Here is a 1,134,184-nt window from a genome sequence, read left to right on the forward strand (position 1 = left end):
AAACCACTAGACCATTCAGGTATGACCTAAATCAAATCCCTTATGATTATACAGTGGAAGTGAGAAATAGATTTAAGGAACTAGATCTGATAGATAGAGTGCCTGATGAACTATGGATGGAGGTTCGTGACATTGTACAGGAGACAGGGATCAAGACCATCCCCATGGAAAAGAAATGCAAAAAAGCAAAAAGGCTGTCTGGGGAGGCCTTACAAATAGCTGTGAAAAGAAGAGGAGCGAAAAGCAAAGGAGAAAAGGAAAGATATAAGCATATGAATGCAGAGTTCCAAAGAATAGCAAGAAGAGATAAGAAAGCCTTCCTCAGCGATCAATGCAAAGAAATAGAGGAAAACAACAGAATGGGAAAGACTAGAGATCTCTTCAAGAAAACTAGAGATACCAAGGGAACATTTGATGCAAAGATGGGCTCGATAAAGGACAGAAATGGTATGGACCTAACAGAAGCAGAAGATATTAAGAAGAGATGGCAAGAATACACAGAAGAACTGTACAAAAAAGATCTTTACGACCAAGATAATCACGATGGTGTGATCACTGACCTAGAGCCAGACATCCTGGAATGTGAAGTCAAGTGGGCCTTAGGAAGCATCACTACAAACAAAGCTAGTGGAGGTGATGGAATTCCAGTTGAGCTATTTCAAATCCTGAAAGATGATGCTGTGAAAGTGCTGCACTCAATATGCCAGCAAATTTGGAAAACTCAGCAATGGCCACAGGACTGGAAAAGGTCAGTTTTCATTCCAATCCCAAAGAAAGGCAATGCCAAAGAATGCTCAAACTACTGCACAATTGCACTCATCTCACACACTAGTAAAGTAATGCTCAAAATTCTCCAAGCCAGGCTTCAGCAGTATGTGAACTGTGAACTTCCAGATGTCCAAGCTGCTTTTAGAAAAGGCAGAGGAACCAGAGATCAAATGGCAAACATCTGCTGGATCATGGAAAAAAGCAAGAGAGTTCCAGAAAAACATCTATTTCTGCTTTATTGACTATGCCAAAGCCTTTGACTGTGTGGATCACCAGAAACTGTGGAAAATTCTGAAAGAGATGGGAATACCAGACCACCTGACCTGCCTTTTGAGAAACCTATATGCAGGTCAGGAAGCAACAGTTAGAACTGGACATGAAACAACAGACTGGTTCCAAATAGGAAAAGGAGTAGGTCAAGGCTGTATATTGTCACCCTGCTTATTTAACTTATATGCAGAGTACATCATGAGAAACGCTGGGCTAGAAGAAACACAAGCTGGAATCAAGACTGTCGGGAGAAATATCAATAACCTCAGATATGCAGATGACACCACCCTTATGGCAGAAGGTGAAAAGGAACTAAAAAGCCTCTTGATGAAAGTGAAAGAGAAGACTGAAAAAGTTGGCTTAAAGCTCAACATTCAGAAAATGAAGATCATGGCATCTGGTCCCCTCACTTCATGGGAAATAGATGGGGAAACAGTGGAAACAGTGTCAGACTTTATTTTTGGGGGCTCCAAAATCACTGCAGATGGTGATTGCAGCCATGAAATTAAAAGACGCTTACTCCTTGGAAGGAAAGTTATGACCAACCTAGACAGCATATTCAAAAGCAGAGACATTACTTTGCCAACAAAGGTCCGTCTAGTCAAGGCTATGGTTTTTCCAGTAGTCATGTATCGATGTGAGAGTTAGACTGTGAAGAAAGCTGAGCGCCGAAGAATTGATGCTTTTGAACTGTGGTGTTGGAGAAGACTCTTGCGAGTCCCTTGGACTGCAAAGGAGATCCAACCAGTCCATTCTAAAGGAGATCGGTCGTGGGTGTTCTTTGGAAGGAATGATGCTAAAGCTGAAACTCCAGTACTTTGGCCACCTCATGCGAAGAGTTGACTCATTGGGAAAGACTGATGCTGGGAGGGATTGGGGGCAGGAGAAGGGGACGAGAGAAGATGAGATGGCTGGATGGCATCACTGACTCGATGGATGTGAGTCTGAGTGAACTCCGGGAGTTGGTGATGGGCAGGGAGGCCTGGCGTGCTGCGATTCATGGGGTCGCAAAGAGTCGGACACGACTGAGCGACTGAACTGAACTGAACTGAGGGATAGACACACAAACCACCCATTAACACAAACCTGAGCGGTGAGGCGGCGCAACTACACTGACGCAGCCCAACTCCCGCCCCCTTAAAGGGCCAGATATTCCAGTGCCCCTCCTCCGCCGTACGAAAGCTGCCAATCAGCGAGCGAGTCACTCGGTGACGCCATCTTCTCGCGACGAAGTGGGTTGTCGGCGGCGTTTCCTGATGACAGAGCCCGTGCGCCGAGGCTATGGGCAGCCGGGAGGTGCTGGGCCAGGCGGCTCGGTTGGCCTCCTCGGGTCTGCTCCTTCAGGTACTCTGGGGGACCGGCCCCTGCCCGTCTTGCAGCCGGGGTTCACGGGGAGGCCCTCGGGCCTTTGAGAGCCCATTCCGGCTTGGACACAGCTAATACGGAGGGGTTTGGCGAGAGGCGGTGGCGCCTGAGAGGGGACACCTGGGCCCAGAGCTGGGAGACTGCAGACAAATCACTTTCCCCTTTGAGCATTCTCTTTCCCATATGGCAATAGGGGAGGGATGCCTTGGGTGCTCTAGAATATTTTTTTTAAGGCAGGGTTTTGTTTGTTTGTTTATGTTTTTATCCATGTCCCACTCCTTACCTCAAACAATTTTTTTCAAACTTTGACCCCCACTGAGTTCAGAGAGACAGTATGGCATAGCTAAGAACAGGGACCTGGGTTTACACAGGCCTGATTTGGAATCTTGGTTCTATCATGTGCTTGCTGCATGACCCAAGACTCCTCCTCATAAAATGGGAGTAATAACAGTACCTAGGTCATAAGATTGCTGTGAGACTGGGTGGGGCTTATATGGATAATTGTTACTTAACACAGTAGTATGTTGACTACATCTTCCTTCCGGCAGCATGACCATGGACAGATCACTTACTCTTCTTGGCCCTAATCTTTATCATCTGTCAGATGTGATACATGCCAGTTGATCCAAATGTTATCGTAAAGATTCTTTTAACCCTAGAACCAGGTCATTCTAAGTCATTTAGCCATGAAGTCAGGTCATTCATGTGTTTCATTTTTTCTCTGTCTTGCCCTTGAGCCTTTCAACCCTTACTCACAAAAGCCCTGAATCTACTCTCCGCCTTATTTTAGTGAGGCAGCTTTTCACGTGGAGGTTGAGAGAAAGAATCAGGCAGACCAGGGCTCACGTTAGGGCCTTGCCACTTGGCTAAGTGCCTGCCTTTGGTGAAAATCTCTTGACTTCTACAGTCATCAGTTTCTCATCTTAAGTGAGAATGATAATGCAACCTCATAATGTCATTAGGCATATTGTAAATACTTACTAAATGTTAGCTGTTTTTATTATGGTAATACGAACTTTTAAAATGGTCATTGTAGGAGTGAAATGAGACGAGCTACGTAAGGCACATAGAATTCCTTGCACAAATATGCACTTAGTTAGCTATTCATGTAACCCTAAATTAGGTGAATCCCAAGTTACTTAGTTGTATTTCTTTTCTATTTCAGCACATTGATAGCTGTTTGAATTCAGTACTTTATCCATAATGTTGATTCTTCAACCTTTGACGATATCTTACTACTGAGATTGGCTTCATAAAAAGAAAACAAGTCATAGCAGAAAAGCCCCTAGCCTAGGAGTCTGATAGCCTTAGCCATAAGGTCAAGCTGGGTCATTTGCTTTTCGTGTGGCAAATCCCTTTGCTCTGAGACTTACTTGCTTCCTGTGCATTTACCTGGTTGCTTTTAGGGATCAGCTAATTAACAGGTGTGAAAGGGCTTTTTAGAAAAAACTATCAAGTCCTTTACAAAGTTAAATGAAGACTGTGTTGCTAAGAAGGGCCACAATATGGAGCAAATATGGGGAATGTGAACAACCTTATATTCATTAGCTCAAACCTGAACTTAAGCCAACTAAGTATGGATATGGCCTGAGACATTAAGTTTATTAGCAACAATAACTTTGAAGTTAACATAAATGTGTTTATGTGGTTATTTATTTTTTTGGTCACAGCATGTGGGATCTTAGTTCTCCAACCAAGGATGGAAGCCACATGCCTTGCACTGGTAGCGTTGAGTCTTAACCACTGGACCACCAAGAAGTCTGTGTGTGTGTGTGTGTGTAATAGCCATAATGTTTAGGTTTCTTGGAGTGTTTTAATTCAATCTTGTGTGCTTTTTCAAATTACAGTGCAGGCACTTGAGGCACAGTAGTTTTGCAATTACACTCTGTTCTGCAAGAATTTGAGTTTATTGCCTGTCTTCACTCTGAGCCAGCCATAGTGAAATTATTAATTCCTTTTATTGTATGCATTTTTCAAAAATGCTTTCACTTCTGTGGTGTTGTTTGGTCCTTGTTATCAACTCTGTGAGACAGATAGCCTCATTTGACGGGGATGAAAATTGAGGCTTACAAAAATTTGAAGACAAGTTTAGCTAAATGGTGAGTTGAGATGCTGAGCTGAGAAAACTTTTTCTGTTAAGAGCTACATGAATTTGTTCCAAATCTCTAAAACTGAATACAGAATTTGGTGTCTTATGTATGTACCTGCATCTTTCTCAGGAGAGGCTACTGAGCTTTCCTGAGATTTTCAAAAGGTCATCTTGGACTCCATAAAGATTAACATTGTGATGTCTTGGCTTTGGAGACCTTGCTGCTTTGTGACACTTTGGGGACCATGTTAGACTGCAGTGTCCCTTTTGGTCATACCTTTTCCCAGAGATATACTGTGGGAAATATCACTGCGGTCCATTGGCATACTTCAGTTGAATCTTCCAGATAATAACTGTTCACGTGTAACTCAGAGTGCTTGACACAGAAGTGATCTGTCATTCGCATCATTTGCTGGAGTGCCCTTGAGTTACACCCGTGGGGCTGCGAGGCTGCAGGGGGGCGTCACTTAGTGAGGCTTGCACCCCAGCCAGTATCCTCATTTGGCAACCTCATTTAATCACAGCCTGTTTTTGTCTGTCTCATGGGAAGAATTCTTTGTTCAGGTGTTTTTTTTGAATTGAGAGGCTTGAAAATCTTGGGGCATTTCCTTTTTCAATGGCATTAGCTAGACTGTTTTCCTTTTCCCTCTGTTTTATATTATTGCAGTTGTTGAAAAGATATTTCGTCTCCTCTTTGGAAAGTGGCGAATATTCAGTAAATGCATATAGCCTTTTCTGCTTCCTAATTGACAAAACGAAAGTTCAAAGAGACTCAACGTCAGTATCAGATCCTTAGGTATTACTAAGCAGAAAAGAAGGAGACATTAGACTCCATGATTCCTGCTAAGTCTGCTGTATCATGCAGGCTTCCACTTGCTAAGTGCATGCTCTTTCTAAATAGGTTGGAGTGGGGGCCATTGTGAAGCACTAACTAGAATTCCCTTTTTGCCCACTGGAGTGCCTGACTTTGAACCTGAAGAAATTCAGTGAATCTGTCACAGCTTCCCTCTTATCAGTAAACTAGGGAGACTTCCAAGCACCTTGGGTTCTTTGACCATTGCACACGAGTGCCAAGAGACCCCAAGGAATGAGATTTCAGAAGCAGTACAGACCGCTTGAACGTTTTAGAAAGAATCTCTCTGACAAGGCTTCTTATGTCATTACATTAAGAAGAACAGCCATCTTGTGTTCATTTCAGCAAAGTAAACCTTCCCAATATAGTTTATTCTTATGTATTTGTCTTCTTTTTTTGGTAGGTGTTGTTTCGATTAATCACCTTTGTCTTGAATGCATTTATTCTTCGCTTCCTATCGAAGGAAATCATTGGCATAGTGAATGTCAGGTAAGAAGGAGTGTACCCTGGCGTTGTCCACAGCTCACATCCCAAGTTGGGTTTTCTTCAAACTTTGTACCTGTGTGTCACCCTCAGATTCTAGAAGCCTGGACCTTTACCAGAAGCAGAGTGTTTTAGGAGTGGGCAGAAGAGAAGCGTGTGGGGTTTGGGGGATGAGCGGGCGATGTTGCTTTTAATGGACCCATGGTGTGTTTTCCATTAGCTGCCTCCAAATGCACATTTCTCTGCCAGCTCTTCCGCTGTGCCTGCTCTTAGAACCCAGGAGAGGAGTGGGAGTAATTCCCTGCAAACTCCAACTCAGGTATAATCCTGTGTTCTTGTCCTGCTGACAGCAAAGGAAGCAGGAGTTCTGCAGATCGTGAAGATGTGCTTTGTAATTGCAGGGCCAGAGCAGCCACCTTCCCTCCCTCAGTGAATTTTATAATTGGAAAGTGTCAGTGGGATGAGAACTGAGTCCTTGTCATCAGTTCCTCGGAGGCTCTTAGAAAGCCAGCTTGCTTTGTCTTTTAGACTGTGTTTCTTCTACTCTCCTCCTGTCTGTTCATGGACACCCACACATATTCTGTCTTCACAAATGACACAAAAGTATATGAAGCGATGTGCGTGCTCAGTATAGCTCAGGTTCTCAGGTGTGTCTTCACATTCTGGTAAACAAGACAGTATGTTCCAGACAGCATTCTGCATCTATAATAATACTTCCTGAACATATGCTCTTGGTGCTGTTCTCGGAGCTTTAATGAAGGCTCTCAAACTTTGGTGGGCAAAGGAATCCTCTGGTGAGCTTTGCACTAGGTGGGGCTGAGGAGGTGCCTGGGAACTGCACTTTGACAGTTTTTTCAGGTGATTTTGAAGTAGGGGCCATACTTTGAGAAATGCTGAGGTAAAAATAGGAAGGAAGAGGGCCAAGGTCTCTTATGTGCTCAGACTTTAAAGCAGTTTGGGCCTCTGCCCAGCTGGCCTTCCCGATTGCCAGATCCCTGCACCGACAGCCCTTGTCTGGCCTGTCCACCTGCTTAAGTTACGGTTCACTCTCATCTGGGCTGGCGCACTGAGTTGCAGGATGGTCCTTGGGCAACCTCAGGTACCTTTGCCCTGGGCCATCCCCACTCTGGCTTCATCCAGGTCACTGCCTGCTGAGAAAAGGGCACCATAGCTACTCTTTGCTAAGGTGCAGGAGGATCCACCTAGGTGCTGCCCTCCAGGAAGGATACAGACAGGCCTTGGTCCTCTGGGTTACAGCAGCCCCAGTCATGGCTGCCAGCCTCGTTGCCTGCATTGAGATTGTCCACCCAGGAGAGCCTCAACTTCTTTCACAGGGGCCATTAGGTCACCAGTGTCAGGGTGGCCAGGAGGCCCTCTGTGTGGGGTCATATCTTGTCTTTTTTTCCTCCTTATGGTCAGAGCCACACCTCTGCATAGGCACAGGCTGCAGCCTGTGGGGGCCGCTGTGGCAGTTTCTCTCCTGGGCATAACTCTCTGTGGGCACACACTCATATGTCCCTTATTGGGTTCCTAACTCTGTTACTGTGTGGGTCCAATTAGTTGGGGAAGAGGCTTCTGTAAGAAACCATTGCTCCTCCACATCACCACCAAGATAACTGAGACCTTTCCTCCTCCCGGTTGCTGGAAAATCCCCGAAGTTGTCTCTATGAAAAAACTACACATCCTATTGATTTCTGCTTTTCCTTGATAGGCTAACACTGCTTTACTCGACCACCATCTTCCTGGCCAGAGAGGCCTTCCGTAGAGCGTGTCTGAGTGGGGCCGCCCAGCGAGACTGGAGCCAGACTCTCAACCTCCTGTGGCTCACGTGAGTTGTGCTTTGGCCGCAGACAGTTTCACGGAGGCAAGTGTAGTAAGTGTGAGAAGTTAAATAGATTTCTTGCCTAAAGCTGAATAGTCTCCAGCTTGGGTTTTGCAATGGACTTCTGGGCTATTGGCATGGGGCAGGAAGTGGAGGACGTCTGTGTGAAGGAGCTTCCCTGGATGTTTTCTCTCAGGACAGTCAGGAGCCAGGAGAAGGCTTTGGGTGGGGGTTTCTATGCCACGTTTCTAGCCCCATTTCTACCCGTTTCAGCCTCAGAAACAACAGAGGTTGTTTCTGCTTTTTTGATTCCCACTGAGCCTGTGCCATCTTTTTTATTCCTAACCATTTCTCTTTACAGTGTTTTCTGATCTTTTAACAGCCACTTAATATTTTTTGAAAGCCTTTGAATTGTTTCTTTGTATCTTTCCTCCATTTTGTTTTGTTGATTTCACTTCTGAGCCTTTTAGACTATTCTTGAGGACCAAGTATATCAGCTAAAAATTGTAATGGCTCTTCTGCAGTTTAGATCCTGCCTGGAGGGCTGGTGGTTCAAATGGTTTCCCAGTCCTTCCCTTGCATAACTCTTTATTACCTCATGGAGGTGACTGTTGTAAGGGCTGGTAGGTGATTATTTTATTAGAGGAATGACTGTTAGCCACCCAGTCATGCTGAAGAGCCTTCTGGTCACACCTGAAGGGATACTGTGCACTGGACTACCAGTTATTTGAAGTGTAAGACCAGCTCTATACCATCCTTTAGTCGTTCTAAGTGAAAACAGCAGGCGCTTCTGGGAGTTGTAAGTCAGTGTAACACAGTGGGTAGGAGCAGGCTTTGGAGTTAGGTCAGGATTGAGTCCTGCTTCTGCCCGTGACTAGCCGTTTAAGACCTTGGCCGAACTACCCAGTGCCTGTCAGCCTTAGTTTCTTCATCTGTGAGTGGGGGTAATGACAGAGTAGTATGGTGAGGACTCAGTGAGATGCACGGGCTGAATCATAGTGCCTGGCATGTGGTAAGTGCTGGAATAAGTGGTAGCTGTTTTTATCATGACTATATTTCTTTTCTGTTCAGTGTTACTATTTTAATATATATTTATTTTTATTGTTATATTTAGCATATTAAAAGACATTTTTTTCCCTTTTCTAGAGTCCCTTTGGGTGTGTTTTGGTCCTTGTTCCTGGGCTGGGTCTGGCTACAGTTGCTCGAAGTGCCTGATCCTCACATCGTCCCCAACTATGGAACTGGAGTGGTGGTGTTTGGCTTCTCAGCAGTGGTGGAACTTCTGGGAGAGCCCTTCTGGGTCTTGGCACAAGCACATATGTTTGTCAAGCTCAAGGTCAGTGTGCTTTCTGCTGTGAATGAGAAATGAGAAGAATAAACGAAAGAGTGGTTTTTTAAAAATGCTTTTATAAGAGAGAATGCTCTTCAAATTTCCATGTAAAATATATTTGAAAAAAGGTAACATAATCAGTTTAGTTCATTCACTTGAGATTTGTCAGATGGGCTTGGTTGAAATTTACCTCTGCTGCACTATTAATGAAGAACAGGTTTGCTAATAGAGAAGTTACTAGTTTAAATAAGAATTTAAGAGGGCCATAGAGGTTTTTCAGGTTTTCCTAGTGATTCTATTTAATTGTATAATAATATTAACTTTTCATCTTTTAAAGTGTATTATTTGATAGCCAGGACATGGAAGCAACCTAGATGCCCATCAGCAGATGAATGGATAAGAAAGCTGTGGTACATATACACAATGGAGTATTACTCAGACATTAAAAGAATACATTTGAATCAGTTCTAATGAGGTGGATGAAACTGGAGCCTATTATACAGAGTGAAGTAAGCCAGAAAGAAAAACACCAATACAGTATACTAACGCATATATATGGAATTTAGGAAGATGGTAACAATAACCCTGTGTACGAGACAGCAAAAGAGACACTGATGTATAGAACAGCCTTATGGACTCTGTGGGAGAGGGAGAGGGTGGGAAGATTTGGGAGAATGGCATTGAAACATGTAAAATATCATGTATGAAATGAGTTGCCAGTCCAGGTTCGATGCACGATACTGGAGGCTTGGGGCTGGTGCACTGGGACGACCCAGAGGGATGGAATGGGGAGGGAGGAGGGAGGAGGGTTCAGGATGGGGAACACATGTATACCTGTGGCGGATTCATTTTGATATTTGGCAAATCTAATACAGTTATGTAAAGTTTAAAAATAAAATAAAATTAAAGCAAAAAAAAAAAAGTGTATTATTTGATACATACAAAACAATTTAGTATATAGTATATAAATCTTAAAGATCCTTGAACCTACTACCCAACCCAAGGAATAGAGCAGTATTTTTTTTTTTTTAATTAAAAAAATTTTTAATGTGGACCGTTTTTAGTTTTGGGTAGCCATTCCCTTCTATAGGCTGTCTTCCCAAACCACTGATCGAACACAGGTCTCCTGCACTGCAGGCAGATTCTTTACTGTCTGAACCACCACCAGGGAAGTGATACATACAAAACAACATAGTGTATAGCATATATATAAATCTTAAAGATCCATGAACCTACTACTCAACCCAAGAAATAGAGCAGTATTTTTTTTTAATTACAAAAATTTATAATGTGGACCATTTTTAAAGTCTTTATTGAATTTGTTAAAGTTTTGCTTCTGTTTTATGTTTGGTGTTTTGGCCAAAAGGCATGTGGGATCTTAGCTCCCCTACTAGGGATCAAACCCACTGCATTAGAAGGTGAATCCTTAATCACTGAACTGCCAGGGAAGTCCCAAAGTAGAACATTATAAATACTGTGTCCAACCATATTACCCACCCACCCCTACCACCAGGATAAACATTATCCAAGATTGTCTGGGATTCCTTTGCCTCTTTAGTTTTAATAATGTCTCTAAAGTATACCCTTCACTATGGGTTTGCAGGTGATTGCTGAGAGCCTGTCAGTAATCCTCAAGAGTGTCCTGACAGCCCTTCTTGTGCTGTGGTTGCCTCACTGGGGGCTGTACATTTTCTCTTTGGCCCAGGTAAGAGTTATGACTTTTAAATTAACTTCTGTATAATCTCTGTTTCTCCATCTGTTTTTTACTTCTTGTTCTTGTTACTGTGTGGTTTACATTTGCAGTATTCATGCATGTGGAGAAAGCTGTAAGTTCTAGAAAGATGGTCTTGGCACTGCTTCTCCTCTGGCTGCCACGTCTGTCCAAGGCCGGATGTCCCCACTGTGAGGGGAACATGAAAGCTTGTTCTCATACATGAAAGCTTCTTTAGATGTTCTGTGGGCAAGCCTGTATCAAACTGGTCTTTGATTGTCTGACAGTCTTCTGGAGGAGAAAAAAAAGCAGCAAGGGGGTGGGGTAGGAATCAAATTGTCTGTTATTTTCCCTGAATTTCAATCAATTGTTTTCAGAATAGCAGGAATCTCTGCCATGCCTCTTTTAAACTTAGATTGAAATCTCTCCTAATTCAGAGGGCGTGAATCAAGTCATAGGAGGTATGTTTTCAGTTTTAGCAGTTTTGGCTTCAATTCTATCCCATTCTCTAGTTCTAATTCATCTTTCTAGTTCTATTAAATATATAACTTATTTTTTTGTTGTTGTTGTTGAGTTGTTTTTGTTGTTTAGTCACTAAATCATGTCCCTGACTCTTTGTGACCCCATGGACTGTAGCCTGCCAGGCTCCTCTGTCCATGGAATTTTCCAGGCAAGAATACTGGAGTGGGTTGCTATTTCCTTCTCCGGGGGATCTTCAGGACCCAGAGATCGAACCCATATCTCCTGCTTGGCAGGTGGATTCTTTACCACTGAGACACCTGGGAAGCCCCCCATAGCTAGACTATAGGTGCTAATTTAAAAAATGAAACCTAAGATCAAATAGTTATCAGACCATCTCATAGTTGAAATTAATTTGTAATTTTTCTTAATATATTGGAAAGCAAGTTAAAATTCTTAGTAATGATTTATGTGAAAATGTTTTCCTGTGTCCTAGGGAAAAATTGCAGATATTTCTGTGGAACATAGAAGAGCTAGATTTAAAATTGTAGATTAAGAATGAGAACTGCTTCCTAAAAGCAGCTTGCAACAATTGCGTGTTTTAGAAATGTTACTTCTGATTATTTTTGCCACCGTTTATTAGATCTAGAACTGCCATTCTCAATGTTCATCATTGTTTGTGATGTACTCTCCCTAATAGGATTGGAGGGTCATAGAGATGCCCAGTTATTGGTTGACTCTTCTTGGGAAAGGTACTTGCATTATGATTTTCTGATTGTTGTAGCTCCCACCCAGGGTACGTCATAGATCATAGGTCAGCTAGGCCAGTTCTGAGTTTGAGTTTTATTGGCATCCTTATCATAAGACTTGTGGAAGTTCTTCTCTGGGACATTGTCTGTCAGTCTCTGTGGGAGAGGTTGAAGAGCTAACAGCATCTCATATCAGCAGGGGAGCCCCACCTATGGCGCTGGGATTCCCCTTTCTCCAGCTTACCTCCCGGTTCCTCCTGAAGCAGGTCCCTCAACCCTTGGCATCATGACTCAAATAAAAAGAGTCAGTCTAGAATGATAAAGCGGAGAAGGCAATGGCACCCCACTCCAGTACTCTTGCCTGGAAAATCCCATGGATGGAGGAGCCTGGAAGGCTGCAGTCCATGGGGTTGCTGAGAGTCGGACACGACTGAGCGACTTCACTTTCACTTTTCACTTTCATGCATTGGAGAAGGCAATGGCAACCCACTCCAGTGTTCTTGCCTGGAGAATCCCAGGGATGCGGGAGCCTGGTGGGCTGCTGTCTATGGGGTCGCAGAGTCGGACACGACTGAAGCGACTTAGCCTAGCCAGCCAGAATGATAAAGAACTCTCACAATTCAATAACAAAAGACAAACCACCCCAGAAGTGGCTCAAGGACTTGAATAGATATTTCTCCAAAGAAGATATATAAATAAGCCCATGAAAAGATGCTCAGCATCATTAGTCATTGCTGCTGCTGCTGCTAAGTCGCGTCAGTCGTGTCCGACTCTCTGCGACCCCAGCGACGGCAGCCCACCAGGCTCCCCCGTCCCTGGGATTCTCTAGGCAAGAACACTGGAGTGGGTTGCCATTTCCTTCTCCAATGCATGAAAGTGAAAAGTGAAAGTGAAGTCGCTCAGTCGTGTCCGACTCCTAGCGACCCTGTGGACTGCAGCCCACCAGGCCCCTCCATCCATGGGATTTTCCAGGCAAGAGTACTGGAGTGGGTTGCCATTGCCTTCTCCATCATTCGTCATTAGGCAGATGTAAATCAAAACCATGATGAGATACTGTTTTGCACCCTCTAGGATGGCAGTTATCAAAAAGCTAGGAAATAGCAGATGTTGTTGAAGATATGGAGAAATTGGAATACTCATACGTTGCTGGTAGAAATGTAACATGGTGCAGCTGCTTTAGAAAACAATTTAGCAGTTCCCCAAAATGTTAAACATAGAACTGCCACATAATCCGGCAATTCTACTCCTAGATATATAACCCAAAAGAATTGAAGACAGGTGATCAAACAAAAGTTTATATACAGATGTTTGTAGTAATACTATTCACAATAGTCAAAAGATGGAAGCAACCAAATGTTCATCAGTTGATAAATGGATAAACAAAATATGGTATATCTATAGAGTATTATTCAGCTGTAAAAATGAAATACTGATATGTGCTACGATGTAAATGAACCTTGAAAGCATTATGCTACGCATATATATGGAATTTAGAAAGATGGTAACAATAACCCTGTATGCTGCTGCTAAGTCGCTTCAGTCGTGTCTGACTCTGTGCGACCCCATAGACGGCAGTCCACCAGGCTCCTCCGTCCCTGGGATTCTCCAGGCAAGAATACTGGACTGTATACGAGGCAGCAAAACAGACACTGACGTATAGAACAGTCTTTTGGACTCTGGGAGAGGGAGAGAGTGGGAATTGGGATTTGGGAGAATGGCACTGAAACGTGTATAATATCATATATGAAATGAGTCACCAGTCCAGGTTTGATGCACGATACTGGATGCTTGGAGCTGGTGCACTGGGATGACCAAGAGGGATGGTACGGGGAGGGAGGAGGGTTCAGGATGGGGAACACGTGTATACCTGTGGTGGATTCATGTTGATATATGGCAAAACCAATACAATATTGTAAAGTTAAAAAAAAAAAAAGGCATTATGCTAAGTGAAAGAAACCAGGCAGTAAAGGCCACCCATTATATAATTCCATTAATATATAATGTCCAGAGTAAGTCCATAGAGACGGAAAGCAGATTAGTGGTTATCAGGGGATGGAAGAATGGAGAGTGACTGCTTAATGGGCCAAGAATTTCCTTTTAGAGTGATGAAAAATGTTCTGGAATTAGATAGTGGTGGTGGTTATACAACACTGTGAATGTACTAAAAACCACTGCATTGTATGCTGTAAAATGATTAAAATGGTCAACGTTATGTGAATTTTTCCTCAATTAAAAGGAGGGGCAGGGATCCTGTAGTTAGGATACTCTGTGAAGAGACTGTTGCTCCTCCCCAGGCTCTGGTCAGCGGGAAGGTGACAGAGGCAGGAAAGGGGGCTGGAAAAGGTGCTTGTTACAGAGGACGTTGGCATTAGATGGCGTGGCTCCCACAGCACTGCTTGTGTCTTAAAGGGTTTGAGGCATGAAAGAAGGAGGGCGGGTGGAAGGTCTGTCCTCAGGCGTGGATGGGTTTGGAAAGCAGAGGGCCTACACCTGCTAAATCCAGACTCCTCTTAGTCCTTGATGTGTGCCTTTTTTACACGATAAGCCTTGGTATTTCCAGATTGAAAGTGGTGCCTGGAGATCCCAGTCCTTCTTGAGCTACTGTGCAATGCTGTTCTCAGGCTGAGAGTGGAGAAGGGAACTTGTAAAAAGGGGTTCTTGGGATACTTCTCCCCAACCTGCAGACAAAACCCCAGGCTGCTGCTTCTCACCAGAAGCCATCTTTCTGTCTCAGATGGAAAGAGGGAGGGGTTGTGGGGCCTTTTATCTCCTCTTCCCTCCCAGTCCTGTGGTAGCTCTTGCCCTGCCCATGCACTGGGCAGAGAGGAGAGCCAGCAGCTCAATTCTGCTTTTTAATCATAATGTCACAGGTTTCCAGGGTTCGTGGAAAATCCCCAGCCCTGGATGATGGCACATCCCTGGATATTAGCACAGCCAGGACACGTGGATCCTCACGGTGTGCTGTCTAGGTGGGAAAGCTGTCCCTTTGGCCAGATACAAATCTCTGAGAACTCTGACGTTGCTGCGTGGTTGCCCTAGTGGGTGTCTGTCATGGAAGTTATGTTCTGCCTGCCTGGAAGAACTATTCTCCCAGTCAGGTGGAGTGTTGTGATGCCTTCCCCAGAGATGCTGCAGTGGAGCTGAGTGTTAGTGACTAGTACTGTTTTCCAGAAGGTGAGTCATTGCTCAATAGAAAGTACAGTTAATTAAGACAGTTCTATTTCTTGACTGGCCTTTAAGGTCAAATCTAGAGGCACATCTTAGTTATGGTGGTCGTGGTGGTGGTTTAGTTGCTGAGTTCGTAGCCCGCCAGATTCCTCTGTCCATGGGATTTCCCAGGCAAGAATCCTGGAGTAGGTTGCCATTTCCTTCTCCAGCAGATTTTTAGGACCCAGAGATTGAACCCTCATCTCCTGCATTGGCAGGTGGATTCTTTACCAGTGAGCCACCCAGAAAACCCCTTCTTAATTATGCTTACATTAAAAGTGTAATTAAAACCCACTGTTTTCTTTTTTTCAGCTTTTCTATACTGCACTTCTGGTGCTCTGCTATGTTACTTACTTTGCAAAGGTGTTGGGCTCCCCAGAATCAGCCAGGCAACAAGCTCTTCCTGTCTCCAGCATGACAGATCTGTTACCCAGTATGACAAGAAGCAGAGTAAGTAATGTATTTTGTCTCTTATCATTTTAATCACAGATGCTGTTTATCCTTGAGGGAAAGAAATGACAATTTATTGTTTATAGTTACAATAACAAAGATAATTTGATAACTCACGTTTATGAAGTGCCTGTTATGTGCTCAGCCAAGGTTTCTAAATCTTGGCACTAATGACAATTTGTGTTGCATGTTTTTTTTTTTTTAATTAAAAAAAATTTTTATTGAAATGTAGATAATTTATAATGTTGTGTTTCAGGTGTACGGTACAGTGATTCAGTTATAGATAGATAACGTATATATGCACATATATATATATTTGTTGTTTAGTTGCTAAGTCATGTCCAACTCTTTTGTGGCCCCATGGCCTTTAACCTGCCAGGCCCCTCTGTCTCTGGGATTTGGAGTGGGTTGCCATTTCATTCTCCAGGGTGGGCCACATAATTTTTGTTGTGGGGGCTGTCCTTTGCATTGTAGGATGTATAGCGGCGTTCTGGATCTTTACCCACTAGATGCCAGTAACTACCACCCCTCAGTTGTAACAACCAAAAATATCTCTAGATGCTCCCCTGGGGGGCAAAATTGCCCCCAGATGCGAAACCCTCTGCCACTCCCTGTGCCAGATGATTTACATACTGTATTTAATGGTTACAGCAACTCTTTGGGGCTGACATTATTAGAGCTGAGGCTTAGCAACTAAATACCTGCCCGGGCTGGGGGTCAGAGTGAGGCCAGGAGCCGGATAGGCGTGACTCGCAGCAGAGCGCAGGCTCTCACCCCACGCTCTCGCTCTCTGTTCTGCTGCTGTCTCTTGGTTTTTCCGGGCCTGACCTCCAGCACGGGCAGTCTGGAGGTGCTGACGTAACCGAAGGCCCCTGCAGGGTTCCTTTGTCTAGTGTCAGGCCACTCTCTCAGATGATCTGCTTCCCCAGGTAGACAGTTGAGGCTTCCAGAGGCTGATGGGTGGGAGGGAGGCATAATCTCTTTCTACTCAACACTTCAACTCTCGGTCCATTTGACTTTTATCTCCCGACTCTTGTGGGGTCAGAGCTAGAGTCTCCAGCCCAGGAGTCGCGCCTGTGGTGTTTTACCACACTGCATCTGTGTGGTGGCCCTGTGACCTGCTCCGTCTGGGCTGATCCACTTTCTCTTTTTCTCGTACTTGTTTGTTCGCTGGAGGTGGTTCACTGAGTTGAGGTAAGGCTTCAGCTGGGCTTCTCCTTAAAGCTCTTCCATGATTACTTGAAAAATGTAATAAAGTATTTGGAATTCAAGTCTTAGAATGTTAGGAATCTTGTTGTACAACTTTTCAAGAAAAACCAGATATGATGTAACAAAGCCATGTATGTTCTTGTTAGAAGAGAGCTTTCCATTCTGATCTTACCTTTCACCTAAATCAGCATCACAGTTTTTGGATGCCATGGTGCCTTATCTGTAGGCTTAGTGGATCAGGACTCCAGATCTCTTCTCTTACCTGGAGCTCCCTGCCCACAGAGTGCATCTGAGAGTACAGAAAAGTTCTTCTCCTCGAGTATTCCCCAGGGCCCACCTGTACCAGGCCTGGCCAGCTTGTCGTATTGGGCCAGTGCCTATGCCCAGCAGTATTTTCAAGTGCAGCTTTTGCACTGTTAATACAGGCAGAGAGAAAAGAGGAAGAGTTGGACAAGTGTGTACTTAACCCTGTAATGGGCTCAGAACTCTGACCTTCAGTTTCCTTATATATCAAATGGGCATAATGAGTTGTTCAGTCGCTAAGGCGTGTCCAACTCAGCGACCCCATGGACTGCAGCACACTAGGCTCCCCTGTCCTTCACTAAGTAAGAGTACCTCCCTCCTAAGGTGGTTGTGAGAGCCAGATGAGACGGGGCACGTAAGGTGCTTAATGCTGTGGCCTGGCACGAGTGCTCATCCATAAATGACAGCCCACGCCGTCACCAGCACCTCACTGCTGCGCTCAGAGCTGGAGTAGCTCCACTGGAGCATCCTAGCCAGGCGGACACTGCTGACTGCTGAGAGTTCAGCGGCTTCATCTGTCCACCTGTTACGAAAGTACCCGTGCTCATACTGTTAGAGGCCTGAGCATGAGAAGGTCGAGTGTACCTTCAGTCTGTGGCAGCACTCCTCCTGACAGAGGAGCCCCTGCTTGGGTGCTCTCTGGGATACAAACACATAGGACGGTGACTGCTTAGCCTCAGGGAGCTTCCTGTGCATTTGGGAGGCAGTAGGTCTCCAGATCTCTGAGTTCTCACTTAAAAAAAAAAATTATCTATTTGACTGTCTCAGGTCTTAGTTACAGCATGCAAATTAGTTCCCTGACCAGAGATGGAACCCAGGGCCCCTGCATTGGGAGCATGATGTCTTAGCCACTGGACCTCCAGGACAGTCCCAGGGGTCCTCACTTTTAAGGTGAGATTACTGGTCTACACGACCCCTGATGCCCCTGTTAAAGACTTACAGAGTTCTGTGGAAGTATTTGAACTTTGTCAAAGAATTGTTTGTAATAACTGCCATTGACTGCATACTTACTCTGTGCCTGGCCCTAGGCTAAGCACTTGGACTTCTGTCCTTAAACCTCATAGTAACCCTATGAGGTAAATACTGCTGTCTCCCAATTCACAGATGAGAAAACAGGTTCAGAGGAGTTAGGTGATCCACCCCAAATCACACAGCTGGCTTTGGGCCCACTTCTTTCTAACTTCTGTTTGGGAAAAAACCTTAGTCTGTGTGTTTAATCTCTATGCTCTGAATTCGTCCAAAAGGAATTAGCTTATTGCCCAAAGTAATTATTTGTTTTACTTAAAGATTGGGAGGCTCCAGGTAGAGCAATTCATTATTTAAGTGTTTTTGTTTTTTGTTTTTTTGTTTTTTTTAAGAAAAGAAGTGAGCTGAATCTGAATGCAGTGGGTGCCTACACCAGCCTAACTTGACTCTCTGGAGCAGCTTTCTGTCCTGGGGGCTCCTTTGTACAAAACTGGTCAAACAAATTACATTTACTGTCAACTTGACCAAATTAGGAGATTTCTTTCCTCCTCTTATAGAATTTCATCTTCTTTAAAGATACTTATTTAGCCTTAAAATAATGACACTTCAAATAATGGCTGCCGTTTACATCTTTTGTACTCTTTGATACTTCTGAGTGGTTTAATATGCAAGATCAGCTAGTATGCAGGTAAAGCTGAGGAGTTTAACACAGCTGTCATGTACTGAGCAGTGTCTGTGTTAAGCACTGTACCAGGTGCCCTGGGTGGGGTCCCTGCGCTCAGAATTTGCACTGAAGTCCTGAGATAGGACTTCCTATCCCATTTTGTAGGTGAGAAAACTGAGGCTTAGCAAAGTTAAATATCTTGCCCATGGCCTTCATACTCCGTAAGTCAGGAGCTGTAGGGAATTCCCTGGCAGTCTGGTAGGTAGGACTCAGCTTCCACTGCAGGGGGCATGGGTTCGATCCTTGGTTGGGGAACTAAGGTCCTGCAAGCCACTTGGTGAAGTAAAAAAAAAAAAAGTGTCAGGAGCTGTAATTTGAGTTCTAGTCTCTGAGCTCAACTCTAAAACCTGAACCCTGCCACGAGGAGAGAAAAAGGTTTAAGATCAGGAGAAGGCAGTGGCAATCATCTGTCATTTTTCAAGTGATGAGGACAGTGGAGGGTGCATGGAAATGGGAGTGTGGACAAAGGGCAGTCAACAGCCCTGCAGCAAGAGGGAGAGAGAGGAGTGCCATGTAGAGTGTGGAGGTGATGGAGGGCAGGGGACAGGACCATGGCCCCTGTGACTCTTGACTGTGTGGGAAAGATGCAGCTGGTTGGACCATTGTAAGTCAAAGGGGTTTGGGAAGTGGAAGAGTAACTTAGGGTAAAATACAGTGAGCCCTGAGTTGTGATTCCAGACCTTCTCCAGAGGTACTACCCATCACTTTTCACCATCTGTACCTCAGTTTCTCCATCAGTACAGGGAGGCAGTGGAATGGTTTGTTGGTCAGGGGATTCTAGAGAAATTCACAGCTGGATAGACCGGCTCAGCTAGATTTCGTGAAAGGGGCCTCTTTTGACCTTTCCAAGTGACAAATCCATTCAGAACAGTAAAATCCCTAAGAATGCACTTCTTTTTCTACCACTTAGCAGATGCCTCTGAGTAGAAACCTAATCTCTGCTCAAACTTCCTGCCTCTCTATCATTAATGAGCATTTTGGAATTAGTAAGCAGTGTGGCCATTCCTTCTAAACCATGGGTCCATTTAAGCTGAAGGCATTAGGAGGAAGGAATGCTCAAGTATGAGCTTGCAGATCAGATACACTCTCATGATAGCACTCTCCTAAAGAAATTTTTTTTTTTTAAGGGCTTGGAGAAGGAATTGGCAACCCACTCCAGTGTTCTTGCTTGGAGAATCCCAGGGACGGGGGAGCCTGGTGGGCTGCCCTCTATGGGGTTGCACAGAGTCGGACACGACTGAAGCAATTTAGCAGCAGCAGCAGCAGCAGCCACCCTCCCAAACCAAATCACAGCCTGACCGGCAAGTAGGCTTCATAGAAGCCTGGTGGACACACTGTAACTGTTCATTTCCTTTGAAAAGAGCACAGTTACTACTTTGTAGACCACACACCTCGCCCCTCCAGAGAGCCACCCGGCATGGAGAGGGCAGAGTGTGAGAGAGAGAAGGTGCTGTGCTCTGGCTCCCAGGAAGCCAGCTATGGGCAGGATCAGTGTACGTCATCAGAGAATGATGTGGTCCACAGTGCCCCCTAGTGGCTTAGGGAGGTCTGGCACTCTGTTCTGGGAAAAGTAAATGTTCAATTTCCTTCTCAGTTCATTCAGTTCAGTCGTTCAGTCGCTTAGTCGTGTCCAGCTCTTTGCTACCCCATGGACTGCAGCACGCCAGGTTTCCCTGTCCATCACCAGCTCCGGGAGCTTGCTTAAACTCATGCCCATCGAGTCGGTGATGCCATCCAACCATCTCATCCTCTGTCATCCCCTTCTCTTGCCTTTAATCTTTCCCAGCACCAGGGTCTTTTCCAGTGAGTTAGTTCTTTGCATCAGGTGGCCAAAGTATTGGAGTTTCAGCTTTAGCATCAGTGCTTCCACTGAATATTCAGGACTGATTTCCTTCTCATGACGAAAATTTACCCCTGGACTATAGCTACCCTGGCATTGGCTCCTGGTCCAGTGATGCACTGAAGTCAGTGTGGTTTGGAAAGATTCAAAACTACCTTCCAAATAGGAAAGAAAGGTTCTGAAACAAAGGGGTGATAAGATTTGAGGACTGGAAATGACCCTTGTTTTAAAGGGTGCTCTAAACTTGCTCTGTCGTAAATGGTAGGCAACAGCCACATGTGGCTGCAGAGCTTTTGGAATTGAGCTGTCAGTGCCCTCAATGCACATTGGATTTCAGAGAACTAATATAAAAAATAATATGAAATGCTTCTAGTATTTCTTTTCATGTTGCCATGATAATATTTAAGGTTTAATCAAAGATTTTAAAGTGACTTTTACCAGTTTCTTTACTCATCACTGTAGGATGCTAGAAAACGTAAAACTATATTGTGGCATGCATTATATTTCTACAGAAATACAATGTCCACTACATAGATGGACTTTGGGCCAAGATCAGGGGCCCATGTGACTGGGACAGGTTCCATAGCTAAAGTCGACATTTTGGAGAGATGCGATGGGCTTGCCCTTATGAATCACCTGTTTCCTCCTAAAGAGCCCCCTGAAATCCCACCTTTGAAAAGTCATCAGTTTAAGTTAATGAGAACTTTTCAAAATGCAGGTACCTTGAGATTAAGAACCTAACACCTAAACCGAGTATTCTGGAATCCTTGGTTGCCTTCATGATCAAGGGGCCCCAGAGAGAATTAGGAGGAAGTAGAAACGAAGAAGTCCTGTCCAGCTAGCTGCCCTTCTTCAGATTTTGTAATCAGCTCTCCGGCTTCAAGGCTGCCTGTCTGTCTCTTACAGGTTGACCTCTGCCCTTCCTAAGCCTTTGCTTCTTTCTTATCCTCCTTGTCCTTAGGAAATGGGCTGTTTGGGTGCTTCCCCTGAGAGTTTTAGAAGAGCCATATCAGAAGTTTTGTTTTCTCTGTCATACCAATTCTTTGTGGCTTTACTGATCTGGAAGGCCTTACTTTCTTTTGAAATATATGAGCCAAATTCGTATGCTCTGTGTGAAGGGACCCTGAATGGCTAAGTTGGCTAAGTAGAGCACTAAGATGTGGAGTACACTGAGCAGAGTTTGTCTTGCAGCTCGGCATGCTTCAGACGTCTTTTAAGGGAAGAGCTGACTGTGATTGTGTATCTTCCATTGGTCAGCTTACTCCCAGGGCAGCAGCAAGGGGACAGCACAATTCTTTAGGGGTCTCAGTGAATGAATCTTGGGCAGGCCCCACAGGTAGGCTTTTCCACCTAGAGCCTTTGTCTTCACATTTAGAAATATAAATTCTTTGTCAGTATTTGTTGGATGTTTTCTATGTGCTTAGCAGAAAATGACGGAGAAGGCGATGGCACTGCACTCCAGTACTCCTGCCTGGAAAACCCCATGGATGGAGGAGCCTGGAAGGCTACAGTCCATGGGGTCGCTGAGAGTCAGACACGACTGAGCGACTTCACTTTCACTTTTCACTTTCATGCATTGGAGAAGGAAATGGCAACCCACTCCAGTGTTCTTGCCTGGAGAATCCCAGGGACGGGGGAGTCTGGTGGGCTGCTGTCTATGGGGTCGCACAGAGTCAGACACGACTGAAGCAGCTTAGCAGCAGCAGCAGCAGTAAATGAAAAATTAGTGGGGACTATCCAAGTTGGGATTTAGAGACCAAACTGAGTTTGCCTCCCATGTAACATTTATTGTATTCTTAGACTTGCAATACCTAGAGTTTTTTTGTTTGTTTTTTCTAGGCTTTTGTAAATTGGGAAGAGGCTAAATTGACTTGGAGTTTTTTCAAACAGTCTTTCCTGAAACAGATTTTGACAGAAGGTAAGTAAAAGGTTGCTCTGAGCAGTCAGGAAACTGAAGTATCAGTGACGGGGAACTTCCTGGCTGTCCAGTGGTTAAGACTTCAAGCTTCCATGCAGGGAGCATGTGTTTGATCCCTGGTCAGGAAACTAAGATCCCACATGCCACGTGGCATGGCCAAAAAACAAAAACACACAAAACCAAAACCAAAAACACACAAAGTATCAGCGAGGGGATTCTACAGAACTGCTGGTTCCGTAGATGCAGACCACCTGCTTCCTAGAGGCCTTGGGTCAGAGGAGCCTCAGAGCTGGGAGGGTTTTAAATAAGGAGAGGAAAACTAGCATTTATTAAGTGTGATGCTTCAGTTGTCTAATTTAAATCTCCCCACAGCCTTGTAAGAAAGATATTGTTCTTTTTATTATGGATGAGGAAACTGAGCATCAGTGAAGTTACATTACTTCTGCAGGGTCCTACAAGAGTTAGGAGCAACTTACTTTGAATCTGAGTCTCATTCCAGAATCCCACTGAATAATAATGTAATATTATTACATGTATTATTATATGTAATAATAACTGTATTATAGAAATATTCTATCAATTACAGAAAGTTTAGAAAATATAGAAAGCTATCTATAATCTTTCTTGCCTGGAAAATTCCATGGATGGAGGAGACTGGTGAGCTACAGTCCATGGGGTCCCAAAGAGTCGGACACAACTGAGCAACTTCACTTCTATCTATAATCTTATTTTCTGAACATTTTATACACTTTTTCTGAGCTTTTTTAAAAGAATAGCTTTTAAAATTCGTTTACTTTTGGCCGTGCTGGGCCTTGGCTGCCGCTCAGGGTTTTCTGTGGTTGCAGTGCACGGACTTCTTGTGGCGGCTCCTCCTGCTGCGGATCACAGGCTCTAGCGCGCGGGCTCGGGAGTTGCAGCGCGCGGACTTAGTTGCCCCACAGTACGTGGGGTCTTCACGGATCAGGGATCGAAGCCGTGTCTCCCACATTGGCAGACAGATTCTTTACCATTGAGCCACCAGGAAAGCCCCTTGTGACCTTTTTAAGAATCCAGTTTTTCTCATTTTGAATTGAGATGAGCTGTAAGTGCACTCAATACATATTGGATTTCAAAGAATTAGTATTAAAAAACAACATGAAATGCTTCTAGTATTTCTTTTCATGTTGCCATGATAATATTTCGGGTTAAGTCAAATATATTTTCTTTAACAATAAGATTCACCGGTGGGATAGTTTGGTCAACCTTCCAACTTCTTAGGACTTCCCACTTTAACAGTGACAGAACTCTAATGCAGAGGACAAACCAGAAGCTGAAAGTACATCTTATTATATATATATATATGTGTGTATTTATACCTAGCTTTATTTCAAAGAATGAGATTGGAGGCAGCTATAAGCTGCTGAAGGTAGTAGTTTCTCTCTATAAATTTCATGTGTCTGTACATGTATGTATCTATTACTGAACATGTTTTTAAATGTCTTCAGAAACTATCTTTTAATTATAAAAATAATATAATCCCATTACAAGAATTTTGGAAAATAGGAAAAAGTTTCCTAAAACTCTAGCATTCTAATACAAACATCACTGTTCCTATCTTGTTGTTTTTCTTTGTCCACCTTCTTTACTTTTCTTCATTATACTTCCAAAGAGAAGTCCTAAGCCTCACTTCCCTCATTTGTGGTTTAAAAGATAGAACTAGGAGGTACCTGAGGGCTCCCCGAGCTTTGAGAACACCTGTTTCTAGCCTGAGGCCATAACATTTCCATCACAAAAGTGAAACTGTTCACAGGACTTCTGGAGGAAGTAAAGGTCAGAAACCTTCAGAGAGCTGAGTGAAGGTGCCTTAACCCTTGAGAGCAAGGGAGCATGCTGTTCACCACTGTCTCCCTGACACCCTGCTAGGCCTGGAACGTTGCTACGTATTCAGCAAGGTTTGGGTTTTTATAAATATTTATTTATTTGTCTGCACCGGGTCTTAGCTGTGGCTTGTGGGATCTAGTTCCCTGACCAAGGATCAAACCCAAACTCCCTGCCTTGGGAGGACAGAGCCTTAGCCAGTGGACCACCAGGGAAGTCCACAGCAATTATTTTTTGGTAAAGAAAGGTAGCTATAGTGAAATTGTATATTGTGATAGGTCACATTATTGTTAGAACAGGCAAAACAATGGAGGGAGTTTGAGGACGGGTAGTTACTTAAATGCACTTTTTTTTTTTTCTTTCAAAAGTTTAAAGGGCAGTTTGAATGAGTTTAGGAATGGCCCTAACTTGGTTGTCTGTACTGCTGTGGCTAGTCATGTGAACGGTGGCAGGTTGTCAGCCACATGTTCGAGCCTCCCTAGGGGGGCCTGCTTCATCTTTGGTCCATCCTGGCCTGGCTGGCAAAGGGCCTTAGGAACTTCCTACAGCCTCCCTCTCCATGGCTGTGAAATAAGGAAGGGGCCTGACAAGGACACCTAGATTCTTTTTCTCTGAAAGCAACAGCTCTAAAAAATTTAAAATCATTTGTTGTTATAGCAAAAATGTGTGTGTGTGTATACACATGTATATATACACACTCACACACACATATATGCTGTTACCTTCTACCCCCGCATTTCCTGAACACTGTGTGTCATGTGCTGAGAATATACAGATGACTGAGGAACAGGACGTGGCTTCAAGGAGCTCATTCCCTCCGCAGAGACTAAAGCATTTGTGTGGTTAACTCTGATACGGGCTGTACTTGGAAACGTCAGCTCATCCAGACATCTCTTGAGTGCTCTCATTTCCAGGAGCTCTGCTAGGCAGCCAGGGGCATGGAGATGACCGAGACATGGTTCCTCAGGGAGCTGACAGAATGTGGGAGGGAGATGCCTTTTGTGCCAGAACCCAGGGAGGTCCCTGCAGAAAAGCCATTGCAGGTGGTGAGGATACCAACAGCTGAGCCTGGGAGCACCAGCCCAGCCTGACTCAGAAGAGCTGGAGGGGTGAAAACCTCCATGTAGGGTGTAGCAGAGGATGATAGTGTGATGGTGGGAGGTTGGGGTGAGGCTGGTGAAGGGAGGCTGAAAAGATAGCTTTCAGTTCAGTTCAGTCGCCCAGTTGTGTCCAACTCTTTGCAACCCCATGAATCACAGCACGCCAGGCCTCCCTGTCTATCACCAACTCCCAGAGTTCACTCAAACTCATTTCCATCGAGTCGGTGATGCCATCCAGCCATCTCATCCTCTGTCGTCCCCTTCTTCTCCTGCCCCTCCCAGCATCAGAGTCTTTTCCAATGAGTCAACTCTTCACATGAGGTGACCAAAGTATTGGAGTTTCAGCTTTAGCATCAGTCCTTCCAATGAACACCCAGGACTGATTTCCTTTAGAATAGACTGGTTGGATCTCCTTGCAGTCCAAGGGACTCTTTTAAGAGTCTTCTCCAACACCACAGTTCAAAAGCATCAATTCTTCGGCGCTCAGCTTTCTTCACAGCCCAACTTTCACATCCATACACGACCACTGGAAAAACCATAGCCTTAACTAGACGGACCTTTGTTGGCAAAGGTCAGCCTGTAAAAGGTCCCAAATGCAAAACCAAGGCACTTGGACTTTTTGCAAACACAATAGAGCCATTTAAAGGAGTGAAAGAAGAGATGACTTAAGATCTGTATTTGCAAAAGCTGGAACTGTTAGCCATGAGGATGGATTAGAGAAGAGCAGAGATACTGGGGGGCCCATGCCTGGAAGGATCTGCAGAGGTCCCTGCCACCACCCTGCCTAAAATGGGACATTGTAGGGAGGAAAGGATCGGGAGAGGGACTTGAGAGAATATCACATTCTCATCTCTTAATGCTGCTTTCTTCTTTGAGAAAGTGTTTAGGAGGAGCGAGTTGGCCCTTCAGGGCTGTGGCCTCCTCAGTGCTCCTTCTCCATAGCGGTCAGTGTTTCCCATTCAGGGATAATAAGAATATTCATGGAAGTGGGGAATAGGGCTCAGGGCTAATGTCTGTACCTTGAAGGTGTTAGACTGTCTTAGATTTGAACTGTGAACTAGGACTGCTGAGAATTGCTGGCCTCCACAGAGTTTTCTCCACTCAGAGAGGAAACTTCTGATGAGTCTGTGCAGTTTATCATGGACCTTTCATTTCACAGAATTTACACTCAGATTATCTGACCTCCCTGAAAACCTGAGATTATCATTTTTATTATTAACATTTCTGTAACTCTTCACACTTTTAAGAAAACATATCAGGTTTTATTGATTTTTGTTGTTTTTAATTGGTTTGTAACTTTGCTATCAATAAAGCCACCAGCACTTTCCAAATTGTTATTAGAGATTATTTTAAATCAACATTAGGACAAGGACCATGTCATTAACCAAGTGTCTAATTTTTCTGCTTTGACAGTATTTACCAACTGGAAGAGACAATAGACAATAAGAGAAAAGGAAGCAAGAAAATACTGTGTATTTGAAATGCTAATTATTTTGCTTTTCCATTTACAGGCGAGCGATATGTGATGACATTCTTGAACATGTTAAATTTTGGGGATCAGGGTAAGGTGAAATTCTGTAGTGTTTTAATTAAAGATGAGCTATCTTCACGACACTTTCTAATGTTTGCCTCTGTAGTTTGATTCTTTTTAAAATATCTATCTATCTATTTATTTTTGGCTGCACTGGATCTGTTGCTGCGTGCAGGAACTGGTTGTGGCGTGCGGGCTTCTCAGTTCGGTGGCTTCTCTTGTTGCAGAGCGCAGGCTCTTGTATTACAAGGCAGATTCTTAACCACTGGACCACCAGGGAAGCCCCTGTAATTGGATACATTTCATGAAAAAATAAATCTGAAGATTATAAAAAGTGAATCCTGAAGATTGAAAATTGTAGGTCTTTATAAATGTATATCTGACTATTCCCTCCTATGTATCTTGGGCAGCAAGTTCTCTGTTGGGATTCCCTGTCCTTACCCAGCTTTCTGCAGAGCTCTGGGGCTCATTTTGGGGGTCACAGGGTGCCAGAGTTACAGGGAGGTCATCACAGTCATGAAGATTTGGCCCATGTGTGTGGCTAAATAGGTCTTAATATTTTTTCACATTTATTTTTGAATACTGTCCCTAAGTAGTAGAAATAAAAATAAAAAAAAATCAACTTGGCATTATGACTTTTATAAAAAAGTACTAGTGATGCAAATGTTCTGTGTCCTGACTGAATTTATATCAATGATCTTTTGCTGTAACTTTTCAAGAATTTACTATTTGGGGGGAACTGGGTAAAGGGTGCATGGTTCTCCCTTTTATTTCTTACAACTCCATGTGGATCTATAATTATCTCAAAAAGTTTAATCTAAAAAATTATATGAGAAAAAATGTTAATCGTGCTATAAAAATTCAAATAGAAAAACCAATAAGACTGTTATTTCTTTTTTTTTCTTTTGTTTTGTAGGTGTGTATGATATAGTGAATAATCTTGGCTCCCTTGTGGCCAGATTACTTTTCCAGCCAATAGAGGAGAGTTTTTATATATTCTTTGCTAAGGTGCTAGAAAGAGAAAAGGACGCCACACTTCAGAAGCAGGTAGTCTTGGTTTTCATGTCCCCATCTTCCAAGTGTACAGGATCAACAAGACAGAAATGAGGAGCTGTCTGTTTCCCTCTGTTTGATCTGAAATTTTCTTCTAGTTTTCATTCTCCTCTCACATTCTGAATGATGGCAAGATCCTGAGCTCACTTCTTCTTTCCAGCTTCTCCTTTTCCTCCTGATCAGCCCTTTCTTTTCACCCTTTGTCCTCTGTGACCTTTTCTTTGTCCCAGCCCTCTCAGAACTCTATAGCTGTCCCCAGTGCAGCACAGACCCCTTCCTATGGTCTAAGGTTTAAGAATGAGGCTGCCTCCCCCCTCCTCAGACTCTCAAGAACCAAAGATGAGCCGAAGGATGCAGAGACTGGGGCAAGGCTAATTGAGGGCATGGAGAGGAAAACACGGGGCATCTGGTCTCGCTCATCACAACAGTTGTTTAGCTTCTTAAGGACTGTGATGTGCCCAGAGCTCCATTCTGACCCTGAGAATCTACGTAGTCTGGCCAGTAAAAATAGAAGAGATTTAATCCAGGAGTATTTGGGTGTAGAAACTTCCCTTTTCCTAGAATCATTGAAAATGTCTGACTTAGAATTAAAAGCAAACTAGTTAGCCTCTTATGTGTCTTAGAATATATTTTGCAGACAACAGTTCATGCATAATATCTTTTCAAAATGGACCAATCTGGTGCTTAGTCTGATTTAGGAATGTTTTCTCAGTGTCAATTACAGAAACACCAGAAACTGGACTTGTTTGTCAGAAGCACACTGACAAAGCTAGCTAGTGCTGTAAAAACGTGTCCCTTTAAGAGTAAATGTCAGAGGGAAAGTGAGTGTTTCCTAGGCAACATTTGAGACAAGTTATCCTAAATGAGTTAAAAACTAACCCTCCCCTGCTTTCTTAAGGAGGCACACTTTGTCTTTTTTCCTCTTTTTGTTAATTGAGTAGAAACAAACCCAGGCTGTAGAAAAGCAGCAATGGTTCTCAGCAGTTGAAAGAGTGATACATGAAATAGCGAAGGGAGAAAGCCAGATGGGAGGTTTCTCTCCAGCTCATGATTCATCCCACTTCCTTCCTTCTCCCCCGGCCCCAGGAGGATGTTGCTGTGGCCGCTGCGGTTTTGGAGTCCCTGCTAAAGCTGGCCCTGCTGACCGGCCTGACCATCACTGTTTTTGGCTTTGCCTATTCTCAGCTGGTTTTGGACATCTATGGTGGGGCCATGCTTAGCTCAGGATCAGGTATGCACAGAGTTTTTTTCCAGATCTGTTCTAATTTCCCAACTGAAGGAGAGGAGTCTTATGAAATTTAGATACGGTTGACATGTGTGTCTGTATAAGGAAGATTGCCGATGGCTGGGGCACCTGAGGTCACACCAGCTCAGGGTGCAGTTGGGGCTTTGGCACCAGGTTGATCAGTCCCCACAACCTCACTTGGAGAAGTTGTTAGGAATCCTTAGCTTTCCTTTCAGGCCTCAAATGTGTTTTGCCAAGTGCTTCCCTGTGCTCCCTGTAGGGTAAGTGAGGAAGGCAGAGAGCAGGCTCTAATGAGTCTCTGCTTGGTACTAAACACATCTGAAGACAGTAAGTGCCACATAAATCTCACGGCCTGATGCATAAAAGCCTCTGAAGGATAACCCAGAGCCATTTGCAGAGAATGAAATTGATCTCAGCAAATAAAATGGTATATTTAATCCAGTGACTCTTGGGTTTTGAAAGAGAAAAGTATCGAGTGTGTCTAACTTGGAAACACCTGGTGCCCAGGCCACTGAGTGTCTCACAGCATCGCTGGGCCCTGGGGACTTTACCAGTTTCAAGATGCACTGGGTCACGGACTAGCAATCCATTTACAGTGTTTCCTCTTGGGTTGAGCAAAGATGTTTTTAATTCCTCACATCACTAGACAAGATCCTTGAAGACTTTTTTCTAATGCCCTGTCTCAAATGTAAACGGCCCTTTCAGATGCCATTCTGCAAGATCACTGGCATGTTTTTGTCTCCACTATAATGGGCCCAAACATTTAGTATTAGGAAAAGAAGGGCTGAGTTTCTACACAAGAACAAAGGTCATTAGGTTTGGACAAACAGCTGCTGTGAAACCAATGATGTGGTTTGTAGTGCCCTGGGTCAGGCAACTATAGGAAGCCATTAGCAAGTCAGTGCACAGAGAGCAGGACAGGCTATTTCACAGCAGCTCTGCCCCTCTAGAAAGGTAATCACCAAGGAGCAGCCTTTGTAATGCAGCCACAGGACAGTGCCACAGGGGAAGGGCTGTCCCATCAACGTAGTATTCACTTGCCTAAGTCATTAATCACTGAAGATATATCAACAAACCATTGTCATTGTGTGGTCCTTTTACTCAAGTGAGATGCTGGTGCCAGTCTTGAGCACCGATGATAGATTTGTCAGCTAAAAGGGTCAGTGTTACTTGATAAATGAAGGTAATGAATTATGTCTCTGATGTTTTATGTCAAAGTCATTAATCATTTTAGACTCAATAAGATATTCTCTTGGTCTCATCTTCAGAGACAGAAGAATCTTGAGAATGGTCTGGTTCCTTAGTCTCTGAAAAGGATGTATGGTTTGCTCTAGTCACTGCAACATCTTTAGGACCCTTGTCTCTTGCCTGACCCAGGCCTCCATCAACATCCCTGCCGCAGCAAGGTCTTCCAGCATCTGTCTCCTCATCACTGCTCCCTCTCATTTTGACCAAATTTCCAGCTGTGTGTGCCTTCTGGGAGGGTGAGTGTGTCTCCCCAGGGTGCCTGCTGGCTTTCCTTCCCTGTCTCCACACCACCCCTCTTCTTGTTGCCCTCTTCTCGACTCTCCGGACTAGTGCTGCAAATCCAAATGCCTTTCCTGTGCCAAAGATATTAACACTGCTGCTCTCCGCTCCAGTACTCCTCGCCACAGCCCTTTTTTTGTTCCTTTAAATACTCACAAAACATTGACTTTCTCCAGAAAGTCTTACTGAATCAGAAAAGAATGAGGAACTTTCCATGGCTCAGCCCAGCCACTTAGTTTTGAAAGTGGAACTTGCAGCGCTGCTGTCCTCAGTTGCCCCAGTTGCATGTTGCCTTTGTCCTTGCCCGTGAAGTGGACTCCCCTGTGACCAGACCTGCAGTGGCTCCTTGAGAGACCTCTGTGCTGCTTTCCTGGAGAAGGCAATGGCACCCCACTCCAGTACTCTTGTCTGGAAAACCCTATGGACGGAGGAGCCTGGAAAGCTACAGTCCATGAGGTCGCTAAGAGTCGGACACGACTGAGCGACTTCACTTTCACTTTTCACTTTCATGCATTGGAGAAGGAAATGGCAGCCCACTCCAGTGTTCTTGCCTGGAGAATCCCAGGGACGGGGGAGCCTGGTGGGCTGCCGTCGGTGGGGTCGCACAGGGTTGGACACGACTGAAGCGACTTAGCAGCAGCAGCAGCAGTGCTGCTTTCCTAAAGTGGGACTTGGCTGCAGCGCAGGCAGACTTTGGTGGAGCACTGAGGGTTTGCTTTGCAGTACTTGGGCTCAGCCTTGTGTGTAATTAGGGGCTGTGGAAGTGGTCTGAGACTTTGATCAGACGTTTTCCTCATATCTAGCTTTTCCATCCTAAAGGAAAATACAAACATTCGATGAATCTCCCTGAGACTTCTCACATTCATCTCTTAGGTGCTTCTCTCTTGCCCTTTCTTTTACTTTTTCTTTTTTGGAGAAGGAAGAGCTTATTATTTGCAGCCAGTAAGGAGAACACTTGCTTTCCCAAAGCAGTGTCTCCTTTTTCACTTTTTAAAAATCTTTTTTTCTTCTCAGGCCCCTAATATTAGTTTCCTAGAGCTGGGATCACAGTGTGTCATGAACCAAGTGGCTTGTAAGAACAGAAATTGATTGTCTCACAGTTCTGCAGAAGTCTGAAATCCAGGAGCCAGCAGAGCTCTGCTCTCTGTGGCAGCTCTAGAGGAGGCCTCCTTCCTCACCTCTCCCAGCTTCTGGTGTTGGCTGGCAGTCTTTGGCTGGGAAATGCATTACCCCCATCACGTGGCTGTCCTCTCCCTGTGTATACTCACATCATCTTCCCTCTGTGACTATCCCTGTGCCCAAACTTCTGCTTTTCATAAGGACACCAATCATAATGGATTAGGGCCCATCCTGATGACCTCATTTTAACTTATTATAAAGATTCTATTTCCAAATAGACCATACTCTTAAGTTATTGGTGATTAGGACTTCATACTACTTTTGTGAAAGTGTTCGTCACTCAGTTGCATCTGACTCTTTGCGACTCCATGGACTGTAGGCCACCAGCCCCTCTGTCCATGGGGATTCTCCAGGCAAGAATGCTGAAGTGGGTTGCCATGCCTTTCTCCAGGGGGAATCTTCCCAACCCAGGGATCGAACCCAGGTCTCCTGCATTGCAGGCAGATTCTTTCCCATCACATTACTTTTGGGGGCAATTTAATTCAACCGGTACTACCACTCAGCTCAACCCAGAGTTTAAGGTTCCATCTGCAAGTTCCCCAATTCCAACCTCTTTCCCTAAAAGTTGACTCAAAACCCTTCTATTCGAATCACCGTTTCATGCCGGTGTTTGTGTTCTCCACCTTGCAAAGCAGCGTGCTGTCCACGTGGCGTCAACTTTCAGTTACCAAGTGAGAGGTGCAGGTTGTGAGAGGAGCCCCGCTCCTCTCTGCTAGAGAGAGGAGGACGGAGAGAAGCAGGAAGCACACTGAGCATAGCCTCGAGCCAGCACAGGCAGACCCTAGTCCCTGCCTCCTCTGCTGGAGTCATCCCACGGCTGTGGCAGGGGCCAAGCTACTTCTGCAGCAATTTGGGGGAATGAGATGCAACCTGACATGATGAAAATGTGGAACCCAAGAGAGGGCCATCAGCGCTACTCTGTTAGTACTCCTTTTGTCTTTGTTTTGTTTTTTGGTTGTTTGACCCACAGTATCTCTGAGGTGTGCTGGTTCCCAACTCCAGTCTAATCTAGCCATCCTGACCTGAATGGGGAGAGAAAAACTCAGAAATACTTGGGAAGTTCACAATACAGAGGCGTGCTCACTAAAGATTGAGACCTAATCATAGGACCATAGAATGCTTCTCCTCACCCATAGCTCACTATCCCATTCCTAGGCCTATTTAAAACAGTTTTTTTTTTTTTTTTTAACATTTTATCTTTTTCACACAATAGTAGGATGCAAATTTTATTCAAGTTCCCATAGACTATAAACTGGGAGACCCTGAAACATCCAGGGACAAAAACATAGTGCAAAAATTTCAGAGTATAAAGGTATTGAAATCATACAAGAGTCTATTCTCTTGTTACTACAGCAGTTCTTTTTATTCAGTCAGATCAAACCAAATCAAATCAAATGAATCCAGTCAGTCCCATGAAATCAACTCCATTAGACCACCAACATCAGGCAAGCCCCTTCACCAGTAAGATTACAGCTTGCTGAAGGCTCGGATAATGGGTAGCATTTTTTAGCAATAAGTGATTTTAAATTAAGGTAACTACTTTTTTTTTAAGGCATAATGCTGTTGCACAACTAATACAATACAGTATGTTGTCATAACTTTTATATGTACTGAGAAGCCAAAAAAATTCATGTGACCTTTTTTATTAAAATATTTGCTCTATTGCAGTGGTCTGGAACCAAGCTTGCAGTGTCTGTAAGGTGTGCTGATCCCCAACTCCAGTCTAATCTAGCAATCCTATCTCATCTGAGAGGGGAGCAAAAAACTTGGAAATGTTTGTGAAGTTCACAGTCCAGAGGCAAAAGCTCACTGAAGACTGAGACCTAATCATAGGACCACAGAATGCCTCCCCTCCTCAACAGCTCACCACCATATCACTTCTTTTTGTTATTTTTGATGGCCATGAAACTATTTAGTGTCCCCGTGGCACGGGGACCTTTCATATTAAGCAGCTTTCATAGCCATGACTAAGTTTCAGATTCTGAGACTCTGGAACTCCCCCTGGCCTGCCCTTTTCTTTTAGTGGTTTCTTTTTTTTCTTTATTGAGGTCTAATTTACATAAAGTAAAATACTGTACTCCTAAGAGTTTCGACAAATGTCTACACCTTGTAACCAATATCCAGATTAAGATACAGAACATTTCCGTTACCCCAGAAGGTTCTCATAGGGCCCTTTCCACCCAGCTGCCCCACTGTACCTCAGCGGCAAGAACTGCTCTGATTTCTTATCACCATAGGTTAGTATTACTTTTAAAAAGAATTTCGTATAAATGAAATTATACAGTGTAAGCACTTTCACATTTGGCTTCTTTCCCACAGTATGAAGTTTTTGAGATTGATGCATGTTTTCACATGGATCAATAGTTTTTTTTTTCCTCCTTGATTGCTGAAAAGTATTTCTTTGTATGGATGGCCCATATGTTGTTTATCCTTTCTCCTGTCTGTGGTCATTTTGGGCTGTTAGGAATAAAGCTGCTACAGATGTTTTTGTACATGTGTTTTTGTGAACATTTGCATTTATTTCCACTGGTTGTATACCCAGGAGTAGAATTTTTGGATCGTAGGTTGCATTCATGTTTATTTTATTGGAAACTGCTTGACTGCCTCTCGGTAATGGCCCTTTTAAAAGAGGGGCTCAGGGAATTCCCATCCTATAGGTTAGAACTCCACACTTTCACTGCTGACAGCCTGAGTTCAGTCCCTGGTCAGGGAACTAAGATCCCACAAGCCACATAGCACAGCAGAAAAAAAACAAGAAAGAGGGGATCAATTCCATTTTAAGGCTCCTGATCTTCTGTTAGCAGATTTCCCCAAAGCTTGTTAGTTAGCTGTAGCACCTAGAAGAAAATAACCTTACGGACCCTGACTCTCCCCGCAGAGTTGTGGGCGTTCTACTTCCTTAGTGTGCTGCTGCCCCTGAGTCCTGGGCTGCTTCAGGGCCGCTTCAGCTGACTTTGTCTTCACCTGCAGGGTCACTAGTGTCCCTGAGTGCTCAGACTAGCAGGCTTCTTCATGCTGTTTCAAAAAGTGAGATTTGTTTGCTGGCCAGATAAGCTTTTAGTTGCTAAGCAAGAGATCTGTATATCTGTTCCTAACTGTCCATTTGTTTTTAGCTGTTTATTTTGGTCAGTGCGCTGGAATGCTCAGAGTCCTTGCAGATAGTTAGGACCACGCATCTGCCCAGTGACCACACCAGCAGGGCTCATGACCCCTCTGGTGTTCTCTGGCCACCCAGCCGATGTGAGGATGCACAGGGGCCTCCCCCTTGGGCTCTGGAATCTCAGCAGGTTGTTTCCTTACAGGTCCTGTCCTACTCCGAGCCTACTGTCTTTACGTCCTCCTCCTTGCCATCAATGGAGTGACTGAGTGTTTCACATTTGCTGCCATGAGCAAAGCGGAGGTAGACAGGTGGGTAACCTTCAAGACACACCTGTAATCATGGCCTTCCACCAAAATGAAGTAGCTTCTTTCTTTTCATTCTGAACGTGTATTTATAGAAGACTCTTTTAGAGCCTGCAGTGCAGTGCTTTCCTCAGGCACCATTCAGTGAGTCTTCTCCACACGAGGGCTGGGGAGCAGCCACTGTTCCTCGCTTCCCTTTGTCAAGGGAAAAATCTAGGCCCTGAAGGGCTGTGTTAGTCCTGGTTGGCAGAGGCAGGCACCAGACAAGACCCCTCCTCCACCACCTCCTTGCCCAGTGCTCCAGAGGGTTACTCAGGAGCTTCCTCAAGAGGCAGGTCTACAGGTATTTCCCTAATGGTCCAGTGGTTAAGAATCCACCTACCAGTGCAGGGGGCACGGGTTTGATCCCTGGTCTGGGAAGATTCCCCATGCCTTGGAGTAACTAAGCCCATGAGCCACAAGTACTGAGCCCGGGCCTCCTAGAGCCCATGCTCCACGGCAAGAGAAGCCACCACAACAAGAAGCTTTAGCACCGCAACCAGAGAGTAGGACGAGCACAGCAACAAAGACCCAACACGGCCAACAATAAAGAAATAAAAATTTTTTTAAAAAAGCAGATTTATGGACAACCTCAGGGCTCTGTGACATGTCTCCTCAGAGAAAGACTCAAGTGCACATAGAAGATTTGCCACATTTTCTCCCGTCCATTGACCCTGAGGTCGGGACCTCTGCCCTGAGCTTCAAGCAGTAGTTCTTAATACTGGTTGTGAGTCAGAATGCTCAATGGAGCTTGTTAGAAATGTAGATTCCTGTCCACTCGACTCCCACCACTCTCTCTCCTACCATACCTACAGAATCAGTAGCCCCTGAGCATGTAAATGTTTTCTTTAAAGCTCCTCAATGATTCTGATGTCAGCTTCTGGTATGAGCCTCTGATCCACACCCAGGATCATTCATCTCTTGTGTCCTAAATGCCAAAAGTAGAAAGGTAGTATCTGAAGACATCACTGTAGGATGTAGTTGAGAAGAAGGATAATACTGTTAGCGGCAAAGGAGAGAGAGGAGACGGGGTGGGAGTTGGAAATGGGGCCAGTGGCTCTCGTTATCCCTTTGCCCCTTGAGGTCTGGGTCCCATGGGGGTTTCAGGCTGCCTCTGTAGTGCCTTGAGTGCTGTTGAAACCCCTCAGAGGCCTGGTGGGGTACGGGAAGGTGGGCAAGGATACCTCAGAGACGGGGGGAGCCCTTCCTCTCATTCACAGCAGCCTTTGTCTGCTTCCCACTGTGGCCTGTCTCAGAGGTTTGGTGACCTATGGGCCACACCATAGTTGAGAGCTGGAGTGTAGAGCAGTGGTCCCAGCCCAGACTGATTAAACCCCTCAGAAGTTCTAGCCCTCTCCTACACCAGCTGAACTGAAATTTAGGGGCTTGGGCCAAGGAGTCAGCTCCAGGAGATCGCTGATGATAGCTAGGGCTTGAGGAACTGCTGGCCCAGACCGGCTTTCAGAGTAAAAACTGTTGAACCCTGTGACCCAGTGCATATTTAGGTGTAACTGAAACGAGGCTTCCACAAAGCAACAAGTACCCCAGGTACAGAACACACTGATGATGGCTTTTAATTCTGTTTCAGTTTTTTTAAACTGCCATGTCATGATGCTCTAAATTGATTTCCCAGCCCACTTTTAGGTCACAACCCATAGTTTTCAAATGTGGTCTAGACATGGTTTTTACTTCAGACAGTTAAATTTATAGCTATACACTGCTTTGAGTCTGTCCTTTTTTTTTTTTTTTTAAGTGGATAAAAAGATCTCTAAGTTTAATTTTGAAAATACTATGTTTTTACTTGAAAGGTGCTTCTAACATGAAATAATTTTAAAATATAATTTAAAACATACTAAATAAGGTACTGAAGTGTGTTGGAAAGAACTCTGGACTAGGAATCTCTCTCTTTGAAGGGAATTTTGTTAAAATAATTGCAGCATTAATGTTGAAAGGGAGAAACAAGACTAAGCCTGCTTAAAACATTAAAAATATATTATCTTCCAACAAATCATGAGGGAGTACAGACAGTGACTAATTGCTTTGGTTTCTCTTATATTGCATTGAACCAGAGGAAGCAGGTTTTTAAGTTAGTTGTAATGGGACCTGGACAGCATATTAAAATCTAGAAAATGATTTTCATGGTATTAGTCGTCAACATAGAGAAAAGACTGAGCCATATTCTCATTTGAAGTAACTCACTTCCCCTAAGAGTAAAATGTGGTTTTAAGCATGATCTCCAAGTTTGTATTAAATGTAGAAGCCCCCTTTTTGTCTAGGCCCCTGGCCCCAACCCCCAGTCTTGTTCTGAACACGTGGAGCACCTGAGCTCATCACTGACCCCAGCCTTTTTTTCCTTTCTATGAATTTAGCCAGACATAAAACAGTAATAAGATTTTTTTGTAGTATGATTGAGTAGCTTTCATCTATTTTACTTACTGAACTACAGGTTAATCAGTATTTGTTTTTTAATAAAAATAAGGCATTTGGTTGGATGTGAAATATTAGAATGTCCTTTGAGCTGCAAGTTCCTTTTTTGTTAATAACCTCATAATCTATATAGAAGATTGATGGCTTCACATTATGCCCCATTGAAGAATCTTGGTTGTGTTTTGTTAAGCCTGTCTCATTTTCTTTTGTTCATTTGACAAATTTTTTTGAGCATCTGTTCTCTAAGAGACATTGCTTTAAGCTCCAGGAGTACAGCCATGAACAAAACAGACGTGATCCCTGCTCTCTTGTAGCTGACAATAAGGGAAGCAGACAGCAAACAAGTAAATAGATAAGAAAATTGTGCTGTATGGAGAACTAACAGAGAAGGCAATGGCACCCCACTCCAGTACTCGCCTGGAAAATCCCATAGGCGGAGGAGCCTGGTGGGCTGCAGTCCATGGGGTCGCTAAGAGTCGGACACGACTGAGCGACTTCACTTTCACTTTTCACTTTCATGCATTGGAGAAGGAAATGGCAACCCACTCCAGTGTTCTTGCCTGGAGAATCCCAGGGACAGTGGAGCCTATGGGCTGCCGTCTATGGGGTCGCACAGAGTCGGACACGACTGAAGCGACTTAGCAGTAGCAGCAGCATGGAGAACTAAAACAGGGTTATGGGGTGAGAGTGGGAGCCCTTTTAGATCAGGAGGTCTTTCTGAGAAGGTTGCGTTAGGCTGAGGCCTCGATGACCAGGAAGAGTCTGCCATGTATAGATGGGCTAGAACCTTCCAGGCAGAGGGGACGGTGCTGCAGAGGCCGAGGATTGAGAGCTCCTTTGTCTAACTTGTCGGCCCTTGAGTGCCCCACGTGGAGCTGGACTCCGTACTGTTGACTGAATGAAGGACAAGTGCCGTCTTCTCACCTAGGCACATAAGAGACCCGTGCCGTCCTCTACGTAGTTACCTGGCCACATTGTTACGGCCGTACCTTGATGTTTTCAGCCAGCAGCCACTGGGGGACACTTCAGTTGCTTATCTTTTGATAAACCTGATTAAAAATAACTTCCTGTTTATGTTAACCAAACCTTAGAAAATAGTCATTGTCGCTGACTAATTTCCCACTGATTTACAAAGTGGCATTTTAATTTTATCTTTAAAATTCTTATTTTATCCTGAAGTGGATAATGCCTTTAAGACTATAGATTTGTGTTGGAAAGTTCAACAGTTGCAGAGCCCTCTTCTAATGAGAAACAGTAGACGTCCTCATTGTTAGCGCTTCCCAAGTGACTACACCGAAGAAGCCACACTGTGACTTGTCCCTGCTAGAGTTAACATGAATTAGCTACCAGTTTCATTCATTGTTTCCCTTCTGCTTGGAGTTGGGTGAACATGACTTTGAAAGTTTATGAACCTGTGGTCTGAAGAAGAACCAAACATTACACATCATCTTCTTTTTGGAAAATTGGTCAGAGTACTGGCCCACCCTCAGTGGCTTGTTATAAAGTTGGCCATTCTGATTATTGATTAGCATTAGTGAAGAAGCTTCATCTGTAAAGATGTGGGCTCTTGTACTTCCATTCATTACTCATTAAAAAGAAACTGTGTCGACTGAGAAGCAAATTAATTACTTCTCTGGAATTCTAGATGAAAGCTCTGTCCCCTGTTAGAGTATAGGTGTGTGTGTGTATGTGTGTGTGTATTCTTGATGCCACACACTCCGATAATTACGTCTCCCATATCACCTTGGGCTTGGTCAGCCAAAGGACAAGGACCCAGGCATTTGGGGGACCCGGTGGCATTCTCGCCACCCCTCCTTCCTGTGCAGAAGCTGAGTGGTGGTCTCTGAGGCTTCCTAACCCAGCTGACACAACTTGGGGATCTAAGGGGTTTGGTTTCCTCAACAACTGTATACTTAGATTGCCTGCTGTGTGCTCAGCAGAAACCAGACGCTGGAGAATTTGGTTCATAGTTGTACCACAAGCCTTTTGGAAGATTTTTATCTTTTCTGATATTCAGTCGAGAGCTGAAAACTGAAGATAACTAAGTGATGTACTGCCATGGAATCAGAGAAGTGAAAGGAACAGTGTAAGCCCTCTAGTCACAGGACCCACAGAGCTCTAGAAAGGTGGATGGAGAGCCAAGGAGGGATGTGTGAGAGTCTGGGAAACCCTGACAGTGGGCCAGGCCTTGCTCCCTCTTCCCATTCTGTTATGGAAGCTGGTCACTTGCTTTGAGTGAGATCTGCTGGCAAAGGTTACAGGGCTTCTGCCTTTCCCAAAGGAAGCAGTGCTACAGTTTAGGGGCCAGGGGTCAGGTTGGGCTGTTGGTTCACTCCTTAGGCAGATTCCTCAGCCTCTCTGGGCCTGGTTTCCTTGTCTGTAAGATGGATCCAAGCTCCACAGGGAAAGGGCCCTGTGTTTGTCCACCAGCACATTCCCAACAGCCCTCACAGTGCCTGTCACAGTGCCTGTCCACACAAAACCATGAACCCGTGTCATATTCTTGCGCCTCACATTAAGGCAGGCTGAACAGGATTTTTATGGGTTTTGATTACAAAGTGTCACTTAACCAGTTATTATCCTTAAACACCATAAATACATTGAATTGTTCATTTTTTTACTCTTCTATTCAGGGCTGAGGGGGACAGTGACGTTTCCATGTTATCCACTTAACATTTGATGTAAAAATCACCTGGATCATGGGATCTCAGAGGTGAATTCATGTTCACAGCCCCTTTCTTTGCAGCAGCCCTGCCTTGGGATGAGGTACCCACTGCCCTGCTTTGCCTGTCTTCCTCTCCCCAGGTACAATTTTACAATGCTGGCCCTGTCGTCTTCCTTCCTGGTGTTATCTTATGTCCTGACCCATTGGTGTGGCAGCGTGGGCTTCATCTTGGCCAACTGCTTCAACATGGGCATTCGGATCACGCAGAGCCTTTACTTCATCTACCGCTACTACCGGAAGAGCCCCCACAGGCCCCTGGCTGGCCTGTTCCTGTCACCAGTCCTCCTTGGGACATTTGCCCTCAGTGGCGGCATTACTGCTGTTTCAGAGGTGAGACTCCCCATAGCCTTCACACCACATGCTTTTGCAGTCTGTCTAGTCTCCCTTGTTCCAGACATCCCCTTCCTGTTCTGTCTGAACCAGCTGGACAAGTACTTGCTTCCTTGTGCCCCTTCCCCTAAGCTTCAGGCCAGCATCTTGTGCTAGAAATGACTGAGCAGTGGTACCTGTGGGCACAGAGTAGACCCTAGTCCATGGCTGTCACAGCTTTTCCTGATTTGAAGCTGGAGCAGTAGAGTCCCACTCTCCCTGGCTTGCCCCAAAGGAAGGCGATATGGCTGGAGGGCCAGGGACTGACGGTGGTTTCTTTCCACAGATGTTCCTCTGCTGTGAACGGGGCTGGCTAGCCCGGCTGGCACACATCGCTGTGGGGGCCCTCTGTCTGGGAGTGACCCTCGGGACAGCATTCCTCACAGAAACCAAGCTGATTCACTTTCTTAGGACTCAGTTAGGCGTGCCCAGACTCGCTGACAAAACGACATGACCTTGCGGAAGCCCTGTGGCGCCTGGACCAGCTGTGGGGCGGTCTTGTGGGTGGAACACGTGTTCCGTGGAGGAGAGCCAGGCCAGGGGTCTGCAGTGCAGTGAGACCAACCCAGGCAGGTGAGTCGTCAGAGCAAACCACCGGACCAAACACTTACCATCCATTTGAGGTTTCAGATAGCAAGGGGTTCCATTTCTAAGGGGAGACCAAAAAGTTCTTTTAAAATCGATACAATTATTTTTTTCACCATTTTGTAGTAATTGGCATTTTTCTTTTTGAGTAATGTATTAATTCCTCTTGGGTATGATTGACCTTAGGAACTCTGTGTCCCACATATTCTATCTTGGATGTCAATCATTCATAATCATCTGGCTCAGAAGGACAGATATAGCCACTTGACCCTCCACAGGAGTATTTACCATGTTCTATAAAAGCAGGAAGGAGACGTGGTGTTTTGTGATGTTAACAACAAAGTTGCTCCCAGAGTTGTGGCTTTCCCCACTGTGACCTGGATTTTTAGAGAAGGAGAAATGTTAATGGGAAATCCAAGAAATGAAGACACAGAGGCTTTCAGATCACAATTCCAGCAGTTAGCCAGGCAAAGTCAGCATCTGTCCCCTTCACGGCTGTCCCTGCAAAGGCTACCTCATGCCTTCCCGTCACAGCAGGGGCAAGCCGGCTCATCTCTGGTCTGGCCACGGAGAAAGGGCACTGTGATCCTTCGTGAGCTGTCTTGTTCCCAGAAGGGAAGCCCGCTTTGCAGTTGGCTGTAAGTTCTCATGAGGAGGTTGTACAGATGACAACTAGAGTTGAGTAGAGGTGTCTTTCTTCCATTCGAATAAAATAAGGTAAATTCTATATGGCAGGTATCACTGAATCACGCACCTTTCCCACTGACCCCTTACTTCTGGCCCTGGTCAGTGCACCTGAATTCCAGGACAAGACTGGCAGGCCTGCAGGTCTGGTCCTCCAGGCCACAGTGGGCCCAGGTGAAGGCTTGCCTCTGGGCCCTGCACCCAGCAGGTGAGGTCACCAGGCGTTGTTATCAGGCAGCAAGGCATTTTTCTTATTAATATATTAATTGATGTCATTAATGTATTAATTAGATGTAATTGGCCTTTGGAGCTCCATGCACAAACTATATCTTAGGTGATGATAGTTAATAATCCCCTAGCCCTGATGTCCCCAAACCTTCTGTGTTTACACCCAGAGAACAGGGCAACTGGTATCAGATGGTGGTTTACCTGAAGTGCACAAATTTAAATGCAGTGACCCAGGGAGAATGGACACATGTATAGGCATGGCTTAGTCTCTTCACTCGCCACCTGAAACTATCACAGCATTGTTAATTGGCTATACTGCAATACAAAATAAACCGCTTATTTAAAAAAAAAATGTTTTAATTAAGTAAAAATAAATCCACTGGTCCAGAGCCAGTGCCAAGAGGCCAAGGATAAAGACCCCCTGAGACTAGGATCCAGTTACTTGGACACCTGTGTATCTAGTCAAAGAGAGAATGCTTTATATTAATTGCAGGGACAGTAGCTAAATGCAAGGTGTCGCTGAGCAGTCAGAGGCCCTCCAGAAGCATGGGGCTGGTCCTGTGTTGTCAGGCAGGGTCAGCCCAGCTCAGAAGGACTGATTGCTCCACGGGGTAGGGTAGGTGGCACATAGAGAAGGCAGCCCTCCCTCTCAAGTACTTTTTTGCTCTCTTGAACACACACACATGAGCCTCCAGCCCTCACAATTTCCGGTTGACCACCCCTCTCTTTGCTAGGACCCTGTCCCTCAACCCCGCCCCACTTAACCCCAGACTTGAAGTGTGGGCCTCACACCACCTGCCTCAGAATCTCCTGGATTGCGAGTCAGAAATGTAGGTTTCCAGGACCCCTCCAGACCTTTGGCATCTGTGTCTCTGGGGTGGGGCTTTGGGACCAGCTTTTTCGCCAAACCAGGGTTGGCATACCCTGTCATCCTCACCCGAGTCAGGACCCAGGGCCAGTTCTGCTCATGTTCACGGCATCTGTGCCCAGCTCTAGGAAGAAAGCCACCTTTGCCTGAGTAGCATCACTGGCTCCCTAGCTCCTTAGAGTATGAGTTCCACAGCTCCCACTCTGCTTTTCTGCCCGGAGAAGCTCTGCATCTGACAGCGAGGGCGCATCTCATCTCGTCCCCAAACAGCCAGCCAGGTGGTGCTGTCAGCGCCAGGCTGGCCGCCAGGCAGGGCCAGCTCCTCTGGCGAGATGGCCAGCTGGGATGGTCACCCAGGGCTCTTTGCTGTGGCCTGCTTCCTCATTTATAGAAAGAGGAGTTCTCATAGCCCAGGCTTTTGGGAAACAGGTGTTTTCCCATTACTAACACCTGCCTCCTGGGCTCCAGCACTTGGGCAGCAAGCCCCGTGTGGCCCATAGTCTCTGTCTCCACCCGGTTGCTCCCTGCAGCACAGCTGGGACCGAACACTGGCTCTGGGGCTTCCCCCCCCCTCCCCCCAGAGCTGCACCTGGGTCTGGAGGGGCTGGCCTTCAAGGGTGCTGAGCTGCCCCACATTACCCAGGAAGGAACTGGGGGGGAAATCACACTTCAGGCCTTAAGTACCACTTAAAATATAAGTGAGGCTACCTCTCCATGGAAGCAAGTCTCTAAAGCACATCCATTTATGAAACAGAAACCTTTGATGGTGAGAACGACAGCATTTCGTCTTTCTGTGCTGCCCTGGCCACACGTGTGTTGGTGACATGGGGTTTGGCCTGTTAGGTCCCTCCGTCGGCGGCTGCTGCTGTGCCACTTAAAGCCTCTTTAGTGGTGACTGCAGGGTCTGGCAGTGTGTATGCTCTGCCGCACCCCCTGCCACTTACCAGCCTGATTCACCAGGGCACCTCCTTCCTCCTGCCTTTTTAAAACAACAACAACAACAACAACTTGGGTATATATTGCTAGTTTCATGTCAGTTTCCTGTGTGTATGCTCTGCCCCACCCGCTGCCACTTACCAACCTAGTTCACCAGGGCACCTCCTTCCTCCTGCACTTTTTAAAAAAAAAAAAAAAAAACCAGTGTATTCATATTGCTAGTTTCACGTCAATTTTCCAATTTTAAAATGAGTAAATTATTTTCTCCACATTTGTGTGAAGATCTTTCATATCACTTCTTCCAAAAACGAAACAAAAAATTCTTAAATTTCGAAAGAAAGGTAGGCAAGTACCTTAGGTATGTGAATCATTTTTAGTCGTCGTCAAAATGGTTCTCCCTGCCTTGGTGGACGTGACTGGATGGTGATCCCGACTTGGAAAGAGGGGCTGGCTCCCTCGGCCCTGCGATGGAGACGTCTGTGTCCCGGACTGAGAGGACTGGCATTTTACTCACTGCTCTTCCCTTCCACCCAAAACAATGTTCCACGTTCTTCCACTAATGAGGCAGTCTCTTTCACCACCTTTCTTCTCTCCCACAGTCTGGGCTCACAGTCTCCTTTTGGCTGTAAGCTCTGTTCTGAACACAGAGCCCCTAAGGAGAAAGGGAACTGGCCCAGGTTATCTTCATTGGGTGGCTACTGTGGGCACAGGGTCATAAGTGAACCAGCGGAGGGGCCACCCTTGGGGCAGGTGGGTGCCCAGTTCCATCAGCTCTCACTGGGCAGGGGCTGGAGAGGGTAGTGTGATTCAGCCAGAGTTGCCACTTCGGCCTTGGAGGAGCTGCCTGAGGGCCTGTGAGGAAACAACCAACTTACGAGGGAATCTTCTAGTCCACCATTTACTTGTCTCATTACCTCCCTCCCTGCTGTTGACTGACGGTCACAGTGCTGCCCTGGTCTGACCAGTGCGCTTGGCAGGGGCCGCCTGGTGGGAACAGGACCTGAGAACCTGGCAGGCCTTGGTCCTTTAATCTCATCTGCACCACAACCTGGGGCCTTGGAACGGGGCTCTGATGCTGTCAGCACAGTGAGCAGTGACTGATTAAGACACGACTGCATTAGTCACGTTGGAGGTGACAACTGAGCAGCATGTTTTGGGTTCATGTCTGAGAGATCCTGACACACTTTTCAATTATGTGGAACTAATAGTATGTGGCCTCCACGCAGCCGTGTCGGGCAGGGGAGAAGGAGAGTCTGTGATGAAAGCATGACTCAGTACAGCTCCTCACTCACTTCTCTGCACTCCCTTCTGAAAATCACAATAGGTCACACCAGGGAGCGTGGCACTTGGGGTCCAGAGGGCTTCTTTCAGAAGGAGAGTTAGGAGACAGCTCTGGGTGACACAGGAGCCACGGCCCTCTCCATAGGCGCCTATTGCGAACCCCAGCGTTAACTGCTCACTCTCCCTGGTCTCTGGGTGTGCCCTCGTCTGGGCCTGGCACGGCCGGGCAGGGAGAGCCAGAGGACGCAGGAGAACCGAAACATTGTCACTATGAGGGAAATGGGGTGTTTTCCTCCACAAATCCCAACCAAACTAGTGAATGTTGCTAAAACAGCTTTCCTTTTTGTTCCTCCCAGGGCATTGACAACAATTTTATGAACAAACCAGATTAGCACAGCGCCTTTTTTATGTTCCTGAACTAGAGGCGAAGATTCCTTTCTTCCTGACGTGCCTTGTGAGAGTCCCTAAGTGGCATCTCTCCAATGACAAGAGGATGTTCTTGCAGGTGTGCAGATGTTAGGCTCTGGGGTGGGGTGGGGTGAGGGGGTGGGGCATAGAGGGGAAGAGCTGTTGGCTTTTCCTTTTTTTCCTTTTTCCTTTTGTAACCTGGAGTGACATCACGTGGGGCTGATGGCAAGATGCCCAAGCATGCGGGGCACTCATCTTTACCTCCCCTCCCCTCAGCTCTCCCTGCAGCAACCCTGCAAACACAGGGCTGAGAGCCAGGCTCTTTGGGGAGCACCCAGAGGTTCCTCCCATCTGCACCACCACCAGGGAGGCCCGCTTGTGTCATGTCCGCCTTCTGAAGTACACGAGCAGAGTTTTGCTTTCTAAGCGGCCCATGGTGTCGCATCCATGGTTATACGCCAGCCTGGCTGCCCGTTTCTAACTCACTGGGTGACCTTGAACAAGCCTCACTCTACCAACCGTGGCACATAGCAGGTACCATCAGCCTCTGGGCTCCATTCCTCACTCGTTCACAAAGGCCAGATCTAAGCTCTTTTGATAACCTAGCGCCTGAGAGGGCAGAGGGGTCATCCAGCTCCTACGCCAACTGGAGCAGCACCCTTCTGATCGGAATGAAAACTGGGGATTACTCCTAAGAATTTGCTTGGAAGAGGAGTTCTTTCTGTTAAAACAATGAAACCCTGTCCAGTTTGAAATCCACAAGTTTGAACATTTTAAACCTCCTCCCTGACCTTCCATGACGTTTTCTCCCACAGTTCCCCCCGCTTTCCCAGTCTTCATCTCATCTTAAAGAATTTAAGGTAATTGTTTTGCACAGCCACTGGCATAAGTAACAAATATTAGGGAGAAACAAATCTGGCCCCAAATTATGTTGTGTTATAAAGAAACAGTTGTCTCTTCCCCATGGTCCTCTCTCCGTTGATGGCCTTGACCTCAGGTGACATCACCAAGGAGTGGGAAGGTGGCTGACTTCAGCCACTCCATCACTTTGTAACCATAGGCAGATCTTGCCTCTCTGTGCCTTGGTTTTCTCATCTGTCGCTAACCCACCTGGCATGGCACAAGAGGGGATGGAAGGAAAACAGAGGCCGGACAGTCAAATGTAGCTCTGGAAGCTTTGGAGAAAACAGCCCATAGCAAGGCTTCCTATATGTCCTGTGTACCCACCTCTCTACCATCTTTCTCTTCTGCTCCTCGCCCTCAGCCAGTCCTCCCCTGACACTCTGCACTCTAACCCCAGCCCAGGCTCTCTTCTCCCCACCCTCGCTCCTGTTGACCCAACTCCAGGCCTGTCTATGGCTGTGCTGGCAAAGAAGAAAGGAGTAAGGACATGACAGATACTGGTGATTTAACCCTTTTCTTCAGTGCTGTCACACCCAGAAGGCACCACATCCCAGTCACGTGGCATTAGTAAACACGTGCCCATCCCTGTTCCTCGGCTCCTGCCTTGTCTGGTTCTAAGGGTGTGTTCTGGAGCCCCGCAGCACCTGCTGTCTGGCCTCCAGCCTTTCACCCCTCCTCACCTCTCTACCTCCTGGGCCTCACCCTGTCAGGCTCAGTTGCACGTGTCGACTCTGTCACACTTCTTTCTCTTTCTTTCAGCAGCCCTATTTTCCTTCTCCCCTGAGAATTAGGAAGGCAGGTTGTGTGGGGGTTCCAGAAAGGGTCTTGGAGATGGACCCAGCACCACTTCAAACATGACCTTGAGCAAGGTAGTTCATCCCTACGTGCCTCAGTTTGCTGGTCTAAAAATGGGCATTAGAACACTCACCTCATCGGATATGGCAGGGAATCCATGAAAGGATGGAGGGGCAACAAGCAGGGTGTGCCCCACCAGCCCATCATTCGCTCTGTGATTGGAATTATAAATCTGCCAAACACAGAGGAACTGTGGCCCCTGGGAACGTTTGCTTCACCCCTACCTACTCCCTCCTCCCCACCTAAGCCCAGTCCACAGACGTGTGTGTGGTTGAATCTTTTTTCCTGCAGTGGCAACATTTCTTTCCCCTTTTCTTGAAGGCAGTGCTGCAGGTGAAGAGGAAACGAAAGCTCCTTTTCAGCCAAGCTTGCCTGGAGGGGCATAGAAGGTGAGGGCATGGGTCAGGGAGGCCGCCCAAGGTCTTCTGACTCCCAGCCAAGCTCTGGCGGCCCAGCTCGGGGAAGCAGAGCTGTTGTTTCCAGGGAGAGCCCAGCAAATGCCCCCTTTCAGGCTCAGCCTGAACTGCCCCATGCCCCTCCCACCCCCCTGGTAAGAAGGGATGCTTGCAAAGCCTGTTAAATGATTTTCAGCAATTTCAGAAATTGCCTCAGCTGGTAGTTTAAAATTTCCCTGCAGCTTCAGATTAAAGCAGAAAGAAAAAAGACCCCTGGTGATAGACTAGAGTGTGGCTTTGTCCAAGGAGGGCCAGCTGCTGTCGGCAGCTTCTGAAGAAAATGGAGGGATCCGAGTTGGTCCTGCCATGCGGGTGGGCGGCCAAGGGCACTGGCTCCCCTGGCCTCAGCTTTAGGCCTCGCCATGGTGACCATGAGGACACTCCCGCACCCCCTCACACACTGCCTCAGTCTCCAATTTGCCAGTGTCCTCACCTTGAACCCACTCATCAAAGTTGATCTGAAACTTGAGTTCTTCCTCCTCCTCACCCCGAAAAGGCAACAAAAACAGCCATTGCCTCTGCCATCAGCCTGCTTCTTGTTTTTTCCTTCTTTGGGCTGTAATGAAGGATGCAAGGTTCAGACCAACTGGCTTTCCCTTTCTGGAAGCAGCTGGAAGAGAAAGGCCAGAACCTCGGACAGAGGATGCTGTCTTATTTTTAATTTAACTTTTTTCCCCCTTGTTAAACTTTTTTATTTATTATGATATCTATTTGACTGCCTTAGTCTTCACTGTGGTGCACCGGCTTTTTCTGGTCCCTGCGAGTGGGGGTTGCTGTCTAGTTGCAGCACATGGGCTTCTCACTGCTGTGGCTCCTTATTGTGGGGCAAGGGGGCTTCAGGGCACAGGGGCCTCAGTCGCTGCAGCATGTGGGCTCATCAGCTGTGGCGTGCTGGCTTAGTTGCCCCGAGGCATGTGGGATCTTCCCAGATCAGGGATTGAACCCGTGTTCCCTGCATTGCCAGTCAGATTCTTAACTACCAGGGAAGTCCCTAATCTTATTTTTTTATTATTATTTTTTTTGGCCACGCCATGTGGCATATGTGATCTTAGTTCCTCAACCAGGGGTCAGATTTGTACCCCCTGCAGTGGACGTGCAGAGTCTTAACCACTGGACAACCAGGGAAGTCTGAGGGGGTATTGTCTTGAGTGCTACTGTTAAGATGGGGTTTTCGTAAGCAAGGAAGTGTGTTCTGCCCACAGTTGGGACTCAGAGCAGGGAGATACCAGACACGTCTGAGTCTGGCCCTGATCCTTGAGTAAGGAGTAAGGCTGCTGACCTTGGTGTCTGGGTCATATCTGAGTGGTGGGGAGTCCATCAGGCCTTCCGCTTTCTCCTTCCTGCTCCTCTTCAAAAGGCTGTGACCTGGGTGTGCTGGTTCTGATCCACAGAGCCCGGTGCTCCAGGCCTCTTCATTCCCATCACCCTCTGTGGGCCATGCTCCCCACCCTGCAAAGCTTCTGGTTACCTTCGCAGCTTGGGAGATGATGTTTTGGCCCTAGGGACCAGCTGTTGATCCAGGTAATCAACAGAAGCAGAGAGCCTGGAAATCACATTCTAATTCTAGACCTGCCTCTGTCTTCTTGAAAGATCCTCTTCTCCATCTACAAAAGGTTCTGATCCCTACTCACTGTTGCTCTGGGACCGTGGTGGGGGCCAAGTAGAAGCCCCCATACAGCACAAATTGGGGCTGAGTGGAGAGTGGGAGAGCTGGTGGGCCTGAGTGCTCCGAGGCTGGAGCCTGGGGCTGCATTCAGACGGGACCAGAGAAGATGTCATCACAGTCTAAAATATCTCCACATATTGTTCTTCCTGATGGCAAATGATCTTATTTCCTGACAGCATTATGTATTGTATTGAATAGGTATTTCTTATATTAACTTGTAAAGTATCCTGGGGCAGCCAGTACCCTGTAGACAGAAATGCCCTCCCATGGCCTCTCTGTAGTTTGCATGTGGTGCATACATTTTCCCGTGTTCACACTGCCCTCTACATTGTTCTGCTTTTACTGCACAGTGTACCAGTTAAGTTGTCCCCGGATTCCCTGCACTGAAAACCACATGGTAGAGAACATCCTGGCACAGAGACCTCATCTGCACTTTGCCCACTCCAGGCTCCACTGCTTCCTCGGCTGCAAGTGGAGTGTGCCAGGCACAGGGAACTGCTTCCCCAGGTGTCAGGAAAATCAGCGATGCCCCAGGCCTCCCCCTGGAGAATCTGACTAATCAGCCGGGCTGGACGGGAAACTTGGGAGCTAAAGCTACCAGTAAACAGAAAGGAAGTGAAACAACCCAGGCAGGCATCTCTACCGTCTGCTCCCACTCCTCCCTTGGGGTGACGTGGCCTCCTTAAGGAAGTGGCTTTGGGCCTTGTTTCCCTGCCCAGAGGCATGGGGTGCAGCCTGTTAGGCTAGAGGCCCATTTGGGTAGCCTTCGAGGGCACTTGGTGAACCACTGGCCCATAGGTGGAGTCCGTGGTCTTGACAAGGTCATTCCAGAACTGACCATGGATTCCTGCTAAGCTGTCTCTCAATTCTGTGACCTGGACAAGTTAGTCTACCTGTCCATCCTCAACATGCCTCTATCTAAACTCTACCTATTATAATTTTCAGTTTTTCTTTTGATCAAAAGAACACATGTACACAGTTTTGAAAGATAACCCCAAACAGCAAGTTCTGCATCCCCCTCCCAAGCTACCCTCTCCTTGGCTCATCATTTTAGTTCTTTTGGTCATTTCTTCATTTCCCTTCATATTTGTAAGTAATTTGCTTATGTTACTATTTCTTAATTGTTTCCCCTTTAGAATATTGACCTTTTATGGAACAATCAGCCTGCTCTCTGCATACTTCCCTTCTTCCCAGTGTCAGGATTTGGGGTAAATTCATGTTTACATGTTTAAAACTATAAAAACATTGTTTTCTGCTAAACCAAGTAGTGTCCTATTTCCTTTTTACTATAATCTGTTGATTATTGTCAAACTATTAATTATCTCATTATTTGCGTTCTTAAAAATACTTTATGTTCTTCCCTACAAAATCATAAAACTGAGCAAATACCATAAAGCTCTTCTCAACATGACTAACCTCAACAGGTATCACGGATTCTGTGTTTTCCCTGGAGACCTTGCTTGGGGAGCCCCCCATCACCCCTTTTCCACTCTCACCATCCCATCTGTGGGCCCCTCCCTTCCCCAGAGGGAAAAAGCTCAGGGAAGTTAAGGAACTTTGCCCAGCATCGTAACAGTAGTAAGATGGCGGCAGAGATGTGGGTCTTTCCCAGGAGATGCAGTTACGGTCAAGAGTTGCCACCCCGCTCACCCGCCCAAGGATGCTGCAGCCCAGTGGGGTGGGGACTATGTAAACAGAACCACGTGGTAGGGGTCTAATCCACAACAGGATTGCACATGGTGGGAATTCCCTGGTGGCCCAAGAGTTAGGACACAGTGCTTTCATTGCTGTGGGCCTAGGTTCAATCACTGATCAAGAAACTAAAATCCCACAGGCTGTGCAATGAGGCTGAAAAAAGGACTGCATGTGGTGTGGAGGTCTCGGCCCCAACTGCAGAGAACAGAGGTGGGTCTTCCGGGCAAGTTCCCCTGTGTCTGTGTCCATCCCTGTCCCAGGCTGAGCCAGAAGCCCACCGACAGCTGGGTCCACGCTCTTCTTTGACCGCCCATGGCTGACTCCTCTTAAAAGAGGCAAAACCAGCCCTCACCTCACTGCCAGGCTGACGTGTGCCTCCCCAGGCCACCAGCAGCCCCCTCATCACAGGCCAGTCTCCCACCGCCCCAGGTCTCCTTCACTGGGGGCCTGAGCTCCGACCCCAGCCCCCACACCCTGCACCAGAGGCAGCTTCTTTCCTTCCCTGGTCACAGTCAGCTAAGCTCAGCTGCAGGGAAGGCGTGAAGGTTGCGGTGGTTCCAAGGGCTTCAGAGGACCTGGTCATCCAGTTGTTCACACATGGGCAACTCCCAGCCGTGGCACCAAGTCCCTAAAGACAGCACACACCCGAGTAGGCAGAGAGCCTTCTGAGTCCAGAGCACTTGCTGGAAAACCCTGTGCCTCACACAGAAGAGGCCTGTGCATGATCTGGGGCTTCCGGTGACCACCATCCATCCGCCCCTGAGGCTGTACCCCAGAGTGTCATCAGACAGAAACCAGGTCAGCCAGACCCCACCACGGGACACAGGGACTGGTGCAGGACACATGTTGCCAGACTCAGCCATCAGGAGGCATTTGGGAAACGGAAGATGCATAGATCTCTCCAAGCAGCCACATGCCTTCTAAACAGACAACTCCCCAGGACTTAATCGACATCTCACAATCGGTCTTCTAAGTAGGGAAGAAGAAAGTGTGTGGTTGTCATGGCGACACCAAGTTGCCCAGGACTGTTGGTCTCTCAGGTGGGAAAGGAGGGACAGAGCCCAGCGTCTGCTTCCCTGGTGGGATGCTCTGGAGAGCAGGGGTCAGGCTGGACACAGCTGCTTTCTTCCCACCCCGCCAGCTCGGGCCCGAGGGCCTGAGCCGCGCCGCGTGGTGTGGTGTAAAGGGGGCTGGCTGACTCAGGGCCTTCACCCTGGGGTCTGGGTCCAAGGTTGCTCAGCATGAATGTTTCAGCCCCACCTCAGAGCGGCTCAGACTTGGAGCCCCCTTCTCCTGCCCCCCCAATCCTAGGACTTCCTAGCAGTGCTGTGTCCTCAGGCCTGGTCAGGGACATGCACACAGCTGGCCTTGCTGGCCTAGCCTCTGAGTCTTTCTGAATGACCAAGGGAACAACAGCCTCACCCAGAGCGCCAACCAGAGTCATACAGAGGAGGGGGTGGAGCTGGTCCACTCACCAGTACACTACGCTGCCAGCCCAGCCTCCTACTCTCCACCAGGAACGGGATGAAGCCTCCTGACGGGTTGCCCCCTATAGTCTATGCCAAGCTGGGCCCAGGCCTGTGTAGGGGTGAGCAATAGAAGAGGGAGATGCTCAAGTGGAAGAGGTGAGCACTAGGAACCGCAGCTGCACTCAGACTCCTCTCTGAGGCCCTGCTGACCAGCTGCACATCCGTTTCTGTGGCCCCAGGGCTTCGTCAGGAGTCCATGAACAGTGCACTCATGAATGAGTGAGTGGACGACATACGCAGTGAAGAGTGGGAGCAGAGGAAATAGAAAGGCCAGGTCGGGGTGAGGAGCTGGGAGTATGGCCTCAGAGGGATGTGTTTGTCGGATTCCCCATCCTCCAGTCTTCCCCAACCTTGGGGCAGTTCCGTCTTCCAGAGGGACCATTGAGGTCCCTGGCAGATGTGGCCCTGTCACTTGATCTTCCCTCAGAGAGGCGGGGACCCCGGGGCCCACCCCCCCGAGGCCTGGCTCACCTGGTCCCTGATGGGGGCCCGCCTCCCTGGGACTCCCACAGACCTGACTCCTTTTGCTACAAGGCCTGTGGATTCTCTCGCTGTCCAATTCGTGCTAATTGGGAGCAGGGAATGTGCGCCTGAGTCGGGGTGGGCCTGCAGCTTGGATGTCCTCGTCAGAACCTGGAGGCTTCCCGGGACGGGCCCTTGCCCAGAGCCGCAGGGTCTCTGGGGCGTCGGCGGGACTGAGTGGGTGGTGTGTGCTGCCTGCTTTTCTCCAGAGGGCTAGTGCTGTCACTGTCCACCTCCTACCTCGGGCACCAGCCGCCCCAGGGCCAAGCAGGCCTACCTTGTTCATGCCGAATCCTCAGCAGCGGGCACAGAGCCACAGCTCAGCATTTCAGACTCCAGGAATGAAGGGAAGGCCTCTGAGGCTGGCAGGAGAGGCATGGAGGGGCTGGGGGAATGATCAGGTCCCCACCTCAGCCCATGGTTCAGTAGAGGCCTGGAAAGACGTGCTAAAGTTGATGGTTTCACACTTGGCGTCTCCCTTGAGGAACAGAGGTGCTGAGGCCCTCCCTAGAGAGGTGGGACTTCCCCTGTTTCCCCTCTTTCCCCAGGTCCCTACCTCCTTTCACCTGGGGCACAGATGGGGGTGTCCAGAGGCAAAGCACCTGTAGTGTCAAATCCTAGGCTAAGTTCTCAAGTCCTGTGGTGCTCCCCTCACCCACAGACAGGCACAGGTCATGGCCTGATGACAGAGGCTGCGATGGGAGAAGCAGGGGCGTGGGCACGTGGGGAGCCTGGGCGGGCACGCTCCCCATTCTGGAGCTGAGGTTCTCCCTGTCTCCTGGAGTGCTTGTGTCGACCTAGTCTGTGAGGGCCCTCCCCTGGGCACGTCAGGCCTCCCTCTTAGTGAACACAGACCCTGTGACCCTAGGACTCGGGTTACCCACAGTCTGGAAGCAGGGCCCTCAGGGGTCAAAGGTACTCAGAGATTAAGATAGCTGAGCCAGCTCCTGGGACCAGCCTCAGTTTCAGCCCCTGTAAAATGGACTTGTTCCTGTGTAGCAGGCACTGGACAAGCTGGTGGGGGCAGCTGGCTGCTATGAGGTCCGGAATGCAAGAGGAGAGACCTGACTGCTGTTGGCCACTAGAGGGCAGGACCCTCCCGTGTGTTTCCTGCAAAGGACTCGTGAGCAGGACAGCCTGCAAGACAATGGCGAGGCAGGCCCTGGACACAGGCACAAAACGCTGAATGGCTGCTCGTCCAGTCCAGCAGAAGCTGTAGCACTAATCAGAATTCCCCTGGGCCCTAGACCCCACAAGCCCTCACTGAGCCTTTAGGCTTTCACCTCCTGAGAGGCGGGTCCTGAGTCTGCCCTCCCCTTCTTAGAATATGAGTGGCAGAGGAGCAATTAGAACAGGTCCACCAGCCTCCTCTGTGGACACAGGACAGATTGCCAGCATGGACAAACTCCTGCAAGTCTCCTCTGTGGTCTTCCAGAGAGACACTGAGAAGTGAACTCGCTGAGCTAAATCACCCTCCAAACACTCCCATCGCACACCCAGGATTAGAGGACTGCTGTACTAACACTTGGATAACACCAACACTTGGATAAAACACCTCCTTTCAGTGTGAATTTCTTTCATTACTCATCTTGTCCAGTGTCCAGAAGCAGTATGAACGTGCATGCGTGCTCAGTTGCTCAGTCATTTGTGACTCCATGGACTGCAGCCTGCCAGACTCCTCTATCCATGGGATTTCCCAGGCAAGAATACTGGAGTGGGTTGCCATTTCTTTCTCCAGGGGATCTTCCTGACCCAGGGGTCAAACCTGGGTCTCTTGCATCTCCTACATTGGCAGGTGGATTCTTTACCAACTGCACCACCTGGGGAATTCCGAACATGTGGGGATACTCACCACTATACTGCTGCTGCTGCTGCTGCTAAGTCACTTCAGTTGTGTTCAACTCTGTGCAACTCCATAGATGGCAGCCCACCAGGCTCCCCCATCCCTGGGATTCTCTAGGCAAGACCACTGGAGTGGGTTGCCATTTCCTTCTCCAATGCATAAAAGTAAAAGTGAAAGTGAAGTCCCTCAGTCGTGTCCGACTCCTAGGGACCCCATGGACTGCAGCCTACCAGGCTCCTCCATCCATGGGAGTTTCCAGGCAAGAGTACTGGAGTGGGGTGCCATTGCCTTCTCCGCACCACTCATCTCATTTGTTACTTACTAATTTATTTCTTGTTTATATTTAAGATATATAGCTTTATATCTTAAAGGCAGGAGCTGTCTGGTAGGACCTCTCCTGAAGCAGTTCCCTGACCCCTGCTCCTTCCGTGGGGCCAGGAGACCTGGAGATGGAGGTCAGTGGCCTGCTGGGCCCTCTCCTCCAGGCTGGACGTGGACTATACTCTGGCCCCGGGTTTCTCCCTGACATCTGACAGCAGGGCTGGCTGGGAGTGTAGCTGGCATGGTCCCTGCTCAGGCTCAAACTAGGGGCAAACTGCCTTGCCCCAGAGCAACTCACTTGGAAAAGACTGACCTTTCCTGGACTTCTGATTCTGGATGAACAAATTCCAATCTAGCTCTGGCTTCACTTCCTGCTTCTAGCAAATGGGGTGAAGCAGGACACAGGATGGAAGGTTGAGAGGCAACAGGCAGGCAGGTGCTTTGGGCAGTGGGAAGGTGGGGTCCTGGGAACTCAGCGTGGATTCCACTGAACCAAGTGCCTGGGAGAGGTAGAAGTGCCAAGCTTGGGGCTCTCCTGGGCCTGTCTTGGATGTTTCTCCCAGGCCTCCCTGGGAGCTCAGCGTGCCTCTTCCATGCTTTCCTCCACCCCTTAACAAACAGCACTGAGGATTTGCCCTCCAGTAACCACCAAGAGCCCAGAGAAATAAGAGAGCAAGCCCATTTGATGGGCTGTTTGAAAGCCCATTCTCGGGATGCGCCGATCTCTCTTCAACCAAAGGAGACCCCCACCCCCTGATCTGGGGGAGGGTGAGGAGACAGAGAGTGCAGGGGGCAGAGGCTGGATGGGCTTTCTGCCTGGCTGCAGTGCTTTGGGGTTACACTGGAGAGCATCTGAGTGGACAATCTCAGGCAAGTGACTTTTCCTCTGAACTCCTGTGTCATCATCTGTAAAGAAGACAGAACACCATCTGCCATATAGGGTTGCGGTGAGAACTGAATGAATCCACACATGGACAGACCACCTAGCACAGGACTACACACATGTGAAAGAGACCGCAAGAATCACTGACCAGACATTGCCCAGCAGTTAGTAGAGGCCCAATGCTGTCACAGCACGGCCTCAGGCACCTGGGCACATCTGTAAGTCCTCGCTTGTTGCCGTGGATCCTCCCAGCATGTGTGTGCATGACTGTGGGTGTTGTTTGTATTTTTCCACAGGTAGACAGCCATATCTTGCCACAGATGTGGGTGTGGGTCCCCTGGGGTCATTTCTTCTAGAGAACCAGTGCTCAGAAGGTAACAGGTAGGGGGAAGTCTGAGGAAGGGCTGGTGATAGGATGGAAGGCGGAGTGGACAGGCTGAGCTTAGGGAGAACACAGGGCAGGAAAAAATAGAGATGAGGTTAGTCCACATTGGGTGCAGCGGCTAAGGTCTGTTAAGGTCAGTCCTTGACATCTTCTGCAACCGGGTTACCCCTTAGGAGGGGGTTGGGCTGGGCCCCTCCTTGCCAGCAAGGTTGGCAGCCAGGCAGTCCTGGGGCCTCAGAAAAGCCCAGACTCTAGCGGTGACAGGTGGCCCAGCTGACTTGAGAGCATGACGTGGTCCGTGCGGCTGTGATCTGCCTCCTAGGCCTCCCTGCTGTAAGCTGCCACTTACATGTGTATGATCTCATTCACCAGCCAGTGGGCTCGACATTCGGTTGTCACTGAGACCAGAATCAGGAGGATCAGTTGCCAGCCAGGATCCTATAGGATAGGTTGGATGAAAGGAGGGCTTCTTTGCAGACACAGGGCCTCTGCTTGCTTCTTCACAGCTGCTCACCCGAGGCTCCTCATCTTGGAGTGTATCCTGGAGGCTTATTTTCCTATGGCGGAATAAGTCATAGTCAGTAAAGAGCACTAATCTGGACACCCATGTAACCGTGACCAGAACAAGTTGCGTCACTGCAGAAAATTCCCTCCCAGTCACTAGCTCCTACCCAAGAAGTAACTACTACTATAGCCTTCTGACCTCCATCATCAGAAATTAGTTTTGCTGTCCTGCAACAAGTGAATGTAGCCACATAGCATGTTCTTTTTTTATGTCTAGCTTCTTTTAAAAAATATTTATGTATTTATTTGGCTGTGCCATGTTTTAATTGCAGCACATGGGATCTTCGATATTCCTCGTGGTGTGCAGGATTTTTAGTTGTGACATGTGAACTCAGTTGGGAGTGAGATGTGGGATCCAGTTCCCACACCAGAGATCAAACCTGGGCCCTCTGCTTTGGGAGCTCAGAGTCTTAGTGGAGCTAAGATTCAGGTACTGTGGACCACTAGGGTAGTCCTGAAGTTTCTTTTGATCAGCATGAAGTTTTTTAGATTCACTAGTTTTGCTGTGTCTAACATTTGTTCATTCCTTTTTATCGCTGAGTAGTACTCCATTGTGTAGATATACCACAAGTTATCTATGCTGTTGACAGGCATCTGGGTTGTTTCCAGTTCGTCTATTATGAATAGAGCTGCTCTGAATATTCTTGTGCAAGTATCTGTGTGTGGGTGTGTTTTTATTTCTCTTGGGTAAATTTAACCGTAGAGTAGAGAAACTGGATCACAGGGTAAATGTGTGTTTAGCTTGATAGGAAACTGGCGATAGCAGTGGATGCGAATTCCAGTTCTTCATCTTGGAGGCTTCTCTGCTCGAGATGCTTGGTTGCCTCAGGGAACCCACCCCATTTCCCTTCTATAAGTGAGCCTGGCTTCTAGAGGTGGCAGCATCCTCTGGGAACCCAGAGTCCTGCTGCAGTGGAGGATCTGGCTGATGTGGGAGCCAGCAGGTGAGAAGGGAGCTCACATGTGGGACGCACCACCTACAAGCTGGGCACCACACAAGGCTTTTACTTGCCTGCTTTGACTTAATCCTCTGGTTGCTGGGGTCTCGCCAAGAATGGTGCACAGACGTTTACTACCTGCAGAGAGCCTGTCCCTACCTGCCAAGGTTGCCTGTCTCCAGCAGTGCCTCCTGGCTACCATATTGAGTCTTTTAGAGGGCCCAGTACAAAGGCACTGGGAGGGTCTGCAGAGTGTCTCCCTCTCCCCAGCCTGCAAGAGGAAAAGCCAGGCTCTGGGAGAGAAGGGACAAGTAGACCCTGATTTCCTGCTCCCAGCTTAGGAGAGGAAATCAGGCCTCCTTCTTTGGAGATAGGCCCTTTCTAGGACCCCGTTTCATTGAACCAACCAGGAGTTCACTTGGCTGGGAGCATTTCTGGGTTGGCCATTTAGTAGATCTGTGTGGGCGCCTCGGTCCCACCTGTGCAGGCACACAGCCAGCATCAGTGAGAGGAGGAATGCGTGAGTGATTTAGTCTGACTCTGCCACTTGGAAAGCTCCTTATCTGAAATAGTCACAATCGTGTTCACAACCCAATCCTAGATCTTAGAGCTGAAAAGAGCCTCTAGGCATCTTTGAGTGTGTTGATCTACTTTCAACAGCCCAAATGTTACTAGCCACATTTGAAGAATAAAGTCACTGATATCAGGAAGTTAAAAGTAACTGTCTCAGTTTTGTGCTCCAGAACTGACTGAAGACAGTGAAGAACAGAAACCAGAGGCCTTAGGAGCAAGACCCAACAGGAATGAAGACCACACATCTCAGGAATCATAAAGTAAGTAATGAGAAAATTAGAATTCAATTGGTTACACTTCATTTTTGTACAAAGCTTCTGGGTAGAGCAGGGTCCACTGGAATTTTCTCCGATGTTGTGTGTATTATGCAGAAATCTCTTTTCACCCAAATCCACTTGGTGCTGACTAGCCGGAAACCAAGTTGGGGGCCTAGAAGTGGCACCATAACATCTGGCTGGAAGCCCAGTCAGGTAAGCAAGACTCTTGTTTATCAGGGAGATTAACCTTCCCTGTTGCTGTAACAGGTATCAAACAAACATAGTAAATGTCCCTGTTAACGTTTTATAGATTGACACCCATATCCTAATAGTTATTGAATGTAAGCCATATATTAATTTTAAAAAAGGGGGGGGGTGGGAAATGGCAGCGTGGGAAGAGAACAAGGAGTGCACTGGAAGGCTTGGGACAGGAGGGAGCTCTGGTCCCCAGTTATGGCAAGCAGGTGGGGGTGGAGAATAGACAGGGCATCAGAAGGATGCAGGCCACCCTTGCCCAAGTCCAGCAGATGGCTTTGGGGAGAGGCTGGGAGGGTCCCATGTCATGTCTCCCTTTACTTTTTCCTCTCCTGGTGGGCTTGCCCTCCTAATTCCCTTCCAAGGGCCCAGTGACCATTATCTTTCATGAACCTCCCACCTCTGATCCTCCAGGAGGCCACAACAGGCTTGGAGAATGTTCTATGGCTGAGTTGGCCCTAATCTCTATTCCCCTGTGGCTCCTAGGCTGTAAGCAGCCAAATACAGGAGCCCTCGGCCAGCATAGTGAGCCTTGGTGTCCTGCTTCCAAATGCCAGCTCCTCAGCCCCAACGTGGACCCCCAGGTCTTGGAATTGGTCTCGCTGGGGTGAAGCCTGGGTGACTGCTTCTTTTTCATGTGATATACAGAACAAGTTGGTAGAGGACCACAGGGAATGAAGACTAAATGTCCCATCAAAGACATATGCGTTAGATAAAAGTACATATGAGTGTTTCTGTATTTACATATATACGTATGTGTGTGTTTTATGTATATTTATATATACTTTTTAATATGTATGACTGATGGGACATTTATTATATATTTTAATTTACATGTTATACATTACACATTTCAAATCACACATACATATTCCTATACATTTAGTATTTCATCTTGTTTTTTTATATGTTTTCATAGATCATATGTTATATTGTGCTTGTGCTAAGTCACTTCAGTTGTGTCCAACTCTTTGCAACCCTATGAATGGTAGCCCACCAGGCTCCTCTGTCCATGGATTTTCCAGGCAAGAATACTGGAGTGGGTTGCCATGCCTTCCTCCAGGGGATCTTCCCAACCCAGGGGTCAAACCAGCATCTCTTCTGTCTCCTGCATTGGCAGGCAGGTTTTTTACCACTAGTGCCACCTGGGAAGCCCCATATGTTACATTACTAATTAATAATTAGGAATATTTCTAATACATTTATTACATAATATATATGCTGTTAACAAAGAGGACTGAAAACAGACGTCCACAGATGGACTTATACATGAATGTTCATAACAGTGTTATTCATAATAGCTCTAAATTGGAAAGGATGCAAATCAACAAAGAGATGGATAGACAAATTGTGGCATATCTGCACAATAGAATACTATACAGTAAGAAAAAGGAATGAGCTACTGTTACATGTGACAACGTGGAGGGACCTCAGAATCATTATGCCGTGTGAGACTACCAACTATATAATTCCATTTATATAAAACTCTAGAAAAAGCAATCTAACCTGTAGCAACAAACGCACATCGGTGGCTGCCTGGGGATATTGGCAGAGAGAGGGCTGGATTGCAAAGACATGTGAAGAAACTTTTGTGGGTGAGGAGAATATTTGTTTTCTTTATTGTCATGATTTCTACATATATTCATATGTCAAAACTAATTGAATTATTAAACATGTAGTTATACTTCATCAATGTAAAAAAAGAAGCATTCTTAATCTCATTCCTTTTTAAAACAATGCTATTATTTTTAATATGATATATTTATTCAATATTGTTAAAATAATAATTTAATACTGTTTTGTGAGGACCAAAGTGATGCTACTCCATTGATAAAATGAAAATTATTTAATGTTTTTAATTATTTTTATTTTACTTTTTAAAAAAAAGATAGATGGTGCTTTTAAAATTAACTGATTTATTTGGCCGCATAGCATGTGGGATCTTAGTTCCCTGACCAGGGACCAGATCTGTGTCCCCTGCAGTGGAAGTGCTGAGTCTTAATCACTGGACTGCCACAGAAGTCTCTGAAAAGTATTTTAAAGTAGTATTTATCTTATCATTACTTCTTCCTTTAAAAATTTTTATGTATTGTATATGTTTATATTGCATGTCATATTTTACTAGGTAGACTACTATGTATGTATAAAATAATGATTTAAACATAAACATAGTGGAGGGTTTATGCTCAAAACTTCACTGATGCAGATAAGATGTTTTGAAGAATGGCACCCCACTCCAGTACTTTTGCCAAGGAAAATCCCATGGACGGAGGAGCCTGGTAGGCTGCAGTCCATGGGGTCGCTAGGAGTCGGACACGACTAAGCAACTTCACTTTCACTTTTCACTTTCATGCAATGGAGAAGGAAATGGCAACCCACTCCAGTGTTCTTGCCTGGAGAATCCCAGGGATGGGGGAGCCTAGTGGGCTGCCGTCTATGGCGTCGCACAGAGTCGGACACGACTGAAGTGATGCAGCAGCAGCAGCAGCAGCAGAATAGAGGTGCTGAATCTTCATTCCTTGGGCATTCTGTGTGATTAAAATAATGGTATTTAACCTGAAATAAAGGAGCAGTTGACCATCAGAGGAAAAAAGGAATAATCTTCTGATACACGTAACAACATGATGAATCTCAAAAACAGACACAAAAGGGTATTACTCTATGATGAAATTTTTTAAGAAACAGACAACACTAACTATGGAGATAGAAATCAGATCAGTAGTTGCCTGTGGGCAGGGGAATCACTGGAAGAGGACAGAAGGAACTTTCTGAGTGATGGAACTCTATGTATCTTGATTGTGGTGGTGGTTACCTCTGTCAATACTCAGAGACTACACACTTATAAAATGGGTACATTTTATTGTATGCACGTTATACTCTCCCCAGGAAAAGAATATTGCAAAAAGCCTCATTGTGCAGATCAAGGAAAGCACCTTTTGTCCTTGGTACCAGTCACTGCAAACTTTAATCATTCAACTTTTAAATTGAGATATTATTCACAAGGGCTTCCCTGGTGGCTCAGTCGGTAAAGAATTCACCTGCCAATGCAGGAAATGTGAGTTCTATCCTTGGGTCAGGAAGATCCCCTGGAGAAGGAAATGGCAACCCACTCCAATATTCTTGCCTGGGAAATCCCATGGACAGAGGAGCCTGGAGGCTACAGTCCAAGGGGGCGCAAGGGTCAAACATGACTTAGTGACTAAACCACCACCACCATTACTCACATACCTAAAATTCACCCTTTTAAATAAAGTTTACAGTTCAGTAGTTTTTAGTATATCATGAAATTATGCAACCATCACTATAACTAAATTTTTAGCATTTCACCACCCCAAAGATAAATGCCATCTTTGTTTTCCCTGCATTACTGAGTGTCCTTGGTTGCCTATTCTGTGCCCTTAAGCTCTTGTTAGCAGATAAGAAGTTGAAGAGGCAAAAGGTTTAGGGAAACTGCATGGCCCAATAATATAAAATTGACAACATTGTGCTAATTCATTTTTTCCCCTACATGAATTGGGAAAAGAGGGCAGTGGAGGTACAGAGGGATCCCAGGGCTTGTGACACTCAAGGATGGAAATGGGGTCAGGGAGCCTGTGGTTTTCCCAAGGTAGGTGACTGGGGAAAAGCAAGCTTAGTGCCTTAGGTAGACAGAGAAGGAAGTGGAAAAATCTTGGGAGGCCTCCTGGAAGAGGTGGCTTTGGACTATGCCAATTATTTCTCAAAATTCTGTTATGCTTATAGTTGGCAAAGAGTATTTGTGAAACTTCTGGTCTTGGATTCTTAGAAGCCAGCAAGATAGGCGTCTTTATTTGCATTTTTATAGAGATGAGGAAATTGAGGCCCAGAGAGATGAAGGGTCCCATATAGGACGTATTATTGGGGAATTTCCCTGGCAGTCCAGTGGTTAGGACTCCATGCTTCCACTGCTAGGGACCTGAGATCAATTGCTGGTTGGAGAACTAGGATCCTGCAAGTCACATGGCACCACCAAAAATGAATAAATAAAACTCAATTAAAATTTAAAATAGTACATCTCATAAGCAGTGACTCAATCTGAACTTGACCCGCAATTGTGGGGAGAGAGAATCTTTTTAGGTGAAGTGGGCAAGGAAGACTTCTCTAAGGAGACCGCCTTCTTAAAAAATACTGGAACAATGAGATGGTACCAACCATGTGAAGGGCTGTGCATGAGGGGTGCGATGGAGAGTATCCCAGGCAGTGGGAACAGAGTGTGCAAGGGTCCTGAGGTGGGAAGGGCCTTGGCATACTTTAGGAATGGAAAGGTACAGGTGAACTGCAACAAGCAAGACAGGTGAGTAGTCCTGGTGAGTTTGTAGGATGACCAGAGCCAGTTTCAGAGGCCAAAGTATGTCTTTTGACTTTTTCAAAGTGCAATAGGAAGCCCGGGGAGGCTTTTGAGTAGTGGTGTGCCATGATCAGAAGTCAGTTTCCTCTAGCTCCTCTAGCACTGCCTCTGTGAATAACTACCATCCGAATTTCCAAGCAGCAGAGGGGTTGAGGAGCTGGCCCACCTAGTTTGTGTTCTAGCTCTGCCTCTCACTGAGTGATCTGGAAGCTCCCAGTTTGTTCTTTGTCCTTAAGAGAATGCCACGACCTATGCTGGGGGATGTTGCAGAGAGTCAAGATTTCCTGTATGTGCACACATGCCCATACCTACACAGGGCCCTGCACAAGCCAGACTTTTTTTTTTAATTTCATTTATTCCTTTTTGGCTGCGTTGGGTCTCTGTCGCTGCTTGTGGACTGTATCTAGTGGCGGAAGACTCAGGATTTGTGGCACAGGGGCTCAGTTGCTCCAGTGACATGTGTGTTTCTCCCAGACCAAGGATGGAACTTGTGTCCCTTGCATTGGCAGGTGGACTCTTAACTACCAGACCACCAGGGAAGTCCCACGTCAGACTCCTAAATGCTGTTCCTCGTGGCTCTCTGCTCTTCCTGTTCCTCAGGAGCAGTGGAGAGAGGCTGGAGTCAATGAGGAACCTCACTTCTGAGTTTTAAAATATTTGGATAAATGGAAAGATAGCACATGTCCTGGTTGGGAAAATGAAATAATATGAAATATTTGATCTGTTTAAATGAATTCATAGGTTTAATGTAACCCTATGCAAAATCTCAATTTTTTGCAAATATCAGCAATAGCTGATATTTACTGAGTATATATATGAATATGTTATACACATACATATTATATGTTATACACACACACACACACACACACACACACACACACTATGTGCTAGGCATCATGTAGCTTGTGAGGCATATGTTACTTTTATTCCGATTTTATAGACCAAGACCCTAAGGCCTGGGAATCATAAGCAACTTGCCAAGGTCACAGGACTGGTGAGTGTTGAAGCTGGATGATCCTGTCTCCAAAGTGAGCACTCTTAATTCCTGTATGATGACCCTAGAATGTGTATGGATTTATACCATTCTGTATATCAAGTGGTAAGTCTGAATGAAAGAAGACCCTATGAGGGGGGATTCTAGCCCTGCCAGATGTGAGAACCTATTTAAAGAGCCAGTATTTAACTCCACATGCTATTTCCTTAAACCAAAGTCTATGAAAGCAAATGGAGAATTCAGAAGTAGACCAACCAAAATCAATAGCCTAGCATGAAAGTAGATTTTACTAAGCAAAGGATAAGGGAAGAATTATTTAATAAGTGGTGATTGCATGAAGAACTGGTGATGACGGTGGTTACTTAAAATCCATATTTTACTCCCACACAGCAAAATAAACTTGCCATGGATAACCACCAAAGAATTAAAAATAAAATTTTAGAAAACTAGCAGAATGCAGACTATCAGATGGATGGAATAAAGCTCACTTTGTCAGCACTGAAGCAATTTTAAAAAAAAAATCAAAAAGGACCAGAATGGTAGATTGAATAAAACAAAAAAGAACAATGGACTGGGAAATATTTGAATCACTGATGACAGAGGAGTAGCATCTGCAACATAAAAATTTCTTATTCAAAATTAGAAGAGGTTCAAGTCCCCAAAAGACAAATGGGTATGAACAGATCATTTACAGAAAGGGAAATTTAGGTAGTAAATGCATGGAAAAACATTTTAAAGTCACCTAAGAAATACTGAAGTAATCTTGAACTACCAGTAGACACTGCTAAAATAAAGGAGGAGAAAAGATGGTATCCAATACTTAGAAATGTGTATTGAACTCTTTACACTTGTTCTTGGCAGGTGCAGAATGAGTGGGGCTGCTGTTTGGAAAGCTCTGTGGCACTGTGGGCTAAGATAATCCTGCTGTTCCTTAACCTTCCACCTGGTTATTCAACTGCCAGGAGTTTGTCTAAGTGCTGAACTAAGAGATATACTAGCAAACAATTATCAGGGACCAAAGTAGGCAATATTAGGAGACAGAGTGAATGGATGACAATAATTGCACACATGAAAAATGAATGTGAACAAAACAAAAATGTTAGTGATGATAGCAAACACGAAAGAGGATGTGTGGTTGCAACTATGTAAAGACTTGCATATAGGTGGAAGGTTTCATGTTTGAAAAGTTGCATTTTGTAGTAGTATTACGGATACGACTTCGTTCTTTTTGCTTTTCTTCCTGGTTGTCATATTGTCTCTTCAGTGGCATTAAAAAAAAAAAATCTAGATTCAAATCTAGCCAGTGGCGTGACTTTGAGCAACATTGTTTGTGAAGTAGGGTAATATTTCCCAGCGCAGTGGCTGAGGTCTTTGGGAAGTGACTTGAGCCGCATTCGGCACCCTAGACCTCCTTCTTGCTGTGGGGGCGCCTCTTCCTTTCTGAAAGACAGGAATCATCAGAGCCCTGTCAGAGACCTCCTCCCAGGGCCCGGGAATCCGGGCACTCCAGGGTTTCCGTGGTGCAGGGAATCCCTTCTGCAGGGAACTCTACAAAGCAGGTGGGGATCCGGGTGTCTCACTAGCACCTGCCCTCGCTGGGGAAGGGGCGAACTCGGGGAACACAATCGCCTGTGGGCACCTCGGGTTTCGGGGCCGGCTTGTAGCCACCTTCGACCTTCTGTCCCAGCCCGGGGCCCCCTGCTCTCCCGCCGGAATTCGGCAGCCGTCTTGTGCCCCCTCGCTGGGGCCCCCGAGCGACAGGAAAACTAGGATTTACAGGGTGCCTCCTGCGGAAGCCCGGAGACACCCGGTGCGCCGGGAGCCCAGGGTCTGACTTCGCAGACAGGGGGCACTTGGGTGCTTTCCAGATCTCACGGGAAGGTCCCCGACGTGGGCCTGGCGGACGGACGCAGCCCTCTCCCGCGGCGACACGCGCCGATCTAGCATCCAGTTGTCGCTCTGTCCGTTCCTCCGCTAATGCCATCTTGCCGGAGGCTGTCACGTGCAGACGACAGCATCGCGCTTCACCTCGGACGCCAAAAACGATACCAGGACGCCACCAAGTTCCCTGGAGTCCGTCCTCAACCCGAGGTGAGGCGCAGGGGCCCTTCCCTCGTGGGTCGGAGCAGGGATTCGGTGGGTGCTGGGTCCCTGGGGCGCGCCTTCCCGTCGGGGCCAGTCCGCGCCAGCCTGCAACGCCGTCGGAGGTGGGGACGCAGCCGTTAGCTCTGCGCCGCGGCCTCGAGGTGTCAGCTGTAAGTTGTGGGCTGGGGGCACGAGGGGCCGGGGCGGCTGCCGGCGCGGGTCCCCCAGGACCCCCGTCTGCTGCCGCCTCGTCTCCCGTACTGACCCAGCTGGGCCGGAAGACGAGCGAGCTAGCTCGGTGAGGCCCGGCAGGGGGGCGCCACGCGCGCCGCGCGAGGGGCGCGGGCTGCCGGGAGGAGCGCGGAATGGGGGGGGGGGGGGGGGCGCGGGCGCATGCGCCCTGCGCCCGTGCCATATTGGAATGAGTCGGAGCGCGGAGCGCCGCCGCCGCCGCCTCCGCCGGAGCGCGGGTGGAGGGGGGCGGGGAGAGCTGCCGGCCGCCCCGCTCCGCGGAGCCCAGCAGGAAGGAGGGCGCGAGCGGGCAAGCGCGGGCGGCGCGAGCGGAAAAAGCTTCCGCGCGGGGGGAAGAAAAGAAGGAAAGAAAGAAAGAAAACGAGAGCGAGAAGGGAAAAGCAAGCGATTGAGCGAGGGCGCGCGCGAAAACTCCCGGCAGGTAAAAAAGCGGGGCCGCCGGCTGGGCCTTCCCGCGCGGCGGCCTGAAGGGGCGGCGGCAGCGCCGGGGCGGTGGACCGCGCGGCGGCCCCCTCGAGGCGGCCGCGCAACTTTGCCAACGAAAATCCACCGGGAGCCGGAGGGCGGCCGGCGCGCGGGCTGAGGCGCCAACGGGCGGCGGCGGCACGTTGGGGGCGGGGGCGGGGCGCGGGGTAGGGGGGGGAGCGCGGCGGCCGCGCGCGGCCTGGCGCGGCCCCGCGCGGCTGCCGGCCGGGCGGTAGGAGCGCGCCTGGGCGCCTCGCTGAGGCGGCGGCGGCCGGCAGTCCCGGGCGGACTCGCGCGGCGGGCGGCAACCTTCGGGCGTGAAAGGAAAGTGGCCGGGCGGCGGTACCGCGGGCGCCCAAGTTCCCCGGCGCGCTGGGCCCCTGGCGCGCCCCTCCCCGCGCGTCCCGCGCTCCCGCCCGCCGAGCCCCCGCGGACCCGCCCCCCGGGCTCGCTCCGGGCCCGGGGCGCGAACCCGCAGCAGGACCCGGGGGCGCGCCGCCCGCGCGGCGATCTGAACTTCGCTGGGCCGAAGCGGCCGCGGCGCGATGGCTGAGCGTCTAGCGGCCGCCGCAACCGGTTGCTTCGGGCCAGCGTATCGGAGTGCGCCGGGCCTCCCCAGCGCCGATCGAGCGGGCCGTGGGCTCGCCGGGAACGCGCTGCCCGACCCCAGGCGGACCTGCCGCTCCAGAGGTCCGTGACCGTTTCGATTTCTGTTCTTAAAGTCTCGTTTTGGACCCTGAAAAGGAGACTGGAGAGGCGAGCCGAGTGTCCTGAGAAGGCAGGCCTGCTTTGTGGGGAGCAGAAACGCCTTGTGAGAACGGAGATACATTCCCGCGGAAAGGATGTATGTTAAGTTTTTCACAAAATGTCAGCTGCTCACTGGGGTCTAAAACTGAGCCGTTAAAGGACAGGTCACCTGCACGTCTTGTTATACACCGGCAGTGGGGTAGGACACCCTTGCCAAGGACAGGCTTTTTATTTAGTGGGGGATATTCCCAGCGGGTCTCTCAAAGCCATGCGGGTGGACTGCCCCGAGCGAGGTTTCGTGAGCCCTACTTAGTCCTGAGAACCAAGAAACCATCAAAAAGATTGGAAAGGTAATAAGATGGATTTTATCAATCCCTGCAATGCCTTCTTCTCTGGAACCACATTTTTAAGATGTCACACTTGATTGCATCGCAAGTAAAATGCCTGAAAACGTACTTGTTCGTTTGTCGACTGTCTTGAGATGAGGAAGGAAGATGAGTGTACTCTTGAGTACACTTTGGGGCCTGTCGGCCTGGTATTTTAAGGTATGTAGAATCTTTCTAGGCCACAGGTAGATTCGGAGTTGAGATTTGTTTACAATGTCAGAAAAGTAACGGCTTGGTGGAAACGGGAGTGGCCCCAGATCAGGAAACAATTCTGTTACTACTGTTGTCATTGACTACTGCCTTATCTTGGGTAAGTTTCTTTACAGATTTGTTTTTGTTTCTTTGCAAAATTAGTGGATGAATAGATGATCATTGTGCGTCCTTTCAGTTCTGGAATTTGGTGACTTCCTAAAGAGAAAGATTAAAAAAATTTAGGTTTGTACTTTGAAAGGTTGTACAAAGAAGTGCTCACAACCTGCATCTCTATTAAAATACATTTAGAAAAAAATACCTTGAGAGTTGTATCTTGGATGATTTTATATAACATTGTCTGGAAAGATAGTTACAAATGCATTTTAATATGTTTTAAAATTATATATTTTTATTTATTTATTGAAGCCTAATTTATAATAAGATCTCAATTTATGTACATAGAGTTCAGTGACTTTTTCATATGTATATGCGCTGGTAGCTACACTCAGATCAAGATATAGAGCATTTTTAGCTTCCCAAAGGGCTCTTTCTACATTTCTCCTTTTCAGTTAACAGTTTCCCTCCCCCAGGGTGACGCTGTACTGACTTTATCACCACTGGTGAGTTTTGCTTTACAGCACAACCCTTTTCTGGGTGAATGGGGGTAATATTAGTAAACTGAAGAACAACACATCTGTTAACTGGAGTTATGGTCATGGTCATTTTCTCCATGATCCTCATGCTTTTTATAACAGTTTTTACATTTTTATACTATTTAAAATGACTAAAATTTCTGACCTGGGAGACCTCTTAGTCAGAAGGTCACTTTTTAGTTGAGGCAGTACTGTGCACGTTGGGATCTGTGGTTCCGGGAATCCTTGTGAACATGGGCCCTGTATCAATCTGCTACTTCCCGTTTTTGGAATGCAGATATATTTGCAGACAGTAGGTTTAAAGGATGAATCATGAACTTTTCCCACAAGTCAGGTTTAAGTGTCAGTAGATGAATCAGTTCCTTAAAGCCTAGAATTTGCTGAGAAAATTAAATGAAAATTGATTTTTTAAAAGTTCATTGAATTAAAGAATGTGGGCATAAAGCTTTAACAACCTTTTAAATGACAGCAATTAACTTGATTTATATATGCAAGATATTCCCCTGGTTTGTCAGATCATTAAAACTCTAACAGTGAAAGCAAAAACAAAAGATAACTAAAAATTATGTCAGGTGGTTTTTAATTTTTGTTTGGTTTTTGCTTTTTGTGTTAGACTTAGGAAGTTGGGCTTTTTATGTTTCCCACTAAAGCAAGAACTTCAGCAATTTACTTATCTTTCCCAAATGCCTTTTAGTATATTCTTGTATCCTTTCTTATTTCTGTTGCTAAAGGAGAGGAGGTAGAGGTTGTAACTGAATTCTTGTTATTTCTCAGGAAGGTCTGTGTTTTTTACTGCAAGGCTGTAGAAAGCTGAGAACTAAGTCCTGTGGTAGGGATGCATGGGGCATAGTCCACGAAGTTCAAAGGTTTTATTTTGTGAGATGATTCTGCTGAATAATTCTGTTTTTCTGTGACTGAGTCAGACAATTGGCCAAAAACTAAGCTGAATTTGCTACCCTAAGATTTCATAGCATCATTAGCAAAGAAAGTAATTTATCACTTAGTTATTATTGATCCACCCTTTTTTCTCCTTTCTTCCTTCCTCCCTCCCCTTTTTTGGTGGCTCTTTTTAGATTTCTTAGCTTTTGCACTATCAGATATTTAACTTAAAATTTGTTAAATTTTTGAGCGATGTAACTAAAGAGATACAAAATGAGAAAACATTAAAGTGAATTCCGTCTTTGCTATTTATTTTTCTGTAAACTTTGATTTTTCTCTTTAAAAGTGCTTTTCTTACCTATAATCTTGCTGCTTCTCTAGGGTACTTTTGCTTTCACAGTGGTAACTAGACTGGTCTTTACTATAGAATGATGATGTAGAAGCTGCTGTCTTTTGACTCTCTGAAGTCTGTGGAAAAGCTGAATTGTCCAAACTTCATTGGCCTTTTTATTATGACTTCATGTCAGTGAAGTCGCTCAGTCGTGTCCGACTCTTTGCGACCCCATGGACTGTAACCTACCAGGCTCCATGGTCCATGGGATTTTCCAGGCAAGAATACTGGAGTGGGCTGCCGTTTCCTTCTCCAGGGGATCTTCCCAACCCAGGGATCGAACCCCAGGTCTCCTGCATTGCAGACAGACGCTTTACTGTCTGAGCCACTAGGGAAGCCCGACTTCATGTCATGTTCACATTAAATAAAGGAATACATCCAGAAAGCAGAAGACGTAAGGCAGACACTGTAAATGCTAAATATTTTTTATTAAAGCTTTTCTCTCTTGTAAATTCTTAAAACTTTTCTTTCTGAAATTATTTGACTGTTACCCAATGCTTCAGAATAATTTAAGTGAGAATGAAAAGATACGTAATCAGTAAATGGTATAACTTTCTTACGGGAGAGTACTTTTATTTCTGTAAATGGACTTTGTTTTCTAACTAGAATGTTTTGTAATTGAAAAAAATATTTCTTTTTGTACATAGTTGTTAAATGGGTGAAGCTCTCTGGGGATTTTGGTTACCTGGGAGATTTTGAACCATTAGACTTCAGGGAGTGGGATTTTGGTATGACTCTATACTTCTTCAAAAGGAATTGGCAAACAATTAAACATTGGAAAATATTTAAAATAGAAAGGATGTGGTCAGGTTGTTACAAGTTCATTTTTAAGCTTTACAGAGGTGGAAGAGAGGATAAGAAGGCAGGTTATTAAAAGAAAAATTATGACTTTACTGTAGAGGTTTTAAAATGTTTGATTGTAAACCTTTGCCTGTTGCTCAAAGGCACCTAAAGATTTGTAATTATTTTCTAGTCTCTTTTACTTAAGAGGATGTTTATAAATTTATTCAGCTCTCTGTATTTTTAAAATATTTTATATCCATATATATCTGCATTTTTACTTATTTGGCTGCACTGAGTCTTAGTTTGGGCATGTGTACTCATAATTGTGGCATGTGGGATCTAGTTCCTTGACCAGAGATGGAACCCGGACCCTCTGCATTGGGAGTGGAGTCTTAGCCAAAGACTGCCAGGGAAGTCCCTCTCTTTGTCTTTAGATCATTGCTCAGGGACATCGTTAAAAAAATGTTGTCTATATATTATCCTAAAGGTATTAGGTCCCCGCTGACTTCATGGTTTGATGGTTGAGTAACTTCAGAGCCAAGCACTGTGGATAAATACTGCATGGTGGCATTTCTAACATGGTGTATGTCCTGCATGCAGGTTCCTTTCTGACTTTTTTGCTTAATCTGGAGAAAGGTTAATTACTAGACTGATTTGGGGTGGATCAGGCAGTTGACAGTTACCTGCTTGGTCTGGGAAAGTTAGTTCTGGGATGAGATGATATTTGGAGAGGGTCTTAGATGAGAGATGGAGGGTGGTTTGTCAGCAGTTACAAGTACAGGTTGATTGTTTCTGGAATGACAACATGAGAGGACTGAGAAATTTAGTAATCATTAAAATACCTCAAGAATTTTTCCTGCTGAAAAATTAAGTTTAAAGTGTTAACCAGCAAGTACTTCGATTTGAATTCCAAATTACTATAATATTTTTCCAGAATAGTTTTTATTTGACGTGGCTGCTATGTAATATTTGCTCAGTGGTAAGGCCACCTGTGAGTTATCACTAATTTTCCATGTTAATTTCATGTTCATTCGGTACCCAGACTAGTGCTTTCTTGTCTCAGTTTTTGCTAGTGTTCTTTCTTGTTTGAAAAAACAAGAATTTTCTTTGTTTTTGAAAAAAATGTTTTTTCATGTTTCTTGAAAAAACATGCATTTTCCGTGTTAAACATAGTGCATGTTACTTTGGAATCATAATTTTAAGCCACTTTGGCTTATTTTTACTCATATCATTATAAAATAACCTTGGGGTGATCAATGATTACACAGATGCACTGACTATATCATTTCTAGAACACAGTAATTAATAAGGAAGCAAACTTACATTAATTTAAAAATATTTAATTTTGTAAGTTGTGATAAAATATACACAACATAAAATTTGCCATTTTAATGGGTACAATTAAGTGGCATTAAGAACATTCACAGTGTTGTGCAGTGATCACCACTGTCCATTTTGGCAACTTTTTCATCTTCCCAAACTGAAAGTCTGTATTATTGACAATAATTCCCCATTCCTGCCTCCCTGCAGCCCTTGGTGACCAGCGTTCTGCTTCTGCCTCTGTGAATTTGACCATCTGGCTATCTCATATAAGTGGAATTTTACAGTATCTGTCCTCTTGTGAGTGGTTTATTTCACCGTAGCGTAGTGTCCTCAAGGGTCATCTGTGTTGTAATACATGTATCAGAATTTCCTTTTGACAAAATACATTTCCACATCAGGTAAAATAGGTCCTGGAACCCTGTATATGAGGGCTTGTTACCTCCTTTGGAGGAACTTGGTAGGTGCCAGCAGAACTGTGAGAACCAGATACCTTTTCCTTAGATATAGTTCTGACATACATGGTTATTGGAACGAGAGAGGGATGGAAGCAGAATATGATGACAGGGAAAGTGTAAAGCAAAGGTTGCTACAGTCTTGGATTTCATTTGGATGAGGACAGAGCTTTGTGGGTCTTCATATACCCCCTTATTGTGTAATCACTGATGTTCACAGTGTTGGTCTGAGTCAAGTGTTTGGTCCAGAACAGTTAACCAAAAGAGTTTATGCGTTCTAAAGTTGTAAATAAGCCTTTGAGTATCTGAGAGGCATGATTATTCTGTGACTCATTCCCTAGCTGTTCTGGTTAGTTGAGGTTTTAACTGTATTTCAGTCTCATTTCTGTATTAATGGAAAACTAATTGAGTATTTAAAGAGGCTTAATAGTTTACATAATAATGATACCACGTAATTAGTGCTCTATATTTTATGTTTTAGCTTTATTGTATTACTGTACCTCTGGATTTGAGAAATACAGATGTCCAGTCATAGAGAGAAAGCAAGTTGGGCACAGAGTGTGAGTTGAGCAGTTAGCCCTTTCAGAATAGCTAAACAACTGAGCAACTAAACAACAGCCAACATGTGTAAGTGTTTTTTAACATGCATGTACACCTGTGGCTGATTTATATCAATGTATGGCAAAAACCACCACAATATCATAGAGTAATTAGCCTCCAATTAAAATAAATTTAAAAATTATTGTTTACTGTTATTATTACTATTTTTAATTGATGTGTAGTTGATTTGTTGTGTTAGTTTCACGTGTACAGCAAAGTGATTCAGCTGTATGTGTGTATGTGTATATTCATTTTCAGATTCTTTTCCATCATAGATTATTATAAGATACTGAATCTAGTTCCTGGTGCTATATACGTCTTTACTGTTATTTTTGATTCCTGTATTAGTAAACATGGGGTGACTTTCCTGAATACTGTTTGTTCCAGGGTGGTGGGGGGACACTTTAGAGCATCTTTTCATCACCCCTCCTCCCCAACTTACTTCTTGACAAGGAGTGCTTTTGACTATCTTTGTGACAGTGAATGTTATGAAGCCTGATTTTTTTTTTTTTTTTTTTTGGTGCTTTAAATAACTGCTCAGTTCTTAAAATCAGAGTGATTAGTTGTTTTCTAGAGTTACACTGTTAGACATAATTTTCTTTAAAAAAACAATAGGTAGCTGTTCTTTCCAGGAATGTAGTTTCCTTTTGATTACTTTTTGTTTTTATTATTGAGCAAAATGGGCAGGAGTAGGTGATCTAGTAGCTAAACCTAGAAATATGAAAAACTTTGGGTATTTTGTTGTTATCATTTATGGGCTTTCCTGATAGCTCAGTGAAGCCTGCCAGTACAGGAGACATGGGTTTGATCCCTGGGTATGAAGATTCCCTGGAGAGGAAAATGGCAACCCCACTCCAGTATTCTTGCCTGGGAAATCCCATGCATAGAGGAAACTGGTGGGCTACGGTCCACGCGATTGCAAAAGAGTCAGCCACAATTTAGCAACGAAGACAACATGGTCGTTTATGATCGGGGAATCCCTTCACCTCTTAGTGTAGTTGTTCAGTTGCTCAGCCGTGTCTGATTCTTGTGACCCCATGGACTACAGACCCTAGGCTTCCCTGTCCTTCACTGTCTCCTGAAGTTAGCTCAGACTCATGTCCATTGAGTCGATGATGCCATCCAACCATCTCATCTTCTTTCGCTCCCTTCTTCTCCTGCCCTCAATCTTTCCCAGCATCAGGGTCTTTTCCAATGAGTCGGCTCTTGGCATCAGGTGACCAAAGTATTGGAGCTTCAGCACCAGTCCTTCCAATGAATATTCAGGGTTGATTTCTTTTAGGATTGACTGGTTTGTTCTTGCTGTCCCAGGGATTGAATCCAGGTCTTGTGCATTATAGGCAGATTCTTTACTGTCTGACCCACCAGGGAAGGGCTTCTTTATTTTTGGCTGTGCTGGTCTTTGTTGCTGTGCAGGCTTTTCTCTAGTTGCAGTGTGCGGGCTCTAGGGTATTGGGCTTTAGTAGTTGCGGCACGTGGGCTTAGTTGCTCTGCAGCATGTGGGATCTTCCCGGATCAGGGATTGAACCCGAGTCTCCTGCATTGGCAGGTGAACCCTTTACCACTGAGCCACCAGGGAAGCCCAAGCATTTCTTAATGTAGGGCTGATGTTCATTACTTTCATTTTGTTTCCATTTTGAAGTTGATTTTAATCCTCAGTCATGGTTCATATTTGCATTTGAAATGTAACGGAAGTTTTTATTATTGTTAATACAAGTAATACCACATGCAGACTGGCAAACAGAATCTGCTCTTTGGCGTTACTGCATCTGGTTTTCCTTAAGGGTTCCTGGGTGAACTGAGAGAAACTTTAAATGACTCTGCTGCCAGTAGTAGCTGTGACAGGGGACGCAGAGAGCTGGAGGGGCTCTTCTGGCCTTGCCTGCTAGGGTGGCTCTCCCTTCTTGCAGTGAATGCTTGAGGGCTCCAGGACTTTTGCAGCCCTGTCCAGGGCTTTGAGGCACAACAGGGTTCTGAAAACAGTCTCCTCCCCGCCCACCCCTTGACCTTTACCCTGATTTTGGCTTCCTATTAACTTTGAGAGGAGCTCTTTTGAAAGCAGCTATACTACTGAAATCTCAGGTTCTGTGGTGGTATTCTTTTTCCACAAGCTCTTTGAGAGGCTTCCCTACTCTCCCTGTCTCATCTTTGACCTTACTGTGACCTCCTTTTCCTCTCAAAGAGTTTCAGCCCCTTTGGGCCTGGACCCATTGTCCAATCTTTTGTTTGCTTCCTGGCCAGTACCCTCTACCCTGGCTCCTTTGCCCTTCTGCAGCTTCTGCTCTCTGGAGCACCACCCCGTCAGTCCAGCCTGTGCCCTGTTTGCTGTGGACACACCGCCTGGAATTCAGGGTCTCCTCTTGAAGGGGCCCTATTTGTGGCTGGTTCCACACAGTATTAACTTGAAGCAGACCCTTTTCTTTTTGCCTTCTGTGACCTTTGCAGCTCCTCCATTGTTCCTCTGTTTGCACCTCCCTTGGGGGATCCCCCCACCTTTCGACTTCATCTAGCCTGTGTGCCCCCCTAAACCTTTCTACTGAGCTTCAGGTCCATATATCCTCTCTCTCTGGGCCTGTCCAGTTTGGAGTTCCGCTGGCCCTTTAATCTACAGGTCCCAAACAATTCCTTAGTCTGCTTTAAAGTTACTCCTCTAGCCGACTCATCTGCCTAGGTCTCTTTTTCTTTACCTTCCTTCTTGGTGATGGTGTCCAATTTTTCTCCTGACAGCTTTTTTTCTCCCCACAGCTTTCCTGTGGAACTGAGCCGCCTTATTGAAAATTACCAACCTTTGACTTAAGAATGTGCTGTTCTGACTTCTTGGTTTTCAAACATTTTTATAAGCTCTGGGGCCCTTTGTTAAGTGAAATCTTTCCAGGAGGCCCAGTATGTAAAATAAGAAAGACTGGAGTTCTGGTGGAAGGGGAATGAAGGGCCAGCATCCTGTCCTGCCACTTAGGCCTCCCCATGCTGCCCTCTTCCTCCTCCGAGGCAGAGCTGGTGTCTGGTCCTCGGCCTCTGTAAGTGGAAGTCCCTGCAGTTAGTTGCTCAGGACTGCCTGAGGGTACTCTGCTTGTCCGAAAACCGCTTTATCTGTTCTGCACCCCGCCTCTTTCTCATTGGTTTTATTTTGTGACTGGTAAGTATAAAATTAATGCTGTGATGAAACTTGCCAAGGAAAAGCAGTGCCACTTTGGAAAGTGAAACTAGGTGGTAAAAAGAGCCAGCTCCTTTAAATGCTGAAAACCTCAGAAATGCCCAAGGGTTCCTTTCAACTTCTACAGAAGTGTTTATTGACTCTTATCTTTCTCTAAAGCTGCTCTTCTACAACATGAACATTCAAGTAAACTTAGTTTAGTTTTACTGTTTTTGTTTTGTTCATTTGCCAGTATAGCAGATTTGTTCAACATATATAACCAAAATGTTAACCATTTGCAGTTAAAAATGTGTTCTGTTGCCTCCAAATGGTTGTCCATCCCCTTTACCCCACCCTTCTCTGACCCATCTGATACACTGTGGACAGATAGCTCTTTTTAAACAAACTTGATTTTATCACATAAATTTATCCCGCTGCCAGCAGGGTAAAGTCCAGGCTCCTCAGGAATGTGCACAGAATCCTTGAGCTTGTCTGGTCACCTGCCCAGCCCAGCCCCCTCTCATACGTGCCCTCCCTCCAGCATTGGCCAGACCCTGGTCCTCCCCACATCCTCTTCTCCGCATGTCCAGTGTGTCCTCCACTAACATACGGCTCCTCAAATGTCAGTCTGGCATATACCAATCTCATACTTCTGGCCCTATTTGACTACTATAATTATTCTTTTAATATTTTAAAAATTTACTTCAAATTTGGACTTTTTAACTGAAATTTTATAAAGCATTATTACATTTTAGAAATAAAAATAATGAAATACAAGTAATAATAAATTAATCATTTTATTAAAATACATTCCTTCAGTAAGTTTCTCTGTCTCTTTTCTTTTTGGCTGCACCACGCAGCTTATGGGGTCTCAGTTCCCCGACCAGGGATTGACTCTGGATCCTGGCAGTGAAAACCCAAAACCATAATTACTAGGCCACCAGGGATCTCCGAAAATTCTCAACTAAACCTTTTGTACTTAAAACTTTTAAAAACTGTGTACTTCTTAATAGGTGATATTAAGGAATTTTTTTTTTTTTTTTTTTAGGTATGATAATGACATTGTGACTATATATGAGAATGTCCTTTTTCTTGGGAGAATCAAACTGAAGAGTTAAAGGTGAGGTATCATGATGTTTCAGCACTTTTAAATGGCCCATAAAATATGTATGTGTGTAATACGTGCACATATATATGGAAATATATATGCAGATACATATGCACATATATATGGAAAAATACAGCAAATCAGGAAAATTTTAATAACTTTTGAATCTAAGTGGAGAGAATTTGGAATTTTTTCAAAATCTCTGTGTTTGAAAATTTCGATAAAAGCTTGTCTTGGTTTAAGTATAAAAATGGCTTCAAAAGCTGCAAAAAAAGATTAACCCCAGTACACAGCGGGTAACACACGTGCATACACACACACACACACACACACACATACATATACACGGAGAGCACAGACCCATTTGTTGAAGTGACATTTAGACTACTGTGTTTTCAATGTTGTGGGAAAACCAAATGCTAGTGAAGGGTTTTTTAAATAACTTTTAAAATTGAGGTATAATTGATATATACAGCATTATATTAGTTTTAAGTATACAACTGATGATTTGATATTTGTATATATTGTAAAATGATCACAATATGTCTAGTTAACATCTGTCACCATATCTAGTTACAAAATTTTTTTCTTATGACTTTTAGATACACTCTGATGACTTTTAGATACTTTCAAATGTGCAATACAGTATTATTAACTATAGTCATTGTGCTATACATTACATCTCCATGACTTACAACAGAAGTTTGTACCTTTGAAGTTCCTAACAAATCCTGTGTAAGCAATACCTGTGAAGTTGCAGTTGCATATTTTCTATGTTAACTCTTTTTTTCCCCATTCCATCTTAATGATGCTACATAAATTCTTTAAAAGAAAGTCTTTAGCAGCCCCTAAATTTTCTTATGTTCCAGCAGGGGTTTTTGTTGTATCTAGGGGACGACACCAAGGAGATTTCTTGTTTGTCCTGTAAGACTCAGGTTTCCTGTGGAGTTTTCCTTCCTGGACGCCTCCAAGCCAGGTTAACTACCCTTTGCCCTGGGCATTCAGCCTTCTGCATATTCTCCTCTTGTGAATGTTATAAATGTAATTACTTGTTCAGTGTCTGTACCAGATTGAGAGCTGACTGTGAGAGACCTTGTTATTCCTCATTGATACCCTGGATACAACATAGCAGAGTAGACAGTAGATAAATTATAGCTGAGAAAAGGCATAGAGGCAAAACTGCAGCAGCACCATTTGTAGCTTTGTTTCTACTCCAAAATGTATTATATTCTAAACAAAAGCTATGATGTTTAATCAGATCTGATCTAGTGACTCCTTGGTTTAGAGCCTGCCATTGGCTTTCTATAGCAATTACAATAAAATCCAAACTTCTCTTGTGGTCTGTAATACCCTTTGCAATTTGTTCCTTGCCCACCTCTGCCACTTTTCTGCCTGCTTTTCCGCAATCCGCTATGCATCTTTTCTGTCCCTCCAAGTACAGCAAAGTTTGTTACATTTAGTTCCTTTTCATCAGAGGGGTTAGCTCAGTCATGAACCCTTCGCTCAACATCCTTACCTCCACTCCCCTGGCTTTCCTGTCTCTTTACTGTTTGCTTTTCTTCATGGTGCTTATCACTTAATGAAATTATCTTACTTTCAGTTCATTTTAATACTTAAATTAAAAAATTTAATTTATCATTGACTGCTTTAAAGTCACAAGGTAGAGAACATTAAAACCTACTCCAGGACTGTTTCTCCTTGTTGTTCCTTGTGGGAAAACCAAACAGGGCACTAATGCACTGTTCTTGTGTTTACTGTTGTAAACTCTGTGAAGATAGGAACCAGTTCCTTTAATCAGCATGGCATCCCTGCACTAAGAATGGTGCATAGCAAATATATGTATGTTGAGTGGAGGTGTGAATAAACAACCAGCTTGTAAATGATCTAAGAAAAAAAGTTTTTTTTAAACTCCAGAGATTTGGGGGCAGTGTTATAGTTTAGCTCTGCCTGTTCTGAATTTTTTTATGAGAAGTCAATACTTTGTCATATTTTGCTGCCTGGAGTGCCTGTTTATTGTTCTAGGTGAGCATAATTCCTTTCTTCAACTTCTTTTTTTTTTTTAATCACATTAACTTATAACTTCACTTTTTTGAGGATAACTGCTCATCTTTAGATCTTCAACAAACGCATTCCTTTTCTTAAAAAATAATTTTATTTTTGACTGCTGGGTCTTCATTGCTGCTTGGACTTTTCTTTAGTTGTGATGAGCAGGGGGCTACTCTCTAGTTGTCGTACTTGGACTTCTCATTCTGGTGGCTTCTCTTTTTGCAGAGATCAGGTTCTATGGTGTGCCTGTGTGTATGCTCAGTCGCTTCAGTTGTGTCTGACTCTTTGTAACCCTATGGATTGTAGCCTGCCAGGCTCCTCTGTCCATGGGATTCTCTTGCAAGAATTCCCATGCCCTTCTCCAGGAGATCTTCCCTGACCCAGGGATCAAAGCTGCATCTCCTATGTCTCCTGCATTGGCAGGTGGGTTGTCAACCATTTAGCCACCAGGGAAGCCCTTACAAATGCATTTCTATTAGTAAACATCAAATTGAAGGGCATTAGCTCCAGTCATTTGCTTTTCTTTTCATGAAAGTAGTTCCAAAGAGGCAGTTACCAATCTGGTTTTTTATGGGCATGGGACAGGGCAATTCTACTTCCTTTGCCCTCATGTTCCTCGTGAGAACCTGTTATTTGCAGGTGTATGAGGCCCAGGTTGATCTGCAGAATAAAATCCAGTGAATCCGCTGTCTTCCCACCATTGTTAATTGAATCGACGTTCTTACTGTGGTGGGAGTGCAGATGATGATGTATCTGGATGGGAATGGGGGTCCCTGAGAACAGGGGAGGCATCCAAAGAAGGGAAATAGGGTTGACCAGACTTAGACTTTGCCTATAATCCCTCCCACCCCCTCCTCAGTCCTGGGAAATGGAAAAGCTTTGGAAATTTTGAAGCTATGGAGAAAAAGAAGCCCTCTAGTTTTTAATTAAAAAATTTTTTAAACAAATTTTTGAATTAAAAGTTTCTTTGTTGTTGTTTAATATATTTTGTTTGATATATTTTGGTATATTTTGTCCTGCTTCCATGCACAAACGAAAATGAGTTAGTATTCTAGTTTTTTGCTTAATTGATTTTTGGCGAGAGTTTAGAAAATTTGGACTCTCAGGTAATCCTGAAGTTAGAAACAAAAAGATATTTTGTAAAACTGGTTACTCATATTATAATTAGTATGTGATACTAACATATAAAATGTAACAATTTTAGTTGCAGATTTATTAGTATATTTGAATCATTTAAACTTGGATTACTGTGGCACCAAACATGTAAGGGATTTTTCCATCTTGGTTTGAGGAGAACCTATACATTTTTTTAGCATGGTGGCAAACAGTTGAAAGTTACTGTGGGTAAAATGGACCTTTTCCTATACCACTCTTCCACCAACACATTTTACTGAGCTCAAATTTTGTCACAAATAATTTAGAAATAGGTAAGAAAAATGAGATGGCTTTTAATAGGCATCACTTTTTCTTGCATTGCTCTGTTTTTATCAAATCATAAACTTAAGTATCAATACTTAATCTTTTTTTTTTTTTTTGGCTATGCCGCATGGCTTGTGGGATCTTAGTTTCCCAACCAGGGATCAAACCTGCGTGCACTCCATGCAGTGAAGCCCCGAGTGCTAACCACTGGACCACCAAGGAAGACCCCTGGTTCCTTCTGTAGGTCACTGTTATTCCTAGTTTTTTTTGTTTTCTGCCAGAAAAATTCTATTTGTATAAAGATACATATTTCCCCACCCACTTAAAAAATCAGTTGATAGTGCTCTTTTCATTTAAAATATCTTGGATATATCAAAGTACACAGCAGTGTGCCTTGTTCTTTTAGTGATTGCCTAGTAATGTGTTTATACAGATGCACCGTAATTTATTCAGTCAGTTCTCTGTATACTTTTGGGTTATTTCCAGTTTTTTATGCTATAAACAGCGTTGTGCACTAATGATAACTGAATTTGCTTGGATTAAGACAGCTTTCTAATACTGAAAGCATTTTTTCCCCCTGAGTTTGAGTATTTGTATAAATACTGTTCACCAGCACTGGGTGTGGTAGAGTAAGGGGAGCTGGAGGTGAAGTCCTTGCCACCCCTTCCCCTTTGGTGGCATAGAAGGGGTGGAGGGGACAGAATTCCCAGCCGAGTCTTGGGAGACCGATGTGTCTGAAGATGTCCACAGACTGTGAGGTCTTAATCATGCCTTTAAAGCCCAAGACCCGTGTGTGTGCTGCTTGTTATCAAATGATATTTGTGTTTTAGTTTTGAGAAAACCACAGCAGCGTGGATCGACTAACAAATTATTTTACTTTCTGGAAATTTTTTTAAAAACACCTTTTTAAATTTTCTTGACTGTGTTGGTCTTAGTTGCAGCTCTTGGGTTTAGCTGCCCTGCTTGGGAGATCTTAGTTGCCTGACCAGAGACCAAACCCATATCCCCTGCAATGCAAGGCAGATTCTTAACTGCTGGGTCACAAGGAAAGTTCCTGGAAATTTTTTTTGTATTCTTTTGTTCATTGGCAGTAGACAGCTAAACTTTTTTCTTTAATTTGCTTTTTATCTGAGCTACTTGATAAATTTTAAACAGAATGCTCTGGTTCCAGTACAGTAACTTCTGAAGAAACTGAATTTGGAATCTTGAGGCATTATGTAGCTGAATCTTAGAGTGGTTATTATATTTCAATCATCTGAGTTTTTAGTTTTCATCCCTTTGCTGAAGAACTTCCCTTGGAGCATACATTCATAATACCATGAGGATCTCCTCTGCGTATTGCTATTGCCTCTAAAGCATTGTCCTCAAAGAATGGGTAATAGGGTGATGGGCGGGAGGTCCAAGAAGGAGGGGACATATGTATACCTATGGCTGATTCATGTTGATATTCAGCAGAACACAGCAAAATTCTGTAAAACAAATATCCTTAAGTTAAAAAGTAAATAAAACAAACAGAAAAAAAGATGGGTAACAATTGACGGTAATATATCCTAACCCGAGGCTGTCAGTGCTTGCACAGAGGGCGTGCACACCCAGCCAGCGGTGGGTGGATGGGCGCTGCTGGTCGCAGGCTCGGCTGCCCTTCCCTGCAGGGACTTGTAGCTGCTAAGTGCATTACTGGGCTTTCCAGAGTCAAGTGTGTTTGCTTTGCTGTGGCATTCTTTCTGCCATTTATTTTGTGTTCTAGTGAGTAGTTTTGACTCATGAAGGCAGACAAAAGGATGCAACTTGTAGACTTGGGATTGTGGCAAAAAAACAGTATCACAGAGTGTGGCAGAAAGCAAGTTTTTGTGCACTTATAAGGCGCCTTCAGAAAGTGATCTGAGAAGTGTAGAAATTGGCAATTAGGATTAGTCAAGTTCTTTGTATTGTGAATAGCATTGTGAACAACAGGGAAGCCTGGCAAGTTGCACCACTTAATGTTTAAAGAACAGGTGTAAGAAAATGGTTCGAAGGCTTATTTTAACGTCAGAGGATTTGAAGAGGATTGTAGAGCAAGCAAATTGCCTGTGGATAATGCCTAATAAACTCACACAGGAGTTCTGCTTTTACGCCCTCTCAGGTGAAAAAGGCACTCGAGGTTGGCCCTTGTGCACACCAGGACTGTCAGTGGTGCTGGCCTTGCGGCAGATGGTGGGCACTGAATTTCCTTCCCTTATGAGAATGACATTACCCCTCCCTGGAGGCAGGAATGTTACTGCTGCAGTAGAAAGTTCTGGTGTTTTCCTCTCTAGTGAATTGGAGGTATCATGATCTATTGACATAGAAATTTATTCAGCAGACTGTATAAAGTGGTGATGCCGGGAGTTTAGGGAATGCAAAGATAAGGGAATTCCCTGCTCTTGAGGAGCTTATAGTACCATAAGATGATGCCACACAAAATAGCTAGTGTTTAAAGCTGTCAGAAAGGTACAGAGTGCCTCCTGTGGAAAATACTTTGACAGGGGTTGGTGAAGGGGCTAACATTTTTGTAGGGTGTTATTTTGAGAAACAGATTTTGTGGAATAATATTTGTGGGAGTAAAGGTCAGGGAGTGAGTGATCTTTGAATACTTACTCATATATCGTTATTGTTAGTGTAAGACTTTCTCAGACTTAAAATATTTCTGTTTTTAATGGAGAAAAGGCCCAGTGTAAAATAAGAACCCTGGACTTTTCCTTTTCAAATCTCTTTCTAAACCTTAATCTTTTAGTGCTACTTTCTCCTAAAGTTGTTTAACTTTGGTGAGGGTCTCACCCACTCTCCTTCTTTGAGAACAGCAGAAGCAGCAAAGAACTAGCTCCAGTGATTTGTCGTATCTTAAGCTGTGGGCAGGCTCATTGGGACCTGCCTGGAACTGCAGTGAGCAGCAGTCGGGATATGGGAAGGGAAGGGAAACTGTTAACTTGTGTCCATAAGCACTCAGCTTGGCACAAATGACAGTATTTCCTCAGTGGGCCCCAAACTTTTTACTTTTTTATCTGTTGAGTTCCCCTAATTTGCTCTTTAATTGCTGAGGGAGGTTATTATGCTGAATTCTTACATGTGAGTCACTTGCTGTTTTGAGTTATTAAAATTTTTATAACCCTGGCCTGTTATACATTAGTTTTTCCTTGTATTGACTATTGCTGAATGTTAATTTGCAGTTATTATGTTTTCTTTGGCTAATTATATGCTCAGTTGGTAGGAGTTTCTATTGATGTGGATTTCAGCAAGATTCAGGGACCAGCCCCTGACTTTTTTTTTTGATATTCTTTTTTGTTGTTGTTGTTGACTTTTTAAGAATCAGATAAGAGTTAAAGATACGTTCAGAATCTGCTCACCATCCTTACTGTCATTTCTTTGGTCTTACCTGTCGTCTCGTCTCATTTGGATCATTACAGTAGCCTCCTAACTGATTCCCCTCCTTCTGCCCTTGCCTGCTCCAGTCTGCCCGTGATATAGTGAGATTCTGTTAACAGGTAAATCAGATGATGTCACTCTGCTGAGAACTTCCTGCTTTCACTCAAGTTTTCTTCCTATCTCATAAGGCTCCCATGGCCTAGCCTTCCCACTTTTTAAGACTTCCTCCCCTTTATCTGCTGTCCAGCAAGCCCAGGGGACTCCTTCCTACGGGCCTTTGCACGTGTTGCATGTGTTCTTGCCTGGAGTGCCTTCGTACAGGTGTGTGCATAACTAGCTCTCTCACTTTTTTGGGATCTTTCCCCAAAAATAAGCTCAGTGACCCGTGTGATTGATTTCAGCCCTCCTGTTATTATGCCCAGCGAAATAAGTCCATCAGAGAAAGACAAATACTGTATGATACCTCTTATATGTAGAATCTAAAAAATAAAACAAACTAGTGAGTATAACAAAATAGAAATAGACTTGCAGGTATAGAAAACTAGTATGGAGTAGGGCAAGATAGAGGTAGGTACAAATTAAGAGGTACAAACTATTATGCATAAAATAAATAAGCTATGAGGGTATATTGCCCAGCACAGGGAATATAGCCAATATTATACTAACTATAAACTAGCAATAATATATACTAACTATATATTATTTTAACTGTACTTTTAAAAATTGTGAATCACTGTGAATTACCTGACATTGTAAATCAAGTATACCTCAGTGAAAAAAAGAAAATTTCACTCCTCCTCCAACATTTCATATCCCTGCCTCTGCTTATTTTTTTCTCCTTAGCATTTATTATCTAACACTGAGTGTTTTACTTCTCCAGCCTCTGCATTATCTCTTTCCTTCGCTTGAATGCTAGGTCTTTGAGGACAGGGATTTTTGTCTGTGTAGTGTCTCCAGCACCTCAAACTAGGTCTTGTCTTTAGTAGGTGCTCAGTAAGTTGTTGACTGCATGGATGGATGAATGTTTCATACCATAGCTTCCTACCCTGGTTTGTGAATTGTGTAAATTCTGAATGTGGTAGGCTGTCAGACAATGTCTCATCAAGAAACCTCTCCTAGGTCTTTAGTCAAAAGGGGGCTATGAATCTGTGTTTAACAGTCATTTTGTTATACTGCACAGATTGGCACAACATTGTGCACAAATCAGGTATACTTCATTAAAAAAGGGGGGCGGCTATAATTCTGGGAATTGGATACAAAAGGAATGGCTGGAGGAGCAAAGGGGAAGGTGGTATTACACAGAATCCACGCGCCACCTTTTCCCACTTATACTGCTGTAGTTCACTAACAGCTGAGCAGAAACCTATACACCTGCCAGGGCTGCTGTCGGAGCAGAGTGAGAGCCAACGGTCAGGGGGGCTGGCCGTGCAAATTCACGCATGGGATTCAGGGAGAGTCTGGGAGGATAAGTGTGGGGCTGACACGTACCAACGTAAAGTATCCAGCACAGGTGGTGTTTATTTAATTCACGTGTGGAGATACACTTAGATGTAGGACAGACTAAATTAATAACACGGGGTAAGATCTGAGATCATGAGTGAAAGATTAGAAAGCTAAGAATTAAATTCCAGCTTAGCCTAGTCACATCCATATGTTGAACCACAAAACTGAACTCAGCCTCTTGAAATGGAACACGACAGGAAACATGTCTTCACTGTGGCCATGATCTCTTAGTGTGATTAAGTGCTCATTTCCGTGAGTTCAGTAAATCTGTGTTTAGGCCCATTTGTGTCCCAGATTAGATCTCTGTCACCTAGAAGATCACAGTGGCCTCTCTTATTCTGATTATAGTCCTTCTTCAGAGCCCTGTTGTCACTTAAGATTCCAAGAGGTGACAGGCTTGTGTTTATGGTACCTCTGACTGAGTGCCTCCTCCCTTTGCTGCTCAGATCATTCTCACCTCTCCCACCCGCTCCAGGATGCATTGCCAGCATCTTGTTGCTCCTCTTCTGCCATATGAACAAGGGTACCAAGGTCTGTTGCTGCTGCTGCTAAGTCGCGTCAGTCGTGTCCAACTCTGTGCGACCCCATAGATGGTAGCCCACCAGGCTCCTCTGTCCCTGGATTCTCCAGGCAAGAGTACTAGAGTGGGGTGCCATTGCCTTCTCCAGTACCAAGGTCTAAATATACTTTATTGCAAACTATATTCATGTTCGGTGCTCGTTAATATTTATGACTTGAATCTGTTACTGATAAGCTTATTTTTGATTACGGATGGCAGCATTTAAATCTCTCAAGATGTGAAGGAAGATCACAGTGGAAATGGTAGGAATAAGTGGGACTTCTGCTCGCCTTGCCCAGTTCCCTGCTTCTCTAGGCCCCAGTTAAAGTTGGCTGAGGGATTTAGGTTTGATGTCTGTTCCTTGGGTGTGAGGTCTCTTACTGATAGGTCACAAACTACTACTTCCAGTTAGCGCCCTCAAAACGCAAGACAAAATGAAATCCAGTGCAGTGATTACATTTATAGATTTGGAATTCTATAATTTATTTATTTATGAAATTCACATCCTTTTTTTCATTAAAACCTGAAATTCTCAGGGCTTTTAATGTTAAAAGTTATCTTCAGGGAATAATTTATCATGCTTTTGGGGAATTGAATAATTTATGTTCAAATGCTAGCTTATTTCATTCATCAGATTATTTTGGATTTCTGTAATGCTAATTATTTTTCTTAAAAGATGATCCTGTGCTACTTAAAAACTAAATGAGTCTTTCATGTGCCGGTTTGGATCTGTCTTATGTTCATGGATTCACTTGTAAGGATATAATCAGTCTTAAAATGTGACTAGCTGCAGTCCCTTACTTTCCTAATACAATTATTTTCTTCAGTCCAAACAAACTAGAAATAAATTTCTATTTTTTGTTTTCCCAAAGACCATCATTTTTCTGCAGCAAAAAAAAAAAAAAGCTACCACCAGAGCAGCTCACATTTTTCTGTTCTTTGTGCCACTTGATAAATGAGGCCTTCACATCAGCATCTCCACCACCACCAGCAGCAACATGTTACCTGATGTCATGGAAGAGTACTGGAGAGGAGGGCTGCTCCGGCTGGGGATGCTGGCCTCTGGTGGATTTGCATTTAGTCTTCTGTATGAGCCCCCTTCAGAATCTGAAGCACTCTTTAGAAAGAAATACTGCCTCATCCAGATTCTAGGAGAGAAGTATTTAAATTAAAGCAAAAATAATTTATTTTCCCCTATTGCATGCTTTCACTACTTCCCCCTTTTAAATGGTTTTATCACTTCCATAAAGTTTCTGTTTTTGAGCTGTGGTTGTTAGAGAACTCTCATAGAAAGGTACTGGGCTGGAAGCTTGTGACACCGAGCTGGTGGGAGGGCCCACAGATGCTTCTGAGGAGCTGATGTCTCATGAAAACATCTTTAGAGACTGTTATCAATTCATTTAAATTAAGTTTCCAGTGGGCAACAGAGTGTACTTGAGCCAGGCAAGTATCTGTGACCCAGAGGTACTTACTTGGTTTTGATTTCCTAGAGGCATTTATTTATTTTACTTTGTATTATGGTAAATTTTAAACATACACAAAGAGATAATAACATAATATGTCCCATTTACCAATCACCCCTTATTAACATCTTGCTCTTCTCGAGGCATTTCTAATGCATTTAGGCATAAAATGCTTGCATTTTATAATTATGTTTTTCTCCTTTTGGCATTGTGTTTTAAGCAAAATTTTCTCCTTGTTTACATTGGCAAATTGAAATGTGCACTAGTTAACTCCTGAGACTAGTTGTAGAGAAGCAATAATTTGATCTTTCAATAGAAATGCACTGAATACAAAACAAACAGACTGCTGTTAGGGATGTTCTTTACAAATTGGTTAAGTTGTGTGTAAAATATTACTCTTGCACTCAGCTCAGCCAACAGTGAACCTCTTCTACTTTCACTTATAGCATGGAAAAATCTGGTATTATAAAACTCTGATGGAAACTTGGATATAGATGGGAAATGTTTTTTTTTTCCTTCTTGTCTCTCCTTCCTCCATCCTTGATTTATTTCTTCTTTCTGCTACTCATTCTACAAATATTTATTGGCATTGCAGATACAACGTAAACAAAGGGATGCCTATATTGTGGAAAAGTAGGAGGATAATAAACTAGTAAAGGAAATAAATAGGAGCTGGTATTTGTGATAAGTTCTTGCTGGTAGGCTGAGTGATATGTTAGAGAATAAAATGAGGACATACTCAATAGGGTGATGAGAAAAAAATCTTTCTGGACTGCTGACTTTGAGATTTACAGTGTGAAGGGTGAGAAGCAGCTTGGGCAGAGGGATAGTCCTCAGGAAGGAGTCTGTGGTAGGTGGGTTAGGAACCAACAGAGGGAGTATGATTGGAAGGAAGATGGGGTGGTATGTAGGGACCAGATCTTACAGGGTCTTGTGGATCCTAGTAAGGAGTTTGGAGTGTATTATTTAGGAAGTTAGTGAAAAGCTTTACATATGATTGTGACAGAATCTGCTTTGTCTTTTTGCGGGTTGGTGGTGGTGGGGGAGGTCTGCTACAGGGGCTTGCAGGGTCTTAATTCCTAGGCAGGGATTGAACCCATGCCCTCTGCAGTGGAAGCATGGAGTCCTACCACTGGACCGCCAGGTAGGTCCTGATGCAATTTTAAATCACCCTTAATTCTTAGGGGTTACTTTTTTGGGGGTCAATTCTTGATTTTTTATTTTTTGCTGTTTCAAGGTATATATGTAATTAAAAATTCTTCACAAGATTTTTAGAAGTCATGACTATATTCTAAAACAAAAGGTACTTTTTTGGCAATAGTAGTTTGTAGGAATGTTTCTGATCAGGGGCACAAGGAAATGATAATAAATGCAATGTTTTATTTTCCATCCTTTTGTTGAAAATCATTAATATGCCCTTGATGGAGAAAACTGCTTTTTTTTTTCTATAAGGTAAGAAGATATCAAGTCATTTTGTAACAAATGAGGTTTGCATCTTGAATTAATGACTCTATAATACTGTTACACTTTGAAAGGATTTAAGAATCTATAAGGGACCCGTTTTCCAGAATTTATCTGGTGGCATAGTTCTTGAATTATGTTTGGTATTATGAAATTCTAAAACAGTGGATTTTAGTGGAACACTGCCTCTGTTCAGCTTTGAACTCATCCGTATTTAACACCAAGAGTTGTGTTAATGATGACACATTCTACCCATTCTAGCTTTATCTTTTACTTGTGGTCCCCTGTATAGAAGAGCTTATTCTTCAGATGAAGGATTGAATGAGTACTTTTATTATTTTTAGTACCAACTAATGCGCAAATTGTTATTTAGCAAGTTTTATGGTTGGCTGGGACTATTTCTATGTAAGGCTCAACACTAGAAACAGATGAAAAAATATTTTGCATTGAACTAGTTTTGCCAACATTATAATCAAATTCTATAGCATTACAGTTCCTATACGAAGTTTCTAGATTATTGTGATTAGCCTTGCTGATGTTTTCTTTATAAAACATGGTTTAGGATTTCAAAAAAGTATGTGAAATACTTTGTAATTTTTTTTGTAGCTTAACAGTCTCTTTGTGTTTTTGTTATTGGTCTCTTAGCAGTCAATGTTTTTCAGCTAGAAAGAAGGTAGAATATGTTGCAATCAGTATATGTTAATTTGTTATATTTATAGCTGAACTCTATTAGTTGGTTATGGAATTGAGCTTGCAAAGACTAAAATATATCTGTCATTTTCCTTTAATTCTAGCACCTTGAATAACAAGACCTATGGGCCCTAACCTTTGACTTTTGGATTTGCTGGGCAGTGTTTTCCTAATTACCTCAGTGAACAAAGGACTGTGAGAACTGCCGGGCGTTGCCGCCCTTTTAAGGGGCCTTAAATCTTGTCTGTTTGCTGCTTGTTCATTTTACACCTAAATATACAGTTGCTTCCCATTCGCTGCATTCACTTTGTGTCTTCACATTCTCATCTCTGCCACCCACATCACAGCCTCTGCTTCTGCCACAGCTCTCACACGTGGCCAGTGATCTTTGTGTTGGCAAGTCCAGTGCCCTTTTCTCAGTCTTCATTCTCCAACGAACTTCTTTTCATATTTGTTTTTTATTAAAAAAATTTTTTAAAGGAAAGTTTTGTTTATTAACTTACTTTTTGGCTGCACCCCATGGCATGTGGGATCTTAGTTCCCTGAACAAGGATTGAACCGACATTCCATGCATTGGAAGCCAGATTTTTAACCACTGCATCACCGGGAAGTCCTGTTAGGTTTAGTCTTTCCTCACAGTTCTAAGGTCTGCTTCTCTGAGTCAAGCCCTCAGCCTTTCATCCCTGGGCTCTTTTCTGCTGGTCTACCTCTAGTCCTAATTATCCTTTAACTATGTATATGTCAGCTAACCGATAAACTTTAAAATGTAGTACTCTTCAAGTCTTTCCTGCCTGGTGCCTTTTGCGTAGTATGTAACTTTCTGTGTATATGTACACCCTTCTGTGTGGCCTTGTCCTGTGCATCAGCAAACTGAACTCTCCTGCCACCTTACATGCAAGCACAGCTTCCCCTAATACACTCACACACTCGCACACACACACACATACACACAACTGTTGCCAGCCCTGAGCCTGCCTTGCTGCCTCTTGCATTCTGTTTGCCCTGCTAGTAATGTCTTCTACTCTTTCCTCTACCTTTCCAAGATTCCTTCTATCCTTTGAGATGAAGTTTCTTTACTCTTGCATGCCACTTTTTTTTTGGTAGTTATCTTGACTTACGGTGAACTTTTCCTTCTCTTTGCAGCTGATTTTCTAATAACTTGCATTTCAGAAATTCCTCCGGTGGCTCTGTCTCTAACTGTAAAATCCTTTAGGGCAGGACCGACCTTTGTATCACAATCTTCCATCCCGAGTGCAGTGCTGGGAATGGAGGAGGTGCTCAGTAGTAGGTGGAGGTCAATTGCGAGAAAAGTTGAGAAACCCACATCGTAAACATGTGGATTTCTGATTGCGTTGGTAAATATTGAAAGACAGTTCTAAAGATAAAGATATAAAACATATTTATAAGGTTGGTGGTCTTTCCCGCACATGGTTTTTATTTTTTACCTGGTGTTGTTTTGTTGATGTGGTATAAAGAATATTGTGGAGTTAAAATTTAGTGGGGAAAATTTGAGCCAGGTATTTAAACACTATGTTTTATAAGGTATGTTCTATATACAGAGAGAGACTTATTTGCCATTTTCTCAGCTACTGTAAAGCCAATACTGTGCTGTAAATAAAACGTCATTAGCCAGACAGACTGTATTTTGGTTGTACAAATTAAGTGAATGTCATCTTCTTTTTGAAACATGGCTTCACTTTACCCCCTTGTGCATTTTCCCATCTAAGTTATGTAAAGAGAGTTAAGAAAAGTTCTCGTTGCTGTAATTAATTTTCCCAAAGCATCTCTGTAATAGAAGGGGGCTACCAGTTCTACAGAGGGTTAGATCAGGATCCATGAGCTATGTCTCCCTGGCCAGGTAGCTATGTCCAGTCACTGCCCAGCTTCTCCCTCTTGAAAGCTGCTTACTCTGCCTTCCCCTGGGCCAGGGAGGTTCTACCAGAAGCCCCCTGCGCTCCACGCTGTAGGAGCAACCGAGAGCTAGAAGAATTTCTGATTCTTCTCCCTTTACTCAAATGTGCCTTGTTGTTTACTGAGAAGACAGAACCTCTTCTCTGAGTTCAAAGGTTTCTTTTGTCCTTCTGCTCTAGGCCTTAAGACATCTCACCTTGATACTTGTCTTTTTCTCCTTTCCCACTGCTGCTGCTGCTGCTGCTAAGTTGCTTCAATCGTGTCCGACTCTGTGCGACCCCATAGACGGCAGCCCACCAGGCTCCCCCGTCCCTGGGATTCTCCAGGCAAGAACACTGGAGTGGGTTGCCATTTCCTTCTCCAATGCATGAAAGTGAAAAGTGAAAGTGAAGTCGCTCAGTTGTGTCTGACTCTTAGCAACCCCATGGATTGCAGCCTACCAGGCTTCTCTGTCCATGGATTTTCCAGGCAAGAGTACTGGAGTGGGGTGCCATTGCCTTCTCCCACTAGTTTGAGGCAAAGGGGTAATTTTTTTTTATCTTTGTAGCTGTTTCACAGTACAGCACAAGAACCAAGTATTTGTTGAATAAATAAGTGGTTCATGTGTTTAAAAGCCAAACTTTTTTCTCTTTTCTTCTCTCAAATTCTCAGCAGATTAACAGCTTTGTTGTCCAGACCCAGGGGTTCTTAAGCTTTTTGATATTCAAATACTCATGTGCCCCTTTGGTAAGCTGGGGTTCTGTGGTGGCTTAGTTGGTAAAGAATCTGCCTGCAATATGGGAGACCTGGGATCGATCCCTAGGTTGGGAAGATCCCCTGGAGAAGGGAATGGCAACCCACTCCAGTATTCTGGCCTGGAGAATTCCGTGGACTGTACATGGGGTCGCAAAGAGTCGGACACGACTGAGCGACTTTCACTTCACTTCACTTTGTAAGCTAGTGAAGCCTTTTGACCATTCTCAGACTGCTGATTTTAAATAAATAAAATGAGTTTCCTTGGTGGCTCAGATTGTAACAAATCTGCCTGCAATGTGGGAGACCTGAAGGAAATCTTTATATATATCTGTGTCATCTATAATACAAAAATATGTGTTCTTTCTGTGGTGACACAGTTAGTTACTGTTAATATTGCTGTGATTTGTTGCCTGTACTCGTATTTGAAGGAAATCTTAAATTTCCGTTTGAGAACAGTAAAAAAAGATCTTCACAACCAAGATAATCACAGTGGTGTGATCACTCAACTAGAGCCAGACATCCTGCAATGTGAAGTCAAGTGGGCCTTAGAAAGCATCACTACGAACAAAGCTAGTGGAGGTGATGGAATTCCAGTTGAGCTATTTCAAATCCTAAAAGATGATGCTGTGAAAGTGCTGCACTCAATGTGCCAGCAAATTTGGAAAACTCAGCAGTGGCCACAGGACTGGAAAAGGTCAGTTTTCATTCCAATCCCAAAGAAAGGCAATGCCAAAGAATGCTCAAACTGCCGCACAACTGCACTCATCTCACACGCTAGCAAAGTAATGCTCAAAATTCTCCAAGCCAGGCTTCAGCAATACATGAACCGTGAACTTCCTGATGTTCAAGCTGGTTTTAGAAAAGGCAGAGGAACCAGAGATCAAATTGCCAACATCTGCTGGATCATCGAAAAAGGAAGAGAGTTCCAGAAAAACATCTATTTCTGCTTTATTGACTATGCCAAAGCCTTTGACTGTGTGGATCACAATAAACTGTGGAAAATTCCGAAAGAGATGGGAATACCAGACCACCTGACCTGCCTCTTGAGAAACCTGTATGCAGGTCAGGAAGCAACAGTTAGAACTGGACATGGAACAACAGACTGGTTCCAAATAGGAAAAGGAGTAGGTCAAGGCTGTATATTGTCACCCTGCTTATTTAACTTCTATGCAGAGTACATCATGAGAAACGCTGGGCTGGAAGAAGCACAAGCTGGAATCAAGATTGCCAGGAGAAATATCAATAACCTCAGATATGCAGATGACACCACGCTTATGGCAGAAAGTGAAGAGGAACTAAAAAGCCTCTTGATGAAAGTGAAAGAGGAGAGTGAAAAAGTTGGCTTAAAGCTCAACATTCAGAAAACGAAGATCATGGCATCTGGTCCCCTCACTTCATGGAAAATAGATGGGGAAACAGTGGAAACAGTGTCAGACTATTTTTTTGGGCTCCCAAATCACTGCAGATGGTGACTGCAGCCATGAAATTAAAAGACGCTTACTCCTTGGAAGGAAAGTTATGACCAACCTAGATAGCATATTAAAAAGCAGAGACGTTACTTTTCCAACACAGGTCCGTCTAGTCAAGGCTATGGTTTTTCCTGTAGTCATGTATGGATGTGACAGTTGGACTGTGAAGAAAGCTGAGCACCGAAGAATTGATGCTTTTGAACTGTGGTGTTGGAGCAGACTCTTGAGAGTCCCTTGGACTGCAAGGAGATCCAACTAGTCCATTCTAAAGGAGAAGTGGAAGGACTGATGCTAAAGCTGAAACTCCAATACTTTGGCCACCTCATGCAAAGAGTTGACTCATTGGAAAAGACTCTGATACTGGGAGGGATTGAGGGCAGGAGGAGAAGGGGATGACAGAGGATGAGATGGCTGGATGGCATCACCAACTCTATGGGCATGAGTTTGGGTAAACTCCGGGAGTTGGTGATGGATAGGGAGGCCTGGCGTGCTGCGATTCATGGGGTTGCAAAGAGTCGGACATGACTGAGCAACTAAACTGAACTGAAAAAGAGAAGTAAAAACTTCCGCTTAGTCATAGTCATGCACCCCTGAATTCTCTTCACAGACCCTGGAACTCCAGGTAAAGAACCTTAATTTTTCTAAAGAGTAGAAATAAAAGAAGCTATGTAAGGTAGGAAGACATTTTAAGAAATTTGACACCGTTGCTGGTTTTTAGTAAGAACTATGATGGGGGAGATCCAACTAGTCCATTCTGAAGGAGGTCAGCCCTGGGATTTCTTTGGAAGGAATGATGCTAAAGCTGAAACTCCAGTACTTTGGCCACCTCATGCGAAGAGTTGACTCATTGGAAAAGACTCTGATGCTGGGAGGGATTGGGGGCGGGAGGAGAAGGGGACAACAGAGGATGAGATGGCTGGATGGCATCACTGACTCGATGGACGTGAGTCTCAGTGAACTCCAGGAGTTGGTGATGGACAGGGAGGCCTGGCATGCTGCGATTCATGGGGTCGCAAAGAGTCAGACACGACTGAGTGACTGATCTGATCTGATGATGGGGGAATGGACAGGATTATTGTAAATTGGTGAGGATGCTGATGGGCAAAGAGTTGGGGGTTAAATAATTTCTGTGTTATAGTGATGACATGATGGGAATGGTTTGCCTTTTGCCTTGCCTAAATTCAAGATCTCATTTCCTTATCTGTAAAGCAAGGGTATTGGAGTATAGGATCCTTAATATCCCTTTAACCTGAAAAGTTGTTTAATAGTAGGAAGCCTACTTCTTAGGCTCACTAAGATGTAACTTATTAACTAGATGCAGCCTGTAAATAGATTGCTTAGAATTGGGAGAGAAGTAGTTTTGAGAATCTATAATCTAGAAGGCATTCTTAAAGGTACCATCTTATTTCATCCTCAGAGCCACCCTGTAAAAAAGATGGTATTCCCACTTTATAGATTAGGGGATTGAGACCCAGACGGGTGAAAAATCTTCCAGAACCACAAATTCATAGGTGATGAACTGGAGTTTGAAGTAGAGTTTTCGATGTGGAAAGCCTGTTTTTGGCTTTCTTTTTTTGCTATATAACACTGTTCCATCCTACTTCCCTAGTGATCCAATGCAAGACTCAGTTAGTACTCGTCCTACAGACAGAACATTTTTGTTGGAAAGAATACATTTGTATCTGTTAAGATTATATTTATTACTTTCATTTTGGAAAGAAAACCAGTCATTTAAAAATATTTATTAAAAATGCGAGGCAACTGAAAACAGGGAAAAGCTCTAAGTACAGTAGAGAAAACGGTTGCCCAATCCAGAACCCTTGGCCATAGATTGTCCATCTGATGTTCCGTCACTCCAGAACACCCTCATGTTTTACTTCTACAGTGAGGACGTTCTTCTTCATAATAACAGAGTAACCACGATATCTGGAAAGTTAACATTGAACACTATTACCATCCAATACTCCTCAGACTCCATTCATGTTTGACCAGTTGCCCCAGTAAAGTCTCCCACCTCCCCACTGCCCCTGTTTTTGGAAAAAAGCAAACGGATCCAAGGGAATCGTGCTTCACATTTAGTTGTTGTCTTCAGCCTTTCTTTTGATTTTCATGATCTTGATATGTTTGGAGATTATAGGCCTGTTATAGAGTAAGCCTCAATTTGGGTTTCTCTGATGTTTTCTGAGGATTAAACTCAGGTTATATATCTTTGGCAGGAACATCACAGAAATAATGCTGTGTCTTATGTACCCTTTCAGGAGGTGTAGATTTCAATTTGTCCTGTTTTTGATGATCAGCTGTTTAAGGTGGCATCTGCCAGGCTTCCCACTGATAAATTACTCTTTCCATTTGTAATTAATTAGTATTTTGTGAATAAGTACTTTGAAACTATGTAACTATCCCATTCTTTGTCAGACTTTTAAATTGATTGATTTATTAGTTTATGTAAGTATGGACTTGTGGTTTACTGTTTTATTCAGTGAGCTACAGTCTTGTTACTGTGTGTGTAAGTTGTCCCAGATTTGGCCAGTGGAAGCCCCGTCAGGCTGGCTTCTTTCCCTTTTTGACCTCTGTCTGTCATTGTTTGGAACATTTTCTCACTTTCTGTCACCAAGTGTTCCAGGCCAGGGTTTTTCACCTTGGGTACTGTAAGTGCTCATATGCCTGGTTATTAATCTTAGTATTCATTCCATTCTTCAAGAAAATAGAACACTTTTGAAAAAATAGCTACCAAATGTCAACCTTTTTTGTATCCTTAGTGATAGTGTCACTCAGTGGGACTTTCTGATGCTTCTGTGAAGGGGCAGAGAACTGATTTTCCCTTTTGTGCATGTTTCTTTTCTCCTGCACAGGGGGGAAAAGAGGTGTTCTTGTCCAGGAACTGCCAAAAAGAGGTATTGTAATTGTCAAAAATTTTCCATTGTCAGCGCAAACATTAAACAAAGCAAAACAAAATAAACATTTCAGTGTCATTGGTACAAGAGGGGAAGAGGATCAACGTGCTCTTCAGTGATTTGCTTGCTCATCTATCACGTATTTAATGAATGGCTTCTGGTATCAAGTACTGAGCAGGGCTCTTTGCAATGTAGCTGAAATTCTAGGGCATCAGAAATCAGTGGTTCCTGCATAACCTCAAGGAGCTTGCTGTCTACTGGTTAAGAGATGAATAGTCATGAAAAAGAAAAACATGGACTGACAGACAGTCATACAAGGAAATGCCCTGAGCAGCAGTTCTTTACTTATGAAATGTGACAGATGTTCTACTTTACAGATTGCTCTGAGGGTAAAATGAGCTCATTTAAGTGAAAGTCTTTTGTAAACTGCAGATATCTTATATAAATGAAGTGTTTCTTTCCTGTCACTCTATCTTTTGGTATTTCTGGTCTTTTTAGAATCATTAAAGTAAGCATCCCTGATCTAGCTTCTAGGCTGTTCTTCCCCACTCCATCCTGAGCATCACTGCCCATCTCTCTGTATGGCCACCACCATTTACTTTCATGGCACTTAACCCTGTTCAGAAGTTGAGTGTTCCCATATTTTGTTCAAGTTGAAGTCCAAACCTTCGATAAATAAGGCGTCCAGGTTAGCATCAACCTAGCTTTCTAGTCTTGTCACTTGTGTTGAAGCCCATAAGCCAAACCATATCGTCATTCGCTGTGTCTGAGGTACACTTGCACTTTTCCATCTCTGTGCCTGTGCTTTTCCTTCTGCCTGGAGTTATCTTCATTTTCTTCATTTTTCACAGTTACTTCCTCATTTTGGACCTGGTTCAAACCAAGGCCTTCCTTCACTTTGCTTCTGTTGTGGTCTTTCCAGAGCACTGGTAGTCATCCTTTGCCTTCTTAGGTTGCTGTTAGGTTTTCCCAGATGGCATTACATGCTCTCAACATATAGGGACCATATTTAGCATGTGTTTATATTTCCCATATTTATGTAAATTTTTTTCTGTTTGATAAGAAAAGTGATTAATTCATCCCAGCTCCCAAGAATTTAAAGGCAAAAACAAAGTCTGACTTTTCAAAAATACCAACTGAGTTTGCACTGCAAAAAAATTATTACTCTGTACCAATTTTATGTTAAAAGTTACAACACATCTGACTTAACTCGTCCCTTGCCTCTGCAAAAGATGGATACCTTTGTTCTGTGAGTACACTGTTGTCAAGAAGAAGGGCCCATTTTGGTACCAGGGAGAGACTGCTTCAACTTAGCAGATGGATGTATTAGCTAGCGTCAAGTGGGTGCCCAAGGCGATGTCAGTGGCTGCTGGTGCTGCTGAAATGGGCTCAAGACAAGATGCAGTATTTCTCATCTGTACATGAATGATAAAGAAGTTGTGTCTCAAAATCTGAGGACTCTGCCATTTAATTATCTACCTTAATTAAAAATGAAAACCGAGTGAAACTACTTACATCATTAAAAGCAATTCATTCTATTAAAAAAGAAAAAAAAAAATGCCCCTGCATGCTATGAAGGAAAAGTGTTTCATGCTGTCAGAACAAAAAATAGGAGGAACCATGAGTTTAGGTTTTAGTAACTGAAAGTAATCTAATAATTAGTGATATCACATGTTTTTGAGTTAAAATTCCATATTATTCTAGATGGATTTTCAGTGATGGACCATTTCCGCCCGCCCTTACCACTCCAGCTTCAACATTTACTGTTGAAAGAATAGATTGTTGAAGAAAAGAATGGTCAGAAATTGGAAATAGATAGCAATGATGATCTTTTAGTTAATACATACATGTATTGATTTTCAGAAAGATCTCTAAAATACAGAATGCATTTTGGATGTAATTGTTTTGGAGGTGATGTCATATAATTTGGGATATTAGTCATGGGAGTCGCCTCTCATGCTGCCGAGAATGCAGCAGGTTTTTTCAGAGTAGTAGCATCCACGAATATCAGGATATCAGTTACTATGCACGCTTTTTATTTCTGTGTTTAAAGCAATTAATGCTGTTGCTGCTGCTTTCTTGTAGCCTCTAAGAAGGCTGATTATCACTATACTTTTTTTATGGTTTACTTTTCATTATGACAATATTCAAACATACATAGAAAGTCCCACTGCTCGGTTTCTACGATTGTCAACATATGGCTGGCTTTTTTTTAATCTATACTTTTTTTTTCTCTGATACACACAATTTTGCCTCCCTCACTGTTTTGTTGTACAAAAAAACGTGTGTATTTTATCACTTTGTAAATAGTTCAGTGTTCATGATAACTACAATGATGACTTTTAAAAACTGTAATGTGTTTATCATGTGTAAAAATCAGTTAATTCCTTAATGCTATTGAATATCCTGTTGGGAATATGATATTACTTGTATGTGGAATCTTAAAAATACAGGTACATTTGAACTTATTTATAAAACAAGAAGAGTCACAGACGTAGAAAACAGACCTATGGTTACTGGGGGGGATAAATTGTAAGATTGGGATTGACATATACACACCACTATATATAAAATAGATAACTAATAACGACCTACTATAAGCACAGGAACCCTACTCAGTACTCTGTAATGGCCTATATGGGAAAGGAATCTGAAAAGGAATGGATATATGTATATGTGTAACTGATTCACTTTGCTGTACACCTGAAACTAACACAACAATCTATACTTCGATAAATTTTTAAAAATATAATTGGTATTATCACTACTTTTAAGTTCTCTTCCATGTGAAGATTAGCATTTGACTTGTGGTGTTGGCTCTTATGCAGAACCTATTTAGTTTTTTCTTTTGAAGTTGAGATATAAAAAGAATAGCTCTGTTTCTGAAATGAAAATTTAAATACCATAATTTTGTAAAAATATTTTGAGTTAAGACCAAAAAAAGCCCAAAGAACAACCAGCCACTGAAAATCTGTGTATAACAATCTTGACTAAATTCACTTGAATTGTATTTTTCCCATTGCTTCGGTACTTCATGAATGCCACGCTGCTGCTGCTGCTAAGTCGCTTCAGTCGTGTCCGACTCTGTGCGACCCCATAGAAGGCAACCCACCAGGCTCCTCTGTCCCTGGGATTCCCGAGGCAAGAATACTGGAGTGGGTTGCCATTTCCTTCTCCAATGCATGCATGCATGCTAAGTCACTTCAGTTGTGTCCTACTCTGTGCGACCCCATGGACAGCAGCCCACCAGGCTCCTCCGTCCACGGAATTCTCCAGGCAAGAATACTGGAGTGGGTTGCCATTTCCTTCTCCAATGCATGCATGCATGCTAAGTCACTTCAGTTGTGTCCTACTCTGTGCGACCCCATGGACAGCAGCCCACCAGGCTCCTCCGTCCACGGAATTCTCCAGGCAAGAATACTGGAGTGGGTTGCCATTTCCTTCTCCCGAATGCCAGACTACTTGTTGGAAAAAAGAGGAGGCTGTTTTGAAAATGTGTGCTCCAGGTTTAGCAGGCTGCTGCCGCTGGGTGAAGAATTTGTCAGCGGTTCAGTCGGGGGCAGTCACTGGTCTTAGACTGGGATTTAGGGTGCTCAGGACAGGCATCCAGTTACTCAGTATAGTTCATTTTAGCAGGTGCTTAAATGAGCACTTGCTCTATACAAATTAAACATGAGAATATCTTAAGTACTGAATGCTGAGTTCACTTGAAATAATAATTCTCTTATTTCTGTCATAGTTCAGAACTATCACAATAGTGCAGATCATGTTTGAATCTTTAGAGGTATAAACTAGACTACCTTGTAGAAAACACGTGTTAAAATAGATTATGGCTTTCTTTTCTGTGCTTGTTTCTTTCCTTAGCTGGAGCAGTGTTGCTCCTATTTTAGAAATGAAGAACTGCTTGCTGATGAGAGCAGTGTGAGCTGCATCCACTTTGTATGGGATTAGAGATGTTTGAAAGTGAGAGATTTTTCTGTTCAGGATGACCTGAGGATTTAAGAAAAATTAAGGTTTCTGGAACCTTATTATTTCTAAGCACCCATTTCTGTAGTAGAGAATCCACTCACCCATGTTTTTATTATTAATTTGGGAAAGAAAGGAGGCAGATTATCACTTGTAAAGAATTGTGTCCTTCAAATTTTGTATGGTTCTTTTTAAGAAAACCTTTCTGTTCTGGAGAATTTTGAGTATAATAGTAGACAAAACAGTAAAATGAATATCCATATACCGATGTCCAAAGATTGCTTCTGCAGTGATCAATTCACAGCCAGTGGTATTTCATCTATACCCTCACCTGTTTCTTCCTCCCATATTTTTTTTTTCCATTTTAACTGTTTACCTTTATTTACCAAGCCACATATTTATTGGTAGGTATTTGAATAGTTTCTGAATTTTTGTTTAACTGTTACAATGTTATAATAAATACCTCTCTTTCCTTGCACTCTTCAGTGAGTTTCTTGAAGATAAATTCCCAGAAGGGAAGTTTAGTCAAAGAGTATGCATATTTTTTGTTTTTATAAATGTCCTTAGTATTTAAGATGTCATATCATTGTTTTCCAATAAACTCATACCAATTACCATTTTTTCTAAGACTCAAGTTCTCATTTTTAATCCTTAGAATCACCACTTGCTTTCCCTCTCTCTCTTATTTATATGTACATATATGTGTGTATATATACATAAAATATTTTATATAATCCTGAAACATTTGAGAATTCATTGCAGACCTCATGACACTTCTAATACCTCAGCTTACAACTCTAAGAGTAAGATGTTTTCATACATTCCCTACAATACACTTATAACATTTGGGGAATTTAGCATTGATAAAATGCTAGCATCTTATTTCTCCATGTTAGCATCTCATTTCTGTATGTCTTTCATAGTTTTTTTCCTTCCATTATCTAGCTAAGGATCATGCTTTACATTTGGTTGTCTTGTACTCCAAATATTATTTTTATAAGAATTCCAGATATGAAGTCATTTCATTGATAAATATTTTTATATGTGCTTCTAAAAATTAAGGACTCTGTTGTTAAAACATAAACACAATGCTATTATCAGTCTGTATTTTTTCTTAATAACATTAAAATCCATGCACAGCTCAGTTCTCATTGTTTCACACATGTTATTATTTTTTTTTAATGTGTTGCACAAAAATGTGAATGTACTTAATGCCATAGAACTATACTCAACAGTGATTAAAATGATAAATTTATGTTATGCATATTTTACCACAATAAATACATTTAAAATTTTGCTTGCAGGATCCAAAAGACCCAGTGCATTGCAATTGGTCTCTTAATGCTTTTTAAAAATTGTTTTATTGAAGCATATTTTATACCTTAAGTGAACAGCTTGTTAAGTTTTAGTAAGATTATACAGTTGTGCAACCATCATTGAAACTTAGTTTTAGAATACTTCCATCATTCTCCAAATGATCTTTTGACCATTTACTGATAATCTTTGCCTCTGTCCTGGCCCCAGGCAACCACTGATCTGCTTCTTTCTCTACAGTTTTCCCTCTTCTACACATTTCATGTAAATGGAATCAGTCAGTATGTAGCTTTTTGTGTCTGGCATTATTTCGTTCATTGTGTTGTTTCTGAGATTCATTCCTATCATGCATGTATTAGTAGTTCGTTTGTGTTTTGCTGAGAAGTGTTCCACTGTATAGCTATACCACATTTTGTTTATCCTTTCACTAATTGATGGACCTTTGGGTGGTTTCTAGTTTATGGCAATGAACACTTCTGTAAATGTCTTTGTATGGATATATTTCCATTTATCTTTGGTAGATACCACGAGTGGAATTGCTGCATCTGACTTTTCAAGGAACTGCCAGGCTGTTCTCACAGTAGCTGTATCATTTTATATTCTATCACGTTGGTACCAGTGTTGTGTGAGAGCTGCAGTTTCTCCACATCCATTCTTTTTTTTGTTTTTTTTGTTTTTTTTGTTTTTTTTAATTTTATTTTATTTTTAAACTTTACATAACTGTATTAGATTTGCCAAATATCAAAATGAATCCGCCACAGGTATACATTTAACACTTGGTATTGTTAGTCTTTCAGTTTAATAATCTTTGTTGGCGTGTAATGATATTTCATTGAGATTTTAATTAGCATTTCCCTAATGACTAATGAAGTTGAGTATGTTTTCATATGCTTGTCATTCATATATCTTTGTTGAAGAGTCACTTCACATCTTTTGTCTATTAAAAAAATTGGATTGTTTACTGAATTATAAGCGTTTTTATGTATCAATCCTTTATCAAACATATTTTGCAAATATTTTTCCTTCAGTTTGTGGCTTTTCTTTTTCTTAATGAAATCTTTGAGTAACAGACACTAAAACTTTGATATAGTCAAAATTGATTTTTCTCTTACCATTTGTGCTTTTTTTGGGCATCATATCTAAAAAATCGTTATCAACCTAGGTCAAAAACATATTTTCTTGTTTTTCTTAACATGTTTTAAAGTTTTAGCTCTTATATTTAGCTTTATGATTCCTTTTGAGTTTTTCTGTACAGTGTGTGAGGTAAGGGTCAGGTCACCGTGATGTTTACCATGTTCCTATGACTTCTCTGTTGGATCTAGAAGCTCAGTCTAATTCAGGTTTGGTTTTGCTTGCTTGTTTGCAGTATTGTTTTTTCTTTGCTGTTATATTCTTCCATTATCAGGCACTTTGACCTTTTAGGTTGTTTTTTGTTTTGTGGTTGATGTAAACTGTTTGCTGATGGTCAGCACTTAAATCTGTTAATTGATTGTTTTAGAGATTCTGCCATTCTTTCATCAGGATTGCTTTCTTTTAAAGAAATCCTTATCTTTTTTGTTATCCAGTGGTACTGTTGTCTATGACCTCTAGTTACAAATCCAGTGACTCTTGTTATTAACAAGTCGTTTGGGGTAAGTATTTTACCTCCCGCATCATTTCCCAGATGACTTGGCAGACAGAGTTTCAACTAATAAGCAAGTTTTTTTTTTTTCTTCCTCTGTCTCTGCATTAATGGCTTATGAACAAATCCTGTTGGAAACGCTGTATAGAAGTGTTCTCCCTGGCTTCTTTGTAGGCAAAAACTGTATGTATCCTGAATTATGCTTTATAAGAGAACATGGCAAGCTTAACCTTACCTTTTTCCAGCATAGTATTTTATGAAGAGTGTGTAGTAATTGCTTGCCGTTTTTTAAACAGCTTTGATTTATGATACTGCTGTCTCTTATGCTGCTTTATTGTTATGAAAAGGTTTTCTGTTCTTTCCTTGATCTTAAGTGTAAATAAGAAAAGTTTCAAAGTTGACATGCTATTGAGTTTTTACTATTTTTTTTTTTCATCTTTTGTACCTTGGTTATTAACCCTTTTTTCAGCATTCTTCCCAAATGGGATGATTTTTTTTTTTTTTGGCTGTCAGTGTATCTGTTTTAAATACTAATCTACTGTCACAGTAACTCTAAAGTTTTGTGAATAGATGTACCTCCTAATAGGAGCTATATGTAGCAGATGTTTACAGTGGTTAGAACTAAGTGAATGGATGGAGCCAGGGGTGGGGACAGTTTCTGTACTAATTGATCAGCTCAAATTTAGTGACTTTGTTACCTTCCTTCGGCTTATACTCAGAAGTGTAATTGCTGGATTGTATGGTAGTTTTTTGAGGAATTCCCGGGCTGTTTTCTGCAGTAGCTACACAAATTACACTCTCAGCAACGTGTACAGGGGTTCCCTTTTCTTCACATTCTGACCAGCACTTGTTATCTCTTGACTTTTTGATAATAGCTATCTCAGCAGGTGTGAGGTGATAAGTCATTATGGTTTTGATTTTAATTTTTGTGATGATTAGTGATGGTGAACATCTTTTCAGGTATCTGTTGGCCATCTGTAGGTCTTTGGAAATACATCTGTTTAGTTCTATGATTGGTTAAATTTAAAGAAATATAAGAAGAAAGGAACAGTTCTTTATTCCATCAAGACTGATTACCAAGCCCTCAGTATCAAGCTCTAATTAACTGAGCAAACTTAACTTTGAAATATTTTGCCTGGTCACGTAAGTGGTAGACTGTGTAAAGTGAAATCAAAATTGTTTGAAGGTTTTAATTCTTTTACATTCCGTTGCAATACAGACATGGAAATGTGTTTCAGAGGAAGACGGGGATGGTGAGGGAGCCCAGGACCTGTCTTAGGAAGCAGCGTTGGATCTTCCAGCTGTGAAGGGCTCTTGTGTGTGTGAAGGTGCAGTCTCATTCTGAATGGGCAACACCTTTGGGTAGAAGCCATTGGAACTTGAGGGTGGTTCAATAACAGAGTGTGTGGTGGAGCTGCTCAGAAGTAGAACAGATTGTCACAGATGGTATTCATGGGAGTTTTCTGTACTGTCGTTGATGGTGTTGCAATGCAGAACGGACAGCTTCCTCAGGAGTGAATGGGGAAGGACTTGGTAGAGAAGCAACATAGGTTAATGAAGAGATCTTATCTGTGGAAATATTGGGGCATTAGAATGGTGTATAATCACAAAACTATGAAGGTCATTGAACTAGATGTGACCTGTTCAAATTTTTTCTAACTTTTAGACTTAACTAATAACAGTTATTTAGTGAGACAAAGAAAGATTAAATAAAAAATCACCCAGGCAGTCAGTATTGTAAAAGTATAGTGCTAGGTATGGTTCCTGATGGCATTAAACAGATGCTTGAAAATGAGACAGTGATGTGAGCATAAAATATTTAATTGTTTGGAAAAAATGAGTAAAAGGAAAAATATTTAAATGTTGAACTTCATTACTCATCATTTGAATAGGTGGAAAAGGTATTTTATTCTCTTCATATGTCACCTCGCTCCATCAATATCCCTCCAAAATTGCAAAGTTGACCAGGTAAGCCCACAGTAGTAATTTTTATTTATTAGATTTATTCACATGTTTTACAAGGTGTGCTGATGTCAAAATTCCCAAGGCCAAAATTGCATGATGTTTACTTCTCATCATAATATTTGTTAAAATGGGAAAGGCTTTTCCTCTCTCTCTCTCTTGACAAGACTTTTTCATTAAGGTGGTTCTTTCCTAACTGGCAGTCTGAATTTGTTTGACATTTGTTAAAAGATTCAGGCAAGAATAGTACGGTTGGTGCTTGAATAGCTTATTGATTTTTTTTTTTTTAAGATTGCTCTGAGAGGAATTTGAAGTTAGCTTATGACTTTTGGGTAGTTAGATTTGACATTAAGCCTCTTCCAGCATTGGATTTTGTTCCAAGTCAGCAAGGATGGACTGAGTATCCCATCTGTCATCTGACTGGTGGGCATGAATTTCCTACTTGATATGTCTAAACTTGGGATAATCTTCAAATTATCACTTTTGAAGAATTGAATGTGAGTTTAAACAACTGAATTGAGTTCTCTTTTATACTTTAATGAAGAATAATACTGTATTTATAATCTCACATCTTACAAGAAAATACTGAAGAAGCCCTGTTAATGACTGATAGGGTGTGCTTTGAATTGTTATCTTTATGATGTTTTTCCTGAGTGAGTGACTGTGTTCTGACCAACTAGTTCATTTATTTTCTGATCAGTTTAAATACAGTTAAAATAATAACTTTGTCTCTCTCGCTCATCCCTCATCCTAAAAAAACCCACCAGCCTTTGTATCGTAAATCAAAACAGTTTTCATAGATGGTGCTGAAAATGTTTTCCTCTGAGAGCTACATTAATAATCAGTTATTTAACCCTAGCCTACCTTTTGTTAATTGGAACATAGTGAAGTTTACTTGTTGGCTTCTTTTGATGACTTAAGGTGCTTGTCTCTGTTTCAAACTTAAATTTTATATTTTGTAAAAACTTTTTTTTTCTTATAAAATATGAAAATTAGCATAGCATAGTCAGTGGTGTTAAGGATTGATTATTATGTAGATAATTTTGAACTACATGCTAATCTTAGAAAATTGGCAATCTTTTTAGTATCACATTTGTTGTTGTTCAATCAACAAACAACTCTGCAACTCCACTAACTGCAGCACGCCAGGATTCCCTGTCATTCAGTATCTCTTGGAGTTTACTCAAACTCATGTCCATTGAGTCAGTGATGCCATCTATCCAGTCTCATCCTCTGTCATAGTTAGGTTTATTTAAATAATAATTTAATGGCAGGAAAAATAACATTTTTAGGGAAAGAATAGAAAAGTGGGGGAGGAAGCATTGTTTTTGTTAAAAAGGTGTAGAGATTTAACCAAAAATCTCTATATATTTCACATAGGCACTTCTAGTTTTTAGAGGATGTTTCATTGTGTATATTAATATATGTGGGTATTGAAGTCGAGAACAACAAATAACAAGCTACAACTTAATTCTAATACTGACCAAACAGGCTGCCAGGCCTCCTGCTAAACTCTAGAAAGACAGGTATGTGGACTGCTCTGCCAGTTAAGGTTTTGGTTTTACGTCTTGCATATGAATTTAATTGGATTCCTCATTAGTTAGCATAATTTAGGCTGGTTGTTCTTCTTATGCCTGTTTAATACTTCGCACTGAGTTATTTTGTAAATCTAACATATTTGCAGCTTATCTCCAGTAGTGATTAGAGGTTTCCTCTTTTTTTGGAGGCACTTATTGTTAAAGCTGGTAAAGACTTATTTTATTTTCTAAATAATTTATGATTTTTCTAAATAACTTATACTTGTTCCTTGTATCACTGTTATTAAGTGTTCAGCATGCTTCTTAGGCTTGTGGACCGCAGCATAACCTTAAGGCCCAGCCCAGTGTTTGGTAGTAGACAGTCACCGTCAGGCTGTTGCCCTGGGATTCCTCAAGGGACGTCAGCATTGCCCTGGAGTTGGCAGGTGTCCTTGAGGGACTGGTTTTGTCTGATAGAACAGTATGGGTGTATAGTGACTCTGAGGGGTTATAGCCTATCCAGAGTTACTTGGCATTTACAACTGATCATCTTTCAGGGCCTTAAATTCTTTTTAAAAATTCTAGTGAATTAATTGTACAGCACATGTGATTATAGTTCAGGAGTCTGTAGGGTTTGATGTAAAGCTTTTACAAATACCTGTGTGCTTAATGTTACAAAATAAAGCGGCAAACTTCCCAAAGCATCCTGCCTTATAATCATGCCCTCTGTTGAATGCTTTGAGGAGAAAGAGTAGGAGTTCAAGTTTGGTGAATGATTGGACAAAGACAGACTCCCAGAGGTCTGAAGACATCAATCACTGTAACTTGCCCTTGGTTCTCTTCTCGAAGGCCTTGGGGAGAGGCAGAAGCCTCCTTACTCCCTTAAGGCAGAGGCTTTGTTTGTGTGCTTTCCTACTGATTCTACGGTTTTTGGTGATGGCTGTTTATCACGGATTCTTTTTTAGCCTTTTGACTGTTCTCTAACTCAGTATCATTCCAGTCCATCAAAGAATTAATAAAGAAATATAATTTAAAAAAATGTGTACTGTATAACTTTGCTAGGAGTTGGGAGTATATGTAATAAGAAAAATAAAGAGTTTCAACTCTGTATGGTCTGGGAATCATTTTAGAAACCAAGAGTATCTTCATTCTAGTAAAAGAAGCAATAATAGCTTGTTAAGCAATAATAGCTAATATTCTTTGAGGACTTACTGTACTGTAAACGTATTAATTGATTGAATAATCAAAGTATTAATAGCTTTATGGGCTAGCTGCTGTTGTTAACATCTCCATTTTACAGAAGAGCCTACTGAGGTATAAATTGATTCTGTATCTTGCCCAAGCCACACAGCAAGCAGGTCATGCATCTGTCAGCCCCTTAGTCTGCTTTTGAGGCCGCATGCTTTCTTATCAGAACGGTCTAGTTAGTTTTCATATGGTGTTGGTTATTCATATACCTTGATTTTCTCCTTTTTTACAGGCCTAAATTAACCAATGAAAATATTTTATAAAACTTCCTGAGCTTTTGAAAGTTGTAGTGTAGGTTCAATAGTCTCTACAATTTATGACCCCTTTAACTTCCTTAGCTGGAAAGACATGGTTGTATGGAAACATAGCTCTGATGTAACGGACAGGATTCATTAGGTACCTTCTGTAAGTGTAAATGATATGCCATATATATATTCCCTATTTAACAGATAAGGAAACTGATTTAGTAAGTGGTGAATTTAAGCTGGGTCTCATTTTTATAGTTAGTCTGGTCCATCATTTCACTACCTGCCATTCCCCAGCATGTGAATTTTGTTGTTCACTATTCAGAGAAGCATTTGCCCAACTAATGGAGACAAAGGCACAAAGTCAAAGAAGAATTCTTTTTTGGGTACCTCTTTTGGTTTTACCCAGTGACCATTTTCAAGATATTCGTTGGGCCGAACTTTGGGTAGAACACGTTTAGGTATACTTGGATCATTGAAAAAGCAAGAGAGTTCCAGAAAAACATCTATTTATGCTTTATTGACTATGCCAAAGCCTTTGACTGTGTGGATCACAATAAACTGTGGAAAATTCCGAAAGAGATGGGAATACCAGACCATCTGACCTGCCTCTTGAGAAACCTATATGCAGGTCAGGAAGCAATAGTTAGAACTGGACATGGAACAACAGACTGGTTCCAAATAGGAAAAGGAGTAGGTCAAGGCTGTATATTGTCACCCTGCTTATTTAACTTCTATGCAGAGTACATCATGAGAAACACTGGACTGGAAGAAGCACAAGCTGGAATCAAGGCTGCCGGGAGAAATATCAATAACCTCAGACATGCAGATGATACCACCCTTATCGCAGAAAGTGAAGAAGAACTAAAGCCTCATGATAAAAGTGAAAGAGGAGAGTGAAAAAGTTGGCTTAAAGCTCAACATTCAGAAAACTAAGATCATGGCATATAGTCCCCTCACTTCATGGGAAATAGATGGGGAAACAGTGGAAACAGTGTCAGACTTTATTTTTGGGGGCTCCAAAATCACTGCAGATGGTGACTGCAGCCATGAAATTAAAAGACGCCTACTCCTTGGAAGGAAAGTTATGACCAACCTAGATAGCATATTCAAAAGCAGAGACATTGCTTTGCCAACAAAGGTCCATCTAGTCAAGGCTATGGTTTTTCCAGTGGTCATGTATGGATGTGAGAGTTGGACTGTGAAGAAAGCTGAGCGCCGAAGAATTGATGCTTTTGAACTGTGGTGTTGGAGAAGACTCTTGAGAGTCCCTTGGACTGCAAGGACATCCAACCAGTCCATCCTAAAGGAGATCAGTCCTGTGTGTTCTTTGGAAGGAATAATGCTAAAACGGAAACTCCAGTACTTTGGCCACCTCATGTGAAGAGTTGACTCATTGGAAAAGACTCTGATGCTGGGAGGGATTGGGGGTGGGAGGAGAAGGGGACAACAGAGGATGAGATGGCTGGATGGCATCACTGACTTGATGGATGTGAGTTTGAGTGAACTCCAGGAGTTGGTGATGGACAAGGAGGCCTGGCGTGCTGTGATTCATGGGGTCACAAAGAGTCGGACACGACTGAGCGACTGAACTGATTCAGCTTCAGTTGATTTTTCATTCTCTTCAAGAGAATAGATGGCTTTTAATGATATATGATTGTCTTTTATGTTGCTTCAAACAGTTCAGGAGCCAGAGAATTTGCAAATATAAGATCTAAGGCAACTAGGAATTTAGAGTGAGAAAAAAGTGGACTGTCAGACAGTGGTTTGTTTTGGTCCGGTTTGATGTCCCTTTTTCTTCCTGACGTGTGTGTGCACTTGGTATCTTCTGTCTGTAGCTGAACTCTTACAGTTAAACTGTATTAGTGTCTCTGGTTTCACGATGATCTCTTTTAAGTATTACTCTTTCTTCTGGCCAGATTCCCTTGTTTCTTAATGTAAATTTGATCAAGTGCTGGGAGTTTTAGGCCATTCCTACCAGATGTCCACTTTATAGTCATGTGACCTATTCTTTTTGATCATGGTAATTGGAGGGAGAATAGAGGAATAAGGATACCAAAATCCATGAATAATTTAAAATATTCATGATTTTGTTCCTAGCTCCACTTTCCCTTTTTATCTCTCACAATAGTTTTTGCGTCTTACGGGAGCCAGAAATCAGATTTTAAATTTTGACTTAAATCTTCATTGACTACTTCACTGTACTTACTGTTCTCTTTAAACATACTCCTTAAGAGGTATAGCAAAATTAATACTGTAGGAACACTTTCTCTTCCACTTTATACACTCATATTTTTGAGAAATCTGAAGTTTTCCAGTTTGCGTATAATAAGTATGACACCTACCAATACTTATTAAATAGTCTCTGGTATCAAATATATATATATACACACACACACAAACACACACACACATATTTTAGCTGTGTAACAAAAACTACTTTGTCGAAAGGTACAATAGATAAAATTATCTGAATAGATCAAATTGCTAACATCCCCTGGATCATCGAAAAAGCAAGAGAGTTCCAGGAAAACATCTACTTTTGCTTTATTGACTATGCTAAAGCATTTGACTGTATGGATCACAACAAACTGGAAAATTCTGAAAGATATGGGAATACCATACCACCTGACCTGCCTCCTGAGAAATCTGTATACAGGTCAAGAAGCAACAGTTAGTACTGGACATGGAACAACAGACTGGTTCCAAATTGGGAAAGGAGTACATCAAGGCTGTATACTGTCACCCTGCTTATTTAACTTCTATGCAGAGTACATCATGAGAAACGCTGGGCTGGAAGAAGCACAAGCTGGAATCAAGATTGCTGGGAGAAATATCAATAACCTCAGATATGTAGATGACACCACCCCTATGGCAGAAAGCGAAGAACTAGAGTCTCTTGATGAAAGTGAAAGAGGAGAGTGAAAAAGTTGGCATAAAACTCAACATTCAGAAAACGAATGGCATCTGGTTCCATCACTTCATGGCAAATAGATGGGGAAACAGTGGAAACAGACTTTATTTTTTGGGGCTCCAGAATCACTGCAGATGGTGACTTCAGCCATGAAATTGAAAGACGCTTGCTCCTAGGAAGAAAAGCTATGACCAATCTAGACAGCATATTAAAAAGCAGAGACATTACTTTGCCAACAAAAGTTCGTCTAATCGAAGTTATTTTTTCCAGTAGTCATGTATGGATGTGAGAGTTGGACAATAAACAAATCTGAGTGCCAAAGAATTGATGCTTTTGAACTGTGGTGTTGGAGAACAGTCTTGAGAATCCCTTGGACTTCAGGGAGATCCAACTAGTCAATCCTAAAGGAGATCAGTCCTGAATATTCATTGGAAGGACTGATGCTGAAGCTGAAACTCCCGATACTTTGGCCACCTGATGCGAAGAACCAACTCATTTGAAAAGACCCTGATGCTGGGAAAGATTGAAGGTGGGAGGAGAAGGGGACAACAGAGGATGAGATGGTTGGATAGCATCACCAACTCAGTGGACCTGAGTCTCAGTAGGCTCTGGGAGTTGGTGATGGACAGGGAAGCCTGGCATGCTGCAGTCCATGGGGTTGCAAAGAGTCGGACATGACTGAGCAACTGAACTGAACTGACTAGATAACAGTTTCAGTAAACTTAATATTTTACAGTTTAAGAAGGTATTCTAAAAAGAAAAAACCCCAAATAATTTAATTCTACCAAGGTGTTATTTCAGTAATTAATCATTTAACTTTGTAGTTCTTTAATTCAACAAATATTAATTGAGTACCAACTGTGTCTTAGAAACAGGAATTTTAATGTCTGATTTGTTCATTATTCTACCCTGCTGCCCAGGACAGAGCCTGGCATGTACTAGACATTTGTCGTCATTGTTGAGTTGCCCAGTTAAGTCCGACTCTTTGTGACCCCATAGACTCAGCTTGCCAGGCCTGCCTATCCCTCACCATCTCCCGGAGTTTGCCCAAGTTCATTGCATCAGTGATGCTGTCCAGCCATCTCATCCTCTGACACCCTCTTCTCCTTCTGCCCTCAATCTTTCCCAGCATCGGGGTCTTTTCAAATGAGTCATCTGTTCACATCAGGTGGCCAAAGTATTGGAGTTTCAGCTTCAGCATCTGTCCTTCCAGTGAATATTCAGGGTTGATCTCCCTTAAGGTTGACTGGTTTGATCTCCTTGCTGTCCAAGGGACTTTCAAGAGTCTTCTCCAGCACCACAGTTCGAAGGCATCAATTCTTTGGTGTTCTGCTTCTTTATGGTCTAGCTCTCACAACTACACATGACCACTGGGAACTAATCGAGTGAAGCAATGCATGTTCTTGTGGAGTTTACTTTCTAGTGCATGCCCATATCTAGCACTGCAGGGGCTGTAAAAGAAGTAGAATACATAGTCTGTACACACTGTAGTGGGATGTGTGTGCCTACCCTAGCTGTGCCTGTCCCCAGTGCAAGGTGAACAGTGGCTAATATCAAAGACTACACATTTTGAAACTGTCTTGCCTCTCTTATTAGGAATGAAAATATAGTTCCCAGAAGCTCCCCAGTAAACTTTTTCTTTCTTCTTTTCGAGCCAGGACTGGGTCACATGGCCACAAGGAAGACTCAGAACACAATGATTATCTGACAGAGTGGATGGGATGAGACTGACTGAGCATAATCCATTCTGTGACCAAATGTGGGTATAAGGGCGTGGTGGAAGAGATGGAGGGAAAGACATTAGGCTGTACTAGTTGTGACCATTGCACAATTGGAGAGTTGAATTGGACTGGGCTTACCTTTGTACAGCACTAGTTTCTAGGTATATAAAGGAGTAAAGTGGGAATTTAAACCTACTTGAGAAAAAACTTCAATCTTAACACTTTAAGCAAAAGCCTCATAAATCCTCTTGTTTGGAAGTTCATTTAAAGAATAAGAAAATTATGACTTCCTTGGTGGCTCAGCAGTAAACAATCTGCCTGCCGATGCAGGAGACATTGGCTTGATCCCTGATCGCGGAAGGTCACAGATTGTGGACCACAACATCTAAGTCCATGCACTGCAACTGCTCAGCCCTCATGCCCTAGAGCCTGTGCTCTGCAACAAGAGATGCCACCACAGTGAGAAGCTCAGGCACCTCAACAAAGAGTAGCCCTCGCTTGCTGCAACTAGAGAAAGGCTGTGCAGCAATGAAGACTCCGTTCAGTTCAGTTCAGTCGCTCAGTTGTGTCTGACTCTTTTCGATCCCATGAATCGCAGCACGCCAGGCCTCCCTGTCAACACCAACTCCCGGAGTTCATTCAAACTCATGCCCATCGAGTCGGTGATGCCATCCAGCCATCTCATCCTCTGTTGTCCCCTTCTCCTCCCGCCCCCAATCCCTCCCAGCATCAGAGTCTTTTCCAGTGAGTCAACTCTTCGCATGAGGTGGCCAAAGTACTGGAGTTTCAGCTTTAGCATCATTCCTTTCAAAGAAATCCCAGGGCTGATCTCCTTCAGAATGAACTGGTTGGATGTCCTTGCAGTCCAAGGGACTCTCAAGAGTCTTCTCCAACACCACAGTTCAAAAGCATCAATTCTTCGGCGCTCAGCCTTTTTCACAGTCCAACTCTCACATCCATACATGACCACTGGAAAAACCATAGCCTTGACTAGACGGACCTTTGTTGGCAAAGTAATGTCTCTGCTTTTGAATATGCTATCTAGGTTGGTCATAACTTTCCTTCCAAGGAGTAAGCGTCTTTTAATTTCATGGCTGCAGTCACCATCTGCAGTGATTTTGGAGCCCAGAAAAATAAAGTCTTACACTGTTTCCACTGTTTCCCCATCTATTTCCCATGAAGTGATGGGACCAGATGCCATGATCTTCGTTTTCTGAATGTTGAGCTTTAAGCCAGCTTTTTCACTCTCCTCTTTCACTTTCATCACGAGGCTTTTGAGTTCCTCTTCAACTTTCTGCCATAAGGGTGGTGTCATCTGCATATCTGAGGCTATTGGTATTTCTCCCAGCAATCTTGATTCCAGCTTGTGTTTCTTTCAGCCCAGCGTTTCTCATGATGTACTCTGCATAGAAGTTAAATAAGCAGGGTGATAATATACAACCTTGACGTACTCCTTTTCCTATTTGGAACCAGTCTGTTTTTCCATGTCCAGTTCTAACTGTTGCTTCCTGACCAGCATACAGATTTCTCAAGAGGCAGGTCAGGTGTTCTGGTATTCCCATCTCTCTCAGAATTTTCCACAGTTTGTTGTGATCCACACAGTCAAAGGCTTTGGCATAGTCAGTAAAGCAGAAATAGATGTTTTTCTGGAACTCGCTTGCTTTTTCCATGATCCAGCGGATGTTGGCAATTTGATCTCTGGTTCCTCTGCCTTTTCTAAAACCAGCTTGAACATCAGGAAGTTCACGGTTCACATATTGCTGAAGCCTGGCTTGGAGAATTTTGAGCATTACTTTACTAGCATGTGAGATGAGTGCAATTGTGCAGTAGTTTGAGCATTCTTTGGCACTGCCTTTCTTTGGGATTGGAATGAAAACTGACCTTTTCCAATCCTGTGGCCACTGCTGAGTTTTCCAAATTTGTTGGCATATTGAGTGCAGCACTTTCACAGCAATTCCATCACCTCCACTAGCTTTGTTCGTAGTGATGCTTTCTAAGGCCCACTTGACTTCACATTCCAGGATGTCTGGCTCTAGGTCAATGATCACACCATCGTGATTATCTGGGTTGTGAAGATCTTTTTTGTACTATTCTTCTGTGTATTCTTGCCACCTCTTCTTAATATCTTCTGCTTCTGTTAGGTCCATACCATTTCTGTCCTTTATTGAGCCCATCTTTGCATGAAATTTCCCCTTGGTATCTCATGCAGCCAAAAATAAATAAATGCAATTGTTTTAAAAAAAGAAGAAAATTGTATTTCTTTTTTCATGTGTTCATTAATTCAGAGTTTTCAGGCTTTTATTCTTTCATATGAATTTACCTGGTTAAGGACCTAGTAGAGTAACATTTTGAGAGAAATTCATTGATGGCAACACCTATCTAGGTACCATCCAGATGCCTGGTTACTTACAATTCTAGTAGAGCAGTGAAGAATCTTGAAGTTAAATACATGAATAAACAGAAGGACTAGAGGTAGATCATTTAGGGCCATTGCTTTGTGGTGCAGGAGATAGACACCTCACAGTCATCCTGAGCTCCAGGAAAAGCTGGGAAAACCAGGGGAGTTCAAGCTCAGGAATCAGGCCAGGGTTCAGATGCTGCTCCTGATGTTTCCTAGCTGTATAAATTGACAGATTATTTAATTTCTCTGAACCTCAGTCTCCTCATCTGTAAAATGAGGTTATCATGTATGCGATAAGAAGATGGTTGGTTAGAATTAAATAAGATATAGTTTTAAAATAGTTAACACGTTTTCCAAGTAATGTTGGGCAGTGTTTTATTTACCATATAACATACCAAATAAGTGTTGGTCACACATGTAGTAGGTACTCATATATTACTTCTTCCCTTTTTTTAAAAAAAGATAGATAGCTAACAGGCATTTGTTGAGTTGAAATGAAGTTTCTGATCTGTCACTTGACATGAGCAGGCTGAGAGACTGCAACCGTGAAATGATAGATAGTTTCCAGGCTTTCTGTAACCAGACAGTCCCTTCCTGTAATCCTTTAATAAAATGATTGCAAGTGGTGTATTTTGACAGTTTGTGTTGGTGAATCAAGTACCTCTATTTAATCAGAGTAAAGACATATTGACTACTTTAACTTGTGCTTGTGCTACTGGCTTCCGTATTAAAGCCTGTAATCAATGAAAAATGTGATAATGCTTACAAGATAATATAAGGATAAAGAAATGATTTTTAAATGCTTCTGTCATATTTTGGTACAATGAAAGATAGTTTCAAAACCTTGATTTAGTATTCTTGGTAGCTGGAGTTGTGTAGGTGCTCAGTATCCTGGTAGTAATTAACAATTGCTGACGAAACAGGACTGCAGAGTAGCCGTACTTAACATCTATGAAAGGGATTTATAAATTGGTTGGCATGAAATTTCCAACCTCTTTATAGTATGATTCAGTTTTTAAAAATTGTTTATCTCTGAAATTTTTGAAAGATGTGCTTTAAGCAAGGCTTAGAAAAATTGACATTTTAAGTGCCTTTAATGGAAAATATCAATAACCTCAGATATGCAGATGACACCACCCTTATGGCAGAAATTGAAGAGGAACTAAAAAGCCTCTTGATGACAGTAAAAGAGGAGAGTGAAAAAGTTGGCTTAAAGCTCAACATTCAGAAAACGAAGATCATGGCATCCGGTCCCCTCACTTCATGGGAAATAGATGGGGAAACAGTGGAAACAGTATAAGACTTTATTTTTCTGGGCTCCAAAATCACTGCAGATGGTGATCTGCAGCCATGAAATTAAAAGACGCTTACTCCTTGGAAGGAAAGTTATGACCAATCTAGACAGCATATTCAAAAGCAGAGACATTGCTTTGCCAACAAAGGTCCATCTAGTCAAGGCTATGGTTTTTCCAGTGGTCATGTATGGATGTGAGAGTTGGACTGTGAAAAAGGCTGAGCGCCGAAGAATTGATGCTTTTGAACTGTGGTGTTGGAGAAGACCCTTGAGACTCCCTTGGACTGCAAGGAGGTCCAACCAGTCCATTCTAAAGGAGATCAGTCCTGGGTGTTCATTGGAAGGAATGATGCTAAAGCTGAAACGCTAATACTTTGGCTACCTCATGCGAAGAGTTGACTCATTGGAAAAGACTCTGATGCTGGGAGGGATTGGGGGCAGGAGGAGAAGGGGACGATAGAGGATGAGATGGCTGGATGGCATCACCGACTCGATGGGCATGAGTTTGAATGAACTCCGGGAGTTGGTGATGGACAGGGAGGCCTGGTGTGCTGCGATTCTTGGGGTCGCAAAGAGTTGGACATGACTGAGCGACTGAACTGAACTGAATGGAAAATTTGTGGGTATTGAAATTGAGGTTTTAAAATAAGATAACAGGACAGCATAAATTACTAAATGGGTATGAGGAGGTGCCTTCATGGATGATTAGTAAACCTAGAAAGAAAGGTGAATTGTAAGAGTGGTATTGAAGGTGACAAGAAGGTTCCCAAGGTATAAAATAAGGATTGAACCCATCTATCTAGCTGTTACAATGAGTTGTTACTTTGCTCAGATGAAGTTACAATTTATAAAGAAAATAGCTTATAAATTGGAAACACTTTAATAGTAATAATTATCCTTTTGTTGATTGAAAAAAAGTTCCCCAAACACTCAAAAGAGTGAACCTTTAATAATGAAGAAAGCAATCATTTTGCCCTATTTGCATTAAAACCCTCTGGATTTTTCTCCCTCAAACCACTCTTCCTTTAGGCTGTTTTTCCTTCAAGTAGCAATTTCCTCCTTTCTAGGGGCTTCCCTGGTAGTTCAGCTGGTCAAGAATCGCCTGCAATTCAGGAGACCCCAGTTCAATTCCTGGGTCCGGAAGATCCCCTGGAGAAGGGCATGGCAACCCACTCCAATATTCTTGCCTGGAGAATCCTTATGGACAAAGGAGCCTGGCGGGCTACAGTCCATGGGGCAGCACAGTCAGACATGACTGAGCCACCAAGCACAACATTGCTTAGATCAAAGACTTAGGTATCAGCCTAGATAATGCTCTTTCTCTCATACCCCACATCCAGTCTCTAATTTACTCTTCTCAATGTTTTTGCTGCTCCTTACCTGGAGTTAGCCACCAACACCTCTCACCTGGATTATTCTAGCATCCTTTAAATTGGTCTTCCTGCTTCTGCTCATGCCCTTTGACAGTCTCTTCTCAACATAGCTTTCCTGGTGGCTGAGACAGTAAAGAGTCTGCCTGCAGTGTGGGAGACCCAGGTTCGATCCCTGGGTTGGGAAGATCCCCTGGAGAAGGAAATGGCAACCCACTCCAGTATTCTTGCCTGGAAAATCCCATGGATGGAGGAGCCTGGCAGGCTACAGTCCATGGGATTGCAAAGAGTTGAACACAACTGAGTGACTTCACTTCACTGAACATAGCTGCAGAATAACCTTTTCTTTTTTTAAAGGTCAAACTCTCTCTCTCTACTCAAAATCTTCCAGTGACTTCCCCCAAACTAAAACCTTCACATCAGTCTGCAAGTGTATATGTGATGTGGCTCCCTGGTACCTTTGTAAACTCGTCTCCTAGCATCCCAGCCTTGATCATTGTGCTGCAACAGCATTGACCTTGGGTGTCCTGCACAAGGTCTCACTGAGGGTCTTTGCACTTATCTTTTTCCTGCCTGTAATGTTCTTCCCCAGGTACCCACTTCCTCCCTTTGCTCAGGTGTAGGCTCATGTCACCTCATAACTAAGATCTTAATCACCTTTTTGAAAATAGTACTCTCTGTCCTTTCTTGCTTCATTTTCCTCCTAACATTTTGTTCGGTATACTATACCCTTTGTTTTTCTTTTTCCCCACTCTGGACTGGGAGATTCATGAGGGCAGGGTTCCCCCCTCTGTTTATTTACCTAACACAATATGTGGCAGGTGGTATGCAGTCAGTAGATATTTATTGATTAATTGAGAAAGCAATTCCATGGCAGTTCATATCTCTACTGCTGATCTATAGAAGTGAAAGTCTCTCAGTCTTGTCCAGCTCTGCGACTCCATGGATGTAGCCTACCAGGCTTCTCTGCCTGTGGAATTCTCCAGGCAGGAATACTGGAATGGGTTGCCATCCCTTCTCCAGGGGGTCTTCTTGACCCAGGGATTGAACCCTGGTCTCCTACATTGCAGGCAGATTATTTACCAACTGAGTCGTGTGAAAGTGAAAGGTGCTCAATTGTGTCTGACTCTTTGTGACCCCATGCACCATACAGTCCATGGGAGTATGGGTTTGCTTATTCAGTACATTGCATATAAATGGAAGCAGACAGTGTATGGCCTTTTGTGTTTGACTCCTTTCACTTGGCACAGTATTTTCTATGTTATCTGTGTTGTGGCATGTGTTAGTACTTTGTTCCTTTTTATGGCCAAATAATATTCCATTGTGTTAGATAGCTCACATTTTACTCATTCATTAATCAGCTGGTGGACATTTGGCTTGTTTCCACCTTTTGGCATTATGAAAAATGCTACTGGGTACATTCATCTACAAGTTTTGGTGTAGACATACGCTTTCAGTCCTCTTTTGAGTATATACCAAGGAGTGGAATTGCTAGGTCTCATGGTAAATCTGTATTTAACATTTTCAAAAATTGCCCGACAGCTTTCTAAAGGGATTTCACCACTTTCCATTCCCACCAGCATTACCTGTATGTTCTGCCACCCCCACCCCAGAGGAGTAGGGTTGTGGTAAATATCATGGTTCCCTAAGGAATAGGTGGGAGACAGTCACAAAGGAGACTGGGAGTGTGGCAAACAGTGTGAAGTAGATGACTCTCTTGCTTTTCCTTTGCTCTTGTTTGCTTTTGAGGCCTCTACTACCCTGGCTTCCTTGCTAGTCTTAGAACACAGCTCACATGCCCTCGTTCTAAGGTCTTTGTTCTGGGTTTTCCCTCTGCCTGTCAGACTCTTTCCTTCCATTTGTCCTTCAGGTCTTTGTCCATTGTTACCTTTTCAGTGATGCCCCCCCTCCACCCTGTGTAACTTTTAGCCTATGGGTCTCCCCTGCCCAGCTCTGTCAGTTACCATATTTAGAAAAATAGTGTACTTTTTCTCCTTCCCACTAAAACATATGCCTCATGAGGGCAGAGATTTTGGCAGTGTTCTTCACTGATAGATCCCTAATATTTTGATAGGGCTTCACACAGAGTGAGTTTCTGGTAAACATTTGTTGAAAGAATGAATAACTTTTCATATCAGTAAATGCATTTTTTTCTTAAAATAAAAATTTAAGTCATAGAAGTATACATTCTTAAAAAATTTTATTCAGTGCAGATAAAGTACAAATTTCCTTTTATCCTGTTCCCGAATCTCACTTTCCTAGAAGTAACCACTGGTAGTGATTTGGATGTGATCTTCCAAGATCATTTTAAAGGTATCTGTAGATATATAAAGAAATATATATATTATAGAAATAATGTAGTTTTGAATATGTTTGAGTATGTTTTATAAATGTGCATACACACAAAGACTTCTATCTACACCCAAAACCTTTTCATCACTCCTAACATAAACTCTGTACCCATTAAACTAGCTTGTTCTTTTTAACTCTCATCTTACATATGTGCCCTAATTTACTGATTGATACTGAGGATTCCAATTTTTCCTTACAAACATTGTTGAAGCACGCAATTAGGCTTTTACACTTGGTGTACCCATGAGGGTGTTTTCTCTGTTTATGCTCTGAAAGTGAGAACAGTTTAATCTCTTCCTTGAAATTGTTATGCTACCTTTTTTTGGCGGGGGGAATAGTTTTCTGAAATAGATATTGGAAATTGAATTGCTCAGAAGTAGAGAATGCAAGTTAAATTCTTTGATGGAATAAAATTCTTTAAGAGTCATATCCATTTGTGCTCTGTAACTGGTGATAGCAGCATTCATATCTTTGCCCATCTGTGAGTGAAAAATGCCTCATTTTAGCTGTTAAACATTTTATATGCTTATAAGTCATTTGCATGTCTTTTATAAACCTCCTGTTTGTATCTATTTCACCCCTGTAAGGGTTGTTCTTTTATCTTTATTGATTTATAGGTATTTTCTATAATTATGGCTATTCATTTTTTGTCTATTATTTATAGAGGTGGTAATATTTTCTTCTTGTCTGTAGTTTGGCTTTGGAAGTGTTTTATGGCATGTTTTTGCTAATCAGAAGTTTTAAATGTTTATGTACTCAAGTATCCATTTTATAGCTTCCTTGATTAAGGAAGTCTTTATAACCATATTCTCTTGTGTTTCGCTTTTAATTTGTTTGGAGTCTTAATTTTCATGTTTTGCTCTTTTAATTCACCTGGGATTTATTTTTGTTGCAGCATGAAATAAGGGTCTAATGTTTTTCTTCCCAAAATGAATAGCCTTTTCTTTATTAGTTTGTTCATCCTTTCACAATTGATATGAGATGCCATTGTATCACAAACTATTCTCTCATATGAATGGATCTATCTCTCAATCTCGGTCTATTTTATTGACGTATTTGTCTTTTCTTGTACTAATACCACATTATTTTAATATTTTGATAGAAGGAACTAGCTTCGTCATATATCATCTTTTACAAAAATGTAGCTGGATTGTACATTTCCTCTTCTACATGCATTTAAAAATTAGCTCATCAAGGTGAATAAAATACCTTATTGGTATTTTAATTGGGAAGGAAAACTTTTCTCTAGCACAGTTTTAATGGTCAGGTAGTAATAGATTGTATGCTGCTGCTAAGTCACTTCAGTCGTGTCCGACTCTGTGTGACCCCATAGACGGCAGCCCACCAGGCTCCCCCGTCCCTGGAACTCTCTAGGCAAGAACACTGGAGTGGGCTGCCATTTCCTTCTCCAGTGCATGAAAGTGAAAAGTGAAAGTGAAGTCGCTCAGTCGTGTCCAACCCTCAGCGACCCCATGGACTGCAGCCTTCCAGGCTCCTCTGTCCATGGGATTGTATGCTTATGCCATATTTTACTTAAAAATTTCTCATTGTTAGACCAAAATAACCCTTTAAAAATATTACCTGGTAGTTTGACTTCTTAAAAGATTGAGATATAATTGACATAACATTATATTAAGCCAATATAAAACTGTAATTTATGTATATATACATATACAGTGCAAAATATATATTGCAAAAATGATTTAATTGTATATGTTCATATGTATACACTATATCTTCCTCATCTCTCCATAGACACTTAGGTTGCTTCCATATCTTAGCTATTGTAAATAATGGTGCAATGAATGTGGGGGTGTAAGATATCTTTTTGCGTTAGTGTTTTCATTTTTTTTCACTTCACATAACCAGAACTGGAATTGCTGGATCATGTGGTAGTTTTGTTTTTCAATTCTTCAGGAAACTACATATTGTTTTCATACTGTGCCTTGTTGTTTAGTCGTATCCAACTCTGCGACCCCATGGACTGCAGCAAGCCAGGCTTCCCTATCCATCACCATCTCCTGGAAGCTTACTCAAACTCATGTCCATTGAAACGGTGATGCCATCCAACCGTCTCATCCTCCGTCGTCCCCTTCTTCTGCCTCCAGTCTTTCAAAGTATCAGGGTCTTTTCCAATGAGTCAGTTCTTCACATTAGGCAAAGTATTGGAGTTTCAGCTTTAGCATCAGTCCTTCCAGTGAATATTCAGGACTGATGTCCTTGAGGATTGACTGGTTGGATCTCCTTGCTGTCCAAGGGACTCTCAAGAGTCTTCTCCAACACCACAGTTCAAAAACATCAGTTCTTCGGCACTCAGCCTTCTTTATGGTCAAACTCTCACATCCATACTTGATTACTGGAAAAACCATAGCTTTGACTAGATGGACCTTTGTTGGCAAACTAATGTCTCTACTTTTTAATATGCTGTCTAGATTGGTCATAACTTTTCTTCCTCAGAGCAAGCGTCTTTTAATTTCATGGCTGCAGTCACTGTCTGCAGTGATTTTGGAGCCCAAGAAAATAAAATCTGTCATTGTTTCTGTTGTTTCCCCATCTACTTGCCATGAAGTGATGGGACCAGATGCCATGATCTTCGTTGTTTGAATGTTGAGCTTTAAGCCAACTTTTTCACTCTCCTCTTTCACTTTCATCAACAGGCTTTTTAGTTCCTCTTCACTTTCTGCCATAAGGGTGGTGTCATCTGCATATCTGAGGTTATTGATATTTCTCCTGGCAATCTTGATTCCAGCTTGTGCTTCCAGCCTGGCATTTCACATGATGTGCTTTGCATATAAGTTAAATAAGCAGTGTGACAATATATAGACTTGACGTACTCCTTTTCCCAATTTGGAACCAGTCTGTTCTTCCATGTCCAGTTCTAACTGTTGCTTCTTGACCTGCATACAGGTTTCTCAGGAGGCAGCTAAGGGTCTGGTATTCCCATTTTCTTTCAGAATTTTCCATAGTTTGTTGTGATCCATACAGTCAAAGGCTTTAGTGTAGTCAATGAAGCAGAAATAGATGTTTTTCCAGAATTCTCTTGCTTTTTCTGTGACCCAGAGGATGTTGGCAATTTGATCTCTGGTTCTTCTGCCTTTTTTAAATCCAGCTTGAACATCTGGAAGTTCTTGGTTCATGTACTGTTGAAGCCTAGATTAAAGAATTTTGAGCATTACTTTACTAGCGTGTGAGATGAGTGCAGTTGTGCGGTAGTTTGAGCATTCTTTGGCATTGCCTTTCTTTGGGATTGGAATGAAAACTGACCTTTTCCAGTCCTGTGGCCACTGCTGAGTTTTCCAAATTTGTTGGCATATTGAGTGCAGCACTTTCACAGCATCATCTTTTAGGATTTGAAGTAACTCAGCTGGAATTCCATCACCTCCATTCCACTAGGTTTGTTTGTAGTAATGCTTCCGAAGGCCCACTTGATCTCTTACTCCAGGATGTCTGGCTCTAGGTGAGTGATCATACCATCATGATTATCTGGGTCATTAAGATCTTTTTTGTATAGTACTTCTGTGTATTCTTGCCACCTCTTCTTAATATCTTCTACTTCTGCTTTAGGTCCATCCCATTTCTGCCCTTTATTGTGCCTATCTTTGCATGAAATGTTCCCTTGATAGCTCTCATTTTTTAAAGAAATCTCTAGTTTTTCCCATTCTATTTTTTCCCTCTATTTCTTTGCATTGTTTACTTAGGAAGGCTTTCTTATCTCTCCTTGCTGTTTGGAATTCTGCATTCAGATGGGTATATCTTTCCTTTTTTCCTTTGCCTGTTGCTTCTCTCCTTTTCTCACTTGTTTGTAAAGCCTCCTCAGATAACCAGTTTTCCTTTTTGCATTTCTTCTTCTTGGGGATGGTTTTGATCACTGCCTCCTGTACAGTGTTACGAACCTCCATCCATAGTTCTTCATGCACTCTGTCTATCAGATCTAATCCCTTGAATCTATTTGTCACTTCCACTGTATAATCATAAGGGATTTGATTTAAGTCATACCTGAATAGTCTAGTGGTTTTCCCTATTTTCTTCAATATAAGTCTGAATTTAGCAATAAGGAGTTCATGATCTCAGCCATAGTCAGCTCCCAGTCTTATTTTTACTGACTATATAGAGGTTCTGCATTTTTGGATGCAAAGAATATGATCAATCTGATTTAGGTACTGACTATTTGGTGATGTCCATGTGTAGAGTCATCTCTTGTGTTGTTGGAAGAGGGTGTTTGTTATGCCAAGTGCGTTCTCTTGGCAAAACTCTGTTAGCCTTTGCCCTGCTTCGTTTGGTACTCCCAAGACCAAAGTTGCCCATTATTCCAGGTGTCTCTTGACTTCCTACTTTGCTTTCTAGCCCCCTATGATGAAAAGGACACTTTTTTTGGTGTTAGTTCTAGAAAGTCTTGTAGGTCTTCATAGAACCATTCAACTTCAGCTTCTTCAGCATTAGTGGTTGGGACATAGACTTGGATTACTGTGATATTGAATGGTTTGTCTTGGAAACAAAGAGAGATCATCCTGTCATTTTTGAGATTGCTCCCAAGTACAGCATTTCAGACTCTCTAGTTGACTATGAGGGCTGCTTTGTTTCTACTAAGGGATTCCTGCCCACACCATGCCTGCACCAGTGTTGATTCCCACCAGTAATGCAGAGCAGTTTCCTGTCCTCCACATCTTTGCCAACACTTGTTACTTTTTTCTTTTGGATGATAGCCATTCCAATAGGTGTGCTGTGAGAGCTCACTGTGGTTTTGATATCCATGTCCTTAGTGATGTGATGTTGAGCACCTTTTAAAAAAAGGGTATTCTTTAGGGTATTCTTTTCTCTTTTTATGAACTTTTTATTTTGTGTTGAAGTATAGTTGATTAGCAGTGTTGTTGTGATAGTTTCAGGGGGACAGCAAAGAAACTCAGCCATACGTACACGTGTATTCATTCTCCCCCAAACTTTATCCCATCCAGACTTGCACAGAACCTTAGGGTATTCCTGAGTTGTGGCTTTTGTTGAAAGCTTTTACTGTTTTTGTAAGTTAATAAATATTGATTTGTTCAACTAAGGTAGATATGCCCTGTGTTGTGTTTACATAGTCATGAAAAGTTAAGTTAGTGTCAAATTTAATTTAGATGATCTGAGTGGCTAAGATTTGTCAACTTAACAGACTTATTTTTATGTTCCTCGTTCAACATGTAGCAGTGGGTGAAAAACAACAATAACAAACAACTTAATGAAACAATAGAAATTTTCTACTCCTGATAATCAAGTTACATTGACGTTTGACAGATGTAAGATTTAATTTACATAGCCTGTCAAATAGGATGTGCACAAGGTCAGGGAGTGAAGAGTATCATATCCGTTGTGGGGAGTGAAAGACGGACTGAAATCTGCACGAGTTGGGGGACGAAAATACAGTGACTGCGCCACTAGCGTCTGCTGCTGGGAGCAAGCTTACCTTTGCAAGTCTGCCCCCAGTGGGGCATCTGATTTGCTGAATTGTTTGCCATATTTACAGCATACTTGAAATTATTACTGACCTTCCATTTGTTGAGTTGAGGGAGAGGAATGCAAATTCAAACATTTCAGTGGGAATTTTCTTTTTAACTGGTAAATATTTACTGAATTAAAACATTTTCTTGTAGCCACCATAAATAATAGGTTATATCCTTATAGTCACACTGAGTTTTGTCCTTCCAAAGTGCTTTAAAAGTTGTGTCCAGCATGTTAAATCATTTGGCTGAGGACTTAAGCTATAGAAATCTCTCTGGCATTATTGTAACTTTTCTCTGCAATAAATATTCTTACTCAATGTTTAATCTTAGCCTTGAAAATCAAGTGCATTATCGTGGAGCCTAGTAGTATAAAGGGAAGGGGAAACATCATGTAGCTGTTTGTTGTTCAGATGACTTTTAGATCTTTTAAAAGACCTATTAAAAAGTAAGTATCCCATGGTGGTTTTGTTTTACATTGATGTATCACTAAAAATGAAATAGTTAAATTCAGTTTTATTCTGCCTGGGTTTTGTTGTTTCCTTTGTGTGCCTGTGTATGTTTGACTTCAGAGCTTGTTTTGTACAATTAATTTTGCTTTTTAAATTGTTATTTATATTTCTTAGAGGTGTTTCATATTTTAGAATAGCTATACTTTGGCTTCAGTCTCTTTTATTAGAATCTCCTGTAATAGGCTCCTGTTTAGTTCACTGAAATAATTTTAAATAAGATGAGCAAGATCAGATTAGTTAGTTCATGGGAGCTTATTTACATAAATAGCTGTTAATGTATTCTGGTCACCACAAGAGGAATTCTAATACCAAAATCAGCAATAAAATAAAGGCAATAAAATAATTTAACATGAATAGGAAATAAATGAAAAGTAAATTAAATTTTTACATGTTTCAAGCTCCTGGATATTTTACTGTTTTTTTTTTTCCCCTCACTGCATGAAAAGACAGCAGACTAGCAATAAAGAGAAGGATCTGCCAGATGTTCTACAGCAAAAGGCTTCATCACTTTATTTCTCTTGATCCTATTAAGACTATGAACTGACTGTTTATTGGTTAAAAATCTAAGTGATGTTTTAAGATTGAAAAAATCTCAATCCTTTTTCACAACTTTGCATGGTGACAGATGGTAACTGGTCTTATTGCAATGATCGTTTCATATTGTATAAAAAAATTGAATCACTACACCTGAAACTTAACCTAATATTGTATGTTAATTATAGCTCAATTTTTTAAATTTTGTATTCTTAGTTTCACCTGCGTAAGAGTTGCATTTCCCCCAACTCATATCTTTTTGGCTCTGAAGATTTACTTATAATAATTATTATTATTGCACTATGTGGCTCACTGCACAAAATATGGCGGTGTATTTCAAGAGTTGATGAGTGCAAGCAGTGGGTGCTATCTGCAAAGCCTTGTAAGCCGACAGAAAATTTTGTTGTATCAGACCCATGACGAAGTTTCAAGACTATATGTTGAGATGACCACTAAATTGTTGCCGTAGAAACTTAAAACTGTCAACTGCATAACATTAACTCAGCATTTGCTATGTAACTCTCTGGTAAATGTTTTTCATGGTTTATCCTACTTATCTTATCAGCCGATGAGGTAGGTACAATACTGTTAATCCCCACTTTTATAAGTGATATCATTGGCACAAATAAGGCATTTGTTGAAAGTCACATAGCCGAGTAAACAATGGACACAAGATTTTTAAAAGTTAATATAAATTATCCTTCACTTGCTTTTTTTCCACTGGGTGTAAAGATGACACTCCCATATGGTTTTATAAATCTACCTATATTCTTCTAATGGATACAGAGTATTTCCTAGTGTAGGTGTTTCATAACATGTGTAGCCATCTCATTCACATTTCATGGTTTTACAGGCTGTTTCTGGTTTCTCACTGTTACAGATAATACTAAGGAGATTGGACATATTTTTGTAAGTTTTAACTCTGATATTTAATGTGAGTTAATTACTTAATTATTAATATTTTGCCCATTTTTATTTTTTCTTGGTGAATTATAGGAACTTGTATTAATTAATCCATTATCTAACAGTTTGCTAATATTTTCATCTATCTCAACTGTCCTTTTGTTTTTATTGAATATTAATTGACATAACATTATATTAGTTTCAGACACATAGCATAATGATTTGATATTTGTATACATTGTGAATGATTACTGCAGTAAATCTAGTTACATCTGTCACTAAACATAGAAAAAAATTTTTTCTTGTAATGAGAACTTCAGAACTACTCTCTTATTTTTGAATTTTGTTTATGGTGTCTTTTAGAAATTTGATACTCTTATGTTTTTGTCTCCTTTATGGTTTCTCTTTTTGGGTCCAGAGTGATTTTTTTTTTTTCCGGAGTGACCTTTTTTAAAACAGATTTGATCCTTTCTCTGCTTAAAAAGGGCTTCCCTGATAGCTCATCTGGTAAAGAATCTATCTGTAATGCAGGAGACCCCAGTTCAATTTCTGAGTCGGAAAGATCTGCTGGAGAAGGAATAGGCTACCCACTCCAGTATTCTTGGGCTTCCCTTGTGGCTCAACTGGTAAAGAATCTGCCTGCAATGCGGAAGACCTGAGTTCAGTTGAATCCCTGGGTCTGAAATATCCCCTGGAGGAGGGCACGGCAGTGCACTCTATGGAGAATTCCATGGACAGAGGAACCTGGCAGGCTACCTCCATAGGATCGCAGTCGGACATGACTGAAGTGACTGAGCACACACACACTGCTTAATTAAAGAAGCCCTTGGTTGCTTCTCATTGAGAGGTAGTATATAGTATAGTGCTTGAGGAATTAGAATATGGATGCTTTGCTAGGTTTGAAACCTGATTTTCCTTCTTACTAGCTGTAGGACACTGGCAGGTACTGCTTGTTCTGTGCTTGTTTCCTCATGGTGGCTGTGGTTACCTTGTCCAGTTGTTGAGAGTATTAAATGGCTTAGTATGTTTAAGTGCTTTGGATAGTATCCACACATGGTAAATCCTCAGTAAATATCATATGTGTTATTTCTTCTCTTCCTGTCCAGTTTCCTTGTGTGCCACTTACCTGGTTGGTTCCGATGCTTCAGCCACAGAGGCCTCCTCTCAGTTCCTCCCTACCTTAGAGCCTTTGTGTGTACTGCTCCCTGTGCCTGGACTGCACTTTCTTTTCTGTCCTTTTTGACTCGCTGCAGTTTCCCCTTTGTTGTTGATCATTCAGTCGTGTCCAACTCTTTGCAATCCCATGGACTGCAGCACACCAGCGTTCCCTGTCCTTCAGTATCTCCTGAAGTTTGCTTGAACTCATGTCCATTGAGTCGGTGATGCCATCCAACCATCTCATCCTCTGTCACCCCCTTCTCCTCCTGCTCTTAATCTTTCCCACTATCAGAGTCTTTTGCAATGAGTCTTTCTTCACATCAGGGGACCACAAGTATTGGAACTTCACCATCAGTCCTTACAGTGAATATTCAGGAAATGTTGGTTTCCTTTAGAATTGACTGGTTTGATCTCCTTGCTGTCCAGTGGACTAAGAGTCTTCTCCCGCACCAGTTAGAAAGCATCAATTCTTCAGCACTCAACCTTTAGTATCACCTTGAATATCCCCCTCAGCGCCCCCCAGCCCCCACCCGCCGCCTCCAACCAGGGACCATGTCAGTGTCCTCTTATTTTAGGTTAGTTCTGCCGTAATGTTCTGTTTTAGCACCCACTGCTTTTCCTTCTTAGCACTTTAAATAATTGTTTTAAATTGTTAGCTTAAATTTTCTTCCTCCCATTGAAAATAAGCGTCATAATGCAGAAACTAAGTCTCTCTTGGTTACTTTATCTTTACTCCCTGGAATAGTAGATGGTAATGAACTGGTGTTCCATAAATATGGGGAGTGAATGAATTATAGGTGGAATGGTACGGTTTAAATGCTTTGGACTTGGAGTAGAAAAGGAAGCTGAGAGAAGAAAGCTTGTGCAGAGGGTTTAAATCTCACTACCAAGTTTATACTCAGTTGTTCCTATCTGTGAAAGTATGAGTTTCAGTGCTTAAGCTGTATGAAAGGACTTTGGATAACTGGTAGTTACCTCAAATGGGATATCCATAGTATTAACAGTTATTAAGATTTTCTCTATGCCCAGTAAGAAATTTAGTTTTAAAATCTGAAAAGGATGTTATGCTCATTTTACAGATTTAAAAAATGGACATAATGTAGTCTGTATAAGATAGCATATTTACCGTGGGTGGAGCTGGAGCTAGAATCTGTTTAAAAGGTTTTTATGAGGATCCATTCCTGGGGATCGAATACAGATTCAGAATCTTGTTGACAGGTGCGGAGGTGTTTGCTCTTGGAGGTATCGCAGGCAGCTCTGGCTGCTGAGTTCCTGCCCCACCGTTCTGGTTTTCTGCATTGTTGTCCTTGTGGGCTGTTCACATGGTGCCTTCAGGCAGCAGCTTCTTTCCTCTTTCTACTCTATTAGGCATATGTAAAGGCAGTGTCTGAGATTGTTTTGCATGTAAGTAAAGCAGGAATAAATAGATTCATCCATGTGCAGCATGGATGGGCCTCAAAAACATGCTGAGTGAAAGAAGCGAGATACAAGAAACCGCATACTATATGATTCCATTACTGTGACATGTCCAGAAGTGACAAAATCTCTAGAGACAGAAAGTTGATCAGTGGTTGCCTGAGGCTGGGGATGGAACAGGGAAGAACTGCAGGTGGGAAGGAAGTTCTTTTCCAGGGGGATAGAAATGTTCCAAAATTGGAGTATAGTGATGGTTACACAACTCTGTAAATTTACTGAAGGTAATTGAATTGTACACTTAAAATGGAACATTTTGGCATGTGAGTTATAGCCCAATAAAACTTTTTTTTTTTTTTTTTTTGAAGAATAAATGATATCAGCTTATTTTGGAAGAATTTTGGTTTCTTTGTAAGTGTAATTGTAGACAAATATAGTTCATACTTTTTGGTTCTGCATAATATTCTAGGTAAATGAGATGGGAAACTAGATAAAATAATACATTGTATCCTGAATCTTACTAAGACAGAGCTTTGAAAGCTAAACTCCTCCCCCATTCCCCAGAACTTCATTAAGAATTGGAGTTTTCGTGGATAGACCTGCTCAGTATTATAATCTAAGTTGAAGGGGTAGTGATTCACATATATATGTTTATTTGTTGTGACTTTTAGATATCAAGATCTTAATAGCTTGCTCTCTCTGTGTCTACACACACACACACACATACCTTCAAAATTAGAAAAGGTGTCAATTTTTGTCTCTAATTACATCTATGCTGCCAGTGTGTTTTTATCTGCCGTTTCAACCCACCAGAGTGTTACGTCTTATGAATGAGTAAACACTGGACTGCAGCCTGTTAATGTGTTCTTTTTGATTTTTCAGCACTTTCACTTGGACCCTTCGATGCCCATTGAACAGATGCTTGAGAATTGCAAGTAATCTTCAGATTGTAGCATAACCATAAGGCCTGTCCTCTGTGTGGGGAGGAGCTTACCCATGTGCTGTGGAAATGAACGGGGAGCAGCAGACTGATGCAGGTATCGGTTTTGCTGAGCGGAATCTGTTTTTCGGAGTGCAGAATTCCATTACTCACCTGTGTTACATTGTCAGGCTTATCTTTCTACCACTAAATGGGAAGCTCTTTGAAGATACGAGTTATCTTTCTTTGTACCTGGCACCAGGGGTGCTCAGCCTGTTTGTTGAAAAAGTAAATAACTTTTATGAGCAGACATCGTTTAAAAAAAAGTTAATTTGTTTTGAAGTAATTATCAATTCATAGGAGCTTGCAAAGATTCTGACAGTCTTCATGTACCCATCACCCAGCTTCTACTGTAAGTTACATCTCATTTAAGTATAGTGCAATATAAAAGCTGGGAAATTGATATATGTATCAAATGTATGTATTTCTCTATGATTTGTGTAAATTCCTGTAACTGCCACTTCAGTCAAGATACAGAACTATTCCATCGCCACACCGAGCTCCTTTGTACTGCCCCTGTACAGTTACATCAACTCCTCTTCCCCAGCATTCCCTAACCCGAGGTAACCATTAATCATTTCTTCATATCTATAATTTTGTCATTTCCAGAATGTTACATAAGTAGAACCACACAGTATGTGACTTTCTGAGATGGGCTTTTTTTCACTCAAAATAATGCCCCTGAGATCCATCCAAATTCTTGAATATATCAGGAATCTGTTCTCTTTTATTGCTTGGTAGTATTCCATGGATATACTGCCATTTGGTTAACCATTCATCTGTTGCAGTACATTTTGGTTGCTTCCAGCTTTTGGCTTTTATGAATAAAGCTGCTATGAATAATCATATACATAAGATTTCATTTTTCTGGGATAAATGCCCAGGAGCACCGCTACTTTCCAGTGTGGCTGTACCATATACATTCTTTCCAGCAATGTATGAGATCTGATTTCTTCACATCCTCACAGCCATTTGGTATTGTCACTATTTTTACTGAAGTCGTGCTGATAAATTAACAGATCATCTTGGTCTTACTTTGCATTCCCCTAGTGGTTAGTGATGTTGAACAGGTTCTTACTTGCCATCCCTACATTGTCTTCAGTACCGTGGCATCGTAGTTTTGGCTCATTTATCAGTCATATTGTTTGTTTGCTTTTTAATTGACAACTTTATTGAAGTACTTTTTTTTGAGATACAATTCACATACTATAAAATTTACCATTTGAAAATATACAATTCAGTGGTTTTTAGTATATTCACAAGCACTACTACTTAATTCCAGAACATTTTCATCACTCCTCAGAAGAAACCATTGGCAGTTATTTCTTGCTTAATCCAGCCTCTGGAGATCATGTCTACTTTCTGTCTCTATGCTGCTGCTGCTGCTAAGTCGCTTCAGTCGTGTCCGACTCTGTGCAACCCCATAGACAGCAGCCCATCAGGCTCCACCATCCCTGGGATTCTCCAGGCAAGAACACTGGAGATAGATTTTACCTATTCATACTCTTTTTTTATTAATGTTCCCATGATATATCCTTTTCATCCTTTCACTTTCAACCTCTGTGAATCATTATGTTTGAAGTACGTTTCTTATACAACCATATAGTCATTAAAAATTGTTTTTCAGTCTTGTAATTGGTGTGTTTAGACCATTTACAGTTAATGTAATTGTCGATATGCTAAGGCTCATGTGTGCTTTTTTTTTTTTTTTGAACATCTGCCGGTTTTGTTCATTTGTTTTCTCTATTTTTTGTTCCTTTTCCTATCTTCCTGTGGGATACTTGAAAATGTTTTTAGAATTTTGTTTTGATTTGTCTCTACAGTGTTGTTGTTTTTTTTTTACGATTTTGTTTGCTGGAGTCTTTGTTGCCGTGCAGGCTTTCTCTAGTTGCAGAGTACAGGGGCTGCACTCTAGTTGCAGTGCACTGGCTTGTCACTGGGGCGGCTTCCCTTGTGGCATAGCACAGCCTTTAGGCACACAGGCTTCAGAAATCGCGGCTTGCGGGCTCTGCAGCACTGGGTCAGCAGTTGTGGCGCACAGGCCTAGTTGCCCCATGGCATGTGGGATCTTCCTAGAGCAGGGATCGAACCTATATCCCCTGAGTTGGCAGGCAGATTCTTAACCAGTCTATCATCAAGGAAGCCCTGTATACTGTTCTTGAGTGTATCTCTTTGTGTAGCTTTTTTAGTGGTTGCTCTAGGTATTATGTATACCTAACATATCCCATCGGAGAAGGCAATGGCACCCCACTCCAGTACTCTCGCCTGGAAAATCCCATGGATGAGGGAGCCTGGTAGGCTGTGGTCCATGGGGTCGCTGAGGGTCGGACACGACTGAGCGGCTTCACTTTCACTTTTCACTTTCATGTGTTGGAGAAGGAAATGGCAACCCACTCCAGTGTTCTTGCCTGGAGAATCCCAGGGACGGGGGAGCCTGGTGGGCTGCCCCCTATGGGGCACCCCTATGGGGTCACACAGAGTCGGACACAACTGAAGTGACTTAGCATAGCAAGCAACATATCCCATTCTGCTGATGTTATCATTTTGTTAGAGTGAAGTGTAGAAATTTTACCTGCTTTTTCTATCTCCTTACCTACTCTTATTTATAATAAAACTTGTCTTAAATATTTCTCTACATATTTTGAGAACCAGATTAGATATTGTTAAAATTTGGGGGAACTTTCCTGGCTGTCCAGTGGTTAAGACTGCACTGAGATCCCACATGCCTTCTGGTATGGCCAAAAAAAAAATTTTTTTTTGGCTTCAGCTGTCATATATAGTTTAGAAAATTCAAGAGAAGAAGGAACATGTTTCATAATAATTTTTTCCACTATTTTTATTTTTTGTTCTTTATTAATTCCTGATTTTCCAAGATTCCTTCTACTAGCATTTCACTTCTGTTTATAGAATTTCCTTTAGCCATTTTTCTAGTGTAGGTCGGTTGGTGATAAAATTATTAGTTTCCCTGTCTCTGGTCACTTCCCTTAGAAGAGGTACTGTTTCTCCTGCTGCTTTCAAGATTTAATGTCTTTCATTTTCATCAATTTGACTCTGTGTGTCTGTGTACAGATTTCCTTGGGTTTATCTTGTTTGGGGTTTTCTCAGCTTTTTAAAACTGTAGGCTTATGTCTTTTGACAAATTTGAAACATTTTAAGCCATTATTTCTTCTAGGACTTTTACTGCCTTGTTCTTTCTCTTCTTTTGGAACTCTGAAGACACTTTTGTTAAATCTTTGTTATTGTTGCACAGCTTTATGAGGCTCTTCTCATTGTTTTCTCTGTGTTGTTTAAATTGAAGTGTTTTCCATTGCTCTTTAATTTTAGTGATTCTTTGTTCTCCCCATTCTGCTTATAGAGCTTATCTATGGAGGGTTTTTTTTTTTTTTTTGGTTATATTTTCAGTTTTAAAATTTCTTTTTTTAGCTGACGAGGAATGAGAAATGGGAATAGGTCCAACTTAAAGTGCCACAGTCCCACTCTTCTGACAGAGGTTCAATAACTTGTCTTGAATAGATGCTTTTCAGTTTGGGGTGTTTTTTTTTTTCCCCCTTCAGTTAATTTCAGAACTTTGAAATGGTCAAGTTTCATTGTTTAGCCAGTATTTATGCTGCTTTTCTGAAAGAGTAAAGTATTCACTTTGCTATTTAGGAAGTTGATTTGTTTTGTTTTAAATGTTGTCATTAACTCATACAGTATATATATTACATATATACTATATATTACATGTGAATTTAAATCCGTTGCTGTCATCATTCATTTGATGATCAAATTGTTCCATTCTCAAGCAGTGAGAGTTGTTTCAAATTGGTTCCTGTGTTCTTTGGATATGATGTCATTATATCTTTGATAGTTTTAGTCCTTGCTTTCTGGCATAGTAAAATTCCAAGGTTCCTCCTATACATTTCCTGCCCCAACTTTGCAATCTGACATTTCTCTGAGAAGCTCTTTTTTTTTTAAGTGGATATGATGTTTATCGGAGAAGGCAATGGCCCCTCACTCCAGTCAGTACTCTTGCCTGGAAAAATCCCATGGACGGAGGAGCCTGGTAGGCTGCGGTTCACGGGGTCGCTAAGAGTGGGACACGACTGAGCGACTTCACTTTCACTTTTCACTTTCATGCATTGGAAAAGGAAATGGCAACCCACTCCAGTGTTCTTGCCTGGAGAGTCCCAGGGACGGGGGAGCCTGGTGGGCTGCCGTCTATGGGGTGGCACAGAGTCGGACACAACTGAAGCGACTTAGCAGCAGCAGCAGCAGCATGATGTTTATAATCTACAGCCCAGATGCTGGAGTGCTCATTGATAGTAGCTTGCCTTTTCTTCTAGGTCTCATCCATAAACATAGCTGGAAAATGCACATCATTTTTTTTGTTTGATGCACGATGTGGGGGATCCTAGTTCTGTGACTAGGGATCAAACCTGAGCCCCCTACATTGGAAGTGTGGAGTCTCAAGCATTGGACTGCCAGCAAAGTCCCAAAATACACATCTTTTGAAGAGAAAAAAGAAAATCAGATGGCTTCATCTGATATCTATAATTTTATAAAATTATAAATTTTATATAATTTCATAAATAATTTTATAAAATTACAGGGATTTTCTTTCTTTGATTTTATATCTTTTCTTTTGAAAATGTGTTGTTTTGTAATCTTTAGTATCATCACTTATTTGTTTTTATCCTTATTTAAACTTGTTTAAATTGTTTCATCCTTATTTAAACTTATTTATTTATATAATATTCATATAATTTTCTCACAACAAGAATACCAACATTCCAGATATCAATAGAATAGTAGTGTGTGGCTTAAGATTTCATTGTTTTGTCTTTAAATATATTCCACTCAGGTTTGCAGTCAGAATTCTGTATTTTAATAATGACTTAAAGGGATTCTGTTTTCTTTGTGGTTTTTCCACCAACCATTAGGCATGTTTGTTTAAGTTCATTTTCAGTTTTTAGAATTTTTAATTTAAATATGTTTCTAAATTGTGTAAAGAATATATGTAATTATAAAGTCAAATTATATTTATAACAACATTCCCACTTTCAGGCTGATAGAATTCATGCTTTTTATTCTTCTCCATATATAAAGAAGGTTTATTACATTTTATCCTGTTGTTCATTTTTTAAAATGTAAAAAGATAGATGTGAGCATTTGCATATATATTCATATCTCTTTGACCTTATGCAAAAATTAGAGCTACAAGAAAAACTGCTCTGTGTTTTGCTGTTTCACTTAATATGTACTGAGGATTATTCCACATCAGTATGTGGAAATCGTTCTCATTCCTTTTTACAGCTGTATAATGTTGGATGTGTATACTATATTTTATTCACCCAGTTCCTTACTGATGGACATTTGGATTAATTCCAGTCTTGGTATTACATATATAGTACTACAATGAGTAGCCTTGTACATACGTCTTTTTGTATTTTTGCCAGCATATCTTTGGGATAGATTCCTAGAAGTGGGATTGCTGGATCAGAAGGTAAATACATATGTAATTTTGTTAGCTGTTGCCAACAAAAATACAACCCCTTTCACCAGGGTTGTATCGTTATACTTTACCTGCCTAATTACTTGCCTCACCATGAAGTGTGTTGTCAAACTTTTAGAATTTTTCCCGATATCTCAGTGTAGTTTTCATTTGCATTCTTTTAAAATGAGTAACTTTGCACCTCTTTCCATATGTTTAAGGACTATTTGCAATTCAAAAAATTCTCTTTTCATGTATTTTGCTCATTTTTTTATCAGATCATTAATTAGTCTTGTTTTTTCTCAGTTTTTAGGTAGTTTTTTTGATGTATGGGAGATTTTAGTCCTTTAATTCATTGCTTTTATTGCTCCTGTTTATTTATTTATTTTTTAATTAGCATGCTGCTTGAGGGGCTAGGGTTCTTGCCAAGGACCATGAATACAAATTGTCTAGCCTTGTTATGTTCTAGTGATGGAAGTTGGCTTTCTATTGACTCATGCTTCCAGGATGCTCCCAATAGTCTTTATTATTTGTTTTATTTCTAGTGAAAAATTTCAAATATGTAGAAACGAATGGAAAACATATAAGGAATACTTCTGTACCTACCATACAGAATTTAAAATTAATAAATAATAAATTAACTTTGTCCAAATTTGTTTTCATGTTTTTAAATTGTGGTATATTATCCATAACATAAAATTTACCATTTTAACCAGGTATACTGTTCATTCACATTGTTGTGCAACCATTAACACCACCATCTCCAAACCTTTTTTATCTTCCTGTACTGGAACTCTGTACCCATTAAACACTAACTCCACATTCCCCTCTCCCCACCAGTCCTTGGAAACTCCCATTCTTCTTTCTGTCTCTATGAATTTGACTACTCTACCTCAAGTAAGTGGAAACATACAATATTTGATCTTTTGTGCTTGACTTATTTAGTGTAATGTTCTCATAGTTCATCTACATTTTGTAGCCTGTATCAGAATTTCCTTCCTTTTTGTGACTGAATAATATTCCATTGTATGCATATACCACATTTTGTTTATCCATTCATTTGTTGATGGATACCTGGGTCAGTTACTTCCACCTTTTGGCTGTTGTGAATATTGCTGCTCTAAACAATCATGTACAGATACCTGTTTGAGTCCCTGTTATCAATTCTTTCGGATATATACCCAGAAGTGAAATTGCTGGATCATATGGTAATTATATTTAAAGTGTTTTGAGGAACCACCAAAAAATTTTCCACACTGACTATACCATTTTCTATTCCAAGACCAGCAATGCACAAAGATTCCAATTTCTCATTTCCTTGCCAAAGCTTATTTTCTGCTTTTTGATAATAGCCATCCTAATGAGTATGAGGTGGTGTCTCTTTGTGGTTTTGATTTGCCTTTAATGATATTGAAGATCAGTCCTGGGTGTTCATTGGTAGGACTGATGTTGAAGCTGAAACGTCAATACTTTGGCTACCTGATGTGAAGAGCTGATTAATTTGGAAAGACCCTGATGCTGGGAAAGATTGAGGGCAGGAGGAGAAGGGGATGACAGAGGATGAGATGGTTGGATGGCATCACTGAGTCAATGGACATGGGTTTGGGTGGACTCTGGGAGTTGGTGATGAACAGGGAAGCCTGGTGTGCTGCAGTTCATGGGGTCGCAAAGAGTCAGACACGACTGAGCAACTGAACTGAATGATGTTGAACACATTTTCATGTGTTCCATTTTTTTAAATTAATAAAACATAATACAGTTTAAGTCTCTCTTACTTTTCTTCTAACCTTCTTTGCTTCCTTCCATCCCCAAAGGTTATTGAAATGCATGTATTTATAAACATTATATTGCAGAGTTTTGTTTTGAGGCTTAAATTATATCTTGTACTTTTTATTCTGCACCTGCTTTTTTTTCTACTTGATGTGATTTTTTTTTCTTTCTGAGATTTATATGTCAATCCGTTCATTCATTTCAGCTGTTACATAGTAGTGCTCCATTGTAGGATTGCCATCATGTATCTGTTCTCCTACTGATTGCTTCTGTCTGTTGCTGTTAGAAACAGTGCTGTGGTGAGTGTCCCTGTGTTTGCTTGCCTCCTTGTGTCTGTGTGACACATAGACTCCCCAAGGGTGTACTCATTCAGCAGCTGTTTATCGTAGACCTGGTAGTGTTAGGCATGGGCAGTGGGAACGCGTCTGAATAAAGCCCTGCTTCTAAGCAGCTTATGTGAATTGGGGTGATTGGGTTACAATGAAGTGTTTGAATCTTTGCTCCCTCAACAAAAATGTGCTGAGTCTCTGCTATGACAGAAATAGAGCATTTTCCAAAACAACGTTCCTGTCTTCATAGAGTTTGTTGTAGAGTGGGAAAGATAAAAAGACATAAGGTATACTTTGAGGTAGGAATGAATGCCTTGAAGATAATGAAAGCAGAGGCTGGGGGCTTCTACTTTAGATGTGCACTGATGGAAGGCCTTTCTGGTTGGTGGAAGGTCTTTCTGAAGAGGTGTTTGAGTAGAGATTGAATGAAGTAAAGCTGTGAATGACACAGGGGAATGAGCCTAAGCTGAGGTAATAACTAACATAGGGGCTTTGAGGAGAGAACGTGGTTAGAAAGTAAACAAACAAACAAACCTCAGTGTTCTTCGAGTGCAGTGAGCAAGCAAGAGGCTGGTTGGGGATGCAGTGGCAAGGTCAGGAGCTAGGAGTCAGATCATATAGGGCTTTTGTAGTCTCCCAGAGATTTTAGGTTTATTGTGTGATTAAAAGGTAAAAGGTATTGTTGTTAGACCTTGCACTTAGAGCAGTAGAAATGGTGGGAAGTGATTAGACTTGGGGTATTTTTAAAGATAGTACCTACAGAATTTTCTGATGGATTGAATGTAAGATGTGAAAGAAAGAGAAAAAAGTAAGAATAACTCCACAGTTTTTGGGTTGAGCCAAAATATCAGCCAGTGGTATCTTTTACTCAATTTGAGGACACTAAGGAAGAAGAGATTGAAAATTTAACTTTGAAATGCCTATTAAAGATCTCAAATACTTGGCAATTAGATACCAACTTACGGTCCAGAGTTATTATAATAGTTACACTCTCACCAGCTTTATATGATCCATTTAGGTGAATCCCAAATGGATCCTAGCAGGAGAGAGCATGTCACACGCTATGGTGTTGAGATTCATTCATAATCAGTGCATTAAGTGGAAATAAAAGTGTTAGTTGCTCAGTCATGTCCAACTCTTTAGGATCCCATGGACTGTAGTCCACCTGGCTCCTCTGTCCATGGAATTCTCCAGACAAGAATACCGGAGTGGGTAGCCATTCCCTTCCCCAGGGGATCTTCCCAACCCGGGGATCAAACCCTGGTCTCCCACATTGCAGGCAGATTCTTTACCATCTGAACCCCCAGATCAGATCAGTTGCTCAGTCGTGTCCTACTCTTTGCGACCCCATGAATCGCAGCATGCCAGGCCTCCCTGTCCATCACCAACTCCCGGAGTTCACTCAGACTCACGTCCATCGAGTCGGTGATGCCATCCAGCCATCTCATCCTCTATCGTCCCCTTCTCCTCCTGCCCCCAATCCCTCCCAGCATCAGAGTCTTTTCCAATGAGTCAACTCTTCGCATGAGGTGACCAAAGGACTGGAGTTTCAGCTTTAGCATCAGTCCTTCCAAAGAAATCCCAGGGCTGATCTCCTTCAGAATGGACTGGTTGGATCTCCTTGCAGTCCAAAGGGAATCTCTGAACCCCCAGGGGAGCCCAAATCAGTGCATTAAGGGAAACTGCTATTTAAAAAGAACACTTAGTTATCCTGGGTGTAAAGTAAATTAACTTGTGAAGTAAGTTGTAAGTTAGGTTTACTAAGTTTATATTTTTATATCTTGAGTTTTCTCTAATTGGGTCTTGCCTGTTTTGTGTTGTTTTGTTTTAATTCCAGATGCTGGATCTGGAGTGGAAGAAGTGGAGTTAAGCTGGGAAGACTATCTAGAAGAGACAGGGTCCACAGCAGTTCCCTACGGGTCTTTTAAACATGTAAGTGGTGACTATATTGCTTGACTGCCTGATCCTTTTTCATTTAGAAAAAATGAAAATCTTTTTTCATTTGATCTTTTTTCATTTAGAGACCTTATCGTATGGATCAGTTTTAAATTCCTGATATGATAACATCTCTGCCATATCTGAGCTTGGTTCTAATATCTGCTCTGTCTATTCAAACTGTGTTTTTTGTCCTTCAGTAGCTCTGTAAGTTTTTGTTGAAAGCCGGATATGTTAATAATATACTGAGTAAAAAAAAAAGAAATAAATGAGTTTTCATTGTTTTCTGTTTATCCAGATAAAAGTTAGGCTGATTTTACTGTTCGTTTTAGCTGTGGGTGTGAGAGGCTAAAAGGTACTTTGCTGTTGTTTATTTTGCCTCACCTTTTGTACAGGAGCCCTCTTGATGTGGTGGTAAGGTATGAGGGGAGCAAAAGCATTCGCTAGTCCTGTGATTTGGTCTCAGTGTTTTAGTGAGCCTGAGTTGTGTGTATTCTTTCCCCTATTTTGGAGGCTAGAGGGGGCTGGAGTTGGGTATTTTCCTTACCTTAGATCAGTAAGGTTCTGTTCACTGTAGTTGTTTAGGACCTAGTAAAATAGTTTTTCTTGAGGGTTAGTCTTGTTAAGAAGAACAGAACACTTTGGATGTATTTTGCGGTGCTGCTTTCTTCTCTCCCGTATTGCAGGCAGATTCTTTACCATCTGAGCCACCAGGCAAGCCCAATTTTTGTTATAACTTGTCTCAAAGAATTTTCTAATTTCCTTTGTGATTTCTTTTTTGATCTGTTGGCTAACTGTGTTTAATATGCACATATTTGTGAATATTTTAGTTTTCCTTGTGTTACTGAGTTCAAGTTTTATTCCATTGTGATCAGAAAAGTTACTTTGTATGATTTTTTATTTTTGTCCTGATGTTATGGTCAGTCCTGGAGAATGTTCCATGTTCATTTGAGAGGAATGTGCATTCTCCTGTTGCTGAGTAGTGTTCTCTTTACATCTATTAGGTCTCATTGATTTATAATCTTGTTTAAGTCTTCTGTTTCCTTTCTGTCTGGTCATTCAATCCTATATTAATTGTAGGGTACCAATTTGTTTAGAGATCAGCACAACCTTGATACCAAACCTAATAATTCAAGAAGAGAAAATTACAGAGATGTGTCACTTATAATGACAGATGCAAAAATAGCTTCATACAAAGTAAACTTTGTATACCAAGCTGAATGTACCTATATTTAAAAAGGATAATACATTAATAACCAGTTGATTTTTTCCAGGAATGCAGGATGGTTTAACATTTGAAAATAAACCAGCATAATTCACCATAGTAGTAGTAGAGTAAAGGAGAAAATTTTTACTATTATCACAATATATAAAGAAAATTATTGATAAAATTCCATATCCACTTATGATAAAATTCTTAGCAATCTATAGATGAGAATGTCCTTAATTTGATGACGTGTATATATACAAAATCTACAGAAAACTATTAATAGTAATATGATTCATATTTCTTTTTATTATGGAAGAAGACAAAAATTATGCTGGTTAACATGATTCCTATTTGATAATTGTATTGGAGGATCTAACCAATACAATAAGGTAAGAAAAACAATTAAAATGTTTAAAAATTGAGAAGGAAGGGGAAAAAAATCATTATTTGCAGATGAATAATATATAAAATAATGTACAACTATATTATTAGAATTAATGAGTAATTTTTGCAAGATTTTTAAATATAAGACAGATATAAAAAAAGATTATATTTCTCTATACTAGTAACAGACAAAAATGGAAGCTGAACGATGTGATTTACAATAACATAAAAAACATCAGTAACAGATATTTGCAAAGAGACACAAATCTTTATTGAAATAAGTTAAAATGAAGGAATATGCCTTGTTCATATAATGGAAGACTCATTGTTTTAAAGATGTCAGTTCTTCCCAAACAAATCTGTAGATTTACTGCAACTCAAATCAAACACCAAAAAAAATTAGGTAGAAATTGACAAACAGATTCAAATAAGTAAAACCTGACCTCAATCTAAGACCACAGATAGAGATTAATTCAGGGTGGATATTAGTTCTCAATATGAAAGGCTTCTAGAAAATAATATAGTAGTATTGATATATCTTATGACCTCTAGGGATAGGGAGAATTTGTTTAAAAATACAGAAAATTAATTAACCTTTTAATGGAAAAATATTGATGGATCAGAGTATATGGCAATTAATGACTTCTGTTTATCAGACAACACTATCAAGAAAATGATATTTGTAATACAAGTAATTAGCAAACTGATATCTAGAATATTGAGTCAAAAGTTGGCAAAAAATTTAGGCATTCCCTAGAAGAGGAAATCTAAGTGGCTAATAAAATATAAACATTCTCAAGTCTATAAATAATAATACAAATTAAAATCACAGCAAGATAATATAATACATGCTTCAAGATGGTTAAAATGAAAAAAGCTGAAAATACAGTAATATTGGTTAGAATGTTGGAGCATGAAGGTTTCTTGTACACTATTGGGAGAGTACATTGGTGCAGCCACTTTGGGAAACAGCTTGGCCGTATCTTTTTAAGAACTCATGTAGGTATGCATCAAGTGACATACGGATCTATTCTTATAATCATGACAGTGTTATTAGTAGTCTTCCAAAACTGTGAACTATCCAGAGTACCTTCTCCTAGAAGAATTAGAATGGATAAATTATGACATATGTGTATAATGGAACATTATACAGGAGTGAAAAGAGATCAAGTACTGTTATGTGCAACAGCACAAATGAATCTCATAAGCAGTGTTGGGCAAGAAAAGCATTCATACTGCATAATTTTGCCCACATAGTGCTGAAACACAGGCAGTGTTAAACTGTAGTGGTATAATTTAGGATAGTGATTACCTTTCAGGAATACAGCAGGTTAGTGATTAGAATAAAAAGGAAGTTTTACACAGGATGTATACTTTCCCTTTCTGGCTTCTCATTTGCAGAAGCCCCCTCACTTCCCAGTGGTTATGATGGCCACATTGTACTTTGTTGTTGTGTTTCCATGGGCTCCTCCAATGCATGACAGTTCCTCATTCTCTCTGTCTTTCATGGTGTGGATACTTTTGAAGTGCAAATCATATACTAGTTATTAAGCTAAGCTAAGCTAAGTCACTTCAGTCGTGTCTGACTCTGTGCGACCCCATAGACGGCAGCCCGCCAAGCTCCCCCGTCCCTGGGATTCTCCAGGCAAGAACACTGGAGTGGGTTGCCATTTCCTTCTCCAATGCATGAAAGTGAAAAATGAAAGTGAAGTTGCTCAGTTGTGTGGGTACAAAAATAATTGCAGTCTTGCATTGTTGAACTTTGCTGTTTGATATCAGAATACGTTCTTTTATTAATGTGGTTATGTTATACCATCATTTTAATACACATTTCTCACTTTATATTTTTTTGCTAGTGACTTATTATTTGCTGTTTATTTTATATTTATTTTAAACTAGGGAAATGATGTTAGATGAAAGGCAGATTCGAGCAGTTTTCTTATTCGAGTTCAAAATGGGTCATAAAGCAGTGGAGACAACTCACAACATCAACAACACATTTGGCCCAGAAACTGCTAACGAATTTATATTGCAGTAGTGATTCAAGAAGTTTTGCAAAGGAGATGAGACCCTTAAAGATGAGGAGCTTTAAGCCACTGCGCTCCTCAGTGACTGGCCATCGGAAGTTGACAATGACCAATTGAGAGGATCATCAAAGCTCATCCTCTTAAAACTACACAAGAAATTGCCGAGGACTTCAATGTCGACCATTCTGTATTAGTTTGGCATTTGAAGCAAATTGGAAAGGTGAAAAAGCTTGATAAGTGGGTACCTCGTGAGATGACCACAAATCAAAATACCGTCATTTTGAAGTGTCATCGTCTCTTATTCTATGCAATAGTGAACCACTTCTTGATTGGATTGTGACGTGCAATGAAAAATGGATTTTATATGACAACTGGTGATCACCAACGCAGTGACTGGACTGAGGAGAAGCTCCAAAGCACTTCCCAAATCCAAACTTGCACCCAAGAAAGGTGATGGTCACTGTTTGGTGAACTGCTGCCTGTCTGATCATTACAGCTTTCTGAATCCTGGCAAAACCATTACATCTGAGAAATATGCTCAGCCAGTCGATGAGATGCACTGAAGACTCACAAGGGTCGAACACGACTGAGCAACTGAACTGAACTGCACAGAAAACTGCAATGCTTGCAACTGGTGTTGGTCAACAGAATGGGACAAATTCTCCTCCACAACAACACCTGACCACACGTCGCACAACTAGCATTGGGCTATGAAGATTTTGCCTCATTTGCCATACTCACCTGACCGCTTGCCAACCGACTACCACTTCTTGAAACATCTTGACAACTTTTTGCAGGGGAAATGCTTCTACAACCAGCAGGAGGCAGAAAATGCTTTCCAAGAGCTTGTTGAATCCCGAAGCATGGATTTTTGTGCTACAGGAATAAGCAAACTTATTTCTCATTGGCAAAAATGTGTTGATTCTAATGATGCCTATTTTGATTAATAAAGATATGTTTGAACCTAGTTATGATGATTTAAAATTCATGGTCCAAAACTGCAATTACTTTTTCACCAACCTAAATGTTTTAGGTTTCTTAGTTGGGCTTTGGTTTTTCTCGTGATTAGCTTGAATTTATGCATTTTGGTTTATGCACTTCTTTGTCCCACAGTAAGAAACCTGGCTCTCATTATTTAGTACATACGTACAGGATTTTCAGAATTGCAGACTGCAACGTTTGTGACTGTATAATTTGTCATTTAAATTAGGGCACTTTTGAGAGAGATAGGAGGCATTATTAGTTATTATTCAAAGATAACAGGTGTAAACACAGACTGTTTTAGGGAAACTGGGAAATATGGCTCCCTCTTATGGTACATATTATACATATTTATTATCAATTAACTTCTGTTTGTCCTTTACTTTTTCTAGCTTCATAAATTTTCTTCTTTTGAATGATTAAGAAATCACTCTTGAAATCTTAATGTGTTGAAGGTTGTTAAAATGGTGAACATTCAGTGGTCTGTATATTTAATAGAAAGCATATTCTATAATCATGATAGACAGCTTTCATGGAATACTGAGTTCTCTTAAAGCTCCTTCAGGGTTGATGGGACAGAACAGCATTGCTAGTCCCTGTTTTGTTTGGATCACTCCTGTGAGTTAGAACTGAAATTTCTCAGATTTCCCTTGAGAAGATTTTATTGCATTTAGTGCTTTAGAATGGTAAGTCTTAAAGAATGTTGACCAAAGAAGTACTCATTAGATGTTTTTCTGGTGGTTAATAACATGTCTATGTTCAGGTGGACACACGTTTGCAAAATGGATTTGCTCCTGGGATGAAACTGGAGGTGGCTGTGAAAACTGATCCTGAAACCTACTGGGTTGCCACCATCATTACCACCTGTGAGCAGCTGCTCCTCCTCCGCTACGATGGCTACGGGGAGGATCGCAGAGCAGACTTCTGGTGTGACATCAGGAAAGCTGACCTCTATCCCATTGGGTGGTGTGAACAGAATAAAAAGACCCTCGAAGCCCCAGAAGGTAATGGCGATACGTCATATCCAGATGTGATGTGGTATTGATATAAGAAAATTTAGGCTGTCCACAGTCTTAAGATTTTCACATCTCCTAAGCACATTAGTCTTCCTAACTTCTTTGGGTTAGTATTTTGAATGAGAATATTTGTAAGGAATAATATAAATTTCCATTAGAAAAAATTATTTTCTGTGCTCCTTATAAGCCTCAATCTTTTATGACATTCATAGAGAGCATCAGTTGTTTACCATCCTGTGGGTGTCTGAGGCTCTCTGAGTTTAACTTGTAGTTCTGGCTGTCTTAGAGTACATTGGGCCAGGTTGTTTCTCTTCCTGATTTTACTGTCCTCCCTCCTATTACCTACAGACAGTCTGGGACCTGTGAGCTTTTAAAGTAAACCAGCTGAAGCTCCCTTCGAGGAAAGAGCCCTACTGGGAGTAGAATCCAAATTAAGCAGGACAGAGACAATAGGACAAAAGGAAGAGAAGAGTCATATAAACATGGAAAAAGGAAAGAGATGGCCTTAAGAAAATTCTAGACCTTATATGCTTTTCTTCTGGCTTCTTATTTTGTTACATTGATAATTTTAGATTTACAGAAATATTTCAGATTTGCAAAAATATAGAAAATTCTTGGGGCCTTATTGTCAGCTTTCCCCAAATGTTGGCATTGTACCACGTTTACTTTATCCTCCTTTCCTCCCTCTCTGTCTTTGTCTCTCTCTTTCCTCTCTCTCTGTCTCTCACACTCACACACACACATGCATGCACGTGTATCTTTTTAATGAACCATTGAGAGTCACTTGTAGACACAATGCCTTTTTTATTTTTTTTCTTTTTACTCTTAACATGAGAATATATCTCTAAAAATGAACATTGATGAACACAGTAAAATAATAAAATCAGGAAATTAGCTTTGATATAATACTGTTGTTTAATCTATAGAGCTTGTTCCGTTTTTATCAATAATGTTTTTATAGTAAAATGTTTCTATGGTAAAAGAAAATCCCAAGTCATTTGTTACATTCATTTATCATGTCTCCTAAAGATTCCTTTAATCTGGGGCAGTTCCTTAGTCTTTTGTTCCAAAGTCTTCCATGACTTTGACATCTTTGAAAGTTACGGGCCAGTTTTCCCACTAATGTTCATTATGTCTTGGATCCAAAAGATTCATTATTCCCCGTGTCTTTTCCTTGTCCAAGATTTCAGTATATTTGGCTGTCATCTTTTTAGTTTCCTTAACCTTTCTTTGTCTTCCTTGATGTTGACATTTTTGAGGAGTATAGGCTGATTATTTTTTAGCATGTCTCACAATTTAGGTTTGTCTGATGTTTACTTACATTCAGACTGTGGACATTTGGTAGGAAAAAATGCAGAAGTAATGCTGTGTCCTTCTGGTGCATCATGTTAGGAGACAACATGCTGTTAATTTGTCCGGTAACTAACTTGTGATATTAACTTTCATCACTTAAGTTGGTATATTCCAAATTTTTCCACTGTAAAATTACTTTTACCATTTTTAATTAGTATCTTGTGGGAAGATACCTTAAAATTATGTAAATATCTCATTAGTCTTCAAACATCACCCACTATTTTTGGCATCCATTGGTAATTTTTATTTGAAACAGTTATTACTAATGCTTAGCGAGTGTTTTTTTCTAATTCCTTCTACATTTCATAATTGGCTTTCTACTACAGAAAGGGCTTTCCCTTTTCTCCTGTTTACACACATGCATTTGTGTATGCATCTGTATTTATGTATATATGTCAGTGTAGACTCATGAGTCTTACTCAGTGGATTACGATCCTTGCTGTCATTATTTATTTTGATGATCACACTGTCCTAGATTTGGCCAGTGGACACCTCTTCAAGCTGGCAGATGTGTCCCTTGCTATGTTCCCATTATTCTTTGAGTAGTTTCTTGTTCAGGAAACTTTCCCCTGCCTCAACCCTGAAATCAGCCATTTCTCTAGGAATCCCTGGTGGTTTTCTTTTTTTTTGTATTTTGAAGGATGATATTTACAAATGAAGATCTGAGTGTTTAGAGTCCTGGGGTTTTGGTGGGCTTCTAGCTGATCATTAACATTCTGTGAAAAAACAATGTAAGAGAAAGTTCTGGAGACATGAAGTTACCTGGCCCACTATCTCAAGAGTATAGCAAAATCACCTCATTTAAACATGAACAACAGGAAATTATTTCTGTCAAGTCTCATACAAGGTCAAGTTATAATTTTTAAAAAAAGGCAAAAAGGAAGAATAAAATCCTTCCAGAGAAACATAATCACAAAAGAGGTGAACACTGTGTCAGACAAAAACATTTCAAAACAGGATAAAAGAAAATAGTAACTATGATAGAGCAGTGAGAAAAACCATAAATAAAATTTATAAAAATTAGAAAATGAACTGACTGGAGAAAAGGAAGATTTGGAGAAAAAAAATAGAAGTTAGACAAGAACTAGAAGTTTAAAAATAGTTGAAGACTAAGATGAAAACAGGAGTGACTCAAGCATGAGTAATGGAACAGAAAGAGAAGAGGAAAAAGAAGAAAAAATTTTAATTAAAAGAAATAAAAAGGACTTGGAGAAAATAATATAGGTTGGCAAAAATAGACGTCCCTGAAGATAAGAACCAAAGCAATGAAATAATAAAATACTGTAAACTACAATTTAAGAAAACTTTATGGAAATCAAATAGGATGTAAAAATACATATTGAAAGGTTTCACTATGTACATGGAGAAATCAAATGAGAACAGCTACATCAAGATGTGTATTAAACTCTAAAGCAGAAATGGATCCCTTGATCATTTAGGCAAAAAACACTTTTAAGTTTCTTGAAAAGTTAAGAAAACAAGATTGTCACCAGACTGATCGGCAACATGCTTTATGCCAAAAGATGACAGGGTAACATATTTAAGAAATTCAGTAAAAGAATATACAAGGCCAGGATTTTATGTTTAGCCAAACTGAGCTTCAGGTGTAAAGGCCACATGTGAACTGTTAGGAATATGTAGAGACCCAGGGAATATTGTTCCCATGAGCCCTTCCGAAGAAATCCACTAGAGAATGAGCTGCAGATAATCAAACAAATGAAGAAATGTTAGTGTGACAATGGTTAGTGAAACCCTAAATGACTCTTGAGAGTCCCTTGGACTGCAAGGAGATTCAACCAGTCTATTCTAAAGGAGATAAGTCCTGGGTGTTCATTGGAAGGACTGATGCTAAAGCTGAAACTCCAATACTTTGGTCACCTCATGTGAAGAGTTGACTCATTGGAAAAGACCCTGATGCTGGGAGGGATTGGGGGCAGGAGGAGAAGGGGACGACAGAGGATGAGATGGCTGGATGGCATCACCGACTCGATGGATGTGAGTTTGAGTGAACTCCGGGAGTTGGTGATGGACAGGGAGGACTGGCGTGCTGCGATTCTTGGGGTCTCAAAGAGTTGGACACGACTGAGCAACGAATTGAACTGAAATGTATATATGGCTGTAGAACTTAAAGCTAAAAGATGGTTATAAGAGAGACAATATACTATGTAATGATACATGCTCTGACAACATAAATACAGTATAGCTGTAAAAAACATGGGACCACAGTGGAGAGAACAGGTGAATAGTGGTATAAGCTTAATCATCCTCCCTCCCCCTTTGAAAACAGGGTTATTGCCTAATAATTTAACTGATTACCTTTCGTGTGTGAACTGGGAGTAAAATGCTGTTACGTGAAATGAGATGCTGAAAGAGAGGAGAAAAAGGAGGTTATTGCTAACTTTTAACGTTGTTTGTTAAAAAAAAGAAATAGAAAATAGTCTAAAATTAAAGAGGACTAGAATTGTTACATAAAGATATTAGTATAAAGATAACCAGAAGGAAAAAAGAACCATAGACTTTTCTAAGTGCCAAAAGATAGATTTTAAAAAGAAAAAGTATATATTTAAATAAAATATATCACATAGTGAAAGACTATAGATCCACACAGGTAATTTATGTAATATTAAACAATAAGTCAGCATTGAGGCCATATCTTTGATAATGTAAATAAATTATGTTTATAAATAAATTATATATAATTAATGGGCTTTCTCTTCTATTAAAAGTAAACAATTCAGGTTGGCTCACAAAGTAAAACCCACTTCTGTGCTATTACAGGAAACATACGTAAATGGAGATATTCTGAAAGAATAAACAGAAAAGGATGGACAAAGATACGTAGACCAGGTGCAAATAGAAAGCAGGAGTCTCAGTCTTGATATCTGACAAAGGTGGAATTCAGATCAGAAAGCACTGTAAGAGACAAAGAAGGGTATTTTATTGTTATTTTTTTAATTGAAGTATAGTTGATTTACAATGTTGTGTTGGTTTCAAGTATTCAGCAGAGTGATTCAGTTATACATATTATATAGATTCTTTTTTAGGTTCTTTTCCATACAGGTTATTGCAAGATACTGAATATAGTTCCCTGTGCTGTACAGTGGATCCTCGTTGTTTCTCCGTTTTGTGTGTGCTAATGTATATCTGTTAATCTCAAACTCCTAATTTATCCCTCTCCCTCCCCTTTGATAACTGTAAGTTTGTTTTCTATGTCTGTGAGTCTGTTTCTGTTTTGTAAATAAGTTCATTTGTATCAATTTTTTAGATTCCATGTAAAAGTGATATCATACGATATTTGTCTTTGACTTATGTCACTTAGTATGATTAATCTCTTGGTCCACCATGTTGCTACAGATGGCATTATTTCATTCTTTGTTTTAACTGAGTAATATTCTGTTGTGTGTGTGTAACAATAGATGTCACCTTTCCAAAGAAGACTACTTTATAGTGACAGAAGGTACAGTCATTAAGAAAAAGAAACAGTCTATCTACATACATCAAAGGAGTGGTCTCCAGATGCTTTGTTACATGAATAAAGAAAAATCCATATTGAATGAGGGAGGAAGAAGATGTATGAATGTGTGTGTGAATTTCATTTTTTAAAAATGAAGGAATAATTTTTTTAATTGAACAACGGTTGAATAGCAGTAAGGAACACACCGTTTTAAAAAGTTACCTATAGGAAAAGGAGGGAGTAGGATGAAGGGGACAAAGACAAAAGCCAGATTTTCTGAATGTAACTTACTTTGTAGATTTGAATTTTGAACCATGTAAATATTCTATATAACTTGTGGGAAAAAGTTAAAAAAAATGCAAAAGCAAATAAAGAAATCTGTGTTTGGAGCTTGTGAATTAACTACCCAAAATAGAAAAACTATTTCAATGATTTTCAAATACAGTAATTTAAATGTATGTCCCTGTGGGGAAAGTTACCTGTGGGGAAAGAAGGGAATAGGATGAAGGGAACAAGGATAAAAGGCAGTTGTTGAAACTACCGTACATGGGGATTCATTATATTATTTTCTCTACTTTTTGGTATGTTTGAAAATTTCCACAATAAAAAAATAGAGTAGCTCATTTTTGAATAACATTATACTGACAGTGATACTTACAGTGAGTTGGGCCCGTTCTCTTTTTTTTTGGATACAACTCATTAAACTAACCAGGAAGTAACTCATATCTACAGGAGTATTATTTTTAAGCTCTCAAAGAATCAATATGTTGGGCTCTTACATATTAAAAAGATAAATGCACCTCTAAACCATTTTCACAGAGTTAGTTTTTCTGTATTCTGTGTGGTTTACTTTCTTTGTGTTTCGTGGCTGACAGTATGATTCCGTCATCTAGGCATCAGAGATAAAGTGTCTGACTGGGATGAGTTTCTACGGCAGACCCTGATGGGAGCATGTAGTCCTCCTGTTCCGCTGCTAGAGGGCGTGAGTATTACTGCTTCCAGAATCAGGATGGAAAACTAATCTTCCTCTTCAGGGAATCTTAAAATGGCGGCTTATTTACCACTCTGAGTCAGTTCAGCAGTACTACTACAGACCCAGGTGTAGGTCTTAAGGGCTGTAAACTTACGCTCAGAGGTTGTAAACTGGTGGCTTGCTCAGAGCCTAGAATGTTTTTTAATTGGTTGCAAACACATAAAACGCTATAGTTTTCCAAATTCTTTCACACAGCTTGGAAATGTGGCCTTTTTCAGCTCTCACTTGGAACTGAGCCAGGGTTGAATCTTTTGGTGCGGACATGTGTAACGCCCACACCAGGTGACTTGAGATACCCCTTTTCTTTTTCCCAGAATATCCTGCAGCACTACCTACCTACTTTCAGCAGTTCTTTTAAATTAGTGTAGCTTTTGGGCTTTTTGGTGAATATAGATATCTTATTTTTGTGAAATGAATTTATTGGTTATGATGTTTCTAATTTACATTTTGTCTCTGTTATACCAGCAAAATTGTTTGTAGCATATGTGAAATGTGGTTTATGAAGGTTCCAATGTCTTTACATCCTTACCAACACCTGTTGTTCTGTTTTTGGCTATAGCTGTCCTATTGTGTGTAAAGTGGCTTCTCACTTTGAGTTGCATTTCCCTAATGACTGGTAATATTGAAAATCTTTCTATGTGCTTCTTTTTTGAGAAGTATCTGCTCATTTTAAAATTGGGCTATTTATCTTTTTATTATTGGCTTGTACAAGTCTAGATCAAGATATATGATTTTTAAAATGTTTTATCCAGTTTTGTAGATTGTTTTTTCACTTTCTTGATGATATTGTTTGTAGAACAAAAGTTTTTTTCGATGTAGTCCAATTTATCTTTTTTTGTCTTAATCTAAGAAGGCTTTGCTTAACCCAAGGTCATAAAGGTTTGCTCCTATATTCTGAATGTTTTATAGTTCTAACTCTTATATATTTGATTCTGTGATCCATTCACAATTCCCCTTTTAAGCTTGATTGTTGAATTTGTTTCTAGGTGATCTTTATATTTTATACACGCATACCTCAATTTATTGTGCTTCACTTTACTGTGCTTTACAGATACTGCAGTTTTTACAAATTGAAGCTCTGTGGCAACCCTTCTTTGAGCAAGTCTGTTGGCACTATTTTTCCAGCAGTGTTTGCTTACTTTGTGTTTCTGTATTACATTTTGGTAATTCTCACAATGTTTCAAACTTTTTCATTTTTATTATATTTGTATGATCTCTAATCAGTGATCTTTGATGTAACTATTGTATTAAGTTTTTTGTTCTGTATTTTTAAATTAAAGTTTATGCATTGTTTTAGACATAATGCTGTTGCATACTTAATAGACTAACTATAGTACAAACCTAATTTTTATATATACCAGGAAGCCAAAAAATTAGTTTGGTTCACTTTATTTCTATATTTACTTTATTGCTGTAGTCTGGAACTGAACCTGCAATATCTCAGAGGTGTGCCTGTACTCTGACACATTTAATTACATTTAGTCAGGGTCTAGCTCACCACTCAGTAACATATGAATAAATTAATTAATCTGCTCTGTAATGACTTTGATTCAGCCATTTTTATCTTTAGTTGTGAATGTGTGCCTTTATTTGTTCATGTGTTCTTTTGCACATATATAAATATGTAATTATCATAGAACAGTTCTTAGGAGGAAAAAAATTAAGTTTGAACATTAAGAAATGATTAAATGATATATTGAAATCACCCTTTTTTACTTCTTTTTTCTAGTTTTTAGTAGTATATCTAAAGAATGAGAATTAAACTTTTCCTTTCGTTGAGTGTATTCAAAACACTTACTCTATTATTCGTAAGAGCATTGTTGTGAAATGAGTAAAACATCAGAAATAACTGAAATCCCATCAGTATGTAAGTGGTTAAACTACTGCCCAAGTATAATAGAGAATATCAATAAAGCAGATTAAAAGAATGAGGAAGATTTGTATGTGCTGTAATAGAAAGATAGCTATAAAATATTAAGTGATACAAACACACTAAAAAACAATATATAGTTTTCAAAAAATACAAGAGAGAGAAAAAGATAAGACATGGATGGATGTTGACTTGGGTGTAAAAAACCTATTTTCACAGAGTGTTTGCCAAAGCATTTATTGTGTTCTTTCCTGGAGGTGGGTTGTGGGTGATTTTGACTTTTGTCATGTTTGATTTTTTTTTTTTTTAATGATGATCATACTTGGCTTTTACAAAGACTAAGTAATGATGATATTTTAAAAATTCTTTCTAGATGAAACTATGTAGCATAGTCCTAGAGATAGAAATCTTTTAGAATAGTTCTATTGCTTTATAGTAAATTTTCTTTAAGGTAGATATTTTCACATCACCAGAAATAATACTATACAGACTTGTCTAATATTAGGCGGTTCAGTGTCCCTAGCTTTGAATGGATAAGAATATAAAAGCTAGTTTGAGTTCATTTAAAACTTGACTTTTAAAAATATTATGTTACCTCTCATAAAATCATTTTGCTTTTTTACCTATAGCTCCGTAACGGGAGGAATCCTTTAGATCTCATTGCTCCAGGTTCCAGGCTGGAATGTCAAGCTTTCCAGGACTCTTTAAGTACTTGGATTGTTACTGTGGTAGACAACATTGGGGGAAGGCTGAAGCTGCGTTATGAAGGACTTGAGGGTTCTGATAATGTTGAACATTGGTTGTATTACTTGGATCCGTTTCTTCATCACGTTGGGTGGGCTGCTCAACAAGGGTACGAGCTTCAACCCCCATCAGGTGAGGAGCAATACAACATTTTTCTTTTAATATTGGGCATTATTGTTTATTAATATCAATGAGACTGAAAAATACATTATTCTGCATATTACAAAAGCCTTTGTTGATTTGCATAATAGAAGTATTGCAAGTGTATATGGAATATGTAAATGCCTTTTTTTTTTTTTGGAAGGGGGAGCTTTGTTGCCTTAGTAATTTGCCACATACTGATATACCTTCTGCCCCAGCTTTTACTGACTTCTGCCCTAAGTTATACTGACCCCTTACCAAAACTAAAGAAAAGTTCTCTAAGTAGCATTCAGATAGATATAGGAGTAGGACAGGTCTTGAGTTCAAAGTGGATTATTGATTAAAGATATTCCAGTTTAAAAAAATAAAAAACTTTTTAAAAAAGATATTAAAATAGGAGTTAATGTTGAAATCACTCGCATTCATTATTATATACCGCAATTTGGATGTTGTATTATTTTGTGGACTAGAGTAATCCTTATGGTCTCATGATAGGTGTTTTTACTCAACTACTACCCAGGTTCTGAACAGAGGACACAAGGTACTGAAGTTTAAGTGGGATTTCTCTGAGTAAAGATGGTATAAGTAGGCTTGAACCCCTCCCTTTTCCCAGGGGAAAGTGACTTTTTTGTTTATGTGAATGATTTCAGAGCAGTTATAAAATTTGTAAGTTCTCAGATCACTTAAAGCATCCTGTCTTGTTTTAACTAAAGCCATCAGACATCTGAAAAATGAAGCTGCGTGGCAAGAGATCTTGGCCAAAGTGAAAGAGGAGGAAGAGCCATTACCATCTTATTTGTTTAAGGTAAAAACAAAAATGTGGTAGATAGGGACTTGTCTTCTCACAGTAGAGTACAGCAATATGAGGAAGCTGCAAAGTGTGAAATAACCCCTGGTGTCAGTGAGAGCGCTGTGATGACTGAAGGAGACGAAGAGGTTTCAAGGCTGGAGTGATGATCATCCTTCCTTTTTACCTGAAGGTAGTCTAGGTTTTCTCCCGAAAGCTCTTAAAGCATTCTGAGTCTTTTCTCTTCTGCTTTTAACTACATAGCCCTGACTTGTATTAAAATAAGCTTGTTGTTTTCTGTGGATGGTCTTTGTGTTCCAAATGTAGTGAGTAGGAGTGCTTGCTCCCTTTGGTTTTCTTTTTTTCCTGAATAGTTTTTTCTAGGCTAGGAAGAGAATTATAGGACTAGATTATTTAATAGAAGCTGGACAGTTTCATTGTTTTAATTAAGAGTAGTTTTCAGGACTTCCCTGGTGATGCAGTGAATAAGAATCCACCTGCCAATGCAGGAGACAAGGGTTCGATCCCTGTTCTGGAAAGATCCCACATGCCATGGAGCAACTAAGCTTGTGCACTGCAAGTACTGAGCCTGTAGTCTAGAGCCCAGGAGCCACAACTAATGAGCCTGCATGTTAGAACTACTGAGGCCTGTGTTCCTAGAGCCTGTGCTCTATAACGAGAAGTTACCACAGTGAGAAGCCCACACACGACAAGGAGTAGCCCCTGCTAGAGAAAGCCTGTAGGCAGCAACAAAGACCCAGTACAACCAAAAGCAAGTAAATAAAAAATTCAAAAAATGAGTAGTATTCAGCTATATGTTAGCATACAGTAAATGTGAAAATACTATATTTTATTTCCTCTTGGCCTTTGCATTTCAGGACAAGCGAGTGATCGGCACTCATTCATTCTCTGTAAATATGAAATTAGAAGCTGTGGACCCCTGGTCTCCTTTTGGCATCTCTCCTGCTACAGTTGTTAAGGTAAAATGGAGGCAACTCTCTTGGTAAGAATTCTTGTCAGGGTGGCTGTTTTAGGAAATTGGTGGTGTTTTGATCGTCAGACTCTGGTAATCCAATCCATTGTTTCTCCTAAGCTGCGAGGTTAGAATTAGTTCTGTGCACATCTTACGTTTCTAATGTCCAACTTTTTGTGGTGCATTCCTTTTTCAGAGCTTGGTTGCCCCAGTTAACCAAAGCCTGGGTACCAGAGGAGTAGGGTGCACATTCTTTGGGGGCAGTCCTAGCTGTGTCCTATGGCAGTCCTCCATAACTAGAGGAGATCTAACCAGGAGGTAGCCCATGGTATCTGAAAAGTTTGGAGGCAGGCAGTATCATCAATGTCCAACTAGGTGCCAGGCTCGTTGGGTGAACAGGTGTGTGGAAAACAGTGGTCTTAGTGTCACAAGATTGAAAGTAGAGTTGTTCCAGGCATGGATTCCAGACGTAGACTTTTAATCTTTTGGAAGACTAACGAAAACAGGCTCTGGTTAGGAGTATGCACAAGAACAGGGCGGGTTGTCTGTGACGGTAACAGGCCCAGTTACTCGTTACGAGAACTGATGCATAAGGCAGAGGATTTTGTTTTAGGAGTAGAGCAGAAGTCCGTTTACTGAGAGTAGAACCAAAAGTCAGGTGTGACAAGAGGAGTGGTTACTTGGAAGCTGAATCATCTGACCTATTGAGATTTGAATTTTCCTTGTCTCAGAAGAGGATAATTCTTAGAACAAGAAGGGATCTTGAACCTGCAATGGGGCCAGAAAGTCCTTTCTGGAGTCTGAATGGCAGGTGGTAAGGAGCTAGGGGAGGTTCATAAAACCTTTATGGTATTTGAAACTAGGCTAGGATCTGATCTAATAAACTAGTGTAGCTGACTCCTCTCTAAGTCTGAACGAAGCTTTGTTCACAGCTCACACACTTGGATTTAAATCTAAGCTCTGTTTCTACCTGTCTGTGTAACATGGTGCAAGTTACTAACTTTTTTAAACTCAGTTTCCTTTTCTGCAAAATAGGGTTGATAATGGTACCTCATTAGATTGTTAGAAAGATTAAAACTGAATTAATATTACATGAAAAGCATTTGATTAAAACAATACCTGACATAAAGATAAGATTTATTGAGTGCTTAGTAGTAGTATTAAAACAGACGTAACGTTACTATTAATGTGGCTACGAACTTTTATAACATGTTTATTAGCTACACCAAAGAAATGGCATGTGTGTATGTGCACACGTATGTGTATATGTACACAAAAAAAGTTTATCTATTTTGTGTGTTAAATCATACATACAGGTTTTTGATGAAAAGTATTTTCTGGTGGAAATGGATGATTTGCGACTGGAGAATCGTGCGCAGCGATCCTTCGTGTGTCACACCGACAGCCCTGGTATTTTCCCTGTGCAGTGGAGTCTGAAGAATGGTTTACACATCAGCCCCCCTCCTGGTGTGTATTCATTCTTTTCTCATTTGTTTGCTTGGGAATGAGATTTATCATGAGATTTATGAGATAAATGAGATTTATCAGGTGGCTTTACCTGGATCTTTTGTCCCCCGCTCCTCACACCCAGTCCAGTCCTTAGTGGTTTGGGGGCACAAGACAAGTATAAACAAAGACCTAGATTCCAGTTTCTACATATTTAAATGTTACAAATTAAGCTTGTGCTGCTGTGCTGTGCTTAGTCGCTCAGTTGTGTCCAACTCTGCAAGCCCGTGGACTGTAGCCCCTCAGGCTCCTCTGTCCATGGGATTTCCCAGGCAAGAATAAAAGTTTGCCATTTTACTCCAGGGGATCTTCCTGACCCAGGGTTTGAGCCCATGTCTCTTGCTTACCAAGCAGATTCTTTACCACTGAGCCACCTGGGAAGCCCATAAATTAAGCTTGAAAACTAGGAAAGTATGTCCCACTACATAGATAAATATCTTCATGACAACCTGGGATTCCATGCAGCCTCCATCTGTGTCTGTCGGGAGGCAGTAGGGGTGAGGGTAGGATGCAATGAGCTTTGGGAGCTGGCTTACAAGAAGCAGCCTGAGAGCCAGAGTGAGGAGGTGGATTGATGACTGTTCGGTTTCTGGACCTCCTCTTAGAAGGAGATGCTTTGGACTTCAGAGGGAGGTTTTTGGTCAAGAGTAGAACTCAGGCTGTAAGTAGGAAAGTAGCAGCTCATTTTCCTCATGTTTGCAGCCTTGCAAAGTTTAATCTTTGACCCTTTAATTAAGGCTACTAAATATGACTTATTTGAGCTGAAATAAAAAAAATTTTAATTTAGAGTATCTGGAAGTATAATATGTTTATCTGATTTTTATATCAGCAAGTCAGATTATTTGGCTGGCGATGTATTATACTTTATTGGCAAGTCCTTGGTAAAATGTATCTTCACTTTCCAAATGGTGACTGCTGGAACACTGGACTGGGAGTGTTCTTTTCTGTTCACAAGAGTCACAGACTGAACCTTTGTCTTCCGTTCAGCCTTCATTTATCCAACAAACATTTGTGGAATGTTTGCGTTGAGCCAGGCCTTGGACTTGTCACTGGAGAAACAAAAGTGAGAACGACAGTTCCTGCAATGCGCAAATAGGGGAAAACAGTAGCAGGAGCCCCCTGGGTCTCCCTCATCAGTGACCAGACAGTGGGGGTGCCTGCCTGGTGAGGATGGAAGGGGTGGGGTACACACCTTCAGGAGCAAGTTCTTTGCGTGAATGCTCTGAACACCCCAAGTTCCTTATCCTGTCTGCCGTCTTTTGTGAGAAGATAAAACATTTGTATTAAAGACATCAGAGCTCTCAGCATTTTTATAGACAATGCAGCTGTCTTTATAAATAGAAGGAAAGTAGTGGGTTTTGAATTCAAAATGGCAGGTGATTTACTGTCAGGAGTTGAAGTGGAGGCAGAGAAAACACGGTGCCAGTCTGAACCTGGGCAGAGGAGCTGGCTGCACATTGTAGGCTGGCGCAGTCTTATAGCCTGCCATGTGCCTGTGGGGCACTGAACTCCGGGGACCAGAGAGGAGCACAGACCCAGCGGGGCAGCAGAGCTCAGTCAGCTCCTGGCAGAGAGCCAGTGCCGTGAGGGTGTCGGTTTAGAGGGCTTCTGCCAAGAGCCCTGTAGACTGAAGCGAGGAATTAAGCTCAGCTTTTTTTGTGAAATTAATTCATGACTCAGGTTATGAGAACATTGAGATTTTGTAAAAAATGAAACTATTAAGAGTATTAGTAGTAGCTAAGACATGTTTTAGGAAATAACTTTATGAAAGAAGTCTTCACTGATTTAACTAGTGCTGTAGGTTGTTTGCTGTCTCTTTTCCTTTAGCGCCTAAGTCATACTAGAAGGATAATGAGACTGGAATTATTAGCACAGATCAAATTCAGTCATAACTGTTTTAAAGTCTTTTGTTAAATTGTCAACAACTAATCATAAATACTGCTCAAATAAATGCTTGATTTGAAGTGTGAAAGTTGAAAATTCTCTCCAGAGTTGCTCTATTTTATAAAAATCAATAATACTTTAGATTTGATAGGATGTTTTTTCCTCTAAAATGATCAAGTCCTCAAATTAGCAAAATTAGAAGTTGTGGGTGGGTACCAGCAGAGAGGTAAAGCCAGGCGAGCACGTGAAGTGTGAGTCATTGCTCTTTTGTCCCTGCCTAGGCTACCAGGGCCAGGACTTTGACTGGGCCGACTACCTCAAACAGTGTGGTGCTGAAGCTGCTCCCCAGAGGTGCTTCCCTCCGGTGAGAATCCCGTGCCCGCAGGGCCACTGCTCCGGGGCTGCAGGGGACTGCTGCCTTCCTGCGCTGTAGTGATGTTTACTCTGAAGCCAGTTCTCTCATGCAACCCAGAAAAGCCTCTTGTTGCTTGTAATAAAATGGTCCAAGGAAAAGTTCATTTACTGCAGAAGTTAATTTGTTAATTTAATTAGCTTAACAGTTTTACTGGTTTATTTTTTTCTTATTAGCTGAAATTATATGAATTTAAAATTTTAGTTTATGATTAGTTTTGATAGTCCATTAAATATGAAAATATATTGAAATATTAAGGGGTGAAAATTGTTAAACTTATTTATGGTTAACAAGGGCAAATAACAGTGAAAAGCTTAGGACATAAAACAATAATTTCTTACTCTATCCAACTTTCCATGGCTTCCCTTCCCAGAAGTATTTACTTCCTATTCTTCTCACTGTTATTCTCATATTTATAGTTCTTTATTTATAATACACTGCTGTCTTTTGAGTTAATTTTAGATGTGTCTCTTGATTCTATATTATGATAAATGAGTAATCTGGCTATTTTACTACTTTTCTCCTCTGTCTTTCCTGTTTCTTCTTCCTATTAGGGTGATTTTACAATTTTTGGTTAAGTCTGAATTTGAGTATTTATGTTACCATGGACATTTAAGTGTTATTCACGGATTGTTGTTGTTCAGTCACCAAGTCCAACTCCCTGCCACCTGCATAGACTGCGGCATCCCAGGCTTCACTGTCCTTTGCCATTCCGGAGCTTGCTCAAATTCCTGTCCATTGAGTTGGTGATGCTATCTAACTGTCTCATCCTCTGCCACCCTCTTCTCCTTTTGCCTTCACTCTTTCCCACCTGATGAGTAGTCCATTATTTTATGATTGCTTTCTCTTTTAATTTGTCCTCAAGTTAATACCTGCCTTGATTTTCATAGCTTAATTTTCTTTGTTTCTTTGTTATAAAACTACCTTTTCCCACACCATTCAGTAGATTCTCAAAACTGTTTGCATATCAGGAAATCTGTCATTTAAAAATTTTTTTTTAAAGAGACACCACTCTTAGCAACCCCTTTCTAGACAGGTTACTCTCTTGGCTTGCTGTGTAGTTTTAATTCTGGAAACTGCTCTTCTCTGTGTCCCAAGGAATTGCCTCTCCCTTTTCTTTGGACTTGAAATTCCTGTTTTGTATATCTCATGGCCTCCTTTTTTTGGTTTACTCCCTTGTTTTTGATGGAGTCTGTCTTTCAAAAGCTTCCTGAAATGCAATGCAAGAGACATAAATTTTAGTAGACATTTTGTGTTTGAAAATATCTTCACTCAGCTAACTTGACTCATCATTTGGCTTAGTGTGGAATTTTAGGCTGAAAGTTATTTCATTGTAGAATTTTGAAAGCATCAATTGTTTTCTGCCTTCAGTTCAGTTCAGTCGCTCAGTCCTGTCCGACTCTTTGTGACCCTGTGAACTGCAGCACCCCAGGCTTCCATGTCCATCACCGACTCCTGGAGCCTACTCAAACTCATGTCCATTGAGTCGGTGATGCCATCCAACCATCTTATCCTCTGTTGTCCCCTTCTCCTCCTGCCTTCAATATTTCCCAGCATCAGGGTCTTTCCAGATGAGTCAGTTCTTTGCATTAGGTGGCCAATGTAATGGAGTTTCAGCTTCAGCATCAGTCCTTCTAATGAATATTCAGGACTGATTTCCTTTAGGATGGACTGGTTTTATCTCCTTGCTGTCCAAGGGACTCTCAGGAGTCTCCTCCAACACCACAGTTCAAAAACATCAATTCTTTGGCGCTGAGCTTTCTTTATTTATAGTCCAGCTCTCACATCCATACATGACTACTGGAAAAAGCACAGCTTTGACTAGACAGACCTTTGTTGGCAAAGTAATGTCTGTGCTTTTTAATGTGCTGTCTAGGTTGGTCATAACTTTACTTCCAAGGAGCAAGCATCTTTTAATTTTATGGCTGTAGTCACCATCTGCAGTCTTTTTGGAGCCCCCCAAAATAAAGTCTGTCACTGTTTCCATTTATTTGCCATGAAGTGATTGGACTGGATGCCATGATCTTCGTTTTCTGAATGTTGAGTTTTAAGCCAACTTTTTCACTCTCCACTTTCACTTTCATCAAGAGGCTTTTTAGTTCCTCTTCACTTTCTGCCATAAGGGTGGTGTCATCTGCATATCTGAGGTTATTGATATTTCTCCCGGCAATCTTGATCGCAGCTTTTGCTTCATCCAGTCCAGCATTTCTCATGATGTACTCGGCGTATAAGTTAAATAAGTTTTCTACCTTACAGTGTTGGTATTGAGAAGTTAAAAGACATTCTTATTCTTGGTCTCTCATATATGACCTGCCTTTTTCTCTGTTCCTGGAAGATTATAGAATCTCTTTTGTCACTAGATTTCAATGTGAAACCATGGCTTGGCCCATCTTCACCCATGTGCTGGTGCGTGGAGAGCGGATTCTCTCTGGACCTTTGCCTCTCTGTGCTGGGAAGCTGTCTTGAATCTCTTCTTTGATTCCTTTTCTCTCTCTCTTTTTTCCTTCTGAAATTTCTCATTTTGTTGGCCCTCTGGATCAGGCCTCTAATCCCCCACACCGCCTGCCCCGTCCCCAGCACCTTTCCTACTTCTTAGGATTTTTTTCCCTTGCTTTCTGAAAGATTTCCTAAACTTTATGTTTCAACCCTTGTTTTGAGTTTTTAATTTTTGATATCACATTTAAAAAAATAGTTTATTTTTGGCTGTACTCGGTGGGTTGCACGGGCTTGTCTCTCGATGCAGCAAGTGGGGGCTGCTCTCTGTTGCGTGCACAGGTTTCTCGTTGTGGTGACTTCTCTTGTTGCAGGGCACATGTGCTCAGTAGTTGCAGCTCTCGGGTTCTAGAGCACAGGCTTAATAGTTGTGGTGTATGGGCTTAGTTGCTCCTCAGTTTGTGGGATTTTCCCAGACAAGAGATCAAATCTGTGTCTCCTGCTTTGGCAGCTGGATTCTTTATCACTGAGCCACTAGGGAAGCTCTGATATCACATTTTTAACTTTTAAAACCTATTTCTGATCTCTGAATATTTGTTTTTAATAACATGCTATTCTTATTTTAAAGATGTGGCAATGTTTCTTATCTTTCAGAGGATGTTAATTACTCCTGCTTTTTTTGTGATGATTCTTCTTGCATAATCTGGTTTCTCCAAGTTGATTATTTTATCTGTTTTTGTCTCTAGCTTTATTATCTTTAGATACCTGTTAATTCCTCGGTAGGATTTGTTTGATTATATTTAAGAAATCGGGACTAAAAGAAAAGGCTGATTGGAAGCTCTGAGCATGTAGGTAGTGCTTGTCCATCTTGAACTACCCAGTTGGGAAGGATCTGGCTGGCCATTTGTTGGAGAAACCTAAATCCATATCTTTATGTGTTCCTTCTTGTGCTTGTCATATTAACACAAGAAGTCTCTTTGAGTCCATTGCATGGCAGGTAGAGGCAGAGGCTGGGCCTCCTGGCATTCCGTATGGTAATCCCTGTTTTGGACAGCATGCACACCCTCAACTGTTCCTGTGTCCTCCTGCCCAGGGATCTGATGTTTTACTGCCTAGAGGATAAGTCTCATCTTCTATAGGGAGGGGAAGGGACAGTTATCCTGGGGTGTGGAATAGAGGAGTTACTCTGGGATTAAATGTTACTTGGAAAGATCTCTCAGATGAGCACATGAGTGAATATTGAGTATGTTATTTGATGAATTTATTTTCTAGTCAATTTCTGAGCATGAATTTAAGGAGAACATGAAGCTTGAGGCAGTGAACCCTCTTCTCCCTGAAGAAGTGTGTGTTGCCACCATTACTGCAGTGAGAGGCTCCTACCTGTGGCTCCAGCTGGAGGGTAAGTGTCAGCTCCCCTGAGAAGCCTTCCTCTGAACACTCTTGTTTGCCTTCCTGTTTACCCCTGTAATGTGACTTGTTCAACTTAATTGATTAACTAAATAAGGTTCTTGTTCAGAGACTTCTAATTTATAATTTAAGACCTAAAAAGTTGTCTTCCTGTCCTTGACCTTCAAATTTTAGGAAATGAACATGAATAAAAGCCTTCACTTATAGGGTCCCCTGTTTTCTTGAAGGGGAAAATATAGATTAAATAATATACATTTTGATATGACCAAAATATATGAGCTTGAGCATTAATAACCAGCTTATTCAAGAGATTATACTTTGGTTGTCCCCAACTAGAAGTACCAAAAAGTATGTGAAATTGACAAGATATATTATACTAAAAGTAATACTCAGTGATGGAACAGGTTTGTCAGCAGAAAGTAGTATATGAGTATTCATCTCTACAACTAACTATGTTTGGCCTGGATTTTTTTTTATTACTATTATTCGTTCCCGGAGAGCCAGACTCAGTTCTTATGTTGTTCCCAGTTTGCAGAGTTAGTGTCTAACACAGGGATCAAGAACTATATTAGGTATACATGTTTATGCAGCCCCTTCTGAGCAACTTGTCTTTATCAGTTTCTGATTTGAGTTACCTTTTCTACTTCCTGGCTTGTGCCTGAGTACCAGAACTGATGTTTTTTAAATGAGTAGAACTATAACTTTTGCCTTTTATTTTCCAGTTATTTCATGGAATTCACTACCATATTTGTCTACTATCTGAATATTACTAGTAGTTCTACTAGCTTATTTGCTGTTCCTTAACTAAGGGTCACCCGGTACATTCACTGCCTGTTTTGATCATTATTGGGGGACACTTTACTTTTTTATAAATGTTTGTTGCACATGAAAAAGTATGTGTGTATTTGCTCTGTTGTGTCTGACTCTTTGCCAGTCTATGGACTGTAGCCCACCAGGCTCCTCTATCCATGGACCTTTCCAGGTAAGAATACTGAGGCAGGTTACCATTTCCTGCCGACTGCAGTGACTCTTCCCGACCCAAGGGCCTGTGTCTCCTGCATTGGCAGGCGGATTCTTTACCACTATGCCACCTGGGCAGAAGTATGACTTTTGTAAAGGAAACTTGCTAAAGAAACTTTGTGTCCTTTGCAACAGTAGAACACTGGATACTGTCTACTAGAACACTGTCTAGGAAGTAGTTTATGAAGAAACTATTCAGTGGTCTTAAAATTGTTTTTTAAATCTAAACAGGTTCTAAGAAGCCCATACCTGAATTTATTGTGAATGTGGAATCAATGGATATATTTCCTTTGGGCTGGTGTGAAACCAATGGCCATCCCCTTAGCACTCCTCGCCGAGCACGAGGTAACTGTCTACTTCTGAGTCAAAGGTTTAATTGTTAAATAGTATGTTGTTTGGCTGTTATCAAGTAGGATGAATCTGGACATCTGAGAGAACAATAAAATTATATTCTGGTTATCCATTCCTGCCTAGGAAATTATTCATTGCAACAAAACATTTATTATCTCACAGTTTCTATGGGTTAGGAATCTGACACAACTTGGCTGGGACCTCAGCATCCAGGTCTCCGGTGAGGCCACATTTCAGGGTGTCAGCAGGGCTCTTGTCATCTCAAGGCCCAACTGGGGGAGGGTGCGCTTCCAAGTTTACTCAGATGTTTGTGGGCAAGAATTCATTTCCTTGTGGGCTGCGAGGCTGAGGGCCTCTGTTCCTTGCTGGCTGTCAGTTGGAGGCTTAGTTCAGTTTCTTCCCATTTGGGTTGCTTCATGGGGGCGCTCACAGCACAGCAGTTGGCTTCCATCAGAGCCAACAACTGTGAGAGGAAGAGATTGAGCAAGATGCAAGTGCCCATGTTTAGTAACCTAACTCTAAAGTGTTCCTGCCCCTTACTTTTAAAAATTGAAAGATATTTATATACCATAAAATATCCTCCTTTAAAGTACAGTTGACCCTTGAACAGTGCGAATTTAAACTGTATGGGTCTACTTATACATGGTTTTTTCAATAAATATATACATCAGTACTGCATGAGCCCTGGTTGGTTGAATCTGTGGGTGAAGAAATGCACCTGCAGAGACTGGAATGTAAATTTATACATGGATCTTTGAGTGCATGGGGGTTGGCACCCTAACCCCTGCATTGTTCAAAGGTCACCTGTTTTTAAAACCTAGTTCTGTGTATACTTAAGTAGCAAATACTAGAAATAAGTATTTATAGGTCTTTATACAGAAACCCAAAATAATATTTTTATGCCTCCCTAGGCCAGCTAGCTTCATTTTATATCCAGAGGATATAAAATTGTATAGCTGCTTTGGATAACAGCCTGGCAGATCCTCAGAGTATTAAATATAGTTATATACTCATGAGAAATGAAAACATATATCCACAGAAAAACTTGTACACAAATGTTCATGCTGGAAACAGTCCAAATGTCCATCAGCTGATGCATGGATAAACAAATGTTATATCTCCATACTGTGGAGTAATCTGAAATATAAAGGAATGAGGTATTAATACACACCAGAACGTGGATGAAGTCTGAGAACATTATGCTAAGTAAAAGCCAGTCACAAAAGAGCACATGTTGCATGATTCTATTTATAGGAATAGGCAAATCTAGAGAGAGGAAAAGTAGATTGGTAGTTGCCTAGGGCTCAGTGGTGGTAAATAAAGAGGTGATTGCTATGGGGTACCAGGTTTCTTTTTGAGATAATAAAAATATTCTCAAATCGACTGTGGTAATCATTGCCCAACTCTCTGAATATACCAAAGACCAGTGAACTGTGTGTGGTTGTCCCTCGGTATACACAGGGGATTGGTCCCGGGATCTGCCGTGGATACCAAGATCTGTAGCTGCACATGTCCCATAGTTGGCCCTCTGTCTCTGCAGTTTTGCGTCTGAGGAACCGGCCAACCTCAGATGGTGCAGTACTACAGTAATTACTGTTGAAAAAGTCCCTGTATAAGGAGACCCGTGCAGTTCAAACTCATGTTGTTCAAGGGTCAGCTGTAAGCGAATATTAGCTTAATGCATATGTAACTTTCCTTTGTCTTTTTATTTTTCTTGACATTTATTTATGGATTTTTTTTCTTTGTACAGTACACAAACAGAGGAAAATTGCAGTGGTTCAACCAGAAAAACAGTAAGTAATAAAAAGTATGTTAAATAGAAGAAGGAAACATAAAAGTGTTTCTGTTCTTCATCTGTTAAAAAAAAATGAGTACAGCTCTTCCTCAGCTTACACTGGGATCATGTCCCAAAAAAGGTAATGTGTAAGTTGAAAATATCGTAAGTTGAAAAATGCATTTTACATCCTTGACCTACCAAACATTGTAGCTTTGCCTAACTTAAACATGCTCAGGACACTTATATTAGCCTCCAGGGTGGAAGAATCATTCACCACAAGGAACACCCAACTAATATATTGACTGCTCTACTGAAAGCAAAGAACAGAATTGTTTTAAATGTATTGATTGTTTACCTTGTGATCTCCTGGCTGCCGGTTTGCTGCCCAGGATCGTGGATCATCCCGCATAACATTAGCCAGGGAAAAGATCAAAAGTCAAAACGTCAGTTTTGATCAAAGTCAGTTTCTGCTGAATGCATATGGCTCTTGCACCTTCATTAAGTTGAAATATCATAAAGTGAAACCACTGTCAAGCAGAGATCATTTGCAGTTTACTTGTGTTTTGAGAGTCCCACAAGGCAGTCTGTAGTTTACTGCTCACATAAATGCAAGTTCGTTTGAACGTGCAGTATCACAGCACTGTCTACATACTGTTGTTTTCCCCTTAGAACATATAAATAGCTTTTAAAACAATTGCTTTTTTTAAAAAAAGTATGATCAAGGAAGCACTTTTTGCTACAGATTTTGCAGTCTGCCACATTTGCTTTCTTCTTAGATTTGAAGGAAAGTAATCCTCACATTTTACTGACCTTAAGGACTATCTCATTATATTTTGTTGCTTTTTCTTGATGCAGAATACCATCCTCAAGGACTGTCCATGAGGGTCTGAAGAATCAGGAGCTGAGCTCCACAGACTCAGGTATAAGTTCAGACAGTCTTAGGAAAAGATGACCTTTAATTTCCTGTAGTGGACTTTATCTAAAAATAACTTAAATTTATTGGAGTAGCTTCATAGAGGGATCTCTTAATTGTGATTTTAAAGAGTTACAACTGTCTTAAGATATATTCAGTTTACTAATTATCTTTAGGCTAGTATTTCTGTGTGTTTATAATATTTTAGCTATTATTTACTGATCACTTGGCAGTGTTAAAGGCTCTGGAGGTCAATATATTATCCCTGAGTTTCATAAAGAACCTGAGGCTCTCCAGGTTGTGCTCTTTTTTTAAACTGGGTGGTTGAAAGATAGATGTTTATTTTTCTTTAAAACCTTTCTATGATATACACACTATATTTTGTCTATATTTTGCAAAAACAGACAGACAGACAGCAACACTGAAAAACATCCTGTAGGCAATACCTGTTAAATGAGACAGGGCTCCTTGTTGGAGGCCAAGCTGTTGACCAGGACTCCTTGGCTCCCTCTTGCTGGTTGTATGACACGTAGCATCTTGGCTCTGTGTTTTAGCACACCTTAGGCTTTTGGGTGGTATTCAGTGAATGCCTTGGAAAGAAACCAAAGCACAGAGAGGTCACACAGCTTATAGTAAAAGGGTGAGAAAGGGAACTCATATTTCTCAAGTTCAAAACTTGCACTTTTGTCTTTTCTACCCACTGCCTTTTTGTAACATCATGGAGGATCAGGGCTGTGCGTTTCTTTATTTTTGTTGTATTACTGACCATTCTAATGCCCACTAAAACCACAGAATTAAGATATTAATATCTCATGTGATCATAGCCAAAGTCTTTTTGCTTTGGGTTTTGTTGTAGGTCAAGTTACCTTTGAAGCAGAGCCTGAGATTGATATTTGCATGTAGGAGTTTCAGGGGAGTGCTTTTGGGAACACTTCTGGGAAGACTTGAAGGACACAGGACTGGGCTGAGGGAGAAGTTGAGTCACAGTGCAGTTATAATAGAATGCCTTTCCAGCCCCACAGGGAGCCCTGGAGCTGGTGGAGCCGCTGAGTGTTGCTAGCAGAGGTGTGGTGGCCATACCCTAGTGTTCCCTCAGTGGTCAGCTATGGAAGTGAGCTCTTCCTCCCTTCCCACCTCACAGAGGGTGGGGCCTTGGGCCAGGTAGCTCTCTCCTCCTGAGGGGCAGTTCTAGACTGAGGGTGATTCCAGGATAGACTCACAACTCAGAGCTGTAAACTGCCAGCATTTCCAGGAGCAGGGTGCATCCCCAGAGGGGACCTGGGTGACAGAGATCAAATGGAAAAGTGGGCCCCTACATGTGCTAAGACTGGGTTCTTGGGAATTTCCTGGTGGTCCAGTGGATAGGACTCCATGCTTTCACTACTGTGGCCCCAGGTTCAATCCCTGGTTGAGAAACGAAGAATCCTGCAAATCATGCAGCGTGGCCTATGAATAAATTAAATAAATAAATAAATAAATAAAAGACTGTGTTCTTAATTAAAGTGTGAACACTATGTCCTGCTGGGTGCTGTCGGCACTGGGCAAGGGACTTTCCTAGTGGTCCAGTGGCTAAGACTCTGGGCTCCCAATGCAAGGGGCCTGGGTTCAATCCCTGGTCAGCGAACTAGATCCCACATGGTGCAACTAGGAGTTCACATGTGCAACTTAAAAGAGATCCTGCATTCTGCAACAAAGATGCAGAGCAGCCATATAAACAAATATTTTTAAAAAACTGGACAGTTTACATACACTTTTCCTTTGGGTTAACAAGGCTGTCATCAGAAGAGCTTCTCTTTGCGTTGTCTGAAAGTAGATGTTATAGTGTTTTTGAATTTTTTTTTATATTTAGTAGCTGAATTGCCAACTACTCAATATGAGGGGTTAAAAAAACATATTGGAGTACAGTATTCATACAAAAAATAGTTGAACAGAGGGTTCTCTAGGCCCAGTTACACCCCACAATACCTGAAGAATTTAGAGATGGGGTTGCAGCATGCTTTTAGCCCTCTGAAGAATCCCAGTGATGGGAGGGCTCCTGCATCATCAGAGGCTGCCAGTGTACTGGTGCTAAGTCACTTCAGTCGTGTCCGACTCTGTGTGACCCCATAGACGGCAGCCCACCAGGCTCCCCCATCCCTGGGATAGTTCAGTGGTTTTAAGGGACAAACCGTAGTTCTGGATATTCACCATCACTGTTTAGAAATATTCTAGAACTGATTGTTGAGTAGTTGGTTTTCAGAAATTATCATGAGTTCTCAAAGTAAATCCTCCACTTCCTGTAGTGATAGAAGCACGGGGCTCTGGAACTATATTGCACTAACCAGGAGTTAATCTGCAGTAAATCAGGATATTCAATTTCAGCAGAGTGATAGCCCTATAATAGACTTTTTGTTAAGTATAAGGTATTTCACACTCAGACTGCATGTTAAGCTTCAAAATAAGTCCTAACTTTATATAATAGTGGATATACTGGTTTTTTCTTCAGTAATCTTGCTTTAGAAGCGTAGGGCAGGATTCTGTTCTGAATATTTGTTTTTCTTCATTTCTCAGTTATGATTAATGGAAAATATTGCTGTCCAAAGATATACTTCAACCACCGTTGCTTCTCAGGGCCATATCTTAACAAAGGAAGGATCGCTGAGCTGCCTCAGTGTGTGGGACCTGGGAACTGTGTCCTGGTCCTCAGAGAGGTAAGGTTCCTGCCTAGAGTATAAGAACTTAAGAAATTTCACAGCTGTCTCATAGACTCATTTAGACAAGGATCAGCATGCCATACATGTGACACCTTCAGGTTTTATCAAAAGTGACTCACATTTCTCGTGTCTTGAACAATGAACCAGGCATGTGAATATTTTTTGCTCCATAGGGAACATTCAGTTGAGCAGTTCTTCACGTGGCAGTTCATCTCTGTCACTGTAGAAAAGTCTTCTGTTAGAGCCCACATGGTCCTCATGCGTGACCATGAGAGGTGTCTAAGCCTGAGAGGCTGTGTGGCGTTAACCTGGGACCATGACAGAGTTACATACATACCTGCTGGGCTTGTGCTTCCCCACCAGCGTGCCACACTCCGGGCAACAGATGTGAGGTTATCAAACCTTTCAGGCCTTAGGGTGGCGAGGCTGCGTCTGGAGAGGCTGAAGCTTCTGTGTGTCTTATGACTGGTAAAGGATTGGGAAGCATATGCTAAGAGTAATTCTTGGTTTGTTGCGCCTATTCTTTTCTGACCATAATGTTTAGAATATTTAAGAGGGTCTCATTACTGTCTTATTTGCAACTGTGGTCAACTGTCATATCTTCAGTATTATTATTTTGTTAATGCTTATTAATTAATATGACTAGACTTAATCACCTAGGTGACATTCTAGGGGATAGGAAGGTTCTAATGGTCTGCTTTGCTTTTTCCCAACCCAAATTTCTGCCTTAAAAATGGAGCACAGGTCCTCACTTTACTGATCAATGCAGCCTATAAACCCAGCCGTGTCCTTCGGGAGCTGCAGCTGGACAAAGACTCTGTGTGGCATGGATGTGGGGAGGTCCTCAAGGCCAAGTGAGTAGGCGCCTCCGCCCTTTTTTCTCACTCATCCTTAACGGGTGCTTCCGCGGAAAAGGTTAGGGTGCTTCTGTTCCCTGGGGCAGTCCTTCCTCAGCTCTGTGGTAAAGGACCAGCTTTGTTTTCTTTGTTTAAGTTGACATCCTATTGTGAGCCAATCCTATTATAAAATATAGTAAAAATGAGTTACAGGAAATACAGAATTTAGAAGATATAAAATGCAAGAACAGCTTTTTTGTTATCAGATTTAAGAGCCATAAAATTACTTTGGCAAGTTACTGTGAAAGTTTGTAAACATTTGCTTTTGTTTTCTGACCTGATCTTGTCATGGATGGGGGGGTAGGGCAGTTGGCTGGTTTTATTGGTCTGTGGCTCATACCCGTGTATCACTGCTTCAGGATCAAGGAAGACTCAGTAAGAGTCACTGTTTTTTTAGTAGTTAGTGTAGAAGTTATTATTTGAAGACCTGAAACTTAGAAACAGAAAGCAGGAACTTTATTTTGCTAATTTAAAAAACTAGCTTTTAGCTGTCACAGCTTACTAGATTATAAATTTGATTTAAGTACAATATAAATTTCTCATTGTTTTCAGAATCCTCAAGCTGTAAGGGACATATAATACTCTAAGAAGCAAAAATATTTTTCAGGTCTGTTAATATACTTGGTTTTTCTCTGTGGAATCACTTGCCCAATATATTTGGTGTCTGATGTGTTCCAATGGCAGATACAAAGGAAAGAGCTATCGAGCTACTGTCGAGATAGTGAAAACAGCAGATCGGGTGACTGAATTCTGCCGGCAAACCTGTATCAAACTGGAGTGCTGTCCTAACCTCTTCGGTCCACGAATGGTTCTGGATAAGTGTTCTGAGAACTGTTCTGTTCTTACAAAGACTAAATATAGTGAGTCAACTTTTTCAAATTTGTTCACTAATAGCAGCTGACCATACCTCATCTCCTGCAAACTTTAAATTTTGCAGATATTCAGATATAGCTGAGGGACACAAACTTCCTGTATAAAGGGCCAGATAATATTTTAGGCTATATTTTGCATATTTTAATATGATTAGACTTAAATCACCTAGGTGACATTCTAGGGGATAGCAAGGTTCTAATGTTCTACTTGTCTCCTTCCCAACCCAAATTTCTGCTTTAAAAATGGAGCTCAGGTCCTCACTTTACTGATCAACACAGCTTATAAACGCAGTCATGTCCTTCGGGAGCTGCAGCTGGACAAAGACTCTGTGTGGCATGGATGTGGGGAAGAATATGCTTTTGCATATTCTTTTTCTGTTTTATTTTCATTTTTTAAAAGAACACTTTTAAAAATGTAAACCAAAACAGGCCATGGCCACATGTGGACTATGGGCCCTAGTTTGCCAACTTTTATGTACAAACGGTGTATAAGTTAGCGTTTGCCTTTAATAGGATATATGATCCGTTTTTACAGTCTGCAGCTATTTATGTGTCCACTGTGTGCCACTACTGTTCTAGCACTGGGATACAAATGTAAAGAAAACAATTCCTTCTCATTGAGTTTACATCTTAATGTGGGAGACAGATAGTAAACAAGTGAAAACACAGAAGTACTATGGAGAAAAATGAAGCAAAGTAGGAGAGTGAGGAAGGCCAACAGTTGGGATGTTGTTCATACAGGTGGCCAAGGAAGACTTCCTGGCAGGTAACAACCTGAAGGAAGCAGCCAGCCATGCAGACTTCGAGGGAAGAGGCAGGAGCGTGTTGTAACAATACCTGCTACCTCTCATTGCTTATCTTTTCCCTTGTGAAGCTGCAAAAAGAAAAAATCACACAGAATGAAAATTTTAAAATATTGATTTATTTTGCTGCACGGGATCTTAGCTGTGGCACACAGGATCTTTAGTTGTAGCATGCGGGATCTAGTTTTCTGACCAGGGATCGAACCCAGGCCCCCTGCATTGGGAGCTCTGAGTCTTAGCCACTGGACCACCAGCTGCCGCTGCTGCTGCTGCTGCTAAGTCACTTCAGTCGTGTCCGACTCTGTGCGACCCCATAGACCACCAGGAGGTCCCCAAAATGAAGATCTTAATTTGGAGTCTTGTCAAGGCATTGTACCCAGAGACAAAATTCTGATCCTACTTTTCCTTAAATCCTACAAGCCCTGGTATACTTAGGAGAATTAATATAGAGGTGGATTTTACCCTGTTAAACTTGAAGATTTCTCTTAAGGCACTCTAATTTTGTGCGTCTTTAATTTTACATGTGGGCAAATCACCTAAGGATCTTGGTGAAGTGGAGATTCTGATTCTTCAGGGTGTATCTGGGGCCTAAGTGTCTGCATTTCCAACAAGATCCCAGATGCTGGTGATGCCGCTTATCCAAGGTCCATATTTAGCATGACAGGTTTTCTAATCAGTATATGAATCACAAAATCATATGAGAGTCTCACCTTCTTGTTTCCACTTACATTTATTGGAATGTAAACTTCTTAAGAGCAGGGTTTGTCTAGCTTATTACTATTGTGTCAGATTCAGTACTTAGTTAGGCAGGTTGCAATGATTAGGAGCTAAGTGAAATGTACTGTTCATATAAGCACATGTTTTAAGTACACCAATTTGAGCCTTCGGTATTATTTGGATTATGTTACACTTTTTGTCTGAATTTATTTTTCACAATGAGATAATTGAAATTAGCCTAGATTTTAGGAGTCCTTATAATTTTTTCCAATTAGTAATTTAAGTAATAGCAAATGGATTTATATTCTTTAGTATTCATTTAAAAAAATTACATTATATTTTGATATTACTTTATATAGCTCAGAGTTAAACTATATATGTGTTATTTTTTGAAGTATTTTTACATTCTATAATTTATATGAAAATACAGAGGACCTAAAAATAGTCATAACAATTCTGACAAGAATAAAGTTGGAGGACTTATTCTGACTTCAAGTTTTACCATAAACTATAGAAATCAAGAGTGTAGTATTGATGAAAGCATAGTCAAATCGAGTGATGGGACAGAATAGAGGGTCCAGAAAGAGAGACAAACATGTAGCTACAAGATTTTCAACAAAAATGACTAATGGGAAAGGAATTTCTTTCAACAAATGGCACTGGTACAATTGGACATCTAAATTGAAAAGGCAAAAACAAAACTCCTTAGCTCCACCTCACTATAGACAAAAATTAATTCAAGGTATGTCATAGACCTCTTGTAAAACTAAAACTATAAAGCTTCTAAAAAAAAAAAAAAATAAAAAATAAAGCTTCTAGAAGAAAACAAGAAAAGTACTTCAAGATTTTGAGCTAGGTAAAAGTTGCTTAGAGAGGACACAGAATTCACTAACTAACCTGAAGGAAAAACTAATACATTCAACACTACAAAGTTAAAACTTTTGCTCTTTTAATGATAGTGTTTATAAAAAGGAAAAGACAGTGCACAGTCTTGGAGAAAAACTCTCATTTATTTGTTTGTTTTGGCATCCCTGAATGGCGCAGAGGAGAAAAGGTTCTTAGTAGGCACATCCAACAAAGAACTTGTCTCCAGAATATATTAAAAACTCACAACTCACTAAAAAGAGAAGTTTTGAAACTGGAGAAAGCTGGTAGTTGTACAACATTGTGACTACATTAATAGGACTCAATTGTACGTATTTATATGTTTAGTTGTCATGTGATTTATCTCAATTTAAAAATAAATAAGGAATTAATCTGAAATTAGTGGTGGTGGATTTATCTGTGTCTAAAAACCACTGAATATGTACACTTACAAATGGTGGGTTTTATGTTATGTGAATTACATCTCAATTTTAAAAAATGAAATAAGCAGAGAAAACTGTTTTTTAAAAAGTGAATAAAAAACTTGAATAGGCATTTCACCAAAAAAGTGGCCAAAAGCACATGAAAATGTGCCCAGTAGCATTAGCTGTCAGGGAAATGCAGGTTTAAACTATGATGAGAAATTACTATGTATCCACTAGATTGGCTGAAATGAAAAAAGACTGACAGTCCCACACATTGGCAGCAGTGAACTGAGCAGCAGCAGTGAACCAAGCAGCTCGATCCCTCGAACGTTGCTGGTAGGAGTGTAAAATTATATAACCCTCTTGGAAAACTTGGCAGTTTCTTCTATGTCTACCATATGATCCAGCAATTCCATTCCTAGGTATTGACCCAAGGAAAATGAAAACCTGCCCACTAAAAGCCTTGTACAAGAATGTTCACTGCAATCTAATAATTGCCAAAACTTGGAAACAGCCAGGTGCCTGTCGGCAGGAGAATAGATAAGCCAGTACATTCACACAATAGCATGCTATTCATCAATATGAAGAAATGAACGTCTCACACATACAACATAAATGCAACTCAAAAACATTCTGCTGAGTGAAAAGGAGCCTTGTTGGAAAAAGTACTTACTGAATGATTCCTTAGATGAGGCAAAACTAACCTATAGTGAGGGAAATTAGAATAATGGTTACTTCTGGTGAGGGGGACTGATGAGGGAGTGACACTGGGAACTTTCTCCATTGATGGGGATATTTTATATCTTGATAGGATTACCTAGGTTTATGCATTTGACAGTTACTAATTGAACTATACATTCAGAATCTACACAGTTAAGATTATCCCATTATATGGAATTGAACCTTAAATACTCTGTATCCATTTTGTGCTATGATAGTAGAATCTCTTGTGGTTTGAGGTACACAAAAATAATGAAACTACTTCATTTTTCTTTGTCATACACATTTAGCACACTACTACGGAAAGAAGAAAAATAAAAGAATTGGGAGACCACCTGGTGGGCATAGTAACTTAGCGTGTGCCCTGAAAAAAGCGAGTAAGAGGAGAAAGAGGCGAAAAAATGTTTTTGTTCATAAGAAGAAGCGCTCCTCTGCGTCTGTTGATAATACACCAGTAGGCTCTCCCCAGGTACGAGATCTGTGATATACCAGTAATGTCTTTAAGCCAAGAGATCCCTGCTTTACAGTTCAAACAGAAAGAATATTTGCAGGTCTTTTTTAAATTCGAATCTCTAGCCAAGGAAGATGGTTTTGTGGTCCAAGAACTGATTTGTCTGGAATTTCAGTGACACGTCTTCCCTTGTCCTCTAGGGAAGTGGGGGTGAAGATGAGGAGGACCCAGATGAAGGGGATGATGATTCCCTAAGTGAAGGCAGTACATCTGAGCAGCAGGATGAGCTCCAGGAAGAGTCAGAAATGTCAGAAAAAAAGTCATGCTCCTCCTCCCCCACCCAAAGTGAGATATCCACATCACTGCCTCCAGACAGACAGAGAAGAAAAAGAGAACTTCGCACTTTTTCATTTTCTGATGATGAGAATAAACCTCCTTCACCAAAGGTACCCATTTTAAAACTACAGTGTTCTTTTTTCTCTCTCAACAATTACCCTTGACAATCTAATGGTGAATGATATTGGCATTATACTTATTTCAATATGGAGTCAGTTGAATTTCCTGAGTCTCTTTTTAAAAGATCCCAAATTCAGATTTACTTGCATTTCAAGGATTATTTGGAGGTCAAATAATAATAATCCTTATCAGGAGGAAAGTCCTTCAGAATGACAGCTTATTTTAAGTTACAGAAGTTTCATTGGTAGTTTATTAGCAGTCTATTAGTCATTTAGTTTAGGGAAAACTGTCTTTTTGATACATTTTAGGATATATATGGTTTTATAGAAATAAAGTATTTATCTTTTTGGCTCCTGTTAAACCATTTTGTTGGTAGATTCGTGTATGCATATTATATAACACATACGCACATTATGAGAATGGAAGTTGTTAGTGTTTTAAACTTGGATTGCTTGTAAAATATAGTCTTTGAACAGAAGTGGTTAAAAATGATTTCTCCTGATAATTTAGTTAAGCCTTCTCTTATTGGAAATACCAGCCCATTCACTTCTGCACCCTGACAGACTGTGAGCTAAAATAAACCAAGGAACAAATGGAAGATTTTAAAACTATTTTCCACTGTTAAATTATCCACATTATTTGTATTGAAACTTTGAGATACATTCTTGTCCATTGATAGTTCTTATTACAAAAGACAAATAGTTTCTCAGTGCCTAATGTGTGTGGACCTTTGCATATTTGCTGGGAGAAATCATGTCCTAAAAGCACTTTGAATTCTGCCTTTTAAAGGGCTATGACTTTCTGTAGAGACTTTCTTAGAATGAAGTAGCTCTAATACCATTTGTTTTGCTTTTGTTGTGGGAAATGAAGGAAATAAGGATTGAAGTTGCTGAAAGGCTTCACCTGGACAGTAACCCCCTGAAGTGGAGTGTGGCGGACGTTGTGCGGTTCATCCGATCCACAGACTGTGCTCCGTTAGCAAGAATATTCCTAGACCAGGTATCACAGAGAACTTTAGTTTTTAGTAATGCGTCTCTTTAGCAAAGGACTGTGGATACAATAGCAATAGCAATTTATTTACAAGTCTTAGGAAAAATACTTCTATCCAAACATAAAAAATTATTTCCCTGTTTAGGAGTAGAAACATGATAAAAAGTTATTTATCTGACTTCCTTCACAGTTGAAGCAGATTGTTATTGCAGTCTTATTTTTCCTAAGAGTTTGTTTGCATCCTCCATTAAATAACTTAAAATCAAGCATGCTATACTTAATTATCCTCTTATGCCAAAATAACAATTTGCTTGTTTTAAAAAATAATTAACATCTATAATATGTTGGGATCTAACAGAATAGTCTGTGACCTTAAACAGTGAAATAAATTTTGTTTTGATAATTGAGGAGATTCACAACTGAACATCTTTGAAAATCTTCTCAGTTCAGTTCAGTTCAGTCGCTCAGTCGTGTCCGACTCTTTGCGACCCCATGAATCGCAGCACACCAGGCCTCCCTGTCCATCACCAACTCAGGAAAACATTGTAGTTTATAGGTAATATTTTCTTTCAGATTTAGGAAAGTTCCTCTAAAAAGATGATTCTTTTGACACATTTAGTTGTCAATTACAAGGCTAGTTATTTTACTGGATTTCTGCAGAACAGAATAGATTCTTACTTGTGGTAAAACTTTCATTATTCATTCTGAAGATTCATTAGTGTAGAGGACCATGCTGCTGCTGCTGCTAAGTCGCTTCAGTCGTGTCCGACTCTGTGTGACCCCATACACCGCAGCCCACCAGGCTCCCCGTCCCTGGGATTCTCCAGGCAAGAACACTGGAGTGGGTTGCCATTTCCTTCTCCAATGCATGAAAGTGAAAAGTGAAAGTGAAGTCGCTCAGTTGTGTCCGACTCTTAGCGACCTCATGGACTGCAGCCTACCAGGCTGCTCCGTCCATGGGATTTTCCAGGCAAGAGTACTGGAGTGGGTTGCCATTGCCTTCTCCAAGAGGACCATGAGAGGTATTTAAAAAGAAATAATGAAAAGCACAGGGACCCTGATTTTGACAAAACGAAGTGAACCAGGCTATCATGGTTGAGTTGCCATTCATGTGCACATCACAGATAATTTGTATTTTATGCTTTAACAGGAAATTGATGGGCAGGCCCTATTGCTCCTTACTCTTCCCACTGTTCAAGAGTGCATGGACTTAAAACTGGGCCCTGCTATCAAACTTTGCCATCACATAGAGAGGATCAAGTTCGCTTTTTATGAACAGTTTGCCAACTGAGAAGGACAACCAAAGTAGGCTGTATCTTTGAAGCACAAAATGCAGCAAATCCTTCGCCCTGCTCTACAAGTGGAGCTGAAATAGTCCCAGGGCTCTGGGCCTGCAGGTGTCGGCTTGCTCTCTTTGCACTTTCAGGGAAGGAGGACCCACGCTGAGGAAGCAAAAACTGCACAAAAGTGGCTCTCCCACCAGTGAAAATGTGGGCATCTCTTGTTCATCAGATTGCAATTTAAAAAAAAAGATTGTGAAGAAAAGACTCATATAAAGAAGAATAAGCATTTCCACTGGTGTGGCCTGGAAACGAAGAATAATCGAGGCTGCTGGCAAGCACCCTTTTGATTTTCTTTTTGTTCTCTCTGTTCCTTCCCATTGTAGATGGAACTTTGTTCTCTGCTTTCTCTTTCTTGGGAAGAGAGGACATAGCTTTAAGTCAGCACTGATTTGGGACTGTGCCTCAGGCACATCAGTGCTTCATTGTCATGTGTTTTAAAGCTTTTTTAAATTAAAACGGTTCATTTTGGGGATGATTATGTGGCTCTAGGGTTTTGAATGTACAGTCACACTTTGATCCATTTTAAAATCTATTCTTAGGAGTTCCTTTGTTTACTACCTCTGTTGATAATTGAGCTCGTAGCCCTGTCTGAGGTTTTTTTAAATGATGCCATTTCTACATGAACACTAAAACTATGACAGAAGTTGGGGGAAAAGACACTGTTTTCTTTCTTAAGAGTAATGTGTGGCACTCACACCAGTTCCTTAACTGACTGATCTAAGAACTCTACTGTCATCGTTTTCCATCCTAACCTCGGTTGGGCTGCCTGTTTCAAGTAATATCTCAAAGACTGTTGCTGTTTTAAGTTGAATTGCTCTCTCCCCACTAGTTCTCAGAGGGACTTCCATAGCTTTTATTTTGTATTTACTTTTCTCTACAGTTGTTTGTCCAACTTTCATTTTGAGAGTCCTTACTTTGGGTAAAAATCAGTAGGTGTTTCCTGGACCCACAGTAAAGCCCATTTCCCCATTTTTCTCAGTGTCTCTAGACAGATTGTATAGAAGCACAAAAGAGAAAATACGTTTTGGGGGAGGGGGGAAGTGATGCAGAACATCAAGTTTCTGTCACAGTATGTCCTTAGTGGCCGGATAAAGATTGAGAGATGGTTAAGGATTCTAGAAACATCTTTGACTAGTCACATTTACATTTTCTTTGATCGAACCTTTAAATTGAATGTATTCTACAGTCAGTTCCCACTCAAAAACTCAGTTTCCTTTTAACTGTTTCTTTTGACCCAGCTCAACTTGACATTAAACAGAAAAATTTTCACTTATGATTGCACTGGCTGTTGGCTGTTATAGAAGAATAGCATTTACTATACTGTTTCTGCCATGAGGAATGAGAAAAGATACATACATAGGTTGCTTCTTTTAAATGGTTTGCTTTGCTGAATGGTTTTTATTTTTTTTAATTATCCTAGTTACCTACAAATTTATAACCTAATCATTCCTCTAGAAGATTTGAAAATGTTTTAAAACTACAAACTGGGTAAATTCTAAACAGTTATACAAATATAAGGTAATTTTGTTACAAATTTAAACTGATTGTGCTTTTTTTTTTTCCTTTTCTTCCTGCTATTCCACCTTTTTTTTTTGGACCTTGGCAAACATTTTGTAGTCTGACTCTTCTCTTTATTGGATAATTTATGAACCACTTGAGTTCAAGCCCTTCAACCAAACCCTATATTAAAGCATCAACTCTTTGCTTAGATTACTACCAGCTATACCTGGAAAGAAGATTTAAGTAAAATTAATCTGTTTGAATGTATTGGGAGATCCAGTTTTTAAAGTTTTGATTGATTCTGTGCCACTGCAAGAGAAGCATATGTAGGATGCTTGGGAACAATTAGTCTTAAGTAGATCAAGTTTGGGGAGCAGGTATCTTGCATAATAATATTTTCTGAGAGCGTAGCAGTCAACACACTATGGCAAGGAGTTCCTTGAAGTAGATCAGTGGAATAGAAAAGTCTGGAATTGATTAACATTGTTGTCTTATTTAGGAAAGTGGTATTTATTTTCTAAGAGAGAATTTACCAAATGTAATGTAACAATGAATATATTATCTCTCTTTTGACCTCTTCAGAAACCATAGAATTTTAAAACACCTCCCTTCACAAGTGAGAGGGCAGAGCCCCTGAAAGATGAAATGCACGAACCTAAGTACAGTCTCTGATCAGAGTCAGACCCTAGCCAGCTTGTCTGTTTACACCATGATTAATCAAGCTCAGCTTCCTCCTAGAGAGAAGCTGACTTTAAACTGGACAAGTCAGTAGGGTTTTCGTTAATATTGTTTTGCATTCTCATACCAAGATAATAGTTTATCAGGCAACTACAGTAAAGAAGCATGATATACCCCCAGCCCCTCCTCCCAGATATCACATAAGAGAGGATAATTATTTGGGAATTTTAAAGTAGGAAAAGCTTCCCTGATAGCTCAGTTGGTAAAGAATCTGCCTGCAGTGCAGGAGACCCCGGTTCAACTCCTGTCGGGAGGATCCGCTGGAGAAGGGATAGGCTACCCACTCCAGTGTTCTTGGGCTTCCCTTGTGGCTCAGCTGGTAAAGAATCCGCCCGCAATGTGAGAGACCTGGGTTCGATCCCTGGGTTGAGAAGATCTCTTGGAGAAGGAAAAGGCAACCCACTCCAGTATTCTGGCCAGGGGAATTCCATGAACTGTATAGTCTGTGGGGTGGCAAAGAGTCGGACATGACTGAGTGACTTTCACTTCAAAGTATAAAAAGGGCTTTTAAAGTATAAACTCCATTTGCCTCAATGTTGCTGGGGCTGGACTGGACAGCAGCGATGGTCTGATTCTTTTGATTCTAAAACAGATGTTAAACCTGATAATAGCTCACCATGTTGGGTAAAATGTTTGTGTATTGCCCATAGGTATGTGAACTTTGTTTTTTAAAGATACCAACCTCTTAAATTTGTGAGAGGTACATTATGAGGGACTGCATTTATCTAAATTTCACCTTCAGCTGGCTCTATAGCCTCCCTAAAGTCAGAAAGTTTTCCAGCATCAATTTTTGATCCTGAGTTGACAAGCTTGGAAACAGGTGAATGGATTATATCATACTTCTGGACTTTGAAGTTGATTAACCAACATAGACCTCTTATTGTAGTGTCAGTGTGTTAGGGAAACCTTTTACCACCCGTGAAGATTTGCTATGACATTTTGACTTTATTTGGTGGGCTTCTGGGAACTCATGCTATTTTTTATTTGTAAACTGCCTACCTCCATCTCTCAGTTGAAGCAGAATTGAGGTGGCTAATGCAGGAAATGCGCTAATGGGGTGGGAGGACACTTTTGTCCTGTCTGCCTTTCTTTAGTGATGTAGGTGGCACCCAGCATACATGAGGTCAGAAAAAGGTAGTTACCAACCTCTGGAAGAGTTGGGCTTCTTGGGTAAATATTTATTGAATTATGATAGAGGCAGACATGGAATGCCAGTTCAGAACTTGACATTTATATATTTCTTCTCCTGAAAGCAAAATTATTCTCACTGTGAGAGAGAGGGCATTGGACCAAAGCTTCCTGAGGACTTGAATACATTTTATTTGTTCTCTTATCGCAATTGTCGCTAATACAACACCTGAATACAGAGTGAAAGCTTTAGGAGGGCTCAGGTTAGATAGTATTCATAACCATCCCCTCCCTCAAGCCAAAAAGTATCTCTGGGGCACACACACAACATCAGGGAACTGTAGGTGAGATTTAACTAAATGGGGACATTGGGAAGACTATCATAGGCACTTACATATACTTGGCACCTATCACCAAAGACTTTGCCGTAAGACACCGTGTGCTGGTTTGATTGATGCCCACAGATGCTCTGAGAGAGTTATTAGGAGCATAGCCTTGACAGTGGAAACACACACCAGGTTTGAACTTCAGTGGTGTATATTGGGGATTTTGTGTAGTTGTGTATGTACATGGAAGTTCAAAAGTGTTCAATGTTATCAGTTGGCCTTTTGAAGATGGAGAAGGCAGCACTAACAAATGAAGTATAAATCTTAATGGGGACTGTGTACCCCCTTTAAAAATTTGAATGTCTTTGGTCTTTGGGTCCAGTGTAAATAACCATGTATCATAGTCATGATGCTGGCTCAGAAACCCTGTAGGACAGAGGCTCCTGCAAAACAGAAGAGAAATCAATCACTTTCATGCAAGTGTAATTCTTCCTTGATTTTATTCACTTTGCAGTGTTTTGCTAGTGAATTTTTATGATTCTATCCCATTGTGTGAGGATGTGCATACTTTAGAAATTTGAATTTATCTAAATGAGCCTCCTATGGACTTGGAGTTTTGGAAGAAGAGTTCTAAAGTCCAGCGCAGTCCAGATGGATCTGGTTCCAAGCCTGCTTGCCTGGGATTTCCTCTGTACCTGTTTCAGGTTTCACAGGTAGTTCTGTTTCTAAGGGGAGCCTTAGGAGTGAAGGTATAGAAGCTGATGGGCCCTAAGTACACTGGAGGTCAATTTTCTTCATTCTTATGTTTCAGAAGTCTTAAGATTTTTGCAAGAACCAGCAAAACCAGGAGTAGGGGTTGGAGGAATGGAGAAGTAGGGCTTAAAACTCCATTCCATTTTGTCACTTCTGACTTGATGCACCATTTGGGTCTGTCCTGGTGCCAGGACCTATCACAAAGGACTGTCTTCAAAGGGAAACAAGCCACAGCCTTGTTGGACACGTCTTTAACTCCAGCAGCAAAACTGGGACCCAGAGCTCTCGGGAGGCAAAGGATGACACTCACTAGTGAAATGAAGCTTTAATACCATTTCTAATAGGTGTGCCTGTTCACAAGATGTGTGGGAACTCATTCCTAAGGGTTTTTACATGTTTTAGTTAATCTAACTATGCCTAGCTAGGAAGAATGGATATGGGCAAATAGTGTTGAAAGAATGAGGGTAGGCTCTTGGATGTGGGCAAATAGTATTGAAAGAATGAGGGTAGGCTTCTTGGGGCAAATCCAGTCACAAAGCAGATGACTGAGGAAGATAACAGAGTTAAGACATAGTTAAAACTGGGCAGTTCCTTAGCTTCTTTTGCAAGAAATCTCTAGGGAAGTGGACTTTGTTTCTCTTGAGATTTTAAAATGCTTGTTTATTTTCCTCCTCTTCTTCTTTTTTTTTTTTTTTTTTGGTTGAATACTCTCTGAAGACAATCAGAGGCCTGCCAGGGTGGGACTTCTGGCTGGTTCCAGCACTGTCAGGCCTCTTTCTAACACTAACTCATTGGAATTGATGCACTTTGTTTAATGGATATTGTCCTTTTTTTTTCTTTCTTCCTTTTTTTACACTGCTTCTTTGGAACAAAATGAAATGCATATTGCATTGTGTCCTTCCTTGCTGTTTTTCTCTTAAATTTAAAAGTTATGCATTGAGGATAAAGTACATTTAAGAAATATGCGGAAGAATACCTATTAAAATAACTCCCATCAAATTTGATGGTATAACTTCAAGGGATTAAGAAATAACTATTTTGGATGAATATTTTGCTCAGTGGGTTTTTTTTTTGGGGGGGGGTTTGTGAATAAGAGTGTATATAAATGTGTGGTATATTACGACAGTTTTAAGTGGTCGTCAGAAAATTAAAACAGGTCTTAAGGTATATATTTAACTTCCTTTGACAGCAAGGAAGGCGTTTGACCAGAGTAAATCCTTCAGAACTTTGCAGTGGGACCTCAGAGAATCATCTCTGAATGGAGGAGAAAGTTCGTGCTTCAATAAAATTAGCCTTTCCAGAATTCTCCCCGTCTCTCCTGCTGTCTGATCCTTTCCCCTCTGGATTTGGGTGCTTTTTAACTGCCGTTCAGAAAAGATAGGGAGAGCAGAATTTCCCAGAGTGAGCTTGCTCCTGTCACTGGGGACTCTGCTCCTGATCTCTGAAGACTGTTGGTCTTTACTTTTGCCTCGGTACAGCAGCAACTGGCCTTGGGATTCCTCCACATCTGGATGTGCAGAGCACTGCTTTGTCAAAAAGTGCGTTTTTCAGCTCTCTGTGCAATTTCCCTTGAGCTGTGTCTTCAAGCGATCAGTAATCTCCTTGAAATGCCCAGCTGCAGTCTCTTCTGCTCTAAGTTCACATCCTACTGTTTGGTTCTCTCTGAACATGAACTGTACCTTGAGCATACATACCCATAAGGGACCTTCGTAGACTTAAGACAACGGCAATGCAATTTTTCCTTACCTGTTTATTTTCTTAATTTTCTGTATTTTCCCATGGTCAATACTTGTGGAGAGTTTTAAATTTTATAAATTAAAAATCAGTGTAATTTAAAAAGCATTTTGTTGCATGCTGTCTGTGCCAGGCACTATACTGGATTCAAAAGTGTGAATAAAAATCAGTTCCTGCCCTCAAGAGGCTCACACTGGGCTGGAAGAGAGGTGTGTACAGCCGTCTAGCAGTCTAGACTGCTAAAAATTTAGCAATCTGAAAAGTTCCAGTGGAGCAGCCAGCCCACACAAAGTAATCTGGATGCATGAAGCACGGGTAGCAGTTCGTGACGCAGGGAAAAGGAAACTGTTCCATATAGCTAGAATGCTATGTATAGGCACAGAGGTGTGGAAGTACATTTTTTAAGAGAAGGGCTGGAGAATTGCCTCTAAGGAACCAATTAGCATTTGTGTTCCCCAGATAATCAAGTTAGTATTCCTATTAACCAAGAAAGCTTTTGGATAGCATTTAACGTTTTATGTAATTGGATTTTTTTTTAATTGAAATTTCTTGATGGCTATCTTATGGGAAAATTTCCCTAGATTTGATTTTTATTGTTCAACAAATGTACCCCAATGTCTACTGGAATAATAATGTGTACATTGGCATTAAGTGGATGCAATCCTGATCAGGGACCTAAGAACACCAAGAGATGTCTGGAGAAAAGCCAGAGGTGACTGAGAGGGTAGATGACAGAATGGGGGCTAGAGGTCCTAGTTGAGGAAGAGAGCAAGTTCCAAGGAGTCAGAGTTGAATAAGAATAAATGTGTTTATGTGGAGGGAGGCTCTGGAGACTGAAAATACCAGCAACTTGGTTTTCTTTTATGAATCACGTTCAAAATTAACAAGATGGGGATATATTCACATGTTTACAGTATATACCCCATATATTTCTAAATGAAGGCAGTTGGATTGAAAGTGACTATGTAAATTATGTTTATGGGGGAAAAAATGGATTGGGGCCTGACTGATGAATTTAAGCTATGCCTCTTGGGGGCTTCCCTGGCTCTCCAGTGGTCAGCACTTCACCTTCCAATGTAGGGGGTGCAGGTTCCATCCTTGGTCGGGGAGCTAAGATACCACACGCCTCCTGGCCAAAAACCCAAAACATAAAACAAGCAATATTGTAAAACATTAAATAAAGACTTTAAAAACAGTCCACGTTCCCCCCCCCCCCCCCAAAAATCTTAAAAGATTAACCTTTGGCCAGTATATTGGTACTAACAAGGAAGGTAGGACGCCGAACGTGTGGGTTGAAAGGAATATCAGTTTTCCTCAACGACCTTGCCTCAGAATAATCCAGGCTGCTTGCCGAAATGCAGATTATTGGCTACCTCTCAGAACAACTGAATCGGAATCTGAGGGAGGAATTCAGAACTATTTTTTCACAAATTCTTCAGGGGTGAGGGGTTTATCTTGGAGGGGAAAAGATTTTAGATCTTCGGAGAAGGCAATGGCACCCCACTCCAGTACTCTTGCCTGGAAAAGCCCATGGATGGAGGAGCCTGGAAGGCTGCAGTCCATGGGGTCGCTGAGGGTCGAACATGACTGAGCGACTTCACTTTCACTTTTCACTTTAATGCATTGGAGAAGGAAATGGCAACCCACTCCAGTGTTCTTGCCTGGAGAATCCCAGGGACAGTGGAGCCTATGGGCTGCCGTCTATGGGGTCGCACAGAGTCGGACACGACTGAAGTGACTTAGCAATAGCAATTCCCTGCTTCTGCCCTCAGGACCAGGAGCTCGGGGTCCAGGGCGGGACTCTCAATCCGGTTTGAGCAGCCCGCCTCACCTGGTCCGTCCTACCTGTGGTGGGGACCCAAGACACCGCCCCCTTCGCCGACCGGAGCCCCGCCCTTCGGGAGGTAGAGCGGGAGCGGCCAAGGCCCGCCTCCACGCCGGGTCTGGCCAATCAGGAGCTGCGGTCTCGGACGTCACGTTACGCGCGGCGCTGAGTCGGCCGCGGGGCTGAGGTACCGGCTCCCGACTCGGACTTGGGGTTCTGGGCTCGGTGGCGTGGCCCCAGCAGGTTGGGAGGCCCGGCGGGCGGGCGGGCGGCGGCGCCCAGCGCCCCTCGCCAGGCCCGCTATGCAGAGCCCTGCCGGGAACTCGAGCCACTCACTGACGGGAGGGCCGCCCTCCACAGTCGCGTCCGGAGCGGGCCGCTGCGAGAGCGGCGCGCTCATGCACAGTTTCGGCATCTTCCTGCAGGGGCTGCTCGGCGTCGTGGCCTTCAGCACGTTGATGCGTGAGTCCGGGACCCCCGCCCTTCCTGAGGCCTTGCGCCTCAAGCTTCTGGCCCACCGGCCTCCGGGACCCTCCTGTCTGAGGAGTTCAGGCCTTGGGCCCTTTGACGAAGGTTCCTTACTCGCGCGAGCCCAGGCTGGACATTCCCAGACAACGGGGAGCTCTGGCACCAGACCCAGGGTCCTGAGTTCTTCACCTTATCGCGTCAGCCTCTAGTCAGGGGTCACTCCTGCTCCTCTCTTCACACCACGCACGCCTCTCTTCTGAGATGTCCCCCTGCAACCGTATCATCGCGAATTAAAGCTACCTCACTTGACAGCCTACGGCCATGACCCGCAGGTGGCATATTCCTTTCAGCCCTCTCTTAAAGTCTCTTCTTAGCCTCCTCTTCACACTTTGAATCCCCATCCCCCAGTCTGATACTGAGTTTTTTGTTTTTTCTTCACCTTTACGTCAGGATTTACTATCTCCCGTTTGCATGTAAATCCTGGCCTGTCACCTTGCAATACCGGACTTGTTAGCTCGTGCGTTCCGTTCCCAGTACTGCCTGCCCTATCTCCCCTTCTCCCTCAGCCTAATTTTCTGTTTTGGTTGGAGCAGGACCCACCCAGACTGCCTTCCTCGCATCTCCTTTTTTTTCTCTCCTTTGCCTGAATGGACTCACCTCTTCCATCTCTGTCCCAAGCTTTCCTAATCAAGTTGCATCTCAAGTCTCCCCTGACTGTTCCCTTTCCCAGCCCAGTTTTGTTTGTTTCAAGTATTCTTCCTTTCTGTGAGACGTGGGCAACTTTAGAAACTTAATAGAGAAGCAGCCTCAGAGAGTCTGAGGAGGTCTTAGAATTTCTGCGCTAAATCATCAGGGGCCCTTCCTGGAGAGTTTGATGATGAGGAAGAAGGTCCCAGATAGGCCCTCTGGAAAACCACAAGTTCCAACTTGTTGTCAAGTGTACCACTGGTGACGGGTTATGTTTCCTTGGTGCACGTCCTTCCTTTTATTAAAGTGTGATTGCATTTCAGGGAAGGGAAGGGTTATAACTATTTTTTACAGAGGTATTCATTCCGAAATGACTTCTCAAAACTTCCTCACTATACTCACGTGGGCAGAATGGGAAGTTCCTGCAAAAACTGTGCTCCTTAGCATCTGGGAAGGAGCCTGCAGCCGTGTGTGTCTTGTGGAGTCCAGTTGCTGGTGTTGCAGATTTGCTTGTTTATGATGCAGGCCTTCCTTATTTGGGTGAATTCTTCCAGGCTTTAAGTAACACTGAAGAGGCTGTTCTTGGACACTACTTTTTTTCTGGTTGCCTGACCATCATAAGTCTAGCAGCAAGTCCTGGATTGTATATGTTTGCTACATTTTCTCTCCATTTCAATCTCTAGTTGCTTTGCTATATTTTCCCTGCTGAACAAATACCCACTTGTTCCCACAGTAATAATATGTGACGACTTAGCCAAAATCAGCTGCTGACTTGAGTGCATGAACTGTATGTGTATGTGTTCGAGACTTTGTGTGTGGGTCTGCGCTCCTCTCCCCAAATCTCTCTCCTCCAGCTGGAACTCTAGGCTTAGGTTTGTTCCCTAACCTTTCTTAGCATAGCCCTGGCTGTTTTCATGGGTTTGATTGATACTGACGGCCCCGCTTATTCCCTGGGGTTTGATACTTGTGAGTCAGAGAGGGAAATGTGATTATGACAGGGCACAGTTGCTCACAGCTGAGAAGTGTGCCAGGTTGAAAGTTCAGAGTGACAGTACTGTCCCTGTGAGTCTTCAGGGACACAAACACTTCTGTACTTAATCTTCAGTGTGAGCACAAGTGCAAATCTCACTGTGGTTGGTATATTCCGAATGCAAAGGCAGGACTAGAAGTAGGGGTTTTTTCGCTCAGTGTGAGCTAGACATGGAGGAACTTTGTGGCAATGGGTAGTAGGTCTTGGGACAATGATGAGTAGGGGTAATGAGGAGAAGAGTTGGAAAGGCTCGAGCTGTGAGTGCCCTGGACACAGGCATGAACATGAATCGAGAGCCTTTTTCCCCCCACCTAGAAACAGACAGCAGGCCGAGGAGAGTCCCACTGGCCAGGACCAGTCCAGGGAAGTACTTTTCTTCTCTCTTAAACTTGTTGGTTCTATTGAAATAGAACTGTAGGGCTTTTCCATTTTGCAGAGGTAGGAAGAGGAGAAGTCATTTAGAAGCTGCTTTACATTTTGAAATGAACTTTGCTGGGGAAAAGGAAGGGGAAAGAGATGGTCTCAAGGAGGTTCTCCTGCTTGGGTTTGGCTGTCTTCCTGGTCACAGGACCTGTTCCTCAATCTAGCACAGCTGCTGTCAGGAGTGCCAGGCTCCCACAAGACTGCTCATCTTGTAACCCTTTGAGGGAGATCTGGGTATGTTGAGAAGAGGCCACTTCATTCTTTATCAATTTCATTATTAGTTTCTTCAAGCATAGTTCATCTCTCTTTTTTGGAGGGAAGGGGGGCACCATTCAACATGTGTTATCCTAGTTACCCGAACAGGGATGAAACCTGTGCCCTCTGCAGTGGAAGGGCGGAGTTCCAACCACTGGACCACCCAGGAAGTCCCCAAGCATATTTTTAATACCAGTCATCTGTCCTCAGCAGTCAAAACTAACAGCCCCTGTCCTCTTTGGAGTTCCAGTCATTTTCCTCGGGTGCTTTCCTCCTGTGTGGTGAACTCAAGACACTTCTGACAACTTCCCAGTTTTGAGGGCTGGTGCTCTTCTGTTTTCCTCTTGGATCAGCTTTGTTCTATAGGATGGACCTATTTCTCTGCTAGACAGGCCATATACAGTATGGTTACCTGGCCTTCATAAGTCTTGCAGCAAATCTTGGACTGTATATGTTTGGTACTTTTTCTCTCCTTTTCATTCTCTAGTTGCCTTGCTGTAATGTTTTCAATCCCTTCACATCCTGATTTCAGTGAACTGTCAGACCACTGTTTCTGTGTTTCTTTTTCTATCCCCCAAATCACTTTTTTTCTCCATTTACAACTTGCTGTGTTTTTTACCTGAAGGAACACCCTCTTATATCTCAGGAGAGGATTTTGATTCTCATGGGGATTTCTCATGCTGACGCGTGGCTCACTGTGTAGGGCTTTTCAGGCGTCTCAGGCCAGGCAGTTGGGAGTTGATGTGATAGTTGATACGTATAGCTGATCCTTTAAGCTACATAAACATACAAGCCACCATCCACAGGTGTGTGCCAGTGTCAGCATCCCCTTGTTCAGGTGGTGAGCTTTCCAGAGGCTTCAGATAAGGTACCTTCTGTGTGCAAGGAAAGCCCAACAAACTCAGAGACAAGCTTTTAAAGGGCCTTCCCCCTCTGGGTTTTCTGATGTGTTTCTGAAATGCATTGGGTGTAGAAGTAGAAGGAATTGCTTTAAACGAGGGACCTTTGCCATGCTCTACCTGCTAAGCAGTTCCTCTTGTTTTGGTGACTTTACCTATGGTCTGTGATTTAATTAAGTCACAGCAGAGCTGAGCAGTTCTGGGGCTGCCTTGTGTGTTCCAGCCCAAGCAAGTGGCCCAGCCATCAGCTGAAGGTCGTTATTGACCAATGTGTATGTTGGCACTAGGGTTATTTACTCTCAGGACCTGTAAGTATGAAGCCCACTCAAGCCTCCTTCACTGTGCACCATCAGAATCCTGGCTGAAGTGTAGACAGGATTGCTCTTTTAACAAAAGCATTTATAGAGTTTGGATAAACCTACCTGCCTATTTTCATGTGACAGATTTGGGCACTAGCCAGTTAGGAGAAGGTGTCAGTGTTTTATGAGGACACTGCTGGCGTTGAGAAATTATAGCTTTTTTCCTGAGGTCCAAAGTAACATCACAGACTTGTCTACCCAGCTTTGAAATCTTGATCTCACATAAGAGTCCCTGCCATTCTGTCAAGCAGTGAGCTGACCCCCCTGTGTGTTCTGTACAGATATATGCATGTTGGGACAGCCTTCCCTGGGATCACCCCTCTCCACCCCTTTCCAATATTTATCTTAAAAAATGTCAGATATACAGAAAAGACAATAATGCAATGAATGCATATGTGTCCTCCACCCAGATTCAGAAATTGTTCACCTTTTGCCACATTTACTGTATCTCTCTATACGTTTTTGGGGAAAAGGGGGTGATACATTTAACGATAACTTGAAGCCAGCATCACACTTTGTCCCTAAAAGCTTCAATTGAGTCTCCTAAAAATAAGGACAGTTGCCTTCATAACCACAGTTTCATGATCACACCTATGAAAATTTATAACCCTGTAAGATCATCTAATAGCCAATCTGTATTCACACAAACACACAAAAATTCCTCCATTGTCACACGTCTCTTATAGCTGGGATTTTGCAAAAACTCTGATCTGATCAAGGTCCACACATTGCGTCTGGTTATGTTTTGGGGTTTTTTTTAATGTTCATTTATTTGGCTGCCGGCTTAGTTGCTCCAAGGCATGTAGAATCTTAGTTCCCTTACCAGGGATTGAACCCATGTCCCTTGCATTGCAAGGTGGATTCTTAACCACTTGACCACCAGTGAAGTCCCTGGTTATGATTTTAAGTCACTTTTAGGCTGAAAGAATCTACCCTATACGTGCGCATGCGTACACACACACACACACGCATGAGTTTTCTGTTGTTGTTTACTGACATTGCCTTTGGAAGAGTCCTGGCCAGTTGTGTATGGCACCCCATCTTCTGGAGTTGTCTGGGTGTTACCTCATTGAGGTGTTTGGGGGGTTTCCTGGACCCCTATGTTTCCTGAGTTTGGTGTGGTGGGATCATTAGCTTATGATGACTTTTCTTTGCAGCAAGAACACTGTGTGAGCAGTGCTGTATGCTTCATGTTACATGGTACCAGGCAACACATGACATCAGGCAGTCCCATGGTTAGTGATAAGGTTACTGGGCATAGAGGGCGTGTTTCTAGCTCCCTCCCTTGTAGGGTACATTGTCCCCTTTGCAGTTAGTATATTATCTCTTTGGTGGTAATGCTTAGACATCTTGTGGATATCCTGTTCCCCGGTCACTTCACTTCTGGTAAAATAATGAAATTCAGTGATGGCTGGAATGGTGCTGAAGCTCATGTGTGATGGTGCCATCTCTGGGCCTATCACCCAACACGCTCTCGATAATGTCGCTTTCTGTTCCCTCCTCCCCCACACCTGGAGTGTCAGCCAAGGCACAGGAAGAGCATTCTGTCACAGGCTGGTATTGTATCCAAGGGGGAAAGAAGTGTGGCCAACATTAGCATCGAGGAAGATGAGAGCTTCTTTTGAGGGGTGGGGGGTCATTATTTTTAGAAAGTTTTTGGTTTTCTAAATGCTGATTCATCTGGTAGCATTTATCAATAATAGTGATCTACTCCTTTAAAAATTTTATTTATTTATTTTTGGCTGTGCTGATCTGTGGAGCTGTGTGGGCTTTTCTCTAGTTGCAGGAAGCAGGGGTTACTCTCTAGTTGTGGTGCTTAGGCTTCTCATTGCCGTGGCTTCTCTTGTTGCAGAGCCTGGGCTCTAGGGAGCACGGGCTTCAGTAGTTGTGACACATGGGCTCAATAGTTTCGGCACCCGGACTCTAGAGCACAGGCTCAATAGTTGTGGCACACCAGCTTAGTTGCTCTGAGGTATGTATGATCTTCCCAGACCTGGGATACAGCCCATGTCCCCTGCCTTGACAGGCAGATTCTTAACCATTGAGCCACCAGGGAAGCCCTACTCCTTTATTTATAATGAAACTTCACCAATTTGGAGTAAAATTGGGGCAAAAGGGAGTTGTCTGAATTAGGGGATAATCTGAGTTGTAATGAAATGCATCTTTTTAGCCTTTTAAATACCTCTGTTTTTCATGTTGCCCTATAGGGGCCTGTCAAGCCTCTGCTGCTTTAATGAGCTGTTTAAAATCCTTTGCAATTAGTTTAGTACTTCGACGAAGTCTCCTGTTGAAGAAATTTTACAAATAGTTAAAAATAGCAGGATGCCTGGCTCTGGAATCCATCTGACTTGGCTTTCATGCCTGCCTCTGCCACATACTGCCCTTGAAGTGAAAAAGTGAAAGTGGCTCAGTCATGTCCAACTCTTTGAGACCCCATGGACTGTACAGTTCACGGAATTCTCTGGGCCAGAATACTGGTGTGGGCAGCTTTTCCCTTCTCCAGGGGATCTTCCCAACCCATGGATCGAACCCAGATCTCCCACATTGCGGGTGGATTCTTTACCAGCTGAGCCACAGGGAAAGCCTAAGAATACTGGAGTGGGTTGTCTATCTCTTCTGCAGTTGATTTCCCCAACCCAGGAATCAAACTGGGGTCTCCTGCATTGCAGGTGGATTCTTTATCAACTGAGCTATCAGGGAACCTTGTGGCTCAGCTGGTAAAGAATCCGCCTGCAATGCAGGAGACCTGGGTTTGATCCCTGGATTCTCCTCTCTGCAGGATTCTCCTCTTTTAATCTGTCTTTATGGGCTTCCCTGATAGCTCAGTTGGTAAAGAATCTGCCTGCAATGCAGGAGACCTGGGTTTGATCCCTGGGTTGGGAAGATCCCCAGAGAAGGGAAAGGCTCCCCACTCCAGTGTTCTGGCCCGGGTCGCAGAGTTGCACATGACAGAGTGACTCACTTTCACTGCCCTTGAGCAGCCCACATGTATCTCGAAGCTTTGGTTTCTTCCCCAGCAAGATGGGATGGATGATTTTTCTGGGACTGTGGGGATTAGAAAGAGTGTGTGTAAGGAAGCTGGATCAGTGCCAGGCACATGTTGGGCCCTTCGTAGTGGGAGGGGGTATCATAATCCTCATTGTTATTACAGTGTTCTCATTCAGAGTTCAGTTAAGAACATCTCACAAGTGCTGAAATAACTTGTTTTCTGAATCAGGTTAAACATTTTCCTTTCTGTCTTGTTTACTCAACATCTTTACCTTTAGCCCTCTTTTAAACGGTGTGAAGTCAGTTTAGCCAAAAAGTTCATTCAGTTTTTCCTGTAAGAGCATACAGAAAAACCTGAACAAACTTTTAGTAGTAAAACCTGAATGAACCAGTAGTAAAAAATTGTAACCCAGCCAGCACAGTGATTGCTCATTCCAAGTTAGTGTGCATCCAGACTGGGTGGCTTTGGTGTAAGTAATAATCTCCTTCCTTCTTCTTCTTGAGTTTCTGCCTGTGGAGTCTCATGTGGGCCGTGAGTGGGCAGTGGGTGGACTGGGACAGCCCATTTACAGGTGACAAGGTTAGAGTCCCTGACTTCATCGCCCCAGGTCTCGTGGTAGCAGGTGGTGGCACTGGCCACTGGAGCCTGCATTCCTACAGCTGGCTCTTTGCTGAGTCCCTAGTGTGCCGGCTTTTGTGCTCAGCTCTTGACGTGCTGCACAGGAACCTTGGTTGTTTTCCCTTTACAACCAAGGGCAGGGAGCAGGTGAAGTGTGGAGCACTGGGCCCCTGTCCATAGGTACAGAGCTGAGATGTGAGCCAGGTCCCTCAGGCCCGAGTAGTTCTCAGCCACTTCCCCTGCCCTCTTTCCACAGGCACGCTTCTGATTACTCTTTCCCTGTCTACTTCACCTCATTCTTTTTTCCTGTTGGGATAATTCCGAGTTTCTTTCTTAATAATTCTTCTTAATGTCCAGAGTATTATATAGAACTTCAAACTGTTTTGTGGCTGTTGATAACATTAAGCATGTAAATTTGAAATGACCTACCAGTCCTTTCATGTACGTTTGACTTACATCTTATGTTTGCTTTTCTGGCCTGGGCCTTTGTGAAGGGTTTCCCTGGTTGTGCTGGGATAGCGAGCCCACCCTGGGACCAGGGTCTAGCGTCTGAGGCACAGCCTCCTGGGGACCCAGGGGAGCCATACATGAGTCCATTTTGTGACTGGTGAGGAGGGATTTCCAGGGCCGTTGGTGATTTCAGGTAACCTCAAGTTTTCACAGAATTTGTTTCCCTGGTGCTGTATGACTATAAGGAGAATAGTTAATAATCACAAGAGTTGGGGATGACCCTTAAGAGTTATCCTTTTCTTCGTGTATATGTAGAAGTGGTCTGTACACCTGTTTTAGTTCATGCCACTGCTCAGAAGTTATCCATCTGACCCAGGGTTTTTCAACTTGACACCACTGATACCTTGTGCCAGGTAATTCTTGGTTTGGGGGGCTGTTCTCTGCATTGTAGGATGTTTAACAGCCTCTCCAGCCTCAATCCACTGGATGCCAGTAGCTCCCCCACCGCCACCCCATTGTGACAGCCCCAGAATATCTCCAGATACTGCCATTGACCCGTGGGGGGCAAAATTGCCCCTGTTAAGAACTACATTTGTTCAGTTTGTGGATTACTCAGCAGACTCTCTGTGGACCCTAGTAGAATGGATCTGTTAAATAAAGACCTGGGTGCCAAGAGTGGTGTTGGGTGCTGCCTTGACAAAGAAGAGCTGAGACCTAGTCCCCTGTCCCTGAGGGGCTCACAGCTGGAGTGGACTGTGGGAGCCCTGATGGGTCATCCCAGTGCAGCGTGAAGAGGGCTGTTGACGTTTGAACAGGCTTGAGAGGAGGGATGAGAGCTTCTGCCAGGAGACCTTGGGAAGTGTCCCTAAGGAAGACCTGCTTGGTCCCAACACTGGAGGTGAAGGAGAGGTGAGGGGCTCTGGATACACAGGGAATGGTGAGAACAAGGTCCAGATAGGAGATCACGAGCGTGGCCATCGGTTCTGGGGGCTGGATAGTGGGGGCAGAGGCTCCCAGAAAACGAGGCAGTGTGTTTGGAGGGGTTCCAGAGAGCTGCCTTTTTTTTTTTTTTTTTTTTTCATTTTCAGGCCTATTTTCTACAGCTTACACTTAAAAAGGGTGGTGAATTAAATCATTGGGTGGCAAGTCAGGTTCTGCATTCACCTCAGGCTCCTTTTGGATTGTTTCTTTGAGAACCTTTAAAGCAGTTTCATCACATTCCTTTTAGATCTCATGGGGTCCCCCCAGGGAAGGTCTGCTGTTTGTGTCTTTGGGGCTGTAGGAGAAGAAACAGGACCTAGTGACCTTCTCCCAACCCTCTGTTCTATTGGCAGTGCCTCCTGAGATAGGTGTTATGATGATGTGGGCAGACCTGCTGGGCCTGCTCGGTGCCAGGCATCGTGAATTAACCTGATTAGTTCTCACAGTCATCTTGAGAGGTGGGTGCTGATATTGTCTCCATCTCATAGGTAAGGAAACTGAGTCACCGGGAGGTTAAGTAACCTGCCCAAGGTTACACAGCCTGTGAGTGGTAGAGGCAGGCCGCGTGGCTCTGGAGACACTGCTTTTATCTAATAAGGGAAACAGTTCCTTATTGGTAACTGGCTTCTGTAGACTGTCCGCTGCACTCCACACAGATAGACACAGTGGAGATGCTTCACCCCTGGATTTTTGGTTCAGGCTCAGTTGTGGACAGCTGTCAGGGGTGATCTCAGAGACCCAGAGGGTAGGCCAATCCTGGGAACTTCCAGCCCCTCTGAGTGGGGCCGCAGGCTGTGGTGACCTTAGGCTTTGCTAACAAACCTCTCCTATGAGAATTCTAGTCCTCAGTACATGCTGGAACTCCTGCACTGATGCAGTGGGATCACCAGCCCCTGAAATCACCTGCTTGCCTATTAGGAAAAGGCTTCTCACCAGAGTTACTGTAGCCCCGTCGATGTGACATGGCCTCCCCTGTGTTTCCTTTGATTTAGAGCATCCTCTTCATTCTAAAGGGTGTCTTGCGCTGTAGTTGGGTTCCACTCAAGCTGCTTTTCTGGTAGAGGAGGCAGGAGCTGGCGAGGCTCAGCCTGCCCTCGGGTGTGGTGTCACTTAGGGCCTCGGCGGAGGAAGGGTCGCTCAGCTGGCTGGGTTGCTCAACTAGTGTTTTCTTGGCTCTAAAATTGCTTTTAAAGACTTGATGTTGAGCGTTTGTGGCTTTTGCTATTAACAAGTGATAGGTGTCAAGAACTCTAATGCCTTTTCTCTATTTGGGACACATATGTTTTTTACATGTTCACCTTTCTCAAAATGCTTTACCCCCCACCTCCCAGTCCCAGCTTATATTCTAGTCCATGGAGTTATCCAACCTCTTAGCTCATCAATGTTCTTCACAGGCTTTTCTGTTTTCTTAGAAGACTTTTTCACTTAATAACATGAAAATGACAGAGAGGTGAGGTGGTCACAGCACCTGGATTAAATGACACAAGCCAGGCTTCAGTCCTGCAGGAAGAGATGAACCTTGGCAGCGTACACGCACCTCTTGCCAACCCCACATGCACTGGGACATCTTGGCCCAGGCAGGCTCAGAGCACGAGCACAGGTTTTCTATCTGGGCAGCAAGTTTGGGTCTAAAGTATTTGTAAGTGGTCCATCGAGGTCACGCGTGGAGTGGAGACTCACTCATTGCTCCCTTGAATGCCTTGCAGCACAAATGTGCTACTCCTGCCTGCCGTGCCTTTGCTTCTGTGGTTTCCAGGTAGCAGGCTTGAGGACCATAGATCTGCCATTTCCAGCTCTGCTGCACCTCTGGCTGGTGGTGAGGGTAGGTATTGGAGTCCTGAAGACACAGTGTAGGGAGATGTAAATGCATGTATTTTTTCCTGGCAAGAGGCCTGCTTTTATAATTTTGTCCCCAGATTCTCTGTAAGACATCTCATCAGTTACTAGCAAAAAAAAGATTCCAATTCTGTTACCTGAAATTAGAGTAAACAGGAATGTTCAGTTGCCCCTCAGCTGGCTTAGCAGATTACATAGTGATTTGTTTTTCTCACCATGTGTTTAGGTAAATAATTTGCTAATACACCAAATAGGTCAGACTCTCCGAGGAAATGTCCAACAAGCACTGTAGTCTTGCTAAGGACCTGCCTGAGTTCAAGGGCCACTGCTGCGGATGGAGCAGTGTCCTGCGTGCAGCTGTTTTATAGTGCTCTTGTTCTCCCAGCAGTGGAGCTTCTCAGGCCTGGCCAGCATGGACATGGCCCAGGCTGAATTTTGGTCTGTGGTGACGTGAGGTGTGACTTTGAGGAGAGCTGGGGCCAGGGGCCACTGTCTGACCCTGTTCAAAGCAGGTAACCGTTGAACCATACCAGGAACTCCTGGATTCTTGCTCCCACTGGTCATGGCTGCCAGTGGTGTTATTACTATGGGTCCACCTTTGCCTGGGACTAAGGTAACATCTTGAAGGACATCCAGGCTCCAGACCTGTTTCTCCATCTTTGTTTTCTGAGCTCTTTCTGTGCTGCAGACATTCCAGCCACCACTGTCTGCGCTGTAGTCCAGGCCAAGGAGTACAGCCGTGATACCAAACACTGGGCTGCAGCAAGGTGCCACCTGCTGCTCTTCTCTCAGCCCCCACACCTGCCAGACCCATTCCTGCTTCATCCCTTTACTCACAGGCCTCTTTCCCCTAAATGCTTTTCTCCTTCCTTCCACCTTGCCACATCCTCTGCATCTTCTAATAGGTGCTCCCTGACCCTTAGCCCATACTGCTCTCCTTTGAAGTTGCAGGACAGAAGTCTGAACTGTACATGTTAGGTCTCTGCGTGGCACTAGCTGAGCTGGACTGACTTGGCTGCCAAGCAGGTGCTGGTGCCCTGGCTGGGTGCTCAAGGCCAAGGCGGAAACTTGTCCCCTACTGGGAATCGGGTCAGAGAGAGAGCTAGGAGGTGGGGAGATTGAGATTTTTTTCTTCTCTAATCACCGCATGGTTCAGAATGCATTTTCTAAGAAAAACACAGATGTTCTCTTTTAGAATTGTGGTACAATTTGTCAATGCTGGAGAAATGTAACATTAGTATGCTATTACCAATTCACAGTCCATATTCAGATTTTATAAATTGCCTGAATACTGTCTTTATAGCTATTTTTCCCTGGTCCAGAGTCATATTTTGGATTCAGTTGTCACATCTCTTTAGCCTGGAATCATTCCTTAGCCTTTCTTTATCTTCTTAGCCTTGGTACTTTTGAGGAGTATAGGCCAGTGACTTTATAGAATGGCCTAGATTAGGTTTGTCTTATGTTTTCTCAAGATTACATCCAGGTTATGTGTTTTTTGGAGGGAATATTCCCTAAGGATTTCTGTGACTTCCTCAGTGTATCAAACCCTCTGGCACCTGATGCTGGTTTGTCCCAGCATTGGAATAAGGCAACACCTGACACCTTGGGTGAGGTGGTTCTTCCGGATCTCTCCACTAGGAAGGTAACATTTTCTGCTTGTAAATTAAGTAAATTGTGGTGAGATACTTTGAGACCATGTAAATATAGGGTCTGTTTTCAGTCTCTCTTGTAAAGCCTCCCCTGGGTGGGAGGTAAGCGCCACAGGCTCTGAAGGTGCTTTGGCCAGTTAGAGGCCTGGTGGCAATACTGAGTCACATTTATAGGTTGTTCATTATGTGCCAAGCCCAAGTACATGCCTTACTCATTTTCTTCTCACATTAACCACATGAGGTGGGTACTCATGTATGCCCTATTTTATACCTGGAGAAACTAGTGAATTATCTAACGATAAGGCAGTCACCAGGTGGGGTACTGGAATTCAGACCTGGTGGGTCTTACTCCAGCAGTGGGGCTTCCCACTGTGAGTGTGCAGTGTTCCCATGTAGTTCGTGGCACAGGGACACTGCTCCTCCAGCCTCTGGGCTTCCCATGTCTTCTGTGTGTGGAGTTCTTCAACATCATTTGGTTCTTATTGTCCCTCATCGGCTTGGTTTTTCCCTGAGAGCATCATTGCAGTTATTTTTTCTAGGCATGATAGATGGACCAGGAAAAATCCAAAGGCTTTTCATCTTGAGATTGGAATCCAGGAGGGCATATCATTGAAGCCAGAGGAATCTTATGTGGATAAATTTAACACTTGAGCTGTGCAAAAGTGGATGAAGAGGCTTTTGCCACTGAGGGGACCACCAGTATAGAACTTGTCCTATATTTTGGTAAGGAATCAGAAAACAGACCAAAATACTATATGAAACAACTATTTGCAGAAATTGAACATTGGGTAGTTCAGGAACCATGAGGGAAAGGAAATAATGAAGTGAGCCTTCTGGTTCTCCCCCTCAGCTTTCCCCTGGAGGCAGTTTCCAGGTCTCAAAGTAGTGAGGAACAACCCAAACAGAGCCCAGCAGCCTTGCTGAGTTGAGAAGACAAAGTTGAGGAAGCCAGGGCAGCTGGAATTTTCAGGGACAATATGGAGAAAAAAGAGCTACATAGAGGAAAAGCTCAAGACATTTGTTCAGAGGTCCCCATAAGTCCTTTTCTATTGATAGATGTTAGTCTCTGTGTGTGCAGGTGAAAATTCAAAGGCAGAGCAAGGAACTGCTGGGAAACTGTGAGCTGGACTATTTAAGACAGGAGGTTTTTCTTTCCAGTTAGAGTGAGAGACGTTGAACACTGAGGGCATTCAGTAGAGACCTCAAAAAAATCATGCCCTATCTAGCCCTAGAGAAAGGGTACATGACTTAAAAACAAGCCTTGATACCATATACAAAAATTGAGTAGAAATGCACCACAGATCTAGATGTATTGTAGAAGTGAAAACTATAGCACTTCTAGAAGAAAACGTAAGAGAAAGTCTTTGTGACCTTGGGATAGGGAGAGAGGGAGGAGAATGGCTGGTTGGTGGAGTCGTCAGAACCTACTGTATTTATGGATTTAGTTTGCCATCTTATATGGGTGCTGCTTGTAGTGCCCCAAAACAGGTGCAGCAGTGAAATCAAAGGTCACTGATCACAAGTCACCATAATAAATATAATAATAATTTTTAAAATATGAAATATCAAGAGAATTACCAAAATGTGATGCTGAAACATGAAGTTGAGCAAATCTTGGAAAAATGGCACCGATAGACTTGTTCGACACAGGGTTGCCACATACCTTCAGTTTGTAAAGAACGTAGTATCTGTACAATGAGATCTGCTCACATTATGTTTGCCTCACCTTTAGCAAGCCAGCCTCTTTGCTCATTGCTTGTATTTTAACTGGTAGGAAATTGGAACTTCTGCGTTCCACACAGATTGTTGATACAGGATGAATTTCAGACTAATTTGCTATATAATGAGCCTTTGAATTATGTGTGGGAGTCAAATAGGGGCTGATCTTTTAAATGGAGCCTGCTCATCCTGTGCAGGTGACTTGCTACATGTTTTCAGACTTCTCAGCTCCTTTTTTGTAAGGAGTCAGTTAATGGATCTTTCTTTTTCTCCCTCTTTTAAAAAGGGGCTGTTATCTCAATGCTAAGTGAAAGGAAGTGCTCAAGTTCTAGCTTGTATATAGTACAGAGCTTTGTTCCATAGAGTCTTTGTATAGAATTTTTGCTCAGTGCCCTGAGTACTCAGTCTCTCCCAAGCCACCTGCTCTTCCCTTGCCCGTGAAGGTACTTGGGCACAGTTGGCACTTTCCTGGTTCTTGGGTCACATTGTTTGGTCATTTCCTCAGCAAGTGAGTGGGTTCTGTGCTTAAATACCCACATCAGAGGTCAGCCTCTAGCTCCTCTTGCACAGGGTCAGGTGTGGTGAGACACCTAGCTCAGTCTCCTGCCGGTAGCTTGGTTGAGGAGCAAGCCCAGAGGAACCATGTTCCTAGCACTATTGTTGGGCTGAGTCTGAGGACAGGTAGTCAGGCCAAAACTGTGCTTCCATTTTTCCCAAGGTCTCATAAATTGTGCCTGGCCTTTCTGATCAGGAGTTGGCGTTGGTAGGCCTATTTCAAGTCAGAAATCGTATGATCAAGGCATGTTGATTCTCTGGGGTTGCTTTATGTTCATTCTAGACCTCTAGAGATGCCAAAGAATGTATAGACTGCCATACATTTGTGCTCATTTTGCAAGCTAGTAAGGCTGTGCTCAAAATCCTTCAAGTTAGGCTTCAGCAGTACACAAACCAAGAACTTCCAGATGGGGTTTAGAAAAGGCAGAGGAACCAGAGATCAAATTGCCAACATTCGGTGGATCATAGAGAAAGCAAGGGAAAAACAGAAGAACATCTACTTCTGCTTCATTAACTACACTAAAACCTTTGACTGTGTGGATCACAACAAAATGTGGAAAATTATGAAAGAGATGGGAATACCAGACCACTTTACCTGTCTCCTAAGAAACCTGTATGCAGGTCAAGAAGCAACAATTAGAACCAGACATGGAACAACGGATGGGTTGCAAATTGGGAAAAGAGGACGTCAAGGCTGTATATTGTCACCCTGCTTATTTAACTTATATGCACAGCACATCATGCGAAATGCTGGGCTGGATGATGCAGAAGCTGGAATCAAGATTGCCAGGAGAAATATCAACAACCTCAGATATGCAGATGATACCACCCTAATGGCAGAAAGCGAAGAGGAACTGAAGAGCCTCCTGATGGGGATGAAAGAGAAGAGTGAAAAAGTTGGCTTAAAACTCAGCATTCAAAAAACTAAGATCATGGCACCAGATCCTATTTGCCACTTCATGGCAAACAGATGGGGAAAAAGTGGAAGCAGTGACAGATTTTATTTTCTTGGGTTCCAAAATCACTGCGGACCATGACTGCAGCCTTGAAATTAAAAGATGCTTGTTCCTTGGAAGGAAAGTTATGACAAACCTAGACAGCATATTAAGCAGAGGCAGCATAAAAAGCAGAGACATCACTTTGCCAACAAAGGTCTGTGTAGTCAAAGCTATGGTTTTTCCAGCAGTCATGTATGGATGCAAGAGCTGGATCATAAAGAAGACTGAGTGCTGAAGAACTGATGCCTTTGAATTGTGGTGCTGGAGAAGACTCATGAGAGTCCCTTGGACAGCAAGGAGATCAAACCAGTCAGTCCTAAAGGAATCCTAAATATTCATTGGAAGGTCTGCTGCTGAAGCTGAAACTGCAATAGTTTGGCCATCTGATGGGAAGAGCTGACTCATTGGAAAAGACCCTGATGCTGAGAAAGATTGAAGGCAGGAGGAGAACAGGGAAACAGAGAATGAGATGGTTGGATGGCATCACCAACTCAATGAACATGAGTTTGAGCAAACTCCAGGAGCTAGTGAAAGAGAAGCCTGGCGTGCTGCAGTCCATGGGCAATGAGTCAGATACGACTGAATAACTGAACAACAACTTTGATCCACACCTGCCTTTCCTAGGGTGGCCTGGTGCTCCCTGTCCTGAGAGTTTGGGATACTGATGTTGTCTCTCCCCCTTCACTAGCATACACACTTCTCATTTATAACGCCATCCTTTTACCCAGGCCACCTGTTGTTCCGAAGTGGGGAAGAGCTAAAGATAGCTGTGAGAAACCCCAGGTGCCTGAAGCATCTGTCAGACTACTCTAGATGGGATTCATGCTGCCAGCCACGGAGGACTTACAGATATGTTAGTTCATAGGAGACGGATGAATTCTCTATGGTCCCAAGGCTCCTTGGATTCAGGTTATTATTGTAAAGTTAAGGCTTCCTCAGCTGCTCTCTGCTGCTCTGACACCTGATTCCCAGACTTTGGGACTAAGAAAATGAACTCGGTTGGTTCTGTTCTGCTTAGACTCTTGTTGGTTACACAACATATGTTGTTGAAGAAGAGAAGATTCCATGCCAGCTGCCCTGAGTTGAGAAGCTAGGGAAAAGGTCTTCAGCGTTGGTTTATAACTGTGGTATCAAGAGAAGAGATGACCTTCTATTAATTTCTCTGCTCAGGGTGCTTATCAGTTCACTTCCATCGATAAAGTTAGAAGGTGTAGCCCCAGTGCCTCCCAGAGGAGAGTCCTCTGCTGGGCAGATGTGTGGTGCTGTCACAAAGCGGTGCTGCCTCTCACTTGCCTGGGCGTTGGGAGCCTCTCTGGTCTATGAACATACCTTCCTAACTGTGCCACTTGGTGCTGACAGCCGGGGAGCACAGAGCCATGGGGAGGGGGTGCAGGGCCGTGGGGATGGTGAAGGGATGTTGCGCACACTAGGGGACCTGGGGCTTTCCCACTCCCAGCTGTAGCTGCTGGGGCTGTACTGTGGGAGGCCGAGCAGTGGCAGGAGCAGTCAACCTTGGACAGTGCTTGTCAGAGGAGGCCTGTTGTGGCCTCTCTGTGCCAATGAACTTTGCCAGCCAGTCTGAGTTTCCACTTGCATTAAGACTTGAGTTGACTTCTTAACTGTAAGCCTTGAAATTTTGGATAATGCTTGTATTATAAATATATGCACTATTAGCTACCATCAGTATAGAACAAAGTTCTTGAATGATTTTTCTACCTATACTTAAATTTTCTGAGCAAACTCTTTTGGAGGCTGTTCTTGACTTGTTAATGCTGTCTGGATTACACATAGAGGTTTGCGTTTCACAAGCTTTGCATTTAATACCAAGGGGCCAAGCCCAGTCAGTCTTGATGCTGGAGCTTGTTTTGTGGGGGTACAGGTCAGCAGTGGCCTGGATTCTGGACCTGATTGCTGCTTGTCGCCTGTGAAACTTCAGCAAGTTCCTTAACTGCACTGAGATTCAGTTTCTTTATCTAAAACATAGGATAATACTGTCCTTCCAGGGTAGATGTGAGAAGTGGTTCAGTTGGCATAGCCCACGCCTTCAGTCCATGGTGGCTCAGATGGTAAAGCATCTGTCTGCAATGTGGGAGACCCGGATTCGATCCCTGGGTTGGAAAGATCCCCTGGAGAAGGAAATGGCAACCCACTCCAGTATTCTTACCTGGAAAATTCCACGGATGGAGGAGCCTGGTAGGCTACAGTCCATAGGGTTGCAAAGAGTTGGACACGACTGAGCGACTTCACTTTCTTTTTAGTATTCTGACGATGACCATGATGATGCCATTCCTGATGAGGCTTTCCCAGAAACACTTGTAGGAACTCATGTGAATAAGCCTCGCGTGTTGGGTTTAGTAGAAGAGGCTGTTTTTCTTCAAAGATGAGATGGGGTTTGGTTGGAGACCCTTTTGGGTGTAAACCTGTCCTGGGCCAGTCGGCCTCACATAGCTTCCAAACTGTTCACAGGGGCTGCTGGATGAGGGAGATGGGGGCCAGGTGGCCACTTCACCACTGCTAGGGAATAGCCTGAGCGTATATGACCTGCAGAAGGCCAGAGGGCGAGTGGAGTCATCTTTATGAGTGAAACAGTACACTGGGGTTTTCCTCCTAGTGAGATTCTTGAAGTTGAATGAGCCACGTCCTCAGCTTCTGTGTTTAACTCTCCATGAGTGGATGTATAGCTGTACCTGTACCCTCTCCTTCCAGGCCCAAAATGTGAACACAGCGTCCCTATATATCCATTATATGCTCTGTTCTCTGCCACGTTTGGACCACCTAAGCAGCTGGAATCATTTTGGAGCCTTGGATTACAAGGATGAAAACCCACTCTGTAGTCTGCAGCTCATCACTGAGTAGTTGGGCAAGCGGGTGTCTCCTCTAACTGTCAGAGGCAGTGTTGAGACAACTTTCCATGCCAACAGTGATGGGCCAGTGGTCATCTTCCCTGGTGGGACTGGACCCAGGCTGCAGATGTTCCCTCTGAGAAACTCGGATTCTGGGGCCACACCTTTTTCTGTTTGATTAGCCATGAGGTGCAGTCCTTTTAATGCAGTCAAAGCCTCTTCTCCAGCACAATCAGGATTGCTATTTGTTGGTTAATTTTTAAAAGGCAGAGAATCTGGGAAATCCTATAAAATGTAAATGTATACGATAAACATTTTACTTTAACTTATGCATGTAAGCATCAGATGTGAGGGGAGCCCTGGCATGGCTCCCAGGAGCACAGGGACACATATCATCCACCAGGGATGGTAAATAGTGCAGTAGTGATCGTGCCCCTGTTTGAAGTGGACTAAATGGACTGAGGTGACATATTTCCCATCTCTAGTAAGCCCTGCCAGCTGGAAGCTTTTCTGTCAGAAGGAAATTTTCTGAACAAGTTGGGTTTGAGGAAGGCTATAAATTACCTAATATGCAAAATTGTATTATTGTTGTTTTTAAATTACTGTTATTGGTAACAGAACTTTTTTCTCAGTTGTTTTTAGACCTTTTTTGTTTTCTTATCACAAACTAATACATGTTCTTTGTAAACAAGTAAAGAAAACAGTATGGAAATTTGTAGCATTAAAAACAGAAGTTCCCTACAATTCCATCCTCTAGAAAGCTACCCATGGTAACAGTTTATTGTGCACCTTCAAATTTCTATACGTATATATAATTTTAAAATAAAAATAGGCTCACAGGATACATTGCTATTATGGTCACTGCTTTTTTCCCCCAGGCTTCTCTGTCCTTCACCATCTTCTGGCATTTGTTCAAACTCATGTCCATTGAGTCAGTGACACCATCCATCTTTATCCTCTGTCGCCCCCTTCTCCTCCTGCCCTCAGTCTTTCCCAGTGTCAGGGTCTTTTCCATTGAGTCCACTTTTTGCACAGATGGCCAAAGTATTGGAGCTTCAGCTTCAGCATCAATCCTTCCAATGAGTATGCAGGGTTGATTTCCTTTAGGATTGACTGGTTGAATCTCCTTGCTGTTTAAGGGACTCTCAAGGGTCTTCTCCAACACCACAGTTCAAAAGCATCAATTCTTTGGCCTCAGCTGTCTTGATGGTCCAGTTCTCACATCTGTACATGACTGCTGGAAAAACAATAGCTTTGACTATAGAGACCTTTGTCAGCAAAGTGATGCCTCTGCTTTTTAATACACTGTCTAGGTTTGTCATAGCTTTTCTTCCAATGAACAAGCATCTTTTAATTTCAAGGCTGCAGTCATGGTCCGCAGTGATTTTGGAACCCAAGAAAATAAAATCTGTCACTGCTTCCACTTTTTCCCCATCTGTTTGCCATGAAGTGGCAAATAGGGTCTGGATGCCATGATCTTAGTTTTTTGAATGCTGAGTTTTAAGCCAACTTTTTCACTCTTCTCTTCCATCCTCATCAGGAGGCTCTTCAGTTCCTCTTCGCTTTCTGCCATTAGAGTGGTATCATCTGCATATCTGAGGTTGTTGATATTTCTCCTGGCAATCTTGATTCCAGCTTCTGCATCATCCAGCCCAGCATTTCGCATGATGTGCTGTGCATATAAGTTAAATAAGCAGGGTGACAATATACAGCCTTGATACACTCTTTTCCCAATTTTCAACCCATCCATTATTGTATGTCCGGTTCTGTTGCTTCTTGACCTGCATACAGGTTTCTTAGGAGACAGGTAAAGTGGTCTGGTATTCCCATCTCTTTCATAATTTTCCACATTTTGTTGTGATCCACACAGTCAAAGGTTTTAGTGTAGTTAATGAAGCAGAAGTAGATGTTCTTCTGTATTTCCCTTGCTTTCTTTCTCTATGATCCACCGAATGTTGGCAATTTGATCTCTGGTTCCTCTACCTTTTCTAAACCCAGCTTGTACACCTGGAAGTTCTCAATTCCTGTACTACAGAAGCCTAACTTGAAGGATTTTGAGTACAGCCTTACTAGCTTGCAAAATGAGCACAAATGTATGGTAGTCTGTACATTCTTTGGCATCTCTAGAGGTCTAGAAGAACATAAACCAACCCCAGAGAATCAACATGCCTTGATCATGCAGTTTCTAACTTGAAATAGGCTTGCCAACACCAGCTCCTGATCAGAAAGGCCAGGCACAGTTTATGGGATCTCAGGAAAAATGGAGGCATAGTACAGGGCCCAGTTGTTGAAGCCTAGCTTGAAGGATTTTGAGCATTACCTTGCTTGCATGTGAAATGAGCGCAATTATGCAGTAGCTTGAATGTTCTTTGGTGTTGCCATTCTTTGGGATTAGAATGAAGACTGACCTTTTCCAGCCCTGTGGTCACTGCTGAGTTTTCCAAATTTGCTGGCATATTGAGTGCAGCACTTTCACAGCATCATCTTTTAGGATTAGAAGTAGCTCTGCTGGAATTCCATCACCTCCACTAGAAATTGTATTGTGGCATGATTTACATAGCATAAAATTCATTCATTGCAAGTGTTCCATCTCTGCCTCACTTTTTAACTGTTGTATTCCGTTGTATGATAACTTACATGTAACCCCTCCCCTGTTGACAGATGTTTACCACTTAAGCCTTACACTCTTGCAGAGAAAACGGCAATACATTCTTGCACAGAGTTTTGGATATTTGTGTGAGTGTAGCTATAAAAGAAAATCCTAGAAGTGTATTTTCTGGGCCGCAATGTATAAATATTTAAAATCGAAGCAGAAATTACCAAAACATCTGCTGTAACTTTGTAAGTGATCTGTGAATTGATAGAAAACGACACACATCTTTGTCCACCAGGAGATTAAATGAAGCTAATAAATGCACTTGGCCAAGAAATCTGGTTAGCAGTGCAGTCACAGCAAATCTCTGATTTCCCTAGACCTTCCCAGGGACGCTGGCTCACAGAGTAGAGTTCCACTTCCCCACATTTCCCTAGTGGTTGTACATTTACTTCACTTTTTCTGCTCTTTAACTGAGTGCCTATGTCCTAATATCCTCACTAAATGTTTTAATCTTTGCTAATTGGGGCAAGAATAATTAATTTGCATTTTAAAAATCGGCCTTATTGGGTTGCATATCTTCTTGTGGGCTTATCAGCCGTTGGCATTTCTTTCCATCCAGTGGTTCCCCATGGAACTCTCCCACCCCTGCTGAAATTATCAGCATTAGCAGATGGCACAGCCACCCTGATCCCAGGGAAGCTGTGCTTCTAATGAGGCCCCATGTTTAGAAGGTTAAGCATTTTTATTTGCTAGACAGTTTATTCTCTCGCTTTTCTCTCAACCTTTGACAGAACCACTGCTTGGGAGGATTAAAGGTAGATAGCTTAGAACCTAGGCTTTGTCTGTAAGAGTCCAGTAAGAGTTAAGAGTCCTTACAAAAGGTGTTCATGAGCACTTAAACTGATTTCAAACCCAGAGTGTCTGGTTCTTGCGTCTAAGACCAAATATGAGGCCTTGACGGGCCGGTTCATCCTGCTTCGTCGTTAGTTAGAAGGAAGAAAGCTTAGGGGTAGTGTCCTCTGGCAGTCTTGCTGGCAGATTACTTTGTCCAAAGCCAAAGAAAAAGCTTAGCAATTTTGGTCCTGTTTCAGAACTAATGGTTTATAAACTAGTCCTCTGGAAGAACTCATTGTGCAAATTTTTGGAACTTACTGAATTAAAAATAGATACCTGGACAGTCCTCAATAACGATGTCTTAAGTGACAGACTGGATGAACTCCTTTGTTCAACAAATATTGTGTAGCAACCTGTTAGGAGCCAGGCACCCTCTTGGGTGCTAAAAATGTGAGGATAAACAGAGCAGAAGGTCCTGGTCTTACAGAGCTTACTTTCTAGTTGGGAGAAAAAACAACAGCAGTCAGGAGAACGCCTAAGAATTTCTGAGATGAGAGCTATTAGTGCTGTGAAGAGAATGGAACAGGAACGTGAGATTGAAGGACGGGAGTAATACAGGATGTGCACATCTCAGGTGAGATGGCCAACAGGGGCTTCCGAGGAGGGGACCGGGAAACTGGGAAGAGAGGAGCCTGACACTTGGCCAGCTGGAAGCAAACTGGGCAAAGAGAGTTCCAGAGATTTTGAAAATACAGCTGTGGCAAGATGAAGCCTGGTGAGTGTGGTATGTAGTGAGAAGGCCAGAATGGCCAGAGGGGATGAGGGGAGGAGGTCAGGTGGAGCCATGAGTCATGTATTCCCTGGACCTTGAGAAGGAGCCTGCGTTTTTTTCTTCTGCTGTGGGAAGGCTTTGTGTTTGTTTTGTTGTTTTTAAAATTCTTTTAAAGTACACAGCTCTAAGGTATGAAGTTTGACTTTTGGCAGATTTGTTTGCCATGGGAGTTTTAGGTGAAGAGTGGCATAATTTTATGTTTATGTTTAACTATATATATTTTTGAGACTTCCACAAAGAGCTCTGTGGAGGATGGATGGATGGATGGATGGATGGACAGACCAGCAAACGGTAGTCTTTTTGTAAATTAATTAATTTATTGTCTGCGTGGAATCTTGTTTCAGCACACGTGATCTTCAGTCTTTGTTGCGACATGTGGGATCTTTAGCTGCGGCATGTGGGATCTAGTTCCCCCACCAGGAATTTAACTGGGGCCCCTTGTTGCTCAAGTGCAGAGTCCCAGCCACTGGACCACCAGGGAAGTCCCTGCAATAGTCTTATTGTGGAAAATAGTGTAACTTTCAAGTGGGATGTGTAGAAAGAGACGTTGCCGGTGGCCTTTGGAGCTGCTGCTTTGCCACCTCTGTCCCAGGTAAAGGCTAGGAGGTGGGGCAGGAGTGGTGGGTGTGAAACCCACAGCCGTGGGCAGATTAACTTTGGCTCAAGCCTGCATGGACGGAGGAGCCTGGTAGGCTGCAGTTCATGGGGTCATTAGGAGTCGGACACGACTGAGCGACTTCACTTTCACTTTTCACTTTCATGCATTGGAGAAGGAAATGGCAACCCACTCCAGTGTTCTTGCCTGGAGAATCCCAGGGACAGGGGAGCCTGGTGGGCTGCCATCTATGGGGTCGCACAGAGTCAGACACAACTGAAGTGACTTAGCAGCAGCAGCAGGCTCTGCAGGCCCCCAGCAACATTTGCACTGGTTTCTGCTCTGACAAGGTGCTCACTGTCTTCGTGATCAGATCCAGTCTGGGTTCTCGACTGGGCCCAGCTGACTCAGCCTCCTCTCTGTGAATCATGTGATTGAAGGGGTGCTGGGGTTCACCCCTGGGGTGTGATTTCTGAGGGCTGTTAAAAAGGTCTCTTTTTCTTCCATCAACCTGAAATTCCACCCCTAGAATATCTGGATTTTGAGTATATGAGGGCACCTACAAGTCACTCCCTATATAATGGGAGGCAGCAGAAGTTGACTGTATTGCTTCCCCAAGTGACAGTGGAAGGAGTGGGGGTATAAAGCAGGTAAGTCTGTAAGGTTGCTTGGGGACTGAGAGAGACCCAGGACCTGAGGCCCTGTGTTCCGAGTAGACAGCTCAGGGAGGGGCTGCACAGAGGTCCAGCGAGCCTGCTATGGGAAGGGGGCAGCGGCCCTCGGGATCACTGAAAAGACACTCGGTCCCCTTGCCCTCCCATCTCTTGGCAGTGGTTCTGGGTGAGAGGAGGCAATTTCATCAGAGGCCTCTCACTCTGTGGGGTGAGCACCACCAGCTGAACTCTGACCACAGCGCTCCTCACTGCAACCGCCTGCTCAGCCAGCCCTTGGGACAGAAGCACTGACCTGCTCTTCCTCCTGAGTCACAGCGTGATGACGGGGGTCTCATTCCAGGGTGTTGCTTGAATCAGTCAGCGATGTGTCAATTCAAATTCTTTTCTCACTCTGACTCTAGAAGAAATTCTGCAGCAGTCCCTAGTTGATTTCATGGTGCATTTCCCATCCTTAGCCAAGAGCAGCATGAGATGTCTTGACAAGAACCAGACTTGACTTTTCCCCGGTGACCTTCAAAGCCTTTCAAGTTGGTCTGGAGTCCTCTTTCCTGACAGTTCTTCAGTGTTTCCTGAGCGTGTCCTGTGTTCCCTGCCTGTCTGTGGTGAGGCGGGAGGCCCAACCCTGCCTGTCTGTGGGCTCCTCCTTCCTGAGCTGTGCCCTGCCGCTCTGTGCAGGGTGTCCCTGTCACCGCTGTTTGGTGCTCAGCTTTCAGAGCACCACAGTCTGGAGAGTTCTTCCAGTGGCCATCCTGTGGGGCTGTTGGAGGCTGGTGGACCAGGGAACCGCAGCCGCTGTAGCTTTGTTCTCGTCCCACGTGGGAAGTGCAGGCCAGAAGGAGATTTGAAACCGGAAGTACAGTGATGCAATGGCTAGTGATCTTGGTTGTATTTAGATGATGGCATTTTAGGTTATTTCACTTTCTCTAGTTTCCAAACTTATCACAATGATCTATTATCTAAAAGAGAAAAGAAAGACTTTAGGGAGGCCCTGCATTCACAGCTTGCAGGCGGAGGAGTGCTTTCTTGCTGTGCGCAGGTGGGCCTGCACCTGAAGGCACATCTTCGTCTCACCGCGGTGCCTCTGCTCCTCCTTGCTGCGACATGCTCACTACCTGCTAAGTACAGAGCAGCTTTAAATACTGTCTTGCGAATGCTCTAGTGAAGTGAATGCTGCAATTTCTTCCATTTTATAGAGGGGCAGATTGAGGGCCAGGAAGGTTAAGAGCTTTCTTGGGCCCCACCTAAGTTGCCGGCATGAGGTTTTGAGCCCAGAGCTTGCACGCTGAGTGCTAAGCCGTCACTTCCTCTGGCCCATGACAGAGCCCGGTGTGCTCCGCTCCATCTGTTCAGGTCAGTGCCTGCTTCCTTCTAGGTGCTGGGCTGGCTGTGAGGGTGTAAACACAAATGAGTTAAGGAGGTGTCTGCCTCCTTAACTAATTGTCTAGTGAGAGAGAGAAACAGATCCTTAGCCTTGCATGTGAAGTGTTAATCTGAGGGTGTTCATAGGAGACTTTGGGGAGCCAGAGGGAGGAAGGAGGCTTAGCTCAGTTACCAAGGAGGCGTGTCTTAGAGTGGTCTGAACTAAATCTTAGAGCTATCCAGGAGAAGAAATATGGGGGCCCTCCCACACCAAAGGGACTATGTGAGCGATAGCTAGGTCGGGAGATGCCAGACCATGGGGACCTTGTGTTACCAGCTTGAAAATTCACAGTTGTGTTCCCTGAGGGGAGGGAGATAGGGTGGACTCTGTAAAGTTTTAAGCAAGGCGTGGCATCTCAGCTCACTCCAGCCATAGTGTGGGGGTGTTTATGGGAAGAGGACCAGAATCAGAAGGACACATTGATGGCAAGAGATGGTCCTTGACCTCAGGGAGCCTCCAGGGCCCTCTCTGCCCTTGTGGTCCAGCCCTGCCAGAACCAGTGTTGTCTTGGATTCAGCGTCCTCAGGAGATGGGCTCTGGAGTGAGGCAGGTGTAGACACACACCCTGGTTGTGCCACTTTGGACCTTCAGCAGACACTCTGACCTTACCTGTCAAATGTGAATAATACACTTGGCCGTTGTCGCAAAGATGACAAGTAGTGATGTGAAACCCTGGACTGAATGCCTGAAGCAGGTAGCGGTGAGGCGGCCAAATAATACACATCACCGTTGTTGTGAAGATGAGAAGTAGTGATGTGAAACCCTGGACTGAATGCCTGAAGCGGGTAGCGGTGAGGCGGCCACACCACTCGCCCACTGCAGCTGTTTTGTTTTCACGTTGATCCTATGAAGTCGACCACGGAGGATGCTCAGACCCAGAGGAGTTAAGTGACTTGCTTCATATAGTAAAACTTTTGATAAAGCAGAGACTAGATTTCAGGTTACTTACCCCCGAATGGACTGCCTTTTAGTTCCTTGCTGTAAGAATCACCTGCCTCTTCATTTCTCCTTGAAAGGTGGCACAGTTCAGTTCAGTTCAGTCGCTCACTCGTGTCTGAGTCAGAGACTCCGTGGACTGCAGCACACCAGGCCTCCCTGTCCATCATCAACTCCTGAAGTTTACCGAAACACATGTGCATTGGGTCGATGATGCCATCCAACCATCTCATCCTCCGTCATCCCCTTCTTCTCCTACCTTCAATCTTTCCCAGCATCAGGGTCTTTTCAAATGAGTCAGTTCTTCACATCAGGTGGCCAAAGTATTGGAGTTTTAGCTTCAGCATCAGTCCTTCCAATGAATTTTCAGGACTGATTTCCTTTAGGATGGACTGGATGGATCTCCTTTTAGTCCAAGGGACTCTCAAGAGTCTCCTCCAACACCACAGTTCAAAAGCATCAATTCTTCGGCGCTCAGCTTTCTTTATAGTCCAACACTCACATCCATACATGACCACTGGAAAAACCATAGTTTTTTTTTTTTGAAAAACCATAACTTTGACTAGGCAGACCTTTGTTGACAAAGTAGTGTCTCTGCTTTTTAATATGCTGTCTAGGTTGGTCATAGTTTTTCTTCCAAGGAGTAAGCGTCTTTTAATTTCATGGCTGCAGTCACCATCTGCAGTGATTTTGGAGCTCAAAAAAATAGTCACTGTTTCCACTGTTTCCCCATCTATTTGCCATGAAGTGATGGGATCAGATGCCATGATCTTAGTTTTATGAATGTTGAGCTTTAAGCCAACTTTTTCACTCTCCTCTTTTACTTTCATCAAGAGGCTTTTTAGTTCCTCTTCACTTTCTGCCATAAGGGTGGTGTCATCTGCATATCTGAGGTTATTGATATCTCTCCCAGCAGCCTTGATTCCAACTTGTGCTTCTTCCAGCCCAGCGTTTCTCATGATGTACTCTGCATATAAGTTAAATAAGCAGGGTGACAATATACAGCCTTGACGTACTCCTTTCCTGATTTGGAACCAGTCTGTTGTACCATGTCCAGTTCTAACTGTTGCTTCCTGACCTGCATACAGATTTCTCAAGAGGCAGGTCAGGTGGTCTGGTATTCCCATCTCTTTCAGAATTTTCCACAGTTTGTTGTGATCCACACAGCCAAAGGCTTTGGCATAGTCAGTAAAGCAGAAATAGATGTTTTTCTGAAACTCTCTTGCTTTTTCCATGATCCAGCGGATGTTGGCAATTTGATCTCTGGTTCCTCTGCTTTTTCTAAATCCAGCTTGAACATCTGGAAGTTCACGGTTCACATACTGTTGAAGCCTGGCTTGGAGAATTTTGAGCATTACTTTGCTAGCGTGTGAGATGAATGCAATTGTGTAGTAGTTTGAGCATTCTTTGGCATTGTTTTATTTGGGATTGGAATGAAAACTGACCTTTTCCAGTCCTGTGGCCACTGCTGAGTTTTCCAAATTTGCTGGCATATTGAGTGCAGCACTTTCACAGCATCATCTTTTAGGGTTTGAAATAGCTCAGCTGGAATTCCATCACCTCCACTAAACTGTCCTAGGCTAGCACTTGGTCACTCAGCCACACCCAGCTGCAGGGGAGGCTGATAACGCAGTCTACATGCTAGCAAAGGGATTTCCTTAGAAAGAGAGGGTCCAGGGGGGTTGGGGGGCTGGTAAACAGCAGACTTCCTCAGTGTCTTCCTGGACTTTTCTCCCTGCCCAGAAGACACTGAATACATTTGGGGTTTTCACACCACTATGGGGTGTTAAAGAGGCTCAGTTGTTGGGGTGATCATTTATAATTTAGAGAAAGTCCAGACACACTTCTGGGCTCTTCCTTGACTGCTGGTGAGGGTGGATTTACTCACCCCACCCCCAAGAGTTTCTGTCCTTTGGGATTGGGGTCCTGGGCACTTAGAACCAGCAGTTGGTTTGAGGTTACTGAAGAGCCACCTGTCTCAGGCGGCTTGTATTTCACCCCGGCTCCTCTGCTAAGGACCTGGTGATCTGGGACACATCACCTCTTCCCCCCACCATTTTCCTCACCCTTTATGCTGAGGGTGTTGGCCCCACCAGGACCCTTCTGGCTGTGACTCAGAGTTCAAACTACCTAGTTTATTCAGCGATCCCCAGCTGGCACTGGTGGGCCTGCCTTGCTGGGCTTGCTGTGGAGTTGGGGATGGGGCTGCTTGCTGTTTGTCCCAGTAAACAGTTGGTTACCTTTGACAGGAAGCCTGTGTCACATGAGGCCCTAGGCCATGGTACAGTTTGAGAAATGAGGCCGTCAGAGGTGTCATCCTGGTCAGCAGCCTGTCACTGGGTAGAAGGCTCCAAAATTATGGATTTTTTTTCTTGGCTTCAGGTCACTGGAAGGAGAGTGTTTGCCCCCAGGAAAGAACAAGAAAGCATGAGCTCACAGTCTCTGGAGCTCCCCCACCCCAGAGGATAGAAGCCTGCTCACAGAGGCCCAGGGTCTCACATAGGGACCGGTGATTTTGTGGTCCCAGTGAAGAGCCTGTGACTCTGATTTCCGTAGCCTGTAACACAGCGCTGCCCGGGATGTCTTCTGTTGTATCACTTTGTGAAATGCCAGACCCTCAAGTGGTCACTTTGTGGTCTGTGATCATCTTCCAGCTTTAAGAGTATAACTTTAGTCATAAAAATACACACATGCCACACATTTTATTTTGTAATTGAATTGCCTCGGTGGATTTTCCTGGCCAAGAGAAGCTCTCTGCCAAGAACCCTGCCCCATTCATCAGCCTCTTTTGTACTGTGTTCACAGCAAGGGGTGATTTTATACCCTCATCGTGCTGGTTTGGGAAATACCATGAGATAAAGAGGGGCACAGGGGAATGCCACCCCCTGGGAACCACGTCTGCAGAAGCCTAGGTTGCCCCATCGTCGTTCAGCCTTGAACCCTGCTTTCTCTTCCCCTGGTAGTCAGGAGACTCTTACTGCCCCTTACACGCCTCTCACTCTCCTTCACTCAGGCTGCGCCTGGCTTGGACCACACATCTCTCTTAAATTGTGTGGTTTAATTTCAAAACGATTGCACTTTTTACTACTCGGTTTCTAAGTAGAACTGCAGCTGCTCTGTGGAAATTATTTCCCTTCCAATTCTTGTGGTTTGACTTTTAGTGCCACCTCGTATGTCTTCTTGTGACATGAAACGCCCTGTATAGAATCCTAGCTCTCTTCCTGCACCCAGTAAGTCCTTGGAGCATCAGCTGGGCAAGGCTCCAAGGAGGGTGGGGAAAGGGGGTGCCTAGTCCGTGTCTTCTAGGTGCTGACTCAGAAAGCTGTGTGCGAAACCACATGACAGCATTACATGAGCAGTGACGAGGCTGCCTGTGCAAACAGGCAGAATCCACTCACCCCCACTGCCTTCCAGTTGTGTGGCACCAAAAGCGCGAGACTTTAAAGCGTGACCACTGTGCCCTGGTCCTCTCAGGGGAGGGTGTGAGCTGAAGCGCAGAGCAGGTGGGCAGAGAGGAGGGCAGGTGGGAGTCTTGCCAGCCCGACTTGAGCATGCCTGGGGGCCCGTATGCCCTCATGAGTGCCCCCTGCAGCCATGCTGGGGCTGCCTTCCAGTGACCACACTGTCAGAGCAAAAAGTTTCATAATACACAGTGCAGGCAGGGCTGTGGGGAAATGGGCACTTGTATGAGTTGCTGTAGCCTCTCTGGAGGGCAGTATGACAGAGTCAGTTGTACATAAGCTTTGATGCAACAAGTTCGCCCCTAGGAGTGAACCCACACAGGCAGAGACAGCGCATGGCTTGGACATTCGCTGCAGTGGTGCTTGTAGAATTGACTCAGAGATGACACAGCCACGCCAGGGGATACCACATCACTTCTAATCTAAGAGATGGAGCCATGTGTACAGTAGGTGAAGCTCCAGGGTGCTTTTCAATGAGCGCAGTGAGGATCTGACTCTATGAGGTCTGAGACCATCTGTTTCTCTCTTTAAAGAGACATCTGTCCATCTTCTACTCACCTAGCACGTCTTTGGAAGAACCCACAGGACTCAGGTGACAGGGGTTGGCCCTGAGAAGGGAAACGGAGTGGGATTTCAGATGTAAGGGAGTGTTTTGAAATCTGAATTTTTTTTAAGAAGTAAGGGGAATTCCACTCTTTCACTGCCAAGGCCCCAGGTTCAATCCCTGATTGGGGAACTAAGATCCAGCAAGCCATGCAGCATGGCCAAAAAAAGAAAGAGAAAAAGTTTAAAAATTGCTTTGTTAGTTTTCTAGGAATGCCATAACAAATAATCACAAACTTCTTGCCTTAACAAAAACTTATTGTCTCACAGTCCTAGAAGCCCAAAGTCCAGAATCAATGTGTTGGCAGGACCACAACCCCCTCTAGGGGAGAATCCTTGCCTCTTCCACTTGTGGTGGCTTCCGAAGTTTCCAGGCTCCTGTCTTCACAAGACCATCTTCTCCTCTGTCATAAGAGTACTTGTAATCAGATTTAGGGCCCCCTGCATAATCCAGGATTATCTCTTCTCAAGATCTTTAACTTAATTATGGTTGCAAAGACCCTTTTTCCAAGTAAGGTCACATTCACAGATATTGAGGATCAACCTGGATCATAGCAGCCCCCCTTCTACTTTTTCCTTTTACGTAAAGTCACATGACTGGTAGCAGAGACAGGACTCACAGCCCATTTCTCTGGCTCTTGGCCCCTACTGCTTTTCTTTAGATGGCGCCCCATGCCTGTCTTCAGGATATGTGTGCTTGAAGGCAAGACAGCCTGCTTGGGAGCCCGTGAGGGCTCCATGTCCTGATGGCCCCTTGTCTGTCACCACTCTCCACATCCTTACTCTCTTCTTTGTCGCACGAAGGTCTCTGTTAGGTGCTGCTCTGTCAACCTTGGGTTCCAACTCCAGTGTCACTTCTTATCAGGGGCTTGACCTACCCTTCAGGTTTGCCTGCTTCCCCTCCATTAGCCCTCCAGCCTCAGGGGATATTGGTGGATATGCTGGAAAGGATGAATTGCATGCTGCTTTGGCCTCTTGCTCCCTCTGAGTTCTCTCCATCCTGCAGGAGCACTAGGAATTGAGGAAAAATGGATTGTCCCAGGGCTGTCCCTGAGAAACTCTGTGGAGCTTCTGAGAGGGCAGCTGCCAGACCCCTGTGGGAGGCAGATCTGTGTCCATGAGACTGGTTATCTTTCTCACCGCCCATCAGGGACTCAGAGGCAGTTCTTTGTCTCTTCCCTGTAGAGAAGTGTGTCTCCCCAGTTTTCCATTTCTCACCACCCCCAAACCGAAACCAGAAGTGCAGTGGAACCATGTAAGTTCCCAGCTCTGGAGTCATCCTGGACTGTTTTCTTCGTCTCATACCACCCCCACCCCCAACCCTGTCGGCTCAGTGTTGAAGATAAACAGCCAGGAGCCCACCGCCTCTCGTCCTCTCCTGCTACCAGCAGGCCATGCCACCACTGCCTCATCCTGGGCCCTCATAATGGTCTTTGCCTGCTCTCCCTGCTCAGCACAGCACAGCAGGGGCTGAGCCTGTTGGACTGTGGGCCACAGCCGTGCTGCCCTGCTACTGCCCGCTGGTCACTGTGGGCAGAGGGGAGCCTTCACCCTGGGAGACCTGACCTCGTGTCCTGTACTTCCTGCAGTCCCTGGCCTCAGCCCTCTGCCTGATGGCTCTTTCGCAGACACGGGTGATTCTCAGAGAGCGATGCTCACCTGCTGGGCCTCCTCAGCCGCACCTGCACACCCGCCTCAAAGGCCCTTTGCCTCTTTCCTGCTCTCTATTGTTGCTATCTGACATGCTCTGTGTTTACTCCTCTCTCCCCACTAGAGTGTAAGGAAGATGGAAATTTTTATTTATTTCATCTCGTGCCAAACGGGTCGTCTCACATGGCAGGCCCCTCAATAAAACAGGGATGGGTGAACGGGTTCTTCTGTTCTTGTCCAAATTAGATCTGGAGTAGCTTTCTTAATGTTTCTTCATTTACTTAAATATATCAGAGTCTAAAATACATGTATTTTAGACTCTGATATATTCTAGGGAAATGGGGTGGAGAGGGAGAGAGAGAAAGCAGAAGAATCTGAATGCACTGTACGTCCCGCCGAGGGCGCTCCTGGGTGAGACTGTTCCTAGGCATGGATGGCCTGCATATACTCTTCCTCTCCCTTTCTTGTCGCAGAACCTAGCCAAGAGTCACATCACTTTTCCCCATTTTGCTGCATTAGTACAAGTCTGTGATATGGTTGTGGTTTTTTTTTTTTAATGAAAGCAGTATGAACGTGGAAGAGTGTTAAGCCATTCAGAATGATATAAAAAGTCTACTCCCTGATCCATAATTCCTTTCATCAAAGGGAGCCCATGTTAACAGTCACTTAACATTAACCCTAGGGGAAAAAAGCAACCCATGTGTTATATCAGCATAAATGTATATTTTTAAAACATGGATCTGAACAGAATCATGGTAGGCATACTATTCTGTTATTTGTTAATATAATTCGTTATTCTTTCCATATTAATCCACGCAGACATACCTTGTTTCTAGCAACTGCCTGGTGTTGTGTCGTACTGTGATGTATGTACTCGGCCCCGTATTGATGGTGTTGGCTTTTTCCTGGGTTTTTGTTTTGGTATTTCAGTGAAGACCTGTGCCTCTTGGCACATGCTGCAGTAAGACTTGCACAGCATGTACCTGGCCATGCACTGCAGGTTAGAGGACTGTGGGCATCACAGTTTTGATAGTTAATGCCAGATTGCCCTCTGAATGCAGGCACTGGTTCATTCTTCTAGAGTGTGTTTTCCTCCCAACTTTTTATTTCAGAAAATGTTAGACTCATGGAAAACGTCTAAATAACGATTTCATGAATACCGAAGTGTCCTTCCTCTAGGTTTACCAGTTACTGTGTTGCCCTATGTGTTGGTGTGCTAAGACTGCCAGAACAAACTACCACAGAAAGGGGGATTAAACAACAAACATTTTTTCTTCACAATTCTGGAGGGTGAAAGTTCAGGCCAAGGTGTTGACCAGCTTCGTTTCTCCTGAGGCCTCTCTCCTTGGCTTGAAGGTGGCAGTCTTCTCACCGTGTCCTCTCATGGTCACCCCTCAGTCTGTGCGTGTCCATATCTCCTTTCCTTCTAAGGACACCAGGCATGGTGGATTAGGCCCACCCATGTGACCTCGTCTTACCTTTATTATCTCTTTTAAGGTCCCATCTGCAAATAGTCACATTCTGGGGTTCTGGAGGTTAGGACTTCTTCACAAGAATTGGGCATGTGAGAGGAGGAATACAGTTTGGCCCATAACATGGTATTTGCTTCTCTTTATTTTTTATATATCATATTAATAGAATTACAAATACTTACTATAGAATCATCACTTACATTTGTTTTTTTAATCATATATAATTATAATGTAGGGCTTCCACATTATAAATTATACCATTTATAATGTATCTATTATATATAATTAGTATATATAACATAATTTCCCCCTAAACCACTTGAAGGTAAATTGCACCCATTCTGGTACTTCAGCAATGTCTCCCAAGAATGAGGGTGTTCTCTTTGGTTGTTTTAACATCCCTTATTTTATGCTATTAGGGACCGATTCCCCTGAGGAGCCAAGCAAATGAGCAGGAGGTACCCCAGCCCTGCCTGTGGGCCTTCCCTCTAGACGGCTTGTCCTGGCCCAGCTCCCTCCACCTGTCTTTCCTGAGCCCCCAGCCCTTCAGTGAGCCTGGAGGTTGCTCACGGAACCTCTGGGCCTCCCTCAAACTCCAGATTTTGTGGCCTTGTTGATGTTTTAGATCTGAGATGTGTCAGTGGGGTGACAGAGCTCCTCACAATTTCACCTGCTTTTTGGTCTATCAAAATGTCTCTAAAAACACCAGAAGTTTCTTTTATGTGGATAGGTAATCCTTGCTTTGCAGACTGGGGGCTGGCTGTATTTATTTAGAGAAGTAGGGCTTATTGATTCGGCACCGGTTTCTCCCTCACTGCCTCCTTCCTCTTCATGCATCCTCATTGCAGCTTGGGACTCTGCCAGAAGTCGATTCTTGCCTGCTACCGTCGTGTCTATTTCTTCCACAGTACTTTGTGTAGGAAAACCCCACACACATGGCACTTGCATTGTTTGTTTTAGTAGAGTCATTGTGGAAATAGTCTGCCTGAGGCTTCAGCGGAGGACTGGACACTTAGCACATTTTTGCTTCCATCTGTATAAGCGGTTGTGTCTGCAGACCCGCCTGAGGTCAGGATGTCAGTCTGGGGAGCCCTTTGTCATCCATCGTGGTCCGGCTGTTGCTGAATGAGCATACCATCCCCTCTGTCCTGGGCTGGGAGGGCCCCTGCCTGTTGCCTGGGGCTTTGCTTTGTCCATCCTGCCCTCGGAAACCCACCATCTACACCATTCAGAGGTGGTTTTCCACCTCTGTGTCTTTCTGTGTCTATGCCTCTGTTTAGCTCTTTCCCTTAGGTTTTCCTTTCCTCAGAACTCATTCCAAGCTCCATGGCCTGGCACTGAGGACCCTCCCCTCTCTAGCTCCTGCTCAGCCTGTCTTCCTGGTTACGTGCTGTATTAAAGTGTTAATCACTCAGTCGTGACTCCTTTTGACCCCACGGACTATAGTCTGTCAGGCTTCTCTGTCCGTGGAATTCTCCAGGCAAGAATACTGGAGTAGGTTGCCATTCCCTTCTCCACTGGATATTCCTGACCCAGGGTTCGAACCCATGTCTGCTGCATTGCAGGCAGATTCTTTACCATCTGAGCCACCAGGGAAGCCTGAGCAAGTACCCTGACTCAGTGGTGTGAACACTGAGTGTGCTGAGGATCCCCAGCTTATTAAATGCACTTTGCTTCCTTATCACTGTGGCAAGCTATTGAGTATCTGCTCTTTTTTTTCCTTTAGTCAAACGCTTCAGAGAACCAAAGCATGAAAGACGACCATGGAGGATATGGTGGGTATTTAAATATTAACTCATTCCTAGAATACTTTTGACTTTTTTGAGGGAGTGGAGGGGGCATGGAATGTGACCAGTTATAAGTAGCATAAAGTGTTGAAATCTATTAGTCCGGTTTATCGTCATGAGCTGTGTATAATATGAAAGTACTTTTGTTTCTCCAGATAAATGTTGAGCCCACGATAGGGTTAGTGACAGCCAGAAGGTGGTGCTTCTGTCATCACTCTGCTGTCCAGTTTTAGGAAATGGAAGATGACACAGATGTGTCCATCCACACTGCAGGCTTTGTTAGTTACTTCTCCCTGTCGACGGACTATGTTAAATCCTTGAATTCTCTATGTGTAAGCAAAAAAGTAATCTAAACGTGGAGATGAGTCAAATATACCGTGTACATGCTCCTCGCATCAAAACTGTAGTCTTTCTTAGTCCTAGAATGACTTTGTGGCAGCAGTTTTTCCTTCTAAATACGCTGGTGAGATACTCAGACATAGCCTCCAAAGACAAAACTCCAAAAAAACTAAATTCCTCACAAGGCAACAGGCAGCTCCTCAGGACAACATGATGCCCTCAAGAAGCTGTCGTTCTTGCACCTATCCTAACCATAGGAACTTTCCCTCCGAAGGAAACTTGTGAGAAATCTCTATGGTGAAGGCCCTTTAATAACATTTTAGCCGTACTCTTGATTGATCTTCAATACATTGTTTCTGAATGTTGATAATCTTCTCTCAAGTCTTGAGTATTTATCTTGGCCAGGGGGCCTGGGGGAACCTGGAGCTGAGTTTTCCACATGGTCCCCTTTGGCACCTCCTACTTTACCATGATTTTAGGAAATGATTTTCAAGCCTCAGTAGCAGGGTTGGTCTGGATAATCTGTAAGGTCCATTCCAGCCCTGAGTCCCATGCCCATCATCCCATCAGTGGCCTGCCCAGTTCTGAAGGCCCAGCCTGGAAGGCCGAGAGAAGTGGCCGCAATCCAGAGGTCCCTCAGCCATGGACTACAAGTGGTCTCCAAGTGCTCATGGTTGAAGGGAGACTGAGGGCCCATGTTGTCTCCACCATGCTCCTGCCATGTGTCCCAGAGACTACAGAACTTGTTTTTTCTTTTCTAAAACTCCTCTCCTCTAGCTCGGGATTGGCAAGTTATAGCCCACAGCCTCAGCCTGGCCACTGTCTGTCTCCACAAGTAAAATGTCAGTGGGGTGCTAGTGACCCTGGCTGCCCTTGCGCTGCAGCAGCAGAGTGCGTAGTCACGCAGAGTACGATGACTCTTACAGCCTAAAATATCTATCCTCAGACCCTTCACAGGAACACATGTCCACCTGGGTCCCACCCATTGTTTAAGCTGCAGCATCTGAAGGTTGCTCAGGGTTCTGGCAGCAGTGCGGATTCATCCAAGTCTTGTTAAGCTCACATGTCACTGAGTTTGTGCATGAAGTCAGTTGGGGGCTCTTTAAAGTAGAAGCACCTTGGACCTCATCCAAAGCTGTGATTGAGCATTTCGTTTTGAAGTAACAAAAATGAAAAGGTAGAGACACATATTTTAAATGTGTTTTGTGTGTTTAAATCTGTTATCAGTCAGCGGCCTCTCAGGGCTGCACTGATACTGGTGGTTTTGAAAGATAGCTGAAAGGCCAAGCCCTAGTTAGTACCAGCACCCCCAGAGGAGGGGACTAGTCACTGGAAGGAAGGTTGGGGGTCTCCCCAGCAGCTTTGTTTGTCTTATTTCAGACTTAACGTTTCCCCCAAATTGGATATTACCCTCATGTCAGAGTGATAACAAGTGCCAATTCTGTTTTGTACAGGTTTTTAGACACTTCCAAACAAGCCATAGGAATGCTATTCATCCATTTTGCAAATGTATACCTAGCAGATCTCAACGAAGAGGACCCTTGTTCACTGTAAGTGGACCGTATTTGAGTATGAACATCGCCTGGCCCTCCATGCCTTTCCTTCTGCTGCCGGTCATGTTCCCTCTGGCTTGGGGAGGGGGCAACTCTCCTTCATCCCCTGTTCCCCTCTGAGAGATCATCGTGTGTATGCTGGGTGTTAGGGTTTTGCCCAGTGATGGTGGCCCTGTGCACTGGCTTTCTGCTTATCAACCTAAGTTCTGTCCCTTGGCCTTCTAGTGCCCTCATGTCTCCCAGTTTCCAAGCAGCCCTTGCACAGCAGCTTGGAAGGAGTGACTGTGCTGAAACAAGACACACGGGGGCTTCTCTGTCATGTCAGCCACTCGGGGTCAGAGCCATTGTTGACCACCATTGACCTCGATGACCTGAAGACCATGAGTGGTTCAGCCTCGTCCGTGCAGTCAATGTGCCTTCCACACAACCCCCAGAGTCGTCTGCCTGAAACCCCAGTTGGGCCACATCACCTGACCTCTTTGCTAACAACACTCAAACAGTGCCATGGAATGGAAAAGGTCGCTCCCCTGCCTTATCCTGGCTCCATCTGCTGCCTTCCTTGCTCAGACTTGGTGCTCCAGCCATGCTGGTCTGCTCCTGGTGGTCCTCAAGCCCACCAGCTGTCTCCTTCCTCTGTGCCTTTGCTTGCACTGCCCTCTGCCTGGAATGCCCCCCAGCCCTGCCCTGCCGTGCCTCTGAGGAAGAGCAGGCTGGAGGGCTGGTGAGTCCCTTGCCAAAAGATTTAGCATATATTTAAGACCATCTTGACTAGAAGATTCCTTTAAGCTTCTCTTGTTTGGTGACAGTGTGCAATTCTGAGATTTAGTCCAAGTCCAGGCTCAGAAGGAAGTTGTAAAGTCTTCCCTCCCCAGGGTTTTTCCTGAAGACCTGGATAGGTTCTCATCTGTTTGGGTGTAGTCCCAAAGCAGGGGACTGGAAGGAGGATCGTCTGTAGGGGAGTTGGTTAGGAAAAGGCCTGGTCCTTCCAGTCCTCGAGCCCAGCAGCAAGCTTGTGTCATTCTCTGGTGAACCATCTTGGTTGGCTGAGATACACTGAGAGCCAGCTGCTCACCCTGGAGGCCTTGGGGTGAGGAACCGTATCTCCTGGTCCCACTGTGGTCATTGTGGGTCGTTGACAAACTGAATCACAGCCAGGATGGAGAAGGGGATGTTAGCTGGTGACAGATCTCAGGTGCTCAGCCAGAGGAGGAGAGGCCCAAAATGGAGTTAGGTGTTGTGGAAAGAGCCCTTGGCTGGGAAGCCACGCTGTCGAAAGGTGGCTCAACTTCTCTGAGCCTCTGTTTCTTCATCCAGATACCCAGGATCAGTGCGAAGGTTTCATGAGGTGATGGGTACAGGCACCATTGTAAGCCACTGGGGCACTTATCAATCAGAGGATATTGTCGTTAGAGCTTAGGAAAGATGTGGAGCTCCAGCAGTTGCTCGAGGAGCTGTTGGGGAGAGACTGGGCAGGCAGAGCAGGAGAGCGCGCACCTGGCCTGTGGAAGAGTGAGTGCCAGAGTGGGATCTGTTCCAGCCCCACCGTCCTTGCTTTGCCCTGTGACTCTTCACAGATGGGGGAAGGGTTGGGCTGGACCTGGGCCATCTTGGGTTTTTGCATATCTACAAGGGAAACCCGTCAGTTCAGGGAGAGGAGAACTTAAAAACAAAGGAGGACGAGCTGCTCCCGATGGCAACAGGGGTTCCCTGTGCTGGGGGTACTGTTCTGGGTGGGAGTTTGGTCCATGTGATGTCTCAGGGGCTAGGATTCTAACAGACATCTGTGTAACACTTACTATGTGGCAGACTCTGTTCACCTATATTGACTCATTGGATCCTCATAACAGCCCTGCAATATGGATATTTTGATTATCCTCAGTTTACAGTTAGAGAATTGAAGCAGAGAGATTTTTATAACTTAATTGAGTTCACACAGCTCAAGGGTGATGGAGTGGGAATTTGAACCCAGCCAGTCTGGTCTGAGGCCCACAGGATACCCTGTTGGCTGCCAGTCTCGCCTGTGTTGAGGGGAGGGTCTAGAGCTTCCTGTCTGTGTTCCCAAGGTCTGGTACACAGTAGGCTGGAATCAGTGTTGGTGAGGGAATGAATGAAATAATACATACATCTGTGTCAGGTACTCTTGATATTTTCAGGATGGGTCCCAGATGTCAGAACTGCTTGAAACCAGTGTGGTCTAAGCATGAGGGCAGCGTTAGCCTAGGGCCAGAGCTCAGTGTGACCTTGGACAAACTGCTTGGGAAGCAGTCAATATGCCGTCTCTAGTCTCTGGTCTGAGAGTGACCCCTTGTGATTTTAAAGAGGAAAGGCAGGCAGGAGGAAAAGGCCGTTGTCCCCTCCCTCTGGTTCTCCCGCCACCCCAGGGTGCTGGTTCCAACGTGCTCCCTTGGGTTTCAGAGTACTGTGCATGTTATTGAGGCCAGGCCTTGGGGCAGGGGTATGGGGCTGCCTAAGTATCTCAAGCCTCTCAACTTGGAAGTGCCGCAGTTAATCTGTAGTATCTGCAGCTTCTCTGGGGGTTTCCAAGCTATGTGGCATCCAGGAGGGCACCTGACCCCATGACTGCTTATCTCCTGCTCTGTCTAGAGAGAGGCCCTCAGGGGAGGGCTAGTGGGCAAGGGGCCAAGTGAGGGAAGAGGTGTGTGTCAGACAGATAGAAGCAGAGCCCACAAGAACAAGAGGTCAGGGTGGGCGTGGTCTTCTGACCTCCTCTGCTTCCTGCATCATCTTGCCCTTTCTGTAGGTGTTTGCTGGGGCTTGCCTCCGCGGCAGGCCCTGAAGTATAGGGATGAGCGAGGGCACATGGCCTTGACCTTTCTGGTCTGAGAAACCCTAGAGGCCATTTCCTGCCCTGCTCTGTGCAGCAGCCCTGTCTCAGGGCCTTAGGAGGGCTGGACCTTCACGGAGTGAGCAGTCGTGGAACAAACTATTTTTGTCGATTAGGTTCTATTTTCCTACCAGCCTTCTGGCTGCTCCCAGTCACTCTCTCCCAGTCTCTGTTTGGCAGGAATACTTGAGGTCTTTTGAGTCTCTTGTCGCTCTCCCACCTTCCTTGAGCAGGGCACTGTCCTAGGGTGGGAGGCCTTCCTGGGCTCCCTGAAGTGACCCCTACAGCCTCCCCGGCGTGGGCTCGCTGGAGGCTCCCCCTCCCAGAGCAGGGCCAGACAAGCCTGGGTCCCCAGCCTTGACCTTGACCCAGGAAGCACATGAGGCCTGGCTCCCTGGTGGCTGCTCCCCAGGTGGTGCTTCCTGACGGTGCGTCGTGTCGTCTCCTCACAGGTACCTCATCAACTTCCTCCTGGATGCCACCGTGGGCATGCTCCTCATCTACGTGGGCGTGCGCGCCGTCAGCGTCCTGGTGGAGTGGCAGCAGTGGGAGTCCCTGCGTTTTGGCGAATACGGTAATGTAGCAAGGACACCGGACGGGGGTGTAGAGGGGTCGTCCTGGAGGGGCTCTGCTCCTTGCCCTGTACAGCCCTCCAGGCCGCTGGTTTGGAAAAGGTTCAGGAGCGGTGGCTGTGTCCTCTGTGTGGTGGAAAGGCTGGTTCTGGAGCGTGAGCTCCATCCTCCTATGTGAGGCAGGTGGGTGGGTGCCTGCTTCACTGCCAAGTCCCCAGCCTTGCTGGCAGGAGCCATAGGGTTCACCCTGAAGACAGGGAGGGGGCAGGGCCCTCCTCCAGTAGAGGGCACCAGCAGCCCTACCTGTGGGGCAGTAAGGCCACCTTCCTCCGCCATGCTTCCCACTGGCCTGCCTTGCTGGAGAGACAGGGGTGGCTCTCAGTTTGGGAGCTGCTCTTTTTTCTGCTGTATGTCCGTACTTGTCCTGTCACTGGGCCTTGTTCCACTACTGGAGCTCACAAGGTCAGGACTGGAATATCCATCCCCAACCCCAGGGCCAAGTCACCTTGCCATCACCTGACCATGGGCTGGCCCCCCACCTGGTATCCCGCAGGTACAGTCACCAGGGACAGTAGGGGCATCCTCACTCACAGAGACAGAGCCTAGAACAGGTGGCCTCTGGATACTGGCACAGTGTTGACCCACTCCATCTTGTCAGACCGTGGGGATACAGTGTTGGTAGGAAGCTGCCCTCATGCTGGCTCCAAGTGCACACGGGGTACCTTTTACTTACTACCCCCAGAGAAAGAGCTGGATGTGGCCTGAGGGGCTGCTGGTAAGAGGGGCTTCTTTGATCCTTGCCCCGCTCTGGGCATCCACCTCTCTCCCACCTTCACAGGGGGCCCTGCTGTCTGTGGCCGGGAGCTCCCATTCATGGGCACGGCATCAGTGGAGCCTTTGTCGTGAGGGGCACACGGGCCAAGATGGGGAGGACCCACAAGAGACTGGCATTTAAAGGGAGAGCCAGTTCGTGGAGCTGGCCGTGAGCGCCTGGGGTATTTCTAGAAATCTTAAGTAATCGTTTGTCTCCATTGACGGGAGGTGAGCTCAGGGGAGGGCTTTTCTTAGCCTCGTTACTTGACGCCTAATGAGTCACTGACTTAAGATAGTGTCCGACACACAGCGGGTGCCCCTGTGACTCGGGGTCTTCCCTGCGGAGAAGCTCCAAGTCATTGATTCCTTAGAATGGAGGACAGAAATGGACCATGCGCACGTGGACCAAAGCGGCATCATCCTCATTTATAGGATGGGCACCCACAGGGGTTCAGTGACGCTCACCCAGGCAGTGCACAGCTTGGAGGGCCTCTTGGCTGCTACACGGGGATACCCGATCTTCCCACCAGCTCCAGGAACAGTGCTCTGCTGATCGTCTCTGCTGTTAAAATCCCTCCTGGAAGCCAGGACTCGCAAGTCAGCTGTAGCTGAGCGGCGCTAGGGAGTGCCGCTTATACCCAGTCATGCTACTCAGTGGCCTGGGAGTGGACACCAGGCCGGGTCCTGACACGGGGGCCATTATGGTTGCACCTGTTCCCAGTGTGTTCTGTTTGCATCGCTAAGAGAGATGGAAAGAAGGTGGCAGTGGTTGTTTGAGCCTCTTGTCTCTGTGCCACCTTCCTCTACCCACGTGCCTCAACCCCTGCCCTTGGGTCATCCCACCCCCTGCGCCTTTGGGAACCGGAGTCCTCAAGCCAGGGTGTTTCCAGGTGAAGCTGCCGTTTATCAAGGAGCATCTGGGTCCTCCCTGCCCAGGCGGAGGAAGGATAGTGGCTATTCTCAATTACCTGGTTCCTGTTGTTATTGTTTTCTTTTGCTGCTGTAACAAATTACTGCAAAATTATTGGCTTCAGTTCAGTTCAATCGCTCAGTCATGTCCGACTCTTTGCGACCCCATGAATCACAGCATGCCAGGCCTCCCTGTCCATCACCAACTCCTGGAGTTCACTTAGACTCACGTCCATCGAGTCAGTGATGCCATCCAGCCATCTCATCCTCTGTCGTCCCCTTCTCCTCCTGCCCCCAATCCCTCCCAGCATCAGAGTCTTTTCCAATGAGTCAAGTCTTCGCATGAGGTGGCCAAAGTACTGGAGTTTCAGCTTTAGCATGTTTTCTTTTGCTGCTATAACAAATTACTACAAAATTATTGGCTTAAAACAGCACAAATGTATTATTTTACAGTCTGTAGTGGAGAAGTCTGATCAAGGGTCTCATGGACTAAAGCCAGATTGTCAGCAGGACTGGTTCCTTCTGGAGTCTCTACAAGGAGAACCCGTTTCCTGGCCTTATCCAGATTCTGGACAGTGACTGTATTTCTTAGCTTGTAGCCCCTTCATTCATTTTCAGGGCCAGTAACCACAGGTTGAGTGCTTCCAAGTGGCACAGTGGTAGAGAATCCTCCTGCAATGCAGGAGACCTGAGTTCGATACCTGGATCAGGAAGATCCCCTGGAGTAGGAAATGGTAACCCACTGCAGTATTCTTACCTGGAAAATCCCATGGACAGAGGACACTGGCTGGCTAGAGTCCATGGGGTCACAAAGAGTTGGACACGACTGAGCAACTGATCATACATACACACAACTGCTGGTTGAGTTCTTCTCATATTATATCTCTCTGGCCTTTCACACCTTCTCCACTCGGAAGTGCCCTTGTGATTACTGGGCCACCTGGATAGGCCAGGATGCTCTCCCCATCTTAGGTTAGCCACTGTTACTGCACTTGCAGCCTCAACTCCCCTCTGCACAGTAGTTGCATAGTCTCAGGTTCTGGGGGTTAGGGTGTGGACATTATTCTCCCTACTGTACCTGTTAACTGGCCCCTCCACTTGAGGCAGTAGTTCCAAGTAGGGCTCAGAGCTCTCTTCTTAGGCTAGTGAAGGAGAGGGGCTTGTTTTCTGGGTATTCCTGTGGTCCCTAGAAAAGAAGGTGAACTTACTAAGAAAAACATGGGATGTGGGGAATAGACCACGCAGCCCTGAGGGATAAGGTAAGGTACAGGGAGAGGTGGTGTCCGCAGTCTGAAGACTAGGCTGCTCTTCCCTAGACAGAATTCCTGGAAGTGGTCTGTGTCCCTCGGGCACCTGTTGCTTGGGCTTTGCTACCAGCCTCTGTCCCAGTCCTCCCTCTGGAAGCCTTTCTACATACAGATGAGTTCCATCCTTTTGGTCCCATTCCCATGATTTATCCTGAGGAAATAATCCAGCAAAAACACCCAAGTACCTGAGGGTGTCCAGTGTGGTAATAAAAAGCAGGGCACACGAGAATGCCTGGCTTGTCTCTCCTTGAAAGATGAGGCTGTGGGGAATGCCAGAAAGACTCTCAGATAAAACAAATCAGAAAAAACAGCACATGTGCTGGTGGTTATGTGGCTATGTGCTGGACGCTCAGGGGACATGGTCTGTGACAGTGGGGTCACATGTGACTTTTCTTTTTTTGCTTTAAAACTTTCTTATTCAAGCATCTACATTGAAAAAAAAAAAAAGGCAGCTGCAGCTAAGTGGGGTGACTCTGAAACTCAGCAGTGAAATTCAGGGCGTAGTGTGAGGACAACAGGAGGAAAAGCATTTTCTTCTTCTGTTGCCATTAAGACTTAGAGCAAATGGGGTGAGCATGATGCAAGCAGATTTTCGTTTGATATTAAATTTGTTGCCACTTGTCTTGTTGACTTTTAAACACACTAGTCTCACTTCATTTGTCTGTCCTACCAGTGCTCTGTCTGACCGTCCCCCATTTCATTGAACAGTTTTTAGCAAGTATTTTGAGCTGCTGTTTTTGAGAACTTTCCTCAATAACGTCAGATAGTTTACTGAAAGGATTACAAAACTCCAGTAAAAATCTAGGAGAGATTGCGCTTCTGAAATGGCTTTTTGGCTCAGATGTGTCTTACCCAGAAGTGAGAGTAAATAGGACACTGCAGGAGACGCACTGAGGTCTTTCTGCATGTTTTCTGTGTACTTCTCCCGAGATTTTCCAGAAAAGGGAATGACCTGGGGTTGTGTCCATTACGGCTGTGGAAGGCTTCCCCTCAGGCTCCACCACGCACAGCGGGTTGGCCTGGGGACTGCTGGCACCCACCCCCAGACAGGGATCGCTGCGGACACTGTGGAAACAGAAGCCAGAGATCCCTCCAGGGGCCTGGATCAGGGCCTTTGTCTCCCCTGAAGTTACTGTCCAGCCCCCTCCTGGCCACCGTGATCAAGCAGCTCCAGCAGGGCTTCCAGAGTGGCTGGAGCACACCCCCCGCCTCGGGTCTCCTGCGCTGAAGGTGTGTGGCCCCCCAGGGACCCATCTCATGGGTTCTCCCTGTCACTGAAGATGGAGGATGTTCACTGGAGGGGTCCTCCACCCTTCATCAAGTCCTTTTTGAATCATTCTGGAGGCATTTGAGGGGCCAAGTGTCCCCCAGTATGGACTGCTGGCCTCTTCCGTTTCTCAAGCACAGTGATTGACGGGATCACAGACAGACGTTTATCACAGCCTCCTTACCTGGGGGGCTTCTCTCTTTGTTTCCTTGTCCCCAGTCCAAGGTGTTTTGGGGTGCCCCTGGACAGAATCTGAATACCCCCCAGAGTCAGGTTTCTTACTTGCAGGGCTAAGGGCAACAGGAAAGTGAGGGGGAGTGGGGAATGGCGGCGGAAGTGGGATAGGGGTGAGAGGCAAACAAAGAGGTTGTTTACTGCCTTCCTGATTCAGAAACTGTAGCCCGTTCATGGATGGGGAGAGGATGGATAGCACCACAGCCGCTGGAAACATCAACAATGGATAATAATAGCAGTCTTGCTTAACACAGCTTCTGCTGCCAGTGGACAAAAAGAGCCAGCTTTTCTCAGCCCCAGCAATGGGCACTTACTAACTTTAGTGCCTTGTAATTATATCTTAGAGTCTCTTAAAAGAAAGGCCACTTTGGTATCTCCAAATTAGGAATTCTCTGATTTTTGTTTGTTCAAGACAAGCTGATTCTTGGCGCTCTGGAGGGCTCATTTAGGAGCTCATGGGTTGGAGGCGGGGATCAGGGCTCATGGGAGCTGTGGGTGATGGGGGTGGAGGTGACTCAGTGACCAAGCCCTCTCTCCCTGCAGGAGACCCTCTGCAGTGTGGAGCCTGGGTTGGACAATGTGCCCTTTACATCGTGATCATGATTTTTGAAAAATCTGTCGTTTTCATCGTCCTCCTAATACTTCAGTGGAAGAAGGTTTGCCTCTTGTTCCCTTCTTTACCAACTCCTTGAGATGTCAAGGAAGACAGTATTCCCCCCTTCCCCAATCCCCACCCTAGCCCTGTTGGGAAACCAAATTGGTTTTCTTTTTAACTACATGAAGGTACCTGGATTTGGTCTGATGGGGCAGCTCCTGGCCACGTATCAAGAGCAGTAACTTGTCCCTTTTTCATATAGCATCCTTCTACCTCCTTATACACATCTGCTCTAGATTAAGCCTTGGACATATGTAAAGCCCATGAAGATACAGTCCCTGCCCTGCAGTTGCCTATATCATCAGGTAACTGTTAAGTGTTGTCAGCAGATGTTCTCTGCATCTGTGGGTGCCTCCTCATTCACCTCTCTTGGCCAGTGGTTTAATCGAGCCTTTTGGTGGCAAAGGCAGTGGTTGGTCATATGTTCCTGTGGTTCCTAACACTGCCCTCTGGCCCCAGGGCTGTGCAGATAAGACTCCACTGCCCACAGGAAACCAGCCAAAGTAGCTCAGATCTTTGGTTTTATTTGTGGCCAAGTTTTATTTTTTAAAAAAATAAACTAAGGCTTTTGGGAGCTGTTGTTGAGGAGGTGGTTGGGGTGCAGGATTTCCATTAGAAAGTGGTCGGCACCTCATTGCTAGTATCTGTGATGACTGTCCACCAGCCTCACTCTTTCCAGCTTGCTGAAGCCCACACTCCACCCTGTGCCAGCTTTGCAAAGTGCTTCAGCCTCCAGTCCCCCTACACTTCTCACTTCCACAGCAAGGGAAAGCTACTCAAGGATTACCTGCTCCTAGTGGGCTCCAAAGGGGTCCATCACTGGAAGTCAAGTCTGGGGACTGTGTGGCCCTGGGTGTGAGGTGCAGTTCTCATCAGGGCTCTGAGGGAAGTGTCTCAGCAAAGCCTCCTCTCAGGGCCTCATGGGCCATTTCCCTGCCACTCCCCACCCCACCAGAAACTATCTTTGTGTTCTTCCCCCAACCTCACTAAGTCTGCTTCTCTTTACAGGTGGCCCTGTTGAATCCCATTGAAAACCCAGACTTGAAGCTGGCCATCGTCATGCTGATCGTCCCCTTCTTTGTCAATGTCAGTGCCTTATTGCATTTCGTAACCTCTGTTTGCTCCATGCCTTCCCGTGTTCCTTTCAAAATTCTGACAGAGAAAACACCTTCTAGCATTTGGGTGCCTCCATGCAAGTATTTGCCAATTCTCATCCCTACCCCAGACCTAGAAACATCCGAATTACTTCCTCAACATGCAGATCCTGCTCCGGGGCCTCTGTGCAAAGTGGAGGGTCCTGGGATCTTTGTCGTGCCCTCCCTACCAGGGAACTGCCACATATGTAACAGTGACTTCTAGATTAAGACCGTTAGGAATGAAGACTGTCAGGAATTTTCCTGACCGCAGGGCTCCTAGAGAAACTTCCTGACCGCAGGGCTCCTAGAAAAACTCATAAGCACACTGGCTAGAAATTAGGAAATAAGAAAAGAAATGGCCAAGGAACCTGGGGGTGACAGATGTGGTAGGTTTGCCGGCCAGCGACTCAGCTCAGGGGAGGAGCCCCTACCAGGAGTCCAAAGACCTTGGCTCAGCCCCTGCTCTGCCGAGTGCATCAGTCACCAGCAGAGAACCCCTTGCAGCGAAACTCTTAGAGGGCGCAGGGATTGGAAGTCTCTTCCTTGACTTCTGAGAGGGAGCAAGGGCCTGCATGATGTCTTCCTCTCCCCAGTTCTTAATGCTGTGATCTGGAATGGGTCTGAGGAGGATGGGTGTGGGAGCTGCTTGCCTTTGCTTTCATAAGTGTGTTATCCCAGAGTGACCTGCATTTTTCTTCCCATAGGCTCTGATGTTTTGGGTAGTGGACAATTTCCTCATGAGAAAGGGAAGGACGAAAGCTAAGCTAGAAGAAAGAGGAGCCAACCAGGACTCGAGGAACGGGAGCAAGGTCCGCTACCGAAGGGCCGCATCCCATGAGGAGTCAGAGTCTGAGGTAGGGTTGAGCCCTCGTGCCGCTGACCCAGGAAGGGTCTGGTCTCGTGTTCGAACGTGGCCGTCTCTTGAATGCTGAGTCACAGCCCCACCAGTGGGAGGGAGAGGACGCTGACAGCTCCCGTCCAGCTGGGACCCATTCCTGCTGTCCCCTGGTCCTTCTTCGGGCTGGGAGCTGAAGCGTCTGGTGAGGGATGGCCCTTTTCCAGCAGCCCCTCCATCGGTGGAGCAAGACAGGGAAGGGAGGAGCGGCACTGTTCCAGGGAAGCTGGCAAGGACTAGTGGGCGTGGTTGTCCTTTAAGCATCAAGGCGTTTGAATCCCTGCCCGTCTCTCCAGAGCAAGGGAAGTGTTGGCTAAACTGACTGGAAACTTCTGTGGGGGTAGCCAGGCCTCCCAGGGAGAACCTCATCTCCCCTTATTTTCAAGTTTCCTAAGTTGAAACATTTGGACCTCAGGGAGATTGGTGGCCATAAATAGGAGCCAGGAGGCAAGGTTGTATGTCCAAGGCAGGCCTGTAGGTGCATGGCACTATGGGTGTGGGTGACAGAAATGGCTGAGGATGTCTTCTCGGAGAGGCCTTCACACTTGTGGATGAGGTGACAGCCAGCCTGCATAGCCCATCTTAGCAGGCAGTGATATATTTTGAGATTGAAGTGAAGTGAAGTGAAAGTCGCTCAGTCGTGTCCAACTCTTTGTGACCCCATGGACTACATAGTCCATGGGATTCTCCAGGCCAGAATACTGAGTTGGTAGCCTTTCCCTTCTCCAGGGGATCTTCCCAACCCAGGGATCAAACCCAGGTTTCCCGCATTGCAGGCAGATTCTTTACCAGCTGAGCCACAAAGGAAGCCCATTTTGAGATTGAGGCTTTGCCAAAACCCTGTGAGAACTTGGAACAGTTGGTTTAGCCCCTTGGGGCGTCCTGGAGAGTGCTTTGAAAACCACCTAGGTGGAAGACAGAGGGAAAGCCTGCCTCTTCTCTAGCTGAAAGTGAAGTCGCTCAGTTGTGTCTGATTCTTTGCGACCCCATGGACACCAGGCTCCTCTGTCCATGGGATTTTCTAGGCAAGAGTACTGGAGTGGGTTGCCATTTCCTTCTCCAGGGAACTTCCCAACCCAGGGATCGAACCCAGGTCTCCCACATTATAGACAGACACTTTATCGTCTGAGCCACCAGGAAAGTCGCCTCTTCTCTAGGCGTCCCCTCAAATCTTGCATGAGGCCAGCCTGTAGGGTTGTAAGAACATGGTGAACGTTATGAAGGACAAACAGCGTTTTAGGCAGAAGCAGCTGCTCCTGAGGTGTCGCGGTCCTGTGGTTTGGTATTTGGGTAATAATGTGAAATTCATTGTGGCCAGAGTAGCATGTATTCCGGAGGGTAGGGTAGCATGACAGGAAGTGGGTTACAGGCCAAGGTCTGAGCTAACTGGGCTAGGTGGTTTGTGATCCAGAGCAAGGAATGGGCATGCGTTTGTACAGGTTATAGGGAGCCAGAGAGAGTGTTCGATCAGGGGACCAGGACTGGGGGCAGGAAGCCCTGCAGGGAGGGTAGTGAGAGCACCGTGCCCTGGAGGAGGATAAGCTGCCCCTGCACAGCTGTGCTCTGGGCCTCTCCATCTTGGCCTGGGCTGTCCCCATCCTTCCCCGATGCTCCGAGGCCTGAGCAGCCAGGCAGGTGGGCAGTGAATGTTGTCTGCTCCAGGTGCCCTAGCTGTGTGGCCATGTTGTTCTAGGGGCTGAGAAGAGCAGAGGGCTCCTGTTTGTCTTCAGAAGTTTGTGAGGTTGGCTCATAGCAGCCACTCTGAAATGGTCCTGCTGTGTGTGCCCCACAGGTGTTTTCCTTTCAAAAAGGGACTTTTCAGTACTCTTGTGCTATATTTGAACCAATTTCAAGGACCTGGGACTCCATATGCCAACACTGGGCTTTTTTGGCCAGTGTGACCTAATGCAAAGGTTGCTCTGATGGTGGTTCGGTGCCAGCCGGAGGTTGTATGGAGAAGCAGGAGCAGAGGGGAGGTGTGTCCACTCAGCACTGCTGTTAGCACCCGTGGGTGCACATGGTGTAAACAAGGTCGGGCGAGGGACAGCTCGTCTCACTCTGTAAAGGGGGACCTCCCCATCTCCCTTTGCTAATAAACTTGACACTTGAGGCCTCCTGGCCAGGTTGGCGTTCTAGATGGGGGTCCAGGGTGGCCAGGTGAAGAGGGCATTGCTGGCGGTGACTCAGGGCCATGCCTCTCCACCACTCAGATCCTGATCTCAGCCGATGACGAGATGGAGGAGTCGGACGTGGAGGAGGACCTCCGGAGACTGACACCCCTGAAGCCTGCGAAGAAAAAGAAGCACCGCTTCGGGCTGCCTGTATGATGCATTCCCAAGCCAGGATCGGGTGGGGGCCCGCGGCCGGCCACCGGTCAGCCGAGGGTCGCTCGGCCGCGTCTTCCCTCCCCTCCTCTCTCTGCCCCTCTTCTACCTCCGCTCCTCCCGCGGCCTTGGCCGCTCCCAGATACTGTGACGCAGGGAGGGGGGCCGCCGGCTACGCGTGGCAGCTGGAGGTCCCCTCTCAGTTGCACTACAAACACTGACCAAATATGCAAGCGAGGCGTTCTGTTTGTGTGTTGTCGTCCCGGTGGTGTTGCGAGGGACCCGGAAGCCCTGTCCCGCGTCCGGCCGTGTGGCCTTGAGGCTGAGGACTTACCTGCACGTGGACCGTGGGTGGAGCTTCTCGTCAGGGCTTCAGCAGGGAGTGTGAAGACGGAAAATGTTTGGGGGCTGAGTTACTCATTGACCAAGTTGAAGCCGTGACGCTTTCTTACTCGAAATGGCTTTTGTAACTATTGATTTCTATGGCTGGTTTTATGAGCTGTCACAGTGTTAATGTTTTTTGAGTATGTGTTTATTTCCTATGGGACTAATGGGCAAAACATAGATTTTTAAGTCTTCCGTATGCTGTTGACTTTTATATGTTTAAGTTATATTTTCATACTATTGTATTTAAAAGCTCTTTTTTACCCCCAAAGAAATGGGTTTGTTTGCCTTTCATGGGACGTGAACTGGTGGGAGGAAAAAGTTGGGAGTTTTTTTATTTGGAATATCATTAGGTAATTTGTGATCCGATGTGGTAAATAATTCCAGTAGGAAGGGAAGTGGGCCCTTATCTGAAATCAGCAAACCCAGTCAGTGGTTCTGCAGAGGTCAGGCCTGAGCAGGAGGCAGCTGGTCCGAATGTGGATCCAGGGCCTGTGAGGGTGGAACAGGAAGGGCTTTGCCCAGGGCCCAGCAGCACTTGGCACTTACTTCAGCTGGCAAGTTAGAGTCTTGGTGAAATGTGACTGAAAAGGGAGCATAAGAGGATATTGTGTCCAGAGAAATTGAGACTCCAAGGCCACTCCTGTTTGTCCCCTGCATCTCTTCAGAACCTCCAGATCTGAAGTTTAAAGCGCAGTCTTGGCCTCCCCGCCTCCCATGATGCAAGCTTCAGAGCCAGACTCTGGACCCCTCTCTGGGAGCGTCCTCTCAGGCTACCCCGTGCCTGTCGGCTTAGTGTTGTCTTCTTGTCTTGTGCAGCAGTCTAGAGAACGCCTGTCTGACCATGAGATCCTGTTGTTTACATCCTCTAGAGCAGCAGGGTGGCTGGGCATGGGGCGGGGCAGGTGGAGGTGAGTGAGCTCGCTGTCTGCATCCACAGGCAGGACGAAGTGCTTCTTTCTAAACTTGTGGCCCCCACTCCTCAGAATGAGCATAGGCCCCATGGCTTTGGGAGTCTACTGCCCAGCAGTGGAATGGGCTGACCCAGGTACCTGCCTGCTGTGGGAGCAGCAAGGCAAAGCAGCCCGGTGTTTTGTCCCAGCCCAGGGTTGGCCTGAAAGTTTAGGAATAGAGAACTTCGTGGCAAAGTTGCGAGCTGGAAGTGAGATCAGTGCAGGGAGCCCACACCATCCAGAACCTTCCTTTTAGACCTACATAACAATGTGTTTCACTCAAGCAGGTTGGATCTGAATTGTGACACGTGAGCCACAGTGTTAAACCAGGCATCCTGGGTCTATCCTCTGCCTCCTGCAGTCCCACCTGTGTGGGTCGTAAGGGCACAAACTTTGGAGAGGACTTCTCAGCTGTCATTCTCTTAAGAGTCCAGAAGCAGGAGGGCCAGAGGAACCTGGACCTGAACTGCCATGGGCAGCGATTCTGCTTGGGTGGGTGCCAGTGGCCACAGGAGAGGAAGGTGAGATTGCAGCCCATCTCCACTCTCCCTTCACCCTGTTCTCATCCCATGCTCTTCCCTCTCCAACCTTCAGCTATGTTAGTGGGCAGCTCTGCACTGGGAAGACCAGGCCCAACTCTGGTCCTGGTAGGTGATAGGCATCGCTGACTCGCCTTACTTTGTCTTCCCGTTGCCTTTCGTTTTTAATAACCGGTGGTCACAGCTGTTTCCTGCACCTCACTGAGCCCAGAATCTGAGCTTTTCTTTCAGTCTTCAGATCCTGATGTTTCCAAACGAGCAACAGTGGGCAGGAGACACACAGGCTGTGAAGGATAGAGACTGGGTTATACAGATCCCAGATGATCTGCTTATCCCAGTGCCTGCTGGGCAGTAGGTTTTGGGGACTAAGAGGTAGTGCGCAAGTGGTGGTTTCTCCCTGTATCCTGATTTTCAAAGGAGTTTAGTCTCTGAGTGGCAGTTGTGTGGTAGCTGGCTACCTAGGGCATGGACATTTACCAGAGTCTAGTTATACAGGGCATCGTTGGCATGCTTGGCCTTACCCTCTGTGCACACTCACACGCACACAGTTTGTATCCCCCAGGAGTGCCTCCTGCAGTTACTGAGGGCTTTTCTGTGGTGCACTGTCCCGAGATAGTAGGTACGGTGGGCCATGGCCAGGACTTAATTCCCGGCTGGCCTCCCTCCCTGGGGTAAGCTTTCTCTCCAACTGCTCCAAGGTGCCTTATGAGGTGCAGCCCTTCACCTGCCCCAGGGCAAGCGTTGTCATGTTTGAGAAGCCACAGAACACCAGCTGGATGTTGTGCGCTGTCCATCTGGTTTGTCTGAATTTGGACCTCAGACAAAGGTGGACCCCGTGCCACCTTTCATGGAAACTTGTAAGTCAAGGCCAGGAACAAGTTTCTTGTAACTGAGGGAAGTAACCCGATGAAGTAGAATTGTCACATCTCCCGTCTGAATGAAAGAGACCACCATTGCCCATTTTCCCTTTGGCTGCCAGTGGGTGTTGTCAGTGGCAAGGAGGAATGTTGATGAGATCCCTGGTGACAGTGGCTTCTTGGTCTGCTCAGTCCAAAGGCCTACCATGTGAAGTCCCACTAATTAGCCTTCGGGCACGCTGGTGGCCTCCAGCCTCAAGCTTTAACTTGTGTCTCTTCCGGACAACAAGGAGTCACGGGTTAATGTTGACCATGCCTGTAAAAGGAATATATGTAAAGGTTCGAATTCAAGTTGTTTCTTCCCCTCGGCAGTGTGGGCCTAGAGGCTGCAGCCCGGAGTCCCTGACTGAAGGCTGCCCCAGGAGCCTGGAGGGGGCAGCAGGTGTCAGTATCTCATTCTGCCCTCCAGACGGCAGTCCACTGGCCGTTTTCAGCCAGGTGAACCTCGATGACTCTGGGAACTTGCCATCAGCCAGAGCAGCCACCCTGGAGGGGACAAGGCTGGCCTTTAGAAGTGTCGCACACTTCCAGCGAGGAGCAGAGAGCGGTCTGTTTTACCCTGCAAAACATTGGTAGCTCCAGGGGCTTTGCTTTGGGGGAGGGCCTTTGAGCTCCTGAGTGGGTGGGTGGGTTGTTTTAATTTGGTTTCTCTTTTCATGAAGTTTGTTAGGAGTCAGACCTATGTGAGCAAACCATGGCCTCCCAGTGCAGGTGGTTCAATTTGTGGTGTTATGAGTCACAGAAACACATTTTTGAAGTGAAAGGGAAGATGATGTACTTACACTGTAAAATGGTTTACAATAAAGTTTGACATCTTATTACAGTTTCTAAAAAAAGAAACTATCACTCTTGTGGTTGTTGGTTGTGTGTTCTGTGGAGCTGAAACAGCTTAGTGGGGTCAAGAAAATGTCCCCAGTGAGTTAGAAAGTTCTTCCCAGAAAACAGGGTGAGAATGAATCTGACCTCTCCTTATGGTGGACGTGGGAGCCAAAACCTGCCGAGGGGAAAAAAACAAACACGCTCACGCCGTTTCGTCTTTCCTGCTAATGCGAGTGAAAGCTCCTGTCTCCCCCCAACCAGGAGCGTGGTGCCTTAGAGATGGGGTGTAAGGCGTGAACATCCCACATCCTTGTTCCTAAGGCTGCAGGGCTGGAAGGCAGGTGCCTCCCTGGGCAGCGCTGGCTGTGGAGGCAGAGCTGAAGCACCGGGAGCTGGCAGCACAGGCCAGGCCTGTCCTCAGTGCCTCTTGGCCCCTGTTTGGAGTCCTGGATTTGTGCCGGCAGCTGTCTGAAGGCATTCCTCATGTCAGCACTCGTCTCAGATGGAACCTGGCAGGGCTCGCGTTGGCCTCCCAGAGCCAATACCAGGCAGGGGGAATTAGGGTGGGATGAGATCTGACAGCAATGGAGTGGCATTCCAGGTAGCCAAACGTCAGTGCCTGGTTGGTTCCGTCTGCTTGGAGCCTTCAAGGATAAAAATGTGCTCTATCACAAACTGACAAGGAGCCTGGGTATGTTCGACCCAACACGGCAGACCCTGAGCGCCCATCCACATCACATTCACTCCTGCACTCACCCCAGGCCCAGAGCCCTGCCATGTGCCCTGGGGGTCTCCCCTTCAAGGACAGGGTGTTTGAAACTAGCAGAGGAGAGTTAAGTGACCTTCAGGGTCCCTGTCCGTCTGTCTATGACTGGAGCGGGCTTCACTGTTGCCCACCCTCTCATAACCTAAATATCCTTGGGCCAGTTGCCCTTCAGTGACCTCATCTCAGTCAGAGGCTCTGTGCTGTTTCCTCCAACTCGCCTCATGGTTTCCTCCCAGCCCTTCCTGGGCACTTTGCCCCTTCCTTTATCCCTCTCCTAATAAACTTGCACTGGGAGCTGGACAGAGAATGGGGGCATCAGCAAAACTGTTGATGGGGCAGCTCGCAGGCTTCCCTTGGCCGCAATTTCTCCACCTGGGAGCCAGGTGCAGGCCCCATGCTCTGAGTGTGATGGCTCAGCAAGCTGGCCGTGAGCACACGCTCCCCAGCGGCAGACGCAGGAAGCCTCCTCCCCGCTGCCATGTGGAGCTGGAAAGTCTCTTTCCTGTGAAATACAGGGAGAGGGTAGAAGAGAGAAAAACAAGCTCAGAGTTGTCCACCCTGGCCCAGGGCCCTCCCTTTCCTTGGGGACACCCCCACGCTGGGATGGACTATCGCAGATAGACAGCTCGGACAGCCACATGTATGTTACAGGACCTGCATTCGTAAACACAAGTTGCTGCCAGGCCCAGCGCCTGCCTCCCACAAGAGAGCAGCTGTCCCCGAGGGTACGGGGTCTCCCCAGCTGTCTGCTGTCGCCAGGACTGCAGCCCCCCAGGCAGAAGTGCTCAGAAGCCCCTATCATCTCCAAGAATAAACTCTGAAGCCAGCGGCTGCGAGGATCTGAATCATCGGGGAGCTGTCAGAGGAGGGGGAGTGACTTCCCGGGACAGGCAAGCGGACTATATAAGCCCCAGAGGGCTGGGCGCTGCTTAAATCTCTTCCACAGCCACTGCCTGCCAGGGAGCAGCTCCCCACAGCACCCACCATGTCCCAGGTAGGAGGGCCCAGCTCAGGGCCTGCTGGTGCCAGGGGCGGGGGTGGGGTGGGGGAGATAGACACTGTCAACTCTGGCAACTGTGTCTTGAGCTGAGCTCAGGGCATAAACACAGGAGGCTCTGCCTCCCCTGGAAGGCCAGGGCTCAGGGAGGTCAGGCAGACAGATGGTATGAGACTGTAACAGGCACGGCCCCAGAGCTCCTGGTCTTTGGGGAAAGGATGGAGACTTGGGGTAGGGGGTGTGTGACATGCAGTCAAGAAGGCTTCTTGGAAGAGAAGTGATGCCTTGAATTGACTGGAGTTAAGTGAGCAGGGAAGAGGGGTCTGGGCCAAGGCGTGGTGGTGGGAAAGAGCCCTCAGCCTCTAGGCCTCAGGTTGTAAGATGAGGCTTGGGCTCCCCGAGGCTGGCGCTCAGGAAGCCCCTATCAAGAAGAAGCGGCCCCCTGTGAAGGAGGAGGACCTGAAGGGGGCCCGAGGGAACCTGACCAAGAACCAGGAAATCAAGTCCAAGACCTACCAGGTCATGCGGGAGTGTGGTGAGTGTTCTCAGGACGATGGGGGCCTGGACGCAGATGTGTGTCTGTGGGAAGGAGGATGGGTTGGGGGCGGGAGGGTCCCACGGGTCCTTGTTCTAAGAGTTCAGAGCTTGTGGGCTCGAGGTGTTGCTTACCACAGCGGGGGCCTCTCCTCTCTAGGAAGCCAGGCCTGCCCCTGACCCACCTCCTCCCCATCCTTCCCGCAGAGCAAGCTGGTTCTACCGCCCCGTCGGTGTTCAGCCGCGCCCGGACTGGCGCTGAGACCGTGTTTGAGAAGCCCAAAGCTGGGCCCGCCAAGAGTGTCTTTGGCTGAGAAGTGCATGCCACCCCATCCCTCACCACAGGCACCACTGCGACACAGGAACTTTTCCCAAGAAATGTTTTTTTTTTTTTTTCCCAAGAACTCTTTTTTTTATGCTAGAATACACCTTCTCACCTGCCGCCTTGGGAAATGCCACCCCTGCCCCACAGCCCTGGCCCCTCAGCCCAGGAACTCTGTACTCACACCTGGGAAACACCAATAAAGAGAATGCCCAAGTGGCCCCAGCATTTGAAGGGTGTTGGTTGGTCACTGGCCATGGCCACTAAATGCCAGGGAGGGGAGGGGAGGGCAGGGCGGGTGTGGGGCACATTTTCCACCCGTCTCGACTTCTGGGAAAGTCCCAGAGGATAAATGCAGGTGCTGTTATGCCCACCGCCACATGCCACAGAGAGCCTCGGGTGTGGAGACCTGGTGCTGACCTGTGTGACTTCAAACCGTCTCTCCTTTTCTGAGTCGCAGTTTCCCCTAGTATGTAACAAGGGGCCCTATTGTGTAGGCCATGGTCACAGTGCTCAGAAGGAAGCAGGTGGGGGCCTGGGGCTCACCCTGTCCCCACCCTTCACAGAAGCCATCGCGATGCCTCCAGGGACCCCAAGGTTCGATGGAACTCAGGGTCCTCGAATCTCCCTCCCCCTTGGTCACATTGCCCACTGCCATCTCGCATCCCCTCAAAGACACAGCCAGGTGGAGGCTCCTCTCCGGCCAGTGGCCGTCCACTCCCTGAGCCACTGTCCCCTCACCCCAGCTGAGTGAGCCTCCCCCTCGCCACTCCCATGGCTCTGCCTGAGTCACGGAACACCAGGGTCTCAGGTCTTGTGTGATTCTTCCCGCTTCGGGCCTCAAATGTCCCTGAGCACCTGGAGCTGTCGGATTCAGGGCACTAGAGAGGCCTGTCCAGCTGTGACAGCAAGACCCCAGACAGTCCAGGCTAGTCGCGCAGGGCCTGGGCTTACAGTGCCTGGCTTGGGGCCGATGTCTGCAAGGAAGTCTCGCCCATCCCCTAAGCAGGTGGAGCGGGCTGCACAAAGCCTTTTGCATGTTCCCAGCCAGCCCTGCCTCCTTATATAGCTTTTTCAGGCTGGGCCCGAGGGAGCAGACCTTCTGTGGGGGCCAGGCCTGGGCCTGCCCACTGGGCCCCTTGGGAGGCCCTTCCCACAGATTGCCGAAAGGCTGTGTTCTCCTGTGTCATTCTGATCACATCCAGAGGCAAGGGGCGGGCGGTGCAGATGTGCACAGAGGTTCAGCTGAAGTCATGTAAAGAAAGGGAGTGTTTACTTGTAGCCACAGACCCAGCTCCCTTCCCTCGGGGCAGGTGCTGCTGGCATTGACAGAGGCAGGGCTAATGGAGGAGCCCCCTTCCTGCCCTGTGAGTCTCCCAAGTGGGACCTGAAGATGGCACCCTCCCTCAACCCCTATCCCCAGGAGAATGTCACTGAGCCCTCCTTCTCCGACCCAGGGTCTGGCACCTGGCCACTTTTCTGAAGCATCTTTAGCCCATATGTGGCCCGAGACTCAGGAACTGAGCTCTCCCAGATCCACAGGGAGACAAGCACCAGCTGTGTCCCCACCCCCTAATATTTATTTGCTTTATTGCTGTTACGAAAACAGTCTTTCAACTTTATTACAGAAAAATTGAAAAAAGCCATCCTTAATCCTACCGCAGGCCCTCCAGCCATCCTCGTGTGGCCTGGGCCCGTGACAAAGCACTGCCTTGGCGGTGGCTTGCTGACAGATCGGCGTTCTGCCCTTCCTCACTCCAGGAGTGATTCACAGGCTCCCTTGGCACCACTGACCTCCACATAGGCCACTTGAGCACACACGCCACCACCCTGAATCGGCCCCTCAGGAACTCCATGCTTCCCTCTCAGGAAACTTCCCCACAGCCTGATCTCTGGGCCACAACGCGGGGCATCTTGGTGACTCTCGGTTTGTATTGCCAAGTGCAGATCTAGTTTTGGAGGCCTTGCTGGAACTGCACCAAGATTCCTGGCTAGAATAATGGGGCCCAAACAGCATCCTGGGCACCCCCCCAGCAGAGAGAAGGGGGGCCCCTTGGCCTAGCCCCCCTCCTCCCATAAGTAAGGCGTATCCACCCCGCCTTAGCCCCAGCAGATCTTGCTCCACTCAGGTGCCCCGAGGGCTGCTTCGTGCCCTTGGGTCCCAGTGACCAGTCACACTGACCTGATTTCCAGGCCCCCTGCTTCCCAGAAACCATACTTTGGCCCTCCTCTTCCCGGCCATGCCTCTCCTCTAAGGCTGGGCTTACGGAGAGCCGGCCAGTTCACTGCTGTGCCCCCCAGCCCTGGGGAGCTTTTTGGTGGGATAACGGGTATGAGGGGTGGTGGTGCCTTGCTTAGATTCTGGACCTTTCAGAAGGGGCGCCCATACTAAACTCCCACTCAAGCCTGCTCCTGGGTTCCCATCTCCAGCCAAGGTCCACAGGACATTTGCAGTCTGCCTGCTTATCTTGAGGCCCCTGGGGTGTTTGGCTTTGCAGATCCCAGTTTCCCAGAACCTGCCCCCGCAGGGGCGGGGCGGTGAGCAAGTTATTAATTCCGCACTTCGCCGTCTCACGTTCAGAAGCGACCAGCCAGAGCCAGAATGAAGACCCCAGCCCCGGGCCGCACCCACGGCATCGTGCTGGTCCTGCTCTCGCTGGCTGTCCTCCAGACCAGCAAGGCCCAAAAGGTAACATCCGTGGGGGCCTGTGTGTGTGCACCCTAGTGTGAATGGGGCAAATGAGTGAAGGCGAGGAGAACATGGGTCTGTGTGAGCATGGGTCAGTGTGTGTGCAGAGAAGGGGTGCTGCCCTAAGGGGTCTATGGAGAATCCCCCATTTACTGGGAGGGGTGATCCTGTTATTTCCCAGTTCCCTGGGAGGAACTACAGCCTAGCAAGTTGCCCTGGAGGGCGGCAGTAGGTAGGGTGGGTAAGAATGCACCTCAGGAGCCCAGCTTACCCCTCCTGTCAGCCTGACCTCGCGGAAGTTATTGATGCTTTCTGTGTCTCTTTTTCCTCCTCTGTAGAACAGTAGCAGAACAAGGTTACAGTAATAGAACTATTCAGAGGTTTGTGGTGAAGAGGAAACCTTTAGTATTACGAAGTGCTGAGTACAGGGTCTGGCACCAGGCAGACACTCACTCACGTGTAAACAAGGCGCTCAGCCTGCCGTGCACCTCTGTGCTGAACACAAGTATGCCGTGTGCAAGCAGGCAAGAGCCGTGTAGGCTCTGCCTGTGTACACATACCCTTCCTTGGAGACAGCACACCTGGGGCAAAATACACATACTTGGGGGAGTGCCCCATGGGATGGATGGAGCAACAAGGGCAGCCCCATGGCTGTGGAGAAAAGGACAGAGCAGAAGATGCTCAGCCTTAGAGGTGGACCTTCCCTACCTCCAAGTCTCCCAGCTCCCGCAGGCCCCTGGGAGGAGGCTGGTGGGCACTGTTTTCCCAGTCACCGGACTTGGGCACTGCCCTTCCACTGGGCAGGGCTAAGATGGCATGGAAGCTGCTGCCACTCCTCTCTGCCTCAAGGATAAGTCCCTCCCAGACACAGTGGGGCTCAGGCTCCACCCCCCACCCCTTGCCTGCTTTTTCTCCAAGGAGCACTGTGGCCCCCACTAGACAAGACAGGCCGGTCCCTGCCCAGTAGGGTCTCTGCACTATTGGGTGGGGAATGAAACACACAGCAGCCTCTGATTTGAGATCAAAGTTCACAGTGCTGCATGTGATTCTTCTTGGTCTGAGGCTCGGTTGGGGTTGGGGGCCAGGGCTTGGTGTGGGACCAAGGTCAAGACCCACTCTTGAAGAGCGTTAAACAGTCCCACCCTTTCCTCCTTCACAGGTCCAGAATGACATTGACGTCTACAGCCTCACTGTGGACTCTAAGGTCTCCTGCCGATTTGCCCACACAGTCATCACCAGCCGGGTGGTCAACAAGGCTGATGCCGTGCGGGAGGCCACCTTCCAGATGGAGCTGCCCAAGAAAGCGTTCATCACCAACTTCTCCATGTAGGTGCCCTCCTGCACTCTTCCTGGTCTCCGCTCCCCAACCCAGCAGTCTGACACCATGGCCCCTGTGTTCTCTTCCTGATGTGAGATGTGCCAGGATATAAGCCTGAGGTGTGTGTGTTCCACCTGTGGGCAATGCAGAGGCCAGAGGCTTCTAGGAACTTTATACATTCTCAGAGACCCTTCCTTGCCTCCATCCCTTTATCCCTTCCTCTTTCCCTTTATCCCTTCCTCCTTCCCATTCTGCCTCCCTCATTCCACCCCTCTACCCATTCCTACCTCTTTCCCTCCATCTATCCCTCTCTCCCTTCATCCCTCCCTCCGTTGGTCCCTCCTGCCTTCTGTCTCTCCATCTATTCATCCATCTGTTTTCCCTGAGTTCTGCCCAGGTGCCAGATGGAGAACCACAGCCTCTTTATGTCTTTGCCTTTGAGAAGTACAGACTTAGGGCATCCTGAGGCCAAGCCCAGGCAGAAGGGAATCACCAAAAGGCAGATTCCAACTCAGAACACAGAAAACTTCTTAACTTCTTAAGCCCCTACAATGAGGCAATGCCTCAGGGAGGGCGATCACTTCCTTGTCACAGAAGTTCTGACCCAGGCTGGTCCACCTGCCCCATAGTGGGATACTGCAAAGGATGGTTCTTCTCTGAGCCAGAAGCTGTGTTGGGAGGCCCCTGGGGTTTCCGTAAGCTGGTGACTCTGTAAACTGGTGATGATCGTCACTTTGTCCTCTACTTTCCTCCCCCACCCTTCCCAACTGAGTTTTGCAATGTTTGCTAAATGCCAGAGAACTCTCTGTCTCTGGCCCTGCAGGAGAGGCAGTGATTAAGAACAGGCCAGAGAGGGGCTGATCCTAGAAACTCAGGGAGGGTGAGAGAGCTAGAGTCTCAGGCAGAGTCCCCATTGCACCCTGGGACCTCTGAACACCTGCAATGGGGGCAGGGTTGGTTCCTTAGCTCTCTGCCCAGCCCCCTCCATCAGCCCTTCTTTTCCTAACCAGGAGCCAGGCCTATGCGGCCCAACTTGCAGTGTAAGCTTCATAGGCTGCACCCCACTTCCCATGTGGGTGCTGTGGCTGGCAAGCTGCAAGGTTCCAGGCCCATTTCATCTTCTGAAGGCCCAGGACATGCACCCCTCTCTGGGCCCAGCTCCTGTGGCTGCATGAGATAGGGAAGCAGGGGGCAGGGCAGGGTGCCTTGCTCCCCAACCTGGCTAGGAGCCCCATTTGGGCATCTGGAAGGAGGAGCCCTGCAGCCCAGCACCAGCCCCACTGTAGCTCAGGGTTAAATTGTGACCAGGAAGGTGCGGAGGAGGGACACTGGCCCCAACATCCTGGCTGTCCCCTCCCGCCTGGAGACTCTTACACTTTCACACCACCCCCCAGATGGAGCAGACTTATGTTTGCCTGCCGCTTCTCTCTCTGTCCCTCAAATGGCCACTAGGATTGTTTCTACCCGTCAAGGAGCCCCATCCCCTAGTCATCCAAAACCTTCCCCAGGAGCCAGCCTCTCTGCAGTGTGGCCTGCCCTTTGTTGGTGAAAAGAGGGGCAGCCGTGGAGAGAAGGGTCAGAGCCTTCAGCCCTGTGTCTCCACTGGCCTGGGAGCCAGCATCTCCCTCTTCAGCCTGCCCCACCCAGCTGGACACAAGGCTGAGTGAAATGAGGCTCAGAGCTCTCGCTGGTGGCTGATTGGTTCCTCTGGAGACAGTCTGTAGGGTGGAAGGGGCAACTGGAACATGGAGCCAGACAGGAAGGGAGGAGAGAGGCCAGGTGCTTGCTCAGCCCTGCCTCCTCCTTCATCCCAGTAGTTCAGGAAAAGGCATGTCAGCCAACACAGTGCATAGCTCAGGGTAGATGGAGGTCTGCTGAGCCCCGAGCACCCCGGGGCCCCAAACAAAGCTGTGTCCGCAGTAGGTGTGTAAGAGACACGTGGGCTCAGGTAAAGATAGGAGTCACTCTGGGCATGGAAAGTCCCAGAGAAGGTGGGATTGCAGTGGGCCTCACCCTCCAGGCTCTCACAACTCACTCCCTCCTGCCCCAGGGTCATCGATGGTGTGACCTACCCAGGTAACATCAAGGAGAAGGCTGCAGCACAGGAGCAGTACAGCGCAGCTGTGGCCAGGGGCGAGAGTGCTGGCCTTGTCAGGTGAGCCCAAGGGGGTGGGAAGATCCCTCTGGGGGTGGCGTCAAGGCTGCCCCCGACTTCAGCTGTTGAACGTTGCTCCCCCTCCAAGGGCCATACCCACTCCCACCCCAAGTCTGAGGGGCACATCCGATGCCCTCGTCCCCCAGGGCCACCGGGAGAAAGACAGAGCAGTTCCAGGTGTCCGTCAGTGTGGCTCCTGCTGCCAAGGTCACCTTCGAGCTGGTGTATGAGGAGCTGCTGTCCCGTCATCTGGGAGCATACGAGCTGCTGCTGAAAGTCCGGCCCCAGCAGCTGGTCAAACACCTGCAGGTACATGGCACCACTTTCTCCTAGAAGGCTTCCTTGATGACCTCACTCTGCCGAGGGCGGACCCAGCTTCCCCCTCTACCCGCTGTGAGGGCCAGCCCTGGCTCCCAGCAGACCCAGTAACCCACTTCTTGCTTCTAGATGGACATTCACATCTTCGAGCCTCAGGGCATCAGCTTTCTGGAGACAGAGAGCACCTTCATGACCAACAAACTGGCAGAGGCCCTCACCACCTCACAGAACAAGACCAAGGTGGGCCTGCTAGGGTCTGTGGATGAGGGTTCCCAGGGGCCTGTCTTGAGGCTGGACTTCCAGAGAGCGGAACCGCTGATCAGAATCTCTGAGCTTGAGGGACTTGTGAGGTTCCTATGTCCGTGCTGTCATTTGGCAGACAGGGAGGGCAAGGCCCAGGGACGGATAGCGGGTGCCGGTTTGAACCCTGAGCTCAGAAGAGAAGACTTATGTGAGGGTCCCCAGACCAGGTAGGGAGGAGGGGCTGGCTGGACCGCACACATCCTGGGCCCAGCCTCGGCTTGCACAAAGACGGGAGCAGGAGATTCACTCACACCCGCTCCCCCATATGGAGGTCATCTGGCCGACAGCTCAGCCTGAGAGAAAGTCTCCTGAAACTTGACCCAAGACTGCCTCCTGGAATTCTCTCTTCAGATAGGGATGAGGGGTGTTGTTAACACCACCTTGCTGCTCCTTCCAACTTCAGCCAGGTCATTTTTCCAGGCTCACGTCCGATTCAAGCCAACACTGTCACAGCAACAGAAGTCTCCGGAGAAGCAGGACACGGTCCTAGATGGCAGCTTCGTTGTCCGCTACGATGTGGACCGGCCTCTTGCCGAGGGTTCCATTCAGGTATGTGGGCTCCAGGCAAGAGCTGAGCCACCAAAAAGTCCATTCACCCTCAAGGACCTGAGCCTGGGTGTTCTTGAAGAAAAGACAGAATAACCATCCTGGTTATCAGTGTGCCCCAGGTATTGCACAGAGAGAACACAGGCAGTTTGATTGTGTTGTTGCTGAAACTGTTCCCTTCCAGAGGGGGAGAAAAGTTCATCTCTGCTGAAGAGATATTGGGTGGGGTTTCCCTTGTTGCCCTGGCTGCCAGGAGGCTCACAGTTCACTTTTACGCTCAATCGCAGTAGCTTCTTTCACATAAGTTTCTGGCCACATTGTGCTTCCCTTTTACCTTTTTGATGGGCCTTGTTTTTGGAGTCTTCACTTCTTTGATGGATCTCAGGTATACTATGTCTGAACCTTTTAGTATAAGCTGCTTCAAATAATTAAATAGGTAAAGTAAGGGTAGAGTTCTGGTGAGCCAAGTCTAAGCAGAGAAGCCTTTGTAAGGGAGGCACTGGATCAAGCCAAGCAATATGGCGAGAATCTGGGGAGGTTCATGGTGGAATAGGGCTGGAAGGAGCTGAAATAAAGAGTACAGCAGAACCTCAGGGTTGCGGGTGAGGAGGCTGGTTGGGGGCAGAGCTGCAGCTCTTACACCTGGCTGTGTCTCACTCTGGTCACAGATTGAGAACGGCTACTTTGTGCACTACTTTGCCCCTGATAGCCTGTCCACAATACCCAAGAATGTGATCTTTGTCATCGACAAGAGCGGCTCCATGATGGGCAGGAAAATAAAGCAGGTAGGTCCCGTGGGCCAGGTAGGAGTTCTGAAAACTCGCAGACGTCTAACACCATCAGCTCTGGTCCAGCAGGCCAACCAGACGTGCCCTCCCTCCTCATCCTAGGTAGGGGGCTCCCATGGATTGAGGTTGGTCTTGCCGCTAGAACATTCCCCACGTCCTCATTCCAGCTGGGAGCCTTAAGGTGCAGTCTAAGGGCACAGGAGCCACCAGGGAGGCCCCACTGAGACACCCACCTTGTGTCCCCCTTGCCCTGACCCAGACCCGGGAAGCCCTCATCAAGATCCTGGATGACCTCAGTCCCCATGACCAGTTCGACCTCATCAGCTTCAGTGCGGAAGCAACCACGTGGAAACCTTTGCTAGTGCCAGCCTCGACTGAGAACGTGAATGAGGCCAAGAACTACGCCACTGGCATCCAGGCCCAGGGAGGTGAGTGCTTGTGCAGCCCTGCGTGGTAGACACTTCTGAGGCACCCTGCTGGGAGCCCCGCTGAGGGTGTGTGCCCCACAGGGACCAATATAAATGACGCGATGCTGATGGCCGTGCAGCTGCTGGAGAAAGCCAACCAGGAGGAGCTGTTGCCTGAAGGGAGCATCACCCTCATCATCCTCCTCACTGATGGTGACCCCACTGTAGGTAAGGCACTGCCAGCAGCCCCCTGGCGCACTGCCCAGAAGGAGAAGCTGGGTTTCAGCCTGGCGTGCTGTGGAACCTGGGGCAGGGAGAAGGGTCTTTTAGGCCTCTTTGGCTCTGAGATTCCAGAAATATCTATTGAGCCAATCACCGTTTTCTCACCCCTTTCCGAAACCACTGGGTCCAGGGGAGACCAACCCTTCGAATATCCAGAAGAACGTGCGGAAAGCTATAAATGGCCAGCATAGTCTCTTCTGCCTGGGCTTTGGCTTCGATGTCAGCTACGCCTTCCTGGAGAAGATGGCACTAGAAAACGGCGGCCTGGCCCGGCGCATCTATGAGGACTCAGACTCTGCCCTGCAGCTGCAGGTGCCCACACACCCTGACTGGGCTCTGTGAGCAAGGGATGGCACAGCCAGGTGGGCAGACCCCAGCCCGGCCCTCATGAAACCCTCCCTGCCCTGCAGGACTTCTACCAGGAGGTGGCCAACCCACTGATGACGTCAGTGGCCTTTGAGTACCCGAGCAATGCTGTGGAGTCGGTCACGCAGAACACCTTCCGGGTGTTCTTCAAGGGCTCCGAGTTGGTAGTGGCTGGGAAGCTCCGGGAGCAGAGCCCTGAAGTGCTCTCAGCCAAAATCCGGGGGCAGCTGGTAAGTGTGGCTGGCCATTCTGGAGGGGAAGGGCAGCTGGGGCGGGCAGTCAGAGGGGCTGGCCTCAAACCCCAGCCCTGCCAGGCTCCAGCCCATTGACCTTGAGCAAGTTACAGAGTGCCCTCTGCCATCTGTGGGTGACGCAGCCCCACTGTGTTGGCTCCCGTGGAGATTATAGAGATGATGTAATTTTCTGAGGGCGCCTGCGCAGCGCTGGCACGTGGTAGGCACGTAACGGTCAACCAGTACAGCTGCTGCTGTTGCTCCTGAGGGCACCAGCTGCTTGACATCCCCTCCTGTCCTCACCCAAGCAGTCAGGCAGGGAGGGCTGCTCCCATTTCACAGATTAGCAGTCTGACCTCCAGGCAGAGCAGCCAGTTTGCCGCAGGTCCCGCTACTGCCAGGTCAAGAGCCCAGCCCACCAGGTGGTGTCCTGTCCCTGCACAGCCTTCCCTGCCTCTCATTCCACAAAGAGAATCACAGCACCTCTGCAGGCCCTGGGGGTACTGCCCTCATGAGAGAGACAGCATGGGTAAATTGTCGCACAAGCAAGGAGCTGCGGGCTGGATAAATTTGGGGAGTCAGGGAAGGAGCGTTGGAAGCCCCAGCTTGGCCTGGAGATCAGGGAGGGCTTCTGAGGGAGGCTCAGCTGATACTGAGGGGTAAGTGGGAGGTGGCAGAGGTCAGATGTTGGAAGGCCAGAGGAATATTTCATGATTTTGTGGCAGGCAGACAACATGTGTGGGGAGAAGAGCAGGTGGGCAAGGCAAGTGGGCATGGGGGTGCCCAGGGCCTTGTCTCAGAAGTAGCCAAGTGTTGGGATAGGCAGAGCACATCCTATGGCGAGCCTGCTCAGCTTCACACCCAGCTCTGGCACCTCGCAGAGTTGAGACCTGGAGCATGGCACTAAACCTCCCTGTGCCTCAGTTTCCTGCTTTGTAGCCATGAAAATAAGTCAACCTTACCCACCTCATAAGGCTGTGTTGGAGATTAAGGTTTTGCCCTGTGTAAACACTCCCTGTGTGTCAGCTGCTCATATTGTCCTGGAGTCCAGGAGTTCTTAAAGTGCAGAACCCAAGGTGACTTAGTGTAGTTCACAAACAAACATGTCTTTCTTTTAGTAGTTATGTAGTTAACGTGTTGTGAAAAATAGCTCAAACACCAGACCTAAGGTTTCACAGGTCTTGTTGCTTGGGGCAAGAGTGTTAGTCTATTTAAAATTCATCCAAGGGACTTCCCTGGCGGTCTAGTGGTTAGGACTCCATGCTGTCACTACCAAGGGCCTGGATTCAATCCCTGGTCGAGGAACTAAGATCTCACATGCCACGTGGCACAGCCAAAAACAGAAAAAAATAGCTGTATGTGTGGAGAGGGCAAAAAATTCAGGCAGCTCCTGGTTCTGCACCCATTGTTTTGCACCTGGGAGAGTCTTCTCCATGTTTTCTCCACCTCCTTATCATCCTTGGAGGCTCCAGGACTGAGCCTCTCACACCCCTAAGCATCCTCCGTACCCTCTGCTCTACTTGCAACCAACGCCACCCCAACCAGGTTTCTCATGGCGGGCTGGGCAGCACCAGTCCAGGTGCTGGCATCACGCCCTCACTGCTCCTGCCCTCCCTGGGCCCCTCTTTCCAGCACAGGGACAACATCACCTTTATGATGGTGTCCCATGTGGCCGAGCAGGAGGAGATGTTCCGGAGCCCCAAGTACATCTTCCACAGCTTCATGGAGAGACTCTGGGCATACCTGACCATCCAGCAACTGCTTGAGCAAATGTGGGTGAAGGCATCCTCCAGGGCCCACTGGGGTGGCCACCCACGGCCTCAGCACCTCCCCAGGCTCTTCACTGGCAGGGCTGGCACAGCTGGCACAGGCATCTCCTGGGCAGGGAGACTTGAGGTGGTGGTAACCCCAGAAGGGTCTGGGAGGGAGGGAGACTCTGGGCACCTGGGGGCTTGCCAAGCCACTGGCCTCCTCTACCTGCAGGGTCTCTGCGTTAGATGCTGAGAAGCAGGCTCTTGAGGCCCGTGCACTGAACTTGTCACTCAGCTACAGCTTTGTCACCCCCCTCACGTCCATGGTGATCACCAAACCTGAAGGTCAAGAACAGTCTCAGGTTGCTGAGAAGCCTGTGGAGGATGGTGGGTGTGGCAGCAGAGTTCTGACCCAGCATTCTCCCCAGCCCCTCCCCAACATCCCAACCAAGACTCCCAGAAAACTCATCCCTGTTTCATTGATGAGGAAACTGAGGCTGGGCCTCCTGACCCCCTCCCGCCCCCCACCCCCCGCCGCCGCATGTTTACTGTACCCTGTATAGCGCTGGGGTTGGGAAACAAAGTTAAATAGAAATACTTCAGATGTATCCAAACCACCCTGACGGTGTGTCTCTCTTTCTCCCTCTTTTTGTCTTATTCAGAAAGCAGAGACAGGAGAGTCCACTTAGGTAAGAGCCTAATGCCCTCTAAGGCTGGCCTTGGTGACTCTTGGTTGACACAGGGCCTATGGTTTGGCGACCATATGGCGACTAGCCAGCACCTCTCCCAGCCAGCCCTCCTCAGGAGGGGTGTCGTCTGCCCAAGCACGCTGGTGCACTCAGTTACCTGTTCATTCAGATATTGGCTGTCACTCAGGCCCTGTCCTGGGCACTAGAGACACAGAGACACTGGGGGTCCCAGAAACATGCATTCAAGAAGCAAACTCAAGTTTCTCTGATTTCCAGGGCCCATGATATTTGGTCATTCTGTGGGGGACAGAGCATCCAGGAAACCAGGTAGCAAAAGAGGAGAGGGTAGAGGAAGGGGATACTGACAGAACATTTACCCTGGCTACAGGCTGGTCTCTGCCCTGGCTGTGGATAGGGGGAGTGACTTACTAGACTTGCCTAGCCAGTAGCAGGGCTGGGACTCAAATCCAGTTGTGTCTGATTAGGAGGCAGCAGTGCAGACCCTGTCTTTGTCTTTTCTAAAAGAAGAGGCTGGAGAGGAAAAGATAGTTTGAGGGGCACTACCAGAGCGGGGAAGGAGGGCCAATATTCCAGCAGGGAGGAGTTCGAGAAGGGCCCTTCGTTCCAACCCAGAGTGATAGGGGAGGGGAGGGGACCCACCTGCCCCCTCCATGTCCCTCTTCTGGGGTTAGTCCCAGCGCCTAGGCTGTGGGGACCCATGACTCTGCTTGAGAAAACAATGCTTGTGTGAACTTTGCCAAAGGCGGAGGTTTTAAAGTGTTAAACGGCACTCCATTATTCGGACCACCTGGACCTCCTGTTCCTTCTTCTCCATTCCACCGTATGTCCTCGAGATTGGTGCTACCAGAGCTGACGTTACGTAAGCCACTTTCTGAACTTCTGAGGGCCAAGTTTCCTCAAGATGAACCTGCCCATAGTGTTGGATGAGATAAATCACCAAGCCCAGGGCTAAGCAGAGACCAGGGAGGTTTGCTGTAAGGTATGACATTAACTGGGCTTCCCAGGTAGCTCAGCTGGTAAAAAATCTGCCTGCAATGCAGGAGACCCTAGTTTGATTCCTGGGTCGGGAAGATCCCCTGGAGAAGGGATAGACTACTCACTCCAGTAATCTTGGGTTTCCCTAGTGGCCCAGATGGCAAAGAATCCACCTGCAATGCGGGAGACCTGGGTTTAATCCCTGAGTTGGGAAGATCCCCTTGAGGAGGGCATGGCACCCCACTCCAGTATTCTTGCCTGGAGAATCCCCATGGACAGAGGAGCCTGGTGGGCTACAGTCCAGAGGGTCACAAAGAGTCGGATGCCACTAAGTGACTAAGCACAGCACAGCACATGACATTAAATAGCATGTCCTTTATTTTTACTGAATTGAATTCGTTACATTCTGGAGGCTGGCTCACTAGAGAGGGAACATTCTAGAAAAGGAAGGTTTCCTCCATTCCCAAAGCCAAGAGTAGTCCCTTGAGCTGTTTTCTGATCTCCAAACCTAGACTCAGACACAGCTGCAGGGCCAGGCTGGACCCCATCTCCTCAGTTTTTTCCCTGACAGCATGCTCTTCTGGTTGGAAAAATCTCTTTGCAAAGGTAGTTCTAGACTGGGTGTGTGTTTGTGGCAGGGTTCGTGGAGTTGGAGCTTGGTGGGTGGCAGGTAGCAGTGATGGCTGGAGGGCTTGCCGTTTGCTTTGAATCCTGACTGCCTTCTCCCTTTCTGTTCCTGCACTCACGCCTGCTTCTGCACCGTCACCTACCTCAGGTCCTGGTGGAGCATCTCACGACACGGATTTCAGAATCAAAGGTGCCCCCAGGCTGCAGTAGAGTCTGGCCCTATGGCAGAGAGACCTGGAAGGGGAGGGCCCGGGGAGCTGTATGAACCCATAACATAGGTTTCTTGATGGAGAGGGAACCCTGAATATCCATTGGCTTTTCCATTCCTCAACCCTGCCCCTCCCCAGGAAAAGGCTGCCTAAACGGAGACTTTTTTTTTATTTCAGAAACAACCCCAACAGCCCTACCTTTCGGTAAGTGCCACCCCGTCTCAGCCTCCCTCCCCATCCTTGCCCCTAGCCAGCTTTACCTACCCCCAGAACACACCTGCTGTCCCAGCTCCCGTCCAGGCTCCTTCTGTCATCCTGCCACTGCCTGGGCAGAGCGTGGACCGGCTCTGTGTGGACCTCCGGCACCCTCAGGAACTAGTGAACCTGCTATCGGACCCTGACCAAGGTGAGAGGCACATACCCCGTTATCCACCCAGAGAAATCTGGTCACAGCGCACCCCCCAGCTTCCTACCTCAGAAACTGGGACACCTACCCACAGACTCCCAGGCAGGCGGCGTCCCAGGCAGGCGCTGCCCGAGCTCCAACACTTGCGCTCATACGTCTGCCCCACGACCTCTCACTGGGCACCATTTATGTGGGCCTGAATGACCTACACCCCAAGGTGAGCAGAGGTGGGCTTGCCCCTAGATACTGCCGTACTTCAGGGTGAGGAGACACCTGGGCACAGCCTGTAGTCAGCGCCCAAAATGTAGTAGAGATGAGCCCAGGAGAGGAGACGAGCTGTCCGAGGGCCAGGACGTAGGGCTGCATGGGGTTGTATGGGGGTGATGGGGCCTTGGCGGAGAAGTGGGGGTCCGTGAGGCCGAGAAAGGGGTAGGCAGAAGCACAGAGCCCTGAGGGAGGCCGGTGGAGCTGGAAAAGGTGTGGAGGAGGGAGGTACACTGGCCAGACCTGCCCTCAAGTCCCCAGAAGGTGGAGCTGATCTGGTCATCTGAAGGTGGCCATCACTGAAGACCGGGGGCCCCTCCAAAGCCAGGGGTACCCAAGGGATGAGTGGAAAGATGGTGGGAAGCAGGCCTACAGCATGAGGGGAGGCGGGGAAGGGGACCAGCAGGTGAGTGGGTGAAGAGCAGCTCTGGGGGTTGTAGCCGGGGAGGGGCGGGGGAAACCTCCTGTTCAGGCCAACGCCCAGCTGGAGCCACAGCTTTGACCTCTCTGCTCCTGGCCCTCTCAGGGGTTGAGGTGACTGGCCACTTTGAGACAGCGAAGGCCCGCTTCTCGTGGATTGAGGTGACCTTTGAGAACCCCCAGGTGCAGGTCCATGCGTCCCCTGAGCATGTGGTTATGACTCGAAACCGAAGAAACTCTGCATACAAGTGGAAGGAAACGCTATACTCGGTGATGCCCGGGTGAGCATTAGGCGGTGGCCACTTTCCACTTTTATGGGCTGGGCACGAGTGCTCTGCAGTGAGCCGCACCCACAGGAGGGGCAGCGATGTGAGAGTCCTTCACGTCCCCCTCCAGCTCTGGAGGGTGCCAGGGGTTGACCTGGGGACCTGGCTGTGCTCACACCTAACCCGGGTCACTGTCGGGTGCAGGGGACAGCATGGTTTGGAGCTGCTCTGCTGCTAGCCCTGAGTGACCATAGGCAGGGTGTTCTACACCCCCTCATCCCTAACTAGGGCTAATCATCTGAGCCCTCGGCCAGAGGGCTGAGGCTCCGGTCTCATGAGAGCATGTGGTCAGAGAGCACTTTGCCCATAGATGGTGCAGTGCCCACTGGGCACACAGGAAGCTGCGCTCTCTACATGATAAGGTAACCATGATGATGAGAGTCTGGATGGCACTGTCCACCAGGGGAGGTTAGGAATGTCACTCTTAGCCTTGGAGCTCTGACAAGGAGACAAGTCCCTCTGACATCAATACCAGGCAGCTAGAGGGCAGCAGAGGTGGATTGCAACTTCTTCTTGTGGGGCTACCTCTCTGTGGAGCCCAGCAGAGCTGTGTCCAGCTCTGGGAGTCATGAGCTGGGGGGAGAGAGTCCAAGGACCCAGGCCCTCTTCAAGCAGTGTCCTCTGGACTCCCCGCCCATGCTGAGTACAGAGAGCCTTGTCCACTCCCTGTCAGTCAGCCCCTCCAGAGAAACTGGTTCCCACTTGGTAAGTGAGTACAGACCTTGGGAATCTGAGGGGCTCCCCTTTAAAAGCTCCCAGTTTCATAAAAGGTCTTAAAGTCTCCTGTTATCTGGTAGATACAGAAAGATCAATAGCATTTCTGTGCCTTGGACAAACATACTAGAAGATGGAATAAAGGATTCCTATCAGTCGTGGCGCTTGAACATTCACATACTTTCATGAGCTCAGAAGATCCACATAAAAAAAAAATAGACCATAGCTTTTACATTGAACTGTGTTAACAAGACAGTGTAAGTTTAGGGAGATTCCATTGAAAATAACCTCAGAGTCACAGCACGGGTTTATTCAACATGTAACGTTCCTGCGAAAATGAAAACAGTAATAACTCCAGAGATTATTCTAAGTAAAAAAGGAAGTCATTCCAGAGGGACTTGTCCTTCTAGATCTTAAAACACACAATTAAACACTAATCATCAGAAGAAAGTGGCACTGGCCATATGAACAAAAGGGACAGAGGAAATGTATTCATGAACCCCTAAGTCACATAAAACTACTTTGGGAGAAATCAAATCTAAGAAAGCCAGAGGGAGAGGAACCATTAATTTATGTTATACATAATGCCAGGATAACCAGGTGTCAGTGAGTTAGCCCTGGTCCCAGGTTCCCAGGTGACTGAGGAAACCGAAGCCCACAAGACTGAGGGCCCTTGCCTGGAAGGCCACGCTAGGAGATCCTGAGGACAGAAGGGCAGCCCCCGCCCGTGGCCACCCCAGGTCCCTGTTGGGCCTCTCCACGATGCTCAGGACACGGCTTTGCCCACAGCCTCAAGGTGACCATGGACAAGAAGGGGCTCCTGTTGCTCAGCAGACCAGACCGAGTGACCATTGGCCTGCTGTTCTGGGACGGCCCTGGAAAGGGGCTCCGGCTTCTCCTGCAGGACACTGACCGCTTCTCCAGCCATGTCAATGGGACCCTTGGTACGTGGCCCAGGCTTGGGAAACCCTCAGAAGCCACCTCTGCCTGTGAACAGGAAGTGCCCTCTCCTCAAGAGGGCGTGTTCCCCAGCCTCCCTCTGTCTTTTTTCTTCTCTGACCCACCCTTTGTATCTCAGGTCAGTTTTACCAGGACGTGCTCTGGGGGCCCCTGGACACGGCAGATGACAGCAAGCGAACACTGAAGGTCCAGGGACGTGACTACTCTGCCACCAGGTGACTCAGTACAACTCTCCACTGAGCCCAGCCACGGGTTGCGGCTGGGAGCTAGGCTCTGGGACCCCCACTCCTCTGTCCCTCCCCAGGAACCAGACAGTCAGGTGTCAGGTCAGACAAGTCTGACCCAGCTGTCAGTTACCCCACAAAGGATGGTCAACTCAGACCCACAGAAACACATTAGCCCAGAGGTCACTGGGAAACTCTCCCTGAATTCCTGGACCCTAGGGACCACACATCACTGGGTCCCCTTGGGTGACCTGTGCTGGAGGGAAGTCTCAGAGGCCCCGAGACCCTCCACCCTTCACATTCCTATCCCCAGCTGTCTCCCTTTCTTCCTACCACACCTGACACATGCTGACCATCTGTCTGTCTGTCCATCCCAGAAAGCTCAAGCTGGATTACCAAGAGAGCCCCCCAGGCAAAGAGATTTCCTGCTGGTCTGTGGAGCTATAGTTCTGGAAGGAGCTACACCCACCACCCCCTGCCGCCGCCCTGTGTGCAGATGACTGCCACCCAGTGACCACAGGGCCACTCGGTCCTGGAACATTGTAGGGAGAGGTATTTGCACTCAATAAAATAAAGAGAGGTGATGTGAGCCCAGGGAGTGGGCATCTCTGGTTTCATCTGGCCAAATCCCCAAGCATCAAGGTCATGTCCTAGACACGTAGTGTCGTGTACCATTAGAATCATCCACCGTCAGCCACTCAAAGGCCTGTGGCCAGTAAGGCCCACAAATAGCGTTCAGTCCTATCCCTTCACTTTACAGGTAGGGAAACTATGATTTAGAGTGATTGGAACCGTTAAAATGTTGCTCTTGCTGGGGCCCTGGAGCCAGAGAACACTCTGGGGAACAGGTTTCATTCTGCTTTTTGGTGACACAGGGTCTATGAAAAGAATAAAAGGGTGACCTGGGTAGAAGTTCGTTACAGGCCAACTCCCAACATTCTCAGCCACCTGTGGGGCCCTTTTGCAATAGAATTTGCAAGATACAATTTGGTGTTCACACCTGTGCTCGGAAACAAGCCTGTCTTCTCACTGCCTTGGCAAAGAAGGTGGCAGTGGAAGACCAGGGAGACAGAGATGAGGCCCTAGTCCCAGGAGGGATGCAAGGTCTGTTCCCAGGAGCCTGGGTCACTGAGGGGCTTCTGTCCAGGCCTAGGGTTAGACACCCCAAACATCCCACCGAATTCCTGCACAGGCAAAGCATACTTTCAAAATATTTGTAATTATTTCACCTACTTCTTCCAAAATGACACAAGTATTTGGCTTACAAATAAAAGGTACATAAAGAGAATAAAACAGAATATATATATGAGAATGAACAGGAGAGAAGAGCCAAGAGGAGGAGAGTTGAATCAGAGACACTGATTCAGGAGGGGAAGCTGCAGCAGTGGGAAGCTTTGCTTCGAGCTTTCTGGAAGCCAGGGCGAAGCAGAGAATGAGTTCATTTTAACTTGCTAAGAGGGAGCAAACCAGATATGGAAAACATTCTTTTCCCAGCTCGAGTTATACAGGGTATTTTCTGAATGAGTCTTTATAGGAGGGTAGAGGACAGGCTGGTGGGAGGAAGGGGTTTCCAGCAGCAGGTTTTCCAACACTCAGGGACACTTTCCTGCGTTGCTGCCTCCCCATCAAGCCTGGTGGCCGGCAGGGGCCTCGGACTGAGTCACTTTGTGAGGATCACTTTCAGAGGCTCTGAGATGAGCTCGGCGAGATCAGGGAATAGCATCAGAGGCTCCATCAGACTCGCTGTGGGCTTGCTCTGACGTACCAGGACAAAACACTGGCCCCTGGGCTGGGCTGTGAATTGGTGCCCCTACAGAGGGGTCCTAGGTGACTTTCTGGCCCAGCCAGCACCTGACAGCCATGCGTTGTGAACCATTGGAAGTAGGTCCATGCCCGTCTTTGTTTTGTTCACCACGTGCTTTCCAGCACCCCTTGGGCCGAGCCCCAGCAGAGTGCTGCAGGTACCCTGGGCACCTAACAGAGCTGCCACCCAGATAACAGGCGGGTGCCACAAGGAGCCCAGAGGGAGACGACTTGCCCAACCTGAGGAATAGCAGGGAAGGCTTCCTGGGCGTGGCGTGGGTGGGACTGGCTTGGGATTGAGTTTTGAAGAACTAAAAGAAGTTCACCCAGTGGAAAAGGAGAGCAAGGACGCTAGGCCTAGAGCCAGGACACTGCACTGAGTTCAGCAAGGTGAAGGGAAGCCGTGTTGTGGGGTGAGGTGGAAGGGGATGCTGGCAAGATGCAGAACAGGCCCAGGCCAGTGCCAGCTGCACACACCTCGCCATGGAGTTCTGCTGCTATCCTGAAAGCTCGGGGAGCTATCAAAGGCTGTAGGCAGGGACAGACCCAGCCAGAATGACGTGGGACTGGGGAGAAAACAGAGTCTGCCTAGTCCTGGCCTCTGTCGAGAGACCCCCTAATTATGTGTTGGAAGAGGGGGCAGAATTCGGGCTGGGGAATTCTTCCTGCCTTTCTTCCAACCCCCTGGACTTGGTCATCAGTGGGAGCAGCAGGACAAATAGAGGTGTCTCAGGAGGACCAGAAACCACCATGCTGATGCCTCTTTACATGCTCCATCTGGCAGGACCCTTCTTCCCATTTCACAAATGTGAATACTGACCTCAAGATAACTGGTTTAAAGCTGCATGGCTTCTCAGCCAATTTGGGACTGAATGAGTGGTAGGGTCTGCCCACTTCAGGGTGTCCCATTCCAGGCTGAGCCCTTTCTGCCAGCCCAGCCCAGGCCTCTGCTACATGCAGTCTGGAGCTGTGTCTCATGTCACCCTCTCACCAGAGCAGTGACAATGCCTGGGGAGCTCTTCTGGGGATGGATGTTTCACCCTGGGTTGGGCCCTGGGCCAGCTGTGTTCCAGCTCAGACAGAAGGGCCCCTGGTGTGGGAGGCAGCCGAACTTCCTGGTCACCCACAGCCAGACCCCACCCCAGCCAGCCCCACTGGCATTAGAGACCCTTCCCAACCTGGCTGCAACCTCCTCCAGTCTTAATGCTTCCCCTGCACCACTTCCTTCAGCGGGGTACCCTCCACCCTGCATGCCCTCCACCCCTCAGGCAGTGAGAACAGCAGGAGCTGAGGGTCTGGGGAAGGAGGGATTATGTTGCAGAACTGAAAGCAGTCTGTGTGTCTGGAATCCAGACTGAAAGGAAACCCCTGGTGTGCGGGGCTGATGAAACTGGAGGGACAGCAGGGAGGACTTTTGTCTTTGTCTCAAGAATCCTAGGTGGGAGATGTCATTTATAGGGTTTCAGGCAGCAAGTGATGACCAGTCCTGCTCTGTAAAAGAGCTCTCTCTGGGAGCAGGAAGGCCAGGCAGGGAAACGTGCTGTTGCTCAGGTGGGAGAGGCTTGTCCAGGCTGACAGCCTGCAGAGCTGCTTCTCTAGGAACCTCTGTCTGACCCCCACCCCACCCAGGACTTACAGGGTACAGCAGCAGGTGGTCACCATAAGGAGTGATTGGAGGATCCCAGGAATCCCCAGTGAAGCTGAAGACAAACTGGAGCACCCATGCAAACAGGAACTGAGTTACTAAGCTGTGTGCCCCCAGATCCTAGCCCAAAATGTTGGGTTTAGCTGCTGAATGGATGGGTTGTGGAGGGGTGGGCAGGTGGATGAACCATTGGATGGATGGTGAGATGATCAGAGAGTGGAGAGATGGATGGCACAATTAGGGGCAGGCTGAATCCGCCTTGGAGCATCTCTGCTCCTGTATCATAGAACAAGCTTCAGCCCTGATAAGAGCTCCTGAGCCAGGGACCCTTGACTTTTCCTCCATCCTTCCTAAATCCTGAAAGGCAGTCAGTCCTTCCCAACTTCTTAGAGGCCCTTTGTTATGGAATCGATTCTTTATTTTTTTCCTTCCCCCACTGTCCTGTGTTTGACTCCTGTAGTAACCCCCCAACCAGCTGCATTGATGGAGAGGCCCAGGAAGTTGCCTTCCTAGCAGCCAACCCTTCCTTCGAGCTGCCTATCCCCTGGAGCAGGGGCTGATGGAAGCAGACAGAGGCTGGGGGCAGTGCAGTTCCTCCTTGGCCTTTACTGTCACAGCCTTGTATCACACCCCATTCTGTGCCTCTGTTCCAGACGCCAGGCAGGCTGGGCTGGCCATCTCAGCAGGAGTTGGCGTGTCAACTCAGAACAGGTTGGGGACAATGTAGTCTCTGTGGATGCCGTCGATCAGCCCTTGCCCATTGTTGTGGACGAACCAGCAGGCAACATTCCTGCCGACGCTGATGTCCTTCCTATAGTCCTTCTGGGAGCCCCTGAAAGAAAGGAGAGAGAGGCTGTGATGTGCAGGGTAGTCAAGATGGCCACGTTCATGGACCTAAACTTGAAAGGGGGTGTGAACTTGCCAATTCTACGAGTCCAGACTCAGGTCAAGAGTGAGGTCATGTAGTTACTCCTTCTAGGGGGCCAGATTTGGCTTTTTCCTGATTAGAGGGAGCCAAAAGCCCAGAGGGAAACAAGGGAATCCCATGGAAGACAAGAGCCAGCCAGGCTGATGTGCGTAGGTGGAGAGAGCTCTTCCCTCCTATCTCATACCCAGCAGTCTGAGGACATCAGCAGGGTCCCCTCACCTGGTGACTGTCAGCTGATGGTTCTTCACCACCATTGTGGCATCTGGCTTTGTGGGGTCAGAGCCTGGGTGGACGTCAGACACTTGAAAGTCAAAGGGGTGGAAGAATTGTCCTAGGAATAAAAACATTCACACTGTCAACCCTACTTCTGCCATACGTGACAAGGCCACTGGCCTTCCAGGATTGATGCAAAGGCTGGGTGGGGTGTTGAGTGCTGGGTCCAGGGTGACTAAGATGGCCCTTTCACGTGGCTTTTTCCCTCCACCATGTGGCCTGAACGACCTGAAGCTTGAAGATTTCATACCCAGCAACCCATGTGTCTGTGCTGACATCCCACGACTGTTCACCACATAGAAGCCGAGGAAGTCATGATGGGCAGGCTCTTTCTTCCACACCTGATGCAAGACAACCACAAAAGTAACCCCGTCTCCAAAGGAGACCACCATGTTCTTCTTCCTGTTGATCATCACAGATAGCCTAGAAGAGAAGAAAAGGTCAGCAGTGGGGCCCAGTGGCCATGATACCAGGCGTCTGAATCAAGGGCAGAGCAGGAAACGTGACATCTGAGAGCACACAGACTCCAGAAACTGTCAGGGGTGTTGGAGAGAAGATGCTTATGGACAATGACTTCGCCCTGCACTGAGTGGGTTCCTGCTACTCCATAAGCAGACAAGGGGCTGTCCTGGGGGTCTGGAGACCTGGGATCAAGCCCCAGCTAGGCCACTGGGCTTCCTGTGTGACGTTGGGTAGGTTCTGCCCCTCTCTGAACCTCCATGGGACTAACACTGTAGCCCTGCCCACCCAGCTTGGGGGTGACCTGAAGGTGCAGGAGAGGCAGAGGAGTTTGAGAACAAGTGAGCTCAGCCAGAGCTGATGCACACAGGAATCTTTGTCATCATCAGCCTGCCAGGTCCACTTAATGCTTTTGTCCACACAGCCCTTCCCTCAAGTTGTCCTGTGAATTGTCCAGCCACCTGTCTGCCTGCCTTTGGTGGGGAGCCCCGGGGTTGGGCTGGGGGCCTCCATGTTCACCTTTCCCAGAGTGGGGGCTGAGGCCACTGGTCTCTCCTGTTAACCCCGTGGATCTTCTGGGATTTGTTCAAATTCCCCCTAAGACCCCCGCACTCCATCACCCCTCAGAGACCCAGCAGCAGGGCTTTACCCGTCCTGTGTGACCATGACCGTGTCTAGCCAGCTGAACGTGCTCAGTGAGTCCCCATTCCACAGGGTGATATTCTCTGGTGTCACCTCAATCCGGAAGTCCATCTGAGCACTGGCAATGCCCAGTTTGCCAAAGTAAGTCCTTCTGGTCTGGGAGTCTGAGCTGCCTGTCTTCTCACCAATGATCTGCCCGTTAACTGTGAGGCCTGCCAGATGGGCGGGGCAATGAGAGACCAGCAAGACCTAAGTCCAGACTGGTCTTTTAGGGTCACAGCTTCCCCTTCAGCCAGACCTCCTGAGGGATAACCCAGTGGGGGACCCAGGTCTCTCAATTGAGAGACCAGGATTTGAGAGCCAGTCCTATCTGTTCCTAGACATATTGGGATCACACTGGTGGCTGAAGGCTCACCTTGTGGAACTGCCCCTTGTCGGGGCCAGGGAGTGTTGTCCAGAGAAACACTATTCCTCATGCCCAGGGTGAGTCCTGCCCATAGGCCCAGGCAGCCCTTAACTCTAACCGTCTCCCCATTACCCCTGGCCCTGTGGCTGTGGATGGAATATGAAATCCCTACAGGATGGAATCTACCTTTAAAGATGGGTGCATTTGGGGCAGAGTGAGCCTGGCCCATGTGTCCACTCTGGGGGCTCCAGGCCGTCTCAGGAAGGGCCCCTGGCCCCAGTCCATGGCCCCCACCTGTGACAGGGTCCTGAATGAGGCGCAGCACTGTGCCTGGGTCTTCATCAATATTGAAGCAGATGGCATCGTCCTTCTCTGGAATTTGGATGATGAAATGGGGGTCCCCATCCACTGAGAACACATAGAGAAGAGGCTGGCTCTCGGGATCTTTCACTGTTCCAGGGACCTCCCCTTGCCTCCTAGGCCCTGTGGGATGGACTCCTAGACAGGCAGGAGGTGCTCAGCCCTAGGCCCAGAGCCTCGACCTGGGGAAGCTGGGAAACTCACCGTAGTAGTAGGGTGTTTGGGGAGCCTGGTAGCTGGCTGTGGACGAAAGACAGAGGGCTGAGTGAAACAAACAGGCCAGGGGAGGCACCAAGACCCCCACCCAGAGTTTGGTTCATGCCCCTCACCTTCAGGCTCCCTAATGCTCTTAACCTCCCCCCATCTCCTCAGGACCCCCCAGCCATCTGCCTGTTCCAGAGAGCTGATTCAGGAAAGACTCCCGAGGGGAACGACGCAGGGCCGCGCTCTGTGGCAGCTGGCACATACTCACTCAGGTAAGCCATGGACGGGATCTCTGAAAAAAGAAGCCAAAGGGCAAGTGTGAGCAAGGTCTAGGGGGTTCCCTCCCCTGAACCCCAGGCCTTCTGCCTGTCTTGGGGCTGCTGTCCCCAGTGGGGCCCCAATGCTGACAGAGGTGGGAATGTGACCCCCTAAGTTTAGGCTTCAGAAATGGGGTGCCCCCAAGGAATCCCTTTCTAGGGCTGGTGGTAGTAGGGGCCTAATGTTAATGCAGGGGGTCGGCACTTCCAAGTGGCTAAAATGCAAACCATTAGGTTATCAGTGTCTCTGTCACTAGCAATTCTGTCTGCCACCCTGAACTACAGTCCCGAGGCTGGAATAGAATGAGGCTCACAGGTGACTGTTGTCCTCAGTAGCAAAACATGCACCAACATGCACCTACACACACACTCACACACACGTGTACCAGTGACTACATCTCACAGGGCTGTTCAGAGGGCAGAGCCATGACCCAGTCGAAATATACTGCTTGGTTAGAACAGCCTGTGTGGATAGAGACAAGGCAGGCCGGTAGGGGCTGGGGACGTCCTGCCTGATGGTGTGGGGATGAGGTTCCAGTTCCATAATGAGACAAGCACAGAGTGCTGTGAACTCCAGAGCCGGTGCCAAAACTAGGCTGCCTGGGCCAAAGTCCTGGCTGGGTCCCCTGCTGAACGAGTTCTTGAGCAAAGGAACTTAACTTCTCCGTGCCTCAGTTTCCTCTCTGTAAAATGGGAACCGTAAGAGGCCTCCTTCAAAGCTTTGCTGTGGGGTTACTGAGTAACTAACTGAGTTACTCATTTTTGCAGGTCACAGAATACTTTCATCCCAATTGTCTCTCCTTGGGCAGGGGAAGCCCCCCTTCGTCAGCTGATGAGAACCCTGAGGCTCAGAGTAAACAGAGCCCTGCCCTGGCCCCTGGTGAGTTGGCAGTAGAGCTGGGAGATGAGCTCCAGTGTCCTGATGGCCCCTTCCTGGGTGGTGGGTTCCCTGGGTGATTGGAAAGGCCTCCTTGGTCCTCTCTTGACCTTCTCCTGGGAAACTCACCAGCCGCTGGCTGAAGCTCACCTTCTGCATCCAGAGGCCCTGCAAGGGAGGAAGAGGAGACCATGGGGTTGGAGGCCACAGAACCCCAGTGTCAGGGCCCTTGTGACTGAGTCACTGCCTGGCCGGCCAGCCATGGGCCATGTGTGCCCCCACAGGAACCAGGAGCTCCTGGAGGCAGAGGCCTGGCCCAGACTGGCTCTTTACCTCCCATATCTCCCAATGCCAATTGCAGGGACCCTCAGGACACTGCATTTGTGGCATCTGGTTGACCAGGCCTGGTCCCAGCCTCCAGCTCTCATGGCCTCTTACTCTCACAATCCCCAGGTGCTGGCTCCAGGCTGAACTTTTAGGTCGGAAGTGCTTCATCTTATCTAACAACACTTCCATGCTGCAACCTCAGTCCTTTTCCTAGAAATGATCCTGGACACCCTGCCCCCTTTAGAGACTTCAAGGCTCTTCCTATTCATGCCTACACTCCACTAGTCACACTAATGGCTTCGCTCCCTCTATAACACCCTCCCCGGTCCTTGGCCAGTTTTCCTCTGATGCCTCCTAGACCTGCCTTTCTCAGCAGGCCCACTTCTTTTCAGGGCACCCAGGGTCAGGGGCCTGGAAGGAGGCATCCAAGTTGTGGCCTCCCACCGTCTGTGCCTACCTTCTCCGGGCTTGTTGGCAACGGCCGTGTGGTTCTCGTTGTCCTCAGGCTTGGTCACCACCATGGAGGTCAGTGGAGTCACGAAGTGGTACTTGAGGGACAGCTCCAAGGCCTGGGCCGTGAGATTCTCCTTCTCCTCACCCTGGGCGTTCTTGCTGTGAGGACGGGCAGGGTGGGAGGGTCAGCCCAAGACCCCCTCCACCTCTCCCAGTGGGTGTCCCCTAGGATGGAGCCCACTAGCAGTCAGAGAAAATGGTTTCATTAGCTCCCTGGGATAGATGGACCTGCCCTGATTCCTCTCTGGGCCTGTTTCTCCAGGTGAAAGCCACAAGGGGCTCAACATGGCCACAGACAGTCGGTCATCATGGTGTTCACATGCTGAGTGCCAGCATCTTTCCCAGCCAATCCAGCCCAACAGAAGGCTGACACGGCCCCCTCGCATGGCCAAGCTCTGCCCCCGGGGGCTGAGGGCTGGGGTCTCAGCCTTCGGCTATGTTTCTCCTCAGCATCTCTGCAGACCTGTGCTGGATGTGGGGGACAGGATGTCAAGGCTCATCCCTGCCCTCAAGATGCTCCCAGGCTCCTGCCTGAGGCTCCCATCACAGACCCTCTCTGCTCCAGGAGAAACAGGCCATGGGGGCCTGGTCAAGAGGAGGATTGGGCAGCTGCAGTGGGCATGGAGGTGCACGTCCCAAGGTGAAAGTTTCCTCCTCTTGGGCTCTCCTGGAGCATAGCCAGCATGGGGGCTGGTGCACAGGTAGGTGCTGGGGCAAGGCTGGGGGTCAGGGCAGGGCCTCGCTGTGTGAGGGGTAGGCTAGGGTCACCGTTTGTCCAGCAGCTGCTCGATGGTGAGGTAGGCCCAGAGCCGCTCAATGTAGTCCCCAAAAATGTAGTCCCGCTCCTGCAGGGCCTTCTCCATCTCCTTCATGTCCACCTCCTTGGTGAAGGTCATGTCATTGATGGCCTGGGATGGGGGTGGGAGGAGGAGAGAGGCTAGTGGCCTGGAGCCAGGTGGGCCTGGTTCAGAGGCTGCTTCTGCTGAGCCGTCAGCCAGGAGGCTGGAGCCCCATCAGTAGGTCCCCCACCCCCAGCGCACAAGAAGGCCCCTGGCTCAGCTTACCCCGTGGCCTTTCACAGCTGCCTTAAAGCTGTTCATGTCCTCATCCGCCAGGCGCCCGGCTACCACAATCTCAGAGCCATCATAGAAGTGCTGGTAACTGTTCTGAGTGAGGTCCAGGATGGCATTCTGAGGGTACTCTACCTCCACGCCTGTCAGCAGTGGGTTGGCCACCTCCTCATAGAAGCCCTAGAGTTCAGATGGGGGCCCTGATCATCTCAGGCCACCAGCGCAGGCAGGGAGGGGACAGGGTGGGCAGGTTCCCACTGGTGCCTCTGCAGGTGGTTGGATCTCTCAAGCTGGGCCAGTCCAGCTCCTGATCTCCACTTCCACCTGGCCCTGACTGTGTCCTTCAGTTTGGGGAACCTCCTCCTCAATGCCCCCCCCATCCCAATTAGAGACGGGGAAGAATAGAAAAGGAAAGGACAGAGTTCTTGACACATAGGATTCAAGAAATGTTTGTTTGTTGAAATGAAAGTAAAAAGGAGAAGAGGAAGGGTGGAGGCTGACTAGAGAAGCTGACGTGGAGTGAGAGCGTGGAGACCAGGAGACTCAGGAGGAAGGCCTGGGGCTCCACTGCAGAGGTGGAGAGGCACTGCCTGTGCTGGGGAGGAGAGGGACTACCAGATTTAGCAAATGAAAATGCAGGGCATGACTTACATTTGAATAACAGGTAAGTGACAGGTTACTTTTTAGTATAAGTACGGCTGTCATAGGGACACATTTTGTAACCCCAAAATACCCAGGTGAAAATCCTTACTCCCATACTTCAGGACATGACCTTAAATTTGGAGAAAAGCTCTTTACAGAGATCAAGTTAAAATGAGTTGTTTAGGATGGATTCCAATCCAATATGACTGGTGTCCTTGAAAGAGGGAAATTTGGACCCAGAGGCAGACATGCCCACAGAGAAAATGATATGAAGATATATAAGGAGAAAATGGCCATCGACAGGCCAAGAAGAGAGGTCTAGAGTAGAGCCTTCCCTCCCAGCTCTTACAAGGAACCAACCCTGCCAGCATCTTGATCTTGGACATCCAGCCTCTAGACATATGAGACAATAAATGTCTGCTGTGGAAGCCACCCAGGTAGGGCTTCCCTGATGGCTCAGATGGTAAAGAATCCACCTGAAATACAGGAGATCCAAGTTCGATCCCTGGGTCAGGAAGATACCCTGGAGAAGGGATGGCAGCCCACTCCAGTATTCTTGCCTGGAGAATTCCATGGACAGAGAAGCCTGACAGGCTACAGCCCATGGGGTCACAAACAGTCGGACACGACTGAGCAACCACCACTAACAATGGCCTATGGAAGCCGCCCGGGTATGGTAATTTATTAAGGCAGCACTAGCAAACTAAATGTGGGGCTTCTTAGGTGGCGCTAGTGGTAAAGAACCCTCCTGCCAATGCAGGAGACATAAGAGACAGGGGTTCGATCCCTGGGTCAGAAGATCTCCTGGAGTAGGGTGTGGCAACCCCCTCCAGTATTCCTTCCTGGAGACTCCCATGGACAGAGGAGCCTGGTGGGCTAGAGTCCATAGCGTCACACAGAGTCAGACATGACTGGAGCAACTTAACACAGCACAGCAAACTAAGTACAGTGTCCTATTCAGTGTTTGGAGCATGCTTGCTAAAAAATTATTCGTTGTTTATGAGAAGTTCCTATTTAACTGGAGGTCTTAGATCTGATATGGCAGTCCTACGGAGGAAGTAGGTCTGTTCTATGCAGCCTGTGGACAAAATCAGAACCTGTACTGTTGGGTAAGAGGTGACCAGAGATAGATTTCAACCCGAGAGGAAGTTCTTTCTAAGAACTTAAATTGTCACACAGTGGAACAGCTTCTTGAGGAAGTAGTGAGCTCCCCATTCCCAGAGGGATGTGAGGCAAGGCACACCTGCAACTGCAAGTTGGCATCAGAATCCTCATAAATGCGCCGGGCAAGCCCATGGTTCTCCAGGGCCATATTTTCCAGGAAGTTATAATTCAGATTGTTGCCAAAGCCCAGGTTATACAAGGGGAACTTGCCGCCAATGGCATTCCGCACATTCTCTTGGATTTTCTCAGGTCTGCTTTCACCTGCGGGAGAAGGAGGTATTTACGCTGCAGCCATAGCCCCAGCGACTGTCTGGACCAGCTCTGTCTGCAGAGATCTGATCCCTGCCTGTGCAGAGCTGGCAGAGTCATGGCCACAAGCCTCAATGAGCAGACATTGGGGCGAGCAGAGCCCTTCAGGGGCTCACAGATCACAGGGGACCCTGGGGAGAGCTGCCCAAGGTCGTGCAGCACGCTGGCTATAGCGCCAGGAGCGGCAGCCAGAGCCACACACGCGGCCTCACCCACATTGGCGTCCCCGTCGGTCAGCATGATGATAATGGAGGTGCTCCTCTCTGGGACTGCATGCTCCTCCCGGGCCTTGTTCAGCATACTGATGCCCCTCAGCAGTGCGTCATTGATGTTGGTCACTGGCACACAGACAGAGGCACCGTGAGAGGGGATCCTCAGGGTGCCAGGGGGAGGCAGTCGAGACAACAGTCCCTGCTCACGTGCCCAAAGACCCTGCCTGCCTGTGCGTGGTGGTACTCAGTAAATATTGACTGGATGACTCAGTGAGTGATGAATGGATGACTTAGTCTTTCAAATGAGTAAGAGGACCAGCCTCTCAGGGCTGCTGCAAGGATAGATGCACATGGTGACTGTAAGAACACATTGTGATTGGAGAACAGTTAAATGGACTGCCAGCCCCTCTCACAGGGAGGAGTGGGGGGTGGTGTAGATGTCACTTGTCATCTTTCATAGGAAACTGCCAGGGATAAGAGTTCTCTGTGTCATTACCTTGTGGAGATCACAGGTTGGAAAGAAATGGGTTTCCCTAGACCACAGAGAAGACACCGCAATGTCAAGCCTGAGGACTCTCCATCCCACCTCTATCCACAGCTTGGATCTGCAGGGCCCAGACCAGCAGAGTCTCTGCTGCCAAGGCAGAAGGGAAACAGGCTGCTCAGGCAGAGAGGAACGGCAGGATGTAGCTCCCTCCCCTCTGTTCTTACATCCTCGATCTTGAATATCCATCACAAAATTCCTGGCTTCCTGGATGTTCTCAGGAGTGACTGGAACTAAACTGTCTTTCCAAGTGGTCACGTCTCCACTGAACAGGATGAAATTCAAGTAGTCATCCTGTTTGACATCCTCCAGAATTTTGAGGAGGGCATCCTTTGTCTGGGAAGGAGAAAGACAAGCAGACAAGAAGATGTGTTCCCGGCCCGGGACCCTGGCCCGGGACCCTGCCATCTGCAGGAAAAGAGGCTTTGTGCCTTTTAAAAATCCCGCCCTCCTTCCTTCTCTTTCACTGGAATATTAGCTTCATCCACTTTAAAAATATCTCCCTGTGTCTCCAATCCATCACCCACTCTTGCACCAAGGAGAGTACCTGCTCCATTTTCCGACCCTGCATGGAGCCGCTGACGTCAATCACGAAGACCACGCTCTTGGGCACCACCGGAAGGCCTTGAGGTGCAAAGAAGTGCACAAAGTAGCCATTGACAATCTGGAAAGGGGAGAGAGATACTGGAGACCAGTGGCCTTTCAGCAACCCCACATTGGCTACCCTTGAAAATAGAACCCAGACTTTTAGCAGCCCCAAATAAAGATGTCCTTTCTCCGCCTCCAGGGGGCACCACATAAAGGCTCTGGTCCGCCTGTGGTCCCCATGCCTTGCAGGAACTTCATGCTTGGGCTGAAGATCAAGGTTGTTTTACTAGATGAAGCTGCAGTCCCTCCACACATCAGCCCTCACCAGAGCAAAGTAGGGGATGGATCAGCCTGGCAGAGCCAGTTGGCAGGTACCTACTTGCACATTGGCGGGAGACTCTCTGTTCACATCATAGGTGATGATGAAATCTCCTTTGAGGAGGGAGTCTGTGCAGGTTGGGCAGGAACGCTGTTGGTCCAAGCTGGGTTTGAAGGACACATGGCCCTGAGGGAGGGTGATGGAGGGCCTCTCTCAGCTTGGGCAGGGACTGCCCTCTGCAGACCTCAGCCTGGGGCTGCCCTGGGCACTCAGCAAAGTGCCTGAGTCCTGCCGCCCTCTGGGGTGCTCTGGCCTTCCTGAGCACCTCTCTCCGCCTCAGAGATCAGGAGCCCCTTGGAGGCTAGAGGCCTTAACTGAGCCAGGCTTTCACTCTCTTGGTTCACTGGGCCTCACAAGTCCCTTAGCTCTGCCTGCACCTAGAAGCCACTTAGGGAGGAGAATTCTGCACTATGAAAAGGAACTTCACATTGGGTGACACTGTGTGCTTTTTGTCAGGAGGAGCAAGGAAGGAGCAGAGTAGAGAGTGAGGAGGGGGCCCTGGGCGGGGACACCGCCTGCAGAGGTCATCAGCCCTCTTGAGAGTGTGCTCCTCGAGCCTCGCCCTGGGAGTCCTGACTGAGGTTTGCTGTCCATGTAAACATGTATTCATCCACTACCCACGATCAGCAAGACCCCTGGAATTGCTGGGGACCTTGGGGTCCAGAGCCAACCACGAGCACCAAGAATGAATTTCCCTTTCTTTCTCCACTCATGTGGAGTCAGATCTGAAAAACTCCCTCAGGTCTCTGTCTCCTTCTCTGTAAAACAGGGACCAGCAGCCTGCCCTACCTTCCCGAAGTGAAACGGGATCAGGCTTCATAAATGGTTTCCCTGTCCCCTCCCCAGTGCAGTTGAGACCCCAGTTCTTCTGGCAGGTCATCACCAGCAAGCAGCCCCCTACCTCCAGCATCCTGACTCCTGACCCAGATGGCCTAGGAGAAAGGGGATGTTACAGACTTCTCCCCTTCCCTGACCCCCGCCTCGTACCTACACACACACACACACACTCTCTTTCTCTCTCTCTCTCTCTCTCTCTCTGTCTCTCCCTTGCATCTGTCAAACCCCCAGGTTCAAACTCACCTTGCTAGACTCAGTATTCCTGCCCCTGCTCCCTCCCCCCAGGCCCCAGAGGCATCTATACCACCTTTTTCCCTGAGAAGGACTTGGTGAGGGTGCTGCCCAAGAGGTCATTGGTGATGAACGAGGCTTCAGCATCCAGGGTGCTGATGCCCTGTGGCTCGAAGATGTCTACCGTGATCTGAAATGGCCAAGTGCCAGGAGATGTCACTTGTGACAGTGCTGAGCCCCGCCTCCAGGACAACAAGGGCGAGGAGATGGGTCAGTGTGGTGCAGGGACCAGCCACTAGGACAACTCTGTGACGCCCAAGCCTGCTGCCTCCCAGCAAGGAGATGACCACATGGGTTTGCAGCTGGGTACTCTGACCCTAAAGCTCTTCCACTCCCTGCCATATGGTGCCCCAGAGTCTACCACTAAAAGCATTTCCTTTAGCTTTGCACTCTGATGTAGGTAAAAATGCCCAAGTAACCAGTTACCAGCATTACAGAAACACTTGGTGATGTTGCCCTCAAGGGCCCAGCACCCAACCTGGATAGTCCAGGTGCAGTCTGGCCTCCTCCCTTTGGCCCAAGTGCTGTGGGCAGCACCACTGTAATTCCCCCACGCCTCCTTGGCCAGTTGCTGGGGCCTGGGCTCCTATACTCCTCCTGTGGGCTCTGCCCAGGGCTCTTTCTGGCACCCCATCCCCTCAGGGGCTACAAGCGAGTGGCCAGTTACCTCAAAGTGCTTGACCAGTTGCTTGGGCTGGACCTTGAGGTACATCTCGTACTTGCCCTTATGCCTCTTGAGCAGCTCCTCGTAGTTGAGCTCAAAAGTGACCTTGCTGCCTGCAGCCACATTGACTGAGACCGTGAATTTCTCCAGCTTCCGCCCAGAGGCCCTGAATGGGGATGAAAAACAATGACTGCCCCAGAAAGAGCACAGCCCCCTGCTTCCTGGGCCTCTGGTTTCCAGTCCCTTCCCCCTGGGGGAGCCCCCTACCCACACTGAGCCTTGGTTGCCTCAACTTCAAAGTAAGACAACATTGTAAGAATTACAGCACATTTTGCCATGTAATAATAATAGCTGCTGTTCTCTTGTTAGTGTCTCTGAGGGCCCTCACAGCCCTGACATTCTCCCCAAGGCCTGGGGGTCCACACTTACTTGACCAGGCCAGCTGTCTTGCCCTGGGACACGGCCTTCTCATATTGCTTCTTGGCAACTTCCTTCTCCTTGACCTTCCCCGGGTAGCTAACACCATCAATGGTCCTGCAGAGATAGAGAGTTGGGGAAGGAGGGGCTCAGGCTGAGCCAGACTCCCCTCCCTGCCCAGAGCCAGAAGCTGTGGTGACACCCACAAGGTGAAGTTGGTGATGAAGGCTGTCTTGGGCAGCTCCACATCGAAGGACACCTCCTTGGCCGTGTTTGCGTGGTTGACAGCCCTGGTGGTGACGACATTGTGAGCGAAGCGGGAGGTCACCTTGCAGTTGACCTTGGTGCTGTAGACTTCGATGCCATCGACTGCCTGCGGGAGAGGGACAGTGTATCAGCGGATGGTGACCAGCCAGCCTGAGGCCCCTGGAAACCAGGACCTCCTCCTGGCTGCTCCCCTTCAAGCTCCTCTTTGTGGGCTCCAAAGCTCCTGCCTGGTAAGTGGCCCCTCCAGTCTCCCAGTCATACACGTCAGAAGCCTGGGCAGTATCTTTGGTCACTACCTTTGACTGGCCACCACTGTTGTGATGGCCACTCTGCCTCCTTAGCTCTATAATCTGGTTTACATGCAGCTGTAGCCAGTGAGATGGTGTAAAAACTCAAGTTTGACCTGTCCTTCTCCTGTTTAAAGTCCTTCTATTCTCCCTACCACCCCCAGGACAGCCTTCCCCATGGCTCTGGGGGCCACTGGGCAGGTCCTGCCTCCTCTGCTCAGTCCATGTCCCTACCATGCTGGCTCCTAGCTCTTCCCGCTCATCTTCCAGAGCTCAGCTTAGAAAGAGCATGTCCACACACACTCCAGTCTGCTCCCTGTGTCCTTTGGTAGCTGCCTGGTTCTGTCTCCCGAACAGGCCCTTATTTCCTGCACCAAGGGCGATGCATGGGGAGGGCCTTCGCGCCCGCCAACAGCCTCTTTCCAACGGGATGATGGGCCAAGGGATGTTCTAGGGAGACATCTGGATTGAACATGAATATAAAGATGCTTCGTGAAGGCATCACAGGGTCATTCACTGTGTGTCTCTTGCCCCATGCATGGGGTCTGATAAATACTCGGTAAGCGTTTGTGGGAAGAAGGACCCGTGGAGGGGTGGTCCTCCATTGCATCAGCGAGTCCGAGGGGCATGGTTCCCTGGAGCTCTCTCCCAGGGCTCAGGAGGCAGCAGGGGTCTGCCAGGGCAGGGGGCCATGAGGGGGTTTGCCAGCTGGAGGGACCTTCCCCTGTTGCCCACTTCTTCCGCTGTTGGGCAACCAGCTCTGCCCTGCACCATCTCTTGTGAAAGTTCTCACCCCTTCCGGGAGGCTCCGTTTCTGGAAAAAAACAAAGACAAACACAGGGGTTGGGCCAAGGCCAAGGCTACCGTGGCCTGGGTAGAGGCTCTGGGCTGAGGCCAGGGTTCAGCAGTGACCACCTCCCCCAGCACACACACACACCTTGAGGTGCCTCTGGACAGAGGACCCACCGAGAGCCACATGTCAGAGTAGAAAGGGCTCTGAGTAGATGGAGAAATTGAGGTCCAGGGGGGAGGTCTAGGGGAGTGTGTCAGGGAGGACCAAAGTCAGTGCTTTCCCCCTGCACCATATATACCCCGACTCATTCTGCCCCTCCCTAGGCCCCAGGCCTCCTCCAGACCCCACCACCACTGTACCGCATGCAGCTCAGCTTGGCCATTCCTAGAGGCCTCTCCCCTTGTCTATATATGAACCTCAGAGCCTCTCAGTGAGGTGAGCTGATCGTGGTGCATCACCCACCTGACAAGTCAGCAAACAGAGGCCCTAGAGATTTAAGCTCCCCCGGGGAAGCTGTCTCATCAGATTTGACAGCAGGTCTGGGGCCCAGGTCCCCCTACACCCTGCCCTGTTCCTTGCAGCTCACTGCCCAGCCTCTGCCTCCTCCTCATTCTACAGAGGACTGTCCAGTGTGGCCTCCCTGCCTGCCTATTGGTGAATAAGGGGCAGACTTACCCCAAGCAGCAGGGATGGGTTTCTAGGGAAGCCAGAGACTGCCAAGCCGGAGAGCAGGGCCAAGATGAGGTAGGGCCACTGAGCCAACGCCATTGTTGAGCATGCTGGCCTGGCCCCGGGCTCCTTATATGAGCAAGCCTGATGTTTTCCCAAGTGGGGTCATTGACCTGCATCGGGGGCAGGAGGAGCAGGGAGTGGGAGGGGCAGGAGGCGGGAGGTTCCCCTGGGGAAGCTGGGCATGGGTGGAGTGATGGGCCTGGATCTACCTGTACCAAGGTAATGTGGTGGGTATCATCCACAGTGTTAGGGCTTCACACCCAGTGGCCGCGGGACACGGAGCCCCATGGGGAAACCAGAAGTATTGCGTTGACAAACGGGCCCAGAGACCCTCTGGGAGGGGGCGATGATAATGGAATATGGACTCACATTTAAAACAAAGGCATCTCAGCATTGTCACCACATCATGGGCACAGCCTCTGGTCTGGCCTCCTGGATCACAGTTATCTCACCTCCCTTCTCCAGGGCCCAACTTACCACCCTGAGACTCGGATCTCCATGGCTGACTCCTTCCTCATTAACCTCTATGATTCCTGTGCCCCTTGGGAAAGACAATCCCCAAGTCCTGTGATCCAGCTCCAAGTTGCTTTCTGAAGGTAACTTTTCCCACCTTCCACTTCTCTGTACCTCACATCTCTTCTCTCTGCCAGCCCATGTCCCTCCAAATGTCTTCTTCCTTTTTTTGTCCCCTAGCTGAGCACAGACAGCCCTGCTCCAGGCTCCAAGCTCCCAAAGGGCCTACATTCTACTGTTAATGTTTGGTTGAGGTTCGCATGTTTGGATCTGATCACTGTCTCTAGACTCCGAGCACCTGGAGGACCAGGCCATGTGTCGTGTTCCTCCCTGTGTTCTCAGTCTGACCAGGAACTCAGCTGCCCTTGGCCCTTTGGAGGATCATTCTCCCAGAAGTCCCCAGTGAGGCTGGAGTTGTGGTCCAGGACCATGGCAGCCTCAGAGGCAGGGTCTTAGTGCCTCCCAGTGGGGGCTGGGTCCTTCTGGGCCATCCCAGAGCCCTGCCAGCCCCTAGACCTTCCAGAGTGGCCATTATGTGCTGGCCATACTTTTCTGAACAAAATGACCCAGTGACCCTCCCACTTGGCCACCATTGAGCGGAGATAATGAGAATGCCTAGTCACAGGATAGCTCATGTATGGATCAGACTATGGTCTTGACTGAAAGCCAAGACTTCATTTGACTGTGGTATGTACAGAGAGAGTTGACTCCTGGGAGCAGAGAAATGGAGTGAGGAAACAGAAGCTAGGAGGCAGCAGAAGCCACAAGGAAAGAGGGGACTAGTGACTGGAAGTGGCAGCAGCCACAGAAACAAAGACAGAGAGTTGCCACCTTAGCAAAATGATGGTAGATCAACAAAGGGAACTGCTGATGCCCGGCTGGGGGTCCCTGCTCTCCTCCGGTGTCTTGAATTCTTATAGTGACCCCTACTACCACCAGGCACCCAGCTCTGGGCTGACACCTGGGAGCAGAAAGAAGAAGGGCCCTTCCACATGGTTCATGCAATCACCTTCAGTGTCTAGTCACTGACCACTAGGCCCTGGGGCTGTTGCAGAACTGTTGTCCTGCCAGCATTGCCCAGCAGCCCCTCCTCATGCCCAACCCCAGCCCCTTTCCTCCAGGCTACCACCTCATCCCTCACTACTTAGAGCTTTGTGGGAGGAACAACTCATAATAGGAAATTCTGAGGTTGCTCAAGAGGCCCCTGAGGGACATCTAGGGACTTGAGGGAGCCAGAGTCATTAGACAGAATTTGGAATTAAATGGAATCTAAGACATCTTCAGGTTCACCCTATTTCTACTCTATAGGATGGGAAAAAGAGGCCCTAGTTAGGCAGGGCTTTGCTCAGGATGACCAGCCAGCTGGCAGGCCATGGCCCTCCCTTAAGAAGCCCAGAATACTCCAGACAGTGGGCTAGGCTCTGAACCTTCACGGGCTGTCCCTCAGGGCTCTATGTCCCTGGGCCTGGGGCAGCCCTGGGCCTCAGCCTCTGTGCTGTCAATCTGAGTCCTCATTTGGGGCAGGAACCAGACAGAAGACCAGAAAAACAGAAATGCTCTGGAAAGAAGGGAGTAGAGGCCCATCACACTTTGCCAGAAGGGCCAGTGGCTCCCCAAAATACAAGGTCATCTCCCCACACCCTGTAATGTCACATATCAACTGGGCCCCCAGACAAAGCCAGGAAAGAAATTCTGAAGGGGTCATTCCAGGCCCCATTGCGAGGAGTCAGTGGGCTGCTATTCATGAAGTCAGAGCTTCTGGGCAGTGGCTGTCTCTGCTTTGGGGAGATTTGCCTGCTCCCAGAAGTGCCAACCCCCAGCTGGGAAATCCAGTGGAGGGTGGAGGCCTGGGAACTGCTTCCTGAGGCCCTGACTGCAGTGAGTGAGCCTCTAGTTCCTGGCAGGACTTCTTCAGGACTCCAAGTCCATATATTACATATATATATATATTTTTTCACATGCTCATGGTAAGTAATACTTAGAAAGATCTGGATCTGGAGTGGCAGCTGCGTGGTGCTGGAGTGACTTTGAGGAGATACCCCACTTCCAAGGGCAAAGGAGAAGTCTCAGCCAGATGGTAGGAGGGGTGAAATCACGAAATCACATTTGGAATCAAACCCCATACCCAGCAGAGACCCTCAGAGGGCTCAAACAAACCTTGGGCGCACCAGGACCCAGAGACCCGACAGAGACTAAGACAGAACTGTGTTTGAGTGTCTCCTGTGGGTGCAGGTCAGCAGTGGACTGCTGCAGGGGCAGGGGCTCTGGGTGCAGTACACCTGGGTCTGGCATAAGCCCTCTTGGAGGAGGTCACCATTAACCCCACCATAGAGCCACCAGAGCTTACACAGGACTGGGGAGACAGAGTCATGGAGCACACAAACACAACCTTGTGCACACCAGGACCCAGGAGAAAGGAGCAGTGACCCCACAGGAGACTGACCCAGACTCGCTCGTGAGTGTCCAGGAGCCTCCGGCAGAGGTGTGGGTCAGTGGTGGCCTGCTGCAGGCTGGGGGCCCTGAGTGCAGCAGTGCGTGCCTGGGACCTTTTGAAGGAGGTCGCCATTATCTTCATTACCTCCACCATAGTTTGGCCTCAGGTCAAATAACATGGAGGAAACGCAGCCCCACCCATCAACAGAAAATTGTATTCAAGATTTACTAAGCATGGCCCTGCCCATCAGAACAAGACCCAGTTTCCCTCTCAGTCAGTCTCTCCCATCAGGAAGCTTCCATAAACCTCTTATCCTTATCCATCAGAGGGCAGACAGAATGAAAACCACAATCACAGAAAACTAACCAATCTGATCACATGGACCACAACCTTGTCAAACTCAATGAAACTATGAGCCATGTCATGTAGGGCCACCCAAGATAGACGGGTCATGATGGAAAGCTCTGACAAAATGTGGTCCACTGGAGAAGGGAATGGCAAACCACTTCAATATTCTTGTCTTGAGAACCCCATGAATAGTATTAAAATGGCAAAAAGATAGGACACTGGAAGATGAACACCCCAGGTTGGTAGGTGTCCAATACGCTACTGGAAATCAGTGGAGAAATAACTCCAGAAAGAATGAAGAGACAGAGCCAAAGCAAAAACAATACCAGTTGTGGATGTGACCAGTGATAGAAGTAAATTCCAATGCTGTAAGGAGCAATATTGCATAGGAACCTGCACTATTGTTAGGTCCACGAATCAAGGCAAATTGGAAGTGGTCAAACAGGAGATGGCAAGAGTGAACATTGACATTTTAGGAATCAACAAACTAAAATGGACTGGAATGGGTGAATTTAACTCAGATGACCATTAAAGCTACTACTGTGGGCAAGAATTCCTTAGAAGAAATGGAGTAGCCCTCATAGTCAAAAAGAGACTGAAATGCAGTACTTGGATGCAATCTCAAAAATGAAATGACAAAATAATCTCTGTTCATTTCCAAGGCAAACCATTCAATATCACAGTAATCCAAGTCTATGGCCTGACTAATAATGCTGAAGAAGCTGAACTTGAATGGTTCTATGAAGACCTACAAGACCTTTTAGAACTGACACCCAAAAAAGATGTCCTTTTCATTATAGGAGACTGGAATGCAAAAGTAGGAAGTCAAGAAATACCTGGAGTAACAGGCAAATTTGGCCTTGTAGTACAGAATGAAGCAGGGCAAAGGCTAATACAGTTTTGCCAAGAGAACACACTGGTCTTCGCAAACACCCTCTTCCAACAACACAAGAGAAGACTCTACACATGGACATCACCAGATGGTCAACACCAAAATCAGATTGATTATATTCTTTGCAGCCAAAGATGGAGAAGCTCTATACAGTCAGCAAAAACAAGACCGGGAGCTGACAGTGGCTCAGATCATGAACTCCTTATTGCCAAATTCAGACTTAAATTGAAGAAATAGGGAAAACGACTATATCATTCAGGTATGACCTAAATCAAATCCCTTATGATTATACACTGGAAATGAGAAATAGATTCAAGGGATTAGATCTGATAGAGTGCCTGAAGAACTATGGACAGAGGTTCATGACATTGTACAGGAGGCAGTAATCAAGACCATCACCAAGAAAAAGAAATGCAGAAAGGCAAAATGGTTGTCTGAGGAGGCCTTACAAATAGCTGTGAAAAGAAGAGAAGCAAAAACCAAAGGAGAAAAGGAAAGATATACCTATTTGATTTCAGAATTCCAAAGAATAGCAAGAAGAGATAAGAAAGCTTTCCTCAGTGATCAATGCAAAGAAATAAAGGAAAACAACAGAATGGGAAAGACTAGGGATCTCTTCAAGAAAATTAGAGATACCAAGGGAACATTTCATGCAAAGATGGGCACAATAAAGGACAGAAATGGTATGGACCTAATAGAAGCAGAAGATATTAAGAAGAGGTGGCAGGAATACACAGAAGAACTATACAAAAAAAGATCTTCATGACCCAGATAACCACGATGGTGTGATCACTCACCTAGAGCCAGACATCTGGAATGTGAAGCCAAGTGGGCCTTAGGAAGCATCACTATGAACAAAGCTAGTGGAGGTGGTGGAATTCCAGTTGAGCTGTTTCAAATCCTGAAAGATGATGCTGTGAAAGTGTTGTACTCAATATGCCAGCAAATTTGGAAAACTCAGCAGTGGCCACAGGACTGGAAAAGGTCAGTTTTCATTCCAATCCCAAAGAAAGGCAATGCCAAAGAATGCTCAAACTACCTCACAATTGCACTCATCTCACACGCTAGCAAAGTAATGCTCAAAATTCTCCAAGCCAGGCTTCAACAGCATGTGAACCATGAACTTCCAGATGTTCAAACTGGTTTTAGAAAAGGCAGAGGAACCAGAGATCAAATTGCCAACATCTGTTGGATCGTTAAAAAAGCAAGAGAATATCAAAAAAACATCTATTTCTACTTTATTGACTATGCCAAAGTCTTTGACTGTGTGGATCACAACAAACTATGGAAAATTCTTTAAGAGATGGAAATAGCAGACCACCTTACCTGCCTCCTGAGAAATCTGTATGCAGGCCAGGAAGCAACAGTTAGAACTGGACATGGAGCAACAGACTGGTTCCAAATTGGGAAAAGGAGTACGTCAAGGCTGTATATTGTCACACTGCTTATTTAACTTATATGCAGGGTACATCATGAGAGTATATCATGCTTCCTTCAGTCCAGCATGAAGCACAAGCTGGAATCAAAATTGCCGGGAGAAATATCAATAACCTCAGATATGCAGATAACACCACCCTTATGGCAGAAAGCAAAGAACTAAAGAGCCTCTTTAGTGATGAAAGTGAAAGAGGAGAGTGAAAAAGTTGGCTCAAAACTCAACATTCAGAAAAGTAAGATAATGGCATCTGGTCCCATCACTTCATGGCAAATAGATGGGGGAACAATGGAAACAATGACAGACTTTATTTTTGGGGGCTCCAAAATCATTACAGATGGTGACTGCAGCCATGAAAATAAAAGACACTTGGTGTTTGGAAGAAAAGTTATGACCAACCTAGACAGCATATTAAAAAGCAGAGACATTACTTTGCCAACAAAGGTCTGTCTAGTCAAAGCTGTTTTTTCCAGTAGTCATGTATGGATGTGAGAATTGGACTATAAAGCTGAGTGCCAAAGAACTGATGCTTTTGAACTGTGGTGTTGGAGAAGACTCTTGAGAGTCCCTTGGGGAGCAAGGAGATCCAGCCAGTCCATCCTAAGGAGATCAGTCCTGAGTGTTCATTGGAAGGACTGATTCTGAAGCTGAAACTCCTACACTTTGGCCACCTGATGTGAAGAACTGATTCATTTGAAAAGACCCTAATGCTGGGAAAGATTGAAAGCGGGAGGAGAAGGGAATGACAGAGGATGAGATTGTTGGATGGCATCACTGACTCAATGGACATGAGTTTGAGTAAGCTCCGGGAGTTGGTGATGGACAGGAAGGCCTGGCGTGCTGCAGTCCATTCGGTCGCAAAGAGTCGGACACAACTGAGCTACTGAACTGAACTGAACTCAGAAAGATCTAGAACAAACTTTGGCCGTCAGCCGCCAGAAAATTTACATGGAGTGGTTAAGCACATAGATGCTGATGCCAGATAGAATCGGTTCAAATCCCAGTTCCACCACTTAAACCATGAGGGATTTGCGACAAGTTACCTAACCTCGGATATAAACAGTCATGACAAAAGTGTCCCCTAGGGCTGTTGGGAGCATGGAAGTGAAAGTATGTCAGTCAGTCGTGTCCAACTCTTAGCAACCCCTTGGACTGCAGCCCGCCAGGCTCCTCTGTCCATGAGATTCTCCAGGCAAGAATACCAGAGTGAGTTGCCCTTCCCTTCTCCAGGGGATCTTCTCAACCCAAGGTCTCCCGCTTTGCAGGGAAATTCTTTACCATCTCAGTCACCAGGGAAGCCCTAGCGCTGTTGGGAGTGTATATTCAGTTAATTCAGCAAAGACACTGAAAACAGTACCTGACTGCAGGAAGCACTGGGGCAGCTTCGGCCATTGTGGGTCATTCCTATACAATCCGCCAGCGTATTCTTTGGTCTCTGGACCAATAGGGGAAGCCATGTGCATGGGACACTCGGGCATTCAGAGGGCACAGGGCCAGATGGCTACAGAGAATGGGGGTGGGGGTGGAGGCAGAGTTGGTGCAGGCTCCCTCCCGGCCTCCAGGTCTGCCGTGACTCCTGAGCCCTTCTGAGGAGCAACATCTTGGGTTGCCTCCTTGCCACCCCCTGTTCCCCAAAAGCAGCCAGGCTGAACTAGACATAGCTTCTCTTTAATGGAAATCATGAGTGCTTTGACATAGGAGACCAGCTTGGACAGGAAGGTGTGGCCAGTGCACAGGTCAGGATGCTACCCTGCCCCTCTGCTGTGGTCCCAAGGGAGGATGGGTGTGCCAGCTGGAGCTCAGAAGATATCAGGGACGATATAGTCGGTGTGGACGCCGTCAATCAGCCCATCCCCATTGTTGTGAATGAACCAGCAGGTCACCTCAGCCCCATGTCGGGGGTCCTTCCTGTAGTCTTTTTGTGAGCCCCTGAGGAGAAACATGCCAGCTTGGGTCACCTTTTGGATCCAGCAGGGCTGTACCTCCCCAGGACGCCCACCCGACCCATGTGACACCTGGAAGAAGACCTGGACCAATGATGGAGAAGGCCAAGGGCAGAGATGCTGGGAGAAAAGTCCACCCACCTGGTGACCGTCAGGCGGCGGTTCTTCACCACCATTGTGGCATCTGTCTTTGTGGGGTCAGAGCCTGGGTGGAGGTCGGACACTTTATAATCAAAGGGGTGGAAGAATTGTCCTGGAAAGGCATACAGGAGACCGTGGTTACCATCGGGGTCCTTGCTGCCTTGTACTCACTAGGTACTCCCTGGAGGTTTAGAGTTATTGGCACAATTTTTTCCCAAGGGCTTGACTGTTTCTGATAAATTTTAACATCCAAAGCCACCTCTAGTTCACTTACTATAAAGAAGCAGATATGTTGCTTCTATAGGAATTCCAAAGGAATATGGCTGGGGAGAGGGGAGTGAGGGGTAGAGAGCAGGGTCTGCAGGAAGGCCACAAAGAGAAGCAGTGTGGCCATGACCCATCCCACCCAGGAGGTGTCTGGGAGTCCACTGGACCTTTCTATTTTCTAATTGGACCTCTCCTTACACACTCTTAGGCTCACTTAAGCTTTAGTTTCACTGTGTTTGATTACAGCCTCTTTGAGGGACAAGCTGTCACCAGGACCCTCTTTGGAGCTCTGAGCCTTGGAGGCCACATTGGAGGTGCACCTGTCCTGGTGCCTCGCAAAGCTGACCCATGGTGAGTCCTAACACCCCACCCCCCACAGCTCTGCCAGCCTGGCCAGCCGGACATACCCAGCAGCCCGTGTGTCCGTGCTGACATCCGGTGACTATCCAGCACATAGAAGCCCAGGAAGTCCTGGCGGACAGCACTCCCCCTCCACACCCGGTGCAGGACGACCTCGAAGGTGCCCCCGTCCTCCACAGACACCACCAGGTTCCTCTTCCTGTTGATGGTCACCAGCACCCTGTGGGGCCGGGTGCCATGAGGGTGGATGCGGCTTCACTGCACCTCTCCGTTCAGCTGCTCTTGTCCTTGGGACCCAGCTCTTATGACCCCCTCTCCTCTGAGATGGTTGAGTATTTCTTGCTCCACACTCCTTCCCACATGTTGCTGCTGGGTATATTCTGTACAGGCCCTGTGCTAAGCCCTCCATTGAAACTATATCATTCAATTCCCACTTTGATCCTGTGAGGACCACAGCTCAAAGAGGTTAAGAAGTTGCTCGAGTTCACATAGCTGGTGAGTGACAGAGCCAGGACTTCTACTCCAGCCTGTCTAGTATGAGTCTGTGTTCTTTGACTCATCGTATGATAGACTATACTGGACCCTGCCCACCTGTCCCTATAGCTCCACTGCCCAGCACTGGGCTCTGATGCTCAGCAGTGTTTACAGATAAATGAGTGAAGGAAAGAACAAACACTAAACAAGTCATACTAAGACAGTACTGAAAGACAAGCCCAGAGAACACAAGTTCAGCAGAGGAAGAGACCAGGATGGGTTCAGGGCAGAGGTGGCCCTTGCGCTGGGCCTGGGAAGATGAGTTGCTTGGTTTGGTGGAGACAGGACTGTGGGGCAAGGGTGCCATAGGAGCTCAGGCAGCCAGGCCCAGAGACACGCATCCCGGAACCAAAGGAAATTGGGAGTGAGGGGTTGGGAAAGGTTCACAGGGCCCAACATGTCTGCACGGAGGCCTTATGACCTCACTCACAGACAGAGCTCAGGGAATGAGGGTCCACAGGCTCGGGTGGCGGGGCTGGCTCTGGGGCTTCATGCCTTGGTCCTCACCACACTCACCCCTGCCTCCCTTCCCAGGCCCCCGCCTAAGCTGGTTACTCATTTTGCCGCAGGAAGGCCTGGTCCCTCCAGGAGAACACGGGCCCACCAGACCCAGGGTTCAGCGTAATGTTCTGAGGAGTCACTTCCAGCTGGAAGTCAGTTGCGGGGTTTGCGATCCCCAGCCGCCCGAAGTACGTGCCCTCATGCTTCCCAGGGCTCCCAGCCTCATTGCCGATGAGCTGCCCATTCACTGAGAAGCCTGCAGTAGGGTGAAGGGTCATCAGGTCTGGGGCCAGCTCTCACCAGAACCCTGCCAGCCAGTCTTTGCTCCTGCCCTCCCTCTTTGGTCACTGAGAGCCTCAGCACCCAAGGAGGTAGGCCTTCAGGACAGGTGCAGGCCACACAGCACCTGCCTCCCTTCCCACCACCCTCTCTGAGATTTAGAACGCTCCGTTCTGCGCTCTGAAGGAGGTTTCGCCTCCCCAGGACAGGCCTTGGGGCTGCTGCTTCTCCATGACACAGGGCAGGTGCTGTAGGTGAATCTTGGGGCCTCTCCACAGAGGCCTCCTCTGAACTGGGCAGCCAGCAGCCCCCTCCCCATTGTCACCATCCCCAAACTATCCTTGTCTCATGCTCTGAAATGTTCAGCTAGGAATCATTTCACCTGTTTATCTCCCTTCCCTAAACTCCACGAGAGCAGGGACTTTGTCCGGGTTTCCATTGTGTCCCCAGCCCTTTGGATGTGCTCAACAAATGTATGCAGATGACCTGAATGGACTGGGAGGGTGGGAGAAGTGTCCAAGATATGGAGAGGGCGTTGTTCTCATCACTGGAGCCCGGGGGGCAGCGGGGAGGTCGACTCCAAGCCCCCTGCAGCTATGCAGGGCCAAGGGAGGGGTATGCAGCAGGGTCACAGGATAATTTACAGGACTCGGTACAAAATGAAAACAAGGGGCCCCTCCTTCAAAAATTAAGAATTTCAGGATGCAACAGCGGAGCATTAAATCAAGCATGGAGCCCTTCCCAGTGCACGCTTCTGTGCACCTGCACAGGTCACATGCCCACGAAGCTGGCCCTGTATAGCGCCCAGGCAGGTGGATGGGGTGTGATGGCGGCAGGCTGAGCCCAGCCAGGTGGCGGGTACACTGGATGTGGGCAGTGGAGGCCACAACCACTGTCCTTCCTGGTTATGGCTGAACGTTGAGGGCAGAGGAGCCCGGGCCCCACCCTCTCTGGCAGAGGGTGTGATCTCACCAGTACCTGTGTCAGGATCCTGCACCAGGCTCAGGACCACACCAGGCTCCTCGTTGATGTTGAAGCACAGTGTGTCCTCTTTCTGGGGCACGTGGATGAGGAAGTGCGGGTCAGTATCCACTGAGGGCACAGCATGGAGTCCATTAGACTGAGCGTTAGGCAGATGGGGCCAGCTGGGGACAAGGGTTCAGCCAGGCAGGAGTGTCCCTCAGACCCTCCCAAGGACTCACCGCTAGTCACTTGGTCTGGCAACTTCTTGATGTTGAGGCTGGAGTGCGTTGGAGCAGGCTGAGAGGCCGCTAGCATGAAGGCTGAGCAGCAAGAGTGAACGGCCTTTAGAAGGGAGGTGGCCAGGCCTTCCCTGGAGCTGGTGGCTCCTTCTCTGGGGCCCCTCCCACCCAGGCAGGCTGGCCTGAGGCCACGGGTGCACGAGTGGACATGGAGACTTTGACACCTCTCGGGATGTGGGAATGGAAGTTTGGCCCAGAGCAATGGCCTGGCCTGGAGAAGAAAATGGCAACCCACTCCAGTATTCTTGTTTGGGAAATCCCATCGACAGAGGAGCCCAGTGGGCTATAGTCCATGGGGTTGCAAGAGTCAGACATGACTGAGCAACTAAATCACCACCACCAGTGTCCTGGCCCCAGCTCGGTCTCCTTCCTGAGGACCTGGTGGGCTGGTGGCTCCGGGGTTGGGAGGCCAGGCCCAGGTCAGGGGGAGAGTTCTGAGGGCTCCCAGTGAGAGGGAGCGAGGAGCACTGGAGCAGAGAGAGACAGCCTTAGATGGGCAACACCCTGGGCTTTGCTTAGGACTGAGGGTGGTCCTGTGGAGCAGAGGTAAGACGTGCGTTGTCAGGGTGACGGCCACTTACTCTTTCTGGGTCCCACCATCTCTGTAGAGGACAAGGACAGAGGACAGTGTCACCCTCCCTGCTCCAAGGGCAACTGGGCCAAAACATCAGTCAGGCCTGGGCAGCCCTCTTCCTGGGGGTCCCAGGCCTCCTCCTGTGGGACTCAGCCCTCTCCTAGGGGTCCCAGCCCTCCTCCTGGGGGTCCCAGTCCTCCTTGCAAATGGATGCTCACACTAAGGGCCCCAAAGAAGGCCCGGGAGTGGAGGGGTTCAGGCTGTGTGAGGGCTCCCCAAACACTCAGGTGGCAACAGTTTGGTTACAACAAAGTGGGGAAGGGCATCTCAGGGAAGGAAGAGACCAAGAAAGGCTGGAGTCGGGCAGGTGTGGGGTGGGGAACTGTGTGCCTGGTGGCCAGAACTGCGCCACTTGCCCAGCCACCCAGAGCCCCTTGCAAAAGTCAACATGATTTAAAAACTCACCCAAGGGCGGAGAATCTAGAAAGGAGAGAAAGGAAAGAGAATTAACGCCCTGGAGGCTTTTGGTTCTCAGAAGCCTCCCCATGCCCACAGCCTCCCCTCAGCCAGCCCATACCATCCAGGGGCTTATCAATGATGGGCTCCAGGCCGTCCTGGTCTGTCATGCCCCTGACGGTCATGGAGGTCAGTGGGGTCACGAACTGATAGGCCAACGACATCTGCAGGGCCTTTGCTGACACGTTGGCCTTCTCCTCGCCCTCCAACTTCATCCTGCGAGACAGACACCGGCTCCTGCAGCTTGGACAACAGTAAACTTGCATTCCCTTGTCCTTTCCTGCCATTGTTCACTTGTTCAACAGGCATGGAATAAGCCCCTGCAGTGGCCCCACTCAGGGGCTGCCTTCAAGGACCTCATGATTTAAATGCCTCCCATAGAGAAATGGGTTTCCTTGGTGACTCAGACGGCAAAGAATCTGCCTGCAATACGGGAGACCCAGGTTCGATCCCTGGGTCGGGAAGATCCCGTGTTCTTGCCTGGAGAATTCCATGGACAGAGGAGCCTGGAGGGCTATAGTCCATGCGGTTGCAGAGTCGGACATCACTGAGTGACTAACAGTTTCATAGGGAAAACCTGGAGGTTTGGTAGAGCTGGGGGATGTGCCCCAGAATTCAACAGCTGTGACATTCTGGCAAGTGGTCTAGCCTCTCTGAACCCCGGTGTGCTCGGCATGTTGTGAGGATGAACTGAGTGTGTCTGGACACAGCAGCCCCACGGGCAAGGGCAGCATCGCCCACAGAGCTAAGTAGGAGCAAATGGCAGGCCGCCCTGTGCCCCCCTGCAGGCCCCGCCCACACATCGACTGCCTGGTTGATATTAACTTAGAGAGCAAAGTCAGAGAACAGTAAATCTGACCTGCTCACACGCTTCAAGACTCAGAACCACCCCTTCTTAGTTCAGAGACCCAGGGGTTGCGGGGGGTGGTGCTCTTGGGTGGTTGTGCCCCCATTCCCCTAGGCAGCCAATGGGCTGGTACCGCTTGGCCAGCAGCTCCTGGATGGTCAGGTAGGCCCACAGGCGTTCAACGTGGTTCTCCAGCATGTGGCCCCGTTCTCGGAGCAGTTTCTTCATCTCTTCCTCATCCACCAGGCAGGTTGTCATGAATTCTTGGCCCTCCTGAGAGAGGCGAGGGGGAGAGAGGCTGTGAGCCTTTGTCAGCATTCCATCCCGTCTTCCCTAAGCCTGCACTTCTCATCCTCACCCATCCATTCCTTCCATAAAGGTTGCCAAGCACCCTCTGTGAGCCAAGTTGACCCAGGCCTTGGGATCCCAGGGGAGGAGGATCAGGCTCTGCTCTCATGGAGTTACTCTGTCTGGGGGATGCCAGCAAACAGCTGGCCAGTCCACCATGCAACTGTGTCCACCCCACCCCGCTCCTCCAGATGCCCATTCAACTCGCCGCAGCACACAAGTGTGCCTTTTCTCCTCAGCTATGATATGGGGGCACCTCTTCCCAGGGGTTTGCCATGCACCAGGCATTGCATAAGCCTACTACATGGATTATTCCATTTACTCCACACAACTCTCCAGTGCAGTTTTACCCTCATAGTACAGAAAGGCCTAGAGACCTGGACCCATTTGATCAATGTCACCCACCTGGAGCCGAGGTCTAGCTCAGCTTTCCTCACTGAAAGCCGGAGTCCTGAACCCTCAGCTACACCACATGGCTGGACTCCAGGCCTCCAGGACCCCAAGTGTGCATGTGCACACGTGCACTGCACTGTGGCACAAAGCTGAGTGCGTAGTGGGTGCTCAGGAAATAGTGTCACTTGAGAAGGAAGACGCTAGCCTCTCACTGCCTCATGCTCTGGGGGGAATGACATGGGGAATAACAGGTGGTCCAGTTGGCTGCAAGGGATGCCCACTTATCAAGGCCACTTGAGCCTGCCCTCAGGATGACTGCGTCGGGAGAATGTTCAGCGCTTGGCTGTGTGTGGCCTGGTGGGGTGAGGGCACTCCTCTGGGGAAAGAGAGGCTGCCAGGGGCACAGGGGTGGGGAGCTTCTGAGTGCCTCTCCACCCTTTGCAGCCCTCTATTTACCCCGTGAGCTCGCACGTCCGCCTTGAAGCTGCTCAGTTTGTGGTCAGCAATGCGCCCCGCCACCATGATTTCCGAGCCTTCGTAGTACTGTTTATGGCGGTGCTGGGTCAGGTCTGAGACGGCTTCCCGGGGGTACAGCAACTCCACATCCCTCAGGAGGGGGTTGGCTACCTGCTCATAGAAACCCTGCAGGAACGGGGAGGGGTGCAGCCTCAGAGCTGGTGCATCACCCTAGGCATCCAACAGGAAACCCCCTCACAAAGTGGTATGTCAGGATCGCTGCCTTATAGAAGGAATTGCAGGCTCAGGGGTTAAGGAACTGGCTCAAGGTCCTGCAGCTAAGTTGAACTCTACACCAGGGCTTTATCTGCTCTGGGCTGGTGGGTACATGGCTGCCAAGGCTCTGATCCCCATGGCGTGACTTTGATGGGCTGTGGGGGAGGAGACCTGCAGCTGCTGGGTGGCGTCATGGTCCTCGTAGATTCTCTGGACACGTCCATTGTTCTCCAGGGACATGATCTCCAGGAAGTTCAAGTCCACATCATGGCCAAAGCCCAAGTTGTAGAGTGGGAACCTGCCCTTGATGCCATCTCGGATATTCTTGAGGATTTGGGTACGATCCGTCACCCCTGCAGCCACACAGCCAGGTAGGGATGGGATGCGTGTGGGGCATGAGGGCACTTTGGGGCACCCTCTGGGGGCCAAGCCTCCCATCTCAGACCATCTCCAGTCCCCACTAGCCTCTTGAGGCCACGCCTCTTGCTGTCTCCCCTGGGTGATGCAACAGCTGCTAACAGAGCTCCTAGAAGACTGTCCATTTCCATGGATCCATCATGAGCAAATCTGATTTTAAACCCTCCATGGCTCCTCCCATGGCCTGTGAGGGCCTGCTGACCTTTCCGCTCTGTTTTACCTGCTTTATACATGTCTGCACTTCCTGCACAGGCCTTGCCGGTGCACAAACCTTGTTTTGTTCAAGCTGCCCCTTCTGCCAGGGATGCCTTCCTGCTTCTCCTCTCCTCCTTCCAGATGGAGCTCAGGGCTCACCTTCCTCCAAGAGGCCTTCTGAGACTCTGCATGGGTCAGGTGCCCCTTGTCTGTGGTCCTTTGGCCTCCTGGCACCCTGTTCTTTCAGAGCCCTTGACAGAGCATCTGTTCCTGGGTCTGCCTCCCCCAGTGGACCCTGGACTCCTTAAGGGCAAAGATGTTTCTCGTTCTCTTAGTGTCTCTTCTTGGTCCCTACTCCTGTGCTTGGTGAGGTACTGAAAACACAGTTCATTAAATTCAGCCTAGGAGTCCTGCCCCTCCTTCTGGGCCCTGTCCAGCCCTGTGTCATGCAGAAACTCTCCCAGTTCCCCACCTCAGGACAGAGGAGCACCTTGGAGCTTCTGCAGACTTTATGGTATGAACTCTGCTCTTAGACAAGTGCTCAGCTTTACCCTTAGCCTCCCTGCCCCCAGACGGCGTCCCCAGTGCCTTCCCTAATGAGCAGACCCAACACCTCCCAGGGTATCCCTGACGGCACTTACCCTCTGTGGGCTCGCCATCTGTCAACATGATGAGAATTGAGGCGTGGTTGCTGAGTTCTGGGAGGCTTTGCTGAGCTTTGTTCAAGATCTCAATTCCCCTAAGCAGACCTCCATTCAGGTTTGTAGCTGTAAAAAAAGAGAAAGCAGATCAGTGTGTGCCTTCAATCTGAGGGGACAGAGGTGGCATCAAGGTGGCCCCAGACCCCTGCCCCTACCCCCGGCCAGGGAGAATTGCTGCACGAAGTTCTGAGCTGCCTCCAGGTTGGCAGGAGATGCCTGCACCAGCGAATCCTTCCATGACTGCACTGCAGACCCAAAGAGGACCAGGTTGAAGTAGTCCCCTGGCCGCATGTCCCCCAGGATTTTATGGAGTGCCTCCTTGGTCTGTAAGGATAGGACAGTCAGTGGAGGGACAGGGCCCCAGGATAGTGCCTTCTGTAATCTCCAGATGCCTAGTTAAAAGACCCACAGGGTTAGAGGCATGTGGCAGACAAGCAGGAGGGACAAGAAAGCCAGTGGTGACAGGAGAGGAGCCTCCTGCTGAGTGAGCCCTGGGGTGGCTGAGGGCGTGGAGAAGGCAAAGGGACGCAGTGGGAAAGGGAAATGACCAGGAGTTCAGGGGGGCAGGGTTACGAGTTTATAAAACCCTACTTGTCCACCAATGGTTTCACTGCACCATGGACAGGGCACAGAGCATGCGTGTGGGGGGGAGGCTGCTGCCAGCTGCAAGCCATCTCTGGGACCCCTGTAATCGTCCCCACATGCCTAGAACACAGGTCTCATCTTCCAAGCCCTCCCCCACTGGTAAACGTCACGACTCTGTGGGCCCTGTCACCTTGCTCCTATTTTTGCCATCGAGAAGTGAGTGTACTTGCTCACAGCTGCACAGTGAGAAGGGGCCCTGACCACTGGGATTTCCTGTTAGATTACCCTGCCTCTGGCCAGGGACAGAAGTCCCAAACCCAGGCTCTGCGGGCAAAACTAGTTCGGGGTGGGCGATGGGGTTGAAGAAGCTCCCACTGGGCTGTTTAAAGCCACCATTTACCTGCTTCACTTTCTGGCCTTCCATGGAGGAGCTGATGTCAATCACAAAAACCACATTCTTGTTCAGTTTTTTTAGGTTTTGGGGAGCAAAGAAGTGGGCAAAGTAGTTATTGGCGACCTGCAACACAAACGGGTGAGTGAGGCCGCTCTCACAAGGACCCCTGTCTGCCCTGTAAGTCTCAGGCTAGAAGTTCAGACTCACCAGGAGATCGCAGGCATCATCCCGATTGACATCGTAGGTCACCTTGAAGTCCCCGTTCAGCAAGGTTGTAGAGCACGTGGGGCAGGTTTGCTGCTGGCTCACTGTGGGGCGGAAAATCACGTGACCCTGGAACAAGCGAGAGTGTGAGGCATTACTGGTTTGCAAGGACAATGTAAGATGTGTGCATGTGTGTTTGTGTCGTATATAGCCATAGGAATGAGTCTCATGCGACCCTCACCCTGCTGCTGAGAGTGCACGCCTGTGCAGAGTAGGAGAGAAGACCTGTTTCTTTGCTTACATGCTTCTGAATCATTGGAATTGTCTACAATAAGTATCGCCATTTCGGGTACACAATGAAAAACAAAATAACAGCAGCATGTTGGAAATTCCCTGGCAATCCAGTGGTCAGGACTCTGAGCTTTCATTGCTGGGGGCCCAGGTTCAATCCCTAGTTGGGGAGCTAAGATCCTGCAAGCCACACGGTGTGGCCAAAAATTTAAATAATACCAGGATGAGAGACACTGGGCATCTCATACTGTTCAGTGAACAAAGAACACTGTGCTGGAAAATGGAACCTGCCTGGATAGACAAGGAGAAGGAAGGGCCCAGAGTGGGAGCTTCAGCCTGGTTGAACTTGGTGCTGGTGCTCAGGGAAATTGGGGGTGGTTTGCTGGAAAACTCAGCAGTGGCCACAGGACTGGAAAAGGTCAGTTTTCATTCCAATCCCAAAGAAAGGCAATGCCAAAGAATGCTCAAACTACCGCACAATTGCACTCATCTCACATGCTAGTAAATACGCAAAATTCTCCAAACCAGGCTTCAGCAATATGTGAACCATGAACCTCCAGATGTTCAAGCTAGATTTAGAAAAGGCAGAGGAACCAGAGATCAAATTGCCAACATCTGCTGGATCATCAAAAAAGCAAGAAAGTTTCAGAAAAAAAACATCTATTTCTGCTTTATTGACTATGCCAAAGCCTTTGACTGTGTGGATCACAATAAACTGCGGAAAATTCTGAAGGAGATGGGAATACCAGACCACCTGACCTGCCTCTTGAGAAACCTGTATGCAGGTCAGGAAGCAACAGTTAGAACTGGACATGGAACAACAGACTGGTTCCAAATAAGAAAAGGAGTACGTCAAGGCTGTATATTGTCACCCTGCCTATTTAACTTCTATTGCAGAGTACATCATGAGAAACACTGGGCTGGAGGAAACACAAGCTGGAATCAAGATTGCCGGGAGAAATAACCTCAGATATGGAGATGACACCACCCTTATGGCCGAAAGTGAAGAAGAGCTAAAGAGCCTCTTGATGAAAGTGAAAGAGAAGAGTGAAAAAGTTGAGTAAGCTCCGGGAGTTGGTGATGGATAGGGAGGCCTGGCGTGCTGTGGTTCATGGGGTCGCAAAGAGATGGACACGACTGAGTGACTGAACTGAACTGAACTGTCCTCAATACATTTCTGTACCTCCGTACTTTCCACATTTTTCTTAAGGACCCTTTCTTTTTACATTTTGTTTGTTGGTTATAAAAGTAAAATATGTTCATTAAAGATATTTGAAAAGAATTACTAGGAAGACAAAGACCATTCCCTTGGTCCCCTACTGAAAGCAAGCGCGTTTGCTAGCACTCCACCGTGTCGCATTTTGTTTCTAAGGAACCCCTCCAAAACTGTAGGAAACATTTCTTCTAAGTGAACTGTTACAGTCACTACCAAAGGTGGGTGGGGAATAAACGGTTTGCTCCTGGCTCTAGTTGAGGGCAAGTTAGGAAGCGGGGCACTAGCTGGGTATCACCCACCCATATGCCGCACTCCTCAGGAACCGGGGTAGGAGCAAGCAGGGTGCTCCTGGAATTCTTGTAGATGGGTGGGAAGCGACAAGTGGTAAGTGACTGGGTAGGCCAACATCCTTGCAAAACTTAATCATGTTTCCAAGAACACTGGGGCTTGGAATGCTGAGGTTTACACATGTGCCCTACATACCATGAATGCTTTCCCTGGAGTATGAGATAAGCAAAGAGGAAACTGAGGCTTAAGGAAGCCAGCAACTCGCTGCAGACCAGGCAGACAGACCCTCCCCAGCCTTAGGCTTTTGAGAATCAGAAGTGCTGAGTTCTCCTCTCTCTCTCCCATAGGGCAGCCTGCAGCCCCTGCCTGGTTGAGCTAGGCTGAGAAGTCTCTGAGGGCTCTGCCATCTGACGCACCTTTTTCCCTGAGAAGGACTTCTTGATAAGTTGGGCAGCCAGTTCCTTGGGGAGGAAGGAGGCCTCGACATCCAGCTTCCTGATCCCCTGGGGCTCAAAGATGTCCACGTCGATCTGTGGCATTGAAACAACTCCTGCACCAAGGCTCGCATTTGGGAACCATCATCAAGTCTCAGCCAAGAGCCAGCGTGTATCCTGGCCCCCCCACTGTATGCAGCGCCCACCCAGCTCTCAGCACATGTCACAGGCATTCCAAAAATATTGGCCAAATGAAGATGTGCATGTCTGTGCCCCTCAACTCAGCCACCACTTACGTGCCAGCCACAATGACAGCCCCTCAGGCTGCCTGGGAGTTTCCTATAAAATCCCTGAACATTCACTATCTCTCATGGTCTTTGCGGCACTTCTGGGACACACAGAACCCCCATTTAACAGATGAGCAAACTGAGGCTCAGAAGGAGAAGGCTGGAGGGTTCAGGGAGCCACAGAGAGCCACTGGAGCCCACCCGGAAGAGTTAGTACCCTCCCTGTGTGCCCAGGACTGCACACACAGGGTGCCGAGCTTACATGTGCAGCCACAGTGAGGGAAAGGCAAGAGCCTGGCTCCCGAGACCTCACACCTGCCTGTGGTCACCCGTGAGCTACCTCAAAATGCTGCACCAGCTGCTGGGGCTTGACTTTGATGACAATGTCGTACTGCATGAGCTTCCGCCTCAGCACCTCCTCGTAGGTCAGCTGGAACGTGGCCTTGCTCCGTGGACCGACGATGATGTGGATGGAGAACTGCTCCATTGTTCTCCCTGAGGCCCTGGATGTGCCACCAGGGCCAAAACCAGACGCGTCACATGGTAAGTGACGTGTGGGTCCTTGTCACTTAAAACATACTCCTCAGAATCAATTTCTCTTATTTTTAGTGCTTCCCCCAGCCTTCTTTGACCCTCACCCTGCCTTAGCTGACTGGCCAGAGTCAGGGCCCCCTTCTCCAGAGGTCTTGTCCAGCACACCTGTGCCAGCAGTGGGTTTGACCAGTTTACTCCCATCCCCTCATCCGGGGCTGCCCTCCACCCAAGACACCTTGCAGCCTTCAGATCCATGCTGGCAGGGGGTGGGTGGCACCAGAGATTGGGCCGGCAGGGCCCAGAGCTCACCTGACAAGTCCTGCATTCTCTCCTGAGATGGCTGCTTTCCGGTATTGCTTCCATGCGGTCACTTTGTCCTTTATGTCTCCGGTGAAGGCATTTTCATCTGCTGTGCTGCAGGGAGGAAGAAGCCATCAGGGCAGTGCCCCTCCCCCACCACATGGGGCCTTGAGTTGGGGGCGCTCCCAGCTCGGGGGCGGGGGGGAATGGAGGTGGGGGGTGGCACTGAGGAGGCCCTGTCCAGGTGAGCACTTGGGGAAGGGCTTCCCCTGCTGGTCTCCCGCTGACCCTAGAGTTGCTCAGGGACCCTAGCACGGAGGTGGGCAGCCCCGGCCACAGGGTCCAGCTTTAAGCCTTGGGTGCTGGCCTGTGCTCCTGGGCCCTTGGCTGAAAACATACTGTCAGAGGCTTTGGTTTGCTCTCCAAGATGGCAGCCCAGAGCAGGCCCTAAAGGGCTTTTCAGTCCCTCAGAGCTGGGTCTGGCCCGTGGCCCTTGGGGATGAGGGGAGCCCTGGCTGTGGGCTGGGCCTGGTGAACCAGGCAAGGCACGCACATGGCAAAATCACTGATGAAGGCCGTCTTGGGTATTTCCACATTGAAGGACACTTCCTTGGCTGTGTCAGCGCTGTTGACCACTTGGCTGGTGATGATGTAGTGGGCGAAGCGAGAGGTGACTTTGCAGTTGACTTTCAAACTGCGGATGACCACACCATCGACAGCCTAAAGTGGGATGTGCAGGAGGTGGCCTAGGATGGGGGCCCCCCAGCACCCAGCTCTGACATGGGTGCTATTCTGTATGCATGAAACAGTGCCATGGGAATTGAGGTGGCTAGAGAGCCCCTGTTTGTGGGAGTCGGGAGTCCCCCTGCCCAGGGGCATGCCCCGAAGCCTGGGGGAAACTGGCAGTAATAATGGCCCCACCACAGACCCCTTTGCCGAGACCCACACTCACTGCGTCCACAGCCATTCGCTTCTGTAAAACAAAACCAGGGCAAGTGTGAATGCAAGCACTCAGGGGACCAGGGCCTATCTGTTAAGGCATGGGAGTGGGATGTAGCCTGTGTCCTCAACACCCCAGCTTCATCTCCCCAGTGCTGCTAGGGGGTCCTCTCCCTTCAGAGGAAGTCGAGGTGGGTGGGGAAAGCCCCCGTCCCTGGGCTCCCTTCCAGGCTCAGCTGCCTGGTTCTGGCCCAGGGGTATACCCACATACCTTGCCACCTTTGGGATTGCGTGTGGGTGAACCCTGAGCGGCCACAGCCTGCAGGGCGAGCAGGGACACCAGGCACATGCAGAGGAGCCCCCGCAGCCCCATCGTGCTGCGCGTGATCTCAAGACTCCTGCTGCCTTGTCACCTCACTCAGACCATGAGTCAATACAATGCTGGATAAACACAGATTAAACATTAGACAAGGTCAGGGCAAGTATTCCAGTTTGAGGGATCAAAAATTGACAGTGAAAGCTTTCTCTACAGGGATTCCCAGCTGTGTAAACTCCCGGCCAGACTCAGACTGTGCCCCTCGGTTAGAACCGCACTCGGCCAGCGTGAATTGTGAATTTTAATCCCGGATCTGTGGCACAGGGGCAATACCAGTGATACGGTGGCAGGTGTCAAGAAGCCACAATTAAAAATGAATTTCTCTTCATTAGGTGTTCTTGTCAAAATTCTTTAATCATCAACAAACTTTTCAGACAGTCATATAGTCACCTGGGAGGCAGATATGATGATTTAGGAAGTGTCTGCCCACATCCTTGTTTCTGATGGCACCAACTCTAGCCATCCTGCCAGGGCCGTCTGGACAGTTCTGGGGATACGTAATGGGTGATGCGCCTTCTAGGGCGGTCAGCTTTGGGAAGAAGAGCAGAAGCAAACCTCATCGTTTCTCTGGGCAGGGATGCAGAGGAACCGGGAACAGCGGAGATGAACATGAATGCCACGCTTTCACGATGAAGGGTGGACTACGAGCCACCCTCTGCTCTCAGCCCTTTATGATCTGATTTCATCCTCAATGTGTCCCTGGGATGTTGGTCCCACAGCAAATGAAAGAGGAGGTGTTCAAACCCACATCTCAGATGCCAAAGCCGAAGCCTATGATGCAATGACAGAAATGCCCTCTGTGTTATTAGGAAGCAAGAAGAAGCAGTCAAAGATCCCAGAAAGCCATCTTGTCCCTGCAGTCTCTTAAATTTTATGCACAAACCCTCCCTGTCCCCTACAAGCCCCAGCAGACTGGGCAGACACAACTCTGGTCAACCCCCTCCATGGCCCTGGTAGGGATGTACTGGCTGCCGTGACCCTGATGTGGTGAGGGGGCCTGGAAGCTTCTTTGATCTCTGTTTACTTGTCCTGGACTTTGTCTTATAGAGCAGCTTCTGGGAAAGGGTTTATTTTTCCTAGGCCAGAATGCCCTTCTCACCTGTTTTCTGGCCTTTGTGGGAGGTGAGATGGATCAACATGAAACTGCACACTGGGGGTTGTGTTGATTTCCTGCACGAATATCGACCATGCCCTGTGTTGGGTTGGGTACAGTGTCAGCACCAGGACACTACAACGATGAGACTCAAGTGCCTCACTGTGTTCACTAAGGTGAAGTGAAAAGTGTTAGTCACTCAGCCCATCCAACTCTTGATGGCACCATGGACTGTAGCCCAGCAGGCTTCTCTGTCCATGGGATTCTCTAGGCAAGAATACTGAAGTGGGTACCCATTCCCTTCTCCAGGATATCTTCCCAACCCAGGGACTGAACCCAGGTCTCCTGCATTACAGGCAAATTGATAACCCACAAATCCTCTGAGTTCTCTTTCTTTCCACTTCCAAGGGCTGTGGGTAAGTTCCTCTTGGTTCTGAGCTCCACTCTCTGTGTCAAGCTTCTAATTGAATTGGCTTTCCAGTCTGGGGCAGGTCAACCTGAGCTAACATATGGTTCCACCCAGAACCCAAGCCTCTAGCTATTGGTTTTATCCACTGTTCTTCATTTGATTGCAATCCCAGTCCACGTTTCTTGGGGTCAGCTGGTTCAGTCCTTTCCCTACTCCCCAGTTCCACACTGGGAATTGCTGGCACTTCACACAAGGCCTTCACTTGGCTAGGTTACTGTTAGTTTCTATTAGTGTGCACATGAGGTCTAGACTGTAGCTACTAGGAATCTTGGTAGCCAAAGCCACAAAACTGGTGGAGCACTTAAAACCTATTAGAGAACACCCACCTAACTCTAGTGCTTAATCACTTCACTCGTGTCTAACTCTGCAACTCTATGGACTGTAGCCTGCCAGGCTCTTCTGTCCATGGGATCATCCACTCAAGAATACTGGAGCGGGTGCCATTTCCCCAGGGGATCTTTCTGACCCAGGGATCAAACCTCTGTCTACTGGGTCTCCTGCATTGGCAAGCAAATTCTTTACCACTGAGAAGCCCCAGGGAAGCCTGAGGACAGCACTCTAAGGTATTAATTTGGCTCTCAGTCAGTCAGTTTGGTCCCTCAGTCATGTCCAACTCTTCGTGACCCCATGGACTGCAGCATGCCAGGCTTCCCTGTCCATCACCAACTCCCAGAGCTTACTCAAACTCATGTCCATTGAGTCGGTGATGCCATTCAACCATCTCATCCTCTGTCATCCCCTTCTCCTCCTGCCTTCAATCTTTCCCAGCATCAGGGTCTTTTCAAATGAGTCAGGTCTTCCCATCAGATGGCCAAAGTATTGGAGTTTCAGCTTCAGCATCAGTCCTTCCAATGAATAATCAGGACTGATCTCCTTCAGGATGGACTGGTTGGATCTCCTTGCAGTCCAAGGGACTCTCAAGAATCTTCTCCATCACCACAGTTCAAAAGCATCAGTTCTTCAGTGTTCAGCTTTCTTTATAGTCCAACTCTCACATCCATACATGACTACTGAAAAAAACATAACTTTGACTAGATGGACCTTTGTTGGCAAAGTAATGTCTGTGCTTTTTAATATGCTGTCTAGGTTGGTCATAACTTTTCCTCCAAGGAGCAAGTATCTTTTAATTTCATGGCTGCAATCACCATCTGCAGTGACTTTGGAGCCCAGAAAAATAAAGTCTGTCACTGTTTCCACTGTTTCCCCATCTATTTGCTATGAAGTGATGGGACCAGATGCCATGATCTTCATTTTATGAATGTTGAGTTTTAAGCCAACTTTTTCACTCTTGTCTTTCACTTTCATCAAGAGGCTTTTTAGTTCTTCTTCACTTTCTGCCATAAGGGTGGTGTCATCTGCATATCTGAGGTTATTGCTATTTCTCCCAACAATCTTGATTCCAGCTTGTGCTTCATCCAGTCCAGCTCTAAGAGACCCCAAACAGCTAAAGCAATGGGATCAAGTTTCAAATAATTGAGTACGCCACCTTCTGGCACAACTGCATATTTTATATCCAAGAACTCTGGATCTGGCAGTTGTAATTATCTACAAAAATGGTAAAATCTCACAAAGACAATCTGGACTTACAGTGGCTGATATGAGAAAGGTTCCAGTTAGACAAGAGCATTTATTTAAGAAGTGCATTTGAAAGCAAGGGTTCCCAAATCAAACAAACAGAATGGGATACCTATTTTAATTGGTATGCAGAAACCTCCAAAAGCCTTCAAGATTCCACAATACCTTCACTGAGAGACTCATGGCTAATGAAAAATTAAAGACACAGAGGCACCTAAAGAAAAGGCTATATAGGATTGATGCAACTTTGACTGCTCCCCTCTGTCTTCCTTTACTTGGGTATTCATTCTATTAATTCTCTGTCTGATTTGTCTTTTCACTCTGAAGAGACTACAAGTCCGAAACAGAAGTCCACCAAGTTAGTGGCCTTACAGATGTCCTCATATCTACCCTCAAAGGAGGGCCCCGGTGTGAGCCCCTCCCAGTGTTGGTGGGACTCCTGAGAGATTTTCTGGTAAAGCTATTTTATTTCCTTAAATAGCCTAGGGAAAATTAAAATTAGTAGATAACCTTAAGAAATTCTGGTAGATACTGGAGACTGAAGGTGGGATCCTGGGAGAATGCAGTGAACAGTAAGAATACTAACCAGATTCAGCTCTCCTGAATCTCTCTCTATAGTGTCCAGACAAGCCAGGCAGGGGAGCGGGGAAGGAGACACTTGATGTTGTACTTGCCTTTACTGTTTGTCCTGGCTGAAAATTAACAAGATTTATTCGAAAGGACTTTCCCCCACCCCCGCCCCTAGTTAGCTCTTTGACCAGAAACTGGCCAAATTGGAAGTTAATATTCAGAGCCTGATAAGAATTTTTTTGGGGGGGCGGGAGTGGAGGGCTTCTCTAAGCTAAATGTACACAAAGGGAAAGAAAAAAACTGAGCAAGCAAAAAAATCTTCTGAAGCTTTTGTGGAAGGATTTACAGAAACATTTCAAAGACAGATAACTGTAAGTCTAGAAATAGGGATCTTATTGATTTCTTTCTTAGTTGAAGATTTTCTCCCTGATACAAAGAAGCAAATTGAGAAAAATGTAGTTGTATGGAGAGGGGGTGTGGTGGGGGGGGGGTGTCAATCAATAATGTCGTTTAAGTTACAACCCAATCCCCTGAGGAATTAAAAACAGCTGTCCTTCAGATCAGATCAGTCGCTCAGTCGTGTCCGGCTCTTTGCGACCCCATGAATCGCAGCACGCCAGGCCTCCCTGTCCATCACCAACTCCTGGAGTTCACCCAGACTCGCATCCATCAAGTCAGTGATGCCATCCAGCCATCTCATCCTCTGTCGTCCCCTTCTCCTCTTGCCCCCAATCCCTCCCAGCATCAGAGTCTTTTCCAATGAATCAACTCTTTGCATGAGGTGGCCAAAGTACTGGAGTTTCAGCTTTAGCATCATTCCTTCCAAAGAAATCCCAGGGCTGATCTCCTTCAGAATGGACTGGTTGGATCTCCTTGCAGTCCAAGGGGCTCTCAAAAGTCTTCTCCAACACCACAGTTCAAAAGCATCAATTCTTCGGCGCTCAGCCTTCTTCACAGTCCAACTCTCACATCCATACATGACCACAGGAAAACACATAGCCTTGACTAGACGAACCTTTGTTGGCAAAGTAATGTCTCTGCTTTGGAATATGCTATCTAGGTTGGTCATAACTTTCCTTCCAAGGAGTAAGCGTCTTTTAATTTCATGGCTGCAGTCACCATCTGCAGTGATTTTGGAGCCCCCAAAAATAAAGTCTGACACTGTTTCCACTGTTCCCCCATCTATTTCCCATGAAGTGATGGGACCGGATGCCATGATCTTCGTTTTCTGAATGCTGACCTTTAAGCCAACTTTTTCACTCTCCTCTTTCACTGTCATCAAGGGGCTTTTTCGTTCCTCTTCACTTTCTGCCATAAGGGTGGTGTCATCTGCATATCTGAGGTTATTGATATTTCTCCTGGCAATCTTGATTCCAGCTTGTGTTTCTTCCAGTCCAGTGTTTCTCGTGATGTACTCTGCATATAAGTTAAATAAACAGGGTGACAATATACAGCATTGATGTACTTTTTCCTATTTGGAACCAGTCTGTTGTTCCATGTCCAGTTCTAACTGTTGCTTCCTGACTTGCATACAGATTTCTCAAGAGGCAGATCAGGTGGTCTGGTATTCCCATCTCTTTCAGAGTTTTCCACAGTTTATTGTGATCCACACAGTCAAAGGCTTTGGCATAGTCAATAAAGCAGAAATAGATGTTTTTCTGGAACTCTCTTGCTTTTTCCATGATCCAGCGGATGTTGGCAATTTTTGCAAAGCCAGAAATGCAGCTTCATAAACAAAAATCCACCTGTCCTTTTTAACCAGTCCTCAAACCTGCCCTCAGTTCAGTTCAGTTCAGTCCCTCAGTCATGTCCAACTCTTTGTGACACTATGGACTGCAGCATGCCAGGCCTCCCTGTCCATCACCAACTCCCGGAGTTTACTCAAACTCATGTCCATTGGGTCGGTGATGCCATCCAACCATCTCATCCTCTGTCATCCCCTTCTCCTCCTGCCTTCAATCTTTCCCAGCATCAGGGTCTTTTCAAATGAGTCAGGTCTTCCCATCAGATGGCCAAAGTATTGGAGTTTCAGCTTCAGCATCAGTCCTTCCAATGAATAATCAGGACTGATCTCCTTCAGGATGGACTGGTTGGATCTCCTTGCAGTCCAAGGGACTCTCAAAAGTCTTCTACAACACCACAGTTCAAAAGCATCAATTCTTCGGTGTTCAGCTTTCTTTATAGTCCAACTCTCACATCCGTACATGACTACTGGAAAAACCATAACATTGACTAGACGGACTTTTGTTGGCAAAGTATTGTCTGTGCTTTTTAATATGCTGTCTAGGTTGGTCATAACTTTTCTTTAAAGGAATAAGCGTCTTTTAATTGGTTCAGTCACCATCTGCAGTGATTTTGGAGCCCCCCCCAAATAAAGTCTGTCACTGTTTCCACTGTTTCCCTATCTATTTGCCATGAAGTGACGGGACCAGATGCCATGATCTTCATTTTCTGAATGTTGAGTTTTGAGCCAACTTTTTCACTCTTCTCTTTCACTTGCAGCAAGAGGCTCTTTAGTTCCTCTTCACTTTCTGCCATAAGGGTAGTCTCATCTGCATATCTGAGGTTATTGATATTTTTCTTGGCAATCTTGATTCCAGCCTGTGCTTCATCCAGCCCAGCATTTCTCATGATGTACTCTGTATGTAAGTTAAACAAGCAGGGTGACAATATACAGCCTTGACGTACTCCTTTTCCTATTTGGAACCAGTCTGTTGTTCCATGTCCAGTTCTAACTGTTGCTTCCTGACCTGCATACAGATTTCTCAAGAGGCAGGTCAGGTGGTCCGGTATTCCCATCTCTTTAAGAATTTCCAACAGTTTGTGGTGATCCACAAAGCCAAAGGCTTTGGCATAGTCAATAAAGCAGAAATAGACGTTTTTCTGGAACTCTCTTGCTTTTTCGATTATCCAACAGATATTGGCAATTTGATCTCTGGTTCCTCTGCCTTTTCTAAATCCAGCTTGAACATCTGGAAGTTTACAGCTCACATATTGTTGAAGCCTGGCTTGGAGAATTTTGAGCATTACTTTGCTAGCGTGTGAAATGAGTGCAATTGTGCGGTAGTTTGAGCATTCTTTGGCATTGCCTTTCTTTGGGATTGGAATGAAAACTGACCTTTTCCAGTCCTGTGGCCTTTGCTGAGTTTTCCAAATTTGCTGGCGTATTGAGTGCAGGATTTTCACAGTATCATCTTTTAGGTTTTGAAATAGCTCAACTGGAATTCCATCACCTCCACTAGCTTTGTTCGTAGTTATGCTTCCTAAGGCCCACTTGACTTCGCCTTCCAGGATATCTGGCTCTAGGTGAGTGATCATACCATCGTGATTATCTGGGTCATGAAGATCTTTTTTGTATAGTTCTTCTGTGTATTCCTGCCACCTCTTCTTAATATCTTCTGCTTCTGTTAGGCCCATACCGTTTCTGTCCTTTATTGAGCCCATCTTTGCATGAAGTGTCCCCCTGGTATCTCTAATTTTCTTGAAGAGATCTCTAGTCTTTCCCATTCTATTGTTTTTCTCTGTTTCTTTGCACTGATCACTGAGGAAGGCTTTCTTATCTCTCCTTGCTATTCTTTGGAACTCTGCATTCAAATGGGCATATTTTTCCTTTTCTCCTTTGGCTTTCACTTCTCTTCTTTTCACAGCTATTTGTAAGCCCTCCTCAGACAGCCATTTTGCTTTTTTGCATTTCTTTTCCTTGGGGATGGTCTTGATCCCTGTCTCCTGTACAGTGTCACAAACCTGCCCTATTTTATCTCAAAAAGCTAAAAATTCTGCACCTAACAAACAAAAGTCTTTGGAGGAATTTGCATTTCCTCTGTGCCTTTGAGATGTAATGTTCTTATCTGTTCTTCTCCAGAAGTCTAATTGAGGTTATCTCTTTGAAATGTTAACTTCAAAGAGATAATTCTTATCAGAAGGAAACAACAGAGGAACCGTTAATTTGGAATTTAGGCAAATGAAAAATCTTAAGTGTCTTCTCCACAAATATTAGTACAAAGCTTTAACCATTTGAGCAGTTAACCTTAACTTATTCCGTCTGCCAAAGACACAGTTTGGATCCAGTTTCTTCTATAACTAGTGAATTTTGTAATTTTGCACCTGATTCATGGCTAAAATTTTAGAACAAAAGCTATAAGCTCTCTGTTTGCATCAGTCTGTATGTTGATGTGTGTTTCCATATGTATGCCGTAGATGTGTGGTTTTTTTCCTACTTTAAGAAAGTATTGCCAAAATAATTTGTTCAAAAATTCTATTTAACTGGCTTAAAAAAAATTAAGGACATTGACTGAAGAAAAATGCACAAAAATCTAAAAGTTTTTAAGATTTAAAAAAAGATATTTATTTTTCGCTGTGCTGGGTCATTGTTGCTATGTGGGGGTTTTCTCTAGTTGCAGAGAGCAGGGGCTACTCTATAGCTGTGGTGCACGTGGTTCTCAATGCAGTGGCTTCTCTTGTTGCAGAGCACGGGCTCTAGGCACGTGGGCTTCAGTAGTTGTGGCTTGTGGGCTCAGTAGTTGTGAAGCACAGGCCCAGTTTCTCTGAAGCATGTGGGATCTTCCCAGATCAGGGATCTAACCCATTTCTCCTGCACTGGCAGGTGGATTCTTTACCACTTAGCGACCAGGGAAGCCCCTTTTAATTGAGATTTATTCAGGGAATCTTTCTGTGGACCATATAGCCTGGAAGACATCCTCTCAGCTCTGAGGAACTGCCCTCATGAGGTAAGGGAGGAGCCAGGATACACAGTTTTCTGCTGGAAAAAAAGATATGTAGTCTAACATCAAAAGATTATGGATAATTGGGCCTTCCCTGGCAGTCCAATTGTTAAGACTTGAAGCTGGGGGCACGGGTTCCATCCCAGGTTGGGGAACTAAGATCCCACATGCTGCACAGTGAGGCACCCCCCTCCCCGCCAAAAAACAAGACTATAAGATCCTTTTATTTTACTAACTTGAAATTTTTTTAGTATTTATTTTTTATTATTATTTATTTGGCTCTGCCAGGTCTTAGTTCTGTTCCAGGGCCCAAAACTGGGCTCTTGTCTAACACGTGGAAATGAATTGTCTGAGGAGACACATGTGCTGACAAAGCAAGAGATTTTATTGGGAAAGGGCACCCGGGTGGAGAGCAGTAGGGTAAGGGAATCCAGGAGAACTGCTCTGCCACATGGCTTGCAGTCTCGGGTTTTATGGTGATGGGATTAGTTTCCACATTATCCTTAGCCAATCATTCTGACTCAGAGTTCTTCCTGGTGGTGCACACCTTGTTCAGCCAAGATGGATGCCAGAGAGGATTCTGGGAGGTGGTCAGACAGGTGGTGTCTCCTTTTGACCTTTCCTGAACTCTTCTTGTTGGTGGAGGCTTATTAGTTCCCTGTTCCTTACCAGGACCACCTGTCATAAAACAACTCATGCAAATAGTTACCGTGGTACCTGGCCAGGGTGGGCGGTTTCAATCAGTGTGCTTCCCCTAACAGTTCTAATAACCAGATTTTTAGTTTTGGCATGCGAACTCTTAGTTGCAACATGCAGGATCTAGTGCCCTGACCAGGGATCAAATGTGTGCCCCTCTGCACTGGAAGCATAGAGTCTTGTTGTAGGCAAGAGCCAATTCTGACTCCAAGGTGGATCTGTTTCTTTGACTTTAACCTTTGTTTTTCATCACTTTTGTTATTGTGTGCCATGTCACTTCAGTTGTGTCTGACTCTTAGTCATCCTATGGACTGTAGCCCACCAGGCTTTTCTGTCCATGGGAATTCTCCAAGCAAAAATACTGGAGTGGGTTGCCATGCCCTGTTCCAGGGGATCTTCCTTGGGCAGGGATCAATCCCACATCTCTTACGTCTCCTGCATTGGCAATCGGGTTCTTTATCTTCAGCTTTATGATGCTGAAGCTGAAGCTCCAATACTTTGGCCACCTGATGTGAAGAGCCAACTCATTAGAAAAGACCCTGATACTTGGAATGGTTGAAGGCAGGAGGAGAAGGGGACAACAGAGGATGAGATGGTTGGATGGCATCACCAATTCAATGGACATGATTTTGAGCAAGCTCCAGGAGATGGTGAAGGACAGGAAAGCCTGGTGTGTTTCAGTCTATGGGGTCACAAAGAATTGGACACGACTGAGCAACTGAACAACCAAGATGCTGGCCATTCCAGGAAATATCTGCAAGATAATGGTTTTTACTTCTTCAACTCCTCCTCCTCTTTGTTCTATAAAAGAACCTGGCATCCAGACCTGGACAAGTCTGCCATCTTCTCTGTCAGCTGCCTTTTGGAATAAAGTTGTATTCCTTGCCTTCACACCTCATCTCTAAGCTAATTGGCCTGTCAGTGCAGCGAGCACATGGAGCTTGGACTCTGTAACAGTCTTAGCCACTGGACCACAATGGAAGTCCTTGGATTTTTTTTTTTTTTTAACAAAAACAAAAATGGCTTCTCAGGTGGCTGCTAGTGGTAAAGAACGTGCCTGCCAGCGCAGGTTAGACGTTAAGAGACATGGGTTTGATCACTGGGTTGGGAAGATCCCATGGAGGACCCACTCCAGTATTCTTGCCTGGATAATCCCATGGACAGAGGAGCCTGGTGGGCTGCAGTCCATAGAGTTGCAGAGTCAGTCACAACTGAAGCAACTTAGCATGAATGCGTGATATTATGCATTCTCAACAGGGGCAATATCAACCCCATCCCCCCAAACTGGGAAAAATAAACCAAAAAAAAAAAAATCTTACACTTCAATTGGATTTTAGGACCTTAAGAAAGACACTCTGGGGTTGTAAGCGCGCACACACACACAATTTATAATTTTAACTTTTGTTAGGTCAATGTCTTAGGAAAGGGAGATACTGGTTGGAACAAAAGATAAATTCTTTTGGCAGCTTTGAGCTTTCACAAGCAGGCCATTTAAGGTGGGCCAGTCCTCTAGGAATACTGCCTTAAGTTGTTGGAAACCATATCAAAATTTGGTCAAGTCAATTAGTGCAGGGGTTTGAATGGAGTCCTTCCGAATATCTTTTGCAGTTCTCAATATGGAAGCTGAATTATTAGGAGCAAAGTGTACTGATATCTCCAATTTTGCAATGCACAAAAAATTAAGACAGACTGCTGTATGTATACATTAACTATCTTGTGATAAAGTAAATATAACAAATATTACTTGTAGAATCTAGTCTGTCCTCAGTCCCCTAATAGAAATGTGAGTTCCTGGAAGGTAGGGACTTCTTCGGCATGGCACAGGGCAAGCAGTCAGTAAATATGTATTTGTGGAGGGAGTACCTGCAAAGCTTTTAAAGCAAATAAACGCTCACTAGCAGGAAGCGTTTGTGCTTCTTTGCCGCAGGCAACCCGGAAGTTCCTCAGTAGAACTGAGGCCGAGGGTGCGCGCGCATATCTCGCGCGGTCGCTCTGGCCGCTAGACGCCTCAGTTCTGCGGTAGGTCCTCCAGGCCGCAGAGCATGCGCAGGGCTTCGCCCTCTGGGATCGCTATGGCAGCGGCGTCGCGGTGGGTCGGGCCTCCGCTCTGGCGCCCGGGCAAGGGCGCCTCGGCGGCCGCGGGTACCACATCCTCTCGGGCATGAGCGGAGTCTCCCGCCGCCGCTCGCCGCCCCGCCCGCCTCTGCCGCCGCATCCCGACTGTGGGTCCGCGCCAGGATCATGCCCCTGACCGCCTACTGCTACCTGCGTGTCGTGGGCAAAGGCAGCTACGGGGAGGTGACGCTTGTGAGGCACCGGCGGGACGGCAGGCAGGTCGGCGGAGTTGGGGCCCGGCAAGGGAAGGGGGCAGGCAGGGATTCGCCGAAGGCGCCGTCCAAGGGCTGAGCCCCGCTTGTGTGAAGGGGACGCACCTCGCACCTCGGATGGTACTTCCTCAGGAAATTCGTCCCAGACCATCAAGACTAGGACAGCCCTTCCTGTCATATGCGCCCCGAACTCCCTGGCATTCTCTTTGTAGTCGTAGTTGGCTTTCTTAATCTGCACACTTTTCCCCAGCTATCCTTAGTTCTGTGAGAGCATCCATTCCCAGGACCTAAAGGCAAGTATTCCTCTTCCTTCTTTTCTCAGCTATTTGTAAGGCCTCTTCAGACAGCCATTTTGCCTTTTTGCATTTCTGTTTCTTGGGGATGGTCTTGATCCCTGCCTCCTGTACAGTGTCACAAACCTCTATCCATAGTTCTTCAGGCACTCTTGTCTATCAGATCTAATACCTTGAATCTGTTTGTGACTTCCACTGTATAATTGTAGGGGATTTGATTTAGGTCATACCTAAATGGTCTAGTGGCTTTCCCATTTCTTCAATTGAAGTCTGAATTTGGCAATAAGGAGTTCATGAACTGAGCCACAATCAGCTCCCGGTCTTGTTTTTGCTGACTGTATAGAGCTTCTCCATCTTTGGCTGCAAAGAATATAATCAATTTGATTTCTGTGTTGACCATTTGGTGATGTCCATGTGTAGCATCTTCTCTTGTGTTGTTGGAAGAGGGTGTTTGCTGTGACCAGTGCGTTCTCTTGGCCAAACTGTGTTAGCCTTTGATCGGCTTTGTTTTGTACTCCAAGGCCAGATTTGCCTGTTACTCCAGATATTTCTTGACTTCCTACTTTTGCATTCCAGTCCCCTATAATGAAAAGGACATCTTTCTGCGGTGTTCTAGAAGATCTTGTAGGTCTTCATAGATCTGGTCAGCTTCAGCTTCTTCAGCATTACTGGTCAGGGCATAGACTTGGATTACCCTGATATTGAATGATTTGCCTTGGAAACGAACAGAGATCATTCTGTCATTTTTGAGATTGCACCCAAGTACTGCATTTCAGACTGTTTTGTTGACTATGAGGGCTACTCCATTTCTTATAAGGGATTCTTGCCCACAGTAGTAGGTATAATGGTCATCTGAGTTAAATTCACCCATTCCAGTCCATTTTAGTTCACTGATTCCTAAAATGTCGATGTTCACTCTTGCCATCTCCTGATGCAAAAAGTCAAAATGGTTGTCTGAGGAGGCCTTACAAATAGCTGTGAAAAGAAGAGAAGTGAAAGGCAAAGGAGAAAAGGAAAGCTATACTCATTTGAACACAGAGTTCCAAAGAATATCAAGGAGAGATAAAGCCTTCCTCAGTGATCAGTGCAAAGAAACAGAGGAAAACAATAGAATGAAAAAGACTAGAGATTTCTTCAAGAAAATTGGAGATACCAAGGGAATATTTCATGCAAAGATGGGCACAATAAAGGACAGAAATGGTATGGACCTAACAGAAACAGAAGATATTAAGGAGAGGTGGCAAGAATGCACAGAGGGATACAAAAAGATCTTAATGACGCAGATAACCAAGATGGTATGATCACTCACCTAGAGCCACACATCCTGGAATGCGAAGTCAAGTGGGCCTTAGGAAGCATCACTTCGAGCAAAGCTAGTGGAGGTGATGGAATTCCAGTTGAGCTATTTCACATCCTAAAAGATGATGCTGTGAAAGTCCTGCACTCAATATGCCAGCAAATTTGGATAACTCAGCAATGGCCACAGGACTGGAAAAGTTCAGTTTTCATTCCAATCCCAAAGAAAGGCAATGACAAAGAATGCTCAAACTACTGCACAATTGCACTCATCTCACATGCTAGCTGAGTAATGCTTAAAATTCCTCCAAGCCAGGCTTCAACAGTATGTGAACTGTGAACTTCCAGATGTTCAAGCTGGATTTAGAAAAGACAGAGGAACCAGAGATCAAATTGCCAATATCTGTTGGATCATCAAAAAAGCAAGAGAGTTCCAGAAAAATATCTATTTCTGCTTTATTGACTAGGCCAAAGCCTTTGACTTGTGGATCACAACAAACTGTGGAAAATTCTGAAAGAGATGGGACTGCCAGACCACCTTACCTGCCTCCTGAGTAATCTGTATGCAGGTCAAGAAGCAACAGTTAGAACTGGACATGGAACAACAGACTGGTTCCAAATTGGGAAAGGAGTACTTCAAGGCTGTATATCGTCACCCTGCTTGTTTAACTTACATGCAGAGTACATCATGAGAAATGCCAGGCTTGATGAAGCACAGGCTGAAATCAAGATTGCCGAGAGAAATATCAATAACCTCAGATATGCAAATGGCACTACCCTTATGGCAGAAAGCAAAGAACTAAAAACCCACTTGCTGCAAGTGAAAGAGGAGAGTGAAAAAGTCAGCTCAAAACTCAACATTCAGAAAACAGATCATGTCATCTGGTCCCCTCACTTCATGGCAGATAGATGGGAAACAGTGGAAACAGTGACAGACTTTATTTTTGGGGTCCCAAAATCACTGCAGATGGTGATTGCAGCCATGAAAGTAAAAGACGTTTACTCCTTGGAAGAAAAGTTATGACCAACCTAGACAGCATGTTTAAAAGCGGAGACATTACTTTGCCAACAAAGGACAGTCTAGTCAAGGCTATGGTTTTTCCAGTAGTCACGTATGGATGTACAGCTGCTGCTGCTAAGTCGCTTCAGTCGTGTCCAACTCTGTGTGACCCCATAGACGGCAGCCCACCAGGCTCCCCCGTCCCTGGGATTCTCCAGGCAAGAACACTGGAGTGGGTTGCGATTTCCTTCTCCAGTGCATGAACGTGAAAAGTTAAAGTGAAGTCGCTCAGTTGTGTCCGACTCTTCAGGACCCCATGGACTGCAGCCTACTAGGCTCCTCCGTCCATGGGATTTTCCAGGCAAGAATACTGGAGTGGGGTGCCATTGCTTTCTCTGGTATGGATGTGAGAGTTGGACTATAAAGAAAGCTAAGCACTGAATAATTGATGCTTTTGAACTTTGGTATTGGAGAAGACTCTTGAGAGTCCCTTAGACTCCTCGGAGATCCAGCCAGTCCATCCTAAAGGAAATCCTGAATATTCATTGGAAAGACTGATGCTAAAGCTGAAACTCCAATATTTTGGCCACCTGATGCAAAGAACTGACTCATTTGAAAATACCCTGATGCTGGGAAAGATTGAAGGCAGGAGGAGGGGACAACAGAGGATTCGGTGGTTGGATCACATCACCAACTTGATGGACATGAGTTTGAGTAAGCTCCAGGAGTTGGTGATGGACAGGGAAGCCTAGCATGCTGCAGTCCGTGGGGTTGCAAAGAGTCGGACACGACTGAGTGAATGAACTGAAATGATTTCTCTTTCAGTGAAGGGCCCCATACTCCATCTGACCTGGAGACCACTGAACTCTTAAAACTCAGCTTCTTTTTTTTTTTTTTTTATTTAAAACTCAGCTTCTTACCTTTCCTCCAAACCTGCTCTCCCGGTCCCCATTTCAGGGAGTAGCACCACCAATCATCCCATTGCCCAAGCTGGATACCTGGGAGTCATTCTGGGATTCCCCTTTCCCTTCCCTCATTTCCACCCCCTTATTTGTCTGTCCACTAAGCCAGCTGGCCTCTTTTCATCTCCACGGGTACCTTTCCCATCCAGGACATCCAGTTAAACTGTGGCCATAGCCTCCGGCTTGTCCTCCCTGTCATACTTGCCCTTCTCCAATTCATCACTTTCATTATAGTCTCAATGATCATTCTGAAACATGCCTCTAATGTTGCACTTTATCCCAGTACCCTCAGGATCATGAACCAGTTCTTTAATGTGGTTTATAAAAAAGATGAGCATGTAATGTATTGGGACAAACTGGGACAATTTGAAAACTGAAAGGAAGCACTATTAATAATTACACCAGGACAATGTGACTGCCCCAGACAAACTGGGAGGAGGTGTCCCCATAAGTATAAGGTCTTCTTGCCTATTTTGCCTTGTTTCAGGTGCTGGTCACTCTGCCTGGAACACCAGTGCAGGCAGAAGAGATTTATTCATTGGGCAATGAGGAGTGGGGACTTTTTGAGCTGAGGATGCGATACTGGCAGTAATAATAGCATGTCATGGTTGAGCAGTAGTTTACATTTTGCAAAACACATTTATGGTGTTTGTTTAATAATGAATTGTTTGGTATATCAGTTGATCAAGGGCAATGTATTAGGTGCTGAAGGACATTGACTTTTTTATTTTTAAGTAAGAATGGTTTTGGACATTGAGGATAAGTGACTTTTAGCCTTATTTGACCATGGATCCCTTTGAGAATCTAATGCGATCCATGAACCCATTCTGTCTGCAGATGTATATTCAAGCCATATTCTACGCACCTTTGTAGGAGGAACTAAGAGGTTAAAGAATCTCTTCTACAGATTTTATGATTGATTCAGTGGTATATTAATGTGGACTCATTTTTAACCACTAATGAAATTGTAAAATGCAGATGTAAAGTGTAAATTTTTTTGTGACCCCATACCCTGCTCTAAGTCTAACCTGTAAAAAGTATCGTTAATGATAACAAATGTTTTCCCCAATTTAGTGCTTTGTGAATAATAAATAGGTTATGTAGCAGTCTCCACAAGGTTGTTTTTGAGGACACTTAGGAGACACCTTAAATATGTTTGAATCTATAATACTGTATGTTTGTTTCCATATTGTAAAAACATGTGTTTTCTTTGCAGTATGTCATCAAAAAGCTGAACCTCCAAAATGCCTCCAGCCGAGAGCGGCGAGCTGCTGAACAGGAAGCTCAGCTCTTGTCTCAGCTGAAGCATCCCAACATTGTCACCTACAAGGAGTCGTGGGAGGGTGGGGATGGTTTGCTGTACATCGTCATGGGCTTCTGTGAAGGAGGTGATCTGTACCGAAAGCTCAAGGAGCAGAAAGGGAGGCTTCTGCCTGAGAGTCAGGTGGTGGAGTGGTTTGTTCAGATCGCCATGGCTCTGCAGGTACTGTCCGGACTCAGAGCATTTCACTTGCTCCAAGGTGACAGAAGGATGGCTGGGGGGATTTTAGGGAAATGATTCCCCAGATTTATTCATGAAAAAAAAGAAAAAACATTTAAAAACTCCATTTATGACGACCTAGTCCCTCTTGCTTTAGCATTGGAATATTTCTAAATAAGCAAATACTATATTGAAGCAGACATGGATTTTATCTGATGGCTGGGGAAGATAGTTCTTTATTCATTTAAATATTATAGCAAAATCCATTTTAAGGGCCCTTAATTGAGAAAAACCAAAGAATGACCGTGTTTGTTATCTGTTGGTCAGCTGCATCGTACTGAATGGTGGTTGAGCTAATTAATGTGCCTAAACTCTGGGGCTTTGGGCTTTACGTCTGCTGTGGCAGAGTTAGCATAAATGTGAAATATGTTTGTGTTTTAATATACGTATTTTCAAAAGTGAGACTGTTAATGAAATGTCACTCTGGGACTAGTCTGACTTGTCCAGAGTTTGCTGTGTTTAAATATAAGTTTTTTCACTCTAAATAAAAGTGATGTTATTATAGTTGAAGACATTATTAACCTGAAGATTTCATGAGCCTGAGAGGAATGTTCATCTAACTTTGTCTAAGTTGTCTACCTTCAATGGCAGTTTGAAAGCATGATTTTTAACTGGGTCCGTATAATGCTAGGTGGTATGACTGTCAAGGCACCAGGGAACAATTGTGAAGGAAGTTGGGCAAATTAATGCATAGAACTTAATTTCTTACTTTGGAAAGTTGTAAATTAGACCTTTTGTTTACAGACTATATAGCAATAGTGTTTTGATGTGTAGGTAACTAAGGCTTTTTAACTTACACAGTTGTTGATGGTATATAAGCAGTCAAAAATAAGTTGACAAGTGTATTTATATTGAATACAGTGTTCTTTTTCTTCAGTATTTACATGAAAAACACATCCTCCACCGAGATCTAAAAACCCAAAATGTCTTCCTGACAAGAACAAATATCATCAAAGTGGGTGACCTTGGAATTGCCCGCGTGCTTGAGAACCACTGTGACATGGCCAGCACCCTCATTGGCACACCGTACTATATGAGCCCTGAACTGTTTTCGAACAAACCCTACAACTACAAGGTAGGATTGGGCTGTTTCTGCCAGCTCACCTTATCTCTAGGGCAGTATTCATAATTTTAGAATCCATCAGAATATTAAGTCAGAAGAATTCTTTGTGAATTAATTTAAGGAAAATGTCTTTTTTTTTTTAAAAGAGGAAAATGTAAATAAGGCATTCTGATATTTCACCATTTACTAATTTTTTTTTCTAGTCTGATGTTTGGGCTCTGGGATGCTGTGTTTATGAAATGGCCACCCTGAAGCATGCTTTCAATGCAAAAGACATGAATTCTTTAGTTTATCGGATTATTGAAGGAAAGGTAAAGAATATTTTGGAACTAATTGTTTTTAATATACGGAGCAAGGTTAATTTAATCTAACTTTGAAAGTAGCTACTGGTAAAAGGGATAGTTGGGTGGATAGTTAAGAATGGTGGGTCCCATGTGTGGGGAAGGTTGAACTATAGGAGAAGGAACTGATCTTTCCTTGATATTAATTTAAAGTGGCTGGGTGGGTCTGAAGAATTGGCTTCTTGAAAACCGCAACCTTAGAGCCTCAGGGTGTTAGATGCCCTGAGGCTATTGGTAGTGTCTCCTAAGTACCTTATGGTTAAATGAACCCCGTTTACAATGAGTCTCCTCTGTCTGAACTTGTTCCTTTGATAATCATTATAATCACTAGATAGATGCTAGAGGGACAAATTTTATATATGAATTTCATGAGACTTGTTGCTGTCTGCAGTGTCAGGCATCCACACACCTTTAAGTTTTGAGGCTATGAATCACTTACTGATTTTAATATTACACCAAGACCTATTTAATGTTTTTTTTTTTTTCTTTTTTTTTTTTTCTATTTAATGTTTTAATTTGAAAAAAAAAAATTAAAAACACATAAAAAGTAAAATTTGCTTTTTACATCCACTACTTGATAATTCCACTAAAGAACCAAAAAGGAAAGGGGTGAAATTTCTTTCCGTTGTCATCCATTTCCATTCCTTGGAGATAACCATTGGTGACTGTTTGTTGCATAGCCTTCCTGGCTTTCCCTGTCTTTATACAGACTTTGCTCTGGGTGTGTATGTTTAAAAAAGTAACTGAAGTGAAGTCAGGCTACACACACTGTTGTACACAACCCGCTTTTCTGACTTAACATATGAGGGACATCTTTCCAGGTTGGTATCTGTAAGTCTTTTATTTTTTTAAAGGCTACCTGGTATTTTATTAGGAGGGTATGGGACTTCCCAGGTGGCACTAGTGGTAAAGAATCCACCTGCCAATGCAGGAGATGCAAGAGACGCAGGTTTATTTTTTTTTTTTTAATATAAATTTATTTATTTTAATTGGAGGCTAATTACTTTACAATATTGTATTGGTTTTGCCATACATCAATATGAATCCGCCACGGGTGTACACGTGTTCCCCATCCTGAACCCCTGTCCCACCTCCCTCCCTGTACCATCCCTCTGGGTCATCCCAGTGCACCAGCCCCAAGCACCGTGTCTCATGCATCGAACCTGGACTGGTGATTCATTTCACGTATGGTATTATACATATTTCAATTCCGTTCTCCCAAATTATCCCACCCTCGCCCTCTCCCACAGAGTCAAAAAGACTGTTCTATACATCTGTGTCTCTTTTGCTGTCTCGCATACAGGATTATCCTTACCATCTTTCTAAATTCCATATATATGCGTTAGTATACTGTATTGGTGTTTTTCTTTATGGCTTACTTCACTCTGTATAATAGGCTCCAGTTTCATCCACCTCATTAGAACTGATTCAAATGTATTCTTTTTAATGGCTGATTAATACTCCATTGTGTGTATGTACCACAGCTTTCTTACCCATTCGTCTGCTGATGGACATCTAGGTTGCTTCCATGCCCTGCCTATTATAAACGGTGCTGCGATGAACATTGGGGTACACGTGTCTCTTTTAATTCTGGTTTCCTCGGTGTGTATGCCCAGCAGTGGGATTGCTGGGTCATATGGCAGTTCTATTTCCAGTTTTTTAAGGAATCTCCACACTGTTCTCCATAATGGCTGTACTAGTTTGCATTCCCGCCAACAATGTAAGAGGGTTCCCTTTTCTCCACACCCTCTCCAGCATTGATTGCTTGTAGACTTTTGGATCGCAGCCATTCTGACTGGCATGAAATGGAAAAACAGTGGTTAGATGCCAGGAAGTAGGTGGCAATGCCTTAACCATATGCATGTTGTCAGGCCCCGAGAGCCTCTTCCATCCTTGTCAAGTCTGGATCCAGAAGATTCCCTGGAGTAGGAAATGGCAACTCACTGCAGTATTCTTGTCTGGGAAGTCCCATGGACAGAGGAGCCTGGTGGGCTATAGTCTGTGGGGTCTCAAAGAGTTGGACATGGCTGAGTGCACGCCCATGCTTGCATGACACACACACACACACCATACTCTATTCCCCAAGTACCCTATGGATGGCCATTTATGTCACACACACAGCCCCCCCCATACTCTATTCCTCAAGTACCTTATGGATGGCCATTTATGTTGTTTCCAGTCATTCACTACTATAAGAACAGCACTGAAGTGGATATCCTGGCATCTAAATCTTTAGGAACTCATGCTCTTGTTTATAAAGGAGACAGTTCTCAAATGGAATTGCTGGTTTGAAAGATAAATTTTATAATCGTACAACTTGCTGTTATAACCAAGATGCCAGGTCAGCTTCCTGTAAACAAATATGCTGGTTATTTTCTGCTCCTGTGGATAATGATTTAAAAAAATGTACATTGGGAAATCTCTACTGTCTTTTACTTTTCTTAAGACTGTTAGTCATCCCTGTGGTTTGATTTCTCTTTGTAGCTGCCACCGATGCCAAAAGATTACAGCCCAGAGCTGGCAGAGCTGATAAGAACAATGCTGAGCAAGAGACCTGAAGAAAGACCTTCTGTGAGGAGCATCTTGAGGCAGCCTTACATAAAGCGCCAAATATCCTTGTTTCTGGAGGCCACGAAGGCGTAAGATATTTCCCTTGAAAATAGCTGGGCTAAATAGATGGAATAAAAGAGGATGGTTTTTTAATTTTCATGTGTGAGAATTTATGGTGAGTTTTTTAAAAACATGAAGTAGAATTGCATGATTAGAACAAGTGTTGAGATTTGCTTAATTGGTAAACTCAGAAATCTGGAAAACCATTGGAGGAATCACTTTCACATTCCTCTGAGAGTTCCAAAGTATATTGAATATGAGTCCTTTAAAAGGATGTATATTTCACAAATCATATTAAAATGACAGATCATCTAAGAAGCCTATTACATTATGTGTTGTATAAGATAATAGTCTCATTTAAAAAATAGTACTCAAATTTCATAGGGCTTTTATAAGGTTCCTTCTTCACTCATATAGACTTCTTTGACTTGCAGGTCCTACCTTCGCTAAATAGCTGTTCCAGGATCTAAGACTTAGAGCTGGACAAGACCTTCACAGTCTCTGCCTTTTGACTTGTTAATTCGGAGGCAATGTTAGAGAGGCCCCAGGGAATAAAGGAGGATCATATTTTTGTTTACATTGCCTATAATTTACCACCAGCAGACCTTTGGCCAGCAGACCTTTGGCCTTCTGTACCTTTGGTCTTCATGCTCTCCTTGAATTCTCCAAAGGTTTAGCTCCATTGTAAAACAGTTGGGGATATTATTCCTGTAATCATGTGTATTCTGCAAGTCAAGGCTGAGTATACTAATCATTTTACTTTTAAACTTGGCAAAGCAGTTGTGTGTTATTACAAATGTGAAACTCGAAGATGAAAATAATCCTGGTATTTCTAACTGTGAGGCAATTTTTCATAGATGTAAAATTTTAGAACAATGTTATATTTACAGAAAAGTTACAGAGATAAAGCAGAGAGCTTCTATATAACCCTCACTCAGTTCTCCTTGTCAACATCTTATATTACCATGATACATTTGTCAGAACTAAGAAAGCATCAGTATCTGAATTAACTAAACTACAGACTTTATTTGGCTTTCACCAGTTTTTCTACTAATGTCCTTCTTTTTGCTTCAGGATCCAGTCCAACATACCATTTTACTCCTCATTTCTCTTTAGTCAACTTGGATCTCTGATAGTTTCTTAGTTTCTTTGTTTTTCATGACCGTCATTGTTTTTGGAGATTACTGGTTGAGGTCAAGTGTTTTGTTGAATGCTCCCTGGTTTTTAGAAGACTCGTCTCCATAAAAGGAGCAGTTATATGGGAATTCCCTGGCAGTCCAGTGGTTAGGATTCCAGACATCCACTGCAGGAGGCCCAGGTTCTATCTCTTGTCGGGGAACTAAGATCTTGCAAGCTGTGTGGTGTGGCCAAAAAAGAAAAGAAGGAAAAAAAAAAAAGGAGAAGTTCTACAGAGGAGTTGTAACATGTATGCACATTTCCTCACATATATAGAAACCTTTAAACTTCATTGTATTAATAATAACTTTTTCTTCTTTCTTCCTCATAAAGAAAAACCTCCAGAAATAATGTTAAAAATGGCGACTCTAAATCCAAGCCTGTGGCTGCAGTGGTTCCTGGAAAGGCTGAATTAAGTGATGAAGTAGCTCCCCCTCAACCTCACTCTTTTGAGAGCTCCAAGACATGTGTAATGGTATGTCTCTTTTTAAAGGATATGTGTTCTAGAAAGTATTAAAATGATAGGTTACCTAAGCTAGTTATTCTATGTGAAATGATTGTTTCATTAGATTTCTGTTAATTTTATAGTATAAAGAAGGAATACTGGGGAAGTAATCAAATGCCTATTATTAATAAAATGTTTGTGAAGTCAGTGGTGTAATAACTTCAAGAAGGTTTTTTGAATTGAGGTGAAATTTATATAAAATAAAATTAACCATTTTACAGTGAACAGTTAATTCCATTCATTATATTCACAGTACTGTGTAGCCATAACCTCTGTCACATCATTCCAAAACAGTTTCTCCACCCCAGAAGGAAACCCCATACTCATTAAGTTGTCACTGCTCATTCCCTCCTCCGTCCAGTCCCTATAAAACACCTGTGTGTTTTCTGTTTGTACGGGTTTGCCTGTTCTGAATATTTGATATAAATGGAATCATACAATATGTAAACTTTTGTGTCTGACTTCTTTCACTTAACATGTTTTTGAGGTTCATCCAGGTAGCATGTATCAATACTTCATTTATTTTTATGTCTGAGTAATACTCCATTGTATTTGTATACCACAGTTTGTTTATCCATTCATTCACTGGTAGATATTGGGTTGTTTTCATCTTTTGGCTATTGCTGGGAACATTTGTGTACAATATTTGTTTGAGTATCTCTTTTTAATTCTTTTGGGTATAATATCTAGGAAGGGAATTGCTGGGTCATACAGTAATCCGATGTTTAACTTTTTGAGGGCTGACCATACTGTTTTTCATTAGTGTTTCATTTCACATTTTTACCAGCAATTCCTGAGAAATCCAATTTCTCTTCAACTTCACCAACTCTTGTTATTTTCTATTTTTCCAATTCTAGCCATCCTAGTGGATGTGAAGTGGTATGTTATTGTAATTTTGATTTGCCCTTGACTAATGATATAGAACTTTTTGGCCATTTGAAAGCCTTCTTTGGAGAAATATCTATTAAGTCCTTTGCCCATTTTTTAATTGGATTTTTTTTTTTTAATGGTTGAGTCCTAGGAGTTCTTTCTATAGTATGGATACTAGACCCTCAGTAGATATATGATTTAGAAATATCTCCTTCTGTTCTGTAGGTTGTCCTTTCAATATCTTGATAGATAATATCCTCTTATGCATAATTTTCAATTTTGATGAAGTCTAATATATTTTTTTTTCTTTTGTTGCCTATACTCATATCTAAGAATCCCTTGCCAAATCCAAGGTCATGAAGATATATGCCTGTATTTTCTTATAGGATTTTTATAGTTTTAGCTCATATATTTACATATTGATCCATTCATAATTTTGTATTATCATAAAATATTTGTTTAATTGCTAAGTTGTATCCAACTCTTTGTGACCCCATGGATTGTAGCCCACCAGGCTCCTCTGTCCATGGGATTTCCCAGGCAAGAATACTCAAGTGGGTTGCTATTTCCTTCTCCAGGGGATTTTCCTAACCCAGGGATCGAACCCACGTCTTCTGCATATGTAATGTAAAAGTTGGCATTTATACCATTTTTAACCAATTAATTTCATTTTGTACCATTTTAAAGCATACAACTCAGTAGTCTTAATTACATTCACAATGTTGTGCTGCCGTTCACCATATCTTCCGAAACCTTTCATCATTCCAAACAGAAATGTTGCTCCCTGTAGCTCCTACTCCCAAACTCCGGTAACCCTGGCAGACAGAAACCTACTTTCTGTCTCTGAATTTGCCTATTTTAGGTGCCTCATATAAATGGAATCATACACATTTTTTCCTCTATGTCTAGCTCCTAGTTTATTCCACTTAGCAAGTTTTCAAAGATTATTCATATTGTAGCATGTTATCAGAACTTCATTCCTTTCTATGGCTTTATAATAGTCCGTTATATGTATACACCATATTTATTTAATCATTCACCTGCTAATGGCCATTTGGATTGTTTCATCTTTTGCCATTGGGAATACTGCTGCTATAAACATTGGTGTAGAAATACCTGTTTGAGTCTGTACTTTTAGTTCTTGGGGCATATACCTTGGAGTGGGATTGTTGGGCCTTACGATTATTCCATGTTTAACTTCCTGAGGAACTTGCAGCACCATTTTGAGTTAAATTTTTTATATGCTATATATAATAACTTAGAAGCATGTTTTCACTCAGGGTGAAGACAAATGTTTGTTCCAGGAGAAACCTGTAGTCATTGGCCCCTTGAAGATACCCATAAGTCTGAAAGACCACACCTACAAACCAGACATAAGCAATACTGTGGACTCACTAGCCACAATCAGTAGGGTGAATATTGACATCTTACCTACAGAGAGGAGGAACTCAATGAATGACGGCTTAGTTCAAGAGAACCCACCAAGGCACCTAGATGCCTCTAATGAACTGGAAGGTAAATGTAATATTTCTCAAGTGAAGGAGACGTTGCAGGAGAACAGTAAATCCAGTGCTCTACCTGGAAACCGAATTCCCACATCGTCCTCTCACTGGGTCACTGGAGAAAGGAATGACCCAGTGAAGCCTCTGCAGCCCCTAAACAAAGACCAAAATTTACCAAAAGACCAGGTGAGTGACATGCACAAGGTGTTGGTTTCAGAGAGAGGATTGAACAGTGCAGTTACAAAGATGTGGGTTGTGTTCTTGTGCTTTTAGGAAAATCTGTTATTTCCACGTAAGAGTTTAAATGTAACAGAACCAAAGGATAGGACCTGAGGAATTCTTAGATCCCTTCTTTGCCCTGTTATAGGGTACTTGGAATTCTCCATTAGTGTGTTTTGTTCCTATTTCTACATCATTCGTCTTTAGTCTCCCAAATGAATGGGTAACTGGGTAGAGAGAAAGCCAGAATGTGGGATCTTAGTTCCCCAATTAGCGATTGAATTTGTGTCCCCTGAACTGGAAGGCAGGCTCTCAACCATTGGGCCACCAGGAAAGTCCCAGTCTTGTACTATTTTTTGTTAAATTCTGATTCTATTGTAAATGGAATTGTTTTCATAATTTCATTTTCATAGTGTATATTGCTTGGTATAGAAATATTATTAATTTTTGTATATTAAATTTTTATCCTATAGCCTAGCTTAACTCATTTATTGGTTTAATAACCTTTTAATAATGTATTTCTTAGAATTTTCTGAATACAATATCACATCATCTACAAATTGAGATCCTTTTTTCTTTTTAATCTGTATTTCTTACTTTGTTTTTTCTTGTCTAATTGCCCTGGCTAGAACCTCTAGTACATTGTTGAATAGAAGTGATAAGAATTGATATTCTTGTTTTGTTCCTGATAAATGTGTTTCTTACATTAGGCTTTAGAGGGCAAGGTTTTTTGTTTTGTTTGATAGAATTTCATGTCTGGCATTTCTTTGTTGTTGTTGTTATTATTGTATTGTTGTTGATAACAATGGAAGACTTTTTTTTCAAGACCAATTGGATTTCATGGAAAAACTCCTTAATTCATTTGAACAGTTACTCTTGTATGTGTAAGCTTTAAATATTCTATACTTAATACCACCAGAGAAACATTTATTTCACTTTTAAGAATTAAATCACTCATTTTTATTATCTGGGCCCTGTTGGCTCAGACAGTAAAGAATCTGCCTGCAATGCCGGAGACCGTGATTCGATCTCTAGGTTGGGAAGATCACCTGGAGAAGTGAATGACTACCCATTCTAGTATTCTTGCCTACAGAATTCCATGGACAGAGGAGCCTGGTGGTCCATAGTCCATAGGGTCACTAAGAGTCAGACCCAACTGAGCGACTAACACGTAACATCCTTGTTTAGCTAGCATATCACATTTTTCCTTTTTCTTTCTAAAATGTACCACATAGTGGGCTTTTTGATAAAAATGTGTTGATTAAATGACATTTGATTACCAGTGTCCATCTTCTTGAAAACTTAGATATTCTGATAGTTAAAAATTAAAAATTAAGAAGCTATTTTGTTTTAATGTTTGGTTTCTCAAACCAGCTATCCAAATAAAATACCAAGTCCTTGGTGATCTTTTTAAGTTAAAAGTTAATTTATTTTATCTTTAGTACTGCTAGAAGTTGCTCCTGATTCATGAGCATCTAATATGTGCTAGATATGGTCTTAAGTATTATCGTGCCCAGTCTTCTCTAATCCTCCATTATTCACATGATCAGTGTGAAGCATTGTACCCATTTGTACCCATTGTACCCATAAGGAAACAAAGGTTCAGGGAGATGTGACTCCATCTAAATCCAAACTTGTGGTGTTTTCATGGTGTTTACAGAGGACATCCACAGAACTAATGTTTACTTGGGAAGTATGTGTATATTAAAAACATTTGGGGAAAAACAAACAAACAAACATTTGTTAGTTTTCTGAATAGAAAACCTATTAAAAGTTTTAAAAAGATTTTTTATTGAACGTCGGAAGTTTCAGGTTATAACAGAGTAACTGAAAAAATTATTTTTATTTGGGAAAAGAGAAGAAAACCCATAATACATAGATAACTGATGCCAACATTTTGTCTTTGCCTGTCAACACTGAAAATAAGCATTCATTTTGAGAAAGACAGTTCCTGCTTTCATTTTTAATTTTAAAAATAGATATGGAGGGTTTGGCCAGTTAGGAGTTCAAAAGACTGTTTTACTATTCTACTTTGGTTTTTTGTTTGTTTGTTTATTTCATTTTTCTGTTTTTAAGGATCAAGTTGGTGGTGAATGTGTTACAGGAAAACAGGACAGAATCCACCCAGCTTTACAGCCACACAGCTCTGGGTCTGAACCTTCCCAGTCTCGACAGCGGCGGCAGAAGAAAAGAGAACACGCTGAGCACAGTGGGGAAAAGAGACAGGTCAGCAGAGACCTCATTGGAATAAGTCACTGTGCTGCTGCTTGTGAAACAGATTTTAGGAAGCTCCATTTCTATTTAGAATGATGTGCCAAAAAGGTACATAACAAAATCTGAGGAACATACGGAGAAAGGTAGAAATGCTAAGTATTAATTATTAAATGTCAGTGAGTTGGAAGCAAAGTAAGAATTTTACCTTCTCCAACAAGGATGGACTGTTCATTTTGAGAGTTAAAGGAACAGGCCGACAAAGATGAATCTCTGATTCCTCATATGTCATGTTAATGAATAGTTTCTCCCTTAACTTCTGCATGAGATCGTGTCACCCTCTCATTTCTGGAAGTAACTTTCACAGGTACCCTCTCTGTATGGTTTCTTAAGTGGTCATTCACTTTTGGCTGAGTTTCTTTCCCGCCAAAATTCAATGTTTTAAAGTTCTGAGAGGGAATCACTGACAAATACATAAATGTACCCATGGGCGACCTTTGCAGGTGGATAGTATATGAAATTTATAATCTCCCCCTCTTTGTTAATTATTTAAGTTCCAAGAGACTCCGCCTTGCCTTTTGCCTTCTCTTCCCACTGTTGGAAAAATGGAATGTACATCAACACAAAAAGATGCTGAAAACCAAAGTAGAGTGGTCACTGGATCTGTGAACAGTTCGAGGGGCAGTGAGACAGCATCATCAAAGGTTTGTGAGAGTATATGTTGGATTTTTTTAAAAAACCTTATTATAAAGCTTTCTGGTAAAATAAACCCTGCTTATATTGTGAGATTTTATATGAAAACATCTTAGGTCTGCCTTTTGCCAAACACTGGAAAGTGCAAATTTGTGATTCTCAACAGAAACTTTGATTGAACTGGACAGATTCTACCATTCCAAATCTGGTCACGTCTAGTTAATTAAGGAGACCAAGTGGATTCTGAGTGTAGGAAAGGAGAATTCCCATTTCCCCTTAGACAAATGAGTTTTGCCTAGAAATGAGGGCTCTGATCATCCTAGCAAGTAGTTGTAACCCTGATGTGAACTAGCTTCAAATGGACAGTCCAGACCTCCCTTCACGGAAGTAGTCCAGTGGTTAAGAATTAGCCTGCCAATGTGGGGGACATGGATTCGATCCCTGGTCTGGGAAGATTCCACATGCCACAGGGCAGCTAAGCCTGTGTGCCGCAACTGAAGCCCGTGCGCCTCTGTGCCACAACAGCTGAAGCCTGTGGGCCCTAGAACCTGTGCTCTGCAACAAGAGAAGCCACCACAGTGAGAAGCCCGCGTAACACAAGTAGAGAGTAGCCCCCGCTCTCTGCAGCCGGAGGAAAGCCCGCACAGCAATGAAGGCCCATCACAGCCAAAGATACATACATATATGAATGAATTTTTAAAAATGAAAAAAAGGGACACTCCTTAAAGGTTTGTGCTGTGCTCGTTCCTGTAGTGCTGGATGATGTGTCATATACTGTAGGTGTTATAAGAAGAGTGAATAGGGAAGACTTCCCTGGTGGTCCAGTGGTTAAGACTAGGTCCAATGCAGGGCGTGCAGGTTTGATTCCTGTTCAGGGAACTTAGATCCTGCATGCTGTGTGGCGTGGCCCCCAAAAAGAAAAAAGAGTAGTGAGTAGGAATGGAAGTAACTCTAACTTTCTTTAAAAGGACCGACCATTATCAGCAAGAGAGAGGAGGCGACTGAAGCAGTCACAGGAAGAGATCTTCCCCTCAGGTAAGGTTATTCTGTTTCCTTCATCTAATGGAGGCTATTGGTGTGGCTCACAGACACAGCACTGGACTGATGGTGAGGTGTTAGGCATTTCCAGTATCAGTGATCCATTTGGGAAACCAATTCAGAAGAATTTTTGAAATTTCCTAGTCAAGCCTTTTAAAAAATGAGCATAGTATTGGATCTGGAACTTGTGTTATTAAAAGGAAGAAGGATACTAAAAAGAGCAAGAAAGCTTTGAATGGCAGTAACGCCTGGGAAATTTCAGACAGGAAAGCAATCAAGTGAGAGTTTAATTTGTTTCCATGTTTAGAGTCTGTTGGTCAAGGAAGTGCTCTCTTCTCAGAAACAGACAGAGGAAGCCAGGAGAATGGTGCTGCCCTGGGCTGAGGGCTGCGATCATTCCTATTGCTGTTATCTAAAGACAACATATTCTAGCAGTTTCCATTTATTGAATGCTGACAGTGGCTCAAACATTATGGTAAGCATTTTGAGGGCATTATCTCATTTCATATTTTTCAGCTGAGGAGACTGAGGGTCAGAGGGGTTAAGTAACTTGTCCAAGGTCATGACACTTACAGACCTGGAGCTGAGATTTGAGCTGAGGTGTCCCCAGCACCAGAATGATGATGAACATGCTGTCTGAGTTCCTTTAGGCTGGCCCTTGCTGGGGTATCTTCTGTACCCCAGTACAAAGCACCCTTCTGTTGAGGCCAGTCCACCACAAAGAACTGCTGGGGGTGGTCACTTTTTCAGGCCCTGCAGTGAGGAGAGCTTCTCTGGGTCCAGCCGGACCAGCGAAACCACAGGAAGACCACCTCAGCCCTGCTCGAAGGTCATCTTCCGACTGCAGTGTTGCTCAGGTACATTACATAGCCCCAAGGGAAAAGGTGGACATGGCCATGTCTGGCAAGCCTAATGTGGTAAACCTCATATGTGCCAGCTCTGTTTCTGGAACAGTGCTACTTAAGTTACATCTTTCACACTTCCTCTAATAAGGAAAAGAACCGATCAAGAATAATTAAAATAATTTATTTTGCTTCATTAAGGGTTTGAATTTTTCAGGCACTCTTGTAAACACCTGGCAGCCTAGTTAATATCTTTCTTAGGTAGTCTTTTAAATAATACTTCCAAATGGCTTCCACTTGGCAACACTTTGCTTATACTGCTCTGTTAATATACCAAACGACATGGCCAGGTTTTAGTCTTGCAAGCTGATTCTTCCTTTGTTTCCCGTTTGTGTTGAAGTACCTTAGTTTTTGGCCCAGGGATGATATAGGAGCACCATCTGGTGGCAGAATGTGTAATTGCAAGGTGTTCAACCCACATTCACTTTTCTGTGTGATAATTCATACCCTGAGAATAATTATTCAATTTTCTGTATTCCAGTTTTTGACATTATTTCTAGGAGCATATAATTATTTTTTTTAAAAAGGAAACTTCCTGTCCTTTAATGATTTTTTTCCCTTTAACGATAGTCTATGATTTTGTTGTTTCATTAATTAAGATAGTCCTCTCTGTTTTCCAAAGTTGTAAACATTTGTGTATAATTATATCTGGTAGGCTGCAGTCCATGGGGTCGCGAAGAGTTGGACATGACTGAGCGACTTCACTTTCACTTTTCACTTTCATGCATTGGAGAAGGAAATGGCAACCCACTCCAGTGTTCTTGCCTGGAGAATCTCAGGGACGGGGGAGCCTGGTGGGCTGCTGTCTCTGGGGTCACACAGAGTCGGACACGAACTGAAGTGACTTAGCATAGCATATCTGGTAATCCTTTTAAGCATTTAACAAAGAGTCTCATATGTGAGCAAACTGAGGTTACTTTTAATTTAAGTGGCATTCTGTCTTGTTTAGATTACTAACGTTCCTTATGGTACCAGCCCTCTGCTTAGAAGTTGAAACACCAGAATTGTTTGTCCCCTCTCGTCTTCATAGCTGAGAGTTTCCAGGAACTTACAAAACTTCACCTTGGTGTTCTTTAGGGCTCGCTTCTGAGCGTCATGGGTGAACTAGGACATGATTTGGTGAAGTCACTCCGAGTCTTCCGTCCAGTAGTTCTACTGTTACTGAACCTAGGTGCGCTTTGTGGTTAGACGTTGCGCCTAAGACTGTTTCATGTATTACATTCTGGTTGTGTTGTCATGTGAAATTTTGTTTTTCCAAACAAAATTAATAGGAAAGGAAGCTCACCCATTGTCTCTCAGAGGATGAGTTAAGTTCCTCTACAAGTTCAACTGATAAATCAGATGGGGATTCCAGGGAAGGGTAAGTTCTTATCAGTTTGTCTCCCTTCATAAATTGGTTCTATTTGAATTCATTTTATTTTTAACTTAAAAATTTTTTATTGATGTATAGTTAATTTACAATATTGTGTTAATTTCTGATGTACAGCAAAGTCACTCAGTGATACGTATGTATATTCTTGTTCACATTCTTTTCCACTGTGGTTCACCACAGGAATAGACTATAGTTCCTGTGCTACACAGTAGTAATCCATCCTATATGTCCATGCTTGTTTATCCATCCTATATGTAATAGTTTACATCTGCTAAGCTCAAATTCCTAGTCCTTCCCTCCCACACCCCCTGCCCCTGTGGCAACCACAGGTCTGTTCTCTCTGTCTTGGAGTCTGTTTCCGTTTCACAGGTATGTTCATTTGTGTCCTATTTTAGGTTTCACAAGTAAGTGATGTCATATGGTATTTGTCTTTCTCTTTTGACTTACTTCACTTAGTATGATAAGCCATTTATATTGCTTCAAATGGCATTATTTCATTCTTTTTAATGGCTCAGTAACTATCTCGCATCTTCTTTGTCTGTTCATCTCTCAGCGGACTTCTAGATTGTCTCCATGCATTGGCTATTGTAAACAGTGCTGCTTTGAACATAAGGGTACATGTATCTTTTTGAATTATAGTTTTCTCTAGGTATATGCCTAGGAATGGGATTGTTGGATCATATGGCAACTCTATTTTTAATTTTTTGAGGAACCTCCATACTGTTTTCCACAGTGGGTGCACCAGTTTACCTTCTTACCAACAGTGTAAGAGAGTTCCCTTTTCTCTACACCCTTTCCAACATTTATTATATGTAGACTTTTTAATGATGGCCATTCTGACTGGTGTTAGGTAGTATCATAGTTTTGTTTTCATTTCTGTAATAATTGGCGATGATGAACATCTTTTCATATGCCTGTTGACCATCTGTATCCCTTCTTTCAAGAAATGTCTATTTCAGTCTTCTACCCATTTTTCTATTGGGTTTTGTTGTTGTTGTTGTTGTTATTTAATTGTATGAGCCATTTATGTATTTTGGAAATTAATCCCTTGTTGGTCACATTGTTTGCAAATATTCCCCCTAATCTGTAGGTTATCTGTTCTTTTTTTATGGTTTCCTTTGCTGTGCAAAAGCTTATAAGTTTGCTCAAATCCCATTTGTTTGTGAATTCATTTTAAATGTACCTTTATAACAGCATTCAGACCTATAGTACTATCATTAATAATGTTGTAAATGGTTTTGGTATATGCTAGGACTAAAATTCTCTTTCAGTGAACACATCTGATTTTCATTCAGAATTCTTATGTCTTTTTAGATCTGTGGGTTTAGTTTTTATCAATTTGGCCATTATTTTCATCGGTTTGGCCATTATTTCTTCAAATATTTTTTTGGACCCCCTCTTGCCCTCCTGAGGATCCTACATGTATATTAGAGTGGGTGATGGACTGGGAGGCCTGGCGTGCTGCAGTCCATGGGGTCGCAAAGAGGCAGACACGACTGAGTGACTGAACTGAACTGAACTGAAAGTTATCCCACGGCTCACTGATGATGCTCATTTTTTTTTAGACTTTTTTTTCCTCTATCCCCCGCACCCCCCACCTCTTTTTTTTTTTTTTCCGGTCATGCCGCTTGGCTTGTGGGATCTAAGTTCCCTGACCAGGGATTGAACCTGCACCCTTGGCAGTGAAAGCACAGTGTCCTAACCACCGGACTGCCAGGGATTCCCATCTGTTCCATTTTTTATAGATTCTATTGCTTTCTAAGTTTACTAGTCTTTTCTTCTGCGGTATCTAATTTGTTAATCCCATCCGATGTATTGAACACATTGTACTTATCATTTGTAGTTCAGTTTGGGTCTTATTTATATCTTCATTGCCTTTCCTTAACATGCTAATGCTTCCTCTCTGTTGGTCATATGGAATAAATTTTTAATAACCTCTTTAATGTCCTTTGTTTACTAATTGTCACTTGTGTCACTTTTGGATCTGTTTCTATTAATTTTGTTTTCTCCACAATTGTGTGCTGTTTTCCTGCTTTGTATATCTGGTATTTTTGACTCGGTTCCAGACATTGTTAATTTTATCCCATTAGGTGCTGATATTTTTATCTTCCTTTAAATATTCTTGAACTTTGTGCTTGTATATAGTTAAATTACTTAGAAATAGTTGGGCAGAATTTATACACAGAAACAGGGGCCTTCTCTTTCTGGCTCTCTCCTTTCCAAGACTCCTTACTTACTTTCTAGGGGCAGTGGTGGTCTTGAACTCTGGTACATGGTTCTGCAGGTAAGAAAGACTGTGGGGTTTTTTTGGTACTTGAGCTCCCTATGGCCTGTCCTTAGGCTAGAAGTATTAACTCCCCTCCAGAATCTGTTTGTAAATTTTATACATTCTCCATTGCCCTCATAGTTAACTTTTGTATTTTGTTCAGAGTTTATACTTATTTGTGGAGGGGTCTGTCTGTAAGAACTTACTTGTTCACTGGGAAGCCGAACTTCTTAATTTCCAGTGAAAAATTGTCATGAAGCAGTTTTGTTTTTTTTTTTTCTTTTATTCCCAGCAAAGGTCATACAAATGAAATGACTGACTTGGTACAATTGATGACTCAGACTCTGAAGTTGGACTCTAAAGAGAGCTATGAAGATCTCCCAGTACCAGATCCAGTGTCAGAATTTAAACTTCATTGGAAGTATCGGGACACGCTAATACTTCATGGGAAAGTTGCAGAAGAGGCAGAGGAACTCCATTTTAAAGAGCTACCTTCAGGTGGTCAGTTTATTGTTTTATACCAAACTGGAGAGCGTATGTTTACTGGAGAAATGTATCAAACTAAGGATCTAATGTTTGCAAATTTTTTGTTTTTTTTTAATTATTTCCTTTGGATATTTCCATTAAAATATATCTTATTTTATGTAATAGTTGTGTTCCTGAAAAGTTGCATGAAATTTTATTTTTAACAATAAATGTAAATAAATACACATTTGGAATTTTTCATTTTCTTCAAATTAGACAGTTGCAGTTTTTAGTTTTAGGAGATGGTAATGAGATATGAAGCATAAGTTCAGTCTTTAAAAATACATGAAGTCATTAAACCAAACTCTTGTCAAAGTGAAAAGAATCTTAACATGACAAGATTTTTTAAAAAAATCATTGTGTTCTTGCTGAAGTGGTGAAAGTTCATTTTTCCCTGTTGTTGTTGTTGCTTTTTAGCTATCATGCCAGGTTCTGAAAAAATCAGAAGAATAATTGAAGTCTTAAGAACTGATGTAATTCGGGGCCTGGGGATTCAGCTTTTAGAGCGGGTGTATGATATTTTGGAAGAGGAGGATGAATTGGAAAGAGAGGTGAGTACCCAAACTGTAGCTGTGTCAGCTGCTTATGCTATGGGATTTTTCTACTGGCCTTTTGGATTATAATTAACATACCATACATTTTTCCCATTTACCACTGCAGTCAATGTTAGAACATTTAATTACTCCCGGAAGAGCCCCTGTACCCACTGGTAGTCATTCCCCATTGTCCTCTAGGCCCTTCACCTCTAAACAACCACTCATATTTCTCTCTCTGTAGATTTGCCTATTCTGGACATTTCATTTGAGTAGAATTGTAAAAAGCTATGTGGTCTTTTGTGCTTGATTTCTTTCATTTAGCATATGTTTTCAAGATTCACCCATGTTGTAGCACACGGAAAACTCCTTCTTTTATATGGCCGAACGTGGCTGTGCCACGTTTGTTTTTCTGTTCACCAGGCTACGGACAGTTAGATTGTTTCCACTTATTGGCTATTGTGAATAATGTTATGAACATTTGTGTACAAGTTTTTTCGTGGACATACGTTTTCGTTTTTCTTGGGTATCTCCCTAGGAGTGGAAATTGCTGAATCAGATTGCCCTGGCTAGAACCTCCAGTACAATGTTAAATAGAAGTGGTGAGAGTAAACATCCTTATCTTGTTTCTGATCTTAGATGCAGCAGTCTTTATTAATTATGATGTTAACTATCAGTTTTTAGATATTCTTTTTCAGGTTGAAGAAGGTCCCCCCCCCTTTTTTAAGGATTTAATTTTAATTTTATTTTGTTTTATTCTCTTATGGTATTTTATTTATTTTATATTTTTGGGGTGAAGGTCCTGTCTATTTCTGGTTTGCTGAGTGTTTTTATCATGAAAAGGTGTTAGGTTTGTCAAATGCTTTCTATTTAGGTGATCATGTTTGTGTTTTTTTGTTTTTTATGTGGTGTTACATTAATTTGTTTTTGGATGTTAAACCATCCTTATATTCCTGAGATAAATCCCACTTGGTCATGGTCTATACTGCTTCTTAGATGGTGCTAGAGTCATGTTTCTAGTATTTTGTTGAGCATTTTTGTGTTGGTGTTCACATGATATTGATCTTCAGTTTTCTTTCCTCGTGATATTTTTTATTGGTTTTGTTATCAGGGCAGTACTCGCCTCAGAATGAGTTGGGGTGTGTTCCCTCATCTTTTGGGGGAAGAATTAGTAAAGAACTGGTGTTAATTCTTTTGGAAATGTTTGCGATAGAATTCACCAATGAAAGTATCTGGGATCTGGGCCTGGGCTTTTCTTATATATATGAATATATATATGGGCTTCCCCGGTGGCTCAGATAGTAAAGAATCTGCCTGCAATGCGGGAAACCTGGGTTTGATCCCTGGGTTGGGAAGATCCCCTGGAGGAGGGCACGGCAACCCACTCTAGTATTCTTGCCTGGAGAATTCCCATGAAGGAGAATTCCGAGAGGAGCCTGGTGGGCTACAATCTATGGGTTCGTAAAGAGTCTGACACAACTGAGTGACTAAACACATACGTGTTTAGTGTTTAGTCACATATGTGTGTGTGTGTGTATGTATGTATATATATACACACACATATATACATCTATATATATATATATATACACACACACACACACACGTGTGTGTATATATATCTTTTGGCCATCTTGCATGGCATGTGGGATCTTAGTTCCCCAACCAGGGATTGAACCCTCACACCCTGCATTGGCATTGTGGATGGAGTCTTAACTACTGGACCACCAGGGAAGTCCTTGGGCTTTTCTTTGTGAGTAGTTTTTTGTTAGTGAATTCAGTGCCTTACTATATTCAGATTGTTCTTCTGTTTCTAAAATCTGTGTCTTTCTAGGAATTTGTCCATTTCATCTAAGTTATCCATCAGTTCAGTCGCTCAGTCATGTCCGACTCTTTGCGACCCCATGAATCGCAGCACACCAGGCCTCTCAGTCCATCACCAACTCCCGGAGTTCACTCAAACTCATATCCATCAAGTCAGTGATGGCATCCAGCCATCTCATCCTCTGTCTTCCCCTTCTCCTCCTGCCCCCAATTCCTCCCAGCATGAGTCTTTTCCAATGAGTCAACTCTTTGCATGAGGTGGCCAAAGTATTGGAGTTTCAGCTTTAGCATCAGTCCTTCCAAAGAACACCCAGGACTGATCTCCTTTAGAATGGACTGGTTGGATCTCCTTGCAGTCCAAGGGACTCTCAAGAGTCTTTTCCAACACCACAGTTCAAAAGCAAAGTTATTCATAATTGGCAATTATTAATAGAAATCCTTTTTAATCTTTTTTATTTCTATAAAGTTGGTTGTTTAGGAGTCTGTTGTTTAATTTCCATAAATATGTTACATTTCTCTATAGGTTCAACAGTGCATTATACACATGCTGGTTTTTTAATCATAGTACAATGCACGTAACTTCAAATTTATCATTTTAACCATTTTTAAGTATTTGGTTCAATGCTGTAGTCCATGGGGTCACAAAGAGTCAGACACGACTGAGCAACTGAACTGAACTCAGTGGCCTTAAGTATGTTTTACATAATTGTGCAAACATTACCCATCCATTTCTAGAACTACTTTCATTTTGAAAAACTGAAACTCTGTACCAATTAAGCAAAAACTCCCCATTTTCCCTACCAGCTCCTGGGAGCCACCATTCTAACATCTGTGTCTATGAATTTAAGCCTTGATACAAAGCCTAAGTGTAGCATCTAGAAAAAGTAAAACTTGCCTATAAAGAAAACTTCAGGCCCAGATGGCTTTGCTGGTGAATTCTTCCAATCATCTAAGGAAGAAATAACACAAATCCTACACAAATTCTTTAGAAAACAGAAAAAGAAGGGACATTTTCCATTTCTCCAAAAAACCAGAACTGTGATGTCAAAACCCAACAAGGACACGAACATGAAAGAAACATAAAACCAGTATCCCTCATGAACATCTTAATCATCTAGTATTTTGTTGAAGATTTTTGCATCAATGGTCATAAGGGATATGTTTATATTTTTCTTTTCCTATAGTCGCCCTGTCTGTCCCTAGCACCAGGGCAATGCTGGCCTCATGAATGAGCCAGGAAGTGCTCCCTCCTCCTTAACTCTTGGAAGAATTTGAGAAGGACTGAAAACGGTTCCTGGCCACATGTTTGGCAGAATTCAGCAGCAAAGTTCCAGCACCTTTCCTTGTTAGCAGATTTAGATCGCTAATTCAGTTTCCTTGCTAGTTATGGTATATTCAGATTTTCTATTTCTTAGTAATTCAGTTTTGATAGGTTTTATGTTTCTTGAAATTTGTCTTTTTTGTCTAGATTATGCAACTTGTTGGTGTACAGTTGTTCATGGTATTCCCTTAGAATCCTTTTCATTTCTTTTCATTAGAGTGGTGGTAATGTCCCAAATCCATTTCAGATTTTAGTAATTTGAGTCTTTTTTTTTCCTTAGTATAGCTAAAGGTTTGTCAATTTTGTTCATCTTCTGACAACCAACTTTTCGTTTTATTGATTTTTCTCTAATTTTCTGTTCTCTGTTATATTCTTCTCAGCTCTAATCTTTATTATTTCCTTCCTTTGGCTACTTTTAGGTTTAATTTGTTCTTTTTCTACTAATTTAGCTTATAAAGTTAGGTCATTGACATGAAATCTTTTTCTTTTTTAACATAAGCATTTATAGCTATAAATTATTTCCTCAGCATTGCTTTTGGTGCATCGCATAAGTTTTGGTATTTTCTCATTTTCATTTGTCTCTAAATATCTTAAGTTTTTTTTGTGTGATTTTTTTTCCCCCCTTTGGTGCACTGGATTATGTTGTTTAATTTCTACTATATACTGATTTTTTTTTTTTTTAATGTTTCCCAAATAGGTACATTTGCAGGAGCACATGGGTGAAAAGTACGTGACTTACAGTGTGAAAGCTCGCCAGTTAAAATTTTTTGAAGAAAATGTGAATTTTTGAGAATTTATCTAATATGCTGCCAGAATAAAACTATTTTCAAAGGTTTTTGGCTTAAACAAATACAAACAAACCTATATCAATGATTGGAGGCCATTCACCATCCTTTTATCTTGTTGGCTTTTTAACTAGAAAAAAATTGGACAAAACAGTAATACTGAAGCAAGCTTACAAAAGAAAAAAACAAACAAACCTTGGCTATCTTATTCTCTTTATGAGGGAAAAAAAATCTATTTTAAGACATTTGTTTGATTACTGTTTACTGAGCCTTAAACCAACATGATACCTAGAACTATTTTTTAAGGTACTTATGAGCTTGAATACTGAGACAAAACATACTGGATTGGAAGTTCTACATTATACGATAGTGATAAAAGCAATAGGGGAAAAAATGACATATCCAGTGATATTACTTTTTACTATTAATAACTGTAAGTAGCAGTTGATAAATTATTTTTTTATAATTCTGGGAGTACATTTAAAGATATGAAGTTATATATAGTACCTTAGCAATTGAATTTCTTTTTTAGCATATTAATATAATTTAACATTATATTTCCATTTAATATGGACCTCATTCAAGGTATACAAGAATTGAAAGTAGGAGATATTTTGGCCTTGTAAATCAATATGTTTTTGCAGACTGGGTTTTTTTTTTTTTAAGATTTATTTTTCTATCAGTGGAAACCTCTGTTAAACCCTTAATACCTTTTCTAATTCAGCGATTTTTAAGTAATAACGTCCAGATCCTTTTAGTTATGTTGGACAGATTTGTCTCCTGAAATTTGTCTTCTTACACATCAAGATATTGATTGTTTTCCCTTATTTTAAATGTATAATTGCATACCACATAATGCCTATCTAGCAAGTAGCTTTTATAAAAGTTTTGATTAGTATATGCAGGACTCTATACCTTTTTTGAAAATTACACACATACATAAAATAATAAAATGTTCCCTTTCTAGTCCCCTAAAAGACTTGTATTTAGTTTTTATTATGTGCCAGGTACTAGGCCAGTGTTCATGGCCTAATTTCTGAAGCTTCTTTATTTTATTTTGAAGGGTTTGTTATAACACAACTCTAAAACCATCTGATCCCAGTGCCCAACTGGGTTCAAATTTTTGGCAAACTGTTGGTCTTTCTGAGCTATTTACCATTTCTTGCATGTTTTAGAGATCCGTAATCTTTCTTGGGAAGTCAACTTTAGTTTTACTGAAGTTTTCTAACATATTTGTGTAAAGTTATATATATTCCCCCATACATTTTTAGTCCCATTCTATATATTTTTAAGTCAGTTTTAATGCTTCTGTTGTTTTGTGTTTTTCTTGAGTGCCTAATCATTTTTCAGCTTTAATTTTAAAACACATTTTTAAGACTAAATTTTCCTTTCAGCATGTCTTTGGCCACATTTGAGAGACTTTTGATGTTTTATTTGACATTAGTTTGTAAATAGTCAAGAATTTATGTTTTGGACTTTCTCTTGTAAAAGTACTGTTAATTTCCATGTATTTCCAAAGCCAAGAAATTTCCTCCTTGCCTCAGCTACATTGCAGTGTTAGTAAATATGACCTGCACAACCTCTATTTCTTGGAATCGTTTTTTCCTGTAGCTCAGTACATGATCCATTATTGGAATGGCCCTACGTGCATTCAGTAAAGGTGAATTCTCTTACGCATAGGCAGAATCACTTCTCCACTAAATAGTGGAAATGTTCTACATTTGCTCTAATATGGTAGCCACTAGTCATATAAAACCTGTTGAGTCTTTGCCATGTGGCTGGCTGAGAAACTCAATTAAAAAAAAAAATTTATTTTTGGATGTGCCATGCTGCATATAGGATCTTAATTCCCAACTAGGGATCAAACCCACGCCCCCTGCATTGGAAACAGAGTGTTAAGCACTAGATGGCCAGGAAGTCCTGAGGAACCCAATTTTTAATTAAACTTAAGACACACATGACTAGTAGCACCATATTGGACAGCACAGCTCTGTATTCATTTAGTAAATATGATGGAGTGCCTATGTGTCATGTACTCTTGTACTAAGCAAAAAGCAGTGAGCCCAAGAAGGTTCCTGTTCCCGTGGAGCTTATGTTCTGGGGTGGATGATTAACAAATATATACTGAGATATATTAAATACCATGAAAATAAATACAGAATGATGGGGCATACCCAAACTTTTGATAGGATAGTAGGAAATGCTTCTTTATAGTGACATCTGTGTAGGGCTTCCCAGGTGGCGCTAGTCCTAAAGAACCTGCCTGCCAATGCAGGAGATGTGGGTTCGATCCCTGGGTCGGGAAAATCCCCTAGAGGAGGGCATGGCAACCCACTCTAGTATTCTTGCCTGGAGAATTCCATGGAGAGAGGAGCCTGGCAGCCTACAGTCCATAGGGTCACAGAGTCAGATACGACTGAAGTGACTTAGCATTCATGCACTGGGTAGGGACCTGAATGAAAGGAGAGAACAAGTCACGTATACCTAAGGGACGGTGTCCCAGGCATGTGGAACAAGTGCAAAAGTCTTCATATTGCCTTGATCTATCAAAATCTGAAAGGTAGAATGTTGGTCTCCTACCAAGAGTGCAGCTTTGCCAAATCCTGTATATGTAAGTCTTTATGTATTTCACATCTTACTCAATGCATGATTCATTCACTGACATCTTGCAGCTATGAAATGTCCCTCTTTGCCCCATTTAATGCTTTCTGATATTAAATTTCTGACTTTTTCACTATTACCACTCCTTTCTGCTTGCATTTGCCTAATACATCCTTGCTCCTGTTTTCAACCTTTGGGTGTCATTTTGAGAACATGAGGTAACATGATTTTCAACCCTATTGGGAGCTCTTAACTTTGTAATCACATTTTTTATAAATATGCTTGGTCTTATTTCTGCTGTCTTTTACTTTTCTTCCCCCTTTTAAAAACCCTTTCCTGACTTCTGGTGTATTAAGATCTTCACTCCCTTTTTTAAAAACTCAGTTTGGAAGTCCTATATCCTGGTATCGAGAAGAAGAATATGACTTGTAATAACCCTTGCACTCCCATTCCTCACACAAGACTGTTGGAACATTTTTCTCTTCAGCTCTCTGGAAAATTTAAAAGTAATTTATAGCTTTTCAGGTTTTCATTTTGAACTGCCTTAGGTAAAGCATGGATTAAATGTTTTCTGTTTGGCAACAGCCTTATTTTACTGGTACCAAAATATTACTTTACCACAAAATTTACATCAGTAAGTTTTTTCACAAGTGCTTGCTGTTGTTTAAAAAAAAAAAAATCATACATTAGGACCTTGTAGCTTCAGAAGATAGAAATGGTTCTTGCTGACACTTTCAGAACCATGAACTTCTAACTTTGGCTTTTACTCCTAGTCATGTTTGCAGAACAATGAACAAAAGACTCTACAGACATTGAATTGCACTGAGTTTTAATTGGAAACATTAAAACAGCCTGACTACCCATAATGAATTGTAAAACTTGATAGTTAAATTGTACTGTCATTTATGAAGCTTTTACTCATTTTGTAGACCTGAAAGAAACTTTGCATACTTCTGTTTTCTGTTCTCCATTTCAGAGGAAGATTGTGAGGAGAAGGTCTAAAATATTTAGAAATCAAAACCCAAAAGAGAAATGAAATATGGAGAAAACAAAATCTATACACAGCTGAGCATGGGTGATTTTTAGCTTATGTTTTATATATGAAAACAATTTAGCTCATGTCACACAAAACAAAAGCGGGTACAACAGTAAAGCTGAATCATGAAAACCCCGATCAATTATTTTTAGCATGTCTCTTAACTTTTCGTTCCCCTGGTTTCTTGTCTTCTGTGCTCGAGTCTTGAACAGGTAGCCACTTGAGGGGGTGCCGGCGATAAATGGGCCATGGAGGAAGTGTCAGCTGGGTCAGAACAGAAAATCAATCAATTATGGCCATTAGAAGCTTGAAAGAGTATTGTGTGTTATGCCTGGTTCCCAAATGACTCCTTTGCTACAGGTTAAAAACAAGGAAACGGACATTCCTATGAAAACTCTGTGCCATCACCCAGACAAGATACTTTAAGAACAAGCCTCATTGTTTACACATGGCTTTAAGAGCTAAAAGAAAGGTGAGGAGGGAGCAATGTGAAGACCATAAGGTCTTAAGTTCTAGCTTTGACTTTTAAGATTACTGCTTGGAGCAACTGCCAAAAGAAATAAGCTTTATGCAGCTTAACCTCATCTGATGCTATCTGGCATTGAAACGTTGTGCGGATTCTCAGTACTACATCCAAACAAAATAACCCAATTCAGAAAACCTAACTTGCCACTAACATCCAAGCCATAATATCTTACCAAACACGAAAAAGCAAATCCAGCCATAACTATATAGACAGTCCACCCGAACTGTTCAGCCAGGTACCCGTAGATAAATCCAACTATCTAAAGACAAAGAAAGTATATTAAACACTGTCAAGCTGGGTGTGAAGTTGGAAAAGATTATGTAAAATCAATACTTACTGCAGAAAAAAGGATAATTCCCTGAAACATCTGTTCAGCTAGCTTCTGGCCCTTGTAATCCTAGAGGTGAAGAAGAGCAAAGCAGGAGTTGGTTCCACCACCGAAAAGGTACATTACTGCAAGGGCCTCACATTTTTGGCACCAGGGCATTCCCAACATATGGGGCTCCCCCAAGAACCTAAGCAAGGAATGCCATTCTGGGTTTCCCGGGGGAACCGAAGCATCCTTACGGAGCCCAGGGAGGGGCACCCTTGGGGGGAAGAGAGAAGGGCACCAGGTAGGTACAACTCGGTACACGCGCCGCACGGGATAGGTCTTGGACAAGGGTTGCGGAGCTGCCAGGCTCGCGAGCTGCGTGCAGGATCATAGGGCCCTGGCGGGCAGCGGCCTCACCATTTGCGTGGGCAGTGAGCTCAGATGCTCCAACATGTCTGGTTCTGAAGGCGGGCGGCAGAGCGAGGGCAGCCGGGACTCAGGGACGCTAGGGCCCGGGGTCAGCTTCTGCTGACGGGTCCAGTTCCGCGGGCCTGCGGAGTCGAGGGTTGCGATGGCCGCGGCCCCGGAAGCGGATGTATCCCACAGACCCGGTTGGCCCGAGGCCCCTCCCAGTGCCCTCGCTAGGCGACCTGTGCTTTCGCAGTTGGCCGTCGGCCGGCGCCCTCTCCGCGGGGACTGAGATGCTGACGGCGGTAGCCGAGTCGAGGCATCACGCGCCCGTGAAAGGCTCGCCGTCAGCGCTGTTGGGTGCTGGGAGCCGCGGTCCCGGTCCCCCAAACTGTCCTCGGCTGGGCGGGCGCTGCTGAACTGCGGCCTGCGCGCGCCACGTCTCCATGGCGACGGACTTCTTGCGAGGACCCCAGCGGTGGGGCTGCCCGGCGGCGCCTGCTCCGTGCGACGCCCTCGGGCTCCGAGCGGCCGACGGGCGGGGGTCTTTGGGGCTGCGCGGCGGCCGCGAAGCTAGCGGGCGGGCGGCCTTGGTCCGGAGTGCAGGCGACGCGGGCGGTCCGGCGGCTGGCTGGGCCCCGGGGCCTGCGGCAGGGGCGCTGAGCTGGCGGGGCGGGCCGGGGTGCGGGCAGCGGCTCCTCCTTCTCCTCGGACTGCAGGTAAGGGCTGCTGCGGGCAGCGTCCGAGGGGAACGGCTGACCGGAATCCCATCCAGGGGTCTCGGAGCCTGGGCGGGGAGCCCGCCGAGCGTGTGCTCTGCGGAACACCAGAATTTAGAGGGGGACTACCCCAGAACCCTTCATCCAGAGAAAGGGTATCCTTTCGGGGAGGGGTTCTTGCCGCCCCCTTCGCACCAGTGTGGGCAGCTCCCGCCCGGGGAGCCTCCAGGCTGCTCGGCGGCTGCTCTAGCCCCTTCACAGACTCAGACCGCCAAGGATTCGCACAGCCTCTCTCTCTCTGCGGGTGTCTCTCTGAGGAAGGTGGAAGACCCACGTTGCAGAGAGAAACTGTTCTGGGAAACCTGGGCCGCGGGGGTCCCTACTGGTTCGCTGGCCTGTATGCTGTGTTGCGCGCCAGAGTCACTTACAGACGCTGGGATTCTGGGAACTCGAGGGGCAGGTTGATGTGTGTGGTTGCTGCCCTCATTCAGATCAGATCAGATCAGATCAGTCGCTCAGTCTTGTCCGACTCTTTGCGACCCCATGAATCGCAGCACACCAGGCCTCCCTGTCCATCACCAACTCCCGGAGTTCACTCAGACTCACGTCCATCGAGTCAGTGATGCCATGCAGCCATCTCATCCTCTGTCGTCCCCTTCTCCTCTTGCCCCCAATCCCTCCCAGCATCAGAGTCTTTTCCAATGAGTCAACTCTTTGCATGAGGTGGCCAAAGTACTGGAGTTTCAGCTTTAGCATCATTCCTTCCAAAGAAATCCCAGGGCCGATCTCCTTCAGAATGGACTGGTTGGATCTCCTTGCAGTCCAAGGGACTCTCAAGAGTCTTCTCCAACACCACAGTTCAAAAGCATCAATTCTTCGGCGCTCAGCCTTCTTCACAGTCCAACTCTCACATCCATACATGACCACAGGAAAACCCATAGCCTTGACTAGACCAACCTTTGTTGGCAAAGTAATATCTCTGCTTTTGATTATGCTATCTAGGTTGGTCATAACTTTCCTTCCAAGGAGTAAGCATCTTTTAATTTCATGGCTGCAGTCACCATATGCAGTGATTTTGGAGCCCCCCAAAATAAACTCTGACACTGTTTCCACTGTTTCCCCATCTATTTCCCATGAAGTGATGGGACCGGATGCCATGATCTTCATTTTCTGAATGTTGAGTTTTAAGCCAACTTTTTCACTCTCCACTTTCACTTTCATCAAGAGGCTTTTTTAGTTCCTCTTCACTTTCTGCCATAAGGGTGGTGTCATCTGCATATCTGAGGTTATTGATATTTCTTCCAGCAATCTTGATTCCAGCTTGTGTTTCTTCCAGCCCAGCGTTTCTCATGATGTACTCTGCATATAAGTTAAATAAACAGGGTGACAATGTACAGCCTTGACGAACTCCTTTTCCTATTTGGAACCAGTCTGTTGTTCCATGTCCAGTTCTAAGTGTTGCTTCCTGACCTGCATACAATTTCTCAAGAGGCAGATCAGGTGGTCTGGTATTCCCATCTCTTTCAGAATTTTCCACAGTTTATTGTGATCCACACAGTCAAAGGCTTTGGTGTAGTCAATAAAGCAGAAATAGATGTTTTTCTGGAACTCTCTTGCTTTTTCCATGATCCAGCAGATGGTGGCAATTTGATCTCTGGTTCCTCTGCCTTTTCTAAAACCAGCTTGAACATCAGGAAGTTCACGGTTCACATATTGCTGAATCCTGGCTTGGAGAATTTTGAGCATTACTTTACTAGCGTGTGAGATAAGTGCAATTGTGTGGTAGTTTGAGCATTCTTTGGCATTGCCTTTCTTTGGGATTGGAATGAAAACTGACCTTTTCCAGTCCTGTGGCCCCTGCTGAGTTTTCCAAATTTGCTGGCATATTGAGTGCAGCACTTTCACAGCATCATCTTTCAGGATTTGGAATAGCTCAATTGGAATTCCATCACCTCCACTAGCTTTGTTCGTGGTGATGCTTCCTAAGGCCCACTTGGCTTCACATTCCAGGATGTCTGGCTCTAGGTCAGTGATCACACCATCTTAAATTGAAGAAAGTAGGGGAAACCACTAGACCATTCAGGTATGACCTAAATAAAATCCCTTATGATTATACAATAGAAGTGAGAAATAGATTTAAGGGCCTAGATCTGATAGAGTGCCTGATGAATTATGGAATGAGGTTCGTGACATTGTACAGGAGATAGGGATCAAGACCATTCCCATGGAAAAGAAATGCAAAAAAGCAAAATGGCTGTCTGGGGAGGCCTTACAAATAGCTGTGAAAAGAAGAGAAGCGAAAAGCAAAGGAGAAAAGGAAAGATATAAGCATCTGAATGCAGAGTTCCAAAGAATAGCAAGAAGAGATAAGAAAGCCTTCTTCAGCGGTCAATGCAAAGAAATAGAGGAAAACAACAGAATGGGAAAGACTAGGGATCTCTTCAAGAAAATCAGAGATACCAAAGGAACATTTCATGCAAAGATGGGCTCGATAAAGGACAGAAATGGTATGGATCTAACAGAAGCAGAAGATATTAAGAAGAGATGGCAAGAATACACAGAAGAACTGTACAAAAAAGATCTTCACAACCCGGATAATCATGATGGTGCCCTCATTCATTAATCCGCAAATACACCCCGCAGCTTGTGTGTGTGTGTGTGCGCGCGCGCAAGATACGGCCCTGACCAACAACAGGCCCTTGCCTTCCTGGAGCCCAGAATGTGTCAAGGGCGACAGCCACGTAACCCCAGAAGTATAAACCGGATTACTCTGGGGTAGCGAAGCCTTGGATATATGAGAGCTCAGGGGAGATGCGACTGAATGCGGGATTTGAGGGAGGCTCCTTTAACTGCTGAAAGCCAAGTAGTAGCTAGCCAGATGAAGAGGTAGAGAAAGTGAATGTACACCCTTAGTACCTTTTCCACCTTTCAATCTGGTGGAGACTAAGCCCTTTCCCTTGTATGTAGCCATAGACATATCACTCTGTTTATCCTTCTTTAAATGCACTTTACAGGGTAGCAGTTGCTGTAGATACTTTATGGTATTTGATCTATAAAGATAATTATGGGAAAAGGAGACTGCTTTTGTCAGATTTGATTTCAGAGAGATCCCCATTGGAATTTGTTTCCATGATTATTTTTAAAGATGATGTTCCCTTTCAGGGCTGAGAACCAGCCTTGCTCCTAGATTAACAAGATTGTTCAACAAGTATCACATATCTACTGTCCTTTGCCAGACATGGTTTTAGATGGCAAGGATACACCAGTATACACTTTTCCCTGGAGTCACTGTTCCCAAAGATCAGGGAAGACAGAATGAAGAAACAAATCAAATAAAGGAGATAATGTCATAATTGAAGAGGGGGATGGTAAGCTTTATTGATGGTCTCTGAGGGGATGGGTAAGAGGACCAAAAGGTGACCTCGGTCTTCTGTAGTCTCAGCAAAGCCAGTTTGAATGGAAAAAGTAGAGCTAGAAGTCTGGTTGGAGGAGGCTAAAGAGAGGACAGGAGGAAAGAAACTGGAGCTGGAGACTTTCAGTCCTTTCAAGCTTTTTGTGTGAGAGGGAGCAGAGAAATGGGTCTGTGGGTCTACTGGGATTTGAGAAGTGGTGTCTTTTTTATTTTTTAATTAACTGGAAGATACCAGAGCATGATAATATGCTGCTGAGAGTGTGTTCCAGCAGAGAGGGAAAGAGTTTGCTGTTGCTGCACCAAAGAGATAGGTTGCAGAGCGTGAGTGGAATGGCCTTCCATGGGAGTGTATAGCAATAGGAGGGAAAACAGAAGAGACCACTGAGAACGTGGGTACTAGTGCGTGTAGCCAGCAAGTTGAAAAACATAAAGTGCTCTTTCCCCCTAAGGTTTCTTCACCCATATTTCTGGGAACGGCTGCCGCGTGTGTGTGTGTGTTGAGTGATTTGGGAATGTGAAGGCCTTATCATTTCTAAACAAAATATTAATTTCATAGTGGACAAGTGAATATCACTCATCAAGTTTTACACAGTTGTGTACTCTAGCAGAAATATAGTCAGTGTTTTTGCACATCCTGCATGTACATGCAATTTGGCTCTGAGAATTCTTTCTACCCAGATCAGTGAATTCCATTACCAGGAATTGCACCAGGAAAGGAATTATGGAGCAGACACACTCCATAATAATTGGTATTTTGCATGTAGATAAGCATGGAAGAGTTTTTGGAGCAGATGGTTTCTGCCATGCAAATCTACTTAAGTGCATCAAATACCTGCTAGGATTGTGTTTTTCTTCTGTCTGGCCAGTTGCAATAGCACAAATACTCGTGCCCCTTGATCAGGATACTACCTGTAAGTAATTGTTGCTGGACGTTGTTGAGCTCAACCATTGTCCTTTATACTGTTCATTAAATGAGATTCATTAAAGTGAGATTGTTTTCTTCAGTCTTGGTGGAAATTGGCTCCAAGCAGGCAGACAATAGAACTGTCTGAGGAGCCCCCAGTCTGCCACCTTCTATAGGTCAGGCTCAGTCCTCAAGAGGAAGTAGAGACACATAGCTCAGAGTATATAATGATAGATATTCTTTAGAGAGGAAAGCTGTTGATATAGTATACTTTACATGTACTGCTTTAGAAAGAAGAGTGAGAGAGAAGGAATGTGTATTTTTGAAATTTTAATTGGAGGATAATTACAATATGGTGATGGTTTTTGCCATACATCAACATGAATCGGCCACAGGTACATGTCCCCCCGGATCCTGAACCCCTCTCCCACCTCCCTCCCTATCCTATCCCTCTGGGTTGTCCCAGAGCACTGGCTTTGGGTGCCCTGCTTCATGCATTGAACTTGCACTGGCCATCTGTTTTACATATGGTAATGTACATGTTTCAGTGCTATTCTCTCAAATCATCCCACCCTCGCCGTGTGTGTACTTTGGGAGTCTGAATTATTTTCTCCAAATTTGTAATCTGGCCTGTGATTCCCAATTTTTTTAAATAGCCCTTCAATATATTTTTCTTCTTTTCAAAGGCCTTTAGAAATGAGTTAATAGAATACAATTTGAAACAGGTGGTATTTTGTACCAATGAGGTTGACCTCAGTTTACTTGATCATAGACAACTAAGGTAAGGTAAGTCGCTTCAGTCGTGTCCAACTCTGTGCGACCCCATAGACGGCAGCCCACCAGGCTCCCCCGTCCTTGGGATTCTCCAGGCAAGAACACTGGAGTAGGTTGCCATTTCCTTTTCCAATGCATGAAAGTGAAAAGTGAAAGTGAAGTCACTCAGTCGTGTCCGACTCTTAGTGACCCCATGGACCACAGCCTACCAGGCTCCTCCGTCCATGGGATTTTCCAGGCAAGAGTACTGGAGTGGGGTGCCATTGCCTTCTCCGATAGACAACTAAGTCCCTGTCTACTTAGGAATTCTAAGTAGAAATTCATTCAGAAAACGTTTCCATAGTGGTTAGACCCCTAGACCCCTAAATTCTACCAGGTATTCCTCCTGGTAGAATTTCTTTTGCTTTTCGTCTAGTGGCATATGGTATACAAGGCTGTAAGTTATTGGAAATATATTATTATTATGACTGCCATAAAAAATTCAGATCTCAAGTTGGGTTCTTGGAAACTGTTAATTCAAAACAAGTTTCTGGCAGAATATACGATATATTCACTTCTTGTTTCTGTCTGAATAAAAGTGTAGGCATTTTGATGGCCACTGTAATGTACCTACTGACTTTGGGGGCTTGTTTTTGTTTTGTAGGGTTAAAAACTAATATAAGACAGAAGAGAAAGATGTCATTTCGTAAAGGTACGTTCTTTCTACAGTTGTTATTTTGTTGTTGTTGCTGAGTCACGTCCCACCAGGCTCCTCTGTCCATGGGATTTTTCAGCCAGGAATATTGGAGTGGGTTGCCATTTCCTTCTCCAGGGGATCTTCCCGACCCAGGGGTCAAACCCGAGTGTGTGGTATTGGCAGGCAGATTCTTTTCTGCTAAGCCACAGAGGAAGCCGTGTCTTATCTTTTACTGGGTCAAAAGGTGAAGAGATGTAATGTGGGCTTTCTCCTCTGTGTTTCAGTAAACATCGTCATCCTGGTCCTGGCTGTTGCTCTCTTCTTACTGGTTTTGCATCATAACTTCCTTGGTCTGAGCAGTTTGCTGAGGAATGAGGTTTCAGGTACGGGAACCCTGACTAAAGCCTTGCTGCCTGTTAAGGACCTGGAATTCCCTGTGTCCCACATTCTAAGTTACATCACTAGATTTAAAGAAAAGGCTTTCTGCTTGGCCCTACAGAAGCTACTAACGACTCTGAGAAAGGCAGGTGGCACTCATTGTGCTCTAGCAGCCTGTCCCCTTCTCCCTGCTGGGCAGTTGTTTGCTAAGCATTTGATCTCACCAAAGGTTCCTTTTTACCAAATTAGAATCCTTAGAGAAAGGAGCCACTATAGGCTGTTATCTGCAGACATTTCAGTCAGGCAGGGCTTCAGAAGGTGACAGGTTAATGTTGCTGGTGTTTGATGCCTACTTCGTTCACAATTAGATTGTCAGTCTGGTCACCTGTTACTTTCCTTTAATATGTGGAACCATATCAGCAGGACTCTAGTAGTAAAACAAAACCATAAAACCTCTTCAGCTGATTTAAAATATCATTGTTGTATAACTCTGTTGCCAGTTATTTTAGATTGGTTGTTCATGTTGCCCTGCCTTGGTATTGAGAAATGTTTGAGGCTTCAGAAGGTTTGTCAAAAATAATTTTTGAAATGTTACCCACCATCCTTGACCAGAGCATGAAAAGACCAATAGTTTTCCCTTAACTTTCACTGAATGCTCTGATAGCATGTTTTATAATAGTGTATATATATGTATGTGTGTGTGTATTTACAGAAAGTAATGCATGCTCCTGATAGTAGGAGCATTTATAAACCGCATTCAAGTTCCATGAGGGCAGTTGTGGCTGGTACATAGGAGGTGCTTAATAAATACTCATTGAATAAATTATTTCACTGCCTAGAGATAACTATGAATATTAAAATTTCCCTTTTCTACCATCCAGTTTTTTTCCTGTGTATTTTTTCCATATAGTTGAGATTATACTATATATTAATATAAATTACACGACATGATTTTTCACCTAATTATATCCTAAGTAAGTCACCAAGACAAAACTTTTCAAATGTAAATTTAATGCCACATAGTTTACTTTTTGCTATAGGAAAGTCATTTGGTACAACGACTTTGAGATTTTTTTTGATGGCAACCCCACAATGTGAATGTGTTACAGCACACATGCATGTATGTATTGTCTATCTGCCCTTCACAGTCGTAAAGATTAAACTGTTTTATTCATGGCTGTAACCCCAGTGCCTAGATATTGCCTGGCACATAGTAAGTGCTCAGTGTTCCGTGCATGATGAATGAGTCAATGAATGGACATACTATGAAAGGCAAGAAGGAAGGTTTGCAAAACAATACTCCGCGGAGTTGCTGTGTGTGATGCATTCTGATATTCTCTAAGTCGCTGTTCTGTTCCAATTCAGAAACTTGTTTTCCTGCTCACATTCTAATTGTGACCCACTAAATTACTTTCATGCATACTTCTGGGACACGATTCATGGTTTGAAAAAAAAAAACTGTTTTTTAGTCTGTTTCTAGGTTTTCATAGTTGTAAATAAAATTATGACTTTTGGTTCCCTCTCAGGTTTTGTTCTTAAGAGACACAAGGGAATTACTGGGTCAGAGGCCATGTACCTGTTTAAGGCTCTTGATACAAATTGCCAAAATACAGTCTAAAAAGATCCTGTTACATTCCTACCAGTAGTGTATCATAATTCCATCTGCTGCCTGTTTTTTGTTTTAAACGCTTTTCCAAGGCCTGGTTACATACAGGAAAACACAATTTCGGGCCTGTGTGGTTCACATTGTAATGAGACAGATTGAGGTCTAAGTAGCATAACCCTCGGCTAACCTCTTTTCATGTGTTGGGATCTGTATGAAAAGCTCTTGAGATTGTATCATAGTACCTTCCTTGTGTGCGTTCTTTGCAGATTCAGGAATTGTGGGGCTTCAGCCAGTGGACTTTATCCCAAATGCTCCCCAACATGTGGTAGACGGGAGAGAAGAGGAGATTCCTGTGGTCATTGCTGCATCTGAAGATAGGCTTGGAGGGGCCATTGCAGCCATAAACAGCATTCAGCACAATACTCGCTCCAACGTGATTTTCTACATTGTTACACTCAATGGCACAGCGGACCATCTCCGGTGAGCTCTGCTTGCCTGATGGCTCTGCTTCTAGGGGATACTCTAAGAGCAGGCCAGCTGCCAATCGAATAATGTGTTTTCAGTGTTTACAATCATTTTTCCTGTGTAATTATTATACCACATATAAACCGCACATTTTTTCCGTATGATTGTACCATAAATATGTCTCCATGATAGCAGAAACGTGTAAGCAACTTGGGCCAAGATGTGAATCAACTGTGTTTACTATGCACGTTGTTAAACTCAAGCATTTTTTTTTTTTTTTTTTTTGGTAATAACTTCCTCAATGAAGGAAGCACTGTGTTGACTTACATTCTCTTACAAGTTTCTTATTTCTAGAACATGCTCTTGAGTAGTTCTGGTCTAGAGTTGGAAGGGACAGGAGAGCAACAGCAAGGTAGAATGGCGAAGTGAATATAGACCTAACCCCTGGGAACCTATTTCCTCATCTCTAAGTATGGGGTGTAAATATCCAACCTAGAGGATTGCTGTGGAGAAGGCAATGGCACCCCACTCCAGTACTCTTGCCTGGAAAATCCCATGGACGGAGGAGCCTGGTAGGCTGCAGTCCTTGGGGTCGCGAAGAGTCGGACACGACTGAGCGACTTCACTTTCACTTTTCACTTTCATGCATTGGAGAAGGAAATGGCAACCCACTCCAGTGTTCTTGCCTGGAGAATCCCAGGGATGGCGGAGCTTGGTGGGCTGCCGTCTATAGGGTCGCACAGAGTCGGACACGACTGAAGTGACTTAGCAGTAGCAGAGGATTATTGTATCAAGTAAATGAAAAAAAATATATGTTACCTACCTACCACATAATAATCGCTCAGTAAATGATCCTGAGTATTATGATTTATAGAAAACCACTCTGATGGACAGTCTTAAATGTGTTTTGAAGATGCTTTGACTTAAGATTTACAAAGTTGATTCCAAAGTTTTGTCTAATAGGTTAATAGTGGTCAGAGTTCTGTGCCTTTCTTCATGGTTCATGTTTTTTGTGAAAGTTGTTACGAGTAATTTTTCCATTTTTAAAAACTTAAGAAACCATCTAAAATAGAAACAAATATTGCATTAAAATAGAAATAACATATCCACAAAATGCTGATCTGAAATCGCCCTAGGAAAAATGCACTGGACATCTTCAGGGAACACTGACTTCTCACAGGCAGTACCTTAGACTCAGGTAGAATTACTGTCGTCACACTCAGTGAGTGTATAGGTTAACAGACTGATTCACCCCCTATGTTGATAACTAGCTTTCACTACCGTCATACCTTGACTCATTTTCTTCACTCATGTATTCGGAGGGACAGAAGTTGAACGATCCATGTGGCGACAGGATCATCTCAATTCCATAGTGAATTTTGTACAGCAGTTTTAGTGTCAGAAGAGAGATCAAAGTATGAGCCTTTGGGAGCTCTGTTACCATAGAATCTTGGTTCAGGAAGGGACTTTAGTGGGAAAACTCACAGATGAGGATACCAGAACTCAAGAGGTGAAGGGAATTGAGGACACCTGTTTGGTCCTCAGGCTTTCTCTTGGATTAGGGTCTTGGAAAGCAGAGAGACATGGCTATGATTTGGGACATTATTACTTAAAACTGATATTTGGTGGTTTATTTTCATCAGGTCCTGGCTCAGCAGCAGTAACCTGAAAAGTATCAGGTACAAAATTGTGAATTTTGACACTAAACTTTTGGAAGGGAAAGTAAAGGAGGATCCTGACCAGGGGGAATCCATAAAACCAGTGAGTTCCATGCACCCTTGTTTGTACTTGGTAGTACTAGGAGATGGCTGGAATACCTCATAACTGGGCACAGTGCACAGATTATACTTCCCTGGGGGCCAAGTCTGGAAGTTCTGAGACCTTTGGCTGTCTTCTCTTGCATGGATGCTGAGAGCATCCTGGGAATTTCTAGTAAACAAAAGCACAGCCACTTACAAATCCTGTTTCAATGCTTTCCTTTTCCAGTTAACCTTTGCAAGATTCTACTTGCCAATTCTGGTTCCCAGAGCAAAGAAGGCCATATACATGGATGATGATGTGATCGTGCAAGGTACTGAAGAATGTCACATCATTGCTGCTTTCTGTCCATTGTAGGCTGTAGTGTTTGTCTTAGGGTTATCCTATAAAAGGTCATCTTTCACTTGAAAATATGTGGATTATTTTCAAATATCGTTTGATACTGATTTCTAACATAATTCCACAGTGATAACAGACTGTTTGATTTTAATACCTTTAGACCATGAAATTTTTGCACCTTGTTTTATATCCCTGGATATGTTCATGTCTCCTAGTTTACAGTCTGTGGGAACTTGAATAGAATTTGTATCCTACTGTTGTGTGAAAATTATATACAAATCTTAATTACGTTGAATTGGTTCACAGTATTTCTCAGGTCTACTCTTATCCTTCTGCTTCTCTGTATATTTATTCTATTAGTTTCTAAAAGTTTGATATTGAAACTCCAACTAAAACCCTTAATTTACCTACTTAAAGTAGGAGGAACTGGAATCTTGGGACAACTTGCAGCCTGAATCTTAACTTTCTTTCAGGTGATATTCTTGCCCTGTACAATACACCACTGAAGCCGGGACACGCAGCTGCATTTTCAGAAGATTGTGATTCAACCTCTGCTAAAGTTGTCATCCGTGGAGCAGGGAACCAGGTAAATTATTTATTAGACCTCGTGAATTTACTGTACTCCCCTTTTAGCTACATTTTATTCACTGGTTATTTCATCCTAAAACTCAAGGCTACTTTCCTAGATTGGTTTATGGATTTGAAAACCTAATTCTCCTTGAATATCCGGCTTTATAATTAGGTTCCTATTGTCTAACTTGTGATCCCAACTCTCACTTCTAATTGCTTTATGTAGAGCCCTTTGCTAATTATCTGAGAAATCGTAAGTAAGGAGAATGATTATCAAATTAGTTTGAAGCAGTAAACATACTATATATCCCAATTGTGTTTTTAGTACAATTACATTGGATATCTTGACTATAAGAAGGAAAGAATTCGTAAACTTTCCATGAAAGCCAGCACCTGTTCATTTAATCCTGGAGTTTTTGTTGCAAACTTGACAGAATGGAGAAGACAGAATATAACTAACCAGCTGGAAAAATGGATGAAACTCAATGTAGAGTAAGTTATGTAACTGGCCTACCTCTGAAAACTCTTGTATCTCAACCCTGACAGTCTTGACTAACAGGAATTGTTCTCTCGCCCACCCAGAGAGGGGCTGTATAGCAGAACACTGGCTGGCAGCATCACAACGCCACCCCTGCTGATCGTGTTTTATCAGCAGCACTCCACCATCGACCCTATGTGGAACGTTCGCCACCTTGGTAAGTAGGTAATTAACCAAGAGCCTAAGCGGTCATGTGTCTATTAAGGACCACCCTCAGGAATGGACTATATTGTTTCCCTTAAGTTACCTGCAGTCTTGTGTCTGATTAGTACAATGATTTGGCTCTTTTTTCTCTAAATGTAAGGTTCCAGTGCTGGAAAACGATATTCACCCCAATTTGTAAAGGCTGCCAAGTTACTCCACTGGAATGGGCACTTTAAGCCATGGGGAAGAACTGCTTCATATACTGATGTCTGGGAAAAATGGTATATCCCGGACCCAACAGGCAAATTCAGCCTAATCCGAAGACATGTGGAGATCTCAAATACAAAGTAAACTACAAATTGTGCTATAAGTATTTCTCAGGAAATCCTGGAAGACAGTGTGTGTGGGAAGTTAACACTAGCTAGGCTTCAGTGCCTGTCTTCAGCAACCCATGGAAAAAGGGACATTTCAGCTGGGTAAAGGATAGACTGTCCCATTTGGCAGCCAGCTTCCCAGACAGACTATAAACATGCCTCCATCTGCCTTACCAAGCGTTCGCTTACTGATGGTGCTGACTGACCAGAGGTGAATTGACTTAAGATATGGTTGCTACAGCCAATTCATCACTGCTACTTGGTTTTACTTTTGTGACCTGTGTAAATAAAGTGAAAACTACATTTTTCAATCGGTATCTGCTTTAACTTTACTTATGTCTGCTCACTATTTAAGAGATGTATTTTTATAGAATTTAGACACTTTCTAAGTTGCATGATTTTTTAAAAAATGAATATATTGTTATATACATACCTACAAAATTTACATAGCTTATGTCATAACCACTAACAAACTGGTACATCACATGCAGAACAGGTTAGCAGTCTGCTCACAATGTTAAAATCCACCACCAACAAAAAACTCTACAGGACAAGGCTTTATTATACATAATCTGTACTGAAGTCATAAGCATCATCTTCCTCTTCAGTCATTTTATCCAAGACAAAAGATGGTGCAGACTGCTTATCTATATTGGAAAGAAAAGAGGTTTGTTGTTGTTGTTTTTTTTTTTTAAAGTAAAAGTAATTCTGTATCATACTTCTTTGTTGGAAGACCTTTCCACCCAACTCACCTGCTTGAGACTTCTCAGGCAGTATCTCACAGGCCTCTTCTGCAGGGGACATGGCTAAGCTCTCATCCTGTGGGAGAGAAAGATAGTATTGGTAGCCCTTGCCTGCTCACTAATCCAAGTTAATTATGTACCCAGAAAAAAGTGTCTGGAAGTACACAGTAAAGGATGTACAAAATCAAGACTAATGATTGCAAGCCTTAAACCTCAGTCATGAAATAGATACACTTTAATTTCTATTTCTTTCTTTAGCCCCTTTGCATTTGTTGTACATTGTAACTCTAGAAAACTTACTTTAGCTTAAACAACTCATGCATGACATACTTACATCACCTTCTTTGTCAACAATTCCCTGATCCGTCTTGACATCTTCGTAGCTCTCCTGCTCCTGCTTCTGTTTTTTCTGTTTTGGCAATTCTTCAGGTATGTCCTTTTCATCTATCACTCCATTTGTCAGACCCGATGACTGGAAAAGGATGCTACTGGCTAAATGAGGGCTCTTGATGGCTAGGAAAAGTAAACATAGCCCACATAAACAGACAAGACCTTCACTGGCCTGGCAGCTGATGAAGACAGCAATTTAACACAAGCCATGCTTACCTTGTATGCTGTGTGCATTGTTCTTTTCCAGTTCTTCCAGATCAAAGCCCCATTTCATGTCTGTCACAATGCTCTCATTAAAATGTGGAGGAGGAGTCCAAGATGCAGGGGGATGGCAATAGTAACCTAAGAAAGCACTGATATTAAAAACAAAGTATGGTCAAAAATCAGTTCCTTTCTTCTATGTGATCATCCAAAAGCCAACAGAAAGAAGCCTTACCCTGTCCACTCAGACCACAGCACTCTGGCAGCACCTTCTACATTTGGGCTTCCACCTTTTTGGTGCAGTCCTCTTCTCTGAGCAAATGAAGTAAAAAATTCCAGAGAATTTGTAAAGACGGGGACAGTAAATTTCAGTACTACCTTAAAAAAACAGAAACAAAGCTCATTTATCTGATATAGATGAATGTTGTTTTAAAAAAAAAAAGCTTACAATGAAAGACAGATTGAACTCAAGGGAAAAGGGATTCTTCTACCTGCTGGGCATCAGCCTGGGACAGGATGGCGCTAGCAGCCTCCAGTGGTCTTACTACCTCAATACTTGCCGGACTTCTCAGAGCAAGTGCAGGAGCAGAGTTAAGTGGAGACACAATGAAACATGGACTGTCTATGATTGTGATTTGTTTGTCCAAGGGGACAAGCTGCATGCACCTGGAACAAGAAGGATGGTGACTGACGGGGCACTAGTTTTCCTGAAGGACAAGGGACAGAACACGAAGCTCAGGGTTGGATTGAACAAACTCAGCACAGTCTGTCAGATCCAGTTTATCATCATTTGCTTCATATTTACCTAAAACCACTAAAACACACTCCCCTTCTAAAGTGAAACACTATGACCCAAACACAAGCTGCTTCTTGTCAAGTATATCCCTTCTACCTGGCAGACTTCTATTCACTTCAAGTTCAGGTTTGAATATCATTTCTTCTAAGGCAGTTTTCTCCTCTCTGAACCTATGTGCTCATCTTTCAAACTAGATTGTGGGCAGCTATTCTACTAGATCCATTCTTCCCCAAGCCTAACCGTGGCTGAGTCCCCTGCCTTTCACTGAGTAGAAAAATTGAGTAAACAGAAATACAATATTGTCTCCCTTAAAATAACCCAAAATCATATTTACTCATCTACAATGAAATGTTACAACAGTGTTAAAACAGTTTACCTCGTGAGCCCCATGGATACACCAACACTGCATATCTGTTCTTGCTTTAAGCTATTGACGACACTGCTTTTCCCCACATTTGGGAAACCTACAAGTGGGAAATCCACAGATTACAAAAGGCTAATGCTGGTAATTATCAAATTTCCACTGTCTTTTTTTATGCCTGCCTGATTTTTATAGCAAGATCAGAGTTGGATCTGAGCGTCCTCACTTCAACACTAAGACCACTCTTGGTATCTTCATTTCTTGCACAGGTAATGAAAGGGCAGGAAAAGATTATTATTTCAAGTAATCAGAGCTCTTAGACGCTAACATTACCTATAGTGTTGAGTTGCACTTATTGAGCTAAGATATAAATTACGGTGAACTGAAACTCACCAATTACCCCAACGTGAATGGCTTTGCCAGAAGTTTTCTGAAAACCTTCAAGAAGCTTCCAAAGGCCTTGTTTTCCAACACAGACTTCACTTTTGGACGAAGCAGCTTTCTTCTTCACCTTCACAAGTTAAAATCCAAAATGATTACTTTAACACCTTCGGACAACCCACCAGATAAAACCCAACCACTCTGGCTCCAAAGCCCATCTATTAAAATTGCCACATTCCATTGTCTTTCAGATTATTTCTGGATGAAATCAGAGTTGGATCTTAGAAGTTTTCATTTTTTAATCAAGATTTTGTACACTCATCATGTTTCACCCATCTGAAAGAATCACATTTCCCACCACTACATTAAGGGTACCTTGATACGCTTCCTTTTGTCCTTCTGTTGTGTTGAGGCTTTGAAAACCACTGTTGGCAATTCTTTGTTCAAATAACTTAGCCAGTTCTCCAAATTCTCCTTTGGTACCAAATCTGATAGGGATTAGGAATAAAATCCTGCTCATTTTGTTGAGATGAATTTGCAAAGTCTAGCAAGCTATGTCTATCATTCAGGTTTGCCTTTCCCCAGGTTTTAAAAAGTATCTGAACTGTAAGACTGGGAGAATGTCCGCACCCCAACACGCTTCTGTTTAACACAATTCAGTACATATACCTCTGTATTTCTTCACTTCTCTGCATTGCTCACCTTTTCAGGATTAAGTCAACTTCTAGATTACTGTACTAAGTTTAGGGCCATGCTTCCGGAATTATACTATCAGGTAGCAACCAAGTTTATTGACCCCCCCAGGAGTAATTTTAGTTCTATCCTTATTGTTTCACAGGTTTCTGTTTCTGGGTGTTCCTGTCCTTGCTGCTTAAACCCAGATACATAACCATGTATTTCATTTAAACGTTGCCACATACGGACACTGTGCAGGTGTGGGGAATACGGCACTCTGCCATCATTTCCTGTGTGAAATATATTGCACAGTAGGCTGAGCCTAGAAAGGTTACACTCTTACTGTGAGCCCAGCACTGTCTTTGGCAACAAGAGCTCGTGCATATGCACTGGTTTCACTGAGGTCAGAGTTGGATCTTACGAGTCTTCACAGACAGTAAGACTGTGCAGATGTTTTCCTCATACCTCATTAGTGCATATGGAACATAAAGAGCCTACCTTTTTCACCTACCTGATTTATTTAATACAAGTACCAGCTTTTTCTGTCCACCCCTGATGATGGCTTCTTCTACCTGGGGACACCTGCAACCAAGAGGATCTCTGGCATCCAACACCTCTAGCACAACATCTGAGGCTTCAATCACCTGTCAAAGCAGAAGCTGTCAGAACAGCATCACTCAGTCTGGCACCACCCTCCATGTAAGTACACTGGCTCTGTCTTTTCAACAGAGTGAGCTCAGAGGTGAATCTCATGTCTGTGTTCACCATTCCTGACATTGCAGACCCAGGTTTGTTCAGTGGCCTCTGAACAAAGTGGATCTCAAGAGTGGAAACACTCCCACTATCTAAATATGAACCTCCCCAATCTGAATCATGTAGTCTGAGAGATCCTTATGGCCCTGCCAGGAGCTGCTGAGAAACACAGCCAGGGTCTCTTCACGGGAGGGAGTGAGCTCAGGAGAAGAAAGTCTTGGGGATGGGGGTGCTAGCCCAAGACACCCTTGAGCCTGCTCATGGAGGTTTTGGCAGAGTGTTTATAATCTTTTGTACTACTAGAGTAGTACTCCTACTACTTTAAAAGCCCCTGTAGCAACATGTTATTTTAACACCAAATGCCACTTCTGTAAATCATGCTTATGGGCATCTGTTCCCATGCAAAAAATTAAAAGCACAAGAATATTTCTGGGGACTTCCCTGGGGGTCCAGTGGCTTGGACTCCCACTCCCAATGCAGGGGGCTCAGATTCAATCCCTGGTCAGGGAACTAGATCGCATGTGCGACATCTAAGGATTCTGTGTGATGCAACTTAGACTTGGTGTGACCATACAATGGTCACAGGGACTATGGCCTCCCCCCACCTTTTTTTTTTAAATATTTCCTTCAGCTAAATGTAACAGACCAAGCCAACTTGCTGAAGAATTCTTCCAGCTCAAGAGAACTCTACTCCCACTTCTATAAAGTTGGTGTCAGGAGGAAAAAAAGATGATTCTTAAGTCTTTTAAACTTCACAACCACTTTTAGACACTAACCTAGACTATGATACCTTTTTAAGTTCCTGGCAGTACAGCCTCTTCGGATTCTGTTTGCTTGTCTTGGCTTTCTTAGCTTTGCGTTGCCCTAATTCCTGGGGGATCAAGACAAGGGAAAGGACACAAAATTAGAAGGTCGGTAGATGTAACTCATTTCCACTTTTCATGACTGTAACCCCTACCTCTGTTACAGGTTCTGTGTTAGATAGCTCAGCATCAGGGTCAGTTTCAAGTTTTCTTTTCTTGTTCTGTTCGTTTTGCCTGTCAAGTTTCTGCTGCTGTTTCAGTTCTTCAAGCTGTGTTCAAGCCACAAGAGAAATGCATGAGCCAGTGACTTGCTGTTGTAACTTTACACACACCCACCCACCACTTGTTGAAAGCGTGAACTAATACATCTTACCTGCTGTTTCCTTAGCTCAGCTTCCCGAAGAAGAGCCTCCTTAAAAGGAGCACTGTTTGGAACTCCTGGGTCTTTCCTAGGCTTCTTTCGACCCCGTTTTTTAGCCTCTTTCCTCAACTTTCGATGGTGCTCTCGAACCTACCATAATGGTATTTTATCAGTTTACAGAAATACTAAAGAGAATTCCAGTGAGTAGCCAATGTGGCTGCAGTTTACATGTCACTGAATTATTTCTACTCCCTAAGAGCTTGCCCCATATCCAACCTCCTGACCAGGTATATCCGACCTCTGTTCTAGTTAAACCTCCATTAGTGAAATCATACTAATGTTAACCTACATCTCTGGGGCAGGAAATCAATTTAGCCTCTTCCAGGCTTCCCTGGTAGCTCAGTTGGTAAAGAATCCACCTGCGATGCAGGAGACCTGGGTTCGATTCCTGGATCAGGAAGATCCGCTGGAGAAGGAATAGGGTACCCACGCCAGCATTCTTGAGCTTCCCTTGTGGCTCAGCTGGTAAAGAATCTGCCTGTAATGTGGGAGACCTGGGTTTGATCCCTGGATTGGGAAGATCGCCTGGAGAAGGGAAAGGCTACCACTCCAGTATTCTGGCTTGGAGAATTCCACGGAGTATATAGTCCCTGGCCTCGTAAAGAGTCAAGCAGGACTGAGCAACCTTAAGTTTCACAACTCTTCCAAGACTTACCTTTTTTTGGATTTTATACCGCTTGTGGCAGGTCATGCGTTTACTTGCTTTCTTTAATTCTACAAAGTAACACATCACAAAAGGATTAATTTATTTACTGTTTTTCAAAATTTTATCCACAAATGATCAGTTTGGTTAGCTTTGATGACCGCGCTTTAGGTCACATCCATTTTTGCATTAACTGGCTCTGAAACATAATTTAATAATATTGTGGGGCGCGTGGTAAAAATAATCACGGACCAGTCAAGTCCCAGAGAATCTAACTCAACAGATTCGTTGTAGATCCAACTTCCCTACTTCCACCTTCCTAGATTAGACTGGGATCGTACACAGGAGCGTATAACCCCAAAACTGCCACTTCCTGTCAAACAGCACGAATCACAGAAGAAAATCTAACAGTGCGTGTTTAAACCTGGTTCAGACACTGGGTCCTCATGACTCTCGGGCCTGATCTTCATCCTTGGGGCCCAGACTTTCTTTCTGCACACAAGACCGCGCGGCTCACGAGGGGCCTTCCAACCCTTGATTCTAGACGGGATCAGGGAGACGGCGCACCCTGGTGGGTTCATCGACTATCAGACACAAACGCCCCCTCCACGCCCGCCCCCTGACCACACTCACTCGGCCGCTTCATAGTGGAAGCCGAAAGGCCTGCGCCCGAAGTTACACCAGCACTCACAGGTACAACGTGTCTCGGCAGGCGCCACGTGCGAACTGAGCCCTCCGCCGACCGTCACGCACTCACGCTGCTGCCGTAAAGCGCGTCGCCGCTGGCCCGTGTGCGCGCGCACGCAGTGTCGTGCGGAGCCGGGTTCGCTCGACGGCCGCGGAACTGATTTTGCGGCGGTACCGGGAGGGGTGAGGGCGGTGAGGGCGGCGGGTGCTGGAGCGACGGCAGCGGCCGCGGCCGGAGGAGCAATAGCAGCAGCCGTGGCTTCCACGGGGCGGGGCGCGGCGGTCGGCGGCCGGGGCTGCAGGCGGCGGAGCGGCTGGGTAAGGCCGGGCCCGGGGCGGGCGGGGCCGCTTCCTCTCGGCCGACTGCCGGGCCTTTGTGTGGGCCCGGGCGGGCGGGAGCAGCGGCGGAGGCCCCGCCCCAATGGTGGGGACGCGCCGGTCGGGCCGGGAGCGCGGGGCGTGGCCCGGCGGCGGGGTTTCGGGACAGGCCCGGCAGCCTCGCCGCACCTGCCGCCAGGGACAAAGGCGCGCCGCGGCCCGAAAGCTCCCCGCGCCCCGCTTTCCCGCCCCCCGCGGCTGGCCGAGCTCCCGTCGCGGGCAACTTCAAAGCTGTCAACGTTTCCCTTAGTTCCCCGTGCCGGTGACAGGTTGGGAAAGTCTTACATTTCCTCAGCAGTTAAGGGCTTCTTTTTTTTGGTTGTCGTTTCTTGACGGTTCAGACACAAACTCGCCTAGTAAATGTTTTTTTTTTAATACTTTCCAGATGACTGTTCGGACTGAGTGTTTGTTTAAATCAGTGGGAGTTGTATTTGTCATGGAGGGCAGATATAATTTTTTTCCGTGCAACACCACAAAGAATCGAGGTTTTAAAATTGTGTACATTTCTGGTTTTTAATATTTTCCATCTCAACAAAATTTTTTTTCTGAAAAAGAAGCATAGTTTCGTTATTATAGGGTAGATATTGGTGACTTAAAGGTGAAGAAAGATAGGCAGAAATTAAGGAGGAATCCTGAAAAACAAATGACGAATACACGGTATAGTGAATATAGAAATTATTACTACGACTATAGGAACATATGTTGGAATATAAAGCATTACTGTTAACTTGTTTTCCAGCAAATTATCCCTCCTCAGTGATTTCTAGATTTTTTTTTCCATTTAGTAGTGAGCTCTTTTCCCAAGTACAATTCAGAAGCAAAGTGGATTCAGTACAAAAGAGCAGTATATTTCTGCTTTTATGTCTAAAAATTGAAAGTTATTTTTTGAAAAAGTATGTCAAATCAGTAACAGACATGTGTGGATAAATAGAAGGGTTTGACCTCTTGGGCTTGGGGAGTGTCCGAAATACCTCAAGTATTAATGTTCTACCCAAACTCCTAAGATTAGTATTTTGCTGTATCTGTGTGATAGGCTAGTCTCAAGGCTTCCAACATCATGTGCGGGAATGTTGATTCAGGAATATTCTCTAAGGCAAACACAGTCTGCAACATAATACATATAGTTTGTTCACAGGAAAGTTTTTTAAAAAAGCAGCCAGGCATAGAACAAATACTGAAAGCTGAGAACGCTATCTGCCCACAATACAGGAGACCCAGCCGGGTTGGATCCCTGGGTTGGGAAGACCTCCTGGAGAAGGGAATGGCAACCCACTCCAGTAGTCTTGCCTGGATAATTCCATGCACAGAGGAGCCTGGCGGGCTACAGCCCATGGGGTCCCAAAGAGTCGGACACGACTGAATGACTAACACACAGCATTATAAGTGATTTTTTCCCCAAGATTATTGTGTTAAAGATAAATTACGGCACTAAGAATCACTGGAAATACAGGAGAGTAGTAAAAGTCTATAAACTGTCAGAATACACCATTTGGCTATACTGAGTAATTTTTTCCCTGTTGCACATTGTAAAGTTATTCTTTACTGTCCACTGTAATTTATCATTGGTTGTTAGATTTTGGACATGTGACTGTAATCAATGCTGTTTAAAAAGTTGTAACTAAGCTTCAGAATCTATTCCTTTTCTCTTTATAGAAAAATAATTGCTGAATGGATGCTCACAGGCCTTTTAAACTACACAAACTTTTTTTTTTTAGTATTTTACTTAAATGCACTTTTACTACATTTGTTAAATAGATTAGTTGATCACTGAAACTGTGCTATAAGTCAGGTGACAAAAATGGATAAATTGCTTTTCTTGTGCACAAGGGAGAATGAAATCCTAGAGTTAAGTTTTAACTTAACATTTTTGTTGCACTTTGATATTTCAGAGGCTTCCCTTGTGACATTTCAAAGTGATTTCATGTACATTCATTGTCAAAACAGTCCAAGGGAGATATGTACGCTTTGCATGTGTGCTCACTCAGTTGTGTCTGACTCTTTGCGACCCCATGGACTGTAGCCTGCCAGATTCTCCTGTCCATGGGATTATCCTGGCAAGAATACTGGAATGGGTTGCCGTTTCCTTCTGTAGGGGATTCTGACCCAGGAATTGAACCTGCAGCTCCTGCGTCGGCAGGTGAATTCTTTACCACTGAGCCCTGATATATACACTACTGTTTTCATTTTAGAAATGAAGAAACAGATCTGAGAGGTTGTGACCCAACCTCAAACAGATCATTAAAGAAGGAAGACCCGTGTCTCTTATTAGTCTTCACTTCTGAGCTCGGGTCTTGTTGCTCCTCCCACCCACCTGGGCACATTGCTTTTCTTGCCAGACTTTCAAAGTACATGTTAAAATGTGTTCTTTGAATGACAAAATTTGAAAATTATACTTAAGTTGAATCTTTTTGTTGTTATCAAAGTAAATTAATGATTGGAGTTATTTTGGACAATATATGGTCTAGACTATAATCAGTCCTGAATATTCATTGGAAGAACTGAGGCTGAAGCTGAAACTCCAATACTTTGGCCACCTAATGCGAAGAATTGTGTCACTAGGAAAGACCCTTATGCTGGGAAAGATTGGCGGTGGGAGGAGAAGAGGACGACAGAGGATGAGATGGTTGGATGGCATGAGTTTGAATAAGCTCTGGGAGTTGGTGATGGACAGGGAAGCCTGGGGTGCTGCAGTCCGTGGGGTCGCAAAGAGTTGAACACGACTAAGCGACTAAACGGAACTGATACACACACAGAGAAGGAAATGGCAGCCCACTCCAGTATTCTTGCCTGGTAAATCCCGTGGACAGAGGAGCCTGGCGGGCTGTGGTCCGTGGGGTCACAGAGAGTCGGACACGACCGAGTGACTAACAGACACACAGGGTATACCACGCCCTCTCCCCTGCAGTGATTTACGTTTTTTGCTATTTGATTTTCAGTGAGTTATTTATAAAAGTAATTTTTACTTTCTCCCAATTGGTTGAAAGGGTTAAAAAAAAAAAAAAGAAACAACCTTTCTAAAGTTGTGTGTAGTATCTTTTCAATGCTGATAGGACTTTTGGAAAGAAATGTCTCTCTCTGGATTTTTTTGGTGGGGAGGAGTTTACCAGACTGCTCACCATAAGCCATTCTTGGTTTGTTCCAGCTTGCTAACAGTTGGTGTCGCATGTGAGCCTTTCACATGTGTTCATGCTCCATTCCAGCTGTGATTGAACTCTGCTCTTATTGACTAGGGGGCAATTGGGCAGGCATGCTTCGTTCCTGGAATTGACAGTCATTCCATGTGAGTAAAGGGGAACCTCAGTGAGACATCTTTAAGCATGTGAAAAGCATTTGGTGTTACAATGGAAGGAATATCACATACTGTTAGTGCCTGAGCCTTTGCAGCAGTTTGGTTGGTGCAGGAGAACTGATACACTTATTTTCTCCAGTTCTCTTATCTTTCTTTAGCAGTTCTGCTTGAATGTTTTCTGTCTGTTCGTAATCATTTTTACTCCTTTTGACCCTTCTTTTTATTTCCCCCTTCTCTGCCTTGTTCTTCTCTTTCAGTTTTGAATACATTAACATTGAATCAGCACTTCTAAAGCCCTGCTTTCTCCCTGTGGCTTCACTTGGCCTTCAGACATAATGAGGAGACTGGCTTTTCGAGGAGCTGGTTGTGCTCTGGTAAAGCTGGTAAATTACTGACCATCTACATCCTTTCCCTTTTCTGTCCTTCTTTGGCTTTTCCCTTCTACCTTTCTTAAATTTTGTTATCTTTTTCATAGAGTCCCGCCTTATGTTCATCAGATTCACTTGAGTCCTTGTCATAGATTGTTTATAAAAGCTTGGTCCTTAGTTTCTGCGTCTTACTCACCTGAGGCCACTTTATCAGCCTTTTATAAAACCAATAAAAATCAACAAAACTTGGCTGGCCTTGGCCTAAGTCCTTTGAAGCCTTAGCCAGTTGTAGCCAATTGCAAACTAATACACTGTATAACAAACTAAGTCCTAGAGGAAGGAACCGCATGATATTAGACTCAGTTTTTGAACACCATGTGGGCTGTAGTTCAGGGGAAAAGATGAGACACATCTTTTGTTTGTTAGTTGGCTACCAGAATTTTTATTTTGTTGGTTTGTTTTGTTCCTGTTTTTTATTCCCTGCAAATCCCTAGTTTTTCTCTCCATATTACTGGCAACCCATTCTTTCAGCTGCTGGTGTCTATTTCCTGAAATTGGATGTTGATAAGAGACCCTAGGATCAGTGTTTTCTTTTTTCTTTAGAGAAAGACCTTTGAAATCACAGTATCCTATTTGATACTGTTGTTAAATTGTATAAGCATTGTAGGACTTTCCTGGGTATATATCCTTTCCCTCTCGATGTAGTACGTCATTTCATTGGTTGCATTTTTTATGTTATAGTCAAATATATATAGTAAAGTTGTGTAAAGATTACTTAGCAGCCTGCCTAAAACTAGAGCAAATATTTACATGTTTCTGGGAGGCCAAGGAGGACCTAAAATCTCATTTTTGAGGTATTCTTCCAGATCTTCTACTGAAATGTAAAGTTGTGAGCTCATGGGGATAGAATACCTCATAGAACTGAAAAGATTAGTCTGAATTGACAGAAAAATTTCCAAATGGAGTTTTGCTACTTTAGTTAGCATAGGTATGGCAAGTTGAGTGTTTTCTGGGTTATGTCTTGTGAAGCTTTCCTTACTAAGTGGAGAAAATTCATTTTCAGTGTGTTAATTTTAGGGTACATCTGAAATGCTAGAAGGTCCTCTATCCCCCTACTCTTTTGCCACAGAGTCTGCTTCTGCAGGTCTCCCCCCGACAGGCACACACATCCTGGCCTTCCTAGAAAGTTGTCATAATCGTAAGGAACTCTGGGGAAAACAGATGAGGCTGCTCACTCCAGAGCTGACCTCCTTAGGGTCTCTGACCCTGAGGCAGTATGCCAGCACACCATTATATGTGGGTGTACTGTGTTATGTGGATTTTCAAACTCCATTCCAGGGTAAATTGGGGGCCAGAAGTGGTTGTCATTCAAAATTGGTAAATACAGATGAGTATACTTTTTCTGAATTTGTCCCATCCAGTGGAAAGTGTAGCATTCTGATAAGTGAAGGGGCTAAAGCAAGGTCTAGGACTTGCATTGAAAAAGCATAGTTAAGCTTCTTTGCAACAGTGAACATATCTGAAGCTTGGTAGCAGGTGGCCAGCTGAGGGCTTGGTGGCAGAGCATAAATTTCAATTTAAGAACATGGCTAATTCTTTCTTATAGAAGAAGTTGGATTCCATGGGTTCCAAGAGAAGAAGAGCTACCTCCCCTTCCAGTAGTGTCAGTGGGGACTTTGATGATGGGCACCATTCTGTGTCTACACCAGGCCCAAGCAGGAAAAGGAGGAGACTTTCCAGTCTTCCAACTGTAGACCCTGTAAGTAACTTGAATCACAGTTTCTGCCTTCTGCACGATTCCCTACCCTTCCTGTAATGATAAGCTGTTAAGATGCAAGGCCTTTCAGCTTCTTTTTCCTCTGGTTTGACCTTCTTAATCTTTGTTTCACGAAAATATTTAGCCAAAAGCCTTACAGTAATAGTATAATTTAATATTATGAAATAATAAAGAATATTCTTTTGTCATATAGTCACTTGAGTAACTGTGCTTGCCTGTGCCAAGCTCTCTTGTGGTGGTTGGAATATAACCATGTGTAAGGTGAGCTAGTTTTTCACGTGAAACTTAGAGGCTAGTGTTGGGGAAGCAGAATGTAGACAGATGAGCACATAAATAAAAAAGTAGCCTCAGTTAGTGATGAATGCTATGAAGAAAAGTTTGGATGATCCGGGCTGTTTTGGCCATATCTTCAGGAAAGGTTTCTTTTGTGATCAGAAGGCACCAGCCCTGCAGAGCGCTGGGGAAGAATGTTCCAGACCAAGGAGCTAGCTCAGGAATGGGTTTGATGTGTTGTGATTACAGAGAGGGTCAAGAGGGAGAAGGAAACTGGCAGAGTCTGCCCAGCCGGAGTTTACCCTGTGTACTCTGTGGGCAGTGTTAGGAGCTTAGATTTTATTCTCTGGCTGGTAAGAAGCCCCTCTGCTGGATGCTTTTTAAGCAAGGGTGGTATGAACTGATTTGGTTTCAAAGAAAAGAAAAAGCACTATACCACATTCTGATGAAAGATTTAATCATTTAAATGATCTTAAATAAGGAGAGATAATGTCAGCATATTTCAGATATGGGTTCCCATGTGGGAATTTGGGGATTCGTCCTTTCTCCTGGCTTTTTTTTTCCTTAATAATCCTAATGCCTACCATGACTTTCTGATCAAATTTCTGGTGATTTTTCTCCTTTTCCTATGTATAGATTGCTGTGTGCCATGAACTTTACAACACCATCCGAGACTATAAGGATGAGCAGGGCAGGCTCCTCTGTGAGCTCTTCATTAGGGCACCAAAACGAAGGTGAGTGGGAGGAGTTTGGTCCTCGGTCCGTGTTGAAAGTGTTTAGTAATTGAGCTTTCTTTTGGAAGGATTTGCTTAAGTGATACTGGGGTCAAGATTTTAGTTTCAGCTGTTAAGATATAGTGAAGCATATTAAAAAAAATTTTTTTTAATTAAAGAAAAAGTTTTAATTGTCAAAAAAATACAATATGAAATTTGCAATGTTAATCATTTTTAAATGTACAGTTCCACAAGTGTTAAGTGTATTGTTACATAGCAGATCTCCATGGCTTTTTCATGTTGCAGAATTGAAATTCTATGCCCATTAAATAACTCCCCGTTTACCCCCTCCCCCATCTCCAACCCCTAGCGATCACCATTGCACTTTCTATTTCTGTGAATTTGACTGCTTTAGGTATCTCATGTAAGTGGAATCATACAGTATCTGTCTTTTGTAATTGGCTTGTTTTGCCTAGTATAATGTCCTCAAGATTTATCCATGTTGAACTACGCGACAGGATTTCCTTCATTTTCAAGACTGAATAATATTCCATTGTATACATATACCACATTTTAAAAATCCATTCATTGGTTAAACACTTGGGTTGCTTCCTCTTCTTGGCTATTGTGAATTATGCTGCAGTGAAGGTGACTGCAAATATAAATACCTCTTGGAGATCCTGCTTTCAGTTCTTTTAGGTATATACCCAGGAGTGAGATAGTAGGATCTTATAGTAATTCTATTTTTACTTTTTTTAGGAATCATCATATTGTTTTCCATAATTATAGCACCATTTTATATTCCCACCAACCATGTACAAGAGTTACAATTTCTCCACATTCTCACTGACACTTGCAGTATTGTAGTAAGTTTAAATCAGAAGGTATGAGTCCTCTGTGATTCTTAATTTTTTGTGTCAACTTGACTGGGTGAAGGGGAGCCCAGATAGGTGGTAAAATGTTACTTCTTGGTGTGTCTGTGAGGATGTCTCTTGAAGAGATTAGCATCTGAACAATTAGACTGAGTAAAAAAAGGCCTTCACCATATGGAGCTGGGTATCTTCCAGTCCCCTGAGGGTTTGGATGGAACAAAAGGGCAGAGAAGGGGTGAATATACATTCTGTGTTGGAACTGAGACATTGATCTGTCCTTGGACATCAGAGTGCCTGGTTCTTGGGCTTTCAAACTGAATTGTACCACTGGCTCTCCTGGTCTCCAGCTGGCAGATCCTGGGACTTCTTGGCCTCTGTAATTGCCAGTTCTAATACTTATTCAGCAGTGGCCACAGGACTGGAAAAGCTCAGTTTTCATTCCAATCCCAAAGAAAGGCAATGCCAAAGAATGCTCAAACTACCACACAATTGCACTCATCTCACACACTAGTAAAGTAATGCTTAAAATTCTCCAAGCCAGGCTTCAGCAATACGTGAACCGTGAACTTCCTGATGTTCAAGCTGGTTTTAGGAAAGGCAGAGGAACCAGAGATCAAATTGCCACCATCTGCTGGATCATGGAAAAAGCAAGAGAGTTCCAGAAAAACATCTATTTCTGCTTTATTGACTATGCTAAAGCCTTTGACTGTGTGGATCACAATAAACTGTGGAAAATTCTGAAAGAGATGGGAATACCAGACCACCTGACCTGCCTCTTGAGAAACCTATATGCAGGTCAGGAAGCAACAGTTAGAACTGGCCATGGAACAACAGACTGGTTCCAAATAGGAAAAGGAGTACATCAAGGCTGTATATTGTCACCCTGCTTATTTAACTTCTATGCAGAGTACATCATGAGAAACGCTGGGCTGGAAGAAGCACAAGCTGGAATCAAGATTGCCCGGAGAAATATCAATAACCTCAGATATGCGGACGACACCACCCTTATGGCGGAAAGTGAAGAGGAACTAAAAAGCCTCTTGATGAAGGTGCAAGAGGAGAATGAAAAAGTTGGCTTAAAGCTCAACATTCAGAAAACGAAGATCATGGCATCCGGTCCCATCACTTCATGGGAAATAGATGGGGAAACAGTGGAAACGGTGTCAGACTTTATTTTTTGGGGTTCCAAAATCACTGCAGATGGTGACTGCAGCCATGAAATTAGAAGACGCTTACTTCTTGGCAGGAAAGTTATGACGAACCTAGATAGCATATTCAAAAGCAGAGACATTACTTTGTCAACAAAGGTTCGTCTAGTCAAGGCTATGGTTTTTCCTTGTGGTCATGTATGGATGTGAGAGTTGGACTGTGAAGAAGGCTGAGCGCCGAAGAATTGATGCTTTTGAACTGTGGTGTTGGAGAAGACTCTTGAGAGTCCCTTGGACTGCAAGGAGATCCACCAGTCCATTCTGAAGATCAGCCCTGGCATTTCTTTGGAAGGAATGATGCTAAAGCTGAAACCCCAGTACTTTGGCCACCTCATGCAAAGAGTTGACTCATTGGAAAAGACTCTGATGCTGGGAGGGATTGGGGGCAAGAGGAGAAGGGAACGACAGAGGATGAGATGGCTGCATGGCATCACTGACTCGATGGACGTGAGTCTGAGTGAACTCCGGGAGTTGGTGAAGGACAGAGAAGCCTGGTGTGCTGCAATTCATGGGGTCACAAAGAGTTGGACATGACTGAGCGACTGATCTGATCTGATACTTATTCTCTTTTTTCTCTCTCTTTCTCTGTGTGTGTATGTGTGTGTATAACTCCTAGTGGTTCTCATTCTCTAGAGAACCCTGATTAGTATGGTCTTTTAGCTTTTTTCTTCTTTCTCAGGATGGGTTTTTTTGTTTCTGCAAAAAATGCTGTTGGAATTTTGTTAGGTTTTACATTGGTTCTATGCATAGTATTGGTATACAATATTATGTTTTCCAATACGTGAACATGGGCTGTCTTTCCGTTTTGTTGTTGTTTAGTTGCTAGGTTGTGACATACTCTTGCAACCTTATGGACTGTGTAGCCTGCCAGCCTCCTCTGTCCATGGGATTTTCCAGGGAAGAATACTGGAATGAGTTGCCGTGTCCTTCTCCAGGGGATCTTTCCTACTCAGGGATTAAACCCACATCTCCTGCATTGGCAGGTGGATTCTTTACCACTGAGCCACTAGGGAAGCCCATCTTTCCATTTACTTGTGTATTATTTAATTTCTTATAGAAATGAGCAGTTTTTAGTGTTTAAGTCTGTTATCTTGTTGGTCAGCTTTATTCTTTAGTCTCCATTTTGGATTGTTCACTGTTGCTATATAGAAATGCAACCAATTTGTGTGTGTGTTGATTTTGTATCTTAAAACTTTGCTGAATTCGTTTATTCTAAGTTTTTTTGTGTGGGATCTTTAGAGTATTCTGCGTATGAGATCATCTATAAACAAAGATGGTTTACTTCTTTCTAATTTAGATGCCTTTTATTTCTTTTCATTGCCTAATTGCTCTGGCTAGGTCTTCCAGTACTATATTGAAAAGAAGTGGTAAGAGCAAGCATCTTTGTCCTTACTTTTAAGTATCATATTAGCTATAGGCTGTTTATATATGGCTTTTATTTTGTTGAAGTAGTATAGTTTCCATCTATACCTACTTTTTTGAGAGTTTTTATCATGAAAGCATTTATCAAATGCTTTTTAGGCATTAGTTGAGACGATCATGTGGTTATTTTCCTTCTGTTACTATGATTCATTACTTTTATCAATTTTCATAAGTTGAATCATCCTTGCAATGCAGGAGTAAATCCTACTTGGTCATGGTGTATAATCCTTTCAACATGCTGCTGAATTCATTTCACTAGTATTTTGTTGAAAATTTTTGCATCAACACCACGTTCATAAAGGATGTTGTTCTGTAATTTTCTTGTGGTGTCTTTGTCTGGCTTTGATATCAGAGCATTACTAGCTTCACAGAATAAATAAAATTTCCCTCCCCTTTGGAAAAGTTTGAGAAGAATTGTTCTTTTCAAGAAAAATGTTTGGTGAACTTCAACAGTGAAGCCGTTAGGTGTAGGGTTTTTCTAGAACTTTTCTCCTAGGCCAAGAGGTTTTTGATTACTGATTCAATCTCTATAATGGTTATATGTCTATTCAGGTTTTCTGTTTCTTCATATTGTTTTGGTTGGTTGTATGTTTCTAGGAATTTATCCCTTACTTTTAGGATATCCAGCTTATTGGTATACAGTTGTTCATACTAATCTCTTGTAATTCTTTTTATTTTTGTGGCATTGGTTGAAATGTTCCCTCTTTCATTTCTGATTTTATTTTAATCTTTTTTTCTTAATTAGCTAAGGGTTTGTAAATTCTATTAATCTTTTTTAGAAACCAACTCAACTTTGTTTTTTTTTTTCCTATTCTCGATGGTTATCTCTACTTTATATATTATTTCCTTCCTTCTAGCTTTGGGTTTAGTTTGTTCTTTATCTAGTTCCTTGAGAGTGGAACACATTTTTAAAAATTATTTAATGGCCTTTAGAATCGCAGCAAAGTTACATTTATCATAGTTAAAAGGGATCAGTTTTTCACAATATGCAGAGGCCCCAGTGATTATTTTCACCTCGCTTTCTCTCTTTTCTCCCTAACTTTTGGGCTTGACTTCTTTCGTCCAGTGGAGCAAAAACAAGTTACTGGTCCCAATATGCACCTGGCACACACTTCCCTGTGGAGCTCTTACTCTCCCTGACTAGAGCAGCCTTCCTCTCTTGCTGTCAAAATAATATCACTGTTCTTCTCAGACTCTGACATTTGAAGTTATTTGTTCTGAAAACATAAATGACTGTGATAGATAGAATAATGACCCCCAAAAAATGTCCGTCTTCTAGTCCCTGGACTCCATGAATATGTAGGATTACATGGCAAAGAGAAATAAAGTTTGTTAGTCAACTCACTTTGAGTTGGAGAAGTTATCCTGGATTATCCAGATGGTCCCAGTGTAATCACAGGGATCTTTAAACAGGAAAGAGGGAAGCAGAGGAGTCAGTCACAGAGGTGTGAAGATGCTGTGCTCATGTCTTTGTACTTGGAGGAACGGGGCTACAAGCCAGAGAATGCACATGGCCTCCAAAAGCTGGAAAAGGCAAGGGAATGAATTCTCAAGAACCTCTGAAAGGAACGTGAACACCTTGCCTTTTAACTCAGTAAGACCCATTTGTGGATTTCTGTAAGATGAGATATTTGTGTTGCTTTAAGCCATTAGTTTTGTGGTTAATTTGCTGTAGCAACAAAAGGAAATGAATACAATGAGTTAATTAAAGATTTAGATCCATTCATGAATGTTGATGTCCTAGTGTCTAGCCAACAAGCTCTAGGCTGAGCTGAAGGCAGCCTCTCACTGCTAAGAGCCACCGAGGATGCAGTGTCATCATCCTGAGTGGGGAGAGCTCTGTAAACTAGTCATGCCGGAAAAGAAGGTTTTTTTAATCTAATGAGGTAACTATCTCCAGATTTCAGTTGGTTCATCAGTAATAGTCTTTTAAAAGTTGTCATTTAGTTAGCCTATCATAGTAAAAGCCTGTATTTATTGCTTGTTTAAACCTGTGCAGTATTCCTATCACAATTTAGAAATGATAACTTGTACAAGTTCTCAGACTACTAAGTATAACCAGAATTCAGACTCAAGTCTTTCTGTTCTTTCTAAAGCCTGTTCTCTTATCCAGTATGTTATATACAGAGTGCAGTGCCCATGTACCTCATAGAACAGGACCGCCCACTTCTCTGCTGCCGGCTGAGGGGCCGAGGACACAGGCCTTGGGTGCTGGAGCACTGTCTTCTAGCCTTGGTGATGTGGTACCTCAGAGCGCCACTGCCGTCCCCCAGGGCTGTGCCTGCCTGCCTCTCTGCCCCTCCTCTGTTGTGGAATGCGTGCTTTCTCAAGAGCTTGTGGGAAGTAGTATTCCTCTCATAAGTAGTATTGTAGTATCACTCAGAGCCACACAATTGTGAATTTCTTTTTGAGACTTTGTTTTGATTAGTATATTAGGCTGCTGGTACTCGGGCATCTAAATTAGCAAAGGCTGAGACAAGAACAATTGCTTTCTCTCAGATACGTGTCCTATTCTGTGAGGTCTTCAGGGCCAAGATACTCTCTGTCTCTTTATCCTGCTGTGCCTGGGGTATCGCCCTTGGCTGCATGGTCTAAGGTGGTGCACCACCAAAATGACCTTCCAGCCCGTAGGAAAAAGAAGGCGTGTTAAGGAAGTGACCTGGACATGGTACACTTCAGCTCTTGGATTGGCCAGAACTTAGCTGCAACGAGACTTAAGAATTTGGCCTTTAGTACCCAGGCAGCAGCTTAGAATGCTGTCATCTTGGGAAGGAGGGAAAATAGATTTAGGTGTAGCCAGCAGGCTCTGCACATCAGGCAGATTAGTTCTCACTTTTCTGGTTAAATTCTTAGTTATGCTTTGGCTATGCTGTGGCCATGTTACAGCAGGGTGCCCTCACCTATTGTTGAAAGAGAAAATCTGTTCAGACATGTATTTCACAGTCCTCTGTGTACATATGTATGTGTATACAAATGTCTGGGAGAATACTTACAGCTCTTAAACTCGGGATGAATATAGACAGATTTTACTTTTCTTTTTACTTTTTTTTTTTCAGTATTATTTGGCTGAGTTGGGTCTTAGCTGCGTCGTGCGGGATCTCTCATTGAGGCGCACAGGCTCCGGAGTGCTTTGGCTCAGTAGTTATGGCTTGTGGGCTTAGTTGCTCTGTGGCACGTGGGATCTTAGTTTCTCAACTAGGGATGGAAACCGTGTCCCCTGCATTGCAAACGTTAACCACTGGACCACCAGAGAAGTCCGAGGTTTTACTTTGCTTTCTGTATGTTGATTTAAGTGGGGAAAATCAGGGCTGTTTCATTTTCAAAGTGGAGGGACCTTGTTTTGACCAAATTATATAGCGTGGAATGTTTGGATCCTGGTCCTTTTTTTTCGTATGGTAATTCTGAAAACGTTTGTGAGGAGCCCCCTTGCAGGGCTTCCAGGATATAGTGTCCTTTCTAGGTTATGTGTCCTTAACGGATTCCCAGTTGTCTACAGATGATCGCCTGAGGGTCTGTTGTGGCCCAGCCTCAGCAAACAGTACACTGTGGCCCATGAGGGCCAGGTGGAGAGAGCCATCTTTGGATATCAAGTGAACACAGCCCTAAAGCTTGCTCTGAGAAAGTCCCTTGGTACCACTGGCAGCATTGGTATTAGGTCTTTGTTATCACCGGCTGAGCGCTGAAGAATTAATGCTTTTGAACTGTGGTGTTGGAGAAGACTCTTGAGAGTCCCTTGGACTGCAAGGAGATCCAACCAGTCCATTCTAAAGGAGATCAGCCCTGGGATTTCTTTGGAAGGAATGATGCTAAAGCTGAAACTCCAGTACTTTGGCCACCTCATGCGAAGAGTTGACTCATTGGAAAAGACTCTGATGCTGGGAGGGATTGGGGGCAGGAGGAGAAGGGGGCGCCAGAGGATGAGATGGCTGGATGGCATCACTGACTCTATGGACGTGAGTCTCAGTGAACTCCGGGAGTTGGTGATGGACAGGGAGGCCTGGCGTGCTGCGATTCATTGGGTTGCAAAGAGTCGGACACGACTGAGCGACTGATCTGATCTGATCACTCACTGAGACTTTTATGTTCTTACATTCTTTGAAGAGCAGATTGAATGCTCCTTTTATCTCCTCAGACTTAATTTTTAAATCAGTAAAATTGTAAACACTTGATAAGGGTTTTTAAAAACCTAATTTGTTCTTCCTTTTCCTTTCTGTAGAGTTCAATCTAGAGTCATTAGTTAAGGCTGAGCAAGGGCAGGAATCTGCAAGGGAGACACGTGATGGGCGCACAGGAAAGGGCTTGGGGACGGTAGCCGCATAGCAGGCTGCTTTCGTGGAGCACAGGCTCTGGGTGTGAGGGTGTTGTTGGTTGTAGGATGCCGGCGTCAGTAGCTGTGGCTCGTGGGCTCTGGAGCACAGGCTCAGTGGTTGTGGCACGCGTGCTTAGTTACTCTGTGGCATGTGGAATCTTCCCAGACCAGGGATCAAACCTGTGTCCCCTATATGGGCAGGCGAATTCCTATCCACTGTGCCACTAGGAAAGTCCTGAAGTCCCTTTTTGTAGGAGAAACACACTAAATTCTTCATCAGCTCACTCGCAAATGGTTCAGAAAAAAACACTTTTTGTACTGCGCTTGAAATTTTTATGTTAATATGAAAAGCTTTTAAAAATTAAATGCACATGACTGAAACATGTGTCTTAGCAACCATGGTGTTCTTCATAGTTGTAACTTACCCTCTTACACATCTAGGATGAGTTTTATCTACCCCTGAGGGAAAATTGAAAAAAATAGCTGCTTAGATAATTTTTCAGGTTTCCGTGTCTCGTGGAACTTTTGAAAAAAGCCAGAAGAAATAATAATAAACATCCATGAACCAAAAGCCAACTTAAAATGTTATTATAACTACCTTTAAAGTGTCCCCTTCCCTCCAAGAGATAACCATTATCCTGAGTTTTGTGTTTATCATTCCCATGCCGTTTTTTAAATATGGTTTAGTCATGTTTGTTCGTGTATTATGCTCTTTTATCTTTGGTAAGCTCCTTGTGCCAAGGGCCTCATCTTTTTCTTTTGTAACTTAAGTACTTGATGTTAGAGCACCATATATACTAGGCACTTGATAGCACTTGGCAGAGAAAGTTCTGTGGTCACTGCCTGAAGAAGGACAGTCCATTTTGTAAGTTTATAAAATGCTTTGAAGCATACCTGTTTTTTTGAACCCCACGCAAGGTAAGTCGTTTTCATTTGCAGAAGATACCATTGACATGGTTTTAGTAATGGTTCCCTAAATCTTAAATATTTAGCATATAAAAGACCATTACAGATAATAAATTTAGGGTTTTTTTTTAAATCACTAATATGTATTTTGAAAAGGGCATGCGTATTCATCTTACTTTTGTTATTCCCTCTGAGTTCTGATCATGGGAGTAAGTCTAGTATGCTCTGTCACTTGGGAGTGTTGGGCATTACCACAGATAGTTTTGAAACATAACGTTTTATAGGCTTTTGATTATTACTTTTTGAAAATCATTAAATTATTGACAGAAATCAACCAGACTATTACGAAGTGGTTTCTCAGCCCATTGACTTGATGAAAATCCAACAGAAACTAAAAATGGAAGAGTATGATGATGTTAATCTGCTTACTGCTGACTTCCAGCTGCTTTTTAACAATGCAAAGGCCTATTATAAGGTAAGAAAGCATCAAATTTGGAAGATATCCAATTTGATAATTGTGTGGCTTTTTAATATTTATCAGTCTGATAGGTAAGTAGTGATTTTTCATTTGATAGTTTGAGTTTGTATTTCTCTTCTTAGTAAAGAAACTGAAGATTAATATGATTATGAACCATTGTTGTTTCTTCTGTGTCTGCTTAAATCTTTTACCCGTTTGTCTCTTGGGTTTGTGATTTTCATGTTTATTTTTAGAAATTTTTTTGTTCTAGGTGCTAATCCTTTTTTGGTTATATGTGTTGCAAATATCCTCTCCCACGGTGTGGCTGTTTTTTCACTCTTTGTGGCATCTTTTGATGAACAGAAGTTTTTTAAAATTTTACTTTAAAACAGTCAGATTTCTTAGTCTTTAACTTTGTGTTTTATCCTTCTTTATGTCTTATTTCAGAAATCTCTCCTCCACAAAGATTGTAAAGATATTCTTTTCTTCTAACAGTTTAATAGTTTTGTCTTTCGTATATTTGCATTTAGTGTACCCGGGGTTGCGTGTGTCTCCTGTGAGGTAGGGATTTGTTTTTCCTGCAGGTATAAGCTGCACCTTGAAATGCCATTCACTTCACACTTGTCTGTGCTGTTACTGCTGGCGTTGCTTCCAGGTGCTGTGGGTCTCTTTCTGGTCTTTATTCTGTTCCTCTTGTTCTGGCCAGTTTATCTAAAACTAGGCTATTCTGTATCTACCTTAATTTCTTTGATTTTATAATTTTCTTGTCTGGCAGGGAAACTGTTTTGATTATTCTTGGCCCTTTCCTTATACTTTTTAATATTAGTGTGTTAAGTCAACAAGCACCAAAAAAATTGTTTGAATTTGTATTGGAATTGCATTGACTCTGTAGATTGTGTTTTGGAGAATTGACATAATCGTAATGTTTATTATTCCGGTCTGTAAATTTGGTACATCTTCATTTATTTGTCTTTTTAGCAAAGCTTTAAATGTTTTTTTTTCATTTAGATTCTGTAAAAATACTGTTAAATTAATTCTTAATGTTGTGTGTATGTATTTTTTCTTTGAGATACAATTCACACACTCTTTTAAAGTGTAGAATTTGGGGAGGGGGGTTAATATATTTGAAAGTTGTGCAACCATCACCACTGTCAAACTCCAGAATTTTTTCATGACCTCAAAAAGAAAACCATGCCCATTAACAAGCATAACTTCATTTCCCCCTCTCCTAGCTTCTAGCTACTGCAATCTACTTTCCTTTTGTATGGACTTCCCTTTTCAGGGCTTTGCATATAAATGGAATCCTGAACAGTATGGATGACTAGCTTTTCTCACTGCACAATTTCTTCAAAGTGCATTCTTGTCATAACCTTTATTAGTACTTAGTTCCTTTTTTATAGCTGAATAATATTCCATTATACGAATATGTATCATATTTCGTTTGTGTCTTAGTTGATGTACATTTGGGTTGTTTCTGCTTTAACAGTAGTGAATAAAGTTGCTATAAATTTTGTGAATATATAGCAAGAGTGCTGTTCATTGGGTACAGTACACTACATGTGTCCATTGGATCTAGCTTTTTAATTATGTTGCTGATATCATTTATATCCTGATTTATCTGCATGAACTATCTAGTTTCCAAATGATGTGCTATAAAATCCAACTGATGATAGATTTGTCTATTTCTCCTTATTAGCCATACTGATTTTTTCTTTATATACTTTGAAAGTATGCAAATAGGAGCAAACAAGTTGAAAGTTGTTATATTGTCCTAGTACATTGCTTTTGCATTATGGCACCCTACTCCAGTACTCTTGCCTGGAAAATCCCATGGACAGAGGAGCCTGGTGGGCTGCGGTCCATGGGGTCGTGAAGAGTCGGGCACGACTGAGCGACTTCACTTTCACTTTTCACTTTCATGCACTGGAGAAGGAAATGGCAACCCACTCCAGTACTCTTGCCTGGAGAATCCCAGGGGCAAAGGAGCCTGGTGGGCTGCCATCTATGGGGTCGCACAGAGTCGGACACGACTGAAGTGACTTAGCAGTAGCAGTAGCTTTCTTTATTGTTAGTATTGTCTTTTTTGAATTTTGTTTTATCTGATATTATTACACGTAAAATAATAGCAGCTTTATTTTTGTGTTCACCTTGTTTATTTTTTCCATTCTTTTATTTCCAACCTCTTCATATCTTTTTAATGCTAGTGTATCTCTTGTAAGCCCCATATAATTGAATTTCTGTTATTCTAGTTGATGATCTTCACCTTTTAACTGAAGCATTTCATCTCTTTACAGTTTTAGTAATTATTACATTTGGCTGTATTCCTATCATTTAAATTTCTACTTTCTATTTATCTCATTTTGTAATTTTTTTCTTTTTTTGTTTCTCTGCCTTGTTTCAGGTGTTTTTTTCCCCTTCATTTTTCTCTTGGTTTTATTTTGTTTTAAATTTCTTCTATAATTTAAAAGTTGTCAGATCCATTAATAATATGTTCTTATCCAAGAAGTTCTAATATGCATAATTAATTTTTCAAAGTCAAATATTAATCAGTATTTTAAACATCCTTCTAAATAATGTAAAACCTTAAAATAATGTAACTGATCTTTTTATTTATGCTTCTGATATTTTGTATTTTAGTTCTATTGTGACAAATTTTTAATCCCATAAAATAATGTTATTTTTATATAGTCCGTATTTTTACTCACAAACATACTACTCTCTTTATTCTTCATTCTTATATTGCTATTGAGAAGTCATCTGTCAATATAACTGTAGTTCCCTTGAAAGTTATCTGTCTTTTCTTTCTGACTATCTTAAGTATCTTCTTTTTGTCTTTATACGCCACAGTTTCACTGTGATATGTGTAGATATGATTGTCTTCTTATTTATAGAATTTGGGAGTTGTAGATCTGTCTGAATCTTTGGGTTGGTGTTTTTCATCAGTTCTGAAAAGTTGTATGTCTTTGTATATTGCCCTTGCCCCATTCTCTCTTCTCCTTGTAGGACTCTGATTGGATGTTACATTAGAATTTTCTTAGGTTTCCATTTCTCTTAACTTTATGTAGAGCCCTTTTATTGTGTCAGTGTTGCTTTTTAGGTAATATCTTTAGTTCTTACTTTTTTCTTTGAAATCTGCTCAGTCTACTGAGTTTTTACATTTTAATGTTTATATTTTCCTTATTTTGGAAGTAGTTTCTTTTGAGAGAATTGGTTGTATCTTCAGTCCTATTATTTCTTTAAACATATTCAGCATACTTATTTTTTATTCTACAGCAGATAATTTAATATCTGAATTACTTACATGTGTGTGTTTGCTGTCATTTCTGCTTGCTTTCTCTTGTGACTGTTAGTCATACGTGTTTCATCAATTTTGACTATGAGCTTATATTTCTTGGAGACTGTGGAGATTCTTAAGTTGAAGTTCTTCTGGAGAAGATTTGTTGCTTATCTCAGGTTGCTTATCTGGCCTCTCTTTGTTAGGACTAGCTTATGCTGAAGAGTTCTCAGAGGAGATTTATCTCATGCCTCTCCTCTCCCCGAAGTGCCATGGGTTGAGCTGGGTGGAGATTGAGGTGGGTGGTCTACCTTGTTCCTTGGCAGCTCAAAAACTGACTTGTTTTTAATTCCCAGTTACACTGTAGCCATAGCCTTTGAAGTCCCAGCTTATGGTGGAGCCTGGCCTGTATCTCTTGTCCTTGTAGCCTCAAAGACATTTGAAAGCTAAAGCTCTTGAAAACTATAAGCATCTTGTCTTATAGGTAGCCTCAGGGTAAACATTGCTTGCTTATCCAGGTTCCTACTTTTACTCTGTTCTTGCTTTTGTGAACACTGCTTATTCCTTATTGGCAGCACATGGATGCATTTTTAAAAGTTTACTTTTTATTTTACATTACATCCAGCATTGTTGTTACTGGAAAGTTTTAGTTAGTTTATCCCCACTATCCTTCAAGAAAGGAAAATATTCAAATAAGGTTTTAAATAGTTGAAGAATAGAAATGAAAATCAAGGCAGTCATTAACTTCTCTCATTTAGACTTGTATCCCTTAAATTGGGTCTTATCCTTTAAATTGTCTTTCTTAGTGTATTAGTAATCTGTTCAGTTCAGTTCAGTAACTCAGTCGTGTCCGACTCTTTGCGACCTTGTGAACCGCAGCAGGCCAGGCCTCCCTGTCCATCACCAACTCCCGGAGTTTACCCAAACTCATGTCCATTGAGTTGGTGATGCCATCCAGCCATCTCATCCTCTGTCGTCCACTTCTCCTCCAACCTTAAATCTTTCCAAACATCAGGGTCTTTTCAAATGAGTCAGCTCTTCACATCAGGTGGCCAAAATATTGGACTTTCAGCTTCAACATCAATCCTTCCAATGAACACCCCAGACTGATTTCCTGTAGGATGGACTGGTTGGATCTCCTTGCAGTCCAAGGGACTCCCAAGAGTCTTCTCCAACACCACAGTTGAAAAGCATCAATTCTTCGGCGCTCAGCTTGCTTTATAGTCCAACTTTCACATCCATACCTGACTGTTGGAAAAACCATAGCCTTGACTAGACAGACCTTTTTTGGCAAAGTAATGTCTTTGCTTTTTAATATGCTGTCTAGGTTGGTCATAACTTTCCTTCCAAGGAGTAAGCGTCTTTTAATTTCATGGCTGCAATCACCATCTGCAGTGATTTTGGAGCCCCCCAAAATAAAGCCAGCCACTGTTTCCCCATCTATTTGCCATGAAGTGATGGGACCAGATGCCATGATCTTAGTTTTCTGAATGTTGAACTTTAAGGCGAGTTTTTCACTCTCCTCTTCACGTTCATCAAGAGGCTCTTTAGTTCTTCTTCATTTTCTGCCATAAGGGTGGTATCATCTGCATATCTGAGGTTATTGATATTTCTCCTGGCAGTCTTGATTCCAGCTTGTGCTTCATCCAGCCCAGTGTTTCTCATGATGTACTCTGCATGTAAGTTAAATAAGCGGGGTGACAATATACAGCCTTGACGTACTCCTTTTCCTATTTGGAACCAGTCTGTTCCATGTCCAGTTCTAACTGTTGCTTCCTGACCTGCATATAGGTTTCTCAGGAGGCACATCAGGTGGTCTAGCATTCCCATCTCTTTCAGAATTTTCCACAGTTTATTGTGATCCACAGTCAAAGGCTTTGGCATAGTCAATAAAGCAGAAATAGATGTTTTTCTGGAACTCTCTTGCTTTTTCCATGATCCAGCAGATGGTGGCAATTTGATCTCTGGTTCCTCTGCCTTTTCTAAAACCAGCTTGAACATCTGGAAGTTCACGGTTCACATATTGCTGAAGCCTGGCTTGGAGAATTTTGAGCATTACTTTACTAGCGTGTGAGATGAGTGCAGTTGTGCAGTAGTTTGAGCATTCTTTGGCATTGCCTTTCTTTGGGATTGGAATGAAAACTGACCTTTTCCAGTCCTGTGGCCACTGCTGAGTTTTCCAGATTTGTTGGCATATTGAGTGCAGCACTTTCACAGCATCATCTTTCAGGATTTGAAATAGCTCAACTGTAATTCCATCACCTCCACTAACTTTGTTCATAGTGATACTTCCTAAGGCCTGCTTGACTTCACGTTCCAGGATGTCTGGCTCTAGGTGAGTGATCACATCATCGTGATTATCTGGGTCGTGAAGATATTTTTTGTATAGTTCTTCTGTGTATTCTTGCTGCCTCTTCTTAATATCTTCTGCTTCTGTAAGGTCCATACCATTTCTGTCCTTTATTGAGCCCATCTTTGCATGAATGTTCATGCAAAGTGTATTAGTAATAATTACCCTTAATTTAGCAAATTATTTATATTCTTCAAGTCTCTCTGTAATGAGATAGGACATAAATAGAATTAATAAAATTATTTGATTTCAGAATGCTTTTAAAACATACACTTAGTTTTTCAGAAGAGAATTGAGGCCCATGTATCATTTACTTATAAGAATTTTAAAATTTGTGATAGTTTTCAAAGTTATATCTTAGTGTACCAATCTGTTGGAACAGGATGCTTTAGAAATAATCATTGATTTCTAATAAAATGCTAAGTGATATCTTTTCCTCTTCTCTTTGTTAATGTACAGCCAGATTCTCCTGAATATAAAGCTGCTTGTAAACTCTGGGATTTGTACCTTCGAACAAGAAATGAGTTTGTTCAGAAAGGAGAAGCAGATGACGAAGAAGATGATGAAGATGGGCAAGACAGTCAAGGCGCAGTGACGGAAGGAGTACGTGTGCCACCGGAATGGGTGATGGATCGGCTGCTGGGAGGTTGACAAGGCCCCTGCTTGTGATTTCTCATGGCCACTGTTGCAGCTAGGCTTTCTGTGCAGTCGTGTTGGTAACTGGAAGGGTAAACAGACACACAGCCAGAGAGCCCCACTCCAATGACAAGGGGTCCTGGGACAACCAGTGTTGTTAGATTGAGGTATTATGTAAAGGCAGGCTGTGTTGTGATTGAAAGTTGCAAAGTCAATGGAATCACCTTAGTTAGGAATATTTTTGTGGGTTAGGTTGGTTTCTGTTCCTAGAACATGTCACGTGTCTTCCTGCCTCTGGAATTTTGCAGTTGCTTGTGCTTCTGCTTCCTTTGGCTCTGCCTGTGACTATCTCCTTTGCATTATTCTAACATCACTTAATGTAAATTGGGAGAAGACTTTCCTAACCACTCTGTCAGATTGTTTGCTCTCTGCTCCTCCTTTCCCATCATCATATCATGCTGTTGTGTGATCTTCAGTTTTTATCACTGTATGTGGAATAAGTGTTTAGTATTAGTTTATATGTTTACTTTCTGTCTTCCTCCAATAGAATGGTAGCTCCAAAAAGCTATCACCTTGCTCACCTATTCAGACATCTAGACTCTGCCTGACATGTAGGGACTGAAAATACTTGCTGAATGAGTGCACATGTTTAAAAAGAGGAAAAAGAACAGTAAAAGGAATTGCATCTCTCCTCTCCAACTTTAAATAGACATCCAGAGAATAAGTTTTGTGAATACATTCATACACCCTGCTGCCTTTGTCATCTGCAACACGTTTCCAGAGTAACTGGTTGGGCTGGGAGGAGAGGAATCTTGCTTGTAGGACATAATTCTCCTCTTTGAAGCTAACTTTGGTGTTACATTTTAACTAGTAAGTAAATAACTTAAATATGAGTATTCTAGTCTGCTTTCATCAGTGTTACATTGATTCTTCTCTGAGCTGTGTGGCTGGGGAGTCTCAGCTAATCACTTGTCTTATATGTTGAATATATATTGTGAGTGTAAAGTGTGGTATTCATGAAACTTGTACTTAATGTAAGTTTAGAAGTTGCTCTTTTGAATTGGCTTTAAAATTTTAGAAGCTGTTTAATATCGGCATTTACTTTTGGATTTTTCTTTTTCCTTTCGTTTCTTATTCCTCACACCCCCGTACTCCCAGTCTTCTCCAGGTTACTTGAAGGAGATCCTGGAGCAGCTTCTTGAAGCCATAGTTGTAGCCACAAATCCATCAGGACGTCTCATTAGCGAACTTTTTCAGAAGCTGCCTTCTAAAGTGGTAAGTGATGTAGTTAAAGACAAGTGGATTAAAGTGTTGATTTTGTTCTTTTTTAAGTACTTCATAAATTCTCTTACTTCTTAGTAAATAGAGTAAGGGTAGTGGAAGGCGTTGGAGGTAACCGAGAGATCCTCCTCATGGCCTCAGCAGTAAGCATGTAGGATATGTTCTGTCATTTTACTTCAGCAAAAGGTTATGGATTTTGTGTGTGTGTGTGTGTTTGGTTTTATGATTAGAAATTGTTTTTGTTTGTTTTTTCATTTTTGTGGTCGTAAAATATGCAATAATCTAAGATTTACCTTTTAACCAATGTAAGTACAAAGTTCAGTGGCGTTAAGCGCAATCATGTTATTGTGCAGCTGTCACAACCAGTTCTTTCCAAAACTTCTTCATCTTCCTACCTATTAAACAGGAACTCCCTACTTTTCCCTCCTGCCGGTTCCTGGAAACCACAGTTCTGCTCCTCTGAACTTGACTACACTAAGTACCTCATTTAAGAGAAATCATACAGTATTTGTTTGTGTCTGGCTTATTTCACTTAGCCTAGTATCTTCATGATTTATCCACGTTGTAGGTTGTTTCTAAGATTCATGATTCTTAAGTGATAAAATAAGCACATAAATTAAACCTTTTATTTATAAAAGAGAAGAAATATTCTCTGCTCAAGAGTCAGAATGAGAGGAAGATAATTAACTTCTTCCTGATAAGTACTCTTCTACCCCAACATGGAAGAGGTTTTCTAGACCAGTGGAACCTTTAAAAGTGTTAGAGCCCCATGTGTCTTCACACCTAAAGAGCAATTAACATAGCTGATGTTCCACTTTAGCTTTTGGAACTGCAAAAATTTCTTTGACCTTCACTTTCTTGTATTCTGGATAAGGACATACTTTCAGAGGTACTCCACTGTACACATACTTTTAGAAGTACTCCATTATAACTCCTTGTGAGCATTTTCTCTTTAAGAACAAGGACTGAATTTCTTAAGGATGAAGACTCTGACATATTTTCTTTTGTGTCCCTGTCATGTAGTTGGAACCCAGCATGTCAGAGGCTTGCAAGAAGTGTTTGTTGACTGACAGGTGGCGTGTAGCTTTACCCATCAGTCATCAACAACACTAGTTGTAGGACAATTATGACATTAGAAATAGGGTATCTGAACACTGCTGTCTGAAGTGTGAATCTGATTAGAAAAAATATACTGGTTTATGTTTGTCATATGTTTAAAATGTTAAGAAAAGAAAAAGTATGACAGTTCATTAAAAATTGCATATGGAATTATCATATGATCCAGCAATTCAGCTTTAGATATATACCTAGAAGAGTGAAATCAGGGTCTTAATGAGATATTTGTACAACCGTGTTCCTAGCAGTATAATTCACAATAGCTGAAACATGGAAAAAGCTCAGGTGTTCCTCGATATGTGAATAGGTAAATAAAGTGTAGTATATAAACACCGTGGAGTATTATTCAGCCTTTAAAAAGAATGACAGTCTTGACCCATGCTACAATAAGAATAAACCCTGAACACATCATAGTAAGTGAAATAAGCCAGTCGTAAAGAACAAATATTGTATGATCCTTCTTTTAGGAAGTATGTACTTTCTAAATATTGTATGATACTTCTTTAGGAAGTACTTAACAGCCAAATTCATAGAAAGAAAAAGTAAAATTGTGATTTCCAGGGGTTGAAGGAGGGGAAGGTGGAAAGTTATTGTTGAAAGAGTATGAAATTTCAGCTTGGGAAGATGAAAAGTTCTGGAGATGGATGATGGTGATGGTTGCACAATAATGTGAATGTATTTAAAGCTGCTGAACTGTACACTTAAAAAGAATAAAAGTACAGTTTCTGTGAAAAGTGAAGCCGCTCAGTCAGGAATAGAGATTGGGTTGGGAAGATCCCCTGGAGAAGGAAATGGCAACCCACTCCAATATTCTGGCCTGGGAAATCCCATGAACAGAGGAGCCTGGCGGGCTACAGTACGTGGGGTCACAAGAGTCAGACATGACTTAGCAACTAAACCATTTTGCACCCTGATTTCTTACAGGTCTTTAGTATTTCATATGAAATAGGATATAATTGTGTTATAGATTGCTGAATTAAAAGAGCTTATAATAAACTCTTTGAAAACCTTCTGCTTCATTTCCCCACATAGATATCTTGGGATCTTAAATATAAAATTGTGTGATCTGTGGATTTAGGAAATTTAAAAACATTAAATTGTGGTATATTAGTTATATAACCAAAAAGTAACTGTAAAGTCCTACAGCATGCTCTTGGGTATCTCATGAAGCTTGTAAAAATCAAATGATTTCTGCTTCAAGTATAACAAAAAATATGCTGTACAACTGTGTCTTTAGCCTCTATCTCAAAAGCTGCTCAATTGATTAACAGATGATCACTGTACTTCCTTGTTATCTCATTAGCTGGATACTTTCACTTATTAAGCATGCCTGGGTTTTGTTTTTCAGCAATATCCAGACTATTATGCAATTATTAAGGAGCCTATAGATCTCAAGACCATTGCCCAGAGGATACAGGTATGAAGGTGTACCATATGTAGAAATATGTGGTTTAGGGCAGATTGGCCTATGGTCATTTTTTAGGCCTTTTAAAGAACAGAAGCGGATATTTCTGTAAGGAGTTATTATTAATAGCAATATAATGTAAACAAATTAGAGGTGTTACTGAGTATAGCTTTGGAGGAATCAGCATAGCATCCCTTTTGCATTTTTTCTGTAGGAAGGAAAGCAAAATTTTCATTGACTTAAGTGTTTTATAGTTTTAGTAAGTTTTGCTCTCAGGACAAAAATTAAAGCACATTGGTCATGGACATTTTTGATTGTGAAAGGTACATTGTCAATGAAAGGTTTGTTGTTTATTTTTATTGGCTTCCAAATAGTTTTAGGATATTTCAGAGTAAAAGTTAACCTACAACAAACATTAAGAGTGTAAGGTTAGTGAAAATGCTTTGTCCTCTTTGTGTTTCCCCCTCCCTGTGTCTTCAGCAGTATAGATAGAATTGCTGTAAAATTGCTATGTGTTGGCTAGTTAATTCTTATAACACCTCTGTGAGGAAGATACTGTTATTTACAGATAAGAAAACTAAAACACAGAGATGGTAAGTCAGTTGCCTGAGTCATCAACTAATGAGAAGAGGTAGGATTTTTTTTTTAAGGCTTAGGATTTGAATCCAGAGAGTCTCGCTCCAAAGTCTGTACTCTTTAATGAATTAGTTTTCATGAAACATTTAGAACAGTGGTTGGCCCAGAGTAAACACTGTATATTTGCTAAATAAAACAACTTTTACTTTATCTGACTTTTTTTAAAAATATAAGTTGTTTTTATGAGAATAATGTAGCTCTGGTTTTGTTACCTATCTCAAAAATTTCTTTGTAAATGGACAGTAGTAATAGTCTATAAAAGAGAAGATGACTTTATATGTTGTTCACATATGTACTTTCCAATAAAGTCTTAAGAGTATGGTGAGAGTTTAAAAATATATGGAGTTTTTTTTGAAGGTCATGTTGCTTAACTGTCTTTAAGAGTAACTGCTATATTTTATTGTTTTCTATAGAATGGAAGCTACAAGAGTATTCACGCAATGGCCAAAGATATAGATCTCCTAGCAAAAAATGCCAAAACTTACAATGAGCCTGGTTCTCAAGTGTTCAAGGTTGGTTTTGTTGTTGTTGCTTTCATTGATAAGAATACAGATTTTAATTTAGAGCCAATATTTTTGTATAAGAACCACATACCATACATTTTACCCAAAGTGCATCATTTGATGACTCTTAGTATGTTCACCGAGTTGTGTACCTGTCACCAGGATGAATTAGCGTCACTCTCCATCTCCTCCCAGTCTCCCTGCTGCTGCTGCTGCTAAGGCGCTTCAGTCGTGTCCAACTCTGTGTGACCCCATAGACAGCAGCCCACTAGGCTCCCCCGTCCCTGGGATTCTCCAGGCAAGAACACTGGAGTGGGTTGCCATTTCCTTCTCCAATGTATGAAAGTGAAAAGTGAAAGTGAAGTCGCTCAGTCGTGTCCAACCCTTAGGATGGACTGCAGCCTACCAGGCTCCTCCGCCCATGGGATTTTCCAGGCAAGAGTACTGGAGTAGGGTGCCATTCCCAGTCTCCCTAACCCTAGGCAACTGCCACCAGTCTACTTTCTATGTCTGTGAATTTACCTGTTTTCAACATTTCATATAAATGGAACCTTACAATTTGTAGTCCTTTCTGACTGGTTTCTTTCACTTAGCATCCTGTTTTCAAGGTGTTCCTGTTGTATCATGTATTTCTTTTTATTCCCAAATAGTATTCAGTTAAATCTATATATCATGTTTTAGTCACTCATTCATCAATTGCTAGGCATTTAAGTTGCTTCCACTTCGGGGCTATTATACATAATGCTGCTGTGAACATTCATGCATAAGTTTTTATATGCACATGTATTTTCATTTTTATTGAATACGTACCTTGGAATGAAATTGCTGGGCCAGATGGTAAACTATATTTTTAACTTTTTTGAGGTTAAAATTGTTTTTAAATTATTCTTAAAGCCACTGCACCTACATTCCCACTAGCAATGTGCAAGTGTAATTTCTCCACATCCTCACCCAATACTTGTTTCTATTTTTGGTTTTGTTTTATTTCTAGTAGCTATGAAGTAGTATCTCATTATGGTTTTGATTAGCCTTTTTTTTTCCTGGCCAGTGCCCCATGATTGTAGTTCCCCCAGTGGGAATTGAACTTGGGGCCAACAAGTTCAGTGAACAGTGAAAACCTGGAATCCTAACCACTTGGCCACCAGGGAATCCCCTGATTAGCATTTGCTAATGATTAGTGATGTTGAACATCTTTTCATGTGCATATTGGCCTTTCTGACTCTGAAAAAAAATTTTCAGATTTTTAGCCCCCCCTTTTAACTTGGTTTAACTGTCTTTTTATTGTTGAATTGTTACAGTTCTTTTTATCATCTAAACAATAGACTTGACATATGATTTACAAATATCTTCTCCCATTCTATATACTGTCTTTTCATTTTCATGATAATATCCTTTGACGCACAAAAGTTTTTAATTTTGGGAATTCCTTGGCAGTCCAGTGCAGGGGTTTCAGACCCTGATTGGGAAACTAAGATCCCACGTGTTGTGTGCTGCAGGACCCCCTACCCAACCTCACCCCACCCCCCATCCCATCCCCCCCACGCCCAAGAAAAAAACTTCTCAATTTTAATTAAGTTTTTAATTTTGATAAGTCCCAATTTGTCTGTTTTTTCTTAGATTTCATGTGCTTTTAATGTCTTACCGAAGAAACCATTACCTAATCTAAGGCTGCAAAGATTTATACCTATGTTTTCTTCTAAGAATTTTATTGTTCTAGGCAATGGCACCCCACTCCACTACTCTTGCCTGGAAAATCCCATGGATGGAGGAGCCTGGTGGGCTACAGTTCATGGGGTCGCTAAGAATTGAACGCAACTGCGTGACTTCACTTTCACTTTTCACTTTCATGCATTGGAGAAGGAAATGGCAGCCCACTCCAGTATTCTTGCCTGGAGAATCCCAGGGATGGGGGAGCCTGCTGGGCTGCCGTCTATGGGGTCACACAGAGTAGGACACGACTGAAGCGACTTAGCAACAGCAGCAGCATTTACATTTAGATTTTTGAGCCATTTTGAGTTAATTTTTATATACGTGAGGTAGGTGTGAGGTTGGAGTCCACATTCATCCAGTGCCTTATGTTAAAAAGACTGTTCTTTCCCTGTTGAATTGTCCTGGCAACCCTGTTGAAAATCAGTTGACTATAGATCCTTGGTTCTGAACCATTCACCTATGTTTCTTTTTATTCCACACAAGGTTCATTTTTGGTCCACTTTGTAGTTAAATATTGATATAGTCCCTTCATTTAAACCTCATTGATATAAAAGTCACTCTGTATAGTATCGTATACAATGTAAAATGACTTTCATTGCTTTGCAGTTCTCTCCTAGAAGTTTTGTAGTCCTTCTACAAAATGAACTGTAATGAACTGTTGCTTGTAGAAATTTCTCAAATTAATAATTTATCACTGGGAACTTAGCAAAGGGTACTCAGAAAACCTTTTGGGAATAAAGTCATTTAGATTTACGGAATGCTGACTCAGTTGCTTTTGGTAGTTAATTTTAATTTTTATCTTGCATTTATTAAGGAACTTTGAGTGAAAATCAAGAGTGAAGTCCTTGTATTGTTAATCCTTGATAAGAGATTTGAGTAGTGTAGTACCAATTGTTGATGCAGTTAAGAATTTTGCTTTTTGGTCTGATTAATGGTCCTAAACTAAATTTTGGAGGGAAGGGAAACTGAGTTTGCTATATGCTATTAATTTAAGCAAGTATGTTCATCCAGAATTTATGTGCCTACTCTTTAATCTTAGAAGTATACTTTTGTTTCAATTTTTAGATTAGTGTACACAGGTAGAGTCCATTGTATTCTCACCCCTGTTTTTCCCTGTTCAGCATTAGATCTTTATCTTTTAGCTGGCTAATTGTGGAAGAGCTGAGAGGCTTCTCAACTTGTATTTAATTACGGAGATGTTTTGAAAGCTTGTGGAAAGGTTAGAGGATGCAGCTGTCTGCATATTGGATGGAAGGCTACTCCACATGCAAGGAGTGCCATAGAAAGTGTCCAGTACATGATGGAGGGCATTTTAAACTACCCATTTTTTTCTATACTTTTTTTTTTTTCTTTTTTAAGGTACCATTTCACACCAGATTTTTTTTTTTTCTTATACTTTTTCTAAGCTAAGTAATTTTATCTTAACAGGATGCAAATTCTATTAAAAAAATATTTTATATGAAAAAGGCAGAAATTGAACATGAAATGACAAAGTCAAGCCTTCGAATGAGGTAGGTTAAAAAAATGTTTAAAGTTCTTGTGCTTTTATTATTTGTCAAAATAGCTAGTGAAATCAATATAGTGAAAAACAAGATGTTGCATTTCAAGGTTATATTTACAGTTGCTAATATGATTCTGAAGAGAATAGGGTTAAATAACTCTTAATCAGTCCCTTCATTGTAGCTGAAGGGCTTTATTTAAAAATAAACAAATTTTAAAATTTAACAGCACTATGTACTTTTATTGCCTTGTACAAATATGTATGTAAATATTTGTATATCATATTTGTATAATGTATATTACATATAATACGTGTATATATAGGCAAAACTTGGAGATAACTGGGTTCATTTCTAGACTACTGCAGTAAAGCGAATATCACACTAAAGTGAGTCACACAAGTTTTTTGCTTTCCCCATGCATATGAAAGCTATGTTCGCGCTACACTGTAGTTAAGTGTGCAGTAGCATTAGGTCTAAAAAAGCTGTGTATATACCCTAATTTGAAAAGACTGTATTGCTTAAAAATGCTGACCATCATCTGAGCCTTCAGCAAGTTGTAATCTTTTTTGCCGGTGAATGGTCTTGCTTCTGTTGATGGCTGCTGACTGATCAGGGTGGTGGTTGCTGAAACTTGAGGTGGCTGTGCCAGCTCCTTAAAATCAGACAACAATGATGTGTCCCTCGTCAGTTCACTCTTCTTTTTCTAATGATTTGTCTATAGCATGAGATGCTGTTGGATAATGTTTTACCCACAGGAGAACTTCTTTCAAAATTGGAGTCAGTCCTCTGAAATGCTGATGCTGCTTTATCAACTAAGTTTATGTAATATTCTTAATCTTTTGTTGCTGTTTCAACAGTCTTCACAGCATTTTCACAGAAGTAGATTCCATCTCAAGAAACTACTTTCTTTGCTCATCTATACAGAGTAACTCCTCAATGTTAAAGTTTTATCATGAGATTGTAGCAGTTCAGTCACATCTTCAGGCTCTATTTTTAATGCCAGTTCTCTTACTGTTTCTATCCCATCTCCTGTTATTTCCTCCACTGAAGTCTTAAACCCCTCAAAGTAACCCATGAGGGTTGGAATCCACTTCTTCTAAGTTCCTGTTGATGTTCATGTTCTTTCCATGAATCACAAATGTTCTTAATGACATCTAGAATAACAAATCATTTCCAGAAAGTTTTCAGTTGAATTTTCCCAGATCCATCAAAGGAATCACTATCCACGGCAGCTATAGCCTTATGAAATGTATTTCTTCAATAATAAGACTTAAAAGTCGAAATTTCTCTTTGGTCTGTGGGCTGCAGAATGGATATTGTGTCTGTAGGCATGAAAACAACATTAATCTTGTACATCTCCATCAGAGCTCTTAGGTGACCATGTGCATTTTCAATGAGCAGTACTGTTTTGGAAATAATTTTGAGCAGTAGGTCTTAACAGCAGGCTTAAAATATTCAGCGAACCATGTTGTAAACAGATGTGCTGTCATCCAGGCTTTGTTGTTCCATTTATTGAGCACAAGCAGAGTATATCTGTCATAATTCTTAAGGGCCCTAGGATTTTTCAGAATAGTAAAATGTAAAATGAGCACTGGTTTCAACTTTTAAATCACCAGCTACATTAGCCCTATCAAGAGAGTCAGCCTGTCCTTTGAAACTTTGAAGCCGGGCACTGACTTCTCTCTAGTTGTGAAAGCCTTGGATTCCTCTTCCATGATAAGTATATTTTATCTACATTGAAAGTCTGTTATTTAGTATAGCTACGTTTATTAATAATTTCAGCTAGATCTTTGGATAACTTGCTGCTGCTTTTTTATCAGCACTGGCTCTTTCACCTTGCACTTATATTTTATAGAGATGACTTCTTTCCTTAAACCTCATGAACCAGTCTCTGCTAGCTTCAGACTTTTATTCCCCACCTTAACTCTCTCAGCCTTCATCAAATTGAAGAGAGGCCCTTGCTCTGGATTACGCATTGGCTTACAGGATTATTGTGGTTGGTTTGACCTTCTGTCCAGACCACTAACACTTTCTTCTTATCAGCAATAAAGCTGTCTTACTGTGTTATCATTTCTGTGTTCACTGGAGTAGTAGTTCTAATTTCCTTCAAAAACTTTTCCTTTGCTTTTGTGACTTGGCTAACTGGTGCAGGAGGCCTAGTTTCCAGCTGATCTCAGCTTTCAACATGCCTTCCTCACTGAGCTTAACCATTTGTAGCTTTTGCTTGAAACTGGAAAAAAAGTGCAACTCTTCCTTTCCCTTGAATGCTTAGAGGCCAGTGTGGGGTTATTAATTGACCTATTTTCAGTATTCTTGTGTATGAGAAAATAGGGAGAGTGAGGAGAAAGGAAAAAGATGGGGGAATAGCTGGTTGGTGGAGCTGTCAGAACACACACAACATTTATCAAGTCACTGTCTTACATAGGCATGGATCATGGATCATGGTTCCCCAAAGTATTTACAATGATAGCATCAGAGATCACCACAACAAGTATAATAATAATGGAAAGGTTTGAAATAATTGCAAGAATTACCAAAATGTGGCACAAAGACGCAAAGTGAGTAAATGCCTTTGGAAAAATGCTGCTCAGACTTGCTCGATTTAGGGTTGCCACAAACCTTTAGTTTGTAAAAAGAAAAAGAAAAAATGCGGTATATGTGACATTTAATAAAACAAAGCATGATAAAACAAGATATGCTTATAATATTGTGATATTTGCATCTATATAGTAGGATGCATATATTTTCACTGTAAGAGTATTTAGCCAGATGTCAGGAGATTCTAGCTTATCTTGTGCTCTGACTGTGACTTTGAACACGTCTTACTTCTAGGATTCCATTTGCTTCTACCTGAAATGGAAAGATCGAGTGGCTGCTTTTGTAGCTTTTTTCTGACTTTGACATTTGCTATGTTTCTGGATCCTCTGGTCACTGCAGTAACCATAAACTGTCTGGGATCAACCCTGGTGTATTTTTTTTTTTTGCTCAGAGTTCCAGATTTTGCTCTTCAATTTTTTTAATTCAACAGAAACAAGTTTTTTCATATCAGTAATTGAAAAATGCCCTTATGCCAACATATTCTAACTTAACATCTGATCATTGGCAACCTCTATAAGCATAATTTTTTTTAATTAATTTATTTTAATTGGAGGCTATCTACTTTATCGTATTGTAGTTTTTGCTGTACATCGACATGAATCAGCCATGGGTGTACATGTGTCCCACTATCCTGAACCCCGCTCCTACCTCTCTCCCTACCCCCTCCCTCTGGGTTGTCCCAGAGCACCCGCTTTGGGTGCCTTGCTTCATGCATTGAATTTGCACTAGTCATCTATTTACATATGGTAATATACATGTTTCAGTGCTATTCTCTCGTATCGTCCCACCCTCACCTTCTCCCACATAGTCTAAAAGTCTGTTCTTTACATCTGTGTCTCTTTTGCTGTCTTGCATGTAGGGTCGTCATTACTGTCTTTCTAAATTCCATATATATGTGTTAATATACTGTATTGGTGTTTCCTTTCTGGCTTACTTCACTCTGTATAATAGGCTCTAGTTTCATGCACCTCATTAGAACTGACTCAAATGTGTTCTTATTAATGGCTGAGTAATATTCCATTGTGTACGTACCACAACTTCCTATGCATTCATCTGCCGATGGACATTTAGGTTGCTTCCATGTCCTAGCTATTGTAAGCAGTGCTGCAGTGAACATTGGGGTAGATATGTCTCTTTCAGTTTTGGTTTCCTTGGTGTGTTTGCCCAGCAGTAGGATTGGTGGGTCGTATGGTAGTTCTATTTCCAGTTTTTTAAGGAATCTCCACACTGTTCTCCATAGTGGCTGTGCTAGTTTGCATTCCTACCAACAGTGTAAGAGGGTTCCCTTTTCTCTGCACCCTCTCCATCTTTTATTGTTTGTAGCAGAGTCCCAGATTTTGGAGCAAAGACTCCTGCATAGTAGAGGCTCGGCAATATTTGAGTCTTCCCTCCCCCATTCCCCGCTGTGCCCTGTGGCATGTGGAATCTTAGTTCCCCCAACCAGGAATGGAACGTTTGCCCCCTGCAGTGGAAACACTGAGTCTTAACCATTGGACCGCCAGGGTAGTCCAGAGTGTATCTTTTTTTAAGAAAAGAAAAAGAAAATGGTTGTTTTCTTTTTGTTTATCCAGCATTATGATTTCAGCTGTTAGTTTTCTGAGTTTTTTTTAACCTTGTCTCTGGATAGGACTTCATCAAATTTGGCTGCAACCAGGCTGACAGGTCCTTCGCACAGTAAAGGCAGCCTTGGTGAAGAGAGAAATCCCACTAGCAAGTATTACCGGTGAGAGAGAGTGTCTGAGAGCTGACCCATGTTTATGAGGATAAGCATGCTAGCATTTTCTTGATGACTATCTTGAAGTAATATCTTTGAGTGTAGTTGGCTTATTTTATGAAACTTTGTTGTCAGATATTTATTTAAGAAGTATAGTAGGCCTGGCTTCATGTCTGAGAAATGCTTGAGCAGAAATTGTGTGTCAGGTAGTGTTTAAAATTACCAGTAAAGTGTGTCGTAAAATACTGAAAGAGTTTGTGTTCATAATAGATTTTATTTTCATTGTTAAAATATGAGCATCTTTAGAATTATCCAGCAATTATGAATGAATCTTTATTTTTCATAAAAAAGGAGTAGTGCTGCAAGTAGCCTGCTTTAAGGGTTTTCTATCTCCCTCTTTTCTGAGAAAAAAAATTTAGTCTTCTTGGTTAAGATTGATTGTGGGGGATATAAAAAAGTACAAAGTAAATTGAGTAGGCAGCTGAATAGAAACTCTTTCTTTGATGTGAATGCCTTATTAACAGTTCCTGTTTCCTATAAAGTAACCGAATTATTATAACATCTTTCCCTGCCTTCTAATTGCTTGTTTTTTCCTTGTAGTAATAAAAGAGCAGTCCAAGGGGGTCGTTTATCTGCAATTACCATGGCACTTCAGTATGGCTCAGAAAGTGAAGAGGATGCTGCTTTAGCTGGTAGGCATTAAGTTGTGACTAGTTATGTGTCATCTCAGTGAATCCTTCTTCTTAAGGAAACTTGCAGTTATTTTGGTCTGGCTGGAAGTTTGTCTGTTTTTGGAGGACACACTTGTTTTGTTACATTTTGATTGCACTCTTGGTTATCAAACTTATTAAGAACTTACTACTGCTTTATTTTGTGTTAAAGCACGAATCTAAGTAAATAAATACTTGTGCAAAAACAATTGTTTCGATAGCCTTAGCAGATCCTGGTTTCAAACCTATGGTGGTAAATAGTGCTAGTCATGCATGCATGTGTGTGTGCTCAGCCGTGTGCAACTCTTTGTGACCCCAGGGACTATAACCCATCAGGCTCCTCTGTCCATGGGATTTTCCAGGCAAGAACACTGGAGTGGATTGCCATTTCCTCCTCCAAGGGATCTTCCCAACCCAGGCATCGAATCTGTGTCTCCTGCAAATCCTGCATTACAGGCAGATTCTTTACCACTGAGTCATCGGGAAAGCCCAAAGTACTAGTAACACTATCAGGAAATCCCAGGAAGACATTCACATCACTTTAGATTTCCAGGTCACTGGCTTATATTTTCAGTAGACTATAATGTCTTTTCACCTAGGGCTTATGATTTAAAGATAGCTATAAATTATGGTAAACTTTCATATAAATAATTGGGCACTAGAAATTCGAGTAAAAGCACACACTTCATAAAGGAGTAACAAAGAACAGCTATAGAGGTATATTTTCTGTCTTCCTCCTAAGTGCGATGTAATATTTTTTTATTTTATGGTATTTTTTATATGTAGAGATAAAATCTGTTTTATGAAATTACTCTTGATTTTATAATCAAGTGTGACACAAAAGATTTTTCTAGCTGTATTTTTATTTTCTACTAAATCTATGGAAATTCATAATTACTGTAGACTACTAAAGTATGAATTTAATTTTTGATTGTCATCTATAGAATTATATTTTTTTAAACTTAAGTCAGTCCTTATCAAAAATTGAAAGAAATTTTTCTCTTTTCATTAGCTTTCTTTTTTGCCAACGTGACACACACTTCTAGCATTTGGTTACTTCATTAACCTTATAGTAGTATAACAAATTGAAGGAAAATCATAGCACTTATAAGATTCTTACAAAGCATTTATTGGCTTTTTTTTTCCCTAATAAATAGTACTTTTGTCACAAGAGGATTCTTATTTAGTAACCTCAGGTAGTAAAACAAAGTAGATGCCAACCAAATTTGTGTGTTGTAGATCCTTCAGGGTGTTATTCAGAACCTGTTTATCCTTAATTTAGTCAAAGTTTAATACACTTGGTTTTCTGCTTCCTGTTCCTGGAAACAGCTTTAGGGGTAGGTACAGTGAAAATAGCAAAGAAAGGATAACTCATGATCTTGGAGCAACAAGAAAGCTGATGGAAAGAAGACATAAGAATTGAAAGTGTGGCTTGGCATCTTGAGGTTATTCGTTTTAGAAGCAAACCACATTGCGTCTCCCTGAAGGGTGGTGAAGGAGGTGGAGAACAGCACCTACTTGCAGTTACTTTAAGAAGAGCAGTGAGGTGGACAGTAGGATAAGAAAAACAGATAAAACTTCCAGTCTTCTCCCACCAACACAAAATAAGGCAAGAAGGCAAAAAGAAACATAGAAGAAATGTGATAAATGGAAACAGAGAAACAATTCCAAAAATTATGTCTGAAATAAATGTTAGTGGCCTGAATTTGCCGATTAAGACAGTTCCAGATTGGGTATTTTAAAAATCAAGTTATATACTGCTTACAAGAGACACATCTTACATATACAGGAAAGTGAATGTAAAAGGATGGAATATAAAAAAGATACCCCTGGCAAATAATAACCAGACGGTAGTCATGTTGACTTTTGCTAAACTGGACTTTCAAACAATGCATTTCTGAAGATAAAATGGATTTACCTTATACTGATTAAAAAGTTTATTGCATCGGGCAGATAAATCCTAAAAGGGCTCAGAATATATAAAGCAAGCAGATAGAACTTCTTGGAGAAAGAGACAACATTGCCATTAGAGTGGGAGCTTGCTTCTATCAATTGCTAGATGCACAGCCAAAAAAACCAGTGAAGACAGAGAAGATTTGACTATGATTCCTCGAAAGTTTATTTGTTTCCTATTTCTGCTAAAACAAATTGCCACAAACTTAGTGGCTTAAAACATCACAAGTTTATTCCCTTCAGCTCTGAAGGTCAGAAATCTAATATCAGGTTGTAAGCAGGCCGGTGTCCTTTTGGAGGCTGTAGGGGATAATGGACTTCCTTACATTTTCCAGTGTCTAGAGGCTGTCTGTATTCCTTGGCTTCCTGTGCATTGAGAACACAGCATTTCAGTCTCTATATGTCACCCCATCTCCTTCCTTTGACCTTCTTGCCTGTCTTTCATAAGCATCCTTTTGATTATGTTTAGTGCCTAGAGATTAATCCAGGATAATTTCCCAAACTCAAGATTCCTTGCAATCATATCTGCAGAGTCTCTTGCCATTTAAGGTAATATTCACAAGTTCTGTGGATTAGACCATAGATTTGTGTGGGGGCTTATTATTCAGCCTACCACAACAAGTTGGTTATTAACAGGCAAGTATTCTACAGTTGGAGAATACATGTTCTTCCCTGGTTCACATGGAAGATTTACAAAAATTGGTCATGTACTTAGCCATAAAACAAATTTCAAATTCGAAAGATCAGGTATTATATAGACCATATTTCTGACTGTAATATGGCTGTGATAGCAACTAATAATGAAAAATAATTTTTTACTTAGGGTTTTTTTTTTTTTGTTGTTAATAGATCTTTATTTAAAAATCCAATCTGCCAATTTAGTGTTTTCCACCAACTTGGGGAGCAGAAACCTTTCACAGGCTTCATGATCTTTTGTTTACATGGTTTTTTTTTTTTTTTTTTTTTTTTAAATAAATTTTTAAAAGGAGTAATTGTAATAGAAATTTAATTACTTAAATTTGAACAGTAACAATAATGAAAATAATACATATCAAAAACAGTGGTGGTGCCACTAAAGTGATACTTCAGAAGGAAATTTGTAGTTCTGACTGCTTCTGTTCAGAAAGAAAAGCAGCTGAAAGTTAATGAACTAACAAGCATCCAAGATAAGTAAATAATAAGAAAAACAGAGATGTTAGATAAAAGATGGTAAAGCCAAGGACAGGAGATAATTCTTTAGAAAGGAAATCTCTAATGGAAAAGATCAATGGAGTCAAAAATTTTCCTGTTACAGCTCTTAATAAAATATGTAAATCTATAGCAAGATTATAAAGAAATAGAAGGCACAAATAAAAAAATATTAGGGGAAAAAGAGCATATAGAGCATGTAAAGACAGCATAATGCAAATAAATTTGAATGTTTAGATAAAATTGACAAATTCCTAGAAACTGATAAATGCCTGAAAACTGATTCATGAATAAAAAGATTGATTAGTCATATCACCATTAAAGACATTAAATTGCTAATTTAGAGATACTCCTGCATTGAAAACACCAAGCCATACATTCAAGGAACAGAATTATATAATAAACTCCTGCAGTGAGTAAGAAAAGAACTCCGCAGTTTATTCTTTGAATCTGATATAAAACCAAAACCATACAAAATATAACCACACTGTATCTAGTAGTATCTGCAGTCCGCATAAGCACACTGTATCTAGCAGTATGTGTAATATACAATAACACAGTTGGGTTTATTTCAGGAATACTAGGTTCAGTTCAGTTCAGTCGCTCAGTCGTGTCCGACTCTTTGCAACCCCATGAATCGTAGCACGCCAGGCCTCCCTGTCCATCACCAACTCCTGGAGTTCACTTAAACTCATGTCCATCAAGTCGGTGATGCCATCCAGCCATCTCATCCTCTGTCGTCCCCTTTTCCTCCTGCCCCTAATCCCTCCCAGCATCAGAGTCTTTTCCAATGAGTCAACTCTTCGCATGAGGTGGCCAGTATCTGTAATACACAATAACACAGTTGGGTTTATTTCAGCAATACTAGGTTAGTTCAGCATAAAAGATAAAAGTATTATTTGCTGTATTAGTAGATTAAAGGAGCAAAACCATGATGTTGGCTCAGCAAATGCATTTGATTAAATACAAGTCTCATTCATGATAAAAGCTAAGCATACTAGGAATAGAAGGAGACTTTCCTAACCTGATAAATGGCATCTCCACTTTCAGTGGAGAAGCATTTGTAGTATTCTCCTTACCATAAGAAACAAAGTTTAAAATGTTGTTACTTCTTGTTCAAAGTACTAGCCAGCAACAATAACAGTGAGGCTGTAAGGATCAGAAGAGAAGGGTTTGTAAGGATTGCAATCAATAAGAGTACTTTTTGAGTTTTTTATTTAAAAGACTACAGATAAATTACTAGAATAAGAATAATAAAATGCTAATGTAAATTATTATACAAAAGTTGACTTCATTTCCAGAATCAACCATAAAAAGAAAATGTAATTTTTAAAAAAGATATAGTTTACAGTAATAGCAAAATATATTCCTAAATTTAGATTCAATAAAACATGTGCAAGAGCTTTATGAAAAGATTAGAGGTAGTGGAGTCAGGAAAGACTACATAGTTTCCAATTTCTGTCTTTGCTTCTAGCTCCTTGACTCTTAAATCCAAAACCCTTCTCGACTATTTTACAGGCCAGCTGACCTTGGGCAGGTCATCAACCTCTCATGTCCAGTTTTCTCCTTTGGAAAAGAAATGACCATACCTGTTCTGTATGGTGATGTTAGGATTACCTGAGAATGGTGCTTATCAAGCTCTTAATATGTAACTAAGTACTGAATAAGTGATTCTCATACTTGCCTGGGAGACATAGTGATTTTGGTTATCCTGATCCATCAAGAAATAATTTAAATCAGGTGCTTATACACTGTTTTAAGAGTTCAGAGAAATGAACAGTATATTTTGTATTTCTGTTAAAGTGATTGCATGTTTTGTTTTGGTGTTTCTATGATTAGCTTCTACCTAAAAGTTTTCTCAATAAAGGAAAACATCTTTCCTAAGGTCTGCTACAGGTAAATCTCTTTGACTTTGCCTCACTTTAAATCAAACTTGTCAGTGCCAGCCCCCAGCTACCTTTATCCTAAGCTGTATGCTGTCGCTTTAGTTCTGAGATCTGAGAATAACTGTTTGCTCCTTTTCTTGTCCAAGCACACATAAGCAAGGATCTCCAAAGATGGCAGAGAAACTATTTTGTAACCTTTTAAAGACAGACAGACAGGGCTTCCCTTGGGTAAAGAATCTGCCTTCTATAGAGGAGACTTACAGGAGAATTGGAGGAGACAGGGGTTCAATGCCTGGGCCAGGAAGATCCCCTGGAGAAGGAAATGGCACCCCACTAAAGTATTCTTGCCTGAAAAATTCCCGTGAATAGAGGAGCCTGGCAGGCTGTGGTCTGTGGGATCACAAGAGTCACAAGAGTCCTACAGGACTGAGCAACTAAATTACAACAACCAAGACAGTGTGACTTTTACTATGTAACATCCTGTTTCTATGTAACATTTCTCTTAAGTAAGCATACACTTTTACTGCTGCTGCTGCTAAGTCGCTTCCTGTCCGACTCGGTGCGACCCCATAGATGGCAGCCCACCAGGCTCCCCCGTCCCTGGGATTCTCCAGGCAAGAATACTGGAGTGGGTTGCCATTTCTTTCTCCAGTGCATGAAAGTGAAAAGTGAAAGTGAAGTCTACTAAGCATTACTAACAGCATCTTTAATGAAGGCTAGAGACTATTCTTTTAAAATAAATATTCTCAAACATAGCATAATCTGGAAGGTTGTTAAAAGCTTTAAAAATGTTTTTTTTATTCCCTTTATAAATATCTTCTATGTCTTTGTAGCTGCACGATATGAAGAAGGAGAATCTGAAGCAGAGAGCATTACTTCATTTATGGATGTTTCAAATCCTTTTTATCAGCTTTATGACACAGTTCGGAGCTGTCGGAATAACCAAGGCCAGCTAATAGCTGAACCTTTTTTCCATTTGCCTTCAAAGAAAAAATATCCTGATTATTATCAGCAAATTAAAACACCCATATCACTACAACAGATCAGGTAATACATCATTTACATTACTCAGTATACATTTATTTTCTTGTGATTGAGCCTGTGCATATATCCTTCATTTCTAAAATGGATAAGGATATAAAAATGTTTTTCATATGTCTAGAGTATGCTTAAGTATCACACCAATGTAAACATGAGAAATAAATTTGATTAACTACAAATTACATTCTTTGTATTACAGTAGTGTCAAGAGACAAATAAACAGAAGTATCCCAGCTAGTCATTTTGTGTGTCAGATTATGGATTATAAAAAAAAATTATGCAGCTCAGAATTTAACTGTTCATTTTCTTATAACTGTGCAAAAATTTCTCTTTCTATTCCTTTTATTGATATTTTAATCACAACGATTTACCTGCATTTAAAATTTTGTATCTTGGTTTCCCTTTTGAAGGGTCAGCTCTTAGGACATCTAATCTACTTCCTTTCCAAGGATGCATGCTGAGCCAGTCGTGCCCCATAGGAGCTGGACCACCTTCCATTGTGCTCTTCATCAGAGCAGCAGGGAAATCTTGAGCAGTGCTGAGCAGTAGCACTTTCTGTGATGATGAAATGTTACTTTATCTGTACTGTCTCTGGTAGCCACTCGACATGTGACTGTCGAAAACTTGAAATGTGGCATAATGAAACTAGATTTCAAGTTTTACTTTATTTTGCTTTAAACAGACATGTGTGACCAGTGTATTGCACAGCACAATCCTAGGAAGATGTGTTAGCAGAAGGAATATAGTTGAGTGTCATCAAAAGCAAAAAAAAAAAAAGGAAGGGTAGGGAGGAGCTCGACAACATGGCTGCATAGACCATCTTCGTTGTGCTGGGGCTTGTCATCCCCATGCTTTATTTCCTGTTCTACCCTTTCCTTCCCACTCCCATCCTTGATTAATATCAGACTGATAAATATCTGCAGATTTGTTATAGATTGTCATCTGTTAATACTAGTTTAGGTTCTCTATTGTTCTTTGTGGGTGTTGAGAATATCCAGCACGTTATCCTTGAAGTTAGCGTTAATAAGTCCAAGGCTGTAATTTAAACTCTTGTTGCTAGCCACAGGTAGTGAGAGCTGAATATGTGCTTAGTTGTTGTTGTTGTTTTTTTGCTTCATCCCAGAGAATCAAATGTTCTATTATAACATTCTTATCTCTGTAAGCACTACATGGAATCTATATATGATTTTAGTAAATTTTACGTAAAACTTTACATGTGTAGTGAATGATGTGTCATTCCTAGAGCTAAGTGTGGAGTCTCTACATTAATTCTGTGAAGCTGTACACATAATGTGGTTCTTTACCTAATATTGTTTTTGTGACTTTGATGGATAGCAGACACGTGCTTCAGGCAAGCTTTAAAAGTCTGTCCTGTCTAAATCTATATAGCATTAGGGCAGACTGTGATGCTTCACTTTGTACCAAGTGTACAGGGACTTGTGATAGCCTTAGTAATAGCCTAAATGTCTGAGACAGCTATTAGAATTCTTAAGACTTTAAGTAAAAACCTCAGTATTAAGCCATTGTGATTAATTACAATTGTTTGTGTTGGAGGAAGAGTAGCAAAAGGACTCTTAACATTAATCTGCCTCTCATTTACCATCTTAAGACTGCTCTTCAGGGAATTCCCTAGTGGTCCAGTGGTTAGGGCTGGGCACTTTCACTGTGGGCCCAGGTTTAATTCATAGCTGGGGAACTAAGATCTCGCAAGCAGCACAGCACAGAACTGCCCCCCCCCCACCCCCCGCAAAAAAAGGGACTGCTCTTCATTTCCCTTATGCAACTCCCCTGGAGTTTAATGTTTCTTATTCTACATGTTCCTTCATGTGGTTGCCAGTACTTTCTCTTTTCTTTAACTCTCATCAAGAGGAATGACCTCTTATTTTCTGAAATGTGTAGATCACCATGGCTCTTCATTACAGTAGCTTGAAACCTCCCTGATTTTTATCTCTTCCTAGGGTTTGCATGTAAGGGCTTCCCTGGTGCTGCTGCTAAGTCGCGTCAGTCATATCTGACTCTGTGCGACCCCACAGACGGCAGCCCAACAGGCTCCTCTGTCCCTGGGATTCTCCAGGCAAGAATACGGGAGTGGGTTGCCATTTCCTTCTCCATTGCATGAAAGTGAAAAGTGAAAGTGAAGTTGCTCAGTCGTGTCCAATTCTTAGCGACCCCATGGACTGCAGCCCACCAGGCTCCTCCGTCCGTGGGATTCTCCAGGCAAGAGTACTGGAGTGGGGCGCCATTGCTTCCCTGGTGGCTCAGTGCTAAAAAATCCACCTATGTATGCAGCAGACAGCAGGTTCTATCCCTGAGTCGGCAAGATCCCCTGGAGGAGGAAGTGGCAATCAGCTCTAGTATTCTTGCCTGGGAAATCCCATGGACAGAGAAGCCTGCTGGGGTTCTCATGTCCATGGGGTTGCAAAGAGTCAGACACAACTTAGCGACTGAACAAGAACAGGGTTTTCATGTAGCCAATACCAGGATTTTACCTTAGGAGTTTTGCTAACATGTTTGCTTTGTAGTTGACCACCTTACTAGGTTCTCTTATTGCTGCTTGTCGTGTTTGATTCTTTTGGGTTTTCAGTTAAATTATCATGTTGTCTAAATATAGTGGTGCTTTTGCTCCTTCACTTTATTTGGAAATTGTCACTTCCAGGCCTCTAGTCAGTATCACTGGTAAACTACCTTGTAATATTTGTCAAGATTTTTGCACTGAACTTTCAAGAAAGGTGTTTCTGCATATTCAAAATGGAAGGTTCTAGCCCTGTGTTTGTCTTTCACAGAACAAAGCTAAAAAACCAAGAATATGAAACTTTAGATCATTTGGAGTGTGATCTGAATTTAATGTTTGAAAATGCCAAACGCTATAATGTTCCCAACTCAGCCATCTACAAGCGAGTTCTGAAACTGCAGCAAGTCATGCAGGTATAATTTCTTGGTTTTGCTAAGTTTTTGTATGTATAATTGAGTGTGTTAAGATATGTGATTTTCCTCCAGCAGTGTCATATCATTCATTTTAGCCACACATACTGATTTTTTTTTTGAATATTTTTTTAAGAGCTTTCAGGACTATGCAGAGTAGAAATAATAGTTTAGACTGGGTTAGCTTTGTGAGTGGAAGAAGCAGGGATTTGTCCCTGGGGAGTAATTTTAGGGTTATAAGGATGATTCCCTCCAATCACAGATGATATTCTGCATCCAGATTTTATTTATTTGGTTCTAGACTCTGTCTCTGTTGAGGTAGTGTTGGTTCTAGGAGAAGGGTCATCTTTAGGCTAATTCATCATTGTACAGTGTCCATGAATTGACTGAATTATTTCTAAGAGCACACCTTGGAGGGCATCTGAGGCCATGGGTCATCTCAGTGTTTTGAGAAAAAAGGGCATAGATATGAAATACAAATTGTGTCTACCTGTCAGTTTTGGTAGAATCTTACTGGAAAGAGAATCTCAGAGCAAGGAACAACAAAAGCAGTTTTATATCACCTGTAGAATCTCCATTTTTGTATGGTCAGCTCTGTGATCCATGTTGAGGATTTAAATATTTTGTTTTCAGAACTCTGTATGTATTCCCTAAGTCTGCTGTCATTGGACTTTAGCTGTCTCTGGCAGAAGGTCTTTAAAAATGCATGTATTGAAAAGTAGATCTTATTTCACCTCTCACTTTAAGCTTTCTTCTTAGTCACACTGTTGCTTAAGGCAAGGGTGCTAAAGGCTAGCTTTGACTTGGCTTTACTGAAATACGGCCACCAGAGCAGGATGCCCCGACAGCTTGTCTCAGTACTTTGAACAAGTTGGTGTCCTTCAGTCTTAAATTCAGTTTAGCTAGAGTTGATTCCTCAACTCTCTGGATCCATTTTTTTTAACCTATTTTTCTGTCATGCAAACTTTTGTTAAATTGGGTTATTGAAAATGTTTAATGACTTCTTTTTGATTTTGAGTATTCTACGTGTGGTTGTATCTTTCTGCTTGAATCTGATGTGGCTAGCTCTTTAATATTCATATATTCTAGAAGTGCTCAGCAGAATGAGCTCGACTTGGGGTCTCTTCTGTTTTAGGCAAAGAAGAAAGAGCTTGCTAGGAGAGACGACATTGAGGATGGAGACAGCATGATTTCTTCAGCCACCTCTGATACTGGTAGTGCCAAAAGAAAAAGGTATATATTCTTCATATAACTGGAGACATTGTCTCAGTTTCTGTTTTGTTTCAGATTTAAGCGCAGAAAATTGTTTCTGTAAGTTTTCAAGTATGAATTATAAAATTTAAATACTATAACATTTAAAAATTCATTTGTTAATTGTATGATTAGTGTTTTCTTGATAACATCTTGTTTTTAGATAACATATTTAAAAATAATTACTTATATAGCCTGGTGAAACCTGTTATTCTTTTTGCTGTCCAGGTTATTTTGTTTTAATGTGGCATTGTAAGAAGCCCTTTAAATCTAATTTAGGTAATTTCTATGTGGCGATTTAAAAAGAAAAGTCAGTCATTATTCTTACCCCTTTGTTTTCCCTTGTTAATCTGATCTTTATTTGCTATTTTAAGGATGTCATATAAAGCACCAAGTTACAACTTCTTGTAGTTCATAACAGGTTAAGCTAGATATTTGTTTTTCTTTTCTTTCTAATCTTTCTCTCAACTTCCCTAACCCTTCCTTTTTCTCATGGGTTTTATGGAAGGGGACCTTACTGTGAGATTCTGAAGCTGGAGTCCTATAAAGAAATCATGCAAGACCATCTCTTTTGTCTGCGCCTCCCACATGGAGTTTCTCTGACTTGATCTTTGTGGAATACCGTATTCTTCCTGAGCCTTAACTGTCTCACCATCTTTGTGATAGCAGGGAGGAAACCTTAAACAAAGAATAAGTTCATCACTAATAGCAGGGCCTGACAGATTCAAAATTGAATGAAGTCATTAGTAACTATTAATGCAGTTCTGTTCATGTATTGTAGATCCACTGACACCAGAGAATTTTTTAAAAATGGTTTAGAAAACGGAAGCTATCTTGTCTTTCCCTGTAAATAGCATTTGGGAAGTTTTTTTTTAGCAATGAAAATAACTTTGCTATGCTATGCCAAGGTAACTAAATTGATTGGTGTGCCCTGAGGTGTGAGTCTCCTCCATTACTGGCCTATGAATTTCATCCTTCCAAGTTCTTAATTCCTTGTTATACCAGGGACAACGGAGGAAAAATGTGAGACCAGATCAGAGACATCAAATCAAGAACATCTTTGAGTGTAATTATATTACTACTACAGCATCACCTGTGTTTTCCAGATCAGTCACCAATCAAAGATAAAAACTTCTCAGGCAAAAGAAGGTAATGGAGGCAAAAGTGATGGTACAATTAGTGCCAACACTGAATGACGAGAGAGATCTTAAACTAGTTGAGTGTTAACAGTTCCAGGGAAGCATTAGCCCAGGCCAGATCCTTAAAAAATCTCTATGGCTTGTACTTTGTGGGACAACCCAAGTAGATGAAATGAAAGTTATTACTCTAATTAAAACCTCCCATAAAAAGAAAGCTAAGCATTATGTTCTTAAAATAATAAAATCCCACTTTAGAGAAAAAGGCTTTTCATGCACAGGTTTCCTAGGAAGTGTTTTGTTTAATGAAGTGAAAAATACAAGTAAGAGAAAAGCAAATATAAATCATAGCTAAAGCAGTAAAAGAACACATCTGGGTTTGAAATACAGGCATGAGCACACACGAAGAGGCTGAGAGAAGCAAGTCCTTTACTTTGGACTGTGACAAAGGAAATACGTAACAGCCTTTTAGAAGGTAGCTATGTTGAGAGGCTTTGGTAATAAGAAAGGGACTCCTCCAGAACTCAGGTAAACATGACAGCCTAGTAGGATAAGTCAAGCATATCCAGAGAAGGCAGGGCCAAGTTTTCCAAATACTACTTGACTTGACTCTGAAGTATTGAATACGGTTCTGTCTTTGCCTTATTTTTTTCGTATCAAAGATTGTGAAAAAAAATTACTACGGGTATGTTCTCTTCATTCAGGGAATACCTTCTTCTCCCCAACCCCTCTACCCTAAAATCTACCTTCTGTCTTCCATGTTGAAATGTTCCAAGTATTCTTAAAACCTTTTATCCTTTGGATTAAATGATCCTCTTTTTTCTCAACCATATTTGGTTTATACATGACCTCCAATGTTGCTTGTTTTGTTTCTCTTCACATGTAATGTTTGTTTCTGCTTTCCCAGGAACACTCTTGACAGTGAGATGTTGGGTCTCAGGAGGCTCTCCAGGTGTGCAGTCCTTTTTTATGCATAAACATGTTTTTTTAAAGTGTAACTTCTGTGGCATGGTCAGCACTGATTAGGTGAAAAGTGCAGTCTTAAGCATGTGAAATAATGGTTTTTATTTGGATGCCAGTTTATCTTATGAATAAAGAAAACAGTATAGTTTAGGAGTGTAGTTAGTAAAATTAACTGAGAATTAGCCTAGATGTAGTCAGGACCCTTACTTTGTCGCCAGCTTTGCCCGGGGCAGCAAGTGCCTGCACCAGTCATTGAGGCTGTGCTTCTGCAGCAGAGGTAGAGGGGCTGAGAATGTGGTGGCATTGGTTGTGTCCAGGGGCTGGCGGGTACGTATTTCTTTTCAGGAATGTCTCTTATAGACTGGGGATGCTGGAGGGATCAGAATCAGTGTTGATAATCCAAGTGATGCCAGTCTGTGTTGGTGCCTATGCATTGGGTTAGTGCTTCTTGAGCATGAATACATTTCTTTAGTCTCTGGTCTTGTTTGTGTTTTCTTTCTTTAAAGCCATCCATTCTTTTGCATGTTACTTATGATTTTAAAAACAGCCCTTCGGTTGCCATATGTAGTCCTAGTAATCATCTTAAGGTGCCTTTATTTTTGCCTCTGCCATCTGGCATTCATGGAGTGTCAGTTGCTTGCAGAACACCAGACTGTCCTCTTACAGGTCATAAAGGAAAAGTTGAGTCATCCTCTCTACCTTCCAGGAAATTACTGACCAAGGCAGGTTTAAACAAAACCGTGTGAGGCACACAGTTGTATAGTTGTATGGAAGTGTGTGATTGCCCAAGTAGCTTTTGGAAATGTGATCTCCCTATTATGCTTTTCTTTGAAAGTTAGATATTTGAAGTTATCTACATTTGCTACCATACGTAGTCCACTCTATACAATTACTGTATTAGTATCTTCTTCCTACTGTTTTCCTTAAAAGTTTTCTTAATTGGTAAATTTAAGAAAAAGACCATGGATTGGTATTTCTTTTACATGACTCATAGTATGTGGCACTTGGTTCCGAGTAGAAGAAGAAACAGAAGTGTGGAGTACTGTTGTAACCCCATACTCTGGACCCTGACTGCCTGGTTTCAAATCCCAGTTCTTATTAGCTCTGTGATTTGAACCTCATCACAATTTCCTCATCTGAAAAAGGAGTTGATGACAAAAACCTACATAGGATTTCTGTGAGGACCTGATTGCTTAATATGGCTGAAACCACAGAACTGGGCCTGAATACTCACTGAATGTAGCTCTGATTATTTTCTGGAGGTATTTCCTGTTGACATCAAGACATGATAGATTTCATTTTGTTTTTAGTCAGATGTTATTAGACTGGGAAAGTCATTAAGATGAATAAAAAGATTTTGCTCCTTGAAGATGAAATATTAAAGCCTTGTAAAAGAAGGAACCTTTGGGTTTCCTTAGCTTCACAGCAGGCACCACTAGAAATCTAGGGCCAGGGAGGTAAAGGCCAGGAGACCTTGAAGCCTGTGAGCTGGGTTGACTTTGATTAGAGGCCCTTGGTAAGGGCTGGCTTTTTGTCATTTACTTGTATGATAAAAGCAGCCTGGTGACTATCGCTGATTCAAGTCTCAGTTCTGATTATGGCCTTAGGTATTCACTTAAGTCTCCAAGCCTCTGTGTCTACATCTCCAAAATCTGGGTAATAATTGTACTTGGTTCTTAGAGTTTGAGGATTAAATGATAAGTGCTTAGCACAGTCCCTGGCATGTGGTAGAAGAGTTATCTGTAACTGTAAATAGGAATCTTTTGTGTATATTAAATACAAACATGTACTAAATAATAGCTTCATAGTAAAAATGATGATAAGATTTAAGAAAGTGGTCAGCCACAAACTATGAAGGTTAGGACTAACACCATGGCATGAAAAAGAGAAGATCAGATCTAGAAGGGCTGTGAAGGTCCGCTAGGACTTGGTGATAAACTAAGAGAAGCAAAAAGTGACATTGATTGCAATGTTTTAGGCTGAGTTGGGGGCTCAAAAGGATGGTAAGGTGGTGGTCTTAGAAAATCAGGTATTCAGAGTGAAGCCTCTACTAACTCATGATCTTTTTGCAAGTTAGAAAAAGTACCCACTTCTCAAGACACTTGACGTTCATTTATTGGAAAATTGCTGTAATATAATGACTTTGTTAGCATAAGACCATAGTGCTAACAAGATCATAAACTTCTAAAATTGTATGTTTAATATAACAGCATCTGGATCTGAATGGACATCCTCTTCAGTATGACACCCTTAAGTGCATAATGACAACCCTGGTTTGGAACTCTCTTAAGGTTTTTTTTAACCTAAGTATGTTCACAGGTCCAGATTAAAAAAGAATGAGTGTGCTAGTTACCAGGTCTGGGATTTAATTATGCACCTTTCCCAAAATAGGGAAGAGTGAACTGTTTACAGCTAATAGTCTGAGGGAGGAAAGAAGTAGGACGAATAGAGGGGTTCTGAGACGAATTAAAAATCAAGGGGCCATGGCATTTGAAAACAGTAAACAGGAAGCATCAGATAGGGTGATACGGTCGCTGTCTTTTTGTAATGTAGATTTTATGTCATTTCAAAAGTGTTTGAAGTTACTTTCAGAAGTGTGAACATAATAAGATTCAGCATCATATTGGAAAAGGATAAAGCAAATATACCAGCCACTCAAGCTAATACAGTTATGGAAGAATATGAAGTTTAGCTCTGAGTTTTTTCTGGCAGTTAGATTGAAAGTAATGGGCCAGTGGTTCTTGGTTTCAAAGGCAATATAAGGATCTGGAAAAATGTAAACAAAATAACAAAGCTGGATTAGTTCAGAGAAGATTGTGTGACCCTAAGAACAAAAATTTTGCTTGCCTTTGAGGCTGGAAACCAGTTACACATCACTCTCTTAAAGTGAATCATACAACTGGAGTTGTGTGCTTATTAGTAAGGCATACTATTAGTGTTAAAAGTCCTAAAACAGTAAATGTCAACTATTAGAGCAGTTATCAAATTCTGTGATATCAAATCCAAGTTCTGAGGTTTTTTCTTTAGAGGCTTCTTGAAGGCTAAAGACATCCAGTCTCTGCCCAGTTGTGCGGAGCTCTGTGATGCTGGAGCTTTGTCCTGCCTTCCCCTTCCATTATTCACTTGCTGAAGTCCTGAACTGACAGAGTTGTTCCCCTCTCATCATCATCTGGGGATGCCTCTTTGGAGAAATAGTTAGCATTAGATGAAACTTTGCGTAGATCGCTGTCATCAAACAATCACTTACTTGACATAGACACCAAAATACTGAGTGGGGATGTGACAGGAATGATTCCAGAGCCACAAGTGGAAATGAGCAGTCCCGAGTGAAGACACAGGTGACAGGGATGCTCCCAGCTCTAGGCAGTGGCCTTTGTGTCTCCTAATTGGATCACTTTCGGGTTGCCTTGTGCTCTGTGATGTTAGGAAGACAGGCGTTTTTGAGACTTTTAAAATCTTTATATAGAGGATTTATTTATTTTCTCATCTGTTATCCTTTGAGTTTTCTTTTTTTTTTTTTTAAAAAAAAAAAAAGCATATTGAACCTCATGGAGAAAATATCTGGCCTTTGTCTTCTTTATGACCCAGAAGTAGATTGAGTGGCCAGAGGACTGGAGTAAGAGATCCATTTGGCCGCATAGTTTGCTTCAGTAATGATCTCCCTTCCATTTGTAAGATAGGGACTGGATAGGAAGTATTTACCTCCAAATGCGACACTGTGCCCTTTTAGTAAGTGTTGAATAGAAAGTAAGTCATGGGTTATTTATTTTTATTACCTACCTCAGAGACTGATGGTTTGCAAGTTCAAGTCTGGCTAGTCTTAGATATCTGTGTCCTGAGGTCATATAAACAGTGGGCCAGAAATCATATTGGAAGATCATCTCTTCTAATAATTCATTCATTCCAATAATTCTAATAATTCATTGGACATCTCACCTTGGGCAAGTCATTTAACTTCTCTGAGCCAGTTTCCTCAATAATTAGGAGGCTAGCCCATATGTTCTCTTACGCCTTTTTGTAACTCAGGTTCTAATCTGTAGTCCCTTGTACTTTGTCCTATATTACTAGGACATCTGTTTCCTAGCATAACATCTCAATGGGGGAATTTGGACAAGATAGGGATTCATACTCAAGGATGAAAATTTACTTGGGAGCTTAGGTGAACCACAGACCATTTATTCTTTAAGCAAGGCTGGGATTGTGGAATAATGAGGGAGGTAGAAGGAACTGACAATGATAGGAGAAATGCCTGAGACATTTGTACCCACTCTAGAGATACTAGTCTGTCAGACAGCATCCCTTTTTTTCTGGTAACCAGGAAATGCAGGTGTTCAGGAGTGATTGTCTTAGGAGATGGAACACTTCTCTTTGTGTGTGTGTGTGTGTGTGTGTTTGTTTAAGGAAGAACTGTTAGTAACAGTAGGGAATCAGCAGTTTTATTCCACTTTAGCTCTGTTCTTCAAAAAATTGATAATAGAATTTCATTTTCTTTGGTGTTAGACAATACTTCTTTCAAGCATTGCATTTCATAAATATTCTAAACAGGTTTGTCTGGTGTTCTTAGGTACTCCTGCCAGAGTCACTATGTTTTAACTATTTTGGAAAATTTCCTAATATTTGCTTATAGCTTCCAGCATGTTGACTGTGTTTGTGCCATATATAATAAATTGTAATCATTATGAAGCACCTATCCACAAGATTAATTTGTTTTATTTCATATTCATTCTTCTGTCAAGAAAACTAAACCCATTCTCATTTTTCCCCTTTCTCACTTCCAACAGTAAAAAGAACATAAGAAAGCAGCGAATGAAAATCTTATTCAATGTTGTTCTCGAAGCTCGTGAGCCAGGCTCAGGCAGAAGACTTTGTGATCTATTTATGGTTAAACCATCCAAAAAGGACTATCCTGATTATTATAAAATCATCTTGGAGCCAATGGACTTGAAAATAATTGAGCATAACATCCGCAATGACAAATATGCGGGGGAGGAGGGAATGATAGAGGACATGAAGCTGATGTTCCGGAACGCCAGGCACTACAATGAGGAGGGCTCCCAGGTAAGGGCACTTGGGGATCCCGACAGACGCCCAACTGCAATGATTCTTCTCAATGACTAGCTTAATATTTTGTCTTTCCTTAATTGTTTAAAATTGGAGGCAGGACATTGTAAAGGTTAAAACTTTATACCCTGTACAGTTACCCCTCATTGCCTTGTGGGAGGGGATTGGTTCCAGGGCTTCCCGGACCCCTGCAGCACCAAAATCCATAGAGTCTCAAGTCTCTTGTTTGAAATGTCATTACAGTTGACCGTCTGAATCCATGGATTCCATGGATTCGGACTGTCAGCTGTAATCTGACATCTTAGATTTGAGTCCTATCTTGCTAATCCCTGTGTAAGTAACTCATCTTTTCTGAGCCTCATGTGTAAAATGGGGTTAATAATAGTACTTGCATTAGGGTTGTTGTGGGATTAGAATGAGCTCATGTTGACAGAAAATGTTACATAGCGCCTGGTATTCAAACACTCAAACGAAAGCCAAGGACATTAAAATCTTTCATCGTTATTGTTACTACTATCCTCAGTTGCCATACTGCTCTAAGGATAGTCCATAAAATGATATAATTAGATAAATAGAATGGGAAAAACTAGAGATCTCTTCAAGAAAATGAGAGATACCAAGGGAATATTTCATGCAAGGATGGGCACAATAAAAGACGATGTGGACCTAACAGAAGCAGAAGATATTAAGAAGAGATGGCAAGAATACACAGAAGAACTGTACAAAAGAGGTCTTCATGACCCAGATAACCACGATGGTGTGATCACTCACCTAGAGCCAGACATCCTGGAGTGTGAAGTCAAGTGGGCCTTAGGAAGCATCACTACAAACAAAGATAATGGAGGTGATAGAATTCCAATTGAGCTATTTCAAATCCTAAAAGATAATGCTGTTAAAGCTTCATATGCCAACAAATATGGAAACTCAGCAGTGGCCACAGGACTGGAAAAGGTCAGTTTTCATTCCAATCCCAAAGAATGTTCAGACTACCACACAATATCACTCGTCTCACACACTTGCAAAGTAATGCTCAAAATTCTCCAAGCCAGGCTTCAATAGTACATGAACCGAGAACTTCCAGATACTCAAGCTGGATTTAGAAAAGGCAGAGGAACCAGAGATCAAATTGCCAACATCCATTGGATTATAGAAAAAACAAGAGAATTCCAGAAAAACATCTTCTGCTTCATTAACTACACTGAAGCCTTTGACTGTGTGGATCACAATAAACTGTGGAAAATTCCTAAAGAGATGGGAATACCAGACCACCTTAGCTGCCTCCTGAGAAACCTGTATTCAGGTCAAAAGCAACAGTTAGAACCAAACATGGAACAACAGACTGGTTCCATATTGGGAAAGGAGTACATCAAGGCTGTATATTGTCACCTTTTATAATAACTTATGTTCAGAGTACATCATGTGAAATGTTGGGCTGGATGAAGCAGAAACTAGAATCCAGATTGCCAGGAGAAATATCAGTAACCTCAGATGTATAGATGATTACCACCCTTACGGCAGAAAGTGAAGAGGAACTGAAGGGCCTCTAGATAAAGGTGAAAGAAGAGAGTGAAAAAACTGGCTTAAAACTCAACATTCAAAAAACGAAGATCCTGGCATCTGGTCCCCTCACTTCATGGCAGATAGATGGGGAAACAATGGAAACAGTGGCAGGCTTTATTTTCTTGGGCTCCAAAATCACTGCAGATGGTGACTGCAGCCGTGAAATTGAAAGATGCTTGCTCCTTGAAAGAAAAGCTATGACCAACGTATATAGCATATTAAAAAGCAGACACATTACTTTGCTGACAAAGGTCTGTATAGTCAAAGCTGTGATTTTTCTAGTGGTCATGTAAAAATGTGAGAATTGGACCATAAAGAAACCTGAGTGCCAAAGAATTGATGCTTTTGAACTGTGGTGTTGGAGAAGACTCTTGAGAATCCCTTGGATGTGAAGAGATCAAACCAATCAATCCTAAAGGAAATCAATCCTAAGCATTCATTGGAAGGACTGATGCTGAAGCTGAAGCTCCAGTACTTTGGCCACCTGATGGGAAGAACTGACTCATTAGAAAAGACCCTGGTGATGGGAAAGATTGAAGGCAGGAGGAAAAGGAGACGACAAAGGATGAGATGGTTGGATGGCATCACCAACTCAATGGACATGAGTTTGAGCAAGCTCTGGGAGATTGTGAAGGACAGGGAAACCTGGTGTGCTGCAGTCCATGGGGTCACTAAAGAGTTGGACACAAATAAGCACCTGAAAAACAAGAGTAATCTAAATATTAGGATATTTTCAATAATACACCTTTAAATAATTGATTTTGTTAGGAAGCATCTTGATTTTCAGTTCTTCATCAGTAAAGCTATGATACAGTCTTCCTTTCATATATTTTCTACTTAGTATCCGTTATCTACTTTATTTTTTATTAATAAATTGAAGTATAAGTGACATGCGTTTCAAGGGTACAACATAGTGATTGAATATTTGTATATATTGGAAAATGATCACATTAGGTCTAGTTAACATCCATCACCATATACAGTTAACAATTTTTTTCTTGTGATGAGAACTTGTAGGATCTACTGTCTTGCTGCTGCTAAGTCGCTTCAGTCGTGTCCGACTCTGTGTGACCCCATAGACGGCAGCCCACCAGGCTCCCCCGTCTCTGGGATTCTCCAGGCAAGAACACTGGAGTGGGTTGCCATTTCCTTCTCCAATGCATGAAAGTGAAAAGTGAAAGTGAAGTCGCTCAGTCGTGTCCGACTTTTAGCGACCCCATGGACTGCAGCCCACCAGGCCCCTCCGTCCATGGGATTTTCCAGGCAAGAGTACTGGAGTGGGGTGCCACTGCCTTCTCCAAAGATCTACTGTCTTAGCATCTTGCAAATATACAGTATGGTGTTACTAAGTATAGCTGCCATGCTGAACATTACGTCCCCGTGGCTTACTTATTTTATAACTGGAGTTTGTGCCTTTTGACCCCTTTACTCATCTTACTGTCCTCTGGCAGCCACCAGTCTATTCTCTGTATCTATGATCTTGAGATTTTTGGGGGGCCGAGGAATGGTATTTTAGTTTCCTCATAAGTGAGATCATATAGTATTTGTATTTCTCTGTCTTACCTTATTTCATTTAGCATAATGCCCTCAGGATTTGTCTTTCATCTTGTCACAAATGGCAGGATTTCATTCTTTTTATGGCTGAATGATATTCCTGTCTGTGTGTGACATTTTCTTTATCCAGTCACTCTTTCCTGAATACTTAGGTTGTTTCCATATCTTGGCCGTTGTAAACATGCTGCAGTGAACATGGTTTGGGGGGTCCATAGATCCTTTCTGAGTTTTCTCTGTCTACTCTAAGTTTCCCAGAAATGAAAGTACATTTTCAAATCATTTATATTTCCATTCTTACGTTATTGCATTTGAATATAAAATAAAGTAGGTGCTGAGGGTGCTTGTAATCAGAGAAATGGTTCTCTTCTGTGATAGGGGTTATACTGTCCTCAGTGTCATTGGGTAATGTGCCACTTGTCTGCCACCGGTAGAGAAAAAAGCCACCCTTAGGAGAGGTTGCCAAAGAAGAGAGGTCATTTATTCCCTCAGTCCCTCTGCTCTGGTGGTATTCAGGGAGGAGAGCCTTTGGACTGGGGTGGGAGGAGGCAACTGTGGGGGCCAAGCCGTTGGGTGAGTAACTTTGTCCATGGCTATATATTATCACCCTTGGCTCAGTCTTAAGAGAGAGAGAGACTAAGCAGAGATTATTGCTTTTCACAAATCAGATTCCAGGCTATGAATGCACACTGATATTAAATCTCTTTTAATAATATTTGAGATGTTTTTCGCCAGCTGTCATGTATTTTTACTTTCCATTGAGCTCAGTCTGCTACCTAGAGGGTCCAGTGTAAGAGAGATTTATGAAGAAACAGCACATGTAAATATGTTTCAGAACTTCTGCAGAAACTTGTAGTGATTCTACCACAGTAGTTCTCAAACTTCAGCTGGCATGGGTGCACATTAGAAATACCTGGAAAGCTTTAAACAATGAACCAAGACCCACCCCACCGAGATGTGATTTGTTGCTCTGTTGTGGTCTCAGGCTTTATTTCTTTAGTTCTCAACTGTCCTAACCTGTGTTTTAAAACTTCTTTATGGATACATATTATACTTTAATAGAAAGCTTCTTAGAAAATAATTTTAATTATATTTGTAATTGAATATAGGTGTACAACGATGCACACATCCTGGAGAAGTTACTCAAGGATAAAAGGAAAGAGCTGGGCCCACTGCCTGATGATGATGACATGGCATCTCCCAAACTCAAGCTGAGTAAGGCAGCCTCACAATTCGTGGTTCAGTTCAGTCTGTCAAGTATGGGTGGGTTGGTTGGTTTAGTTGCTAAGTTGTGTCTGACTGTTGTGACCCCATGGACTGTAGCCTGCCAGGCTCCTCTGTCCATGAGATTCTCCACGCAAGAATACTGGAGTGGGTTGCTGTTTCCTGATTTACTGAAATATTTAATTAATTGGTGAATATAATTGAATTTGCACTCCAGCACAGAGTTTCTTGGTTTCTCTCAAGCACTCTCTTCTGTATTTTAAGTAAACATAAAAGTGCATGAGGAATAGAAGAATGTTACGTCAAAAGGTTTTGTTTACTTTTTTTGAATGCGGTGGACATTTTATAAATGTTAAATAGTGAGAATAGATACTTTTTCTACATGTGATGCCTGGAAAAAGTATAGGAGCAGGTTTTCATTTTCTTCCTGTTTTTCGGTCTGTTTGCTAAGTTACTGGAATTAAAAGTGAGTCCCTCCTAGACAGAATTCGAGAGGTTAGAGATGTCTAGTTACTGTACTGTAAGTTAACTCAGGTATCTGTTGAATGTGGGCTGTGAATGGTTGTTATGTTAAAAACTGTGAGAGGGACTTCACTGGCAGTCCATTGGTTAGGACTTTGCCTTCCAGTGCGGGGGTTAGGGTTTGATCCTGGTTGAGGAGCTGGGACCCCCAAGTCTTGCAGCCAAAAAAAAACAAAAACAAAAAAACCCCCATAAAACAGAAGTAGTATTGCAGCAAATTCTGTAAAGACTTTAAAAATGGTCCACATCCAAAAAAAAGCAAACTGTAAAGAGAAGAAAGAAAGCAAAAATAATTAGTACCATTGGGCTAAAGAAGAGGTTTCTGCCTTATTTAAAATATATAAATAAATACCAAGCAAATGATAGTGGTGGTGTCAAATATTCTTGAGAGCCATATTTGCCAAAATGGAAAGAACAAACTTTAATTTCTTTACATGGAATGACTAAACTGAATTTGCAGTAGATTGGGGTATGATTTATTGCTTAAATGATCATTCCTTTTTGTTAAGCTACTTATTTTTTCATGTAATTATAAAAACATACAGAAATGAAAACCTTCTAATTTTTCACTTGCATGAATGAAAGTCTCCTAATTTATAGGGACATAATATCTTTTAAAACTAAAATTAATTATATAAGTTGAGTTAAGAAACTAATGACATACTTTAATAGTAACTGTATTAGTTACTGTTTAGTTAATAGTAAATATAGAACTAAATATATATAAATGCATGTATATATATTTTTTAAAGTTCAGGGAGAGGAGATTTTACCATGCAGTGTTAATTTTCTTTTCATTTCTCAATGTTATATTATGAAAAACTCAAGGCAATGGCATCCCACTCCAGTACTGTTGCCCAGAAAATCCCATGGATGGAGGAGCCTGGTAGGCTGCAGTCCATGGGGTCGCTAAGAGTCAGACACGACTGAGGGACTTCACTTTCACTTTCCACTTTCATGCATTGGAGAAGGAAATGGCAACCCACTCCAGTGTTCTTGCCTGGAGAATCCCATGGACGGAGAAGCCTGGTAGGCTGCAGTCCATGGCGTCGCACAGAGTCGGACACGACTGAAGCGACTTAGCAGCAGCAGCATACACAGATGTAAAGAATAGTACAATGAATCACTCTCTATACCTATTACTCAGCATTTATCAAGATTGTGCCATACTTACTTCCTGTATTCCCTTTTGCCCTTCTTTTTTCTTTGTTCTGAATTATAAGACACATCCAGTCATGTCATTTTATTTCTACTTAGTTCATTATGCATCTTTAAAATATGCAGATAGTTTCTTAAATAATCATGACATCATTGTCACACATTACAAAATTAGGAATTTCTTGGTTTCCTCTAATACCTGATAAATTTTCAAATTTTACTGATTGTCTCACAAATATATTTTTACAATTGGTTTCTTCCAGTCAGGATCTAGTTAAGTTCTGTGTATTGCATTTGATTGTTTTACTTAAACTCATAATTCAGAGCAGTCCTCCTCCTTTTTTTCATCCTCCTGCTGTTGACTCTAGAAACCTGGTCACTTCCTTGTACAGTCTTCCTTAGGATGTCAGTTAACTTTTTCCTTATTTCTTATAAATGGACATTAACTTCATTGGCTTGATTAGATGCAGTTTCAACTTGTCGAGTAAGGTCCACATGTTGCATTTGATTGATAGTTCTTTTAGTCTGTGAGTTCTCCATCTCCTCCTTTTTGTCTTGCAGTTGAAGAAATTGGGTTTGTACTGTAGTTTCCCACAGTCTAGGTTTTGGTAATTGTATCCCTTTGCTGCAGTATTCACGTGTTCCTTTGTATTTCCTATAAATTGGTAGTTGATCAGACCTAGATTTTAAATTTGATTCTCCCCTCACTTTGGCACAGAAACTGACGTAAGAGGTAATATAGTCTTCCATCAGGTGGCATGTAATATCTGGTTGTTTCTTTAAATTATGTTAATAGCTATTGATGCTTGCTATATAAATTGATTGAAGAGATGTAAAGTAGTACTAGTTTAATTTTATCATTGCTTGTTCAGTTACTAACTGGAATACTTCTATGTAGAAAAACTGCCTCATCTGTATTTGGTTACCCAGTGGATGGTTTTTTTGTTTGTATGTATTGTTTTGGTTTTTGAAAGGATAAAAGCTAGATTTCCCTTTTCATTTACCAGTTTTCAAAGTAGTGAAATACAGACAAGAGAATGCATTGGCTTACTAAAATCCTGCAATATCTACCCCATTGTTTGTTTTTATCATTAAGGATTACTAGATTTAAACATATTCCTGAGTTTTAACCCATTGCAATTATGGTTCTTGTTGATATTTAATGTTGTCCCAGGTTGGCTGCTGTGGTCTTTTGAGCTGGCCATAGTAAGAAGTCGTTGATAGACTCTTACTGTCTAGCGTCTCAAGATACAGCAAACTGATCTTGTGTAGACTAGGGATCAACCATTTGCAAAAGAGCTAATAACATTAGTTTTTGAAATCAGTATTCTAAAAATATAGTCAGAATTATTTAGGGGTATACTGCAACTAGGTTGGTCACTGTTTCTAGAATTTTCAGTGGACAGAGCTAAGAAATTTTGTATTTTATATTTAAAGAGAAAATGCACCATAAGTTGATATCGATACTCTCAATTGAGATTCCAGGCCACAAGGTTTTTATTCAGTGTCCTCTGTTTTAACGTCTTTATCTCTTTTTCTTCCTTGATGAAAATCTCAGTTTTCAAGGATACCATAAAAAAAAAAAAAAGGATACCATAGGAGATGGAATTAGACTGTCACATAACTGCTCATTTCCTTTATTCTGCCTTATTCACAACTATCTCAACATAACAGTACTTTCTCTCCCGCCAAAAATATGAGTACTGAAAATAGTTTGTTTTTCTAGTTCTTTCTTTGTTGATGGGATATATTTCACTAGAAAAATGCTAATTACTGTGTTTTATACATCACTTGAAATAATTCCTTCCTTGTGGTTATGCTACCAACTTTATACAAATTTAGGTTCATTTATTTTATTTTATTCATTTAACATTAAGTCTTTTTCTTTAGGTAGGAAGAGTGGTATTTCTCCTAAAAAATCAAAATACATGACTCCAATGCAGCAGAAACTAAATGAAGTCTATGAAGCTGTAAAGAACTATACTGATAAGAGGGGTCGCCGCCTCAGTGCCATATTTCTGAGGCTTCCCTCCAGATCCGAGCTGCCTGACTACTATTTGACCATTAAAAAGCCCATGGACATGGAAAAAATTCGAAGTCACATGATGGCCAACAAATACCAAGATATAGACTCCATGGTTGAGGACTTCGTCATGATGTTTAACAATGCCTGTACATACAATGAGCCTGAGTCTTTGATCTACAAAGATGCCCTTGTCCTACACAAAGTCCTACTTGAAACTCGGAGAGACTTAGAAGGAGATGAGGACTCACATGTCCCAAATGTAACCTTGCTGATTCAGGAGCTTATCCATAATCTTTTTGTGTCAGTCATGAGTCATCAGGATGATGAAGGAAGATGCTACAGTGATTCCTTAGCAGAAATTCCTGCTGTGGATCCCAGCTTTCCAAACAAACCTCCTCTTACTTTTGACATAATTAGGAAGAATGTTGAAAATAACCGCTACCGACGGCTTGATTTATTTCAAGAGCATATGTTTGAAGTATTGGAGAGGGCAAGAAGGATGAATCGGTATGTTTTCAAAGTCATTTCTTTTTGAGAAGGTGTGACATAGAAGGTGTAAAATAGAGGAAGGAATTTGCTTTGATGTGCTATTTCAGCGTACAGTTGGTGGGGTGCTATTTTGAATTTTAATTAGAATGTATAGAGAGTAAGAATGTTCTGGGGGAGAGAAGACACACTACTGAATTGGGTCAATAAGGGGAAGAAATGAGAGACAAAATTGAGGATATGTTGAAAAGGATAAACTTTTAAAATATAGCCTTTCATAGAACATGTATTTTAAAAGGAAGGAATGGTTTTAATTAGAAATAATAATAGGATTTTCTTTTAAAGTTTGAGTTCAGTGCAAGTGTGCTTTAAATAAAGTAGCTCTAAAATATTGATCTGAGCTTACACTGATTTAAATTTGATTGCCATTTCAGACTCCTCAAAGGGCTTCTTTTTAGTTTCAGATTTGTCACTTTTAAGTTCATTCTGCAGACATTAAATGTTATAAAAAGAAGAGGCAATCAAATTTAAATTTCCATCAAACTTAAATCCCCTTCTAATTTTGATCTGTGCTGTATATTTGCCACACAACAATAGCATATACTCAGCTGTGGAAACAGTTTCAGTTCTGCAATCATGGTGGGTCTTCTCTATGCTCTTGGGATCACTTGGGGAGAATAAAAGAGTTAAGAATACAGACCCTACCTTCCTAGAGCTTATTATATGCTATGCTGATTGCTAGACCTTTAGTCAGTGGGCATGGGGTAATTCCAGCCAGGGACTCTATGAAGCCTGGGTTTGCTCTGGATCTTGAAAGAAAAGTGAAAAATAATATTTGCTGTTCCTATTGAGCACTTGCCCTTTGTAAAGTACCATGTAGACGATCTCTAACCCTTACTGTAGCCATCATAGGTAAGGGATAATCTTCCAATTTGTATATGAAGACGTGCACGACAGAGAGAAGTAACTTGCCATAGTCACACAACTAGTAAATGCGGCGACTCATCTTGTTCCTGACTGCAGGGAGCTGCTGCTGAGCCAGTCACCAGGAGGCCAGTCAAGCAGTACAGCCAGGGATGGTAAGACTTGAGCTCTGTGCTCTGAGAGCTTAAAGTCTGACAGTTGGAACAGCACCTGTGCTTAGGGAGCAATCGTTCCCAGCATGAGATAACATTTAAGGACTTGGTATTTAGTAAGATGGTGGAGTAATAAACTTCTTTAGGGTTCTAAAGAGCATGAGATGTCAGGGAAGAATGGGGAAATGGGTGGGATTCACATCAGGTAAGTGGTGTGAGTAAAGGCATAAGGTTAGGAAATGAGTACGGTGTGTTCACAGGATAGGTAGAGTTAGGGTCAGGTTGGAAAGGCCTCTAAGAGACACATTTAAGATATGGTCCTTATTCTTCAACAGTGAAGAAATAAAGCCGGGGCGGGGAGTGCATCTTGCAGTCAGAATCTGCATTCATTTATTTCTTAGTTTTCATTTATCCTAAAAATATTTATTAAATGGCTACCAGTTATGAGCATGTTCTGGATACATGGAATATACCAGTGGACAAAACAGACAAACCCTTTCCTCATGGAGCTTAGAGTTCTATTCTTGTTCTCAGTTTACTTAAATAGTCCTTAAATCTAAAGTCACTCCTCTTCTCCCTACCCCATACCCTACCCCCATTACTTCGTGGGCTTAGTTCTGTGAATGAGTCTTCCACAATACATTTGTCTCTTAGATTATTATTGGGCTTCCCTCGTGGCTCATATGGTAAAGAGTCTGCCTGCAGTGCAGGAGACCTGGGTTCGATCTCTGGATTGGAAAGATCCCCTGAAGAAGGAAATGGCAACCCACTCCATTATCCCTTGCCTGGAAAATTCCATGGATGAGGAGCCTGGCAGGCTGTACTCCATGGTGTCGCAGAGAGTCAGACATGACTGAGCAACTTCACTTTCTTTCTTTCTTAGATTATTAGCAGCTTTGTTCCTTGTATAGATGACATGATTAGTTTAGGAACTAAGCAGATTTGTATCTGTAAGAAATAAACTCTTTCCTTTCTCCCATTGTTGACCTGATTAGCTTTTGCTGTTGAGGCCTAGGAGGTAGCTGCTGCTGCTAAGTCACTTCAGTCGTGTCCGACTCTCTGTGACCCCATAGACGGCAGCCCACCAGGCTCCCCCGTCCCTGGGATTCTCCAGGCAAGAACAGTGGAGTAGGTTGCCATTTCCTCCTCCAGTGCATGAAAGTGAAAAGTGAAAGTAAAGTCGCTCAGTCATGTCTGACTCTTAGCGACCCCATGGATTGCAGCCCACCAGGCTCCTCCGTCCATGAGATTTTTCCAGGCAAGAGTACTGGAGTAGAGTCCAATGTAACTTTACATACAGTATTCCCTTCTTTGTCTGAGGTTTCACTTTCTGCAGTTTAAGTTACCCAAGATCAGCCAAGATCCAAAAACACTAAATGAAAAACCCAGAAGTAAACAATTTGTAATTTTTAAATTAACACAATTTGTAATTTTTATAGTGTTCTGAGTGCATGATGAAATTATAAATCTGCCCTTTGACAGTAGCATGGATTATCAAAAGTGCATTTTCAGTTTTAATTTTATACTTGTAATTATAAGCTCTTATAAAATTAATTTCAAGTGAACAGCCTTCAGAAGTCTCTATTCAGAAAATAGGCATCAAAGTAGTGTTGTTGGAGTTTCTTCCCTTGGCCAGTTGTAGTTTTATTGCTTTCCTACAAGTGTTAGCATTTCTGTAACCCAAAAAGATTTTAGAATCTTCCTAGAAACACCCATCTGGGTTGTTATTGGCAGTGTTTTAGGTTGCCAGGTCACCTGTGCTTGTGATCAGCATTCTGGAGTCTTCTCAAGTTTGATGCTCTAATGGTCGGTGTCAGCAAGCAGCTGACTGGGCTTGGCTGCAGCATCCACACTGCCCTGACCAGAATGCCTCCATGACTACTGCTAAGTCTTTGTCTCTGGTTACCTTTGTGAATAATTTTTCAAACCCTGATATTCCTAGTAGTTAATAGAATTATCTTTAGGCCTTCCTCAGGCCAACACAGTGGAGGACAAATACTAATAAAATTTCTTTGAGTCTAAATTATGAAGTTCATTTTGCCCAATCTCATTTTATAAATGGGGAGAATCTCTTAAAAGTTTTCAATACGACACAGATGATTTTTTTTTTTTTCTATCTTTCGCTGTGTTGCCTCTGCTAGTTCCCCAGAATTATGTAGTTATTTCTTGGGAACTAAAATGAACACTAACTCTGAGGCCTGCAACCATTTTATGATACTCTTAGGACTTTGCAATTTAGGTTCAAATATTTACTGAGTCCTAGCAGCCTAGACAACCATGAAATAGATTCCCCGCCCCCCCCCCAAAAAAAGGGCTAAATCTTCTGTTAATATTTTATCTAGTGTGTTGATCCCTTAACTAAAAGAAAGTTAGAATTAATCCCAAGATTAGATTCAGGTAAGTGTTAGATATGGTATGAAGCCTTAGTATAGTCCTTGGTTCTGGCAGCCCTCTTCTGTTGCCAGACTTAGTAGTGAATGTACCACGTTTCTCCCCCAGGAAGCTGGATGATTTTACATGGGCTATACAGGGAGTGAGCCTTAAGGAAATGGAAACTGGTGGGCAGGAGGCTCACTGAGGTAAAATTGAACAAATTTTAAGGAGATACCCATATTAGAACTGCTCAGAAGTTATCACTATATCAATGAATACAGTAAAGAAGCATTTCATGGAATGCTTTAACATATGATCAGGGTGTTTGAAAGAAGCATATTGTCAATCAGTGTTCTTGATGCTGTTATAGGACAGATTCTGAAATATATGAGGATGCGGTAGAACTTCAGCAGTTTTTTATTAAAATTCGTGATGAACTCTGCAAAAATGGAGAGATCCTTCTTTCACCAGCACTCAGCTATACCACAAAACATTTGCATAATGATGTGGAGAAAGAAAAGAAGGAAAAACTGCCAAAAGAAATAGAGGAAGATAAACTAAAACGAGAAGAAGAAAAAAGAGGTTAGTTTCTTTTCGTTTTGTTAAATGTGAAGGAACATTATTATACTCTATCCTAGTTGGTCTTGCTGCGGAGTAGACCTCTCTTTGTATAAATGAAGACTCAGGGTGTTGGCTCTTACCAAATGGACATGGTAAGCTGGAAATGTTTCTGTCAGTATCAACTTGGTCGTCAGACTGGGAAAGATTGGAAGTTGCCTGTGACACAGCTCTTACTCTTAGTATTTCCAGAACAGAGTCAGTTAATTCACAAACGTGGCAGCTTAATGCCTCTTAATACTACTAGTAAATAAAAACCTAAGGGGCCCAGCTGAGGCTCAAAAGCATTCTCAGCAGTGAGTGCATAAAGTTTCTGCCCTATTGTTCAACAGCATAGCTGTCCTTGTATGGACTCAAGACAAGTAGATACTTTAGTTGAACCACTTAAGGAGGAGGATATTTTTATTTTAATTGTATCAACCTAAAAATGTTACCTTGAGTCACTCACTTGCCAGAGCTTAGAAATGTTTGAAAGTAGGAACTTTTATTAGAAAGTTAATCATTCCTGAAAAAAGAGTTCACATAAAATACCTAGAATGTATAACTTCTCCAGGAGTCATATTTATCTTTGGCATCAAGTCTGTTCCTTAGAATTTTTTCCTCAGGAAAGGGAGCAAAATAAGTTGATTTAAGCAAATTCTCATAAGCAGTGGCATATGCAAAAAAGAAGAGAAAGGAACCCGGTTGGTGAGGACTGATTTTACCAGCATAGAGCTACCTGCCAGTAGAAACCAGTAGCTTTTTGCCAGAGGGAATGTGCTCATTGATAATGATGAGAGAGAGAGTGCATGGCTGTGTGTTGCACTGGAAGAGGGGGTGGTTTTGTGTCTTGACCACCAACAAAAGCAGTTGATGCAGGAATGAACTGAGTAAACTTGCAGCTTTGCTTGCCCCAGGTAACAGTTGATGTTGAGGAATATCCTGAAAATTATTGTAGAAGGACTAACATAAGCTCTCCACACATTCTTGGTTAACTGGAAAGCTGCCCATGTGTAGAGGAGTTGCGAGAAGCTGATGAGGTGAAGGGGAAAGATACACTATGCAAATAGTAACCATAATGACTTGGAGTGGCTATGTTAATCAGACAAATAAAGTTTAAGAAATATTACTAGAGATGAAGAGGGACATTTTAAAATGTTAAGAGGGTCAAAAACATATAATACTTATAAATGTATATGTACCTATGGAGGAGAAAATGGCAACCCACTCCAGTATTCTTGCCTGGGAAATCCCATGGACAGAGGAACCTGGCAGGCTGCAGTCCATGAGGTCGCAGAAGAGCCAGACACGACTTAGAAACTAAGCAGCAAACAAAATGTACCTAACAGTGGGGCTGCAAAGTACATGAAGCAAAAACTGACAGAACTGAAAAGGGAAACAGTTCAGTTATTAGAATCTTGATGCGCCTTTCTCAGCAAAGGACAGGCTAAACCAAAAATTGGCAAAAGTATGACTTATTAAGATTAGGCTGTCATAGACTGAATATTATGTCCCCCCCAAAATTCATATGTTGTAGCCTCCAATGCGGAGAAGGCAATGGCACCCCACTCCAGTACTCTTGCCTGGAAAATCCCATGGATGGAGGAGCCTGATGGGCTGCAGTCCATGGGGTCGCTAAAAGTCGGACACAACTGAGCGACTTCACTTTCACTTTTCACTTTCATGCATTGGAGAAGGAAATGGCAACCCACTCCAGTGTTCTTGCCTGGAGAATCCCAGGGACGGGGGAGCCTGGTGGGCTGCCGTCTATGGGGTCGCACAGAGTCGGACACGACTGAAGCGACTTAGCAGCAGCAGCAGCAGCCTCAAATGTGTTGGTATTTGGAGATGGGGCCTTTCGGAGATAATTAGGTTTGGATGTAGTCATGAGAGTGGAGTCAGCATGGTGGAATTGGTGCCATTGTAAGGGGATGAAGAGCAGGAAGATGGCGGTCTGAAGCAGAAAGTAAGCCTTCACCATACGCCAGATCTGCCTCCAGAACTGTGAGACATGGATGTTCGTTGTTTAATGCGCGCTGTCGTCTGTGGTGGGTCTTCTTACAGCAACCTGAACTCTTGCACAGTACTGTCAACTGGCTTGACCTGATGGACATGTAAAACGCTACACCAGTGACTGTTGCTGCTGCTACTGCTAAGTTGCTTCAGTCGTGTCTGACTCTTTGCAACCCCATAGACGGCAGCCCACCAGGCTCCCCCATCCCTGGGATTCTCCAGGCAAGAATACTGGAGTGGGGTGCCATTTCCTTCTCCGATGCATGAAAGTGAAAAGTGAAAGTGATGTCACTCAGTTGTATCCGACTCCTAGCGACCCCATGGACCGCAGCCTACAAGGCTCCTCCATCCATGGGATTTTCCAGGCAAGAGTACTGGAGTGGGGTGCCATTGCTTTTCCGACCAGTGACTGCAGAATACACATTCTTATAGAGCCTGCATGGAACATTATCTAGAAGGGACCATGAGCTGGGTCATAAAACAAGTTTCAAAAATTTTTAAGGATTGAAATCATACCAAGTTTGTTCTTTGAATACAATAAGATTAGAAATTAGAAATCAGCAGAAGGAAATCTAGAAGATCCCCAAATATTTGGAAATGAAGCAGTACATTTCTCAATAACCCATGGATGAAAGAAGACATCAGAAGGACAATTAGAAAAACCTTGTACCAAATAAAAACAAAAATAATATATTAAAATTTATGTGCTATAGATAAGGTAGTTATTAGGAAATTTACAGATTTTTAAACATGTATCAGAAATATACATGTTTAAATTCATAAAAATGAATCCACTTTTTCACTTCAGAAAGTTAGAAGAAGAGCAAATCAAGCCTGAAGTAAATAGAAGAAATAATAAACATCAAAACAGAATTCAATGAGTGAAAAAGACAGAATGCTAGTACTGTACTGAGTGATGTTTGAGACACCCATGACAAAATTTTGTATACTTGGAATTTTTTCCTTTTAAATTTAGTTGATACTTTCCCGGGCAATGCAAAATGAATTACAGCTGCTCTTTGAATTACTCAAAGCCAGCTTTCACAGTCTAACCTCTAGGCAGGCAGCGTCAGCATCACCTGTTAACCTGTTAGAAATGCCGGTGCTCTTTTCCCGTGCCAGACCTACCAGTTCCAAAACTCTGAGGGAGGGACCCAGCAGTCTTTGTTTTAGCAAGACCTGTAGGTCGTTCTGATGTGCACTTAAGTCAGGGAGTCACTGCTCTAAGTCCTTGGATTTAATGAGTGGAGGAGCAAAAACTTATGGCACCTGCCTGCCTTCTTGCTGGATTAGCAGTGATTTGTGAACCCAACATAAGGTGGCACATTCTAGAGAAAAGGCAGTACTGACATTTTTATGGGGTTTTTGGCCATGCCACATGACTTATGGGATATTCGTTCCCTGACCAGGGATTGAATCCAGGCCTCTATTAGTGAAAGTGTCAAGTTCTAGCCACTGGACTGACAGGGAATTTGCTGTATTGTCGTTTTAAAGACTGCTGGTCACTGTGCTAATTGATCCTTAGATACCAGGAAATATTTTCGATGACTTAATCTATGATGAACACCTGCAATAGAAAAGCAGAGCCACATAAAGAAAAAAGCTAGGAGACTTGCATTTCCTTTTTCAATGTGGTACCTGTCTTCTGAGCCTGGGAGCCTTTGCTGACGAGAGCAAAGGAGGACTGCTGCAAAGGACTGCTTTCTGAGGCTGCCAGAGCATCCCTGTCAGTAATTACTCACCTTTTGCACTAATTCAGAGACTGTTTCCCCAGCATGAGACTGGAGGTAGGTAGGAAGTGGTACTTTGCCGTAGAATGTGAGGTCAGCACTGGAAGGATGAAGTAGGAAAAGCTTAGAAGCAGAGTACTCTGAAGGTTGTTGTAACTAGTTATTTATGAGTATTGTAAGATGGCAAAATGCTGGAAAGAATGGTGGTTGTATGTCAGTCAGCCTTCTCTGTCTTTAAGTCTCAGAGTAGATTTCTGAATAATCAGTGGAAATGGAAGGAAACGAGATGTCACACACCCTGTTTTTTTATGTTAAATGCCAGAACTAATTATTCCTACTTGGCTCAGTAAGCAAAATAAGACCTACATAAACGTGGGCAGATGGTATGCAGATAACATTGCCCCTTCTTCCAAAATGATTCAAATGACGAAAGGGGGCTTTTAAAACAAACACAAAAGCATTCACTCCCCTCAAAAAAAGCGAAGGAAATAGTGGAAGAGAAGATGATGGCAGTTAAAATTTAGAAGCTAGAAAAATTGATAGCTAATGCTGGCTTCAAGGCTACCGTCGGATAAAGACCTTAGCAGGCCATTTCCTGTCGAGAAAGGCACAAGTATTAGAATGCCCTGTACACCTGAAAAATGAAGGTGCATGCAAGACTGGAAGCAAAAAGTTGAGTTGAAAGTCTAAAGGAGTTGAACCTCTAGATTACCTCCCCACCCTTCCTCTGACTGTTCATCCCTGAAGTGTCCAGACTCAGGGATACCAGGCTGACCTAAGGGTTGGGGTATGGTTCCGAAGAGGGGAGTTCAGAAAGGATTTATACCAAATAGTGAGACCCCTGACCTTCTAAACTTCTGATCTCCTAGAATAGCTTTTAATCTTGAGACAGGGAGAATTTTTCTCTTGAAAAATGCAGCAGGCAGTGGGGGAAAACTAAAGATAACATCTGGTCCTCAGTGAAATCCATCATTCACCCAGCTCTGTGTATGCTGGCCTGTGTATGCTGGAGAGCTTCCAGTCAGCTTTTTAAGTGTTTTAACATTTTAAATAGAAGCAGATATTTATTTAAATGGACCAAATATTTAAGTGAAATCTCTCTAAGATGTTAAGATAAAGAACAAAACAAAAAAAAAGAACCTTAGCGGAAACAGAAGAGGTGAAGGCTGCAGGAGAAAATACTAGGCTTCAAGGCCTGGAACTAGTTCTCTGTGGCTTTACCCCCGAATCATCTTTTCTCATGAAAGGCAGCACATGTTTGTACCTGAGTTGTTTTATCAGCCTGTTTCCTGTTTCTAGAGTTTGGGGGGTTACCAGCCTTTCATTTTGTACCCTTTCTGTCCCTTTCAGGGCAGTGTTTCTGCTGGTATAAAATTCTCGAGAACCTTGTGAATCTACTGCATATGTCACAAGGATTCATTTGATTAATCAACTACTAGATAACATTTTCCGCCAAAATTGTCAAAACTTTTTTAAAAATTTATAATACCAGTATTAGAGAGTGAATGGAGAAACAGACCCCCACTCCCTTGTAGCCAAATAGTGATGGATTTAAATTGGTATAGACTTTGGGGGTCAATTTGGAACATGCATTTAAAAACATTTAATGTGCTTATTTCCAGATCTTCTGTTTATGAAAAATTATCTGAATGAAGTAATCAAAGAAATGGCAAAGCTTTTTACTAAAGAAAAAGCTATGGTGTTTGTAAATGATGGCTTACATGTTGTTTAGTTGCTAAGTCATGTCCAACCCTTTGTGACCCCGTGGACTGTATAGCATGCTGGGCTTCCCTGTTCTTTACTATCTCCCAGAGTTTGCTCAGATTCATGTCCATTGAGTTGATGATGCTATCTAACCATCTCATCCTCTGCCGCCCTCTTCCTCTTTTTGCCTTCAGTCCTTCCCAGCATCAGAGTCCTTTCCATTGTTAGATCTTTGCATCAGATGGCCAAAGTATTGGAGCTTCAGCATCAGTCCTTTCAATTAATATTTAGGGTTGATTTCCTTTAGCATTGTTTGGTTGATCTCCTTCCAGTCCAAAGGGCTCTCAAGACTCTTCTCCAGCACCACAGTTTGAAGATATTAGTTCTTCAGCGCTCAGCTTTCTTTATGGTCCAGCTTTGACATCCATACATGACTACTGGATAAACCACAGCTTCTACTATAACAGGTCTTTGTTGGCAAAGTGACATCTTTGCTTTTTAATACACTGTTTAGGTTTGTTTTAGCTTTCCTTCCAAGGATTAAGCGTCTTTTAATTTCATGACTGCAGTCATCCACGGTGATTTTTGCGCCCAAGAAAATAAAATCTGTCACTGCTACCACTTTTTTCCCATCTATTTGCCATGAGTGATGGGACCAGATGCCATGATCTTAGTTTTTGGAATGGTGACCTTTAAGCCCACTGTTTCACTCTTGTCTTTCATCCTCATCAAGATGCTCTTTAGTTCCTCTTTGATTTCTGCCATTAGAGTGGTATCGTCTGCATATCTGAGGTTGTTGATATTTCTCCTGGCAATCTTGATTCCAGCTTTTGATATGGAAGCCATTAAAAAATATTCTTCAGCAAAACTAAAAATCTTCTTGAAAAGCATTTGATCTCAGAGGAAATTTTTATGATATTAAGTGTATAAAGATACAATTTCTGGGCTTCTCTGATAGCTCAGACAGTAAAGAATCTGCCTTCATTGCAGGAGGCACAGGTTTGATCCCTGGAGAAGGAAAGAGCAACCCACTCCAATGTTCTTGCCTGGACAATTCCACAGACAGAGGAGACTGGCAGGCTACAGTCCATGGGGTCGCAAAGAGTCCGTCACGACTGAGTGACTAATACTTTTCATATATAGTTTACAGTATGTTGTATGAAATACATGTCTCGTTAGTTCTAAGATTCCATTCATTGTGACATAACCATGTAATAACAGTCAGAATAAAGAAATTTCAGAGGTATTAAGATGGCAAGAAAGTACATACAAGATTATCTCTAGGATCACATGATTTATGAGTGGCCTGTTTTCCTCTTTATACCTTTCTGTATCATCCAAAATGACTACAGTGAGCATATATTATTATGGTGATTATTTTTATTCTGTTGATACTTTATGTATTTATTTAAAGTAATGGCAATTGGTTGTAATTTTAAAAGACAATTTTGAGTAGAGACTGTTGGGAATGTGGATATCATACTATTTGTCCTGAATCCTGCCTTGGAGTATCTGGAAAAGAATTAAATGTATTAGTATGTGTCGTTTTAATCCTGCATCTGATTGCCACATCCCTTTCATGAGAACATTTTTCTCTTTTTTACCTAAGAAGCTGAAAAGAGTGAAGATTCCTCAGGAGCTGCAGGCCTCTCAGGCTTACATCGCACATACAGCCAGGACTGCAGCTTTAAGAACAGCATGTACCATGTTGGAGATTACGTCTATGTGGAGCCCTCAGAGGTCAATCTACAACCGCATATCGTCTGTATTGAGAGACTGTGGGAAGATTCTGCTGGTAAGTTCATTTTAAATTGGGGAGCAAATTGGTGAGATGTGATTATCTTACTCCTTGTTTCTCAGGGAAGGAAATTGTAACTCAGACATCTTTATGCCTTTCCACAGTAGTTGTTTTACACTCTTAATAAGTACAATTCAGTACCCACTATATGAGGAACATAGGATCGAGCTCTGTTGGGCAGTGGCATAGCTGAGTCAAAAGAGACGCAACTTCTTGAAGTCTAGATGAGATTCATTCATTCAACTGATACTTATTAAAAAAATCCGAGAGCCAAACCCTGTAGGATGGCCGAGAATCAGAACAAAAGGTCTGTGTTTTGTCCCTGGCAAAACCACTCTGATAAAAGTCACAAATAAAGAAGAAATTGTTATAGAGGGACATGTGGCTTAGAATTTGGCTTAGAATTTGATTTCAAAAAGGCTTCCTAGAACAGTTGGCTTTATCTTGAAACAGAGAATGAATAGGAGTTAATGAAGCCAAAACCAAGCAGAAGTGTGATCCAGACAATCCAGTTCTTTCAGCTGTTCATCATATTATGATGAACATAAATACATCATAAATACAAAGGTATTTACCTTTGTATTCTTTAACCCAAGTGCTACATATGTCCTTTAGTATGTCTTACATCCTTATTAAAGCACACAGCTTTAGCTGTGTCCTGACCCAGAGTAGAGTAGGCCCCATCTCCTTCCTTGTTCTATTTATTTTACATCTTTTACTATAAGGGGGAAAGTAGCATTTTTAGGTGTCATTGCACTTTAGTATTTTTAGTATTATTTCTTCTAAGATAATTCTGTTAAGGAACCATGGCCTAAAAGCACATTGCTCGGTTCAGCCCACGGCAGAATGGATGGAGTATTTGCTCATTTTACAAAGAATATGTTATTTCCATTAATGGTAATTCTCTCTCTTTTTCCCTCTTTGTTTTTGAGGTGAAAAATGGTTGTATGGCTGTTGGTTTTATCGGCCAAATGAAACATTCCATTTGGCTACACGGAAATTTCTAGAAAAAGAAGTTTTTAAGAGTGACTATTACAATAAAGTTCCTGTTAGTAAAATTCTAGGAAAATGTGTGGTCATGTTTGTCAAGGTAAGAAACTTATTAATCCCCAAACAGTAAATTATTTCATGGAGTTCACATGGAGTTTCACAACCACAGAAAATTGATATTTACGAAATGAATAGCTCTGTTTAAAACTGTTTGAATTTTTTTAGGCTGTTTCTCTGGCTTTATGTAAAGATTTGAGGAAAAATAAATCTGAGCATAAAAGTGAAAGACCCTTTTGCTGCCTGTGCTATATAGCTATATGCAGTTAGCTTAAATTTTTTTATATTGCCAAATTTTTAAAGATGACATTTTCTGAAGAATCGTTAAATCTTCAGTGTGGTTCTAGGTAATATGGTGTACTTTTTGTTTGTCTGTTTACTGTAGGCGCAGGCTCAAAGCTTTAAAGAACTGGCTGTCTAAAATACTAATGTACTGTCATGGGGGCAGTTGGTAAAACTTCAGGTCAGTTCAGTCGCTCAGTCGTGGCCGACTCTGCGACCCCATGGACTGCAGCACACCAGGCCTCCCTGTTCATCAGGGAGGTAAACTAAATAAGCTAAACAGAATATACTGAGTAATGCCATTCTATATAAGGAAATACTCCTGATCTCTAACCATTTACCATTTGTCGTTAGTTGTCAAAAAGTCTTAACACTTTAGCTTTTATTTCTTTGCTTGGTTGGTGTTTTTGTGTTTTTTGGTTGATTGGTTTTCAGAAAATTCACCTAATTGATTTTATTCTTATATCCACCAGGAATACTTTAAATTATGCCCAGAAAATTTTCGAGATGAGGATGTTTTTGTCTGTGAATCACGATATTCTGCCAAAACCAAATCTTTTAAGAAAATCAAACTGTGGACCATGCCCATCAGCTCGGTTAGGTTTGTGCCTCGAGATGTGCCCTTGCCTGTGGTCCGAGTGGCCTCTGTATTTGCAAACGCAGATAAAGCGGATGATGAGAAGAATACAGACAACTCAGAGGACAGTCGAACTGAAGACAGTTGTAACTTGGAAAAGGTATGTAGATAATAGCCACACAGAAAAGAATTTTAATTTCAAAACACCCCTTCCCAAAAATAAATGAGTAAAGTATTCAACTTCAGAATTAGAAAAAGAGTAATAATATAAAACTTTAGCCTAACAGAAAGAAGGGAACTATAAAGGAAAGAGAAATTAATACTTGAAAAACATAATAGCAGGACTGAAAAGGAGACTTTGATGGGTTCAATGAGATAAACTACCAACTGTCCTAATAAAATAAAAAGAAAGGCATTAAGCTAAACATACAAAATATAGAGGAAATTTAAAGACTTTTGCATTTCTGTTAATAAATTTGAAAACCTGAATGAAGGCATTCACTGGCAGTTCAGAGGTTAGGACTTTGTACTTTCATTGGCGAGGGCCTAGGTTCAGTCCCTGGTTGGGGAACTAAGATCTCACAAGCCACTTGGTGCAGTCAAAAAATAACTAAAACAAAAACAAATAATAATAGTAAAACCTGAATGAAATGAGTAATTTTCCAAGATAATTCCAATTAGTTAAATGAAATCAAGAAGAGATAAAATGTTTAAATAGATAACAACATGAATAATTTTTTTCTTTTTTTTAATGTCAGAGAGCTCACTCCAAAAAGTACTTAGGTCAGATAATTCCATAGGTAAATTCTTTCACCCTTTAAATTATTCCAGGAGTTCCCAGGCAGTCCTGGGGTGATTAAGACTCCATGCTTCTACTGCATGGTGGCATGAGTTTGATCCCTGGTTGGGGAACTAAGATCCCACATGCTGTGCAGTAAAGCCAAAAAAAATTATCACGGAGTATGGAGATCAAGGAAAACTTCCTAGTTTGTCTTACCAGGACAGAATAATCTTTGATTCCAAAGTCTGACAAAATAAAAACAGAAAACTGCAGTTGAGTATCAGTTTATAAATATTGATACAAAAAATACTTGGGGGAAAAAAGTGAAATCAGATACAAATGAAATCACATTAGTTCTCTGAGAGCAGCATGACCAAGTAGAAGGAAGTTCATTCTTGGAATGCAAGGATTAGTCAAAATTAGGAAAATTTAGTAATACACTTCTTTATATTTGTAGATCAAAAGAGAAATTATTTGATAAGGTATAATATTCATCTGGATTGATGTCTTTAAATAGATAGTCCCTCAAAATGATTTTTAAAAATTGTATATCAAGCCTAAAGTGAAAAAATTCCTTCGAAAGCTGTATACACAACATAGGTGCTTGCTTTATCATTATGTGTATTTTTCTGAAAAGAACCAATATAACTAGACAGACAAAAGTAGTAAAATATTGACAACGAAGAGGCAAAATTATTTTTTTGCGGAGAATGGGGGAGAAATTAACTGTGAAAAATTTTTGAATACAGAGACTGCAACAAGTAGAAATTTCAAAATCCACATATAAGTTAATAGCTTTCTTGTATAAGCACAACAGAAATTTCATAAGATTTTGAAAGTAAAATGAAACTGTTGAATAGATTTTAACAAATGTTATAAAAAATCTTGGAAGAAACTATCCAATTCACATGAACCAAAAAAAAAAAAAAAAACACACTAAGAAATTATCTTAAAAGGAGTATATGGAACCTGTAGAAGGAAGAAAAACAGTCTGCTGAAAGGTATTGAAGATTTACTTGAGTAAGTTGTTTTGAAACTTGACAATACTATCATTCTTATGAAAGAATAAATGCATGGCAGTCACAAGAAAAAGCAGAAAAACTGAAAGGGCAGTTGAGAGTGCTTTACCCTGCCAAATAATATTGCATTTTACAAAGATACATTTTAAAAATATTGAGTTAGTTCAGAATTGATTAATGAAGGGAATAGGCTTTTCACAATTAAATCCAGACTATATACTCAATCATTCATTTTAGTTTTACATATTTTAACTTTTATTTTGAAATTATTTTAGACTTAACAAATGTGCAGAGTGCTTAGCAAAGATAGTACAAAGACATTCCTTATATTCTTCATTCAGCTTCTGCTAATGTTAACACCTTGTAAAGCATAGTACAAGGATCAAACCAGAAAGTTAGCATTAATACTATTTACTAATCTAGAGACCTTATTTATTTTTCCCCTTTTGTCACACAGTCGCCTTTTTTTCTTCTAATTTTATTGAGATATAATTGACATATAGCATTGTATAAGTTTTAAGTTGTACCGCATAATGATTTGACTTACTTACATCATGATAATGATTACCACAGTAAGTGTGGTAATCAACATCCATCAACTCATATAGGTACAACATTAAAGAAATAGGAAAAAAAGTTTTTTTCCCCTTGTGATGAGAACTCTCTTAACATCTTTCATATAATGTACAGTAGTATTAATTATATTCATCATGTTGTACATTACATCCCTGGTACTTATTTATAACTAGAAGTTTGAACTTTTTGACTGCCATAATCCAATCCCCCTTCCCCCTCATATCCTGCCTCGTAACCACAAATCTGATCTCTTTTTGTGAGTTTGTGGATTTGAAATATAATTAACCTACAATACTATGTTAGCTCCTGGTATACAGCATAATGATTCGGTATTTCTATATATATTTCAAAATGATCACCATGATAAATCTAGTCATCATTTAAACATACAGAGATATTATATAATTATTCCCTGTGTTGTACATTTCATACCTGTGACTCATTTATAACTGAAAGTTTGTATAAACGCAGTATTTTAACTCAGCAAGAGAGGATGGAATAAAATGATATTGGAAAAACTGGTGCTATTTGAAAAAAGAAGAAAAAAGAAACTACTTGAACTCCTTTCATTTCATATTCCAAAATAAGTAAGGTATAAACATTAAAAAAGAAACATAAGTTGCTAGCCTAAGTACATTTATGTTATTTACATATAATTTTTTATTCACTGATAAGCTTGGAATGGATCCTTTATATGATATAAAACCCAGTAGCCACAAAAGGAAAAAAAAAGATCTTTTTCTAGATTTACATTTGACAGTATCAGTTAGTTTAATAAAACAGCCTTAGGACTGCTGTTGCTAAAGTACAAGATCTCTTTGAAGTCTAGGGAAAAAAAAATACTAGAAAAATGGGCAAAGGATCAAATAGATCATTTATAGAAGATCAAAAAAACAAATGTTTTAATCTAATAGTTTTTAAAATGCCCAGCAAACTGACAGTTCTAAAGACTAGTAATACACACAGCCTGGTGTGAGTGTGGGACAACACGTCCCATCAGTGGCTTTGACCCTGCTGTTTGATAACAGGGAATGTGTTCCAACATAGTACTCAACCCTGGGCCACATCCAAATACCCCTGAGTAGGAATTTGTCACACATCCATTCATATAATGCACATGTGTAGTCAGCAGAAGGAATCAACAAATTGCAGAGTGGAATATGGTTCCATCATTACTCAGAAAAACCAAAAATGTGTGCTTTATGTTTTATGTATGTGTAAACAACATGAAAAACTATAAATTGGTTAAACTGGGTGGTTATCTCTGGGGTTGGATCACAGAAAACTTGATTTTTAAATTTTGCATACTCTAATGTTTGAATTATTTCCAACAGATGCACTTTTTATATAGGGGGAAAGCAGCATTTTTAAATTCTTAGTGTAAAAAACAAGAAAAAAATTTTTTAGTTTCTTAGAAAAAAATCCATTTTAGTGTCATTAAAATGTTAAAAAGAGAAAAGGAGCTTGGGAAAGAACATGATATTTTGTACATTTTATCAGTATGTCTGGGAATCATAGAGATACTAATTTTAAAAGAGGAAATACCAGTGGAAATCAGTGTGGGAATTAAATTTGTTTTTGTTCTTAGAGTTCATTAGTACCCCGTGTCCTGTGTATGAATTACTTTTTTTAGTCTTATATCTTTATTTTAATATTGCATGGCTAAAATATATTATACCAAGAAATATTTAGAAGGATAACTAGAACAGAACCCATTCCTAAAATAAATATGTATTCTTAATCTCAGGGCTTTCTTTTTCACAGCCTCCATTCCTCCTAGCACCCCTCAATCTAGTATGTGTGTGGTACCTCTCTCATTCTTAAGAATTTTCCAAGAAGTCCATTTCAGTATCACATTTGAAATCATAAAGCTCAAAGCATTAAATTATCTGGGCATTCCAGAAGAGTTTTTTTTCCCTAAAGTTTTAAGTTTTTGATATTTTCAGGAAAATGCTGTAGAAAATTTGGGAGTTTTGCAGTTTCCTCAGTTTTTATATGTTTTAGAGCTTTTGTATTTAAAATACCTAGTGCTATGCTCATTATCTGCTAGTTTCTCAGTAAATTATGTTTCTTAGTTTCATTAATCAGAAGTATCTTTTTTCTTTTTGTTAAGACTATAAGAACAATAGTGAACATTAAGTGGTTTTATGAGCCAGGCGTTATTCTGTGTACTTAACATGGATTGTGTCATATAAGCGTCCTCACAAGCCCCTCTGATTTGCATACTGTCTTCATCTCACAGATGGTGGGCCTGATAAGAGGGCAAGTAGCTTACCCAGTGTCACGGCAGTTGGCAGGTGACAGACCCTATGAATTACTAAAAAGCACAGTATATGTGTTTCTGTCACAGAGGCTATACTGTTCTTTTCATGTTAGAATAAATCAAGATGGTAAAATTTTTAAATCAGTTGTTAATATGCAGAAATTAAGAGCTTAGTACATATGGTGAAGAGGAAGTTTGTATAGTATTTGCTCTTTTATAACAGTTGAATGAGGCTGTTTCTGAAATTAAGTCTTCATTGTTGGTCGTTGGTGGGGTTTTTTTTGGGTTTTGTTTTTCTTTTTTTTTTTTGGCTAAAGTCTCCGAGAATGGGAAAAGGAAGGAGTGGTAAAAGGATCTTTGAGTAACATTTTATGAAAATGAACTAGAAATTTAAAATAGATACAGTATTTGATGAGATTTAGTTTAATTTCAGTAACCTAAACTTTTGGTTCCCTGTTTATTAGTTTCTACTTACGGTTTTTTTTTAAGTTAAAAGTGAGGAAAGTCTGCTTTGCCTTCATACTTTCTCTTCCAACTCCTTGATTGTCAGCTCCCTGTCTTTAACGCGTTTCCTTTATCACAGGAGAAAGAAGATGTCCCTGTGGAAATGTCGAATGGTGAACCAGGTTGCCACTACTTTGAGCAGCTCCGGTATAATGACATGTGGCTGAAGGTTGGCGACTGTGTCTTCATCAAGTCCCATGGGCTAGTGCGTCCTCGTGTCGGCAGGTAAGCATTTCGAGTTAAAAGAGGACAAGGTTTGGTTTGAGAGATTTGGTGCCAGTAGGAATTCATTACTGTTTAGAATGAAGACCAAAGTCCCTCCCTTGGGAACATTACCTACTTCCTTTCACACCACACTCTCCCGTCTTATGCCTCTAGCCACACTTCCTCTCAGGAATCCTGTTGTGTGTATGTTTTTCTTTCTTTCTTTTTCTTTTTCTCCTCCTGCCATTTACTGAACTCTTCAACCCAGAAATCTCCCTGCCAGCTTCATATGGTGAACTCTTTTTAGCTTAAATTTGAAATGGCACTTCCTTAAGGAAGCCTTTCCTATCTCCTCTAGACTGGATTAGGTCCCCCTATTACGCATTCTCGGAGCTCTGTGTATTTCCTCTTCCTCAGAACACATATCAGTTTTATTATCAGGCTTCCATACGAGACTACAAATGCCCTGAGAGTTAAAGGCCCTCTCTTTTTTGAGCAAAAAAGTGATATATACCTTTATATCCCCTGCTGCAAACATAGTGCATGAAGCTCAAATATTTGATAAACAGGTAAATGGGTGAAAGTATGATTGGATGGCATAAAGTAGCAGTAAAGGGATTTAGGGAACAGGGCTGGGCAGTAGAGGATAGTAATTAAGGAAAGTAACTGATTCCAAGAGATCTTGATGTTAAGTCCCAGCCCTGTCGGTTTAATGTTCTTAGGCAAATTATTTACCTCTCTGGGCTTCAGTTTCTTCATTGTATTTGTTCGTCATTTAGTAATTGTTTATTATATATGTACTATTTGCTAGGTTCTATAGATACATTTTATAGTATGAACAGTATGAAAAGGCAAAATGATAGGATACTGAAAGAGGAACTCCTCAGGTCAGTAAGTGCCCAATATGCTACTGGAGATCAGTGGAGAAATAACTCCAGAAAGAATGAAGGGATGGAGCCAAAGCAAAAACAATACCCAGTTGTGGATGTGACTGGTAATAGAAGCAAGGTCTGATGCTGTAAAGAGCAATACTGCATAGGAACCTGGAATGTCAGGTCCATGAATCAAGGCAAATTGGAAGTGGTCAAACAGGAGATGGCAAGAGTGAACGTTGACATTCTAGGAATCAGCAAACTAAAATGGACTGGAATGGGTGAATTTAACTCAGATGACCATTATATCTACTACTGCGGGCAGGAATCCCTTAGAACAAATGGAGTAGCCATCATGGTCAACAAAAGATTCCGAAATGCAGTACCTGGATACAGTCTCAAAAACGACAGAATGCTCTCTGTTCGTTTCCAAGGCAAACCATTCAATATCACAGTAATCCAAGTCTATGCCCCAACCAGTAACGCTGAAGAAGCTGAAGTGGAACGGTTCTATGAAGACCTACAAGACCTTTTAGAACTAACACCCAAAAAAGATGTCCTTTTCATTATAGGGGACTGGAATGCAAAAGTAGGAAGTCAAGAAACACCTGGAGTAACAGACAAATTTGGCCTTGGAATACGGAATGAAGCGGGGCAAAGGCTAATAGAGTTTTGCGAAGAGAACACACTGGTCATAGCAAACACCCTCTTCCAACAACACAAGAGAAGACTCTACACATGGACATCACCAGATGGTCAACACTGAAATCAGATTGATTATATTCTTTGCAGCCAAAGATGGAGAAGCTCTATACAGTCAGCAAAAACAAGACCAGGAGCTGACTGTGGCTCAGATCATGAACTCCTTATTGCCAAATTCAGACTTAAATGGAAGAAAGTAGGGAAAACCACTAGACCATTCAGGTATGACCTAAATCAAATTCCTTATGATTATACAGTGGAAGTGAGAAATAGATTTAAGGGACTAGATCTGATAGACAGAGTGCCTGATGAACTATGGATGGAGGTTCGTGACATTGTACAGGAGACAGGGATCAAGACCATCCCCATGGAAAAGAAATGCAAAGAAGCAAAACGGCTGTCTGAGGAGGCCTTACAAATAGCTGTGAAAAGAAGAGAAGCGAAAAGCAAAGGAGAAAAGGAAAGATATAAGCATCTGAATGCAGAGTTCCAAAAACTAGCAAGAAGAGATAAGAAAGCCTTCCTCAGCGATCAATGCAAAGAAATAGAGGAAAACAACAGAATGGGAAAGACTGAAGATCTCTTTAAGAAAATCAGAGATACCATGGGAACATTTCATGCAAAGATGGGCTCGATAAAGGACAGAAACGGTATGGACCTAACAGAAGCAGAAGATATTAAGAAGAGGTGGCAAGAATACACAGAAGAACTGTACAAAAAAGATCTTCATGACCCAGATAATCACGATGGTGTGATCACTCACCTAGAGCCAGACATCCTGGAATGTGAAGTCAAGTGGGCCTTAGAAAACATCACTACAAAAAAAGCTAGTGGAGGTGATGGGATTCCAGTTGAGCTATTTCAAATCCTGAAAGATGATGCTGTGAAAGTGCTGCACTCAATATGCCAGCAAATTCGGAAAACCCAGTGGTGGCCACAGGACTGGAAAAGGTCAGTTTTCATTCCAATCCCAAAGAAAGGCAATGCCAAAGAATGCTCAAACTATCGCACAATTGTACTCATCTCACATGCTAGTAAAGTAATGCTCAAAATTCTCCAAGCCAGGCTTCATCAATACGTGAACTGTGAACTTCCAGATGTTCAAGCTGGTTTTAGAAAAGGCAGAGGAACCAGAGATCAAACTGCCAACATCCGCTGGATCATGGAAAAAGCAAGAGAGTTCCAGAAAAACATCTATTTCTGCTTTATTGACTATGCCAAAGCCTTTGACTGTGAGGATCACAATAAACTGTGGAAAATTCTGAAAGAGATGGGAATACCAGACCACCTGACCTGCCTCTTGAGAAACCTATATGCAGGTCAGGAAGCAACAGTTAGAACTGGACATGGAACAACAGACTGGTTCCAAATAGGAAAAGGAGTATGTCAAGGCTATATATTGTCACCCTGCTTATTTAACTTCTATGCAGAGTACATCATGAGAAACGCTGGACTGGAAGAAGCCAAGCTGGAATCAAGATTGCCGGGAGAAATATCAATAACCTCAGATATGCAGATGACCCCACCCTTATGGCAGAAAGTGAAGAGGAACTCAAAAGCCTCTTGATGAAAGTGAAAGTGGAGAGTGAAAAAGTTGGCTTAAAGCTCAACATTCAGAAAATGAAGATCATGGCATCTGGTCCCATCACTTCATGGGAAATAGATGGGGAAACAGTGGAAACAGTGTCAGACTTTATTTTTGGGGGCTCCAAAATCACTGCAGATGGTGACTGCAGCCATGAAATTAAAAGACGCTTGCTCCTTGGAAGAAAAGTTATGACCAACCTAGATGGCATATTGAAAAGCAGAGACATGACTTTGCCAACAAAGGTCCATCTAGTCAAGGCTATGGTTTTTCCTGTGGTCATGTATGGATGTGAGAGTTGGACTGTGAAGAAAGCTGAGCACCGAAGAATTGATGCTTTTGAACTGTGGTGTTGGAGAAGACTCTTAAGAGTCCCTTGGACTGCAAGGAGATCCAACCAGTCCATTCTGAAGGAGATCGGCCCTGGGATTTCTTTGGAAGGAATGATGCTAAAGCTGAAACTCCAGTACTTTGGCCACCTCATGCAAAGAGTTGACTCATTGGAAAAGACTCTGATGCTGGGAGGGATTGGGGGAAGGAGGAGAAGGGGACAGCGGAGGATGAGATGGCTCTATGGCATCACTGACTCGATGGACATGAGTCTGAGTGAACTCCGGGAGTTGGTGATGGATAGGGAGGCCTGGCGTGCTGCGATTCATGGGGTTGCAAAGAGTCGAACATGACTGAGCGACTGAACTGAACTGATAGATACATTAGTGAATAAAAGAGACAATTATCCTTAGTCTCCTGGGTCTTTTTTCTAGTGGGAAGGCAAACTGTAAACATGAGTAAGTAAAGTATATGGTACGTTAAATTATGATGTATGCTGTGGAAAGAAATAGAGCTGGATATGGGAAATCGGGAATGCCATGGTCAAAATAGGGTGTTCAAAACTTTACAGGCTGATGTGTGAAGCCTCACTAAGAGTTCACAGTTGAGCTAACACTTGAGGGAACCAAGGAAGTGAGTAATGTGAATATCCAGGGAGAAAGCTTTCCAGGGACAGAGAACAGCCAGTGCAAAGACTGGAGAGATAAGCATGCCTGGGCTGTTGAGATCAGAGCTTGTAACAAAGGGAGTGGGCAATACTTGAGTTAGGTAGGAAGTACATGAGCCAGGGGATATAGTGCAAATTGTGTGAGGCTCAGAAACTACTGAAGGGACTTGCACCTTTACTGAATTAAATGAAATACCATGGATTATTTCAAGTGCAAAAATGACATTTTTTCCCCCCTCCGCACTCCATGGCATGTATGATCTTAGTTCCCTGACCAGAGGTTAAACCTGTGTCTCCTGCAGTGGAAGTGCAGCATTTTAAATACTGAACCACGAGCGAAGTCCCCAGAAGTGACATCTGACTTAGGTCTTAGCAGAAAGGCTCTGTCTACTGATTATTAAGAATAGATTGTAAAGAGTCAAAGGTAGAAAGGCAAAATCTGCTAGGAGGCTGTTGCAATAATCCAGGCAAGAATGATGGTGTCTCAGGCCAGTAGTCAGATCCAGTTCTACAAATTAGATCCAGTTTTAAAAGGTTAAGTTAAGAGAATGTAGTCCCTGGTGGCTCAATGGTAAAGAATCTGCCAATGCAGGAGACGTGGGTTTGATTGCTGCGTTGGAATATCCTCTGAAGAAGGAAATGGCAACACCCTCCAGTATTCCTGCCTTGGAAATCCCATGGACAGAGGAGCCTGGTGGGTTACAGTCCATAAGGTCGCAAAGAGTTGGACATGACTGAGCAACTAAGCAGCAACAATAGCAGCAAAGTGTCCAGGAGAGAGAGAGGAGTCAAGGGTGACTCCTGCATTTTGATCTGAGGAACTCAAAGTGTATATTAACTGAGATGAGGATGCTGCTTCATGTCTGGAACCTTGAGACTTTGGGAACAGTAATAATATCAACCTTATGGTGTGGTTCTGAGAAATAGTACAGTATCCTGCACAGAGCAGTCAGATGTTTTTATTTTTTTCTAGGGAGATGGTCAGTGGCTTTCATTAGATTTTCCTGAGGTAAAGGGGTATTAGATCTTGACCTACAAGAAGGTCATGAACCATGGCCTTAAAGGCATGTCTGCCACTGATGTGATCTGACCCCAAATATTGAGGATCTGTGTGTTTATTCAGCTCATAAGTCCAATTGATAGATGCTTTGTATCTCAGGAAGAAAACTTAGTAGTCAGTTTAAACTTTTAAGTTGTATTCCTTGGTATTATGTTTAAAAAAATGTTCACTTCTTTTTTTCCCCAAATATCTTCTCATATGTTTAAAGGGGGAAAAAAAGAATCAAGAAAATTGTCTAATTATCAAAATAGTCAGTGAAACTCCTCTAAATATAGCATACCATTAAGTTTTTGGTTAGCAGAATGTTTGATAGATTAAGCCTTCAGGAATGAAATCCATCAGGATTCTAACTTAATGGAATTACTCCCTTTTTTTCTCCCAAGAATTGAAAAGGTATGGGTCCGAGATGGAGCTGCATATTTTTACGGCCCCATCTTCATTCACCCAGAAGAGACAGAACATGAGCCGACAAAAATGTTCTACAAGAAGGAAGTGTTTTTGAGTAATCTGGAAGAAACCTGCCCCATGACATGTATTCTAGGTATGTATTCATACTTTTCATTTAATCACACTCATTCCACAGTTGAGTCATTCCACACTTTTTCTGTCCTGGACACTGTTCTAGGTGCTAAGTATATAGCAATAAAAAAATAAAAATCTCAGGCTTCTCAGAGACCTAACTGTGTGGAGCAGAGGCTGGGGAGCCAGTTAGTAAATTAAAATTAAATATATACTGGAGAAGGAAATGGCAATCCACTCCAGCACTCTTGCCTGGAAAATCCCATGGATGGAGGAACCTGATAGGCTACAGTCCATGGGGTCACCAAAAAAAAAAATAATAATAAATAAATAAAATTAAATTAAATTAAATATATAGAACATCAGGTAGTAATTAGGGCAATGAATGAGAATAAAGCAGAGTACGAGGATAGAGAGTAATGTTGCAGGGAGGTTCTGGTTAGGTCATATCAGCAAAAGCCTCTCTGGTAGGTGACATGAGAGCAGAGCCCTGAAGGAAGTGAGGAAGAAAACTATTCAAATAGCTGCTGAGATTTTACTCCTTTTAGGCGCTGCGAACATCAGCTGCAGAGACCTTGAGGCAGAGTGTCTGGGTGTGTTTGAGTCACAGTAAGAAAGCTCTTTACTTCTAGTAAGGAGACAAAGGGAGCCTAAAGGGAAGACTGAAGTCTTCTTTGGTTAGAGTGACTGCAGCTATACAGGGGTCTGGTAGGGAATGAGCCCTCTCAGGTGACTGGGCCCTAAGTCATGGTAGGTCATGTGCAGGGATTGAGCTTTAACAGATACGAGTTCTTATGAGGAGTCGGAACAGAGAGGCATGGGAGCCAACATGTGTATTAGAGGAATCACTGTGGCTGCAGTATGGGGAATTGTTGTAAGAATAAGGTAGGAAGCAAGGAGAGCAATTAAAAGACATACTGTCTCTGTTGGATTAACCCTAGTAGTGTTACTGTTCCGATTCCAGAAACATGAAGGTCTTGCTTTGGCTTCTGTTGAGTCATCCTCCTGAGTGTGCAAAGTGCCATTCTGCTTCTGAGATATAGTTACATGATTCATATACTGTCACCGTTTTCAGCTCTTGGGTTTCTTCTGGCCCCAAATTAACTCAATAACTTTTTACACTAGCTGCTACCTACATCTTTTTGAGTGGTTTTCCAAAAGGTTACTAGTTACAACTTTATATTGATTACCTATGGTTGTAAAGTTGAAGAAGCCACCATGCTTATGATCAAAAGGAAATTTGCAAATTAAAAAATACTTTATTTGTATATTTGGCTGCCCTGGGTCTTAGTTTTGGTGCGCAGGATCTGCTGTCTTTGTTGTGGCATACAGGATATTTAGTTGCAGCATGTGTTCACTGACCAAGGATTGAATCTGGGTCCCCTGCAGTGGAAGCACAGAGTCCTAACCGCTGGACCACTAGGGAAGTCCCTAAAAAGTATTTTACACTTAGACTTTGTCTGGTTGCTTTAATGTTTATCTATATTGTTCTTTGGTGCTTTGAATTTTTTTCAGAATTGAATATGGTAATCATGTCTGAATGGCCAATAATTCAGTACATTTTCTCTTCCACTCTGGGGAGAGACAACAAAGGCTAGTGAAGTTATTAAAATCCTTCTTGAGTTTCTGCAGCAGAGAAGGTCTTCCTTTTAACTTGTGCTCTGGAGCTTTACTTCTAGTAAGGAGACAGAGGGAGCCTAAAGGGGAGACTGAGGTCTTCTTTGGTTAGGACAACTATATCACTGATTGTTTCTTGGTTATTTTCCTAGTGAGGACCCTGGGGATTACATCTTAAACTTATGCAAATCTGATTTTCATATACACTATACAAAAAACTCTGTTCCTCTATAGCTCCATCCCTCTCCTTTGTGTTATTGTCAGAAATTACCTCTTTATACTTTGTGTGCCCCGTTATCATAGATTTATAATTATTGCTTTATGCATTTGTCTTTAAAATCATATAGGTTGAAAAAAGAATTTCCAAACCAAAAATATATTGCCTTTTATATTTAACTATGTAGTTACCTTTACTAATGTTTTTTATTTCTTTGTATGACTACAAGTTATTATCTAATGCCTTTTCATTTCAGCCTACAGTACTCCCTTTAGCATTTCTTGTAGGACAGGTTTGCTCACAAGAATCTCTTCTCACCTTTTGTTTATCTGGAAATGTCTTAAGTCTTCGATTTTTGAAGGATATTTTTGATGTATATAGAATTCTCCATTGGCAGTTTTTCTTTCATGTCTTTCATCACATTTGGGAAATTTTGGGCCACTGTGTCTTCAGATATTTCTTCCTGTGCTTTTCGTTTTCTTCACCATCCAAGACTCCTATTATGCCTATGTGGGTCATGCTTAATGGTGTGCCTTGGGTCTCTGAGATGCTCTTCATGTTTCTGTATTCTTTTTTTCTTTCTTTCTCAGACTTTTCATTTTAATTTTCCTGTCTTCAAGGTCATTGATTCTTCTGTGTGTTGTTGAACCCTTCTAATAAATTTTTCATTTTAGTTATTGTACTTTTCAGCTTCAGAGTTTCTATTTCATGGTTACAACTTCTGTCTCTTTATTGATTCTCTATTTGGTGAGACATCATTCTGGTTTCTTTTAGTTCCTTGTCCTTTAGCTCTTCTGGTGTATTTAGGACAGTTGATTTAAATTCTTTGTGTAGTAAGTTCAGTGTCTAAACTCCCTCAGGGACAGTTTCTGTTCATTTTTTTTTATCCTGTGAATGGGCCCTACTTACTTGTCTCATGCATGCCTCATAGTTTTTATTGAAGACTGGATATTGTGAATATTACCAATATAATATAACTCTGGAAATCAGATTCTACCCCCCTCCTTAAGTTTTGTTGTCACTGCTTATTGTGAGTTGTTATTGCTTATTTAGTGACTTTTCTAAGCTGTTTTAAAGACTGTATTCTTTGTTGTGTGTTGTCACTGAAGTCTCTGTTCTACCAGCTTAGTGGTCAGCTAGTGATTTAACAGAGAATTTCTTAAGTGCTTGGATCAAAAAAAAAAAAAAAAAAAAAAACCCCACCCCAAATGCCCAGCCTTTGCAGCTGCATAGCGCATGTTTGCTGGAGCACACACTCAGCACTCAGCCAGAAGGTTCACAGCTCTGCCTTTATACACACTGCCTGCTTGCGCAGGCCTTGACAGTCAGCGGAAATGAGAGCCTGGGGCCTTCTCAGGTCTTTGCTGAACATGCACCTTGCCCGTAGCACGTGCATGGCTTTCTAGATTTCCAGGAATATGTGGAAGCTTCTCAAAACTCTTATTCCTCAAAACATCTCACTTCCCAGTTTTTTCTCCCAAGCTTTTCATCATGTCTACTGTTTGCCCAAACTGATATCCTTGCCAGACCCAGCTGGTGGCAGCTATGTTTTCAACAAAAGCACCATAGCCACTTCCCTGCTACTTGGAAGTTAGGTAGCAGTTTGGAAAAAGTAAAATTGTATCCATCTCTCACATCAGCTTCAAAATAAATCCCCAGATAAAATATAGGCTTAAATGAACATGAAGTAGTAAAGATACCAAAGGAAAGTGATGGGGAAGAAATTTTTATAATCCTTAACATAAAACCCAAAAACCATATAAGAAAGATTGATAAATTCAACTATATAAAAGTTTTAAATGTTTGGCAGAAGCAAAGACAGGTGACAACTTTGGAAAAATACTTGCAGTGTATATCATAGAAAAAGATCAGATTTCATTCATATATGAAGAACTATTAAATAATTAGAAAAAAAGATCAACATCCAATAGGAAAACAGGCAAAGATTAATAGAAAGCAGAGAGAAGTGGTTCTTAAAATATGCACAACCTAAGCCAGTAGAGAAATGTTAAGTTAAAATTACCCAGATGCTACTTTCTTAAAAAAATTATCAAATTGTCAAAGATTCATATGTTTACTAGTTGACAAGAATTTAGGGAAGTGGCATTTGCCCATTTTGTGGTGGGTTTATGAATTACCATCGCCTCTGTGAAAGGTAAATTTGATAATACCTACAAAAATTAAAGTATATGTACCATTTGACCCAGCTTTTGTACTTCTAGATGTTTATTCCTCAGGTGTACTCATTCGTGTGCAAATTGGTATATGTTTTAACGTATGTCAGTCTTGCTTCAGTGAGAGAGCAAAAATTTGGAAAAGAAACTAAACATCCACCAGTAGGGAACTAGTTGAATAAATATACTAATACCAGCAGTGATCCTTAAAATATATTATTTTGCACCAAAATTTAGGTGTAAAACAATATGAGTGATATGCTAACCATTGTAAGTGCCACAACTGACCATTTGTAAATCCCACAACTAAGACCCGATGCAGCCAAATACATTGTTGTTGTTCAGGTGCTCAGTCGTGTCTGACTCTGTGACCCCGTGGGCTGCAGCCCACCCACCGACAGTACTGTACAACCATCAGTACTATCCATTTCTAGAACTTTTCTTCATCCCAAATAGAAACTCTGTACCCATTAAGCAATAGCTACTCATTTCCATCTCTTCCAGCCCCTTGATAAGCACTATTTTACTATCAGTCTCTATGAATTTTGGCTATTCTGGGTACTTTATGTAAGTGGAATCATGCAAAATTTTTCCTTTTTGAGTCAGACTTATTTTACTTAGCATAAATAAAAAATTCTCAAAATTCGTCCATGGTGTAGCATGTATCCAAATTTTATTCCTTTTTGAGGCTGAATAGTTTTTTATTGTATGTATATGTAACATTTTGTGTATTCATTCATCTGTTGATGGACATTTGGGTAATTTCTATATTTTAGCCAGTTGTAAGTAATGCTCTTGTGAACATTGGTATAGGTGTATCTGAGTCCCTGCTTTCAGTTATTTTGTATATTTACCTAGAAGTAGAATTTCTGATCAACTTTCAATTCAGTTCAATTGCTGAGTCGTGTCTGACTCTTTGTGACTCTATGTCCATAGGCCTCCCTGTCCACACCAACTCCCGGAGTTTACCCAAACTGATGTCCATTGAGTCAATGATGCCAGCCAACCATCTCATCCTCTGTCGTCCCCTTCTCCTCCCACCTTCAATCTTTCCCAGCATCAGGGTCTTTACAAATGAGTCAGCTCCTCGCATCAGGTAGCCAAAGTATTGGAGTTTCAGCTTCAACATCAGTCCTTCCAATGAACACTCAGGACTGATCTCCTTTAGGATGGACTGGTTGGATCTCCTTGCAGTCCAGGGGACTCTCAAGAGTCTTCTCCAACACCACAGTTCAAAAGCATCAGTTCTTCAGCGCTCAGCTTTCTTTATAGTCCAACTCCCACATCCAGCTGTACCATTTCACATTAGCAGCAGTGACATATAGTGGTTCCAGCTTCTCCACATCCTTACCAACACTTGGTATTTTCTGGAAGTTTCATTTGGCTTTTTTCCCTTTGTAATAGCCATTGTAATGAATGTGAAGTGGTATTTCAATTTTTATTTGTATTTTCCAAATGATTAATGATGTGAGTGAGCATCTTTTCATCAGCTTATTGGGTATTTGTATATCTTCTTTGGAGAAATGTCTATTCAGATCATTTGCCTGTTTTTTGAGTTATTTATTTTGTTATTGCTGATTTGTCAGAGTTCTTTATGTATTCTGGATATTAGACTCACAAGAGATATAATATGCAAATATTTCCTACTGTTCTGTGTGCTGTCTTTTCACTTTGTGTCCTTTGAAGCACAGAAGTTTTTCATTTTGATGAAGTCTAATTTATCTTTATTTTCTTTAGTTGCTTGTGATTTTAATGTCACATTTATGAAACCATTGCCTAATAGAGGGTCACAAAGGTTTATACCTATGTTTTTCTATAAGAGTTTTATAGTTGTGTCTCTTACATTAAGGTCTCTGATCCATTTTGAATTAATTTGTGTATATGGCATATAGTAGGCTTCTAGCTCCATTCGTTTGCATGTGGTAATCCAGTTGTTCCAGCACTGCCTGTTAAAGAGTCTATTCTTTCCCCAATTGAATTGTCTCGACACCCTTGTCAAAAATCAGTTACCTGTAAAAACTCAGTAATATGGATTTATTTCTAGACTTTTAATTCTAGTCTATTGATCTGCATATCTATCCTTACATCCTTATACCCTTTAAATCTTCTAATTTTAATCATTTGAATGTATTAATTTAAAGGTTTAAAATAATTGTTATCTATGACCACAGTAACTCCTTTAATTTCTCTCCAAAATTTTTCTCTTTCAGGAAAATGTGCTGTGTTGTCATTCAAGGACTTCCTCTCCTGCAGGCCAACTGAAATTCCAGAAAATGACATTCTGCTTTGTGAGAGCCGCTACAACGAGAGTGACAAGCAGATGAAGAAATTTAAGGGACTGAAGAGGTTTTCACTCTCTGCTAAAGTGGTAGATGATGAAATTTATTACTTCAGGTAAAGTTGAAAAAACTAAAAAAGAGCACTTCAGCTCCTTTGATATCAGTAAAACTTATATCAAAATTGCATAGTCCACAGTGGGGTTTTATTGTTTTTTATTAGGTCTTAAACTAGAGCAATAGACATTTCAAACAGAACATATTAATTAATTTAATTAAATATTAAAGGCAAATCCTCATAATCTGCTGAGATGTGGTGGCTGCTGGGTCAGTCCTCTTTGTGTAGACTTCAATAACTGTAATATGGAGGCAGAAATCTTTGGTTCTGGTATGCATCATCTATTAAGATATTGTGTAGTTCTGTGAACTGCGAAAGTTCTTAGTATTTATAGGCAACTAGATCTTAGCTTTCAGTCCAGTGCTTTTGTTGGGTATTCAGCAGAATCCCTTAAAAACACACATCTGAGAACTTCCCTGGTGGTCCAGTGCTTAAGAATCCGCCTTTCAATGCAAGGGACACAGGTTCGATTTCTGGTCAGGAAACTAAGATCCCACATGCCACAGGGTGACTAAGCTCACACACTGCACTAAAGATCCCGCATGCCTCAACTAAGACCTGATGCAGCCAAATAAATAAATATTTTTTTTAAAAAGCAAGCATCTGTAAGTAGATGTGACTTTATATGTTTTAATTATTTCCCTTGTGGACTTAAAGAGTGGACATTGCACATTACAGAAAGTTGGTTCTAGGTATTAAGGCAGACCATTGCTTTCCAATCCATCCTGGAGTAGTGTCAGGCGATTTCATTTTACTTATTTATTTATTTATTTTTATGTCCCTTCTTCTAGAAAACCGATTGTTCCTCAGAAGGAGCCCTCACCTTTATTGGAAAAGAAGATCCAGTTGCTAGAAGCTAAATTTGCTGAGTTAGAAGGTGGCGATGATGATATTGAAGAGATGGGAGAAGAGGATAGTGAGGTCATTGAGCCTCCTTCTCTACCTCAGCTTCAGACCCCCCTGACCAGTGAGCTGGACCTCATGCCCTACACACCCCCACAGGTGAAGGTGGTGGCTTCCTGTTACTTGTCTTATTCCTAGCTCTGGTTTGCAGTAAAAAGAAGGGAGACATCCAGTCCCTCCGTTATGGGAGCTTCAACCTAGAATTCTTCAAGAAGTAACAGATTTTTTTATTTTTTCCTCTCTTGATGCCACTAATAATTTAAAATGTAGTATCTTTATAAAAAAGTTTCATAGATAGCTGGCTTTAGTGGCAGGTTTAGTTAGAAAGCTCTCCTTGTCTTGCATTGAAAAAAAAAAAAACCAATGAGGAATTGCATCGTCCTCTTACTCTAGCTTTTATTGCTCATACCTTTTTAAGTCTCTTTCTTTAGGACCCCATCTTTTGGTTAAGGTGATCCCTATAGGTATTTTCTCATTTAGAATTTTCTCAAGCCTTGATTGTGAGGTCACCATTATAGATTGCAGTCATGGAATTCAGTGGAACTTCCATTTTTCTTATATGGTCAGAGGCCAGAAATAGCTGTGTTTTGAATAAGAAAATGAACTATAAACTGAAGATGTCTGTACAACAGTAGCTATTAAATTGCACATTTTTGGCTTACAAAAACCTTTAGTAATTGACGAGATGCAGTGTTCTGATGCATTATAAGAGCTTTCTGTCTTACAGTCTACGCCCAAATCTGCTAAAGGCAGTGCAAAGAAGGAAGGCTCCAAACGGAAGATCAACATGAGTGGCTACATCCTGTTCAGCAGTGAGATGAGAGCTGTGATTAAGGCCCAGCACCCAGACTATTCTTTTGGGGAGCTCAGCCGACTGGTGGGGACAGAGTGGAGAAACCTTGAGACAGCCAAGAAAGCAGAATATGAAGGTAAATAGAGCATAGGCACAACTGTCTGAGCTTTGTAAGCGAGGGGGTGTTTTCAGCAGTGCACGAGCTTAGGTTGAATCTCTTGTTCTTACCACTTGCACATGAACTTTGTGTTGGGGCTGTCTCAAATGGCTCCCATCCAGCAGTTTAAGTGTCAGCCTTGTCCCAGCTGAGCAAGCGCTGCCTCTGACTTGGCCTCTGATCCTAGTGTGTTGGTTTTTTGTTTTTTTTTTTCCAAAAATTTCTCAAATTTAGCTGTTTAAAAAATTGCATGATTTTTTTTCTTTTATTAAATCCTGTAAGCACACATGTGTTGAGCTGGGGAATGATTGTACAAGGATGTTAGATACAGTTTTAGTTAAAATTTCATCTGAAACAGGGCTTTTAAAATCAGTGATCTTCTATTATGGCCCTTGACAAGCCATATAAACTCCAGACTGAGGCTTGGCTGAAGCACCTGGTTTTCTATGCCTTTCCTGGCCTGTGCTGCATTCATAGCTACTTTTAAGGTACTTGGGTACTCTTTGATAAAGCTCAACTGCCTTCATTTTCCTTTTACTCTATAATTAAATTATTTAGGGCTGTGAGCTATCATTCAAGGATTTGATGGTTCATAGCCATTAGGGACAGATACTTAATAGAGATTTTTTGTTTTTTAATATTAGGCATGACTTAAATAAGGAAATGAGTAGTAAACATTAGGTTAGGCAGGATGATTGCCCTCAGAGCTGTATTTTTTTCATTTGGAATTGTATACAGTGCTTCATGTTGACAGTTATAAAGCCCTCTCTCAAATAACCACAGTGATCACCATTACCCTTCTTGACAGGGTCCAAACCCATTATTTTTCAACGACCATAAATAAATTAATTATCAAGGCTGCCTCCTTTATTAAATTTTATGGAGTTTCCAAAGAAACTCCTTTTTTAAAAGAAAAGTTTACTCCTTTGATTTTTTATATAGTTGATTTTTAAAATTATCTGACAGGCTTCCCCAAGGATCTTCTGTAGAACCCTAATCCTACAAGATGTTCAGCCAGAAAAAAATTGTGGCAAAAGCAGTTTGAGAAGCACTCCAAACACTTCTCTCTTGGAAACTTACAGTGCATATTGCCATATTAAAGTCTTTAAACCTGCAGTTAAGAACCTGTTTTTTGCCCACCTGGCATTTTCTGAAATTGATCAGGTATTCATGTAATATCTGCTAATATCCTGAGGAACTAATATTTCATGAAACATTCTTTGAGAAATCATAGTCAGTTCTATAAGAACCTACAACCTTGGAGAGCATTGGTATTTCTAACCATAGTGGAAGTTAAGACCCAGATATATCACTCAGTTGGAGGAGTGTTTCAAATGAAGCTCACATGGCTATAAAGCCTGGTCCAGGACAAAATGAAGCCAGTACTGCTCGGCTGGTTACTTAGAGTGTGAACAAGAGCGAGAAATGTGTCTGGAGATCACGTAAAAGTAAAAATTCTGGGGCCAAACTGAAGAGAAGGAAGAGTGACGACTTCTGGGAAATTCTCCCAGATTCTAAGGGGAGTCTGAAATTCAGTGAGAACTTAGCAAGAGGAGTTATGTGACTCACCAGTGTCTGCCTGAGACACCAAGTCTGAGCTTGTGGTGTTCTGACCCACTCAGTTCAAAACCCAAAGTTTGGAGTTTGGCTGACTTCATTTGATAATTCTCTTTTCTAAGACAGCCTAACTGGGCTCCTCCCAGAAAGAACCAGCAGGTCCAATATTCCATCCCCAGGCTTGAACTCTTCTTTTTTCAACTTCATTTTTTTGCTCTCCCATTTTACTGTTTCATTTGTGTAATGAAAATATGAGAACTTAATGTGGGGTTCTAGGTCATCAGTGTCTCACTTTTTTTGTTTTGTTTTTTAAACGCTAGTTCAAGGAAATGGGTTGTTAAAATGGCCTTTGTCCCTCACGCTCACTGTACAGAGGATCTGTACACTGGGACAGTGTAGTGAGTGATGACGAGTCTCTGCAGGTAACTGTCGCAGCCAAGGAAGCTTTGACTTGCTTGACTTTCACATTCTTAAACAAAGGAGGACTGGAACCGTTGCTTCTTGATGCTCTTTAAAGCCATGTGACCGTGAGCTATCTGCCCCCTCCTTATATCAGCCAGCGGTACCCTTTTGAATTCCATGTTGGAGGGTTAACGTGTGGCAGTTGGAGTTTGATGCCAGGAAATCAGGGCTACTGCTGGTTCTCTCTGTATTCTTGAACAAGTCACTATCTGTCTCCCAGTCTCAGTTTGTCCATGTGAAGAGTGGAAAGGATTTCCTATTTATGAACGGTGAAGCAAAGTCAACCTTTATTGTGGGAGCTTTGGTAATGCACATTTCTAGAGTTCGCTAGTCAGAGTCCAGCCTTGCCAGCTCCTGAAAAGACTGGGAGTTGTGATTGTTGGGGCTGCTGGCCATGGAGATGCAGAAAGAGTAGCTCCGAGGAGTGAAGGATGTAGCAAGGATGTTCCACAGCCCAGAACTGGCACACAAGCTAATGCTCCTCTCGCATTTTGGATGAAATAAGTATGAATTCTGAAACTTCTGCTGATTTAGGATGACTTATGGTCAGTATTGAACTCAGCTTCAGGAAACCTGGTTCTGTCCGTGCATTGTCCATTGCTTCATATGTGTATACATAGTATTTCCTGCTTCTGATGATTGTAGCCTGGAGTATCATGCATTTTTTTCCCCTTGGGGTTTATTAAACATGACCTCTTCATCAGAATGTACAAATTAGCATTTATTTTTCTAAAACCTTGTGGAGGAGGCAGTAAGCTACTTTTCCCTTACAGAGTTAATTTTCTTCAGCTGCTAAACTTTTCTTCAGCTGCTAAACCCCATGACACTAATGACAAGAGTCCTCAAATCTTAGTAAAATTGGGTGCAACATATCAGGAAAATATAGTAAGTAATAATTGTGCCAAAAATTATAATGGGCCATGGAATTGCTTCATGTTGAAATTTTTTAAAAATTTGTAATGCTATTAATACTAGAATAATGGTAGCGCTTCTCATCTTCAGGGTGCCTTGTGAGATTAACCACGTTGGTTATGCTGGTGACGTTTTTAAATAAAATCTGTGCTTTCTGAATGTGTGTTGCAGTCTTAACATTCTTGAAATCTTTGCAGACCAGTTCTCAAGATGGGATAGGAAAGCTGGACTCTAGGTTACCAAGTGAAATCGGCCCGACTCCTCCTGTGTTGAGACTAGTCATCTACTGTTCCTTCCATTGAGACAGAACTGTTGCCTGTGTTTTTTTTTTTGTTTTTGTTTTTGTTTTTTTTTAACTAGTCCTGTTGAATGCAATGGATGGTATTTTGAATTCCTGGGTTAAAAACAGAATTGAAAATCTGAAATGCCTTTACAGAGCGGGCAGCTAAAGTTGCTGAGCAGCAGGAGAGAGAGCGAGCAGCACAGCAACAGCAGCCGAGTGCTTCTCCCCGAGCAGGCACCCCTGTGGGGGCTCTCATGGGGGTGGTGCCACCACCAACACCAATGGGGATGCTCAATCAGCAGTTGACACCTGTTGCAGGTAAAAACAGGAGCTAAGACCATTTTTTTTTCCACTTTAAGAAATTCCTTCATTTTTTTTTTTTTTTTTTTTTTCTCCAACGAGGAGTAGGCCACAATCTCTAGGCTCTTCTCATGACAGATTCAGAGTTTGAATCATCCATGTTGTCCTTATATCGCCTTTCCCTTATGGGCAATGCCTCCCCTCTGCCCCAGAAATGGGCCCTGGGCCCAACCCTGGGAATTGGTAGAGAGCAGCTCTCCCCTGGCTGTGGGCATGGTCTGGCGATATTCCGCACCCCAGACTGCTCTGGATAGAGTTCTACAGCAGAAAATACAAACAGACCCTGGATTCTGTTCTGGAGGGACTCCCAAGAGGAAACACAAAACTAGTCTTAAGGAGATGATGATTTTCCCGTCTCATCCCAGTATTCAGTTTGCCTTGTTCTGCTGCAGCCATCCTTTAGAAGACTGACCATTTAAAAGGATTTTTGACAATGAATTATAAATCCTTTCTTGGTCACCAATGTGCATGACTGCTAAGTAGAATACAAAGTCCTTATTCAATTCATTGTGCCCACTCTGTAATGCTTTTCTATTTAATTACATTAAACTGCATTTTCTGTTAGTATCCCAGTCACATATTTTTCCAAAAAGAAAAGAAAATGATGAATGTGGTTTGCTTGTGTGTGTTGTCTCTGGTTCTGGTAGCCATGGCAAAATTGGCCATTATTGAATTGAATATTCTTGTCTGACATGTCTCCAATGAGAAGCCTGCAGACCACTTCTCAGGTCCCTCTTTTGTGATCTCTAAGCCTGGTGAGGTCCATCCAAGCTGTGTTTCTTCTTAAGCAAGCAGTCTGACCTCTTTGCAGGGAGTCCAAGATAGTGTTGTTCAAGACAAGCTCATTGGGATGCTGTTTTTGTTTTCGCCTTTTTTTTTTTTCTTTTTTTTTTTTTTTTTTTTGCTTTTCAAGGCAGAGTAGCATAGGATAACTTTTCCATTGTTGCTCCTACCTTTTGTGATGGCAAGTTCTCAGATGCACTATCGCTGAAGTCAGCAGTTGCACTCGCCAAAGCACATCTGAATCATGGCTTTCAGTACTCTCAGTGTAACTGATGTTGATCTAACAAATCTCATAATCGCCTGCTCTATTCCATGGCCCATTTTGGTTAATGGGGTTCCAGAGGTTTTCAGAAATCAGACCTTGAACATGGGGACTTTGAAAGTTAGAATTCCCTCATTGACATTCTCTTTTGTTCTATTTGATGTGTGATATTCTAGCACTGTGCCCTTGACTAAAAAGCCCAGGGACACATTAACAAAATGAATTCAAACAGCTAAAAACATTAAAAAAACAGCAGCTGCAGCATTTTAGCTCCCTGTTGGGGAATGACTTCATAGAACTCTGATGGGTGAGGAGGGCGGGCCCCCCTTCCAGAAAGCCCCTGCTCCATTATTAAGCATATGGTGCCCAGACTTCTGGGCCATGGGAGTGCAGGGCAAGCATTCTCTACAGGAACCAGTCTTTGGTCCACAGCAGGAATTTTGCCGCTAAGAGGGTGATTTTTTTCATGGGTTTACAGGTTGCATAGTGCCTGATTCTTAGCCTTGTTGCTGTCTGAGATCAGCTTTGCTTACAAGCATTGAAGCTCATTTGAACACATGTGACTGGGATAATAAATGCCAAAGTACAGTTTAATGAAGACAAGTGTCATGTCTTTCGGTTCTTAATAATTTCTTCAACCACAGCCTGTGTAGGCTGCGTTCAGATGGGCTTTTGTAATTGAAAGCAAAGCCTCCTAACATTCTTACATTCCCAACTACTTATCCCTAAAAACTATCTGGTGGAAATGGTTAAAAGACAGTTTGGTAGCGTTGCATCTCCTCATAAGTATGGTGTCTGTTCTTCCCTCTCTGAACTCTAAGAAAAAGGAAATTCATAGTCCTAGTTTATGTACAGAGGTATTGTTATTTAAAACTTATTTTAATTATTTGTATAATTGTAGGTTTCTTAACTTAGATATGACCAATGAGGCAAGCTGAATCAATCTCAAGAGTTTTCAGTAATTTTATAGCGTCAAAGGAGTAAAGATAAATACCTCTCAAACAATTCTTCAGGGAAAGTCAAAAAGTAAAATTCTTAGAATCTGCAGTTTTCCACTGTATCTAGAACCCCTCTATAATACAAAGAGAATTATATAAAGATGAGGTTTCACACCAATTCCTCAACGCTCCCTTTGTGCAAGAAGCTGTGACCAAAGATGATTGCATTTTGGGGGGAGCCTTGTGTTTTGTTCATTGTAATCATTTCAAATCCCAGAAAAAAATCAATTTGTTTTTCTTGATTTAAAAAATGTCATGTGGCTTTAAAGTTCTTTTGATAAGTGAATCTTTGACATTTTGAAATTTTCTTCTTCTTTTCACTCTTTTTGCCAAAAATACTTGTTTCTTGAAATTCTTCCCTAGCTAGCAGAAAATATTTTGTGTTGTGACAATGCACTTTGAAAATAAAGGAATGAAAACCTCTGTTCAGAAAAATTCTGTACCTCCTTTAAAATGTTCCCTGTGAACTGAAGGTCTGTGAGGACATTTGTGCGCTTGGAGACAATGATGACAATTGGCATTTTCTCATGTCAGCAGAGCCTGATTCTCCAGCTGTTTCTCCTAAGGTCTGCGCACAAGCTGCTGAGTGACCTGGGCTTAGGTTGGCTTGGGGGGCCAGGAGGTGGGGGGAGGTTTTATCTTTATTTTATCATGTTTGGAAATCTAAAGATGAAGCATCAGTCATTGTGATGACTCTTAGCTGTTCCCCAGCTCAAGCTCAAGCATGCTCCATTCTTATCAGCAGTGGTGGGGCTAGAAGGGAGGAGGAATGGACACAGAAGTCTTAAAAACTTCTTGCCCACCTCCCCCCGTGCTGGAGAACCATGCTTTGTGATCAGGGCTGTGCGCCTCATTTCCTCCATTTCAGTTTCCCCTCATGTGTACCCGTGATAGGCATATGAGTGTGGGCATAGTGGAATGATGGGGTTTATACTGTTCAGTAGAATCGCAGTAGACAGAACTGGTCACTCTGTTTGAACAGCTTGCAGTAATCATGACCTTGGGAAGGCTGTTACTACTCTTTATTATTTAACTGAAAACATGCAGTGTATTTATCCCAGGGAGAATAACTACAAATAATAATATACTAAGTACTAATTCATCCAGCAATATATTTCATATTTGTAATGTTTTATTTTGTTCATTATTGCAACAAAATAATTGCACTAATTGTTATATCATGCAGTACTAAGGGCGCTTTATTCATTAGTAGTGCATGTGGGGGGGGGGTTGTTATTACTTAGGTCATGTTGCATGTTAATGATGCATGTCTGAAATTTGTTGTGTCCTTCAAGGCATGATGGGTGGCTATCCGCCAGGCCTTCCACCTTTGCAGGGCCCAGTTGATGGCCTTGTTAGCATGGGCAGCATGCAGCCACTTCACCCTGGGGGGCCTCCACCCCACCATCTTCCGCCAGGTGTGCCCGGCCTCCCGGGCATCCCACCACCGGGTAAGAACTTCATCCTCATTCACTCATTAATCTCATCTTCATACTCTCTTTTTCCTCCCTCAGCCATTTGTTCCAGGAGGTACCTGCTGCCCATGTGGGCAGGCCTTCCCTCACTGAGAACCCCAGGGATGTCAGCCACAGGACCTGTCCTGTATGTTGAGCAGGTGGCTCAGCACCTTTGTCCTTGAGCACTGGCTGCCTAGCAGCGGCACAGGATACATGACAAGAAACTAGACTAAGCAGATGAGGGGGCAAGAGGCGTGCTCTGGAACCCCTCAAACAGTTCGGCATACGCTCAGAAAGCAGACTCAGCCTAGACAGTCATGGTCTGCTCTAGTGAATGAAGTTTCCCAAATGGCTAGTTCAGAGTCACATATGAAAAGCAGTTTTTGCTCCTGCGTCCATTTCTTGCTCTGGTTCAGTTCTTATCTCAAAGGGTCTTTTGTATAGAATCTTTGCTCCATCTTTTGCTTTTCAAACAACACCTCCCCTCTAAGGGGATTACAGAGTTGCTAATACAGGACTCTTCAGAAACTCTTCAGTCAGTCCTTCTAGGAACAGAAAGGAGGGAGAGAAAGAACCTGCACTGAACTAGTTTTCTGTGTCTGAGTCCTCGAAGAAGCATGACATAGCATTTAAAGAACAGCATAGTCCACCCTGGTAACTGTAGACATTGGTTCGTCTGTCAGCAGAAGCCCAGAAGTTATGTCATATAGAAACATATAAATGGAGTTCAGAAATAGGTACAGTTTTACTTTATAATTAATTAGCAAATTGAAAGATTATTATGAAGGGAAAAATCACCAGTTCCCATCATATGCAAAAAAAAAAAAAACTAACCCTTAGACATAATCTAGTTGGAGGGAAAGTGGCCTCAGGATGACTTGGAATAGCATTTGATTTATTATCCAAAATATTAGCTAAAGACCTGGCCCAGATGACAGAATATAGAAACATTAGATTTGCTTATAACAGTCTTGGCTGTACCAGTCCCGCAGCTATGAAGAGTTCCAGACGATGCTTCACAGGGTGTGCCCCACAGTACATAGGGTTAGCCAACCTGGTGGCTTGGCCCAGTGTCTCCAGTGACACTCTGTGATGTGAGTGTTGCTTAGAAAATGGCCATAACTCCCAGAAATGTTTGATGCAGACCTAACCAGAGGAAGAAACGTTTGTGGGAGTGGGTGTTTCATTATGGAAGTGGTGGACTGTGAGTGAGTTGGACTATGTCAGTCATAAAATGGGTGTTCCCCTGTGGCAGGTAGAGTTGGCTTTAATTCTGTGCCCTGTCCCCTCGGCATAGAGTGTCTGACTGAGCAGTCAGACGAGGCTGGAGGTGACCCCCAGGTGTGTGTGTTATTTGGTAGGAACCACACCTGAGTCCAGTACCCTCTAGGTAACTGGTCTTTTGGTGGGTATTGGGGGACAGATGTTTCCCTGTCCCCCTTCTCCAAATTCTAAATGCATTTGAAGAAAGCATAACATACCTGATGACAGGGAGACAGGGAAGATCCTCTCGTAATGTTTACCCACACATGTCCGACCAGGCTTCAAGGAGAGGAAGTTTCATGAACTCCTTTGGTGAGTAGGGCCACAGTCTCACCAGCTGCCCCATGGCATGGCATTTGTAACCAGGAAGCAAAGGGGGTTGGTTGCTGATTTGTTTGTGCTGCCCTGCAAAGATTGATACAGACAGCTCAGGGAGCCCCCCAGTGTTGTGAAATATAAAGTGCGTGAGTGTCCTGGCGGGCCTGGGGGGCAGAGGTTAATAATATGTTGCTGGAATAGCAACTTACCCACTGCATCCTCTTCACTCACTCACAAATAATCGCTAGGATCCTACTCTTATGATCCAGGTACCCTTCTGGGCCCTTGGAATATCAAAATCCCTGCTTTGTAAACAGAAAGTTTGTTTTCACTTACTATTTTCTCTTTAACAGATGTGTAATACTTCTTGATATTTAGCAATTCTGAACCTTAGTGAGTCAGTTCTGCCTGGTCAAAATACACCATTTTGAATCCAGAGAAACTATAGAATACAAAGCTAGCTCTTATTCATCCTTCTATGCAGCTAGCTGGACTTGTTTAAGGTTTAAACATCATCTCACCAGGGTTTTGATTGTATTAATAGTTTGTTAGTTTTTAGCAAACTGGGTCTCTTGCCTGTTTCTCTGTTTTTATGAGACTAGAAGATGGATGATCCTGAGATTAAAATAGCCCCAGATGCTAAATTTAGGATATCACATTATTATCAACCAGGACGTATGAGACAGAAATTGCTTGTGAGGAGTCACCAGAAGTTTATACAAAGACCAAATGTAGTGAGACCATGGAATCTTTCTCTTTCCCTTTGTCATTTTGCATTTGAGGTGATAGCACCAAGGGCTGCCCTGCTTCCAGATGATCCCTTTTCAAAGTGCCGCTCGCTCAGAGGGCAGTGTCCCCTCTCTGCCAACATCAGTGACTCCAGTCAGAACCAGAGTGCTGATAGCCTGTGAGGGGACAGCAGGAATGTGTCTCCAGCCTCCACAAAGGTCACTGAAGTGTGTACTTGCACAGCCTCTTCCCTCAGGCCCCTGCTGTCCCAACACACTGCATACAGCTGAGCCTGGTTGCAGTGCTCTTACTGCCGAAATTAAACACAGGCTTCAGGTGCTGGAAACTTGCTGAAAGATAAAGGCCTTGAAAATAGAGTTGCATTCTGACTATAGCTTACCTAGGGAAATATTAGAATTCTCTGCAGAGTTCAAATTATTTCTCAGCCATGAGTAATTAATGTACATCTGACAAACTCTCCTAGCTTTATATTCAGAGTACCTAGAAAACAAAAGAATATGAATTTTCTATATGATGCTACATCCTGTTTTGGGTGCTTAGGGTTCCTGTCCACAAAGACTCAGGGCAGTGATCTTAGGTTTGCATTTTAAATGACATTTCTTATCAGACAGTTTTTCAGTCTTCTCATCCCAGAACCTCTAATTGTGCCTGTAATTCTGAATTATAGGTGTGATGAACCAAGGAGTGGCCCCTATGGTAGGGACTCCAGCGCCAGGTGGAAGTCCGTATGGGCAGCAGGTGAGCCTCCAAATTGGATCTTTTAGGACTCAACAGAATTAAAGTTACCCTTTTTCTCAGAGCATGGGCTGAGTATTTTTTCTCCCCTGACCCTGTATCTGTGCTCTTTCAGGTAGGTGTTCTGGGGCCTCCAGGGCAGCAGGCACCACCTCCATATCCTGGCCCACATCCTGCTGGCCCCCCTGTCATACAGCAGCCAACAACACCCATGTTTGTGGCTCCCCCACCGAAGACCCAACGGCTTCTCCACTCAGAGGCCTACCTAAAATACATTGAAGGACTCAGTGCTGAGTCCAGCAGCATTAGCAAGTGGGACCAGACTCTGGCAGGTAAGGAAAGGTCTTTCTGAAGAAGCTTTTTCAAAATCTATGCTTTATCAAAGTTCTCTTGCTGCTGTTGACATATTATCGGATAAGTATCCATTGTTCTTATACAGGCATACCTTGTTTTATTGCACTTTGCCTTATTATACTTCTCAGATACTGGTTTTTTTTACAAATTGAAAGTTTGTGGCACCCCATGAGCAAGTCTCTCACCACCATTTTTACAATAGCATGTGACCACTTCATGTTTCTGTTAACATTTTGGTAATTTCCACAATAGTTTCAACTTTTTCATTATTATTATAATGGTTATGGTGAATCTGTGATCAACAATCTTTGACATTACCATTTTAAAATGATTACAGCCTGCTGAGGGCTCAGATGATGGCTGACAGTTTTTAGCAATATAGTCTTTTAAAATTAAGGTACCTGTGTTGCTTTTTTAGAGCTGACGCTATATAACACACTTAATAGGCTATGGTATAGTATAAATGGAACTTTTACTTGCATTGGGAAACAAATTAATGCGATTTGCTTTATTGTGATCTGGAACCAAACCTGAGGAAGGCCTTTTTAAGTAAAATATATATTTAGCTTAAGCATTTGCAGTTTTGTATATTGATATCATGTACTGAAATTTTTTTTTTTTTGGCTGAGTTTCAAAGCTTCATTTTATCATAAACATCAATGCTATCTCAATAAGTATATTCTGAATTTTTTCAACTATTTTTCAGGCATTTGGGCATAGCATAGATGTATTTGGGCAAATTAAAAATTATTTCATCTCGATTTTTAAAAAAGATAAAAGTATTATTGGAAGACATGTTTCTAATCTGTCAAGTTACTCATTTAGTTCAGCAGGCTTAACATATTTTCAGTACATACTGAAATAACTTGCCAAGTTTCCAAAGAAATTCAGAAGTTTCCATCCATTCTTCAGGGGCTTCCCGGGTGGCTTAGTGGTAAAGAAATCACGTGCCAATGCAGGAGATGCAGGTTTGATCTCAGGGTCAGGAAGGTCCCCTGAAAAAGGAAATGGCAACCTACTCCAGTATTCTTGCCTGGGAAATCCCATGGACAGAGGAGCCTGGAGGGCTATAATTCATGGAGTCACAAAAGAATCAGACATGACTTGACGACTAAACATCAACAATTCATCCTTCATTTCTAAGCCAGATTTGATCATTGATTTCTTTTAAGAGTAGTAGATAGTTTTCCCTTTCCTCACATTTACCTTTTTAGGAATTTTTGTTAGTATTGAAGTTATTAAATATCACAAGTGCTTACAACAAAATACTAGTGGTCAGATCTTTTAGCTGTTTGTGCAACTCTTATGTTCCCAGTTCTAGTAATTTTGTTACATTGTGCAGCTCTTGTGAATTAACTGTTAGAAATTAGAAAATTTCTAAACTGTAAAGCATGAAATGAGATATCCTTGGCTAGGTTGACTCATAGCTGAGTAAAATAGTTTTCTAAAAACCAAGATGTCAGAGAATTCCCTGGTGGTCCAGTGGTTAGGAATCCAGGCTTCCACTTCAGGGGGATGGGTTCGATCCCTGGTCAGGTAACTAAGACCCCATGTGCCATGCAAATATGCATGCCAGCATTTTACTGTGTGTGGCAAATAAGTAAAAGAAACTTAAAAAAAAAAAACCAAGATGCCTATAAAACAATATATGAAATTTTCTGGGAAATGTTCTGTAGAGTTAATTTCATAATATTTAATAAATAGCAGATGTTTCACATGTCAATAAATCTATCAGACCTTAGGACTGATGTTTACATTTCTCTGTCCACACTTCCATTTTCAGCTCGAAGACGTGATGTCCATTTGTCGAAAGAACAGGAGAGCCGCCTTCCCTCTCACTGGCTAAAAAGTAAAGGGGCCCACACCACCATGGCAGATGCCCTATGGCGCCTTCGGGATCTGATGCTCCGAGACACCCTCAACATTCGCCAAGCATACAATCTAGAAAACCTTTAATCACGTCAATTACTTTTCTTTTATAGAAGCATAAAGAGTTTTGTGGAACAGTAGCCATTTTAGTTACCGGGGGTGGGGGGAGATAAAAAGGATGACAATTTTTATTGCATTTTACTGTACATCACAAGGCCATTTTTATATAAGGACACTTTTAATAAGCTATTTCAATTTGTTTTTGTTATATTAAGTTGACTTTATCAAATACACAAAGATTTTTTTTGCATATGTTTCCTTCATTTAAAACCAGTTTCATAATTGGTTGTATATTTAGACTCGGAGTTTTACCTTTTTACTTGTTGCCATAGAGCTGAAACCATCAGAGGTTTTGTCTTGGCTTGGGGTTTTTGTTTTTCATTTTTTTGGTTGGTATTTTTGTTTGTTTTTTAAATAACAAACAAAATGGAAAAAAAAACACATACAAAAGAGTTTACAGATTAGTTTAAGTTGACAATGAAATGTGAAGTTGGTCCTAGTTTACATCTTAGAGAAGGGGGTGTACTTGTGTCTGTTTCATGTGCCTAAATATCTTCAGCCACTTTTGCAAAAACTGTTTCTTCCAGGTAAAGTAAAAGGTTGTTAGTTACTTGATAGATGTTTGACAGACATGGCACATTTGCTCTAGTAACTCTCAGAAATCTGAAGTTAGCTCTGTGCAGTCTTCTGTAGCTAGTGCATCTCCCGGACACCTGGAGGGAGAAAGCACTTTTTCTTGCTCTGAGTTAGGCATCTGTAGTGTCAGTTACCTTTGCAGAACATGTGCACAACCCTGAATTATGTTTAGTCTTGGCAGGTAAGTTTAAGGGTACTCTTGATCTTTTTATAATGAATTCACAATTTATGCCTATACATGTTAAGACGATTTAAAACTTCAAATCTCTTACACTGAAACAATGGAAGTTCATCTTGAAGAAGGTATTGAGGTGTGCTGGAGGGTGATTTATTAAACGTAACACCTAACCTAACTTAGGGAGGGGAGTGCATTAACTGGATATGGGCTGTTTCAGAAGCATAATTGTAAGAGGCTGAATTGCCTGCATATGCAAATATGTTTTAGTATGCTTTATTTCCTCATCAGACGTGGCTTTTTTTTCTTTTTTCCTCCAAAGTTTCAGGTTGTAATTCTCAACCAGAAGTTTAAGATTTTCTGAAATAATTTTAAAATGTAGCTTGTGCTTTTGAATTTCAGAAGGGACTCATAATTTCAGAAAATGCTCACTAAAAAGAATATTATAGATCCCAAATACTTAGGTTTAATGACCCTGTCTCTCTTACATGATCCTGGAAAAAAACAATTGGAGGCAATATATAATGCTCAGACAGGTAGAAAGCGTCAAACGTGGAACAGTATTTCAGTCAGCATTTTTGAAACCTGCTTTGTTGTAGCAAGATGGTTGCCATTGTAGGGAAGCTTCCACTGCTGTTTGTAAATTGAGTGATTCTTAGAGGATACTTTTTTCTTTTAATCTGGTATGAATCAATACCTGGATATTTAATCACTATTCTTACTAAATCATGGGGACAAAAGAGTATAGAATGGAAAAAAGTCTCTTTGTATCTAGATACTTTAAATACAGAAGGTCCTTGTATCTTAATTACTTATAGTCAACCACTGGATCTCAATTTGCATCAAGTATTTTAAATAATTCTGAATTTTAAGAAATGTTTTGCAGTAGTATGTCAGTACCTTATTGTTCAACTGAATCAGATAAAGAAATCTTCAGTTCCTGGTTATTTGGGCCATTTCATCATGGACTGTATAATACAATCAGATTATTTTATTTCTAGGCATCCTTGAATTACACCAAAGAACCTGAAATTTAATTTTGGTTAAGTTATTTATTTATTTCATGCACCCATCTTATTTCCCTTTTTAAGGTCTGGAAGAGACTTCTTTTGGGAAGCCTCTAAAAACTCTTCACTGTGGGCTATGTGGGGCAGTAGAAGCCAGAGCACTCCTCCTCCAGGCTCCTTCCCAGTGTCTAGAGGTGCTGTAGGAACCATAGATCCAGCCAGGGGCTTCCCTAAGGCAGTGCAGAGCCGGGCCAGAGGGCCACGAGGCAGGCCCTTAGTAAGTTTTTTTGTTGTTGTTGTTGTTTAAACTCTATGTATTTATTTTAGAATCATGTCTTTCTGTATATTGACTTGGAGAATATCAGTTAATATTTTAGGATATAAGATTTGAGGTCAGCCATCTTCCAAAAAGAAAAGAAAAAGGAAAAAAAAATGTATGGACTTTAAAAGGTACACGTGAACTATACATTTTTTTTTTTTCCTGTGAGCTTTAGGAACCGTAGTGATATGGCTTAGAAAGTATAATAGCCTAAATGTTTTCAAAATGTAAGTTCATGTGGAAAAGAATTTTGTTTATGTGGGGGGAAAGACCTATAGGTTTAAAACAGTATGTCAGCTAACTGATTTAAAAGGCCTTGAATTGCTTTGTTTTTTGAACTGCCCTCCTCCTTTTCTTCCTATGAGGAAGATTAAGAGGGGACTCTTCTTTGTGTAAAATCTCCAAATTGGTGTTGTTGACTTTTGAATTTGAACATTTTCAAACCTGATTAAAACTTGGTTTATTCTAACTTCTGTATCAAAAAAGGTTCAAGTGGTAACTAGTCTTACAATATGTATGTATCATATGTTTGTTCATCTAAAGCTTTTTAATCCAAATAAAAATGGAGTTTGCAAAGTGATTGGGATTAACCAGGTTTGGTTGTTCTGTTAAAGCTTGTGTCAGACAGATGTTTAGTTTCAAGCAGGTTTAATTCCTGCAAACTTTGATTTTATGCTGACAGGGATACGGCTGCCAATTTAAAGGAAAAGCACTCCTCAGGTACAGGCAAAAGTCAGTGTCCCGACCGTGGTCCAGGGCTCAGGCTGCATTAACACAGAAGCCAAGTATAATCAGGCCGCAGCCTGATGTGCCCATGTCACACCTCTCAGACTGACAGTCAGGGATTCCTAACATGTCCTCAGCAAAGGTTGAAGTTAAAGTCGCAGAGGGAGTTGTTACTGATGGTGGAAGGTAAGGCAGCATGTCCTGTATCATAAATCACTGTAACCCATTTCAAGTAGATGTGTGGCCAGAGGAGACAAATGGCCTGGAAATACTTTTATCATGCTTATAAGCTCCTAGAAAATGGCCACACTTTTAACAGAAAGTGTTGGTAAAATCAACCAACTGTTTCCCTCTAATATCACTTTGCAAATCCCTGTGGTTCTGTTCTCCTAAGAGTTTAGGGCTGTCCTGCCATCTGTGGTCATGAACATACTGTGAAGGATGGTTGATGTATAGTTAAACATTCCAGCTACATACTCAGAGCAACACTGCTAAGTATTACTCTATTTCCTCTTCATTCAGAAGTCTGCTAGGTCAGCTGAATGAAAGTTCATACCTGAACAAATTATCTATCCCCCAAATAGATGTAGAATGCACATCTTGTGGATTGCACATAAATGTGTGAAGACTAAAACACACACATACTTTATTAGGAGAGAAAATGTTTTGGAAAACACTGGTCCAAGTGTATTTTCTTTTTTTTTTAAAGAAAAGTAGCTCAGTGTGAAAAATCCAAACTTCTAAAAACAGATTAATTGAATTGCTATAACTTCAGAGATCCAGGCAAGATTTCCAAAACAGGACTGCTACATGAACACAGAGAGCCCTCCATTATTGAGTATTTACTCTGTGCCTGGGTCCTTTCCCTATCCATTCAGATGATAAAGTGAAGTTCCAAAGCCCAGGTAGTTCCCCCAGCACCCCAGTGGACATCGACTTCTAGCAGTAAATGCTAGATTTTTGTTATCCTAAAGTATCCTGGTTTTTAAATATAAGTTCTTTGACGGTGTAGTTCACAGTAGGGGGCACTGCACTTCTGTAAGCTGCTTATAAGAGCATTGCTCTTTAAACTATTACAGCTCCCTTAAATAACCCTAGTATCTGATAAGTGCATAGTCATATTCCTTTAGTAGAAGGCTTAAAAAAATTGAGGCAAAGGTAAAAGCCTCCACAATGGTTTAACAAAAATTAGTTCTGTACCATCCAAATTAGTGTGCTTTGAAAGTATCTTCAATTTAATACAGTAATTGCTTTGCTAGTCTACTTCCCTTGATGTCAGACATTGTTGTGTCATCTTCAAAGGTTTGTTGTCTTAAATCAGCACTCTAATACTTGTATTTTAAAAAGATGATGAGGAAAACTCTAGGGAAGTTAGGCACAAATTTCAGACTGGAGATTGTTTCTGTGATGGAAGTGGGAAGGAAACCACAGCAGACATAGAAGGTAGCTGATGGTTTTACTAGCATTTACAACTTCTCTTTGTAAAAGGTATGTATGCACAAAGTATTAAACTTCTAAAACTGGGGCAGGAGGGGAAAAATGGAGTTAGGCCACAAGTTAAATGTATTGTGCAACAGTCTAGTCATTAAAATAACCATGAGGTTTAAGGTCACCAGGAACTCTTGTGACAAAAGTGCAAGTGAAGACTACCTTCCCCCCTCAGGTGCTATTGGTCATCACTGGTCTTCAAACTCAAGCCACATCTGAGCAGTGGCTCAGTAGTACTTTAATGAGGTGAGTGGTGAGTGGCTCTTTATTTATACTAAATTGGTTCTAACATAAATGAACTGACTTAAATCCCTTCAGTTCAGTTCAGTCGCTCAGTCATGTCCGACTCTTTGCAACCCCGTGAACCGCAGCACACCAGGCCTCCCTGTCCATCACCAACTCCTGGAGTTCACCCAAACCCATGTCCATTGAGTCGGTGATGCCATCCAACCATCTCATCCTCTGTCGTCCCCTTCTCTTCCTGCCTTCAGTGTTTCCCAGCATCAGGGTCTTTTCAAATGAGTCAGCTCTTCACATCAGGTGGCCAAAGTATTGGAGTTTCAGCTTCAGCATCAGTCCTTCCAATGAATATTCAGGACTGATTTCCTTTAGGATGGACTGGTTGGATCGCCTTGCAGTCCAAGGGACTCTCAAGTCTTCTCCAACACCACAGTTCAAAAGCATCAATTCTTCGGCGCTCAGCTTTCTTTATAGTCCAACTCTCACATCCTTATATGACCACTGGAAAAACCATAGCGTTGACTAGATGGACCTTTGGTGACAAAGTAATGTCTCTGCTTTTCAATATGCTCTCTAGGTTGGTCATAACTTTCCTTCCAAGGAGTAAGCGTCTTTTAATTTCATGGCTGCAATCACCATCTGCAGTGATCTTGGAACCCAGAAAAATAAAGTCAGCCACTGTTTCCCCATCTATTTCCCATGAAGTGATGGGACTGGATGCCATGATCTTAGTTTTCAGTGTATTTGTGGCAGAGATCTGTAACTTGATAATACCTGTGGCCTTAAGCATCAGCTTCTTTATTCATGAGTGAATAGGTAGAAATGATTTTGCAACTTAGTCTTCTTTAATATGTAGATATTTTTTTGTTTGAAAAGATGTTGGATGTGGTTATCCAAGCCTGGAAAGATGCCTTTGCTTTTCTACCACCTGATCCAAACTTTATCTGGGTTAGATTGCAAACTCTCCCTATAGCCTGAGCCTCTGATTTAACTCAAGTCTGTGGTTGCTCAGTGCTGTGAAGATGCACTTTTTTGGGGGAAGGAGTAGTGTCTTCAGCAGCTGGATGAAGGCAGCATCTTCCTCACAGAGGGTAGTGAAGCCTGTGGTCCCCAGTCCTCAACAGAGGTCCAGCCCTTCATGTTAGTGGAGTCAAACAAGGGAACGGGTTGTTGGTGTTCACAACAATGTGAGTAAGGTGTGTTTGCATTCTAGGAAAATGTTCACCAATTGGTAGCTGGCAGAAATGCAATGGCACCCCACTCCAGTACTCTTGCCTGGAAAATCCCATGGATGGAGGAGCCTGGTAGGCTGCAGACCATGGGGTCGCGAAGAGTCGGACACGACTGAGTGACTTCACTTTCACTTTTCCCTTTCATGCATTGGAGAAGGAAATGGCAACCCACTCCAGTGTTCTTGCCTGGAGAATCCCAGGGACGGGGGAGCCTGGTGGGCCACCATCTATGGGGTCGCACAGAGTTGGACAAGACTGAAGCGACTTAGCAGCAGTAGCAGCAGAAATGCAGTCTGCATAGTCATCCTCGTTTAAATGACCCTGCAGTAGAGACCTTACTTTCATTCATATTAAATTTGAGTTCAGCAAAAAATTAACTTAGGTTATCCCTGGTTACCTAAAACAAAGGACTTCACAATTTAGGGTACACTGAAAAGCATCCTGATTCATCCTTGAATTGTTTAAGAAATGTTTCACAAACTAGAGTCCGTTGTTTCAGTAGGAAATAATTTTCCCACAAGTGCTGTGCATCAGTGACTTGGGAAGTATTCAAGCAGGGACAGGAAAAGTATAAAAATTGTTTATAAAGGCAGTTCTGTTTAAGAACAAGAGACCTGAAAAATACATTTTAAAAGGAGTTGAAAACAGTAGTGAAGTTTAATATTTACTTTATTGACTGCTGAAGTTCAGTCTCTGATGCATCTTGCAGCCTTCTCTGATACTGTCTTTCTGAGGCTTTTCTGCGGTAGACGTCATCTGTATCAAACAAAGATTTGATTCAGATTTTTTAAGAAACTACAGAATTAAAAATACGTATCTGAGTAATTTAACCAGTAGTCTAGATCTATCACCTGAATCTCAACAATAATGTTTAATGCCAAAATCAACTTAAAACACGACTTGATTTAAATGAGGACTATGTTAAAGTTCTCAATAGCAGGGTCAGAGTCAGCGTCCTCAAAGATAGGGTCATGTCACAGCACATCTCTTAGCAATTTCACTTCTCTCTGAAATCATCTGTCTTAACTGTCCTCTCTCAGGCACTTCCAACCCTACAGCTCTCTGCTGCTCTCTCTGTCACACCCAGGAACTCAGGGCAGGGAGGTGAGGGCAGTCTCCTTGTTCTCGGCTGCTGCTTCTCCACCCTCTTCCTCCCGGGGCCTTGCCATTTGCCACCACCTTCCCTGGCATCTGCCGTCCATCACTACCCTTCCGTCTCTGAAAACGCTGGCATTTAGCTCAGATTCCTTGACCCTGTCCTGTGCCATCTTTCCAGTTGACACCATTCCCAACAGATAAGAAGCAACAGCCCCCTTCATCTTCCTGACTTCTCAACTTTTGCCATCTTGCAAGTTTCCTCTGAAGTAATAAATTCCTTCTGTTCTGACCGCAACCTCTGCTCCCTTTCTAGCAGCCTTTCTGTCCTTGGATCTTTACCAACTTCCTCAGCTCCTTGTTCTCTCTTCCTGCCCAAACCAGCTGAAATTCCCTCTTACTAGTACCAGCTTCTTGACACACCTTCAAAACCCCAACTACAGATCGATGCAACTTCCTTCCTTCTCCATGCCTCACTCTGCTTGCTACGCACTGTGGGTGTTGTACCTAACTGGGTTCACTATGATGCCTGACAATCCTGTTGCTTCAGCCATGGCCCTGACCCTACTCCGCTCACCCCAAATGGCCATGAACTCTTTCTGCACAGAGAGAAAAGTCGTCAGTAAAGAACTCTTCCCACTGATTTTCAAGGGCTACCCTGCCTTGCTCAGATCCCATCCTCTCCCACCTTCTCAAGGGCCAGAGTATATCCAGCCTCCCTCCACCTGCTCTGTCCTGATCAGTATTTGCATATCTTCAAGTCTCCTGGTAGAGGAGAGAAAACTTACCTCCCACCCACTTAGTTGAACTTCCTGAACTGCCTGTCTTCTACGATAAAAGACCCTTCTTGTTTCCCTCCTTGCCTCTCTGGCCACTCTCAGTCACCCTTAAAATGTTGGGGCTTAAGCTCTAACTTTCATCACAATCTGCATGTGAGTGACCCACTAACCTAGATCTAAGGCCTAGATGTGCCTTCTATCTATATAACCATGTACCCCTCAGCACAGGCAAAATGGAGCCCAGGACTGTTCTGCTTATGTTCCCCACTGCCCCAGCTGCCCCACCAGAAGCCTCCACTCCTCATCTCCTGAGTCTACTCAAACACCATGGCCTTGTCAGTACTGCCTCTGGAGTGTCAACTCTAGCCACTTCTTGGCATCTCATCCTAGTCTAGACCACCATCCCAAACCTGGACAACCATACAGCCTACGTCTTCCTGCCAGTGTGCTTTCCACAAAAAGTCATTCACCACGTATGTTCACCTCCTGCTGCTTGAAACTCTTCAGTCCTCTGGGATACAGTCTTGGTTCTCTGGTCCCTTTGTGGCCCCTCCAAGCACCTTTTAAACCACACCATCCCTCACGCTGCTCACCTGTTTCAGTCCCTCAAACACAGCATACTTGCACACCAAGGCCCCCAAGTTTGCTCTTAGCACTGGCAGAAGACACTTGCAACACCACCAATGTTTCCCTCATCTGGCTGACAATCTTTGGGCCCCCCTGACATGGTCACTCCTCCAGGCAGCCTTCCCTGCACCACCTAGTACAATTCAGGTGCCCCACCCAGGAATCCCATGTTCCCTCCACTTTCCCCTCACAAGTAATCACACTTAATAGTAACTGAATGATCTGTCTCTCCCATTAGTGTTCTTCTGGGGTGGGGAGCCCTCTGCCTTATTATGTCTTCTAAGTGGTGGTCATTAAATATTAATGAATGGATGAACAGAAGAATTAAGTATCTTTAGAAACCGCTAATTTATTTTTTAAATGAGGGTTGGCAGTTCACAAGTGATCGTGTTTCTGGAGAGGGAGAAAGCAGAAAGGGCCTAGGAGTTAGAGAATTCTTTCTGGAAGAGGAACTAGCCTATCCAGAGCTAGTGCTCAGCAAAGCAATGCCAGGCACTCTGTTTACAGTGCTTGCCCTTGGTACCCATGACTCTGGCCTGTAAAGACAGTGGTATTTAAGCGGGGCAGACCAGCTCTCCCTAGGGTTTGGATGTGCCAATTAGGAGCTTACACATATCCTTCTATCCCGCTTCTAGATGCTGTGGGCAAGTCTATTCCTTAGGCCCAGTGTCACTGGCAGGCTTGAAAGGACAGCGTCCAGAGTGCAGTCACGTGCCCTCCCATCTAGGTGCAGGGAAGGTCTCAAGGTTGGACACCAATGTATCTTTGTCGCCCCGCTTGTAGGAGAGCCCAGGCGGATGTCCACGCCCCAGTGAGGGAGACAGTACTCGCCCTTCTGCAGGATAAAAGCAGCTCAGCGCTGAGCGGAATGAGAGGTCTGCAACCTAACAATATTCCCAGCAAAATGGTTCCTTTGCCGCCTCCTGCTTGCTTGAAAAGAAACGGAGGCTGCTGCACCCCCACTTACAAAAGGTCTCCTGGCCCACGCGCACTTTAATCATGATCCACTCCATCGTTCCTCCGAGGACAAAAAAGAAGGGCAGGAACCTGTAGACGCCGAATCGCTGCTTCCCGGGCACCCGCTGCAGAACCCGCCTCACCTGGGCCCTGGAAAACATGCCGGACATAGGGAGGTCGTTGGAGGAGGGTAAGGCGGAACGAAGGCTGGAGCGCCCGGATGAAACCAAAGCCGCTCTGCCCGTCCTTGCTGAGTCCGACGGCCAGGTTGCCTTGCAATCCGAGTCTTGCACCGCCTCCACGGTGGTCAACAGTGGAGCCCGAAGACGGTAAGGAGCTGGGCGCTGAGCTCCGGACCCAGAACCTGGGCCGCCTCCACCAAGGGTGAGACGGGACTCGCGGGTCCGCCAATCAGAATGTAACGGAGTGCGCATGCTCGGTGAAGCCGAGCCCAGCAGGCGCAGACACTCCTGCTCTTGGAGGCAGGGCGGGCCAAGGGGCGGGACCTCCCACGTGGCGTCGGCCCGGCCCCGCCCCCTGCCCTCCCTTGTTCGAGCTGGTACTCAGAGTTGGCGGCCGCGCCCCCTACTCTGCCACCGCCATCTTTTCTCTTAAAGTCCTAAGAGAAGTGATGACGCTCACTGATGTACTACTAAACGTGTACTGCACCATGCTCTAAAATACAGTCACACAACGCCTTGCATTTATTTCGTGATCGTAACTGATGCCTGGACTTCTAAAAATAACAGGATTTGAGATGCACTGTTGAAAGCTGAACTTTAGCACGACAAAAGTCTAAGTAAACATCTTGTGGCAAACAACTATAACATTAATAAAAACTATCCTGTATGGGGCACTTACCGTTATTCCCAGACTATTAGACAATCTAAGAACATCAAATGAAAACTTAGAATCAATAAGAGAGTTTAGTATTATAGACACAATATATAAAAACAGGCTGGAAAAGAGAGATCATGCAGCAACTCTAGAAGGTAGCAGGGCCCGCTGCTGAGCTGCCAGGCCCAAGCTGCTGCCTGGATAACCTGCCTTCTCCTGGGGCAAACCCTACTAAACCATGTCCACACACCGGCTTGGTGCCCACTCTGGCTTCTCTTGGTGGCTCTGTGGGCTGGACGCCACAAAGCGCCCATTTCCACCCAGACGAGACTTATAGGTGGCCAAACCCCCAGCACACACCTAGTTCACTGGGGCCCTGGGGGTGGGGGCCGCACCCACCCACCCCCACGGGCCCACCTATGGCCTCCATTATCCTGTGCCAGCACTCGTCACATGACTGGCACTGTAGGTCCTCAGTCAAGGGGCAGGGAATAGTAGACTGTACACACACCCTTAAAGCCGGCGAGGCCACCGCGGAGAGCACCTCAAGGAAACAGTGTCTAGCTAGCTCTCCACCGACAAGGCCCCAGGTGCAGGGTAGGCCTGCTCAAGGCCCAGGGCACGGATATTTGAGGACTCAGATACCGAATCGGAGTGAAATAAACGCGGGTGGAGAGTGCTTCCCAGCAGGAAAGAGTAATTTCGTTAAAAATCCTGTTGATAGTGCTAGAAGAGCAGGAGGGGTCCAAGTGGGGGAGCGAGGAGTGGTGCGGGTCGGTGCGGCCATTTGCTGAGGTAGGAACCCGGCAGGCACAGTCAGCCCTGGCCCTCCGCCTCGCTCCACGTTAATAGGGTTCACCTGTGTGAGCACAGAGCCCGGAGAGCGAAGGGGCTGCTTCAGCGGGCGTCGGCTGCACTGCGGGTCCCGAGGTCTCACCCAGCGTGGGGCTGGCAGCAGGGAGCGCGCGGGAAGAACTCTTTATTCTCTAGGTAAGTGAGTGAAACGAACTGGCATAGCCAGTCATGGGCGGGAGGCGGGGAACAAGACCCCGGTTTCAGAACTGGGGGAAGGGGCGGAGGATCTGAGGTCTGGAAGACAGGAGGTGGAGGAAGGGGCGGGAGGACCCAGGAGCAGAGAGGGAGAAAGAGGACTGGGGGGCCCAGGTAGACCCGCAGCACTCTGGCCCTCTCCTTTCCAAGCCCGGGCCGTCCGGAGCCTCGCGGGGACGGCCGTTCTTAGGTATTCCGACCTCCCGGGAGGAAGACAGAAAGAGCCGCCATGGCCTCAGCAGATTCCGCAGAGGGGCGCAGACTTCTGGACCTCTCGGGAGACTGGGGGAAGGGGCCCGGCAACCCGCCCCGCCCCGCCTCGCCCGGGACCTCCCGCCCCGCCGGGGCCGAGGGGCGCGCCCATTGGCGGACGGGCTCCGCGCGCCGCGCCCATTGGCCGGCCGCCGTGAGGGAGCACGAGGCCACCGTGGCGGGCGCGCAGTCGGAGGGGCGGCGGACTGGCCTGAGGGCCAAGGGCTGCGCGGGAGGCGCGCAGTGGGCATGGCGGGTGCGGGGCTGCGGGCGGCCGCTCGGCGCTGGGTGCCGCGCCGAGACCACGGCGGGCCGCGAGCCGCCTCGTCCTCGCCCTCCTGCCCAGGTTGCGGCCCCCCGGGTCCCGGCGCCCACTGCCCGGGCGCCCCGCGCTCCGCGCCCGCCCCGGCGCCGGTCGGCGGCGCTGCCGAGCCCAGCGCACACCTGTGGGCTCGGTACCAAGACATGCGGAGACTGGTGCACGGTAAGTGAGCCCGAGCGGGAGGAGCGTCGGGGGTGTAGCCGGAGCAGCGGCAAGCTCCAGGGCACCACTTGCGAGTCGTCCGGGACACGCCGCTCCTCGGGGGAAGCGCGGTGGTGGGGCTCGCCTGAGCTCCTGAGCCCCAAGGCCCGGCTGCCCTTCGGGAGACTCGGGCGGGTGGTCCTGGGGACGCTTGGAGGCGGGCGGGCGCGCGCGCGAGGTTTGTTCCTCCGCTGGTTCTCAGTAGCTCCGGGGTTCCTGGAGCGGCCGCCGGAAGGCGGGACCCCGCCGTCTTTCCTCAGAGTCCCACCGAAGCGGAAACACCCCCAACCCCTTGTTCTCTTCGGGGCCCTTAGTTGGGGCGGGAGTACTGGAGACAAAGCCAACCAGCCGGCGGCGCTGGCCGGAGCGGACTCGGAGGGACTCTCGACCCAAAGATGCTGACTGCACTCTTCGGCCGCCTCTAGAGTCCGGCGGTCTCTGTCTAGGAGGAGAAGGCGTTGTTTGAGAAACAACACCAAGTCGTCCCAGCCCCCTGGAATCCAGAAGAGTTGTTGCTCCCTCGGTCAGGGCACTTTCTCCTCTGTCCTCTCCCTCGGCGAAACGGGCAGATGAGGCCCCGGTGAGGCCAGAGGGCGGAGAGGGCTGGAGGTTTGTCCTGGTGTCGGGAGCCCTGCCGCTGCAGCGGACAGATGTGGTTGGCTCCGGGCCCTATCTCTGTGGCCAGCCGGGTGGCGCTCAGCGAGCCTCTCCCTCGCGGACCCTCGGTGTCCTACGTCGGAAAACACAGTCCTGCCGGGGCCCCTGTCTCAGGGTTGTGGCGGTGACTGGGAAAGAAGCCAAGAAGGGACAGGGGAGCTTCCGGAGGAGCCCCCTCCCCCCAGGAGTGACGCGGCTTTTGTTGTCTGAAGGACAAACGTGGTCCTATCTGGAAGATTCCAAGTGACTGAACCGAGGCTTCCGCTCCAGCAGTATGGAGACCCGGGAGTGCTGGGTGGACAGGACTCACCTCTTGAGAAGCTGAGGCAGCACCAGACCCCTGAGAAACGGTGGTTTTGAAGTCCTTGGCCTTCTCTGAGGAAGGTCCCTAACCTTACCCCCTCCTGAACAGAACACTCCTGGAGTGCTGTGTGCGGAGATGTCTTTGCTCTGCGCCTCGGAGAAGACCTTCTGTACAGCCGCCTGAGAAGCCTGTTTTGTGTGTGTGGCAAAGAGACAGAGGGAGGTCTAGTGGGCTTTAGCTCTCCAGGGCCTACCTGAATCTTCACATCTTCTCATAGACCCTCAAGCTCCTCTTGATGTGATAAGGACAAGGTCGTTTCCAAGTTGCCCTGGTGAGTGCCAGGATGAACCAGACTTACACACCTCATTCCTAACTCTCCCCTTCTGGCTGTTTTTTCTGGGGAGCGATTCTGGACATTGAGGCATGCTGATCCTGCTCAGTCACTTCTGACTCTTTGTGACCCCATGGACTAGCCCACCAGGCTCTTCTGTCTATGGGATTTCCCAGGCAAGAATATTGGAGTGGGTTGCCATTCCCTCCTCCAGGGGATCCTCCCAACCCAGGTAGGGATCAAACCCGTGTCTCCTAGTCTCCTGCATTGCAAGTGGTTTCTTTACCGCTGAGCCACCGGGGAAGCCCCAGAGGCATGCTGATGCCTATGGGCAAAACTATCAGGGAGCCAGGTCCCAGGCAAGCCCCCCCTTCCCCCCTCAACCCTGGCCTCAATGTGGCGACACAGGAAGGCTAGGCCAGGGGGCACAGTGATTGAGACAGGTGGGGTAACCTGAATTTAAATCTCAGCTCCATGGCGTACTGCTAGATGGGTTGGAGTAAGTGACTTTATCTCCCTAAACTCTGATTTCTTCATCTGGATGATGGAGGAATAAATGTGACCACCTCATGGAGTTGGAGTGGAGACTGAGCAAGGGGAGGCTCTAAGGCAGGGGTCCACAGCCTCCCGGATGTAATGCCTGATGATCTGAGGTGGAGCTGATGTAGTAATAGAAATCAAGTACACAATAGATGTAATGTGCTTGAATCATCTCGAAACCATCCCCTCCACTCCCAACCTGTCCATGAAAAAATTATCCCTGGTGCCAAAAATGTTGGGGATCCAGAAGCAGCAGGAGAATGGCCCCCATGAGTGGGTCTCATGGCTGCCATGGGGAAGAGGTGGCCAGGAAGCTGGGCGCTGTGCAGTGAGACCAGTGAGCCTGGGGGGCTGGTACAAGGGGAAGCGTGTCTCCTCCCCTGTCTCTGCACCACTGCAGCCTTGTGGAAGAAACTGGGACCTTGTGGGCCCCAGACCTATGGTGTTCTCAGTGTAGAAGCTGGGCCTCAGGAGGCTTGGTCTGTGGGCTGCTTCCCCATCCTTCTTTGTTCCTGGGAGGATTGTCCATCCCTGGGAACATGCTCTGGGGCAGAGGTGAAAGCTTGGATTTGGCCAGAAGTCAGTGCCAGCAAGGGGTTGCACTGCCAAGCAGACCTCTCCCCTCCTGGGGAACTACTAGACTTTGAACTGAGAGTCACAGTTGACACCCAGGAACTTAGGACGGTTGGGAAGGGATGTTGTAGAAGCGCTTAGCTTCCAAGAGAGCTGCAGGCAGCTGGGTCTCCTGTGCACCCAGGTGAGGAGTGTTCCATCTGCACCCACGAGTCTGGAGGGGCTGCTCTGCCGGGCCCCAGGGCTAGCAGAGGAACCGGCCTCACCTGTTCCCCCACCCACGCACTGTGCTGGGCTCCAAAGGAAAGGGGATGGGGGTGGAGACCGTGTTCCTTAGGGGCCTCCAAGGTGAATATCTGTTGCATGGCCACAGGCCTCTGCTTCGAACCACAGCTGGTTGTGTCGGAGACAAATTAATTCCCTGGAGGCCTGGGCTGTTTGGGCCTCAGCCATGGGCTAGAGGTCTCAGGAATGGGGCCACCTGGAGGCCCCAAAAGGTACCCTGTGTGTGCACCTAGTCCTGCCTGCTCCCCCCTGACCCCCTGCAAACCCTGTTTCCTTGAGGGCAATTGAGGACAGGAGGTATGGGCTCCACAGGGGCATTGCCCATTTAATCCTACATTTGTCGAGAGTCCAGGCAAGAATGTTGCCCAGAGCATGTTCTGTGGGACCCTCCTATTTATTCTGCAGTTTGATACAATTTTTATTTCCCCTTTAGAGACAAGGAAACTGAGGCCCAAACGGTAAGGTGAGGTGATTTTCCTGAGGTCACAAGCCAGAGAGAGAGGGCTTGGTTTTCTCTCTGAACTCAAAGCCCGTGCCCTTTCCTCATCTACCTCCCCCAGTGCACAGATGGGGAAACTAAGGCAAACAAGTCCAGGACTCCTCAGCCCCCTGGGAGTAGCCAGGGCATTGGTGGCTATTACTGTGTCCTCAGAGGGGAACAGCCTGGTCAGTGGCCCAGAACCCATCACGCACGTCCCCCCTGTCATAATTAGCAATGATCTGTGGCTCGAGGTGATGCTGAAAATTCAGCCCCTGTGCACTGGTGCCAAATCAAATCTCGGAGACAGTTCTGGGTGAAGCAGAAAAGATTAGCCTTATTGCTTTGCCAGGCAAGGTTCCAGCAGGTTCCTGCATCGAAATACAGTCTCCCAACATGGGAGGAATCACTGAGGAATTTTTATAACAATGGCTCAAGACTGGGGTTCCTGTTAAGATTAGGGTGTGTGCAGGGTCTGCACTCTTATTATTATTATTATGTATTTATTTGGCAGCATTGGGCCTTAGTTGCATCACGTGGGGTATTTTGTTCAGGCAGATGGACTCTAGTTGTGGTGCCCAGGCTTCAGGATTTGGGGCACACGGCCTTCTCCAAGACACGTGGGATCTTAGTTCCCCAATAAGGGGTCGAACCCTGGAATTCTTAACCACAGGACCACCAGGGAAGTCCCGGTCTCCTACTCTTGATGAGTTTCTCTGGTTCCTCAAATCTTGCCTCAGGTGGTTTCTTGGCTGTTCCTCCCATCTCTGCATCGTTTTCCTTCCGAGCAAGTGACTGTTTGAATCTCTCTTGAGAAATCAGAGAAGGTCATGCAGGCTGGAGTCTCTTCCCTCCAAACAAGAAACGGGGGACAGAAATGATTCCCTGCTCAGAACCCCCACAAGATCCTGCTCGGTTTCACTCCCCCTTTGTCACTCCTCAATCTTTTTTTTTACTATTGGCATATAATGCTTAACAATGCTGTGCTAGTTTCTGCTGAACAACGTAGTGAATCGGCTGTGGGTCTACATTTATCCCCTCCATCATGGACCTTCCTCCCACCTCCACCCACATAGCACCCAAATGTGTCATCTCAGAGCTGAGATCCCTGTGCCACACAGAAGGTTCCCACTGCCCATCCGTTTCACACGTGGTAGTATATGTATGCCAATCCTAATCTCCAGTTCATCCCACACTTCCCTTCCCTCATGTGTCCACATGTTTCTTATCTGCATTGCGTCTCTGTTGCTGAAAATAGCTTCATCTCTACCATTTTTCTGGGCCGGGAAGATCCCCTGGAGAAGGGAATGGCTACCCACTCCAGTATTCTTGCCCGGAGAGTTCCATGGATGGAGGAGCCTGGCAGGCTGTGGTCCATGGGCTCACAAAAAGTTGGAAACAACTGAGCGACTAACACACACACACACACACACACACACACACTACCATTTTTCTAGATTCCACATGTATGTCTCACTACACGGGATTTGTTTTTTTCTTTGTGACTTACTTCGCTCTATATGACAGACGTTAGATCCGTCCACCTCTCTACAGAGGACCCTGTTTCATTCTGTTTCGTGGTGGTGCCACTTCCCAGGTGGTGCGGTGGTAAAAGAATCCACCTGCCAGTGTAGGCGACCCAAGAGATGCGGGTTCGACCCGGGGTCAGGAAGATCTCCTGCAGGAGGAAATGGCAACCTGATCCAGTGTTCTTGCCTGAAAGAGTCCACCCACAGAGAAGCCTGGTGGGCTACAGCCCATAGGGAGCAAAGAGTCAGACACAACTGAGCATTCCATTGTATATATGTATATATACATTGTATATATATTGTGTATATATATATATATATATACACAATGTATATATGTGTATATATACATTGTATATATGTGTGTATATACACAATGTATACATTGTATGTATGTACATACATATACAGCTTCATCTTTCCCTAGACAATTAGGTCTCTACATTCTGGCTGTTAAAATACCACTGCAGTGAATATCTGGATACATGTGTTATTTTGAACTATGGTTTTCTCAGGGTATATGCCCAGGCAAGGGATTCCTGGTGGTATGGTAGTTCTATTTGTAGTTTTTTAAGGAACCTCCATACCATTCTCCATAGTGGCTATACCAATTTGCATCCCCGCAACAGTGCAAGAAGATTCGCTTTTTTTCCACACCCTCTGCAGCATTTATTGTGTGTAGATTTTTTGATGACGGTCATTTTGACTGGTGTGAGGTGATACAATATGGTAGTTTTGATTTGCATTTCTTTAATAATTAGTGATGTTGAGCATCTTTTCATGTGCTTCTTGGCCATCTGTATGTCTTCTTTGGAGAGCTGTCTATTTAGATCTTTTGGCCATTTTTTGATTGGATTGTTTTTTTTAATATTGAGCTCAATGAGCTGTTTGTATATTTTGGAGATTAATCCTTTGTTATTTAGTTTGCAGATGTTTTCTGCTGTTCTTTTTTTTTTATATTGTTAGTTTTCATTGGAGTGTAATTGCTTTACAGTGTTGTTAGTTTCTCCTGTGCAACAGTGTGAATCAGCTGTAAGTGTGCCTCCGTCCGCTCTGTCCGGAGCTTCCCCTCCGTGTCCCGTTCCACCCCGCCTGGTCGTTGCAGCTCAGCGAGCTGGCCCCGCGCTGTGCAGCAGCCTCCCACCAGCATCTGCTTCACACACACTGTGGCTGTGTCGGTGCTGCTCTCTCAGTTCTTCACTCGCGCCTTCCGCTGGCGTGTCCACAAAGTCCATTCTCTACAACTGTATTTCTCTTCCTGCCCAGATAAAAGGTTCCTCTGTACCATTTTCCAGATTCCACATATATGTGTGTTAATATACGACATTTCCTTTGTCTTTCTGACTTAACCGTCTCTGACAGCTCTCGGTCCATGCACATCTCTGAAATGACACTATTATGTTCCTTTTTATGGTTTTGTAATGTTCCATTGTTTATATGTACCACATCTTTTTTTTTTTAATTTATATTTTTGAAGGACAGCTGCTTTACGATGTTGTGTTGGTTTCTGCTGTAAGACAATGTGAATCAGATATAAAGATAGATACACACACACACACCATGTGTGTTGAGTCTCCCTCCCACTCTCACTATCCCGCCCCTTTCGATCCTCGCCGCCCACTAAGCTGGGCCCCTGTGTGATACCGCAGCTCCCCGCTAGCTATCCACTGTCTTCATGGCGGTGCACATATGTCAGTGTTCCTCTCTCAGTGTGCCTTGCTGTGTCCGCAAGTCTGCTCTCTACCTCAGCATCTCTGTTCCTGCTCTGCAAATGGGATCATCTGTAACATTTTTCCAGCTTCCATATATTTGTGTGTTAATCCACAGTATCTGTTGTTTTACCTGACTTATTTCAGTCTGTACGACAACTCTGGACCCATCCACATCCCGACAGGTGACCCAGTTTTGTTCCATTTTACTGCTGAGCAGTATTCCATTGTCTGTATATGTAAGACATCTTTTTTTTTAATTGGAGGATAATTGGTTTCCAGTGTTGTGTTGGCTTCTGTTTACATCAGTGTGAATCAGCTGTAAGTATGCATATATCCCTTCCCTCTTGAGCCTCCGTCTCACCCCTCTAGGTATTCACAGAGCGTTGCCCAGCAGCTTCCCGCCAGCTGTCTTTCGTCCACGTGGTAGTTGATCCATTTCACTCTTCTTTCAGCTCACTCTACCCGCTCCTTCCCTGCTGTGTCTACAGATGTGTTCTGTGTCACAATTCCTGCCCTGCAAGTACGTTCATCTGTACTGCTGTTCTAGATTCCAAGTATATGTTAAAATATATTTGTTTTTCTCTTTCTCACTTACTTCACTCTTTATGACGTACACTAGATTCGTCTACAAGTGACCCAGTTTCCTTCCTTTTTGTGGCTGAGTAATATTCATTTCTGTATTTGAACCACAGCTGCTTTATCCATTCGTGTTTCCCTAGACAGGTTCTTCCCACATCCTGGCTGTTGTAAATACTGCTGCATTGAACACTGGGATACATGTGTCCTTTTGAATTATGATTTTCTAGGGTGTATGCCCAGGCGTTGGGTGGATGAGTGCTATGATAGTTGTTTTTATAGTCTTTTAAGGAACCTCCATACCATTCTCCACAGCGGCTACAGCAGTTTACATTCCCACTAACAGTGTGGGAGGGTTCTCGTCTGCGCACCTCTGCAGCGTCTGCTGTGTAGATTCTAGGTGGTGGCCGTTGTTGCAGGCGTGAGGCGACAGCTCACTGTAGTTTGGACTCGCGTCCCTGATATCCATGACGAGCGTCTTCACGTCTGCTTCCCGGCCATCTGTATATCTACTTTGCGACGTGTCTGTTTAGGTTTTTTGGTTTGTTTTTTGGATATTGAGCTCCACGAGCTGTTTGTATATTTTGGAGAGTATTTGTTTTATCATCTGAAAATATTTTCTCCCATTCTTTTTTTTTTTTTTTTTTTTTTTACTTTTCAATGGAAAAGTAACTACAGTGTAATTAGTTCCTGCTGTACACCAGTGTCGATCAGCTGTAAGTGTACATACATCCCCCCGTCTTGAGTCTCCCAAGAGACTCACCGTCCCACCCCTCTTGATCTTCCCGGAGCACCGAGCTGAGCTTCCTGGGGTGCCTGGCAGCTTCCCGCTAGCTGCCCGTTTCACACAAGGAGTGTACAGATGTCAGTGCCCTTCTGTCAGCTTGCCCACCCGCTCCTTCCCGGAGCGTGTTCACATGCCCACTCTCTACAGCTGTGGCTCTATTTCTGCCCTGTAGATAGGTTCATCTATAACACTACTTCTAGAGTCCACATATATGTGTCATCTATGATACTTTTTTTCTCCTTTGATTTATTCACTCCGTATGACAGCACTAAGTCTATCCACGTCTCTATACATGATCCAGTTTCCTTTGTTATTATGGTTAAATAATATTCCATCGTATATGCATACCACGTTTTTAAAATTTATTTTGAATTGGAGAATAATTGCTTGCCAGTGTTGTGTTGCTTTCTGCTGCACATCAACGAGAATCATATCGATATATCTGTATCTACCCTCTGGCTTCTCCCTCCCACCCCATTCCCAATCCCACCCATCTAGGTCATCACACAGCAGAGAACTGAGCTCCGTTGGTTGTACAGCAGCTCCCCACTAGATTTCTATATTATGCATGACAGTGTATATACGTCAAGGCTAGTTGCTCAATTAACCCCACCCTGTCCTTCCTGGACTGTTTCGACAAGTTCCTTCTCTACATCTGCAGCTCTATTCCTGCCCTGAAAATAGGTTCTTCTGTATCATTTTTCTGGATACCCCATATAAGTATTAAGATACGATATTTCCTTTTGTCTTTTTGGACTGACTTCACTCTGTATGACAACTCTAGGTCCATATTTCTACAAAGTACACCAATTTTGTTCCTTTTTGTGGCTGAATAATTTTCCTTTGCGCATACATATGTATATATATACACACACACACCACTTCGTTGTTTTTTTTTTTTTAATGTATTTGTTTTCAGTTGGTGTAGAATTGCTTTCCGGTGTTGTTAGTTTCTGCTCTAGAACAAGGTGAATCAACTATAAGCGTATATATATATATATATGTATCCCCTCTTTCATGACCCTCCCTCCCACCGTCACCATCCTACCCCTTTTGGTTTTCACAGTATACCAAGCTGACTGTGTGTTATCCGGCAGCCTCTCATTAGCTTTGTATTTTTTACGTGGTAGTTTATCCATATCAATGCTAGCTACCCTTCCAATTCACCCCATCCTCTTCTTCCCTCACTATGTGTACAAATTTGTTGTCTTTCTTCGTCCTTATTCCTGCCTTGCAAATAGGTTCATCTATACCTTTTTTCTAGATTCCACATATGTGTCTTAATATATGATATTTGTTTTTCTGTTTGACTTCACTCTGTATGACATACACTAGGTGCATCTACAAAATTACAAGCGATCCAGTTTATTCCTTTTAATAGCTGTGTAACATTCCATTGTGTATATGTACCACAATTTCTTTATCCATTCCTCTGTTGATAGACGTTGAGATTGTTTCCATATCCTGGCTTATAAACCGTACTGCAGTGAACATTGGGGTACAAGTGCCGTTTTTAATTGTGACTTTCTCAGGATATATGCTCAGTTGTGGGATTTCTGGATCATATTGTGGATCTAGTTGTAGTTTTTTAAGGAACCTCCATATTGATTGTATCAGTTTACGTTCCCAGCAACAGTGCAAGAGGGTGCCCGTCTCTCCACACCTTCTTCAGCATTTATTGTTAGTGGATTTTTTTTTTCCTTTGGTGATGGGCCATTCTGACTCATATCATGTGGTACCTCATTGTAGTTTTAACTTGCATATCTCTAATAATCTGTAATGTTGAGTGTCTTTTCATGTGCTTGTCAGCTATCTGTCTTTTTTGGAGAGATGTCTACTTTGGTCTTCCTCCCATTTTTAGATCTGGTTGTTTGTTTTTTGGATATTGACCTCCACGATCTCCTTGTATGTTTTAGACATTGATTCTTTGTCCGTTGCTTCATTTCCAAATAGTCCACCCCTCTTTTTTTTTTTTTTTTTTCTTTTCAGTTTTCAGTTAGAGTCCAGTTGCTTCACAACGTTTTGTTGGTTTCTGCTGTACAACAATATGCATCAGCTATAAATAAACATCTGTCTCTTGCCTCTTAAGCCTATCTCGCACCCTTACCATTCTAACCTCTTGATCTTCACAGGACACCAAGCTGACCTCCCTGTGGTATATTGGCGTTTCCCTCTAGCTCTCTACTTTACACTTGGTGGTGTTTATGTGTCCCTGCTTGTCTCTCAACTTGCCACACCCTCTGCTTCTCTCCTGTGTCACATGTCTGTACATTGGCAGATCTGTTCTTGCTCTGCAAATAGATTGAAATCTATTTCTAGATTCCACATATATGTGTTCATGTACTATATTTTATTCTCTTTCTGATTTATTCACTCTGTATAACAACATAGGTCTATCCACATCCCTACAAATGACCCAGTTTCCTTCCTTTTCATGAATAATATTCCACTGTATATACATACCACAGTTTTTAATTTATTTTTAATTGGAGGATAATTACTCTCCAGTGTTGTGCTGGATTCTGCTGTGCATCGGCGTGAACGAGCCGTAAGTACACGTCTCCTCCCTCTGGAGCCTCCCTCCTGCGCCCCTGACTCTCAGCCCACTGGCCATCACAGAGCCGCGCCGCGCTTCCTGTGTTGTACAGCAGCTCCCGTAGAGCTCTGTTTAATGCATGGTGGAATTCCTATCAGTGCTGCTCCTTCAGTTCACTCCGCGCTCTCCTCCCCACTGATTCTCTGCGTCTCTCTTCCTGCCCAGCGTGTATATTCGTCTGTACCACTTCTCTAGATTCCAGTTATGTGTGTTAATATATGATATTTGCTTTTCTCTTTGTGACTCACCTCACTCTTTATGATGTACACTAGGTTCATCTAGATCACAACAAGTGACCCAATTTCCTTCCTTTTTATGGGTAATATGCCATTCTGTATATGTACCACAACTTCTTTATCCATTTGTGTTTCCTGATGGCTCAGATGATTAAAAAAAAATCGTCCTGCAATGCAAGAGACTTTGGTTCAAACCCTGGGTTGGGAAGATCCCCTGGAACAGGGCATGGCAAGCCACTCCAGTATTCTTGCCTGGAGAATTCCATGGACAGAGGAGCCTGGCGGGCTACAGTCCATGGGGTTTGCACAGAGTTGGACAAGAATGAGCGACTGCCACTTTGACTTCACATAGACAATTAGGTTATTTCCACATCGTGGCCATTGTGAATACTGTAGCAGTGAGTATTGGGATACATGTGTCCTTTTGGATTATGCTTTTCTCTCGCTACATGCCCAGTTGTGGGATTGCTGGGTGCTGTCATAGTTCTATTTATAGTTTTTTGAGTAACCTGCATACCACTGTCCATAGTGGCTGTACCAGTTTTCATTCTGATCAACAATGCAAGAGGGTTCTCTTTTCTACACCCCTTTCAGCATTTATTGTGTGTAGATGTCTTCATTGTAGTTTTGAGCATCATTTCATTTACTTCTTGGTCATCTGGATGTCTCCTTTCAGTCAGTTCAGTCGCTCAGTCATGTCCAACTCTTTGCGACCCCATGGACTACAGTACGCCAGGCCTCCCTGTCCATCACCAACTCCCAGAGTTTACTCAAACTCATGTCCATCGAGTCGGTGATGCCATCCAACCATCTCATCCTCTGTCGTCCCCTTCTCCTCCTGCCTTCAGTTTTTCCCAGCATCAGGGTTTTTTCCAGTGAGTCAGTTCTTTGCATCAGGGGGCCAAATTATTGGCGTTTCAGCTTCAGCATCAGTCCTTCCAGTGAATATTCAGGACTGATTTCCTTTAGGATTGACTTATTCAATCTCCTTCTCCAAGAATCTTCTCTAACACCACAGTTCAAAAGCATCAGTTGTTCGGCGCTCAGCTTTCTTTATAGTCCAGCTCTCACATCCATACATGACTACTAGAAAAACCATAGCCTTGACTAGACAGACCTTTGTCAGCAAAGTAGTGTCTCTGCTTTGTAATACGCTGTCTACATTGGTCATAACTTTTCTTCCAAGAGCAACGTCTTTTAATTTCGTGGCTGCAGTCACCATGTGCAATGATTTTGGAGCCCAGAAAAATAAAGTCTCTCACTGTTTCCATTGTTTCCCCATCCATTTGCCATGAAGTGATAGGACCAGATGCCAGGCTCTTAGTTTTCTGAAAGTTGAGTTTTAAGCCAATTTTTAAACTCTCCTCTTTCACTTTCATCAAGAGACTCTTTAGTTCTTCACTTTCTGCCATAAGGGTGGTGTCATCTGCATATCTGAGGTTATTGATATTTCTCTTGGCAATCTTGATTCCAGCTTATGCTTCATCCAGCTCGGCATGTCACATGATGTACTCTGCATAGAAGTTAAATAAGCAGGATGACAGTATACAGCCTTGACGTACTCCTTTCCCCATTTTGAACCAATCTCTTGTTCCATGTCCAGTTCTAACTCTTGCTTCTTGATCTGCATACAGATTTTTCAGGAGGCAAGTAAGGTGGTCTGGTATTCCCAACTCTTAAAGAATTTTCCACAGTTTGTTGTAATCCACACAGTCAAAGGCTTTGGCATAGTCAATAAAGCAGAAGTAGATGTTTTTCTGGAACTGTCTTGCTCTTTTGGTGATCCAACGGATGTTGGCAATTTGATCTGTGACTCCTCTACCTTTTCTAAATCCAGCTTGAACATCTGGAAGTTATCAGTTCATGTACTGTTGAAGCCTGACTTGGAGAATTTTGAGCATTACTTTGCTAGCGTGTGAGATGAGTGCAATTGTGCAGTCATTTGAACATTCTTTGGCATTGCTCTTCTTTGGGATTGGAATGAAAACTGACCTTTTCCAGTCCTGTGGCCACTGCTGAGTTTTCCAAATTTGCTGGCGTATTGAGTGCAGTACTTTCACAGCATCATCTTTCAGGACTTGAAATAGCTCACCTGGAATTCCATCACCCCCACTAGCTTTGTTCGTAGTGATGCTTCCTAAGGCCCACGTGACTTCGCATTCCAGGATGTCTGGCTCTGGGTGAGTGACCACACCATCGTGGTTATCTGGGTCATGAAGATCTTTTTGATACAGGTCTTCAGTGTATTTTACTGCCTCTTCTTAGTATCTTCTGCTACTTTGAGAGATGTCTATTAGGTCTTTTGGCCATTTTTTATGTTGTTTTTAGGTTGGTTGTTTTTTGAATATTGAGCGCCATGAGCTGTTTGTATATTTTGGAGAGTAATCATTTGTGTGTTATAACATTTGCATATATTTTTTCTCATTCTTTTGTTATTTTAGTTTTCAGTTAGAGTATAATTGCTTTACAGAGTTTGTTTTTGCTGTACAACAGTGTCAGTCGGTTAAAAGTGTACATATGTCCGCCTGTCTTGAGCCTCCCTCCCACCCTCAGCATCCCGCCCTCTGGGTCATCACAGAGCGTGAAGCTGAGCTTCTGTGATATCCGGCAGCCTTCCACTAGCTCTCTGTTTTACGCAGAGTATCGTATGTATGTCAGAGCTACTCTCAATTCTTCACATTCTCCTTCCACCGATGTGTGCACAAGTCCATTTTCTACAACTGTGTTTCTGTTCTTGCTCTGATAATAGGTTCATCTGTACCATTTTCTAGGTTCCACATATGTGTTAATATATGACATTTCCTTTTATTTCTGATTTAATTTAGTCTTTCTGCTAACTCTGTGTCCATCAATCTCTCTCCAGGTGACAGTTACTTCTTTTCGTGGCTCATAATCTTCTGTTGTAAATATGTACCACCTCTTTTTAAAATTTATTTTTAGTTGAGGGATAAATGCTTTACCATGCTGTGTTGGTTTATGCTGTGCATCAGCATGGCTTAGTTAAAAGCACACATAGATTCCCTCCCTCTTGAGCCTGCATCTCACCCCTGTAGGTTGTCACAGAGCCGCGAGCTGGGCTCCCTGTGTCATATGGCAGCTCCCCACTGGCTGTCTGCTATACACGCGGCAGTTTATCCACGTCGGCGCTGCTCTTTCCACCTGCCCCACCTCCTCTTGTCGCACACCCATCGTGCATGTCCGCATCTCTATTCCTGCCCTGCAAGCAGGTTCATCTGCACTGCTTTTCTAGATTCCACCTGGATATGTTACTATGAGAAACGCTGGGCTGGAGGAAGCACAAGCTGGAATCAAGACTGACGGTAGAAATATCAATAACCTCAGACATGCAGATGACACCACCCTTATGGCAGAAAGTGAAGAGGAACTAAAAAGCCTCTTGAGGAAAGTGAAAGAGGAGAGTGAAAAAGTTGGTGTAAAGCTCAACATTCAGAAAACGAAGATTATGGCATCTGGTCCCATCACTTCATGGGAAATAGATGGGGAAACAGTGGAAACAGTGTCAGACTTTATTTTTTTGGCTCCAAAATCACTGCATTTGGTGATTGCAGCCATGAAATTAAAAGACACTTACTCCTTGGAAGGAAAGTTATGACCAACCTAGATAGCATATTCAAAAGCAGAGACATTACTTTGCCAACAAAAGTCCGTCTAGTCAAGACTATGGTTTTTCCTGTGGTCATGTATAGATATGAGAGTTGGTCTGTGAAGAAAGCTGAGCACCAAAGAATTGATGCTTTTAAACTGTGGTGTTGAAGAAAACTCTTGAGAGTCCCTTGGACTGCAAGGAGATCCAACCAGTCCATCCTAAAGGAGACCAGTCCTGGGTCTTCATTGGAAGGACTGATGCTGAGGCTGAAACTCGAATACTTTGGCCACCTCATGCAAAGAGTTGACTCATTGGAAAAGACCCTGATGCTGGGAGTGATTGGGGGCAGGAGAAGGGGACGACAGAGGATGAGATGGCTGGATGGCATCACCAATTCGAAGCACATGAGTTTGGGTAACTCCGGGAGTTGGTGATGGACAGGGAGGCCTGGCGTGCTGTGGTTCATGGGGTCGCAAAGAGTCGGACACGACTGAGCAACTGAACTGAACTGATACGATACTTGTTTTTCTATTTCTGACTTACTTCACTCTGTATGACATACTCTAGGTGCATCTACATCACTACAACTGACCTGATTTTGTTCCATTTAGTGACTGAGTAATTTTTCATTGTATATATGTACCACATCACTTTTAAATTTTTACTTCTTTTCATTTGGAGTATAATTGCATTAGTGCAACAGCGTGAATCAGTTGTGAGTGTCCATCTGCTTCCCCCTTCTTGAGCCCTCCGTCACCATCCCACTCCTCTTGGTTTTCACAGCGTGCCGAGCTGAGCTCCCATTAGCTGTGTAGTTTCTGCACGGTAGCTTATCCGTGTCAGTACTGCTGCTTCAGTTTGCCCCACAGTCTCCTACCACTGTGTCCAGAAATGCGTTCTCTGTTTGTTTCGTATTCCTGCCCTGAAAGTAGATTCATTCATACCTTTTCTCTAGATTCCACATTCCACCTTTGTGGAATACCTTTTTTCACATTCCACCTGTGTGTGTTAATATACAGTATTTGTTTCTCTCTCTGACTGACTTCACTCTGTATGACATACTCTGGGTTCATCTTTGTCACTACAGGCGATCCAATTTCATTTTTTAATGGCTGTGTAATATTCCATTGTATATATGTATCACAATTTCCTTATCCATTCATCTGTTGATGATGTTTCCATGTACTGGCTATTGCAAATTGTACTGCAGTGAATATTGGGGTACATGTTTTGTTTTGAATCATGGCTTTCTCAGTGCATATGTGGAATCATGAGATTATCAAATCATATGGTGGTTCTGTGTGTGGTTTCTTAAGGATCCTACATACTGTTCTCCTTACGGGCTGTATCAGTTTACGTTTTCAGCAACAGTTGTAGGAGAGTACCCTTTTCTGTAGACCCTTTCCAGCATTTATTGTTTTTAGGTTTCTTTTTGATGATGGCCCTTTTGATTGGTGTGTGGTGATGCCTCATTGTAGTTTGAATTTGGATTTCTCTAGTAATTTGTCATGTTGAGCATCTTTTCATGTTCTTCTTGGCTATCCGTTTGTCTTCTTTGGAGAGATGTCTACTTATGTCTTCCTCCCATTTTTAGACCTGGTTTTTTGTTGTTTGGATACTGAGCTCCATGATCTCTTTGTGTATTTCTGACATTAATTCTTTGTCCTTTGCTTCGTTTGCAAATATTTTCTCCCATTTCTTTTCAGTTGTGAATTGGAGTCCAGTTACTTTACAGTCTTGTGTTAGTTTCTGCAGTAAAGCAATATGAATCCTCTGTAAGTACACGTGTATCCCTTCTCTCTCGAGCCTGCCTCCCAGCCTTACCGTCCCACCCTTCCTGGTCTGCACCGGGCAGCGGGCTTAGCTCCCTGAGGTGCCCGGCAGCTTCACTCGAGCTGCTGCTTTACTCTCGGTAGTGTGAGTATGTCAGTGCCGCTGCTCCATTCTCCCCGTCGTCCCCTTTCCTCTCTGTGTCGAACTTACCTGTTATGCACGCTTGCGTCTCCATTCCTGCCCTGCAGGTACTTTTGTCTGTATGTCTTTTCTATATTCCATGTATCTGTGTGTTAATATGGGCTTCCCTTGGAACTCAGCTGGTAAAGAATCTGCCTGCAGTGCAGGAGACCTTGCTTTGATTCCTGGGGCAGGACGATCCCCAGGAGGAGGGAATGACAACCCAGTCCAGTCTTCTTGCCTGGAGAATCCCATGGACAGAGGAGCCTGGTGGGCTGCAGTTCATGGGGTCGCAGAGTCAGTCACAGCTGAAGTGGCTGAGGGCAGCGCAGCACACACATGTTAATGTACAGTGTTTGTCTCTCTCTCTCTGACTTGCTTCACTCTTTGTGACGTACTCCTCCAGGTTCATCTACATCTCTGCAAGAGGCCCCGTCTCATTCCTTTTAATGGCTGAATAATTCCATTGTGTATATATACCACAGTTACTTTATCCATTCATCTGTTGATAGACCCTGAGATTGTTTCCATGTTCTGGCTTGTAAATTGTACTGCAGTCAACATTGGGGTATGTGTCATTTTTTAATTATGGTTTTCTCAGGATATATGCCCAGTCGTGGAATTTCTGGATCATATTATAGTTCTGTTTATAGTTTTTTAAGGAACCTCCACCTACTTCCTGTATCCATTTACGTTCCCACCAACAGTGTAAGAAGAGGGTGTCCTTTTCTGCACACCTTCTCCAGCACTTGTTGTTTGTTGTTGTTTTTGATGGTGGCTATTCTGACCTGCGTGAGGTGATGCCTCATTGTAGTTTAGATTTGCATTTCTCCAAAATCACTGCAGATGGTGACTGCAGCCATGAAATTAAAAGACGCTTACTCCTTGGAAGGAAAGTTATGACCAACCTAGACAGCTTATTAAAAACAGAGATGATGCTTTGCCAACAAAGGTCCATCTAGTCAAGGCTATGGTTTTTCCAATAGTCGTGTGTGGATGTGAGAGTGGGACTATAAAGAAAGCTGAGCGCCGAAGAATTGATGCTTTTGAACTGTGGTGTTGGAGAAGACTCTTGAGAGTCCCTTGGACTGCAAGGCGATCCAACCAGTCCATCCTAAAGGAAATCAGTCCTGAATATTCATTGGAAGGACTGATGCTAAAGCTGAAACTCCAATACTTTGGCCACCTGATGCGAAGAGCTGACTCACTTGCAAAGACCCTGATGCTGGGAAAGATTGAAGGCAGGAGGAGAAGGGGATAACAGAGGATGAGATGGTTGGATGGCATCACCAACTCAATGGACATGAGTTTGAGTGAACTCTGGGAGTTGGTGATGGACAGGCAGGCCTGGCGTGCTGCAGTCCATGGGGTCGCAAAGAGTCAGACACGACTGAGCAACTAAACTGAACTGAATAATCCGTAATATTGAGCATCTTTTCATGTGCTTCTTGGCTTATCTGTATGTCTTCTTTGGACAGAGGTCTACTTAGGTCTTCCTCCCATGTTTAGATCCAGTTGTTTCTTTGTTGGATATTGAGTGCCACGATTGTATATTTTGGACATTGATTTTTTTTTTTTTTTGTCTGTTGCTTTGTTTCCAAATATTTCCATTTTTTTTTTCTCCAGTTAGATTCTAGTTGCTTTACAATGTCTTGTTAGTTTCTACTGTACAACAGTATGAATCAGCTATAAGTACACATATGTCTCCTTCCTCTGGAGCCTCCCTCCCACAGCCCCAGCTCTCACCCCACTGGGTCGTCACGGAGCGGCGTGCTGAGCTTCCCACTGCTGTCTGTTTTATACATGGTACTTTTTCCATTTCAGTGCTATTCTTTGAGTTCACTCCACCCTCTCCTCCCCCTGTTGTGCATACAAATTTGTTCTCTATGTCTCTATTCATTCTCTGCAGGCATGTTCATCTGTACTGCTTTTCTAGATTCCAGGTATATGTGTTTATATATAAAATTTGTTTTTCTCTTTCTGACTTCACTCTCTGTGACATACACTAGGTTCATCTATATCACTGCCTGACCCAGTTTCCTTCCTTTTCTGGCTGAGTACTACTCCACTGCATGTATGTGCCACCGCTTCTTTATCCATTCATGTTTCCGTGGACAGGCTGTTTCCGCGTCCTGGCTGTTGTAAGTACTGCAGCAGTGAATACTGGGATACATGTGTCCTTTTGAACTATGATGGTTTTCTCAGGTTGTGTGCCCAGTCGTGAGATGCTGGGCGCTATGATAGTTCTGTTGACAGTTTTTTAAGTCACCTCCATACCATTTTCCATAGTGGCTGTACCAGTTTTACACTTCCCCAGCACTGTATGAAGCTTCTCTTTTCCACGCCCTCTACAGCATTTATTCTGTGTAGATTTTTTGATGAAGGCCATTGTGGTAGGTGTGAGGTGATACCTCATTGTACTTTTGATTTGCATTTCTCTAATAATTCATAATGCTGAGTATCTTTTTATCTGCTTCTTGGCCATCTGTATGTCTTCTTTGGAGAGTTGTCTATTAGGACTTTTGGCCATTTTTAAAAAAAAATATTTTTATTTGGCTGCACCTGGTCTTGGTTGTGGCCTGTGCGATCTGGTTCCCTGCCCTGGGGTCAGATGACCGCCCCCTGTATTGGGAGTGCAGAGTCGTAGCCCGGGGACCACCACAGGAGCCTCTCAGCCATTTTTTGATTGGGTTGTTTGTTTTCTGAATATTGAGCTCCATGAGCTCTTTTATATATTTTGATTGTTTGTAATCAAACAATTACCTAATTGTTTACTTAATCTTTTATAATCAGTTACCTAATTAGGTGACAAAACAGTCACCTAATCTCTGGGTGGGTTTATCTCTGGGCTTTCTATTCTGTACCCCTGACCTGTATTTTGTTTTTGTGCCGTACCTAACTGTCATGATTAGTGTTGCCTTTTCTTTTTAATTCCTTTTTGGCTACACTAGGTCTTCACGGCTGTGCCTAGGCGCTCTCCAGTTGCAGCAAACGGAGCTGCTCTCTAGTTGCAGTGGCTTCTCTTCTTTCAGAGCAAGGACTCGAGAGTGTGGGCTTCAGTGGTTGTGATGAACAGACTTAATTGTCCTTTGGCAAGTGGGATCTTTCTGGAACAGGGCTCGAACCTGTGTCTTCTGCATTGGCGGGTGGAATCTTAACCACTGGACCAGGAGGGAAGGCTACTGTAGCTTTGCAGTGTAGTCTGAAGTTGGGTGCCTGAATCCTCCAGCTTCATTTTTCTTTCTCAAGATGGGTTTGGCTATTTAGAGTCTTTTTTGTTTCCGTACACACTGTAACATTTTTTGTTAGAAGTGTCATTGTTAGTTTCGAAGGGATTGTATTGAATCTGTAGAGTGTTCTGGGTAATATAGTCATTTTCACTTTATTGTTCCAGTCAAAGAACATGGCATATGTCTCCATCTGTGTCATCTTGATTTCTTTTGTTTTATACTTTTCTCAGTACAGGTTTTCTGCCTCCTTAGGTTTATTCCTAGGTATTTTATTCTTTTTGTTGCAGTGTTAAACAGGACTGTGTCCTTCATTTCTCTTACTGCAAGTTTCTGTTGGTGTGTGAGAATGCAGGAGATTCCTGTGCATTAATTTTGTGTCCTGAAACTTTACCAAACGGATTGCCTCTGGTAGCCCTCTGGCAGCACGTTTAGGATTTTCTGCTCATAGCACCATGTCTTGCGCAAACAGTAACAGCTTTACTTATTTTCCAACTTGTGTTCCTTTTATTTCTTTTTCTTCTCTGATTGCCATGGCTAGGGCTTCCAAGACTGTGTTGAATACGAATTGTGAGAGTGGACATCCTTCTCTTGTTCCTGATCTTACAGGAAATGTTTTCATTTTTTTCAGCATTGAGAATAATGTTTGCTGCGGATTTGTCATATATAGCTTTCATTATGTTGAGGTAGGGTCCCTCTGTGCCCACTTCCTGGAGAGTTTTTGTCATAAATGGGTGTTGAATTTTGTCAAAAGATTGTTCTGCACCTATTGAGTTGATCTTCTGTTTTTTATTCTTTAATTTGTTGATATGGTATATCACATTGGTTTGCATCCCTGGGATAAATTCCACTTGATCATGGTGTATGATCATTTTGATGTGTTGTTGAATTGTTTTCTAGTGTTTTTGAGGGCTTTTGTGTCTGTGTTCATCAGTGATGTTGGTCTGCAATTTTCTTCTTTTGTGAAATCTTTGGTATCAGGGTAACGGTGGCCACATCGAATGAGTTTGAGAGTGTTCTTCCCTCTGCCATTTTTTGGATGTGTTTGAGATGGATACGTGTTTGCTCTTTGTGTATTTGATAGAATTTGTCTGTGAAGCCATCTGGTCCTGGATATTTGTCTGTTAAAAGATTTTTAATGACAGTTTCAATTACAGTACTTGTGATTGATCCCTTCATGTCTTTCTGTTTCTTCCTGGTTCAGTCTTAGAAGGTTGTCCCTCTCTAAGAATTTGTCAGTTTCTTCCAGGTTGTCCATTTTATTGGTATATACTTGCTTCTAGTAGTCTATTATGATTTTTTGTATTTCTGCCATGTCAGTTGTAACTTTTCCTTTTTTCATTTCAAATTTTACGGATTTGAACCCTCTCCCTTTTTTCTTGATGAGTCTACTTGAGATTTATTAATATTATTTACCTTTTCAAAGAACCAACTGTTAATTTTATTGATCTTTGTTATTGTTTTCTTTATTTCTTTTTCATTCATTTCTGGTCTGATCTCTGGTTTCTTTTAATAACTTTGGGTAACTTTTTATCTTTCTTTCTCTGATTTAGGTATGAGGTTAGATTTTTTCCTATACATATTTTTAATTATTTTTATTTATTTATTTAGGTTGGGCTGGGTCTTTGTTGCATGCCGGCTTTCTCTGGTTTCAGTGAGTGGGGGCTACGCTTTATTGTGGTGCGGTGGCTTCTCGTTGCAGCACGTGGCTTCAGCCGTGGGTCAGGCTCCAGGGTGCGCAGGTATCTGTAGTTGAGGCCAGCAGGCTCAGCAGTTGTGGCCAGCGTGCTCCTGAGCATGGTCTCGGTAGCGTGGCACACATGTGATTGCTCCGCAGCATGTAGAATCTTCCCAGGCCAGGGGTCAAACCCGGGTCCTGTGAGGGGCAGTCAGATTCTTACCCACTGTACTACTGGGCTGTCTTAGATTGCTTGTGTGTTGCTTTTTGAGGCTAGATTGAATTGCTATAAACTTTTTTCTTAGAACTGCTTTTTCTGCATCCCAGAGGTTTTTGGTCAGTGTTTTTATTGTCATTAGTTACTTTGGGGCTTTTTTTGGTTGGTTTTCTGGGATTTTTTTAGGCTGCACTGTATCTTCACTGCTGTGTGCAGGCTTTCTCTAGTTGAAGCGACCTAGGGCTGCTCTCTCGTCGCCACGCACAGGCTCCTCGTTGCAGAGCATGGGCCCTAGAGCGTGCGGGCTTCATGTGGCGCGCAGGCGCAGTGGTTGAGGTTTGCCAGCTCTAGAGCTCAGGCTCAGTGGCTGCGGCACACGGGCTTAGTTTAGTTGTCCTGCGGCTTGTGGAGTCTTCCCAACCAGAGAGCAAACCCCTGTCCCCCACCTTGGCAGGAAGATTCTAAGCTACTGGACCACCAGGGAAGTCCTCTGTGTGTTTTTTTCTTTTTTCCTTTTTAATTTCTTCAGTGATCTCTTGGTTAATAATAGCATATTATTTAGCCTCTGTGTGTTTATGTTTTTCATAGTTTTTCCCCCTGTGAATGATATTTGCTGCTGCTGCTAAGTCACTTCAGTCATGTCTGACTCTGTGCGACCCCATAGACGGCAGCCCACCAGGCTCCGCCGTCCCTGGGATTCTCCAGGCAAGAACACTGGAGTGGGTTGCCATGTCCTTCTCCAATGCAGGAAAGTGAAAAGTGAAAGTGAAGTCACTCAGTCGTGTCCAACTCTCAGCGACCCCAAGGACTGCAGCCCACCAGGCTCCTCTGTCCATGGGATTTTCCAGGCAAGAGTACTGGAGTGGGGTGCCATTGCCTTCTCCATTTTTTAGCCTAGAGAAATTCTTTTAGCATTTGTTGTAAACCTGGTTTGGTGGTGCTGATTTCGCTTTAGCATTTGTATATAAAGCTTTTTTACTTCTCTCTTTTGGCTGAACTTGGCAGTAATGTGGGATCTGGTTCTCTGACCAGGACTCAAACCTGGAGCCCCCCTGCATTCGGCCACAGAGTCTTAGCCACTGGACCACCAGGGAAGTCCCTGAATATGTAATTTTGTGTGGAAAGGTAAAAGGTATTTTCGAGAAAGCATAAGAAAACAAAACTCCTATGCAGCTTGTAACTAATCCTCAAGGTTTCCCAAAGAGCGAGATGTCCACTTCTCAGGACGTTGTTTGCTGGCTGTAGGCAGGCCTGACAGGTCAGCCCTTGGCACCTTCTTACGCTAGAGTGGTGTACCCACGGTTTTACTTCATACAGGTTTAGAGAAGCGTGAGTGGAAAGAAGAATGTGGTCGGGCCCCTTCCATTTCTCTTCCAGCTGCTGCTCAGTCCTGGCTCTTCCCACAGCCCCAGCAGCACCGGCTCCTGCCTGCGAGGGGCTGCCAGGGAGCTTCCAGGCGAGGGGAGGCCTGGAGACGTCCACTCAGGCACGTGGTTAACAGTCGACCCGTCTGTTGTTCAGTTCAGTCGCTCATTCATGTCCACCTCTTTGCGACCCCATGGACTGCAGCTCACCAGGCCTCCCTGCCCATCACCAACTCCTGGAGCTTGCTCAAACTCATGTCCATCGAGTCAATGATGCCATCCAACCATCTCATCCTCTGTCGTCCCCTTCTCCTCTCACCTTCAGTCTTTCCCAGCATCAGGGTTTTTTCCAGTGAGTCAGTTCTTCACATCAGGCAGCCAGAGTGTTAGAGTTTCAGCTTCAGCATCAGTCCGTCCAATGAATATTCAGCACTGATTTCCCTTAGAATGGACTGGTTGGATCTCCTTGCAGTCCAAGGGACTCTCAAGAGTCTTCTCCAACACCACAGTTCAAAAGCATCAATTCTTGAGTGCTTAGCTTTCTTCACAGTCCAACTCTCACATCCATACATGACCACTGGAAAAACCATAGCCTTGACTAGATGGACCTTTGTTGGCAAAGTACTGACTCTGCTTTTTTAATCTGTTGTACATAATGTTTAATTTTTACCTCTTTTGTTAGAATTGTCTTTTTTAAAACTACCTATTTATTTTATTGTAGTACATTAAGCTTACAATATCGTGTTTATTTCTGCTATACAGCAAAGTAACTCATTTATACACATATATACATTCTTTTTAATGTTCTCTTCCATTATGGTTTATCCCATTGGACTGAATCTGGTTCCCTACCCTCTACACTAGGACTCTTGTTCATCAGTTCCTTTTTTTGTCTGTGTGTTGCGGGGGTGGCTGAGCTGTGTCTTCTTTGCAGTGTGCCCGCTTTCTCTGTTGCAGCTCTTAGCCTTCTTTTGTTATGAGCATGGGCTCTGTAGCACACACTCGGTGATCGCATCTCCCAGATTCTCTGGTTGTGACCTAATTTAGTTGCCCCGTGGCACGTGGGATGTTAGTTCCTCAACCAGGGGCCTGACCTGCACCCCTTGCATTGGAAGGCGGACTCTTAACCACTGGACCACCAGGGGCATCCCTGTTAATTCTCAATATCAGAGTTTGCATCTGCTAACCCAAACTTCCAGCCCACCCACCACCCCCCCTCCCCCCTTGGCAACTAAATGTGTGTTCTGTCTGTGAGGCTGTTTCTTAGGTGGCTTCATTGGCACCCTGTTTTTTCCCCCTCTCTGTTTGATGATCTGTCACTCTCTCTCGCTGTGTCTCTCTTTCTCCCTCCCGCCCTCTCTCTTTCTTTCTTTTTCTCCTCTTCCTCCCCCTCCGTCCCTCTCTTTCTTTTTTTGTCTTGCCCTGTTTCTCTTTCTCCCTCCCTCCCTCTTGGCCTCTGTCTCTCGCCTGGTCTGTTTTTCTGCTGCTCCCTCTCTATGCCTCCCTCCTTCTCTTCCTTTTTCTATCTCTCTCTCTCTCTCTCTCTACCTCCTTCTCTATCTCCCTGTCAACCTCTCTCTCTTTCTCCCTTTCTCTCACACTTTTTCTTTCTCTCTCTCTTTTCCCGGTCTTTTCCTCTCCTTTCCAGTGTGTCTCTCTCGTGCTCCCCATCTCTCTCTCTCTCTCTCTTCCTGTCTCTCTTTCCCTCTCCCTCCCTCCCTTTCTCTGTCTGCTGTCTCTTTTTCTCTCTCTCCATCTCTCTTGGTGCCTCCCTGCCTGTCTCACTCTTTCTTTCCTTTTCTCTTTCCCTGTCACTCTCTCTTCCTCCCTCCCTCCCACCCCCTCTCTCAGTCTCTCTCCCTGTCTCTCTCTCTCTTCCTCCCTGTCTCTTTCCCCGCTTCCCACTCTGGGTCTCTCCCTCTTTCTTTCTCTGTCTCTCTCCCCCTCCCTCCCAACCTGTCTCTTGGTCTCTGTCTCTCTCTCTCGCTGTGAGTGTCCCTCTCCCTCTCTCTCCCGGACTTTCTCTCTTCACCTCCTGTTTTGCAGAAAATTTTCACTTTCATCTCAGGTTCAAAGGATGTATTAACAAAAGCAGCCGCTCGTTATAAACAAATAAGTGATACCCACATTCATTAGAAAATTATCTAATGTACTTTCAATATACTAACATCACAAAAAAAGACAAATAGAAACAGCAGAGGACACCTCTCCAAAGTGGGTTTTGACCAACGTCCCACCTGAGCCACACTGGGAAGTCCAGCGACTTTCCAGTGGGGAAAGGTCCTAGGCAGCAGGTGCCCTCCTCGGGTGAGACTTCGAGAATTGCAGTTTGGGTTCCTGCTGATAATCCCAGCATGCACACTGATATCCTGGTCGGTCTGTGAGCAAGTAGCAGCTCTGGTTTCATCTTAATGCTGTTTGCTTTGTTCTGTAAAACTTGGAATGTTGTTAAGCCTGGGACCTCCTTGGCCAAACCCCCTCCAGGGGCTCAACAGTTTCGAGATCCCTGTCTTGTCCCCTATCTTATCTAAGGTGCAAGGCTTGCAGTCTTAGCAGATGGTGTGAGGGGTCTGCTCTGCTTAGTCTCTGAACCCTAAACCAGACTGTGGATTTGCTTTCCCACACGTACCTCTCCCTCTTCCCCCTTCCCCCCCACCCCTTCTTTCCCTGCCTCTCTGGGTGTCTCTCCCTCTCTACTCTGTCTCTTCTCCCTTCTGTATCTCTCTCCTTTTTCTCACTCCTCCCCTCTCTTCTTCCCTCCCTCTGCCGGCTCTGTCTGTCTTGTCACTGCCTCTTTTGCTCTCTCTCCTGCCCTGTCTCTCTCCCTGTTGTTATTTCTTTCTCTCTCTCCCTCCATTCCTGTCTGTCTCACTCTCTGTATCTGTTTCCCTGTCTTTCTTCCTTCCTCACTCCCTACCTCTGTCTTACTCTCCCTGATTGCCTCTCTCTTTCTCTGTCTCTCTGTCACTCCCTAATTCACTGTCAGTCTCTCTCCCGTCTCTGTGTTTCTCTCTCTCTCTCTCTCCCCCTCTCCCTGCCCCCCAGGCCCTGCCTCTTATTCTTCCTCCTTGCCTCTCTCTCCCTCTCACTCATTCATGCTCGCCCCCAGCCCTCATGCCTCCTCTCTGTCTCCCTCCCTCCTTCTCTGTTTCTCTCTGTGTCTCTCTCTCCTTGTCTCCTTTTCTTTCTTTCTCTCCCACCTTCCTCTTTTTCTCCTGTTTTCTCTCTGGTTCTTTCTCGTTCTCTTTTTTCCTGCCTCAGGCTCCATTTGCCCTATTTATGTTCTACATTATCAGTGATATCATATGGTATTTGTCTTTCAGACTTACTGCCTTTAATATGATAATCCCTCACCACATCCATGTTGGCTTCAGATGGCACTGTTTTGTTCTGTTTTTATGGCTGAGCAGTGCTCCCTTGTGTATATGTACCACATCTTTATCCACTCATCTGTCCATGGGAATTTAAGTTGTTTCCATGTCTTGGCTTCTGTGTATAGAGCTGCTATGAACATAGGGGTGCATGTATCTTTCTGAATTAGTTCGTTTATTCACTTACGGCTGTGCTGGGTCTTTGTTGGCGCGGGTGGGCTTTCTCAAGCTGCAATGAGCGGGGCCCCTCTCTAGGTGTGGCGTGGCGGCTTCTCTTGCTGTGGAGCACGGTCTCTAGGGCGCATGGTTTCAGCAGGTGCAGCGAGCAGGCTCAGCGGTGGAGGCGCACAGGCTGTGGAGTCTGCAGAGGCTTCAGGAGCTGGGAGGCGGGGGCTCCGTGTTTGCTGCATGTGAGCTCCGGAGTTGTGGCGTATTGCCCTGCAGCATGTGGAATCCTCCCAGACCCGGGATCAAACCCAGGTCCCCTGCACTGGCAGGCAGGTTCTTAACCACTGGACCACCACTCATGCCCTCTATGAAATTTTTTATGTCTTCAGTGATTTCTTGGTTATATAGTAGCATATTATTTAGCTTCGATGTGTTTCTGTGGTTTTCCTTTTTTTTTTCCCCTGTAATTGATTTCTAATCTCAGTACTGTGGCCAGAAAAGATGCTTGATACGATTGCCATTTTCTTAAATTTAGTGAGGCTCGGTTTGTGACCTAAGATGTGATCTGTCCTGGAGAATGTTTCATGTGCACTTGAGAAGAAAGTGCATTCTGCCGCTTTTGAGTGGAATGTTCTATCAGTATCAATTAAGTCTGTCTGATCTGTTGTGTCAATTAGAGATTGACTTAAATTTCCTTATTTGTTTTCTGTCTGGATGATGTGCCCATTGGTTTTAGTGGAGTGTTAAAGTCCTCCAGTGTAATTGTGTTGGGCTTCCCCATGGTTCAGATGGTAAAGAATCTGCCCTCAATGCAGAAGACCTGGGCTCAAATCATGGGTCAAGGGGATTCCCCTAGAGAAGGGCCTGGCTCCCCGCTTCAGTATTCTTGCCTGCACAGTTTCACGGACAGAGCAGCCTGCCGGGCTGCATCCATGGGCTCACAGGCTGGCAGAACGACCGAGAGACAACACACTGCAGGCGTCACTGCGTAATTGTGTTACTGTCACTTTCTCCTTTTATGGCTATTAGCATTTGCCTTACGCGTTGATCTGCTTCTGTGTTAGGTGAATAAGTAATTATAGTTGTTATACGTCCTTATGGAATGGATCCTGATCAATAGTGACCTTCCTTGTTTCTTGTAACAGTTTTCATTTTAAAGTCTGTTTTACCTGATGAGTAATGCTGTTCCAGCATTCTTTTGATTTCCATTTGCATGGATTATCTTTTTCCATCCTCTCACTTTCATACGGTATGTGTCCCTAGGTCCGAAGTAGGTCTCTTGTAGACAACATATATAAAAAAGTCTTGGTTTTGCATGCATTCAGCCAGTCTATGTCTTTTGGTTGGCACATTAATCCATGTACATTCTAGATAATTATCAATATGCATGGTCCTATTACCATTTTCTTAATTGTTTTGGATCTGTTTTTGTGGTTCCTGTTCTCCCTTGTGTTTTCAGCCTAGAAAAGTTTTTAAAGCAATTTTTGTAAACCTGGTTTGGTGGTGCTGATTTCTCTTACCTTTTGCTTGTCTGTAAAGCCTTTTTTTTTTTTTTTGGCTGCGCTCTGAGGTATGTGGGATCTTAGTTCCTTGAGCAGCAATCAAGCCCATGCCCCCTGTATTGGAAGCTCAGAGTTTCAACCGCCAGGGAAGTCCCTTGTCTGTAAAGCATTTGATTTCTCCAGTGAATCTGAGTGATATTGCTGGGTAGAATAATCTTGGTTGTAGATTTTCCCTTTTCATCACTTTAAATATATCCAGCCACTCCCATCTGCCCTCTGCTTAAAAATCAGCTGATAACCTTGTATGGATTCCCTTATATGTTATTCTTGCTTTTACATTGCTGTTTTCATTTTTTTTTTTAATTAAATTCTGTTAGTTTGATGAATATGTGTCTCAATGTGTATCTCCTTGGGTTTATCCTGTATAGGACAGCCTGAACTTGGGTGGCTATTTCCTTTCCTGTGTTACAGAAATTTTCATCTGTATTCTCTGCAAATATTTTCTCAGACCCTTTCTCTCCTGCTGCTGCTGCTGCGTTGCTTCAGTCGTGTCCAACTCTGTGCGACCCCATAGACGGCAGCCCACCAGGCTCCCCCGTTCCTGGGATTCTCCAGGCAAGAACACTGGAGTGGGTTGCCATTTCCTTCTCCAATGCAGGAAAGTGAAAAGTGAAAGTGAAGTCTCTCCTGAAACCCTTATGATTTGAACGTTGGTGTGTTTAATGTTGTCCCAGAGGTCTCTAAGCCTGTTCTCATTTATTTTGATTCTTTTTTCTTTATTCTGCTCCTCAGCAGTTCTTTCCACCATTCTGTCTTTCTAGTTTATTTTTCATTTCTGTTCTTGTGTTTTCATCACTGTTTGTTTGCTCTTTAGTTCTTTTAGGTCCTTGTTAAACATTTCTTGTATTTTCTCAATCTGTGCCTCCATTCTATTTCTGAAATTTAGAATTACTGTCATTACTCTCTGAATCCTTTTTCAGTAGGATGTCTATTTACTCTTCATTTATCTTGTAAGTTTTTACATTGCTCCTTTGTACCATATTTTTTGTCATCTCTTTTTTTTTTTTTTTTTTTTTTTGATGGGTGGGGCTGTGTTCCTGTCTTGCTGGTGGTTTGGCCTGAGGTGTCCAGCACTGGAGTTTACAGGCCGTGGGTTGAGCCGGGTCTTGGTACTGAGATGAGAACCTCTGGGTGAACTCACTGTGATTAATGTTGCCTGGGGTCTGAGGTTCTCTGTTAGTCCATGGGTTTGGACTTGGTGTTCCCGACACAGGATCCCTGGCCTGGGAACCATGATGCTGCAGGTCACACAGTGCTGCCAAGAGAAACAGCAGATAAGAAGCAGCAGAACAGTAACAGGAGTAAAAAATTACAAAGTAGAAAATATATTTAAAAAAATTAAAAAACATAACAACAACAAAGTTAAAGAGAATCACATTAGGAGGGAAATAGCTAGCAAAGGCTCTGGGGGTTGGGGGGGTGGGCTTTAGGCTCAGGACCTGCGCAGCCATGGGGGACCCTGAGGGGTAGAGAGTCAGGCCCTGGACCCCAGCTGGCTTCCCAGGTCCTGAGCAGGTGGGGAAGGTGCTTCCCAGCTTGTCTCTGTCCCTCCAAAGGTCTCTCCCCTACCCTGCTGATCACTGCATCATGGGTGAAAGTTGCTCAGTTGTGTCCATGGACTATACAGGGCTCTTTGCGACCACATGGACTGTACAGGGACCCAGGGCAGAATACTGGAGTGGGTACCCTTTCCCTTCTTCAGGGGATCTTCCCAACCCAGGTATCAAACCCAGGTCTCCCACATTGCAGGTGGATTCTTTACCAGCTGAGCCACAAGGGGAGCTCAAGAATACTGGTGAGGGTAGCCTATCCCTTCTCCAGCAGATCTTCCCGACCCAGGAATCGAACTTGGGTCTCATGCATTGCAGACAGATTCTTTACCCTCTGAGCTATCTCCTCCACCACATCCTCCCTGGTTGCAAGGAAACTCCTCCAGCCCCCTTACGTGTTGGAGCTCCCCCACCAGCACCTGGTTGGCACTGCTCCCTGTTCTCCTCCTACACCGTCTTTACTCCACTTCTGGTATCCAGTTTTGTTCTGAGTACGCCACAGTCTTTTTTTTTTTCTCCTACTTTTAAAAAGATGCATGACTTTATTTTCCATTTCTGGCTGTGCTGGCTCTTCGGTGCTGCCTGGGCTTTTGCTGTGGTGAGCGGGGCTACTCTGTGCTTGCAGTGCACGGGCTCCTTGTTCCGGAGCACAGGCTCAGCGGTTGTGGGGCGTGCTCTCAACTGCTCCGCAGCATGTGCAGTATTTCCAGATCAGGGATGGAACCCGTGCATCCTGCCTTGGCAGGTGGATTCCTTATCACTGAGCCACCAGGGAAGCCCTGACACTCCTCGGTCTTGAGAACAGACACTGGACAATAGAAGGAATAATCGTTGCTGATAGAGATGTTAATCATAAACTCAGTAGAGGAAGTCAGTTGTAAGGGGGCTCAGTTTTAATCCCCACTTCAGTTTTATCTTTCCCTGACTCTTTCAGGGAACAGAAAGGCACCTACTCTGGCTACTTCCTGGAGGGCCTGCAGTGCTGCCTAAATTCGGGGCACTGGAGACTGAATTAGAAATGCTTGATTCCAAGTCCTGCATCCGAGGGTTGTGTGATGACGATCCCAGTCCTGGGGCGCCATCTTGGTGCCGCAGACCCAGCTGGAGGAGTGACGGCTGCCGCTCAGGACCCGGAGTAGCTCTGTTTGCTCAGATTCAGGAGTCGGGTCTGCCCCTCGCTTCACAGGGAGACTTGCCGCAGCCAGTTGTTTCCATACCACTCCCTGGAAGAGAGAAGCGCACCCAGGCGCACGTGCTGAAGGCCTGGAAGTAGGAAGCTCACCGCGTGCCAGCAGTTAGGGTTACCAGAGAAGCAGCACGTGGCGCTGTCGTGTGGGGTTGTTTTTGTTTGTTTATTCTGGCTGCACTGGGTGTTCCTGGCACTGCACAGCTGTTCCTTGTAGCATGCGGCTTCTCTAGCTGTGTCCTGAGGGCTCTAGAATCCACAGGCTTAGTTGCAGCACGTGGGATGTAGTTCCCCAACCAGGGATCAAACCCGGAGCCCTCTGCACTGGGCCGTGGTGCCTTAGCTGCTAGACTACTGGGGAAATCCCTGAATCTGTAGTTTGGTGGGAAAGGTAAAGGGTGTGAGAAAGCGTGAGAGTGTTAGTCATTCAGTCGTGTCCAACTGTTTGCTACCCCATGGACTGTAGCCTGCCAGGCTCTTCTGTCCATGAGATTTCCCGGGCAAGAATACTGGAGTGGGTTGCCATTTCCTCCCCCGGGGGTCTTCCCGATCTAGGGGCTGAACCTGGGTCTCCTGCATAGCAGGTAGATTCATTACTGCCTGAGCCATCAGGGAAGCCCATGAGAAAGTGTAAGAAAACAAAACTCCCATTCGGCTTGTAACTAATCCTCAAGGTTTCCCAAAGGGCAAGATGTCCACTTCTCAGGAGGTTGCTTGCTGGCTGTAGGCAGGCCTGACAGGTCAGCCCCTGGTACCTTCTTACACTAGAGTGATGTACCCACGGTTTTACTCCATCTGGGTTTAGAGAAGCGTGAGTGGTAAGAAGAACGTGGTCGGGCCCCTTCCATTTCTCTTCCAGCTGCTGCTCAGTCCTGGCTCTTCCCACAGCCCCAGCAGCACCGGCTCCCGCCTGCGAGGGGCTGCCAGGGAGCTTCCAGGCGAGGGGAGGCCTGGAGACGTGCACTCAGGCACGTGGTTAACAGTCGACCCGTCTGTCGTACATACTGTTTAATTTTACCTCTTGTGTTAAAAACACTTCTCTTTTTTAAAGCTGTCTAGCTATTTATATTTATTTTATTGAAGTATAGTTGATTTGCGATGTTGTTTTAATTTCTGCTGTACAGTAAGGTAGCTCTGTTCACACATCTCTCCATTCTTTTTAGTGTTCTTGTCCATTATGGTTTATCCCAAGAGGTTGAGTCTAGTTTTCTGCACTGGACAGTACGATCCAGTTGTTCATCCGTCCCTTTTTTTTGGCTGAACCGAGTCTTTACAGTGTGTGGGCTTCTCCAGTTGCAGCTCTCTGTCTTCTTGCAGAGCATGGGCTCTAGAGCGCGTGGACTCGGTATTGGGGCGCCCAGGTTCTGCAGTTGCCTGTGGGGCATTCGTTCCCCCACCAGGGGTGTAACCTGCATCCCCTGCATCGAAAGGCAGACGTCCCTGTTCATGGTAAATGCAGAGTCTGAGTCCACTAAGCCTGAACTCCCAGTCCATCCCCTCCCTACTCCTCTCCCCCTTGGCAACTAAAAGTCTGTTCTCTCTGCTAGGCCGTTACTGAGATGTGTTCAGGTGTGCTGGGTTTTTTCTCCTCCCTGTTAACATTTTCTGTCACTCTCTTTTGCCCTCTTTCTCCCTCCCACCCTGCCTCCTTCCCTGTCTCTTTCTTTTTCTTTCTGCCTCCCTCTCTCCTGGTCTGTCTCTGTCTCTCACCCCCTGTGCCTCCCTCCTTCCGTCTTTCTGTCTCTCTCCTTCTCCCTACCTCCCTTTCCTATCTCCCTGTCAATCTCTCCCTCTCTCTCTCTCTTTCTCTCTCTCTCTCTCTCTCTCGTCTTCCTCCCATGCCCCCTTTTCTTTCTCTCTCTTTCTCTGTCTTTCTACCTGCTTCCCACCCCCTCAGTCTCTTTCTCCCTTCTCTCTCTCTCATCCTCTCTTTCTCTTTTCATTCCACCCTCTTTCCTTGTCTCCTCTCTTTCTCCTTCCCTCCATCTCTCTTGACCTCTCCCTGTGTCACTCTTTCTCTCTTTGTCTCTCTCTGTCTCTATTTCTCCCTCTCTTAGTCTCTCTTTTGCTGTCTCCCTGCTTCTCCCTCTGCCCTCCATCCCTCTCTCCCTCCCTCTCCACCCTCCTTTGGTCTCTCTCTCTTTCCCTCCCACCCTTTCTCCCCTTTCTCTCCCTCCCTCCCTTTTTCTCAGTCTTCTCTTTCTTCCTCTCCATCTTTTGGTCTCTCCCTGCCTCCCTGCATGTCTCACTCTTTTTTTCCTTTTCTCTCTCCCTCCCTCCCTCCCACCCCCTCTCTCAGTCTCTCTCCCTGTCTCTCTCTCTTTCTCTTGCTCCCTGTCTCTCTCCCCCCTTCCCACTCTGGGTCACTCTCTTTTTCTCCCTCTTTGTTTCTCTGTCTCTCATGTCTCCCTCCCTCCCTCCCAACCTTGGTCTCTGTGTGTGTCTCTCTCTCTGTGAGTGTCCCTCTCTCTCTGTCTCCCAGACTTTCTCCACCTCCTGTTTTGCAGAAAATGTTCACTTTCATCTCAGCCTCAAAGGATGTGTTAACAAAAGCAGCCGCTCATTATATACAAATGAGTGATACCCACATTCATTAGAGAATTATCTAGCAAACTTTAAATATACTAACATCACAAGAAAAGACAAAGAGAAACAGCAGAGGACACCTCTCCCAAGTGGGTTTTGACCAACGTCCCACCTGAGCACCGCTGGCAAGTCCCGTGACCCAGCACATCTTGATTCCCAGTGGGGAAAGGTCCCAGGCAGCAGGTGCCCTCCTTGGGTGAGACTTCAAAAATGGTAACGATGACCCCACATGTGAGACAGCAAAACAGACACAGATGTAAAGAACAGTCTTTTGGACTCTGTGGGAGAAGGCGAGGGTGGGATGATCTGAGAGAATAGCATTGAAACATGTATATCACTGTATGTGAAATAGATCGCCAATCCAGGCTTGATGCATGAGACAGGGTGCTGGGGCTGGTGTGCTGGGATGACCCTGAGGGGAGGTGGGGGGGAGTTCAGGATGGGGAACACATGTACACCCGTGGTGGATTTATGTCAATGTATGGCAAAAACCACTGCAACATTGTAAAGTAATTAGCCTCCAATTAAAATAAATTAATTAAAAAAAAGAATTTGTGAAAAAGTAATTAAGCAGTAAGTGATAATAAAAAAGAAAACTTAGTGTAAATGTTAATATTTAATACTTTCTCTAGTCAGCAATTTTAAACCAAAGAACAACAGCAACAAAACTGCAGTTCCCAGGATGCAAACATATCCTGGTCAATCTGTGAGAAGGCGGCTGCAGCTCTGGTTTCATGTTAATGCTGTTTGCTTTGTTCTGTAAAACTTGGAATGTTGTTAAGCCTGGGACCTCATGGGCCAAACCCCTCCAGGGGCTCAACAGTTTTGAGATCCAGTTTCAAGATCCGTCCCCTGTCTAAGGTGCGAGGCTTGCAGTCTTAGCAGACGGGGTCAGGGGTCTGCCCTGCTTAGTCTCTGAAGCCTAAACCAGCCTGTCCATCTGCTTTCCCACGCGTCCCTCTCCTGTGCGCCCGCCACCTCTGTCTGTCCCGGCTTGCTCGCTCACTCGCTCTCGCTCTCTCTCTCGCGCGCTCTCTCGCTCTCTCTCTCTCTCTCTCTCTCTCTCTCTCTCTCTCTCCCTCTCCCTGTTGTTTCTTTTTCCCTCGCCCTCTGACTCTCTCTTGGTCTCTCTGCCTCACCTTCTTTCTGACTCTGCCGTCGTCTCTCCCTCTCTCTCTCTCCTGTCTCCCTTCCTCTCCCGCCCTGTGTCTCTTTCTGCCTTGCTCTCTCCTCTTTCTGCCTCTAGCCCTTTGTCTCCCCCTCGCCCTCTGCCCTCTTCCTCCTCTCCTCCCTCCTCCAGCTCTCTGTCTCCTTTCCTCTCCCTTCCCTCCTCCCGTGCCTCTCTCTCTTTCTCCTTGCCGCTTTTTCTGTCTCTCTATCCTGCCCTGTGTCTCTCTCTCCCTCCTTCCTCTGTCTCTTCTTTCTCCCTGAATTTCTCTCCCTTGCTCTGTCTCTCTCTGTCACCCTTTAATTCTGCCTCCTTCATGGTCTCTCTTCCTGTCTCTCTGTTTTATCTCTCACTTTCTATCTTTCCTCTCTGTGTCCTTTCTTCTCTTCCTGGCTCTTCCCCCCTCACTCATTCCTGCCCTCACCCCTGTGTCTCTCTCCCACCTCTTTCTCTGCCTCTCTTTCTCCGTGTCTCTTTTCTGTCTTCTTCCTTCCCTCTCCCTTTCTCCCTAGCTCCTTCCCGCCATCTCTGTCAGTGTCTCCTTGCTTCCCTTTCTTGCTCTCTCTCCCACCTTCCCTCTCTCTTTCTCTCCCATTTTCTCTCTCCTCTTTGTCTTTCTCTTTTTTCTTCTGCAGTCTGTTAATCCTATTTTACATTCTACATATCGTGATATCATATGGTATTTGTCTTTCTTAGCTCACTTAGTATGATAATCTCTCCATGTTGGCTTCAGATGGCACTGTTTTGTTCTGTTTTTATGGCTGAGCAGTGCTCCCTTGTGTATATGTACCACATCTTTATCCATTCATCTCTCCATGGGAATTTAAGTTGTTTCCGTGTCTTGGCTTCTGTGTATAGCGCTGCTGTGAACATAGGGGTGCGTGTATCTTTCTGGATTAGTTTGTTTATTCATTTACGGCTGCGCTGGGTCTTTGTTGGCGCGGGTGGGCTTTCTCAAGCTGCAGTGAGCGGGGCCCCTCTCTAGGTGTGGCGTGGCGGCTTCTCTTGCTGTGGAGCACGGTCTCTAGGGCGCATGGTTTCAGCAGGTGCAGCGAGCAGGCTCAGCGGTGGAGGCGCACAGGCTGTGGAGTCTGCAGAGGGTTCAGCAGCTGGGAGGCGGGGCCTCCGTGTTTGCGCCCTGTGAGCTCCGGAGTTGGGCGCCCGGGCTTAGTTGCCCTGCAGCATGTGGAATCCTCCCAGACCTGGGATCAAACCCAGGTCCCCTGCACTGGCAGGCAGGTTCTTAACCACTGGGCCACCGGGGACGTCCTCTGTGTGTTTTTGATTTCTTTAGTGATCTCTGGGTTATTTAGTAGCATGTTGTTTATCCTCCATGTGTTTTTGTGTTTTTCATAGTTTGGGTTTTTTTCCCTGTAATTGATTTCTATTCTCATAATTCTGTGGTCAGAAAAGATGCTTGATATGATTTCCATTTTCTTAAATTTAGTGAGGTTTGATTTAAGACCCAAGATGTGATCTGTCCTGGAGAACGTTTCATGTGCACCTGAGAGAAAGTGTATTCTGCCGCTTTTGAGTGGAATGTTCATCAGTATCAGTTAAGTCTATCTGGTCTATTGTCTCAGTTAAAGATTGTGTTAGTTTATTTTCTGTCTGGATGATTTGCCCATTGGTGTAAGGGGAGTGTTAAAACCCTTCGCTGTAATTGTGGTGGGCTCCCCTGGTGGCTCAGACAGTAAAGAATCTGCCTGCCATGCAGGAGACCTGGGTTCAGACCTTGAGTCTGGAAGATCCCCTAGAGAAGGGAATGACTCCCCACTCCATTATTCTTGCCTGGAGAATTCCATGGACAGGAGCCTGGTGAGCTGCCTTCAGTCCATGGGGTCACAAGCAGTCGGACATGACTGACTAACACACTACACTTATCACTACATAATTGTGTTAATTTCAATTTCCCCTTTTATGACGATTAGCATTTGCCTTATGCATTGAACTGCTCCTGTCTTGAGTGAATAAATCTTTATAATTGTTATACCTCCTTGTGGGACTGATCGTTAATCACTGTGTAGTGACCTTCCTTGTCTCTTGTAACAGTCTTTATTTAAAGTCTGTTTTACCTGATATGAATGATGCTGTTCCGGCATTCTTTTGATTTCCATTTGCATGAAATATCTTTTTTCATCCCCTCATTTTCAATCTGTGTGTGTTCCAAAGTCTGATGTAGGCCCCTTTTAGACAGCGTATATACTGTTCTTGTTTTTCCATCCACTCACCCAGTGTGTGTCCTTTGCTTGGAGCATTTAATCCTTTTACATTCTAGATAATTATCAACATACATGTTCCTTTTACCATTTTCTTATTGTTTTGTATCTGTTTTGTGAGTCAGTTTCTTGTGTTTTCAGCCTAGAGAAGTTCCTTAAGAATTTGTTGTAAACCTGGTTTGGTGGTGCTGAATTCCTTAGCTTTTGCTTGTTTGTAAAGGCTTTTTACATTTTATTTTTGCCAGAGCTATGCAGGATGTGGGATCTAAGTTCCTTGACCAGGGATCCAGCCCACGCCCCCTTTATTGGAAGTGCTGGGTTTTAAACACCTGAGAAGTTGTCTGTAAAGCTGTTGATTTCTCCATGGAATCTGAATGATATCTTTGCTGGATAGCGTAATCTTGTTTGCACTTTCTTTCCCTTTCATGACTTGAAATATGTCCTGCCATCCCATCTGTCTTGCAGAGTTTCTGCGGAAAATCAGCCAATAACCTTATGGAGATTCCCTTGTTTGTTTTTGTTGCTTTTACCTTGCTGCTTTTTATTTTTAATTTTTGTTAGTTTGATGAATATTTGTCTCTTTGTGTATCTCCTTGGATTTCTCCTGTTTGGGACTGTCTGGACTTGGGTACCTGTTTCCTGTGTTAGGGATATTTTCAACTGTAATCTCTGCCAGTATTTTTCTCCAACTCTTTCTCTCCTTCTAAGACCCCTGTGATTTGAATGTTGGTGTGTGTAATGTCCCAGAGGTCTCTGAGACTGTCCTCATTTATTTTGGTTCCTTTTTTCTTTATTCTGCTGCTCAGCAGTTCTTTCCACCATTCTTTCAGCTCACTTACTGGTTCTTCTGGTTTAGTTACTCTGCTATTCCAGTGTAGCTTCCATTCCGGTTCTTCTTGTGTTTTTCATCACTGTTTGTTTGCTCTTGAGTTCTTTAGGTCCTTGTTAAACATGTCTGGATTTTCTCGACCTGTGCCTGCATTGTCTTTCTGAGATTTAGGATCATCTTTACTGTCATTACTCTGATTTTCTTTTTAGGTAGGTTGCCTATTTCCTCCTCATTTGTTTGGTCTTGTAGGTTTTTACATTGCTCCTTCATCTGTACCAAATTTTTTTGTCTCTCCTTTTTATATTTGATGGATGGGACTGTGTTCTTGTCTTGCTGGTTGTTTGGCCTGAGGCGTCCAACCCTGGAGTCTGCAGGCCGTAGGTGAGTGCTGCGGTGAGGACTTCTGGTAGAGCTCACGCTGATTAATAGTGCCTGAATTCTGAGGTTCTCTGTTAGTCCAGGGGTTTAGACTCGGTGCTTCCACCACAGGAGCTCAAGCCTGATCCCTGGCCTGGGAACCATGGCGCCGCAGGTCACACAGTGCTGCCAAAAAAAAAAAAAAATAAGAAACAACAAGGAGAACAGTAAAAATGAATAAAAAATAAAATAAATCTAGAAAATATATTAGAAATAATAGGGACTTCCCTGGTGGTTCAGTGGCTAAGACTCCACACTCCCAATGCAGTGTTGGGGGGAGGGGCAGGTTTGATTCCTGGCATGGCCAAAAATATATAAGAAAAACAAAAATGTAATAACAACAAAGCTAAAGAGAATCAGTACAGCAAGGGGAAAATAGCCAGAAAAGGCCCTGGGGGGCTGGGCTTAGACTTAAGACCTGCACAGCCAGAGTGAGCCCTGAGGGTGGAGATTCAGGCCCTGGACCCCAGCAGGCTCCCTGGGTCCTGAGCAGGTTGGGAAGACCCTTGTCATGTTCCCCTCACTCCCCCAGCCACCCCGCAGGGGTGCCCCCCATCCCGCCTCTGCTTTTCCTCCCTCCCTCCTTCCCCCACCACATCCTACCTGCTTGCATGGAGGCTCCTCCAGTCCCGTAGGTGTCTGGGGTCCCCCGCCAGCAGCGCCTGGTTGGTGCCACTGTGTTCAGTTCAGTTCAGTCACTCAGTCGTGTCCGACTCTTTGCGACCCCATGAATTGCAGCACGCCAGGCCTCCCTGTCCATCACCAACTCCCGGAGTTCACCCAGACTCACGTCCATTGAGTTGGTGATGCCATCCAGCCATCTCATCCTCTGTCGTCCGCTTCTCCTCCTGCCCCCAATCCCTCCCAGCATCAGAGTCTTTTCCAATGAGTCAACTCTTCGCGTGAGGTGGCCAAAGTACTGGAGTTTCAGCTTTAGCATCATTCCTTCCAAAGAAATCCCAGGACTGATCTCCTCTAGAATGGACTGGTTGGATCTCCTTGCAGTCCAAGGGACTCTCAAGAGTCTTCTTCAACACCACAGTTCAAAAGCATCAGTTCTTCAGCGCTCAGCCTTCTTCACAGTCCAACTCTCACATCCATACATGACCACAGGAAAAACCATAGCCTTGACTAGATGGACCTTTGTTGGCAAAGTAATGTCTCTGCTTTTGAATATGCTGTCTACGTTGGTCATAACTTTCCTTCCAAGGGGTAAGCGTCTTTTAATTTCATGCAAAGTTACCATCTGCACGTGACTTTGGAGCCCAAAAAAATAAAGTCTGACACTGTTTCCACTGTTTCCCCATCTATTTCCCATGAAGTGAGGGGACCGGATGCCATGATCTTCGTTTTCTGAATGTTGAGCTTTAAGCCAACTTTTTCATTCTCCTCTTTCACTTTCAAGAGGCTTTTTCGTTCCTCTTCACTTTCTGCCATAAGGGTGGTGTCGTCTGCATATCTGAGGTTATTGATATTTCTCCCGGCAATCTTGATTCCAGCTTGTGCTTCTTCCAGCCCAGCGTTTCTCATGATGTACTCTTCATAGAAGTTAAATAAGCAGGGTGACAATATACAGCCTTGATGTACTCCTTTTCCTATTTGGAACCAGTCTGTTGTTCCATGGCCAGTTCTAACTGTTGCTTCCTGACCTGCATATAGGTTTCTCAAGAGGCAGGTCAGGTGGTCTGGTATTCCCATCTCTTTCAGAATTTTCCACAGTTTATTGTGATCCACACAGTCACAGACTTTGGCATAGTCAATAAAGCAGATATAGATGTTTTTCTGGAACCCTCTTGCTTTTTCGATGATCCAGCAGATGTTGGCAGTTTGATCTCTGGTTCCTCTGCGTTTTCTAAAACCAGCTTGAACATCAGGAAGTTCATGGTTCACATATTGCTGAAGCCTGGCTTGGAGAAGTTTGAGCATGACTTTACTAGTGTGTGAGATAAGTGCAGTTGTGCGGTAGTTGAGCATTCTTTGGCATTGCCTTTCTTTGGGATTGGAATGAAAACTGACCTTTTCCAGTCCTGTGGCCCCTGCTGAGTTTTCCAAATTTGCTGGCATATTGAGTGCAGCACTTTCACAGCATCATCTTTCAGGATTTGAAATAGCTCAACTGGAATTCCATCACCTCCACTAGCTTTGTTCATAGTGATGCTTCCTAAGGCCCACTTGACTTCACATTCCAGGATGTCTGGCTCTAGGTCAGTGATCACACCATCATGATTATCTTGGTTGTGAAGATCTTTTTTGTACAGTTCTTCTGTGTATTCTGTGTATTCTTGCCACCTCTTCTTAATATCTTCTGCTTCTGTTAGATCCATACCATTTCTTTCCTTTATCGAGCCCATCTTTGCATGAAATGTTCCCTTGGTATCTCTAATTTTCTTGAAGAGATCTCTAGTCTTTCCCATTCTGTTGTTTTCCTCTATTTCTTTGCATTGATCGCTGAGGAAGGCTTTCTTATCTCTTCTTGCTATTCTTTGGAACTCTGCATTCAGATGCTTGTATCTTTCCTTTTCTCCTTTGCTTTTTGCTTCTCTTCCTTTCACAGCTATTTGTAAGGCCTCCCCAGACAGCCATTTTGCTTTTTGCATTTCCTTTCCATGGGGATGGTCTTGATCCCTGTCTCCTGTACAGTGTCACCAACCTCCGTCCATAGTTCATCAGGCACTCTATCTATCAGATCTAGTCCCTTAAATCTATTTCTCACTTCCACTGTATAATCATAAGGGATTTGATTTAGGTCATACCTGAATGGTCTAGTGGTTTTCCCTACTTTCTTCCATTTAAGTCTGAATTTGGCAATAAGGAGTTCATGATCTGAGCCACAGTCAGCTCCTGGTCTTGTTTTTGCTGACTGTATAGAGCTTCTCCATCTTTGGCTGCAAAGAATATAATCAATCTGATTTCGGTGCTGACCATCTGGTGATGTCCATGTGTAGAGTCTTCTCTTGTGTTGTTGGAAGAGGGTGTTTGCTATGACCAGTGTGTTCTCTTCGCAAAACTCTATTAGCCTTTGCCCCGCTTCATTCCGTATTCCAAGGCCAAATTTGTCTGTTACTCCAGGTGTTTCTTGACTTCCTGCTTTTGCATTCCAGTCCCCTATAATGAAAAGGACATCTTTTTTGGGTGTTAGTTCTAAAAGGTCTTGTAGGTCTTCATAGAACCGTTCCACTTCAGCTTCTTCAGCGTTACTGGTTGGGGCATAGACTTGGATTACTGTGATACTGAATGGTTTGCCTTGGAAACGAACAGAGATCATTCTGTTGTTTTTGAGATTGCATCCAAGTACTGCATTTCAGACTCTTTTTGTTGACCATGATGGCTACTCCATTTGTTCTAAGGGATTCCTGCCCACAGTAGTAGATATAATGGTCATCTGAGTTAAATTCACCCATTCCAGTCCATTTTAGTTCGCTGATTGCTAGAATGTCGACATTCACTCTTGCCATCTCCTGTTTGACCACTTCCAATTTGCTTTGATTCATGGACCTAACATTCCAGGTTCCTATGCAATATTGCTCTTTACACTGTGTTAGGAGACGTGAATTCCTTGTTCTGTTACTCCACCATCTGTGCCTCGCCTCTGGTTTCCATTTTTGCTCTCAATACTTCTCAATCCTTTTTTTCCTGCACTGTTTTAAACATATGACTTCATTTATTTCTTTCTTTGGGTGAGCTGAGTCTTCATTAGCATGTGGACTTTATCTAGTTGTGGCTCTCAGCCTTCTCCTGTTGTGGAGCACGGGCTTAGAGCACGTGGACTCAATAGTTGCGGCTCGCGGGTTCTCTAGTTGTGGCGGGTTGTTTTAGTTGTCCCAAGGCATGTGGGATGTTTGTTCCCCAGCCAGGGATCTAACCTGCATCCCCTGTTCATTCTAAGTGTCAGAGTTTGCTTCTACTAACCCTGAACTGCCAGTCCATCCCTTCCCTCCTCCCCTCACCCTTGGCAACTAAAAGTCTGTTCTCTGTGAGGCTGTTTCTTCAGTTAGGTTCAGTCGCTCAGTCATGTCCAATTCTTTGCGACCCCATGGACGGCAGCACGCCAGGCCTGCCTGTCCATCACCAATTCCCAGATCTTGCTCAAATTCATCTCCATCGAGCCAGTGATGCCATCCAACCATCTCATCCTCTGTCATCCCCTTCTTCTCCTGCCCTCACTCTTTCCCAGCATCATGGTCTTTTCCAGTGAGTCAGCTCTTCGCATCAGGTGGCCAAAGTACTGGAGTTTCAGCTTTAGCATCAGTCCTTCCAGTGAACACCCAGGACTGATCTTCTTCAGGATGGACTGGTTGGATCTCCTTGCAGTCCAAGGGACTCTCAAGAGTCTTCTCCAACACCACAGTTCAAAAGCATCAATTCTTCGGCACTCAGCTTTCTTCACAGTCCAACTCTCACATCCATACATGACCACTGGAAAAACCATAGCCTTTAGACGGACCTTTGTCAGCAAAGTAATGGCTCTGCTTTTGAATATGCTGTCTAGGTTGGTCATAGCAAGCATCTTTTGATTCCATGGCTGCAGTCACCATGTGCAGTGAGTTTGGAGCCCAGAAGATGACGGCTGCTTCTTAGGTGTGTTCCTTTGTGCCCTGACTCTCCCGTCTTTCATTCTGTTTCTCTTGCCCTGTCTCTCTCCTCTCCCTCTCCCTCACTTCCTCCCTCTTTCTTTCCCTTTCTCTCCCTGCCTCCCTCCTCCTCTCCTGATCTTTCTCCTTCTCTTTTCTGCTTCTTTTTCTCTTCCACCCTCTCCACCTGTCTGTCTTCCTTGGTGTGTCTCTTCCTGTGTATCTCTTGGCCTCTTTCTGACTGTCTCCTGGTCTCTTTCTGTCTCTCTGTTCCCTTTCCCTTTCTCTCTCTCCCTTCGTCCCTATCTCTGTCTCTTCTTCCCTCCTCCTCTCTCTCTGGCTTTCTCTCTCCTCCTTTCTCTTTTCTTCCTCCCTCTCTCCCCCACCCGGCTCTCTCTCCCTCCCTGTCACTGTGTCTGCCTCCCTTTTTCTCTCTCCGTCCACTGTTTCTCCTGCCCTCTCTCTCCCCCTCTCTGCCTTCACCCCACCCCTCTTCTCAGTCTCCTGCCTGTCTCTGTCTCACCCTCCTTCCCTCTCCTGCTCTCTGCCTCTCCCCTGTCTCAGTCTCCCTCTCTCTTTCCATCTCCCCCATCACTCCGCCTTCCCCCGTCACACCCTCTTTCTGCCCACCTTGCTCTTCCTGTGTCTTTTTGTCCCCCATGCTTCCTTTGTTTCTCCCTCACCTCTTCCCTTCTCTCCCCCTGACTCTCTGCCTCTCTTTCTCCTTTCTTCCCTCCCTCTTTCTCCCTAGCTCCTCCTGCCCGTGTTTCTCTTGTCTCTCCCACCTTCCCTCCCTTCCTTCTCTGTATGTGCAATGTAGAGTCCACATATAAGTGATATCATATGGTATTTGTCTTTCTGATTTCACTTAGTATCATAATCTCTAGTTGCAACCTTAAGTGGCATTATTTTGTTCTTGTTTTCCCTATGTCTGAGTAGCATTTCTTTGTATAAATGTACCACATCTTTAGGGGCTTCCCGGATGGCTCAGCTGGTAAAGAATCTGCCTGCAATGCAGGAGTCTCTGGTTTGATTCCTGGGTCGGGAATATCCTCCGGAGAAGGGATAGGGATAGACTGCTCACTCCAGTATTCTTGCCTGGAGAATACCGTGGACAGAGGAAGCTGGCAGGCTGTAGTCCATGGGGTCACAAAGAGTTGGACACGACTGAGCGACTCAGCACACGCACCCACCACATCTTTACCTGTCCATCTGTCAGTGGAAACGTGTTTCTGTTTCTTGGCTGTTGTGTACAGTGTTGCCATGAACACAGGCGTGTATGCACCTTTGTAAATGGATTTTTCTGCGTTTATTTTGGCCGCACTTTGTCTTCGGCGCTGCACACGGGCGGGGGCTGCTCTCCACTTGTGGTGCACGGGCTTCTCGTCGCGTGGCCGCTCTTGTTGAGGGTCAGGGGCTCCAGGGCAAGCGGGCGCAGTGATCGCAGAGCGGGGCTCGGTGTTGGCAGCGTGTGAGCTCAGTGGTTGTGCAGGCGCTTAGTCGCCCTGCCATGTTCTAGTCGTGTCTGACTCTGTGAACCCGGGGACTGTAGCCCGCCAGGCTTCTCTGTCCATGGGATTCTCCAGGCAAGAATACTGGAGTGGGGTGCCATTTCCTCCTCCAGGGGATCTTCCTGACCCAGGGATCGACCCAGGTCTCTTGCATATCCTGCATTGGCAGGCAGATTCTTTACCACTAAGCTATCAGGGAAGCCCCTCCAGTGTGTGGAATCTTCCCAGACCAGAGATCGAGCCCATGTCCCCTGCGTTGGCAGGCAGATCCCTAACCACTGGATCACCAAGGAGGTTCCTGAATTATGGTTTGACTGATAACATGCCCACGAATGGAACTGCTGGATCATATGGTGGTTCTATTTTATTTTTCTGAGGAACGTCCACTCCATTTTCCATCGTTTCTGTACCAATTTGTATTACCACCAGTGATGGAATTCCCTTTTCTCCACACCTTCTCTAGCACATGTGACTTGTAGACTTCTTAATGATGGTCATTCTAACCTGTGTGAGGTGGTACCTTTATGCAGTTTTGATTACATTTCTCTCATAATTAGTGATGTTGAGCACCTTTTCATGTGCCTATTGGCATCTATATGTTTTCTCTTAAGAAATGTCTTATTTATGGTCTTTTGCCCTAAATTTTTGATTCGGTTGTTCTTTTTGTTGAATTGATGTTATACTATTTGTATATTTTGGCAATTAATATACATCCTTTGTCTGTTGCATCCTTTGTAAATATTTTGTCCCATTCTGAAGGCTTTCTTTTTGCCATTGTTTTGTTTTCCTTTGCTATTTGAAAGTTTGTAAGTTTGGGTCCCATTTCTTCATTTTTGTTTTTATTTGTATTGTCTCGGGAAACTGGCCTAAGCAGACGCGGGTGCGCCCTCCGTCAGAGGCTGTTTTGCTGGGTTTCCGGCGTTGTGTTTGCGTGTGGGGTGAGGGCATGTCCCGCCTGCACTGGTTTACATGCAGTCATCTACCTGCAGCTTTCCAGAGCCACGAAATGCTTCCCTCTCTCCTTTTAGGAGCCGGGAAGGGCCTTCGTCTGCCGTTTCACAGAGGCTCAATCCTAGCCCACTTCTAGGAGCCACAACTGGAAGACGTTCCTTTTTTGACGAGTTTTCTGGCACAGCTTGGGGAGAGTTTTCTTCAGGGCGCAGTCCATCTTTTCGGCCTTTCTTGTAGGTTGGGGCCTCCATGCTGAGTGAAGTTTCCAGTTTGTACCTAAAGCTTTGTTTGCTGTCGGTGTTGTTTCTGTGATGAACGCAGGCCCATGGGCCCCTCTATAGCAGAGGGAAGGCCGCACTGAGGAATAACGTCCTTAAAAAGGACTTTTGTCACTTCTGATGCTTTTCCTTGCGTGAAGGGCTCTACTCAGCCTTGATCCAGGTGTAATCCTTGCAGTCTGTAGCTGAAATCTTGAAGAGGTTGGGGGACTTTTTAAATCCTTTTAGCATCCCAAGTCTGACATAGCTCAGAAATTTCAAATTTATAAAAACACGGGAATGTGAAATCACATCCTCAGTGGTTACTCAGCTTTACCATTGTCCTCCACTTTGACTTGTAAATGCATTCCCCTCATCAGTGGCAAAGCAGACGTACCGTGCGTTTGTGAGAGGTCACGAAACAGGCCACTTTTTAAAGTTCAACCATGTGTTAATATAAGCCGGTGACTTCCCCATACCTCAATACATGCACACTTTTATCATTTCCCCTTCTGATTGCAAATCTTTCAGTAGAAGCATTGATAATCAAAATATCTATCCAGTTCAACCTGGATGTAGATCATGTCCCTCGGTACCGGGTCTCCTGTGTATGTGCCTAGTTAATCCACGTTGGGGAAAAGCCGATCAGGTGTCATGAGAAGGCTCAGAAGTATGTTAATGAGGGAACACTAAAGGCCATACATTGTATCGCTTATATCCAGTTGTTACACGTACCGAGCGTGCAGCAGTGCACCCAGCTCAGCGGCGTGGTATGAAAGTTATGAGAGACCTGCATTTGTCATAAGGTCCTTCCCATACATTTTCCTGAAGCAGTTTTGCAAACGCATCAGAGTACAGTAACTGTTTATAAATGACAGGACTTAGAAAGGCATGGTTAAACATCTGATTACAGTGTAATGAAACTTACAGTGTAAGGAAACTTAGTTACAATAACAGAATTACAACTGATTACATTTAATTTAAAGTACCAAATGTTGTTATTCAGTCAAAGTTCTGTCTGACCCTTAGCAGCCTCATGGACTGCAGTGCGCCAAGCTCCCCTGCCCTCTGCTATCTCTGGTTTGCTCAAACTCATGTCTATTGAGCCAGTGACGCTCCTGGCCATCTCATGCTCTGCTGCCCTCTTCTTCTCCCACCTTTAGTCTTTCCCAGCATCAGGGTCTTTTCCAATGAGTTGGCTCTTTGCATCAGGTGGCCAAAGTATTGGAGCTTCAGCATCAGTCCTTCCAATGAATGTTCAGGGTTGATTTCCTTTAGGATTGACTGGCTAGATCTCCTTGCAGTCCACGGACTCTCAAGAATCTTTTCCAACACCACAGTTCAAAAGCATCAATTCTTCAGCACTCAGCCTTCTTTATGATCCAACTCTCACATCCTACGTTACTACTGGAAAAACCATAGCTTTGACTATATACATTTTCAAGTCAGCCCTATGTTGGGGGCCAGATTTGATGCTGAAAACTCAGCCTCTGTGCACCAGTGCAGAATCAAATCTGAGAGTTTGGGGTGAAGAAGAAGAGAACAGCTTTATTGCTTTGCCAGGCCAAGGGGGAGACAGCAGGCTTGTGCCCCCGAAAAACCACCTCACATCCAACCCAGGAGGAACTGGGGAGGAGTTGTTGGAGCGGCTAAAGGCTGGGGCTGCTGTTCAGGGTGTGTGCAGGGCCCGCACTGTATCGTGTCTCCGGCGCCTCCTGCTCTTGGTGAGCTGCTCTGGTTCCTCAGATCTGGCCTCGGGGGTTTCTCAGCTGCTTCTCCCCATGTCTGCATCCTTTGCCTTCCCGGACTAGCAGCTGTTTGTATCTGTCCTTTGGAACCCAGGGAAGGTCATGGAGGCTGGCATTTCCTCCCTACAATCAAGAAACTGGGGACAGAAGGCTCCCGTGCCCAGGAGCCCCGTGGGGTCCTGTTCAGTTTCAGAGGCAGCAAATGCTATTATGTGGGCTGCCGGGCGGCTGAAACCTGATTAGAGGGGCCTCGCCCTGAGGCCTGTGGCAGATGCTCAGAGCTGAGCGGCTCCGGCCTCAGCCAGCACTCCTACCCCGATGATGTTCCTAAGATCCCACCCCAGCTTCAGGCAAGTGGAGAGGGCCAGTGCATAGCCAGGTGTCCCCTGGGGCATGTAAAGGCTGGAGGAGGGGCAGCTGGTGGGCTGCATCAGCGCGGTCACCCGGTACTCATCGGCCCCTTATCCCACCTGTGTGACCCTGGGCGGGGGGCTTTTCTCTGAGCCTGTTTGACCTGCCGAGCTCAGAGCACCCATCTTAGGGTGTCTCAGGGTCTGCCTCACACTTGGCACCTCCTCCTGTAGACCTCCTGCCCCCCGAGGTGTGCAGTCTCCTGAACCCCGCAGCCATCTATGCCAACAATGAGATCAGCCTGCGCGACGTCGAGGTGTACGGCTTTGACTATGACTACACCCTGGCCCAGTACTCGGACACGCTGCACCCGGAGATCTTCAATGCTGCCCGCGACATCCTGGTTGAGCACTACAAGGTGAGGCCAGACCAGCCCTTGGTGGGTGGGTGGCTGAATGGATCCTGAGGCAACTGCCCGGCGAGCAGGTGTGCCCACACCGCTGGCTCAGGCCTGGCCCCATTTCCCCCAACAGTACCCAGAGGGCATTCGGAAGTATGACTACAACCCCAGCTTTGCCATCCGCGGCCTCCACTACGATATTCAGAAGGTGAGCGGCCCCTTCTGAGGGGCCTCACTGCTTCCTTAGCCACCTGTCTCCTGGCAGTGGTGGGCTCATCTTTCTACTCCTTTGGCCTCAAAGCCGCACTTCCTCTTGTCAAGCGTGGGGTGCCTTTCTACCAGCCAGCTGGGGCATGGGGGCTGGAAAAGGCTGGCTCAGAGCTGTTGGCGGGCGCTCGCCTCACCGCCCATCTTGCTCCCGTGGTGCCCCTAGAGCCTTCTGATGAAGATTGATGCCTTCCATTATGTGCAGCTGGGGACGGCCTACAGGTCAGTGCTGCCCCGGCCCTGCCCCGTACCCCCGGCTCACGCCCGAGCGCCACTTTGGACTGGTGGTCTCTGTGCATCCACCCAGGGGCCTCCAGCCTGTGCCAGACGAAGAGGTGATCGAGCTCTATGGGGGCACCCAGCACATCCCTCTCTACCAGATGAGCGGCTTCTACGGCAAGGTAGGCGCCCGCCTACCGCTGCCCAGGCGGCCCGCTCGGTGCACTCCGGGGCGCAGTGCCTGCACCCTGGTGTCCCAGCCCTCACCCCAAAGCCACACTGCCCTTGGGTCCCCAGGGCTGGAGGGCTTGCTCAGCCAGTGCTGCTTCCCCAGGGCCCCTCCATCAAGCAGTTCATGGACATCTTCTCGCTGCCAGAGATGGCGCTGCTCTCCTGCGTGGTGGACCACTTCCTGGGCCACGGCCTGGAGTTTGACCAGGCGCACCTCTACAAGGATGTGACAGTAAGGGCCTGGGCCTGTGCCCCTGGGTGCCGTGGACGGGAGCCCAGACACAGCAGGGCAGGTCATCCTGGGCTCCAGTGAGGCCTCACTGTCCCTCCGCTGCCCCTAGGATGCCATCCGAGACGTGCACGTGAAGGGCCTCATGTACCAGTGGATCGAGCGGGACATGGGTAAGGGGGGCCAGGGCCCTGCTGCAGCTGCCCGGGGCCGGCGCGGGGCCGGCCCTCACCGCTCCCTTCTCTCCCACCCCACGTACTTCCCAGAGAAGTACATCCTGCGAGGGGATGAGACGTTTGCCGTGCTGAGCCGCCTGGTGGCCCATGGGAAGCAGCTGTTCCTCATCACCAACAGCCCTTTCAGCTTCGTGTAAGCCCCCCTGCCCCCGCTGGGGGCGGAAGTGGGACAGGGACTCGAGCTGGGTGGCAGAGGCCTGGAGCCTCCCTCGGCCGCCTGCCCCACTCGGCCCCTCTCCGCCCAGGGACAAGGGAATGCGGCACATGGTGGGTCCCGACTGGCGCCAGCTCTTTGACGTGGTCATCGTCCAGGCGGACAAGCCCAGCTTCTTCACCGATCGACGCAAGTAAGGCCTGGCCGGGGTGGTCGGCCCAGGGAGTGGGCGCAGTTGCTGCTCTGTGTCCCGGGGCAGGCGTGCCGCCTGTGGTCCTGCCACAGTCTGGGAACCAGGCCCTTGAACCTCACCCCAGGCCTTTGAACCCACCCTAGGCCTTTCAGGAAACTTGATGAGAAGGGCTCGCTGCACTGGGACCGCATCACTCGCCTGGAAAAGGGCAAGATCTACCGGCAGGTGAGAGCCAGCTGGGTGGGCGCTGCCCCACACCCGCTGGGGCTCTGTCCCCTCCCAGGGGCCCCAGCCCCGATGCTTGGCCTCACCGTGCCATGCTCTCCTCACATGTGCTGTGAAGCTCTGCAGTAGCTCAGGCATTCAGTAAGCGCCCATTCAGTGGGGCTGAGCCGTCTGCTGTAGCCAGACAGCCTGGTTGGGGCGGCTCACAGGCCTCTGAGGATCCCTTTTCCTGGCTGGCTAGGAAGGTGAGAAGGGGCCTTGTGCTTGGTGGGGAGGTGTTAGGTGGCTGTGGGCGGGAGGTGATGAAGTATTCGGCTCTGGATGGAGTGTGGAAATCCTGGCTGAGCTGGGGCTTCTTAGAGACAGTGGTTCGGGGCTGGGGGTCAGGCCAGTAGCGCAGCCTTGGGCTGCCGGGTGCCGAGCCCAAGCACTGCAGGCGGTACCCCGGCCCTCCACCTTGCCCGCTGCTCAGCCTCCCGTGCTGGCGGCCCCCTTGGGCAGAGGCTGTGAGGGTGACTCTGTTGTCTTGGCCTCCTGCTGAGCCTGAGGGGTGCCACTCCACCTTTGTGGGAAACACTGGGTTTCCTTCTTTGGCAGGTTTTAGACTTTCCTTTAGGCCTCATGTTCTCTCCCTGTCTCCTGCCAACTTGGCACATCCTCAGCACTCCGCCCGCTCGTACTTCCCTCTTCCTTGGGGTCCCCTGCACCTCACTCTTCCTCCTTACCTGTCTGCCCTGTGGCTCTCACCTCCCCAGGCCTCTCCCACGGACAGGCTGTCCCGGCCCACCCTGGTGTCTGCTCCCCTTCCAGCCTCCTCTGCCATGTCGGATAGAACCTGGCTGTTTTCATCTTTTCTTAAGCTTTGGCGCGGGAGGGGCAGGCACCTCACAGGGAAGTCTGCTATTGGTGGGCCGGGGTGGCCTGCTGGCTGCAGGGCCATGGGGTCACGGCTGCAGTTTGTTTCCCAGAGTGGACTTGGGCCGTCGCTTGCACGGGTGTGAGGGCACAGGGCGGGGAGGCCTTCCTGCCGTGGGCAGACCCCCTTCCTGAGTGTGAAGGGGAGGCGGCGAGGGCCAGGGCCCAGAGTGGCCCCAAGGCCGCGGGAAAGGGCAGCCCTGCATCCGGCCTCGCTGCCTCTGGGGGCTGGGGAAGCCGGGAGGAGAGGAGCCCCAGGGGAGCCCCCACGGCACAATGGGCGTAGCTGTGTACCCCCCTCCCCCCAGGGAAACCTGTTTGACTTCCTGCGGCTGACGGAATGGCGCGGCCCCCGAGTGCTCTACTTTGGGGACCACCTCTACAGTGACCTGGCGGTAAGGGGGGTGGGGCCCCCTGGGGGAGGTGGGGGGGTCTCTCCTGGCTGCTGCTGAGCCCAGTCTCCCTGGCCCCCCAGGACCTCATGCTGCGGCATGGCTGGCGCACAGGCGCCATCATCCCCGAGCTGGAGCGTGAGATCCGCATCATCAACACGGAGCAGTACATGCACTCGCTGACGTGGCAGCAGGCGCTCACGGGGCTGCTGGAGCGCATGCAGGTGCGGGGCCCGGCTGGCAGCGGGGCGGGGAGTGGGGGAGCTGCCCCCGGCCACTCACAGCTGGCACACCCGTCTCCCCCAGACCTACCAGGACGCCGAGTCGCGGCAGGTGCTGGCCGCCTGGATGAAGGAGCGGCAGGAGCTGAGGTGAGTGAGGGGCCCCGGCAGGAGGCCCCGCCCCCTCGGGCACCCCCTGAGTGCCTGTGTCTCCTTCGGCAGGTGCGTCACCAAGGCGCTGTTCAACGCACAGTTTGGGAGCATCTTCCGCACCTTCCACAACCCCACCTACTTCTCGCGACGGCTGGTGCGCTTCTCTGACCTCTACATGGCCTCCCTCAGCTGCTTGCTCAACTACCGCGTGGACTTCACCTTCTACCCGCGCCGCACCCCCCTGCAGCACGAGGCGCCGCTCTGGATGGACCAGCTCTGCACCGGCTGCATGAAGACGCCCTTCCTCAGTGACATGGCGCACATCCGCTGAGAGTACCTTTATTGTCTGGATCAGGCCCAGCCCCACCTGTCCCGCCCTCTCCGGGCAATAAAAGCCGTCTCCCTCGTGCCTCTGCGTCACTTCACCTCGAGGATCCTCTGTGTGTCGGGGAAGTCCTCCTCCAGGAGCGAGTCCTGAGCGGGCAGCTGTCGGTTAGTGTCTGGGCCGAGGCTGGGTCCCAGGTCCCCTTGCCACCCCCCACTCACATCAAAGGGTTCACAAAAGGCCTCATGGCTACCAAAGACTGGGTTAGGGACGGAGACCAGAGTTGGGCTGGTCCCTTCCTGCCACGGGGAGAAGTCATCAGCAGCAGCATCTTCTGCCTAGAAAGGCAGGTGAGTTGTGAGACCTTAGCAGCCTTGCTGGCCCAGATCCCACACCTCCCTCAGCCCCCTGCCCAGCTACCTGGAAGGCAGAGAAGCCAAAGCCCGTGGACCGGCTTCGGGCACGAAAGTAGAGGGCTCCGGCCACCAGGCCAAGGACGGCTCCAGCAGCCCCCACGGCCCCCACGCCCACTGCCACAGGCGGGGCCTCTGGGGCCACCACTGCCCGCTGCAAACAAGGAGAGCGTGAGGGACCTGGCCGCAGCGGCCCCCTCACCCCTCCCCACCCTGCCTGTCCACGCTCAACTCACGGCCTGCGGGGGCGCCAGCAGGGGGCTGGCCAGAGTGTGGATGATGCCGTTGAAGGCCAGGATGTCCCACACGATGACGCGGCTGACCACAACTGCCCCTGGGACCTGTAGGGAGACTGGAGTCAGGCCCAGTGATGATCAGTGAGGGCTGGGCCAGCAGGGCAGGGGCCGCTTCCAGACTCACCTCAGGGGCCCGAGAACTGTTGCCAGGGCCCAGGTCGCCAATGACGAGGCTGAGGCCCGAGTGCGCGGGAAGCAGGGCACCCTGGCTCGCGTTGGTGCTCAGGAAGGTGGTGTTGGAGGCATGCAGCTCCAGGTCTGGACCGCTCAGGGTCTGTGGGCACAGCACAGCTGTTGTGGACCAAGCACAGCAAGCAGAGTCAGGCCCTGTGCTCCCCACACTCCCCGTTACCATGTTGTCGGCGAAACCTTCATCGACAGGGACGAAGAGTGTCTTGTAGGTGTGCTCGTCATCCAGGAAGTCCAGAAACTCGAGACCCCTCGGGGTGGCATTGGCGTAGCCCAGTAACATCTGGGGATGGTGGGATGCAGGGTTGTGGGTGGGTTCCCTCCACAAGGATCCCCGCTACACCACACCCCTGGCCCCTGGGTACCCCATAGAAGATGGAGAAGTTGGCGGTGGTGGCCAGTACATCCAGCAGCTTCCCATTGCACACGCTGGTCCCATCACCCACGAAGCCATCGCGGCATCGGCAGGCCACGTCTGCAGGGAAGGCAGTACAGTGAGTGAGTGCATCAGCGGGGAGACAGAAGCGAGCGGGCTTGGGGGCGGCCGTACCTCGCATGCGGAAGCAGTAGGCGTCCCAGCGCTCCGAGAGGTTCTCCCGGGCGCCCAGGCTGACCACGCCCACCTGGCCGTCCCCACAGTCTGCCGCGGGGAAGACGACAGGGTGGGCGGCCGAGCCATTGGCCAGCCAGCCCACAAGGCAGAGGTGAAGGCCCAGCTGTAACGGGAGAAGCAGAGGCTGAGACCCAAGGCCCAGTTCAAAAGGGTCCCCACAGGCTTGGCTTCAGACTCCCAGGCCCCACATACCTGCTGGGCAGCAGAGAGCTGAAGGAGAGAGGCAAGGACAGCTCCCTGGGCCCCACAAGCCGCCTCGGCCTCTGAGAAGTTCAGGCCATAGGGGCCGCTGGGGGCCTGGAGGTGAAAGACACCAGCTCGCTTCTCTGCAGAGGGGAGGGGTGCATGGTCAGTGGGCCACCACCCGGGAAAGTGAGGGTGTGGGGAGGGGGCAGGGAAGCACACCCTGGAAGTGAAGGTCAGTGCACACAGCGTCTGCGTGACAGGGAGGCGGCCGGTCCAGGCAGCGGTCCACGGGCGGCTCAGGTTCCAGCAGACACTGCAGTCCATCACCCACGTAGCCAGTGTGGCACACACAGCGCCGTGTGTTCTGGGGCAGGAGAGCAGGTGGGCACCCTTTGGGGCCTGGGGCAGCCAAAATCGGGGGGACCCCCCCCAACCCGGTGGCTTGGCTCCCCCTGCTCACTGGCCCAGTGTTCAGGCAGTCAGCGTGCTCACTGCAGCCCCCACGGAGGCCATCCTCACAGGGGTTGCGGGCCCGGCAGCTCCAGCCATCGCCCTCGTAGTCTGGCCAGCAGATGCAGGTGACCGCTGTGCCCACCTGGCTGCAGTTGGCATGCTCGCTGCAGCCACCACGCCCCTCCTGGCACAGGTCCACCACTGGAGGTGGGGAGGAGGGTGTTGGACCAGGTAACGCTCCGGAGGGGATGGGAGGGGAGTGGGCCCTCCGCCCCGGCTCACCTGTGCACGTACGGCCGTCCCCTTCGTAGCCCAGGCTGCACTCACAGCTGTTGCCAGCGCGGCACACGGCCTGGGGTGCGCAGGGCGGAGCACACACAGGCTGCAGCTCTGTCCCCCAGGGCCCACCCCACACATCCAGGTTAGTGGCTGCCCTCCTGGACTCCCTTCCGTCCGAGTGTGCAGTTGGGGCACGCACTGGTGTGTGCAGGGTGGGCACAAGCACAGGGCCCACTCACCCAGCTGCACCTCACAGCGTGGCCCCGTCCAGCCCTCATCACAGAAGCAGGAGCCAGAGCCCCCCAGGCCCTCGTCACAGCGGCCGTGGGAGGTACAGTTGCAGGCTGGGGAGAAGGACAGGCAGGATGGTGTTGGCACATGGGCCAGGGGGGTCAGGGAGCAGGGCAGGGCCGGGCAGCACAGCCTACCTTGGCACAGGGGCCCAAAGGCTCCCGGGGCACAGAGCTCACAGGCCGTGCCGGCGAAGCGCGCGTGGCAGCTGCACTCCCCGCTGCCGCTCATGCCGTCCATGCACGAGCCGCGCTGGTTACAGGGGCTGCTGGCGCCGCCAGGGCAAGCTCAGGGAGAGGTGAGGAGAGAGGTGAGGTCAGGCCTCGTCAGGAGCCCCGCACATGCACCCCCAGCCCCCGTGCCCTGGAGAACACCTGGACCCCTAACCCAGTCCACCAGGTCCCGTACCACCTACACCACCCCCCTGCTCAAAATACACTCTCCTGCAGGTCCACTCACCCCAGCCTGACCACCCCGAGCCCCTTGCTGTGCTCCCAGCCGTCTTGGGGGCTGGGAGGCCCGGGCAGCAGAGTCTGCAGCCTCGGGACACTCACCTCGGCACTCGCTGCCGTAGTGACCAGGGCAGCAGCTGGGCTTCCAGGTGGTGGTGACGCAGCTGCGGTAGCAGCCCCTGCCCAGGCCTTGGGGGTGAGCCCAGGGGCTGGGCCGGGTCCACACGCTGCGCAGGGCCAAGGAGTGCAGCGGAGGGGACGTCCAGAACTTGGAGAAGTAGCGCCAGCAGGCCTCAGGGCTGCCCTGGGCCAAGAGGGATCGGGCTGCAAACCTGCGCCTGTTGGGCCCTGCCCAGCCCCGCCACCTAGTGCCCAGCCCCTTACCTGCTCCTGTGAGCCCGGAGGGCAGGGGGGTTCCAGCCCACAAATGCTGCAAACTTTCTGCGAGGAAAGGAAGGCAACACGGCAAGTCGAGTGGGTGGAGAGGACAGTGCCAAGTGGCCTTGGCACCCCCCTCCGCGTCTGGCCTGTGGCCTCCCTCACCAGCCACAGCGGTCGGGTCTCGAAGCGGTCACAGCGGGCACCAAGGCCAGGCGGCTCCAGCAGCTGGTCAATGCCATAGGCCAGGCCCCCCTCAAAGGGCAGGTGTCGCTGCACTATTCGGGCGGCGTCCTCTCCCACCGTGAGCGCGCCCTGCCGGGGAGGGATTTGCAGTAGGCAGGCGGTGTCACAGGGGTACTGCAGACCCCACTGTCCAGGCCACTGCCTCCTGCTGCCCTCATTCAAGTGTCCTCCCCAGACTCACCGGCCGTGCGCGGCTGCAGGAGAAGGAGATGGGGGTCCCATGCATGGTGCGCAGAGGGCCCAGGTTGGGCAGGTCAGATGCCAAGGCCTGAACACATGGAGCCATGGTTGGAGCTGGGTGGGCAGCCTGAGGGGCAGGCAGTAGGAACCATGCCCTGGGGGTTCACCTACCTCGACATTGCGGATCACATGGCCCCGCAGAATGGCTGCCAGCTTGTCACGGTGGTCCTTATGGTAGAGCCAGACCTGGCGATCAGGAGGCAAGGCTTGTAGGGCGGAATCTGTGGGCCACAGCATGGTGAGCGGCCTGTGGGAGGAATCTTGAAGCAGGGGCAGGAGGCCAGCCATCTGGTGAGAGAAAGGACGTGTGGTCACAGCCCCGGCCGAGGCCAGTGGGCTGATGGAGGGGCCCGGGAGAGGCTCCAGGGACCAGGGTGACCTTCCCACCAGCCACACTCCTCTGTAGCCATCCCAGGCCGACAGACATGTACATACATGTGTGTAGCCAGGTGTGCGGGCACGTAGGAGCACACACACTGAAAAGCTCACATGGGGGCAGTACCGTCACAAGGCCACTGAAGATCTTGTAACCGAAGGTCTCTGCAGCAGCGGTGAAGTTTCTCTGGGGACAGGGGCTCAGTGAGCAGAGAGGTCAGGAGGGGAGGGAGGAGAAGGAGGGTCCCAGGCCCGCAGCCAGGTCCTACCCTCGGAGCTGGGGCAGCATCAGCTTCCCAGTGCAGCACTTCCGGCGGCAGCAGGACACGGTCGATGAAATGCAGGACACCGTTCACAGCCTCCTGGTCGCTGCTCACCACGCGCGCGAAGTCATTGATGTAGATGTTGCCCTGGGGGTGGGCCCGGGACGGAATGAAGCCAAGTGGTTGGGGGCCTGGTTGGGCGAATCTTGGGGAAGGAAGTGGGCAGGATCAAGGCAGAGCGCGGGCCTCGCCTCCTGCCCAGGGAAACAGCTGTTGGATTTGGCTGGTGGGAGCCCCACGGACACGGGGCCACACTCAGAAGTCCTGAGCCCAGGACTAGCCCCTGGCTGGTAGCAGGCAGCGTCCAGGGCTGGTGTCCTCTCCCTGTCAGTAAAGCCAGCCTGGGAAGGTGAGAGGGTCTTGAAGGCACGGGCGCAGGGCCCAGGCGAGGACCCTGAGAGCAGTGGAGTGCTGGGTCTGTGGACAGCCCGTGTCGGGGGCGGGTGGAGCTGGGCCTACCTCCCTCTCGCTGAAGCGCAGCGGATGCCCCGAGAGTGCGGTGGCATAGCCCTCCTCCAGAAGCTCCTGGCTTCGCAGCTGCCGGCAGCCAACAACGTGGTACCGGAACACAAGCTGGCGATTGGCGCGAATGCGGGCCAGCTCGTCCTACAGTGGGAGTCACGAGGGTGCAGGGGCCTCACTGCCACCTCTGTGCCCAGGCAGGGCCCACAGCCCAGCAGGCCCACCCCGCCCCAGCCTTGCTCCAAGGGCTGAGTCACCTGTGACATGTTGGTCAGCAGATCTGCATGCGGCACAAAGACTGTGAAAGGCCCGTCCCCCTTGAGGTCCTTGTATTCCTGAGGGGAGAGGGTAACAGCTTGAGTGGGAAGGGCAACTTGGGACCAACTTGAGGCTTCTACTGATTTTCCAGGAAAGACCTGGACTCAGAAACCAAACCAGCAGCCAGCTTCTGACCAAATAAGACTATCAAGGCTCAGAGACAGGTGGGACCTGCAGGTCAGAGAGACCCAGGCTGGACCAAGGATGTGGAGGCCAGCTGGTCACTCACCAGGAGATGGAGGCTGAAGAAGGAGGCGTGCTTGTCCCGAAGCAGCTCCTGAGGCAGGGAAGGCAAGGGTCAGCTCAGAGTTTAGTCGGCCTGCAGTCAGGGCTGGTGCTTGTCCCAGCACCGGGAGCCCAAGGTCTGGCCAAGGCAGAGATGAGGAAAGGAAAGCCAGGGCAGTCTGCTCTGAGATCAGAATGGGTTTCATGGACCGTAACTGGGTCAGGCCCAGGTGGAGTCAGGATCAGGAGCAATAGCCAACACCATGGCTCAGGCCCATGGGGGGCACTGCCAGGGTCGGGTCGGGGCCCTCCCTGGGCGTCATTACCAGGCTGACGCGGGCTCGGCAGGTGAAGCCATCCCCCACGGTGCGGACCGCATCGCAGGCGCAGGTCCTCTGGCCATCCCCCGTGCTTTTGCACACGGCATAGGGGCTGCAGCCTCCGTTGTTCTGCGGTGGGGACAGGAGAGAGGCAGCAGTGACTCCCAGCCCTCCTCGGCCCTGACCAGCCCTGGGGAAGGGGCCGCGAGCTTCCCTGTCCACGCCCCAGAGACCCGTTTCCTCCTGCTCACACCTGACCTCGTGGCGAAGGTGGCTGTCCCTTCAGAGGCACTCAGGACCCCGCTGGGGCTCAGGAAGTCTGGGCACCCCCTCCCTGGCCCCTCCCTCTTGGACACTGGGGGTGCCCTGGGGGCCTGACCTGGGAGCAGGGGTCCAGGAGCACACAGGCCCGGATGCCGTCCCCACTGTAACCTTCGCGGCAGCTGCAGGAGACCTGTCACAGATCCCAGTCAGCGGGGCTGCTGGATGGAGGCACGCCCCTCCGAGGGCCTGGTCTGAGGAGCACCTGCCCTGTGGGGGACGGCCCAGCCCCAGTGCGCGGCTCCCCCAGTCATCTCACCTGCTGGGGGCCTGTGGGGATACACTCGGCATGCATGTGGCAGCCCCCATGGCGGATGAGACAGCTGTTGGCTTCTGGGGGAAGAGGCGCTGGGATGAGGGGTAGCCCCTCCATCCGTCCGTCTGGGTGCTCTCCCCCTACTCTCAGCACCCACACTCCCGTGTGCCCCTCAGCCCGTCCTGGTCTGACTGAAGCCAGACCCTCAGCCTGCGCCAGCCCTGGTGGAGGACACCAGCCTCACCCTGGCACAGCTCCCCGTCGCCCGTGTAGCCGTCCAGGCAGGTGCACGTCCGCTGACCAGGTGCCACGGTTGTGCAGTTGGCGTGGGCGGAGCAGCCGCCATGGTCACGCGCACATGGGTCCACCACTAGGGGCAGACGGGCCCAGAGAGCTATGAGCAGGGTGGAGGGGCGTGGGACCGCAGGGACTAGGAGCAGCGCAGGCGAGAAAGGGGACGGCCAGGGGGAGGGTGAGACCCCAGAGGGGACAGAGACTGGATCTAAAGGGCATGGAAAGGGCTCTGGGGCGGTGGAGTGGCTAGACCTGAACAGGAGACGCCATCACCCGAGTACCCCGCGGCACAGACGCAGACAGGGGCTGCAGCCGAGTCCTGCACGCAGCTGGGGGGGGACAGCAATAGCTCAGGCAGGCCTGCTGGGCCCCCGCCCTGGCCCCAGCACCCCCGCCCACTGGCCCCAGGGCCGAGCTCACTCACTTGGCATTGGGGTCACACTTCTGCAGGCACTGAGGGCCACTGATTTCTGGGAGGGTAGGAGGATGATGGTTGTGACCATGCAGACCCCGGAACCACCTCCCCAGTGCTCGCCCCTCTCCCTGGGGGGCCGCTCCTCACTCTGGTCACAGCGGAGGCCCTGCCAACCCACGTTGCAGACGCAGCTTCCGTCCCCGCGGAGGCCCTCCTGGCACAGCCCATGGGCACAGTCACACACTGGGAGCAGGACGGGGTGGGGGGGACAGGCATCAGCCGGTGCCCTGCTCTGGGGTCTCCATGCCTGCTGCCCTTGGCCGGCGTCCCCACCTCTCCTGCCCGCCCCCCGGGTTCACCTCCGGTGCAGTTGGGCCCGTAGCGGCCCAGCTCGCACATCTCACAGGCCGTCCCGTGGAAGCCCTCATGGCAGCGGCACTCCCCGCTGCCCAGGAGCCGGTCCTGGCACTGCCCGTGGCCTGAGCACACGCCACCCAGACCCCCCGGGCACGGCTCACACAGGGTGCCGAAGAAGCCAGGGCAGCAGTCAGGCACCTGCAGGGAGCATGAGGATGTCAGGGGGTGGGAAACCGTGGGGACGGCAGGGCCGGGCATCTTGGGGCCTCGGAGAAATGGAGCCTGCCCTCTACAAGCCTCTGCGACAGAACTGAAAGAAGGGCCAGGCCGGACCCCACGGTGCGGGGCGCAGTTGCCCCACTGCTGCCCCAGGGCTTGGCTGGTGCAGTCAGCTCCAGGCTGAGCCCTTTCTCCCCCTCTGCACCCCCAGTCCCTGGAGACGTGGCCTCAGGGACACACACCGGCCCCTCCAACCTCAGCCCTCTCTCCCTTCCCCTTCCTCCAGGCCGTGGCTTCCTGGCTTCATCTCTGTCCCAGCCCCCACCACTGCCCCTGAAGCCTGATCTGGCCTCCTGCCCTGCCCCCCTCCCACCTCCTCTCTGGTCAAAGTTGGGGGTGGGGTGGAGGGCCTATTTCAGGGCAAACCTGGATCTTCTTGGCACACGTGTACGAACAGCCCCGGGGGAAGGAGTAGCCAGACCGGTAGACACAGCTCTTCCTGGGGGTGTCCTGGAAACGGGGACAGGCAGAGGGCTCAGCCAGCGGTCAGGGAGGGGCAAGGTGGCGAATGGGCAGACCGACAGACTACAGTGATCAGCGGGTGAGACAGGTGAACAGGACAGATAGCAAAAGGGTCAAAGAAGGACCAGGACAGACCCCAGGAAGAGAGGGTGGGTGAGACCCAGACATGGGCCACAGGCTGAATGAGTCTGGGTGAGGCCTCCTCTGGGCAGACATGACCCAGGCCTTCGGGCCTCCAGGGAAGCCGAGTGGCCCACGCTGTCCAGGAGTCCATGCCCGGTGAGCAGAGCTGGGCTGGGGAGCCTGGACACCTCTGGCGTGTGGCCAGTGGAGCAGGGACGGAATGAGCCGGGCCCCTTCTCACCTCCAGCTGGTAGCCCTGAGTGCAGCGGAATTTCCGGCTACAGTTCACACATTTCTCCTGAGGAGAAAGAGGGCAGAGAATTAGGCGGCCCTGAGGCGGGGGGCTCCAAACCCACCTGGCCTCCTCGGCGGGCTAACAGCTCTCCCACCCTCCCCAGGCGCCCCTCCCGCTAGCCAGCGCTGCCCGGCCTCTTACCCGCAGAGCCTCTGCGTGGCTGTGCAGGCAGCGGCTTGAGCCCACCGTCAGGACCCCCGACAGGCCGAAGAGCGAGCGGCCAGGGGCCTGCAGCACAGGGCCTTCCAGCGGCACATGGTTCACCTCGGGCTGGGGTGAGGGGCAGAGGCTGAAGCCCTCTTCCCACCCCCTCCCCACCCTTACCTCAGGGGCTGCAGGCCAGGGAGGTGCCCCAGATCTGGCGTAACCCCATGGACTAGGGGGGGTCTCCCAGGATGGGCCGTCCTTGGACCACAGGCTGGAGGTGCCCAGGTGGGGGAACTCCAAAGGAAAGGGGTGTTCAGGAGCAGGGTGCTGGGGTCAGGGTCTCCTTTGCCCACCCCCTGCCCAGTGCCAACCTGGCCACTGTGGTTGTAGAAGACAAGCCAGTGGGCAGGCCCCAGGAGGGAGTTGCGGTGCCCCCCCTTGCCCAGGGCCTCCATGGAGAGCGCCTCGCCCAGGATCACGTGGTGTCGCACAACGTCTGAGTCCTGGAGCGAGGAGGAGAAGCTCAAGGGCCGTGCGATGGGAGGCTGGCCCGCCCCCGGTGGCCCCAGTCCCGGTGATCTCACCAGGCTGCTGCTGTTGGCCTGGGCCTCCAGAGAGCGGTTGGTTGGCACGAAGATGGTGTAGGCGGTGGCAGCCTCAATCTGGGAAACCAGCTTGTGGCGCTAGGGGCAGGGGCAGGTGTCAGGGGTGGCCCGCTCGCCCTCAGTCCCCGCCCTGGGAGCCAGCAGCCTGGTCACAGCCAGGGTGAGGGCGCCCCTGACCAGATGCCCCCCTCCGCCCGCCCTTACCTGCAGCAGCTCCCGGAAGAGGTGGAAGGCAGGCACCGAGTCCAGCTGCTGAAGCAGCCCCTGCCCCCCCGGCACATCCCCTCTTGGAGGCAGTAAGACCTGGCACGGAGCACGGGAGCTGCTCAGCACGTCCCTGCCCCCTGTCTTGCCTAGAAGCATCCCTGTGCGCATGTCCCCTCCAGCCATACCTGGCTGAGGACGTGGAGGACTCCATTGGTGGCAAGGAGGTCAGCCACGTCCACGCTGGCATTTTGCACCCAGACCCTCTGGAAGGCAGCAGGGAGAGTTCAGGAGACACAGGCAGACGCTTAAGAGTGGGTATAGCACCAACAGAGGCTGCTGGCCACAAGGTACCCAACCGACCTGGACACCCTCTGACTCAGCACCTACCACGTGGGCACACAGACCCTCACTGGGGCCCAGGCATGAGGGGACAGGTGGCATATGCAGACCACAATGGACAAGCCCAGCCGGGCACTCATTCCGGCCCGAAGACGCTGCCCAGCAGCAAATGTGTCCTGAGCACAGCGTCTGGGCTCGGCCCTGGCAGGGTGAGGGGACCCTGGGCTGAAGCCTGCAGCCACCACTCGAATCGCTCCCATGCCCATAGGGCCCCCCTTCTGCCCAAAGCCCACCACATACCCCACTGACGTTGTGAATCTCCCAGTGTACGGAGGGGTTCAGGGTGGATACATTCTGCCCATGCAGCCGGGCCAGCTCCTCCTCGGACAGGGCACCCTGGAGAAAATGGGCCCTGGGGGAACACAGTTTAGGGGGGCCGTGGAACCAGGTTAGTGTAACCTACACACTTCACCCCAAAGGGTGAACACATGCCAAGTTGAGGACCTCTGGGGAGGGGCTGGGTCTCGCATGAGAGCCCCCTCCAAGAGCCCAGACCTGGCAGCCCACCTGACCAGCTGCGGCAGCAGCCGTGGCTGAAGCCAGAAGGCCTGGTCCTTGGTGCTCAGCCGACGGATGGCAGACTCCGAGGGAACCAGGGCTGTGACTTGGCTGTCAGCAGGAAGCGTGATGCCGGCCCCCTGTGCACGCGGTGTGTGGAGGTACAGGAGTCATGAAGGCAGCCACCGCCTTGAGATTGCAGTCCCCAGCCTCCTGGCCTGCCCTCCACCTCCAGCTGTTACGTGGCCTGGATGTGAGTCCCCAGCCCAGCATTCCACCCAATCCTACCTTAATCCACTGGTAGAAGACGGAGAAGTGGGCATTTGCCTCCAGCTCCTGAAGGGAGAGAAAAAGCTGAAGTCACCCATCTAGGGCCAGACTTGAGCCCCTTCCCAGGGACCCTGAGCACTGCCCCACCGCCCTCCCCACCCCCAAGTACACGAGAGGACTCCTGTTGGAGAGCAGGGAACCACGCACCTTGAGGATGTCTCCGTAGCAGCTGAAGCCATCACCCCCATAGTCAGGAGGACATGTGCAGACCCGCTGGCCTCCCCCCACTGCCCGGCAGGTGGCCTGGGGTGGAAGGGCAGACACGGCCTCCATTCAGCACCCGATGGCGAGCAGGATAGCACCCCCGTCCATCTCTCCATTCACCCCGGCCCATCCACTTGTCTGTCCACCTACCCACCCATCTCTCTCCACCCAGTCTGTGTTCAAGTGGCTCCTTTGCTGGGCCTGGCCCTGCCCCCCAAGACCAGTGAGCATTTGACATGGGTCACACTGACCCACCACAGCAGACGGGGCAGCCGGGAGGCCCTGGACCCTCAGGAGAGGCCTGAGCTGAGAGCAGGAGGAGCTAGCCAGGCCAAAGGTGTGGGGCGGGGAGGCGAGTCGGGCAGTGGGGATGGAGTCTGGGCAGGGGTATGGCCTTCATAAGGAGGCGTCAAAGCTGTCTTAAGGGCAAGCAGGTGACAGGGTTCAGATTTGGGATGCAGAAGGATCCCTATCCTGACCGGAGACAGGACACTGCGGGGGCCAGCCTCCCCCAACCCCGATGCCTCCCCTGGGCACGGAGACCTCTCAGGGGCCCCCTCACCAGATCATGGCATCCCCCGTTGCCCGCCCGGCAGGGGTCAATGGGGCTGCACACATAGCCGTCTCCCGCGAAGCCCAGCTTGCACGTGCACCGGCTCTGGAGACGGAGGCGGGAGCCTCATCACACCAGAAGCACAAAACCCTTTCCTCCCCAAGCACTCAGCCCGCGACGGGCGCGCGCCTGTTCAGACCCCGGAGGAGCTTCTCCCAGCCCCACCCTCCGAGGGTCACGTTCCAGTGCCGAGACTGAGGCCCTGAGGGGAGACTGGTTCTCCGGAAGAATCCCAGGAAGTGATGCTGTCGAGAGGGGCCTCCCATGCAGCCTGGGGCCCGGCCAGGCTGCTGAGGTCTGCAGCGTGCGTCCACACTGCAGGGGAGACTCCCCGGATCTCAGCTGCCCCTCTCTGTGTGTTGGGGGCACCTCCACCTGCTTACTCCATCCTCAGCTCTGAACTTGAAAGCTCCTGATGGAGTTCACATCCAGCTCTCAGGTCACCTGAGTGCCTCTGCTGAGGCCCCATGGGTGTGGTCCAGGAGCAGAGGGAGCCCCATGGGTCCCTGCGCCAGCCCGGACCACCCAGAGGCTGACCTTGACACAGCCAGGCGTGGCCTCCCAGCTTGCATGTTCGATTCTTCAACGCTAGCCAGTCCGCGGGCTCACCAGGCCTCACAGGCCTCACAGGGAAGTTTTCAGGTTCTGAGATCCTTTGACTGGACTCTGAGACTCCCAAGTCCCAGAGCTAGATGTGCACAAGTCTACAGATTTCAGGATGTCACTCTCCTTGGGCAGGGGTCTCTTCGAGCTTTTGCTCAGTACTGAATCCCTACATCTAGAACAGTGACTAGCATGTGACAGGTGCCTGGTGACCTGTGGGAAACCAGCGAGCGAGTGGATGAGCTACTCATCATAAGACAATGGCCCCAGAGGCCAGTTAGAGCAGAGAACTCGTGGATTCTTGGTTATGAGAGTCCTCACCCCTGAGAGGCAGGAGTCACAGCCTTCTGGTCTGGAAACAATGCTGCCCTAGACTGGCACCTTCCTCTCAAACTATTGTGACCTTCATGTTGGCATCTAGCACCTGTCCGCTGCTTTCAGATTGTACAACTCAACATTTCAGAACTGGATTCGCATCGTGTCTGAGGTTTAAGACCCTGAGCTTGAGTTCTTAGAGTGGATGTTGCTAGAGTCAGATGAGCTGGGGGGAGAGTCCCCCACGCCCACCCCACCCTGCTCTCTTGAGGCCTGCCAAGCTCACCTGCCCGGGTCCCACATAGCTGCAGAGGGCGTCAGCATGGCAGCCGCCTCGCAAGTCCAACTCACACTCGTCGACGGCCACGCAGACACGACCATCCCCACTCCAGCCTTTGTGGCACACGCAGTGGTGGGTGCCCCGGGCCCCAGGGACACACTCAGCCTGTGAGAGCCATGGACAAAGGACTCAGGGCGGCAGGCTGGGGGCGAGGGAGTCCCGCCTCTAGCCCATGGGTCAGGCCTTCAGGGCAGGGGCCAGGCTCACGTTCTCCGAGCACCCGCCGCGGTCTGGGCGGGAGCAGGGGTCGCTGGGTGTGCAGGAGAAGCCGTCACCCTCAAAGCCATCCAGACAGAGACACCTGGGGGTGGGTGAACGAAGGGCCTCCAGTGAGCCTCAGGGAGCTCTGAGCAAAGCACGGTCACGGCGGGCAGGGGAGCAGACAGGGAGCCCACGTCCTCACCTGGAGACACCCCCCTGGTTAACACAGCGGGCGTGTGGGTGGCACTGCTGGGCTTGCTCCGTGGACCCACAGCTCACCGTGGACTCGTTGCAGAAGCGGCCGCTGAAGCCTGGGGCACATGTGCCATGCTGGCACACCCCCCCACTGCCCGGACGGTTGTCACATAGACCATGGACACAACCGCAGTCTGCAAGGAGCAGACGGAGCAGGGAAACTGAGGCAGAGGCATGGCTGGCTGGGAGCCAGGACGCAGCTGGGCAATGCTGGGGCTGGAGCAGCCAGAAAAGGTCTGACTGCAGGGTCACAAAGTCAAGTCATCCCAGACTCGAAAGGAGACAGGAAGAAACAAGAGCAGAGCAATTCGTTGCTTACAGTCACCCTATTCTAGCTGCCCTGCTCCCAACACCATCACAAAGTTCTGTGTGTCTGACCTAAACCCTTCATGCTTTAGATTGAACTGTGGTTGTCTTTCCAGCATGGATCAGACACCTGCTTGTGTTTCCAAGGCCTTCTCCATGATCTGTGGCCTGAACCCTTTTTCCTGAGGTTCTATTTCATGTCTTGGGAGTCCCCAGCCCACCTTGCAAGCAGATCCTTTATCTCCCTGGCAGGGGGCCTTGGCCAGGACCACCCACCTTCCTGGCACTGGTCTCCATGCTTGTTCGGGTTGGAGCAGATGTGGCAGGCGATGCCCTTGTAGTCTGGGAAGCAGAGGCAGGCCCCGCTGCCCTGGACCCCATCGCTGCACTGGGGGTGAGCAGGAGGCAAGAACAGTCGCCGGGAGGCGATTATCCACACCCTCTCCCCCAACACCCCTTTCTCCCCACAACCTAACTCTGCACTCCTGCTCCCTGCAGAAGACCTCCTGCTGGAAGAGATCTTGAATCACGGACAATGCCAAAAGAACCAGCCCCCTAAAAGGCACCTGGCCCTGAAGGGTTCACAGGTGACTTCTGTTCAACCTAGGCGCCCCTATCCCCCCACCCCTCATGCCAGGGCAGGAGAGGACTCACGTTGCCTTTGCCATAGCAGGGGTTGGAAAAGCCCCCAGGACACTGTAAACAGTCAGGCCCAAAAAACCCTTTGCAGCAGCCAGGTTTCTGTAAGAGAACACGTCTGAGGGTCTGTTGGGAGCCACGCTGACCCCCAGGTCCAGCTGGCTTCTGCTCCCTGGTCCCATGTCTGCAGCAGGGGGTGGCCGAGGCCCCTCTGGGACACCTTTTCCACCATTAGGATGCAGCACAGCTCTCTGAGGATGGCAGCCCACCCAGCCATCCTGGTGGGTGCCCCGGGTGCCCCAGTGCCCCGGGTCGCCAGGCAGCGAGCATCCCATGCCCAGGTTCACCTGGATGGTCTGGTTGCAGTAGTAGGCGCAGCCCTTCTTCAGGACGTTGAGCCCAGTAGGGTCATGGATGTAGACACACTCCTCAGGAGAGATGTCCTGGGTGGGCCGGGCCAGGCTGGTCAGCAGGCAGGGGTCCTGGGCTGGCCCCCTCGCCAGGCAGCCCTGGTCAAAAGACCTCACCCCCACCCCTGGGCCAGGCACTTCTGCTGTCAGCGGAGCTGTGCCTCCAGGGCCAGCCGAGTCTCCCAGCCCAGCTTCCCCACCCTGACCCAGGGCAGAAACCTCACTGGGCAGTCAGGAGTCAGCCCCCAAGGGCCGGGCCAGGGGATGCTCACCAGCTTCACGCTGTTGGCGGGGCACGTGCTGGTGTTCAGGGCTTGGCAGTCCACACAGGAGCCCTGGGCAGGGCAGGGGGAGGAGAGAAGAAGGCTTAGTCATGGTTTATTTATTTAGCAAAGCCTAAAATGGTGGCACTGAGCCAAGACCTGAGACAGGAGAAGAGTCACCACAGGAGGGGCCGGGGAGGCGGGGAGGGGGCGTTCCAGGCAGAGGGAAGAGGGTGAAGGCCTCGTGGTGAGAGAGAGCTCGTGTGAGAGCAGCCAAGGCCTGGGCGGGGAGGCTGGGAACAGGGTGGAAAGGCATGAGTGATGGCCAAGGGCCTGTCAGGAGGACTGCTGAGGGCTGGGTGGGGGACATCCAGGCCAAACTGTGGGGCCTACGCCCGAGCCCCAGAGCCACCCACTCTCTAGAGGACTAGACAGAGGCGCCTCTTCTCCCCGGAAGATGGCCCCCACACAAGCGGCACTCACCGCCACGACCGCGTGCTGCTCCTCGTTGCAGAGCTTGGGCAGGATGGGCAGGATGCTCGGGGGCAGCAGGACGCCCTCCAGCATGTGGATCACACCATTGGCAGCCAGCACATCTACTCTCCGCAGGGGGACCCCCTCAGGTCCCAGCAGGATGCGCCCCTGTGGCAGAGCCCAGAGTGTACCCTCGGCCTGGCTCCCCTCTGCACTCATCACACTGTCAAGCCCCATCCTGCCGGCCACCTCTTCACTGCCCCCTGGCAACGTCTCCTGCCCTGGCAGAACCGCTCCAGCCTCCACTCCCTGATCCATGAGGTTTCTGCCACACGGAGCCCCCCGAGTTTGCTGGGACCCAGGAGAGGGATTTGGGCTGTGCCTGCTCCCACATGACCCCCACAGGGCCTGCCTGGGCTCGAAGGGCTCAAAGCACAACAGCAGGTCTGAAAGAGGCTTGACACTGGCTGGTCATCACCAGCCCCTCCACTGGTCCATCCCTGTGGCGCTCACCTCCTCTGAGATATTCACAGCCAGGATCTGGTTTGCCATGGTGAGCACCCGACCCTTGGAGAGGAGCTTCTCAACAGTCAGCTGGGGTGGAGGAAAGGGTGGCCTTAGGCCGGGCACTGGCCACAGCTTGGGGCCATGCCCAGTCCTGCCTAGGTGACTTGCAACTACCACCTTGGTCCCTAGACTCTTCCCTGTGCTGTAGAGTCCAGATGGCAGTGGGAAGGAGGAGGCCGCCCAGGGGAAGACCGACCGCTGCAAACAAATCCTCTGAGGGCCCAGAGGCAGGTGTCAGTGGGCCACCCTCCCAGAGGACCTCTCACCTGGCCATGGTTGTAGACGTGGTACCTCACCAGCTCCTGCAGTTTGGAGAGACCCTGGCAGGAGAGAGGGGTCTTGGCTGCTCAAGGCTCTGGGCCCTGTATCCCCAGCCCCCTCTCTCTGATGAGCTTACCGCCGTGAAGAGGTAGACCAGGCGGCCATCCCGCAAGCCATCCACTGCCTCATTGCTGGGGGCAAAGACTGTGAAGGGCCCGGGCCCATCCAAGAAGGAGGGCAGCCCACAGTTCTGTAGTGGGGAGAGAGAGGCTAAGGGGCTCCGAGGCCAGCCCTTACTTCTAAGTCCTGCCTGGGCCCTGCGGCGCTCAGTCTGCAGGGAATGCCCACCAGGAGTAAGTGGGAGACACTGGCAATGGGTTTACGCTACCACAGAGCTGCAGGATGGGGATGGGCAGGTTCTGGGACAGGGGCGTGGGCCAAGGCCCGTCCTACTCCGGAAACCCAGGTCACTGTGGGGCTACATTCTGGGCAATGAGGGATCCTGGCCCAAAAGATCAGACTTTCCCCCAGACTCACCTCCAGGATGGTTTCAAACCGGCTGAACACCTCATTGGAGGCAAGGATCTGGCCGATGGTCCTCTGTAAGAAGGCATGAGTGTGAGGGCCCAGAGGGGAAGGTGCTCCGCTCCAACCCTGCCCAGAGCTGCTGCGGGGCCTTCTCTGAACTCAGCGCAGGTCAGAGGTCATCCAGTGGCACAGGGCTGGGGGAACAATAGCTTACCTTGGGGTCCTCAGGGAGCTCTGGTGGAGGCTGCAACCGCAAGGCAGTGACGACGTGGAAGAGGCCGTTGGCCGCTGGGTAGTTAGCCTTGTGGATGGTGAATGTCTGCTGCGGCTGGTCTTGGTATTTGTAGGTATATTTCTGACGAGACATGAGATCATTGGCTCAGACTCCAAACACCCACCCCTTATCCTAAGGCTCTGTCCACCTCCATGCCTCCTCCTGGGCTGTGTTCCCCACCTGTGACTCCTCTGGCCTCCAGGCCGAGGCCCCTGCTTACCCTGAAGCGGCTGAAACTGACAGTGATCTCCTGCCCGGCGAGCGTCCACCACCGGCGTGGAGCCTGGGTCCCTGCCTCCTCCAGCATGTGCTGGCCGGCGATGATGTGCTGTCTGCACAGCTGCTGGGCGACGGATGCCTGAGGGCACAGGGGCGGGGGGTGCTGAGTGGGCCCAGGGCGGGCGGTCCTCTATCGTGCCACCCCGCCCAAGCAATGGGGGGACAGGGGGCCTCCCAGGGCTTGGTCCCGAGTGCGTGGGTGGTGGGGACGCTCTCCAGGCCCTTCAGCCTGGGGCGGGTCCAGGGAGGAAGCGGGAGCTCACGTTCATAGTCCTGGAGGAGGCGAGCGGTGCCAGCACGGTGAACGGGCCTGACGTGCTGAGGATCTCCCGGCAGCCCTGGTCTGGGGGCAGGAGGGGGCATGTCAGAATGGGTCTGGGAGGCCCTCAGGCATCAGTCCTGGGTTTTGGAGCATTGTTGGGGGGCGGGGGGATGCTGGGGTAGGTCTCGGGTAAATGAGGACATTGGCATCTGGGGGGCTAGCTCCCACCTCCATCATGCACCCCAACCCAGTCCATGCTCTGCTTCTACAGCTCTTGGGCAGAGAAACAAGGCATCTCCGGAGAGTCCACCAAGGGTGCTGGGTGTGAGGGGCGGGGTCTCTGGTAGGTGGCAGGGTCACACACCCAGCATGGCAAACGTGACTCTCAGCCGCAGTAACATGCTCGTCTGGCTGGCCTTCTGCACCTCGTGGAGCAGGTGTCCGTAGCAGGCGCGCCCGTCCCCCACCTCGCCCTCCTTGCACACACAGCTGGGTACGTGGGTAGAAACCAGTCAGGTTGGGGCCCATGGCCAGGCTCCCCCTTCCAACCTTCACCCACCATCCACACAGGCCCTGAGGTTCGCACGGGTACACACTCACCCCGGCCCAGCAGCCCTCTCTGCTGTCCCTGGGGCCCAGCCCGAGGCCCCCGTGCTCACCTGGTCTTTCCATCAGGGGTCACCTGGCAGGTGGCTGAGCGGTCACAGGAGAACGCAGAGCAGTGGGCGAAGCAGCCCGCGGAGGCGTCGTGGCTAATGCTGACCAGGCCTGGCTTACATAAGCAGGAGGCCTGGCCCGCGCAGCCGGGGAGGGTGGGGTGACATCACATCCATGAGAACCCAGAAAGCTCCGCTGGGCCCCCACGGCTGCCCTCCCAGACGCGGGCTGTCATCCTCCTCCCATTTTATAAATGGGGCAGCTGAGGCTCCCAGAGCCGTGACAGACCCACAGCCAGAGTGAGTGGGGGAGCGCTGGGGGCCGCCAGCTCACCTGGCCGGGCTTCCTGTACAGACACAAGGTGGAGTTGCTGGGGCAGCCGCCGTTGTTGGTGGTGCACGGGTCCTGGGGCAGACACACCGTCCCATCCCCGTGGTAGTTCTCAGGGCAGCGACACTGGGCCTGCCCTCCGGGGCCCACAGAGCACTGGGCAAGCGGGGAGCAGGGTGACGGCCGGCAGGGGTCGGAGGCTGCGGGGGCACAGAGAGAGCCCACATGAGCCGGGCCCCCAGGAGCCCCGCCCTCTGCAGCCTCTAACCAGGATGGCCCAGAGACGGGTGAGCAGGCTGATCCACACCTTGGGGACGGGCCCTATTTCCCTCCCTCAGGGATAGCTCTCCCTCCCTGAAAATGGCCAAATTATACTCGCTGCTTTAAAAGGATGCTCGTCCTGAGCTGGGGCCCCGGCCTCCTCTAGACCCCTGACTTACCCCGGCACTCGTGACCCTGCTGGGTATAGCCAGGCAGGCAGCTACAGGAGGGGGTCTCTTCAGAGCACTGGGAGTTCCGAGGACAGTTTAGGGCCTGGCAGGCGAGCAGCTCTGAGTGGAGAAGGAAGAGGATTTATTGCAGCAGCTCCAGGTTCCAGGCTGGGGAGGAACACTGGAGCGAAGAGGCTCTGCCCACTCTGCTGTGTGACCCTGGCCAGGGCCCCACCCTCTCTGGGCCTGTGGGCGGTGAAGGTTTCAGATGACACCCGCTCCCCCAGCCAGCTGTGAGCCTCTCACACTTAGAAGGAAGCTGGCTGCAGGCAGAGGTCCCATCCTGCTCTAGCTGGTGAGGAGTGCCAGCCCAGCAGCTGCTCACCCTGGTCACAGTAGGCTCCAGTGTATCCAGCGAAGCACAGGCAGCTTCCATCCCCACGCAGCCCGTGGCGGCACACGCCGTGTACACATCTGCACACTGGGAGGGACACGCAGGGAAAGTGGGATCCCGGCCCCACCCGGCAGGCACACGGGGATGTCGAGCCCCTGCCCTCTGCATGTCCAGAACTCAGCACCCGCAGGCACAACCTCCAGATGACAGAGGCGTGGGGCAGGACTGCAGGGGAGGTGGGAGCCCAGGGCAGGCACCTGGCCTAGTATGGGGGCTCAGGGAAGGCTTCCTGGAGGAGGCCTCCAAGAACAGCACGTGCAAGGGCTAGAGATGTGATCAAGCAAAGCTCGTGTCCCCATAGGAGACGTGTGAGGCTGGACGGCTGAGAGGGAGTCTGACAGCGGTTGGTTGGAGGGACTGGGTCCACACTGGCCCCCAAGTGGACACCGGCCCTACCCTCCTGCTGGGCCAGCACTCACCTGACTGGCAGTCAGGCCCAAACCTGTTGGGGTCCCGACACTCCTGGCAGGCTGAGCCACCGAAGTTCTCCTGGTGGAGAGATGCATCAAGTTAGTGCAGCCCCTCATGCTCCCCCCACCCAGTGCCACCAGGCCCTCACCTGGCACACGCAGGTCCCATTCCCGTCTAGGCCATCCAGGCAGGTCCCGTGGCCACTGCATGGGGTCTCGGCACCGCCAGGGCACTCTGCGGAACCGCCCCCCCACAGAACTCAGGTCTGTCCCGAGGACCCCCAGTTCGCCCAAGCCCAGCAGCTCTGGGCAGCCCCAGACGTGGTCCCTCCCTTGGGGGCAGCCAGAGTCAGGTGGCCAAGCTGTGCATTAAATGAGCCAGATGAAGGAGCATGCCAGCGGGCAGGGGCGTGAGGAGCAGGGCTGGGACCCCCCCCCCCATACCATAGCACTGGGACCCCCAGTAGCCCGGGCAGCAGGCCTTCTGCACCATGTCCTTCCAACACTCCAGGCTGCAGCCGCTCATGGACAACAGAGAGTCCCCCAGCTGGACCTCGTATCTGGGGACCAAGGATGGGCAGGGTGAGGTGAGGACTACCCCCTGCAGCCCCCAGCCCAGCCTCCCACCCTGGGTTCCGTGGCTCTCACTACTCCCCCCATCCCTTCCCGCCTGGCCCACGGCGGACGCTCAGTAAATAGCGTCAGGCCCGCCTCCTACTCCTTTCTCCCTGCCTACCTGTCTCACTGGAGGGGCCAAGAGACATGTAGATGAGTGAATCCCTGCCCTCATCTCCCCAGGCCTGCCAAGCCCTCTTGGTCCTCTGCCACCCCACAGGACAGCCCTGGAAGCAAGCGACAGTGGGGATGCACACCGGCAGTCCTGTGAGATCTTCTCCGGGAAGGCCCGAATCCAGCCCAAGGGACACACTCGCTTCTTGATGGCAGGGCACGGGGTGCAGGGTATGTGAGTGACGAACTTGGTCTTCACATCGCAGCGTTTGGACCGGACCTGGCCCAGGGGCAGGGTTTGCAGTGAGGGGCCTGGACCCTGCACACAGCCAGGACTCGTGGTCACAGCGAGGCCGAGCACCCCTCTCCAGGTGCTGGTTCCCCATCTGTTCATCGAGGAGGTCCTGAGTCTGGGGGGACCCTGCCTGTCACAGGCTGTCCCCAGCCACACACCTCTGCCTGGGGGCCCGGAGGCACACAAAGAAGCCCGAGTCTGTGCCTTCTGACATAAAGGGCATCTGGCGTTTTTGTTCCATTCTGGGTGATTCAGAGGAGGAAACTGAACCCCGGGCAAGTGGCCCTCACCCGTAGCCACTCAGGGACTTGAACCTAGACTCTCAGCCTAGTGCCAATTCTCACCTTTCATTTAAAAACAAATGCTAAGTGACAGAGATACACCGCCACACCATGCCCCAGCCCCACGCAGGACGAGAGTTTCAGCCGCACGCTGCGGGGCTGCCCGTCCAGCTGGCCCCCTGCTCTGAGCACATCCCTAGCTCTATGCTGACCGCCTCTGCCAGCCAAGGGCCCTGCCTGCTCCCTCAGGTCAGAGGCCCAGCAGCCGGCACCATGCCTGCAATAGACCCACGTGAGCAGGCGTGTGGGAGGGAGTCTGAGTTTGGGCCAAGCAGCCCCAGGCCCTGGTCCAGGCCTAACCCACGACCCCACATGCCAGCTGGGACCCAGGGGGCCACTGCCCATCACTAGGTGGGCAGTGCTGGCAGTGAGGGAGCTGAGAGGACCCATCCCGGGGAGGCAGCCATTGAGTTGGGACCTGCAGGATGCATGAAAACTGATCAGAGGCAGTGCTCCTGGCAGAGGAGACAGGAGAGGTAAAAGCCAGTAAGTGGGAAGAAGCAAAGAGCCGCGTGTGATGAGGCAGAGACGGGCAGAGGGGCTTGGGCCAGGCCAGCGAGGGGAGGTAGAGTCCGGAGGAGCGCCGGGACTCACTTGTGTTTTCAGTGGGTCCTCTGACTGCTGCATGGAGAACAGAGCAGGGGACAGGGAAGAGAGTCATCCAAGTGCCAAGAAAGCCCTCAAGTCCCACCTGCTGGCCTGTCACAGCTCCCCCAAGTCCACCACCACCGGGGCTACCATTGTGGCAACAATGTTCCAGTCTTCTCTAGCAATGACCCTGAGCGACACTCCCGGCTGCCGGGGGAGAAGAGACCCCAGGGAGGAGCACTTTGATGAGGAGAGGCTTTAGGGACTGGAGGCCTGGCCTGGAGATGCTGAGAAGTTCCCATCTGAAAAATGCTGAACACACTCCAAAGGGAGTGAACCCAGAATATTTCTTTCCTAGAACACATCACAGATGTGCAGCTCCCCAAGCGAGAGAAAAGGAGAAATAGCGCCTGAGCCCTTTTCTGGTGAACATGAAGGGCCCAGGGCCTCTCCCCACTGCTGCGATTTGGTCTTTTCCGCTCCCTCTGTGGTCTGCAAAGAGGGAAGTAGCTGTAGGAGGCCTCAGGCTGGCTGTAGGCTGGATGCTGTGGTCTCATTCCCCATCCTGACACTTGGGCTTTGCTGACCCAGAGAGCGACTAGGAAGTTGGGTAACTCCCAGCCAGGCAGCTGCTGGCTCAGGGCAAAGGCTTGGCACGCAGCTGCTTCCCCTGAGGACCACCTGGCCGGCCAGACTCAGCTGCCAGCACCATCACCAGGGGCCTGGGGCCAGCGAGAGGGCACCGTCCTTACTCCTGGACAGAAGGGGGTTCCATTAAGTAGGGCACGAGTTACCAGTATGGGAGGAAGCTGGAGCCTGTGCCCTGCTGGTGGAGTGGATACACAATCAGGAGATGTTGCATCTGTAAATCGGTGATGGATGGATGGATAAACCAGTGACCAAATCACACCTCTCTGGGACCTCACCGGAGGTGGGCACTCAGGCCCCCTCTGCCTGGCGGCCTACAACCTCACCACTCATCCCACTGGGTGGAGTGCAGCTGGATCCCAGCCGAGTGCTGAATCAGATTCCCTTCTTCCCGAGGGCATCTCAGGACCCGTCTGAGCCAGGCGGGCACTGCCCCCCTCCCTGTCCTAATCCAGAACTGATTCTGCAACGTCTGCTTCCCACAGAGACACTGCTGGGGAAGTTAAGGAGACACGAGGTATTAAGCTTGTTGAGACAAGATGAAAGAAATTCCCCCAAGCTGGGGTCTAGGGCCCAAAACCCAAACTCCTTCAAGACCAAGGGATCTCCAAACTTCTCCTTGATGTAGATCAATGTCCCTCTCCCCTCAAACCCCAGCTGAAGCCTGCAGATTTCACTTGCATCAGCATGTGCCCAGCAGAAGGGGCACTGAGAGAGACTTGAGTAGGCAGGTGCTAAGCCCCCTCCTCCAGGAAGCCTTCCCTGACTCACTGCCTGAACCTCCATCTGGCAGAGTCCTACTCCTCACTAACTGTGACCCAAAAGTTATCCGTCCCCTCAGAACTTCAGTTTCCTAAGGTTCACAGTGAGTCTCATGCTACACAAGGTGCCGAGAGTGCTGAGAGGCCAGCGTTGACACATTCCTGACAAAATCCCCAGGGCCTACTTGCCTTGCCCCAGCTGGCTGAGCCCCAGGCCCAGAAGGCAGATTTACAGGTGGTCTGTGACAAGAAAGGGCTTCCCAGATGGTGCTAATGGTAAAGAACCCACCTGCCAATGCAGAAGACTAAGAGACATGGGTTCAATGCCTTGGTCGGGAAGATCCCCTGGAGAAATGGCAACCCACTCCAGTATTCTTGCCTGGAGAATCCCATGGACGGAGGAGCCTGGTGGGTTACGGTCCATGGGGTCACAAAGAGTCAGACACAACTACAGCGACTTAGCATGCAGCACACATGTGACAAGGAAAAACTCCCAGCCTGAGTATCCCCCCAAAGACCCCTGTCACAAGAACACGAGGTGACCTTTGAAATTCCCTTGTGTTGTACACATGATGAAACTGAGGCAGGGAGGGAGCCGGAACCACTCGCAGGGATCAGCATGGCCTGAAACCCTTGGCTCTGCCACCATCTCCCTAACTTTTTCAGCCTCAGATCTGCCCATCCCCAACCCTGACCTGGCCCTGAAGCTGGGGAGGCCCCTCTTCCCGCCCCTCCTCTGAGAGACCATAGGCGAATGAGTGAGCCCCATGGTGGCACGAGGCCTGGGTCCCCACCTGGTCCTGCCTGGCAGTGGGGCCCTGGGCAAGTCCTTGCCCTCTTGGGACCTCAGTCTGCCTGTCAGTGATTCGAGGACTGTCACCACGCTGAGGGTAGGGGGTCTTACAGAAACGCCAGTCAGGATAACGTCCCCACAGTGGGGCCTGGGCGGATCTGCAGACAGGCAGTCCGAAGGGGGCTTGTGCACACAAACCCGAAGCCGTGCCCTCGGACCCTGTCAGCTCCTTCCTCGTGGCTGGATCGGGACTCGCAGAGCGTGGCTCTGGAGCAGGACCAACCTGTCTCTATAATCCCTGGGCCTTGGCTGCCTCAGGCGGAGAACAGGGCCCGCTGCTCGGGGACTGGGAGGATTCGAAGGCATGACGTCCCTGTGCCCAGGGCTGTGTACTTGGCGAACAGCAGCTCTTAGATGTGAGGGTGTGACTGGTGGCTGCTGTTTGCCCAGGAGGACTGGGTATGCATAGACCTCACTGTGCCTCTGGGCACTCTCAGGCAGGACACAGGCACACACACACGTGCACACACACCCAGCACGCCTACGCACAGCCTCTCAGACTGTGAGCCTCTCAGTCTGTTAGCTCCGCGAGGTTGGGGGTGATCACATCTCCCACCCTCAAGCCAGGGCCAGAGAGAAACCGGGCCTCATTCCAGGCAGGGGGATGGGCCTGGCTCCATACCCCTAACCCTCAGGCTGGGGAGCCCTGGGAGAGCTGCCCACACCACCTGGCTGGCTAGCCAGAGACAGGAGGGAAGGCTGAGCTTCCCTGCCACCCCAAAGCATTGAAAACACAGACCTCAGCCTGGGGAAGTGGGCACAAGAGCCCAGCCCTCCGTCCGGCTCAGAGAAGGTCAGACAAGCAGCAGCTGCCGTGTGTGTCACCAGCCCTGTGCCTGCTCCATGAGCACACCCTCCCTGCTCCCACCATGGCCAGGAGAGCCTGGATATCACGCCCCACCGATGACCAGCTCATACTCACCTTCTGCTCCCCAAAGAAGCTGGGGCCTGCCAAGCAGAGAGCCAGGAAGCAGAGCAAGAGGTGGCCACGGGGCCCCGCCATGGCCAGTGGCGGCTGGCGGGCACGTTGTCCGGGACAGAATCAGGGCAGCGGTGTGGGGAACGAGCTCTAGGAGGCAGGCACTTCGCTAGCAGGCAAGACGGGGCGGGCAGGCGCTTTAAAAGCAGCCGGGAGGCCCCGCCAGCTCCCCCCCACAGGAACCCGCCAGGATTTCCTCCTGCGTATCAGCAGCCTGCAGGCGGAAGGGAAGGTGCTGGCCACTGACCCCTGCATGGATGCCTGGGCCCTGCTGGGGACTTCCTGGCCCGGGACCCTCCTCCTGGCATCACAGCCTCCAAGCCCATTAGCCACAAGCCTGGGGTGTATCAGAGTTGGCAAAGCCCATTCAGGGGCAGATGCAGACAACTCCCCACCCCAAGCACCTACAAGCCCAGCATGTTTCATTCAGAGGCTCTGGGGGTTCTGGAGGGTCGGGGAGAGGGCAGCCTCAGAATCGGGTCTGCCTGCCTCCATCTGTCCAGCTGCTCAGGGCACCTGGCAGCCTCTGTGCTAAGTGGAAGCTGTTCCCCGTCACTTGCCCGGCTTCACTTGCTCACCCTTGACTGAGCTTGCCCCACTCAGCCTCCACCACCCCCGGATTCCCATCCCCACCACAGGCCCTCTCCCAAGGGGCACCCCCACTGTCAGTATCCCTCTTGCCCCAGTCCAGTCTCCACTCAGTCCTGAGGCTTCCCCCTGCACCCTGCACCCCCCTCCACACCAGGCTGGCCTCTCTGACCTGCTGTCTGCTCCCCCTACTCTGTTCCACCATAGGTTTTTCTATCAACACTCTGCTAAGCATAGAGTAAGCTCCCTTGGCACTGCCGTTACCCCCCAGATCCAAACAAGACTCACCACAAAGTTCAGTCTCAGGCCAGAGGTCTCCAGCCTACACCCCCTTCTAGCACTGGCCACCAGCGAGCGCTGTTTTATTTATTTTCGAACCCCTGCTGGAATGTCAGCCACGGGAGAGCAGGGACGGAGGCTGGCTGATTCACACATAGATGCCGTTCAGATTGGTGGGATGAATGAATGAGACGTTCCTCTTACTACGCTGATACTGGTGGGGGAATGGAGGCTCAAAGGGGTAGGGAATTTCATCCAAGATCACTCAGCTAACCAGTGGAAGGATCCAATCCCAGGTCTGCGGCTTGTGGGTACCCTGCCCCCTACTACACTGCAGATGATCCCGGCCAGGTCCCGTCCTCATGGACCCGGGCTGGGGTCTGCACTTACCTGTTGGGCTGCGGGGTCTGGGAACAGCAGTCCAGGTGTACTTGTGGTGGGCCCTGCCTCTGGACTGTAACGCTCCACTTATGGACGATGTAACCAATGAAGACCAATGAAGGGGACTTGGCAGTGACCCCTCCTGTACCAGCTGAGAGGCTACAGGGCTCATCTTCAACATCTGGCTGAGGGGAGGTGAAGGGGGAGACCCTCCCCTTGGTGGCTGCCCCCATCCGCCAGAGCCTTCCTGAGAGTCATGGGCCCTCCAGGCGAGGATTCCCCACTCTGCTTCACCAGGAAAAACCGAGGCGAGGCAGGCCTGGGAGCCAGGCTGACCCCTCCTCCACCACCCAGCACTGCTCGTCCCAAACGGTCCTGCAACCTTAGGACCCAAGGCTCCTGACAGGGCCAGGATGAGGGAGAGGCGAGCGGACCTCAGGGACCCTGCTGCGGGGCAGGAACGGGTTGAGGAAGGATGGGGCACAGGGGCTAGCTCCCAAAGAAACCTCACGTCCTACCTCGGCAGGGTTCCCTGAAGCAAACCACCTCTTAGGAGATGAGCCCAGACATGGACAGCACGGGGTCCTCCTCCCCGCTATCCAGCACCAGGGCTACCTCCTCTGCAGGCCATCCTGGTGAGACCCCTAGACCCCACACAGAGAGCTGTCCCAGACTCCAGGCCTGACCCTCACAGCAGGCTGGGGGTGACATTCCAGACCTGGGGGGACAGGGCAGCAGCCGGGGTGCCAGGGGCTCCTAAGGAGCTTCCGGTTTGCCCTGAGGCTCCTGGTTTAGCCACAGCCCAACAAGGCCCTGTCCAAAGAGCCCCTTCTACCTCCCCTGTCCCAGGCTCCTCGGAAACCCATCCAGTACCCGGCCCGGGAGAGCCGCTCCCTTTGGTCCTTTGCAGCCTCTTCCCTGCTCCGTTCCCTGAGTAGCTTATCTTCTTATGTCTCTAAGGCACCCTCTCTCCCTCAGGCCAACCATGCCCTGCACCAATGCCCTGCTGGGACCCCAGTGGCCCTTGAAATAAAAGACCCAGACTGTGTCAAACTTGGCTTTACTGGGAATAGAGAAAACAGGCAACAGGAGTCACAATGGTGCTGGCAGCTCTAGGTGCCCGCCCCCAGCCCTCGCGGCCCCAAGGCCTGGGAGCCTCCTGCCAGGGGCTCTCCCACTAGTCTGGACCAGGAGAGGCCTCGCCTCTGGAAAACTGCGTGGGGTGGGAGCTTTCAATGTGCATTTCACCGCCAGCTTTGGAATTAGCAGCAAATGTCCACAATGACAGCAACAGCAACGAGACTGGACTTGACATCTCAGGAAAGGACGCGCAGAACAAATCAGACCCGCGGCACCACAGACTGACGGCAGTCTCACGACAGAAGACACAACACCGGTGTGCCCGGCCACACGGCACGAGGGGCAGGCGACAGGTCTGCGGGAGGCTGACAGCACGCGGAGGCCCTGCGGGGGCCGGCGCCCTCACGCCCGAGGCTGGAAAGAACCGACGGAACGCAGGCGCTCACATTCTCTGGGAGGACGGTCAAATGAAGGTACCGCAAGAGAGCACAGTTTAAAAACAGTGAAGATGGCCTGCTTCCCGGCCCTGGGTGGGCACCAGGCCAGACACGGCGGGCAGCAAGGGCTGGCTGCCACCCGGGCGAGCCTAGCCGGTGAGCTCCACGGGCAGCTCCCGGCCACACAGGGCCTCCCACTGACGGGCCAGCAGCGAGATGAGCTTCTCTCGGCTCTCAGCGCTGGGGACAAACACCTGCCACTGGACCTCACGGCCCTGGCCACCCCTGGCCAGGCCACCTGGCACCTCCCCGAAGTGGTCCAGGGTGACGCTGCCCATGAGGTCGTGGCCCTGCACATCATCAAAGACCAGGGTGAGGGCCTGTGGGTATGTCTGGTAGCCCATGAGCACGCGGTCCAGGTCCCGGACGCGGCGCCCATCGTCCAGCCGGTACCGGTCCCTCTGTGGCGGCTCTTTGGCGAACTCGGGCAGCGGGTAGTGGATGAAGTCCTCGTCCAGGAGGAAGATCTCGGCGCTGGTGAGCAGGAGCGTCTTGGGGCGCAGCAAGCCCCTGCAGCGCCCCGGCTGCGGCGAGCCCACCTGGAAGGCCTGCACGCACAGCAGGATGCTGAGGGCCGGCGCCTTCTCCGGCGCAGCCATCTTCTGGGCCACAGTGAACGTCAGGTCTCCGACCTCCTCCTCGCTGGGGTAGGTGAACTTGACGCGGCTCGAGTGGATCAGCTCATAGTTTTCCATCTTCCCTGAAGAGAGAGACGCCACCAGGGCTGCAGGCTGGAACTGGCCTGTGGTGGTGCTAGGCTCACCAGCAGCCCTAAGCCCCCCAGAGACGGCAGCCTGAGTCACGTGACCATCAGAAGCAGCAGAGAGTGATCCAAGCCCCCCTGCTCAGCCTGAGACCCTCAGGCCAGCAGTGCAGAGCAGGGCAGATACGAAATGCACCTGCCAAATGGCTGTGGATTTGCTGGGACAGAGACTTTTTTTGCAGGGCTTCCTTGGTGGTCCAGTGGTTCAGAAACCACTTTGCAATAATGCAAGGGACACTGGTTCGAACTCTGGTTCAGGGAGATTGATTCCACATGCTGTGGAGCCTGGGCCCACAGCTACTGAGCTTGTGCTCTAGAGCCCACGAGCCACAACTACTGAGCCCACACACACACTGCCACTACTGAAGCCCACGTGACAAGAGCCCATGCTGCGCAACAAGAGAAGCCACTGCAATGGAGAGCCCACACACCAGGACAAAGAGTAGCCTCTGCTCACCACAACTAGAGAAAGCCTGCGTGCAGCAACAAAGATCCACGATAGCCAAAAAAAAAAAAAGCCATGGGAAACTCTGACTACGCAGGAAGATAGCTAGAAGCAGAGCGGCTGCTGTGCATAGAGACGCTGTCCTGGGGCCTGCTGCCGCCCTCGGGGCCGGCGAGGAGACTCGAGCTGGGCGGGGTACCTGTGGTCTTGTTTCCAAACTCAGAATAGAAGTCTTTGTCCACAGGCTCAGGCGAGGGTGTGCGTTCCAGCAGGGAGAGCACAGCCATGAGGTGCTGGAGGAAGCAGTGTGTCAGGTAGCTATCCCGCGTCAAGCAGGTAACCACCTGTGCCGGGCAGGAGCCTGCGAGAGAAGGGGACAGGCATGACCGCAGCTCGCCGCTCCCCCGGCCCCGCCCTTGCAGTCTCCTCCAGTCTCCGGCAGGTCAGCCTGGACCTGAGGACCACAGAGCCGGGTCCAGGAAAGCGCCACGTGGCGAAGCATCACGGGGCCTGGGGAGACGGCCGTTTCTCAGGCCGGAAGGGCTGTGACATTTTTCTGGAAGGGGATACAGAGGCATTAGGGAAAGAGCTTAGCTTTCTCGCTTCAGGAAGTATGAGTCAGACACATCCTGCCCGGGAGCCCAGGGCCCACTCTGCCCGCCCGCCCAGCTCTTCGCCGCCTCGGTCCCTGGCCTCCCGCTCCAAGTCCTGGGGGTGAGTTCTGCTCTCTCAGCAGTTCCTGAAGCGGCTTCCTCCCGCTCCAGTGAACTGGCCTGTGAGCAGACAGATAACTCTGCCTGCAATAATGCACCCACGTATGAAGGTGGAAGCCCGCTGGGGACACTGACCTTCACCCAAAATAGGACAAAGCAGAGTGGCCACTCACCCGTTAGCCGGAAATACTGGTCGAACAGCCCAACGTTGACTACCTGCAGGTCGCTGAGTTTCAAAACAAAGCACTGAGAGATGTGGAAGGGGCTGTTGTTGTAGTCGGTGTTTTTCTGATGCCAGAAATCTGTGACAGGGAGAAAGGGACCTAATGTGGTGGTGGCCGTGCTGGGCAAGCACAAGGCCCCCGGGTACACAGCTGCCTGGAGCAGGAAAGGGTCCCCTTGATGGCCCGGCCCACCGAGAAGCCACCACCGCCTCTGCACACAAGACCTCATGGGAAACGTATTCTCCAGTCGGAGCCGTGCCTGGTGTGCTGGATACACCAGGAGTCCTGAGACAGCCACTGGCTGAGGAACCCACCGAGGCCCCCAGAGGCAGAGGCTGCCCAGGCCCTCACAGGCCTGGCTAAGTGCGTGCATGCCTGGCCTCACATCCCTTGTGCCAGATCCAGGAGGATAGTGCTGACATCAACCTCCCTTCCTCCAAGAAGACAGTCTCAGCCCCGTGCAGCCAAACCGCTGCTTCCTCAGGTCGCACGGGGGTCCAGAGACAGAAGCCCTCCCATCCCCGCGAGCCCCAGTGCCCACCCTGCAGCGGCTCCGAGAAGTAGCGGCGGAGGCCGTCGTGCAGCACGAAGTACACGGCCTTGGTAGAGAGCAGCACGCAGGCTGTCACCTCCAGCCCCGGCGTCTGGTAGAACACCACCGATGACCACAGGAGGTGCCGCAGCTCCTCATTTTCCACCTGGACACAGAGGGGCCAGTTGGGGCTGCAGGACAGCAGGTGACCAGGGTGTGCGGCTCCTCCTGCAGGCTTCTGGGAAGGGGGCTCCCACAGCCCCACCGGCCAGTGACCTGCTGCCCCGGGGGTGGCATGGGACTCTACCGTGTCGTCAATGAATGTGTAACTACAGAAGAGAGGAGGTGAGGAGCGGGAGACAGTCTGCAGTGGGGTCTACCCAGGGACCGAGGCTAGGAATGGCCACAGCGGGAGGCAGTGATGGAGGGGACAACTGGCCAGGTCCTCCCTACTCAGGTCCTCAAAACCATGAAGAGCTGAAGCTGGGGGAAAATCCAGCACAGAGAAGGCTGGAAACCTGAAGCTGAGCCCAAGGCAAGCCTGCTGCAGCTCCGGGACAACTGAGCCCCCTTCCTCCACAGGTGCCAGCCCTACCTCGGCAATGCTGCTGTGGAAGAACTCGACCACGGCCCGTCCACGCAGGCTGGCGATGTGCCGGAGAGACGGGCAGGCAGGCAGGTGTGACGGGATCTGATTGTCCTCCGACATGGACCGGATCAGGGGCTCACTTGGGTACTGTGCAGGGGCCTCTGCTTGGGCCAGAGCCTCCACTGGGATCTCTGCTGAGGCCTCGGCCTCCGCGGGGACCTCCACTGGAACAAGAGCTGGCACTGAGGCCTCCACTGGAGCTGGGGTCTTTGCCGGGCTTGGGGCTGAGGCCTCTCCTGGAGTGAGAGCAGGGGCCTCCACCAGGGCCAGGGCTGCAGTCTCTGCTGGAGCTTCTTGGAGATTCTGGTCACTGCTACATATCCCGATTCCCCCGAGAAACACCATATTAACATGTGGGCCCCAAATGCAGACTCCCAGCCCACGTGTAACCTCAGCATGCGGGGACTGCACGCACCACACACCACCTCTGGAGTCATCTGGGGATTTCAACTAGGTTCCCAAGGGAAAGGTGCCAGGCCCCTTCTCTTGGGAGGGAGATGGAAAGACGGACCAAGGCTGAGACAAACAGATGTGCCCATGGGCTGAAAAATAATTCTGAAAAGGTGGTAAAAGTATCACCAATGCCACTCCAGAGTCCAGAGTGCGGACCAAGGTGCCCAGGGCTGGGACCCTGGGGCACATGGAGTTGAGACACAAAAACTCAACCTTTCCTCAGTCTGCCTTTGAGGCCTCCTCAGGTGTCCCAGGATCTCACCCCCCTTGGCCACCAATGCATGTGGCCACACTGGATTTTCCCTTGACTGTTCCAAGCACCAGGTCCAACAATGCTCGGAAAGAATCCTCGTGCATGTTGGGAGCCCCCACAACCAGCCTACACACCCGCAAGCTCAGGCTCGTGTCCGTGGGGGGTCCTGGATACCGTCCTCTCAATCCAACAGCTGTCTGTCGAGACAGACCCCTGGGGCCCTGATCTTGCACAGGGCCAAATCCCCCCAAGCCTCTCAGGCTCTCCTCCTGTTGGCCTGGGCCAGACAGGCGTCTGCTGGGATGAAGCAGGGCGCCTGCTTTCTGTATGCAGTCCCCTCTGTGGGCAAGGTCCACCAGGTTTGGGGGTGGCAGGGAAACAGAGACAAGCTGAAGCTTGTCACCACCTGAAGCCCCATCACGGGGGCAAGGAAATGGAGAGACAGCCTCGTGAGGCTGCCTCTGGCACAAGCAGCTCCCTAGTACCTGGAGGAATGAGGGGTCTCTACAGAGGGCACGGGACTTGAGCTGGGCATGAGGGCCCCTGATTCAGCCAGGAAGAGGCTGGATGTCCTTTGGGAGCATCCGTTGAGGGGCTGGGCTGGAGAGAAAAGGCAGGGCCTCTGAAATGCTGGGGTGAGGATAGGGTCTCCACTGTCCACCAGGAACAAATGAAGGGCTTCTTTATCCAGCTGGGGAAGCCCCATCATACATGAAGCTGGGGGAAGTCACAGGAGAAAGGGGCACCCTGAAGGGCACAGGGGCTCTCGTGAGCCCAAGGCAGGCATGAATCATGGGTGTGACCACAGTTCCCCTTATAGGCCACTCTACCCCAAGCCCAGGCAGCTCTGAGGGGAGCCAGGCTCAGCAGCAGGAGCAGGGGAAGGAGGGAAAAATGAGGAAGACGAGCACAGGGCTGCGAATTCCTCCTCTCTCTGCACCTCAGTCTCCCCGAGAAGAGCAGGAGCTCTGCACAGAGAGACCACCCAGCTTACACACTCAGACCCTGCTGCTCTCGGCCAACAAGTTCAGGACTCACAAAATTACACAGAGTGGGCTCCTGAGCAACCCAGGTCCTCCTGAGAAGGAAGGAATGTATGGCTCACCAAAGGGTAAGGCTTGAAGCTGGGGGTCAGAGGCAGGTGGTGCCAGCAGCAGCTCCCCCAGCCCAGCTCAGAAAGCCAACCACGGGACTGGGAGCCCAGGGGCGAGGGTACACGGCTGATGCCTAGAGGCCATGCTTGGGCCCAGGGGGAGGGCCAGGCATGGTGGGAGCAGAAGCCTGGAGGCCCAGCGACGCAGGGCTCTAAGTGGCAGAGAAGAGGCCCAGTGTCCTTCCACAAAGAAGGACTTCTTCTGAAGCCTGGGAGATAAGGAGCAGCCTAGCACCAAGCCCGAGGGAGCCAAGGGCAGTGTTGATGGGGGTGACAGGCTTGGGTGTGGTGAGCGGACTGGTCTCAGCCAGCCCCCTGCTCCCTGGCCCCCAGAAGCCCGTGCTCAGCCTCACCTGGCCCTGCTCTCTGCAGGCTGGCCGTCCACAAGGGGGCTCTGAGGCCCGCCCCCCGTTGCAGGGGTCTTGGCAATGACCACGGTCTTCAGGTCCTGCAGCGAGGCCCGCAGCTGGTTGTAGATGCGCAGGAAGTGGAACTTCTCATGGGGCAGCACGAAGATGGCGGTGACGAAGCGGTAGCCCACGAGCAGCTCAAGCACGTGGCCATCCGCGAAGGCACCCCGTGGCTGGGTGCAGCTGCGCGTGGGGTCCAGCAGCACAGTGGAGAGAGGCACGCGGCTGAGCTTGAAGCTGTTGCGGTTGCGGCAGTTGTGGGTGCCCCGGTTGGGCATGGGGTTGAAGTCGGCCTTGATGACGTTGAGGTGCTGGGGCGTGAGCAACAGCCAGTAGGGGATGGCGGCGGACTTGACGGCCTCGGAGGGCGCACAGCAGGAGCGCCGCACAGCCGAGCAGAGGGTGCAGCTGGCCCACTCGATGTTGCCCGAGTAGTCCCCGGCGGCTGTCTGCACCATGCGCTTGTCACTGTAGACCAGGTAGACGGGAAAGCAGCCCTGGCTGCGCTCCTGGCAGCCGCCTGCCACCTTGTAGAAGGTGAGCAGCTGGCGCAGGAACTCCTGCAGGCTGGTGTGGCTGCCATAGAGCACGGGGCTGCACAGCATGGCCATGTGCTGCGGGGCGAAGCAGGCGCGCAGGTCGGCGTGGAACTCGTGCAGGTGGGCAGCGTCGGAGATGATGAAGAGTGTGTTCTCGCTGTGCCGCACCTTCAGCACCAGGCACAGCTCCGGCATGAGGAAGCCGAACTCGGTGAGGTCGCCGTGTGGGAAGCAGAACACGAAGCGCAGTGAGGAAAGGATGTGCTGGCTGCTGCCCCGCGACTCCTGGTGCGGGATCTCGAAGACAGCGATGCCGAAGTCAGTGAGCACGAGGCAGGCGGCGAACTGGCGGATGCTGCCCTGCACGTGGATCAGGAAGCACCAGAGCACCTTGAGGATGCGGATATGCTCCAGCAGGAAGTCCTCGTCTGCGCCCAGCGCCCACTCCAGAGCCAGGCGCTCCTCCTCAGCCTCCTCCTCCTCCTCCTCCTCTTCTTCCTCTTCCTCGCCTGGCCCACCCTCCTCCTCTTCCTCTGCATCTGGGGGCCCCATTTCAAAGTAGCGATTCTCAGCAACGTCCTCCTCCTCCTCCTCATCCTCGCCCTGCTCCCCCTGGCCCTCCTCTCGCTGGTTGGCGGCCTCGATCCAAGCAGGGAGCTGCCGCTCAATAGCCTGTCGGATGAGCGTGCTCAGGCGCTGGATGAAGTCCTGGTTGGTGGCAGTGTAGCCAATGCAGGTGAAGGGCAGGAAGATTATCTGGCCGGACCCAGGCACCACCTGGACCTCTGGCTCCGCGTGCTCGGGGCTGTGTGGGGAGAGGCCAGGTCAGTGGCATGCTGGGCTGGGATGCCCCCACCTCCCACATCCAGATTCTGCTGCTGTCCCCCTGGTCTTGAGGAACCAATGCATGGGTCTCAAAGCCTCCTAACGAGCCAAGCCTGCTCCTAGCAAGCACCCTGATAGGGAGCTGAAGTGCTGGAAGGCTGGGGCAGCCACATTGCCAGGGCCTCAGACCACAGGCATCCAGTGCAGTCCTGCCCACGTCATGAAGACGTCTCAGTCCTGTGGACACTGGCCACAAGCCCCAAAGGCAATGAGTGCTCAAGGCCGTGGACTAACTTGACAACAGTCTCCTTCAGGGGAACCCAGTGACCTTGAGAGGGGTAGGGAGTGGGACAGGTGGGTCTGAGGACCTTCACATTTAAATTCAAGCTCCTCCAGAGACAGGCAATCTACCTGAGAAAGAATTCAGAGTAGTAACAGTAAAAATGATTCAAAATCTCAGAAAAAAGAATGGAGGCACAGACCAAGAGGATACAGGAAATGTTTAACAAAGAGACAGAAGGTTAAAAGAATAGAGAGTAAGTGAAACGAAAAAGACACAAGAAAAAAATCAAGAGCAGAATAACTGAGGCAGAAGAATGAGTGAGTGAGCTGGAAGACAGAGAAGTGGACATCACTGCCACAGGACAGAATAAAGTAAAAAGAATGAAGAGAAATGAGAAATGGTCTCAGAGACCTCTGGGACATCACTAAACACACCAACATCCTATTGTAGGGTCCCAGCAGAAAAGAGACAGGGAAAGGGCCTGAGAAAATATGTGAAGAGATTATAGCCAAAAGCTTCCCTAAAATGGGAAAGGAAACAGTCTCATTCAAGTCCAGGAAGTGCAGAGTTCCATACAGGATAAACCCAAGGAGGAACAGGCTAAAACACATATTACTCAAATTGACAAAAATCAAATACAAAGAAAAATATTAAAATCAAAAGGGAAAAGTAACAAACAATACACAAGGAAATCCCCATAAGGTTATCAGATGATTTTTCAGCAGAAACTGCAAGCCAGAAGAGCATGGCACAATATATTTAAAGTGATGAAAGGGATAACCTACAATCAAGAATACTCTACCCAGCAAGGTTTTCATTCAGATTCAGAGAAGTTTTACAGAGGAGCAAAAGTTAAGAGAATAGACACCACCAATCTAGCCTTAGAACAAATGCTAAAGGAACTCCTGGGGGCAGGGGTGGGGGGTGGGGCAGACGGTAAAGAACACTTTTGCCAGCGCAGAGCTCGACCCCTGGGTCGGGAAGATCGCCTGGAGGAGGGCGCGGCAGCCCACTCCAGGATTCTTGCCTGGAGAATCCCATGAACAGGGGGGCCTGGCAGGCTGCAGTCCAGAACTGGACACGACCAAAGCAACTTAGCATGCACACGTGTGTGCACATGCGCACACGCGCACGCACACACACACACACACACACACACACGCGCGCGCGCGCGTCATCGGAGGTGGGGGAGGGGAGGCCAAAGCTAGAAACAAGAACAGCACAATTGGGAAAACTCAACAATAAAGGCAAACATAAAGTAATAGTAGGAAACCACCCCCACACAAATATCATATCAAAATCAGCAACCACAAGGGGAGTACAAATACAGGAAATCAGAATTTCACTTGAAATCAAGAGACCAGCAACTTAAAACCACCTTGCGTAAAGACTGCTATAGCAAAATCTCAAGAGGGACTTCCCTGGTGGTCCAATGGTTAAGAACCTGCCTTGCAATGCAGGGGACTCGGGTTTGATCCCTCCTCGGGCAACTAGAATCCCACATTCCACACAGCGACTGAGTGCCACAACGAGAGGGTCTGAGTGCCACAATGAAAGTTCCCATGTGCCCCAACAAGGATGCCACAAGCCGCAACGGGTGCAGCCAAATTAAAAACACAAAAGAATCCAAACCTCCTGGGAACTGCAACCAAACATCTGTAACAGATACACAAACAAAAAAGAAAAAGGCAAATCAAACACAACACTAAAGACAGTCATCAAACCACAAGAGAACACAAGAAGACCAACAAAAACAAATCCTAATCAATTAAGAAAATGGCAACAGGAACATGTATTATCAGTAATTACCTTAAATGTAAAATGTAAATTAAATGCTCCAAACAAAAGGCACAGACTGGCTGAATGGATATAAAACAAGACCCATATATATGCTGTCTACAAGAGACCCACTTTAGACTTAGGTACACATACAGACTGAAAGTGAGGGGATAGAAAAAGATATTCCATGCAAATGGAAATCAAAAGAAAGCTGAAATAGCAGTATACATATCAGACAAAATAGACCTTAAAATTACAACTGTTACAAGAGATAAGGAAATGGGATTCCCCGGGTGGTCAAGTGGCTAACACTCTGAGCTCTCAACACAGGGGGCTGGGGCTCGATCCCTGGTCAGGGAACTAGATCCAACAGACAAAGGTTCATATGCTGCAACTAAGGATCACACAGGCTACGACAAAGATCAAAGATTCCATGTGCTGCAACCAAGGGCTGGTGTGGCCAAGTAAATACATAAATACTAAAAAGACAAGGAAGGACACTACATAATGATCAAGGGATCAATTCAAGAAGAAGACAACAATTTCAAGTAGATGTATGTACCCAACACAGGAGCACCTCAATATGAACATAAATGCTAACAGTCATAAGGGCTTCCCTGGTGGCTCAGAGGGCAAAGAAGGGGGAAATCAACAGTAATACTGTAACAGCAGGGAACTCAACGGACAGATCATCCAGACAGAAATCAATAAAGAAACACCAGCCCTAAAGATACATTAGACTAGATGGACTTAACTAGTATTTATAGGGCATTCCATTTGAAAAGAGCATAGACTTTCTCTTCAAGCACACACAGAACATTCTGCAGGACAGATTGTATCTTTGGCCACAAATCAAGCCTCCATAAATTCAAGAAAACTGAAATCACATCAAGTATCTTTTCCAACCACAATGCTGTAAGATTATAAATCAAATACAAGAAAAAAAAACCCTGCAAAACCCCACAAACATACGGAGGTTAAACAATGTTATGAAATAGACAATGGATCGCTGAAGAAATCAAAGAGGAAATAAAACATACCTAGAGACAAATGACAATGAAACATGACAATCCAAAACCTATGGGATGCAGCAAACGCAGTTCTAAGAGGGAAGTTGATAGCAAAACAATCTTACCCCAGGACACAAGAAAAATCTCAAACAACCTAACCGTGGGACTTCCCTGGCGGTCCAATGGTTAACAACCCACCTACCAATGCAGGAAACATGGATTCAATCGCTGGTCCAGGAAGATCTCACATGCCACAGAGCAACGAAGCCTGTGTGCTCCAACTACTGAACCTGAACTCTAGAAGCCATGCTCCCCAACAAGAGAAGCCACAGCGATGAGAAGCCATGCACTGCCATTAGAGAGTAATACCCACCCACTGCACCCAGAGAAAGCCTGTGCACAGCAAAGACCCAGAACAGCCACACACACACACACACATACACACACCCTAAAGGAACCAGAGAAAGCCTGTGCACAACAAAGACCCAGGTCACACACACACACACACACACACACCCTAAAGGAACCAGAGAAAGCCCGTGCACAGCAAAGACCCAGAACAGTCTCACAAACACACGCACACACACACACACACCCTAAAGGAACCAGAGAAAGCCCGTGCACAGCAAAGACCCAGAACAGTCACACACACACACACAGACACACACACACCCTAAAGGAACCAGAGAAAGCCTGTGCACAGCAAAGACCCAGAAGAGTCACACTCACACACACACACACACACACACCCTAAAGGAACCAGAGAAAGCCTGTGCACAGCAAAGACCCAGAACAGTCACACACACACACAGACACACACACACACACACACCCTAAAGGAACCAGAGAAAGCCTGTGCATAGCAAAGACCCAGAACAGTCATACACACACACACAAGCCCATGCCTAGCAAACATCCAGCACAATCACACACACACATAAACACACACACCCTCTACAGAACTAGAGAAAGAAGAACTCCAAAGTTAGTAGAAGGAATGAAACTATATTGATCAGAGCAGAAATAAACGAAATAGAAATGAATAAAACAATAATAAAGATCAATGAAACTAAAAGCTGATCCTATGAAAAGATGAACAAAATTAATAAACCTTTTTAATTCATTGGGAGAAAAGAAAAGGACAGGGCTCAAATTAATAAAACTAGAAGTGGGGACTTCTGTGGTGGTACAATGGATAAGAATCTGCCTGCCAGTGCAAGGGGACACTGGTTTGATCCCTTGTCCAGGAAGATTCCACATGCCATGGAGAAACCAGGCCCATGCACCACAACCACTGAGCCCACGAGCAGGAAATACCAAAGCCAGCAGGTGCTCCAGGGCCCACAAGCCACAACCACTGATCCACGTGCTGCAATGCCTGGAGCCCGCGCACCGAGAGCCTGGGCTGTGCAACAAGAGAAGCCACTGCGATGGCCACAGCGAGAAGTCCGGCTCACCGTACCTAGAGAACGCATGTATGCAGCAACGAAGACACAGAACCCCAAAACCAATTATTAAAAAAAAAGTAGGAACAAAAAAGGATGTTACAACCGACACCACGGACATACAAAGGATTGTAAGAATATGAGCAACTATGGGGGGCTTCCCTGGTAGCTCAGCTGGTAAAGAATCCACCTGCAATGCAGGAGACCCAGGTTCAATTCCTGGGTCAGCAAAATGCCCTGGAGAAGGGATAGGCTACCCACTCCAGTATTCTTGGGCTTCCCTGGTAGCTCAGACAGTAAAGAATCTGACTGCAATACGAGAGAATGGGGTTCGATCCCTGGGTTGGGAAGATCCCCTGGAGACAGAAACAGCTACCCACTCCAGTACTCCTGCCTGGAGAATTCCATGGGCAGAGGAGCCTGGCGGGCTGCAGTCCACGGAGTCACCAAGAAGCAGAACAACTGAGCGACTGTCACAGGCAACCATCCACCAATACAATGGACAACCCAGAAGAAATGGACAAATTCTTAGAAAGGTACAACTTTTCAAGGCTGAACCAGGAAGAAATAGAAAATACAAACAGACCAATCACAAGTACTAAAACTGAGACTGATTCAAAAACTTCCACAAACAAAAGTCCAAGACCAGTCGGCTTCACAGAAGAATTTTATTAAACATTTACACAACAGTTAACACCTAGCCCTCTGATATTCTTCCAAAAAATTGCAGAAGAAGGAACACGCCAAAGCTCATTCTATGAGGCCGCCAACACCCTGATACCAAAACCAAAGATATCACAAAAAAAGAAAATTACAGAACTTCCCTGGTGGTCCAGGGGTCCAGAATCCATCTTGCAATGTGGGGGACACAGATTCAATCCTTGGTAAGGGAACTATGATCCCACATGCTGGAGCAACTAAGCCCACGTACTGCAAGCACTGAGCCTGATGTTCCGGAGCTCGCACACAACTGCAGTCCATGAGCCACAGTGAAAGACCCTGCACAGTACAGCAAAGATCCTGCGTGCTGCAACTAAGATGTCACGCAGCCAAATAAATCAATATTAAAGAAAGAATTAAGGGCCAATAACTGAGAGGCAAAAAAAAAAAAAAAAAAAAACTCAACAAAATACTAGCAAACCAAGCCCGACAACACAATAAAAGGTTCACACACCATGATCAAGTGGGATTTATTCCAGGGATGCACAGGTTTTTCAATATAAACAAATCAACCAATGTGATACACCACATTAACAAACTGAAGAAGAAAAAACCGTATGATCATCTTAACAGATGTAGAAAAAGTTTTTCACAAAATCCCACACACATTTATGGTTTAAAAAGAAAAAAAAAAAAACTCTCTAGAAAGTGGGCATAGAGGGAATCTACCTCAACATAACAAAGACCACATACAACAAACCCACAATCAACATCATTCTCAAAGGTGAAAAACTCAAAGCGTTTCCTCCAAGACCTCCTGATGCCACTCTTGCCAATTTGACTGAATACAGATCTGGAGAGTGTAGTCACAGCCATCAGAGAAGAAAAAGAAAGAAAAGAAATCCAAATAGAAAAGAGAAAGTAAAACTGTCAGTGTTTGCAGATACACAGAAAATCCTAAAGACACAACCTGAAAACTACAAGAGCTCATCAACAAATCTGGTAAAATTGCAGGATACAAAATCAACACACAGAAATCTCCTGCATTCCCACACAGTAACAACGAAAGATCAGAAAAACATTTTATTGGAGTGTAACTGCTTCATAATGTTGTGTTAGTTGCTGCTGTAGAATGAATGAATCAGTTATATGTATACATATATCCTCCTCCTCATGGAGCTCCCTCCCACCCCCGAGCCCACCCACCTAGGTCATCACAGAGGACCAAGCTGAGCTCCCTGGGCTATACAGCAGGTCCACACCAGCTCTCTTTTAAATGCGGAAGTGTAAATATGTGAATCCTAATCTCTCAGTTCATTCCACACTCCCCTTCCTGCCACCCCCTACATCCACACCTGTTTTCTACATCTGTGTCTCTAGTCCTGCCTGACACATACGCTCATCTGTACCATTTTCCTAGATTCCACATATATACATTAACATACAATACTTATTTCTGACTTACTTCACTCTGTACATCTCCAAAACACACAACAGCTCATGTAGCTCAAAACAAAACACACACACAAACTATGGATAAAGACCTAAACTGACCTCTCTCCAACGAAGACATACAGATGGCCAAGAGGCACATGGAAAGATGCTCAACATCACTAACTGAGAGAGAAATGCAAATCAAAAACTACAATCAGGTGGGAATTTCTGGCGGCCCAGTGGTTACGAATCTGACTTGCAGTGCAGGCAATGTGGGTTCAATCCCTGGTCCCACGTGTCATGGAGGAACTACACCCATGTGCCAAAACTACTGAGCCCACGCACTCCAGAGCCTGTAGGTCACAACCATTGAAGCCTGCATGCTCTGGAGCTCCCACGCCACAAGCAAGATCTCACGGGCCACAGCTCAGGCCAGAGGCAGTCAAATACATAAAGTAAAGAAAAAAGCTACAATGAGATATTACCTCACACAGGTCAGAATGGCCATCATCAAAAAAATCCATGAACAACAAATGCTACAGAGGGTGTGAAACAAAGGGAACCCTCTTGCACTGTTGGTGGGAATGTAAACTGATACAGCTACTATGGAAAACAGTATGGAGATTCCTTGAAAAGCTATGACTAAAACTACCATATGACCCAACAATACCATTACTGGGCATACACCCTGAGAAACCCATAGTCCAAAAAGACACATGTACCCCAAGGTTCACTGCAACACTGTTTATAATAGCCAGGACATGGAAGCAACCTAGATGCCCACTGACAGATGAACGGATCAAGAATTTGTGGTACACATACACAATGGAATATTGTTGTTGTTTTAATCACTAAGTTGTATTTGATTCTTTTGCAACCCCATGAACTGTAGTTCATCAGACTCCTCTGTCCATGTGATTTCCCAGGCAAGAACACTGGAGTGGATTGCCTTCTTTCCCAAAGATCTTTCTCCAGGGGATCTTCCCTACCCAGGAATTGAACCTGAGTCTCCTGCATTGGCAGGCAGATTCTTTACCACTAAGCCACCAGGGAAGCTCCACAATGGAGTATTACTCAGCCATCAATTTTTTTTTTTTGAGTTCTAGTGACGAGGATGCAGAGAAGGTGATGGCACCCCACTCCAGTACTCTTGCCTGGAAAATCCCATGGATGGAGGAGCCTGGTAGGCTGTGGTCCATAGGGTCACGAAGAGTCAGACACGACTGAGCAACTTGACTTTCACTTTTCACTTTCATGCATTGGAGAAGGAAATGGCAACCCACTCCAGTGTTCTTGCCTGGAGAATCCCAGGGACGGGGGAGCCTGGTGGGCTGCTGTCTCTGGGGTCGCACAGAGTCGGACATGGCTGAAGAGACTTAGCAGCAGCAGCAGTGATGTGGATGAAACTAGAGCCTGTTACAGAGCGACATTAAGTCAGAAAGAGAAAAATAAACATTGAACATTGACCTATATAGATGGGATCTAAAAAAATAGTGCTGATAAACCTATCTGCAGGCAGGAATAGAGACGCAGACGCAGAGAACAGAGCTGCGGACACAGCAGGGGGAGGAGAGGATGGGATGAGTTGAAAGAGGAGCACTGAAACATCCGTATTACCATGTGTAGAACAGTGGGAAGCTGCTGCGTAACACATACGGCTCAACCCATGCTCTGTGACAACCCAGAGGGCTGGGACAAGGTCGGGGGGCAGGGAGGTTTAAGAGGGAGGGGCTGTATGTATACTTCCGGCTGATTCATGCTGTTGCGCGGCAGAAACCAACACAACATTGTAAAGTAACTCTCCTCAGGGGACAATAACTAAAAAAATGTCTTCTGGGATGTCCCTGATGATCCAGTGGCTAAGACTTCACACTCCCAAAGCTGGGGGTCCTGGGTTTGATCCCTGGTCGGGAATCTAGATCCCACATCCCACAAGTAAGAGCTTGCATGCCGCAACTAAAAACTCCCCTGTGCTGCACCTGAAGGGCCCACATGCTGCAACAAAGATCAAACATCCTGCAGTCCACAACTAAGACCTGGGCAACCAAATAAACAAACGAAGAAAATATTTTAAAACTATATCTCTTAAAAAAAAGTCTCTAAACAATAAATGCTTTGAGGGTATGGAGAAAAGGGAACCCTCCTACATTGTTAGTAGGAATATAAATTGTTACAACCATTATGGAGAATGGTATAGAGGTTCCTTAACAAACTAAATACAGACCTACTACTTGATCTAACAAGCCCACTTCTGGACATATATCCAGAGAAAGACTTAATTCAGAAAGGTAACATGTACCCCAATGTTCACTACAGCACTGTTTACAATAGCCAAGGCATGTAACAAACCTAAACAAAGACTAAACAAACCTAAACACCACTGGCAGGTGACTAACGGGACACTATTCAGCCATAAAGAAGGCATGAAAGCATGCACTTGCAGCAGCAGGATGGATCTGGAGACTGTCATACTGAATCAAGTCAGAGAAGGACTAGCATCACATATCACTGTATGCGGAATCTAAAAAATAATGGTACAAATGAACTTATTTATAAAAGAGTGATAGATGCAGAAAACAAACTTACAGTTACCAGGGGGAAATGGGGAAGAGGGATAAACTAGGAGTTTGGGATTGACATAACCACACTACTATATATAAAATAGGTAACTAACAAGGACATACCACTGTATAGCACAGGGAACTCTACTCAGCACTCCGTAATGACCTATATGGGAAAAGAATCTAAAAAGTGTAGCTATAAGCATAATTGACTTACTTTGCTGTATACCTGAAAGTAACACATTATAAATCAACCATATTCCAATTAAAATTTTAAAAAATAATAATAAACTCCTGTACCTCTTGGCCTCTAATGCCCTTGTGAAAAAGGATATATAAAATGCAGTTGGGAAACCTCTTCTGTAAAAATCAGAGTAAACAGTTGAGGGTTTGGAGACTAACCCACTCACATCATTTTTTTTTTAAAGCAGCTGTTTAAGAATGGAAAAATCAGTTTCCAGTTCAAGATAGCCCCTCCTGTGAGAGCACAAAAAAAATCACAACTAGATGTTGAGCAACCACTGACAGGAGGATGCTGGAAACTACCAAAAAAAGACACCCACATCCAAAAACAAGGAGGGAGATGCAGAGAGAGGGCAGCAGGGCACAATCATGATAAAATCAAATCCTTTCCCGCCAGGCGGGTGACCCAAAGCCTGCAGACCACCACCAAAGAAGTTCTCCCACTGTTTCGAAGGTTCTGAACCCCACACCAGGCTTCCCAGCCCCGGGATCCGACAAAGAAATCATACTCCCCAGGGAATCTGGCCTTGAAGTTCAGTGAGAATTGATTACAACACTTCCACAGGACTGAGGAAAACACAGACTCCAGTCCTGGAGGCACAAACAAATCCTTTCCTGAAAGAAGATGCAGAGGAAAGGGGCAGTGACCCCACAGGAAGACTGAACCAAACCACCTGCTAGTGTGGAGGGACGGCCATGGAGGCACAGCTGGGCAGACGCTCAGCACAAGGGCAGGGCACTGGCAGCAGAAGCCCAGCAAGGCGCCCTTGCCATAAACCCTCTTGGAGTTCCCCGTTAATTTAATTAGACTGTTAATTTAAAACAAGCAAAAGCAACAAAGGTTTACCGTGCATCACAGGGAACTACAGTCAATATCTCGTAATAACCTATAATGGAAAATAATCTCAAAAATAATCTATTTGTGTATGTATAACTAAATCACCTTGCTTTGCACCTGAAACATTGTTAAGTCAACTATACTTCAATAAAATATAATTATATATTAAGGAAAAAAAAGAAAAAATAATAGCATGGAACTTTAATATCCACTTATACCAATGGACGTCGGGACAGAAAATCAATAAGGAAACATAAGCGTTAAAGATACAACAGACCAGATGGACTTACTGATGTTTATAGAGCATTCCATTAGAAAGCAGCAAAATACACTTTCTTTTCAAATGCACATGGAACATCCCCAGGACAGAGCTTATCTTTGTCCCTAAATCAAGCCTCAGTAAATTTAAGAACACTGAAAACATATCAGGTATCACTGCTGACCACAATGCTATAAGATCAGAAATCAGATACAAGAAAAAAACTGCAAAAACCCACAAATATATGGAGGCTGAGTGATACGTTACTCAACAACCAAGGGATCACCGAAGATATCAAAAAGGAAATTTAAAAATACCTAGAGACAAATGACAATGAAAACATGACAATCCAAAACCTATGGGATGCAGCAAAAGCAGGTCTAAGAGAGAAGCTGAAGCAACACAATCTTACCTCAGGACACAAGAGAAAATCTCAAATAAACAACCTAACCGTGGGACTTCCCTTGTGGTCCAGTGGTTAAGAATCCACCTGCCAAATGCAGGGGACATGGGTTCAATCCCTGGTCTGGGAAGATCCCACATGCCACAGAACTACTAAGCCTATGTGCCACAGCTTTTGAGCCTGTACTCCAAGGCCCATGCTCTGCAACATGAGAAGCTACCTCAGTGAGAAACCCATGCACCCCAACTACACAGGAACCCCACTCACTGCAACTAGAGAAAGCCTGCACAGAGCAAACACCCAGTGCAGTCACACACACCCCCAAATGAACCAGAGAAAAAGCAAGTAAGCCCCAATGTTAGCAGAAGGAAAGAAATCATAATGACCAGAGCAGAAATAAATGATATAAAGATGAAGAAAACAATAGAAAAGGCCAATGAAAATAAAAACTGGTCCTATAAAAAGATGAACAAAACTGATAAACCTTTAGACTCAAAGGGAGAAAAGGAAGAGGGCTCAAATCAAGAAAAGTCGAAACAGGGACTTTCCTGGTGGTACAGTGCATGAAAAGTCACCTGCCAATGCAAGGGGACACTGGTTTGATCCCTTGTCCAGGAAGATTCCACATGCCATGGAGCAACCCAGCCCATGCACCACGACTACTGAGCCCAAGAGCAGCAAATGCTGAAGCCAGCACACACTCCAGGGCCTACAAGCCACAACTATCGAGTCCCCGGGCTGCAGCCTCTGAAACCCATGTACCCAGGCCCTGAGCTATGCGAGAGCCACTCAATGGAAGCCCATGCACTGCAACAGAGAGCAGTCCCGGCTCACCGTAACTGGAGAGTATGCAGCAATGAAGAAATAGCACAACCAAAAATTAATTATTAAAAAAAACTAGGAATGAAAAAGGGTAAGTTACAACTGACGCCACGGACGTACAAAAGATAAGAGACTACTACAAGCAACTATATGCCAATAAAACAGACAGTCTAGAAGAAATGGACAAATTCTTAGAAAAGTACAACCTTCCAAGACTGAGCCAGGAAGAAACAGAAAACATGAACAGACCAATCACAAGTTCTGAAACTGTGATTCAAAAACTTCCAACAAAAGTCCAGGACCAGATGGCCTCACAGATGAATTCTATCAAGCATTTAGACAACACTTGACACCTATCCTTCTGAAATCCTTCCAAAAAATTGCCAAAGAAGAAATACTTCCAAGCTCATTCTATGAGGCCACAATCACCCGGATACCAAAACCAAAGATACCACAAAAATGAAAATTACAAGGACTTCCCTGGTGGTCCAGAGGTTACAAATCCACCTTGCAATGCAAGTGACACAGGTTTGATCCTTGGTTGGGGAACTAAGATTCCAAATACTGCAGAGCAACCAAAGCATACATATTGAAACTGCTGAGCCCACGTGTTCTGGAGCCTGGACACCACTAGAGAGTCCACGAGCCACCATGGAAGACCCCGCATGAGGCCACAAAGACCCTGCGTGCTGCAACCAAGACGTCACGCAGCCAAAGAAATAATTGTTAAAAACAGGAAAGGAAAATTACCGGCCAATATCACTCAACACAGACACAAAACATCCCAATAAGACACTAGCAAACCAAGTCCAATAACACATTAAAAGGTTCATACACCATGATCAAGTGGGATTTATCCCAGGGATGCAAAGATTTTTCAATATACACCAGTCAATCAATGTGATATACCACATTAACAAACTGAAGAATTAAAACCATATGATCATCTTAATAGACACAGAAAAAGTTTTTGACAAAATCCAACACCCATTTACGATAAAAAAAAAAAACACAACAAAAACTCTCCAGAAAGTGGGCATAGAGGGAATCTACCTCACCATAATAAGGCTACATAAAACATTCTCAAAGGTGAAAAACTCAAAACATTTCCTCCAAGACCTCCTGATATTTACTCTCGCCACTTTTATTCAACACAGTTCTGGAGATTCTAGTCACAGCAATCGGAAAAGAAAAGGAAATAACCAAACCGGAACAAGAACATAAAATTGTCACTGTTTGCAGATACACAAAAAATCCAAAGACACTATCAGAACAGTATGAGAGCTCATCATCGAATCTGGAAAATCTGCAGGATACAAAATGAATGAAAGATCAGAAAAAAATTTTATTTGAGTATAATTGCTTTCTAATATTGTGTTAGTTTCTGCTATACAATGAATTAATCAGTTATATGTATACAAATATCCTCCTCCTCCTCTTTGACCTCCCTCACACCCTCATCCCCACCCGAGTCATCTAGGTCATCACAGGGCACCAAGCTGAGTTTCCAGGGCTACAGAGCAGGTTCTTGTTAGTGCTCTGCATATGGCAGGGCACATGCGTGGCTCCTAACCTCCCAATCTACTTCTCACGCCCTCGTGCCACCCCCACCCGTGTCCACATGTCTACTCTCTGTCTCTATTCCTGCCCTACAAGTCAGTTCATCTGTACCATTTTTATAGATTCCACATGTATGGATTAACAAACGATCTTTCTCTCTTTCTGATTTACTTCACTATGTATATCTCCAAAATATAGAAATAGCTCATAAGCTCAATATCAAACAAAAAACCAAATCGAAGTATAGGCAAAGACCTAAATTGACATCTCTCCAAAGAAGACATACAGATGGCCAAGAGGCACATGAAAAGGTGCTCAGCATCACTAATTATTAGAGAAATGCACATCAAAACTACGAGATGGGACTTCCCTAGTGATCCAGAGGCTAAGACTTCACAATCCCAATGCTGGGAGCCTGGGTTTGATGCCTGGTCAGGGATCTAGATCACACATGCCACAAGAGTTTGCATGCTGCACCTGAAAACTCCCCTGTGCTGTGCCTGAAGAGCCCACATGCTGCAACAAAGACCAAACACCCTGCAGTCCACAACTAAGACCTGGGCCACCAAACAAACAAACAAAATACTTTAAAACTATATCTCTTTAAAAAAAAAAAAAAAAAACTAACAATAAGACCCTGATGCTGGGAGGGACTGGGGGCAGGAGGAGAAGGGGACGACAGAGGATGAGATGGCTAGATGGCATCACCGACTCAATGGACATGGGTTTGGGTGAACCCTGGGAGTTGGTGATGGACAAGGAGGCCTGGCGTGCTGCGGTTCATGGGGTTGCAAAGAGTCGGACACGACTGAGCTGAACTGAACAATAAGTGCTTGTGAGGGTGTGGCGAAAAGGGAACCCTCTCTATATCCCTGGTAGGAAGGCAAATTGTTACGACCATTATGGGAAACTGGTATTTGAGGCTCCTTGAAAAACTAAATACAGAACTGCTATATGATCCAACAACCCCATTCCTGGGCATATATCCAGAGAAGAACTTAATTCAAAAAGATACAAGCAAAGGAAAAAAAAAAGATACAATCACCCCAATGTTCACTGCAGCACTATTTAAAATAGCCAAGACAGGGAAGCAAACTAAACCATCAATTGACAGGTGAGTGGATAAAGATGGGGTAGAGACATTACTTTGCCAACAAAGGTCCGTCTAGTCAAGGCTATGGTTTTCCCAGTGGTCATGTATGGATGTGAGAGTTGGACTATAAACAAAGCTGAGTACCGAAGAATTGATACTTTTGAACTGTGGTGTTGGAGAAGACTCTTGAGAGTCCCTTGCACTGCAAGGAGATCAAACCAGTCCATCCTAAAGGAGATCAGTTCTGAATATTCATTGGAAGGACTGATGCTGAAGCTGAAACTCCAATATTTTGGCCACCTGATGTGAAGAACTGACTCATTGGAAAAGACTCTGATGCTGGAAAAGATTGAAGGTAGGAGAAGGGGATGACAGAGGATGAGATGGTTGGATGGAATCACCGACTCAATGGACATGAGTCTGAGCAGACTCGGGGAGTTGGTGATGTACGGGGAAGCCTGGTGTGCTGCAGTCCATGGGATCGCAAGGAGTCAGACATAACTGAGCGACTGAACCGAAATGAACATATATATAATGGAATAATACTTAGCCATAAAAAAGGAATGAAGTAATGCCATTTGCCACAACATGGATGGACCTAGAAATTATCATACTGAATGAAGTCAGATAATGACAAATATCATGTATTGCTTACATGTAGAATCTAAAAAGTAATGGTACAAATGAACTTATTTATATAAGAGTCATAAATGTAGAAAAATTTACAGTTACCAGGGAGAAATGGGGAAGAGGGATAAATCAGGAGTCTGAGACTGAAATATATACACTACTGTATCTAAAACACATAACAAGAACCTACTAATGCATAGCACAGGGAACCCTACTTAGTACTCTGTAGTGACCTATATGGGAAAAGAATCTAAAAAAGAGTGGATGTATGTATAACTGATTTACTCTGCTATATACCTGAAAGTAACACATCATAAATCAACTATATTCCAGGAAAAATTTAAAAAATAGTAATAAATTCAGGTGCCTCTTGGCCTCTAATGCCCTTGTGAAAAAGGATATATAAAATGCAGTTGGGGAACCTCTTCCGTAAAATTCAGAGTAAACAGTCAAGGCTTTGGAGACCACCCCACCCACATCACTTTAAAAAAAAAACAAAACAGAGCTCTTCAAGAATGGAACAGTGGGCTTCCGGTTCAAGATGGCAGAATAGAAGGACGTGCACTCATTTCCTCCTGCAAAAGCACCAAAATCACAACTAGCTATTGAGTAACCATTAACAGAAGGATGCTGGGACCACCAAAAAAAAGACACATCACCTCCAAAGACAAAGAAGCTGCAGCAAGATGGCAGGCGGGGCACAATCACGGTAAAATCAAATCCCATACCCACCGGGTTGGTGACCCACAGAATGGAGAACAGTAATACCAAAGAAGTTCTCCCTCTGTTGTGAAGGTTCTGAACCCCACATCAGGCTTCCCAGCCGGAGATCTGACAGAGGGACTGGGAATCCCTGGGAATCTGGCCTTGAAGGCCAGCAGGATTTGACTGCAAGACTTCCACAGGACTAGGGCAAACAGAGACTCCAGTCTTGGGAGGGCCCAAACAAAACCTCAGAGGAAAGGAGCAAGCCTTCCTCTGCACCAAGCCTCAGAGGTAAGCAGCAGTGACCCCCTGGGAGACTGAACCAAACCACCTGCTAGAGCTGGGTCTCCTGTGGCAGCGCGGGTTGGCAGGGGCTCCCCACAGGGGTGGAGGCACTGGCAGCAGCAGTCTGGAAAGGTCCCCCCTGGCAGAAACCCTCTTGGAGGTCCCATTAACCTGACTGCAGACTCAAGGGCTGGGTCACCTCAGGCCAAAAAACTATCAGGGAGGGAGCACAACCTCACCCAACACCAGGTAATTGGGTTAAAGCTTTACTGAGCAAGGCCCTGCCCACCAGAGAAAGACCCAGTTTTTCCCACCACCAGCCTCTCCCATCTGAATTAAATTTGTCCATTCCTGTCCATTTTATTTCACTGATTCCTAAAATGTCGATGTTCATGCTTGCCATCTCCTGTTTGACCACTTTCAAGCAAATTTACTTTGAGTGATGGACTTAACATTCCAGGTTCCTATGCAACATTGTTCTTTACAGCATCGGACTACTTTTGCCACCAGACACATCCACAACTGGATGTCATTTCTGTTTTGGCTCAGCCTCTTCAATCCTTCTGGAGCTATTTCTCCACTCCTCTCCAGTAGCATATTGGACATCTACTGACCTGGGGGGTCGGGGAGCAGTTTCTCTTTCAGTGTCCTATCTTTTTGCCTTTGCAAACTGTTCATGGAGTTCTCAAGACAAGAATACTGAAGCGGTTTGTCATTCCCTTTTCCAGTGGATCACATTTTGTAATAACTCTCTACCAAGACCTGTCTGTCTTGGGTGGCCCCACATAGCATGGCTCATGGTTTCATTAAGTTACACAAAGCTGTGATCCATGTGATCACTTTGGTTAGTTTTCTGTGATTGTGGTTTTCATTCTGTCTGCCCTCTGATGGGCAGAGGCTTGTGCAAGCTTCCTGATGGAAAGGGGGAAAACTGGGTCTTGGGCCAAGGCCATGTTCAGTAAATCTTTAATCCAATTTCCTGTTGATAGGTGAAGCTGTACTCTCTCCCTGTAGGGTAATGGAGACCTCCAAAAGGACTTATACCAGCACACCTCCCAGAACAGCTGCTGACCCCGAGAGGCAGGCCACTGTCGACCCACACCTCTGCCAGAGACTCCCGGACAGTCACAGGCAAGTCTGGTTCAGTCTGTTGTGGGGTCACTGCTCCTTTCTCCTGGGTCCTGGGGCGCACGAAGTTTTGTTTGTGCCCTCCAAGCATCTCTGTTTTCCCAGTCCTGTGGAAGTTCTGTAACCAAATCCCGCTGACCTTCAAAGTCAGATTCCCGGCAGATTCTCATTGACATGTTAGGAATCAGTGAACTAAAGTGAACTGGAGTGGGCGAATTTAATTCAGATGACCATTGGAACTACTACATGGGCAAGAATCCCTTGAAGAAATGGAGTAGCCCTCATAGTCAATAAGAATTCAAAATGCAGTACTGGAGAGCAATCTCCAAAACAGCAGAATGATCTTTCTTTGTTTCCAAGGCAAACCATTCAATATCACAGTAATCCAAGCCTATGATCCAACCAGTAATGCTGAAGAAGCTGAAGCTGAACAGTTCTATGAAGACCTATAAGACCTTTTAGAACTAACACCAAAAAAAAAAAAATGTGCTATTCAGCACAGGGGACTGGAATGCTATTAAAATAGGAAGTCAAGAGATAGCTGGAGTTAACAGGCAAGTTTGGCTTTGAAGTACAAAATACAGCAGGGCAAAGGCTAACAGTTTTGCCAAGAGGATGCACTGGTCGTAGCAAACATCCTCCTCCACCAACACAAGAGAAGACTCTACACATGGACATCAACAGATGATCAATACAGAAATTAAGTAGATTATATTCTTGCAGCTGAAGATGGAGAAGCTCTATCCAGTCAGCAAAAACAAGCCCTGGACTGTGTCTCAGACCATCGGCTTCTTATTGCAAAATTGAGGCTCAAATTGCGGAAAGTAGGGAAAACCACTGCAGGACATTCAGGCCATTCTTTCTAAATCAAAGAAAGACACGAAGTCAGAGGCAAATCAAGAGAGAAGGTAGGGGAGACAGAGAGAGACATGAGACAGAAAAGAAAAGAGCGGAGGGGGCAGAGAAAGAGGGAGAGGGGGGGAGAGAGAGAGGGAGGCGACATGGGGGAGGAAAGGAGAGGGGGGAAAAGAGAGGGAAGAAGGAAAGAGGAGATGGGAGAGAGGGAGAGAGAGTTTGAGAAGGAGGGAGGAAGAAACGGAGGGAGGGAGAGAGAAAGAGAGAAGGGGAAGGAAGGAGAAAGAGAGAGCATGAGAGAGAGAGTAGGAGGGAGGGAGAAATAGAGAGAGAGAGAGAGAGAGGCAGAGAAGGAAGGAGGTTTGAAGGCAGAGAGAGACAGATGAAAGAGAAAGAGACAGGAAGAGAGAGAGATACACAGAGAAAGAGAGACCGAGAGAAAAGGAGAGTGGGAAAAGAGCAAGACAGAGAAACAGAGACAGGGAAAGAGACTAAGCCGGAGGGAGAGAGATGGACAGACAGACAAAGGGGGAATGGGGAGTGGGAGGAGAGGGAGAGAAAGAAAGAGGGAGGGAGGAAGAGAGAGGGGGATGCAGAGAGAGTTCAAGAGACAGGGAGGGAGGGAGACTGAGAAAGAGAGGGAACTAGACAGGGAGAGACCAAGGGAGTAGGTGGGAGGCAGGGAGACACAGTGACAGGGAGAGAGACAGAGAAAGAGAGGGGTTGGGGAGAGAGGGAGGAAGAAAAGAGAGAGGAGGAGAGAGGAGGAGGGAAGGAGAGAACGGGAAAGACAGAGATAGGAAAGAAGGGAGAGAGATACAGGAAGAGAGAGACGAAGAGAGGCAAGGAGGAAGACAGAGACATGGAGAAAGACAGATGGAGGGAGGGAGAAAGAGACAGAGAAAGAAAGAGGGAGAGAGACAGAGAAAGACTGAAAGAGGGAGGGAGATAGGGAGGAAGGGATGGGGCAAAGGAGAGAAGACATATAGCGGGAGACAGAGAGGGACCAAGAGAGTAGGTGGGAGGGAGGGAGAAAGAGTAACAGAGATAGCGAGAGAGAAAAAGAAAAAGGGTGTTGGGGGTGTTGGGGGCTGGGGAGAGGGAGAGAAAGAAAAAGGGAGGCAGAAAGAGAGAGAGACCAAGAGACAGGGAGGGAGAGGGAAAGAGACAGGGAGGGAGGGAGAGAGAGACTGAGAGAATGGGGAAAAAGCAGTAAGAGAAAGAGGGACGGAAGGAGAGAGAGACAGAAATAAAAGCGGGGGCGGGTGTGGGGAGAGAAAGACAGGGTAAGGTAGAGCTGAAGAAAGATTAGGGAGGGAGAGAGGGAGGGATGGAGGGAGAGTGACAAAGAGAGAGGGAGGGAGGGTGGAAAAAGAGAGCAAGAGAGAGACAGACAGAGAGAGAGACACTGGCAGAGAGACCAAAAGTGTGTGTGTTGGGGGCGGTGGGGGGGTGTGCTAGGGGAGAAACAGAGTGACAGGGAGGCAGAAAGAGACAGAGCAAGAAAGAGGGACCAAGTCCAGGGAGTAGGGGAGGCAGAGAGAGAGGGAAGGAGGCAAAGAGAAGAGGGAGGGAGAAACAGAGAGGGAGAGGGAAAGAGACAGGGCGGAAAGAAGGGAGAGAGAGACAAAGGGATAAAGGGAAAGAGAAAGAGACCAGGAGACAGAGAAAGACCAAGAGAGAGCGCGGAAGAGAGACACAGAGGAAGACAGACATACAGAGAGGGTGGGAGAGAGAGAAAGGCTGAAAGGAGGAGGGGGAGAGAGATTCAGAGAGACAGATCCCGAGAGAAGGGGGCAGGCAGGGAGAGAAAGCGAAAGAAAGAGGGAGGAAGTGAGTGAGGGGGGTGGCGGGAGGCAGGCAAGGTGGGGGGAGAGAGACAGGGCAAGAGACAGACAATGAAAGAAGGATGGGAAAAAACCAGGGCACAAACGAACCTGCCTAAGAAACAGCCTCACAGACAGAGAGAACAGATATAGTTGCCAAGGGGGAGCGGAGGAAGGAAGGGATGGACTGGCAGTTCTGGGTTAGTAGAGGCAGGCTCTGATATTTACAATGGTGGCCCAATGGTTAAGAATCTGCCTTCCAACGCAGGCGCGGGTTAGACCCCTGGTTGGGGAGCTAACATCCCACATGGCACATGGTAACTAAGCCAGCTCGTGACAAAAAGAGTTTCGAGCCGCAACTACTGAGTCCACGCGCTCTGGAGCCCGCGCTCCACAAGAGAAGACTGAGAGCTGCAACTAGAGCAAGCCCACACACGGTGATGAAGGCTCAGCTCAGCCAATACACAGATCCTATGCCTAAAAAAGAGCGGGCCGGGGAGACTGGGGAGTACTGAGAGCAAACATGGAGACCAGAGGCGAGGCACAGATGGTGGAGAAACAGGACAAGGAATTCACGTCTCCTAACACAGTGGCACCAACCAGGTGCTGGCGGGGGACCCCAGACACCTATGGGGACTGGAGGAGCCTCCATGCAAGCAGGTAGGATGTGGTGGGGGAAGGAGGGAGGGAGGAAAAGCAGAGGCGGGATGGGGGGGAACCCCTGAGGGGCGGCTGGGGGAGCAAGCTCTCACACTTGGAAGAGCCCACCCATGGTGCAGGGATCAGCAGGGAACGGGAGAGAGCTTCTCAGGAGAGGGACATGGGAGGGCTACATGACAGGGGTCTCCTCAACCTGCTCAGGACCCACGGAGCCTGCTGGGGTCCAGAGTCTGAACCTCCACCCCTCAGGGACCCCCTGGCTGTGCAGGTCCTGAGCCTAAGGCCAGCCCCGCAGGGGCTACTGTGATTCTGTTTAGCTTTGTTGTTGTTGCACTTTTATTTTTTCTAATATATTTTCTAGTTTTATTTTTTATTCCTTTTTACTGTCTGCTCCTTCTTCTTTGTTGCTTTTTCTGGGGGGCGGCGGGGGAGGGCAGCACTTTGTGACCTGCGGGGTCATGGTTCCCAGGCCAGGGATCAGGCTTGAGCTCCTGTGGTGGAAGCACTGAGTCTAAACCCCTGGACTAACAGAGAACCTCAGACCCCAGGCAATATTAATCCATGTGAGCTCTCCCTGAGGTTCTCCTCTCAGCACCAAGACCCAGCTCCACCCACGGCCTGCAAACTCCAGGGTTGGACGTCTCAGGCCAAACAACCAGCAAGACAGAAACGGTCCCACTCACCGAAAAAAAAGAGAGACAAAAAATATGATACAGACGAAGGAGCAACGCAAAAACCTATAAGACCAAATAAAAGAAGAGGAAACAGGCAATATACCTGAAAAAGAATTCAGAGAGTAATGACAGTAAAGATGAGCCTAAATCTCAGGAAGAGAATGGAGGCACGGGTCGAGAAAATACCAGAAATGTACAACAAAGACCTAGAAGAACTAAAGAGCAAACAGTGATGAAAAACACAAGAACTGAAATGAAAGATACACCGGAAGGAACTGATAGCAGAGTAACTAAAGCAGAAGAATAAATAAGATCAAAAGAACTGTTGAGGAGCAGAATAAAGAAAAAAGAATAAAAATAAATGAGGACAGTCTCAGAGACCTCTGGGACAACATTAAACACACCAACGTTCAAATCACAGGGGTCCTGGAAGGAGAGAAAGGATCTGAGAAAATATTTGCAGAGATTATAGTTGAAAATTTTTTTAACACAGGAAATAGGCACCCAAGTCCAGACAGTCCCATACAGGATAAATCGGAGAAGATACACACAGAGACACATAGCAATCAAACCAACAAAAATTAAATTAAAAAAAAAAGCAAAAAATAATATACAAGGGAATCCCCATAAGGTTATTAGCCAATTTTTCAGTAGAAATTCTGAAGGCCAGACAGGCGTGGCAAGATGTATTTAAAATGATGAAAGGGGTAAATCTACAACCAAGATTATGCTACCTGGCAAGGATATCATTCAGATCCAATGGAGAAATCAAAAGCTTTACAGACAAGGGATTTCTCTGGCAGTTAAAACTCCACACTTCCAATGCATGGGGTATGGGCTCGATCTCTGGTCAAGGAAATAAGATTCCACATACTGAGGAATGCAGCCAAAAAAAAAGTAAAAAAAAAAAAAGCTTTCAGACAAGCAAAAGCTAAGAGAATTCAGCATTACCAAATCAGGTTTATGACAAATGCTTAAAGAACTTCTCTAGGCTGAAAACACAAAGAGAGAAAAGGACCCATTAAAAATAAATTCAAACTAATTAAGAAAATGGTAATAGAAACAGGCATATCAATAATTACCTACAATGAAAATGGACAAAACGCTCCCACCAAGACACAGACTGACAAAATGGATGAGAAAATAAGACCTGTACTATCCAAAAGAAACCAAGTTCAGACCTGCAGTCATACAGACTGAAAAAGAGGGGATGGAAAAAAATATATTCCATGCAAATGGAAATGAAAAGAAAGCTGGGATAGCATTACTCACAGCAGATAAAATAGACTTTAAAATAAAGACTGTTACAAGAGATAAGGAAGGCCAGTACATAATGAAGGGATCAATCTTACAAGGAGGGATAAGAATTATAAATGTTTATTCACCCAACACAGGAGCACCTCAACGCATAAGGCAAATGCTAATAGCCATAAAAGGGGAATCGACAGTAACAGAAATAGAAGGGAATTTACCACCCAACTTACACCAATGGACAGATCATCCAGACACAAAATAAATAAGGAGACACAATCTTTAAATGACAAAATAGACCAGATAGACTTAACTGATACTGACAAAATGTTCTACTCAAAAGTGGCAGAATACACTTTCTTCTCAAGTATACATGGTACATTCTCCAGGATAGATCACATCCTGGGTCACAAATCAAGGCTCACTAAATTTAAGAAAACAGAAATCATATCAAACATCTTTTCCAACCACAGCACTATGAGGTCAGAAATCAATTATGGGGGAAAAAACTATGAAAAACACAAAAACACATGGAGGATAAACAACATGCTACTAAATAACCCAGAGATCACTAAAGAAATCAAAAACACACAGAGGACGTCCCCGGTGGCCCAGTGGCTAAGAACCTGCCTGCCAGTGCAGGGGACCTGGGTTTGATCCCAGGTCTGGGAGGATTCCACATGCTGCAGGGCAACTAAGCCCGGGCGCCCAACTCCGGAGCTCACAGGGCGCAAACACGGAGCCCCCGCCTCCCAGCTGCTGAAGTCCACAGTCTAGAGCCTGTGTGCCTCCACCGCTGAGCCTGCTCGCTGCACCTGCTGAAGCCCATGCACCCTCGAGACCGTGATCCACAGCAAGAGAAGCCGCCACGCCACACCTAGAGAGGGGCCCCGCTCACTGCAGCTTGAGAAAGCCCACCCGCGCCAACAAAGACCCAGCGCAGCCGTAAATGAATAAACAAACTAATCCAGAAAGATACACGCACCCCTATGTTCACAGCAGCGCTATACACAGAAGCCAAGACACGGAAACAACTTAAATTCCCATGGACAGATGAGTGGATAAAGATGTGGTATATATACACAACGGAGCACTGCTCAGCCATAAAAACAGAACAAAACAGTGCCATCTGAAGCCAACATGGATGCGGTGAGGGATTATCATACTAAAGGCAGTAAGTCTGAAAGACAAATACCATATGATATCACTGATATGCAGACAGTAAAATAGGGCAAACAGAGAGTGAGGGAGAAAAAAGAGAAAGACAAAGAGAAAGCACCAGAAAGAAAATGGGAGACAAAGAAAGAGGGAAGGTGGGAGAGAGAGGAAGAAAGGCAAACAAGGAGAGAGACACACAGAGACAGAGAAACAGAGAGAGAGAGGGAAGGAGCTAGGGAGAAAGAGACAAGGGGGAAGAAAGAGAGAAGGCAGAGAGAGAGAATGAAGGGAGAGAGAGAGAGAGAGGTAGGGCTGGAGGGCGAGACAGGAGGGGGGAAGGAAGTGAAAGATAAAGAGAGAGACAGGGAGAGAGACTGAGAGAGAGGGTGGGAGGGAAGGAGAATTAGAGAGTGACACAGAGAGAGACAGAGAGAAAATAGGGAGTCAGGGAGAGACTAAGACAGACATAGGGAGTGAGAAAGAAAGAAAGATGCAGGGAGAGAAACATGAGAGACAAACAGAGAGGGAGGGAGAGGGACGGAGAGGCAGAAAAAGACAAGGCTGGAGAGTGACAGGAAAAGCAGCAGAACCAGACAGACAGACATGGGGGTGAGGAACGAAGATGCAAGAGAGATGGAGCAGGGGGAGAAGTGAGGGAGAGGAGACACGGAAGAGAAGGGAGAAGGAGAGAGGGAGAAAGAGGAAAGGACACACAGAGAAAGGCGAGGACTAGAGAGGAGTAAGAAAGATGGAATGGTAGGGGGGAGAAAGAAAGACACAGGGAGAGGGGGAGGGAGACACACAGAAAAAGAGTGGGATGGGGCGAGAGAGACAGAGAAAGAAAAGAGGGAAGGAGAGACAGACCAAGAGAGAGGATTGGTGGTGGGGGGAGAAACAACAAAGAGGAAGAGAAACTGAACAACAGGGCAAGAAAGAGAAAGGAGAAAAGAAGACAGAGAGAGAAGGAGGGAGGCACAGAGTCAGGGGGAGACAGGGAGAGGTGCACAGAGACAGAGACCTAGACAGAGAGTGGGAGAGGGCAAAGAAGAGAGAGACAGGGAGCAAAAAAACCAGAAAGGGAGAGAGACAGAGAGAGAGTGAGTGGGAGGGAGGGTGTAACAGAGCACGACCCAGAGAAAAGAGGGAGAGAGAGAAAGAGAGTGAGACAGGGAGAGAGTCAGGGAGAGACCAAGACAGATGGAGGGAAGGAGACAGAGGGGGAGACAGTGAAAGAGGGAGGGAGAGGGACAAAGAGAGAGACAGAGAGGGAGGGACAAAGAGAGACAGAGAAGGACAAAGAGAGCGTAGGAAGCAAAGAGAAACAGAGAAAGAAAGAGGGAGGGATAAAGACAGACTAAGAGAGGGGGAGAAAAAGGGAGAGAGAGTAGGGAAAGAGACAGAGAGAAAGAAAGTGTGTGTGTGGGAGGAAGGGAGGGAGAGAGAGAGATTGCCAGGGAGACAGAGGAAGGTAGGGAGAAAGAGAGCAAGACAGAAAAAGGGAAGGAGGGAGGCAGAGAGGGGCAGGTGGTGGGGGTCAGAGAGAGACAGACAAGAGCAGGAGAGAGACAAAGACCAAGAAAGAGGGAGGGAGAAAGAGAAAGAGAGCAACAAAGAGAGGCAGAGAAAGAGAGACCAATAGAGGGAGTGAAATAGAAAGGAGCGGGGTGCAAGACGGATAGAGAGACAGACAGGTGAAGAGACAGTGACAGAAAATGAAACAGGGAGGGGGAAAAGGCACAAACACACCTGCCAACAACGGCCTCACAGATACAGAGAAAAGCCTTTTAGTTGCAAAGGGGGAGGGGAGGAGGGAAGAGATGGACAGGGAGTTCCAGGTTAGTAGATGCGAACTCTGATATTTACAACGAATACGAATGTCCCTGGTGGACCAGTGGTTAAGAATCTGCCTTCCAACACAGGGAATGAAGGTTAGATTCCCGGTTGGGGAACTAACATCACACGTGACACAGGGCAACTAAACCAGCTGGTAACAACTAGAGAACCTGTAGCCTCAACTATTTAGTAGAGCCCATGCTCCGCAACAAGACCAAGAGCTGCAACTAGAGAAAGCCCACATACTGCAATGAAGACCCAGCTCAGGCAAAAAGGGATGGATGAACAACAGAGCCCTAATGTACAGTGCAGGGAACTAGATCCAATCTCCTGGGATAACCATAATGGAAAACAACACGAAAAAGAATGTGTATGTAGGTACAACTGAGTTACCTTACTGTACAGAAGAACTACACTAGAGAGGTCTTAATGACCCAGATAACCACAATGGTGTGGTCACTCACCTAGAGCCAGACATCCTGGAATGCAAAGTCAGGTAGGCCTTAGGAAGCGTTACTGCAAACAAAGTTAGTGGAGGTGATGGAATTCCAGCTGAACTATTTCAAATCCTAAAAGATGACACTGTTAAAGTAGTACACTCAATATGCCAGCAAATTTGGAAAACTCAGCAGTGGCCACAGGACTGGACAAGGTCAATTTTCATTCCAATTTCAAAGAAGGGCAATGCCAAGGAAAGTTCAAATTATTGCACAATTGCACTCATTTCACACGCTAGCAAGGTAATCCTCGAAATCCATCAAGCCAAATTTCAACAGTACATGAACTGAGAACTTCCAGATGTACAAGATGGATTTAGAAAAGGCAGATGAACCAGAGATCAAATTGCCAACATCCACTGGATCATAGAAAAAGCAAGAGAATTCTAGAAAAAACATCTACTGTGGTTCACTGACTACGCTAGAGTCTTTGACCATGTGGATCACAACAAACTGTGGAAATTTTTTAAAGCAATGGGAATATCAGACCACCTTACCTGTCTCCTGAGAAATCTGTACGTAGGTCAAGAAGCAACAGTTAGAACCAGACATGGAAAAATAGACTGGTTCAAAATGCGAAAAGGAGGACGTCAAGGCTGTATATTGCCACCCTGTTTATTTAACTTATATGCAGAGTACATCATACAAAATGCCAGGCTGGATGAAGTACAAGCTGGAATGAAGATTGCTGGGAGAAATATCAATAACCTCAGATATGCAGATGACACCACCCTTTCTGCAGAAAGTGAAGAGGAATTAAAGACCCTCTTGATGAAGGTGAAAGACGAGCATGAAAAAGCTGGCTTAAAACTCAACATTCAAAAAATGAAGATCATGGCATCCAGTTTCATCAATTCATGACAAATAGATGGGGAAACAATGGAAACAGTGACACATTTTATTTTCTTGGACTCCAAAATCACTGTGGACGGTGACTGCAGCCATGAAATTAAAAGACACTTGCTCCTTGGAAGGAAAGCTATGACCAACCTAGACAGCATATTAAAAAGCAGAGACATCACTTTGCCGACAGAGGTCTGTACAGTCAAAGCTATGGCTTTTCCAACAGTCATGTAAGAATGTGAGAGCTGGACCATAAAGAAGGCTGAGCACTGAACAATTGATGTTTTTGAAATGTGGTGCTGAAGAAGACTCTTGAGAGAGTCCCTTGGACTGCAAGGAGATCAAACCAGTCAATCCTAAAGGAAATCAACCCTGAATATTCACTGGAAGGACTGATGCTGAAGCTCCAATACTTTGGCCACCTGATGCGAACAGACAACTCATTGGAAAAGACTCTGATGCTGGGAAAGATTGAAGGCAGGAGGAGAAGGGGATGACAGAGGATGAGATGGTTGGATGGCATCACTGACTCAATGGACCTGAGTTTGAGCAAACTCTGGATATAGTGAAGAACAGGGAAGCCTGGCATGCTGCAGTCCATGAAGTCGTAAAGAGCTGGACACAACTGAGCGACTGAACAACAACAAGGCCCTCCCAACAGGAAGTTTACACAAGCCTCTTAGCCTCCTCCATCAGAGGGCAGAGAGAAGAAGCGAGAAGAACCATAGTCCCACAGCAGCTAAAACAAAAACCGCATTACAGAAAAGTTAATCAGCTTGAAAAAGCAGAAATCTATGTCCCAGATGAAGGGGCAAGATAAAACCCAAGAAAAACAACTACATGAAGTGGAGACAGGCAACCTTCCAGAAAAAGAATGGAGGCAAAGAATGAGAAGATGCAAGGAATGTTTACCGAAGACCCAGAACTAAAGAACACACACAGAGAGATGAATAACACACTAGAAGGACTCAACAGCAGAATAACTGAGGCAGAACAGATAAACGACCTGAAGGAGAGCATAGTGGAAATCACTGTCACAGAACAGAATACAGAAAAACAGAATGAAATGAATGAAGACAGCCCAAGAGACCTCTGGGACAACGGTAAATGCACAGACATTCGCACTGTAAGGGTCCCAGAAGGAGAAGACAGAAAGCACCTGAGAAATTATTTGAAGAGAAAATAGCTGAAAATTTCCGTAACATCAGAAAGGAAACAGTCAACCAAGTCCAGGAAGCACAGAGGTCCCAGGCAGGAGAAACCCAAGGAGGAACACACCAAGACACACAGTAATCAAACTGACAGAAATTAAAGACAGAAATAAAATATTAAAAGTAACAAGGGAAAAACGACAAATAACATATAAGGGAACTCTCATCAGGCCATCAGCTGATTTCTCAACAGAAACTCTACAAGCCAGAAGGGAATGGCATGATGTATTTAAAGTGATGAAAGGGAAGAACCTAAAACCAAGAATATTCTACCCAGCAAGACTCTCCTTCAGATTTGATGGAGAAATCAAAAGCTTTCCAGACAAGCAAAAGTTAAGAGAATTCAGCACCACCAAACCAGCTTTACAACAAAAAACACCAAGGCAGGAAACCAAGAAAAGGAAAAGACCTACCCAAAGAAAATAAACCCAAAACAATAAAGAAAATGATAATAGGATCATATACATCGATAATTATCTTAAATGCAAATAGATTAAATGCACCAACCAAGACACAGCAGATGAAAACATGTGGATGTATGCACTTCCACTTGTCAAATCACTCTGCTTGACCCTCCAAATTGTAATTATTTTATATTGTTAGGTTAATCATGTTCCCCTTATGGCTTGCAATTGTAATTATCTTTTATTTTCTGTCTGTCTACTGATTCTGCAAACTGATAAATATCTTTCACTAATGTGATTATGTAAGTATTAATCACTTAATACCATTGTATCACGACTGGTCAACAAAAATAATAGAATTCTGTATCACCAGAACTACCATTCAATAGAAAAACCTGTAATCACTTTTTAAAATCCAAATACATATTAGAGTTATCTCAGAATTTTTTGAAAAACACAAATGCCCAGGTACTGCTTTTTTCACCAGAGCTCCAGATACGTTTCTAATGAGCAGCCATGTTGAAATTTCAACTGGACTACACAAGGCTCTTTTACTTTTATCTACTTTGTTGCACTTTCTGTATTTCATATTCAGTGCTCTCATTTCATTCAGTTTATGTTTTCCAATTCCTCCATCTCTTTTTTTTTTCATGTTCTTTCTCAAACCTTTATCAGTTCAGTTCAGTCGCTCAGTTGTGTATGACTCTTGGCGACCCCATGAACAGCAGAATGCCAGGCCTCCCTGTCCATCACCAACTCCCAGAGTTTACCCAAACCCATGTCCATTGAGTTGGTGATGCCATCCAACCATATCATCCTCTGCCGTCCCCTTCTCCTCCCGCCTTCAATCTTTCTCAGCGTCAGGGTCTTTTCAAATGAGTCAGTTCTTCCCATCTGGTGGCCAAAGTATTGGAGTTTCAGCTTCAGCATCAGCCCTTCCAATGAATATTCAGGACTGATTTCCTTTAGGATACACTGGTTGGATCTTGCAGTCCAAGGGACTCTCAAAAGTCTTCTCCAACATCACAGTTCAAAAGCATCAATTCTTAGGCACTCAGCTTTCTTTACAGTCCAACTCTCACATCCATACATGACTACTGGAAAAACCACAGCCTTGGCTAGATGGACCTTTGTTGGCAAAGTAATGTCTAAACCTTTATCAAGGGTAGTGGAAAAGCTCTTTTACAGGAATGTCAACTGATACAGGCACTGTGGACAACAGTCTGAAGGTTTCTTAAGAAACCAAAAGTAGAACTACCACATGCGAGTCAGTAATCCCACTCCTGGGCATATACCCTGAAAAAACCATTAATTCAAGATGACACATGTACCCCAATATTCACTGCAGCACTGTTTACAGTAGCCAAGACAGGGAAGCAACCCAAATGTCCATCAACAGAGAAATGGATAAAGAAGATATGATACACAATGGAGTATTACTCAGCCATTAAAAAGAATGAAATAATTGCATCTGTAGCAACATGGATGGACCTAGAGATTGTCATACTGAGTGAAATAAGTCAGACAGACAAAGAGAAATGTCATATGACAACCCTTATATGCAGAATCTAAAAAGAAATGATAAAAATGAACTTATCTGAAAAACAGAAAACAGACTCATGGACTTGGAGAACTTGGAGAATTGCCCGAGGGGAAGGGATAGTTGCAGAGTTTGGGATAAACATGTAAACACTGCTAAATGTAAAATGGATAAGCAGCAAGGTCCTACTGTATAGCACAGGGAACTCAATGTTATGTGGCAGCCTGGATCAGAGGGGAATTGGGGCAAAAATGGATACACGTATATGTATGGCTGAGTCCCTTGGCTGTCCACCTGAAACTATCACAATGATAATCAGCTAAACTCCAAAATAAATTATAAAGTTTAATAATAAAAAAGGAATGAAATTAGAAAAAAAAAGCTTTTATACATAAAGAATACATTATATATATTTCAGCAACTATTTAGAATTTAGACTTATGAATTTTTGCCTAAGTAAAAAATTTACAACATTTTGATTCCACTTGTTTAACTTAGTATGAATAGAATGTTAGATTTCTATTAAAAAAAAAATAGATATGAACAAGCAACAAAGGTTTACTGTATAGCATAGGAAACTATAGTCAGAATCTTGTAATAACCTATAATGGAAAATAATTTCAGAAACAGTGTATCTGTATATGTATAACTGAATCACACACAAAAAAGAATTCTACTTTTTGAAATTTAGTAATGTTTATCTTTTTGCCAGTTTCTTTAAATGTCCTATGGACATCTAATAACTATGTATGAGATGCAAAATTTTAAATGTATTCATGTGGGATATAAGATTAACATAAATTAATATAAATACAAATCTATTACAGTTTAATTATTGATGACATTATTCAAGACACTCCTGTTATTTTTCCTACATTTAATAAAGTATTCTCACAGAAATGTTAATATGTTTCACTATGATTATATATTTTTTCTTTTCCCTTATACTTCTTCTGATTTTTGCTTTATGTATCCTTCTCTGTTGTCAGGTGTCTAATGGGTTAAGATGTCAATCTTGTTTGTGAATTGTACCTGTTATCATTAAATCATCTTTGTCTCATTTAAAAATATGTAAATTTTAAAAAAAAGAATGGAACAATCATTTTAAAATCACAGATTGCACAAAACAGGCAGTGGACTAAACTAGCCTTGATATGCTGACCCCTAGTACAGGATAACATTTGTGAAAAGCAAAATTTAGGGATTAGAACTGTGAAACAGACCAGAGCCCATTTCATCTGTTTATTTATTCAAAGGAAGACCTAATCCTATGCAACTTCCGTGAACAGATTTTTCACACAATCTTGGTTACTACCAGCCCACGCTGAGCACACATAGAAGGCCCCGAGTGTCTTCTCCAACGGTGTCTTCCCTACCTCACACCGCCAACAGCTCCTGGCACATCCCTTAAATCATCAGAAGGTGCCTGCCAGGAAAGGAAACACGGTCAGCCCCCAGCTGCTCAGCCACGCCCTGAACCAGGTACCAGCCCTGAGCCCTCCCTCATGGCCCTGCAGGAAGCACCTATCCGCACTCCACCTCGTGGTGGATCGCGGGGCCGAGAGACAGAGAGTCACCCAGTTACCCCGCCAATGCACAGCAGGGCTGAGGTTCCCACCTGGGTCTGACTCCAGTCCATGCTTCCAACCTCTGGACCAGAGCCTCTCACCCTCTGCAGCTCAGCTTGTGCCTCTGGGTCTGGCACCTGAGCGTTCCCTGTGCCATAGCAGAGAGTCTACGTGGACTGCCTACCAAACTGGTGTTGGGCCAGAAGAGGACATGGTGAGCAGAGGCTGTGTAGGGCCTGGCAAGGCCTCCCAGTGGTCTCTGGGCAGCAGAGAAGACCTAGGGCTCAGGAGCCTCCTACTGTGACCCTGGGTGAAGGGCGAGTGTTGGGACAGAGCAGAACTGCCCACTGCCCCAGTTCGACAGGGCATGACTGTGTTGGTGAGCAAAGACAGGGCTGGGCAGGCTCAGACACCAAGCACACTCCCCACACACACAGCAAACGAGCCCCTCGCACACCTGCCAGCCTCTTTCTTCCCGAGACACAGGAATTAGCTCAGGGACCCTCAGCAGCAGCCACAGAGGAGGTAACAAAGTCACAATGTATCCCAGAATACCAGGTTGATGGGTAGAAATGGGCAAAATGGCCCAGAGGTGCCAGACAGCAGGGGAGAAACTTATTGATGGGTTTGGAACGCAAACAAGCCCCCCCAGGACCTTTTGAACTGCTTTCCTCAGGAAGTCTGTTCACAGGCACTTAGGGTTACCTAGCTTCGCCCCCCAGGACCCAGCGAGAGAAAACTGCCTAACCCCATCAGCCCAGAGAGACAGACACACAGATGCTAACAGAACAGACCCTGAACCACACAGCAGAGCGCCCCAAGCACTGGCCGCATCCGCCACGACTCCAGACCAGCCACCTCCTACTTGCAGACAGCTGGAGGCAGAAGAGCGGGCCACAGGACCACCAACCCCGGGGAGGAGGAGGAGGAGGTTACCTGTCCCGCAGGGATGGACTCCAAGGAATCAGAGCATCCTCCCGCAATGGACCGGTCCTCAGGAGTCAGACTGTCGGTGGATGAGAGGCTGCTGGCCAGGGCCTCCTCTTGCACAAACATGATTCCTAGAGAGACCAGGGGCAGGCGGGTGGGGCAGGCGGGGCAGGAGAGCAGCCATTCAACAAATGGGGCTGCGTCCTCGGGCTACAGCATGGCTGGGGGCTAATCAGACCCCCCAAATCCAGGCAAGTGGATTACAGAAGAAAATGTTACAACCAAAACCTTAAAATAACTGGAAGAAAGAACACCTGCTCATCTAATCTCAGGACGGGAATTTCTGAGCCTGAATCCAAAGAAAGAACTTGAGGTGTGACTATATAAAAACTAAACTTCTGTAAGAAAAAAAAAATTGAATGAAATGAGAAAAAAGTGCTCACAGTATTTGTCAAAGGCTTGTATCTTTAATCTATAAAATGTTCTTACAGATAACAAAAAAATGGGGGAAAGAAATCCCACTAGGAGGCTGCAAAGAACGAAGAGACATTCCACAAAAGAATAGCCAATGGGCGTGACACAAGACCAAGCTCACCCTCCGACCATCTGAGAAGGGAGAGTTCTGCCTCTCACTTCAGCAAAGGTCAGGCTGTGTGGCCTGACTGGGCGGAGGCAGGCACTGCAGGGCGAGCTGCCCCGCCGGTTCAGAGAGCAGTTTGGGAAAATGTCCAGGAGTCTTAACACGCGTTTGCTCCTAGAGCCTCTTCCTGGAGACAGAGCTGAAGCCTCTCCACCCTGCCACCCAACAGCCCTGGGAAGCTCTGGGGATCCAGGAGTCCCAGACCCCTCATCAGAAGGCCGGGCCTGCTTGCTGGCTCGGGTTTCCTCTGGGGCTGGCAAGGACAACCCAGGCCCAGCTTCCCACAGGACACATCCCACTGACTCTCCCCAAGGCCACCGCCCATGGATAGCACACTCTGACTCATTCAGGCTGTTTTTAAAGCCTGCTGAGGTTGTTGTATGAAGTCAGCTCATCTGGGTCCATTATTTCACTCCAAACATTTTCTAGACTGGTTGAGGGTAAAATGTTTTTTAACTTTCTCCTAAATGCAGCTGGTTGGATGAATGCTGGGTGTCAACCCCTAATTCCACCAAAATCTCGAGGAGGCCAGGGCTCACCTCCATAGCCTGGCTTTACCACCAGTCACCACGGCCCAAAAAAATGACTGAGAGCGAGCTCACAGAGCCCCACACCCTTGTCCAGCTCAGTTGCGGCCTGGGGTCAGGACAACTTGCACAGCCCAGGTCCTCTACTCATGGGCTGGGCAGGCAGATGGTCCAAATCCAGACCCACCCCACCCAGAGCAAAGCAGCAGGGGCTGTGCACAGGCAGGAAGGGCGGCAGGCACACAGCCAGGCATGAGGCATGCTATTCTCTCCCGGAACCCACCCCCTCCTCCCTCACGTGCTCAGATCCTACCATCCTTTGAGAGTCACCTCACATACACCTCCAGAGCAAAATCCTCTCTGCTCTAGACAGACCTCTCTTTCACAAATGCCCCAAATCACTGCCCCATACTCCCTTGGGGGTACTGCTCAGCTTCCCAAGAGGCTCCAAGTTTCTCAGGGGACTGTCCTGGTCACCTGGAAACCCTCCAACAAACACACAGGCGGGGAGCCCTTACTGACTGCTTCTGATGGACCAGCAGCAGCGCCAAGTGCTTCCCAGCGTCAGCTCATGCACGCCTCCCGTTATTTACCACAGCTCATCAAATCTAAGATGCGTGGATGTGGTCCCATCTTGGTCTTAGCAGGCGTCCGCGGAAGGTGTTCCCACAACTCCATCACGAACACCAGCTGGCCGACAGCAACTACGAGACGCGCTGACTGACAGCTGCCTCTCAGCTTTAGAGGCAGAAGGTGGAGTGCATGCATCTTAGAGTCGATGAAGCAGGGTAGAGAAAACAGAGCTTCTGGAGGTGACAAGCTGCTTCAGGGACCACAGCCAGGGAAGCTGGGATGTAAACTCAGGGCACCCAGGCCAGGCGCCTGCTCTTTTAACCACGTCTCTACAGCCTCCTCTCAGCCCCTGGACCTGGCCTGGCTGGAGAATCAACTCCAACACTTCCCACATCAGTCCCTGTGGCCACAACCCTCCATGGCTCCAACAAGCTGGGCTAGCAGGTCCTGAGGTGACCAGAGGCCTTGTGTTTATTGGATAGTGTCCCCTCCTGGCGGGCCTCCGGGGGTGGGGGGTGGGGGACAGCTTACTCACAAGTATGTCCACTTCTACAAAAACGGGCTGGGAGCAAAGCTGCTCCCTGCGGGAAGAAATCCTTGCCCACACAGGCCAGGTCCAGTAGCACATGGTTGAACACAAATTTCTGTGGATTCCTCCACATTAGCAATAAAAAGCAGTATTTTCCTGTCACTACCCTCCCAAACCCTGTTTGCAGCTGAGGAAATGTGAACAGGACAGTCTTTCTGCTTCCTTCCTGGACTGTGGTCTGTACAAACAAGTGGTCAGAAAAGCCACTCAGGGGATGGGACAGGGAACATCAGAATGCCTAGACGGGGCCCAACCTTTGTTGTTTCTCACCAAAAGGAAAGAGATGTGCACACAGAGACATCCACCGCAGTTTTATTTATGAGAGGATCTGGAGACGACGTCTAAACGTCCAGTACAAGGACTGGGAAAGGAAGGGGAGACCACAGCGAGCCCCTGCATGGTGTGCCCCCGGAGCGGGGCAGTGACGAAGGGGACTGTCTGGTTCTGGCTGCTGCAGAGGCTTCGCCGCCAAAGGGGGGCCGCCCACAACTGCAGCTGTGGAGGGCAGACACCTCCCTCACCACCCACAGCTCACTCGCCTGCTCACACTCACTGATTCCTTGCCTCGACAAGGGCAGACTGAGAACTGGCGGGTCCCCAGCCGGGCGGGCCAGCCGCACCTCCCGGTCCCCAGAGCCTAGCCACGCAGATCCCCTGCAGGCCCCAGGGCTGTGCCGGCCGCGTGCGGCGGGGAGCGGGCCTGAGGAGGGCTCTGGCCCCTCCGACAGGAGACAGGTCAGGGAAGCATCTTCAAAGTGATACAGGCCCCCTCCCCTTTTACATAAAAAAAAAAGAAATAGAAAACCCGAACTTCTCAATCAAGAATGTTACAAACGCAAACAGATGGCGACTCTGGCACCGACGTGCCCCGCCCACTCTCTGGCTCACGTCCACAGCTGTGACCTTGGTGAGCTGCCCTGCACAGGCTCTCGGACTGAACCCAGCATTCTTCATATCCCACCTTCCCCTCTCGGCGGTAATGGCTGCAGGGCACTCCGGACCGCGGCTTAAACTCCCTCCCTCTCTCTCACGCCCGCCGCCGCCGTGGCCCATGTTTTGCTGGCAGAAACAGCGCTGCAACGAGCATTTCACCTCCCCCTTCCCTGTTATCTTAACCCGCTAAGATAAAATCCCCACCAGCGGGGTTACCAAGTCAAGGGGTGGGAACGTTTTTCTGGTTCTTGAAACATAGGGTCAAACTGTTTTCCCAAGACCTCACACCAAGTTCTCCAACTCCAGGAGCCCGGGCGGGCGGCGTTCTTTCCTGTGTGTCCCGAGCCTCGGCTCCACTCGGGACGGCACACCCTCCCCTCTTCCGTGGGGGCCGGGCCAGCAGACACTCATGGGACCTGCTTCACTCACTCATCTCCGAGGATGCCTGGGTTCAGAGGTGAAAGCCCTTTGAAAACGCTAAGACAGTGGGTGGGTGAAAGGGATTGGTCTTCCATGGGTCCACCAACAGCCCATCTCGGTCCCACCAACACAGCGTTCAGGGCTGGGTCACCACCAGGGCCATGGCAATGAGGCACACTCCCCACACAGGGACAGGGCAGGGGGCACCTGCCTCAGGGAAGTAACCAGGACGCCTGGCTTCTCATTAACAGGCAGCCAGCCTGCCCACACTGCCTGCAGGTGCTTGGGGTCCTTATGGGCCAGCAGCCCCGAGCCTGTTCAAAGAGCACACCCCGCAGTACCCTAGAGGAACTGGATGTGGGTGTCAGAGCAATGGGGAGTCTTCACTGAGCAAACTGAGAAATCAAGCCAGGCACCCCCCAGCCATGCGCCTCCCCAGGAGGGGCTGGTGTGCAGACAGCACCATGCCCTCCCTGCATCTGAACCCGTTCCGCCAACCCCAGCCCAGCTGGGCGCCCGGGCAGGGCCTGTGCAGCTCCGCGCGCGCACACACACACACACACACACACACACACGGTACACACACACACACACACACGGTACACACACACACACACACACGGTACACACACACACACACACACACACACACACACGGTTACCTTGGTTGGAGAGGATGGGCTGGGGCAGGGAGGCAGAGGTGGGAGCCGCACTGGGTGGGGAGCTGCTGGGTCTGACACAGGGGGCAGCAGAGAGCCGAGAATCCTCACTGACCTGAGGGGGAGTGCTGAGTCAGCTGGGCAGAGGTGAAAGATCCAGGAGAACAGAACTGGGCAGAGCCAGAGACGTGAGGAGCTAATAGTGCTCGCAAACAAACATCGGTGACAGGGAGGACCTCGACTAACCCTCAGCAACCCCACGAGGCCGGTCCGATGGCCACCCCCATCTCACAGATGAGAACAGAGAGGGACGCACAGCCGGGGGGAGGCCAGGGTGGCGCGGCCAGGACTCCACTCCTCTACCTCCCACACGAAGACCCACCTTCTTCTCAGGGTTGCTTAATTTGGACTTGACCTCTTTGGCTTTCTGAATCGCTTTTAGCACTTCCACTGTGTCCAACTCTTTCTCTGTGGTCACTGTGTTGTCCAGGCAGACCTACGGTGTTCAGAAAATGGCCATCAGCACAGGTGCTGGCAGCATGGAGCGAGCAGGATGGCGGGGTCCCGCCGAGGCGTAGGCCAGGCCCCCTGAGGACAGACAAGGCTGCGGGGGCTCAGCCTCCAGGAGGGAGATCTCTGCCACCCACAGAAGCGACCAGGGAGCTCCCTGGAGTGACCCAGCAAGGGCCCGCAAGGCCTAGTCTGGCTCCGGGAGCTCCTCTCGGGAAAGAGAAGGCAGGGCGCAGGGTTCCCTGAGAAGGCCTCTGGATGGTTGGGAGTAGGGGAAGGTGGTGCCTCGAACTAAGCCTCCGATCATGACGAAACTCGTATCTGCAAAGAGCAAGGGGAGAGCCTTCTGGGCTGGGGAACTGGGAGAGCCAAGGCATGGGAAGCAGGCAGGAAGGCAGGGACCCCACCTCCAAGTGCAGGAATGAGCTACGGGCCGGCAGGCAGTGGGGAACAGCAGAGTGGTCAAATGAGGGAAGGTCCCAAGGGCCGAGGGAGGGGAGCTGATGTCTTGGTGACAGTGTGGAGAAAGGGGCACCTTGGGCGGAAAACACACGGAGGGGTGGGGGATGATGCAAACAGACTTCCAGCTGTCTTCCGGCCTGGGATCTGGGGGGAGTGGGAGCGTGGCCTGCTCGAAGCAAGGAGACAGGGGAACCCGCAGGGCACCTGTGGGGCGGGCAGGTGACCATCAGCAGGCAGCAGATACTGGGCTGGGTGACACTGGCCAAGGTGGGCAAACACATCTGGTTTATGATGAGATTTTATGGCCAGAAGTCGTCTAGGAAATGAGATACTTGGAATTAAGTATCTTATTCTTGACTCTTGCCTACAATAAACATTGCTTGTTGTTTAGTCACTAAATTTCTGTCTGATTCTGCAACGTCATGGGCTGGAGCCCGCCAGTTCATAATCTGTCCATGGGATTATCCCAGGCAAGAACACTGGAGCGGCCTGCCACTTTCTCCCCCAGGAGACCGTCCCGACTCAGGGATGGAATCCGCATCTCCAGCACTTGGCAGGCGGGTTATCTACTGCTGAGCCACCAGAGAAGCCCACAGTAAATGTTACTTTTTAACAAGTAGAAGACAGTCCCTCCACACTCAGGCTGTGCCTGTTGGTTCCTGGAGAGCCCCCCAGGCCTGATGCTCTGACGGAGGCTACATGAGGTCAGCCTATGGAGGAAGCGTGGCAGCCTGTGGCCCCTAAGAGAAGAGGATCAAGGGAGCCTTTTCCTATGGAGGCAGTGGGCTTCCCTGATCCGAAAGGCCACTCAGGGTCAGGACGGCCTTCTGAAGCAGGCAGGTGTATGTGCGCAGATGTCACCTGCAGCTGAGTCTCCCCAAGCAGCTTACCTCCGAGGCCCGCTCTCCGAACTGAGCCAGCACCTTGGTCCGGTAGTCGGGAATGATACTCAGGGGGTTGTTCAGCAGAGCCACGTGCTCCAGACACGGGAGGCTGCCGATGCTTCTGACCTCTTCCATCTGAAAGGCATCCCCCGAGTCTCTTCGCTAACAACTTGGCAACGTGACAACATGAGCAACGGCCAAGAAAAGCCCCCCATTCTCACTGAAGCGACCAACGTCGAGGCACAGCCTCCCCAGAAACCCGTATCCCTTCTGGGGCGCGGCTCACCTGTTCGATTCTGTTGTCGCTGAGATCCAGGTTGACCAGGGAGTACAGCTTGTGCAGGCCACTCAGATGCCTCAGGAGGTTGCCTGCCAGGTTCAGGGTCTTGATGTTGCCCAGTTTGGTGTGAACCCCTTCCAAGGAGGAGAGCTTGTTGTAGGACAGGTCCACGTGCACAAGGTTGTACAGGTGCTGTGGCGGCATCGACAACAGGGTCACGTGGTTAAGGTCAAGGTCCAAACAATGGGCACCGTCACGAAGGGTGTAAGGGGCCTTCCAGCCTAAACGACTAGTTCTGCAGGTTGGCTCTGTTCCCACTGACATTTTTTCAGAAGGGAAACTCTTCTTCCCTGCACAGGTTTACAGGGCCAACACAGCCCCCAGGGTAGGAGTAGAGGCAGGGTTTGAAAACAAGGCTGTCCGTCTTCACAGTGAGGCATCACCTTTATCATGTCCAATGTGTATTTATACTTTGGGAAGTAGAGCAACACATGCTCATTGCATTGTTGCGACCTAAAGGGAACGGCAGCAGGCTCTGCCTTTACAAACCTCTGGTACACCCAGATACCCTTCAAGTGCCCAGGAGAGAAATCCCAAGACTCCCAAGGCCACATCAGCCTCCTGGATCTCAGGAGAATGGGACCTTGTGAGAAGCTCGCAGACAGTAAAGGTCTCCAAAGACACTAATTACCTGCAAATTGTTCATGACCAGCACTCCATTGTGACTCAGGTCCAGGAACTCAATCTTTGGAATCAGTTTCTTGTGAAAGAAAAGACAACACCTGACGTTATCCTAGGAGACTGGACCCTTTCCGGCCCCTCCACAGGAGGGACAGATGCTTTTGCCTGCCCACGGACTCCTGGGCAGGCCAAATGTGCAGGGCCCCTGACGGGACACCTCCCAGGGCCCAGCCAGCAGCACATCCTCAGGAACACATAACAGAGGGCCTCCAGTGCTGAGCACCGACGCACTGCTTTTGTAGAACACTTGGCTTGTAAAAGTGATAAACAGCAAGTGCAGACAGAAGGAGGGGTGTGCTTCTTCAACTCTACCTACCCCCATCGAGACGCACAAACACAGGAACCACACTCCTGCCCAAGTACCATCTGGATGTCACTCTTACAGGGGAACATCTGGAACCTTTTTTTTTCCTGGCTGCACTGTGAGGCACACTGGATCTTAGTTCCCTGATCAGGGATCAAACCTGTCCCCACTACAGTGGAAACATCAAGTCTTAACCACTGAACTACCAGGAACATCCCTGGAACCTATGGACTAACTTTTCTGCTCCCCTTCTTGGGAATAAATTTCACCACTTACTGTGTCTATGCTATCAAATGCACACACAATACACTTCATTTCGTTCTAAGCACTCCTTTAAAAAAAACAATTATTTATTTTTGGCCATGCTGGGCCTACATTGCTGCCCGGGCTTTCCTCTAGTTACAGAGAGCAGGGGCTGCTCTCCACGCGGCTGTGCTCGGGCCACTCATCGTGGTGTCTCCTGCTGTGGAGCACAGGCTCTGGGGCGCGTGGGCTTCAGCAGTTGCCGCGTGTGGGCTCGGGAGCTGTGGCTCACGCGGCTCTGGGGCACAGGCTCAGTAGCTGTGGTGCACAGGCTTAGCTGCTCTGTGGCATGTGAGATCTTCCTGGACCAGGGACTGAACCAGTGTCTCCTGCACTGGCCAGCGGATTCTTTACCACTGAGCCACGAGGGAAGCCCTAAGATTTTAAATAACTTTTAAATAACCCCATTAACTTAAGCACTGTAGGCAATGCACAGAGCGCTGGATGCAGGTCTTCGGTGGTCCTTTTGGTAAAGGGTTAAACACCCAACCCCAGGGTCTGGTCAGGCCATGGAGGGCATACCACAGAATCATCGATCTCAGAGATGCTATTGTGACTCAAGTCCAGAGCGGTCAGAGCCTGCCATGTGGGGATGACGGCAGTCACGGGGCCCTCCAGGGCTGCGCCTGCTGGCTCCCACTCATCGAACTCCGAGGCTTCAGGAACGAGGACTTCCTGTGTGAGAACATCTGGTGAGCACCCCCATGGTAGCCCTCATGCAACACTCACTGGGAAAACAATCATTGCAAAATTTCAGGAAGGGCTGGAGCATATTTAGTATGTGGAAGTGAACTTGCATTAAAACGGGGCTTTGGTTCATATGCCTCAAAACGATTGTGAAATAACTGAAAAGCTTAGAAACATAACGTCCACTTGGAATATGTTCTGGCCCTGCTGCGGGAGCAAACACTTTTCCAGCTCACAAGAGCCTCGTTATACAGTGATGCCTTTTCTGGCTTAAATCTTGGAGGCTGAAGGTCAGAATTTTCTGTGTTTCCAGGCAACCATGCTTTATAAGCTGGCACTGTGGCCCCCACGGCTGACTATAGGCCTTTTAACCATTACTTCACAGGGTAAAATCTAGCAGGGCTGAGACAGGGGAGCAGCAGGGAGCACGGGGGCACCGTCTACTGGGAAGGAGGCAGGTCTCCTCCCTTTGGCTTCTGATGCCCTTTGGTAAGACTTCTCCTCTCTCAATGGATCACTCTGGGCTCCCTGAGCAGGGAAGCAGGAAGTATCTCCCAGAGGGGCAAAGCTGCCTGAAAGAAGCCACCTCTTTTCAGCCAGTAGCCTCAAGAGAAAGACTTTCCATCAAACCTAAATCTTCATCAGATACTCTAAGTTCTAAATGTAACACTATGCTTCTTTCTAGAAGAACTTTAAGATTACTGAGCCTGCTAAGTGCTAAGTCACTTCAGTCGCGTCCAACTCTTGGCAACCCCATGGACTGTAGCCTGCCACGCTCCTCTGTCTGTGGGATTCTTCAGGCATGAATACTGGAGTGGGTTGCCATTTCCTTCTCCAGGGGATGTTCTCAACCCAGGGATCAAACCAGCATCTCTTACATCTCCTGTGTTAGCAGCGGGTTCTTTACCACTAGCGCCACCTGGAAGTCAAGTCATTACTAAGATGTAAATCGTAAAAATGTAAAGAGAGAAGGGGAAAAACCTCTTACACACTTGGTTTGTGAGTTTGTGTCACTCACATATAAACAACAGGGTCCAGCACACACAACCTCGCCTGCCTATTCAAGTTCACTGAGAACAAAATACAAATGAGTGCTAAGCCAGAGCTTTTCATAGTTAGAGAACATTTCCATCAATTCATCTAATAAATGTTCTGACACTCGTGCTGCTGAAAATTTATTAAAAACCAGTGACCTTTTCTGGAGAAGGAAATGGCAACCCCACTCCAGTATTCTTGCCCGGAGAATCCCAGAGACGGCGGAGCCTGGTGGGCTGCCGTCTATGTGGTTGCACAGAGTCGGACATGACTGAAGCGACTTAGCAGCAGCAGCAGTGACCTTTTCTGGGGGGTGGAGATTACCCTGCTCTTAACATCTCTGGTTTTAGTGTTGATTCGGGATGATGATGTAGCCTGAGGCTACAGGGACTGTCAAGCACTGGGAGGTCCCACATGAGTGTGCAGCTGCCCAGGGGAAAGTCTGGCTTCTGATTCCTGACAGATGGCAGTAGACTTTGCACGATTCGCAGTGAGGGCACCACAGTACAGGGCCCTGCCCCTCAGATGGCACCCAGGAAGGTAACAGGTGGCGCTTACCTTCATGGAGGTTGCCGAGAAACGGACGCTCATTGTGGCCAAGGTGGGCTTGGATGCAACCAGCCCCCGGATGCGCCTGGCATCACAGTGACTTATCTGGAACAAGAACAGCTATGTCTCAGAAGGGCATCATCACTCCAACGGAAGTCCCATGAAGTCCCACCCACACACAAAAGGAGCACAACCATCAGTGACCCCAAATCCTTTGAGGTAGGCGGTGACTCAAACCCTAAGTCTCTGCTTTCCCATTTTTAGTGCTAACTAGACATATTCTGAAGTAGCTCGTGAGACAGAGACACAAACTCGTTGCTCTGAACAGCTGCTTGGGGCTGGGTGGCTGGACACAAAGTGAGAGCCAGGGACACCAGAGCTGGAGAGCCTGGGGCCTCTGCAACATCACCTGCCCCACTCCACTGGCCTCGGCAGCCTTGCAAGGGGAAGGAGGGGGACAAGCCAAACCACCTCCCTCAAGCCACCTGTCCAAGCGCTACACTACATACCCTCAGGCCCCGCCTGGCAGAGCCACAGCCTGCCCAACCAGGCACTCCTCTCACTACCCAGCCCCACTTGTCTGTGCTGGTCGAGGACCAGATGCCCATCGAAGGAAGGGTCCTCAAGGGACCTCCTGAGACAAGCCCGGCACGTTGCAGAGTCAGACTCTGCTGAGCTCCGACACTAGATTCCCCCTTTTAACTGTGTGATCCTGGCCAAACTTCCTTACTCCCCTAAGCCTCAGTTTCCTCAACTGTAAAATGGGAATGTAAGTGCCCACTTCACGTGGCTGTTGAGAAGATTTCATCGAGGAATGAACATCAGACATGAGGAACAGGGCTGCACACAAAAGCCATGCTCGAGGACTTGCTGTGTTAAAGCGTTTTCCCCTATTCTCTACTGAGTCCCCTTCTTATTAAAAAAAAAAAGAAAAAACAAGGTACAAAATTGGCACTGCAAACCCAGGAGCTCTGCAGTGAGTAATGCAAAGTATTTCCTGTTAGGTACAGGCACAGCAGAGAGCAGAGAATCCTGCAACCCCTCTGCTGATCTGCCCTGGAAGATGCAGACATGGAATTGGCTCTATGTGACCCATAGGACGACTTCCTAGCACTTCAATTTGAGCAATGAGGAAGCCCAGGAGAAGCTGGGCGCTGGTGCTCCAACCTGTCCAAATGCTGCGGGGTGGGGACATGCAGACCGGCCAAGAGCAGCAGAAGCTCGTCTCTCTGCCTCCACAGCGCCTGACTCCGCTAAATGGAATCTGCTACATACTGACAGACACAAAAGCAGCAGTGCCTTACGATGAAATCCAGACACTCAACCTCAGGAACACTCCCTAGGCACGGACAGAATGGTCAGAAATCGGACCATGCTGTGAGGGCACAGTCCCACCTGCACTCCAGGGGCCCTGGGCCTTACCTCCACCTGATGAAGAGACTTGAATATGGACAGATCAAAAGGCAGGAGCTGCTCCTGAATGTTGCTGGTCCCAAAAGGTCCTTTTGTGCCAGAAACCTACAGCCAAATAAATGGTGTGAATTAGGGATGCTGCTCCAACCAGCACTTCCCATCCGTGTTCACCGAGCAGTGTTGCAGCAACTGCCAAACCCTGCTCCAAGCTTTGCCAGGCTGCAAGAGGCAGTCTGGGCAAGGACTCCCACTCAGCAGTTCCATGATCAACAAAGCAGGCTAAAGCCAAGGTTCAAAGTAGGGGGCCACTGGACCATGACTGCCCCCTGGTGCTCAGAGGCGGAAGCACAGTGCCCAGATCACCAAATGTCACCTTCTTTTCCCCAGGGCCTGCAGTGTGTGTGTGTGTATACATATATATATATATACACACACACACACCCCCCCAGGTCACGAGCTGCGTGCCCATGACTGAGCAGTTCCCCATGACCAGGCTCCCACAGCTTTACCTTAAGGTACTTAAGGCGACAGGTGAAGTCCAGGATGTGCCCCAGGTCAGTCTTGGCATCCCCGCTGGCGCATGTGGGCTTTCCCTGCTGCAGCTGCTCGGTGACTGCGTAGAGCTGCAGGGGTCCAATGGCGAAGACCTCGCCAGCCCCCAGGAGCTGTTCTCCTGCAACAGCCACAGCCCAACAGGTGAGCACTGGGTCCCAGCCCCGCTGTGCAGCCAGGGTAGCTGCCCACCCGGCCAACAGTGAACAAGCACTTGGCCAGCACCCATTATGCGCGCCGAGTCAGGACGAAGGCAGGACCCTCCTGAGCATGCGGAAGCGGCCTCCCTCCTGGGCTGACAGCTCAGGGTCGACATGTGATTACAAAAGAGGGAAGGGCCACAGGAATTTGCTCTGGGGAGCCTCTCGGAAGTGAAACTGAGTTACAATCTGAGGCCCTGAGGGCAACGGCCCGCTGTAACCTCTAAGACACAGACGTCTTAATAGGTGAGACCTAAGGTGCCAGCACAGTACGGGGCCCGAGAGCAGGAGGGCTTCTGAGCCCAACACTGGTGTTTGGTCCTCCTTTTGCGCTTTCCAGCCATGCACCCTCAGACAGCTAACTGGGCCTCTCATCCGCAACGTCCTTGTCCGGCCCTCCTTCAGGGGAGCAGTAAGACACACACAGAAGTCTGGCCCACAAGCACTCACTCAGAACATTCAGCCACCGTCACTGTGCTCTCAGGCAGGGTCATGACCCTGGGGCAGCTTCGGTGCCATCCGAACCCTTTCAGGTAAGAACAAACCCGGTGCAAGAGGGCAGCACGCCACCCACCTTCTAGAACTCCATCAGAAGGCCCTGGAATACAACCTGAGCCTGAGAACAGAGCCCCCCGAGGACAGGGGCCCCAGGGTCCTGAGGTGAAGAACACAGCTCTTCAGACTTGCAGAGCAGACAGGTGCACAGGCCTGCTGTGGACCAGGCCCAGGGGTCTGGGCAACCCCGGGAAGGTGGGTCCTGGCTAGAACCCACTTGGCACAGAGCCAGCTGACGGAGTCCTGGCCCCTGGCCGCCTAACGGGGCTAGCCAAGTTGCATCCAGTATTTCAAGGACCCCGGCCATATACCTTTTTCGAAGAGTTCCTCAGCCAGTGCTGCAGTGATGCCATTAATCTCCTAAAGAGAAAACAAAATCCAGTCAGGATATTCCCCTGCTCCCCACCACTGGGACCTGCACCTTTCTTGCCATCTACTCCCTCCACTGCTCCAAAGCCAGCTCTCCAGAAGTAAAACAAAACGGAGAGAGTAAATCTAAAGTGAATCAAGCAGCTCAGAAAGGAAAAGAGCATTTCCAGTTACGTGGATATCAGCTCCAAGGCCACTCAGCACGGGCTGAGAACTCCAGGCCCAGGAGACCACAAAGCCTGGCCATGTCAGGCGCTGGCTGGGAAGTCAACAGCTCCCAAAACTGGCCTTGGGAGATGACTAAGAGAGGCATGGCAGACAGACAGTCCTGCTTCCTCTGGAAAAGAGGTTCCCATTACCCTGGTGGGAAAAAAAAACAGGCCTCACAGAACCAGCCCTGCCTGGGAGTGGCCATTTTTACTGACATTCATGTCCCACAGGTATCTGAGGAAAGAGTGAGCACGGGCTCTCTTCCTGCGCCGTCCCTCCAAGGCAGGTGACAGTACCACTCAGCCCAGCGTCGTGAGGAAGAGGCAGGAAAGGGTTCCCTTTTAGGGCGATGGGGTAAAGGCGGCACAAGGATTCACACCAGGCAATGGCCTACGTGCTCCCCACCAAGAGGCTCACTCAATCCTCCAGGCGCCCTAGGCCAGGAGGCTCTTATTTTGAATCCTATTTCACAGGTAAGCAAACTGAGGTGCAGACAGGCTGCGATCCTCACTGTTACATGGCAAGAAACTCGCAAAGCCACATTTTCAAGCGCTTAGCCTTGAAGCCTCTCTCGGTACACAGCTGACTGCCTCAGCATTTCGGGGTGTAACCGTGGGGTTGCCAGAGTCCCAGGGCTTGCAACCCCACATCCTGCAGGTAAGAACGGTACCTAATTGACGATGGCAGCCAACAGGACTTTTGTAAACAGGTCCTGATGAAAACTGCACAATCACCTCCGTAGCTCACAGGAACCCCTCTGCCACCAGGACACACAATTAGTGTGTTTACGGAACTTGAAAGGCACCAGGCTGCAGGAGACAGTGTCCTCCTGTTTTTCTACTGTTCGTCTCTCGCTTACCTTTCACACATACAGGACACTCTAATGCTTGTTTACATGCTGCAAATATCTAAGTGTCTTTTCCTTGTCTGTGTATGCCCCTTATGTGTGTTCACACCGGTTCTCCTGACAGAGGGAGGTTTGTCAAGTGTACATTTTTTTTAACCTGTGATTCTTTTCCTTTGTGACTTCTGGGACCTCTTTCCCAACCCTAAGATCATAAAAACACTCCCCTAATTTCTCCTTTTAGTACTCTAAGGTATCTGTTATTAAAAAATGTGCTTATTTCATCTGCTTGAAATTCAGCTTGTATGAGACTAATTTCTCCTTATTCTCACAAATGAACAAAAAGCCAAAGGGAGAAAAATGAGGGAACACAGCTCCACTGTTAGGGGGCTCAGAGTCTGGCAAGACACGGGGTCAAATGTAAAAGAGCCACCAGAAGGATACAGCAGGCTCTGAGCCAGAGAGGCTCCAGTGAGTGAGAAGACAGGCCATCAGTTCACTCAGAAGTTCAACTTCAGTCTCCTGCAACAATTCAATTGCTGGGCAGTTACTTCCTTGGCTGCTATGAAGAACCGAAGATCAGGAAGACCGTGGAATGACCCAGAAGCTCATTTCTCTACCTACACTCTGAGAACTAAGCCCTGTCTCCAGATCAGCACTTCCCCATCTGGCGTGCAGTCAGAATCGCCCATCGCCTGGACAGCCTAGAAAGACACAGACTCCCGAGAGGCTTCCGATCCACACCCACCTCCAGTCCCCAAGAGCAGCTCCCCAGACTCTCCATTTCCAGCAGGGACACTAGGTCTCACATGGGAAAAGGGCCCCCAGCCCACGCTTAGTACCAGCAACCCTTATCCTGAGTTACATTTCTTTGGGCAGCTGGCGTCAACACCAGCCCAGCTGAGGAGATAGGGCTGGAATTTCCGGAAGACCCAGAAAGTTGGGAGATAGTGAGGGCCAAGGACTCATGCTAAACAAAGAGCATGTTTCCACTTCTGAGCAATCTAAAAAGTAGACAATTTCTTCTGCCCCTCTCCTTGGGCTACAGGAAGCACTCCCTGCAGCTATACCAGGCAACACTATCTACTTAGTTGCCTTGTGATCTTTACCTTGAGAGACTCTTAATTAAAGGGGAAACAAAGAAAGGCCTCAGTCCCAAAATCCACAGTATAAGTCTTTTCAGTGAAGCGTTTTGTCTGCCTCCTCAGAGTACTCTGGTTCAACTGTGGCCTTGTGGCCAAGTGTAAGCAGGGTTGGGCCTTCCTCCTGCTAGGAGGAAACAGGGGCATCGGTGGGTCCCAGTTAAAGCTCCTGCAGATTCTGCCCAGAGGTACCTCTGCCAACGGGTACTCCCCCACCCACACACACTCCACCCAATCCTGCTAAGGGACTTGAAATACTTCAGGGTCCCACAGATGTCTGAACTGAAATACCCTAAAAAGAAAAAAAAAAAAAAAAAAAAAAAGGCAGGGAGCTTCTCTGGTGGCTCAACAGTAGGGAATCCACCTGCCAGTGCAGGAGACGTAGGTTTGATTCCTGGTCCAGGATGATGCCACATGCCAAGGAGAAACTAAGCCCATGCACCACAACTATTAAGCCTGTGCTCAAGAGCCCAGGAACCACAACTACAGAAGCCCGTCGCCCCAGAACCCACACTTTGCAATAAGAGAAACCACTGCAGTGAGAAGCCTATGCACTGCAATGAAGAATAGCCCCCACTTGCCAGAGGTAGAGAAAGTCTGCCTGCAGCAAGGAAAATCCAGCACAGCCAAAAATAAATAAATTAAAATTTTAAAAGACATTCTTTATAACTTCAAAAAATTTTTCAATTAAAAAAAAAAATAAGTGTTTAAAAACTATAATACCCACTTCCAAACATGATACATTCCAATCAATCAGCCACCTGCCAGGGTCAAGTGCTGGTCTGCACCCTTGAGCAGCACCCTGTAGGGCAAGTTGTTCAGCTGTGTCCAAGTTGCTCAGTTGTGTCTAACTCTTTGCGACCCCATGTACTATACAGTTCATGGAATTATCCAGGCCAGAATACTGGAGTAGGTAGCCTTTCCCTTCTCCAGGGGAGCTTCCCAACCCATGGATCGAACCCAGATCTCCCGCATTGCAGGCGGATTCTTTACCAGCTGAGCCACAGGGGAAGCCCAAGAATACTGCAGTGGGTAGCCTATGCCTTCTCCAGCGGATCTTCTAGACCCAAGAATCGAACCCGGGTCTCCCGCATTGCAGGCGGATTCTTTACCAAGTGAGCTATGCACACAAATGCACCAGACTATTAGGCTGCGGTTTGGACACCACGTTCTGACAGCATGTTAGTACATGCAGGTCTGTGAACCCCCTGCAGCACAGACCCTGCTCAATGAACAAGCCCAGGCCAGTCCAACGCTCCTGCCTGGCACGGGCTCGAGCACAGCGTGTGTGTCACTGGAGCACTAATGAGGGACTCAACTACACATCACTGTGTGGTTTACATACACACACGGGGTCGGAGTCCTTGATAACTTATTTCACGCCTGTATGAGGCACAGCAGCAGAAGTCAGGAACACTGTGTGAGTAAAAATTCCCCATTGAGAGAGTCAAGCCTAAACTTTGGCTGAAAGAGCTCCTAGACCATAAGTAAGCCGCAAGAATATCTGTTATCACTTACAGCTTATATTCTGCAACTAAAACAAACGACCAAAAGCTACCTTTAGGATGGTAACGGTTCTATCCTACTCTGATTTCAAATTTCAAAAAGTGTCTTTGTTCTACCCAACTGGTTTCAAGATAACAAAATGATATAAATGCCACCTTCGACAAGAAGTGAATGCATTCCTAGCTGGAATAGCTGGCACTGGCTGGGACCTGGAGAGCCCCCGCAGTAAGCCCAGACCTCTTCTGGGCCCTTCACCGTCACTGCACAGTCTCCTGCAATTCCCAAGGGCCTGGGATCATCCCCCTCCAACTCACAAGAGGAACTGAGACACACAGAGGTTCCATGACTGCCTTTGAATAAACTGTCAGGAAGCAGCAGGGCTGGGAGACAAACGGCTCTGCCTGCCTGTCAGCCTGGCCCAAAGTGGAGGCCCCAACCTCACACCATATACAAAAACCCACTCAAAATGGTTGAAGTCCTAAATACAAGAGCTAAAACTGTAAGACTCTTAGAAGAAAAACATAGTTGCAAATCTTTGTTATCTTGGATTTGGTTTCTTAGATATGATACCAAAAAGTGACTGGAGGGAAAAAATGGGTAAACTTCATCAAAATCGAAAACTTATGTTTCAAAGAATACAATCAGGAAAACGAAGACAATTCACACAATGAGAGAAAATATTTGCACATCATATTTCTAATAAGGGTTTAAATATCCAGAGTATACAAAGAACTCCTACAACTCAACAACAAAAACAACCTAATTTTTTGAAACACAAAAGATTTCAATAACTTTATCTAAACAAGATATACAAATAACCAACAAGCACATGAAAAGAAGCTCAACATTATTAGTCATTAGCCAAATGCAAATTGAAACCACAAGGTACCATGTTACAGCCATGAGGATGGCTACAGTAAAAGGAACAGTAGCAAGTGTGGGCAAAGACGTGGGAACACAAGAGCCTACACATTGCTGGCAGGAATGCGTTGGGTTGGCCAACTTTCTGGCCAACTCAATAAAATGGTGCAGCCACTACAAAAGAAAATTTGGCTGTTCCTCATAAAGAGAGTTATCGTACAATCCAGCAATTCTACTCCTAGTATATACCCAACAGAAAGTATGTTGTTGTTATCCTTTAGTCGCTGAACTGTGTCTGACTCTTTTTGTGATCCCATGGACTGCAGCCCGCCAGGCTCCTCTGTCCATGAGATTACCCAGGCAACAATACCGGAGTGGGCTGGCGTTCCCTTCTCCAGGGCATCTTCCTGACCCAGAGATTGAACCTGCATTGCCCGCATTGGCAGGTGGATTCTTTACTACTGGGCCACCTGGGAAGCCCCAACAGAAAGTATGGGTCTACACAAAAACATATGAATGTTCTCAGCAGCCTTATTTAATAAAAGCCAAGAACTGGAAGCAAGCTAAAGTTATCAGTCCATTAACTCATAAATGGACAATATATGGTACCTTTAAACAATGTAATAGTACTTGACCATAAAAGAACTGAAGTACTTATTTTTGTTTACAATATGAACAGACCTTGAAAACACAATGCTAAGTGAAAGCAGTCAGTCACAAAAGGTCATACATTGCATGATTCCATTTATATGAAATGTTCAGATTATGCAAACCTATATATTATGAAAGCATATTAGTGACTGCTGATGGGTACACAGTTCCTTCCTGTGTGATGAATGTTCTGGAATTAAGGCAGTAGTGATAGATGCACAATTCTGTTAATATACTAAAAACCAGGGACTTGCATGCTTTGTAAGAGTGAATTTTGTATGTGAATTATATACCAAAAAAAAAAAAAATCCACACCCCAGCCAAATAGGGTTCCCTGGGTCCACCCTGTCCACTGGCAGCCCCACAAGAGGTGGACTACACTGGGAGTAAATTCAGAGAGGACACTGATGGGGGCAAAGGTTACCAGAACCCTTCCCTAAGGGCTCCCAGTCTGTAAAAAAGCTCACACATCTTTTGGGCCCTGTCTGTCCAAATTCATTTGAAGATCTAATATCGTGATTCTCAATCAGGTGCAATCTGCCCCTCAGGCAGTACCTGGCAATGTGTGGAGATACTGTGGGTAGTTACAACGTGGCGGGTGGAGGAGGGGGCAGACTGGGGGGGTGCTACTGGCATCTAGTGGGCAGAGGTCAGAGATGCTGCTCAGCACTGCACAGGGCAGCCCCCACACCAATCATCTGGTCCAACATGTCAATAGTGCCACAGCTAAGCAACCATGATTTAGTTTAATGATGGATCAACCAGTTTTTTAGAACTCTGGATTTATATAACCAAGAGGCCCTTTTGATAATAATTACTTCAAATATGTTCAAACTGCTCCAAGCAGTAGAACATGCCTCAAACCACAACTGCCACAGATGCAGGGTAGGCCCCAGGCCTACCTCAGGCAAACCTATCTCAAAAGAGCAGCCCAGTACTTCTCTGGTGGCTCAGCGAACTCAAATCTGCCTGCCAATGCAGGGGACATGGGTGCGATTCCTGGCCTGGGAAGATTCCACAAGGCGTAAAGCAACTAAGCCCGATCTCGGGGTCAGGAAGATCCCCTGTAGAAGGGAACGGCAGCCCACACCCGACTGAGCCACAACTCAGGAGCCTGCGTGTTGCAACTACTGAAGCCCGCGCACCTAGAGCCTGCGCTCCGCAATGAGAGAAGCCACTGCAGCGAGAAGTCCAGTCCGTGCGCCACGACGAAGAGCAGCCCCCACTCACCACAGCTAGAGAAAAGCCGGTACATAGCAACCAAGACCCAGTGCAACCAAAATAATAATTAACATACAAATCATTTAAAAAACAAAAAGCAGTCCAGGCCTTTCCATACTCAGAGGCAGCTAGGAGACTGCCTCAAAGGCCCAGGTGTTAAGCAATGAATTATACTTTAAACTTAAATAGCTAATCAAAGCTTTCTTAAAGTACAGCATTTCTTAAACACTAACCAGTTATCTGAAAGACTCACATAAGGAATGGACTTTTCTTTTTCACATAAGGAAAGAAAATGCAAAAAAAAAAAAAGTCTGCAATAGGAAAATTACTGCTAACCACATACATTACTGGTACATACATGCCAAACAAAATCCAAAGATAGATGCACATATATAGCCCCCATCTATAAATGCCACTCTTTTTTCCCACAGGGCCCCTCCAAGCTGAGTGGCCCGCTGCTAGTGCCATCCCCAAATTTCCAGGTTCTATCTAACACTTCAAGAAAGGTTCAGCTGTCTCACTCTGAAAATATCTCAAGACAGTTATTTTTTAAACAAGTTTGGGCTTTTAAGACCACAACCCACAGGTCCCTTCCTAAAAGGCAAGCCTGAAAAGGCAGTGGGTTGTTTCGTTTTTTTTTTTTCCTATCTTCATCACACAAAAGGAAAATAATTAAATGTAAATTATCCAAAAATCTACTACCCAAAAACAACTCCTCATAATATTTTGATGTATAACCTTCTAGAATTTTCCCAAATATATTCATACAAACTTCTTTTTTAAATAAAAACGGGACCATACCCTAATACCATTTTCTGCCCTGCTCTTTTAATCTAGTAATGTGTTTCTTTTCCTACATCAACAAATCCAAAGACACATCATTTTTCTAGCAGCATAATATCCAATTCCATGCTAGCACCCTTTTTTTTTTTTTTTAAAGTTGCCTCCTATGGGGCTTTTGACCGTCTTCAGCATCTTATTATAATCCCGGAATGACTACCTTTACACCTATATCCTTTTCTCAGTCACCCAGTCTTTTCCCTTAGAATAAATTCTCAGAAATGAAATTAATGGGTTGTTTAATGTTTTGGTTTCATGCTGCACCAAACTTCCCCCCTTGAAGTGTGACAACTCATACTGTCACCAGCAGCCTGTGACCGTTGTTCCTCCGTCCAGAAGGGAGTGCAGAGCTGCCCTGAGACGTACACTCCCACTGGAGGAAGCCATCTACCCTCACTCAGCACCTTGGACTCTGACGATGCCCTAAGATGGCAATATTCTGCCAACGCAGATGGATCCCTTAATTAGTTTTGAGCTGGGAACTAACAGCTCAACAATAGTCAATGCCAGGTGTCAGCTGTTTCTAATCTAACCCCATCCATTTGGATGGAAACCTTGCTCAAACACCCCAGGCCGTTTTGCTAAACAAAACGACTTATGGTGGAGAAAAACCTCTCTGTGGCCAGAGCCGGTCAGCCTAATTTAAAGCAAATCCGTTTATGAACACGCTCTGTCTGAACCCCAACCCGCCAGGATGCTCCTCCATCTACTAACCGCAGCTCCAACTCCAGCCTACCTCTCAGAGTTGAGGTCTACAACGTTTGCCACCTGGAGCTCTGGCGGCCGTAGGCTTGTAGGCAAAGGCGAAAACCCAAGAGGAACTTACGTAAAAGTGGAAATGCAAGAAGTGGGCCAGCACTCTGGGGGCCACGTCAGGGAAGGTGGCCAGGAGCGTCTGGAGATAAATTTCGAGATCCTTCTCCCTCTTTTCCACCAAGCTCCTGGAGTTTTTCCCAATTATCTTTTTGGGTGGAAGCAGACTTCTATCAATCTTCTTCTCCGCAACAAGCTGTAAGAAAACACAAGCGTGTCAACCACAGACCAAGAGGTTCTGTAACTGCAAGGCCAAGGCAAGCAGCTGAGGGCAGGTGCCCGCTACGAAGCCCATCGCGGCAGGAGCACCATGATTAGTGATCAAACTAGTGCACCTGGGTTTGGCCTCAAGTTTAATTAGCACTAGAAACACCGATACAGTTCCAGACAATGAGTTCCACCAAGAGACTCTGGAGACATTTGTGAAATACCTCAAAGCCCCTGAAGTCACCATCTTCTCCAAACCACAACACAACTGTCACGCTACAAATGACCCAGAGAAAGGCAGCTCTCTCCAAACGCAAAGAAAGAATTACAGCCAGATACTAAAGCACAGGTTCTGGAATAGGTATACCCAGGTGGAACAAGTTGAAGCCTGCTCCCTCCCCTGGAAACTATCCCAGCATCTCATATCCTAGCTACAACTGTCAATCTTAAAATTGAAGTTCAAATACACTCCTTGCACACTGTCTCATGCAAGGGTTGAACTCTCAGGATCCAACAGGGTTGTTTGTTTTTTTTTTTTTGCCATTTACATTAATAAACCAGTTTTGCCCTAAAACCAACCCATGACACAATGGGAACTTGTCCTAAAAGCCCCCAAAGCCCTGAAACACAGGACCCCAATTTTCAATTACCTTTTCATGTAGGTCGTGGAAATCACTGTAGCGGTGCTTGACTGTCCACTCATGGCTCCCATCAGTGATCTGGATGATGTAAACCTAAGAGGGAAAACAGCCCTTGCCTAGCCAGCAATGAGGACAGCCCCACCCCACCCTCAGCAATAGCTGCAGGACACCCAAACCCCCCAGGCTGAAGTTAAGTTGCTCCTGCCCACCAGCTTCTATACCTGACCCTTGCTGAGAAGCAGGGGGCCCCTTTTAGCCTCCTCCATGGCCCTAGCACTGGATCTGGCAGGCATATGGGATAAGTCTGACCCCTATCCAACAGTGAGAAACAAAAAAGGCAGCTATCATATTAAGCAATCTCTTTAGTTTTTAAACTCCATGTTTAAGCCTCCATGTAATTCAAAGTCCAATGCAACCTGAGCTGCAAGAAAGGCCTTTCCTTCTGAGGCAAAACAGGGTCAGGTTTGGAAGGACCAGCTTTTCTGCTTTAGTTCTTTTTCAGGAGCCCTGACTATATATCCTAGAAGCAAGTCCTTTTCCAACACTTTCAGCTGGTTCAGGAGCTGAAAACAGCCAGGACTCAAGGCACTTAGAAGCTCAGAGGAGGGCTGCTGCTGCTAGGTTGCTTCAGTCATGTCCGACTCTGTGCGACCCCACAGACGGCAGCCCACCAGGCTCCCCCTCCCTGGGATTCTCCAGGCAATAACACTGGAGTGGGTTGCCATTTCCTTCTCCAATGCATGAAAGTGAAGAGAGAAAGTGAAGTCGCTCAGTCGTGTCCGACTCCCAGCAACCCCATGGACTGCAGCCCACCAGGCTCCTCCATCCATGGGATTTTCCAGGCAAGAGTACTAGAGTGGGGTGCCAGTGCCCTCTCCGCAGAGCAGGGCAGTGATAGATAATTAAGCCCTAACAGAAGGGAACAGGTCAGGAAGACCTGTGTTCAAAATCTGATTCTGCCATTCCTGGCTATAGTTTATGTATGTATGTCAACTTATGTAAGTGACTGGGAGCCTTAAGTTGTCTGAGCCTCAGTTCCCATCTTAAAATATGGTAGGATTAAGAATCAAAGGTAATGCATGCAAAATGCTTTGTAAAGGGCCTGGCATGTAGTAAGTGATCAAAGGTAGGTGTTGATAATTCTTCAACTCAGCATACCCGGACAAAAGGACACAAAATCACCACCTTCCCAACACCCATTCAGAGGAAGGCCTCAGCCCTGTGGACTAGGAGAGCTTTTTTGGAGCTAACCTGCCAGGTGGATACACTGCATGCATGATGGCTGACCAGAGCTAAGCCCTCACCTGGATGAGGCCCCACGGTCCTTGCATCCCGCCCCTCTCTGCAGCACACAGGGAAGGGGGAGGAGAAAATAACCAACTCAACTGAAGCCTCCACTGAGGAGCAGGCCTGTTGCTCCAGGATCCTTAGGAGACCCTCCACAGCCTGACCATTTCCCTCCCCCTCCTCCTGCCCAGGAAAGGAGAAAGAGCCAGAAAAATGACCCTCAGGAGGAGGCTTAGGATGAGGGCCAAGGAGGTGGGGTGAAGGCAGAGCCAAGCCCCCTTCCCAACTCACCATGGTCCCAGAACAAAGGACAGGAGGCTGAGAGGTGCTCAGGCCACCCCCACCTTGGGGCCAGTCCCTGCTATGCAGCCTACCAGGCCCATAGGCGCCCAAGCCCACAAAGATCCAGGAGGGTCTCCTACTTGATCACAGTCTGCAACTTCTCCCCTTTCTATCCTGCATCTCCTCCACAGCCTTGAAGTGTGCGTGGGCAGTGAGCCGCTCTCGCTCACCCCCACAGTCCAAACCCATGAAGACCCCTAAGGTTCCGGGCTCTTGGACTCTCAGTTCTGAGCCACCCCCTCAATCCCCGGGGTCTACGCTCCACCCGCCTCCATTCTTGTCTCTGCCTGAGCGCTAAGGCCCCCAGATGCCCCCTTCACGTTTGAGCAAATGTCAACTGCAACCCCAAGGGCCCCCAGACCAAGGCCCCGCCCTCTCTTTTTCTTCATGGCTTGCAGCGCCCTGACCCTTTCCGCTGATACCATCCGAAGACCCCTTTCCTAATTCCCCTTCTCCGGGACCCTCCATCACGTCCTCCCAGGCCGGCGCCCCTCCAGGGGAGCCTCCGCCTCAACCTGCCCCCTCTCCTCTGCAGGCCTCCTTTATCCCTTGATCCTTCCCATTCCTAGCCTCCTTTTCTAAACGCATACCCTTCCTAAGCCCCTTCTCTGAGCCCCACCCCAAGACCCTTTTTCCAGACCTGCGGAGCCCAAGCGTCCGTTCCCCAGATTCTGCCATCCCAGGCCCCCTCCTCAAAGTCGCAGCGCCCCGACATCCTCCTCTCCAGCGGCGGGGCCAAGAAGCCCACACCAACCCCCCGCCCCGGACTCAAGACTCCGGGTTCCAGTCGCCACCTCCAGTTCGGGAGCCCGGGCCCCCAGCACACCGTATACGTGTCCACGAGCTCAGAGCCCACGACGCGCGCCGTCTTGACCGGCTCGGCCTCGCGCTCGGGCCCGAAGCTGCGCGCCGCCGCCGCCATGTTCCGGCCTCGGTCGCCGCCGCCGCCGCCCGGCGCAGACTGGCAGCAGTAGGGGGCGGGGTCAGCGTCCCACCGCCCCCTGGCCCCCTCTGCCCCCCGCCCCCGGCGCGAGCCGTGCAGCCATGTTGGTCCCGCCGCCTTCTCGCGCCCCCGCCCCACTCCGCCCGGCGCACGTAATTGACAGCTGCGGCCCGCGGCGCGCGTGCGCAGGCCGCCTGGGACGGTTCGATTGCGTAATCGGTACCCGAGGCCCCGCCCGCCGCGCGCCTGGCAGCTCGGGAGAAACTGAGGCTTGGGCGGGAATTGCTCTGGGCTCTGGCACTCGGGAGGGATGGCCCTGCACCTTCCGTGGCGAGTCACTGCCACGCCTGGCCTTAGTTTCCCTCTCCGCAAAAGCGACAGTATTTAAATCTCACCTACCTCTTGGTCTCATTCCCTGGAGGACCCGAGTGTGTTGAAGGAGGATCTGATTTGTACCTGGAGTCCGAACAGTACAGAATAACTCTGGGCTAGTTCTTAACCTCTGCAAGACTCAGAGATCTCTGTCAAATGGACTTTCTAGAGAATTGAGTGGGTTAATCCATGCAATGGCTGGCAGGCAAGGCAGGGAACTGGTGTAGGCTCTGTGACTTCCCAGATGGGTCAGCGGTAAAGAATCTGCCTGCCAAACAGGAGACGCGGGTTCCATCCCTGGGTCGGGAAGATCCCCTCGAGGAGGAAATGGCAACCCACTCCAGTATTCTTGCCTGGAAAAAATCCCATGGACAGAGGAGCCTGGCAGGCTACAGTCCATGAGGTCACAAAGAGTCAGGCACGACTGAGCCACTCAAAACCAGCTGCGTAAAGGACGTGGAGGGCTTAGGTGGAAAGGATATGTGCTGGCCATCTGGCACAACACCCCCAGATGGTATCCTGCTGCTGAGTCACTTCAGTCGTGTCCGACTCTGTGCGACCCCATAGATGGCAGCCCAGCAGGCTGCCCCATCTCTGGGATTCTCCAGGCAAGAACACTGGAGTGGGTTGCCATTTCCTTCTCCAATGCATGAACGTGAAAAGTGAAAGTGAAGTCGCTCAGTCGTGTCCGACCCTCAGCGACCCCATGGACTGCAGCCTTCCAGGCTCCTCCATCCATGGGATTTTCCAGGCAAGAGTAGATGGTATCCTACCAGAGCTCAAATCGAGGGGGTGACAGGTAGGCCCTGGACTCAGGAACTACAGTGCTGGAAAAGGGAAGCATGGGCACAGAGAAGGAGCCCTAACCCAGGTCCAGAAGAGAGGTAGTAACCCAACTGGAGAGGGAGAGTCTTACACAGATGAGGCATCTGTCGGTGTATTTGTTGACTGGTAGAGTGCATTTCAGCCTAGACCTAGTACTTTTCTCACAGAGAAGATGACAGATCTGGGGAACGGCTCCTCTGGCACCCTTGGCAGAAGGGCTCCAAACCGCACTCTCTTGAGGTAGGCAGTGCCTTCCTTCTCCACTAGTCCCACAGCACCATAATCCGAGCTTGGCATTCGAGGCTTCTCTTGGCAGGGTCCTCCACTCCTAGCTTCTTCTTGCATACTGCTGCAGGAAAGTGAAGTCACTCAGTCGTGTCTGACCCTTTGCGACCCCATGGACTGTAGCTTACCAGGCTACTCTGTCCATGGGATTTTCCAGGCAAGAGTACTGGAGTGGGTTGCCATTTCCTTCTCCAGGGAATCTTCCCAACCCAGGGATCTAACCCCGGTCTCCCGCACTGCAGGCAGATGCTTTACCATCTGAGCCACCAGGGAAGCCCAGAGGGGTTTAGCCTAAGTCAGGAGCTGCCAAGTCAGCCAGACCTGAGCAAGTCACCACCCCTCCAGGAGCCTCACCCACCTCCTTGGTTGGATAAGAGTTGTGTTGCTGGCCTGGGGCCCACTGCATTGCAGCTTCTGCCTGTCCTGGACTCATGTTTTCCTTCATTCCAAAAACCTTTCCAGAGAGCCTCCTGGGGGAATGGGGGACAGAGGGAAAGAGCCCTGGTCCTTGTAGCCCTTCATCTGCTCCTTGCCCTGGGCAGAGGACACAGGGACTCAGGCCAGTGTGAGATCACCAGGGCCGGGGGAGGGAGTAGAGAATATTGCAGGCAGGGGTGGGCTGGGTCGGGAATGTGGCGGGGCTGGGCTATTTAAGCCCAGGGCCGCTGGCAACCCCAGCAGCCTGCCCTGTGAGCCGCCAGTATGGATGACATCTACAAGGCTGCGGTAAGGGATGGGCCTGGGCAGGGTTGGGGTGGGCGTACCCACTGGGGGCTCAGGGGCAAGGTCACCCCAAGGAGGTGGTGGGGACCCAGGATAGGGTCCACGAACTTTCAGCCTAGACCTTCAAGGGGCCGGTTGGTCTGGCATTCCAGGGTGTAGAAGGGGTGAAGAGTTTAGGATCTGGGGGGAACTGTCAGGGTTGGTGGAGGAGGACATAAAAGCTATGGCATCATGTCCAGCCCTGTCTCCAAACGTCTGTAGTCTGTGTCACTGTCTCTGGGACACACCTCTCTGCATTTGTGTTTGGTCTCTTTCCTAGTCTCTGTCTCTTTGTTCCTCCCAAGCTCTCCTTTTGAGGCTCTGTTGCTGTTTCCCTCTCTCCATTTCTGCCCCTCACATTCTGCTTCTCACACATCCAATCCCCCACCAGCCCTTTGGCTGCCTGAAGATGCTCTGGAGGGTGGGACAGGGGTTGTGAGGAGGGGGCTGCAGAGGGCTGTGAAGCTTGAGGCAGGCACAGAGGGACTAGGAGGGAATAACAGACCTGGGGCCTAGCCCCTGTTCAGCCTGGCAGGCTCAGGGCTCAGGGGCTCAGCTAGGGGGAAGGGCTAGAGGGTGGTCACCTTTTCTTGGTCACCCCAAGTCCCTGCAGGGGCCACTGAGGGGCTTCAGATGCTATTCCATCCTGGGAGTGGGGGTGTTGCTGACCTCTGTCCACCACAAAGACAAGGGCATCTGACACAGACAGCTGTCTGCAAGGGAACCCCTACCTCAGCTCCAGGAAGTATGGCCCCCCTCCTGGGCAGGGAAGGCTACAGCTGGCTCTGGGGGTGCCCCTGTCTTTCCTGCAGGAGTCTGTGGAGCTGGGGGAGGGGGCAGCCCTCCACCCCGTGCCCATACAAGGCCTGGCGGGCCAGGGACTAATTTTGGCTCTTGAGACACCAGGAGGCCAAGGGGCCAGATAACGCTGCCCCACCCCCTGCATGCCAGAGTCCCCAGAACAATCACCAGGTTTAACTTTGTCCCCCGTTAAAAATAGCCCAGTGGCCACCGGTCAGGTTACAGCAGGTGGCTTTGCCCACCCCCGCTGTGGTTTTATTGTCCCAACCTGAGGGACAGCTGCCCCTCAGGCCACCCAGCTTGGGTTTCATCAGGGGGGCTGAACGGACACTGAGTGGCCAAACTGGCTATTGTTACTCAGGGTCACCTTGGTGCTGGAGCGGGTGCCCACCTGCCACCCTGGCCCTGAGCCCAGCCTCAGGGAGGCGAGCTGGGTCACCTCAGGGCTTTGGGGGCAGGCTGGGAGAACTGAGGCCCCTGTTCGGTGACCTGGGAACGGCCTGCCTCTTCCCGGCTTAGTCTTCCCACCTGTGGAATGGGCTGGTTTCCTCGACAGCAGCTAAGGTCTGAGCCTGAGACTTCTTTTCTTCTCTAGGTAGAGCAGCTGACAGAAGAGCAGAAAAATGGTGAGTGCCCCACCATGCATGTGGGGAAACAGCAGGGCCCAGCTGGGGGAGCGTGAGGACCCCAGGCTGCAGGCCCAAGGCTGGGGTCCCTTTCCCTGTCACCCCAGAGGTCTCAGAGGGGAGCGGGCAGGTTAGCAGGCAGCCCTTGGCGTCTGGCCTTCAGGGTTCTTGGCTGAGACGTGCTGCTCTGCTTCCCCTCCTCTCCTACTGGACACAGAGTTCAAGGCGGCCTTTGACATCTTCGTGCTGGGCGCTGAGGATGGCTGCATCAGCACCAAGGAGCTGGGCAAGGTGATGAGGATGCTGGGGCAGAACCCCACCCCTGAGGAGCTGCAGGAGATGATTGACGAGGTGGATGAGGACGGTGAGCCCCTTTGTCCCTCCCCAGGCCCCCAGCTCTGGGGGGACTTGAACCCTGGCCCTGCCACTTCTTACTCTGCGCCCTTAAAGGAGCTGTTTGGCCTCTCTGATCCTCAACCGTATCATCTATGCAATGGGCACAATAATCACACTCGCCTCAGAGTCACTGGGAGGATTCAGTGAGAACACCACCAGGGTCAGTGTCCAGGGCAGTGCCAGCCATTCTGACCACTGCCCTTTAATGGCTGTGCCGCCCTCTCCCCCAGGCAGCGGCACAGTGGACTTTGATGAGTTCTTGGTCATGATGGTTCGGTGCATGAAGGATGACAGCAAAGGAAAGTCTGAGGAAGAGCTTTCAGACCTCTTCCGCATGTTTGACAAGTGAGTGTGTGAGCCTGGACCTCCGCCCCTGACCCTGGCAGAGCTGGGCAGAGGGGGACAGCTTTGTGACCTTGGGCCTCCATCTCGTGTTCTGCGCAATGAGGGAATAGGATGCCTCATCTCCCGGTGGCCCTTTCCTGCTTCCCAGGGTCATGAGCAGGGCTGTTTCACCCCCTCCCCCTGCTCCTAAAATGGGCTCTGAGGCCCCTCTCACCCAACTGGCAGAAATGCTGACGGCTACATCGACCTGGAGGAGCTGAAGATAATGCTTCAGGCTACAGGGGAGACCATCACAGAGGACGACATTGAGGAGCTCATGAAGGACGGTGACAAAAACAACGATGGCCGCATCGACTACGATGGTGAGTGGGTCCATCTGAATCCCCCTGCCCACGCCCTGCCCAGGCCCCATGTCTAACCTATGCCTGTCCGTCTCTCCACAGAGTTCCTGGAGTTCATGAAGGGGGTGGAGTAGACACCAACCTTCACCCAGAGCTGCCTGTGCCACCTTCCAACTCCAGCTGGGCCCCGGGACTGTGGGCAGGGGGCCAGGGTCCCCAGGATGTGAACTTGGGTGTGTCCTTGACGAAGGGCCCTCCATGACTACCTCCCTCAGCACTGTCCTAGGAAATGCCAATAAAATCGTGCTCCTAGAGGCCTGGTGTCCAGCTTTCATTCCCCCATCTCCACCAGTGGCCTCTCCTGCCCTGACCGCCACTTTCCCTGTCCCAGAACCCATGCTCTCACCACCCTTGCACCCTGCCTTCTACAGCTCAGAGACCACCATGCTCCATACCCACCTGCTCCTTTCTAGAATTGCTGGTGCCCAGGCTCCACCTCCAGCAATTCCACATCTGGAGTCTGTGGTGGCCCAGGAATCTGAGTTTCACAGATCCCTGGGGGCCATGGCTTTAGTCAGCCAGTTGGCAGCAGAAGGGTCCTAATGCTCAGAGGGGCAGTCATTGAGCACCAGGCCAAGCCCTGGATGCCACTTGGCAGAGCAGCCATGGCTCCTTCTCACGTCTGGTTGGGGGCAGCAGGACGCTGGGCGGGGGGGGAAACTCTGGCCTGTGGCTCCAGTCCCCCTGCCCACTCACTTAGATTTCCTGCTGGCAATGTTGACTCCCCAGACCCAGTGGCAAATCGTCTACTCTACCTCCCCTCGCTCACTTGACAGGTAAGGACCCTGGTGCCCAGGGAGGCTCAGGGAGGGGCCTGTCAGGGTCATCCTGTGAGTCTGGGGAGAGCAGAGCCACCTGGCTCCCAGCCGGGGACTCCGATGAACAGGTCCTGATGGGCAGGACTCCCAGTTCCTGTGAACCTCATGACTCCAGCACCCACTTTCACTCCCTGTCAGGGAGTGGAGGCATGGGGCCTGGTGACTCCCAGCTACCTGGGGGTACCCAGGCCAAAGCTACGGACAGAACAGTGAGACTGGCCTCCGGGAGATGGGGGACCCCAGGGAAGCGAGGGGTCAGCAGTGGTGCTTACCAGAGGGCCAGCTGCCGCAGTGCCGAGGCTGCAGCCAGAACGTCAGCAGCTGTTGCGCTCCGCCCAGCCCCTCCACAGCCTCCCCACCTGTGCCCCAGCCTTGGCATTCTCCAGACAGGCCCGCATTCCAGAGATGGTCTTGGAATTCTGAAGATGCCTCAGCGGAGGCCAAAGCTGGTGGGAGCTGCCTGGTCCCTGGAGAGATCGGGGAGAGGAGACGGGTCCCCTCCGTCCTGCCCTCGGGAGCTGGAACTGAAGGACCTACATGTACACCCAGGAATGACATTCAGGATAGGAGGCAGGGTGACAGTGGGTGGCACCACCAGCCTGTGTGCCATTCCAGGGTTTAGTCATACCCCGACTATGTGTCTAGCACTGGCTGAACACGCGGACCTTTCAGAGGGAGGCCCAGTCCCTAACTTTGTGGAATTTATAGTAAACTCAGGAAGACAAAGAAGAGATGAGTACAGTGAGGAAACCAGCAGAGTGCACAATGGGGATTGGAGAGGGGATGTGCTGGTGGGGTGGGAGGGACCCTGGGTAAGCGAAGGGCCCAAGGCCCCAGGAGGGAAGGAAGGAGGCGTTGAAGACAGCTGATGACTCTGGAGCTAGGGAATTTGGAGGCCCCGAGGTCTTGGCCCCCTGGACACAAGGGTTTTACTGGAATTGTGGGATGGGAGCTCAACTACAAAGGGCAAAGGAATGAGGCAAGGTAAAGGGGAGATGGCAAGTGTGGACAATGCTGGTGATATTTTGCAAAGACTCAGGGAACAGAGAGATGAGCTGGAGCTGAAGGGAAATGTAAAGTCCAGGGAAGCTCACTTAAGGAGGTGGGTTAGGGAATGACCAATATGCTCATGGGAGCAATCTAGTGAAGCTGGGAAAGGAGCGAAGCAAGATGCAGGGGCAGAACTTCAGAGGGCCAGGGTCTCTAGGAATGTGTCAAGGGTCTGTTTATAGCCCTGGGACTAGATCCAAGCTGAACAGGAAGGAAGAGGAAGCTTGAGGCAGGGAGGAAAGAATCGTGGCAGCAGGATGCTGAGCAGGAGGTGGAATCAGAGGAGGAAATATTCTGAATGCAGACACTGAAGGTCACATCTTCATTGATGATAACTTGGAAGATGGGTAACTGAGGTGGGGGAGGAGGACAAGGACCATAGGCTGGGGACTCCCACGGGATATGGGATGCTAATGGTATAAGCAAAGGAGGGGAGGAAAATTCCAAGAGTTGAGCCCTCTGTGAACAAACTAGGAGGATGACTGGGCCAGCTACAAAGAGGGTACAAGGGGGCTGCTGGATGGTGCCTTGAAGGGATCCACACCATGTTTCTAACGCAGGGGGCAAGAGTTCAATCCTTGGTCAGGGAACTAGATCCCACATGCCATGGACCATGGCCAACAAAAAAGAGAAGGGGTCCACGGGTAGGGAGTTCTGTGATTTTCCCAGTATCTGTGCTCCAGAATGAGGTTTTGGTGGAGGAAGTGCTAAGGGCATCCAATCTTCCCAGGTACTTCTACCACGGAATTCGAGCTGGGAGAAGCTGGGCTGCATGCTTTATAAGCCCGCCTGGGGGCACACGGAGCATCACAGAGCACCTCACACAGCTGTATGGTGGACGCAGACTGACAAGCTGCCGTCAGTACACCCCACTGCATGCCCCAACATGCAGCCCCCGGGTCTGACCATTCTGCTTTGTCCAGTCCTCTCCGTTTCTGTTGGGCTGTGTCATCATTTGCCTGATAACGCTTCTTCCATGAAGCCTCCTTTGACTTCCTCCATCAGAAGCAAGCACTGGATGCCTGTAAAGCAATGCAGTTAGAACACTCCTTCACAGCATACACCACAAGAAACTCAAAATGGCCTAGAGACTTAAGACATGACACAGTGAAACTCCTAGAACATAGGGAACGCATGCTCTGACATGCTGTGCTAAGTCGCTTCAGTCGTGTCCAACTCTTTGTGACCTCATGGACTGTAGTCCACCAGGCTCCTCTGTCCACAAAATTCTCCTGGCAAGAATACTGGAGTGGACTGCCATGCTGTCCTCTAGGGGTCTTACCAACCCTTGCAGGGATTGAACCTGCAGCTTCTGCACTGCAGGGGGATTCTTTACCATTAAGCCACCTGGGAAGCCTCTTCTCTGACATAAATAGTAGCAATCTTTTCTCAGATCAGTCTCCCAAGGCAAAAGAAAATAAAGGCAAAAATAAACAAATGGGACCTAATCAAACTTTCAAGCTTTTGCACAGTAAATGAAACCATAAACAAAACAAAATGACAACCTATGGAGTGGGAGAAAAAATTTGCAAATAACATGACTGACAGACAAGGGCTTAATTTCTAAAGTATATGAACAGTTCATACAACTCAATATGAAAAAAACAACCCAATCAAAAAATGAGCAGAATAGCTAAATAGACATTTCTCCAAAAGAGACATACAGATAGCCAATAGCCAACAGGCTATCTGTTGCATAAAAAGATGCAAAACATCACTAATTATTAGAGAAATGCAAATCCGAACCACAATGAGGTTCCACCTTACACCAGTCAGAATGGCCATCATCAAAATGTCTACAAATAGCGGTACATATGTACAATGGAATGTTACTCAGCCATAAAAAGAGGGAAACAATGCCATTTGCAGCAACATGGATGGACACAGAGATTGTCATACTGAGTGAAGTCAGAGACAAGTATCATACGACATCGCTTATAGGTGGAATCTAAAAAAAAAATGGTACAGGGACTTTCCTGGTGGTCCAGTGGTTAAGACTCTGCTCTCCCAGTGCAGGGGGCCTGGGTGTGACCCCTGGTCAGGGAACATGATCCCATATTGTGCAACTAAAAGTTCATATGTTGCAACTGAAGATCCCACATACCACAATGAAGATGGGAGATCCTGAATGCCTCAACTAAGACCTGGCACAGCCAAATAAATAAATAAAAATAAATATTTAAAAAATTAAAATGGGGCAAACAAGCTTATTTGCAAAACAGAAATAGAGTCATACATGTAGAAAACAAGCTTATGATTACCAGGGGAAAGCATGGGGTGGAGGGAGGGTACATTGGGAGACTGAGACTGACATACACACACTGCTATATATAAAGTAAGTAACTAGTAAGGACCTACTGTATAGCACAGGGAACTCTTCTCAATTCTCAGTGATGACCTATATGTGAAAAGAAACTAACAAAGAGTGGACATATATAGAACATTCATTTTGCTGTACAGCTGAAACTAACACAACACTGTAAGTCAACTATTTTCTAACAAAAAAGTTTTTAAAGTCTACAAAGAATAAATGCTGGAGAGGGTGTGGAGAAGAGGGAACCCATCTACACTGTTGGTGGAAATGTAAATTGGTGCAGCCACTATGGAAAACATCATGAAAGTTCCTTTAAAAATGAAAACTAGAGTTACCATATGACCCAGCAATCCCACTCCTGGGCATATGTCCAGAAAAGATGAAAACTCTAATTCAAAAAGACGTGCACCCCATGTTCATGGCTTCCCAGGTGGCACAGTAGTAAAGAATCCACCTGCCAATGCAGCAGACACAAGAGACGCACATTTGATCCCTGGGTCGGGAAGATCCCCTAGAGAAGGAAATGGCAACCCACTCCCAATATTCTTGCCTAGAAAATCCCAAGGACAGAGGAGCCTGGTGGGCTATGGGTCCATGGGGTCACAAAAGAACTGGACGTGACTTAGCAACTAAATAACAACAAACGTACATACACACACAATGGAATATTACTCAGCCATAAAAAGAGTGAAATATTGCCATTTGCAGCAACACTGGGTGGACCCAGACATGATCAAACTAAGGGAAGTAAGTCAGATAGAGAAAGTCAAATATAAATTATATCACTTATATGTGGAATCTAAAACATAATACAAAGGAACTTACTTATAAAATAGAAAGACTCACAGAGATAGAAAACAAAGTTGTGGTTACCAATGGAAGAAAAGAGGGGGAGAAATAAATAAGGAGTATGGGATTAATAGATACACACTACTGTATATAAAATAGATTAAAACGATTTACTGTATAGCACAGGGGACTATATTCAACATCGTGTACTAATCTATAATGGAAAATAATCTGAAAAAGGATATATATATATATATATATATGCAAATAACTTTGCCATATACCTGAAACTAATATGATATTGTAGATTGACTATACTTAGGAAAAAATAATAATAAGTAACTTTTAAAACATTTTAACAAGAAGCAATCACTGGAGCATCTCCCCCTGCCCCTGCCTCTCTCTTCATATTAAGGTTGCCTGGTTACTTACTGTGTGCTGGGTCAAGAGGCTGTAGTTTCTGCTGGGTGGCCCTGCTGCCCATCCAGGGCCTGACCCAGCCAGCAGCTTTTGGACCTCCAGCAGTTCTGACTTTGTCCATTAGATGGCACAAGATGTCTGTGGCTGGGCCCATTGATCCCAGACATCAAGGGCACCCTTGGGGTCTTTTTCTTAACTGCAGCCAGCAAGTGAAGATCTAAAATTTGTTTTGTTTTGTTTAGCCGCGCCACACAACTTGTAGGATATTAGTTCCTGGACCAGGGATAGAACTCAGGCCCTCAGCAATGAAAGGACAGAGGCCTAACCACTGGACCGCCAGGGAATTCCCTGCAAGCAGAGATCTTTACGGAAGATCCTTACCCTGCTTCCTAGACTCGGAGCCAGGCCCAGAGAGGAAGAGGACCTGGTGAGGCCATGTAAGTTCAGCCCCTGCGATGGGCTGCTTTTCTGCAGTGTGGGATAGGCTGCCCCCACATCCTGCCCGAGTAAACCCAGGCCTCCCCTGCAGTCACAGCTGGGGGCCTGGCTGAGCTTAGATCCCCAGGGTGAGCTGGCAGGCTGAGTTGTTGGGCCTCCCGCCCACAGCTGGGGGCCACATGCTGGTTGAGGGGCTGTCCAGCTCAATCTCCAGCTAGACATTGGCCCCTGGCCTGGGTGACAGGCTGAAGCATCTCCCCGGGGAGATGGATGCAGAGGGACTCCACCCTTCCAAGGACCCAGGATATGACCACCATCATGGCAGCCGCTGCACAAGCACCTCTCACCAGTTTATAGAGCCTGGTACCCCTAAGGTGGCTGGTCCCTGGCTCTGGACGGAGGAGACTGAGACCCAGAGAGGGAAGGGCCTTGCCCAAGGTTCTTCAGGGGATCCAGAGGAAGGATGGCCTTCCTGAGTAGACCCTTGCTCAATCCCAGGTCAGGAGGCACGTGTATTTCTAGAGGAGATGGGGACCGGGAGACAGGTTTCCAGGTCCCTGGGTCCTTCTTATGCTGACTCAAGAGACTGATTTGTTTCCAAAAAAAAAATTTTTTTTAAAAGAGAGACATTGATCTATTTCCCTTTCAGAAATGAGCTAGAAAGGGAGGTGGGATCCCAGCACCTTTAGGAGCAAAGGGGCAGGACAGAGCAAGTCCTGTTCTCAGGCTGCTATGTGGCCTGGATCACCTCTTTCATTCTCTGATGCCATTTGAGGGCTCAGGCTCGTCTCTCCAGGAGGCCTAACTTACAGTAAGTTTCTAGAATCCTGGGAGCACCAAGATTCTGGCTCAAGGTTGAAATCTTAGCACCCAAGGCTTCAGAGTGTAGGGGTCTGGAATGGGGTAGAGTGGCAGCTGTGGAGGGTGGAGACAGGGACTACTGTTGAGGAGATGATGGGGGTCTCCTCGAGTGTCCTTATTCAGCCTCTCAGCCTCATCTCCCTTCTTGTCGCTATTCTGTCTCTCCTGTCCCCTGGATCAGCACTCAGAGCAGAGGGAATGGGGGTATGAGCATCCTCCCCCTACCTTCACTCTGGAGGAACCATAGATATAGGGCCTACAGGCAGAGGGGAAGTCTGGGAAGAACCCACCACTCACCTAGTGATACTCTGGGCCCTGGGGCTCTGGGAGAACTGGAGGAGGGAGGCGGGGCAAACGGGGCTTCTCTGGCACAAGGTGAATCCTGTTCCCTGACCCAGTGAAATGGGATGTGGGGCCTGGAGGCCAGATAGGAATAGGCCTGGGTGGAGAAGTCTGGCCATTCATCTGTTGCCAATTTCAGATCTGTAAAGTGTGGACGGCCCTCAAGTCCTCTTCCAAAGCACAGAGTCCCTTGGGCTGGAATGAGTACCCCTAGGCAACCTGGGCCCTGTCAGGGGAGCTGGGGAGCCAGGCCAAGGCTTCAGGGGGCTGGACTCTTGGTGTCAGGGACCTGGGCACAGAATCAGCCTGTGGGGGGTCTCTGTCATGGGCAGTGGAGGGGCAAGGAGCAAAGGAGAGCCCAGCTAGACCACCCATCCAGCTCATCAACCTCTGATCTCCCTTCCAGGCTATCTCTCCCCCTTGACATTTTGCTAGAGCCGAGGGACTTGGGTTTATGGACATTTCCGTATAAACCATCATAGTCTGGCCAGAAAAAAAGTCTCCCAAATGGAGAACAAGCTATTCTGACACAGAGCCACCAACCGGGCCAGCGGAGGTGGAGGGAGAGACTGCAGGTGGAGGGCGGGGCACTCGACCCCTCCCTCCTCCTCCCGCCTTGGACTGGGTGGAGCCGCTGCCTTATAAGCAGCAGAGGCGGGCCTGGCGGCTAATGAGCAAACTACAACCAGCGGCAGCGCGGGACCCAGGGCAGCTCTGCAAGCAGCTCGGTGCCCGTTCCTCAGCATGGCCCCCTCAGCCTGGGCCGTCTGCTGCCTCCTGGGGGGCCTCCTCCTCCGGGGGGGCAGTCCCAGCCCCGGCCCCAGCGTGCCCCGCCTGCGGCTCTCCTTCCGAGGTAGGGCAGTGCACTCTGTGTGCGCGTCCGTGGAGCCCCTGACCCTGCTATACCCCAGGTGTGGGACTCTAGCCAGCCCCAGGCAGTCTGTTCTGCCAGCGGAGGGGGGATTCAGCCACTCCTAGCACAGCCTGCAGGAAGGACTTTACAGTTATTCCCGGCCATGTGCTCCCTGCTGGCTGCCAGAGGCTCCTGGGAGGAAGGCAGGGGGAGGCGGACCAATCCTGGCAGATGGGACCGGGGTGGAGGTGGGAGACAGAGACACACTGGGGGAGAACCTGAGTGAGGGGGCTTAGAGAAAAGGAGAGGGAGCTCAGTAGAGGTGGGCAGAGAGAGATGGGAAGGGGGCAGAGAGGGCAAGTCTGGAGGATCTGTCTACTCTCAGCTGCACTCCTTGCCCAGGGCAGACAGTGGGGAAGAGGGGGCCCCTCAGCCGATCCCCACAACCCTGTTCCCACTCCTGCCTCTGGCAGCCCACTTTGTAATGCTGGCCTTTCTCTTCCCCTCCATCCATGAGGCTCTGTGTGGCTTCCCTTCTTTGCCCATCCTGGCCCAGGAAGTTCCTCTGCACATCTAACCGGTTGTGTTGGATGTTGTTAGATCACAAGCATGCTGTGCTGCAGCCGGCACAAGCCTCTTCTGAATCTGATGAGACGCAGGCTGCCACAGAGTTTTCTCCATGGGGAAACCAGAGGGATGCTCACCTTCTCCCAGTCCAAGGGGCGAGACTCAGGCCTTCTCTGGAGAGTTGGGGGACAGGGGACATGGCTCCACTCTGGAGTATGAAGGGAGTGTGGTGGTGGCGGGGTTGGGGAGGAGGGGGTGGAATGGGGTCCTGCCCTGGGAGCTGTGGCTTTGGGGGAAGTCAGGCTACAAGAAAAGGTCCAAATAGGGCAAATCTACTCCAAAGTACTGTCAGTCCTGGAAGGCTTCCTGGAAGAGGCTGTTAATGAGTTTGGGGATAGAGTTGAGTGTTTGGGGATAGAAAAGATGACCTTTGGGGCAGGCTTGGCTATCCCCCCTCCCCAAGGGTGGCCAGACATCCTGCTGTTTGTTTGCACACCCATCTCCTCCAGCTACCTAGCTGGACCCCAAAGACCTATTTCAGGACTCCCACCTCCTGGGATCATCATCCGCAGACAGCCACCTCCATTCCTGGGTAGGCAGAGTCTATGGAGGAGAAAACCCTCTTTAGCCATATCCCTGGACCAGAGCCTAGAGATCCACCTGGCCGTATCTGGCCTCTCCCACACCCAGGCCTTAGGCAGATGCTCCCTCTGCTGGGAACACACTCCCCTGTCTGCCCGTCCCACTGAGTCAGCTTTGTATGCTACTCAGACCACCCAGACTTCCTCCAGGCTCTCCCAGCACTTCACCCAGCTTGCAGCCATAAGTTCTGCTGGTGGGGCCATCTTCCTTGAGGAGCCGGTAGAACACAGGCCAGGGGAAGGAGATGTGAACTGAAGACCAGGGGGCCATGGAGTGGAGGGAAAGGGGGCAGGCCTTTGGGTGGGCTTGGCTGGGTGGGGGGCTCTGAGTCCCCTGTCCCACCCACCCCCAGGAGTCACTTCCCAGAAGCCCTCCAGCAGCCCTGTGGATGGAAACATTTTCCAGATGTGAGTGTGTGTGGGGCGGTAGATGCACAGCTGGGACCCTCCACCTCCACACACTGGCTGGAGAAGTGGGCTGAGCAGCAGCTCTGACCCCCTCCCTCGGCTCCCTCCTAGACCTCCTATCTGCCAACCGTTCTGCCATCTTTCTGGGGCCCCGGGGCTCCCTGGACCTTCAGGCCATGTACCTGGATGAGTACCGGGACCGACTGTTTCTGGGCGGCCGTGATGCCATCTATTCTCTGCGGTTGGACCAGACATGGCCGGATCCCCGGGAGGTGAGCTGTTGGGAAGCAACTCTCTCTGAGGGCTAGGTGACTCCAGACGGGAGGCTGACTGGGGCAACTGAGGCTGTGAGGTCAGGGGTCAGCCAGGCTGACCTGGCTGTGTTTCAGGTCCTGTGGCCACCGCAGCCCGGACAGAGAGAGGAGTGTGTTCGCAAGGGAAGAGATCCTTTGGTGAGTGCTATCAGGAGGGACTGTCACCGACCCTGACCCACACCCAGGCCCTGACCCCAGGTGCCTGAGCTGGGGCCACATGGAACAGATCTTGATGGTCTGGTAGAATTTCCCCTCACCCAAGATCCATCCCCCACCTGCCTTCTCCCCAGGTGGAGTGTGCCAACTTTGTACGGGTGCTGCACCCCCACAACCGGACCCACCTGCTGGCATGTGGCACTGGCGCCTTCCAGCCCACCTGTGCCCTCCTTGCTGTTGGGCATCGTGGAGAGGTGAGCTGCAGCGGCCCCACAGAGGGCTGGGAAGCTGTGACATTTCCTCCTACTGTCTGAATTCTACCCATTGAGCCTGGGTCAGGGCAGAGGGGTCAGAGCCTGAAAGGCGCCTTTGTGCCAGGGAGCCGCCCCTACTGGCAAGGTCCTGAATGAGGGCGCCTTCCACCCACCCCTACTGTCTAGCCGCACGCAATGGCCACTGCCCAGGTAGGAGGCTGGCACTGCTTTCCCAGGTAACTCCTCTCCCTCCCTCTCCCCAGCATGTGCTCCATCTGGAGCCCCGAAGCATGGAAAGTGGGAGGGGGAGATGCCCACACGAGCCCAGTCGTCCCTTCGCCAGTGCCTTTGTAGGTGGGTGACACCCAGGCCAGGGCCGGCATGACAAAGGTGGGGGTTGGCCAGCCTCATTGGGAAGGGATGGGCCAGGTTCAGGGCCTGGCCCTCCTCCCCTGACTCTGCCCCCACCCCAACCCTAGGAGGGGAGCTGTACACAGGCCTCAATGCCGACTTCCTGGGGCATGAGGCCATGATCTTCCGGTCTGGGGGTCCCCGACCAGCCTTGCGTTCTGACTCTGACCAGAACCTCCTGCACGGTGAGCTCAGGGCTCTGTGAAGAGCAAGGCTTGACTGGGTTCTGCCCCTGGCACCGGCAGTGAGGAGGGAGTGGGGACCGGAGGGGCAGCCCATCCCCACTCCACTCCCTAAGACCCACTGGGGTCCCTGGGGTCCCTGCGCCTCTTCTCCTCCTCACTGGTTCACCCCTGCCCTGTTCCTCCCCGTGAGGGCCCTACCAACTCCTCCCTGTTACCTCCCAGACCCCAGGTTTGTGCTGGCCGCCCGGATCCCTGACAATTCCGACCCGGACGATGACAAAGTGTACTTCTTCTTCTCGGAGACGGTCCCCTCGCCTGACGGAGGCCCGGGCCGTGTCACCGTCAGCCGAGTGGGCCGCGTCTGCGTGGTGAGAGCTGTGGAAGGGACAGTGAGGTTGGAATCCTGGCCATACACGTCTTCCCAGCCCTGTCCCCACCTGAAACAGTAGGCAAACTGAAGCAAGGGTGTGGGGCTGACATCCATGCCTCCCTCCAAGGGTGAGGGTGGAGGAGCAGGAAAGGGGGCGGCCTGTCCTCGGGCCCCAAGGCTGACTGGCCCCCACCCTCCAGAATGATGCGGGCGGCCAGCGGGTGCTGGTGAACAAATGGAGCACCTTCCTCAAGGCCAGGCTGCTCTGCTCCGTGCCTGGCCCTGGCGGTGCTGAGACCCACTTCGACCAGCTGGGTAAGGGCATGGCCAGAGCACATGGGGTGAGGGCTGGAGAGGGCTCAGAGCCCATGAGTGGGGGGCACTGGCGGTGGCCTTCTGTCTCCCAGAGGACGTGTTCCTGCTGTGGCCCAACTCGGGGAAGAGCCTGGAGGTGTACGCTCTGTTCAGCACGGTCAGGTGGGCAGATGGCCTCCCCTTACCCCCACCCCCGGCCCTGTCTCTACACCCTGGCCTCCCCTGTTGAGCCCCTGCTCTCACGTCCCAGCCTAGCCAGGGGTCCCTGACTCTGTCCCTGACTCGGTGACTCCGTGGCTGTATTCTTTGCCTGGGTGTCCTTGTTTTCCCGTCTCTGCTGACCGCAGGCACCATCATCCTCCCTATGGAACTATGCTGCCCCCTTCCTGTCTCTGAGAACCTCCCTGGCCTGACTATCCCTGTCTGTTCTCTGCAGTGCTGTGTTCCAGGGCTATGCCATCTGTGTGTACCACATGGCTGATATCTGGGAGGTCTTCAAGGGGCCCTTTGCCCACCAAGATGGTCCCCAGCACCAATGGGGCCCCTATGGGGGCAAGGTGCCCTTTCCACGTCCTGGCATGGTGAGTATCTACCTGGGACCAGGGCAGGGAAGAGGGCTGAGTAGATGCTGGGAGGGGCTCTAGATGCCAAGGACAGGCTTGGGTCTGCGCAAAGCCCCAGGGCAGCGGCTGGGCTGGGTGGGGTGAGGAGGGGAGCGGAGCCCTGACTACACTGAGGAGTCTCTCATACAGCACTAAGGGTCCACGAGCTGTCCCTCGGAGGCTGGTGTGAACAGCCAGTGGAGTCTAGACACAGACTGGGGGTGGGGAATGTGACAACCCAGGAGGCTTCAGGCATTCCCTTTGCCATGGCCTACAGTGTCCCAGTAAGATGACTGCACAGCCAGGACGACCCTTTGGCAGCACCAAGGACTACCCGGATGAGGTGCTGCAGTTTGCCCGAGCCCACCCACTCATGTTCCGGCCCGTGCGTCCCCGGCGGGGTCGTCCTGTCCTTGTCAAAACCCATCTGGCCCAGCAGCTACGTCAGATCGTGGTGGACCGTGTGGAGGCAGAGGACGGGCCCTACGACGTCATCTTTCTGGGGACTGGTAGGTGGGCTGCATGGGGTGCCTGGCCAGGGGAGGTGTGTGGGGACCTGAGCTGCCCCTTCCTCTCCCACTGACCCCTCCTCCCCTGCCCCAGATTCAGGGTCCGTGCTCAAGGTCATTGCCCTCCAGGGGGCGGGCTCTGCAGAGCCTGAGGAAGTAGTTCTGGAAGAGCTCCAGGTGTTTAAGGTGAGCAGGGGGAACTGATGGGGAGGGTTCCCTTAGGCTCCATCCCTGTGTCTAGGCCTGGCTACAAGGAAGCAGGAGCAAAGTGTAGGAGGGAAATGGGCCTATCTTTACCGAACCCGCAGTCAGTGGGCAGTGGGCCTCACTATCGCAGGGGCCTTGCCGACGCTTCTAAATGACTGCGGGCCTAGAGACGTAGTCTGTGAGTTGAGAGGAGGGGGGCCCAGGGACAGATGGCCAAGGCGATCGCCCGTTGACAAAGCCCTGCCAGGCTCAAGTTGTAGTGAGGGGTGATTGACACCCCAAGGGGTTCTGTTGACCCCTCTACAGAGTCAGGCAGGGGGTCATCTGTGTTTGGGGAACTGCTGAGCTTCCCCAAGTGGGTGGAATGGGTGATTTGGGACAGCTGCCTCATTGCTGGGGGACAGGGCTGTGGGAGGGGACACCAGAGCTTTGTGCTTTTAGCCAAGCCTTGGAGGCCAGCCAGGGAGAGGGGACCTTTCTAAAACACAATGTGTGGGAAAGACCATCTGGCCTTAGTTGCCAGGGAGTGCACTGACCTGGGAGAAAGATGGCTTTCACTCAAGAGGCTGGAAGAGGCTGAAAGCAGGGATTCAGGGCAGGTCTCGCTTCTTTCCCAGGTGCCAACACCCATCACTGAGATGGAGATCTCCGTCAAAAGGGTAAGAGCAGCTGCCGTGGCTGCCAAATCCTCCTTCCTCTGATCTCCTGAAGTTTCCCTGAGCCCTGCTGTTTCCCAGCAGGCCCTGGGGCTGCCTGATTAGGCCCTGCAATGACGGTTGTGGGTTCAGCTAGGAGCTGAGATTCCCACGCACGAAACCCATGGGCAGTGGGAGGCCCTCAGTAAGTGAGCCTGTGTTCAGATAAGGGGAGATCCACAAAGGCCAGCAACTCAGGGCAGACAAAAACGTGCTTGAAAACAGGATCCAGATTTTATGTCAAACAGATTTTAGAGACATGCTGTGTGTCCTTTTGCAAGTGGCAAAACCTCCCCAAGTTCATCTGCCCCAGTTTATCTTTGGGTAAATCTCTACTTTTGTGCTAGGACTGCTCAAGGCAGTTCACCTCTAAAGTCAGAGGCAAGGCCATTGGGGTAGAAGGCAAAGGTCTCCTGCTGGGAGGGTCTGGAAAAGCCCCGTAGAAAAAAGACCCCAGGTGTGCCCCATCTCCTCCACGCCCTAGCATCGGATCCGATGTAGATCAGGTGGGTGATAAACATTTTTTGTTCTGGGAATGCACTCAGGAAGTTCTGAAAGACTCTTGCAAATGTCAGGAGTGCCGAGGGGGCTGAGAGCCTAGCTGCTGCTGTGTGGAGCACAGACTCACCTCGGGCTCTGCCTGTGTCCCTTCCAGCAAATGCTGTACGTGGGCTCAAGGCTGGGCGTGGCCCGGTTGCAGCTGCACCAGTGCGAGACGTATGGCAGTGCCTGTGCGGAGTGCTGCCTGGCTCGGGACCCCTACTGCGCCTGGGACGGTGCCTCCTGCACCCGCTACCGGCCCGGCTCCAGCAAGCGGCGGTTCCGCCGCCAGGACATCCGGCATGGCAACCCTGCCCTGCAGTGCCTGGGCCAGAGCCAGGAGGGTGAGCAGCGGAGGGCACCTGTCGCCCCTGTGGAGTGTGGCCTCAGGCTGCTCCTCTGGTCACAGGCAGCCCTCAGTTTCTCTCTGTGTGTAGCTCCTGTCAGCTATGGGTGCAGCGTCTTTGGGTAGAGAGAGGGGCTTAGGGATCAGCAGATGCCTAGTCCCTGTCACATTCATGGGGGGCCCTGGGCTGTGGGAGTCAGTTGGTGGTCCTGGGGGCCTTACGGTTCCTGAGCTGAGCCCACTTCCAAATCTCCCCCAGAGGAGACTGCCGGACTCGTGGCGACCACCACCGTCTACGGCACGGAGCACAACAGCACCTTCCTAGAGTGCCTGCCCAAGTCCCCACAGGCTGCCGCGCATTGGTTCTTGCAGAGGCCCGGGGCCGAGAGGCCTGAGCAGGTGAGTGAGGACCTGGCTCCAGCCTGCACGTGTCCTGAGTCACACCCCTCCCTGAGCTCTCGGGGGAACCTGCCAAGATCAACTTAAGAAAAGCGTGCATCAGGCCCCTGGGGTGCCTAGAAGGAGGTGCCCCTGTTCCTGCCATCTGGGAACACCCAGGCCAGATGTGGCAGAACTTCTCCAGTGACAGGCAGCCCACAAATTCCCAGGCCCTGGGCTGGGCTCTGTCTGAGAGGGCCTGGCAGAGATGGCGGAGAGGGAAGGGGGGCTGGGCTGGTCAGGAAGGCTCCCATGCCTACACATATGGCTCATCTTTGAAGGGGTCTCTTCCTCAGGGTCTTCCTTCACCCTAGGAGGCCTGGGCCCCTGACCACCGGCCCTTGCACATACACCTCCACCACACACACACACAAGTACACACTGCCTGGCCCCTCACTTCCTCCCTAGAGTCCAGCTGTCTGCCTAGGCCCTCTCCTCCCCCATCCAGAAAAGTCTGTCAACCCCAGAGATGGCTTCATTCTGGGGCCTGAGGTTGGGTGTGGGTGGGGCAGGGTGAAGAGCCATTCTCAAGCTGCTCCCACAGATGGGAAGGGGAGGGAGTGGGTTGATTACAGGAGGGGCTCTCCTCCCAGCTTGAGAACTGGGGGAGGCCAGCCTTGGGCCAGCTGTTGGGCTGGGCACTGAGAAGTCTCCCTGGGAGGGCAGACTCAGGGGAGCAATGAGATGGAGTTACACAACACTCACCACCCAAGCAGTGCAGCCTCGGTGTACACACGTGTGGACTAAAGCCCAGCCAGGGTCCAGGCCAAAGATGGGTCGGATCGGAACCATGCTCCCCTCCTACACCATGATGGGCCTGTGGGCCCTTCAATGTCGGGGGAGTGAACAGTGCAGACCAAGACAGGGAGAGCTCTGTACAGTGGCGAGTGTAGAGCAGTTTTATTCCTGGGGCTGGGGGTAAACCCTGACTTGAGAAAAAGCCCATAAATACCCTTTAACCCTCTCTGTTCTCTGGGAATGTGTGCCAGGGGCCCCCAAGGCCAAGATAGGGGCTCCAGAGCTCTGACGAGGGGAGAAACCAGTCAATCAAACCTTTGAGAAGCCCCCTTCGCAGGCCCTGTCCTGGGTTCTGGGAAAGTGAGGCCCTGCCGGCAGTTAGTTCAGTCAAGGACGCTGAGCCTGCCATGCTGCTGGGAAGGGGAGAATGAGCCCTGAGATGGCAAATGTGGAAAAGCAAGGGGCAAAGAAGTTGATGGGGCAAACGCTGCTCCAGGTGCCCTCACGCCCTCCCACACCTCCAGCAGGTGAAGACCGATGAGCGCGTCCTGCAAACAGAGCAGGGGCTGCTGTTCCGCAGGCTCAACCGCCTGGATGCGGGCACCTATACCTGCATGACGCTGGAGCACGGCTTCTCCCAGGTGGTGGTCCGCCTGGCTCTGGAGGTGATCGTGCCTGCACAGCTCGACATTCTGTTCCCCCGGGAGCCGAGGCCAGAGGAGCCCACAGCCCGAGGCGGCCCCGCCTCCCCCTACTCCAAGGCCTGGTATAAGGACATCATGCAGCTCATCGGCTTCGCCAACCTGCCCCGGGTGGATGAGTACTGTGAGCGAGTGTGGTGCCCCTCCCGCAGCCGCACCCGCAGCAAACAGGCCAAGGGCAAGAGCTGGGTGGGGCTGGAGCTGGGCAAGAAGGTGAAGAGCCGGGTGCAGGCCGAGCGCAATCGGACACCCCGGGAGGTATGAGGCTACATAGAGGAGGGAGGAGGAGGGGGTGGTTGGGATGGGCCGAGTGGCCAGAAGCAGCCCCCAGCATCTCCCACCCACCCAGCTAGGGCAGAGGGGGTTAATGTGCCTGATGGCCTCTTAGAGATAGAATCTCTGTCCCCAGGCCCCTTCCAGGCCACCCACAGGATAGGCTGGGGCCTGATGGAGGGCCCTGTGTCCCAGGCCTGTTCCTCGTCCCTCTCTGGGCTCTCAGTCCCAGGCAGGAGTCAACACCCTCTGGCTGCTGGCAACCCCAGTGGGTCTGCTATTTGTTCTTGAGCAAGGCTCCCACAGCACATTTCCGCTTGTGCCCAGAGGCGAGAGGGTTGGGTGGTTCTTACCCAGCCTGCAGAACAATGGCCATTCTGAGTGACCCTTAGAGTGGGTGTGTGGGTGCGGCTGAGGTGGTGTCTGGGCAGGGGGCCCTCAGGCAGACAAGGAGGGTGGAAGTCACCCCTCAGCTAGCACTGGCTAAGAAGACCTACCTTGACTGAGGTGGAGGAAAGTGGAGGCGCTGGGAAGGTGGAACAGCAAGAACCCCCTCCCACTTTGTGCCCTGATGTCTTGGTGGTTGCCTGCCACTGCCCACCCCCTCTTCTCCTTCTCAAAATCACAGAAGCACAGACTGCTAGAGCTCCCTGAACCTCCCAGCCTAACTTCTCTACCCCGGGCCCCGTTGCTGCCAGGCATGTTTCCTGAGATGCCCACCCCCTCCTGATGGGATTGCCTCTCCCCACCATCAGGGTCTCCATGTTAATGGGCAGGGAGAGGGTGAATTCTGGGAGAAGCTGTCCCTCATCTTTGTGGACTAGGAGATAGGGAGAGGGGAGTTGGGGTATTTAGAGGAGTGGGCTATCTTTCCCAGGGCAATGCAAGCTTGCACACAGCTGGGACAATGGGGACGTGGCAGCTGTGTGAGCAGGCTGTGTGGTGAGGACAGAAGGCAGCGCTCTGCCTAGGGGGCCACAGAGGACTGAGATGGGGAGAGGTTAGGAGACCCTAGGCTCGGCTACGGGACCCAGGAGCAGGAATTCTCAAGGCCCCTAGAAGGTGTCAATCAGCCCAGAAGCCACAGGTTTCCCACCCTGGGATCTTTGGTTTCTGCTAAATAAGGGTTTGTCATGGGTGGTTCATTTATGAACCCTATATTTTTCTTTTAAGGGAGAAAATAGCAGGGGGAAGCTTCTAAAGCCTGCTGGTTCTTGGGGGGTGCTGCCGGCTCAGGTAGCCAGGACACATTCTGTCTGGGTGTGTAGGGAGGTGTTTTTGCCATCAGCAGTAATGTGTTTCTTGGGCTGGGGAGCATGGAGGAGGAGGAGGACTAAATGAAAAGTTGTTCCCAGCCCGCATATGAACAAGTCAGTGACGCACAAAATGGACAGGAGCGGGACAAGAGCCTCATGTTCAAGATTCCCTCCATTAAAAACCAAGATGAAGGAAGGGGGGAAAAAAAAACAGATAAAAAGACAAGGCTTCCTGCCCGCCTGAACTCAAACCCAGACTATGTGTGCCTTGGATTGCATCTGAGCCCCACGTCCACTCCCCACCTCCCGGTTCCTGCCACCTCTAGAGAACTGGGATCTGAAACAGGCCCCTTCCCCTCTTCGCATGGAAAGTGAGCCAGATGTGTCCTGAGGCTAACCTGACAGCACCTGGGGAAGCCTGCAGCCAGCGGCACTTGTGGCTGGGATGTCAGCAGGTAAAAGCAGCGGAGGAGCACCGTGCAGAGGGGCTGGAGAAGAGAGGGGGAGAGAAGACAGCGGCTATGGAAGAGCGTGGTGGGAGAGCCCAGAGCCCCAGGCATGGATGTCAGAGCTGCCAGCAGCTCTGCCCCCGAATCCCAAGTTTTTTCAGTGGCAACTAGGCTGGGTCCCCTGGGGAAGTTACTCTGGAAAATGGAGGGAAGAGTTCAAAATCCTGACAAGGAACACCTGCACTTGGAAAATATGGATAGCTTCTACTGATCTCCACCCCGCCATCCCCATGGTACCTTGTGTTATTCACTCCTGGAAATGCCTCTATGTGTGAATTCTATTTTTGTATTCATCTGTCGGGATGGGCCTCGTGGTTTCTCTGTCTTCAAAGCACACTTCTCATAATTACCATTGTTCTTTATATCGTCACCGCCCCTGAGTGCTGGTGAGGAGAGTGCAGGGGTTTTCCACACAACATACAGGGAAAGGGATGAAGCTAATATTTATATCACGTAATTATATCATTATTGTGTCTGTGTATTTCTGTACTAAATTGATGCCATTCATGTGAGCTGTAAAGGAGGGGCCTTCCCTGTCCATGCCAGAAGGGCAAAAACACCCTGGGTGGTTTTTTCTAAAAGGCAAGGAGATGGGTATCAGAGGAAGGAAGAAGTCAGAGGGCTTTGCTTATGAAGCTGAGATTGCTTATTAAATTAGGAAAATCCCATCCCATGGACTTCTGAGACTTCTTGGAACTGCAGGAAGATGTTGAGCCAGGAAAAAAAAAAAAAAAAATGCTGGCAAAGAGCAGCTGGCACGTAGGCAGCCTGCTCCTTTTTCACAATAACACTTGACTTTGTGACACAACATTTGGCCTGGTGCCTGTCTTCAGCAGCCACATACCAACGTATATTAAAGCCACTGTGCTCTTGCTGGTGGCGGGGCGGAGGTTGGGGGTGGAGGGGGTGGGGAACGGGGAGGGGGGCAGGCTGTGCTGTGGGAGCTGCAGCTTTGGGAGAGGAGGGGGAGCCCCTGAGTCTGAACTACTGTGCAGGCTGCAGGAGCCACCTCTCCCCCAGCCCCACTCCCCACCGTGACATCAAGCCCCTGCCCCAAGAGCAGACTCCACTGGTGCCAGACGGAGATAGGAAAAGGCAGGGTTGCTTTAGAAATGGGAAGGACATCACCCCAAGTCACCACAGAGCCCAGCCTCTTGGTTGGATGGGCCCTTCAACCTATGCTATGGACTAGTAGGCTTAACAGTCATCAGTCATTAGTCCCATCTTGCAACCCCGGCCCTGGAGCAGGACCCCTGCTTTTGCCCCCTGGCCCGTGCACAAGCACCCAGGCCTCACAGAAAGTGAGGCCACCACTACCGTCTGAGAAGCCTCATCAGAGCACCGTGTGGTGTGGACTGCTGGGCTGGGTGGGTGTGTGAATAGGGAGGGAGCCCCCCTCTCCCCTGGGATGCATGGTGTCTCTGCTCCCACATCACCACCATTCATTCCCTGAAGACCCCCTGGGCCTGGACTTCCCTTGGCCCCTCACCACCCCACCCCCCATCCCCCCATCTGGAGCCCTATTTCCTGCCGCAGGAATTTCACTCTATCTTCTGCTCCCAGATTTTTCCTCTTATATGTCCCCTAGTCTTTGGGCCTGTTTTATGATTTCTCAAACAGGTCTAGAGCTGGAAAGGGGCTTCGAGAAAGAGGTTAGTCAAATGACGTCCAAAATGGTGTCCTTTGGAACAACTGTCTCATGAGATCCTTGACAAGTCAGATAAATACGGGATTTCTGTCCCCTTCGCCCCACAGAGCTGTGCACTGCATGCTTGCTTGCCCTGTGAAGCTTCTGAGGAACCCACGATGATTCCTCATTAACTAGCATGTCTACTCTGTGCTATATGACCTTCCAAAACATGTGGTCCTCTAGCCTCCCGCCCCTGCCTTTCTTTCCCCATGGAGCAGCTGCCATTTCATGTTTCTAATGTTCTGAAGAGCATATTTTGGGGGAAATGCTGGTTAGATTAATTCCCTCCCTTTACATGTGAGAGTAATTAATTAATCTTTGCCTTCTAAGCCTATAAGCTCTGGAGGCCCTGACTTCCCAGATGGAATAGACACATCTTGGTTTCCCATGGCCAGCACCACAGCAGGACCTGACACCCCATGCTGCCACCCCGCCGGTCTGGTGTTCCTGGGACCTGGACTCTGCCCTGCCTCTGGCTTCTGTCCTCTCACACCCAGCCCGCCTCCCCAGCCCACTTCCTGCTCCTCTTGTGTCTGGCATGGTCCTCTGCGGAGGGTTAGGGTTCACTCCAAGCTTGTGGCTGTCCTGTAGTCTACAAGACTAGTTTCTAAGCAAGGGTAAGGGGCAGAGCGGGGGCAGGATGAGGGAGGAAGACAGTCCTTTTTACTTTCTCAAATGGCTTCTTTGCTAAGCCAGGGTCCAGTCTCAGACACTCCTAGAATCCCCCAACTATAGGAACAGGCAGGCAGCAGCCCTCAGGAGGCAGGTCTGGCTCCTGCCAGGTTTTCCTCTCTGTGGGCTGGCAAGGACCCGGGATGTGGTTGGAGTGAGGTGAGTCTCACAGGGCTCTGCAGACACTGAGGTGTCTCCCATCAGCCACATCTTCTTACAAGTAGCAGACAGCTGCTCAAGAATAGACCAGTTTTCACCCCAGTTAAGGATCTACCCCAACCTCACTCAAGTCCCAGCCTGAAAGGGCTCTGGCGAGGAGAAAGTTCAACACGCAGCAAGATCAAATCCCCTGGGGATATCTGAGATTACAAAGTTGGCCCTGGTGTGCAGAGAGAATGAATGGGTGGGGCTAGGTTTAGATATAATACCTGATAAGGAGCTCAAGGATTGTTAGGCCTCCACCCTGGCTTCTCTTCCGGACTCACCCACCCTCCTGGTGCACAGGAGATGAAGAAAGTGGCCCCGTGCCCACTTCCCACTGCTCAGCCCCAGCCCGCCTTTGTGTGGGTACCACTGCTGGCCCCCCACTTCCTTAGAGGCCGTGTCCTAATGGAACCTTTCACTTTCCCTGCTGGATTTTCATTAAGGAAACTTCTGGTTCCTCAATGTAGCCTATTAAAAAAAAAAATCATTTTCCACTGGGGATGGGAAATGCTGCAGTCTCCAGGGAGGCCTTGCAAGGGATGCCCACCCTCATGCTCACACTGGGCCTCCAGAAGTCAACTAGTAGCTTGTACTCAGGAGGCCAGTCTTAATTCCTGTCCCCTACAGAGGAAGATGACTGGGGTGCACCTAACCCATCCCAAGGGCGTATTTCACTGCCAAGAACATCCCACTGGGCAGAGAAGGAAGACCAGGGCACGGGGACAGCTGCAGGCAGGAGAGGATTCCAAAATGAAGCAAGGGGCCCAGAGCAGAGTCCAGGTGTCTGCCATCAAATGGAGGAGACAGAGACTTAAAGCCCAGATTTCCCACTTTGGGGGCCAACGGGGGCTCCGTTCTCACAGATAAAGGTACGGAAGAATGATGTGGCAGACCAGCAGCTTGCTTTATGGGCATGAGCTCATCTGTTCACTCTGCCTGCCCCCGCAGCTGATAAGAATCTGGTGCTGTTTCCTGCAGTCCAAGGGTCTCAGACAATGGTGTGAACGGCTGGCCCTACTGGAAAGGACATTGTTCGGGGAAGAAAAAACAACACGCTAGCACAAAGCCAGAGCAGGATCTGCCCAAACGTAAGGGCCTGTTTACAAATCTACCATTTCCAAGTAGGGGGACACAATGGGGAATTGTTTCTGGTACGGCTAGAGCCCCCTCCAGAATGCTCCTGGGGGCTGGGGACGGCTTTGATGGCCCAGACAGGTCTCCGATGCTCTGTGAGGGACGGACACTGATGGCGCACACGCCTTCCTGCTGATCAGAGGCGCACTCAGGACAGGCTCCAGGAGTGAGTTTACACCCAAGACCAGGGGGAGGAGCTCCTGGGCTTCACTCCCTCTACTGAGGCCATGAACTCAGGGATGTCAGGGGGCTGGAGGTGGTTTGCCAGGGAAAAGTGAGATTATTTTCTGAAAAACATCAACTCTTTGGTTTATGGCCTGCAACTGCCATTCTGCTTTTTGGAAAAAATGTACAAGGCATGAGACCCTTGCAAATAGCCACCCCCTCTGCAATGGGGCTCCCTGGCTTGGTCTGTAAGGGAGCCTTCTCACATCAGGGACCCTGTGATGCTACAACTCACCTGCAGGCAGTCTGGGAGCACGCAGGGGGCTGATGCTATGTCCCTGGGATCAGGGCCAATGGGGGTGCTGTTTCTCATAACAACCTCCTGCTCTGTCCACAGGAAGTCAGAGCCTTTGAACCACGAACCAAAGACCCTGATGTCAGAGTGTGTGTGTGTGTGTGTGTACACGCAGCAGGAGGGTAGGGCAGAAGAGGAAAAGAACCGTATTACTCAATCCCCTTGGAATTGGGAGATCCCATTTTTAGGGGTAAGAGGAGGGCAGCTGTGGTTAGGAAGATCATTTTGGGTCTAGAGAGATCTGGAAGGCAGTCCTATCTAAGGACCTGACCTATGATAGTAAGTGTCATTAGTAACTTAGAAGTTATTGTCATGTCTATACTAATCTCTAAATATAACAGGGGCACAGCTCATGAGTAAACTTGAATGGATGTGTTCAGAACACCTGAATAGCAGTAAGTCCTGTGCAATCCTAAAATAGAAGGAAGCTTCCCTAAGCCTTTCTCAACCTTCCCTGTGTAAAGGGTTAGAATCTTCTTCCTCAACGTGCTCCCAGTGCCCTCTGGTGTTTGACAGTTAAGCAACAGCCTGATAAATGCAGGATTTGAGCACATCCAATAAATAATCCAGGTGACAGCAAACTGACTCTGAATGTGGGGCACCAAGCCAGACACCATGAGGGGGAGAAAGGTTAATAAGACAGACAGGTCCCTTCCTATCAGGGACTTCCAATCTAGAGGAAGAGACAATTATGGGACCAGATGGAGAACAGCACAGGCTATCATAGGGGTACAAGCAGAGCTCAGAGGGAGTGCCTCGGCATGAAGAAGTGGCCCTTATACCGGGTTCATCAGGCTAATGATAGAGGTTATGGCTCTCTAGACTCTAAGCCTCATGTTCAGGGCCCATTATGCCAGGGTAGCCATGGCAGAGTGCCCATGAAAGACCCTAGATGTCCATCTCAGTGGGGGCCATCCTAAGAAAAGAAGAGCTAGCAGATGTTTCATGGCAATTACCAGAAGGGAAAAGGATAGATATGTCAGCAAAGCAAGAGGATGTAGGAAACCATACAGAGAGAAGGCTTTTGCTGTCGTTCTGTGAGGCACAAGGGTCTGAGCTGAGCATTGGCCGTGGGATGGAGAGGAAGGCAAACATGTAGAAAATTCAAATGGACAAGAAAGAGCGTGGTTGAGCAGAAAAGGAAACAGAAGGAGATTCTGAAGTTTCTGGCCCTAGTTCATGGTTCCCACAAAGGTAAGAATTGGAGCAAGGGGAGCAGGGGCCCTGGGGAAATTTTATTTGATGTCTATTCCTATTCTCCCCAAGTGAACTATTTGTTTTAGGTCCTAAGTTATAAAACAGTAATTCTCTTAGATACACCATTTATGGAAACAAGTATTTAAAATATTCAAGACGAGGGACTTCCCTGGTGGTCCAGTGGCTAAGAATCCCCCCGCCAATGCAGGGGACGTGGGTATAATCCCTGGTCCAGGAGGATCCCACATGCTCTGGGACAACTAAGCCGGTGTGCCACAACTGCTGAATCTCGAGTGCCGAGAGGCTGTGCTCCACGACGAGAGAAGCCACCACATCGAGAAGCCCACGTGCTGCGACAACAGGGTGGCCCCCACTTGCCTCAACTAGAGATAGCCTGTATGCCACAACAAAGACCCAGCCCAGCCAGAAATAAATAAATAATGCAGATGAGTCTGGGCTCTCTTGTAGGGCCAAAAAGTAAAGAAGTGCTCAGAACAAACCAAAACCAAAAGGGAACACAATAATGGCAGTATGTGAAAAGGACACAGGAGTCCCAGTGGCCAAAGCTAGAACCACCTGAATAAGCAGAACCAACAGAATAAGTAGACCTGGATTATAACCCAAAGTATAATATACGTACCCATGAGTCCATACTGATATAAATGGTTGAGCAAATAAGTAAGTGGGAGAGGACAGGTAAATCTCCCATGCAGAAAGACTCCAGACAATATATGTAAATACTCAGTCCTTAAAGAAGGAGGGGACATAAATCCCCACTCATTAATTGTGGGCTGCACAGAGTGGCTTCTTTCCAAAATGTAGTGCATGAAAGGGGGAAAGGGAGTAATTTTTCTCTTTCTGGAAAAACTCGACAAACACTAATTTGGCCAGCTGACCAAGACGAACATCAAGAAGGATAAGTTACGCTGATCATACATAACTTCAATTTGATGTGATAAAAATGGCACTTTACCTCTGTGGTCTTCCTCCCTCAAACCCACGAGTGTGTGTGTGTGCTCCAGTCGCTCAGTGTGTCCAACGCTTTGAGACCCTTTGGACGGTAGCCTGCCAGACTCCTCTGTCCATGGGATTTTTCTGTCAAGAATACTGTAGCGGGTTGCCACTTCCTACTCCAGGGGAATCTTCCTAATCCAGGGATAGAACCCACATATCCTGTGTTTCCTGCATTGCAGGCAGATTCTTTACCGCTGAGCCATCGGGGAAGCCCTAATTATAAGAAAAACATCAGACAAATCCAAATTGAGCGGTCCTCAACAAAACACCTGACCATACTCCTCAAAACTGTCAAGGTCATAAAAAACCAGGAAAATCTGACAAACTGTTAGAGCCAAGAGAGCTAAAGACTCAGGATGACTCATTGCAATGCGGTATCCTGGATGGGCGGCTAGAATAGAAAAAAGACATTAGGTAAAAACTAAGGAAATCTGAATGAAATATGAGCTTTATTTGGGTAATAGTAATGTATCAGTATTGGTTCAATAATAGTAATGTATTGGTATTGGTTCATTAATTGTCACAAATGTACCGTATTGCTGCAAGACATTAATGGGGGAAACTGGGCTTGGGGTATATGGGGACTCTGCAGTATCTTCACAATTTTTCTTTAAATCTTTGAAAACTATCCCAAGTTGAAAGTTTAAGGCAAAAGCCCAGTTATTTGAGAATGGCTGATTAGGCCCAGATGAAGAGGACATGTCAAATTTGGACTTTCTAGCCCGCAAAAATGGGGTTAGCTATTAACCTCAACGAAGAGTAAGGGTATACACACTGTGATAAAGTTAATAAGGGTGTGTGCACACATGTGCACTGTTCTGATAGGCACCAAATGCACACAGAGATCGGGCAACTGAATGTCTGGGTGACAAAATGCACCCCATCTCCCCACTCCCACTGTGAGCTCCACCTGCCGCCCACTGCAGCCGGAGTTTAGAGGGTGCTGATAGAGGGCCATTATTTTCAGTTACAGTGGTATTTCTCACACTTGAGTAGTATAGAAATGGACTCTTTTTTTAAAGGAAAAGATATTACCCCAGATGTCTGAGAATATGCCTGGTGACCCAAAATGTATAAGCTCTGTAAGAAACTAATGTCTTAATTTTGGAAGTATCTTTCAGTTGTGAATTATTGCTGCAAGAGTTGAATCTTTAGGATAGGTAAAATACTGTTTAAAATATAACTTGAAACCTCTCTTGTCATTTGCAGAGCGCTGACAAAGTGTCCTTGGATGTCCAGATTAGGAAGCACAGCACTGAGCCCCCTAATTTGCGGGAGAGAAAATGAAAAAAGACAGAGTCACGGGGAGCTGTGAGAAGGCCCAGGGAGCAGCAAGCTCAGAAGGAGCAGGCTCTAGGGGGCAGGTCTTCCAGAAAATCGGTGCATAGCCGTCTGATGTTCAGCCCACAAGGGAAACTGTAATTGCAGGCAATTGATCATGTGGAATATATGGGAACAATTAGCTATGGGTAAATAGCATGTGAAGAGTTGACTCACTGGAAAGGACCCTGCTGGGAGGGATTGGGGGCAGGAGAAGGGGACGACAGAAGATGAGACGGCTGGATGGCATCATCGACTCGATGCACGTGAGTTTGGGTGAACTCTGGGAGTTGGTGATGGACAGGGAGGCCTGGTGTGCTGCGATTCATGGGGTCACAAAGAGTCGGACACGACTGAGCGACTGAACTGAACTGACTGAAATAGCAAAAAAAAAAAAAAAATTGTTTAAAGGAAAAAAAAATGTACAGGAGAGGAAAAATAAATATACTCCTTGACTCAGTAGTAAAGAGCAATTACATAGCCATGGTAACGTAAACACTGAAGGTTAATTTAACAGAAATTGTGATGTAATTATAAAAGACGGAGGGAATGAAAATGGGAAGGTTTTAAAGGTGCTAGGTCTTTACAGAACATATAGGAAGTAAAAAATGTCCTACGATTAATATATTAAGAAATGGCTAAAAAAGTGGAAAGTAGTTGTCTTTAGGGAATAATACTGGGGGTAGGGAAGGATGAGTCTAGAAAGTAATTTTCACTATAGTCCTTTTAGTATGCTTTGACCTTTTTAAAGTATTTTCTTTGTCCCCATCTGCCCCTTTGGGATTCCAAGTGAATCTGGTCAAATCTGAATCACTGTACACCTTCAGGTGTAAGTCTTCAGGGGTCAGCAACATTTGAACCAACCCCACTCCAGTACTCTTGCCTGGCAAATCCCATGGATGGAGGAGCCTGGTAGGCTGCAGTCCATGGAGTGGCTGGGAGTCAGACATGACTAAGCGACTTCACTTCACATATTGGAGAAGGAAATGGCAACCCACTCCAGTGTTCTTGCCTGAAGAATCCCAGGGACGGGGGAGCCTGGTGGGCTGCCATCTCTGGGGTCGCAGAGAGTCGGATACGACTGATGCGACTTAGCTTAGCTGCTGCTGCTGCTGCGTCGCTTCAGTCGTGTCCGACTCTGTGCGACCCCATAGACGGCAGCCCACCAGGCTCCCCCGTCCCTGGGATTCTCCAGGTAAGAACACTGGAGTGGGTTGCCATTTCCTTCTCCAATGCATGAACGTGAAAAGTGAAAGTGAAGTCGCTCAGTGGTGTCCTACTCCCAGCGACCCCATGGACTGCAGCCTACCAGGCTCCTCCATCCATGGGATTTGCCAGGCAAGAGCACTGGAGTGGGTTGCCATTGCCTTCTCCAGTTTCACCTTGGTGAAACCCTGCCAACTCAATATCTGGCAATGGTCCAGAGTTTCCCCCACTAATCCAAAACCCACAAAAGCATTAAAAACAAACAACTGTTCTGTTTCTCTCAAGACCTTCTGCCAAATTTCTATCTTAGCTGCCTTGCCTAATGTCTAGCATGGCCCCCTTACCTGAGCTGGAAATACTCAAGCCACCAGGTAGGAGGGTTTGACTGGAGCTGTGTCTTCACTCTTGCTGGGAGGTATGCTGATGACCAAGCTGCCTGGAGTGAGGGGAGCCCTTCTGCCCCACATGGGCATGTCTGCCCCTGGCCTGTCTGAGTCCAGGGCCCCAAGCTTTGCAGTGGTGGTATTCTCAGTCCAGGGTGGACTCCTTTGCTGCTCCCCTTCCTGATGAGATCTTGTGTGTTTATTTGCACAATGATGCAATCTCTGTCCCTGTAAAGTCCATTTACCTGCAAAATACTTCCCTCCAAAGCAACAGGTCTAAGTTGAAAGCTCTCCATTTAATTTACTGAATTTTGTAGATCCCTTAGTATGCTAGATAAATTCCAGAGCGAATGTATAAGGAGACGCCAATGGAGAGAAAACCTTTATTTGCATAATAACAAACGCAGGTGAAGAAAGAAGTATAGGAGAACTAGATCAAGGTGGAAGAATCTTGGTGGAAGAAAAGAGTATAAAAGGCCCTCTGGGGATCAGACAGGAAGAGCAGAGGCTCTCTCTACAAACTCGTTCCATGATTAGCATCAGGACTGCTCTGAACTAGTGTTCCCTAGGACTTCTCTTTCCTTGGTTAAGAGACTCCCTATGGCTCCTTTCCTTGTCTCCCAATCCCAAAGTGCTCCCTCCTCCAAACCTGATGGAGGAGCAGAGCTCTGTACCCAAATGTGCTTGGCAGAAACTACTCAGAAAATGTTACTCGGATTTTTTGCAGCTCTTAGAGATTGTGACACCCTTAGATTCCCAGGAGTGGCTCCTCCTGGGACCAGAGGACTCTGGGTTTTCTAATAAGGAAGATCCTGGCCAGCTGGTCCAAGAAGGGCCCGGATTCTCTTCCAGCCCGGTGTCTCTGTAGAAATGTCCCCTGGAGAGGAAGGTGCTGCTGCAACAGGGGATGTCACCTGAGTTTTCAAGTGTGTACTCTGGTGAAAGAAAGTTGGGAGAGGCCAACTCGACCCTCTGTTTTCCTCCCAGGCACAGGTCTTTATGCCCCTCCCTAGCCACTTTTACTCCCAAATTAAAGTACCAAGTAAAAGTCCCCACCTGATAGCACACCCTCCTCCTTTATCAGGCACTGTGAGTCCCCCTGACCTCCCACCTCCACCACCACCACGAGTCCCAGCCCTCCCTCACCACCCTCACCAAAACCAGATCATCCCTCTAGTCCCACCTATGACTTTGGCAGCAGGCGCACACTCCGTGCACTCCCATTTCTTACAGTTGGATCTGAGAGAGGAGCAGTTCCTATGGGTTCCATGGGATCCGCATGTAGCGCACAGAATGAGGCGCCACTTCCTACAGGAAGAGCCAAGGGAGGGTGGTGGGACAAACGGAACACCCAGAATCACTCTCGGGATGTTCGCTGCAGTTCAGGCCCTTGCTGAGGTCCTCCTAGGAATCTTTCACTACACATTCTACTCAAGACGGAGAGGTGCCTGAGAGCTGATCCCGGGGCCTGTGGTCAGGCACAGCCACGCACAAGGTAGACTGGGAAGGAAGTGGCCCTGAGTGTCTCTCCATGGGGCACAAGGAGAGCAGACCCAGCAGAGAGACCTGTTCACTTGTGCATGAGTGAGTCCTGAGCTGCTCAAGGATGGGACTTAGCAGCTGTGTTTGCCCTGAGATCTGCAGACAAAGGTAAATTTCTTGTGCCTGAAAACTGTGCCAAGCCCTAAGATCGCCCTGATGAGAGATCTTTCTAGTCAGGAACTTTCCCCTACCCTTCTTCCTCAGAGCTGTCTCTGCCTCGTTCATACAGACAGATGGGGGCATCACAATGCTGATAGCGCTGATACAACTCTGAGAAAGCCCCTGGCTCGAGTTCCCAGGCAGCATCTCTGCAGTGGGAGAAGAAACAGTGAGTAAGGGACGTACAATCGGTTGGTAAAACCTTTGTTTACCCTGGAAGAACTAGCAAGAACTCAAGCTAGTACAGCAAGAGTTCAACAGGCTGCCCAAATGCTTCAACAAGGCGGGGCAAGTGGTCTGGCAGTGGGAGAGGGTTGAAGCAGATGAGTGGAACACAGGGGTTCCTTAGCTCCAGACTGGAATTCAAGAACTCAGTGAATCCTGTTCCCCAGAGCACCTTTTTTGGGAAACATGCACACCACCCCTACTTTCCTCCCCGCTCCATTCCTTTTTATAATCGAAAAGCTCTCCCACCACCCTTCCCTTTTCACTGTGTATCAAATGCTTCTGCTACTTCCTCATTCTCTGAACTATCCTTGCACTCACCTCCTTTCTAGAAACCTAGGCAACCCACTCCCTGGCTCAATTCCTGTGGTCAAGTTTCCACTACCTGTCTGGAATATGAATTCCCATTCTTAGCATTTCTTGAGGAAACTCTTCTCGATTGTTGCACTGTGGACATTTGAAGAAATGCTTTGCTGATGTGTGAGCGTATTTCTGTAAGATAAACATGGAAAAACTTTGTGCTTATAAAAACACTCTCTTTGATCACATTCTTTCCACCCTTACCCTCATCTCACAGAGGATACTGCTAAGAGAGGTTGGGGCGAGGGCTGCAAACCCAGGGGTCAGACCAGGGACCAAAAGCTCAAGAGAGCACCCAGGAGTGCCTCAGGTGTCATCTTCAGCCATGGGGTCTGGCAGTGATCAACCTGGCTGGGGTCAGGTACTGTGGATACACGTTTCCCTGTCCTTCAATCTCAGGAACCATGGCTGATTGTGAAGCTACTTGACTCATTCTAGGAGTAGTTCATTTGCTCCAGCCATCCTGAGGATTTTGTTCAGTCTAAATAATGAATGAGGTACTGCAGGTCAAGGATGACCAGAGACCCAGCTAAGTTTCTTCTGGAACCAGTTCTGCATACAGGCTTCTAGCACAACGCACAGACGCTGAGATTGCCTGAGCATTCCCAGGATGCTCAGAGCTGGGCCATTGGGATGGTCCCCAGAGCAGAGAGAGCCCCACCTGTATGCACTTCCGGTGGTAGATAGTTTGGCTACAGCATGGGCTCTGGATGTTTTCAACACTTATTTGGGATAAGTCTTCACAACACAAGATACAGCTTTCCTCCCCCACGTTCCTGCGTCGGATGTTCTGTGTAGGGCGATGTTCCCCACAAAATGATCTGTGGCAGAGTAAATAGGCTTCGTTTTTTGTTTGTAAATGATGCAGTTTTCCAGCTGCCCGGAAGAGGAATAGCAATCAACCACTCTGGCCCGTCTCCAGTGAACCTCCAAGCTCATGGGCAGGAGGAGGAGCAGGATGAGGAACAGCCACATGCCTTCTCACAGCTGCTTTCCCACTGAGCAAAGATCCACAGCCTCCTGTTCCTGAAAGCCCCACTTAGTTCTGAGCAGCTGTCTAAGAACCCCAGCTGTTTGTAATTTAAGGAGGGGATGGGAAGCAAGAAGCAAATCTGTGAAATCGCCAAGTCAAGACACTGTTTCTCATTATCAAATGGAGGGACAGATTTTCTGGTGAATCAAAATAGGCCCGTGAGAACTTGACTCTGATTTCATCAGATGCTAAATAACAAATTACAAAAGGGCAGCTCAACTTTCCCTCTTCATCACTCACTTGTACTCTCCAAAAAATTGCGAAAGGCAACCCCTTTCTAGGCCACAAGGAAGATGGAAGTTTCTGACACATTGGTCCTTCTGGCAGTTGATGGCAGCTCCCTTTCTCTTGCACACAAAGCAGATCTGCAAATGAGATCCCAGGCAGTACTCAGGGCCCCCAGACAGACAGACAGAAAAACACTCTGTAGCACAGCATCCTATGGAACAGAAATTCTTTGACACAGCAGCCATTCCTCTTCCTCAGTGACCTAGAAGCTCTAAGGCATGCCAAAGCTGAGCTTCAAGCAGCACTGCATTCTTTTTGGCTTTCTCAGGATGTTGCTCCCTCACCTGACTTAGGACACTATACCCTAGAGAAGGATGGAACTTAAGAGAAAGACTAGTGGGAAATTCAAGAGTCCTTGACCTTGAAACTACCAATTACGGAAAAGAACAGCAACAGGGATGAGAGGAGTAGTAGAAGAGGCCTACCCCAAGCCCCCGTTTCAGGGGATTCTAACCTTTCTAGAGGCCCGGGCTGCCTCCTTTCTGATGTCTTCAGGTAGGAATCCATGGAAACCTCTGTTGGATTGGCCCCTCTGAGGCAGCTTGCTAGATAGGATCTAGAAGGGCAGCAGAACCAGGCTGTCAACACTGATGATCAGTGGGACAGTGCAGTGGGGTGAGGAGGATGACAGGGTTAGACAGCCAAGAAATAGAGCTTGGTGGGATACATGTGCATTCACAGGACAATTTATTTAACAAAGGTTTACATAGCACAGGCGGTCGGGACTCTTAAGTGCTTTTCAAATATTAACTTATTTAATCCTTGCAACAACCTTAAAAGGTAGGTACATCATCATCCCCATTTTATAGTCTAGAGAGATCATCTGACTGGATCAAGACCACGGAACTCCAGAACCTGGGCTTTCATCCACCTTTGTGCTATGCTGTCTTCATTTATTGAGGACTGTTTTTGTGTGCTGAGCACTTTGAGAAACACTCCTAATGCAGTGACTCATTTTCTGCTCACAAACCTGTCGTACGGATGCCACTGCGATCCTCATCTTAGAGGCCACTGAGGTATAATGCATTAAGTGACCTCGCTGGGGTCACACAGCAAGGAGGCAGCCAAGTGGCGTTCACATCCGGGCCCCCAGAACCCACGCTCTCCCTCTCTTGCTGCGCTGACCCTTGGTACAGAATCAATACTCTTCACAGAGTGTATTCTTTACAGAAAAGGAAATGAGGCTTTAAAGTCACCCGACTGTAGTCATTCTGGCTTATAGAGAAAGGAGAGGAATTGAACTTTTCTTTGAAAACATACTTTAAAGGACCTTTTGTTTCTGAAAAGCCCCCAAAACAGAGTCTAGAATGGGAAATTAAACAAAAAGAAGCTGAATATGTTATGTACCCAAGAACCGTGGACATGTACATACTTTGGAAGAATTTCACACCTGAGCCCTACCCCAAGAAGCTTCCAAAAATATTAGACTTTACAGTATTAGACTGTAAGGGTATTAGACTTTACAGTATTAGACTGTAAGGGTATTAGACTTTACAGTAATTACATGTAATATAATGGGGACCAAGGTTATTTTAACAATATAGCAAAAGTGAGCCTACAAGGTTGGATGACTTGAGGATACTTGAATCATAGCCCAATTAGGCCTAAAACATATTTATGTTTACACTCACTCAAGGCTTTAGGACTATATGAGTGATTTCTATCTATACTTTTAAGTGTTATTAATATTTTCTACAATGAACTGTGTAATTTCTATAAATAGAAAATTCAGTACTGAAAGATTAAAAACAATCTAAATGTCCTTTAATAGGAGTTTAATACTTTTTGGCACAACTGTACCATGGGATACCAACCAGCTATTAAAAAAAAAAAACTAGATCAGTATATTCTAAGTGGAAAGATCTCTATAAATATATGAGGTTAAAAAAAATACAAAGCACTGTGTATGTTTATTTTTATGTTGAAAATATATATGTGGAAAAATGCATTGAAATTAAACAAGATCAGATCAGTCACTCAGTCGTATCCGACTCTTTGTGACCCCATGAATCGCAGCACACCAGGCCTCCTTGTCCATCACCAACTCCCGGAGTTCACTCAGACTCATGTCCATTGAGTCAGTGATGCCATCCAGCCATCTCATCCTCTGTCGTCCCCTTCTCCTCTTGCCCCCAATCCCTCCCAGCATCAGAGTCTTTTCCAATGAGTCAACTCTTCGCATGAGGTGGACAAAGTACTGGAGTTTCAGCTTTAGCATCATTCCTTCCAAAGAAATCCCAGGGCTCATCTCCTTTAGAATGGACTGGTTGGATCTCCTTGCAGTCCAGGGGACTCTCAAGAGTCTTCTCCAACACCACAGTTCAAAAGCATCAATTCTTCGGCGCTTAGCCTTCTTCACAGTCCAACTCTCACATCCATACATGACCACAGGAAAAACCATAGCCTTGACTAGCCGGACCTTTGTCGGCAAAGTAATGTCTCTGCTTTTGAATATGCTATCTAGGTTGGTCATAACTTTCCTTCCAAGGAGTAAGCATCTTAATTTCATGGCTGCAGTCACCATCTGCAGTGATTTTGGAGCCCCAAAAAATAAAATCTGACACTGTTTCCACTGTTTCCCCATCTATTTCCCATGAAGTGATGGGACCGGATGCCATGATCTTCGTTTTCTGAATGTTGAGCTTTAAGCCAACTTTTTCACTCTCCACTTTCTCCTTCATCAAGAGGCTTTTTAGTTCCTCTTCACTTTCTGCCATAAGGATGGTATGCAGGTCAGGAAGCAACAGTTAGAACTGGACATGGAACAACAGACTGGTTCCAAATAGGAAAATGAGTACGTCAAGGCTGTATATTGTCACCCTGTTTATTTAACTTATATGCAGAGTACATCATGAGAAACGCTGGACTGGAAGAATCACAAGCTGGGATCAAGATTGCCGGGAGAAATATCAATAACCTCAGATATGCAGATTACACCACCCTTATGGCAGAAATTAAACAAGACCTGACGCCAAAACAAGATAGGACTTACAAGAATGAAAGTCACAGACCAATCTTTCTCATGAGCATAGATACAAAAATGAAACAAAATACTGAATCCAGCACCATATAAAAAGGATTATATACCATGACCAGGCAGAACTTGAGCCAGAGATGCAAGATTAGTTTAACATTATTCAATCAACGTAACAAACCACATTAACAAAATAAATGAGAAAAACCACGATCATCTCGATACAGAAAAAACATTGGACAAAATTCAGCACATATTCATAATACCCTCCACAAACTAGAAATAAAAGGGAGCTTCTCTAATCTCGTGAAAAACCTACAGCTAACATCATAGTTTAATGATGAAAACCTGGATGCTATCCTCTAAAGTTAGGGACAAGACAAGATATTCACTCAAATAACTTCTATTCAACACTGAAGGTCCCAGCTATTACAATAAAGGAAGAAGAATTAAAAGACATAAAGATTGGAAAGAAAGAAGTAGAACTGCTTTTATGTGCCCATAATTGTGTACACAGGAAATCCTAAAGGCATTTACAAAAAATTAAAAAAATAAAATCTACTGAATAAGTGAATTTAACAAGATTGCAGATATAAAATCAAAGAATAAAAATAAATTGCATTTATATACACCAGCAACCTTGAAAATTAAATTTTAAAATACCATTATATAATAGCATAAAAATCACAAACTATGTAGAAATACATTTAACAAAATATATGCAAGACTTCTTCACTAAAAAACATTGCTGAGGTAAATTTTTAAAGACCCAAAATAATGGGGAAATATATCATGTCCATGGACTAGAAGATTCAATATGGCTTGTCAATTTTTCCCAAATTGATCTATAAATTCAATGCAATACCAATCACTAACATGACAAGCCTTTTTTTAAACAAGAAAAGTTGACAAGCTAAATATAAAATGTATATGGAAAAGGAAAGCACCTGATACTGATTGCCAAAGCAATCTTGGAAAAAGACTACAGAATTTACAATACTTAATTTCAAGATGCTTTAAAGATGATCAAAACAGTGTGGTATTGGTAAGGACTGACACACACATCAATGACAGAAAACAGACCATGCAGATCCACGGACATGTGGTCAACAGATTTTGACAAAGACACTGAGGCAATTTAATGGGCAGGGGAAGATTTCCTGGGACACACAAACAAGCACTAACAATAAAAGGAAAAATGGATAAACTAGACTTCATCAAAATTAAAAACTTCTGTTCTTCAAAAGATATCATTAAAGCAGGGGGAAGGGGTGGCATGTGTGATGTCGGCCTCAGAGGTGGCCAGAAGAAGCCCCTGAAGCCCAAGAAGCCAGCCAAGGATAAGGCATTCAACAGAAACAGAGGAAAAACAGAGAAAACTCGAGAAGCTAAAAGCAAAGGCCGGGAAGAAAGGTCCCCTAGCCACATGGAGAATTAAGAAACCTGGCAAAAAGTTGTTCCTTGTGCCTGAGGCAATGATGAGCCTTAATTCCATCCCAGGTGTTTCAACATCTGGATTACCTGCCGTAACATCTGTTGCCACCTATACCTAGAATGCAGTGTTATCCTGGAATCTATTGTAAACTTAAGAATAAAATTTGCAAAAACCAAAACCAAAACCAAACAAACAAACAAACATATATATACAGTGACTTATCTTGACTTTAATTCTCCGAGAAGGCGATGGCACCCCACTCCAGTACTCTTGCCTGGAAAATCCCACGGACGGAGGAGCCTGGTAGGCTGCAGTCCATGGGGTCGTGAAGAGTCGGACACGACTGAGCAACTTCACTTTCACATTTCACTTTCATGCATTGGAGAAGGAAACGGCAAGCCACTCCAGTGTTCTTGCCTGGAGAATCCCAGGATGGGGGAGCCTGGTGGGCTGCCGTCTATGGGGTCGCACAGAGTCGGACAAGACTGAAGCGACTTAGCAGCAGCAGCAGCAGCAGCAGCAGTCATTTCTACCTTAGCTATGAGGTTCACATAAACCCAGCCCAAAATCCTGCCAAAATGTGTTCTTTGTTCTATCCTGAATTCTGTACCACCTGTAATTAAACCAACTCACTTGAAAAAAAATTAAAAAGAAATAAAAAAGGCAAATCATAGACTGGGAGAATACACATATCAGAAAAAGGATTTGTAGCCAGAATGTATAAAGAGCTCTTATAACTCAATAAGACAAAACAACTTTTTTTTTGCCTGACCAGGGATTGAACCCAAGTCTCCAGACAACTAGACTTTTTAAATGGACAAAATATTTGTACAGACACTTCACAAAAGAAAATATGTAAATGGCCAATAAGCACACAAAAAGAAACTCAACACTTTAGGTCACCAGAAAAATGTAAATTAAAACCACAATGAGATACCAAAACATACCTACTAGAATGGTAAAATTAAAAAGACTAACAATATAAATTTTGGACAAGAATATTGGACAAATAGAAATCTCATAAATTGCTAGTCAGAGTATATAGTACAACCACTTTGGAAAGTGGTTTGGCAACTTCACACAAAGTTAAACATATAGTTAGTAATTCCACTTCTAGACATTTGTCTCAGAGAAGTGAAAGCATGTTTTCACAAAAAAATTTGTACATGAATTTTCACAACAGCTTTATTCATAAAACCCCCCAAATGGAAACATTCAAATGTTCATCAGCAGGTGGATAAAAAAGCAAATTATAATATATTCATACAACAGAAGACTACTACACTATAAAAAGGTACAAGCTACCAAAACATGCAACAAGGGTCCATTTTCAAAACATTGTGTTGAATGAAAGTAGCAAGACACAAAAGAGTACAGGTTGTATGGTTTCATTTATATGAATTACGAGAAGAGAGAAAAGTAGTCTATTGATCAAAACAGTGATTATCTTTGAGCGAACTAACTGGAAAGAGTAGGAGGGGACTTTCTGGCATGATAGAAGTATTTATTTTGATTAGGGTAGTGTTTACATGCAAACATACATTTTATCCCCATGATATATGAGTGTATCATGATATATGAGCTTATCATCAAACTATACACTTGAAATGAGTGCATTCCATAGCATACAAACTATACTTAAGAAAAAGAGAATACCAGGGAAAAAATAACTGCAAGAACTGTTTGCTTCTGGGGAGAAGGAGAAGGACTGAAAACACTGTTAATGGGAAGAGACTTTATATTGTACATACTTTATAATGTTAGAGGATTTTATATCAGGCACACACATTACTTTTTAAAAACCAGATTTTAAAAGAAAATAGCCATTAAGAAAAACAAGCCAACAGGGCAATGCATCTGAGGCTGGGTGCAAAAACAGAGCACAGACTATATAAAAAGTCATAGGACATTCAAGCAAAGGCAGCCTTATACTTACAAGACAGAAATAATGCACACTGAGATTGTCCTTCTGGAGAAATTCCCCTACTTTTTCGGGATCCCCAGGTTCTTGAAGGCATAGCCGGCAAACTGCAAAAAGGATGTTAGGAATTCATTTTGGGAACATAACCATCTAAGTACAAGGAGGAGTAGAGTACTGGGAAGAGGATCATTTTAAGAAGGAAGAGGTTGGGCTGAAGTGGTATTGGGTATCAATTAGGCTTTTGTATGATTTTAGCCACATCTGAAGGAGTTGGCTGCAACTGCTCACTTCATATACTTTTGCCTCAAGTGGCTTTACTTGTTTCTTGCCCTTTGGATGTGACAGTTAAAAATTACAGACCCTGAGTTCAGGATCTTAGCGATTCTGGGAAGAACGGACAGTGAGAAGTTTGCTGCAATCTACAGGCGGCCTTTGCTGAGGCTGGGAGGCAGCAGCTGAACAGAACCACTTGTCTTCCTTACCAGGCCCTGAAGAACGCTTCCTCTGGGTTACCCTCTTTGTCTTGGCAGATTTTCTACACAAGAAATGGAAAAAGTACAAGTAGTCTCTGAGGATTCTATTGACACCTTTTGTAACATTTCCCTCAAAATGTTAAACCACGGACCTGATGAAGGACCAAGAGAGCTAATGGCTAAGACATTAGTTTTCTTCTTCCTTTTCATATTTTTGAAAGCACACACCATGCCCACTGAATTATTTGAACTATGTGAGAGCACAGTCATCTTTCTGTCCGCATGTCTCTATCGCCTGTGTGGACTGAATGATGCAAGAACAAACCCCCTTTTATTCTGTTACTGTTTCTGCCGTCACCTACCCTGAATCTCAAGTGGTGCTATGTTCACAAAGCCTAATAAAATGATATTAAAATCGATTAAGAATTTCTTATTGCTAGGCAATATTCCTGGCTCTTTACATGTATTAGCTCAAAGGATTGACAGAATACTTTAAAAAGTGAGTGCTACTATTGTATATTTTCTAGATGAGGAACTGAGGCCTAAAGAAATGAAGTAACTTGTCCCAGATCACCTAGTTAGCAAGTGTCAGAGCCAGGGTCACTCCAGTGTTCTTGCCTGGAGAATCCCAGGGACAGAGGAGCCTGGTGGGCTGCCGTCTACGGGGTCGCACAGAGTCGGACACGACTGAAGCGACTTAGCAGCAGCAGCAGAGCCAGGATATGAACCTGGGCAGCAGGGCTCCAGAGCCAGGATTTTGTCTGTAGGGACATCCCTGGGAAGATAGGTTACGGGCAGCTTCCAGGGGACCACTGGTGTGTGCTTCCACACTAACCAACCCCAGTCTCCAAGACCACGCAAAGGAGACAGAAAGTAAAGCATATACTACAGGCCACCGGGCAATTTCTCCCAAACTCTGTTAAGTCGCCTACTCCACCTCAATCTTTGATGTTCTTTCTTCTTTTCTTTTATAGACTTCATTCGCTGCTGCCTCTCTCTCTCCTATCTTGAACTCTTCTGTACTATAATGAGGACAATACAGGCTCTTCCAGCTATAAATATAAACAAGTCAGCTATTAAATCTACATTAATTAAGTTCCATAAGGTCAAAGCAACAGTGCACTTTACCTCCCCATCCATGTAACAGAAAAAAAGGGACCCACCCAGTATTAATGCCAGTAATAGCCAATAATTACTAACTGTATCCAGAACTGTTCTGGGCATTTCACATTTAACTTGCAAACCCCCCTGGAAATAGGTACCATTTTATCCCTATATTCAAGGTGAGGAAACAGGTACAGAGAGGTCACAGAGGGGCACCTGCATAGGATCAGAATTACTGATATACCACAGCAGTGTGAGAACTTGGGGGATACTATTTGAACTGGCTAACTGGTTCTTCGTTTTATGTCTACTAAATATACAAGGTAGCACTCCTAACACCTCCTTTTGCCCCCAAGTACAAACTCCTTAATTCTATGCAGGAAAAGCTAGGTTAGGTAGCTCTTTCCTAGGAAAAGAAGCCTGTGGGATTCTGGCTGCCTAAAGCGAGAACTCCCTCTAGTGAGAGACAGGATATAACCCTGACAAACCACCCTTTGGCTCCTATCACTTCTTTTCACCAGGCTCAGATGGTCACTGAGGTCTGGCCTGTTCTCAACCTTCCTCTAGAGCTGAGCCAAGATTAAAAGGCCCCAAAGTGGAGAAGACACCCTGCCACTCCTTCCCTGACTAATGTCAGCTGACTACAAATTCAGAGTTTTCATTGGTTAGGGGGGAAATCCCTGAATGGGAAGGGGGACAAAAGAAATAAAACCCACTCCTATGAAGGAAGCACAGTGTCAAGTCAGTGGAGAGGAGAGCATTTCTTAGGAGCGTTGAGTGAATTAGGTCAGTCCAGGGACACACACTCCAGCACCCACGTCCTCAGAGCATATAGCTGGAGAGCATAAATATCTTCAGGGACTGTATGAAGGTAACTACTCAGGCAACGAGCTGTTCAGAAATCTAAGGCTCCATCTCTTCTAACCCATGAGTTGCACCTGCATTGATAATATTTGGTGGCTTATTTAACAAAAGCACTTGGACAGGCTGAAAAAGAAGGGCATGACTAGGGGATCCACGTTAGCAGGCTACAGAACAGTTCCAAGTTATTGGGGGAATCCAGATCATCTAGCAATAGAAATAAAACCTTAAAACTTCAGTTGTTTGCATCGCTGGACCAAGACGTTCCTTGAGTTAGATTCTGTGCACACTGGTAGTTACAGGAAGACGCAACGGTCTTTAAAGCATGTGAGGAGGACGTTGCAAACGTTGGCTTCTACAAGCTGCTCAGTTCGAGGTTTCCTAACCGAGCGGATGCTCCCTTGAACCGGTTATCAAGTTGTTTCGCTGGATAAGTGCTGCATAAAACTTGTTGAAAAAATTAAAACTAAAGAAGCGTGTTCGGCGCCGCCGCTGCAAGAATAAACAATGATTTATTGGAAAATACTGTAGGTGTGGCCACAACCGTCCCCCGGAGGTAACAGCCGGAGATGGGGCTCAAGGAGCATTCCGCGGATGCCAGACCAGGCTCATGTCGCGCCTGCCGGGCGGCTGGTGCGGGGCCGGGGCGGAGGTCGCCTCCGCCGGTCGCTCCTCACGGTAGCACACGGGCCGCCGCTCTCGGCTGGGGCCGCCCGTCCAGCTCTCGCCGAGGGCGCTGCTGTCCCGGAGCTTTATTCGTTGTCACAAGCCGTGGTAGCTACCTCACGGGCCGCCGCCCCGCGCGGTGACTGCGCTGGCGAAGGGGGTGAGCGTGCAAACGGGGGCCGAGTCACGCGGACTGCGACCCAGGGAGACTGAGGCCGCGGGGACCACCGCGACGCTGACCGTTGTGGCGAACCCGGACCGCTAACGGTCACGCGCCCGCCCCGCCCCTTCTCGCTCCACCTGGGCTCCAGCCCCGCCCCTTCCTCTTGCCCCGCCCTCTCGCGCGAGCGCGCCGGCGTCTGGAGTCCAAATTACGGAAGAGGAGCCTGGAGGCGGGGCGTAGGCCGTCGCGCAGAAGTGACGTAGTGCCGCCGGCGCGGGCGGGTGACGCGACGAGGCCCGTTGTCTGTGTGTGGGGCTAGGGGCCCCCGGGGCGGAGGGGGCTCCCGGCAGGGAGGCGGCGGGTGGGTCGGGAGGGCCTGGACATGGCGCTGAGGGCCCGCCCCGCGGGAAGATGAATAAGGGCTGGCTGGAGCTGGAGAGCGACCCTGGTGAGAAGGAGATCGGGCAGGCCGGGAGTTGGGGAGGCCGGGTGGGTCCGAGACGCGCTTTTCTGATCACCACTCGCTCCTCTTGTCGTCTCCCCCAGGCCTCTTCACCCTCCTCGTGGAAGATTTCGGTAAGAGCCTCTCCTGCCCGCCGGACCCGGGCTCTGGGGGCCCACTCCTGGGTCATCACTCCACAGCCAGGGGCTGCCCTTCCCGACTTCTTTTCCTTCCTTGATGGCAGGTGTCAAAGGGGTGCAGGTGGAGGAGATCTATGACCTTCAGAGCAAATGCCAGGGGTGAGTGACTTGGCGTCAGAGCCACCCTTTACACCTCGAGGGCTAGGGAGGGGCCTGAGAGAGAGTGCTCTTCAGGGAGGTAGTTTCAGAAGCCCCAAATTGTAAAATTTGTTATCAGGAAGCATCCCTCCTCCTTGGGTGCCCTCCTGATGAAGCTGGTACTGTGTTTTCCTTTCTCCCAGTTTTCCCTCCGCACCACTCTTTATGTGGTACCCCCTTCCCTCCAAATTCTAACCATCTCTTGGGTTCAATTCAGCTGCTTTTTCTTGCCTTCCAGCTGGAAACCCCCTTCTCTTGACTCAGGTCACACAGTGTCTTTTGTGCAGCTGTAATTTACTAATGACTGCTTTAACATGCTCATGTGCCAGTGGTTTTAATTCCCACACAAGGGTGTCCTATGGATTGGTTGGTTTGTGGCATCTGACAAGGCCTCTCTTGGGTGACCAAGCTCAGGGTCTTGTCTTGGTGATCCTACAGAAGAGAAGTGTGGAGGAGCTGCTATAGTGACTGAACAGAGAAGTCTGCTTTTGTTTCCCAGGACAGAAGGGACTGCTATGGGTGTTCATTTCCTTGCCTGACTGCACTGGGGCCCATGCCCTGGGTTTCAGAAGTTTGAATTAGTGTTTAAATTCCACATCATATGGTTCTTGCCTTACCTTCTGTTCCTGCCTTACCTTCTGTTCCTGCCTGGTCCTGGGCCATTGGTTCCAGCTTTTACTTTCTTATCCCAGAACCCTAGACTGCATAAGGATGCTGAGCGGACTCCTGGAGCATCACAGCCAGCGGCTGATGCTTGACTCTGCCTGCAGCAGGCTCCTGGGGTGTGAGGGCTCAGGGCCGCTTTGGGCAGTCTTAGGAAGAAGCCACGGGAGAGGTGGGATCACAAGAAGGACACCTGAGTGGTAACAGCGCACAGGAATAGAGGAGGGGAAAGGGGATGCAGATTGCCTTCCTCCACTTGACTGGTCGAGTTCTGTCCCTTCCTTTCCCCAGCCCCGTGTATGGATTCATCTTCCTGTTCAAATGGATCGAAGAGCGCCGATCCCGTCGCAAGGTCTCTACCTTGGTGGATGATACATCTGTGATTGATGATGATATTGTGAATAACATGTTCTTTGCCCACCAGGTCTGCTGGGCTCTGTGTTCTTTCTGGAGGGTGGGATGCTGCCATTTTCTTTGCTTGGAAAGTGGAAGCGGGGGAAGGCAAGAGGAGGAGATAGGCAGATACCGCAGGTGGTGGTTACAGAAGTCCCGAGGCAGAAGGAACTGAGCTCTTCTTCATGAAAAACAGGAAGTCTCTTTAAAGCAGGGCGATGCCTGAGTCCATTTTCCATGTCCCCAGACAGCTGATGGGTACTTAGTTGAATGAACAGATGTTGGGTAAAGATGAGGAGAGCTGATGAGGATTGTCCAGATATGACTGTCCTGCCTGGGACCCCTTTCCTGACGAGTATGGGCTTGGTTTGGGGTGTGCTGTAGATGGGTGACTGTTCTTTGTTTCACAGCTGATCCCCAACTCTTGTGCCACCCATGCCCTGCTGAGCGTGCTCCTGAACTGCAGCAATGTGGACTTGGGGCCCACCCTGAGTCGCATGAAGGACTTCACCAAAGGCTTCAGCCCTGAGGTAGGCCACAGTGCCTTCCACTTGCCAGAAAAGGAGACAGACCTGGGGAAAAAGGAATATTCCTTAAGTCATGCCTTGTTAGGACTTTATCAGGCCACGTTGTTCTCCAGTGTCCACTGATTACCGTGTAGGGCCAGTGGAGCCTATTTTTTGGGGGCTCCAGAGCTCTCTTCTGCCCCCACCAGGCCTTTAGGAGGGTCCACCTGTGCTTGTTCCAGTTCCTGGAAGGTTTCCAGGCCTGCTCTCCTGAGCTTTGTTTCCCACCTGAGAAGTTGCTCTGATGTGGCCTTATTTTCCTTCCTCTAGAGCAAAGGATATGCGATTGGCAATGCTCCGGAGTTGGCCAAGGCACATAATAGCCATGCCAGGTGTGTGGGAGCTGTGGGAACTGACAGGGGTGGGAACAAGGAACGGGGTTGTCCCATTCTGGGCGCTGACTGTGTCCTTCCCCAGGCCTGAGCCACGCCACCTCCCTGAGAAGCAGAATGGCCTTAGTGCTGTGCGGACCATGGAAGCCTTCCACTTTGTCAGCTATGTGCCTATCACAGGCCGGCTTTTTGAGCTGGATGGGCTGAAGGTCTACCCCATTGACCATGGTAGGGGGTTTCTCTGCTGACCTCCAAGGGGGCTGGGGCTCGGGGTCCTCGGGGGGGGTGGGTCTTGACTTCAGGCTCTGGCTGGATAGCATGTTGTACTGCATTGTGCAACTGGCCCCCTTTGGCTCAACTGCTGTCCATCCTTCTCCCACTCCTGGCCTGCCCGAGTTCAGGGTTTCCCACCTGCTGACTCCTCGTCTTGGTTTCCCTAGGGCCCTGGGGGGAGGACGAGGAGTGGACAGACAAAGCCCGGCGGGTCATCATGGAGCGTATTGGCCTCGCCACTGCAGGGTAAGGACTCTGTGCCTACCCTGACCTCTGAAGCTGTGCCCTCATCGGGAGGGACACAGAAGAGGGGACTGAGGTGGAGAGAGACCAGATGATTTGTGCGTGGCCCCATGATGAATCTGGCAAAAGCAGGATTAGATCTTGGGCTCTCAGCTCCTTGCCCTATTTCCCATCCAGGCTCTGTGTGGCCTGCTGCAGGATAGACTGGGGAGGGGCAGGCTGCGGTGGAGCCCCGGGTGGCCCAGGTGTGCTGGCTCACACTTCCTGACAGGCTCCTCACACAGCTTGCTGGAAGGCACCGGCTGAGGTGCCCGGTGTGCATGGCCAGCTGCTGCCCGCCTGTGGGGGTGGGGCCTGTACCTGTGGCTGCAGGTGTGACTTCAGGGAGCCCTGCCAGCGCATCTGCCTCCTCCTGATGGCGGGGCCAGGGTGAGAGCTGCTCTCACGGCTGCGGCTGTGACTGCAGGGAGCCCTACCATGACATCCGCTTCAACCTGATGGCGGTGGTGCCCGACCGCAGGATCAAGTATGAGGCCAGGCTACACGTGTTGAAGGTGAACCGTCAGACCGTACTGGAAGCCCTGCAGCAGGTGGGGACCCATCCTGCCCAGTCCGTGACTGGCCCAGCCACCCGCTGCTTCCCTCCACAGGGGCCTTGTCTCTTGATTCCCCAGTTATTCTCTATTGTGGGTCTGGGCTTCAACTAACCACTCCTTTCCTTGGCTCCCACGGTGGGACTTGGTGAGGGGGGGGGGAGGATAGCCTCTGAAAGGAGGTCTGGCTGATTTCTTTCCCTTTTGAGTGTGTGGAGTCTAGGCCCTTAGCCGTCTGGGGTGGAAGCCAGGGTCTCCTTTCACTTCTTTGCACCTTGGATTTTGATTTCAGCTGATCAGGGTAACACAGCCAGAGCTGATTCAGACCCACAAGTCTCAAGAGTCACAGCTGCCTGAAGAGTCCAAACCCGCCAGCAGCAAGTCCCCTCTGGCGCTGGAAACAAGCAGGGCCCCGGTGGCCTCTGAGAGCACCCACACAGGTACTGGAGCCTCTCGGGCCTCAGAGACGCCCCCTCACAGCTTGACGTTGGAGGCCGAAGCAGAGCAGGTCTTTTTCTGTGGAGGCTTGGGCAGTGGCTCAGGGCTCCTGTGGGCAGTTGGAAGTCTGCAGCCTGCAGCCCTGTCCCCTCCCCTTGGAACATGGAGGAAGAGCAGTCCCTCCCCAAAGAAAGGGCTGCCATGACCACAGGCCCCCAAGCCTTCTGTCTGAAGTATATGCCCTGTCTGCTTTCTCTGGACCTTTTTTTTTTTCGCCTTCTCCTTTTTTTAATCTCACCCTTTTCCTGTCTCACTGTGGCCACGTTTGTTGATGCTGAATCCATCAGCTGTCTTTTCTGTTCTTGTCTGGGAAGGGGAGGGGAGACCAGGCCTGAGGACAACTTTTCTTGAGGGTCTGGCTAAAAGTCCTGCCTGTGCCCTCCCTCTCTCAGATGGCGTGGAGGAGGTGGCTGGTTCGTGCCCACAAGCCCCGACCCACAGCCCTCCTAGCAAACCCAAGCTGGTGGTGAAGCCTCCAGGGAGCAACATCAATGGGGTTCCCCCCAACCCCACTCCTATTGTCCAGCGGCTGCCAGCCTTTCTGGACAATCACAACTATGCCAAGTCCCCCATGCAGGTAAGTGGGGAGGGTTCCCACCAGGGTTCTCTGGAGAGCCTGCCCCAGGCACTTTCCTCAGGTGGCCTCACGCATGTCCGCTCTCTGTCCCAGCCTAGGTGACCGGGGTTCTCTGTCTGATACTCAGAAGTGCCCACAACCGCAGGGATTTAGGGAGGCAGAGAGAGCTCCTCTGACTTTAAATTCAGTCTCACAACCGTTGGGCTAAATGTTCAGGGCATGGGGTTGGGTTCTACTAGCAAAATAAATGCAGATGTTTCAGGGTACTCTCTTTCTCTTAGAAGCCCCATGTAGGCAGGGGGCAAGGAGTGCTCTGGAGCACCTAGATGGGTTCAGTGGGCTCAGCCAGGAGAACCATGCTGGCTTTTGGGGGAGGTGCTGTGTCTGGCCAGGGCTGACTGGCCCCTGGCTCACGGCTGCACTGGGCCTCTGCTCCAGGAGGAGGAAGACCTGGCAGCGGGTGTGGGCCGCAGCAGAGTTCCAGTGCGCCCGCCCCAGCAGTACTCAGATGATGAGGATGACTACGAGGATGAGGAGGAGGACGACGCACAGAGCACCAGCTCCGCCATCAGGTCAGCCCCGGCTCTGTAAGGCTGGAGGTTGGGTGCTGCGGCGCCTATCTTGACTCTTCCAGCACAGAGAACGCCCTTCAGCAGATGACGCTGGATGCCTGCTGAGTGCAGGGCGTAGGGGAGGCAGACGTGAAGGGGCCAACTCCAGATCTCCAGAAGTTTTCGGAGGGCTTGGGGCGGGGCTGTGCACATTTAAGCAGACATCGAGTCATGGCCTATTTGGAGGTGGCCTTTTGTCCAGGCCTTGAAGGATGGGGTCGGGTATCTTTGCTGAAGACACAGCATTGGCCAAAAGCCAGAAGTGAGGCGGCTGGAATAGAGGAGGTGTTCTCAGAGGACACCTGGCTGCAGCTGTCAGAGCTCAGGGTGCTAGGCTGGGCATGGCCAAGTCAGGCTGCTGGAGCTGCAGGGTCATTTCCTGAGGCTAAGAAGTGTTCAGGTCATCCTGGGCACTGCTGGATGTGGTGCCCTGGCCTCTTCCTTGGGCTCACCTCTCTTTGGGCCCCACAGGTATAAGCGAAAGGGGCCGGGGAAACCAGGGCCGTTGAGCAGCTCTGGAGATGGGCAGCTGTCAGTGCTACAGCCCAACACCATCAACGTCTTGGCCGAGAAGCTCAAAGAGTCCCAGAAGGACCTCTCGATTCCTCTGTCCATCAAGACGAGCAGCGGGGCGGGGAGTCCGGCTGTGGCGGTGCCCACGCACTCGCAGCCCTCGCCCACCCCCAGCAACGAGAGCACGGACACAGCCTCTGAGATCGGCAGCGCTTTCAATTCGCCACTGCGCTCGCCTATCCGCTCAGCCAACCCCACGCGGCCCTCTAGTCCCGTCACCTCCCACATCTCCAAGGTGCTTTTTGGAGAGGACGACAGCCTGCTCCGTGTTGACTGCATACGCTACAATCGTGCTGTACGTGACCTGGGTCCTGTCGTCAGCACGGGCCTCCTGCACCTGGCTGAGGATGGTGTGCTGAGTCCCCTGGCACTGACAGGTGGGCCTTGGGCTGGCTCCCTGGCCTCTTGGCATATTGGAGAGGGAGGCGGCCAAGTGACCACCACGCATCCTGTACCCTGATGGGTCTTCTCTTGCCTTCTCTTCCCAGAGAGTGGGAAGGGTTCCTCCCCTTCCATCAGACCAAGCCAAGGCAGCCAGGGGTCTGGCAGCCCAGAGGAGAAGGAGGTGGTGGAGGCTGTGGACAGCAGAGAGAAGCCAGGGCTGGTCAGGCCTAGCGAGTCCTTGAATGGGGAGAAGTATTCACCCAAGGTGAGCCCTTCTGTGGCTTCCTTTCCTAATCCTGACAAGGGCTGGGCCCAGGGCACTGCTGTCCAGGTGCTGAGTTCCTAGTAAGAGTTATGGTGTGGAGGGTGGTGCCCAAAGCCAGGTGCCAGGAAGCCTGTCTGGGTGGGGCAGCGGCAGGGGCCTTGATGTGCTCCAGGGCCTCCGGCTGCTCGCCCTTGCCTCTTGCTGCCTCCTGCTAGTTGGGCCTCGGGGCTGGCCAGCCCCCCTTCATGGGTGCCATTGGTGCGTTCTGGCAGGAGCTGCTGGCGCTGCTGAAGTGTGTGGAGGCTGAGATTTCAAACTATGAGGCCTGTCTCAAGGAAGAGGTGGAGAAGAGGAAGAAGTTCAAGGTGGGCCCTCTCTCCAGCAGCCTGGTCTGCTGCCCACCTGTCTTCCCACAGGCGCGACCTGCTAGGGTTGGCTAGTGGCTGCTCTGGGGAGATGGCTGCAGCGTCCTCAGGTCCTGATCCTTCTCTCCCTCAGATTGACGACCAGAGAAGGACCCACAACTACGATGAGTTCATCTGCACATTCATCTCCATGCTGGCTCAGGAAGGTGAGCCAGGCTCAGCACCCTGGCCCTCAGGCCCCTTTCCTCTGGCCTCTGGGGGTGCTTGAGCTGACTGTGGTCTTGGGGAGGGCAGGGAGAGTCTCAGCCCCCAACCTGAGGCTGCAGCCAGTTGAGTCGCAGCTCCCAGGCATCCAACCACCCGCTCAAAGGCCTGTGTCTCTCCGCAGGCATGCTGGCCAATCTGGTGGAGCAGAACATCTCAGTGCGGCGGCGCCAGGGGGTCAGCATTGGCCGGCTCCACAAGCAGCGGAAGCCAGACCGGCGGAAACGCTCCCGTCCCTATAAGGCCAAGCGCCAGTGAGGACTGCTGGCCAGACCCTGCGTTCACTCTTGCCGCCTGGCCCTCACCAGGGCCCTCCCCTGCCCTGTCCCCCTCTTCCCAGTATTACCAGATAGTTCCAGTCGGAGAGCCCAGACCCTGGGAATGGGAGCCAAGCTGGGATCCTCGGCCTCGTGTCCCTGGGCCTGGCAGGGCAGGCTGGCCCCATCATGCTCCAGAGGCAGCAGCTAGAGCTGAGGCCCAGTGAGGTGCTGCAGCTTCCTCCACAGCCGGCTGTGGAGCAGCAGGACCTGGCCTTTCTGCCTGGGCAGCAGAATATATATTTTACCTACAGAGACGTCTATTTTTCTGGGCTCTGACCTATCTTGCCACCACTGTGTTGACATAGTCAGCTTCCTGACTCTGAGCTGTCTCCTAACACTGTCATCCTGGAGGGCCAGAGTTACTCCTGCGGGGTCACAGCTGGGGGCCACGTGAGCAGTGGGCCCTGCTGCTCCAGCCCCAGTGGTTCCTGCTGTTGGGGAAGCCAGGTCTGCTCTTCATTCCTCCTGGGAGAGCTCCAAACTCAGGGCCCTGGCTGCTGGACTAGGCTGGGAGTGGGGTGTCCCCCGCAGGGGTGGGATGAACAGCCTGCTGGGGTCCCATGGCCTGAGCAGAGAGGAGTGTTTGAGCTGGTTGGCCTGGCTCCAGCCAGCCTCGTCGAGACTGCTCTCTGTGGCAGGGCCCTGGGCTCTTTGTCTTCAGTGTTGTGGCCCTGGCAAGGGGCCTGCCTTGGGCTCCTGGGCTCAGAGGAGCCTTTGCCCAGGCCCCTCAGTATTACCATGTCTCCCTCCTCTTAGAGACAGCAGAGACAGGGCTGCTTGCAAAAGCTGGCACCACTCAGCTCTCCCTGCCATGCCAGCTTTCTCAGCTTCTGCAGGGCACTCAGGGTGGGGGACAGCAGGACCAAGTCAACCAGTTGGAGCCCCATGTTCCCAGAGGGCCTGATGGCCAAGGGCTAATGGGTCCAGCACTGCCTCTGGAGCTCAGGCCCCAGACGGAGCCCCGTGGCCTTTGGCAGGTGGCTCCGAGGCGATCCAAGCCGGCCCCTTATGTGTACATAGTGACCAGGGTGGGAGGGCAGCTGCAGCCATGGCAACTGTCTCTCTGTGCTAAGCATAGCCCGACCCCTCTGGCCCCTGTAAATACTGGATGGATGAATGAATAAAACTCTCCTTAAAAATAAGCCACCTGTGCTTGCTGGCCTGAGGTTTGGAGGCTAGGCCGTGGTGGAAATGAGGACTTAACCAGACCTGGGCTGGGCCCTGTGTGTGACCAGAGATGGGAGGGGAGTGCATTCTCATTCTGGGGCAGAGGTTCTTGGGACCCTAGGTCTGGGGTTTACGGCCCGAACTGGGCAGGGGGAGGAGGGGCTTCAGTGGGAGGCAGGACCCCAAGGAGTGTTGTGCAAGGTGTACTGTGGGAGGAGAGGGCTGCGGCTTTACCCGAGCTGACGGCTTTGTAACCTGAGAGGTGCTGGGACTCAGTGGAGGTGGTAGGTCTGCCTCTAGTCCTGCCTGGCACGCTGTCCCTGGAGGGGTCCTGGGACCTCACAAGGCTCACCTCTCTTCCCTTGTTGCAGGTCAAAGCTTCCAGCTCTGCCATGCTTCCCCCTTCCAAGCACATCTCTCTCGAGGCCACTGCAGCCTCTCACCCGCACCTTCCCTGGCCGTGGGCCCTACAGAAGAGGCCTGGTGGAAGGAGCTAAGGCTCAGTGGGACCACTCAGGAAATGCAACTTTAATTGGCCCCAGCCCTTTTGTCTGGGTCTAGTAGTCCAGGGCACAGATTAGGGCCACACCACGCTTTATCCAGTGTCGCTGGGGCTGGTCAGTGGGGATCTCCACGGCAATGACGTAGTTTGTGGAGTGGCCGGTGGTCGATAGTGTTCCTGGAGCAGGCAAGAGGGGAGGAGGTTAAGTTCGCTGCCTCAACTGGGGCAGGAACAGGGTATAAAGGAAGGTGGTCCCTTGGTGACTGAGCTTGGGACAAGGAAGGGACCTGACCCAAGAGGAAGCCTGTCTGGCCAGTGTGGCCCAGGCTCAGACCTGCCCTGGGTTACTAAACCTGTTAAGGACTGGAATGGGACAGTTGATACCCCTGCTTATTGCCTGCTGGATCCAGCCCGGGCCTACCCATCCTGTCTGGGCCTGTTGGCTCCTGGGAACCTCCATTGGCAGGCTGGGGCTCCCAGGATCCAACATGGGTCTGCTGAGGGAGATGAGGGTGGTGAGCTCAGGGGCCACTCCCCACAGACTCAGCTCAGCCCCTGGGCACCACCCTGCCTGCTGCTGGACCAGCTCTGGGCCTCAGGAGTGCTGACTGACCTCTGCCAGCCATCTTGTTCAGCTAACCTGGGTCAGCCTAACTGGCCCAACCCTGGGCCCTGCCTATGGCCCTCCGTGTGGTGTAGGCTCCCCCGCCCTGGGTCCATACCAGCACGGGTCAGCGTCTTGTAGATGGGGCACAGGTAGAAGTCCTGGTCTTGGACCTTGCGGTTGGGCGTGGGCAGGAGCCAGATAACAGCCATCTCTGTGTACAGCTCCTTGGGCCGAGACTCAGCCAGCTGGAAGGCCGAAGGGTCCCATCGGGCACCTTCCAGGAACAGTCCGTGGATGAAGCACCCCTCCTTGGGCCTGGTCTTGAGCTCTGACACTGACTGGCGCATCACCTGGTGTGGGCACACAGATGCCTCTCACATATAAACCACAGAATCTGAGGTAGGATTTGGGTCCTGAGGGCTCTGCCTGCCCCAGCATCGGCTATTTTAGCTGGTAGCATATAGCCTGCGCCCCAGCCCTAGGGATTTCCCTGGGGCCTATAGTCTCTTCCTGATCCCCGACCCCGGCTCAGGAGTTCCCTGATCGTGCCAGCCAGCTGTGGCCTCAGTGCCCATCCCACCTGGGCCACACCCCCCAGCCTGTCACCTGACCTGACCCTGGCTGAATCCAGACCTTGAAATCGAAGGAGATGGTGTCGATGGAGATGACAGACTTGCGGGCGTAGTTCTGCAGAGTGCCTGTCAGGAAAGCCTGGGGGAAGAAGAAGCCGCTGATCCAGAAGACGGCTGGGATGCCCTCGGAGATCCAGGTCTGTAGGAAGTCCAGGCGCTGCAGCAGGTCCAGGACCCATGAGGACAGTGGCTTAAGCGATGGGTAGGCCTTGGCCTTCCAGAGCTCGGGCACAGAGTTGTTGTACAGGCTGGCAGCCATCAGCTCCAGCTCTAAGGACATCACCACCAGCCCCTTGAGGGCCTTGAGCAGGTCTTTCAGCGACTGTGTGATCACTTGTAGCAGCCGATTGTACCTACAGAGCCAGTGGCAAGGAGGAAGGCAGTGGTCTGGGACTGTGTGGCCATATCCGCACTCCCCAGTTCTAGGCCATAGAGAAACAATGACAGAACATAGGGGCTAAGAGCATAAAGCCAGGTCGGGTGGCCTGAGTACCAATCCCAGCCCTGGCTGTTAGTAAATATATGACTTTATATCCCTTAACCTGCTGGGGCCTTGGTTTACTCATCTGTGAAATGGGAATAATATGGCTGAGTTAGAGGTTGAGTTTATAGCACTTCGCATGGCTCCTGGCCCATGGTAGCCTTTGCTATCATTTCTCTACAGCCCAGGGGCCTGCTGACTCAGAGCTGGGACTAGCGGGGGATTACCGAATGACCTCCTGTGCTAGCACCGTGTTCATTGACTCTTCATACAGCACAGGGTACTTGGTCATGACCCACTGCAAGTTGACAGGCTCGGGCACCTTGATCAGAATGTTTTGGGCCACGTCCTCCACTATCTGTGGGGGCAAAGGGACACAAATGGGTCAGGGGTGGCCCCCATTAGCCCGTGTAGGAGTCCCCTCATTCAGCGGAGCAGGCAGGATGGTGGACAGGAGACTGGCCCTGCGTTGGGTGGGCCCCTTCCCTGCTGCCACTGACCTCCTCCCGGCTCTGGCCACCTGCAGTGGAGGATTTGGGTTGTAGTTGGACAATGGTGCCAAGCAGGGTATAGGTCTCATTCTGGGCGAAGGTGATATTGGCGTTGTCATGCAGGCCAAAGATCTCCGGCATGTCGTTGAGTGGAAGGCTCTTGATGTAGGAGAGGTAGCCCTGCAGGGGGAGGAGGGCTGCGACTGAAGCCCCTCCCCTGCTCTACCTCCAGCCTTGCTTGGACGGCCCTCCAAACAAGCATACCCCGTACTCGTCATCTCTGGTTGCAACCTTTACGTATCCCCCTCTTACCCTCGGGACTCCATGGGCTCTGTTCCCTTCCAGCCCACTTCTCCCTGATGTCTCACTCCTTGCTTCTTCATTCAGCGGCTCAACCCTGTTACAGCCCCTCCTCTGCAGGCCCTTTATGCTTCTGGCCCACATGCTGGGGTTCTCTACCTAGACCCTGGCTGCTCCGCACACATCTTAGCTGAAGCCCTCCCTGACTGTGTGGTCTGGGCTAGTGACCTTCACTGCCTCGCCTGGCAGCCTCAGAGGAGCCACCCCCCTGCCTCAAAGAGTAATTACCCTCAGGCAGGGGCTGAGAGGCAGGACTGGGCCTCTCCCCACAGAACGCGAGCTCCAGGGCTATCCTTGTGGAAAGGATCAGTCAATGAAAAAGAGTGACTGGCTGGTAGGGGCCACATTTCCCAGCACCCTCCACGGCACCCCAGGACCCCCACCCGGCAGGCCGCCTTGGGCACAGCCCAGCTGTGTGCTCACGTTGAGGTCGTAGGTGGGCTGGATCTGGTGGTAAACACCCGAGGCGCTGTAGCTATGCTCCGGGAAGAGCACCGCGGGGCTGTAGAAGTCCTCTAGGATGTTCATGATGCAGCGGCGGTCCCAGTCGTCAGTGACCCGGCCCCCGTAGTTGATCTCCCCTGCCGTGTACTTGAGGACCTATGGGGTGGGTTTTGAGCTGTGGTGTTGGAGAAGACCCGTGAGAGTCCCTTGGACTGCAAGGAGATCCAACCAGTCCATCCTAAAGGAAATCAGTCCTGAATATTCACTGGAAGGACTGATGCTGAAGCTGAAGCTCCAATACTTTGGCCACCTGATGAGAAGAGCTGACTCATTAGAAAAGACCCTGATGCTGGGAAGGATTGAGGGCAGGAGGAGAAGGGGACGACAGAGGATGAGATGGTTGGATGGCATCACCAACTCAACGGACATGGGTTTGAGCAAGCTCTGGGAGATGGTGAAGGACAGGGAGGCCTGGCGTCCAAGGAGTCGCAAAGAGTCAGACATGACTGAGCGACTGAACAACAATGGGTTGGGTGGGTCAGGCCCCCAGGCGCCCAGCTCCCCGCCCCCAGCCCGAGCCCAGCCCACCTTGTAGGGGATGTGGTCATACTCGTCCAGGAACATCTTGAGCTGGCTGATGCAGATGCGCAGGTCCCCGTCTGTGAACTCGTAGGGGATGTTGAAGCCCAGGGGCCCAAACTTACGCCGCTCCAGGGCGTTCCCGTGGAACAAACACAGAGACAGCAGCAGGCACTTGAACTCCATCACCTGCCGGAGGTGGGGGAGGGGAGGAGGGGCATGAAGGGTGGGGATGAAAATGGAGTGGGGTTGGTGGGGCGGTCCTGCGCCAAGCATGTCTCACCTTGTGACAGGAGTTGAGGAACTCATCGCTGAGGCTGCTGTAAGACTTGAGGAGGTTGGCCTTGACCCCGCGTGGTGGCTCAATGGTCATTTTGGAGCCATTCTGTAGGATGGACACTGGGAACTTGTTGCTAGGCAGGCTGGTGAGCCACAGGCGGAAGTCCCGGTGCACCTGGGGGCCACGCTGCATGTGAGCCCTGAGACCCATACCTGGCGGCCACCCCAGCACCAGGCTCTCCCCTACCCAGGATCCTGGGCCACCCTTGGCCTGACTCTACCCCTGGGACGGACCACTGGTTAGGAACATGGGCTTCGGCAAGTCCCAGGGTCACCTCTGTGCTGGGTGGCCTTGGTGGCAGTGACTTGAGGGGCTGCTGGGAAGAATAATCTGGTTGATACATGTTACATGTGTCCCTTGCTGAGTGCCCACTGGGGGTTAGCTCGTTGAGCGTCATCCGTCCAGGATGAAGGTACTGGTGCCCCCTTGGTGTACCTTGTCGGGGTTGATGTGCTCGATGAGGCGCTCCAGCACTGGCATCCAGCTCGGTGCCAAGTGGCAGTTCTGAAAGAAGACCCACTTGCCCCTCTCTATGGAGCTGCGCATCATAGCTTCCGCCCGAGGGCCCTGTGGGGGCAGGAGCGCTGAGTGATGGGGGACCCGCTGGCCCAGCCCACCGGCTCCCTCCTCCTCCACCACCCGCTTGCCCTGACCTGGCCCTGGCCCAGGGAGATGGCAGAGAGCTTCTTGGAGAACTTCATTTCTTCGGCAAATTTGTAGAGGTCAGCGGCGGGGTCAGTGCCCGGCGACAGCACGAAGATGAGGGGGGTGGTGGAGTTGGAGTCTTTGAACACCAGTGACAGGTTGGCTGTCTGCAGGGCGGAGAGATGCTGGGGTCGCCAAGAGCTTCTCCTCAGGGGCAGGCCACCAGGGCGAGAGAGGGGGCTCCTGGAGCCCCCAGAGTGGTCCCCAAGGGGCTTCCTGAGGGGACTTGGAACCTCTCAGAGCCTCATGTGGTGGCTAAGGATCCTGGCCTGACCAAGGCTACAAAGGGGTCCATGCAGGTGCAGCCAGGACCCTGGTCCCAGGGGGCGATTAGCCCGGGCGCTGGCTGACAGCACTTGCCTGGGGCTCAATGAAGCGTGGCTCCAGGTTGGCGGCCACAAAGTCCTGCATGGCATTGGTCACCTTGTCCCCACGTAGGCAGCGGAGGACCAGCAGCTTCTGGAACTGGTCCAGGTATTGGTCCCAGATGCCAGGCAAGGGCTCCCTGCAACAGTGCCCACATCCCCCTGAGAGCTGACCTGTGGTAGGACACTGGCCACAGGCTCTCTGCTTGGTGGGGGAGGCTGGACAGCACAGAGAATGTGGTGTCCAGGGGTGTGTGGCCGCGGGCACGGGAGAGGTGTAGTCACAGCTGCGGGGCAGCCCTGGGCAGCCCCTCAGAGAAGGCCCAGGGCAAGCCTGTATCTGGGTCTCACTCCCTGGATGCACCCACCCTGCTGTGCCCCAGGCCCCAGCTCACCGGTGGGGCTCGTGGCTGTCAAAGATGGCCCGGAATTCCGGCAGGTGCTTCACAAAATCATGGGCGAAGGAGGAGAAGGCCGGCAGGTTGGAGAGCGCCTGGATGTCTCTCCAGGCCCGGTCTGTCAGCCAGTCTGGGGCAGGGTTCTCACTCAGGACTGAGACGGAGCCTCCAGACAGGAGGTAGCACCACTCGTTCTGGCAAGGGACAGAGGAGGCGAGCGCCCAGGCCCTGAGCTGTGGGTCTGGCGCCCCACCCAGCAAAGCCTCCTCTACCATCCTCAGCCAGAAAACTCGGGTGGTAGTCCTACAGGTCTGGGTTAGTGTTACCTCTTTCCCTTTCCCTGGCTGTGTGACCTGAGGCAAAAGATTTGACCTCTCTGAGCCTCTGTTTCCTCATTTGGAAAGTAGGAAGAATCAGGACTCTGCTTCCCAGGGGTTTCACAGGGGTAGGTCGGAGGGTTGTTGTGAGCCCAGCACCCAGCATACAGTGAGGGCTCAAGCAGTGGATGAGGTCACTCTCAATGCTTCCCAACGCACCACGAAATCCCTGGCACTCATGAGACCGTGAGCTGGGAGGCTCAGGACGGTCTCTGCTCACTAGTAATCTCAAGGTGCTGAGAAGGCCTGTGCACAGGGCCTGCTGGGTCACAGTTAACCTGGGCCTCCTGGGGTTTCACGCAAATAACTGTTTCCGGAGGCCTCTGACCATCTGCCCTTGCTGTGCCCTCCTGCCTGATGTTTCCGGAGGCCTCTGCCCATCTGTCCTTGCTGTGCCCTCCTGCCTGATGTTTCCAGAGGCCTCTGCCCACCTGCCCTTGCTGTGCCCTCCTGCCTGATGTTTCCGGAGGCCTCTGCCCATCTGCCCTTGCTGTGCCCTCCTGCCTGATATGCCCTGTCCTTCCACCCTGTTCTGTCAGCTTGGCAACAGGGCAACCCCTCAGGCCATCTGTCCTTGACCGGGCCGTAGCTCCCTCTCTGCCACGCACCTGGTTGATCTTGCCCTGGTTCATCATGATGCGGGCACACAGCAGGAAGGCGAACATCAGCTTGTGCTTCTCGAAGAGGCTGCGGCAGACATTGCTGTAGAGGTTGTAGGTCAGGTAGTGGTTGATGTTGGCAATGCGCTTCTTCAGGTTGTCTGCAGGGCAGAGGGGGATGGCAGTGTGGGGACAGGGTGGGAGGCAGAGAAGAAAGACCCCTGGGGCACAGCCCAGCCCAGCCAGTCTCCCCAGCAGCCAAAGGAGCAGTCTGGGGCACACCCCCTTGGGGCATTTGCTCCGAGGAGGCCACGAGTGGGGTATGTATTCATATGTAGGGTGAGTCTGATGAAGGTGTGTACCAGTGAACCTGGGTGTGCATCTACGTGTGTGCCTGCTGTGGAAATGCATCCAGGTGTGTCACCTCTGTGCCAGGGTGGAGCCTGGTTGTTTGGGTCAACATGTGCATCTGTGCCGGGGTTACCTGCCCTCTCTGAGTTGGCGATGCCCGAGAGGAAGATGTTGAGAAACCACTCAAGGGAGTACTGGTACATGGGGTCCACGTTGGCCAGGTCGGACACGCAGAAGAAGAGGATCTGGGTGCGGACGGCCACAGGAACGTACTCCATGCGTGTGAGGTCAATGTCCTTCTCTGTCTGTTCTGCAATCCTGACCTTGGCCTGGGGGTGCAGTAGGAGGCTGCTTGTCAGGTAGGCAGAAGAGGGTGGTGATGTGGGCAGGCCTGGGGCAGGCGGGGAGAGGCGGGCAGGGGTGCGCGGGCAGTTGTGGACCTGGATCTCGGCAGCCTTCATCTTGGAAGCCTCCAGCACCTTGATGAGCTCCATGTCATCCACGGGGTTGCCCTCGGAGGAGCTGAGGCGGTACAGGATCTGGTCTTCAATGTCCTTCAGCTCCTGGTGCATCTTGGCGTTACTGACAATCAGCTGGTTCTTGGCTTCCTCCAGGTCGGGCCGCTCCTCAGCCACAACCTGGCCCAGCAGCTGGTCCTCTAGGCCGCTGCCAGGAGCAGGAGACATTATGTCTGTAGCACCTGGTGAGCCCTGGAGGGCCAGCCTCGAGCCTGCTTACCTGCCTACCTGTGCTCCTGGGGCTCCAAAGAGCCCAGCATCTCTGCTGGTGTCAGCCTGGGAGGTCTGACCTCAGCCTCAGGCTGCAGGGCTAAGGCAGAGCCTGGATTCAAAGTGATCAGTTCTCAGTGAGACCTCAGGTGGGAGCCTGGAATCCCAGGAGGGGTCAGGCAGTTGAATGCGGGAGCTGCTGGGGTCTCTGAGAAACTCCCTTTCAGCAGGAGGAGGCTATGGGTGATGGGGAGGACCAGGCCTTAAGGGAATTTTCACCCCCTGATCCGTGGAGAGGTTCACAGTGGCCACTGTCAGGGAGGCCTCAGCACTCTGTGCGGGTGGCTGGCACAAGCTGCAGTGCCTGGGTGTAGGGCAGCAAGGGCAAGAAACAGGGCTTGGGTGCAGGGAGTCAGAGTATGCCTCCCTCGGGCCTCCAGGACAGCGCTGGGGTGAGCGCACAAGGGCCCAGCGAGGGCTGTGGGGAAAGGGCATCCGGATGAGGTGGGCTAGTGCTGCCCAGGGAGGCTGGGAGAGGGGCTCCAGACCCAGGATCAGGATGAACTGGGGGAAGTGGGGAGCATTGGTTCTTAGGTGGGAACAGTGGAAGTAAGGGGCATTGGTGGAAGGGCTGGAATGACCTGAAATGCAGACAGCTTGCGAGGAAGCTGGCGGGGTCTCCGAGGGGGAACATCCCTGAGTCTCAGCCTAGGGGTGGGAGAGGGGCAGCCAGGCAGGCCCAGGCAGAGCTGATCCTCGGGGGGCTGGGGGCCAGGGGCTTACCTGGGTGACAGGGTGAAGTTGATGAGGGTGAGTTTGGTGGAGATCTCGGGTGTGTAGTGGGGGTTGGGCAGCTTGGTGGTGATGTACATCTTGAAGTCCTCGTGGTAGGGGATCACCGTGTCCCCCAGCTTTAGCACCGTGTTCCCCTGCTGCTTGTAGGTCTGCAGTGGGTGGGATGGGTGAGCGCTGTGGCCTGGGGTCCCACCAGTGAGGCAGGGGGAGGGGGCTGCCCTCGGCCGTGTCTGGGCCGCCCCCACACCCGCAGGCCCACCTGCTTGAGCAGCACGGGCTCCAGGGCGGGATCCAGCTCCTCACCCACATTCTCCAGGAGGCAGGGCTTGCCAAAGCGGATGGCATTCTCCATGCTGCGCAGGAAGTCGCGGTCGCTCAGCTTGAACACATCCAGCCCGTTGTCCTTCTCCTGGGGGCATGGAGTGGAGGGAGCAGGGAAGGGTCTGTGTGGGCCGAGAGCTGGCCTGAGGCTCAGCTACTCCCCATGCACCTACTAAGGCCTGCTGGGTGGGGTGGTGGCAGGAGTAGACTCACCATGTTTTTGATCCATTTGTTGGCCTGGCCCTGAGGGTCAATGAAGTGGGTCCAGCGCTGGGAGAACTGGTTGATGACCCCATTCTCCACTGACAGGGTGTCGTTGGGGAGGCCAGCGATCTGTGGGGGACCAGGCTAGGTAGGGGGGAGGCTCACACAAGCAGGCCCGGTGGGGTAGCATCTACCCCCAACCTTGTGCTCCAGCTGTGTCCCCTTTCCCTTACTGCATCCTCTTGAGGGTGGAGGGCAGTGCACGAGGTCTCAGCCCTCAGGACCTGCCTCCCGGCTATGGGCTGACTCCTGACACCCTCCTTCGCTGGGCCTCTTGTTTCTTTGCCTATTGAGTCCTAGCTCAGTCAGACCATCTTCACAGAGCCATTGGAGCCCACTGGCCCTCCCAGCCTGTGTCCACACTCGGCCTGTGCCTACTGCCTCTTGGTTCTCTCCCTGTGTCAACTCTACCTGTCCTCTGGGGTCTATAGCTCAGACACAATCTCTTAACCCCGCGTTCTGGACACTGCTCTCCTACCCCGCCCAACTCTCACAAGCACCCTTTGACCTCTCTGCCTGCAGTCAGCCAGCACCTGTGCCACTCAGCTTTCTCCTCTCCTGCCCACCAGCCTCTGACCGGCCCCAGGCAGGTTCAGGGAAGGCATCTCTAAGCAGACCCAGGACAGAGGGTGGGAGGCAGGCGGGCCCAGCCCAGTTGCTCCAGCCCCCTAGGGTGGGCACCTGCCAGGAGCGGATCTTCACAGGGTTCCCCAGTGTCCCGATCAGCGTGGGCTCGGCGGTGTGTGGGACGTGGTGGGCCACGAGCTGCTTGACCCAGCTGTCATAGAGCACCGTGCGGTACTGGCCCTGAAGAGACACCAGACTCTGAGCTACCCCACCGAGACAGCCGCGATGCCCTCCCACTTCCCCTGCATCCAGTGCTCGCAGCTGCACAGAGGGGTCTGCACAGAGCTGGAGGCCTGAGCCCTAGCCCCACCGTGGGGAACATCCTCAGCCTCCCCACCTCTCGGCCCCTTCCCAGGGAAACCGGGGGGATGGCAACAGCGCCCGCCCGTCGGGGCAGCGGTGAGGACTGAGGGAGAGGTGCACAGCAAGCCCAAAAGTACGAGCTCAGCCTTCTGTCTAGAAATGCCAGCCCCGCAAGGCAGGATTTCTGGCTGTTTTGGGAGCTGCCATTTCCCCAGTACCCAGAACGGCACCTGGCTCAGACAGGACGTCTAAAAAAAATGTTTGTTGAATGAGTGTGTGAGAGAAGAGCCACCCTCAGGCCACCAGTTATGGAAGTGAGGCCTCACGGCGGGGCTGGGGCGGTCCTCACCGTGAAGGGGCCCAGGTAGGCCACAAAGCCGGCGGCCACCAGCACGTCCCCGAAGATGCTGTCAAGCATGTGTTCCAGGCTCTCCACCGTCTCCTGCCAGCGCACCCGCTCGTCTGACAGCCCGTTGATGAGCTGCAGGGACAGTCTGTGGGGAGGCTGGCCCTGGATGTCCCTGCCTGGTGCAGTCCCCCCGACCAAGGTAGCTGGGGAGAAGGAAGGGACAGCCACCCCAGGACCACCCCCTCTACTTCTCAGGCCCCTCCAGCCCATGGGGGGCAGGCCGTGCCCGCGGGCCCTCCCCAGAGGGGCGCGCACCTTGTCAGCACGGCCCAGCCGCTGCTCACACTGCTCACAGTTCAGCTCCAGCTCCTCCTTCTTGGCGATGCACTCGCGGTACTTGGCCTGCATCGTGGCAATGCCGTCCTCCACCTCGTGCAGGCGCTGCTTCGCCTCCTCCAGGATCCTCTGTGTCACCTCCAGGTCGTCCTGGGCCTCCCGCAAGGCTTGCTGCAGGCAGAGGAAACAGGGCCAGCTTTGCCGGTGCCCCCGGGGGAGCCCAGGCCCCCGTCCCTGGCCCCAGGCCTACCCAGCGCTCACCCGCTTGGGCTCCACGGCCTTGGCCACAAAGTGGTACTTGTGCATGGCGCGCACCCACTGGCAGATGGAGGTGCAGGCCTTGGACACCTTGGCGATGGCGGCCGGCTGGAACTCCTCATTGTCGATGTATGGCTGGATGGCTTTGATCACCGCCTCCCCAATGTTGTCCTGGGGATGGGAACCACGGGCTTGGGGCCGCTTCCCAGGGAGGACGGAGAGGACTCTGGCGGGTGGGGGTACACCCTGCTCTTGCCTCTATGCCCTGGGCAGGCTAGGGAATAAACATGACCCAGAAAGGCTGGAAAGAAGAGGAACTTCTGTGTCCCAGGATTTCAAAGAATACAATCAGAGATTTTTTCCTCCTCAGGATCTGATAACACACAGGCCCTGTTTAAAACCCATTTAGAGACTAGGGCTGCTTCCTGGCCGATGTGGAGATGAGTGAGTGGTTCTAAGGTCCAACCAGGCATGTGTTCAAGTGCAAAAATCCCCACTCCCAGAGCGCATCACTCCTTCAGGGCTCTTGACCTGTGCTAGGAGAATACAGGTCTGTAGTTTAGGATGAACCCAGGAATCTGTACTGTTCCTGAGCTCCTAGAGGTCAGAGCTTGGGACCAAGGGAGCCTGAGCGCTGGCCACGAGCCTCCTGATTTGGCATAATTGGAGGGATGGGGAGCTCCGTATGGAGTCCAGCTGTCACTGAGATGGGCCATTGTCTCTACCCTCCTTAGGATGTGCCCAGGGCTTCAGCCCTGACACATGGTGGTGGTGGGTGGCCCATGTGGGCTGGAGAGAAACCTCCAAGAGGGCTGTAGGCTCCATCCCATGAGAGCACATGCCCATGGATACTGAGAGCCCCAGATAGACAGGAAGAGATAGAAATGCAGAGATAGGTGTTAAATCTCAGGTGCTGAGACCGAGGGAGAGGTGACAGTTGAGCAGCCAGGGAAGGTCTTGGCCAGGGCCACAGGGGTTGTAGGGAGAAAACGACAGGAGAGAGACTCTGTGGGTGGCAGAGCCTTGGAGTGACTGTGGGTGATTAAGGTCCCGTGGGCACTGGGGCCTTCCCAGGTCCTGGTTCATCAATATCCATCTGCTACTGGGTCTGTTGCCCCCTGCCCCCTAGCTGGAGAGCTCCTCTGGGCCAGGGTCTGGTCCCCTCTGCTCTGTGACCACAGGGCTATGTGTGTTGCAGGCAGAGGGAGATGGGATGGAGGGCCCAGCTCTGTGGGGGAGGGGACAGTTCCTTCCCCCTGCCTCTGTGCCCAGCTGGCCGGGTGCCTGGCACGCGCACCTTGTCAAACTTGAAGAGGCTCTCCAGGAAGCGGCCGGGGTCCTGCAGCAGCCCCTTGCCTGGCTCCCAGTAGTCATCCACCTTGGAGCCAGGCTTCTCTCCTGGGACCTTCTTGGGCTTGATGCCCTTCATGATGCACACAGCTTCGATGACCAGCTTCACGCCTGGCGGTGGCCGCTGCATGGCACGCACCTGGGGGCCAGGCCAAGAGTCGGGAAGGGGGAGGTCCCTCATAGTGGGCACCCCCAGGCAGGGACAGCTTCCAGACAGGGTGGGTCCCACCAACTGAGTCCCTACCGCTACAGACCACGGGTATGCCCGGCGACCCCCAGAGGTCTGTCTTAGCCCGTGGTGACTACTGCTCCCCCATGTACCCAGGCCTGGCCAAAAGGCCTTACACAGTCATTTCTCAGGGCACAGAGCCTTCCTCAGGCACCTGCCTGGGTCCTCGGGGCTGATACAAGGAGGTAAGGGCAGGCAGCTGGGTTCAAGCTCTAGTTCTGCCCTCACCTCTCGACAGATGACGCTCACGAGATGTTAGAAGGAAAGCCTATGGGCCAGAACCCAAGGAGGCATCAGGAGAGATACCCAGAAGGGGCCAAGCCACCCACCTCAGTCACATCGTTCTTGTTGAGGTTGCGCAAGCTGGCCAGGGCTGCGTCCAGGGCTGGCAGAGCTTCATCCAGGTCCTTCTGGGCATCATCAGCGATAGCTTGTGCCTTCCTGGCCTTCTCATTGGCCTTGATCTCCTCTGCTTGCACTGAATTCCGGGTCTCCTCAGCAATGGCTGTGTCCACCTAGGGACCAGAGGTAGCAAGGCCCCACGGGTGGCCAGTCAGGGACCCATGCGCCCTCCTCCCTTTTCTCCTCTCAGTGTCTCAGTCTCCCCAGATGGAAGGGAATGAGGGTTGAGATGCCCCATTCTCCAAGGACCCTCTCGGCTGTGACAGCCTGTGGAGATCTGGGAATGCTAGCAGCCCCTTCCAATCCTGAGTGCTCATCGTGGGCCTGGCATGGGGCTCTGGGCTTTACGCGCTTGAGCATAACTGCCCCTGGGGCAGGCCCCCCAAAACCCCCAGGGCACCTCCATACAAGACAGAGAAAGATGCTCCCCTCCCACAAGCCATTTTCTTTCCATCTGCTGGAAAAATTTCCAGTACCCCTGCCTTTGCAGAGCAGGACATGATTGTTTCTTCCAGAAAGCTGCCATCGTGAATATGCGAATCTGCGGAGGCTACTGTGAGATGTGTGTATGTGTGTGTGTGTGTGTGTGAGTCACTCAGTTGTGTTCAACTCTTAGTGACCCCCATGGACTATAGCCTCCCAGGCTCCTCTGGGAGTCCATGGAATTCTTCAGGTAAGAATCCTGGAGTGGGTTGCCATTCCCTTCTCCAGGGGATCTTCCTGACCCAGGGATCAGAACCAGGGTCTCCCACACGGCGGGCAGATTCTTCACCATCGGAGGACTAGCCTTTAAACGCGGGCCCTCGTGCAGACTCAGAGGGTCTCAGAGGGAGACTCAGGCAGACTCCACACCACTGCTTGCGGCGTCCCTCCTGCTCACAGCAACGTGTGCTGTGACTCTTGGGTTGTCCCTCCTGCTCACAGCAACGTGTGCTGTGACTCTTGGGTTTGGATTTGTCTGTCGTGCTCATCACCCTATCTCCTGCCCAGGGCAGTGCCCGGCATAGAATAGGTTCCGAGCAAGCATTTGTTGAGGGATCACATGACTGAATGAGGGATCTGGGCACCGAGAGTCCGGGCCACTAGGGATCTCATGGCTGCGTGGGGATGCTGAGCCTCCTCAGACGTGCTCAGCCATCAGGGAGGGAGCCCAGGAGCACCCCCGACCTTGATCTGCTCCATGGTGAGCGTGGTGTCCCTGGCAGCCTCCTCCAGCAGGGGGCGCATAATCTCCAGCTCCTCCTGCATCTTGGCCACGTCCTCTGCGGTGCGCAGCAGCTGAGGGGTTGGGGGGGCACGGAGAGGAAATCAGGTGTGATAGGGACCAGGGAGCGAGGCCTGGAGGGGAACAAGGGAGAGGGCCCTGCAGGGCTGCCCTCATTCATTCACAAGCGAGAGGCTGTGGCTGGCTGCTTCAGGGGCCCCCAGGTTGCCCAGGGGGCCCCAGAGGAAGGGAGCAGTCCACTAAAAGTATTTGCAGTGACCTGCTTTGGTCTTGCCCTTGGCCCGCCGTCTTCAGTGAGGGAAGAGGCTACCCATCTAAACACTGTGGGCTGCCAACTGACAGGGGTCATGTGGAGTCAGGGCGGAGACAGAATGGGCAGAATCACATGCAGCCGGCGGTTGCCCACGAGGCCCCCACCCCTGGCCCCACCTTGTCGAGGCCACTCTTCATGCGGTTCTTAGCGGTTTTCAGCTCCTGTTTCTTCTGCCCGACAAGGATGGAGAAGATATTGAGCAGCTCCAGGTAGCTCTTGGGGGTCACATAGTTGTGGCGGGCCAGCTCGGCCAGATACTCGACACACTTCTTGGCCACCGACTGGTGGATATACACGCAGACCTGAATCTGTGGGGAAAGAGATCGAGAATGCCAGTCTGGTAGAGATGGGACACCAGGGTGCCCTTGAAGCCACTGATGCCCGGGCGTGGGGAGGGAGTCAGGTGCCCCTCACACTCACTCTCACAGGAGGTGATCTCCAGCTAAAGATCACCTACTCTGTAGACAAAAATCCCATGACTCAGAGAAGTCGATAGGCATTTTCAAGTTCACACAGTTGTAAAGGGCAGAGTTCACTTTGAATTTGGGCCTAAAGGTATCCCGGCTCTTGGCCCAGAGTCTTTGTCACAGCCCCTATGACCTGCCTCGCTCAGAAAGCCCTAAGGTGGGGCCCCTCTTGGAGGCTGTAGCTGGGGAAGGGAGGGCCCAAGGCCTCAGCATGGCTGAACAGCAATGGGCTCATCTGAGCTCTTGGCCCTCAGGTGACCGTCACTTTCTTAGGTTGGGCTAGACATGTCTAGCCCTCCCACCCATCTGTGGTCTCTGGGTTGTATCAGGGGGCTCTTCAGAGAAGCTGCTATGGAACCCTCCGGGAATAAGATAATGGTGAATGTGAAACTGTGTGTCCAGCCTCCTACATCACCATGACCACTTTGTGATCTTCCTATTATACAGATGAGGAAACTGAGGCTTAGACAGGTAAAGCTGGCTGCCTAGAGACTTCCCATAAGTGGTGCACCTGGGACTCTCACCCAGACCTTGGTGACCCCAAGCCCAAATCTACTCAGTCTCTCCTCACACGGGCTTTCTCCTCACCAAGATACCTACCAGTCCTTCAATTACTTTGGGGGTGGCGTCCAGCTCTGGGATCTCATTCAGGAACATGATGGCCACAGACTCCAGGGCCTCTGCCGGCCACTCATTAAACCAGTCAATGGTACAGCAGTTGACCAGGGAGGGGAACTGTCTCAGGCGAGCTCGGAAGACCTCTCCAATGGGGCTGGGGGTGGGGGCTTGAATGAGGCCCTGAGACACTGACACCCCCTCAACCCCCCAGGAACCCAGGACCCAGGGTCATTTGATAGCCCTGCGGTGTGTGAGCCAGGACACAGGAGCAGAGCAGCCTGGGCCCAATGGCGTGGCGGGCAGGCCCAGGCCACTCCCCCGCGTGGTGGGCCCGGGTGCTCCCCCACCCCAACCACCATTCCGTGAGGCTGCGAGGCCTCCCGAACCTCATGCACAGCACCATGTGGATGCTGCTGCGCACACGCCCAGTGTAGGCGGCCATGAGGTTGGCCTTGGTGGGCTGCAGGCCCTGCTCCTGGATGTACGGCCGCATGGTGTTCATGATCTGGTCTTGCTCATCCATGTTGTAGAGGTTGGGAATGTCGCCCGAGTTCAGGACATTGTTAATGTCCTCCAGGAAGGACTCATTCTTGATCTGGGGGAGAGCGGGGTGGAGGAAATGAACCTTGATGATGGCCCTGGGGTGTTGGGCTCCACGACCCTGGTCTCCCTGAACCTTAGCAGCAGACCCCTTCCATGGACAGTGCCACTAGGCTCAGAGAAGCCCAGGGTTACACAGGTGACCTCCCAAGTCATGGTTGAGGACTCACACCCAGACCCACCCTGCAGCAGAGACTCTGAACATCGGTGCTTGGCTATGGAAAGGCCTGGGTCCTGGGTAGGACATGCAGTGTCTTCCTCCTCTCTTGCTGGGCCTCTTCACATCTCACAGTTAATCCACTGGAGAAAACCAGGCCACAGGCAGAAACAGGTCCTTTCCTATCTCATATGGCCAGGGCCTGGCCAGTGCCAGAAGGCACCCTCTCTCGCCTGACTACGTAAGGGGAGCCCCAAAGAGAAGAGCAGGGCTGGCTGGGAGCCTTCTGGGGCTTCAGTTTCGGCCCAACCCCAAATGCCAGTCAGGTTGAAGTGCTGCCCTGTCTGTCTTGAGGCCCCGGACCCACAACCTCTCCTCTTCTCAGCCCTGGAAGAGGCTTCACACCTAGGGAGCTCCAGATGGAGTAGCCCCAGGAAGGACGCCATGGGCCCAGCACTGTAGGCGCCAGTCCTGTGGTCTTTGAGGTCAGAAGCCATTGACCAGTGAGTGTGGTTCTGCCTGTGGTCAGCCATGGCGCCAGGGGCCTTCTTTACCTCTGGGGATAACCATGATCTATGCCTACCTCCCGATTCTGACAGGCTGGGTTTGACCCCCTGCCCCTCTTCCAGCCATTCCTCCCAAGATCCACCCCCACTAACAGGGACCTGGACTCAAAGGACTGACCACAATTCTGGATGGCATGCTGGGGTGAGTGGTATCCCACTCACCCCAGACCCTGCCCACTGCCCATGTGGTGGCACCTGGGTATCTGAGAACAGGAAGGTGATGGGCAGGTTGTGCAAGCCAGCCTTGAGCAAGACCTTCTTGACATCATCACGCCACTCTGTCATGCCGTAGTTCTTAGACAGCTCAATCTGGAAGCACTCGTACTCGGCCCTGGAGACAAGTGTTTGGGTAGAGAGTTCAAGGCTTCACCTGAGCCATCTGCTATCGTCCTGGGCAGACTTGCTGACTCCTTGGCCCTCAACCTGCTCTCTGGCCTCCAGGCCTTTGCTGAGGCTGCTCCCTCGGCCTGGAATGCCCTTCCCTTCCATCTGCCAAGCTCTGATTCAGAGAGAAGGCCCATGGCCACCTCCTCCAGGAACCCCTCCTGGAGGGCTGCCTTCCCCGCAGCATCACAGGGCCCTGCTGCTGCCTCTCCTTGGAGCCCAGGCCTTCTAGAAGCCCGTGGGCCAAGTGGGTCTGCCCCAGTGCGGAACATGAGGAAGAACAGGGATGGATATGAGTCTGCCCCAAGCCACCCACTGCCCACCATGCCTGGGGGCCCTCACATGTGCGAGGCCAGTCTTGTGAGGGAGCTGCGGCCACTGCCGCCCACGCCCAGGAGGAGTGCGTTGCCCAGTGCCTGGCGCAGGGTGCGGCTGATGCGGCAGACATGACTCATGGCGTCCATGAAGAGCACCAGTCTCAGCTTGGCTGTGTTGATCTGGTTGTAGTCGTCCATGTACTCCTCGATCACCTGCATCATCTGGGGGGGCGGTGCAGGGAATGAGAACAGCTGGGTCCTCCTCCTGTCCCTGTGTGCCCTGTCACCCCCGATAGGGAGCATATCCCCCCCCTTCCCTGTGCTCCTCTGGCGTGGACGGATGGTGGGCCTTCAGATGCCGGGTGAATGAGGCATGACCTATCCGACACACCGAGGCCTGAGGGTGGGGTCAGAGAGCTGCCTGCTGCCTCCAGGGCTCCCCAGGATGTACCAACCTGGGGCCCCACGAGAGCTACTGAGAACTAGAGAGGATCTCTGTGGGGAGAAACCACCAGGAGCCCCACCCACTCCAGTTTCTTCCTGCCACCCTGGGGTCTTGACTCAAGACTCGTGGCCCCAGGGGCCCTGCTGCAGCTCTGTGGGTGGATGACAGCCCATCAAACGGGCTTAGTGTGTCCCCAGTTATGGAGCCGGTCTCAGCTGAACCATAGGCTTGCCCTCAGGAAAGGGCCAAGCGGGGCCTCCTGCATCTATTTGACAAGTGAGGAGACGGGGACTCAGAGAGGTAACTGCTGAAGTCTCCAAGCTAGCCTTCCAGACCAGTGTCCAACCCTTTGGTCAGAGGGTGCTGGTCTCTTAGCAGCAACCACAGAGGGCCAGGGTCCCAGGGCTAGGGCCCCAGCAGGACCCTCACCTTCCTCTCATTGGTGATGAGCTCGTAGGACTTGACGTCAGAGCCTGGCGACATGAAGTCGCCGTAGAGGATGGGCTGGAAGGGGCAGACCTCTTCAAAGCCCACCTCCCACTCATCCATGTGGCTCTCCAGGAGCTTGTCGAACCAGCCACGGTCCTCGTCGTTCACCAGGCGGTCGCGGAACACACGGCAGTTCTCGTGGTACCACAGGCGGAGCAGCTGCACCTTGTCCTGCGGCCACCCTGGCGTCAGTGCCCACCCTCAGCCACCTCTCAACACACCAGGGGCCCTGACCTGGGCCTGGCTCTCCCACCGGGACCGCCAGGACCCTGAGTGTCTGCTGACCCACAGAGGATGCAGTCCACACACTGTTGCCCTGGCCTCTCCACCGCCACCCCCAGCTTCAGGCCCAGCTGTGCCAGCTGGGCACCCAGCTCCTTTAGCTTCAGGGTCCCCCCTCACCCCAGGCTTCCCAGGTGGTACTAGTGTTAAAGAACACGCCTGCCAATATAGGAGACATAGAGACTCAAGTTTGATCCTTGGCTCAGGAAGATCCCCCAGAGAAAGAAAGAAATGGCAACCTGCTCCAGTATTCTTGCCTGGAGAATCCCTTGGACAGAAGAGCCTGGCAGGTTATAGTCCATGGGGTCACAAAGAGTCAGGCATGATTGAAGTGACTTAGCACAGTTTTCAGAGTCCCCACAGCTCCCCAAACCCAGAGCCTGGGAGGGATGCCTGACTCCTTAAACCTTCCTGACACCCCATATCTAACCCCTCATTTGACCCCCAAGCCCCCTCTGACACTGTCCACATCCTGCAGCCACCTCCGTGCTGACTTTTCCGCCTCTCCCTGGGTGATGGGACTGGCCTCAGGAAGCCCCCAGGCTCTTCCCTCGACCCCTTTGCCTGGAGCTTGGAGGGCTATGGCTAGTGTCTGTCCTGTTCACCCTGTCCCTTAGACACTGGGCCCACACACACTGGCCCATCCATCCCCCATTCCAAAGTGCAAATCTGCGCCCTCCCCACCCCAGGCTCCCATCACTTCCAGGACTCTCTCCTGCTGCAGCCACGGAGCTGCACAGGCACCCAGCACCCTTGACACTGCTCCCTGCTACACTCCTGCTCCTTCCCCCTGGCACCTTCGGTTCCTAGAAGGCACCCCGTGGACTCTGCCCCCAGTTTTCTCATACCCTGGGCTGCCATCAGGAACCCAGCAGGCCTTGCCAGGGCCTGGCTCCTGCTTTTGTGTGGTCCCATCACAGCCACTATCCTAGGCATGAATTTCACCAGCAAGATGGGACTCAGCTGCATGAAGCTCCTGGGGGCTTGGCACCTGCTGATGCCAAGTTCTTCCCCCAGCCCCAGGGCCTGACCAGATCAAAGCTGAGTTGATCAGGAAGGCCTAAAACTGGGGTCCTGGGAGGACCATGAGGGCAGTGTGGGAACTCGCTACTGGACACTGGGGAGGGGGCCCACCAGTCCTCACCTCGACCTTGGCTGGGTCGGCCATGAGCATTCCCTGGAAGACCTTGGAGAGGTCCCGCAGGTTGAAGGTGTAGTGGGACTTGGCCGGGGTGGGCAGCAGCTGGGAGGTGATGGTGGAGTACACCATGATGGTGGCTTCCACGAGGGGATCCGTGAAGTGGGCGATGTTGGGGGCCCCAGCTGAAGGAACGGGAGAGCGGACCTGGGTCACGGCCCCCGTAGATCCGGGGCTATGTCCTCCGCAAATGCCTTTCCCCAGCCTGCAGGCTTGGACCGCCCCCCACCCCACCCCCGCAGCCCTCTCAGATGCTACCTCTGACAAGGTCTTCCTGGCAACCCCCACCATGGGGTGAGGAATCTCTCGCTGGGAGCGCCCCACTTTTATATCTTTATCACTGACCTAGCCTGTCCCTGTGTTGGGGTGCTGGGATACAGTTGTGGAACTGGAGACACTAATGGGGCCAGACCTGGATGAAACATGCTGCTTGGAGCCATGCATGGGGAGGGGTGCGTGGCCCACATGGAGATAAGGAGTGCACTGCAGCGGGTGTGGAAGCCTGGGCTCAGCCAGGACTTTGGGGGCTTATCCCCACCTTGCATTTTTACCAATAACACAATCTATTTGCTTGTCCTCGGAAAACCGTCCAGTTTTTTGCTGGGAACCAAAATTCTGTCAGGGGGGATTTGGGGCAGAGAGAGCCTTCACAAAGAGGAAAAAAGGCAAAGAAGGGGCAGAAGGGCTCACCAGCCCTAACGTGGGCTCCTCTGTTAACAGAGGGACTGTTTTAGGTGCTGGGCACAGGGGGTGGCCCCCGCAGACACACTTCTTACCCCAATAAGCTGACATTCTTGGTGAGGAAGACAGACTCCGACCAGTTAACAGGAGACTGAATAAGCCGGGGTTGGGACATTTGATATAAATGCTGGGGAGGTCTTGCTTAGGAGTGCACGGGAACAGAGACCTGAAGCCCTGAGGGGCCAAGCAGGCTCAGAACTGGAGAAGGGATACTCACCTTGCTTCTACTTTAGGACGGGCATGGGCCCAGGCCCTGACCAGCCACGCAACAGGTAACTGACCCTATGGAGGCTGTTGGTGCGGGGCAACCTTTGCTCTGGCACTGTCCCGAGGTCCCCACAGGAGCCTGAGGAGGGCTCACCGTGGCCCGTGGGACCCAAGCCTCAGCCACATCCAACTTGAGTTCAGGGCTGCCCCTGGAACAAGGGCCCTTGCCCCCTCCAGGCCCTGCCCAGGGTACTGGGCACTACACTTACGCACGGGCTCCCGGTAACTCTTTTCTCCAAGGAGTCCATCTAGAGGGTTGAGGGAGAGACAAGGGCTCAGAGTTAGGTGAGCCACTTGCTGCCCACCTTGACCGGCTATTCCCAGCTGAGCAGCCCCAGAGCAGCCCCTGACCACCATCCCCTCCTCAGAGCCACATGGCCCCACCCCTAAGCTGGGCATGGAGGCAAGTTCTGGCCTATAGTCCCTGGGGGTGGGGCAGGGCAGGCCAGAGGAGGGAAGGCCTGACTCCCCTCACCCACCACCTGGCACAGTGCCAAGTGGAGTTCAAAGGTCAGAGCATGTTCTTGGTGGGAAGTGGACTGGTTGGGGGAAACTGCATCCTGGGGCAGACCTTTCTTCAAGCCTCTTGGAAGATGAGGACCACTTTGTTCACTCTATCTTAGTGGTATTTCCTCATGCTCAAAAGTATCAGTAACATCTCTTCACTAGAGATTCTAACATATGTGTGTGTGCTTATAGGGGTGAACGTACATGTATGCGTATGTATAAATCATATATTCAGCAGTTTCCATGTGCCAGCTTCATACCAGATGCTCTACTTGCAGTGTCTTATTTAACCTTCACAACTTGGGGTGGTGGGCACTAATATTGTCACCTATTTTAGATGAAGAAACTCTGGCCCAGAGAGGTTCATGAACTGGCCACAGGTAACAGAGCTGAGTAAGGGGTGGAGCCAGTGGTTCAGCCACCCCGCTCTTCCCAGTGTGGCTCACTGGACCTGGGCTTCTGCTGGAGCCCACGGCCTCCCCCACTCCTGCCTCGTACTTACCCACCCAACTGCCCAGGATGGTGGAGAAGATGCGCTTCTTGCTGACCTCATCCATCTCAGCAAAGGACAGGTAGTTGAAGTGGCGGGTCAACCTTGGGGTGATGGCATTTCTGCCTCCACCAGGGGGGCCCATGGCACAGACAAAGTTGATGTCCACCAGCTGCTTGAAGGCTCCTGGAGTGGGAGTAGGAAGTCAGAAGGCCCTGCCAGGGGCTACCTTAAGGCTTCGGTAGGCCCTGAGCACTTCCACCTCCATGGGCCTTCTCCTCCTCCATTAAAAAAATTTTTTTTTTTAGTTATACGTTACAATAGCATTAGTATATAGACAAATGTATTAATATCATACATTTTAAATGCTCTGGGAAAATGTCCATTTTCCCCTTGCTTTTAAAAGAGATTAGGACACTTCTGTGGACCCTCTATGAGTCTGTGGGCCTGGGCTCTGACCAGCACACCCATCCCATCCCCTGGCCCAGGCTGAACATACGCACCGATGATCTTGCGGTCATACCAGCCGCCATGGTCCATCCACTGGCGCAACAGCTCAATGGGTGGCTGGGCGCCATAGGTCTCCAAGGCTGGCATGTTCAGGTCATCAATGAAGAAGATGAAGTTGCGCCCCAGGGGCGGCCCGAACACGCCTTTCCGCCTGCGGGGAGGGGCTGTGTGAGCCCAGGGCGCACGGCACCAGGAGCTCAGGGAGTACAGGGCTGCAGGATGGTAGCTCCACCTCTGGGAGGCCCTCACTGACTTCAGCCTCCCCCAGATCGCTGGGCCTCTTGAGGAGCTCCTTGTCCCATTCTGAGTGTCCTGGGACATCACATCTGGCTGCCCCTGAGTCTTGCCTCCAGGCAGATGGATAACAAGCCCTACCCAAGTGCCTGGCCCAAGGAGGGTGCCCACAGAAGGGCTCAAGAGAATTCCTGATAGAAGAAGGGTGCAAGGGCGCCTAGGGCCCACCCAGGAGGGGAGGGGACACAGCAGCTGGCTGAGCCAGGCTGGGGGACATGGGGACCCCAGAAGAAGCCAGGGGCCTGCCTCTTGTCCAGCTTGCTGTCGATGAGGTCCTGCGTTTGGTTGGCCGAGGTGCGGGCAGAGAAGGTGAGGAAGTGGCTGATGTATTCCAGTGGCAGGTTTTTGAGGAGCTTGTTGGAGATGGTGAGGGTCTTCCCTGTGCCCGTGGGCCCAATGCACAGCACCTAGGCGAGGGGGGTCACGGGGTCAGAGCGTCCTCACAGGGCCCGACGCGCAGTGGGAGCTGCTGCCCTGTCAGTGCGGAGGCCGGTCACTGCCGGCCTAGGCCTTGGGGTGAGGGGCTGGGGTGGCGGGGGCACTCACGGGCTTGTGGTTGGTGAGCAGCATGTCTAGCAGGCAGGACATCTGGATGGTGTCCACGGTTGGCACGATGATGCTGCAGTAGTTGGCGTCGGGCATCATGGTGAACGTAGTGGAGGAGTCCATCCACTTCACCCAGGCGACCTGGAACCACAGGTGGCACAGGGTGGGCCTGAAACCTCTCCTCGTTCCCGTCCAGGCTGAGTGTACCAAGAGGGCAAGGAGCTGCACGGTCGGGCAAGAGGGTCCAGCGGAGGGGCTGCTTCTGGTAGAAATCGGAATCCCTCTGCCCTGCTTTATGCACAGGGTGGGGGACTCCCGGAACAAACCTCCAGGAATCCGGGGCTCTCTGCACACAGCTGCCCAAGTGAAGGCTTCACTGCATCCAATTACCTCCAGTGGGGCCAGTCCCCGGGTCTCTGCATATGAGGGAAGTCCTCCGGGAACTGGACAACCCAGAATGCAAAGATCTTTGCTGTTAACTTTAGGCTTCCCAAGCCTGTGGGGGCCACAACTGTGGGACTGGCATCACCTGGATACTGAGAAGTCACCTGGCCTGGTCTCCCCTGCCATCCCCAACTGCACGAATCCCTTCACCCACCCACAGCCCTGACTCAACTTGCAGACCTTCCTCTCTGTGGTCAAATCAGCATGTCCCACTGGGGATGGTACTGATGGTTAGACTCATATGTGTGAGACCCCCAGCAGGACCATGTGTGGCGACCACCTCTGAGGTGCCTCTCTGGCCACTCCTCCTTCTGGGCTGGGGTCCTGATGCCACGAGGGTAGGTTCATGGAGCCCTTGCTGGCTGAGAGGAGTGATGGGGATACTGAGACAGGCCATGGGGGCTTACTCCTCCACTCTTGGGGAGCCCCACCCCTGGGCAAATGGGGCTCTTAAGTAGAACCAAGTTGATGAATCCCTGGGCTCAGCAGCAAGATGGGACAGGCAGCGCACGTGGCTGGGAAGGGAGGCACTCTGTCATCCCCCAGCCCCAGGTTCAAGGCCAGCTCTGACACCGACTAGCTGGGTGTGACTGTTCTGAGCCCCAGTTTCCTTGTTTGGGAAATGGACCCACTGGTAACCACCCTGTGGGTCTGTGAGGATTCATGAGATGATGCAAATAACCCCAGCATGACACCTGTGGCCATCAACAGGGCCTCCTCTCTGCAGCCATTAAGTAGGACAGCCACCACCTGACCGCCTCCCTCCCCTCCCTGCTCCCCGTGCTGGCCCTGGGACCAGGCCTCCGTCACCTGCTTCCCCTCCTCCTCCTCGTCTTCATCATCACTGGTGCTGCTGATGCCACCGTCCTCCAGCCTGTAATCAAACACCAGCCCCTCCTCTGGGAAGAGCAAGGCCACCTGCGAGGGATGGAGGGGGTGGGAAACAGGTGATGAGGCCCAGTCGCTTACATGGCTACTTGTCCCTGGGGCCCTGGGCCTGGGGGACAGCCCCACAACACCCAGCATTCAGCATACACGTCCCAGCCCTTGGAGCCCAGCCCAGGGGCAGCTGCCTCTCACATTTTCCGTCTTCATTTTGATCCTGAGCCAGTGGCTGAAGTTGTTACGACTGGTGCTGTCCCCCGTGGCACCCACACTCCAGATGAGGGAGAAGATGAACCAGGGCTCGATCAGCTCAGGGATGCGGCTCAGCTTCTCGGGCGGCATCTTCTTGAGGCCCTGGGGACAGAGGTGGGGACAGAACTGAGTGACCTGAGGAAGCCAGGGGGGTGGGGGTGGGGGTCGTCCCTTGGCCTCTGCAGCAGACTGGACGGGGGTGTCCCATGAACCACGTGAGCCAATCTGATTCTCTCTTCCAGGAAGCTGGACTTGGGATTCGGGGCCCTCGGGTGAGGCAAGCAGGGCAGGAGGGAGCAGGCTGCAGTCCACAACTCAGAGTCTCACTTCTTTGGGCAGGAAGGGCTTGAAGAAGCAGTCCAGCAGCTTGAGGAGACTCGTGGTCAGGTTGCTGTTGGTTGAGGCGATCACCTCCTTCACCGAGGACCGGACGAAAGCAAGGGACTCCTGCAGAGGATGGGCACCCCATTCTTGTGGATGTTGGCCATAGCACCCGGCTGCCCCCACCTGGGCCGGCACACTGTGGCCTCCCTCACCTCCAGGAAGGAGATAAAGAGGGACTTGAACTGCTCCTCAAAGGGCCTGAGTAAGGCAGGGAGACGCCTCAGCCAGCACTCGACAAAGGGCATGAGCCCCAGGATGCTGGGCTCCAGGTACACCATGCCGCAGCGGGATACTGTGGCTGGGGAGGCCACCGCCAGGTCTTGCACCTCGAACATCATGGTCATCGCCTGCCAAGATGAACTGCATGAACTGCTGGCCCCCAGGGCAGGGGAAAGGGCTGTGGGGCCATGGGGAGGGGCTGCCCGTCCTGCAACAGCGGGCAGGCCCCGGGGCAGGTGGTAGGCCAGGCTCAGTGCCGGGGTAGGGGCAAAGGCAGGAACCCTTGGGCCTCAGCTGATCATGTGGCTCTTGCTGGAGCCTCGGGGAGGAGTCTAAGTCAGGAGGTTCCTGGAAGCCGTCTGGCCAGCCTGGGGTCAGGGCATTTTGGGGTCCCTGGAGCCCTTGGGAGATCTGATGGAAGCTGTGTGCTCTGCTCCAGAGCCCCCAACCTGTGTACATGGACACAGGGTCACACTGGCCTCTGTACCACCTGTACCCCAGACTCCAGGCACATTGCCAGGATGCCTGAGCCAATCTGGGCCAAAATGGCTGTGAGTGGGCCTGGGAAGCACAGAGCAGCATCAGCTAAGACTGAGGTGTTCGTCCTGAGCTGAGAGCATTGCAGAAAGTGGGTCTGCCGCAAGGGAAGCACCAAGCAGCTGCACGGGACGTGCCTCAGGTACAGGAGCCTGGGGATGGGGAGGGTGCCGCGGCCCGGAGAGGAAAGGGGGGGGGGGGGAGGTGAGGCTTGGCCAGCCTGGTGGGGCCCCTGGGCCCACCCAGTTGCAGACGACAGCGGGGTGAGTGGACAGGCGGACGGACCTCTGTGAGCTTGATGATCTCCCCGGAGCTGAGGCACAGCTTCTTGTTGTCGTCGAGCACCGTGTTCATGTTCTCAATCCAGACGGCGTCCACTGGCCCATCGAACATGTACCACTTCTTGCTGGTGTCGGAGGTGATGGCCCCCATCCGGATGAGGGAGGAGAAGATCCCATCTGTCCTGCAGCCACCAGGGAGGAGAGGGCTGTGGGCACTGGAGGAGGAGGGCCGTGGGTGCCAGGGAGGAAGGGCACAGCTGTCTCCCAGGGAAACCTGGATCCAGGCTGGTCCTGCTCTGCCTTTTTTTTTTTTTTGTCTTAAGTACCTTCATTCATTTAAAAATTATAGTAGGGAATATAGGACTTTTTGGTGTAGTATGATATAATGAAAACGTGTAGTTCTATTCTCTCCCTGCTGTGCTGTGCTTAGTCATTCAGTCATGTTTGACTCTTTGTGACCCCATAGACTGTAGCCCACCAGGCCCCTCTGTCCATGGGGATTCTCCAAGCAAGAATACTGGAGTGGGTTGCCATGCTCTTCTCCTCTCCCTGCTGAGTCCTCACTAAAGTTACATTAAAGGAAGATGGAAAGTGATACCCTCAAAAGAAAAGGAAGATGGGGAGGAGGGAACACAGAAGTAGAGGCCCACATGGGCCCAGAAGATGCACAGAGGCAGAGAAGGGGTAAATGAGTCACCAGAGTATCTAGTTCCTGCCACAGACCCAGGAAGGCTCAGACTTCAGAGGCACCAAATGCGAGGGAAGCGGGTGGGTCAAAGGGCACTTTTCTGATCTGGTCCCCGGACCCCAACCTGCCCACTCAAGAGCCTGGAGTGGCTGTGATTGAGACCCTTCACCAGAAACGGGGGAAGCTGGACAGGCCCATGTTCAGAAAGACAGGTGACTGCCCTTCTCCAGTGCCCATTCCCCACTGGGTTCCCAGAACACTGGGACCAAGAAGAAGACACCCCAGCAGGAGACTGGAGACTTCTCTGGAAAAACAGAATAGCCCCAGAGAAAACCTTCTAGTGCTGACTGGTGGGCCTCTAGTCAGCTCCATGCACTTCCCCCTAAAATGCACACCTCGGCCTGGGAGCACAGGCCCCGAAGAGGGAGCACCAGCCTCTCGTGGGTACTGACAATAATCGTCAACTTTTCCTGAGTGCTTGCCATGTGCTACACTGTCCCAGCCATCTCCCGTATTTTTATCCCGACTTTGCAGGTGAGGGACAAAGGTCCGGGGTTGGGGGGATGAGATGCGGCACTCAGTGAGGAAGCACAGTGGTGGCAAGAGTCCCAGGAAGTTGGGCTCCAGAGCCAGAGCTCCCAATCTCCCACTCAGCTGGGGGAGGGAGGGGGCCAGGGACCCACAGGCTGCAGAGGTCTAGGAGCACGACAGTCACTGGAAGGGTCCCGGGCCACTCACCACTCATGGGTGAGCAGGTCAAACTCCCCATACAACTGTCCCATGGTGATGGACTTGGGGTTGAGCACGTAGTAGTTGACGGCCTCGTACACACCGCCGCTGATGGACGGCTGCCCTTTCAGTGACGTCATGGCGGCGGCCAGGACTCTGTAACACTGGGGAAACGGCCAGCCAAGAGTGAGCCTCCAAGCTCCCTGGAGAGCAGGGCTGGCCTGGGCTGTGGGCCTCAGGGAGCAGCGGAGTATTCTAAAGGCCCAGGAGGCACAAGCCGGGGCCAAGACCCCTGCTGCTGAGGCTGCCCTGCCCTCAGGCCCACTGTGTGGGCACTGAGCCACCCAGCTTGGCTCCACTTAAGTTACTCTTTTTTTTTTTTCTTTAAAAAATTTTTATTTTATGTTAGAATATAGAGAACGAATTTATGTTTGCCAGAGGGGGAGGGCGAGGGGGAGGTGTAGATTGGGAGTTTGGGACTGACATGTACACACTGCTATATTTAAAGCAGATAATCAGGGACTTCTCTAGTAGTCCAGTGGCTAAGACTCTGCGTTCCCAATACAGGGGGCCCGCATTTGATCCGTGGTCAGGGAACTAGATCCCACATGATGCAACTAAGACCTGGCACACCCAAATAAATAAAGTAGAAAACCAACAAGGACCTACAGACCAGCACGGGGGACACTTACGTTACTCTTGCCGGAGCCTGTGGGCCCGACGAGCATGAGGCCGTGCCGCACCACCGTGGTCTCGTAGAGCTGGATACACTTGGTCAGGAATCCTGGAGGGACATGGCAGGGGGGGCCCGGGGTCAGAGTAGGGGCTTAGATCCTGGCTCTGCCACTGGTTCGTTGTGACCTCTGGTGGGTTACCTCACTCCCCGCACCTCAGTTTCCTCATCTGTGAAATGGGGTGGCAGTAGTACCTACCTCACAGAGGCCTGTGAAGCCCTGAGCCTCTGTGAGCACAGAGGGTTTGGAGAGCTTCCAGGTTGATGAGCACCTCCACAGGCTGGGAGGGTGACTCACCCCAACTCCACGGGGACAGACCTCACCCCGTGTAGCCCTTTACCCTGCTGTTACCTGTATCCTTTATCACATCCTTTTTTAAACAATAAACCAGCAAACATTCCTGTTTCCCTGAGTTCTGTGAGTTGTTCTAGCAAATGATCAAGCCTGAGGAGGGGGGCATGGGAACCTGTGATCTGTAGCCAAGCAGAACAGAAGCTGTGGGTAACCTGGGGACCTCGCCCTCGTGACTGGTGTCTGACGGGGGTGCAGTCTTGTGGAACTGAGCCCTTAGCATGTGGGGTCTGTGCTGACCCTGATTCGTGTCAGATTTGAATTGACCTGTGGAACACTCAGGCGTGTTAGAGAACAGATGAGTTTGAGGTAAATCCCCACACCTCTGGTGTCAGAAGTGTTGAATGTGAGAATGAAGGTGAAAGTTTTTCTTCAGCTCCCATCACTTGAAGGGTCCCAGTGGAGACAGGGGCAGAGAGCCCCAGCCCGCAGCATGCTTGGCCAGGTGTGAGGGACCCTGAGGCTGGACTGCGAGCCTGGCATAGCTGGACCTAGCCCTCTTCTGGTGCCCACAGGACTGCGGGGCAGGGGCAGGGCCAGGGCGCACCGTCCACGTCCTTCAGGTTGCTCTTCTCGCAGGCCTTGCGGATGGCCTTGTCCAGGATGCCGTAGTCAGTCTCCTCCTCCTTGATGGTGGGGAAGAGGTCAGACACGATCCCAGAGAAGAGCTTGAGGTCCTCCTGCAGGAACTTGGGCACATTCACGTCTCGGATGGCCCGGAGGCAAATCAGCTCCTGTAGCAGAGGCCCAGGTCAGATGACCCTCGACCCTCAAGCTGCTCCGGAGCCCCTCTGGATCACCCACTCCCCCAGACCCCCGCCACCAGAGCTCCCCTGGAGTCCTCAGGCACCTCTTTGAATGGAGCTCACCTCGTCCATGCTGGGGTTTTCTCGCTTAAGGTTCCCAGCAGCTGAGATCACAGTCTTCACGGCTCTCATCCCGAAGTCATAGTGGTCCTGTCATCACCAAAAAGAGGAGGGGCGGTGGGCACTGTCCCTCTTGGGGCTTACGGGGAGCACTCAGCCTCCCACCTGACACCTGGCTGGGCCTCATAGCCCAGCTCGTGGCTGATGTCGCTCCCACTGCAGGCTGTCAGCACCCGCTCACACACCCCAGCCTGGGCTGGGCACTGCACTTCGCGCTCCTCTGCTGTCTCTACTTCACTGCCCCAGCCGCTCTCTCCCTTTACCAGAGAGAGCACCCTGCCTGCCTCCTGGCCCCTGAGGGTGAGGCGTCTGCCTTCGTCAAGGCCCAGTCCCTGTGGTCCCACCCAGCACAGTGCCAAATGGCAGGGAGGCACTCAGGTTTTATTTACATTGAAAATGAAGGAGTTTCCCATCTCTGCCAGAAGAAGACTGGCCTCGATGGCCTTTGCGCTTCCTTTTAACACACATCACCTCTCTCCAGACCCACCCTCTTGACCACGTTACCATGGCTTTTCCCACGTTCGCCGCTGGGTCCATCTCTCTCCATTATAGAGCAGGTGTGATGGAAATATCAAGCTCATCGTTTTGCCCCATGGTCATGAGGTTACATACATCAGGGCCCAACCCACAGACCAGCATGTTTCCCAGAAATCTTGGGCTTGGAGCTGGATGCAGAGACTGGGCTTGGCTTCGGGTCATCAACACTTGGAAGGGGTGAGCACTTTCCAGAACCATGTGGGGGATAGTGGCTCTGTTACTGGAGATTGGTGGGGGCATTTTTGAAAGCAGATGGTTAGAAAGAAGGGTGTGTGGAGGTGCTGACACCATGATGCACTCTGTGGGGAGCTGCTCTTTTTCCTAGTAATAAATTGCTCTTCTAGCCCACGGTTTTTGGTAGGCCCCACCGGGCCAGAGGCAAGTATAGTCTCCCAAGCCCCAGGGATGGCTGTTCATGCATGAACAGGTCACCTAGAGAGGGCCCATGAGGGTGACAACAGGGACTTATTTCTGGGACCATTAAGAAACGAAGCCGGTAGCATCTGAGCCCAGGGTTGGGGCTCATCTCTGCTACTGTAAAGGGGCAGCCTGCCTGAGACAGGAGCCCAAACGGAAAGCTCATCCACTAGCCCTGGTGCCTGAACCAGCAGCACCTACCCCTAGACGCAGGCCCAGCTCACCGAGGGGCAAGCCCTGGTGCTGGGAGGCTCCAGGGGAGGTGGGGCGAGCTGTCCCCCTCTGGTCCCACGCAACCCAGGTGCTCCTGCTCCCCAGCCTTGGCTGTGTGGCGCTCGGGCTCTTACTGGCCAACCCTCCCTTGCACCTGCACTAGCCCAGGTGGGCATCTGTTCCTGGCTCCTGCTCCAGCTCCCCTGCACACACGTGAGCCTGGCCAGGCTCCCCGCTGCTTCAGGCCTCAGTGTCCTCAGCTGAGAAGTGGGGGTGTGATTCCTACCTCGGAGGGTTGCAGGGAGAAGACAGCGGCTCCCAGACCCTGGAACCTGCTCCGGGCAGGATCTCACCTGGGAACTGAGCTGCTCGGAGGACAGCTTGAAGGTGGTCGTGATCTTCTTGGCCAGCACATTGGCCTCATTGAAGCCAAAGGAGTAGAGAGAAATCTCCGCAATCATGGCATAATCCGGAACCATCATGGCCACGGGCCGGAAGAGTGCCTGGGGCACAGGGTATCTGCGTGAATGGAGAGGCCGACCTCCCCTCCCAGAGCATCACCCACTTTCTGGACTGGCTGGTCCTCAGAAGGCGGCTCCACTGCCCTCCTCCCCTGCCAGCACTTGGATCCTCTCTCCACTGCGCCTGCCATAGCTGAGGCTTGTACTCCCCTATGGGTGGATCCCTCTGCCCGTTAGAAACCAGTCCTCTGTGTTGACATGAACCTGCCCTTGCCTTCTCCCAGGCCCTGAGAACAAGCCTGGCCCTTCCTCTCCATGGCTGGGGGACCCCTGGGCAGGAGGGCTGCCATGGGGAAGCACAGTCCCTCATGTCCAGCAGCTGTGTCCCTGCATAAGCGTGTGGGCACCTCTGAGTCCAGGCCACAGCTCCGCTGTTTCCCAGTGCCCTGAGCAGCCTTCCGGACCAACCCAGGCCTGAACTCACCTTCAGGTTATCAGGCAGCTCGGTGCGGCCAGCGTATCCCGGATTCATGGTAATAAACACAGCACAAGACGGCACGAGTGGGATCTCGACGCCTTCAAACACAAAGCGCTCCACCTGCGGGGGTGGGGAGGGGTTGGCACACCCATCCCATGCTCTGGATGGTCCCCTCATCCCATTGATGGTCCTGGCTATAACAGGTCAGCCTGGACTGACCCTTGACCATGGATTGGCTCTTCTCCCAGGATCTGGCCTAAGACCTCTGGTCCCAGTGGCCACCTCTGGCCTCCCAGCTCCCTGAGGTCTTCACACATCTACTTCCACCCCCAGGATGGGGTAAGGATATGGGGCTCCCTGGCTGGCTACAAAAGTCCCCTCACAGACAGCTCTGCTAGGTGGTTGGGGGAGTGCCCAGTTCCCTGTGAGATGAGAGAGGCTGGGCTCAGGGCAGAGGCCCCAGTGCCTGGTTTCTCATCCTGCCAGTGTAGGGGGGTTGCAAGGCAGCATGGGCGGGGTGGGTACAGTTGAAGTGAAAAGGTGGTCGGTTACAGGAGACGTGGAGGGAAGGCTCCCCCAGAGCTCACCCGCTGTTGCTGTGCCTTCTGGATGGTGGTGATCTGCTGGGCCACCACAGACAGCACCTCGATATCAATGCGATTGAACTCATCGAAGCAGGCCCAGGCGCCAGCACTGAGGGGAAAACATCCCAGACACATATGAGTTCAGAGTCCCCCTGGCACCTCCAAGGGCCCCTGCTGGCTGCTGGGAGGTGACCACTGCTGCCTCTGTGGCCATCTCGGTCAGCTCAGCCACAGCCCCATCAGCCGTACCCCTTTCCCAGTGCCGCCAGGGGCCGGGCCTTGACTCCTGTTGCTCCGCCCCACCCCCTCCAGCACCCTGCCAGGCTCCTCTTGGGGCAGGGTCCCCACAAGAGCGCGGCACCCCCGCCCTGTCTGTGCCACCCGCACACCCAGCCTCACCTGGCCAGGCCCTTGAAGAACTTGCCCATGGCCATGAAGTCGAGCTGGTCGGAGCAGTTGAACACAACGGTTTGGATGGCCAAGGCCTTGCCCAGGTCTTTTGTGGTCTCAGTTTTCCCTGTACCAGCCGGGCCAGCTGGGGCGCCCCCAAACTTGAGGTGCAGGGCCCCAGTCAGGGTCAGGTAGCACCTGAGGGGGTGAGAGGTGAGGGGCGGGGCCCTGCACCTTCTCAGGAGTCCCACAGACTTGAGAGAGCCCCACTCTCCACCATCTTGGGCCCCGGAGAGGGGTGACTCCTGCCCCTCCGCGTGCTGAGGGTGCCAAGCACAACCAGCCCTGGCTGCAGGGAACCAGACTGGAGCCCTCAGCCACCTGACCAGCGCTCCCCACCCCATGGCCCTGCAGAGCTGGGCTCAGGGACCTGCCAGGATGGCTGACCTGTGGTCACTCTTCCTTTTATTCCTCAAAACCCAGCTTGAGAACTCAGTTGCTGCTAAATACAGGCAGCCAGAGGAAGCAACTGAGGGCTTTAGGAGAGAAGTGTTCACTTTGTCAAGGGACTTGCCCCCTGTTTCTCTCAAGATCAGCTGCTCTGTCATGGTGAAAGAAAGATCTGACTGATAAAATCCGTAAAGCCCACACCCACTTGATGCTTACTGAGCACCATACAGGTGCTAAGAGCTTTACACGCCAGCTCAAGAAACTCTGCTGACCACCAGGAGGAGGCTGCAGAGGAAACTGAGGCACAGGGGGCTTGAGCCACCTGCCCAAGGTCATGAAGCCCATGACGAGCAAGAGACAGTTAAAAAAACCCCAAAGCCGAGCTCCTAACGTTTGACTGTCTGGTTCATCACAGATGAACTGCACTCTGTGGGTCCTGGACTCCTGGGCCAGCCAGAGCTGGAGGGCCAGCCAGTGTGGGGGGGGGTGGGGAGGGGGCGCTCACCTGTCCGTGAGGGGCGTGATCACCAGCCTACCGCTGTTGCCAAGGTACTCGTAGCCATAGATGAACTCGGCATTCACAGCCCGGATATACAGGTTGTTATTCATCCAGTAGTACCTGGCATTGCAGGGAGATGGGTTCCCAGAGCATGTGGACCATGGGCCACTGGGCAGGGTATGTGGTCGAGGAGAGGTGGTTCTTTGGGGGAAATGAGGGCATCGAGGCACCCCCGGCTTCCCCCGGGCATCGAGGTCAGCTCCAGCCTCTTGTAGCTGACTCTCCACCCTGCCCTGACCACTCCTGTTGCTGCTCTGGCCTGCGGGTGGATGTGGCCGCACTGGCTGCCCCCTCACCTCAGCTGTGAGATCCACTCGAAGTCATGCACGCTGCCCACGTTCTCCTGGACCAGCTTGTGCACCACATCCTTGGCGTGGACCTCGATGACGATTAGTGCCGACAGCGCAGCTCGCTGCATGCGGGACAGACTTCCCCGCACCAGTGCCACCAGGTCACTGAGCTGCAGGAGCCAGGGCACACCATCAGGGACGGGCAGGGCCATGCTGCAGGCAGGCCTTCCCTGCCTTGCTCAGGGGTGGGCTTCAGCCAGCAACAATCCCTCTCTTCTGGGGGCTTCTGATGGTCTGGGGTGGGCAGGGTGCAGGGACCAGGCAGAGGAGGGCAGGCAGGGCATTGGTCACATGGGAAGTCTGGCAGGGACGTCAATAAAAGTGGAGGCACACACATGCATCCATCTCCCCACTGTGTACGGTGTCCAGGGTCAGGAAGGGGCCTGGTGAAGAGCTTGAGGAAGGAGTGTGGTGAGGAGCCAGTGCACAGGGCAAGGGTAGGCCATGGGCCAGCCTAGGAGAGCTCCAGGTAGGAGGCTCCCACTCTGACCTTCAGGAGAGGGGCACCTGCCTGACCTCAGCACTCCCGTTAGAGCCCCCATCCCTCCCACTGGTGGCTGGTCGTGAGACACTTGTTTCAGGGGTGTCTGACCCTCTACTCTTTGGCTCCAACCCCAGGCCCTCTTCCAGGATCAAGACATGACAAAGCTCCTGGAGGGACTGAGCTGCCTCAGGGTGTGGGGTGTTGGTGGGGAGCAGATGGTGACCCCCACCACCTTGAGTCTCACCTGCCGGGAGAGCTGGGGGAACAGCCGGCTGCTGAGGTTGCCAGCCTCCAGGGCCTCTTCCACCTCTAAGGTCCAATAGGTCTGACACCCGGCGATGGTCACCTGGCCAGGCCAGTTCAGAACCCACTGAGTCCTGAGCATCTGGGAAGATAACACAGGTAGGGCTGACCCAGGCAGCTGCCAGTGCCGACCCTGCAGACTGTTTTTCCCTTAGAGGTCATCTGTGCTTCTGAGCTCAAAACTCCACCTCAAGAGCAGGGAAGCCTTTAAAATTTTGGGCCTCTCAGGCTGGGCAGAGTCATCACGTCCTCTGCTGTAGAGATCTGGAAGTGGAGGCGGGGAAGCCCAGGATTGGGAAACATACATCCTGGGTTCACATCCTGACTGCCACCTGTGAATCACAGGCCCTTTGGGCAGGAAACATCTCTCAGCTACTTTGTAGGATAAGGCTTAACCCTGAGGTTAAGGGGTTCAGCTCCACCATCAGCAGTCATGGGGGCCTGGCACACAGCGAGTACTCGAAACATAACAGCAACTGATTATGACTAGGAGCCAGTCTCACTTTTTGGAGGGTGTTTTCGGCTTCCTCCCTCTGCTCCCAGAGACACTCTGGCTGACTGAGAGGAACAGCAGTCAAGGCTGTAGTCTAAGGATGAGGCAGGTGCCAACTACAAATTGGCACTTGCCAACAGCATTACCAACGACTGAACAGCAAAGGCATTTGCCAGCTGCACCCTGTGCTGCTGCAGCTGTTGACCTTCCACCCCATGAGGGGGTTCAGGGTGGAGTGAGGCACTCTGGGCTCCAGGGAACCTGGTGGGACAAGTATTTAGATAGGAGGATATTTTCAGGAACAGATTTTATGATCCCAATCATTGCATCTCCTCATTATCTAGAAAAGCACTAAATCCCTTCATGATGACGACAGACCCTCGTGACTTGGAGAAAACCTCTTGCAAAGTAAGTGCTTGACCACAGTCATCAAGACAGTATGGTACTGGCACAAAGACAGAAACATAGATCAAATATATGGAACAAAATAGAAAGCCCAGAGATAAATCCACGCACCTATGGACACCTTATCTCTGACAAAGGAGGCAAGAATATACAATGGAGAAAATCTTTTTAACAAGTGGTGCTGGGAAAACTGGTCAACCACTTGTAAAAGAATGAAACTAGAACACTTTCTAACACCATACACAAAAATAAACTCAAAATGAATTAAAGATCTAAACATAAGACCAGAAACTATTAAACTCCTAGAGGAAAACATAGGCAAAACACTCTCCGACATAAACCACAGCAGGATCCTCTATGACCCACCTCCCAGAATATTGGAAATAAAAGCAAAAATAAACAAATGGGACCTAATTAAACTTAAAAGCTTCTGCACAACAAAGGAAACTATAAGCAAGGTGAAAAGACAGCCTTCAGAATGGAGAAAATAATAGCAAACAAAGCAATAGACAAAGAATTAATCTCAAAAATATACAAGCAACTCCTGCAGCTCAATTCCAGAAAAATTAAAGACCCAATCAAAAAGTGAGCCAAAGAACTAAACAGACATTTCTCCAAAGAAGACATACAGATGGCTAACAAACACATGAAAAGATGCTCAGCATCACTCATTATCAGAGAAATGCAAATCAAAACCACAATGAGGTACCATTTCACGCCAGTCAGAATGGCTGCTATGCAAAAGTCTATAAGCAATAAATGCTGGAGAGGGTGTGGAGAAAAGGGAACCCTCTTACACTGTTGGTGGGGATGCAAACTAGTACAGCCACTATAGAGAACAGTGTGGAGAGTCCTTAAAAAACTGGAAATAGAACTGCCTTATGATCCAGCAATCCCACTGCTGGGCATACACACTGAGGAAACCAGAAGGGAAAGAGACACGTGTACCCCAATGTTCATCACAGCACTGTTTATAATAGCCAGGACATGGAAGCAACCTAGATGCCCATCAGCAGATGAATGGATAAGAAAGCTGTGGTACATATACACAATGGAGTATTACTCAGCCATTAAAAAGAATACATTTGAATCAGTTCTAATGAGGTGGATGAAACTGAAGCCTATTATACAGAGTGAAGTAAGCCAGAAAGAAAAACACCAATACAGTATATTAATGCATATATATGGAATTTTGAAGAATGATAACCTTGTATGCGAGACAGCAAAAGAGACACAGATGTATTGAACAGTCTTTTGGATTCTGTGGGAGAGGGCGAGGGCAGGATGATATGGGAGAATGGCACTGAAACATGGAAAATATAATATGTGAAGTGAATCACCAGTCCAGGTTTGATGCATGATACAGGGTGCTCGGGGCTGGTGCACTGGGATGATCCAGAGGGATGGGATGGGGAGGGAGGAGGGAGGGGGGTTCAGGATGGGGAACACATGTACACTCATGGTGGATTCAAGTCAATGTATGGCAAAACCAATACAATACTGTAAAGCAAAATAAATAAATTAATTAATTAAAAAAATAATGAAGTACCAGTCAAACATGTGGAAAAAAAAAAAAAAAAAAGGAAGCGCTTGATTTCATTAAGCTCCCACTTCACCAAAATCATATATACTGACCTTCCCCCAGTGCCGCTTTGGAGCAGTCCCTCAGAGCTATCTGAGGTGCTGCCTCCCGGGCTGCAGTCCTCATTTTGCCCCAAATAAAACTTAACCTGCAACTCTCAAGTTGTGCATCTTTTTTAGTCATCACAGGCAGGTAACCCAGCCTTCGTGATGGAGCAGAAAGGCGCTGAGAAAGGAGCCAATGGAAGGATGAGCAGGCTGGGAGGCTGCTCTGGGAGGGGTGGCATGGCTCACCCTGGGGTAGGCCTTGACGGCCCTCTCGATGATGTCCCGCACGCTGGCCTTCATGCTGTTTTCCACCTCCCGCAGCCAGTCCTCCACGTTGCTGGATGGGTAGATGGAGAAGGACAGCTGCACCTCCTCACCCTCTGCCGAGTACATATGTGTGATCTCCAGGTCCTCCTGAAACAGCAGCTGGGGTGGGGGGGAAGCAGTGAGAGTGGGGTGAACCTCAGTGTGTCCAGAGGCCCTGCCCACCAGAGCCCCAGCGTGGACCCCGCCTGTGTCCTCCACCTTCAGAAGGTGGCTCTCGCCTCTGGAAGAGAGCTCCCCTTGGCTGGACCTCCCCTGATTCTTCGTGGGCAGGACGGATCTGCCTGCTCAGCTGTGGTCCCGCGCACTCGGGGAAGGAGGCTAAGCCTGCCCTGCGAGTGGCCCCCATTCCCCCTTCCCACAGGCCTGTGAGGCCTCCCTTGTAGATGAAGATGAGGACGAGGGGATTCAGAAGCCTCTGACCTCTTGGGTTTCTCAGCCTAGCCAGCACCTCAGTGGATTGCAGGGGGGCCAGGGCACCCCTGGATGAGCTGGGAGCAAGAGCTCCCCAACCCTGAGCCGAGGGAGCTGACCCTCCTTCCACAGGCCCCAGGGATGTCTTTGAGGGCCTGGGATCTCATTCCCTGCTAAAAAGACTTGGGGTGAGAGAAGAGGTATCCTCCCTGGGACAGTGCCCTCAGGGCACCTGAGCCCTTGGCCCAGCTACCCACCTGGGCGATGTTCTCGAAGCACTTGCGCAGGTGGGGCTGCACGGCGGTGGGGTCCTTTGTCTGGGACAAGATCTCGAGCAGCTCGTCATCAGATAGGAAGTAGAATCTGCCAGGGAGGCGGGGGTGAGGGCCGTCAGGCAGCCCTGGGTCCCAGCTGTCCCAGTACTACCGACATCCCTGCACCCCACCCTGACAGGGTACTGGGCCCCAGCCTCGACGGCAGGTGGGAGCAGAGCAGGCGTGGGCCAGGTGTCCCCCACCTGGGGAAGGCGCTCCGCTTGGTCTCCAAGTACTCGCTGAGGCCTTTCTGCACCATGTCCAACAGCTTGTTGCAGTCCCGCAGGCTGTCCAGCAGCCTCTGGTCAGAGCACACATTGATCACCTGCGTGGCCCGGGTCAAAGACAAACTGAAAGTGAGTGTGGTCCGGCTGGGAAGCAGCAAGGTGGGCTCAGAGAAGGATCCATACATGCTTCCTAGAGACTCTCAGCGAGCCTGGGAAGAGAGAGGGGCAGGAAAATTGCCCTAAGCCAGGGGCTGCCACCATAATTCAAAAAGACACATGTACCCCAATGTTCACTATAGCACTATTTATAATAGCCTAGGTGGAGCTAGTGGTAAAGAACCCGCCTGCCAATGCAGGAGACATTAGAGACGTGAGTTTGATCCCTGGGTCGGGAAGATGTTCTGGAGGAGAGGATGGCAACCCACTCCAGTATTCTTTCCGGGAGTATCCCATGGACAAAGAACCCTGGTGGACTACAGTCCACGGGGTCACAAAGAGTCGGACGTGGCTGAAGTGACTTAGCACAGGGGCTGTCTCCATCACTTGTAAGCCCCACAGGAAAAAAGTCTATGATTAAAAACTAGGGTTGGAATTCTCTAGTGGTCCAGTAGTTAAGAATCTGCCTTGAAATGGAGGGGACACAGGTTCGATCCCTGGTCAGGGAACTAAGATCCCACATGCTGAAGGGCAACCAAGATCCAATGCAACCAAATAAGTAAATGAATATTAAAAACAAACAAACAAACAAAAAACTACAGTTAACCAAAGCCAAGGACTTTGATTTGCTGCAGGACTTGTCAGGTCCTTTAAAAATACTAATGGGGACTGCAAATCTCCAAGAGGAAAAACCACGAAGTGCTGTGTTTCTGAGGCGTGTCTCAAGACTGGGGAGCCCACTCAGGGGGACAACGGCCAAGACCAAAGCCTTGGACTCGTCCTCCAGTCTTCCTTGTTCAGGGAGAGGTGAGGCCAGGAACCTCTTCAGTGCCCCAGCTGCCCTCCTCCCATCCCTGTGTGAGCTCGCCTCCCGGTTCTCGTAGGCATTCTTCATGATCTTCCTCCAGATCCGCTCCATGGTCTGGTAGCGCTTGCTCTCCACCGGCAGCTGCCGGTTGATGTCCTCGGAGCTGAAGATGGGCTCCAGGTAGAGCCAAGCCCGCTGACAGTTCAGCCACTCCTCCAGCACCTCCTGGACAGGGCGTGGACTGTCAGGGCCTGCGGCCCAAGTTGGGTCCTGGCCCCCGTGACCCAGACATTTTATCCCACTGAGTTCTGGGCAGAGCGCTGGGGGCCAGAGCCTGTGCCCATGGGGAAATTTCTAAGTGGCGCTGTTAGTCACAGGACTCCAGGGAACAAAGAGGGCTGCATGGATGCCTGCCTTCCAGAGAAACCCCAAGTCCCCCATAGGATGTCCAGGCCTCCAACAGAGCTAGGGGAGCTGCTCCTCCTGTGAGAGAACCACACCCCAAGCAGCACACCATGAGGAAACAATACAGAGCCCGGTGCATGGAAATCCAAACTAGTCTCCTCTCCTGGGAGGACTCTGGGTCTATGACCCCAGGATTCTTTGAGGTGTACTTGGACTTGAGCTTGAGATCCCCTAAAATACTCTCTAAAACATCAGTCCACAAGTGAGCCCTCTTCAGGTCACCTTTCCCTCTTGCCTCCACAATCCCCTTTCCGAATTTGTCTCTTGCCTTTCCCTATCAGTGCAAACGCATTCATTCATTTATGAGTTCATTCTCTTCTTCACAAGCTGTGAGCTGTGTCAGGCCCAGGTCAGGCCCACGTGGGCTCCAGAGGAAACAGAGGAGAGGGTGGTCCCTGCCTTCTAGGAGCCCCCCACCCTCTGAACAGCCAGTTATGCCTCTGAATCACTGAGGGCCCAGCACGTGTGATGGGCTCTGTAAGGGGCACCGACCAGAAGCCTCAATGGGAACACCCGGCAGGCAGGGGGTGGTGGGGGAGTCCGTGAGGGCTGCTTGATGCTGATCCCTGGAGGAAATGGGACTCCAGGGAGAGAGGACAGCAAAGGAGAGGACCCAGGGACAATGCTGATGACCTCAGGCCTCTCTGGGTAACCCAAGCAACAGAGAGGTGGATCTTCCTCTTTCAGCTTCTGGCCTTCACTGGAGGTCTTTGAATAGCTACCAGGAAGGCCCCTAGAAGGAGTTGCTGGGTTCACACTAGTAGGCCTGCCCTGGACTGACCTCAGGGCTCTGCAGATAGCCCCAGCCACTGGCCTCGAGAGCCCTAAAGAACAGTGATCCCCAGTGCCCTGGTGCCCTCACCCCAAGGCGGCTCCAAATGAGACAGGAGTGGGAGTGGGAGGCTCAGGGAATAGTGGGAAGAGACACTGAGGAGCCTCAGGCCTCGTGGTGTCCAGCCCAGAAAGCCCCAAGCCTGGAGGTCCCAGCTGCCCCAAGCCCAGGCAGCACTCAGGGGTCTGGGGGCAGCTCTTGTGCTCCTCTTTAAGGGCAGCTTTGGACCAAACTCTGGCCTCATCTCCAAGCCCTGAACTGCCAACTCCAGCAGCCCAACCTCAGATGGAGAGCCCCATTCTAGTCTGCCTCCTCTGACCAAGGGGCCTGTCAGAGAGCCAGGAGCTGGGCAAACCTGGGCAAGGCACTTCACCGCGTCCAGCCCCACCCGAACATCATCAGGAGCCACCTCGGGACAGGGCACTAGCAGGGTGGGGGAGGAGAGGGCAGGAAGGCCCACCTGAGTCAGCTTCAGCTTGGTCTCCCAGGAGTTGATGCGTTGCTCAAAGGGCTTCTTGTAGGGTGAGAAGGACATGCTCTGGGTCATGACGATGTGGTCATCGAGCAGCTGCGAGGCCTCGTCTGGGCTCTTGAGGATGTAGGTGTCCGTCTCCTTGTAGGGCATCACGTTGAACAGGATGGTGGACCACTCCTTCTCCATCTTGTCCAGAGCCTGGGGGTGGGGGGCGGGTGGTACAAGACAGGGTTGGGTCCCCAGAAAGAGCGGGCCCACATTGAGCAGCACTGGGCAGGGAAAGTCAGGCTTTGCTCAACCAGGACCTTCAGTCAAGTCCCCTCTGTAAACTCTCATCTTGTCTAGTCAACAAGTCCCCCATGGGCCCTCGTCGGAATCCAGGGCAGATGCGCTCTCACATGCTCTCATGCGTGTACTGGTATGCTGTGGGGCAGCTAAGTCACTGGTTAGGAGCTCTGGTCCCAGTTCCAGCCCTTACTGGCTAGGCTGCCTTGGCCAGTTGCTGAACCTCTCTGAGCCTTAATTTGCTCATCTGCTAAGTGAGGCAATGCTCTCAGCACATTCCTGAGGGAGGAATAACTCGAGAGGAATAATGAGTAATAACGGGGCTGGTGGACACTGTGCCAAGCACTTCACACACATTATTAACACACTTAGTAAGATGCAGCTCATCCCTGAGGTGAGGGACCCCAGGGATGGGGCCCAGGACTGTCACCTTCCCACACCATCGGGCAGCATGTGGGTGGGGCAGGGAGGGCCTGCCGGGGCTGCCCACCTGCTCGATGGCGTACTCCTTGCTGGCCACCTCGGCCACCTTGCTGATGCTCTCGATGTGGTCCTGCAGGTTCATCTCGAGGCAGCGGGCGAAGGTCAGGTTGGCCTTGGGCCTGACATTAATGTTGATCTCGTTGGACAGCACGTCCCAGTGCCGGTTCCTCATGCCAGGGTTGCGCAGCCCCTGGATCAGTGGGATGTACGGCTTGAACTCCTCGATGCGGGCCCGGATGTCTAAGGCCACGTCCTGGCAGGCTGCAGGGGAGGGCGGGCAGGGGTGAGAGGCAGCAGGCTGAGGCAGGGTTGGGGCGAGGGGAGCGGCGGGCTGGCTGGGCTGCCTACCTGGGATGTCTTTGAACTGCTTCACGCACTTGTGCATGGTCTTGAAGGACTCGATGACGTTCTTCTCCAGCTGCTCTGCGTCAATGGCTGACAGGGGGTCGTTCATCCAGCTCTCGGACCAGCGCAGCCAGTCGGAGGCTGTGGTCCAGAGGTCCAGGTAGGGCTGGAACTCCTTCACCATCCTGGAGAGCTTGTCGTACTGCAGGGGCAGAAGAACTGGGGCTGGGCCGGGCTGCTCCTCCTGGCCGCCCCCACTTCCTTGCTCCTGGCTGCCGTCCCCGATTCAGTCCCCAAGGACTCAGGCCTGGCCTCCCTTCTTCCTTCCCCCACGTCTGGGCTCTGAGTGGCTGAGCCAGGTCTGTGCTGAGCCTCCTGCTTTTTGCTGGGGGTCCAGCCAGCCTCCTCGCCCTGGGGACCACAGGGTGGGTAAGCTCATCTCGGCAGCCTGTTCAGTCCTGCCCTCCCAAATGGCAGGGCCCTGCCAGCTGGTGGCTGGTTCCAGAGGTGGCCGCAAAGGCCGCGGGCTTCTCCTTGAGCTTTTCTTGGGGCTGGGGGACAGTGTGCCAGGGCGGGTAGGCCTACGTTTGTGATGGGCAAGCCAAAGATGCGTTCGCGGTTGTTGTAGAGCATCGCCAGCTGCTGGCAGTCCTTCAGCTGCTTCTTGACCCGCCGCACCTCGTTGGCGATCTCATGCGCGCGCAGAATCTCCACGTGGGTGGAGAAGCCAGCTACCACCAGCTGCGGGCCAAGGAGCGAGGGATCAGGGGCTTCTGCGGCCCCACTTATGCCCATGTATCCCTGCTCACATCCAGGGAACCCGAGGTCCCCAGAGCATCAACATCTCCCAGTTCGGAGAGGACTTTCTCCTGGAGGGGGTGGTTCCTGGTCCCTCACAGGCAGCTGAATGCCCCTGGTAACATGACAAGGTCAGATGAGACCCGGTGCCCTGAATGCCATGCCCACTGGGGCACCAGGATACAGCAGAAGAGCTGGGGCTCTCTGAGACCCTGAATTTTCCAGGAACTTGCTGCCTAGGCAGCTCTCTGGCCTTCAGTTCATTCTTTTAGCCACTTGTTCATTTGTCCAGCAATCACTGACACAGCACCTCCTGACTGCGAGGGGCAAGGCACAGCCCTGGAGGGGTATGGGGGGGTGTAGGGTGTGGGGTGTGTGTGTCTGCGTCCTCAGCCCAGCCTCACCTGCAGCCCTTCCAGCTTCTCCTGGAAGTTGTTCTGATCCATAAGCTGGATTTTGCGGAACTTCTCCTCATCTTCCAAGTGTTGCTGCCGCACCAGCTCTATCTGCCCAAGGATCTTAGCAGGCCAGTTGCTGGCAGCCCATCTGGATGGAGCGGGGATGGGGAATGGTGGGGATGTCACACTGAAATCATGGGGTGGCAGGCCAGGTTGAAGGGGAAACGGGGGATCTGGGCAGCAGCTGGAGCAGCCAGGGCCGGGCAGCAGGGAAGTGGAAGTGAGCCTTGAGGCAGCCTCTGCCACCCTGCGGAGTGCGGCTGCCTGGCAGGGGAAGTGGTCCCCGTCCTGGGGTCACGGGCAATGTGCAGGGAGATACACACCCAATGTGCCCAGTGCATGACAGGACACAGAGGGAGTGGTGGCTGACGTGAGAGAAGCCATCCTGAGTTTCCCTCTTAAACCCCAGGCTTGCAGGGGCCTCAGGTCAGATGAGGCAAAGTGCCAGTCTCTAGCCTTTATTTCCTTGGTGATCAGCCAGGGATACCAGACCTGCTTCCTTCATATCAATGCCCTCTGCCAGGCTGACGTGGGGGCTCTGCGGGCTTCAGGGATTCTGCATGCAGGTGGCCTCAGGCTGCAGGTCCTGTCAGAGGCCGCCCTAGGCACCAGGATGTCCCACAGAGCAGGTGACTTAGGGCTCCCGGGCAGGGTTCTCAGGAAACAGTGCCAGTCGCTCCCATGCCCCAGCAACCTGGAGGCACCTTCAGTCTGTACAACAGCTGGGCAAGGGGACTCCAGGCCTGAGTAAGGTTGTCCCAACCAGAGGTCATTTCCCACGAGGCTCTTGAGCTGAGGTGGGGGGGCCAGTGCTCCTCCCCATGGGCCACCCATCAGGCTGGGCTTTGCCTTTTCTCTTTGCTCCCAGGGAACCTCACAGGCCTCAACCACAAACAAGGGGATTGTAAGCCCAGAGATCACATGTGTATCAGCATTGACGGGATAGAGGATGGAGATAGGCTGGGGGCAGCAGGGTCCCTAGACCAAAGGGGCCAGACTTCTTTCTGCCCCACTGGCCAGATGGCCCTGGCCCACGTGGAGCCATGGCCTCTAGCATCTCAGCAGGGCATCTCTGGTGTGGCCTGCAGCCATGTGGTTCGGTACCTCTTTCCCCTACCTCCTGCTATCCACCACCCACCTGGTGTGGGGACCAACCTCCCACTCACTTGTCATCGAAGTCTTCGGTGCTGAGGTTGTAAAGGAATTCATCCATGACCTGGTAGTCACCCATGATCTTCACAATCCGCTCCTGCATGTACAGGCAGCCATGAGAACCATGTGTGCCTGGGAGGATAACCGGACCAGGCTCCCCAGAGTGGTAGGGTGCTATGGAGAGGCTGCCCTCTCTCGGAGAGGCGAGGCCTGGGACAGTGAAGTAGATGCCAGCTGCAAGCCTAGCTTTGAGCTTGGGGGTCCTGGGGCCGTGGCCACCACACCTCCAACCTCCAGCCCCCGACCCATGCCCTCCACCCTGCTGACCTCCCAGACAGCAGAGCTCCGAATCTCCACCGTGCATCCAGCCTCCCAACCCTCGGAGCCCAGTTGTCCTCTGTGTGTCCACCTCACTCCCAGCTTCCCGGCTCCTGCTCCTCCAGCTCCCAGTGGGCCCGCCTCACCTCCAGCCCCACCAGCTTCTCAGGGACACCCTTCATCCACTCGCGAAGCTCAGCCAGCTCCTCGATGCTGTTGGGCTTCTCGTAGATCTTGCGGCTGATGCTGCGGAATTCCTCGCAGATCTGGCAGGAGGGGGAGGACTCTGGGGAGGCCACGGGCCCCTCTCTTGCCTTCCCAGGGCCCTGCTCCTCCTTCTTGGCCCCCACCTCACCATATCCTTCAGTGCAATCTGAGAAGGGGTGCTCCCTGCCAGCTCACTGTGGAGCTGAGGGTCACCCGGCACGTCCCCTCCTCCCCAGCCTCCTGTACCAGCACCACACCCTCAGCTCTGTGAACTGATCCATCTCAGGGGGTTCCTTGTGAGGGGTCCCCAGGTCTGTACAAGTCCAGGGAAATAGAGAGGAGCCCCCACCTCCTGGGACCTCTCATGGGGACCCCTGGCAGGGTCGAGGCAAGGAGACTTCCAGACCCTTCCAGCAACAGCCCTGAGCCTCACTCTGCATGCACGGGTGCACGTGCTGCTGAAGTCGCTGGGGCTGGGCAGGCGGGCACTTACGTTATCCACCTCCCTGTGCAAGTTCTTGGCCAGGATATCCAGCATGGAAGTGGCCAGGGCCTTGCGCTTCTTGGACAGGCTCTGCTTGACGTTGTCCACGTTGATGTAGAAGGGCCCGATGATGATGCTGCTGGGCAGCGAGCTGTCCAGGACCTCTTTCTCGTGCAGGTGGGTGAGCACCACCTCCCGCACCTCCTCGGCTGACGGGCATTGCGGCTGGAAGGCCCTGGGGACAGCAGGCACCCACGAGGGGCAGAGGGTGGTGAGAGGGTGGGCGGGGGTCACCCAGACAGGCAGACACACTCCAACACGTGCACGCACTTGAGGAAGGTGTTGACATCGTTGTTGTTCAGCTCCAGGTACTTTCTGAACTCCCTGGCGTAGGCCTGCAGGGGGATCATGGCCTTGCGCACTGCGTTGGCGATAACGGCCCGCAGCTCTTCCACCAGTGGCTCGTGAAGCCCCACCGACTCCAGCAGGGGGTCGCCGCTGATGAAAATGTCCTCCATCACCAGCTGGGGGCGAGGGGGAAGGGGCACAGAGCTGCATGAGCCACGGGGCAGGTGGACAGAGGGGTGGGAGTGTGGTTCAGACTGAGTGGGCAGGAGTCTGGGGTGGTGGTGAGGGGAGAGGGTTTCCTGTTGGGTCCCCTAGATGGGGCTATGGACTAACACAAGCCCTGTGATGCCCACTGAGCGGCAGCATCTTCCTCTGCCTTCCCTAGCTCAGCCCCAGGGCAACGAGACAACCACGTTGCTGGTGGCTCTAAGCAGCAAGGGAAAGAAGAGGGGACTGGGTTACAGAGGCTCTGGCGTGGCGGGCTGTGCTGTGATGAGGAATGAGGGCTTTTGAGAAGGGGTCTCGAGAGTGGAGGTGGGTTTGTGTCTATATCCAGAGAGGTCAGGAGCTGGGTGGGATCTGGGTCAGACATGGCTGTGGCAGGAGTGAGCGAGCCTCACTCCAGTCGCAGGTCTGACCCTTTGCAGCTAGGTGAGCTTGGGCTTCTCCAAGCCTCCTCTACAGAATGGGGATGTTAATGGTTCCCAGTTCGGCAGGTGGTGGGGACTAAATGAGCTATTCAAGAATTACGGGGCGGAGCATGCTGCCAGCTGGGTGGGAGGCCCACGGTGGAGGTGAGCTGCCTGGACGCTATGGCAGCACCCAGGCATGAGTACCCACTGTACCTTCTCCAGCTGGGGCACTGTGTGGGTGGCCAGGATGCCCTTGTCAAAGAGGGTGAGCAGAGAAGTCTCGAACTGCTCCAGCGGCGTGCTGTAGTGCGCCCCCGAGGTGTCCAGCATCAGGTCCACGATGAACAGCGGGTTCTTGCGGGGCCTGTAGGGACAGTGGCCGGGGGGAGGGGGTGGGGACAGTGGGCAGGGGCCTGAAGAGGCACGCACACAGGAGGCACAGCCCCTGCCTGTGCTGCGGTCTGATGGCTCTGGAGCTTCTCCATGAGTGAGCCTTGCCTCTGCCCTCCTCCCAGAAACTGCCACGTTACCAGAGAGAAAGACCCAGACCAGCCAGACAGGCTCCTCTGTTCTGGCCACTTGCCCAGAGGCCCATGGGCACCAGGGAGAGGGAGGACCTCCACATGGTCCCAAGGTCATCAGGGCAGGTCAGCCAGACCCTGGGCGCTTGTGGCACCCACACCTTCCCTGGGAGCCCACCACCCTTAGCTCCAGACACCCCATCACAGGCAACAACCCTCAAGCCTGGATCCCCACTGAGCCTGTCCATGCTCTGGATTGCTACCACCCTGACCTCGCATGAGCATCTCAGACATTCTGTGTTCCCTGCCTCCCACCTGTCCCCACAAGGGCTCAGTGAACGCTAGGAGTCAGCCTTTCCCCCTCCCCACACACGTCTGCCCTCCCCCAGCACTGCGGCCCACGCGCTGCCCCAATCTGCCCTACCAGCCCATCGCCCTGTGTCTAGACAAGGGCCAGGGCCATGGTCCAACTTCTCTTCTGCTTCACTCATCCTCACAAAACCAAAGCATGGTTTGGGGATGTAGTTCAGATTGTTACTCCCCTCTGATGGCTGCTGACCACATTTAGAATAAACCCAGCCCCCAACCATGACCCCAGGAGGCTCTGCATCACCTGGCCCGGTCCCCGCAACCTCTCTTGTGTCGTCCTGACCAGCTATCCCTGCCTGCCCTGCTCCAGCCGAAGCCGCTGGCCTTTCTTTCCGTGACGGCTCCAAGTTCTCTCTCCCTTGCATAACTCTGCCTGGTGCCCCTTCCCCAGCATCCCCTGACCGGGTTTCGTCTCATCCTCAGTTCTTGGCTCAGATGCCACGTCCTCCCTGATTCCCTGCCAACGCCCCCTCTCCCAGGTCTGTCACAGTGCCCACCAAGATCAGCAAGGACTGTCTGTATCTGTTTATTTCTTTGCTTGCTCTCTGTGCCCAGGTGAGAGCAGGGGCCATGCCTTTCTTGTTCCCCTAGAACCTTGCCTAATTCATGGCAAGTGCTCAGAAAACATTTCTCGGGCTTTCTTGGTGGGCCAGCGGTTAAGAATCCGCCTGCCAAAGCAGGGGACACTAGTTTGATCCTGGGTCCAGGAAGATCCCACAGGAAGTGGGGCAATCAAACCCGCAGGGCACCACCACTACTGAAGCCCACGTGCTCTAGAGCCCGTGCTCCACAAGAGAAACCACCGCAGTGAGAAGCCCAAGCACTGCGACTAGAGAGTAGACCCCTCTCACCTCAACTAGAGAGTGCCTGCGTGCAGCAGTGAAGACCCAGCACAGCCAAAAATAAAAGTAAATAAATAAACATTTCTCTACTGGGGAACTCAGTGACTGACTGAGAGATTGAGAGATGGAGGTCACCAGAAGACACACCAGCCGGAGGTGCTGGGACATCCCCCAGCAACCAGGGGAGCAACCCCTACCCCTGGCACCCAGGACCTGGCAGAGCTCGGCACCCTGCCCCTGGCGGCCCCAGTCTCCCTAACCCTGCACTGCCCTAGCTACCAGCGCCTGAGAAAGAACAGTGCTGGTGTCAATAGGTGGCTCCGCCCGGCCGAGCCCTACCTGTAGGGGCTGTTTATTAAGTCTTCGCCCCAGACCATGTCGTCGGCGCAGTCAAGCACGCTGCAGCAGGCGTCGTTGATGAACTGCGAGAAGCTGGCGAGGGAGTCCTGCACCAGGAAGCGCAGCGTGTCCTGCAGCATGTACTTGAGCAGCTCCATCAGCTTGCGCAGCTTCGACATGAGGTACACCTCCCAGTTGGTCTCGTAGAGGTTGTACCAGCCTTTGCTCATGTCGCGGAGGCTGCTGCGCATGGCCACCTTGAGCGTGCTGATCCAGCTGTCCTTTAGGAACATCTGCACCTGCGGGCCACGGCTGGCATCATGTGATGGAGGGGCCCGCCGCCCGCAGCCGCCACTATCGGGGGGCCCTCCAGACTCAGACGACCGCCCCCCCCCACCCCAGCTTACTGCCAAGCCCTGCCAACCAACACCCCCTGCCTGCCTCCCCACCGGGGACCAGGGCTTGTGGGAGAGGGGAGAGGGTAAGGAGGGAGGGGCAGCAGAAGCCAGGCTTTCCCAGCAGTCAAGGGAGAGACGGAGAGACACGGAGAATGAGGCAGACAGAGACAGAGAGGCACAGAGTGGAGCAAAGAGAAGAAGACGCTTTCCTCCTAGTCCTGCTCGTGCCTGTCTCCCTTGACGCCATACACCCCTCGCCCCTCATGCTCTCATGCTCAGGTAGATATAGGGGTGTATGGGGCTCCTGCTCCCCTTTCCAAGGCCAGGAGTCTGCTTCAGATGCCTCCAGTGTTGGACAGAGCACGACTAGAAAAGGTGCCCAGCCTGCTTGTCCTTTTCTGAGATGAACCACCCCCTTGGTGGCTGCCCCAGTCTCCTGCAAGGTCTAGGAAGAGGCAAGGCCTGGTTTCAAGGAAAGCAGGAGCTCTCAGCTGATGGACTCCCAGGTTTCCCAGGGCCCCTGTCTGTGTCCAATGGCTCTGAGGCCCTGGCCTGCTGCCGCCGTCCGTGCCCTGGATGCCCACGCACCTGGGAGAAGGTCTGCGACTGGATCTGCTCGAACTCCTCCAGGCGGCTGTACTTGGAGAGGCTCGAGTGGAAGAGGGACATGGTGGTCACCTTGTTGCACTCAGCCCGCACCTTGCTGAGGGCCATGATGACCTCCGACCGTGTGAGCAGGGACACGAAGGTGAAGTCCGCCTTCTGTTCCAGGAAAGGGTACTTGGGTACACTCACCAGTCCTACCGGGATGGCGGGGACAAGGGCCAGTGTCAGACCAGCCTTGGATGGGCCAGGGATCAGGGCCAATCTCCCAGGTAATGATGGGGAGACAATTCCTGCCTCCTCTCTGGAAGAGACACCCATGTCCCTCGAAACTCTTCTTCCCTATCACCTACCTGGGTGACCCCAAGGCCCCACAGTGAAGTGCCCATTCTGGGATGGGTAAACCAATTCCCTCCAGGTGACTCTGGGTCACAGGCCCCTTCAAGGTGGGTAAGAACCATGGGCTCCCTCCCCACCCCCTCTAGCTCACCCTGCACACAGCTCCTGGGCCCATCTATGTACCCAGTCACTTCTGCACCAAACTTTTCAGAAGCACTTTCTTCCACCACCACCTGCTCCCTGACCCTAAACCCCAGCTCTCCAAGCAGGTGGGAGAAGAAGGGGATGAGTTCTGGGGACAGGGAAGTCCCAGAGGGAGGGGCTGGAGGGCTCTGGCCAGAGGTGGCCATGGGATCACCTTTGCCCAACCACCCTCACCTTGCTTGGGCACCTTCTCCTCCTCCTTCTTAGGCAGAGTCACGTAGGAGAACGTCTCCGGCTTGGAGGAGACGATTTTGTCAAAGTTGATCTTGTTCATGCTGCGCTCGTAGTCCAGGTTTACTTCCCTAGAGAGGTTGCTGAGGTGCTCTAGAACCCTGCCCACAGGGAGCGGAGAGGGCAGAGTCAGCGAGCTCCACACACCCTGCCACCCGCGTACTGCAGGCCGGCTGGGCTCACGGCTCTGCCCTGCCACAGACCTGGGGATATGAGTTTACGGTGTCCCCTCTGCATTCTTGCGTGCACCTTTGTAATTTATAGCCAAAGATATTCTAAATGATACAAAACTTAAGAAATGGAATTGTGGACAACCAAGGTAACGATGGTGACATCAATTCAACTCTCCCCGGATACATTTTTTTAAAAAAAGAAAAGGAAAACCAAAGCAAGAAGAACAAATAATATTTACCAAAACCTACACCTTTAGCATAACTAGAATAAAGAGAGCATCCAAACTCACATTATCTTCAAGCAGAAAAATAAACATCAACTCTCGGTGTACTCTCACTCACACTCCAGCTGCAAGCCTTCATGGAGAACAAGGGAAGTCTGAAAAAAACTACTGCGGGGAGGGAAGTGTGGTAGCCCCAAGATGGCTCTAAAATCCCTCCAGAAAGAGAAAATGTTTCCTAACTGCAAAAATACCAAACAAGGTACATCAGGGCGCTTACTAAAAGGGACTTAGCAGCGCTCGTTCAAGGTAGGAGTCTCTGAAAGGCATGACTTGTAAATGGGGAAGGATAACAGGAAAGGGGTCTTTTGGAGATTGGGAGTGTGAGGCAGCTAGAAAAACAAGTGAAAATTAAGAATCCTGCAAGAGAGAACAAAATCCTGGAGGACACACGACTCTCCCCATCTCCCTACCCGCAACACACACACACACACACACACACACACACACACCATGGCCATGTATTTTTTTAAAAATTAATAAGCCAGTTTGCTATACTAACACAAGAGGGCGCACTGGAACTAAAAATCTTGTGCATCTTTCCAAATCCATGAAATGAGTAGGTGAAAGACTGACTATATGTATATAAGGCAGCTGTAAGAAAAAGAAAACACCTTACTTGATGAAAATTCTCACATACCTTTCAACAAAGATAAAGCAGAGTAAAACTAATACAACACTTCAAACTAAAGTGTATCTTTTCAAACACGCATTTGGACACATGAAGAAATAAAACATGGGTATAGGCAAATAATAGGAAGAAAAGAAATGATATTTAGTTGGACTCAGTGAAAAATAGAACTAAATTATCTAACGAAGGAAAGCTAAATAATTTTAAGGTGTCCAAGGAAGAATACAGTCAAATTTAAAAGGTAATAAAATAATATATGAAAATTAGGAATATAACCAAGAGAATAAAAATGAGAAGAAGAAAGAACAGAAAAGGATCAGAAAGTTGCTGAATTAAAAACAGGCAGAGTGCCCCTGACCCTGCAGCAGGCCATCGCTGACCCATGTCTCCGCTGGAGACTCCTGGACACTCACAGCACACTTTAACTCTTATGACCAAAATCAACTGAAGCCTGGCAGGAAAGACAAAGGTGGCATTTAGAAGGTCTCTATCACAGTCCAAGAGAGGATGATAGTGAAGTCTGGACTATGGAGAAAGTAACAGAGATGAAAGGAGGCTGGAACTGACGAGGAAACTGAAGGTCAGAGAAGCGGAACAATTTGCCTGCACCCATGGAACTAATAAGGGGCTACCCCAGCCTTTAAACTGTCATCATACTCGGAAACCACAGTGTTACATACATGGTCATATTCAATTCTGTGTCAATAAGACCCTGATAAAAACTCTGGACCCTGGGGATAAGAGATCGAGCCCCGAGCCTTTGGAGTGGGAGCACTGACTCCAAGACCCTAGACTACCAGAGAACTAATCTTAGGGAGTATCAAATAGTGAGAACTCACACAAAGGAAACCACTCAAATACAAGACCCGGCATCACCCAACCACCAGTAGCACTCTGTGCAGGACACCTCATCTAAACAACAAACAAAACAAAAATATAAACCCAGTCATCAGCAGACAGGATTACCACCTCACTCAGCCTTGCCCATCAGAGGAAGAACAAACAACCAAAAACTCAGCACAAACCTCACCCTGTATGAAGCTTACACAAACCACGGGACCAAACTTAGGAGGGAAAAACAAAAACGAAGAAAGAATTCAACCCTGAAGCCTGGGAAAAGGAGACCTCAAACACAATAAGGTTTAAAAAAAAAATGAAACGGCAGAGAAATACTACACAAATTAAGGAACAAACTAGAAACACAGAAGTCCAATTAAATGAAGAGGAAATATGCAAACTACCTAAAAAAGAATTCAGAATGATAATAGTAAAGACGATCAAAAACCTTGAAAACAAAATGGAGAAAATGCAAGAATCAATTAACAAAGACCTAGAAGAATTAAAGAATAAACATACAGAGACAAACAACATAATTACTGAAATTAAAAATACTCTAGAAGGAATCAGTAGCAGAATATTTGAAGCAGAAGAACGTATCAGTGAGCTGGAAAATAAAATGGTGGAAATAACTTCTGAAGAGCATAGTAAAGTAAAAAGAATGAAAAGAACTGAGGATAGTCTCAGAGACCTCTGGGACCATATCAAAAGCACAAACATTCGAATTATAGGGGTCCCAGAAGAAGAAGAGAGAAAGAAAGGGTATGAGAAAATTTTTGAAGAGATTATAGTTGAAAATTTCCCCAACGTGGAAAAGGAAATAGTTAATCAAGTCCAAGAGGCACAAAGAGTCCCATACAGGGCAAACCCAAGGAGAAACGTGCCAAGACACATATTAATCAAACTAACAAAGACTAAACACAGAGAAAGAATATTAAAAGCAGCAAGGGAGAAGCAACAAGTACATACAAGGGAAACCCCATACGCTTAACCGCTGATCTTTCAGCAGAAACTCTGCAGGCCAGAAGGGAATGGCAGGACATATTAAAAGTACCGAAAGGGAAAAATCTACAACTAACATTACTGTAACCGGCAAGGACCTCATTCAAAATTGATGGAGAAATAAAAAGCTTTTCAGACAAGCAAAAGTTACGAGAATTCAGTACCACCAAACCAGCCTTACAACAAATATTAAAGGGACTTATATAGTCAAGAAATACAAGAGAAGAAAAAAGATCTACAAAATCAACCCCAAACAATTAAGAAAATGGCAATAGGAACATATATGTCAATAATTACTTTAAATAGAAATGGATTAAATGCTCCAACCAAAAGACAAAGACTGGCTGAATGGATACAAAAACAAGACCCATATATATGCTGTCTGCAAGAAACCCATTTCAGACCTAAAGACACATATAGACTGAAAGTGAGAGGATGGAAAAATATATTCCATGCAAATGGGAAGCACAAGAAAGCTGGAGTAGCAATCCTCATATCAGACAAAATAGACCTTAAAATAAAGAATATTAGATAGGGAAGGACATCACATAATGATCAAGGGATCAATCCAAGAAGACGATATAACAATTGTAAATATCTATGCACCCAAATATAGGAGCACCTCAATACATAAGACAAACACTAACAGACATAAAAGGAGAAATTGACAGCAACACAATAATAGTAGGAGACTTTAACACCCCACTCACACCAGAGGACAGATCATTAAAACAGAAAATTAATAAGGAAACACAAGTCTTAAATGATATACTAGATGAGATGGATTGTATTGATTTCAGGACATTCCATCCAAATGCAGAAGAATACATCTTCTTCTCAAGTGCACATGGAACATTCTCCAGGATATACATCTTGGGTCACAAGTCAAATCTCAGTAAACTTAAGAAAACTGAAATCGTATCAAGCATCTTCTCCAACCACAATGCTATGAGACTAGATATTAATTATGAGAAAAAAAAAGAAACACAAACACATGGAGATTAAACAACACGTTTCTAAATAACCAACAGGTTACTGAAGAAATCAAAAGGGAAATCAAAAAAATTCTAGAAACAAATGACAATGAAAACACGACAACTCAAAACCTATGGGATGCACCAAAAGCAGTTCTAAGAGGGAAGTTTATAGCAATACAACCATACCTCAAGAAACAAGAAAAACATGGAATAGACAACCTAACTTTACACCTAAAGCAACTGGAAAAAGAACAACAAAACACCCCAAAATTAGTAGAAGGAAAGAAATCATAAAGATCTGAGCAGAAATAAATGGAAGAAACAATAGAAAAGATTAATAAAACTAAAAACTGGTTCTTTGAGAAGATAAAATTGACAAACCTTTAGCTAGGCTCATCAAGAAAAAAAGGGAGAAGAATCAAATCAACAAAATTAGAAATGAAAAAGGAGAGGTTACAACAGACAGTGCAGAAATACAAAGGATTATAAGAGACTATTATGAACAACTATATGGCAATAAAATGGATAGCCTGGAAGAAATAGATTCTTATAAAAGTTCAATCCTGTAAGACTGAACCAGGAAAAATAGAAGTTATGAACAACCCAACTACAAGCACTGAAATTGAAGCTGTGCTCAAAAATCTCCCAAAAAACAACCCAGGACCAGATGGCTTCACAGGTGAATTCTATCAAACATGTAGAGAAGAGCTAATGCCTATCCTTCTAAAACTCTTTCAAAAAACTGCAGAGGAAGGAACACCTCCAAGCTCATTCTATGAGGCCACCATCTCCCTGATACCAAAACCAGACAAAGACAACACAAAAAAAGAAAACTACAGGCCAATATCACTGATGAACATAGATGCAAAAATCCTCAACAAAATTTTAGCAAACAGTTCAGCAACACATCAAAAAGCTCATACACCATGATCAAGTTAGGTTCATTCCAGGTATGCAAGGATTTTTCAATATATGCAAATCAACCAATGTGATACACCATATTAACAAGTTGAAAGATAAAAACCGTATGATAATCTCAATAGATGCAGAAAAAGCCTTTGACAAAATTCCACATCCATTTATGATTAAAACTCTTCAAAAAATGGGCCTACAAGGAACCTACCTCGACATAGTAAAGGCCATATAGGATAAGCCTACAGCAAACATCCTTCTCCATGGTGAAAAACTGAAAGCATTCCCCCTAAGATCAGGAACAAGACAAGGGTGTCCACTTTCACCACTATTATTCAACATAGTTCTGGAAGTCCAAGCTACAGCAATCAGAGAAGAAAAAGAAATACAAGGAATCCAGATCGGAAAAGAAGTAAAGCTCTCACTGTTTGCAGATGACATGATACTGTACATAGAAAAGCCTAAAGATAGTATCAGAAAATTACTAGAGCTAATCAGTGAACTTAGCAAAGCTACAGGATACAAAATCAATACACAGAAATCCCTTGCATTTCTATATACTAAGATTGCTTTGGCAATGAAAAACCAGAAAGAGAAATTAAGGAATCAATTCCATTCACCATTGCAACAAAAAGAAATAAATATCTAGGAGTAAATTTACCCAAGGATACAAAAGAACTGTACACAGAAGATTATAAGACACTGATGAAAGAAATCAAAGACAACATAAACAGATGGAGAGATAGTCCATGTTCCTGGGGAGGAAGAATCAATATTGGAAAATGACTATACTACCAAATGCAATCTACAGATTCAATGTGATCCCTATCAAATTACCAATGGCATTTTTCACAGAACTAAAACAAAATATTTCACAATTCATATAGAAACACAAAAGACACCGAACAGCCAAAGCAATCTTGAGAAAGAAGAATGGAGCTGGAGGAATCAACCTTTCTGACTTCAGATTATACCACAAAGCTACAGTCATCAAGAGAGGATGGTACTGGCACAAAAACAGAAATATAGACCAATGGAACAACATAGGAAGCCCAGAAATAAACCTATGCACCTATGTGTACCTTAATTTTGACAAAGGAGGCAAGAATATACAATGGGGCAAAGACAGCCTCTTCAATAAATGATGCTGGGAAAACTGGACAGCTACATGTAAAAGAATGAAATTAGAGCACTTCCTAACATCATGCACAAAGATAAACCCAAAATGGATTAAAGACCTACAGGTAAGACCAGAAACTATAAAACTATTAGAGAAAAACATAGGTAGAACACTTGATGACATAAATCAAAGCATGACCCACCTCCTAGAGTAATGGAAATAAAAACAAAAGTAAACAAGTGAGACCTGATTAAACTTAACAGCTTTTGCACAGCAAAGGAAACTATAAGCAAGGTGAAAAGACAACCCTCAGAATGGGACAAAATAAAAGCAAATGAAACAATAAGCAGCTCATACAACTCAATGCCAGAAAAACAAACAACCCAATCAAAAAGTGGGAAAAAGACCTAAACAGATATTTCTCCAAAGAAGACATACAGATGGCTAACAAACATGTGAAAAAATGCTCAACATTGCTCATTATTAGAGAAATGCAAATAAAAACCACAATGAGATATCACCTCATACCAGTCAGAATGGCCATCATCAAAAAGTCTACAAACAATAAATGCTGAAGAGGGTGTGGAGAAAAGGTAACGCTCTTGCACTGTTGGTGGGAATGTAAATTGATACAGCCACTATGGAAGATGCTATGGAGATTCCTTTAAAATCTATGAATAAAACTACCATATGACCCAGCAATCCCACTAGTAGGCATATACCCTGGAAACCAAAATTTAAAGAGATACATGTATCCCATTGTTCATTGCAGCACTATTTACAATAGCTAGAACATGGAAGCAACCTAGATGTCCACTGACAGATGAATGGATAAAGAAGTTGTGGTACATATACACAACGGAATATTACTCAACCATAAAAAAGGAATGCATTTGAGTCAGTTCTGATGAGGTGGATGAACCTAGAACCTATTATACAGAGTGAAGTGAGTCAGAAAAAGAAAGATAAATATCATATTCTAATGCACATTTACGGAATCTGGAAAAATGGTACTGAATAATTTATTTACAGGGCAGCAATGGAGAAACAGACATCGAGAATAGACTTACAGACAAGGGGAGAGGGGAGGAGAGGGTGAGATGTATAGAAAGAGTAACATGAAACTTACATTACCATATGTAAAAAAATAGCCAACGGGAATTTGCTGTATGGCTCAGGAAACTCAAACAGGGGCTTTGTATCAACCTAGAGGGGTGGGATGGGGAGGCAGATGGAAGGGAGGTTCAAAAGGGAGGGGATATATGTATACCAATGGCTGATTCATGTTGAGGTTTGACACAAAACAACAAAATTCTGTAAAGCAATTATCCTTCAATAAAAAAATAAATTGAAAAGAAAAAAAGTTTTTTTAAAAAACAGGTTAATAAGAAGCAACATGATAGAAAGATAGGATGGAGTCTTTGATGAAAACAATGGGACAGAACTAATATTTTAAAAAACAATTCAAGAAAATATTCCAGAAATAAATATCTGAATTTAAACATTTAAAAGGCCAATTGTGTACCTGGGAAAAAATATCCAGAATGATCAACTCTAAGATGTACCCTAGTAAAATGACTAAAGAAGAAAAAAATCTCCAAGGCCTCCAAGGGAAAAAAAAAAATCAAACAACTTACAAGTGAAGGGGATTTTGACATCAGATGTCTCAAAAACAACATACAAAGCAAGACAAGAGAATAGCATTTTTAAAAGCAAGGAATAAAAGTATATGAACCAAGAATTTTATATCCAGTCAAGCTGTCATTCAAGTTTTAAACATGCAAGAACTCTAATAACACGATACCTTTGAGCCCTTTATAAGGAATCTTCCAGGAGCTTCAACCAATCAAGAGACTGATGGGGTTCAGGACACACCACCCAAAAACATGGTACCTCGGCATAGAATGATCTAAGCTGAAGGATCACAAAAACAGAAGGTGCAGGAAGGATTCTCTGACCTTCCCCTGAAGCAGGTCATAAGACCCTCAAGTGAGAGATAGCTCCCCTTACCTGGAGGAAGGAGACATCCTTAGCTCCAGGATGGAGGAGGCCAAGAGGAACGGGAATGTGCTGACCTTGTTAAGGTCCCCTGGGTGACTCAGTTCATATCCTTTTGTCCTATCACACTTCCCGCAACCTTCCATTCTTCATCAAACCCAGTATAAAAGCACTCAGGTTTAACCTCTTCATCTTTATTTCCATATGAATGCTCCCATGTCATGTAAAACTCAAACAAGCTTCTCTCTTGTTAATCTGTTTTCTGTCACTGACACCCAGCCAAGAACCTAGAAGAGTATAGGAAGGGAGAGGGTATCGCCTTTCCTGCAAGATGACAGGGGAAACTTCAGGAAAACGGTTCATATACTTAATATAGTAGATTGAAGATTAACACAGAGAGATGAAAGTGGAAGAATATTATCTTAGAATACTAATTAGAAAAAGGCAACTTAAAATGGGAGGAAAAAGGGATGAGATAAGTAAAATGATCAAGATCAAGTACTGTTGCATAGGAAATAGAAGGTTAGCAGACACATCAAAAACCGACAGACTGGAGAGGAGAAGGTTAAATAAGGAAGCAGGAAATTATGAGCACTGTAAAAGGATAAGCACAAAAGAAACCAGTAAAATAAAGGTACAAATTGTCCTAAATACCAAAAGAAAAATTTTAAGTAAAAGAACAAAGGAAACGCGTTACGAGGAGAAAGAAACAATATCGTATTATAACACTCATAATAACTTTAATGTGAAACAACATGACAGAGAAGAGATCAAACCTATCAGCCTTATCCATAGAAGTGAATGGGCTTAACTCACTTTTCATAAGGAAAAAGATTCTTAGTTTGACTCACAAAGTAAGACCCAACTATATGGTGAAAACAAGAGACCTACCTGCAACAAACTAATTCAGAAGGATTGAAAATAGAGGGAGGGGCGAAGATTATATCTATATACATATATTTAATGGAAACAACAGCAAAAAAAAACCCACCAAGTTACAATTCTGATATCAAGCAAAGTAAAATTCAGGTCAAAAAGCATTAGACCCGATCAAGGATACTTTTAAATGCTAAAAATATCCATTTATAATGATAATATAACACACTTCTCTCACTGGACAAGAGTAAGTGAAGATGCAGAACATGTAAATAATATAACCAATAAGGTAGGTTTTTACGGAGTATACGTGTATATAAAACTTTGTACCCTAATAGTAGGGATACACCTCTTCTCAAGTGCAACTCGAACATTCACAAACACTGATCACACACTGTCATACAGAAAATACCAGCAAGTTCTATATAGTAGAAATATTATAAATAACACTCTCTGATCTCAATACAACAAAACTAGAAATTACTAACATTTTAGCAAGTCGTTTCCATACGGAAAAAAGTTAAAACCTTATATTAAAGTCTATGATGAAATAGAAAATAAAAATCAAATTTTTGTAATTGAAAAAAATGAAGTACTACATATCAGAATCAGTAGACTACTGCATTTTTAAAGTTATCAGAAGAAAATTCATAGCCTTAAACCCATTTATCAACAAGAATGTAAATAAGTGAATTAAACACCCAGCACAAATACACACGTGCACACAGACTATGAATATAGCAAAACATAAGCCAAAAGGAAGGAAATAATAAAAACAAAAGTAGAATGATAAAGATGCAATAAAGTCAATCAAATTAATAATCCTAAATCCTGTTTTTAAATTAATAATCCAAACAAATCACAAGTAACTTAATAAAGTAAAAAAGAGAACATAATTCTACAAAATAAGAGGTGAATAAGGAAGACAATGTTAAAATTAAAAAGATTTTAAATCATATTGCAAATTTCTATGCAAATATATATTAAAATCTAGACAACATGATGGTTTTCTAGAGAAATAAAATATAACAAATTTGACTCCATTGGAAAAAGAAAGCTTAAATAGACCAATTTCTGTAGAAAAATTGAGTTACAGAAAAACTAAAAAAACACCACGTCCAAATGGTTTATGAAAGGATGACCACATAGCCCCAATGCAATATAAATTGTTCCAGAGTACTGAAGGAAAATGTCAAAATTCTTTATGTGAAGTAAGTATAACTTTGCTTCAAACCTGTTAAAGACAGTACAAAAAAAAATTACAGACCAACATCACATATCAATGATAAAGTTCTAAATAGCTTATTAACCAACAAAACCTAATACTACATTAAGAAATGATACACCATGGCTAAGTGAGATTTATTAAAGGATTGCAAGTTTGTTTCAATATTCAGTTTAGTTCAGTTGCTCAGTTGTGTCCAACTCAGTATTAGGAAATCAATGAATATAATTCACCACAGGAATAGATCTAAGGGGACAAACATGATTATCTCCATTGGTATTTTAAAATGTATGACATTTTTAATACATTTAAATGTATTTAGAAATATATGACAAAAATTTAAGAAAACAGAAATCAACAGGTACATTATTAAGTAAACAAAACCCAAAGCTAGCATTTTTCTTAATGGAGAAACACTAGAGGTACTTCCACTAACATTAGGAACAAGGTTATGATGCCTACTGTCTCCACTACTATCCAATATTGTTACTGGAGGAATTAGAGACTGCAATTAGACAAGAGAAAGTAATTAGAAGACCGCATGCGTGCTAAGTCTCTTCAGTTGTGTCCAACTCTTTGCGACCCTATGGACTGTAACGCTCCAGGCTCCTTTGTTCATGGGATTCTCCAGGCAAGAATACTGGAGTGGGTTGCCATGCCCTCCGCCAGGGGATCTGCCCAACACAGGGACCAAACCTGCATCTCCTGAGGCTCCTGCATTGTAGGCGGATTCTTTACCACTGAGCCACTGGGGAAGCCCAATCAGAAGAATAAGAATTGGAAAATAATAAGTAAAACTATCTCTATTTCTAGATAGTGTGCACTTAGAAAGCCCTAGAGAATCAACGATAAACTCAAACAGTAAATGATTTCAAGAAGGTAACAGAATGTAAATTAGTACAAAGAAATCAATCAGTAGACGTAATAGTAGAGAAAGCCCATTCATAACAACAAAGAAGATAAAATATTGTATTAACCAAAAAATTTATTTGGGTTTTTCCGTAACACTGTATGGAAAAATGCAAACCAAATTTTTTGGTCAATCCAATACTTAATGAGCAATATGCAAAACCTACATGAATAAAACTTTAAAGCACTCCTGAAAGACACAAAGGTGGACTTGAATAAATGGACAAACATGCCTTGTTCTTGGATAGGTCAATTTAAGATCCCAAAGACATCAGCTATACCTAAGGCAATTTAAAAATATAATGCAATCCCAATAAAAATACCAAACATTTGCAAAACAGACCTAGAAAAGTTGATACTAAAGCTCACATGGAGAAATAAGTATGGCAATTCCCTATCAAAAACTCAACAACATTTTTTGCAAAAACAGAAAAATCCATCCTAAATTTCATGTGGAATCTCAAGGAACCCCCAAATAACCAAAACAAACTTGAAAAAGAAGAACAAAGTGGGAAGACACATTTTTCAATTTCAGAAATAATTACAAACCTACAGTAATCAAAATATGTGGTACTGGCATAGAGACAGACCAATAGACCAGTGGAATAGAAAACAGAGTCCGGAAATAAACCCTCACATAAATAACCAAATGATTTTCAACAAGGGTGCCAACGTCATTCAATGGGGAAGACAGCCTTTTTAATACATCGTGCTGGGAAAACTGGATATTCACATGCAAAAGAATGAAGCTGGACCCTTACCTAAGACCATATACAAAATTTAACTCAAAATGGATCACAAATCTGAACATAAGAGCTAACACTGTAAAATTCTTAAAAGGACACATGGGAGAAAGATTCATGACATTGGATTTGGTGATGATTTTCTTATACATGATGCCAAAAGCATAACAATAAGGAAAAATTGACAAATTGGGCTTCACCAAAATGAAAACCTCTGTGTCCTCGTTACACAAAAGACACTATCAACAGAATAAAAAGGCAACCCATGGAATGGGAGAGAATATCTTCAAATCACATATCTGATAAGGGATTAATATCCAGAGTACATAAAGAACCAAAAATACATAAAAAAACAAAAATACAAGCAACGAATTTGAATACACATTTCTCCAAATAAGAATACACAAAACAACCAATAGGCACATGAAAAGATGTTCAACATCACTAAGCATTAGGAAAATGCAAATAAAAATCACCCTTTAGAATGGCTACTATAAAGAAAAAGCCCAGAAAATAACAAGTGTCAGTGCGGACATGGAGAAATTTGAATCCCTTGTGCCCTGCTGTGGGAATGTAAAAAGGTGCAATTGCTATGGAAAACAGGATGGTGGTTTCTCAAAAAAAAAAAAATAAAAACAGGGCTTTGCCAACACCACCGATGTCACCTGGAGCCACCCTGTACCATCCCACCATGGTCAACCCACAGTGTTCTTCAACATTCACTGTCAATGTGAGTCCTTGGCCATGCCTCCTTTGAGCTATATGCAGACAAAGTTCCAAAGACAGCAGAAAACTTTAGTATTCTGAACACTGAGGAGAAAGGATTTGGTTATCAAGGTCCCTACTGTCACAGCATTATTCCAGGATTTATGTACCTGGGTGGTGACTTCATATCCTGTAGAGGCACTGGCAGCAAGTCAACTACAAGAAGAAATGTGATGCTTCCCTGGTGGCTCAGCAGTTAAAGCATCTGCCTCCAATGCAGGAGACCTGGGTTTGATCCCTGGGTCGGGAAGATCCCCTGGAGAAGGAAATGGGAACCCACTCCAGTATTCTTGCCTGGAGAATCCCATGGACGGAGAAGCCTGGTAGGCTACAGTCCACGGGGTCGCAAAGAGTCGGACACGACTGAGCCACTTCACTATACTATACAATCACCCTGAAGCAGTGGGTCCTAGCATCCTGTACATGGCAAATTCTGGACCCACATAAACCATGCCATTTTTCATGTACACTACCAAGGTTGGGTGGTTGGGCTGCAAGCACGTGGTCTTTTGCAAGGTGAAGAAGGGCACCAATACTGTGAAAACCAGAGTGCTTTGGGTTTGGCAAACACCAGGTTTGGCGAGACTGCTGAGAAGCTCGCCATTGCTGCATGTGGATAGCTCTAATAAATTTGACTCGTATTTTATCTTAACCACGGACCATTCCTTTTCCCACCTGCTCATAATAGCCTATATTCTTTGTGCTCTCATGGCAGTTTTTTGGGTTTTATGTTTTCCTTATCCCCTCCAAGTGTCGCTGAATTACAGAGTTGAATTTATGATAATGAGACAAAAACTAAACAGCAACAAATAGAATTGCCATATGATCTAGTAATTCCGCTTTTGGAAAAGAAGTGGAACTCCACTTCTTCTCAGGAGAATAGAAAGCAAGGACATGAAGAGATCTTTGTACACCCATATTCACAGCAGAATTATTCCTAAGAGCCAAAAGGCAGGCACAATCAAGTGTCCATCAACAGATGAACAGACAAAGAAAATGTGGTATATATGCACAATGGAATATTATTCAGCCTTAAAAAGGAAGGGAATTCTGGCGTGTGCTACAACATGGATGATACTAGAAGACATTATGTTAAATGAAAGAAGGAGTCACAAAAGGACAAGTAATGCATGATTCATATAAAGCACTTAGGAATTCAAATTCATAGAGACAGAAAGCAGAATGGTGGTTGCCAGGGGCTGGGTGAGAGGAGAAGGGGGTCTTATAGTTTAATGGGTGCAGAGCTCCACTGTGGGACAATGAACATTCTGTGGATGGATGGCAGTGATCACAGGATAATAATGTGCACGTACTTAATGCCACTGAGATGCACACTTAGAAATGGTTAAAACAGTGAATTTTATATTATGTATATTTTCCCACTATTTTAAAAAATAAATCATTAAAACAAACAAACAAACGTGCAAGAATTGCCAGAAAAGCACTGAAAGGGAAAAGCTATTAATACAAAGGGGGAATGGCCTGACAAGACATTAAAACACACTGTAAAATATCTGTAATCACAACTGCAGTACGAGTGTGTGAAAAGACACAGAGCAGTGGAATAGAACAGAAACATCAGAGACAGACCAAAGTACATAGGGAAACTAGTGTGTAAAGGTGGCCTCTCAAAGATAGAGGTTTCAACAAATGCTGATGGGTATTAAAAAATGTTTAATAAACACTAGTCATTTGGGAAAGGATAAAATTGGATCCATACCACACACCATTCATAAGGATGAATCAAGGATGTAAAAGGCAAAAGCATGAAACCATACAAGTTCTAGAAGAAAACCTCAATATAGGGAAAGACTGTAACTATGATTCAAAATCCAGATGTAATAGAAGAAATGGCTAATAAAATTGTTTACATGATTTTAAGTTATCCTGCAAAAATTACCACGTGTTGTGCTGTGCTTAGTCGCTCAGTTGTGTCTGACTCTTGGAGACCCCAGGGACTGTAGCCCACCAGGCTTCTCTGTCCATGGGGATTCTCTAGGCAAGAACACTGGAGTGGGTTGCCATGCCTTCCTCCAGGGGGTCTTCCCAACCCAGGGATCGAATCCAGGTCTCCTGCATTGCAGGCAAATTCTTTTCCATCTGAGCCACCAGGAAGCCCCAAAATTACCATAAGCAAAGTTAATATACAACTGACAAACCAGGAGAAAATATTTACAACATGTATCACACAGCTAAATAACTAATATCCCTAATATATAAAGAACTCTTAATATTAGAGGGAAAATACCCCAAAAACTAAAAGAAAAAAAAAACAAGCATAAAATGTGGACAAGTCATAAAAAGATATAAAAATTGCCCTTAATCATATGAAAAGATTCAAAAGACATTCAGCCTTACTTGTAATACTTATAGACTTACCTTCCAGACTGGCAAAAAAATGTAATAGTATAATAAGCAGCTCACTCTTGACAAGGGTGTGGGGAAACAGGTACTCTCACACATTGCTGGTGGGCATACAAAATCCTTATGGAGGAAAAGCTGGTGATCAGTAAGTACTTATCTTTTTGCCTAGCAACTCCACTATGCAGGAGACCCAGGTTCAATCCCTGGTCAGGAAGATCCCCTGGAGAAGGGAATGGCAACCCACTCCAGTACTCTTGGAGTGTGGGAGAATACTAAAGCTATACCTCCACCAGTATCAATATACAAATGCACAAGATTATTTATTCATAGCACTGTTTGTAATTGCAAAACGCTGGAAACTACCTAAATGCCTGCTAAGTCACTTCAGTCGTGTCCAACTCTGTGCAATTCCACAGACGGCAGCCCACCAGGCTCCCCCGTCCCTGGGATTCTCCAGGCAAGAACACTGGAGTGGGTTGCCATTTCCTTCTCCAATGCATGAAAGTGAAAAGTGAAAGTGAAGTCGCTCAGTCGTGTCCAACTCTTAGGGACCCCATGGACTGCAGCCCACCAGGCTCCTCTGTCCATGGGATTTTCCAGGCAAGAGTACTGGAATGGGGTGCCACTGCCTTCTCCGACCTAAATGCCTATGTATTAGCAAATGGTTGAATAAACCATGATACATGGTACATCCACACAACAGATGACCATGCAGCTGTAAAAAGAGAATGAACTGAAAAGGACTGATTCCCAGGATGCATCATAAGTGAAAAAGGCAAGATAAAAATGAGTATCTATAGTGTGCTACTCATCATGTAACAGGGGGGATAAGAACATGGGAAATAGATGGGGAAACAGTGGAAACAGTGTCAGACTTTATTTTTCTGGGCTCCAAAATCACTGCAGATGGTGACTGCAGCCATGAAATTAAAAGACGCTTACTCCTTGGAAGGAAAGTTATGACCAACCTAGATAGCATATTCAAAAGCAGAGACATTACTTTGCCAACAAAGGTTCGTCTAGTCAAGGCTATGGTTTTTCCCGTGGTCATGTATGGATGTGAGAGTTGGGCTGTGAAGAAGGCTGAGCGCTGAAGAATTGATGCTTTTGAACTGTGGTGTTGGAGAAGACTCTTGAGAGTCCCTTGGACTGCAAGGAGATCCAACCAGTCCATTCTGAAGGAGATCAGCCCTGGGATTTCTTTGGAAGGAATGATGCTAAAGCTCAAACTCCAGTACTTTGGCCACCTCATGCGAAGAGTTGACTCATTGGAAAAGACTCTGATGCTGGGAGGGATTGGGGGCAGGAGGAGAGGGGGACGACAGAGGATGAGATGGCTGGATGGCATCACTGACTCGATGGACGTGAGTCTCAGTGAACTCCGGGAGTTGGGATGGACAGGGAGGCCTGGTGTGCTGCGATTCATGGGGTTGCAAACAGTCGGACACAACTGAGCGACTGATCTGATCTGATCATTTGTGCAAAAAGAAATACAAGAAGGATAAACCAGAAACTACTGACATTGGTAACCTATGGGTGAGAACACAGTAGAAAAGATGGGAGATGTGTATAGAATGAGTGAGGGTGAAGAGTAACAAATCTCTGAGTATATATTTTTGAGTAATATATACTACTGACTATATTTTATATATGGGTATATATACTACATATAAAAAGAAATACATACATACATGTGTATATTTTCCATATATTCAATACATATGTATTACATAAAATGTAATATATGAATCGTTATTCTATAATATACATATACTTATATCATGCTTATATTCTATATATACACATATATGTATTTATTTATATTTATAAAATAAATGGACCAAGCTATAGTTCATCAAACGAATGAATCACACTCAGGAGGATGGGGAGAACTAAACCAAGTAACTTCTGAACCTGGCATTTGCACCGTATGCTCCCAGGCTAAACAGAAAAAAGAAAACTAAACAAATATCAAAGATTACTTATCAGAGTTTATCCTCCAAAGAGGACAGATTAGCAACTGAAATTACTTTCTGTGTATCCTAGGTCTGAGCAAATAAGTAAATACACTATGAAGAATAAAAGCCAATTTTCTTTTAGAAATAGAAGTAAAAAAACAAGCACAAGTAAGAATGAGGCCTGTGGTTTGAAGTAAATGTGAAGGTATCAATATGAACTCATGATTTTTGACATTTCAATAGATAGATATATAATAATTAGACATATGTGTGGAGGCTATATGGAACATAATGTAATATAACACCATAATATGATATAATGTAAAATAAATAATATGTATAGCTTAGGTCTATCTGCTAGGGCCTCAAAGCTTGATTTCTCAGGAGCAATGAGCACATCTTAATGCCAAAATCTTGTCTTCTAAATGCTATTCCCCACCAAGAGGAACCAGGGCCCGTTGGAGAAATAGTTGATTTCAGGGTTGGGTCTGGGAAAGTACAAGATGACCCTGGAAATTCTTGCTATGCCAGAAAGTAAAGACATGCTCAAAGAATAACAGAAACATTACCAACAAGACACAGGAAGCAGCCTGAAGAGCTCCCACTGGGCAACTCTGAGCCAATTTCAGCATGAAAATTAAAAATGGTAGTAACAGATTATAACCCTTGGAATGAAATTAAGAATCCATGAGTCCATATTGATAATGAGAGACCTGGAGCTGAACAAGGCATTGGTCAGGGTCCAAGAAGTCCATAGTACAGTGGGCAAGACAGCCCCAAACAGATGAGCACAGGGAGAGTACCCCTCTCACATACAGGGCGGCACTAGCTCCCTACTGACAGCTCCCTGGAGGAGGTGCTGCTGGGTGTGGGGAAGGGTCTGGGTGGGGAGGACTCACGCGGGCCCTTTGCGCATCCGAGGCGTGCTCATGGCCCACTGCTTGATCTTGTTCAGGCTCTGCTCGCTGACGAGCCGCTGGCCCTCAGAGGGCATGCAGTCCACGTACAGGTTGTACAGCAGCAGCGCCTCCGTGTTCTTGCGCAGGGCGTTGGCCTCGACCACACGTCGTGTGAACACACGTGGGTCCTCAGCACAGAAGAGGAGCTGGATCCTTGGCACCCAGTACTGACAGATCAGGAGGAGTGACCTTCCTGGGGTTGGGTGGAGGGACAAAGGAACAGCCAGTGGGGCCCTCTGGGCAGGAGCACTAGAGTCCGGCCTGGCTATGCCACTGATGCACGGGGCCCTGAGCAAGTGACCCCATCCTATCTGTGAAAGGGGTACAACAATGCTCCCTGCACTGCCCACATCACAAGTTGGATCATGATTGGATGTGAAAGTGCTTCGTTAACTGTGAAAAGCTGGGCACGGACAAGGGGTTTCACAGGAGTGGGCTATTCAAGTGCCCATTCCTGGATGCCACAGCCAGGGCGGACATCACTCATTGATGGGCCTTGGGCTCCTTCTCAACATGACACTGAAAACACCATTACCAGCTGCTCAGAGGTGACATATCAAATAACGACCAGCTGCCCTTCCTGGGGTCTCTGAGTGGTGGGTCCTCTGATTCTCACTGGTTGGGGGACAGACAGCCACAGGACAAGAGAGCAAGGGGGAATTCAGACCTCAGCTGGTTATGCCCTGGGCAGGGGCCGGCCTCAGTCACAGGCCAGGCTGGGCCTGAGCTGGGGGTCTGCCTGAGGCAGGGCCAGAGACCTCGTACCTTCAGGCGTGATGCCGCCATTCAGGATAGGCTTCCCCGTCTCATCTCGCACTAAGCCATCCTCACTCGTCTTGTGCACTAGGTACAGCTTGTTCTCCTTGTCGTAGTCCAGGACACCGACATTGCACCATTTGTACTTCAGCTTCTGACTCTTGGGGTCCTCTGAAATAGGAGGGGAGTCCATCAGTTCTCCCGGCTGTGGGGTGGAGTGAGGCTGCCGCATGTGGGCAGTGGGTGCTAGGAAAGGTCTCGGTGGTCACTGATCTGGACTCTCTCCCCCCACACTGACTCCCTTTCTCTGGCTGCAGCAGAGTGGGGGCCCTGCCTCCTCCCAGCTGAGCTTGGCAGGAGGAGCCAGAAGGACCAGGCCTCTCTGCTCTGGTCTCTGCAAGGCTCCATCAGGACAGCGAGAGACACAGGCCAGCAGGGCTGGGACCGGGAGGCAGGAAAGCCCGAAGCCAACAGATTCGGTTGAGGATCTAGGTATAAAGCTCACCACATCCCAACTGGACCCTTTCGAGGCTGAGGGAAGTCCTGAGGCTGTATGTGGCAGCTGAGCCCCCAAGCCCCTCCATCAGAGCAGGGCAGGGTAGAAGACGACGCTACCCTGCATTGGCTTCGAGTGGGCCTCGGGGCCCGTTTGATCAGAATGCGCCCATGTCCTGGCCTGAAATTTTTGACTCCTCTCGCTTACCTCCTGCCACTGCCCCCCTCCCTCATCCCTCTCCAGCCACACTGGACATCTGGCTACCCCTGATCTAGAGCTGGCTCCTGCCTCAGAGCCTCAGCGGCGGCTGCGCCCTCTATCTACAACAGTCTTCGCCCACATCACCTCGATGCTGGCTCGTCCCCTGCTCAAGTGGTTTTTCCTTGGAAAAGCATCTCTGCCTAAAATAGCACCTTTGCCCCCGGCACTCTCTGACCCTGTCTGCATATCTCACAGAGCCTGAAGTCATACTGTGTACACATCCTCTTTGGGCTGGAATTCCGAGGAAATGCTCCTGCTGACCGATGTCAGGCAGGTGAGGACAGGTATGATAAACCTCACCGGCTTTGGTTCTGTTTGGCTTTTCCCTTCTCGTCCTAATTAGTTCCCTTCCTGAAAATGCTGACCTGTTCTTGGCTCAACTTAGAGGGAAAGATGTCACGAGAAGCCCCCAGCAGAAGCCCCTGGCAGAAAGGCTCCCGACCTGTCCCTCCCATTAGAGCCGCCACTGAGGGCCCTGGCCGTGTGAAGCAGAATAGGCAGAAGCGCCTCGGGGAAGCCACTGCCTGGTGCATTTAAGGTTAATGCAGCCCCAAACTTTCCGCTTTTATCACCAAGAATCGGAGATCTGGGAACAATTGAGTTAAATTATTTTTGTAATTAAGTCCAAAGTAAAGGGATCATTCTGGGTTTCTTGTCTAGTTCAGAGAAATTGATTCCAGCATTAATGCGTTTTTAAATTGAAACGCAAACTTAAAGCTTGCACAATGGACTTGCTGTGGGCCCCCTGGAGGTTGAGCAGTCTGAGAACCAGCGTGGCTCCTAGAGTCCTGTCTCCCGTCTGGGTGCCAGCCCATTGGGCTCACTCCCCACTCCACAGCGGCATATCCACGCACCGGGCAGAGAGCAGAGAGGCTCTTGCCCGGCACAAGGGGACGGCCACCTTCAATCTCAAGACCCGGACCTTCCTAGGACGCCTACGTGGAGACTAGTCATGCAGGCCAGGGCGGGAACCATGGAAGCTCAGCCTGGCTCTGCTCTGGACAGCAGCGGACTGGAGAGAGCGTCCGAGGCTGCCAGGGCAGACCTGGGGCCAGAGGAGGGACAGACACAGACAAGTATAAGGTCTGGCAAAAGTGTGCAACATTACTGTGGGGATGTGGGTGTGGGTGTGACAGCAGTTGTGAACGGGTGACTGTCGACATGTGTGTTTGTGTGGTGAAAATGTGCGTATGACTGTGTACATGTGTGTGAGGGATGGTAGGTGAGCGTGACAGTGGGCTTGTGAATGTGTGTGTTTGAAAGCAAGTATGTGAGTGTGTCATAGTGTGTGTGCTGTCCATGCAGAGGTGAAAGCCAAGAGGCCACAGATACAGGTGGGGCAGAGGAGTTTCTGGGTGATAGAGTGGAATTGTGCCCCTTATACACACTTCAACATGTCTAATAAGCCTGCCTATTTTTCATTACCAATAAATCGAAGACTTTTCTTTAAGACACAGCTGTCCCCTCCCCAGCCCACCAATCCATGGCACCCCTGACCCCTGCCTTTCCTCCTGTGGGGCCAGCCCTCTGGCCTGTATCCTAGCTGGGAGGGAGGCCTCAAAATGTGGGGCCACCGCCTCCCACGGTTGAGGCTCAGGACAGCCAAGGAGTCCGTGGCTGGGTTGCTGCCAGGAGAGCATGGTGCAGACCAAGATCCTGTCCTCCCTGCCCCCTCTGGCCCTGCTCACCATGCCCCAGGAAGTCATCAGTAGGCAGGAGGGCTTTGCCAGGGACAGGTTTCCTGTTCTGAGACCCTGGCTCCAAGCCCATGTTGATCCACTCGATGGGAGTCCGGCAGTCAAACTCCTCGTTGTCAAACACCTGGGAGGAAACAGCAGGTGCTGGGCAGAAGCAGCTCGTCCTGCCAGCCCCTGTGGGCTGAGCATGCGAGGCTAGAGGTGCCCGGTAGCCTCCTCCCTGGATGCAGATGCACGCCTGGGGACCAGGGGCCCGAGTGCCCCCTCTGCTGCTCACAGGGCTCCGTGAAACCCTGTCCAAACAAGCTACCCTGACATTCAGGCAGAGGGGTGACTGGGGACTCAGAGCAGGCCCTCTTTCCCACTGGCCAGGACCACCCAGCTCAGGATCAGTGGAAGAGGCGGTCCTTGGATTTTCCTGAGCGCCCACCCTGACTCGGAAATGATGGCGATTCAGGTTGTCAGGAGGGTAATGTGCATCGAGATTCCACTCTGTCTCCCCAGATGCACTGCCAGGCAAGAGACAGTCAGGGCCATGGAGAGAAGGGCAGGGAGGTGGGTGAAAACCAGAGCAGGCTATGCTCTCTCTTTCTCCTCCCTGGACTCCATTTCCCCACAGAACTCCAAAGAGGCTACACAGGTGCCCTCTTCTACTCCAGCTCTCTCCAGCCCAGTGACCGCAGACGCAGTGGTCAAAGGGAGCTGAACGCTACTCCACAGTCCCTCTGGGCCGCTTCTTGACGTCCGAGGAGGGGGTGGGGCCAGAACTCGTGCACAAAGGCTTCCCCAGTCTCCCAGAGAAGAAGCAGAGAATCAGCATCCCATGGGTGCTGGGCACCCCCCCTCCCCGCCACCATGCCCCAGCCTAGGATGTTGAAACTCCCCCTGTGGAACAGATGTCCTGTTTGACATGCAAGTGCTTGTCATTGCCAGGGGATCCCCCTTTTGAATTTGACCCCTCTGCTTAGGTCTTGCACCCCCATCTCCTGACCATCAGCTCTCCGTGGACGCTGGACTCACCTTCAGTGGGAGATAGATGGGGAAGAGCGGGTCGTGACCCTGCTCAATAGTCTGGGGGTTGTGGGGGTCTGGGTGCCTGGGCATGAGCTTGTCGGAGTCGATGCCCTCATTGGCCAGCAGCTGCTCGATGTCCAGGCTCAGGTAGAGCTGCTTCCTCCTGCCCGAGGGAGACGGAGGGAGCTCATGACATCTCAGCTCAGGTGAGTTGCCCCCTCGGGTGTCAGCAAGGGCCCATGGAGTTGAGGCAGTAAAGGTGGGGCTCAGGGACCCCTCCAGGGCTCTATGCTCTCTGGAACCCATGAGGAAGTGGTGTGGTGGCTGGAGCCGCTCTCCAGGGCCCCAAATACCCTTGCATCCTGCCTGCAGTCCCACCACATTGACTTAAGAGCCACCCTCCTTGATTTCACAGCAAGGAAAGCAACGTGTTTCCACTAAGAAACCAAAGGGCTAGAAGAGCTGATTGGAACACTTGCAACACAGACCCATCTAGGTAACCTCTGCCGTGAGGATGGTCACCTAGCTGCCTACCATCCGTCACCCCTTGCGGTGGGCAGATGCCACCTCCCACCGCCGACCCAGCCATACCTCTCGATCTCAATCTTGCGGGGGCACTGTCCCGGCAGCACCATGTAGGGCACCTGTACTTTGGGCTCGTAGGCCTGCAGCGGGAAGTCAGTCTGGGTGAGCAGCTTGGTGGTGGACCCGATGCGCTCGCGTTCCAGGCGCTCCTTGAAGTCCTCAGAAACCTCAAAGGTTCTGACTGCAGGCAGGGGCAGGGGTGGGGACTCAGGCTGGGGCCCGACACCCCCAGCACCATGCTGGGCAGGGAGCAGGCATATGGCTTTGGGGCAGGGGGAGTTCAGAGTGGGCCTGAGGCAGGGAGAGGCCAGATGTACACTGGGAGCCCCAGGGGATCCTGAGCCTGGAGGACAAAGGGCTCTGGCAGGCCTGTTTTGGGTTGTGCTCTCTCTGCCCAGAGCCAGTCTCCTCGATCGTTCTCCTCCATGCTGCCCATGACCCTGGTGCCAGTGGCTTTTGCTCAAGCCAGGTGCTGAATCAAACTACTCGCCAGGATTACAGCTGGATAGGAAGGTGAAGTGGTAACTCCCTGCATGTCTGGGTGGGTTCCTGCCATCCCCACCCTGCAGGCCCTGCCAAGCATCTCGGAGTCTGAATGCCATGCATTCACTGGGACCACTTCCAGACATAAGGCATCCTCGACACTGTAGGAGTGGGTAGCACCACCACCCTGCCCCCATGGGGTCCCCAAGTCACAAAACGTCCATCCCTCCTCAGACAGGCTTCCGTTCCAGGTCTGAGGGCAGGGGAACTGGGGAGAGAGACCCACTGGTAGGGTGACATTTCAGTTTCCCGGGACTCAAGATGTTAAGTGGGAAGGAGAGTCTCAGGCAAGCCAGAGAGGTGGGGAGGGGGTGTGGAAAAAAGCTTTGGGGGATGAGCCACCTTTCCCAGGGCCGGGTGGAAGGGGACCTTTGGACCGCTTAGTGATGTCCCCCAACCACTCCCCTGGGAGGTCCTAGGAAGCCCCTGCCTGGGCCTCACATCTCTGGGGTCAAGATGTAGCCACATGGCAGGAGGGTCCACCTTGGGTGTACCCACTCTACAGGCTTACAGAAGCTTCCAGAGGCTGAGCAGGGGCCATCGCCCTGCAGCGAAGTCAGCTCTTTTATCAGAGCTGCCAGGTGCTGAGGGAACCCCACGCTATCAAAAAGCCCTGGACCAGAGGCAGTTTTCAGATTCCTAATCATCTGCTCTTAAGCCTGTGGGTCCGTAACACACTCCACCCCAAAAATCCTGAGCTTCTGGGCCTGGCCCTGCCCCTGCAGGCCCAGAGCCCTAGGCATCATCCCAGGCCTCCACAGCCTCCACAAAGCCTTTCGCCAAGAACCCTGACTGCCACCACTCTCTGACCCTTCTGGGCTGCTCTTCCTCATGTGGGTGGGGACACAAAGCTGCTGACCAATGCTTCTCCCATCCCTGCCCCTGCCATGGATGGTGGGAGCACCATTCCCAGTCCCCCACAGCCCTTGATCTGTGGTCTGTAACCATTCTCTAGGCCACAGATATTTGTAAAACTGCTGACCGCAGTAGGCTGCGTCCTCACATCACTGCACAGTGGCACATACATATGATGTTTCCTCTGCCATCTCTGGGGAGTCACAGACCACCACCCCTGCAAGAGGCCTGTGGGTCCCAAGAAGGCGAGTCTGGACAGTGCCAGCACACAGCCAGGCCTCTCCTGGGGGTAGAGAGGAAGGGCAGACAGCCGGGACCATGGAGGACCTGGGCCTGATCGAAGGGGGTGTCCTGCCTGCTGGCCAGCCAGGAGGGTCCCCCCCAGTTCCTCACTACCTGTCAGGGCCCCTCCCTGTTCACTGCCTCTCTTGGAGCCACCCTCTGCTCCCTTCTGCCACTGGGGGCTGCCCCGCACCCTGCAGGCCTGTCCCAGACCTTACAAAACTCATCACGGAGCCTGAGAGGAGCATCCTTCTTCCCCTCCCCAGCAGTGACCTCCCCGGCACCTTCCTTCTCCAAGCCCTGTTTCCAGTACTGTGGCCTGAGCTGGAGAACAGCTCAGACACAGTCCTGAACTCCTCCAAGCCCGTGTTCCAGGGGAGGCAAGAAATATACCTGTCAATTTCCCACTGTCCCCATCCAGGCTGAGAGAAATGAGGCTCCAGACCTCAGCAGCCCCAGTGCACCTGGGCACCCTTGCCACACAGAGCTTTGCTGAGAGTAATGACTAAGCAACTGTGCTTCACTGAGCACTCACCACGAGCGGGGCCCTTGCAAAGCACCTTGTGTCTTACTATCCCCATTTTACCAGTGGAGGAAATTGAGACCCTCAGCCAAGAGCAGACAATCTCCCTCAGGCCAGAGGCCCTGCTTTTGAAGGCACCCACCCACGCAGCCCTGCTGGGCACTGACCTTCTGGGGTGAACTTGTCAAGGTCGGCCTGCCACAGGAGGTCCAGGTTTGTGCAGGGGCCATGGCACACTTCCTGAAACCAAACCCCACAGCCTTGAGGGAGCGTAAACATCCTGAGGACAGGCAGGATCTGGAAGGATCCCCAAGGCCAAGTGTCTTCCCTGAGCCCACTAGGCTGCACTCCAGGGGCACAGGAACAGGGATGGGAAAGAATCAATGGAGAGGAATTTGCACAATTCCTCATTCAGAGGCCAAAGTGGGTGACAAGCTATAGACACCTGGGACACCCTGGCCCAAGCCCGCTCTGGTCATGCACAGGCCCCCTTCTCTCTCTGAGAACAGTCCTGGCGTGTGTCCAGGGGCTGGGCCACAAGACAGAGGTCCTCTGCCTAAAAGCATCCTAAGGCTGTACGGGACCCACGGGGCTCTTCACCCTTCCCTAGTTATATCCCTTTCCTTCTCCGTCCTCCCCCGCCCTCCATCTCTCTACTCCTCTACGTGGGCTGTGGCCTGTCAGGGATCTCCAATCTTTGTACCTTCTGTTCCCCCTGCCTGGAACACCCTCCAGACCCCATCCTACCCAGCAAATTCATACCTATCTTGTAGATCTAAGCGGTACATGACCCCCTCCCCAGCCACAGTTGGGGGCAGGAGTGGGGAAATATTTCCCCAGCAACCCACTGCCCCATGACACTGGGCATATGGATGACAATCCTCGTGTGCTGTCACCAGGGATGGATGGGCAGATGGGTGGGTGGGTAGAAAACTGCTAGACTGATAGGCGCATGGATGGATGGATGAAAGGAAGAAAGGGCAAATGGAACCCACAAGGAAGGTTCAGGCTTGGTAAGGGCACGGCTGCCACACTCACCCCAAGTTTATCCAAGCTTCCGGGGCTGAGGATGTCAGAGTAGAATCCGCGCTGCTTCATCAGGGGGTACTTCTTGTCAGTGCCTGTCAGGGGCAACTTCCGGGGCTGCCCCAAGTCTGAGGGCATGGGTGGGGTCACGGACAGAGGTAAAGGTGGGGTCTTAGGGTCAGGGCTTGGAGGAAGTTTCTGTGACCCAGAATCTGGCCCCTGAAGAATCCTCCCCAGGTCACGCTCCAGGTCTTTCAGATTACACTCAGGGCCCGCAGAGGTCCATCTGCACTCTCGGCCCTGAGAGGCCCTTCCTGGGCTGTGGCCTTCTCTGTTAGGTTGCTCCATGCTGCTTTCTCAGGGTGATGTCCCAGCCAGAGTTCCTAGGACAAGATGCTGACGTCCACTGGGCCCTGGTCAGCCTCAGCTCAGCTCCCAGGGCCACCAGAGTACAGGGATGTCTAGTCGGCCACCCCACAACATGCCCCAGCCCCAGGGATGGAGAAGAGAGAGGGGCGTACTCTCCTAACCTGAATATTACTCAGCTGCAAAAAAAAAAAAAAAAAAAAATGCCATTTATAGAAACATGGATAGACCTAGAGATTATCGTACTAAGTGATGTAAGTCAGACAGAGAAAGACAACTACCATGTGATATCACTTATACTTGGAACCTAAAATATGGCACAAATGAACCTACCTATGAAACGGAAACAGACTCACAAACATAACGATCGGGCTTGTGGTTGGCAGGGGTGGGGCGTAGGGGTGGAGGGAGAAGGATGGACTGGGAGTTTGGGGTTGGCAGATGCAGACTACTGCCTACAGGATAAACGGACAATAAGGTAATCCTGTACAGCACAGGGAGCTAGATCCAATCTCCTGGAAAAGTGAAGTGAAGGTTGCTCAGTCGTGTCCGACTCCTTGCGACCCTGTGGACTATACAGTCCATGGAATTCTCCAGGCCTGAATACTGGAGTAGGTAGCCTTTCCCATCTCCAGGGGATCTTCCCAACCCAAGGACTGAACCCAGGTCTCCTGCATTGCAGGCAGATTCTTTACCAGCTGAGCCACAAGGGAACCCCAAGAATACTGGAGTGGGTAGCCTATCTCTTCTCCAGTGGATCCAATCCCTTAGGATAAACCATAACGGAAAAGAATATTTTTTTAAATGGCTATATGTATATAAGCATAAGCCATTTTTTAAAATGGCTATATGTATATGAGTCACTTGGCTGTACAGCAGAGATTGGCACAACATTGTAAACAAACTATACTCATTAAAAAAACTTTTTTTTAAAAAAAGGCAGTCAGTCTACAATTATCTCAATAGAAATGTCAATTTAAAGGAGGGCATCTCAACAAAAAGAAACAGAGGCCTGGCCCAAATAAGGCCCCCTCCCACTGCCCGGTCCTATTTCCCACCCGCTGCCTGCAGGAGCAGTGGGACAGGTCTCTCTTTCAGCAGCGTGTTTGGCGCTCCGTTATCTCCACTTTAGCCTGGTGGGACTGGCCGGTGCAGGCCGCTATTAGTTTCATGGCAGGAGAATCTTGCCTGGCCTGACCCGAAGGGTGGGGTGGGCAGCCAGACTGTCTGGGGCAAGGCTACCCAGCAGTGCAAAGCATCCTGTGGCTGCTGGAGTCCGCTTCTAAGAAGGGGGTGGTGAGTTGGCAAGACCACTTGAAGGCACAGGAAGCGCAGATGGTGCTCTGGCAGCAAGCCCCACACTGCGAGGCCAAAGGCCAATCAGCTTTCCACCAGTCAAGCATGTCCCACCAGAACTCTGCTCCCTGAATCTACTCCCTGGTGGCCAGCCGTCCCCCGGGGCAGGTGCTGAAAATGACACTGAATCTGGCCCACCTGTCTGCCGCCAGCCCTTCCCAGAGCATTTTGAAGACAAAGGACCCACTGGCCCCATCATGGCTGCAAATCCACAGGTATCTGCTTCATCTTTTAACAAAATCACCAAACAGAAAGAGCATGTCTTCTAGAGGCTGGGTCAAAGCCCCACACAAAGGCATTCCATTCCCTGGTCTCCCTGGTTCTCAGATAGGCTTGACCATGCGTGGCTGTTTCCTGGTGTGTTATAAGACTGATAGACGTAACAGGTGCAGAAGCGTCCAGGAAGCTGCAGTGTTGCTGGGGGCAATAGGAGCCAGTGACGAGTGCACATGCTGCCCCTGGAGGCCTTTTCCCTCTGAGCAGGTTGGCAGTGGGGGTGTGCATTCAGGCATGTCCCAAGACGGAAGATGGGAGAGAGGTGCAGACTCAGAATCCTGTTTCCCCTCCATCCCTCGGCCCCACACAAGGATCAATGGATCCCTTCCAACCTCACCCAGCTCTGGACACCTGGACTTCGCCAGTGTGCACAGGACCAGTGACAGACAGGCAGGCAGACAGACAGAAAGACCTCTGCCTCCGGTCACAGCCTCACAGGTGACAGCAGTCTGCACATAGGAATGGGTGTGGCTGGTAAGAGAGAGGACATGGTCCCCAGCAAGGCCTCTGCTGGGCACCCTCTCATTTGTGTGAGGGAACTGGCCGGTAGGAGGGCGAGGTGGCCCTGGAAGGTGCAGCGCTGGGCATGGTGACTGGCACTGGGAGTTTAGATGTAGTTCACACATTATCTTGTTTAAATCTCTGAGGTGGGAACTGAGACTATTCTCAATTCTCAGAGATTCAGAGGTGGGAAAAACGAGGCTCAGGAAGGGTAAGTGACCTGCTCAAAAGGCACTACTGGAATGTGAACACAAGTTACTGTTTCTCCAGGAAGATTACCTGGGAGCCCCACTGGTGTGAGTCCGAGGAGGCTTCGGGTTGGAGTCACAGGCATTCAGCCCTGTGTGACCTGACCACCCGCCGGGCACTTGGCTAGATGGACACAGATGAACAAGGGGCAGCTACTGCTAGAATCCCCAATGCACAAACAAGGAAACTAAGGTCCGTGGAAGTTAAGAAACTCGGAAAAGGCACACAGCCAAGAGGTGGCAGAACCATAATATAAACTGAGGTATCCGCCTCTGGCTAGCCTAAAGATCCTTGTCCTTGGCTTTACAACAGTGGTTCTCAAACTATGTGCCAAGGAGCCCTGAGGTTCAGCAAGGTGAGTGCCTCAGCACGAGGGCTTCTGAGCCACCCACTCCTGAGCCAGCCAACAAGGACCCTGCGCCTTTATCTGTTTCACATGGTAGGGTTCCGTTCAAGCTCAAATGCAACCATTTCCAAGTAGCATTCATCTCTGGAACCTCAGCACCTAGCAAGGGACTAGCACGGGCTTGGCCCATGGCAGATGCCTAGAAAGCATTTGGTGAGTAATTGCACGAATGACTGAATGAGCGGGGAAAGGAAGGGAGGAAGTTGATCCTGTAAGCCTTGTGAGACAGCTGCAGCAGCACTCTGCCAATTTACAGATGAGACAATGAGGACTAAGAAGACTGGACAGTGGTCAGGCTCAGCAGAGGGACTGGATGGCCGGTGAGGACCAGAAACCTGGCTCTTTTCCTCATGGGAAAGGAGAAGGAGGGGGCTACGCTCTCAGCAAGGGGGTGGAGCAAAAACATAAAAATTTTAAAAGTGGTCTCGTCAGTATGGAACTTATCTACAAGATTGTTTAAAAGCGTGGCCCCCACTCCTTTGCCACTGAGCAAAGACAAGAAACCGCTTGCGGGCTCGTGGGCAGAGATGTGAACCCTGAGCCAGGAGGGCGTCCTCCTTGGTGTACACTTGCCCCCCGCACCTTATTGAGCTCCCCCTGCAGGTGTTGGCCCTGCGACCCCTCAGGCCCACCGACCTACCGACCTACCGGCTCCACCGCAAATGGTGTGGGGGTCCGGCTGCCCGTCTCTATGGAGAGACGCTGGGTCCGTTGCTAAGGGGCGGGACCATCCGGGAAGGCTCGCGGGAGCTTCCGTCAGTAAACCTCCGTAGGTCTGCACTGGTGTCCCCTACACAACGCCGGACTTGGTTCCTCCCTCCCAGACTCGCGCAGCTCGTCCACCCTGGACTGGTCCACCTCCGGGCGGCTGGATGGGGGTCGTCGGGAAAGCATCAGCCGTCTAGGCTCTCAAATCCAGCCTCCATTATCCATCTCCCCTCCCAGACTTTTCCAGAGAAAGAGACAAAATGTGCAAAAGCTGTTTTCAAAGTGTGAACAACAACTCTAAAGGGTCCACTCTGAATCCTGGTTAAAAGAAAAAAAAAAACACAAAACAAAACAACACAACAACCCCAAGTTATGTAAATAACATGGGAAGAATAACTGGGGAAATTTACAAACTGAAGTTTGTATGTAAGGCACGATGTCAGAAAGATGGTCAGTTCACTGTGGGAAAGGGTCGTTTCTGGACCCCCACCACCACCCAAGACTCAGCTTAAACACACACACACACACACACACACAGCTGCTGCTGCTGCTGCTAAGTCACTTCAGTCGTGTCCGACTCTGTGCGACCCCATAGACGGCAGCCCACCAGGCTCCGCCGTCCCTGGGATTCTCCAGGCAAGAACACTGGAGTGGGTTGCCATTTCCTTCTCCAATGCATGAGAGTGAAAAGTGAAAGTGAAGTCGTTCAGTCGTGTCCGACTCTTCGCTATCCCATGGACTGCAACCCACCAGGCTCCTCCGTCCATGGGATTTTCCAAGCAAGAGTACTGGAGTGGGGTGCCATTGCCTTCTCCGGCACACACATACACACACACACACCCACCTAGAGACTCAACTTAAACACACACATACACACCTGCAACTCCACCTCAGCCCTCCTCCGGGTGGGCAGTGGATGTGCCCAATACTGAGAATTTGGGGATCTGAAGGTATATAGATGCCCTCTGTACCTACCAGTCTTTCCATGTTTCTATAAGGAGAACAGGTGGATTACAAACCAAAGACAATGTAAAAAATAACTCTACCTCAACCTGAGAATCCCTGCCCAGAGCCTTCTCAGAACTGGCTGCATTTCATAGATGGGAAAACTGAGGCTTGATAAGACAGGTTAGTATTGGGGTGGGGGGGGAGCATGGTAGGACCTGATGCTCATTATGTATGCAAATAGCTGATTTTATTTGATGTTTTAGTAATGCTGACTTGGTGCCAGGCCTGTGCTGGGGACTAAGTATCCAGATTTGAACTGGACCCTGCCCCTGCCATAAAATGTCTACTTAGTGGGAGAGAGCCAGAGATACCAGGTCACAAAGAACCCAGAAGCAGGGTTAAAGCTGTGACTAGAGACAACGTCAGGTAGCGCTAGTGGTAAAGAACCTGCCTGCCAGTGCAGGACGCGGGCTTGATCCCTGGGTCAGGAATATCCCCGGGAGGAGGGCATGGCAACCCACTCCACTGTTCTTGCCTGGAGAATCCCAAGGACAAACGAGCCTGGCAGGCTACAATCCATAGGGTCACAAAGAGTCGGACATGACTGAAGCAACTTAGCATGCACACGCTGAGTCAGTAACTCAGACTTTGCACTGATGTCTGCTTCCTCTGTCCAGAACATCTCTCTCCACCAACTCCTATGCCTGGCCAACTGTTACTGATCCTTCAAGACCCAATGCTGATAAAACCTTTCCTGAGCCTGAACAATGGTTTACTTTGCTTTTCTTGTTGGCATTCACACAATAGATACTTGGTGACCAGAAAGAAGGAAAGAGAGTGAGGGGGATTTAAAGCAAGAATAGCCACAGCTTTTCGAGGGGACAGAGACCCCCAAAGCCCTGTTTTGGGCAGCCTGGCTCCTCAGTAAGGCTAGGGCTAGGCTGTGTACCCCACTCTAGTTTGTGGAGAGGCACCTGCTTCTCCTCTTTTGCCTGCCACTTCCTGCACTGGGTACAGCTTTCCAAAAAGCTGCAGTACCCATCCTGTTGCCAGGGCAACATCAGCCCATGGTGGGACGTCAGGGATGACAGGGGCAGAGCACTAATCCTGGAAAGTTGCCAAGCAACGCAGCGGGTTGGTGACATCATAGGGGACACGGTTTCTGGACAGATGGACAAGCCACTGCAGAAAGGGTCCACTCTCAGGAGATCTAGCTCACAAAGTCACTCACCCTCTACTACACAATGGTTTTGGCTGTATCCCTCAACTGGAGGTGGGCTTGAGTGAGGGGAGCAGGGAGTGATGCTTTCCCCAGCAGCCCTGCCAGCTCCACCTTGCCCCTCTGCAGGGGTGGGCAGTGGATGTAACAGCCCCCTTCCTCGGCAGGGGACTGTGGGTCAGTCCCTGCCCTCCTGGGTCTCAGGTGCCTACCCTCAAATGCCATCTTCTCCAGTGGCACGGCCTGGGTTCAGCCTTTGATCTTCCTGCCCTGTCCTAGAAGCCATCGTGTCCACTCGTTCCTTGGGAGAGAAGCAAGGAGCTGAGCCATGATCCCATCCTGGGCTCCTGCCCTTTTTGTGGTGGGAGGGCAGGCTTTCACCCTATTCTATGGGTTTGAAGGGAAGCCAGCCTTGCTCTTGTTGAAATGGGGAGAAGCTGGGTTCCTGAAAGAGTTACGGGGTGGGGCTTGGGCAGACAGGTTGCTTAGGGCACCCTGGCCCAAGCCCATGCCTTTGGGCCAGGGGTTTGAGGAGCATGGCCCACCTGGGCGCCCCCCTCCCCTGTGCTTCCTGCTGGCAGTACTGAGGCCAGGAGGAATGCTTCAGTAGCTGCAGAGATGAAAGCCTTGTGTGAATGGGCAGCAGAATGGGCCCTTCACATGGCCAACCAGCCAGAACAGAGGGCGACAGGCACTCAGACAGGGTGCCTGGGGCTACCCGCTCTCCACCTGCCCCCAGCTGACCTCTTGTACCCCAGGATCTCTCTCTGGTTTGCTTGGCCAGGAGCTCTGAGCTGATGCCAAGAGAAACCAAGTCACAGGCATGGAGGGAATCAGAGAGATGGCTCAGCTTCATCCCAGGCCTCCCCCCTCTGCCACTGGCCAGCTGGCCTCGGCAGCTCTCACCAGCATTTTCTCTGATGAATAAAAATGAAGACAAATTAATTCTCCTTTCATCCACACGGTCAGCCTGACAGACAATACCTTGAAAGCCCAGAGCTCAGGGAGGAGGAGTGGAAAGGAGTTCTGGGTGGGGGGCTGGAGGAGTGAGGACCACTTGGTCATGAATGCTCAGTTCCCAGTCCAAAGCCACTCCCACCTATATTCATGTGGAGCTTCCCAGACACAATCTCCTTCTTTGGGTTTTTCTATCACCTTCCATCTCATCTCAGGCTACACCTCCTGTGGAAGCCCTCCCTGGTTGCCACAGAACACACTCACATTCCCCTCAGGGCACCAAAGCCAGTACCACTCAGTAGGCAACCATGCAATGGTCACTGCTGTATCCCCCAACTGAAAGGTAGTCTTGCATGGTGGGGACCAGGGGTGCTGCTTCTCCCAGCAGTCCTGCCAGCTCCATCACTCCTGGAAGGACCCACAGGAAATGACTAGGAGACAGAGCCATCCACGTCAGGCCATCACCCTGAAGATGCCCGCTGACAGCTACCCAGCTGCATGTGACTGCACTTCACATCCTCTTCCCCAGTCTACCTCCCCACTCTGGCCTGCAATTCCAGACCATGCCAGTGAACCGGGTCCAGGGTGCTGATGTCTGCTCACCAGGAGCGGCAGCCAGAAGAGGTTCCCGCCAGCCCCTAAATACCTGGGCCAAAGCTCCAGGTGACAAGCCCCGGGACAATGATATATTTCACAGGACATTTCCGTGGGGCCTGAGGAGCTGCAGAGAGCTGTTCATCATAATTAGGTTCTGAGTGCCTCTGATTTCCCCTTGGCCCCAAGCAGCTCACTGAGCATCAGCAGAAAGACCTCTTGGTAGAGTAGCTGGCCTCAACCATCTCAGTCCTGTGACCCACCAGGTACCCCCACCCCTCCTGGGAACCTGAGTTTGCAGAGTTGGGGACCTGACTACCATTGTGACCTTTTGCCCACCTCTAGAAAGGTCTACGAATAGGGCAGGAGGCCTGGTTTCTGCCACCAATTCACTGGGCAAGTCTCTTCTCTTGCCAGGCCTTCGTTTTTCCATCTGCACAGCGGGGAACACAAACCTTGTTCAGCTCTGCACCTTGGCCTCCTGTACAGAATGGTGTGAGGGACACCGGGACTGTTACCCTAACCCAAATACCTCTTTTCTTGGCAAAGGCTTTGCTCTTTCCAGACCTCTGAGAGGAAGTGTGTAAGAAACTCTGACAGTCAGAGCAGCACTATTTACAACAGCCAAAACATGGAGACAACCTAAACGTCATTGACACATGAACGGATAAAGAAAATATAGTATATATACACAATGGAATACTACTCGGCCATGAAAAGAACAAAATAATGCCAGTTACAGCAACATGGATGGACCTGGAGATTATCACACTGAGTCAGAGAGATAAATAACATATGACATCCCTTACATGTGGAATCTAAAATAGGGCACGAATGAACCTATCTATAAAACAGAAATAGACTCAGACATAGAGAACAGACTTGTTGCCAAGCAAGTGGAGGGTTAGGGAAGGAAGGACTGGGCGTGTGGGATCAGCAGAGAAAAACTACTATATATAGGAGGATAAACAACAAGACCCTGCTATATAGCATAGGGAACTATATTCAATATCTTGGGCAAAAACCATACTGAAAAAGAATGTCTGTATATGTATAAGTGAGTCACTTTGCTGTACAGTAGAAATTGGCATGACATTGCCAATCAACTAGACTTCAATTATAAAAATTTAAAAACAGAAAGAAACTCCGACAGGTCAGCAAAGATAGTTTGTTCAAGAGAGGGAGTTCCTCATTATCAGAGAGGTAGGGCCAGTTAGTGGCGATGGCCCAGGGGTGTTCAAACAGCCAGGGTGGCAGCTGCAGCGGGCAGTCTCCTTGGCAACCTGCTCCCATGCTGCAGGTCCGCAAACAAGGTGGCAAGAGGAGAGGGGCCTCAGCCTAGGTCAGAGCAGAGTCGGATGGGAGCCTGGGGCTGTCCTGCAGTGTGTAGGGTGACAGGGGCCACAAGCCAAACACCAGTGACCGGGGGCCTCGCCTTCCCTCTCCAGGAAGGAGGTGGACACCCTCCAGAGCTCCCCACTCCACCCATCCCCTTGACCCTCTTCTATCCCACCTTCCAGTTGGGGAGGGGACATGAGAGTGCCAGATATCAATAGTTCCCAGCATCTCAGTGTCCCTACCTGAACTGTTTGAATCACCAGGCACCTGCCAGGCCATCCTCTGGCAGTATTCCCCCTCCCTGTGGGAGGGGTCCCTGCCCCAGTGTCCACTTTCCCTGATCCTCTTGACCTGCCACTCAAGAAGCTGGCACTGATAGGTCCCCTTCCCAGTACCCTGTACCCATGAGGGGCCGCTGGGAAATATCATCTCCACCTCTAAACAGTGGCTCTCAAGTGTGCAGGAGGCCTTCAGGTCTCCACATGGTCTAACAGAGGTGACCCCACATGGCCCCCTTCTTTCTTCTCTCTCCAACTCTGCCATCCAACCCTGAGCCAGCTCTGGGGGCATCCTGGCCTCAGATCTCCTTCCAAGCAGAAGGAACTTACCCTTGGAGGCCCTGAGGGTGGGAACAGTTGCTTCCATTTTACAGATGAGCAGACTGAGGCCCTGGAATGGAGGCCTTGTCATGGACACACATGCTACTGGTCAGGAAGAGTTGGCTTGGCAGTGGGACCCTCGGCCCTGGCCCAGGGCCCACCCTGCTACCCCTTCCTGGTTCCATGGCCCCTCTTGTCTGGCCCGCAGAGCAGGCAGCTGGGCTCGGGAATGGGCAGGGAGTGCCTTGGGGAGGGCGCCTGGGCTGGGGAGCAGGTGTGGTGGGGGGGCAGCAGGTGCAGGATAATGGGGCCACCGGGGAGGCCGGGGGAGCAGGTGCCACCGTGGGGGGTGAGGTTGCCATTGTTCAGGCAGCTCTGGTGGGCCCCGTGCAGGAGCGGCATCCCTGTGAGCCCCTGGGCCACCCTGGCTCATGCTCGGAGGTCGTCCAGATGCCTGGGCACAGGCAGAGAGCCAAGCCCCTCCCCTGGGTCTCAGCAACCCGCCAGGTTGCCATGACAACAAGTACTTTCATCCTTGTCCCTTTGTCTGGTCACGGTCCAGCTTTTGTGACCAAGCCATAATCAGGAGGTGGAGAGAAAGGGGCCTTACCTCCGGACACACTCAGCTGGGGTAGAACTGTGAACCCGAGACAGAGGGACTGGGGGGCAGGTTAAAGCGGAAAGACTGGGCTTTGCCAGCCATCGACCCTTGGAGCCTCCTCTCCTGGCTGCTCACCACACCCTGAGAGCTGGATCTGTGGGCCTGGGAGTGACCTGGACCCCAGGCTCTTCTATCCTCTCTCTCTGCCTCATCTTCCTATCTAGGAATGGACCACTCCCCTCCCTTGGTGCACCATGGCTCTGGGAAGCAAGAGCATGGCTGAACCAGTTGGATAACTTCCCTGTACAACTGAGGAAAATGAGACACAGAGCCAAGCTGGGCCTTGGCCTGGATCACACCACAGAGAGCAAAAGGAAGAGCCAGGACCTCAAGCCATTAAGTCTCAAGGCCCAAATGGCAAGCCACCCCCACTGTCATCTCTTTTCCTGACACCTCAGTGGGCAGGAGCCTAGCCACCAGGGTTGGGGGCAGGCTATGGTGGCCCAGACCCCACTATCTGTGTGACCGTGAGCAAGCCTCTTTTCCTCCTGGAACCCGAGTCTGTAAATCTAGGGGTGTCGAGAGTAATGGGGAGCCCATCCCCCCAAAGCTGGGGTGAGAATGAAGCAAGGCTCACTCTGCATAAAGCCAGCTCCACGCCAACCCCACAAACACCACACATCCTCCATGCCCAGCATCACTCCCTACCCAGAGGACTTGACATCCCCATGTCTCCACTCTGGGCCTTTGCACCAGTGGTCCCTCCCCTGTGGAGCTGTCTCCCCTCACACAGGAATCTGGAAGTCCCTGGTCACTGAGAGAGAATGTACGTGTGTGTGCTCAGCTGTGTTCAACTCTTTGTAACCCCATGAACTGTAACCCGCCAGGCTCCTCTGTCCATGGGATCCTCCAGACAAGAATACCGGAGTCTGCTGCCATTCCCTTCTCGGATCACTGCCTAAATCTACAGGAATCCCCCAGAGGCAAGTTCTGATGTTCAACAGGGGAAGCCCTGAGCAGAAGCAGAGCGTGTTCCTGGGATGCAAACTCAGCTCTGGGGATGGGGTGGCACAGAAGGAGGGGAGTGGGGTGGCTTACAGACTGGGCTCTAGCACCTTTTGTCCTTCCTTCCTCGGCTGGCTCTTCTGATCTTTGAGGGGAGCTAGGAATTCCTGCAAGCCCCCTGCCCCAGGCTCACCACCGCAGTTTCATGGGAGGAGTCTGGGCATCTCAATAATGATCAGCACAACCTTGAAGGTTTGGAGTGAGCTTCTGTAGGGTCTGCCAGTTTTCATGGGATCTGGGGCTCTCTCTGCAGGCCTCTTTGGCTCAGGACAGACCACCCCCTACCAGGGCAGCCTCACACACAGACAGGGTCTGGTGATGTGACCCAAAGACAGCTCCAAGCAGACACCTCAGTCAGGGTGGGTCTGCATCCCCTCTTCTCAGCCACCACTGGTCCCCCTGAATGAGATTTGAGGAGTAGAGGGCCACAGGAAAGGGGCCCAGGCTCTCCTGCAGCTGGAGTGGAGTGAACACTGAGCAGAGAACCGATTCGAAACACCAGGGACCCAGCCCCACATATCAACACAGCCCGGCCATCTCAAGAAAATGTTACTTCCTCTTCCCATGAACATCTTTCTCTGGGATTAGCTCGGCATCTGTGCTGGATGTGAGGGGGCAGCAGCAGGGCCTGTTTCCTGAGGCCACTGGAGGGGTGCTGGGGCCTGGGCTGAGGCTGCAGCACCGGCAGCCCACCCCCACAGAAGGACGGTGTCCACCATGGTTATTCACTGTTGCTCTGGGTTAGGAAGCTGTTACTGAGAAACTTGTGTTATGAGGTTTAAACATCATGTCACTTAATCCTCACACCAGCCCTGGAAGATGGTGTCTATCATTGTTTCCCCTTTTATAGGTAGGGACACCAAAGCTCAGAGATGTTAAGCTTACAAGAGGGGATCAGCAGACCCACCTGAGAGGTTGGGGAGGGGAGAAGGGCACAACTGAGGCCACTGTTAGCTAGAACAGTGCAAAATACAGATTTGGGCTCAGAATAAAGCATTTTGTATAATGGCCTGAGCCAAGGGACCAGGCTATCTACGTGGCAAGGAACATGCGTCGTGAGGCAAGGAGAAGCTGGAGGGGGTACCTCATTCAGGCATCAGGATGGAAACAGTCCTGCCCAAAGCGCCTGGGACCTTAAGGTGTCCATCCCAGCCTCACCCCAGCCCTGGAGGGCAGAGAGAAGGCAGCACCTCTCAGTCAGGGGGCAAAGGATGGAGGGGCACACACTGCCCAGAACCAACGCCCTGTTGCCTCATCTCCAGGAATAGCTTCCACTATCCAAAGTATGCTTTAGAGGGAAGTTTCAGTGGACCAGGGACAAGGTACAAGGGAGACTGGGAGTGAACACTCCAAATTTTGCATCCCAGGTCACTTGCTTTGTCCCAGCCCCGCACGGTGGGGACGATTCAGAGCTCAGGCCCACGCCCAGTTCCCCTCCCTAGGGAACTGACAGCTGTTCTTCCCCTCTGCCACCAAACCCCAGCAGTTCTACTCCTAAACACCCTCCAAACCAACACCCCCTCCAGATCCATAGCCACGGCCCTGGCCTCCTCCTCCCTGGCCTGCTCACCACCAGCTGGCATTACCAGTTCCTCCTACCCAGCAGCCCTGCTTAGACCCCTCCACGGCCCTTCCTTCTCCCCACGTGGCACCACGTGCTGCCCTCTGGCCAGAGGGAGGCTCTTTGATTTCCTGGTACACATGAGGTACCTGCCCGCTTGTCACCTGGATCATACTCACTGCAGCTCAGGCATGTTTCCTCCCAGATCTAGGTTAAGCATCCCTGTGCTCCTATAGCCATGACAGAACCATGCAGCCATGGCCATTAACATGTCTGCCTCAGGAGCTCCCTGGCGATCCAGTGGTTAGGAGTCAGCGCATTTACTCCCAAGAGCCTGGTGTTCAATCCCTGTTCGGGGAACAAAAGATTCCACAAACCACAAGATGAGGCCAGATATATACATATAACATATATATATATATATATAATGTCTGCCTTCTCAGAGAGACCAAAGGCGCTATGGGCAGGGTCAGCTGTCTGGCTCAGCCCCGTGTCCCTAGTCCCAGCCCTGTTGCCTGGCACAGAGGAGATGCGCAGTGACTGACAGCCAAGTGGATGAATGAGAATGTGGTCAAGGCTGGGAGGGCTGGTGTCCCAGCTGAGCTCGGCTGGGCATAGAAGCCACAGCAGGAAGTGGGCTTGAGGAAGACTTCCAGGATGGGAGACTGACTGAGCCAGCAGGTCCTCTGCAGAGGCCCCTGGACCTGTGCGGCCCCTCTCCTGCCTTGAACTGCAAAGAGGTGTCATCTCTTAACAGTCACACATCTGCCAGAAAGGGGCAGGAACTGGGGCCTCCAGCCAAAGGGAGAAGGTGATTTAGGTGGATTCCTAGAGATCTCATACACTACCTTTGAATCATGTGTTCGCTTCCAGCAAAGCCATTTAACAGTCTCCTGGGGACCACCATGGGTGTGAGGGAATTCAAAGGTCCAGCCATGGGCCCCCCTCCCTGTTCGGCTGGAGGGCAGATGCCCATTGGTGGCTTTGTACAACCCCAACCCCCAGCCCCGACCCCTGTGCAGAGAACCAGCAAGTCTGAGAGGGCAGGAGGTGTCCCTGGACTTGGCTGACCTTGAAGCGACTGCTGTCTGCGGGTGGCCCCAGGCCAGCCCTCTGCTGCGCACACTCCTCCTGGCTCAGTGGCCGCCTCCTGAACTCCCTGGCGGGCTTCCAGGCCCCGGAGGAAGCCACCGCCTTTGCCACCACCGTTACCGCTGCCACCTCTGCTGCTGTGCAAGTGCAATTACAGCAAACGGCCGCTGCCTCACTTGAGCCTCACCATCCACACCTGGAACTAATTAACTTAATTAGGCCTTAATGAGCTACACTGGTCGGAAGGCCTATTTTTACTTAATTATCCCCTAATGCGCTTGGCATGGAGGAGCGAGGGATCAGGAGCATGGCTTTGGCGGTGGCAGCCACCTCCTCTCCCTGCAGAAGGGACACCCAGGAGTGAACCCCAAAGAGCTGAAAGTCTGGGAGTGGAGGCGAGGCAGGGGCCACACCCGAGGAAACAAGTGCCCCAGCCCCGGCACCATCACTGTGGCTGCCCGGCCTCAGCTGGGGCTGAAGCCACCCAGACCCTCCTCAGCCCTAGCACATTGCCCTTTGCCATCTGCTGCATCGCGCCTGCACCACATGGTTCTCATTTTCTGACCCCCCACTAGAGTACAGGTTCCGTGAGGGCACAGATTTCGTGTCTTGGTCCCTACTGAATTCCCAGCCTAGAACAGCACGTGCCTGGCACACAGCAGGGACTTTCTGTTGAATGCACGTTGAGGGAATGCCTTGACGAATGGCCAAAGGCCTCGAGCTCCCCGGAGCCCACCCATACACCTCACGCCTGAGGACAACATCCCCACACCTACCCTGGCCTCCCACTGTTCACACTGGCCCTGCCACCTGAAGTCCATCTCCCACCTAACCCCAGGCCCTGCAGGAGCCTTGTCTCCTGACCAGGTGGGGGTAGGGCTGTTGGAACTTGGCTCTTCCTGGCACTTATCTCTGCCTACCCTTTGGGGGATGCTCCTTGGGGCTGGGTCTGTCTGAACCCTGAGGCCATGGGCCCCTGGAGGTGGTGGCTTCATCTCTGCCTGCCCATTGCTTTTCCATTTAACCCCAGTAGCCTGGCCCAAGGGGGCTGGCCCACAGTCAGCCATCAGAGGACAGTCGGCCTCACCTTGATCCTATGGCTCTAGACCCAGCAAGGGGCTTAGATGAGAGCCGAGTCCAGTCAGCTGCAGTACTGCCTGTAAGACAGGCCGCTCCACTGAGCGGGGAGGTCTGGGATGGCCCCCAGAGCCCAGGCCTCCCGGACAGGATTCCCCAGTTCAGAAGGGCAAGGTGCCCAGTCTGGGGCAATTGGAACTACCAGTCAGAGCTGTCTCCCCAGGGGTCCAGGACCCCAGGGCAGGGTATGGGTGGAACAGAAAGGGGAGGGACAAAATAATTTGGAGGGAAGGAAGACAGATGTCATGTTCCTTGTGTCCCAGCTTCCTGGGGACTCTGGATAGTCCCAGGATGTGTGAGATCATAGACTCCTGCTTCACAAAGGGAAACTGAGGTCTGAGAGACAGCACCCGCCCAGGTGACCCGGCCGGGAAGGGAGTCGAGTTGCTGGGACCTGATTTAGGTTCCCACAGCCCTCAGCCCTGCCATCGGACAATGGTGGCACTGACTGCCACCTGCCCTCACTTCCCTGCCCTCCCCAACCCCGCCCAGGAAAGCCACGGATGGTTTCTGGAAGGTCAGCACCTGCCTCCTGGCCTTATGGAAGGCAGGGGGTGGGGAGGGCAGCAGCAACTGAGGGAGCAGAACTGGGGGCCCTCGGTGGTTTCCTGCCTCCTCCTAGGGAAAGGCGCCAGGGGGCAGGGGACCTCCCTGAAACTGAGGGTGAGCTGCCAGTGCTTGAGGGGTGTCTGGAAACGCTGGGGCTGCCTCCTGAGTCAGCACTGCCATGACTGGCTTGAACACTTCCCTGGCCCCAAGCTTCAGTATACCCACGAGTCCAACAAGGATAGTAGGAATCCACCCAGGCCTTCCAGTCTGTGACCTCAAAGAACCACCATAAGGGCCCAAGAGGCCAGTGGCTCCTGTGGGCAGGGAAATCCTGGAGAGAGAGGAGACAGTTTGATGATGGTACTCTTTCAGACAGAGACCCTGGGGACAGAGTTCTAGACTGCCCAGGCCCCCTCACTTCAGCTGTCCCAGCCTAGCCAGAGCCCGGCTGTCGGGGGGTAGTGGGGGAAATGACAGAGTCCATCTGTGATGGGAGAGGCTTGATCAGGGATGTCATCAGCCCTGGAAACTGCCTTTCTGCTCCCACCGACTCTCCTGTCCTTGCCTGGCTGTCGGCTGCTGGCAGTCACCCCACACACACGCAGCGGCCGCTGCCCGCCTCCCTCCCAAGCAGCGGCAGCTGCTGTGGTCTCCATGCTGGAACCAAAATTGAATGAGCATTTTCACAATGTCGCCTCCCGCTGACGGCTCCTAATTGCATGTTGAAGCCATGCAATGGAGCCCAACTCACACTAATTATGTCATTACCCTAATTAAGTAAATACTGTATGTGCTAATTGGCTGAAATCTCTTCAGTGGGGGATGGGCAGGGGGAGAGGAAGCCCGTGTCCCCTGGGCTTTCACACGGATGCACTGGGGCTAACAGATTCAGGGTGGGGGGGCACTCCCACCTCGGTTTGGCAGATCCTGCCATCACCCAAGTAGGATTCAGTGAGGACCCTCGGCTATGGCCCAGGACAAGCTTGCCCATGCTCCAGGAGAGGTGGCAGAAGGTGCTGGACAGGTGGTCAGAGACCCAGGCTGAAGGCCTAACTTTGCCCTGACAGACTGGTGGTCGTGAACAACCTTCTACCTCTCTTCAGTGGGTCCTCTTGCCCACCTCCCACCTCAGGCAGCCCAGAACCTATGGAACCTCAGACATTAGGGCACAGGGGCATCAGAGGGACTTAATGTCCAGGAAGGATTAACCAAGCCACTGTCTTCCAAATATATGGGTTATCAGTTATATGCCCAGCCCGGGGCAACAGGAGAGATAACAGCTGATGACTAAGCAAAGCCCTAGGCTCTGGGGACAATACCAGTGTGAGCCAGCAAAAGGAATAAACAGGGCTGGCAGGTGAGGTGGAAGACATTCTGAAGAAATCTGAAAGCTTCCGGGAGGAAGAGGACTTCACCTATGAGAGAGAGGAAATCGGGACCTCAGAGCTCAGATCATCTTTCAAGGTGTGTTTTTTGTTTTTCTTTTTTTAATGTCAAACTTGTTAATCGTAACTTTCAGGGGAGGGTTGTAAGGGAGAAAAGCACAGCCATCCAGAGGGGGGCTCCCAAATGGGATGCCAACCCACTTGGGGACACAGGAGGAATGCCAGCCCCATGTCAGGGACAGTTGCATCAGCCCCAGTATGACCAGAGCCTTCACCCTGCCTTCTTTAAGCTCATCACCGTGGATTCACCCTCAAGTGAGGGCCCCCATCCCTCCCCTGTCTCTCACGAGGCTGCGGGGAGGGTCTCCAAGGCCATATCAGCTGGATCTTCTTAGGCCCTGCAGAGCCAGGTAGTGCCCCATCTGGCAAGTGTGCCCAGGTACCACAGTGTAGGCATCCCTGTTCTCCCAGCTCCACTCTATCCGCCTGCTGCCACCTCCATAGACATATGCTGCGGCTCCACACCCAGCAAACACCACATGCTCACTTTGGTGGGCAATGGCTCCCTGCCTTCCAGGCTGCAGGGAAGAAAAACTGGCCGAGTGCTGGACAGGCTCAACTCCCAAAGCGGCCCCTGGCCAAGCCCTTCCAGCTCCCAGGCCTCAGGTTCCCAATGGATGATGTCCACTCATTCATTCCTTGTCCCAGGGTTCCATTCATCCCACACAAACACGGTCTGGGCGTCTCTACGCTGGTTCCAGAAGACAAGACACAGAAAAGAAACCATCCTTTTAGCCATGACATCTGCAACTTGATCTCAAATCGCTCAGGAAAAAAATCACATAGAACTAGGCACACGCACAGAGCGAACGCATATAGAGAGAGGGAAAGCGAGGCAAAATACTAGCCATAGTTGACATGGCTAGAGGGTATATAGGTGTCTTACACTACTCTTACTTTGACAACTCTTCTGTAAGTTTGCATTTATTTTGAAATACATAGTAGAAAGAAGGAAGGGAGGAAGGAAGGTCCTTTCACTTTATAGGATTCCAGGCTACTAGAGCAGGCGGCTGGACCAGTGGCTGTCTTTGGAGGAGGGCTTCTGTAAGGCGTGGAGGAAACGGGGCCAGGCAGAGTCTAAGGGCCTCTGTCTCCTACCCTTCTACGCAGCATGGGATGGAGGCTGACTCTCACCTCCTCTCCCCGTCACAGCTTCAGGCAAGCCCCCAGCTCCCTCCTCTTTTCCTACTCTTCAGAGCCTGCGGACCTTCCAGTAGGAGAAGGGGCACTCGTCCTGGTCAGAGGTTTGAGAGGGCCTCCTGTGGCTCTGAGCATGGACGGAGGAGACTGGAGCAGCCCAGGGTGCTGGGCCTGGGACCAGAGAGGAACGGGACAGGACGGCTCCAGCCAAGCCCACCCTAGGCCTGCTGCCCCCCACAGACTATCACAGACTTGTGCCCCGGCTGCCCCTATCACAGACAAGTGCTCCAGTGTCCTTGCCTGTCACAGCAGCTCTTGGCAGCAGGAGGGGAGCAGCAGGAAGTGGTTCATTATTCCATCCTTCATTAGGTCTGCATTAGGCAGCCCGAGAGGAGAGGAACCGTGGGATGTGCAGGAGGAGGCCTCTGCTTCAGATGGGCCTGTGAAGGGGCTGCGGCGCTGGACCCGCCCCCTGCAGCCTCCTTCCCGAGTGCCCCCTCCCTCTCCCCTGCTCCCCTACTCCTTTCATTCTCACTCCTCCCCTTCCCCATTGTGCCTACCAGCCTCCCCACCTCCCTGGGGGGCTCCCCAGGGCTCTCCCCTAAAAGGGGACCTCCCCTACGCAGGTCTCCATCCAGGCTTTGGACAACCACCCAGTGGCCCCTCCCTCCAAAGAGACAGTGCCATCGGCATATCCCCGATGTGTGGTCCGTCAGCGGCAGAATGCAGGGCGGACTCCCGCCCGCGCCCACCGCGGCCGACCCCTCTCCCCTTGACCTCAGGCTGCCACTTCGGAGCCTGGGCCGCCCCCGAGCGGACCTGCCCTTCATTCAGGACGCTCTGTCCGGGACGCTCCGGGCTGCGGCACCCAGAGGTCAGCAGAGGCCGGTTCCTCCTCTCGGACACCTTTGTTCTTCTCCCGCCTTTGTCCCCGGCCTGTCCTCCTGACCAGCCCACAGCCCCGGCGCGTCTCACCCCTCGCCTGTCAGCTCGCCTCTCCCTCCCACTCCCCTTCGTGGCCTTTGGCCCGCTCAAGCGGGGCAGCCCGGCAGGGTGCGGGGTGGGGCCCCTCTGCCCTCTCGCCCAGCCCCCAGCCCGCCTGGCCCCCCGCAGCCCCGCTCCCCCACTGCTCCCTCTCGGGCCCACGCCCCCTCACTTGCCCCGCGTCCCGCCCCCTCAAACACCTCCCCTCGCCTCCTCCGCCCCCTCCCCATTTCCTCTTCCCTCTTTCCCTGGCCCTTCAGTCCCTGGAAGTCAGGCCTCCTCCTCCCCTCCCCTCTTCGCTCTCGTCCTCTCCCTTCTCTCTTCCCCCTCCAGGCTCCACTCCTTCGCCTGCTCACTCACCCTCTCCCTCTCCCGCTTGCCCCCCTCTCTCTCCCCCACCTCTTTGTTTCAGCTGAGAACCGGCGGCTCCTCGGGACAGTTCCCACACCGCAGTGCCTCTGGTGAGCAGACAGCGCCGCTGAGGTGAGCTGGGGGATCCGGCGGGCGGGCACAGGCAGGCGCGGGCAGCAGGAGCTGGAGCTCCAGGGGGCGAGCGGGTGGGGACGGGCCATCCAGCTCGCCGCTGCTCTTTGCCCGGGGCCAGTGGGAACAGCAGTCGGAGGAGTGCCAGCTTCAGATTCCCCGGTGGTCAGCCAGGTGGCCGTCGGGGGCAAAGCCAGTCTGGAGCTGGCAGGTTCTGCCCCTGCCCGGGTGCCTGGCTTCTGAGGGAGACCCTCAGGGGCACTGGACTGGGGAGGGCAAGGGCTGGGCTGCCCAGAACTGCCATCCCTGATGGTCTGTGTGCCCGGTCCTAGAGAACAGGGGCCCCAGCCCCTGCCTTGGGCTGGGTTGCTGGGTGGCAGCAATGGAGCTGTCCGTGGGGCTGTGACCCCAACAAGTGCCTGTTCTCAGGGCAGGGTGGGGGGTTGCTGCTCAGGTAGGGCGTGTGGGCAGAGGAGAGCTCTGCCTGTGCTAAAGGAGGGCTGCTTTCACTCCAAGCTACTGACCGCCAGGCCCACAGAGCCACATGGTGGAGGGGCGCTTCTCCCTGCCCCAGGGGTCTCTGGTCAAGCTCCTCCAGGATAGGGTCCCCAGGACTGCTTTACCCAGAGTTACAATCAACAGGAATTCAGGTCCAAGCCCAGATGTCCCCGTGGTCAGCTTCCTGGGTTGAACTGAGGATAGGGAGGACTGCCTTGATGGAGGGGCGGGGGGCACGGGGACAGCTGGGCGACAACCGGTAGAAACAGAGCCCTCGCTCTTGAGTGAGGCTACAAGTGCGAGCACTGGAGATGCCCCAGCTACATAGGGATCCAGAGACGCTGGGCAGGTGGGTGGGAGCGGATGGAAGGGGCAGAAGCCAGTGCCGTGGGCCCCGCCCCCTTCTCCCTGGAGCTGGAGATGGAGAGACCACGCAGGAAGGGGACACCGTGTGCCCCTCACACTTCCCCAGAGAGGTGAGCAGGGAGGCTCTGCAGGCGGGCCGGGGTTGGGGGGGTGAGGACAGGGAAGAAAGGCCAAGACTGGGACAGGGGCAGGGTAGGGGGGTAGCCCTTGGCTATTTGGTTAGGGCAGGGTCAGATCCTATAGCTCCTTGAACCCCCAGGAGCCAGCAGTGGACAAGAGCGTGGTGGGCAGTCACCTTGCGAGGCAGAGCAGCTAGGGGCGTATGTCGCCTAGGACTGGGCAGATGGGGCACTTGCTTCTGGGGGCCCACTCTCCCTGGACCTCTTCCCCTGGCCAAAGCCCCCTCATCTGGGCTGGTGAGAGCCCCTCCCAGATGGAGGAGCACCACAGGCAAAGAGGCAGAATCAGGGCTGGGGGCCCTGAGCTCACCCCACCCCACCAGCCTCTCCAAAACAGGGCAGCCAGAGCCCAGGAAATGGGACAGAAAAGCCTTAAGAGTGGCCCCCTGGCTCCCCAATGAGGGGCTGGCTGTCAAGACACCCCTGTCTCGGGGAGAAAGGCCAGCCCTCCAGGCCTGGGCACAGCTCACCCTCTCTCTATGGGCCCTCTCTCTCTCTCTCTCTCTCACAGCTGCCTGCCTAGGCCACTGGCTTCCCCACCACTCAGGGCGTGTCAGTGCCACCTCCCTGACTCCCCCTGGCCCCCACACAGCCCCTGTGCTCCCCTAGCACACTGGATTCCTCTAGCCCAGCGAGGGACTCGTGGCCTGGGGTTAGGCCAGTTCTCACGCACCCAGCCTGGGCCTCATTAGGTCCCTTACACATGATTCCAGTGGACCAGGCTGCCCCACCCATTTTTTTCTGAGCCCTCATGGGCTCTCTCCCAAGCTGGTCCAGCTAACTCTAGCTCCAGCTGAGCCCCCAAAACTGGTTCTGTCATCTCCCAGGACGCCGTGCACCCCAGCAGCCATTAAAGGCCAAAGTACCACACCCTGCTGGTGCCAGTCCAATGCCAGAGGGTGGGAGTCACTTGCTCAGCCTCAGTGACTGCCGAGGCCTCCTGGGCTCAACCCTGAGCCTCCCTGAGCTTCTCCTGGGAAGAGGCTAAGACCACTCTCTTCTCTCCTTCCATCCCTGACCCCCTTCCACAGAGCTTTCCTGCCCACATGCATCTGCTGCCACCACATACCCAGAGAGGTGAGGATAAGAATGCTGTCCCCATTAAACAGAAGGGAAAATTGAGGTCTGGGAAAAGAAAGCTGGCATGGCCAGGATAAGGACCTAGGACCTGATTTCCACTCCAGTGCTCCTTCTTGGTCTTTCAACTGCCACCCTGGAGAAAGCCTACCTGAGGGTACGATGCCTACGCTCACCAAAGTCCACCCGCTTCCCAGCCTTGCCACCCCCCAAATCCTCATACCCTGATGGCATGCCCAGTGACACAGGGCTAGGTTACTCCCAGGGGTGTCTGAGCCAGGTCCACTCAGTGACCGTCTGTGGGTTGAAGTGGACACACGCATGCCTACGCATGTCCCTGACCGCACACACACAGCTGTGCACACAGATGCAGACACACACCTTTGTGTAGAAGCCCACCACTCAACCGCGTGTGGCTTTCTGCCAAATCACACACACAAAGGAGCTGTGAAATCTAAGCCAAGAGGGGCTGACAAGTCTGTTCTAAGGACCCCTAGATGGACCAAGGTGGTAAAGGACTCCTAGACGGACCGGGTGGTAAAGGACTCCTAGACGGACCGAGTGGTAAAGAATTCGCCTGCCGACGCAGGAGACATAAGAGACGTGGGTTTGATCTCTGGGTCAGGAAGATCCCCTGGAATAGGAAATGGTAGCCAACTTGTTATCTTGCCTAGAGAAGCCCATGCACAGAGGAGCCTGGCCTCTAAGTTGCTCAGTCATGTCCGACTCTTTGCGACCCGGGGGACTGTAGCCCACCAAGCTCCTCCGCCCATGGGATTCTCCAGGCAAGAATACTGGAGTGGGTTGCCATTTCTTTCTCTAGAGGATCTTCCCGACCCAGGGATCGAACCCAGGTCTCCTGCATTGCAGGCAGATGCTTTAAGCTCTGAGCCACCAGGGAAGCCCGGCTATAATGCATAGGGTCATAAAGAGCTGTACACGACTAAAGAGACTTAGCACACACACAGATGATGATGTCATCATCCCCAAGCCCCTGGCGGGGAACCAGGGAAGCAGGAGTGGACCTTGGGCTCTGGCTGAGCCTGCACCAGGCCCCGAGGTCTCTGAGCCCCAGAGGGTGGGCAGAGGATAGTCAGGAAGGTCCCAAGCAGGTTCCCATTCTGGCTCTGTGGCAGACCTGCTGTGCTTCCCCAGACAAGCCACCTTCCCTCTCTGTTTCACTGGCTTTTATAAAACAGAGGGATTTGGGTTAGCAGACACCTAAAGGCTGGCCAGGCCCACTGCCCAGCCGCTCTCGGTTCATCTAGGGGCAGACAATGGAAGGGCCTGTGAGGGCAGCAGCCAGGGAAAGCTTCTGGGGACGGAGATGAGGGCAGCGTGGGGACAGCAGGAGCCCGAGCGGGAGGGACAGAAGCCAAGAGCCAGGGCGGGAGCGGTTCCTACGGCCCATAGCTGAGGGTTATGGGACAGATAATAAGTCCTACAGAACACTCACCGTGTAGGCTTTGTTTCACATTTTCATCTAGACTGCACTCAAATATATCCTTCCTCATCTAGGGGGTTACCAAATGGGCAAATCTAACAGCTTAGGCCCACTCCAGCCTCTGGCCTCCCAGCCCCCACAAACACAGGCTCAGGGCAGGGGCCAAGGAGGTGACACGGGGCTGGGGGGGACTTCTGGCCAGACCCCACCCACACTCAACCCCCTCAGCAGGCGAGTCAGCAGCCACGAGTCCAGGAAGCAGGACCGCCCGTGCTGAGGATGTCGGTGCATACACACAGATGCACTCCTTCTCCTGGGATGCCAGCACCAACACCTGCATGCTTGCATACTACCACACACACACGCGCGCATGCACAAGCTGGGGGACACGGCGGACGGGTCCTCGGCCATAGCCCCAGCCTTCGTCCTGCTCTTGCGGGGAACTTGGTGCCTGGTGCTAACACTCGTGCCTCACAGGGAGGACTGAAGTGGGGCCAGGGCATGTCTAGAGGGTGCCAGAGGTGCACCTGGGCACAGGCCCAGCCACGTGAGGACAGTACCCCTAAGACTATGACCCTACCCGCCCCCGCCCCAGCCAGAAGAACCCTCCTGCCAGGACAGAAGGAAGTGGAGCCCCAGCATCACAGAGGGGTACCAATTCCCCTCTCCCCTAAATCTCCCTGGCCCCCAGAACCCAGTTGACCTGCTCACCTCCCTGCCCGTCCTCAGCCCACCAGGAACCATCTGCACGCTGCAGTCTGGAGTCCAAGTACGGAAGGAGGCTCTTCCCAGAGGCAGGGCACGCCAGCCCTGGCCCCGAGTCCCTCACAGCCTCAGAGAGGAGGGCATGGCTGGGGTGGGGTGGGGGCCAGCAGGAGCAGCCCCAGGCCTCGCTGTTCTCTATGGCTTTTTATTCCTATGTGATTCTACTGCTCACTCATATAGGGATTGGAGCCGTGGCGCACGGCGGGGGCAGCCAGCAGAGGGCTCGGACACTGAACAAAGAGGTCCAAAGAGACCAGGACAGCGGTCCTCGTCTCCCGGCGCAGGCTGCTAGCCTGGCCTGGGGAGCCCCTCCCCAGGTGCTCCCCTCCCTGGCCAGCTGGAACAGGGGGAGGGGCCGTTGGATCCCAGCACTGGAGACCCCTCACACACTGCAGGCTGGCACCAGGACCCGGACTGCGTCCCCAGAGGAATGGCTGAAGGATCTGGTTGGGGGCGGAGTGGGGGGTCAGTTCGGCTGGGAAAAAGGGCCTGGCACAAGGAAACAAGACCCAGTGTCCTGTGTGGCTGGGGGTAGGCCCTGGAAAAACGAGGCAGCTCAACCAAAGAAGGTACAGTCTGGCTAGGGACTGTCCAAAGACAGAAGGGAGGGAAGTCCTTGGTGGGGCAGGCAGCAAGCTAGTGCCCAGCAAGGAGACACCTCAGCAGGGATGCCACAGCAGGGAGTGACAGACAGCAGGACTAGCGTCCTCAGGCCTGCCCTCCCTGGGGTCTCTGCTCACCCACATCAAGCATGCTGGGCTCAACCCTCCCAGGCTCCCATTTAGGTGAATCGCGTGCCCTGCAGAGACGGGACAGCCAACTCCTGCAGGGCCCCCGTGCCGGGGCTACTGGCAGCCACCACTCTGCTCCTGGCAGCCCCTTGCTGGTCTGTGCTCTGAGAGAAGACGCACTGAGAACCCAGAGCATGATCCTTTTTATTTTCAGTCCTTCCTGCTTCACCCCACAGAAGAAACAGGCTTGGAAGCTGAGCAGAGGGGCTGCCTAGGGGAGAAGACTAGGACAGTGAACTGGCCCAGGGGCCTGTCCTGGTCCTCTGGAGTACCCGCTGCCATGGCTGAAAGTAGGGGTGGAAGAGAGCCCCCATCTGCCTGGCCAGTGTGAAACTGGACACACAGAAGAGGCCCTGGTTGGGAGGTGTGAGGGCCAACCAAGTAGCCACGGCCAAGGGAGAAGGGGCCCTAAAGCTTGGTCGGGCCCTGGGGACCAAACCTGGTCTGTTCCAGGACGCTGCCCTGCAGGCCTCTTCTGGGTTCCCCAAAACATGACCTACATCATCACTGTGGATGCAGGAACAGGAAGTGGGCGTCTGTGACATTGGTGCCAGTCAGCCCCGTGTGCAGCAGGTGTGCCCCACCCTGGAAGCGGCAGAAGAAGGTATGTGAGTCATTATGGGCCAGGAAGGTGGCCACGTCCAGACCCTCAGCGGCAGCTTGGCTGGTAAGCTCAGGCCTGACCCAGGCCCCGGCTGCCTCTGTGGGCCCATCCTGCCCATCAGTGCCGCCGCTCAAAAACAGCACGTCAACAGTCCCCAGTGGCCACTGGCCCAGCTCCACTCCAACACGCAGGGCCAGCTCCTGGTTGCGGCCACCCTTGCCTGAGCCCTGCAACCGCACCGTGGGCTCGCCACCAGCCAGCAAACACACTGGGCCCCGAGCGCCCACCACAGCCTCCAGAGCCTCCTTCAGTTGCAGATCTGGGAGCTGGAGGTCAGCTGCAAGTTCACAGAGTCGTTCATCCTCCTCCACAGACGCTCCAGCGCCAGGCAGGGCAAGGTGGGCTCCAGCGACTCGGGCCAGCAGCCCGTAGAACTGGGCCACACTTTTCACATCACCCTGTATGGCTGTGCTCAGCACCACAGCCCTGTATCCCAGCGCCTCAGCCTGCTTCTGAGCCTCAGCCAGTGCCAGTGCATTGGAGCCAAGGATCACGTTGAGGACGTGACCACAGGTGTGTGGCCCGTGGGGGTCAGAGTCAGCCCGGGCCAGCACAGTCTTCACAGAACGTGGCAGGGCAGCGCGAAGGCCATAGCGATTGAGGATGTGCAGGCAGTCTTGCACGCTGTGGATGCTGGCCACAGTGGGGCCGCTGGCAATCACCTCCACGGGGTCCCCCACCACATCTGACAGAATGAGGCTCACCACCTGGGGAGGGGTCGCAGAGGCAAGGCTCAGTCCCACCTGATCCTTGCCTCAGGGCCCGAGAGGACAAACTGCCTTCATCTAACCACATGTCTTCACGCCACCCAATGCACTTCCTTGCCCACTTCTAACCCCTCTCAGGTGGGTGTGCAAAACACCTAGCCCTGTGGACTCCCATACAGGCCTCTGCCTTTCATCTCCCTGGCACATGTGGGCCTGGTTCCACCAGCCCCGGACTGCCTGGTGAAGAAGGGCCCCACACACCTGGGCAGGGTAGGCGGCCTGAGCCAGCCCCCCGCCCTTGAGCTGGGACAGGGCCTTCCGGATGGTGTTCAGCTCTTGGATTGTGGCTCCCCGGGCCGCCAGCAGCTTGGTTAGCGTCTGCTTCTCCTCCAGCGTGACAGGTGGGATGGGGGCGGGCAGCAGGGCTGAGCCCCCCCCTGCAGAGACAGTGAAGGCTTTGGGCAGAGGGGGTGGATGGCACGGGGACTTCCCGACCTGGGGAGCCGGCAGGCAGCGCTCACTTAGGGATGTGGCGGCTAGAAAGAGGGGTTAGGGTGCCCCCGTGTGGACATACAGTGAATGCCCACACAATCACCACAACCAAGGCACCTGAGGTTGAACTCTGCCTTGGGGTAGCCCAGGTCCCAGCAGACACTGGAAGAACTATTCCTTAAGACCTTAGAAGAGGAAAGAGACCTGGAGGAGACAGCGGAAAATGAGGGAGGGGACTCAGGGAGCTGGAAACCAGGGTTCTAGCCCCAGGTGACAATGGTGCCGAGGGCAGCAGCAACAGAGACGTTTTCCTTGCAAGACCTCAGCAGGGTACTCCCTGCGTACCCTCTCACAGGGGAGGGCCCCACAGCTCAGGGGAAGCCACCAAGGAGTCAGCCATCCAGGTCTTTACTGCCTCTAACCTGTGACCTCGAGGGCTCTGACCAACGGTTCCTTGCACACCTGATTTTGGGAAACCTCCCCGCTACCCCCCCACACCCGCGCGGGCACACACACACACACACACACCCCATCCTGAGCCAGTGCGGCACCCTCACCTGAGATGAGCACAAGCAGCAGATCGTCAGCGGTCAGGCCTTCGGCCAGCTGCCTGATGGCCAGAGCAGCCCGCAGAGCGTCCCGGTCCGGCAGGTTGTCCTCCGCGCCCTCAAATACCTGGATGCGGCTATGTGGCTTCAGCAGCATCTCCCTCAGGGGAGAGAGAAGGGAGAGCCAGAGATGTGGTGGGCTCTGTGTCCCGCCTGGCTTCTCAGATGTACAGGTGAAGGGGATGTGAACAAGGATGCCCACTGACACCCACCCTGGAGCCAGGCCACTCCCAGAAGAAACTGGAAGCTGGTGAAGGAAGGAGGCCCCGATCCAGGCTGAAACTGGGCCCAGGTTCCCCTCCAGACAAGAACAGCACCCCCAGGTTCCTTACTGCTTGCCAGCGTGCTCCATGGCTGCACGGATCCCCTTGGGAACACTGATCACTCCCTGCACAAGATGCTGGCCCAGGAGCTCCTCAGCTGCAGCTGCCATGCCCAGCACAGCCTTGCCAAAGCCCACCAGGTAGAGGTTCTGCCTCAGCTGAAAGCTCCGGTCCCGCACCTTCAGCTCTCCGCTGTCAGGGTCCAAGGACAGGGCCCGCTGCAGCAGGGGGCCTGGCAGCACTGCACCCACAGTGCTTTCAAACAGCTGCCGTGCCTGCTCTGCCAGAGCCATGCTACTGGCCATGCGGGCCAATGGGCCCCCCCAGAGGAGTGGGCCTGAGGGGGCTCTGGCCAAGTGACGCAGGACCTGCAGGGCTGCAGCCATGCCCCACTGCTCTCAGCACCACTTGGCGTCCATGGCTGCCTAGGAGGAAGAAAGCACTGGTTAGGCTGCTGCAAAACCAGAGACAGGAGGCTTCAGGGCCAGTGGACCCCACAGCTGCTGCTGCTGCTGCGGGAATAGGCCATCTGCCAGACCCAGGAGAATCCCTAAGGTCCACAGCTGTCTGATCTCACTCCAGTCTTCTGAGCCCAGGCCTGCAGTCTAACCAACCACGTCCTCTTCTGCAGGCCACGCGCCAGCTCTCTGGACACCCTGCCCAGAGTCCAGAGGTCCTGTTAGCAGAGCCTTCCTCCTAGACCACCTCCTTCGGCTGAGAGTTAATCATTCACAGAGGAAGAAATTACTATCCGCGGCTTCCATCCTGCCCCTTTTCCACCTCCTGCACTTCTGAGCCTCGCCCAGGGCAACACCCCTTTCTGGCACTCCTTCCTTGCCTCTTTACCTCTTTACTTCAGTTGCGACAAAGCTGCTGGCTATGCCACCAACTGGAGCCCAGTGACCTCCAGGCTGCTCTGTTTCATTATCTCACAGGCCTGGGCTGGGGAGCCTGGAAAGACTAAGTCTGTGCAGGGAGGCTGTAGATTTGCTGGGACACTGACAAGCAGGTCCAGGCACATCCTTGGGCCACAAAGCCTGAAGAATCCCGCACTCAGGGCCAGCCCAGCAACAGCTTCAGGTTCAACTCTGACTCACAGTAGAACCTGAAAAAAGTCCTTAGACACCACATGACTCCAGGTACGATGCAGCTCAATCTGCAGGACAGAAAGGATGCCCTTCCACCTACATGGACAGACCAACCCTTGCCAAGAACATGCCTTTTGCTCTAACATAACAAATCTTGGATCACACCACCCACAGGGGTGAGAGCCACGTGGCTGGGGCAGGCAAAGGGCAGGCTTCTACCGCTGAAACCAAACAGTCATTTTCCCCACTGGGCATGGTAAAAGCCAAAGAAGACTTGAAGTGAGGGTCAAGAGGTTGCAGAGTAGTTTAGGGACAATAAAGTGCTAAAGAGCTCATCTCTAACAAGGCGTTACTTTAATAAATTATAAATTTATTTTATAGTTATAAATTAATAAATGCCCACCACACATGCTAACTGCAGCAGCAAGTGTGGACAGAGCAGGGGAATCAGGCTCCAGCTCTACCACAGGGACAGCTCCGTCTCTCTCACTGGGTCTCCTGTGCAAAATGAGAGATGAGATGAGACTAATGCTCTTCCTTTGACATCCCTGGGCTCTCTGAAGCTGTCCACCGTTAACACTGAAAACTTCGACTGCAAACATCGCTTTATCCTACACCAAAAAAAAAAAAAGAAAAGAAAAGAAAAAACCTGGCAATGTCCAGCCTCGGATCACTTAGCCTGCATTGAGCTCAACTTTCCCATTTAGAGAAGACAAACCGTTCCTGACTCCAGCTGTGAACGGGAAAACACAGAGGGAGCTGCCATGGGGATTCAAAACGGGTCCAGCAATTGCTAGGGCTGGCCAATGAGCACTGGCCATAAAAGTGTCTTAGCACGTACGGTCTGGACCAAATCTGTACCTGTTTCCCTGATATATACAGGCCTAGAGGATACCAGAGTTGCCAATGGATATCAGAACCCAAGGCAGGGGGCGCCCAAGACTAAGGCGGTGAGAAAAAATACAGAACGTCCAACCAAATTTCAATTTCAGATAAATTCGGAATTGTTAAAAACTAAATATGTTCCGTACAATATTCGTATCCGACTCTTAGCGACCCCATGGACTGCAGCCTACCAGGCTCCTCCGTCCATGGGATTTTCCAGGCAAGAGTACTGGAGTGGGGGGCCATTGCCTTCTCCGATTTGGGACATATCCATACTAAAAAAGTATTTGTTTATCTAGTTAAAATTCAAGTTTAACTAGACGCCCTGCATTTTTATTTGCCAAATCCAACAACTCCACTTGGAACACCGCCTCTCCTAAACTACCCTGAGCTCCAGAAAGTCGTAAATACAAAGCCGACCCGCCTTCACACCTCCCCGCCACCAAGCGGGGCTCTAGCTCTTCCCCCGCCTTCGCCTGCCTGCCCGGCGCCGGAAGTGATGTCACCCGCAGGCAAAGGCCCCCAGGCTTTCCTCAGGGAAAGGGCTGTCGCGTAATGTCCGAGAAAATAAGAGCCCGCTGCTGCCTGGGCCCGCAGCCCCTGAGCCAATGGCCCTGTGGCTCTGCAGGCCCTCACGGCACCGACATACCGCCTAACCATTCGGCGACCCGAGGTCCAGCCCCAGGACCGGAAGTGCTCTTTGGCGGCGGATCCGGATCCGGAAGTGTGGGGGCGGGGTTGGGACGCCGATGGCGAGGGGCGGGGTAAGCGGGAACCAGAGCCGGAGCTGGTATTGGTTCCGCCCTGCTTTCCAAGAGGCTTGGTTGCAGTCACCTTCAGGCCTCAGTGCCTTCATCCCTACAGTGGGATAATAATCGCCACCTCGCCGGTTGCTATAATCCGCCCACTCCTTTATTCTGTACGATTCAATCAGTCGCACATACTTTCCAACCTCCTGTTAGGTGGTGGGCATTGGACAAAGCAAATGGACTGAGAATCACTACTTACCCACAGCTGGCTCCTCCTGGAGCCAGATGAAATCATCCCTGCCACCGCTGTAATTCCATAAGGCATTCGTGTTCCCCGCCTTCTTCCCCGGGCTACCAAATCACAGCTCTGATTCAGCAAGAGAGTTCCAGAATCAGCAAGAGAGTGATTCTGGAACACACGAAGTACATGTGAACACGAATGACCCTAGGCCTCCCGCCCTGTCCTAGCTCTCACCCTGGACCCAGCTTGATAGTGGTATCTTGCCACATTCAAAAGACAAGTCCTGACCAGACTCAAGGACACAGAAGAATACATTGTTCTTACAGATGTTTTCTTGAGATCACAAATTATACCACAGATTTCTTAAAAGTCTTAAAACATTTCTCCCCACCCGCTCTTTTCTGCCACATCTCTCTTTCCCAAACCATGCTCTGCTCTTTTCAACAAGTATTCCTCCCCCACTTCCTAGCTGTCTCCCTGGGTTTTTCTTTCCTTTATAATAGAGGACCTTTTGTGCGTGCGTGCTAAGTCACTTCAGTTGTGTCCGACTCTTTGCAACCCTATGGACTGCAGCTTCCAGGTTTCTCTGTCCATGGGATTCTCCAGGCAAGAATACTGGAGTGGGTTTGTCATGCCCTTCTCCAGGGGAACATCCCAACCCAGGAATCAAACCTGCTCCTCATATGTCTCCTGTATTGGCAGGCAGGTTCTCCCAAATCTTCACCACCTCATCATCACAACAAAGGCAACTTCAAGATTTGCTCTTTTTAGGTGTAAGGAAATTGTACTTAAAATTTAAGTTTTTCCTTGCTTGCAGTAAGCTGTCTTCATCCATCCATGTGTTTATTCAGTTCCTGAGTGCCTTCTATGTGGGCCAAGTGCTCTAGCTGCTGGGATGAATAAGCCGTGGTACTTTTAGTTTGGAAACTTACTCTGCTTTTATAATTACATTCCCTCACTTTGGGGGAGGTGGGGAAATGTAAATTTGAGCATCTCTCGTTATTTAGTGCCAGAGACCCATAAACAGACATCACTTGCTGTGCTTTTCTGTCAGACTGTCAGCAGGAGACTAATTATATCCATTTTTAAAATCCCCATCCCACCCCACTACTCACAAGATGCATTTAACTGCAAGATTCAGGTGTCCACTGGACTGTGAGCTCCTGGAAAGTGGGGAAAGTGAAAGTTGCTCAGTCTTGTCCGACTGTTTGCGACCCCATGGACTACACAGTCCATGGAATTATATTGGAGTGGGTAGCCTTTCCCTTCTCCAGGGGATCTTCCCAGTCAATGGATTGAACCCAGGTCTCCCACATTGCAGGTGGATTCTTTACTGACTGAGCCACTAGGAAAGCCCAAGAATACTGGAGTGAGTAGCCGATCCCTTCTCCAGCAGATCTTCCCAACCCAGGAATCAAACTGGGGTCTCTTGCATTGCAGGCACATTTTTTACCAACTGAGCTATGAGGGAAGCCCGGGAAAGTGGTTCAGTTCAGTTCAGTCGCTCAGTCGTGTCCAACTCTTTGCGACCCCATGAATCGCAGCACGCCAGGCCTCCCTGTCCATCACCAACTCCCGGAGTTCACCCAGACTCACGTCCATTGAGTCAGTGATGCCATCCAGCCATCTCATCCTCTGTCGTCCCCTTCTCCTCCTGCCCCCAATCCCTCCCAGCATCAGAGTCTTTTCCAGTGAGTCAACTCTTTGCATGAGGTGGCCAAAGTACTGGAGTTTCAGCTTTAGCATCAGTCCTTCCAAAGAAATCCCAGGGCTGATCTCCTTCAGAATGGACTGGTTGGATCTCCTTGCAGTCCAAGGGACTCTCAAGAATCTTCTCCAACACCACAGTTCAAAAGCATCAATTCTTCGGCGCTCAGCCTTCTTCACAGTCCAACTCTCACATCCATACATGACCACAGGAAAAACCATAGCCTTGACTAGACGGACCTTTGTTGGCAAAGCAATGTCTCTGCTTTTGAATATGCTATCTAGGTTGGTCATAGCTTTCCTGCCAAGGAGTAAGCGTCTTTTAATTTCATGGCTGCAGTCACCATCTGCAGTGATTTGGAGCCCAAAAAAAATAAAGTCTGACACTGCTTCCACTGTTTCCCCATCTAATTCCCATGACGTGATGGGACCAGATGCCATGATCTTCGTTTTCTGAATGTTGAGTTTTAAGCCCACTTTTTCACTCTCCACTTTCACTTTCATCAAGAGGCTTTTGAGTTCCTCTTCACTTTCTGCCATAAGAGTGGTGTCATCTGCATATCTGAGGTTATTGATATTTCTCTCGACAATCTTGATTCCAGCTTGTGCTTCTTCCAGTCCAGCGTTTCTCATGATGTACTCTGCAAATAAGTTAAATAAGCAGGGTGACAATATACAGCCTTGACGAACTCCTTTTCCTATTTGGAACCAGTCTGTTGTTCCACGTCCAGTTCTAACTGTTGCTTCCTGACCTGCATTCAGATTTCTCAAGAGGAAGGTTAGGTGGTCTGGTATTCCCATCTCTTTCAGAATTTTCCACAGTTTATTGTGATCCACACAGTCAAAGGCTTTGGCATAGTCAATAAAGCAGAAATAGATGTTTTTCTGGAGCTCTCTTGCTTTTTTGATGATCCAGCGGATGTTGGCAATTTGATCTCTGGTTCCTCTGCCTTTTCTAAAACCAGCTTGAACATCAGGAAGTTCATGGTTCACGTATTGCTGAAGCCTGGCTTGGAGAATTTTGAGCATTACTTTACTAGTGTGTGAGATGAGTGCAATTGTTTGGTAGTTTGAGCATTCTTTGGCATTGCCTTTCTTAGGGATTGGAATGAAAACTGACCTTTTCCATTCCTGTGGCCACTGCTGAGTTTTCCAAATTTGATCTAATTAATATTTGCATTTCCACTGCCGTACATAAGACCAGACAGAAATACAAGCTGACATTTTTTTTCTTCTTCTTTTTTCAATGAGTAAACAATGGGAATTCCCTGGAGGTCCAGGGGTTAGGACTGGGCACTTACTCCCGGGGCCAGGTTTAGGGACACTAGGATCCTGCAAGCCACGTGGCACAACCGAAAAAAGAAGGAACAAGAAAACAGTGAAACGCTCAGCTACAAAGTACTGCAGACCCTAGGTGGAAAAGATTTCACAAAAGGGAAAGGGATGATGGTGAGTGGAAGTAAAAGACTTCATGAGGCAGTGGGATTTGGGTCTAAGAAAACAATCAGGCTCATCAGAATGCTTAAACATACCTTGTTAGTCGGCATGAATATGTCTACAGTCTTAAATACACTTGGCAATAAGTATCAGTGTCAAAATGTGCCAAGAAATTGCAATCCAAGGAAATGATTGGTGATGTGGACAAAGATGATGTAAGGAAGGAAAAAGCTTTTTCCTCTAACCTCTTAGGTTCATTGACGGAGACCCTACAGATTAAACTGACAGATGACAGATTAACAACAGAAAAAGGTTTATTTCATATGGATGGGAGGGAGCTCAACGAAATGACATGAAAACTCCCAAAAAGCCATTAGGCTGGAGAGCTTATATATCATTTCTTAACAGGGAGTGATAAATTTTGGAGATGTGGCAAGACAAAAGGGATTTGAGCTTCTCAGGGTAATAAATCATGGGAAAGTAAATATAAGGGGGAAACTAATGGAAGATAAGGATTGCTAAAGTAATGTATGTTTGTGAAGATTCATCTCAGTGTTGGCTCCCCATCTCCTAGTATGGGGGCGTTGCCTTTCTCATGAAACTGAGCACCTCCAAAGTAGATTCCCTTACTAAGTTTATGGTTAACCTCTCTATCCAAAACTTTATTCCTTTTCTTGACCCCTTTGACCACAAGCCTTTTGTGAAATGAAGCACTTCCTGCCATATCGGTGGGCAAGAAGTGTCCCAGCCCTCAGCGATTTCTGGCCTCCAAATGTGAATGAGGGCTCCCAAAAGGGAACAAAATGCCGTCGATCCAGCCGGTGACTCGACACCCAACAGTGATTGCTGAGGTCAGTGAACAAGGAATTAAGTATGTAAACTATCAAGAAACAGGATTTGGGGGCTTCCCTGGTGGCTCATCACTTCATGGCAAATAGATGGGGAAACAGTGGATGACTTTGTTTTTCTGGGCTCCAAAATCACTGCAGATGGTGATTGCAGCCATGATATTAAAAGATGCTTACTCCTTGGAAGGAAAGTTATGACCAACCTAGACAGCATATTAAAAAGCAGAGACGTTACTTTGCCAACAAAGGTCTGTTAGGTCAAGGCTATGGTTTTTCCAGTGGTCATGTATGGATGTGAGAAAGTGAAGTTGCTCAGCCATGTCCGACTCTTAGCGACCCCATGGACTGCAGGCTCCTCTGTCCATGGGATTTTCCAGGCAAGAGTACTGGAGTGGGGTGCCATTGCCTTCTCCGAAGTTTAAGAGCTGCTGCTGCTGCTAAGTCGCTTCAGTCGTGTCTGACTCTGTGCGACCCCATAGACGGCAGCCCATCAGGCTCCCACGTCCCTGGGATTCTCCAGGCAAGAACACTGGAGTGGGTTGCCATTTCCTTCTCCAATGCATGGAAGTGAAAAGTGAAAGTGAGGTTGCTCAGTCGTGTCCGACTCTTAGCGACCCCATGGACTGCAGCCCACCAGGCTCCTCCGTCCATGGGATTTTCCAGGCAAGAGTACTGGAGTAGGGTGCCATTGCCTTCTCCGATGGATGTGAGACTTGGACTATAAAGAAAGCTGAGTGTAGAAGAATTGATGCTTTTGAACTGTGGTGTTGGGGAAGACTCTTGAGAGTCCCTTGGACTTCGAGGAGACACAACCAGTCCATCCTAAAGGAGATCAGTCCTGGGTGTTCATTGGAAGGACTGGTGTTGAAGCTGAAATTCCAATACTTTGGCCACCTGATGAGAAGAGCTGACTCATTTGAAAAGACCCTGATGCTGGGAAAGATTGAGGGCAGGAGAAGGGGACAACAGAGGATGAGATGGTTGGATGGCATCACCGACTCAATGGACATGGGTTTGGGTGGACTCCGGGAGTTGGTGATGGACAGGGAGGCCTGGCGTGCTGCGGTTTATGGGGTCGCAGAGTCAGATATGACTGAGCGACTGAACTGAATTGAACTGAACTGGTGGCTCAGTGCTAAAGAATCTGCCCGACAATGCTAGAGTTCAGTTTCTGATCTGCGAAGATCCCATGTGCTGTGGAACAACTAAGCCCATGCGCCGCAACTACTGAGGCTTCACGCTGCAACTACTGGGGCCAGAGTGCCCTAGAGCCCGTGCTCCGCAACAAGAGAAACCACCGCAGTGAGAGGCCTGTGCGCACTGCAGCTGGAGAGTGGCCCCTGCTGCCTTCAACCAGAGAAAAGCCCGTGCAGCAACAAAGACCCAGCACTGCCTAAAGTAAATAAATAAAATTTTAAATATATATATTAAAAAAAAAGAAACAGGATTTGGCCCCAGATAGCTGAGGCTCACAAGAAAGGAATGAATCCAATAAGCCCAGAGGCTTGCATCTTCCCATACATAGAAGAATGCTAAATATCTTTGCTTGATACCTGATTTTCCTTATTGCTTAACAATAATCAGACCGCCTGCCCCTTTTGTTGCAAACTTGTATATAACCTGACTCCCTCTCCTGCCTCCAAGCAGTTTTCTCAGGGGTATTGAGATGTTGTCTGCTGGGCTTGAAGTCGTTAACATTCCCTCCAAATAAAATAACTCTCTACTCTCAGGTTGTGACTAATTTTATAGTCGACACTTTGCTACTTGAACTCTAATTAGCCAGAGTCAGATGACTAAAATTGCTGTTGTTGATAATGTAATTGATGCACTAAAATTGCTATTGGAGATATCATCATTAATGTACAAACTCGGGTTGTTTCTCCAGGGTAAGATGAACTAACAGGCCCCAAGACATGAACCATCTGACCAGAAAGTGGTAAACCAGAGAATTCATGGTTCCCAAAAATATGATTAAGAAATGTCACAGAAATGTGCCAAAATGATGAGTAATCTCGGCTTCTTTGTTCCCTTTAAACATACTCCCAGGGACTTCCCTGGTGGTCTGCACACCTGACACAGGAGTCCCTGTTCGATCCCTGATCAGGGAACTATAAATAGATCCCACAAACCAAAACTAAGAGTTCGAGTGCCACAACTAAGACCCAGTGCAGCCAAATAAGTGTCTCAGTGGTAAAGAATCTGCCTGCCAATGCAGGAGACATAGGTTCAGCCCTAATCTAGGAACATCCCACATGCCATGGAGCAGCAAAGCCCATTCACCACAACTATTGAGCCTGTGTTCTAGAGCCTGGGAAACACCATTACTAAAGCCTGTGTGCCCTAGAGCCAGTGCTCCACAGCAAGAGAAGTCACACAACGCAACTGGAGAGTAGACCCCACTCTCTGCAGCTAGGGGACAGCCCATGCAGCAGTGAAGACCCAGCACAGCCCGAAAAATAAAGAAAATAAAATTATTTTTAAAATAAATAAAAACACCCTCAACTCAAAAACCAAGTTGCACTGCTCTGAGACTTCTCTCCCACTCTCTTACTTATACCCTGCGATAATAACACCTTACTTTGTCGCACACACCCTCTGCCAGAGTTTGGCTTTCTGTGCCATGGGCACAGGGGCCCCTGCTCCATAACACTCACAGGAAATTTATGTCCCACTTTTAGGTAGAAAGGAAGAGGGCAGAGGGCCCTCCCTGAATCTGCTGTTTCTCATATTCCTTCAGTTCAAAATAATTCTTCTGCCAAAGTATCGTATCTAGGGGGAGGGCATATTCTGATCCCCTTCAATGGACATGAAGAGATATTCGGCCCAAAGATTTTATAAGTATAAAGCAATCTAAACATCTATTGATAGAATTTATGCAAATAAATTACAGTACTTCTAAACAGACATTAAAAAAAACTAAAATTTTAATATTATTAAGGCTACATACATGGTACTTTTTGTAGCATGACTATTTTATGACTAGAGAGATTGTTGAAAGGGCCATTTAAGTAGAATTTAAGCCTTCCTCTGTCACTGCTACCGTTATTCAAGCAAGCTGAAGGAAAGAAAGCTATGGATTGGGATATATTACTCATATTAAACTCAGGGAAAAGTTTAACTGAATAGACTCTTTCAGGGTAAGCTTTAATTTAAAGACTCCCTTTTAGAACGGAGGAGGAGGTCATTCATGGGTGATGTTGAGTAGTCAGTGACCAGGGAAAGGTGGTGTGAATGAAAAATATTACTGTCATATTAGTAAACAAAGAATGTTGCAGCCATCAAGCTGTCACATTACAGCTGCCCTGACATGAGCCCTGAGGGAACTCAGAAACATAACACCACCATCAAATCATCAGACACAGTAGCCCCCTTACCACCACCATTGGGCACCCTGAGGAACAACAAACGATGTTGTTCAGTCACTAAGTTGTGTCCAACTCTGTGACCCCATGAACCGCAGCATGCCAGGCTCCCCTGTCCTTTACTATCTCCCAGAATTTGCTCAAACTCATGTCCATTGAGTCGGTAATGCATTCAACCATCTTATCCTCTTCTCCTCCTGGCCTCATTCTTACCGAACATCAGGGTCTCTTCCAGTGAGTCAACTCTTTGGATCAGGTGGCCAAAGTATTGGAGCTTTAGCTTCAGTGTCAGTCCTTCCAATAAATATTCAGGGTTGATTTCCTTTAGGATTGACTTGTTTGATCTCCTTGCTGTCCAAGGGACTCTCAAGAGTCTTCTCCAGCACTACTGTTTGAAAGCATCAATTCTTTAGCTTCTTTACCATCCAAAATTCTCATCTATACATGACTACTGGAAAAACCATAGCTTTGACTATACAGACCTTTGTCAGCAAAGTGATATCTCTGTTCTTTAACATGCTGTCTAGGTTTGTCATAGCTTTTCTTTCAAGGAGCAAGCATCTTTTAATTTTATGGCTGCAATCACCATCCACAGTGATTTTGAAGCTCAAGAGAAGAAAATCTGTCACTGCTACCACTTTTTCCCCGTCTATTTGTCTTAGAGTGATGGGACTCGATGCCCATGATCTTAGTTTTTTGAATGCTGAGTTTTAAGCTTTTTCACGCTCCTCTCTCACCCTCATCAAGAGGCTCTTTAGTTCCTGTTCATTCTCTGCCATTAGAGTGCTATCTTCTGCATATCTGAGGTTGTTCATGTTTTTCCTGGCAATCTTGATTCCAGCTTGTGCTTCATCGAGTCCAGCATTTTGCATGCTGTACTCTGAATATAAGTTAAATATGCAGAGTGACAATATACAGCCTTGAAATACCCCTTTCCCAATTTTGAATCAGTCCATTTTCTTTCAGTTCAGTTTAGTCACTCAGTCATGTCTGACTCTTTGCAACCCCATGGACTGCAGCATGCCAAGCCTCCCTGTCCATCACCAACTCCCGGAGTCCATCCAAACCCATGTCCATTGAGTCGGTGATGCCATCCAACCATCTCATCCTCTGTCGTCCCCTTCTCCTCCTTCCTGCAGTCTTTCCCAGCATCAAGGTCTTTTCCAATGAGTCAGCTCTTCTCATCAGGTGGCCAAAGTATTGGAGTTTAAGCTTCAACATCAGTGCTTCCAATGAACACCCAGGACTGATCTCCTTTAGGATGGACAGGTTGGATCTCCTTGCAGTCCAAGGGACTCTCAAGAGTCTTCTCCAACACCACAGTTCAAAAGCATCAATTCTTCTACACTCAGCTTTCTTTATAGTCCAACTCTCACATCCATACATGACTACTGAAAAAACCATAACCTTGACTAGATGGACCTTTTTCAAAGTAATGTCTCTGCTTTTTAATATGCTGTCTAGGTTGGTCATAGCTTTTCTTCAAAGGAGCAAGCGTCTTGTCATTTCATGGCTGCAGCCACCATCTGCAGTAATTTTGGAGCTCAAAAAAATAAAATCTCCCACAGTTTCCACTGTTCCCCCATCTATTTGCCATGAAGTAATGGCAACCCACTCCAGTACTCTTGCCTGGAAAATCCCATGGACGGAGGAGCCTGGTGGGCTGCAGTCCATGGGGTCGCTAAGAGTCGGACACGACTGAGCGACTTCACTTTCACTTTTCACTTTCATGCATTGGAGGAGGAAATGGCAACCCACTCCAGTGTTCTTGCCTGGGGAATCCCAGGGATGGCGGGGCTTGGTGGGCTGCCGTCTATGGGGTCGCACAGAGTCAGACACGACTGAAGCGACTTAGCAGCAGCAGCAGCAGCAGCAATGGGACCAGATGCCATGATCTTCGTTTTCTGAATGTTGAGCTTTAAGCCAACTTTTTCACTCTCCACTTTCACTTTCATCAAGAGGCTCTTTAGTCCTTCACTTTCTGCCACAAGGGTAGTGTCATCTGTATATCTGAAGTTATTGATATCTCTCCCGGCAATCTTGATTCTAGCTTGTGCTTCATCCAGCCCAGCGTTTCTCATGATATACTCTGTGTATAAGTTAAATAAGCAGAGTGACAATATATAGCCTTGACATACTCCTTTTCCTATTTGGAACCAGTCTGTTGTTCCATGTCCAGTTCTAACTGTTGCTTCCTGACCTGCATACAGATTTCTCAAGAGGAAGGTCAGGTAGTCTAGTATTCCCATCTCTTGAAGAATTTTCCACAATTTGTAGTTATCCACACAGTCAAAGGCTTTGGCATAGTCAATAAAGCAGAAATAGATGTTTTTCTGGAACTCTCTTGATTTTTCTATGATCCAGTGGATGTTGGCAATTTGATCTCTGGTTCCTCTGCCTTTTCTAAAACCAGCTTGAACATCAGGAAGTTCACGGTTCACATATTGCTGAAGCCTGGCTTGGAGAATTTTGAGCATTACTTTACTAGCGTGTGAGATGAGTGCAATTGTGCAGTAGTTTGAGCATTCTTTGGCATTACTTTTCTTAGGGATTGGAATGAAAACTGACCTTTTCCAGTCCTGTGGGCACTGCTGAATTTTCCAAATTTGCTGGCATATTGAGTGCTGCACTTTCACAGCATCATCTTTCAGGATTTGAAATAGCTTAACTGAAATTCTATCATTTCCACTAGCTTTGTTCGTAGTGATGCTTCCTAAGGCCCACTTGACTTCACATTCCAGGATGTCTGGCTCTAGGTGAGTGATCACACCATGATTATCTGGGTCATGAGGATCTTTTTTGTACAATCCTTCTGTGTATTCTTGCCACCTCGTCTTAATATCTTCTGCTTCTGTTAGGTCCATACCATTTCTATGCTTTATTGTGCCCATCTTTGCATGAAATGTTCCCTTGATATCTCTAATTTTCTGGAAGAGATCTCTAGTCTTTCCTATTCTATGGTTTTCCTCTGTTTCTTTGCACTGATCACTGAGGAAGGCTTTCTTATCTCTCCTTGCTATTCTTTGAAACTCTACATTCAAATGGGTATATCTTTCCTTTTCTCCTTTGCTTTTCGAGTCTCTTCTTTTCACAGCGATTTGTGTGGCCTCCTCACATAGCCATTTTGCTTTTTTGCATTTCTTTTTCTTGGGGATGGTCTTGTCCCTGTCTCCTGAACAATGTCACGAACCTCCATCCATAGTTCATCAGGCACTCTGTCTATCAGATCTAGTCCCTTAAACCTATTTCTCACTTCCACTGTATAATCGTAAGGGATTTGATTTAGGTCATACCTGAATGGTCTAGTGGTTTTCCCTACTTTCTTCAATTTTAGGTCTGAATTTTGCCATAAGAAGTTCATGATCTGAGCCATAATCAGCTCCCGGTCTTGTTTTTGCTGACTGTGTAGAGCTTCTCTATCTTTGGCTGCAAAGAATATAATCAATCTGATTTTGGTGCTGACCAACCAGTGATGTCCATGTATAGAGTCTGCAGAGTCTTCTCTTGTGTTGTTGGAAGAGGGTGTTTGCTATGACCAGTGCGTTCATTTGGCAAAACTCTACTAGCTTTTGCCCTGCTTCATTCTGTATTCCAAGGCCAAATTTGCCTGTTACTCCAGGTGTTTCTTGGCTTCCTACTTTTACATTCCAGTCCCCTATGATGAAAAGGACGTCTTTTTTGGGTGTTAGTTCTAAAAGGTATTGTAGGTCTTCATAGAACCGTTCAACTTCAGCTTCTTCAGCATTATTGGTCAGGGCATAGACTCGGATTACAGTGATATTGAATGGTTTGCCTTGGAAACAAACAGATCATTCTGCCATTTTTGAGACTGCATCCAGGTACTGCATTTCAGACTCTTTTGTTGACTATGATGACTACCCCATTTCTTCTAAGGGATTCTTGCCCACAGTAGTAGATATAATGGTCATCTGAGTTAAATTCACCCATTCCAGTCCTTTTTAGTTCACTGATTCCTAAAATGTTGACGTTCACTCTTGCCATCTCCTGTTTGATCTCCATTTTCTTTAGTTAACCCTAGATCTGATAGATAGAGTGCCTGATGAACTATGGAATGAGGTTTGTGACATTGTACAGGAGACAGGGATCAAGACCATTCCCATAGAAAAGAAATGAAAAAAAGCAAAATGGCTGTCTGGGGAGGCCTTACAAATAGCTGTAAAAAGAAGAGAAGCAAAAAGCAAAGGCGAAAAGGAAAGATATAAGCATCTGAATGCAGAGTTCCAAAGAATAGCAAGAAGAGATAAGAAAGCCTTCTTCAGCGATCAATGCAAAGAAATAGAGGAAAACAACAGAATGGGAAAGACTAGGGATCTCTTCAAGAAAATCAGAGATATCAAAGGAACATTTCATGCAAAGATGAGCTCGATAAAGGATAGAAATGGTATGGACCTAACAGAAGCAGAAGATATTAAGAAGAGATGGCAAGAATACACAAAAGAACTGTACAAAAAAGATCTTCACGACCCAGATAATCACGATGGTGTGATCACTGACCTAGAGCCAGACATCCTGGAATGTGAAGTCAAATGGGCCTTAGAAAGCATCACTACGAACAAAGCTAGTGGGGGTGATGGAATTCCAGTTGAGCTATTTCAAATCCTGAAAGATGATGCTGTGAAAGTGCTGCACTCAATATGCCAGCAAATTTGGAAAACTCAGCAGTTCCCACAGGACTGGAAAAGGTCAGTTTTCATTCCAATCCCAAAGAAAGGCAATGCCAAAGAATGCTCAAACTACCGCACAATTGCACTCATCTCACACGCTAGTAAAGTAATGCTCAAAATTCTCCAAGCCAGGCTTCAGCAATATGTGAACCGTGAACTTCCTGATGTTCAAGCTGGTTTTAGAAAAGGCAGAGGAACCAGAGATCAAATTGCCAACATCCACTGGATCATAGAAAAATCAAGAGAGTTCCAGAAAAACATCTATTTCTGTTTTATTGACTATGCCAAAGCCTTTGACTGTGTGGATCACAATACACTGTGGAAAATTCTGAAAGAGATGGGAATACCAGACCACCTGATCTGCCTCTTGAGAAATTTGTATGCAGGTCAGGAAGCAACAGTTAGAACTGGACATGGAACAACAGACTGGTTCCAAATAGGAAAAGGAGTTCATCAAGGCTGTATATTGTCACCCTGTTTATTTAACTTATATGCAGAGTACATCATGAGAAACGCTGGGCTGGAAGAAACACAAGCTGGAATCAAGATTGCCGAGAGAAATATCAATCACCTCAGATATGCAGATGACACCACCCTTATGGCAGAAAGTGAAGAGGAACTTAAAAGCCTCTTGATGAAAGTGAAAGTGGAGAGTGAAAAAGTGGGCTTAAAGCTCAACATTCAGAAAACGAAGATCATGGCATCTGGTCCCACCACTTCATGGGAAATAGATGGGGAAACAGTGTCAGACTTTCTTTTTTGGGGCTCCAAAATCACTGCAGATGGTGACTGCAGCCATGAAATTAAAAGACACTTACTCCTTGGAAGGAAAGTTATGACCAACCTAGATAGCACATTCAAAAGCAGAGACATTACTTTGCCAACAAAGGTCCGTCTAGTCAAGGCTATGGTTTTTCCAGTGGTCATGTATGGATGTGAGAGTTGGACTGTGAAGAAGGCTGAGCGCCGAAGAATTGATGCTTTTGAACTGTGGTGTTGGAGAAGACTCTTGAGAGTCCCTTGGACTGCAAGGAGATCCAACCAGTCCATTCTGAAGGAGATGAGCCCTGGGATTTCTTTGGAAGGAATGATGCTAAAGCTGAAACTCCAATACTTTGGCCACCTCATGCGAAGAGTTGACTCATTGGAAAAGACCCTGATGCTGGGAGGCATTGGGGGGCAGGAGGAGAAGGGGACAACAGAGGATGAGATGGCTGGATGGCATCACTGACTCGATGGACGTGAGTCTGGGTGAACTCCGGGAGTTGGTGATGGACAGGGAGGCCTGGCGTGCTGCAATTCATGGGGTCGCAAGGAGTCGGACATGACTGAGCGACTGATCTGATCTGAATCTTCTGGAGACTTCCCTAGCAGACCAGTGGTTAAAGCTCTGTGCTTCCAAAGAGGGGAGATGTGGATTTGAATTGAGAAGTCGAATATTTCCTGCCATATCAATAAACAAGGATGTCATTATCATCAGTGATTGGAGCCCTCCAGTGTGAGCCAATGAACCCTGAGGGAACACAGGAATGGAAAAAAAAAAAAAAAAAGAAACTGCCATCTAGTAACCATCAGACTACAGCTACTTCCTAAGGTTAGCCCCAAGGAAACTCAGGATGTGAAAACACAGGAACTGGTCCCAGATAGCTGAGATATATATATCAGGAATGATTTCAATGAGCCTGAACTCTGGTATCTCCCCATACATAGAAAAGCGCTAAATTCTTTTACTTGGGTTATCTCATTTTCTTTAATTAACAATAATCTTTTGACGTTCAGGCTACCTACCTTTTGGTGTAAAACTTCTGGTCCTCCCCTCACCTCCACAGAGCAGTTTTCTCAGGGTTATTTGAATGCTGTCTCTCGGGCCTGAGGTCCTAAAAATCCCACCAAATAAAACATAACTCTCAACTTTTAGGTTGTAAATATTTTTTAAGTTGACAGATTCCTGGTTGGGGAACTAAGAATCCACATGCCATGCAATGTGGCCAAATAAAAAAAACACAGTAATCTTTTAATGTTCCAACTACCTGGTTTTTGATGCAAAAACTCATATATCCTGGATCCTCCATTGCCTCTTTGGAGCAGATCACTTGAGCAGAATCATCTGAAATGCTGTGTCTCAGGCTTAACTCCTCAGTTTTGTCCACCAAATAAAACATAATACTCAACTTCAGCATTCAGATTGTGAACTTTTTTTTTTCCAATCAATAGTGGCAGTAATGACACCCATCCCCACTAACAGTGCTGAATCTCAAGAATTCATCATGGATAAAGAACTTGGTCCCTATGAGCCTTAAATCTCCCCCTATACTATACACTGGTTCAGGGGGGTCACCAGGAGTAGTGAAGAGTGCAATTTGGGAAGAATGATGCTCATTCTTGGGCTTTCTGATCTGGAACTTTGCTGTAAATAAATCCTGCTCATGGAAGAAGCTGATTACAGTGAACATGCTGCTATTTGAAGTTTTAGTTGCCTGAGGAAGTTTGAGGTGTTAGTCCCAGACGTTAGCACAACACAGCCAGCAGCCCTATCAACGCCTCTGTTGACATTTGTCCTGTTGCCCTCTAACCTCACACCATGATGGTGGTTAATAGTGTGAACTAAGAAAGCCACCTACCATGTCATTAAACAAAGAATGTTGCAGCCATCAAGCCACCACATAAGAGCTACCACCCCATTCCACCCCCGCCCCCACCGCCCTGCCCCTCCATGGTACACCCGGAAAAGACTCAGGATGAGCAGACCCAGGATACTGGCTCCAGATAGCTGAGATGGATATCAAAGGAATGCTTTCCATGAGCCCAGACTTTACATCTCCCCATTCACAGAAAAGCACTAAATTCCTTAGCTTGAGACATATGACTTTCTTTAATGAACAGCAATCTTTTGATGATCCCACTACCTGATCTTCGTTGCAAGTCAGTCAGGCAGTCAGTTCAGTTGCTCAGTCGTGTCTGACTCTTTGCGACCCCATGGACTGAGGCATGCCTGGTCTCCCTGTCCATCACCCACTCCAGAGCTTGCTCAAACTATGTCCATCGAGTCAGTGCTGCCATCCAACCATCTCATCCTCTGCTGTCCCCTTCTCCTCCTGCCTGCAATCTTTCCCAGCATCAGGGTCTTTTCTACACAGTGAGTTCTTTGCATCAGGTGGCCAAAGTACTGTAGCTTCAGCTTCAACATCAGTCCTTCCAATGACTATTCAGGACTTATTTCCTTTAAGATTGACTGATTTGCTCTCCTTGCAGTCCAAGGGATGCTCGAGAGTCTTTTCCAACACCACAGTTCAAAAGCATCAATTTTTCAACACTCAGCTTTCTTTATGGTCCAACTCTCTCATCCATACATGACTACTGGAAAAACCATCGTGTAAGTCAAGTGCAAAGAAAAAGAGAGCAAGCTGGGCAGTCAGGCAAGAAAAGGGAAATTTATTAGAGGGAAAAGAGAAGGTGACTGGCCCTTAAGGAGAAAGCGTTCTCCCTTTCTGACGGAGTCCTTCTTATACCCCACCAATGAAAAATTCTTTGAAGGGATGGTCATGTAGCCAGAGGTCTGGAATCTGGTGGTCTTGCAGCTTTGAGAAGATAGGCGCCAGTGAGATAACAGGATGTCATTTGGGCAGTTTGGTCAGTCTCACAGATCACTGTGATTTTATTCTTCCTTTGCAAAGTCTACATAACGAGCCATCTTATCAATGAGACTCCATATGGGCCCTATCACATAGCTTTGACTAGACAGACCTTTGTCGGTAAAGTACTGTGTCTGCTTCTTAATATGCTGTCTAGGTCTGGCATAGCTTTTCTCCCAAGAAGCAAGCATCTTTTAATTTCATGGCTGCAGTCACCATATGCAATGATTTTGGAGCCCAAGAAAATAAAGGCCGTCACTGTTTTCATCGCAAACACTCCTATAAATCCTGGCTCTTCCCTTACCTCTTGGGAATAGTTCCTCAGAGCATTTTTTTTTTTTTTTTTTTTTTTTGGTCAAGCCCTATGCATGTAGGATCTTAGTTCCCCAACCAGGGATTGAACCCGTGCCGTTTGCAGTGGAAGTGTGGAGTCTCAACCACTGAACCAATCAAGTAAGTACCCCTCAGCGCTCTCTGAAAGCCTGTCTCCCAGGCTAAGTTCTCTGTATGTTCACTGAATAAAACATAACTCTCAACTTTTAGGTGGTGCATTTTTTTTTCAGTTGACAGGTATATAACAACTTTGAAGAGATCAAGAACATTTTGCTGCGTGTGTTCACAAACTCAACCGTCTTTTGCCCTAATCGATAAATACCACAAAGCAGGAACAGGAAGTGGAAAGCAGCTTCCACAAGGACAAGCTCTTTGCATCAGTTTTGGATTTCTGTGGCTAGGCAAGTTTTTATTCCATCAATTCTAGTGGTTTCTGACTGGCATCCACCTCCTTTATTGCATTTAAAATATGTATTTATTTGGCTGTGCTGGGTCTTAGTTGCAGCATGCAGGATCTTTAGGTGAGGCATGAAAACTCTTAGTTTCAGCATCTGGTATCTAGTTCCCTGACCAGGGATCGAACCCATACCCCTTGCATTGGGAACATAGAGTCTTAGCCATTGGACCACCAAGAAGTCTCAGTCTATTGCATTTTAATTATGACTGGACAGAGACAAATGACAATAAGAATTCAGGACCAGCAGGAGATATACTATTGATTTAGAAGCAAAAATAAAAATAGTGAATATGGGAACTTCCTTAGTGGTCCAGTGGTTAAGACTCTGTGCTTTCTAATGCAGGGGGCATGGGTTGATCCCTGGTCAGGGAACTAAGATCCCACATGCCAAGTGGCCAGAAAAAAAAAAAAAAGTGAATGTGAATGTGTTCAGAATTTTCTTCAATAAGGTGAACTCAGTTTGGTTATTTTAACCTAAAAAGTATTGGAAATTATTACAGTGCATTCCTAAGATAGAGAACTCCACCTTGAAATCCACTGTGAAAATTAAAAAGTGATTTTTTTTTTTAATGCAAACCATCAGAGGGTGTCGGTCATCAACTCCAAACTGGAGGGGCACTCCTGGTCTCTGTGGCCTCCCTCTGCTTGTGTTTGACACCCTGGACCTTGGGGCTCAGTCCCCTCTTCCTTACCATTCACCCCTGATGCAAGTTTTCACGGAGGAGTAGAAGAGTTCCTTTGTGGGGAACTGCCAGAGTCTGCTCTGCAGTGAGCTTTTGGGGGTCCCTCTACCACCTCCCCTCTCTCCCCACCCACCTTTGTCTCAGCACAACTGGACACTTTTCCAGGGCAGGCCCAGGGTGGGATGTTCTGGGAGACCCGGAACTCAAGTGAGGGAAGGTGTTCTGAAGGGTTGCTCAGTAGGAGGCAAAGGGTCCAGCAGCCTGGAGGCGGGGTGGAGTGGAGCTCTCCTAAGTAAAGGCTTTAAAACACCCTGGAGCTATTTTCCTTGGGAGGATGTGTGGGAGAGAATACAAACAAGCACCAGGAAGCTGCTCAGCTGTGGAGGGCTGCTCTACGGAGGTTGGACTGGCAGAAAGGGACTTTAAACCTTTGGAAAGAACTTAATAGTTTTAGAGGCAGTGGCTCTAGAGGTTCTTCCTGGCTCTGGGTAGTCTAGGCTTACCGGGAAGATCCCATCCCTTCCTTCCAGAACAAGCAGGCATTGTTCACCAACAATGGACTTTGTTAAATGGGAATATTATCTCCCCTTTGTGGTAGAAACAGAGCTGGAGCTTTCCAGTTCAGAAGCAGTGTATGAATTCAGACTCCACCACTTACTGGCTGCATACCCTCGAGAAAGTTACTTAACCTCTCAGAACCTCAGAGTCTTCATTATCAAAATGGGGTTAAAGAGCATTAAACAAATAATGTATTTAAAGTGCACACAGAGGGAGTTCGCTGGTGGTCCTGTGGTTAGGACTCTGTGCTTTCACTGCCAAGGGCCCTGGTTCCTGGGCTGGGAACTGAGATCCCACAGATCTCAAGGTGTGGTCAAAAACTTTTTAAAAAATAAAAATAATAATTTTTAAAAAGTGAATGTAGAAAGGCTTACAGTTACGGCTGGGCCAGCTTTACAGGTGTGGGGGCAAAGAACCTGCCTGCCAATGTAGGAGACTGAAACATAAGTCGATCCTTGGGTTGGGAAGATACCCTGGAGAAAGGCGTGCAACTCACTCCAGTATTCTTGTTTGGAGAATCCCAAGAGTCGGATACAACTGAAGCGATGTAGCATGCAGGCACTGTAAGGCACAGTTTGGGCCGAGGCAGAAAAGGAACGACGACATCAACGGAGGTAGGTTACCTTTATTCAGGCAAGGAGGGGCGACAGTCGGCCTAACGACCAGGCTGAGAGCGAGAGGGATCAGGGAGGCTTCATATTTAAAGGGAGGTTTGTGGAAGCGATAAGAGAAACATTAGTCAGGCCGGATGTTTTGGGTAATCTTTAGTTGAGATGCCATTTGTAGTTGAACAGGGGGTGGGAGGTTTTGGGCAGGGGGTGATAAGTCCCAGGTAGATGCAACCGGCCCGGAGCATCAGGGCGGGACTTAAATTTTGGTTTTGTTTCCCCCGAAATTAGATGATTCAGCAAGGACCTCTGAGAATGTAGTTTTCTTTTCTAGGCCCAAGGACTCCTTCAACTCCAGTATTCTTGTCTGGAGAATCCCATGATCGGGGAGCCTGGCAGGCTACGGTCCAAAGGGTCGCCAAGGGTCGGACACGACTGAAGCGATGTAGCCGGCACACACAACGTATGCGGTCCATCATACGGAGAACCAGGGTCAAAGGGTCCTGCACTGGGCTGAACATTCTGCTTTTGCTGTCTGGCAATTGTTAACAATTTGCTGAGGAAGGGTTGATGTTTTTGCTTAGTACTGGGTCTGCAATTTATGTAGTTGATCTTGCTGCCAGGTGTTGACTTAAAAAATAATCACAGCCTAAAAGTTGAGAGTTATGCTTTACTCGGTGGAATTATTTAGGACTTCAAGCCTGGGAGACAGCGTCTCAAATGACCCTGAGAGAACTGCTTCGAGGAAGTAGCGGGAGGAGTCAGGTTACATAGAAGTTTGCAACACAGGGCAGGTAGTCTGAACGTCAAAAGTATTTTTGTGAATTAAAGAAAACCAGATATCTCAAGTTAAGGAATTTAGCTCTTTTCCATGAATGGGAAGATGCAAGAGTCTGGGCTCACTGAAATCATTCCTTTCATATCGGTGTTGCTGTTCAGTTGCCAAGTCATATCCGACTCTTTGTGACCCCATGGACTGCAGCATGCTAGGCTTCCCTCTCCTTCACTGTCTCCCAGTTCAAACTCATGTTCATTGAGTCCATGTGCATCTCAGCTATGGGGTCAGTATCCTGCGCGATTCTTCAGTGCAACCTAATGGCTGCGGGATGGCAGGTACTGTTCTCCTTCCTTGTTGCCCTGGAGGGCTGGAATCGCTGATAACTGTGACATCCTTGCTTATTGATATAGCAGGAAACACCCCACTTCTCAGTACTGAGTCTGCAAATTATGTAGCTGGTCCTGCTATAAGGGGAAGATGTTATCCTTTCAACCCCGCCCCCTGGTCCAGGAATCTCAGAACCTCCTTGAGAAATTTAAGTTATTGGGACAGCTATTCTACACCCTGGGAGAGACAGAGGTGGTGCCGTGGTTCCTGGGCAGGACTGAGGCTGTAATGAGAAAGTTTGAACCCCCTTCTACAACAGTCATATCCTGGCTGTTTAGCCTAGAAGTGCTCTTTGAGCAAGGGGCCTAGAACCGCTAGGTTTGGCTGGCTCACTGGGTAGCTGAAGGCCATGGTTTGAGTCCTCCATGGGCTGATTCCTTAGGGAAACTGAGCACAACATGGAATTTAGGATTGATACAGGGTACTTAAATTAGATGAAATCATCCAAAGTTCCCTTACCAAAAAAAGGAAAAGGAAAATCAAATTGTTCTAATGTTTTAAAATCCTTTTAGTTCAGTTCAGTTCAGTTGCTCAGTTGTGTCCAACTCTTTGCAACCCCATGAATCGCAGCACGCCAGGCCTCCCTGTCCATCACCAATTACCAGAGTTCACTCAAGCTCATGTCCATCAAGTCGGTGATGCCATCCAGCCATCTCATCTTCTGTCATCCCCTTCTCCTCCTGCCCCCAATCCCTCCCAGCATCAGAGTCTTTTCCAGTGAGCCAACTCTTCGCATGAGGTGGCCAAAGTACTGGAGTTTCAGCTTCAGCATCAGTCCTTCCAGTGAACATCCAGGATTGATCTCCTTTAGGATGGACTGGTTGGATCTCCTTGCAGTCCAAGGGACTCTCAAGAGTCTTCTCCAACACCACAGTTCAAAAGCATCAATTCTTTGGCTCTCAGCTTTCTTCACAGTCCAACTCTTACATCCACACATGACTACTGGAAAAACCATAGCCTTGACTAGACGGACCTTTGTTGGCAAAGTAATGTCTCTGCTTTTGAATATGCTGTCTAGGTTGGTCATAACTCTCCTTTCAAGGAGTAAGCGTCTTTTAATTTCATGGCTGCAGTCACCATCTGCAGTGATTTTGGAGCCCAGAAAGATAAAGTCTGACACTGTTTCCACTGTTTCCCCATCTAATTCCCATGAAGTGATGGGACCGGATGCCATGATCTTCGTTTTCTGAATGTTGAGCTTTAAGCCCACTTTTTCACTCTCCACTTTCACTTTCATCAAGAGGCTTTTGAGTTCCTCTTCACTTTCTGCCATAAGGGTGGTGTCATCTGCATATCTGAGGTTATTGATATTTCTCCCAGCAATCTTGATTCCAGCTTGTGCTTCTTCCAGCCCTGTGTTTTTCATGATGTACTCTGTATATAAGTTAAATAAGCAGGGTGTTTTAAGCATATATTAATTCCATCACCAGGCTTCCCTGATGGCTCAGTGGTAAAGAATCCTCCTGCAAATGCAGGAGATAGGGGTTCAATTCCTGATCTGGAAAATCCCACATGCTGTGGAGCAACGAAGCCACAACTACTGAAGCTCTCATGCCCTAGAGCCTGTGCTCCACAAGAGATGCCACAGCAACGAGCCCACGCACTGCAACAACGAGTAGGCCACGCTTGCTGCAACTAGAGAAAGCCCACTCGCAGCAGTGAAGACCCAGCACAGCCAAAACCAAATAAATAAATTAAAAAAAGAAAATGCTACATAATTTTAATTCCATGATCAGAAGGCAAAAACCAAGAACGCAACAAAAAATAGATCATATGTTTTTATCAATAAGACTGTTGCTGAGGTTGCCTCCACAGAAGAGGTTTATAATTTCCATTTGATATAAAATGTCACCTTCCTCATGGCCATCATGGGACATTTATTTCCTCTTGGAGATAAGTGAAATGAAGCATTCATTTAGCAAATCAAGCAATTTGTTGGGTAAGAAGTGATTCTATGTGAACCGTGTGTGACAACTGAAACATGCTATACAAAATTACCAGGGGTTGCAATTGTGTTCCAACATTTTGCTTTCCCACTTTGGCAATTAAGCACACACACACACACACCTCCCCAAAGAAGAGTCACTTGAGTAGTTACTGTGAGGGCTTGTGAAATAAGTTGAGTGGGGAGCAGAAAATGCCATCCCCAAATGTGCTACTGTAGCAAGTGGATTGCTTTGAGTTGAAGGCAATTGAAAGAATTGATGCTTTTAAACTGTGGTGTTGGAGAAGGCTCTTGAGAGTCGCTTGGACTGCAAGGAGATCAAACCAGTCCACCCTCAAGGAAATCAGTCCTGAATATTCATTGGAAGGACTGATGCTGAGGCTGAAACTCAAATACTTTGGCCACCTGATGTGAAGAACTGACTCATTGGAAAAGACCCTGATGCTGGGAAAGACGGAAGGCAGGAGGAGAAGGGGACTACAGAGGATGAGATGGTTGGATGACATCACTAACTCAATGGACATGAGTTTGAGCAAGCTCCAGGATTTGGTGATGGACAGGGAAGCATGGTGTGCTACAGTCCATGGGGTTGCAAAGAGTCAGACAGGACTGAGCAACTGAACTGAACTGAAGACTCAGCAGATTCAGGAAAGGCTTTCTATCTCTCCCTTAAGGAGTTACCCCACATCTGAGGTCAGGGGCAGTGGCTGGGAGGAGCTACCCCACGCCCGAGGTCAGGGGCAGCGGCTGAGACGAGCAACCCCACATCCAAGGAGCAGTGGCCGTGAGGGGCAGGAGGGCTGAGAGGAGCTACTCCACATTCAAGGTCAGGAGGGACGGCTGTGAGGAGATACCCTTCGTCCAAGGTAAGGAGCAGCAGCTGCGCTTTGCTGGAGCAGCCATGAAGAGATACCCCATATCCAAGGTAAGAGAGATCCAAGTAAGATGGTAGGTGTCGTGAGAGGCATCAGAGGGCAGACACACAAACCATAATCACAGAAAACTAGTCAATCTAATCACACTAGGACCACAGCCTTGTCTAAATCAATGAAACTAAGCCATGCCCATGGGGCAACCCAAGACGGGCAGGTCATGGTGGAGAGGTCTGACAGAATGTGGTCCACTGGAGAAGGGAATGGCAAACCACTTCAGTGTTCTTGCCTTGAGAACCCCATGAACAGTATGAAAAGGCAAAATGATAGGATACTGAAAGAGGAACTCCCCAGGTCAGTAGGGGCCCAATATGCTACTGGAGATCAGTGGAGAAATAACTCCAGAAAGAATGAAGGGATGGAACCAAAGCAAAAACAATACCCAGTTGTGTATGTGACTGGTGATAGAAGTGAGGTCCAATGCTGTAAAGAGCAATATTGCATAGGAACCTGGAATGTTAGGTCCATGAATCAAGGCAAATTGAAAGTGGTCAAACAGGAGATGGCAAGAGTGAACATTGACATTCTAGGAATCAGCGAACTAAAATGGACTGGAATGGGTGAATTTAACCCAGATGACCCTTATATCTACTACTGTGGGCAGGAATCCCTCAGAAGAAATGGAGTTGCCATCATGGTCAACAAGAGTCTGAAATGCAGTACGTGGATGCAATCTCAAAAACGACAGAATGATCTCTGTTCATTTCCAAGGCAAACCATTCAATATCACAGTAATCCAAGTCTATGCCCCAACCAGTAATGCTGAAGAAGCTGAAGTTGAACGGTTCTATGAAGACCTACAAGACCTTTTAGAACTAACACCCAAAAAAGATGTCCTTTTCATTATAGGGGACTGGAATGCAAAAGTAGGAAGTCAAGAAACACCTGGAGTAACAGGCAAATTTGGCCTTGGAATACAGAATGAAACAGGGCAAAGACTAATAGAGTTTTGCCAAGAGAATGCACTGGTCATAGCAAACACCCTCTTCCAACAATGCAAGAGAAGACTATACACATGGACATCACCAGATGGTCAACACCGAAATCAGATTGATTATATTCTTTGCAGCCAAAGATGGAGAAGCTCTACACAGTCAGCAAAAACAAGACCGGGAGCTGACTGTGGGTCAGATCATGAAATCCTTATTGCCAAATTCAGACTTAAATGGAAGAAAGTAGGGAAAACCACTAGACCATTCAGGTATGACCTAAATCAAATTCCTTATGATTATACAGTGGAAGTGAGAAATAGATTTAAGGGACTAGATCTGATAGACAGAGTGCCTGATGAACTATGGATGGAGGTTCGTGACATTGTACAGGAGACAGGGATCAAGACCATCCCCATAGAAAAGAAATGCAAAAAAGCAAAATGGCTGTCTGGGGAGGCCTTACAAATAGCTGTGAAAAGAAGAGAAGCAAAAAGCAAAGGCGAAAAGGAAAGATATAAGCATCTGAATGCAGAGTTCCAAAAAAAAGCAAGGAGAGATAAGAAAGCCTTCCTCAGTGATCAATGCAAAGAAATAGAGGAAAACAACAGAATGGGAAAGACTAGAGATCTCTTCAAGAAAATTAGAGATACTAAGGGAACATTTCATGCAAAGATGGGCTCGATTAAGGACAGAAATGGTATGGGCCTAACAGAAGCAGAAGATATTAAGAAGAGGTGGCAGGAATACACAGAAGAACTGTACAAAAAAGATCTTCACAACCAAGATAATCACAATGGTGTGAGCACTCACCTAGAGCCAGACATCCTGGAATGTGAGGTCAAGTGGGCCTTAGAAAGTATCACTAAGAACAAAGCTAGTGGAGGTGATGGAATTCCAATTGAGCTCTTTCAAATCCTGGAAGATGATGCTGTGAAAGTGCTGCACTCAATATGCCAGCAAATTTGGAAAACTCAGCAGTTCCCACAGGACTGGAAAAGGTCAGTTTTCATTCCAATCCCAAAGAAAGGCAATGCCAAAGAATGCTCAACTACCACACAATTGCACTCATCTCACACACTAGTAAAGTAATGCTCAAAATTCTCCAAGCCAGGCTTCAGCAATATGTGAACTGTGAACTTCCTGATGTTCAAGCTGGTTTTAGAAAAGGCAGAGGAACCAGAGATCAAATTGCCAACATCCGCTGGATCATGGAAAAAGCAAGAGAGTTCCAGAAAAACATCTATTTCTGCTTTATTGACTATGCCAAAGCCTTTGACTGTGTGGATCACAATAAACTGTGGAAAATTCTGAAAGAGATGGGAATATGAGACCACCTGACCTGCCTCTTGAGAAACCTATATGCAGGTCAGGAAGCAACAGTGAGAACTGGGCATGGAACAACAGACTGGTTCCAAATAGGAAAAGGAGTACGTCAAGACTGTATATTGTCACCCTGCTTATTTAACTTATATGCAGAGTACATCATGAGAAACACGGGGCTGGAAGAAGCACAAGCTGGAATCAAGATTGCTGGGAGAAATATCAATAACCTCAGATATGCAGATGACACCACCCTTATGGCAGAAAGTGAAGAGGAACTCAAAAGCCTCTTGATGAAAGTGAAAGAGGAGAGTGAACAAATTGGCTTAAAGCTCAACATTCAGAAAACAAAGATCATAGAATCTGGTCCCATCACTTCATGGGAAGTAGATGGGGAAACAGTGGAAACAGTGTCAGACTTTATCCTTCTGGGCTCCAAAATCACTGCAGTTGGTGACTGCAGCCATGAAATTAAAAGACACTTACTCCTTGGAAGGAAAGCTATGACCAACCTAGATAGCACATTAAAAAGCAGAGATATTACTTTGTCAACAAAGGGTCTTCTAGTAAAAGCTATGGTTTTTCCAGTGGTCAGGTATGGATATGAGAGTTGGACTGTGAAGAAAGCTGAGTGCCAAAGAATTGATGCTTTTGAACTGTGGTGTTGGAGAAGATTCTTCAGAGTCCCTTGGACTGCAAGGAGATCCAACCAGTCCATTCTAAAGGAGATCAGTCCTGGGATTTCTTTGGAAGGACTGATGCTAAAGCTCAAACTCCAATACTTTGGCCACCTCATGCAAAGAGTTGACTCACTGGAAAAGACTCTGATGCTGGGAGGGAATGGGGGCAGAAGGAGAAGGGGATGACAGAGGATGAGATGGCTGGATGGCATCACCAACTCGATGGACGTGAGTTTGGGTGAACTCCGGGAGCCTGGTGATAGACAGGGAGGCCTGGCATGCTGCAATTCAAGGGGTCACAAAGAGTCAGACACGACTGAGTGACTGAACTGAACTGAACTAACTGCTTAAGAGAATTTAGATAGGGAGCCTATATCAGAAAGAGAGCTATTCCCAGAGATACTTTTATATATCAGAAAGACTTATTTGTGTGCCATAATAAACATGCATATAACGAACATTTGCTCTTCTCATATTCTTGAGAACTGTCTTCTGCCCCCTTTGAAGTCCCCAACCACTACCCTCTTCTCCTTAGCTCAGGATTGTATGTGCTGTGCTGTGCTGTGCTGTACTTAGTCGCTCAGTTGAGTCCAACTCTTTGCAATCCCATGGACTGTAATCTGCCAGGCTCCTCTGTCCAGGGGGATTCTCCAGGCAAGAATACTGGAGTTGGTTACCATGCCCTCCTCCATGGGGTCTTTCCAACCCAGGGATCAAACCCAGATCTCCCGCATTGCAGGCAGATTCTTTACTATCTGAGCCACCAGGGAAGCCCAAGAATGCTGGAGTAGGTAGCCCATCCCTTCTCCAAGGGATCTTACTGACCCAGGAATTGAAACTGGGGTCTCCTGCATTGCAGGGACAGTCTTTACCAGCTGAGCTACCAGGAAAGCCCCAGGATGGTATATAAATGTCAATTGCCTGACTGCCTTTGAGTCTATCTTTGTGGGACTGCTGTACATATTTATGTGATTAAATTTGTTTTTCTCCTATTAATCTGTTTTATGTCAATGTAAATATTAGACCAGCTGATGAACCTAGAAGGGAAGAAGGGAAAAATTTTCCTTCAAAACAAATTTATTTAAGCTCCAGGGAGGCCTCACTGGGCATTCTAACTCAGAAATTTATCTCAAAGAACTGGAATTCACAAGGAGTTCTCAGTTTTTGGAAGATGATATATTGTTTAGGTCACTTTAAACTGCAGCATGAAATGTAGAAACTCTGGAAAAGGTCAGTTTTCATTCCAATCCCAAAGAAAGGCAATGCCAAAGAATGCTCAACTACCACACAATTGCACTCATCTCACACACTAGTAAAGTAATGCTCAAAATTCTCCAAGCCAGGCTTCAGCAATATGTGAACTGTGAACTTCCTGATGTTCAAGCTGGTTTTAGAAAAGGCAGAGGAACCAGAGATCAAATTGCCAACATCCGCTGGATCATGGAAAAAGCAAGAGAGTTCCAGAAAAACATCTATTTCTGCTTTATTGACTATGCCAAAGCCTTTGACTGTGTGGATCACAATAAACTGTGGAAAATTCTGAAAGAGATGGGAATATGAGACCACCTGACCTGCCTCTTGAGAAACCTATATGCAGGTCAGGAAGCAACAGTGAGAACTGGGCATGGAACAACAGACTGGTTCCAAATAGGAAAAGGAGTACGTCAAGACTGTATATTGTCACCCTGCTTATTTAACTTATATGCAGAGTACATCATGAGAAACACGGGGCTGGAAGAAGCACAAGCTGGAATCAAGATTGCTGGGAGAAATATCAATAACCCCAGATATGCAGATGACACCACCCTTATGGCAGAAAGTGAAGAGGAACTCAAAAGCCTCTTGATGAAAGTGAAAGTGGAGAGTGAAAAAGTGGGCTTAAAGCTCAACATTCAGAAAACGAAAATCATGGCATTTGGTCCCATCACTTCATGGGAAATAGATGGGGAAACAGTGGAAACAGTGTCAGACTTTCTTTTTTGGGGCTCCAAAATCACTGCAGATGGTGACTGCAGCCATGAAATTAAAAGATGCTTACTCCTTGGAAGGAAAGTTATGACCAACCTAGATAGCATATTCAAAAGCAGAGACATTACTTTGGCAACAAAGGTCTGTCTAGTCAAGGCTATGGTTTTTCCAGTGGTCATATATGGATATGAGAGTTGGACTGTGAAGAAGGCTGAGCGCCGAAGAATTGATGCTTTTGAACTGTGGTGTTGGAGAAGACTCTTGAGAGTCCCCTGGACTGCAAGGAGATCCAACCAGTCCATTCTGAAGGAGATCAGCCCCGGGATTTCTTTGGAAGGAATGATGCTAAAGCTGAAACTCCAGTACTTTGGCCACCTCATGCGAAGAGTTGACTCATTGGAAAAGACTCTGATGCTGGGAGGGATTGGGGGCAGGAGGAGAAGGGGACGACAGAGGATGAGATGGCTGGATGGCATCACTGACTTGATGGAAGTGAGTCTGGGTGAACTCCGGGAGTTGGTGATGGACAGGGAGGCCTGGCGTGCTGCGATTCATGGGGTCGCAAAGAGTTGGAAACGACCGAGCGACTGAACTGAACTGATTGAGTCAGACCTTGGCTGGGCTCTGGATAACATGGGAAGCAAAATTACTTTACAAATGCCTAATGGTATAGTAGAGAGCTGACGGGGGAGCTTGGCGGGCTGCCGTCTATGGAGTTGCGAAGAGTTGGACACGACTGAAGCGACTTAGCAGCAGCAGCAGCAGCATTCAAAATGACTGTGTCGTTCTGCATCTACTGATCTGAAAGATATCCATAGTAATCCATGAAAAGGATAGGTTTTTAATAATATTATATTATGAGACTGTTAAGATATATTTTAATGGGGAAAAAAGTCTGAAAAGTTCTGCGTCAGATAAAACGTAATAGTATAGCTATTCCCAGACACTATGGTTTGTTTTTTGTTTTTTAAATTATTTCTTTGAATTTTTTAGTTTTCTGCAATGAATGTCCATTTGCTTGCATGGATACTAAGTATATAAATAAATTAAATAATGGTTAAAAGAAAATGAAGACTAAAAAATTAAGTCGATGTGCTTTAAAGCAGTCTGATTCACTTCTGATTGAAGTTTTCTCCTCTGTCCACCCCTCATTGGAGCCAGCCTTTCTCTAAAGTCCAGCCTGTAAGGCCCTGTAGGATTGGAAGCTTAGACAGCCTCACTGTAACAGGGCAGGGAGCCAGGCTAGGAATGTGAGACAGTGAGAATGTGAAACAGGCTGAGCTGTTTCAGGGCACTTTTAAAATATGAAAAAAAAAAAAAAAAAAAAAAAAAAGACTTTTTCCACTCCAAAAATAATTCAGGAAGTCAAGTCTTGGGAGGAAGCTTCAATCTTCAACAGTGAATCTGGGAAAGGTATGGGAAGTACACAATTTTAAAGATGTGCTGCAAAGATTTCTTTTGCCATACAACATTCAGCAAGTTATGGCTGTTTCTGTGGTTGTTTTTGCAGATTAGATGGCCCGCAAAATATATCTCCCTGGGTATATTCACTTCCCAACAGTTGTAGGACATGGCACCCAGATCTGTCTTTGTCACCTCCTAAGCATTCAAAGCAGACTCTACGTTAGTCTTCCTAGCCTGTGAAATGAAAAAGCAGGCATTGCAGGGAAGTGTGTGCTCTGGGGGCACAGAGGGCTTTTCTTCGACTGCTTTGCAGTTTGGACAGTTGCCATCCATTTGGGTTCCTCTCAAACAGCCTTTTTTCCAGACGCCAGAACAAATTGTAGCCAGAAACTGTTCTTTGTTGGAAGGCAATTGCAGCCCAGACTTCACTAGAATCTTGCCCTCTTCTCTCAAGGAGTAAGTTCTCTTTATGTGTCGGGATCCTGGTTCTCTTGTTTACTTGGGGATTGGACACAGCCCCTGGTTCTTTTCAGAAAACCCCCTCTGTCCCAGGGTTTCTGTTTTGTCTTCAACATTGTCCAAATTATATCTGCTCTCTGGATACCACATCTTCCCAGTATCAGTGATTGAAATGTTTTGTCTTCCCTCTTCCCTTTTCTTCCTCTTTAGACACCTCAGTTTAGTGAAACAAAATAAATAGACCTCTGCGACCACTGTTGTGTGTGTGTGCTAAGTCGCTTCAGTTGTATCCGACTCTTTGTGGCCCTATGGACTGTAGCCCAGCAGGCTCCTCTGTCCATGGGGATTCTCCAGGCAAGGATGCTGGAGTGGGTTGCCATTTCCTCCTCCAGGGCTGTAGACCCAAGCAATTAACCTTTTGAGGGGCTGAACGCAACTTAAGGGCTGCTTGAATGCTCAAAGGAAACTAAAGCAAAGGTGTGTACCTATTTTATAATCAGGTATCATTTTCCTTTGTCAGAGGTCAACTTTCCTTCCTTTTAAGGCAAAGAATCTCTTATACCAGTGGTCCCCAGTTTCGCCCACTGCTCACTTCCTGCTGTGTGGCCTGGTTCCTAAGGCCATGGACCAGTACCAGTCCATAGTCTGGAGGTTGGGGATACCTGCCTTATACAAACTATCGCAACAATTCTATTGACTACAAAGAGGGTAATGAAACTATTCTATTAATATATCTTGAGTGTGGTGGTTGTACAAACTGTACAATACTGTATATGGATTCCAAAATTCAAAGAACTATGAAAAAGGCTAATTGTTATTGTACATAAATTATACCTTGATTGAGAACACCAACAAAAACTGGTTTAAGTAACAGGAAAATTGTGTAAGATACAATGTTAAAGCACGAGAGGAAATGGCTGCTTCTACAGCTTAGGTGGATATATGAGTAAGGAGGCTATCAGGAGAATTTAAAACTGTGTTTTGCTGGAGAAGGAGATAATTTTCCCTTTAAAACATTTATTTGTTATTAATGCTATGGATTTTGGGAGTTATATGTTTTAAAACTTAAAGATGGGTGTTTATAAAATGTATGGAACTGAACACTTAAAATTTGTTTTATGCACTTTATATTAAATATCAACTACAAAAGTTTTTAAAATAATTTATTTATTTTTTGGCCATGCTGGGTCTTTGTTGCTGCACAGGATTTTCTTGAGTTGCAGCAGGCTTGGGTTTCCTTGGTGGCTCAGACAGTAAAGAATCCCTGCAATGTGGGAGACCTTGCTTCAATCCCTGGGTTGGAAAGATCCTCTGGAGGAGGGCATGGCAACCCACTCCAGTATTCTTTCCTGGAGAATCCCCATGGACAGAGGAGCCTGGAGGGCTACAGTCCATGGGGTCGAAAGGAGTCGGACATGACTGAGGGACTAAGCACAGCACTCTCCAGTTGCAGTGCAGGAGTTTCTCATCACAGTGGCTTCTCTTGTTTCAGAGCACAGGCTCTAGGGCGCTCAGGCCTGAGTTCAGTTCAGTTCAGTCGCTCAGTCGTGTCTGACTCTTTGCGACCCCATGAATCGCAGCACACCAGGCCTCCCTGTCCATCACCAGCTCCCGGAGTTCACCCAAACTCTTGTCCATGGAGTTGGTGATGCCATCCAGCCATCTCATCCTCTGTCATCCCCTTCTCCTCCTGCCCCCAATCCCTCCCAGCATCAGAGTCTTTTCCAATGAGTCAACTCTTCGCATGAGGTGGCCAAAGTTCTGGAGTTTCAGCTTTAGCATCCGTCCTTCCAAAGAACACCTGGGACTGATCTTCTTTACAATGGATTGGTTGGATCTCCTTGCAGTCCAAGGGACTCTCAAGAGTCTTCTCCAACACTACAGTTCAAAAGCATCAATTCTTCGGCGCTCAGCTTTCTTCACAGTCCAACTTTCACATCCATACATGACCACTGGAAAAACTGGAAAAACCATAGCCTTGCTTGACTAGACGGACCTTTGTTGGTAATGTCTCTGCTTTTGAATATGCTATCTAGGTTGGTCGTAACTTTCCTTCCAAGGAGTTGGCCTCAATAGCTATGGTTCCCAGGCTCTAGAGCACAGACTCAATAGTTGTGGAGGACCGGCTCTGCCGCTCTGTGGCACGTGACATCCTTCCAAACCAGGGATCGAACCCGTGTCTCCTGCACTAGCAGACAGATTCTTTACTACTGAGCCACCAGGGAAGCCCAACAACGCTTTCAAAGAAGGCTTAAAGAAAAGTTGTGGGTGGTCGTCACAAGAAAGTACAACCAAATGAAAACAAATCCATCCACTTAAAATTTAGGCAATCTAACGTATAGTACACCTTAAAAAAATACAGAAGTTGAAATCTGGCTCTGTCTGTTGTGGACCAACGGTCAAAAGCTGCCAGCGATGACTCACACCCAGAACAGGCCTCCTGGGGCGTAGCCCACCTCCCCAGTACCTGCTGTCCCTGGGCCTGCGGCCGGGGATCCTGCAGGGGGCGCCTGAGTCTCTTCGCGGTGGCGAGCTCGCACTCAAGCCTGAGGCTCCGGGTCACCCGGGGCCTTGGAATCCAAGGGATAAGGACGTGGGAGACCCCTCCCCTCCCGCCCCCACAGCAGGTCGGGGAATTGCCTCTTGGGGCCACCCAGCCACGCCACTCCCTGCCGGCCGCGCTGACGTCACCGCCCCGCCTCCTCGCCTCGCGCCGCCGTTCCCGCCCCGCCCCTTTTCCCGGCTGGCACCGCGGTGAGGTTCCTCGCCCTCGGCTTCTGCCTGTCGTCCCAAGATGGCGGACACAATGAACCGGCGTCGCGCCGATTGGCCCTGAGGCGACCGTGAGGACTAACGGTCGGCAAGGCCCCGCAGTCCGGGCAGAAGAGTGTTGCTTAAGCAGGAGGAGAAAGAGGAGGAGGCGTCCCGACTGCCGGCCGCTCTCCCGCCCGCCGCCGGCGCGGCGCCCGCCCCGCCCCGGTCGGCCCCTCGGCAGCCCGCCCGTTCCCCGGGCCCCGCCCCGGCCCTGCGCCGCTGCCGCCGCCGCCGCCGCCTCAGGCAGCCGCCGCCATGAAGCTGACCGACAGCGTGCTGCGAAGCTTCCGCGTCGCCAAGGTGTTCCGCGAAAACTCTGACAAGATCAACTGCTTCGACTTCAGCCCCAACGGCGAAACGGTCATCTCGAGCAGCGACGACGACTCCATCGTGCTCTATGACTGCCAGGAGGGCAAGTGAGTGCGGCGGTGGCCTTGGGCCCGGGTCTGAGTCCCTCCCGCCCTCCGCGTCGTGGCCCTGCGCTCGCCCCGCGCCCGGGCCCGGCCCCGCGGCCTGTTTTGCACACGCTCCTGCCAGGGCCGCGTCCCCTCCGAAGCCGTCTGGGAGACCGTTTTTTTCTTAACGATGGCGATAACAATAATCATGTTTTTGTCTTGTCTGCCTTCGGTCTCCTTTCAGACCGCTTTTGCATCTCTGGCCAAACCCCACCTTGACCTTGACCTTTAAACGCCGGGTCCGCCCACCGCGGCCCCAGCTGGTAGCTTTTCCGCTAGTCGGGCTTCGTCCTCTGTGCCCGTCGGCTGTGTCCCCCTTGCAGAACCGCGGAGGCTGCTTGGCTGCCTCATTCAGCAGAGGCAGCTCCCTCTGCCCTCTGCTCGGTGACCTCGATTCAGTCCTGGCCCATCGCCGGTCCCCTGCCCCTCAGCTTCCCGCCGTGTTTCTGCCGGAAGGCCGCGTGGGTTGCAGTTGTTACCTGTCAGGATTTATTTGTTGTGCCTCTTTGGGCCCCTTGTCTTTTCCTTTCTGTTGCAAATCATTCTCTTACTCCCTCAGCCTCGGTTCCTCCGTTTATAGTTAACTTTGTAACAGCATCTGAAACTTTTCCTTTTTGCCAGACACGGACGAACCTGGCCGTCCCATCCCGACCTGAATGTGAACCTCCTAATAGAACAAAGAAAATACCGTGTAACAATTTCGTGTTTCTTCTTATACTTGTTTTTTAAATTACACCTTACAGTCCATTAGGACTTAACCACAGTTCTAAGTCTGCTCATGACATTTCTAGGTTGTCCCAAGTCCTCTGGAGACCCAACACATGTGTATCTCTGCAGAATCTTAAAAGCACAGCATTTTGCCAATTCCCCCCTTTTTCCTCAGCTCTGCCCCAGACTTGCTTTCTCCATGTCCCTTCTAAATTGTGAGCTCCTTTTTGAATCCTTGGGCTTTTCTTTACCTTCTCCAGCCTTTCCTTCAGTCTGTTTTGTTTAAACTGATGTCTTCTATAAACTTTCAGAACTTGTCTCTTCACTTCTGAATTTGGTTATTTGAGGTAATGGTCTGAACTCTATTGTTCTCCCCAATTTTTCCTATTTGGGCTGTGAAAAAGTATTATGTAACTGGCTTTGGATCTGCCTGCGGTGTGTGGAAGAGTGGCCTATAGTGGTGGTCCAGGGGGAAGAGAATTGTTAGCTGGACCAATGCTGAGTGGTGATGTATTCATTTCTGTCCAAGTCTGGCCACTTGAATTAACGTGGATTAGAGTCACGTATAAAGCTAGGGTGGAGGTAGAGGTTGTGGGGTCCTGGAGCTAGAAGAAATTTGAAGTTGAACTTGCTTGAAATGCTTAGTGCTTGTGCACAGATTAGAACCTCTCCCTGGAACTTGAGGATGGAGGTGTGTGTCTTCATTCAAAGAAAATGAAAATCGTGAAAGCATTTCTTCAGAGTTTGTCTCCAAATACGGCATAATTTCCACCCCTTAGTAGAAATGACATTGACTGGAAGTCCTTCTTGTTATAAGTAAAATATTAATTTTATAACATAATTCAGTTTATTACGGCATAATTTCCACCCCTTAGTAGAAATGACATTGACTGGAAGTCCTTCTTGTTATAAGTAAAATATTAATTTTATAACATAATTCAGTTCATTCATTCATGTAGCATTTTTGCATAATTACAAACTTGCAGAAAAGTTACACCATTGTTTCCAAGAACTCCCAGGATCCAATAATTAGTTATGTTTTGCTCTGTTTTCTTTGTCATCTCTATGTAAATGTTTATATTTACATACGTATATGTATGTGTATGTATGTGTGTGTATGTATATACATATATATATATATGCACATTTTCCCCCTGAACCATTAGATAGTAATATAGAGGTATCAAGCCCCTTTATTCTAAACACTTCAACATGGATATCTGAAGCATAAGGACGTTTTCTTATGTAACCAGAGTACAGTTATCCAAATTAGAGATGTAATATTAACACAGTAGTATACAGCACATTCTTTAAAATATTCTCATATGAATTGTGACCTTGTTTCATGGTGATCTGTGATAAGAGAGTGATCTGATAGATTGGGTTCTAGTTTGGCTTTGTGACTAGGTATGTGACATTGGTCAGATCTCTTCTCTAGCCTCAAGGAGTCCATGATCCTAAGTGATAACGTGAAGAAAAAAATTTGCCACTAGTGTAGGTCAAACCAACATTGGAAGAAAAGTAAGATTTCCTTGGAAAGCACAGTATCTGTATTAGATGGTACTAATGTTGGGAGTTTGAAAATAGCTAAAACAAAATTCTTTGTGCTTAATATTTTCTCTGTTTACTGTTCATTGACACTTTTTTTATAATGGAGTTCATCCACTGAGTGATTTTGGGGAGAGGGGAGGTGCACCACAAGACATGTAGGATCTTAGTTCCCCTACCAGGGTTCAAACCCTCGAACCCTGCATTGGAAATGCACAGTCTTACCCACTGCTGCCAGGGAAGTCCCAAATGATTTTTTTGTTTGTTTGTTTAGTATGAAAGCATACAAAGAATATTACTTGTGGTAGATGATGTGAATTTTAGAGAGAAGGATTTAATATTGTTTATTCTTACACGGTTCAGTATGTGAACCATGAACTTCCTGATGTTCAAGCTGGTTTTAGAAAAGGCAGAGGAACCAGAGATCAAATTGCCAACATCCGCTGGATCATGGAAAAAGCAAGAGAGTTCCAGAAAAACATCTATTTCTGCTTTATTGACTATGCCAAAGCCTTTGACTGTGTGGATCACAATAAACTGTGGAAAATTCTGAAAGAGATGGGAATACCAGACCACCTGATCTGCCTCTTGAGAAATTTGTATGCAGGTCAGGAAGCAACAGTGAGAACTGGACATGGAACAACAGACTGGTTTCAAATAGGAAAAGGAGTATGTCAAGGCTGTATATTGTCACCCTGTTTATTTAACTTATATGCAGAGTACATCATGAGAAATGCTGGGCTGGAAGAAACGCAAGCTGGAATCAAGATTGCTGGGAGAAATGTCAATAACCTCAGATATGCAGATGACACCACCCTTATGGCAGAAAGTGGGAAAAAAAAAAAAAAAAAAGAAAGTGAAGAGGAACTCAAAAGCCTCTTGATGAAAGTGAAAGTGGAGAGTGAAAAAGTTGGCTTAAAGCTCAACATTCAGAAAACGAAGATCATGGCATGCGGTCCCATCACTTCATGGGAATTAGATGGGGAAACAGTGGAAACAGTGTCAGACTTTATTGTTTTGGGCTCCAAAATCACTGCAGATGGTGACTGCAGCCATGAAATTTAAAAGACGCTTACTCCTTAGAAGGAAAGTTATGACCAACCTAGATAGCATATTCAAAAGCAGAGACATTACTTTGCCAACAAAGGTTCGTCTAGTCAAGGCTATGGTTTTACCTGTGGTTGTGTATGGATGTGAGAGTTGGACTGTGAAGAAGGCTGAGCGCCGAAGAATTGATGCTTTTGAACTGTGTGTTGGAGAAGACTCTTGAGAGTCCCTTGGACTGCAAGGAGATCCAACCAGTCCATTCTGAAGGAGATCAGCCCTGGGATTTCTTTGGAAGGACTGATGCTAAAGCTCAAACTCCAATACTTTGGCCACCTCATGCGAAGAGTTGACTCGTTGGAAAAGACTCTGATGCTGGGAGGGATTGGGGGCAGGAGGAGAAGGGGACGACAGAGGATGAGATGGCTGGATGGCATCACTGACTCGAAGGACGTGAGTCAGTGAACTCCGGGAGTTGGTGATGGACAGGGAGGCCTGGCGTGCTGCGATTCATGGGGTTGCAAAGAGTGGACACGACTGAGCGACTGATCTGATCTGATCTGATTCTTACCTAATACCAGAATCATAGTTTGTGCAAAGAAGCTTACCATAATATTTGTGAAAAAATGTGCATAGTCCTCTGAAATGGATGCATTAGAATCTAGCTATCAAACTAGAAAATGATATGAGGTAAAAGATTATGTTAAGCACAAAACCTTAGGTTAGTATTATTGATATATTTGAGAGAAATAGACCATATGTAATTGAAACTGAATATTTTCCTTAGACCATACCCTTTAACATTGGTTCTTCAGGCTCTGTCTTGATTATTGTAGGCCCAGTACTGAGGTAAGTAAGCTTCTCTTTCCATTGGTAGACTCAGAGTCAACTGTCTTGAGAGTAAACACATGTTCATATGCACGCTCACTCCCTCACTGTCATTCACTGGTTAACACAGTAACTACATGGCAGAACCCAGGATGGTGGACTCAACAAGGTAGCATTTAAACTGATCTTTTTATTAACTCATCTTTTGGGAAACGGTGAGAATGGGAAAATTCAGTGCATTTGGAGTGAGAAATCTTGTTTGTAAATAGGTTTAATGTAGGGAAACCCTTGATGTCAGAAAAATTGAAAGTGCAGATTGACTTCTTAAAGCTCCCTGAGTCATCTGATTGTTTAGCATCTAGGTTTCAAGAGGTTTTTACATTGAGAGGGTGAACTTCTTTTCCATAAATTCTCGGTAAACAGTAGTATAGGATTTATGAAATCCTCCTGTACATAAATGTAGAATATTATGAAGTTTTTGATAAAATATTTTGATGAGATCAGTTTCGGCTTGATCTTTAAGATTCTGTAGAAGAAGATAACATTTAAGGAACTTCAACAAATAGACTGATAACCTCAAGCTTAGAAATAAGCGATTTTACGTCTAAGTAAAGAGAAAAGAACTAATGACTAGTTTTGATATAGAGAGTTAGGTTTGTCTTATAAAAGGCTCAGTATGTGCTTTGGAACTATAAGATAGAGAGGATGGAAATACTAGGTTATATTAGGAAAGGCAGTTTTACACCTGGTTTCAGTTTTGATAAATCATTTCTTGAAGAAAGAGCATCTTTCCAAGTGAATGGCTTATGTTCTGGCCTCACTGGTGTAACATATTCCCATTTTCCTCCTTCTTGTAAGTTATGGATTGTTTTGTGTGTCTTTCTTCTCAAATAGATGTACTACTTCTCAAAGCTTACTTGTGAACACTGTAGTAAAGGCCGATTTGAGCCGTCAGATTTACTTCTACTTCCTAACTTTGGCATTTGGTTCAGGCTGTTGCCCTTGATTGATTCTGTTTATTTCCTCCCTTTTTGGAAGAAATTCTGTTTCTTTTCAGTGTTAGGACTTACCAAGAATCTTCACCCTTCCCACATCATTCAAGTGCTTCTCTTTACATGAAGATACTAGATTTTGGTGTTGGAAGATTTTGATGGTTTTCTTTCTCTGTCCATTTCCTCGGCAGACCAAAGAGAACCCTGTACAGTAAGAAATATGGCGTGGATCTCATCAGATACACTCATGCAGCAAATACAGTCGTTTACAGCTCTAACAAAATAGACGGTAAGCAAGCTTCTTTTTAGCAAGTTAATGGTCATGATTACCTTTGTTAGGTAAGGTTTATGGAACCTTTGTGACCGCTTATGTTTGTTTATAGTTATTTTAAATTTTCCTGTGGTATTTGCTGTGCTAACATCATTATGACTGAAGAGATGCTGGAAGCAAGCCATTAGTACTTTTGAAGGACTTGAAACTGAGTAAGAAAGTTTTCTAGTTTAGGGTGGGGAGTGGAAATAGGAAGCTACGAATTGTATTTACCGTTTGTGCTTCTTGAAACTTGAAAGAATACTTTTAGAAGAAATAAAAGGAAAGAACACTTGACACACAGCAAGTGTTAAACAGTGCTGCCTTCCTGTTCAAAATAATACAGCTTTGAGAAAAGTTTTCACAGATACTTTCAGGTATGGTAGTTTAGTAGACCTTAGGAGAGTTTTTGTATTGTCCAAACTATTGATGGTCTGTGTCACAAAGGACAATATACTGACCTTAGTTTTCTTTGATTCCAGGGACATTTTTGATCTGAATTTTATCCCCCTTTCCATTTATTTACTTATTTAAATTTTTTGGCCATACCATGTGTGCAACATGTGGGATCTTAGTTCCTCCATCAGGAATCAAACCTGTGTACCCTGAATTGGCAGCGCAGAGTCTTAACCACTGCCACTCCAGTCTTAACCACTGGACTCCCTTTCTTCTTTAAATAAAGTTAATGCCTTTGAAGAATAATAGTTATTTTTCAAATTTAAAACTTGTGAATTCTTTCTCTAATAAAGGATCTTTGTTTTTACTGCTTTTCCTCTGTGATAGGTCATTCTCAGTTGACAGGTCATCTTGGAATTGAGCTATAACACTTTCATGTTAGGACTGGGGTTTTTTTTTTAAATCTCACTGACTTATTGATTATTTCATTTTTAGCAGTAAGATTTTTCTAATGTCATTCAACAAAGTTTGCTTAGACTGCTATTTTGGTTATGCATATCTCAGAGCAGATGAGTAGAAGTTGTTTTGGTTGGTTTTTTTTTTTTATGAGAATTCTGTACTTGATTTTTAGTAAGTATATTGTTTGTACTTTTCATGCCTTTATTTCAGAAGTGGTTTTCTAAGTAAACAGTGCAATTGATACTTTTGGACAAGAATATAAAACAGGATTTTGAGGAAATATATCTCTGTGATCATCTGAATGAATGGTGTTTCTCCTGTTGGGGTGTTTTTCTGGGTGATTAAATGAGAATGCTCCAAATATGGTGCAAGATGAGGCAAATGTGTAGCACTTGCAGCTTTGCTGCCAGGCCTCTGCTGTGAGGACGTTGCCTTTCCTGTTTCGAGCACATCCTGAGGAGTTGCTCCAACGCTTCGTATCCTTTTGCCTGATTCCAGGCTGAGGTAGTAGTTTGTACAGTTTGAGGGTCTATGATACCACCCGGTACAGGAGATAACTGTACAGGCCACTGCCTTGCCGGGAACAGTGCGCCAGCTACCGAGTGGGGCGGAGACGATGGCGACGCCCTGCCCACCTCTGGGAGACCAGGTAATGGGGAAGGGTTCTCTTCTGTTCAGGGCCCGTGAGGAGTTCCTCGCAGTAGAACAGTCAGGAATACTTTACAGTTGTCATTTGAGAACTTTGAAGGTGTATTCAAGGAAGCTGTTTAGTTTTGTGCCTTTTTCCCTCTCCCAGGTTAAATTCCCTGTTATTAGTACTCCTGTAAACGCGTGGAAAGAATTTGTGCTTTCAACCTTTTTGTTCCTGTATACTGTTTGCCTCCATAATGTTCTTTCTGTCCTTTCCTTTTCTGTATTTTGGCCCTATTGCCTATTACATTTTTCAACAATTGTTTCTTATTCCTAGTCTTGTCAGAAGCATGGTACTTTCCAGTTCTATTCTTTATGGAACTTCATTCCCTTCCCAGCACCATCGTATTTTATTTTACTTTTTCAGAAGGAATGATTTGGGTGTTGAGTACTTTTCTTATTTTCTGCAAGCACTGATCTCTGATGACTCCTTTCTTTGATCCTGTAAAAATCTCAGTGCTGTGAACTGGACTTGGTATAGTTTATGACTCTGATGTTTAAATATCTTGCAGTCTTTTTAATCTGAATTTTCTCATTTCTTCTTTTGGCCACTTTCTAACTCACTTCTCTGTATAAGGGACCATTATAGTTGGTTAATTAGAAAGGGAGTAGAACTTTACTTCTCTTTGCATTTTATTTCATTTTAATGTAAATTGTGTATTCAGTTTACATTCAGATGAGGTGAAGGTTGGGTTGACATGCTGTTGGAGAATGCTGGAGAAAAATATGCCAGAGTCCAGCCTGATCCAGAGCTCAGTATGGTTGTTTAGTTCTTCGAGCCTGTTTCGTCAGTAGCCATATGTTTTTCTTTAAGGTTTGCATTCTGTGGGTACTGAAACTGTTGTGAGGTTTTTTTTGGGGGGTGGGGCATATTTGCAGGATAATTTACATTGTAACTATGCAGAAGCCAAAGATTGGTAACAACAATGATTTTTAAACATAGCTCTATATGCTTTCAGCTTGAGAACTCTGCTTTTGAGTTACGTGAAAACTCAAGTGCTGTGGAAAGGAGTTATTCACTATTGTGCATTCAAACTTTGCTTAAATAATGGAGAACAATGAATTCTTTTACCTTGTCTTTTCAAGATGAAAACGCAAAGTAAATTATTATTTAAAAATAATAGGATATTTGTCTTCTTTCAGATACTATTCGTTACCTGTCATTGCATGACAACAAATATATCAGGTACTTTCCTGGACATAGCAAAAGGTAAGACACAGGTGTTAAAAAAAAAGTAAATAGGTTATCCAGAGAAGAAATGAGTGGAGAGATTTTATTAGTGAAATGAAGCTAGTTTCTCACTGCCGCTTGGCATATCTCTTAAGTCTTCTCTTGTCAACCCTTCCTAAACAGTGAGCTCTAGATTAATCAAGGTTGTTGAGGCAGGGGTAGGACTTCATGGATAAACTGAAACCTCAGTTAAAACATTAATAGGAAAAATGTGGACTAAAGATATTCAGTGGAAACCTATATAGTAAAAATTGCATTTGGCATTTAGAGATCTCAAATATCAGACATCCCTTAATGAAAGGACAGTTTACATGTCTGAGGCTTCCTGTATAGGTGGCCCCCATTTCAGCATGCCCCTCCTCTACATAAACATGTTCCATATGAAGATCTTCATGAGAATGCAAAATTAATAAATTGTCCTTTGTTACTTTTTGAAAGTTAAACTTCTTTTCCTTATTCAGTTTCATAATGCAGGTTGTTTGTCTCTTATCCCAATTCTCCTAGTATTTTTCCTCTGGTTTTTCAAGTTTGGGTTGAATGTTATACACAATTTCCCTTGGATGCTATTTTAATCACTGGTACTTTTCTTTGCAAATGTACAGTAATCCAACATGGAGTGGTTCAGAGCCCTGATAAGAGGTGGGCGGAGAACACCCTGTTTACAGTGGCACTTGTGATTGGGCTGGGCGTTTTCTTTGTTGCTGAACATAAGAGGTGGCAATTGTTGGTTACTGTGTAGTTCAGACAAAGAATGGCTTGTGACTAGTAGATGTTTTTGTTTGTTTGTTAAATTAATGTTCACAAACATATTGTCTGTAATTGGGAGTTGATGGCAGTTGTTTGAAACTGTCCAATCTTACCACTTGCCCAATTTCTTGACCTCCTGATTCTTAATAGATAACTTTGTCCCTCTTTTGTGAGAAAGTCAAAGCCATCCAAATTGAGTTCTTTTCAACTTCTGTCTTTTCCACCTAAATTCCTCTCTTCCTTAGAAACCTTTCCCTGAGAAAGAAGTAGTTTTTTTTCTTCCTTGAGAAAAACAAACCCTCTCTACTTTCTTCCATCTCCTTTGCTGCCTACAGACTTTCTTACCTTGAATTTTTTGGTTGAGAATATCACCCACTTCTTTTCACTGTCAGACATAGAAGAAGAATCTGCATATTCCCATCTCTACCTCCTCACATTCATTCACTGTTTAATTCTCTCATCCAAGCCAAACTGTTTGCTCCCCTTTCCCTGCTGCCTCCAGGTAAAATACACTGCCTGGGGCTTGCTTTGGCACTCAGCCTCTCAGTAAAGCTTTTTTTTCCCCCCCTTTGGCTTTCCATCTTGGTTCTGTTCTTTATATTCTTGGACTCTCTTTCTCCTTTAACTCTGAAGTAAGCAAGGTTCTACCCTAGCTTTTTTCTCTTCTTCTTGGTATTTTCTCAGCTACCTCCATCACTGATTTCATTCACCTCAGATGGCTTCCCAAATCAGTATTTTCAGCCCAAGATTTTCAGACTGGACTTCACACCTACAGGTTTTATACACATCTCTGTAGGTCTCTGACAGATCTGATACTCCATCCTTCGTTAAATTCCTTGGGCCAGTCCCTCTGCCTGCCTTACGTTTTTCCATCGTCTCTCCTAGCTCTCCCAACTCACAGCCTCTGCTGTCTGTTCACTGCTTTTTCCCTGCCTTCACATTCAGTGAGCTGTTAAATCCTGTTGACACCCTAGGTTTAACCTCATGTGTCACTTTCCTCCATACTTACTCCTTTGCTTATGTCCTTGCTCAGGTAAATTACTGTCAAATCCTAATCTCCCCACCACTCACTATCCTGCTTCTGCACTCTGGTGTTTTTTTTTTTTACAGTTCTGACCACTTCACAGCCTCCATCAAAAAACCTTGGAGTCAGGTTCTTTTCTGTCTGACCCGTTTTCCCAGTGTCATCTCCCGCCAGTCCAGTTGAGGTGAACTCTTGCGCTGCTTCCTGAACTGCCTCATGCCTTCTCCTATCTGGCATCTTCCAGAAAGACCACTCCCATTGAAACCCTATTCAACACAGGTGTAGCTGCTTCCGGAAAGCCTTCTCTGACCCTCTCTTGGAATTGTCTGGGCTAGACAGTTAAGCTTTCTTAGAGTGGAAATCTTGTTCCTCCTTGCATTCCCTGTGCCTCTTAACAGAGCCATATGCCAAGGTAGACTTCCCCTGAACTTCTGACCTGAATATCGGGATATAAAATTACATGTCCATATTCATTCTCCTCACTCTGTTTTATTACCGCCTCAGCATTCCCAGGAAATTTTGGCTTATAGTATCTTTAAAATTTTTAAGTTGATGATCTAAGTGCAAATGTTAATTTAGTTATGCTGGAAGATTTGGAGGGGTGGGTGGCGGGGAAAGTACATTTTCTCATTTTCTGTTCATGGCACACATTTTAATTCTTTCTCATGGAACCAAAACCTCCTGAACCCCTTTCAGTGTCATCTAAAATTTGAACTTCCTCTATTTCTACAGTTAAAAAATCCACTCACAAATGAGTTGTGTGACTTAATCACCTTATTTTTTAACTTCAGATTTTTCTTTGTCAAAATGAAACAGTACACCACCATCATTTCCTCTGCAATCTTCACTTATGACACCCACTCTTTTGTCTATGAAGTGTTTTTTAGCCAAGCCAGAATGTGGAGCTGCTCTTCCATAACACCCAGAAGGAAGCACCATCTGAGTGTCCATTTTCACAAGGGCTTCCTCAAGAACCCCCCTGGTTAGGGCTCTGGCATGCTCCAAGAGGCAGGTAAAGCAGAGTCACATGCTGTCCTTCTCCATAGGCTGGGCCCAAATGCTGGGGACATGGTGGGTATCTTCAGTGCAGAGCATGGCAGAGCAAGAACATGAGCAGAGGGGAAAAGAGAGCCCAGATGAGGCCTTGGAAGAAATATTTTTCAGCGAGTGATTCTTAACAGTATAACCATAAAAGGGGACCCATATCAGAAACATAGCATAGGCTGTTAGCGCAGGCCTGTGGCTCTCCGTAGGTATGACGCTCAAACTATCAACCTCACCATCACCTAGGAACATGTTAGAAACATAGATTGTCAGACCTATTGGACCCACAAATCTCTAGTTAAGGAATTTTTTTATTAATAAATTGAGATATAGTTCAATACCATAAATTCATCCTTTTAAAGTGTACAATTCAGTGGTTTTTAATATATCCACAGAGTTGGGCAACCATCACCACAATATAATTCCAGAACATATTCATCACCCCAAACAGAAACCCTGTATCCATTAACACTCCCCATTTCCCATCTTCCTAGCCCCTGGCAGCAACTAATCTACTTTCTATCTAACCTTTTTAACTTTCATGCATGTTTAATATGAATAAGTGATTTCATTTCTTTTTATTACCAAGTAATATTCCTATGTGGTGATAACACATTTTGTTTATCCATTTATTAGGTGATGGACATTTGAGTTTCCACTTTTTAGTAGTCATGAATTATGCTATTATGAACACAGACGCATGGGGATTTTTCTTTTTGACATATGTTTTCCTGTTTCTTGGGTGTATACCTAGCAACGGAATGTTTACCTTTTTGAGAAAGTGTAGAACTTTTTCAAAGCAACTGTACCATTTTACATTCTTACCAGCAGTGTATCAGGATTCCAGTTTCTCCACATCCTCACCCACACTTGTTATCTCTCTTTGATTTTTGCTTTGCTAGTGGGTATGAAGTGGTATCTCATGATTTGATTTGCATTGGAATCATATATTTTTATGTTGTAGCTTTAAGTTGCTTTTTAAATTATACTAATTGCCTTTGATTATTCCAGATTGCTTGTGTATGCCTGTTTCTTAAAATAACATTCTTAGGAGAACATATATATAGGGAGGCAGGCCAAGTGGTTTAGAGTTCATATACAATTATTGCAGATACTTTGCTTCAACTACTATTTATCTTGATGCATTGCAGGGTGGTGGCCTTGTCCATGTCACCTGTGGATGACACTTTCATTTCTGGGTCTCTTGATAAGACCATTCGGCTCTGGGATCTCCGCTCTCCTAACTGCCAGGTAATGTTGCCTCACAGTTACACTTTAAGTGTTTTCTGTGGTAAGCACTATCATGAGTGCTCCCTCTCAAGGAAGGGGGAAAGCAGTGTTTTCTTTCTGGAATCCCAGAGTCTTTAAATTTTGGAGAAAATCTTTTCCTGGTAGGTGACTGATAATTGAGTTAATACCTTAATCCAGTGCATATTTATTATGATCCATGCCTTAGTGTTTTAAAGGCAGTTTTCCTGGAGACTCTGAACTGTAGATATTAGATTTCAGAGATTTGTTTTTATTTGAATTCAGTATCTGTAAAATCGTACAGTTAGAGTTGATCTGAAATGAATTGCATGGAGACCTATTTTTTTAAAACTTCATTTTAGTTAGTTTTATGTTTGTTTTTTGTAGAATCCTGGGTTTATTAACTTTTAAAAAAATTTTCTTTTGTCTTAGGGTCTCATGCATCTACAGGGCAAGCCAGTTTGTTCTTTTGATCCAGAAGGATTAATTTTTGCCGCAGGTGTCAATTCTGAAATGGTCAAACTTTATGATCTTCGCTCTTTTGATAAGGTAAATCTTTGAATCTTTGAACTGTCTTGATACTATGGAAGTTTTGAAGGGTGAGATGGACGTTGAAGAGCCTTTTTCTACACTAGAAGAGGTATGTGGTAGATCTTAGAAAGCATCAGAGCAGTACTTAATCCTCTACTTTCCCTAGTCCCAAAGGAATCTAAAGGGATAGAATGAGATTTGGCTCTGGCAGAAAGAATGATTGATGTGCCTTGGGCCTGAGGCTGCTGTCTTTTTCTTTTGCAGGGGCCATTTGCAACATTTAAGATGCAGTATGATCGGACTTGTGAGTGGACAGGACTTAAGTTCAGCAATGATGGCAAGCTCATCCTCATCTCCACCAATGGCAGCTTCATCCGTCTGATCGATGCATTCAAGGGAGTGGTGATGCATACATTTGGGGTGAGCTGACAACTTTTGAGCTCTCTCTTTTTTTTTTTTTCCTCTTCCAATGTTCTTACCTTTTTTCTATGGTCATCCCTTCTGAGAATTATGTTAGCTAGTTGATGGAGACCAGCAGTTGTCCTTGGTTAAAGGCATGGACTGACATTTTCTTCTTGCACATGACATTATTTCTCTTGGATTCTGAGACATTTACTTCTCAGTGGCTCAAGTTTGGTGTTTAGATATATAATAATTCCTAACCATAAACATTTTCTAGCTCCCTTGAACATGCAGTTGGGAGTGAATTAATTGTAAAGGGTGGTAGCCAAGTCTGGCACCTTGGTAGCACTGTGCATTGAGAAGGTGTATGTGGGGTCAGTGTTTGTAGGCAATTATTTTTTGTTAATGGCACTGTAACGAGTATTGCTTTTATTTTTTAGGGTTATGCTAATAGCAAGGCTGTCACATTGGAGGCCTCGTTTACTCCAGACTCCCAGTTTATTATGATTGGTAAGCTTCCTTTATCCCCTTTGGGGGTTATTTCTCTGTTACAGTGCATTATGTTATTTTTGCTGGTTATAACTAATTAAGAAACCATTTATTATCCTCTTGATAGAAATTTCCAGATTTCTGTTTAGCACATTATGTCAAAGATATTGTGTCTTTAAACTGTCCTGGCTTTGCATGTCTTTACTGGGGATGGGCGTTAATGATGGTCTTCTCCTGGACCAGCATAGAGTTAAGTTCTGTAAGCACTGTCTTGCTGATAGTAGCAACTTCCTGTTGTAACCTTGCGTTGAATCACCTTAGTGTAGATGTTTGTAGGGTGATCGTATTTAGCCCCCTTTTTAAATGAGAAAACTGAAGTTAGAGGGGAAATGGCTTGCCTGAGAATAGAGTCTAGATCAGTTCCTAAAGTGTCTTTTCTTCACTGTCTTTACTCCTCCTGCATTTCTGCTGATGGCTGGGTCCTGAAGGTTGGCCGCTTTCCAGATGTCAGTCCGTGTCTGTTTGCCGCTTGTCTTTGTAGTATGTCTTGAGCTGTTGTTACATGCCTTGATCTTTCTCTTCAGGTTCGGAGGATGGCAAGATCCATGTGTGGAATGGAGAGAGTGGTATAAAAGTAGCTGTATTGGATGGCAAACACACAGGCCCCATTACCTGTTTGCAGTTCAACCCCAAGTTCATGACCTTTGCCAGCGCTTGTTCTAACATGGTATGTGAACAGCAGGAGATGTCCTCCGAGTAGGGGCCCTCTTCATTTGGGGTAGGGTCCTTCCGTGAGCACAGTGAGTTTTAAGTAGGCACAGTTACAAGCAGCCATGTTCATGTTTCTCAGCTGCTGGCCTCCCTGTTTCGCCTCTGTTATCTGATCTGTGATTGGGCTGGCTTTGCACTTTTACTTTTCTTTCCATGATCTGGGATCACTTCTGAGGTCCTAGGAGATCTTTGGTCAGCTCTGGCTCCTGGTTTTATGTCCAGACTACCTGAAGCTATGCCTCATAGTTTTTTGGTTTCTTAAAACTCTTTGAGTCAGCCTTTTGTGGCTGCAAACTTCAGTTTTTCCATTCCTCTCAGATTATGCTGAGTTCATTAGAAATTCTTAGTTAATCACAGCTCACCACTTAGAATTTTCTCCAGGCCCCTGTCTCCTCCTGGACAACATGAGCAAAACAAAGTAGCAGTGAATCTCAGCCTCCTATTTCCTCTTGGCATCTCCTAAACCTGTCTGGAGAAGGCGATGGCACCCCACTCCAGTACTCTTGCCTGGAAAATCCCATGGACGGAGGAGCCTGGTAGACTGCAGTCCGTGGGGTCCCTAAGAGTCAGACACGACTGAGCGACTTCACTTTCTCTTTTCACTTTCATGCATTGGAGAAGGAAATGGCAACCCACTCCAGTGTTCTTGCTTGGAGAATCCCAGGGACGGGGGAGCCTGGTGGGCAGCCGTCTATGGGGTTGCGCAGAGTCGGACATGATTGAAGCGACTTAGCAGCAGCAAACCTGTCTAGGTATTGGGGTATGAGGCATTTCATTACTAGCCTACTCAGAATACATTGCTCCATCTCGTTTTCTTTTTAACTAAGAAAACTGTCCAAAAAAAAATGTGGCAGAGCCATTCAGTCCAACCTCTTTTGTTATTTATAGCTCCTGAATGAGAGGGCCTGCCTGAGGTCACATGTAGGTTAACAGTGAAGCCAGACACCCACCTCCCAGAGAGTACTATTTTTTTAAACACTGGACCTCTGTGATGGAACTTAGTGTTGGAGGGAAAAAGAACTAGCTTACTTTCACATAGACTGGGGAGTGTTTCTCTGTTTATAGATTGCCAGTCAGTTGGTCAGGAGGGAGGGCCACCAGCCATAGCTGCTTCAACTTTAGGGTTGGGCGCCTTGATGGTGGGGGAGGGGTAAGAAAATCCTTCAGCATTGAGGAGAGAAGCTTGGTTTCTTAGAGTTGACTCATGTTCTTCTTTCATCCAGGCCTTCTGGTTGCCCACCATTGATGACTGACCTGCATGGTGCTTGGCTGTTTTCTGTACAGCGAGGGTGGCAAGTAGGAAAAAACTCAGAGGGGACTAAGATAATAGTGGGATTGGATCATTTGACTGGGCTGGAGAGCATCCTTCCACATGGCCTTCCCAAGAATGTGCTGTACATCTGCTCAAAAGAAAAAAGTTACTTTGCCGAACTTCTTCAAAAGGACTCTTGGTGTGGCCGACTCAATCGGGACTCAGACTTTCCAGCTGTCACTGCACCGAGCTCCTCCAGAGGAGTGACCAGACTTGTGATGAGGGTATAGTGGGCCCTCGAGACGCCTTCAGTTTTGAATGTATTTGCTGCTGAGGAGTCAGTGAAGTTGTTCTTTCTGCACATCCCTTCTCCCACCCCCATAAATGCATGGGAAGCCACAGTTCTGATTTTGAGATGCTAGGGCAGTTTAGTGCCCCTTGCCCTCACCCTGCATGTCTTGTTACTGGGTCTCCCTGTGTTATTGTGGCATTATCCACAACCGTTGCATTACTTAGGTGCCAAACATTTACAGAAGTAAGTCTCCATGTATTTTAGGGTCAGAAAGGGACAGATACAGAAGGACCTTGCTTTCCAGAAGTCTTGCCAGTTAGTCATGTGAAGGTGGGTGACCTGACCATGCCTCAGGCTCTGGGTAGGCGAAGGATCAAACCTGAAAGGGAGGGAGGAGTGGGAGCAGGTGAATTCCTGGGGCTGGGAGGTCTAGCAGCAGCTTGGTGTGGTCCCCTGTCATCAACACAAATCCGCGGTCCTTCTGGGTGCCTGCCAGGTTTGATTGTGTATGAAAGCAAGGTGGGCGTCTGTTTTTGTGCATGAGCTCCATCACGCGTTCCTGTGGGCCAGTATTGTGGAGTGAGTCCGAGCTGTTTACATTGATGCCTTCCCTGCCCACCGCAAGTTGTGTACATAGTCTCCAGATGATCCTGCCCCTTGCCCAGCTCCCAACATGGGGCTGGCCTAGGCCTGTGTTATATTTAGCCTTTTTATATATGGACTTGGGATTCTGTTGTTTGTATTTTAGCACAGTGTGTGTACACCTTCATTTAAATATATCGTGTGTGTGCATACATATATACATATATATATGTATGCACATATATATATATATATATATTTTAAAAGTATCAAAGAGTTCAGCTGAAGGAGATGAAGTCCCATGCCCCCAGAGAAAGACTGCATCCTTGCTAAAAGTGTTTGCCACAAGTGTTAGTGAGTCTTCCCTATTAACCTTTTTCCCTTCAGGAGACTAAACAAAAGCAAAGCTTTTGAGTGTTTGCTGTCCCCATGGCAGCTAAGTGAGGGTCTTGGAATGACTGCTTTGTGTTCCTCAAGTCGCACTTTGGGGCCTTCTCTGCAGTATTAGCCCCTTTTTTGCCCAGTGATGCTCTGTCTGCGCCTGTATGTGTGTGACAGTCACTTCTGCATGCCTTTTGTGTCTGGCTTCTAGCATTTGGGGACAGGATGCTGGAACCAGAGCATTTTCAGCTTGTCTGAGGCTTCTTTGCCAATTACAGGTCACTCCTGTTTACCTGGTATGTCTGCTTTCTTGCTGCTTTTCTTTGCCTTGTTTTGGGGAGGCTTCCTGATCGGGGTTGAGATGAGCTGCAGATAGCTCATTACCTTTTCCCCTGCCTGGCCTTCTTAGAGCAGGACAAGTGGCATATTATTTCACCAAGTTCCCAAACATATAAGCGAGTAACACATTCCCTGCAGACCCAGAAACAGGCCCAACAAGGTTATGTTTGACTTGCCCAAGAGTACCTACCCACTGGTGGGGAAAGCAAGCCATTACTCTCGCCATTCAGCAGCAGGAATAGGCTGTGAATTGCTAGCAGTTACTGTTTTGTTTTCTTTTGCTTTTTTAGCAGTTACTTTTTGGTTTGTTCCTCAAATTTAAGGGCAAGGGGCATACATCTTTGCCAGACATAGACTGGAATCTACAGTTTCTGCAGTGCCACACTATAAAGCTCTGCATTCTCAGAGTGGAGAGACTTTTAGAAACCAAGTGATCTGAACTATTAACTGCCCACCCCTGGCTTTCCAGGGTAGAAAATTCATGGTAGGAATAACTGTTCAGAGAGAGTACTTGGAACTGTAGGTTAACAAGAAGGCCTGCGTAAGTGACGTATCTGTACCCAGAGCAGCCACCATACATGACTTGTCTGTCCGAAGGAAAATGATTTGTATTGAGATCCTGTGTGTCTGAAGCAGAGGCAGCAGGTCCTTTGAAAATATGCACTGCACTGCTTCTGTTTATGGGGACCTGTGGCTGCAGAGCCAGCTCCTGAGTTGGGAAGGAAAGGGAAAGATGCAGCTGGAAGTAACCGAAGATGATGCAGTGGTGGAAATAAGGCAGAATTAAGGGAGGAGTGTCTGTGAGTCAGAGACCCTGAGGAACACCAGGGCTGCTAAGACACCTTCAGTGGGAGCCGAGGTGCATAAGTTCTCCCGGGGAAGGGGGGCGCACCAGGCTCTCCAGAGTCAGGGCCAAAGCCACTGATTTATATGTGACAGTGACACTGCACTGCTCAACCACCAGCCAGTGGGGTATTTGTTTTTTTAGAAAAAAATGTAACTTGCAGTCATAATTAATGCTTATTAAGAAAAATCTGGGAATTTTAAAAAGAATCAGTTTACCACCCAAATGTTACCACTGCTAATCTTTTGGTGTTAAGTGTTCCTCTAGACATTTCTGTGCATATAGATTTTTGGTGTGTTTACATAGTTGTTATTCTACTGTATATACAATTTTATGTCCTTTTTGTACTTAACATATAAACATTTTTTTCCATGTTATCTGTCTTAGACAGAATTTTACGGCTGCAGCCTCTTCCGTTGAGTTTTCATAGCACTGTTTGCCTTGTTCTCAGAGTTGGAGGGCATGGGGGTGGGTTGTCCCCTGTCAGTCCTCCTGGCTCATACTGGGACTCACTGTAATGCTGTGGACAAGTTGTTGGGCTTGCTGGGACTGCCTCTGGTAACTAAGGCCTGTGGGCTGGTGGGAGGAACCCTATATCAAGCTCCCAATGCACAGCAGTCTGGGTCCCTCAACCCCCCATTCTAATAAGCAGCAGTAGGCCAGAAATGAGTGACCCAGAAAAGGCAGGCCTGAGTCAACCTTGAGATCCTCAAAGGCTGTATCTGGTGTATACCTCAAGCTGCCTTTCATCCCCACTGTTAACCTCAACCCTTGATCAGTTGGCAACCTCTAGCTGGAATAAGGTTCATCCTGCTAGGCACTAGGTTGTGGGGGGGGAGGCAAGTATAGTGGAAATAAAATTCTGGTAGAAGGCCTGGCCTGTTCCTTGGTAACCCACTGCCTGGCCAGTGAATTCGCAACTCACTAGTAGCGTGGCATCCTCAGCTGCAATACCGTGGGCCTGCCACTTTGCCCCTGGTCATTAGAGGTTGACCAAAGGCTCTGGAGGGCAGCAGAGGGAGCGTCAGCAGGCCACGCACAGGCTGTCAACACGACTGCTCAGGGAGGAGGAGGTCCCCCTCCTCACGGCCTGCCATGAGGGCTACTGCGGTTTTTGGCTCTGCTGAGAGACATGAACACGCAGGTGACCGTGGCTGCCTTTGCAGTGGTCACTTCGGTCGGTTTGGCTTGTTTGCAGTTGAGAGACCTACCGTTGCCCACTTCCTGGGCTTCAGCCTTGTGATGTGAGAAGCAAAGCAGACTGTGGGCGAGCTGGCTGAGTAGTTGACATGGGTAGTGGGTTGGCAGGCACAGGATACCGCTTACAAAGCTTTGCTGGGGGCAGGGGGGAGTGGAGGGTGGGGACTGCTGAAGAAATAGGAAGTAAAACTGCAGGGCGGTAGGGCACAGTTGTGCATGCCAGATGTCTTACTAGAGTCCTGGAGAGGGTGCCCAGAGCTGCTGGGGCTAACCACAGTTGGTCATGACCCAGCTGTGGACAGAGGTAGGCCCATAAGTGCAGGGCTATGGAATATGACAGTAAAAAGTGAGTAATTTCATAGTTTATCCTATCTCTTCCCTAGAGAACTTGTAGGAAATGGAGTCTAAAGTGAGTTAATGGGCAGAAAAGGAGGTCTGGGAGCCTCCCCAGTGTGTTAAATAAACAAGTTTCACCATCATATTGGGGCTTAGTGGTCCTTGTCCTTTCTGGCTGCAGTTTAAGGCTGTGAGTTGCCTGGTAAGAATTATCTCAATTGTAAATCAAAGTACGAGTAGATGAGGGAGGAGTTAGATAAGGCTGAGGTTATGAAATTCAACAAATACTAAGCATCTGAGCCTTGGCCAGTGCTGGATGATAAAAAGGGGTCTTGTGAGGAAGTTGAAGAACTAAACTACGCATCAAATAGCAAGCTCTGGAGCCCCAACTAACTTGTCTCCAGTCAGTAAGTCTAGCTTTATTCTAAATTTACTGTAAACTTTATATTAAAACTACTATAATTTGCATTTTTTAAAAACCCAAAGGCATTCCCTCTGGTACCTCAAGCCCAGAACTCACAGCCAGCAGTGGGGACCCTCCCTTCTGTTCTCCCGGGCAGCAGTTTTCTCACTGGGGCTCATCCCAAGCTGGGAACTAGGGAGGCTGCAGAGAAAACAGTGCTGATTATAGGAAATTTGTAAGGTGGAGCTAAGGCTAAGACTGATTTTTTATTTTAGAAGAGAACGAGAAAAAGCAAAAAGTGTACTATAATGCCGAGCTTTACAGCAATTGACAATTCACAAGGGTTCTCTGCATATAAACATTTAATAGGGAGGTGATGGAAGCAACAAGGGCATTGTTGAGGCATCAGCCTTGGGCAGGGCTGGGGCCAGAGAGGAGCAGTCAGGAGCAGTGACGAGGGCATTCACCACTCAGCCACCTCTCTGGGGCTCCTTCTGCCCGTTAGTTTCTCCCCCAACTATAGCCCCTGGGTCCGTGCCTCTCCTCCAGCACAGAGGGGAGCAGAGTAGGATCTCAGTGACATTCATGCATTAGAGACCTGGATCCAACCACAGGCTGTCTGCCCTTTCTGGCATCCTTGGCCACTGCACTTAGTCCAGCTGTCCCCATTTGGGAATAATGTATTGAGGCTGTTCAGGATCCTCTCCGAGGAGCCTTCCGTGGATTCCTAATGTAAAGTGACTCTGCCAGACGTTATTATTGACAGTAGCGTTCTTTGCCTGGCAGGGGTGGGGACCTGGGGAACTCCTATGTTCTTCCAGCTCTGACTGCCTTGTAGAAATGCGCACCTTGAAATAGCCTGGGGTCAGGGCTCGGTCTGGGACTGGGGCAGGCAGACCTGCTGTTGACCGTGGTGGAGGGATACCCATATCGCACCTGGCCCCTTAGTGGTTCTGGGATGCGGTATCTGAATCCTCAGCGGCTACTGTGCCCCTGGCCGTGGTGGTGCAAGGGAATCACGAACACAGAGACGTCGTCGTAGGACACCTGCCCTTCCTGTATGGGACTGTCGTCTGTCCCCTGTGTGCTGCGTATCAGCATCTTGGCCAGCTCCGAGAACCTGTGGGGACCATCCTGCAGATGTACTTTGGGGCCTGATCAAGGAGGCAAGGCCAGCCCTCAGGGAGAGCTCACCCAGTTCTCACTGGACACTTGAGAACTCAAGCAGTACAGTCTGACTGTGTGGACCATGTGAGTATGGACCCAGAGAATTTGAGGACCCACAGTCACCCCCAGGAAACCTGAGGTAGCTCCAGTCCTGGCCAACTGTTCTTAGCCGGACTCCTCTGCTGTGTTGTCTTCTCTGTACTTCTTAATGCTGCTGCTGGTACTAACCCAGGTCCAGGCAGATCCCAGCAACTACAGTACCTGTGTGGGTCCTCTCGGTTGCCAAGGAGGAAGCTCCGCACCAGCCATGCCACTTGCTCATTGGACAGGACATCCCAGAGCCCATCAGTTGCCATGACAACCACATCCTCCTCCTGGGGCTCCAGCTGGTCCATATCGAGCACAGTCACCTGCAAGGTAAGTCTGAGGTCTCCTCACTGCTCCCTTCCTAGCTCCCGCCAACCTTGAGTTGTCTGCCTTTCTGGGCAGATGGAAGTGCTGTGGCCCCCTCACCTGTGGGACAGATAGCAAGAAGGGCTTGAGCTGAATATTTGTGTCCAGGACTCTGAGTTGATGGTCTCCTAGACCCCGGGAGACGGCCAGGGTTCCCAGTAGCCGAGCCTGGAAATAATAGAGGTGTGAGGTGATAGATAGCAAACAGCCCCAGAAAATGTACACGTAAAGTACACAGAGGTGGACTGTGACCCATGGGCCCCTGGGCTGAGGGAGAAACGTCCTGTGACCTTGGAGCAGCCCCTAGGACCTCAGCCAAGGCCCCCCACCCCACGAGGGACAAAGGAGCTCCCACCTCCACAGGGGGCGATTCAAGAGGGATTCTCGGAGTGGCCATTCACTGACCTGCCTACCCTGTCCATGAATCAGTGGGTACTTGAGATCCGACTTCTCCACACACTTGTAGCTCCTACCAGGAGCAGACCCAGCATCAACCCAGGCCAACAAGGCCCACCTTGCCTCGTGGAAGGGGACTGCCCCAGGCCACCCAGCTGAGCCTGGACCCCAGGGCCCTCCCCACAGTGTCCCCAACCCCACCTCACTCACCAGCCACTCATGTGGTGATCCCTGAACAAGACCTTCTGCCCCAAGTCATCCCCCTTCAGTCGCCGAGGGAACTCCAGTCGGGTGAACTCACCAGCCAGAAGCTCAGGGTAGATAAAGGCCTGGGATAGGGAGGCCTTGCTCAGATCAGGCTCCCTCTGGTGGCCCAGGAGCTGGGGCTCCATCCACATCCTCCTCCACTAAGAGCACCTACCAGCTGCTGGATCCGCTGCCGCTCAGTCTCTGGGGTGAACTCAGAGCTCAGGGGCCGTACCTCATCCCTCCGCACCAGAATGGCCCTGGATGAAGTTTTAGAGGAGACGGAGAGGTCTGTGGAGCAGCCTCCATCCTTACCCATGGCCTCCCTCCTGCTGGCCCCTCCTCCAACCACCAGGGGCCAGTTCTGCCCATGCCAATCCCTTGCTCAAAGCCCCTCCATGACTGCTTAAGTCCTGCAGGGTAAAGCCTCAACCGTCTGACCTAGTCCCTGCCCCCTCTGGCATCTGACACATGCCCAGTACACAAACAACTCAGCCAATCTTCCTCATTTCTGTCTCCACTTCCAGCCCCCTTTCACTGTCTCCCCACCTCTCCTGCCCATCTGCTTGCCCCACCTTGCCCACCCTCCAGGGCTCACTCACCTGCTGTCCCCAGCATTGGCCACATACAGCTTTCCCTTCAGGGACACAGCCACCAGGGCTGTGCAGCCACCCACCTGGCCTGAGGCCTCCAACTCTCGCCCGATCACCTCATCCTGGGGCAAACCAAGGCTGCTTTAGCTGCTGCTTGTACTGCCATCGTGCCAGTGTCCCCAACCCCCACCCTACAGCGCACTTCCCAACCAGCAAGCATGGCAGTCCCTGCCCAAAGTCTAGCTATGACTCCAGGATCCCTGTGGTCAGGAGATCTAAATATATCCTTGGGGAGGTATGGAAGTCATATTCTAAACAGTGAGGAAGAGAAACCAGGGACCTAAAGGATGTGCAATGAGATAATACAGGTAAAAGCACCTAGCACATATTAATAGGAGGTGCTGGGAAAATAGGAGAGGTTATGATGACTGCTTAATAACAGCCTAACCCGATTTTATCCTCAATCCGAAGATCCAGGGTGATCACAATTAAGTGCAGGGACGCCCCCTAACCCAGAGTCCCTCAGATCCCTGGGGGTAAAACCTTCCCTCCTTCCCCAGCCAAAGGTCACACTCACACACTCCTGAAAGGCACTCTCCAGAGCCCCGATCACCAAGTCTTCCGTTCGAATGCCCTTTTCCTCCACAAACTGGGGGTCACTGGGGCAGACGCAGCGGCCGCTGAGGTGCATGGGGGGCTGAGTGGCCACCATGCCCTCTACCACAGCCTCCAGCTGCCGGCGCAGGCAGGAGTGCAGAGTGTTGGCAGCCAGGATAGCTGCAGCTGGACCGCCGTGCCCATCAAACAGTGCCCAGTAATGACCTGTCAGGAACTGTACAGGAAGGGCTTGGCATCAGGATCTGCCTGGCCTCCCTAGTTGTCCCCTGGCTGAAAATGGGGCACTAGGGCAAGAACCTCAGTCTGCAGTCCTGGCCCCAGTCTATAAGAGGGGCTCAGGCTCAGCTGCACTCACCTCCTCTGAGCACAAGGTCTGCCATTCCTGGTCCTCTTCAACCCCAAACTCACATCTCCGGATGCACAGCTTCCCACAGGCTGCCTGATCCTCATTGAACTCAGATTTCTCTGCGTTGATGATTCTGAGGCCAGGACGTGATCAGTGACCCTTTTAGGGACACACCTCTGCCCCCATGGGCACAGAGAACAGTTGAAACATAGAAGGGAGCCCTCCCTCTGGAGCAATAGCCACCGTGCTGTCCCTAACACACACCTGGACAAACAAATGCTGGTAGTTTGCAAACTGTTCAGTGATCTCACAGCTAAGGCAAAACTCAGGACTCAGCCCCTCTGGAGCTTACCTGCTGTCCTGGGCTGGGAGGTAAGGGCAAGTCTGCCTAGGGAGGTGTGAGGCTTCCTTGCCTATCCACTGCCCCATCTCAGCCATAACCCAGGGTGAGATGTGTGTGTGAGGAGCGGAAGGACTCTCCAAAGCCCAGAACGCTGGACCTCTGCCCAGTGACACTACCTCTTTTGGAAGCCTGAGGGGGTAGGCTTTTGGGCTGAGGGGGCAGGTCCTTCCCGATGGGATGCGGGAGGGACCAGAGGAAGTTATCCACAAGGTCGGGGGCGCGGGATCCTTCACTCAGCTGAGCCTGTTTTCTCAGTCATCAGCACGGGACCCCGGGCGGGATCATGGGGTGGGGGACGCGGCCTCAGGATAAGACTCGCGGGGAGTGGGGAGGTTCGGGCGGGGGCCCGTTTGGGGCGGGGCACTCACTCGGCGTAGCCTGCGTTCCAGGGCAGCGAGCGGCCCCGTACCGGGCTGCGCACCGGCCGGGCGTCCGGGCGGCGCGAGGCGTCGGCGGTGCCGGAGCTGGAGCCCGAGCCGCGCAGGAAGCGGGGCCGCCGGTAGGGCACGGGGCTGGTGCGGGGCCGGGGTGGCCGCGGCGCGGGGAGCGGGCCCCTCGGCAGGAAGCGGCGCCGGAACCAGTCGGCTGACATGGCGCGTTGGCTGGGGGCTGCCCGCTGGGCGCCGGGCGAGAGGCTGGGCCGACGGCACCGCCCGCTAACCCCGGGTGGAGGAAGCGGGCTAGGGGCGGGGCGGAGCCGGCTGCGCGGCGACGCCCCCACACCCCAACCTCCCCGCCGCCCGGGAGGGAGCCTGTGCGCGGCCTGGGTGCCATCAAACCTACCGACAAGCCGATGGTGTTATCAACCCCACTTTACAGGCAAGAACACTGAGCCTAGAGAGACAAAGAGGCTGGCCTCCGCTCACCCAGGAACCTGAGCAGACTGAAGTTCACCCGCCCGTACGGGGCACGAGCCTCTGAGAGGGAAAGTGCCTCCTCCCCGCCCAGGGAGGCTGTAGGGGTCCAGGGCCTCTAGGTTGGATCAATGTCCATGGCAGAGGCTCAGGCCTCTTCTTGCTAGCCCGGAACCTTACACAAGGGCAAGATGGGAACAAGATGTACTTGGAGGTGTCACACGCCTGACACATTGAGTAAGAGGCTCAGAGCACAGTGTTCCCTCAGGTGACCTGCGTGCCTCACCCACTTGGCCTGGCACCCTCCACTTTCAGACCGGGCTTGGTGGTCACCCTGGCCTTCCTTATCCTGAGCATCCACTCCCACCCTCAAGGCCAAGTCTTGTAAACACTGTGCCTCCAATCAAGATGGCCTCTCTAGACAGACAGCAGGGGCCTCACTAGAGTGTTCAGTGACTGATGGGCAAACAGAATCCTTGACCCCGAAATACCAACTAGTCAGAGTTGAGACTTGTGACTAAGGGAAGTGAAAGACTTTCATCTGGGCTGGGGGCAAGATGTTGTAAGCCTCTTAACTCCTGGCTGCCTACCACCATGGGGTCTGCAGCTGTGTCCCCCTTCACACCTGCATGTTAACACAGTGCTTTGTCACCCTCTGCCACTGAAGCCCAACTTCCTATGCAGGACTGTTACTTCCATCTCATAACAAGGACTCCTGAGGCCCACAGAGGGGAAGTGTCCTGACACCCAAAGCTGTGCTGTTTCCACTATGACAGTGCAGCTGACTCAGAGCCCCCACAGGGGATTTCTCTTCCCCTTTCCTCCTCTGGGAAGACAGGCCTGACCACTCAAAGCCCCTGAGACCCCACAACCCAGGGCCCTGGGGCAGGGGAGGGGGCGGGGGGGGGTGCGCTACAGGAGCAGTCCCTACCTTCGCTTCCATGCCTAAGCCCAGCACTTGCTCACTGGTCTTTACTTCCTCCTGGAGGCCAACCCTGCCCCACTGGGAGTTCCCCCCACCCACAGAGTATGGTTCCTGGGGCAGGGGAGCTGTGCCCAACAAGCTGTCCCTCAAGTAACTCAGTTCCAGCTAGCCTGGAAGCTAATTTACTGCCAAGCTAAATTAGCCTGGGAGCTAATTTACTGTCCCCAACTTGGTGTGTCAGACCCCAAGCAAGAGAAGAGCACTAATGGAAATGAGCTCACCTGTAGTGATGGGGAAGTCCTAGCGGATGGTGCTTGAATTAGCCTTCAAAGGGGAAGGGGACAAAGAGAAGGCTTTCTAAAGGACACCTGAGCTACAACCTGTCATTGGGACAAAATGCACCAGTGACCCAGAGTGGGGCAAACCCAATTCTATCAGTGGGGTGACCGCCTCATCCCATCAGCCAATGGCTCAGAGGCTTTTAAAGCCTAAAACCAGAGGCAACAATGCAAACAGTCTATTCCCCACACTTATCATCTCAGACTCCCCAGGTGGATGAAATCCTGTTCTCTCAGGTGTATTCAGAGACGCTCCTGGCAGCCAGGAGTCACAGGTGGTCTGTTGCCCACCTTAACTATTTTGAGTTTTCAGAGCCATGTAGAATCCAATGGCAATCCCATCCTCCCTGTTCCAAGGGGGCCTGAGCGTTCCTCCAGTGCTACCCAGGCTTCTATGGCTCCATAGGCTCCCGGGAGCCTCTGCTCTTGTCTGGATCCCAAGACTGATTCTCTTGGTTTACTCTGTTATTTTGCTTCAGCAAAGTGGTGGGTATGTCTAAGAAAGGTTGACTGGATTCTGGTCATTTTTTTGGGTCCTTGTAAGTCTGAAAGAGCTTGTATTCTGTCTTTGCTTTTTCTTTTTTAAAAATGTATTTGGCTGTGCCCGGTCTTAGTTGCACATGTGGGATCTTCCTTGCAATGGGTGGGATCTAGTTCTTGGACCCCTGCATTGGGAGCATGGAGTCTTAACCACTGCACCATCAGAGAAGGGAAGTCCCTGCCTTTGCTTTTTATTTAATATTTTGGTCCAGAATTCTTTCTGACTGCCCTGTCATTGTTTTTTTGGCTGTTACTGCTGCTGAAATCCAGTGCCCCATCACTCCCAGGACTTTGGAATGGCCTGTGTCTGCCTTTTTCTGTCTCCAGAAGCCTCCAGGCTCTTCTGTGTCTAGTGTCTGAAGTTGTAGGTGAGGTTCCTTGGGGTGGGCCTGTCTTTGTTTCTGGGTTGAGTCCTCCTGCTGCTGCTGCTGCTGCTAAGTCGCTTCAGTCGTGTCCAACTCTGTGCGACCCCATAGACGGCAGCCCACCAGGCTCCTCCGTCCTGCGATTCTCCAGGCAAGAACACTGGAGTGGGTTGCCATTTCCTTCTCCAGTGCAGGAAAGTGAAAAGTGAAAGTTGCCATTCCTCACTTTCCAGTGACACCCTTCTCCCAACTGCTCGAACGAACTCAAGCCTGCCCCCTCCTGGCCAGAGACCTCTCCTCAGCTAACCCAGCTGGCCTGTGAGGAATAGAGGGCCATTTTTAGGCTGTGTTTTTTTTTTTTTCACTCACAATGGGCTTTTGTTGAATTCCATATCTGTTCTTAACAAGATTTTAGATTTAATTTAAAATATTTAATACATTTCATTATGACTCAGTTTCCTTCCCTGAAATCAAACAATGGTACTCCTTTCTAGTGCATCCTTCCAGAGATGTCAAGGGCATGCTGTGCATGTTCATGCAAAGCAAAACCAAACCATGTGAGACCAGGGACAACAAGTGCTGGAAGGATGTGGAGAAAACGGAACTCTCATGTATTGTTGCTGGGAAGGTAAATTGGTGCAGCCACTATGGAGAACAGTATTCAGTTCAGTTCAGTCGCTCAGTTGTGTCCAACTCTTTGCGACCCCATGAATCGCAGCACGCCAGGCCTCCCTGTCCATCACCAATTACCAGAGTTCACTCAGACTCACGTCCATCGAGTCAGTGATGCCATCCAGCCATCTCATCCTCTGTCGTCCCCTTCTCCTCCTGCCCCCAATCCCTCCCAGCATCAGAGTCTTTTCCAATGAGTCAACTCTTCGCATGAGGTGGCCAAAGTACTGGAGTTTCAGCTTTAGCATCATTCCTTCCAAAGAAATCCCAGGGCCGATCTCCTTCAGAATGGACTGGTTGGATCTCCTTGCAGTCCAAGGGACTCTCAAGAGTCTTCTCCAACACCACAGTTCAAAAGCATCAATTCTTTGGCGCTCAGCTTTCTTCACAGTCCAACTCTCACATCCATACATTCACCACTGGAAAAACCATAGCCTTGACTAGACGGACCTTTGTTGGCAAAGTAATGCCTCTGCTTTTCAATATGCTATCTAGGTTGGTCATAACTTTCCTTCCAAGGAGAACAGTATGGTGGTTCCTCAAAAAAACTAAATTTAGAACTACTGTATGACCCAGCAATTCTACTTCTTGATATTTATCTGAAGAAAACAAAATCACTACCTTAAAAAGCTATCTGCCCCACCATGTTTATTGCAGCATTATTTACAATAGCCAAGACATGGAAAAAACGTGTGTCATCAATGAATGAATGGGTAAAAAAACTGTAACTCTATGGTGGCTCAGATAGTAAAGAACCTGCCTGCAATGCAGGAGACCTGGGTTTGATCCCTGGGTCAGGAAGATTCCCTGGAGAAGGGAATGGCAACCCACTCCACTATTCTTGCCTGGAGAATCCCAAGGACAGAGGCCTGGTGGGCTATATATATATATATGTATATATACATACACATATATGTGTATATACATACACAAATGATAGGATACTCTACACTGTATCCTGCATGTGCAGTTTTCATAAAGATACCTTTATCTTTGCTTGCATCAGTTCTTCAAGAGCTGCCTTGTTCCTTGTGAGGGCTATTGAGCAGTCTCTGCAAACATGCAGACTTTATGTAGCTAGTCCCCCAATGTGAACATTTGCATAGTTTTCTATTTTTTTGTGTGGGCATATTGGTAGGATCAGTTCCTACTAACAGAATTGTGGCATCAAAGGCATTCATTGTTCACAGCAACACTATTCATAACAGCCAAAAGTTGGAAACAACCCAAGTTGTTCATCAGCTGGATGAATGGATGGACAAACAGTAGCACATATGCACAATGGAATACTATTCAGCCATAAAAAGAATGAAATGCTGATACATTGTACAAGGTAGATGAGCCTCCAAAACATTATATTAAGAAGCTGGACACGAAAGCTCACATATTTTATGTTTCTAAGATGGTTGGATGGCATCACCAACACAATGGACATGAGTTTGAGCAAACTCCAGGATATAGTGAAGGACAGGGGAGCCTGGCGTGCTGCGTGCAGTCCATGGGGTCACCAAAGAGTCAGACACAACTGAGCGACTGAACAACGTATTAAATATCCAAAGTAAGTAAATCCATAGAAATAGAGAGGAGACTGATGGTTGCCAGGGGCTGAGAGTAGGGGAGAATTGGAAGTAACTGCTTAATGAACATAGAGTTTTATTTTGGAGTGATAAATAATGTTTTGGAATTAGATAGAGGTGGTGGTTGTACAACATAGTGAATGTACTGAATTGTTCAGTTTAAAATGGTTAATCTTTTAATGTAGTATTTATTTCATCGTGCTGGACTTAGATGTGGCATGTGAACTCTCTAGTAAAAGCTCAGGCTTTTACTAGTTGTGGCGACCGGGGGCTACTCTTCATTGCAGGCTTCCCGTTGCAGTGGCTTCTCCTGTTTCAGAGCACAGACTCTAGGCGGGGTTGGTGGTGTGGTGGTGGTGGTATTCAGTAGTTGTGGCACTCAGGCTCAGCTGCCCTGTAACATGTGAGAATCTTCCCAGAGCAGGGATCAAACCCATGTCCCATGCACTGGCAAGTGGATTCATTAACCACTGAACCACCAAGGAGGTCCCTTTAGGGTCTGCTTGTTTTAATTAGATAATTTGGCTTCTCTTGAGTCTGTAGCATGCGTCTATTGCAATGCGTGGACTCTCTAGTTGTGGTGCACAGGCTCAGTATAAAATGGTTAATTTTATGTTATGTGAATTTCACAATTTAAAAGAAAAAGCGGGAGAGGGAATACATGTAATAATTTGTAGATATTGTCCTACACGAAGGTGGCACCAATCAGCCTATTTCCCCATCCTTTGACCATTGCAGTTTTGTAATAAAGTTTTTAATTTTTACCTAAGGGCTTTCCAGGTGGCGCTAGTGGTAAAGAATTAATTTGTCAATGCAGGAGATGCAGGAGTTGTGGGTTCCATCCCTGGATTGGGAAGATCCCCTGGAGGAGGGCATGACAACCCACTCCAGTATTCTTGTCTGGAAAATTCCATGGACAGAGGAGCCTGCTGGGCTACAGTCCATGGGGTCTCAAGGAGCTCGACACGACTGAGCAACTGAACAGACATACCTTTAATTTTTACCTATAAGTAAAAAATATGCAAGTCTAGTTTGACTTTCACTTAATAGGAGAAGATAACCAACTTTTCACAGATTTGAGAGACATTATTTGCAGTTCATTTCCTATAGATGGTCTTTTTGTATCCTGTGCCCAGTCTTCTTACTGAGCCATTGGTCTTTTTCTTATTGATTTATGAGAGTTCTTTATATATAAAAGAAATAAACTCTTTATTTTGAAATGATTTGCAAGTATATTGTTTGTAGCCAGTTACAATTTCATGTGATATTGAATGGTTTGCCTTGGAAACGAACAGAGATTATTCTGTCATTTTTGAGATTCCATCCAAGTACTGCATTTCAGACTCTTTTGTTGACCATGATGGCGACTCCATTTCTTCTAAGGGATTCCTGCCCACAGTAGTAGATATAAGGGTCATCTGGGTTAAATTCACCCATTCCAGTCCATTTTAGTTCGCTGATTCCTAGAATGTCGACGTTCACTCTTGCCATCTCCTGTTTGACCACTTTCAATTTGCCTTGATTCATGGACCTAACATTCCAGGTTCCTATGCAATATTGCTCTTTACAGCATCGGACCTTGCTTCTATCACCAGTCACATCCACTGCTGGGTATGGTTTTTGCTTTGGCTCCATCCCTTCATTCTTTCTGGAGTTTCTATCTCCTGTAGCATATTGGGCACCTACCGACCAATTGGGGAGTTCCTCTTTCAGTATCCTATCATTTTGCCTTTTCATACTGTTCATGGGGTTCTCAAGGCAAGAATACTGAAGTGGTTTGCCATTCCCTTCTCCAGTGGACCACATTCTGTCAGACCTCTCGACCATGACCCACTCATCTTGGGTGGCCCCACATGGCATGGCTTAGTTTCATTGAGTTAGACAAGGCTGTGGTCCATGTGATCAGATTGGCTAGTTTTCTGTGATTATGATTTCAGTGTGTCTGCCCTCTGATGCCCTCTTGCAACACCTACCGTCTTACTTGGGTTTCTCTTACCTTGAACGTGGGGTACCTCTTCACGGCTGCTCCAGCAAAGCGCAGCTGCTGCTCCTTATTTTGGATGAGGTTGCTCCTCCTGACCTTAAACGTGGAGTAGCTGCTCTCAGCCCTCCTGCGCCTGCGCAGCTGCCACTCCTTGGATGTGGGGTAGCTCCTCTCGGCCGCTGCCCCTGACCTCGGGCATGGGGTAGCTCCTCTCAGCCACCGCCCCTGTATATTGTCACCCTGCTTATTTAACTTATATGCAGAGTACATCATGAGAAACACAGGGCTGGAAGAAGCACAAGCTGGAATCAAAATTGCCGGGAGAAATATTAATAAACTCAGATATGCAGATGACACCACCCTTATGGGAGAAAGTGAAGAGGAACTAAAAAGCCTCTTGATGAAAGTGAAAGAGGAGAGTGAAAAAGTTGGCTTAAAGCTCAACATTCAGAAAACGAAGATCATGGCATCCGGTCCCATTACTTCATGGGAAATAGATGGGGAAACAGTGGAAACAGTGTCAGACTTTTTTTGGGGCTCCAAAATCACTGCAGATGGTGACTGCAGCCATGAAATTAAGACGCTTACTCCTTGGAAGGAAAGTTATGACCAACCTAGATAGCATATTCAAAAGCAGAGATATTACTTTGCCAACAAAGGTCCGTCTAGTCAAGGCTATGGTTTTTCCAGTGGTGAATGTATGGATGTGAGAGTTGGACTGTGAAGAAAGCTGAGCGCCGAAGAATTGATGCTTTTGAACTGTGGTGTTGGAGAAGATTCTTGAGAGTCCCCTGGACTGCAAGGAGATCCAACCAGTCCATTCTGAAGGAGATGAGCCCTGGGATTTCTTTGGAAGGAATGATGCTAAAGCTGAAACTCCAGTACTTTGGCCATATCATGCAAAGAGTTGACTCATTGGAAAAGACTCTGATGCTGGGAGGGATTGGGGGCAGGAGGAGAAGGGGACGACAGAGGATGAGATGGCTGGATGGCATCACCGACTCAATGGACATGAGCTTGAGTGAACTCTGGGAGTTGGTGATGGACAGGGAGGCCTGGCATGCTGCTATTCATGGGGTCACAAAGAGTCGGATATGACTGATCGACTGAACTGAAATGAACTGATTGGTGATGGACAGGGAGGCCTGGCGTGCTGCTATTCATGGGGTCGCAAAGAGTCGGATATGACTGAGCGACTGAACTGAAATGAACTGAACAGTTTTATGTTTCTGTTTTTATTTTGACTGTGGGTTTTTCTATATAGACTTATTCTTCCTTTTTAAAAAATTATTACAATGTTATTTTGGTTTCTGCCATACATACAACTCGAATCAGCCATAATAAAATTTTTATTTTTAATGTAAATGAATTTTTTTTTCTCTTATGGTTTCTGGGTTTGGTAACATACCCAGGAAGACTTCTCCATTCCAAGATTTTACAGTCTCCTCCCTTTGTTTCAGTAATTTTATATTAACGTGTGTTAGTCGCTCAGTCGGAGAAGGCAATGGCACCCCGCTCCAGTACTCTTGCCTGGAAAATCCTATGGACAGAGGAGCCTGGTGGGCTGCAGTCCATGGGGTCGCTATGAGTCGGACACGACTGAGTGACTTCACTTTCACTTTTTACTTTCATGCATTGGAGAAGGAAATGGCAACCCACTCCAGTGTTCTTGCCTGGAGAATCCCAGGGACGGGGGAGCCTGGTGGGCTGCCGTCTATGGGGTCGCGCAGAGTCGGACACGACTGAAGCGACTTAGCAGCAGCAGCAGCAGCAGTCGCTCAGTTGTGTCCAACTCTTTGTGACCCATAGACAGTAATCTGCCAGGCTCCTCTGTCCATGGGATTTCCCAGGTAAGAATACTGGAGTGGATTGCCATTTCCTTTTCCAGGGGATCTTCTTGACCCATGGATTGAACCCAGGTCTTCTGTATTGCAGGCAGATTCTTTACTGCCTGAGCCACTAGGGAAGTCTTTATATTAATAGTTCACTTAAAAAAAAATTTTTTTTTTTAATCTTTGACTCACCTGAAAAAAAAATACATTCAAATAATTTCAATGGCTGACTCTGTGTTGAGAAACATCAGCAAGAAAGGAGCAACCAACCTGTTCCTGGACACCCTGATCACCCCTGGGCTCGTCTGAGGAGCTGTGTGCAGCTTTCTCATCTTTCTGCCTGAAACCAGATCTCAGCTAGAGATGGAGTCTGTTTGGATGCTCCACTGGTCCCTGGGCTCCCGGCTTGCATCACAGGCTCTGAAACTGAGCAGGACTGGGCCACAATCCCATTCTCTCAGGAAGTTCCTTTCTCTGGTTTAACCCTTTTCACTCAGGTGTGAGACAGTGATGGAGGCCGTGGGGGCCACTGCCCAGAAGGATTTCTCATCCTTTGTCCTAATTTCTTGAGTAGAGGAAACTCAGGTTCTTGGGGAACACTCACTGCCTGGTGACTTGGATCAAATCACTTTATTTCTCCAAACCTCAGATTCTAAATGTGTAAGGAGACAGTGACACCTACCCTGTAGGACTGTCATGAGTATTAAGTAAATGTGCCCTGCCATAGTAACTGTGCAACACACAGACTCACAGTTCATTCAGACTTTTTTTTTTTTTGGCAAATATTATTGGGGACCCACTAACCCTGGGCACTGTTGGGAATAGAGCAGTGTTGGGGATAGAGCAAGGGCAAAAACTTAACGACTGGTGGGAGGAAGACACTAAAGAAATAAGCAAGTAAATGTTAGGTAGTGATAAAAACAAAGAGAATGATGCAGGGTGGGGCCAACCAGGTAGCAGGGGAGACCTTGATAGTAAGACAGCCATGTAGTTCGTCTAGTGATAGGACATTTTAATAGGGAACAGAACCCTATTATTTTTTTTTAATTAATCTGTTTTCTTGGTTAATTCCTGTTTCCAAGAGGTTGAGGTTCTTATGGTTCTGTGGAGCTGCCAAGTGTTCTTGTGGAGGGAGGCAGGTCTGAAAGCTGATATAACCAGAGTCTCGGTGTTGCTGGCCTCAATGGGCTGTGAGAGATCTCAGAGTTGGGGGCACTTGCCTATGAACTGTTCTCCTCAGGGCTGGTTTCACTGTCACAAGTGGTTTTTAGGTTCCATAGTAAGTGAAGTGGTCATGGGGAGCTCACTGCACAGGCCCAGTCCTCGGGGTGTGCACAGGAAGATGAATAAGAAAAAACCTTTCATTTTGTGTGTGCTGGAGAAACCCAGGGTGTGGAGCACACAGAGGAGGGTTCAATGCTGCCTAGTTAGGGTGGGATAGGGACAGGGGGCAGGGAGCTCAAGCTGAGGCCTGATACCAGGCAGGCCACATAGTCCATCACCAACTCTCAGCAACCCCAGCCCCCAAAGCCTTTCTAACCTTCCCAACCAAAGTCCCAGTACAGGCTCTGATTGGACAGACTGTCCAATCCTGTGCTTACCCTGACTCAATCACAGTGGCCTGGAAGATACATTCTGCTGGTAACCAGCAGGCAGGGGCTGATGCCAGAGAAGGCAATGCTCCTGGCTATGGAGTCAGAAGTTGATTAGGAGTTGGGAAGTTTCTCAGACTCAACAAACTCGGGGCCTCTTTGCACATGCAATTTCCTCTTCTCGGAAAACTTTTCCCTTGCTCTACCAGGCTTTCCTCCATGTCTCCACTCAAATTTCACCTCCTCCTGAGGGTCCCTTACTCTCTGCACAGGGTGCTCACTGCCACAGACTCCGTTCATTTGCTGACTGCCCAGTAGAAGGTCTGTCTGGGCTCCCACTGCTAGGGCAGGGCTGGCGGGTCGAGACGCCTCGAGGAGCGCAGGCCCCACAGGAGGTGCTCAAGAAACGTCTCAGAGGAAAGGGATGCCACTCAAACACCCGCCTCCACCCACTTCAAGGCCACCAATGGGGTAAGCGCGGATCCCTCACCTGCAAACCCACCTGGCTGGGACTCACGTGCACGCCCCAGCGCCAGGCCACTCGGATCAGGGTGCATAGACACACACGCTCAGCTATACGCTGGACCTGTTTTCGGTCACAGACGGCACGCGCAAGCGCGCGTGCAATCCGATCCATCCCCAGTCTTAGGCCCACCCGGAACCAAGCGCCCACTATGCGCACGCGCGGCCCGGAGTCCCCGCCCCTCGCCTGTCAGGGGCGGGACGCTCTGGGGGCGGGTCCTGCGGCACCGCCCGGGAAGCTGCGCGAGTCTGGGCGGCCGCCACCACATCCTCCTCCTTCCTCTCCTTCGAGTGCAAGCGAGCCAAGCCGGGCCGGGGCCAAGCCGAGGGCTCCGAGGGCGCGGGCGGAGCGGGTCACGGAGTCATGGCGCATCAGACCGGCATCCACGGTGAGGACGGATGGCGAACAGACAGGGGGCCGAGGGTCTTTGCTCGCGGCTGCGGCCCCTCCCTGGCTGTCGGGCCCCTCTTTCCTCTCCCGGCATCAGCCTGGGGAAGCTTCCTGTTTTCTTTTGCAGCCGCGAGTCGCCTGGGGTGGTCATTTCTTGGTGGAATGCGGACTTACTGTGCTTAGTTGAGGGTGGGTGTACGTGCAGGCGCGCAGCTGGGGTGGAAGCGTCTGTGTTCCCATCTGGGGGTGGATGTGCCTGTGTGTGCCCATCTATTAGCACGCAGGGTGGGTGTACCCGGATGTTCACATCTGAGGGAGTGTGCACGCATGTGCACTTGTCTTGTGGGTACAGCCCTATGTATGCACATCTGGATCTGACTGCTTGTGTACATCGAGCGCACATGCACTAATGGCTGATTGGACACTGTCGGCTGGAATCATCTTCAGACGATGACGGAATCATCATGATCAGTGTTTCGTGACTGTGTGCACATGTCTGGGGGTGTCTGTGTGCGTGTGCACAATCTGGGTGCCTTTCAGTGTTCATTCGATTCAATGCATGCACAGTATGGCTCCTATTGGCTGTGTCTGTGTGAGGAGGGGGTCCTGACCTTTTGGCTCCTCCCCAGACCCTCACAAACTAGGCTGGCAAAACCTTGGGACAGGTGTTTTCTAAGTGGGGATGTGGAGAATTGCCAGTCTGACCTTGACCTCTGATCTCCCTGCCATTTTCCACTCTGATCTCCTGAGTCTGTCCCAGTCAGGGTTGGAAGGTCCCAGCTCCAGGCTGGAGGCAAGGAAGAAGGTTCTGACCTAGAGATTCCAGGCCAGGTCCTCCACCCCAGAGCCCAGAGCATCCTCCTCCTCCCGCAATTCCTCCCGATTCCTCCTTCCACAGGACAGGGATGAAGCAGTGGCCAGGAGCCAGGTGTCCTGACCCTATCTGGACCTCAGTGTCCCCCTGTGTCACTGGCCTGGGAGGGCTGCCTGGCCTGTGGGAAAGGCCCAGGTTGCTTGCCCAGAAGCCCGGTGGTTTGGCCCTCAGCCATTCCTCCCACCACACCAGGATCCCCTGCCCGGAGCCATCACCATCGACCAGCCTGACCACCTGGATCTCTGCTTGCGGTTGTGGCCACTTGGTGGCTGGCCCTGACAGGGTTTCCCTGGCCACACCCCATAGGACCAGAAAAAGCAGGAGCCTGGGTCTGGGCCAGGGCTCTCCAAGAAGAGCTGGAGGGGCGTCTTCATGACTCAGCCCCACGGAAGGGAACAACCCCTCACCAGACCTGCCCCTTCCTTCCCCTTTGTCTGATCATTGCTGCTGCCTCAAACTGGGAGGGGAGTAGAGGTTAGGGCTCCACTGCCCCATGCTGGGCTGACTGGTCCTGTGGCCTGGGCCCTCCTTCACTCTCTCATTTCCCTTATACTGAGATCAGCCTGCCTAGGGAAATCTGGCAGCCCTCCTTCTGCCTGGGAGCAGCCCACCCCTTCCCATTTCTGGCCTGGGGAGGTGGCAGGAGAGATCACCCTGGATGCCTGGGTGCCAGTCCCGATCCACTGCCTCACAGCAGGCAGGAGAGGGCTGTAACCTGAGGCTGACTGGGAGAGGGTGGGAGGCAAGGCAGCAGGGGTGCGGGTGGGGGGCATGAATCTTTGATGATAGAGGCTCAGGTGTCCCAGGCCTGGCCTCTGGATTATTGATGGTGGCTGAGGAGACATGGAGGGCGATGTGTCTTCCGCTACTGGGGTGTCACTTTGTCCTGGTAACACTAGAAGGGGTGTGTCAGCCTCTCCCTTGGGGAAGGTCTGAGCAGGTAATAGCCTGCCCTGCTGTCATTGCAGGAATAAAAATGAATAATTGTTATTAGGACAGGCTCTAATGCTGTGGGAGGTATTAACTCCATCTTATAGAGAAGTTTGAGGTTCAGTGAGGTCAGAGGTCATATACATCTGGTGGAACCTCAGGCCTGGAGTCCACTGAGGGGCAGATCTGTCCTGGCTCAGTGGGGCTATGTCTCCATACCATGCTGCTGTCAACCCCAAGGGCCTGCCCGGCTTAGCTGCAGTTCCACCCACCCTGTGGCTTTGGAAGGTGGGACACAGCGCCGCCCTGTGAATCATGCTCACGGTCACCCTGCATGATGGGCACCTGAGGACATGACCAGAGTTTGTTTTCCTAAAGGCCCCCCCGCACCCACCCTCGAGCTGCCAGTCGGGCCCTATAAATATTCTCTGACCTCAACCCTCCAGCTGTGTTCCCACACAATTCTCCTGACCCCTGGGCAGCCCCAAGGTCATGCTGGCCTGGCCCTGTGTGGCCCTCTGGAGACCCAAGTAGGTCCTTCCCAACTTGGACCTTTGCTCCCCCATCTGAACCACCAGTGGATCTGAGATTTCCACAGTTCCCTAGCTCTGACCATGATCCTCTCCTCTGCAGCTGTGTTCCTGGTCATTGGCTGTCACCTTTTGGCTCTGTGGCTCAGGGACCACAGTTAGGGTCTGTTTTGGAGAGTCCCTGAGAGTCACTCCTCTTCCTGGCTGCCTGGGGGTGGAGGTTTATCGCCCCCTGGCAGGACTGAGCCAGGGCTGGCCTGGCTCTTCAGGGCCTCCCAGCGTTAGGCAGCCTGGCTGGGGGATGGGGCTGGGCGTGTGTGTGTATGCGCGTGTGCGCAGCAGTGTGTACCTCTGTGTTTCTGTGTACAGCCACTTGCCTGCACACATTTGTTAGCCATGCTCTGCATTTGCCTGTGTCTGAATTTATTAGCAACCTGGGGACAGTATCCGTGTGTGTGTGTGTGTGTGTATGCGTGAATAGACATAGTGGTCAACGCATGTTGGGGGCTCCTGTAATTTTGTCTGTGGATATGAGGATGCTGGGTGTGTCCCAGGCTAGCCCTGTGCTGGGCCTTCTTGGGGTGCAGGGAACAGGTGGGAGTTGTTCATTCTGGCTGGCTTGGCCTATCCCATTCCCGGGTGGGCTGTCTCCTCTCCATGTGCCCTGTCAACAGAGCCGTCCCAGCCAGCAGGCTGCCTGCCTGCCACCTCTGCTGGCTAAATTTGGGAGCTTGCGTTCAGCGGCCGTCTCAGGTTCCCAGTCACATGGGGGGCCGTATATAATCTGGCTCCCAGCTCCGCCACCAGACCCCCAGGACAGAGCACGCCCCGAGCGTGTCCCTGCCCACACTGTTCCCTGTGCCTGCTCAGCACCCACCATGTTTCTTGTTCTTGTAGCCACCGAAGAGCTGAAGGAGTTCTTTGCCAAGGCGCGGGCTGGCTCTGTGCGACTCATCAAAGTTGTCATTGAGGACGGTGAGTGCTTCCTGTGGGCAAGAGGACAGGCTGGTGGCTGGACCCTACTGCTCCTCTGGGAGGTGGGGGGAACGTTGTCCTTCAGCCCCTCAGTATCCCATCTGGAAATGAGAGGTGCCTTGTAGGAGAGCCTTGGTGGTGGGCATGGTCCTTACGCCTGTTACACAGGAACTGGGGACATAGCAAGGAGAGCCCTGCCCAGGGGTCCTGCCGAGCCTTTCCAGAGGCTCTGTAGTCATCTGCTGGCCTAGTCAGGGGGCGGGGCAGGGCAGGGTCGCAGGGGTTGAGTAAGGCCAGGCACCGCCCTCGGTGTCTAGTGCCGTTTACCTCCCTGGGTGGTCGACAGGCCTGGCCTCACTTGGCTGCTGACTGGGGAAGATTCCTAAGGAGAAGCCGGAGCCCTATTCAGGGGGAGTGCCCTCGCTGTGGGGAGAACGAACTTGTGTCGGTCTCTTTGAGAGCAGGACCAAGGAATTCCACGTTTGGCTGGGCCATGACTTGAACCTGGGGCACCTGAGGCTTCCATAAGGGGTGGTGCTAGAGGTATAGGGCTTAGAGTGTGAGTGAGCTTGAGCTGAGGCGTAAAGTGGGGAGGGAATTTGGGGAGGCAGAGGATTAGACTGAGGCTTGGGGAGCTCTGGGTAGAGAAGTCCTGGGGTACAGGACTGTCCCTGGAGGTGAGGGGTACAGACTCTAGAACTGGGAATGGGTTCCTCCATCTATGGAATTTTCCAGGCAAGAGTACTGGAGTGGGTGCCATCGCCTTCTCCGGGGAATGGGCCAGGCCCCCACAAATCCTTCCAGCCCTTCTTGATAGCCATGCACTAGTGGGCCCTTCTGGGTGCCTCTTGAATGGGCTTGGTGCCCAGCTGACTGTTCACATGCTGAATTGGGTCAAAGCTGGGTCTGCCCAGACCGAGAATTCACCCAGGCTTTCGAGCTAGAGCTCTGCTGGATGGTGTCCAGGGTCCCCAAATTCAGATGCCCTCAGAGGCCGGGTCGGGGATATGGGGGTAGGTCAGCCCCCTGCACCCCTCCAAAGAGATGAACTCATGGACCCCAGACCTCAGGCTTCCCTGTCACCTCCCAGACAGAACATCCCTGAAACATTGAGCAGGAGGAGTCTCTCGGTGGGCCCTTATCTGCATTCTGCTGTTGGGCACCTGGGAGACCCAGAGGGTCCAGGCCTCCTGCCGGCAGCCTATCTGAGTGTGGCTTGATCTTCCTGATTTTTCTAGAAGAGCCAGGAATCCCACTTGTTACATCAGACTTTCCAGTTTGAAAAATGTTGGCAACAAATTAAACAATTTTGGTGGTGCTGCTGCCCAGCCGCCGCCCGCCCCGCCCGCCCCGGCCTTCCCCAGCCTTGGTCAGCCCGTGACTGCTGGTTTTCAGCCTTGGTCAGCCCGTGACTGCTGGTTTTCAGCCTTGGTCAGCCCGTGACTGCTGGTTTTCAGCCTTGGTCAGCCCGTGACTGCTGGTTTTCAGCCTTGATCTATCTGAGTTCTGGGAGGATAGGTGAGGAGGCCAAGGCCAGAGGGAGGTGGATGGGCTGGCAGGCCCAGCCTGTAGGCGCTCTTGGATAGCCAGCCCTTTGTCCCCATCAGGGGGGCTTGGTGCTCAGGTGCTGGTACCCTCTGGCTAGGTGGTAGTTGTCCACTTACCCCAGTTCTTCCTCCAGCCTGGGCCTGTGCATACATGGGCTGGTGTTTGGTGCCACACCAAGACGCCTGGTGGGGGTTGGTGGGTCAAGTGTGTGTCCATTCAGCCACTCTGCGCCAGCCAGGAAGGCGGCAGGACTGGTCAGCCCTGGGTATTAAGAGGTTGGCTGCTTTTGATTGGTTACTTTTGGGGAAGGGGACTACAGCTGGTGGAGGGCAGCAGGGTACCTGTTTCTACAGTGTCTGGTGGGAGCCCCTGTCTCCCTCTTTCCCACAAGCCTTTTTGCCTGCAGATCCCTGTGGCCTGAGGCTGTGACCGTACTTCCGAAGCATGTTCATTCTGAGAAGGGTGTGCCGGGGGGTCTGCTGGAGCCCCAGGCTGAGGGAGGAGCGGGCCGGAGGCACAGTGGGGCTGTCCACTGGGTATATTCCAGTGGGGTGAGGGGTGTGGGTATCTGTAAGGGGCCGCGTTGTTGGTGGCTGTGGGTACACGGCTGCGTGTCTTGGTGCGGTTGTCTGTGTTGGGTCATCTGTTGGCATGTTCTCGAGGCCACATGTGCATGTGTGTGTGTGTGTAGAGGAAGCAGCCTTGGGCTGGCAGCTCGGTGCCCTCAATCCTTCATTCACTCACACACTGATTGAGTCACAGGCTTCAGGGGAAGGCAGGGAGGGTGGTCAGTGGGTCTGAGTCACCTCCAGAGGCCAAGGCCCACAGTGAGAAGTGGCTGTGGGACATGGCTACTCCTTGGCTCACCTGGCCTCTGCCCCCAGAACAGCTCGTGCTGGGCGCCTTTCGGGAGCTGGTGGGCTGCTGGGACCAGGACTATGACGGGGCTGTCCTGCCGCTGCTGGATGCCCAACAGCCTTGCTACCTGCTCTACCGCCTGGACTCGCAGAATGCCCAGGGCTTCGAGTGGCTCTTCCTCGCCTGGTCACCTGATAATTCCCCCGTGAGTGGTCGGAACTCCTGCCCAGCCTAGGGATTGGAGGAGGAGGGGAAGCTGGGTCCGATCAAGATAACATGGCGCTGCCCTGGGGAGTCTAAAGGGGGAGATATCAGATCCTGCTCTAGGGAGTATGAATGAGGGAGGGACAAGGTCCTGCACTTGGAGCCTGGCATCTCAGAGCTTCCCTGCCCGGTCAGCCTGGCTCTGAGAGGCAAAGGTTGCGCTGGGTGAGGGTTCCCTCTGCTGTCCGGACCACCCTACTGCAGCCTCGCCTTCGTGCTGCGCCCTCTGCTGGGTGAGTGGGCACAATGAGGGGACCTGGTCCCCACCCAGAGGCTCCTGCCTGCTCCTGGACAGGCAGCCCTGCCTGGAGAGAAGTCTCATGGCTTGGCCCCTGCCCTTCAGGTGCGGCTGAAGATGCTATATGCAGCCACACGGGCCACAGTGAAGAAGGAGTTTGGAGGCGGCCACATCAAGGATGAGCTGTTCGGGACTGTGAAGGTAGCTGCACCCCACACCCTACCACCCCAGACCAGGATCCCACCAGACTAGGGTCACGGGCCCACAGAAGGTGGGGTGTTATGCAGGGTTACAGAGCAAGTGGGTGCCAGGGGATGAGTAGGGAGGGCTGGGAGAGTCCTAGGTCTGCAAGCTGGGGTGCTCAGTGGGCTTCTGCCAGCCCATCCTAAGGTGCTCACTTACACTGCATCCACTGGCCAGGATGACCTCTCCTTTGCCGGGTACCAGAAGCACCTGTCGTCCTGTGCAGCGCCTGCCCCACTGACCTCGGCTGAAAGAGAACTCCAGCAGATCCGTATTAACGAGGTGGGCACGCTGGGCAGAAGTCCCAGCCCAAGGCCTCCAGGTCAAGTCAGGCCCCACTGGCTGAGCCTGCACTCCCCACGTGGCTACCCCCTGGTATGGGCAGGTGAGGGCCTCGCTCACTGTTCACCTGTCCCCAGGTGAAGACAGAGATCAGCGTGGAGAGCAAACACCAGACCTTGCAGGGCCTGGCCTTCCCCCTGCAGCCGCAGGCCCAACGGGCACTTCAGCAGCTCAGACAGAAGACGATCAACTACATCCAGCTGGTGGGTGCTGGTTCCCTGCCCGAGGCGCACACTTGGGGTACACTGTGCCCCACCTGCTCCTGCCCTCACGCATGAGCTCGCTTCAGCTCACCCTTGTACCCATGGGAACAGGCTGCCCCCATGCCTGCCTGCCTCCTACAGTCGCCGTGTGTAGTGGCTGCAGTCTCTTCCCTCAGGGACGCCTGCCACACTGTCCTTCATTCCACCCTCCATGCTGCGTGCACACGTCACCCTTGGCTCCCCCCTCAGCCCTGAACCCCTTCCTGTCCCAGACTCCCTCTGCAGCCCCCCTGATCACTCGCCTTTCCCCAGCCAGTGCCTCAGTGGTCCAGCCTTCCCCCTTTCAGAGTGGCTCTTCCATCATGAGGATGGGCTGGCCCAGGGATGCTGCCTCCCTGAGGTCAAGGCCTTCGCCCCTGACCTGTCCATCGTCCTTGGTGGGACTTCCTTCTCTAGCAGAGTGTTCAAAGGGGCAGAGTTAGGCCTGGGCTCAGGAGTGGCCTCTTCAGAGTCGGGGAGGGGAGCCCTGGGAGAGGAGCTGACAGCGGCTTCCCACTTTGGGGAATTCTTGTCAGGGAGGGTGGGCCTGGGCCCTCGCCCACACGGTGCCCTCACATCTCCTGCTGCCCCTTGGCAGAAGCTGGACCTGGAGCGGGAGACCATCGAGCTGGTGCACACAGAGCCCACGGACGTGGCCCAGCTGCCGTCCCGAGTGCCCCGAGACGCCGCCCGCTACCACTTCTTCCTCTACAAGCACACCCACGAGGGTGACCCCCTGGAGTCTGTGGGTGAGTGGCCATGGCGGGGCTCCCACTGCTCAAGTGGCTGGGCAGGAGCCACACTGGCCCACGGCTGGGTGGGCCGCCTGCAGGGGCTGTGGGGGCAGCAGGAGTGCCAGGCCCTCCTCAGCTCACCTCCCCATCCCCCGCAGTGTTCATCTACTCCATGCCCGGCTACAAGTGCAGCATCAAGGAGCGCATGCTCTACTCCAGCTGCAAGAGCCGCCTCCTCGACTCCGTGGAGCAGGACTTCCAGCTGGAGATCGCCAAGAAGGTGGGTGCTGTTCCCTCGGGCCCTGTCATCACCCCGTACGTTGGATGTCAGGGTCCCGAGACAATGGCAGAGCAGGGGGCATTGTTGCCCTGTTGGATGGAGGGGGAGACTGAGACCCAAGGGGTCGTGTGTGTCGTTGATGGCCTGGACAAGCCCCAGCTGTGACACCTGTGTCTCTCCTTTCCCTGAGTTGGAAGGCAGGTGGAAGGTGACAAGGCCTTCCACCAGCAGGCCCCCAGCTCTGTGCTCCTGGGGGTGGCATTTCATGTGGGCATCTGGGAGGACACCCTAGGGCTGGAGAGCAAGAGATCCAAGGGGTGCTCCAGGAGTGGGGGTGACCGAGGGTGGTGTGTGTCAGGGCCCTGCACCCTCGGAGTGACCAACCATGCCTTGCCCTGCACAGATCGAGATTGGTGATGGAGCGGAGCTGACGGCTGACTTCCTCTACGACGAGGTGCACCCCAAGCAGCACCTCGCCAAGCGGGCCTTCGCCAAGCCCAGGGGCCCCGAGGGCAAGCGGGGCCACAAGCGCCTCATCCGAGGCCCCGGCGAGAATGGGGATGACAGCTAGGTGGTGGGACCTGAGCCCTGCTGGCGTGTGGAACTGTGGGGCTGCCCCCACCCCACCCCCACGGCCACCTCCCTCCTTGCAGCCGGGCTCTGGGGTGGGGGTTGCCTCCTATGGGTAGGAGGACTGGTAACTGAACATCCTTGCAGCTTTCGAGGGCCCCTGGGGTGCTGTGACCCTCCCCCACTGCTGTCCCTGCCTATCATCCCTGTGCCCAGGGCATCTGGGGACCCTGCTCGGCTGGTTCAACGCGCTGCGGGGGGGACTGGCGTGAACCAAGCCCCCAGGGGAACTAAGATTAGGGCCCCAGCATGGCCCAGAACCCTTTGGCCACAAGGGGTGAGGTCATTTGGGGCTGGGACAGGGGGTCACCGCAGGACAAGATGGTTGAATGCTGTATTTTTTAAAGAATAAAATATTTTTAAATCAACAGCTGAGTTTGGCCCTGAGGGACCACCTCTGGCCCTGGGTATGGGGAGGCCCTGGGCATAGACCTACCCCTCCCCACCACACACACACACACAATGCAGAAGGGGCCTGTGGTCCTGCTGGGTGGAGCCCCAGCCCACCTGGCTGCAGGTTTGTGGAAGAGCTGTGTCGTGTGTACATATGCAGGCTTCGCTGTCAGCTCATTGGCCCCCTCTTGAGTACCTTGGGTACCTCTCTTGTCCCAAATGGCCTAGGTTTCTGGTCCCAGGGACTCTGGGGGGATCTCCCTTGGACTTGGGATTCAGCAGCAGCCAGAACTTCATTTTCTGCCTCTGAGAAGTGTGTAGAAAACCCCTGCTATCCCAGATGGGAAGAGTGCGGGGTTGGGGATGGATGGGGCCGATGATGGATTCACTGCTGGATGGGCACTGTCCTTTTTCTGGAAAGTGCCTCTTGGGCTGGGACTCAGGGCAGTGTCCCATCCCTGGGGCCTTTCTCTGCCTCTACTGAAGTGCTTAGAATTGTAGGGAGTGGAGCTGGAACCCAAGCCAGGACCCATAGAAGGCAGACTGATCTTTCCCACTTCGAACACTGGTTCTCAAGTGGGCAGGAAGACAACACCATCATTCCCATGCTGTCAAACCCCCTGGGCCTGTGCACCAGCTGGGTGCCTGGCAGCTTGGAGCCTGCCTGCCATGACACCCACCCAGAGGTGGGCACAGAGAAGCAGGGGTAGCAGATGTCCAGCCCTGCCCTGTCCCGCCAGAAACGCTATTTATTTGTTCATTCATTCCCTCATTCACTTAGCCATCACTCAGAAACACTCTATGCTGCCCAGAGCTGACTGTGGAGACCCATGAATTCAGCAAGTGTTGAGCACCTACAGACAACTTTAACAACCTTATGGCTTTTGCCTTTATGATCCCCTGAACTCTTTCTCTTCCCTGAAATACTCTTTCATTTTACCCAAATCTGTATATCCAGAATTGCAATTTCTAACACTTCAAATAAACTCTTTATTTGCAAACAAAACAAAAATGTTAACAAATTAGGTTAACAAAAGAGCTCAGGAGTACTCCATCTGGGGTAGGGGCTTTATAAGAAGATCAGAGAAGGCCTCATTGAAAAGGTAATGTGCGACGAGAGATGTAAGGTGGGTGAGGGAGGGGGCCATGTGAGTATCTGGAAAAAGAGCTTCAAGACACAGGGAACAGTACGTTCAAAGGCCCTGGGGCAGGAGAATTACATGCATGTGTTCGAGCCACAGCCAGGAGGCCAGTGTGGCTGGAGACTGGGCAGGGAGCAAGGGGCAGGCAGATACCATAGGACCCTGCTGGCTATGTGTGGGCTGTGGCTCTGACCCCAGAAAGGGCCATGGAGGGGTCTGAGCAGAGAAGGGACCTAATGTGACTTAGGGGCCTAATAAGAACAAACTGTGGACCTTGAGAGCAGAAGCAGGGCGATCCTGAGGAGGTAACAACTGCACTGGTCTAGGCAGGAGGAGATGGCAGCTCAGACCAGACTGGTGGATGTGAAAGTGGGGGCAGGGGGGGAGAATGGGCAGATTCTGAACATGGAGCCAGCAGGACTTGCTGAGGGTCCCGGGGCATCCTGCGGCTTGGGGCCTGAGTGATCTGTTGCAATCATCTGGGTCAGAAGGATTGTGGGGGGAGCCTCGGGAGGATGAGCCAGGAGGTCTCAGCTGATCCAGCAGTGGGGTTTGTGCTCTGATGGTGCTCTGGGGATGCAGAGGAGGGCCTGCTCCTGGAGGAAGCTGCCACTGTGGCAGGGGCAGATGACCCTGGGCAAGGCCAGTGCTGCCCCCTGCCCCATACGCCAGGCCTGGCATGACACACAGTTCTGGGACTGGTACCTCAGGGCAGGAAAGGACAGTGAAGGAGCTGCAGGCCTGAGACTGCTGCCTGAGGGGGCAGGGGCTGAGAAGGCTGAGGCATACCCCACCAGGTCTGACACTGCTCCTAATTCCAATCTCTTGCCAACCTTAGACTGAGCTCTGGGCCTTCATGTCTCCCCAGACTTCCCAGAGGACAGGTGTGAGGCCCACGTGGGATGTGACAGATGGTTCAGACAGACTGGGGTGAGGGGCGGGGAGTAGAAAGAGGAAGGAGTGACGGAGCGATCTGCCACCTGACTATGCAAATGGTCTCTCTGACTCATTATGTCCTCTACACCCCACCCCTGCCATGAGCTTAGGGAGGAAGGGGGCTACTAGGTTATTACAAAATTCTCACTTCCTCTGTTCTCTGAGCCGTCGGCTCGGGAAGTGGGCGCCAAGCATCCTTCCCTGCAGCTGCCTCCCGACCTGCCTGCCAGACCCTCTGGAGAAGCCGCATTCCCTGTCATGGTAGGATAGCAGCCCTCGGACCCCGGGGAAAGGGACAAGGTGGGGAGGAAGTGATGGGGAGAAACATGGGCTTGGGAGCTACAGACAAGGGTGGGTGAAAGGCACAGTCACCCATGTGGCTCTGGGGAAATGCACTGAGCCCTGAAGTCATGAGCCAGGAGACCCAAACTCACTGCTTGGGTGAGGAGGCTGGGGCTAAGGGCTGCTCTCAGTGGTGGTGCTGGGCTCACTGGTGGTGATGCTGGGCTCACTGGTGGTGGTGGTGCTGGGCTACAAGCCAGGGGGACGCCAGGGCTGTGCCCTGTCTGCCCTTTGCTGCCCAACCTTCCCTCCAATTCGTTCTGACCCACAGCAGTTTGAGTGCCTGGGCTGGCTAAGGTGGGCAGAGCATGAAAGAGCTAGGCAGTGGCCATCCTGGCCAAGGCCCTGGGCAGTGGCCAGCCTGAACCCCAGCAGGAGACCTCCATTCCCACCTCTTGGCCAAACAGAGCAGGAGTGGTTGCGGGGAGCCTGACAGAGAGCAGAGAGAGGTTTTCAGGGGTGCTGGAGGGAAGGGAAGATGCCTCTTTGCTTGGGAGAGAAGAGAAGTGACCTCTGAGGAATGGAAGGGGGAAGCGAGGGTGAGCCTGGGGGGCCTGTTGACCATCAACCTGGCTCTCCTGTCCAGCTAGGGTTTGGTTTTGAGTGAAAGCCTCCATCATGAGTCTAGATTGCAGGTCTCAGGATGAGCTCTGATTCCTTTCTCTGAGTCAAAGGCTGGGTCTCAGATCTGAGTCCAAGTTCCCCATGGGCCTTGGAGGTGTGATGGGCACTGGAGAGAGAAATAGGAACCTCCCTGGAGGGCTGGGAGAGACGGAGGTGGAAGCCTTTCTGGGAAACCCCCAGGGAGGTGGAGCAGAGGAGGTGGAGCTGGGGCCATGTCCTGACCCGGCGCCCATTTTGCAGGGCCCCTACTGTGCCCCGCACCCCCTTTCTCTCCTGGTGCAGGCAGCGGCACTGGCAGTGGCCCTGGCCGAGGGCACCCTGCCTGCCTTCCTGCCCTGTGAGCTCCAGCCCCATGGTCAGGTGAACTGCAACTGGCTGTTCCTGAAGTCTGTGCCGCACTTTTCGGCTGGAGCCCCCCGGGCCAACGTCACCAGCCTCTCCTTAATCTCCAACCGCATCCACCACTTGCATGACTCCGACTTCGTCCACCTGTCCAACCTACGGGTCCTCAACCTCAAGTGGAACTGCCCACCGGCCGGCCTCAGCCCCATGCACTTCCCCTGCCACATGACAATTGAGCCCAACACCTTTCTGGCTGTGCCTACCCTGGAGGAGCTGAACCTGAGCTACAACGGCATCACGACCGTGCCTGCCCTGCCCAGTTCCCTCGTATCCCTGTCGCTGAGCCGCACCAGCATCCTGGTGCTAGACCCCACCCACTTCACCGGCCTGCATGCCCTGCGCTTTCTGTACATGGACGGCAACTGCTACTACAAGAACCCCTGCCCGCGGGCCCTGGAGGTGGCCCCAGGCGCCCTCCTCGGCCTGGGCAACCTCACGCACCTGTCGCTCAAGTACAACAACCTCACGGAGGTACCCCGCCACCTGCCCCCCAGCCTGGACACCCTGCTGCTGTCCTACAACCACATTGTCACCCTGGCACCCGAGGACCTGGCCAACCTGACTGCCCTGCGCGTGCTTGACGTGGGTGGGAACTGCCGCCGCTGCGACCACGCCCGCAACCCCTGCAGGGAGTGCCCAAAGAACTTCCCCAAGCTGCACCCTGACACCTTCAGTCACCTGAGCCGCCTCGAAGGCCTGGTGTTGAAGGACAGTTCTCTCTACAAACTAGAGAAAGATTGGTTCCGCGGCCTGGACAGGCTCCAAGTGCTCGACCTGAGTGAGAACTTCCTCTATGACTACATCACCAAGACCACCATCTTCAAGGACCTGACCCAGCTGCGCAGACTCAACCTGTCCTTCAATTACCACAAGAAGGTGTCCTTCGCCCACCTGCACCTGGCGTCCTCCTTTGGGGACCTGGTGTCCCTGGAGAAGCTGGACATGCACGGCATCTTCTTCCGCTCCCTCACCAACACCACGCTCCAGCCGCTGACCCAGCTGCCCAAGCTCCAGAGTCTGCGTCTGCAGCTGAACTTCATCAACCAGGCCCAGCTCAGCATCTTTGGGGCCTTCCCGAGCCTGCTCTTCGTGGACCTGTCGGACAACCGCATCAGCGGAGCTGCGACGCCAGCGGCTGCCCTGGGGGAGGTGGACAGCCGGGTGGAAGTCTGGCGGTTGCCCAGGGGCCTCGCTCCAGGCCCGCTGGACGCCGTCAGCTCAAAGGACTTCATGCCAAGCTGCAACCTCAACTTCACCTTGGACCTGTCACGGAACAACCTGGTGACAATCCAGCAGGAGATGTTTACCCGCCTGTCCCGCCTCCAGTGCCTGCGCCTGAGCCACAACAGCATCTCGCAGGCGGTTAATGGCTCCCAGTTCGTGCCGCTGACCAGCCTGCGAGTGCTCGACCTGTCCCACAACAAGCTGGACCTGTACCATGGGCGCTCGTTCACGGAGCTGCCGCAGCTGGAGGCGCTGGACCTCAGCTTCAACAGCCAGCCCTTCAGCATGCAGGGCGTGGGCCACAACCTCAGCTTCGTGGCCCAGCTGCCCTCCCTGCGCTACCTCAGCCTTGCGCACAACGGCATCCACAGCCGCGTGTCACAGAAGCTCAGCAGCGCCTCGTTGCGCGCCCTGGACTTCAGCGGCAACTCCCTGAGCCAGATGTGGGCCGAGGGAGACCTCTATCTCTGCTTTTTCAAAGGCTTGAGGAACCTGGTCCAGCTGGACCTGTCCAAGAACCATCTGCACACCCTCCTGCCTCGTCACCTGGACAACCTGCCCAAGAGCCTGCGGCAGCTGCATCTCCGGGACAATAACCTGGCCTTCTTCAACTGGAGCAGCCTGACCGTCCTGCCCCGGCTGGAAGCCCTGGATCTGGCGGGAAACCAGCTGAAGGCCCTGAGCAACGGCAGCCTGCCGCCTGGCATCCGGCTTCAGAAGCTGGACGTGAGCAGCAACAGCATCGGCTTCGTGATCCCCGGCTTCTTCGTCCGCGCCACTCGGCTGACAGAGCTTAACCTCAGCGCCAATGCCCTGAAGACAGTGGATCCCTCCTGGTTTGGTTCCTTAGCAGGGACCCTGAAAATCCTAGACGTGAGCGCCAACCCGCTCCACTGTGCCTGTGGGGCGGCCTTTGTGGACTTCCTGCTGGAGAGGCAGGAGGCCGTGCCTGGGCTGTCCAGGCGCGTCACATGTGGCAGTCCAGGCCAGCTCCAGGGCCGCAGCATCTTCACACAGGACCTGCGCCTCTGCCTGGATGAGACCCTCTCCTTGGACTGCTTTGGCCTCTCGCTGCTAATGGTGGCACTGGGCCTGGCAGTGCCCATGCTGCACCACCTCTGTGGCTGGGACCTCTGGTACTGCTTCCACCTGTGTCTGGCCCATTTGCCCCGACGGCGGTGGCAACGGGGCGAGGACACCCTGCTCTATGATGCCTTCGTGGTCTTCGACAAGGTGCAGAGTGCAGTGGCTGACTGGGTGTACAACGAGCTCCGCGTGCAGCTGGAGGAGCGCCGGGGGCGCCGGGCGCTCCGCCTCTGCCTGGAGGAGCGAGACTGGCTCCCTGGTAAGACGCTCTTCGAGAACCTGTGGGCCTCGGTCTACAGCAGCCGCAAGACCGTGTTCGTGCTGGACCACACGGACCGGGTCAGCGGCCTCCTGCGCGCCAGCTTCCTGCTGGCCCAGCAGCGCCTGTTGGAGGACCGCAAGGACGTCGTGGTGCTGGTGATCCTGCGCCCCGCCGCCTACCGGTCCCGCTACGTGCGGCTGCGCCAGCGCCTCTGCCGCCAGAGCGTCCTCCTCTGGCCCCACCAGCCCAGTGGCCAGGGTAGTTTCTGGGCCAACCTGGGCATAGCCCTGACCAGGGACAACCGTCACTTCTATAACCGGAACTTCTGCCGGGGTCCCACGACAGCCGAATAGCACAGAGTGACTGCCCAGCACTCCTTTAACCCCGCACCCCCACTTCCCACCCCCCCCCCGCCCCACTCCCCCAACCGCCCCCCCACCCCGCCCCCGCCGTTTTGCCTCTCTGCCTGGGATGCCCCAACTTGCCTCCCTTTGCAATCCCACCGCTCTGTCAGGCCCCCTGGCATAGAGCAGGCACACAAATAAATGCTGCTGGAGGGCCAACAGCTAACCCTGAGCTCACTGAAGGTGCTATTGGGAGGGAAAAGGGGAGAATTCACTGGGCCTAAAACAAAGGCGGGGAGCAAGAGGTGATTGGCGGTAATCGCCATGGAGAAAAGGGGAGGGCCCACAGGGCTTAGGCTGGCAGGGTTACTGGGGGAAGCTGCTAAGGGCAGTTGTGTTCACCGTCATGTTTTTCGAACAGTGAGGTCTTGGTCCATCCCAGAGAAGAGACTGGGTCTCCTGACCCTTTCAACTCCTCCCTCAATTCGCAGTCCTACTGAGCTCGGCATTCCTCTGTAATTGGCCTCAGGATCTATCTCCCTCACCAGCAGGGCCTAGGGTGCCTCAAGGGCAGGCAGGGAATCTGAAGGCCTGCTTCATTTCTGACTGGCACCAGATTCCTAAGAGATTCCTAAAGCGATCGGGAAGATGTGCAGCAAGCTCAGTGGGGGTGATTGCGCCTTCTGGTGGCCATGTTTATGTTGCACTGGGGAGGCTGGTCCAGGCTGGGGAGAGGAAGGCCTATCGGTGAATCCTGGCAGCAGTGGGCTGAGAGCCAGGGAAGAGTCTAAGGTGAGCTCACAACCCATCCCTGTTTCCGCCTTGAGTGCATGCTGAGTCTGTCTGTTCTGCATCAAAGGGACACCTTGGTGAGCCGTCACCTGGCTACAAAGAAGGGGCCTCCCTTTCCTGCTCCTGCCTCTCATAGCTGATTGTACGTAGGTGGGAGTTGCAGCCACGATGGAGTATGTGTGTGTGTTTCTAGTTTTGGTGCTAGATTTCTGTGTAGACTTTGGGATACTGCTGGGAGCCTCGATGCCCAGTGTTTGGAGAGAGCCTGTTCAGTGTCTCCACAAGTGTGTGAGGAGTGATGGGTCCTGTTAGGCCCAGGGTCCTTGAGCTGCTTTGCTCAGGCTGGCTGTCTCCCATCCCCACAATTAAACCTGCCCTTTGAGGAGCAGAGGAGACATGTGCAGCCTCTTGGTTGGAGCTGGCGTCTGGGGCACTGGGAGAGAGGACCCAGTTGAGCTGGCTATGGGCCCAGTTTGGGGCAGCTCAGGGCTCAGGACCTCTGGGCTGGAAGGTTGGGGCTCAGGCAGACTTGGCTAATCTTGCAGCCTGGTTGTGGGGACCCCTGGTAGGGACAGGAGGCTGCTTTTCCCCCTCCCTCCAGGCTATAGCTGGGAGAGAAGTCTAGGCCACCTTCTCCTTTCTGACCTGGGTTCAGGGGCTCCTGCTGGAGGCTGGCATCCCCTATTCTCTGCCTGCCTAAAAGAAAGACAGGGGAGGGTCTCTGACCCACGTATCTGTAGCCCCACGAGGGCCCTGATCCAGTCCAGTTTCTGGAGGAGTAGGCTAGCACGGCCCCATGCACGTCTTAACCCATGCTTGGGGAGAAAATAAAACAAGAACTGTCATTCCCCTAGGCTGGAGTCTCGTGGGTAGGGGAGAGGGGACTGCTGAGTGGCTCTGAGACTGTTCTGGCCACATCTGGGAGCAGAAGTCAGGCCCTGCCTAGGGCACCACATTTTGCGTGTGAGAAGCACAATTTGCCTGTCTCTGACCAACAGAGTCTGCCCTAGGGCAGACCCCAGCTAGGACCTCTGCATTCCCGGCCATGCACTCACGCTCCCAGTCCTGGTTCTTCTGAGGATTCAGAAGAAGAACATCTTGGAGATGAAGCATGGGGGCTATGGTACGAGCACTCTTGGGCTCCACTTAAGTCAGTCTAGAGGCATCTATGGTGCTCGATTCAATTTGCAGGGGAAAGTTCTGCTGTCATCGACCACATCTAGGGGCAGAGCCACTGGCCTGGGCCCTGCAGGGGGTGCTAGGAACTGGGCTCCTGTGGTCAGGAAGGACGCTGGTGGCTGGCCTTCTTCTCCACACTGCTGCATGTCCTCAACCATTAACACTGCCCGCAACACGGCTTTGCAAGGCTGGGGAAGAGATAGGCCTTGAATCACATTACCTGGGGGGACCACCAACTCTGCTATTTGGGTTATCCTGGGCAAGTGCCCTCCCCTATAGAGTCTGTACATCTGCCTGTGAGAATGGCCAGAATTACTCTGCAGGCTGTTACAAGTATTCATGGTAATGTGTTTCAAGTCTGGGAGACCTAGCTGGTCGCCCAGTGGTTATTTTTAGGTAAGGGACTTACACTGAGGACTACCAGCTGATGGGACTGTGAGAGATTTTTCTCTCTCTATCCAGAGATGGATCCCCCTAAGTCAGGGCCCTGGCCCAGTGCACTGAAAGGGGTTCAGAGGCAACTGTGGTGGAACTGATTTCGGACGCACGCAGCAGTAACTGCCAGTTTGCAGCAAGCAGCAGGGAGCCATTGCTGGAAGCAGGGTCTTACTTTCCCAGTCTGGGAGTCCTAACCACTGGACCACAGGGGAGCTGAAGAGGAAAAGTTAAAATTTTACATCACCTCCTTTTCCTTCTGCCTCTGTAACTCAGCTTGCCCCTTGCAAAGTCTAGATCACATAGGTCATGTAGTCTCAGAAAATGGGGACTTGCAATACTAGGATCTGGAGTTTATCTCACTCACCCTTGTCCTGCTCTTTGAAATCTCCCAGCCCCTGCAAACCTGCTTAATCATGCCTGTCCAAGCCAGGCATCCCCCTCCCCATCTTGACCACTGTACCTGTGCGCGCGAAACCCCTTAGTTTAAACCAGCCTATTAACAGCTAGCGTTGCCCATTACAGTCTGTCTAGAAAAACTCTGCAATCCCTCTGTTCGGGGCTCAGAGGTTGGAGTGTTAACTCCTCTGGGCCCGCTGGCATAATGAATCTGAGTTCTCTAACTCTCCAAGTGTGGTGCTTGGTGTCTCGAGTACTGGTTTCTGCAAGAGAGCCAGCAGTTAGGCTAGGGTCCCTAGTCTTTGCCTGCTTAGTCAAGAATGAGGTGAGGAGGTAGAAGGTAAAGTGTAAAGTGAACAGTTTATTGAAAAGTACATTTGGAAAGGCACACAGGTGAGCTCAGAGAGAGTCTCACCTTTTTGAAGTTTAAATCCCTTATAAGGGGTCGGTTTTCCGGGTCTTTGTCTTCCCTCAGGCCAATCATCTTGCTGGCTCTCCCCCTGGTTAATTTGTCTCAGGACCCTCACCTGAGGTTTGCACACATACACCTTAGCCAAGATGGATCTCAAAGTGAAGGCTTCTGGGAGGAGCAAGACTCATTACGGCCTGGAATATCCTCTGATTTTCGACTCCAAGGAGACTTTCTGAGCATGTGTAATGCCTCCTTTATCCTTTACTCAGGCAGGGTTCTGGCCTCTCTTTGTCCTTGTCATGATTATTCCCTTGAGATGTTTACAAGAGACAAAGACTGGCTGTTTACCCTGTTTCTGTGGTCACTTCCATTTTGGAGAGGAAACAGGAGGCCGGCAGTAAATTCTGTGCAACCCCATAGACGGCAGCCCACCAGGCTCCCCCGTCCCTGGGATTCTCCAGGCAAGAACACTGGAGTGGGTTGCCATTTCCTTCTCCAATGCATGAAAGTAAAAAGTGAAAGTGAAGTCACTCAGTCGTGTCCGACTCATAGCGACCCCATGGACTGCAGCCTACCAGGCTCCTCCGTCCATGGGATTTTCCAGGCAAGAGTACTGGAGTGGGGTGCCACTGCCTTCTCTGAAAGAGGAGGCTGGGGGACTGTAAATATCCAACCTGGAGCCTGTCTATCTCCTGCCTCAGAATCAGAGGCTCCAGAACCTGGGGGCAGGACTGGGGATCTGCACACCCTGGTGTTGCCTCCTTATGCTTCCCTGCCATTGGCGATCAGAGAGTGCTAAGACAAGCCAAGGTCTGGGTACAAGACTTAGGACAACTTGACGGGAAAAAATGTAAAAGTAAGGAAATTCTACCTGCTAAGATTCCAAGTTACAGCTCTCCCATTTCCCTCTAGGACACATTATTTAATGCCCTGAAAGTGAAAATGTTAGTTGCTTAGTCCTCTCCAACTCTTTGGGACCCCATGGACTGTAGCCTTTCAGGCTCCTCTGTCCATGGAATTCTCCAGGCAAGAATACTGGAGTGGGTTGCCATTCCCTTCTCCAGAAAACTTCATGAACCAGGGATCGAACATGGGTCTCCTCCATTGCAGGCAGATTCTTTACCATCTGAGCCACTAGGGAAGCCCATTTAATGCCCTAGGCTTCTGAATATTCTTAGGGAGCTTCCATGACATCATCCATTTTCACACTTGCATCTTTATTAGAAACCTTGCTTACACAAACTTTTCCTAGGTAAGCAGTTGATGAATCCTTCCACTCCTGCAGCAGTGCTCCCCGACAGTTTTGGCACCAGGGGCCCGTTTTGTTGAAAGCAATTTTTCCACCAACAGGGATTATACAGGGAGATGGGTTCAGGATGATTCAAGAGCGTTACATTTATTGTGCACTTTATTTCTATTACTATTATATCACCTCCACCTCAGATCATCAGGCATGATATCCTAGAGGTTGGGGACCCCTGCCCTGCAGAACATTCCATCATCCTTTGTCCTCATAATCACAAACAGCAGGGAGAAGCTGAGCTAATGACCTTGTTGACACCCCTTGCCTCTGAGTCTAAATGAGAAGGAAGGTGGGTCTTGTTAAGCATTGGGAGAGAAACGTGACCCAAAGTAGAGGGGAAACTACTGGACGGAAAGGAGGTGGAGGCAGTTCCAGGCGTGGGAATCTGGTGGACAATGGAAGGGCCCTGAAGGCTGTCCTGGGGGAACAGGGCTGGGAAAGCTGAATGAGGGCGTTTCCTGAGCTGAAAGGAACCTTATGGTGGTTCCCAGGGGATATGACTTCCATCTTACCCAGGGAGCCTGCCCGGGTGCATGGCTTTATCTGATGGGACCAGGACTCAGCCAGTTCTCTCATCGCTTGGCCTGGTTAGGGGCATGGACCCACCCCCAGAGGGCAGGAGCTGAGGCCAGGACTCTCTCATTCCTCCAGTTGCTTGGCTGTTCTTCAGCTTATCTATCCATTCTAGAAAAGTAATCTTGCAGATTTTCACAGGTCACTGTTGTAGGCTGAATGTTTGTGTCCCTCCTTGGTTGAAACCCTAACCTCAGGTGATGGTGTTTGGAAGTGGGGCCTTTGAAGTATAATTAGATTTAAATTAGGGTAGGAGGTAGGCCCTCTGTGGTAGGATTAGTGGTTTTATAAAAAGAAGAGGGGGAAGATTTTCTGGTGGTTCAGTAGGTGAGGCTCTGCCCTCCAATACAGGTTTGATCCCTGTTAGGACTAAGCTCCCACATTCTGTGGGAGAACTAAATTCGCAGGCAACAAATACTAACCCGGTAGTTCTCCGGAGCGCACATACTGCCAACTACTGAGCCTGCGCACTATGAAGCCCACGTGCCTCAAGCAGCTACTGCGCATGTGCATTCTGGGGCACCCCCCCCCCCTTCTGCAACTACTGAGCCTGCGCACGTTGGAGCCCGGGTGCCACAAGCAGCTACTGCGCATGTGCACTCTGGAGCTCACGTACTGCAGTTACTGAGCCTTCGCAGTTCTGAAGCACAGGAGCCTCAAGGAAAGGCCCGTGTGGCACGACAACTCGACGCAGCCAAAAAACAGAATAAAGTAATTTTAAAAAAAGAGAAGAGGAAGAGGTAAAGGTCACATGCATTTGTAGCGAGAAGACAGTTGTCTGCAGGCCAGGAAGAGGACTTCCACCAGTAACGGAATCTGTTGGCTGCTTGACCCGAGACGTACAGCCTTCAGAACGGTGAGAAACGTTGTTTCTTGAGAAACGATGGTGTTCTTTAAGCCCCGCCGTCTGTGGTGTATAGTTACAGCAGAGACAGACCCCTTTTGCTTACTCAGCACGTTTGCTTCGTGTTCGCTGTGTGTCAGGCCCTGTGCATGGCGCGGGACTCCAGAGCGACGGGGAAATGATCTGCAGGGTGAGTGACCAGGGCTTTGAAGGGCAGCACAGGGGGGAGGCCAGAGCACACAATTAGCTCTGGCATTCAGGGAAGGTCTCTCTGAGGATTTTTCTGAGTGAAGAGAGGCAGTCACATCACGAGCCAGGGAACAGAAATCTGGGGGAGAAACAATGGCTAACACCAACCCCTGGAAGCTGGTGGGAACCTCCGTGGGTATTTGAGACCCAGGAGTGAGTCTGTGTCTACACCTGAGGCTGGATGAACAGGTGAGGGTGGGATGGGTGATGAAGCTGCAGAGATGGATGGGATCTTGATACCAGAGAATCTCATCAGCCTATTGTGACAGTCTAGAATATTTAAATATAATTTATCTATTTGGCTGCGCTGGGTCTTAGTCGTTGCGTGCCAACTCTTAGATACGGCATGTGTGCCCTCGTTACTGATCAGGGCTGGGACCTAGGTCCCTTGCCTTGGGAGCTTGGAATCTTAGGCCCTGGAGAACCAGGGAAGTCCCGACCATCTGGAATCTTAATTGGTACAATTTGAAAACTCAGAAAAATTTTCTGCAGGGGAGGGACAGGACATGATTTGGGGGGCGGGCGTAGGAGGGGGCTGCAGCTTATGGGATCTTAGTTCTCTGCCAGGGATTGAACCTGAGTCCTCAGCAGTGTAAGCGCTGAGGCCTAACCGCTGGACTGACAGGAAAGTCCCTGTTTTTTAAAAGCTCTTGCAGGCTGCTGTGTGGGGTAGAGGCTGGGGCTGGGGCAGGTGCCAGGGTGATGGCGGCACAAGCAAGAGAGAAGCAGTGGAGGTGTCGGGAAGTGGCCTGGCTTGAGGTCTGTCTTTGAGATAGAACTTACACGACTTGTTAACAGTGTCATGTGCGTCAATGAGAGCTGACTTCCACACGAGAGGCCGGAGTTAGTGGATCGATAATGGCAAGATGAGGAGAGGGTAAGTAGCGGAGGAGTGGGCAGCCCTGGGCGCCATCAGGAGCTGCGTGGTTCAGATGCTTGTTTATTGGCCATCAGTGATGTACGGCTTGAACTGAAAACCAGGGTGGCATGTGTGTTGGAGGCATTGAGAGATCCTCAGAGAGGATCCGCAGAGAGGGGAAGCCTGACGTGCAGTCAGAGATGAACCCAGTGAGCGCTCAACATTCAGAGAACGACCAGCTCAGGAATGAGGAGGAAAGTCAGGTCAGTGGCCCATAAGCTTAGAGAAAGCTATAAAAAGGCTAAGGACAACCACCTCAAATACCAATGAGAGGCAAACAGAATGGGCCGCTGGATTTGGCAAAGACAAGCATGATGTGGCAAGAAAAGAGTGGCTTCCACAAAGAACAGGCTGAAGGACCAAGTGGGGAGGGCTAAGCAGAAAGGGCAGAACAGAAGCGGCAGCTAGGTGGGGCTCAAGACCGAGGGAGAGCTTGTTTTATTACAGGATGGGTGCGTGCCTGCTGCAGGCCCACGGGAAGAAGGTAAGAGCACAAGAAGCTATGGGACTCAGAACCCCAGGGGCAGGAGTCAGGGGAAGGAACACGAACGAACGGTTGGAGACCACAGTGCAGCGAGCACTGGAGGACCTGCTGGTGACAGACCAGCCTGGACTGCCCGACTGTCATAGGGAAGTGTGAGGGCCAGGGCTGGGGTGGGAGCAGCCACCTCAGCACTGACTGTTCGGTGTGGGGAGAGGCTTGGACTAAAGCAGCTGCAGCTGCGGCTTGTGCCCTCAGAACTGCTTGGGGTTGGGGCACAGCTGTGCCGGCCACTGCCTGCGGCATTAAAGCCGTGCTGACTTCCCTGTCCTGCCTCTTGTTAGTGCTGCTGGGGTGCATGGTGCACGTGTCTTTACAAATTAGTTTTTTCTGGATGTATGCCCAGGAGTGGGATTGCTGAATCTTATTTTTAGTTTAAGGAACCTTCATACTGTTCTTCACAGTGGCTGTACCAACTTACATTCCCACCAACAGTGTAGAACGCCCCCTGACTCATTCCCTTTTCTCCACACCCTCTCCAGCATTTATTGTTTGTAGATTTTTTTGATGATGGCCATTCTGATGGTGTGAGGTCATACCTCTGTTTGGCTGAGTAATATTCCATTGTATATATGTAATTTTTGACAAAGGAGGCAGGAATATACAATGGAGAAAATACAGCCTCTTCAATAAGCGGTGCTGGGAAAACTGGACAGCTACATGTAAAAGAATGAAATTAGAATACTTCCTAACACCTCTACGTAGTTTTGATTCGCATTCCCTGGTGACTCAGATGATAAAGAATCTGCACGCAATGCAGGAGACCTGGGTTTGAGCCCTGGGTTGGGAAGATCCCCTGGAGGAGGGCATGGCTACTCCAGTACTCTTGCCTGGAGAATCCCATGGACACAGGAGCCTGGCAGCTACAGTCGCCAGGTGGACACGGCTTTGAGTGACTAACACTTTCACTTCTCTCTAATAATTAGCTATGTTGAACCCATCTTTTCATGTTTGTTGGCCATGTGTTTGTCCTCTTTGGAGAGATGTCTGTTTAGGTCTTTTGCCAATTTTTTGATAGGATCATGTGTTTTTGATATTGAGCTGCATGAATGAGCGTCTTGTTATTTTGGAGACTAATCCTTTGTTGCTTTGTTTGCAAATATTTTCCCCCATTCTGAGGGCTGTCTTTTCATCTTGTTTATGGCTTTCTTTGCTGTGCAGAAGCTTTTAAGTTTAATTAGGTCACATTCGTTTTTATTTTCATTACTCTAAGAGGTGGGTCAAAAAAGATCTTGCTGTGATTTATGTCAAAGATTGTTCTATGTTTTTTCTAAGAGTTTTATAGTGTCTCACCTTACATTTAAGTCTTTAATCCAGTTTGAGTTTCTTTTTGTGCATGGTGTTAGGAAGTGTTCTAATTTCATTCTTTGACGTGTAGTTATCCAGTTTTCCCAGCACCACTTATTGAAGAGGCTGTATTTTCTCCTTGTATATTCTTGCCTTTGTCAAAGATTACATATATACAATGGAATATTACTCAGCCAGAAAAATGAACAAATCTGAGTCTTTTGTAGTGATGTGGATGGACTTAGAGTCTGTCATACAGAGTGAAGTAACTCAAAAAGAGAAAAACAAAGATTGTATATGAACACATGTATGTGGAATCTAGAAAAGTGGTACAGGTGAACCTATTTGCAGGGCAGGAGCAGAGATGCAGACGTGGAGAATGGGCATGTGGCCACCACCGGGGAGGGGCTGCTGCTGTTGCCAAGTCGCTTCAGTCGTGTCCCACTCTATGGAGGGTAGGACGAATCGGGAGATTGGGCTTGACATATTAATACCATGTGTAGGACAGACAGCAAGTGGGAAGCTGCTGGATAACACAGGGAGCTCAGCTCCATGCTCTGTGATGACCTAGAGAGGTGGGATGGTGGCAGTGGGAGGGAGGTTCAAGAGGCAGGGGATATGTGTATAGGTATAGATGATTCACTTTGTTGTACAGCAGAAACAAACACAACATTGCAAAGCAATCATACTCTAGTTTTCAAAAAAGGACATGCTAGCTTCCAGGGGAGAAGGCAATGGCACCCCACTCCAGTACTCTTGCCTGGAAAATCCCATGGACGGAGGAGCCTGGTGGTCTGCAGTCCATGGGGTCGCGAAGAGTTGGATATGTGTGAACGACTTCACTTTCACCTTTCACTTTCATGCAGTGGAGAAGGAAATGGCAACCTACTCTGGAGTTCTTCTCTGGAGAATCCCAGGGACGGGGGAGCCTGGCGGGCTGCCATCTATGGGGTCGCACAGAGTCGGACACGACTGAAGTGACTTAGCAGCAGCAGCTTCCGGCATTCTGAGAGACTGTGCCATCCTGAGTAGGGTCTGGAGCCACTACCTGGGACCAGGATATTTTCACACATCTCAGCAATACAGACTGAGTTTAAAGGGATGAATGACTTTTTGATTCAGTAGCCAATAAAAAGAGGAACCCTGATTTAGACGAGAATTTATTTTCTGGACTACATGTTTACCATAGATTAAAATTAATATAATTTAATTCACATACAAAGACAACTGTGGAGGGACTACCTGGATACAACGTGACTTGGGATAGGTGGAGTAACTTAGGGCACAGCACATTCAGGCCTGAGCAGACACCAGCTTGCTCATACCAGAGAAGTAAGATTTCTCTCTTTCACTCATCATTTCAAAATGCAGTGGCCTCCTGCAGAAGTTGCACTCGGCTGAGGAATGTGGCTTGAGTTCCAGCCCAACTCGCTTCCACGTGGCCAGCAGGTTATCTGTGAGGAGCAAGTTTTTTAAAATTAGAGGAAGTACATACCCAGGACAAATGGAAATATATGTCCCCAATAATAACTTGTATGCAAGAGTTCACAGCAGCATTCTTTTCTTTTTCATAATAATCAAAAGTGGAGACAACCCAAACATCCACCAATTGATGGATAAACAAAATGTGGTGTATCTGTACTGAGGAAAATTATTTGGTAGGAATGAAGTGCTGATTCAAGCTACAACGTAGATGAAACCTTGAACACACTGTGCTGTGAAATAAGCCAGGCATAAAGGGCCATATATTGTACGATTCCATTTATATAAAATGTTATGTATAGGCAAGTCCACAGACAAAAAGTGGATCAAGGCTGGGATGTGGCTGCTAAGTGGTGTAAAGTTTCTCTCTGAGGTGATAAAAACATTCTGGCATCAGAGTGCTGACGGTTGCACATCATTACTTAAAAACCACTGAATTATGTAATTCGAAGGTTAGAATTTGTTTTATATGAATTCTATCTTAATAGGCTGTTACTTAAAAAATAGAGAAAACCCAGGTCTGACTTTACACCCTTCAGAGAAGTTGCTCCCACATGGCTCCACTGTGTGGAACGGATCATTCCTTGCAGGGTAGCCCTAAAGGCTAGAGGCAGGGAAACCACCGTGGGTGGCGGTGGAGGCTCAGGAGGGCAACACACCTCCGAGGCAGAGGCAGCTATGGGCAGCCCGTTCAGTCTCTGCCTTCAGGTGGACACAGCGGGAAAGGCCTGGGTTATACAGAACTATGAGAATATGAAATGCTGAACAGAAGGGGTTAGGTGTGTAGTTGGTTTTCAGGGAAGAGAGAAGTGCAGAGCTGAGCTCTGGAGGCTCGGGCAGGCTTAGGCATCTCTCCTGCAGCAGTCACCACTGGGGGTCCCTGAGTCACACAGACAGAGGCATGGATGGGAACAGTGAGCGGATAGCAGGCTCCCTCAGTGCTTCCAATGAAGTGGAACAAACGACTAAACGCCTTTCACCCTTCTGTACCACCTGAGAATTCTTGATTACTTGGAAAAAGACAAATCTGAATGGCCTGAACTATAAATGCTGCAGATAGCTTCATGCCACTCTCCCGCGGGGCTCTGGCAGCTCCCTGGCTACTCACCCACAAAGTAGCTCATCATCTGCGGCGTGTGGTGGGGCGTGGGGGCAATGCGCAGCAGCTCCTCGCCCCGGGGCACTGTGGGGTAATTGATCGCTTGGACATAGATATTATGTCTAGTCATTAGTTCATCACAGACCTCCGTGTTTTTAGCAGCATCTGCCACCTAAGATTGATAATAACAGAAGATAAGGCTGGAACCAGACAGCAGAGACTAGTCACACGCATGTCCAAGTGGCTTGGGCTCGACCTGCATATGCAAGCCTGGCAGAGAGGCAGAGTGCTGCCCCGACACCTGCAGTTTAAAGGGCTGTTAACCACAGATCAGAGAACTGAAACCATAGTAGAAGTAACTTTCACACTGATCTCCCTCCCAGGCTCCAAAGGGGGGTAGCGGGAGCTCCCATGAGCCTCTTGTGATGGCAGGGGGTGTCTGCACCCTGGGGATGAAGGAAGCTTTGGTGATACCAGCTCTGTTACTCAGACGAACTCAACTGTGACGCCAGCAGGACTGCCCTTTGTAGCAGGCAGAGCAAGACCTGTGTCACAATGAAATGAATAAAAAGCCATACTTCACAGCTAGCCAAGCTCCGGCTTCCAGAGCTTCCCAGACTCAAGCTCTGTGTTTACCCTGTCAAGGCTAGTGCGCTGGAGAAGGAACCTCCAGCCTGCTGGGCTCAAAGGCTTCATTCTCATTGTGAAGTCAGCCAAAGGCAGAAACATGGCAGACAGCCACTGGCTACAGCCCTTGGCCCCAACAGTCACCCTGCCCAGCCCAAGTTCAGGAAGGCGTGAACCAGAACATCTCCTGGTCAAGTGCAGAGGCCCAGCCCCCAGCGAGTCCAGTCACAGACAGGTCATTACCCGGACAGGGATGATGTGACTGGGGCAGTGGACCACTGGCAGGCCAGCATCCATCAGCATCTGCCTCATGAGCTTCACGTTGCGCTGGTGTTGGCGGCGAAGTGCCTGGCCCTCAGTGCTCCTCAGGATCCGCACAGACTCCAGTGCTCCAGCCAGCAGCATGGGCGGCAGGGAGGTGGTGAAAATGAAGCCCGCTGCGTAGGACCGGACGGTGTCGATCAGGGAACTCGTGCTGGCGATGTACCCTCCAACGCAGCCAATGGCTTTGCCTAGGAGACAGGTTCATTTATTACAGCGACTGCCCTAAATGTGCACAGCCAGGCGCTGCAGACCCTCAGAACACTTACTCTTCTCTCTCTCCTTTGTCCTAAGACTGAAATCAAGGGACAGCAGCCCATTTCCAAAAGGGAAAAAGCTGAGAATGTTACGAAAGGGTCTTGCCCAAAGTCAAATGGCCAAGCTGGTGTCTGATCAGGATCAAAGTGCAGGTCTCCAGACTAGGTGTGGCACCAGCGGCTGGTCCCAGGATGCCTAACACCAAGCGCCACCTCCCTCTGTCCTCCCTGCCCACCCAAGTCGGCTGCATCCCCCGCATTCTGCACTGTGCGTGCTCTGGACAGGGTCCAGCTGGGTGCTCACTGTGAGTGTTACCCTTGAGGCCAGAATGTCAGCCAGCTAAAGACACTAACTTGTTTTGGCAGGACCGGTATTAATTTCTACTTAAGTAATCACAAAACTCCAACAAGGAAAACTCAGATCCTGTTATGGTTGATTTAGGGCTGGCCTCATTTTTCCTTCTTCTTGAGTTCCCTTAAATAATCGGGATCTCAGGTTTCAAGATTAAGGACTCCAGAAGAGTCCTCCTCAATCTTAAATATTATGTTCTGTAATTAACATTCTTGCTTCAACCCCACACATGACTGGACTGGTATAAGATGTCACAATGGAAAATTTTTCTCTCCAGCCCTTTTCATCTCTCAGGGACCATATCTTCAAAGGGCCCACGTCATGAGAGCTCTTTACAAGGAAAGGGCAGCTGGAATCAGGACAGGACACTTGAACAAGAGTTCTCCTCCTGGCAGGGCTCTGCCCCAAGAGCCCCAGGCTCTCCCGGTCTGCACGATGTTCTCATGCCCCTTGACGGGGCTGAAGGACACTCTTTTTTGCTTGCCATTCCTTTACCAGTGCAGACCGTAAAGTGGCATTAGCCAGCCACTGTGTGTGTCTCCAACTGCTTTACTAACTTCTGAAATTCTCAAATTTGTATAGATGACATTTTTATTTCATAGACGAAGAGAAGGCCTATAGTAATTGTCTGTATACTGTTTACTTATATTCTTCAAACTGAGGTAGGGGTCTGCTGTTACCTCCATGAGGAAACTGAGGCACAGAGAAGTTAACCACCAATCCAAGGTCACACCGATAGTGAGTTACACAGGCAAGACTTACACCCAGCAGGCAGCATGGCTATGGAGTCTGGAGTTGCTCCAAGAGATGCTGCATCTCAACTAGGAGGAGCAGAGGATATACAAAGACACTGGGTGAACTGGACTGTTCCCACATGCTAGGGACAGAGCTCAGCTTCACAACCCAGCCCCTGAACCTGTAGCTCCAAGAGAACAGCACTAAAATTCTTCCTTTTTGTTTCTTTTTAATATAAGGGAACAATCTGATGCAGAGAGAGTAAAAGCTATTGTCACGATGTGTACCTAGACCCACAACTATGTTTGGAATGAGCTCAAAGGGCAACAAATGGTACTTCCGTCATGTTAAGCTATGAGATTTACTTTGATTCTGCTGGCCAGGCCTCCATGACTCAAGGGATTCTGCTAAGCTGTGCCACTCACTGAGAAAATGAAAACTTGCTCAAAAAAGTGACCTAGGCTTTAGATGCTATCAGACCATCTCCTCACCTGACCCATTAGACCAGCAGTCCTTGGTTTTGTTGTTTAGTTGCTAAATTTTGTCCGACTCTTTTGCAACCCCATAGACTAGTCCCCAGGCTCCTCTGTCCATGGGATTTCCTAGGCAAGAATACTGGAGTGGGTTGCCATTTCCTCCTCTAGGGGATCTTTCTGACCTAGGGATGGAACTCTCATCTCCTGCATTGGCAGGTGGATTCTTTACCACTGAGTCAGAATTTAATTTTAGTATGGGTTACAGACTGTGCAGAGTATACATACCAAGTGTTCCAGAAATGATGTCCATTTTTGGCATAACTCCATCCCGATCGCCAATCCCTCCGCCTTGCAGCCCGTAGAGCCCCACTGCGTGGACCTCATCCACGAAGGTGATTGCTCCAAACTCGTGGGCCACGTCACACAGCTCTTCCAGTGGGCACACTGCCCCTGAGGAGAGACCACAGACCATGCTGAAGCACTTGCTGTGTCAGATTTCTGTTTTGGTAAGGATTAGAACACAATAACTTACCTTCTAAGATATTTTTAATATGGGGAAAGCAATGAACTTCCCCCAGTTTCTGGACTGTTTTGAGATTTGGAGCTTAGTAAAAGCCAAAGTAGAATATCTACCTACAATCACCCCAATCTATACGGTGTCCCCCAACTACAAAATCCTGGCAGAAGGTGAAAAGAAAAGAAACTACAAAAATAATACCGTGCTTTTAAGTTCAGGCCTTGTTTTCATTAAAAGTTTTCAGGCTGGCTTCTAGATAGACTTACCGTCCATTGAGTGTACAGTTTCAAAGGCGACAATCTTGGGGACGGCAGGGTCGGACCTCTGCAGCAGTTCTCGGAGGTGGCTGACATCGTTGTGGCGGAAGATGTACTTTGGCACTCCGCTGTTTCGAATGCCTTGGATCATGGAGGCATGGTTCCCAGCGTCAGAGTAAATCTCACAGCCTAACAAGACAAAAATGCGCTTTATTGCCATCTGTACCAAAGCCATATTATTTTCTCAACAGTCAAGGACAACAGACTTGACCCTGAAAATACTACTTTGCCCCGTAGGAAAAAGACCCTGCATGCCAGTTTCTTTCTGGCAAAATAACTAGTGCTTCTCCTCTGAGAAGGCCCAAAGATATAAAATAACCCAGTGGCACAGAGTTAATCTGCTTTTAAATCTAGCTGCCTCACTCCAAACTCAATCAAAAGATAACTACACATGATTAAGAGAATTCTCCAAAAGATTTTCTTGGAATACAAAGCACACTGGAAGCAATTACTAGAAGGACAAGCCCTGCAAGTCCGATTCTTCACTGTTACCCTGCTCCACTGGAACTCAGAATGTAACACTTCGTGGAGTGTTAACTCAGTTTATAAGTTCCTAGCGTACCTCGAGTGGTTTCGGTAAGTCTTTTTTGTCATCTTCCTGTTATTACTAAGAAACCCAGACAGTTCTAAGGCACCCACAGCAGGCTTCCTACCTGGCATCATCTTAGCCAGAGTGAAGAGGGTCGAGTCATTGGCCACAAAGCACGAGGAGAACAAGAGTGCAGCATCTTTTCCATGGAGGTCAGCCAGCTCCCGCTCCAGGTCCACGTGGAATTTACTAGTTCCAGAAATATTTCTAGTACCCCCTGCTCCAGTACCATGCTGTTTCAAAGTGTCTCTTTAAAAAAAAAAAAAATGGCAAACAGAAAATACATCTCATGGGTGTGAGTACTGTAAGAAGAGTTCCTCCCTCTAGGATCCAGGAGACTCAGACTGATGTTGATGTGGCGCTTCTTTCCCTGTGAATATGGGGCCAGAAGTTTCAACCACTTCCTGTCTAGACTGGGTGGGACAAAGTCTCAACATCAGGGTGATGATGCCTCTGGGGGGACCAAGAGCAAGTGTCCACTTACCAGTCTTAGTTGAGTTGAGTTAATTTACGAAGGTTTCTTTTCTCTGACAAACATCTCTTTCTCCAATAACATCACCTCAGGCTCTAGAGGGACATCTTGACTGATTGTCGGTTATACCCTCTGCAAACCAGTCCCATAATCTTAGGCTGTCTCTATTACTAAACCTCAGACTGGGCTCTCTCTGGCAAGCCTCCTTGGGGAATTTGGCCAGCAAATCTCTCAGGTGTCCTTAACCATGGCAAACCTCCTGAAGGACATGAATAACGGGCTCTACCATCCCCTGCTGCTCAAGTTGTATTTCTCCGTCCACACCTACAAGGCAGGGCAGGTATGTGCAAGACTGCTTGGTGTAAGAGGGGTCCTTGCTTATGGAGAAGTAGGAAGTCAGCAGACATATAGTCAACAAGCCCATAAACTTGAACCCTTGCACAAAGAGGAGCTCCATCAACTACTTACACTTTAGAGTTCTCTAAAATTAATGTGTACATGTTTTTAAAGGCTAAAAATTTAGCTTTTAAAATTTTCCCCTATAAAATATAGATCCAATCCCTGTAAATTATCAATGTGTTGCAAAGTCATGCTCATGCCAGTGGTATCTGAAAGCTGAGAGCTACTTACATGACGGCTCCACACACCCGTGGGTGGCGACTCATTCCTAGGTAGTCATTGCTACACCAGACAGACACCTGCTTTTTGCTGATGAGAGAGTCCGAATAGTCATCTGCCATGGGGAAGGACTGCGCCTTCCGGTTCACAGTTTTGAAAACTCGATAGCTATGGTCATTTTTTTTCTCATCAATTTTCTTCTCAAAGAAACGATCATACTGAAAAGTGCAAACAGCTAAAAACCAAACAAAAGACAGTACAGTCTGATGGTTAAAAAGCACACCTAGGCTTTGGTGGAAGACCTGGGTTCCCATCCCAGCTCGGTCACTTGGCAGTAGGGAGGTTCTGGACAACTGAAGGAAGTACTCATCTGGGCAGGTTTCTTGACGCCCGCATCTTAAGACTGTATGTGTCTCAAAGGACACTGTATGTGCCAAGCATTTAACATAACCCCCACCCTGGTAGCTCAGTTGGTAAAGAATCCTCCTGTAACGCAGGAGACCCCGGTTTAATTCATGGGTCAGGAAGATCCCCTGGAGAAGGGAAAGGCTACCCACTCCCATATAATGGTCTGGAGGACTCCATGGACTGTATACTCCATGGGGTTGCAAAGAGTACGACACGACTGAGCAACTTTCACTTTTCACTTTCCGTGAGCAGACAGTAGGTGCTAAGAGAGAGGAGGCAGGCTCTCAACAGGACTGGCATTTACTATAGACAAGAGCACCAACCTGCATCAAGCAAGGGGCATGGTTTTTTTTTTTAATTAATGTGGCTGCACTGGATCTTATTAATACTTGCGGCATGCAGAATCTTCCGTTAGTTGTGGTATGCGGGATCTTTAGTTGCGGCGTGTGGGATCTAGTTACCTGACCAGGGATGCAACTCAGGTCCCCTGCCTTTGGAGTGCTAAGTCTTAACCACTGGACCACCAGGGAAGTCCCAGGGACATGGTTTTTAATCCTCAACTCACCATGCAATTATATGTTTAATCTGATGTATGTTTAAGTTATAAACGGTCTTCCACTAGGCAAATATCAAGGAGACTTACATTTTGGCAAGTTATCTTGAAGAAGGTGGGACACTCTTTCTGGTCGTTGCTTTCGCATGATATCCTGAAAGTTCTTCAACAGTCCATTCAGCTCCCCTCCTTCGGTCTTCACGTTAATCACACTGGGATTCACTGAGGTTTGGGCAACCTCTGGAAAACAAGTAACAAGAGGCACAGGGGATCAGTGTTCTATTCTGAGTCCACAATACCTTCCAGACATATTGTCAAAAATGGCTTACTGCCTAGTTCATAAAAATAGCCCATCATAACCAAAGTGAGATGTAACTGAATATATGAAGCCTCTCTTCTTTAGTTACTGTTTGATTTTGTTTTCAGAGCTACCAGCCAGCTTTGAGGAACATTAAACTCTGAAGCTTTTTTTTTCCCCCTGGCTGGTTAGCATGCCTTCCCCACTGCACCCCCCAACCCTAACTGAGACAATTTTCTTTATAGAAAACCATTCCAGCCATTTGATCATTTCTGCTGGCGAGGTTTCTTGGGGACCTTGTGTGTTCCATGGATACAGCCACAAATGGAATAAAGGCTACCTTGGGAGTCCTAAGACCAGCACTAATTGCAGTAACACTGTTTTTTCCCTTTTATCCCACCAGATGATGGGAAAGAAACACAGGGCAACCAGTTAACAGTTTATGCCTGCGGGCTATTTTCAGAAATTAGTTACTGTAAAAGCTGGTCACACCCTACACAACACAAGAAAAGAAACTCCCACATTTACCACACAGTCCCCTATCTGGATGATCTTTCGCCTTGGCCCTAAAAGAGGAAGATGCGGACACAGAAACTCCCCTAGTAATAGCTCAGACAGATCTGAGGGTCTGGAGGAGCCGAGGGCCTCTTCACTCTCGCGAGGGTCCCTGTCAGTTTACCTTTCCTCACGGCATGCATCTCCTGCACGTCTTCCTGAAGCGCCAGGCTGGCTTTGCGGAAGACGCTGCTGCCGCCCTGGCTCATCTCAGCTGCCAGGAAAGGGCACTTGCTCCCAGTGCCCTGGCTCGAGGCGAGGGAAGGGTGTCCAGATGGAAGCTGTGTGCCATCTGCAGTCTGCTGGGATCCATCAGGAGCCTGCTGCACTTCGGCTATGGTGGCTTTGTCCTCTGAGGGGGAAATGGAAAAACTGAAGCATCGGATCTGGCTGCTGGGGACACAGAGGCCCACTTGTTTCTTTCTCTTGTTACCTCGAAGACACACTTTATACTTCCTCTACCTCAGGATCCAGACACCAGTTTATTCTTACTGGGTTCTGCAAATTCAACTGCTTTCTCATCTGTCTCACTGGAAACAATGCTCCTGTGAAGAGTTAACAGGCACAGTCCACCTACTGCTCAAACCCACAGTACCTCTCACTTATCAATCCCCAAAGTAGTACTTTCTAGTTCTAAACGGCCCTGCATTCTTGAGCTGGATTATTTTCAGTAAATCTGCCCCAAGTACACTCAGCATATTTCATGAGAGGATACACTCTTGAAGTAATTGGAAATGGTCATACAACTTTTTCTCTGCTAATATTTTCTAGACCAAAAACATTGGTTTAGATTCTTGACCAAAAAAAGCGTGCTGTTGCTTAACATATAAACTATCAGTTTTCTCTAAATGGCTCAAAGAAGTTCATGACTTAACACAGCTGGCTGGGAATTAATTTCCTAGACTTCCCTCTCCCCTTGAGCAAATGTGTTCATCTTCCTTCTGGAAGTCTTTCTTCATCATCCTGGGATATTCCTGTGAGTCATAGGCCAGGCTCTCCTATAGCTTGGGTAAGATGTCTCCATATAGTAATATAGTTTTTTATCAAAATCTTCTAAAAGGAAAGTAAAAAAAAACAAACAAACAAAAAAACAACAACCCAGAAATGGGACTTTCCTGGCAGTCCAGTGGTTAGGACTCTGCATTTCCATTACAGGAGGGCACAGGTTCAATCCCTGATCAGGGAACTATGATCTCGTATGCCATGTGGCATGGCCAAAAAAATTGCTTTCAAGTTCATTTCATTCACTATAAGAATCATTAAATACATATTCATTGTAGGAAGTCTAGAAAAACAGAGTTCTATCATTCAAAACATAACCATTAAAAAAATAATAATAACCATTTCAGGACTTCCCTGGTGGTCTAGTGGCTAAGACTCCACAATTCCACTACAGGGGGCACAGGTCCCTGGTTGGGGAAGTTGCACATGCTTTGCAGTGTGGCAAAACAAAAACACCAGAAAACCAGAAAAGAAACAACCCCCTGCCATAACCACTGCAGACAACTTGGCATATTAACTGTCTTTTCCCCTTTTGTACAGGTTTAGAAAAAGTTTTACTTTTTCTGTATGTTGTTGAAGTGAAAGTCGCCTAGTCACGTCTGACTCTTTGTGACCCCATGGACTATATATATATAGTCCATGGATTTCTGGCCAGAATACTGAAGTGGGTAGCTATTCCCTTCTCCAGCGGATCTTCCCAACCCAGGGATCGAACTCAGGTCTCCCCCACTGCAGGCAGATTCTTTACCAGCTGAGCCACCTGTATGCTTGTTTTAATATGCCCTTTTCATTATAAAGATCTATGTAAGCTAGTAAATATTTTGAGTATCATCTGGGATGGTTACATAATAGTCTATCAAGTGGACAAGTCACATTTTACTCAACCAGGAATACAAGAGAAATCTATTGCTAAGAGACTGGTAAAACAGGGTTTTGATTATTCAGTAAAAAAAAAAACCATAACTAATTCCTAAACAATGGTAAGGAGGAAAAAAAAAATCCAACAAAGGATTAAATCCTTTCTACTAAAAGAAAAAAACATTCTTTTCTTACAAGTTCACACTCAAAGAACATACCTAACAAGCCTGTAGGGTAAATTATTCCCCAGAATTAAGTGGAATCTGAAAAGTTGAATTCTCTCCTGGAAAAGACTAGAACTAAATCTCTGATCTCTTTCTTAAAAACAAAATTTTAAAATTAATATACAAAGATATATGTGTTAAAAAATTACTACTTTAACAAATTCTGTATGATTCCACTTAAGTGACATTTCTAGAGTAGTCAAAGTCAGAGAAAGTTCAATCATGTCTGCCAGGGCCTGGGGGAGGAAAATGGGGGCGGGGGAGTTAGGATTGAGTTGCCACAGAGTTTCAGTCTGGGACAATGAAAAGAGTTCTGGACATTGCATGGTGGTGATGGCTGCAGAGCAATATGCATATACTTAATACCACTGTATACTTAAAAGTGGTTGCAATGGGAAGTTTTATATGTACTTTGCCACAGTAAAAAAAAAAAAGTAAAAGAAAAAGGACAGTATGCTTGCATTTAGTTGGAGCTCTGTTACTAGTTCTGGCCAATAGCTGTTATGTGTTGCTTCCTGGCTAAAATACCCAAGAGCTGGTGGGGATCAGTGAGTATCTGATGACATTAGGAAACTGCATCATCTTTTAGATGTGATAATGGTTCTGTGATGGTGGGTTTAGAACTCATATCTTTTAAAGGTACAATACTGATATTTACAGAGGAGATTTCTGGAACCAGTTTCAAAATAGTACAGTGGGAGTGAAAGTGAAAGTGAAGTCGCTCAGTCATGTCTGACTCTTAGTGACCCCATGGACTGCAGCCCACCAGGCTCCTCTGTCCATGGGATTTTCCAGGCAAGAGTACTGGAGTGGGGTGCCATTGCCTTCTCCGTTAACAGTGGCTAAATGGGGACACAAATGAAACAAAATTGGCTCTCACTGATTATTGTTGTTCAAAATTGAAATTTACTGTTACGAAAAGTTTTTAAAAGATAAGCTGATTTGAGACCTTCTCACTTTCCCCTCATGCAATAGTGACCCAAAAGCCATCTATTTCAGCGGTAAAGCTGTAGGACACCAAAGTGTGAACCCCAGGTCACTGCTTAGAAGAAAATGGCCCTGATGACCCAAAGTGTGAACAAGATGACCTACCTTGTATGAACAAGATAGATATCTTTTGTGTGTTAAGCCCGTGAGATTCAGGGGTTGCTAGAGCCTCAGTGTAGCCTAATGTAACTGAAAAGCACACAGGCACAGTTGACTTTCTGCGTTTCCCTGGTGGCTCAGATGGTACAGAACCTGCTTGGAGAAGGAAATGGCAAGCCACTCCAGTACTCTTGCCTGGAGAATCCTGTGGACAGAGGAGCGTGACAGGCTATAGCCCATGGGGTCACAAAGAGTCAGACTCAACTGAGCAACTAACAGAATTGACTTTGAAGATGGTTTAGTCTGGAATAGCCCACATGGTCTGGAGCCAGACAAAAAGATAAAAGTATAAGATAAGTGACTCAGACTTCCCTTATGGTCTAGTGGCTGAGACTCTGCTCCCCAGTGCCGGAGGCTTGGGATTGATCCCTGGTCAGGGAACTAGATTTCACATGTCGCAACTAAGACCTTGGTGTAGCCAAATAAACAAGTGATTTAAAAAAAAAAAAGGGGTGACTGCCTAAGTAATTAGCAGGAATTTGGGAAGGCATAGCACAGAGAAAGCAGTTGAGGGCAAAAGGCACAGGTCAGGCAACATGGCAAAGGCAAGGAAAAAAAAGAAGAAGAAAATCACAACTTTAGAAGTTACAGACTTCTAGATTTCATCTTTACAGAAAGATTCTAGATTCTTAGGCTTACATGAATGAGGCACTGACAAACTCCCAACAGATACCAACATGCAATCCATAAGGTGGAACACTGGCCACTGTTTCACCTTTAAAGATGTGAAAACTAGAAGTGCCTACTTTGTGGGGTTAGGATGATGATTCCATGAGATAAGCTATGCAAAGAACTGAGCCTGGCACACAGTAACCCCCTCAGCGTGACCCTCGTCAGCACTGTGCACAAGAACTGCTTCCAGGGTCTTGTAATGAATGCAGACATCCCACCACCCTCTACATCATTGCTAAGGACACTTACTCTCATTAGCTGGAGGGGTTTCTGTGACCTGCTGGCAGAGTACTGCTGAAGTGGACAGGGCCCGAGGGGCTGGCTTGGCCCCAATTTCCATCATCTTAGGGCAGTTTTGGGCATAGAACAATAGAGATTTGCCTGCCTTCTGCAGAAAGGCTTGAGGCACTCGGGATAAGAATGGGCAGCGACGAACAACAGTCTCCATCTCCCGGAGGTACACTGATCCTGCACAAAGATGAGGAGTGACACCAACACTTGTTAATATTTGTGCAAATACCACCCCAAGGTCACTGGATTGTCACCTGAAGTCTGTAGCAAGGCTACCCTGGGATACTAATGAGTCTCACTCAAAAATGTCTAAGGACAGCACTGATGAGGGACTAAGAAGTGGTGACCACACGCAACCCAGATCACCATCTTCTTCATTCCCCAGCTACCTAAAAAGGCACCTGCAAAGCTACTTTACCGAATACCGTAAATAATGATGAGTAATAACCAAGGGGCTGGGACATGAGGGACAAGTCAGGAACAGGTTTGGGAAGTCAGAGGCTCCTTGAGGAAGATGCACAGTGCAGATAAGACACCCTGGCACCCACCCAGGTGGTGAAGTGAGGCCAGGGAAGAAGCCACTGTCATCCATCCAGGCAGAGAGGACTCTTAGGGATCCTGATCTTCTCCTGGTCCCCACACACTCCCAAAACTCTCAAGAAGGCATCCAGTCCAGCCCGGGGTTCCTGAGGCCAGGATTTCCCCGAGGGTATGCCCCTACAGTTCCATGAACTGGGCATAACTGAGAAAGGAGAGGCGTACAGAAGGCCAAGGGTACAAGGGGAAATGCCGCTTGGACTAACTGGGAAGAAGCAAGGGTTAAAAAACGAGGGCCTTGGGTCTGGCGGAAAGCGGTGGTCCTGGGCAGGGGAGGTCAGAAGTTAGCGGGTAGAGGTGGGGGAGGAAGTGTCTAGGACTCGAGATTAACGAGGTGTCTAAGGCAGGAATTCGAAATCAGTCGGTTAAATGGCGAATGGCCATTCGAAAGTGGTCGGTTAAATGGGGAATGGCGGAAGGGGCCGATGTGGTAGGAGATCGGGAACAAAAAAAGTTGACCCCGAGGTGGAGGGTGATTAGTGCGGTGGGGGATGGGGTCCCAACGGCTAGGGCAGCGGGGCGCCGGCAGGCAGGGCACGCGGGGGTCGGGTTGCCCCCGGCTGCGCCGCACGCAGAGCGCGGGGCCCTCACCTGCGCGGGGAACTCGGCGGAGGTGGCGGAGGCCGCAGGTACCCAAGTGGAAGTGTCGAACCAAGCCTTGCCCTTGTCTGCGAGAACCCTCAGGCCGTGATCCCTGTCGTCCTAATATACACCCAGATGGGCAGCTGCGCATGCGCCGTGGACGAGTGCGGCTTCTGCGCAGGCGTGCTGCGGAAAGGGCGGGGCGGGGCGAGGAGGCGCTCCTTGGACTTTGACTCGGTGGAAAGGGGATTACTGGGACTGCCGGTAGTGGGGATGAAGTGCAGTGCTGTGCAGAAATGGATACCTTCATCCCGCACCACCTTGTCGCTTCCCCCACCAAGTACCCCTATGCTTCAGAACCATTTTGGGGGCATAAAAGGGCAGAGTTGGCGGGGGTGGGGGGAAGCACCTCTAGGGCAACTGAGGGGTAATACGGCTCTAAAAATAGGTACCTTGGGAATAGAGGGGAGAGAGGAAACTAGGAGTTCCAGACCAGGGTATTAAGCAGTATCTGACTCACCCAGGCTTGTTTTTATGTGGGTGGGAGTGGGGGAAAGGGAGGGACAGGGGAGGCTTCCCGGAGGAGATGGGACTGGACTGACTTAAGCATGGTGTGGTCCTGGGGGTGATTCCCAGGGACCTGGAGGGAGGGATTCTAGGAGCAGAAGCAGACCTATCCGTTGCACTTTGTGGTCTGAGATAAAGGGACTTAACCTGATGCAGAGAAGGAGCACAAGGAACGGGGCTGGATGGAACCCACACACTACACACTCAGGGGGGCCGGCGGTGGAAGCATGGGGTCTGACCCGTGGTTGGGGTTTGGCACATATTGATTATTTTCCATTGTGGGCTGCCCAAAGTCCCTTGCTGGCCGCCCGGTCTGGGCACCAGCTGGGTGACTCAGGGCTTTCTCCCAGAGTTGAACTGGCCCTACCTCCTTTGAGTCTCCCCCAGACCACACCTTTAGGGTACAGGTTGACAAAGCCCTGTCAGGAACGCCAGCGTGGCCTCCTTGCTCCACACCCTTCCCAGCTTAACTTGGGCTTGGTTGTGCTGGGCCTGCACCAGGCTCAGGGTTGCTCTCCCCTTCTCCTGAGGAAAGGACTGCCCAGGTAGCTCCTTCCTCAGGTGGGTGTTAATTAGAGGGACAAAGTCTAGAGTGATGGTGGTCAAGGTGGGTCCAGTACTTCCCAGTTGCCTCTCTCCGAGTCCCCAGCCAGCTGCCAGACAGGTGAAGGAAGTCAACCTGCAGAGGAGGCACCAGGGTCTGAAGTGGCACTGGGGCCAGTTCGGGGCTCCAAGATGAGAGCTTTGCCTTGGAATCTAGGGCTCAACTCTGCCCTATCCTGCTGAGGGGCCCTGTGCAGTGCCCAACAGCTGGAGAGAATGTAAGTGAAAAGATCAGACTCAAGTGCAGCCAGAACAGAGTAAACATGGTACTGAGCGCTTTGCTCATCCCCGGGCCTCACTTTCCCTATCTGAGCAATGGGATCATAATCCCCATTCTGCCTACCTTGTGGGGCTGTTTGAGTGATCAGAGGCAAAGCAGAAGCTGGAAGAACTGGATATCAGAGCTGGACGTGGGTTCTAACCTCAGCTTGATCTTGTTTGGTCTCAGGTAGGTCACAACCTCTCTAAGGCTCTGTTCCTCCTTGTAAAGCTCTCCCAGCCTTGCCACTTGTGTTTGGCAGAGGGTTGGGTGAAGTCATGGATTTCAGAGGCCAGTTGTTTAAACCAACAAGTTTCCAGCCCTCTGGGAATTTCCTGTTTAATAGAAGGAAAGGTTAGGAAACAGAAGACTCCCACAGAAAGTAAAATAGAATGTTGTAAATAATTCCAGATGGAGGAAGAGGCTATTACTCCAACAGGCACTGGAGGAGAGGGGAATCCCAGCCACAAGGAAGGCTTCCAGAAGAAAGGTACTGGCTGGAGGGGTGGGTGTCTGTGGGACTGCGAGACTGGTGGGTGAGGCATAGAGTAGGAAAACCCAGCTCTGTCCTGGAGGGCAGTGTGAGTCAGCTTGAATAGCTGGGCTGCAGGAATGCAGCTAGGTAGTTAGATGAGAAAGGCCACAACAGAGCCAAATAGCTTCCCAGTATGGGACTGAAATAATCAGACCCAGGAATCTGTGTCTTAACCAGGCCTCCCTCCTCATAATGTGGGGATAGGGTAGCTTGAGGCAACATCTTGGGAAATGCTGCACGAGTGGTTTCCAGATTGAGATCTTGTTTTGTTTTGTTTTGTTTTTTAAAGAACTTCATGTATTTACTTTTAAAAGTTTTGATGGCATTAAGTCTTCATTGCAGCATGCAGGCTTAGTTGTCCTGTGTCATGTGGGATCTTAGTTACCGGACCAGGAATTGAACCCATGTCCTCTGCATTAGAAGGCAGATTCTTACTTATTTTTTGGCTGTGCTAGGTATTCATTGCTGCGTGGGCTTTTTCTAGTTGTAGCGCGTAAGGTCTACTCTCTAGTTGTGGTGTGTGGGCTTCTCATTGCAGTGGCTTTTCCTGTTGTAGAGCACAGGCTCTAGGGCGTGCAGATTTCAGAAGTTGTACTACATAGGCTCGGTAGTTGCAGCTCCTGGGTGGTGGTGCACGGGCTTAGTTGCTCCAAGGCATGTGGGATCTTCCTAGACCAAGGATTGAACCTATGTCTCTTGCATTGGCAGGCAGATTCTTTACCACTGAGCCACCAGGGAAGCCCTGGAAGGTGGATTCTTAACCACTAGACCACCATGGAAGTCCCTGAGACCTTGCTAGAAGGGCAAAGGCTAAAGCTATTAATTCTAATCTTGAATGTGCTACTTTTTGATTTTGGAGTCTTGGGCAAATTACCCCATGCCCTAAGCCTCAGTTTATGCATCTGTGAAGTGAGAGTGCCCCTCTGTCTCAGTGGGTGGGCCCCATTTTGACAGTGTTGAGATCCCTCTCCTGAGTTCCGCTTTCTTGCTCTCCTCTCCCTCCCTCTGCTTTTTCCTTCCCTCTCTTTTCTCCAACCTCACTGCTGTCTTGCCTCCCTCCTCAGAGCTGTGGTGTAAAGCACTCATCTTATCACTCTGGTCCCGGGCAGGGGAGCCCAAGCCTCCGTAGTTCAGGCAAGGTCAGGCTCCATTCTGGGAATGACGCTAGGACCCAGCCTCCCTGACTCCCCTGTTTGCGTCATCTTCACCGTCAGGGGCCGTTGCCTTGTTCGAGGAGCTATTTTTAGCAGGGCCCCTCTATAAGGATCACGAAGCCCAGGGACCTTGAGCAAGCTTCGTGCTTTCCTCTGGGCCTCAGTTTCCACATCTGCCAGCCAGGTGAGAAATCCTGCCAGCCTTCCTCTTGAGGAGACCCCAGTGGATGTGGGACAGTCTTGAAGACAGGCAAAACCTTCAGCCTGTGCTACTGATGCTCAGTGTGGCCTTGGCCTTGGGCCTGCAGTGCCCGTTCGGGTATCGGTGCCTATATGAATAATGGTGGGTGAGGGGCCAGCCTTGTAGAGAGGCTAGAGGTTCTGGAAACAGCTCAGCTCTGCCCTGGAGGGTTGGAAACCACGAGCTCCAGGGTTTATAGTGATCGGGCCCAGGAGTTATGATAGGAATTTGGAGGTTGGCTGGGACAGGAGGGTTCTGAAGCCCCCACCACTTGACTTGTTCTGGTCCTTCCAGGCTCTGGCTTACCTGGGGCAGGCCTGGGCCTGGGTTTGTGAAGCCATCTGTGGGGCAGGGGGTAGGCTCCTATTGACTAGGGGGAGAAGGGGCCACAGTGGAGCAAAGCCATCAAATGCTCTAGGAGGCAGGTCAGGGTTATCCACAAGGAACAACACCCCTCACTCTTGTTGAAAGAGAGCAAGAAATGCCCCCAAAAGCCAACACTTATCTTCTCAGAGAGCCCCAGAGGACCCCAGAATCTAACCTTCCAGCCTAGCACCCACAAACTGTGGCCCAGACAAGTTCTGTTTGACCTACACAGTGCTTATAAAAACGTGAGTTAGTTGGCAAGATGTAGCAACCCGGAGATTTTTAAACTGAAACTCGGATTTTTAGCTTTTCTTGAGCACCGTGCAGGCCTGGAACCCCTGGGCTGGTCCAGGCAGGACCTTCTGTCTCCACTTTTCCACCAGCGCTCCCTCCAGTGGGTTCCTAACCCTGAGGATGTGTGATGTCCAAGAAGTGACAGCTGTCTGACCTTGCAGACATCTGAGTGTGTGTCTGTAGTCGTAACCCATTTTAGAGCCCAGGTGACTAAGACCCAGAGAGGGGAGAGGACTTGCTCAGGGTCACACAGCAGATGAGGTTTGGGTTGCAAAGGGAACCACATGTAATGGTTCCCGGCTCTCTAGCCCACATGCTGGGCTCTTTTGCTCTCAGCCTCTGGAGGAGGGTCTGGGGTTGGGGGCTAGGGGAAGGATTGGACTGGTCCAGAGGTGGTTCCCCAGAGCTTGTCCTCAGCTCCCAGCCCCAGCCTGAAGGTCGGGCCTGAGCAGGCCCCCTGAGGTGATGGAGCAGTGATGGGGTGATGACAGGGTGGGGCGAAGGGACCTGACTGAGCCCACCTCCTCTGGCCAGTGCTGGATGCACAGTGCAAAGGAGCCTCTCTCCCTGCCCTGAGCTGCTGAGAACACACCCTAGGAAAGGGACCGTTACAGACGGTGACCGGCGTGGACAGGGCAGGGACGGATGATGACGGGACGGACGGGACCCACCTGGGAGTTGGGACCTGGCATCAGGGAGATACTGCTCTGATGGAACAGCCAGGCTGAGGGCCTCACAGAGAAGGCTGGAGGAGCCTAGTGTGGAGGAGGAAATTGGGGGGTGAGGGAGGCTAGAGGCAAGAGGGAGACAAGGGAGGTATGTGGGGTGGGGGTCATCCCACTGTTACCAGCTGTGTGATTATCAACCAAGGCAAGGACCTTCATTTCTCCCTGGCTGTGCAGGCATTTAAAGGCCTTATTTTGCTGCATTCTGTTGAGAAGAGGGGGGAGCTGGGACAATGGAGGGAGGAGGAGAGAGTGAGTGAGCAAGGCTGAGAGCAGTGGGCCTGGGTGGACTGGGCAGTAAGAAGGCTGGGAGGATGGCACTACCACGAACAAGTAGCAGCTCTGTTCAGATGTAGGCCCTGGTCCCCACAAAAAAGCCGTCTAGGCCATGCAGTGATTAGCCACATACACCGGACAGAAATTCAGGATGGTGAAGGAACTCGCCCAGGTCACACAGCCAGCAGGTGGAGAACAGGGCTGACCTGCTGGCCTCTGATCCAGTGCCCCACCCCAGGGAGATTAAGGGAGCTGGGAGGAACGAGGCTGGGACTATGTCTAAGGGTTTCAGCTCTCCGCGGAAGCCTTTCTCTACTTCTGGGTGTTGGTCCAGTTTGGTTGGGCAGATGGGAGTGCCCAGCCAAGCAGACGGCCCAGCCTGACCCTTAGAGGAAATCATCCACTTCCAGAAACCTCTGGGCAGCCAGCCACAGGTTCAGGAGGTGAGACTTCATTCTGATCCCACGCACCGGTGACACCGTGCTCCTTCTCTGTCCCCTGCACTTGGGTCAAAGGCTCTGGACTTGGCTGCCTGGCACTGGGACTTTCAGCCTGCTGGAGGCTGCCTTCTGCCCTGCTCTCCTTGCTCCTTGGAGACCCTGGAGGCTGTAGGTTCTCTGCCCTCTACTCTAGAGCCCATCTCTGACGGGGAGAAGCAATACTCCTCTCTTCTTCTTCTCCCTGTTCCCGCACCATTCCATCCATCCTTTCTCAGGATTAACAGTGATTCCCTAAGACCAACCACCGCCCTACTGAATTCTGGTCCCAGGCAGATCTGTGCCTTTTCCTATTTAATTCTCAGATGTGGGCCGCCTTCTGCAGCCCCGTTCTCAGAGCAAAGGCAGACTCTTGTTTGTGTTCAACTCCCAGCTCCATCCCTCCGTGGGTTCCTTAGCCTTAAGCAATTGCCACAGCCTCTCTGAGATTCATTTTCCTCATGCACAGAAGGAAGTAATACATTATATGGTGGTTAAATGTTATGTATCAGCTTGGCTAGGTGATATTGCTTGTTTGTTTAAATACCAATCTAGATGTGGCTGTGACGTACTTTGTACATATGATTAATGTCGGCAATAGGCTGACTGTACGGGAGGTTGTCCACAGTAACGTGACTGGGCCTAACGCAGTCAGCTGAAGGCTTTGAGAGGAAAACCCGAGGTTTCCTGGAGCTGGGCTTCTGTTGCAAGCAGTAATATAGAAACTCTGCCTGAGTTTCCAGCCTCCTGGCCTGCCCTCCAGACTTCAGTTTTGCTAGCCACCACAGTCATGTGAGTCAGTTCCTTGAAATAAACCTCTCTTTCTTTCCCTCTCCATTTATGCTAAATATGTATCTTAGTGGTTCTCCAAGGTTGACATGAGGACTCCCTGAAACACCACCCCCACCTGGAAACAGCATATAGTCAGTGTGAGCTACGGACGAGGGAATCGAGGCATGGAGAGGTGACTTGTCCAGAGTTTCAGAGCTGGAGTCAGGAATCGAGCCAGGCCTGTCTTCCCAGCTCTCTCAATGTGTTCTTGCCTTGTCACCCATCTCCTTGCCGTGACCCTCAAGTCAAGGTGCCCAAGGGGCCTCCAGTGACTCCCTTTCTCCTGGGGTTCCCTTTGGGTTTAATTAGAGCCCTCAAGTCCCAGTTGGGGGTGAGGCCAGAGGCATTGTTGGGGCCTGACTGGTACTGAGTTAACTGATTCTTGGGCAAGACTAGCAGTCTTGTGACATGTCAGCCATCACCAGTTCGAACTGTGGTGGCCCTGCTGTGGCTTTTAGAGTCGTTACAAGTGAAATCAACCAGGGGTGATGGCTAAATACCCACCCCTTCACCTTGGGGAAGACTTCTCTGCGCAACTCCCTACTCTGCACACCTTGCAAGCTCATTTCTTTGCAGCATAGACCTGGGTTGACAGCACAGAGCCCCACAGAGGCCTGATGGGGTGTGGTAGTATGGGCCCTGCACCCCCTGGGCTCAGGGACAGCCCCATCTCACTGCAGCTCTTGTCATTCTCAGGAACACAGCCCTCTGTGGCCAGGCCTGCTTCCCATTTTTTCAAGAAAAGCCTCATATCCAGATTTTGACGTGAACACTCTGAATTCTTGTCTTTTTTTTTAATAACGAAACCCTATTTATTTGAATAGATAATATTTGCATATGCCGTAAGTGCAAATAGCATGGTTCAGGGTAAACAACGAAAATTCCCCTCATCCAGATCTTTCCGCAGACACTGCCACCGCTCCTAGGTTCTCATGGGTCCTTCCAGAAAGATTCCACTCATTTATTCAACATTTATCAGCTGATCGTCTACTACGTGTCCAGTGCTGCACTTACGGAACCTAGTCCTTTTTGCTCTTTGTACTTAACACTAATAGCTTGGAGAGAGCCCTGTCAGTGATCAGGGAATGCCCATCCTTTTCCACAACTGCGTAATAATACTCCACCGCACTGTTGCTCATTGTTCACCCACATAGCCCTTACCGATTGTTGGGTGGTTTCCAGTAGGTTGCACCCTCAGACATCCTCATATGGGGTGAGGACGTCTGTGGGATATTTAGAAATGAAATCACTAGGTCAAAGGTCAAATAGGTTAACAATCTTTGTTTTTTGTTAAAGTTTTAAATTTTATGTTAGGGTATAGTTGATTTACAATGCTGTGTTAGTTTTAGGTGTACAGCAAAGTGAGTTAGTTATACATATATATGTATTATTCTTTTTCAGATTCTTTTCTCATGTAAGTTATTATGGAGTGTTGAATAGAGTTCTCTGTGTTCTACATCAGGTCCTTGTTGATTATTACATTAATTATTATATTAATATATAATAATATATTATTATATTAATGTATATATGTTAATCCCAACCCCCTAACTTATCCCTCCTCCTCTTTCCCCTTTGGTAACCATAAATTTGTTTTCTTTCTTTTTTTTTATAATTTTATCTATTTATTTAGTTTTGGCTGTGCTGGACCTTCGTTGCTGTGCCTGGGCTTTCTTTAGTTGTGATGCATGGGCTTCTCATTTTAGTGGCTTCTCTGTTGCAGAAAAATAGGCTTTAAGGGGTGTGAGTGTCAGCAGTTGCAGTTCCTGGACTCTAGAGCACAGGCTCAATACTTGTGGCACTTGGGCTGAGTTGCTCTGCAGCATGTGAGATCTTCCCAGACCAGGGACTGAACCCGAGTCCCCTGCGTTAGCCGTGGCTTCTTTACCACTGAGCCGCCAGGGAAGCCCTCATATGTTTGTTTTCTAAGTCTATGAGTCTGTTTCTGTTTTGTGAATTAGTTTATTTGTATTTATTTTTTTTTAGATTTCACATAAAAGTGTTATCATATGATATTTGTCTTTTTCTGTTTGACTTCACTTAGTATGATAATCTGTAGGTCCATCCATGTTGCTGCAAACAGCACTATTTCATTTTTTATGGCAGAGTAATATTCCATTGTACCACAGATATGTATGTAGTATACACATAGATATGTACCACATTTTATTTCCACTCATCTGTTGATGGACATTTAGGTTGCTTCCATGTTTTGGCTACTGTAAATAGTACTGCAGTGAACATTAGGGTGCGTGTATTTGATAGTTTTCTCTGGTTATATGCCCAGGAGTGGGATTGTTAGGTCAAATGGTAGCTCTATGTTTCATTTTTTAAGGAGGCTCTGTACTGTTCTCCATAGTGGGTACACCAATTTACATTCCTACTAATAGTGTAGGATGGTTCCCTTTTCTCCACACCCTCTCCAGCATTTATTGTCTATGCTGCTGCTAAGTCACTTCAGTCGTGTCCTACTCTGTGCAACTCCATAGACAGCAGCCCACCAGGCTCCCCCGTCCCTGGGATTCTCCAGGCAAGAACATTGGAGTGGGTTGCCATTTCCTTCTCCAGTGCATTTAAGTGAAAAGTGAAAGTGAAGTCACTCAGTCGTGTCCGACTCCTAGCGCCCCATGGATTGCAGCCCACCAAGCTTCTCCGTCCATGGGATTTTCCAGGCAAGAGAAGGTCAAAATCTTTGATTCCAACTTTTCTTTTTCTCTCATATAGAATTGTATGCCCTGTTATAAACAACCTCAGATTCTTGATGGAATGAGGTAGTTTTCAGGAAATAGATAAATAGGTTTACTTATTCAGTAAATACTTATTGTGCACCTGTTGTTTACTGGGCATTGAGCCAGGTTCCAGGGAGGCAGCCCAGCTCTCATGGAGTGGACAGTCCAGCAGGGGAGACAGATGTAAACACAAGCCCATCCAGACACATGGTCATGTGAGAGTGAGCGCTCACGTGGGTGGTCTGAGTGGCCAGAACAGGGGCTGCTTTATCTGGGGATTTGGAAAAGCCTCATGAGGATGGGACATTCCGTGTAAGTCCTGAAGAATGAGAAGAGCCAACCAGGTGATGGTTGGGGTGGAGCAGGCCGGACGGGGACCCACGATCTTGGTTGTCTCCAGCTCTAGTCACTACGCTTCATGATATTGTTGTTCAGTTGCTAAGCCGTGTCCGACTATTTGCGACCCGAAGGACTGCAGCACGCTAGGCTTCCCTGTCCTTCACCATCTCCCGGAGCTTGCTCAAACTCCTGTCCGTTGAGTTGGTGATACCATCCAACCATCTCGTTCTGTGTCACCCGCTTCTCCTCCTGCCTTCAGTCTTTCCCAGCATCAGGGTCTTTTCCAGTGAGTCAGCTCTTCCATCATGACATGGGGAGTTGAAAATATCACCTGTTGTGCCAGGCACCAAGGAGGTGTTGGATATGTCTCATCGTATTACTGTTATTATAGTAAAATGTGAATGAGAAGGCATGGATGAGAAGTTGGGGCTAGTGGGCAGTGCTCAGAAGATGGGCTTGGGCTCTTTAAGCCTTTGAGGACCCTGAGGAAGGTGGATGGGGAGGAGCCAGAAGGCCTCCAAGCCCTCGCTGAAGTCATAGACGTGGGGTTGCTGGTGGGATGGGGCATGGGGGGCAGCAGAGGTCATCCAGGCCCCAACTGAGAGGGTCCCCAGAGCTGGCTGAGAGGTGGACCTTTTCCCACGGGGTCTGGGGTTGGAGGACAGCTGTGAAGCCTTAGGGTCAATCCTAGGTGAGACACACCCTGGTGTTCAGGCAGCATGAAGTGCCAGACCCAGGCAGGGGATCCCGGGGTCAGAGGAGGGCAGTCTTCACATCTACCCAATCTCCAGATCCCCTCTGGCTTGATGCTGAGGCCTGATTGTGACACCAGCTCAGCACTTCCCTCTAGCTAACGGCCACCATCCCACCCAGCCCCTGAGTTCCTCTTTTCTGAGCCCCTACATCAAGGTCCATTGGGACTTTGCCTTCATTGCTTTGACTTGGGCGGTCTAGGGGGGCTAGAGGGGCTCAGCAGAGCTGTTGGCTCAGAGGAGGTTCTCCGTGAACATATGACGAATGAATGAATGAGTGAATTAATGAATGGAGTGGGTAAACAGGCAAATCTTCTCTGTGGGCTCTGTGAGTGCATGTGTATGGTGAGTTCTCAGGCCCCAGAACTGGGGGCAGTTTGTGGGCAGGTTGTGTCACCAAAGAGGCAAATGTGAAAAGTGGGAAGCTGATGGCTGGCAGGAGAACCTGAACAAGGTCATTACCAGGCACCGGGTCGCTCAGGCATTTGTGCGAGTCTGCCCCTGGGGAGATCTGCAGGCACTCTGCCGTCGCACCCCTTCTCGTCCACACACGGGCTCACGGGCCCCTCCCTGGGGTCCACACCATCCTCTGTGCTCACCCTGGGCTGGCCGTGTCTGATCCTGGTCTGTAGACCATGACAGTGGTCAGGAAACCAGCTGAGGCCCCGTGGAGCTGGGCTGGGTAGGAAGCTTCAGGACAGATGGGCACAGGGCAGGTGGTGCGTCTCCCCATCCCAGGCCCTGAGCCTTTCTCCTGGCCCTTGTCCCACTGACTCTGGCCAGCACATCAGGTAACCATGGCTCTGCGTGGGAGGGCTCCCACATTATGTCTGGGTAACTACATTTAGAAAGTAGTTTTTCCACATCCTGCTCATGTCTTAGCAGACAGGAAGCTGCTGGCAGCTCTGAAGTCACAGTTTAGGTTTGGGAATTTTCAGGGCCAGAGCAGCCTGGTGGTCATTCACAGGTGTACACACCGGATGTCTCTCAAATGCGCACTTGGCCCAGGACCCACAGGTGCCAGAGTCACTAACACCCCCTCGTGCACAGCCACATGCCCAGCCACTGTAGTCACGGCCAGCACACTCACACTAGCAGCCACGTGTAGCTGCAGTCACATTTGCTGCAGGCAGACATGCAGGGACGGGCCGCTGCGCGCCACGGCTGTGGCGTGGTGTGCAGTCACACACGCGGCGGCCAGGCGGTGTGGCGCCGCAGGGTTGTGCACTGCTGCTTCGCCTCTCCCCCTCACTGCCCCCCACCGAGTGCCCACTAACTCCCCGGAATGCGAGATCACTGTCCTTCCCCCACCTGCCTTTCTGGTGAGGTCAGGGCTGTGAGGTCAGTATGCGCCCCCTTGGGAGCTTGGGAAAGGATGGTGGGTTTGTAAATCACCCGAGTCCAGTCAGGGTCATCTTGGGACATTCGTGCACTTTCCGGAGTGTGTGGGTATTATTAGGCACCGGCAGGAGTCCAGAGAGGATACATCAAAGTACGCCACAGAGGAGGCACTGGTCAGTGTTCAGGCTGTTGAACAGGTGTTCTCTGAAAGAAATGTTCTGTGGTCACATAGGTTAGGAATGTGCATTATATAATTCAGCCGGGCTGAACAAAGGTGAACTTCTTTCTTGTTTGTAGGTTTTGGCAGAGCTGTGTGCTGCCAGAGCTCCCAGGAATGGAGTGGGGTGGGTGGGGAGGCCATAGCGTGGGTCTCATGGCCACCCACACTGCCTTCTCAGGGCCTCAGGTGGGCTGGGGGCACCTGGGCAAGGCTGCTTGGCAACACCAGCAATCCCTGGACCCTTCTGCGCCCACCTTGGGGCTGTGGATTCAGCCGCGTGCCCTAGAGTCGGCATTGCTGCCAGTTCTCAGGTGTTGCTGGGGCCACACGTGGAAAACCACAGACCTCAGAGGAGACAGAGGGAGCTTTTCAAGGCAAAACTTGCCTGGGGCTGTGCCTCTGCTCAGAGCTCCCCCCTACTCAGTGGAAGGCACGTCCTCACGGTCTGCAAGGCCCACCCACCAGATGACCTCCCAGCTACTTATTCTGTCCCTTAAGCCCACCCAGCGAATCCCCACCTCGGGCCTTTGTGTTGCTGCCCCTTCTGCCCTGAAACGCTCCTTCCTTAGATCTTGGGGGGACCAGCTCTCCCCGCCATCCCTTCCTTCTCGCTCCTTCAACCCCGTGCTTGCACACCATGTTCTTCCACAAGGCCTGCCACGACCGCGACAGCACCTGCGGCCCTCTGTGTCCACGCCTGGAGGCCAAGGCCATGCCGTCGTGTTCTTGGCCCCATTCCCAGCACCAAACGTGGTGCTGGGGAAGGGGAGGGTCAGAGGGGAGGAACAGAGCTGGAGGGGGCCAGCAGGGCTAGAACTCCTCTGTCAGCCAGGCCTGAGCACCTGGAGCCCCCACACAGGAGGACCCCAGGTGGGGCTCTCTGGTCCGATGCCAGGTCTGCTGCCCTGGGTGGCGGGGGCGGGGAGGGGGGAGGAGAGGACAGGTGCCCAGGCCAGGGCAGTGGGGAGTGGCCCTGGGGGCAGCCAGGTTCTGTCACCAGCAACATTTTCCTTATCAGCACTGACCTGTGTTCTCTCCTTGGAGCACTCGGCGTCCTGACATATCTCCCCAGGGGTCATGGCAGCGTGGATAAACTCTGCTCACCTGCAGCTCACAGTGGTGTGGGTGAGGTCGGAGGGTGTCCTGTGGCAGAAACCAGAAGGTTCTGGGGAGCTGGGGCCAGGCTTGTTTTCCCCGACACACCCTCTACTGGGTCTGGCCTGCCCTAGGGATGTGGCCAGACGGAAGAGGGCAGCGGGCAGAAGAGGAGTTAGCCCGGCCTGACTACCAGGTGCAGGTGACTGATGGGGAGAGGCTGGGGGGGCAGAGCCCCTCTGACCTAGTCCTCTGTGGGGTCTGTGGGGTGGCCGCCCGGAATCTGCACCGGCGTCCCTAGGGCCTGATCGTGTCCTGCCTCCTTTCCGAAGCAGCTGTGTGTGCTGGCTGTACCCTGTAGCCCTCCCCCAGCATGTCAAGGCTGCAGGTTGAAGCAGCCTTGGGTGTCGGGATAGTCTGTGAAATTGCTCATGATGTCAGTGGTGGCCTTGCTCAGGGCTCTCAAGGAATCCTCTGACAAGCAAGGCTTTTTAAATTTATTACTTTATATTTATTATTGTTTCTGGCTGCACTGCACAGCATTTGGGATCTTAGTTCCGTGACCAGGGATGGAACCCATGCCGCCTGCAGTGGAAGCACAGAGTCTTCAGCACTGGGCCACCAGGGAAGTCCCTGACAAGCAAGGCTTTGACTTTAGGGTCCTCCTGCTCAGGGAGCTAGCATCAGGCCCTGAGGCTTGCTGAGTGGCTGTGCCTGGCAGATGGACTGCAGGCTGAGGTCCTTGGGTCACCAGCTCTCCTGGGTGTAACTGTGAGCAGTGTCCTGCTTCCCATGTACCTGTGTCTGTCCATACACACACATGTGCACGCACAGCAAAGTCTGCAGTCTGTGTTCCTGCACTCCCAACCCCCACCCCTGCCTGCCTCTCCCCTTTTTTAATTGACAAAACACCAAATTAATGTCAGGTGTGCAGTGTAATGATTCGATATTTGTATGTATTGCAAAACGATCACCACAATGAGTTGGTTGACATCCATCACCATACATGGTTACATAAAAATCATTTTCCTTGTGATGAGAACTTTCAAGATCCACTCTCCTAGCTATGTTCAAATATGCAGGATATAGTAGTATTACCTATGGTCACCATATTGTACCTCTCCTCACCATGAATTATTCATTTTATAATTGGAATTTTTTTTTTCATGGAGCTTACTGTACGCCAGGCCTGTGGTTTAATCCTCCTGCAACCCGATGCCATAGGGTTGCTATGCTATGCTATGCTAAGTCACTTCAGTCGTGTCCGACTCTGTGTGACCCCATAGACGGCAGCCCACCAGGCTTCCCCTTCCCTGGGATTCTCCAGGCAAGAGTACTGGAGTGGGTAGCAGGTTGTGTCCCCCCAAATATATGTTGAAGTCATAACTCACCCATATACCTGTGAATGGAACTTTGCTAGGAAATAGGCTTCCCGAGTAGCTCAGCTGGTTAAGAGTCTGCCTGTAGTGCAGGAGACCCTGGTTCAACTCCTGGCTCTGGAAGATCCACTGGAGAAAGGATAGGCTACCCACTCCAGTATTCTTGGGCTTCCCTGGTGGCTCAGCTGGTAAAGAATCCATCTGCAGTGTGGGAGACCTGGGTTTGATCCCTGGGGTGGGAAGATCCCCTGGAGAAGGGAACAGTTACCCACTCCAGTATTCTGGCCTGGAGAATTCCGTGGACTGCATAGTCCATGGTGTCGCAGAGAGTCGGACATGACTGAGCAACTTTCACTTTCAGGGTTGTTAAAAACATAATGAAGTTAAAATGAGGTCCTACTGGATGAGAGTGTGCTCTAATCCTACTACTGGTGTCCTTTATAAGAAGGCCAGAGGTACACAGAGAGGAAGGCATGTGAGGAAGGAGGTGGACATTGGAGTTGTGCTCCACAAGAGCTGAGAAACTCCTGAGGCAGAAACAAGGTGGGCGTCCTTCCCTAGAGGCTTTGGGAGAAGCATGGCCCTGCCAGCACCTCGATTTCTGACTTCTAACCTCCAGAAGCAGGAGAGAATAAATTTCCGTTGTTTTTAGCCACTGGGTTTGTGGTGTCTTGTTACAACAACCCTAGGAAAGTAATACATTTAGTTTCTGTTAGGATCTCTGTTGTACAGGAGGAAATAAGATTCAGAGATGTTAAGCTGTCGCCTCCCGGTACACAGCAAGTCAGTGTTGCACCTGGGATTGGAGCCCAGATCTGCACAACTCCAAGCCTGTGAGCTCAGCCTCTGCCTATCGGACCTCCTTTGGCTCCATTCCTTGACCCACTACAGCATCCCATTCCCTGCAGCCTCAGGGGAGACCCCATCCCCTCCCTGTTGGGGGCCTCCAGTGTTCTTCACTAGCTCCTAAAACTCTTCCATGTCCTGGCTTCCCCAAGCTCCCATCTGACCTCCTTCCTTCCCTTCCCCAGCAGGCTTCAGGGGTGCCCCTCACCATCCCTGAGACCCCGCATGGCCTCAGTCCTTGGCGCTGCTCTCAACTGTCTGCATGGGAGTTCTGGTACCCCCACAGCCTGGACCCCCATCCTCCTGTGCATCTCTGTGCAGTCATGATCTCCCTGTAGTTGTACCCCTTCTTCCTGTTGCCCCCAGGTCTCCATACCAGGACTCTGTCCCCAAACCTCTCCCCTTCCATCCTTGCTCAGGATGGACCCTCTGTAGGGGAGCACCGACCATACTCCCTCCCTGGCACCCCAGGCTTCCAACATGCCCCATTGCCCCCAAAGTGGCATTTGAGACCACTGTCCAGGCTCCTGTGGACCATGAGGTTCAGACAGAGGAGGCCCCCACTGCGTTCTCTGCAGAGGGCTTCCCCCATCTCCCTGCCCCCAGCCCGCTTTGACCCCCAGCCTCTACCCTGGCCCAAGGGTGGAAGCTGCCACTGCCCAAAGCAGGTCCAGGTCTGTTCAGTCAAAGTTGAAGGCCCAGCATGATTTGTCAAATCCTGAGCCAGCCTGTTCAGGGAAGGGAAGGAGGGCAAGGCCAGAGCTCGTTTGATGTTGTGATGACCTTCTGTTGGTCCAGTAGAGGTTTGCACAAGGAGGGGTCGCTGGAGTCCGCGTGTCCATGTGATGTAACGGGGCATCAGCTTGTATGCCAGTACATTGGCATGTGATGTAACAGCTGTTGTTGGTGCTCTACCTGCTCCCTCCCACTTACTGTTTGGGGTACACAAGCCTGGGCTCTTACTGCCAGATACCCCTGCTGAGGGCTTTCTGTGTCCCAGAAACCCCTAGGCCTGATGTAGAACTGACTGAAGGTGCCAGGCTGTTAAGTGTGGGTGGATAGGCCCTCACCCCAGGTGAGGTGACCCTGAGGAATGTCCTGTGCTGGGTCTGGGCTCTCTAGCGACGTCAGGCTCCAGTCGCCCAAGGTAGTAACTTGCTTAATAATACCCTTCATGGTTCCCCCTCCTCTGTCTCACGCTCACACTCCCTACTGGTGTTCTCTCAAACACATGAATTAGCCTTAATCCTTTCTCAGCTTCTGGAAGAACCCAAACCAAGATATACAGGTACACATGTCAAAGTTATCCCATAAGCGTGCAGGCAAGTGCAGCAGACACACAATTACATGCAAGAACCCAGAGGTACAGGTTGCACACACAGTCACACACCTTCATCCATTCCATGTGCTCTCGAGAGGGGCCTGGATGAACTGACAGGACCCTCCATCTAGAAGCACTTGGATCCGCATCCTGCTTGGCTTTCAGATCCCCACCCCTGCCTTGTCCTGGAAGCCTTCTCCCCATCCTGCCAACAGAGGGACACCCTCAGTGCTGGGCCAGGACCCCTAAAAGGACTTTCAGAGGGCTCAGCCTGCTTGGTGGCCCTTTCCCTGTCTGATTCCCCTGGAGCAGAGGCTAGTTCATCTCCTGCCACCCCCACTGAGGGGATGCAGGGGCAGCTATATACCTGACCCTCCATAATGCCCAGGGGCCATGGAACAGAGTGGGGCATGCAGCTGGCATTCCACAGATGCTTGTGGAATAGAACTGTCTACTCCCACCACTATAGCAAGCCCTTCTCTGAGCCCCAGCATCACAGGGACCCCTGGGAGGGATTTCCTAGTGTTCCTCAGGCCCAGTGGTTCCAGGGAGTGAGTTGTCCAAAAATTTCGGCGACTATTCCCTGTGCCAAGCCAGGGCTGAGTGCCCAGGACCCTCCTGTGATTAGCAGGGTGTGGTCCTCTCTCTCACAGAGTCATAGCCTAGGGGGAGATAGACGAGAAAACTCCAGCATATAAGGAGTGAGGGGTATGGAGGCATGAGGGATGCCTGGGGTGGGCCCAGCAGAAGTGGCTCCTCAAAGGCAGGGGCAGGCTGTCCAGGTCCTCCTGGTGCCCAGAGTTTATCAGTTCCCTGGACCACTACATCAGAATCACCACAGGGGAGGACTTCCCTGGCAGTTCTGTGGTTAAGACTCCATTCTTCCAGTACATGGGGCATGGGTTTGATGTGCAGTCAGCAAACTAAGATCCTACATGCCCATGGGTGTGGCCAAAAAAAAAAAGAACCACCAGAGGGTTTATTATAAATATGGGGTCCCAGCTTCACCTGGCGCTATGGCTGGTCTGGGAACTGGCATTTAAACCAGCTGCATCCTAGATTCTGGAAAACTCCATGTAGGCCTGGCCTTGGCAATCTCACTCCGTTTAATGACCAGCTGAGTGACTGTTCTATAGCCCTGCTTCTCAAACTCAGGGTGGGATGGTGGTGGTCATGAAACCAAGGGGTAAACAAGTATATTTCTGAATATCAGTGTGACTTGGAGTTAACTGGTCAATCATTAAAACAATAATTTGATATTTAAAAGATTAAAAAGGAGTATTTGCTAAAATTCATGGTTTAAGATAAAATATGAGACAACAAAGAACTTTGTAGTGTGGGATTGGACACCTTGGGACAGTTTCAGTCCCCATCTCTGTTGTTTGGGGTGAAATTTTGAGGCCCCCTTTTCTTTCCACCAGGGCCTGAACTATTTAAGGGTATACATTATATACATTATATACTGTATACATTAGGATTAAGGGTCCAGGCTGTGCAGACAGACTTGGGTTCAAATCCTGGTTTCCTACATATTGATACTAACTCTGTGCCTCAGTTTTCCCATCAGTAAAATGGGTATAAATACTGTACTGCTCCTGGGCTTGTAGTTAAAACTTCACATGGATCTTGCTGTACTCCTTCAGTTCAGTTCAGTTTCTCAGTCGTGTCTGACTCTTTGCAACCCCATGGACTGCAGCACACCAGGCTTCCCTGTCCATTACCAACTTCCAGAGTTTGCTCAGATTCATGTGCATCGAGTCGGTGCTGCCATCCAACCATCTCATCCTCTGTCGTCCCCTTCTCCTACTGGCCTCAATCTTTCCCAGCATCAGGGTATTTTCCAAGGAGTCAGTTCTTCACATTGGGTGGCCAGAGTATTGGAGTTTCAGCTTTAGCATCAGTTCTTCCAATGGATATTCAGGACTGATTTCCTTTAGGATTGACTGGTTGGATCTCCTTGCAGTTCAAGGGACTCTCAAGAGTCTTCTCCAATACCATAGTTCAAAAGCATCAACTCTTTACCACTCAGCTTTCTTTATGGTCCAACTCTCACATCCATACATGACTACTGGAAAAATCATAGCTCTGACTAGGCAGACCTTTGTCAGCAAAGTAATGTCTCTGCTTTTTAAAATGCTATCTAGCTTGGTCATAGCTTTTCTTTGAAGGGGCAAGCATCTTTTAATTTCATGGCTGCAGTCACCATCTGCAGTGATTTTGGAGCCCAAAATAATAAAGTCTGTCACTGTTTCCATTGTTTTCCCATCTATTTGCCATGAAGTTATGGGATTGGATGCCATGATCTTTGTTTTTTGAATGCTGTTTGAAGCCAGCTTTTTCACTCTCCTCTTTCACTTTCATCAAGAGGCTCTTTAGTTCTTTACTTTCTGCCATAAGGGTGGTGTCATCTGTGTATCTGAGGTTATTGATATTTCTCCCTGCAGTCTTGATTCCAGCTTGTGCTTCATCCAGCCTGGCATTTTGCATGATGTACTCTGCATATAAGTTAAATAAGTGTGGTGACAATATACAGCTTTGACATACTCCTTTCCCAATTTGGAACCAGTCTGTTGTTCTATATCCAGTTCTAACTGTTCCTTCTTGACCTGCATACAGATTTCTCAGGAGTATTTCTGGTATTCGCATCTCTTGAAGAATTTTCCACAGTTTGTTGTGATCTACACAGTCAAAGGCTTTCATGTAATCAATAAAGCAGAAAAAGATGTTTTTTTGGAACTCTCTTGCTTTTTCAATGATCCAACGGATGTTGGCAATTTGATCTCTGGTTCCTCTGCCTTTTCTAAATCCAGCTTGAACATCTGGAAGTTCACGGTTCATGTACTGTTGAAGCCTGGCTTGGAGAATTTTGAGCATTACTTAGCTAGTGTGTGAGATGCGTGCAATTGTGCACTAGTTTGAACATTCTTTGGCATTGCTCTTCTTTGGGATTGGAATGCAAACTGACCTTTTCCAGTCCTGTGGCCACTGTTGAGTTTTCCAAATTTGCTGGCATATTGAGTGCAGCACTTTCACAGCATCATCTTTCAGGATTTGAAATAGCTCAGCTGGAATTCTATCATCTCCACTAGCCTTATTTGTAGTGATGGTTACTTGACTTCACACTCCAGGATGTCTGGCTCTAGGTGAGTTATCATACCATCATGGTTATCTGGGTTGTGAAGATCTTTTTTGTATAGTTCTTCTGTGTATTCTTGCCACCTCGTCTTAATCTCTTCTGCTTCTGTTACGTCCATACCAGGTCTGTCCATTATTGTGCCCATCTTTGTATGAAATTTTCCCTTGGTATCTCTAATTTTCTTGAAGAGATCTCTAGTCTTTCCAATTCTGTTGTTTTCCTCTATTTCTTTGCATTGTTCACATAAGAAGCCTTTCTTATCTCTCCTTGCTATTTGGCACTCTGCATTCAAATGGGTATATCTTTCCTTTACTCCTTTGCCTTTAGCTTCTCTTCTTAGCTGTTTTGCCTTTTTGCATTTCTTTTTCTTGGGAATGGCCTTGATCACTGCCTCCTGTACAATGTCACAAACCTCCGTCCAGAGTTCTTCAGGCACTCTGTCTATCAGATCTAAGCCCTTGAATCTATTTGTCACTTCCACTGTGTAATTGTAAGGGATTTGATTTAGGTCATACCTGAATGGTCTAATGGTTTTCCCTACTTTCTTCAGTTTAAGTCTGAATTTTCCCTTAAGGAGTTCATGATCTGAGCCACAGTCAGCTCCCAGTCTTATTTTTGCTGTACTCCTTGGTAAATGAAAATTGTCAGTTATTTTATTGCTGGTGCTATACCATACCACAGTTCAGGGCTGTGATTATCCTAATTTCTTGGGTATCTAGCCCTGTGTTCCCACCCTGGGTGCTCTGGGGGCAGCCAGCAAAGATCTGTGAGGGGACCTGAGGAGCTGTGGCCTGGCATCCTTCCGTCTTGCCCAAGTCCCCTGGGTTTGGGTTGGTGTCTCCAAACCTCAGGCTTCCCAGGTGGTGCTAGTGGTAAAGAATCTGCCTACCAATGCAGGAGACACAAGATGCAGGTCTGATCCCTGGGTTGGGAAGATCCCCTGAAGTAGAAAATGGCAACCCACTGCAGTATTCTTGCCTGGAAAATTCCATGAATAGAGGAGCCTGGCTGGCTAAAGTCCTTGGGGTTACAACGAGTTGAACCAACTGGGCAACTGAGCACTCCAAACCCTCCTCAGCTGGGCAGGGGGACATGGGGACAATGAATTGCTCTGGCTACTGTGGACTGGACACTGTGCCCCTCCCCCCGGCCTCACCAGGAGATCAAAGTCTAAGAGTCTCTGTGACTTGCCCAGGGCCACAGAACCAGTCCCTATTTTAGGGCTGTGCAGTCCAATATTGTAGCCACTAGCCACATATGGCTGCTTACATTTAAATTCATTAAAATTGAACAAAATTTAAAATCCCATTCCTTAGGCACAGTAGCCACATTTCAGGTGTTTGACAGTCACATGTGACCAGTGCTACCTTGTGGAACAGTGTGCATACAGAACATTTTCATCATCACAGAAAGTTCTCTTGGTTCCACTCATCTCAAGAGGAAGTTCTCAGCTGTGGCTGCCCACTAGACTCACCTGGAGAGCTTTTAAAAAACACCGGTGCCTGACCCCACTTGCAGAGGTTCTGAACAGCAGCCAGGGCTGAGAATCACTGCTCTGAAGCCCTGTTCAAATTGTCTTCTGGAAAGCCTTCTCTAGTGGAAATGGTTCAAATTGAATTAATACCTTTTGTGAATGTCTGCCTCCCTCTCCCAGCTCATGTGTGCAGAGCCAGGGCTGGGGGTTGAGCCTCAGTTTTGTGGAATTCCCTCTCCACATAGTTGGGCTGCCTGCCCATTCCCCTCTCCCTGGACAATGTGAAATGGAGGTCTAGCATCTCTCATGGCGTTTCTTGAGGCTATGGGAGAGAGGTCATGCTTCATGCTTGTCATGCTTATGGGGTGTGGGTAGAAGTACTCAGAGGCATCCCTGTCTGGCTTGAGTGGATGGTGAGGAATGTGGCTACTGTCCAGCTCTGTCTTTCTGAAAACTGGCCCCAGAGTCCCCTGGGTCCACTGACCTTATCATCCCAGGAATTGCTGTGGTGACTAGTCATGCTACCCACTGTTTGCAACATGCAAGGGCAGGCCAAAGCTGTGTACATACCCAGAGTGGCCACTGCTGCTGGATGGCTGAGCAGAGCTAGGTGAGGTTGAAGGCTGGGGACTCCATGGAACCTCTCCCCACTTTGGGGTGGGCCTCCCCTATAAGAAAGCTGACCTGCAGGGGCATGCCAGTTTCACAATGGGTTCCCCTGAGGCTCAGAATTGCAATGGGTCTTCCTAGGGAGGCTCATCCTGCAGGGGTCACTCCCACAACAGGGAGACCTGCTACCAGAGCACCATCTTGGTTCACCCCAACCCTAGGAGGGCCACATGTCCCTTGTGGCAGGGGTTCTGGGAGTGATGACAGGCCCTTGCAGGGGGCCCTGTGTGGGGGCTGTGTACCAGGACAGAGACATGTCTGCCATAGGGGGGCTTGGAAAAGAAGGTCTCCCTGAGCCTCCTCAACATGGAGATCCCCCCAACAACATTAAAGTTCTTCCAACACTGAGCATCCCCTGCTCCCATGGAGTTCCCAGTCAGAAGCGGGGTTCAGTCTGCTCCACCAGAACATGGAACATGGAGCTGCCAATCTTGGTTTATGGAGACTGTGCTTGCGGTGTCTAGTTTGTGGTGCTTGTGGTGGATCCTAGGTTGTCTGTGGTTTTGTCAGAGTTGATCTCTGCGTTTTTATGGTGAGTAAATGAGCAAGAGCCAGTGGGGCATCCTCAGTTCCTCCTCCCTGAGGTGTAAGAATCGCAGACAGTGGGAGCTGGAAAGACCAGAGAGGATGAGTAAAATCTTCCACTGCCTCTCACTTCGAGCAAGCCTGACATTTAAAAATCATTTTACCGAAGGATTTTATAAATGCAGTTTTGTAGATTATGAACTCTTGTAGACCAGAGGTGTTCTCTAACTACAACAGACAAAAATAAAACCAAAACCACCACCCAACAACAAGAATGAATGAATCTGTATGTGTAATAGATATGGTTTTGTGTATTTGTTTCTTCCATAGTGTTTTCATTTTAAGTATTTGGGAAGTAGGCAAGAGAATAGCTGAGTAAGATGCAGATGTTGATGGAAAAGCTTGAAAACTGTCATTTGAACAGTGCTGAACAATTTTGGGATGTGTGCAAGTGATACTATACATGTTTTAAGGAGAATTTCATAGTGTATAACTTAAGTGAGCCTGAACATTTCTAACATAGGAAGCCCCTTCTAACATACAGGAACCAATTTTAAGCCAAATCACAGTGAAGTTAGGGTTAAAAAAAAGTGAAAGTGAAAAGTGAAGTCGCTCAGTCCTGCGGACTCTTTGCAACTGGATGAACTGTAACCTACCAGGCTCCTCTGTCCATGGGATTCTCCAGGCAAGAGTACTGGAGTGGTTGCCATTTCCTTCTTAGGGTTAAAATGTATCTATTTCTTGTGTCTGGCCCCAGACCTTCCAAGTCCAAAGAAGAGACTCATTCCTCCACATGCCAACTCTTCCCCCACCCCCCCCACCCCCCCCCGCCCCACCCCTCACCCTCCTACCCCCCCGCCCCACCCCTCACCCTCCTACCCCCCAACCCCCTCACCACCCCCCACTCCACCCCCTGACCCACTGTCAGTCTCTGAGTTCACGGCATTGGGCTCTGGTTTGCAGGTCCAGGCACACACCATCTTAGATACTTGGATATCATGAGAAACCTCAGGGCCTGGCAAAATCTTAGCAGTGTTTATGTTTTGTTTATGTTCATTTTCTCAGTCGTGTCTGACTCTTTACGACCCCATGGATTGCAGCACGCCAGGCTTCCCTGTCCTTCACAATCTCCTGGAGTTTGCTCAAACTCATGTCTGTTGGATGGCATCACCGATGGCATCTCATCTTCTGTCGTCCCCTTCTCCTCCTGCTTTCAATCTTTCCCAGCATCAGGGTCTTTTCCAGTGAGTCAGCTCTTCATGTCAGGTGGCCAAACTATTGGAGCTTCAGCTTCAGTATACATCCTTCCAATGATATTCAGGGTTGATTTCCTTTAGGATTGACTGGTTTGATCTCCTTGCTGTCCAAGGGACTTTCAAAAGTTCTCCAGCAGCACAGTTCAAAAGCATCAGTTCTTCAGTGCTCAGCCTTCTTTGTGGTCCAACTCTCACATCCATACATTACTACTAGAAAAACCATAGCTTTGATTATATGAAGTGATGTCTCTGCTTTTTAATACACTGTCTAGGATTGTCATTGCTTTTTTTCCCAAGGAGCAGGTGTCTTTTAATTTCATGGCTACAGTCACCATCTGCAGTGATTTTGGAGCTCAAGAAAATAAAGTCTGTCACTGTTTGCATTTTTTCCCCATCTATTTGCCATGAAGTGATGGGACCAGATGCCATGATCTTAGTTTTTTGAACGTTGAGTTTTAAGCCAGCTTTTTCGCTCTTCTGTTTCACCTTTTTCAAGAGGCTCTTTAGTTCCCCTTTGCTTTCTGCCATTAGAGTGGTGTCATCTGCATATCTGAGGTTATTGATATTTCTCCCTGCAATCTTGATTCCAGCTTGTGCTTCATCCAGCCCATCATTTTGCATGATGTACTCTGCATATAAGTTAAATAAGCAGGGTGACAATATACAGCCTTGACATGCTCCTTTCCCAATTTGGAACCAGTCTGTTGTTCCATGTCTGGTTCTGACTGTTGTTTCCTGACCTGCATACAGGTTTCTCAGGAGGCAGGTAAGGTGGTCTGGTATTCCCATCTCTTGAAGAATTTTTCACAGTTTGTTGTGATCCACACAGTCAAAGGTTTTAGTGAAGTCAGTGAAGCAAAAGTTGATGTTTTTGTGGAATTCCCTGGCTCTTCCTATGATCCAGCGAATATTGGCAATTTGATCTCTGGTTTCTCTGCCTTTTCTAAATCCATCTTGTACGTCTGGAAGTTATTGGTTCATATATTGCTGAAACCTAGTTTGAAGGATTTTGAGCATTACCTTCTAGCATGTGAAATGGGTACAATTGTGTAGCAGTTTGAACATTCTTTGGCATTACCCTTCTTTGATTGGAATGAAAACTGACCTTTTCCAGTCCTGTGGCCACTGCTGAGTTTTCCAAATTTGCTGGCATATTGAGTGCAGCACTTTCACAGCATCATCTTTCAGGATCTGGAAGAGCTCAACTGGAATTTCATCACCTCCACTAGCTTTGTTCATAGTGATGCTTTCTAAGGCCCACTTGACTTCACATTCCAGGATGTCTGGCTGTAGGTGAGTGATCACACCATCGTGGTTATCTGGGTCATGAAGATCTTTTTTGTATAGTTCTGTGTATTCTTGCCACCTCTTCTTAATATCTTCTGCTTCTGTTAGGTCCATACCATTTCTGTCCTTTATCGAGCCCATCTTTGCATGAAATGTTCCCTTGGTATCTCTAATTTTCTTGAAGAGATCTCTAGTCTTTTCTATTCTATTGTTTCCTTTATTTCTTTGCCTTGTTCACATAAGGCTTTCTTATCTCTCCTTGCTGTTCTTTGGGATGCTGCATTCAGATGGGTATATCTTTCCTTTTCTCCTTTGCCTTTAGCTTCTCTTCTTTTCTCAGCTGTTTTGCCTTTTTGCATTTCTTTTTCTTGGGGATGGTTTTGATCACCACCTCCTGTACAATGTCATGAACCTCCATCCACATTTGTTCTGGCACTCTGTCAGATCTAACCCCTTAAATCTATGTCTCACTTCCACTATATAATCATAAGGGATTTGATTTAGGTCATACCTGAATGGCCTAGTGGTTTTCTCTTCTTTCTTCTATTAAAATCTGAATTTTGCAATATGGAGTTCATGATCTGAGTTACAGTCAGCTCCTGGTTTTTTTTTTTTTTTTTTGCTGACTATATAGAGCTTCTCCATCTTTGGCTGCAAAGAATATAGTCAATCTGATTTCAGTATTGACCATCTGATGATGTCCATGTGTAGAGACCTCTCTTGTGTTGTGGGAGGAGGGTGTTTGCTATGACCAGTATATTCTCTTGACAAAATTCTGTTAGCCTTTGCCCTGCTTCATTTTAAGTATCGACAATCCATACTTCACCAGAAGAGGTGATGGAAGATTCACAAATCTTGAAAAATGTCCAGTCTAGATCAGGCCCAGCTTGGGGTGGGGGTAGGGGCGGGGGTGGGGGTGGGGGCGCGCGTCTAAGGACAGCGGAAAGTGAGCAAGGACGGCCTCTGGTGGACAGGTCCCGGCATTGTTTCCTCTTTTAAACTGGTATTGTAATTTACATCGGGTACTCAGCGCTGAGGGTCCTGAGAGGGCCAGACTGCGAAACAGCCTCTCATATCACAAACTGGGAAACTGAGGTCCACAGAGCAGGGTTACTTTTTCCCCGAGGTCACACAGCGAATCAGGGTAAGAACTGAGACTATATCCCAGGCCTTTCGACTCCACGGATGTGATTCCGGGTGCTGCTGCTGCTAAGTCGCTTCAGTCGTGTCCGACTCTGTGCGACCCCAGAGACGGCAGCCCACCCGTCCCTGTGATTCTCCAGGCAAGAACACTGGAGTGGGTTGCCATTTCCTTCTCCAATGCATGAAAGTGAAAAAATAAAGTGAAGTCGCGCAGTCGTGTCCGACTCTTAGCGACCCCATGAACTGCAGCCTACCAGGCTCCTCCGTCCATGGGATTTTCCAGGCAGGAGTACTGGAGTGGGGTGCCATTGCCTTCCGGGTGACTAGTGTTCTTTTAAACAGACACTTGTTTTAAGCGCGTTCGGAGGAGCGAACCACTTAAAGAATTCCTGAAGGGCCAATAATTGGCTCTGAATGGGGTAGAAAAGCCGGCCTCGCGGGCGCTTTTAGAGAACACAAGCACACCCTCTGCTTCCGGGATCCTTAACGCGTTGGCTTCGGGTGGTTAATCCCGGCCCCACCCTCGTGGCATCTTGGGAAATGTAGTCCCGGTATCCTCCAGACACAAGGATGAGGACCGTCTTGGAACTGCAATCCCAGAAGGCTCTGTACATGGTCTTTTTAGCCTGGCTACGGGTCGGTGGGGGAACCCTTTATTTCTGGACTTTTCAATTTCTCAGGGGGAATGTATGACGGTGGACAGAGGCATTTGGCAGCGCCGTCCGTAGGTTGACTGGTCAGGTGGCGCTAGACGCAGAGACCGTGGACCCGGCCCTACAGCTTTGCTTCCGGTCGCCGGGCAAAAACTTGGGGCACCGCGTCTCCTTTAATCGCGGTGGGCGGGGCGAGGTGAAGAGACCCGCGTTGCTATTGGCGGCGGTTGGGGGCGCGGAAACTGAACGCGCCGCAACGGCAGCCGCCGTTCCTTTACGCTCCTCCGGCGCCTTGGGCGCCCCCGGCCCCGCCATGACCGCGCGCTGCCCGGTAAGTTTCTGTTAGCGGCGGCCGCCCGAGCTTTAGTCTCTCCGCGGGGACAGCGGGCGCCTAGCCGGACGCGGGGTTCCGAGCCGGTCCTCTCTGGCCCCAGATTTCGGTCGGTGCAGGCGGTCCTGAGTGCGGGCACCTGGTGAACGCCTCTTGAGCCAGGCCCTGTTCGCGCTGCCGGGGCTAACAAACCAGTAGTGTGTGCCCTCGGGTTTTGCTTCCTAGCGGGACAGACGCTAGTACGGCCTGACTGGAGGTGTGACTTGGGGTCAGTGCCGGGCCTCTAGTTTCAGTCTCCATTTCCCTGAGCAGCGGGTGGCTGAACGGGGGCTTGTTGAGAGTGTACCCTATTCCCTGTGGGAACAGCTAGGCCCCCGGGACGCCTGCGTCAGTGTGACAGGCTGCCCTCTCTTGGCCCCAGGTCCTTCCAGAGGCCAGTGGGGAGCACTCCAAAGCCCCTCTTTTTGAGAGGTTGTTTTGAAAACTCAACCTGGTACTCTCTGGCTGGGTTGTGAAAGTCAGTGACGCTGAGTGGTGGCTTGTTGGCTTTCTTAGGTGTCTGGGCACGTGAGCCGAGGGCCCAGACTGGGAAGCAGGCCTTTTGACCCCGGGGGTGTTCCCCAGCTTTGGGGGAAACGAGGAACCAGCAAGCCTGTGGCGTTGGAAGAGAGGGTGCTGGGAGATTTCAGGGGTCCGCTGGCTCGGGGCAGATCTGACCGTGCCCTCAAGGGGGTACTGTTTTACCCTAGTTCTTTCTAAGAAGCTCAGGTGGAGCCGTTTCTGCTCTGTTCCCCGCCCTCCCCCAGCTGCCGTTCCCTGTTTAGGTGAAAGGCAGGTGTGTTGGGGGTGGAGCGGGGCATGGGGAACGGGAACCTCTGTTCTGGTTACAACTCCTTGCAGTCCTTGCTCTGCACCAAGGACGGGTTTTCCCCAAGAGGAGGTTTTGCTGGGCTCCCTGGTACCCCCAAAATGCTTCTTTGAGGTTACTGATATTTGGGGTAAAGAGAGATTTTTGCGTGGCCGGGGTATAACTCTCCAACATGAATTGCTGTTGGATGGAGAAGTCTGAAATATTATCTCCATATCTTCCTAAGCTACAGCTTCTCTGATGCTGGGTGGAGTGGAGGTGGTGGTGAAGCCTCAGGGGCTTGTTCAGGGTGGACCTTCGGTTTTACTTGTTAGTCCACAGTGGGGTGGAGGGTATGGTATCCGATTCCTGAGATGGTGGTTGCTGAAAGACCCCATTTTCTCTCTTTGAAAAAATAAATTCGGTGAGGTGTTATTCGCATACCATAAAATTCACCCTTCTGAAGTGTAAAATTCAGTGGTTTTTAGTACTCTCACAGTATTGTGTTAGCATTATTGTGTTTCCAGAACATTTTGATCACCCCGAAGAGAAATTTGTACCCATTAAACAGTTGCTCCCCTTCTTCTCCACTCCCCCCGCATCCCCTTCCTTCAGCCCCTTCAGTCCCTGTCAGCCACGAATCTATTTTCTGTCTTTATTCTGGACACTTCATATAAATGGACTCAGACAAAATGTGGCCTTTGGTGTCTTTCACTTATAATGTACACTCCAAGCTGTACATGTTTCCATTTCGTGACTGAATAAATATCCTGTTGTATGGATGTACCACATGTCATTTATCCACTTATCTGTTGATGGACAGTAAGGTTTTTCCACTTTGTGCTATTATGATTAATACTGCTATGAATGTTTCTGTACAGGCCTTGGTGTGAGAATGCTTTCAATTCTTACAGGTATTTACCTACAGTTGCTGGGTCATTTGATAATTCTGTGTTTAAGTTTTTAAAAATGATGTGTTTATTTTTATCTTTGGCTGTGCTGGGTGTTCATGGCTTTAGTTGTGGGGAGCGAGAGCTGTTCTTGTTTGGTTGTGCGGGCTTCTCAGCTTGGTGGCTTCTCTCATGGCTGAGCACAGGGTGGGCTTCACTAGTTGCAGCACGTGAGCTCAGTAGTTGGGGCTCAAGGGCTCTCGAGCACTGGCTCAGGGTTTGTAGCACACAGGCTTATTTGCTCTGTGGCATGTGGAATCTTACTGGACTAGGGGTCAAACCCATGTCCCCTGCATTTGTAGGCAGATTCTCAACCACAGGACCACCAGGGAAGTCCTATGTTTAACTTTTTGAGAAACTACCAGATTATTTTCTATAGTGAGTGTTTACCCCCCCCCCCCTTTTTTTTTTTTAAGGTTTATTTGTTTTTGTCTGTGCTGGATCTTCATTGTTGCATGCAGGCTTTCTTTAGTTGCCGAGATCGGGTGCTATTCTTGGGTGTGATGCTTGGGCTTCTCATTGTACTGGCTTCTCTTGTTGCAGAGCACAGGCTCCAGGGCACATGAGCTTCAGTAGTTGCAGCAAGTAGGCTCAGGAGTTATGGTTCCTGGGCTCTAGAGTACAGAATCAGTAGTTGTGGTGCATGGGCTTAGTTGCTTCTCCGTGTGTGGGATCTTCCCGGAGCAGGGATCAAACCCGTGTTGCCTACATTGCAGGGTGGACTCTTAACCGCTGACCACCAGGGAAGCACCCCTTTTTTTTTATACGTTATTTTTATTTTAAAAACTTTATTAATGTAACTGATTAACGTATTTTGGGTTGTGCTATGTCTTATTGCTGCACATGAGTTTTCTCTAGTTACTGTGAGCATGGGCTCCTCTCTAGTTGCGTTGCACAGGCTTCTCATTGCAGTGGCTTCTCCTGTTGCTCTAGGTGCATGGGCTCAATAGTTGTGGTGCATCGGCTTAGTTGTCCTGCAGGATGTAGGATCTTACCAAACTAGGGCTTGAGCCTCTTTCCCTGCTTTGGTAGGCAGATTCTTCATTGGATCACAAGAGAAGTCCTTTTTTTAAAAAAAATTTTTGTCTATTCTGGCTGTTTTATATTTTATATGCATTTTAAGATTAGCTTGTGAATTTCTGCCAAAAAAAAAAAAAAAAAAAAAAAGCACCTGAGATTTTTATGAGATTCTATTGACTGGAAAATCCCATGGATGGAGGAGCCTGGTAGGCTGCGGTCCATGGGGTTGCGAAGAGTCGGACACGACTGAGCGACTTCACTTTCACTTTTCACTTTCATGCATTGGAGAAGGAAATGGCAACCCACTCCAGTGTTCTTGCCTGGAGAATCCCAGGGACGGGGCAGTCTGGTGGGCTGCGGTCTATGGGGTCTCACAGAGGCGGACACGACTGAAGCGACTTAGCAGCAGCAGCAGCATTGACTCTCTTTAGATCAACTTGAGTATTGCATCTTAATATTAAGTTATCCAAACTATAGACATGGGATGTCTTTCCATTTATCTGGATCTTTTTAAAAAATTAATGTATTTTTAAATGAAACAAGGATGAATGTTTTTAATGACGAAAGGTGTGATTCACAAACAAGATAGACATCATAAACCATTAGACATCTAATAACAAGAAAGTGAAAGTGAAGTCGCTCAGTCACGTCTGACTCTTTGTGACCCCATGGCCTGTAGCCTACCAGGCTTCTCGGTCCATGGGATTTTCCAGGGAAGAATACTGGAGTGGGTTACCATTTCCTTCTCCAGGAGATCTTCCCAACCCAGGGATTGAACCCGGGTCTCCCACATTGTAGGCAGATGCTTTACTGTCTGAGCCACCAGGGAAGTCCAATAACAAGAAGCAGACATAAAGCAAAAATTGAAGAAATAAAGGGAAAAAAAATATATATATATATAATAATTGTGAGATATATTAACATTTTTCTGAGACTATTTTAATCAAGGGCAGAAAAAATAGCATCTTGAATAATGTCATTAATAATTTAAATGTAATAGATTTCTATTTATGTTAATTTAATCTTACATCCTACACAAATATATTTAAAATTTTGTATGTCATACATAGGACATTTAAAAAAACTGGCAAAAAGATAAACATTACTAAATTCCGAAAAATAGAATTATTTTTTTTGGTGATTCAGTTATACATATACACATACTATTTTTGAAATTATTTTTATTATGTTATTGCAACATATTGCTTATAATTCCCTGTAGAGTGCTATACAATAAACCTTTGTTGCTTGTTGCATATCTTTTAAAAAAATTAGATATATTGTGTTACATTTCATACTAAGTCAAACAAGTAGAATCAAAATGTCATACATTTTTTAGTTAGGCAAAAATTCCTAAGTTTTATAAAATAGATGTATGTATTGTTTATTATATGTATACAAGAGTTTTTCTATTACACCTGATAACTTGATAAAGGCTTGAGAAAAACATCAAGAAATGAAAGAGTTGGAAAAATTGGAAAACATAAACTAAATGACATGGGAGCACTGAATATGAAATAGGATAAGTGAAAAAAACTAGGAAAAATTCGTAAATTTTCTTCAATATATATATTATATATTTGTATATTTTTATATGTATGTATACAAAAGATTTTGTACTATACTTGATAAAGGCTTCACAAAGAACATTTAAAAAAAAGAGATGGAGAAATTGGAGAACATAAACTGAATGAAATGGGAGCACTGAATATGAAATAGAAAAGTGAGACAAACCAGATAGAAATAATAGATCATCATATAGTTCAGCTCAGTTGTGTCCGACTCTTTGCCACCCCATGGACTGCAGCACACCAGGCTTCTCTCTCCATCACTAACTCTTGGAGCATGCTCAAATTCATGTCCATCGAGTTGGTGATGCCATCCAACCACCTCATCCTGTGTCATCCACTTCTCCTGCCCTCAATCTTTCCCAGCATCAGGGTCTTTTCCAAGGAGTCAGTTCTTCACATCAGGTGACCAAAGTATTGGAGTTTCAACTTCAGCATCAGTCCTTCCAATGAATATTCAGGACTGATTTCCTTTAGGATTGACGGGTTGGATCTCCTTGCAGTCCAAAGGGACTCTCAAGAGTCTTCTCCAACACCACAGTTCAAAAGCATCAATTCTTCGGTGCTCAGCTTTCTTTATAGCCCAGCTCTCACATCCATACATGACTACTGGAAAAACCATAGCTTTGACTAGATGGACTTTTATCAGCAAAGTAATGTCTCTGCTTTTTAAAATGCTGTTTAGGTTGATCATAGCTTTTCTTCCAAGGAACAAGCGTCTTTTAATTTCATGGCTGCAGTCACCATCTGCAATGATTTTGGAGCCCAAGAAAATAAAAGTCTGTCACTGTTTCCATTGTTTTTCACCTATTTGCCATGAAGTGATGGAAATGGATGCCATGCTTTTTCACTTCCTCTTTCGCTTTCGTCAAGCGACTCTTTAGTTCTTCACTTTCTGCCATAAGGGTGGTGTCATCCGTGTATCTGAGGTTATTGATATTTCTCCCTGCAATCTTGATTCCAGCTTGTGCTTCATCAAGCTTGACATGTCACACGATGTACTCTGTATATCAGTTAAATCAGCAGGGTGACAGTATACAGCCTTGACATACTCGTTTCCCAGTTTGGAACCAGTCTGTTGTTCCATGTCCGGTTCTAAATGTTCCTTCTTGACCTACATACAGATTTCTCAGGAGGCAGATAAGGTGGTCTGGTATCCCCATATCTTGAAACACAGTTTGCTGTGATCAAATGGCACCCCACTCCAGTACTCTTGCCTGGAAGATTCCATGGACTGAGGAGCCTGGTAGGTTACAGTCCATGGGGCCGCAAAGAGTCGGACACGACTGAGTGACTTCACAACTTGACTACTACACAGTCAAAGGCTTTCACGTAATCAATAAAGCAGAAGTAGATGTTTTTCTGGAATTCTCTTGCTTTTTCTATGATCCAGTGGATGTTGGCAATTTGATCTCTGGTTCCTCTGCCTTTTCTAAAACCAACTTGAACAACTGGAAATTCACGTTTCACGTACTGTTGAAGCCTGACTTGGAGAATTTTGAGCATTTCTCTGCTAGCGTGTGAGATGAATGCAGTTGTGCACTAGTTTGAACATTCTTTGGCATTGCCTGTCTTTGGGATCGGAATGAAAACTGACAAAACAAGGTCATATAGTCCAGTAATTTTTAAACATGACTGCTCATTAGAAACATCTGGAGCTCTGGAGAAAAAAAGCACTACCTGAGCATTTGTGTTTTTCAAAAAATTTCCAAGTAATTCTGTTATGCATCTGGATTTCAAAAAGTGGATTTTACCGGTTTTTCTATTAGATCCTAATTTGGTGGTAGAGTTCTATTATTTTTCTGTTGACCAGTCATGATACAATAGTATTACGTGAGTAATCGTTACATAATCACATTAGTAAAAGATGTTTATGGGTTTTTCACCATCAATAGCCAGACAAAAACAAATGATAATTACAGTTGCAAGCCATATGGGAACATGATTAACTTAACAATATAAAATAATTACATACAGTTTGTGGCAGGGTGGGGGGGTGGGGAGGTGGTGGTGAGGCGGTGGTTGGTCAAGCAGAGTGATGTGGTAAGTGAAAGTGCATACATGCCCTTGTTTTCATCCACCCAGCCAGTCTGTGTCTTTTGGTTGGTGCATTTAATCCATTTACATTTAAGGTATTTGGGGTTTACTTTTTGTAGGTCTTTTCCTTTTCTTGTGTTCCCTGCCTAGAGAAGTTCCTTTAGCATTTGTTGTAAAGGTGGTTTAATGGTACTGAATTCTCTTAACTTTTGCTTGTTGGGAAACCTTTTGATTTCTCCATCAAATCTGAAGGAGAGTCTTGCTGGATAGAGTATTCTTGGTTGTAGGTTCTTCCCTTTCATCACTTTAAATATATCATGCCATTCCCTTCTGGCTTGTAGAGTTTCTGTTGAGAAATCAGCTGATCGCCTTATGGGAATTCCCTTGTATGTTATTTGTAATTTTCCCCTTGTTGCTTTTAGTAATTTATCTCTGTCTTTAATTTTTGTCAGTTTGATTACTATGTGTCTTGGGGTGTTCCTCCTTGGGTTTCTCCTGCCTGGGGCTTTCTGTGCTTCCTAGACTTGGTTGACTATTTCCTTTCCTATGTTAGGAAAGTCTTCAGATATTCTCTTCAAATAATTTCTCAGGTCCTTTCTCTCTTCTTCTGGGATTCCTATAATGCAAATGTTCATGCGTTTAATGTTGTCCCAGAGATCTCTTAGGTTGCCTTTCTTTTCATTCTTGTCTCTGTATTCTGTTCTGTGGCAGTGATTTCCACCATTCTGTCCTCAGATCATTTATCGGTTCTTCTGCCTCATTTATTCTGCAGTTGATTCCTTCCAGTGTATTATGCATCTCTGTCTGTTTTTTAGTTCTTCTAGGTCTTTGGTAAACATTTCTTGGATCTTCTTCATCTTTGCCTCCATTCTTTTCCCAAGATCCTGAATCATATTTACTGTCATTATTCTAATTTCTTTTTCTGTAAGGTTGCCTATCTCCACTGCATTTAGTTGTTTTTCTGGGGTTTTGTCTTGTCCCTTCACCTGGGACATCAGTTCAGTTCAGTCGCTCAGTCGTGTCCGACTCTTTGCGACCCCATGAATTGCAGCGCCAGGCCTCCCTGTCCATCACCAACTCCCGGAGTTCACTCAGACTCACGTCCATTGAGTCAGTGATGCCATCCATCCATCTCATCCTCTGTCTGCTGGGGTCCAGCCCCAGTGGATCCAGGGAATTCAAAGCGAGGACGGCGTCGCGAGCATCAGGAAACAATTGCTTAATTAAACGTTAATTAAGGATATAAAGAGTGGTTACATAAGGATAGCTCAGTGAGAAAATTTAGTGGAGAAAAGAGGCTGAAATAAGGATAGCTCAGTGAGGAAATTCAGTGGAGAAAAGAGGCTGAATAATTCAGCCAGATGGTGAGAGAAAGAATGACATGGGGAGACCAAGTTTCGGTGAACAAGGCCTGCACTTTATTTTCCAAAGTAGTTTTTATACCTTAAGTTATGCATAGAGGATAACGGGGGAAGGGGTAGAGTCATGCAGTAAGCCAGGCTTTCTTCCCGCAAACTTATCATAAGCAAAAGTTTAGGTGATTTGGATCATCTTCTGGCCTGGAGGCCTGTTAACATTTTAAGACCCTTTCTTCAGAAAACTTATTTTTCTCTAAAGGTACAAACATTAAAGCTGCTACTTACACCAATTATATTAATCAATACACTGCCAGGGACACAGCAGGTAAGGGATGTGGAGACTTAGCAGCAAACATTGGCCCAACAAGTGAAAAACCCTTCACCAATACAATTTCTAATCAATCTTTTAACTGCTCAAAGGAATCTGTATTTAGACAGTTAAGAACATCTCATGCCTCTCACAGTTGGGAGGCTCTGAGCAATCACATGTGGCCGGAAAAACCTATTCAGGCAGGCTAGAGGACTTCCAAAGGAGTTTGTAGCTTGAAACACTATCACACCCAGGAACTTTATTAACTGGAGCTGTAAGTTAACTCTTTTTTTCAGAGAGAGGTAGTGGGGGACAGCCCCCTGTAAAGTCAGAAGTGTAGGTGAGAGCACAGAGCAGAAAGTAGGCAGACTCTGGTTTTGGGGGTAGATGCTCAAGAATTTCCAGGGGGACTCCTGAGGCTCGATCCCGCCTTTGCGTATGCCGAGCCTCCTTCCTCATGACCTTTGCCACAGGCAGAGCTCCTGCTCCCGGCAGTCATCCCCTTCTCCTTCTGCCCCCAATCCCTCCCAGCATCAGAGTCTTTTCCAGAGTCAGCTCTTGGCATGAGGTGGCCAAAGTACTGGAGTTTCAGCTTTAGCATCATTCCTTCCAAAGAAATTCCAGGGCTGATCTCCTTCAGAATGGACTGGTTGGATCTCCTTGCAGTCCAAGGGACTCTCAAGAGTCTTCTCCAACACCACAGTTCAAAAGCATCAATTCTTCGGCGCTCAGCCTTCTTCACAGTCCAACTCTCAAATCCATACGTGACCACAGGAAAAACCATAGCCTTGACTAGACGAACCTTTGTTGGCAAAGTAATGTCTCTGCTTTTGAATATGCTATCTAGGTTGGTCATAACTTTCCTTCCAAGGAGTAAGCATCTTTTAATTTCATGGCTGCAGTCACCATCTGCAGTGATTTTGGAGCCCAGAAAAATAAAGTCTGACACTGTTTCCACTGTTTCCCCATCTATTCCCCACCTGGGACATACCTTTCTGCTTTTTCATCGTGATTAACTTTCTGTAATGTGGGTTTTGTTTTAGTTACTGTGGGATTGTGCTTCTTCTTGCTTCTGTCTGCCCTCTAATGGTGGAGGCTAAGAGGCTTGTGTAAGCTTCCTGATGGGAGTGACTGGTGATGGGAAAAACTGGGTCTTGCTCTGGTGGGCAGGACCTTGCTCAGTAAAGCTTTGTAATCCTACTATCTGCTGACGGGTGGGGTTGTGCTCCTTCCCTGTTGTTTGGCCTGAGGGGACCCAGCCTATAATCAAGTTAATGGAGACCTCCAAGAGGCTTCACCCCAACGGGAACCTTCCCAGACTGCCGCTTCCAGTGCCCGTCCCTGTGGTGAGCGCCTGCTGATCCGCCTCCACAGGAGGCCCTCCAACACTAGCAGGTAGTTTTAGTTCAGTCTCCTGTGGGGTCACTGCTCCTTTTCTCTGAGTCTTGGTTTTATTTTGTTTTGTTTGTGATCTGCAAGACTGGAGTCCCTGTTTGCCCCAGTCCTGTGGAAGTCTTGTAGTCAAATCCCACTGGCCTTCAAGGTCAGATTCCTTGGGGATTCCCAGTCCCTTTGTGGGACCCCCAGGTGGGAAGCCTGATGTGGGTTCAGAGCCTTCACAACAGTGGGAGAACTTCTTTGGTATTACTCTTCTCCAGTTTATGTGTCACCCACCCAAAGAGGACGGGATTTGATTTTATCGTGATTGTGCCCCTCCTCCTGTCTCGCCTTAGCTTCTTTGTCTCTGAATGTGAGATATCTTTTCTGGTAGGTTCCAGCATCCTCCTGTCGATGATTGTTCAACAGCTAGTTGTGATTTTGGTGTTCCTGCAGGAGGAGATGAGCACACATACTTTTACTCCATCTTGAACTGGAGCCTCTTATCTTAACTGGTCTCCTTCAACTTTTTTCAGTGATTTTTTCTTTTAGTTCTCACTGTGTTTTGCATATCTTTTGTTAAGTTATTCCTAAGTTTTTTCTTTATGTATCATAAATGGAATTGTTTTCATACTTCTATTCTTCACAGTGTTCATTGTTGATATACTTGATTTTTGTCTATTTTGTATCCTGTAACCTTGCTGAACTTGTTTATTATAATAGTTTTTTAGTGATTCCTTAGAATTTTCCTATATAAAGGGTCATACCTTGAGCATTTAAAAACCCTCCTGGTTGTTCTAGGAAGTGTCTTGGACCTAGGGAAGCCCCTTCCTCATCCAGGCTTCACGCATTTGACCCTGGCTCTCCCTCAGGAGGACCCCTCGCTGGAGAGGCATTTTAAGGGCCATCGAGATGCAGTCACCTCTGTGGACTTCAGTCTCAACACAAAGCAGCTGGGTAAGAGGAGGCATCTTGGACTGAGAAGGTTGAGTTTCTGCCTGGGAGGTGTGGCATGGGGGCGGGGGGCAGGGCACAGTGAGAACTCAGGTGCTTTCTCTAGACCTGCAGCCTGCTTCAGCAGCCAGCGCCCTGGGCACTAGGCTTTCTGAGTTCCATTCTGCACGTGGAGTGTGAGGCTCAGAGAGGTTGGGGACCTTGCTAAGATCATACAGCCTTTGAGAGTAGGACCTAGTTCCGGGCTTTTCCCTCCATACCCTGTCTACCTCTGAGGTCTGGCCTCAGAATGAGCCTAAACAGTGGCATTTCCGTGGGCCTTTACTGATTCTGCTGTCCACAGTGCCATGGGCATGCCTTCTTGTTGAAGATGACCACCAGCGAGAAGGCTGTGGAGCAGAGCCGGGTATGCCCTTCCCCCCCACTGCCCTTATGCTGCTGCTGAGTGCCCCCTTCTTGGCCACTTGAGGGTTCATACATGGCTGCAGCTTTCTTGTTTCTATGGGTGAGCTTCCCCCTTCATCCCATCGTCAAGGTCCCCTGCCAGAAGCTGCTGGTTTCATGATACACTGGAGGTTAAAAGGAAACCAAAGTCATTTGGGGTCTGTTTTGGGGCCCTTCTGATGGATCCTCTTAACGGTAATAAGCCCACTGGGTTGAGTTGGCTCTCCAGTTTTAGGAGGACTTGCTCTCTAGAGCCTCAGAGTGTGTCTCTGGGGAGACCTGGGTCCTTGGCAGCCCAGGGCTGGTTGATGGGCATATCTTGGGCCGGTTCCTGTGTGGAACTGCTGCCTGGAGAGTCAACAGGCCACAGGCTCTCCAAACCCCCGCTCAGCAGTCACTGGAGGTGTGACTGAAGATGGAGAAGATGGAGCTGGCTGTGAAGCTGAGTTTCCCTGCTGCCCACCCTGCCCCAACTCCTGGTGGAGGCTCCAGCCTGCTCAAGCTGAGGGTCACGTGTCCGCTGTCTCCTCAGCCAGTGGCTCCATGGACTCGTGCCTTATGGTGTGGCACATGAAGCCCCAGACCCGTGCCTACCGATTTGCCGGCCACAAGGACGCCGTAACTTGTGTGAACTTTTCCCCTTCGGGACACCTGCTTGCTTCTGGCTCCCGCGACAAGACTGTCCGCATATGGGTACCCAACGTGTGAGTTAAAGACAGGAACGGGCTTGTCTGAGTCTCGGCCCTGGTGCTGGACTGGTCACAGTAGGACCTCTGCCTCACTTCTGAGGGGGCGCCATTAGAAGCTGGGCTTCAGTCGGGGCCCTCCCTTCAGGGTCAGCAGGGAGATTCTGGGCTGACCTCAGCCATCCTGGGAGGATCCCGCCTGATGCTGCATGCACATGGGTGAGGGGGGCGGGGGTTCTGCTCCTCTGGGGGAGGCTCTTGCTTCCCTTTTTGGGGACTGGGGCACTCAGGCCCGGATTGATCTGGGGAGGGTCCTGAGGAGTGGGGAGAGCTTTGATGTGCCCTTATGTTGCTGTTACGGGTTTATGGATTTCCTGACTCTGGATACCCATCCTTGCAGCAAAGGCGAGTCAACTGTGTTTCGTGCACACACGGCCACAGTGAGGAGCGTCCATTTCTGCAGTGATGGCCAGTCCTTCGTGACAGCTTCTGACGACAAGACAGTCAAGGTGTGGTCCACTCATCGCCAGAAATTCCTGTTCTCCCTGAGCCAGCATATCAACTGGGTCCGCTGTGCCAAGTGAGTGTAGTCCTACCTGAGATTGTCGGAGAGACCCCAGGGGTTGGGGGTACAGAAAAAATGCCAGGTGTCTGCATCCTGACCTTGAACAAGTTACTTAGCCACTCTTTACTTTTCCCGAGCCTCAACTTCCTTATCTGTGAATCAGAACATTAGTAGTTCTCACATTGTAAGCTATCAAAGCTTCGCTGAGCTAATGCATGAGGGATAAGTTAGCCAGTTGCTGGCCACAGTTGACCCCTGACATCTGTGCTCACGTAGCCCAAAGTGGGTAATCAGGGGCCACTGATTAGCAATAGCAACAACAACAAGATAACGTCATACCACCCCTAGACATTTACTTCTAACTCCTCATGGCAGTCTTGAAAGTTGGTGGCATCGTTGCCATTTTGCAGATGAGGAACCTGAGGCTCAGAACAATGCAATATCTTGCCCTTTGACACAGGGATTAAGTGGTGGAGCTGAGCTTAGAAGCTGGGCCCTTGGCACTGAGGCTTGCCTCCTTATCTCTTAGATGCTCTGCTCCTCAGAGGCGGGTTTTGTTCCAGAGCTGCCTGATGGGGCCCCAGGCTTCTGATGAGGTTGATCTGGAAGCCGGTTTTCCTTCTGGTGTGGGGCCAGTACTGTGGGGGTGGGGCCAGGTAATGAAAGTACTTTTCAAGGCCTAAAAGCTGCAGACACAGCTATGCCTACTTCTGGTTTATTCTGTTTATTTCAACAGATCTCACGTGTCAAATCTGTGTGCTTCAGGGGAAGGGGTTGAGGGTGTCTGGGGACACCAGGAAACCATGGGAGTCAGAGGTTGGGGACTGTTGAGCTGTGCTCTTCTGGGGACCCCAGGAAGTTACTTGTCCTCTAGGGCACTCGGTTCTCTGTCCTGGGAGGTCCCTGGCTGTTGTGAGAGGTCCTCACCATTGGGCTTCTGAGAGCGGGAGCAGCCTAGCCAGCAAATGAGTGTTGAACTCACACCAGGCCTTTGGTGGTAGGTCTCCAGAACCTCCATCCTTTTTGGTTGGCATCTGGTCTTGCTGACCCATTCTGAGTCACATATGGACTCAGGGCGTCTGGGGACAGGATAACGATGTCCATAGTGAGCTTTGGGCCACTTTGATGCTACAACACCAGAGTCAGCATGCATGTTGCCATGTGCAGTGTCGGGGGCCTTGTGTGTGACCATACTTCTTACCTGCTCACCAGAAGGTGGGCACCCTTCTGGTCCATCTTGCAGAGAGAAGAGCATTTGCCCAGGATCACTCAGGGTCAGAGCAGGGTGTGTGGCCCCAGCGCATTCCTGTGCTGGGCAGCTCAAGAAGAGTGACTGGAAGGCGATGTGTGGCACCTGTGATGTCTGTTGATTGGTGTTGTGACTCCTGTCCCCGCCGGTTCAGGTTCTCCCCGGATGGGCGGCTCATCGTATCCGCCAGTGATGACAAAACTGTCAAACTGTGGGACAAGACCAGCCGGGAGTGTGTCCACTCGTACTGTGAGCATGGCGGGTAAGTTCCTAGATCCTCTCCCCCACCCGTAGGCCCTCGAGAACAGCACAGACTAGGGCATAAAAAGGCCGTAGGGGCCTCCGGTGGTGGCATTTGGGGCCCTCAGCCATGTCTCTGCTGCTCCCTGGCTCTGCATCTGTTCGTGTGTGTGTGTGTGTGTGAAAGGTTCTGCCTCATTCCCATCCCCACGAACAATAAGAGGCTTAACCTCAAGGCATGAAACTCTTGGGGCTCTCTCTTCCCTTCATTTTCTAGTTCTCAGAATTGTGACATGTGTGTCTGAAGAAGTTGAACCCAGACCCCCAAAAGGATGTTAGTATGTTCTCCTTGGTGACGACTTGACAAATGAAAGGCTAATCAGTTCTTGTAGCAGATGGTGGCTGTTCGTATTATGTTGCGTCATTGAGAGGGAGGAGCCTGTGTTTGAGCAGGGCCTCACCTAATCTGGATCCCTGAATGAACTCCAGCTTTTGCCCCCAGTAGGCTGAGACCCCCACGTCAAGGCCCCTCCTGAGGCCACAGTACCATCCTGAGTGTCCCATATGAGTCTATCAAGGGCCCTTGGCTTGTCTCCTAGGAATAGGTGAGCAGATGATCTGGAACCTACTGGCTCCTCTTGTCTGGGCCTCAGTTGTCAGGGTCTGCCCTGCCTCTGGCTCAGGTGGGGGCGCCGGCTCTGACTGAAAGCCTGCGAGCAGCTGGCTGACCATTGGTCTGAAAAGCAGTGTCTCTGCTCGCATTTAGAGGTTTGTGCTGGGACTTGCTTCTGGAAGTCCCCCCCAGGTCACTCCTAGCTCTTTCCTCACCCTCTCCTTCTTGCCTTCCCTTGGCCGCCCGCTAAAGACACAGGGCAGCAGGGAGGTGTTCTGCCCCGAGGGGAGCAGCATGAGCAGATGTGTGGGCACGGGGAGGCGCTGGGCGTTCTGGGGTCTGTTCTGAGTCAGGCCTCCTACAGCACTTGGTGGCCCCCTCTTTCCAGCTTTGTCACCTACGTGGACTTCCACCCCAGTGGCACATGCATCGCTGCTGCCGGCATGGACAACACAGTGAAGGTGTGGGACGTGCGGACTCACCGGCTCTTACAGCACTATCAGTGTGAGTGTCCCCGAGGGGCTGATGCGGGACTGTGCCAGGTGCCCAGCTCATGGCTGTGGGGCTGAACTGGGCCTGAGGACAGCCCTGGCTAGCTGTGGGGAGTCCTGGGTCTGTTGGGATCTCCAGGGGTGGGTCGTCTATGGCGTGGCTGTCTGGAAACTTGGCTAGGGGATGGAAGGGGTTGCCACCTGGCATCCACCAGCCCTCTGGTGGCCATTTGTGAAGTGGCAAAGCCTCATGCACACTGCGGGCCAAATGGGGGCTCTGGTCAGGGCACCTCTTGAGGGGCACTTCTCAGGGGCTGCACATGCCACTTGCCTCCCCCTGTAATGGATGCTCTGTGCTCCGGGGCCAAGCTGATAGCCCTGGAGGTGATGAAGGGGAGAGGTTTGTCAAAAGAGGTCTGTGTTGGTGGGACCTTGGCCACCTCTGGTTCCATGGTGTTCTCCACAGATGTGGAGCCAGGAGCTGTTTGGAGGGTCCATTTGTTAGGGGCCAGGCTGGTAAACACAGCCCTGGTGCTGTGTCTCCTAATTTAATTGTAGCCCTTGGAAGGCAGGGTGGTGGGCTGTCAATATGGGCTGCTGTCAGGCTCCAGGAGGGAGATGGGGGTTGGGTCAGACTTGTGTGAGCTCAAGATGAGATATCTGAAGCTACTAGGGTATGGAACTGGCCTCAGGGCAGGTGTGACTGGGCAGAACTGTGATTCACCACAGTTGTGGGGATGCGGACCCAGGAAGGGAGCTGGTGAGGTACCACAGGAGGTGCTGAGAGTTCTGCCGGAGGCTGAATGGGTAGACAGACCTGGGGGTTTGGGGCGAGACCAGAGGGAGTCAGAGCTGGAGTAGTTTGAAGAACTGTGGTTGTGAATTTGGGACTAAGTTTCAAGTTCATGGGCTCACTTAACAAAATTCACACCCGAAAATGGGAGGGACAGTTCATTTCAGTCGCTCAGTCATGTCCGATCTTTGCAACTCCTTGAACCGCAGCACGCTAGGCCTCCCTGTCCATCACCAACTCCCAGAGTTTACCCAAACTCATGTCTATTGAGTAGGTGATGCCATCCAGCCATCTCATCCTCTGTCGTCCACTTCTCCTCCTGCCCTCAATCTTTCCCAGCATCAGGGTCTTTTCAAATGAGTCAGTTCTTCCCATCAGGTGGCCAAAGTATTGGAGTTTCAGCTTCGGCATCAGTCCTTCCAATGAACACCCAGGACTGAGCTCCTTCAGAATAGACTGGTTGGCTCTCCTTGCAGTCCAAGGGACTCTCAAGAGTCTTCTCCAACACCACAGTTCAAAAGCATCAATTCTTTGGCGCTCAGCTTTCTTTATAGTCCAACTCTCACATGCATACATGACCACTGGAAAAACCGTAGCCTTGACTAGACGGACCTTTGTTGACAAAGTAATGTCTCTGCTTTTTAATATGCTGTCTAGGTTGGTCATAACTTTCCTTCCAAGGAGTAAGCGAAGAAGGACATATCTGTACAAAGTTATGAGGTGTGGGGTTCAGAGTTCTCTCCTTGCACCCCCAACAAGCTGTTCAGAGTCTTAGATGTTTGAGGCTGGCATTTTCTTGGGGTGACTAAAGGAACAGACCTTCCAAGAAGGGAGAATGGATCCTGGTCTTGAAAGGCACATGATGGAGATAGCTGGGTGAGTTTGGGCAGGTTACTTGACTCCTGTGTACCCCTGGGACGATGATGAGACGTGTTTCATAGGTGGTGTTGTGTAATGAGTTGATCCATGACAGGAGCTTAGAGAGTGCCTCTCTATGTCGCGTTGGTGCAGTGTTGGTGACAGTGATGCTGCTGCTGCTGCTGCTGAATCGTCCTGGAGTCCTGAGGTCTGGTTTCCTTGCAAGGCTGGCCTGGCTGGCCCAGGCCTGCAGTACTGCACACCACCACCAGGTGGCAGGGGCCAGCCACAAGAGTGGTTCTTGCCTCAACAGGAAACCCTGGAGTTTGTCACTGATGGCTGCTTCAGACAGCGGCTTCTAGAACAGAGCCCCAGTGGGGTCTGCCCTCTCCTTGGAGACCATGCCTCTCCTCTCCTTCAGCCTTAGAGGCCTTTGTCCTGCTTTGGGCCAGGCCCAAGTTGCAAACTGGGTATACCAGCACACTGATGGGGGCAGGTAGGAGGAGCAGAGTGGTGCTGGGCGGGAATGCTGTCTCTGAGTGTAAGGTCAGGGGGCCTTGGACAGGGAGAGATGGGCAGGGAGGTGATGAGGCAGAGCAGTGCCTGGACTCTGCTTCCTGTCTGTGCAGAGGTGGTGGTAGCCTGCCTGATGGGATTTGTGAGGATCTGATGGGAGAATCCAAATGAGGATTACAGTCTAGTACTGGATATGTGGTTTTACCACATAAATCTTCATACTGATGGGGAAAATCTCCAGGTGACCCTGGGAGACTCCAGGCACACCTCTGATGGGTCGGGTGCCTGGTGTGGACGAGGTACAGCAACAGGTACCCGCAGGGGAGGGCCTGGAATGCCATGCTGTAGCCCATGTCCTGGCTGGACGTGCTGGGATGGGGTGAAGAGGTGACAGGTATCTGAGAGGATAGCGTGCTGAGAGCCTGCTTGAGTAGGAAGCCATGTGCCTGGTGGGCGGGCTGTCCATTCCCGATGTTGGGTGAAGGCTAGACATGAGAGTGAGGCAGGGCTCAGGCCCAGAGGATAGGTTCTGGAGACTGGATCTAGGCAAAGCTGATGCTATGGGGTGGAGGGGCCAGCTGAGCCCGGATCTGGGGTGTGAGAAGGGCTGAGGACAGGTCCTGCATCCCTGAGCTTGAGGGGCCGTGGAAGAAAAAGATCCACAAGGCATCCAGAGGGACGGGTGGGAGCCTGGTCTCCCCGCAGTGGAGGGCTGAGGAGAGTGGAGCCGGGGGAGTGGAGGAAAGTGGGGTATCCTGAAGAGGGTGGTCAGGGTGTGGTGACCCACAGCAGTGGAGGAGAGTGGAGGGTGCTGGGGAGAGGTGCCTCGGGTTCTTGAGGGAGCAGGCTTGGCAGCAGGGGGGAGTGGGAGGTCTATGACTGGCAGGGCTGGGGGGCAGTGGGTGGACTCAGGTGGCATCAGAGGTCGAGTGCTGAGGGGGCCTGAGGTGCATGAGGCTGACGGGCTCCGCAGAGGAATTTCAGTCTGTTAGTACAGCTGTCCTTTCCTCTCATGACAGCCACTCAGCAAGCCTGAAGCATTCGATTCCTAAGCACCACCCCTGCTTAGGGACCAGAGACTTCGGGGGCCTGGAGCACCCCACAAACAGCTGGATTCCCTCTGGTCTCAGCCTCCAGGGCTCAAGGAAACCTCGCGGGCCTGAGCTCACTGGTAGGGGGTCCACCCCTCACCCTCTTGACTGGCAGGGACCTGGTCAGGTCTGCTCAGGTCCTGCCGCTCCCCTAGAGAGCGCTGTGGCAGCACCTTCGACCTGAGAGATGTTTCTAGCTCCTGAGTAGCAGTTGTCCCCCCACCACAAGAGGCAGGGGGATCCCTGGGAGGCTGAATCCCCAAGAAGGACTCCCAGTCCCTTGGCAGCAGGCCCCGAAGTTGTTTTCTGACCCCTTAAGACACCCAGGGAAAGTTTTTAAGGCCAGTGGTGTCCAGTGTCTCCCCTGATTGGGGTTTGAGTGCATAAGGCTGTTGTGCTTTTCTGAGAAATTGGTTCGTGATACTGCAGTGTGTGGCCAGCGAGTCCAGGCTGCCTGTGGCCACCCACCAAAATCCTGCTCTGTGGAGGGTACTTCCCGTCCCCTGTTGGCGTGTTAGAATCACTTTGGGCAACAGCAGGTGGCTGGCACCCTTTGTCTCAGGCGAGGAGTGTCTTGCTCTGGCCTGTCACTGCAGGGAGCAGTTCTGATTTCCCAATTCAGCAAGGAGTTGGTGGGGCGCGGAGCCCCGGGAGTGCCAGTCCCCACGGAGGTGGCTTAAGCGCCATATGCTCGGAGCCCACACTAAGACTGTTCAGACATCTGAGCAGCCTTGTCCCAGATCCCTTCATGTGCCTTGTGCTTTCCAGGCACGTGTGTGTTCGATATCCAGGGACAGGCCTGGGTGGTCAGCAGGGCAGGGCTGCTCCCCATTTCACAGATGGGATATTTGAGGCTTGCCTGGGTCATGCAGCGAAGAAGCTGCGGGTTCCTAACACTGTGTTGATTCCAGTCATTTAGTTGCCCAAGGCCTCTGAGAGGACATGGTTCTCTCCAGAAGCTCCAGTTAGAGCTCAGAGTCCCAGCTTCTCTGTACATTGGTCCTTAGCAACCCCCTGGATGCCTCGCCCTACCCCAGACATGGTCAAGGAAGGTTTTAAAGCTGCTGTGTAGCCAGCAGGGCAGGTCTGCACCCTTTTTGGGTTTTGGAGACTGAAAGGGTTGATCGTGAGGCTAGGTACTGTCCCACCTGATCTGGCCAACACGCTGCCTCTCCCCCACCTTCCCTGAGCCGGCGTTCACACAGCGTTCCTGCAGAGCAGTGTTTGGAGCGTCCTTTGCTGCTGTCAGAGCACCTTCATCGTGTGAGCCCATAGCTCTTGTAAGCCCACAGCCTCCGTGTCACTTGTGATGCCAGTTGTGTTGTGAGAGCCACCCTGGGTGGTAGGTGCCCAGCCCCTTGTGGTGGGGTGGGGAATGTGGTGCGGCTCGGCACTGGTGTGGCCTGTCCCTGGAAGGGACCTGCTGCTTGGGCACCTGGGTCGCTTGGCCAGTTTGGAGCCCATTGGGCAGGGGGGCAGGTTTGCTGAGGATTCAGCAGGAAGAGCTATGCAGGCAGGTTGGGAATATCCAGGTGTCTCCTTAGGCCGCAGCTGTGACCTGTTCCACTACTGGGGGCAGGGTCTGCAGTGACCTCAGGCCCCCTCCCTGGCACCCTGGTGACTTGTAAGACCTCGAGCTGGTACATCCCTGACCCTGAGTTGGCGTCCCTTCTCTGGGGTAGCGGTGGGGGGTGGGGTGTAGCACACAGCTGTGCCCGGTTGGCAGCCTGCCATCAGCCGTCACTCATGTCTGCCGTGGACTCAGGCGGAGGGCCTGCAGCTTCAGGCTTGGTGAAAAGTGGATTGTTTGTGGGCCATCACTGCTCAGGGTTTTGTGACAGGAGGCTCACCCCTTCGTGGGGCAGCTGGGCCTCCATCATCCAGGGGGACTGTCATCCAGGGCTAATTCTTATGAGGCCTCCCTGGCACAGTCCCACCCTCTGCAGAGCTGGAGAAGCTGCCCCAGGCTGACAGGGCTGGGGGATGAGGCAGCTGAGCGAGTGGGGAAAGGGGGTTGGTTGTGGGGTCTGGCACATCTCCAAAAGCCTGGCTTGCCGGGCTGAGCCCTCTTCTGGAGTCAACGGTTCCAGGTATTTCTACCCCAGCCAAGAGGCCTTCGCTACTCCTGTCATTTATCATGGAGCCAGGCTTTGGGCACCCTTCCTCAGGGAGGAGGGGTAGTTCCCTCCCTTGGGTGGGCTTGACCAGGTGGGAGGCCCTGGCGTGGTAGCCACGCCCTGCCCCTGGCTGGTGCTGGACAAGCCCTGTGCTCCCTGAGCTTGCTTCTCCGCCCGATCCTGCTGCTGGCTCTCCCAACTTTGTCTCAGGTCGGGGCGGGGGTAGCACTCATGCCAGTGCAGGCTGCCAGGGGCTGCAGAAACAAAAATAGTGTGCCCTTCTGCAGGCTCAGGGAGGCAGAAGTGCCAGGAGCAGCATTTTGAGGAGGCCCAAGAGGAGATGGGGGTGTGGTAAGGTTGGGGGTGGGGGCGCGGTGTGCAGCTGACTCTCCACGCTGTCTGCTGTGGGGCTGAGGGCACAGGGGATCTTGCTGTGTTTGCCTCCCTTGACCCCTACCCCCCCAACCCCCCCCACCCCTGACTTCACCATGAGTGTGAAGCTGCCTTCTGGCGAGCACAGCCCCTCAGGAGCAGGCTTGCAGCCTAGAGACACACAGCCTGAAGTGCCTGCAGGACCCTGTCTCCTGCTCCCCAGACTTGACACTCAGGGTGAAGGAAGGATTCACTTTTTAAATATTCACTCAATTAGACTATAGTCTAATGCTGAAAAAATACATTCTGGAAGTATGTAGATGAATTAGAGGCCCCCCTATTCCTGTCCTCCTCAGAGAGAATCCTGCTCTGTGTCAGGAGCTTCAGTCCACGCTGCTTCTGGGTCTGCACACGTGGGTGCTCCCCCCACATGTGGGGAGTCTTGGTCACACTCTGCGCTATTCATGTTCTTTCTGCTGCTGTGTGCGGCTGGTGCCTGTTCAGTTCAGCTGGGGTTGCTGTGACTTTTTTACTCTGCTGTCTATGCCCCTGTTCTTGGTAAGCACTGAGGGTGCTGCCCCCTTTGCCTTGGCCCTGGTATAGGAGTGTGTGGGGCTGTGGGGGCTCTGGGCTGTGGCTCCAGGAGCTGACTCTGGGGCCCAGCAGCCCCGCTCCAGGCCATCTCTTGGAGTTCCTGGTGCCGAGAGTGTTCAGACCTAAATATCGTGTTACGTAAAGTCCTGGCTGTCTCCCCTAAGTGTGCCAGGACTGTGAATCCACAGTCCCTGGCATCTGTGCATTGGCCAGACTGGAGTTTGAGGGGCTCCGTGCACCTCTGTTGGCTCTGTGGAGACTAGTTCATGGTGGGGGTGTTTATTGGCCCAGCAGTGGCTCCTGCACGCTCACATGCCAGGATGAGGGATTGGCTTTAGAATTTGCCTTTGTATTTATGGCTGTTCTGACTTGGTGGGTTCATGGTTACTGTAGTCCCACTGATTGCTGCCCTACCCCACCACCCGCCCCCTGGCCAGTAGTAGTGGGTATGAAGGCACCAGGTCTTCCTCAGCAGCTGCTCTAAGAAGCTGTGATGTGGCTTGCTGGTCCTCGCACTGCCCATCCCCGTGTGTCCTGTCTGGGTCCCACTCACCAACTGCTTTTTGAGACCCGTTCCGTGTCAGACCTTGAGCCGGGAGCCAGGGACCCAACATAGCCTCTGCCTGGTGGAGCACGTGGTCTCTAGGGGACCCAGTGGGGAATGAATTAACTGCACATAAATGCAAAACCCTTGCTTTGAAGAGGCTCATGGTGCTTCAGGAGGCCAAAACAAGGCCCTGATGGCGAGGTCAGGGGAGGCTTCCCTGGGGCGGTAACTGAACATTGAGCTACAGGGTCAGGGGAAGAGGCCAGCCAGGGTCTTCCCGGCCCAAGGGGAACAAGGGGTAGGAAGGTCCCCCAGTTAGGGAGCCTACAGGGCTAGAGGTCAGATCTTGGAGAGTGAGGGACACCAGCGTGGATGGTGGGGTTGGGCTAGAGCAGTGGGGAAGAGTCATGGAGGGGCTTGAGCTGTTAAGGGGGTTGAGTGGCAGGACCTGGAGTAGCGTCAGATGCCTGGGGTGGTGGAGAGGAGCATCAGGGCTCACTCTGCACAGACGCCTCCCAGGCATCAGCTGGTAGCATCCCCACAGCACCCTAAGGTGGGTGTTGTGCCGTAGGAGAAACAAGCTCGGTGTGTCAGGGTGGGCCAGTCGGGAGGCTGGGATCAGAACCCCAGGCTGACTGGCTCCCGAGAGCTTGTTTTCACTGTCTTCTCACCCACCCCGCTCACGTTCTTTCCCCCAGGGCAGGGGCGTCGTATTGGCATTTCAGGGGTTTTCTTTTCCATTTGGTTTCTCTGAGGTGGCAGCATGTGAGGCAGAGTGAGGGTTATGTTCAGGCACTCTGTTCGTCTCTAGCTTGACAGCTTGGTGAGGAGGGAGAGGCGGAGGGATGGCTCGATCCCCTGGCCTTGCCCCACGTGCTCCCACCTGCCCTGTGTCTCCCGCGGCCTGCCCTCTGGGTGGGTCTCCTCCTGTCCTTTGCTCGTGCTGCCCTCCTGGAAAGTCCTTGGGAGGCTCCTCACAGCAGCTCGGGGTGCTGGCTGCCCTGGCCTAGCCCCGTGCGAGCCTTGGTTGGTCCCGCTGTCTTCTGGCTTCACGGGCCTCCCGGCCTGTGCCTGACTGCTGTCCTTACCCCAGTGCACAGCGCGGCGGTGAATGCCCTCTCCTTCCACCCGTCGGGGAACTATCTGGTCACAGCCTCCAGCGACTCAACCCTGAAGATCCTGGACCTCATGGAGGGCCGGCTGCTCTACACACTCCACGGCCATCAGGTGAGGGCGTCAGCCTGGGCGGGGTGGCGTGGCGTGGGGTGAAGGTGCCACCTCAAAGTGACCCTTCCCTTGGCGCCTGATGAGGAGGAGTGTTTTGCATCCCCCCACAGCCTGGGCAGTGGGGTGAGCTGCAGAAACAGGTTTCCTACCCACGAGAGCTGTGACCTCTGAAGAAGCGCTGGGCCTGGGGCAGCAGCTGAGGAGGGAGCACAGGGGTTCAGTCGGATGGGGGTGGGGAGGGAGGCTCCTGGACATGGGCGGCAGGGTTTCTCTAGGGGCTGAAAGGAGTCTGTCCCAAGTGACCTCCGGCCTCTGTTGGTGGTGCGGTTGAGAAGAGCCCTGGGACCCATTCCATGAACAGCCATGAAGCCTCCTGGAGCCCTTTGGAGGCAGAAACAACAGGTGCCTCGCGGAGGTGGGCATGAAGGAGGGAAATCTTCCCACACATTTGCTGAGGAATTCCCGGAGTTGAATCTAGGAGAGGGGCCTTCTCTCTGAGCCGCTTTTAGCAACACATCCGTGCTTCGGCTCCCTGTGGGGCAGTGACTGGGCACTGGCCCTGGTGGGCGGGCTGTGGGAGGCGGGCTGCCTAAGGCTCTGCCCTGCAGCACCCTGGGTGCGGCTGAGTGTCTCCTGCTGAGCAGAGTGGTCAGCAGAGTGTTTCCTGCTGGGACAGAGACCAGAGCATTTCCGTTTGTCCACTTCTCTATTTGTGAGCAGGCGCAGGCAGGATGGAGAGTGGGGTCACTCTCGAGGGCTGAGGGAGGCTCTGGGGTGCTTATGCCTCTTGGGCCAGCAGCTGGGTTGAGCTGTCTACCTGAGGGCCCTCTGGATCCCATTGCCACCTGAGTTGGGGTGTATAGGGCCTTGGCTGGGTCTTGTGGGGGCACAGGCCTTTTCTTTTGCTTCCTTGGGACGTGGAGGCCACTTGCCGTCAGCTGTGGTGACCCCTTGTCTGTCAGAGACATGTCTGGTGTGCAGGAGCGTGGACCTGTTCCCCTAATATTGACACATCTGGGCATCATGTGTGGCCACTGGGCTGAGGTGACTCCTGCTCTCGTTGTCAGCCTGCGGGCGAATCACTTGGTTATCTCTGTGGCAATTGGATTACTTAGATTCATGCGTAACTAGTTTTGGCTCTTATAACAGGAGGGCATTTGAAAACCACGTGAAGGCTGCTGCCTCTTGTGTTCCGATGATGAAGGAAAAGCCATGCACGGAAATACCGTGCAGACAGGCGCACACCAGGTGATCACACCGTTCTTTGCTTTTTCTTGTGAGTGCTCTTTAGACTGCTGACTCACCTCTGAGCCTGAGAAGCCTTGAATGCAACATCTACAGGGGCATTCCTTAGCTCAGGCCCAGCGTCAGAGCATAGAAGCCTGTGGATGTTGTTCTCCCAGAGAAGCAAGACAGGGGCCACGATAAATCACGTGGTTGCCTGTCTGCTGTTGAACCTGGAATGTGGGAGCTAGGCTGAGGACAACTGGTAGTTTTGGGGTGTGGAGAATGGGAAATGGCTCGAGGAATCAGGCCTTCCTCAGGGCACCAAGCTTGCAGCGCCCAGAGGAAGGGGGAGGAGAGAGAAGAAGCCCAGCCCTATCACCTTGCTGCCTGCTTGTCCATTTGTCATCCGCTCCCCGGCTTGCTGTGCTGGGCATCATGGGTATGAAATGGATGTGGTGGTCCCGTCCCCTGGGGCTCATGCCTGGCAAGCAGGGGACTCACTGGGGTCATCAGCAGAGTTGAGGTGGCATGAGATGCATTAGGGAACAAGGAGAGGCAGGTTGAGTCTTGGGTGGTACTTGGAGGGTTAGGTGACACAGGGTGGGCTTCTCCCCCAAAGTGCTGCTCATATGATCAAAGTGGGACTTGGAGTGTGAGGCTCACATTTGTTTCTGTTCTGACCCTTGAAAATCCCTACCAAATACAGACACTTAGCATTGGTGTGCTGTGGGCCTTAGGGGCCTGGGTTTGGGGTGATTCACAGTCAGCTAAGGGTGCCTTCCTTAGAAAGGATAGTGCGCTTGAGCAGCCTTGATTGGGGCAGTTGATAAAAACAGTCCACCAACCAACCTGAATACCTAGAGCAGGTGGACATCTGGGCTGGGAGCAAGAGTGGCTTTTCTCTCCCTGAGGGGACAGACCTGTGGAGGTTGGACCTGTGTTGTCACTGGGAGCCAGTGTGCTCCGTAAACGTCCCTGACCTGTGAGGGTCTGTGCGTGCTGTCCGTCCAGAGTGGTTCCAACCTGGAGCAGTTCTTGGACACCTGTGTTGCCCCTTTGGAAAGTGTATCGCCCTGGCCAAGCCCCGGGAGAGGGCCTGTACCGTGGCTGAGGAGTGCAGCTCTGCCCGCGTGCTCTGTGCAGCGTCTGGTCTTAGGCTCCCCCCTCATGAAGTGTCCCCGGCCTTGTCCTTCCAGTAAGATGCGCAGCTGAGCTCCTTGGCGGCTTGAGCGTCCACATTCTGTTCCGGGAGGCGACTGAGGGCCTCACCCAGCACAGCTGTCACTGGCCACTTCCTAAAGCCTGTGGCTGAGCAGCCCTGTGGCTCCCCAGTGGCCCTGGGTGCCCAGGGATTCTGTCCCATGGAGTAGTTGGCAGATTTGAAAGCACCTTTGATTCCTGGTGGGGTAACCGAGGCCCAGAGAATGGTTTAGGCAGCTTAGGGTTGTCGAACGGGGACAATTAACCATATCTACAGTTTCCAACACACCCGCTGAGCCCATATGTATGACTGTTACAAGTTGAGTTGTAATTTCACTCTTGTTCTTAGTAATAGATCACTGGTCTGTGTAGGAGGCCAGCAGACCTCATGGCTTCTTGTCCAGCCTCCCTGTTGGATGCCAGCGTTCTGGTCAGTGGGAGAGGGATCCCCTTGAAGCTTTGGTTTGGACTTGAGGGCTTCCTTGTGATCACCTTCAGGCAGAGCCCTGAGGGAGCTTTAGAGGGAGGGCTATTGAGTTATTTTGCTCCATGGAGCAGCAACCCCCTTGGGCCTCCAGTTCCACACCTGTGAGAAGGTACAGTGTAGGCCGGGGGTCAGAGGACAGCTGAGAGGAGTCAGCCGCAGGGGGCTGGTGCTGGGGTGAACTAGACCCTGACCAAGAGAAGGGTCTCTGTGTGTGCCAAGGAAGTGTCTCTGTGTCCTGCAAGAGGGCTGGCCTGAACCACGTCTAATGGGGGAAGAGCGAGGAAGGGTCAGAGTGAAGAAGGAAGAGTCGAGGAGGCAGAGCTGTTGGGCAGAAGCTCTCTTGCCCTGGGTTGAGGCCAGAAATCTGCTGTCTCTTGAAGGCACAGGAGCACCAAGACGGCCCCATGCGAAGTGCAAAGCTAAGATCGGGATCACCTGAGGTGGTCTGGGTCTCTTGGGTGGGCTCGCGTGCAGCACCAAGGGCAGCTGGTGCCCCAGGGGTCTGACCCTGCTGGTAGTTTGGTGGTTCTCTGGTGTGTGACTGGCCACACTTCCATTGGCTCCTGAGGGGCCAGCTGACTTGTGGGTTTGGGGGCGGACATGAGTTACTAGTTTGTTGTGAGCCTAAAGGATTCTGGGGCTTTCTCCCTGCAGTCCCAGCTTTGGGATTCTGAGCCACAAAGGGCCATTCAGGGGGTGCGACTGGTGACTGAGCGAGGCTCCTGCATCATGGGAGCTGGCATCACACATGCTGTACCCCTGAAATGACTCCTTGGCTGCTACTGGGGCTCGTGTGGCTCTTGAGAGACTTCTTTGGGGTGAGTGTCTGCAAGTGATTTGGGCAACAGGCCAGAGAGCTGGGCAGGCCCATTGCTGGCTCCAGCCCGAGTGGGCCCTGGCCTTTTGAGGGCAGCAGGTCTGCAAACTTCAGCTAAGCAGACAGTGCCCTTTGCCAGGGCAGGGGTGTGGGATGGGCCGAGGAGCCTTGTGGGGCTGAGAGGTGGGGTAGCCCTCTGCCTCCACGTGAGTCTGCCATTGAGGTGGAGAGTGGACAGAGTGGAGAGGCTCTGCCAACCTGGGGATGGGGCACTGCCCTCCTTCCTCCGCCTTCTCCTCTGGGGACACTGGGGCGATTTCTCTCTCAGTGATCTGGTGGAAAGGAGCCCTCATGGTCACCTTTGCCAGCTGCTTTGATTGAGGCCAAATGTCTGATATATTTTATTGGGGAAAGTTCACAGTCTTGTCTGATGCCCAGCTTTCTAAGGAATCACCCCAGTATTTCCAGGACTGAACTGCTTATACCCACCTGTTTCTGGTTTAGAAAAGACGCTGGGCACTCTCTTATCTTGTTCAGCCAGAAAAGCATGAGTTTTGGGGGTCCACAAAAGGGAGGAAAGGGCCTGGGTGTTGGGATCAAACCATTCTGGCACCATCCCTTACCCTTTGACAGTGGTCAAGACCTTGCCTTTGCCAGCCTTTCCTCCTCTGTAAGAATGACGCCTGTACCTGTCATAATGGGAGAGGATGTCTGTGTTCCTCAGCGCCAGACACAGTAGGTCCTCACAGGGCTCAGTCCCTTCTCTGTGCAACTCTTGGAAAATGACCCCATGCTGTTCTAGGTGAGAGCTCTTTTTTCTAAAATATTTATTTATTTATTTTCCTGTGCTGGGTCTTAGTTGTGACGCTTGGGATCTTTAGTTGTGGCGTGTGGGATCTAGTTCGCTGACCAGGAGTCAAATCCAGGCCCCCTGTATTGGGAGCTCAAGTCTTAGCCACTGGACCACCAGGGAAGTCCCTAGGTGAGAGCTCTTTAACAGGCAGTTTACAGTTTCTGTTATGGGCATGGTCCTGGCAACATGAGCGGACAGTGTTTGTTAGGAAACTGAGTTCGTGGTAGGGGGCTTTGATGACAACCCCTGTGATGGGTGGGTCAGGGCCATGGCCATCAGCCCTTTCCTGTCTGGGATGGGGTGTGTCCATTTCCCCTCCTCCCATTCACCCCCAGAATCTCTGTAGGGTTTGTCTGGCTTCTTACTTTGCTTAGGGTTGTTCTCATCCGCTCCATAACGTCCTCTCACTCTGACTTGACTTTTGTCCACAGCTCCTAAAATCCATTCCCCAGTGGGTGGGATACAGTGATTCCCTGACCCAAAGTCCTTGTCCCGCAGCTGCCCTGAGTGGTTTGGCCTACTGCTGTTTGGTCTCCAGGCCTACTTGCATGGCCCTTCTTTAATTGGGTCTCTTCCAGGGCCTGACCCCTGGAAGACAGCCTGGTATCTGATGGCACCGGGCTGTCTGTGGTGGACAGTGCCCTCTCTGAGGCTCTGGAAAATCTTGCCCTTGGGGATCCGCCTAGACTGGGGCACTTAGGCAGGAGGGATGAGAGTCCCTGCTTCTTGCTGGAGCCAGTATAGACTTGGGGTTGTCACTGCACGGGAGCCTCCTCATCCCACTGCACCCCTCACTTTGCAGTGGAGAGGGCTTTCCCACCAACTGCCCCGAGCAAGGCCTCCCCCTCGCCCCCCGCAGAGTTCTGTGTGGCACACGTGGGACAGTGTGCTAGAAATACAGATTTATTTTTCTGTATTTTCCGAAACATAATCTCGAGCCATGCTCATTTGGTTTTCGTCCCCAGAGCTATTTGGGAGAGGATGGTAGGTGGGGCGTGGGTGGGGAGTTAAATCTGGTGCTTGTGGCTGTGCAGTTGGAGTTTGTGTCTCTATGGAGTGATGGAACCATACAGGGACCAGCAGGCCCGTGGTTCCCCACACCACAGCTGGCCCTCAGTGGGGCGAGCACCCATCACCCAAGGCCTAGAACCCCAAACTGGGACAGCGTCTGTCTGTGCCAGGGGCTGAGCTCAGTTGCTGAGAAATCACAGGCTCTGAGAATGGGTCAGCTGATGCTCCTGGCAGCTTGTGCCTTGCTGGGGCCTGGGCTGGAGCTGAGGAAGTGGCATTAAGGGGGGCTCACCTCCAAGGAGGAGCCACAGCAGCAGGACAGAGTGCCTGTGCATGTGGGCCACCCCCGGCTGCCCCAGGTGGAAGGAAATTCTCAGAACAGGCCCCTCCTGCCTCCTTTCTTTGCACCCTGAAGCTCTAATGTAGTCGGTTAATTTGGGGGACTCGCTTTGCTGCTTGAGAGGCTTAGCTCTGGCTTTGATGGCTGGGCACCTCCTGCAAGAGGTGAGGGAACATAAGAGGGAGGAGAATAGTTCATGTGCTCCAACTGAAGTTACCAGGAGCTCAGCCTGATCCTCTGTTCCCTGCTGGCAGCCCAGGTTAAGGGCTGGGAACAGGTGTCCTTGGCTGAGGTCAGGAGCAGCCTAGGAGCTAGGGGGCTGTTCCTTGTCTTCGGGGCTCCCTAAAGGGACATCCACCAGGCTACAGCAGGTTGAGTGAGCCAGTGTAGAGCCTCCCTTTCAGAGTTTTGTGGAAGACACAGTCTGGTGCAGTGGGTTACGGTGCCTCTGTCTGAGCACCGGGGTCAGACTCAAGCAGCCACGCCAGAGGCCTCCTTGATCTCCGTGTGTGTGTTTGATGGCCATGCCTCTATCTCTGATGTGGGGCATGTGGTGTGACATTCCGTTGTGTTTGCTTGAAGCCAATGAAAACCATCAGAACCCCTTGGTAGTGGTGATGGGGGCGCCTGGCTGGCCTTCCACTGTAACTGTTGTGGACACAATAGCCAGGGTTCAGGTGTGCAGGGCTCAGGCTGGAAGGTGAGGAGAGTGGAGAGGTCTGGACAAGCTGCAGGGGCTGCGGGGTGAGGGTCATCAGAGCTGTGGGATCTAAACGCTATGGCATCCTTTGTTTTGTCTCCCCACCCCTGCCATTGATGCTTTGCTGTATGAGTGTGAAGGAACTAGCCAGTGTGGGTCCCTCGGATCTAGAGGTTGTCCAGGCAGAGGCAGTGTGTAGTGAAATGACTGGGTGTGAGTCCAGCTCGAGGGCCACCTGAGGCTGGGTCAGTGGGGAGAGGGAGGTAGGGGCCTGGCTGCGTCCAGTGCTCCCGGTGATCGTCTCAGAAAAGGCTCCAGTTGGCCAGATGCGGGGACGGAGCGGGGAAGGAGCTGGTTGAGCCTATGCAGCATCCCTGCCAGTGGACCTGGCCCCCAGATGGGCACCCCCAGTGACTGGGAGACAGGTTGGATCCACACTGCCGGGGCCCCAGTGAGAGCTGCTGCTCAGAATACTGCTCAGGAAGCACTGGAGAGGCCCTGGGCCTTGCCTTGGTGAAAAAACAGCCTGGCACTATGCCTGCCCTGAGCTGGTGGATGAGTGTTTCAGGAGTGACTAATTGACTGAAAGGAGCCAGTTACCGTGAAGGCAGGGCAGTCTCAGAGAACACACGTCATACCGGGCCCCTGCCGGGGCTGAGAGAGACTCCCCAGCCCCAGGGTTTGGAAACCAGAGTGTGCTCCTCAGTAACTGCTGGGCTTCAGAGAGTCCCAGTGAAACGGGACACTGGGATGAAGGACAGGAAAATACCGCAGAGTGGAAGCTTTGGGGATCTGAGATCTAAGGTGGTGCATGCTCAGTGGCAGGCAGAGGCAGATTTGTAGCCTTAAATGAATTTACTGAAAACCAAGAAAGATTTGGGTAGTCTGGGTCTCCAAAGACCTCCCGAGGCTTGGCATAAGGATCATCAGCAGTGGAGAGCTTGCATCTGCGCTGCAGTCCGTGATGACTTTGGCTCACAGCAGAGCCCAGGGACAGCCGTTCTTCGGGCTGTGCTTCAAGTGCCCCGGACTGTTTTGTGCACCCTGGGTGGAAGGGTAGGAGCCTTTGTGGAAGGAACACCGAGGGGCCTGGCATAGGAGCTGTGCCATCCTCTTGGTAAATGGGCACCGATGGGGAGGACTGTGGGCCTCCACTCTGGGGGGTCCTCAGAGCACCCTTGTCGCTTGCACCCTCCCTGGCATTTCCTGGGACCTGGACCCTGGGGATAGCTCTAGTTCTTCTTGCCTGGAGGACTTCCAGCACCTGCTCTCTGGTCCTGATGCCCCTGCCAGACTGGGCTGCTGGCCACATTCTTCAGTGGTCCTGCTGCTGCTTGGCCTCCAGCATCTTGTCTCCAGCCTGGCATCTGGTGTTGAGTGACAACAGGAAGGGAGACTGACCCACGAGTATTTGTTTGGTTCCTTAGTTGCTGTGACTTCTTGGAAACCCACCCTTCCTCAGCGAGCTCTGGGCAGGCAGAGAGCCCGGCTTTTTGATACACTCTGTACTATTTTCCTTCCCTTTTCTCTTTCCTTTTTGTTTTTCCTCAGAATGAAAACAGTTTTGTCGTTTTATCTTGGTATTCATGTAGTGTAGCTATATACTCACTAAAATATTGTAAGTATGGGACAGTAAGGAGTCTAAGACTCAAGTAAACTTGTCACGTGCAATTGCCTCCCCTTAAGTCCTGTTAGCCTGTGGTGACTGTCCCCCTGGAAGGCTATCTGGGCGCTACGCGACCTGCTCCCACCCTGCGCCCAGACCCTGCGCCTGCAGCCGTGCTCCACTCCTGGTGGTGTTTTCTCAGCCATGCAAGTGGACATGGTTTCCCGTCAGGGAGAGTGGATCTGCTTTGTCCTGATGGATGGCTGCCCAGGACTCCTGGGTTCTGTGACCCCCACCCCTGGGGCCCCACCTGCACAGGAAGGCAGTGAGAGACACGGCTGGAGGCTTCATCCCTGACCTCAGCCCTGTCCTCCCCTCTTGGACATGTCACCCTTCAGAAGGGTGAACATACAGGCCGCACCTGAGGATTAACTGCGTCAGGGCAAGTGAAGTGCTCCAGGCAGCCTGAGCACTTGGCGTTAGCCAGCTTATGCTACTTCTTCTTCACCCCCCTTTATGAGCAGCTCAGAGAAGAGGAGCTGTGGGTAGATTCCAGAGACGTAGGCAGACGTGCGTTCTCCCGCAGCTCTGTCTAACCTGCCTTCTCTTCTGGGCAGGCTGAAGCTGCCCTTGCTCCATGACCTCGGGTCCCTTTCCAGCCTACAACCTGTCTGGTCTTTCTGGCACTGAGTGGAAGTGCTTCCCAGTGTTCCGGTTATCCATAGGTGTGTGGACAGCACTGCTGTGTCAGCCCCACTGACGGGCCCCTCCCACGGGCAGCAGGGGTTCCTGTTGCTCCCTGTGCTGCTCTAGAGGAACTGAGGTGGTCGTAGACAGCGGCTGCACCGTCGTCCTCTAGAAGAGAACCTCCTTCATCTGGCTTTGCTTGGGGGATGCCAGGTAGAACCACATTAAAGTTTGGCCAGAAGGAAGCGATGGTTTGTGGTGGTGTGCTGAGCTGACTCTTGCTGTGTGTCTTTCTGCCGTGGGTTGCAGGCGTTTGAGGAAAAGTCCTCGCTCTTTACGGGAGATCACGTCCCCTGCCCCAAGCCTGGATGTGCTCACTGGCCCTCAGGGCGTGGCCAGGCATAGGCCTGGCATCATCCTTTGGACAAGTGTGAGGACCTTCAGCATCTGAGAAGCCAGAGGGTCAGGTCTCCTCCCAGGGCCCCAGCATGAGGAAAGTGATGAACTCATTAGAGGGACACAGTGTGGGGCATGGTCTGGTCAAAGGGACCAAGTTCTGGCCCCAGTGCTGGGCCTGGATAAGCCAGTGCATCTCTGTGACCTCTGGCTTCCCCTTGGAAAGTGAGGACAGTGGTGTCGGCCCAGCAAGGCTGTCAGCACAGACGGTCTCGCTCATCCTGGCCTTGACCTCGTGGCCCACCTTTGTCAGTGGTGTCTGGGAACAGAGCCTCAGTGGTCGTGCTCATGCATTGGCACCTGCCGGTTCCTCCGCCCCAGGCTGGGGAGAACACGGGCTGGGTGAGGTGCTCAGCCCTGAGTCCTGCTGTCACTCACTCATGAGATTCTGATTTCTTCCTGTGCATTGAGGATCTAGAGTGACCATTGGTGTTTGTTCTTCTTGGTTTGTTCTCACAGGGTCCAGCCACCACGGTTGCCTTTTCAAGAACGGGGGAGTATTTTGCCTCTGGCGGTTCAGATGAACAAGTAAGTAAAGAATGGTCTGAGGGATCCCAGTGGATACTGAGTAGAACAGACAGGGGACCTAAGTGCCCCAGGGATGGATGGGCTGGGTTTCACTGGCTTCCTTGGGGGCTTTCAGCAGCCGTAAAGGCTGGATCCTGGGGTAGGGTGCTCAGAGCGGCGCCCTGCTTCCCCAGAGCAGGTGCTGCAGGCACCGACCATGGCAGCATCTCAGAACTCCTGCTGCTCAGACCAGTGTGGGCTGGAAGGAGTCTGGGTTAGTGTTGCCATGAGAAAGGTAAAATAGAGGGTTTTTTGTTATGGTTTCTTTTTGGCCATGAGGCATATGGGATCTAGTTTCTTGACCAGGGATCCCACCAGTGCCTCCTGCATTGGAAGCGTGGAGACTTAACCAGTAGACCACTGGGGAAGTCCCCAGAGTTTTTTAGGAACTTCTTTTTCCTGATTCTAGGTGAATAATTAGATAATTATTGGATCTTACCGTGGACCTGGTAATGTGGGCAACACAGCAAGAGTGTGACCCCTCACTGAGTCCTCGGGGCAGCCCTGGGAAATCTTCTCTTCAGCCGTTCTGTGGGTGAGGAAGCTTGAGTCTGAGCTAGGACGTGGCTGGAGGCTGCGCTCCACTGTCTGCCAGCCATTGCTCCCTGGCCTGCTCGTGTGCTGTCTGAGGGACAGCATTTTCCAGCTCCATGACTGCAGAGCTAGAACACGTGTGAGGAGGTCCTGTCCTGCCTTGCCACCATGTCCCTGGGGTCTAGCCCAGAGTCTGGGGCCTGGTAGTCCTCCCACTGGAAATCTTTCTCTGGGTTCTGGTGCAGCGCTGCTTGGCCAGAAAACCATACTTCCCAGAGCTGGGGAGGAAAGAGTGGCTGTTCTGAGGCAGTGTGACCTGGTAGGTTGCCCAGAATGTTCATCCTGCTGCTCCTAGCCTTACAGCTCTGCTGGATTCACCCAGGACAGTCCCACTGGCTTCCCAGTGAGCTCCAGCCCTAGCTGATTTCGGTTCAGTCTGTCAGTAAAGCAGAGGGTGGTTGGAGACACAGCAGGGCTACGAGATGGCAGGTGTCTTCCCACGCCAGCACCAGTTCCTGTGCTGACCAGACAAGGCAGGAGGAAGACCAAGGAGACTCCTGAGCCTTCCCTGGGTGTGGAGTCCTGGCTCATTGCTTAGAAGACTAGGGGAACTAATAAATCCACACCATAAGTAAAGTCCTGGTAAAAGCACAAGAGGCACCCTAGTAGGAAGTAGGGTCCCCCACCCTGAGCCCTCCTTCGGCAGCCACCGCTGTCAGCTCCCCAGCTGCCTTCTTATTGTGTGCTCTGAGAGCCTTTTGGGAATGGCATTTGTCATTCTCTCTCCACATTCCTGATAGCCATTCCTCTGCTCAGGATTATTCAACAGTTAGACTGGTGCACAGAACCCTATAAACAAGGGGGTGAGTGCCGACGTTCTTTTTGTAAAGGGGACCAATGAGAGACCCTGGATCCCCATCAGCTGGGGGTGATGAACAGTGCTGCTCTGTGGGTGGTGAGCAGCTTCCCACAGAACCAGGCTTATGGCTACATCCCGATGGGGGAAGCATCAGGGGACGTTGAGTTTCTATCTTATGTGGATCCGGCAGTTTTTCTGTGGCCTCAGTTGACTGCTGGACACGATTCACAATTCCTGCCATTCTGGAAGTGGCCCTGGAGGAGTGCTGACACCCTCCAGCAGGGAGCACTCTTACCCAGCTTTTGTAAGAAGAACCTCAGGGCATGAAGATCCTCCTCTTGGGATGTAGAATAATGGATGTGTTAACCACTTCTCTCTGGGGCCAGACTTCTCCCTGGGGCCAGTGTCTGAGTTTTATAGCAGCCCTGTGAGGCGGGAACTACCATTCATCCCCATTTCACAGATGAAGAAAACAGGGCATAGAGAGATTGAGTCCCTTGTCTAGAGCCACACAGTAAGGGGTGTAGCCAGGATCTTAACTGTAGTGGTATGGCCTGGAGTCTGTATCTGAACCACTTCTCACAGTGAGGCTGGCCAGGCTGCCACTGTAAAGAACTTCTATTTTGGTGGGGAGATAGGTGATAAACATGGGAAAGCAGACAGAGATTTAAACAACTACTGTGTCTGATGCCTTGAAGGAAATAGAGAGCTATGATCAAAACTAGCAAGAGGGCCAGGGAAGGCCTCTCTTAGAAGGTGGTGTTAGGGCAGACATTTAGCCTGAGATGCTAGGTATACAGAGCCTGGACCTGATGCCCCAGGCACAGGGAGCAGCCAGTGCAGAGGCCCAGTGGTGATGGTGACTCTCCATCCTGATGGAGCACCCGATCCTCTGGGGCCTGTTCAGAAAGTCTGCTCTCCAGGGAGGTGGGGCAGGTCCAGAGATGAGTGGGGGTGCCAGGTGGGGACCACAGTCCCACCTTTGGCCCAGAACTTTGGCGGTAGCCTCTGGGCCCGTTTTCTCCGTGAAGAAGGACAGGTAAGGGGTATTTCTCCTCCTGATTCTGTGTGCTTGTCGGTCTTGACAGGTGATGGTTTGGAAGAGTAACTTTGACGTCGTCGATTATGGAGAAGTGCTAAGAGTGCAGAGGCCCCCAGCCACGCGGGCCAGCTCCTCTGGGACTCTGGTAAGTGGCCTGACAGGCATTATCCTGACTGAGCCCTGTGGCTGGTGGCCTGGGTCGTGGTCAACAGCACTGGGCTCAGGGACAGTGGAGGCGCTGCAGGCTTAGGCAGCTTCCAGGGAAGAGACCCTGGTAAGATCTCATAATTTACCAGAAACTTCTTAGGTGCTTGTGGTGCTTTGTTTCAAATCTGGAGTGAACAAACAAGATGTGAGGAGGCTGCCAGCATAGACTGCCAGATGCCTAGGCCCCGCGTTGTCTACTGGGGGATTGTTTCTGTGGTTCAGGCCACTGGCTGGTTGAGGCCTAAGGAGAGGAAGGACCTCTCTGGTGCCGAGCCTTGGGCGCACCGTCAGATTCCTAGAGGGTGCAGGGCCTGAAGCCACGGCTAGGACGAATGGGAAGGGCCTCAGCCCTGTTCTCACTTCCTTTTTTTTTTAAACCATGGAAAGGAAGTTCCTCAGCCACAAACCATTTTTAGTACCTTTGTTGGTAAAAGGGCATTCAGTGTTCCTGAATTAAAAATATTCAGTAGTTACCAATATTTTTTGGACAAATATTTGGGGTAAAAAAGATAATCGATACGGTCTCACGCTTTGAAGAAGGTAATTTTCAGCTTTGGCTGAAATAAACAGTGATGCCAAGAGGGTGGAGCCACGCGGATTGTCAGCTCTGGTGCAGGCTGCTTAAATCCCTCCTGCCTGGACCTTAGTGGCGGCTTGGCCTCTCCCACATGCAGAAGCTGGCCTGAACAACAGGAAGCGGCTTGCCCAAGGCCCCCAGCGAGTCAAGGTTGGCCCAGAATAGAACCAGGAAGCCTCCAGGTCCATCCCAGGGCTTTCTTTGGCTCCAGCAGAGGCCCCACCCTGCCCACGGCCCGTCCTACGTGTGGAACTCCCTCTAGGAACACGCCAGGTTGGGGTTTAAAGCTTTTCTTCCAAGAGTTGCCCTTGGCCCAGAGGTTTTGTTCTCCCTCCGCATTTGCTAAGGAGTGTCCAGTTCTCAGCTTTTGGTTTTGTTGGGAGAGTGGTGGCTGGGTTGCCCAGTGGTCTGCTTGCCGCTATTTCATCTTCCACCCATAAAAGCATTTTCCAGACTGGGGGTTTTTCCAGTGGGGTTGTGATCCCTTGGGGTCCATGTCCACCTCCTCTACAGCTTCCTGTCTCTTGGGTATTTATGGTGAACCACACCCTGTTGAGGCCTTGACGTGTAGTGCTCTGTGTATTCCTGACCTCGTCACGATGAGTGCTCTGAGTGATTGTTCTCATTCACGGTTGAGACACCTGAGGCGTAGTCGCCTGCCGCAGTGTGTAGTCCTGGGAGCCCACCGTGCTGGCCCCCTGAGCAGGGCTGACTAAGCTAGAAACTGCAGGTGGTAGAGCGCTGGCTGGAAGCTCTTCCCATCCCAGGAGAGGAGGGGGTCTGCTGTCTGTCTCTTGGGAATGGTTAGTAATCAGCAGCAAGGGGAGAATCCCATGCTCCTTTTCCGGTAGCTTTTGGGAAAGTAACTTAGACAGCTGCCTCATGTCCCTTCAGTCTAAGCCAGAGACAGGGTGTGGGGCATCCTTGCTTCCCATAGCTGCAGGGCCTGGTCATCTAGGACGGAGGGTGTGGGGTGGGAAAGCCAGCCGGACAAGGCAGGGTAGGGTCTGGCTGGCCGAACCATTAGCAGGCCTCAGAAAAAACATTTGTTCCCGAGCTAGCCTCAAGCCCTCTGCCCAGTGGGCATCACGCTGTGGGGCTCAAGTGAGGAAAGGGGTGGGACCTAGAGTCTGCACCCTGGCTCCGTGGTCCAAAAACACTCACTCTTCTCAACCTCCATTTCCATAGTGGGACCCGAACACCCCCACAGGCAGGCTACCAGGACCCCACGTCTGATGTAGGTGACTTCTGCTAACCCAGAAAGTGGCGTGACTTTTTAATCCTAAAGTCATTCTTTGTTTCAGGCTTTTTTCCCCATTTGTCACAGGCCCCTTTGAGACTCGTGACGTGATGTATAGGTCCTCCTCCAGACAAACCATGCCCACTTGTGCACACCATGCACACCACCAGCATGCACTTTCAGTGGCAGCTCTGACCTCAGGACTCCCAGGCCAAAGAGGAGAGCTGAGGGGTTTGTTTGGTTTGTTTTATATATGTAACATAAAATTCATCATTTTGCCTATTTTTAAAAAAGTATATGTATTTTTATTTATTTGTCTGTGCTGGATCTTACAGCAGGATCTTTGATCTTCATTGTGGCATGTGGACCATTTTGCTTTTTTTTTTTTTTTAAAGAGTTTTTCTTTTTTTTTTGGCTATATAGGGCCTTTGTCGCTTCTGGAGGACTTGCTCTAGTTGCAGTGTGCGGCCTTCTCATTGCAGTGACTTCTCTTGCTGTGCAGCATAGGCTGTAGGCTCGCGGGCTTCAGTAGTTACGGCCCCTGGACTCTAGAGCCCAGGCTCAGTAGTTGTGATGTGTGGGCTTAGTTGTCCTGTGGCATGTGGGATCTTCCAGACCTAGGGATCGAACCTGTGTTCCCTGGACTAACAGGCAAATTCTTTACCACTGAGCCACCAGGGAAGCCCCCATTGTGCTTACTTTTAAGTGTACAGTTGAGTGGCATTAAGTACATTCACACTGTTGCACCCATCACCACCATTGTACACAGAATTTTTTCATCTTCCCAAATTGAGGTGAGTTAGTTGGTATAGTGTAGCTCAGTGGCTAGGTTTTCCCCTGATGTGGGGAGGCAGGCTGACAAGTGTAGTCTTCCTTTCTTGCCCATGGGCTTCCCAGGCGCCGAGGTAGTGCTGGTGACTGATTCTGTGGCCAACCAGGGTGTCTCAGCTGCTCAGGGAGCCCCCACCCCTCTAACTCTGTCCACATACCATTCTTCCAGCAACGCAGGGGTTCTCTGCCTTGGTGCTGTTGATCCCTTGGGCCAGATGAATCTTCACTGTGGGGGCTGTCTGTGCATTGTAGGAGGTTTAGGAGCATCCCACTGGCTTGCCTGTAGCACCCCCACCCCTAGTTGTGACGGTCAGAAGTGTCTTCAGACACTCCAGGCGTCTCCTGGGGAGCAGCACTGCTCCTGGTTGAGAGTCACTGCAGTAACTCCGCCTTGGGAGTGAGCCCAGAAGAGGGGCTTCTGCAGCAGGGCTGGCTGGGGATGGGAGGGGCTTGGGGATGGCACTACCTCTGGAGCCTGTGATCCTGCTTGATGGGCCAGATCTGGGCTCTCCCCCAACCAAGCAACTGTGGCCCAGGTCTCTTAGTCTGGCTTTCTAACACAAGCCCATTTTGTAGAAATGTTTGGCTTATCAAACTTTGGAATCTCCAGGGGTGATGGTAAATAGCAGAAAAAGACCTTTAACAGTTTGATTTTCCTTACTACACTTAAAGTGTGTTCTTGCCCTTCCTGCCTGCAGGCTTCCCCTGGCTCTGAGGTGTAGTGCCTGGTGAGGATTTGGTGGCTTGGCTTCTCAGAGAGCCTTGAGCACCACCGCTGTGCCAGGGAGCTCTTGATCCTGATGTCCACCTTCCCCCCCTCTCCCCCCCAGCCCTGTTTACACTCCGGTCTCAGATTCAAATGCCACATGAGTCACCCCTGGGCATTTGGGGTTGTTAGAAGCACATTGGGCCAGGTGCAGGATCTTGAATTCTGGACCACAGGCCTGTTAGAGTTTGGCCGTCTAAAGCCAGAGGGGCAGACCATGGCAGGGGCGGCCCTGTGAGCCTGTGACAGCCCCTGGCCTGGACCCCTGCCCTGGCTGTGGCTTCAGCGCTTGCTCTTGGAATGAAGGCCATCCTTGAGCCCACTGTGAACAGAGCTCTGTTCAGTGCCGGAGCTATTTTCAACCTCTGGTTGAAATTCACAGCTTATTTTTAGACACATTTCATGTTGAAAAGCAAAAGCCATTTCCCAGCCCTTCAGAATGAGAATAATGGGTTCCATTTTCCCTCTATTCTTGGCTGAGTTGTGATGAGAAGGGATCTCGGGACTGTGGCTAAAGAGCTTTTTCTTCTTGGAAGCCTGCAGAGGCAGGACTGCAGCCCGTGCCCTGGGCTGAGAATGGGTAGGAGACGCCACATTCTGCCCTGTGGCGTGCTGCGTGGTGGAGGAAGGTTGGAAGATTTCAAGCAGATGAATGCCTCCAGAGGGGCTTTTGGGGGTCCCCACATGCTGTCTGTGTCAGGGGCTTGTACTGGCATTGTTGGGGGACTCTATTAAGCTCTGTTTCCTACTCCAGCCCTGGTCACCTCGCCCTCTCTCACTCATTCTCATGGTTCTCACTCCTTCCTGTGTTTTCTGCTCAGTCCCTAAGGCTATTGACCACTGTGTCTTGGCTGACCTTGGATTTGGCACCTGCTCTCCAAGTCCCAGCCACTATAGCTGACTTCTGCCTCAACCACAGAAGCATCCTAAAATCGTTTTTCATAGCAAGGATGCATTTATTCTGATAACAATCTTACTCTTGCCCTCCTCCAAACATCTGAGAGCCTGTTGTGCAATTAGGAAGGAAGGTTGTGCTGGGTGGGGCAGGAGGTTAAGAAGGCCAAATTCTAGGTAATTCAGTAAAACTAGAAAACCACTTCCTGAGTTCTCTGAGCTGGCTGCCCTCCAGTTCAGAGAACCTTGAGGTCTCGGGCCAAGGGCTTTTCTCCACTCAGCTCAGGCGGGAAGATGCGGACTCCTCCTCCTCTGTGAGATCGCATGAGGTGTTACCCATCAAGCCAGGCACTTGAAACCGTGCCTAGCACATGGCGAGTGCTCACCAAGCTCTATTTTTAAAATTTGTTTTCCTTTTTTCTATTTTTAGAATGTTCCTTTTCCTTCTTCTGTCTGACAGAACTAGACAAGCCCCCTGCCCCTGCTATGGTGAGAGACAGCAGGCCAGGGGGTGGGGCGCTTCTGACCAGGTCATCTTCGAGGCTGACTCTGCTCCCAGGCTGTCCCTGTGAGGGCCGGTGCAGCTTCCAGACTCTTGCAGGTGTCAGTTATACATCCTGATGAGTAGCCTGAGTCCTCTCTGCTCCCACATATGAAAGCAAATCTATGAGCTGGGAGGAAGCAGCCCTCCTTTCCCCCTCGCCCCCGCAATTCCTTGGGGCACAGTGCCCAGGACCCCCCGAACCTCAGCCCTCCTCTTCTGTCCCCAGGAAGAGGAGGCCAGGTTAGCCGAGGCTATCTGTCCAAGGCCTCAGCCTTCACTCAGGGTGGTCCATTTCTTCTTCTTAGTTCCTTTGGTCCATGGAGCCCCTGACACCCCCTGTACCCCTACTTCAGTTCCCACATTTTTTGTTTGCAGACTGGGCTTGACTTAAGGGTTCTTGGGCCCTGATTCCTGGCCCAGAGAGCCCTGGCACTGGATCTTGTCCCATGCTGAGGATCTGGGAGTCCTTGGTGGTGGTTGCTCAAGATCTGGGTTCTCACGCAGGGCCCTGGCCTGAGGAGTCATCAGATCAAGGTAGGGAAGGGGCCCGTCTCCACCTGTCTCATAGATTTGCATTCTTGCTCAGGAACTTGGGAGACTTGGGTCTCTTGGTTAGAACACACATTTGTGGCTAGCATTCACTTTTCATAGTGAGGAGAAGTATGGATCTGTAGATGGGGCATTGTGAGTAATTAGAGCAGATGTGAACCACAAGTTTACATGTCTTAGAGAAGAGCCTCTCCTTTCTCTACTTGAGGCCAATTCTGGCTCAGAATTTTCCAGGCTATCAAAGGGGGTTCTTGGCAGCAGATCCTCAAACAGTTGTCTAAGGCCATGCCACCCTGAAAGTGCCCGATCTCGTCTGATCCTCAAGCAGTCAGAGTGCCAGGCACATGGGCATGGAGAGCCTGGTGAGAGACACAGGAAAGCAGACCCTCCCCAACCCTCCCAGCACCTTCTTGCTTGATTTGGCCATTGTTGGGCCTGGCAGGGTCTGGACTTTGGGGGTAGACTTGGAAACAGTGGGGACTTTGTTTTCATGTTTCCTGGGACTTAGTGGAGAGGCCATCTCTGTGTGACTCCTGTGGCATAATTTGTTCCTACCCCTGGTGCTACACAGAGGAGAAACCTGAGCCCTAAGGTTGCCTGCTGGTGAGCAGCCCAGGCCCGGATGAAGCCTGTGTCCCTAGGTCTCAGCCTTTCTGTTGGGAAAATTGAGAGGCTCTTAATTGGAAACAAGCAAGAGGTATTCTCCCCATTTCTTAAAGGGGCAAAAACATCCTGTCTTCCTCAGCCTCCGGGCCAGATAGCCAAGCCTGCACAGGACAGACTGGTGACTCAGAAACACAGCCCTTTGTCACCCTTGTGTGTGTATGTGCTTGTGTCGACCCCTGGCAGTTCCCCTCAGGGCCTCTGGTGTCTGCATGCCCATCACCCTAGGTGAAAGTTGACTTCCCACTGCCCATCCCTGTTATCACCCACTCTAAGACCCCAAGGTTCCTCTTCTCAGAGGCATCTCCAGATCATCTGGGATGGGCTGGGCATCGTATAGGACAACCAGAGACCTGGCTGGCCAGGGGCTTCCTGGGGTGAGTAAAGCACTCTTACTAGGATGGCTGCTGGGGAAAGATTCTTGGGCAGCCCTACTGGGGAGGAGGGTGATGCTGGAAACTTCTGGCTCTGGGAGTCCCTTTAAGAGCTTGGCTGGCAGTACTGCCCCTGTGTCCTGTCCCCAGCCAAGGCTGAGGCCTGGCCGGATATGACATGTCTCTTCTGTGACCTCAGGCAGGTCATCTGGAGTCTCTGTATCCTGATTTCTCCCCACCAGCCTACAGTACTCCTTCGGGCATTTTCTATTTTGCGAGCTCACTCTGCAGAAGACCATCCGGTGGGGGTGGCAGTGGGGCGGGGCAGCTGCAGCAGCCTTTGCTGACTCTGGTGACAGAGGCCCTCAGACGAGATGCCTCAGTCCACACTGGGATTGCATGTTCCCCCACCTTTACCTGAGTGGAAGTCCTAGAAAGTGCTTCAGGTTTCTTAGTTTCCTTGAGAAGCCAGAGGATCCTAGAAATAAAGAAGCTCAGTGTTTGTTCTTTTTCCAGTAGTCATGTCTAACTCTTTGCGACTCCACGGAGTGTAGCCCACCAGGCTCCTCTGTCTATGGAATTTTCTAGGCAACAATACTGGAGTGGGTTTCCATTCCCTTCTCCAGGGGATCCTCCTGACCCAGAGATCGACCCAGATCTCCCACACTGCAGACAGATTTCTTTACCATATGAGCCACCAGGGAAGCCCCCAAACTATAATTATTAACTTATATTGGGCTGCACTGGGTCTTTGCTGTTCCCCGGGCTTTTCTCTGGTTTTGGTGAGCGGGGGCTACTCTCCGTTCTTTTCATCATGATGGCTTCTCTGGTTGTGGAGCACAGGCTCTAGGTGCATGGGCTCGCAGCACGCAGGCTCAGTAGTTGTGTCTCATGGGCTTTAAGTTGCTCCGTGGCACGTGGAATCTTCCTGGACGAGGAATCAAACCCATGTCTCCTGCAATGGCAGGTGGATTCTGATCCACTGTACCACCAGGGAAGTCCCCAAGCTACAATTTTTGAAGAAAGTTTCCTGCTTTGGACAGTGGCTGATGGGTACCATGACTGTGCACTGTCTAGGAGCAGCAGAGATTCTGATACACATAGCAGAGGGCTCCCTGAGGCCAGCACCCTTCCCTCCGGCCCGCTATGTCCAGTTCTGGGAAGCAGGCAGGATCCCCTCTCCTTTTCCTTCCAGAGGCTGCGACTGACTGCCTGGGAGGTGGGGCAGGGCTGCCACCAGGCACACGTTAAATACTTACTGTGTTTCCCAGAAGGGACAGGTTGCTTTTCACAAGCAGGAGAAGGATTTTGTGGCAGTGCATTGGGAGAAGTTACAGGGCTTCCTGGCCGTGTAGTGAGGCGACAAGCCTTTTAACATATGACATTTACTGCAGCAAGCCTCTTGTGGTGGTTCTCAAACTTTGGTGTGTATCCGAATTTCCCTGAGGGCTTGTTAAAATTCACCTTGTCCCCTCCCCAGAGTGTCTGATTCAGTAAGGGAATTTGCATTTCTAACAAATTTCTGATGATGCTGATGCTGCTGGAAACCAATAGATAGAGACCCTGGCATGCTGGGCAGGGAGACGGCTGGAAGGAGAGAGCCTTTGTCCATCTTAGGAAGTTTCTACAACTTGGGAGAGGCGCCTGGAGAATTGGCGCCCCTTCAGCCCAATTTGGAAAGAGGTGTGGTTGGTTCTGATCTTTGTGCCATGTTAGAAGAAGTCCCACTGTTGCCCTGTGGTCTCTTTAGACCTAAAGGCACTCTTTAAACCTGCTGGGCTCTGTTGACAACTGAGCAGGCAGAGGTGTGGTTTTCTTTCCAGTCAGTTAGAGGGAGGGTGGGACCCCAGGCAGCCCTCTGAGCTTCTGCTGAGCCCGCATCCTCTGTGGGCTCCTGTCCTGGCCCCTAGTGCCGCTGCGTCAGTCCATCATCAGTGCTTGAACCCACGTTCTCCACGCCACCTGCCTCCTGCGTTGTCCTCAGTGTTCACCTCTTACCCTGCAGATGGGGGTGCCTAGGTCGCCTCCGGTCCTCCAGGGTCTGCAGGGCCTTTAGGGAAGTTGGTGGGTGAGTCTCTGGTGGGCCACCTGAGCTTGAGATGGCCTGGGTGCTTGTGGCCCAACATTAAACCCCCAGGTGGAGGTCTTCTTTGTAGAGCCTTTTGGGGAAGTGCCTCCAGATAGCAAGAGCAGGAACAAGCCCTGAGATGGCCCTGACAGCTGTGACATCCAGAGGATGGTGGGATGGGCAGAAGCTGAACTCCCTTCTCCACCTGCCGTTTCAAGGGGATGATGGTAGTTTCCTGCCACTGAAAAATTCCCATCCATTTTACAAGCTCCCTATCCAGAGGAGAAAGGCACAATTCCTATTGTGGAAGGATTCCTTCCTATTGAAGGAAGGCCTATTAATGACTAAACCAACCAGGGGTGTAGTCTCCGAAATCCAGGGCAAGGCGCATTAACACAGTCACAGTGCCATGAAGGTGGGTGAACTTGACTCTGGAATCCAGACAAAGCCTGGATGCCCTTGTGTCCCGCTCTGAGTGCGTCGGAATACACCAGGTGCAGGAACCTGGGCGTGCACTCACACCTTTAGAGAGCTCTCTTACCTCTTTCAAGGGTCTCAGAGCTATTTTGGGATTCCTTTCCCCCGGCAGCCAAAGCGTGAGTTCAAGGTCAGTGGAGATTGCACAGTTGCATGTGCGTGCTAAGTCGCTTCAGCTGTTTCCAGCTTTTTGTGACCCTATGGACTGTAGCCCGCCAGGCCCCTCTGTCCATGGGATTCTCCAGGCAAGAACACAGGAGTGGGTTGCCATGCCCTCCTCCAAGTGATCTTCCCGATGCAGGGATGGAACCTGCGTCTCTTGTGTCTCCTGTATTGGCACGCAGGTTCTTTAGCGCTAGCGCCACCTGGGAAGCCCCCACACTTGCACATGTGAGCCCAAATCACAGGACAGTGGGTTCCTGACATTGTGGCACTTTACTCTGAGGTTAAAAGGTCCTGGGCAGGCACAGGTCACATGCCTTGGGTGTTTTTGTTTCACCTGTGGGGCCACTGCTGTGGTGCTACCATTTTGGGACAGCACTGATAAGCATCCACAGCCTGGTTAGGCGATGCTGACAAGTCTCTCCACAGAAAGCCAGCAGAGGCCATGCACACAAAGCAGGAGATTGGGCAAGAACCGAGGCCGTTGGCATCTAGAGCCTGCCTGCCTTCGTTCCCCCTTCCCTCCCTTTCTTCCTTTTTCCATGGAGCTTTCAAACTCAGAAACCTGAAAATGGAAGAAATGAGCCACAAGTGGAAATAGACTCAGTTGCTGCCATCTGACTGTGGTTCTTCGGCCCCACCCTCTGTTCCCCAGCAGAGCTGCGTTCATCCTTTCAGTCTCTTTCCAGATGGCACCTCCTCCACGCAGCCTTCCCAGAAGGAAGGCTTCGAACTCTTCCTGCTCTGCCCACCCAGAGCACTGCTTACTAGAGCAGCCCCTCTCTGCTGCAGTCAGTTATTTGCAGGCCTAACTTTTTCCTCTGTATCCACGTGGTGCCCAGCATGCCTCTGGAACAGGAAATCTGAGTTCAGGGGACACATGCCTGCTGTCTGTGGGCAGCATGGGTGGAGTGTGTGAGGCTGGAGGCAGGCTCTGGCTCTGGGTTTTTGGCACGTTTGATGGTCCCAGGCTAAAGGAAGGAAAGCACTTGCTGGCCTGGTTTGTCAGTTTAGGGTTAGGTGGCATGGGGTGGTGTGGTGTGGGTCATGGAGGGTGGGAGAATCCACATGTTTGGACTAGAAGTTTTAGTTTTCCTTTTCATTTCATTCCTTTTCATTTTCAATGGAAAAAAGCCCTTTGCAGCTTATATTTTCCAGATTGGATGGCAGCATGGCCCATGTGGTATAAGGGTGTTGAATAATGCTTGTGTTTATGTTCTCATTGGTTACCATGGGAAAAAATCAGAATAGATGGTTTCCATGGAGATTATCTTAAAATTAGTTTCTTTGAAGTTCTGGACACTGCTGCAGGGTTCACTGAATGCTGTTGGTGCAGTTGGGGCTTTCTCTATGGCAGTGCCAAAGGCTATCCTGGATATTTGTAGATTTAGCCAAATTTGCCTCCTATGCTTGAAAGTGTCAGGACACCAGAGTGGGAGTGATCTTGTACCTCAGCTTCCTCCTGGGGTCCCATTTGCTTGGCTTCGGCTCCACAACTCATTCCTGTCACTTGGAAGCTTTTTTTTTAACCTCAAAAACAAAACAAAACAAAACAACCTTTTGTGGAAATTATTAAGCTAGCACAAAAAGTAGAATGTAATATAATGAACCCCCCAATGGACCTGTTACCTCACTCCAGCGTTTTGCCAACCTTGTTTTTTGTCTCCTCCCACAGTTTTTAAAAGAATTGAAATATTTTTGTTTAATCCAGCTATTTTATTTTACCCTAAATAAAGACTTCTTTTTGGTTAAATAACTGAAGCTCTCTTACCACATCCAACAAAATGAATAATTCCTTAATATTAGGTGCCTAGTGCATATTCACATTTTTCTTCATTGCGTCAAGAACGTTGTTTTGTCCTGTTTGTTCAAAGAAGGATGTGGGAGTCTTTGAGAAACCCCAAGTCTCCCCTCCCAGCGTGGTCCTGGGACGTGGAGAGGTTCAGTGCTCCTAGCTCAGAGCTGCAGGTGGGCCAGGCCAGGCTGGCCTCGAGGCTCCGCTCCACTGTCCTCACAGACAGTTGTGTGCTTTGAGCTCCGAAGCCCTTGTCCACCCCCGCAGATGCATCAGCGCAGGTGGGCCCGCCACCACCAGCTGTCCTAGGGCAGGCGTCCACTGGGGTGCGCTGTCCCCCTTCGCAGCCTGCAGGGGGAGGGAGGTGGAGAGGCGCTGTAACCTTGATTCACAACAGCTGTGTGCAACTTCATTTTCCAGGAGAGGGGGGCTGTGAGACCCCAGGTTGGGAGGAGGCCGCCTCTCTCGGCTCCTTCCTAGGCAGCACCCAGGTGAGGGCTTTGGCTCATTGGAGGCCCACAGCCTCTGCTGGGCAGTCTGGGCCAGTCCTGGCTATCTGTCTTACAGGCTTTGCTCACATCCTGAGAAGCTGCACAAAATATGAATTACTGAATGGTGGGAGTGGTGCCTGGGGACGATTGGTGTCTCTAACTCTCTCTCCATTGAACCAAGTGCAAGGAGAGTTTAAAATAGCCAGCCTTTGTTCCTGAGGTTTTAAACATTCAACTCCAGTAGTTACAATGAGCTGTCTTCAAGTGGATCTATAAATAAACTGCTACTGTTCCTCTTTGTCACCGAGAGCTTCGGCGTCTTCCAGAGACGTCGGCTCTGCTGCTCATCTTCATTAGATGCCTCTCATCTGCCGGGCAGCTGCAGCCATCAGCAAGCTGGGCTGACACACACAGTGCGTAATGACAGCCACACGTTCATTTTTAAAAAGCCACAGTCCCCCTTGACTGACTGCACAGGGAAAGACGTAGCTGTGCATTGGAGAAACCTGGCAGTGGGGTCAGCATCACCACTGATCGAAGTCAGTGTCACTCATACAGAAGACCTGTCCACATGAGCCCTGTGATGCCATACACGTGACTTTTGTGGTGCTCTTGTCAAAAATGTATAACCTCACTCCAGCTGTGAGAAAACATCAGACAGACCGAAACTGAGGGATGTTTGACAATGTAACTGACCAGTAATCTTTGTAAAGTGTCAATGTCATGAAAAAGAAGGGAAAGCTGAGGAACTGGACAGATTGTAGGAGACTGAGGAGAAAAAACTAAATGTGGTGCGAGATCCTGGATAGGATTCCGGAACACCAGGATTCAAGGATGTTAATAGGTAAACTGGTGAAGCCTGAGTGGAGCCCTTCCTTGGTTTGGATAATGGAATTGTCCCCGTGTTCATTTCCTGGTGTGACCATTGTACTAATGATTATGTAAGATGTTAACACTGGGGGAGGGATATATGGAAATTTTCTGTACTATTTTTTGCAACTTTTCTCTAAGTCTAAAATTAGATCAGAGCAGTTTAAAAAACATAAACTGCCGTTGATGCTTGAACTTTATCGGAAGCCTAGTTTTCCCGCCCAGGGTGTCTCGGTTCAGGTGTTCGTGGTGTGGTGAGCAGGTTTTTCAGTCTCACGGTAGGAGGTAACAACCCTAGGGACTCAGCACCCAGCCTGAGGTGAACTGAGCAAAAAACTGGCCCTACAGGAAGCAGGTTGTGTTCAGAGAGCACTCCTGCAAAGGTGTCGGTCACCCCTGGGGCACCGCACAGCGGCGTTGTCTGCTTCTTAATGTTGGTGTTCAGAATGCTCCAGAGGTGCACCTGCTCCAGGAACTCCGGGCAGACTGGCAGCAGATGCTCCACTCAGCGTCCTCCTGACACTTCTCTGGGCTGCGTGGAGGATCCACTGCCTGCCCCGCCCTCTTCCTTCTCATTTGTGTCCCTGACCCTGGGCTCTGCCTTGCTGCCTACCAGTGTGGGATTCTGGCTGTACCAGGTGTGATGACCTGGGGGTTTCCGGCCCTAAAGGCCTCCTCCACCCTTGGAACCTGAAGAGGGCCAGGATCTCCCCTGTGCACAGGAATGTTCCCCCTTCATGATGGTCTGCTTGCTTCCTGGCTGCTGCCACCAGTTTGCAATCACTTAGCCTCTCTCTCCCCGTTTCATCCTCGCTCCCTTCTCCCCACAGCTTCTCTCATGGGTCATTTCAATAGGACAGTACTACTTTTTGCTCCTGGAGGCATATCTGGACATTGGAATGCCTTTCCATTTCCTGTGTATAACCAAGGCCCTCCTTTCATACCTTTGAAACATTTGGCTTCATAAACCAGCCCTCTTGTGTAGGGGGGGATACTTGGAAACCCTCGGACAGCACGGCTGGGGAGTCAGCAGGAGATGTCTGGCTTTGAGTCCAGGAGTGGCTGACGTAGCTGGGGGTGGGGGCCTCAGTTTTGCTTTGGGCCTGACTGAGAAGAGGGTTCCCTGGTTGTACGTTTAACATGTACATGGGCCTCCCACATGCCAGGGAGGCTCATGACCCATGCAGGTGTAATAGGAGGACTGAGGCAGCATGGTCTTTGCCTCAGAGGGTGTCTCAGGAGGGGACTGTGAGGTGTGAAAGTGGGCCAAGCTGCCTGCTGTCCTGCCATTTGGACAGCACCGGTTCTGAGTGAGGAGGTGTGGGTCAGGCATGTGGATCCCTCGTCCTCCATGTTAGACCCATCCTGCGACCTCTTCACAGGTCACAGATTCTTAGTTCAGAGGACTCCTTGTCTGCTTCCCATTGGTGGGAGCCTGGGGTCACAGGTGGCTCTTACACTGAATTGGGATCTGTCATTTTGAAGAGTCTGATTAGGTTCAGAGGATGTCGTCCAGCCCCTTGTCGCTGGGCCTCTTGGCTCACTCGGTGCACAGAAGACCCAGGGCCTCGCCCTCTTGGGAGTCTGGTGTGGAGAACTCACAGTGGCACCCTGCATGCTCGTACTCAACACAGAAGCCAACAGCGGCAACCAAACCCAGTGCTCGTACTTGGGCTGGCTTGAAAGAACATTGGCAAGACTGCAGAACAATTAGATGATTTTAAGAAGCCAGAATTCCTCTTGGGTTCAGGACTATGTTTAGAACCAGAAGTTTCCTTTCTTGTTGGACTCCGGGCCGGAACCCTAAATTATAGGGCAGACAAGACGGTAGTAGATCTAGTCCACAAATATGTGTGGGGAGCACAGTACCAGCTTTGTTTTGAGCTTTGACTTGAGAAAACAGCTGAGCCTATTTCCACTGGAAAAGCTGGAGCTGAGGGGAGCCCGAGTGAGCTCGGCTCTGTCCCCTGTTCCCCTCGCCAAGTCCAGGTTTAGCAGACAGGGAGACAGGCAGACTGGATGACTGTTAGCTTTCCGTGAGGCCAAGTGTCAAAGCCAAAGGCCTGAGGTGAAAACCAAGAAACGTCTGTGTGTGTGAGTCTGTACCCTTGCTTAGCAGACTATGTGATGAGCAGTTGGATGAAAGATCAGGTTGAAGAGATTTAACCATGGTGTGTGTGTCTGTCCATTTCTTCTAGCTTTGCACTCAGGGTCTGTACTAGGAGGGTAGCAGTGAGCCCACCCAGGTCACTCCCATCTCCCCTCTCTAGTCAGACCCAAGCCTTGGGCAATAGTTTCTGGATACTTTGGTCTATTACAGAGTTTCTGTTTCTGGAGCAACCTGGGCAGAGGACAAGGTCCAGTGTTAGAGATTAGAAGAAAAGGAGAAATTTCAGTCTTGAGCAAGTGTTAATAATTAACCACCCCACCCAACCAGAGGGGGGCATTCTGTCAAGTCAGCTTGTGACATCTTTGTGGTAAAACTCCAGCCACTCCTGGCTTCCAGCCAGCTGTATGCAGACCTCGCTCGCTCGTGACTGGCAAGCTGTGTATGGACCCCTGAGCGGCTGAGGCCAAAGTTCCATAGACTGGGTGGCTGCTGCTTAGGAAACCCTGCCTGGGACATCTGCTAACAACCAAGAAGTCACTGAAATGTGACTCTTACCCTCTGCATTTGGAAACCATCACCCCCAGACCAGTGGTGGCCCTCACAGACCTCACCTGTGGTCTTCAGCCTTAGGTTTCACCCATTGCTAATGTCCCCTGGCCAGGCAGTGATTTTCACCTTGAGAGCAGAGCAGCAATGGGTAGTGTCACGTGCAGTGTCATGTGATGGGCTGGTTGGGGTCCTAAGGACATTTCAGTTGTAACTGCATCTTTTTAGGTCAGCCTTATTAATATACAAATAGTAACATTCACCATTTTTAAAAGTGAACCCTTCTGTGAGTTTCAGTAGTTATGTAATCACTACCATGATCACGTTATAGAATATTTCCATCATCTCCCAAATTTCCTTGTGCTTCTTTGTCATCAATCCTGTCCATCCACCTCCAGCCCCAGGCAACTACTAATCTGCTTTCTCCATTTTTCAGAATTTGATATACATGAAATCATACAGATATATACTCCTTTTACTCTGGTTTCTTTCAAGCTAATTATTTTGACAGTCACCCATGTTGTTACATTTATCAATAGTCATTTCTTCTTCTTCTTTTTTTTTTTTCGGTATTTATTTATTTGGCTGCACTGGGACTTAGTTATGGCAAATGGGATCTAGTTCGCTGACCAGGGATTGAACCTGGGCCCCCTGCATTGGGAGCACAGAGTCTTGACCATTGGACCACCAGGGAAGTCTCTTCCTTGTCTTTTTGAGTGTCTCATAATTTTTTATTGAATGCCAGTCAACATGTTGAGGATGACAGAGGCTGAGGTAAATAGTCTTACTAGGAGTTAAGCTTAGTTTAGCATTACCTTGCACGTAGGGTGAGGTCTGGGTGTTGGAGGATTTTTCTCAATGTTCCTGCTCCACCCCCAGCTTTCAGTCTAGCCTGGGGGCCTGCCCCTCAGAGAGTGTCTATGTCCATGGTCTTGTCCCACCCCGGCAGTAAGCTGTTACTGCTTGTTACCTGTTGCTCGCTAGCTTTGTTGGAGGGATTCTCTGTGTCCTGGGCCAGCTTCAGGCTTAGGCTCAGTGTCCCTGGGTCTCAGCAGTGCTGCCCCTCCCTCAGCCTTTGAAGATCTCAGTGATCTCTCAAGATGGTTTCCTGCCTTTCCCACAGGAATAAAGGGTTTTATCTCTTTTTGCTCTTCTCATAGCTTAAGAGTTGTGTTCCACAGGTGACAAGGATCTTGGTGGGGCTTCGTGCCTTTTCTGTGACTACTCCCCTCCTCCAGGCCTATACCCTCAAGGATGGTCTTCTTCTATCCCTGCACCCCACCCTCCCCCCCCATCTTTCTAATGAATGCCCAGTGGAGGTCTGTGGAGAAGACCATTCAGTTCAATTAGTCAGTTCAGTCACTCAGTCTTGTCTGACTCTTTGCGACCTCATGGACTGCAGCATACCAGGCTTCCCTGTCCATCACCAACTCCCGGAGCTTGTTCAGACTCATGTCCATCAAGTCGGTAATGCCATCCAACCATCTCATCCTCTGTCATCCTGTTCTCTTACCTTCAGTCTTTCCCAGCATCAGGGTCTTTTCCAATGAGTCAGCTCTTTGCATCAGGTGGCCAAAGTATTGGAGTTTCAGCTTCAGCATCAGTCCTTCCAATGAATATTTAGGACTGATTTCCTTTAGGATGGACTGGTTGAATTTCTTGCAGTCCAAGGGACTCTCTAGTCTTCTCCAGCACCACAGTTCAAAAGCGTCAGTTCTCCAGCGCTCAGCTTTCTTTATACTCCAACTCACATCCATACATGACTACTGGAAAAACCATAGCTTTGACCAGACAGACCGTTATTGGCAAAGTAATATCTTTGCTTTTTAATATACTCTCTAGGTTGGTCATAGCTTTTCTTCCAAGGAGCAAGTATCTTTTAATTTCATGGCTGCAGTCACCATCTGCAGTGATTTTGGAGCCCAAGAAAATTAAGTCTCTCACTGTTTCCATTGTTTCTCCATCTATTTGCCACAAATTGATGGGACCAGATGCTATGATCTTAGTTTTCTGAATGTTGAGTTTTAAGCCAGCTTTTTCAGTCTCCTCTTTGACTTTCATCAGGAGGCTCTTTAGTTGGGCTTCACTTTTTGTCATCTGCATATCTGAGGTTATTGATATTTCTCCCTGCAATCTTGATTCCAGCTTGTGCTTCATCCAGCCCGGCATTTCACATGATGTACTCTGCATATAAGTTAAGTAAACAGGGTAACAATACATGGCCTTGATGTACTCCTTTCCCATTTTGGAAGGCCCTCTGAGCAGGTGCAAACCGCCCTTGCTCCTGTGGGCTCTTCCCTCCACCCTGGCCTCACTCACCTTGCGGCTGTTAACATGCTCTTCTCGCCACTTGTACGACACTCCGTGTCCTGCTTTCCCAGGCTTTGCCGGAGTGACTGATACTCACTTCCTGTTTTCCTTGGAAGAGTCTGCCTTTACTTACATTCCAGGCTAGTTGTTTACTCTGTGATCTCAACACTCAGATTTAAGATAAGTTAACTGTCAGTTGTGAAAGTTGGACTATAAAGAAAGCTGAGAGCCAAAGAATTGATGCTTTTGAACTGTGGTGTTGGAGAAGACTCTTGAGAGTCCCTTGGACTGCAAGGAGATCCAACCAGTCCATCCTAAAGGAGATCAGTCCTGAATATTCATTGGAAGGACTGATGCTGAAGCTGAAACTCCAATACTTTGGCCACTGGATGCAAAGAACTGACTCATTGGAAAAGACCCTGATGCTGGGAAAGATTGAAGGCGGGATGAGAAGGGGATGATAGAGGATGAGATGGTTGGATGGCATCACTGGCTCGAAGGAGATGAGTTTGAGCAAGCTTTGGGAGTTGGTGATGGACAGGGAGACCTGGTGTGCTGCAGTCCATGGGGTCGCAAAGAGTCAGACACCACTGAGTGACTGAACTGAACTGTCAGTCATGTCCAACTCTTTGCGACCCCATGAATGTAGCCCACCAGGCTCTTCTGTCTGTGGAATTGTGCAGGTAAGAATACTGGAGTGGGTTGCCATTCCCTTCTCCAGGGATAAGTTAAGATCCTTTTAGATTGTTTGTCTTTTTCTTGTTAGGATGGGATTATCTTGGGCGGGAGCTCATTATCCATGTCTGCTTCTTGATAATGATGGAAAAGTGAGACCAGAGTAGTCAATGCAGAGAACAGTCAAGAAGTTACCCCTGATGGCTTGACTTCTTGTCCAGGACGGACCTGCAGGCCCTGCTCTTTGTTTTATAATGAAGGTACATGGGTTGGTTACCCGTGTATTTGAGTGGCTGAGAGCAACCACAGATATTTATGCAGTTCCTACTGTGTGTAGGGCTGAGCTCCTGGTAGCATATGACAGGCGGGCAGCAACAGAAACTGAGGCAAACAGGTTAGCTTACTGTTAGAGCCCAGGATCCTGCACCAGGGTGGGGACACCCACAGATCCCAAGTGAGATTTCCACAAAGTTAGATTGATTCATATATTTGAGGATGAGATGGTTAAATAGCATCATTGATTCCATGGACATGAGTTTGTGCAAACTCTGGGAAATAGTGGAGTACAGGGAAGTCTGGCGTGCTGCAGTCCATGGGGTCACAAAGAGTCGGACACGACTTAGCCACTGAACAACAGCAGAATTCTGAGTTTCACCTTTTTTTTCTTGTAATGTTAAGATGTTTTTGTTTGGTAAGAGTGAAAGTTGTTGACTTGGTGCAGCTTCCTACATATGTATGTGTAGGACTAAGGCTGTTACAATTTTTACTTGTGATAGACCTAGCTGAGGACCGCCGGGCAGGGCCCCTAATACCCTTTGATGTTGAACAGACAACCCCTTACTGCTCTTGATGTCCCGTCACTGTCATTACCCACAGCCTGTCACGTGCGCCTCTTCCTACTCTTGCCCATCATCTTCTTATCTCTGCTTTATCACTTACTTGCCAAGCTCTTGGGGAATGCCACATCTGCAAAGTGCTCGAGTGCAGGTGAGCAGCTATGTGGGGCGGAATTGCTGGCCCTTTGCCTTGCGGGGAGGTGTCATTCCACAGGAATGTCGTCATGGTGGGCTTGGCTCTTTGAGGTGTCGTCAAGTGTGTGTGGAGGGCCTGGCGGCTCTGTGTTCAGCTCTGCCATGCAAGCATTCCAAGGCAGGTAGGGCTGGGGAATGACGCAAAAAATATTAGAGCCGGGAGCTGGGAGCCTGCATGAGGATGGAAGAGAGGCACTGGGTGTGTGGAAGCAAATCCACAGGCCATGTCCCCTGTCAGAGGCTGCTTCCTGTCAGGAACTGCCTGTACTTTGAGTTCAGATCCCAGCTGTCATTTCCTGTATTAGAATAAGTTATTTAACCTCCCTGATTCTGCTTCCCCATCTGAAAATTAAGGCCAGTGATGCCTGCTGTGAAGGGTCATTGTAGGGATTAAATTAAGTGACATCTAAAATGCTGGCTCATGGGTGACAAGTACACCACACCGGCGTCCGTCTTTATGTGCCAGACGGCAGTGTGTTAAGCGCCATGATGTCTGTAGTCCTGGTGAAAGTAAAAGCAAGAGCAAATGGCGTGGCTGGAGGAATAGCCCAGGGCAGGCAGAACCCTGGACTTGTGAGCAAGGCTGGAGGCTGGGTACTTCTGACAGTTACTTCCTGTCTGAGCTCAGGTTCCTGCAGCCTCTCTCCCCGAGGCCGCTGTCCTGTTTGGGGCACGTAGCTACTGTCCTCAGTCTTCCTTTGGAGTGGCTTGGTTTGGGCTCAGAAGGCGGGTTCCTGTTGCTGAAATCAGTGGCACTCATCCCCACCCCTGCCTCCAGAGGCTTGGCTTGGCACTGTCCGTCTCTGAGCCATTTTGCAGAAACACTCAAAATTTCCATCCCGTCCTTCTCAGGCAGCAGGTAGCGCCCGACTGGTCACTCCTTGAGGACGCTGGTTGTCAGGACAGAGGGCTGCCAGGTTCCCATCCTTTCCTGAGGGAGCCAGGGAGACTCAGTGACAGGAGGAAGAGCGTGCGTGTCTGGAAGGGGGTTCTTTGGAAGTTGTGGGCATAGGCTCCTCCCTGTGGGTGATTCGTAGATTAGCGTTCCTCACAGTCCAGCCCTTGGAAGTGCAGGCCCAGTTTTCACCCCCATTTTACAGATGAGGAAGTGGAGGCCCTAAGAGGGGCTAAAACTCTTGCCTAGGGCCACCTAGCCTGTCAGGCTTCTGAAGCATTTCCCTTTGGGATGGATGGGCTTTGAGAGCTGAAGTGTAACAACTCGTAGAGGACTGGAAGACCCCCAGGCCCCATGGGCCAAGGTCTTAACAATGGCCACAGGAGATAGCAGGCATGTGGATGTGGCGCTGCCCCTGTTTTCAATTATGCTCCTCGGGTTTGTGTCTCACATTCAAGTTCTTTTTAAGCACCGGGGCCTGCATTTTTCCAAGTTCAAATTGACGTGCACTTGAGAGTTTGTTAGCTATGAGATTAGAACACTTTCCTAATAAAGGGAAATATGCAGGTAGGGGCCATGTGCTGAGCTGCCCTTCTTTGCTGGTTGGTACTTGTCTTCTGGGCGGATTGTTTTCAAGGATGCTGAAGCCTGCCCAGGGGAGCATGCCCAGGGCAGAGCCACTGGATTTGTCTCGGAGATGGGCCAACTCAGATGAGATGCCAGCTGGCTGCTGATCCTAGGTGAGCTGCAGTCATAGCTGGTATTCTGCAGTGGCCGTGGCTTTGAAGAATGGGGTAGTGCTGGCTGGAGTGCCCTGGGCTCTGTTGTGTTTAGGGAGTTGACAGGCTTTGAGCCCAATGATGGGTCCTGGGTTTAGAGGGGAGAGGAGTGATGAGTGCAGGCAGGAGACAGGGAGAGAGACATGGACACGTGGGCGGGTGGCGGACGGTCTGGCTTTGATTCTTCCTGCTCATGTGTCCTGTCTCTGGAGATGCAGTGGCTGGAGGAGCAGGGTAGGGGTAGGGCAGGTCCAGGTGTGCAGGAGCACAGAGGAGCTTCTGTTGGGTGTGACGGGTTGCAGAGTAAGTGGAGGATCAGGATGCTTGGAGCAGAGGAAAGGAAGGGTGGATGAGGGGACCCTGGGAGCTGGGTACAGAGGGCAGAGGTGGGAGCAGCGCTGGGGAGGGAGGCAGGCTAGAGCAGGGTCCCCTGTCAAGGGGCTTTTCTCTCAGAGCCTGTGGAGAGCCCTGGAGGACTGACAAAAGCCAAAGAAGGACATGTAACATTTTGAATGTCTGTCAGTCAGATTGTGGTTGAAAACACTGAGTCCCAAGGGTGGCTGCATTTATGGGTTACTGGGGGTTTGGGGCTGGCCTCAAAACTGACACTGAGGAGTGTCAGCCTCGCTGAGCATGTCCTTCCCACAGGGAACAAGTCCATAGAGGAATTGTATTTTCCTGAGGCATCTGCCACTATGTCCTTGGGAACCACGTGGTTCCCGGCATCCTGCTCTGCTGCACACGTGCACGATGCTTCTGGGGTCTGGAGAAGCCTTTGTGTGTAGAGCAGTGCCTTTGGGGAGACACGCATTGGACTAAATTAGTCCATTTAGGAAATCACTTGTCCAGTGGCGGTGGTGGCAGGGGAGGATGGCTTCTGCATTTGGGGACGGAGGATCTTAGACAGGAGCACCAAGTCCTTCAGGTTCCTGGAGTCTTCTCTGAAGCAGCATGGGGCACCTGTCCTGTGGATGCTGACTCCGCCAGCCATTGGACCAGTACTTTCACATAGAATCTGTCTCCCCAAGGGATCTGCGCCAGGGCAGGGCCGGACCCTTCCCTTAGTTCTGGGCCATCCCATCCCTGGGGTGGGGAGTAGGCGTTGGGCTAACTAGGAGGAAGGGTGACTTCAGGGTCCAGCATAGACTTCAGGGGCCCTGGCCTCTGAGAGGCCTCACACTGAAGGTTACAGGTCTTGTGAAGAGCTGGCACCCCTGGCCTTTCTTGAGGACCTCCAAGAGCCCAACCTGACATCCCTCTCAGGGCCCTGCAGCCTGGACTGACAATTACTTTGATTCCGCTCCTTGCCCTCAGTCTCCACTTGGAAAGGAAGGCCCAGAGGTGGAGTCCCACTCTTGCTCACCAACATTGGGAACTCATCTTCTCAAGTTTGCTGGTGGTTTTCCCCTTGATCTTTGAGGGGCTCTTCTTTTCCTCAGTGTTTCCTCAAGACTAAAGGGCTCTCTTTCCTTTCATCGTCTTCAGCCAGAAGTGGATCCCCTCGTCCCGCCAGGCAGGGGCAGAAGTCAGGAGTCGATGCAGAGCCAATCCCAGGAGCCTGTGAGCGTGCCCCAGTCGCTGACCAGCACGCTGGAGCACATCGTGGGCCAGTTGGACGTCCTCACCCAGGTAGGCTGTGACATGGACTCCCCCCATCATCTGCACTTGGCCTGGTATTCAGGCCATTTGAAGTTGGCCTAACAGTCCTGGGTTTTTAAAAAACATAATTATAGTGTACTTACTCTTCAGCTCAAATGAATGAAATGGCAGTGCCTGCCCTGGGATCCTGTCTCTCAGAGCCATTCAATCCCTGGCCAAGCCATTGGACCCCAAAATCACCAACACTGAATCCTGCCAGGGAGTGCCCACCCAGTGTTGGCTTGGGCCACAGCAGAGCTTTGAAAGAAACAATTTCCCTTTATTCGACTTGTCACTGGGTGGGCACTCCGGGGACATGCCAAGAACTGTGCACAGAGACTGAAGGCCCCGAGAGCCCAGCCAGGCTCTGGGTTTGAGCTGGCACTGCTCTTTATCCTCTGAGAAACCTTGGAGATACCCCTGTGGCTCTCCAAGCCCCGTGTGCTTATCTGTCACCAGCCTGCCATGTTTTGTTTGTTTGCTGAAGCAGGTTTTAGTTGCAGCATGCGGGATCTTTAGTTGTGGCATGTGGGATCTAGTTCCCTGACCAGGAGTCGAACTCAGGTCCCCTGCATTGGGAAGTGCAGAGTATTAGCCACTGGACCACCAGGGAAGTCCTGAGCCTGCCATATTTGTGGTCAGAATTAAAGGTGATGAGTCTGCAAGCAATGTTTGGCCTGTGCCTACCCCTGGGTTGCTGCTCAATAAATGTTAGCTGCGGCGCTGACCACCCTCATCCATGAGACCCATGTGGCCCCACCACCACCAGGCGCATAAATGTACCTGGTTGCTTATGGACAGCGGTCTGTGCAGTGCAGAGATTTCAGTGGAGCAGAATGCCCTGACAAGAGGTGGCAGCCAGCACCGTGGGCATGCCCAGAGGGTCTCTCGTCCTGGAGTAGAGCAGTTCTGCACAGGGAGCAGCAGCATGCCTGCAGGCCTGGGCCGGGGGTGGAGGTGGGGACCACGAGCACATCCAAGCAGTGAGGGGAGTCCAGCACAGCCAACATGAGGCATGTAGGTGGTGGTGGCAACTGGGCGACCGCAGGATTTAAAGGTCCTCATCCTCCTGCCCGCCTTGGCTTTGGGTGTAGACTCCTCTCCTGTGCCAGCTCAGAGGTAGAGGGAGGGCTCAGGAAGGAGGCAGAGTACCCTTGAATCTCTGATGGAGAAGGGGGTGAAGTGGCATGGTGTCTCTTCTGTACCGCTGGCTCCAGGCTAAGTTTGAAGAGCTCCTCCACATGGCATCACGTGGTCCCTATGTCGCAGCATCCCAGCTAGTATCGCATGCCTTGGACCCACTGCCGGATGGACATTTGAGGGGAAAGGTCAGGCATCGGTGACTGGGGGGATGGTGAGACTGTGCACATCATACCGACATCCCTGAGCGCCCTGAGCCTTGGAAGAGAAGGCCTGTGCTGAGAGGGGGAGAAGCAAAGACTTAGAAAACACCCCCCACCTCAGAGCCGTCAGAAAGCGCCCAGCCTGCCTCGTGTTCTTCACAGCCTCGTCAAGTGAGAGATCAGGGGAGGTGGAATGAATTAGAACTTTATAGGATAAAATTGGAAATCAAGTCTGAGAGGGTGGTTAAAAATAGCCTCGTTGCATCCAGAGGAGTATAACACTAAAAACATTTCCTGTCACTGTGTTTTAAAGGCGTACATGGAAGGTTTTGTTATGTGTTAGCAGTCAGGAGTCTGATAGTAACTTCGTAAGAAAGTGGCATCCCTGGAAGAAGTGAGCCTCTCTGCCTTGGCCTGTGGCTGGGCTCACACCTTTCAGCCCCTTTGCAAGTCCAGATGGCGCTGCACGCCTGACCAAAGGCCAAGCCCATCAGCCAGTCACCCACTGTGCTGGACGGTGTGCGTTCCTGGAAGCGAGAGTGTGGCTTGGGTTCCAAGGTGAAGTCCCCGTCAAGGTCTTAGAGTGCAACCCGTTTTCGAAATGGTGTGTGTTGAGGGAGTGTCTGCACTAAATCGTGTGCTACCTTGGGCTTGGTCGTTGGTTGTTTTCCATGCCCAATGTCCTCTCCTGGAGTTGGGGCTCTCACTGAGGTGTTCAGCCCCAGCCAGAGCTGCCCCATTCAGGTTGGAGGGTCCCTGGCCCCTCCTTTTAGGACCAGCATGGCCGTGGACTGTCCTTTCTGGAGGCTCCTCTCAGGTGTAGAGCTGGATGACCACTGCCGTCCTTGTTCCTGTGTGAATATCTCAGCCAGGCTCTGCGCCTCCTGTGGGTACTGGCCTCAGATGCTGCCCTCTTGGCAGTGCTCCTTACCATCTGACGCATGCCTGTGCTCTGGAGGAGCCGAGGGTATCTCAGCCAGCCCAACACTGACTCCTGCTTAGTTCAAAGTCCCCTTTCCCTTACATCACTGCCCCTCCCCTCCCCCACAAGGAAGTCTACTTCTGAGCAGCCTCTGAGAGGGACATGGGCTTCTGTCCTGCTGAACATCCTTCAGGGAGGAAGCCTGGGGCTGCAGTGGGCAGTGGCTGGGATGTTTAGTGGAGTCCCAGAGTCCCAGGTGACAGCCGGCACCCCACTGTGGAGGTTCATGGTCCTCACCTTGCCTTCCTGCTGGTGCGACCCTCTGAGTTTATCTGCAGACCAAACCTGACCTTCATGAAAGTTACGGTTGGACGCTCTTGCTTAGTGCTCTGTGGTCACAGCCCAGTGGCCCAGCCTCTGAGGCCACTAGCCAGAACGCACACCCCCTTGCCCTGGCCCTTCTTTGTGTTGGAGAGACCCGCCTCCCCCCGTCTTTGCCCCTGTAGAGTTGCTGTTTGGGGTTTCACTGCCACTGAGCTCCTCAGGACCTTGATCCCATCTGGCCACCTTACATGTCCCTGTTACCTTTGGGGAGCTGTGGTCTACCCTTGGGTATCAAGGCTGCTCTGCTCAGCTCAGTGAGCCACTGCCCATTAGCCTGGGCGTACCTGCTCTCCTGGACTTGGGGCCAGCTCCATCGCTCATTACCTTGGTAACTTTGGGCAGGGACGGGGCTTCCCAGAGCCTCAGCCTTCTCGCATGTGAAGTGGGGACAGCCCAGCCTGCTCATGTTCTCTGAGCACAGTGGGGAAGCTCCAGGTTACCTGGGTGCTAGACTGGCGCCGACTGTGAAGCAGCACTTGAGGGAGATGTTTTTGGGATCCGAGTGGGAGTGCACCAGTGTGGTCAGGTGACACAGGAGTGGACATGCCACAGGCCTCCATAACTGCTGGAGTCCCAGGAATGCTTTTGAGCTGCCAGGAGGCTTTAGTGGTCTCACTAGGCATTAGGATGGGAGGGAGATAAAGAGGAGGTCTTTCCCCAGGTCCAGGAGGTGGCAGGAGGGACCGAGGTGCCTGGAGACTATTGAAAATCGGGTGGCTCGGGGTGGGGGAGTTGGCACTAGATGGGAGCGTTGAAACCAGATCCAGGCATCTGGGCCAAGACTGAAGCTCTGCAAAGATGTATATACATCTTTTGACAGCCATCCTTTGAACTGAATCATTGTAATGGTTGTTGCGGAAAATGTATTCCCTAACAATGAGATTTAGGTTTTTCTTTGGGAGACGTCTTGATTTTCAGAACCCCTCATGGGAATTCCCAAGAGCAGCTAGGGCTGAGATCACGGATGTGGCTGCTGTGTACCATGTGTGTGCCCTCCCTGCCTCCCGGGAGCCTGTCCTGCCCCCCCACCTCCATTCTGTCCTGCGGCCATCCTGTCACCGTCCTGCTGGGCCTGACCCAGTCGTCTCTTCCTGAGATAGATGGCCTGACTGCAGAGGCCTGCATGGGGCCAGAGCAAAGCTCAACCAGAAGTCAGAAGCCCCAGATGCTCTGGCACAGCCTGGCCTCTTTCCATCTGTGTGGACTTGGGGAAGCTGTGGTTTCCTCCTCCATGGAGGCGAGACATTAGACCCTGCCCATCTATCTGTCCCGGGGGTGGGCAGCAGGGGTTAGCATCTCAGGTGGGGCCTGAGACTATTACGGCCTTCTTTCTGTGAGTCGCCGCTCCCTGCTGCCCCTGGCCGGGCCCCTCCCCTTGTGGCTACACCAAGAGGAAGGGCTCCAGGTGGACCCCTGCCAGGCCTGCCTGCTTGGTGACAGACATCCAGTGAGTGTCCAGACAGAGGCCCTGACCTTTCCCTTTGTGTTCTTGTGGGGCTACTGCCAGATGATTTCAGGGCCCCTTTCCCAGGTGCTGGGAAACTAACCAGCGAGCAGGGAGAGGCTGTTTTCACAGCCAGCGTCCTCACCTCCACCCTGGCACCCTTTGCTTCCTTCTGAGGGACAGGGTGGGTGGTGTCTGGAAGCTGCGGGGGCCCTACATCTTCCTCGGGGCGAGGGCTGAGGCGCGGCCGTGTGGACAGTACCTGGGAGCAGGGAGGCTGCAGTGAGGGGCCTGGGCCCGGCAGGCAACCAGTGGTTTCGCCTCAGAAACCCACAGCAAAGTTATTTTTGACTCCGGTTTCATGTCTTTCTGCTTTTTAAAAATACCAAGCCATGAAATTCCTGTTCCAACTGTGTTTTTTCATGGCAGCCGTGCTCAAGACTGTGATGTCAGACATTCAGGTTTCCGTGTCACGGGGGCCGCTGGGCTCCAGGACTGGAACCCGAGCCGTGGGAAGCAGGCGGGGGCAGGCCACCCAGCCCTGCTGGTTGTGACTCTGATGACCTAACTCAGCAAGGATAAGGATTTTGGCCTGTTTGCTTTGGGGAATTGGATACAGTGACATGTTTCTTTGAGCCCCCCTGCCTGCCATGGTCCCTGCAATTTCCTTTCTGATGGGGTGCTCAGGTGAGGTGTCTAGTTCTACCCTGGTGGGAAGGTGTGGGACTCCTGGGCCCACCTGCCGTGGACTGAGCTGCCTGACCACTCTGAGGGGCTCTCAGAGTCCCTCTTTCCTGGACAGACCAGCTGTTGTTTGTGGAAACAGACTGCAGATTTTAGAGCAGTTTCTCCATTTCTCTGGGGGCGTGTCCTCCCAGGTGTGTCAGATGGAATTTGTTGGGAAGGTGCACAGAGAAAGTGCCCAGTGACCCCTGTTTGTGTGTGCACGTTCCCCCCAACCCCATCCGCCGTGGCAGAGGCACACACAGGTAGGGCCACGGGGATGGCTGTTGCTGGTTTCCGCAAGAGCGGGCCCTCCCTCAGCTGCATGTCTCCACCTTGCCTCGACTGTGTACAATCCCGAGTGGGTTTACCAGCCTCTTCATGGATATTTAAGGGCTGCCCTTGGGCCACAGTTGAGTTCAGGACAGCCGGGGCTCCTGCCTCTCTGGGTTGGGAGACAAGAGACTTGTTTTTCCTGTTGAGAGGCTACTTCCTGGGGACAAGGGACTGAAGATACTCTGGTCTATTGGACACTTTGGGTCCCCTCCAGACGGTTGCAGAGCAGCTGGCCCTGGCCCTCCCCCAGCCCTGTTGCTCATTCTGGCAGTTTGTCCACGGGCTTCTCTGGCTTTGCAAATGCAGAGGCCTGGGGAGTACCGAGTCAGGGCTGGCGCTGCCGTGAGGGGGACTGGATGGCAGCTCTGTGTTCTATCTCGTCTGTGGTTGTGGCAGAAGCACCCCCTTCCCAAAGAAGCTGCAGATGGAATGCTCCCGCCCACCACATGGGCTCGGGAAGGCTGCGGTTACCTCTGGGCCTGGGAGTGTTCACGGTCGTATGAGATTTCTCCTGGGAGGCCCAAAGCAGGCTTGGAGCTGCAGGGGTTGGGGGGTGGGGGGGGGGGGGTGTGCAGCAGCTGAAGCACTAGTCTTGAGCAGGGACCTTTCATGCAGCCTGGCTCTGGATAGTTCTCAGAGGATGGAGGAAGGGGACCCAGGCGATTTGCTCTGGGGACCCGAGGGCCCTCCCTAGAAGGGTCAAGCACAGGTCATGAGAAGGGGCCCATGAGTCTTCTGGTTGTGACAGGCAACCCCAAATGGGCCTATGCAGCTCTGAGATTAACCAAGCCCTAGCTGACTGCTTGGCCCCTTGGTGCCCTCCTGAATGAAGCACGACGGGAGCTGCAAGGGGTTGCTGTTGGGCCTGCCATTTGTCTCTGCCTCTCAGCAGAGGGCCCTGTGGGCCTGGACTGTTGGTACAGACCCTCATTCTCCCCATGGTAGCCATGGCGGGGTGGAGGAGAAAAAGCAGAAAGGAGCTTTCAACTGAGCAGAGCATGGCATTTGGGGGAAATGGTTCTGTGCCCCCTATTCTGAACAGGACTTAGCTGGTGGCTTTAGAAAACTGGCCAAGATGAGAGGCTGGGTCTCCCAGCATGGGCAGTGGGCACTCAGCAGGGCAGGGGGAGCCTGTGAGTCCTGCATCCCTGTGGTGGGCCTGTTGGATGAGGGCCACAGCCTGACTTGCCAGGCTGTACTGAGGTTTCAGACCTCTAGCAAGCTATCGAGCAATCTCTCTGACTTGTGCAGTTGTGTTTTATTGGGTCTTGGCTAATTGACTATTGTATGTGGACTGCTAAAAATCTGCGTATCTGAAGAAATGGGATACTGAAGGTGGCCAAGGTTCAGGCCGTGTTTGGACTCTCCTTGGAGCCAGAGCACAACAGAGCCTGTGCCTGTGCAGTGACTGGCATCCTGCCCCTTGGGGTCGTGTCCCTCCCTGACCCTAGGCTTCCCAAGTGGCCTCTTCATGGCTGGCAGAGGCCAGGGTTGGCGGGGAGTGTATGGCTCAGGTCTTCCTCCTGGTGGGGGTTGCACCTCATGGTCCCGGGAGCATCCAGTTTATGGATGGTGGTGAGTGGACCTGCTTTTTACAGCCTCTTCTTTGGGGGTAAGCAGTAATATGGAAAAGCCTATGTTTATTTAAAAGGAATTGTTATAAGGTCACAAGGTAGGTAAATTAGCCAAGATTCTCTAATCCCATAGCTAATCCACCAATAGAAAATAGTGTCCCATGTACTTCCTGAAGAGAACTAGTCCTCATTAGAGGTGGGGGTGGGGGATGCAGAAACGCCAGAGAAATCCTATATCCCTGAGATAATGTGAAGCAGAAATGTGGACTGGAGGGCTCAAGGGACAAAAGCTCATTTTGTGATGTTGGCAGCAGGCTGCGGGATGATGAGGATTGGTTAAAAAGACAGTTGCTGAGACCAGGCAGCTTGGGGGGAATGTCTTTAGAAGCTTGTTTTTCTGTGCATCAGCTGTGTGTGATCTGGACGAGTTAACCTATCAGACAGACATCAGCATGAGCGGGAATCTCCATTCCTTCCCTTTTAAAGTTCAGGCCTTGAAGCTTTCAGTCCCATCAGGTCGGGCGTGGGAGCGGGGGAGGGGGAGGAACTGGGCTGCTTCCTGGATTTCTGTCCTGCTTTGCACACCCTCACTTCCTGCTGAGGTCAGGAGGCTTCCTCCCTCCCCAGGCCAGCTGGCAGCAACACCTCGGGCTCCAGCCTGTCTGCCCTCCTCTCCCTCCTCCACTGCTCCCTCAGGCCTCCCCAGATCCAAACCAAGCTGGGGGAATGTCCCTAACCAGCCAGCAGGGTCATCCTCAGGTACCCCGGGACCTGGACCTGCCTTCTCTGCATCCTCACGGCACTCAGGGTCTGCTGTGTGTCCATCCAGCAGTCAGTGTGCACCTATGACATTCCCGGGGCTGTGCCTGGGAGCAGGAATAGACAGAAACTTTGTGCCTGTGAGGCTGGCACTCTGATGGCCATCAGCCGGCTGCTTGTGAGCGGGCGTTCACACCTCTGACTTGAAGGCCCCTGGCCCACAGACCTTCAGGCGCCAGTCTCAGGCTGGGGCTGAGACGCAGACCTTTGGTGGTGGGAAGAGCTGGGCCCAGACCAGCAACCCTTCCCGAGGGAGATGGGCTAGCCCCTTCCACCCCAACTCACCTCTGACATGTGGCGGCTGGCTGGCCAGGGTACCATTGAGTCAGGGCCCCGCATGTGTACACACGTACATGTACCACCCTGAGAGCCGGAACTGGAGCTGCCAGGAGACGAGGCTGAGCCAGGCAGGCACTGGGCCCAGCAGCCCTGTGTTGTTTTGATAGCTCACAAGACCCCACAGCAAAGAGATTCCCCTTTTATTGCATCTGTTTTACATCTTTAGAATCTGAGTGAAGTCAAAAGCATGCTACAGGAGAGATTAATTCCACATTTTTCCATCTTTGCAGTGAAACCCAAGGAAAGTTAGACATTCTGTGCAGCACAGTCGAGTCGGGGTTGCTGAGCCAATGGCTGCCCCTGAATGTTGCCCACAGCCTGACATGAGTGCCCCAGTGGCATGGCTGGGTGACTGTGCCCTCTCCCGGAGACTCAGGGTACATGGGACCCTCCCTTCCCCCCAGGAATCTGGTTCCTGTGTTGAGGGAAGGGGGCTGGGGTGACCCATCCCCTCTAGGGAGACTGCCTGGAGGAGCCAGAATCAACCACAAGCCTGGAAGTGATTAAAAGGAACTTTCCGTCACAGGAGAACTTTAAGAAGCAGCCAGACCACCACGTGCCCTGATGGCTCAGACCCTGCGAGGCCTGTGACCACAGGCCATCTTTGGGGCCTCATTCGGGCCCCTCCCCCACTAGCCCAGAGTTCAGCCAGGACCCCTGTGAGCCGGGGGGCGCCGTGTTCCCACTGTGAACCCCTGCCCAGAGCAAGTGCCATGTAACGTTAGCTATGATCAAGTGTTACGATGGCTCTACAAGATAAGGACTCTGAAGTCCAGGTCAGATAACTTTCCAGGACCACTCAGCAAGGTAGTGGTAAAGTTCAGGTTTGAACGCAGGCTGTACAGCCTCAGTGCCTGTGCTCTCACTACCCAGGACAAAGCGGGAGGCCGGCGTTTCTAAGGCCCACAGCCGTGTCAGCACCATGACATGCTGAGAGAGGAGGAGGGCAGGGACCGGTGCTGGGGTGGGGACACGGAGCACTTCTTAGGGGCGCAGGGCTGGAGTGGGGCTTTGAGCAGGCAGGGTGGGGCAGAGAGAGCAGTGGTGATGGGCAACACAGGCCTTGAGTGCCAGGCCCAGGAACCTGGCTTTTCGTCCTGTGCTGTTGAACAGAAAAGGAATATAGCAGAATGGTGTGGAGGGCAGGGGGGTGGGGTGTTTCCGGGAAGCCAAGGCAAAAGGATGAGGACTGAGGAGTCATCCAGTCCTTCATCCATCTGTGAATGGTCCTCCATCCACGCGGGGACCCACAGCACTGACTGCATGATGGGAGTCCTGGGGTCAGGCAAGGAGGCTCTTTGGGCAGAGTCCTGGCAGCACTGCCGCGCACAGCCCCACACGGCCACAGAGGGGGCACCCTGTGGCAGCCCTTCCCACGGCCTCCCCTGCCCGCTCAGCGCTCTGTGTGCTCCCCATTGCCCCTGCCCTCCCCGCCCTCTCCCAGGGGTCGCCTCTGCCCTGCACGTTTCCCTTCTCTCAGCCTGGCCACCTTCCCACACTGCAGCAGGTGTGTGCTTATGTGGCCCTCCTACCCCCAGCCCTCTCGGCTTGCTTCCCTTCCAGACTGTGAGACCCCCCATCTCCTGGTTTCCCACGAGACTGCCTTCCCAAGGCAGTTTGCGCTCCCCTCGCCATGAGGCAGTGCGCTGGAGGGGACACGTGGCTGAATGTCAGCTCTCTTCTGCTGTCATCTGTGTGGGCTCAGCCATGGTGTCCACCTCTGAATCACCTGTCTCCCCTGCTCCAGGGAGACACAGGAGGGCCTTTCAACCATAGACACCAACGCTACTCTCCACGGGGGGCCCCGAGCACCCTGGGGCTCTGCTCACAGCAGAGTGTGGACGGGGAAGCGCCGTGGCTGCGGGTTGAGGGCTGCGGGAAGAAGGGCTGTTCCCGAGCTGGATGGCAGCGGCGGGGAGGATGGTGGATGTCCAGGCGGGGAGGCCTGGAGTGAGTCACCTGTGCACGGGCCGCTTTGTAAGGAACTCGCCCGATAGCTGAGGAAAATGTGGAGCGAACAGCTGGCTGGTCGTCCTCATTCTTTCCCCTCCTTCAAGGTGGTGTTCACTGTCCGTCGTGGCAGCTTTGCCAGCAGCCCGCCCAGATAGGGCTGGTACTGCAGCCCCTCAGTGCCTGGAGCCCCTAGGAGCCAGCGTCTCGGTTACGCCTGGGATGGGCCCCTGATGAGCGTGAGAGTGCATGATGATGTCAGGAGGGCTTGTGGTGTCCTGAGGCCCCTCCGGGCTCTGAAGAAGTTAGGGTTCTACTAGTTTTCCTGCTGCATTTGCACACGGGGAGTGTGCAAGAGGTTGTCAGTCAAGATGGTGGCCGTGGTGGCTCTGGACAGAGCGGCAGCTGCTGGAAGGGACCTGGCTTGGAGGGTGCAGCTAGGTCTTTGTTCTGAAGTGCCAGTTTACTCAGTCCCGCTTCACTGCCTCTTGTGAAACTAAGACAGCTGTGATTAGTTCCCGAGCTGAGCCTCTTCTCCCAGGGTCCCCTCTGGATCCAGCACTTGGAAAATTGGCCACAGGAGCACCATTCTCCCTGGCTGGACCTGCTCAAATTTGAGTCTGGTGAGGCAGTGCCGGGGAGTGGAGGCTCCCTGACTCCTGTCCCTTTTTGGCTGAGGGCCCTGGGGTCCCTCCTCCACTTTCCTTGTGGCCACTGCTCTTTTTTCCCTGTTCGGTAACTCCAAACCAACCACTCTGGCCTCCTGGCAGTGCCAAGAGAGTGCTGTGTTCTCCGCCTTGGGACCTTTGCCCCTGCTGCACCTGGCGCTTTGCCTGTCTTGCTCTGTCTCCTCACAGAGGCCTTGGGGCCTCCTGTCAGGGTTGGCACTCTCCTTCCCATGGGGGCTGGACTCCATGCGGAGCTCAGTCCCTGTGGGCCAGGTCAACACATTTCTTGCGTTCTCCCTAAATACAAAGTAAAAAGAGATGGGAAAAGAGGCTTAAAAAGGAGCCAGAAATGAGAGATGGGGGAAAGAGCTGAGGGAAAGTACAGGACAAGCTCACCTGAGAGGAAACCAGGCCAAGGAGGAAAAGGAGGTTGGCAGGGCTAAGGCTGCGCCATGAGGGTGGGGGGCCCTGGGGAGTGGGCGGTCGATGGGACAGGCAGGGGGAGCGCGTGTGCCTGAAAGGACTGCGCTGCTCCACGAGGCTGCGGGTAACTTGAACCTGTCCTGCTGTGTTCCACGGCTTCCCAAGGTGGAGGATTATTCTCCCAGGGAGCACTGATTCTCGCCTCCCCCGTATGATGCCCGCTGAATTCTCCCCTGGACCGGAGCAGAGCCCCTGGGAGTACGGCTGCCCAGCCCCTCGCGGGCAGAGGCCCCACATACCTGCTTTGACTTCTCCCAGCGTCGCAGATGTCCGAGGCCCCGTGGCAGGAGTGAGGGTGGAGGCTCCCCTTGGCCACCTTGGAGGCCAGAAGAGATACACACACCAGGTTCTGTCCCTGCAGTTTGTGCCCTAAGGGGGTGCAGACGCCTGGTGACTCGATGCCAGCAGAGAAAAGGCATCTGAGGCAGGAAGGTTTGGAACTGTGACGCTGTCAAAATGTCCCCCGTGTTGCGTTCCCTCCCGCTTGGAGCTCAGGGCCCCAGGTGCCAGACTTAGTACCGAGGACTGGCATTTTGGTGCAGCTCCTTCAGGCATCACTATAATTCATAAGGGACTAAAAATAAAAGCCTGTCTCTTTAAAAATTGGTTATTTTTACACCACACTCAGAAGGCCTTTCAGGGTGTTTCATAAAGCATCACAGTTCACTGTTGAACTGTGAGTGAGAGAAGCATCTCGCCCTGTCAGTGTTGCCCTCATAGGAGACAGGTCACAATGTCTTCTCCCCCCTCAGCAGGAAAATCAGGATTCAGAAGATTCAGCCTTGCTGAGTCTCTCCCAGGGGATTTTCCTCAGAGGGTTCTGACCAGGTCATGCCAGGAACCCCACCCATTGGCCCCAGCTGGCCTCTCCTGTGCTCTTGGGTTTGGTCCCCAATGCCTCCAGCATCCTGCTTCCTATGGGGTCCCTGGGTGGGGTGGTCCTTCAGTTGGCACCCACTGAGGGGCCAGGCTGCTTTCCGGGGGTTGTCAGTGGCATCGCTGACATGGTCCTGCGCCTTGGCCAGTGCCCCTGGCACACCTGCACCGGCTTCTGCTCTCCAGTACCACGGACTGTGGTTCAGGGCCCTCTTGCTCTCCTGTCTCCCGCCAGCCCCTCTACCCCCATTAATGAGGATCATCTCAGAAATGCAGAATAACCCTGCTGCTGGCCCAGGCTTCTTCCACTACTGCCCCGTGCCTGCCTGGCCCTTTCGGAGGGGCCTCAGCCCGTGCCCATTCTCACCCTGTGTTCTCGTCTCTCGCTCCCCATCTGACTCACCACCAGGCGGTGGCGGGTCATACCTCATGGCTCTGAGTCTGTCCATGTTTGCCCTTAGCCCACCCACTACCACCTCCAGACCAACCCACCACCATCCCCTCTCACTCTCGCCTCCTTCATACCTAATCACAGGCACTCCCAGACCATCACCATGGAGCAGCCAGAGGGGCCTCACCCAGCCTCAAGCCCCCAGCCCCTTCCTGCTGCTCTGAGGCTGAAGCTGGGGCTGCGGGGTATGGCCTGCAGGGCCGACCCCATCTCCTGCCTCCTCCCAGGCCCCTCTCCTGCCTCTTGCCTTCCCTCCCACCTTAGGGCCTTCCTGCCTCTCTCTCCTGGTGAGCTCCCCCTCGGTCTTAGCCTACTCACTTCCTTGGGCCACCTCCCCTGGTTCTGACCAGGCAGCACCCCGCAATCTCCCAGCACACAGTGCAGTCCCAACAGCTGCTTAGCACTGGCCTCCACCTCGCTGCACATCCTGTGGGGCCAACTGATCCTGTGCTCTGCGCCGTTGTCACCCTGAACCTGGCAGGGGCCAGCACAGGGTGATGCCCCAGAGGATCTGAGTGAGTGAAGAAAGTGTCTCCGGCAAGGACTGAAGAAAGTGTCGTTGGCAAACTTTTTCTTAACAGTCAATATTCTAGGCTCAGTGGGCCATAGAGTTTGTCACAACTACTCAACCTGCCCTTGGAGCAGCCGTGGACAAATGTAAGCACGCGGGCATGGCAGTAAAACCTTTTTTATAAAAACAGGCCGCAGACTGAGTGTGCCAGCCCTTGGTCTAGAGAAACACAGAATTCATTCAGCAGCAAACAGGAGTGTTTCTAAGGGAATGCTTTTCCTTAAGAGAAGGGCTGTGGCTTCCTGGAAATTGTTGGTAATAGCAGAAGAAGGTGTTTCTGAAACAAGCCCCCAGGTGATTCTCTGACAGCTGTGACTTTGAAAGTGAAACTTCTGGTTCCCCTATGGCTGTGACCCTGGGAGGCAGACGGTGTTGGGCAAAGAGTGATAGTGTCCAGGCATGGAGTCCGAGTTCTGCTTCCTATTACTCTGATTCAGGGAGGAAGGTGCTTCATTTAAAGTGGAACCCAGTCTTGTGAGGGGTGGGGTGCCAGTGGTGACCTGGGCAAGTCCCACAACTTAGTTGGGGTCTGACTGCTTGTCTTGTAGGGAGAGCACCCCAGTGAGAGATAGCATCTAAAATAAGGGTGTTAGGGTTGCTTGTCATTGCGTATGTATTAAAAGGTTTTTGTTGATATATCCTTATATTATTGCCTTTTCATCAGAGAAGGCAATGGCACCCCACTCCAGTACACTTGCCTGGAAAATCCCATGGACAGAGGAGCCTGGTGGGCTGCAGTCCATGGGGTCGTGAAGAGTCGGACACGACTGAGTGACTTCACTTTCACTTTTCACTTTCTTTGGAGGAGGAAATGGCAACCCACTCCAGTGTTCTTGCCTGGAGAATCCCAGGAATGGGGGGAACCTGGTGGGCTGCCGTCTGTGGGGTAGCATAGAGTCAGACACAACTGAAGCGACTTAGCAGAAGCTGCAGCAGCAGCATTGCCTTTTCATAGCTCAAAATTGTGACTGTCTTGATAATTCCAAACCTAAATGTTTAGCTAGATAAGAGACTGCTTCGTGGGCATGGGAGGTGTTTGAGGCCTGGAAACCGCCTCAGAGAGTGGCCAGATGATGTGAGGACACTGCTGGGTGACCTTCGGGGGTGTCCGTTCCAGCTGCTTCTGCTCATTTAATCCAGAGCCACCAGACCAAGTGGCCTGGACAGAAGGTGGCTGCCACTGGGTGAGAAGAGAGATCCATGGCTGTGTCCTCAGGCAGCTTGAGCTGGGGCACAGGGCGGGGGACAATCAAGACTGCTGGGGCCCAGGGCCAGTAGTCCTCAGGCACTGCCACAGTGAGCCAGGGAAGAGGAGTAGGCCGGGCCTCTCCTTATACATGGGTGGGGACAAAGCAAACATGCGCAGCTCATGGCACGTTAGCCCTCACTCTGAAGCCAGGCCACCAGGGCTCACACTCCAGGTTTGTCATATGTATGCTGTGTGACTTTCAGCAGGTTAATATCACTGTGCCTTGGTTTCCTCTTTGGAAAAAAATGGGATGATAAATGCTCCCGCCCTGAGGGGTCATATTGGAGTGCTTGGAACATTGTGAGCGCTCCATGTCAGCTGCCAAGAACAGCCCTTAGGGCTGTATGTGTCAGGAATTAAGATGGGGCTTCCCTGGTGGCTCAGTGGTAAAGAATCTGCCTGCCGATGCAGGGGAATACGTGTTCAATCCCTGGTCCAGGAAGATCCCACATGCAGCCAAGCAGCTGAGCCCATGTGCCTGCAAGCCATAGAGCCTATTTCTGCAACAGGAGAAGCCACTGCAATGAGATACTAATGCACAGCAACCAGAGAGTAGCCCACACAGCAACAGAGAGCAAGCTCAGCAAAGAGAGTCAGGACTCCCCCACCCCCACCCCAAGCGCAGTCCTGGGTCTTCCCTCAGGTCTGGGCTTTGGGGACCTTGTGTCTGGATGGCACAGGGCCAAGGAGAGTGTATGAAGCTGCCTGGTTTCTCCAAGGTCAACAGACAGGAGGGCCCTCTCTGTGGAAGAATTTGGACCCCAGAGTCCCGGCTGATGGCTGTCTTTCTTTTTTTAATATTCATTTATTTGTGTATTAATTTGGCTGTTAGTTACTGCATGCAGGATCTTTTCGTTATGGCATGCTAACTCTTAGTTGCAGCATGTGGGATCTAATCCCTGACCAGGGATCAAACCAGGCCCCCTGCACTGGGAGCGCAGTCTTAGCCATTGAATCACCAATTCAATGATGGCTGTCTTTCCCAGACACTTTGCCCAGACCAGTCTGCCCAGGAGCCAGAACCCTTGACTCCTTGGCCCCTTCTCCAGTTTTCCTTGGCCCTGCTTAAAATTAAGTTGCTAATCCTGTGACACCACGTCCAGCTAGGCCATTTCCTTCTTTGGGACCTGCCACAACACCCGACTTTCATCCCCTTGGGGACTTTGTGAGAGGTTGGGACCAGATCATTCACCCTTGAATAAAGGAAAGTGAGGTGACTGGGCTGGGAGCATGGACTCAGAGGGACTGCAGAGGTGTTTGTCTTTCCAGTGCTTCTCCTCACCTTCCAGGGCAGGTTGGCCTTGTCTCCAGGCAGGGAGTATGGGCAGCAGGTGGCAGGAGGAAAGGTCCCATTGCTGGACCAGGGCATGAGGTGGGGTAAGCCGCAAGCAGCCTGCTTGGCGTGGCCCCAGGCGTGCAGGACTGAAGGCAGGGCTCTGCCCTGGATGCCGAGGCAGCACGTGTTCACGGAGGCAAGCTGAGCCCACAGGTAAAGGTCACAGTGCAAACATGGCACAGGACATGGCCCAGAATCTTATCTGTCCCTGTGAGGGGAACTGCTGCCTCCTCACAGGGACCCCAGCAGCCGGAGAGCACACTGGAGGCCTGGCCGCTCCCTGCAGGTGGCTTGCCTGGCCTCTTGACTGCGTGTACTGCCAGCCCTGCGCATGTCTGACCTCTGCTACTTGGCTGCCCCATCGGAGCCTTTCCACCACTGGGGAAGCCCTGTCTCTGGTGGAAGGAAGGTGCGTCAGCAAATCAGAAATCAGGGCTTCCGGGCTTCACGTTATCAGAACGGATAACCGTTTCCCATGAAAATGAGGTCCCATGCTCTAGTGAGATAGGATTATTAAGACAGATTTGTGAAGCAGAGACTGTTCTAATGTACAGAATTCCAAAGCTGTGCTTCTCTCACAGGCCCATTCTTCCAGCTCAGAAGGGGTTTGGTGGGACCCTACATGACTGGGAAGAGCCTGGTGGACTTGATCAGCGCCTGGTGGCTGTCAGCCAGCATCTTGGCAGATTAAGCTGGGCACACCAGGAGCGGGGGGTGGAGACCAAACAGAGATGATGCGGCTCTTCCAGAACCTTGCCTGGGGGAAAGGGAGAAGCTGCAGAGTTGAGAGGGGTGGGCTTTTTTTTTTCAGCCCATTTATCTATAACATGGTATGAAACACCCCCTCAGGTGTTTATAGCTCCCAAAGGAAGGACCTCCCAACACCTTCCATTTGTGGCTTGAGGTGAAATAGATAATGCTTTTTTGTTCAAAGAAGTTTAACATCATCAAATTTAATGACCATATTTCTGCTGAGCTTGAGTAGCCCCCGCCCGCCATGGAACACTCTACTTAGCCCCATGAAATGCGTGGCACCCCTGGTATTGACATTGGCCCAAAACCCACTGCCTCCACGTTTGGAAATTCAGTCCCTATGGAAAAAAAATTTCTTTTAAGTATGTGTGTGTTGAGGGGCAGTGCTGGCCAGAAGAGGACAAGCTGGCTGGCTCCCCCACTGGGGCCTAGAGTCCGGGACCATCGGAAAAAGTCTGGATGAGGAATGATTCTGGAGCTTGGCTCAGTGTGGGTTTTGCAGCAGCCAGTGGAAACTTCCAGGAATGCTGCTCTGGGCCAGCCGGGGGCTATTTCCGCTGCCACTTTTACGAGCTGCAGACCCCCTCCATGGCTGGCCGGCCAGTAGAGGGGAATGTCATCGTCTCTTTCAGCTCAGTTCTGCCTCTTCAGGGTGCCAGTTCGTATTCCACAGGCAGCAGCTTTTCAGGCTCTATCCTGTGCCCCGGGGCTCAGAGCCCCTGCAGCCCAGCCAGCTTGTTTAGAAGGGGCCAGCCGCCAGGAGGAGCAGCCTCCATGAGGCTGATATCCGTGTGGGATGCTGCGAGAATTTATAGCAGCCTTAGAGGGGAAACTCCCTCCCCAAATGTTTCAGTGTTTTATTAAATATGTGAGAGGAAAGTTTCCTTTCTACTGGACCAAGGCCCAGAGCCTCCATGGAGCCCCAGGGAAGGTGGCAAAACCTCTTGGGAAAGCCCACAAATGGGTAAAGTTAAGAGAAAGTCTTGTTTCTTAATCTGAGCCCTTTCTAATGCCTGTAGGCTACACGGCAAGGAACCAAGCCTGCTTCATTTCCAGTGGACTCACCCAGGGCCTGTGTGGGCTTGGGCACTCCTGCCCCTCTGCCAGTGCTCTGTCCAAAGGCAGAGGAGGGGGGCAGGTTTTGCAGCCTTGTCTGGAGGCCAGGTCGGCAGACCAGCCATCATGCCGGGTGTGCAGGAGAGGCCAGAGAGTCAGTCTCTGCCCCCCAGAGGCCAACATGACGAGCATCGTCACTGTGGCCAGCATGGGCCAGGCTGACATGTGCTGGGCACCATGCTGTCACCTCACAGTCTCCAGGACTGCTGTGAGCTTGCCATTATCGTTCCTATCATAGCGGAGAAAATGGACTCAGGAACACCGCTCAGAAACAGCAGTCCCCAGTGGACTCGGACGGGCTGTGGCCCTCCTGGGCTCAGGGCTCTCACCTCCAAGCCTGGGAAGGCCCTCCAGCTGTGAAGATAAAAGGCCTGGGCGGGACCCAGGTGGAGGCCCTTCGTTTGTGGGTGCAGTGTCCTCATCTTTGGAATGGAGATGGTTGATGGTCTCTGGTTGGCTGGTCTCTGAAAGGACAGAGCCTGGCCCAGATGAGCAAGTGCTGCTGCTCTGTAACTCAGTCTAAATGTCAGACCACCAGGCCTGCTGTCCCTCACTGTGCCCTTCCGCTGCCCGCAAACAGCACAGAACCACCTTCCCCAACCAGCAGGAGCAGGCATGGAAACCCAGGAACAGGGCACCAAGCAGGAGCCTGGGTGGGAAAAGATGGCGTTTGTTCCGGGGCAGCTGAGCAGGCCTGGCTGAGGGCAGCCCAGGGGCCCCTCCATCCTGAGCCTGACCGTTTATTTTGCAGACAGTCTCCATCTTGGAGCAGCGGCTGACACTGACAGAAGACAAGCTGAAGCAGTGTCTGGAGAACCAGCAGCTAATCATGCAGAGAACACCACCATGATCAGGGGAACGAGAATCAAGAGCTCGGTCAATTTGGGGGGTGGCAGGCCGGGGATTTGTACTGGACACTTGGGTAAATAAATAAGATTCAGCCCTGGGAACCATATCCACCCCAGAGCCCCAGGGGTTGTGCACCTATGCCCTCCACCCAACTGTCTGCACCCAGAGACTCCACCTGGTGATGGGAGGCCACCATAGGCCAGGCCCATGTATGCACAGATGATATACCTAGTTTACTGTGAAGGAGCCACTTCACATTAATGTTTGTTACCTTGGAGTCTTAAGGAGCCCTGAGAAGGAGCTCTCCTCTGGAGGTGAGAGCCCCACGCCACCCTGCATTTCACTCATCCCTTACTGACCTTCCTGCCATGTGACTGGCTTTGTCCTGTATCCCAGAGTAGAGGCGGACCACTTGTTGGGTGAGCCAATAGTTTCCTTTAAATCTGACAAAAGGCCCAAAGCGGGCCCGTCTGTCCGATTTATCTAGGAACAAGCCCTCTGGAGGGGATGGTGGCTTCGCAGGGGCCTTGATTTCTGTCCCACGTTTACTGGGGCCTGGTGGCTTCTTCCTCTGCATCCACGAGGGCAAAGGAACCTGAACATTAAAATGATGGACTCGTCACTGGAATGGCTTGTTCTGAGTGAGACCTAATCAGTGCCTCCATCCCCAGCGTCCATAAGGGAGAACAAAATGACATCTGGGAGGGCCCTGCCAGCATCACCTCCAGAGCCCTGCACACCTTGCTTGCCGCTGTTCGGGGTCTTCAGGAGCAAGGACAGCCAGAGTTCCCTCTGGCTGGTGCGGCTGGCTGCTTCAGCTGGGACCTAGAGGCTTCAGGCACCTGCTTGTCCCCTTGCTCACGAGGGTTCCATGGGCTGCTTCCCTGCATCTGTGCAGGAAAGCCAGGCAAGTGTTCCCCATATGTCTGGGTGTCGTCCATATCTCTGCATTCAGCCTCTTGGGGCCCAGCCAGCCAGGGAGGTATTTACCCTCCAACATACCTGCCCTGCCCAGGGGCCTAGGGGAGCGGGCGGTGTTAAGAGTCCCAGGAACTGTCAGTACCAGGCGGCTAGTGAGGTTCCCAGCCTATGCAGGTTCCAGGTGGGAGCAGAGGCTGAATGCCTCAGAGCTGAGGCTGACAGGAGGCAGCCTGTGTTGAGTCCTGGTGAACGACGAGCCTGGGGGAGCTGCTTTGCCACCTGGGTGGGGAGAGAGCTTCAGTCTGGAGTCAGGCCTCAGGCTCTGCCTTTGGTTGAGCTGTGTAGCCCCAGCATGGTGATGTGGCCTCTGAGCCTCAGGGTCTTGTGTCAGGTAGCAGTGGTGGCCACCCCACCAGGTAGGCACTCAACAGAGGCCCGTGGCTCCCTGGTCCACCTGTCCCTCCAGGAGGATGGAGCTTGCTAGATGGGCAAGAGGCTGACGACTCAGGACGGTTCAGAGCCCCCCGGAAGCTGCTGCAGTTCTCCACATGGCCCTGCTAGCATGTAGAAGAGCCCAGAAGTCTTGCTGGTCTAAACTGTCAGGTAAGCTCCTTAGCTGCCTCGGGAGGTCATGGCTCCCAGTCTCTGAAGGCTTTTTTTTTTTTTTTTTTAAGGAGATATGGTTTATCTATCTATTTAGTATTTATTTGGCTGTGCCCGGTCTTAGTTGCAGCGTGTGGGATCTTTCGTTGCAGTATTCAAACTTTTAGTTGTATCACATGGGGATCTAGTTCCCCAACTAGGGATCGAACTGGGCCTCCCACACTGGGAGCATGGAGTCTTGGCCACTGGACCACCGGGGAGGTCGCCCTGGAGGCCTTTAGGGAAAGTCCTAGCGGCCCCAAGTCAGCTTGCTCAGAGGGGACACAGCTTGTGGGGCCAGGCTTGTCTGTCCCTCCCAGGCTGGCTGCCCTGCCTCTGATGAGACATGGGCGGCCTTCTTGTGGTTGGTGGAGCTGGAGCTCCCAGGTGTTGGGGCTGTGGCAATTTGAGCAGCCAGTCCAGGTGAGGTCCTCTCCAGAGACCCAGGGTGGCCCTTGCTGGAGACAGCAGGACAGGAGCCGGGTCTCCAAGGCATTGTGTCCAGCTCTGCTCGCAGACCAGGTGGGGTTGCCACCCATCACGCCTTCAGTTTATACCAGGATCGAGTTTTTAATCTTTCTCTGAAATCTCCCTTCCTCAGTGAGAAAAAAATGGGTTTGAGAGTCTGCTAAGGATTTGGGAAATGGCCTGGGAGGCTGTAGTGTGGTATTTTCCCAACAACCATTATCAGATGTAAACAGTCTAGAGAGGTTTGCTTACCCCCCACCCCTCAACAGCACACAGCTTGTCTGGTGGCACAGTATCGGCGTGACCTGGGCTTCCCCAGATGCAGGGGGACAGAGCTGTGCCCACGGGCCATCTGGGAGGGCTTTGCACGAGGGGTTGGACCAGGGCCTCCTGAGGGGTTTCCTGCCACACTCGCCTGCCTTGATGGAGTCACCAGCCAGGCCAGGCACAGTGGAGAAGGATGGTTCTTGGAGAGCTGTCTTTGTCTTTGAAACATCACAGAGACGGGCCACCTCCAAGCCTGGGGGTCAGTGTGAGTGACCAGGCTGAGGCAGAGTGCGGGGCTCAACCAGGCAGTGCTGGCTGGGCTGGGGGCTGACAGGTCTGGCTATGGGGGTTCTCACAAGCGGTTGGCGGTGGGGAACGTGAGGTGACTTGGCCTGGTTGGGGGCCCCGTGACGGCCTTTCTTGTGACCTCCCCAAATGATACTCCCTGCTAGCCCACCCCAGCAGCTCCCCTGTGGCTGGGGCTCTTACCAGTCCCCCAGCCATGCTGCCAAGCTCAGAAGCAGTCCTCTAGAAATGTAAATGCCTCAGCTTAGCTGTCATCTCTCCTAATTTTGGATTTTGGTAACTGAGATTCCAGAAAACCAAACTGCGGCCGGGGGGGGCGGGGGGGGGGGGTTGGCTAGGAAGATGTTTTTAGGCCAGGGGGCTTTTGTTAGGAAGTACATCTTCATGGCAGATCCCAACCCCACACCCCCATCCCTTCATGCTCTTAATTTTCCTACCATGCGGAATAAAAGAAGTATCTCTGACTTAAGTTGCAGCCCCCTACCTATCCTTTGCCAGATTCCGGGAATGGATCTGGACTTCCTGCCAGAGAAAGAGAGAGGCAGGTCAGGTAGGCTCCAAACCAAGCCAGAAAGCAGCAGCAGAGTCCAGCCCCTGCCTGTGGCAAGCCTACCACCCTTCACTCCTGAGGCACCACTCCCAGGAGCCCAGACAGGCTAAGTGTCGATGGGTCCCCGCAGACCTGTGTCTCTCCAGAGACTTGAGGGGCATGAGCCAGCCTGTCCTGGAGACTCTGCCATCCTCACATCCACCAGCAACCTTGTCCCTGGTCTCCTGATCTCCACAGGGGTATGCTGCTTGAGAGCAGGCAGGCGAGGGCTCCTGACCCACCACCACAGTCAGCTCTGCCCCTGCTAGCTCCGTGACCTTAGTTAGGTTCAGTAACCTTGTAGAGACAGTTTGTGAGCTAGTTCCTAATGCTTCGGACACAAAAGGTGCCCAGAGCGAGTGTGCTCAGTGTATGGCTGGATAGAGACTTCTGGCGGTCGGACCCCTTTCCCAGAACTTGGCCTGTGTCCAGGAGGACACAGTCTGATGGTCCCAGAGTTGTGTTGGCTCTGAAGTTCTCCGTGGCCAGAGTTCTGGTCTCTTGACCCCATGACCGCTGCCATGGGCATCCCCAGTGGTGGTGAGGGAGCTGGGCTGGCAGACAGCCCCCCCACCACCACCCCCACCCAAGAAGGCAGGCCCTCCAAGGCTGCCACTAGGGCCAGCGCAGGCTTGGGGTGGGCGTTTGTGATTATTGCCGGGAATCCCGGAAACCCAGCCCGCTGAGCAGGCGCTAGGGTGGTGAGTCACACTGTCCCGGCTCCTTGTCATTAATCTCCTCTTCCTAAATGATCCGCTCAAGATGAGCCCCTGATGGCTCCAGCCTTCATGGGTGTGTGGTCATTTAAGGGGCACAGACATCAGCCCCAGTTTTCTGTCTAAGCATCCCCTCCACCCTGCCCTGTTCCAGGCTGCCAAGGAGGGAACCACATTGCCAAGGCAGCAGTGGTAGACTGAAGGCCCGAGCTCACTTCCTGTGAGCGTCACCACCCTGACACCAGGCCTTGTCCCGTTGTTGGGTGGGCTCCAGCCCACCCCAGCTGTCACCCTAGCACCCTGGGCTCACTCTTAGTCACTCTGGGGAAGTGTCTCTAGAGGCCCAGCGCATGGGGCCCTCACATCCAGGTTCAAGGATGAGACTGGAGCCAGGCCAGACAGCCTGGGGCGAAGCCATTAGGAAGCTTTCTGTGCCAGTCCCTCCTCCGGCTGGGAGCTGCTGTGTGGAAACACTCTCCCAAGAACCTATTTATAGGGCAAGGCTGAGCATGGTTTCACTTCAGGTGAGGCCACCTTGAACCCCCTCTGCCTGGGCGTGCTGCTGTGACAGGAACCTCAACCCCTGCCCCCAAGTCTCTCCCACCACCCATGAGAAACCTGTGCACCGCTAGATGAGGGCCCTGGGCAGGAGCGAAGTCCTGTCCTCCTGCAGCTTCCGTTTCTCAGTCCAAAGCTGCTCTTGGAGGCACGAATACTTGCTTCTGAAAGTGGGACCTTGACACTCTCTCGGGTGCTCAGTGGGCAGAGGCCTGGCCTGTAGGAGCCAGTGGGGTCGTGGTGTCACTCAGCCGCGCACACTGATGTCAGCTCCTGGCCTCTGGCCTCAGCTCTGGAGTGGAGACCGACTGCGGAGCCGTGGCCGTCCCCAGGCACCTGGGGCCCACATTCACCCAGTCCATCTTGTTCTCCTGGTCTCAGGCCTGGCCGAGGGCACCAGTGCCCTGCAGATGCTCTGCTCAGCTGGCCTCTCCTCCAGACCTCTGCCCTGCCCCTGCCTTTGCCCAGCTAGTTTCTGCCCAGTGACGTGCCTTGACCTGGCAGGTCTCTGGAACCAGCCAGCTCCCCCAGAAGCTCCTATGATGCCCCACCCACCTCTGCTCTGACCCCAGCCAGAGTCACCCAAGGACATACCCTCACGCCCAAGTTGGGGCTGGGAGCACTGATTGTGTTCAGCAGGGCCAGCACCCACCCCCACCCTCAGCTCAGCCCCCAGAATTGTTCTCCGTGACAGCTGCTCCTGGATTGGCTGTCCTAGAAGCCTCTGGGACTTGGAGCAGGAGAAGCAACGTAATTAGTCTTCCCGGACCCTCCAGGCAGCAGCTCACATGTGCCTGTTAACTAGAAACATAAAGTACTTCCCGTTGTGGAGGCCTGGGCTGGCCCGAGTCGGGGCTGCTGCAGTGGGACTTCTTGGCCCCAACTGTGAAGTGAGCCTTGGCTCCCAGGGTGGCCTTGGTCCCGAGGCTGGGCCCAGTTCGCCCTCAGCTGGGGTGTGCTTAGGAACAGGGCCGTTGGTGAGGTTCCCACAAGGATGCCCATGCCCTTTGAAACATATCCCAAAGTCTCCTTTTTTTTCCAGTTCTAATATTTTCTTAATGAAGTATAGTTGATTTATAATGTTAATTTCTGCTGTATAGCAAAGTGATTCGGTTATATATATTCTTTTTTTCCATTGTGGCTTATGAAGGGATAGTGAATATAATTCTGTGTGCTACAGTAAGACCTTGTTGTGTATCCATTCTATATATAAAAGCTTATATCTGCTAACCCCAGCCTCCCACTCCAGTTCTCCCCCAGCCCCTTTCCCCTCGGCAACCACCGCTTGGTTCTGTGTGTCCGTGGTTCTGTTTGATAGATGGGTTCATTTGTGTCGCATTGTAGATTCCACACAGAAGTGACATCCTGTGGTATTTGTCTTTCTCTGACTTACTCACACAGTATGATAATCTCTAGTTGCGTCCAGTCGCTGCACACAGCATCCTTTCGTTTTTTCTCTAGTGTTTATTTACTTGGCTGCACCGCGTCTTCCTGTGGCATGCAGCGTCTTCTGGTTGCAGCATGCATCTGGTCTCCAACCAGGGATCAAACCCAGCCAGGCCCCCTGCATTGGGAACACAGGGTGTCAGCTGTTGGACCACCAAGGAAGTCCCTCATTCTTTTCAGTGGCGGAGTAGTAGCCCCGTGTGTGTGCACCACGTCTCTGCCCATTCATCTACTGATGAACATTTAGGCTGTTTCCACGTCCTGGCTGTTGTGAACAGAGCAGCTGTGAACACAGGTGGTGGTGGGGTTTGTTCAGTTGCTGAGTCATGTCCAACTCGGCGCAACCCCATGGACTGTAGCCCGCCAGGCACCTCTGTCCATGGAATTCTTCAGGCAAGAATACTGGAGTAGGTTGCCATTTCCTTCTCCAGGGGATCTTCCTGACCCAGGGATCGAACCTGCATTTCCTGCACTGCAGGTGGATTCTGTACCACTGAGCCACCTGGGAAGCCCAAACATAGGTTTGCATGTATCTTTTTGAATTACCAGTTTTTTCTGGATATAGGCCCAGAGAGGGATTGCTGGATCATATGGCAATTCTTAGTTTTCTGAGGAACCTTCATACTGTTCCATAATGGCTACGCATTCCCACCAACAGTGTAGGCGGATTTCCTTGTCTCCACACTCTCTCCAGCATTTACTGTTCGTAGACTTTTTGATGATGGCCATTCTGACTGCTGTGAGGTGATATCTCATTGTGGTTTTGATTTGCGTTTCTCTAATAATCAGCGATATTGAACATCTTTTCATGTGTCTGTTGGCCATCTATATTTCTTCCCACGGTCTTCTGTTGGGTTAACTGCCTCTGGTTTAGGGGAACTTCAGCTCTGGCAGCCTCTCTTGAGGGGCCGGGGCTTAGTCTGAGGCACGTTAGGTGAGAGTCTGCCCAGCACTTGGAGCAAGCACCCCTGAGCAGCCAGACCTGCTGCAATGAGGCTTGTTCCTTTCCTGCCTGGTCTGCTTCTGCCATTGGCCCACTCCATCTGTTCTCAGCATAGCAGCCAGAGTCAGCCAAGCCCTAAGATTAAAAAATAATAAATAATAAAAATAAAACTTGTAAGCTAGCTCATGCCAGCCCTGCTGAACCCCTTCCAGCAGTTCCCCAGCCTCCTTTAAGTACAGGCCACAACGCTCACTGCAGCCAGGAGGCCCTACTCAAGCTTGCCTGTTGCCCGACCCTCATCTCCTACCCCCTCCAGCCACCCCTCAGGCTGCTCCAGGCACACCAGCCTCCTTAGTGTTCCTCGGACACACCAGGAACATTCTGGCCCCAGGGCCTTTGCACCTGCTCTTCTGCCAGGAGTGCTCTGACTCTCTGCCTTGCTCTGCCCATCTACAACATGGGTAAGAACAGTCGAGGCCTGTAGGGGTGCTGGAAAGATGTGCTGAGACTATTCACACAAGGCTGTAAGAACAGGTTTTGTCCCAGCAGGGCTCCAGTGTGTGGCCTGGGGAGGTGGCTGTAAGTGGGAGCTAAAGGGCAGGGCCCCCATCATCCACTCCTGTGGGCTAGCCAACTGGCTACAAGACCTGCTGCAGGCCTGGCCTTGGTTGCTGCTGCTGCTGCTGCTAAGTCGCTTCAGTCGTGTCCGACTCTGTATGACCCCATAGACGGCAGCCCACCAGGCTCCCCCGTCCCTGGGATTCTCCAGGCAAGAACACTGGAGTGGGTTGCCATTTCCTTCTCCAATGCATGAAAGTGAAAAAATAAAGTGAAGTCGCTCAGTTGTGTCCGACTCCTAGCGACCCCATGGACTGCAGCCCACCAGGCCCCTCTGTCCATGTGATTTTCCAGGCAAGAGTACTGGAGTGGGGTGCCATTGCCTTCTCCCTGGCCCTGGTTGGCCTGCTGGAAACCTGGGGCTCAACCAGTGCTCCTGGGAGGGAGACCCACTGTACCCCATGAGGCCCTCCCGTCTGCTCCCTAACCACCATGGGTCTCTCTCATTAGACACCCCACTCCACATGCCAACATGGATCCTACAGAGCCTTTTCCTATGAGGCTTCTAGCCACCAGGCCAATCTGAGTGCCCAGTCATGGCTCCCACTGGACAGGGAGGGCAGGAGGAGCAGCCAATCCACATGCCAGGCCTCCTTGCCCACCCCTGAACCTGGAGGACAGAGCTGACAGGTCAGTGGCCTCACTGCACCCAGGGCTCTCCAGTGGCGTCAGGGTAACTGGGCTGGATCTGAATGAGCATCTTGCTGCTGGCCGGCTGTAGAGGGGCCTCCTCACGCCCCCATGGGCCCTGCCACCTACCTGGTTCTATCCTGCTCTTAATGGCTCAGAACCCCAGTCCAGAGGGTCAGGGATTTGGGGCTTTTTCTGTCTGAAGGAGAGAAGTGGGCCGTCTAAGGGGTCTCCCCTGCCGCTGCCACCCTTCCCCACTCCACCCCTGCAGCCTGCTGGCCTGGGCCCTCCTGCAGGGCTGGGAGCCTGGCAGTCACCTTGTGCGGGGAGGGCAGCAGGACTTGTGAGGATAGTCTTCCCTCCTCTGGCCTCCACTCTCCCTCCCTGTCCTCCTCCTCCAAACACATGGTTCCAATCCCCTCTCAGGCCCCTCTCCCCCTCCTCAGCCCCTTCCCATTTCCTCTCAGAGGCCCTCACTTGCATGTGGAACTCATTAGAAGCCCCTCAGGGCTGGTAACACAACTCTTGGGGAGGAGGCCTTGTCCACAGCCCCCATGCTGAGAGGAGCAGCCTCCCTGTGCAGCCTTGAGCTGGAAACCACAGGAGCTGCACTGGTTGGGGGAAGTGTGGCCAGGCATCCGGCTCAGCTCTGGCCAGCGCCCATTTAATCATCCTGGCCTCCCCAGGAGCCAGGATGACTTCCGATCTCACTGCGGCATTGGACCTGCTGGTGAAACGCAGGCCTCAGCACCTGAGGCAAATCACAGGGAGAACGTGGGGTTTTAAGCAGCTCTTGATGACCCTCAGCCTCTCATCTGAAGACAGGAAGGGAAGTGCAGGGAAGAGAACGTGGTCTGAGCAGCCGCTGGGCAACATAAAGCCATTTTCTCTGTTGAAGGACAGGCTGAGGGCAGTGCCGTGGGCTGGGAGTGAAGGTTACGCAAAAAAAACCGGATGCTGTGGTCCCTGGAGTCTGGCAAATGCCAGATACGGCCAAAATTAAGCCTGCTGTGTCCCTGCAGGACTTCTCAGAGCCTTTAACACACCCTGATGCTCTCTCTGCAGCCAGGGCCAGAGTTCAGAGTGTTTCTCAGACATCTGACCACGTGAGCCTCTTTCTCCAAGTACGCTTGTTGAGACTAGCATTCTGTGAATCCCACTTTGGACAGCTCTACAGGCAGAGCCCTGAGGAGGCAGGAGGCATGGGTCAAAGCCCCCTGCTAGGAAAGGCTCCCCGTGGGTCAGAACAGGGGCTGCTGTCTGCCAAGACTGAGCAAAGGGCAGGAAGTGAGTGGCAGTCACAGCTAAGGAAGGGTGTGCGGGGGGCCAGTGTGGCTGAGACTTGGAGGGAGGGCCAGGTGTGATGCCCAGTCCCTCCCTGCCCTTCCCTATGGGAGCTCGGCGGGCAGCTGTGGGCACCGAGGCATGAGGCTGGGGACAGGGCCTTCCCCATCCCACATCAGCCTCAGCTCAGGCAGCCACCCACTCCAGGTTCAGAAGAGTTGCTGTCTCCTCTGCCACCCTTCCTGTTGGCGCCACAGCCTCTCTGCCCAGAGTCCATGCTGCCCGCACTCCACAGCACGGCTGCATACCAGCCCCAGTCCCACGCCTCTGCTCCAGGAGCCCTTCTCACAGGGGGCGCCGCCCGCCCCCAGGGCCCTCTCACCACTGTCCAGGCACAAGAGGGCTGAGCCGGGGAAACGTGCTCAGCCCTGGGCTGGACCCTTCCCAAGCACTTCTCCTGCCTTGCGTGGTGCTCTGTGCGTGCCCCAGTGTACAGAGGAGGAAGCGGGCCTGGAGTCAGCAGTGCAGCCAGGCCCCTTGGTCAGGCTGCCAGTCACCACTCCTCCCATTCCTGCTGCCCGCCATGCATGGGGCCGGCTGGGAGCACCTTAGGCCAAAGAAGTCCTTCCCTCTGGTAATCCAGGGTAGAACCCACCTGGCTGTCCCGCATCCCTAAGAGTTAGAGTAGTAGGCAAAGGTACTGCCCCCCTTTTAGATGGAAAGGCTGGGCACCTCCAGGGGCCAGCCAAGTCCACAGCAGTACCCCAGATCTGAAGGTTCCAGCTCCTTGACTGTGGGTGCTCCGTGGCCCAATAGAGTTCATGGCCTGAGGAATCCAGCCACTCCCCAGCCTGAGTTCTTGGCCTGGCCTAGTGGTTCTGGGGAAGGTTTTTATTTTGTGGTGTTTCAATTTGGCTATGCCAAAATTTTGTCGGGGTCTTTATTGCGACATGCGGGATCACTCATTGCGGCATACAAACTCAGTTGCAGCATGTGGGATCATCCCTGACCAGGCATTGAACCCAGGCCCCCTGTGTTGGGAGTGCAGTCTTAGCCACTGGACTGCCAGGGAAGTCCCACTGGGGAGGTTTTGACAGGGGGCTCAAGCTCTGGCCAAACTGCCCTCAATGCCTCACCCCCACGAGCCCCTGGCTCAGGCCAGAGGGCTGTGCGGTCAGGGCAGTGCTGGCTTCTAGCTGGACACTGCATAAGCCACGGCAAGGGGCGGGGACGTGAGCAGGGACCCGTAAGCAGAGCTGGCCCTGGGTCCTCCCTGTGACCACCTCCGAGGGCCCCACTAGGAGCCCTGAGACGCCACTGGTCCCTCCTCTCTTCCCAGGGGACCCTAGTCTTTGCAGGGATGGGGTGCCCCAGGTTTTGGGGGCATGTGCCCCTGTGGCAGGAATAGAGCTGGGTGAGGCCACATCAAGAACAGGAGTTGCCCAGACTGTTGTGTAGTGCAAGCACCCATGCCTGCCTACCTGTGAGCACAGGACATTCAGCACCAGGCGGCCACCGGGCAGCTGAGCCCACGTGGAAACACATGCTGGCCACGAAACCTGCGATGGGGCTGAGCACTGAGGCCTCAACCCGGCAACCTCATGTCAGGGCCAGGTCATTTCAGCAGCCTCATCGTGGTCACGTGGCTGATCGCCATCGCTGTCACTGTCAGGGCCTCATGGGAGGGACTCCTGAAAAACAGGGTGTGTGGGCCAATGGGGAGTGGACCAGACAGGCCCAGGCTGGCAGCAGGCAGGTGCTAATGAGGCAGTTGGCCCTGGCAGCTACAGAGAGACCTACCAGGCACCGCCCCTTGGCCCACCAGAAGCACCCATCCCAGGCCCCTGGCACATCTACCCGCCAGGTGCCCTGGGAATTCCCAGCCGCCTCCACCTTCCCAGCCTGAAAGGTTGGATTGACTTTACTGTCAGGAGCCTGCCACTGCTAGCTAGCCTACTCGAAAAACCACAGCTGGCTTGGGCAAGACAGAGGGCACCACCCCAGACTCCATCACTGCTCCTTGCCTTTGCTCTGGCTGGCAATGCCTGCCAGAGGCACCCTCTGGCCACCTCCCCGCCCCCCCTCGCCCCAACAAACCACTGGAGCTCCAGGCCCTTCCTCGCAGAAGTGGCTTCAGAAAGGATCAGAGGTGTCAAGCGGGAGGCCAAGGGTGACAGGGTGGCTGATGCACCCCCAGAGCCCTGGCTTCCATCCCTGAGCCCCAGGCGGGCTCATGTGGTGCTGTCCACAACCCAGAAGGGGGAGATCAGCCCATGGCAGAGGTCCTGGGGAGGGGTGTGTGAGAGGAGAGGGCTCGCCTTCACCCACAACTTTGGGGCAGGGGACCTGCTGAGCTCTTTTCTTCTCCTCCACCACTTCTTTCTCCCTCCAAGCTGCAAGGAAATCGGAGCTGGCCACTGCTTTCTTGGGGCTGTTGAGCTGTTTCTCCTGGCCCTCTAGGGGTGACCTCAGTTTCAACAAAGGGGGCTTCCCCACCCAGTCCAGCTCCTCTTCCAGGCTCGCGAATGGTGGTATGCAGGATTGGAACCCAGACTTGGGACTTGAGAGAGCAGTCTACAGAGGGAGGATGAGATGCCCCGGTTCGGGTGGTGGCCCGCGCTCTCAAACAGGGAGATCGAGGCCACCAGCCTGCGGACAGGGAGGACAGCCTGCCAGGCTCAGTGGGAGCAGGAGCCACTCTGTCATGGTAAGGAGACTTCCGACTCCGGGCAGCCCATGCAGGACAGGCTGAGGGCCAAGTGAGGAATGGAAGTGAGAGGTTTCTGGGATCCTCCAGTGTGGCAGAGAAGGGCCAGAGGCATTTTAAATCACAGGACCGTGCTCGTGGCTGATGACCCAAGAGTCCAAAAGGAAGTCGGATCCCTGTTCGGACTCAGCCACCTCTGGTGCGCACTCTGGCTCAGGAGGCCGGGCCGGGGTGGGGAGGATAGGCATGCAGTCACTCAGACCAGTGAGTGCTAAGGCCCTGCTGAGACAGCAGGTGGGGTGCCACAGGGGCCTGGGCTGGGGGGACGGAGACTGCAGGGCAGAGGATCCTGGACCCTGAGGGGAGGCGGGAGAGGGGACGCGCCAGATCACTGAGGCCACGCTGGTCTGTGCCCCGATGTGGGAGGATTCAGAGCAGGGAAGGACCGCTGGGTGGGGAATGGACTGTGGGGATGGAGCAGGGGGGCGGGGAAGGAGGCTAGTGAAATGGTCCAGGGGAGACAGGGGGGCCTGGACTGTGGAGCCACAGTGGACAGGTTCTGGGTCATGGGAAGAATTAGCCATAGAAGCACATTGGATAGCACACACACCTCCTTGCACGTGCCCCACGTCTGTCCCCGACCCTGCCAGTGTGGGCACCCTGCCCTCCCAGTGATGGGAGAGAGCTGGTGGAGCAAGGGGCTCCCTGTGGAGGTCAGAGCCACCTGGGCACCACCGGACTGGGGGAACAGAGCTCTAGTTCTTAGTCGGGGCCCAGCCTTCTGCCCAGTTGGGGTTGTAACTATGGGCCTTAGTTTCCCCACTGGTCAAGAGTTGACAGCCCTCACAGGGCTGGTGCAAAGCTTGGCCATGAGACCAGAAGGAAACAAGCCTTGAGAGTATCAGGCAGGCCCCTGATCAGGAAGACGACGGGGCCTGTGTGGGAGCCCCAGGCAGGCGTGTCTGCCCTTCCCACGCGCCTGTGTTTGTGTTTCCTTCCCATCACCTTGGCCACCGTGACTCATTGCAGGCGCTGTGGGTAGGTGAGTTAACTGGTTGGGGTTGGAGCCAGACCCTTAGGTAAGGCATTCCCTTCCTAGGCCTTGGTTTCCTCATCTGTAAGATGGACAGCCAAGCCCTGCTTTGCTCACCGCACGGGGGAACCTGGGGTGGTACAGGGCCAAGGAGGTGAGCCCTGCACTGGCGTGAGGGCAACGGTACAGCCCAACGTTGTGCTGGGACCAGGCCTGCTGGATGTCGGCCCCAGGGCAGCCAGCCGTGAGCAGGGCTTGAAATGTTCACTTGCCCAGGCTGACCAGCCTGGCGGACCCCCCTTCTTGAGGGGAACCCCAGGCCTGAGAGAGCTTGGAACAGAGGGCGGGTGGGGTCATGAGAAAGGCCTGGCTGGGCCATGAGCAGGGCTTGAAATGTTCACTTGCTCACACAAGGGAGGTCACAGTGGCAGGATACCCAGCCTGCTGTACCACAACTCCTGCAAGCTCAACTGCCCATAAGTAGGTAGAGAGTGGAAGTGCACTCTTGTGCAGAAATATCCAACACACATGTGCACATACTCTGTTTTGTAGACAGAGTATGTCTGGACACTTGCCACCCAGTTAAGAGGGGTGCCCACAGAGAACCCAGAGGGGTTGTTACAGGCTAGTGGAATCCATGGTCACCTGGGCCCACCCTTCCCTACTGGCCCGGGTTGGGGTGTTCTGGGCTGACTAGTTCTGGATGGAGTGGAAGGATCTATCCCTGCCTGCCTCCCAGCGGGGAATCCCAGGCCCCGGTGATGGCAGAGTTGCACGGACAGGCTGCTGCCTGGGACAGCTCTGCAACTGCACAGCCAGCCTATCCAGCGTCCTCCCGCCCGGCCCAGGAGTTGAGGCCCTGGGGAGCAGTGGGGAGAGTGGCTCACACCCGGGAGAACCAGAGGACAAAAGCCAGCAGGATGGAAGCCAGGGCAGAGCTCTGGTAACTCCCCAAGGAGCCTGGAGAAGGCAGAGGTGGGGAGGCTCCCCTCCCATGCGGGCTCATTTTTTGAGAACCTGCCCTGGACAAGGGAGTGTGGGAACCTCAGAGGGAGACTAGACGGATGTCATCTTCTCTCTCCCAGCTGCCCACCCAGCAGCAACTGCAGGCCCTCGGCCAGGGCTACTCATTTGAGAGTGTGGCTTTCCTGGCCACACACCAGCCCAGAGGGTCAGCCTGAGGGTCAGCTGCTTGGCCACGATTCTTCCCGGGCAGGCATTACTAGTCAATCACAGCACTTGCTGCACCATCCTCAGGCCTCAAAACCAGTTGATTACCTATGGTAGTCAAGGGAGACAAAATCTATTTGCTGAATTCCCAATTCCTAGCTGGACCAGCTTGCTTCACCCTGACCTCCTCCTGCTTCCTACTCAGTGCCCCAGACAAAGCATCCCTGCCTCCACACACTTCCTCCCCTGCAGGGCCCAGCATCTCTACTCTCTACCTACTTATGGGTGGTTGAGCTTGGAGGAGTTGGGGTACAACAGGGCTGGGTATCCTGCCTCTGAGACCTCCCCTGTGTGAGCCTCCTTGCATCACCAGAGTCCCCCATGAGTCACCCAGAGACCTGGGCCCAGCCAGGCCTTTGCCATGACCCCACCTGCCCTCTGTTCCAAGCTCTCTCAGGCCCTCAGGCCTGGGATTCCCCTCAAGAAGGGGGGTCCGCCAGGCTGGTCAGCCTGGGCAAGTGAGCATTTCAAGCCCTGCTCACGGCTGGCTGCCCTGGGGCCGACATCCAGCAGGCCTGGTCCCAGCACAACGGCTGTACCGTTGCCCTCACGCCAGTGCAGGGCTCACCTCCTTGGCCCTGTACCACCCCAGGTTCCCCCGTGCGGTGAGCAAAGCAGGGCTTGGCTGTCCATCTTACAGATGAGGAAACCAAGGCCTAGGAAGGGAATGCCTTACCTAAGGGTCTGGCTCAACCCCAACCAGTTAACTGTATTTGTATATTTTTAAAAAATTATGTTATTTTTGGCTATGTCAGGTCTCAGTTGTGGCACGTGGGCTCCAGAGCATGTGGGCTCCGTAGTTGTGGCTCACAGGCTTAGTTGCTCCATGGTATGTAGAATCTTAGTTCCCCCACCAGGGATCAAATCCTTGTCCCGAGCACTGGACACCAGGGATTGGTGTTCTGTGTCTTTCTGCACACACATCTGTGCCTATGAGCATGTATGTGTGAACACATAGATGTGTGTGTGTGCCTGTATTGTGTCCTTAAGAGTGTGTGTTCGTGTATGTGCACGCACACAGATGTGTACAGCCAGGAGTTCGATCCGGAACAGGAGAGTTGCCAGGCCTTTCACAGTCCACTCCTGTCCTGGCTTAGACACTAGCTGTTCTGACTGCAAGCCAGACAGGCACCTCACCAAGGTATGTGGAGACGCTGTCCCAAGGTTCAGGGGCAAGCAGAGACACCACTAGTCTGGGTCTTAGGCAGGGCTCTGGATGGCACATCTCCTCCAGCCTGTGGAGTGGTCCTGGGTAGAGACGGGCTCTGTCACCAGAGCAGGCACCCTGGACTGGGTGCCCAGCCCCTGCCTCTGCTCAGCTCTCACAGTGGGAAAATCTGCCCTCATGGAAGCAAGCAGGAGCTCACCTCAAATCTGTGCTGGGATGTGAAGGCCAGGAACGGACAATCCTCCTCGCTCCTGCCCGTGCCATTAAAAACATGGTGGCTCACCTCTAAGAAATCCAGGGGCACCAGTGGGGAGAGGGAGACTCGCTTCCAAGATGCTTATGCTTGGTGACACCGTTCCCGGGTCACCATGCCACATGGACATGGGGTGGGGGGCAGCTGGGGTGGTGCACACCAGTTCTATTCAGTTCATATCAGAGCTCCCGCTGTCACAACCAAGCCTTGCCCCCTGGGAAGGCCCCTCCACCATGTGGTTCTGGGGCTGAATGTGTGCGGACAGGGCGGATGGCTCCAAACGTGTCTATTGGGTTCAGGCCTGGCAACTAAGGGACGAGGGATGAGGCAGAGGTGGCAGGAGGAGTGACTTGGGGAAGGGAGACAGGCCACTGGACATACGGGGGGGTGGGCTGTTACTATGACTGTGATAAGAGTCCAGAGCAAAGATGGGGACAGGCTCCTGGCATCACCTGCCTAGAGAGTCTAGAAGCTGGGATATTCTTCTAGAAGATGGACAAAGAGTGCAAAAACTGTCCAGGCTGAGGAAAGTGTGTGCAGAGGCCTGAGGCATGTGGGAGAGGGGTCCATTCCGCAGACAACTCCACACCCACCCACAGCTCCCAACTCACCGCCAGGGACCCGCCCTGCCCTTTGAGGAGACCCTAGTGAGTGGGGCATCTCTTCCAGGGGCTGCAGGTGAGGAAGGATCTGAACCTGGAAGGGCAGGAAAAGCCACATTCCTGAAGAGGAGGAATGCCTTTGATCCCAGGCCACCCAGTCCCCTCTTCCAGGATCCTTGAGAGGCTCACAGTTGCAGAGCAAGGCCCTGGGCAGGGGCAGCTCTGGAGTCTGCTGTCGGACCCTAACCAAGTTCCTGTCAGGCTCTGAGCTGTGTATGTATATCAGATGGTTCTGTGTCTGTCCACGCCCCTTCCCCCAACACTCAGGGGCAGCCCTGCTGGGATCACGTCATGCATTGTGTCCAGCTGTTGAAGGCCGGAGGCAGGGCTTCCACTCAGGAACCAAGGCTTTGGGCTCTTCTCCAGCCAGGGTGACTGGGCCCGGGACCATGCTGCACGTCAGGTGGCCAGGCTGATTTTCTGCCACTGTCACCCCCTCCCTCATGCTGTCCCTTGTCCTGTACTACAGGAGGAAGCCCCCACCCCCAGGGAGTCTTCCCAGTTCCCCGCATCCTCACAGGCCTCTCCTCCAGGGTGGCTGTCCGAGAGGAGTCCGGAGTGGGAAGGAGAATAGGAAGCCATCACAAGCGAATTATGGGAAGGTGGGGCTCTTTCCCTCTCCTGGGAGGGGCACAGAGAGTCCCCTCTCCGTTGGGCCCCCACTAATGAGAACACTGCTGTAGTCCACACTCCAACAGGCCCCCAACAAGCCCACTGAGGAATGCCTCGTTGGCAAGGAGGGCCTCTCCCATGGGTGTCTGCTCTGACCTCTCTTTTTTGTCTATTACTTGGCTGCACAGCCCAGCATGTGGGATCTTAGTTCCCTGACAAAGGGGTGGCACCTGTTGCCCCTTCATTGGAAGCACAGAGGAGTCAATCCCAGGACTCTCTGTTTGCGTGCTGTCCCTGCCGACCAGCACCTGGACTACTGCCTTCTCCGGCTGACAGAGTTGGGATGGACTGGGTGCTGTCGGGCCCAGCACCCTCCCACATGGGGAGACCTGAGGCCCAGAGAGGTGAGAACCACAATTTATCAGCAAGTAGCAGAGCAGAGTGAGCACCTGAGCCTCTCAGGCTCGGCGAGCCCTTTCCACGCGTTCCGCATCCCCAGGCAAGAAGGTGCTGCCCAGCAACCCTAGGACAAGCCTGCGTGGGAAGCCAGAGACCTGCTTTTCCTATCACTTCCCTGGGCCTAGCATCTCGGGTGATAAGACCATCTATAACTGCAATACTCTGGTCCTTCCGGAAGTGTAACCGTGGAAGAGATCCCTGCTCCTCTGCGACACAGCCCTGCAGTTGGGATGAAACCTTCTGGTAAACTCTCCTCCGCGAGGACAAAAGGGCGTTAGTGGGGAGATGGGTAGCGGGGAATGCCGCAGGGCCGCTCCTCTACCTGGTCGGAAAGCTCAAATCCTGCAGGTTCCAGAGGCACGCACTCTGGCAAATCTCAGGCACCACCGCCATTCATCTCTGACCCTAATTCCCCACTGGATGTAGAGGCAGGGTGGCGGGGAGCCGCCCAGCCTCGGGCAGAGTGGGAGGGGGTAAGCCCCAAGGAGGTGGGCGCACTCTGCCGGGCAGGGAACGGACCGGACGGACTGCAGCATCAGCCAGGGACTCCCTCCCCAGCGCACACAGCCCTGACTCCGTAGGGAAAACGCGGCAGGCCCCGCGCACGCGCGCCGCGCTAGTGGAGCCGCTTTGTTCCAGGGCTACCTGCGGCTCCATTCACCTCCTCCGCCGAGCCAGCTAGCCTGCCACCCGCAGCCAGTGCCGCTGAGGCCCCGCCCAGCCCGCGCTGGGTGGAACTTTTGGCGGGCCCCGCCTTCCCTCTGCCCCGCTCCTTTGGCAGCGATTGGCGCTCTGCGTGGTGCGTCCCGCCTGTCATTAAAGTTGATTCGTGAGTTAGGAAAGGTGGGAGGAGAGCAGATTACAGAGGGGGCCCCCTCCCTCCCGTCCCGTCCAGTGGAAAAGTCACGTGGCGCTTCACTCCGAGCCTGTCACCACTCCGCTTGTAAAGCTTTCTTAAAGGTCCCGCTGTCTCTTCCCAGGGCCGGTCCTTTTGGGGATTTCTACAACCTAGCCCGAGGAGGGTGGCACGGCCCTGGGCCTTCCTACCTTCGCAGCTGCCTAGTTCTGCTTTCCCCCTCGGGCCTGCTGGAGTGAGACGACCCCTCAGGTCTCCAAACGCAGAACCCTTTGGGACTGTGCAGCCGCCTGAAACGGTGACCACCTAGGCGCACAGGGAATGGCACGGAGTAGGTGTTCAGTTCCCGTTTGCTGAACTCGCTGGGAGTTGTTCATGAATTAGTGGAGTCGACAGGACTTCGGCTCAGCTTGATCGCCCCTTTCCTCCGCTCCATCCCCGGGAAACTGCGGGAATGTAGGGGAGAGGATCCCTGGAGCGGGACGCCCCCGAGGATAGCTCTTGGGACAGGCACAGAACTGGGAGCTCCGGGATAGGGACCCAGGAGTGTCTTGGTCGGGCCCCTCGGAGAGTTGTAGTGGGTTCTGGGCGGCAGCGCTGAGGCCGAGCGAAGGCCAGGGGGCTGGTCTCCGGGCTTAGGGGACCGACCGCTCGCGTGCCCGCAGACCCCGTGGGGAGGGGCGCCGCAGCCGCGGCGCCTTTAAGCTCGGGAGCCGCGGCGCGGCCCCGCCCCCCCGAGGACGCCTGGGCGCGCGGCCGCCTGAGACGCTGTTTAATTGGGGCTGTCAGGCCGCGGAGCGCGCGGAGGGCCGGGCGGGACGGAGGCCGGGAGGCCGGGGCGGCGGGCGAGCAGCTCGGCGGGAGGCGGGCGCCCGGAGACGCGGCTGGGGCCCGCGCGGCCGGGGCGCCGTCCCAGGGCAGGGCTGCCCGGCCCCGGCCCCGGGCCGCCCGCGCTCCCCATGAAAAACCAGCTCCGCGGCCCCCCAGCGCGGGCGCACATGTCGGCCTCGGGGGCGTCGGCGGCTGGGGACACCGGGGCGGGGTCGGAGCCCGGTGCGGGATCTGGATCTGGCGCCGGCACCGGGGCAGACGCGGCGGCGGGCGCAGGGGCCATGCCCTGCAAGAGCGCCGAGTGGCTGCAGGAGGAGCTGGAGGCGCGCGGCGGCGCGTCCCTGCTGCTGCTCGACTGCCGGCCCCACGAGCTCTTCGAGTCGTCACACATCGAGACGGCCATCAACCTGGCCATCCCGGGCCTCATGCTGCGCCGCCTCCGCAAAGGCAACCTGCCCATCCGCTCCATCATCCCCAACCACGCCGACAAGGAGCGTTTCGCTACGCGCTGCAAGGCGGCCACCGTGCTGCTCTACGATGAGGCCACGGCCGAATGGCAGCCAGAGCCCGGCGCTCCCGCCTCGGTGCTTGGCCTTCTCCTGCAAAAGCTGCGCGACGACGGCTGCCAGGCCTACTACCTCCAAGGTAAGGGCGGCAGCGAGACCCAGTCTGGAATTGGGGCTCTCCCGTGGCTCCCGGATGCCCCCGACGGAGGCGGCTTTCACTCCCCGTGCCCGGCCTGTCCAGCCGGCGCCACGTCTCCCCCGCTCGCATCCTCCCCTCCAGGGCTCCCGGCCCAAGCTGTGCGGGTGTAGGCTGGTACAGTGGCCACCTCTACATCCCTTTCCGGGCATGATCTGAATGGGCTGAACAAACTTTTCCCCATTCGGGCTTTCCTTTTTTCCCCATTGTTGGGGCCATGGTAGCTCCCAGGTTCCCCTGGAGCCCGGCAAAGGAGGGATGGTCCCCTCCTGGGAACCAGTTCAGCTCCTCCAGCCTGGAATGGGTGTCCCTGGAAGGCCAGAGTTAGGACAGGAGCCTTTAATCACCACCCTCGCCCCTGCCAGGGCAGAGGGAGAGTTTGGGGGACTCCGGGCATCCCCGTGTGGGGCTTGTCACTGGGGAATCACCACCTCTTGGAAGTGCTTGGGGCAGGGCTGTAAGGAGTGTCCCTTGCCCCAGCTCTGGTTTTCCGAGACCCCCAAGTCCTTAGCCAGTCACCCCAGAGGTGGTGGAAGGGGGAGGCAGTCCTGGGAGGCGAGTGACTGCAGCCGGTGTTTCCAATTAACATTCCAAAATGGCCTCTTGCTGGCAGCGGGGCGGGCAGACGGGAGGGGAGAGGAGGCCTGCGGCACCCTCGGGCGCAGGGCCCATGCTTAGCTGCAGCGCGCTCCCCATTTCTTGTCCCTGTAAAGCCCCCAGCAGCCTCCCCTTCTGTGGGTCCAAGGCCAGGGTGGGGGTACCTTGAGTTCTAAGGTGGGTTATGGAAAAGGAGCCAGGACACCTTTTATGAACTTGCTCCTGCTGGGGGACAGAACCAGCCGATACCTTCACTACCCTCCCTGGCAGTGGTGGGAAGTGGGAGCAAGCACCGGATTCCCAATCGAGGGCCCAGGCCCTCTGCCTTGAGCTGACCCAGATGCAGCTCTGGCCTGTGATCTCTTCTGTAAGAGGGTTTGCAAACCCAGAGGTATTGGCCTGAGATGGGGTTGTTTGCTTTCCTTTACTGCTTAGCAATTACTGAGCACCCATGGGTGCCTGATGCAGGGGAGCCGTGGAAGAGGCATGGGCTGGATTCTGTCCTCAAGTGTCCTAAAGTCAGTGGTGTGGCTGGGGCCCTGAAGCCCTATGGGTTAGGGTATGGTGTGCAGGCATGTTACTTTACCACCTGGGGTCTCAGTTTCCCCATCTGCAGCGTGGGCCACAGGACAGATGAGGAGAAAGCAGGAGAGAGGGTCCATGTGTAAACACTCAGCACTGCCTGTGCTGTCCACTGGTGGTGGCGTGGTCCTTGCTGCGAGGAGCCCAGTTTGGGGACACTGGCCAGTGGCACTGTCGGTCTCACGCGGGCCCTGTCCACCCCTACCCCCACCCGGGGCCACAGGTGGTTTCAACAAGTTCCAGACAGAGTACTCGGAGCACTGCGAGACCAACGTGGACAGCTCGTCCTCGCCAAGCGGCTCACCACCCACCTCGGTGCTGGGCCTGGGGGGTCTGCGCATCAGCTCTGACTGCTCGGATGGGGAGTCAGACCGAGAGCTGCCCAGCAGTGCCACCGAGTCAGACGGCAGCCCGGTGCCGTCCAGCCAGCCAGCCTTCCCTGTTCAGATCTTGCCCTACCTCTACCTCGGCTGCGCCAAGGACTCCACCAACCTGGATGTGCTCGGCAAGTACGGCATCAAGTATATCCTCAACGTCACGCCCAACCTGCCCAACGCCTTTGAGCACGGGGGCGAGTTCACCTACAAACAGATCCCCATCTCTGACCACTGGAGCCAGAACCTCTCCCAGTTCTTCCCTGAGGCCATCAGCTTCATTGGTAAGAGCTCCTGCGCTCAGGCAGGGGGGGCAGGCGTGCGTGTCGAGATGTGTGGGGCTCTGGGTGTCGCCCATGCCTGGCTTGGGTACCTCTGCGCCTGTCGAGGCTTGTGTGGAGCCCTGCGTGTGCCAGCCTGTGCCAATGGGTGTACCGGGGCCCACTGTGAGTCACTGAGGCCCTCGGGGCTGGAGCAGGCCCCCGACCCGCGGGCTCTCCACAGCTGCTGGAGCAGCGTGGACTCTGCTGTCCAGACACCTTGGGTTTTCTGGCTGTGCTGTTTGGAGCTTAGCAGGCTCAAACGTCCCAGCTCTCAGACCTCCCACGGGTCTCAATTGCCTTGCGTCACACCTCAGCACATGTTTCTTGAGGACAGGCTGTCACGGTGCCTCTTTGGGCTCTACTGTGTACCTGAGGCGGCTGAAGGGTAGTCTGGAGCCAGAGGCCTACCCCAACCTGTCAGCTCTTGGGACGTGCTGACCCAAAGAGCCTCGGGGTGGCCTCAGATGTTCCCAGCAGCCTGTGGGGCTGGCTTGGTATCCAGGCGGTGAGGGGAGGCAGAGGAAGGCCTCCCCCACATCAGTGTGTCTGCCATCTGGCTCGGCGCCCTCTGAGCCCCTGCATCCGCAGCCTCGGCTGACTCGGGCTCCTTATCTCTGACCTCCCTGCCCGCTTCCTCCGCGGCCAGCTGGAAGCTATCAGTTGGCAGGTCACCGTCCCTGGCTCGGCCATCCCCGGGATTCAGGAAAGGGATACGGGATGAGGGGGTGAATGTAAGCCCTGGGCTCTCTGAGGCTGGTGACCTGTGCTCTGCCCAGCCTCCGGGCAGCGTTTTCCCGCTGGCCGCTGTGTCCAGTGGAGGGCGTTTCGGTGTCAGCTGGGCCGGGCTAGCTTTAATAACAGGAAGTGGGAGGCTTCCCCGCCTCATCCGCTTACTGGGAACCAAAACTGGGTGCCTGGCTGGGAGGAAGGAAGGAAGCTGGGGCGGGGGAGGGGTTGTGTCAGGGGCTATCCGGAGCTTCCCCCGCTCTGCCCCGAGGACGTGCCCAAGAGGGTATGGGTGCCACCTCAGCACTCGTGGTCTCCGCAGCTAGGTGTGGGGTGAAGGGGGTCCCCCACGCCTTTCCAGGGCTGAGCCTGATTTGTAGGTGCTTTTATCCCTCTTGAAGGCCCCTTTACATCAGGGGACGGGGACAGAACAGAATATAGAGGTGGGGGGGGACCGTGCTCCCTGTGTGACAAGAGAAGGAAGTGAGGCTCAAAGATCCCACAGGACTTGGGGGTGGGGGGGTGGGGGCGGAGAGGGGATGAAGCACCAGCCTCCCCAAGATCCAGCCACACCCCTTAAAGAGCTAAAAATAAAGCCAGCAGGAAGTGGTTTTACTTGGGATCACCTGGGTTTGGGTTCGGGGACCAGGCTTCCCCATTATCTTGATGTATCACCACCACTGGAGGCTTTTCTCCACCACCCCCCTTATCCTGCCCCAAATTTCAAGATCCGACAACGTGTTCCACGTGAATCTGTGGCATCTGTCTCTTCCCCTGCTGGTCTTGCCCCCAGTCGGTCCCCGAGTCTGGATGAACCACCTACTGCATGTTCAGCCCTGGGAATCCTCATGTGGGATTGGGAAAAGGGAAGTCCTGCCAGGCCCGAGACAGTGCGCACCCCCGAGGAGCAGTCTGTGAACCTCCGCACCTCCTGCAAGAGTGGCCCCGGCTCCCGGGGCTCAGGCGGGAACCCCGGGGGCCTCAGGGCTGCCTCTCGTCCATCTCTGTCCTCAGCACAGCCATGGCACAGCGGTGCAGCCGCCCTCGGGTCTTGGGGGGAGAGCACAGGACTGAGGTGGTCAGCGGCTCGGCCGGCATGTGAACTCCGAATGCGTGTCAGGAGCCTGGCGCCACACTGAGAGGGTGTGGGGAGAGCTGACGGAACTTGAGTGGCTGTGCTGGGAGGTGTCACTGGCACACAGGCCGAGGAACAGTCTAGGAAGTGGGCCCCACTTAAGCTCCACTGGTGAAACTAGGCTTGGCCCTGGTCCCCCATCTATTCAGGAGCAGGACTCAGGCCCCCAGGGACTAGCTGGGCCCAGTCCAGAGCTGAGCGTTGCCCGCTGGTCCCATGTGGAAGGGCCTCCATGACGCCCATGGCCCAAGGAGGCTCTCGGGGCACCCCTGGAGCTGCCCCAGGAGGTGGGCTAGCAGGGGTGAGTGCTGCGTGTTAGCAGGAACCCTTGTGTGGCCTTGTCACTGCGTGTGTCTGCCTGTCTCATTGATAAGATAACCTTGGTAGCCATGCTGCAGATGACCCAAGAGGACGCAGGTGACTAGCACACAGTTCCAGCAGCGGGAGGACTGGCAGCAGGCACAGGGCTCACGGAGCCCTCCCTTGGCTCAGGTCTCTCTACTGGCCCTGTGAGTAAACAGGTCCGTCCGACAGAGCAGAAACCGAGGTGCAGGCATGTCAGCTGGACTGTGGCAGAGCCCCTACATGCTCATGCTCTTGACCTTGACCCCAAGTTGCTGTTCCACCCGCCTGGGACTTCACCAAGTCCCTTGAGAGTCGGGCGGCACCAGTCCCTTGCCATGCCCCTCTCTGTGCCCGACCCGCGGGAGCTCCCTGGAGGAGGCACCAGCCTGACCCATGCCCGTGTATTGCAGACGAGGCCCGCTCCAAGAAGTGCGGGGTCCTGGTGCATTGCCTGGCGGGCATCAGCCGCTCGGTGACCGTCACAGTGGCCTACCTGATGCAGAAGATGAACCTGTCGCTCAACGACGCCTACGACTTTGTCAAGAGGAAAAAGTCCAACATCTCACCCAACTTCAACTTTATGGGGCAGCTGCTGGACTTCGAGCGGACGCTGGGGCTGAGCAGCCCGTGTGACAACCACACCCCCAGCGAGCAGCTCTACTTCTCCACACCTACCAACCACAACCTGTTCCCACTCAACACGCTCGAGTCCACGTGAGGCCGGGGGCATGGGGCGACGGGCCAGCCCCTCCCGGGCCCCCACAGGGCCCGCCGGCAGGGCCCAGGCCTGCTGCCTCTGGCCCGAGGAACCCAGACATCACCTGTGCCGAGGTGAGCTCCCCTCAGTGTCCCACAGCCAGGCCTCCACCGGCAGGACTTTCCGGAGGGGCCCAAGGCGATCAGACACATGGCTTTGGGAGTCCCTCGGGGCCTCTCCTTGTCCCAGGACACTCCTTTCTGCTGATGGCTCAGCCAGTTTGGCTGTTTTTTTAAAAGACACATCCACGGACCTGAGTTTACTTTTTACTTTTGGCAGGTAAACCCAAGCTCCCTGGAGCAGAGAGCGTGTTGAAGCTCTGCTTGATTGTTCTTTTTTGTAATGGAAAGTGTTATTTTCAGGCTACATGCAACAGTGGATTGTATAAACCAGTATTTCATCCCTTTCTTGATCCAGTGAGAGAGAGAGAGGTGTTATCAGTTTGTTTTTCTTCCTATTTCAAAAAGCAATTCTTGAGTTTTTGTTTCTGTTTTAATGGAAAAGACAAACCCCACGTTGATCTTGACCAAATGCATTTTGCACATGTGTGACGCCTCCGTTTCTGCAGTGGCCCTTAAAGGGGTGGTTCGCTGCTCCCAGCAGGGGTCTCCCAGGCCTGCCTGTATCTCCCACCTCGGCCGAGCCCACCTGGCGCTGCATTTGCTTGTGATGCCCGCTGTGAGTGGTGGGCTGGACGGGTGACCTTTGCCTTCTCTGCCCACCCACTTGCCCTCTGGTAGTCCCTGCAGACCACCCCAGGCAGAAGAGGAGGCCACAGGGGACTGCCAAGCAGTAGCATTAACCCTCTGGGCTCAGCCCCGAGGAGGGCCCCAGGCCCTTTTTATCCACTACTTCTGTCTCTCTCTCTCTCTCTCTCTGGCTAAGGGAGCAGGCCCAGTGGCTGGGGAAGTTTAGGTGGAGGGCGCAGCCCTGCCTCCCAGGTCTCCTCCCCAACCCTGGTTGTTGCTTGGGTTCCAGCTGCCACTCCCAGCCCCTCAACCCGTGGAAGCCGGCCCTGTGCGCACCTTGCCCATGCCTTGGATTAAGAAACTCACATCCATTTCAGTCCCGGGGGGTGGGGGGGTGGGGCAGCAAGGGTGGACAGGGAAAGGGGTGTGAGGCCTGTCCATCCCACCACCCAAGCCCGCTGTCCACAGAGCAGAGCCACGGGTTCTGGTATCCTCCGGTTCCGTTCCTTCTCCAAGCTCCATTTTCCCGGGTGGTGGAGCTGCATGGGGGCCTGGGGAGGGCCGGGGTCCCTGAGCGAGCCAGCACTTGGCATGTGAGCGAGGCCACGGAAACCCTGCCCCAATGCATCTTACCTCACAGGGCTGGTTTTCAGGGATTCTTCAAGGCAGCAGGTGAAAATCTTGCCACAGTTGAGAAATTGACAAGAAGCTTCCATGCTGTGTACATGGTTCTCTTTCTCTCTTTTTTACCTTTGAAAAGAAAAACCCAGAAAAACGCATCAGATTTGTGTACATGAGGGTATGCCAACAAGGGTGGCCAGTTTTGCTTTATGATCTTATGAAGGAAAATTTGTGACCCTACACACACACACACACACACACACACACACACACATATATTCCCGAACGGGACTTTGTTTATATTGCAAATAAATATTATTTTTTCTTTAAAACGAGTGGTGTCTGATAAGGGCCAGGGCAATGAGGAGAAGCACTATGGCCATATCCGGGGGCCTGCTGGGCACTTACTGGGACTGGTCAGAGGCGCCCAAAGCTGGGAGGAGCAGCTGGGGTGTGGGTCGGCAGGGACACTGGGGCTTTGGCCCCCCTGGGTGACAGGAGAGCGAGGCGTGGAGACGTTCCGTGCACCAAGGTCACACAGCTGAGCCCTGCTTGCCCAGACACACCCAGCATTGCCCGCCCGGACGCTGCCCAGACCGCCCAGCCGCCCCAGGTCCTGACTGGCCCCCGCAGCCCTGGCCCTTCCTCTTGCTGCTCTCGGGGATGGGACATGGGCTGTGCGTCTGTCAACCTCACTGTCCCCCACACCATCCCTAGGATGCCTGCAGGACCTGATGCTGGTCAGTGAGTGGGCCAGCCCCACGGCAGCCAGGTCCCTCGGCCCTCCTGAGTCACAGCATCCATCTCTGTACAGTGGGGCCAACACACCCCGATGCCTGGTGTGTTCCCATTCAGGCATGATGAGCCCCTCACCTTCATTTCCTGGTCTTGACCTGGGCCTCCAGGGGGGCCTGATCCATGGCTGGCTTCCCCAGGGCAGCTGAGCAGCAGCCCTCTAGACGGGCCCCTCTGGAGGCTTCAGACTCAACCCTGGGGGGAGCAGGGGACACGGAAGGGACCTGGAGGGATTGGAAGGCCATGGCCTGGGGAGCGAGGCCCCCAGTGGGCCCACAGCCCCACATCAGAGATGGGAAACTGGGAGCCCCCCTGCAGGGGCTTCACCTCTGATCAAGTTGGCCCCAGTCGGGAACCTGGGGGTCTGGGTTGCTGACTCCCATCTCCCCGTCTCTGCTGCCCCCCTGGCATTATCCCTTCTGCTGTGACCAGCACTGGACTGGCTCCAGGTGGCAGGTAGGTGGGCACAGCGGGAAGAGTGACTGATTCAGCTGCTTCCTTAGGACCCCCCACCTTGGGGCCATCCAGGCTCCCTCCTGTGTCCCGCCCCATCTCGCCATGAGTTACATCCAACAGTCCAGTCCCGGCCTCACTCGCCTATGGTGAGGGCCTCGTGGTTCGAGCCCCAGCTGCGTGGCTGTCAGCCTTCTCATCTTCCTTTCTTTGGCTGCGCTGGGTCTTGGTTTCGGGACTGGAGATCTAGTTCCCTGAAGGGAGGAAACCCGGGCCCCCTGCACTGGGAGCATGAGGTCTCAGCCACCAGACCACCAGGGGGAAGTCCCCAGCCTTCCCATCTTTAGAACTGGGGAACACCAGGTCTGAGGAGTGGGAGGAGGCGGTTCTCACAGTGTCGGCAAAGGGGCGGGGGCTGCTTTTGCTCGTGGGCTCCCTTGGGCCTGGGTCCTTCTGTGCCAGGGGCAGGCAAGGGGGTGGGGGCCTGAGCAGGCAGAGACTGGACCTTTGTTCCCTCTCGCTGCCCTCCGCCTGGGCTGGGGAAGCCCGCGGGTGCTGGGCTGGGGGCTGGGCCCTCGACAGCCCGAGTAAGTGCCTGGCAGTGCCGGCGTGCCCAAGCACAGGGCTGGGGGGGTGGCGGGGGGGAGCAGCAGTCTCCTCCAGAGCCAGTCCTCCAGCTAAGGGCTGAGGGGCGATGCCTCCTACGCAACCCTAGGCCTGGGGGCCTCTCTGACCCTCTGTCCTCATCTGCAGCAACCCCCACCTCACTGCCTGCCTGGCTGAGATGGAGATGGAGGGACAGGGCATGGCTGGGTCCTTGCTCTGACCTTGGCCTAGGCCACACCCTGTCCCCACGCTGGGTCCCAGGTCGTGCGTCATGGTCCCTCACTCTGAGCGCTTGCGATTCCAGTCTGTTTTGGCCGTGCTGTCCCGGCCGCCCCGTGGGCGCTGTCCATCCCAGGCATCTCTGGCTGAGGTCCGGCCGCCAGCGGGGCTCAGGGACGCCCGGCCCCCTCTCTGTGCCCTCAGTCCATCTCTCTCTTCCTGACCCTCTTTTTTTTGGCCTCCCTTTGGGTTCCCGTTCCTGTCCCCATCTCAGCCCGGGCCCCCAGGACCCCCTCATCCACTTAGCGTTCCACAGGAGGAACTGAGCCACTCACTCCCTCACTTGCACATTCATCCAGCATCCGTTTCCTGTGCCGACCGGGCACATGTGCCCAGGAGTGGGAACATGCCTGAGGGAAGCTCAGTGACGTCAGGCTGGGTGGCAGGATAATGGGGCCTCAACTGTCCTACGATATATGAATCAGGCGCAACAGCAGGAGTGACTAAGGCTGGACACAAGAAAGAACTTGTAACCTGTGGAGGAGTCACCTTGAAGCGGGTGTGACAAGGAGACCACAAAAGGGATGAACTCTCTCTCGGGTGGTCCTGCGCTGGGCCTGGGGCAGAGGGAGGCAGCCCTCAGGAGAGGGGCCACTCCCCTTCCCCCAGGGCCGCTCCCCAGAGTGCAAACACAGTCATCCCCAGTGAATGGGGCAGGGCGGGGGCAGGCGGCAAGACTGTGCTGGAACCTGCCGCCACCGCCCGGCACACGCAGGCTGGCCCCCCGGACGCTGTGTCTGCAGCGGGCAGGCCCTCCACATCAGCGCTGATGTGGCCGGGAACACAGGGACCCACAGCTGAGTCCTTACCAGAAGCCAGAGACGCTGAGCAGAAGCAAGGCCTGCCTGCCCTGCTCCCCCGTCTTCTCACCCAGGGGCTGGGAGCCTTCTCCCTCTGGCCCTGGGGAGGACCAGATCCACGAGCGCGTGCGTGCACACGGCCCCCTCATTTCTCAGACAAGACAAGCCCGAGCAGGTCTCAGGGTGATGAAGGAGCCGCCTGCCTCTGACTCCAGCCTCCTCTCACCAGGGTGTGGCTGGTGAGGTCATCCCTTCCCAGGCAAGGCCATTACAGACCATCATTAGCGACTCCCCAAGGGTAAGATGAGGCCTCAGCCCCACCGTCTCTGGCTATGGGCCAGATGAGCCCTGACGGGCGACAGGGGATGCCAGCCCCTGCCAGATCCACTTTGCTCAGGCAGGCAGTCCCCTTTCCGGGGCTGCTCCGTCACCTACCCCCATGGCTTCTGTGCATCTGGAGCAACCCCATCTGCCCGCTCCACACCCATACCTCCTTCTCCAGTCCCAGGGCCCTTCCGCCCCTGCTGCAGGCCAAAGAGGAGTCACAGCCCCTTCTCCAGGGCTGGAAGGGCCAGGAGGAGAGTGGAGGGATGTGGTCCAGAGGACAGGGGAGCCCCTAAAGAGCTTTAAGCCCAGGGCTGGCAAGATCTGGTTGTCCCTAGAAAGACTGCCTAGAATGTAAGTTGGTGCAACTACTGTGGAAAACAGTAAGGAGGTTCCTCAGAAAACAGAGAGAGAATTACCGCAGGATCCAACAGTCCCACTCCTGGGCACACACCTGGGCAAAACTATAATTCAAACAGATACACACACGCCTATGTTCACAGCAGCACTATTCACTAGTCAAGACACGGAAACGACCGGTATGTCCACTGACAGATGGATGGGTGAAGACGACGAGGGGCATACACACCACAGAACACCACGCGGCCATGAAAAAGAAGGAAATCATGCCGCGCACAGGCACACAGACAAACCCAGAGGATAGCACGCTGAGTGAAGGGAGTCAGAGAAAGACAAATGCTCTACCACCCTACTACACGTGGAGTCTAAAACACGACCCACGTGAACCTATCCACGATGAAATGGACGCAGAGAACAGACGGGTGGCGGCTGCCAAGGGGGAAGGGGAGGAATGCAGTGGGAAGCCGGGGGAGTGATGTACGCATTTGTATACAGAGGGACAAACAACAAGGTCCTACTGGAGTGCACAGGGAACTGTAATCAGCATCCTAAGGTAAACTACAATGGAAAAGCATATTTTAAGAGGAATGCATGTGTGTGTGTGTGTGTGTACATACAGAGCTGAATCACTTTGGTGATACAACAGAATTTAACACAGCATTGTAAATCAACCATACTTCAATTAAAAACCATTGTTAAAAATTTTTTTTTTTAAAAGAAAGAGCCTCTAGTTTCTGAGTGGAGAACAGGCTAAGGGGCAGGTGTTCAGGACAGGGGACCCTGAGGAGGCTAGGATGGTCAGGGTGCGCGCTGGGGCTGGACCACTGTGGCCTGGGAGGGGCGGGGAGATGACACCACTCAGGGCCAGCAGACTTGTGTGACTTAGCAGGACTCTGTGGGCCTTTCCAGGGCAGACCCACCCCCTGCCCCCAGCATATCCTCTGCTGTAGCTCCTCTGTGAAGCACCCAGATAAAACTGTAAGATGCACACTTCCTGAGTTGTTTCACAGACGTGAAAACCACCCACCAAATGGAAGATGTTAACGACCTGGTGACCGTGAGGACAGCAGCCCCTAGACCTACTGGCTCCCAAGGATGGGTAACGTTAGCCCCTGTGACACCGTCCCGTGACCTCACCGTCAACCAGAGAATCGCGCACAAGCTGATCACACAGCCTGCCGACTCCCCTCCCTCACCTGGCCTTTCAAAATGCCTCACTGAAACCCTGCGGGGAGGGGAAGGGTCTTGAGCGCCAGCCACCCCTTCCCTTGTATTGGCGCCTGCAGTGAACACTGCCTGTCCTTCACCACAACCCAGGGTCAGCAGATGGGCTTCACTGCGCACGGCAAGCGGACCTGGGCTTGGTTCTGGCCACTGGAGTCCCTGCTCCCCTGCCCCCACCCCTCACTGTGCCCCTGCACGCTGAGACCACCAGCGTCCTCCCTTGTATTCGACAGCACAGACTGGAGGCCCCTCCCAGAGCCTCAGTTTTCTCACCTGTACAGTGGGCTTGAGAACTGTAGTTCTAAGAGGAGATGGCAGGATGAAGGGTCTTCCTCTCAGGCCCTGGGAACACGAGCAGTGGGTGATGCTGATTTAACTGTGGCTGCCCCCTGATGGGGGGCACCGCCCGGGGCTGGCCACTGCTGACTCCTGTGTGATCCTGGACAAGCCTCCTCCCCAGTCCAGGTCCTCGGGTTCCCTGATGAGAAAAGTGACCCAGGGGACCCACTCCCAGACCCTCAGTTCTGTCGCAAGCCCTGGACAGCCAGGCATCAGGAGTCGCCTAGGAGCCAGTGCCCAGCCTGGGGAGAAGGCCACGGTCCCGGGCCGAGAGGCCTTGGCTGGGGTGGGGGTGCCTTTCTCTGCCCAGAAGAGCCCTTTGCTGCAGCCCCTTGAGGACGTTTGCCCCTTATGTCTACCTGCCCAGAGGACTCCCTGCAGTGTCCCCGACCCAAGGTCCAGAAAAACTCACAGAGAGCTGCCAAGCACGCGGCCCTGGGGGAGCCCTGGCCTCTGCTCACAGCTCCACGGCCTGCTCCTCCCAGTCCCAGCCTGCGTCTGGGGAAGCTTCGATCGTGGAGCCTGAGTGTCTTCCGGGGCCATCAGGAAGGGCCTTGAGCTCAGCCTGCTCCCCGCACTCTATCCCTTTGCTCCACTTCCTACGTCTCTTGCCCAAAGACCCTCCTCACTAGCCCCTGAGTTCCCCAGCCCTGTCCCTCCTTGGCCCTGCACCCACGGGACCCCGTCTGTCCTCTGCTCACACTGGCCCCAAACCTAGGCTTGCTGGGAGCTGCTTCTCTTCCGGCCCTGCTGGAGCCCGGCATGGGGACTTGGGAAGGTGCTCCTGGATGGGAAACAGCCGGAATAAGGCCTGGCTCCCGCTTTTCCTCCAACCGCCTGGAGCCAGGCCCCGGCAGCCCCGTCCTCTGCTCCCCCCTCCCCGGTCACTCAGTGCTAGGGCTGCCCTGCCTTTTCTCTGTCCCATCGGCACGTGTGGGCTGGGACCCTGGGTGCAGTGTTTTTACACTGCAGACTCTTTTCTTGGGCCTTATGCCTAAAAGCGGCATTTCCAGGTCAAACACCTGTGCTCTACTTTTTCCAGTTGGTTTCTGAAAGGAAAGCAGGACCGTTTGTCTTTAACTTTTGGCCATTATTGTTTCTAATTCGGAGAAGCCATGTATCTGCAGTGCCGGGCACTCAGCAAGGCACTGGGGGCCGAGTTATAGGGCCAGAGGCTCCAGCTGCCCCTCAAAGCTGTTCTGCCTGGGAGTCTGGCTGGCATCTGATCCTCTGGCATTTCTAATTGCAGTAAGACTAGTGATAATAACACAGCCGCAAGGCCCTCACTCTGGGCCAGAGTGTCCCTCTGGATTTATGTGATAAACTCATGTAATCCTCCCTGCAGCCCTGGGAGGGAGGTGCTGACCATCCCTGATGGGCAGATGTGGAAGTCAAGCTGAGAGGGGTCCGCACTGGGGTCTGGGGGCCCGTCTGGCTGACTCTTCTCACGGGGAAGAACCGATCTGACCCTGCGCTGGACCTGTTTCTTTCACTCGAGCCTTTGTGTTCTATTGCTTTTGCTACAAAGTAAGAATGCTGCCTAGGGGACTTCGCTGGTGGCTCAGTGATAAAAGAATCCATCTGCCAGTGCAGAGGACCTGGGTTCAATCCCTGGTCCGGGAAGACCCCACACGCTGCGGGACGACTGAGCCCGTGTGCCACACCTACTCGCCTGCGCTCTCGAGTCCATGAGCCCCAGCTCCTGAAGCCTGCGCGCCCAGAGACCGAGCTCTGCAACAAGAGAAGCCACTCCAGTGAGAAGCCCACGCACTGCAACTGGAGAGCTGTCCCCGCTCCCTGCAACTAACAAGACCCAGCACAGCCAATAAATAATTATTTTTAAAAAATTTACAAAAGAAAAAAGAATGCTGCCCATAGCCTGAAATATACAGGCTAGCTCATTCTCAGGGCTCTGATTTTTCAGGTGTAACACTTTCCCATTCATACAGAGATAGAAAGTTGTGTAACAGAGAATCACATTTGTCTTATTGGAAGTTTACAGGACATCATGACCTGAGTTCCAGGGACAGCCGAGACCGAAGATCTGACACCAGGTTTGCAACAGCCAACCACACCCCCTCCCCTTTAAACACAAAAGAAGCCTGAATTCTAACTCCGGTGAAGTGGTTCTTCAGGATTCTAGTCCACTATCTTCTCAGTCTGCTGATTTTTTAAAATAAAGTTGCTATCCTTGTAGCAACAACTCACTTCTCGATTTACTTGCCTACTGTGTGGCCAACAGTACAAGCCTGGACTCAGTACCACTCAACTACCCCAGGGCTGAGCTCCACTGAGGCTTGGGGTCTCTGACCACTCCCAAGCCTAACACCACCTGGGCTCCCACCAGAGCCGACCGCAGGAAAGCAGCATCCTAAGGGAGGGAGCCTGTACCCCCAACCTTCCTAAAGGGACTACCATGCATCTGTGGGTTCCCGGGGCCAGGTGGGTGGGGGAGGCAGAGGAAAAATGCTGACAACATCTTGGGAGGCTGTCCCAGAGTGCACAGCCTGGAGGGGCAGAGGCTCAGGGACACGCAATTCTAATAGGTAAGGCGCCTAGGGATTAGATCTGGTATACAGGGTGCCTGAAGAACTACAGATGGAGGTTCATAACATTGTACAGAAGGCAGCGATCAAAACCATCCCCAAGAAATGCAAGAAAACAACGTGGTTGTCTGAGGAGGCCTTACAAATAGCTGAGAAAAGAAGAGAGGCTACAGGCAAGGGAGAAAAAATTAAGATCGTGGCGTATGGTCTCATCACTTCACGGCAAATAGAAGGGGGAAAAGTGGGAACGGTGATAGAAAGTGTTACACCCAACTGAATGCAGAGTTCCAGAGAACAGCAAGGAGAGAAAAAAAAGTCTTTTTAAAAGAACAATGCAAAGAAATAGAGGAAAACAATAGAATGGGAAAGAGTAGAGATCTCTTCAAGAAAACTGGAGATATCAAGGGAGCACTGCATGTAAGGATGCGCACAGTGTGGCACAGAAACCCAGGGACCTGACAGAGGCAGGAGAGTTTAAGAAGAGGTGACGAGAATGCACAGAAGAACTGTACAAGGAAGGTCTTCACGACCCAGATAACCACGGTGGTGTGAGCACTCACCTAGAGCCAGACATCCTGCAGTGTGAAGTGAAGTGGGCCTTAGGAAGCATCACTACGAACGAAGTTAGTGGAAGTGATGGAATTCCAGCTGAGCTATTTGAAATCCTAAAAGATGCTGCTGCTAAAGTGCTGCACTCAATATGCCAGCATATTTGGAAAACTCAGCAGTGGCCACAGGACTGGAAAAGGTCAGTTTTCATTTCAATGCCAAAGAATGTTCATACCAGACAATTGCATTCATTTCACATGATAGCAAGGTTATACTCAAAATCCTTGAAGCTAGGCTTCAGGAGTACATGAACTGAGAACTTCCAAATGTACAAGCTGGGTTTAGAAAAGACAGAGGAACCAGAGATCAAACTGCCAACATCCACTGGATTGCAGAGAAAGCAAGGGAATTCCAGAAAAACATCTATTTCTGCTTTACTGACTATGTCAAAGCGTTTGAGTGTGTGGATCACAACAAACTGGTAAATTCTTAAGAGATGGGACTATCAGATCACCTAACTGGTCTCTTGAGAAACTTATATGCAGGACAAGAAGCAACGGTTAGAACCAGACATGGAACAACAGACTGGTTCCAAACTGGGAAAGGAGTACATCAAGCCTCAATACCGTCACCCTGCTTATTAAACTTATATGCAGAGTACATCATGCGAAATGCTGGGCTGGATGAAGCACAAGCTGGAATCAGGATTGCTGGGAGAAATATCAATAACCTCAGATATGCAGATGACACCATCCTTATAGCAGAAAGTGAAGAGGAACTAGAGAGCCTCTTGATGAAGGTGAAAGAGGAGAGTGAAAAAGTTGGCTTAAAACTCAGCTTCAAAAAATTAAGATCGTGGCGTATGGTCTCATCATTTCATGGCAAATAGAAGGGGGAAAAGTGGGAACAGTGACAGATTATATTCTCTTGGGCTCCACAATCACTGCAGATGGTGACTGCAGCCATAAAATTAAAAGATGCTTGCTCCTTGGAAGAAATGCTATGACAAACCTAGACAGTGTATTAAAAAGCAGAGACATCACTTTGCCGACAAAGGTCCATATAGTCAAAGCTATGGTTTTTCCAAGTAGTAATGGATGGATGTGAGAGTTGGACTATAAACAAAGCTGAGTGCTGAAGAATTGATGAGTTTGAACTGTGGTGTTGGAGAAAACTCTTGAGAGTCCCTTGGACAGCAAAGAGATCACATTAGTCAATCCTAAAGGAAATCAGTCCTGAATATTCATTGGAAGGACGGATACTGAAGCTCCAATACTTTGGCCACCTGATAAGAAGAGCCGACTCACTGGAAAAGACCCTGATGTTGGGAAAGACTGAAGGCAAAAGGAGAAGAGGGCGGCAGAGGATGAGATATTTAGATAACATTACTGACTCAATGGACATGAGTTTGAGCAAACTTGAACAAACTCTGGGAGACAATGAAGGACAGGGAAGCCTGCTTGGCATGCTGCAGGTCACAAAGAATCAGACACGACTGAGCAACAACAACGGGGCATCTAGGCGGCTTCCCGCAGAAGGGGACATCCTGCGGCAAAGGTCCCGCCTCCAGCTGTTTCTGGACAAGCTATTTCCTCGCCCTGAATACTCTGCATCACCATCACTCCCTTCAAATGGCCACACCTGTCTACCCTCTCCCTAAGCAAGGCTCAAATGCCTCCGCCTGCAGGAAGCCTTCCCAACTTCTCCCCGCAGCTGATGTTCTGGTGCCTCCTCTGGCTCCCACGGTCCTCTGTGCAGAGTCATCCCACTGGGGGCCTCGATGGCCAGGGTGCTGACTCATCGGCCCTCTGGGCACTGTCTGGGGCACCTCTGGGAACCCGTCCGGCTCAGGACGTCAGGCCTGTGCACACAGACATGCATCCCCAGGGAACACACCGCGCTGTGTCCTCACGCTGTTGGCTGCATGTCTGCCTGTGGAGATGCTGAGGAGGTAGGACTGGGCGCCTCTGGGCCCGGCAGGAGCTCTGGCCTCTGCAGCCTCTGTGCCCACCATGGTCGCCTGTCCTCCCCTCTGGTTTCAGCCAGAACTCATGTTTATAAATACCTGCCACCGTGACAGCTAAGTAGAGGGGTCTGGAGGCCACACTAATTGATTAATTAAACCCTCTCGGTTAATTAGCTCTGTCCCTCCAGGGAAAAAAGCCTAGAGCTGGAGCCAGAGCCTCCTCTGGGCTAGGGGAGGGTCTAATTAGCCTGGGTCAAGCTGAGCCTGATGCCAGCTGATGGGGGCAGTGGAGAGCCCCGGAGGAGAGGAAGTCTGGGTACTGGGGCCAGGGAGGCCATGGTGGGGGAGGTGAGGGGGCCCCAGCTTGGGTGTGAACCAGCCCCTCCCAATCACCCTGCCCAGCCTCCTGGCTCCTCACCTGAGCCCCAGAGGCCAGGTGGACCAGGAGGAGGACGGGGGGCGGGGGGCGGTGGTGAACTGGAGGGGGCAGGATCTGTGGGAGCAAAGGGGTGGAGGCTGACCCTGGGAAGATTTCAAAGGGCTTTACTTGGTCACCTCCTCATACAGGCTAAAGGAGACTCCAGTCTCTAAAGGGGCCTCTTGCCCTTGGCTTCTGTAGCACAGTGAGGGCCCTGAAGGGCAGCACAAGAGCTAGAACCTTCTCTGGATGTGGAGGACATGGTGGGCTTGAGGCCGAGGAGGGACCTGATTAGTTTGGGTTTTAGAAAGATGTGGGGTGTGGTGGGGGGTGAGTGGGGGTTGTGCTCAGGGGAATGGATTAGAGAGCAGGAGAGGGGTGGGAGCTGCAAAGAGGTGGGGCTTCAGTGTCTAGAGAGAGCGGGGGTCCACCAGGCATGCAGACTTGTGGGGAGGTAGGTCTGGCCTGGGTGTCAGCAGACTGGCTGCTAATGCCCTGTGGTCTGGGCCACCCAGTTCCTTCTCTGGGCCTCTCTCCCCTAAGCTGCAAGGGTCAGGGAGGGGTTCCCAACATCTTGGGGTGTGTGGTCAGGCCTGTCTCCTCGGCCTAGGACGAAGCACCTGCTTCACCCCACCTCGGCTCTCCCGGCACCCAGGCGTCCTGCCCAGCAGGGCTCCCATGTCTGTGAAGAGCCCAGCCCCCAGCACCGTGACATCGGACTCAGCCCCGTGGAGCTCAGGATGGAGGGGCACCTCCGGGTGGATACCTGTGCCGGCCCAGCCCGGGAGGGAGCTGGCCCCGGGAGGGAAGGCTGCAATCCCGGGACACTCCGCCCGCCGTGCGGCAGGCAGGGCTGCAGGCTTGGCAGGCGGCCGACCCTGGGCTGGTCCTCCAGCTCCCCGAGTGGCCGTCCAAGTGGGAACAATGACCCTTTCACGTCACGCCTCCTTCAGTCACAGCAACTTTGGCGCCACGGGACAAAGGGGCCGTTTCATCATTGTTGGGCTGGATCAACAGCCCGCCCTCCCTGAGCCCCGCTGCCCCCGCCCAGCCCAGGCTCCCAGGCTGGGGAGGCCGACCGCCCAGCTGGGCCAGAGCCCGGCAACCCTTTCCCCACTGGCTCAGCCACATCCGTCCAGAGACCCTCTCGCCTTCCTGGCCTTTTGCCCCTTTGGGCTCAGTCGGAGCTGGGCCAGAGCCATGCTCTAGGAGCCCCCGAAGACCCCAGGTTCTTCAGTGGCTGAGATGGACTCCCAGGCTCCATCGACATCTGCTACCCTGCCCCTGAAGGGAGGACATCCCACTTGTGTTCCTGCCCCCAGCCAGCACCGGCCCTCAGTGAGAGCGCCAAAGTTGGGAGAGGGCCCTGGCCCACGGGTGGGGAAGCAGGGGAGACCCTTGGTCTGAGTCCTCACCAGGCCTCTGCTCCCATATGGCCCTTCTGTGGCATGAGCCAGTTCAAGATCCCTTCAGCTCATCCTTGGGCAAGCCTCCCTCCACACGCAGCTGGCCCAGAGGCCAGGGCACATGCTCCCCACCACAGCCCTGCCTCCGGCCTCCTCCTGTTAGGGCCTGGGCACCGGAACCTGAGCCCCCAGACCTCCTCCCTTCTCCAACTGGCCAGAGTGTGCTGGGGCTTCCTGAGAGGGAGAGTGCTGGGGCCTTAGGGAGGAGGTCTCAGGCTGGGGATGGGGACAGAGACTGTGCTTCCTACCTGCCGAGTCAGAGCTGTGTCAGAGAGAATCCAGACCCCTGGGGCCCCAGGCACTGCCCAGAAGCAGGGCTGTGGGACAGGGGGTGACCTCATGGCGGGTGTCCCAGCCCTGGGGCTGCAGGCAGCATGGTGTTGGTAACCCACCCCCAGTGGACTGCAGGGGGGCTCCAACTTCTGGGGGCCACCAGGGGATGGGGAGGCAGAAAGCTCAGCCAAGGCCAGGGGGTTGGGGGTCACCCCTGGCTGCACCTGTATGAATCAACTGTTACTGCACCCGGTTCTCGAGAAGTCCCTGTGCTGTGGGCCCAGATCAGCCCTTCTGCTCAAGGAGGGCACAGGCTCTACCAGGTGGGCTCTTTCTCCAGGACCCCAGGAGTGGGACCCCAAACGGGGAGGGGGAAAGCCAGGGGCATGTGAGTGCTGCAGTTTTCCCCACTTTACAGATGAGAATCCTGAGGCTCAGAGGGTGAAGTGACCTGTCTAACCACACAGCTGCAGAGCAGAGACTTGGCCACCAGGCAGGAAGGACCCAGGGTCTGGGGCCGGTCTCCCCTGGCATCTGGGTGCAGGAAACAGGCTGGCTGTCCAGGGCAGATACCGTGTGTATGGCTACAAGGAACCTGCAGGACCAGGCCTGCCTCCTGGTTCCTACAGCTGCCTGCCCGCCCAGCCCAGCCCCGCCCCGCCCGGCGGCACCGCACACACGCTGCCCATCTGCCCTGCTCACTTCCTGTGACTAAGACTAAAGAAGCCCTCCTTCAGGGCACTGGAGCTGGCACCCGCCAGCAGGAAATGCCTGGCCCTGCCCTCCCCAGCGCCTGCCTGTCCCGCACCCCCCCACCCCATCTGGACTCTCAGGAACATGTTGGGGCGGGACCGCTGCCCTGGGCGGAGGGGGCCAGGCTCACTGGGAGTGGAGGTGGATGCTCTCCCACCCGAACCTGGCCAAGGGACCCTTCCGGCTTCAGAATCCCTGGAGCCCGAGGCGTCCCCCAGCCCACTCAAGCCCGGGACCCTGGGAGTGGGGGAAGGGTTGAACCCCCGCTACAACTCCAGTTGCAGAAGACCAACACCTGGGCTCTGAGCACAGTTTCAACCTTTTTCGACTCCCAGGCAGCCTCTGAACTCGGTCCTCCCAGATGCCTCGGGGGGAAGTGGGAGCCTGGCCTGATGATACTGGGGCTCCTAGGATCCCTGATGACCATCAGAGTAAAGTGGGGGTCTGGGGTGGGGCTTCTACCAACTTCTAGCTCTAGGTGGGCTCCAACACCACTTTCAGTCCAGGCTCGGGCCCTGGCCACAGTCAGCACCTGCCCAAGTGGGGTCTGGACTAAGCCACCTGAGGCCCAAGGGAGAGGCTCAGCTGCCTGAAGGGCCATGGGCCTGCAGCTGGGTTCCTGCACCCTCTGGACCTCGGTCTCCCCAGCTGCACACACTGGTTGGCCTCACTGAGGGCTGCTCGCAGTTCTGACACTGAGTTCTTGTATAACACCTGCTAAGCCAGAGGAACCATGGTCTGTTAGTCAGCAGACAATGGGCTCATAGTCACCTCATTTGACTCAAGGGTCCTGGGAGGACCCCTCTGTCCTCAGCCGGCCTCTGGCCTCCCAGAGCGGGTCACTCTGAGGAGCACACAGCACCCCTCAGCCCCAGGACTCCCAAGAGCCTCCGTGTAGGTGTGCATCCCTCCGTTGCCCTGGACTTGGTGACCGGCTCCAAGCTGTGTGGGCCAAGGCCAGCTCTGCCTTCTCTGGACCTCAGCTGCCACCCCTGTGCTGAATCTGTTCCCTTTCTGGGGGCTGTGGCCAGGATCAGAGGTGTCTCCTGAACAAGGGGCTGTGGAAACACCCAAGCCGGGGTGACCCAGGGGATGAGTTCTCTGGCCCAGATGGGAGTCTCACTTTGCAGACTGCTCTGCAGTTCCACCTTCAGAAGTGATCTTTCGTTTCCCTGAGCCTCACTCCAGGGGATAACAAAGATACGTGTCTCAGCAGGTGTGGGAGTGACTTGTCTGAACCATCAGGCCCCAGGGACAGTGGGAGCAGCTGTTACTGGGTTTGGCTGCTGGGAAGTGGGGGAGCTCCCAGACACCCTCAGAGCCTCTGGCCCTGGGCTGACAGTGGACCCCCAGGGCCTCGCCCCACTGGGGAAAGGCCCCCAGAACAAATCTGCAGGCGCTGCCCAAGCAGCCACACCGCAGGGTGGGCCCCTGCCTGAGGAGGACGGAGGGGGTGGACGTGCTGCCTTGAAGGAGGGGGACGCAGTCTGGTGACCCTGCAGGTGGGGGGAGGAGTGGGGTGCTGGGCCACTCTGTCCAGGGGGAGGGAAACAGGGGGGGTGGGTCAGGCCCTCTGGAAGATGGCCTGAGGCCTCTCTCCTCTGCCAGCAGGACACTGCATGCTGTGATCTGAGCCTGAACCTCGGCTGGAGGGAGTCCTGGCATCTCAGCCAGTGGACTCAGCCATGCTCCTCCCTCCCAGGAGAATGCTGCCTCCTGGGTATCTGGGGCCAGTAGTGACCTCCGCCTGAAGCTGAAGACCTCACATCAGCTCTCCAAACTCCTCTACCAGGCTCCCATTTTACTGTGAGAGTGGAAACCCAAGGCCAGAGAAGTTCAGTTACTTGGAGTTTGGGGGGAGCAGCTGCCCACACATCAACCCTTGCCTGGGAAAGAATGATGGAATTGGGGTGCTTTATCCTTGGGTCAGGCTCAGCCCCAGGGAGGCTTCTGGACAAGGTTACCTCATGGCCTGGCTACACACACACTCCCTTCTGTCCGTAGTCAGCTTGCCTCCTACCTGGCTTAGCACTGCCTCCTCCAGGAAGCCACCGGGATAGACTCAAGTTCCTTCACTGTGCCCACCACCCCCTAATCAGCGCTGTCAGGGCCTGTCTACCTGTGGGGCTCCCATGAGACTGCAGGAGGGCAGGGCTGGTTTGCATAGCCCTGAGTCCCCACAGACGGAAAGGGGAGTCCTTCTATCACGGGGGGACTCCAAGGGACTTTGTCCCAGGCCACCAGTATGACAGCTTCCGGAGCAGTGCTGGGTCACCGATATGACTACCTCACAACCTGCCAAGCCCATGGACCTGGAGACGTCTTCTGAAGGCCATCTAGCTGCTGGTGTTAAAAGGCCTAAAAATATGCACAGCCTTTAACCCAGCAGATCTGTACCTGGGAATGTTTCCTAAGGAAATAGCCACTTGAAGGAGAAGCAGTGAGCCTCTAGTTTGCTCTCTGGGCCTCAGTTTCCCGGGCTACACAAACATGTGGCCATCACACCTCATTTGTGCTGTGATCCACCCAGGCAGACACGACATAATCCTCTTCTATAGGTCTCCAGATAACCCTACAGTTCTCCAGATAACCCTACCAATGCGGCAGAGCCCCCTTCTTATTTACAGAACGTAGGGTGTCCGGTGAGGGGGTTCAGGAGAGCAGGCCCACTCTGGGGCCAGCTCTGCAAGCTATGGGAAGAAACTGTCCTTCCGGAAGCTGCTTCTCTCATGCTTGGGGTTGTGGGGGGCGGTGTCAGGGCCACCATGTCTATAAGCAGGACCTTGTTCTGTGGCCTTGAAGCCACTAACCTGGCTCCTACCAGTCCCAGAAGCTGGTGCCCAGCCTCCTCCAGGGGACTGCCTCCTCCCGGAGGAAACAGCGCTCTGCTCACGCCCACCGCCCTTCCAGAGGATGCTGCCTCCTGTGTCTGGGTCACTGCGTGGGCCTCTGTCCCCTATCCACGGCCCTTCCCTGTCCTCTCTCTGGGGCTCAGGCCGTCTCTCTCCCCAGCCACACAGCTCTCAGAGCCCCCTCCACCAGGAAGCTGGCTCAGATTTCACCTCTGGGAGCCCCACACCCTTGTTACCCTCCCACGTGGCAGTCATCATGAGATGGGAGGGAAAGAGCAGGACAAACACGAGATACATAAAGCAGGGACACAGCTATTGGGATGCAAAAGAGACCACATGGAACCAGCTGCAACCAAGGTGGCTTGAGAATAGTCTGGTCATTGACTCAAAATCACTCCCCCTTATGCCTTAATAGTTCCAAGATGAACCATAAAAGGTCAAAAAGTGGGCAGTGGCCCAATTCCTGGAAAATCCCCACCATTCCCTGAAATAGTAAGAATATTTCTCCCACTTGTTAGCGATGAAATTACTTATCCCATAAACACCCATGAGCCCCAGGCCTGCTCTCAAGTTCTGAGCTGGTCCACATTCTGCCGACGGAATGTATTGCTCTCAGTAAACGTGCCTCTCTGCTTTTCTCTGGCTCCATCTTGAATTCTTTCCTGCGTGAAGCTGAGGACCCTCACTTGGCAGTGGCCTGTCCCAGTGACTTCTGTGGGTCCCAGGACGTGACACTTCCCTCTCCTGCAACATCTTCTGTAGTGACCATGAAGGGACCTCAAAGGGCATAATCTTGCCCTACTTGTTGGGCTACAGCTCCCGTGGCCGGGACTGAGGGTTCTGAGATGTGAAAACCAAGTAGCCATTTAGGTGACTTGGCGCAGTCCACAGCACCTGGCAGAGACCAGCCCTCTGGCTAGTAAGGAGCCGGCCGAGCCTGAGGCTGCTCTCTGCTGGCTGTCTCTCCTTCTCCTTCCCCACCTTCTGGTTAAATCACTCCGTCCCTTTGGACTTGAGAAGATCCATGAGACAAGCACCCGACACAGCAATAAGTGGTGACCTCACGGGGTGAGCTTTCCCTCTGTGGCTCCTTGAGCCCCATTCCCCTCCCTACCCATTCTCAGTTCATTTCCAAGACCCAGAACTGCATCCAGGGGCCCAAATCGAGGACTACAGGAGCACCCACTACATTTGGGGCCTGGCCTCACTGCAGCCCTGAGCAGAAGTCACAGGTGGCCACGTCCCTCAACGGATCACAGACTTACATTCATTCACAAAATCCATCAGCCAAGGGCAGGGATAGTCCCCTCCTCCTGCTCCGCTCTTCCTGACTTCTTAGACTGTCGGCTGGCCCTTGGCCTCCCTGGCCAACTTGGCCACAGGCCAGGCGTTGTCTCTGTTTCACGGCTGTACAGAGGGATCCCTCCTTAGTCTTCCCTGGAAAGTCCCATGACATTAATACTACATACACAGAAAACTCTAAAAATTCCACACACACACACACACAAACTAGTAGAACTTATAAACAAACTCAGCAAGATAGCAGAACATAAGATTAACATTCAGAAATTGGTTGTATTTCTTTACACCAACAATGAAATACTAGAAAGGGAAAGTAAAAAAATTAGCTTTTAAAATCATATTCCTATAAAATATTAATACTTAGGAATTACTCTAAGGATGTGAAAGACATGCTGAGAACTATAAAACATTAATAAAGTAAACTGAAGATGACTCAAAGAAATGGACAGATATCCTGTGCTCTTAGATCGAAAGATTTAATATTGTTAAAATAGCCATACTACCCACAGCAATCTACATACAGATTGAATGCTATTCTTAATGAATTATCCACATTTGTCACAGAACTAGAACAAGTAATTTAAAACTTTATGTGGAACCATCAAACACCTAGAGTTGCCAAAGCAATCCTGAGGGAAAAAAAAAAAAAGACTCTCCCAGACTTCAGACAATACAAAAAGCTACAGTACTCAAAACAGTGTGGTACTGGCACAAGAACAGACGTATGGATAAACGGAAAAGAACAGACAGCCCAGAAATAAGCCCACGTATCTAAAGGTCAACCAATCTTTAACAAATGAGTCAAGAATATACAATGGGAAAAGGACAGTCTCTTCAGCAGTTGGTGCAGTTGGACAGTCACATTAAATCAGTGAAGTTATAACACACCCTCACATCATGCACAAAAATGAACTCTAAGTGGCTTCAAGACTTCAACATAACACATGACACCATACAACTCCTGGAAGACAACGTAGGCAAAACATTCTCTGATATAAATTATACCCGGGTTTTCTTAAGTCAGTCTCCCAAGGCAATAGAAATAAAATAAAAAACAAATGAAGGACTCCCCTGGTGGTTCAGTGGGAAGGAAGGGTCCGGGAAGATTCCACATTCCTTGAGGCAACTAAGCCCAAGCACCGCAACTGCTGAGCCTGAGTGCTGTAAGTACTGAGCCTGCGCATCTGGAGCCTGTGCCGCAGCAAGAGAAGCCCCCGCAGTGAGAAGCCCACGCACCGCAACCAGAGAGCAGCCCCGCCTGCCACAGCCAGAGAAAGCCCACGTGCAGCGATGAAGATCCAGCGCAGCCAAAAAATATATAAACAGTTATTAAAAGAATAATGTATTAAAAAAAATAAACAAACAAATGAGACCTAATAATACTTACAGACTTTTGCACAGGAAATGAAGCCATAAATAAAGCAAGCAACCTATGGAATGGGAGAAAATATGTGCAAGTGACATGGCCAACAAGGGCTTAATCTCCAAAATAAATAAGCAGCTCATACAACAACAGCTTTAACAAAAATCAAACCCAACTGAAAAATGAACAGAATACCTACACAGGTATTTCTCCAAAGACAAAACACAGGTGGCCAACAGGTGCATGTAAAGATGTTCAACATCACTAATTATTAGAGAAATGCAAATCAAAACTACAGAGGTCCTACCACACACCTGTCAGAATGGCCATTATTAAAGACTATACAAATAACAAGTGTGGGACAGGATACAGAGAAGAGGGAACTCTCCCACACTGTTCTTGGGAACATAGGTTGGTGTGGCCACCAACAGTATGGAGAGTCTTCAGAAAAGTAAAAAGAGAATTACATATGATCCATATGATTGCTGCAATCCCACTCCTGGGCATATATCCAGGCAAAACCATAATTCAAAAAGATACATGCACCGCTATGTTCATAGCCGCACTATTCACAACAGCCAAGACACGGAAACAATCTAAATGTGCATCAGCAGATGAATGGATAAAGATGTGGTACATACACACAATTCAGCGCTGCTGCTGCTGCTAAGTCGCTTCAGTCGTGTCCGACTCTGTGCGACCCCATAGACGGCAGCCCACCAGGCTCCCCCGTCCCTGGGATTCTCCAGGCAAGAACACTGGAGTGGGTTGCCATTTCCTTCTCCAATGCATGAAAGTGAAAAGTGAAAGTGAAGTCGCTCAGTCGTGTCCGACTCCTAGCGACCCCATGAACTACAGCCCACCAGGCCCCTCTGTCCATGGGCTTTTCCAGGCAAGAGTACTGGAGTGGGTTGCCATTGCCTTCTCAGCCATTAAAAAGAAATCCTGCCATTTGTAGCAACATGGATGCAACTAGAGACAGTCATACTAAGTGAACTAGGTCAGAAAGAGAAAGATACCTATGATATCACTTAGATGCTGAACCTAAAATATAACAGAGACTGGATCAAAATGGCAGAGGAGTAAGATATGGAGCTCACCTTCTCCCACAAATACATCAAAAATACATCTACATGTGGAATGATTCTCACAGAACATCTACTGAATGCTGGCAGAAGACCCAGGACTTTCAAAATGGTGAGAAAATCATGTAACTGTATTAGGCAAAAGAAAAAAGAGAAAGAGAAAGAGAAAGGAATCAGGACAGGCCCTGAGCCCCTGGGAGGGAACGGTAAACGTGGAAAGCTTTCCGTACGCCGGGAAGTCCGCTCTTCAGCCTGAGACACTGGCACTGGGGAGAGCGGGGGCTGGGTGCTGAGGCTCGGGCCTCAGAGGTCAGACCCAGGAGAGGACTGGGGTTGGCTGTGTGGGGACAGCCTGAGGGGCTAGGGTGTGGTCACCACAACTGAGGGAGTGTGGGAAGGAGCCTGGGCTATTATTGGGGAGGGGGGCACAAGAAGAGGGGGGACTGCCACAGGAGTGTCTTTCTCCACACGCTCTCAGGCAGCAGGGCACACCTACACACGCTCCAGGGGTGGGTGTGAGCCTCTGCTGCCATCTTAAGACTCCAGAGGCCGACACAGACTGCTACTGCTGCTGAGGGTCCCGGGATCGGGCACCAACTGCTGCCCCCGCCTTCTTGGAGCCTGTGCAGGCCACGAACCTGCGCATCCTCTACCAAGGGGATAACGGCCAGCACACGCTGAGGAAAGAGACAGCAAGCACCCAAACCAGTAACTGCCCCCATGCCAAAAAAAAAAAAATTAAAACCACACAAGCTATGCAGGGATGCTCCTGCGTATAAAATGCTCTCCAAGACTCTAACAGAAAATTGTTTCTCCTTAACTCACACGGTAAGAGAAACACAAGCAAAATGAAGAAGCAGAGGAACCATTCCCAGTTAAAAGACCAAGAAAATTCCCCTGAAGGAATAAGGACACAGACCTTTTCAGTCTGACAGACATGTTCAAAAAGGAGGCAATGAAAATACTGAAGGAATTTAAAAAGGCTGTCAACAGAAATGGAGAACACTGTAAGAAAAGAAACTAGAGAGACCACCCTGGTGGTCCAGCGGTTACGAACCCTCCCGCCAGTGCAGGGGACGTGGTTCAATGCCTGGTCCAGGAAGATCCTATAATACACGGGGCAACTGAACCTGTGTACCGGAACTACTGAGTCCGCAGGCTGCGACTACTGAAGCCTGTGCGCCGAGAACCCTTCCTGCAACAAGACAAGCCACCTCAGTGAGAAGGCCGCACATCACAACGAGGAGTAGACCCTGCTTGCCGCGACTAGAGAAAGCCTGTGCGCAGCAACGAAGGCCCAGCACAGCCAAAAAACATTCATCACTTAATTCTTTAAAAAAAAAAATAAACACTGCAGGCCAGAAAGAAGTGGTAAAATATATCCAAAGTCTTGAAAGGGAAAAATCTGCAACCTAGAGTATGCTACACAGCAAGATTACCATTTAGAATAACAGGAGAAAGAAAGAATTTCTCAGAAAAGCAAAAAGTAAAAGAATACAGCAATACTAAACTTATCCTAAAAGAAATATTGAAAAGTCTTCTCTAAAAAGAAATAAAGAGGAAAAAAATAGCGAGAAAAAAAAAATCACAATAGGAAACTTCAGTTCAGTCAGTTCAGTCGCTCAGTCGTGTCCGACTCTTTGCGACCCCATGAATCACAGCACACTAGGCCTCCCTGTCCATCACCAACTCCCGGAGTTCACTCAAACTCAGGTCCATCGAGTCGGTGATGCCATCCAGCCATCTCATCCTCTGTCATCCCCTTCTCCTCCTGCCCCCAATCCCTCCCAGTATCAGAGTCTTTTCCAATGAGTCAACTCTTCGCATGAGGTGGCCAAAGTACTGGAGTTTCAGCTTTAGCATCATTCCTTCCAAAGAAATCCCAGGGCTGATCTCCTTCAGAATGGACTGGTTGGATCTCCTTGCAGTCCAAGGGACTCTCAAGAGTCTTCTCCAACACCACAGTTCAAAAGCATCAATTCTTCCGTGCTCAGTTTTCTTCACAGTCCAACTCTCGCATCCATACATGACCACAGGAAAAACCATAGCCTTGACTAGACGGACCTTTGTTGGCAAAGTAATATCTCTGCTTTTCAATATGCTATCTAGGTTGGTCATAACTTTCCTTCCAAGGAGTAAGCGTCTTTTAATTTCATGGCTGCAGTCACCATCTGCAGTGATTTTGGAGCCCAAAAAAATAAAGTCTGACACTGTTTCTACTGTTTCCCCATCTATTTCCTGTGAAGTGATGGGACCAGATGCCATGATCTTAGTTTTCTGAATGTTGAAAGTAAATCATTTAAATTAGTCAGTATAGAGATCAAGAAGGGAAAAAAAAACCTATTTGTGAAAGAGATGACAAACACAAGGAACAGCAAAAAGATAAAACATGAAGATGTAAAAAAAGGACAGCAAAATCATAAAACATGAACACCAGTAAGAAAATACAAATTTTTTAACATGTGTTTGAGCCTATAGAACTACCAGTCCAAATCAAGCAGATACAGGCAGGGATACTTGAAAACCAGGGCAACCACAAATCAAAAACATAAAATAGATTCACCAAAACCAAAAAGAAGAGAAAACAAGCATAAAATGAAGGGGAATCATCACACCACAAAAAAGGAAAAAAAAAAAAAAAAAAGAGGAACAACAGAGAAACAATCAACTGTGGAAAAAAGGTTTAAAATGGCAACAAATATATATATGTGTATCAATATACATATCAAGAGCCTATAACATACTGCCTACAAGATACCACCTTAGGGCAAAGGACACATATAGACTGAAGAGGTGATGTTAAAAGATATTTCATGCAAACATAAATGACAAGAGGCAGGAATGGAAATACTCCAGTCAGACAAAATAGACTTTAAAGCAAAGGCCAAAGATAAAGAAAGACAATACATACGATCAAAGGATCAGTTCAAGAAGAAGATTTTACATTTGTCAACATACATGCACCCAATATGCGTGCTTGTGTGCTCAGTCATGTAGAACTCTTTGCAACCCCATGGATCATATAGCCCACCAGGCTCCCCTGTCCATGGGATTTTCCAGGCAAGGATACTAGAGTGGGTTGACGTTTCCTCTTTTAGGGGGTCTTCCCAACCCAGGGATCAACCTGCATCTCCTGCATCGCCAGGCAGATTCTTTACCAATGAGCCACCTGGGAAGCCCTGCACCTAATATAGGAGAACCTAAACATATAATATAAACACCAGCAGACATAAAGGGAGAAACAGACAGGAATACACAGTAGGACACCTCAACACCCCATTCACATCAATGGACAGATCTTCTAAAGAGAAAATCAGTAAGACAACAGAGATCCTAAATGATATAATATAACAGTTAGACTTAACTGATATTTTCAGGACATTACCTCCACAAAACAAAACAAAACCAGAAAACACATTCAAGTGCCCATGGAGCCTTCTCTGGGATTGCCCTCATCTCTAGGGCATAAAACTAACCTCAACAAATTTAAAAGTATAGAAATTATTTCAAGTATCTTCTCTGACCACAATGGCATGAAACCAGAAATCAACTACAGGAAAAGAAATGAGAAAAGAAAAACAGTTCCATGGAGACTAAACAGCATGCCACAAGAAAACAAATGGGCCAACAAAGAAATCAAAAAGGAAATTAGAGAAAACCTTGAGACTCACAGACACAGAATGAACTTACGGTTGCCAGAGAGAAGGATGTGGGGAGGGACAGTTAGGAAGTTTGGTATAGACATGTACACACTGCTATATTTACAGTGGATGATGAACAAGGACCTACTGTATAGCCCATGGAACTCTGCTCAATGTTATGTGGCAGCCTAGATGGGAGGAGAGTTCAGTGGCGAAGAGATACATGTATCTGGATGGCTGAGAGCCTTTGCTGTCCATTAAAAGTATCACAGCGTTGTTAATCAGCTATACCCCAATTCAAAATAAACAGTTTTTTTAAAAAAAGAATACTTTGAGACAAACGACAATGAAAACACAACCATACAAAATCTATGAGAAAGGGAAGTTCACAGTGACACAGACCTTCCTCAAAAAAAACAAACAAGAAAAATCTCAAAAAAAAAAAAAAAAACCACAACAACCTAACCTGCCACCAAAAACTATTAGAAAAAGAACAACAAGCAAAACTTAAGGTCAGCAGAAGGAAATAATAAAGATCAAGGAGGAAATAAATAAAATATGGATCAAAAAAAATCAATAAAACCAAAAGTTGGGGCTTCCCTGGTGGTCCAATGGTTAAGAATCAGCCTTGCGATGCACGGAACATGGGTTCACTCCCCGGTCCTAAAGATTCTACATGCCACAGAGCAACTAAGCCTGTGCACCACAACCACTGAGCTTGCACTCTAGAGCCCATGAGGCAGAGCTATTGAGCTCACGGGCCACAGCTACTGAAGTTCATAGGCCCAGAGCCTGTGCTCCACAACAAGCCACCATAATGAGAAGCCTGAGTGCCTCAGCTCGAGAGACAGTAGCTCCCGCTCGCCACAACTAGAGAAACTCAATGCATAGCAACAAAGACCCACCACTGCACTCATAAATAAGTAAACTTTAAAACAAACGACCCAATCAAAAAATGGGTGGAAGGCATTTTTAATTAAATAGACATTTCTCCAAGGAAGACATTCAGATGGCCAGTAGGCACAAGGAAAGATGCTCAACCTCACTAATTATTCAGTTCAGTCGCTCAGTCGTGTCCGACTCTTTGCGACCCCATGAATCACAGCACGCCAGGCCTCCCTGTCCATCACCAACTCCCGGAGTTCACTCAGACTCACATCCATCGAGTCAGTGATGCCATCCAGCCATCTCATCCTCTGTCTTCCTCTTCTTCTCCTGCCCCCAGTCCCTCCCAGCATCAGAGTCTTTTCCAATGAGTCAACTCTTCACATGAGGTGCCCAAAGTACTGGGGTTTCAGCTTTAGCATCAGTCCTTCCAAAGAGATCCCAGGGCTGATCTCCTTCAAAATGGACTGGTTGGATCTCCTTGCAGTCCAAGGGACTCTCAAGAGTCTTCTCCAACACCACAGTTCAAAAGCATCAATTCTTCGGCACTCAGCCTTCTTCACAGTCCAACTCTCACATCCATACATGACCACTGGAAAAACCATAGCCTTGACTAGACGGACTTTTGTTGGCAAAGTAATGTCACTGCTTTTCAATATGCTATCTAGGTTTGTCATAACTTTCCTTCCAAGGAGTGTCTTTTAATTTCATGGCTGCAGTCACCACCTGCAGTGATTTTGGAGCCCAAAAAAATAAAGTCTGACACTGTTTCCACTGTTTCCCCATCTATTTCCCATGAAGTGACATGACTGGATGCCATGATCTTCATTTTCTGAATGTTGAGCTTTAAGCCAACTTGTTCACTCTCCTCTTTCACTTTCATCAAGAGGCTTTTTAGTTCCTCTTCCCTTTCTGCCATAAGGGTGGTGTCATCTGCATATCTGGGGTTATTGATATTTCTCCCGGCAATCTTGATTCCAGCTTGTGCTTCTTCCAGCCCAGCGTTTCTCATGATGTATTCTGCATATAAATTAAATAAGCAGGGTGACAATATACAGCTTTGACGTACTCCTTTTCCTATTTGGAACCAGTCTGTTGTTCCATGTCCAGTTCTAACTGTTGCTTCCTGACCTGCAAATAGGTTTCTCAAGAGGCAGGTCAGGTGGTCTCATATTCCCATCTCTTTCAGAATTTTCCACAGTTTATTGTGATCCACACAGTCAAAGGCTTTGGCATAGTCAATAAAGCAGGAATAGATGTTTTTCTGGAACTCTCTTGCTTTTTCCATGATCCAGTGGATGTTGGCAATATGATCTCTGGTTCCTCTGCCTTTTCTAAAACCAGCTTGAACATCTGGAAGTTCACGATTCACATATTGCTGAAGCCTGGCTTGGAGAATTTTGAGCACTACTTTACTAGCGTGTGAGATGACTGCAATCACTTACCTAGAGCCAGACATCCTGGAATGTGAAGTCAAGTGGGCCTTAGAAAGCATCAGTACGAACAAAGCTAGTGGAGGTGATGGAATTCCAGTTGAACTATTTCAAATCCTGAAAGATGATGCTGTGAAAGTGCTGCACTCAATATGCCAGCAAATTTGGAAAACTCAGCAGTGGCCACAGGACTGGAAAAGGTCAGTTTTCATTTCATTCCCAAAGAAAGGCAATGCCAAAGAATGCTCAAACTACCGCACTAATTATTAGAGAAATGCAAATCAAAACAACAATGAGGTATCACCTCACACGGTCAGAATGCCATCATTATAAAATCTATGAACAATAAATGCTGGACAGGGTGCAGAGAAAAGAGAACCCTCTTACACTGTTGGTGGGAATGTAAATTGGCAGAGCCACTATGGAAAACAGTGTGGAGGTTCCTTAAAAAAACTAAAAAATAAAACTACCATGTGGCCCAGCAATCCCTCTCCAGGGCATATACCCAGAGAAAACCATAATTCAAAAAGATACATGCACCCCAATGTTGACTGCAGCACTATGTACAGCAGACAGGACATGGAAGCAACCTAAATGTCCATCAACAGAGGAATGGATTCCCCCGGTGACACAGTGGATAAAATCCTGCCTGCCGATGCAGGACCCTGGTTTGATCCCTGGTTCGATCCCTGGTTTGGGAAGACCTCAAATGTCGCGAAGCAAGCAAGCCTGTGCACCCCAACTATGGGGCCCGAGAGCCGCGATTACTGAGTCCCTGTGCTGCGACTGCTGACACCCACGTGTCCTAAAGCCCGTGTGCCGCACCGCTGAAGCCCGGGCACCGACAGCCTGTGCTCTGCAACGAGAAGCCACCACAGTGAGCAGCCTATGCCCCACAGAGAAGACCGCTGTGACCAATAACAATAAATAGTTTAAATAAATAAATGGGTTTAAAAACAACAACAACAAAGGAGTGGATAAAGAAGACAGAGCAGGTCTAATGACTAAGGTTCACACTCCCAGTGCAGGAGGCCTGGATTCGGTCCCTGGTCAGGGAACTAGATCCCACATGCCGCCATGTAATAAGAGTTCACATGCCCCAACTATAGATAGATCCAGTGCGCTGCAAGTGAGGCCCAGAAAAGCCAAATAAACATTTTTTTTAAAGAAAGAAGATATGGCACATATATATATAATAGAATATTACTCAGCCATAAAAAGAAACTAAAATTGTAGAGACTGTCATACACAATGAAGTAAATCAGAAAAACCTATGTTCATATTAAGCCATATACGTGGTATCTAGAAAAATGGTAACAATAAGAGTTATTTGCAGAGCAGAAATAGAGATACAGACATCGAGAACACACATATGGACACCAAGAGGGGAAAGAGAGGGGTGGGATGCTTTGAGAGATTGGCATAGTCATATATATACTACTAGGTATAAACTAGATATCTAATGAGAACCCACTGTGTAGCTCAGGGAACCGTGCTCAATGCTGCATGGTGATCTAAACGGGAAGGAAATCCAAAGAAGAGGGGATATATATACATACAGATATAATACATACAGCTGATTCACTTTGCTATAAAACACTAGCACAACATTTTAAAGCAACTATACTCCAATACATTTTTTAAAAGAATAGATAATTTAGACAGACCGATCATTAGACATGAAATATAAACTGTAATTAAAAAAAAAATAAAGCCCAACTCTCCCTACAAACAAAAGTCCAGGACCATATGGCTTCACAGGAGAATTCTACCAAACAAAGAAAGAACTCACACCAATTCTTCTCTAACTCTCCCAAAAGATGGAAGAGGACAGAACACTCCAAAATATACTCTATGAAGCCAACTGACACCAAAAACAGACAAAGATACCACCAAAACAAGAAAACTACAGGTTTTTCATCTTTGATGAATATACATGCAAAAATTCTCAACAAAATATTAGGAGTCCAAATCCAACAACACAGAGAACAACCAAGTGGGATTAATCCTAAAGTCACAAGGATAGTTCAACGTACACAAAACAACGTAATACACCACATTAACAGAAGTCAAAACTCACATGACAATCTCAACAGATGCAGAAACAGCATTTGACAAAATTTCTCATCCATTCATGATAACCATTCTTACCAAACTGAGTATAGTAGGAACACATCTCAACATAAGAGAAGCCATTTCTGACAAACCCACAGCCAAAATGATACTCAAGAGTGAGGAGCTGAAAGCTTTCCCACTAAAATCTGGAACAAGTCAAAGATGTCCACTTTCACCACTTCTATTCAATATAGTATTAGAAGCCCTAGCCACAGCAATCAGACAATAAATAGAAATAAAAGGTATCAGAATTGGAAAGGAAGTGGTAAAATTGTCACTAGATGCAGATAACATGATCCTACATATAGAAAGCTCTAAGAACTCCACACTAGAACTACTAGATTTAATAAAGGAATTCTGCAGAGTAGCAAGATACAAGATTAACGTTAAGACATTGCTTGCATTTCTTTATACTGACAATGAAATATTACAAAGGTGATGTAAAAAGAAACACCTTTTAAAATTGCACAAGGACTTCCCTGATGGCCCAGTGCTACAGTTCTGCACATCAAATGCAGAGGGCCCAGGTTCGATCCCTGGCCAGGGAACAAGATGCCACAAACCACCACTAAGCGTTCACATGCTTCAACTACAGATCCCACATGCTGCAATAAAGATCAAAGACCCCATGTGTCCAGCTAAGACCCAGCACAGCCAGATAAACACATAAACAAAGGTAATTAAATTGCACCAAAATAAACACCACACCCACACATGTAAGAATAAATATGACCAAAGAGGTGAAAGATGTATATGCTGAGAACTATAAAAAACTAACAAAGGATATTAAAGTGGATTCAAAGAAAGATACCGCATGCTCTTGGATTGAAAGAATTAATACTGGTAAATGACAATACTACCCAAAGCAATGGACAGATTGAATGAGATCCATATCAAATTATCCATTTTTCCCAGAACTAGAACAAATATAAAAATTTATATGGAACCATAAAAGGCCCAGAACTGCCAAAGCAATACTGGGGAGAAAAACAGAGCAGGAGGTATAACTCTCCAGACTTCAGACCATACTGCAAAGCTACAGGAATGAAAACAGTGTGGTATTGGTGTAAAAACAGACATACATCAACAGAACAGAATACAGAGCCCAGAAATAAACTCACATACCCTCAGTCAATTACTCTTCAACAAAGGAGTCAAAAATATACAATGGATAAAAGACAGTCTGTTCAGCAAGTGCTGCTGGGAGAGTTGAACAGCTCCATGTAAATCACTGAAGTTAGAACACACTCTCAGACCATGCTAAAAAATAAACTTGACTTGCCTTAAAGACTTCAACATAAGACATTACACTATAAAACTCCTAGAGGAGAGAAAAGGCAAAACATTCTCTGACGTAAATCATACCAGTGTTTTCTTAGGTCAGTCTCCCAAGGCAATAGAAATAAAACAAAAATAAACAAATGAAACTTACTAAAACAAGTTTTTGCAAAGCAAGGAAAGCCATAAATTAAATGAAAAGACAACCTATAGAATGGGAGAAAATATTTGCAAATGATATGACTGACAAGGGGCTTCCCTGGTGGCTCAGTGGTAAAGAATCCGCCTGCAATGAAGAAGCCATAAGTTTGTTCCCTGGGTTGGGAAGATGCCCTGGAGGAGAGCATGGCAACCCACTCCAGTATTCTTGCCTGGAGAATACCATGGACAGAGGAGCCTGACAGGCTACAGTCCCTGGGGTCACAAAGAGTCAGACATGACTGAAGTGACTTGGCTGGCAGGTAGGCATGACCAACAAGAACTTAATTACCAAAATACACAAGTAGCTCATACAACTCAACAACAACAACAAAAACCAAACAACCTGATCAAAAATGGGCAGAAGATCTAGACATTTCTCCAAAGACAAAATATAGAACATGAAAAGATGCTCAACAATATTACTCACTTCAGTTCAGTTCAGTCACTCAGTCATGTCCAACTCTTTGCGACCCCATGAATCACAGCACGCCAGGCCTCCCTGTCCATCACCAACATCTGGAGTCCACCCAAACCCATGTCCATTGAGTCGGTAATGCCATCCAGCCATCTCATCCTCTGTCATCCCCTTCTCCTTCCCCCAATCCTTCCCAGCATCAGGGTCTTTTCCAATGAGTCAACTCTTCGCATGAGGTGACCAAAGTACTGGAGTTTCAGCTTCAGCATTAGTCCTTCCAATGAATACTCAGGACTGATCTCCTTTAGGATGGACTGGTTGGATCTCCTTGCAGGCCAAGGGACTCTCAAGAGTCTTCTCCCCACACCACAGTTCAAAATCATCAATTCTTTGGCGCTCAGCTTTCTTCACAGTCCAACTCTCACATCCACACATGACCATTGGAAAAACCATAGCCTTGACTAGATGGACCTTTGTTGACAAAGTAATGCCTCTGCTTTTTAATATGCTGTCTAGTTTGGTCATAACTTTCCTTCCAAGGAGTAAGCGTCTTTTAATTTCATGGCTGCAGTCACCATCTGCAGTGATTTATTAGAGAAATACAAATCAAAACAACAGGAGGTATCACCTCACACCAGTCAGAATGGCCATAATTAAAAAGTCTACAAATAACAAATGCTGGACAGGGTATGGAGAAGAGGGAATCCTCCTACACTGTTCTCGGGTGTAAGTTGATGCAGCTACTGTGGAAAACAGTACGGAGATTACTAAAAAAACTAAACATAGATTTAAATTATGATCCACCAAACCCACTCCTGGGCATATATCCTGGCAAAACCATAGTTCAAAAAGATACACGCACCACTGTGTTCACAGCAACACTATTCACAATTGTCAAGACACGGAAGCAACATAAATGTCCATCAACAGATGAATGGATAAAAAAGATGCTGTACACATATATACTGAAATAGTACTGAGCCAATAAAAGGAATGCAATAACGTCACTGCAGCAATGGATGTGACTAGAGATTTCCACATGAAGAGAAGTAAGTCAGAAATAGAGACAAATACCTATGATATCACTTACATATTGAACCTAAAATATACAACAGAGACTGGATCAGGATGGCAGAGGAGTAAGATATGGAGCTCACCTTCTCCCACAAATACACCAAAAATACATCAACATGTGGAATGATTCTCACAGAACATCTACTGAATGCTGGCAGAAGACCCAAGACTTCCAAAAGGGTGAGAAAATCACGTAACTGCATAAGGCAAAAGGAAAAAGAGAGAGAGAGAGAGAGAGAGAAAGGAACCAGGACAGGCCCTGAGCCCCTGGGAGGGAACGGTAAACGTGGAAAGCTTTCCGTACACCGGGAAGTCCGCTCTTCAGCCTGAGACACTGGCACTGGGGTGAGCGGGGGCTGGGTGCTGAGGCTCGGGCCTCAGAGGTCAGACCCAGGAGAGGACTGGGGTTGGCTGTGTGGGGACAGCCTGAGGGGCTAGGGTGTGGTCACAACTGAGGGAGTGTGGGAAGGAGCCTGGGCTATTATTGGGGAGGGGGGCACAGGAAGAGGGGGGACTGCCACAGGAGCTTCTTTCTCCACACGCTCTCAGGCAGCAGGGCACACCTACACACGCTCCAGGGGTGGGTGTGAGCCTCTGCTGCCACCTGAAGACTCCAGAGGCCGACACAGACTGCTACTGCTGCTGAGGGTCCCGGGATCGGGCACCGAGTGCTGCCCCGCCTTCCTGGAGCCCGTGCAGGCCACGCACCTGCGCATCCTCTACCAAGGGGATAACGGCCAGCACACGCTGAGGAAAGAGACAGCAAGCACCCAAACCAGTAACTGCCCTCACGCCAAAAAATGTGAAACCCACACGAGCTACCCATAGTCTTTCCCTCTTGTAAAAAGCCCTCCAAGGAACTTTCATGGTGGTCCAGTGGGTAGGACACCAAGCTCCCAATGGGACCTGAGTTCCATCCCTGGTCAGGGAACTATATCCCACAAGCTGAGAGGAAGACCTGTTGTAGCCAAATAAGTGAAAACAAATTAAAAACATATATATTTCCAAGATTATAGAAAAAAATCTTGTTTCTCCCAAACTCAGAAACTAAGAGAAATGTAAGCAAAGTGAAGAAGCAAAGGAACCACTACCAGTTAAAAGACCAAAGTTCTCCTGAGGAACAATGACACAGACCTTTCAGTCTAACAGACACTGACTTCAAAGCGGAGGTAATGAAAACACTGAAGGACTTAAGAAAGACTATCAACAAAAATGCAGATGACTACTAAAAAAGGAACTAGAAACTATAAGGAGGAACAAGAAAAATAAGAAAATTCATTTGTTGAGACAAAAGCTGAGCTCAAGGCAATGAATAGCAGAATAATGCCGATGAAAGAATAAATGACCTGTTAGAATAATGGAAATTATCCAATCAAAACAAACAAACAAACCCAGAAAACCAAAAAAAATGAAGGCAGTAAGAGGGACCTATGGGATAACATAAAGCATGCCAATCTACACATAGTAGAAATTCCAGAAGGAGAATAAAGAGAAGAGGAGATTGAAAATGCATTTGAAGAGATTATGGCGGAAAACTTCCCAAATCTAAAGAAGAACACAGATATCCAGGGACAGGAAGCACAGAGGGTTCCAAACAAGATGAACACAGACAGATCTATACTGAGACATATGATAAAAATAATGGCAAAAGTTAAGGGAGAATTCTAAAGGTAGCAAGAGATAAAGAAGTTAATTACAAGGGATCCTTCATAAGGTTATCAGCTGATTTCTCTATAGTAACACTGCAGGCCGGAAGACAGTGGCAAAATACATTCAAAGTCTTAAAAGGGAAAAGTCTCCAACCTAAAATAGTCTACTCTGAAAGATTATCATTTAGAATAGGAGAAGAAATAAAGAATTTCTCAGAAAAGCAAAAAAAAAACACAATACTAAACATATCTTAAAGGAAATATTGAAATGTCTTCTCTAAATAGAAAAGAACAAAAAGATATGGGAAGAAAAAAATCACAATTGGAAAGTAACTCACTTGAATTAGTCAGTATACAGATCAAAAAGAAAAAAAAAAAACTAGTTGTGAAAGTGATGACAAATACAAGGAACAGCAAAAGGATAAATATGAAGATGTAAAAAAGGACACTGAAATTGTGAAATGTGGGGAAGGAGAGTAAGAAAATGCACATTCTTTTTAATATATCTGAGCCTATATGACTATCAGTCCAAAGCAAGCAGATATAGGAAGAGATTAACATACTTGAACAAGGGTAACCACAAATCAAAAACACACAATCGATTCACAAAAACCAAAAAGAAGAGAACACATGCATAGAATAAAAGGAAATCATCAAACCACAAAGAAAAAGAATAGAAACAAACAACAGAGAAACAAAGAATCAACTGGAAAATAAAGTTTAAAATGGCAATAAATATGTACATATCAATTTTAAATATCAATGGACTGAACACTCCAGTCAAAAAACAGTGGAAGACTAGATAAAAAAAAAAAGTGCCTACAATATGCTGCCTACAAGAGACCTACCTTACGGCAAAGGACACATATAGATTGAAGAAGAGATGGAAAAATATATTTCATGCAAATGGAAATGATAAGAAGGTGAGACTCCCAATACTCATATCAGACAAAATAGACTTTAAAGCAAAGGCCATAAAGAAAGATAAAGATGGAAAATATATTAATATAATCATAAATGGATCAATACAAGGACAGGATTTTACACTTGTCAACATACATGCGTGTAATATGCGTGTGTGCGTGCTCATTTGTGTCTGACTCTGCAATCCCATGGACTGCAGTCCACTGGGCTCCTCTGTCCATGGAATTCTCTAGGCATGAATACTGGAGTGGGTAGCCTTTTCCTTCTCTAGGGGATCTTCCCTGCAATGGGTCTCCTGCACTGCAGGCAGATTCTTAACCACTGAGCCACCTGGGAAGCCCTGCACCTGATACAGGAGACCCAAATACATGAAACAGATACCAACAGACATAAAGGGAGAGATGGATAGGAATACAATCATACTGGGAGATCTTAACACCCCACCCACATCAATGGGCAGATCTTCTAGACAGAAAATCAATAAGACAACAGAGATCCTGAATGATATAATAGAGGAGTGAAACTTGATTGATATTTTCAGGACGTTATGTGAAAAAAAAGAAAACCAGAGTAGGCATTCTTTTCAAATACACATGGAGCCTTCTCTGGATTGACCACAAACTGGGGCATAAAACTAACTTCAACAAATTTAAAAGTACAAACACTGTTTCAATCATCTTCTCTGACCACAATGGCATGAAACTAGAAATCAACCACAGGAAAAGAAATGAGGGAAGAAAACGATTACATGGAGACTAAACAACATGCTACGAGAAAACAAATGGGTCAACAAATCGAAAAGGAAATTAGAGAAAATCTTGAGACTCACCAACTTAAAGAATGAACTTATGGTTGCCAGGGAGAAGGACGGGGAAGGGATAGTTAGGAAGTTTGGGATGGACATGTACACATTGCTATATTTAAAATCGATAAGAACAAAGACCTACTGTGTAGCACATGAAACTCTGCTCAATGTTATGTGGCAGCCTGGATGGAAGGGGAGTTTGGGGGAGAATAGATACATGTATATGTACCGATGAGCTCCTTCCCTGTTCACTTGAAACTATCAAAACATTGTTAATCAGCCATATCCCAACACAAAATAAAAAGCTGAAAAAAGAATATCTTGAGACAAACAACAATGATAACACAACCATACAAAATCTAAGGGAAGCAGCAAAAGCAGTTCTTAGAGGGAAGTTCAAAGTGATACAGGCCTTCCTCAAAAAAACAAACAGGAAAGATCTCAAGTAAACAACCTAACCTGCGGACTAAAACAATTAGAAAAAGAAGAGCAGCAAAACCTAAGGTCAGCGGAAGGAAGGAAAGAATAAAGATCAGGGAGAAAATAAATAAAATACAGATCAAAAACCAATAGAAAAAAATCAATAAAACAAAGAGCTGGAGCTTCCCTGGTGGTCCAGTGGTTAAGAATCAGCCTTGCAGTGCAGGGGACACAGGTTCTATCCCCGGTCCCAGAAGATCCACATGCTGCAGATCAACTAAGCCTGTGCACCACAACTACTGAGCCTGTGCTCTAGAGCCCACAAGTCGAAACACTGAGCCATGTGCCACAACTATTGAAATCCACGTGCCCAGAGCCTGTGCTCTACAAAAAGCCACCACAGTGAGAAGAGAGTAGCCCCAGCTCATCACAACTTGAGAAAGCCAGTGCACAGCAACAGACCCAGTGTAGCCATAAATAAATAAAATTTAAAACAAACAACCAATCAAAAAAAATGGATGGGAATCATTTTTAATTAAACAGATTTCTCCAAAGAAGACATATAGATGGCCAATAGGCATGAACAAATGGGTCACCAAGGAAATATGCTACTGGAGAAGAGCGGAGAAATAACTCCAGAAGGAATGAAGACGCTGAGCCAAAGCGGAAACAATGGCCAGGTGTGGATGTGTCTGGTGGTGAAGGTCAAGTCCAATGTTGTAAAGAACAATACTGCATAGGGACCTAGAATGTTAGGTTCATGAGTCAAGGAAAATTGGAAGTGGTCAAACAGGAGATGGCAAGAGTGAACATAGACATTTTAGGAATCAGTGAACTAAAATGGACTGGAATGGGTAAATTTAATTCAGATGACCACTATATCTACTATTGTGGGCAAGAATCCCTTAGAAGAAATGGAGTAGTCCTCATAGTCAACAAAAGAGTCTGAAATGCAGTACTTGGGTGCAATCTCAGAAATGACAGAATGATCTCTGTCTCCAAGGCAAACCATTCAATATCACAGTAAACCCAAGTCTATGCCCCTACCATTAATGCTGAAGAAGCTGAAGTTGAATAGTTCTATGAAGACCTACAAGACTTTTTAGAACTAACACCAAAAAAGGATGCCCTTTTTCATCATAGGAGGCTGGAATACAAAAGTAGGAGGTCAAGAGATACCTGGAGTAACAGGCAAGCTTGGCCTTAGAGTACAAAATGAAGCAAGGCAAAAGCTTAAAGAGTTTTGCCAAGAAAATGCACTGGTCATAGCAAACACTCTCTTCCAACAACACAAGAAAAGACTCTACACATGGACATCACCAGATGGTCAATACCAAAATCAGACTGATTATATTCTTTGCAGTTGAAGATGAAGAAACTCTATACAGTCAGCAAAAACAAGACTGGGAGCTGACTGGCTCTGATCATGAACTTCTTATTGCCAAATTCAGACTTAAATTGAAGAAAGTAGGGAAAACCACTAGACCATTCAGGTATGGCCTAAATCAAATCCCTTAGGATTATACAGTGGAAGTGAGAAATAGATTCCAGGGATTAGATCGGATAGACAGAGTGCCTGATGAACTATGAATGAAGGTTCGTTGACATTGTACAGGAAACAGGGATCGAGACCATCCCCAAGAAAAGGAAACGCAAAAAAGCAAAATGGCTGTCTGAGGAGGCCTTACAAATAGCTGTGAAAAGAAGGGAAGTGAAAAGCAAAGGAGAAAAGGAAAGATATACCCATTTGAATGCAGAGTTCCAAAGAATAGCAAGGAGAGATAAGAAAGCCTTCCTCAGTGATCAATGCAAAGAAATAGAGCAAAACAATAGAGTAGGAAAGACTAGAGATCTCTTCAAGAAAATTAGAGATACCAAGGGAACATTTCATGCAAAGATGGGCTCAATAAAGGACAGAAATGGTATGGACCTAACAGAAGCAGAAGATATTAAGAAGAGGTGGCAAGAATACACAGAAGAATTATACAAAAAAGATCTTTATGACCCAGATAATCATGATGGTGTGAACACTCACCTAGAGCCAGACATGCTGGAATGTGAGGTCAAGTGGGCCTTAGGAAGCATCACTATGAACAAAGCTAGTGGAGGTGATGCAGCTCCAGCTGAGCTATTTCAAATCCTACAAGATGCTGCTGCTAAAGTGCCACACTCAATATGCCAACAAATTTGGAAAACTCAGCAGTGGCCACAGGACTGGAAAAGGTCAGTTTTCATTCCAATCCCAAAGAAGGGCAATACTAAAGAATGTTCACACTACCGCACAATTGCACTCATTTCACATGCTAGCAAAGTAATGCTCAAAATTCTCCAACCTAGGCTTCAAGAGTATGTGAACTGAGAACTTCCAGATGTTCAAGATGGATTTAGAAAAGGCAGAGCAACCAGATATCAAATTGGCAACATCTGTTGGATCATAGAAAAAGCAGGAGAATTCTAGAAGAACATCTACTTCAGCTTTTTGACAACGCTAAAGCCTTTGACTGTGTGGATTACAACAAACTGTGGAAATTCTGAAAGAGATGGGAATACCAGACTGCATGACCTGCCTCTTGAGAAACCTATACGCACGTCAGGGAGCAACAGTTAGAACTGGACATGTAACAACAGACTGGTTCCAAATAGGAAAAGGAGTACATCAAGGCTGTATATTGTCACCCTGCTTATTTAACTTATATGCAGAGTACATCATGAGAAATGCTGGGCTGGAGGAAGCACAAGCTGGAATCAAGATTGCAGGGAGAAATATCAATAACTTCAGATAGGGAGATAACACCACCCTTACGGAAGAAAGTGAAGAGGAACCAAAGAGCCTCCTGATGAAAGTGAAAGAGGGAGTGAAACAGCTGGCTTAAAACTCAACACTCAAAAAACGAAGATCATGGCATCTGGTCCCAGTACTTCATGGCAAATAGATGGGGAAAAAATGGAAACAGTGACAGGCTTAATTTTCTTGGGCTCCAAAATCACTGTAGATGGTGACTACAGCCATGAAACTGAAAGATGTTTGCTCCTTGAAAGAAAAGCTATTACCAACCTAGACAGCTTATTAAAAAACAGAGACATTACTTTGTGAACAAAGGTCCATATAGTCAAAGCTATGTTTGGTTTTTCTAGTAGTCATGTATGGATGTGAGAGCTGGACCATAAAGAAGGCTGAACGCCAAAGAATTGATGCTTCTGAACTCTTGAGAAGAGTTCTTGAGAAGACTTGAGAAGGAGAAGACTCTTGGGAGTCCCTTGGACTGCAAGGAGATCAAACCAGTCAATCCTAAAGGAAATGAATCCTGAATATTTATTAGAAGGACTGATGCTGAAGCTGAACCTCCAAGACTTTGGCCACCTGATGCGAAGTGCTGACTCATTAGAAAAGACCCTGATGCTGGGAAAGACTGAAGTCAGGTGGCAAAGGGGAGGCAAGATGGTTGGATGGCATCAGTGACTCAATGGACATGAGTTTGAGCAAGCTCTGGGAGATGATGAAGGACAGGGAAGCCTGGGGTGCTGCAGTCCATGGGGTCACAGAGAGTTGGACACAACTGAGCAACTGAACAACAATAGGCATGCGAAGATGCTCAACATCACTAATTATTAGAGAAATGCAATTTCTCTAATGATACAATAAGGTATCACCTCACAGCAGTCAGAATGGCCATCATCAAAAGGTCTGCAAAAAATAAATGCTGGGGAGGATGTGCAGATAAGGGCACCCTCTTACATTATTGGTGGGAATGTCAATTATCACAGCCACTATGGAGAACAGCATGTTGGTTCCTTTAAAAACTAAAAACTACCATATGACTCAGCAATCCCACTCCTGAGCACATACTCAGACAAAAACCATAATTCAAAATGATACAAGCACCCCAGTGTTCACTGCAGCACTACATACAATAGCCAGGATATGGACACAGTCTAAATGTACATCAACAGAGGAATGGATAAAAAGATATGGCAGGACTTCCCTGGTGGTCTAATCGCTAAGGCTTCACTCTCCCAATGCAGGGAGTCTAAGTTCGATCCTTGTGAGAGAACTAGCTTCCACATGCTCACCTGAGAGTTTGCGTGCTGCCAGTAAAGACCCCACATGCCATAACAAGACCAGGCGCAGCCAAATAAACAAATACTAAAAAAAAAAAAAATATATATATATATGGCACATATACACGGAGTATTACACAACCATAAAAAGGAACAAAATCATGCCATTTGCAGAGTAGATGGATCTACAGACTGCCATACACAGTGAAGTAAGTTGGAAAGAGAAAAACACACATCATATATTTAGGCATGTATGTAGTATCTAGGAAAATGGTACAGATGAACCTACTCCCAAAGCAGAAAAGCAGAAACAGAGATACAGATGCAGAGAACAAATGTATGGACTTCAAAGGGGAAGTGGAGGGATGTGGAATGAATAAGGAAATTGGGATAGACATATATACATTATTATGTATAAAATAGATAACAAATGAGAACTCTACTCAATGTTATGTGGTGTCCTAAATGGGAAGGAAATCCAAAATGAGGGAATCAATGTATATGTATAGCTGATTAACTGCGGTACAGCAGAAAATAACATAACATTGTAAAGCAACTATACCCCAATAAAAATTTTAAAAAAGAATAAATAGATAATTTCAACAGACTGATTACCAGAAGTGAAACAGAATCTGTAATTAAAAAAAAAAAAAACACTCTATAAACAAAAGTCCAGGACCAGATGGCTTCATAGGAGAATTCTACCAAACATAAAAAGAACTTATACCAATTCTCAAACTCTCCCAAAAGACTGAAGAGGACAGAACACTCCCAAATACATTCTATGACGCCATCTGATACCAAACCCAAACAAAAAATACCACCCAAAGAGAAAACAACAGGCCAGTATCTTTGATGAATACAGATGCAAAAATTCTCAGCAAAATATTACCAAACCAAATCCAACAACACATAAAAGTAATCATACACCATGACCAAGTGGGAATCCCAAGTTCAACAAGCATAGTTCCATATACACAAATCAATGTAATAAATACACATTAACGAAAGGAAAAAAACCACATGATCATCTCAATAGATGCAGAAAAAGCATTTGACAAAACTCAACATCCATTCACCATAAAAACTCTTACCAAACTGGCTATAGAGGGAACACACCTCAATATAAGAAAAGACATTTCTGACAAGCCCACAGCCAAAATACTATTGAAAAGCTACTGAAAAGCTGAGAACTTTCCCGCTAAAATCTGGAACAAGACGAGCATGTCTACTCTCACCACTTTAGTCAGCATAGTATTGGAAGTCCCAGCCACAGCAATCAGATAATAAAAAGAAATACAAGGTTCAGCTCTCCAAATTGAAAAGCAAGAGATAAAACTGTCACGGATGCATATAACGTGATATTATATATAGAAAGCCCTATGGACTCCACGGAGAAGGCGATGGCACCCCACTCCAGTACTGTTGCCTGGAAAATCCTATGGATGGAGGAGCCTGGTAGGCGGCAGTCCTTGGGGTCGCTAAGAGTCGGACACAACTGAGCGACTTCACTTTCACTTTTTCACTTTCATGCATCGGAGAAGGAAACGGCAACCCACTCCTGTGTTCTTGCCTGGAGAATCCCAGGGACGGGGGAGCCTGGTGGGCTGACATCTATGGGGTCACACAGAGTCGGACACGACTGAAGTGACTTAGCAGCAAGGACTCCACACTAAAACTACTAGACCTAATACAGGATTTCAGCAAAGTAGCAGGATACAAGATTAACACTCAGAAACTGGTTGCAGTTTTTACACTGAGAATGAAATCTCAGAAAGTTAATATAAAAAAAACAATGCCTTTTAAAATTGCAGCGGGATTTACTTGGTGGTCCAGTGGCTAAGGCTCTGCACTCCAAACACAGGAGGTTCAGGTTCGAACCCTGGTCAGGGAACTAGATTCAACAATCTGCCAACCAAGAGTTCACATGCTGCAACTAAAAGACCCTTTGTGCTGCGGCTAAGATTCAGCACAGACAAATAAATAAACGAAAGAAGGTAAAGATTAAATAACATCGCACCAAAACAAACACTTGAACAAACCCTTAGGAATAAATCTGACCAAGGAGGTGAAAGACCTACACACTGACTATAAAACATTAACAATGGAAATTAAAGTGGAGTCAAACAAGTGGAAAGACAGCCTGTGTTCTTGGATTGGAAGAATTAATATTGGTAAATGGCAATACTATCCAGAGTACTCTATGGACTGAATGTGATCCCGATCAAATTACTCATGAAATTTTTCACAGAACTAGAACAAATAATACGAACATTTATATGGAACCAAAGAAGACCCAGAATTAAAACTGTCAGGAAAAAGAACAAAGCAAGAGGTCTAACTCTCACAGACTTCAGACAATGTTACAAACCTATAGTAATCAAATAATGTGGTATTGGTACAAAAACAGACATAGTGAGCAACAGAACAGAATAGAGAGCCCAGAAATAAACCACACACCCATGGCCAATTAAACTTCGACAAAGGAGGCAAGACTATACCATGGAAAAAAGAGTCTCTTCAGCAAGTACTGCTGGGATAGGTGGGCAGCTGCATGTAAATCAGTGAAGTTAGAACATACCTTCACATTATGCCCCAAAATAAACTCAAATTAACTTAAAGACCTCAAAAGACATGACACTGTAAGAGAGAGAAGACAGCATAGGCAAAACATTCTCTGACATAAATTGTACCAATGTTTTATTATGTTGGTTTCCCAAGACAATAGAAATAAAAACAAAAATAAACAAGTGGGACCTAATAAAACTTAGGCGCTTTCGCACAGCAGAGGAAGCCATAAATAAAATAAAAAGACAAACTATGGAATGGGAGAAAATATTTGCAGATGCTATGACTGACAAGGGCTTAATTTCCAAAATATATGAGCAGCTCATATAACTTAACACCACCACCAACAAAACAACCCAATGGAATAACGTGCACAGGACCTAAATAGACATTTCTCCAAAGACAAAATACAGATGGCCAACAGGCACATGAAAAGATGTTCAACATCACTAATCATTAGAGAAATGCAAATCAAAACTATAACAAGGTATACCCAGGAACCAGTCATCAAAAAGCCGACAAACAATAAATGCTGGAGAGGATGTGGAGAAAAGGACACCCTCGACACTGTTGGGAATGTAAGCTGGTGTAGCTCCTATGGAAAACAGTATGCAGGTTCCTCAGAAAATTAAAAATAAAATTACCATATGATCCAGCAATCCAATCCCACACTGGGGTATGTACCTGGAGAAAACTATAATTCAAAAAGATACATGCATGGGGCTTCCCTGGTAGCTCAGTGGAGAAGAGTTCACCAGCCAATTCAGGAGACATGGGTTCACTCCCTGGTCCAGGAGGATATCCAACATGCCACAGAGCAACTAAGCCTATGGGCCACAACTACTGAGCCTGTGCTCTAAAGCCCAGGATGCGACTAATAAAGCCTATGTGCCCTAGAGCCGATGCTCTGCAACTAGAGAGGTCATGGCAACGAGAAGCCCACATGCCACAACTAGAAAGCAGCTCCCAGCTCACTGCAACCAGAGAAAAACGCAGCAGGAATGGAGGCCCAGGGCAGCCAAAACAAATAAGTATTTTTTTTAAAAAAAAAACACGTGCATGGAGTGTATTCATCCATCCACTCACAGACATAACCACTGTATTGCTCTATGGACCCACTTGTAACCACCAACCAGAGCGACAGAAAAATACTGTCAAGACCCAGAATATTTCGACATGAGCCTGCCAAGGCCACTTTCTGGGCTTCTAGCTGGGCAGTTTCCCTGTGTATGAACCTCAATAAATGGGGTCACACAGGATAGTGTCACAGGTGCGCTGCGTTCCCTGGTCATGTACCTCGGGATGAAACATTTGATTCCATTTCCCACATCAACATTTTACTGTCGATATTTCACTGTTGGACTTCTCTGACTGTCAGTGGTTAAGAGTCCGCCTGCCAGTGGCAGGGGACACACAGGTTCTATCCTTTGTCGGGGAAGATTCTGCATGCTGCGGGGCAACTCAGCCTGCGCCCCACAACTGCTAAGCCCACCAGCCACACGAGGGAAGCCTGCACACCCTAGAGCCTGTACTCCACAACAAGAGACGCCACCGCAGTGAGAGGCCCGAGCGCCGTAACTGCAGAAAGCCCGTGAGCAACAACAAAGACCCAGCACAGCCTGAAATAAGTGAATAAATAAAAACAAAAATGTGAAAAGATTTCACTGCTGTTATTTTAAGGTCCTCTTGTAGATAGCCTTTATCAGATTAAGAAATGTCCTTCTATTCCAAGTTTTCCATGAGTATTTTATTTTTAATGAATGGGTCATACATTTCATTCAATATGCCATATGATCTACTGATTATGTGATTTCTATGCATTTTTCTGCTCATTTGACAAATTATATAGTAGATTTTACAGAGTTAAACCAGCCTGTATCCCTAGAATAAACCTAGAATAAATAAAATCCCCAGAATTATCACAATGTGTCATCATTCATCCTATTTGTTGCTGGGTTTGGTCTGATAGTATCTGCTTGGGTTTTTGCATCTGTTGAATAAATGCATGCATATGATCGGCCTATGATTTTTTTTCTTTAAATTTTTTGGTAGATTTTGGTTTCAGAGTAGCACTGGCCTTATATATTAAGAATTGTTTCCCCCTTTTTTTCTCTTTTCTGAAAAAAATTCTTGAAAATAATTATATTTGTTACTAAACTTTATTGTGGAATTCAGTTGTGAAGCATCCTGGCATTTTACCTGTGGTAAGACTTCATTGTACACTCGGTTAATTTTATACAAAACCCTTCAGATTCTGCATTTCTTCTAGTATAAGTTTAGCTTACAAGCTTTGTGATATTTTTCCATTTAAATCTTAATTGATAAATTAAAAAAAATATGGTCATAGGTTTTTAATACCTTCAAGAATTGAAGCAATGTTCTATTTTCCTTTCTGCCTCTGTCCACATGTAGTTTCCTACTGTTTTTCTTAATTGGCCTCCTGGGAGATTAATTGATTTGCTTATTCTTTTTTACAAAACAGTGTCGAATTTTTTAAAAAGATCCATGCACTCCTATGTTCATGGCAGCACTGTTCACAATAACCAAGACATGGAAATGACCTAAACGTCCATCCACAGATGAATGGATAAAAGAGATGTACCACATGGATACAATGGAGTACTACACAGTCATAAAAAGGAACAATATAATACCATTTGCAGCAACATGGATGCAGCTAGAGATTATCACACTAAGTAAGTCAGAAAGAGAAAGACAAATATACATCACTTATATGCTTATTATAACATATGGCACAAATGAACCTATCTACTAAAGAGAAACAGACTCCTAGACATAGAAATCAGAGTTGTGGTTGTCAAGGAGGGGGAATGGAGAGGAATGGACTGGGAGTTTGGGGTTAGTAGATGCAAGATATCATATATATATATATATATATATATATATATATATATGAATATATGATAAAAGCAGGTGACATGGGTTCAACCCCTAGGTCAAGAAGATCCCCTGGAGAAGGAAATGATGATGCACTCCTGTATTCTTGCCTGGGAAATCCCATGGACAGAGGAGCCTGGTGGGCTATATATATAGTTCATGGGATCTCAAAAAGCTGGACACATATTAGCGACTAAGCAGTAACAACGACAAACATCAAAGTCCTACTGTACAGCACAGGGGACTATACCCAATCTTGTGGAATATAATCCATAATGGAAAAGAATATTTTAAAAAGGACATATATATATATATATATATACACACACATGTATAATGGAATCACTACTGTACATCAGAAATTAACACAACATTGTAAATCAACTATACTTCAATAAAAATTATGTTGATTTAAAAAATTATACCAATATTAATGCTGACAACCCCCAAAGGGCAAGTCCTAGTAAATACCCATTTTATCACTCAATCTGCCCAAGACACTGGGAAAAAATTAAAGAAGGTAGCTGTGAGACCCCAAATCCCCATGAATAAGCTATTGGTCTTGGCCTCTGTAGTATCTAACAATAGAGATAGGCTTGAGGAGGCAAAGAGGATTCAGAGACAACAATGAATGGCACAATCTCAGCAGCAGCCCTGGCCTCTGTCCCTCCTCGGGGTTACCCGCCTTGTGACAACCCATGGTGAGGGCAAGACTAGAAAATCTAGATCAGAGCCACTGCCCAGCTGGGAATGGATTTGTTTTAAATAAAGCAAGGAGGGCCACTGGAAGGACAAATGTCTCCTGCATGGAAAACATCCACTGGGACTCTGCCTGACATGCAAACCAGAGAACCACTGAAAGTGGGGTTGCCCTCATCCTGAAGGGGACTTGGGTCTCCCAAGCCAATGCTGGCAGAGAGGACTGGAGCCTGACGGGGCCCAGGACCATCCCTGGCTCCCAAAAGACACCTGGTCATTTCCCAGGAGGAGCCTTAGGAAACCCTTAACATAGCAAATGGGAAAGTTTGTTTTTGTTATTAATAGATCCACCTACTCTGTGATGACTTTTTCCCCTGGATCCTTGTCCTCCCCACCCTGTAGAGTAACGAGGATCGAGAAGCCCAAAGCCAAGCGATTCACACGACACACACCCCTCAGCTACTTTCTAGGAAAGTTTACCTTAGCACACCAGTTTCTGCTCATGCCTGAGTGCCCCATCCCCTTGCTGAGAAGGGAGATGTTCACTCAATTCCAGGCGAGAGTTCAATTTGGAGATTCCACCCCCCAGAGAAGGCACCCGCAAGGAGAAATCACTGTTCTTGGCCATGGAGTCCACCCCAGTCACCCTCAGAGGAGGTCTCCCCTTCACCCTGTATTGTTTCTCAAGTAAACCCCTCTGTCTGGGACACTGAGGTTCCTGAAAGGGCTATAATGTGCCTTTAGGTCAGATTTCATCGCAACCCAATGCTGATGACCCACAGAGAACACAGTAACCCTTGAGACCTGAGGCCCAGTGAGGTTCAGCATATAATAACCCAGTTCTTAAAATATGGGCTTTTACAACCCGGCCAATTTATGTGTAATATTATGTTGGCACAAATGCAATTTCAGTTTTTGCATTGTTGAAATTTGCCATTTGATACTGGAATACATTCCTAAATAGATGTCATTATGTTATATATCATTTTAACATGCATTTCTCGCTCTATGTTTTTTTGCTGTTTATTTTACATTTTATTTTTGTGTGTGTGTGTTATTCCATATTTTATTTTTTAACTTGACAATATTGTATTGGTTTTGCCATATATGTTTATTTTATATTTTAGACTAAGGAAATGATGCTAGACAAAAAGTAAATTTGAGCGATTTTCTTATTCTAGTTCAAAATGGGTTGTAAAAGCAGCAGAGATTACTGACAACATCAACAAAGCGTTTGGCCCAGGAACTGGTAACAAACATACAGTGCAGCGGTGGCTCAAGAAGTTTTGCAAAGGAGAGCCTTAAAGATGAGGAGCTTGGTGGCTAGCCATCGGAAATTGACAACAACCAATTGAGAGCAATCATCGAAGCTGATCTTCTTATAATTACACAAGAAGTTGCCCAAGAACTCAGTGTCAACCATTCTTTGGTCATTTGATATTTGAAGCAAATTGGAAAGAAGGAGAAGCTCAGTAAGTGGGTGCCTCATGAGCTGACATGTGCGCTAAGTCCGACTCTGCGACCCCATGGACTAGAGCCCGTCAGGCCTTCTGTCCATGGGATTCTCCAGGTATGAACACTGGAGTGGGTTGCCATGTCCTTCTCCAGGGTATCTTCCTGACCCAGGGATTGAACCTGCATCGCTTAAATCTCCTGCATTGGCAGACAGGTTCTTTACCACTAGCATCATGTGGGAAGCCCGCATGAGCTGACAGCAAACCAAAAAAAGTCATTTTGAAGTGTTGTCTCCTTTTATTCTAAGCAACAATGAACCATTTCTCAATCAGATTGTGACATGTGATGAAAAGTGGATTTTCTATGACAACCAGTGACAACCAGCTCAGTGGCTGGACTGAGAAGAAGCTCTAAAGCACTTCTCGAAGCTAAACTTCCACCAAAAAATGGTCATGATGATTGTTTGGTGGTCTGCTGCCTGTCTGATCCACTAGAGCCTTCTGAATCCCAGCGAAACCATTGCATCTGAGAAGTATACTCAGCAAACCACTGAGATGCACCAAAAACTGCAACAGCTACAGCTGGCATTGGTCAGCAGAAAGGGCCCATTCTTCTCCATGCAACGCCCCATCATATGCTGTACAACCAATGCTTCAGAAGGTGAACAAATTGGGCTACGAAGTTTTGCCTCATCCACCATTTTCATCTGACCTCTCACCAACTGACTACCACTTCTTCAAGCACGTTGACAACTTTTTTCAGGAAAAATGCTTTCACAACCAGAAGGAGGTAGAAAATGGTTTCCAAGAGTTCATTGAATCCTGAAGCAGGGATTTTGATATTACAGGAATAAACAAATTTACTTCTCATTGGCAAAAATGTGTTGATTGTAATGGTTTCTGTTTTGATTAATATAGATGTGTTTGAGCCTGCATATGATTTAAAATTCAAGGTCCAGAACCACAGTTACTCTTGTACCAGCCTAATAACCCTGCTTCTGCCTGCAAAGTGGAGAATACAGGCTTGTTCAAGGCCTGAAGGTAGTTAATGAGGCAGTGGTCCCAGTTCACTTCAGTTCAGTTTAGTCGCTCAGTCGTGTCCAACTCTTTGCGACCCCATGAGTTGCAGCACGCCAGGCCTTCCTGTCCATCACCAACTCCCGGAGTTCACCTAAACCCTTGTCCATCGAGTTGGTGATGCCATCCAGCCATCTCATCCTCTGTCGTCCCCTTCTCCTCCTGCCCCAATCCCTCCCACCATCAGCGTCTTTTCCAATGAGTCAACTCTTCGCATGAGGTGGCCAAAGTATTGGAGTTTCAGCTTTAGCATCAGTCCTTCCAAAGAACACCCAGGACTGGCCAGTTCACTTATTAGTCCCTAATCCATACAACCATACTACCGTTTCAGAAAATGCAAACTGTTTACAGTGCTATACCTAAAGGACATCTTCTTTTGCATTCCTCTGCACTCAGACTCCCAGTATCTATCTCTTTGTCTTTGAGTGGACAGATCCAGATGCTCATATAACTTCCCAGCTAACTTGGACTCTGTTGCTCTAAGGCTACAGGGATAGCACTCACCAGTTGGTAAGGGGTCTCTCTTATACTATGTGGACGATCTCCTAATTTCCAGTCCCATTAGGGAAGATTCAGATGATACCACCATTCAGGTCCTCCACTTCCTAGGTGAACAGGATACTGAGTCTCTCCTCACAAAGCCCAGATTTCCATACAACAGATTAAGTATGTGGGAAATGTGCTCATCCACCAGATGAGGACCAAAAGGAAGTCACTGTAACCCTCCAACACCCACCCCCGACCCCAACAGAGGGGTAACTGAAGAGCTTTCTGGGGATGGCAGAATTTCGCAGGATTTGGGCTCATAGCAAAGTCTCTTTATGTAGCCCTGAAAGAAAGTGACCACAAACCCCTCAACTGTGATGAAAACAGCCAACAGGTGTTCCTAGCTCTCAAATAAAAAGTATGGACCACCTCTGCGTTAGGTTTCCCAAACAGAAAAACCCTTTCTCCTCTATATAGCTGAGAGACAAACAGCGAAAGCAATCTTGAGAAAGAAAAACAAAGCTGGAGGAATCAGGCACCCTGCCTTCAGACTATACTACAAACGACAGTAATCAAGACAGTACGGCACTAGCACAAAAGCAGAAACATACGTCAACGGGACAGGACCGGAATCCAAGAAATAAGCCCACACGCCCACAGTCAGTCAATACACAACAAATGGAACAAACACATCAGTGGGGAAAAGACAGCTTCTTCAAGAAATGTTGCTGGGGAAAATGGACAGCTACATGCAAAAGAATGAAATCAGAACATTCTTTTAACACCATACACAAAATCTTCTGATCCATCTCCTACAGTAATGGAAATAAAAACAAAAATAAACAAATGAGATTCAATTAAACTCAAAAAGCTTTTGCACAGCAAAGGAAACCATAAACAGACAACCCACAGAATGGGAGACAATATTTGCAAATGATTCCAAACAAGGGATTGACCCCCAAATTTACAAACAGCTCATATAACTCAATATAAAAAATAACAAACAAATGATTGCCTACGGTGGTCCAGTGGTTAAGATTCTGTGCTTCCACTTCGGGGTGCATGGGATGGGGAAGTTCTGCAGGCCACAAGGTGTGGCCAAAAAACTCCGAACAAACCAATCAAAAATCGGGCAGACCCATACACACATTTCTTCAAAGAAGACATACAGATAGCCAGGTGGGACATGAAAAGATGCTTAACACTGCTAATTACTCAGTTCAGTTCAGTTGCTCAGTTGTATCTGACTCTTTGTGAGCCCATGAACTGCAGCACGCCAGGCCTCTCTGTCCATCACCAACTCCCGGAGTCCACCCAAACCCATGTCCATTGAGTTGGTGATGCCATCCAACCATCTCATCCTCTGTCGTCCCCTTCTCCTCCTGCCCTCAATCTTTGACAGCATCAGGGTCTTTTCAAATGAGTCAGCTCTTCGCATCAGGTGGCCAAAGTACTGGAGTTTCAGCTTCAACATCAGTCCTTCCAATGAACACCCAGGACTGATCTCCTTTAGGATGGACTGCTAATTATTAGAGAAATGCAAATCAAAACTATAACGAGATATCACCTCACACCAATCAGAATGGCCTCATCAAAAAGTCTACACACGATAAATTCTGGAAAGGGTGTGGAGAAAGGGGAACCCTACTATACTGCTGATGGAATATAAATTGGTACAGCAACTATGGAGAACAGGATGGAGGCTCCTTAAAAAACTAAAACTAGAACTACAGTATGAATGAGCAATCCCACTCCTGGGCATATACAGAGAAAACCGTAATTCAAAAAGACAGATGCACCCCAGTGTTCATTGCAGCACTATTTAAAATAGCCAGGACATGGAAATAATCTAACTGTACCTCAACAGGGGAATGGAGGACTTCCCTGCCTGCCAATGCAGGGGACACTGGTTTGATCCCCGCTCCGGGAAGATTCCACATGCCACAGAACAACTAAGCCTGTGCACCACAAATACCAAACCCACACATAACAACTCCTGAGCCGCCCCGCTACAACTACTGAGGCTCATGTGCCTAGAGTCTGAGAAGCCTGTGCTCTACAATGAAGACTCAGTGCAACAAAAAATAAACAAAAATTTTTAAATAAATTATTTTTTTTAAAAGAACAAGTAATGGATTTTAAAAAGATATGGTAGGACTTCCCTGGTGGTCCAGTGACTAAGGTTCCACACTCCCAACGCAGGGGGCCTCTGTCTGAACACTGGTCAGGGAACTAAATTCCACATGCTACAACCAAGTGTTCACATGCCCTAACTACAGATCCCGCATGCTACAACTGCAGATCCCGCATGCCTCAATAAGACCTGGCTCAGTCAAATAAATAAATATTTTTTATAAAGGAAGATATGGCACATATATATAATGGAATATTCAGTTCAGTCACTCAGTTGTGTCCAACTCTTTGAGACCCCATGAACCCGCAGCACGCCAGGCCTCCCTGTCCATCACCAACTCCTGGAGTCCACCCAAACCCATGTCCATTGAATATTACTTAGCCATAAAAAGGAACAAAAATTGTGCCACTTCCAGAGGTGTGGATGGACCTAGAGACTGTCATACATGGTGAAGTGAGTCAGAGGGAGGAAAAAAAATCATAAATTAACCTGTATATGTGGAATCTAGGAAAATGATACAGATAGACCTATCTGCAAAGCAGAAATAGAAATACAGATGTAGAGAAAAAACATATGGCCACCAAAGGGGGAAAGGAGGGGTGGGATGCATTGGGAGATTGAGACAGATATAGACACAGTTGCTGCTGCTGCTGCTAAGTCACTTCAGTCGTGTCCGACTCTGTGCAACCCCATAGTCGGAAGCCCACCAGACTCCCCCATCCCTGGGATTCTCCAGGCAAGAGTACTGGAGTGGGGTGCCATTGCCTTCTCCGTAGACACAGTACTATGTATAAAATAGATAACTAACAAGAATGCACTGTATAGCCCAAGAAACTGCACTCACTGCTCCGTGGTGACAAAAATCCAAAAAAGGGAATACGTGTATATATACACAGCTGATTTACTCTAATGTACCGCAGAAACTAACAACATTGTCAAGCAACTATACTTCAATAAAAGTTAAAAAAAAAAGATAATTTGGACAGGCCAATCACTATAAGTGAAATATAATCTATAATTTAAAAAAAAAAAAAAAAACAAAACTCCCTACAAACAAAAGCCCAGGACCAGATGGTTTCATAGGCAAATTCTACCATATATACAAAGAAGGACTTACACCTATTCTCAAACTCTCCCAAAAGACTGAAGAGGAGCGAATGCTCCTAAATACCCACTATGAAGCCACCAACACACTGATACCAAGACCAGACAAAGATACTACCAAAAAAGAAAATTAGAGGCCAGTATCTTTGATGAACATAGATGCAAAAATTCACAACAAAATAATAGCAAACCGAATCCAACAACACAGAAAAAAGATCACACTCCACAACTAAATGGGATTCATCCCAAGTTCATAAGCACAGTTCAACATACACAAATCAATTAATACACCACATTAACAAATATCAAAAACCACATGACCATCTCAATAGATGCAGAAAAAGTATTCAACAAAATTCAACATCCATCCATTAAAAACACTTTTACCAAAGTGGATTTAGAGGGAACACATCTCAACATAAGAGAAGCCATTTCTGACATTCCCACAGCCAAAATAATACTAAATGATGAGAAGCTGAGAACCTTCCTGCTAAAATCTGGAACAAGACAAGGATGTCCACTCTCACCAGTTCTATACAGCATAGTACTGGAAGTCTTAGCCACAGCAGTCAGACAATAAAAAGAAATAAATGCTTTCCAAATTGAAAGGCAAAGGGTAAGACTGTCACTAGATGCAGATAACTTGATACAACATATAGAGAGTTCTAAGGACTCCACACTAAAACTACTACCTGCTGCTGCTGCTAAGTCGCTTCAGTCCCCATAGATGGCAGCCCACCAGGCTCCCCCGTCCCCGGGATTCTCCAGGCAAGAACACTGGGGTGGGTTGCCATTTCCTTCTCCAATGCATGAAAGTGAAAAGCGAAAGTGAAGTTGCTCAGATGTGGTGAAAGTGCAGTCGCTCAGTTGTGTCCAACTCTTCGAGACCGCATGGACCTGCAGGCTCCTCTGTCCATCGGATTTTCCGGGCAAGAGTACTGGAGTGGGCTGCCATTGCCTTCTCCTAAAATTTCTAGATCTACTACTAAATAAAAGAATTCAGCAAAGTAGCAAGAAACAAGATTAAAAATCAGAAATTGGTTGAATTTCTTTACACTGACAATGAAATATTAGAAAGGTAATGTGAAATATATATATACCTTTTAAAATTGCACTGGGACTTCCCTAGTGGTCCAGTGGCTAAGACTCTACACTCCAAGTGCAGAGGGCCTGGGTTCGACCCCTGGTCAGGGAACTAGATCCCACAAGCTGCAACTAAGATTTGCATGCCCAGCTACTGATCCTGCATGCCACAACTAAGATCCAGCACAGTCAAATAAATAAATGTTTTAAAAAAAAAAAAGATGAAGAAATGGCACATATAAACAATGGAATGTTAGTTATAAAAAGCAATGAAAACTGTCATTTGCAGATACGTGGATGAACTGAGAGACTGTCATGCATGGTGAAGTAAGTCAGAAAGACAAAAATAAATATCATATATTAACCTATAGATGTGGAATCTAGAAAAATGGTACAGATGAACCTATTTGCAAAGCAGAAACAGAGATACAGCCATAGAGAACAAACATGGACACCAAGGGGGGAAAGGCAGGGTGGGATACATTGGGAGACTGAGATAGACATATAGACACTACTATGTATAAAATAAATAACTAATGAGAACCTACTGTATACACAGGGAACTGTGCTCAATGCTCTGTGGTGACCTAAAGGGGAAGGAAATCCAAAGAAAAGGATATATATATATAATATATATACAGTTGATTCACTTTACAGCAGAAACTAACACAATATTGTCAAGCAACTCTAATCCAATAAAAATTTTTTAAAAATAACATAATTTGGACAGACTGATCATGAGAGTATAACAGAATCTGTAATTTTTTTTAAAAAAGAAAACAACTCCCTGCTAACAAAAGTCCAAGACCAGATGGCTTCACAGGCAAATTCTACCAACATACAAAGAAGAACTTACACCAATTCTTTTCAAACTCTCCCAAAAAGACAGAAGAGAACACTCCCAAATACTCCCTATGAAGCCACCAATACCCCAATACCAAAAGACACCACCAAAAAAGAAAATTAGAGGCCAGTATCTGTAATGACTAGATGCAAAAGTCTGCAACAAAATATTAGCAAACTGGATCGGTCCAACACCACATAAAAAAGGTCACAAACCACTTGATTCATCCCAAGTTTACAAGCATAGTTTAACATACGCAAACCAAGGTACTATACCACATTGCTGCTAAGTCGCTTCAGTTGTGTCTGACTCTGTGTGACCCCAGAGACAGCAGCCCACCAGGCTCCCCCGTTCCTGGTACTCTCCAGGCAAGAACACTGGAGTGGGTTGCCATTTCCTTCTCCAATGCAGGAAAGTGAAGTCACTCAGTTGTGTCCGACTCTTCGCGACTCCATGGACTGCAGCCTACCAGGCTCCTCCATCCAAGAGATTTTCCAGGCAAGAGTACTGGAGTGGGGAATGAAGGTCAAAAACCTGGGCTTACCTGGTGGCTCAGCTGGTAAAAAATCTGCCTAAAATGTGGGAGACCTGGGTTCAATCCCTGGGTTGGGAAGATCCCCTGGAGAAGGGAATGGCTACCCACTCCAGTATTCTGGCCTGGAGAAGTCCACGGGGTATATAGTTCATGGGGTCACAAAGAGCTGGACACAACTGAGCGACTTTCACTTCACTTCACATGACCATCTCAATAGGTACAGAAAGAGCATTTGCCAAAAATTCAACATTCATTCTTATCAACTCCTAACTCTTACTGACTGGGTATAGAGAGAACACACCTCCACATAAGAGAAGCCATATCTGACAAACCCATAGTAAAAAGAATACTCAGTGGTGAAAAGCGTTAAGTCTTCCTGCTAAAATCGGGAACAAGACAAGAGTATCCGCTCTCAATCACCAGTATTGGAAGTCCTATAGTCCATGGGTTCGCAGAGAGTCGGACGTGACTGAGCAACTAAGCACAACACAGAACAGCCACAGCAATCGGACAATAAAAAGAAATAAACGGTATAAGAATTGGAAAGCAAGAGGTAAAATTGTTACTAGATGCATATAACACATATAGAAAGTACTAATAAGGACTCCAAAGTAAAACTACTAGCTTTAATAAAAGGGGAAGGGTTAGTTGTTCAGTCATGTCTGACTCTTTGCTACCCAGTGGACTGTTGCCCACCAGGCTCCTCTGTCCAAGGAATTCTCTAGGCAAGAATACTGGAGTGGGTAGCCATTCCCTTCTCCAGGGGATCTTCCCGACCCAGGGATCGAACCAGGGTCTCCAGCATTGCAGGCAGATTATTTACCGTCTGAGTCACCAGGGAAGCCCACTAGATCTAATAAAGGAATTCAGCAAAGTAGCAGGAAACAAGATTAACATTCAGAAATTGGTTGCATTTCTTTACACTGACAATGAAATATTAGAAAGATAATTTTTAAAAAATACTTTTTAAAATTGCACCAGGACTTCCCTGGTGGTCCAGTGGCTAGGGCTCTGAACTCTAAACGCAGAGGGCCCAGGTTTGATCCCTGGCCAGGGAACTACAGGCAACAAGCTGCAACTAAGAGCTCATATGCCACAAGTAAAAGATGAAAGACCCCACGTGTCACAGCTAAGACCCAGTGCACCAAATACAGAAATGGGCAAAAATGAAGACAAAGTAAACTGCATCAAAACAAACACACAAACAACCGCTAGAGATAAATCTGACCAAGGAGGTAAAAGACGTTTATGCTGAGAACTATATAATATTAACAAAGGAAATTAAAGTGGATTCAAATAAATGGAAAGATATCCTATGCTCTTGGGTTGGAAGAATTAATATTGGTAAATGGCAATACCACCCAAAGAAATCTACAGATTGAACATGATCCTTATCAACATATCCATGACATTTTTCACAGAACTAGAACAAATAATACAAAAATGTATATAGAAACATTAAAGACCCAAAATTGCCAAAGCAATACTATGGGAAAAAACAAAGCAGGAGCTATAACTCTCCCAGACATCAGACAATACCACAAAGTTACCGTAATCACAACAGTGTGTGCGAAAACAGACACAGAGATCAATGAACAGAAGACAGAGAGTACAGAAATAAACCCTCAAACCCAGAGCCAATTAATCTTGGACAAAGGAGGCAAGAATATGCAATCGGAAAAAGACAGTCTCTTTAGCAAATGGTGCTGGGATAGCTGGACAGCCGCATGTAAATCAGTGAAGCTAGAACACACTCTCACACAAAAATAAACTCAAAATGGCTTAGACTTCAACCTAAGACATGACACCATAAAACTCCTAGAAGAGAGCACAGGCAAAACATTCTCCGACATAAGTCATACCAATGTTTTCTTAGGTCAGTCTGCCAAGGCAATAGAAATAAAAGCAAAATAAACAAATGAGACCTAATAAAACTTACAAGCTTTTGCACAGCAAAGGAAGCCATAAATGAAAGAAAAAGAGAACTCATGGAATGGAAGAAGTTATTTGCAAGTGATATGACCAAGAAGAGCTTAATTTCCAAAATATTTAAATAGCTCATACAACTCAACAACAACAAAAAGCCAAACAACCCAATCAAAAATAAGCAGAAGAACTAAATAGGCGTTTCTCCAAAGACAAAATACAGTGGCCAACAGGCACATGAAAATATGCCCAACATTGTAATTATCACAGAAATGTGAATCAAAGCCACAATGAGGCACCACCTCACACCAGTCAGAATGGCCATCATTAAAAAGTCTACAAATAACAAATGCTGGAGAGGGTGTGGAGAAAAGGGAACCCTCCCACACTGTTCTTGGGAATGTACGTTGGTGTGGCCACTGTAAAGGGTAATGGAGGTTCCTCAGAAAACTAAAAATAGAATTAGCATATGATCCACCAATCTCACTTCTGGGCATATATCCAGACAAACTATAATTCAAAAAGATATATGCACCCCTATGTTCATAGCAACACTATTCACAATAGCCAAGACACAGAAACAACCTAAATGTCCATCAACAGATGAATGGATACAGGAGATGTGGCACAAACACGCAATGGAACACTGCTCAACAACAAGGAATGAAATCCTGCCTTTCATAGCAACATGGATACTACTACAGACTGCCATCCTAAGTAAAGCAGGTCAGAAAGAGAAAGACAAATACTTATGATATCATTCATATGCTGAATCTAAAATGTGACACAAAAAATGGATCAAGATGGCCAAGAAGTAAGATACAGAGCTCACCTTGTTCCACAAATAAATAAAAAACACATCTTCAGATGCAATGATTTTCACAGAACATCTACTGAATGCTGGCATAAGACCCAAGACTTCTAAAAGAGCAACAAAATCTCCATGTAACCGTGCAACGGCATTAAAAAACAGAAAGGAATCAGGACAGGCCCTGAGCCCCTGGGAGGGAACGGTAAACGTGGAAAGCTTTCTCCACACCGGGAAGTCCGCTCTCCAGCCAAGACACTGGCACTGGGGTGAGCAGGGGCTGGGCGCTGGGGCTTGGGCCTCAGAGGTCAGACCCAGGAGAGGACTGGGGTTGGCTATGTGGGGACAGCCTGAGGGGCTAGGGTGTGGTCACCACAACTGAGGGAGTGTGGGAAGGAGCCTGCGCTATTATTGGGGTGGGCACAAGAAGAGGGGGGGACTGCCATAGGAGCTTCTCCACACACTCTCAGGCAGCAGGGCGCACCTACACACGCTCCAGGGGTGGGTGTGAGCCTCTGCTGCCATCTTAAGACTCCAGAGGCTGACACAGACTGCTACTGCTGCTGAGGGTCCCAGGATCGGGCACCAACTTCTGCCCCCACCTTCCTGGAGCCTGTGCAGGCCACGCACCTGCGCATCTCCTACCAAGGGGATAATGGGCAGCACACGCTGAGGAAAGAGACAGCAAGCACCCAAACCAGTAACTGCCCTCATGCCAAAAAACGTGAAACTCACACAAGCAACCCACAGGCACTCTCTCATTTAAAAAAACATCCAGGACTATAGAAGATAACTATTTCTCCCAAACTCGCAGAGTAAGAGGACTTCCCTAATGGCTCAGAGGGTAAAGCGTCTGCCTGCAATACAGGAGACCTGGCTTTGATTCCTGGGTCGGGAAGATCCCCTGGAGAAGGAAATGGCAACACACTCCAGTACCCTTGCCTGGAAAATCCCATGGATGGAGAAGCCTGGTAGGCTACAGTCCATGGGGTCGCAAAGAGTCAGACACAACTAAGCCACTTCACTTTCACTTTTCACTTTCACAGAGTAAGAGAAATAGAAGAAAAATGAAGACGCAGAGGAACAACTCCCAGTTCAAAGACCAAGAGAATTCCCCTGAAAGAACAATGACACAGATCTCTTCGGTCTAATACTCACTGAGTTCAAAATGGAGGTAATGAAAATATTGAAGGAATTAAGAAAGACTATTGACAGAATTCTTCTATTGACAGAAATGCAGATGACTGTAAAAAAGGAAATAGAAACTAAAAGGAGGAGCCAAGAAGAATTAGAAAATTCATTTGCTGACACAAAAGCTGAGCTCAAGGCAATGAATAGCAGAATGAATAATGCAGAAGAAAGAATGAATGACCTATTAGATAGAATGGAAATAACCCAATCAAAAAAATAAAAAACACACACAAACAAATGAGAAAAAAAAATGAAAGCAGTAAAAGGGATCTATGGGATAATATAAAGTGTGCCAATCTACACACAGTAGGAATTCCAGAAGAAGAATAAAGAGAAAAGGGGATTGAAAATGTATCTGAAGAAATTATGGCTGAAAACTTCCCAAACCTAAAGAAGGACACAGATAGCCAGGGACAGGAAGCACAGAGGGTTCCAAACAAGATGAACCAATAGAGACCTACACCAAGACATATGATAATAAAAATGGCAAAATTAGGTAGGATTCGAATCCTCCCTCTCTTCCCTTAGGAAGAGAAAAACAAAGAGTTAATTACAAGGGACTCCCCCATAAGGCCATCAGCTGATATCTCTATAGTAACACTGTAGGCCAGAAGAGAGTGGCAAAGTATATTCAAAGTCTTGAAAGGGAAAAATCTGCAACCTAAAATAGTCTACCCAGAAGATTATCATTTAGAATAGGAGGAGAAATAAAGAATTTCTCACAAAAGTAAATACTAAACCCATCTTAAATATTGAAATATCTTCTCTGAACAAAAAAGAACAGGAAGATATGGAAAGAAAAAATCACTTTAGATAAATCACTTAATTTAGTCAGTATACAGATCAAAAATTAAAAAAAGCCCTATTTGTGAAAGTGATGACAAACACAAGGAATATCAAAGTGGGAAATATGAAGATGTAGAAAAGGACACCAAAATCATAAAATGTGGGGAAGGAGAGTAAGAAAATGCAGATTCTTTTTTTTAACGTGTCTAAGCCTATATGACTATTGGACCAATGCAAGCAGATAAAGGAAGGGACAAATATACTTGAAAAAGGGCAACCACAAACCAAAAACATACAATAAGTTCACAAAACCCAAAAAGACAACAAAAGCATAAAATAAAAGGAAATAATCAAACTACAAAGAAAAAGAAAGGAACAATGGGGAAACAGAACCAACCAGAAAACAAAGTTTAAAATAGCAATAAATACATATGTATCAATAATTATCTTAAGTATCAATGGACTGAAAGCTCCAACCAAAAAAGAGAGTAGCAGCAAATTAAAAAACAAAAACCACCTACAGTATGCTGCCTGCAAGACACCCACCTTAGGGCAAAGGACACACATCGATTGGAGAGGGGATGGAAAAAGGTGTTTCATGCAAACATTAATGACAAGAAGCTGGGAGTTATAATACTCGTATCAGACAAAGTAGACTTCAAAGCAAAGGCCGTAAAGGAAGATAAAGGAGGTCAATATATAATGATAAAAGGATCAATACAAGAAGCGAGTTTTCACTTGTCAACATATATGTACCTAACATGCATGCATGTATGCTCTGTCGTTCTCATTCTTTCCGACCCCATGGACTGTAGCCCACTAGGCTTCTCTGTCCATGGGATTCTCCAGGCAGGAATACTGGAGTGGGTAGCCATTCCTTTCTTCAGGGGATATTTCCCAACCAGGAAGCAACCTGGGTTTCCTGCATTGCAGGTAGATTCTCTAACATGAGCCAACTGGGAAGCCCTGCACCTAATACAGAACCACTCAAATACATAAAATGAATACCAACAGATATAAAAGGAGAAATGCATAGGAATATAGTAATAGTAGGAGACCTTAACAGCCCACTCACACCGATGGACAGATCTTCTAGACAGAAAGTCAATGAGGAACAGAGATCCTAAATGATACAGTAGAACAGTTAGACTTAATTGACATTTTCGGGACATTACATTAAAAACACACAATCCTTTCAATTGTACATGAAACCTTCTCTAGGACTGGTCACATACTAGAGCATAAAAGTAATGTCAAGTGTTGGGGGCCGGCATGAGGCACTCCGCCCATGGCAAAGGTCATGAGGAAGGAGGCTCGACATACGCAAAGGCAGGATCGAGCCTCAGGAGTCCCCCTGGAAATCCTCGAGCATCTACCCCCATAACCAGAGCCTGCCTACTTTACTACTTTGTGCTCTCACCTACACCTCTGGCTTTACGGGGGGCTGTCCCCCACCACCTCTTTCGGAGAAGGAGTTAACTTAGAGCTCCAGTTAATAATAATTCCTGGGCGTGATAGGAGTGTTTTAACCTACAAACTCCTCTGAAGGTTCTCTAGCCTGCCTGACAGGCTTGTCTGGCCACATGTGATTGCTCACAGCCTCCCAACTGTGAGAGGCACGAGATGCTTTAAACCTTCTAAAAACAGGTTCTTTAGAAAAGTTAGAAAATTATTAGTATAAGTGTAATGGGCTGATTAGAAATCATATTGGTGAAGGGTTTTTCATTTGTTGAGCCAATGTTTGTTGCTAAGTCTCCATATCCCCTACCCTTACACACATTAATGAATATATAAAAGAAATAAGTATTAACCTTTGATATCAATCACGTTAGACCTTAGGCTAAGTAAATTCTTTCCTTAACTAAAACCCACTACACCCTCACCCTATAGGAATGTAACTTTATTTGGGTGGCGTCTGTTTTAAGAATAATCACCCCTGGAGAAATAAGTGTCCTGGTTGACTGACCGCTGTCACAAGGAGAGGGTCGTAAATTGTCAGCAGGCCCCCTGGCCAGAAGATGATGTAACACCCCTAAGACCTCTGTATACATTTGTATGAAGCACCTGACTTTGATAAAAGTCAGGACTGCTGACCCCGCGTGACTTTTGCATAACATCTCAGTGTATAAAAGTAGACCATGGAAAATAAAGAATTGGGATCAGTTCCTCGAAAGACTGGTCTCCCCATGTCTCTCTCTCTCTCACTCTGGTTGAGTCTCCATCTGGAGCGCGGAACCCACCATGCTTACTAATTATGCCTGGGCTTCTAAGATCCGACCGGGGAGGCCTCAGTGTCTCCTCTCCTTCGGGAGAACGGAAGGACGCCTGCGGCCTACGTAAGTGGTGCAAGCTTCTTGTCTTGAAGTTTTATTGGTCCCCCGCGTAAACCAAGCTACTCAGCCTCTTTTCTCCACTGAATTTTCCTACTGAGCTATCCTTATTCTATTCCTTAATTAACGTTTAATTAAGCAGTTGTTCCCTGACCCTCGCCTATGCCGTCTCTCCTTCGAATACCCTGGATCAGCTGGGGCTGGACCCCGGCAGTCAAGAAATTTAAAAGGACAAAAATTATTTCAAGCATCTTCTCTGCCCAAAATGGCATGAAACTAGAAGTCAACCACAGGAAAAGAACTGAGAAAAAAATGATTATATGGAGACTAAACAACATGCTATTAAAAAAAATGGATCAATGAGGAAATCAAGAAGGAAATTAAAGAAAACCTTGAAATCCACAGACTTAGATAATGAACTTAGGATTGCCTGGGGGAAGGACAGGGGAAGAGATAGTTAGGGAGTTTGGTATGGACATGTACACACTGTTATATTTAAATTGGATAACCAACAAGGATCTGCTGGATAGCACACAGAACCCTGCTCAGTGTTGTGCGGCTGCCTGGATGGGAGGAGAGTATGGATACATGTATATGTAGGGCTGAGACCCTTTGCTGTTTACCTGAAACTATCACAATATTGTTAATCAGCTATAGGCCAATAGAAAATAAAAAGTTAAAAAAAAAATACCTTAAGACAAACAACAGTGAAAATACAACCATACAAAATCTATGAGATGCAACGAGAAGTTCTTAGAGGGAAGATACAAGCCTTCCTCAAAAAAACAAACAAGACAAATTTCAAATAAATGACCTAAGAGAAAGAGAAAGTTGCTCCGTTGTGTCTGACTCTTTGTGACGCCATGGACTATACAGTCCGTGGAATTCTCCAGGCCAGAATACTGGAGTGGGTTGCCTTTCCCTTCTCCAGGGGATCTTCTGGACCCAGTAATTGAACTGGGGTCTCCTGCATTGCAAGTGGATTCTTTACCAACTGAGCAATCAGGGAAGCCAAAGTGTTACCTAAAACAATTAGAAAAAGAAGAACAAACAAAACCTAAAGTCAGCAGAAGGATGAAATACTAAAGACCTGGGAGAAAATAAATAGAGATTAAAAAATGATAGGAAAAAATCAATAATAAAATGAAGAACTGAATCTTCCCTGTTGGTCTACTGGTTTAGAATCCACCGTGCAATACAAGGGGCATGAGTTTGATCCCTGGTCCAGGAAGATCCCCTGCAGAAGGAAATGGAAACCCACTCTGGTATTCTTGTCCGGGAAATCCCATGGACAGAGGAGCCTGGCAGGCTACAGTTCATGCGACCCAGGGACGGTCGCAAAAGAGTCAGACACGATTTAGCAACTACACAACAACAAGAAGCACACTCTAGGGCTTGTGAGCCATAGCTAATGAGCCCCTACACAGCAATTACTAAAGCACCTAGAGCCTGTGCTCCACAACAAGAGAAGTGACCACAGTGAGAAGCCCATTCAACACAGCTAGAGAGCAGCCCCTGCTCTCTGCAACTAGAGAAAGTCCACATGCAGCAACAAAGATTCAGTGCACCCCAAAAAATAAAGCAGGGTTTACATGTCAAAAAATATTTAATAAAAAAGAATGGGAGAAAATATTTGCAAACAAAGCAACTGACAGGGATTACCTCCAAAATAAACCAACAGCTTATGCAGCTCAATATCAAAAACAACTAACAGGACTTCCATGGTGGTCCAGTGGTTAAGAATCCACCTGTCAATGCGGGGGGTATGGGTTTGATCCCTGGTCAGAGAAGATTCCACTTGCTGTGGGACAACTTAGCCTGTACACCATGATCGAGAAGCCCACACAACTAGAGACTGGCCCTGGGTTGCCAAGACTAGAGAAAGCCCAAGCACAGAAACAAAGACCCAAGGCAGCCTAAATAAATAAAATTTAAAACAAACAACCTAATAAAAAAAAATTGGCAGAAGACATTTTTAATTAAATAGACCTTTCTCCAAAGAAGACAAACAGATGGCCAATAGGCATATGAAAAGATGCTCAACATCACTAATTATTAGAAAAATGTAAATCAAAACTAAAATGAGGGCTTCCTTGGTGACTCAGTGGTAAAGGAGCTACCCGCCAGTGCAGGAGACACAGGTTCGATCCCTGGTCCAGGAAGATCCCACAGGCCGTGGAGAAACTACATCTACTGAGCCTGTGCTCTAGAGCCCAGGAGCCACATCTACTGAAGCCCGTGGGCCCTAGATTCCAAGCTCTGCAACAAGAGAAGCCACCACGATGAGAAGGTTGTACACTGCAATCAGAGAGCAGCACCTGGTCACCGCAACTAGAGAAAAACCCTTGCAGCAACAAAGACCCAGCATACCCAAATATAAATAAATAAAATTATTAAAAAAAAAAAACTAAAATGAAGTATTACCTCACACCAGTCAGAATGGCAATCATCAACAAATCTACAAACAATAAATGCTGGAGAGGGTGCGGAGAAAAGGGAACCTTTGTACACTGTGGGTGGGACTGTAAACTGGCACAGCCATTACAGAATACAGCATGGAGGTTCCTTAAAGAACTGAAAATAGAACTACCATACGATCCAGAAATTCCACTCCTGGCATATACCCAGAAAAAAACCAGAATTCAAAAGAATACAGGCACCCCAACATTCACTGCAGCATGATTTTCAATAGCCGAGACATGGAGGCAAACTAAATGTCCATCACAGAAGAATGGATAAAAAGATGATATGGCAGGACTTCCCTGGTGGTCCAATGGCTAAGGTTTCACACTGCCAATGCAGGGGGCCTAGGTTCAATCACTGGTCAGGGAACTAGATCCCACATGCTGCAACTAAGAATCCACATGCCACCACTAAATATCCTACATGCCACAACTAAGACCTAGCAGAGTTAAATAAATAAATAATAATTAAAAAAAAAACCAATATGGCAGATATATACAATGGAATATTACTCAGTCATAAAAAGAAATGAAATCATGCCATTTGCAGAGACATGGATAGACCTACAGACTGTCATACACAGTGAAGTCAGTCAGAAAGAGAAGATCAAATATCATATATTAACACATATATGCGGAATCTAAAAAAATGGTACAGATGAGCCTATTTGCAAAGCAGAAAGAGAGGTACTGATGTAGAGAACAAAGGTACAGACACCAAGGGGGTAAAGGTGGCAGTGGGATGGATTAGGAAATCGGGACAGATATACATACACTGCTGCGTACAAAACAGATGCAGATGGGATCTATACCCAATGCTATGTGGTGACCTAAATGGGAACAAAATCCAAAAAAGAGGGGATATATGTATATGTATCGGAGAAGGCAGTGGCACCCCACTCCAGTACTCTTGCCTGGAAAATCCCATGGACGGAGGAGCCTGGTGGGCTGCAGTCCATGGGGTTGCGAAGAGTTGGGCATGACTGAGCGACTTCCCTTTCACTTTTCACTTTCATGCATTGGAGAAGGAAATGGCAACCCACTCCAGTGTTCTCGCCCGGAGAATCCCAGGGACGGGGGAGCCTGGTGGGCTGCCGTCTATGGGGTCGCACAGAGTCGGACACGACTGAAGCAACTTAGCAGCAGCAGCATGTATATGTATGGCTGATTCACTTTGCTGCACAGCAAAAAATAACATATCACTGTAAAAGCAACCTTACTTCAACAAATTTTTTTTAAAAGAATATATAGAAATTTTGGACAGACTAATCACTAGAAGTGAACAAGAATCTCTAATTAAAAAAACAAACAACCCCCCTACAAATAAAACTCCAGGAGAGGCAAATTCTTCCAAACAAACAAAGAACTCACACTGATTCTTCTCAAACTCTCCCAAAAGTCTGAAGAGGTGGGAACACTCCCAGATACACTCTGAAGCCACCTGATACCAAAACCAGGCGAAAACCAAAAAAGAAAACTACAGGCCAGTATCTTCGATGAATACAGACACAAAAATTCTCAACAATGTATAAGTAAGTTGAACCCATCAGCATATAAGCAAGGCCACACATAATGACCAAGTGAGATGCATCCCAGGTTCACAGGATGGTTCAACATTTGCAAATCAATCAGTGTAATACAACACATTTACAAAGGTCAAAAACCACACGACCATCTCAAAAGATGCAGAAAACGCATCTGACAAAATTCCTCATCCATTCGTGATAAAAAGCCTTACCAAACAGGGCATAACCAGAACACATCTCAACATAAGAAAAGCCATTTCTGACAAACCCACGGCCAAAATACTAAACAGCGAAAAGCTGAAAGCTTTCCCACTAAAATCTGTAACAAGTCAAAAAGGTCCACTCTGACCACTTCTATTCAACATAGTATTGGAAGTCCTAGCCACAGCAATAAAAAAAATAAATAGAAATAAAAGGTATCTGAATTGGAAAGCAAGAGGTAACAGTGTCACTAGATGCAGATAATATGATTCTATGCATAGAAAACCCTAAGGACTCCACACTGAAACTACTAGATCTAATAAAGGAATTCAAAAAAAAAAAAAAAAGGAATTCAGCAAAACAGCAGGATACATTAACGTTCAGAAACTGGTTGCATTTCTTTACACTAATAATAAAATATCAGAAAGATAATGTAAAAAAACAATAACTTTTAAAATTGGACTGGGGCTTCCCTGGTGGTCCTGTGGCTAAAGCTCCATGCTCCAAATGCAGGGAGCCCAGGATCAATCCCTGGTCAGGGTTTATGGGATCTACCCCACAAGCTGCAACCAAGAGTTCCCATGCCACAATTAACAACTGAAGATCCCACATGTGGCTTCTAAGATCAGGTGCAGCCAAATAAATAAATGAAAACAAATATTAAATAAAACCGCAACAAAACAAACCCTTAGGAATAAATCTGATCAAAGAGATTAATACACTGAGAACTATAATACATTAATAAAGGAAATTAAAGCAGATTTAGAGAAATGGAAAAATATCCCATGCTCTTGGGTTGGAAGAATTAACACTGTTAAATGGCAATCTACAGATTCAATATGATCCCTATCAAAGTACCCATTACATTTTTCACAGAAATAGAATAATCCAAAAATGTACATGGAACTACAAAAGGCCCAGAAATGCCAAAGCAATCCTGAGGGGGAAAAAAAAACCAAAGCAGGAGATATAACTGTCCCAGACTTCACACACTACTACAGAGCTACAGTAATCAAAACAACGTGGTATTGGTACAAAAACATACATACGGATCAACAGAACACAACAGAGAGCCCAGAAATAAATCTGCATTGTGAAAGGAACAGTCACTCAGTTGTGTCCAACTCTTTGCAACCCCATGGACTGTAGCCCACCAGGCTTCTCTGTCCATGGAATTCTCCAGGCAAGAATACTGGAGTGGGATGCAGATCTTTCCAACCCAGGGATCAAACCAGGGTCTCCCAAATTGCAGGCAAATTCTTCACTATCTGAGCCACCAGGGAAGCCCCAAGAATACTGGAGTGGGTAACCATTCCCTTCTCCTGAGGATCTTCCCAACCCAGGGATCAAACCCAGGTACCCCACATTGCAGGCAGATTCTTTATAAATCCATGTATCTATGGTCAATTCACCTTTGACAAAGGAGGCAAAAATATACAATAGAAAAAAAAAAAAAGCAGTCTCTTCAGCAAGGGTGCTGGGACAGTTGGACAGCCACATGTAAATCAGCGACGTTAGACCGCACCCTCATACCATGCTCAAAAATAAACTCAAATTAGCTTAAAGACTTCAACATAAGTTATGACACCATAAAACTCCTAGAGAGCATAGGCAAAACACTGTCTGACATAGATCATACCAGTGTTTTCTTAGGTCAGTCTCTCAAGGCAATAGAAATAAAAACAAAAATAAACAAATGGGATATAATAAAACTTACAAGCTTTTGCATAGCAAAGGAAGCCATAAATAAAATGAAAAGACAAACTATGGAATGGGAGAGAGAGAGGCTTGAGGAGGAAAACAGGATTCAGGAACAACAAGGAAAGGCCCAAACTTGGACGCAGCTCCAGTATTCTTGTGGCTTCTCTGGTGGCCCAGAGAGTGAAGAATCCGGCCTCCACCTCTCCTCAGGGTTACCTCCCTGTGACAGCCCATGGTGGGGGCAGGACTAGAAAATCTGGATCAGAGCGCTGCCCAGCTGGGAATGGATCTGTTTTAAACGCAGCCAGGAGGACTTCCCTGATGGTCCAGTGGTTAAGATTCCACCTGCCAGCGCAGGGGACACAGGTTCAATCTCTGGTCCAGGAAGATCCCACGTGCTGTGGGGCAACTAGGCCCTTGTCCACAAGCCTGCACGCTCTAGAGGCCATGCTCTGCGACAAGAAAAGTCACCACATGAGGAACCCAGACGTTGCAATGAAGAGCAGCCCCCACTCGTGGCAACTAGAGAAAGGCTGCGAAGCAATGAAGACCTAGTGCAGCCAAAAATAATTAATTAAAAAATAATAATAATAAACAAATGCAGCCAGGAGGGCTGCTGGAAGGACAAATGCCCCGTCTGTGGGAAAAATCCACAGGGACTCTGCCTGATATGCAAACTAGAGGGCCACTGGAAGTGGGACTGCCCCCAGTCCTGAAGGGGACTCAGGGCTCCTAAACCAACGCTGAGAGGACTGAGGGCCCAGGACCTGCCCTGGCTCCCAAAGGACACCTGGGAGGAGCCTTGGGTAACCCTTGACATGGCAGGTTGGGGTAGTTTTTTTTTTTGTTATTAACAGATCCACCTACTCCGTGACGACTGATTTCCCTGGACCCTTGTTCTCCCCATCCTGTATAGTAATAGGGATTAATGGAGCCCAAAGCCAAATGATTCACACAACCCCTCAGCTGCTTACTAGGAAAGTTCACCCTGGCACACCAGTTCCTGCTCATGTCTGAGTGCCCCATCCCCTTGCTGAGAAGGGAGATGCTCACTCAATTCCAGACAATTGTTCAATTTGGAGACACCCTCAGAGAAGGCACCCACCAGGAGAAATCACTATTCTTGGCCATGAAGCCCGCCTCAGCCACCCTTAGAGGAGGTCTCCCCTTACCCTATACTGTTTCTCAAGTAAACCCCTCTTTCTGGAACACTGAGGTTCCCGGAAGAGCTCTAATGTGCCTCCAGGTCAGGTTTCACTGGAACCCGTGAACAAAAACAGTATCCCTAGAGACCCGAGGCCCATTGAGGCCCAGCATTTAATAACCCAGTTCTTAATATATGAGCTCTTATGACCCCAGGGAAATGAGGATACTGAGTCTCTCCTCACAAGGCCCAGACTTCCAGTCAACAGATTACGTACGTGGGGAAATGTGCTCACCCACCAGATGAAGACCAAAAGGAAGTCACTGTGACCCTCCAACACCACCCACCCTCCCACTGACTCCCAGAGAAGGGGCAACTGAGAGCCTTTCTGGGGATGGCAGGATTTTGCAAGATTTGGGCAAAGCCTCTCTATGAAACCCTAAAAGGAAGTGACCACAAACTTCTCAACTGCAATGAAAACTGCCAACAGGCATTCCTAGATCTAAAATAAAAATTACGGACTACCTCTGCGTTAGGTCTCCAAAATTTAGAAAACCCTTTCTCCTCTATATAGCTGAGAGACAAATAGCCAAAGCAATCTTGAGAAGGAAAAACAGCTGGAGGAATCAGGCTCCCTGCCTTCAGACTATACTACAAAGCTATAGTCACCACAATAGTGTGGTACCAGCACAAAATCAGAAATATAAATCAATGGAACAAGGTAGAAATCCTAGAAATAAACCTACACACCAAGGTCAATAAATCTATGACAAAGGAGGCAAGACTGTACAATTGAGAAAAAACTACCTCTTCAGTAAATAGTGCTGGGAAAACTGGACAGCTGTATGCAAAAGAATGAAATTAGATCATTCTCTAACACTATACACAAAAATAAACTCAGAAACAAACTTTTGATTGGTCTCCTAGAGTAATGGAAATAAAAACAAAAATAAACAAATGGGACTCAATTAACTCAAAAGCTATGCAGACCAAAGGAAACCATAAACCAAAGGAAAAGACAACCCACAGAATGGGAGAAAATATTTACACATGATGCAACCAACAAGAGATTAATCTCCCAAATTTACGAACAGCTCATATAACTCAATATCAAAAAGCAAACAAAAAAATGAGTTTCCCTAGTGGACCAGTGGTTAAGACTCTGTGCTTCCACCACAGCAGGCGTGACTTCCATCCTTAGTCAGGGAACTTCCACACGCCACGAGGTGCAGTCAAAAATAAATAAATAAATAAAAACCTAGACAACCCAAGTAAAAAATGGGCAGAAGACCTATCAGACATTTCTTCAAAGAAGACATACAGAGAGCCAAGAGGACCATGAAAAGATTCTTAAAATCACTAATTATTAGAGAAAGGCAAATCAAAACTACCATGAGTTATCACCTCACACCAAGGCGAATGGCCATCATCAAAAAGTCTACAAACAGGCTTCCCTGGTGGCTCAGTGGTAAAGAATCTGCCTGTCAGTGCAGGAGACACGGGTTCTGTCCCTGGCCAGGGAAGATTGCACATGCTGCAGAGCAACTAAGCCATACACCACAACTACTGAGCCTGTGCTGTGGAGCCCAGGAGCTGCAGCTCCTGGAGCCCGAGCGCCTACAGCTTGTGCCCTGCAACAAGAGCAGCCACTGCGATGAGAAGCCCAAGCACTGCGACTACCGAGTAGCTCTCGCTTGCCTCAACCAGAGAAAAATTCATGCACTAAGACCCAGCACAGCCAAAAATAAAATACACGATAAAATTGTTTTTTTAAGTCTACAAACAATAAATACTGGAGAGGGTGTGGATAAAAGGGACCCTGCCTATACTGTTGATGGGAATATAAATCGGTAAAGCCACCATAGAGAACAGTATGGAGGTGCCTTAAAAAATGAAAAATAGAGCTGCCCTATGACCCAGCAATTCCACTCCTAGGCGTATATCCAGAGAAAACCATGGTTGAAAAGGATACATGAATCCCAATATTCACTGCAGTGCTGTTTACAACAGCCAGGACATGGAAGAAACCTAAATGCCCATGGATAGATGAATGGATAAAGATATGAGATAGATAGATAGATATACACAGAATGCAATATTACTCAGCCTGAAGGAAATAATGCCATTTGAAGCAACATGGATGGACCTGGAGATTATCATACTAAGTGAAGTCAGTCAGACAGATAAAGATAAATAGCATATGACATCACTTAATGCAGACTCTTTTAAAAAGAAATGATACAAATGAACTGATTTATAAAACAGAAACAGACTCACAGATTGAGAAAATAAACTTATGATTACCAAAGGGGAAAGGCCCAGGGGAGGGATAAATTGGGATTTGGGATTGACGTATACACACTACTATATTTAAAATTACAAAATAAAAGATAACCAACAAGGACCTCCTGTATAGCACTGAGAACTCTACTCAATAGTCTGTAATAACCTAAATGGAAAAAGAATTTGAAAAAGTATATATATATAACTGAATCACTACTCTGTATACCTGAAACTAACACAATGTTGAAAATCAACTATGCTCCAGTATAAAATAAAAATTAAGTAATAATAATTTTATGAATTAGTTACTTAAAAAAAAACAATGGTTTACTGACAGAAGCAGCTTTATACACAAAGGGGTAAGGCCATCTGGCTATGTCCATAGTCAGTCTGTGAACAACTGTGAGCCTGGAGTTCTACCCTCTTACACTTCCACCCAAAAGACCAAGCTGATCCCCTTGGACCAGAGCACTCCAGCTAGGAAAAGGATTAAGAATCAATATAGGAGGATTTCCCCGGTGGTACAGTGGATAGGAATCTACCTGCCAATGCAGGGGATAGGGACTCCATCCTGGTCTGGGAAGACCCCACATGCCGCAGAGCAACTAAGACCATGGACTGCAACTCCTGAAGCCCATGCACCTCGAGTCTGTGCTCCACAGTAAAAGAAGACACCACAGTGAAAAGCCCATGCACTGCAACAGAGAGTACCCTCTGCTCACCAAAAGTAGAGAAACCCTGCATGCAGCAACAAAGACTCAGTGCAACCAAATAATTTTTCTAATAAAAGAAAAGAATCAATAGAGGATTTCTCTGGTGGTCCAGTGGTTAAGGATCCACCTGCCAATGCAAGGGACACAGCTTCCATCTCTGACCCAGGAAGATCCCACACACCACAGGGGAACTAAATGTGCCCCACAACTACTGAAGCCTGCACGCTCTAGAGCCCAGGCTCCACAACAAGAGACGCCACTGCAGTGAGAGCAGCCCCCACCTGCCACAACCAGAGAAAGCCCGTGCACACCAAGATCCAACACAGCCAAAGATAAAACAAATACTTTGAAGTCAATATATGGGAAGCCATAATAAATGAAAACAAATTAAAAAAAAAAAAACCAGTCAATACACAGGCTTCCCTGGTGGCTCAATGGCTCAATCAACCTGCCAATGCGGGAGACACAGGTGTGCTCCGTGATCCTGGAAGATCCCACATGCCTTGGAGCAACTAAGCCTGTGTGTGTACTGTGCTCAGGCATGTCCAGCTCTTTGTGACCCTATGGGCTGTAGCTCACCAGGCTCCTCTGTCCATGGGATTTTCCAGGTGAAAATACTGGAGTGGGTTGCCATTTCCTCCTCTGATGGATCTTCCTGAGCCAGGGATCGAACCCACGTCTCCTGCATTGGCAGGCAAACTCTTAACCACTAGACCACCAGGGAAGTCCAATTATGCCCGTGGACCACATATTGAGCCTGTGCTCTACAGCTCGGGAGCCACAACGACTGAGCCCGCATACCCCCTCAGCCAGAGAAGCCACAGCAGCGAGAGGCCGTACACCATAACTGGACAAAAGCCGGAGTAGCCGCGAAGACCCAGCACAGCCAAAAACAAGTTTTTTTTTTTTAAATAATAATTTAAATAGAGTCAATATAAACACTGAGGAGGCTTCCCTGGTGGCTCAGTGGTAAAGAATCTGCCTGCCAATGCAGGAGACACGGTTTCAATCCATGATAAGGGAAGATCCCACATGCTGCAGAGCAACTAAGCCCGTGAGCCACAACTACCGAGCCTGTGGACCCTAGAGCCTATGCTCTGCAACAGAGTCTACCGCATGAGAAGCCCGTGCGCCACACCTAGACAGTAGCCCCCAACCTCCACAACTCGAATAAGGCCCTCGTGGCAGTGAAGACCCAGGACAGCCAAAAATAAACAAACAAAACAAACACACACACGCACTGATTCCAAGTAAGGATTCCTACTGCTACATGTGCACACTGTCATGTGGGAAGAAAGAAGATTCCTAACAAAGGAGTCCCTATAAAACACCACCAGAAATTGTAGAACTCCTAGAAGCATTCCAGCTTTCAAAGGAGCTTGCAGGGTCACCAAAGGGGCCACACCTCCTAACAAGGAGAGACACCCTGGCCAGCAAGGCCACCAAGGCTGCATTCGGGCACAGCTGCCATTCTCAGGCCTGACAGCACCACCCTGTACAGCGAAAGAACTCGAGTGGGCTGACTAAACATAAGGGGCTGAAAAGAGAGCCCTCAGGGTGGCTGACAAAAGAAAAAAGCTTCTCATTCCTGCATCAAGGAATGGAAAATAATTAAGCACTTCCATGAGTCCTCCCGTTTAGGGTGAGATTCCCTATCCAAACTGGTTACTTAGGTGTTCCTGGGCAAGGGACTGTCCCAAACTGTTAAAAAATGTCACCAGGTCTCGCGAGCTTTGTGGCCGCCATGCCCCAAGAAGCTACCGCGTACTTTCTCCCCTCACTCAGCCCATACAACATCGGGAGCCTATGCAGGGGAAGCCTGGCACATGGACATGCTCCCATGCAGGGGATGGAGACACCTATCGGCATTCATAGAACACCTTCACAGGGTGGACAGAAGCTTTCCCCATTAGGACTGAAAAGGGACTAGATGGATCCGAGTTTCTGCTTACAGAGAGAGCTATGAGATCCCAAAGCTTACAGAATGATACCAGACCTTCTTTCACTGCCAAGGTGACCCAACAGGCTTCCTCAGCTCTAGGCATTCACGACCACCTCCACTCTTCCTGGAGGTCCCAATCCTTAGGCAAAGCAGAAAAAGCAAATCATGTTCTAAAAACAAGGCGTCCAAGAAAAAAAAAGGAGACACTTGCTAAGCTATGCCAAGTGACTTCAGAAATCTGAGTCTCCCTTCTGCCTGTAGCCTTTCTATGGACGAAGATGGCCCTAAAGGGAATTTTAAAATTTAGCCCATTTGAAATGACCTATGGGAAGGCCTTTGTGAGTTCAGATCTCATTTGATGAGGAAAGCCACAAATTCATCTTGAGCTAAGTTCAAAGCGCCCTCCAAGAATATGGAAACAAAGTACTGCCCACCCCGCAGAGAAAGGTCAGCATATACACTACTGCATATAAAACAGATGGCCAATGGGAATTTTCTGTATGACTCAGGGAACTCAAACTGGGACTGTAACAACCTACAGGGGTAGGAAGAGGTGAGAGGTCAAAGGGAGGTTCAAGAGGGAGGGGACGTAGTATATCCATTGCTGGTTCATGTTGATATATGGCAGAAATCAACACAATATTGTAAAGCAATTATCCCTCGATTAAAAATAAATAAATTTTTTAAAAAGTCTTTAAAGTAAAAAAAAAAAAAAAAAAAAAAAGGGTAAGGTTGAGGTCTCCATCCAGTCAGGGCACTCTGTCCTACTAAAAACCTGGAAGGAAGGGTCCCCGAGGACCAGATACAACAAAATGGAAGGGACCATATCAAGCGTTCCAAAGTACCACATCTGCTGTCAACCTATGGGGAATTACTACTTGGGTTCATCTGTCTAGAACAAAACCTGTATCTTATAAGTCCCAACAGGAACCAGAAGAGACCTACTCCTTCGAGTCCATGGAAGACTTCAGACACCTGTTCAAGAGAACAGGTAAGTGACTTCTTGTGGCTGTGGTGGGTTGGCCTAGTCATCCTTGTGTTTCTTGACTATCATGCTCTTATTCTGCCACTTTTCAGGAGCCACTCCCCCAGTAAACATCTTTACCTCTGCTAGGTCTGAAATAAAAAAATAGAGTAATATGATGCCAAAAGCCATAATATTCCTGGTAGGACTTCTGATGATGGTCATGGTTCAAGAGGAATGAGAAAATCATGCTTTAATAAACAAATATAAAATAGTCGCCAGGGAAGAAAATGTAGTTAATTGTTGGGCCTACCATAAAAACCCTGGCTTACAGCCGTCATTACAGGTACAAAAGGTACATACAACAGGAGTTTTACCAGTCCCATGAGTTTCCAACACATGGAAACCATCTCCCCACCAACCCCAACCAATACAAGTGTAACAGACAATATCTCTATCAGGCCCAATACCTTGCTCATGTTTAACTCTTTTTTAAAAAGTGACATAACTTTTCTGTTAATCATGGCTACTTTTTTTTTTTTTTTTTGGTGGCACTATACGTAGGGATCTTAGTTTCCTGACCAGGGATCGAACCCATTCCCCTTGCATTGGAAGCACACAGTCTTAACCACTGGACCTCCAGGGAAGTCCCAATCATGGCTACTTTTGTTACCCAGAAAAGTAGTCATCTTCCAGTTCAAGCTGGTGGAATAGAAGGACATGCGCTCATCTCCTGTGAGAGGACCAAAATTGCAACTAGCTGTTGCAATTGACAGGAAGACACTGGAACCCACCAAAAAAAGATACCCCACATTCAAAGACAAAGAAGCCACCGCAAGATGGTAGGAGGGGTGCAATCACGATAAAATTAAATCCCATATTCACCAGGTAGGTGACCCACTGACTGGAAAACAATAATACCAAAGAAGTTCTCACACTGTTGTGAAGGTTCTGAACCCCACATCAGGCATCCTAGCCTGGGGATCTGACAAAGGGACTGGGAATCCCCAGGTAATCTGCCCTTGAGGATCAGCAGGATTTGATTATAGGACTTCCAGAGGACTGGGGGAAACAGACTCCAGTCTTGGAGGGTACAAACAAAATTTTGCACACACCAAGACCAGAGGAGAGGAGCAGTGACCCCACAGAAGACTGAACCAAAACTACCTGCTAGTGTTGGAGGGCCTCCTCTGGGTCGGCAGGGGCTCACCACAGGGTACGGGGGGCACTGGAAGGTCCCCCTTGGCATAAACCCTCTTGAGCTCACCATTAACCCTACCATAGAGCCACAGATCCCAGGGCTGGGTTGCCTCAGGGCAAACAACTACCAGGGAGGGAGTGCAACCCCACCCCATTTATCAGCAGATAAATGGATTAAAGCTTTACTGAGCAAGGCCCTGCCCACCACAGCAAGACCCAGTCTTTCCCATCACCAGTCCCTCCCATCAAGAAGCTTACACAAGCCTATTAGCCTTATTCATCAGAGGGCAAACAGAAGATGCAAGAAGAAGCACAGTCTCATAGCAGCTAAAACAAAATCTGCATTACAGAAAGTTAATCATGATGAAAAAGCAGAAAGGTACGTCCCAGATGAAGGGACAAGACAAAATTCAAGAAAAACAACTAAATGAAGTGGAGATAGGCAACATCCCAGAAAAAGAATTCAGAATAATGATAGTGAAGATGATCCATGATCTCGGGAAAAGAATGGAGACAAAGATTGAGAAGATGCAAGAAAGGTTTACCAAAGACCTACAAGGACTAAAGAACAAACAGACAGAGATAAATAATACACTAGAAGGAATCAACAGCAAAATAACTGAAGCAGAAGAATGGATAAACGACCTGGAGGACAGAAAGGTGGAAATCACTGCCACAGAACAGAAAATAGAAAAAAGAATGAAAAGAAATGAAGACAGCCTAAGAGACCTATGAGACAACATTAAATACACTAACATTTGCATTATAGGGGTCCCAGAAGGAGAAGAGAGAGAGAAAGGACCTGAGAAAATATTTGAAGAGATAATATCTGAATTATCTCTGGGCTTCCCTGGTGGCTCAGAGGTTAAAGAGTCTGCCTGCAATGTGGGAAACCTGGGTTCGATACCTGGGTCGAGAAGATCCCCTGGAGAAGGAAATAGCAACCCACTCCAGTATTCTTGCCTGGAAAACCCCATGGACGGAGGAGCCTGGTGGGCTACAGTCCACAGGGTCACAAAGAGTCGGACACAACTGAGCGACTTCACTTTCACTATCTGAATAATTCCCTAACATGGGAAAGAAAATAATCAAGCAAGTCCAGGAAGCACCGAGTCCCAGGAAGGATAAACCCAAGGAGGAACACGCTGAGACACATAGTACTCAAACTGACAAAAATTAAAAACAGAGATAAAATATTAAAAGCAACAAGGGAAAAATGACAACGTACAAGGGAACTCCCATCAGGCTATCAGCTGATTTCTCAACAGAAACTCTGCAAGCCAGAAAGGAATGGCTTGATATATTTAAAGTGATGAAAGGGAAGAACCTACAACCAAGACTACTCTACCCAGAAAGACTCTCCTTCAGATTTGATGGAGAAATCAAAAGCTTTCCAGACAAGCAAAGTTAAGAGAATTCAGCACCATCAAACCACCTTGACAACAAAAATGCTAAAGGATCTTCTCTAGGCAGGAAATACAAGAGAAGGAAAAGACTTACAGAAAATAAACCCAAAACAACTAAGAAAATAGTAATAGGATCATACGTATTGATAATTACCTTAAATGTAAATAGATTAAATGCACCAACCAAAAGACATAGACTGGCTGGATGAATGAAAACATGTGCATGGATGCACTTCCACTTACCACATAATTCTGCTTGACCCCCCCCCCCCCAAATTGCATGTAATTATTTTATAAAATTTCATTACAGCTTGCAATTATCTTTTATTTTTTGTCTGGCTATTGATTGTGAAAACTGATAAATATCTTCTATTGTGACTGTGCAACTATTACTTAATACCACTGTATCATGATTGGTGGACAGAAAAATAACAGAACTCTATATCACCAAAACTGGGATCTAACAGAAAAACCTGTAATCACCGATATTAAAATCCAGATGCATATCAGAATTATCTTGAAATATTTTTAAAAAATAAAATGCCCAGGTATCGCTTTTTTCCTCCAGAGCTCCAAAAGTATTTCTAATGAGCAGTCATGTTTAAAAACAACTGGACTATGTGATGATCTCTTACTTTTATCTAGCTTGTTTCACTTTTCTACTTCATATTCAGTGCTTCCATTTCATTTAGTTTATGTTTTCCAATTTCTCCATCTTTTTTTTTACGTTCTTTCTCAAGCCTTTATCAAGTGTAGTAGAAAAGCTTTTGTACATATAAATATGTATAATACATATATTTCAGAAAACTTATCAATTTTTGCCTAACTAAAAAAATTACGATATTTTGATTCCACTTGTTTGACTTAGTATGCACAGAAGGCTAGATTTATAATTAATAAAGACTGCAACAAGCAACAAAGATTTACTGTATAGCATAGGGAACTACATGGACCCCTACATGTCCATGGGGTGGCAAAGAGTTGGACACGACTGAGCAACTTCACTTTCACTTTCATAGGGAACTACAGTCAACATCTTGTAATAATCTACGATGAAAAAGAATTTCAAATATATGTGTATTTGCATAATTGAATCACCTTGCTGTGCACCTGAAACATGGTAAGTCAACTATACTTCAACAAAATATATATCACATACACACAAACAAAAGGCAGGCATGCTTCCAGCGCCACTATACCGCTACTGGTTCTCCCCGCTATGGTGAGCCTCTTAAGAACAATCCCTGGGCACCAGATGGTAACATTAGCACAGCGTTTAAGCCAGACCCAAACTGCATTCCCACAAATGCCTCCACTCTCTGTGCTTAGAATGAAGCCCTGACCCCAGGTGCATACAAGATAGGGATGGAACGGACTAAGCCTGGGGCTGGAAAGTGTCAGGCTCTATGGAAGCTGTGGGTTAAAACCTTCTCACTACATCATCTCATCTAAGCCAAGGGCATGGAATACTCCCAGACGTAACTATCTGGAATATACTAATGGGCCCTTGTCTCTGCACTGCGTTCATAACTTTTCCCTTCCATGGATCTAGATGGCTGCTTCCTGGCTAAATTCTTCTATCCCCATTTTTTTTTTCTTGGCATGCGGCATGTGACACAATCGAGCATGCAAGCGTGTGGAATCTTAGTTCCCCGATCAGGGATCAACCTACGCCTCCTGCTCCAAGTGCAGCGTCTTAACCATCGACTACCAGGGAAGTCCCTATTCTCAGACCTCTGATCGCACCTTCAGGATATGTCTGGACAGCAGCACTCCCCCGAGTAAGCGCCCAAAGACAAGGTACTCCAGGGTAATCCCGCCCCTGTACATGCTTATCCTCATAAAATGTTGGCACAGGGGAGCCTGTACATTAGGACATTTGGTTCTATTCACAGTCACAATACAGAATGATATTTAATATCATCCCAGGAGGGTTATTGGATTAACACTGGCAGGAACAGGACCGGCAGGTGGATTAGCAGCTGCTTGAGAGTCTGTGTGGATCACAATAAACTGTGGGAAATTCTTCAAGAGATGGGAATACCAGACCACCTGATCTGCCTCTTGAGAAATTTGTATGCAGGTCAGGAAGCAACAGTTAGAACCGGACATGGAACAGACTGGTTCCAAATAGGAAAAGGAGTTCATCAAGGCTGTATATTGTCACCCTGTTTATTTAACTTATATGCAGAGTACATCATGAGAAACGCTGGACTGCAAGAAACACAAGCTGGAATCAAGATTGCCTGGGAGAAATATCAATAACCTCAGATATGCAGATGACACCACCCTTATGGCAGAAAGTGAAGAGGAACTCAAAAGCCTCTTGGTGAAAGTGAAAGTGGAGAGTGAAAAAGTTGGCTGAAAGCTCAACATTCAGAAAACGAAGATCATGGCATCCAGTCCCATCACTTCATGGGAAATAGATGGGGAAACAGTGGAAACAGTGTCAGACTTTATTTTTCTGGGCTCCAAAATCACTGCAGATGGTGACTGCAGCCATGAAATTAAAAGACGCTTACTCCTTGGAAGGAAAGTTATGACCAACCTAGATAGCATATTCAAAAGCAGAGACATTACTTTGCCCACAAAGGTTCGTCTAGTCAAAGCTATGGTTTTTCCTGTGGTCATGTATGGATGTGAGAGTTGGACTGTGAAGAAGGCTGAGCGTGGAAGAATTGATGCTTTTGAACTGTGGTGTTGGAGAAGACTCTTAAAAGTCCTTTGGACTGCAAGGAGATCCAACCAGTCCATTCTGAAGGAGATCAGCCCTGGGATTTCTTTGGAAGGAATGATGCTAAAGCTGAAACTCCAGTACTTTGGCCACCTCATGTGAAGAGTTGACTCATTGGAAAAGACTCTGATGCGGGGAGGGATTGAGGGCAGGAGGAGAAGGGCGACAGAGGATGAGATGGCTGGATGGCATCACTGACTCAATGGACGTGAGCCTGAGTGAACTCTGGGAGTTGGTGATAGACAGGGAGGCCTGGCGTGCTGCGATTCATGGAGTCGCAAAGAGTCGGACACGACTGAGTGACTGATCTGATCTGATCTGAGAGGCTGTGCCTACCATGAGGTAACCCTAGAAATCCTAACCTACACTTTAGGCAACCCAGCCCAGTCCACTGGCAATGCCCTAAGTAGACTTTCAACTTCTTTCAACTCACTGGCCAACATTGTTGTGGACAATAGATTAGCCTTGGATCACTTGCTGGCCAAGCAGGGTGGCGTCTGTGTGGTCATAAACGAAACCTACTGCACCTATATCAACAATTCAGGCCAGATTGAGATGGACATCACAAAGATTTATGAGAGCCTTTCCTGGTGGTCCAGTGGCTAAGACTTCAAGCTCCCAATGCAGGGGGCCTGGGTTTCATCCTTGGTCAGGGAACTAGATCCCACATGTCGCAACTAAGATCCTGTGTACCACAACTAAGATCCAGTGCAGCCAAATAAATATTTTTTAAAGGACTTATAACAAGTATCATGGTTACACCGCTACAACCAGGGAGTAGACCATAATGCCATGTGGTCCACCATCAAGAGCACCCTCCCTAGCCTTACTTGGTTCCTTACGTGGACCCCAAGTAAAGATCATACTCCTCTTTGGATTCTGCCTCTTTAACCTCCTGGGAAAGTTTATGTCTTCCAGGTTACAACAGTTCCACATCAAAATGATGGTTAGCAGAGGATTCCAGCCCATACCACCCTCTGACTTAAAATAAGAAGCTATCCTGCCCTTGGGACCCCTATACCAGACATCCAGAAATTTTTACTACCTGATAGACAGGGTCAATGCCCCTACTCAACCCTGAAATAGCTACAGAAAACAGATTATTGTCCTTCTACTTCCCATAAGAATAGGGGAGTAAGAGACTTCTCTGGTGGTCCAGTGGCTAAGACTCCCTGCTTCCAAGGCAGGGGGCCCGGGTTCAATGCCTGGTCAGGGAACTAGATCCCACATGCCCCCAGCTAAAATCTGGCGCAGCCAAGCAAATAAGTAAATATTAAGAACACAGGAGGGAGGGAGGTTCAAAATGGAGGGGACTTACGTATACCTATGGTTGGTTCCTGTTGATGTTTGGTAGAAACCAAGTAAATTCTGCAAAGCAATTATCCTTAAATGAAAACAAATTTGAAATTGAAAAAAAAAAAAAGAATATAGGAGAAAATCTCTGATGGGGAACGATAGGAGGGAAAGAGCAGCACACAACCACTAGATATTGAAGGGGCGCAGCTGTTGGTTGGGATGCGATTAAGATCAAATGGAACCAGCTGAAATCAAGCAGTCTTCGGGAATGGCCTGGTCATTGGCCTTCAGCTCATTATACTTTCATGGTAATACTCAAAATGACTCCCCCTTATGCCATGATAGTTCCCAGATGGTTGTAAAAGGCCAAAAAGTGGGCAGTGGCCCAATTCCTGGAAAAATCCCCCCTTCCCCGAAACAACAAGAATATTCCTCCCACTTGTTAACACATGAAATTACTTGGACCATAAACATCCACGACCCCCATCCCCCGGGGCTGCTCTCGCTTTCCGAGGGTCAGCATTCTGACTATGGAGTAAGTGCATTGCACTAAATAAACTTACCTCCGCTTTTCTCTGGCTCCATCCTGAATTCTCTCCCGCAAAGAAGCAAGGACCCTCACTTAGCGGTGGTCTGTTCTAAAGGCTCCTGCAGGTCCCAGGACGTGATACTTCCCTCTCCTGCAACAGTGCGAGGCCTCTGCCCTCCCCGTGGAGTCTTGACCGGGGCTGGGCGGGGATGGGCTCTTTACGCAACGCTGGGTTACCACTCTCTGCTAAACTCCAAGGGTCTCTAGGAAGGCATGAGGCTGAGGCCCTCTCTAGAACAAGCTAGCGGGCACGTGGACAACACAGCCCACCGGGGACCCAAATAGGGTCCCCCTCAGAGTCCCCAGCCTCAACACAGCATTAGCGGGGGGACGCCTGGATACACCTGTCTAGGCCGTGGGAAGGTCAGGGCTGCACAGGCCCTCAGGGGCCGTTTGTCCCTCCCCCGCCACCAGGCCCTGAGGCCTGCAAACCTTCCAACAGGAGGCAAGTGGAACTTCTGGCCTGTGTGCTCTGTGTGAGTCCAAAAGCCAGAAACACAAGCTGCTGGGCAACGAGTACGGCGTGTTGATTCGGTCATGGATCCATCCGCGCCGTGGGCTGCACCGGGCGGTTTACTTGCCTCCCGGGAGCTCAGAGGCCAGCCCAGAGAAGGAAGAGGAAACTCCCCGTGCGGGCTCTGTTCTAGACACACGTCCTCTCATTTCAGCCTCCCAGGAAGGGATTCCACCCCCCACCCCCCATCTTGTGGGACACGAAGCAGAGACTTGCAGGTAAGTCTTACCGGTAAGAGGTTTCCTGCCTCCAGCCCTTCCGCTCCTGTCACTGGGGGGGTGTCCTCTTTGGTCCCATGGCTGGCCACCATCTGGAGTCCCACCAGGCCCCTGTATGCCTGGAGGTGGAATTCTGGGCATGGGAACAAAGTCTAGACCCGCTGAAGGATGGGGTTCAGGGAGAGCTGACGAGGGCTGGAAGTGAGGTGACCAGCTTCGGTCAGAGGAGAGGGACAGAGGGGTAACGCCACCTGGGAAGAACAAGGGGCAGAGCGTGCAGTGGATTAGGCTCAGGCTCTGGGGACAGCCGCTGAGAGAGGGCAATGGCTGGGCTCCTGGCGCGTTCGCAGTGGGCTCTCTGTGGGGCTGGGTGAGGTCCTGCCTCGTCAAGCTGAGATGCACGCAACAGTTCAGAGCAGGGTGGACTGGGTGGACATGCAGGGGGGATGTCTGGTGCCTCCTCTGGCCAGTGCAGGGCTCAGGTGGCCCCAATCCTGGGCCAGTGTCTGGCAGCTTCTTGCTCTGCTCAGACAGACAGCAGGCGGCCTGAGAGAGGCGACAGGTTCAAATCCTGAAACCAGCATCCCATATCTGTGTGGCCTCAGGCGGGTGTCCACATGGACAGCAAGAGTACTTGGCGCCAGGGTGACTCCATGCCACAGACACGGACGAGAAAGGCCCGTGTGGATACCCTACAGTGGTTGGTAGTTGTCTTCCTGGTACCTGGTGGGCATGCCCAGGCCTGCGCCTTCCCCTCCCCTTGCCATCACCTTGCCCCAGATGACAGATGGGGAAATAGCCTGGCCCAAGACCACAGGAAGTCTGCACCAGAAGCTATCTAGCTTCCTGCCCCTCGGTATCCTGGGCCCACAGGGAACACCAGGCAGGCACTGGGCTCAGGGCATAGAGGAAGATCAGACCTGCCCCAGGGAGGCCTGCCTGTTAGTGTTCAGCCCTGTCCCCGCTTCACCCCATCCTCATTTCAGCCCTCCATCCTCACACCCTCCCTATCCTCGGGCACAACACCCACTCTGGGCACTGCCACCGTCTCAGAAGCCTTCATCCACCCCCAAGTCCCCTGGGCCCAGGGCTGCGGCAGGGAGGCATGGGCGGGGGCGTGAAGGCCAGTGGCTCCTTTATTCCATCCAGCTCAACTGCAGCCAGACCAGGCTGGGAGTACAGCTCGAGGGAGGCTGTAACCACCACGGGTCGGCCTGACCTCAGACAGATACCCAGAGGCAGCGTGAGTCTCCGGGGCAGGAGGAAGGGCACGTGTCGCCAATGTGTCTGCTGCCACTGAGGGCAGGACCCCTCAGAACCCCAAAGACGTGAGAGGAACGTGAAGCAAGTGACAGAGAGGAAGAGAGGGAGGTGTCCGGGATGCTGAGCAGGGTCTAAGCCAAGACTCCCAGCCGCCTTATGTCTGGACCAGGCCTGGAGCCCCAGCTGGGACTCTGTGCCCAAGACCCAGGCCCAGCCCACCTCCAGGCGTTGTCCCCAGCCAGGTGAGCAGAGAGGCCCAGGTGGAGAGAGAAAGAAAGAGAGAGGGCAAGAGTGCCCTGGCAGGTTGCTGTGATCCGGTCTGTGTGGGTGCTCGATGCTAAGGTAGGGGAGGTGTGGTCCTTGGGCTCTTGTGTGTACATGTATGTACTGGGGTGCCTCATCTGCCCCCACGTCACCCCAGGTTTTAGATCTGTGACACATGTGTTACACAAATGGGATCCATCTGTACCAGCAGAAACAACCTCCCCCCAACCACAGGCTTGATCCACTTTCCATGCCAGCTTCCACATCCACCTCATTGGGGTCCTGCACATGAACTCTACTGTGGGTGTTTCAGGTCACCCAGTGCCCCCCTCCCCATTAAGGATTCTTGCTAGGAGGACGCCCATGAGCAGAGGGACATACCTGGGGAGTGCATTGAGGCCCCTCTGGGAGCGCCGTGCATGTCTGCCGCTAGGATCATGGATGTGGCTCTGGGCCTTGGCTCCTCACCTGGAAAACAAGGATCAACAGTGCACACACCTCACAGGGTCAGGAGAATAAAAGGCCGTGGAAGACTGCCCATAAGGCCAAGCTCAGCGTTGTCCGGGGCACAGCAAGAGCCATGTTTCTTGGGTTTCTTTTGGGTTGCTAAAATTGTCATGTGCCTGTTCTGTCCCCCCAGGGGCTAGGCCAGCTCAGTGTGGGGTCCCGCTGCTGGTAATGTGACCCCCCACAAACCACCAAGGAGGGGACTTCCTAGGATGGGGTTTTTCTGGGGGAGGCAGCCAGGTGCCTATCTCCTGAGGACTGGAGGTCTATGTGCATCTCCCCCTGGGTTGATGTGAGGTGACCCAGTGTCCGAGGGTAGAAACCCTTCCACACCTGAGTCCCAACGGCCCCAAGCAAACCCAGGTCAGGCCCCTCTGGGTGTGGGGGCCCCCAGGGGGCTGTGGTGGTGGGGCCGACACAGCTGTGCCTGTCTGTCCACCTGTCCCTCCACAACAAAGCCCCCAGGGGCTCTTTCCTGCACCAGTGTTCATGCCCACTGGCTCCTCCCCCTGGCCCTGGAGCCCTTCTCTGCACAATCCAGACCCCTCTCCTGGCCCAGCATGGCCCAGGCTAAAGAGTACCCAGAACCCCCAAAGCTGGTCATGGGCAAAATAGGCTCTCTAAAGCACCGCCGGGCCCCTAGGCCTGCCAGATGAATTCCAAGGCTCCCAGGTTGCCCCTCTCTCCCCCAGCTACCTTTCATTTGCAGAAAGTATTCTGCAGATACTTTCCAGAAAAGCCTCTGGCTGGTTCTGGGTCAAATTTACTGCCCTGGACATTAGGGCAGAGAGAGGAGATCCAAGGTTCATCTCCCAGACCAGCCCCTGGTCCCAGCAACAACCCAGGAGAGGGGTCTCCTCACTCCTTCATCCTCCCCCTCCTCCCGCTACAGTCCAAGAATTGGGTTCTTCTCTACACTCCCAAAGGCAATACTGTCTTTTAGGATGGAACCACCACAAAGAGCTAGTAAGCAGTGTGCAGAGGTGTCCCTGGTAGGGAGACGCCGAGACCAGTGTTCCCAGGCCCAAGAGAAGGCCTGACCACCTCCAGGGACTCACAGAGGGGAAATGACATTATTTCTGCTCATCAGTTTGCTCGTTTTAGACTTAATAATTTGTTCAGAAATGTATATTGAGCCCCACTGAGCGCCACTACCTGCAATGTGGGAGACCCAGGTTCGATCCCTGGGTCGGGAAGATCTCCTGGAGAAGGAGATGGCAACCCACTCCAGTATTCTTGCCTGGAGAATCCCATGGACAGAGGAGCCTGCCAGGCTGCAGTCCATGGGGTCGCAAAGAGTTCCACATGACTGAGCAACTAACACACACAAGCGCCGAGGTAGGGTAAGCAGAGCAGCCTGGGGGTTTCTGACAGTTTGGGGATACCAGCTTTTAGCTGGCCAGAGGGACCCAGAGCTTTCCTCCACCCAGTGGGTTTGTTCTGGTCTCTGCCAGGCACCCAAAGCCCCTCTGGGCAGACAGTGCTCTGGACACAGTTCTGAGAACCCTGCATTCCAACCTTCCCTGGGCCACTTCCTAGTGGTTCTGCCTTTGGGCCGGTGCCCTCTCCTCTCTGGGCACTGCCTCCCTCTGGAAGAGGAGGACAAGGTAATGCCTGGCCCCCGAGGTAGAGGACAGGACAGAGCCCATGCAGGCAGCTCCTGGGACATCGCGAGTGCCCAGTGACCCAGCACCCCGTGGATTTCCGCTCCCACCCTGTGCAGGAAGCTGAAGGCAGGCTCAGCACCCCGTGCTCGCTCCCCTTGACGAGACCAGCCCAAAGTCCACTCCTCCAGGCCTTGATTTCCCCAGCTGTGAAGGGGCAAGACAGAATTACAGGGGCCCTGCCATGGCACAGAACGTGAACAGGAAATGCCCATTTCACTCCATGCCCAACGAAGCCCAGCTCCTTGCCCTCAGAGGGCATCAGGTTTTCCCATGAGGTAAGATATCCAGATGCCTGCCTGCCCAGCAGGCACAGGGGCAGGGTCTGGGTGGCAGAGGGAGGGGTGGGGACAGAGCCCTTCCGCACCCTCTGCCCTCTGAGTGACCCTAGATTATCTACTCCAGACAGCTTCTTCCTCCAGCTCTGCCCTCTGGCTACTGCTTATCTCCCTGATAAATGGCCCCACTGTCCTGCCAGAGGAAGAGCTGTCTGTGTCCTTCAGAGCCCTCCCGGCTCCGGCAGGGCCCCATCGGTGAGGACCTGGGCCTCGGCACGTCGGCATGGTGGCCGGAGAGAGATCCCAGGCCACTGACCCAAGTCCTGCCAGTTGGGTTGGGGGCCCCGGCCCCAGGGAGGTGGCTGTCTCGCTGCCAGCTGTCTTTCTGGGGGGACTCTGGTCTGAAGCATGAGAAAGGCCAGGTTTTGGTGAGTTCGAGTAGGCAAGGCCCTGATCTCACAGGGCACTCACCATCCTCTCCCAGGGCCCCCAGCCCCTGCATACCCCCCACCTATCACGCACGTAGCAGCGGGACACCCCAGCCGTGACCTGGCAGCAGAGACAGGCAGCTTTGATCTGCACATGACCCTAATGTGACCGTCGGCAGACACTGGCTGGGGGCTGGATCCCATGTACAGGCCGTGAAGGGGGGCAGACATGAGCAGGGACGTGTCTGCCGGGTCCTCTGGCACCTCCCAGCTAGAACAGCTGCCTGAACACTGGTCCTGGGGAGGGGCGGGGGTGACTGGCCCAGGCCCCCAGCAGAACGACTGGAGTCTCCAGGGCCCTGCGGGACAGGGTCAGGTTGCGCCCCTTTGCTGACAGAGATGGGCTCAGAGAGCACACATGGAGGACATGTCTTCCCTTCCCTTTGGTCCACGGCCGAACATGGGTCCATTGATCCCGCGTTTCCTCTGGCTTCAGCCTGACGCCGATACAAGCAAAGGCAGGCTGTCTGTCCACGGCCAGATCTGCAGTGTTCAGCCAACCCTTGGCACGTAGCTGGCTCTGAAGAAATGTCTGTTGATGAATGAATCTTGGCTCCACACACATCTTTGATACTCTAGGTTCTGGCATCCAAACATAATGTTTCATTGAAAAAATTTCTGCACTTATTTGGTGCTGAGGTAGCTCCCAACACACAGCCAGGGTCATGCTATTGCTGTTCACATCAGAGCCGCCCTGAACTGGCTGCTGCCAATGACTTTGGGGACCAGGCGTGGGGGTGGTTACCTTTTAGGGTCCAGGGTAATCTTTGCAACATCCTCAGCTTGTGGGTATGAGAATGTATTTCAATCTTACTAGCTGACGTCTGTGCCCGAACTTAAATTTCTATTAATGGAAACACTGTGGTTTTTACATTTATTCATCATTCAACATATATTGACTAAGCACATGCTCTGGGCTCATGTGGGGTGAGACCGTGGGATCCAGTGGTGGCCATGAGAAACCCAGCCACTCTGGGTCCTGGGGGCCGCCGTCAGTGGGACTAGCCCACGATTAATTACAGGGTCCATGAGTGCTCTGAGGAGCAGGGTAGGGGGCTACAGGGACAGGCGCCAGGGGGCTGTCTTGATCTGGAGGCTGGGAAAGCTACCCAGAGAGGAAGCTGGGAAGCCAACTCTGAAGAGTGAGTAGGCGTCAGCAAGTGAAAAGGAAGGGGACGTTTTCCAGACAGAACAACCTGGGCAAAGGCCAGATGGCCAGAGAGGCCATTAAACCCTGAGTGCTCACTGCAGCCGAGTTCCCGGGGAGGCTGGACCAGAGTACACAGGCCGTATGGGGGCCAGCAAAGGGGAGGCACGGCAGGTCAAGCAGAACGAGCAGGAGGCCAGACGTGACTTTGAGAGATCCCTTTCTGCTGCTGGAAGTCGGTAAGGTAGGATTTCACAAACCCGAAGTCTGGAGCCAATCTCGCTATGGCCAGGGAGGCAGGTTTTTTTATTGCTCTCTGTCATCTCCTCCCGCTTGTCCAGACCACTGGACACTCCAGACCACTCTCAGAGGCAGAAGCCGGTCGCTGTCTAATTCATTTCTGAGGGCCCAGCAGCCATCACAGGGTCAGACATACGGCAGGGGGTAAACAGAAGCCTCCTGAGTGAGGGCATGCACCGACCTAGCGCCCCACCCGTCTGCCCAGCACGGCCCGTGGAATTGCCCGCCAGGCCCTGACTCTACCCACTGGCTCATGTCCTCGGCCGAGCAGGGCCGGGCCCTGCAGGACGTGCAGGACAGCAGGTCACACATCCAGGAAGCGGTCTCCGTGCCTTTCCTCACGCTCCCACGCTGGCCGCCAGCCGGGGAAGCTCCAGCCCGGAAGCCCTCCCAGCATCAGGCTCAGGACTGCAGGCACCACACTGGGGCCAGATCAGGCCCAGCCTGGGCAGGCTGCAGAGGCCCAGGGTCCTGCCTGCCAAGACCACCTGGGGCCCCAGCGTCACCTCTCATAGCCAAGGTGGAGACAAGAGGTCCCGGGTGGGGTAGAGGTCAAAATGCAGGGAACTTTGGGCAGGACTGGAAGGGAGCAGCACAGCCCACTCAGGGAGAACTGCCCACCAGGTAACAGTGGGCCAGTTCAGCACAAGTGGACAGGAAGCAGTGAGCTTTCTGTTCCAGGAGGTGTTCAAGCAAGACCAGAAGCTGGAGGAGCCCCCAGGTCCTCTCTCCCCTCTGCTGAAAGAACCCCTCACCAAGCATCCTCTCTCCAAAGAGCCCCAAAAGCCACCCCTCCTGCTCCCAGGGGACCACCACTGTGGCTGTGTGGCCTTGGCACCCCCCCCCCACCTCACTTGCCTCCTCTGTGACACAGGCGTGGGCGAGCTCAGGAGGTGTTTTCCTTCCATTCTCTGCTCTCAGCACCACACAAGGATTGCATTTATGCTCGACATCCATAAAACAAAAACATGAAAAGTTCCAAACCAATTAGTGAAAGCACAGGAAGGCACCTTAATTTCAGGACACAAAGAAATACCATCAGGCTCCCATGTTTTCCTTGTGGTAAAACAGATTGCTGCTTCAAAGGCCCTGGGCTGTCTGGAAGAGCAGGGAGGCCAATGTGGGATGTCCCAGGACCCCCTCCTCTGCCCCCACACCCCTTTATACCTATACCGGAGCCCCCAGGGTGGGGCTGTGGGTCCAGCTCTGCTTCTGCCCGCTTGTGTGTGTGCGTGCGCGCGCGCGCGCGCACACACACACACACACACACACACACAATCCTCTTCTACTCCCGGGATCACAGGCCTCCTCTCCCCTTGTACTTCTGATGAAATCCAATCCCTGAGCATGACTGACAAGGCCCCTGGATCTGAACAAACCAGTGGCTCCACCCACTTCTTCACACCCCTCCCTCACTCTGTGCTCCTGGCCTTTGCACTTGATGTTCTTTCCTCCTGGAACTCTTTTCCCCTGGCTAAAGACATATGCATCCTTTGGGACTCAGCTTATATACCCATTCCTCCAGGAAGTTCTCCATGACCGCATCAAGGGTTCCCAGGGCCACTTGGGAACAGCCCCTGCCACAGGCCTGCTTATTCTGACATGTTCTTCCTGGTCACATGTCTGTCACTTCCGTTGCCACTCAGTGTCTCAGAGCTCAGCACAAGGCCTGGCACAGGGAAAGTGTCCAGAAGGTGTTTGATGAATGAATGTCTGATCCCCCAAGTGCCCTCAGAATAACAAACTGGCCTTAACTAGATGTTCTGGTTCTCAGCTTGTTGTCAAACCCCAGAAGGACACAGCCTTGCCCTGAGCCTTGATGTAGGTCTGAGGCTGGGGCTTCCTGCACCCTGGGATGGGAGGGTGTGTGCACCCAGAATTCTTTCCTAACATGGTCCTGTTATTTAGGGATGGGCCAACCGAGGGCCCTCTGAGCAGGAAGCAGGAAGGAGAGCTGGCCCTCTGTTCTCCTACCCAATCCCCAATTTGGAGGACATGCAGCCTGTAATTTGGAAGGCTAATTCGGTCCAGGGTTGGAAGGGAGCGCTCTGTGTGCTCAGTGATGCCACGCCCTCCCAGAGGAGGAAGCGTACTCTCCTCTGCTCTCAGGCACAGGCCACGCTGTTCCAGTGGACCCCAAGGCCTGCGTGGAGCCCCCAGAGCACTGGGTAGACAGCCCTCAGCCAGAGGGGAAGGCGAGAGGGAGAACCCTGGGGTCCAGTCCCCTTGGCCACTGACTGCCCAGACAGGGGTTACCTTTGTCAGTGGGCCTCAGACATCAAAAAGAACTAGTGGAGGGTCAGCAAGGACCAGGGTCCGAGAGTGCCCCAGACGGCCACTCCAGAGAAACAGCAGGGAGACGGGGACTGTGAGGACCTGGCTCAGAAGCCACACTCCGCAGCGACTCCTCACTCCTGCTGCTGTCTGAGCCGGCACAGAGTCACTCAACATCCCTCCAGCGTGCTAGGCCAGCATGTCGTTTCCAGCCACGGGACACTGTTCACCTCCTCCCCTGGGAAGCCGTCTCTGACCACCAGGCTGGATCAAGAGCCGCTTCTGGACTCCCACTGTGCTTCCCACTTCACGGCCCTGGGTGTTCTGCCTTAGAGGCACTTCCCCCATCAGAATATGGGCTCAGTTAGAAAGGGCTCAGAATATGGGCCTGGTTGTGGTCACCTTGGTGGCCCAGAGCACTGCCCAGGGTCTGGTTTGGCAGAGAGACTGCTGCACTGCCTGCCGTGTGGCCTTGGGCTGGGAGCGGCACTTCTCTGGGCCTCGGTTGGCCTGTCTGTAGACCACACACACGGCAGGATTTTAGTACTCAATGAACACGTGAGTGAATGAATGAGAAGCTGGTCTAGATGCAAATCAAACCCTCAACGGTTTCTCTCCTCGCTCAGGCCGCAAGGCTCTCTGCCCAGGTACATGCCAGCAGGGACTGGCATTGGCCTTGGGATGATGTGGACAGAAGGCCCGGGGGATGGTCACGGCCAGCAGGACCTGCAGGGGAGCTGACAAGCTGGAACCCTGATGGTGATGGGGGACAGAGCCTTAGGGGCAGGGTATTAAGACTTCCGGGTGACAGGTGAAGTACCCATCCCCGAACACGCCTGGTGTTTTGAGGACCCCAGCTTGCCTGGGGGCAGCACCCCGGCCCCAACTCACCCACACCCCAGCAGCTTCTCCCAAAAGTTCTGCTCAGCTCTAACCGTCTGTCACCGGGGCTGGTGATTCACACGCTCCGATCCTCTTTCCTCTTCCTGACTAATTATAACTCCTGCGTGTTTTTCCCCCTGGAAAAAATGTCTTCTTAAAAAAATATATCCCCAAGACAGCAGTAATTAACTTAGTGAGCGCCAGTGTGCAATTCAGACTGACTCTGAGGACAGGAAGGTCCCAGGTGTGGGGAGAGGTCTCCTGGCCAACAGCGGAAGGGACGTGGGTAGGACGTGGGTGAACACGGGAGGCTTCCAGCAGCAGCTCAGCCCCTCCCCCGCCCCACCTACTGTGACGCTGGGACCCTGGGGATTACAGTCACGGGGCAGTCACGGGGACTCGATGGAGCACCTCTGCATGCTGGGCACAGGGCCCAGTGCCCGCCAAGTGCGCGGACATTCCCTCCTGACACCTGCTCACATCAGCCCTACTGGCCCCAGAAGACACAAGACAAGACCCTGCCCAGAGCCCTGAACCATCAGTGGTGGGGTGAATTGTGAGGCCTGTGGTGCTGGTGGTTGTGTGTGGTAGGACCACGGCCAGTGGCCCAAGCAGAGGGAGGCCAAGGGCCATGAGTCCCTCAAGGGACAGGCAAGCTTAGGCCCCTCTGGTCTGTCTCCCCCACATCCACCTTCTGGGAATCACAGTGGTTCCCCTGGAACTTTGGCCAGAGTTGAGACCACAAGTGTTGTCTGAGCACTTGGTGGGCCCCAGTGAGCAGACGGCAGAGCAGATGTCTGAGCAGGTGCCCCAGCCCGGTGGGGAGAGGAGACACTGCCAGGACTGGGTCCTAGAGCAACGGTAACAGAAAGGCTGGGATATCTGAGACTGGGTCTGGGAGCCAGACAGAGACAGAGAGGGGGCAGAGATGGAGACTAAAACGAGAGCGAGTCAGGCAGAGTCAGAGCCCAGAGGATGAAGATAAACCCAGAGAGAAGAGACCCAGGGCAGGGGACTGAGCCCCCAACTGAGCAGCAGAGACAGCTGAGATAGGAGAGCACCCCAGACCCGGTGTGGCCAAGGGGCTGCTTCAGTTAGAGAACCAGAGGCCTGGGGGTCTAGGAAAGAGCTGGGAGAGAAGGAGCATTGAAAGGAAAGTGAGAGAAGAGAGGTGAAGGCCCAAAGCCTCATGTGGTCAGGCTCTGTGGGTGGGGGTCCTAAAGACACAGGGTGGCCCTGGACACTGCAGGCCTGGCATGGGAGTGAGTGCATGGGGCCTGCTTGTTTCTTATCAATCCAGAAAGACTGCCTGGAGAGGTGGCTCCAGAGGAGCTGAGCACGTGGGCATCAGCAGAACAAAGGTGCCTGCATCAAATGGGCAGAGGGGCCCATCCTGGGCGGATTCCCCTGGTTCAGGCTCTCTGAGGTAGCCCACCTCCCATCTTCACCAGCACAGAGGCGAAGAGCCTCCCCAGAGGCTGAGGAAAATCCAGGCAAGGTTAGCTTCTCCTTTTCTCCTAGGGAAGTGAAACCCTGGGGCTGTCTGTGTGGTCAGCCTGAGCACAGAGGTTGCCTGCTTTGTCCTGCAGAGCCGTGTACCTCCCAGATAGGACCAGGTGGCAGGTAGATTCAGAGCTGCCCCCTGAGCCCAGGATAGGGCAGCCTTCCCTGGTGTCAGGCTGGGACAAGCTCCCACACCTTATTCCCCAACAGCCTTTAGGAAACACATCCCATCTACCAGCCCCCACAGGGGATCTGTCCCCCTCCTCAGATTTCTCAGGCAGGGCCAGGTTTCTCTCAGCTTAGGACAGGGCTGTGCTTCCTCTCCCAGACCCTCAAGACAGGGCCCGTCTCTCCCCTCGGACCCTCCAGGCTAAAGGAGGACCCTGCCCCCAGGCCCCTGGCTTCACTCTTGTCTTCACACCCCAGGAGGTGTTGACAGCCTCGCTAACCACAGGCAGACTGCCCCTGGCTCCAGCCATCACCTCCCCCAACTCCTCTGGACACCTGACGCGGCCGCTGCCTGCCCTGGGTCAGGGCCCAGTGCCCAGGACCCGTGAGCCAGGCAGCTGTCGGGATTTCCGGCTCAGGGGGCCTCCAGGGCTGACACCTCTCAGTCACTTTCTCATCTGGACTCTCCCGGCCAAGTCTCTGCTCTTCCGGGGTCGGCTCTGGATCTTGGAGCATCTGTCATGGGAAGGGAGGGGGACATAGCAGGGAGCGGGTGGCCTCAGGTGGCCTTGAGCCCAGAAGACTAGCACAGGCTCCCGAATGTGCCCTTGAGCCCCAGGAAGGAGGCAAGAAGTGGCTGATGATCCCTGGGAATGGGGTTCACTGATGTAGGACAAAGCGGCCTATTGCAGGCCCTTCATTCTTTGTCTGGCCACCAGGGTAGGCTGGGGACACTATAGTGATCAGGGCATTTTGATGGAAATATCTGTTTCATGGATCCCTGAGACAAACCAAGAAATCTCCTTTTGCAGTGACATTAACAGGGGGCAACATGACTCCAACAGGGGTTTGGAGTTCTGACAAACTGGGTCTGTCCAGTTCGGGCTCTGTGGAGATGACCAAGCCTCAATTTCCTCATCTATAAAATGGTACTGCCATTTACTTACTGCTGAGAGAATGCTGTGAATAATCTAGATTTCACGCATAAAGCTGAAGCATTGAAAGGCTCTGCTTTCGGCACCCAGATCCCACTGGAGGCTCCCAACTCCCTGCTCCCCAGAGTCCCCTTTCTCTTCCAGGCCTCTCCTGGCAGAAGGAGACAGGCAGTCAGCCCTCAGCCTCCAGCCCCTCTACAGCCTGGGGCAGACTGAGCTGAGGAGGGAAGGGAGAAGGCCCAGGTGGGGGCAAGGAGCCAGGAGGGAAGGTGCTGGTTCCCTTCCAGGTGGGATCACTGGCAAGCCCCCTGCGCCCACCCTCAGGGACTGGACTGGCTGCGTGCCTTCCTGCTCCAGCCTGGAATCCTCAGGCCACCCCAGGGCTCAGTCGCCTTCTGCACCCCCACCCTGGCTCCGGCCCCCTTCCAGGCCAGCCTGACCTTTGGCCCCAGCTCCTCTGACAAGCAGAGAGGGAGGACACGGGGCCCACCCCCATCGCAGACCATTTTTAGCCCCCAAGGAACTCGGCGTGCTCCCAGCAAGGGTGCGTGGGTCCCAGCTGGGTATTAATAGCTCAGCCGGGGGAGGTGACCGGGACTTTCACAGCCAAAGCCTGCAGGCCTCGCATCCTGGGCGGGCAGGGCCGCCCTCTTGTTGTCCACTTGTCCTCCACTGCTCCCCACCACTCCCATCTCCTAGGGGTTCTCTCACCTCCCTCCAGCCCCCGACCCACACACATGCCTGGTGCCCCCGCCTTGTTGAACCTCCCTGGACTCCCCTGTGGTAAGGGCGTGACCTCTGAGGTCAGGGGTGGGTGAGTGGCCGAGGCTGGTTCATGACCAGGCCCCGTGGGAGATGAGAACAGAGTGGCCTGTGATAAGGCTTCCTCCCTGGAACCCTCTCCTCTGCCCACTGGCCTCTCATTCCTGCTTGCATCCTCCACCCCAGCTCCCTCACCAGCTTCTCTGTGGGCTTCTCCCCACATCTCTGGCCACGTGGGGCCCGGATCGGAGAAGAGGCGGGAAAACCCAGCTGACGGGATGGAGGTCCGGACAGTGCTGCCTGAACGCAGCTCAGGGTGGGCCGCGGCGGCTGGAACTGGCTGCACGGCCGCCTCTCAGGGGCAGCCTGGGAATGACAGGGCCCTGGGGTGTGACTGGGGACGCAGGGCCTTGGCACAGTTCCTCTCGAGACCCCTACTCGGTGCCATGGAAGCATCTCACATACCCACCTTGACCACTGCCCCTTACTCTGTTAGCTTATCTACCCCTACTTCCCTGGTGGCTCAGATGGTAAAGGGTCTGCCTGCAATGCGGGAGACCCGGGTTCGATCCCTGGGTTGAGAAGATCTCCTGGAGAAGGAAATGGCAACCCACTCCAGTATTCTTGCCTGGAGAATCCCACGGACAGAGGAGCATGGTAGGCTACAGTCCATGGGGTCGCAAAAAGTCGGACACGACTGAGTGAGCTTCACTCACCCCTACTCCAGGGCCTACAGTCCCGAGGGTAGAAATCAGCAACACCGACAGAGCGTGATCAACACGGAGACAGGGGCATGATCCTCCACGTTTCAGAGGTCAGCAACCAAGGCTCCCATCCTGAAGGCAGGGGCTGGGACTGGGGGCTAGGCCCCCAGCCTTGCTCTAGTGGCTTTGCATACAACATCCTGTCTTATTTATCACAGGGATCCCTCTGTCGCCATCTCACCACCGGTCACTTCCAGGACAGAGTTAGGACGGCTTCTGAGTCTTTGCAGACCTCTTTCTCAGCTAGCCGTGGCTTTCGGCACTGGTCTGATTCTAACCTTTAACCTCTAACCCTACTCAGCCTGAGGCCTGACCTTGACCCCAGACTGAGCTTAGCTCTCCATTCTCATGAAGTTCTGAGTCACAGCCCCTACCCTCTGACCCCTGACTCCAAGCCAAGTCTGGACCTCTGGCCATTGGACAAGACTGATGCCTGACCCTTTGACCTCAGCTCCTGTTTAAGTCTCAGCCCTGAGGCCCAGGTTGACACCAGGCCGCCACCCGCTGGTTCCCGCTCCAGGCTGAGCCCCCAAGCCAGCTCCAGTCCTTGCTTGCCTTCCTGAGCCTCAGTCCTGGACTCACCCCGGCTCCCAGCTTCTCAGCCTGGAGGAGGCCCTGCACGCTCCTCACACTCACTCAGCCACCCCCATGCCGAGTTTTGAAGCAAGCTGACACAAGGAGCACATCACACTGGGCGATTTATGACTTGGACTAGCAGAGGCTGGAAACATATGCTATTTCTGGGCTGGAGCTTGTTGTTTGGACCACGGAGAAGCAGATCCCACGGCAGAGGGAAGGGAAACAGACGGGCAGATGGGCCCTAGTGCACACAGACAGCACGTGTTGGGGTGCAGGGGCCCTGGGTGACCTGGGGCTGGGGCCACTGTCTTCCGGAGCAGAGAGGCAGGTGCACACACACTCTCCAATCCGGAGGAAACCGATGACAATGAGTGGGACACTCCCCTCGAGTCCTGCACCTAGTTTTCTCCCTAGCTGCAGAACCCACATTCCCAGCAGCTCAGAATGGAAACTGGGTCCAAGTCCCGGCTCTCCTTTGCACAGGCTGTGAGCCCTGGGGTGTGCCACCTGGTCTCAGCCCCCGACAGTGTCCGCGACCCAAACTGTAACATGGGGAGGTGACACTACCTTCCTCATGGGGTTTTCTGAGGACACACGCGGAGGCAGAGGCCCAGTGCATGTCTGGCACATGGCTACAGCTCACAAAGGAGCACCTACTAATATTTTATCAAAGATTGAAGTCCAGCTGTTCCAACTGGAAGGTCAGTGGCCTCTCACTTCTGCTCCCACCCTAGGGCTCCTGGGGGACACAGTTTGGAAACCCTTGACCTAGATTCTGGGCTGGCTGTAGGACCAAAAGTAGCATTAGCTGACGATTTATAGGAGCCCGAACAGCATGGAATTTGTCAGCGTGGAATTAGGTCACAGAATTCTTGAAACAGAGGAGCCACAGAAGCCAAAAAACTCAACATCGGAAGGCACAGTGATCTCCTGGGCCAAGAATGGTGTGGACCAACCAAGACAGAACGGAGCCCTCCCTTGGACAGCAGGCTGCAGCACTGTCTTATGTCCTGGAGTGTCCTGGAGCGGGTGGAGAGCCTCCGGCTCCATCATGATCTCCATAGCCCCTCATTTCCTGGAGAATTCCTGCTTCCCCATCGCCACTCTGCTCAAGTTCCAAAAAGTCCAGCTGTTCCCAGGCCCCGCCTCTCCCAAGCTGGATCATCTCTATGACTCCTCCCAGGACTCCCCACCTGGTAGCTGAGGTCCCTAGGGTGAATCTCAGAGGGCCACCTCTGCCGCCTACCCCCAGCCGCCAGACACTGCAGAGTGGGCTTCGGACACACCAACGACTCTAGGCCCTGCCGGCTCTGGGCCAACATTTCCTTAAGAGTGAAGCAAAGGAGCTGACCCCATGGGAAGAAGGTGAGCACCTATGCACAGGGAACCCCCTGTGCCCCCGGAGTTTTACCTCCACTATCTCTGATTCAGGAAACAGAGGGTCGGACCAGAGGACATGCCCAAGGCCACACAGCTGGGAAGTGGCAGGGGGTAAGATCTGACCTAAAGCTCCTGCCTGTCCTGAGAGCAGGGGCGAGAAGTGAGGTCCCACGTGCGGGTGGGCTACCGCTCAGTGAGTGGCCACAGAGACCTATAGCCAGCGCATCCCAAACCCGATTGCTGTTGGCTCCCAACCTCCACCAAGGTTGGCTGAGCTCCACCCCCGGTGCCATTCCCACATGACCTTTCCAGGTGGCTAATGAGGGCCGGGGCACCTCAATAATTGGCCTCATTAGGCGGCTGGGGCTGCCCAGGGGATGGGGTGGCGGATGCTGGGCCCCGCGGGGACAGGCCAGACAGCCTCCCGTTAATTACCTGAAAAATCAGACAATTAGGCCTCCTGCCACCCGCCTGCCCACGTCCTGCTGGCCCCTAATTACCGATGACTGCTGAGCAGGCTGGGAGTGACCTGGATTTGGAACAGGGACCAGTCACTGCCATCTCTCCCATCCCCCACCCTGCATCCATCACAGACTGTGGAGATACAGAGCTTGGGGGAGGGTTCTCAGGGAGCTTCCTGTCATCCCATTCCCCAGCCCTGGACCCTGCCCACCCACTATCTCTCCTGCCAAGGGCACCTCTGGAAGAAAAGAGATGGACACGTGGAGCCCTGGTAGCCCTCAGGGAAAGATGGGTGGATTGCTGGGGGGAGGGGTGAAGACCCAGAGAGTGGAGTCCAAGAGGTGTGGGGGCTGGTGAAGAAACTGACCTCCCCTTTGTGCCTGGCTCCTCCAGGGAGAAAATGCGTGCTGGAGTGGGAATGCCAGAGAGGATGAAGCTGAGAGCCCTCCTGGGGGGCCACCCCCGCCCAGCCCTGGGGAAGCTGGGCCTGACCTAGGGGAGTGCCCCAACTCAGGAGAGCTGGACCTAGACAAAGCACGACCAGGGTACAGCTTGTGGTGCTGCAGGAGGTGTGAAGAGGAGGGCTTGGCCTGGCTGGGGCGGTCCTGGAAGGCCTCCCAGCGGCGATGACGGCTAGGCTGAGCCAGGTGGGGGTGCAGTGCTACAGGCGGAGGGCACAGCACATGTGAGGGCCTGGAGGTGCATCCTTCTCTGCTGAGAGCAGTGACGGAGAGGCAGGGTACCCCTCTGCAAGTATCCACCAGGCACCAGGCCACTGAGTGAGGGCGGCCAGAATGGCCCTCCCCTGCTGTGCAGGGGACGTGGGCTGGGGGCCGTGGATGCAGGCACAAGCCGAACAGATGTGAACCCCAGGCCTTATGCAGCTTACGGTCTCACGAGGTACATAATGTTCCTGTTGTGGTGTTGTGTGATAGATCACCAGTGTCCGATATATGATGGATGGTTGGATGGATGGATGTCAGACTAACACCCCCAGGTGAAGATGCAGAGCTTGAAACAGAGCCGACCTGCTACTCCCCATCTTTGGCACCCTCCACCTCTGTCATGTAAGAGCCCTGGGCCAGAAAGAGGGGGGCTCTTCCCCAGGCTCTGTGCTTCTCTCCATTTCATTTTACCTCCCCAACTGGCTCTGGCTCTCCTGGAAGCTGGACACCCTCCTCCGCCACCAACCTTGCACTCCAAGCCAATCTGACCTTCACCTGCTGATGAGTGAGGGCGTAACCTTGTGGGACATTCAGCTGGAACTGGACACCTGGGGGGGGGGACGTGGGTCCAAGGGTTGGGACTCCTGGATGAATGTGATGGTGTATCAGTGAGAAGAGGTGGGGAGAGGAGCTCAGCCCCCGCACCTCACCCTCTTGGGTGGGATTTTTTGAGGGAGAGGTCAGTTACCTTTGTGGTTCTTATATACTTCTTTAAGTATAGTATTTGATTAATGTAAAAGAATGTCTGTGACATTCTTTTAGGTATAACATAAGGGGTAATAACATAAGAGGCTTTCTTGAGCGTCCCTTGGACTGCAAGGAGATCCAACCAGTCTATCTTAAAGGAAATCAACCCTGAATATTCATTGGAAGGACTGAAGCTGAAGTTCCAATACTTTGGCCACCTGATGCAAACAGCTGACTCAATGGAAAAGACCCTGATCCTGGGAAAGACTGAGGGCAAGAGGAGAAGGGGGCGACAGAGGATGAGATGGTTGGATGGCATCATTGACTCAATGGACATGAGTTTGAGCAAGCTCCAGGAGAAAGTGAAGGACAGGGAAGCCTGGCGTGCTGCAGTCCATGGGGTCGCAAAGAGTCGGACAAACTTAGTGATTGAACAACAACAAAGGAATGTCTGTGACAATATATAATAACCTAACGGACGCTGGTGACCTACCATGCAATACAAGAACAGGATCAAAGTGCGCTCCGCGAGACTGTAAGCGCTGTGAGACCTGGGGTTCACGTCTGTTTTGCTTGTGCCCACCACCCCTGCCCCCAGCACCACAAACAGCACCTGGCACCCTGTGAGCCAGCAACAGATTTCATTGGCGGAATCTCCCTGTGTGTGACACCCCTCCCCGACTCCTACCTCCCCCAGAGTACCCAGAATGCTGGTTTATCACTTTCGCTCTTTTGTAAGAGCTCGATTATACGCATTTGAACGTCTAAAACAGAACTGTGTCGTTTCAGTCTGGTGGCTGCTGCTGCTAAGTCACGTCAGTCGTGTCCGACTCTGTGCGACCCCATAGACGGCAGCCCACCAGGCTCCGCCGTACCTGGGATTCTCCAGGCAAGAACACTGGAGTGGGTTGCCATTTCCTTCTCCAAAGCGTGAAAGTGAAAAGTGAAAGTGAAGTCGCTCAGTTGTGTCCGACTCTTAGCGACCCCATGGACTGCAGCCCACCAGGCTCCTCCGCCCATGGGATTTTCCAGGCAAGAGTACTGGAGTGGGGTGCCATCACCTTCTCCGCAGTCTGGTGGAGGACTTGATAAAAATGCCTTTGAACTGAGTGTAGTTTCCTGCAATTTGTGTTCTTCCCTCTACATTATGCTTTAGGGTTCACCCTTGCTGCTGCGGGAGGTGCAGTTGATTTCTTAATTCTCCTCTTACTGGATGTTTGTGTTCTTAGCTTCTCCTCAGGAACAGAGCTGCTAAAAACATCCTGGGGGGGGGGTGGATTATATTATCATTATTGTTAATGATAATGTTCCCATCCCGCCAGGGTATACACTCCCTCTTCTCCCCGACCCCCCTGCACACACGGACACTTCCCAGGCACAATGGTGCCCTGGAACAAGGTGCCCTGTAACCTGAGCCAACCCTAGAGGGGTAGGGGATGGGTGGGTCGGGGTATGGGTCCACAGCTACATGACTCTGTGCGTCTTGTTTCTGGATCCACACCCATGCACCCCACTTCGACTCAATCTCACAAGTGCATCTGGCTCCATGTTCAGAACAAGATGAAATGAGAAAACAGACTGTGTAGCTGGACAGTCCTGGGTTCAAAGGTCCAGTTGTGCGGTCCAGTGACTAAGACTCCGTGCTCCCAATGCAGGGGGGCCCTGGGTTGCATCCCTGGTCAGGGAACTAGATCCGGCCTGCCGTAACTAAGATCCCACGTGCCACAGCTAAGACCTTGCACAACCAAATAAATAAATAAAGGTCCGGTTCATCATGCACAAGCTCTAGGACCTTGGGTGAGTCACTTCTTCTTTCTGAGCCTTGGTTTCCTTGTGTGCAAAGTGAGGGTGACTTTAGGACAGAACGTTGCAGAGCCCCGTGAGCGCTGAGAGGTGAGAGGCGGGCAGGGGTAGTTGCTCTTTTCCCTACTCCACTTGGGCTCCTTCTGCTCTCCATCTAAGGGGACTGCCAGGGCATCCAACCACCACCCCTATGGATAAGGAAGCTGAGATACAGAGCATGGAGGACCCCCACCCAGCGCCCCGGAGGTCCCAGCCCATTCCTCCTGCAGGGCTGACTGGTGCCCCCACCAGTGTGTTCCCCACTGCCTCTGTGGGGTCTGCGTGTGCACAAAGGCCAGCCATGCTGTCCCCTCTCCGCCATGAGACCCTGGCCCTGCTGTTGAGCCTCCTGTGCTCTGTCTCAGCCCTGGGGTACGAAGCTGGGGAGGGCAGAGAGGGCAGCATCAGGAGGCCAGCAGGGCTGGCAGCCCACTGTGCAGCCCGACCTAAGGCTCCTTCCTGGGCCTCACAGTGACCTCCCCTGTCCCATGGGCACTGGAGCCCCCACCCTCCCGGACCAGGCCCCCTTCATGTGGGGACCCCAGGTCCTGCTGGCTTAGGGCCTCCTGGACTCTACCACAGCCCCCAGCCTGCTCTGAGGGGTGGTCACACGTGGGCTGTCTCAGCCCTGTACCCAGGGGGTGATGGGGGAGGCCTGATGCTGCCCCTGCAGACAGACGGAGGAGGTGGGGCTGCGAGAGGAGGCCTCGGCTTGCCCAGGAGTCTAGTGCTTCATGCTGCAGTTGCGCCCAGCTTTTGGATAAAGATCTGGGGCTCCGTGTCCCACCACAGGGAAGGCGAGCGGAAACCAGGAGCGCCCCCTGCTGTCGCTGCTTGCATTCAATAGCGCTGACCTGAGTGGAAGGAGGTCTCCTTCAAACATACTTCCTGCTGGAAGGCGCCCGCTGCTACTACCCAGCCAGACTGGCTCCCTACGCGGTGCGCGGCCCGAGATCAGGGCCAGCTTTCACCCCCAGCTCTGCTCCGGAGCCGGCCTGAAGAGAAGTGGGTGAGACAGGGCCGTTCCCTTCAGCCCCCAGCACCCCTTCCCACCTGCCAGCCCCGCTTTTCTCCTCCTCACAGGGAACCCCCTCCGGGCTGCAGCTCCATTCCCTCCAGGCTCCCGCCCCCGCAGGCCCCCGGGCCCCTCCTCCACGCCGGGGGCGGGAGCACAGTAATTCGAGTTATTTTTAGCCAGCCGCATCCTCTATGAGACGCAAGTCAAGGGGAAGCCGCCCCCGCGCCTCCGGGAGCTTTGGAGCTTCTTGCAGAAAAAAGATCGGTTAAAACTAGTGCTTGGAGGACTCGCGCCAGTCAGGCAGGGCCAGCGCTGTGGCAGGCGGAGCGACGACCCTGGGTCCCTCAGCCACGGCTCCCTGTGCTGCGGGCTGCTTGTTAGGGGTGGCCAGGGGCCCGCACGGGCCCTCACTGCCTCCACTCAGCAGCTGTCCTCAGCCGCCCTCTCCTGGCTCCACCCCCCCACCCCCCCCACCCCCGTCATCTCATCATCCCTGCCTGAAGAGAGTATCTGGGGAGCCATCCCCACTCTCTCAGCACGCTCTGGGAGGGGTGCCCTGGGGGTGGGCAGCCTACATGTTTCCAGGGGAGATTTGGGGGTCAGGGAGAGAGCCAAGTATCACCAGCCTGGCCTTGTGGCTGTTTCAAGCCTTGCGGGGGGCTGGGGGCGGGGGGCTATCAAATGGGACAGAGCCCCGTCGGCCAGGCCCTGTGAGGATCCCCGGAGCCTCACCGTAACGTGGCACGCTCATCCCTGTCTCACGAGGAGGTCACGGAGCTACAAAGGGATAGAGCTTTTGCTCAAGGTCACCCAGCTGCTAAGTGTCAAGGCAACAACTGGGTCATGCCCTCCAGCCTTCACCAGTGGACAGAGGGTGAGTGCTTAAGAATGTGACGGCCCACTAATGAACGAGCACTGGGGGGACACAGAAAGGAAGGACCAACAGTGCTGCGGAGCAGGGATGCTGTATTGGGACCCACCTGCCGTGGACACCACAGCAGGCTCTCCCAGAGGCTCACTCCTCAGCTAGGACGTAGCCCTCCTTTTCCCAAGCTGTCATCGGCGTGTGTCTCCGGCAGCATCCAAGCCCAGCAGACCTTCCAGGAGTGGCCTTGACAGAGAAATAGCTGTGTGACCCTGGGCAAGTCACTTTACCTTTCTGGGCCTCACCCCACTCCAGTACTCTTGCCTGGAAAATCCCATGGACGGAGGAGCCTGGAAGGCTGCAGTCCATGGGGTCACTGAGAGTCGGACACGACTGAGCGACTTCACTTTCACTTTCACTAACACAGGATTAACAGAAGAAGCCAGTCTGCAGGTGTGGCGAGGACCAATGCAGAGCTCCTGGCTCCCGGCCCTAGCAGAACACCCCTTTCCTGCCCAGGCCCTGGATTTAGGACACCCACTGTGGGCCAGGCCTTCGGGGGTTCGGGGGTACGGAGACAGCTCCCGGAGGCCCTCATCAGCTGGGGTCCAGTGCCAGAGAGCCATAGGGAGCAAATGCCAGCTTGAGCCTGCTCGGCCCACGGCATCCTCCTCACCCCACCCCCTCTCCCTGACCTCACAAGGCCTGCCCCTGCACCCCAGCAGCCCCCCTCCTCTCCCAGGAAGGCTCCAGAGCCCCTCTTCCAAACCCGAGGCTCCTGCCTAGACGGACTCTCTCTGTTCTGCATCCTGGGGTGCTGTGCCCGCGGCCACCTCCTGTCCCATCCCTCAGGTTCTGCATCTCACAGATGCTCCAGGTGGTCCTGATAGTAGCCCTGGGCCAGCAGATGAAGGATTTCAAGCTCAGAGGCCCAGCCACTCATCTCCCAAGTGGAGCCAGGGGTCATTCTTTCTGTTTGCACCATCACAGAGAATCTCCCTCCAGGCTGTGGGCTGACCCTGTTTTACCTGGAGCGGGGGAGAGTGAGGGGCAGATGCTGGGAGTTTGGGGGATTTGCCCAGGGGCCCAGAGCTTGGAAAGTGCAGCACTTGGGTCAGAGTGCTTCTCGCTCAGGGGCTCTCAGTGGGACCTTGCAGGTTCCAGCTCTCCTGTGCCCCTCCTCGGATCCCCAGCTCCTTGCGGCTCTACCTGGTGTCCCTTGTTCCTCCCTAATCAGGGCCAGGCCTCCTTCCTCACTCACTCCGTTGTGCCCTGAGGCCGGAAGTGGGTTTACTGAAGCGCTAAGTGGGGAGCAGGCAAGGCAGGCCCAGAGCCTTCCCCAGAGCCACCCCCACCCCCACACTGTAAGGCACAGCCCTTCTGGTCCTCACTGCCTGCTCTTCAAGCCAACAGTAAGGATGGCCCCTGCCCTGTCCCACTCTGACCACCCGGGTTCTGCCTTTGCCACATACTCTCTGTGTGCCTTGGGCAAGTCCCTGCTCATCGCTAGACCTCAGCTTCCCTACCTATAGGCGTGGAGAGGAGATCCAGGTGATTTTCAATACCCTTGCCCCGGCGCTGGTTTTCTCATCCCTTCCAGGGGCTCCTGGGTCGCAGCCTCTGTGACCTGGGAGAGAGTACAGACTTTGGGAGTTGGGGGTTTGAAATCTTAGGGAGATTTCATTCATTCTTCCTTCATTCAGAAGAATTCTTGCAAAGGCCACTTCACCCTTCCCTCTTGCCCCTTAAAGAATCTTCCATGTGATCCTGAGCCTCGGGTGGCCCTGGGACTCAGCCCCTGGGCCATAACAGGGGCTGAGAAAGGAGCCTTCCCCTTCCCCAGCTTCTCTTTAGCCCCAGCTAGAAAGGTGTGCACAGGCTGGGGGGGCATCCAGGCACGATGGGGCTCGAGGAGAGAGGGGAGCTGGAGAGGCCACAGTTGCCATGGCGCTGCAGCGCTGGCCCCACTGGAGGCTGCTAGTGGGGAAGGAGAGGGGCCCCTCCCAGCCCTCAGCTTCATTCTTCCTTTTCAGACGCTCTTTCTTCACCTCAGAGACAGGGCTGAGAGTTGGGGGAGCCTCATGGATACAGTCCTGCCCTATCGGGCCTCCTCTCATGCCCACGTATTCCATCCCTCCCTTTCTGGTAGGTCAGGCCTCCGTGTTGATGAGCATCTCCACCTTCACACCCAACCAGTCCCTGTGCCTGAGACCCACAGAACCCAGCCCAGCCCAAGCTGGCAGGAGAGGAGCCTGCCCTCCTCCCCGGGACACTGCTACCACCACCAACACCCCTCCTTTCTGGCATCTTCTGGGAGGGGCCGGTGGGTCTGAGCGGAAGCAGAGCCAGCACAGTGGACACTGCTACTCTGAGCATCTGTTGGCTGCAGAGGCCAGGGTTTCTCCCAGGTCACCTGTCAGTATCACAGGGTTTCCTCCAGGACCTCGTTGGGCACATACCATCCCATGTTCCTCTGGTCCTGGGGTGGGGGCATCTGGACCACAATAGCTCTCCCAGGTGGCGCTAGTGGTAAAGAATCTGCCTGCCATTGCAGGAGATATAAGAGACGCAGGTTTGATCGCTGGGTCGGGAAGATTCCCCCGGAGGAGGACATGGCAACCCACTCCAGGATTCTTGCCTGGAGAATCCCACGGACAGAGGACCCTGGCGGGCTACAGTCCATAGAGTCGTAAAGAGCTGGACATGACTGAAGTGATTTAGCACAGCTCTCCGTTTGGCTGTGGGACCTCTAGCAAGTCAGGCCCAAGGACTCCATCTCCTCGTCTGTGAAATAGGGTGATGAGAACCCTGGCAGCTCCCAAGGCTCTAAGCATTTCCCAAGGAAATGCTCAGCCAGACCTGGGAGGCTTCCTGCCTGCTCAGCATCCCCCGACTGTCACAGGTGGAGAGACTGAGGCTCTGAGAGGTGAAGTCACTCCACTGGGAAGCAGCAGTCAGAATTTGAACTCAAGTCAGTCTGATATGGAAACCTATTCTTTTAACCCCCGACAGGCATAATCTCTAATAACTCAGATGTAGACTAGCAGGGGCTTCCCAGGGACACCCACAGGCTCCACTTTCTCTACCTTGATCCCTCTCTGGGATCCAGGTTTAGGTGGGACACCCTGGAGCCAGGGAAGAGTCAACCTACACAGAGAACCTGCTGAAAATGGGTGGGGGTGGGAGGGCTTATGGGGGTGATGGGTGCTAGAAGCTGGGGTGTGAGAGGGCCTGAAGGCTCAAAGGGCTTCTTCCCAAAGGACGGGTGCTCCAGGCGGCGACTGGCGGCCCCATTCCATCCGCGGTCCTGTGCTGCCCCCATGTGGATGACAGGCTAACATTCTCGGCTGGAGATGTCCCATCACCCCAGGAACCCCCCAGAGGGAATATGTGGCCTGGGGCTGTGAAGGTGTCTCAGTGACTGGAGGAATGTGCTACCCCCAAGCCTCTGTGGGGCCTGTCTTCTCTCTTCCTGACAGATCCTGGGCCCCAGCCTGGCACTGCAGACTGCCCACCACCTTTCCTTCTTCCAGAAGCTTAGGACCCCAGACTTTTGGAGGAAACTGAACTTGAGAGCTATAGTTTCCGGCCCTCCATCCCATATTTCAACCTCTATTCCCAGTAATTTCTAATACCTGAGAGCTTATCACTCTGGGAGCAGCCCATGGTGTGGAAGAAATTCTGATTGCAAAAATGACCCTCATCCGTGGAGCTGGTCTTTGCCTCCCTTGGCCATAGCTCTGCCCTCTGGGGCCACAAGAACCAGGTGGTCTCTCACAGGAATTTTCAACCAGATCCAAAGCTTAACCTGGTGCTCAGGGGCCTCCTCTCTGACTCCCAGTCTTCTCTCCTAAAACATTGTGGTTCTGACGAGCCACTCCAGTTCCTCCTGTCTGGGCACACTGGCAGTCTCCGTCCTTCTGTAACTTCAGGACTGAGGGGACCCAGCACCCCTGAGGACTGTGGTGGCCCTCCATCCTGAACCTTCCTTGGAACCTGTGCTCACTCATTCACTTGACACTGACATTTTCCCTTAAGCCATGTCTGCCTCCTCAGGAACCTTATGGGGAACAGTGTGGCTGGGATGAACAATGACTAAACACTTAATGTATACTCAGCACAGTGTTCAGTGCTTTACTTCAATTAGCCGGCATAACTGATAAAGGAAACTGAAGATGAGTCAAAGAAATGGAAAGATATCCCATGCTCTTGTGTTGGAAGAACTGATTCTGTTAAAGCAGCCATACAACCCAAAGCAATCTACAGATTTAATGTGATCTCTATCATATTACTCATGACGTTTTCCACAGAACAAGAGCAAATAATCCTAAAATGCACAGGGAACCATAAAAGACCCAGAATTGCCAAAGCAATCCTGAGGAAAAAGAATGAAGTTGGAGGCATAACCGTGCCAGACTTCACATGATACTACAAAGCTGTGGTAATCAAAGCAGCCTGGTGTTAGCACAAAAGCAGATACATGTATCAATGGAACAGAATAGAGAACTCAGAAATAAACCCGTACACCTGTAGTCAAGTAATCTTCAACAGAGGAGGCAAGAATATGCAAAGATAGTCTCTTCAGCAAGTGGTATTGGAAAAGTTAGTTCAGTTCAGTTGCTTAGTCGTGTCTAACTCCTTGCGACCCCATGAATCCCAGCACGCCAGGCCTCCCTGTCCATCACCAGCTCCCAGAGTTCACCTGAACTCATGTGCCTTGAGTCGGTGATGCCATCCAGCCATCTCATCCTCTGTTGTCCCCTTCTCCTCCTGCCCCCAATCCCTCCCAGCATCAGGGTCTTTTCCAATGAGTCAACTCTTCGCATGAGGTGGCCAAAGTATTGGAGTTTCAGCCTCAGCATCAGTCCTTCCAATGAACACCCAGGACTGGTCTCCTTTAGGATGGACTGGTTGGATCTCCTTGCAGAGAAGAGTTGGACAACCCCATGTAAATCAATGAAGTTAGAACAGACCCTTACTCTATATGCAAAAATAAACTTCAAATGGCTTAAAGACTTAAATATAAGACATGACACCATAAAACTCTTAGAAGGGAACATAGGCAAAGCATTCTCTGACATAAATCATACCGATATTTTATTAGGTCAGTCTTTATTAGGCGATAGAAATAAAAGCAAAAAGAAACAAATGGGACATAAACTTATAAGCTTCTGCACAGCAAAGGAAACCATAAGCAAAACGAAAAGGTAATCTACAGACTAGAAGAAAATATTTGCAAACAGTGCGACTGACGAGGGGTTAATTTCCAAAATACACAAACAGTTCATACAACTTAATATTAAACACACAAACAACCCAATCAAAAAAATGGGCAGAATACCTAAATATACATTTCTCCAAAGAAGACATACAAATGGCCAACACGCACATGAAAAGATGCTCAACACTACTAATTATTAGAGAAATACAAATCAAAACCATGAGGTTTCATCTCATACAGGTCAGAATGGCCATCATCCAAAAGTCTACATATAGGGCTTCCCTTGCTGAGCGCCGAATTGATGCTTTTGAACTGTGGTGTTGGAGAAGACTCTTGAGAGTCCCTTGGACTGCAAGAAGATCCAACCAGTCCATTCTGAAAGAGATCAGCCCTGGGATTTCTTTGAAAGGAATGATGCTGAGGCTGAAACTCCAGTACTTTGGCCACCTCATACGAAGAGTTGACTCATTGGAAAAGACTCTGATGCTGGGAGGGATTGGGGGCAAGAGGAGAAGGGGACGACAGAGGATGAGATGGCTGGATGGCATCACGGACTCGATGGACGTGAGTTTGAGTGAACTCCGGGAGTTGGTGATGGACAGGGAGGCCTGGCATGCTGCAATTCATGGGGTCACAAAGAGTTGGACACGACTGAGCAACTGAACTGAACTGAACTGTGGTCCAGGGGATAAGAATCTGCCTTACAATGCAAAGGACACTGGTTTGCTCCCTGGACCGGGAAGATCCCACATTCCACAGTGCAAATAAGCTCAAGCACCACAAGTACTTAAGCCCTTGAGCCTAGAGCCTGCACTTCAGAAAGAGAAGCCACCACAATGAGAAGCCTGGCACCACAGCTAGAGAGTAGCCTCCACTCTGCAACTAGAGAAAAGTCTGGGCAGCAACGAAGCACAGCCAGAAATATAATAATTAAAAAAAAAAGAACTGACTTGTCTCTGTGAACTCCCTCCAGGCTGACTGATGTCTTGCCCACTGATTCAACATCTGCCTGGATTTGTGAAGTATTTACATTTAATTCCTCAAACATTTATGAGGTCCCCACAGGTACCCTGGCACTGTACCAAGCACAGCAAAAATAACCCCAGATGTCTCTGACCCTGTAAATTTCAATAAGTAGGCCCCAGTGGATCCTACTCAGGCTGTGGGTTGGGTTGTGGCTGGACAAGGCCTGGACAAGACCACGCCTCTGCAGGCCGCAAGACTCAGTCCCATCACATCCAGTCCCACCCAGACCAAGGTTTGTTGGGTCACAGGGGCCTCACATGTCTGACTTGTGCCCAAGGCACAAGGGACCTGGCTGACAGGCATTCTGCTGAGTCCAGCTAGCAGCTCTGCCCAAGGCTATGCCACAGAAGCCTCCGCACAGACAGAGGTTGAGTCCCTGGGGGAACGGCTGAGGGCTTCACCTTTTTTGTGTTAGAAACTGCTTTGACATTTGGTGATGTTTATTGACCTCCTCTCAGAATAAGATTTTTTAAGTGTGTAAAATAAAATAGGATTACAAAGGGTTTTCATGAAAAGGAAAAGATGTCCACAGGTTACGACTGAATGAATAAAATCAGGTTACAG

General features: G+C 48.1%; 29 protein-coding genes, 5 long non-coding RNA genes, 4 other non-coding genes and 1 pseudogene across 117 annotated transcripts; 19 read left to right on the forward strand and 20 right to left on the reverse strand.

Moving 5' to 3' along the window:
- Positions 1-2,232: 2,232 nt before the first annotated feature.
- RFT1 (RFT1 homolog) lies at positions 2,233-42,805 on the forward strand. Its single transcript, XM_025272507.3, has 13 exons — positions 2,233-2,382; positions 5,749-5,834; positions 7,540-7,656; positions 8,797-8,986; positions 10,584-10,685; positions 15,419-15,556; positions 22,438-22,516; positions 26,985-27,035; positions 27,921-28,051; positions 29,144-29,288; positions 35,312-35,417; positions 40,683-40,932; positions 41,258-42,805. The coding sequence occupies exons 1-13, from the start codon at positions 2,320-2,322 to the stop codon at positions 41,423-41,425; spliced, it is 1,626 nt and encodes a 541-aa protein (XP_025128292.1). The 5' UTR covers positions 2,233-2,319; the 3' UTR covers positions 41,426-42,805.
- A 23,495-nt stretch (positions 42,806-66,300) lies between these two features.
- On the forward strand, positions 66,301-187,533 carry SFMBT1 (Scm like with four mbt domains 1). 12 transcript variants are annotated; one of them, XM_044934207.1, is made up of 23 exons: positions 67,595-67,726; positions 68,493-68,614; positions 78,358-78,429; positions 132,750-132,904; positions 142,256-142,350; positions 147,719-147,959; positions 153,672-153,760; positions 156,311-156,557; positions 157,280-157,371; positions 158,232-158,333; positions 159,643-159,793; positions 161,998-162,080; positions 165,834-165,960; positions 167,220-167,333; positions 169,090-169,132; positions 169,972-170,036; positions 172,580-172,719; positions 173,467-173,576; positions 174,303-174,478; positions 178,310-178,488; positions 178,671-178,916; positions 179,797-179,925; positions 181,067-181,734. In XM_044934207.1, exons 4-23 carry the CDS (start codon positions 132,877-132,879, stop codon positions 181,205-181,207), a joined length of 2,598 nt encoding a protein of 865 aa, XP_044790142.1. In that variant the 5' UTR covers positions 67,595-67,726; positions 68,493-68,614; positions 78,358-78,429; positions 132,750-132,876; the 3' UTR covers positions 181,208-181,734. The 12 variants fall into 12 exon arrangements, with proteins under 12 accessions (XP_006050313.1, XP_044790141.1, XP_044790140.1 ...); XM_006050251.3 differs by lacking the exons at positions 67,595-67,726; positions 68,493-68,614 and adding an exon at positions 66,301-67,059; XM_025272495.2 differs by lacking the exon at positions 68,493-68,614 and having other exon boundaries at positions 67,588-67,726.
- A 1,923-nt stretch (positions 187,534-189,456) lies between these two features.
- STIMATE (STIM activating enhancer) lies at positions 189,457-240,386 on the forward strand. Its single transcript, XM_006050249.4, has 8 exons — positions 189,457-189,725; positions 224,822-224,870; positions 226,676-226,771; positions 230,072-230,193; positions 235,265-235,377; positions 236,385-236,462; positions 237,217-237,366; positions 239,618-240,386. Exons 1-8 carry the CDS (start codon positions 189,566-189,568, stop codon positions 239,732-239,734), a joined length of 885 nt encoding a protein of 294 aa, XP_006050311.3. The 5' UTR covers positions 189,457-189,565; the 3' UTR covers positions 239,735-240,386.
- A 4,378-nt stretch (positions 240,387-244,764) lies between these two features.
- MUSTN1 (musculoskeletal, embryonic nuclear protein 1) lies at positions 244,765-246,190 on the forward strand. The gene is made up of 3 exons (XM_006050248.4): positions 244,765-245,103; positions 245,509-245,641; positions 245,848-246,190. Exons 1-3 carry the CDS (start codon positions 245,095-245,097, stop codon positions 245,952-245,954), a joined length of 249 nt encoding a protein of 82 aa, XP_006050310.1. The 5' UTR covers positions 244,765-245,094; the 3' UTR covers positions 245,955-246,190.
- A 2,305-nt stretch (positions 246,191-248,495) lies between these two features.
- On the forward strand, positions 248,496-263,542 carry ITIH4 (inter-alpha-trypsin inhibitor heavy chain 4). 5 transcript variants are annotated; one of them, XM_006050245.4, is made up of 23 exons: positions 248,496-248,651; positions 249,811-249,977; positions 252,020-252,124; positions 252,271-252,433; positions 252,572-252,682; positions 253,166-253,294; positions 253,960-254,076; positions 254,339-254,507; positions 254,589-254,714; positions 254,899-255,080; positions 255,179-255,364; positions 257,000-257,139; positions 257,351-257,505; positions 257,781-257,807; positions 258,084-258,134; positions 258,571-258,687; positions 259,579-259,620; positions 259,817-259,843; positions 259,929-260,045; positions 260,836-261,010; positions 262,559-262,713; positions 262,848-262,944; positions 263,331-263,542. In XM_006050245.4, exons 1-23 carry the CDS (start codon positions 248,565-248,567, stop codon positions 263,398-263,400), a joined length of 2,715 nt encoding a protein of 904 aa, XP_006050307.2. In that variant the 5' UTR covers positions 248,496-248,564; the 3' UTR covers positions 263,401-263,542. The 5 variants fall into 5 exon arrangements, with proteins under 5 accessions (XP_006050307.2, XP_025128213.2, XP_006050308.2 ...); XM_025272428.3 differs by lacking the exon at positions 259,579-259,620; XM_006050246.4 differs by lacking the exon at positions 258,084-258,134.
- Positions 263,543-266,797: 3,255 nt separating this feature from the next.
- On the reverse strand, positions 266,798-280,981 carry ITIH3 (inter-alpha-trypsin inhibitor heavy chain 3). Of its 6 annotated transcripts, none has more exons than XM_025272423.3 (22): positions 280,847-280,981; positions 280,172-280,192; positions 279,031-279,197; positions 278,837-278,941; positions 278,411-278,573; positions 277,760-277,873; positions 276,616-276,741; positions 276,196-276,312; positions 275,816-275,984; positions 275,105-275,230; positions 274,663-274,844; positions 272,772-272,957; positions 272,476-272,615; positions 271,652-271,806; positions 271,018-271,035; positions 269,942-269,965; positions 269,674-269,709; positions 269,404-269,517; positions 268,711-268,915; positions 267,853-268,025; positions 267,549-267,660; positions 266,798-267,233 (listed from the first exon to the last, which is right to left on the reverse strand). In XM_025272423.3, exons 1-22 carry the CDS (start codon positions 280,937-280,939, stop codon positions 267,104-267,106), a joined length of 2,676 nt encoding a protein of 891 aa, XP_025128208.2. In that variant the 5' UTR covers positions 280,940-280,981; the 3' UTR covers positions 266,798-267,103. The 6 variants fall into 6 exon arrangements, with proteins under 6 accessions (XP_025128208.2, XP_025128207.2, XP_044790047.2 ...); XM_025272422.3 differs by having other exon boundaries at positions 270,997-271,035; XM_044934112.2 differs by having other exon boundaries at positions 280,097-280,192; positions 280,847-280,954.
- A 7,196-nt stretch (positions 280,982-288,177) lies between these two features.
- ITIH1 (inter-alpha-trypsin inhibitor heavy chain 1) lies at positions 288,178-302,422 on the reverse strand. 2 transcript variants are annotated; one of them, XM_006050240.3, is made up of 22 exons: positions 302,279-302,421; positions 302,021-302,041; positions 301,622-301,788; positions 301,078-301,182; positions 300,575-300,737; positions 299,930-300,043; positions 297,722-297,847; positions 297,521-297,637; positions 296,691-296,859; positions 296,476-296,601; positions 295,394-295,575; positions 294,947-295,132; positions 293,883-294,022; positions 292,964-293,118; positions 292,852-292,866; positions 292,394-292,414; positions 291,753-291,833; positions 291,529-291,642; positions 290,326-290,527; positions 289,284-289,456; positions 288,610-288,721; positions 288,178-288,454 (listed from the first exon to the last, which is right to left on the reverse strand). In XM_006050240.3, the coding sequence occupies exons 1-22, from the start codon at positions 302,378-302,380 to the stop codon at positions 288,325-288,327; spliced, it is 2,721 nt and encodes a 906-aa protein (XP_006050302.3). In that variant the 5' UTR covers positions 302,381-302,421; the 3' UTR covers positions 288,178-288,324. The 2 variants fall into 2 exon arrangements, with proteins under 2 accessions (XP_006050302.3, XP_025128212.2); XM_025272427.2 differs by lacking the exons at positions 289,284-289,456; positions 290,326-290,527 and having other exon boundaries at positions 302,279-302,422.
- On the forward strand, positions 299,940-344,583 carry NEK4 (NIMA related kinase 4). Of its 5 annotated transcripts, none has more exons than XM_044934114.2 (15): positions 299,940-300,777; positions 318,602-318,868; positions 319,803-320,000; positions 320,192-320,299; positions 322,814-322,968; positions 324,449-324,590; positions 326,771-327,178; positions 329,288-329,437; positions 329,977-330,126; positions 331,084-331,150; positions 331,904-332,010; positions 333,327-333,415; positions 335,986-336,194; positions 336,636-336,769; positions 340,594-344,583. In XM_044934114.2, exons 1-15 carry the CDS (start codon positions 300,742-300,744, stop codon positions 340,684-340,686), a joined length of 2,313 nt encoding a protein of 770 aa, XP_044790049.1. In that variant the 5' UTR covers positions 299,940-300,741; the 3' UTR covers positions 340,687-344,583. The 5 variants fall into 5 exon arrangements, with proteins under 5 accessions (XP_044790049.1, XP_044790051.1, XP_044790048.1 ...); XM_044934116.2 differs by lacking the exon at positions 299,940-300,777 and adding an exon at positions 313,506-313,526; XM_044934113.2 differs by lacking the exon at positions 299,940-300,777 and adding an exon at positions 313,537-313,841.
- On the reverse strand, positions 322,138-322,230 carry LOC112581322 (annotated as a pseudogene).
- On the reverse strand, positions 344,095-345,818 carry SPCS1 (signal peptidase complex subunit 1). Its single transcript, XM_006050239.3, has 4 exons — positions 345,575-345,818; positions 345,182-345,241; positions 345,017-345,103; positions 344,095-344,582 (listed from the first exon to the last, which is right to left on the reverse strand). Exons 1-4 carry the CDS (start codon positions 345,608-345,610, stop codon positions 344,457-344,459), a joined length of 309 nt encoding a protein of 102 aa, XP_006050301.1. The 5' UTR covers positions 345,611-345,818; the 3' UTR covers positions 344,095-344,456.
- Positions 345,819-346,002: 184 nt separating this feature from the next.
- On the forward strand, positions 346,003-358,533 carry GLT8D1 (glycosyltransferase 8 domain containing 1). Its single transcript, XM_025272434.2, has 10 exons — positions 346,003-346,284; positions 352,018-352,065; positions 352,335-352,433; positions 354,301-354,514; positions 356,143-356,260; positions 356,486-356,570; positions 357,070-357,182; positions 357,492-357,658; positions 357,749-357,861; positions 358,009-358,533. Exons 2-10 carry the CDS (start codon positions 352,050-352,052, stop codon positions 358,197-358,199), a joined length of 1,116 nt encoding a protein of 371 aa, XP_025128219.1. The 5' UTR covers positions 346,003-346,284; positions 352,018-352,049; the 3' UTR covers positions 358,200-358,533.
- A 231-nt stretch (positions 358,534-358,764) lies between these two features.
- On the reverse strand, positions 358,765-365,267 carry GNL3 (G protein nucleolar 3). Of its 2 annotated transcripts, none has more exons than XM_006044044.4 (15): positions 365,023-365,267; positions 364,402-364,460; positions 363,699-363,836; positions 363,481-363,594; positions 363,313-363,393; positions 362,281-362,413; positions 361,470-361,582; positions 361,107-361,224; positions 360,729-360,816; positions 360,048-360,222; positions 359,792-359,934; positions 359,572-359,708; positions 359,300-359,478; positions 358,975-359,041; positions 358,765-358,869 (listed from the first exon to the last, which is right to left on the reverse strand). In XM_006044044.4, exons 1-15 carry the CDS (start codon positions 365,033-365,035, stop codon positions 358,784-358,786), a joined length of 1,644 nt encoding a protein of 547 aa, XP_006044106.1. In that variant the 5' UTR covers positions 365,036-365,267; the 3' UTR covers positions 358,765-358,783. The 2 variants fall into 2 exon arrangements, with proteins under 2 accessions (XP_006044106.1, XP_025128218.1); XM_025272433.2 differs by having other exon boundaries at positions 365,081-365,254.
- Positions 360,282-360,358, reverse strand: LOC112581321. Its single transcript, XR_003105854.1, has one exon. It is a non-coding gene; the product is annotated as a small nucleolar RNA SNORD69 (small nucleolar RNA).
- Positions 361,351-361,432, reverse strand: LOC112581323. Its single transcript, XR_003105855.1, has one exon. It is a non-coding gene; the product is annotated as a small nucleolar RNA SNORD19B (small nucleolar RNA).
- On the reverse strand, positions 362,161-362,237 carry LOC112581320. The gene has a single exon (XR_003105853.1). It is a non-coding gene; the product is annotated as a small nucleolar RNA SNORD19 (small nucleolar RNA).
- On the forward strand, positions 365,258-474,085 carry PBRM1 (polybromo 1). 32 transcript variants are annotated; one of them, XM_044934081.1, is made up of 34 exons: positions 365,258-365,394; positions 368,597-368,734; positions 369,001-369,126; positions 370,718-370,870; positions 371,798-371,895; positions 380,919-381,066; positions 387,132-387,275; positions 388,467-388,583; positions 391,054-391,122; positions 392,160-392,258; positions 395,388-395,470; positions 399,687-399,782; positions 400,374-400,465; positions 406,344-406,557; positions 409,335-409,476; positions 410,609-410,706; positions 412,768-412,812; positions 417,605-417,881; positions 422,105-422,210; positions 425,790-426,432; positions 430,231-430,442; positions 437,514-437,699; positions 438,635-438,792; positions 439,505-439,768; positions 444,831-444,976; positions 450,555-450,712; positions 456,909-457,092; positions 457,884-458,094; positions 458,723-458,924; positions 462,313-462,477; positions 465,858-466,013; positions 469,018-469,088; positions 469,201-469,417; positions 471,223-474,085. In XM_044934081.1, the coding sequence occupies exons 3-34, from the start codon at positions 369,079-369,081 to the stop codon at positions 471,393-471,395; spliced, it is 5,175 nt and encodes a 1,724-aa protein (XP_044790016.1). In that variant the 5' UTR covers positions 365,258-365,394; positions 368,597-368,734; positions 369,001-369,078; the 3' UTR covers positions 471,396-474,085. The 32 variants fall into 32 exon arrangements, with proteins under 32 accessions (XP_044790016.1, XP_044790020.1, XP_044790019.1 ...); XM_044934085.1 differs by having other exon boundaries at positions 437,517-437,699; XM_044934084.1 differs by having other exon boundaries at positions 370,721-370,870.
- SMIM4 (small integral membrane protein 4) lies at positions 469,888-481,089 on the reverse strand. The gene is made up of 3 exons (XM_045163899.1): positions 480,660-481,089; positions 477,860-477,947; positions 469,888-470,434 (listed from the first exon to the last, which is right to left on the reverse strand). Exons 1-3 carry the CDS (start codon positions 481,081-481,083, stop codon positions 470,422-470,424), a joined length of 525 nt encoding a protein of 174 aa, XP_045019834.1. The 5' UTR covers positions 481,084-481,089; the 3' UTR covers positions 469,888-470,421.
- Positions 477,944-480,858, forward strand: LOC123465252. The gene is made up of 2 exons (XR_006640412.1): positions 477,944-479,538; positions 480,476-480,858. It is a non-coding gene; the product is annotated as an uncharacterized LOC123465252 (long non-coding RNA).
- A 1,877-nt stretch (positions 481,090-482,966) lies between the features above and the next one.
- NT5DC2 (5'-nucleotidase domain containing 2) lies at positions 482,967-534,650 on the forward strand. The gene is made up of 14 exons (XM_045163898.1): positions 482,967-483,272; positions 530,640-530,824; positions 530,940-531,014; positions 531,240-531,295; positions 531,381-531,474; positions 531,627-531,755; positions 531,865-531,925; positions 532,019-532,121; positions 532,234-532,335; positions 532,479-532,560; positions 533,784-533,870; positions 533,951-534,091; positions 534,174-534,238; positions 534,311-534,650. Exons 1-14 carry the CDS (start codon positions 483,038-483,040, stop codon positions 534,570-534,572), a joined length of 1,677 nt encoding a protein of 558 aa, XP_045019833.1. The 5' UTR covers positions 482,967-483,037; the 3' UTR covers positions 534,573-534,650.
- Positions 534,565-560,065, reverse strand: STAB1 (stabilin 1). 3 transcript variants are annotated; one of them, XM_044933841.2, is made up of 69 exons: positions 559,827-560,057; positions 555,562-555,737; positions 555,134-555,249; positions 554,839-554,924; positions 554,699-554,768; positions 554,211-554,306; positions 553,835-553,945; positions 553,398-553,594; positions 553,067-553,197; positions 552,772-552,896; positions 552,409-552,488; positions 552,087-552,224; positions 551,807-551,947; positions 551,602-551,664; positions 551,201-551,314; positions 551,070-551,123; positions 550,750-550,830; positions 550,246-550,404; positions 549,772-549,834; positions 549,437-549,532; positions 549,105-549,191; positions 548,727-548,838; positions 548,092-548,278; positions 547,896-547,989; positions 547,635-547,793; positions 546,380-546,475; positions 545,761-545,856; positions 545,572-545,619; positions 545,293-545,423; positions 545,026-545,137; positions 544,572-544,649; positions 544,384-544,482; positions 544,159-544,257; positions 543,946-544,077; positions 543,569-543,697; positions 543,374-543,430; positions 542,914-542,997; positions 542,271-542,466; positions 542,059-542,154; positions 541,921-541,966; positions 541,749-541,825; positions 541,447-541,572; positions 541,206-541,279; positions 541,005-541,079; positions 540,632-540,754; positions 540,310-540,357; positions 540,020-540,097; positions 539,760-539,906; positions 539,247-539,387; positions 539,105-539,164; positions 538,714-538,890; positions 538,544-538,630; positions 538,282-538,431; positions 538,123-538,179; positions 537,841-538,042; positions 537,424-537,573; positions 537,235-537,339; positions 536,999-537,106; positions 536,724-536,917; positions 536,483-536,627; positions 536,270-536,403; positions 536,015-536,180; positions 535,830-535,939; positions 535,628-535,747; positions 535,400-535,549; positions 535,216-535,320; positions 534,987-535,133; positions 534,788-534,904; positions 534,565-534,715 (listed from the first exon to the last, which is right to left on the reverse strand). In XM_044933841.2, exons 1-69 carry the CDS (start codon positions 559,905-559,907, stop codon positions 534,659-534,661), a joined length of 7,746 nt encoding a protein of 2,581 aa, XP_044789776.1. In that variant the 5' UTR covers positions 559,908-560,057; the 3' UTR covers positions 534,565-534,658. The 3 variants fall into 3 exon arrangements, 2 of the variants coding, with proteins under 2 accessions (XP_044789776.1, XP_006044105.3); XM_006044043.4 differs by having other exon boundaries at positions 555,562-555,698; positions 559,827-560,056; XR_006547405.2 differs by lacking the exons at positions 534,565-534,715; positions 534,788-534,904; positions 534,987-535,133; positions 535,216-535,320; positions 535,400-535,549 and having other exon boundaries at positions 536,270-536,374; positions 559,827-560,065.
- A 2,110-nt stretch (positions 560,066-562,175) lies between these two features.
- NISCH (nischarin) lies at positions 562,176-626,925 on the reverse strand. Of its 4 annotated transcripts, none has more exons than XM_006044040.4 (21): positions 626,632-626,925; positions 624,186-624,269; positions 623,342-623,524; positions 615,183-615,231; positions 614,074-614,237; positions 613,574-613,669; positions 612,161-612,256; positions 610,403-610,555; positions 609,224-609,292; positions 608,539-608,724; positions 608,259-608,387; positions 606,779-606,892; positions 606,400-606,511; positions 602,062-602,186; positions 600,934-600,983; positions 568,247-569,647; positions 565,981-566,347; positions 565,395-565,551; positions 564,803-564,931; positions 564,116-564,277; positions 562,176-563,408 (listed from the first exon to the last, which is right to left on the reverse strand). In XM_006044040.4, the coding sequence occupies exons 1-21, from the start codon at positions 626,725-626,727 to the stop codon at positions 562,798-562,800; spliced, it is 4,533 nt and encodes a 1,510-aa protein (XP_006044102.4). In that variant the 5' UTR covers positions 626,728-626,925; the 3' UTR covers positions 562,176-562,797. The 4 variants fall into 4 exon arrangements, with proteins under 4 accessions (XP_006044102.4, XP_044789777.2, XP_025128216.3 ...); XM_044933842.2 differs by lacking the exon at positions 626,632-626,925 and adding an exon at positions 624,398-624,656; XM_025272431.3 differs by lacking the exons at positions 562,176-563,408; positions 564,116-564,277 and adding an exon at positions 564,300-564,472.
- A 106-nt stretch (positions 626,926-627,031) lies between these two features.
- LOC123331018 lies at positions 627,032-628,779 on the reverse strand. Its single transcript, XR_006547406.2, has 3 exons — positions 628,589-628,779; positions 628,037-628,294; positions 627,032-627,204 (listed from the first exon to the last, which is right to left on the reverse strand). It is a non-coding gene; the product is annotated as an uncharacterized LOC123331018 (long non-coding RNA).
- Positions 628,780-628,822: 43 nt separating this feature from the next.
- TNNC1 (troponin C1, slow skeletal and cardiac type) lies at positions 628,823-631,815 on the forward strand. The gene is made up of 6 exons (XM_006044039.4): positions 628,823-628,956; positions 630,389-630,419; positions 630,637-630,783; positions 631,046-631,160; positions 631,386-631,522; positions 631,604-631,815. The coding sequence occupies exons 1-6, from the start codon at positions 628,933-628,935 to the stop codon at positions 631,633-631,635; spliced, it is 486 nt and encodes a 161-aa protein (XP_006044101.1). The 5' UTR covers positions 628,823-628,932; the 3' UTR covers positions 631,636-631,815.
- A 7,435-nt stretch (positions 631,816-639,250) lies between these two features.
- On the forward strand, positions 639,251-652,217 carry SEMA3G (semaphorin 3G). Of its 4 annotated transcripts, none has more exons than XM_044933605.2 (17): positions 639,251-639,446; positions 641,174-641,334; positions 641,452-641,514; positions 641,667-641,786; positions 642,050-642,140; positions 642,266-642,382; positions 642,605-642,750; positions 642,953-643,067; positions 643,160-643,229; positions 643,504-643,648; positions 643,947-644,178; positions 644,273-644,364; positions 645,003-645,044; positions 645,736-645,964; positions 646,226-646,365; positions 647,670-648,101; positions 651,902-652,217. In XM_044933605.2, the coding sequence occupies exons 1-17, from the start codon at positions 639,338-639,340 to the stop codon at positions 652,160-652,162; spliced, it is 2,565 nt and encodes an 854-aa protein (XP_044789540.2). In that variant the 5' UTR covers positions 639,251-639,337; the 3' UTR covers positions 652,163-652,217. The 4 variants fall into 4 exon arrangements, with proteins under 4 accessions (XP_044789540.2, XP_044789539.2, XP_006044099.3 ...); XM_044933604.2 differs by having other exon boundaries at positions 647,667-648,101; positions 651,902-652,197; XM_006044037.4 differs by lacking the exon at positions 651,902-652,217 and having other exon boundaries at positions 639,252-639,446; positions 647,667-650,346.
- Positions 639,878-640,939, reverse strand: LOC123465245. The gene is made up of 3 exons (XR_006640404.1): positions 640,823-640,939; positions 640,564-640,616; positions 639,878-640,389 (listed from the first exon to the last, which is right to left on the reverse strand). It is a non-coding gene; the product is annotated as an uncharacterized LOC123465245 (long non-coding RNA).
- A 7,373-nt stretch (positions 652,218-659,590) lies between the features above and the next one.
- PHF7 (PHD finger protein 7) lies at positions 659,591-672,569 on the reverse strand. 3 transcript variants are annotated; one of them, XM_025272854.2, is made up of 11 exons: positions 671,823-672,569; positions 670,569-670,683; positions 669,641-669,693; positions 669,174-669,265; positions 663,283-663,384; positions 662,781-662,905; positions 662,169-662,328; positions 661,533-661,639; positions 660,955-661,071; positions 660,405-660,529; positions 659,591-660,156 (listed from the first exon to the last, which is right to left on the reverse strand). In XM_025272854.2, exons 2-11 carry the CDS (start codon positions 670,610-670,612, stop codon positions 659,930-659,932), a joined length of 1,152 nt encoding a protein of 383 aa, XP_025128639.1. In that variant the 5' UTR covers positions 670,613-670,683; positions 671,823-672,569; the 3' UTR covers positions 659,591-659,929. The 3 variants fall into 3 exon arrangements, with proteins under 3 accessions (XP_025128639.1, XP_006044097.1, XP_025128641.1); XM_006044035.3 differs by having other exon boundaries at positions 671,452-672,569; XM_025272856.2 differs by lacking the exon at positions 660,955-661,071.
- A 148-nt stretch (positions 672,570-672,717) lies between these two features.
- On the forward strand, positions 672,718-681,267 carry BAP1 (BRCA1 associated protein 1). Its single transcript, XM_006044032.4, has 17 exons — positions 672,718-672,873; positions 672,972-673,001; positions 673,112-673,166; positions 674,160-674,292; positions 674,672-674,791; positions 675,098-675,159; positions 675,245-675,387; positions 675,600-675,678; positions 676,142-676,265; positions 676,561-676,708; positions 677,159-677,343; positions 677,782-677,915; positions 678,426-678,904; positions 679,016-679,176; positions 679,449-679,541; positions 679,675-679,747; positions 679,930-681,267. The coding sequence occupies exons 1-17, from the start codon at positions 672,837-672,839 to the stop codon at positions 680,061-680,063; spliced, it is 2,190 nt and encodes a 729-aa protein (XP_006044094.1). The 5' UTR covers positions 672,718-672,836; the 3' UTR covers positions 680,064-681,267.
- A 525-nt stretch (positions 681,268-681,792) lies between these two features.
- DNAH1 (dynein axonemal heavy chain 1) lies at positions 681,793-772,270 on the reverse strand. Its single transcript, XM_044934281.2, has 79 exons — positions 772,039-772,270; positions 771,147-771,315; positions 758,236-758,606; positions 757,365-757,437; positions 755,001-755,175; positions 754,416-754,572; positions 753,387-753,519; positions 750,951-751,112; positions 750,126-750,378; positions 732,399-732,556; positions 731,667-731,878; positions 730,681-730,979; positions 728,823-728,973; positions 727,960-728,153; positions 727,639-727,864; positions 727,085-727,204; positions 726,635-726,717; positions 725,415-725,556; positions 724,798-724,953; positions 724,216-724,414; positions 723,875-724,128; positions 723,085-723,297; positions 721,388-721,552; positions 720,340-720,461; positions 720,080-720,185; positions 719,331-719,510; positions 716,499-716,639; positions 715,717-715,880; positions 715,367-715,480; positions 714,421-714,609; positions 714,025-714,130; positions 713,444-713,557; positions 712,852-713,001; positions 711,275-711,361; positions 710,953-711,139; positions 710,013-710,104; positions 709,330-709,484; positions 707,908-708,085; positions 707,019-707,213; positions 706,810-706,929; positions 706,426-706,584; positions 706,156-706,263; positions 704,902-705,042; positions 704,602-704,762; positions 704,055-704,212; positions 703,564-703,737; positions 702,764-702,802; positions 701,493-701,671; positions 700,007-700,237; positions 699,158-699,354; positions 698,627-698,762; positions 697,495-697,703; positions 697,091-697,262; positions 696,140-696,331; positions 695,653-695,763; positions 694,413-694,598; positions 693,802-693,993; positions 692,508-692,675; positions 692,226-692,417; positions 691,911-692,042; positions 691,313-691,438; positions 690,581-690,700; positions 690,306-690,455; positions 690,035-690,195; positions 688,964-689,189; positions 688,657-688,852; positions 688,182-688,333; positions 687,194-687,390; positions 686,794-686,938; positions 686,382-686,540; positions 686,164-686,295; positions 685,672-685,842; positions 685,398-685,577; positions 684,789-684,965; positions 684,015-684,185; positions 683,742-683,872; positions 683,035-683,386; positions 682,517-682,751; positions 681,793-681,971 (listed from the first exon to the last, which is right to left on the reverse strand). The coding sequence occupies exons 3-79, from the start codon at positions 758,569-758,571 to the stop codon at positions 681,850-681,852; spliced, it is 12,801 nt and encodes a 4,266-aa protein (XP_044790216.2). The 5' UTR covers positions 758,572-758,606; positions 771,147-771,315; positions 772,039-772,270; the 3' UTR covers positions 681,793-681,849.
- A 10,773-nt stretch (positions 772,271-783,043) lies between these two features.
- Positions 783,044-788,415, reverse strand: GLYCTK (glycerate kinase). Of its 5 annotated transcripts, none has more exons than XM_006044028.3 (5): positions 788,334-788,415; positions 785,721-786,136; positions 785,338-785,489; positions 784,550-784,725; positions 783,044-784,288 (listed from the first exon to the last, which is right to left on the reverse strand). In XM_006044028.3, exons 2-5 carry the CDS (start codon positions 786,095-786,097, stop codon positions 783,422-783,424), a joined length of 1,572 nt encoding a protein of 523 aa, XP_006044090.1. In that variant the 5' UTR covers positions 786,098-786,136; positions 788,334-788,415; the 3' UTR covers positions 783,044-783,421. The 5 variants fall into 5 exon arrangements, with proteins under 5 accessions (XP_006044090.1, XP_044789620.1, XP_006044091.1 ...); XM_044933685.1 differs by having other exon boundaries at positions 785,721-786,132; positions 788,334-788,398; XM_006044029.3 differs by lacking the exon at positions 788,334-788,415 and adding an exon at positions 786,558-787,191.
- Positions 788,416-820,678: 32,263 nt separating this feature from the next.
- WDR82 (WD repeat domain 82) lies at positions 820,679-839,603 on the forward strand. Its single transcript, XM_006044025.3, has 9 exons — positions 820,679-821,019; positions 826,370-826,467; positions 829,177-829,243; positions 833,231-833,330; positions 833,760-833,876; positions 834,123-834,278; positions 834,701-834,770; positions 835,334-835,476; positions 836,744-839,603. The coding sequence occupies exons 1-9, from the start codon at positions 820,859-820,861 to the stop codon at positions 836,771-836,773; spliced, it is 942 nt and encodes a 313-aa protein (XP_006044087.1). The 5' UTR covers positions 820,679-820,858; the 3' UTR covers positions 836,774-839,603.
- Positions 839,604-841,493: 1,890 nt separating this feature from the next.
- Positions 841,494-846,048, reverse strand: PPM1M (protein phosphatase, Mg2+/Mn2+ dependent 1M). 2 transcript variants are annotated; one of them, XM_025272548.2, is made up of 10 exons: positions 845,740-846,048; positions 844,978-845,101; positions 844,582-844,836; positions 844,014-844,126; positions 843,587-843,671; positions 843,376-843,494; positions 843,175-843,238; positions 842,830-842,937; positions 842,578-842,726; positions 841,494-842,269 (listed from the first exon to the last, which is right to left on the reverse strand). In XM_025272548.2, exons 1-10 carry the CDS (start codon positions 845,961-845,963, stop codon positions 842,125-842,127), a joined length of 1,386 nt encoding a protein of 461 aa, XP_025128333.2. In that variant the 5' UTR covers positions 845,964-846,048; the 3' UTR covers positions 841,494-842,124. The 2 variants fall into 2 exon arrangements, with proteins under 2 accessions (XP_025128333.2, XP_025128334.2); XM_025272549.2 differs by lacking the exon at positions 845,740-846,048 and adding an exon at positions 845,321-845,704.
- Positions 846,049-856,789: 10,741 nt separating this feature from the next.
- On the forward strand, positions 856,790-866,019 carry TWF2 (twinfilin actin binding protein 2). Its single transcript, XM_006044024.3, has 9 exons — positions 856,790-856,961; positions 860,195-860,272; positions 862,705-862,883; positions 863,286-863,381; positions 863,601-863,705; positions 863,843-863,968; positions 864,606-864,756; positions 864,900-865,021; positions 865,425-866,019. The coding sequence occupies exons 1-9, from the start codon at positions 856,937-856,939 to the stop codon at positions 865,590-865,592; spliced, it is 1,050 nt and encodes a 349-aa protein (XP_006044086.1). The 5' UTR covers positions 856,790-856,936; the 3' UTR covers positions 865,593-866,019.
- A 2,196-nt stretch (positions 866,020-868,215) lies between these two features.
- Positions 868,216-876,044, forward strand: TLR9 (toll like receptor 9). Of its 2 annotated transcripts, XM_006044022.4 has the most exons (2): positions 868,216-868,383; positions 869,329-876,044. In XM_006044022.4, the coding sequence occupies exons 1-2, from the start codon at positions 868,381-868,383 to the stop codon at positions 872,413-872,415; spliced, it is 3,090 nt and encodes a 1,029-aa protein (XP_006044084.3). In that variant the 5' UTR covers positions 868,216-868,380; the 3' UTR covers positions 872,416-876,044. The 2 variants fall into 2 exon arrangements, with proteins under 2 accessions (XP_006044084.3, XP_006044083.3); XM_006044021.4 differs by lacking the exon at positions 868,216-868,383 and having other exon boundaries at positions 868,393-876,044.
- A 2,066-nt stretch (positions 876,045-878,110) lies between these two features.
- POC1A (POC1 centriolar protein A) lies at positions 878,111-999,720 on the forward strand. Of its 6 annotated transcripts, none has more exons than XM_044933614.2 (12): positions 878,111-878,355; positions 933,550-933,634; positions 933,975-934,037; positions 934,608-934,779; positions 935,162-935,341; positions 936,730-936,837; positions 937,817-937,932; positions 945,901-946,034; positions 955,878-955,946; positions 958,467-958,565; positions 980,760-980,903; positions 999,001-999,720. In XM_044933614.2, the coding sequence occupies exons 4-12, from the start codon at positions 934,619-934,621 to the stop codon at positions 999,097-999,099; spliced, it is 1,110 nt and encodes a 369-aa protein (XP_044789549.2). In that variant the 5' UTR covers positions 878,111-878,355; positions 933,550-933,634; positions 933,975-934,037; positions 934,608-934,618; the 3' UTR covers positions 999,100-999,720. The 6 variants fall into 6 exon arrangements, with proteins under 6 accessions (XP_044789549.2, XP_044789548.2, XP_025128366.3 ...); XM_025272578.3 differs by lacking the exon at positions 878,111-878,355 and adding an exon at positions 923,057-923,210; XM_044933613.2 differs by lacking the exon at positions 933,975-934,037 and having other exon boundaries at positions 878,112-878,355; positions 933,479-933,634.
- On the reverse strand, positions 882,484-896,554 carry ALAS1 (5'-aminolevulinate synthase 1). 2 transcript variants are annotated; one of them, XM_006044020.4, is made up of 11 exons: positions 896,397-896,554; positions 895,167-895,385; positions 891,140-891,367; positions 890,253-890,402; positions 889,214-889,436; positions 888,176-888,360; positions 887,472-887,651; positions 886,974-887,138; positions 884,791-885,059; positions 883,930-884,092; positions 882,484-882,793 (listed from the first exon to the last, which is right to left on the reverse strand). In XM_006044020.4, exons 1-11 carry the CDS (start codon positions 896,536-896,538, stop codon positions 882,633-882,635), a joined length of 2,085 nt encoding a protein of 694 aa, XP_006044082.3. In that variant the 5' UTR covers positions 896,539-896,554; the 3' UTR covers positions 882,484-882,632. The 2 variants fall into 2 exon arrangements, with proteins under 2 accessions (XP_006044082.3, XP_025128360.3); XM_025272575.3 differs by lacking the exon at positions 895,167-895,385 and having other exon boundaries at positions 896,397-896,553.
- Positions 974,206-974,278, reverse strand: TRNAG-CCC. The gene has a single exon. It is a non-coding gene; the product is annotated as a tRNA-Gly (tRNA).
- Positions 999,721-1,018,007: 18,287 nt separating the features above from the next.
- Positions 1,018,008-1,025,480, forward strand: DUSP7 (dual specificity phosphatase 7). The gene is made up of 3 exons (XM_006045023.4): positions 1,018,008-1,018,942; positions 1,020,402-1,020,836; positions 1,023,492-1,025,480. Exons 1-3 carry the CDS (start codon positions 1,018,426-1,018,428, stop codon positions 1,023,797-1,023,799), a joined length of 1,260 nt encoding a protein of 419 aa, XP_006045085.1. The 5' UTR covers positions 1,018,008-1,018,425; the 3' UTR covers positions 1,023,800-1,025,480.
- Positions 1,025,481-1,041,735: 16,255 nt separating this feature from the next.
- On the reverse strand, positions 1,041,736-1,105,887 carry LOC123330939. Its single transcript, XR_006547232.1, has 3 exons — positions 1,105,859-1,105,887; positions 1,043,841-1,043,883; positions 1,041,736-1,042,588 (listed from the first exon to the last, which is right to left on the reverse strand). It is a non-coding gene; the product is annotated as an uncharacterized LOC123330939 (long non-coding RNA).
- A 600-nt stretch (positions 1,105,888-1,106,487) lies between these two features.
- Positions 1,106,488-1,111,907, forward strand: LOC123330938. The gene is made up of 3 exons (XR_006547231.2): positions 1,106,488-1,106,616; positions 1,110,374-1,110,592; positions 1,110,720-1,111,907. It is a non-coding gene; the product is annotated as an uncharacterized LOC123330938 (long non-coding RNA).
- The last annotated feature ends 22,277 nt before the right edge of the window (positions 1,111,908-1,134,184 follow it).

This window comes from Bubalus bubalis, chromosome 21 (assembly GCF_019923935.1).
Source record: "Bubalus bubalis isolate 160015118507 breed Murrah chromosome 21, NDDB_SH_1, whole genome shotgun sequence".
NCBI lineage: Eukaryota > Metazoa > Chordata > Mammalia > Artiodactyla > Bovidae > Bubalus > Bubalus bubalis.

Excerpts from the sequence above, each read along its gene's own strand:
- RFT1 (XM_025272507.3), top strand. The coding sequence starts at position 2,320 with ATGGGCAGCCGGGAGGTGCTGGGCCAGGCGGCTCGGTTGGCCTCCTCG. Across the intron at positions 5,835-7,539 it reads ATTGGCATAGTGAATGTCAG|GCTAACACTGCTTTACTCGA; the intron begins GTAAGAAGGAGT and ends TTTCCTTGATAG. Across the intron at positions 7,657-8,796 it reads CTCAACCTCCTGTGGCTCAC|AGTCCCTTTGGGTGTGTTTT; the intron begins GTGAGTTGTGCT and ends TCCCTTTTCTAG.
- SFMBT1 (XM_044934205.2), top strand. The coding sequence starts at position 67,447 with ATGCGCCCTGCGCCCGTGCCATATTGGAATGAGTCGGAGCGCGGAGCG. Across the intron at positions 142,351-147,718 it reads CCTACGGGTCTTTTAAACAT|GTGGACACACGTTTGCAAAA; the intron begins GTAAGTGGTGAC and ends GTCTATGTTCAG. Across the intron at positions 153,761-156,310 it reads CTGTTCCGCTGCTAGAGGGC|CTCCGTAACGGGAGGAATCC; the intron begins GTGAGTATTACT and ends TTTTACCTATAG.
- STIMATE (XM_006050249.4), top strand. The coding sequence starts at position 189,566 with ATGCAGAGCCCTGCCGGGAACTCGAGCCACTCACTGACGGGAGGGCCG. Across the intron at positions 189,726-224,821 it reads GGCCTTCAGCACGTTGATGC|TCAAACGCTTCAGAGAACCA; the intron begins GTGAGTCCGGGA and ends TTTTTCCTTTAG. Across the intron at positions 237,367-239,617 it reads ATGAGGAGTCAGAGTCTGAG|ATCCTGATCTCAGCCGATGA; the intron begins GTAGGGTTGAGC and ends TCCACCACTCAG.
- MUSTN1 (XM_006050248.4), top strand. Across the intron at positions 245,642-245,847 it reads CCAGGTCATGCGGGAGTGTG|AGCAAGCTGGTTCTACCGCC; the intron begins GTGAGTGTTCTC and ends TCCTTCCCGCAG.
- ITIH4 (XM_006050245.4), top strand. The coding sequence starts at position 248,565 with ATGAAGACCCCAGCCCCGGGCCGCACCCACGGCATCGTGCTGGTCCTG. Across the intron at positions 252,683-253,165 it reads CCTCACAGAACAAGACCAAG|GCTCACGTCCGATTCAAGCC; the intron begins GTGGGCCTGCTA and ends TCATTTTTCCAG. Across the intron at positions 257,506-257,780 it reads TGAGAAGCCTGTGGAGGATG|AAAGCAGAGACAGGAGAGTC; the intron begins GTGGGTGTGGCA and ends TGTCTTATTCAG.
- ITIH3 (XM_025272421.3), bottom strand. The coding sequence starts at position 280,939 with ATGGCGTTGGCTCAGTGGCCCTACCTCATCTTGGCCCTGCTCTCCGGC. Across the intron at positions 271,036-271,651 it reads TGCCAACAAGCCCGGAGAAG|GGCCTCTGGATGCAGAAGGT; the intron begins GTAGGCACAGAC and ends CCTCCCTTGCAG. Across the intron at positions 267,234-267,548 it reads CATCAGCTGACAGTCACCAG|GGGCTCCCAGAAGGACTATA; the intron begins GTGAGGGGACCC and ends CCTTTCTTTCAG.
- ITIH1 (XM_006050240.3), bottom strand. The coding sequence starts at position 302,380 with ATGGGGCTGCGGGGGCTCCTCTGCATGTGCCTGGTGTCCCTGCTCGCC. Across the intron at positions 301,789-302,020 it reads AGCGAATGGCTGTGGACGCA|GCTGTCGATGGTGTGGTCAT; the intron begins GTGAGTGTGGGT and ends ATCCCACTTTAG. Across the intron at positions 291,643-291,752 it reads GCCAGACCAAGTGACTAGCG|TGGATACTGACCCGCACTTC; the intron begins GTGAGTCCTTGG and ends CTGTGCCCTCAG.
- NEK4 (XM_044934113.2), top strand. The coding sequence starts at position 313,749 with ATGCCCCTGACCGCCTACTGCTACCTGCGTGTCGTGGGCAAAGGCAGC. Across the intron at positions 318,869-319,802 it reads AGATCGCCATGGCTCTGCAG|TATTTACATGAAAAACACAT; the intron begins GTACTGTCCGGA and ends CTTTTTCTTCAG. Across the intron at positions 320,300-322,813 it reads ATCGGATTATTGAAGGAAAG|CTGCCACCGATGCCAAAAGA; the intron begins GTAAAGAATATT and ends TTCTCTTTGTAG.
- SPCS1 (XM_006050239.3), bottom strand. The coding sequence starts at position 345,610 with ATGTTGGAGCATCTGAGCTCACTGCCCACGCAAATG. Across the intron at positions 345,242-345,574 it reads GCTCACTGCCCACGCAAATG|GATTACAAGGGCCAGAAGCT; the intron begins GTGAGGCCGCTG and ends CTTCACCTCTAG. Across the intron at positions 344,583-345,016 it reads GATTTGCTTTTTCGTGTTTG|CTGACACTTCCTCCATGGCC; the intron begins GTAAGATATTAT and ends GTTCTGACCCAG.
- GLT8D1 (XM_025272434.2), top strand. Across the intron at positions 356,571-357,069 it reads TGATGATGTGATCGTGCAAG|GTGATATTCTTGCCCTGTAC; the intron begins GTACTGAAGAAT and ends ACTTTCTTTCAG. Across the intron at positions 357,862-358,008 it reads GTGGAACGTTCGCCACCTTG|GTTCCAGTGCTGGAAAACGA; the intron begins GTAAGTAGGTAA and ends TCTAAATGTAAG.
- GNL3 (XM_006044044.4), bottom strand. Across the intron at positions 363,837-364,401 it reads GGTATAAAATCCAAAAAAAG|GTTCGAGAGCACCATCGAAA; the intron begins GTAAGTCTTGGA and ends CCATTATGGTAG. Across the intron at positions 362,414-363,312 it reads ACTGCCAGGAACTTAAAAAG|GTGATTGAAGCCTCAGATGT; the intron begins GTATCATAGTCT and ends CTGCTTTGACAG.
- PBRM1 (XM_044934081.1), top strand. The coding sequence starts at position 369,079 with ATGAGGAGACTGGCTTTTCGAGGAGCTGGTTGTGCTCTGGTAAAGCTG. Across the intron at positions 450,713-456,908 it reads CCCCATGACATGTATTCTAG|GAAAATGTGCTGTGTTGTCA; the intron begins GTATGTATTCAT and ends TTTCTCTTTCAG. Across the intron at positions 469,418-471,222 it reads GTGGGACCAGACTCTGGCAG|CTCGAAGACGTGATGTCCAT; the intron begins GTAAGGAAAGGT and ends TTCCATTTTCAG.
- SMIM4 (XM_045163899.1), bottom strand. The coding sequence starts at position 481,083 with ATGCGCACTCCGTTACATTCTGATTGGCGGACCCGCGAGTCCCGTCTC. Across the intron at positions 477,948-480,659 it reads CGTGGGCCAGGAGACCTTTT|ATGACGTCTACCGCAGAAAA; the intron begins GTAAGTGGGGGT and ends TGTTTGATACAG.
- NT5DC2 (XM_045163898.1), top strand. The coding sequence starts at position 483,038 with ATGGCGGGTGCGGGGCTGCGGGCGGCCGCTCGGCGCTGGGTGCCGCGC. Across the intron at positions 530,825-530,939 it reads TCCTGGTTGAGCACTACAAG|TACCCAGAGGGCATTCGGAA; the intron begins GTGAGGCCAGAC and ends TTCCCCCAACAG. Across the intron at positions 531,015-531,239 it reads TCCACTACGATATTCAGAAG|AGCCTTCTGATGAAGATTGA; the intron begins GTGAGCGGCCCC and ends TGGTGCCCCTAG.
- STAB1 (XM_044933841.2), bottom strand. The coding sequence starts at position 559,907 with ATGGCGGGGCCCCGTGGCCACCTCTTGCTCTGCTTCCTGGCTCTCTGC. Across the intron at positions 538,631-538,713 it reads ATGTGATCCGCAATGTCGAG|GCCTTGGCATCTGACCTGCC; the intron begins GTAGGTGAACCC and ends CCATGTGTTCAG. Across the intron at positions 534,905-534,986 it reads TTGGCTTCTCTGCCTTCCAG|GCAGAAGATGCTGCTGCTGA; the intron begins GTAGCTGGGCAG and ends CTGCCTTTCTAG.
- NISCH (XM_006044040.4), bottom strand. The coding sequence starts at position 626,727 with ATGGCGGCGGCGGCGCGCAGCTTCGGGCCCGAGCGCGAGGCCGAGCCG. Across the intron at positions 600,984-602,061 it reads AGTCCATCCCTGCGGGACAG|GCACCTTCTGATGATTTAAG; the intron begins GTAACCTCCTCC and ends CTTTCCTGGCAG. Across the intron at positions 564,278-564,802 it reads CCAGTATTTCCGGCTAACGG|GCTCCTGCCCGGCACAGGTG; the intron begins GTGAGTGGCCAC and ends CTTCTCTCGCAG.
- TNNC1 (XM_006044039.4), top strand. The coding sequence starts at position 628,933 with ATGGATGACATCTACAAGGCTGCG. Across the intron at positions 630,420-630,636 it reads GACAGAAGAGCAGAAAAATG|AGTTCAAGGCGGCCTTTGAC; the intron begins GTGAGTGCCCCA and ends TACTGGACACAG. Across the intron at positions 631,161-631,385 it reads CTCTTCCGCATGTTTGACAA|AAATGCTGACGGCTACATCG; the intron begins GTGAGTGTGTGA and ends CCCAACTGGCAG.
- SEMA3G (XM_044933604.2), top strand. The coding sequence starts at position 639,338 with ATGGCCCCCTCAGCCTGGGCCGTCTGCTGCCTCCTGGGGGGCCTCCTC. Across the intron at positions 645,965-646,225 it reads CCTGGGCCAGAGCCAGGAGG|AGGAGACTGCCGGACTCGTG; the intron begins GTGAGCAGCGGA and ends AATCTCCCCCAG. Across the intron at positions 648,102-651,901 it reads GCAATCGGACACCCCGGGAG|CCTATAAGCTCTGGAGGCCC; the intron begins GTATGAGGCTAC and ends TTGCCTTCTAAG.
- PHF7 (XM_025272854.2), bottom strand. The coding sequence starts at position 670,612 with ATGAAGTCTATAAAAGAAAAGAAGAAAGAACATCAAAGATTGAG. Across the intron at positions 663,385-669,173 it reads GTGTGCATTATTTCTGTCTT|ATCCTATCTAGCAAGCTGCC; the intron begins GTAAGTATAAGG and ends CTGCCCTTCTAG. Across the intron at positions 662,906-663,282 it reads CAGCCCGGGCCTCTAGAAAG|ATCTGCTTTGTGTGCAAGAG; the intron begins GTTAGAATCCCC and ends TCTCATTTGCAG.
- BAP1 (XM_006044032.4), top strand. The coding sequence starts at position 672,837 with ATGAATAAGGGCTGGCTGGAGCTGGAGAGCGACCCTG. Across the intron at positions 675,160-675,244 it reads GCACATAATAGCCATGCCAG|GCCTGAGCCACGCCACCTCC; the intron begins GTGTGTGGGAGC and ends GTCCTTCCCCAG. Across the intron at positions 675,388-675,599 it reads GGTCTACCCCATTGACCATG|GGCCCTGGGGGGAGGACGAG; the intron begins GTAGGGGGTTTC and ends TGGTTTCCCTAG.
- DNAH1 (XM_044934281.2), bottom strand. The coding sequence starts at position 758,571 with ATGGAGCAACCTAACAGAGAAGGCCACAGCCCAGGAAGGGCCTCTCAG. Across the intron at positions 724,415-724,797 it reads TTGGCTTGCCCATCACAAAC|TACGACAAGCTCTCCAGGAT; the intron begins GTAGGCCTACCC and ends CTGCCCCTGCAG. Across the intron at positions 714,131-714,420 it reads TTCTTCAAGGGCCTGGCCAG|TGCTGGCGCCTGGGCCTGCT; the intron begins GTGAGGCTGGGT and ends TTTTCCCCTCAG.
- GLYCTK (XM_006044028.3), bottom strand. The coding sequence starts at position 786,097 with ATGGCTGCAGCCCTGCAGGTCCTGCGTCACTTGGCCAGAGCCCCCTCA. Across the intron at positions 784,726-785,337 it reads GCTGCTTGTGCTCATCTCAG|GGGGGGGCTCAGCCCTGCTG; the intron begins GTGAGGGTGCCG and ends CTGTCTCTGCAG. Across the intron at positions 784,289-784,549 it reads AGGCCGCCTACCCTGCCCAG|GTGGTGAGCCTCATTCTGTC; the intron begins GTGTGTGGGGCC and ends ACCCCTCCCCAG.
- WDR82 (XM_006044025.3), top strand. The coding sequence starts at position 820,859 with ATGAAGCTGACCGACAGCGTGCTGCGAAGCTTCCGCGTCGCCAAGGTG. Across the intron at positions 834,771-835,333 it reads CTCCCAGTTTATTATGATTG|GTTCGGAGGATGGCAAGATC; the intron begins GTAAGCTTCCTT and ends CTTTCTCTTCAG. Across the intron at positions 835,477-836,743 it reads CCAGCGCTTGTTCTAACATG|GCCTTCTGGTTGCCCACCAT; the intron begins GTATGTGAACAG and ends TCTTTCATCCAG.
- PPM1M (XM_025272548.2), bottom strand. The coding sequence starts at position 845,963 with ATGTCAGCCGACTGGTTCCGGCGCCGCTTCCTGCCGAGGGGCCCGCTC. Across the intron at positions 843,239-843,375 it reads GATCACCACATGAGTGGCTG|GAGCTACAAGTGTGTGGAGA; the intron begins GTGAGTGAGGTG and ends TGCTCCTGGTAG. Across the intron at positions 842,938-843,174 it reads TTCATGGACAGGGTAGGCAG|GCTCGGCTACTGGGAACCCT; the intron begins GTCAGTGAATGG and ends TATTATTTCCAG.
- TWF2 (XM_006044024.3), top strand. The coding sequence starts at position 856,937 with ATGGCGCATCAGACCGGCATCCACG. Across the intron at positions 863,382-863,600 it reads AGCTGTTCGGGACTGTGAAG|GATGACCTCTCCTTTGCCGG; the intron begins GTAGCTGCACCC and ends TCCACTGGCCAG. Across the intron at positions 864,757-864,899 it reads TGACCCCCTGGAGTCTGTGG|TGTTCATCTACTCCATGCCC; the intron begins GTGAGTGGCCAT and ends CATCCCCCGCAG.
- TLR9 (XM_006044021.4), top strand. The coding sequence starts at position 869,170 with ATGGGCCTTGGAGGTGTGATGGGCACTGGAGAGAGAAATAGGAACCTC.
- ALAS1 (XM_006044020.4), bottom strand. The coding sequence starts at position 896,538 with ATGCGCAGCTGCCCATCTGGGTGTATATTAGGACGACAGGGATCACGG. Across the intron at positions 895,386-896,396 it reads CCGCCGAGTTCCCCGCGCAG|GATCAGTGTACCTCCGGGAG; the intron begins GTGAGGGCCCCG and ends ATCTTTGTGCAG. Across the intron at positions 885,060-886,973 it reads CATCATTTCTGGAACACTTG|GCAAAGCCATTGGCTGCGTT; the intron begins GTATGTATACTC and ends CCTGTCTCCTAG.
- POC1A (XM_025272578.3), top strand. Across the intron at positions 936,838-937,816 it reads TCGTACTGTGAGCATGGCGG|CTTTGTCACCTACGTGGACT; the intron begins GTAAGTTCCTAG and ends CCCTCTTTCCAG. Across the intron at positions 937,933-945,900 it reads GCTCTTACAGCACTATCAGT|TGCACAGCGCGGCGGTGAAT; the intron begins GTGAGTGTCCCC and ends TCCTTACCCCAG.
- DUSP7 (XM_006045023.4), top strand. The coding sequence starts at position 1,018,426 with ATGAAAAACCAGCTCCGCGGCCCCCCAGCGCGGGCGCACATGTCGGCC. Across the intron at positions 1,018,943-1,020,401 it reads CCAGGCCTACTACCTCCAAG|GTGGTTTCAACAAGTTCCAG; the intron begins GTAAGGGCGGCA and ends CCGGGGCCACAG. Across the intron at positions 1,020,837-1,023,491 it reads TGAGGCCATCAGCTTCATTG|ACGAGGCCCGCTCCAAGAAG; the intron begins GTAAGAGCTCCT and ends CGTGTATTGCAG.